The 994,152-nt window shown below is 34.3% G+C and overlaps 49 protein-coding genes, 4 long non-coding RNA genes and 2 other non-coding genes across 105 annotated transcripts; 27 read left to right on the top strand and 28 right to left on the bottom strand.

Moving 5' to 3' along the window:
• Nucleotides 1-17,356: 17,356 nt before the first annotated feature.
• LOC145943702 (U3 small nucleolar ribonucleoprotein IMP3) lies at nucleotides 17,357-18,417 on the top strand. Its single transcript, XM_083051475.1, has 4 exons — nucleotides 17,357-17,626; nucleotides 17,704-18,018; nucleotides 18,104-18,176; nucleotides 18,253-18,417. Exons 1-4 carry the CDS (start codon nucleotides 17,490-17,492, stop codon nucleotides 18,274-18,276), a joined length of 549 nt encoding a protein of 182 aa, XP_082907601.1. The 5' UTR covers nucleotides 17,357-17,489; the 3' UTR covers nucleotides 18,277-18,417.
• A 160-nt stretch (nucleotides 18,418-18,577) lies between these two features.
• On the bottom strand, nucleotides 18,578-30,627 carry Pgm1 (phosphoglucose mutase 1). 2 transcript variants are annotated; one of them, XM_083051331.1, is made up of 8 exons: nucleotides 25,873-26,044; nucleotides 25,503-25,774; nucleotides 24,139-24,577; nucleotides 23,834-24,036; nucleotides 23,550-23,751; nucleotides 23,281-23,473; nucleotides 22,906-23,089; nucleotides 18,578-22,828 (listed from the first exon to the last, which is right to left on the bottom strand). In XM_083051331.1, the coding sequence occupies exons 1-8, from the start codon at nucleotides 26,027-26,029 to the stop codon at nucleotides 22,604-22,606; spliced, it is 1,875 nt and encodes a 624-aa protein (XP_082907457.1). In that variant the 5' UTR covers nucleotides 26,030-26,044; the 3' UTR covers nucleotides 18,578-22,603. The 2 variants fall into 2 exon arrangements, with proteins under 2 accessions (XP_082907457.1, XP_082907466.1); XM_083051340.1 differs by lacking the exon at nucleotides 25,873-26,044 and adding an exon at nucleotides 30,488-30,627 and having other exon boundaries at nucleotides 20,643-22,828.
• Nucleotides 26,046-39,426, top strand: LOC145943655 (neutral amino acid transporter 9). 5 transcript variants are annotated; one of them, XM_083051379.1, is made up of 12 exons: nucleotides 27,963-28,413; nucleotides 29,115-29,692; nucleotides 30,145-30,366; nucleotides 30,527-30,695; nucleotides 31,513-31,652; nucleotides 36,991-37,148; nucleotides 37,230-37,394; nucleotides 37,491-37,547; nucleotides 37,644-37,823; nucleotides 37,978-38,180; nucleotides 38,252-38,356; nucleotides 38,492-39,426. In XM_083051379.1, the coding sequence occupies exons 3-12, from the start codon at nucleotides 30,194-30,196 to the stop codon at nucleotides 38,900-38,902; spliced, it is 1,761 nt and encodes a 586-aa protein (XP_082907505.1). In that variant the 5' UTR covers nucleotides 27,963-28,413; nucleotides 29,115-29,692; nucleotides 30,145-30,193; the 3' UTR covers nucleotides 38,903-39,426. The 5 variants fall into 5 exon arrangements, with proteins under 5 accessions (XP_082907516.1, XP_082907505.1, XP_082907496.1 ...); XM_083051370.1 differs by having other exon boundaries at nucleotides 27,964-28,413; nucleotides 29,115-30,075; nucleotides 30,169-30,366; XM_083051353.1 differs by having other exon boundaries at nucleotides 27,967-28,413; nucleotides 30,169-30,366.
• Nucleotides 39,427-39,442: 16 nt separating this feature from the next.
• LOC145943695 (ATP synthase subunit C lysine N-methyltransferase) lies at nucleotides 39,443-40,368 on the bottom strand. Of its 2 annotated transcripts, none has more exons than XM_083051453.1 (4): nucleotides 40,234-40,368; nucleotides 39,987-40,159; nucleotides 39,671-39,859; nucleotides 39,443-39,586 (listed from the first exon to the last, which is right to left on the bottom strand). In XM_083051453.1, the coding sequence occupies exons 1-4, from the start codon at nucleotides 40,322-40,324 to the stop codon at nucleotides 39,443-39,445; spliced, it is 597 nt and encodes a 198-aa protein (XP_082907579.1). In that variant the 5' UTR covers nucleotides 40,325-40,368. The 2 variants fall into 2 exon arrangements, with proteins under 2 accessions (XP_082907579.1, XP_082907589.1); XM_083051463.1 differs by having other exon boundaries at nucleotides 39,671-39,849; nucleotides 39,983-40,159.
• Nucleotides 40,369-40,749: 381 nt separating this feature from the next.
• Rpe (ribulose-phosphate 3-epimerase) lies at nucleotides 40,750-41,855 on the top strand. Its single transcript, XM_083051440.1, has 4 exons — nucleotides 40,750-40,986; nucleotides 41,113-41,220; nucleotides 41,290-41,511; nucleotides 41,621-41,855. Exons 1-4 carry the CDS (start codon nucleotides 40,750-40,752, stop codon nucleotides 41,738-41,740), a joined length of 687 nt encoding a protein of 228 aa, XP_082907566.1. The 3' UTR covers nucleotides 41,741-41,855.
• Nucleotides 41,577-43,305, bottom strand: LOC145943673 (28S rRNA (uridine-N(3))-methyltransferase). Its single transcript, XM_083051404.1, has 2 exons — nucleotides 43,178-43,305; nucleotides 41,577-43,094 (listed from the first exon to the last, which is right to left on the bottom strand). The coding sequence occupies exon 2, from the start codon at nucleotides 43,024-43,026 to the stop codon at nucleotides 41,920-41,922; it is 1,107 nt and encodes a 368-aa protein (XP_082907530.1). The 5' UTR covers nucleotides 43,027-43,094; nucleotides 43,178-43,305; the 3' UTR covers nucleotides 41,577-41,919.
• LOC145943678 (uncharacterized) lies at nucleotides 41,621-48,584 on the top strand. 2 transcript variants are annotated; one of them, XM_083051427.1, is made up of 7 exons: nucleotides 41,621-41,680; nucleotides 44,354-44,609; nucleotides 44,791-44,917; nucleotides 45,238-45,368; nucleotides 46,443-46,589; nucleotides 46,669-46,845; nucleotides 47,030-48,584. In XM_083051427.1, the coding sequence occupies exons 2-7, from the start codon at nucleotides 44,458-44,460 to the stop codon at nucleotides 47,127-47,129; spliced, it is 834 nt and encodes a 277-aa protein (XP_082907553.1). In that variant the 5' UTR covers nucleotides 41,621-41,680; nucleotides 44,354-44,457; the 3' UTR covers nucleotides 47,130-48,584. The 2 variants fall into 2 exon arrangements, with proteins under 2 accessions (XP_082907553.1, XP_082907544.1); XM_083051418.1 differs by lacking the exon at nucleotides 41,621-41,680 and adding an exon at nucleotides 43,760-44,030.
• Nucleotides 47,426-49,163, bottom strand: LOC145943714 (uncharacterized). Its single transcript, XM_083051484.1, has 4 exons — nucleotides 49,080-49,163; nucleotides 48,288-48,608; nucleotides 47,984-48,137; nucleotides 47,426-47,516 (listed from the first exon to the last, which is right to left on the bottom strand). The coding sequence occupies exons 1-4, from the start codon at nucleotides 49,161-49,163 to the stop codon at nucleotides 47,452-47,454; spliced, it is 624 nt and encodes a 207-aa protein (XP_082907610.1). The 3' UTR covers nucleotides 47,426-47,451.
• Nucleotides 49,164-50,278: 1,115 nt separating this feature from the next.
• LOC145943757 (uncharacterized) lies at nucleotides 50,279-51,367 on the top strand. Of its 3 annotated transcripts, none has more exons than XR_014426573.1 (4): nucleotides 50,279-50,490; nucleotides 50,577-50,652; nucleotides 50,739-50,827; nucleotides 50,950-51,322. XR_014426573.1 is itself a non-coding variant. In XM_083051564.1 (4 exons), the coding sequence occupies exons 1-4, from the start codon at nucleotides 50,435-50,437 to the stop codon at nucleotides 51,142-51,144; spliced, it is 408 nt and encodes a 135-aa protein (XP_082907690.1). In that variant the 5' UTR covers nucleotides 50,279-50,434; the 3' UTR covers nucleotides 51,145-51,367. The 3 variants fall into 3 exon arrangements, 2 of the variants coding, with proteins under 2 accessions (XP_082907690.1, XP_082907698.1); XM_083051564.1 differs by having other exon boundaries at nucleotides 50,279-50,479; nucleotides 50,947-51,367; XM_083051572.1 differs by having other exon boundaries at nucleotides 50,279-50,479; nucleotides 50,950-51,365.
• A 91-nt stretch (nucleotides 51,368-51,458) lies between these two features.
• On the bottom strand, nucleotides 51,459-62,299 carry LOC145943741 (ABC transporter G family member 23). Of its 2 annotated transcripts, XM_083051543.1 has the most exons (15): nucleotides 62,049-62,299; nucleotides 61,277-61,378; nucleotides 60,399-60,866; nucleotides 57,655-57,856; nucleotides 55,356-55,626; nucleotides 54,883-55,115; nucleotides 54,277-54,466; nucleotides 54,063-54,149; nucleotides 53,718-53,830; nucleotides 53,232-53,617; nucleotides 52,994-53,109; nucleotides 52,802-52,872; nucleotides 52,595-52,683; nucleotides 52,244-52,420; nucleotides 51,459-51,913 (listed from the first exon to the last, which is right to left on the bottom strand). In XM_083051543.1, exons 4-15 carry the CDS (start codon nucleotides 57,852-57,854, stop codon nucleotides 51,612-51,614), a joined length of 2,235 nt encoding a protein of 744 aa, XP_082907669.1. In that variant the 5' UTR covers nucleotides 57,855-57,856; nucleotides 60,399-60,866; nucleotides 61,277-61,378; nucleotides 62,049-62,299; the 3' UTR covers nucleotides 51,459-51,611. The 2 variants fall into 2 exon arrangements, with proteins under 2 accessions (XP_082907669.1, XP_082907667.1); XM_083051541.1 differs by lacking the exon at nucleotides 61,277-61,378.
• A 12,232-nt stretch (nucleotides 62,300-74,531) lies between these two features.
• Nucleotides 74,532-91,612, top strand: LOC145943718 (ABC transporter G family member 20). 5 transcript variants are annotated; one of them, XM_083051499.1, is made up of 16 exons: nucleotides 74,532-74,579; nucleotides 76,338-76,461; nucleotides 83,308-83,455; nucleotides 87,599-87,843; nucleotides 87,970-88,147; nucleotides 88,230-88,323; nucleotides 88,408-88,617; nucleotides 88,710-88,816; nucleotides 89,037-89,265; nucleotides 89,523-89,700; nucleotides 89,903-90,018; nucleotides 90,130-90,200; nucleotides 90,305-90,393; nucleotides 90,496-90,672; nucleotides 90,765-90,851; nucleotides 91,162-91,612. In XM_083051499.1, the coding sequence occupies exons 1-16, from the start codon at nucleotides 74,547-74,549 to the stop codon at nucleotides 91,371-91,373; spliced, it is 2,298 nt and encodes a 765-aa protein (XP_082907625.1). In that variant the 5' UTR covers nucleotides 74,532-74,546; the 3' UTR covers nucleotides 91,374-91,612. The 5 variants fall into 5 exon arrangements, with proteins under 5 accessions (XP_082907625.1, XP_082907634.1, XP_082907658.1 ...); XM_083051508.1 differs by lacking the exon at nucleotides 74,532-74,579 and adding an exon at nucleotides 75,373-75,590; XM_083051532.1 differs by lacking the exon at nucleotides 74,532-74,579 and having other exon boundaries at nucleotides 76,321-76,461; nucleotides 83,232-83,455.
• On the bottom strand, nucleotides 83,635-86,538 carry LOC145943751 (uncharacterized). The gene is made up of 3 exons (XM_083051555.1): nucleotides 86,205-86,538; nucleotides 85,690-85,859; nucleotides 83,635-85,590 (listed from the first exon to the last, which is right to left on the bottom strand). Exons 1-3 carry the CDS (start codon nucleotides 86,536-86,538, stop codon nucleotides 84,337-84,339), a joined length of 1,758 nt encoding a protein of 585 aa, XP_082907681.1. The 3' UTR covers nucleotides 83,635-84,336.
• Nucleotides 91,613-94,354: 2,742 nt separating the features above from the next.
• Nucleotides 94,355-109,494, bottom strand: Nmnat (nicotinamide mononucleotide adenylyltransferase). The gene is given in 6 exon segments (XM_083051598.1): nucleotides 94,355-100,764; nucleotides 103,084-103,250; nucleotides 103,706-103,807; nucleotides 104,028-104,437; nucleotides 104,819-104,964; nucleotides 104,966-109,494. Coding segments are annotated over 6 exon segments (4,959 nt in total). The 5' UTR covers nucleotides 105,088-109,494; the 3' UTR covers nucleotides 94,355-96,752.
• Nucleotides 109,495-110,812: 1,318 nt separating this feature from the next.
• On the bottom strand, nucleotides 110,813-154,285 carry Mxd (MAX dimerization protein). Of its 5 annotated transcripts, none has more exons than XM_083051747.1 (8): nucleotides 153,936-154,285; nucleotides 150,391-151,356; nucleotides 147,582-147,675; nucleotides 146,818-146,847; nucleotides 129,089-129,203; nucleotides 125,506-125,836; nucleotides 119,502-119,638; nucleotides 110,813-119,166 (listed from the first exon to the last, which is right to left on the bottom strand). In XM_083051747.1, exons 2-7 carry the CDS (start codon nucleotides 150,443-150,445, stop codon nucleotides 119,502-119,504), a joined length of 762 nt encoding a protein of 253 aa, XP_082907873.1. In that variant the 5' UTR covers nucleotides 150,446-151,356; nucleotides 153,936-154,285; the 3' UTR covers nucleotides 110,813-119,166. The 5 variants fall into 5 exon arrangements, with proteins under 5 accessions (XP_082907873.1, XP_082907883.1, XP_082907856.1 ...); XM_083051757.1 differs by having other exon boundaries at nucleotides 153,928-154,285; XM_083051730.1 differs by having other exon boundaries at nucleotides 153,920-154,285.
• Nucleotides 122,931-123,014, top strand: Trnal-cag (transfer RNA leucine (anticodon CAG)). Its single transcript has one exon. It is a non-coding gene; the product is annotated as a tRNA-Leu (tRNA).
• Nucleotides 130,667-138,412, top strand: LOC145943771 (uncharacterized). The gene is made up of 3 exons (XR_014426575.1): nucleotides 130,667-130,953; nucleotides 137,259-137,553; nucleotides 138,107-138,412. It is a non-coding gene; the product is annotated as an uncharacterized LOC145943771 (long non-coding RNA).
• Nucleotides 154,286-155,016: 731 nt separating the features above from the next.
• On the bottom strand, nucleotides 155,017-157,478 carry LOC145943844 (DALR anticodon-binding domain-containing protein 3). The gene is made up of 5 exons (XM_083051718.1): nucleotides 157,136-157,478; nucleotides 156,153-156,789; nucleotides 155,739-155,872; nucleotides 155,372-155,539; nucleotides 155,017-155,246 (listed from the first exon to the last, which is right to left on the bottom strand). The coding sequence occupies exons 1-5, from the start codon at nucleotides 157,400-157,402 to the stop codon at nucleotides 155,127-155,129; spliced, it is 1,326 nt and encodes a 441-aa protein (XP_082907844.1). The 5' UTR covers nucleotides 157,403-157,478; the 3' UTR covers nucleotides 155,017-155,126.
• A 519-nt stretch (nucleotides 157,479-157,997) lies between these two features.
• Nucleotides 157,998-164,989, bottom strand: LOC145943783 (FHF complex subunit HOOK interacting protein 2A). The gene is made up of 7 exons (XM_083051610.1): nucleotides 164,688-164,989; nucleotides 163,205-163,609; nucleotides 160,478-161,101; nucleotides 159,913-160,363; nucleotides 159,360-159,723; nucleotides 158,733-159,233; nucleotides 157,998-158,271 (listed from the first exon to the last, which is right to left on the bottom strand). The coding sequence occupies exons 1-7, from the start codon at nucleotides 164,730-164,732 to the stop codon at nucleotides 158,172-158,174; spliced, it is 2,490 nt and encodes an 829-aa protein (XP_082907736.1). The 5' UTR covers nucleotides 164,733-164,989; the 3' UTR covers nucleotides 157,998-158,171.
• On the top strand, nucleotides 160,240-193,531 carry LOC145943824 (BRISC complex subunit FAM175B). Of its 3 annotated transcripts, XM_083051674.1 has the most exons (9): nucleotides 160,240-160,380; nucleotides 161,815-162,441; nucleotides 188,628-188,812; nucleotides 188,956-189,046; nucleotides 189,966-190,284; nucleotides 190,761-190,901; nucleotides 191,531-191,852; nucleotides 192,243-192,634; nucleotides 193,012-193,528. In XM_083051674.1, exons 3-9 carry the CDS (start codon nucleotides 188,726-188,728, stop codon nucleotides 193,118-193,120), a joined length of 1,461 nt encoding a protein of 486 aa, XP_082907800.1. In that variant the 5' UTR covers nucleotides 160,240-160,380; nucleotides 161,815-162,441; nucleotides 188,628-188,725; the 3' UTR covers nucleotides 193,121-193,528. The 3 variants fall into 3 exon arrangements, with proteins under 3 accessions (XP_082907800.1, XP_082907810.1, XP_082907820.1); XM_083051684.1 differs by lacking the exons at nucleotides 160,240-160,380; nucleotides 161,815-162,441 and adding an exon at nucleotides 188,142-188,157; XM_083051694.1 differs by lacking the exons at nucleotides 160,240-160,380; nucleotides 161,815-162,441 and having other exon boundaries at nucleotides 188,687-188,812; nucleotides 193,012-193,531.
• On the bottom strand, nucleotides 167,420-184,570 carry Hex-a (Hexokinase A). Its single transcript, XM_083051707.1, has 7 exons — nucleotides 184,298-184,570; nucleotides 171,184-171,346; nucleotides 170,410-170,765; nucleotides 169,870-169,969; nucleotides 169,187-169,541; nucleotides 168,651-168,921; nucleotides 167,420-168,373 (listed from the first exon to the last, which is right to left on the bottom strand). Exons 1-7 carry the CDS (start codon nucleotides 184,409-184,411, stop codon nucleotides 168,296-168,298), a joined length of 1,437 nt encoding a protein of 478 aa, XP_082907833.1. The 5' UTR covers nucleotides 184,412-184,570; the 3' UTR covers nucleotides 167,420-168,295.
• On the bottom strand, nucleotides 171,355-176,322 carry LOC145943878 (uncharacterized). Its single transcript, XR_014426589.1, has 3 exons — nucleotides 175,844-176,322; nucleotides 175,723-175,769; nucleotides 171,355-175,604 (listed from the first exon to the last, which is right to left on the bottom strand). It is a non-coding gene; the product is annotated as an uncharacterized LOC145943878 (long non-coding RNA).
• On the top strand, nucleotides 187,324-187,407 carry Trnal-cag (transfer RNA leucine (anticodon CAG)). The gene has a single exon. It is a non-coding gene; the product is annotated as a tRNA-Leu (tRNA).
• Nucleotides 193,532-194,139: 608 nt separating the features above from the next.
• Hps1 (Hermansky-Pudlak syndrome 1 protein) lies at nucleotides 194,140-199,357 on the bottom strand. 6 transcript variants are annotated; one of them, XM_083051632.1, is made up of 9 exons: nucleotides 199,297-199,339; nucleotides 198,540-198,944; nucleotides 198,052-198,320; nucleotides 197,188-197,672; nucleotides 196,413-197,040; nucleotides 195,684-195,822; nucleotides 195,028-195,141; nucleotides 194,865-194,953; nucleotides 194,140-194,360 (listed from the first exon to the last, which is right to left on the bottom strand). In XM_083051632.1, the coding sequence occupies exons 2-9, from the start codon at nucleotides 198,657-198,659 to the stop codon at nucleotides 194,183-194,185; spliced, it is 2,022 nt and encodes a 673-aa protein (XP_082907758.1). In that variant the 5' UTR covers nucleotides 198,660-198,944; nucleotides 199,297-199,339; the 3' UTR covers nucleotides 194,140-194,182. The 6 variants fall into 6 exon arrangements, with proteins under 6 accessions (XP_082907758.1, XP_082907767.1, XP_082907781.1 ...); XM_083051641.1 differs by having other exon boundaries at nucleotides 199,320-199,337; XM_083051655.1 differs by having other exon boundaries at nucleotides 198,540-198,760; nucleotides 199,320-199,336.
• Nucleotides 199,358-199,847: 490 nt separating this feature from the next.
• On the bottom strand, nucleotides 199,848-208,484 carry LOC145943882 (uncharacterized). Of its 6 annotated transcripts, XR_014426593.1 has the most exons (11): nucleotides 208,292-208,480; nucleotides 207,278-207,527; nucleotides 206,968-207,143; nucleotides 206,719-206,802; nucleotides 206,146-206,203; nucleotides 203,874-203,975; nucleotides 202,800-202,859; nucleotides 202,534-202,659; nucleotides 202,034-202,190; nucleotides 201,265-201,376; nucleotides 199,848-200,380 (listed from the first exon to the last, which is right to left on the bottom strand). XR_014426593.1 is itself a non-coding variant. In XM_083051788.1 (6 exons), exons 1-6 carry the CDS (start codon nucleotides 208,323-208,325, stop codon nucleotides 203,897-203,899), a joined length of 681 nt encoding a protein of 226 aa, XP_082907914.1. In that variant the 5' UTR covers nucleotides 208,326-208,478; the 3' UTR covers nucleotides 202,973-203,896. The 6 variants fall into 6 exon arrangements, 3 of the variants coding, with proteins under 3 accessions (XP_082907914.1, XP_082907938.1, XP_082907926.1); XR_014426597.1 differs by lacking the exon at nucleotides 206,146-206,203 and having other exon boundaries at nucleotides 199,849-200,380; nucleotides 208,292-208,479; XR_014426590.1 differs by lacking the exons at nucleotides 199,848-200,380; nucleotides 201,265-201,376; nucleotides 202,034-202,190; nucleotides 202,534-202,659; nucleotides 202,800-202,859 and adding an exon at nucleotides 204,660-205,393 and having other exon boundaries at nucleotides 202,973-203,975; nucleotides 208,292-208,484.
• Nucleotides 208,485-209,471: 987 nt separating this feature from the next.
• Rpl4 (ribosomal protein L4) lies at nucleotides 209,472-214,094 on the bottom strand. Its single transcript, XM_083051825.1, has 8 exons — nucleotides 213,978-214,094; nucleotides 212,814-212,991; nucleotides 212,478-212,723; nucleotides 211,986-212,110; nucleotides 211,464-211,562; nucleotides 211,022-211,293; nucleotides 210,694-210,853; nucleotides 209,472-210,114 (listed from the first exon to the last, which is right to left on the bottom strand). The coding sequence occupies exons 1-8, from the start codon at nucleotides 213,978-213,980 to the stop codon at nucleotides 209,908-209,910; spliced, it is 1,290 nt and encodes a 429-aa protein (XP_082907951.1). The 5' UTR covers nucleotides 213,981-214,094; the 3' UTR covers nucleotides 209,472-209,907.
• Nucleotides 214,095-215,218: 1,124 nt separating this feature from the next.
• Nucleotides 215,219-229,278, top strand: LOC145943988 (tRNA (guanine(26)-N(2))-dimethyltransferase). The gene is given in 4 exon segments (XM_083051922.1): nucleotides 215,219-215,365; nucleotides 224,018-224,668; nucleotides 224,838-225,502; nucleotides 227,467-229,278. Coding segments are annotated over 3 exon segments (2,904 nt in total). The 5' UTR covers nucleotides 215,219-215,365; the 3' UTR covers nucleotides 229,055-229,278.
• On the top strand, nucleotides 215,232-236,173 carry LOC145943946 (1,5-anhydro-D-fructose reductase). Of its 3 annotated transcripts, none has more exons than XM_083051883.1 (8): nucleotides 215,232-215,365; nucleotides 232,772-232,865; nucleotides 233,091-233,258; nucleotides 233,449-233,565; nucleotides 233,858-234,052; nucleotides 234,453-234,650; nucleotides 234,740-234,888; nucleotides 235,195-236,173. In XM_083051883.1, exons 2-8 carry the CDS (start codon nucleotides 232,794-232,796, stop codon nucleotides 235,235-235,237), a joined length of 942 nt encoding a protein of 313 aa, XP_082908009.1. In that variant the 5' UTR covers nucleotides 215,232-215,365; nucleotides 232,772-232,793; the 3' UTR covers nucleotides 235,238-236,173. The 3 variants fall into 3 exon arrangements, with proteins under 3 accessions (XP_082908009.1, XP_082907995.1, XP_082908002.1); XM_083051869.1 differs by lacking the exon at nucleotides 215,232-215,365 and adding an exon at nucleotides 230,867-230,981; XM_083051876.1 differs by lacking the exon at nucleotides 215,232-215,365 and adding an exon at nucleotides 231,685-231,798.
• On the bottom strand, nucleotides 216,200-222,763 carry LOC145943980 (uncharacterized). 2 transcript variants are annotated; one of them, XM_083051902.1, is made up of 5 exons: nucleotides 222,587-222,763; nucleotides 221,680-221,904; nucleotides 219,450-219,557; nucleotides 219,099-219,236; nucleotides 216,200-218,733 (listed from the first exon to the last, which is right to left on the bottom strand). In XM_083051902.1, the coding sequence occupies exons 1-5, from the start codon at nucleotides 222,663-222,665 to the stop codon at nucleotides 218,474-218,476; spliced, it is 810 nt and encodes a 269-aa protein (XP_082908028.1). In that variant the 5' UTR covers nucleotides 222,666-222,763; the 3' UTR covers nucleotides 216,200-218,473. The 2 variants fall into 2 exon arrangements, with proteins under 2 accessions (XP_082908028.1, XP_082908038.1); XM_083051912.1 differs by lacking the exons at nucleotides 221,680-221,904; nucleotides 222,587-222,763 and having other exon boundaries at nucleotides 219,472-219,692.
• A 1,270-nt stretch (nucleotides 236,174-237,443) lies between the features above and the next one.
• Nucleotides 237,444-239,941, top strand: LOC145943970 (aldo-keto reductase 1B). Its single transcript, XM_083051892.1, has 5 exons — nucleotides 237,444-237,662; nucleotides 238,383-238,862; nucleotides 239,146-239,352; nucleotides 239,498-239,646; nucleotides 239,799-239,941. The coding sequence occupies exons 1-5, from the start codon at nucleotides 237,588-237,590 to the stop codon at nucleotides 239,839-239,841; spliced, it is 954 nt and encodes a 317-aa protein (XP_082908018.1). The 5' UTR covers nucleotides 237,444-237,587; the 3' UTR covers nucleotides 239,842-239,941.
• A 139-nt stretch (nucleotides 239,942-240,080) lies between these two features.
• LOC145943936 (uncharacterized) lies at nucleotides 240,081-241,998 on the bottom strand. The gene is made up of 4 exons (XM_083051860.1): nucleotides 241,695-241,998; nucleotides 241,026-241,433; nucleotides 240,695-240,950; nucleotides 240,081-240,537 (listed from the first exon to the last, which is right to left on the bottom strand). Exons 1-4 carry the CDS (start codon nucleotides 241,884-241,886, stop codon nucleotides 240,251-240,253), a joined length of 1,143 nt encoding a protein of 380 aa, XP_082907986.1. The 5' UTR covers nucleotides 241,887-241,998; the 3' UTR covers nucleotides 240,081-240,250.
• A 1,077-nt stretch (nucleotides 241,999-243,075) lies between these two features.
• LOC145943917 (cytochrome P450 4C1-like) lies at nucleotides 243,076-252,922 on the top strand. Of its 3 annotated transcripts, none has more exons than XM_083051842.1 (11): nucleotides 243,076-243,209; nucleotides 246,861-247,041; nucleotides 247,196-247,305; nucleotides 248,603-248,693; nucleotides 249,228-249,422; nucleotides 250,235-250,301; nucleotides 250,484-250,610; nucleotides 250,779-250,866; nucleotides 250,954-251,066; nucleotides 251,177-251,414; nucleotides 251,917-252,921. In XM_083051842.1, exons 1-11 carry the CDS (start codon nucleotides 243,138-243,140, stop codon nucleotides 252,255-252,257), a joined length of 1,623 nt encoding a protein of 540 aa, XP_082907968.1. In that variant the 5' UTR covers nucleotides 243,076-243,137; the 3' UTR covers nucleotides 252,258-252,921. The 3 variants fall into 3 exon arrangements, with proteins under 3 accessions (XP_082907968.1, XP_082907976.1, XP_082907974.1); XM_083051850.1 differs by lacking the exon at nucleotides 243,076-243,209 and adding an exon at nucleotides 244,261-245,550 and having other exon boundaries at nucleotides 251,917-252,922; XM_083051848.1 differs by lacking the exon at nucleotides 243,076-243,209 and adding an exon at nucleotides 244,261-244,596 and having other exon boundaries at nucleotides 251,917-252,922.
• A 5,677-nt stretch (nucleotides 252,923-258,599) lies between these two features.
• Nucleotides 258,600-260,884, top strand: LOC145944091 (peptide deformylase, mitochondrial). Its single transcript, XM_083052134.1, has 3 exons — nucleotides 258,600-259,076; nucleotides 260,213-260,590; nucleotides 260,709-260,884. The coding sequence occupies exons 1-3, from the start codon at nucleotides 258,846-258,848 to the stop codon at nucleotides 260,817-260,819; spliced, it is 720 nt and encodes a 239-aa protein (XP_082908260.1). The 5' UTR covers nucleotides 258,600-258,845; the 3' UTR covers nucleotides 260,820-260,884.
• Nucleotides 260,885-263,249: 2,365 nt separating this feature from the next.
• Nucleotides 263,250-590,399, top strand: LOC145944101 (uncharacterized). Its single transcript, XM_083052145.1, has 14 exons — nucleotides 263,250-263,361; nucleotides 270,112-270,332; nucleotides 271,196-271,519; nucleotides 271,673-271,717; nucleotides 315,897-315,957; nucleotides 320,628-320,737; nucleotides 321,116-322,023; nucleotides 322,396-322,434; nucleotides 449,219-449,252; nucleotides 463,843-463,884; nucleotides 507,014-507,074; nucleotides 547,226-547,310; nucleotides 547,613-547,656; nucleotides 590,299-590,399. The coding sequence occupies exons 7-12, from the start codon at nucleotides 321,790-321,792 to the stop codon at nucleotides 547,233-547,235; spliced, it is 420 nt and encodes a 139-aa protein (XP_082908271.1). The 5' UTR covers nucleotides 263,250-263,361; nucleotides 270,112-270,332; nucleotides 271,196-271,519; nucleotides 271,673-271,717; nucleotides 315,897-315,957; nucleotides 320,628-320,737; nucleotides 321,116-321,789; the 3' UTR covers nucleotides 547,236-547,310; nucleotides 547,613-547,656; nucleotides 590,299-590,399.
• Nucleotides 263,347-352,086, bottom strand: LOC145944068 (tachykinin-like peptides receptor 99D). 2 transcript variants are annotated; one of them, XM_083052092.1, is made up of 7 exons: nucleotides 351,907-352,086; nucleotides 298,516-301,941; nucleotides 281,327-281,545; nucleotides 277,709-277,859; nucleotides 267,904-268,100; nucleotides 265,270-265,415; nucleotides 263,347-263,521 (listed from the first exon to the last, which is right to left on the bottom strand). In XM_083052092.1, the coding sequence occupies exons 2-7, from the start codon at nucleotides 298,986-298,988 to the stop codon at nucleotides 263,400-263,402; spliced, it is 1,308 nt and encodes a 435-aa protein (XP_082908218.1). In that variant the 5' UTR covers nucleotides 298,989-301,941; nucleotides 351,907-352,086; the 3' UTR covers nucleotides 263,347-263,399. The 2 variants fall into 2 exon arrangements, with proteins under 2 accessions (XP_082908218.1, XP_082908212.1); XM_083052086.1 differs by lacking the exon at nucleotides 263,347-263,521 and having other exon boundaries at nucleotides 264,467-265,415.
• Sply (Sphingosine-1-phosphate lyase) lies at nucleotides 358,857-362,117 on the bottom strand. 2 transcript variants are annotated; one of them, XM_083051931.1, is made up of 9 exons: nucleotides 361,738-361,865; nucleotides 361,502-361,648; nucleotides 361,169-361,384; nucleotides 360,881-361,089; nucleotides 360,537-360,773; nucleotides 360,252-360,461; nucleotides 359,933-360,171; nucleotides 359,583-359,850; nucleotides 358,857-359,507 (listed from the first exon to the last, which is right to left on the bottom strand). In XM_083051931.1, the coding sequence occupies exons 1-9, from the start codon at nucleotides 361,742-361,744 to the stop codon at nucleotides 359,379-359,381; spliced, it is 1,662 nt and encodes a 553-aa protein (XP_082908057.1). In that variant the 5' UTR covers nucleotides 361,745-361,865; the 3' UTR covers nucleotides 358,857-359,378. The 2 variants fall into 2 exon arrangements, with proteins under 2 accessions (XP_082908057.1, XP_082908061.1); XM_083051935.1 differs by lacking the exon at nucleotides 361,738-361,865 and adding an exon at nucleotides 361,887-362,117 and having other exon boundaries at nucleotides 358,858-359,507.
• Nucleotides 363,137-388,487, bottom strand: Tusp (WD40 superfamily protein Tusp). 3 transcript variants are annotated; one of them, XM_083051951.1, is made up of 15 exons: nucleotides 387,587-388,484; nucleotides 381,815-381,982; nucleotides 372,101-372,283; nucleotides 371,521-371,628; nucleotides 371,006-371,162; nucleotides 370,635-370,906; nucleotides 370,432-370,520; nucleotides 370,173-370,307; nucleotides 369,667-370,084; nucleotides 369,403-369,580; nucleotides 367,700-369,329; nucleotides 367,111-367,224; nucleotides 366,804-367,032; nucleotides 366,512-366,691; nucleotides 363,137-366,417 (listed from the first exon to the last, which is right to left on the bottom strand). In XM_083051951.1, exons 1-15 carry the CDS (start codon nucleotides 387,680-387,682, stop codon nucleotides 366,301-366,303), a joined length of 4,074 nt encoding a protein of 1,357 aa, XP_082908077.1. In that variant the 5' UTR covers nucleotides 387,683-388,484; the 3' UTR covers nucleotides 363,137-366,300. The 3 variants fall into 3 exon arrangements, with proteins under 3 accessions (XP_082908077.1, XP_082908069.1, XP_082908086.1); XM_083051943.1 differs by having other exon boundaries at nucleotides 370,635-371,162; nucleotides 387,587-388,486; XM_083051960.1 differs by lacking the exon at nucleotides 367,111-367,224 and having other exon boundaries at nucleotides 370,635-371,162; nucleotides 387,587-388,487.
• Nucleotides 451,344-452,734, top strand: LOC145944107 (RWD domain-containing protein 1). The gene is made up of 4 exons (XM_083052159.1): nucleotides 451,344-451,446; nucleotides 451,589-451,938; nucleotides 452,014-452,200; nucleotides 452,292-452,734. The coding sequence occupies exons 1-4, from the start codon at nucleotides 451,377-451,379 to the stop codon at nucleotides 452,405-452,407; spliced, it is 723 nt and encodes a 240-aa protein (XP_082908285.1). The 5' UTR covers nucleotides 451,344-451,376; the 3' UTR covers nucleotides 452,408-452,734.
• LOC145944022 (NADP-dependent malic enzyme) lies at nucleotides 452,772-466,427 on the bottom strand. 5 transcript variants are annotated; one of them, XR_014426608.1, is made up of 12 exons: nucleotides 462,443-462,733; nucleotides 459,455-459,629; nucleotides 459,215-459,373; nucleotides 458,962-459,143; nucleotides 457,871-458,180; nucleotides 457,575-457,757; nucleotides 457,241-457,466; nucleotides 457,036-457,178; nucleotides 456,651-456,945; nucleotides 456,416-456,560; nucleotides 455,497-455,662; nucleotides 452,772-453,881 (listed from the first exon to the last, which is right to left on the bottom strand). XR_014426608.1 is itself a non-coding variant. In XM_083051987.1 (11 exons), exons 1-11 carry the CDS (start codon nucleotides 462,619-462,621, stop codon nucleotides 453,875-453,877), a joined length of 2,004 nt encoding a protein of 667 aa, XP_082908113.1. In that variant the 5' UTR covers nucleotides 462,622-462,739; the 3' UTR covers nucleotides 452,773-453,874. The 5 variants fall into 5 exon arrangements, 4 of the variants coding, with proteins under 4 accessions (XP_082908113.1, XP_082908120.1, XP_082908101.1 ...); XM_083051987.1 differs by lacking the exon at nucleotides 455,497-455,662 and having other exon boundaries at nucleotides 452,773-453,881; nucleotides 462,443-462,739; XM_083051994.1 differs by lacking the exons at nucleotides 452,772-453,881; nucleotides 462,443-462,733 and adding an exon at nucleotides 466,281-466,427 and having other exon boundaries at nucleotides 454,908-455,662.
• Nucleotides 468,016-749,678, bottom strand: Sol1 (CUB domain-containing protein Sol1). Its single transcript, XM_083052020.1, has 13 exons — nucleotides 748,962-749,678; nucleotides 712,424-712,490; nucleotides 691,523-691,703; nucleotides 654,193-654,404; nucleotides 626,332-626,488; nucleotides 623,674-623,733; nucleotides 612,231-612,442; nucleotides 610,859-610,933; nucleotides 497,976-498,162; nucleotides 493,104-493,294; nucleotides 479,730-479,937; nucleotides 476,050-476,297; nucleotides 468,016-472,580 (listed from the first exon to the last, which is right to left on the bottom strand). The coding sequence occupies exons 1-13, from the start codon at nucleotides 748,962-748,964 to the stop codon at nucleotides 472,495-472,497; spliced, it is 1,887 nt and encodes a 628-aa protein (XP_082908146.1). The 5' UTR covers nucleotides 748,965-749,678; the 3' UTR covers nucleotides 468,016-472,494.
• LOC145944108 (uncharacterized) lies at nucleotides 590,429-682,867 on the top strand. The gene is made up of 5 exons (XR_014426619.1): nucleotides 590,429-590,502; nucleotides 590,590-590,621; nucleotides 619,145-619,315; nucleotides 619,404-619,435; nucleotides 682,810-682,867. It is a non-coding gene; the product is annotated as an uncharacterized LOC145944108 (long non-coding RNA).
• M (zona pellucida domain-containing protein miniature) lies at nucleotides 683,682-797,324 on the top strand. Of its 3 annotated transcripts, none has more exons than XM_083052044.1 (9): nucleotides 683,682-683,727; nucleotides 741,716-741,757; nucleotides 786,214-786,296; nucleotides 791,675-791,919; nucleotides 792,200-792,393; nucleotides 793,677-793,799; nucleotides 793,898-794,112; nucleotides 794,213-794,608; nucleotides 794,693-797,324. In XM_083052044.1, the coding sequence occupies exons 3-9, from the start codon at nucleotides 786,255-786,257 to the stop codon at nucleotides 795,293-795,295; spliced, it is 1,818 nt and encodes a 605-aa protein (XP_082908170.1). In that variant the 5' UTR covers nucleotides 683,682-683,727; nucleotides 741,716-741,757; nucleotides 786,214-786,254; the 3' UTR covers nucleotides 795,296-797,324. The 3 variants fall into 3 exon arrangements, with proteins under 3 accessions (XP_082908170.1, XP_082908178.1, XP_082908160.1); XM_083052052.1 differs by having other exon boundaries at nucleotides 683,703-683,727; nucleotides 741,716-741,751; XM_083052034.1 differs by lacking the exons at nucleotides 683,682-683,727; nucleotides 741,716-741,757 and adding an exon at nucleotides 771,725-772,523.
• Nucleotides 750,738-753,636, bottom strand: LOC145944081 (uncharacterized). Its single transcript, XM_083052105.1, has one exon. The coding sequence runs from the start codon at nucleotides 753,248-753,250 to the stop codon at nucleotides 751,904-751,906; it is 1,347 nt and encodes a 448-aa protein (XP_082908231.1). The 5' UTR covers nucleotides 753,251-753,636; the 3' UTR covers nucleotides 750,738-751,903.
• LOC145944087 (uncharacterized) lies at nucleotides 753,757-755,659 on the bottom strand. Its single transcript, XM_083052120.1, has one exon. The coding sequence runs from the start codon at nucleotides 755,641-755,643 to the stop codon at nucleotides 754,303-754,305; it is 1,341 nt and encodes a 446-aa protein (XP_082908246.1). The 5' UTR covers nucleotides 755,644-755,659; the 3' UTR covers nucleotides 753,757-754,302.
• Nucleotide 797,325: 1 nt separating the features above from the next.
• Dy (transmembrane protein dusky) lies at nucleotides 797,326-808,947 on the bottom strand. 2 transcript variants are annotated; one of them, XM_083052064.1, is made up of 4 exons: nucleotides 808,548-808,947; nucleotides 803,973-804,105; nucleotides 803,064-803,145; nucleotides 797,326-800,712 (listed from the first exon to the last, which is right to left on the bottom strand). In XM_083052064.1, exons 3-4 carry the CDS (start codon nucleotides 803,106-803,108, stop codon nucleotides 799,000-799,002), a joined length of 1,758 nt encoding a protein of 585 aa, XP_082908190.1. In that variant the 5' UTR covers nucleotides 803,109-803,145; nucleotides 803,973-804,105; nucleotides 808,548-808,947; the 3' UTR covers nucleotides 797,326-798,999. The 2 variants fall into 2 exon arrangements, with proteins under 2 accessions (XP_082908190.1, XP_082908200.1); XM_083052074.1 differs by having other exon boundaries at nucleotides 808,543-808,947.
• Nucleotides 808,948-812,116: 3,169 nt separating this feature from the next.
• Nucleotides 812,117-813,317, top strand: Obp9 (odorant binding protein 9). The gene is made up of 5 exons (XM_083043918.1): nucleotides 812,117-812,221; nucleotides 812,541-812,598; nucleotides 812,674-812,868; nucleotides 813,060-813,124; nucleotides 813,226-813,317. The coding sequence occupies exons 1-5, from the start codon at nucleotides 812,168-812,170 to the stop codon at nucleotides 813,250-813,252; spliced, it is 399 nt and encodes a 132-aa protein (XP_082900044.1). The 5' UTR covers nucleotides 812,117-812,167; the 3' UTR covers nucleotides 813,253-813,317.
• A 1,216-nt stretch (nucleotides 813,318-814,533) lies between these two features.
• Nucleotides 814,534-815,636, top strand: LOC145937820 (uncharacterized). The gene is made up of 4 exons (XR_014425647.1): nucleotides 814,534-814,622; nucleotides 814,870-814,923; nucleotides 815,161-815,223; nucleotides 815,398-815,636. It is a non-coding gene; the product is annotated as an uncharacterized LOC145937820 (long non-coding RNA).
• A 900-nt stretch (nucleotides 815,637-816,536) lies between these two features.
• On the top strand, nucleotides 816,537-844,472 carry Dop1r2 (dopamine receptor 2). 4 transcript variants are annotated; one of them, XR_014426621.1, is made up of 5 exons: nucleotides 816,537-817,099; nucleotides 822,387-824,160; nucleotides 836,379-836,463; nucleotides 837,630-837,963; nucleotides 840,662-844,472. XR_014426621.1 is itself a non-coding variant. In XM_083052201.1 (4 exons), exons 2-4 carry the CDS (start codon nucleotides 822,944-822,946, stop codon nucleotides 840,779-840,781), a joined length of 1,422 nt encoding a protein of 473 aa, XP_082908327.1. In that variant the 5' UTR covers nucleotides 816,537-817,099; nucleotides 822,387-822,943; the 3' UTR covers nucleotides 840,782-844,472. The 4 variants fall into 4 exon arrangements, 3 of the variants coding, with proteins under 3 accessions (XP_082908327.1, XP_082908346.1, XP_082908336.1); XM_083052201.1 differs by lacking the exon at nucleotides 837,630-837,963; XM_083052220.1 differs by lacking the exon at nucleotides 837,630-837,963 and having other exon boundaries at nucleotides 816,537-816,706.
• LOC145944109 (uncharacterized) lies at nucleotides 832,803-835,813 on the bottom strand. The gene has a single exon (XM_083052185.1). It carries the CDS (start codon nucleotides 835,590-835,592, stop codon nucleotides 833,697-833,699), a length of 1,896 nt encoding a protein of 631 aa, XP_082908311.1. The 5' UTR covers nucleotides 835,593-835,813; the 3' UTR covers nucleotides 832,803-833,696.
• Nucleotides 844,473-845,979: 1,507 nt separating the features above from the next.
• LOC145944131 (uncharacterized) lies at nucleotides 845,980-847,450 on the top strand. The gene is made up of 3 exons (XM_083052266.1): nucleotides 845,980-846,426; nucleotides 846,681-846,879; nucleotides 846,973-847,450. Exons 1-3 carry the CDS (start codon nucleotides 846,242-846,244, stop codon nucleotides 847,015-847,017), a joined length of 429 nt encoding a protein of 142 aa, XP_082908392.1. The 5' UTR covers nucleotides 845,980-846,241; the 3' UTR covers nucleotides 847,018-847,450.
• An 874-nt stretch (nucleotides 847,451-848,324) lies between these two features.
• LOC145944120 (uncharacterized) lies at nucleotides 848,325-853,314 on the top strand. The gene is made up of 5 exons (XM_083052239.1): nucleotides 848,325-848,731; nucleotides 851,339-851,473; nucleotides 851,607-851,860; nucleotides 852,021-852,251; nucleotides 852,636-853,314. Exons 1-5 carry the CDS (start codon nucleotides 848,650-848,652, stop codon nucleotides 853,104-853,106), a joined length of 1,173 nt encoding a protein of 390 aa, XP_082908365.1. The 5' UTR covers nucleotides 848,325-848,649; the 3' UTR covers nucleotides 853,107-853,314.
• LOC145944124 (adipose-secreted signaling protein) lies at nucleotides 853,259-855,756 on the bottom strand. The gene is made up of 4 exons (XM_083052253.1): nucleotides 855,575-855,756; nucleotides 854,590-854,707; nucleotides 854,162-854,350; nucleotides 853,259-853,889 (listed from the first exon to the last, which is right to left on the bottom strand). Exons 1-4 carry the CDS (start codon nucleotides 855,585-855,587, stop codon nucleotides 853,691-853,693), a joined length of 519 nt encoding a protein of 172 aa, XP_082908379.1. The 5' UTR covers nucleotides 855,588-855,756; the 3' UTR covers nucleotides 853,259-853,690.
• Nucleotides 855,757-858,003: 2,247 nt separating this feature from the next.
• Nucleotides 858,004-862,793, top strand: LOC145944726 (uncharacterized). Its single transcript, XM_083053285.1, has 6 exons — nucleotides 858,004-858,033; nucleotides 858,091-858,178; nucleotides 858,637-858,934; nucleotides 859,440-859,521; nucleotides 860,353-861,103; nucleotides 862,485-862,793. The coding sequence occupies exons 1-6, from the start codon at nucleotides 858,004-858,006 to the stop codon at nucleotides 862,493-862,495; spliced, it is 1,260 nt and encodes a 419-aa protein (XP_082909411.1). The 3' UTR covers nucleotides 862,496-862,793.
• A 5,149-nt stretch (nucleotides 862,794-867,942) lies between these two features.
• Nucleotides 867,943-870,705, top strand: LOC145944145 (insulin-like growth factor-binding protein-related protein 1). The gene is made up of 4 exons (XM_083052292.1): nucleotides 867,943-868,094; nucleotides 868,231-868,429; nucleotides 869,785-870,088; nucleotides 870,342-870,705. Exons 1-4 carry the CDS (start codon nucleotides 867,943-867,945, stop codon nucleotides 870,509-870,511), a joined length of 825 nt encoding a protein of 274 aa, XP_082908418.1. The 3' UTR covers nucleotides 870,512-870,705.
• On the bottom strand, nucleotides 870,693-915,558 carry Prom (prominin). The gene is made up of 17 exons (XM_083052279.1): nucleotides 915,459-915,558; nucleotides 913,956-914,336; nucleotides 913,446-913,501; nucleotides 913,008-913,183; nucleotides 912,281-912,468; nucleotides 909,144-909,239; nucleotides 906,452-906,654; nucleotides 905,067-905,202; nucleotides 899,794-899,964; nucleotides 898,669-898,768; nucleotides 873,306-873,500; nucleotides 872,628-872,850; nucleotides 871,734-872,033; nucleotides 871,449-871,607; nucleotides 871,190-871,326; nucleotides 871,065-871,106; nucleotides 870,693-870,919 (listed from the first exon to the last, which is right to left on the bottom strand). Exons 1-17 carry the CDS (start codon nucleotides 915,472-915,474, stop codon nucleotides 870,889-870,891), a joined length of 2,610 nt encoding a protein of 869 aa, XP_082908405.1. The 5' UTR covers nucleotides 915,475-915,558; the 3' UTR covers nucleotides 870,693-870,888.
• A 7,918-nt stretch (nucleotides 915,559-923,476) lies between these two features.
• Nucleotides 923,477-984,808, top strand: LOC145944153 (trace amine-associated receptor 9). Of its 2 annotated transcripts, none has more exons than XM_083052304.1 (11): nucleotides 923,477-923,754; nucleotides 948,340-948,519; nucleotides 948,890-949,213; nucleotides 950,686-950,811; nucleotides 958,961-959,077; nucleotides 963,687-963,841; nucleotides 964,611-964,758; nucleotides 977,773-978,027; nucleotides 980,964-981,063; nucleotides 982,474-982,623; nucleotides 983,289-984,808. In XM_083052304.1, the coding sequence occupies exons 3-10, from the start codon at nucleotides 948,992-948,994 to the stop codon at nucleotides 982,620-982,622; spliced, it is 1,272 nt and encodes a 423-aa protein (XP_082908430.1). In that variant the 5' UTR covers nucleotides 923,477-923,754; nucleotides 948,340-948,519; nucleotides 948,890-948,991; the 3' UTR covers nucleotide 982,623; nucleotides 983,289-984,808. The 2 variants fall into 2 exon arrangements, with proteins under 2 accessions (XP_082908430.1, XP_082908441.1); XM_083052315.1 differs by having other exon boundaries at nucleotides 982,495-982,623.
• The last annotated feature ends 9,344 nt before the right edge of the window (nucleotides 984,809-994,152 follow it).

A 994,152-nucleotide genomic window follows, 5' to 3' on the forward strand; every position in this document is an offset into this window, starting at 1 on the left:
ATATTTTAAGACGAGCCAAAAATTCATCGATTATACATTTTAATAGTACATTGAGTACAGAATCTTTTGGTACCATGCAGACACCAGCGTACAAATTTTTTAATATGATAAACATAAAATAAGGATGCTTCGCACAGGGTCCGCGCCAAAAAAGTATCAATTTCTAATATTTTAAGACGAGCCAAAAATTCATCGATTATACATTTTAATAGTACATTGATTACAGAATCTTTTGGTACCAAGCAGACAACAGCGTACAAACTTTTTCATTTGCTATACAAAAATTAAGGATGCGTCGCATAGGGTCAGCGGTAAAAAAGTATCGATTTCTAATATTTTAAGACGAGCCAAAAATTCATCGATTATACATTTTAATAGTACATTGATTACAGAATCATTTGGTACCAAACAGACACCAGCGTACAAATTTTTTAACTTGATGTACTTAAAATAAGGTTGCGTCGCATAGGGTCAGCGGTAAAAAGTATCGATTTCCAATATTTTAAGACGAGCCAAAAATTCATCGATTATACATTTTAATAGTACATAGATTACAGAATCATTTGGTACCAAACAGACACCAGCGTACAAATTTTTTAACTTGATAAACATAAAATAAAGTTATGTCGCGTAGGGTCAGCGGTAAAAAAAATCGATTGCTAATATTTTAAGACGAGCCAAAAATTCATCGATTATACATTTTAATAGTACATTGAGTACAGAATCTTTTGGTACCATGCAGACACCAGCGTACAAATTTTTTACTATGATAAACATAAAATAAGGATGCTTCGCACAGGGTCCGCGTCAAAAAAGTATCAATTTCTAATATTTTAAGACGAGCCAAAAATTCATCGATTATACATTTTAATAGTACATTGATTACAGAATCTTTTGGTACCAAGCAGACAACAGCGTACAAACTTTTTCATTTGCTATACAAAAATTAAGGATGCGTCGCATAGGGTCAGCGGTAAAAAAGTATCGATTTCTAATATTTTAAGACGAGCCAAAAATTCATCGATTATACATTTTAATAGTACATTTATTACAGAATCATTTGGTACCAAACAGACACCAGCGTACAAATTTTTTAACTTGATATACATAAAATAAAATTGCGTCGCATAGGGTCAGCGGTAAAAAAGTATCGATTTCTAATATTTTAAGACGAGCCAAAAATTCATCGATTATACATTTTAATAGTACATTGATTACAGAATCTTTTGGTACCAAGCAGACAACAGCGTACAAACTTTTTCATTTGCTATACATAAATTAAGGATGCGTCGCATAAAGTCAGCGGTAAAAAGTATCGATTTCCAATATTTTAAGACGAGCCAAAAATTCATCGATTATACATTTTAATAGTACATTGAGTACAGAATCTTTTGGTACCATGCAGACACCAGCGTACAAATTTTTTAATATGATAAACATAAAATAAGGATGCTTCGCACAGGGTCCGCGCCAAAAAAGTATCAATTTCTAATATTTTAAGACGAGCCAAAAATTCATCGATTATACATTTTAATAGTACATTGAGTACAGAATCTTTTGGTACCATGCAGACACCAGCGTACAAATTTTTTAATATGATAAACATAAAATAAGGATGCTTCGCACAGGGTCCGCGCCAAAAAAGTATCAATTTCTAATATTTTAAGACGAGCCAAAAATTCATCGATTATACATTTTAATAGTACATTGATTACAGAATCTTTTGGTACCAAGCAGACAACAGCGTACAAACTTTTTCATTTGCTATACAAAAATTAAGGATGCGTCGCATAGGGTCAGCGGTAAAAAAGTATCGATTTCTAATATTTTAAGACGAGCCAAAAATTCATCGATTATACATTTTAATAGTACATTGATTACAGAATCATTTGGTACCAAACAGACACCAGCGTACAAATTTTTTAACTTGATATACATAAAATAAAATTGCGTCGCATAGGGTCAGCGGTAAAGAAGTATTGATTTCTAATATTTTTAGACGAGCCAAAAATTCATCGATTATACATTTTAATAGTACATTGAGTACAGAATCATTTGGTACCATACAGACACCAGCGTACAAATTTTTTAACTTGATATACTTAAAATAATGTTGCGTCGCATAGGGTCAGCGGTAAAAAGTATCGATATCTAATATTTTAAGACGAGCCAAAAATTCATCGATTATACATTTTAATAGTACATTGATTACAGAATCTTTCGGTACCATGCAGACACCAGCGTACAAACTTTTTCATTTGCTATACATATATTAAGGATGCGTCGCATAGGGTCAGCGGTAAAAAAGTATCGATTTCTAATATTTTAAGTCGAGCCAAAAATTCATCGATTATACATTTCAATAGTACATTGATTACAGAATCTTTTGGTACCATGCAGACACCAGCGTACAAATTTTTTAATACGATAAACATAAAATAAGGATGCGTCGCACAGGGTCCGCGTCAAAAAAGTATCGATTTCTAATATTTTAAGACGAGCCAAAAATTCATCGATTATACATTTTAATAGTACATTGATTACAGAATCTTTCGGTACCATGCAGACACCAGCGTAAAAATTTTTTAATATGATAAACATAAAATAACAATGCGTCGCACAGGGTTCGCGTCAAAAAAGTATCAATTTCTAATATTTTAAGACGAGCCAAAAATTCATCGATTATACATTTTAATAGTACATTGATTACAGAATCTTTTGGTACCAAGCAGACAACAGCGTACAAACTTTTTCATTTGCTATACATAAATTAAGGATGCGTCGCATAGGGTCAGCGGTAAAAAAGTATCGATTTCTAATATTTTAAGTCGAGCCAAAAATTCATCGATTATACATTTTAATTGTACATTGAGTACAGAATCTTTTGGTACCATGCAGACACCAGCGTACAAATTTTTTAACTTGATATACATAAAATAAAATTGCGTCGCATAGGGTCAGCGGTAAAAAAGTATCGATTTCTAATATTTTAAGACGAGCCAAAAATTCATCGATTATACATTTTAATAGTACACTGAGTACAGAATCATTTGGTACCAAACAGACACCAGCGTACAAATTTTTTAACTTGATAAACATAAAATAAAGTTATGTCGCGTAGGGTTAGCGGTAAAAAAGTATCGATTGCTAATATTTTAAGACGAGCCAAAAATTCATCGATTATACATTTTAATAGTACACTGAGTACAGAATCTTTTGGTACCATGCAGACACCAGCGTACAAATTTTTTAATATGATAAACATAAAATAAGGATGCTTCGCACAGGGTCCGCGCCAAAAAAGTATCAATTTCTAATATTTTAAGACGAGCCAAAAATTCATCGATTATACATTTTAATAGTACATTGATTACAGAATCTTTTGGTACCAAGCAGACAACAGCGTACAAACTTTTTCATTTGCTATACATAAATTAAGGATGCGTCGCATAGGGTCAGCGGTAAAAAGTATCGATTTCCAATATTTTAAGACGAGCCAAAAATTCATCGATTATACATTTTAATAGTACATTGAGTACAGAATCTTTTGGTACCATGCAGACACCAGCGTACAAATTTTTTAATATGATAAACATAAAATAAGGATGCTTCGCACAGGGTCCGCGCCAAAAAAGTATCAATTTCTAATATTTTAAGACGAGCCAAAAATTCATCGATTATACATTTTAATAGTACATTGATTACAGAATCTTTTGGTACCAAGCAGACAACAGCGTACAAACTTTTTCATTTGCTATACAAAAATTAAGGATGCGTCGCATAGGGTCAGCGGTAAAAAAGTATCGATTTCTAATATTTTAAGACGAGCCAAAAATTCATCGATTATACATTTTAATAGTACATTGATTACAGAATCATTTGGTACCAAACAGACACCAGCGTACAAATTTTTTAACTTGATGTACTTAAAATAAGGTTGCGTCGCATAGGGTCAGCGGTAAAAAGTATCGATTTCCAATATTTTAAGACGAGCCAAAAATTCATCGATTATACATTTTAATAGTACATAGATTACAGAATCATTTGGTACCAAACAGACACCAGCGTACAAATTTTTTAACTTGATAAACATAAAATAAAGTTATGTCGCGTAGGGTCAGCGGTAAAAAAAATCGATTGCTAATATTTTAAGACGAGCCAAAAATTCATCGATTATACATTTTAATAGTACATTGATTACAGAATCTTTTGGTACCATGCAGACGCCAGCGTACAAATTTTTTAATATGATAAACATAAAATAAGGATGCTTCGCACAGGGTCTGCGCCAAAAAAGTATCAATTTCTAATATTTTAAGACGAGCCAAAAATTCATCGATTATACATTTTAATAGTACATTGATTACAGAATCTTTTGGTACCAAGCAGACAACAGCGTACAAACTTTTTCATTTGCTATACATAAATTAAGGATGCGTCGCATAGGGTCAGCGGTAAAAAGTATCGATTTCTAATATTTTAAGACGAGCCAAAAATTCATCGATTATACATTTTAATAGTACATTGATTACAGAATCTTTTGGTATCAAGCAGACAACAGCGTACAAACTTTTTCATTTGCTATACAAAAATTAAGGATGCGTCGCATAGGGTCAGCGGTAAAAAAGTATCGATTTCTAATATTTTAAGACGAGCCAAAAATTCATCGATTATACATTTTAATAGTACATTGATTACAGAATCATTTGGTACCAAACAGACACCAGCGTACAAATTTTTTAACTTGATGTACTTAAAATAAGGTTGCGTCGCATAGGGTCAGCGGTAAAAAGTATCGATTTCCAATATTTTAAGACGAGCCAAAAATTCATCGATTATACATTTTAATAGTACATAGATTACAGAATCATTTGGCACCAAACAGACACCAGCGTACAAATTTTTTAACTTGATAAACATAAAATAAAGTTATGTCGCGTAGGGTCAGCGGTAAAAAAGTATCGATTGCTAATATTTTAAGACGAGCCAAAAATTCATCGATTATACATTTTAATAGTACATTGATTACAGAATCTTTTGGTACCAAGCAGACAACAGCGTACAAACTTTTTCATTTGCTGTACATAAATTAAGGATACGTCGCACAGGGTCAGCGGTAAAAAGTATCGATTTCCAATATTTTAAGACGAGCCAAAAATTCATCGATTATACATTTTAATAGTACATTGAGTACAGAATCTTTTGGTACCATGCAGACACCAGCGTACAAATTTTTTAATATGATAAACATAAAATAAGGATGCTTCGCACAGGGTCCGCGCCAAAAAAGTATCAATTTCTAATATTTTAAGACGAGCCAAAAATTCATCGATTATACATTTTAATAGTACATTGATTACAGAATCTTTTGGTACCAAGCAGACAACAGCGTACAAACTTTTTCATTTGCTATACATAAATTAAGGATGCGTCGCATAGGGTCAGCGGTAAAAAGTATCGATTTCCAATATTTTAAGACGAGCCAAAAATTCATCGATTATACATTTTAATAGTACATTGAGTACAGAATCTTTTGGTACCATGCAGACACCAGCGTACAAATTTTTTAATATGATAAACATAAAATAAGGATGCTTCACACAGGGTCCGCGCCAAAAAAGTATCAATTTCTAATATTTTAAGACGAGCCAAAAATTCATCGATTATACATTTTAATAGTACATTGATTACAGAATCTTTTGGTACCAAGCAGACAACAGCGTACAAACTTTTTCATTTGCTATACAAAAATTAAGGATGCGTCGCATAGGGTCAGCGGTAAAAAAGTATCGATTTCTAATATTTTAAGACGAGCCAAAAATTCATCGATTATACATTTTAATAGTACATTGATTACAGAATCATTTGGTACCAAACAGACACCAGCGTACAAATTTTTTAACTTGATATACATAAAATAAAATTGCGTCGCATAGGGTCAGCGGTAAAAAAGTATCGATTTCTAATATTTTAAGACGAGCCAAAAATTCATCGATTATACATTTTAATAGTACACTGAGTACAGAATCATTTGGTACCAAACAGACACCAGCGTACAAATTTTTTAACTTGATAAACATAAAATAAAGTTACGTCGCGTAGGGTCAGCGGTAAAAAAGTATCGATTGCTAATATTTTAAGACGAGCCAAAAATTCATCGATTATACATTTTAATAGTACATTGATTACAGAATCTTTTGGTACCAAGCAGACAACAGCGTACAAACTTTTTCATTTGCTATACATAAATTAAGGATGCGTCGCATAGGGTCAGCGGTAAAAAGTATCGATTTCCAATATTTTAAGACGAGCCAAAAATTCATCGATTATACATTTTAATAGTACATTGAGTACAGAATCTTTTGGTACCATGCAGACACCAGCGTACAAATTTTTTAATATGATAAACATAAAATAAGGATGCTTCGCACAGGGTCCGCGCCAAAAAAGTATCAATTTCTAATATTTTAAGACGAGCCAAAAATTCATCGATTATACATTTTAATAGTACATTGATTACAGAATCTTTTGGTACCAAGCAGACAACAGCGTACAAACTTTTTCATTTGCTATACAAAAATTAAGGATGCGTCGCATAGGGTCAGCGGTAAAAAAGTATCGATTTCTAATATTTTAAGACGAGCCAAAAATTCATCGATTATACATTTTAATAGTACATTGATTACAGAATCATTTGGTACCAAACAGACACCAGCGTACAAATTTTTTAACTTGATGTACTTAAAATAAGGTTGCGACGCATAGGGTCAGCGGTAAAAAGTATCGATTTCCAATATTTTAAGACGAGCCAAAAATTCATCGATTATACATTTTAATAGTACATAGATTACAGAATCATTTGGTACCAAACAGACACCAGCGTACAAATTTTTTAACTTGATAAACATAAAATAAAGTTATGTCGCGTAGGGTCAGCGGTAAAAAAAATCGATTGCTAATATTTTAAGACGAGCCAAAAATTCATCGATTATACATTTTAATAGTACATTGATTACAGAATCTTTTGGTACCAAGCAGACAACAGCGTACAAACTTTTTCATTTGCTATACATAAATTAAGGATGCGTCGCATAGGGTCAGCGGTAAAAAGTATCGATTTCCAATATTTTAAGACGAGCCAAAAATTCATCGATTATACATTTTAATAGTACATTGAGTACAGAATCTTTTGGTACCATGCAGACACCAGCGTACAAATTTTTTAATATGATAAACATAAAATAAGGATGCTTCGCACAGGGTTCGCGCCAAAAAAGTATCAATTTCTAATATTTTAAGACGAGCCAAAAATTCATCGATTATACATTTTAATAGTACATTGATTACAGAATCTTTTAGTACCAAGCAGACAACAGCGTACAAACTTTTTCATTTGCTATACAAAAATTAAGGATGCGTCGCATAGGGTCAGCGGTAAAAAAGTATCGATTTCTAATATTTTAAGACGAGCCAAAAATTCATCGATTATACATTTTAATAGTACATTGATTACAGAATCATTTGGTACCAAACAGACACTAGCGTACAAATTTTTTAACTTGATATACATAAAATAAAATTGCGTCGCATAGGGTCAGCGGTAAAAAAGTATCGATTTCTAATATTTTAAGACGAGCCAAAATTTCATCGATTATACATTTTAATAGTACACTGAGTAGAGAATCATTTGGTACCAAACAGACACCAGCGTACAAATTTTTTAACTTGATAAACATAAAATAAAGTTACGTCGCGTAGGGTCAGCGGTAAAAAAGTATCGATTGCTAATATTTTAAGACGAGCCAAAAATTCATCGATTATACATTTTAATAGTACATTGATTACAGAATCTTTTGGTACCAAGCAGACAACAGCGTACAAACTTTTTCATTTGCTATACATAAATTAAGGATGCGTCGCATAGGGTCAGCGGTAAAAAGTATCGATTTCCAATATTTTAAGACTAGCCAAAAATTCATCGATTATACATTTTAATAGTACATTGAGTACAGAATCTTTTGGTACCATGCAGACACCAGCGTACAAATTTTTTAATATGATAAACATAAAATAAGGATGCTTCGCACAGGGTCCGCGCCAAAAAAGTATCAATTTCTAATATTTTAAGACGAGCCAAAAATTCATCGATTATACATTTTAATAGTACATTGATTACAGAATCTTTTGGTACCAAGCAGACAACAGCGTACAAACTTTTTCATTTGCTATACAAAAATTAAGGATGCGTCGCATAGGGTCAGCGGTAAAAAAGTATCGATTTCTAATATTTTAAGACGAGCCAAAAATTCATCGATTATACATTTTAATAGTACATTGATTACAGAATCTTTTGGTACCAAGCAGACACCAGCGTACAAATTTTTTAATATGATAAACATAAAATAAGGATGCTTCGCACAGGGTCCGCGCCAAAAAAGTATGAATTTCTAATATTTTAAGACGAGCCAAAAATTCATCGATTATACATTTTAATAGTACATTTATTACAGAATCATTTGGTACCAAACAGACACCAGCGTACAAATTTTTTAACTTGATATACATAAAATAAAATTGCGTCGCATAGGGTCAGCGGTAAAGAAGTATTGATTTCTAATATTTTTAGACGAGCCAAAAATTCATCGATTATACATTTTAATAGTACATTGAGTACAGAATCATTTGGTACCATACAGACACCAGCGTACAAATTTTTTAACTTGATATACTTAAAATAATGTTGCGTCGCATAGGGTCAGCGGTAAAAAGTATCGATATCTAATATTTTAAGACGAGCCAAAAATTCATCGATTATACATTTTAATAGTACATTGATTACAGAATCTTTCGGTACCATGCAGACACCAGCGTACAAACTTTTTCATTTGCTATACATAAATTAAGGATGCGTCGCATAGGGTCAGCGGTAAAAAAGTATCGATTTCTAATATTTTAAGTCGAGCCAAAAATTCATCGATTATACATTTTAATAGTACATTGATTACAGAATCTTTTGGTACCATGCAGACACCAGCGTACAAATTTTTTAATACGATAAACATAAAATAAGGATGCGTCGCACAGGGTCCGCGTCAAAAAAGTATCGATTTCTAATATTTTAAGACGAGCCAAAAATTCATCGATTATACATTTTAATAGTACATTGATTACAGAATCTTTCGGTACCATGCAGACACCAGCGTAAAAATTTTTTAATATGATAAACATAAAATAACAATGCGTCGCACAGGGTTCGCGTCAAAAAAGTATCAATTTCTAATATTTTAAGACGAGCCAAAAATTCATCGATTATACATTTTAATAGTACATTGATTACAGAATCTTTTGGTACCAAGCAGACAACAGCGTACAAACTTTTTCATTTGCTATACATAAATTAAGGATGCGTCGCATAGGGTCAGCGGTAAAAAAGTATCGATTTCTAATATTTTAAGTCGAGCCAAAAATTCATCGATTATACATTTTAATTGTACATTGAGTACAGAATCTTTTGGTACCATGCAGACACCAGCGTACAAATTTTTTAACTTGATATACATAAAATAAAATTGCGTCGCATAGGGTCAGCGGTAAAAAAGTATCGATTTCTAATATTTTTAGACGAGCCAAAAATTCATCGATTATACATTTTAATAGTACATTGAGTACAGAATCATTTGGTACCAAACAGACACCAGCGTACAAATTTTTTAACTTGATATACTTAAAATAAGGTTGCGTCGCATAGGGTCAGCGGTAAAAAGTATCGATATCTAATATTTTAAGACGAGCCAAAAATTCATCGATTATACATTTTAATAGTACATTGATTACAGAATCTTTTGGTACCATGCAGACACCAGCGTACAAATTTTTTAATACGATAACATAAAATTGGGATGCGTCGCACAGGGTTCTCGTCAAAAAAGTATCAATTTCTAATATTTTAAGACGAGCCAAAAATTCATCGATTATACATTTTAATAATACATTGATTACAGAATCATTTGGTACCAAACAGACACCAGCGTACAAATTTTTTAATACGATAAACATAAAATAAGTATGCGTCGCACAGGGTCCGCGTCAAAAAAGTATCGATTTCTAATATTTTAAGACGAGCCAAAAATTCATCGATTATACATTTTAATAGTACATTGATTACAGAATCTTTTGGTACCATGCAGACACCAGCGTACAAATTTTTTAATACGATAAACATAAAATAAGGATGCGTCGCACAGGGTCCGCGTCAAAAAAGTATCGATTTCTAATATTTTAAGACGAGCCAAAAATTCATCGATTATACATTTTAATAGTACATTGATTACAGAATCTTTTGGTACCATGCAGACACCAGCGTACAAATTTTTTAATACGATAACATAAAATAAGGATGCGTCGCACAGGGTTCGCGTCAAAAAAGTATCAATTTCTAATATTTGAAGACGAGCCAAAAATTCGTCGATTATACATTTTAATAATACATTGATTACAGAATCATTTGGTACCAAACAGACACCAGCGTACAAATTTTTTAACTTGATATACATAAAATAAGGTTGCGTCGCACAGGATCAGCGGTAAAAAGTATCGATTTCCAATATTTTAAGACGAGCCAAAAATTCATCGATTATACATTTTAATAGTACATTGATTACAGATTCTTTTCGTACCATGCAGACACCAGCGTACAAATTTTTTAATACGATAAACATAAAATAAGGATGCGTCGCACATGGTCAGCGGTAAAAAGAATCGATTTCCAACATTGTAAGACGAGCCAAAAATTCATCGATTATACATTTTAATAGTACATTGATTACAGAATCATGTGGTACCATGCAGACACCAGCGTACAAATTTTTTAATTCGATAAACATAAAATAAGGATTCGTCGCACAGGGTCCGCGTCAAAAAAGTATGAATTTCTAATGTTTTAAGACGAGCCAAAAATTCATCGATTATACATTTTAATAGCACATTGATTACAGAATCTTTTGGTACCAAACAGACACCAGCGTACAAATTTTTTAACTTGATATACATAAAATAAGGTTGCGTCGCATAGGGTCAGCGGTAAAAAGTATCGATTTCTAATATTTTAAGGCGAGCCAAAAATTCATCATATATATATTTCAATAGTGTATTGTTTGCAGATTATCTTTGTACCATAAGCATACCAGCGTACTACCTTTTTAGTCTAATATACGTTATATAAATCTGCGCCGTATGGGATTTGCGGCTAAAAAATTTTAATTTTCGATATTTCAAAACGTGCAAAAAATTAATCTTATATACATTTTAAGTACATTGTCTGCACATTATTATGAATTATGCGTGACTGCATGCATATATCGCGGTAATATATGTCGAAACTCATTTCTACTGCGCATTCGGAATTCGAATTATATCAAGATTATCGAAAAGTGTCGGACGAAATATATTTGTGACTCTAATTAAGAAAATAATTTTTGTTTTAAAAATTATATTTACGAAACCTTAATTGTAAATTTGTATTCATGTCTCACTTCTATTCTTAACTTAATAAATATACTACTTCTTAATTAAATAAATATATTAAAAATTATTAATATAGTAAGGTAATTAAATTTTAAAATAGTAATATGTTATAAAAATTAAAATAGCAGTATATTGTAAATAATATGTTGTAATATCTTATCCTCGATTAATATTTTTGTTACAGAAATCAGCTGATTAAAACGTTAATTTGCTAATTAATTTTTAAAATAATAATATGTTATAACATTTAAAATAATATGTTTTAAATAATGTAATATATAATTCCTTAAACTCAATTAATATTTATAATAATTATCAGCTGATTTCTGTCAAAAAATATTAATCGAGTTTAAGGAATTATATAATATTTTAATTTTTATAACATATTTTTATTTTAAAATTTAATTGGCAATGTAATGCTTTAATCATCTGATTTCTGTAAAAAAATATTAATGAAGTTTAAACAAACTTTATATAAATACATCATACTTTTTTTAATAAAATCAAGGAATGGCATAACGCGCGCTTGTGTTATTCTAGTCTTTTTCTAAAAAAGACATATTAAGTCGATTCTCGCAAGTATTGTTGCCTCTTTTCCGCAAAAATATTAATCAAAATTTAAAGTATTATAACATATTATTTAAAACATGTCATTATTTTATTTAATTTTATTTTGGACTAACTGTCAAACTGCTAACTGCTAACCCTCACGATGACAGCCTCTTCATGCTACAAATATAACACATAAGGCGAATGTCAAAAATATTAATCAAGTTTAAAGTATTATAACATATTATTTAGAACATATTATTATTTTATTTTATTTTATTTTGGACTAACTGTCAAATTGCTAACTGCTAACCCTCGTGATGACAGCCTTTCGATGCTACGAATATAACACAACGCGAATCGACAGAGAGCCAATCAGCATCGCGGAAAAGCGACAACAATGTCAATAACATGCCTTTTTTAGAAAGGGGATTTAAAATTCATACTTTATTGCCGCGGACGCTATATAACGCAGACTTTTATTATGTGTATTAAACAAAAAAATTTGTAGGCTCAAATCTATTAGATATAAAAGTAATCTGTATATAATATATTAATTAAAAAAACACACGATTAATTTTTGGCTCTGTTTATAATATATAAAATCGATACTTTATTGCCGCGGACGCTATATAACGCAGACTTTTATTATGTGTATTAAACGAAAAAATTTGTACGCTGTAATCTGTTTGATACGAAAGTAATCTGTATATAATATACTATTAAAAAAAACACACGATTAATTTTTGGCTCTGTTTATAATATATAAAATCGATACTTTATTGCCGCGGACGCTATATAACGCAGACTTATATTATGTGTATTAAACGAAAAAATTTGTACGCTGGAATCTGTTATATATGAAAGTAATCTGTATATAACATATTATTTAAAAAAACACACGATTAATTTTTGGCTTAGTTTATAATATTTAAAATCGATACTTTATTGCCGTGGACGCTATATGTATAACGCAGACTTTTATTATGTGTATTAAACGAAAAAATTTGTAGGTTCGAATTTGTTTGGTGTATAAAAGTAATCTGCATACAATGTAGTATTAAAAAAAAACGGACGATAAATTTTTAGCTCAGTTACATATATTAAAAATCGATAGTTTGTAGCCGCAAACCCCACACGGCGCAGACTTATATTATGTATATGATATGAAGGAATTTGCTGGCTCATATTTATTTAATATAAAGAACCAATAATTCATCGCTTGTTTTTTTCGATAGTACATTGTTCGCAGATTATTTTAATACCAATCATATACAAGCGTGCAAATATTTTTATTTAATAGACATAATAAAAGTCTGCGCCTTTAACGCTTTGCTGATTTATGACAAAAAATGTTAAACAAACTTTATATAAAAATATCATTCTTTTTATATAAAATCTAGGAAATGGCGCGCGCATATCGCGCACTTGTGTTGTTTTAAATTATATATTTTAATATGTTAAACTCGATTAAAATATCTTTGACAGTTATCAGCTGATATCTGTCAAAAAACATTAATTGCAGATAATGCATTATAACATATTATTTACACCATTTTATTATTATTTTAATTTTTATAACATATATTATTATTTTGAAATTTAATTAGCAAATTAACGCTTTAGTAATATTTTATACAGAAATCAGCTGATTAAAGCGTCAATCTGCTAATTACATTTTTAAATTATAATATATATATATATATATATATATGTTATAAAAATTAAAATAATAATATGTTATGCCGAAAAAGTTCGCACGTACGCCGAGATTTCTACCACTACGACCTTGGCCTTGGCGTGCTGCGCGTTTCGTAACTGGCACAAGCCTGTTTGTTGTTAGATGCATTTTCGGTTGTTCGTGATCAACGTTTTAATTTTATTAATGACATTTCATTATTTTTGCAGAATGCAATAAAATGGCGAAAACTATGATACAACACTCGAATGATACTTGTATTGAGAAAAATTCTAAATTTATTTAAAAAATAATATTTTAATTTTACCCGCTCTTGAACGGGTAATAAAAAAATAATAAATTAGTAATTTACTCTTATTTATATTTCTCTTTTCTATTTTTTAATATATCAAGATATTTATTATATGTATATTAGAACAACACAACTCGCGCTTGCCATTCTTCGGTTTTATGTTTAAAAAAAATGGTATATTAAAATAATAATTATAAAGTTTGTTTAAATACGATTAATATTTTCTCACAAGAAATTAGCTGATTAAAGCGTTAATTTGCTAAATAAATTTTAAAATAATAATATACCGCCGAACGCCGAGCCGAGCCGAGCTCCGAGCGCGCACGCCATTCTTACGCTGGACCCCCACCACTACGATTTGGGACTCGGCCATCTTGTCGCACATGTCACGTGTTGCGCGCCATACTTACGGTGGACCCCCACCACTACGATTTGGGACTCGGCCATCTTGTCGCACGTGTCACGTGTTGCGCGCCATACTTACGATGGACCCCCACCACTACGATTTGGGACTCGGCCATCTTGTCGCACGTGTCACGTGTAGCGCGCCATACTTACGCTGGACCCCCACCACTACGACTCGGCCATCTTGTCGCAACGTGTGACGTGTGCGCGTTGCGCGTCCCGTAACTGGCAGTGCCAGTCCGGCAGTCCGACACTCGACGTCAGTATTGCTGTTGCTAGGTACACTTTCGATTGTTCGCACGCGCGATCGACCTTTGCGCGCTCATCGCCGATCCGCGACAGTACGAGCGTGAATTTAGTGTTTTTAAGTGCTTAATTATCATATAAATCCGATCGCGTCGCGAAATCGTGTACCAACATCGTGGTCGCGATCGCACGAGCGAGTCTATTACATGGGCGAGTTTACTACACGGGCGGATCGAATTATCAGCTGCGACGCTTTCGACGCGAATTTCCTGAGTTTTTCGGCGTTGGCGATCCGCGATTTCTACGTCGTTGAATTGTGAAATATAAAACTCTTGGAATATCGACGACTCCTGACCTAACCTAACCTAACCTAAGTGCGTCGCGGGGAAGTCGCCGCATCATCGTCGTTCGATGAGGCCCTCCGATAAGTGGGCCTACAAAAAGCGGCGATACGAAAACAGAGCATCGGTTCTATTCGCGCGCGAATAAGCTCTCGCGATTCTCGCGTTTTACCGAAACGCGTCGCGAACGAAAAAAATAACGCGAGTCCAAGTGTTTAGAGTGAGTGCCATAAAGGAACGGTGCGGAGAGAGAGAGAGAGAGAGAGAGAGAGAGTGAGTGAGAGAGAGAGAGGTGGCCCGGAGAGGCATCGTGCAACTGCGGAGCAACGATAGGGTAAATATAATTTATAATTTATTTAACTTTTCATTTTTTATTTGTGAGATTAAGTATCTATTTATCTTCGCGATAATGATTCAAATTTTACATTGTTGTATAATAATGAATATAAAATATCCTGGATTTTATATTTTGAAATACTTAGAATATTTAATAATAATAATAAATATAATAATTTTTAATAATTTAATAATAATAAATATTTGTATATGTATAAAATACAATTTCTACATTGTATTATATTTAAGAGATATGTAGATATAATTATTTATATGTAATGCGTACCTAGATTCTTTCACTATTAAATATTTTAATTTAAATATTTTTTATAATTATTTCTATCTTTCTTTAAAAAATATTTCTTTGCAAATTATGTAGTTTTTTAATATCTTAAAGCAAATAACAAAAGTTAACTATGCGCATTATATAATCATTTTTTGAAACATTGAAATTAATATTTAAATTTTCAAATTAATTTTAATATTTCAAAAAATGATTTAAAATATTATAAATAATTTAAATATTTTAATAATTGTTTTATATAATATTTATACGTTTATATTTTACAGATTAACATTGTCTACAACTCCGCACATCAAATTGGTGAGTGTTGAATTATTTAAAAAAATTTTATTATTGCGGTTAATATCTGTGAATGTTGCCGAGAGTCTCTCTTACTAACTTAGACAAATTTTCAAGCGTATCAAAAGATACAAACATATATATTTTTGATGGTGAACAATATATCTTACATTGTCTATTCCGAGTGCATTTTCTATGCACAATAGCTTACAAATTAAGCGACTGTCAATTAGCTCACAATTATAATTTGTTATTTTTTATAATGTAAAATTATCTTTAAGTTTTAATACTTAAATATTTAAGAAGTCATTTATTAATAATATAAAAAAAAATCTTTATTTTTATAGTAATATCTTATTTTATCAACTGTAGTAATAAATATGTAGGTAGATAATTCCATTAAAAAGTAACTCAATAAGCTTCTTAGAATTATTTTCATGATATAATTTATTCAAATAATTTATTTAAATAATTTATTCAAATAAATTATGTCATGAATATAATTCTAAGAAGCTTATTGAGTTACTTTTTAATGGAATTATCTACCTACATGTTTATTACTACAGTTGATAAAATAAGATATTACTATAAAAATAACGATTTTTTTTTATATTGTTAATCTCAATCTTAAATATTCAAGTATTAAAAATTAAAAATAATTTTACATTCTTGAGAATTAAAACAAATTTATATCTAAATATCTATTTAAATACATTTTTTTCTAAAATAAAGGCATGTTCAGTCGATTCTCGAAAGTCTCGAAATATTATTGCCTCTTTTCTGCGATGCTGATCAACTATCTCGATACGTGTTATGCATTATATTCATAGTATCAAGAGGCTGTCATCGCTCATCGCGAGGGTTAGCAGTTTAACAGTTAGTCCACAATAAAATTAAATAAAATAATATTAATATGTTTTTAATTTGTTATAATACCTACTTTAAACTTGATTAATATTCTTGACAGTTATCAGCTGATAACTGTCAAAAATTATTAATCGCGGAAAAAGTACATATTATAACATATTATATTATTTACAACATATTATAATTAAAATAATAATATTTTGTAAGTAATATAATGTGTTATAATACTTTATCTGCGATTAATATTTTTGACAAACATCAGCTGATAACTGTCAAAAATATTAATCGAATTTAAAGTATTAAAATATATTTTTTTAAACATATTATTTAATTTAATTTAATTTAATTTTGTTTAAACTGTCAAACTGCTAACTCTCCCAATGACAGCTTCTCGATGCTAGGAATATAACGCACAACGCGAATCGAGACAGCCAATCAGCCTCGCGGAAGAGGCAACAATACTCGCGAGAATCGACTTAACATACCTTTTTTAGAAAAGGACAATACTGAAGCAACCTATATTATCGATCAAAGAAAATAACCTAAAACTAAAATCGTGACGTGCGGCACGTGGAAGATTTTTCAGATGTAAATAAAACCAGAATTGCTTTTATACTAATCGGCAAATTGTTATACTAACCGTTTACGATGGTGCGAAAATTAAAATATCATGAACAAAAGTTGCTGAAGAAGGTGGACTTTTTATCGTGGCCAGCCGACAATAATCTTCACGAAGTTAAGATCTTGAAGCGATATGGCATTCAGAAAAGATCAGACTATACAATGTAAGAATGTGAGATTATTATTTTATATTTTAATATAATATATTTATAATATAACAATAACTTAACTATAATCGTAGATACAACAAATTGTCACGCGAAATACGGGAATTGGGTAAAGAGATTAAGGAAATCGAACCTGATCATCCTTTCCGCATAGAACAGAGTGCTCTGTTGTTGGAGAAGCTGTACATGATGGGCTTAATCTCTACCAAGTGGGACTTGTCTCAAACTCAAAAAGTAACGGCCAGTTGCTTCTGTAGACGGAGACTTCCTGTTGTTATGGTACGCAGCAAAATGAGCCAAACGATATCGATGGCAACAAAGCTGATAGAACAGGGTCATGTTAGAGTTGGGGTCGAAGTTATAAAGGATCCTGCATTTCTAGTAACAAGGTAACATACTTTACTGCATTTTCTCTATTTATATTATATTGTATAAATATGTAGATTAAATAAAATGTTTATATACATTTGACAGAAATTTGGAAGACTTTGTCACCTGGATAGATACTTCTGCTATTAGGAAACATGTACTAGAATACAAGAATGAGGTGAGCATATCTTCTTCAGATTCTTGTATTATATATATTATTAGTTAAATTACATTTATGTGTATTTATTTTGCAGAGGGACGATTTTGATTTGGTATAAATCTACATGTTGATTGAATGTGTTCTTGTGAAGCTGAAGCTGATGAACTGATATTTTTATAAACAAAAGATATTGTTTATTATAGATTATTATATCTTGATTATACCTAGATATTTAGAATTAAATTCCTTCGACAAAGAATTTTCTTAATTATTATACACATCTCATCTTGTAATTACACATAGGCACATCTTTGGAGGTAATGCTTTTAATGAAGATTAATTCAATGACATTGTTCTTAAAGGAATTCTTTCTTGACGTCACGTTTATGATGGAGATAATTGTATAATCACGTTTGAGATTATATTACGTTAATGATTTTATTTATTAACCTGAGTTTTGATATTTGAACATACGTTGTACACACATTTCTACATCTCTCCCTGATGGGATTTCTATATAGAATAACCATGATGGATTCATTGTAATGAGGTAAAGTTTATTATTAAAAGTCAGATTAGAGTGATCGTCACTTTTCAGATTGTACGTAATCATTTAAACGTATGCACACAAAGAACGCATGTTTACATAATTGTAATTACAAAGAATCTTGTTTTGAATTTAGCACAAACGCAACATGATCTCTGACTCTCTCGCTTACGACACGAATAAAGCCACGCATTTGACACAAGACATGACGCAAGAGGGCAAGTAGAATATATTTTTATACAACTCGCTGACAATTATAAAGATTCGAGGAATTGATAAACAAGAGACAGGATCTCGAATTTATATGAAAACGATTTCGTCTATAAAGATTATTATACATACATTATTAAAAAAACGCAGTGACAAAGAAAGAATGATGACGTTCAGCACAATGAATCATACCACGTGCATTTCGAGCAGCCACTCATTCGTATACTTATAATGATATAATTAGTATTTATTATGATATTATGATACAAATGTTACATGTTAATATCTTTATAGTAATCGGCAGTCTCTGTGCTGGTCTCTATGACATCGCCGCCGCGTTAAATAATCTTCATTACGTTCTACAGAGAGTTCACAGAGTATATCCACTTCTCTAGGACGTAATTAACAGATCAAACGGGGGCGTGTGTCGGCTCAGGTCCCTAAGTATCTCCTTCTCCTTCTTCTCCTCCTCCACTGTCATCAACTATTTACATAAATGCCTTGCGAAATCTCTCCGTAACACGCTGCATTTATTTGAGAAAAAACGAAAAATTCAATTTACATTATATAGTTTCCTTATCTTTCTTTTTTCTCTCCAGATTTTATATATACATATATATATTCTTTTATGTAAATATATATGTATATATATATTTTTCGCAGCGTATGTTCGCCGCACACACACCTCGTGAAATGTTGACCAATTTGTTCAAAATGAAACATGAATCATGATTACGCGTTTTTGTTTAGAGGTGATCCGCAATAAACGTGATTTTTCAGATAGCCCAGTTAGTGAAATATCGTACAAAAGAAAGAAGCAAAGACGAAGTGAACAGAAATATGAAAAAAAAAAAAAAACTAGTAATATAATACATTTTGCGCGACTATTAATAATTATATAAGATAAGCCGAAACATTCACTAAACTCGCGAGAAATACAATAACAATATGTATCTCTCGTACCTATCGCGAAACGTGTTTCATATTTTACTATCTATTGTTCATTTCTTCTTACGTGGATATATTGTTATTACATTTAGAATTTCGCATCAACTTTTTCTCTCGGCGATTTCGCTCCCTTTTAAAAAAAATTTATATTTTCTCTTGGCATCCTACTGTTCTTTATACACAAGTTCGTAGACGTATTCTATTCTATCGATTAATCTTAACGAGATACTCAGTGAATTATGTTGTCTGTAGACACGGTTCTAAGAAATAAACTTAATAACGTGCGAACAATTTCCATGATGATTGTTTCATTTCATATAGAGAGATCTCTATTTACACTTTGGAGATTATACAAGACGCTGAGTATCGCGCTAATTACAAATTTGCAACCTACATCGCTATATCTGATCACCCAAATTCTGAGAAATTGTGATGATTCTTCTGACTATTTCTCAGGTTTTGGAGAACTCACCAACTTAAGTATCCATGCTTCTTTCGACATTCGAATGTTAGAATCAAGCTGTACATAATTTCAGAAGAAGCTAAAGCAACAAAGTATGTATCTTCATAGAAAGATTGCACGATGCGATTATGGCAAAGAGAAAAGAGAATAGAAAAAAATTTGGAAGAAACCTGTGATAATCTATAGCGGTGAAGATGAATTGTGAATCACACAATAAAATAGCCATGTGAAAATATTAATGTGAAAATTTAAAGAAAGACAAATGGATGACTGCCTTAATGGAAAAGAAAGATTCTTACAGTTGTACGCTACTATCTACAAAAACTTTAATGTTTTAATTTTAATATGCTTTCCATATTATGCTTTGTGTTGCAATAAATAGTATAAATTTTTACATAGGCGCAGTTTTACATATGCTACTGTACAAGAAGAAGAGTGTAAAAAGATTCTCTTATACTTTCCCCTCCACTCCAATTTAAATATAAATTTATCAATATAAATAAATCTATAACAGCTTTAAACACAAATGTATAATTTTCGCATAATATCTGACATCGAAAAGATTTTGTATCATATCATAAAAATTTCAAAATAATGTTATCACCCATTATGGATTGCAGTGACACATTTTTTTTCCTTTGTTTATAAAAGATCACTTAATTTATAACTCAATAAAATATTTATTTTAAGAAGCATATATAATAAAATTAAAGCTGCTTATTATTATTTATTACGCTATATTCTCAACTCCCAGAACCAATCATTCCATTTTTGGAGATGACATATTTATTTGAAAAATAAATCTCTATCATATGTCTCTGCCTAAATCGTAACACTGGCTATAATACAGATAGAGTAATAAGATCAGTGTTAATGCTGGAAAGACTGGTCCTTAAAGACGATATTGAATTTACGTTTTTGTTAATCCTCCAATATTATGCTATCTGATGTAAAACATTAGTCTTTACATTCTCTATACACTGTGGAGAGTTAATAAAATTAGAGACAAGTAAAAAATTATTTCCACATATTATATATTAATCCAATTGTATTAAAAATTCAATGATATTGCATATTAAATTAACGATTTAAAGTATCACAAACATTAGATAGTATTTTCACCGTAAAATCATGGATGAAAATGAATGCAAATTATATAGCAAGAATATCAGATGTGAATCGCGTGATAGACATAAGCTTTGGAAGATTGACAATGTATCCATTTTGTTCATTCAATCGTGATTTTTACAAATTATATTTTTTACATACCGAAATGCACGTGGTGATATTCATTATTGTAACATATAATTACGATTGCGAGATGTAAATGTATCAAAAGTTTTTCGTGGCTTTAATGTCAGCTATTAATAAAGAGAGATGTGCACACATTACGACCAGATTACGTACAATCGACATGATTTTTAATGGGTACAGAATTTTTTTTCGCTCAATAAAATTCTTCCAGAGAATGTCAATGCATTTTTTATGTATATGTATCTGATACAACAAATTGTATTTTTGATCAATATGTTGTGGCAACAAGTAGATAGGTTATTACAACAATTTCATTTTGTAACATAATATTGTCACAAAGCATTTCTGAAGAAGTTTTCTAGCACATGTAGAATATCTACATATACTAGACATACCTAGTTTATAATATACAATAAAAGGACAATTAATGGTCATTAACTCATGTTAATATATGAGCAATACGTATAAGTTACGTTAATCAAATTCCTACTGAAGAATCCGAGACGATTATAAAGTCATCTCTTGACGCTCGAAGAACAATGTCAATGTTCCTCTTGCGCACATAAATATTTAAGTAAGATCTAAATAAGTTTAAGTTGCATTTTCTCGCGATTGACTTGAAATGTAAAGATTCAAGCACAACAACATCTATAGCAAATATCTAGTATTATATAGATATAGATCTTGAAACATTTCTTTCAGTTGCTACTCACAGATATGCATATTGAATAGTTTTCGTCCAATACGCACGGTGTATATATATATATATATTATATGGATGGACTCGTAAAACGCTGGTAACAATTTATAAAAATGGAAAATTCGTTCATTGACGCCAGCAACGATTATTTTATGCTATTGCTTTGTAATTCTGACGATAATAAAAATCGAGCGAACTTCTATAAATCCAAATGAATTTATACCGATGTGAAATCTCACCTTCTTATTTTGTAAATTTCACTGAACAATTAATTTTTGTATGAAACAATTTCACGTGATGGAAGAACGAAAACAAAATATTTTTTATGTAATCACAGTCGGTGCGTCGCGGCAAGTGCATTGACGAAGTTCGCTTAATTCTAATGCTATGTCAATTAAAGGTTTTAACACCAATTGTGCGTCTTTCTCGAAAGTAGCCGGATCATTCTCATAACTATCGATATACATACGGATAGTAGCGCCTGAACTTCCCGTTCCGGATAAGCGGAATATAATACGGGAACCATCCACAAACAATACCCGTAAACCCTAATATACAAAACAATGTAACTATAATGCTTAAAAATATGAAGTCATCGTAATAAATATAATTGTAGAGAACATACCTGTTTTGTAGCTTTGCTACCATCAACAGGATCTGTGTAGGAATAATTGTCCGCTAGCTTAACAATGTATTCTTTACCTTCGCGCTGCAGCTTTCCGCCGATAAATTCTGGTTTCTGAATCAGGGTTTCAAGGCCCTGCATCATCTTATCCGCGCTCGCAGAGTCGCAATTTTCATAATCATATCTAGAATCAATAAATAATAATAAATAAAATAGTAAAATATAAATTAATAATAAATAATAAAATAATAAAATTATAATAAAATAACAATAAATTCAGACATTTAGAAAAACAATAGAGGAACATTGAAGGAATACACTGAGGAATATTAATATTTTTGGAGATATAGTAAAGAAGAGATCATTAATATGTACCTAGTAAAGAAATTTCTTCCATAAACTTTCCAGTGATCTAATAAAATATTCTCTACGGATTTCCCAAGTCCTGCGATGACATTGAGCCATGCCAGACATGCCCATACTCCATCTTTCTCACGAATATGATCGGAACCTGTACCAAAGCTCTCTTCTCCACACAATGACAGATCCCCGGCATCCATCAAATTTCCTAAAGTTTAAAGAGATTGTATGTAAAAGATGTAACTTGTAGATTTTTTTTTTTTAATGGAAAGTAAGAATTATACCGAAATATTTCCATCCAGTAGGAACTTCGAAGAATTTTGCTCCATTTTTAGTAGCAACTCTATCGACAGCTGCAGCGGTTGGCATAGATCTAGCATATCCTTTAATGCCAGTCTTTTGGAAATATGGAATTAATTTTAGATTAGCAGCTAATACTGCTAAAGAATCAGAAGGAGTAACAAAAAAAGCTTTCTTGCCCAAGATCTGTAAGCGTAAGTAAAATTTATTAAAACATTCGTTTAATTTTGAATTTAAAAAAAAATTTCTTTTTATTGATTTTGCTCACCATATTTCTATCTCCGTCTCCATCGAAAGCGGCACCAAACTCATACGGTCCTTCTTTTATAGCATTCACTAAATCTTTGGCGTAAGTTAAATTTGGATCGGGATGTAAACCACCGAAATCTTCTAACGGCTTTATATTTACTAAACTTGAATCATCGACGCCTAATTCGCTACTAAATATCCTTTTTACGTACGGTCCCGTTACTGAAAAATCAATGAGAATTTATTACAATATTTATGCTCATAAAATATGAGAGAATTTTCTACAAAAGCAAAAGTAACATGTAAATTATGTAATAACCTAACCTCCATTCATCGAATTGATGAGAACTTTAAACGCTGGTTTATCAGCATCGCCTTGCAATAATTTCTTAATACTTGCAAAGTCAAAAATCTCTTTCATAAGTTCCACATAATCATTCACAGAATCAATTACATCGATGGTAAATGGTCTACCATCCACCTCGATAGAAGTGTTCTGTACTTTATCAATATCTACGCTAATATCAGGAATAATTTTATAACACTGAAGTGTTTTAGTGATTTCGTAGATCTTATTCGTTACGTTGTCTGGAGCCGGGCCACCGTTGTCGCAATTAAATTTAATACCAAAGTCGGCATCGGGACCACCAGGATTGTGCGACGCGGTTAGGACAATCCCACCTTGTGTCTTATACTTTCGTATTATAGTTGATACCGCTGGCGTTGAGAGAATCCCATTTTGACCGACAATCAATTTTCCTACCTAAAATAAAATATAATAATTTTATGATACAATCTACTTGGTCTCTATACTATAAAATTTCTTTCCACATCTCTCTATAAGTATCTCTAGGTAACCTCTTATACAATTATCTTTAACTTTGTATTACTTTTTCGAATAAAATTGCTACAGTGTCAAATAATTAAATAACATATGTATTTTATAAAAATTAACAGAATCCTGATGAAATTAAGACATATTGCACGCTATATATGGACGTGTATGCTTATTGATATCAAATATCAAGCTTACTATAATTGTTCACAGTGACAGTTGCTCGCATCACAATATTTCTTAATCTCTTAAGCGCTATCTACAATGGCAGTAAGCAGTATAGAGTAAGCAGTATGAAATGGGTTTTGCCCATTTTGTTAAGGGCAGTCTACAATGGCAGTAAGCAGTATAGAGTAAGCAGTAAGCAGTATGAAATGGGAATTGCCCGTTTCGTTACTCCCGGTCTTTACATCCACTAAAAACAGTATACTCTCTATTCCTACAGCCTTGTTATTGCCATTGTATACTGTTTTTAGTGGATGTAAAGACCAGGAGTAACGAAATGGGCAATTCCCATTTCATACTGCTTACTGCTTACTGCTTACTCTATACTGCTTACTGCCATTGTAGACTGTCCTTTACTCCCAGTCTTTACATCCACTAAAAACTGTATATTCTCTATTCCTACAGCCTTGTTACTGCCATTGTATACTGTTTTTAATGGATGTAAAGACCGGGAGTAACGAAATGAGCAAATCCCATTTCATACCGCTTACTATGCTTAAAGCCATTGTAGATAGCCCTTTAGTCTTGCGATATTGCCAAAATTACCTCGCACGTAGTTCAATCCGCGTGCATAGCATCCGCAGACCTCATCTCGTGGAGTTTCCGCAAAAAGCTCGATCGATCTTACCCCATTTGCCGCGGCGATCCGGATTATCTTCGCCACCGCTTCCCTGCCGTAAAACCGTCCGTCACCACCTACGACGAGAGTGGAGCCGATCAGCTGATCGCCCAGGGCCTGCAGTATCGCCTGGACGAAGTTCTCCGTGTAGTGTTCCTGCTGAAAGACCTTGACGGCCTTACGCAGACCCGAAGTGCCCGGTTTCTGGCCTTCGTACACCCGGGTGTTCACCGTCAGACTCGTCACCGGCGTCGTCGTCGCGGACATGTTCTGCAAGCGCGCTGCGAAACGAGAAAAGATGTCAAAAAAAAGGATGAGGCTAGGAGGAAGAATACGTGTCGCAATCGGCGAACGCGCGGACAAAAGGGAGAGCTCGTACTCTCGCAATAGCCGTCCGATAACTGCCGGCAGGCTGAACTCCGTCTGTCAATGACACGCAAGGGCACGAGCGCCCGGTCGCCGCCATCTTGCAAGATCGCGCGCGCCAGCTGTCGCGCACGTGCACCGCTTGGCCGGGGAATGACTCGCACTCGCATGGGCCGACATGCCCGGCATCCGGCACAGACATAGGCATAGATAGGTCAGGCGATCTGCCGCGTCAAGCACATGCTCGAAATACACGGAAATTGACGAAAAAAGAATAGGTAACTCGATCGGGAAATTTTTCTAATATTTTTTTTTTGCGATTGTTTTCCAATTCTTTCAAGAATTAAAAAGTGTACGCGCAAGTGTATCGTGTAAAAAAAAGGAGAAAAAAAAGAGAATATGTATATACTTATACAGGATTTAAAATAAAAATAAGATCTAAGACTTTTGTTAGTTTTGTCGGGAGATACAAAATTTTCTTGACGATATTATAGTGTGATTTCTGATTATATAAGCACAATTAATTAGCTTGTGTGTGTGTGTGTGTGTGTGTGTGTGTGTATAAATAAGCGAGTCGTCTTTACTAATTCTTGAACAACCGCGTTTAAAGCTTCATATCTTTAATGTCGGAAGCTGACATAAGCTTATTTGAAAAGATTTGTGGAAAAATATTTGCAAGGTAAGCAAGTTTGCTGTTTCAATCGAAGAAAATGGGTGTATAATCAGAATGCTCCGTTTAATGTTAATAGACTTTTAATAGACTTTTAATTTAATAGACTTTCAATTTGACACTAAAATTTGACTATAGACTTTAATTTAGTAGACTTTTAATTTGACTTTGTAAGTAAAAAATTGAAAATTGTCTTATATATTTTCATATAAATGTGTAAAGATTACTATAATAATTATATAACTGTTGTATTTGTATCCAAAATGCTGGATAAATAATAACGTATCCTGTGATTAAATAATATGTACATTAATAACGATACAAGAACTGTATATAAAGTATATAAATATTAAGAGAAGATATCTGTGATCATTGATGATATGTGTAGTATCAATACGATCAATGATATATATAGTATCAAAATATTTGTATTTCAGAAACAAAAAATAGTACATATTTCAGTCTGCCTTATCGTTGATTTCTACAGTTCCAATTTGATCATTTTCGATCGTAGTAGTGCAATTTCCACAAAATAATGTTAACACTTTCCAGTCATCAAACGAATAAATAAGAAAAGAACGATTATGAATAAACATCATTCGTAATCACGTGTTGCGTACACGGAATTTATAAATAATGCATATAGATTAATGACACGGAAGAGAGAGAACTAAAGATAGAGAAGAGATAGAGAAATAGAGAGATGTATGTCGCGATTTTTCCAACTTGTAAATATATCATGAATATATGTATAATCGCTCAGAATTCGCGCTTTCGAGACAAACAATAAACGTAAAAAAAAAGAACAATTACATTAATATGACAGCTCGCAATTTAGAACTAAACTAGACATCGAACATAATAGAAATTGCGTGCTTAATCCAGTTTGACGTCATGGATCGTATATTGCTTTAAATTAAGATAGCAAATACGGAGTTTCTCTCAAGTATCATATATATACATAACACATCGTTGAGAGATAAATGAATAGGGTCGCGAGTTCGATGTTTTAAGTGGAAATAATAAAAAGAAAACAGCACAGTTATTAACTGCTGTAAAAAATAGCACTCGAAAAAAAAAACTCCTACACAGAGAATTTTCTCTTAGAATTTACCATGAAAATCATGGTAATCGTGGGACAATATGATATGGAAAGTATTTTGTGAGAATTTCTCTGATTAATATTTATCACAATAAAAAATAATAATATCTATTACAATAAAATATAAAATTTTATTATGTAATTTAGTTATGTAGTTTACTATGTAGTTTATATTATTATTTTTATTGTGATAAATATTAATCAGAGAAATTCTCATAAAATTCTTTGCATATCATATTATCCCACGATTACCATGATTTTCAGGGCAAATTCTCTCTGTGTACTTTGCGAATGCTGTTTAATGTATATAATATACTTGTTAATTGTCACTAATAAAAATTTCTTTAGTAAACACTTGCTTTCCGAGAAATTCCGGAATATTAGACGGTTCGCGATAAGAAAACATGATTACCAAATGACTGAAAATAAGGAAATACAAAGATAACGATATAGAAAGACAATTTCGACTCGTTTTCCTGACAATGACTCGTTAGATATATAGTATTTAATTATTTCTCGTAGTATTTAAGTGAATCTTGTTTTCAGAAACAAAATCTCCGCATTAATCAAGTATTTATTATTTGTTTATAATGACTCATTGAAGAACTGGTGTATATAGAATTGCCGACTATTCCAGAAGAACTTGTACATGTATACTACGTGAAAAGACCCCAAGTTTCATTCGGTTAATCGTCTTTGTGCGGTTGAGGAGGATTTCAGTAAACATTGTAATGAGTATCGCCAACGCTACGAGAAGTGTACTTTATAACATGTGCTCAACGGTTCGTATTGTTGTGTTCTAAATATCACATCACTCGAAACTATTTAAAAATAAAATTATTTCCAAATTATATAACATAATCCCACACAGAAAGAATTTTCTCTTAGAATTTACCCTGAAAATCATGGTAATCGTGGGACAATATGATATGCAAAGAATTTTATGAGAATTTCTTTAATATTTATCACAATAAAAATAATAATATCTATTACAATAAAGTATAAAATATGTTTAATTAATTTTACTATATAGTTAGTAAATTTTACCATGCAGTTTAGTAAATTTAATCAAACATGTTTTATATTTTATTGTGATAGATATTATTATTTTTATTGTGATAAATATTAATCAGAGAAATTCTCATAAAATTCTTTCCATATCATATTGTCCCACGATTACCATGATTTTCAAGGTAAATTCTAAGAGAAAATTCTCTCAGTGCAGACAGCACCAAAATCGAAACATGTCCAAAATCGGGACATAAGACGTTTATAAGATATCTTTTAGATATCATATCATAAGATGTCTTAAAGACTTCTCAAAGATGTCCCAATTTTGGACATGATACTGTCTGGGAATAAGTCGCGTAAGAAAGGAATAAGTGAACATTCAGGTCGACTTGCGTTGATAATTCGGATTAATTATAGACTATTCTATTTGTACAATTCTCTACCTGCAACAGATTTTTTTTAATTTCAAAAGGGCTATTGTGCATCGATACAATTTTCTTTTCCGAGGGATTAAAGCCATGATTAGACGGTCAGATCCAAGTTTGTCGCGGAACGATAAGAGAGAGAATCGTGCGATCTTACGACAATCGTGCTCATAACGACTATATATTATCTTTACGCGAACCTCTCATTCGGCTATTAAGAGGGCAACGATAGCGAAAGAGGGAAGGAAGCGAAGATCATCATGGCAAAAATTGCCATCACTTTGTGATCGACACCGAACGACGTCGATTACCGCCGTTTTTAGCGACACTGGCGCGTGCGCTGGCGGCAGTTGAAAAACGGATGGAGGGAGAATGAGTTAAGTCAAGGATGGCTGATATAAAGTTCGCGAGTTTATAAAACAGAGATCAACTAGCTCCAAAACCCAGTTTTCCAATCGACCGCGCAGTCAGCCGCGTAGAAACGACAATAAGCCGGTTATCGGCGGTAGTTTTAAGCCCGACGATATCGTCGGTCATTTATTCCACCGCCGAGACAGGAAGAAATCAGTCGGATTGATTGTATATTAGGAAAAGAGAGAAAGAGAGAGATATATAGATAGATAGAGTGAGTTGAAAATTTTTCAATTTACGTTTACGACTCACACACAATCGCGGGATATCGTTCACCGATATCGTTCCTCCTAAAATTACGATAATTTTTTTCGCGTGGTTTTTTGATCCCTTTTAATCATCGGCTTGTAATTTGGATTAAGAAAAAAAAGAAAGACACATTTATCGTTTCGATAAAATTGTACATGTGCTATGAGAAGCAACAGTTATTGAATCCGCTATCTATCCGCTCGCACCTTATATAGAACGATATATAACGGTATATTTGATATTTTTATTTTTAAAAAAATGACAACATGTAATACGAAAATTACGGATCTCGTATAATTATATTAACACGACATGAAACGACGCGCATCATTTAATTGCATAAGTGCAGTAAGTGTCTTTATTTTACAAGTTGCTCCGAAAACAAAGAAGAAACTGCATTCACGTAAAAATATGTAGGTTTTAAACTCTCTTTCATTACAGAGACTTTGATCGTCAGGTATATATTATGTATAAATCTCGTATTTACCGAGGTGGCAGCGACATTTCGCCACGAGACAGTGGATCTGAAAGCACGCCGTTCCTCTCTTCGGAATCTCGCACGAGTCTAGAGCTGTCGACGATATCCGACGATTTGGAAACGAGCGACTTAGATCTGAGCCCGGCCGGCAGTTCCTTAAAGTACGGTATATCTCTCCTCTCCTCTTTCTCTTTTTTTTTCTCTCTCTCTTTTTTAGAGACATAAATATTATATTTATATTATTATATTTATATTTATATTATATTTATAGGAGATACATACGGGTGACTTGTGTTGACGCATCTTCGTTGTCTTGCCTAGATACGGGAGCATCGAAGCCGCCAGTTATAGCACAACCCTAACAGCTGTAGCAAAAAGGCCGCCTCCTCGAACGCAAAATAACGAGTTGTACCTTTCGGCAGCGGCGCATTCGCCTTGCATCGTGAATCTCGTCCACGAGAAGAGTTACGAGGCGCGCAACATCGACCTGGTAAAAAAGAAAAAAAATGACAGTATATACGAAAAAATGAAATAACGATATATTTGTAAAAAAAAAATATAAAATAGCAAAATATTGATAAGAGAGCGCGCGATTGCAAGAATGCAGCATCGATATTTTTTTTTGCATGCATGCACAAAGAGAATTTTCTCTTAGAATTTATCCTGAAAATTATGGTAATCGTGGGATTATATGGTATGGAAAGAATTTTATGAGAATTTCTCTTATTAATATTTATCACAATAAAAATAATATCTATTACAATAAAATATAAAACATGTTTGATTAATTTTACTAAACTGCATAGTAAAATTAATCAAACACATTTTATATTTTATTGTGATAAATATTAATCAGAGAAATTCTCAAAATTCTTTCCATACCATATTGTCTCACGATTACCAAGATTTTCAGGGTAAATTCTAAGAGAAAATTCTCTCTGTGTGCAAGAAAGAGAAATATCTTATATCACTTTTTATTATTAAAGAGAAATTTATTTCATTTCAAGATGAATCGCGAAAAAAATATTAATATTCTTAAGAATCACTAATTGATTTGACTCCAAGTCAAACTGGTCATCAAATAACTGTTAATTCTTTTGAAACGTTAAATTCATTAATTTATTTTTATTAGTACTGACACCACAATATATAATAGCTATTTTGTTTAGAATTATATTTATGAGCTTTATCATCAAAAAAATTGTGATATTAATCAGAGAAATTCTCAAAATTCTTTCCATATCATATTGTCTCACGATTACCAAGATTTTCAGGGTAAATTCTAAGAGAAAATTCTCTCTGTGCAGATATTAACGAACGAAAATGTAGACCCGAAAAAATCGTACGGGATAGACTTTACACCTGGATCGCTGCAATTTCAACCCGACATGGTGCACGGATCCTCCTGCAAGGATCTCAACTCGAAGCAAAGTTCATTGGTCACCATGTGAGTATATTTTGAGATATACAGAATGTCTTTGATTGACGCGTAGGAAGATATTTCTAGACTGGCGTCACTATTTATGCAACGACGATTGCACTATGTGCGATAATAGACGGTTTTCTTAAAATCAATTAAATCACCGAGCGATAGATACATGCTTTCGTTACACAAGTTCCGAAGTTTCAAATCCAATATATTAGGGGAGAGATTACACGATTTATCTAGCATCTGCGTAAATAAGTATTTCGAAATGCGTCAATTACTTAATAGGGGATGTACTTTTTAATTATACCATTATTTTTTATTAGCAAAACACCCGTTTTAATATATTCCTGCATTAATATTTAATTCGTAATTTTCGAGAGCTTATAATACAAATAAACCTCCATAATAAATATTTTAACATTTATCAATTCTTAAATCTTTTATGTAAAATGGAATGACTCTTCCCCTATGTCGAACGATTTAAAGATCATTTTCTTCTCGTCATAGAATCATCTGATTTTCCAATATATACACTCGAAGAAGGAAAAGAAATAGAAAAAAATAGAAATAGAGATCGATACGAAGTATTATCAATGGTAAATTATAAATGTTTATCTCATATTGTTTATCGTATTTCTACTTAACTTATATATTTTGCGATACACAGCGTGTATATCGCGGGTTTCTTTTTTGCTTTTTTACGTGTATGACGCACTCGTTTATCTCCCATAGATGGCTGATGGCAATGGGCCCGTAACTTGCATCAGCGCATCTTGGAAATTGATTTCTTCTTCATCGCCACTGATATCGTACATAAGGGGGCGAAATTGTGTATGACAGTGCTATATTTCAAACATTATCGCGTTCAAGTAATCTTGTGTTTTAAAAGGAGAGAGCGCCGTTAAGATAAGAATAGTTGCATAAAACGACAATTAATTGATAACTAATTATATCTGTCCTGGAAAACAACATATAGATTTCAAAAATAACAACTTTATTTCCGAAATGGCCCTTTGTGTCACGGAAAGTGCTATATCTATATACATATATAGCACAATAATACGAATAATTTGATTTTATATCTTTTGCACACTATATCAAATAATTTCAATCTTTATTTTTTTTTAAATAGAATATAAAAAAATAACTTTTTTTAAATTTATTACTAGATCCGTGATATATTTTAAAATTAAGAAAAATTCAGTCCAATTTTTTGATAAGGTTTTATCTTATTTATGCTGTGTATTAAATAATTTTAATATTTATTTTTATAGAATGGAATAAAAAATATTCTTTTTAACAATTTATTACAAATCCGTGGCATATTTTAAAATTAAGAAAAATCCAGTCCAATTTTTCGATAAGATTTAATTTTTGTGCTGTATCAAATAATTTTAATCTTAATTTTTTTGGAATAGAATATAAAAAAATAATTTTTTTAGAATTTATTACAAAATCTGTGATATATTTTAAAATGAAAAAAAATCCAGTCCAATTTTTTGATAAGGTTTCATCTTATTTATGCGCTGTGTATTAAATAATTTTAATATTTATTTTTATAGAATGGAATAAAAAATATTCTTTTTAACAATTTATTACAAAATCCGTGGTATATTTTAAAATAAAGAAAAATGCAGTCCAACTTTTTAATAAGATTTCATCTTTGCGCTGTATCAAATAATTTTAATCTTTATTTTTTTTAAATAGAATATAAAAAAATATTTGTTTTAAAATTTATTACAAGATCCGTGATATATTTTTAAATTAAGAAATATCTAGTCCAATTTTTCGATAAGGTTTCGTCTATATCAAATAATTTTAATCTTTATTTTTTTGGAATAGAATATAAAAAAATTATTTTTTTTAGAATTTATTACAGTCCATAATATATTTTAAAATTAAGACAAATCCAGTCTAATTTTTTGATAAGGTTTCATCTTGCTTTGTTCTGTATCAAATAATTTTTACCTTTATTTTTTTGGAATAGAATATATAAAAATAATTTTTTTTAGAATCTATTACAAGATCCGAGATATATATTTTAAAATTAAGAAAAATCCAGTCTAATTTTTTGATAAGATTCGTGCTGTATCAAATAATCTTTATTTTTTTTTAATTGAATATACATATATTTGGAATAGAATATATATATATATATATATATATATATATATATTTAAAAGTAAAAAAAAAGATGTGTCAAATAATTTTAATCTTTATTTTTTTGGAATAGAATATAAAAAAATTATTTCTTTTAGAATTTATTACAGTCCATAATATATTTTAAAATTAAGAACAATCCGGTCTAATTTTTTGATAAGGTTTCATCTGGCTTTGTTCTGTATTAAATAATTTTTACCTTTATTTTTTTGGAATAGAATATATAAAAATAATTTTTTTTAGAATCTATTACAAGATCCGAGATATATATTTTAAAATTAAGAAAAATCCAGTTTAATTTTTTGATAAGGTTTCATCTTCGTGCTGTATCAAATAATTTTAATCTTTATTTTTTTAAAATTGAATATACATATATTTGGAATAGAATATATATATATATATATATATGTATATATATATATTTAAAAATAAAAAAAAAGATGTCAAATAATTTTAATCTTTATTTTTTTAAATTGAATATACATATATTTGGAATAGAATATATATATATATATATATATATATATATATATATATTTAAATACATCTATAATATATTTATAATGGAAAAAAAATGTTTTAATTAAAAAAATTAAATTTAAATATAAACAAATACAAAAATTTTTAAAAATATTTAAAAAAAACTTTCTCAATTTACATCTACCTTGTCGCGGTGAGAAAGCTTTAATACTAAAAGATGTAAAAATATTACAGCAACCCCCCCCCCCTCCAATTAATCATCAAGTGATATGCCCCCCCTGAAAAAAATTCTGCGGACGCCCATGGTCGTAATCATTTTTTATTTCGCGTAAAAGCAGTAATCTGTTAACATAATCCATAAACAAATTTATGAGCCTTCATAAAATTAAACATCTCACATCGAATCAATCAGAATACGAGATAATGCACATATACGAAAGAGAGAAATGATATAACGACATCTAACATATACATACATACATATATACGTGTATGTACATATAACCGCTACATGTGACTGATATAACCTAAATACGTGGACACGTTGGACGCCGAATGAACGATAATGGTTTTTCTGACAGTTGCTACTCGACATATTCGCGACAATTTTCAGAGAATCATCCAGAGAGAACCTGACTCACCATTTACACGACGTTAACATCGTTCCCTTGGCTTGCGAAATCTCCTATCTCGCGTCACGCATCCTTCCTCCGGTATCGAATTCCAAAGACCTCTCGCGGAAGGCTCGAACAGATGATCTCTCTCACTCGCTCGTCTCTTTCGTCCCCGCGTCCGGAAAACGAGCGTCGGAGACGTCGTTCTCGATCCTTTTCTCCACATCCGTCCGTTCACGCATCGCGCGGGATTTCCGGGGACACACTTCGTTTCGATCGAGAAGGTGGGGGAGGGGGGGACGAAACGCGGCGCTCGTTTTCAAGACGCGGGAACGAAAGGTGCCTCTCTTCTCTGAGCGCGATGCGCGCCTCGCACCGCGCGACGTCCCGGAACGTCTACACTACAGTCTACAGCGCGGCGCGACAGAACGCCCAAAGGGGTTACCGCTCTGTCTGTTGCCCGGGCAACCGACGACCGTCCCGCCGTAGGTGAATGCCCTTAGCCAACGACCCGCCGCGCCGAGCTCCCGTTTCCCGTTTCGCCGGGCACATTGTGCAGGCGCAACGAGAGCGCCACAATTTCGAGAGAGAGAGAGAGAGAGAGAAACATTTCCGAAATGATCTTTGTTTGTTGGGGTGATGATGATGAGAAGAAAGATGAAACCTTATCGAAAAAATTGGACTAGATTTTTCTTAATTTTATAAAATATATACCGTAGATTTTGTAATAAATTGTTAAAAAGAATATTTTTTATTCCAAAAAAATTCTATAAAAATAAATATTAAAATTATTTAATACAGCACAAATAAGATGAAACCTTATCAAAAAATTGGACTGGATTTTTCTTTAAATATACCACGGATCTGATAACAAATTCTAAACAAAATTATTTTTTTATATTCTATTCCAAAAAAATAAAGATTAAAATTATTTGATACAGCACAAAAATTAAATCTTATCGAAAAATTGGACTGGATTTTTCTTAATTTTAAAATACGCCACGGATTTTGTAATAAATTGTTAAAAAGAATATTTTTTATTCCATTCTATAAAAATAAATATTAAAATTATTTTATACACAGCGCATAAATAAGATGAAACCTTATCAAAAAATTGGACTGGATTTTTTTCCATTTTAAAATATATCACAGATTTTGTAATAAATTCTAAAAAAATTATTTTTTTATATTCTGTTCCAAAAAAATAAAGATTAAAATTATTTTTAATACAGTGCGCAAAGATATAAAATAGAAATTATTCATATTATTACTCGTGATGTTTTTATATAATACATAAAATAAATAAATATCTATTTTTAAACGAGCGAGATTGTCATTCACTCGTATATGGAATAAATATATGAAATTAGAACGAAGGAAAGAGATATACATATACGTGACGTTTATGAAATCGGATGTTGTCCGTTCATCTCAAAGTTCATTTTGGCAAATATTCTGAAAATAGGTGATTATCTCGGTCGTAAAAAAGCCGCATTCGCGAAATTGCTCTGGTCACAAGATGATGAATTAAGTTCAATCAATATAAAGATATACCGCTGTCCTTGGTCCATATATTCGCGATGAGACTTTTGCTGTATATGATTCGTCATGGAATTCGTGTATTATAAATAAGATAATACTCCCAAAATATAGAGATACGATGATAATGCACATTCTAATGCGCAACGTGGATCTTTCGAAGAAATGGAGATAGGGAATATCTTTACGAGCTCGAACGTTCGAGTACAAAGTATAATCAATTATCGAGAGAAATGTTTGCGTATACGCGAAAATAACGTAATATGTATATTATATATATTAAGAAGGAAATAACTGATAAGCGATGTCTCAATCATCATAAAACGAGATTCTATAACGAGAATTTGCGAGATCTTTTTCTTCTGTAATATTCGCGATAATTAAACATATCTTCTTTCATCGTTAATAAATTAAAATTACGATGAAATAAATTTATTCAAAAACACGAATTTAACTCTATACAATGACGCGTAATATTGTATGTAATAATATATATAATAATATTCAGCATGGTGACAATATTATAACAATTTAGATATTAATTTTTGTTTTTTCTCTCTTAGATTTTCAGTATGGAATACGATATTAGGATCGTCATTATTGACTATGCCATGGGGAATCACGATGGCCGGATTATTTCCTGGGATTATACTTAATCTGCTGATGAGCGGTTTATGTCTATACACGGCTTATCGCCTCATAGTTGCACACGCGTATCATGGTAAGAGAGATAATCTTTCTCTACAAAACAACAAATTATAACTTACCGATGTAATGTTACGAATTAATCGTATTTTCGAAGGTGGAGGAGAAAATATAGAAGTCCAAGAATTGAGTCGAATATATCTCGGCAAATGGGCGGAATATATCGCCAAAATCTTTAGTATTGCTGTGCTGTTGGGCGCAACTATAGCTTATTGGGTATTGATGGCTAATTTCTTGTACAACAGCGTGAATTTTATTCATGGTGAGGATCCTCTTGTTTTAAACATCCGCACGAGAGAATGCAAATCCTTATGAAGGTCCTTCGAATCGTCCTGTAATAAATATGTCCGTTTTGCAGATAGTGTAGCTGGTTGGCCGACACATTCTGTACCTGAAAACATTTCACATATAGAAGGTAAATGTAAAATATAAGTAAAAAGTTTGATTTATCATTCGAGAATAACAAATGTTTTTACATATTACTGATTGATTATTGCTTTAATTATTATAGTTCTATGTCCGAAGAAAGAAATCCATGATAACGACACTATTATAATGTACGAAAAGACATTTGATGCATTGGGACCAGCATGGGACTTGCGCAACACAGTTCCTGTGTTTTTAGCTTTATTGATATTTCCATTACTGAACTTTAATAGTACGACATTTTTTACAAAATTTAATTCCCTCGGTGAGTATATTGTGATATTAATCACACTTTTATATCTTTAATATATCTGAATATCTTCATTTAATATACTAATAAGTTACATGTTACAAATATAATTCTAATTTGTTGTGGATTAAAATCTCCAATATTATTATAAAATTGTAAATCTTCACAGGAACGATATCAATTATATATTTGGTTATCTTCATTGTGATAAAATCGTCATTATGGGGTATTAATATGGACCAAATCGAATGGACAACAAGTTGGGAAATAAAAAGCACATTTCCAGCCCTCACTGGATTGCTGGCAATGTCGTTTTTTATCCATAATATTATAATCAGCGTAATGAAAAATAATCGTAATCAAAAACATAATGTAAGTTCAAATTCTTCAAATTCTCTTGTTGAACATCTGTGCATATCAGATAGAAATGGTTTTATTTTTAGGGAAGAGATTTAACTATAGCATATATCCTGGTCACATTGACTTACATCATTGTTGGAGTAGCATTTTTCATATGCTTTCCTCTGCCAAAATCATGCATAGAAGATGTAAGTATATTATAAAAATTATAAAAAAACAATATTATAAAATATTATAAAAAAAACAATAATATTTAATATAATACAAAAGTTGTGTTGACGTGTTCTCTATATATAAACTGAATTTTATTCTTTATTTTACAGAATCTATTGAATAATTTTCAAAAATGGGATGGTTTTACAATAGGTGCACGTATATTACTACTTTTTCAATTAGTGACTGTCTATCCTTTACTAGCATTTATGCTGCGTGTACAATTGCTCTCATCGATATGCAAAAGAGTATCTAGTAGGAGTTTAGTGCTCGTCATTAATCTTATACTGATTTTTATATGTATTTTGTTCGCGACTTTTATGCCTTATGTCGGAACTATCGTTAGATATACCGGTGCTATAAGTGGATTCATCTACGTTTTCACTTTACCGAGTTTATTGCATTTGTCGATTTTAAAGAAAGAGGAAAAGTTAACTATGTGTTCTCTATTAATCCACTTAAGTATACCTATTATTGGAATTATCAATCTCATTGCTCAATTTTTCATTACAGATCATTGATCACATTAAAATCTTATAATTATAATATCTGTGTGATAACGTTTATGATACTTAAAATTAATTAGATAAGAGAGAGAGTAATTGTATACATTGTTATATGTACTTTAAGAAATATAAAATTTTATAGTGTTTAATTTTATAGTAGTTTAAAATTATATTAAGAAAAAACATAACAGAAGAAAGCATTAAATGTAAAATGCAATTTGACATGTATTGAATAATTGATTATTTGAATAATTGTGTGATTAAAATTGAAAACTGTATTAGATATAAGAAAATATGCCTAACAATAAGATTAAGTGTATAAGTTAGTTACTTTGTCATAGTAGATAAAATATATGTAATTTATTCAATACTCAAGAAAGAAAGAGAGACACACATGCCAATTTTAAAGATGTAAATTTTCTTTTATGATTAAAATTGCTAATGTCTTGTTCTATAAATGTAACATTAAATATGCAACAATTATCTCTACATTTTCTATTATAATTTATTCAAGAATATTTAAAAATAATACCTTTGCGATCCCACAATTCACCTTTAACGTATTTTGTAAACCCAAACAGTGTCAATTCCATGTCCAATCGTTGTAATAGGATGTGTATTAGGAAGAGGATATCTACATGCAATTACAAGGGAATCTTTGTACAATTCGCTATTAAATTTCTTTTCGATGTCTTCCATCTGTAACAGACAATATGACTGTATGGTATATACATATATTTTTATAGCATCTAGAGAATTATAACAAATATTAAAGAATCTTACCATTTGATCTACACCAAATATAACAATATTATCATATTTTCCCAAATTATATTTCCATAAATCCTGCTTGAAAAATGCAGCATCATTTGATAAACCGTTAATCAATGCCTTAAACTTTGAATACCATACTAGCCAGGTATTCAATTCAATACCATGGGCTTTAAAACCATGCTTTGCTGCTGCAAGAACCTATTTTTAAATTATATTTTTTACTATGTTAAAAAAATTTATTCTGTTTTATTTTATTTATTATAATTATAACATTAAATGTTTTATTCTTACAACTCATAATTACAAAAAATATTAACGTACTTACAATACGTCCATCTCCACTACCAAGATCAATTAAGGAACCAGAGCGACTGTTTAATGCTTGAATAACATTTTTTACTTGTTGATGTGTGGCTGGTACATATGGCAAACATATCTTACGAAACGCAGGACTTATAAATGGAAAACACACGATACTAATCGCCGTTGCAATTCCACCTATATAATAATGTAAGAATAATATTTTTTTGTGTATGAAATTAGCACAAAATCATTAACATAAATAAACAAACCTGTAACTGCAATCAAAAATAAGCCAATCTTCGATGATCTTTGTGATGTACTAATCTTTACATCATCTTTTTTGACAGAGAAATATTCCATCACGATAATATGTCCTGCTAATTAACATAACTTTTTTATGCGGAGTGTGAAGTGAAAATTCAGGCACTGATTGTTTTAAAATATCAAATATGTCTATGAATAGAAGTTGAAGCTATCATTTTTTACAATGATGTTCTAAATTTCGCATATCACACAGTTGCCTGCAAAATTCGTCCCTACAGAGACGAAATCCACGTGCTAAACAGAAATCGGATTGCGATCAGCTGATCGCTGGCGCGATTACGTTGCATCGCAGATCGCAGGTTAAGTTAGGTTATCACTCGCCGCGAATCTCATCATTTGCGTAATATACTATTACATTAAACATACATTCCAATCTATCTCAGTGTAAAAATCACACTGTACATACGTATTATAATTGTGCAAACAATTTCTAAATATTCGTTCATTTTTTGACGAAAGATATGGCGAAGTGTTTAAACGCAAAAATCGGTCCGTCGATTTTAAACGCCGACTTGTCACAACTTTACGAAGAATCACAAAAGTTACTTGACAATGGCGCGGATTACTTGCACTTGGACGTGATGGACGGTCATTTTGTTCCCAATCTTTCGTTCGGCCATCCGATTGTAAAGTGTCTTCGTAGTAAAATAAAAGATGCCTTCTTCGAGACACATATGATGGTGTCTAATCCGGAGCAAGTATGTAAGATTCGAGCAACTTCGATTTTAACCCAATGTTTTTTTCAAAAAATACTTAAATATATAGATTTTCATATGAAATAAATTTATATCAAAGAAAATTAAAAGAATAATTAATAATTACAGTGGATCGAGCCCATGGCTGATGCTAGTGTGGATCAATATACATTCCATGTCGAGCCAGTAGAAGATGTTCCTCTAATCTGTAGAAAAGTAAAGGAAGCAGGAATGAAGGTAATATTATCTAAAAATTTATATATTTTAAGTGGAATATTAATGGATTGTAAATTACTTTCAAAATAGGTTGGTGTGGCACTTAAACCAGGAACATCTGCAGATGTGATAATAGATTATGTCGATCTAGCTGATGTGGTCTTAATAATGACCGTGGAACCTGGCTTCGGTGGGCAGAAATTTATGGAACCAATGTTACGGAAAGTCGCATGGTTAAGGGAGAATTATCCTGGATTGGACATTGAGGTCGACGGTGGAGTTGGACCAACTACAATTGAAGCCTGTGCAAAGGTATAATTAAAGATTATTTCAATATGTAAATAATATTATCAAGAAAAGAGTTGGCTAGTCTGAAATTAAATCGTCAACTAATTATATATTTATTATATTATTTTCTTAGGCTGGTGCTAATATGATTGTGTCCGGCACAGCTGTCATAGCTTCCACTGATCAAGCTAAGGTAATTACAACTCTTAGAGATACAGTAAATTGTTACTTGGGTCACAATCATTCAAAATAACAATTGAAGATACTATAAATATGTAAAGCATTTTTGAGAAAACATTTAACACATTTTTATAAAAATATATATGTACAAAGCTCTATTCTTGATATAAAAACAATTAATGTGACAAGATTCAATATGATTTTAGAGACAAGATACTTATCTGTTTCTATTATTTGCTATTATTATTTATTTTAAGAAGTGATTTCTTTAGGTACTAATTTAGTTCTTAATTCGGCTAGAGTCAAAAGAATAGCTTCTTCTGTTCTGATTGTTCGTGATCCTTGCTGAGGACATATGTTGACATATTTATGAAATATCAAGGATGGATCATCGACGTCCAAATTCGGATCCACGTCCACAGCGGCTTCTAATCCAGCGACACCTCCAAATACCATGAGACAATGATGATATTCTAAACTCTTCGCTTCTATTTCATCGATCAATGTTCCCTTGTCGGATGTTCCAATTGTCAAGTCGTATCCTCCTTTATATTGACAATTTGTTAGCACTTCTGTTAGATGCTTGACTAGTTTGACAGTGTAGCCCCAGTAAATTCCAGTTTCTGCGCGTGGTATGTTAGGTGGTACAATGATACCCTTCAGTTTCTTCGAATTTGGCTGCTCCGCCGGTATCTTCACCGTCACCCTTAAACCAGGCACCAGCACCTTATCCACATGAACCTCGCTCAAAAGTCCTACATTCACCTGAGATCCTTTGCCAATCTTTATGGGTTTGTTGGTGACTATCCCCTCTCGATACAGAGACTCGTCCATTTGTCTCAGATGATGTGGCGCGTCCAAGGGATTCAGCAAACCTGCGTACTGCAAGTCCTTGTGAATCGGAAAGAAGTACTTCCTCAGATACTGCGGGCATTCCAAGTACTGCAGTATCCTGGCCAATTGTAGGCATCCGAGCCTAGCCTCGCCCAGCGCGTCGTCCTTCCTAATCTTTTTTCTCTCGCTCTCCGTAACGTCACCCTTGTCGTCGAACACTATGATTTCGTCGACCTTGTAGATACACGCTGCACGTGCGATCTGTCCCGCCAGGTACGTTCGCAGCTCCGGAGACTGCGCGTTATCGAGGATGGATCCTGGTACCGCGATGCTCACGGTACAAACATCCCTTCGTTCGTACTTTGTTTGCTCCACGTGCTCCTTCAACTCGTTCTTCGATTCCCTCTCGAGTTCCTCCTTCTTAAGCTTCTTTTCCAGTTTCTCTTCCCTCCACTGTTTTCGTTGCTCCTTCCGTTTGCGATTGTATTCCTTCCAATTCTTTAATTCCGGCTTTGCCGCCGACATTATTTTTTCTCCTCCAAACCCGCCGAATCTTCTAAGTTTTTTGTAACGCCGTTAACAGTAGAGATAACCTAAAATGTCAAAACATCATGTGCATGGCAATAGGTAAATGTACATACATACGTAAGAGAAATTCATTTAAGAAAATAATTACCGCAGTTGAACGAAGTGTACATACGCAATTAATTCGCTAATTCCAATGATTTTTAATACGTATTTGGAATTTTATTCCTACATTGAATTACGCGCCGCATCTTGTTGCCTAAACCGTCGACATTTAAGGTGCCTTTTCATGCTGACGCTCGACGCTCGACGCTTTTAGCGTCAAAAGCGTCACGTGACCAAATTGACGAATTGGTATCTTTATTTTTGGTCACGTGACGTCTTTTGACGCTAAAAATGAGCGCCGAGCGTCAGCATGAAAAGGCACCTTTATGTTGGTGACCACGTGACCACGTGATCGAGATGCCTCGAACGATCCATCGTTTCGATATCTCGAACATCGCAGTTCTTCGATAGATTTCGAATCGCACGTCAGTCATAATAAAGTTCGCTGCCGCGAGACACGTTCGAGTCTGCACTTTTTTACGCTCACATTATTGTGCAGTAAAAGTATAGCTCTTGTGCATAAAAAATATCGATATAGTTTATTGTATCGCGATCTAATGAATATACAGAATATATATATATATATATATATATTTGATCGAAAACGCGAGAGTTTTGCTCCAAAGAAGTGTAAAATTAACAAACGAGTGCGTGTACGTGTTTGTATGCACTCTTGTCTAAGTTCGCACCTTGCAAAAGTGTGACACGCTTGAATTACGCAATCCGGATACCTCGTCGCGATTTCTCAACGTCGCTTCGGCGTCGATTCAAATCCGCTCGACTTTTATTATGAAGTGTCGACTCGGCAAATCGCATCGACACTTTAAAGTGTCATTGACGAAAGTCTCCAAGTAATACACACAGTGCAATCAAGTTTGGTAGAATGCCGAAAGCCAAGTGTAAGTATCCGAAAAGTGTCAAAATTCGAAAGTTTCAATGTTTTACAAAATTTTTCTACTATCGCAAAAATTATCGTGTGTATCTTGTCTCTAATAAAAGTTCTTATCTATCATTCTTATCAGTCGTTCTTATCAATCATTTTTTGTCTGTGCGAAAAATGAAAAAATTTATATAAAAGAATAATATGAATATATTATATTTTCTTTTATATAAATATTTATATATATATTTCACACACAGAGAAAAAACTGATAAGAACTTTTACATAAATATTCATCGTTTATATAAAAGAAAACTTAAAAGAGAATTTAAATATTTTCAGACTTTGACGAGGACAGACTTCCTTTCTTCCTGGACGAAAGCAAGGTCAAGATTGTTAATCTTCCGTACATATACCCGATCCAGGGTTCTCAATATAATTCGCCGATGCTCAAGGGTGTCGCGCATCAATTAAGGAGATGGCCGAACGATCTGTTCTCCTCGTTTATGGCAGCGTGTCTCATCATTAGTGGCTTGGTCCTTTTTGCCTTCGTCACGGCAATACTTTGCTCACCGGCAACGAGCGATGATAATTGTTGGTACGTAATCATCATCACGAATTGTTTTAATATACTTTCAAAAAAGTAAAAATTAATTAATTTTAATAATAATTTACATCAATACATTGCACAATAAAAAAAATATTTTGCATTCTTTATGAATCGACAAATATGTAAATTTACAATTAATGATTAATGACATAATCTATCAACATTTTAGTGAATACAATATCTTGGAAGACGAGCGTTCATTCAATGTCTATTTCGTGAAAGAAGCTGGGCAAGTCTGGTCCAGAAAAGAATTCTGCTATATCGAGACTGCGGCGAGAGAACAACCCGATCTGAACGTATGTCAATATTTTTTAATTCTATTAAAGATTTATTTGAAAGTAATTAATTTATTTTTGCAATAAAATGTTATTTTCAATATGCAAATTTATATAGAGCAAACATTTTCTATGAGAGATACAGAAATTTTACAAACTCTATGAAAATATTGATTTTATTTTTTAAGAAAAACATCAGTCGATCATATTATGAATTCCCTAAGTAGCAAATGCACATTATTTGACGTCAAAATGACGTGTGCTTGTCACTTGAATTTTCTCCTTCTTCTCGTCATAATAACAACTTTGCACATCAATTTTATAAAGTATATATTTTCTAGATACACTTGATTAATTTGATGCGCACTTCCGATGCATTAAATATCCCGGAAGCTCGTATTAAAATGGCACTAGCCACTCAAAATATCAATATTCGCATAGCCGATTTATCGATTGACGAATTCTTCAGCAAGTAATTATTATATAATATAATTCTCAACATACACACTCAGAATCTATACAGGATATTTTTCTCTCTCTGTAAAACAATTTTTATAGTATAATATATATACTATATTTAATTATATACACTGAGAGAATTTTCTTTTAAAATTTACTCTAAAAATCATGGTAATCGTGGGACAATATGATATGGAAAGAATTTTATGAGAATTTCTTTGATTAATATTTGTCACAATAAAAATAATAATATCTATCACAATAAAATATAAAACATGTTTGATTAATTTTATGCAGTTTAGTAAAATTAATCAAACATGTTTTATTTTTTATTGTGATAGATATTATTATTTTTATTGTGATAAATATTAATCAGAGAAATTCTCATAAAATTCTTTCCATACCATTTTGTCCCATCACGATTACCATGTTTTTCAGGGTAAATTCTAAGAGAAAATTCTCTCTGTGTACATATATTGTATGTGAAAAGTAGCTCAACACTTTGACGGTCACTGTTATATATGTGTGATTTAGTTCTGTCAGCGATTATCGGCTGCAATGGTGTCACGTATTTGTGATTTTCCTTGTACAGCCTCTTATCTTTTTATTCAGCATAGTCATTTCACGTTTATTTAAGTTTTTGCTATCTTTTTCTTATGAGATTTACGGGACTATTTTAATATATTTATATATTTTTATAATACACTGTTTTTTTAGTTTGACTTGCTTTTATCAATCTAAGAAAATATTTCGTTTCTTTTGCATTAAATCCACCGATATTTATACTATATTACATTAAACATCTGTGATCAAATCATTCAATCAGTTTCGATTCAAGTTTTCAGAGTCTTTTAGCATTGTTGCATATGCATAAATATTATACAATTTAAATAATGGTAATTTTAATGATTTTAAAACAACAAATACATAAGCTTTTGTAGATATGTTAAGAGCGATTCTGCGAAAAATATCAACGATAGACAAAAGCTTTTATGCAAAAACGGCCATCAAAGTATTGACAAGAAATTAATACATAACGAAGAAACATTTCTTTGTATAATTTTCAATTATATTTTGAAATTATGAGGTCAAATTTATCGAACATTGCGAAAAATTTGAGCAATGGATTGTTGCTGATGGCAGCAAGAGCATATTTACTCTGGAACTCTCCCGGAGTTGCTATGCATCCTAGTGCATATTGCAACCTGTCGAATATCAATAAATTTCGGTGGAGGTAAGTGCGGCGATTATAAATAAATAATAATGAATAATTGATAATCTCCCTCCTAAGTGATTCTATTTTATTCCTGAAGTAAGGAAGAGAAACAAAATTACATGCCTAATAAATTGATCACGATTGATCCGACAATCGATTTGCAAGCAACAGGAGTACAATGTCAAGCATTTTTAGGATTTTTATTACAGGAAATATCGAAAAATGCAACGCAAATTTATAATTTAAAGGACGTTTTGCATAAATTTTGTCCGAGGTATTTACAGTTAAAAATGATCTTTTTCTTTTTATTTTCTATAAATATTTTAATAGAAATAATAATATAGTAATAATAAATAAAAAATAATATATATTATATAATATAATAATAATGTAATAATATAAATATAACACATATATAAGATATTATAACATTTATTATAAACTCTTATGTTTTTTAGGATTGATAAGTGTCCTGAAGTACAAATACTTGATTTAAAATCACGATGCCCTGTCAACGTTCTCGATTGTCCTACCATCCTACCGACTGGAAATTTTTAGAAATATATATATTGTATAATTAAAGAGCTTGCTCTCTCTCTCTTTATATAAAGCCATGGAAAAATTCAATATAACTGGACCTGAAAATTTGCATTTAAAAAATAAAAGTTAGAAAAGAACTATGATATTTAGATTTTTATGATAAAATTTAATGAAATTAAAAATTAAACGCGATTAGAAGAAAAAATATATTCTTCTTTAATTAAGAAATACCGCTACAAATTTTGTGAAAAAATGTGTGTATATAATATATACACTGAATACAAACTATATAATATACATAATGTCTTACTCATCGTTCTGATGTCTGTCATCTAGTCTGTCATAATTGAAACTTTCGATACTCGTAGAGTCGCAAAATACCCAGCCACGTCCAGATTTCTGCCACTAAATAAAATATAAAAGATTCGATATGTGTAGTAGCGTTCACTACGCAATTCAAAATGAAAAAAAATAAGAAATAAAATAAATAGTATAATTAAATCAAATAAATTAAATATAATAAAAGCAGAGCTATAAAAAATTCTTTGTAAATATAATATATTTTTGCATATTTATCAAAATTTCTATGTTTAATATTATTTATCAAAATGAATTGTTCCTTTTTTTTATTATAATACAATTTTTTAATCTAGTTTTAAGATAATTCCAATACAATAGGCAATATTCTTTAGAAAAAAAACAGACAATATTTTAATTAAAATTAATGATTTGTAAATTTTAGTCAGTACACGATAGCTTGCTTACATTAACTAAAGAAAATATATACATATATTCTTTGTATTTTTGAGTGACGTTTTTTGTAAAAAGAAAGAAAAGGAGAATAAAAAAAGAATAAAAAGAGAGAAAGTTACAAATCAGTAGAAGGATTCCTGCGGCATAAAGCAACGCGGTTTGTAGCCGAAGATACCCAAAGAGATACCAAATTATTTCAATCGCATCGCAGGAATCGTAGACAAGTTCGGCCATAAAAAGACTCATAAGAGGCCAACTAAATTGCGGTTGTTTCTAAAATGCGTAATAATCGAAATAAAATAAATAAATATAAAAGTAAATATACAAAATGTATAAATGTGTATAGTAAATGTGTAAATATGTAAAAGAAAATTTGAGAAGAAATATAAAATATATACATCATTCAAGAATAATATTATTTACCAAGATAATGGAATAGATAAGCATGCCAGTTGCAATAGCAGATATTATGGAGTGTGAGAGAGAATAGCCCAAACTAAAAGTCATAATCGTTTTTCTCGAAGAAAAACCATGAAGAATCTGTCCATTCTCCAAAACACTGTATTGCATTGGTCCGTGATAACACAAGAACAATATTAGCAAGGCTAATAACGTTCCTTTGATTATCTTGAAAATTTCACTGTCAAAGAACGTTTTCTTTTCCAACGATTTATCAATCTTTCCGATCATTTGAGAACTGTCAGAATGATTCTTAAACATGTGGGGTGATATTTTAGACTCGATCTGTGAAAGAAAACAAAATTATGTGAAAATTGAAAAAAATTGTATACATGAAGATAATATAAATTCAGAGAAGAAAATATAAATACAGATTTTAATAAATAAGTAAGTAAATAAATATATTCTTATTTATAAAATATATCTTTGTGTATATACATCTATCTAAATATTTATATATAAATTTTATTATTTATATATTGCTGTGTAAAATAGATAAAATTTTATTTTATTTATAAGTTTACAAATTTTGCATGTATATGTATTTTTATTCATTTTATTTTTAATTTTAGCATATGTATTATATTTGCATCTTTCTTGAGAATATATAATAATTAAGAAAAAGAATCTTAAATAATAATATCTTAAATAATTAAATCTCTAAATAATAATAATCTTAAATAAATCTTATATAAAGCAATAATATATAAGATAATATATTAATATATTAAATTTAATTTACGAATATTGCAATACCGTTTTTGCCTGACGACTGCAAATTTTTATTTTTTCCGGATAACCTTCGTGATTGTTACGAATACGACTTGACACACGATTCATCGTGACTGATAGATGATAATAAATTTTTTAAAACGGAAGAACTATAACTTTGACATAAAAAAATATATATATATATGTGTGTAAATTATTATTTTATATATTATTTTTATATAAGTAATACATCAATAATATATAAATACATAGAAGAGAAAATCAGTACTTTTTCAAACATATATGACTCATAAATTTACAAAAGCAACACGGCGAAAAAAAGATTGTAGAGACAGAAAAAATATAAAATGGAGAAAGAAATCAAATAATGAGAATGTAAATATAATTAAAATAAAGCAAAAAACTACAATTACACAACTATTTTGTAATAACAGCTAAATTCGCTCACTTCATATTATTGACTACATTATGATTTCACAACTCGACAGCTTGTATTGCTTGTATAGTAATTATTCATTATTAGGCTATCAAATTTTATGAACTTGGAAAATAATAATTAATACATTTATGATTAACATTTATGATTTGTTTAACTAACTAAATAAATAAATAGTAAATATTTTATTTTATTTCACATAAATTAACAAGTAAAAGTTTATTTAATCATAATAAACGTTTATATATAATAAAAGAAAATATGTAATTCAAAAATTTTATTTATTTATATAAATATTATATGTATTACAAATATATTACAAATGTCTTATCAAATTAGGTTGATTTACATTCAATTGATGTTAGTCAAATTGCGATCAATCGAAAGGATGGCAACAAACAAACCTCGAAAATTTGCGGAGACATTGCGGATACAATGAAAAAAATCCATTAATCGAATTGCTTAGTACCTTTGTATTTGGAATGAAAAAATTTATTAAACGAATTGCTTAATAATTTGTATTTGGAAAAGCAATGCGTTTTTTCCAAACGAAGAATTGGGACATGAAACGAATTATGGCTTTTCGTGATCGACGAAACATAAAGATCCATAGTGGACAATTTGTAATTAAATATTTACTGCAATTAATTAATTATGATTTAACTATATATGTAACATAAAATATATATTTATTTTTATAAAAAAATAATAATTAATTGAATAATTCAAGGACTTTGAATTTATATATATAATATATTATCAAACGTATTATTTTAGTTATTAACAAATTAATTTAGTTCTTAAAAAGATTGTTAAGAAAGAAAGTATATAATGATATATTTATAAAGAAAATATATACTTTCTTAGGTATATTTGTATTTCCTTTTTTTTTATTTTGCAGAGAATCGGTCGAATAGCTTGTTCTTTGTGCGATCATTATGTCATGGGCAGTTCGTTATATGTGATCGTTTTGGGCCTCATTGGGACCGTTAGTCTATCGTAATACTCTCAACATGTTAATTTAATGATTTATCTGTGTCAAATAAAGAACAAACATTTAAATGCACTATTAAAAATTTCGTCAGGTAATCACGGCTCTTGATATAATACGCACAATAAATTATAAGATTCCCAGAACATCGCGTCATAGACTTCAAGAAGGTAATAATCTATTTCACGTCTTACATTTTAATAAACTATTCTAAATTGTTACAAATAATTAATTAGATATTAAATGATAATTACAGTGCCCTTTACCGTCGAGAGAGACTTGAAGCTGATGACATCAATACTGGGAATCGAGCATTATACTTTAATTATGTTAGGCGCCATCACGGTGAGTATATATTATATATATATAAGGATTAAAATAATATAATTAATAAACTAAATCAACGACTTTTTGAATGAATTAAATAGCTTTATTTCTTCTATAAATATGTAGCTTTGCTTTAGCAGGAATATCCTATGCTACATACGCCTTGGTTATTGATGCAACTCTGCGTCATCATCGTGGAGATAATCGTCTTTTTCGTGAGATTCTTTCTGGATGGTTTGCACATAAAACGCAACGAAATATTGCAAGCGATATTTACTTTATATAACTGGTTGCAAGTCTTCTGTCTTTTTCATCGACAGACACGAGCCATGTAGTATGACTTGCTATTTTTTATACAAAATTATTACATAATTATATTATTTTGATTCCAGGATGTATTTTATGAAACACTGTAATAATATTTTTGTGCGTCTTTGAGCAATTAATTTTTATTTAAATAAATTAAAATTTGAAATATAAATTAGATTAAATATTCTCGAATTTTAAATATGGATGTTAATTTATAACAATATGTATATCAGATTATAAAATTGGAATTAAAACTTTTACATATGTTTTTATTTATTTAATATTATTATTTTTATAATATTTATATTGATACTTTATATGCATACATACAATATGTATATATATATATATACAAAATTTATTAATATACATAAATATGTGTATATATATTTCTATTTCAATTTTATTTTATATTACAATTTACAAAGAACTATTTGGTTGATTCCTTTCTATATTTGTAAACCTATCCTTCCCCTCCCCCCCTTATTCTAAGTTAACCCTTTTTAAACTTAAGTAGTAATATTGATAAACTCATGAAGATACTGATCCAAACGAAGGTAGCAATAAAGCCATAATATATCGTAGGTTCCGATATCGGCCAGCCTCTGTTTAGCATTGATCTCATAGATTCCGTACTTTTTGTCAGAGGTAACAGAAAAGTAATATACTTTAACAAAGGGTGCATGCCTTCTATAGGCCAGATAATACCGCACAACGTCACAATTGGAAGAAAAGAACCCATAGCCACATACGTAGCGCTTCTTTCGGTGTCGCAGAAACAGGCGATGACAAATCCTAAAAATTAAATTGTGTTTTTGGAAAATATTTCTATATTTTTCAGAAAAAAAGCGAAATTTTTCAATTTTTCATATGTTTTCACAATTTTTTAAAACAAATTATTTAAAAAATCGCAAACATTTCGCAAAAATTAAAACATATTTTGCAAAAGATTTGTATTGCTCAAATGTGATACATAATCATTATGTTATACATAATAATTTGATCATTAGAAAACGTTTACTTTATAAAAGAACGATTTATAAAATTTTTATAAATATTTTATGTGTGTGATATTTTATATACTGTCTCTACACTCCAATATTAAAATAATAGTTAATGAATTACCGAAACACATGCCGCAAAGACCCGTGAGAACAGTCAAAAGAGTGATCCAGCCTATGTCACCTACGCAAGTGATCTTAAAGATAGCGAATGAAACTACAAGAACCATCACGCATTGTCCTACCACCACTGTGAATTGCGTGATTACTTGACCGAAGAGAATCTCTGTACCAGTAAGACCTGAATAAATTATATAGAATTATAATTAATTATTTATCAATTACAAGATGAATCCAATTTTTTATTTCATATGTATTATAAATTTTATAATTTATTTATTTGTTCGAAATACTTCTTTTTATACGTTCGTTTATTATGGGTTTTAATATTTTTATTATTATTATTATAACGCACCTGATACGAGAGTTCTTTCCAATAAACCTTCATTTCTTTCCAGCAACATGGAGCCCGACGTCAATGCGACCGAGAGAAAGAAGATAATTCTAAAAGAATTACAAATTTTTATTTAACCTCCCCTTTGAATCACTAAAAAAATGTTTGGAAGAAAGAAAATTAATTTTAACGCATGTATATTACTATTACATTAATGCAAGTACTTACGTCAAAATTATTCCAGGAGCTGCGAAATCCGTAAAGTTAGGGTCCATAGGTCCATAGATTGGTGTGTTGAACTGATGTAACAATTAACGACAGAGATAAATTATTGTCAATAATTAATTTAAAATATTATAAAACACATAAGTTTAACAAAAGGAATAGACATCTGCTATATATGCATAATTATTCTCTTACTTGCAAAGGTATATTCGTCAATTTCTCGCTATAGTTGCAAGCCACAGTAAGCTCCTTTGCAAAGTCTTGAAACGCGTAAAGCAGATCTCTTTGCAACAATTGTGCTATCTGTTGATCTATGTAAAGAATGCGTTAAAACGTATACGTGTCTCGATATTGGATTATCGGAAGATTATTTATTTTACAACAACGAGAGGAATATTATACAAATTCAAAGATTTAACGTTGAGAGACTTACTCGACATGTCCATGGCGACTTTCATCTCTGAAAATTTGATGTCCCAGGCCTCGGCATTTCTGCCGTAATCTATCCTCGCCTTAAGAGAGTCGGAATAATTCGACGGGAACGTTATGGCGCCCCATGCCCAGCCATATTCCACTGCATTTATAGCTTCTTCGTCGTTATCGTATGGTAATAAACGTATAGTCTTCTTCTGCAGATACTGAAGATAACGACAACTCAATAGTGACCAATCGCATCCGATTGTGGGAATACAAGGTTGCATGCTGTTGTTGAGTTCGTTGTTAACGATGGCTACTTTTAGACCTACTGGATCCTTACCGATGGAAAGACAGAAGAGGATTATCTGGGCGACCGGCAGGGCAATAATGAATAACATTATTCTGCGAAAAAAACATAAAACGAGAGTGGAAATAACAATATTGCAGTTGAAAAATAATAAACGCAAAATAGATTTGATGCAAAAACGTAATATAGAATTACCCGACATTTCGCCACATCCACAAAAAGTTCTTCCAAATAAGAGCCTTCATATGCATCGGATCGAGCATAGTGAATTTAGAGGAACCTTTTTCTTCCGGCGGCAATCCTCCCAGCTATTAGGGGAGAAATAAGGCGGAAATAAATGACATATTGTTTTGTGCATAGAAAGAGCAGAAGAGTTTCTTGTCATTTGGAAAGAATAAATTTTTCCAGGTAACAAAATAATATTATTATATATAAAAAGAAATTGTAACTCTGTCATAATTATTAGAAATAATTATTTTAAAAATTATTTTAAATAATTTAAAAATAGAGTATATATTCTCTATTTCTAGAAATTATTACACTGTCATCAGCCGAAATGACTACACTTTTCCTTCGACTAGATACGCTCACGTTGTCACCGAATTCACCACTCATCTCGTCCACGTCCTATGAAAGAGAAGAGAAATTAATATATTAATAAAATACATACAATAAATATTTCATAAAAATATATACGAATGTGCTAAATAATTGCAATCGGAGCGTGCCAAAATTTCTTCCCATTTATACTCACCTCTTCGGGTGGAACGCCCGTTAAATTGCTCAGAATACTGCTTCTTCTCCTTAATCCTAAATTTTGCCTCTTACTCAGTTTCAAGAAAACATCTTCCAAAGTATCTAATCTATGCATCTCCATTAGTCTCCTCGGTGATTCCTCTGCTAAAAATTTGCCGCTTCTCATCAAGCCAATCATACCAGCTTGCCTGGAGGATTTGACAATTTATCATTTCAGTAATTTTCATAATTACTTAAATGAATTACTTATAGAAAAAAAAAACATGTATTATTCATATTGATGCATTATGCATTATGATAATATAGGATGTATAGCGAGTGACTTTATTTAATACATATATTCAAATACTTAATAAATAAATTAATTATATTAATCACAAACTGATTAAATTTTTTTTATTTGATTCTGAAAAAAGAGAATTGAATAAATATAACGTTTTTCTTACTTTAATTCAAGCACAGAGTACGTGCTGTACAATTGGCAGTCAAACAAAACGCGGTCAAAACTTTTAATATTATATATTTGACATATATTAAATCTCAGAAAGTAGATACTAGTATCGTAAAATATAGTAAAAATATAAGTGATTATTGCATAACTTGCCTGGCCTCTTCGATGTAATGCGTGGTGATAATAATGGTCTTATTACCGTCTTTGGTTATATGCACCAAGTGGTCCCAGATACTTTGTCGGAGAACAGGGTCCACTCCAACCGTCGGTTCATCCAAGATCAAGAGTTCTGGATCGGCTAAAAGAGCAGCCGCGAAGGATACTCTTCTTTGCTGACCACCAGATAGATTTTTGACAAAACGATTCTCCGAAGGCAATTGTAAAAACTACAATCAAAATATAAATATTATTGAGAATCACAATATTCTAAGATAATAATAATATTTATAGTAAACTAATAAAGAAAGTTAAAAAACTTATGTGTATAAGAAAATACCACCAAATATTATTGAGAGAATTTTATTTTTATTGATAAAAATTTGGAGTAATTAGATATTTTTAAAATTCTTTTCCTAAGTTTAAATCTCTTCAAGATTTCGGCCTTTCGTGATGTAGATATACTTCACCTTGATTAGAAAGTCCAGCTTATTGTCCACTTGATCTGTTGTCATGCCGGCGCACCAGCCAAAATAGATAAACGTTTCTCGAATGGAGAATTCGCCATAGAGCGCGATCTCCTGTGGCATATAGCCGACCCGAGGACCGGGCACGCCGGAGCCCTTAGAACCTGGTCGGCCTCCCAGCACCCAGATTTCGCCGGAATTCAAGCGTCTCCGGCCGACGATGCATGACAATAAAGTGGTCTTTCCGCAACCACTTGCCCCAAGTAATCCATAACTGAATAATAAAATGTTTATATTGCAATTGTAACAAAGAAATATTATAATAAAGTAATAATTATTGCATAAAATTTTACTACACATATCATATATATTATATAAATATCGATATAACGTAACAATTACATACATAATATTATAATTTAATAACAATTATATATTATTTATGCGTGAGTGCCTGCGTGTCGATATATTGTAGAACGATATATATCGGACCGCGGACGTAACAATATATGTATATAATATTGACACAATATATATATGTTGATAATTCATCTTGTTTATTTATATATTATTATCATATTTATTATATAATATATTGGCAAATTTAAAATTTTACGTAAATGTCACAGGAAAAAGTCAACTGATAAATTGATCTAACAACAAGCTGAAAATTACAAATTTTTAATATTCAACTTGTTATTATATCAATTTGTTAGTTGACTTTTTGTGACAAAAAATTTTTAATTTATCGACGTATTATAAATATGATAATAATGTAACGAAATAAATAGTTGGTGACACACATTAATAGAATTTCTCTTAAAGGATTATGTACTTTTCAGCAAAGAAAGAATAAGATGAATTCTTATACTAATATATTCTTTTTGTCGCGGCATTGAATTCGAAAATTGTTTATTGAATGCCTATTTGTGACATCAAAAGATATATTATACATGTGAATGGATCTCTTCCATTTTTCTTTTCATTTTTTTCTCTTTTATAAAAAAGTTATTGTAGAAATAATATTAAAAAAATATTATATAAAAAAGTTATTATATAAAAAAGTTATTGTAGAAATAATATTAAAAAAATATTATATTGTAGAAATTACATATATTATTATATATAAAAAGTTATATGATTAAATCATAGATAAAAAAATTTTAATGCCGAGTAGTTTTATAGTAGTTTTTTCATATTTTAATAAATATTCATGGCTCTTTTAATTTTATTCCTACCAAATTAACATTTTTATTCTACTGTTTTGTTAGGTTATCAGTCTAAATTTGAAAAACATTTATAAATGTCCAAAATTGTTATGCTCTTGAAAGACTTATTGTTAGTGTAGAAGATAAATAGTAGAAGATAAATAAAATGATACATACATGAATATTCTAATTCTTCTTTTACCTTCAGTAATTTTACCAGTACTAATTAATATTTTAAAAATGCAAATTGTCTAATGAGTCAGTTTGTAGATAAATTATTTCAGTTTTGGTTGTCTAAAAAATGTTTACGTGTATTTAGGCGAGTGTTTTGAATGAAAAAGTATGTAAAAGTATGTAATTTTTTTTTTAACATATACACACAATCTGTAGGTTATAATTTTTTAATCATTAATAAAAGTTAAGTTGTAGACTTTTGCATTCCCGTTCAGACAGTCATATAAATTTTGTATTCTCGTTCAGAATTTTTGTGAGACTGATGTTTTTCTAAAAGAATTAGGTTTTTACTTGGATTTTTTAAATATGTTTTTGATAATATATAAACAATTTTAATAAATTAAAATTAATGTTTTTTTTCAATAATCTAGTTTTTAAAAAATTAAGAATGAGGTGCGATTAGGAATATAGTGTACCCATAATCAGAAATTATCATTATTTTACATTTCCACTTTAAAAAAATTAATTACTTGATTGAAAAATTTATATTTATATATTACAGTTAAAAGTTCGTGTAACCACGTGATTTATTCAATTTTTATTTTTTAAAGAAAATCTTGTTCAAATATGATAAGATTTAAAAAATAAATCCAATATATTAGGCATACTTCCCATAATCAGCATAAATTAATTTGAAATTTTTAATAAAAATAAAAATAATATAGTCGTATGTATACATTTAAAACTTTTTACTATTTAACATTAAAATTTTTTAATTTAATTTTATATTATTTATTGACTTTTTATTATAACCTAAATTATTTTTATAAAATATGTACAAAATATATTTATTAATATTGAACTAATTACCACGAAAATTTGATCACTTTTTATATTAATGTTGCAGGAGGATTACTTACATGGTGCCCTTTGGTACAGTCATGTTGAGACCATCTAGAATGATGTTGGGGTTGTTCTTGGATCCATATTTCTTGAATGCCCTTCTGACGCAAACCGCTTGCCTTCTTCTTGTATCCAAGGTCGACACCTGCGACTGGAATTGTGCCTGTCTTCGTACTTTTAACTCCATCAGCGTGCTCGGTACGGTCGCACTTTCCATCTCTGCATTTAAAGAAAAGGTACGTGATTATACGTATTTCCATTTCACTTCATTAATCATCCAGATAAAAACATGTTTTTTAAATCCTAAATTGATAGGCTATACTTTTTCCTCTGCTGTCACGCTGGTGACATTGTCATACGATAATCTTTTACATTTTTTCAATTATTAAAAATGATAAATTATACATGACGCGATCGACTTGAAATCTATCCGCGAGAGTTCAAAATCTCTCTTTTCTTTTTTCTCTTTCTTTCTTCTACTGGTCCAGTCACATAAGTGAGAGTATCTGTTACGATATGTTACATCATTAACGCCTTATGAGTTATCGCTGATCGAATACAGAATAGCGTTGTCGAATAATTGTAAAATTAATTTGGTTATTAATCAACTGAACATATGATTAGCATACACATATCACTCATCATTCATTATTTCGTTAATTTACTATTGAAATCGCTTATGTTCGAAACAAGCATTGAGATTAGTTTCAATGTTGCTCACATATTTACCTTTTGTTCAATCAATGAATTATCTTCCAAAAATATAATCATTTCAATATTTGACATATATTACAATGATCAAATAGTCTTAAGTGATACCATAGTGACATCATTAGAGACAAAAGTCAAGATTTAAAAATCTGTTCAATTTTCTTATTTTATTAAAAGAACAAATATTTAAGAGAGACAACGCCAGGATTTTTTTGCGCTTTAAACGAGCTGATTTTTCTCTTTTTTAATTTTTTGAAATTGCGATTTGATGATTCGATTAAATTCTTAATTTGTTAAGAAATATGTTGCGTCACGTTTACCATTGTTGCCAATTAATTGTGCCATATTATAAAGGATTTTGTTTTTTTTTTTGTGGTAATTGTCTTTATTTTATTCGCGATGCCTTGTATGTGACGCGTAATGACATTTATTAAAATATATATAAAAAAATTTTTTAAATTTACTTTAAATGCGTATTACATTTCTATGAATCTATTTTTTTAATTTTACTTTTTTTTACATATAAAAAAGAGAGAAAGAAAGAGAGAGATTTTACTTTTGAAATATTATTATTAATATTACAAATAATGTTTAAAATATCCTGTTGTATCTGCTCATTAAGCAATATTTTTAACCATTCAGTGATACGATATAATATTTAAAATTCTTATTTTTCGAAAGTGGAAATAATCGGAGTTATTGTGACAATTCAAAAAGGATCTTAATAGACAATCTTAATAGAACTCAATAGACTCCGAGATATTACATAATACCTGTGCTGATTAATAAGATATATCGCAAAACTCGCGTATCGCAACAATAAGTATATAATCACGGTATATGAACAATTTATCTTACGAAACCGGCATTAATGGGTTATTACATCAAACGGTAACCGAAAAATGTAAGCGCGATGAGTAAGCTACATGCTACGCAACGCAGCTGCTTTCACGTAATTTGTTCATTTCTTTTTGCGCGCGCAAGAGAGATATACATATATGTATTACGAAAGAGCAGACCAACGAAGAGAGACTGCCTAAGGTTACGTCTGATCGCTTTCCTTTCTTTCAACTTCTTCAACGTGTCGGTTCTTTCCGATGAACTTGCTTACGTTGCAGTCAAACGCAATCACCTATCGAACGAGTATACGTCAGTATTGCGGGAGATACCCTCTGTCTCAAATTAATTTGAATTCGATAATTACATAGTAGAACATAATAATCGATATATCGATATGTCGATATATAATAATTAGAGTTTGCATTTTTATTTTTAAAATTAAATTTTTTTACTTTATTAAAAATTCAATTATAAATTTTTTAGGTGTTCTAACTTTTTAAATAAAACTAAATGTGCATTAAAACTTTCAACTAATGATAATAAATAATTATAATCTTTAATATAGTGTTATTTTTATATTTGATTATTATAAAATCTTTAAGCAAATTTTTAAAAATAGATAACTCGGATTTGCATTGTATTTTTATCAATGATGTTGTGATGTTATATATAAAATGAATCAAACGGATTCGTTATATTTGCTGACATGTCGAGTGCAATTATGTAGAGTTTTTTTATTGCATCGACAATTTTCCTTTGACTGACTTATACCATTACAGAACGAAAAAATGACTACTAGTCAATGATGCTGGCGCAATCGTCAATGATCGTTATCGCAAGGATAATGTCAATGTCGATCGAAAAAGTCACACAATAATAGCTTTTTGAATATAATATTATATGACTAATAATTTATTTATTTGTACGGTTATATATATATATATATATATATATATATATATGTAACATATAATTCTCGTATATATGAGATAAATTACATTTTTTATGATTAATATATATATATAAAACTAATTAAATATAATAAGTATATATAAACTTAAAAATATAAAATATAATATAATTAAACTCTAATATATATATAATTTATCTCTTTCTTTAGAAAAATGAATCATTCATTAATATATTCCATATGTAATGACATTCCATGTATAATGACTCAGTAAGATTTGCAATTTAAGGTTATACTAACCTGCAGGATTTAATGACAAGAATTATGATGCCTTCTACTTCTCTGAACAATGTCTCTTTGAAATAAGATCAGTGCGAGATTAACTCTTTAGCGAGCACTTTTGAATAATTTTTTTTTTTTGCTAAATATCATTCTCTTGTTTATTCCACTCGTTTAACTTCCACTCGTTTAACTTCTTGATATCTTCTTGATAAATATTTATAGAGATTCTTCAAGAATGTGTGTGTATTTTTGAGCAGCTTATTTCTTTATTTAGTCTGTTTGCTTTTTTTTCAAAACATATATCTTCTTAATTGATATCTCTCTCTTTTTAATAAATCCTTTTACTTTCTTTATTATTTCGCGGAACCAGTTTTCGAGCCATAATTGTAGATACTCGTTGATGATCCTTACAATATGTTTGTTTTTTAATGATAATTAATGATAAATCTTCAGCTTGCTTCTTTTCAAAAAATGCATATTTCATTCCTGGTATAACATATTTTATCAGAATTAATTTCAATTCATAGACAAAATGCAATAAAGATTTTAAATATTTAAAAAAAATTAGATGGGGGATTTGTTAATTTTAGAAAATCCAAAGTAAAAAGTTTTAAATTTATAAACTGAATTGTTACTACTTCTTATCTGCCAGTTGACGATGAGATTCTTTGAAATTTTCATTGACTTTTGCATCCTAAAGTCCAAAGTTTAGTATTGTAATTGAGAAGCACTTATTTTTAAAACACCGATAAAATCAATTAAATTCTTATAAATTAATATATTAACTAGAACGAAAATAAATAATCAACAACTAGATATTGAAGTACGAGATTTAAAAAAAACATCTATTTTTGAAAATTATTGCGAGAAAATCAATTTTTTACTTAAGATGGTACCTATATTGTGAAGAATGCAAAACAATCCTTCAGTAGCACTTTGAATTTCAAAGATATGATGAGTAATAATCTTGCACAATTTCTTATAAATCTTATAACAGCCTTGAATGTTAAAATAAATGTGTAAATTACAAAAGTTACTATTCAAAGATCAAATTCCAAGATTCTCAATTTATAAAAATCTTCTATATAAGAGAGCAAAAATTTAAGTTACTACATTGTTTTATACGGAATTAATTAAATTTTTTAAATATCAAGCTTCTCTAGAACCTTTCTTCAAAACAATATCAGAATTAATTAAGAGATGAAAAGCTTTTTTGAAGATTACATTATTCAAACATTAAAAATACTACATTTCAAATTTCAATTTTCTTTATCACAGCATCAAAATTGTATTAAATCTCAAAGAATTTTTTATCACCTTGTAAAAATCAAAAAAAATTTAACTTAAGTCTTTTTACTTTGAAAAATTCTCCGAGAAACACTTTTGCATTATCAAATCTCGATTTGAAGTAGTATATTACAGTCAAGAAAAACAATTGTTACACACAAAATTTCACTAAGTTTCAAAATACTAAATTAACAAAGATCTATTTCTTGATTTAAAATCACAATTTGTTGTTAATTATTTTGAACGATATTTGTAACACACTCCAACATAAAAATATAAATTCGATTAATACTACAAATATCAGAAATTCAATTATCAAAATTAAAATTTTAAAAGATTTTTACAAAAAACACTTTTTAGGAAACTTAAAGCTTCACTCACAAAATCGTATTATAAAGAACTCCTAATCCTAAAAGACACTTCCGAACGACGTGAAAACACTGTGAAGACTCGATCACGATCGCGAGATTCAGTGCGTTTCACGTCCTTATCTTGTTCAGAACCTGACTGACGGAAGATCGAACTCGAGAATGCGATCAGTAAACCCAGAGGCCAGTCTACTCTGCCAGAGTAGAAGTGGTCGCCTGACCGCGACGAGACTCAGCGAGAACTGACTTTGCTTGGCCCAGTCAGACTTCGCGGACAAATGCTGTTTGTGCAATCGTTCTTTTTGAGCAAAACAGTTTCTCTTAGAGGGGGTAAGCTTTAACGCTGTTTCAATGCTGCCTAAACGAATCTTGAATTATTCTGAGGATATCCAAACAATACGTGCCCAAACCAACATAACATTAAATTATCGACTGATAAGAAATTCATATAGAGAGAGATATTGTCAGATCAAGACGATCGAATCGTGATGATTTATGCATAAAAAAATGTTAACCAAAATATTGCAGGATGTTAAAAAATTCTTCTTGAGCGACAATTAGAAAATTTGCCACAATTATTGCATATAGTGAATTTTGTACTATTTTGTTCTATATTATTCAAGATAATTCTTCTCTGTTATTCAAGGTAAAACGATTCGAAACCGGTTTGTCTAGGCAGAAAAATTTCCAAAAGATTGTTTGTTTTTATTAAAGATTACTTTTTTTTTTAAGCAAAAGTCACGAATAAGATGACTCACTTCAAAAAAAGAAGTGAATGATTAAATTACTTCTTTAATTACTGTACAGTTCTTACAATAAAACTAAATAAAATTAAAAATATAGTGGAAAATGATTTATATATATGAGGATAATATAAATTCAAGTGTAAGAATAAGATTTTTATTTTATAAAAGAATGTTGCGTAGAACTGAAACAACTATTGTACATTTCACGCAACGGTACAATAGAATAAATAATATTTGTAGAGATAAAAAATACTAAAAAATATTAAATTGAATATATACTTTAAGATATTAAACAACTTCTTACTGATTCAGGCCATAAAACCGAGAAAGGCGGAAAAAACTGATTACGTCATGTGTTAAAAATGTCAATATTTTCCTCAAGTTTTCTATGCACTTTGTATTTGTTAAAAAATTCTTAAAAAATTCTAAAAAATTAATATTTGTAACAAATATTTTATAATTGCATATTACAATTTTCTTAATATCTATATAGAATAAAAAGTAACAGTAATATAACAGTAAAGTAATAACAATATTATATAATTTGACATTACATAATTTATTACATAAATAAAATATAACATACTATTTATTAAGATAAATTACGAGACAGTATAAGAGCTTGCTTGGAAATTGTAAATGCTCGATATATAGAATGTCTATAATTTGTGATTAAAAGATTAATAATTAATTCAATATACAATTTTTAAAGGAATTAAAAACTCATGAAAAGCTTTGTAATACATAACTGTCATTTTTTAAAAATAATTAAATGGATTGGAAGCAATTTAAAAATATATTTTTTTATTTTGAATTAATTGGTTTAACAGGATTCATATTTACGATTTATAAAACATTTCTTATAAAGCGTATATCGCATGTAAATAAATTTTTTAGATCAAGTGCAGATTTTTTTAAATTTTTATAGTCTTTACGGATATAAATCAAGAAGCAAAGAAGTATTAATTTTGTGTTACAGTTTATTAATATATATAAATGATATTTTCAAATATTAAAAGAATATAAATAAGTATAAGATTATTATAAATAAGTATAAGAATAAGAATATTATAATTTATATTAAATGTACTAATTATATTAAAATTATAATGTGCATATATTAATAACATTAAAGTTAATATTTATATTATTTTTATTATAAACAACAATAAATAAAAATTTTTTTAAGTATATCTAATGTTAAATTAGAAATAACAAATATATATAGCAATAATTAAGAATAATAACAATTATAACAATAACAATTGTTGATTAATTAATAAACGAAACAAGAAAAAGTAACGCCCAATGTTTTTTTTTATAATATTACCGAATACGAGTGAAATTCGACTAGAAACCGGAATTGCGCTCTGGCAACCTTTATTGCGTTGTTCACTCATGGTATCCATAGTCAACAATGATAAGCAATACACGTGTGTATCGGTACGCGTTTACAAAATTGCATCTATTTTCAGTGCAAAGGTTAAAACGAAATAAAACATAATACAACATTATAAAAATGTATAAAAAGTATAAAATCTATAAATACAAATTTAACATTCATAAAAAGAGGCAGTATTTCAATAATTTTTATTTGTAAATTTTACTAATAGTGAAAATAGTTACGCCGTATGGACATTGAATGCGTCAAGGCAATCCTCTTTTTTAGAGCTCTCTTATTAACAATTATATTTTTTTTCGAATAATTATGGCAATAATAACATCGAATAACATTAAGATAATTTTAACATTAAGATGAATTTATTTTATATAGCTCGTTTAATTCTGATGTAAAAATTGAAAAACAAAGTTGCTGTAAAATATATATAAAAATTGCAATATGCACAGAGATGTATATAAATAATCCTGATATAATGCTACTTTATGAAAATTATTGTTTAAGCTATATATAAAATATAAAATGGATATTTCTCTGATAACATAGTTATGAGATTATAGAAATAATAAATATATTTAATATATCAAATGATATAAATATTATTTCTAAATTATATATACAATATATAGCCATATTTATCCATACACACAATATACAGTGTATTTTTTATCTGCTTTAGCGACTATAATTTTCGTAAATTTTAGATACAGAGCATTATTATATATTAAAAAATGTATATATAAAATATTCATACATAGATATTTTATTAAAATAAAATTCTTTATGCAAGAATATAATTATATTATTATATAACAGCAATTTTAGAAAAATCTTTTTCTATACTTACTATTTGCAGTTATGATAGACTTTGTTAAGTTTTTAATCTTGTATGGAATATCTACGATATTATTTCATTAAAAAATGTATTGAAATAGAAAAATAGAATATAATAGGAAAATAGAATATAGAATATAATAGCTATGAAAATAGAAATAATTTTAATATATTACCATCAGGGTTGGCATGTTTTAAACAATTTGTTTAAAACTGTTTGATTAAAACTTGTTTAAAACAGTGTCCACTGTTTTAAACATTTTTGTTTTAAACAGCTTTAAATTACTGTTTAAAACTGTTTAAAACATTGCAATTAAAACATATGATTATTTGAAAAAGAAATTGCAAAAAAAAGCAAAAACAAACAAAAACTAATCGTGTATATTGCAAAAAGATTTTTGTTTTAGTTTTTTATCTATATTTTATAGATATATAAAAATATAAATAATGAAATAAAAATAAGATGAGCATTATTTTAACACAATATTTATTTTTGGATATTAAATATTAAGTAATAATCAATATAATTGAATATATTAAAGACTACTTATAAAACTATCTACTATCTACAAACTATACAAAAAAACTAAATTATAACACATTGCATTATATATTTTATCTATTGCAAATAATAAAATAATGTCATTCCTTTAACTAAAAAAATAATAAACATTTAAGTACAAAAAAATGAATGGTAACAATAACATATTGGAATTGCATTGCAGTATTGCAGTCATTGCATATTGGGTATTTTTTTATACCTACTTTTAAATTTAATTAAAATTAAATAAATAAATTTTAAAATTAATAACTCAAAATAAAATAAAGAATATATAATTTTATATATTAATAAAGAATTATTACTCAACTAAAAAAACTTGTTTAAAAAATCAGATTATATATTATATAATTACGATTATCAAACGTTTTCTTTTGCTTGTTTAAAACATGTTTCTTTTGGTTTAAAATGAAAAAAACAAGTTTCTTGCCAACCCTGATTACCATATATAAGACTTTAGTTTTTATAATTTACTATTAATTATTCATTGAAGTGCTCTGTTTCTGCAATACTTGAAAATTAAGTCAGCCTGTATGCGAATTGCAAAGTACTCCATAAAATAAGAAATAACAACGAGTGGCAGAACGAACAGCACATCGATATTTCAAGTTCACGCGACATAGCTTACATAGCTTCGTTCAATATTTGATAATGTCTATATACATGACGATAGACGCGCGTAGGCGAAATATACACAGGATATATATGTATATCGTGTAAATATACACAGTGTATTGGGGCTCACAAATGGCATTTTCGATATTTATATAATATATAATATATAAATGACAATATGCAAGACAAGTTTCTTAACATATGATTGTAATAAGTATCATATTTGAAGTTATGATACAAAATAGTATAAAAAATTAATTAATAATTTTTATTTATAATTAATAATTTTTGGTAGATATGGCAAAGATTTCTTCTATCCTATAAAATGCGTTGCTGTTTATAATTAATAGTAAAATATAAAAAATAAAATCTTACACACACATAATGTTTTAATCACAAACTGTTAAATTAAAACAATTAAAAGAGAAAAGCACAAAAGAAGAATTTGAAATAAAATTTTTATTTAGATTTTATTCTTTTTTCTTTTTTTGCTATTGCATTATTTAATTTTACTTGCACCAGCTATTTGTTGATAATTATATACACGCTAATTGCAGACATTATGACATGACGTGTATTACTGAGAATGCTTGATGATCTTGAAGGTTCAGCTTGAGGTCTTTTACAAAAAAAAGTAATAAAAAAATAGTTATTAGTAATAAATAGTTATCTCGTAAAACGCAAACAAGTCGAGAGTTATTACAACTATAATTTAAGATTTAATTGCTAAAACAACTAACACTAAAAACTAAATAGATTAAAACGCGTTTATATATTGCGTTATTAAATATGAAACATATCACATTTATAGATTTTTTAACTTCTGAGAAAATAAAAAATATATATAATAATTTAAAAAATTTAGTAATACTTTATATTTTTTCTATGTAAAATAAACTTCACACACAATCTCATTTTGTTAAATATAAAAAGTGTAAAAATAAAGAAAGTTAAAAATCAAAACCATTTGTAACTTTAAATATAGCGGATAATAAATTTTGTTTTCTAGTATATGTATTTTTTTTTAATTTAATAAGATTTTTTTAAATGTGTAAAATTTATATTACACTGATTCTATACTTATATGTTGAAAGGGGGGAAAATTATTTCCCGAATTATGATATAGATTAGATAAAGCTTTTCCAATTTTTGACATTTTTGCCATTTTCAAAGATTTATTGTGTGACTTGAAATATCGGAAATATTCCTAAAAAAAATGAGACATATTTTCGTAAAAAATTACTTTAATATGATATTTAATTATTTAAAAATATCATAAAGCTGTGTATATTTTAATATCTGTTGAGATAACGCTAAATTATATAAAAAGTTTCATTATCACTTGAGTACTAATTATGTCAAATTAGCATATAGCATCCATGCATCTTTCTCTTCTACTGATGTGTAATTTTACTTTTATCAATTTAAAACAAAATTTTTTTAATCTATACTTTTTTCAAAAAAATGTGGAAAAATAATTTTTAAAATAGATGCTTATATAAATAATTTTCTCGAATTTTGCATTATTAAATAAATTGGTTTCTGACATCTTAAGAATTGAAATTATATAACAGTTTTAAATGTTCCATGAAATTGAATCTTTCAATATCTGTTGAGATTTAAAATATAAGCAAACAAACTTGTAGATATTATTTCACATCAAAATCATCGTCAAAAATACATGATTTGCATTTCTCTTAGTGATCGTTATGCAACTTAATAGTTATAACTTTCTTTCGTATTGCGGAAATGGCGCACAAAGAGAATGCTCGAGAAGCTAAAATCATCTTGAAACACACCGATCACACTTTCGTTTTCTCTCAGTGATAACTGTGCTATAAGATTTGTCTCATCAAGTAGTTACATAATTGTTTGTGAACTGTACTTACTTACTCAATCACGCAAGCTAGTTTTTATCTTATAAAGTGACGCGTTAAAAGTCATGCAACTGATGATTATATGTAAAATGATCATCTGTAATGTGAGTCGTGAATCTTCTGTTTGAAAACGAAGTTGCTGCTCCTATTTCTAAACAGAGACAAGGTCGACCAGATGCTGCGCAAACCAGTTTTCGTTTCGAGTCATCTGATATTTTCCAACAGCGAGGAAGTTAATTTTTTTCTGAGCATGATCTTTGAAATCTCAAATGAATTAGAAAGAATTTTAAAAAATTCACTTTGCGGAAAATAACGACTTTATAAATATTTATAAATGAATCACAATCAAGACAGTATTTTTAATTTAAATAATAAATTAAATTCAGAACCGGTTTGATTGACCTTGTTACTCCTGCTTTTGCAATATTTAGACAGGAAAGTATATTTGGTTGCTCAGCAATAGGTGTACGTAAATAATACTCTGATGATAAAGATGATCAGATCCACATGATTATTTCAGAATACTTCCATTTCAGCCGCGAAGACTTGAGTTATCAATATATCGGCGAATCCAATCTCGCGCATTTTTTATTATTATATTTTCAAACTTTATATTTCCATATAATGTTGAATACTAATAATAGAAGTTGCTGAAGCATTAAATATACAAAAATATTAATAACAAACCATATTATATTACATCATTTTAAAATAATAATTACTATTGGCTCACTTCTTGATAGTATAAAAACAAATCTACAGATAATATTACTGAAACAAAAAAGTCTATACATATATATATATATATATATATATATATGTATATATAATTGTACATATAATATTATTATTTTTAAGAGAAAATTACACAAAATCAAAATCTGAAATTATCGAACTTTTTTGTTGCGCGATACCTTGATTTGTCCTTTTGCCATACATTGTATTAGCTACAGAATTATCAAAATTAAGAAACAACTATTTTATAATAAATAATTATATCATAAAAGCTTTTTAAAATATCCATTGTCTCGCAATTCTTAATAAAATCTACAAATGAAAAATAAATCAATTTTGGTGAAATAAATAATATTAAGAGAGATGTGTGTGTTGTGTGTGTTTATGTGAAAATACAAACATTTTTATGAAACGCCTCCATATCTTCAATTTGAAATAATAATTAACTAAAACTGTAAGTGTAATAAATTAATTTGTTTAATAATAAAAAGTACAAAAAAATTATTAAAAAATTAATAAAAGTACAAAAAAAGTACAAAAATAAGCATCTGCAATTTAAAATTGTCTCCATCAGAATTTGTTAAAAATAACGACTTACCGTTTTTTCTTTTTTTTTTCTCTTTAAAAAAAGATTGTGGGAAGTGTAAGACCGGCTACACATATACATACACATACGAGCAGAAAAAAGACGCATGGATGCTGTGCTGATTTGCATTTAATACCCAGATAATAATGAAACATTTCATATTTCAATAATCTAATACAGCGTTATATTATACATACACCGTCTGTCCGGAAAGAAAGGAGACTGATGCTTTAAAAAATAGAAAATATTAATTTCAAGAAATTTTAATGATTAATATGTTCTACATAATCCCCTCCCATCTCAATACAAAGTTTAGATCTTTCATATAACCATAATGAGGAGATCCAATGAGGAGAAGATTGCGAATTATTTTGACGTTCGCGTCATTCAAACTTGTGGCTGGGCGGCCCGGTCTCTCGTCGTCTCCGAGCGACTCTCGGCCTTCACGAAATCGTTTATACCATTTAAGGTATTTAAATAACAATTCGTCGAAACAATTCGCAATCTTCTCCTGCACGACTTAAGCACGAGTCACCGTAAACACTTTTCATAATTTTAAATGTTTGCGTAGGCGTTTTGCCAAGTTTCGCGTGAAATTTAATTATTGCTCGTTGTTCCATTTTGACACGATAAAAAAAGTGATAAATTTTATCTGCACAGTAACCAATTTGAAATTGGCTACTAGCCGCCAAAAAAAAATAAGTGTACTTCTGAGAGATGATATTACAAGATTCCAGTAGTTAAACAGATCATTTGTACAACGTAGAAAAAATCAGTCTCCTTTTTTTCCGGACAGACGGTGTATATACATATGTATATATTGCTTTATTATAATCTAGATATAGTTTAAACCAGGGATCCGGACCGAAACAAAATTAGGTTTCGGTTACGGTTTAATAAAATATTTAATAACTGTTCCGGTTCCAGTTTCTGTTTTTTGATAAATACAGGAAACCGAAACTGTTTAAATTACGATTTTTTCGGTTACAGTTTCGGTTTTTAAAATTTTTACTTTTCGTTTTTCTAATTAAATTAATTTCTAAATTATATTACTTTAAACAATTATTATTAATTTTTATGACATAAATAAACAACACTTTATATTATATATGAAAATATATATATGTATTTATATTATATATATACATATATATATATATATATATATATATATATATATACACAGGGTCTTCAAAAAGTCCGGAAACGCTAAAATATTTCGTAAACAATGCATATTAGAAAAAAATGTTTCAAACAAGGTCAAGGTCAACTTAATTTTTTTAAATGGAACCCCCTATTGCATATTCTTGTAGCTTATCTCGAGAACTTTGCAAAACATTATAATTGAGTTATACAAGAATATGGTTCCATTTTAAAAAATTGACCTTGTTTGAAACATTTTTTTCTAATATGCATTGTTTACGAAATATTTTAGCGTTTCCATTTTGAAGACTCTGTGTAAAAACATCTACCCTCACAGCTATCGTTATTGCGATAAGACATGTATTTCAGAACATTTAAAAAATAATTTATTTTTAATTGTACTGCACTTTAAGCAGGCAGTTATCATGACATTTCCGTCATTTGCGCAAAAGTAGAAAAAAATATCGAACAGAACAGTAAACCGAAAGTAATTTAACGGTCCGGTTATGGTTCCGGTGTTATAAATTTAATAGAATTTCAATACGGTTTACGGTTTCGGTTCTACTAAAAAAAACGATTATGGAACGGTTTTCGATTTTGGTTCCGGTTCGGTCCGGATCCCTGGTTTAAACACGCAGTAGCTTGATGCAATTTTGCCACGTTTTCTTTATTGCACATGTGCAGTCAATTTAATTCCTTTGGTAATCAAGAACAGTTATCATAGAGAATTGTTATCATAGAGAAAGAGAGAGAAAGAGAGATCGTATTTTGACAGTTTAAAAGTCAACTGGATTAATTACTGTGAAAGTAAGTTTAATTCTTAGGAAGCGTTTAATAGCAATTTACGCCTTTAAAGAATAAAGAAGAAATCATAACACGTTTGTAGTTGATACTGATGTGTGTTACTTTGTTTAGTAAGATATTTGTGTTATATCGCAAGTTGATTTGAAAAATTTAGATGTCTTAAGACGTAGCTTGACCTTTTCTCATAATATTTAAATTTTAAATTTAAATTTTAAATTTAAAATTTAAACGATATTTATGTGTTATATCGCAAGTTGATTTGAAAAATTTAGATGTCTTAAGACGTAGCTTGACTTTTTCTCATAATATTTCTTAAGACATCTAAATTTTTCAAATCAACTTGCGATATAACACATAAATATCTTACACATAAATATCGTTTAAATTTTAAATTTAAAATTTAAATATTATAAGAAAAGGTCAAGCTACGTCTTAAGACATCTAAATTTTTCAAATCAACTTGCGATATAACACAAATATCTTACTAAACAAAGTAACACTCGGATTCACGAAAAGAATTCGAATCGTATATCTCATGATATTCTATGTATAATCTTATATCCCACGAAGAGAATAGTTCCTGGAGAATTTACAAATTTATATCTAGATCCCTTTATAGATAGTAAATGCTGATAAATAAATAATAATAAGCATCTATAGTTTATGTTACGTATATTATATATTTTCAGTACTGGCAGTAATATCGGAACATGGGGTTTGTTAAATATCAAACGCTCCGCGACTCCTTCCCTTTATCCCCACTTTCTATGATTGAGGTTGTTCTCCCATAAAATTGAAAGTATGTATGTATATATATACGTATGTATACTAATCGTCCTTGGATCTTGAATCAGTTGAGTCGGGAAAAGTTTACGTATCGGGCGAGTGTGTCATTCGGAAATAATACATGAGAAAAGATACATACAAGTTTAAATATTTATAAGAAGTATATTTTGTAATAAAAATGATGAATGATTCGCAAAACCGTTAAACGATCTGTGCTACGTTTCTACGTTTATAAGTGTATTTTTGTAAATTATTCTAAATTATTGACCGTTCTTCGTGGAGGTTTTTGACACAAACTGCAGGTGGTGGTTGGATTCTTTCGGACGTTAACGCAATATCTTTTTTTTCTCATCTATTTATTTCTATATAGATTTAAAAATTTTTCTTTTCTGTTAGAACAATTAATATCTCTAGATTTCTAAAGCTTGCTTTTCTCAATTGTATAAATAAAAAAAATAATAAGCATATAAAGCGATATAAAGAGCAATATATAAAATTGCTTTCATAATATACTGCATGCACATTACATACATACCCCCCATTTCACAATTTTATTGCATTCTTGTTTTATATACTTACTGTTATTTCCGATATATATAACGTTTCCAACACTTTCTATCTATTACAGTTTCGCGTTTTTATCTTTCTTCTCATAGTTTTAATCGCATTTAAGATCTAGTTCGAAAAAATTAGTATTTTTTATTTCAAATTAAATAATTTTTTCTATATTCTCGTAAACTAATTGATTTCGTGAATTTATACAAAATACAAGACAAGACAAACTAGTAATAGTAATATAAAACCAAAAAGATTCAAACGAGTGAGATTGTATTTGTTAAATCTGATTTAATCTGATTTTTCTGCGATATTCGTATGTGAATTAGATCAAAAATTGTGACAAACAAATCAATAATCAAGGTAAAAAATAATAATAATATGACCTAATATCACTCAATATTGCCGTTTTATCTACATATTGTTCTATATTTTAAAATGATTTAAGCATATATTACATAAAAAAGGAGGAATAAAATATCGATAAACGAAATCATCACATACATTCTACTAATATATCTTTAAAAGAAATAAAATTGTCTTCTCCGATGTACCGCTTTAAAACGTATCGAATTTTTAAAAAAAATTAATTTTAAAATAAATTAAGATAAAACAAATGAGTATCGCACCTGTCTAATATTTTGTGGTCAAGTGTTTTGCATCCATGGAATGCGATACTTATCTGTTTTATCTTAATTTATTTTTAAATTAAATTAAAATTTAATTAATTTTTTAAATTTGATATGTTTTAGAGCGGTACATAAGAGAAGATAATTTTATTTCTTTTAAAGAAATATTATATACTCGCTGGACGGTATAAATAGTTTTAAAAAAATTTGTTTTTGTAAAGTTCAAAGATTTAATTATTTTATATACATTTAATATACATTTTATATGTATCGCAAAATTTTTTAAGATATTTTATATGTATTTAATATTTTTTTCATTGTAATTAGCATATATATATTCTCAGGTATGTATGATAATTGAAAAGTAGAAATAATATAAAATATTTAAACTCATAACCGCGAATAAACAAAACTAAAAATATAAAATATTTCGTGGTTTTTCTGATAATTAATTACAAGATAAGAGATAATTAATATTTATAATAAATATTTTTTAAAAAATTAATATTCAACAATCTTAAAATATTAATATACAATAAAAATAAAATAATCCATCTAATATTTAAACTACAAAAAAGTCATAATAAAATTTTTATAATATTCTTAATCATATTTTATCATATATAATTTTTATAAATCTCAATCAATTCTCCATTTACGTCATTTTGATGTTTAATGACATCAGTTTGTTACTTGGGTCGTTCTTTCTCTTATCCTAATTATACTAAAAAAAACCTCTTCTCGAGTTTCAAGTTAAACTTTATATGACTAATCGTTTCTTTTCCTCATTGTAAGTGCAGTCTCAATTGACCTCTAATCAAACTGTTATTATTAAAGACTGTTATTATCAAGATGTGAAACTATATTTTATCTGCTAAAATACTGAATATTTTATTTGTAAATTCCTGAAATAAGTTTATAATCGTATACTCAAAATTTATTTTAAGAGAAAGTAAATAATTTTTTATATAAGAAAAATATTATAGAATTTTTGCTTTTATATATATATACACACGCATATATATTTTATTTCTTTATAAATTATTTAAGAATTGCTCGAACATCGCACAAAGACATTTTTTATACAAAGTTTCAATATATTACTAAGCATAAGCAATTGTTGAACTCTCAAGGAATTTACCACCGATCCATAGATCCCCACCTTTATCCATTACTATTACTTCGGGTGAATCTAGCGCGCTACTAAAACGGGGTCACATACAGTCTTTGCCGGGCTTGTGTGATGGACGGAACGTTCGGTCAAGTTTGCAATATCGTATATAGCACACTTCGTACATAGTGCCATTTCTAAAAATGCATCGACATTGTTAATAAAATTATTTTGAAAATCTGTAAAATTTGTGAAATTTTGTTAACAAAGTTGCCTTGAAATTTTCTGCGAAGTAAAAAGTTAATTACAAATTTTTTAAACACTAAAAATTTTAATTCTTTTATCGAAAATATCATGCCTTATTAAAATTTCTCTTAAGAATAAAATTCAAATTTAGAATGAAAGTGAAATAAAAGGAAGAATGATTTACTTTAACTAACTACCTATATAATATAACATGATATAATAAAACATGATTTTTTAAAGAATATAAAGTCAAAATAATTATAACTTCTATGCATCAAAAAAATTATTATATACAAAAGTGTCAATGTTATTAATAAAATGTCATTAAATCTATTTTAAATTACTTAGCAAATTGTGAATCATCAAATTTCAGTCACGTTTATGCGCTTTCTCTTTCATTAAAATTAGATCAAGAAAGTATAAGTTGATAAGCTTTATAATTCAGATTTATTGTCAAAAATCTTTAATAGATACTTTGACTTCTACATTATGAAAAGCTGAAAATAAGAACACAGAATTATTAATATTAATACAATTGATGTATATTTTATAGATACTAAATTCATTTATAGGTTAATATTTATGTACAATATTATAATTATAAATTATGATTTTTGCACTTTTCAAGTATAAACATTTTTATTTAATATTTTTTTCTAAATAATTTGTTGGTGTCATATTAGATTAGTTAAATGATTATATTAACAAGAAAAGCAAAAACCAGAAAAATAATAAAACGCATCATGTGTTTCATATAATAAAACGTACAGCAAAAATAATAACAAGTGAAAAGAACGGCGAGAAAGTATTAAAAAAGAACAATAAACGCTTGATTATTAAATCGAAAGCAAACGAACGTCAATGAGAAATGAGAATAATACTATTCTGATGTGAAAGTACTCCAATATTTTCGGAATGCTGCGTTATTATGTGCGAGTCTATATAAATTTCTTTCGTAATGATAGTATTAATGATTAAGGGGGGAACCTGGTTTAGGAGGCTGACAAATACATAATTTTTAGAATTTTTTTTCTCAGCTAAAATAAAACCAATTAATTCCAAATTTTAGGCACAGTTTATTATACATTTAAATTATGTACAATAATTTTTTTATTAAAAAATATTGAAGTTTTATTTAAAAAATAAAGCTATATTGATAGCGCCCATTTTTTACTGTGTACAACCTAGCGATCGTAATTTTTGTCTGAAACAAAAAAACCAATTCATTTCTTTATTGTTATATTATTACCTTCTATTTAAACTAAAAAAATTAAAAGAAAAGCAAAAATTGAAAAACTTTTACAACTTTAAAAAAAGAAGTTACAATTTTCACGAAAAAATTGCGACTTTTCTTTACAAAAAAAATAATCTAATTTAACTTTTCTCAAAAATATTTTAGTTTAAATAGAAGGTAATAATATAACATTAAAGAAATGAATTAGTTTTTTTGTTTCAGACAAAAATTACGATCGCTAGGTTGTACACAGTGAAAAATGGGCGGCGCTATCAATATAGCTTTATTTTTTAAATAAAACTTCAATATTTTTTAATAAAAAAATTATTGTACATAATTTAAATGTATAATAAACTGTGCCTAAAATTTGGAATTAATTGGTTTTATTTTAGCTGAGAAAAAAAATTCTAAAAATTATGTATTTTGTCAGCCTCCTAAACCAGGTTCTCCCCTTAACTAGTTTTATGACCGGAAATTTTTCTACATCATCGATGCCACCGCACAATCGTAAAGGTCAGCCATTCTCCCACAAATGGTGGTCTATGAAAATGTACAAGAATCCAAAAGGTGACTATTGAAGGACTCCACTTTCACTGAAAAAAATGAAAAAAGTGATAGGACGAGAAAGAAAATATGAAAAACTCGTCTTCTCTTTTTTCAACTTATCTGTACACAGACTTGTCTATGAAGCCTTTGCGTTTAACTCGTCTGACAATGAGCGTTATTTTTATTGCAAAAATTAAAAATTAATAAATTATCTGTTAATTGGTCATTTTCGTCATGTTTCATTATTCTTCAGATATATATTTTTCAATTCTACTTGAATTGAGGCTAATAATTAAACAGAGTTTTGTAATGATACAAATCACATATTTTTTACGTATAGGTACATTTATAATTATATTCTATAAATGTTATATATAGAATAAGACAATAAAAATTACTTTTATTCTTTCTTTCTCTTTCTCTTCTTATCTACACAATTGCTAAAATTACTGGATTTCATTAGACATGACGAGAATCCACATTATGTAAATGGCACATGCAATATTTGCTACGTCAACAATACAAAACAATATTAAACAATAAACAAAAAATATTGCGCGATATATATGTAAATTCTACGCATTTGCTTTTGAATGTCAAATTAAAGTCATTTAATGATGGGTAATAAATTATTATCATACTCGCACACCCATATATCTCTCTTACATATACACTTTGCCTTCTTCTGTAAGTTAAAGGATTGATGAATGATACTATCTAAAATAAATTAGCAAAAATAAAATGTATCTTAACTAAATAAAAAGTTATTGCTTTTCCTAAATATTAAAAATGTTATTTATATAAATAATAATTAATCTTTAAATTTTGAAATTTTAAATTAAAAATAAAAAGTCTAGTTTTAATGTTTTATAATTTAAATAAAACTCATCGAAAGAAAAAAATTGGTCACTGACTCATTTTTTAAAATAGAATTCTTCAAATTTTTTAATATTATGGCACAAACGGCATTGACCTAGAATTATACATTTCCTAGCATCATTTTACAAGACTGCAACTTATGCACGCAATGCATTCGATCTCTACAGCTGATTCCAACTTCCGTTACGAAAAGATTCTCTTAACGGTAGATAATCTGCGTACCAATTTCTCCAGAACAGAATATATTTAGAATTGAGTTTGAGAATCATTTTCAATTATCATCAAATATCTATGATTTTTGCATATATACAAATATGTATATTCATGTATGCTTAAGTAATAATAAGATATAACAATAAAATATAAAATAGATAGATATTGAATAAAATATGTAGATATTGAAATTGTAAATTTATAAATATGTTGAAATTGTACTTGTCTTTAAAAAATGAAACAGACTACAGTTTACAAAGAGCAATAAGTGCGCAATAATGAGAACAATTATTTTTGATTTATAATGATTGTGAATCTAATTCCGTTAGAATCTCTGGCTAAAAAAAAACAATAAACAAAGCTTATCTGATAATTATTATAAGCATCTGCCATTTAATAGTAGGAACGAGAAAGATACTTTATCTCATATTGAGCAACGTCCGGTATGAACAACCTTTTCCTATATGTATGTATGTACATACTGATTATAAGCGTGACTACGAATAATTTCTATAATGCCATATTCTACTTTAAAAAATCGTAGAGTAAAATTCCCCATACGTATTCTTTACATTTCCACAAAAGTTTACTTGAAATGTCACAAGTATTTGTAGAAATTAAATAATTTAGTAAAAAAATTGTGTCAAACTTTTACAAAATATTTAGTGATATACATATGTAATATCAGAACATTAGAGAACATTAGAGAAGATGTTTACTTAAAAATAAAACTTAAAAGTAAAACTTTTAGAATACGATATTTATTCTCTCTGCAAAGATTCGATAATATATTGTATCAATATAATTAGATAAAAAGATAAATAAATTTAATATAATGATTTAATAATGATAAAAGTAAAATATAATCTTAAGCTGCTTATATATTAAAAGCAATAAATAACTTTGCAAAAAAATAATATCAATTTAAATTTAAAAATATAGAAATTAATAATACCAACACGTTAAGATTATATTATTAGCATCACAGTTTGTGTTTATTTTACATAATAAATTAATCTGTAATCAGGGTTGGGCAGATACTTCAAAACAAAATATTTAAATACAAGATAAAAGATACTTATTGATATATATTTAAATACTATTTAAATACTTTGGTTTTGACATATATTTAAATACTAATTGTATTTAAATACATTTATAAATACTTTTAAATACAATTATTCTTCAAATTTCCTGATTATATATTGAAAGTAGAATTGTATGAAAATAGAATCAAAAGTAAAATCAGCACTTTGAAAGAGAGATAAGTTCATTTATTTTAACTTTAAACTTCGTAAAATAATAATAATAAAAATAATAGACATAATGGCATATATTATATAATTTATATATTATATATAATAGCATATATATTATAGTAATTTAAGTATAGGTTTTTCAATACAGTATACATAGAGTATACTCTATTTATTTATCATCACTACAAACTATAACTTTGGTAATTCTTATTGCCTTTTAAAAATACCAATGTTTCAAACATTTTGTCAGATAGAAGGCCACGAGTAGGCGAATGTATAAATCCCGCAAAAAAAAAAAAAAACTCTCTACAGGAGCAGAAAAACATAGACTAGTATCAAATTTTATAAACGCCTTTTTCACACGTGGGATAATAATGTAATTACATAAATTCATTTAAATACAAGATATACATTTAGATAAAAAATTAATTACAAAATTCAAGATACTTGATTCGATATTTAAATACTGTATTTAAATAAAATACATATCTAAATACGTATCTCAGATACTTTAAGATACATATCTGCCCAACCCTGTCTGTAATAAATGATTGGGCGTGATGAATTAAATTGCGAATCTGTTCGAAAATAAGTAGTATACGATACGTATTTGAATTGCAAAATGCAAAAATCAATAATTTTCAACATATCACTGTCAAGTGCGTGGGGATATACAGTAGTATAATAACAAGCAGTGTGCATGCTTAGAAAGCAGTCAGTCTTCGCGTAGTACGTAGTACTGGAGAACGATAAAATCAACAGAGAGTATTTATAATAGTTACATATAATAAAGCTCTAAAATTTCTTCAAATCTATAATATGTAGTATATTTTATATAGTTTATATCTTTTTTATATTAATACATTTTATATACATTCCAGTTACATGTGACAATTAATCCAATGTGATTTTTGACTCAGTGAAACATATTTCGATATAATGTGGAAACAATAATTTTTTTCTTAATATTTGATAATTAATTGAAGTGTTTCTTTTGTAATCGGAAAAATATTTTTGAAGAAGAAATTGTTCCGGAAAAAAATTTACACATATTTCAAGTATTTTTTGGAAGAGGAAGAAAATGTTACAGGTTTAATTAGTGTGGTATGTATTATATAAATAAACAAATATATATAAAATATACATACCAAATAAAATATAATAAAAAGATATAAATTACAATAAAATATAAAAATTTTATGATACAATGTATGACGCGATGTGCTCTTTGATTTGTATTAATTTTGAAATAAAGAAAATAAAATATCAAAAATGATTCTTAACACAATTAAATTAGATTCAATCAAAGAAAATTTAATTAAAAGTCACCCATTATATTTACACACATATTTGTATAATAGTTTTAATGTAAAATAAATTAGCTAAATAAAATTAAAGAAATTTTTAAATTAAATAGCATAGAATTTGATTAATTGAATGAGATTTCTTAAACCAATGTGATTGATATAATCCAAATTATAAACAATTGTATAAATATAATTTTTTGTGTAAGAAAATGATAAATAATAACGACTGATACGTATAATGTACGTGTGAAATAGTTGTTGAATAAATTAATAGATGTTAAGTATATTCATTTTTCTTCTTGTGTTATATTTTTTATTCTATAATATTTTTTTTATTTGAATTATCCTTTACATAATCGTGAGTAGTATCAAAGCCATAAACATTATGCATGAATAATAATCAAAGATCAAGATTGAGATATAAACACAAATTAGAAATTTAAATCTTACTTTAAAAAATGATAATAATAAAGTGTGCAGAATATTTATAAGAATGAAATAAGAGAAAAACAAGATCAACTGATGAACTGATGATAAAACAATTTCTTTCAGTCGCATTGTCGCATAATTGAGCGACTTATATTACTTATATAATTGTCGGCATTTTAAATAAATTTTTTATTTTTAATAGATCTATATTTAATACATCTGTTATAACACATCTGTAAATTTAAATAATTCCTTGTTGGAAAAATATAACTTAGAGGAAAAACAATCAAACAATCAGAAGGAATATTAATATTATAGAGATACAGAGTGAATATAATGTATATATTAAACTTTGACAAATTATTCGGAATACTAGACTGAGTAAAAAATATCGATGAATATAAATAGGTGCTATTTTCAATACTTACATAATAACAGAAGTTATAAAATTTTGCTGCTGAAAATGATATATTGATGACATTTAAGAAATAACATTTAAGAAATTAAAACAAGAGAATATATGTGAAAACATCATTTCTTTACAATTCAGTTTTATAATAAATTAATAAATACTCAAAATGTGCTCCCTGCGAGCTTGAAAGCATGTACATATATGCACCGATGAATCAAAGAATCGAGATTATGTAAATAAATAATGTGTGCATATTCTTTTGTTTTATTTTGATTTCTGTAAAAAATTTCTGTAATTACGTAAATATTGATAATAGCATCTATGTTTATCGACATTTTTTACTCAGAATAACCTCTCAAACAATCCGTCGAAGTTTTTTACACTCGTTTTGAATCGCTCTGTATATTAAACAATTATTATATAATCATAGCTAAAATGTTATTTTTCACCTCGCAATTACGAATTCCTGTGAAATATGTGCAAATGTCTAAACTTTTGGAAGTAACATTCATTACATTAAAGCTCTATACATATACTATATGTGACACTATACCATCAAATATTCTTACATAACTATTAAGTAAAGCAATAATATAATAAATTGAAAAGACTCTAATACATATATAAATACAAAATAGACGAAGAGCTAATAAGAACCACGTGCAGATATTATTACTAATCAAAATAATCATTGAAGTATTCTTACCAGATCTTATCAAGTCGTCAAGATTATCAACAATTTGTAAACGTTAATAATAAAATCTTGTTTTTTGCATGATGCATACTTTATATAATTACCTATCATATATTATCTCAAATACATTATCGTAACATGAACGTAACATTAATACAACATTAAATTATATGTTTTTAAATATCGGCAATACTTTGATTCTGTGATTATAAATATATGTATTTGTAATCGCTCTACATCTAACATTAATGTAAAACGATTTCTTGTATCGGTGGCAAATTGATTCTGTGATCTATTATCTAACTAATTTTCGATTCTAATAGACGGAATAAATTAAGCTTACATCAACGAATAATTATATGTATACGACAACAAAGTGTGAAAAGTGTTTTAATGAATCATTATATGTCAAAATATTTTTTTAATCAACCTTGCTGAAGATAGTCCAAAGAAGAAACATTTAAAATAATTAAAGGAGATTTTAAACAAGTTTGTTGTGTCTAATATTCCTTATTAATCTTTTCATACCTGATTTTGTATTTAAGAAAACAATTATAAATACATATTAATCATCATAGAACAAAATTGCCGCCGATATTATCATCAAGCCAGAAAATAGTTTCACATAATTGTTAAATAAAGCAATTATATATTAATCATCACAGAATCAAATTAGCGATATTCAAAAACATGTAATTTGATGTTACGTTGATGTTACGTTGATGTTACGATAAGATTATGTAAAGTATGCAACACGCAAAGGACAAAATTTTATTAACATTTACGAATTGCCGATAATGACTAATTGCTCTTGATGACAAGATTTATTAAAAATAATGATTTTCATTAGTATATACATATTATTTTTTGTTACATCATTTTTTAAATAAAATTAGTTGATTGCATTTTTATGTAATAGATACAATCCATTAATATTTCTTTCATCAATTTTTTTATGTTAATTGCATTCATAGTGCTACAACAACTACATTCTTTTATTGCAAATAAAAAATGCAGTTTGTCACTTTATACTTTATATCTTCGTTGAAACAATACAGTCATCACGATCAAGTCAGCAAAAAAAAAGGATTACCTTAGCAAATTCTATTGTTCTTACTTTTTTCTTCTTAACATTCTATCTGACACAATTTGAATATAAATCACATTTTGACATTTATTGCTTTAACAAACATATGATGACTCACATATATTATGACTCATCACTTTCCAAATTAATTCGTTATCGCATGCATAATTAATTTAGTCAGTCTGTTAAAATCGAAAATCTATTAGTAGCAAATTAAAATATAATATATATGTATATTTTAATTTGCTACTAATAGATTTTCGATTTTAACAGACGGACTAAATTAATTATGCATGCGATAACGAATTAATTTGGAATGCGAGTCATATATATATATATAAATTTTACAATTAATGTAGGATTACTAGAATATAAATTTTGTGAAATCAACGTTAATTGTCGAAGATAAAAATATTTCGAAAATAAAATTTCGAGATATCGACTAACAGTTAGAAAGTAGCTATCGGAGCAGTGTTTTCCATTTCCCATATTTTTTCTTTTCTTCCTACAGTAGAATTTTCAAACACAAGTCATTTGAGGAAAGACTAGTCAGCGCTCGGATTACTCAAAACAGAAATATATTGCAGTTCGATCGCTGAATGAACAATCCTCACCGTTCCACAAGATGGTGCAGCAAAATCCAAATGCAGTGATTGTGAAGAAAGCCGTGAAGTATTATGTACCAGAGAAACCAATTCTCGATGGCCTGAACATGACCGTCCAGAGAGGTTCCATGTAAGTAATCGCTATTCATTGAGTTTATACAAAAGATTAATCGTTTTCTCTATCTAGTTTTGGTTCAAATCAATTACAATTAAGGTTTTCCAAGAAAAAAGTTGAAAAAAACGTTCACCGCGTGAAAAAAAGTACGATAAAGTAACAATCATATCGATTTATAAAGAGATTACTTGTGTAATATTTTTGGCATTATTCGATAAATATTTTTAAAAAATATTAAATATTATATAAAATGTGTAGAATGCGATACATGTATCGCGTGGTATCTCTCCTACCAAGTCGATGTAATTGCTCCATCCATCGTTGCAAGTGGCCTGAAAATTGTCGTCACGCACTTTTCCGCGTACATTCACTCTTTGCTTAAATTGCCGTCAATTGCACAATAACGGACACCGATAATCGGCGTAACTTTCTAACAAGCGTTCAGATAAAGAACCTTTTTGGATTCTATCTCCGAACCTTATAATCTGGCTCAGTTGTACCTAGTCAACTAAAATAGTTACTTCGCGATGTTTTTTATTGCAATATGCAGATTTATTTAATACATTCTCACAAATACCTGATATATTTATCAGAATTAGAACTCAATAAGAGAATAAAAATGCACTTTTATGTTCAAGTACTGTTCAATATTTTTGCGTGTTCAACATTTTTCCGCACACGTGTAATTAACCTCCCAAGAGCGTGCTAAAAAGTCTTATAGGCTTATTTGTAGATTCGAATGTATGTGTGTATGTATGTGAATGGATTGAAACGAATACCTAATATCTAACATCCGGCCGTTCATTACCATAGAATCGATCATGCGTTTCGGCGTGTTTTCTGAAAGATCAATCCTGAAGTATTCTCCGAGATTTTCTTCTCGCAGTGTTCTGACATCAGAGCATTTTGGGAATTGTTTTTTTTAATTCTTTTGGCGATATTTCCACAGGATTTTCTGTCGGCAAGACTTCATCTACCGCTTCTAGAATCTCGTCCATTGCCGATATACTGTCGATTCTTGCCTTTATCTCTTCACGAGAATTGCTCTCGATTTTCTTTCTTGACAAGTGATGATTTTTTTGTTTTTTATCTTTGTTCTTATCCGAAGGAACAAGAATTTGTAACGTTCTTCGAGAAGGAGTCTTTGGTTCAACTATTACGTTTTTTCTCGAGGATTTATGCAATATGACGCGCGTTTTACCTCGTTTTTGTTTATCGATTCTTTTTAAAGTGCTCTTGTTGCTAATGTTCTTGCCTGACAAAATTGCACGTACTTTCTTCGCTTCGCTAGACCGATTTCGATGATCTTCGAAGTTATTCGCGAGAGATTTGTCATAAGGGGTGCTTGCCAATTTCTTTGTTTGTGAGATTTTTCGATTAACCAAATCAGCTTTAATTTCGGTAGATTTGTTTGCTATAAACGTTTTATTGATTAAATTAATTTTGATAGCGCTGGAACTTTTATTCTCGAAATCATGGCTACTGATATTCTTTACTTGCGGATGACTCATAATTCGCGTTTCAATTTTAGGTGCGAGCTTATCATTTTTTATATTTTTGTCTATTCTTTTAGTTTTATCAATCTTATCAGTCTTATCAGATTTAGAAAAATTCTTTATATTCTTTCTATGTAACGTGCTTGCTTTCTTAATTTCGATGTCTTCGTCACTTGAAACGCCGTTTTTGCTTTTATCTATTGAAAAATTATCCTCAGAATTTTTGTTCTTTTCTAAATATTGTTGTTGTTTCTCTTCGATTAGATTTTCTAGAAAAAATTCTGCTTGTTTCTGTAAATTTAAGAGCTTCCACCTGAAGCTGTTATCAAAATCATCGTGCAACTGTTGCAATTTTACATCGAGCAATCTGGTTAATCGTGATAAGCTATTTTGAATTGACTTGGTGTATTCGAAAAGCAGCTCGCTTTTTGAATTTAATCTTTCCCTTTCAAGCGTAAGTTCGATATTGGAGAGAATCTGAGAAGGTACATAATATTTAAATTCTCGATTCAGATTCATGGAACTTTGATATCTTTCAGGAATAATAGAATGTCGCAAATCTTCATAATAAATCGAATCTTGATGAATTTTTTTCGTGCCACGTTCTTGTATTAACGACATTGCACGTCGCAAGATTTCGTTGATGTCATCTACCTGTTAAAAATAAATAATTCATTAATTAAAATATTTTAAGTTTAATATGTCTCGATAAATATATTGATAAACTATTGAATTAAATTTGCGACGATCTACTAATTTGCTGATGAATGATCGCGACGTCGTGCTTGCAAAATCATTATTACACGTAGTTTTGCTAAATATTTCCTTTAACACATGTTTTCTTGTGTTTACGGATTTATTCAGCGTTGGCGTATCATCCTTGGCAATATTAATCGAAGTTTTCACTTTGCCGAAATTTACCTCTGAAAAAGAATAAATCTTTTAATTACATTAATAACAAAAAGTTTTAGCTGCTTGAATTCTGATTATAATTTCTTGTGTGTTTTTATATTGACTATTATATACAAAATATCAGAGACATATTTTTCATAGCGTGATTTTCAGCATATTTTTGTTAAATTATTACCCAAATGAGCAAAGAAAATTTGAAGTGGATAGAAATTGTAATTAAAAATAAGGATGAGAATAATTAATACTTTCCATGAATTTAAGAAGAGTCAACTTTTCACTTTTTTGTCTCACGTATATATATATATATATATATATATATATATATATATATATATATCAAAAATAAATTAACTCACCGAAATAATCCTGTTCATTATCAGCCTTATTATTAATCTCGATAATCTTCTCTCCCAATTCCAAGTAAATTCGCGGCTTTACATTTGCTTCTTTTAATTTCGCGATCAATTCATTGAGATCATCACCAAGCCCCGTTTTATTTACGTGCAAATTGATCGATATCGTGTTGTCATCGATCATCGATATCGATCCATAGACCGGCAAGGAAGAGAGAGTTCCTCCTACGAGCAACAGGATCGCGATGATATTAATAATCATCGTGCCACGGCGAGACTGAAGCGAGTTCCAGGTTCGCCCGATGATTTTATGGTTTGTGCCAGATGACGATATCATCTTCAGTTATATCGCGATCTAACGGGTAGAAAGATCGCACTGGCAATGCCTAGAGGGAAAAGAGATCGATTGATTTTCCAATCCTAACTGACGATTTCAGATTATATAGATATATTGTTTTTTATATTAATATTTATATATTTATATATTGTACACCTTTTTCTATGTTCCTGTTATTTAAATAAAAGTATCTAGATAAACATCTGAATAAAATAATTGTTCCATCTTTATTCAGAATATCTTATCTTTATTTAGATTATTAAAACACATATATTATCTTCATCATTATGTTAAGTAAAAAATGTTTTCTTTATATTATTTAAGATAATGTTTAACGAGTTCAATCTGTTAGTGTAAACATATATAGAATTTCGCTTTTGCATTATATCAGTAACTTTTTAATTGTGAGCAAATATATATGTGTTATCAGATAAAAATCTTCAAACAATTAGAAGTTATTTAAACGGAACATGTATGATTGTACATATATCAAAATTATGTAAATACATTTGAATATATTCTGGATAAACTCAAATATTGAAGTTTTGGCATTACGAATAGGTATAAACAATGAACGTGGTGTTAAGTTTATTTTTCGACATTTCTTCGACAAACTCTCGAAAATTCGAGAGATTTTGCATATCTAGGCACCATTGTGCCACTCGGTAGTCGGCCACTAATCATTTTTCGCCAACGAGCGATCGTTACGTTCGCACGTATTTAATGATCAAAGTCGTGCGTGATTGTGACCAACGCTTTATTAACGATCCGCCACTTGCCATCCCGTATTGACTGATTACAATTTACGGGGAAAATCGTAAACGCCATTGTTCTTCTGATGAGGCAGAAAACGCAAATAGATAAGGCGGATAGTTAAGACTTTCAATGGGAATATCCATACGGGGAAGTTATTATTACGCGAAATTATTTATTGCGAGACTAACGGAGCTTCATCTTCAATCTTATGCGTCCATGCTCGATATCGAGTGTCAATTTTCAAAATATTGTATTAATTAACCATTGCTAGAGCAATCCATTTCTCTTTTCTTGCCCGAAACAGATACGGATTGTTGGGCGCAAGCGGATGCGGCAAGACGACACTTTTATCCTGCATCGTCGGAGTTAAGAATATCATTACGGGAGACATATGGGTTCTGGGAGGAAAACCGGGCAGACCGGGCTCCGGGATCCCTGGACCTCGTGTGGGCTATATGCCACAGGAGATCTCCTTGATTGGAGAATTTACTGTGAGTGGTGCTCTCTATTACTTCGGCAGGATCAATGGACTCGAGGACGAGGAGATCGGTAAGAATAGAAAAGAATATCGCTGCGAACGATACATTGCATGTTTGTTTATGAGATTTTATGGCATGGTATAAATATTATTGCGAAACACACAGCTCTGCAATTCTCCCTTTTTATGTTTCCAAGAGGCGAGACAGAAATTTCTCTCGGAATTGCTCGAGCTGCCTCCAGCAAATCGTATGGTAAAAAACATGAGCGGAGGTCAACAGAGGAGAGTCTCCTTCGCTGCTGCGTTGGTCCACAGTCCCGAATTCCTGATTTTGGACGAACCCACCGTAGGCCTGGATCCAATTTTGAGTAACAAGCAAGTAGATTTTGCTCTTTCTTTGAAGACCTCACATGTGTAATAGTAGAAAAATATTTAAATGTATTTTTTCTCTGTGCAGCATCTGGATCTATCTGACCAAGATCGCTCAGGAGGAAGGCGTCACTGTGTTGATTACGACGCACTATATCCAAGAGGCTAAAGATGCTAATATGGTAAATTTCATTCTTTATTGATTTATCTTATTCTTTATCTTATTTTGTTTTAACATTTTTCAATATATCTTCGACGCTATGCAGATCGGTTTGATGAGATGTGGCAAATTGTTAACGGAATCGCCGCCCCAGAAATTGCTAGAGCGATTTCATTGCACATCCTTGGAGGAGGCATTCCTAGAACTGTGTCAGGCACAAGATAATACAATGCTCGTAAACGCTTCCGAGGTCCAAGAAGTCCCAGAAATCGAAGATGACGCGCATCAAAATGAAGATAGTTATAAACAAATGAAAGTATGTATGAAACAATTTATATTGTTTTAATTGCTATAAAACAATAATATATATAAAGCAGTAATATTTAAATAAAAATAAATTGTGTTAAGGGTCAAATTGCGGAGTACAAAGCGAGATCGATATATAATGTCTCGGCATCGAAAAGATTCAAGGCTTTGATGATAAAGAATGGCATACAATTTTTGCGTTATTACTCGTAAGTACCTATCATTAATTAATTTTCTCGTAGAGATAATATATTTACATATATAAGAAAAGTTTTCACTGTTCTCATCTCGATTTTTTGAACAACAAATACATGTCGCATACAAAATGTTATATTTCGAAAAATTCAATTTTATCGATCGCTACACGAGATTCACGTGTTTGTGTGTGTGACAATGATAATGATAATAATAAACAACATATTTCTTTAGAGGTATAGTTTTCGCGGTGTTATTTCCGCTGGTAGAAGTCGCCTCGTTTTTTGTCGGACTCACTGATAATCTGAAAGGTTTGTCAATTGGTATCGTCAATCACGAAGTTGGCAACTGCGGCAACATCAGCAACAGCAGCGTATGGTATGACCAAGAGAACCTCATTTGTCGCCTTAATAATTTGAGCTGTAGGTTTCTTCACGAATATGGCGACTCTATTGTGAAGCAGGTAAGATAATTTGAAAATCGATCATATATCGCGTTTTCTTTTTCTGGCACTCTTATCCGCAAATTTATCTAGACATGAATCGATGATGATATATGATATCACATCATTTGCTAAAACACTGATGCATGTGTGTTCCTCGATGAATCGTTGTATATAAAATCTGAAACGTATTGATATAAAATATATGAAAGAACATTTTTCACGTATAACACCTATTTTCGAGGAAGAAAAAACTAGTATTAAAATTTTATTTTCAGGAATATTATGATAGCTTGTCTGAAGCAACTGAGGCTACACATAACGGTGATCTCGTTGGCGTGATGCATTTCAACCACAACTTCTCCGAAGCTCTACAGAATCGAATTCACGACTTCGCATTCGCTGAGCCAAGCGACATTACGTACAGTACAATTGACGTATTTCTTGATATGAGTGGTACGTATTAAGCTTTTAAGAAATTTTGATATTTAAAAATTTTTTTTAATTATTTCGAGAGTAAAAAAATATAAAGAGATTCAATTCAAATCAAAACGCAAGTCATGTTAGATTCCGAACATCTTACATAACGGCATGAAAATTAATTAAAACGGTTCATTGACAGAATTACAAATATCAAAACATTGACATTTTGTCACAGACATGCAAACTGGGAAATATTTGGAGAAGAAGCTGTACGACCGTTTCTTAGAGATTTTTAAAAATGTGATGAAAGACTGCGGGTTTTCTCCAAAATTGAGCACACTGCCCATTCGAGTGAGCATATACATCTCTTATTATGTTGCAATTTGTAATTAAACTTTTTCTCTTACGCATAGCAAAATAAATAAGATAAAAATAAAAGAATAAAATTTTAATCGATTTCAGTTCGAGGATGCGATTTATAGTGATATGAACGATGGTTATAACTATTTTGTCGCACCAAGTTTTATGATGATGTAAGCACATGCACATACACTCGCATATAAACATATGCAATCTAAGTCGAAATAATAAATATAACCAATCATTATTTTGCTAAAACTATTTACACTTTTTATAGATTGCCCTTTTTTCTGGCCACCACAATCTCCGTTTCCTTGATAATCACAGATCGGGCAGAGGGTGTTTGGGACCGAAGTCTGGTTCAAGGTATATATAATTAATTTTAATTAGATTTTTTCTCTAAAATTATTTCTTTAACTCTTATTTCCAACTATTTTTTTATCATGATAACACGCAAATATACGACAGGTGTCAAGAACAGAGAAATTCTGGTGGCTCATATTATCACTCAAATCACACTTATAATCATCCACGTTACGATGATAATGATCCTATTCTTTCCTATATGGGGTTTACCATGTGAAGGATCATATTTCCATGTATTCTTGCTCTTGTTTCTTGAAGGTTTCGCAGGATTAATGTACGGTAAGTAGTTTACATCGATGTCGCGAAAGAAGTGACAGCAATTAAGAAAAATGAATGAAATTAATATTTCTTTGGCGTTAATACATTCTCAGGTTTTTTCCTCTCCGTTACATGCAAGAATCACACTTTGGCAAATTATGCTTCGGCTGGAAGTTTTTTCCCCCTAATAATGCTGAGCGGTGAGACTCCATATTTTCTACTCGATTTCGACAATTATGTTTTATTTTTATTTATTACTAATATTGTGCTATATTAAAGAGGGAGGTAGTACATATTATTAATGATATTGCTACATTATTTAATTTATATATATACATATATATATATATATATATATATATATGTATATACATATAATATATATTATTAATAGTATGAGGGAAAAACTAAGAAAAGTTTATCAAGATATACATAATATAAACAGTCTTTGTAGCAAAGAATTATTAATTTATATTAATCAAACTTTTTGATAATTTGATAAAATTATAGCATCCATATGGCCGGTAGAAGGAATACCAAAGGCGGTTCGCTGGCTAAGCTATAGCACGCCAACGACCTTACCGTCTATATCCTTAAGAGCAATCCTTTTCAAGGGTTATTCGTTGGATGAAGAGGAAGTTTTCATTGGTATACTAGTGAGTGTTGCGTATATATCGATTTTATTTATCATTGTTTTATTCGGTCTAAGGTCGAAATCTTAAAACGATATAGCATTTAGAAATATATGAAGGAAATTCATTTGAAAAGAAAATAAATGCCTTGCATATTAGAAACATGATTCAGTTAGATGCAAGGTATTTTACCTGACTGCAACCAAAGTGTATTTACTAATTTGATGGTATTATAGAGAATATGGAAATATTGTATTTCTCTCTTCGAGTGACTATTCTAGAAAAATTATTTTTGTGAAAGGATAAATGTAATATTAAATTTATGATAATATTTCTTTATTTAATTTCCTATTATCATTAATCGCGTAATATTACATTATTAATTTATATCTTATTTCTGTAATTCAAGAATTTTTTTTATTCTTAATATATATCTAATTGCTATAAAATTAATGTTCAATTTTAATAAAATACTGATGTTTTCCACTTGAAAAAAAATGTAAATGTTTTTAAGTTTAATTGTTTATCAACAAGAGCTTTTATATCTTAATTTACATAAGTTTAACATTTTTTTATTTGGATGAAAATTTTAAATGTAAATTTTGCTCCTTTGAATTATAAAAAAAAAACTTTTTTACACATTTTTTTTTATTTCTCCCTTGTAATAGAAATACTCCGTAGATTCCACTGCAATCTTCTTATTAATTAATATAAATTTTTTAAAGAGTATAATGTTATTTGAAATACATGCTAATTACAAAAACATTATATTTCTTCATAAAAGTCAAATAAATTGTGTATATAAAAATATAGGTATATATCAATAAATTCTGTATATATATAATATCAAATAATAATAAAAATGTAGTTTTTAAATATAAAAATAATATATATAAAAGCTAATTAATTATTTTTTGTAATAGCCTTACTAAATTTTATAATTTTAAAAATAAATTTTAAAATTAAATTTTATAATTTTGAAAAAAAAGTATTTTACATAGAAAACAATTTCTATATTTATAATGGATATTATTCAGTTTCGATAAATAATCATTTAATTATATATTACTTATAATATTATCAACAAAAAGCTGCTTTGTTTGAAAAATATAATTGAATTTTTTTAAATGTAATCTCGTTAATAATTTTTAAAAAAATGCAATATTTCGCGTGTTAAATCTATACAGAAATGACATGTAGGGTAAAGAGAAAGGAAGAAGATAATAAATAGAAAGAGAGCGAAATAAAAAAGAAAAATTAACAGCGCAAATTTCATTAAACATGCTTTCTCTGTTGACAATATATTAATCTTACATGTACAAATATACGCGTTGTTTTTCTATATACAAACATACAGCGTGCCACTTCACTATATTTATTTTGCACTTAATGCACTTTAATTATATATAATTCTCTCTGTAATAATAATTATATCATTTTATAATATAATTATATGACAATAATCCTGAGACAGAGAGATGCGTAATTTTGGCGATTACTATCGCAACGATATAAATATAATAATTATATAATCAAACGCTACTTTTATCACAAATTTGTCATCGTTAAGCTACACAGTTATATAATACACAAAATTCTCTGTTATTATATTATTAATTTTATAATTATTATAATTATAATAATACGTCTCTTATATATTTTTAATAATAATTATGATACAGAATTAATACAGAGTAACATGTCGATTAATATATAAATATATTAATTATCTTTTGAAGTTATAAATAATTTTTATTTTCTTCTGTATTTAAACTATATAACTCTTATTTTTTCTCTTCTTTTTATAGTTTCTTTCATTTTGGAGCCTTTTTAAATTTCTTTAAAGTTTTGACCACTTTTATTTTGGAAAGCTCGCGATGAGAAATCTAAAAATAAAAATAGATATCTAATCTATAATAGCAGTACAATTTAATGATTATTAAATCTCTATCACTTCGAACAGCTCATGCTCAGAAATCTATAAAAAAATAGATAGCCCCAATCTGATAGAATAATATATTAATAAACTCTAAACCTTTTCTATTTTGAAAAGCTGATGTTTCAAAGATTTATAAAAAAATAGACAGTTGATTTAAGAGCGGAATTAGATGTAAGAATGATCGAGATACGTATTCCGCGTGTTCTTGAAACTTGCAGCGCACTCGTTGTTATTATTGTTGTTGTTGCTGTTGTTGATATTGCTGCTATTGCTAGCAGCTATGCTATTGTCCTGATTAAGATCATTAATAGCACGATTAGAGTTTATAGCAGAAAGAAGAAGCCGGGGGCCGCAGGTTCGGATTGGTCGTGCAGCAACGAGACAGTCAACTACCTGTCTTATAGTAGGCATGCAGGTTTTGTCGTATCCTGGAAAACACACGTCACATGCTCCATCAGAACTGAAAAATGCATACCGACTCGTCACGTCATTTTGGGTTTTAAGTTTAAGATGTTTGCATTTATATATAGTCGCATAATCGAAATTTATCTCAAGAGCTTCACGAACGAGAAGCTCAGAATAAAGTTTTATATTTTGAAACGCACGCAATGCGACGATTCGACTTTATAAAATTGTAATAAATATTAAACAAATTCTCCAATATAATATAATAATCATACACATTACATTTACAATAGCTTAAAAAATCGTAGAAGAAATTTTTTCTCTACGAAAGTATATATAAAGTTAATCTTTTGTAAAATATCATTTTAATTAATTCTTGATTATCAAAAAGTATAATGTTCACTTCATGAGAGCGTTTCGTAAAATTAAAACTTTTAAAATATGATAGTATTTCTTATGTGCATAGTGATATTTAACCCAAAAAGACGTATCTCGTTATAACAAAATACACAGATCACCTGAACTCGAACTTTAATAAATGTATACGAACATTAGGGTCGCATGCATTTTTAAATTGAATGAAAGGGCAAACACAACACAGAAATAAGTAGAGCGAACAGAGAGAAGATCATGAAAATCTGTAAGCTATTAAAAGATATCATGAGAACGCCAAGTATCGAGTCTGAAATGGAGGAAGATCATTTTTTCCTTTAAATAATCCTTAAAATAATCATTGTTATCAGGTACAGTTTGTCGATGATCGTGCAACCCTTTGGGACTTAACGTCGGTGGTTTAATTTCAACACTTAAAGATATTAAAAATTATATTAAGAAAATATTAAAGATATTCTTACAATTAGTGTTAATCAAGAGAATTATTTATCATTGTTGAATACCTCAAACAAATAAAGATGCAATACTGTAAAGTGAAACGAAAGGGAACTCTTCGTCATGTGAGTAAATAAAACTTAATTCACATTAGCATTCTAAATACTTAGCGCTAATGCAAGGGGCCTTAAAAAGATGTCATTGTCAAAACATTGTCTTATGCGAATAAAAAGAGATATTAAGAGGACCATAGAAGAGAAGGGGGAAAAGACACTATAAAGAAATTTTCAGACGATCAATAATGTCAACATTTGGAATAAGCTGCTAATAACAACTAATTGATTAATTGATAAACTACTAACCGCACTACTAATCCTGTAAAAAAATCCTTTGTTTTACATGTAACGAGAAGCTTGACAAGCTTGATGATACAATAATTTCTACTGGTAATATTTACCGATTTATATGCGGTTAAAGCTAAAAATGCACGCGAAATACCTCTTCGTTATAGAGAGAAAGTGTTAGTAATAATACAATATTTAGCTGCACATACATACTCCGCATTTGCATGCAAAAATAAATAGACATACAGATACTGAGTAGAATGTTGAAAAATGCAAAGGAGCTTATTAATGATTATTACGCCATAATACAGCTTGTTTCACAATTTCTTGGCACATCTCGTTACTTCCACATATTTCGCATTTAAGATGTCCCGAAAAAACGTGAAAATTGACATATAAATTTCTTATCAAGTTTAAAATTCACCATTTTTTAACAAAAATGTTGACAAAATGTTTGGCGTATATCTTCTTAATTTTCAGTATTAGTCAAATAATGAATTTAATTAATTTGTTATAATATTAAAAATTCAGAAAATATGTGCCAAACATAGAGTCGACATTTTTGTTAAGGAGTAAATTTTAAATTTGACAAGTTATATTAAGAAACCAGTATGCTAATTATTTATTAAATTATAAATGATAAATATATCAAAGTTTTATATATTAAATGTACCTCAAAATTTGAATCATTAATTAAATTACACCTGGAAGAACACCTGGAAGAATCCATATGTAACGACACATCCAAGAAATAATAATTCCTTCATTTTTCGGGACGCTCTGTATAAATTCAGAGCAAAGCGTTATCCTTAAATGTATCCTCGATGTATCGCTTTGTCACTTATAGCTACAATTGTTCTGTGCAATATTGACTGTAAAATGTTACTAGGATTGTCTTGTTGTGTCGTAATACAAGTCTTGCGTAAATCATCCAACAATTTCCCGATTGTTCATCGAGAATAACAGTTTCCATCGTTTTGGTCCTTTCTAGATACCGGGCTATCGATTTAAATCGTATTTTAATAATATAATTATGATAAAATTATTTTGCAATAATTGCATAATACTGTTACGGCGTAAATGTTCATGCACAAAGCCGAGATGCCGACATAATAACAAACTTACGCTTCGGCGCTATTATACTATTAATTTGACACTCATCTCTTTTTTTTTCTTCTCTCATTATTACATATTATATAATCCTCTCCATTATATATTCTCTCATTATATATGGCCAAATATATTATTTTTTAAATATTTTATGTCACGAATTAATTAGCAATATGTTAATTAATTAATCAATTTTAATCAACTTTATATGATGTCAAAAAATGCATAAAATTATATTTATTCAATTATACAGGTTGTTTCAAAGAAACTATAGGTGTAAATTTAATTAGTTATTAAATTTAAAAAAAAAAGAATCTTAATAATTTTGTGCATTCTATTAAACTGCTACACACATTTCCCCTGTATAATATATTTAAATATAATTATAATATATATTTTTCTCTCTCACTCTCTTTTCTTATAAATGTTTTATCGGTTTTTATCAAAGTAATTGCACACGTGTGGAAATACTTATGTTTAAAAACCGATGAAACTTTCATAATAATGTTTTATTAACTTCATTATTTAACATTTTTTAATTTCTACGTCGTCTTGTATATATTTTGGATTCTAAGTGACTACAAAAAAATTTTGCATATTTTCTTCATACTTTTTTGTTCAGTGTTTACGTATTCCAAAAGAAACAAAAAATTATCTTTCTCTATAAAAATTGCTGTCACATATTTATATCATTTAGTAATTTAGTGCGAGACATTAACGCGTTTACTGCTTCGCACATATTGAATTTCTCAACTAATTTCTAATATACGCGCGGGAATTAGTGCTTAAAATATTCCACCAATCTACTCGTAAAATCGAGCCATTTACGAATTACTCAACCAGTTATAAGGCAGTCTCCTTCTCGCTGATGACCTTGATTCCGTGTTGCGTAAGAATCATCTTTACCGCTTCCTTATCTCGAATATTTGATTTCTCGGCTGATTCTTCAACTTCGCTTGCCTTTTCCAGATTCTTCGCCGAATCTAAATTATCGGTGGACGAACTCAGACGGTCCACGTTACCAGATGATCTCTGCAGAGACTTAGATCTCTTCGAATCTTTCGTCATCCGCAAATTATCGGCAGATCCGATCAGCGTTGGATCCTTTGCGGTCTTGAGCGCTTTGTCACCAGCCTTCGGAGACATTTTCGCTAATTGAAGACTATCCACTGAAGAGTATCGTCTTTTATCTCGCGCGCTCCCATCCTCCTTCTTCCTGAACAGGGAGCCCTTGCGGCTGACTCTTCTGGCTCCGCTCGTCAATATGGCAATCTCGTCTTTAGGTATAAAATATAACTCTCGCGGTTGATCCCTAATCATCGAGGAATCGTGAATGAATAAGGACTGCGTCTTTGATTTTCCAGAATCTTTGATATTTTCCTTCTCCGAGAGTCTACTTCGATCGTCAGCCGATTCGGTACCGCTCTGAAAACCGCAGTTCTCGATCTCGAAGCTATCATCGTCGTCCTGATGTTGCTCGACGAGTTTGAAAGCATATCTATCTATCGGCATGGAATCCTGGTCAAAACTGCCGTCCACCTCGCCGCAGATTCTGCAGAGTTCGCAGGGAATCTCCTGAATTTTGTCCTCGAGATCGTCAGTGGACTCCTGGAGATTGAGCGAACTACAGATGTCGCATTCGATCGAATCGTTCTCTTCATCGTCGTCAGCTAGTGAGCTACAGGTCGACCTGAGCGTGTAGAATGTCTCCTGATTCGGGCTGCTCACTTCCTCTTCTGTTCGGAAGGTGATCTCGTTCATGTAACAACAAATCGAGCAGAATTCGTCCGGAATATCGAGCTGCGAACCGCTACTGTTCGTATTCGTTGACGGCACACCTAGAAATACCTCCTGAATACGTTTGATCGACTCGTAGCTCTTCGATTTTTTTGAAAACGCGTCGTCCTTCTTCGGTTTTTGTGCGGACGATTCGTCAGACACGATCATCGAATCCAAGCTACCCTGAAGAGGTACATTGTAACGCCGCACCTTCCTCGTGTAGACATCCTTGATCTCATTAAAGTCGCGTTTCGTTCTGTTATCGGCGTCTTTCGTCGTTTTTATCGTTTCTTGTCCTTGATGCATTTTCTTATCATCGTTCAGTTTCACAGTCTTTTGATCCTGAGTCTTTTTTGGACTCTTCATGGAAGACGTTCTGGAAGGATGCTGGGAGAATTCTTCGGATCGAGAGAATTCTCGATTGTTGGCAGATCGAGTTTGCTTTTTCAATTCGATATAGCTTTCGGGATCCTTCTTGGGACTTTCCGTCTTCGTTGAAGACTTCTTCGAAGAATCTTGGAAGACTGTCTCCAGTTGAGAAATAACACGATCGTTGATAGATCGATCATAGTTTTTCATTTCGTCGCTTCTGTAAAATACTTGGCTTTGTTTGCCCTTTTTGGAATTCTTTGTGCTTGTGGATGTCCTCGAAGACTTTTGAGAAGATTTCTCAGATCGAGATGTTTCTTGATCGTCGATGGATTTATCTCGATCCTTGATTTCGCGCTCACCTTCGTCGATTTGAAGCTCTCCAACTTTTCTAGAACTTTTCATGGAAGCCGATTTTAAAGAACTCTGGAAGATTTTTTCTGCGCGAGACGTTTCTCGATCATTAATGGATCTATCTCGATCCTTGAATTCGCGTTCTCCTTCGTCGACTTGAGGCTGTTCGAGTTTTCTAGAACTCTTTTCCTTCACGGAAGCCGACCTTGAAGAGCCTTGGAAGACTTTTTCTGCATGAGACATCTCTTGATTTTTAAAAATTTTATCTTTTTCTTCTACGTCAGCATCTATATCATACATTTTTTCCTCCAGTCTTTCGAAACTCTTCATTTTTGCGGAAGGACTTTGCAATTCTTCAGATTCAAGGGTCTCTGGTTCATCAAGGAATGTATAGGTCTCCGTAATCTCGAAGTCACGCATATGGCCTACCCTGACCTTCCTTGGACTCTTACGCGAGTTTACGATCGATTTAAGATATTTTCCATCTATCTCGAGACTCGAGTCACAAGATGTCATTCGTTTCTCCGAAGAATGTGTATCAAACTCTGATTCTTTTTCCGTTCTGTTTACCTTATCGATCTCTCGCGAGATCCTGGATACTTCTTCGGATCGTTCTCCGTTTTCAACATTGACCTTCTCGTTCACTTCTCTCTCAGGTTGAGACCATTCCACAATAAACTTCGATCGGTCTAATTCTTCGGAAAATTTCGCACAATTATCAATCTCTTCGGTTGTAAAATATTCAGATTCTTTATCGCGATTTTTATGAATTATTGTACTGATCAATACTTGACTGCTATACGTTTGAGTATCGCTTTCTTTGGCACTAGTCTTGTTATCGTTTACAAACTCACATATCGCATCTTCTTGTTGATCATCAGAGCATTTTAAACTTGATCTCGCGATATATATAGATTCTTCCTTTTCTCCTTCCTCTTCGTTATAAGCATATTGATTAAGTCGGTAGTCTTCCTTGTCTACGCTGAAATCGGAGAGTGCGCATTCGTGACGACCATCTAATGATGTAGAGATATTTAGTGATGAAGTGGTCGCCTCAGCTTCAAGATGTTCGACTTTATCCAATTCAAGATTTGTTATTTCCTTTTCGGAAACGATTCCCGCATCGTTCTTCTCTGAATTAAGCTTGATTAATTTTGTATCATCTTTACCTACCTTATCCAGCTGTAAATTTTCTTTAGACTTATTTCTTTCCTCGTCAAGTTTATTTTTAAGCTCGTTCGTGAGTTTTTCTATCATTAATTTATGATCTTCCTGTAATCTAACGATACTATGATTGGAATGAACAGGCTGAACCTTCACAACATTATCAGTATCAATTAAATCCGGCTCTACATTGACTATTTCTTTTTCAGTATTGATTTTTTTACTGCTAACGTCAACATTTTCCTTCCTCACGCTTTCCAACCTAGGACTCTTTTCCGGTTTACTAAAACTAGATCGGTCCGCATCTACTTCGCTATTGATCGTATCTACTATCGACCTATGTCTCTCCTTCGGAACAAGAGTGCTCTTATCATCTAATCCTAGCTCTACATTGATTATTTCTCTCTCAGAAGTAATTTTTCGATCGCAAATTTTAACTTTATCATCCTCAGTACTTTCTCTTGTGGGCCAACAACATTCTCCCAGCCGAAGTTCACTAGAACTAGGTTGAATCTTCATTATTATCTGACGATCGTCGTTCGAACCTAAGTCTACAACAGCAATTTCGGTCTTGGATCTCAAATCTGACACTTCTCTCTGTCCAATCTCAATTTTATCCTTGCCTATACTTTCTATTAATAATTTACAATCTTCTATTGACACCGGTTCACTAGAATTCAACTGGCTAGCTTGAATCTGCATTATTATCTCGTTCGAACCTGAACCCGCATTCTTAGATTTCAAATTTAACGTTTCTTTACCCCTCGAAATGCTATCTACCCTAGACCTGTGCGCTTCTTCAGACGAAAAACCAGACTGTAACTTCGCCATCGGTTCGTCAAGCGGACCTACCTCGTCTACGATTCGCATGACGCCGGTTTCGCTGGCGATGACCTGTTTCGCTTGACCGGGATACGCGGCTCTAGCTACATGCTTGACGTTACCGTTGCTGGCGTTGTTGCTGATCGCGCTAATGATGTGCTCGCAAATCTCGTCGAGCCCGCCACCCGCGTTCTGCAGATTTTTGCGCAGCACCACCGCGTCCGGCACGTCGATGGACGCGGCAATCTCGATCGGGCTCGGCGAGTCCATAATCACATCGCTGGGTGACGGCGTTAGGAACGCGGTTAGATATCGGGGATCTATGTGCAGATAATTGTTCGCATTTGGTGACGGCAGTTCCAACTTACTTCAGTGTCCAATCGGCAGCGGCAGCGTGAAAAACACGACAATTCTTTTTAATGGACATTCAGTCTGTTTAGCCGCACTTTCAGTACAACACAATTCAGTAGGGCGAACTCGTTACGATCTCGTCACGTTTCTTTACTCGCAGTTATGTGAATTATTAAATTGTTGCATATAAAATATAAATTGTTGCATAAAATCTTGTATCCATTAATTTTCAAATTATCTCCACGAAATAAAATATATTAAAAACATTGTGTTTTTAAAATTTTTATAATCTAATATAGCTTTATACAATCATTTAATAAAAACTTGTAATTCTACTACTAATGATATGTATTTTAATTTTGACTAAGAGGAATAAGCAATTTTCTTTATATGTATATCTGCAACTTTGATATGCTTTGATTACTCATCACATCCTTCATGTAACAAATGGAATGAAAAAAATAAATAAATGGAATTGTGGGGTCGCAACGATTTCACACGACTACTAAAGATTTTAATTGTCTCCTCCGAACTCGATTCACTGACTTATATATATTATCCTTGAAATCTTAATCTAAAATTAAATGAGCAAAACTTATTTTTATCTTTATTGTCAATGATAAAGTCTTAACTATTATTTCAATGTAATCACGCAATAATTTTAATTTTTCTCCTGTCAGTGAATAGAATTATTTGAAGTCTATCTGTTAATCTTAATGGTAATTTAATTATGATGTTATGTCAATCCCCAGTAGATACCATATACTCTTTAAAAAAAAGTTATTGAAATTAAAAATATATTATACGAAAATACAGTTTAATCAATTACTTTATAAATAGGCTTGTCATATATCTTCCATTGTTAATAACAGCAACAACACATTTTTTATATTATGTAATATTATGTAATTTAGAAAATTTCATAAAATCTACTAGGGGTTATACATATACATATAATATATATAATTTCTAATACTATTTTAGCAAAAAATAATTTTATGCGCTGTACATATAAAATATCAATAAAAAATTAATAGAAATAAAACACAGAATTTAAACATCAATTTAAAGTGATGATGCTTCACCAACAAAAATACATACATATATATAAAATGCCTAACAAGATTTATTTAACATTAAATGCACATTCAAATAAAAGTCTTAAGTTAATTATAGTAAACAAAATATAATTCTTTATAAGATATTTTTTTGTACATTTAAATTAATTATAATAAACAAAAACATAAATTCTTCTTTATTAAGTATTGTACGTTTTGATGGAAGACAGGCAAGAAGACTAGATTAAGGAATATCATACAGCGAAATATCGTACATCGTCCTGTCGAAATTTGGCAATATTACATGGCTGAATATTACGTATAGATATATTTATAGAATATTATGTGTATTATGTGTTAGATCGTCTTTTTAAGTATCTCATTTTTGTACAATCGCGATTACAAAGCTCAATTATAATTGATACCATGACATAAAAAAATAAGATATATTTTTATAGATGGAACAATAAATGATCAATCAGAAAAGATTCCTAACAAAAAGCAATATGAATAAAATTAATACTTGCGTTAACTAATAGATTGAAATTAAATAATATAGTTTTCCAAATCTAATTAGATTTTTTAAAAGAGTTTCATGATTATCTATTAGTTTTTATATTTTTATAAATTTTAGTTCCAATTAAATTTTTATTAATATGTCGACATATATTCGATGAGACGGGATATCCGTCGGGACTCTATTGTTATGTATCGTGTGTTATTGTCCTTCGTATTATTCGGTATCCGTTGTATTCTGTATTCGTCATATTTACTTATTTATCGTTCGTCGTTTCGGAGACTTGACTAAAATGTGTCCTCACGCGATTGGCTGCGTTTAAAGAGACGGTTATGTTTTGGAAAATGTATATAAGACGACCGCCCGGTCGAGAGGCTCTCTTTCAGTACTGGTTTCGTGGAAACAATAATAAAGACATTGAAGTAAGAATTAAATAAAAGAATCTAAATCTCTCTACTCTCCCTGACTTCCTGAGCTAACAAATATATCATTAACTTTGTGTTTAAATTATATAACTATAGTTGGAACCAATTATTAAGTTATTAGAACTATTTCCATTATGTATAATAGTTATCGTATCTTTTTATATCATGGCAAATGCTATTGCTAAGTAAAGCATACTACCTTCTTTATAAAATGTGTAAAAAATTGTAACAATATAGGCTACAAATAATATCTACAGAAGCTATTATTAATTAAAATATCACAAAAAGTATGTTCATTTAAAAAAATGCATCTAAACAGGACATTCAAAACTCACATTGTTGTATTTGGCGTTCTCGCATCATAAATTTCGTGCTTGTAGATATAATCGATGACGGAATCTTGCAGCAGATACCTAACGCTCTGGCTGCGCTTCAAAGCTCGTCTGATTCTCGTCGAGCTAACTTCATTCGGGATCCATTCTGTTACAATACAGATATTGTGCTGAAATAAAAAAAAAATTAATTTTACGATAGTCGGAGAGATTTGTTTTTAAAATTGCATCGATAATAATTGTAGTTATTAGTCATAATAATTTTAATTATTCGCAAGTTTTATCAGTATTATCTTTTTGATAACTTTGAGAATCTTTTTTTTTTAACATAATCTGATAATCATATTTGTTGACAAAATTTCAATTCTAAATTTGTTTATCTAAATTAATGTTTTAAAATCCTATATTTACTTAGAATATACTAAATAATAATTGTAACAAGCAACCTATTAACTCATTTTAAATAAAATCCTTTCACAATATCATACTCATAGTTTTCAATACTTATAGGGCAGATATTATAAACAAATATTGAATAAAAAATAATTTTTTTAGTATATTACACCATAAGAATATATTTAAAATGGATGAATATATTTAATAAAATTTATTATATTGTATTTACCATGTGCTTGGAGAGAATATCCGAATCATAGATAAACTTGTTGGGATTGCAACCTTCTCTAGTAATAACTACAAGACCATGCTCGCCAACAATAGTGTCAATCTGCAATAAAGAAATGAGTTTTTTAGTTTGTTTTATTTTGACTTTATAATGTTATATGCAATAATTTGCAACTAAAGAATTTATTTCTAAGCTGTAAATTTTATTAGTTATAGAGATAAAATTAATTTTTTAAAATCTCATTAAATTTTACATAAGATTGCCAGAACATATTAGAAATTTTCAATTCAATTATTTTTAATATATTTTGTATATAACTCACATCTTCTTCGAGCCAAAGTCCGCAAATTCCGAAACTTTCCAGAAGATCTGCACCGCACAGTAATTTGATTTGTATGGGTGTATTATCTGAACTGTTTTTAACGTTCTCTGGAATCCATTCTATGTCATCCATCTGCAAGTGATGTTTGATATCATTGGAATTGCATAGCATGGAATTGAGCAGATTTTGATGGTGTTGCAAGCACAAGCGAGTCTTGGTCCAGCAGTTCTGTCTAGTCTCCCATGTACTGAGTCGAATCCAATCGTTATTCTGCAGTGCTAATCGCAACATTGCGCATCTATGGGTCGTACTGGCCAGTTCCTTCTTCGCATATGCATCATGCACTGGAGAAATCACTCCGCCAACAACAACATGCGTTCCCATTCGGTGCAAATGATCTCGAGCAATTTCTGAAATATATAACGTCTATATAAATACTGCATATGTACATGTATAAATACATTATACATTAATATAATATATGTGTATATAAAATTAATATAAAATTGAGAATTTATATTGCATATTTACTGCATTTGTTTATTTATAAATAAGTATAGATATATTTCCAATTAGATATTGAAGAAAATAAATTGTTTAAAATCTATATAGACAACTAAAATAGATAACTGGATAGGTCGCATTACGCAAACGCGTTAACAACAATTCGTACGCGTGACAACGATGTGACGTCACGCGCGATATGACGGAATATGACGTGACAACATTCGCAGTTCAATACAAATAGCGTTATCCGAACGAAAAGGACGAGCGAATAGACGTATACGTACCGAACATTCGCAGATGCATATTCGTCGGCGGATTATAGCTGCCGCACGACATCAGAATTACACGCGTTGGCGCCATTTTGCGCGTAACTCGTAACTCGAAATAGCATCGACGGCCGACCGCACCTCCGTCAACTTTGAATCGACCCGAGACTCTGCCACAACCGCAACAACAACACACACGTCACGAGATCGCGCAGCCTACTGACTGACTGCGTTCGCGATGTGCGCATGCGCGCGTCGATCGCGCCATCTGACGCGAACTGCACCATTCACTGACCGTTTCCGACCAATGAGAATATGCGCTTTCTAGGGATATTTTCTAACACTCTTTTCTATTGGATGTTAGATGTGGTACACCTGTCACCGGGAATGCTTCTCTAAATGTATGAAATTGGACGCAAATGTTGATTTTTATTTAAAATGTGGAAGATAATTTTCTCTCTCTGATGTTTAGTGCAGTGCAGTGTGAATTTTTTCGACGTAAAAGAGAAGATTGAGAGGATTATGGTTTTTGCGCGCGCGCACAAAACAACGAAGCAAGACGGTAAGCGATACGATAAATCAATTATTATTCGCTATATATTTTATTTTTCTCGCAGAAGCGAAAAGTTGATTTAACCTTTATTGCGTATGCTTGCGATATGCTCTTTCATTTTTATAAGTGCAAGAATCATTCTGAACCTTTTTGTTAAACGATTCACAATTTGCAAAATTTAATTCTATTCATGTGTGTGAATAAATAATTTATGAAATAATATATCAATTTACCAGTTTTTTTAAATAAAGTTATGTTCTACAAAATTATTATAACTTAAGCTGAGTGATTTCACAAAAACTGATATGTATATATTTTTATCCAAGAATAAACATGTCATATTTAAACGCGCGTTTTTCCGATCGTAAATAAATTTTCAATATCTTTTATAAGTTCCTGCAGTATCTTTCCTTTATAACAAAATATTCGATAAAATTTAAACGTTTGGAATTCGATATTTCAACGTTTAATGCAATAGTTAACTTTTTTCTACTTTTGAGAATAAATGTCTTATTACCTATATTATAATAATATTTACTTATTCTACGGAGATGAGAAAAGGGATTGGTTCAGTAATACACAAATCTAACTTTATTCACATTTTTTTGTTGTTTTCTTTTCCGCTGAATCATCGAAGAAATAATCTTGAGAGAACAGAACCTCTGCGATACGAATAGCAATTACAGGTAAATATGTACAATAATATATAAGTGATGGTTGCCTTTCTTTTTTTTTTTTTTTTTGTTTTTCTTCTTTCTCAATAGTCGTCTCACTTTGCTCAACGACAGTCAACCAATTAGCACATTTTTAACCGTAATAATTCGCAATAATCAATCTAATCTCTCCCACGCATCCATCTCCATTCTAAGCATTAATCACTATCGATCATCGAATATCGCGACAGTATCGACGAATTGACAGAAATGCTTTCCTAATTCAACTCATCAAAGTCCAAATCACTGATCGAGCTTCACTTCATTTCGGAATCATCGCACATAATAATTCACGCAATCAATTTCAATCGCGATGCAAAATGTTTAAGCGTTCGTTTAAGGACATTCTTTGTCAATCTTATCTTTTTTCTCCTTTTACGGATTTACGTTCCACGACCTTTAAAAATTGCGATTCCCAGAATACGAACATTTTGCATCGCTCTCAATATTCTCATTTTATCATTAACTTCACTTATTGCGACCATCGTGTTGCGCTCGATATATAATTGTATTTTCGCTTCCACTTAAGCTTCTCCGCGTTTCTCCGTAAAACTCTTTCTCGCAAATCTTAGACATATTTCACTGTCTAAAATTGTACACTCACACACTTGCACATTCGTTTAAATATTACATTATAACGTTATATTCATCTGTTTTTTTTTTCGAATCTCTCTCTCTCTCTCTCTCTTTTTCATTCTCTCATTCACTCTTATCGACTCCGATTGCTCGCAATTCATTGTAAAGTAAAATGGGCTATTTGTATATCAAATATATTTAAAATTTGCTTTCTTATACCACATTAGTTAGGTCAAATTAAATTGTCACTTGTGAATTTAAATAAAGCTCAAAGCTAAATCTCATATAAAATGATAGATATATGGATTACTTAAACTTATAAAGTATGCATTAAGGTTGAATATTTTTCATGTGTTAGAATTACATATTTAAACATTTGCCGATTTGTTATCTTCAATAAGTGTTATATTGTTATTTCCGGATTATTACATGAATATTTTTAATCTTATCTTTTTTACTTTCCTTTCCGCTCTGTTGTTGTACTTATATACATATATTAAGAAAAAATAAGATAAAAATTGATTCATATAAAATACTCTCAAAGTTGCAATATAACACTTATTTTAAAAAATAAGATTCTTTTGATCTTTATTTTGTGTGTGTTTGCCTTTATCTTTATTAATAAAAAATTAGATAGATATTTCTTTTACTGCTTAAAGCAATCGTGAAATTTTATTTCTTGTATTGTTCAAAAGAATTGGAGATTGAATTTTTTATTAAAAAAGATATCAAAAACAAAACACAAAAATGTTTTAATCACTCTAAATGCCGATTATACAATTATTCCATTTCACTTTACTTCGAATAACCAATGGACACGCTTCGAGATGCAAATTTTAGATTTTCAGGCAAACATCCGACACGTATCACTGGACGACATGACGTTGTTAAACTGTCATTAATCCGAGCTAAGGAAAATAACCGAGTATACAGTTCATCCTACTTATTACGATTCATCTCTTTTTTCTTTTTTTTTTTTGCTTTTTTGCTGCTACCTTGCTTAGTAAAATGATCTTGTCATCGATTTATTTACTGTTCCGTTGTTTGGATCGTCTGTATTAACAATATGCTCGCCAATTTTTGCACGTAACTTGTAAAACCCTTGGATATCTAAGTCCTGAGATACCTGTCTATCTACTTTAAATCCATAGTGTCTATCATTGATTCTTTTAGATTATTGGATTTCTCTGAATCCTTGAAATACTCCTATTTTATTCTAAGTTCATATTTTTGACAAATCTTTGACAATCGTTTGTTGGTTCATTTGTTGAGTTAATCTTCAGAGAATTACAATGTTCCTTTTAAAATATTATTTTACACCCGCGGTTCTTGAAGATTTCAAAAGAAATCAAAATCAAGATTCTCGGGGATTTCCTCTGAATTGTTAAATCTATCAACTATTGAATCACGAAACAATTTAAATAAAAAATTAAAAAATTTTTGTATTTTAAGATCTACGGATTTTTTACTCCTCAATAAAAAAATTCTAGATGAAACTCCATCTTTGCAAAGAGATAGTCGTTAATTTCTATATAAAGATGAAAAATTTTTCTTATCTTCACTCTTTAAATATCTTCTTTGCTGAAAAACTATGAATCTTTAAAATTTTTGGATCCATCAATCATCGAAATCTAAGGACTTTTGAATCTCAGGAATCAGAAATTGCTACGCAAAAATTGACGAAACTTTGCAACAACCCTCAACATAGAGAAAACATTCTCCGCCCCATTATTATCACTCTCCCTTTGTTTATCACTGTCCATTATTATCATCGCCCTCATACTATTATTCTTCCCCTTCTTTTATCACGCCAAATTTGCTCGAAGATCATCCTCCCATCTTCGTTTTGTTTTGTTTTATGAAAGGATGAGAGATTGGGTGAGAATCCTCATTTTCTCACGTGGCTCAACAACGACCGAGAAAAGGACCGCACTTTTCATCTGAAGGAGTATCGCCACGCAAAATTCGTCCTCCTTTCCCCACTCTCTCGTTCCTCATTGTCGCTTTATCTTTTCTCGTTATCGCGTTTCTATATTATTACTTCTATTAAATAGTTTTTTCCTCTAACTTGCTTCATATTTTTTATTTTTCTTTTATAAGAACATCGCTTCTCTCTCACTCTCTCTTTCTCTCTCTCTCACGTACAGGGCATAACTATCGCGCCCACAAAAATGTTGATACACCGATAGCTTTCTCTAAGTTTTCCCTAACTTATTATTTTTTATTAGTCCATCCTTTACAAGTACATCGCTTCGATGTACAAGGTGTTACATAAACACTTAATTATATAAGTATTATATATAATCACTTCAAAGATGTTGAAACACCAATAGCTTGTCATTATAAATAACTGGAAATGAGCTGTTCGGATACTCAACTTTGAAAACGCTAATAAAAAATCCAATAAAACCTTGCAAAATTTCTGTTGTAATAATAATTTTTTCTTTGAATGGTGTCCAAAAATGGGAACACCTTAAAGGAGGACGATCTTCGAGATGCGACCGAAAACCGATCTCGGCCTTCAAGGACTTACGAAAAATCTGTCGCCACACTCACTTTTTCGGTGTGAGTGTCTATCCTCCATCTCCCTTTAATTATCTAAACAATGAAAGCGACAAAACGTCGAACGATGAAAAAGGTGTCCCCAAGCGACACTCCAAAGGATTAATCGAAATTAAATTCAAATTTAATTCGCATACTGTTAAAGTATTGGAATTTAATTCAAGACCGTATTAATCAAGAGATTAAATTCGAATTTATATATATATATATATATATATATATAAATTTATATTTCATTATGACTTAATAAATCTTTGCATTAATCAATCAATATTTAAATATTTTTGTAATTAAAAAATCTTATATATATGTGTGTGTGGGTAAATTATGCGTTAAGTAAGCATCGATTTAAAAAATAGACAATTTAAAAAGTATATATTACTTAAAAATTTAAATTCAAAATTAATTTGCATATTATTGTAATTAAAAAAAACTCGAATTTAACTCGTGGTTATACGACTCGAGATTAAATTCTCAAATTAAACAATCGAAGTAAAATAAAAATCTTACTCGATTAATAGAAAATTAAATTTAAATTTATTTCGCATCCTGCTAAAAATCACGTCAACTAAGTTTTACCTACATCCTTTAAATTTTTATTACGAGTACTGTAATAGTAGTGTATTAGTAGTAGTAGTAGTAGTGTAGTAATAGCAGCGATAATAGTAATAGTTATAGTAGTATAGTAATAGTAATAATAGTAGTATTAATAGTAGGTTGTCCTTTTTTTTATTCCTTTTTCTGCTTAAGCTTTTTTAATCCTTTAGTTTTTCTGATTTCTGATAATCTAATAGACATCTAAAAATAACACCTATTTTTTGTTTTCATTACTATTTGTATTTTTATCTTCGGTCTCTCCTTTCCTTTTTTTCAAGCAAGCGTTACTTAAGGGACTCCTTTTGTAAATTTTATCCTGCGCTCGAAGACCTCCTCGACGTTAACATCTTAATTAAAAAAAGAAACATGTAAAATTTCCGCAAAGTTGGAACAATTATTGAAATAAGCAGATAATAACAGACAAACCTCAGAGTTTCGGTATTGACTGGTATTGGTATTTAACGATTGATGTTGACAATAATTAGTTTGATATATAATAATCAGTGTAATCAGCTTTAATATTATTTGATATCAAAGCCGATTATTAAACAATATGTTAAATTATTGGAATCGATTATCAATCGGTTATTAATCAATATTGATTAACAGACGATATCATAAAATATTGTTCACTGAAGCTTTGATAATATATTTTATAACAGTAATTAATATTAATTAACGTTGTGTGTTATTGTCGATTAAGTCAGCCGAATTATCATTTTATTTGTCACTTAATTTGCATAAATTTTAAAAGTAATGATTTTTACAAATTTAATTTCTTGAGCACGAGACGAGCGCACAATTTTAATTACATAAATTTTAACTTATCCATAAGTTAATAATATAAGCTAATCTTAATAAATAATTAATATCAATTTAATTCAAATATATCAATTATATATATATTTTGTCATTTAATTATAATCTTAATTGAATTCATACATTTTCAATTTTCGTCATTCGTTTTTTGTCTTCAATACCGTGTCAATACTTATTGCTGCTTTTACGATCTTTCTCTCTCTTTCTTTCTCTGATTTTTATATTTCCTCTAATTTTTCTTTTTTCCTCTCTCTCTCTATTTTGCTCTCACCTTCTTTTCTTTCTCTTCTCTATTCATTCTCTCTATTTCTTTGATTTTGATATTGCTAAATTTTTCGTAGAAAGGAATAATGATACAAAAAATTAGTGAATTTATCATAAAAAAGAATATATATATATATACATATCAATATGTGTATATGTATATATGTATATATATATAAAACTATAATTACTTTAATTAATTCAATTTAAACCAAATATATCGAAAAATCAATTCAAAAATCGCCAATTATAAACTAAAACTTTGTAATTCTTTTTCACTTCTTCTTATTCTCTTTCTTTCTTTTCTTTTTTTTACCTTTCTTGTCTCCACTTCTTTCTTGACACCCATCTTTTTCTTATTTTTGTCTTCTCTTTTTTTTCAGCCTCTATTTTTTCAGCCTTTTTTTCCTTCTTTTTCTCTCACTCTTTCAATATTTTCTTTTTCATCTTTTTCTTATAATACAAAAAAAAAATGGTCTATACTAAATTAAACACATCATTCAAAATCAAGTTTAATAAATGAAATTAAGTATCAGCAAATGATCACAATATGTGAATGTTTTTAATGCTCTATTTATGCCGTATCTATGTTCTATTATGCCGTATCTATTTTTACTCATTTTTTATTGGAGTTGTAAAAAAATTATATTATAAATTTATTTATTATAAATTTATTTTGAACTCAAATCATATAAATTTATAATACAAACGGTTATAATGATAATTTGTGTGTGTGAGAGCATTATTATATTAGATTAACACATATCTCTTCCTTGTCACAGTTATTTTTAAATTATATATATAAAATGTCCAACAGAAATAGAACTATTTCGGGAATACTAATATAAATAAGGAAATAATGTAAACAATTAATTATCTGAAAAATTATATGAAGTTAAACTAAATCAAAGTTTAATCAAAGTTTCAAAAAATTTAGTAAAACACAGCGACAAGGAAAAATCTTGTTCAAATTAAAACAAAAAGCAATTTTCGAAATTTAAGTTGATTTATTACATTAATGCAAAGAATTGTCACATTTTATTATAGTTCTGTTCACGTTAAATAATATCCAGCCTGGAATTTTTGAAAAAAAAAGATCTTTTCATAAGCAAGGTTTATATCGAAGTTTATCAAAGCTGTATAATTTTATCTTCAACTTTACTTCAAATTTACTTGACAAATATGAGATAAATCTGCATCAATTTAATATACATTTTTTTTAAATTTTGTGATTATTAAAAACTAAAAATATTGAATATATATCTTCGAATTTATATGACATTTCCGTCTTTATAGATATCTTTTTAATAATTTATTCTATAATAACTATTTACTTTTATCGTTACAACCCCAATTATCGTTCCAATATATCCTAGAAAACAGATTTCTTTATTCTCTCTAGTTTTTCAATTATATATCGAATATGAATATTTAGATTGCCTTTCGGCAAATTCAAAGAAGGACAACGTGTTTCATTTGACGATTTAATTTACAATTACATTCCTTTCCCCAGCTTTCTTTAACAATTTTAGCATATTACGAAAACGTTCCTCATAAATGTACATACTGCTTTCTTGTTAGACATTTCATACGATATTTTTTTCTTATTTTGAAAAATCATGTAACAAACGCAATATGTTTTGTTTAATCCATTAAAAGATCTGTAATTATAATATAAATAAAAAAATTAACTAAAGATATGATATATTTTATAAAGATTTCAAATTAATATTAGATTCATTTAAATAGATCGAATATATTATTTTCGAAAATTTAGAAATAAAATTAAAAAATTAAGATTTATTAAAACCATATAAAATTCATCAGATTTATTTATAACATGATTTTAATAATTTTAATTAATAAATTAATATAAAAATTTTTGAAACAATTAATAATATATTTAATGTTTATAAATTAAATATTTTTAAAAAATTTAAAAATAATTATTTATTTTATATTACATAAAATTTATTTATTTATAATAAAATTTTTATTTCCGTTGGTTATAAAACTGAGTTAAAATAGAGGCGGCACATATTATGCATGCCGAAAAAAATTCTTAAAAAAAAATTTCGATTTTAATTGATTAGCTTTTTTAAAACTCTACGCAGAGGTCTTTTTATTTTTGCGCTTATTATTATTTTTTTAAAATTTTATACTTCTTTGTAGTCGTTAGTTTTTTTGTTGATTCTTGATGTGGTTCCCTCGTTTTGTTCTGCGCGCATTTTTTTCGTTTCTTTCGAGAACTTTTTATCATCCTGGCGTACGAAGATCAACGGCGATTCAGTGTAAATCACTTTTATTTCTAGTTGGCCCTTTAATTAATTGATAACCAGTAATTAGATGAATGACATACAGCACTGTTTTCTAAAGAAACCCAAATCAATCAAATCAATCTATAGATTAGGATTTCTGATCTCTTAGCGCAATCATGTTGAATTACAACGTCAGAAATAAAAAATCATGTAAATATCAAATGCGTAGAGATTGCATACAAAAAGACTAATTTATCTCAGCGTATTTGCAAGATTAAGAGTCACTTCTAACGTCGTAATTCAATGCTGTTGTTAAAGAAGCACAAGAGCCTTAATTTAATATTGTTATCTAAAAAGCACAAAAATGTATATTTTCAAAAATCAAAGTAATTCCAAACAATGTTGAAAATATTTAATTCAACTTTTAAAAGAAAATTCTCCCAAATTTCATTGAAATAAATAGTGAAAGAATAAAGAAAAAAACTCTATTTGCAATTTCTATATATAAAATAAAAAAAAACGTTAAAATTTCAGATTTATGCTAAAAGATAAAGTCGTAAGATCATATAAGTGCGGCCAAAGCCCGTCATTTGTAAATGTAATGTATTCGCCGCGATTCATATAACAACCAATATGATTGCGATTTAGTTATAAACGATTGTTGATACAACAATCGATATATGATTCAATATTAAAAACCGCGGCGTGCCTCGCTAAAAATATTTCACTTGGCTTGGTCATTTTTTTCGGCGGGATTTGACCTTGTCCTTTGATCTTTTATGAACCTTTATCATTTTCGCAATCTCATTCCCTGTCTTTTTTTCTATTGGCTACTGCCTTCTTTTTTTTTTCGTTCGTGTATATTTATATTTTTTATGTCCTTCGTTTAACCCTGACACTAAAGGTTAACCCTTTAACTTACATTTAACTTCAAAGTTAAAATTTTTAAAAGATAAATCCACGAGTTAACTAAAAATCCTTTTTAGTTGCGATTATTAAAGCTATTTATATTTCGGTTATTAATCTTTTATAAAATTTTAAATTCCGAAATTAAAAATTAAAATTTAGCATATAATTAATTAAGTTAATAACAAAGATATTTATTGTATAATTTCAAATTTCAAATTATAACTTGTTTCAATATTTCAAATATCGCAGTTGTTAATTTAAAAAAGTTCACGAAAAATAAATATTTATTAAAATTTTAAATGTCTAATTTCTTTAAAATTGAAACTAAAATTTCACAAGATTTCTTTCTTTTAGAATTTTAAATTCATAAATTAAAGATTTTAATTAAGATGTATTTAAATCATTTTTTAATTTAAAAAAAACATATATATATATATATTAAAAAAGAGATATCCAATATTAATTTGTAAACAAATTTTTATGGCTTAAATTTCTAATATATTTGAGATTGTTGATCCTTCCTTTTAGAGATCCCTGGATTTTCGATTAAATGGATTAAAAATTTTTGATTTTAATATATCATTAGAGTCTACAAGTTCTACAATTTTTTTGATCTTAAAAAATATATTATGTGTTGTTCTTTTATTGGTTTACATTGTGAAAATTTTAAATACTCATTACATAATATTGGTCAAAATATTAAAAAACAGTAAATGAAAAGCTATTTTCAAAATCTGTAATTTGTTAAAAGATTTTTTATTTAAAAAAAATTTAATTTTATATATCCTTTTTCAATCTATTTTTTAATGAAATTTTTAAACTTTAAATATTCTAATATACAATCTAAGCTTTTAATGTTTAATACTAAATATTATTAAAATATATTTTTGTTTCATTGATTAATTTTACTACATAATATTAATAATACTGTATTTTAATAAAATATTAAGGCAATAAATGTTTAAAATAAACTAAATAAAAGGAAAAAAGAGAAATGTATGGAAACATGTATATAAAAATAAATTTTAAAAATGAAATAAAAAACGAAAAAAAATATCAAAATAAAATATTTTCAAAATAAAATATGTCATATATTTGATAAAGAAAAAATTTGTTATTTGCGAATGTCTGCGTTTTTTGCAAATTACAGAAATTTTATTTGATATGTTTCACCAACTTCAATCATTTTAAATATGAAACAATATTTGAAAGTTAAATTAATTAAATTTCTTGTTTTTTATTTGCTACAGAGAAATCTTCTATTAACGAATATTGAGATAAAAAAGACGCATTACATATGCGAGTCTGCTATAATTCGCCCTTGTACTTTAATGATAGATTTCTCCGGCAATTTGTATCTCACAAGAAGAAAGTTAAAGGGTTAACCGACGGCACATGTTCTGCGAGGGAATATTTTCCGAAATATGCTCATCAAAAAGTTCGCTTCCAGCTTACAATTTAACGTCGGTCTTCAGAGATCATCCGTTACATTTGGTAGTTAGTATCCATTAACGCGTATCCTCCAAAGCCAATCTTACAAAAGAATTTTATCGCACGAATCTTTGCCCTTTAAGCCGAGAATTCCGACTTTTAATATTCTTTTAGAATAGGCATCGAAACCGCTATAATTTCGTTGAGTTCTTTCAATGTTTCGTGCCATAGTCTGTTATGCCATGTATCATATTTGAGAGTTAGAATACAATATTCAATTTCCTTCTCAGGCAACAAAATAATTCTTACATTTTTTAATGTAAAAAAACATAAGAAAAATTATTCAAAGATATTATCTTTATTAAATTGGAAAAAAGTCAATTCACGTCATTCTACGTTATTCCATTTCATTCCACGTTATAATAAGTTTTTTCGTGCGCTCATACTATCAAAATATGAACTCAGCGACATTGTATCGCTTTCGATTTACTATCTAGATTATTTGCTTCGTAGATTATCCACGAATGATCTAGGAATAGTCAAAGATCATTCTCGCGTGAAAAAGAAACGCATCACATAAAAAGGTGGTAACAGCCCCGAGAACACCCCACGAGGGATTTGCGGAATTTGTACTCTTTGAATGTGTATTAGAGTGTCCCTTATTATTTGCATTAATTGCATTCACACAGCAGCCTATATATTGTTTCTTTTACAATAACAAACAAGTCTCTTAAATTTTAATTTTTTTTCTTCTATAGAATTATTATCTTCGATAATACTAATCACTTCAATTTTTACTTTATTTTACATTTTTTTAGTTATTTTTTGTTCTTTTGTTCATAACTTTCTTATTTTTAATTGTTTTTTTAATCCTTGTTTCTTTTTAGAACAAGTAGATTAATAAAATGCATTAGAAATTCTGCCGAGCAAAAATCACTCGAGACTTTTTTCATTTATTTTTAAATCTATAAATAAGGGACACTCTATATTTGTGTGTATATATATATATATATATATATATATATATATATATATATATATATATATAATGAAACATCACTTACGCCGTATTATAGTTATCAATTTACTTTTTTTGCTTTTTATACTTTGCTTTACTCACTTAATTACAGAATAATAATGACTTAACATATACGTGTACATGTGTATGTGTATATCTGTTCATTTGTGTCTGCGTAACTCTGCATTGTAATCTATTAATTAATCGCAATTCATTATTCATCGAGAAATCAGCCGTTTGTCTTTCTTCGTTTTATTCTTTTCTTCACTCTCTGAATATATTTTCCCTTCCTTAACATTCTTCTATATTACGCGATGTCGAGTTTTTTGCAGATTTTTATTTATTTCTTCTTACAAACATGGCGCAGGGATTGTTTCTTTAATAAGTTTACTTAATGAACTATTTGTATGTTTATTTAAATATCATTGAATGGAAGAAATCCACAATTTAATTTCGAAAATGACTATGTTTTACCAAATAATTTATATAATTTTTTAAGTAATTCTAATTTTTATTACACAATTTTGTACTATAAAAATAATTTTGTATTTTATGACCTTAACATATTATAATTAATTCCAAATACTGTATATAAATATATATATATATATAATTTAAATTTTAAATTAAATATACAATTTTATAGATAAATTTGTAGAATAATTTTATTATAATCCATCCGATATATATTACAAATTATTTTAATAAATAACTTTGTCGTTTTCAGTTAAACGGATTGCTTCGTAAATGATTCCAACCAAATTTTCCGATTAATCTCGTAATAAATTTATATGAAATAAATGTTTGGATTAATTTTTATAAAACTATAAATTTGCTCTTTTAGAAATTTACATCATAAAATTATAATTTTAACCAATTAATTTACAATATTTTTGTAAATTTCTATAAATAAATTCCTATTTATTCTTTTCTATTTTTATTCTATCTCTCTCTCTATATATATTTCTAGAATCAAATTAAAACTTCATTTTAAAAATTTATTACGATATTAATTGACAAATTGAGAATTATTTGTTAATCAACCTGCTTAGTTTAAAACAACAAAATTAATTAATTAATTAATTAATTAAATTCTTCAAAATATATATAATTTCTAAAAATAAATTTATAATTTTGTCAAATATTATGAAAATTAAAGCAAGAAAACACGTTTCAACGATCGAGTTTCGAAATGATCAATCAACGCCTTATTTTACTCGTTTCTGCGAGAATCCGGACTAAGCCTGCAACAAAACGAAGAACTGGCCTACTACTTCTGTTCAAAATTTCCATTCTCTGTTTAATTTTTTAATTTCTTTCTCTTTCTCTCTCTCTCTCACACACATACACTTCCTCTCTCTCACTCTCTCTCGCGCTCTCTCTCGATAAATTTGTTTGTTCTTAAAAATATGTACAATGTTGCGATTCTCCGTTAACTCTTGATAACTTATAACTGTATCCTGTATTTTTTGCATTCTCAAAGTAGTGTTTGTTACATTCCTTTTCGTTTTTTTTTCTTTTCTTATTTTTTATGTTGCCGTCCTTTTTTTTATCCAAGTTAACTCGCTCGAAAAGTTGGTTTTCTTCTTAGTTTAAAAAAAATTTTTAATTTTTTTTATTTAATTCATTTCAATTATTCTTAGCCTTTCTTCTCTTCTTTCTTTTTTTTCCAATTAATTGTCTTTATTTATTCCTTCTTTTTCTGTTCCTTCTTCTAATTTTTTTTCTTTATTTTTCTTTTAACATCATGTTTTACTATCATTTTAGAAAATGTGCTGCAATCTTCCAGTCTGCGTTCATAACTTTTAAAAAGTATCTTCTTTATTGATCTTCTTCTTGATTCGAAACTTTCTTCTATGATTTTCTTACAATTAGTGATTGGATGTTTCTGGCTATTGTTCTCTCTTTAAGATGTCAAATAATTTGCAATGAGATTTTTACACATTCTTTCCTTTTCAATATTCTTTCTTTTTCTTTCGCTCAATCTGCTCTCTACTTTTTTTACATTTTTGTATGACAAATGATTTTGTAGAATCTGTTTTTTTTTTTTTTTTTTTTTTCCCCCCCATCAAAATAATTCTCCCTTTTCACGTCTCTTCTTTTTTTTCGCATTCTTTCGTAAGTATATAATATTCTTTAATAAATATTCGTCGGATCAGTTATACCTCTTTTTGTAAATTTTGAACGACTCCAAAGTATCAAAGATTACTTGTTCTTTATATAGTTCTTGTTGTAGGCTAGTACCGGGATGATATCATCATAACTTCATCTTCCTTGTTTTCTTCTTTTACTTCGCGTTAGGATTGATGTGTTCCGAGCTCTTCCGAATTTTTACAACTCCTCCTACTCTTCAGTGATTTCCGGTTTTCGAAATCTTCTTCGTTCTCTGAAAGTCTTCACAAAGTCGTGCAACGCTTGAAAGTCTTCTTCTTCTTCTTCTTTAATGTTGCTTTGCCAGTCAGGCCATTTTGGAAGGACACAAATATGAATTTAAATGTGCATTTTGTGTGTATATGTTTATGTGTGTATGAATCGATATCTCTCGCGCCGTCAATTTTCATACGCCCCACAATGGATGTTCTTTCTTTCGCTCTATCTCTCCCTCCCCTATCCTTTTCTCTTTTTCAACCGCTTCTTCTTTCGCCGCCATCTCGCCGTCTCTTTGTCTGCAAACAGCGCAGAGGAACCAATGTGAGAATTTATTTGTCCAACATCTACTCCTTCACTTTCTCTATTCCTATCTTTCGATTTTTGTTCCTTTGATGACGTCTTACACTCTTAATGGATTTCCCGTACTTAGCGTGTCTTTTTCATCATTATATATAACATGACCAGCTATATAATTAATTGTTCGATCTATTCTAATAGTAATTAAAGTCGTAAGCAAATCTTATTTTAATTCGACTACAATTCAGTTTTAAATTCATATTATTTCCTTCGGAGTAGAATTCCGCACCTGTTTTATTTCGAAATTAATCAGACTCTCTGTGCGTATACGTACCTAAAGATTGTCCATCATTTCGGAAAGAGTCAGCCTGGAGGTGGACATCGCAACACCGCTGTCGCTACTACTCTGTACGCTACTGTGATCATCGGTGTCCGATTGATTGCTCGTGTAACCGATCACATCCACTTCGTCTGTAACAAAAAAACACAGATTCTCGTTCATAATCTGTCATTATCTGAAAGAGAGGGAGAGTAACAGAGATGATAAAATAATTCTTCGTTTATATATCTCACGTACGACAAACAAGGACGAATCAATCACTTGTATTATCAAAATGGAAAAATGCTTCTAGCTATGATTAAAATCATTTCTTTTTATTTATGTTAATTAATGGAAATAGAGACTATCACGAAAAATTAGCAGAAATCTATTGCATCTATATCTGCCACTATTGTGACGAAAGTATAATATATAAAATCTTTGATGGTAATTGACATAATATTTATCAAACGAGATTAATTAATGACAAAGATCTTTTGTATTAGGAAAAATCTGTCTTTCTCTTTCCTCAATTTTTCGACTATATTTTCTCTTCAAATTCTTTACGTTTCAATTGTATTCGCAATTCCTTCCCCAGTTTCTGCCAAGCTCGCTTTATTTTCAAAGAATATTGCAACATTTTTACGTCCTATCGCGAGCTATTTCCTAACGAATCCTTCCAAAAAAATTCGTAGGTAAAGAAAAGTACGATTAGACATCTTGTATAAATCGTTGATTGTTCTATGCTAAACTTATTGATTTGTTAGTTGTAGACTCAGTAGTATGACAATCTTTAAAGACTTGCGAGAATAAGATGCTTCAAATAGTATTTTTTCCTAATCAAAAGCACTATTTTTCGTGACATAAGAAAACACCCCCGGATGCCAACACTCAGACATGTGCAATGTGCACCGGCTGATCAACACTCGCGAGGGACGAGTGCCGGTAAGAACACACCGTTATTATGACGTTATACCGTCAGATGAAGAGATGATAGACAACAAATGGGTGGAGGAAGGGTTGTGAGGAAAAGAGAAAGAGGTAAGAGCAGAAAGAGAAAGAGAGAGAGAGAGATTGCGGGGTGTACAGTAGCCATGACACCAGCTGGAAGGCACGGCTCGAAGAAGACGAGGGGGTGTCGACCACACTTGCGAGCCACCCTCCCTCCCCCTTTGCGCCGCTCTGAGCCGGGGGTATTTTTCCATAATCAATAACATGCCTCTATTCTCGTCACACTAAGCGAACCAGATCTGCCCTCGTCACCACCCACCCGCTTCCCGCTTCCCTCTGCGTTGTCGACATCGCTAACCTGTCCAGGTGACAGTGGTGCTCAAAACAGTAGCAGAAGAAACAAAAAAAAAATTTAATCAAAGTAAAAAATATTGAATAAATTTGTTTCAAGTATACAAGATACGAAATTTCTATACGAGAATGTAGAATAAAATAAACTATAAAATATAGAATAAATGTTGTCTCACGATCGGTTACAGATATTGATCGGTGAAACCGGGTAGAGAGAGAGAGAAACTGTGGAGTAGTGCGACTTGAGAGGCACTGGTTAAAACGACGGTTTAAGGGTGGCACGAGTGGCGAGCAAAAGAGTTCATTAAAACCAACGTCGTGCGCACCCCTGGCACCACCAAATTCGTTGTTCCTCATCCCCTCTGACGTAAAAAAAAAAAAAAAAAATGCGGGATATTCGTCGATGCTTTCGACTATACTATTGCTAAGCGAATGAATTTCAATTTTCAGAGTGAAGCGAATAAAAATAAGTCGTCGTCCCCGCCGCATTTTCCCTCTCAATTAATCATTCCTCGTTATCATACGGTAATAAACAGCATGGCGCAGTTCTGTTGCGTGTCCGCGCGTTTATCAGGAACGAATGGAAGAAAAGGGAGGCAAAGAGGAGAGCAGGGGTGAGACGGTTGACGGTAGATAACGATAATATTTACCACGGCCGCGATAATTAACTCTTAGCTCGTTTCAACGTTAATTTTCGCAAAAGTGCATGCGTGTAGACATTTTTCATATGCAACGATTTAATATTAGATATAAAGGTAAATATCAACGTTCAATCGTGCAAATAAATTCGCATAAATTTCTAAGACTCGTTCAATTTTAAATCACCTTGCACAAAGCACAATAGAATGGTATCTTCTCGAGGTAAGATAGAGCAAGAGAAAGAGATACAGTTCGCGCCAGACTGTCTCTCTCTCGATCCTAAATCATCAACTTCCGCCTATGCTCGGCGAACGAATTATCTAGTCTATTTATACATGTCGTCGGTCCATGATTAAGTTTCGATTATATTCCAACTCAGTTGCAATAACTTTATAACGACGCATCAAAGTATATAATCGGTGATCAATATTTAACCGGTTACGTGTGTAAGAAATACGCAATCGTGTAGCTCGAACTAGAAAAACTTTCGGAGAGAACCTCGCCGAGAAATTCCGGATGATCAATATTTCTCCGCCCGCGGATATAATTTACCGACAACGACTATAAGTACATATGCACGAGTGTTGACAAATAGTTTCACCATTTCTACTCCTTCTCCTTACCATTGTGAATTTAAATATATCGAATGAAAGCTCAAGAGCAGGTCATTGAAAATCGATAACTTATTCATTCAATAGAATCATTTCTCTCTCCATCATTTTTCAATCGATAGATTCAATCAATAGATTCCAATAGTCCCCAATTTGATTTGAATTGAAATAGATAATTAATTGGAAAATTTGTGTGTGTGTGTGTGTGTGTGTGTGTGTGTGTGTGTGTGTGTGTGTGTGTGTGTGTGTGTGTGTGTGAAAAACAAGAAATTTAGGGTCAGAATTTAAAAATATACATATATAGAAAAAGCTTCATATATTTTAATTTTATGAGGCAGAGAGAATAGCAAAATGTCTAAAAATCATTTAAGAATTAAAAATAATTATTTCTAAAGAATTCCGTTCATTCACTGACTTTAATTCAAGTAGAATTTTAAAAAATTAAAAATATTATACATAATATATTATGATCATTTATTTATTCATGTTAGGTTAAGATTATCTATTTCTTTTCAATTTTTCACACCCTTTTCCCTTTATATACATATATAATTATTTCAAAACAATTTCCTTCTGGCGTCTTAATATTGTGAGATTGTTTAAATAAATTAATAGATAACATTTAGTAAATATATAGTAAATATATAGTAAATAATATTAAATAAATTAATAAATTATATTTATAATTTGCTATCAAGAAGCTCTTTTACTTCAACTACGCGATTCGAATTCAAATTAAGAGGTTTTATTCTTTGTAGCTAAACTTGTTGCACTTTTTATTTTTCCTCCCTTTCTATCTAACTGCAAATATATATTTATCTTATTTTTTTGTTCTAGTTCAGTTACAAAAGCAAACCTTATGTCTCAGCCTTGCTTTACGTAATATTATAACGTCAGGATGGCCGAGCGGTCTAAGGCGCTGCGTTCAGGTCGCAGTCCACTTCTGTGGGCGTGGGTTCGAATCCCACTTCTGACAAGTTTCCTTTTTTATTTTGAAATTCAAGTAACATGCCAATTTTTTATTTTAGAGAATTGATATTTAAATGGATGAGAAGAAGTAAATATGTTAATAAAATGAATATTAAGGCTCCTGGGTGCTCACCGCGGCCATATTGGATTGTGACGTCAGAGACGAGAAAGCACACGCTGAAAATTCTTAGATGCCATTTTTTAATGAAAAGATATTTCGATTAAACAGCACTTCAGATGGCTTTAGCACACTCTTAAAAACCCTCGAAAACTATCATTTTCTCTTTATAATCAATCAACATCTGTAAAATGATCGAGATATCAGACTTTGACATGCGGAATGACTGCGCATGTGCAAAGACCAGACGGACTGGGCTTCATAATATTACATTTTACAGCTGTTGATTGATTATAAAGGGGAAAGGATAGTTTTCGGGGTTTTTTAAGAGTGTGCTAAAGCTATCTGAAGTGCTGTTTCATCGAAATATTTGTTCATTTCGAAATGGCATCTAAGAAATTTTAGCGTGTGTTTTCTCGCCTCTGACGTCACGATTTCGACATGATCGGAAAGGAGCCAGGAGCCTTAATGAATGATTTTCGATGCGTTACGTATGACTATATGACTATTTTTAGTTCTTAGCACGTTGTATGAGGGGGATTCGTTATTAATGTCTAGAGAATGGTAAATCATAAGGAAGGATGTTATTATGTTTGATAGTTTATCTAAGCGTAATAATCTCATAATATTAAAATGCCAGAAGGAAATCGTTTTAAAATAATTATATGTGTGTGAAGGAAGGAAAGGGGAAAGACCGACCCTCACTTAACTACAATACATTATCTCTCTTTCTTTCTTTCTCGACACCCTCCCTTCTTTTCTCTCTCTGTGAGTTCATAAATGTCAACCGGCAGGGTGAACACACACACACATATCTCGTAATGGCCAGACGATTACCTTGTCTAGACGTACGATGCGCCATGTATGTCAATAGTATAATATCGTATAATATCGGTGTAAGAGAAAGACATATAGAGAAGCCATACATTTTTCTTAGCTAACCGAATGTGTTGAGAGAATATTTAACAATGAAAATGAACGCCGCTATGAACAAGGCAGAAAAGAGCCGAAAATTCAGGGTGGCTTTCGAAAAATCGCCGGCGTGGCACACGTGACTTATGATAAGTGCTTCGCCGGGGATATTCCCGCGGGATCATCAATTTCAACGTCCATCCCTCGCGCGCATACCCCGCCGACAGTCTTCCGATTTCCTTCACCTTCCCCGCCAGCTCGACCTCCTTTTTCTTCAGCTCAACTCCTTTGAAAAATCCATCCACCCCCGCACGCTGCAATATTTCATGCGGTAGCGAATGCATTTTTACGACGCACGTCCTAGTGCTGAGACACCATAATGTGGTGCACAGACAATAACTCTAATTTTTGAAACTTTATCCAAGAATTACATTATCTCAAATCGTCGGTTAATAAAAAATCGCGAATTAATGCAAAAGAATAAACGTTTGTAAATAAATCAATAATCGAGATATTTATAGTTCATAAATTAATAGATAGAAAATATATTACGTTATTAGATTAAAATGCTAGAAAAAAGAGAAAAAAGTTTATAAAAATTCGGGTCATATCACAATCCTTTTTGTTAATATATGATCATTTTTTCGAAATAAAAGATCCCAAACTTATATTCGAAAAATCGCTCGCACACCAGTGTGCGTCGTGATATAATGACGTGAGATTGTGCGGATATGTGTATATGTGTACGTAAGTAACGTGTTGTGTGCACGACTGCACGCCATGATTAAACAATGACGCCTCGGGAAATTAAATAGATCCACTCGCATTTAACTTTACGACGCAGATAGAGCAGCCGACGTGGCTTCTATCGTGCCGCTTTCCGTCTTAATTCCGACTCTTGACGATTAAGATTTAATCGGCTGACCAGAGAGAGAAGATAACATTGCTGACGAAAATCCTCAGGATACTTGTTGGATACTTGAAGGCTTTGCCTTAAGAACGCGATAAGTTACACGGAAAGGATCTTAATTTGAAGAAACGATTGAAAGAAATGATTAAAAAAAAAAATAGAAAATGATTAATGACAGTCAATGGGTTCTATTTGATTTATTGTTTTATTCCCGTCAAAAATCATTATTATATTAAATTGTTACATATAAAATACCGGAGTCTGTAAAAATTTCATGGAAACATCTTTCGAAATAATCGAACACAAGTTACATGAAAGCATCATTTATTTGTCAAAATGTTTTTGTTTGTATGAAATGCTTGCGATTTTTAGAGTATAATAAATTTGCAGAAGGTTGTCAAATTAATATTGTTCTACGATTTTTAATACAAAAACATTGTTGCAAAAACAATTCGTTAAAATAGTACCAAAAAATCATATTTTTGTAAAAATGTAACGTAGATGGAAAAACAAATTTTTTGCATAATGTGTACAATGATATCTGGCAGTCGTACTCACCGGACTCCGAGACGGATGGACTGCCCGCAGACCTATCGGAGTTTATGGAGCTCCCGGTGGAGCTGGTGGACACCGTGCCCAGGGAGCACTCGGAGATGCTGCGCCGCTTAGACAGCATCGCCGCGGAGGCAGCGGCGGCGGCGGCAGCGGCTGCAGCGGTGGCGGAGCCGGTCGGCGCGCTCGTACTGAGCCCGTGGAGGCCGTGAAGCGCGTGAAGGCCGTGGAGGCCGGTCTGGCTCGTCAGCTGCTCGAGCCGTCGTCTCAGGAACCTGTGCTCGCGCGACAGCTGTTCCTTGTGTAGGATGTGCTTACGATCGCGTTCCTCTAGATTCTGCAATACGACAATATGACAATATATACGCATATAGGATGCATGTGTGTATCGATGTGTTTTTATACACATTTTTACACACAATACAGTAGAGATTATTAATTTCTAAAAGATTAATTTTTATTAGAAAAACTATTAAAGAATTTATTTTATTAGAGATTTTATCAATATAATTACGATATATATAGTAATAATGTGTGTGAGTACTACATAATAATTATGGCTGTAGGAGACTTTAGATTCGCAGTCATTTGTATGCGTTCGTTTGTTGCTTTATTTTGGTCATATGTTGAAAATGTAAATCTATTCATTATACATTAAACTTTTAATTTAATCATTCATTTGCCATAAAATATATCAATCTCTTCGTTCTCTTTGTCCTGACTGATGTCGGCCGATAATCGGTTTCCTTTCTATTGTACACAACATGCCATTTCGTAACGCAACAATGGGTGCTTACCTAGAAGAGGCTGGCCAATTCCGGTGCAAATTACTGAACGGGAAATAATATAGAATACTAATACATGTACTACTGCGCAGTGTTTGAAGTACGTAAATTATGAAGTTTTTCTCATTTCGAAAAGTTCACGAAATGTAAGATCTTTAAAATCTTGCACCAGCACTCTTGAGAGATTTCAGTTTCCGGATTTTATTTAAAAATTTTTAAATTCGAGACTTTTTGAGATTTAAAAATTTGTAAATCTGACTATCGAGAAATTTGATCGCGACAGCCTTCAAATATTATTGGAGTAGCCATTGATTAGTTCCAAATAAATTTATGCAAATACAACAAACATAGATCGTTTCGAGATTATTATCGGTCTTGTATATTCCTGCACTGCGAACTTGGTAAGACAGTAGCTAAAAATCAATGGCGAGCGTGGGGTGGATGGCACTAGGGTGGAAGTAGCAGGTGACGGAATCACCTGATCGTAGATAACAGTTCCGCACGATAGGTGAAATGTGTCTGCGTGTGTGTGTTTATGCCGATGTGACTGGTACCAGAAGCTCGTAGGAAAGTTCCTGGCTTCGTGCTCGATTTCCATTCGGCTCGATATGAATTTACAACGTAGATAAAACGAGGTTAAGGCGAGGGTGAGACAGAGTGAACCTCTTCGTAAAAGCAAATCGACCGACCTTAGAAGTGAGACTCGACTCTCATTTCTAGCGGTTACGTTGTGTCGCTGACTGTGCCATGGTATAATCGGCATCAAAATTCTTGCGAACGTAATGTGGAGCATATTCAATCTCGTTACAAAGTTGTTGAAGGAAAAAATGTTGAAAGAAAAAATGTTGAAGGAAAAAATGTTGAAAACATTAAATGTTTTTTTATACATAATATAGATAATAAAAAAAAAAATATCATAGAGTAGGACATGTAAAAAAATTATAAATTTATCTGAGAGAGTCTTGATAAAAATGTTGCCAAGAGATGAATAGAGTAGTAAAAAAGAAAAAGATGAGAGCGCGAAATAATTAGCCACAAAGATGGCGACAAAGATGTCTCATCGAGAGTGTGAAAAGGATCGCGAGGATAAGGCGAAAAACAGGAGGGAAGAAGTTCAGGGAGGCGGACAAATGAAGAATTACACGTCACCAACTGCGCAAAATACAAGTCCGTTTCGCCCTTCTGCTCACCCTTCCACCCTCGTTTCACCCCTTTCTCAGAGCTTTACTTCCTCGTGGGGATGTATAAGCTACCCTTACAGAGAAACGACACTTTCGAGTCTCCCAATTCCTCTTCCCACTGCCTTCTTAGCTTCCATTTTTCCTCTTTCAACTTACTTCCTTCGCCCCCTCCCCATTTTCCTTCTTTATTTCGTCGATCAAAATTTTTTCACTCCTGTCATAATTATTCTATTACTGTCTCTAAATCTTTGCATGCGAAATGACGGATTTTGGAAATTTTAATTTTACGAAATATTCTTATAAACGTCTTCTAATCAAATATTGCACATTTTCGTGTTAAAATAATTCTGACGTTAAAATATCACAATATTTTTGGTACTGGTGCGCAATATATTTATCGGTATCGCAATCTTACGGATGCACTTAAACTGTGCGTAGTAACTTTTCTCCTCAAATGGCGGACTGGCGAACATTTTTCTAATGTATCTAACACAGGCATATAATGTACATAGGTATCCGCGGGTCAGATTGATGTACACGCTGAGTCTCCCACGCGGACTATGCATGCACGAATGAACGGTGGATACGCACTGCTGCTCGCCATTCTACAAGGTGTTGCGAATGCACAAGTGCACAAGTCCTCTAACAGATGATCGAGAAATTATATCAGCAATTTATCTTTTATATTAATCGAGTATTTTTATTGAAATTGTGTAATAATTTAAGTTAATAATTTTCATATCTATATATATGTTTTATTATCAAAATTTCTTTTCAGTTAGCCTTAAAATTTTTTTCTCTCTGAAAATAATAATTTGTATCAAAAATATTTAAGATATTTTTTGTTCGTCAAACAAAGGAAAAACTTAAAAAACTCGAAAAAATAAAAATAAAACAATTTCAAGTAAAAAACGAGGAAGTCATATTATCACGTTAAGTACACTTTGAGAATACACAAACGGAATGTACACTATATACATATGTACATATGTATGTAGTGAACGTACAAATAAGTGTATATTTTAAATACTGTTTACAAAGTCGATTGCTGACGGAAACAAGAGATAAGCGTGTTGCTTTAGCACCCTCGTCACCTGTTAGAATCCGTGTATATTTTTATCCGTATCACCCTGTAGACTGCGTGGAAAACACCGACGTGCGCACACGCATTCACTCACACGGTACGCACGCCATTGTCCCTGGCAGTCTGTAATTTACTAACTACGCATCCATTGTGTGTGTCGCCACTCGGTTTGCTGCAACACCTTCTTGCTCTGCCTTTCTTTATACCGCGTGGCTCTTTCTCCGCTCCCATTTGTTTCTTCCGAACTTTATTCTAACTAAGAAACAATAAGTTTCGAAATGCACCACCGATTACATCTCGCCTGTTCTCGAATCCCTGATCTTGTAATTTTTTTTCAAAATGATAATTTTTCATTCTTATTACATATTATATCGTATGACGAATTCTGAGTACCAGTCTAACAATAAGGTGATCACTAGTTGTTAGAAGAATAAAAGAATGATCTGTGTGTGTCTTCTGAGACTTTTAATCTTTTATATTTCTACGACCTGTTTTCAATCTTTTATTAAGTCTACCTTGATAAAATCAGTCAAACTCACCTTGATAAAACGCTTGGCTTTGGTCAAAAGGCCCAACGTGGTATGCCTCGAAGTTTCCGGCCCAAGTGGTACCAGCAGCTTCAACTTCTCGAGGCAAGTCCTAAGGTGAGCTCTCCTGCAACAGAAAAAGAATTCGTTACAACTGTAACATTGTTATATACTATTAAAAGTATTATCAACGTTAATATTAAAATCAGACGACATGCACGTCATCTTGTATTCAAAAAATCACGATTAAAACATTAAGAAGTTTTATCTTAAAATGATGTTTTAATCAGCCTGGAATGATGTCTACTTTCGGCGGCACTTTCAAGATACTTAAAGATACGTGTATGCTGCGTGCGCTATTAGCGGCGTTTAATTATAAATTTATGACCAGTTTATAGCTACCATCCTAGAAAATAGAGACCGAGATGACGGAAGAACGAGAGCGCGGAAGTTTCGTATTAAGGTGGATTCAGAGAAAAAAGAAAATAAAAAGAAAGATAAATAGAAAAGATAAAAAAAGATAGAAAAAAAGAAATTGGAAAAATAATTAAAAGAAAATCGAAAAATTGCAAATGTTTTCCAAATATTTATAATATTAAATTGTATAAGATTTCTTATCATGCTTTTCTATATTTTCTGTCAAATAAAGTTAATATAATCTGAGCATTAGTTAAAATTTTTTTTCAAAATGGAAGACGTGTATTAAGAGACCCAATGCTAACTTAATTTTATTTGACAGATGTATAATAAACTTTTAGAACATCGATATAATCTAATATTACATATATTTAAAGGATTCTGCTATCATTAAAAATTTCTTAATATTCCATCCCTTAACATTATTAACACCATTCTTACAATTTTAATCTCAATTAAATAACTGTGAAGTTTTATAATCTCGATTTTAAAAAATATAAAATTTAAGACGATTTAAAAGTTCTTTGAAAATAAAACTGTCGGCTTTTTATTAATTCTTTTTGCATTAAATATCCTGTTGGGAAGGATGTCTCCCGATGACACGTGTGAATAAAGCTTAATTAACAATAAGAAAACCATCCAGAGAAAGAGAGAGATGGCATGTTTGCACGTACATTTTACGAGAAACAATAAGTCAGTTCTAATGACATCATCAAACGGTATTATACCCTGCAAGCAGCGAAGTGGACGCGTTTTAAGCGTAGACACATTTCTATCCACGTGTCCCTATGTCTTTCTGTCTAGGCATATACTCGACATATATACTCATAAAATGTCCCGGAAACATCGAATGTCTTCTCACTCAGGGCACGAACGACTTTCTTCATCGAGAATATTGAGGCACAAATCATACGCGCCTTTTAATCAATAATATTAAGTAATCAATAATATTAAGTAATCTTTGTAATTAAAAAAAAATATATATTACTGACTATTGTCCATTTTTATTCTATAAATAATAAAATCTTCTAAATTAAAATGCTGCTGAAAATATCTTCTTGCATAAATCGTTTCGCAGGATACTATAGAAGCTTCCTCATCATTCCTGATCGCTGGCAACATTTTTGCGGTGGCAGGAAATTAACGGCAAGCGAGGGAGGGGGAAGAGAGAAGGTGAAGGGGAAAGGTGATCCTTCAATCAATGGCACAGCGCGTGACAGCAGCATTATGAAATTCTTGTAACGGCTGTGTTCAGCGTACCAGGGGTACGCTGATGAATAAATACTTCGCGCGGAATTCCCGCGTTAGAGTCGTTGAATTTACTTCGGCAAGTGGTTAGGAAAGCGGGAATGCGGATCAGGAGGGAATTGCCCTCAAAGGGCAGAATGCCTTGGGGTGCAACGTGCGCAAGCGAAGTAACAGTTGAGTTCGCCTGCGAGTCGCCGAGCGAGGATGTTGAAGTGAGAACACGTATATAACACTCTCTTTCCCATTTGTTCTTCTTCTTCAATTTGAAAAAATGTTTTCTGAGCTGCTGTGCGTCCGCGATTGCTCCCGTATTTCGCGACCGTGAAATAAATGTAACCTTTTCTTTTAATTAATCGACGATTTAGAATTTAAATATAGAAGCAATACTTGATTTTTCTCTTGAGTTACAAAACTAAAGTTACATTTGAGATGACCTGTACAAAGTATGAATAACGTCGCAAGTGCGTAGCCAAGCCTGGCGGGAGCAATGGCCGGCCATGAGTTAGATCGCTTTAACAGCCGCCTGTAAACAGCCTCGCAATTTTATTTCTACCCCCCGCTACGATATTTTCTCCCTCCTCTTGCCAGAAGGGAACCAAACCACCACATTGCTGCATCATCACCCCCTTGTTGCACATTTGTCATTCGTCCTTGTCTTCACTCTTTTTGCCTTTTTCTTTCTCTTTCTCTCTCTCTCTTTTATTCTATTTTTATTTGTATTAGTCTCTTTTCTGGCTTACACAATTAATTATTAATGCTACAACTTCATAATTGTACTAATCACGCTATGTGTGATAGGGATTATATATTATTAGTTCCTACGTAATATATATATATATTATTTATTGCGACATTAAACTGTGAAAGGATTAGCTATTCTGAGAATCTTAGAGTATATAATCAATTAACCTTCATTATTTTAGCAGCTATATTAGTAATCAAATTATAATTTATATATATCGCATATAATAGAATAATTAATTAATCTTTAATTAATTATACTCTACTGAATTTTTGTCTTTCCAGACATATTAGCAGATAATTAATATTAAAATTGTAAGCGGTAAAACTTGTTATCTATTACACTTATACTTTTAAAAAATATCTATAAAGGATTCCAACCAAAAAAAAATTTAGAATTAATAATTATTGCCCCTTAAGATATCTCAAACATATTCAATGATTTTGAATAAAATGAGATAAAATACTATATAGAATAAAGTGATCAAAAATATAAAACAATAACAATATTGATACACAGTTGAAAAATTTGTGTTAAATTTAACAAATATCACATGTCCCAAACGGTCCACAGAAATTTTTGTGTTAATTTAACATAATACGGATATGTTAAATGATGACACGAATATTGTGTTAATATTTTAACATAAAATAAATGCAAACTTCAAATAAACTTGAAATAAATTTTGTGTTAAATTAACATAGTTTTAATGTGAAAATTAACTTAAAAAAATTGTTAATTTTACATTTTATCATCCCCACTTATATTATAAAGTAAAATGAACATTTTTTTCTGTAAATTTTAACAGATAAATCTTGTCACTAATAATATCGAACATATTTCTTGTGTAAAATTAAAAGTAAATACACATTGTGTTATTTTTACACTTTTTTTCAGTTATTTTAATAATTTAACATTTGAGTTAAATTAACACAACAGCAATATGTTAATTTAACACATGAATGTGTTAAATATTTAACACAAAAATTTTAACGGGGACCGTTTCTAACAAGAAAACACAAATTTTCCAACTGTGCACCAAACAATTTCTTGAATATAATATAATTGCTCTCGAAATGCAATAATCCTGAATTTGCTTGTTAAATAAATTTAAAAAATAATAAAGCTTTACACACAAGTGTATAAGAATAAATTATAAAAAAAAAATTAATTATTTGGATTAAAGCTAAATGTTTTCTTGAAATTAATATCAATCAGTTAATTGTAATCTAATTTTTTATTAATTATTGACTGACGGAATTTTTTCAACTTTGCAAACTTTTCTCACTTTCATCGAAATTACTACCCTTGATTAATCGAGCATTCAACGGAATTGAGTGAAGCGCACGCAGCCGTTCAAGCAAGACGAGCTTTCGTTTGAGGGGTGATTCGGGATAGTTTAGCAATTCATTAGGACGGACACTCGAGAGTCGAGACTTAGGCGAACTTGGACTTCCTTCAACTAGAGCCCATTCTATAGAAAGGTTGAACAGAGAGCGCGCATGCACAAGAGAGAAAGAGGGAGAACGAGAGAGAGAGAGATGGTCGAAGCATTACTGCAAAATACCGTTTGTAGACACAAGCGAAATGGGTCTGGCTTAATTAAACTGTATGCAGCTTCCTAAAACGGGATTCCATTTAAAGTCGAGCTTTACCTCAGATCTCTGCAAGCTTCTTTTCGCGAGACCTTCCCTCGTTTCCCACTCATCTTTGACTCACAGTTAATCGCGCAAGATTATAATAACCATTCAAAATGCGATGTGAAACAGATGTTCATATAACTAAAAATAGTTTGAATTTCTGCGTCACGATATTCTCGCAGACTAATTTTTAATTTGTCACGTGAAATTGTAGCGATCCCAGCACATTGAATACAATATACATATAAAAAATATACTAAATATAACATTGTTTATGTCAGAGATTCTGTACATTAAAAAAACTATAAAAAAATATTCTAAAGTAAATGTCTTTTGATAAATGATCTCTTACGATAATGCTTAATTTTTGCAAAACTTTGGCAATTTTTTAAATTATAGAAATTTGTAAAGAAAATGTAGGGAGGAGGAATAGTAAATCCGTATGACATTAAAATCGAATTGCAGATATAAAATTCATACTTCAAAAAATTGTACAGTAACATAAGAAAAATGAATATTAATATGTAAGATTTAAATACGTGGGTGACTCTATTATAACTGCGATTATATTTGAAACACCCGTTATAATTGAATGCGCATTCATGTGGGTATTCACTGACACGTGTAAACGCAGAACGGACAGCACTGTATGTAATACTGGTTTCGCTTAATTAAGCTGCGTCTGCTGTGCCGAAATCTTTAGCGAGCGACAAAGGCGAGTCCGCACGTGCCTTCATTAAGACTCCCCAATTCGGAGTAGCGATCCCTGACTAGCTATCTCAACCACGTACCCAAAGGGTTTTAGAGATAAACGCATCTTCTTCAATATTGAAAGTACGTGCTATCTTATCTCTTTCCTTTTTTTATATAAAGAACCATAAAATCCATACACTGAGAGAATTTTCTCTTAGAATTTACCCTGAAAATCATGGTAATTGTGGGACAATATGGTATGAAAAGAGTTTTATGAGAACTCCTCTGATTAATATTTATCACAATAAAAATAATAATATCTATCACAATAAAATGTAAAACATGTTTGATTAATTTTACTAAATTTATTTTACTAAATTACTGCATAATAAAATTAATCAAACATATTTTATATTTTATTGTAATAGATATTATTATTTTTATTGTGATAAATATTAATCAGAGAAATTCGCATAAAATTCTTTCCATACTATATTGTTTTCCTTACCACGATTACCATGATTTTCAAGGTAAATTTTAAGAAAAAATTCTCTCTGTGTATAATCAACGTAACATTAAACATTATGCCTATTAGATTTATTTGAAACTATGCGAAATGTAACTGTTCTTGTCCGATTATTATCGAACTACCGTGCAACATCACATTTTAACGTCTACAAGGCGGAAAGGAAAGCAAAAATTGGCAAAAAAAATCATGTATAGTCAAATAGGAGCATTGGCCGATTGCCATCTTATTTTTAAAGTCGATGGCACAGAAGAGCGCGTTATTCTCCTCCTTTCTCCCACGCTCTCTCGTCGCACCTCCCCTTTTCTCTCTGTATTCGCGGGTTCCAGATCGCATCTCTCTCGGCAACTTGATCTTGACCTCTCGAACCCGCACGTGATTGTGCCGGCTATTTCTCTTCGTATTCCCTTCTCTCCGGCTGCTTCGTTTATTTCTCTTTTGCTCTTTTCTTTCTCTGCATCTATTAGCTTCGCTCTCTCTCTCTCTCTTTTTTCATTTTTTCTTTATTTTCTTCGTTAAGTATAAAATTTGCATTATAATACAATTTAAAATATAATAATCGAAAACAACTTTCCGTCATATTTTTCTGAATCTATAACAATCTTGTTTTTATGCTAGTTTTATATTTTCAATTCAATTTATGAATAACGCAATTCTTCATTCACATGCCAAACCGCTTCTCCTCTCCTTCCTCCCTTTCAAGTTTGCTTCTCAAAAACTTTTTGAATCGAGAAAAGCCAAGCATTGGCTGACAAGTCGTTTCGCTTTTCCTGGATGCGAGAATAAGACTTTGTTGATCGTAAAATTTGGAGTCTCACTCGGCTGGCTGCCTCTCTTCTTACTCTTCGTTCTTCTCGTACTTCCTTCATAAAACTTTCATTGCGCCTCAAAGTCTCGTTTGAGGTTCATCGAAGAGCCAGCGAGCAGGAAAAATTCGCGACCGTCTTATCTTTTCCAGCGATATTATATTCCAAATACAGCTCAACTCTTTGGCTTTTACAGCATACTTATCTCGCGTATTTTTACAGCACATTTTTTTATATGCTTTTGTAATATACTTGTTTTATTTTAAACGTAGAAAGTGTAAACAAGTATAATCAAAACGATCAATAATATTTTTTGAAAGTAAGGACTAATCTGGCAGTTTGTAATAAGCGCGTTTCAGCGTAGAAGATGTATAAATTCTAAAATATACTTGTGTTTGTGAATTTTGTAATGCATAACATTCATCCACTTTGTTCCCATTGCGCAGTCGCACGGTTTCTCGCCGAATGATAAAATCGCACGCTTATCATCAGGATCCTTCATGACTTATTCAATGCATGACTCGAGCGTAAAGCTTTCCCCGCCTCCCCCGCCCCGTCAATGTATCCATTCTCATACTCCTATATCCTTGATTCGAGATGTATTTCTCTTCTTAATACGATCAAATATAGATAGAAATAGAAATAAAGATAATAATGTATAAGAGAATATCTCAAAATATCGAATGCTTTCTTATTAATCCACAAAATTATAATTTCAGAATTATATCCTGTTAATAAAAGACTTTCTTTGGATCTTTGGATTAAATATATCTTGTATGTAGAAAACTTTTTTCAAAAAGAAAACTTCAAAACATACTAATACGAATGTTGTGTATTGCAAAATTCACACACAGACACATACAAAAGTGTACTTCTTCAAATTTACATCGTCGTTTTTCCGCATTTAGTACTCATTATAAACTCTATCAAGTTGGCCCTTATTTTCGAAAAATATAAAAAAATATATATGTATTGCTTTAGTTAAGCTTGCTTGTTATATTTAAAATAAAATATACTCTCTTTTTTTATGTGTGTTATCCTAATATAATATGTTGTTCATCTCAACAATGAAATGTATATAGAGCATAATAATAAAATCAGATTAATAATAAAAAGCTCAATGAAAAAAATATGGCTGACACCAAATGATCATTTATACCCACGAATGATTTTCTTGACTTCGTTCGTGGCTTGAGTCAGGTCAAGTAAGAGGGACAAAAGTGCACGACTGTCACGAGTTACGATTACGAGTTACACGCCGCAACGATTAGAGAACCTCACGAATATTATCTGACATTACAAGCAATGGCTACGTGTTCCTTTTTAATTTCCTCTCTTAAAGTCTTCTATTCTTGTTGTTTATTAAACATGTTAGTGTCTAATATTAACGTATAAAAGCAAACAGAAAATTTTAGCACTAAAAATTATGAAGATATGGTGTTATATAGATATGTCGCAAGTTTTTCATGTAAATTTAGTCATTTCGTAAAAAGCTTTGACCTTTTTATACAAAAATTGAATTTATAAAGAACAATGTATATGTTTATATGAACATTGTTGCATCGTTATTGCAACATTATTCAACAAACAATTTTTTTTCTATTTTCCCTTCTTTTTCTCGTTGCTTCTGGATGAACACAAATAACCTAAGTTAACCTCTCACCGAGCACGTACTATGTTTTCTAGAACGATACAGTTACTTGCTAGAGCACGTCCGACCGTTAGCCAGACTCCGATAATCGCGTATAACGTGTCTATAGGTCGATCCAGGTCAAATGCAATATTTGTTGCAGTTGAAAAAAAGCACGACGATGAGCATTTCAATTTTTTCGCCCTTCCCTCCTTTTTACTCTGTATAATTTTACAAATATTTCCATAAAATGTATCACAAAATCATCTTTGCAATTTAAAAAAAAAGTCATAGATAAAATTATTTGAAAAAATTTGATTATACTATTTGATTTCAAAATATCTTATTATCTCGGTTTGTAAGTTTTTCTACGCGCTGAAAGCAGAATGCATTTTAATCTTCCTGACAAAAATTTGACTTCAAATGTAATTTCAATATTACCTAAAGCTACATTATTCTAATGCAAATTTTCATTCGCAGAATACGGTAAAGGAATAACGTTGATGGTGAAAAGAACACGATTTTGTCTCATCAAATCGACGCAGGGCTTAACCTTTTGGATTGCTGACGATTTCACAAATCTAGGAACCAATCGTCTAACGAACGAATATGCGAGGATACCGCTTTAGTTCACTTTCACCTGCGCGGGTTCGATGTACTCTACAACGCAATTGCAATGGCACGGTATACACATCACGTTGGGTTGCGTCCAACGGCATAGAACTTAGAGACTCGTCCGAGTTTCACATTTAGGTCTTTGGAAAACCGCTTTCAAGTATGAATAACACAGCGTGTCCAATATATCAGATTATAATCAGTTAGAAAAAAAATTTTTTTTAATGTATATATCCTGTAATTTTCAAGACAAATAATTTTGATTTCAAATAGCAGGTCTTTTGTAAATTCAGCTTTTTTGTAATTCAAAAGAATATTAGCTAAATATGATATATTATATAATATTACACTATAATTATATTTTATATTAAAATATAATTTTATATTAAAATATATTTTATATTATTTATTTGTTCTTTCACGAGAACTGTTTGTTAATTGTATTATAATTTATTAAACATTATATACATATGTATGTCTTTCTCCTCAAACATTTTTCAAATTTGAATCTCAAATTAGACACATTAACTATAATTAAACTTAATAAATAAAATGCGTAATATTATACGAGCATAATGTGAATCTTATTTAGCATATTGTGCAGATGAATTGCAAACTTTAAATTAAATTAAAAATTGTTCAAGTATAATATCAAGTTCAAAGTTTTTAAAAATTGTTTAAATATTGAAAAATTTTAACTAATGATTTTACAGACGTCGTGAAAATCAGAGAACAAAGAGAAAAGAAAAAAGGTGTCATGAAAGGTTACGATGTGCCACACGATTTTACGGAAAGGAGAGGAAAAAGGAGAAGAAAAAGAAAAAAGTAATAGAGACCGACACTCCGCTCCGGATACCAGTTGGCACGATCTATTGAACACAATCTTTCCTAGATACGATCTATACAACTGAGAAGAAAAAAAAAAAAAAGAAATCAATCATCATTTCGAAAGCTGAGAATTCGCATCAAATAACAAAGAAAGACGAAAAAAGGCAAAAAAACCCGCGACTTTTTCTACAAAATGCAATATGATAGCATTCGCAACTTTTCAGATTTCGATATTAGATATCTTAAACGACTGAACTTTAAACTATCAGAAATGTAATAAAAAAATTTTACAGTTTTTTCTTTTTCTTATTATTAGAAAAAAGAAAATATTCATAAAATTTAGATTAAAAAATTTTAATATCATAGCCATATTGAACTTAAAAAAAAAATTGTACGATAATATTTCCAATTTTCTCTCTCTAATTTTCCATAAAATTACTGTAATTTGAGAGATTGCATTTTGCAAAAACTAAATCATATACTTAAACGATATGTCAATGTAAACTAAAATTCGCAGACATCTGCTAGATGATGTAACTATTTGAAGTAAAAAAAATAATCCCCAATTATTTCGAGCAATATATTACCGAAAAATTTAGAAGAGCTTTTAAAGAATCATGACCAAAAAGTTGTTACTTAAGAATACAATTCACAGCGTAGCCGCCAACGTGTTACTTCCCAATTTTCCCTGAATTCCTTTCATAAAAATCCGTTTCTAAGGCGAATCTGCGGACAAGGCGATGATCCCGACGTTCCTGCTGGCTTCGCAGGACCTACTTGATCGTTAAGGAAGCGAGTGGGATAACGGGAGGGGGTGGAAGGGAGGAATCCCCAAAGTGCACCTCCGCTCTAAATCCTGAGACTTCTGTCCCATAGAATTAGGTGGAGGTCCTTCAGCACGACTGGAAGTTGGGTTTCCTTCCTGAAGGTCCAATCCCTTTCAGCTCCCGATAGGGGTATATCCCCGAGGACGACGTCGCTCGCATCGCGGCAAGGAGTAGGAAAGCGGGATGATAAAGACGAGATGGAGGATAAGGGAGAAAGGAATCTTATCCAATAGCTGATCCCGAATGTCCTTAACGAGCACAATAGGTCAGGTATTGCGCAAGCTTTCGCTGACTCGACTCGCACCTCTAGCACGAACCGATTCGAATCGTCCACCCGCGCGCGACTTGTCACTTGCCATAAAACACGAGTCACGTGACTCGATTACCATGGCCAAAATAGAACTATTTAGGACTGGATTGACCGGTAACTTGAAAGAGGATTTATTTCGTGACACTGATAATTCTGTCGACGAAAGAAAAAAACAGTAGATAAAAAAACAGACATCAAATTAAAAACCTATTTTACTGCATGCGTTATTTTAGCGGATTAAATAAATGAAAATATATCCGCATAAATACGATATTTTTGGTTTTGAATGACTCGTTAAATCTGCTGGAAAAGTTCATCGACTGTTTCGCGAGACACCCTGTATATGCGGCGGGGGAATGTTCGATTTCCCTTCATCGCGTCCTCACTTCCGGGTGGAAATGGAAGAGAGATCGATCGGATTGGCTCTCGTGCAGAGAACTACTATGAGAAACTATTCTGGAATCGCGCAGTTCGAACGACCTCCACCTTGAAATCACATTGTTTAGAAGCGCGATTCGTTTATCGAATTTATCATATCTGATCGATGATAAGCGCGATAATAAGATAGATTATATGATAACTGTACCAAAATATCGTGTCTCTTCATGATAACTAATGAAAATGATATCTTGTCAGTTTTGTTTGTGTCTCAAAAATCAAGATAATAAAAATATTGTTTACATGTTACATATTTTGTATTCGGCGATTTTAAAACGGCGGAAAGCAAAACAGGAAATTGACATGAGATAAAAAACTCGTAAACAATGAATGTACGTTTATAAAATTATTTTGGAATCATAATAAATATTCAACAGAAGATTATATAAAGCCTTATAAATATTGAACGTAAACTATTGCTGAAGTGTTACTGATTTGCGTGCGTAATAATTCAAATAATTTAAATGTAAAATTAATATAAATATTAAGTATAAAATACAAAATTATTAAAATTATAATGTTGTCAATTGTGACAAATTGTTGCAATTTTTAACATTAATGAAAAATCTTCCTGACCAATTCAATATCAATTTTTTTTCTCAAAAAAATTATAAAAGTTAATTATATACAGCAGTTATATAACAGTATTATATATACAGCATTGTATATTTTTATAACTAAATTGTAAGTTTTAATTTTATAGAATTCTCTATTAAAGTCGATACGAAATTAAAGAATAGTCATTATATATTTTTTTCATTAGAATTATGCTATATTATTTTTCATTCTTATACATAATTCGCAAAAATCTCTTCATATTTAAATACTTATAATTTAAGAACTGTTGATTTTTGTTAAAGAAAGAAATCAGTTTGCGTAAGTTTATTAATAAAAATACGAGATGAGTCATATTAATTTTCTTAGTTTTATTAAAGTAAATTGCATTTCAGAGACTGTGTTGATAGAAAATTAAAAGAATTTATAAAGAAGAAACGGCCTATATGTTTGGGGTATTTTGTGCAATTTCTATTCATAAGTATTAATTGAAAATATATTTAAGGAAGATTTAATGCGATCTGTAATTGGAGGCTCTTAACGCATAATTAATGCCATGTTGTTATTCTCCCATTTCGACAATGCCTTCCTTTCTCTACAATGCCCTCCCTTCTATTCGACCGCAAACCGACTCCCAATCACCATGCAAACCGTCAATATAACTCGGAAAATTACGGGAAACTAGTCAGCGTAGTAATGTGTTTCCTTCTGTTTTCATAGTCTCTCTCTCTCTCTCTCTTTCTCTCTCTTATCCCTCCTTCCCTTTCTTTACTCCTTCACCTTCACCCTCTTCGTTCTACTCGTGTCCAACAGGTATGCACCTGAATGCTGCACTATTGTTGCTGCAATAATTGTCTTAGTCCAAGAATCGTTATCTTTGTTAGAGACACAATTGTCTACTCTCTTCTCTCTCTCTCTTTCTGTAGCAAAATTAATCCCTATTAAAGTTGCATAAAATTAAGAAAAAAATGAGAATTTAATATATATTAGATCGTTGCACATAACATAACGTATTTGCGAATCTTCATAAAATGCTCTAAAATAAAACCTAAAAATATTCTAATAAAGTATTACGTTATAATGACACGATTCTTTTTTATAAAAGTATGCTTCAATTTTTATGAAATGTTTGTGTGATCTTCAAATTATAGTAAACTTGTCAAAAGTAGAAAAAAAACAGTGCTTCCTCTATGAGGAAGCGCAAAATGGAAAAGTCTTTGTATTACTTCATAAATTTAAATTCGTATACAAAGAAAAAATATATAGATATTTGAAAAAATATACAAAGCCAGAACGTGCATCCTTGGCACTTTTAGATTAATTCAACGTGACACGAAAACTTTCCAATCATGACGAAAAGTGATCTCTTCAATCTCCATTGTAAAAGAGTGTCGGGATGAAATAAAAAATGTGTAATTAAAAACGCGTACACCATACACTCCCGTTCTCGCCTCGCATATCTACTTACAACCGGTCCGGATACGATACTGACATCATGTCATATGAATATAAAAACCAAGCAAATTATTTCAGCGGGATGGTTAGCGAAGTTTTATTCGACAATCGTGAAAAAAAGTATATGTATGTATATACAATTCTTCTCAATTTTATATTAAATTCAATTTCAATGTTTTTATATTTTTTCGTCAATATGTGTATTTCACTTATAATATTTAAAAAAAACTTCTCTCTTATTGTCTCTTAACAAATGTATGAAAATTTTAATTTTGATGAAAAAAAACACGCATCAAGACAATCCAGTTCTCGTCGATTTGAATCTCATGATGCATTTTTTTGCGCGAAAATATCTTTATAAACTACGTTAAGATATTTATCATACATTTAATGTATATAACTCTTTAATGAAGAGAATAAGTAAAAACAACACTCACTATCAGTATCCGATTGCGGATCAGTAACCAAATTGCGTGATTCTCTCAATCAACATTCCAATCCCAGTTTTAGGAAATACAACACCAATCGAATATTTATTTGCGTAATTATGGTGTCACGACTATGAGTAATATAAACGAGAATGAATAAGCACGAATGAGAATCACTGTTCAAGAGAGCTCAAGGTGAACGAGCTTCAAAGTGGCAATGGTGAGCCGCGGAGAGCCGCGTCGAGACAAGCGAAGGGTCCGTATGGGCCCTAATGCTCGCATCGTTTCTTACACGAAACACTTCCACCCTCCCTATTTTTCTTGCACTTCACAGCTGTACTAATTGAGTAAACAACTATTCGCGAGAGTATAATGTCTCAAGAATTTCTAAGGAAAACAATATATGTATATAAACATGATAAAATTGCAAATACAATCCAAATATATGTACATAAAAAGAAGTATATGTTAATGAAAAAAATGCAATAACCTTTTTCACATTTCCCATACTGCAAAGTAATTTTTACAATTTTTTCGTTTGAAGTAGGAAGTTTAAAAGATAAAAAGGAAGAATATTATAAAAATCAAAAATATTTTCAGCTTCGTAGAAACGGGATATTAAATTTTCTAAAATAATATTGGTTTCTTTCGTATTAATATGGCTCTCCCAAAGTTAGAATTCACTCCACGAATTTTTTATATTATATCTAATTTTCGAACAATGGAGTTATTATATTAATTTTCTAAATGTACTGTAATTTGAAAAGTCGCAGAGACAAAAACTGAAGAGCAGACTTTTCCAAAAAAAAAAAGAATCATGTCGCGTAATTCAATACGCGATTATCAAAAGACATTTACTTTACTAGAACGTATCATAAAGCCAAAACTAGTCTGACATTACGTGTATGCAACAATCAAATTAATACGTGACGCTTCTAACCAAGGTCGGTCGATGCTCTAAACAACATCGGACACATCTCCCCAACGTTAGAGAATGAAAGGAGGTGCACAGGGTGCACGCTCCGTCGAATCGTCCTTGACCCCGAAGTCAGCCCGCATTCTGCCCTGTACATCTCGCGAAAGATATAACGCACGTCTCTTTCTCCGCGAACGCATATCAATTCTGATCATTTTGATTATTCTGCTTCCCCCTGCCTCTTTTGCATTATATCGTTCGTTTCCCCAAGTGGAGCTTAATTCCTAACATTTTTTGTCTCAAAAACATGAGACAAATTATCAGTTTATGACTTCAAAATTAATTAATACTCGTAGATTCATTAATTAAATTGTTTCGATCGGTCCTTTCTTATTTCCTTGAACGCGGAGATATTGCAAGTGAATAACACGAACGTTTATCGACTAAACCTTTGCTCTCTAATTTGAGAAGTTGATACGACAGAATTTCTTTAAACAATTGATCCGCTTATTTGCGCATCGAATTTTTTAATTAACGTCTCATCCCGTTATATCCTATTACATGAAAAATAATGTAGATTTATTTAACCGTTTATTTTCAGATTTGATACAATTCTATAATTTCTGTTTGCTTTTGTTTTTAATTATAATAATTTTTTATTGATATTGTGACCAAGATATTTCGAAAGAGGCGAAATGCTATTAAGAATGAAATTCAATTGTAAGATAAAATATAAAACTTATAAAAGTTCAATAATTTGTAGCAAGTTGATTTTTAATTTTAACTGTTTTAGTTACGTAATTTAATTATATCATATAATTTATAATTATATTAATAATCGATAAAGTTGTATGCCCTATAATTTTTTAGGTCCTATACTATATATAACATTAGTAGTTTTATTAATTGTTTTGTAGTTTTTTAATTATACATAAACTTATCAAATTTGTATTTTTGTTATTATGTTATTAAATATAAAAAAATATTAATTTGAGTTATTATATATTAATTAAGCAGATTAATTAAAACTAAAATCATATAATCTAGAAAAGGGTTAAACTTAAAGCCAGTCGGGAAAGATTCAAGTCAAAATTATGAAAAACCAACGGAAGGCGAAATAGTGAGGAGCCGAATCGGAAGTTAGCTATCTCACGGTGGCGGCACAAAGGATGGCACTTAAAAATTCAATGCATTTCAAATGGGCCAGGAATCTGTCCTCGGGCGCCGTTCGCGAACGCCATTTTCACTCGCGCTAGCGTAGCCGTTTGTTGAGCTTTCGTTTTCCGGCTGACCTGTGATGATATCTTCTCCTTATATTCGGGAAAACCTCACGATTTTGCATAATGGTTCACACAAATAACGCGCGATCAAGCAATTTGTTTTTATCTCTGTTTATTAATCAATAATAAAAAATTCTATCTTTTAGAATAAAAAAAATTAATATTAAACAAAAATTAATTAAATTTTAAATTTTATAACATAACATAATAAATACAAATTCGATAAGTTTATGCAATTATTATTTTAATCCCTTTGAACTTCAAACCTTTTCATTTCTCTATATTTTTTCGAACGTGTATATACATATATGACATGTAATTTTATATTGTAATTTTTTCAATCTTCGATCACGATATTGATCAATGAACCGTCAATTTTTAATCAATTTTAATTTAATTTAATTTAAATTTAATGACCATGAGACAAGATAAACACTGAACAAAAATAAAAAATTATTTGAATACATATAATAATATTATATGTAGAGTTTTTAAAACCTAATGAAGCCACAGCAAAATACAAGCAAAAATACAAGAAGAGAGTATACAATGCAACCAGAGCAATTACTATCATAGTATTAATGGAACAATCGTCAATCGTAATTCAATTTTAACTGTAATTTTTAATGTGCGATATGGTATGATATGGGTCTAAACTTCACGCGCACGTATGTTAATAAAATTCGCCGTAAATTTATTTCCGCCGCACAACACGTGCTAAATTTAGGACAGTGTGTCATCGGCTTCTATGTTTTCTACATTCGTCGCACGTAATGCGTGTTTACGCATTATTTACATCTATCATCAGCTATCATTAATATAGACGCGTAAACAACATTAATCATAAAATTTAGCTTTTTTTAAAAAGAAACAAAAGCGAATAATTATAAGCAGCAATTTAAAGAAATATTATTTTTTTTAATGTTAACTTGTGTCTCCAGATATTTCTCTACAGTCTATTATTTTTAAGTATTAAATTATTGTGTACACATAAAATATTAAGTGTTTAAAATTGCAATTTTTATATAACGCTTTTAAAAGAAAATAAACTATTTAGTATTGTATGTCACAATTCTTTTTTAAAAGTAAATTTTAGTTTTTCTCGAAATATTTTCAATTTTTTATTTTACTAGAAATTTGTGAAAATATTGAATATAATTCCATACAATGTTATCAGATAACATCTATCTAATAACATCTATCATTTTAAAATCAAATATAGTATTGTAAATAGTTGCAAATGTAATTTTCATACAGAAAGAATCATATTATTATAATATAAGCAAAATGAATATTAGTACACAAAAGTTAATACGCAATTGACTTGGAACAACCTATACATTTATCTCTCACATCTTGAATATTTTTCAAATTGTTTCGAAAAAAAATAGACTACAAATATTTGGAGAAAGAAAAGGTCAAAATTCTCACTAGTCAGCGATGCATAAAAAGAAAAAAAGAGAGGATAGAAGGGGTGCTATAGAGAATAAGAGAAAGCGAGATGGTCGCAGGCGGACTATCGATTTTTTTTATACCCAAGCAGTCCATGTGCGAATAGTGGTCGTGATGGGGAGAGGGATAAGGGGAGCAAAAGAAGTTACACAAGGGGTAGCGTGACACAGAAACGGCCAATATGAAAACCCGCTTGCTCTGTTATATCTCGTATTGCGTTACATAACGCAGTTATGCATATTTTCACATTTTTGACTCGGAATTATAAACGCGAAGCTAAAAATCCAATGTCCTGTAGTTATTTTTCCGCTCCCCCTACTTCATCTCCCCCCAATACAAGATGTATATATTGATCTTTACTAGAACATTTATTTTCGAAAAAATTAATTTAGAAATATTACGATATTATTATTGTATTTTAACTATTTGACAAATTCTGATTTTATTCCCAATTAGACCAAATTATTTTTGTCTGATAATTTGTAATCTTATTCTGATTTATCTTCGATACATTCTGATATCGATTTATGCATAACAAGTTTGCTTTCATAAATTATGAATTTATAAATATATTACACTGCAAAAATTTGAAAAACAAAGTTGTATTTTCTTCGACATTTATTACATCAATTATTAATATTTATTATATTTATTTCTGACGAATATTTAAATTTATTTATAGCATCCAAGAAGAAAAGCTATTTACAAATACATTTTATGGTTAATCGTTATCAATTGATTTACCGATTCATTGTGAGATATTCATGTAAAAAAATTTTTTTTTAATTTTAACCTCCCTTTATAATGTACGACTATGCAAGCACGATACTAGTTAGAAAAAGCACGAAATTATAACTCATAAAAGTTATAAGTTATAATTATTAACTAGCTTATTAATAAAATATTTACTAATTTATTGTTTGTAAAACACTCACCTATTTTTCTCCAACTCATTATGAGTCGTCCTGCAAGCAATAAAAGGAAACGCTCATTAGATCTATCAGTAGAAGTAGTATCAAAAACGTGATTTGCGATAAGACCAGAAATTGAGCAACGATGATAATATCGAAACCATTGATACAACACAAACATGATATAAAATAAAAAAAGGGGGATGTTTATCCGATAAAACATATTGCAATGTAGCTATAAATAATATGAATTTGCAACAACAGTATCATTTGTAGCAATAGTAATTGCATTTTATTCAAACGAATCAAACGATTCACTGTCAATTGGCAATATTTTGAGTTGTTAGGTACTATGTCGGATTCCAAAAGTTACGATTTAATGAAGTGTTTTTATAGAAATAAATGTCTCTTAATAATCGAGTATAATATATCATGTTAAAATTATATAATTATTTTACACAACCACACGCTTTATTTTCTCTCTTTCTTTGCAAAGAGCTACAATTTTTCGAGTTACCGTAAATTTGTGGAAATGTAAGAAATTTAAAAATTTGTATAATATTTCTCTCTAAAGTATTGAAAGTTAGATATATGACATCATAGAAACAATTCAAAATATTCATTAAATGTACTTAAAAAATATATATTAATGTGAGAAAAGAATAAAAAAATATTAATGTTTCAAAATTTAACATGTGGAATGAAAAAATTGCAAAGATAATTTTAACTTAAAAAATTAGAATAAATTTCTAAATGTCATTTCTCAAAATATATCTGTGTAGACTAACCTGCTGCCTTGGGACTTCTTTGTCTTTGTCCTCTTTATAACCGTCCGCATATCATCGGGTATTGGCATCGTTGAAGCATAGCCATGTTCAGCTTCTGTAATCATAAAGCGATAAATCGATAAGTAGAATGTAAAATTACATACAATTATTATATACTGTATTCTAAAATTAATAGCCTGAGAGAGAGAGAGAGAGAGAGAGAGAGAGAGCTTTACGTAATCAAAATAAGCGAAGCGTTCATAAATGGGAGTATGAAAATTATTTGTGTCCAAATATCTTTCCCGCTAACATAAATGTCATCTTCTTCAATTTCAAAATGTTCAATATCATACGATTTTAATCTTAATGACATTTTCCAAAACAATGCAGTTATTTCGATACAGAAGAAAAACAGCGACGTGACTCTCATGAGAGAGTTAGAACTTTCGAAGCTTGTTAAGTTCGTTATGGAGCGAGTGAAGACGCGGACACACCGATATTAAGTCACGTTTTATTTTCTTAGACCATTCCAGGAGAGTCACGTCCGATCCAAGTACGATCGTGCCTCGTTTTGTGATTTTTCAAGCAAACAAAAGTTCAACTATTTCAATTCAATAAGTGTGTGTCGTTGAGTTAGGCCCATATTGCTCGAATGTCAAATGTAATGTTTACATTTCTACAAAGAGATATCGAATTAAATTGGAATAAACAAATGCATCAAATTGATGTTGAAATAGACGCGGAATATATTTGTATAAATAGATCTCCGTGCTTTAAATTAAGATACGGACAGACACTTTAAATCAGATAAAAATAGATAGAGACTTTAGACTAAATTTCCATAAATAAAAAGGTCACGGGTAAATTGAGACAAAACTTGGGGGGGCTCGCTACTTTCTCAGATTCACTTCAGATTTACTTTCATTCAGATTCATCAAAGTTTCAAATAGAAATCACATATTCGTAGTGAATATTCGTGACTCATTTTAATTAATTGAAATTTGCAATAATTCGCGTTTACGATATATAATCGGCGTTTATTATAAAATGAATGTTTCTACAGAATTATCGTCTTTAGAATATTATGTCTGATTTTTCGATTTTACTCCTAAATATTCGTGACTCATTTTAATTAATTGAAATTTGCAATAATTCGCGTTTACGATATATAATCGGCGTTTAATATAAAATGAATGTTTCTACAGAATTATCGTCTTTAGAATATTATGTCTGATTTTTCGATTTTACTCCTAAATATTCGTGACTCATTTTAATTAATTGAAATTTGCAATAATTCGCGTTTACGATATATAATCGGCGTTTAATATAAAATGAATGTTTCTACAGAATTATCGTCTTTAGAATATTATGTCTGATTTTTCGATTTTACTCCTAAATATTCGTGACTCATTTTAATTAATTGAAATTTGCAATAATTCGCGTTTACGATATATAATCGGCGTTTAATATAAAATGAATGTTTCTACAGAATTATCGTCTTTAGAATATTATGTCTGATTTTTCGATTTCACTCCTAAATTTATGATAATTTAAAATTGCTAATATTTTATTTAAAAAGCGCGCTGAGACTTGGTAAAAGAATCACGTTACTTTAACGACGTATAATATTCGATTATCACAAACGACGTTTATTTTACAAGAGTATTACATAAAATTGAAACTTGTGTTGCAAATTCATATGCAAACGAGACACTCCGATCGCTCTTTCGGAAATCTAACGTCGTATTACGCACGAGGGGATACGCGTGCGCACGCGCGCGAAAAACGACGAGGACGTGCGTCCTCGCATGCACGCGGCTCTAAGTGCGACGCAGCAGCATTATAAGTGGAGTGATAAAATGAGATCATCGCGCCGCGTACGATCGCACTATGAAAACAAAGATAGCGGTGGCGAGATGAGGCGTATTTTTAAATCGTATAATTTTCTTGTTATTAAAGGGACACATTCCAAGTAGAAGTGTCTGTTGCATAAAGAATTCATTTAAAAGATTCGAATTATAGTCTCACATATTTAAGAGATCCATATCTCAATTTAACTATGAAAACTGTCAGCGATTCGATTAATCGTTATACGATAAACATTTAAAAACAGATATACACATTAAAATTGATTGATGAAAAAAGCGGCGATTTCATGCTACATTTTCCTATCGGTATGTTTAAACTTTCAATGGAACAGAAATAGAATAGCGTTTGACATATAGACTCTAGATAACAACTTCAAATAAAAATATTACATCAAAGAGAAACATATATTACAAAAAATGCATTCTATATAATTAAATATTCCTGTAAAGGATTAAACAAATGACGATAAAATTGTGTTACAATTGATCGCGCGTGGAATAATTTTTTTTTTATACGTACGCGATTTAATAACTCGACTGAGATTTAATTATGACATCGCATAGTTTTTTTTTTTTTTATTCTTATATATTTATATATCATGCTGCATATTTATCCGCGATACAATATAATCGCGAGACGTTGATATCGCGCGTAAACAGAGAAGTATGAAATTTGAATGAGATGAAATTGAGAGGGCGCGCGTGTATGTGAGAGAAGAAAAGAAAAAAGAAGCGCGAATACACTCACCTCGACTGATTGTGAGATTTAATTATGACAGCGCATAGTTTTTTTTTTTTTTTATTCTTATGTATCATGCTGCATAGTTATCCGCGGTACAATATAATCGCGAGACGTTGATATCGCGCGTAAACAGAGAAGTATAAGAAATTTGAATGAGATGAAATTGAGAGGGCGCGCGTGTATGTGAGAAGAAAAGAAAAAAAGAAGCGCGAACACTCACCTCTTTCCCTTCGTTCAATGTACTCGGCGGCCTGCAGTAGGGCAGCAATGCTCATATTTCCTCGGTTTGGCGTAATCCTGGCGGCTTCCGTTCACGCTCGCTCTTTCTTCTCCTCCTCCTGCCTCACGCTCCGGAGCCGGACACACGCGACCGAAACACACACGATGCGGCGGCGCACGCACGCAAGCTCACACTCACACACACGCGCGCGCGCGCACGTGCGCGTACGACGGGCGCCTAGACGAGAATGAAGGGGGAGGGCTGCTGCGAGATACGTAATCGTGATGTCTTCGGCCGCCGTGCCGCGCCACCTCGGGCGATTTCGCGGTGCCTCGGTTACTCTCGGACACGTAACTGCGTGCACCAACGCGCACGAGCAGCGAGACTACGACGATGAGAGATGACGACGCGCACGCAAGCGAGAAACGTGCACCGACCGATCCGCGGACGGCGAACAACGACGATGACAGCGACGACGGCGGCGGCGGACGATCGAGATGGATGTAATACGCAGAAAAGCTCTACCTTTCAGGACAGCCTTTCTTCCTCGCGCGTCTGTCTCGCGAACGACGAAAATCGACAAATATTCCGGACAAGTCGTCTCTTGGGATGTTGTTGTCGTCGAATCTGACTCCGCTTGATAAACTCGCTTCGCCACGAAACTCCGATGTTAATGAACTTGTCCACTTCCAAATGCTCCCTCTCCTTTATGTTGATAATGTCGTTAATGTCACTCGAATCGCAGAATGTCGATCACTGAACGTTGTTTTCATGCAACATTTGGAATTTTGTTCGTTTTTTTTTTTTTTTTTTTCAAACACCAAACCAGTCAGAAGTCGCGTTGTTCTTTCCGATGTGTTTCCTCTTCGAATCGTGATTGTTCCAATTGTTTTATCCTTCGGTTACTTCTGCCCTCTTGCTCTCTCCTTCCACGCCGTATATATCACCACATTTACCGCGATTACACTAAATCACAAGAGAAAACCGATTATCATCACCGTTGACCGTACTCAGTATTCTTGGCGTACGCGATTTCGTGTGTGCATACAGGTCCAATGACAACAATACAATGCTCCCATAAAGTGCCGCGTGAAGTAACTACGCTTCGAACGCCGCCGAGAGAAACTGATCGTGAACAGCGCATACACATAAGTAAACACAGGCGCGCGCGCGCGTACACATATGTATATATATATATATGTACACACATATGTATATATATATATACATAATCACACATGCAGAACGAAGCATCGCAGAGTGAAAGAGCGAGAGAAGACGGAAGAAGAAGAAAGGGGAGGGAATGAAAGAGAGAATACGCCTACGCGCGGTCGCGTAACGCGAGAAAAATAAACAGCGAGTAAAACGGAAACAGAGCGAGAGCGAGAGAGATAGAAATAGACGGATAAATATAGCAAGAGCGCGATAAAGCAAAATTTATTATACGCTTCGAAATGAAATTTCCTATGAATTAAAAACATACGGAAAGCAAAAATTTTATCCTTTTATTGAATATTTATTGCGTTTTTCATACTTTAATAAAAAAACGCGCATGACTATATACAAGAATGAGAACACAAATCAATTACATATTTTAATATATATATATTGTGTGGATATATATGTATTATCATATAATATAAATACTTAAATTCAAAATGTATAATTTAACACGCTTGTTAGATATATGAGATGAAGAGTTTTATTATTAAAAATAACATATATTTAAAACAGTTAATCCTCTCTCTTAACCTGTCTTTATTAAAGTGTTTTTGTTATATAAAAATCCGTTTTTAATATTCAACAATAATTTGTCAACGTGTTTAATTATAGTATAATGTTTATTTTTGTCTTTATCTTTATTATTTTATATCTCTAAAAGAATATTGAAAAATTTTGTAAACATATTGCTCGTAAAATTGTCTGATATTCGGTTTAAGAATAAAATATCAGTAACTATAATTCATGAATTTTTTAAATTAAATACAACGGAAAAAATAAACACGTATGTATCGTTCTAAAAATTTTTAAAAATTTCTATGTAAAGTGAATTATATATTGATGTCTTATTTGTGTATCAATTTCCATGCTTGTGAATTTTTTTTCATGTATGTGATTAACACGTTATATATTATTCTAACAATTATAAACGGAAAAAACCACGCACGTGTTTCATTCGAGTTAATGCACTAAAAAAGATACTATGATAAAAGGATACTATGTATAGAACTAGAGAAAAAAATTTAATTAATTTTTTGCATTACATAACAGAACACAGGTGCACAAATAAATATAACAATTATCAAAAAATGTATTTAGTACAGTAAATTAAGCGAGATAATTATAATAAAAAAAAAAACATTTATAAGAAACTCTGTTTATATTTCAATTTTATTTGCACATTTAAATCAAAATAAGTGCATATTTGTACTGAAAAGAGAGAGCAAAAAGAACAAAGCATAGAAGTCAGATATAAAATGAAATGTCAAGAAAGGGGAAGAGAGAAAGAAAAGGAAGAATTTTTTTTATCCAAATAGACAATTTGAACTTTATGTATTTTGTGTTTAGACATTTTGCCAATTTTCTTTTTTTGTGTTACAAATAGCTCTTTCTCGAGTTATTCAATTATGAACTTGTATGCGAATTTGAACAAATAAATATTAAGACATAATACAACATAATAATTTTTAATATACATTACCGGATATCTCGCTTTCTCGTCGCGTCGAATATTTGTAGCGCGTATTCTTTGATACAAATTTGAAATTTGATATTTGCTTCGCGCGAATGTTATAAAAAATCGCTCTTTAATCTTTTCAATGTCGAATATCGCACGCGAAGAAACAAAGATCTTTATTCGCATAAAAATCTGCCACTTTAAAAGTTAACCGAAAAGCCATCTGTCATTACGATTGAATACGATGAATATATGCAATAGGAAGCGAGAAAGGGTGGCGGCGAAAAGGGGGAGAGGGAACCTCAACGCACACACACACTCTATAGACTATATTTTGAACAAAACTATTTTTCTCTCGCGCGATTTTCGAACCAAGGACCCTTGCAATTTGGATTCGTCGAGGCCCGTTGTCCGTGATGCGCGGATCGAGGCCGTTATTATTACGAGACGCGAGCAACACGCCAGCTGATAACTCACAAACAAAGAGAGGCGGCAGGCGACCTGCCGCCGCGCAACAGCACTTTCTACTCCGAACGTCCACTAGAATGCGCCAGCTGAGATCCCCTCGTCGCGTAAATGTATGCGTATACGTCTCTCTCTCTCTCTCTACTTGACGCATACATACACACGTTATATACGTCACATATGAACGTATACCGTATACAAATATACATTCACGCCCCTACGTATATTTACGTACGCATACGTACGTATATATACGCCGAATATCCGCCCGATGACATTTGGCACAGGCCACGGTGATAAAGGAGTGCGCGAAGATAAGCGAGGGAAGAGACAGATAGAGAGATACAGAGAGAGAGAGAAAAGGAAAAAAAGCAAAGAGAGACTGACAACGGTGCCTGTTCACTTTGTTGTGTGGACGATCAGCGATCAGCTCTGCCCAGTGCTAGCTCTCTCTCGCAGGTTTCCCACGGGGGCGGAGGGGCGCTCGTCGGCGGCGGCGGCGGCGGAAGCGGGGGGTGGGAACGGGCTTGATCGGACAACGAACAATGCCGAACGCGGAATGGAGAGCGATCGAGCGACGGCCACGACGGCGAGAATCGATGATCGTGATGCGCGACGATTCGAACGATAACGGGTGACGACGATTCACGGATTCAACGATTCGGAACGCACGGACGAACGAACGAGCGGACGAGCGAGCGAGCGACAGCCTGACACCTCCGCGCTTCGCGAGCACTCGCACGCATTTATCGATGTCAAACGCTCTCTTCGGCGGCAGCAGCGCTCTGTGCGGCGACGCGCGCGCTTACGAGCGCAGCGATTGGCCGAACGCGGCGGGAAGCGCGTCGCGTCGGCCAATCGCGGCCCCCGTAACAAGCGTCGCCGCGAACGTCGCGTGCCGCCACCAACACCCGCCGGCTGTCACGTGAATCTCATGCCCGAAAACAAAACAAACAGCTGGCCGCCCAGCGTCGCCGCTGTCGTCCTCCTCCAGTGGCCCGAGCCGCCTGAGCGGCGGACGAGCGTTAACGAGCGCAGCTGAACCGAGGCGAACGATGCCGAACGGAGCCGAGTCGTTGCTTTCGTATGTAAATTTGAATCGAGAAAATGTTGAAATCTTTCTTTTACTTGAAATTATATTTTTTAAAATTTTAATTATATATAATTCATTGAGAAAAAAATATTGAAATACATTATATTTATTTTGCAATTGAAAAAAATTTATTTTAAAAATTTTTGAAGTAAGATAAACAATTATTTATTTATAAGTAAAAAGAAAGATGAAAATATGATTTGAAAAAATATTTTTAGGTATGCAATTGAAAAATAAAAATGCAACTCTTGAAAAAGAATGGAAATATTAAAACAATAAAAATTATATATTAATATTACTAAGTATATATTATTTATATAAAATCTATAATGGAATATAAAAACTTAAATAACATTTACTATAGCAATATTTCCAAAAAATCTGTTTACAAATATATAATTGTCAAATCATTTTATTATCATTTTATAAAAATGAGATTATCTTATTAAATTTTTATTTTTACATAAAAATTATTTAAATCTTTCTTTTCACAAAATTATTTCACATTCGCGATACTGGTGTGATACCCAAAATGTCCAATGTATTTTCGAGAACAATTTGCAATGCACGCAACATATACAATCTTGCAAACATCTTGGAAATCAAATGATCACCTCCTTCCTGCAATTTATAAAATATAATTTGAAGTAAAAATACATAAAATATAAAGTATAAAATAAAATTTAGAATATCTAGCATAAAATATATAAATATTATTCATTAGATTTTTCAGCTCTTTTTCTTACCGTTAGAATTCTGATTCTTCGATAATAGATACTGAACTTTTGACATAATCGTGATAAAAATAGACATAATACTTGTGGATAAACACAAAAATTCGTCTCGCACTTTAAACAATCATTTATCATTTGCGGATATCCAAAGATAAAATTATATATGAGCTCCCATTCGTCCTGTAGACAAATCAAATATTTCTTTATAAAATCAACAAAGTTTAGATGATTAATAAATTATTCAGCTGATAGAAAATCTTTAAAATATAAAAGTATCAAACTAACTAAATAAAATTATACAAATACAAAATTTTGAAAGTTAATTATTAAGTATTGCACAATTGTAAAAATAAGTAAACTGTTGAGAAATGCTTCATACTTCTTCATTCAATTGCGAGAAATCTACATTTTCAATGTTTGGCAAACTGGGGTAACTTCCACACGACACTCTTTCATTGTACTTCATTATAATTGTTGCTATTCTGGCAGTATTGTACAACACAAATGAGGCACCTGCAATTTTTAATTGAAAACGTACAACAATTCTTATTTATTGTCTGTCATAAATATTTATCAAATAGAATTATTAAACTAATATTATACTTTCAAAATAATTATTGCTAAGTCACAGAATAATTATTTTCTTTATCACAGGAATTCAAATACAAAATATATAGCTGGATAATTAAGCAAATTTAAGATATAAGAAAAATTAAGAAATCTTATTACAATTAATTTAAAATGTTAGTTCTTTAAAAGACAATAATTTGCTGATATTGTTGAACATATATACCTCTGGTATTTGTAATGCTTCTATTGTCTTGTAAATTATTATTTCCTACAATAACTGGTCGACTTGGTTTCACAGCCATTAATTCAAAAATAATAATAGCATTGGCCAAATTGTGCGAAAAGAAATCTTTCTCTGTATTATTTCTTTCGCTCTCGATAAACTTGTGTTCACCAAATTCTGCCAATTGATTCATTTTGCATTTTACATATTGTTCCCACGTGAGACATATTTCTTTTGAATTTGTCTCGTAATTCTTTACAACGCCACAGATGTATTTCTCATATCCTTTGTCAATTGATCCTTCCGATTTGCTGGTGAACATATATTTGCCAGCACAATTTTCCTCAGCAGATAATGTGCATCCATGTAGACTTAATGCCTTTGCAGCAATATTTTTTATTAGACGCAGCCTGTGAGAAGTGAGATCCGATTGTGCATCAGGCTGATACTTGAAATTAAATGTTTTACCAATCGATTGAGTCCTTCCAAATGTCAATCCACATTCGACAGCCATCCTTATGCTATTTGCGATGATATCATCTCGATTTAAGAACAAGCAGACTCTTTCTCTTTGCAGTATGCATTGTTGTATCCTTATTGGCCAGGTGCTACTTTTCAGTATTAACTGTTTAAAGATCTGCAAAATTAAGAGATTTTTTAGCCACAAATAAGACATAGTATTTGATTATCAGATCTTGTGTTGTAAGAGTGTTGGATAAACTTTCAGAATTTCAGAATGCAACATTTTATATGTAGCGATACAATAAAAAAGGGACTTAACAAATTTATTCGTTTTAGTTTCGCGCATTTTTTGCACTTTGTTTTTCTCTTTGTATTTTTCAAACATGAAAATATATTATAAAATGTATTATATACAAAGTATATATAAAAAGATGCAACTAAAACAAATATATTTTAGGTACAGTTAAATTAGGTTAGTTTTAGCATAAACAATCAATATATATAAACGAAATTTTATTTACCTCCTCAGTTACATCTGCGTCTATGATGTCTCTCGTCGTATCATCGTGTACGTGTATAAAGTGTTGCAAAATACTTGTGCAATTCTTGGCACATGTTGAAATACTCTTCCACGCTTTAACGTTACACAGAAAATATAGCTCTCCGTTTGCGGACAAATTTTCGTCATTTATTTTGATTATTGAAGAATTTTTATATTCGTCACCAGTCAAATAAGAAACAATGTTATCGATAACAAACTTGATGTTAAATTCCGTCCTGCTTTCCATCGAAAATTCTGATGCTGAATCAGCTGATCACTATAGCAATGGCAGCAAGTGACAGCTTGGTAAATGAATTGTATATGTTTTTAAACTGTACTATGCCATATTTTTTACATTCAAGATGAGATAAATACAGATAAACGTATTAGAGAGAAAAGAATATTTTAATTAAAAAATACAGGTAAAATAAATAGTTGTTGCTAAATTTAGCTAAATTTTCTGCAGCTAAAATGAAATACAAGTTATGATCATATTCACAGATAAGAAATTTAAATTATAATATACAATTTTTTAGCTACGTTTTGTGTAATTAAAATAAGAAAAATGCATACATATATACATACTTTTGGAAAAAGAAAATATACATTTGCATTGTAAATAAAATACTTTTATATGAATCAATATTTTCATATAATTATGCAAAAATATAATAAAATTATAAAGATTATGAAAAAGCACATAGGACTGTGTTATAGTTTAGTAATTCTATAGTAGATATTTTGTATATTTTAACAGATTAATATAAATATTTTAAAAGTTTTTGACAATTAGGCGCTATTAAAATAAAACAATCATAAGATATCACTCTTTGTAATAATAGTTTAATTTAAATGTATTTGCGTCAATAGATTTGTGTATCTTACAAAATATCACAAAAAGGATTTGCTACTTAAAGTACAATATAAGGAATTATATTTCAATATATATTAACATCTATAATTTACTTAAGTATTACATCATTCTATTTAACAAGTCTTTTGTATGTAAAAAATTATTAAATAGAATGATGATACTTAACATATGCTATGGCTGCAAGATCTTTGCAAAATTCTTCTGTCACTATAGCGCTTTCATATAAAATATTTTCCTTCTCTCTGAAATACAAATAAGAACACATCAGAATACATAAGAAATAGTATAAAAGTATTTATGCATAGTGTAAAAAACTAATTTATATTATTAGTGCAAGAAACAGATTCAAATGATTCTCCAGTAAACACAAAGTAAAAGTAACATAACATTAATGTTATAATTTCCCACTCAACAATGTAACTGCAATATAACATGCCTTGTATGTAACAGTTACATTGTTGAGTGGGAAATTGATGTTATGTTACTGTTACTTTGTGTTTACTGGATCTTTTCAAACTTTATAATTAAATATAGTTGAATTATTATTTTGAGCTCTTTTCTCAGGAACCAATTGTAAGCTTCATAAGTGAATCAGAGCGAATAAAACTTTATATTTAAATTAATTTCAAAATGGAATTTATTTCAACAAATTTTCTTTGAGGATTAATTAGAAAATATTTAAATATTGGCAAATTTAACTTACTCCTCTTGAGAGCAATCACTAAGCAATCTCAGCCTTGTCTCTTTCAACAGTGTCTTGCTCTCTGCAGTTTTTGGTATTTCGCTGACAAGCTGTTTGACGACTTTCTGTAAACATAAGAACAGACTCTTCGTACCAGGTATCAGAGGTAACAATGGATTCAGCAAAAATTCGTGCAGGTACGGATGCGGCAGTAACGCCAATCTAGAGATCAATCCCGTAACTTCTAAGTTGACTTCATACGTCTGCCTTGGCATGTTGCTGACTTTGTCGAAGAGCATGCTCAGGAATGGTCCCATGTAGAATCGACCTGAGCAATGGTCGGCTTCCGGTCGCGAGTCGGAACTTGCGGAATCGTCTACCATTACCGCCTCCAATGGCCATGCCATCAGGGCGCAGTCGGAAAGTACCGAAGAGTACTGGCGTCCCCAAGCTGGCATGTATTTTTCGTAATTGTTAACATCAGGATCTGTTTGCAAGTAACGCGACATCAGCGACAGGAAACTGAAATGAAAGTGTTGAATCTGTAGCATTTGGGTTATTTATAGCTCTCTCCTGTTGTTCTTTGTTTACTTTGTTTGCTCATTCTCTAAAAGACAATATGTCCTTTTTAATAATTTATACTTTTACCAATTGATAACTCGATGGATATTACTCGGTGCCAAGGTACGACTATGATTCTGCTCATAGGAAAGATCTAAAAATCCTTTCTTTTCCTTCTCTCTTTCGTCTTCCTCGTCGCTCCACGAGGCGATAGCGCTATCCGCAGCGGTGTTATCATAATATGCTCGTGTAGATAGATAACTCAGCATGAGACTATGCAGTATATGCTCGTTTCTCTTATCTATCGCCTCTTCGAATAATTTTAATGTCTCCACTGTCAAATCGTTACTGTCCGTGAAGCAGTTCTCTAACAATCTGTGTAATACTGGTGACGTCCATTCATTTGGTATTTCCGGATCTCTGTCTTGTCCGACCAACCAATAACTCATCTCTGAAAAATCGTTAAAACTTCAGAGATATAGGATAAATCGACGAGATTTTCGACATCAGATTAGGAAACATAGTTGTAGATTATGCTATCTTCTAAAAAGATTTTTAAAAATTGAAATTTTTCCTGCGCACTACTGTATTGTCATTTTATATTTCCATATTTTATGCTTTCAGATTATTCAGCACATACCTGTACACAATATAGAGGAAGTGATCTCTTTCAAACATTTAGTGGCTAGAGCTGTGATGAGTACGACATGATGATCAACCAGGGCGGGCGTCACTATTCTCTCAAGAAACATCACTCTGATGGTCCTCGCGAGCGTTTCGGCGAATTCTGTCTGGGCCTCTCTGATTAACTGGTCGCAGTAATCGAACCACATGAAGAATGCGGCGACTTGCCGACAACCGGGGAATTTTTTCTCTTTGGTCCACAACGGCGAGTCCAGACCCCACGTAACATTCACGTTATAGATATCCAGGTGATCTACGTGTGCTGGGATAGCATTGAACAAGTTTTCTAAACGAATTGTCACTATCGACGGCAGCTCGCTCCTGGCCACCGTTTGCGCGAATGAAGGATCATCCAGGGAAGCCAGGACCATTATTCCCTCGCACGCTCGTATTCTCACAGTGTTGTCCTGAAAACGAGGATACGGTAAGATCAATTATTGCGTACAATATAATTTTAATTAGCTGTAATTAGCGCATCAATCGTTATATCGTTAATCAAAAGATCAATAGTATATTTTTACCGCGCTATTTAAGTAACTCATTAGGGCGTCCAATAGAAGACACTTGGACTTTTCCTGTTTATATGGTGATTTCAAACTTTGATTATCTGCTGCTACATAACTTGCATCGTCGTAAACATTGCAATCGGTGTTTAATCGCAAGTCCCTCAAGTTTTGCAAATGTTGGTCGATTTTATTTCCCGAAGAATCTTCTTGTTCCTTTTCTTTCCACTGTTCATTACTTTTCGTATCTATCGAAGGGGAACCGCAGACAGATTTTTGAGCCAGAGGACTCGATGACACACTCTCCTCCCTCGAGGAGATAGATTCGTTCGATCTTCTAGACGAGCCCTGCGATGACGCGGTTGTCTTGAAAGCCCTATTTGAACGCAGCAATCTCCTCTGTTCTTTGTCGAAGAGATTCGGATTTATTAACATGACTGCTTGGGTATCCAAGGGCTCGAACAAAGGATTGGAATTAGTTCTTCTTCTTGTCGGGACATATGTCACCTTCTGGATCTCTGTCCTCTCGTTATCTTTCTTGGTGGAATTACTGGCAGTCTGCACAATCGGCGCATCATTGATGATGTTGGTCACATGAGGATATTTGCACACCAGAAAGCAGATTGTGAGCAGAAATTGCACCTAGAAATGAAAACGATATTTTTTTAGAATTATATACAATATATTTAGAACTGTATTTACAATTAAGTATATAATAAGTATAATTTTTCTGTAAAAGATATATTGAAGATTCTTCAAAATCGACTTTAAATATTTATGTAAATATTTATATAAATAAATATAAAAATATATTTATATAAATATTTATATATATATATATATATATATATATATAATGTAATTTATATAAATATATTTATATATATTAAATAAATATTACACGTTAGTGCGACAGGGATATCTCGTATAATATATATAGTTTGTTAAGAATACATTATTTTGCTTCAGTAGCACAAACTCGTCTTTTTTTATACAAATTTATTCAACAAGATTTTTTTATTCTATCAATAAATTGCTGTAAATAAGTCGCATATGACAGCAAAAAATATTTTAATCGCTGTCGCATTAAATAATGCAGTAATAATTCTGCTTTGAGCAGCAACATTCTTTTGCTATCTTTGTATATATACGTGAGTATATATTAAGATTAAGATATTTTGAATTCAATCGCGGTGACGCGAATCGAGTACAGTCGAAGGTAGACGGAATTAGTCGAAGATACATATTCAAAGCGCGCTCGTTCCGCACTTGACGTTTGTATAATTTCCGACTTTTCTCATCTATGAAAAAATATTTTCCTTGCAAATAAAATTGTCATTAAATTGTGATTTCAGACTGACTGTGCAAAGCCAGCGAAGAGTGAGAAAACGATACAAATACAAGTGAATGCGCGGAATGACATTTCAAAATCGCGGCATGTCTCGGCCAGTGGCGCGAAACCGGACGCGGCCGAGCAGAAACGGAATTAGCCGAAGGCGCATTCGAAGCGTATCGTTTCACGTTGGCGGTTGTGCGTGCACGTAGCGTGTATAAGTTCGCGATTGTTGCGTGTGCGGGGGAACAAAAATTGGAAGATTCCGACTCGAGACTGTTTTCTGGATTATTCCTCAACGCGAGACGCCGGCGAGATGTCGGATTAAGGTGTATACACGAGTGTGTCGTGATATTTCGGAATCGCGAATTAGCTCCGCCACCGATTAGCGAAAATCCGAGTGGCTGTTGTGAAGGAAAGTGAAATTAACCGCGAATTTCGCGCCAGTTAACGCGAGTACTTGGAACTTGGAACTTTCGCGAGTGTGCAGCACCGGAATGTGTAGTGCGAGATTGTTAAGTATCCTGTGCAATTAACAAAGATATAATCTTCTCGCGAAGATAGACGAGAGAGACGACTGACCACCGATAACCGGGGCTGACAAGGCTAAAACGCGATCCAGCGCGGAATGCTTGCGGCAACTACGTATGTAAGTAGTTGTGTAAACATTTTTCATATTCTTTATAAACAAATGTGCGATTTGCATACGAGCCGTTCGTAGTGTCTAAAGTCTAGATCAGTCTAGATGTATATTGACTGGATATTCTAGTATTTTTATTATTTATGATAATCTCCACATATTTTTAATATTTATATAATATGATCTATAAAAATAATAATAAAAATATATATAACGTGAAATAAAGACAATAATAAATGAATTTTAACAAATTTATTAGCTAGTAAACAAATAAATATATGGAATATTCATTATATAAAAAGAGAAAAGAATAAAAAATCATAACAGAAAACAATAAATCTTTGAAAAAATTATTACATAAATTAAAATAAAATGGAAAAATTCTATGAAATAGTTTTTAATTCAAAATTTACATAATTTTGTTTAATGAAATTGTACGATGTGATGAAATTCTTGTGTATGACGAGATTTACATAAAAAATAATATAAAAATATCTTGCAAGGTTTCCTTTGCGAGCTACATGAAAATTTATGTGCTACATACAATTTTGTATATAATTCTGCACAATTCTTAATTTATATAGTAAAGAATTGAACTAAAAAGACATCAGACTACGTATAAAAGATAGTATACTGAATGAGTAAAACCATAATAGCTTATAATTATGGACTCTTTGTCTTGTTGATTAATTGCGAGTAAACTTTTCTTCATAAAAAGTTTGAATAACTCAATAGAGATGGCGATGAATTGAAATTCTACTGCTAACTATACCTCTTCACTCTCGATTGGCGATGGTGGGTTTCCATTGCAGAGTGCCACGAGTCTTTGTATAGGTGCGTAGATAGATGTATGATGTAAGAGAGGGTATTTTGATCTGCCCAATAGTTTCCTCAGAAAGGCAAGACAAACTGTTCGCATACCAGGAGGTGTTTCCGCGCTAGCTAAGGTCGCTATGAGGTCCAAAAGTTTGTGCTGTAAAAGATACTCCAAGCAAGGTCCCGGTTCATTCGCTTCTTTCTCTTCTTGCAATAAGATTTCTAGCAATACATCCAAATGTCGAGGTATATTAGTGTTCTGCACTGGAACCTTGCAATCAGTCAGATGGCTCACATAAAAGTTCATCAATTGTTTCCAGTGATAAGTAAAATCTTGCAATGGCGTCGCCGGTGGGGCTATCTGAAAAAATATAGTGGTGTAAATTTTGAATCGAGAAATGAAAATAGAGTATGCTATAGATATAGAATATAGAGTATTCCCTCTTAAGATTGATCGTATTAGGTATTCATACAAGAACTTAAGATATTAAAATTAATATTTGTATTAAAGCACAAAAAACTTTGGATTACATATCAACAACTGCAATTTTAGTCCGACAATTATTGATACTTGCGCATTATACGAATATATATGATATATGTTATTAAATAAAATCGCGTAAATAAATAATGAATAAAAAATTAATTTGTAGGCATCAAACGATGATCTAAATAATATTGATAGTATTTTTTATTATAAAAAGGAATTAAAGAATAGTGTGCATCGCAAAGAATCGCAATAGAACATTTTTTTAAATTTCTTTGTAAATCCAAATTGTGATAACTGATATCGTTAACAATTTCTAATGCATTTGTTACATTTTAATATAAGGAAAAGATCTTTACAAGTTTGAGAGCAAAACAAATGTAGCATTAAATTTTTTTATATTGTTTTATATTTACATTATTTTTTATTTCATATATATATTATTTTGTTATTATATAAGGACACAATTGCAGGACATTGAAAGAGTTTGAAAAAAAATGTCATCTGATGATGCTTTGAATGATATTTTATTTGAAAAACCCCAAGAGCACAAAAACTGTGTTTTTAATAATAATACTGGAATAATAATCGCTGTGTAGAAGAAAATAACATCTATTTAGATGAATGAGCTACGTAGGAATTTAAATAAATTTTGTATACAAATTTAATTATCAGACCACATATGTCATTGTTTATTGATAAACACTTTTCTGTCAATATATCGTATTTAAATAATTTTTCGCAGAATGGCAAGGTTTGTCCGAGCGAAAAGCTGTCTTAATATTACTCTGCGATGGATTGTATGAATTCTTTCCTATCGTGGATTGGAAATTACAGCACTAAACTTTTTATCTTGAACGCAAGGACGAGACGCAGTTGCGTGATAGCAGACCTTCTCGTCGTCCTTGCCGTCGACGTCGTCATCGTAACCGATTGCTCTCTCTCTACTCACCACGTCAATGGCATTCTTCAGGGCGCTTTGAATGCCGCTGATCATGTTAACTCATTCGTGGAATACACTCGTCTGCCACCTTTTCCTCTCATTCGCGGACTCGCCAAGTATTGTCCCGAGTTCCTATGCGCTACATCGCGTGGCGAGGAATAAATTTTCCGATAGCGGCCGCAACTTTGACGTGTCCCGTGTTGCTGAACGATCGAAGGTGCACCAGGTGGCGACACCAAGCTCACGAGCGTGTGTAAAGAATTATATACTCGGTGTCGTAAATAAATTCAGAAAACACGATCCGGTTGTGCCTCAGTAGGATGTATAATGATTAATCATACTCGGTGCGCTTACATTCAGGAAACATTTTTCTGTAATGTTTAAGGCTCCTGGCTCCTTGTCGACCATGTCAAAAGCGTGACGTCAGAGGCGAGAAAACACACGCTAAAATTTCTTAGATGCCATTTCGAAATAAAAATATATTTCGATGAAACAGCACTTAAGATGGCTTTAGCACACTCTTAAAAAACCCCGAAAACTATCCTTTCCCCTTTATAATCAATCAACAGCTGTAAAATGTAATATTATGAAGCCCAGTCCGTCTGGTCTTTGCACATGCGCAGTCATTCCGCATGTCAAAGTCTGATAACTCGATCATTTTACAGCTGTTGATTGATTATAAAGGGAAAAGGATAGTTTTCGGGATTTTTTAAGAGTGTGCTAAAGCCATCTGAAGAGCTGTTTAATTGAAATATCTTTTCATTAAAAAATGGCATCTAACAAGAATTTTCAGCGTGTGCTTTCTCGCCTCTGACGTCACAATCCAATATGGCCGCGGTGAGCACCCAGGGGAGCCTTAAGAAATATAATTTCTTTCGTTAGTCATACATAATTAATTCTATCCTTCAATTGCTTGATTAAAATGTCCTTGTGAATGTGAATGCTCCGCGCAACATTATTATTAACATATTATCTGGCAACAGTTGAGTAAATATCTTTACACGTGGAGGTTTTAAGACCGTTTACGTAATACAAATAATAACTGCAACATTACACATTTTAAAAGAATTCCTAAAGAATAATCAACAAAATGGTCTATTTAGCTTAACAAAACAATGAACAATCATAAAATTATACTACAGTCGTAAAAAGCGTTTGGGAAAAAAATTTTTAAATTTAAAATCTTGAAGTAAAAGAAGAAACAATGTTTGTTTTTATATCAATGACATTTATAGCTTCTGAAATAATATTCAATTATTCGAAGATGTTTATTTTATATATAAAAATCATAAAAAAAACAGAAATTTTTAAAGTGCATTTTTATGTGCAATTTATGATATATAAATAAATTGTTTCTTCACTTATAATTGTTTATTTTCAGCATCAACATGTACATGATAACAATAATAATGCGCTATTTGTAAAAAAGTCACGAATTCAAGAACCATGTCAATAATGTACACGCACTTGTGCAATTAACTTCGCAGCTTTTCTCTTTCTCACTCTCTCAATCATTATCTTTCCTTCGAGCATTATCTCTCTCTTGCACTTTTTCGTTGAATAATTTCCTGTGACGCAAATACGACAGTGAGAATTTTTTTTTTTTTTAAATTATCACTTTGATTTCACATTTCAGATTTTATATCCTTTAATTTAATATATACATATGCATTGCACGCATAGTTAGTACTCAATTTCAATCATGTCTTTTTTCTCTTGCCAATATACACATGTCACATGCTTTTAGTTGTGATCGTAAAATTTATTATTTTACTTTTTTATTTTTCTCAAATATTTTCAAAATGTCCTCTAAAAATCTTTTTTTTAATGTAAACTTACAGATAATAAGTGTTGCTAATTTTTGCTATTAGTAGTATTATTTTTAAGAATCAAGTTGATTAATGTGTATGTGTACATGTGCCACACTCGGTGCCACACTTTTACTCATATCATATTTCATTAATCATTAACTTTCGATTTTACTTTAAATTTCGCGAAATTTCATAAATACTCACCAATTTGAGTGCTCGTAATCGTCGTAACATAGTAACAGGAAAATTTGCGTAACTTGCAAGAGAAACTCGAAACTTTTAAATTCTAATTGTAAGATACCGAAAGATAGGCTAGATAGTTGAAAACGGGGATACATTAACACGCCAATGCAGTTCGCGGAATTTTAAGATTTATCATTGATTTCGTCACACTTTATCACGATAATGATAAGAAAATACATTCCATTAACAACGAATGAGATTCTTTCTTATCTCACGCATAACCGTAAAAATTATTTGATAACTGAATAATGGGATGACTGTATGCATCATGTATAACAAAAAATTAGTTCTTAAAATTTTAGTTTAGTAAAAAAAATTTTATTTTATTTTTTAAAAATATTTTTTTAAATATTGTTATTTTTATAGTTACTTTAAATTAAGATTCTATTAAAGTGATTTTGTTCCAAAATAATTTCAAATTAAAGTAATTCTAAAAGTAAATTATAAAATCTTTTTTATATAAAAATACCATTTGAAATGAATTAAAGAATATAATTTTATTTTATGATTTATTTTTTATGGCACTTAATTCTCGGTATTTTATTAACCGTTAATTACCTGAAAATTACATCGAAAATGCTTTTTATTGAAAAAATATCGGCCGAAAAATTTCAAGCAATGAAAAAGACATTTGTTTTGGGATATTCTGTATAATGAAATGAAAGGATCAACTGAAACAATACTCAATTAAATATCGATAGAGAATTGCGTTTATTCTCGAATCTATTAATTCCTTGTTTTTCACAATTGATACGATGTCACGTGATCAATTAACAATGATTACCCCTTGTTGCCAGTTAAATTTATCTGACAGCGTTTCGATTTGTTTTCATATATGTATCTAATTTTTTTATTAATTTCTTCTCGAAAAGTCACGAGATGATTAACCAATTATGGCAACGAATGGACATGAGAATATTAACGAATCACGCTAATTAGCGGATATTGTACTTGACTGCCGCAGAAAGAATATCTATGTCCTCGATTTTTCTTGGTTTTTTGAAAGAACATTAAGTATTCACTTACTTAGTACTCTAATGCGCTAAGTTATAGTTTTTGTGCTCTATGTACAAGAATTTCGTCGCGCAATTTTTCTGTTCATTCCTTCTAAAACTGCATCTTCTTGCATTTTCTACACTCAAAACAGGATAGATATACCTATATATATATACCTATATATATATCTATATATCTATATGTGTGTGTGTGTGTATTACTTTAAAATCTTTTTTTTTTTAAGATTTTAAAAGAGTTTATAATGTGAAAAAGAGTCCATATAATTTATTATAATTTTATACTCGATATTTTACGCAGACCCTTTTTTTGACTAGCAAATTATTTAGACTTTGGAGAAGCCTTAGAATAATAGTCTAGAATAATTTTAAAAGAAGGAAAAAGGACGCAGTGTAGAAAATGCAACTGAAACGAAGAGAGAAGTCTAATTTCTCTCCAACGCTATCGCTCGTATTCACTCGCTCATCACTCATTCACTCTCGTACCGCCGTTGTGTCGATTTTATATTACACATAATTGAATTCTATCTCACTACCGACAACCGCGTCTTCATCGCCTCTGTGATGCAACTGCGGCAACCAAAGCTGCACCACGACCGCTGCCGTCTTCCGAGAGCATTAGATCGAACTACAACAAAAAAAATTTCGCTGAAAATCATTGGAAATGATTGTAAATGTTAATAGAGTTTATTATAATAGAACATATTTCGTTATCTCATTATTTCGAAAGAATTTGATGCCACGCACAAATGCAAGTTGTGATTCATTGTGCATTCTTGTGACTGGTTTTTTTGAAAAAATTTTGATTTTATATCCTGTACGATCAAACGATATTCCTCTCGATTTTCTGCGACATCGTTATCAACGAGAAACGCACTCTCGTCAGATTTTGTCATTGTCCTCACCTTGTAGGCCTGGAGTTCGCTGATCTTCGCCGTCATAAGATCGTGGAAGTGCGGGTGGAACCGATATACCGAACCGTCGACGCCTACCGTGACATTATCCTCGCCTATTTTATTTAATAACGTCGTTATTCCTGCGCTCACCAGATGCGCCGCTCTCCTCGATACTACCGAGCAAACGTATCTCACGTTCTCGCAATCCTGATCGCTCACATTTCGCAATCCCAACTCGGCCAATATTTCTCGACAATTCGTATATCTTCCCTTAGGATCGCTAAAAAAAATTCATAAATATTACATTTTCAATCTTTCGGATTTTTTGCACTTTAACTCTCAATGAAATTAATCACACGCATTTATTTTAACCGATGTCACTAGACTTAATCGCTAACAAGTAGCATTAATTATGCCGCACGGATCGTACATGATTGATTAAGAATTATAGCTTTGTTACATAATACAATACATTCTCAATGTGACGAGTCTGAAAAACCTTAATTATAGCAAAACAATCTTAATTATATTCAATTCGTACTTACTTTTCAATCTCAGAGACGTATTTAGTGAAAAATTTGCCGCGCTTTCTTAGATCACTTGGCCATTTGCCACCGAACAGAAGACGGGCGTTCACCAACTTTTCGAGAACCAATCTCGCCAGCTCACCCATATACATTCCCGAGATCATCTTCTCAAACAATTGCTTCGTTGGATTGATTGAATTTTCATCTATGGCGCGATCAAATTCAGTTACTACAAAATCCAGCGTACCGCTTTCTCCGAATGCGCCCCATTCTGTGTTGATGAGCATATGGGGCTTGTTTTCGGAATAGTTGCCCGGAATCGCACACTGTACATTCTTCGTTTTTTCGACGTAGCAGGCATTACTTCCAGTACCTGTGAAATGCGAGAAAAACTTATTGATACGTTTAGAAACAAAGAAAAAAAGAAAGAGAGAGAGAGAGAGAGAGAGAAAAAGTTAGATTTTATTCTCGATTGTTGAACGACTTTTTCTTCTATGTGGTCTGACAATTAGATTTAGATTTGCAGATACAATTTATCTAGATTGAAATACAACTCATTCATCTAATTAATTAATATTAGTAATATTGCGGTGAAAGAGAGAGAGGGGGGGGGGAGGAAGAGAAAGAGAGAGAGGGAGACAGAGATAACATTTATATTGTACAAAACCGTCGATGTAAAATTAAATGTTGTGTATACGTACCGACAATTAAACCGATTCTGCAATTTCGATTTTTCCAAGCACATGACATTAAGGTACCAGTGGTGTCGTTTAGAATCGCGCATACGTCGATTTTAACATCCTACGAAAAATATTGAATGATCATATATTAGTATTAGCTATATATATATGATTGAATATGTATATATGATTTTCTCATCGTCAGTTTTAATACATATTTGCATATAACATAAACGCTACATTTTACAAGCGTAATATATTTTAGAAGGATTAATTTAATTGTTTATAATATTAAAATAATTAAGGATTAAATTTGATATTTGAAAAAATTACCATTTTTAAATACTTTGCTTCTCGCTTGTTTCTTAATCCTTTTGTAAAGAGAAAATTTTAGATCTATATTTAACTAACATCTCAAAAAGGGGCAAATAATTTATAATGATCTAGCAATATAAGTTTGCTCGATGCTTTTCTCTATTTTTTCTTTTGGTCTCACAATAAGTTATCATGATATAAACTATATCAAAACCTCCTTCTATTTTTTATTTATCCCGCACTTACGTTTCTTCTGCTAATTGCATCTTCGAGGAGGGCAACAACGTCCTCACCAATCACGCCACTGCAATTAAAACCTTTGGTCCATCTCACCAAGTGACCCTCTGTTAATCCGTACTGAGACAGGGGAAAGCTGAAAGTGAAGCCTAACGGCAGTACTTCATTCTCCATGTTCAGATCCTTTACAAACAATGCCAGACATTGGGCGATGTGATCGAACAGTTGGGTACCGGTTCCCAGCATCAAGCTCTGTGGTATTGCATAGATCTTGCTTTTCATATCGAAATTCTGGCGATCTAGCGTGATTAACAGTACTCTGAAGTTTGTACCGCCCAGATCCAGCGCCAGGAAGTTGCCTTTCTCTAAGACAAATAAACATTCAACGTTAATCTGACATAAATATCTTAATAATAATTGCAAATATTTTTAATAGACATTTATAAAGAAAAACATTTGTAATGACTTCTCCGTAATCCCATATGAAATACAATCGCAGGCGTACCTGATGAACTTTTACTTTCAATTTTTTCAAAAAAGAAGCTTTGAGATATAATGCACAAAATTAAAATGTGCGAAAAAATTGTATTCTCTATATCAACTTATTTTTACATGAAAAATTGCTTACTTTTTTTTAATAATATGAATTATGCTTTGTATTTTGTAAGAATTTCATTTTATTTAATTTTATTTATTTTCCTTTTTTTCGTGGCTGTAAAAAAGTTGGAAAATGTAATGCAACTTGTAATCGTGGCAAAACACATTTTTTTTTTTTTTATTTACCGGTGCCATTTGGTAAATTCTGCACGTAAGTGGTGAAACATTTGACGATTGCATCATCATGAGTCGCTCTCGATAGACCCTTGTTTATTTCATCAGTGAGCTTCTGCACGACTAGCCGGAGCTGATCATCAGATAGGACGAGGTCCTTGCAGGCATCTCGTATCTGCGGACAGAGGAACGAACGTTATCGATCCGCGCAGCAGTGTTATTGGGTGACCTTGAGTCGTCCTTCGATACCACGCGTCTCGCGCACGCGGCCGCGAAGCGTTGCATAACGTTCTTGCTCCTACTGATGCGCATATAATGTCGAGAAACTTTTAACGCGAGAGACGATCTTTATCGATCCTTATCAAGTGCGAAACTGTTAATTCCTTGGAATATCTCGGATTCACCAAATATTGTCGTTTCTAAGATTTCTTGGACTCATAAATACTTATTTCGGAATCGACTTCAAAGCCATATTATAAACTACACATTGATTCTTCTTATATATTAATTCATAATTTTCATTAATGATTCTAAATTATGAATTAATATATAAGAAGAATCAATGTGTATAGTTTATAATATGTCTTTGAAATCGATTTCGAAATAAATATAATACACCTCTTTTATTTATTGATAAAAACTTATCGTGTTTTTATACCTATTTATATATGCTCTTTCTCTTTTTTACTTTATTTTTCTTTTATTTATTTATAATTTATTTTATGATTAATCCACTTTACCTACCTGAATTTTTGTATTAATTATTTATCTTGTATTTAGAAAATTATTTGGAAAAAAAAAAGAATAATCATTTATTTAAATATTTCTTTTTACATTTCTTATATATACTGTTCCGTTCCAATTTAAATTTTGATTGTATATTTATTTAATAGAAGTAGAAGAGATAAATTTAATTGAATAAACAAAAATACTTAAAACAATTAGAAGACATTGAAAATATCATATTTCCCGCCAATTTGTTATACTCTTCCTCCTACCAACCCCATGTTCCGATATTACTGCCAGTACTGAAAATATATAATATACGTAACGTAAACTATAGCTTTTCAGTACTGGCAGTGTATATCGGAACATGCCCCAAGAATGAAACATCGATCTGTGACGTCACTGACACACCCGCCCGCTGGCCAATAGGATTTATCATGAATGAATAATATAGTTGAATGTGTAATATTCACGCAGATACAACGACCATAGTGAATATAAGCATGGTATGCAAAGGACAGTGCATATAATAGATAATGCACGTGGCATAATATACATATATTGGAATTTCGAATTAATTTTTTTTACAACATATGCATTCACAATGTATGTGCATCCTATATTATAAAATTTTAACGAAAGCAAAATTCATAATTATCTTATAGAATTGATATATACAGGGTGTTAAAAAGTTAGACCAACAAATTTTAAAGCAAAATAGAAGACATAAAAATAAACATTTTTTTATTACTATTTTTCTCTACGACGTTTAGTTTAATACTACATGGTATGAAATAGGATTTGTGACTTAAGCAATAAACAAACATATAAGAGGAAAAATTAAATTGTATTTTGATCTTAAACAAAACACGGATTAAGCACATAGAAGTGATTCACACTCTTTTTACAATAAATGTTCAAAAATTTCTCCATTAACTTCAATGCAAAGATGACAAACTCAAAAGTCACAAACTCATAGCCATGTAGTATTAAAACTAAATATCGTAAAAAAATTAGTATTAATAAAAAATGTTTATTTTAAAGTCTTCTTTCTCCCTTCAAAGTTTGTCGGTCTAATTTTTTAACACCCTGTATATACATATGTATATGTGACATATGTGTTTGATATTTTCTGACGGAAATTTCATTTCAAAATTAAGTTTTTTTTTTAATATAGTTTTATTTCTTAATTTTTCATGGACGATACCTGTTGCGCGCACAGGTGATCATTATTATTCTGAAATGTATGAAAAGTAGACGTCACTTTATCAGTTGATGAATATAGCGTATCATAAATTCTGAACATAAGCAAAATCAATAATTATAAAATTAATATATAGGATGTCTGGTATTTTTTTGCATGAATACAGGAACTTCACACTACATATTAAATTAGAGAAATAATTTTTTTCTCTAAAAACACTTTTCTTTTCTGATTATTCGATATTTAATTATTATTTATCTCAAATATTTGTTACAAATATTATTTTTTATAATATAAAATATAGGATAATAAACATTACTATACCAATTAATAAAGAAAGAAAACACAAATAGTGAATACATCATAATCGACCAGTTTTTCATTGTTTCCGGACAATTACGTAACTGCACGCGTATATTAATTACATAATGTGATAAATAATCAATATCATATAGAAGATAGAACTGTTTCCGGAAAATGTATTTTCTTATCATCAGTTATTAATGTTAATCAATGATTATCAGATATAATTATCAAATATGAATGATACTATTATATACGCATACTATATATTTTAACAAATTCCGTTTTTCGATACAAATTCATGAATCAAGATAGGGGTTCAATGTGAAATTATCATTTTCATTTTTTTTTAATTAACAGAATGTCATTTGTGTGTACATTGTATTTCATAGCAGTAAGAACCATAAAATCACCTGCTGCTGTTTTTTATTACTTGCGTATATCACAAACGCCCGACATGGTTCTCGATGAATACGATCAAATTATTCCGTTATCGCATTGTTGACGTCGTCAACGTTGACATTTAGAAGAGACGTGGTTTATACATTTCTTAAGCGGGATTAATTCCGTTCTGTTATAATATCTGTGATACACATGTGATTATAATTTTCATAAGCTCTCCTTCTCTTAAAAATGTTATTAATATGATTACAATTTTTAAGAATTATTTTTATCTTTATAGATTTTTAGCGAAAAATAAAAATGGCAAATTTTAGAGTCACATACATTTTTCTAACATAGAATAATTCAACTGATATTACTCAATTCGATGTTATCGTAAGATAATTTCTTTTAATTTCACCGAAAATATTTTTCCACTTGTTTAAATTTTCAAAATTATCCAATATTTAAAGAATAATATTATGACGATTGATGATATTTATTGTTAGATTTATTATTTGATTTTTTATATAGTTTCCTTTTGCTCAAACTATCATTTTTCACATTACCTCTCCTATCTACTTTCAATTTTTAATCTAATCTTTTATTTCACTTCTAATATCAGTTCTTAAATTTTAACTTGCGTAATTGAAATTGCGTAATTAAAAAAATCAATCTACAAATCAATTTAATCATTCTCACAAATGCACATACACTCATTTGTTTCAAATTATTTAACAACAAGTTTTTATTTGACATCTTGAAAATCGCCTCTCACTTTGTTGTCAACGTTTTAATTTTTCATCTGTTTTGACGAAAATTATTGATCATTGATTATTGCATTTTATTTTTCCAATTTGTTTTTTTATTTTATTATTTTCGAATTTTTTACTTTTTACCGTCTGTTTAGGCTTTTTCTTATTCATCTAACCTTGTCTCTGGCCTTTCACCTCTTGCATCATATAATCTTAATTTACATACAAATGGGCAAGAAATTTCTTTTGTCTTTTTACAACTGTGTAAAAATATCATATCATTTTTCCCCATTTCTTTTCGTCTCTTTCATTTTTTAATCTTCTATCTAATGTTTTTTTTTTTAATCTTAGTTCCTTAATCTTATATGTTAAACTTGCTCCTTCGGTATTTTTAGTCTTATCTTGATACATTCCAAATGTAGTTTACATTATTCCCTATGGTTTCCAAAAAAAATTCAGGTCTTAAACCTTTTAAATTTTGTTTCTAATTTTCAGGTTTTTTTCGAATACTGTCCACTTTAGATGTAAATGTATACAGTATGTATACAAAAGTATATCTTTAGAAAGAAATCATATTATTTTTACACGATACATTATACTTAATTATCAAAAGAGATTTATGTTGAAAGATTTATATAAAAGTGTTTCATAAGATTGTTGAAATGTTTAGAAGAAAATATGAAATTTTATACACAACAGCTCAATATATTTCTGTCTTTTTTATTTATCTGTTGCTGATATTTTATAGTTTTTATATTTGAGGCAATTAATCTTGGAGTGATGAAGGTATAAATAATAATAATAAATTTTTTACGATCTCATCAAGAGAGAGAGAGAGAGAGAGTTTCGCTTCTAACCTTTTCTGCTCTTCCCTCGAATGCCTTTTAATTCAAGTATTCATAATACTTTGCATATAAAATCCTTGCCCCTTTAACATAACTTTGATATTCGAAATATAATTCAGAAAATTATCACATTTTTCACATTCATTAAGATTTTCCACATTTTTTTTCCTTTTTCGTGATATAATCTTATCAAGACTTGAAATGATGTGTATGTATTATCTAGTTTAACATAGAAATTATACACTAATATATAATAATTATAATCATAAAAGACATCAAAAGCCTTTCACATCTATTTTCTTAACCGATATCATCTCTGTTTTCGCTCCTAACTTACCAAACTTCTTTCAAACGTCCTCCAATCCAAGTATATATGATGTCACACTACAGACATACACAAAGAGACACAGATATACATTTTACCCTCTAAACCTTCCACTTTTCGATCACTTGCTCACCTCCTGCTTGATCAAGTCACTGCACAATAATGTGGATGTCTTCATGGCCCTCCCAACCTTGCACTCAGTAGCGCAGCCCTCGAGCAGCTTCGTGGTTGCTGATTAGAATGATCAGCAGAAAGGCGCAAATTAGACCACGTGTGTCGTGACGTTTTTTTACGTGGTTGACGTCGTAGACGCTGCCGAACAGGGTTATTAATTTAGCTCAACTAGGAAGTGAAGTTATTTTTCGATTCCTGACAAATGCGCTTTACTAGCTGTCTCTGTGAACTTTATATCGCGACTGCCTGGAACGACGGACGACGGCGCCTGTTCCCCACGAGAACGATTTTGGTGGTGGGAATGGAACTTGTCCACGGTGGGGCAAAAGGAGGCTATGGAGGAGGCAATGGTATCAGTGATGGACTCGTTCCCTCGACTCACCCGTGAATTTTCTGATGCAAAAAATATCGCTTTTCTATGAAGAATATTCTATTTTATTAGGTCATTCCACAGATCAATAATTGATAGGTTCAATTTTAAAACCGTAATATAAACTCTTTTTTTTTTTATTCGATTATCTTTGGATTTTGGATATATTTTGTGCTTTTCGGTTTTCTTCAAATTATTATGTTTTTTTATATTATTTTGAAATACACTGTACGAAGTAATATGTATATATATATGTAAAAATATTATACATATATTAATATACATACATACCTGTATATATGAATATATATATATATATATATATATATATATATATATATACAGGTTGTATTATAATTAATATGATTAATGAGATAACCGCTAAAACAAATGTGTGAACACTTGTATGTGCACTTGAAGATTTATTCGTTGATTTTAATTTAAATTTGTCTGTACAAATATATATTCTCGAAATTTACATTTTTATTGCAGAATTATAAGTGAATAATATTTTATTTATTAGAATTAAAATCAAAATTGGACAATTCTAATTTAATCTAAATAAGCTTAAATTATTATTTAATTGATTCAATTATACATATTTTTAATATATTTTATAAATTTATTTTAATTAAAGTAGTTAACTAATTTTATATAATAAAAAATGTATGTGAAGAGAGACTCTCTACATTATTTTATTACTTATGAATTTAATAAATATATTTAATTGAAATAGAAAATTTAAATGATAAAAACTTAACGGTAATATTAAATTATAAGACCGAATTTTCATCTACTTAATAATAGCACCTAATAAAATGTTTAATAAACTTAATAAAAATATTTTATTTTATAAATATTTTAGATTTAGTATTCTTTTATTTCTTATTTATGTTTTTTTTTTCAATCACATGTTAATTCTTTATTAAATACATATGGATATCGCAAAATAAAGATCGCCCAGACATTAATGTTATGAGTCGGCACTGTAGTAAATCTGTTAGAAGTGGAAAGGGATGCGCGCGTGGGGTGGCATTGATAGCAGAGAAAGAGGGGTAACTTTCCCCTCGCTGTTAAGATGGAGGCTCGTCTTCGCAAGGGCAAACGGGTCAAATGTTTTTTAAAACGGTTATTCCTTGAAACTGCATTAATATGGTATATTGCATTAATATGGCTGGTATCAGTATGGTTGGTATCAGTATGGTTGGTATCAGTATGGTTGGTATCAGTATTAAAATGATTGACCAACCGGTACTTAATACTCTTTTTGTTACTTATTCGACACCGATAAGATACATTATTTCTGTCTTTTGAATCGCCTTAATAATTTCAAAAGAAGCAAAGCTTTTTAATGAAGTTTTTTTTTAACAAAGAGAAAATCAACAGAAGAGAAAAAAAGCATAAATAAACAGAAGAGAAACAAAAAATCTTTTACATTTTATATAATAAACAGTTTTAATAATTATAAATATTTAAATTTAATTGTTGAATTTATTGTTTGATGATATATTATTGCGTTAAATTAGCGAAAATATTTATATAATTTTCGTTTAAAGTTAGTTCTATAGCATTCTTGTCGCAAATATTATGTAAAATTCCTGTATTAATTCAGATTAGTTTGGATTATTTTTGTGAGTGAAAAAAATTCCAGTTTGGGCAAGTTTCAGTTAGCATTATTAGATAGCAGAGATGTTGGTTGTAATTAATTAATTGATATCGAGGAATTTGTCAAAGCTAATTGCATCATAATGATGAAATCTGTGTGTGTGCGAGACGGAACTTGTAAAGGCTGATGCAACGTTTCAGCAGATTCGAATACGAGGGAGTGAAAGTCGGATCGTGATTGGTCGATTCTGGGGGCTCGCCCGTTCAATCTTTCGTTAGTGATGTCATCGAGTCTCTCTAGTTAGAGAAACGGAATTGTGTCTCAAACTTTTCTGTTTTTTTTCTAATAACACTTTTGTATTTTTCTCCTAAAAATATATTATTTATTTTTCTCTTTTCTTTTATATAATATCTATTATATTTTACAAACTTTGCAATTCTTTCCTTTCGTATACAATCTTACCCTTACCCTTTCCTTTCCCTATTCTATATCTTCTTAGCAGCTTTAGAAAATTTATAGTATATAAATGCATACATATATTAGACAATAAATAATGAAAAATGACATAATTAATTAAATATTGTATTACAAAAACAATATTTTTTAGTTATATCTTATAAAATATTTTTAATAATACTGAGGATTGTTTGAATTTCGAGATTATTTTTTACATCATGCACTAAAAATTGTTATTTAAAATATTAGGTCGCTGTATATGAAATGTCGAATTTTGAAAATTTTAGTCTTATAACAATCATATTTAACTTCAAACGGCAAATTTAGTCTTATTTTTTCTCTTACAAAACAAATATTTTTCGACTAACAAGTATCACATATCACATTAAAGTACAATATGATTTATTTACAAAATAAATTTATTGCTATATATATTTTGCAAGAAATATAGCAATAAATTTATCATCACAAATAACATAATGTTACGTATAAATCTATAAATTATGGCAATGCAATTGCTAAACAACATTACCATAATTTATACGTATTAGTATTATGTTATCTGTGATTCTGCAAAAGGAATTTAATACTTCATGCTAAGACATTGATCCTTTCCGGTTTAGACTTGATACCTCTGAGCTGTCAATAAACAAAGTGATAACGACCGATAAGATAGTGATTGCTTATTGAGTCGCCAGTTATTGATGCAATTTTATTTCGCCATTTTTTGCATGTTAATCTAATAATAAAGCATATTTCAAACAGAGAATTATACTACAGATATAACAAGATAGTGTCATATAATAGAATAGATATAATATTGTATTGATCTGCTATATTATTTGTAAACGCGATTCTTTAATAACACTCTTACTCGAGATATATTTTACATATTCTATTATATTTATTTATTCGTTTCCTTTGATTACTTTACGATTAATGAAGATAAAGAATTTTAATAGAACTTTCTATATATGTACATATGTGAATACATCTATTTTAAATAAAAATTAGTGTAAAATTTTTAACTTTTAACATTGATACAATTTAAATGTACATATAATATAAGATGCAAAATAATGTTAAGATTAATTTTTGGGATATACATATTTTTTTTTAGATTTACATACTTTACGTCAGAAATAAATTTTATGTCTAACAATAAAATTATTTTTCCTTATAATGAAAATGAAGATATATTAAAAATTGTTTAATTTTTTTACATACATTACATTCCGTGCCCCAAATGGAAATTCAAAATTATACATTTCATAAAACTTTATTTTTTTTATTATTACACTCTAATATTAAAAAGTATTTATTAAAATACAACAATCAAATAATGTATTTTATTGATATATTTATATGTGCATACGTATTTCTTACTATTATTATTATTATTATTATTATTAGAAATATGTAATGTAAAAAATATATTAAAAAATTAAATTTTTAAAAATAATTTCTAGTAATAATCTATTTTAGTAAAAGAATATAATTTATATTTAAAAAAAATGGTTTTGTTTATAAACACCGAAACAAACGAGATAAATTTTTGTTTTATTGAACTTGGACTTGGAGGACTCTCCGATGATGATAACCCCGACACAAAGCTATAATTAATAATCACTGATTCTGCGCAATAAATGCGATAAAGCAGTACTCAATTATTGTTTATCTGACGAAGTTGTGTTTTAACAGACGGATGGTTTTATATCCGCCTTGATAAACGCCAAAACATCGTTTGAACGAAGAACTTCATATATACATATAATCTTTTATTTTTCTCTGCATTAATTATCTTGCCGACGATCAAAGTCCGCATATCATTCAGATAAGATTGTCACAAGACCCGATATAATTATTTCGTTATAGGGTTATCACACAATGATATGTTCTTTGACTGCAATGCATCACGGTTTAAATTTTTTGATAAAAAGGTAATAAATAATGATCACGTCGGTATCTTTCCGCAATGAAAAAATCAGCCTTTAAATTGACGAAAGAAGCTGCAGTTAAAGTAGCGTCCGCGTTGTTATCACATGCAGCCAACATATGATATACATATAGGGCAGCTAACATATTGAAAGGCTAAACTTTCAAACGTATATATATTTTAGGGATATACCTGCTCCAAGAAAAATGCATATGGTCAAACATTCACGTACGCACTTACTCCGAATTCGCATGCATCCGATGTAACGTGTCTTCGAAAAAATTCAGATTTTTAACTCAAATATGCGTAGTATTTAAAAATTATAAAGAAACGTTAGAAGTTCCTCAATTTTTTATACAAATTGTTTTCACAAATTTTTACTATAATTTGAAAAGTTGCAATTATTTTATAACTATTTCGCAAGAAATGTAGCAATAAATTCATTTTGTAAAAAAATCATATTACTTTAATGTGATACTTGTTAGTCGAAAAATATTTGCTTTGTAAGAGAAACTATAAGACTAAAATTTTCGAAATTCGATATTTTATATACAACGATCTAATATTTTAAATAACAATTTTTAGTAATTTAGCCTATTGTTGAATAGCTCATAGCTAACTAGAATACATTTCATAATTATATATATAATCGAGGCAAATGAAGACAGAATTTACAGCGAACGCTTTGAACGCCGCGTGAAACAGGATCGTCGCGATGTTATATAATAGCTATCAGCAAAAAGTGCGATGTTGTTACACTCATTACTTATATGTCTTATGCACAGTAATATAAATACGTGACGTATGGCAATATAGTCAATTGTTGATGCAGCCAATGGTAGCAGCGTCGAGTTACAGCGTCTCGATTAATCATATGAACGTATAACGAATTAACTTAAAAGAAAAAAATTGAAGACCCTTCCAAAGTGAGAAAAAAGAAAATAATATGATGACATTGCAATATGGCATACCGAGAATTTTTTTTTTCACACTTTCCGGCAAACTAAAAGAGATAACATTCGTAACGCATGATTAACATTCAATGTTAATGACGTCATGCGACAGAAGCTTGCTAGCACGTCAAAGGCTTTATTATTATTTATCACAACGACTACTCATTGGTATTTTTCGATTTCAAATTATATTTTGTTATGTCAAGTATTACGTGTAAACCTGCAAAACACGCTTCATATTTACTGACTCAAGCGGTATTTACCTATCCAAACGCGTTCGATGACGAAAATATGCAGAAACAACGAATAGCTTTTAGAATATTTGTTATTTTCTTTTCTAATTAATAACACAAATTTCTTCTCATTTTGATTCATCATTTGATGTACCATGTTCTTTAGAAAACGTTATATTAATTATTGCAATCTTCTGCTTATTTTGAACAGGTCAAATTTTGGGCCGTTGCTTTTTTAAAATGTTTTATATAAATTAAATACTCTCGCATTATATTTTTTTAAAGAAAATAAAATATATACGTAATCTAAAAAAAATTTAATATTTCTCTCTCTCTCTCTCTCTTTTTCTCAGGAAGTTCTCAGGAACTTTCTATAATCTTATGTTAATGAAATATGAAAAATAAAAATATAAAAATGCAAAGTTTTAAAAATCAAAAAACACAATTTATATATCAAATATTAAATTCTGCATTGATATTAATGTCTGTGTGAATATTATTTCACGTTAATTATTCTTTCTAAAAAATTTATATTATTAAATGTTTCTATATTCCTATAAATGTTTTACACATTATATTTGATTTTAAGATCAAAGAATATGATTTTTCCAATTTTTCACATTTTCATAAACTTAATTTAAAAAATTGTAAAAAGTTAGGAAAAATAAACATATATATTTTGTTAAGGAATTATGTACTCAATAAATCAATATTGGATTATCAGTAAACATTTACTTTATAAGAGTATTCAATAAAATTGAAATGTTGAAAATCTAATATTTTATATGCAATACTTAATAATATTTGATAATAATTTTTGATATTATTATCTATGTCTAATCACATCTAAAACTTTCATTCCCACCCAAACTTTTTTTCCCCACCCAATTAAATATTTTCTGTCATTAATTTTTTCTCATTAATCTAAGTTAAGTATTAAAAAGAATGGATTGCCTGTTTAGACACTTCCGGGGTGCACATTTCCGCTTCGTTGCTCTTGCAACAAGGCCTTCGGATGAGTACCGTAACTGGCTGGAATCATTGTGCTAGCTAGCTGACATACGAATACTCTTACATACATATAAATAATACATTTCTGATAAAAAAATTTTAATTATTTTTTTTCCCAATGATTTTCAATTATGTAATTATTGATTATTTCCAATGATATTTTTATTTCCAATTATTTCATGCAACATATATATTCTATATTTCTAATTATATATTATTTCTCCTTTATTTTATCGTAAAGATGTCATTGTATCGTATGATTATATATAATTATTGATAATTATATAAAATTTATATATACCAAATTTGCTCCAGGTATATATCCATGTTCCATATTTACAAGAAGCAAGTACTTTCTTTAAGGAATATGAATTCTTAAGAAATATTATAAATGAAATGTTATAAAACATAAGTAATTACTGATAATGACATAAGTAATTACTGTAATGAAGTATGTTAAAAGCGTACGGTTATTTTCAAAATAAACGAGCTACTTTTAAAAATCGATACTAAAAGAGAAAGAAAAAGTAAGATATAAATAAGATATTTGACAATAAATGATAATATTCAGATCACTATGAGTTTTCAAACATTGATGTGTTCGTGTGATTCATATGTATACAAGCACTATTCTCAGTAATCATAAAATTTGCTCTCTGTAGCGGAACTAGTTTTGATTTTCACTATAGATCTTCAGCCGACAATTTTTAAAAATCTTTATTATAGATCTCAAAATCAAGATTGATCTCATATGTACACACACATTTAATTTAAGATACATAATTCATGTTTTTTATTTTCTCTATTTTATTTGATTATTTGATTGTAAGAAAGGGAGTATTGAGAATAATAGAGATGGCCTTTGAAATAAATGTTTTAAGAAAGAAAGAGAATTTTACATATGTGTAGATTAATATTTTCTTTGAATTAGTAGATCCAAATTGTATTTTATATGTATATATATATAGGTACAGATCAATTTTATATAAAATAGTCTCTCTAATTTTTATAATATACATAATGACAGTCCATGTGTACTTTTTTGTTCGAATTCTATATAACATTATTAGATCAAGATAACAATAGGAATTTTTTCTTAATTTTGTAATCCATTCTTCGCGTTGGCATACTATTTTTCGCTATTTATTTTTAGCAATTGGATCTGTGAAACCTGTTCATTTTTTTTGCTTTTATAATATCAATATACTTCAGATATCAACAGTATTGAATAGATATCGTAATTTGATATATATCTATACATATATGATAATAAAAATAAAAATTTACCATCATAATTTAAAATTACAACTTGGTAAATAAATAATTTAATTTATAAGAGACTAATGCCTTGATTTAGCAGAAAAAAATATTTTTGAATGATACACAAACATTTTGAATGAAACACAAAGAAAATTTATAATTTTATGTATAATAATTTGAGATATAACTATTACAGTATTTTATAGTTCACTCTTGATATTATTTTAAAAAAAGTTGTTAATGAAATATTTTAACATGAACATGGAAATTATAATCAACATAATTGATTTTAGATAAAATTTTTTAAATGCTGTGTAAGAGCTGAACTGAAGATCTAAGTAATATAATGGTTTAGTGTAAACCAAATTATCCTCAAAATTTTTTTACATAATATTAATTTTAAAAGTTAAAATATATGTATCTGAATTTTTCGCTAACTTGATCCATGTGTACAAACTAAGGTTACACAAGAAGGAATTTATAATTATACCATAAACAAAAAAGAATATCTAAAAATTCTTTGAATAATTACGTGTATATGCATTTTTTTCTCGTAACACCTTATACAAAGAAAGGTGTATGAATTACCTCAATTGTCGGACTTGGATGCATCAAATCCTCGTTCTCACATCTCCGCGGTATGTCTTTCTTGCTGTAACACTTGCATAGCTTACTGAATAACGACTTGTTCTTCGTTTTCATTTCGTTAGCTCACTTTGCTACCTTGACCTTGACTTTTTCCACTGTCTTACACTTCCCGAGTAAAATTAAATCCGCGACTAATCTTTGCACGAATGATTGCACTGTCCACTCACCGAGAGTGATATCAGGAGTCATCTGACCCTGAACAAATTCTTACGAAATAATTTTGGCCAGCACGTTATTAGCGCCATCTGAAAGTGTTTTCCTTTCAAAGTATAGTACGTATATACGAGAACTGAAAATCAATATGACACTAGCGGAAGTCAACCGTATCGCCAAAAATTCTAGAATCACAGGTCGTATGTAAAACAGAGAATGTATGATATATCGTATTAATATAATTTAAAAAATGTCACTTTCTCCAAAAAAATTAAAGAAGATGTAAAGAAGGAAAAGACGAAATGGGAAGAGCATGTCGCGTTTCTAATTATTTCTACGCAAAAATTTCTGTAAATTTCCCAGAAAGTTGAAAAGATTTTTTTTCGTCCTTTTACAAATGAAATTTGTAACGCTTGAAAAGTGCATTCAGAAAGTAAATTTCAATATCCCTCCATTTTACCTCAGGATTATTCTATGCCTGGGGTGTGTCTGATAAGTAGATCTGTCATGCCCTAGCATGTAACTTTCTCGCTCGAAATTCAAATGTCTCAAAAATGAAAAACACATTTTGTTACTTCAAAAATAAATTTTATATTTTTGAATATTTTTTTCCATGTTATATAAAATATTTGTAATATTTGACAGATTAAAGAATGCTTTTTATTTACGTTTCTTGCATTTATAAAGATAAGGAGCGATGTAGCAATAGAATCCTAAAGACAACATATTTAAGGATAGAACAAACAGGAAAACATTTTCAATTAGTGAGATAAAAAACGCGGATTTGCACTATACCACGTATTAAACACAAATTGTCCAATAAAATCTTTAATATGCCCTATAAACTATCATATCTTTACAACAGCAATAAAGTACATTTGTTGAAAAATAGGACATAGGATAGATAAATAGTTTATTTAGCGATATAATATTTTTTCTTAGATAGTTCAAAGAAAACTTTTATATTTATTTCAAGAAAACGAGAGAACGATTTTTTAACATTTTCCTCTATTTTACGACTTAATCCTTCTTTTTTCATTTTGTGTATTATGATTGTTTGTATTTGTATGTAACATATGCAAAAGGAAGCTGCTGTAACAGCTTACATTAAGAATGATAAAAATAAAAGTGTTATATAAAAAAATTTCAGAATGCAAAGATTGAAATTTATTCAAGAATTTATAAATGAATTCTTCTTGATTATAAACTTTTCAATCAGATTAGATAATGCGACCGGTTTTGCGATTTTCTTTCGAAGTATGCAGACGGAAATCGCGTTTATTATTATCGCATTCTGTTCCATTACTAATTTCGAAATAATAGATACTATTTTGTGTTATAACCATATCATGCGAATAATTTTGCATATATTTTTTACTTTATATAGCATTGAGGATGATTCGGTTTCGTTTCAAGAGGTTCGTTGTGTTTGTTAAGAGTTAGGGCGAATTAGTAATTTGCACAAAAATTTACTTACGCAACGAGGGTCAAGGATGTTATGAAAGGGAGGGAGAGAGATCACCGACTCACCGATTGATCAATGTGCTCCCATTTTTCCCCGACATAATCCCAGGCTTGTTCGGTCATCATTCGCGAGAAGAGAAAGAAAAAAGAAACGATGAAAATATACGAAAGCGAGATATGATAAATATCGATGGAGGTCGTGATTAGCGACAGATAATCACGACTCTCTCGAGATCACTGCGGGCTTACATCACTAACATGCGCCGGTGTTCACGGCCGCAAATATAGCCAAGTCTGATCCTTGAATGTGTGCGTCTCTCTTCAAGTGTGATTATGTAGATGCGTTTTGAGCGTGTGTTTTCTCAGAGTATTTTGGGCGAGAGCAGAAGTAGAGATGGGACTAAGTGTCTCGCAAGATAGGTTCGAACTTGCTGATGGAGTAGTTTCAAATTCCTCGCGATTACTTCGAGACAGGAAAGCGAAATCAAAGATAACTCCAGAAGAAATAATTTGCAATTATTCTGCCGATTCCGGTCGATTCCAAAGATTATTTATCGTGATTCATAAATTTCAGGACTCAAGTATCCAACAAGAGCAAAAGTCCTAGTTCAAGAATGCGTAAAATGATTTCAAAACTAAAGGATGTGATCATAGATGATGAGATTCAAGAGATCTGTTAGAGAGAAGAAAGTTCATTTTTAATATAAATATGTACTCATGAATCGAAATTCATTCGAGTATCCGGATTTTCTATGTGAGTGAGAAAACGGATAGTTAAAAAACTATAAAAATTGATACTTTATTTGTTGCTTTATACACTTGCAAAGTAAATTGATCGAGTTGTCTGAATTTTAAAATGAATGTCTAATGTTTGCCCGTGTATTCTTTCTCTTTTTGAAAATCGGAAAGATATATTAATATATTTTATTGAATTTCTACAGTAGTAACTAGGGTATATAATATAGTTTCGATAGTAAATCATTGTCATGTTATTAATAATCCAATAGGAAAAGAATTGAAATTTATTCAGCGTTCTACTTAATTTTGAAATATTACTTTTATTTCTTTCAAATATACATAAAAAAATTCACGAGTTTATCTTATCTAAGTTCGAATCTACTTAAAAGTTTCATCAATCATTTTTATTTAATTAATTATTTTTTTAATTAAATCGAAGTAGATAATCGATTGTATTTCCTTTCTCTTGCGTAGCTTTTAAACATTCCGTATGCTTATCGTTTTATGTGAAGCTTTTTATTGTTATATTTCCCTAATATAAAAAAATCTTTTCCATACTTTGAACGCTCGAGTCTTTGTCTGACTCGGCCTTGATCATCAGATCAACACAAGTCAGGATGGCCGAGCGGTCTAAGGCGCTGCGTTCAGGTCGCAGTCCACTTCTGTGGGCGTGGGTTCGAATCCCACTTCTGACAGATCTTTTTTTATCTCAAGAAATGAAATAACAATTTCTGAATATGGTACATTTATTAAGGCTCCTGGCTCCTTTCCGACCATGTCGAAATCGTGACGTCAGAGGCGAGAAAACACACGCTAAAATTTCTTAGATGCCATTTCGAAATAAAAAAATATTTCGACGAAACAGCACTTCAGATGGCTTTAGCACACTCTTAAAAAACCCCGAAAACTATCCTTTCCCCTTTATAATCAATCAACAGCTGTAAAATGTAATATCATGAAGCCTAGTCCGTCTGGTCTTTGCACATGCGCAGTCATTCCGCATGTCAAAGTCTGATATCTCGATCATTTTACAGATGTTGATTGATTATAAAGGGAAAAGGATAGTTTTCGGGGTTTTTTAAGAGTGTGATAAAGCCATCTGAAGTGCTGTTTAATCGAAATATCTTTTCATTAAAAAATGGCATCTAAGAATTTTCAGCGTGTGCTTTCTCGCCTCTGACGTCACAATCCAATATGGCCGCGGTGAGCACCCAGGAGCCTTAAACGTTATAGGCGCGAAAGCATACTAGCATATATTATAATATTATTTCATGTTTGAAACCGACCATTGGCAGCAAGCAAAGGAACGAATCTATTTTTCTTCCAAGAATTATTCTATAAATCTTCCAGACCGTTCGTAGGACAACAACATAACAGTCAGAATAAAAGCGAATAATTTTCGACATCAAAGCTTCATTGTTACCAGATGTTGGCCAAACGATCGGGTAAGGTTCATTAATTCAGATGAGAAGACACGTTCGCTCAAGACATGACTTATTGTTAGTGTGTCATAAAATAAAACTAATAATTACTCATAAAATAAAGCAATAATGTAGTTAAAATGTAAAATATAAAATCTCTCTTATAAATGTTTGATAGAAAATTTATAAATGTTATATGTGGAAAGATATATGTATATGTATGTTTATTATCTGCCTGTATCATTATTAATGTATATATCAAAACACATATAACAAAACAAATACATATAACAAAAATTGATGCAATGAAAAATTAATCATTTCTTATACTAAAATAAATCTTACACAATTTTTGATTTACATATTTATATTTATAGAAAAATATTTATATTAATTAATATTTATTTATAAAAAACATAAATATATTTATTGTTCAAATGTAATATACATCCGTCTTTAACTAAACCTAATATAACTATAAAACATGTTTTAAGGTTTCTAAACGCTGCTACATATACATATACGCATATATGTAGTATTTTGAATTGGCACATGTGCGCGACTACGTCAGAGCTGGACACTCATCGTCAACATGGCGGATAGCGACTTGCTCGTTACGATTTCAGGCGCGGCGCTTTCGCTGCTATTCTTCGAGAACGTCCGCAGTATCGGAGATCAGGTAAATTAAAACGCGTAATAACTTTTTAATAATCTTATACGATCTTTCGTCAATGAAAATTCGGTCGCTGAAAAAATCAGACGCGTTTTTATTCCCTTATAACCTCTACACTCGACGAAGATGACGTTTTGTAATTTTTACAGATGGGTTTCCTTCTCGGAGAAGCCCTCGAATTCATCGTCAAGACCTACACCGACTCCGACAATCAAGTGGAGACCGTCAAGATTCATATTAGTGAGTATAATTGCCTCGACGTTTTGCGTCTACTTGTAAACAACGAAAGAGAAGAGATCAAGTGTAGAAAGTGCAAATTGAATCCATTTTCCATGTAAGAGATGTAGTTAAAAAGGGCAAATGATTATTAAATGTTAAAAATAATCTCAGATTTCGATGAAAATATATACCTATTCCATTCTTTTTATACATAAAACGAGATTTGAAAAATTAAAATTATTTTTTCGCATTGTAAAGGGAATAATGAACTATTGAAAAGTTAAGTTTTTATGGTTAGGAAATTTTTCACATCGAATAAAAACGCGCAGAATTGTATGATGTATAATTGATATATTCTGAGATCATTCGATTGAATAATAATTTACTTGTACGTATTTATTACGAAGATTATTATGCGAAGATTTTCTTATAATTATATCATAAACTTCGAAATTGTAGAAATTTTAAACTTTGATAATGCGAGAAGTATATATCATATATTAAAATGGAAAAGATTAACATCTCTGCAAAGTATTTGTATATTTATTTAATACAACTACTATGTAAGTGAAATAAGGGATTATGAATTGAAAAAGTTATTTGTTGGAATAATAATGGCAGTAACAGTAATACTAATAATATTAGTATTAATCATAATATAATTAAGGTATGAAAGTTTATCAGGTTTTTACTTCAAACTTTTTTAGATAGCTAATGCTATGTTTATTTTACTATCTGCATTATTGGAGAAAAAACTGACTCGTGTGATAATCAATTACTCGAGTAGAACAGTTCATAGTAAAATCTGATTTTCATATCTTAATTATGACTATCATCATCATTATAATTATCATCGTCATTATAATTATTATTATTACTCTTATTACTATATAATGTATTATCCTATTAAGAATTATAATACATATATAAACATTTTCAGATGTGGAGGCTATTGTAACATGTCCTTTGCCTGATCTTTTGCACAACTACACTAATCGTATCAACAAGGAGAAATTGAAGGATTTTGTGCGCGATAAGAGCAAACAGGTGATTGGTTGGTTTCGGTTTCGTAGAAACATTACCAACCTGACTCTTACAATGAACGACAAGATGCTGCACAAACAGTTAGCCTCACATTTCTCTGATGTAAATGGCTGTAAGGAGGATTTCTTTCTTACCTGCCTTCTCAATGCCTCTACTTCTGAGACATCTGGCACTCACAAGTTTCGACATGTGTTTCTCAGACGTAATAGACGAGGGTAAGTATTCTGTCAAGATCTTGGTATTAATATTCATTCATTTATGGATCAATTCTTTGGTTTAAATCTTTTTATTTGGAATTATTTCTGACAAATTAATTACATTTATTTACTGTGAATAGATATTTTAAAAGATCTGTAACATAACTAGCTTTATATTATTTATCTATATTATATCTATATATTATTTGGTTTCATTGTCAGAATATATTGATTACATTACAATTCTGCATAATTCTTTTTTTTTCTTGTGATTGATATTATATTCAATCATATTTATTATATTTATTTATATTTATTATATATTATTATATTAAAATTATATGTAAGATGAATTTATGAAACTTTTCTTATAATTAAATTGGTATTTTTAATAAGTATGTTAATATATTACAAAACAATAATTTTGACTTTGACAAGAGATGAAAGTTTATTTATATTATCTTATAATTTGTTTTATTATTGATTTATTATAGAATATTTGAACCGATATCCTTGAGAATAAACAATCTGGGAGATGATGCATCCAGACACGATGGTTCGGATTATAAACCGACACCTGTTAGAAAATCTACACGCACACCTGATGGCTTTACCAAACTAATAGAATCATTGAAGTGAGTAAATATTTATCACACAATATAATAATTATATTATTGCATTTAATAATATCTTTTGTCTCAATGTAAGAAATCATTTTCATTATCTTAATTTGTTAATCTATCAATTTAATGTATGTAAATATATGTATTTATTATATACGTATATATTAGTTTGAAAATCTCAAGCATTAAATTTTGTAACACATTTATTAATTAATTAATATCATATCAAATCTCTAATAATATTATATCAAATATTTTTTAAATATTTTTTTCTAAATAGATATATACTATAAATGTTTATTATGTGTTGTATATGTTTATTTAGAACATTATATATAATTTTAAAATCGAGTTTTTTTTTTACTTTAAACTTAATGTTATGCAAATTTTTCAATTTTCTATGTTTCTATAAATTTATTGTTACTTGAAAAATTACGAATGTTTTATAAAAATTGAAGCTTATTTTTACAAAAGAACCTTATTTAATGAAATATATAACATTTGATTGCTAGAAAATATTTATATAAGAATTGTCATTAAATTAAAAATTCCGAAATTTGTCATTTTATACTTTAACATTAAAATATACAACAATCGAAAATATCAATTAGCGGTTAATTATGTATATGTATTCTTTATAGTTTGGATGTAGCAAGGATAGATGGATTAGACACCGCTATGCTAATTCAGAGGGCTGCTGAACAACACTTGACGTCACTGATCCCGAAGGTGTGCGAGTCCGATCTGGAAGTAGCCGAATTGGAGAGGCAAGTGCACGAATTGAGAACCAAAATCGCAGCACAAAAATTGGCAAGATTGAAGAAAATCAACGGCGAAAACTGCGATAGAATTTCCAAAGCAAGCAGAGAGAATTGTTTTTTGGAGAAAATCGATTCTTCGATAAAAAATGAGATAAAAATCGACGATGACGCGCGTCTCCACAGGGAGCACACTTCGTCTTGTGTATGTTATCTTGGAAACATAGATATTAGATATAATGTTATAATAAATAGGATATATCTTTTAGATTTTTAGATAAACTACACTTCTTTTAATTTATCACAGACTTTTCTTGAGAAATTTTGTATTAGTTTTTTTTTTATTGAGAATTTTATGCAAATTTGTTACCTTTTTTTACAATTTTGTTAAACATTTCAGTATAGAGTCTAATTTAAAACTTAGTTAAAATCTTTAACAATGAAAACTGTGGAAGAAATTGTGAAAAAGAGCGAATTTGCGTAAAATTATATGTGCGTATGGGTACGCACATGCTTTGTATGTATGCATGCATGTTTATATATATGAGCGTATTACGCATGTTTGTACATATAAATATATTCTCTTTAATTATAGGGTCAATCAGTTGCCTCTAATCGAACTCCCTGCCGTAATACCGCCGTCTGCATCGCTAAAAGCGCAGAAAAATCTCGTCGATTGGGACGTAACAATTCACAAGAAAGTAACCAACAACAAGAAACGCAAAACTCCTTCACCAATAGTAGACGGTTTATTCCGGAAATTGACACCGAACCCATTTGCCAAGAAGGTAGTGAAATATGCATAGGTAGGGGCAGGGGTAGCGGTTGGAGCAGTCACGAATTCATACCAGGCGTGAAGAAAATACGTCGTATCCCAGGCACATCCCACATGCAATCCTCCCGCGAAAGAAGCATTACACCACCAGAACAAGATTTCTCTGATGCAGATAGTCCTGCTACCGTATCTCTTAACTCTCCCGTTCTCAGGTGAGGGACTAGAAGCAAAGAAAAAAAGGAAATAAAAAAAGAAAGAAAAAGTTGTTTATAAAGAATGTTAATTTTTTTAGAAGAAAAAATAAGAAATAATTACAGTAAAAAACATAGTAAATTATAGTAAAAAATATAATAAAAAACAAAAAATTAAAAGAATTTGTTTCCATTTAATTAAGTTGACTATAGATTATAGATTGTTTAAGATAAAAAATTCCTATTAAAAAAATTAATCATTTTACTGACGAAGACATATAAATTTAAAATTTTAAATTCTCTTTAAATTTTCATTAAATAAAATATAATAAATATATAATAAAATTTTGTTGATATAACATAAATGTTTATTTCAGTAACTTAATTGTATTTCATAGGCCCTACAGCCAGGTGACAAAAAAAACTAATCTGGACAAGTGCAATACAATAGCGCCATTGGACATTGGAGAAATTAAGCCCCGGAGAAATACTTCAGATTTTCTCTAACTTTCGACATTCAAAAATTTGAGGATTTGAAGGAATTTGAAAAAATAAAAAAAGAATTTTAAGAAAGCACAAGATTGAAGGAAATTGAAGAGAATTTGAAAAAATCCAAAAAGGAAAAAAATAGAAATCTCATAGTTTGAAAAGATCACATCTCTGGAGGGAATTGCGCCTGATTTTTTAGAAGGACGCGAAATACGTTTATTGTGAGAGATTAAAAACAATTTTTGTATTAATTATTCTATTTATAGGTGCCTTAAATTTCGCAAAAAATTCGAGAAAACTTGACAAGAGATTAATTATATATTTTGTTTCTTATTTAAAGTTTGTCACTTAATTCATATAGTTTATTGTGCCATTGAGTTTCCGTACGAAGTAAATATATTTTGCTATAAAATGATATGTAAACTTTTAGTTAATACACTGAAAAAATATTTTGTAAATAAAAGTAAATTGTATAAAGATGGTTATTTCATTTTGTGTTATATAAATAAAATAATTGATAATTTAATAAATAATCTATATAATTAATATCAGTTAACTTTCTGGCTACATTATATATGCCTAACTAGAATTGAGAATATTAACAAAGATAAACGAAATTTTATTTGGATTAATGAAACTTGTCATTAATTTATAACATTTATACCGACTCTTGATCCCTCACTTCAAAAAGAAAAAAATTACATTATTTCTTGCTTCTGATGTCAATTTAATTTTATATTTATAGCAGTGAGGAAATAGGAATCTTATAATATAAAAATAAGAAATGTAAATATACAATATATACTAATTAAAATGCATTTTTATTTCATTTTGTTAAAAATTTCGCGAAATATATTTATGAAATGGTCAAAAAGGATTAAAATATTTTTTAAATAATGAAAAATAAAAAGAAAATGTAAGATCATAACAAAATTATCACAGAAATCCAAATACTTAACAAATGTTAAAATGACGATTTAAAAAATATCGAAATACAAGATCTAAAGACTGGAACAATAACATATGGTGTCTGAAGATTACATGGTGCCAATCAAAGACTTTTATTTGGGAAATGCAATTTTAGAATATATCCGCAAGATTGCTCGGTACCCCAGTGACTTCCCAGATAGTGGCTGCCAATCTTCGGGAATGTTCCAAGACGCAAGTTGATGTTGTCAATCCTAAATGCACGCAGTACAATTCGTAGATCCGAACCTTGCTCGGTGAAAGTTTGGGAAAACACGTCTCGATTAGTTTTCTACGCAGAAAAAGAATTTTCGATATTTATGACTTTTATGGTACTATATTAATTTATAACTTATAACATTCAGTTATGTACTGTCAATATGATTATTATTTAGAAAAAAGATTTTTTCATTAATAACAACAAATTAATTTGCGTTGTGTGTAAAATATAATTTTAAATATTACATATTTTTAAACATTCTCCCTATGTATTAATATTAAGTAGAAAAAATATGTGTGTGATTTTGATTAATATATATTTATTAATAAAATCTATTTAGCTTTCTTACTGTTATTTTTTAATATGTATCTTAAAAGTTAAAAATCTAAGTTTTTGTACATTTACGACAATTATTTTGTTTACATAAATTATCTCAAAAAAATTATATTTTTATATGTCAATAATGTCAGATTCAAGTAATTATAACTTTAATTTATAATTTATATAGGAAAAAGTTTTACTATGACAAAAGAGAAATATTTAATTACAGAGAATGTAACTAATAAAAATAATTACCTGTAATAATCTCCACAAAGTATACCCGGTACTGGAAAATTTTTCATCACATAATTGAGATAGACTTTACATTTCGGCAGTGAACAACCCTGAAAAAATATGAAAAGATTATATACTATATATATAAATATGACAGATAGAGAGATAGAACTTTTTCACGTACAGAATTATCCTCAAACCACAGAAAGTAGGAATAATTGAATGTGGTATCTTTCCACATAACTGATAAATGACCCTCTTGCAAATGCATTCTGCTTTGCTCGACCATGTTCCAAATCTAAAAAGAAAAAAAAAGAATTTCTAAGTCATTGCACAAGAGTATCTTATTCAGTACAAAGTCCAGGTTCGTACAGAAATTCTGTATTTATATGTATATTTTACTATTTCCTGCATTTCATTCTTCAAACTTTAGATTGACAATGAGACAATAATATATGTTAACTCTTCTAAATATATATTAAGAAATATATTCTATAAATATATTTGTTAAATTAAATATTTCTGTAATCAATGTAATCTAATCTGTAAAATTAATACTAAATTTAAAAAATCTAAAATTATTTTAATTAATTTAGTATAAAGATTGATATATTTTCAAGTATTGTATCTTTTATATGTATATATAAATATATTTAATTTAATAAATATATTTAGAAAAGTTAAACACATTTCGTTTTTATTGTCCGTCTCATACAAGCCTGAGTTATATGTACCGAATGCGAAAAATAAAATACAAGAAAGAGGATAATATGCAAATACAGAATTTATGTATGTGTGTGTATAATTAATTAATGTGTATAATTAGTTGATAGGACTCACTTTTTTTGTCGTAAGTGCGAGCGTCTCTGTACTCGTAAAATCTAACGTAGGTGCAATGAGTCTGTGGGTTGTCCTGTCGATGTAAATAAAGTGAACCAGACCCGGAAACTCTTCAAGATACTTGTTGATAGTTAGGGAAGTTCTTGAAAAATGTGTAGCATTAAGGAGATATACTAAATAAAAAATATTCATATATTTTATTGGGTCTTTTTACATATGATTTTTATTAAATATTTTATTAAACATTTTCAAATAATTTTTGAAAGGACAAAATATTTGTAATTGAAAAATTTTAATAATACGTTTTTGTTAAAATAAGAAGCCATTTTTATAATTTAATTTTGATTGAATAATAGAAAGGTAGAAAGAGTTAAAAACATATATATTTTATATAGTTTTAAAAACATTTTATATGTACATATTAAATTTGTATTATGAACTGTAATATTATATGAAAATCGTAATGTTTTATAAATTTTAAAAAGAGTATTATATGTATTTTTTTTTATTATCTTTGTTTCTTCAATCAAAAGAATCACATATTAAAAGAAGTTTACTTTATAAATTTTCTAAATTTTATGAATTTAACATTTTTATACAGACATTTTATAAATAATGACCCAATAAATAAACTTAAAAAATACTTTTACTATTCTATAAAACAATATTTAAAGAGGAGGAACACAACAAATCATAATCATGTCTCTAAAATTTTTTAGAAAAGGATATGATCCTAGTGTGAAGTTCTTCAGAGCTTTAACTTTCAGAAAATCGCTGAAATCATTCAGCTTCTGTCTCACAAGTCTTCCAACTGTCGTCAGAACATCGATTCCTTGTTTCAGAAAATTTCTATCAAAACAGGTCAAACGTAATAATTCTTTCAAAGTTTCCAGGAAGCCGGAAATGTTAGCCTCGATCTGCAGAACCACTTCGAGATCTCTGGAGCGCAATAAATCGTTGTACTTTTTCCGAACAAAGTCCCACTTAGTTTGCAACCTCTTCTGACACATATCGACATCATTACCGACATTAGAACGATTTTTTTTAATTCCTTCCAGCACTTTTTTTATTGCTATATCGAGGTTCTCAAAAGCAGGCTTTAATTCATCGAGATCTCGTTGAAATTGCAGGTTGTTTATCAGATTTAAATAATGGAAACTGTCGCATAATCCTGAAGAAATGGAAAGATTTGTAGCTTCGACAATTGTTATCAGATTGATGGAGTCTGATAACTCAAAAATGTGAACTGCATTAGCTGTGTAGTTGTGCTGACAGCCAAGAAGAAGCAATTGGCTATAAAGATCATCATCAGTCAAGGATGAAAGGCCTTCATTCACAGAAGACTCTCTAGAACCTCCTACAATAGATAAAAGATAATTGTAATTTTATCTAAATTAAACTTTTTTTTCTTATTCACTAAGAGTTCTCTATTATCCTAATTCCTAATGAAATAAAAAAATATATTCATTAGCGCAAGAATAAGTAATGTGCTGCAAGAACGTACGAAAGAGATCTGTAATATCCTCTGAAGTAGGAGTAGCCAATTTAGCTCCAAAATTTAATTTCGTTTCATCGCTTTTGGAAGCACTACTCTCTGGTAACAGAATATCATTGTCATCATCATTATCTTCGCTATCATCATTACTCTCCAATCGATCATGCTTTCGTTTGTTATTTATCACCCAGCATATTAGTATCATTAACAAAATATCGGAAGCGCACAAATCATGAGCGTTCTTGCTGGAGTACAGTGACAAAAACTTAGAACCCACTAAGAGTAGCACATGCAAATTACTAAATTCAGGCTGTGAACTCTTTAGCTTGTCACAGGCATCGTGCAGCACCTTGAGGATCGAGGAAGCTAACTCTGCGTTCACAGATAACTGTTCCACTGCTTCTGTCAGTACACTCTGTTCACAATTCCTTAAATTAGACCACGCGTCCAGCAAAGAAGACACCAGGCACACTTTCTGCCAGTTGGTCTTCAATCTACAAAGAAGGAATTGATTAATTAATCAGTTGCATTAATCAAAAATTAAGTGCAAAAATTGCTATTATTATATTATCATTATCAGAACTATTCTATTAAAAGAACTATATTATAGTCTGGTTACAATATACAATGCTAGCTAAGCATTGTGCACTTTTAATTTAAAGTATAACTTATTTGCTAAATTTATAGTCTTCTTGATAAGAAATTATGAAAAGCTACTGTCATTTAATGTTTTAATATACACTTGCCACTAAATATAATAAATAAATATAATTCTTACAATTTCTTATATTCTTTTTACATTTGCTTTTTTTTTTATATCTCATTTATTTTTATTGTATACTACCAACTACAACCTATTAACTACATACTAACATTGCAATATCTGGACCACACACATGCCGTACAATGGATACACATACTCCCAGCGTACGTCTCATGAGCTCTACCTCTTTCATGGCAATATATATGAAGGTGTAACCAATATATTCATCGAATACCATGTTGGTTCCATCTTGGAATTTCATGGAGGTATAAGAGTTTCCAAATTGAGAAGACATCACATGCTGAGAGGTAACAATTGGTGAAAACAGCTGCATTATGATATTGGGACTCGGTATGGAATTTTCCAAGTCTATAGTATCCTAAAGATATTTACAATTACTTATTAATAAATTACAGTCAACAATTTGCTTATTATTATATTAAAATTCTTTTTTTTACATAATAAATCTAAATATATTGCAAAAACTTTATAATAATATTTGTTTTCTTTCTCTCTTTCAGGAAAGTATTTAGAAGAATTTGTATACAGCTTTAACAAGTGTTCTTTAAAGTTAATCATCATCTTATTGTTATCAAACCTTATCATCGTCGAGCAGTCCCTGCATCCTTGCCAGTTTCAAAATGTGATTCGCAAATTTTTTATTGCACTTTGCGAACAAAACATCGTTCAGGTGATCAAATATCAATATAGCCCTCATTTTGTTTACAGTTTCTATTCTTGTTTGTAATTTAACATATAATTGTCACTTATAAATCTCTACTACAATGCCACCATTTTCATTGGATTTCCTGTTATTGACTATGCAAACACTATTATAATATAATTGTTTATTGCTTATTATTTATTTCTCTCGATTTAAGAGGCAAGAAAGACTATGGAAACCACTGTCGATAGGTCAAAAATTAAACTACGGATTTGTCATATTACAGTCAAAATACAGAGAAAATTTCAATAAAATTATATTGATCATCAGCAGCATCGTCTGCAAGATAGATTAAAGAGTTTTTCTAGAAAAAAATATTAAAAATCTCAAACATGCAGCTAGTCAGTCACGTCTAGCCACAGGATATATAATAATTAGCCACGCTAGTGTCAGAGAGTATTTTATTTATTATAAACTTTTTAAAAAACTAAATTATAGAATCCGTTTCTTTTAGCACCATTTTTATAAATATGCAAAAAAATTTCATAAAAGAATATTTATTTCTCCAAGATGACATATAAGTAAACAGATTATTTATTTAGCGTATATCATTTATCATAAATGTTCAAAAGCCAAATTGCAAAATCTGGCTCTTTTGGAGCCCCTTTCTCATCATGTAAAGAATATTTACAAAATTTCGTGAGAGAATATTACTTCGTGACGAAATAAGTTACAAATATCACTAGATCTGCATTGCTGTGTAAATAAAGTGCAGATCATAGGGAAACTTCCATACTCTCTCTAGCACATGATCGACGAAGAAGGATAATAATCATTTTATCTTTGTCTTGCATCATATATGTGATGTAGCATTCGAAAGGAGGACCCTTCTCAATAGAAATGACAAAACCGAGAAAGGGGGACTCTTCTCAATCTTAATAGAATTTATTGCTTTTCTCAGATTTTCTAAGCTGAACTCAAGATATAAATAAGAGATGGTGAAAATAAAATAAAATAAAATAAATAAATAAAAACGCCAAGAGCATATTATAATTCTAAAAACTTTATTTATTATTTTCTTATATATATCGCGAGTAAGAATACAATCAAAAAAGGAATACAATATAATATATAATATTTTTATCAAGATTTCAATCTCTTTTTATAATAAAAGAGCAATTATAATGAATAACAAATGTCTTATACCTATATGTTATATCTTTGTGAATGACATGATGTGTTTTATCATTCCATTATTATTACTAAAGTAAAAATCCTTAATTAAATCAATGTTATGTTCAGAAATATAAAAAATCTTATTTTAAATAATAATTTTAATACAAAAAAAAAATTCTTTATATTGGAATGTCATCTACATTATAATAAAACTTATTATTCCGAATTAATTTTAAAAAGTTACTGATTACAAAGACAATTACTCACTTATTTTTATATTCCATGCATATAAAATAAGAGTTTCTGTTCTATCTATTATAAAAGTAAAAGTGAAGATTAATGCTAAACGATATGAATATTCTATTGTAATAATAACACTAACTAAGATCTATTTTTTTAGTTACTCTTACTAATTAAAATTTAAGCTTACTAATTAAAATTTAGATATAATTGTAATTATTGTATATGTAATTATGATCAATATTACATAATTAAATATATTCTTTTCAAATATTATTATATAATTGGCATTAATTAGCGTCGATCTCTATGAATAAATCCTCTATTAACGTTGTAATTGGTTTCGTAACCGACAAATCCTGTAAAATTGTATTTGCTTATTATGTATTTGTAGTTTTGTGTTAATTATGTTATTTATTACATAAGAATATTTCACAATATATGGTGTTTCGTAAAATGAAAAAGGATTATTTAAAATTTTACATATTGTCAATGTTCAATAAATCATAAATTGATTTGCTATCAATTTTTCTAATAGAGGACAATAAAAATATAAAATTGCAAAAATAAGAATAAAGAAATATCCATTAGAATAGGTATGCAATGAAAATAAAGAATTATTAAGTTATTTCGAAATTCTATTGTCGAAATTATCTTGTTACGCACTATAAAATCCAAAAAAGAAAATTTATCTCTATTTGAAATTCTATTTAAAAAGAAATAAAAAATGGCCTCAAAACATTAAGAAAAATATATTTGAAAAAAATTTCTTTTTGCATTTAAAAGTTTTGCAAAATCTTTTCTGAGAAAATATTATATATAATAAAAAATTGAAGATATTCAAATACTTAAAATAATTACTCTTTTCTTAATTCCCAAGTTAAAAGTTTCATGTATTTGTTAGGACAAAAAAAATAAATTTATTTTTTCAATCATATATAGTCATATTCTTTTTTTTCGTTTATAAAATATAAAATATATAGAGAGTTAGCAAAGAGAGAAAAATGTAATTCTCTCTTTTTTATTTGCACAATCTGTATCTTAATGGTTCTATAAAAGCTAGTATTAATCAGATTCGACTTCAATATAAAATAATTTAAGCATAATATGATAGCAAATGAAAGATACAGACAGAATGAAAAGAAAGGAAATAGAAATATAGAATAATTCAATCATAAAATTTTACAGAAAAATTTAGTGAAATAAGACAATTTAATTCTTAGTCAATAATATGCAAACTTACTGGAAGGGGGTGGTCGGCACCTGCCCATACTCAGTGGATATGGCGGAAACGGACCTGGCCGCCAAACCATGGGCACCTGTATTCTGTACATCGGCATCGGTTCAGGAAAACGCTGGAGCAAATATCATTTTGTATAAGCTCTGCGATCTAAAGCTTTCTTAATTAATTCAATGTTATTTCGAATAATTAATTTGTTCTTTAACTCTGTAACTTCTTTTGATATTAAGCGAAGGCCTTTTAATCAATTTAAGGCTCCTGGGTGCTCACCGCGGCCATATTGGATTGTGACGTCAGAGACGAGAAAGCACACGCTGAAAATTCTTAGATGCCATTTTTTAATGAAAAGATATTTCGATTAAACAGCACTTCAGATGGCTTTAGCACACTCTTAAAAACCCCCGAAAACTATCCTTTTCCCTTTATAATCAATCAACATCTGTAAAATGATCGAGATATCAGACTTTGACATGCGGAATGACTGCGCATGTGCAAAGACCAGACGGACTGGGCTTCATAATATTACATTTTATAGCTGTTGATTGATTATAAAGGGGAAAGGATAGTTTTCGGGGTTTTTTAAGAGTGTGCTAAAGCCATCTGAAGTGCTGTTTCATCGAAATATTTTTTTATTTCGAAATGGCATCTAAGAAATTTTAGCGTGTGTTTTCTCGCCTCTGACATCACGATTTCGACATGGTCGGCGAGGAGCCAGGAGCCTTAAATCAATTTAATTTGTATTATCAGTTTTCTTAACAATAACTAAACATACCATGCGAGTATCATAAGGTCTACATGAAGAATAGGCTAATTCTGAATGCGACGATGATAATTGAACCGGTTCACATCGATTTCTTCTAGATGCATATTTATTTCTGTCATAGTCTTGTTTCCTTTCTTTCCCTTTGAACGATGAACTACTTCTACTTCTGAAATAAATAAAAAAAAAATTATTTTTTATCTTTATTACATCCGAAAAATGTGTTTTAGAAATATACTTGAATCATAACTCTATGTATTATAACAAGAAAATTTTGCTCAAAATAGAAAAGTGTAGAAACAATTTTTTATTGTCCAATTTTTAAACCAAATTAATCAATATATAGAATATTCATAAACTTAAAACACTTCAGAGCATATATTTATTAAAACTTCTTTTATATTTACTGAGATCTCTGAATTTTCTCTGATTTTAAGTTTTATTTATTATTTTATATTTTTTCATTTCTATTGTTTTTCTTTATATTTCTGTATAATAAACCCAACTGTTACCTGCGAGAACTCGATTTATTCCTAAGGGCAGATGCTATGTCATTATTACTATATGATAAACTTCTATTCTTCCTTGTATTCCTATCCCTATCTTCGTGATTGTTCTGTGTTAAGCTATTTCGATTTCTAGAACAATGATAAAAATTTTACATTTTATTACACACACAATGTTTTTCCTTCAATGAACTGAGATTTCTTAAAATATCAATATTATTTTGACAATTTTTATTAGCTCGTTATATATTGATAGATTAATTGTAACTGACCTATCGCGTCTATATTTGTCATCCGTTCGATCATCTCGAGGTTTGATTGATTTATGCGATCTGGAATTTATATTAATTATTGTTACATTGTTCTGGAACTATATTAATTTTTGTTTTGTTATATTAGTTTTTTCAGCAGCATAAAATGTTGCCACTACTAATATGCTCGTTTATTTTATTTTCTTTTATAATATTTTTTATAATATTGATTATATTGTTAAAGCAGGCCCTAGACGCTCAATATTATACAATAATATTGACCGTCTAGGGCTTTAGTTCAACCAACTTTATATCTATAATATAGCTATATATTTAACACATATATTTATAATGTATAATTATATTTGGCTATTATACAATAATATTGACTGTCTAGGGCTTTTTAGTTCAACCAACTTTATATCCATAATATAGCTATATATTTAACACATATTATATTTATAATGTATAATTATATTTGGCTATTATACAATAATATTGACTGTCTAGGGCTTTAATTCAATCAACTTTATATCCATAATATAGCTATATATTTAACACATATTATATTTATAATGTATAATTATATTTGGCTACTATATATATATGTATATCAAATTTTTATATGGCTATCAAAATGATTTAGAAGTAACTTCAATTATATAATATGTGTATATATAGCACACAATATTTATAATCATTTATATTTTTAATATATATATATATATATATATATATATATATATTTAATTTATTAATTTAATGTACAGATCTATTTTATGAATCAATAAATAAAAACTTATGTGATCCGAAATTAGTCTTCTTTTTCGAAAAATATCGAAATTTGTATCATTATTTTCGTTTTCAAAAAACTCTTTTTAACCAGATATATATTTTTTTCTAGATTATATATTTTTTCTTCTCTCTCCACTATAAAATTTAACTTTATTCAATATTAAATCATTATCCGATATTTGGGTACTTTTTCTTTTCTCTTTCCTTCTTTCTCTCTAATATTTATATTAATTATATTTATGTATATGAAGAATGTTTTCTTACCTGTTATGCAGAGCTTTTCTATTATACAAAATTTACCTGTTAAGCGGAGTTCACCTCTGTTACGTGTGAAGCTTATTTATCCTGCTAAAAAATGTTTGCTGCTCATCACTAAATGATTTCCATGTCGTTCTTGTTTCACTGTAAATTATATTCAAAATATTAAGTTTAGAAAAAAATCATATGAGTAAAGATTGTATGTAGCCTCGATAATTTATTTTATCGATTCAGTTCATATTAACTTTCCTTATAAATATCATATTCATATTAATCATCAAGCATTATAAATAATGCTTTTCTTGAAGGAAACATAAAATTTATGTATAAGCAATACTCAATATATATATATGTATATATTCATATAAGTTTAATTATTTATAACTATATATCTAGCTATGCTGTTATGAAAAATTCATAAATAGCTCTTTATTATTGTAACATTGATGAATATGTTCTAAAATAATATTTATATTTATAACTAATATGTGTCAAAGTTATTTATAATTATATCCAAAAAATAGAGTTTAGATTTATAACGTTAAAATTTTTTAAGAGAAGGATATATTATCAATAAAAATATGAGATGCAGATTTATGAATGTGATAAAAATAATATATAAATATTAAATAGAGAAAAGTAAAGAAATAAAAAGAAATTACAAAATATAAATTACATAAATGTGAATGAGTATATAAAGTAAAATAAAAAAAGATGAGAAAAGATAGTAAAATAAATAAGTTCCTGATAATAAAAAAGGCACAAATCCATGTTAATTGTTACACTAGATATATCAATAATTCGATATATGAGCAAAATGCCAATTACTGAAAATTTTTCCTTTGAAAATCCATATATCCAAATAGGTTCTTCTTCCTGTTCTTCTCTGATGTAACATCTGCTTTAAAAAAATCTCATTAAGAGTTCATTAACATATATATTTCTTAAATATTCAGGTAATACTCTTGATCTTCTCTGATTCTGATTCTCTGCACAATTCTTAATTTTAATTTTCTTAGCGACGATCAAATTGTCCTTATTTTGCTGTTTGTAAGATTGAATATAATACATATATGCAGATTGTAGATTCCAGATTTAAATTGAATAGATATTTACATAAACATTTGTAACAATAAGTGGACGTTTTCTAGATTAATCCAATTGATTGTTTCTCCAATGTTTTCTTATCTCGACAGATAAAGAAGAAAAATGTTCCTTCTTTTTGTGAAGAATTCCATTGTGATTTCCCCACTGTACTTACTTTAATATTTATTAAGGACGTTCACTTTTTCTTCAATATGTTTGCATCTTCAACATCGTAGCTTTTTAGCATCTTATTTTCTTTTCTGAACTTATCTATTCGTGAACAAGTAAATCAAACCTATTCTTTTTTCAAAAGAAAAGAGAATTAGATAATTCATGAATAGATTAATAAATGATTTATATAAGATAAAACCTAAATAAGATAAAAAATAATTATTAATAAGATTTGTTGTTCTTGTTTGAAGTTCAACGTATTGTATTCAGTCACATCCAAATATATGGCCGAATAGTTGTCTTCACTGTAGAATTATATTATTGATTAAATTAGAATTTATATGCATTTTATGCATACAATGGCTGTATACAAAAACAAATGCCTTGACAAAAATAAATAAATATATACACATAACAGAACATACATGCATACATGTATACATACACGCACATTTTCTCATTTAAGTCTAAATTCATGTGTTAAAACCTTTTTTGTGCCCGTGTATACTTCAAACAGGAGCTTATTAAATAAAAAAATATATGTCTGTGTACATATATATTTATATATGTATGCATATATGTATTTAAATATACATAAGCATACATATTCAATATATGTATGTATATAAGCAATACTCAATATAATATATATATCCATATCAGCTTGTGATTAACTTATTATTATGTAATTACATAATTACATAATTATGTTATTACGTAAGATCAAGAAAGAATTTAACTTACAATTAGTAAAGAAAAATCCAACTTATTAGAAGCTATTTATAAATATATAACTTCTAATTTTATTGTTAAAATTTGTACTCATATAAACTGTCAAGTTGATACATTAAATAAATAATACACTGTGCATTTTAAGCACATACACAAGTGATAAGATATATGTAAGCAATACTCAATATATATCCATATAAAAATATATGTATAAGCAATACTCAATATGTATATCCATATAAAAATATATAGGGAATCATACCCTATATAAATAATAAATACTCAATAGATCTATATAAGTTTAATTTTGTAATAAAATAAATACCTGTATTGAATCATTTTATATGTATCCAATGTACTTTTCCTAGTAGAACTTGTTTCATCTGACAATAAAAAATGTTAATATTATTTTAAAATAATATTATAGTAGTTATACACATAATAAGTATAAAGAATATAATTGCAAATAGATGAGAATATTTTTTATTAATCTTATTAATCTTGCTATATAACTACACGAATTTTATTTTATTAATAAATTATTAAAGATATAAGCGTATGCAAGATTATTAAATTTATCACTATATCCTTTTACAAGAAAAACTTTTACGAGCGATAAAAGTTATAAAAAGATCAATAAAAAAATATATTTTATAAGAATAAAATGCGTATTATGTTATTCTATAATAATTATTGTTATATAGATCTATTATCATTTCATCATTAATATTATAAAAATAAAATATTTCTTTTTCAATGTGTGTTGTTTTTTCAACTGTGTTATTTTTGACACTATAATTACATTAAATTATAAATTAATCATAATAAAATTATTTTGATAAATTGCTTATTTTTATAAAAATATGATAAAATTTTATAAAAGTGATAATGCAAATACCTAATTCGTTGTCTTGCAAGAATCTGATCGATCGCGTTTCATCTTGTGTTTCTATTTTTTCAAATATTGGATGAGATCCTTCATCTGCAAGTAATCACTTTTTTCAGTCAGTTAATTCGTAGTATACATTATTCATTTTATTTCACATTATATCTTTTAATTACATAATTACATTAATTACATAATTATGCAATATGTGCCATAATTGTTTGTAATTATGAATTCTTATATAAAAAGATAATACTTTACCTCTTCTTCTTGGAAAAACTATGTCATCCAAATTATCAATATGTCGATCAATTTTGTTTTTGGATATGTTTTGCTTCGTTTGACAATCTCTTCCTTTATCATCATAAATATTTACCTTGATCTTATGTAATTCTTTTTCATCAATAATTGTATTCTTTTTAGATGGTGATTTCAATCTAAGAGCATTTCAAAATATTATACTTTTCAAGATGTATTCTTCATGAAGAAATTAAATTTACAATATGTATATAAAATTTAATGTTTTCTATTATTAATATTTAATTTATAATTAAATAATGTTCTATATTACTCTTCATAATCAGTAATTCTTCGTTGTGGGCTATTGCTCTTGCTTCGTTGTAGATATCTTTGCTTGCACTCAATTTTCATATCCTCAGCTCGTTTTCTCTCAAACTCTTTAATTCTCCATAATTTATGTGCTTCATGTCTTCTATCAAGTTCTTGTTCGTAGCGCCACTTCTCTCTTATTCGTTTTTGCCATTCTTTTTCTTCCATTGCTGACTTTGATTTCTCTTCGTTGTAAGAATTCATTGGTATCGCTGTAAAAAAAATTTATTCTAAATTTTATTTAAAAAGCAAAATCCTATATAGCAATATATTTATGTGCACAGAAAATTAAATAGAAATAATTAATAATTTTTTATAGATGCATTAATTTACTTCTTTTGTGCAATTGTCTATTTTTTAAAATAAAAGCATTTAATTTTTTTACATGATTTGATTCTTTTTATTATTCTACATGTGTATATATACGATATAGTAAAATAATCAACAAATATACTTTAAAAAATATTTTACGTTAGAATATAAGAAGTACACTAAAGTATAAGATATATACATACTATACTTAAAGATATTTATTTTATTTCAATAATCTTGCATAATAAATGCCTTCTATAAAAAAAATAAAATACTACATGAATGCTACTTATGCTAAATAAAAGACGTTTGCAAAGAGAGAACAAAAATCAGCGACGCAAGTCACGTGGATCATAATAAAACACATGAATGCAATTATTTTTCTTATTTTTCTTTTCTCTTTCAATTCTTATTAAATCTTATTAATTCTTCCTTATTGTTGAATATTTTTGTTCAAGCTATTCATTACTTATTCCATTGTGTCGAATTGAACGTTACTTCGCAATATCTATTCTATTTCATCATAGTACACGTGTTTAGTTGAAAATAAATTATATGTTTATTTAATTTTCTTACGTACTTTTTTATCATTTTGTAGACAATTATCGATTCTTAAATTGATTATGGTTCACATAAAATGCCTTAAAACTTAAACATTACTTACATGTTTTTCCTTGTTTCCACGTTAGCTTCTTCATGCTTTCCGCTTTCTTCTTTGTTGGATTGCCGTTTTCTACCGAACGTGGATGGAGTGTGCAGTAGCCGTTTCCTTCCACTTTTTCAGAATCGTAATGCACATAGTGGTGCAATAGCGAATCATTTTTCGTGTTTCTGAGAAAGCGGGATACTGATTGGACGCCCGTGAGTCACGTGTTATTTCCTAGCATTGCCGTGCATGAACATCCTAGGCTGCATTCGAAAATGTCCCGAATGCACTCCCTCTTTCTCTACATCATTTCTCTCATAATATAGAGAGAGAAAGGGAGTGTATCAGCATCCAGATGATGTTTTTGAATGTAGCCCTATATGTATTTATATCAAATGCAATTGTCTTCTATTGGAACAAAAAAAAAAACAAGTAAAACAAAGCTCCCTATGCCTTTATAAAGTAGATTTGTCGATATCGAGTTAAAATAACTTATATAACTTTAAAACTATTTATATCGACATTGAATGGATAAGTTTTTGTATTATTAAAAAAAAAAACACATGAATATAAAATCACATAAATTTTAAGATTGAATTCATCTCTGTGCTTTATAGAACTTTTTCATCGCACATATATCTTCAAAAATGTTTATTAGTTTATTTAATGTATTTAGATCAATTTTAATTACTATACTTTCCATTATTTTTTCATCGCTTCTTCCAAAATTTTAATACTTATTTAATGCAAATAAAACATATATACTTTTTATATATTCCTTAAATTATGATAAATTATGTAAATAAAGATAATAATGGTTAGTCTTTTTTGTATAAACTGAAATAATCAAATATTTAATATAAAATAACGTATCAAATATTCAGTAGCTTACTAATATATCAAGTAACTTTGAAAATTATGTTGTAATATAAATATTTAGTTATTTTTTTAAGCATTGTTATATTTATTGCTTTTATTACGAAGTTTATCATTTGATTTGTCTTTAGACTTTTGTTTATTAATCACTATCCTCTTCGAGTATACATCATGAAACTCCAATTTTATAAAATCAACAAACATGATTGTGCTGTATCACTAGCGGATCCTGACGTCGATAATGGGGGGGGGGTTTTGCAAAATTATTTTATTTAATATTTTTGGCTTCATGATTAGATTTATTTATTCCAGGATCAACGACGTCGATAGCTGTTTAATGTTTGTTTTTCTTTACTTATATTTTTTAAACAAATTCAGCAAAACTGTCTTTTAATTTCCAGGGGGGGGGGTTAACCCCCCCCCCAGGATCCACTAGTGTGCTGTATATACTTCAGAATCTATCAAATTATTCTTCGATTACTTTCGATTTAGTAAAAAAATAAAGGAAGGGTGTCACTTAATTGCTAATTACAATTCTCAACATTATCTTGGATATTGTGAATGGAAGATGTGTTAATACATATAAATTTCTTATTAATTTTATAAATTCCTCATAATATTAGAAGAAAAATTATTTAAAAAAAAAGGTTAAAAAAAAACAATTCGCAATTTTTTCGCCTTTTTTTTATTTAGAGACAGAAATAAAAATGTGTTAACAACAATATTAAGATTACCAATGATTGTTGTCAACTTCAAAATTACTTCTTAGCTGGCTCCTTGGGAGCAGCGGTTTTCGCGGTATCTTTCTCAGTATCTTTCTCGGTTTTCGCGGTATCTTTCTCGGTTTTCTTTGTTGGAGTTTTCTTTGCCCGAGGCTTCAACTGCTTGACTTTAGCAAGTTGTTGTTTCCTCCTCTTCTGAAGAGTAAGAGCCTTCGATGCCGGTGCGCTCTTCGGTAATTTTATCTGTAATGCATGGAATCAATCAATTAATAAAAATTTCCAATATACTATTATCACATTTTTTATTGATTTTTTTTAAAAATAGTTTCCAATTTGATTTTGCATATAAATAATTTTACATTTTCTCTTATTAAAAAAATACGATACGAAATATACTAATAAAATATATTAATGTGAGATAATATACTATTAAAATATACTAAAAATATTATTAAAATATACTAATTAAGATATATTAATAAAATAACTTATTTATTATATTAAATAAATAATTTTTTTTATTTTTATCTAGTAACTGGTGATTACATTGAAGTTTGTTGTTCTTTATATATTTATTTCACAATATTATCAAGTTCTTTTATTTATTTTAATTTACTTATGTACATGTCTTTCAATGTGAAAAAAATCTCTAATTTTGATATTGATATATATTTTGCAGATTCAGAAATATTACCAAATTGTATTATCTGAGATTGTCAATATATATATAAATAGTTTTATTGTTATATATATATATATATATATATATAACACTAAAAAAATATTAGTTATAAGAAGCAAAAAGAGCTAAGCTGTACTTACGCCTCGTTTTTCAGCGAGAAGACGATCTCTCTCGTTTTGGCGCTTCTGCGCGGTCAAAATGGCAGCACGTTTTAAAACGGCTGCGTACGGATTAAGACGCAGCATAGCCCGTGTGTTGACCAACGGGTTCAATTTCTTCACACTGCGCACCACCTTCTTCCTATAATTATATTGAATAAAGTGTCAATCACCAATATGCGTTACAGAATTCATAACAATGCGAATCAGTTATGATAATCGCAGAATAATCACTGTTCATTCAGCAATACAAATCCAAATTAATATTACAGCTTTGAAAAGTTTCAGTCCAAATTAAATATACAATTACCTAGGAGCCCTAAGAACTTTTCGAATTTCCTCAGATTTCAGGAGCCTGGATAAATCAGTGTTGGCCATTTTAGGGAATGGCAAATTGTATCCTTTCTTGAGTTGCGACTCTTTGCGCCAAGTTCCATAAAGAGCATCCAATTTTTCAAAAGCAGATTTCGTCCAGATAACGAAACGTCCAACGTGACCACCTGGTGCTAATTTCAATAGATTCATCTTGTTGATGTTCATCAGACTGACACCAGGAATATTGCGGAATGCTTTTCGAATACCCTAGAAATCAGAGGTTAATATAATTATATGATTTGTAGATATGATTTTTCATGATTTATATGTACGTGAGATCTGATGACTAAGTTTATGGACAAAATTTATTTTAATTTTAATACAATATATGTCTACAGGAAAGTTAAACAATATATTACATTTTAAAAGAAAGTTACCTGATCTTGACCATAAACAATCAAAGGTCCACGTCGTTGGATGCGTCGGCGATTACGCATTTTACCTTTACCAGCACGAAAACGTTGCGACTTGTATACCTAATAAAATAAACAACAAACAAAATTTCAATTACAACACGAATGATTAAGATTTAAAATTAATTTAAAAAGAAAAACTTAACTCAGGAGAATTTAATTAATTGATTCACAAAATAAAATCGTAAATATCTTTTGATGGAAGAAGCGCTTATACTAGCTCATAAAAATTTCACTTGCTTGTAATTAAAAATATGTGACAATATAGAGAAAAAGAAGACATTGTTTGGTGATTCATACCCTTTACTAGTAAGTGCAAATTAACTAGAAAAGAACGCCTGAATACCATATTTTTCTAGCACTTGTCAGGAGCATCTAAGTTAAACGCGCTTAGCAAAGATGCGGACATTTGTTGGTGCATATAGATGTGATTAAAGAGATAGGATATAAAAGAAGATTCTTAAGATTAAAACTTAAATCTCAAACCTTTTGAATATCATTCCAAGCTTTGATACGTCTCAAAAAAATGACAGCCTGCTTGGTTTTCGTGTATTCTTGAATTTTATCAGCAACAACCAGTGGAAATTCTGGGACTTCTTCAATCAAGTGTCCTGCATTCAATATATAAAATGTTATATATTACAATTTGTTCATTTTTACACACAAAAATTCACCAATTAGATTAAATTAGGTATATAATAAAAAATAATTACAAAACTAATTGACAAACCAATACTGATCATAAGTTTCTATCATTTAAAACACGAGAAAATTTACACTGAAGCTCCAGATTACATAAGAAAATATAAATAATTATTAATATAATTATTGTTAGTTATTATTTATCGTAAAATTATCTTGTAATAATTTTCTACAATATTCTCCAATTATTGAAGGAAAAGTGCAAAGTAAATTTCAGTCAACATTTTCAAACTACTGTTCTTATTTCCTCTTTAGTAAAAATATTAACAAAAGTACCTTTAGATTGCACAAGTGCAGGAACACCGGAAGCAGCAATAGCAGAAACAAGGGCATAACGTTTTTGATTGACGTTAATGTGATGATGCCAGCGTCGCCATGGCTTGGTAGGAGCAAACATGCGTCCACCTCGACACATGTTACCAAACGCACCCTGACCAGAACGGTGAGTACCACCACCACGTACACGAGGTATACGTGCCACAGCTCGTCCAGTGCCCCATGATTCCGCAGAGGTTTGATGACCTAAGAAATAGAAACTATATTTACTAATCTGACGGATCAAGTTATACATTTTAATTGTCAAATATTGTATATATATATATATATATTTACCAGCGTCTTTGGATACACAGTATGGTTGTCTGTTATTCGTGGAGACCAACTGATGGACAACATTGACGATGTCCGGGCGAATCGGAGCTTTGAAAACAGATGGCAGGGAAATTTGCTCACCCGACGCCTCATTCTTGTCGGTGTATACCGTAATAACCGGTCGTGACGTTGATAACGCCTGAAAAAAGATATGTATGTTGTATATAATTCAAATATATTAATAAAATTATGTCTTATTATAAATATTAATAGATATTATAAATTCTAAGTATAAGTACAATTTTGAATGGCAATACACAATCTAAATGTGACTTTGCCAGCAAAATCTCAGAGCTTCTTTACAGATATGGATTAAAATAACGTCTTATATATTTTTAGGAGTTCTTAAGAAAAAATTGTCTGCAAAAAGTATTTTGTTTAAACACATTTTTATACAAAATTTTTTAATACAATAACTATGGGATACAAAAAGAATTTTTAATACTTTCAATTTTCTTATAAATTCTTCGCATTTAATATATTATTGCCTATAAATTGAAAAGAAATTCTTTTCAAATTAGACGTTAATTTTGTTTCGAGTGTTTCTCTACTTGTGAGATCATACATATCTGACAGAAAGAAATGATTTCACCTGCCTTGCATAATTATGCATATGTCAAGGAAATATTGTCGCGGATTATCGCGAGTAGGAAGATCGCAAAGATCATTATTTTGCCTATAATCATTTGATTCATTAAAATTCAGGCTTGATTTTAATGTCCCGATTTCTCTCATTTGACGATTTATAGATATCGCGGATATTCCTTTCTTACATATCTATATCGTGTAATGGCGGATTATACCGGATATGCTGCCTCGATCCACGTGCTATCGAAAAATATTACACATACACTAACTTCCGCGAGAAAATATGCACGTTAAATAAGACAAAATATCGTTAGGAGATAATAAGAGAAAATGAGATATCGGAATTTATTATTTGTTTTCAGGATATTACATATGCTGGACGAAATTGTTACATCGCGCTCGAGCACGCGACAGGTTACGATCTTTCGGGCCAAGGTAAGGCTTCGCGAAAGCGTGCAAAATTCTCAGAAGAAAAGATCGTGAATCGCGGTATAGAGTGCGAGAAAACGTTCGCGTACGAGAAATTAATTATCTTACCATTTCGATAGGCCCTTCTTATAACTTTTCACGCATAAGAAACGTGAACTAACCAGACAACGGTTCACGTCCCGTCCGGTCACGAACGAAAAAGATCGGATAGATGGGGATGAGAAGCGACGTAAAAGGAGACCTAAAACCGCGTTTATATGATAGGAGCGATTACATATAAACGCGGCCTAAAGTCTAGGAGTCTCCCGAGAGAAAACTACAAACAAAATGTCACACGATTGACTACAAATAAACAAAATTAAATTAATAAATTATTATTAATAATAATTTTTTATTATTATTATAAATAATAATAATATAATTATAATTGATAATTATTATAATAATACTTAATTTATTATTATTATTATAAATTATTATAAAAATTAATTATAAAAATTATTATATTATAAAAATTTTCAGAACTTTTTGTCTATTGTATACCGGGTGTCCCATTTTAAAGGACCCACTCAAATATCTCAGAAACACTGCGTTAAATCGAAAAATGTTTCCTACAAAAGTTGTAGGGTTTCGAGGGGGACATAACATAGTAATATTCATATGACCTTGAGCGGCGCCTCCAAGGTCAAGTGAAGGTGAGAATGAATTTTTTAAATGGAAACCCATATTTTTTATTATAACATCTTTTTCTACTAATTAATTTGAACAACTTTTATCTGAAGCATTTTTTATTTTTCTAATATTTTTTCTTCTTTTCAAAATTCATTCTCACCTTCATTTGACCTTGGAGACGCCGCCCAAGGTCATATGAATATTACTATGGCCGGTATTCATAGTCCGTTCTTATTTCAAGACCCTCTTAAGTAATGTCTTAAGATGCAAATACGGCTCTGTGATTGGTTAATCACATCTTAAGATTGTACTTAAGACATTCTTAAATATAAGAACCGACTATGAATACCGGCCTATGATATGTCCCCCTCGAAACCCGACAACTTTTGTAGGAAACATTTTTCGATTTAACGCAGTGTTTCTGACAATGAGATATTTGAGTGGGTCCTTAAAAATGGGACACCTGGTATATAATACTTGTGTCTGCTTGTGTTTCATTTTCTTTTCTTGCTGGAAAGCTCCCACATGATTGGTCGGTCTTCGCACGAGACGCGTCGGGATAGGCTCTTACCTTATCGTGACGTCACGTGTCGCTGTCAAATGTCGCACGATTTCGCAAGCGAGATCGACCATCTTCGAAAGTGTCCATTGTCGATGATCGTACGCCAAGTCCTCGTAATTTGCCCGCGTGCCGGTTACGCAGTTTCGCGTGTGCATAACGGAAAATCGTGCGTGGAAAATCTTGCCTGCATCTTCACGGATTTGCGAGATCGAGAGCGTCGCGCGTGGAGGAAACGTTTTCGTTTTTGGGAGACAAACGAGAGGTTCGTATGTACGTGTTAATGTCACATTGTCGTCTTACATCTATATGTGATATCGAGTTCGCCAACATTTCCACAAAGCCTTTCGCTCTTCCCAGCGATTTAAATATCCTTTCGATGCATTTTGCAATGTGCGAGGGGAATAATCATGAAAAGGAGGAAAAGAGAGAAGATACATATATGCATATACATTTTTCTTTTCGAATAACGTCATTTACGGAAGGTACGCGCTGCTTGAATATCGATATAATGAATAAATAGCTCATTAAAAAAAAAGAAAAAGAGAAAGTACAGTTACTTACACCTTCTGCACTTAAAATGAATGAAGCAGCATGGGAGAGAAATAGAAAAGACGCAGAAAATATTATGGGAGGGTGTAGAAAATGCAATCACAATAAAATATTGATTAGATTTTTTTCGTCCATTTCGACGAGATTTATTATTAATATTGCACTTTTTTTAATAAAATAGAAATTTAATAATTAAACTCGAAGTTTGATACTGAATATACTAAAAATACAATAATAACCAGTCATAGAAAACGATGCTCTTTTTAAGGTTAAGTTTATCGATATCAGAATCATCATGTATTCTTTAATTCTTTATTAGAAATCATAATTTATTCGAGTAAATTTGTTTTTTACGAAAGTACGTAGCTTTTCGTAACAATATTACAAAGTTTCAAGATACAAAAATCATTTCTATGTTAATGACGAATGATTACAATATCAAGATTGAGGATCACTTTAATAAGTCAATGGACAATTAAGTTATCAACAATACTCTGCAATATATATTTTATTAATATAGATAGAATTATTAATTTGACGTGTGGAAAAAACGATTAGATTAGGAATGTGATGAATTATATAGTTAGAAAGTTTGTTATAAGCAGATTCTGCTAATGAATTTATCATCGATTAAGTTAATCAGAATTTGCTCCCCCCAAATAGGTTTCTGAAATTTAGAAAAAGGCACGAAGCTCTTAAGGTGTATATTTGTTTAACAGAAAATATATGAAAAATATTTTATTAGTCATAAATACGAGAAACTAAAATTTTGTTCGCAAAAATGTACTTTGGATATCATTATATGTCCTAAAATCCTAGAGATAGTAAACTTGAATATAGAGAACAAACTGTGGTGGTTTTCAATTAGGAATTTATTATTGTTGTCCTTTATTGTGCTCTTATCATATTCAATATAACAAACAACAAGGATTGCATAAAAAAATATGGCAATCAAGAATGCATTGTTAGAAAAACACGGTGTTTCCTTTAAAAGCGCATACAATGTATGGAATCTCCTTAAGTTTTAATGGACCAAGTGCAACTCGTGAACCCTTCATGCAGGATACATGCACAATTATTTCATCTAATCGCTATAACAAGTAGTAGCAAAAACAAGCTCTTCTTTGCCGCGTGAAAAAATTTATGCTGTACGCAAGTTGAGGTTGAGTTTAAAGCGTGACATAAAATCTGATATCTCAGAATGTATAGAGATTGTAGGCAAAGATATTTATTAGAATAAAAGTTGTAATTCTCAAGAAGAGGCTATTTGACGTGTATATTATTTTTTCTTCATTCTGAGAGAGATTTGTCACATTTTACACATACCTCATCCTGTATACGACTAATATATTTTATGCTATGCTATGCTTTACAAATACGCTTTACATATGCTTATCATTCTAATTGTAAGGCGTTTGTGTTACATTATAGGCAACTATATATCAGAGTATCATTATATTGTTTATGTTCTTAGACAACATTTTATTTATTAATTCTTGAGATGTAATGCCATTGTTCTCATGGTATAAAAAGAGAAAGTATTATATTGTGCATGATGACAATCATAGATTCATGAGATCAATTACGAAAATAATAATAAAAGAAGATGAAATTATTTATTTATAGTGAAAATGTAATTAAAATAAAAATTTACAAATTAAAATGAGCAAATATTAAAAAAAAAATAATCATAAAATTTAAAATTGAATGTAACAAATTTAAAAAATTACGTTAATTAATTCCTTGTGTAACGTTCATAGAAATGTTAATTGCTATATTATTTTTATTATTTTTGGGACTAATTCCTGATTGTCCATCCATTGTGCATTCACAGAAATGTTGCATCTTGTCTTTTTTATACCATGAGCATGTTATGGATTTTATTCGTTTTATTTCTTTTGTCTCTTGGATCCTCTAGTGAGTTTGTTTAGTTACTTGTAATAAATAAATCGAATGATAAGATACAGAAAAATTGTGTCAAAATGGCATAATTACTTGCTGCAAAGCGTCGATTAAATGTTGGAATTATTAGATGTTTTTGAATATATACTAATCAAAGAGATTTTCTCTTCCGATAAACTTATTATTCTTTCAATTGGAGTAATGAACATTTTATGCAAATGAGATAAATAATACAAAGTAAACTATCGCCTTCGAGATGGTCATTTCGAAGAAGTATCATTTATAGTCGTCCAACAGTCTGCGATCCTTTTTCAAAGTCTTTCTCAAATTTTCGATTCTTAGGCGCAAAAGACAACAAATAATTTTCAGAATTTGGCAATAGAAGATAAATATTTATACATAGATTATTTATAAAGGATAAAAAGTTTTTATCGTATTTGTCAAATAAAGCGGGAAACGGAATTATTTATTTATAACGTGTAATGATTATACATATAATAGATCATTATAAAAAATTCAATGAATTGTTTATATAAACGATGATTGAAAATTGCAGTGTGTGAAACTGATCTATCATTTAAATAGTTCTATAATTGTTGGTAGCTTAAATCAAAAAGTATAGAAAATAAAACTCTAACAATTTATTTTCCAGACGAAATGCTACGTCTCAACTTCACATATACAAGTTGCAAAAAAATATTTTTTAATTGTACAACGAATGCGATTTGTTTGATAATTTATCTGTGTTATAGATAATCAAGGTAGAACTCGAAAAACTTATAGAAAAGGGACGAATCTTTTGCACCATCGTGATACATATCGAGTAGAAAAATATCGAAATATTTCTGAAAGGATCGCAGAAGGGATCGAAATGTAGTGATTATCAGAAATGACCTTAAACCTCAAAGGCGTCCCACTGCTACGCGATCATGGCAGCAATCGGGCTGAAGCGCATGATCTTACTGAGGAGGATCCAGGCGACTGATGCGAGGGCACAGAGGGTGACTCCTCCCCATCCCAGGTCCATGCTCCATGCGGTAGTAAACCTCCTGGCTTTGAGAACGCTACGAGGAATAGGCAAGCCTATCACGCCGTCCTCAGGACCTCCGTCCACTACTGATTTAATTCCGTGGTCCCTCTTGAAATGAATGATCGTCAGCGTGAACAACGCGAATGTTGCTGGAATAAAACCCAGTGATAACCCCAATTTAATCTCCGTTGCTCTTATTATTGTAGTACCTATACGTAGACAGTTTGATAATATTATAAAGTTCATAGGCATATCTTTTTTCTTCTTTATCCTAAAATATATAATTTATCTCTTCGTTGATGTTGTATCCAAGTTTCATTCCGATAGAGTGTTTTCTGATAGACACAATCGTTCAATAATTGTTTATTTAATAAAATATTTCTCTATTATGTCGAAGTCAAGTGATGTTAAGTGATATGTTGACAAAAGGAGAGGCTCGATAACAAATGGAACAAAATTTATTTAAAATATTGATATCGTCATCAATCTATTGAAATTATGTAACTAGTTATACCTGCAAGAAGGTACATTACTCCCGTCACGAGCACAGCTGATATCTGATGCCTGCACAGTCCGAAAAATCCTATAAGCGCAGCGCATCCTAGAATGATTAGGCACACTAAAGAGCATGAGATACTCAGATTTTGCATGCCTGAAACAGAATGTGGAACTTGCGATAATTTTTTTCTATTCTATTCTTAATAGTTATTTCTATATTTCCCGATTGACTGCAAAATAGGATTTCTGTATCAAAATGATTAATTATCGATCATGTTAAAACAGTCCATTAACATATCCTAGGATACAAAGTCAATATTGCACCGTATGGTTCAATTTAATTTGTTGTTTAGTATTATTCACTTACGATTTTGCCAAGCTACACGTACTTCTTCGTGCGCTTCACCTGGTGTCAAGTAATTGATGCATCTCTCTTGCGGGAAGCCCACCTGACCTAATAGCTGTATCTCTTCCTCTAAAAGAATAAGCACATTTTATTGATATATAAGCTATAATTTTTCTTATTTAAATATAATAGATAAATTTTTGCTTATATTGAGAATTAGTCATTTTTTTTTCAAAATCAAAAAATTATTGCAAGGTAGTTTTTTTTACTTCCGACAAATTTGATATTGTGTAAGTTCCCATCTCATTCTATCGCTTATCGTTTTTTATATGAGGAATACAATTTTTACTTTAGAAGATTTATATAGCTTATAAATATTTGATAATTAAATTCATGAATAAAATATGTTTGAATTTAGATATTTTTTTATTTATCTATATTAATGTTATATTCTTCAAAATGTGTTTATATGAAGTTCTTCTGCGTTTATACATTTATTCCAGCGATGTTTTCATTGTTGGAAACAATTTTGAAATTTTTCAATTAAAATATCACCATGAGAAAATGTATCAAAACTTTTTCTCTCTCCAGAGAGAATTCGCAGATTTTATATATTTCTCAACTGGGAAAGTAAAAAGAAATCATAGTGAAAGCAAACCATATTTATGTCGTTTCAAGCGAAAAGTCAAATTATGAGAAAGCTATGTAAGATGGTGCAATATCTTGTGATTTTTGACATTGTATTGTCATTAACGCCTTGGCTGCGTGATATAAATGTTAGTTTATCGCGCAAGGGCGGTGCTAGGTACTGTGCTTGGCGTGTTCAGGTACTATAAAGGTAATTTTCTGACAAAAATAACTAAATGAAACAATTAGACCTCCGAATTCTTCGAATAATCCGCAAGGTTATACATATGTTCGATTAAATGAAAGAAGATACATCGATTACATTTTTTTATATCGTTGCCATTTTTTCTGCAATCATGTCTAGATATTGATTTGGCAGAATATTCGAGATTTATCGTGCCATATTTTATTTATTTTTAATCAATTTTAATTTATGGAATTGGCTTTTGTATCAATTTTGATTAATTTATATAAAATTTATAAGTTTTTTTTTAAATAAAAATACATATCGATTTATAGTTTCAAATTTTAAGCGACTAAAAATAAATGAAAAATTCTGTAGGATATGCTTCATAGAGAGCTGCAAAAAGACAGTAAATTTAAATAAATTTAAAAATGTAGTGTAAAAATTCAGCGCGTACATCGGTTATAAATCTTTTTAGGAAAAAGTGTTTTGTTTAGAGAAATGTTCATTATTATTTTTTTCCAAGATTGATATTATCTATTATCACTATTAAACATTTCCCCCAAAATTCTGCGATTCTTTTTACAAAATATCTTCTTTTAAAATTAATAAAGAATTTGATTAAATAGAAGAAATCCATTTACATATAAAAGAAATAGAAAAATTAATATTATTTTGTAGAAATGTGATAAGTATCCTTTGTTAGAATTTTATTAGAAGAAATTATGTTTATATGTTGCATATACACGTGACTATATTTAAATGCTACCTTGACTCTGGCCGGAGATATCGAACCGCCGAATCATACAGTTTAAACAGCACATCCATACGATCGCGTGACCATGAGATTCTCGTCTTTTCCGTAGACTTGAGCAAAACGACACAATCCTATTAACCTAGACCTAATCTTCGTCCGTTTGTCAATTCATACAATCGGTTAACATTTCTATTGGCCGACAAACGAAAAAAAAAAAAAAAAACGAACGATATCAATATGAGAATTTTAATAATAAAATATCAGAGGAAAATATATAAAAATATATAAAATATATAAAGCATGGTTCTCTGGCTTTTAATTTAATCGCGAATAATAATTTTCAATATTTTGTTCATTATGTTATTTCAGTATCTTTGACAATAATACAATAACAGCATTTACAAGTAATTAAAATCGTAGTTAGCACTGAACAGATCTATAAGTCGTAAATTACTTTCATCATGAAATAAATAATAGAATGATGTGTACGCTTTTTTTCACATGTCAAGAGAGTATAATAATTTATAAAAAAAGAAAAAATCTCAAATCTCCATTTTTTTCGCATTTACTGTTATTCTTTAGAAATTTAATAATTTCTTTAAAGGGGGAGGGAGGGAGAAAATCATTTGTGAATAAATAAAATTGATTGCAACATACAATTTTAAAATTGTAACAGCTTGTACCTGACAATGTAATACACATAATCCAAATCCCGCCGTGCATGGGGACCAAAAAGGACGAACTTTTGGTAATACGATTAGTTCGATGATTAACGGAAGACTTTAGCATTGCCACCTGACCATCCAGATACCACGTGAGATTGACGTTTGCATGAATTAGGTTTTCTTTGTCCCAGCCGATCTCTTCCCAATGATCTGACATTATTGCACCACATAGAAGCCCCGTTGCTGAGAAAAGAAAAAAAATTAATTATTCGATCATCACAAAAGATTTTTCGTGTTTTTATCAAGTTTTAAAGTTTTTTTTTTACAAAGAGATCAGAAAATGTCTTTCTAGATGGGAGATCAGAAAATTTCTTTCTAGATCTTCATTTCTTCTAAATGAAAATTAAGATTAATAATACACTTTGAGATTGTACAATTTTATGTTCAAGTTTTTCTTTTCGTAAGTACACAATAAATCTTGTGCACCAGTCTGACAAGGTCTTTACTGCGAGGAAGAATCCTCATCTGTAATAAATATACTTGATAGAACCTGCGTAGTTTCACTATACATTCACACACATTTATATCATTAGCATTTATACCATAAATTATGAAAGGATGAATGAATGTTACGCAATTTAAAAAAGAAATTTTTATTCTCACTGCACTCTTTTTCGTTAATTATTTTAATAGAAATATTTAATTATCGCTTTTTGGACGATAAATGTCATCAAGATCATGCTCGAGTTTCTTAATTCCAAGATATATGTATAATTGGTTTTTTTGTTTTTCCTATCACGAATTTCTTTTCAAGATGTACAGCGGGACAGATCTTCACACATTATTCTCGTTGTGCGTCCCAAGGGAGGTTTAAGATGGAGTCAAGTTTATTTTTCGCGGAATGCGAAAGATATCTCCTCATTACCTGCGAAGGTCAACACGAGGGTGACGAAGAGGAAGACGAGACGCGGACCGGGGCCCCGGGGTACGCGGGTCGGTTCCATCTGTTCTCGGACAGCGGCGCCCAGGGCGACGCCTGCAAGCGTCGCTCGCGTCCCCCGACTCGTTACTGGCCGATGTACGTCCTTGGAACTCGCTCTCCCTTTCTCTATCTCTCCCTCTGGACATCCTCGCGATGCGGACGCCCTCGTCTTTCCGCGTCGAAGCGCTACGACGAGAATCGACCGACGCGGAAAACCACCCTCGTCCGCTCTTCCCCACCCGTGGATGCTGCGGATACCCTTATCACGTACATGCCGCTTATGCGTCTTGCGAACAATCGAACTGAAACTCCTGTCTTGCTAAAGCAATTGAAGAGACAGAGAGAGAGTGAGAATAAAATTGCTTTATGATTATTGATTCCGTTTCACTGTATATTATTACGCGCGTGATTCATTAATTAAATTCGTAGATAAAATGAATTTAAATTCCTGACCCGCTCATTCAGATTAATATTCTCTTTCGAGATAGGATCCTTCTTCGTTCATAAGGAATTAGTTTCATTCGTTTCTTTGGAAAGTCTCTTAAAATCATTCGATTAAAGAATCAATAAATATGTTGATTAAAACTTCTGCAAACATATTAAAAAAAAATATTACGCTCCTTTTTATATATTTTTTCTGTTAGGGAAAGAAAAGTCATAGCAAAAAAGATATTTATTTTTCATCGTTTTGGATAAAAAACTCGAGCGAAAGCAGCTAACATTTGTTTAGTAAAAGATATAATTATTGTTTTTCTCGGAATATATATCTCGCATTTTTATCATTTCTTTATTAATTTTTTTTTCTCTAAGTTTTAGAACTGCAAACTTTATATTACAATTGTTTTCCTTTTAATATAATAAGGAATGTAAGACACACGTGCTTTCATCTCTTGACTGTTAATTATAAGATATCTAAAGATTGTTTTTAAAAAAAGCATTTAATTTGATTTTTGCGTGTATGATATGCATACATAACACTATTTGGAAAGAAACTATCGACTTTGACCAGATGTTTTGTGCAAAAATTTCAATGTCCACTCCAATAAGAACTTAATACTACACATTTATAGCGTTTATAGTCGTGGACGCTTATATCAACAAGCACGAAGACGAGTTTGATTCAATTTCGCAGTGCTGTTAGCAGGATGCACTTATAAAAGACTGAGGAATATAGAGATGATGGAAGAGATATAAAGATTTTTTGCATTTTTCGTTCCTAGAGAACAATGTTCTCTCACCGGTCGCCAGTTGGCTTGACCTACGACTTCGTCCGTGCATCATTGGGATGCGAATTTCTCGCTTGTCGCGACTTTCAAACATACAAGTGATAATTTTTTGTGTATATATGAGGACTTTCCCGTCTTTCTTCCTTAGATGGCAGATCTGTCGGAAGAAATGCCGATCAAGGACGCTGCGACGGCGATCTCTCAGGGCAAACGTCACCTCCTGGTCCGCGATTACAATCTGGCGGTGGTCGTCCTAGCCCAGGCCTGCGAACTTCTTGCTCAGGAGCATGGGGAGACGGGCGACGAGATGGGCGAACTCTATCTGCTTTACGGACGAGCCCTTCTGGGTCTGGCACGCGAGGAGGCAGGCGTGTTAGGAGGTGGCGTGCCTGGTTCCGAGGAAGTTAGTCAGGACGAGCAGGCCGAAGAAGAGGAAGAGGAGAACGACGAGGGAACCGTCGCAGAAAGCAACAACGGCACGGAAAATAGTCCTTGCACGTCAAATGATAAAGAAGATGATAAACAAGATGATAAACAAGAATTGACAGAGAATGAAGATTCAAAGGACACAAAGAGTGAGAAGGACGAGAAGACGGAGAACTCCGATAAAACAGTCGACAGTAAAATCGAGGAAAAAACGCAAAAAGAGGAAACTCCTGGTTGTAGTCGAGATCCTGATATGTACAATGGCGAGGCTTCTGGAAGTAATACGAATAGAGAGGATGATGATGAGGAAGACGGAGAGGCAGAAGAGGAAGATGTTGAGAAGGAAAATGAGGAGGACGTGAATAATTTACAGGTGATTGATTTTTTTAGATGATCGTAATGTCAAATTAAATCTACTGTTAAGTTTGGTATCTTTTTTTTTCTAAATTAAAATAAGTAATAATTCAATACATCGATAAGTGTTTAAATATCGATACTGAATTGAGTCAATTGTGTTTAATGTTTAATTTTCTTTCTTCTAGATTGCCTGGGAAGTCTTGGAACTAGCGAAACTGGTACTGCTAAAACGCGGATCCTCAGGCTGGAAATTGCTGGCTGAGGCATATCGTCTTTTGGGCGAGGTGGCAATGGAAGGTGGCAATCACGAGAGCGCGTTGATTGACTTCAAAGCTTGTTTGAATCTTCTGGAGAAAATGACTCCGCGCGATCATCGTGCAATCGCCGAGATTCACTATCAACTTGGATTGACTCATGCAATGGCAAATAATTTCGACGTCAGCATCGAGCAATTCAACCAGGCGTCCGCGCTGCTGGAGGCGAAGATTGTGCATCTGAAGACAGCGCAGGACGATCCACCTCGATCCGATGATCCCTTCTACACTATCGAAGGAGAAATCAAGGAACTACAGGAGCTTCTTCCAGAAATTCAGGAGAAAATCGCGGATATCAAGGATATGAAAAAAGAAGCCGATGTAATTAAGGAGATTAAGGAAGAGAGGTTGAATGGATGCTCTGCTAATAATGGTGAAGCGAGCGAAGCTTCCGGAAGTGGTAGCAATGCATCCAAACCTGCTAGCGATATTTCGCATTTGGTAAGAAAAAAACGCAAGGCGGAAGACGAAGAGGATGTTGGATCTGTTTGCAAAAAACCGTTGCAAGAAAAGGACGTGGCGTGAAAGGTGCGAGTATCTGATTTTATGATGTTTAGAATAATCTGAAAACTAGAAAATGTTGATATTTTTCTCGATGATGTAGAGGAATAGTATTTGCTGATGTATAAAAAAATAATGTTTTCTACAAAAAAAAAACTAGTTTATCGATCAGTGAAATCTATATTAAAAATTAATTTTTAATATAGATATTAATAGAAATAATATTCCGAATATCCCAGAAATTGACGTACATTCAAAATTTTTATCACTTGAAATCGCCTGATGAGACACAAACTAAATGAAACTATTTCATAATTGTGCAGTCTTATATATTATATATGAATACAAATATTAACTTTTTTTTTATAATGTACTGATATTTTTTATAATGTACTGATAATTTACTGATATGAAAAACAATATTCTTTGAAAAATATTGTTTTCTAAAAATGAAATTTAATCATTTGCAAATATTCATCAGAATACGCCAAAAGTTAATATGCATATTTCATATTAGTTAATTTTTATTAGTTAATATTCATATAAAGTTTCTCTCAAACCATTTTTATATCATAAAATAAATGGAATCATTTTATGACTGAAGTTGATAGTAGTTAATAACAATAGGAGTTTAAAAGATAAATCTAGTAATACTTCTAGTAATATCTTCTTTTATTAAATATTATATGTGCGTGCATGTGGGTGTGTGTGTATATATATGTATGTATGTATGTATGTATGTATGCGTGTGTTATGATTTAACGTTCTTCATGATTTTCATGTAAAAGAAACTTTTATTTTCAAGTAAAGGGTTTTCTTATTTTTATTTTTGTCGGTTTAAAATATATTCTTTTAAATCGTTGATTTATACTCCAGCAAATACATTCATACATTAAAAACATACCGAACTTTTTTATATTTGGTTTTATGGAATGATTCGCCACAATCAAGGCTGAGTAGATGAATGAAGAAATTATATATGCGTGTGAAGATAACTTTTGTTTTGAGAGGAGGTTATTATGGAACTATTTAGAAAAGATTTTGATTAAAGTAATTCCGTTTTTTTCGTTGATTATCCTGTTATAGATATTCGATTAATATCTGTAACATTTTCGACTAAAGAGTTTTTGAAATCTTCTGAGTAGATGAAAAACTGATAGGCTCTATGAAATTTCCACGTCGGAATAAAATTACAAAAGATTATTATTTCTTCACATTGTATACTCGATGATGTGGTGAAAAAGATCCATAATAGCTCAAAGACACAGAGAAAAAATTTGTGTTTATATCAGAATTTTAAATAGTTTCATAATAGATCTCTAGTTTAAGATGCTGTATTTATTCTAGTTTATTGTAAGAATTGAAGTAGAACAGAACACAGAGATCGACACACAGTATCGTTTTGAATTATAGACATAAGAATACAGTAGAGGAGTAAGAGATTGTTTGTGTACGAATATCATATGAATAAATGTTGGAACAATACTTTTTTTATATATATATGCATGTGTCTTTATCAAGATTTAATTTATTGATATAATAGCGTTATATACGTGAGAAACTTTGAAGTGAGATTGCAGATTTTTTATCAATATAAATATAAATAGACATTTTTATCGACAGTTTAAACGAATCTTTTACCATCTGTAGTTTCTCTTCCTAGTTACAAAATTTGCCGAGAAAGCGTTAGTGTATAAATCGTAAATCCAGCGATGGCGAAGATGAGAAATATAACACGTGTATAGGGATTGAAAATATTTGAATTTATAAGAAAAGAAAACAATATAAACATTCGATTATTGCAAGAAAATATTTGAGCAGTTTTAAGAAAATAGTACAATTTTATATAAAAGAGATACGGATAAATACTTTTAAATTGTAAGTGCTTTAATACTTTTATGAAAATAATAAGTAAATTGTCTATTTTGATTCTGTACTATAATAGGTCTAAAGATATATATATAATATATTAATATATTTCAGAATTAATATACATGACAAATATGGCTCAGGAGAATTGTACGAAGAAACTCAAACTTGAGGAATTTCCTGTTATAAGCGAAGGAAAAGCCCAGATAATAATTACGAATAAAAAAGTCTTTTATAATCCTGTTCAAGAGTTCAATAGAGATCTTAGTATAGCGGTATTAACAATATTTGCACAAGACAGATGTAATGAAATGCTAGAAAAGAATAATTTGAAGAAAGACAATAACACTAATGCATTATGTGATATCGAGCTAAATTTAGAGAGGCAGAAGGGAATTACCATATTGGAAGCTTTATCTGCAACAGGTTTGCGTAGCATACGATATGCCAAGGAAGTGGAAGGTGTCCAACAAATTATAGCCAACGATATTTCTGCAAAGGCAGTGGACAGTATCAAACAGAATGTATTGCATAATGGAGTTGAAAGTTTGGTAACACCTTATCATGAGGATGCGACGTTGTTGATGTATCAACGTAGACGAAATCGTTTTGATGCGGTTGATTTAGATCCATATGGCTGTCCTTCGATGTACCTGGATGGAGCGGTGCAATGTGTAGCCGATGGTGGTATACTTTTGATCACTGCTACTGATATGGCTGTACTAGCTGGCAATACTCCGGAAACTTGTTATTACAAATATGGAGCGATATCTATAAAGTCAAAATCCTGTCATGAAATAGCATTACGGATATTACTCCAGTGCATTGCATCTTATGCAGGACGATACGGGCGATATATAGTACCATTATTATCTATAAGCATTGATTTTTATGTAAGAGTATTTGTCAAGGTCTTTACGGGCCATAATAAATGTAAAGAAAACTCAAGTAAAATAGGAATGCTATATCAGTGCAACGGATGTGAAAGTATGAGCTTTCAACCGTTAGCAACAAAAAGAGCTTCCAGTAATTATAAATTACCAAATGCACCTTCAGTAGATCAACTATGCAAACATTGTCAATATCGGCAACACATGGCAGGTCCAATATGGTTAGGGCCTTTGCACGATCAAGGATTTGTATCACGATTGCTATGCAACTTAAATAATATAGAATTAGGCACATCGAAAAGAATGGAAGGTGTCTTGACCATGATACACGAGGAACTGGATATACCACTGTATTATAATCTGGATCGCTTGATGTGCATAGTTAAGTGTGACGTTCCATCAATATTGAAATTTAGATCAGCATTATTAAATGCAGGATACAAAGTATCGTACTCTCATGCGAGTAAAACCTCCATTAAAACAGACGCACCAAATGACGTGATATGGGATATTGTGCGTGCTTGGGAGAAGGAACATCCTGCCAAACGGGAAAAGCTGGCTGAGAATAGTCCGGCTGCGCGTATACTTAATGCATCGTTTACGAGAGATATTTCTTTCGCAGAACATCCCCTAGCAAATCCAATTTCTCGGCAAAAACATTTGTCACGATTTCAACAAAATCCAACGGTAAATTGGGGACCAGGCGTTCGTGCGAGGATCGGAGTAGATCTTGAAAATAAAGTGGAGGAGTCGAAAAAGGTGAAAAATCAAAATAAAAATAGTAAAAAAAAATTAACTACTGTAGAACAACCAGTAATACAACAATAAATACAAAGAACTTCTTATAATTTATATGCTCGAGGTTTACATCTCAATATATGTCAAAAAGTTATTTTAACTTTTTTTATTTAACACCTTAAATGCAGGAAAACTGCGATGTTATACATATAAATAATTTTTGCAATTAATTTCATATTTATATATTGACAAATAAATGACGAAAAAAATTAATATAAATTATAACTGTGAAAGAGACATGTAAGTTACATATCTTTGTATATTTGAACTTTACCTCGTGTTACTATTAAAGATTTTATAGTTTTTGCATTGTTGTATGCAAATAATGTATTTTATTTTTATAATTATTTTTTTATAAATTTTGTAATGAGATTTATGCATACTTTAGTATTTAAACTTTCGTAGAAAAAAAATATTAGAAAGAATTATAAAATGTATCTTTTAAATTACGTGATTATTGATTTACTTTTCAAAATTTAAATTGTCTAAATAAATAAAAACTTGGTTTTCGAAAAATATTAGACATATATATACGTATCATTATTAAAAATATTCGACATATTTGTAGGCATAAGAATATTGTCACGTTTTATTTCTACATTATTCATTATTTCGATTACTATATACATTATATTCATTATTTAATTTCTAAAGAAAAAAGAAAAATTTATATATTGTGACAATACATCTCTAATAAAACTTTTCGAAATGAATTTATATATGACTCGCCATATATAATTAACCATAATAAGAACAATCACAACGCAATTTTTTAAAGTTGAATCTTCACTTAAGATTAAATAATCTCTAAGATACTCTCTCAAACTAGATAGGTAAAGGTCACGTTTTACTATATGTAACTTGGCATAAGATATGATGCACAAGACCTCCTGATACTGTATCCCATTATTCATACATTAAATTTTCGTTAAAAATAAAAAAACTAAAAAGCGTAATTCTTTTTAATAAAAACGCTTTTGAATAAAAAAAAAAAATGTATCTTGAACATGTACTAGAATCAGGGGAGTGAAACTACGAAGCTTCGCTTGGTCCCCTTAGTGACCTCGGCGCTGGGAGTAACGTGCTTGCCCACGTGATCAAAACTAACCTACTTTATTATTTTTTCTCGATTTACTTGATACGCTTGTCACTTGAACTTATCTTAGAATTTATTTTTTATTAATATAATTATATATGTATTGAAATATATTAATTGAAAACACAACTTGATAAAATTGTATAAATATATTTTAACATATCATATTTTTTATACATGTAATGCATAAACAAATAAATATCATCTGTTTTATACATATACAAGTAACAGAATATAAATATTTCTTTCAGTTTATACATAATATTTAGCAGAGTTTTTCTTTTCTGCACTAATTTTCTTCGGAATTTCATTGATTCTCTTATAATTTTGCATCATGCGTGTTTGAATGTAATTTTGAATAATTAAAGGAATCACATCGTCTTTGTGAAGAGAGTATAAGAAAAAAAAAAAATAAACTTAAATGTCATATACTTCCAAAAAATCTCTTTAAAAAAATTTTTTGAAAAAAGAACTTTTTCCAGGGTTGCTAAGCTAAATATACCCTGACGTGCAACCTAACACACTGCACACGTTGGCATCGTTTTATAAATGAAATATTAATATTATTTTATTCTCAAAAACGCGAACAAAAAAAATACTGAAAAATACTCAACAATGAAAATAAAAGTTATATATATTGTGATCACGTGGGCAAGCACGTAACATCCTGCGCCACCTCAATGAGAGTGTCAAGGTGCCTTTTCATGCTGACGCTCGACGCTCATTTTTAGCGTCAAAAGACGTCACGCGACCAAAAATAAAGATACCAATTCGTCAATTTTGGTCACGTGACGTCTTTTGACGCTAAAAATGAGCGTCGAGCGTCAGCATGAAAAGACACCTTCACTCCCCGACTAGAACGTATGTATTAGAACTTGAGATATGTAGGTGATAGGTAGAAATAAATTTAACATCTCCGAACATAACTCGACTCTCTCATGAAATGACTCTCCAATTGTACAATCGTAATCGTTCTAGATAAGATTCGATGTTATCTTTTTATCACACATATCGTTGAGATATATATTTAATATAAAGAGCGTGATTTGCAATATCGTAATTTATATTACAAGCATAATCCATTTCGGATTAGAAAAAAAATTAAAATATCTCTTGCTGATGTTGCAAATATTTTAGGAGAATTAAAACATGACAAAGTATTAATATCAAAGAGAAGGCAATCTAATGTTTAAACATGAGAATGATTCATTATTGCTATGATTTCCACACCCAAAAAACATGCTATTTGTCTATTTACTTAAATAAAAATTTTATATGATATTAAAAAGTATTTTATGTTTCGATTTATTAGATACTAGATTCTTATTATTATATGTCATAATATATCATAATATTGTGTGTCTATTTGTAATGCGACATTATCTAATCTGCATGATGCTGCATATGTATGTATATCTATTACATCTAGCTAAAATTATTAGAAAAAAAGTTAAAAAGCAAGAAGTAATATATCGTTATCACACATTTATTCAGTGTAGTTTTCTTTATTTGTTATCGATTGGTAGAAAACAGGATTCATGGAGATAGTATATTCTGATTATATAATAGCCATTTATAAATAGCACGTGAATGGATCATGAGAAACAGTGTAGCTGCAACCAACGTACAGCGTAGAATCATATACAGTTATAAAATCAGACGTACTACTATAGTGCTGGTAAATGTAATCTTTGATGTCTTATCTTAGACACAGCCACCGTAAATTATCATTAAGAATAAGTGTACTTCTAACAGCATAATAATAGTACATTATTATTAAGTGTATTTTTTTATAATCATTTTTCCAATTTCTAGAAAATGTTGATTATTAACACTGGGAGTTCTTAAAATCATTAAAATAGGATTTATATATTCGTGTTGTTTATAAGACTAATCATATTTTATCACATTTTTCTTTTTCACTAAATATAGATTTAAGTTGCTTAAAATATTCGTTTATAATAATAAGTAGCAGCATCTCTTCTACATTACATTTTTAAAAATTAATAATTAATTTAATGTGATTCACATAACTAATTATAATAATTTTCTCATCAACAAAAAAAGGTTTTAAAACAAACTAATTATTAAAAAATTAAAATTAAAAATATTAATTATAAGCGAAAGCTGAATTAATTATTAATATCATTATTTGATTAGTCTAATCACATATCTATGATATCAAGTGTTTCATACTTAACAGCGTTATATATAAGTACGGTGACTATATTTTCTGAGGGAAAATAAAGGACAAATCTGAAAATTTTAGGGCTTTGTTTCAACATGTTTTGAAATCAGTTTGCAATTGAAGTGAAGATCGATGAGCAAAAAAATAATTCTGTGACTATCAGAAGCTGACTATGTTGAAAAAAATCTTTGCTTTCTTAAATAGATTCTGGAAAAAGATTCCATTGTTTATATATCGTACAAATTCTCATGTCAATGACATTAAACATTGAAATGCTAAATAAAAGATAAAAGACAAAATTATAATATAAAGGACAAAATTGAGTTTTTAAAATATAAATAAAGCTAAAGGACAGCTACTTGAAATAAAGGATGTCTTCTAAAATAAAGGACGGATGGTCACCGTATATATAAGTTATATAATGCTTATACTTTCACTAAGAATTTTGTTATTCCTATTTCAGATTATTTCTATCGTCGATCATAATGGCTGAAATTCCAACAGTCACGTTCTCCAATGGATATAAAATGCCGATGTTGGGCCTTGGAACTTACAAAGTAAGTCTTTTATTGTGTAAGAGTTATTAAAGAATAACGTTATTCATTTGCACGCGTTTGAAATTTAAGTAAATGTATAATGAAATTTAGAAACTAAAATTTTTTCACTATATAAAATCTTTACACGAAATTAATACACATTTTCAAAGAAAATGAGTCTTTTACAAATTTCATTTTTGATTAATATATACATATATAGTTATATCCTCTTTTTTAAACAAATAGTCGCAGAATAGAGAAGCAGCAAGAGCTATTAAAGAAGCGATAGACCTCGGATATCGACATATTGATACAGCCTCTTTTTACGACAATGAAAATGAGATCGGAGAAGCTATTCGCGAAAAAATCGAAGATGGTACTGTAACCAGGGAAGATTTATTTATTACTACAAAGGTAAGATCAATGCACAATTAAATATTTGAACACATTCATTTAAAATCTTTATAATGTTTTACCATCTATTCTAATATAAACTCATTGTCAGTTTTTTTTAAATTTTAATAAATGTAAACATTTAAATTAATTAAAGTATTTTGCTTTGTAAATTTAATTAACATTTCTATTATTTGGTTCCTTTTTCTAGCTGTGGAATAATTGCCACAAAGAAGAGCTCGTTGTTCCAACATGCAAAGAATCATTGGCCAAACTTGATTTAGATTATATAGATCTCTATTTAGTTCACTGGCCATTTGCTTTCAAGGTAAATATTAATACAAAAAATTAAAATTATATAAAAAGAAATGTATATATTTCATTTAAACTTTCTGACTACAAAGCTGTCTTAAAAGTCAAATAATAGCAGTTTAAATTTGAGACGTGAAAATCGTTCCATAGTTATTTAATAATAAAATTTAAATTTAAAAAAAATGTGCGATTCTAACAAGTTATGTAAAGCGCTGTTGTGATCTTTCAGCAAGTATCTTTATGACATTCATCTGAGAGATACTATATCTGAGAGATACTATATCTGAGAGATACTATATGTTTTTCAGGAAGGAGATAATTTGCTGCCTACGGATAAAAAGGGAAATTTAATTGAATTAGATGTCGATTATTTGGAAACGTGGAGAGGAATGGAAGAATGCGTTCGCCAAGGATTAACTCGCAGCATTGGGATCAGTAATTTTAATTCCAAACAGATAAGTCGTCTACTTGAATCAGCTAAAATTGCGCCGGTTAATAATCAGGTATGCATTAAATATATTTTCAGCTTTACATTTTCTAGCATTCAATTTAATTGTTGTATTCTATAATACAAATAGTATTAATAACCGCATAAAAATTCTAATTGCATAAAGAAAATATTAATTTCGATAATTAAGTAATTTTAAGTAATTTTGATAATTACTTAAAAAAAACAATATAATATAATTACTTAAACTTGAACTGTGATACAATTTTATTTTTTTTTCGATAAATTATCTTTTCAATTCTTATATGTTTCTAAAACATATTTTACAAGTATATTACAGAGAAAATATATCAATATATGTATATTATATTAAAATATATTAATATTTATTATATATATTTTACATATTATAATGCTGTAAGATTTAATTTTAATGTCAAAAAATTTGGTCATAGATTGAAGTTAATATAAACGTAAATCAAGAGAAATTAGTAGATTTTTGTAAGAAACACAACATTACGGTAACTGGTTATTCTCCTTTGGGACAACCCGGAAATTCATCAGGTATTGGAAACAAATTAGACAGTTCTGTGGTGCTGAACATTGCAAAAAAATACAATAAGACTCCGGCACAAGTAGCGCTTCGATATGTGGTATGTAATAAAAAAAAGTCGATAAAATCGTATGTTTTGCATAATTATTAAATTCTGAATGTATATATTATATTTTATTATTTTTATAGTTTCAACACGAAGTTACACCGATACCAAAATCTGTAACTAAAAGTCGAATCAAAGAGAATATGGAATTCTTTGATTTTACATTGACATCCAATGAAATAAATGCTATACGAAAACTCAGCACTGGAAAGAGAGTAGCAGGCTTTGATATGTAAGTATTACTTATAATGTTAATATTAAATATAATAACTTAAAAATTAGATTATAAGATGATTTATTATTTATGATTCATTATCATCTCTTTCCATGAATGCGAGTACTTTGATCAATTTATCCAAGATCAAATTTTTAAATTAATATTTCAATTAAATAGCATTTTTATTTTTGAAGAGTTGCACATTCAAGAATAGTAAGCATAAAAAAATCTGAACTTGTGTGTGTGTGAAGACTTATAAAATGTTCGAAATTTAATACTTTTCTGTTTCTGTAATAACTTTTTATTATTTTTGTGTTTCAGAGCAAAGGATTTCAAGTATTATCCTTTCAGCATTCCATTTTAAATGAAACCAGCATGAAAAAGAGACAGATCTTATTTCATAAAAAGGACTCTCCATATAAGAATAAACAAAAAGGTTTCATCGAATAAATACACACATATATTACTTAATAATATACTTTAACATTTAAAATATGCTTTCTAATATATAATTCAAAGATATTTTCAAATTAACTTTACTAGTTTCTTTTTCTTTTTTGAACAACCCAGCAAGTTTAAATAAAATAATGTCCGAAAGAGATATACAAATTAAATATTATTAATTTAGAAGATATGAATCAATTTTAATAGTGTTTTTCAAAATTTATAATCAGATAACGTTGAATTTATCAAAGTTAGAAGGTAACGGATACAAGTTGTGATACATTATAGATAATCGTAGTATCCTTTTTCAAAGAGCACATATATTCTCACGGCGGTACTTGATGCTTGTTCGATCCTTGGTCTAGTCAATTATAATGGAAAAATTGCTGTAAAAAATTTCAAGGTCTGGGCTAAGTATTATTTGTGCGAATTTTTGTTTCGTTCGAGTTTTTTCGAATTCCATTATACAATTATGATAAAGCACGACTATATCTTGAGACTTTAATGTTTGAAATTTCATGCGGCAAACTGTATAAACATAAATCGAGATAAGAATTTAAAAAGTTGTTAAAAAGTGGAATATCTTTAAAAACTTTTTTTCAGTTATGCTTATCGTCACGTATACATAAAATAATATATTATAATTGTTTTAGAATTAGAATATCGCATATACATATACATTATGAATCTTTATTCGCAAGTGCTTTTTTAATGAATTTGATTTTAGTAAAACCTGAATTTAATTTTAGTAAAACTTGCGCGTTTTATATTTTATATTAAACAATCTATCGCATATAATTATACAATATTTTCTCTTATCTAATTTTGATTAATAAATATTTGATTATTTTTAGCATTTGCTAATGTGTAATTGCCAATATTCTTATAGCTATATATTACATATATATTATATCGAATAATATATCATAAATAATATATCATAAAAGTAAAATTTTGTTAGAGTTTCAATTTAATAAAAAGATATAATTTTAAGATATGCATTTCTTGAAACATATCCTATACTATATAATTCATTATATACCTGTTTAGTTTCTATAAAAGGAATTTTAGTATTACATTTTGTGCAATTGATGATTTCCGTCAATAATCAAATATATATGTTAGAACAGATGAAAGATAATGTCATGTTAAAATAAATAGAGGAAAGAATAAGTGTCCCGATTTACATAATTTAAAAATTGATATTTTTTTTTACAACTACGATGTACTGAAATCAGTATTTAATCAGTATATATATTATATAATAATGATAATTACTCGAAAATTTCAGAATTTATATATTATATTCGTGAATAATTATCAGTCTTATTGAAATATATAAATAAGCAAAATAAATAATTCCAAATCTTATAGAATAAACTGTGTAGTAATACAAAAAATTAGAAATAGAAAATATGATTTACTTTATGTAATAAAATATATAATATATATCACAAAATGTATCGTCAAATTATCGCTTCTCTCAGTGACTCTTTGCTTAGAACGATGCTGTGAATAAAATATTGTTCTCCCGCAAGGAATCATCAAGGGCTCGATTCATTGCTCCAAATATGTATCCTGAACGATCGCTGTAATTTTCCACAGCGCTGGATTGCCATAAGAGAATTCAGCCACCACTACAAACAAGAAGTCATTTGAATTTGCTTGTGCTGGCCATGCACTGTTGATGCATTGCGTGAGTGTGTGCGTATCAATGATATCGTTATCGTTACGCAAAACTCTCATGGCACAAGATCTGAAGAGTAAAGATATCAAAACTGCTGAAGATGTTACATTTTTTAAAATGAAAATAATATATAGCTGTACTCCAATACATATATATATGTTTTAATTGCAAAAAAAGAGCGATTATTTATTAAAAAGAAGAAACAAATAAATATTTTTTTCAATATTAAGAGCACTAATAATTGTTAAGAATTAGGAAATGGAATAATTTCGAATGAATATTGCTTATACGTATTAATATACGTAATTGTAACTTGGGAGATATATATGTATATGTGTCATATCAATACAAAGAGCCATCTTTGTGGGAGTAAAGATTGGTCTTGTTTGTGAATCTCATCCTCCTTGGTGGGGGTAGAGACGCTTATAAAAAGAACTCTGCGAGAGCCACGGCCACGATCATTGCGCAGCATCGCTCGGAATTAGTTGCATCTTCGTGACAGCTCTCAGCTCTCAGCATTCATTCAAACTGTCTGCCTTTGCGACGTGCACAAGCGAGGACCGGTGCGTCATATCTATATAAAATGGTCTTGAACGTACCCAAGTTGAAGTTCCACAACGGCAACGAGGTACCAGCCTTCGGCTTGGGCACCTGGAAGGCGAGTATTTCTCCTCTTGCATCTCGTTATACCTTCATCGCGATCCGGACATCTTTTCATCTGATGCCCGGCATACGTGATTTTGTCGCTAAATCGAATTTTGTCAAATTCTTTCGTGAAAAATAGTCCACTTACACAGAAAGAGATTGTTATATAATCGGAATTTATTTTTTTTTTTTTATCTTAACGCGATAGCTCTTGACATCAATGTTCATGAGCTAGATTACATCTATGTTATCATTAAGCGAGATAAGAGACAAGGAAATATGTACGTAAATATAGAATCTATTTTGTAGGAATCTCGGTTGTCAACATGATATAAGATACGGTTTGCTATTTTTACATTGGTTATTATGCTATGCATTTTTATTGAAGGAAAGAAACATAAAAATGCAAACATGTTACACGTAATCAACTGCATAATTAATCACATTTTCCTACTTAAACGTGAATAAAATAAATTTGAGTGCTAATATGTATAATATGCATTATTAAAGTAATATAATTTGAATGATGTTTTTGTATTTTACAATATATTATTCATAAAATCTAGAAAATGAATTAATTTTCTTAATTATAACAAAAATCTTATTATTTCTACTTCTCTCTCTCTCTCTCACAAAAGTAATATTAAATATTCCCATCATAGAAATCTTTCTTAAGAAAGAGAATTTCAAATGATCAAAGACTTTATTTTAATTTGACTCTATTTTATTTCAGTCGAAACCAGGTGAAGTTACCCAAGCTGTAAAAGATGCTATTGATATCGGCTATAGACATATTGATTGTGCTCATGTTTATGGCAACGAGAAGGAAGTTGGTGTCGCTATTCGAGAAAAAATAGCAGAGGGTGTCGTGAAGAGAGAGGATCTGTTTATCACTAGCAAGCTGTGGAATACTTTCCATAGACCCGATCTGGTTGAACCAGCCATCAAGCAATCGCTAGCTGATTTTGATCTTGATTACATAGATCTTTATTTAATCCACTGGCCAGTTGGATATAAAGAAGGAGGACCCCTTTTTCCTACAACTCCTGAGGGTACCATTATCTTGAGTGATGTAGATTATCTGGATACTTGGAAGACTATGGAAGCAGTGCTAGCTAAAGGTCTGACAAAAAACATTGGAGTTAGTAATTTCAATTCCGAGCAAATTACCAGGTTACTTGAGAATGCATCGGTTAAACCTGTTACAAATCAGGTAAATTAAGGATGATAACAATTGAAGGAAATTGAAAGAGATTAATTCTCAGTTCAATATAATTCAATATGATTGCATTAATATTATATGAACTACTTAGTTTTTAAATATAATTCTATCTTCAAGTGAAAATTGATTTAACATGTATAATGAGATTTTGTTAACTTGTTTTTTAATTTATAAAATTTTATATTTATATAAAATACATTGAGAAACTATAAAAAGAAATTTATAGAAATTTATCTTTATTATAGATATCTTAATCACTTTTGTATTATTTTAGATTGAATGTCATCCATACCTAATGCAGAAGAAATTATCAGATTTCTGCAAAGAGAAGGGCATTCTCATTACTGCATACAGTCCACTCGGATCACCAGACAGACCATGGGCCAAACCGGATGATCCAATATTGCTGGAAGATAAGAAATTAATTGAGCTTGGACAGAAGTACAATAAAACACCTGCGCAAATACTTCTACGTTATCAAGTATGCTACATTTTTTCATAAATCACAATATGTTAAACATAATTGCAAATTTTTAAGTTGTATTTTAAAATCCATATTTATGACATAACCGATATAATTTGATATGTTAATATAAAATTCAAATAATTTTAATAATTGTTTGCAGTTGGATCGTGGCCATATTGTAATTCCTAAATCAGTCAACAAGTCACGAATTGCTCAAAACAGTGAGATATTCGACTTTAAACTTACATCTGATGATATCGCATATATCGACACCTTTGATTGCAATGGACGAATGTGTCCATTACTCGGGTAAGATCTCATTACTATTTATTTATCATTATTATTAGAATATTTCATATTTTTAGATTGGATATATAGAATGTATTATTAATTAGAATTAGTAATTGTATGTATCTTCAAATTGCGATATATATTAATACTTTTTCGTTTTTTATTTTCAGCTCCAATCACAGTCCTTATTATCCTTTCAACATTCCATTTTAAGTAATTAAGTGAGCAAGTAAAAATTAGAAGTCGATATGATATATCTGTGTTTCATTAAATTTGTTACGTTGAAATATATTTTTTATTTGGTTATTAGGACTATTAGGACTCTATTAATTGCTTCGTGTGCATTATGTTTATAATATATAATTATTTTCCATATATTATTTATGTATGAATTTTTTTTATAATTGCATACTAAAAATTGAAAAATAACGTCGTTATTTTACAAAAATATACAAGTTTTTTTTCTAAATTACAAAATTTGTATGTAAAATTGTATGTTAAAAATATTAAAATAAAAATATTTTCACAATTTATAAAATGACTTTATATACTGTATTTTTTTATATTAAGTGATCTAATTGTTGAGATATTAATCATATGGATACATTTTCGCTGATATTAATCATATTGATAAATCGTCGCAACAAGTGCAACACTCGCAAAATACATCGTCGCTATCGCTGTCCTCTACTTCCGATCCTGAACATAGCAAAGTTGCTGATTGACGAGTCTTCTCCAACGGCGGCACAGTACAATCACAGGGTGCAGTCGATGATTCACGCATGCACTTTTCTTTATATTTGCAAGCATTAATTTGTTTGCATGCAGCAGGAGTCTCGCACTCGTTGCACGTCTTGCCGAGTTCACACGATACAGAAGATTGTGTTAATCGTTTGAGCGATCGTATATCTGAAATTTTTAATGTACGTACCTTTGCATTTATAATTTATAATTTTAACGTGAAAAGGAGAATATTTAAATTTCTATGAATTTATTAATTTTATATGTAAAATATTCCAGTAAAATTTGTGCGATATAGAAGATAAATCAAAAGGCGAATACGTACCTATCTTCGAGGCGACACTGTATAAAGATTCGCAAGAAGCATTCGTCGATTCGTAAGGAGACTTGGATTTGAATGTAGAGATTTGTTGACAAGATTTGCAATATACTTTATAATCGCGAGGTTTGATTATACGATTGTCTAGCGGGATGCAGCATGAAGGCGGCGGGCATAATTTTTTGTGTCCTTTAAACGATCCTTTCAATGTTTCCTCGTAACCAGTTAACATCGCTGATGTCGCACACGAACAACAAGTTTTCTAAATCGAAAGAAACGCATAAAATTATGGAAGAGAATCTATCTTATGTGATTTACATACATTCCTTTTACTTACTCGTCCTTTATCTTTGAGAGCATATTTTCTCTTTGTCACATACGCATCGTGTTCGTGATTTTTCAGCGGAGACCATAGTCTACTATTTTTCCCTGTTTCCATCATCTTTCGGCGTTGAAGCTTCTTGCAGGATAGTAGTTTGCTCATTTGTCGTCTATACGTCATTTCCTTGTTCTCGAGCTCCTTGATGCAGTTCTTCAGCTTCAATTCCTCTTCGGCGAGTTGACGAATTTTTCTCAAGCATATCAGATCGTCGGAGTGAATGGAGTGTAGACTGGGTGTACTGTATCTGGTCACTTCATCTCGTAATCTTACCAGTCTCTCTTCCATCTCCTTGTTAGCTAGCTCCAAGGATTCCAATTCCATGCCGGTTTCCTCCAATTTCACATCTGCGTCTATGATCTTATCCTGTATAAATATAACAAGAGATTGTAACTGTAAAATAGTCACGATAGATTTGTAATAGTTGCACGTATTTTTATAAAATTGCGTGACTTCTTCACAGTCCACCTTAATTTTACGATTTTTGGTAAACGTGGGCCCTTCGTTCGATACGATAACGCGTTAATAAATCGCACGCGCGGTATTCGCGTTATCGCGTTAAAAAAAGCAAGCACTGGCAAGATTTACCCAGAATTCTTATCGTCGAATGTGTCAATCATGCCGTACATGCAACTGTGTCGTCTCTCGATGAAGGTCGTCGACTGTGCTCTTCAATTCGGTGAGGAGTCTATCGGCGGGATCCGGCTGCGGCGATAACTTGTTCACGATCTCGCGCACTTTCTCGCACGGCTTATCTCGACGATGGTCTTCGGTCAGACACAGATTGTACGCCATCAAGGCTGGGATAGACCGTTCCATCGTGGTGATCTTGTCCCGAAGGTCTCTGTGGCGGCCGATCAAGTCGCATCGACGTTCCTCGATCTCTGATGCGACGTTCGCCAAAGGCGAGTCACGAGCTTTACCTGATGAAAGAGATAAGTATCAGTTTTATTAATTAAATAATCAGCTGATATCTTCAGCAATTATATTTTTTTTCTTTCTCTTTCTCTCTTTTTCTGCTTTCTTTTAATGAAATAATCAGTTAAACAGGTTACTCACTGGTTTTGGCCGACATTTCGATGAATCTGATTATGTTTCAAGATACGACGATAAAATTGCTAAGATCCGCGAGTTATTTTTACTTGAAACTTTCGAATTGGAATACAAAAGAATGGGACTAGTAGGATCTCCGCCGGAGAGCGGATATGACAGTTTCGAGTAGAGGATTGTATGTACAGTTTCCGTGTTTTATAGGCGTCTTTGAAAATTTGATACTTCGATAGTCATGAGTTGTCGAAGTAAACCTGGGGATCGATCTTTATGCATCAAATAGATCGAAAATATACGAAACAAAAGAAATTTGTGACACGTCCGTGCTTTCAGCCAAATTCTCTTTCTGGCGTTTTTTTCTATATATCAATCGCAGTTAGCAATATTACGATGCTTCGGACGAGATACAGAATAGGCATTTATTAATCCGATTATCATTCTACAAACCGAGGTCGAAAGATTATCGCGACATTTGAAATCTGGAGCACGCAATACCGTGTCAAGTGAATCACGATAATGCTAACCAAGGCGACCAAGTTTTGCGGCTTAATGAAGAGTACGAACGTGATTCAGGATTTTCTCGATGATTATAAAATGATTCGTGATTTTTGCGTCATGATTCATTGATAAACCGCGACTCTAATTAATATTCTATCTTCATTACGAATGCTAACTTTGCTATGTGCATACATTTTTCTTATGAAAAAATTACAAACGTTTCAACCTGTGATTCACTTGAAATAATTATGTAAAAGGATGATCTATGTTAAACGGTTAATAGATTATTTTAAAAGAAAAAAAATTAAAATTCGTGCAGAAAATTGGACGAGCTGACGCGCCGGGACGTGGACGATGACGGTTTCTCTTTGGTAACCGTGACTAGCGTTTCCCTTCAAGAAAGCACCGGCAGTACCTTCGCGGGATCCGTCTACACAAATTGGGAAGAGAAATTCGCGTGTCGTGCATTACAGAGGCGAGGCCGCACCTTCAGCTACCGAAGAAGGAAGCTCTACGTCGGCGATGGAATCTTTAGTTCACCGGCTGGAGTCTGTCCGCATAGCATCACCTCGTCGATCATTCGTCGTAATACAGGTGAAATGTTTCACGAGCCGTTTTACTGTTAAACAGAAAAAAGATGAAAGTTGTTATCTTAAATCTTGAGATGTCGATTATTTATTTATCTTTTTTCTCACGTAAATTATCAACACTGCCAAAATTCGATGGACAATTTACAATGGTTGTAATGATGAAATGTTCATTCTATTGAATGTATATATTAATTATGTCTGTGGAACTTCTTTCTACACAAATATGTTCTTTTTATGCATAATATATGTGTATTTATATAGGGTGTTTCTGACAATTGAAACGGAATACTGTTTTGTAAGTGAAGATAGAAAAAAATAGTAATAGAGGAAAATATTTGTATGAGAAACGTACTGAAGATTAACTTCCTATGATCTATATCTATATCTATATTTTTGTTGCAGATGCATCGATGCACCTGCCCATTGCAATTAAACTTTTTTTTAAAAATACAGTTATATTTTTTTTGTATAAATTAATTTTGCATATAAAAGTATTAAGTGAGGTCATCGAAAAATCAAACTTTATGAGATATTCTTACGAGAGACTCTTTTAAGTCAATTTCCGAAAGGACGTCAAATATCTCGTAAAGTTTCACTTAAATATTCGTTTGATGATTCAGTCTAATTATATTAAAAGACCAATGTCTATTCGTGTTGTTGTTATTACATATCAATATATAGTCGTAAAATCTTATATTCTGTCTGTCTCTCGCGATGTCATAGGTCATGGGTCATTAAAATAAAAAATTTAAAAATACTAGGCGAATATGACTTCTTTTTTTGCATGGATCAAATACAATTTTTTCGCTCTTTCTTCGTTACAGGAGATTCTAAACTCGTATTTATCTGGCCACAAAAAGCCAGCAGGAACCGATTGTCGAATATTCTCGCACCTTTATTACGAGGTACCCTGATCGGCTTATTGTTCGTAGATGCTCTTCACTTGTGGCCCGGAGAATTTTTACCCACGTCACTACCATCGAATATGCCAATATCCTTACCGCCTGTCACGTGCAACGTTATCGAACCACGTTGGTTCGATAATAACTGAGTCACAATCGATTTCGTCATTCATCTTTATTACAAACATTTATATTCTCTAATCGTGATTTTATCGCGATTTTTAATGAAATATATTATATATATATGAGGTTTTCAATAAAGATAACATTATTATGTAAACTTGTTTGATTTCTTAAATTGCTTTTATGGCGTGAAAAAGATTTAACAACAAGGAAACTCCAGACAGGAAGTTTGACAAAAACGAGTTCGTTCTTGCAACGCATATTTGGACTATAATTCGATACCGCCCAGCAGACACAGTTTCACACTGACAATGAGAGATACCGGACTTTGTAATCGTGTAACGAAAGCATAAATTAAAATCAATGGTACGTACTTATCAGATTTTACAACTACACTTATATGTAGTATTGCAACAACACGAAGAAACATTTACTTTCTGATATAATTAGACTTAATCATTAAATGGATTATACGATTTTCTTACATATCTTCTTTTATACGTAATGCTTTTTTGCATCGTCATGCTTTTTTTGCATCCATTTGTTTTACATATTCTGATTGATTCTGAATGATTTACATATTCTCTTTTTTTTTTATCAATTACAAAAATATTTTTCTCATGCTGTTATTTTTAAACGGAAATTACATGTTTCGATGAATTTAATTATATATGTATAGACATGTATATAACAATTTTTAATTTCTACATTTATATTAATAGATTTGTAATATATATATTATCCAGTACGCGCGCATACATAATTACTAGATGATTAATTAATCGGTCGTAAAAAATTCAATTTTTCTTATAAGAATAAACCAAGGATAAAGTAGTTATAAAGTATAATTATAACCGGTTTAGCAGGAAATAATCATGATTAGAAAGAGGAGATCGTAATAATAAAGTTATATACATTATGTTCTTAAGCGAAATAGAGATTATCTCGCACATTGTCTGACAATAAGATGGAACTCACGATGTATAATGTATGTACATATTGTTCATTATTGCATCTCTTAAGCATGCGTATTATTGTTTATACTATGTGTGTGTAAACGGTGTCTATCTCGTACATCATTGTTATAAAAGTCAGTTCACGACACAACTTTTTGCCAAACGTTGCAATACTGCTTACAAGAAGAACTCATCAGAGATATGAGATAAGTGATTCAATCTTATTTATTGCATTGTATTAGTATTTATATATATTGCAAACTCAACTTAGCGAGAAATGATTGGTTGAATCGACGTCAATTCGACATCGATTCGACTAAAAATCGACGTCGATTCGATCACTGGGAAGTAACACGCAAAACGAGTAAGTCTCTTTTGCATTATGAGCCACTTTGACCAACTCTGATTAACTTTAATCGACGATGAACTATTACCTTTGTCTCTTTTTAAGAACGTATCTGTAGATTAAAGTTAATCAGAGTTGGTCGAAGTAACCCTATAAAGATTAAACTCGCAGTATCATTTGGCAATTAAATCTTGAATTGAGAAAAAGGGTGGAGATCTTATATATTTTTTTGTTTTAAAAACAGTTCTTTTAAAAGATTTTTCTTTTTTGAGAAAATAATCTATTCTTTTTCTTTCTTTTTCTCGGCCACATCTTGTCGTATTTAATTATATTATATTTATATATAAATAATAAAATATAATAAATAATAGAATATGAGATAAAATTGTGATATTATAATTAGTGGTGAAGCAGTGATATAACAGTGTCGAATATCTTGGTGAAATGTCGTTTTAACATTAAGTACCCCGATATAAATTGAAATCTTGCATTTTTCTTTATATAGTTAAAATTATAGTAAACTCTTTTACTTTGTATTTTTTTCGAAGCACAAAGTAATTTGCATAAAGTTAAAATGTGATTTAATAAAAAACTCAAAGTATGGAGGGATATTTTATGATAAAACCAATATTTTTTTGTCTCGATTTTTTAAAACCGTATTATGCCTATAAAATATAGCAAGTAATTTTTTGGAAACAGAACCAATTATGTTTTTTTATAATTTCGCAATTCATACATAGAGAGAATTTTCTCTTAGAATTTACCCTGAAAATCATGGTAATCGTGGGACAATATGGTATGGAAAGAATTTTAAAAATGTTTTATTAATTTTACCATACTTTTAGTAAATTTTACTATACTTTTAGTAAAATTAATCAAACATATTTTATATTTTATTGTAATAGATATTATTATTTTTTATTGTGATAAATATTAATCAGAGAAATTCTCATAAAATTCTTTCCATATCATATTGTCCCACGATTACCATAATTTTCAGAGTGAATTCTAAGAGAAAATTCTCTGTGTAATTTTCCGAAATTCGGTTGTTTTAATTTTAAACAGTAATAATGAAAATAATGTGATGACGGAGCGCTTACATTATTAAATTATTATGCGAACATGTTTGACTAAAGATTAAAAATTCAATATCAGTTTAATATTTTGTAAACGCTCATCATATTTTCAAATTTTTATTAAAATGAAAATAATTATACATTTTAAGCAATAAATCTTTTAAAAGATGATCTCAATGAAGTACAAGTTTTATTTATATTAATTTAAGTACTTTTATTTGGCAACTCGAACTATATTTAATATGTTCACAGGTTATGAAAATGGACTTAATCTCTTTGATATTGTGTGCTGTGATCATGGTTTTAATAATTCCCACAGTTATATCGATAGTGTATCATCAGTATGTTCTTCGACGAAAGATCAAAAACATTCCTCAAATCGGTGGATTTCCTTTTGGCGTGGCATTTGAATTAATGAAGCTGACGAACTACGGTAAACAACTTTGTGAATAAGATATTGGCATTATACCTTTTACAAATATCATTTATATATTTTTAGCAAAAAAAAAAAAAAAACCTAAAATAAAAATTCATTATTTACTTTAAATCAGTATAATAATTAGTAAATGTTTGTTTATGTGCCACAGAACGCATACATTGGTTTGTACAACATATGCTACATTTTAAAGAAGGAATTTTCATACATTGGCTTGGCACGAAACCGTGGATTAATATCTATAAACCTGAATTTTTCGAGGTAAGAATGGAAAGAATCTTGCTAATGTAAAGTATCAGTTATATGTATATTACATTATTTGACGAATGTAATATAAGTAGTAATTTATTATCGTAAGAAGGTGAAGCTTTTTACGATAATGGAATAAAGCAAACTTTTTAATAAACTTATTATTAAACATTATTTTATTACTATTAATAAATATAATTATTAAAAAAATTCTCAATGTAATTACACGGAGAAAAAGAATTTTGTTATACAATTGTTGCATACATATATGAAAAATGATATGTGAAAAACGATCTTTCGCTATTATAAAACTAATTATTGAATATCACAGCAAAATTTTTTCTTTTGATGTAATAGAAAAATTTTTGCTAAATAAATTTCTTTGTAAAAATATAAAAAAATTCGCTGTTAAAGTAAAATAGTTTATTCTTATTAAGTGTGCTTCTTGCAGTTTATTACTTTGATAATTGTAGACTAGAAAATAATTTATTATTTTAAGAAAATTATTTTGTATTTGTGTGCGCCAGGATTTAGCAAAATTATTTTCAGCAAGGAAAGTTAATATTAACGAACAAATCTTTTCGCTGTCCGTATAATAACACTGTTCAACAAGAAAAAAACACCGGAACAAGACTAGTCATTTCTTATAGTTTTTTGAATGCTGAACACGAAACCGGTTTCCAAATTGCTCCATCACATTACAAGAGAAATTTGGAAATCGCATTCGTGTTCAGTGTTTAAAAAACTATAAGAAAGGACTAGTCTCGTTCCGGTGTTCGAAAAGTCATTTTTTGTTGAATAGTGTAATCGATCTAATTTTGCTATAAAGTATAAAATATCTGCCGAATCTGCAATCTTTTTTTTCTACTTAAAACCAAAAAGTTCAAGCTAGCTTATTCACATAAACTAAAGAATAAAAATAAAAAGTAAGATATATCGAGGCTATTTGTATATAATAAAAAGGACATATATTATTCAGATTAAACGGCAATATTTGCGTCTATTATATTTTATTTGCGTTATCAAGAAAACTAAATGGTCAAAGTTTCCAAGTAATTTCCGCACTTTAGCGATCTAATTAATTATCAATTTCATCTTTAAAATATTATATAAGATATTCAGTATAATGATGCACCCCATGTGGAAAAACGTAATAAAACATAAAAAAAAATAAATTGAAAATATAGAATAAGATACAAAGCTTTATTTTCGAAAGAACTGAAAATTGGAAAAAAGACATTATGTATAGCAAATATGATAAATTATTGCACTCACGGTTGTAGTATTTTTAAATAATTCATTTTTACAGATTATTTTGCCCAGCACCGTAAATATCGAGAAAGGACAACCCTATGAAATGTTTCATTCTTGGTTAGGCGAAGGACTTCTTACTTCTACAGGTAAACTTATAATTAAACTCTTTTATGTCTTTTTATATTGTATCTCATTAAAGATGAAAAGTAAATTGCAGTTTACATTAGATTATATGTTTTTGATATATCGCGAAAGTATTTTAAACAAACTATGAGATGAAAAAATAAAGTTTTACTCTAATATAAATACGCAAATTTGTACATGTATATTTATACTCTGACATAAAAAGAAAAGATACCCTTTCGTATTCTCAGCTTTGTGTTCAATTATTTATGTAACAGATTATATATTGCTATTAAATTCATGATATCAATGAGGAAATATTATATAAATTGCAGCGCTTTAAAAACATTATTAACAATAAGTTATTTGTGAAACTCATCTTATTTCAATTGCAAATATTCAGCAGTAATAAAAACAAATAAATGCGATAAAAAAGTAAGATGTAACAATGCTTTTGATAATTTTGTTTATATTATCTATGCGCATTTATTTTCTTAATATCTCCTATGATATTTTTAATACATAAATATATTTATCGCTAATCGATATTATTTCAGGAAAACAATGGTTCCATGACAGAAAACTCATCGGGCCAACGTTCCACTTTAATATATTAGAACAATTTGCCATTGTTATGTCTGAAAAAGCAGAGATCCTGACAAAATGTCTCGAGAGGGAGATAGCAAAAAATCCAGAGAAAGCTATCAATATTTTTCCATTTACTAACAATGTTGCTCTCGACGTTATATGTGGTAATAAATATATGTATTACGTTAGTAATTATATAATATATAATATCTTTTGGATAAAAAAGTATAATTGATGACACATTATATTTTATGGCTTTTATGCTACAGCAGCAAATTTGATCAATTATGATATGGATAATAGAAGATAGATTTGTCAAGTATACTAAATTAAATTTGACTGAATCACGGGGAAAGTTCTTTCGTTATGATAATAAATTGATTGCTTATTTATATCACTTATTATGTTATCAAAGCGATTAAAATATGTTTAAATTATTTTGTTTCAACATTAAATTTATGCTTCTACAATTAAACCAGCACACTTTCTGTTTTCTGTCGCGAAAATAAGTTTTTATATCGAATAATTGATTATTATTATTGTATCGAATGCCGTTCGTTCTCACGAAACGAAGTTTATCAAATATGTAGTGGCAATATAATGGAAAAATGCTGCAGCAGCAAAATTCTTTCTTTCTTGTATGTGAAATCAGTAATCACGAATTACAATACCAGTATAATTTTGATGAGCTTGATTTCTGACGTTGTATATGTAAACCAACACGAAAAACCGAATCTTATATCAAATCTTATGTCACATTTTCTTTAGTTGCAAATATAAGGCATATTATTTAGCTATTTAAATATAAGAAAAATTTGTTATGTCGATAAATTAATCTCTGTATATAATAAAATTAACTATTAAGACTCTATATTATTTAAAAGAATTATAATATGTATTAATTTTAATTTTTTGGGGAATTTATAAGCAGTGTAGCATATTTTGATGAGAGAGTTATTAAATTATTATTTTGCAGAAACGGCAATGGGTGTGAATGTACGTGCTCAAGAAATTGAAACCAAATATACCACAACAATACATAGGTATGAAAAATTGTGTTTGAGTTGTATTATTTTATTAGTAATAGAATAGTTAATAGCATTAATAATTTATTAAGATTTTTTAAGAATTAGCAGTAAATTTTGTATGATTTTGTAATTAATTAATTAACATAACAGCATAAACACGCTGTTATATAGGTTTAACGTTTTAATCGTATTTTTAGAAACGCCCAATTAATACTCGAGCGATTGTTTCGACCGTGGTATTGGCCAGATTGGTTGTACAACTTAATACCTCCAGGAAAGGAATATAACTCAGGGCTTAATACAATACATGAATTCACGAGAGAAGTACGTGTAAAAAAAATTGTTAATCATACATTATATAATCAATATAATGTATTAATAAGATATCAGAATTATATAATGTATTAAGAGTTTTACTAAATTATTTATTATTTATACTATTTTAGTTGGATGAATTTAACAAGTTTACAATAAATAAATGATAAATTTCAGGTGATAAATAAGAAAAAGATTGCACGACAATCGCGAAATAGTACCGTCAAATCGGAAAAAGAGGATGAACTTGATATAGGTGATATAGGTACTAAATTATTGTTATACACGTGTGTGTGTGTTTTGATTGTGTGAATATTTTTTTGAATTAGTCTTGTGAAATTTATTGCGTTAGGTAAACGAAAGAGGAAAGCTTTTCTGGATCTGTTACTAGATCAAAATGAGAAGGACGAAGCTCCGTTAACCGATGATGAATTAAGAGCACAAGTTGATACATTCATGTTCGAGGTAAGAGAAAAAAATCTTTGAAATTTAACGCAAAATTCTCTTATCAAACTCAGTAATATAGTTATAAGGGAGTGTTAGTTATAAAATAATAAGAATATATAATGATTTAGGGCCATGATACAACTGCGGTTGCGTTAGCCTGGACGCTCTTTCTCTTGGGCAATAATCTCGAGCATCAAGAAAAACTTCATGAAGAACTCGAGGAAGTTTTCAAAGATTCCGAGACACCAGCCAGCGTAAAGGAGCTGTCGCAATTAAAGTACCTCGATAGGATCATAAAAGAATCGCTCAGATTATACCCAAGCGTACCCATAATCACAAGGAGATTAGCGGAAGACGTAAAAATAGGTATGACAGAACTTTACTTCTATTAATAATAAGATAAAAGAAATTTTAACAATAAAATATCTACATTAATATATAAATTTATAAAATTCGCAATTAATGTTTTCACCTAAATGATGAAAACAATGTGTTTCTCTTTAGAGAGATATCTTTCTCTTACTTATTAAAGATTAAATAAATGTGATTCAACAAAAGACCAATAGTTTAAAACCTGCTTTAGATGGTTTCTATTTTACAACAAAATTCAGGATAAAATTCTATTTATCATTTTATGCTCCGCGTGTAAAATTTTATTTTTTAAAATATTTTTTTATTACAAATAAAATTCTGTCACAAATTATCATATACAAATTGTCTAAAGTAAGTTTAACGTTATGTTGTGAGTTTTACACAAAAGCTCAATTTTTTAGACCATTTATATATTAAAAAAGTTTATCGATATAAAATTGTATGTAGCAGAATATAGTCTATATATAATAACCTATAACAATCTATTTTACTTTAGGTGATTATACGTTTCCGAAAGGTGTTACAGTCATGTTGGGAATTGTATTAATGCATAAAAATCCGGAAGTTTGGCCAGATCCAAAAAAGTTCGATCCAGATCGTTTTCATCCAGAGAATTCAAAACATAGGAATCCATATGCCTACATTCCGTTTAGCGCTGGACCAAGAAATTGTATTGGTCAGAGATTTGCTTTACTCGAAGAGAAAACAATATTAACAGCTATTCTAAGAAAGTGGAGAATAAAAAGTGTAAAAAAGCCGGATGTAATTCAGTCTGAAGCCACTCTCACGCTTCGACCAGGCGAAGACATACTCGTTCATTTCACGCCAAAGAAATAATTTATTTACTCGCAAATATTTATTTTTCTTTTTTGCTTAATAAATTTATCGTGCGTAATTTTTCTCAATTGCGGACTTTGAATGTTTTCATCGTTATTATCATTACGTATAGTGTGCATACCATATATACTTTTACATATAGTAATGCAATAAACATCACGAAACATCGAGCAAATATATGTTTTACTACTGCATAGCCGATATAGTTAAAAGAACATGAATAAATGAGTTGTAAACATTTATTTCCTATGAAAATGATTGTTTGGCAAAATATTAATAATATATATTACAAAAATGAAAGCAGATTAAATCGATATAATTTAAATACCATGATAAATTTAAATTTAATTGACGTGTAAACTGGACTTAGTCACATTTTCTTTCTCTTGGGAAATTTATCTTGTAGTTTATACATTATTTACAAATGCATTTTCGAAGAAAACACGACTTCTGCATACAACATTCAAAATTCCGCAAAGATTCATAATTAGAGAGAATTTCAAAAAAGATTAAGAGAAAAAAGAAAGTCATATTAGCATATTCTCTAGATTTCAATGTATCTCTTACACAATCATTATCAAAATAATTATTTAATATCTAATTCATTCCTTATAAATAAGGCGCAAATGCATATATGTATATATTCTGATATGTCCCAAGTAGCAAAAAAATATATAAAAAATGTTTAAAACTCATTTAAAAAAATATTTTTAAAATGTTATAATGATTGATTAAGTCTCTTCTCAGTAAAAAATTGTTTATACAAAACTATATATGAAATATGTCCATATATATAATTAGTTATAATTATATATAATTAGATATAATTATATATTTTTCTTTAAGTATGTGTAAATTTGCAATTTAACTATGGACTTCTCATGATTGATCTTATGATAAATTTGTCAATCTATTCGTTATCAGTCCATTTAAAAATAATTAATAATTATTTTATAATTAATTGCAAAGTAATACAATAATAATACATAGAGCACAGGAAAAGAAATGTAGTATAACAAAAAAATCTGTATACATATTAATAAGTGATACTTGGATACAAGATATATAGCATTCATCAAGAATTGTTTGTATTTTATGTTATTTTTATAAGACAAAATGACTTAAAATTAATAAAGTAGCAAAGTAAATAAATATTTCATTAATTTAAATCTGTACTTGTTTGCTTTATTTATGGTACTTATCCTTTCATGCCATCGACATACTTTTATATCTTGATATTAGATACAATGTCTAATATCAAGATATAAAATGTGTCAATGACATAAAAGAATAAGTACTAAAAAAAAAAAAAAACAAACAAGTACAGATTAATGAGATGATATTCATTTATTACCACTTTATTAATTTTAAGTCACTTTGTCTTATGAAAATAACGTAAAACACAAACAATTTTTGATAAACTGTACTTATCTTGTATCTAATTGTATAAGTATCACTTATATAACATATAAATGATTTTTGTTATAGTACATTTCTTCCCCTGTGTTCTAGTATATTATGTATTGTATTTTTTGCAATTAATTATAAAATAAATTACTAAACTCTTTTTAAGTCAACTGCGATAACAATGAATAGATTGACAAATTTGTCATAAAATCAATCATGAGAAGTCCATATAATTAAATTGCAAATTTAAACATATATACTTAAAGAAAAATATATAATTATATCTCATTATATATAAAAACTAATTATATATGGACATATTTCATATAAAATTTTGTATAAAAAATTTGTTGCCGAGAAGGGACTTAATCAATTTTTTATAACACTTTAAAAATATTTTTAAAAATGAATTTTAAACAATTTTTATACATTTTTTTGTGCTATACTTGGGGTATGTCGTATATGTGTGTGTTTTCTTTGCAAGTATATGTTACTGTCTGAGGTAATGTATGACACGACATATAAATATTACGTTATAAAACATGAATGCAAAATATTTTTCTTATTCAACTTCAGAATGTCAACAATTATACATATACGTACTTGATGATAATCAGCACTTGTTCCACTTCGACGAAAAGATACCTTGAAATATATATGTATATGAGCAACGGTTTCGATTGATTCCTGAAACACGAAGAACGACACGACGAAATGAATTATCGATAATAAAATCACGGTATTGATGTGTAATAGCGAGATTGTATATATATACTTACATTGACGAACATTTTATGCAACACTTGTTATAATTTATCGCGCGAAATTTACTTTGAAGTGACGAACACAAGAAATACAAAATACAAAACGATTTGAACTTTACGATCCATCCCGACGATTAACCACGGATGATGAATATGAAATTGAAGAGTAACTCGATATTTTATTTACGCCTGCTTTAAGCTAATATCGCAGGTTATGCATTGAAAATTAACATTGCATGAGAATTGACCAATGAGGACTTCAGGACCAATCAAAGATTCCTTTGTCCTGATTGGTCAAGTCTCATGCAATCTCAGTTTTCAATGCATAGTCATTGGCTTAAAGCGGGCTTAATAAGGGCTGCTTTCGCGAGAAAATTAAAATGATCCAGATTAAAATGATCCTGTGCTGTGATTGGTCAAATCTGAAATTTCACTGAATTTCATTCAGTCCAATTTCAATGAAATTCAGTGAAATTTCAGATTTGACCAATCACAGCACAGGATCATTTTAATCTGGATCATTTTGATTTTCTCGCGAAAGCAGCCAAGAATATCGAGTCACTCTTCGATTCCATATTCCGTATTCCGTGGTTAATCTTGGAACGCACCGCGATGCATCGTAAAGTTCAAATCGTTCTGTATTTCTCGCGTTCGTCACTTCAAAGTAAATTTCATGGGAAACATTATAACAAGTGTCGCATAAAATGTTTGTCAATGTAAGTATATATACAATTTCGCTATTATACATATCAATATCGTGATTTCGGTATCTGTAAATCGTGTCGTCCTTCGTGTTTCAGGAGTCAGTCGAAACTGTTGTCATTTCATCTTTTCGTTGAAGTGGAGCAAAGGTACTGATTATTTTCCGGTATTTGTCATCATTTTGAAATTGGATCAAGAATTTTATGTATACACATTATTCATATGCTTATTTATATCATATCATTATAGAAGTACATTTGTAAAGAAAAGAGTATAGACACATATACCTATATAACACATACATATATATATATATATATATATATCAGGATGCACACATACATTGTGACATGTAAATAAATTAGGACTAAATTTTCATTTTGCACATTGCGAATTATTATAAATCAGACAATATATGGATTGAAATCTGAGATTGGATTTGATTAAATAGAACAAAAAGATTCCTTTGTTCTGATTGGTCAAGTCTCATGCAATATTAGTTTTCAATGCACAGTCTGATATTGGCTTAAAGCGGGCTTAAGAATATCGAGTCACTCTTCGATTTTCCGTACTCCACGGTTAATCACGGAACGCACCGCGATGCATCGCAAAGTTCAAATCGTGCTGTATTTCTCGCGTTCGTCACTTCAAAGTAAATTTCATGGGAAACATTATAACAAGTGTCGCATAAAATGTTTGTCAATGTAAGTATATATACAATTTCGCTATTATACATATCAATATCGTGATTTCGGTATCTGTAAATCGTGTCGTCCTTCGTGTTTCAGGAGTCAGTCGAAACTGTTGTCATTTCATCTTTTCGTTGAAGTGGAGCAAAGGTACTGATTATTTTCCGGTATTTGTCATCATTTTGAAATTGGATCAAGAATTTTATGTATACACATTATTCATATGCTTATTTATATCATATCATTATAGAAGTACATTTGTAAAGAAAAGAGTATAGACACATATACCTATATAACACATACATATATATATATATATATATATATATATATATCAGGATGCACATATACATTGAGATGTGACATGTAAATAAATTAGGAATAAATTTTCATTTTGCACATTGCGAATTATTATAAATCAGACAATATATGGATTGAAATCTGAGATTGGATTTGATTAAATAGAACAAAAAGATTCCTTTGTTCTGATTGGTCAAGTCTCATGCAATATTAGTTTTCAATGCACAGTCTGATATTGGCTTAAAGCGGGCTTAAGAATATCGAGTCACTCTTCGATTTTCCGTACTCCACGGTTAATCACGGAACGCACCGCGATGCATCGCAAAGTTCAAATCGTTCTGTATTTCTCGCGTTCGTCACTTCAAAGTAAATTTCATGGGAAACATTATAACAAGTGTCGCATAAAATGTTTGTCAATGTAAGTATATATACAATTTCGCTATTATACATATCAATATCGTGATTTCGGTATCTGTAAATCGTGTCGTCCTTCGTGTTTCAGGAGTCAGTCGAAACTGTTGTCATTTCATCTTTTCGTTGAAGTGGAGCAAAGGTACTGATTATTTTCCGGTATTTGTCATCATTTTGAAATTGGATAAAGAATTTTATGTATACACATTATTCATATGCTTATTTATATCATATCATTATAGAAGTACATTTGTAAAGAAAAGAGTATAGACACATATACCTATATAACACATACATATATATATATATATATATATATATATATCAGGATGCACACATACATTGAGATGTGACATGTAAATAAATTAGGAATAAATTTTCATTTTGCACATTGCGAATTATTATAAATCAGACAATATATGGATTGAAATCTGAGATTGGATTTGATTAAATAGAACAAAAAGATTCCTTTGTTCTGATTGGTCAAGTCTCATGCAATATTAGTTTTCAATGCACAGTCTGATATTGGCTTAAAGCGGGCTTAAGAATATCGAGTCACTCTTCGATTTTCCGTACTCCACGGTTAATCACGGAACGCACCGCGATGCATCGCAAAGTTCAAATCGTGCTGTATTTCTCGCGTTCGTCACTTGAAAGTAAATTATGAGTGAACAATTAGAACAAATATCGCATAAAATGTTTGTCAATGTAAGTATATATATATATATACAATCTCGCTATTATACATATCAATATATATCGTGATTTCGATATATAATTCGTTTCGTCGTGTCGTTCTTCGTGTTTCAGAAGTCAGTCGAAAAATAACTGTCGCCATTTCAAGGTATATCTTTTCGTCGAAGTGGAGCAAATAAGGTACTGATAATTTCAGGTATACATATATATTTGTCATTATTTTGAAATTGGATAAAGAATTTTATATATATATATATTGCATTCATGCTTTGTTATATAATTTTATATCGTGTTATTATATTTATTATATATTATTATATAGAAACACATTTTAAAAAAAAGCATATACTATATACATTTTTGTGAGATGTGACATATAAAATTATGAATTAATTTTCATCTTGCACATTGCAAATTATAAGGGCCGGTTTCACCATCTCTGATTAACTCATCAATCGGCCGATTAAACTATACATCTTTGTCTCTTTTTAAGAACGTAGCTGAAAAGAGACAAAGATATAGTTTAATCGGTCGATTGAGTTTAATCGGAGATGGTGAAATCGGCTCTAAGTCAGATAATATGGATTGAAATCTGAGATTAGATTTGATTAATTAGAAAAGGAGAATAAAGGCTTCTTTTTGTTCTGATTAATCAAGTTTCGTGCAATCTTATAGCGTTTTTCACTGGGAGAACTAGTACGCATTGAGTGCACATATAAAGGTTATCATACACAATTTCACAATGATATAAGTAATTAAAAAAGTAAAATAATTCATAGTAAGAGCTATTATTATTATTGTTCAATATGAGTAATGATAATAATAGCTTTTACTATTAATTATTTTACTTTTTTAATTACTTATATCATTGTGAAATTGTATGTGATAACCTTTATGTGCACTCAGTGCGCACTAGTTTTCCCAGTGAAAAACGCTATTAATTTTCAATGCATTAGTCTGATATTGGCTTAAAGAGGGCGCTTAAGAATATCGAGCCACTCTTCGATTGCATATTCCGCGGTTATTCGCGAGACGCTGTGATAGATGGCGAAATTCAAATCGCTCTATATATTACTCGTGTTCGACTGTTTATAAGTGTATTCCGCGCAAAAAATGTATAACAAGTGTCGCATAAAGTATTTGTTTGCAATAGAAAATATATACAATCCCGCTACTATGTGTAAATATCGCGATTTCGGTACTTATGATCCGTTTCGTTGTGTCTTCTTTCGTGTCGGGAGTCGAGCGAAACCGTCTCTATCTGTATATTTATTCAAGATATCTTTTCATCAAAATGAAACGAAGACGCTGATTATTGTCAGGTACAACATATATATATTGTCATTCTAAAAGCGAATATAAAATATTTTGTTTATTTTTATGCTTTGTGTGACTAAATTTGAGTCGACTGCAATTTAATTATTTTATTATTGAATGCATCGACATTCAATCATACCAATCTCTAATTAACCATCGCTTTGCGCATGTCGGATATCCTTACGGATATGTCGTCATCATCAGGGTAGAAAACATAACAGTGAAAATATTCATCGTAGATGTGATAACCTAAATTTGGTTGTCCGCTAAAAATACGTTGAAAGTACGCGTAATAGTGAATAATGTTTCGACCATATCATTTCGGTAATGTGGCCTCGCGTGCTATTGTCATTGGAAAAAACAATGCACGATTTGTAAGTTTTCATAAACTGAAAGAAAGATTCAAGGATTTCTTGGGCACGGATTCCAATAGGTTACCGTACGAACACGTTTGCCAAGTAGGCGATCCTGTCCTACGTGGTCGTGCCATGAAGATAGAACCAGAAGTCATAAAACTGGCGGACTTTCAAAAGGTAATCATTCTTTTAAAGTGTAAGTAAATGTTTTCTGAGTTTAAAAAAAAATAGAATAAAATTTTATAACATATTTAGACAGTGATAGTAAATCTGAAAAATATACAATCTAAAGAAAAAAAGCTGTAATTTTTAACATGCACGTAAACATAAATAATCAATGCTGCAAATAATTGTGATGGTAGTAAATATAAGATTTACAATAAATATATAGAAGAAAAAAGAAACCTATAATTTGTTTGTAAGAAATATTTCATGATTGTAACATATAAGATAAATTCATTTTGTATATTCTATTGCAAAGCCATGCAAATTAAAAAAATATAATAAATGCCATATATATTGAAATACGATATTATGTTTGATTAAGGCATCAACTTTTTATAGTATTAATATCTTTTTATTTAGGCTGCGGTCAAGACTGCGCTACGATTGCTTCAAAACATCATTTTATCTTTATTCTGCTGGAATGTAGAGTAAAGATTAGAATGATGTTTCGAAGCATTTGTAGTGCAATCTTGACTGCAGACTAAATAAAAAGATATTAAGAAATACTATAGAAAGTTGATGCGATATCTTATATATATATGTGTGTGTAAATTCATTTAAATTTATTTAAATAAACATAAAACATTCGTAAATATAAGATTTTGCATTTATTTGCATAAATTTTGTACAAGATTAGTGAATAAATTCAAGATCAATTCTAAAATTTATTCAAGATTTAATTATTCTGATGTTTCAATCATTATCAATATTATTTGTTTCTATATTGAGACTAGAGAAAATTCAAAAGATGCGATACGCTTATGTTTCTTGAAAAATGAAACATAATTTTTATTTGTTTTTTTAGCTAAATAGTTACTTATTTTTAGTGATTATAAATAATATGAAATAATATCAAAATAACTTGAAAATTAGTGCAAGAATTCATACATCTTTTTTTATTCAATTTTTTTCACAATCAGATTATTTTTTATTATAAGTAAGTATTATTATAAGTATTATTATTATTATTATTATTATTATGTTTTTTTTCTCATTGTTGTAGGAATTAATTTTATTATAATACATTACAAATCTCATGATCCGATATAAAACACAAAAATGGCATTACATTGTTTTTGATTATTCAGGTAATCACACGTTTGATAAGTGTTATGCGGCAATATGAAGCATGCGGTATGTCTGGACCTCAAATTGGACTTCCATGGCAAATATTCGTTATAGAACACACGAAGGAACATATGAAAACGAGTCACGAGATTATCAAGAAAGTTCATGAAATGGAAATCATTCCAGTGACAATTTTTATTAATCCTGAGTTAAAAGTTATAGATCATACGCCTGTCATCTTTTATGAAGGATGCGAAAGCATTCGTGGATATTCTGCTGCTGTACCGAGAGCTTATGAAGTGGAAATTACAGCTCTGAATGCTTCCGCTGAGCAGTTTACATGGAGAGGATGTGGATGGTCCGCTAGAATAGCACAACACGAATATGATCACTTACAAGTAAGATTTAGAGAAGAGAAGAAATTTTATATACATATATAATACTAAAATATTATATAGAATATTATGTAAAAAATTATAAAAAATAAAAATATACTAAATTTTTTTTACTTTTTAGGGAAAACTGTATTTAGATAAAATGGATATAAATACATTTCACTGCACGGCTTGGGAAAAAATTAACAAAAACAGAGGCCAAATAAACTTAAGTTATTGGCCGAAAAAATAAAATATGTTATGTATTATTATTTATATTGATTGAAATAGATGCAGTGTTTTTATATGAAAATTAAATTGCGTTTATTAATTTTTCACAATCTATATAAAACATGTGAAATTGACATTTAAATCATATCATTTAATTATTTATTGTCTTATTAATATCATTTTACAAGTTAGTTTCTTAGAATTGTTATTGAATTGCTATTTATCTCACACATATGTTTTTATTATAGATAATATATTAAATAGAAGAGATTATAATATCTGCTATTTTTATATAGAATGATTTATAGAAAATAAATTGATTATATTCTTTGATAATAAATTGTTTGTTTTATTATTCGCTTGAGAATTCAAAGAAATTAATGTCTGATAATTACATGTCATGGCATATAATGATTTACCTTGATAATAGAAATCGTTTATATCTCAGCACAGAAGCATATGGTTGTTCTATCATATTAATTAGAAGTACAACAGCATACATAAAAAATTAGATATTTTATTTACGCATTTTCCAGGATACAATCATAGCAGACTATTAGACATATTACAGGTATTCAGTATTACAGGTATGCGGAGCTATGTAGTACCGAATGAATGAAGAGAATAAATATTTTTTCGTGCGAAACCGTACGTGTTTTTACATGATTCCTATAGGGCGTTACATTTAGTCGCTATCTTACTAGCGCAGTTTTGAATATCGTTCATTTGTGTTATATTCTATCACGTTTATATTTTTCAATGGTCTCTGAGATATGATATTAAATATATATTATATTAATGCAGATATAATCTATGATTATTTTTTTTATTAATATATGTATACGATTTGATTGCATTTCTCGATAACGAGAAAAAATTTTCTAATTTTTTCATATATTTTAAAAATGTATGTGAATAATCGATTCGCAAAATTTTCTTTCTCATATTTCGACGGAGTTTATATTTTTCAAAAGAGAAGAATTTCAAATAAAAGCATTACCCGTCTATTTTTATTTAGAATAAACTTGATCTAGATAGAAGATTTTTGCGAATAGCTAGAATATTTGGTACAAAAAGCGAGTTATAAATATCACATCAGCGATGGTATGAAAAGTTTTTTGGTTCCGGGTATATCCTGTTTATTATTTCAGTGCGTCATTTATGTACAGAACTGTTTTGGACCGTTCAGAGAGATGAAACATGGTCGCTTTTTTCCGATAATGTGATCTTTTAGCTGCGCGTTGTTATTTTCTTATTCATAAATAATCACGATTTTGAATATTTTCTTAATTATGTACTTTTTATTAGTATTATGCTATTATGCGACGTGTAATATGTACATCTAAATCGTATCTTAAAAAGCGTTTGTTTTCCCAGAGTATTTCTTGCTCCAACAACATCTGAAATTCTAAACGAAATATGCGTCATGAAAAGAAATTACAGATATTTTTCTTGAATTTATTAATATTTAAACTGTTCAAAGCGAGAATGAATAATCATATATTTAAAAGAGATATATATTAAAATGAAGTTTCTTTAAAGTACTATGCAAGTTACAATAATTGATAAAACAAACAAAATGGTAATATATTAATATCAAGATAAAATAGAGGATTTCTTAAACTTTATTAAAAACTTCAGACCGGCTTTACGATATCAATATGTCTAAATAGAAAAATGTGTATTATTTCCAAGTTTATTTCATGAATAAGCAAAGCGATTAAAATTTAGACTTTTGCAAATAAAAAGAAGAGTTTTGCTGATTACCTATAGATTATCTACGTGTTCACAACCACATTTAGTGTGCATATTCACATAATTTACAACGTTTAATTTATTAATGAGAAGCTTATAATTCATTGCAGTTGGTTGTGAAGATACATATATAATCTTAAATAAAAGTTTTCACATTTGATTTTTCACTTATTGTTAATGTAAAATATACGTGAGAATTTTATATTTTTATTCTTATGCTTATTGATTGAAGAGAAGGGTCTTATTTTACAACAAGACCAAGCCTTATACCGAGCATTATTTTGAATTTCTTCATTTTTTTCGGAAGAATTAACACATAGGAACACGACAATTACGCACGCGCGCACGCGATGTTATACATTATAAACCATTATTTTTTTTTTATTTAAACATTATACTCTCCTAACACCAATTATTCGCGAATTTATGTCTCCATTTTTGAAAAACAGTGTGTATCAATGTTATGGAATATATTGGTCCGTCCATCTTTTTACCCGACTATGAATGATACGTCAGTAGAGAGATAATTCAATGATGGTCAACAGAATTACAGTTTTTGAATTACACACTATGTATAATGTACAATAATAACACAGATATCATCACAATTAACGTTTAGTGATAAGAGAAAAACTCGACTAAAGTTCTCGAAATAAAATAGTTGTGTCTTTGGTATGTTACAGAGTGACTAGCTAACAGCGGCGAGAATATAATGTCGCTCCTTCCGAGATGTGGTTAAGCGCAGCTGTGATTCAGCCGATCACGCAGATAGAGAGGAAGAGACAAGGAATAGAGTTTCTTATATCCAGGTATGTACTCGTTGTTGTTGAGAGTTTTCCTCCTCCTGTCAGGACACGTGTCCTCTGGTCTGCGAGGTCCTCCACTTTCTGCCGTGACCTCGATGATGAGCCAGCAGCCGGTCGTTTCCGCCTCTCATTGATTGCAGGTGCAGCGGTATTCGCACCGTGCCTATCGAATTAGAAATAGGGCTTGTTTGCATCGATACATCGATTACTACGTATCGTGCTACATCCAATTATACTATGATAATTAATAGAGCCATTTCGCGCCGTTGTGTTTAGTCGTATGCGTAAATTCCGGTGTAATTTGCCCGCGAGTGATTGTTTTGTCTCATAACTACAGAATTGCGCGAAAATCTAAGGAAATATACATGCGTTATATTATGTGTTAATTATGAGCCGATATTTTCTATAATAGCAACATGTGTAAAAAAGAAATTACCATAATTAAAATGACAAACATATTCGATATGGAATGAAATATGTACACTGATTGTGAGAGAATTTTCTCTTAGAATTTACTCTGAAAATCGTGGTAATCGTGGGACAATATGGTATGGAAAGAATTTTATGAGAATTTCTCTGATTAATATTTATCACAATAAAAAATAATATCTATCACAATAAAATATAAAACATGTTTGATTAATTTTATTAAACTGCATAGTAAAATTAATCAAAGATATTTTATATTCTATTGTAATAGATATTATTATTTTTATTGTGATAAATATTAATCAGAGAAATTCTCAAAATTCTTTACATACCATATTGTCCCACAATTACCATTTTCAGGGTAAATTCTAAAAGAAAATTCTCTCTGTGCATATTGTACGAAACGAACTTGATGGAGTTTTATAAGATGTGGTTTTGGAAATCATATATAATTATATAATATTAACATACATAATAATAAAGCTATAAAGCTATAAAATATAAAGTTCGCTTTTAAATTAATTTATAATTCGTAATAAAATTCAAGATAGGTTTCTATTTATTTAATTTTATGTATTATATAATGTAGAAAACATATATAGGAAAAAGTAAAATAAATTAATAATATAAAATACACATACACACACATATATTAGGATGAAATATAATTGTAGATGGATTTCTATTTTGTTTTATCGCGAATTATAGAATCATCGTCTAAAGCAGTTGCTTTATAGAACAAAAAATATTTGCTTATTAATGAAAAAAAATATCACGCTCTAAAATTATATATTGGATCTCTTTCTTAACATAATTTTCGTGCCAAAAATTAAAAATTCCTTCAAAAATGAATTGATATAGAATTAGATACTCAAAGGCTCAATTCTTGATCTTGTAAATATAGTATTTCTTATAAGTTAATGATGTTAGCAAACGAAAAATGTGTAACAATTACAATTTATTCTCCATCACGCTTATTGCCTTCCTGGCCTAGGTTGCTGAGTCGAAATCGATACGTAACCACGGTGTACGAAACGAGTTTAGCCTACATTGTGCAACATTTAGCACTGAATATATCCGATTCTTATTTTCCAACGAATTACAGTGCGCAAATTAAATTCGAAAATGAAAATCAAATATAAAAATTCTGTATATATATATATATATATATATATATCAGATATGAATTGTTTAAAATTAAATTATACTTCGTTGTTATCCCTGCTTCTCCTTAAATTCGAAGTGCAGTTTACACGGAATTTCGCGATAATTAATATGATGTTCAATTCCTGGATGTGACAACCGTGTCGTCGCCGACGTTGTCGACGATGATATTGGGGACTAAATGGCATAAATCTATGGGGGAGATTCGTGCGTCTCCCCGTGCCGGGTTAGCGTGCTCGGGGTGAGGCTGCAATTCGCTCCTAGGCATCGTGGAGTCGATGTCGCAAGCGTGTTCCGGGAAAGTGCACGAGGACGTACCGTTCCGTGATATCCTGGGGTGCATGTCCGGGCTACCGGTACAGCTATAGCGGGACGTCACGGCCTCCGAACGCGATAGGGACGGTTCCGTCGTCACTCGTACCCATGGGCACCAGAAAAAGAACTGGGCGAAGCCACGGCGAAATCTGCGACGCACAAAACACGCAGAGGGATTAGCGTAGTGAAAAATCCCGAATTTACTTTCAAGATATTAAATTATATCACATGATATGGATAATTCTAATCTAAATAATCTTTATTTCTTAAAAAATCTCTTATTGCACTTGAAAAAATATCCATAATTGTAGATGAATATATATATTTCTTTATATATTATTTTAGAGTATGAGAAATTCTGAAGAATATAATTGGCTAGTTCTTTATAATGAATCAAAATTATTTGATTCAGAGATCATGCTATCATATACCATATAATGACTTATGTTTTAGTACTTTTACTTCTCACGAAAAGAAGTTTGTAGTCGCCGTAGATCGTAAAATTTTCTCATATAGGTCTTTTTTTCTATGATATCCCCGCGAGAAACAAATGGTCTAAATAATACATATATAAAGTATTTAATTTCTCTGAAGAAATATCTAGCTGTCATTCGATTCATATATTACATAAATCATATATATGTTACATATAAATTTATTTTAACACTTTCTTGCAAAAAAATTATAACATAATAGCTGTAATTGTAACATAATCGCAAATCTTATATATATAGTTTGTCTCTTTCTCATGTTAAAATGAAGAACAATCAAAAAAAGAAATGATTGAAAAATATTAAGAAATGCATTGCAAAAACTGCTTGATTTTCTTAAGGAAAATACTCCGATGTCGTTCAAGAAAACGATAATTCAAATATATTTATATAATTTTACTTTAATATTTTAAATTTTCACAAAAGTGAATTGTAATATAGCAGATTGCAAAGTTTTCTTACATGATCCGTCTTCTTTTTACACGTTATGCACACATAAGAAGAATGGATCTTCTAACAAATGCATGTAATCAAAATTATGATTTTTTCTTCGGAGAAATATCCCACTCAAATGATACAGGGGAGGCTCTGTAATCCAATTATTTTGTAAAGAATATATATATCGCGTCATTATTATATGTTCATTGTCATTATGAGATCGCTGTCCGCGAATGCAAGAACATAATATAATATTATATCACTTCCTATATAAATATTTATGAGAGATCGAAACATATTTTGTCGATGACATATTAAAAAATTGAAATCCGTAAATCTCACGCGGCGAGACATATTATATTTTGTATTCTATTATTTTTTTAGATTACACTTTTTTATAGGACTGTAAATTCTTGCAATGCCGATGTTAGTAAGGAAATAAAACGTTGTGTGCGTGTGACGTGTAAAAGAGAATCGGACAGAGGGTTTGGGGTCAGAGTTACGATGTCGATCGACGTTCTATTCATATTTTCATTTGCGGACGAAATGAAATCATTTCGATTCCTCGCTGAAGATTCGCGGCTTTTACCACGGTTAACGATGTCCCTCGAGCATACACGAGTACAGATGGACATATATATATATGTATGTATGTATATATTTGAAACAACGTTTCTGCGGTGCTAGTCGATCCATCCTGTCCACGAGGATGCAAATCGCTTATATTTTATCGGAATCTCGGTCTAGTTGTAACCGCGCGGTTTCCATTAACTAGGAGAAAGGAAATATTCGGCACTCAAAGTGGATCGCGTTTGTGTAAGTGGCATTAATGGCAGCGCAACGGTTATTTTCTGTGTTCCGTATAATAACTTTAGTCTTCCGTCTACTCTCTACAAGTATCTCTAAAGCCGGATGAGCTTATCTTCTGCGCTACGTTGGATTAACTCTCGATAGTTCATCAAACATTCTCGATGAGGCAACGGCAATATGAATTGCACTCGAATTTTCTTAATTAACAATTTTATTTAAGATGAAGCTAAATTTAAATATCGCGATGGATGATCAATTTACAGATCTCTATAGTTTTACAAATATCTCCTGCTTGATGAGTTTTTTATCTCGATGGTTTGAAAGATAGTACATGAATGTAATAATGAAATCTGAAAATGTGGAATTTTTATATCACATTTTAATAAACGTGATATATAAAAATGATAGTCAACAGGAATTTGTGAAATATTTCAGACCGAGAAATTATTTAATTATATACATATAGTTCAAGAACGATATATTTTGTTAATCGGAGATCTCCGTGTTTAATTTGTGTGTATAAATGCGCGTTAATTAACATAAAATAATTTAAGTTGGTCCACGATATCGTGATAAAGGCAAACTTACGAAGTAAAGCACGGTATCTAAAACGGCGAGAAGGAAACTTTCGCGAACTCTGTTAATAAATGAGAGGATTTGTCGATACTGTGTCTACGTATTCGCTTATCTTATGAAGTAGGAGATGGACTCTCGGGAAATAAATCTGCAGTTATAACTGGCGTTACAAAAATTTGATTTTCATTATAAATACTATGAAATTATGTTATATATTTTACGTATTTAATAAGACAAATGTGCATTGTTGTAAAAATGACGAAGCAAGATGATGCACTTTTAATATGACCGAATAAAAAAAGCATAAATATATATCTCTTACCTGGTATTCATCCAACAATAAATTATCGGGTTGTACATGCTGTTGGACATCGCCAACCAATAAATGCCCAGAAAAACTTCTTGGATGTACGGTTCATTTGTAATCTCTGGCAGATAGGACGTCACTATGAAGTACATATGAAACGGAAGCCAGCATACCGCGAATATCACTACTACAACTATCATCATTTTTACGACCTGAAATATAAAAAGAGTTTTCTATCAGTCGAACAATTATTAAAACGTCGGTCATTTATCTGCAATTAATTCTTTACGAAGGTCTTTCTAATTTTGTCATGAAGATGTCAACATAAAAAGAAACGAAAGCTGGTACAAAAAGTAAATTCAGTAGACAACATGTGATAAATTCCTTTCTATCATAATTTGTATCACAATTTTGCGATTTTCACAGTCAATCATAAATCAGAGATAACTTATGCTTAAATTGTAATGTTATATACTTAAATTGTGTTAAATTGTTCAAATAATATAACGAGAAGCAAAACTTGAAACTTTGCATATCTGATGAACTTTGCATATCTGATTAAATTAAAGAGATTATAATACAAACGTTATATTTTGAACACGGTTTATAATATATGTAAATAATCTTAATTATTTTATAAAGCAGAATAGAAATATGTATAAAATGTATAATATTTATGTTGTTAAATTGTCGATGATTTTAACGAAAACACCTGTTAGATTCTATTTCCGTTACATTCGATACTGCAAACAAGGATTTTCCGCAAGTATTTTATATTTAAATATTCTGCGAAAAATGTGTCGAGATATAACAGGCGAATTCGTAAGATGAATTAATTACGGTTAGAAATGACGTGCAAGATTTAATTACAGAGCAGCAATAACGAGCGATAATTGTATCCACTATCTATCTATTGTAGAATTTCCTGCAGACTTTCTCTTTTGGTCTTTTCCTTTGACATTTTGTAAACCGGCCTTATAATATAGAATGATGTGCCCGTTGAAAGTGGCAGCGTTATCGGCAATTCAAGTATTTTTAATTTCCCGCCTGGCAAAGCAAAGCAATTAACAAGCTTCACGTTAATTATTATTAGTGCAGCGCGAAAATAAAACTATCGATTGTATTTCATCGGTACATTGTCTTTTTTCGATCCTGACAGCTTTGTTGATCCGTAAACACACATTACAATAAATATCTTTCAATGGGCGTTTTTCTCGCCAAGAATTACACAGGTTAAATTTTTATTAAATTTGCTATAACAAAGTGTTTGAATCATGTGAACTCATTTCTCGTTTTTATTATTTTTACGAAATTTCTTATCTTTTTTCGTGTTATCTATATATATTATGTTCTTGTTCATTTTCGACGAAAGATTCTCTTTTTCTCTTTTGAAATTAACGACCTATTCTGTTTCGCACAAGGTATACATAGTTCTTGTAATCAGGCGAAGACAGCTTGCAGAGGACAGCTACTTGAGAAATAACTTAAATTGGATCTCTTGGGACAGTTACAAGTTATACTTCATTATTCTTTAGATAATTGAAAGACATTTATATTATCCTCACATGTGTGTATATAAACGACCTGACAATGAGTCAAATATACGGGAATTGTCTGATTTATTTGATTATAATCTACAATTGCAATAAAACAAATATATATGCATCATCAATTTGCGTTGAAAGAAATAAAAGAAATTTTAATATTTCGGTGTAAACACGTTCGAAAAATTGCTATGACGCAACGGACCGTGATATTCCATCCAATATTTATGTCAACCTTCGGCGAGTGTCTGCGAGGTTTTGCGATACGCTCAACATTCTTGTTGCTTCTATCCCACATTCTTTACAAAGTCGGGTAGAAGAATCTGCATTTTTCTTCCTTGCTAGAAAAATCCACGGTAATCGCACCAGCGTTTTGTTCGCGGCAAACAATGAATTTTGAATAGCATTTAAAAACTCTCTTGTATAATTTATCTTCCCTCTCTCTTTTCTTTATTTTTCTTTTCTTATAATTTTATTCATATTTTCTTCAAGTGTGACTGACGGATAAGTACATGGATGAAAAAAACGGCATGTAATTGATAAATTTGCATTATATTTGCGCAATGCAAAATATTGTGAAATTTTTCATCTTATAAATTTGACTAAAAATCGAGGAAAGCATGTCAGTTTGGAATTATATAATGATTAATCGTTCGCATGTATTTACGTTTATTTTCAGAAAGGAAAAGTGATAGTCCAAGAGATCCGAATGGCGAGAGTTATTAGCGGATCCCCCATCGATTCTTTCGGCAGTTGAACGAGAAGAATTGGTCCCCGGACCATTGATCAGAATTCTCAAAATAAGAGGAGGACTGAGGGTTCGAGACTACGCAATTCGGCTCACGGAGCATTCGCCGTATCTTATCTGGAAGGAAAACGGATACTGCGCGCGGCTGTTAAGTAAGTCTAATTAAGGTCAAGGGAAGTAGTGCGTCCCGACACGACTGGTCATATTATCCAACATCTATCTTGTCTCGCACACAATGTCAGAGGCTAGCCTCGCTATTAGTTTCTCCATTATTCTCACGGGTTTGTAATAGCGCACACATTCATACCTTACAAGCCATTTCCGTTCCTTGCATTTCCTTGACGTGAATTGAATGCATGTCCGATACGATCTTGGCAAGGAGAGTTTTCGTTCGTGACATTGTGTTTTTTACATGTACTAGAACAACATAACAACATAAGCGCGCGATACGCGCGCGCCATTCTTCGATTTTATATTAAAAAGAATGAGATTTAAAAAAAAATAATATAAAATTTTTGTTTAAACTCGATTAATATTTTTTGACAGAAATCAGCTGATTAAAGCGTTAATTTGCTAATTAAATTTTAAAATAATACAGTAAAAAAATTAAAATAGTAATATGTTGTAAATAATATGTTATAATACCTTATTCATGATTAATATTTTTTTACATAAATCGGCTGATAACTGTCCAAAATATTATAACATATTATTTAAAACATATTATTATTTTATTTTTATAACATATTATTATTAAAAATTAATTAGCAAATTAACGCTTTAATCAGCTGATTTCTGTCAAAAATGATTAATAAAACGAAAATTTGCTAATTAAATTTTTAAATAATAATATATATATATATATTATAAAAATTAAAATAGTAATATGTTGTAAATAAAATATGTTCTAATATCTTATTCTCGATTAATATTTTTTGACAGAAATCAGCTGATAACTGTCTTTTTGTTATATTAGTTTAAGTATTTCTCTATATATGTATTTTATTTGTTACAGGTAGCATTGCTGATAAGCTGCGTGTGAGTTGGACTGCAAAATTCTCGACTACCGAACGGAAGTTGCTATCGTTTTTTCTCATTGCGCAATGTACGCGAAATACGCTTGCGATTCACGCGTCGCGTCGGGAGTGCCGTGTAAAGTATCGTGCATCGGGCGTGCTGTGAAAAATTTCGCGTGTCGGGAATGCCGTGTAAAGTCGGGCGATCGTAATTATTCGTATTTTCACGAGTGTCGTGAGTGCTACGAAGGAGCGATGACGGTCGACAAAGAGAGGAGGAGGAGGCTCGGGGAGGCATCGGGCGACAACGGGGCAACTGTGAGGTATGTAAAATAAAAATATTTTTGTCTAAACTGCATTGTTTGAGATATTCGACCGTTTCCAGACTTTCAAAATACACACACACACACACACACACATGTATATATATATATATATATATATATATATATATAATTTGAATATTTTGTTTTCAGGATCAATGTGTGCTGTGTACTACAACTCTGCTGTTGCACGTGTCGGTGAGTGAGAAATTGTTTATTTTATAATATTTTTATAGCAGTAATGGGGGTGTACATTTGTAATATAGTCCCCATTTATATAGTCTTATTTCGTGGAAACTCATAAATAATTAAGAGTTTTGACTTTATTTTCAATAGTTCTACTATTGAAGATAAAGCCAGAACTCTTAATTATTTATGAGTTTCCACAAAATTATACCCCAGCTTCACACATATTAATACATTTTTGATAGAAATTAGCTGATAATAAAGCGTTAATTTGCTAATTAAATTTTTTAATAATAATATATTGAAAATATTAAAATAGTAATATTAAAATAGTAATTCAATATTAAAGTATTAAAATAGTAATTCAATTCTTATTGTATTTAGCGTACGAAGCACGTATTTCTACAAGAATTAATTATTTTTTTAGAGATATATGAAACAAAAGATATTTGATATAACATTCTAATAAAAGCTAATGGGACTATATTGCAAATGTATACGCTTAAGTGCGCTCCAGACATATTTGAGATTCAAATTTAAGAGCGACACTCTGAGAAGCTCGAGTACTTTTCCTCTCCTGACTTACGTTTCGCGCGCATCTTCTTCAAACCACACATATTTCATGTGCATTTCAAATGTTAAATATACATATATCATACATTTCAAGTATGATCGAAAATTTTAAAATTTTTTAAGAGCACCGACAGTTTTTTTCGACAGTTACCTAAGAACTAGTAAAATATAAACGGTACACAATAATGGAAAGCTTTAGCTTTGCTCTATTCGTATGTAAATTTAACGGAAGGAACGGCTTATATCATTTGACTAAATCAAATTCCACGCAACCCTAACAAAGCACTTTCCGTTTTCAAATAAATTGTATCCCGAGAGAGAACTTATTAAAGAGATACGAGAAGATTGCGAGTATTTTTTTCAGAATAAAAATATATATAAGATATATAACAAGTATAATATACAAATCATGTGTGTGTGTGTGTGTGTGTGCGCGGCTTAAATAATAGAATAGCTATATTATAGCTATTGTGACACACCGCGGTCTCTATTAGTAGATATCGGCCGTTTGTGTCCACACATATCGTACGGTATGTCTACGTAAGGGTTCGGGGTGCCACTTGTAATACACGGGCCGCCTCTGTGACGGACGTGACATACCCGCACACCTGTATGTCGGCGGTCGGAACATTGCGTCGATACGATATGTGACGGAATGGAGCAACGATTCCGAATATGGCAGAGCGGACGCCTTTTGTAGTCTAATCGAAATCCAATGAGTCTCCCGCCGCGTTTGAACATGCCGAGGAGGGTAGTTTAAACTAGATTCTCCTTGAACTCGCACGCGCGCTTAGTTCATTGTTATATAATCTCCCTTCTTCTTCATGCATATCTTTGGCATTCTCATTCGAAATAAGGGGTTTTCCTTCGACAAGCGTAGATAAATAATGATGAATTTATGAATTATTTACGAAATTCAATACCCCCACTTCTGAATGTTTTACACATGGTAAAATCAGAATTGTCTAAAAATATAACGAGATAAAGTCCTACATTTAATCTTCATTCTTCGCGCATTGAGTTTTATAATTTTATTTTGAAATATATACTTTAATTATGAAAAATATATAAACTGTTCGTAAGTCACCATTATCTGTATGGTTCTACGTATAAAAAAATTGGTATTCTGTGCATGAAAAGAAAACAGAAATTAAAACCCAAAGCGTGAGGGCGAAGAATTCAGTAACTGAAATTTAAATGAAAGACTGACAATGAGTCACAAGCTGATTCATTTTGCACTTCACCAAGTTTTGAATACACAGCTATCTTTATTATCTTTCGTGCTCTATTTATTTTATAGAAAGAAAACAAGATCATAATGATAATTAATTATCGATTAGATTTACAATAGAATTCATTGCACATGCAGAGTGCTAACGTATTTCTTTTAAGTATTTCTTTAAAATTTTTAAGAACGTGAGAAGAGCGATAAAAAAAAGTTGTCAACTAACGTGATTTTTAATTTGTGATTTATCAATAATTTTAATTTGATGATTTTCAAATTAAAACAAAGGTATGTCTTATAAAAAACTTTTTACGGCAGTTTTCATTACGGAAATTTCTAAAATTAGTTACAGAAATATATATCGTGTCCATTGTTTATATCGAAATGACGCGTTAGCATCGAATTACACTGGTGTAAGTGGTTGGATAGATTCGAGAAAATATGCAGCTGGTCTTGTTGTATTAATATCGATTTGCGCTCCTTGTCGCGAATTCATTATACGTCCATTACACACGGATCACTTTTATTTATTCGATAATTACGTTTCATTTATTTTCTCGTTCGCGCGATCACGATTAGAGATAGCATTTCATTATTATAATTATATTTATATTTTATACTATTGTTATCTTGCAAATATTTTCGTTACTTTTCTATACGTTATATTCATTATATTACTATATTATTATTATATTATTATGAAATTATAATATAATTATATAATTATATTTTTACTATTATATTATTATTTTACTATAATCACACACGAATAAAACGTTCTTCGATCTAAAAGAGCATTCAATAGTGTTCGTGAAATAGAGGCAACGGCAAAAGTACGAAACGTGTATCTTTGTAATTTTTTTCTATGATTTTCGTGATTGCAAAACGCAAGTTCACAATGAACACTTGTCGAGGCGTTTGATATTTCGTCGCTTGTATCGCGCGAGCGAATTGAATCGCACGAATATTTATATTGAAGACAAAAGAATCGCGTCTCTTGAGGGAGCATTACTCTTTTCTTTCTCTCTTTCTTTCTGCGACCAGAATTAGCTAAGCATCCCAACGTTGTATTATTGTCCGTCGAGGACAGATGAAACTTCCTCCTGCGAGCTTTATTGATCGAGAATAGTTGAGAGTTAAAATCAAAGTATCGGAAGTAGAGAGGCCCGCAATGTGACCGAGCAAAGGTGCAGACAGGCCGACCAGTCTAATTACAAGTTACGACTTTAGATTCAAACCCTGCCGTGCCTCTGTGGTGTTCCGGCTGCTTATAATCGCCTTTTGAGTGTATATGTGTGATAGTCGACCCATAGTTAAGCCAGGAAATCATTGCAGATTGCATCCAATTAGAAGGGCGTCTTATATTGCTTGGAATCATCATTGCGTCATAATGACATTTGCTTTCTCGTATGCAGCAAACTATAATAATCGCTAATACTAATTGTAAGCTCCGTATAATTAATTTATCTAGATGCCGATAGATATTCGCGGAAATAAAATATATAATATATAAATATATATAAATATAAATATCATTAATCATTTTCTCTAAAGTGAGATTCGTACACAGCCTTTTTCACTAGCGGATCCTGACGTCGATAATGGGGAGGGGGAAGGGGGGTTTGCAAAATTATTTTATTTAATATTTTTGGTTTCATGATTAGCTTTTATTCCAGGATCAATGACGTCGATAGCTTTTTAATGTTTGTTTTTCTTTATTTATATTTTTTAAACAAATTCAGCAAAACGGTTTCTTTTAATTTGCAGGGGGGGAGTTTACCCCCCCCCCCCCAAGGATCCACCAGTGTATATATATATATATATATATATATATATATATTATAGATATAAAAAATTTCTCGCCTAATTATTTTCATGCAACGGAATTATTTCATTATTTCGTTCTATGTCTGACTTAATCTATACTTAACTCCCTTGAATGCGTAATGAGTATAATTTCCAGTGTATCTTGTACTTTTATATATATATATATATTATATATATATTTTATATATATATTTATATATATATATTATATATATATAAAAAAGTACAAGATACACTGGAAATTATACTCATTACGCATTCAAGGAGTTAAGTATAGATTAAGTCAGACATAGGATGAAATGATGATAATTTCATGCACAAAAATAATTAGGCGAAATTCTTTATATATATATATATATAATATATACAATATGTATGTATAAGATACACTGTAAATTATACTCATTACGCATTCAAGGAGTTAAGTATAGATTAAGTCAGACATAGGACGAAATAATGATAATTTTGTTGCACGAAAATAATTAGGCGAAATTCTTTATATTTATATAATATATACAATATGTATGTATAAGATACACTGTAAATTATACTCATTACGCATTCAAGGAATTAAGTATAGATTAAGTCAGACATAGGACGAAATGATGAGATAATTTTGTTGTACGAAAATAATTAGGCGAAATTCTTTGTATCTATATAATATATATTATATAGATAAAATATATATTATATAGATATAAAGAATTTCATCTAATTATTTTCGTGCAATGAAATTATCTCATCATTTCGTCCTATGTCTGACTCAATCTATACTTAACTCCTTGAATGCGTAATGAGTATAATTTACAGTGTATCTTATACTTATATATATACACTAGCGGATCCTGACGTCGATAGCTCTTTAATGTTTGTTTTTCTTTATTTATATTTTTTAAACAAATTCAGCAAAACTGTTTCTTTTAATTTGCAAGGGGGGGGGGTTTAACCCCCCAGGATCCGCTAGTGGTCTCTATAATATATACATTTAAAGAAATTCCATAGTAAATTCGGACATTCTGTATAATATCTTTTGCATAATTTTTCTACCTGCGCTGTAAATAGACAAATATCATTTTTTTTTATATTTTTTTATTTTAGATGTATGGCTTCTATGAAAGAGTTATGTGTTCATTCATCAATAAAAATTATTCATAGAGCCGTTAAGAAAAGATAAGGAAAAGATAAATTTCGGAATTCCTTACGCATTGCTGCGCAGACATTATTGGAGAACCGCCGTTATTCATAAGGAAAAATCGCGGAATACTCTTTTCCTCCTAGGATCGAATAAAGTCAATATTATCAGACTACGGAATATTATTATCGTTTCGTGCAAATCTGAATGTCGCTCCGCGCGTGCACCTCCGGATCTGATAAAGTGTTACGCGTAGCATTATGTGCACATTTTATAAAATCAATTTTTACATTATTTGTCATAATTATTGACGCGTTAAAATTCTCAGAACTTTCTTCGATCGCGGACGTTAAATTCGTTTTTCTTGAAAGCTGTTAGGTAAATGTAACTTGATGATTATCGATACGTTCAAAGGAAATAAAAAGATCGGAGATTTTGATGAGAGATATCCTTTGACAATGATGGAGCGGAATATGAGCGAAATATATCATATGATCGCTATCTTATCACTTTGTTCACTGTGCATAGTACCAATAATGCGTAGTGCTATTTTTCAAGGTATATTGTTACATCATTATAAAGATGATCGACGACGCTACGCTGCTGTAATAATCATACGAGACTCGTTAGAACGCAATAAAATTTGCGTTATATGTAAATTCGAGTTTTAAATAATGTATTCGTGATTTATTTAGTATTCGGAAAGTTAGGAAGGAGAGAATAGTTATTTATTTTTCTCTTGCAAATGAACAAGAAACTGAAACTCGAACAGAAATAGTTTTAAAATGTTCTATTTAGTATTAATAAATTAAGATATTATATATCGGTTCTCTGATAGAATTTTAATTCAGGATATAGCGATATATAACAGAGAACGTACACGAAATTATTTATTGTTAGTTGCATTACTTCGCGTATACATATTAAATGGACACTGTACCTTCATTATTTAAGTACCATTAAGCGTAAAGAGCATATAACAAACTTTATCGCGAATTTACGAAACTTATCTTTATCAATTATCTTCTATTTTTCTTTCGTTCAAATATTAAGAACGAGAACAATTTACTTTTTTCTTTAATAACATATTTCATCGTTAAAAAAAAAAAAAAAAAAAAAACTGGACAGAAAGGGGGAAACCTTTTTACTGCTGCAAATCGCCCTTCGATCGTGAAACAAAAGCAATTTCAGCACCTGATTGTACGCGGATATTTTTATTTATTTTATTTATATACGCGATACATACCCTTCGTTTGCTTCGAATGTTCTCGAGCTGTCTGGCTGTGGCTTCGCCGATGCTCTGCGAGCCCCACAATTCCAGACCGACCCTGGCATACGTGAATGTCATGGATCCGATTGGTAAAAAGTACGTCAGTATCATGAAGATAACGTTATACCTGAAAATCGATTAGAGAGTCATATATTCACACGAGAGCAAATTTAGTTTTCGACATAATATTAAAATTTTGATTTTACAGAGCGTCCGAAAGAAACGCGTTTTGCTTTCTATTCTGATTTAAACCGATTTTGTTTGAAAAAATTAGAGTCTTCCTAAGCTAGAAATCTGAGATCGCATTATGTTAACTCGACATTGAGAATTAAAGTGTCTTGAAAGCTCCTAGAGCTTAAATAAGTAGAAAAAGATTCTGTTTTTTTTTCTCAATTAATTTCGCTTTTCTTTAGCAGGAAAATGTAATTTAATGTTTAATTGGACTGCGGCAGTCTTGAATCGAGAATTAAAAATGTTGTAAAAGTAATAGGCCGCAATGAAGTTTTCGTTAAGGAAATCTTAATTTCAGATCGCGTCATCAGATATTCATTATATGAAACGATGTAATTTATAGTCTAATAGTCTAATTTATTCGTGTTGATATTTCGCAGAATTATGTGTTTTGTTTCGAGGGTGGTAGTGAACATTTTCGACATAATTTACGTTAAACGGGAAGAGTTGAGAGAGAGAGAGAGAGAGAGAGAGAGAGAGAGAGAGAGAGAGGGGAGAGACCGTGACACGCGATGCTCAAAGGGGCGAATGAAAATATCGCGGTATCGTGATTCCGCTTTCGTTCAAAAGCATATCTCTCATGGCGCGTGTAATCGCGCTTTCGGAGGCGTCGATTTCGAGTGAAAATAATTCACCAGCCGATTATCGATCACATTCACCGCATAACGTGACGGATATTATGGCAAGTGTACATATTATTAGACTTAATGAAGTGATAAACGGTGTACGCATATTCCAGATTATTGTTTGCCAACGACCGAAGCGTATATCGATGGCATTATCAAATTGCAATTGAACGGACGATTAAGCTGAGATCGCAGCGTTTTCGAAACGTGTAATTATTTAGGTACACATCGCGATAATCGCGTATAATTGCCATTAATCTTTAGACAACGAGATACAAGTATCGTTCTGCCGCTATCGAAATTTATGGCGAGAGAAGAGGAAATTTAAATGCGTAATATGAAATGCATGTAAAAATTTTTCATCAGATAAAATTTGCGAGATAGAGGCGCGGACTGAATTCTAAAGATTCAAGAGACTCGAATATTTTATACGAGCAAGTATTTCAAAAGAGTGTAAATATATTCACATTTTTTTTAAGTTTTAACTTACACCGACTTACACATTGCGAGAGAGGCTAACATGTAAGAAGCGCGTTGACTAAATTACCATGAAAAATTTTCGATATTTGAACGCGAAAAGTGGCGAAGATCGAATGCTATCGCAATTGACACCGCAAACTTCCCCTTAATATAATGTTCCCCCTAATCAAAGCCAATCCTCTCCTATCTCCGCATGCATTGATGACGTTAATTAAGAGGAGCTGTGAAAGCGATGCTAACAGCTATTAACTCTCTCTAATCGCGAATATTTAGTTCACCTGAATGAGTTAAAACGTATTTAGTCAGTGTTAGAATTATTAACAAACGGTAATGAATTTATTAATGGATTATCGCGACCGCGCTATTAAATTACGAGGCGTCGCGATCATCAACTCACAGTAGCTGAAATTTCCGCTCCCACGCGATTTCTCGCCCGCGAACATCGGTGTTGATTCGAAACGAATAAAAAACCGCCGACGCGCGAATTCATCGGCTTTCAGTCGCGTAATCTTGATTTAGAACTACGGCGCGTATTTTATTAAGCTGTAGAAGGCTGGTAAAAAAAAAAAGAGCGATTGCTTAAGCGTGTTTAACGAACGGATGCGGAGATCTTCCCGGAATATTCGAGAAACGAATCGATGTGAATGGCATTTCTCGCCGCATTAATACCGACATTTATACAAATTGGTTTCCGCTGCGTTTAACGCGAGGATCAGACTGCGTCTGGGAACGTTCGGCTTGCGGAAAGAAGAAATGTATTCGGAAAATCTTAGCAATATCGAGAGTGAGCCAGTCCTATGATAATGCATGCAGAATGTGAAAATCGCATCTTGTTGAGTATACATAAAAGGAACAGATAAGCCATGAATTATGTATTTTGTTGAATAACGATATACGTTAAAGAAAGTACACTTTTTTCAATAACACTGTCTACGTGAATTCTCGAATGATTAATTTGAGATGATAATAAAAAATAAAAAACATGGTTAGTGTCATCAATGCTTTTGCAAGTTTAATCACGTTGAGCGATGATAAAAGATGGAACTCTATTTTCGATTAGTTTTTACGATCATCCGCGATGACTCGTACGACGTAAAATAAAGTTTTTTATCTTGCGTGATTTTTCAGAGCGTAGAAACTCAGAGAGGCTATATATACTTATATATAGTTTATAAAATGTGGTTTATGACAAAATTATATTATATACTCGATATACTAATACAAATTCGATTTTATGTCTTGTCGATGTGCACGCAACTTAAAAGGGACAAGCTTTCATTGAACCGGTCGTGAAGTGCTCGGGTAAACTTAGAGAGAGAGTCTCGACGTGTTTCGAGAGGTCAATTTGAACGAAGGTTTTCGTATCGGCCAATCGATAAAATCGACGGCGCTATTACATTTCGGACAATTAAAGATAATCGAGAGAAGAACGAAATGAACGAGTTTCGAGTGGTCGCGTGAGTCTCGCAATTGCATCAGGCTTCGAAGAAATTCTAAGACCGGATCGAGATTTAGAACGATAGATATCTAGAATCGCGGTAGCTTCGATTAAGTGACGCGAATTATTTAGGAAAGTGCCGTTCGAAGCAGCATCTATATCGGGGATTAGAAATTCTCCGGCCGCATGCGTGATTTTATACATGACGTGCTAAGCACGATAGCCCGGGGGATTCGGATTATAACGTGTCCGAATCTTTCAATTAGGGAGTAGGAAACTCGCTTCGGGGCGAGCGCGTTATCTTGACGAAACGTTTTCGCGACCCTATCTCAACATACGATCATACAGAAACGCAAATGTGGAACAGATGTTGATCTATAATTACAACCCGATCAGAACCGATATAATCGCACGAATGGAACATAAGTATTTTGAGGAAGTCGCGATACGTTTACGGCGCACCGGATCCAACCGGAATTAGATCTATTTAGCGCGATAGCCCAGAAACACTTCGCGGCGAAACGGAGAACTCATTATGCGATGGTACGCGAGGCATTCGGAGCTTATACTTATATATACTTGAACACGTGAATTGCAATTGCGTAATTAATTGTAATATACGTAAAATAATGGTATTATATATACGCGCATGACATAGTCAATCACGAGGAGTTTACGATTTTAAACAAATCATTTGATAAATGTTACGCGAAGGAATTTTTATATTTATATCGCAATTATAGAGAAAAACTATATATAAAATATATAAATGCTAAAGAGTTCGCAAATATTTGTTTATTATTAAGATATTTGACTTACAAATATTCGTCGTAACTTAGCCCGTTGTCGTCCCTGTTTGGCCAATCGCTATAGCAGATGACGCGGACCTCGCCGTTCATGAAATTCTGAGTGTAAGTAGTATAGAAAACCAGCATCGGTAAAGACAGTATTGCCCCGAGGATCCAAATAACGATTGCAACGCACAGCGTCGCCTTCTTTCCCATACGTGGTCTCAAGGGATTTACGATGGCCATGTACCTAAAATAAAATTTACATTAAAAATTGTAATTAATAAAGAAACCAGTTACATATGAATTAAATTATTAAATAAATTAAATCATTTTGATCAAACAGCTCGATTAAAATATTATTTTTAAAATATTGTTTATTATATTTCTTATTTAAGATTTTTTTTGTAGATATTATTGTTATATATATAAATATCTAAAAAATAATATAATTGTTACGATATGAGATCAATGGTATAATGTCACAGAACTCAAAATTACGGTATTACTTTCGCAAAAAAATAGAATTAGGCGCCATGTTCCTAAGAGAAGGATATTATATGCGATGTGTCGGAGAATTTTAGATGACATGAATTTTATGAGTTTTCCTTGCTAAGGGCAGACTGCATCAGGAGAGATAATAGATTAGGCAGAGTATCAGTTTTTTTTTTTTCCGGAAACAAAATGCGTTGCAAAAATATATTCTCGAATGAGGAAGACGCGATATCGAAGGGTAATATCATAGATAGTGAAATCATGTTTATGCGATTGATGTATCTCGGAAAATTTTAAAGCTTTGAAGTAGGCGAGCGCATTAATATATACATATATACATTTGATCTCTCTTTAAGAGAGAGAGAGAGAGAGAGAGAAAGCAAAGACAAGCAGATCAAATCGTAAAACTCATGTTACTGATTGTGAACGAAGATTGCTAGTACTATAAGAATGAAAAAGAAGGGTGCAGCGTGTCTTCCTGCAATTTCGACAAATGAAAGTTCGTGCAACGGATCGGAAAGGTCAGACAATAAAACGATAAAAGCGGTCGCGAAATCCATTTTCTAATATCCAATAATCAGGCTATTTCATGCGAGACGCGATGTAGTAGGATCAAATCCCGGCGGTATGTCAGAATCATGTCTCCCGCGAAATTACGGCGATCCCTCTTCAAAGATCTCTCTTTGCCATCGAGCGATTCCGTCTTTACGCCTCCGAGAGCGGATGTGTGTATTCGCGCAAAGTTCCTGTTTTCTTGAAAAATCTCGCGGGAAAAACACGCGAATGATATATAACAACAGGATAATAACATTAACGGAAATTACACGATAATTTAGAATTCTTACGTATATATATAATTTTATTAGCAAGCAGAAACGCGCTTCATAAACTCGAGATGGATGAATAATGATGCTAATAATAATGTAAACTTATCCATTATTACGTGAGCTATCGCATAAATCCTCTAGTAATTTTAATAGCTATGTGTATTAAATGTTAGAGATGAACGATAAATTATTTTAATATCGCTAGTAGATTAATCAAAGGCTCAGTATTAAAAATAATCGACCAAACTAGCACAAATTTTTACACTTTATTAAAAGTTACGACGTTTCGACCATATGGTTGTGGTCCTTTTCAAGTATACAGTTATAAAATGTAAATCTTAGATAAGCATGTTCAAATAAAAATTCGCTCACATGTTGTCAACATTAAAAGGAGAGAACGTTAAGTTCGCATGTCCGTATAACACATTTCCTAAGTTAATATAGTTAGTTATTGACAAAGTTTCATATTGACTTAACGTTCTCTCCTTTTAATGTTGACAACATGTGAGCGAATTTTTATTTGAACATGCTTATCTAAGATTTACATTTTATAACTGTATACTTGAAAAGGACCACAACCATATGGTCGAAACGTCGTAACTTTTAATAAAAAATGTAAAAATTTGTGCTAGTTTGGTCGATTATTTTTAATACTGATCCTTTGTTAGAGATGAACTTTTACCTAAAAATTTACATGAGAAAGAGAGAAAGGGAGAGAGACGTTAAATTAGACCAAGATTCGCGGATTAAATTCCGACAAGACTTTTCTGCCTGTTCTCTCTCTGAGTGCGCGCTAATGCGATTCATAATGAAGGAGAATACACATTATGGGTCGTCGCGCTCGCATGATGTAATAAGCAGAACGTGGCGGCCGAAAAGGATTTCGTGTTTAGAACAGGACGATGAGGGTTGAAGGAATAGAGCGAGGAACAACGCTTTTTTTCGTCTCTGTTCACTTCAACGAGCTATTCGTTAGATCGTCGTGTTCCCAGTGGAGAATATACGAAGTTGTGAGATGACTCCCGAGTGTATTTGCGACATTTATGAATCGTAAACATGACAATATTGATAACAACAATTTGTCTCTCTCAAATGATGAATCGTTCGTTCCATTTTGTCGCGCGAAAGCTGAGCCGTGGATTATTTTTTCTACGAATAGGAAATTTCTCTTAAGCTTCTTTCTCAAGAAGATCGAATCCGAGTTTGATCTCACTTGAAAAGAACGCGGCGAGTGTTTTTTTTTTTTCATTTTAGTTTATTATATATATCCGACATTTCAATTCTACCATGCCATTCTCAAAGATAAAATTCACAACGAAGTTTGTCTGCGATCTGATCGCATTTGTCTCGCTATATCTTTGCTCCCTTCGATCTTTCCTCGTCTTTGAGATTTCGTACGCACACATTATCTGCACATAATTCTACATTGTGTGACGGTTAAAAAAATGTAAACTTTGAAATAAAATATATTTCTCTTCAAGCTGGAAATAACAAAACAAATTATATATAAATATAAAACATTATTTTTACGCGAGAAATATAATTTAAACGATTTAAACTTAATATTGCGATATTAATCGCGATAATTTTGATTTTTACAGAAAACGCGTTTGATTTTTTTTTTTTGCTTTTCAATGTGGTAAAACGTTCGATCTCTTGAAAATGTCCGAGACAATTGCGTCGATTTTTTTTGAAAATATGATACTCGGCAATACTGACATGTCTCGCATATATATATATATATATATATATATATATATATATATACAAAGATATCTCTCGACCTGAAATGTACTACATTTTCTCGTATTCGAAATAGGTAGTATTGTACATGTGCAGCAGGCAGTTGCAACCTGTGAGAACATTGTTACCGGTGCAAAGGCGGAATAGAGAGAAAGAGAGAGAGAGAGAGAGAGAGAGAGAGAGAGAGAGAGAGAGAGAGAGAGAGCTTTCGTAACAGCCGTCACAGATGAATGTCCTTGACGTTTCCCAACGTGCTTTTTGCTCAATGTGCTGTTCCGTGAATGTTAATCCGGAGATGTTAAGAGGTACTATACGTAATGCACGCATGCCAAATTCTCCAAGTTTCCACGCTTGGTCCTTGTCTGGCTATACCGCGAGGATTTCCACTTAACTGGGTTGCGGCTTAATCCCAAGTTGCGATATCAATGTCTAATGTAAGGGCCGAATATACATATACATTACGTTCTGACACGGTACCAAGTGGATTCTTGAAAGGGGAATGTTAGTATTACAGAGTAATTTTCCGAGAGATATAAATGAATCCGCTAGTCGAAATGGATCGAAATTTAAATTTTGAGAATATGAGACGGATAGTATTGCTCGTATGATTTATGTTATAACTACAGTTCGGTTAGTTAAGAGTTAATTACGTTAAGCTTAGTTAAGTTCTTCAATATTAGAGTTTATACACGGCGATTATAATTACGATTTAACTTTAGATAAAGTATTAAATTTTAATGATAATGAAACTAAAAGATTCATTAATATATTCATATTTTTATATATTTATATAAATATTTAAAAATATTTATATAAGTATAAATATATAAAATGATAAGTATTTATAAATATTTATTTATTATTATTATATACCTACATTTTACTTGTTGAACAATATCAATAAACTGAATTTATTAAATACACTTTTAATTTCAACTATATTTAAATCAGTTGGTTTCTGTATGAAAATGAAAATGAAAGAGATGAATCATTTTTTAATCATGTATTGAAAATACGATAATATAAATAAAACAATCACAGACATGTTAAGTGTGCAATTTTCACAAAAAAACACTTTGATAAGTTATATTATATATAACATTACGTTTTCTTCATAATCTACAATTATATATATTGAGAGATACTTAATTTTATAATTTTATATTTAATTTTAAAATAATTTTATAATAAATTATAAAAAATTTGTTTTTTTTTTTCAATAGAAATTTATTATTTATATATCCAAAAAGAATTGTCAGATATTATATATTGAATCCTTCTTCGCGTTGATATAAAAAAATTTAAATCGTAATTATATACGCTCTATAAACAATACTGAGGAATTTTCCGGCATGCATTGTTTGCAAGCGCGTTTTAATTATTGACAAATTATTTCAAATTTTTCAAGAATGAAGCCTATATTATTGCATCAAGTATATAACAAACGTAGATTTTCTACACGGTAAAATTAAAGTCTCTGTGTGGAATTTTTTTACCATGAAAACAAATGCTTATTTAGACAAAGCTTTCTATCGGAAAATTGATTTCTCGTCTATCCTGCAGGCATTAACTAGTAACAGCTGATGTTGGGAAAAAGATCGAATAAAAAATGCACTTCTTTCTTCGAGTCATCAGATAAAATTGGGCTACTAGTTATGTAAATGACTTCGATAAGCTTTTATTGCTAATAAGGTAGAACTTATTTCGTATTCGTCTCTCAAGTTGAGTGGCTTTATATCGTTATACCGCTAAGCCGGCCATATCCGGGCCGATCCAGGCTATATAGCGAAAAATAGTAATCGAGAAAGATCCACATGACCTCCTTGCGTCCGATTTATGCGCTTACTTGTACTACTTTCAATGTGGAAACTCTTCTTCTCTTATCATTCGGCTAGGCTTCAAATAAGCGATGTGTAAAATTTTAAATGAAAAAAAGTATCCTGTTACCATCAACAATGTTACCATCTATCATATGTCGAGGATGTAGTTAATCGTCCTATTTCGCGCAGCTGCTCGTGTTCTCATACAATACAAAGGTCCAAAAGCCGTCTTATTTTTCAGACGCTCTTTCAGACGTCTCTTTCGGACACCTTGCGTAAGTTTCGTCTCGAATTTTAACAAGGCTCGGCTTATAACTTTTTATTGAAGAGAGTCACGGAAGATAGATGTTCTTCTGGAAAGAGATAGCCTGTCATATGCTGCACGTCTTCTGGATACGAATGACGAGGCGTTTATAGAAAAGTGGGTTATACGAAAACTCTCAGAGGGTTCATTTACTGTCAGTGATATCGTCCTTTGGGTAAAGGGGAATGGTCGGAATTGCACTACCATGTTTTACGGGATCCGAGGATCTCATCTTCGAAGATCCAGGGTCTTGACCCTTCTGAATTCTTATTGTATCGTCAGGATAATAAATTGCGGATAATATTAACCTCCGACCTCTTAGGATAAATTTTAAGGACACGTGATGTTATATAAGCAAAATAAATAGTTACAGAATTAATGCGATATTTAATTTTTGAATATTACTATGCGCGAATTTGCAGCTTCCGAGTTATTCTAGAAAACGTCACGAAATATTGTTTGCATTTTTTTACTTTGCGATAAGCGTAAGTTCTTCAAAGAAAGTTCTTCCAGCGCGAAAACGCGAGGATGCTTCCCAAATATAATTTGAAATGCAAATAGACTGAGTGAGCGAGCGCGGTATAAGAATTTTCAACTGGATTATCTATGCTTTTTCAAAGCGTATATAGAATTACATCACCGCATAGGTGTTGATACTGTAATTTGTCAAAGCACAAACGCGATGTTAAAATAGCAATGTAATTTGATATTTAACGATTTAGCATTTTCTTTCTTTCTCTCTCTAAATCTCTCGAAATAAATCTCTTCCTTTTTACGTATTTATTCGTCATTTTTGCATTATTTTTTTATTACATAGTTTAATAGAAAATAACTTTTTTCTAAACATAAAAAAAGATTAATTATTTCTTGTAGTTTTTTGACGATGGATACAATTCTGACTTTTACACACACAAATTCTTCCATCACGTCACATGTTTGAAAAATTTGCAATTAAAATTACAAAATAATTTAGCGACTTAAAAAATCCTTAGTTTGAATAAAGTTTGAATAAATATAATTGAATGATAACTATTTAGTAGATCTTCAATGATCTAATTCGTAACAGACATTATAAAAATTTAACCATAAATATCTTATTAATAATATAATCGACGTAATAAACTATGGAGAATTGAAAGTTCTATCAATAAAATCCTACTTAACTTTAATTGTAATAAAATTTCTCCAATACGTCGCATATCATAACTGTGTATAATGAAATACATTAAACTAATTCAATTTTCCAACTTTAATCAAATTTCTCGAAATTACGATGTGATGAAGCAATCTGGAAATTAGAATCGTATTTAATGTAAAAAAGTTATAAAAAATGATTATTCTTTTTCATAAATTCTTTTTATTAAATGGCATTATTATGCACGCGTGAATATTATCGTACTTAAATATACAAGACTGTATAATATTAAAAATTTACAAACTTACATTAACCACAGAAGTGGATTTTGCTTCATTAGATTCGCGCTTCGCTAATCTTGCTTCGTTATTCTTGCCGGCGGTATGTTTTTTTTTTCGCAACAAATAATATTTTACAGTAGCCGGATAATCGCTCGACCGCTTCGTGGATGCGATGCATATTTTATCAAGCTACAGTCTGTGTTCCACGTTGAATCCCTCGTTAACCTCGTTAATCGGTTTCGATAAACGTTAATCCCGGCCAAACTTGGATGACTGACCGTTGAGGATTAACTCGTCGGGAAAACAAGCTAGATTTTCAAGCCGGATCTTCCGCGGTTGTCTGTTCCGGAGCTTCTTATCGTTCCCGCATCCTCGTCTAAACGTTCTTATCCTCGCCGTTGTTGTATTACACAAGCTCGTGTCAGCCTTTCTTACCCTCTCAATTTCGATTGTAATTGGCGTTGTAATTCGTGTGTCTAAGTTGTAGCGTTTCGGGAACTCCAAGGGTTTAAGCAACTCGTTGGATTATTACTATTCGCGGAGAGAGGTGGAAGAGGGTGTTGATCGATGACGCAAAGTCGGTCGTTAATCGGGCCCGCGTCGACGTTGACGTTTGGCATTGTAATTGTAGTTCGCGTTGACATTCGATTCTACTTGGCAGCTTTCCAAGTAACTTGGCTTCGAGCCGACGTAATCAAGAACGAATGTTTCCCCCTGTAGATGTTTCCATTCGAGGCATCGGTCGACTCATTGCAATTTGCTTTGTAACTCGAGTTCAAATTGGCCCTTCGCGATTTGAATTACCGTTTGCGGTGTGTGTGGCGAGATAAAACGATTGTGGCGACGGATGTTAAAGAAGGCGTCCGTCTAGCCAAAGGTATATACGGTCGAATGCGCGTTCGAACCCTTCTCAGGAAATTTAGAAGGCTTGCGAGGAGTCTCCGTTTATCTTCAGTACGACATGATGGTAGTAGCTCGTAATATTTGTTCGCGCTTCTGAATTACCTCACTAATCGAAGTACGCTTTCGGCATTTAAGTTTCGAACGCAGCCAACTCGATGGATGCGAGTGGATTCGCATTTATTCCCAATTCGCTGCTTGCGTCCTTGATCGACGACTCGAGTCAGTATTGTCTTTAAAATTCGCATCCCGCTTTCGTCGTTAATTCTCCGTCGAGGATCGATCGGAGATGATTGTGAACGATGATATTACCGGCATTGGAATTTTAATCAGTCGTTGGCGACGTTCCCGTCGGTATTTCGATTAAAATTCGCGTTGTTGTTTGCCTCGCCGCTTATTTATGTTATTCGCGCACCGGTCGAATGACTTTAATTGCCGATCGAGCGAATAAAAGGAATTAAAAGAAGCCGCTCTTCCGAACCGCACGTTTTGGCTATTTTTTCTTCTCACAATTAACGCTCGATCTCGGTTCAAACAAACGGAATAAGTTGTTTAGCATTGTTTAGCCGCTGCAACAGGTTGCGACTCAACAGGTTCGGTCGCTTATATTCGAGTGTCTGCTCAGGTACCGCCGATGCGTTTCGTGCGTTTAATCTGATTTTCTGCCTCGGAACGGACGGAATCGCCCTACTTCCGCTCGTCGCTTGCGGGTTTCCGCGAGAATCTATTCTCGGCGCACATTTCGGTTTCTCGGTGACTTTTGGAAAAAATTATTATGTATTGTTAGCGGATATAGGAGATGTCGATAGGAGATATATATATATTAAATACTCTTCAACGTTATAATTCAGAATCGTATATAAACACTTTATTACTTTACTCTTATAAATTCTCAGAGAGAGAGACGCGTATGACCGAGCGGTCGCCGTTTATATACAAACAGTTCAAACGCTTATTCTTTTAAATGACGCCAATCACGGCAGGGCACGTTTCGTCAGAAATACAAGATAAAATATCGAAGCAACGGACAGATATAAGTATACGATATACGAAAACACGACAACGACCCGACACGATAATAATAACATAATACATATAAGGTGATTTCCCGGACATCCCGCTACCAGTATCTTAGATACCGCTAACAGTATACTAATATGTATAGAATCGACGTTCGAGTTAACGTCGCCATTCCCTTCCATATTTTTTCGTATATATATAGTTCGATGAATTTCGATGAAGTTTACCTTCTTCAAACGTATCGATAACGTTTTGATTGACGAACCGAATGTTTGCGTTGCGTCGATCGAAACCGGACACTGTCGGCTGCACCCGCGTTGCAGCATCCCCTTTAATAAGCGGAGTTCTCTCCTCAGGTTTTGTTTCCGGGTTTTGTTCCGGACGGATTGGATACTGATGGACGGCTGTGCGGCTACACCGTTGTTCGCGATTCAAGGTGGTATTGACACATTCGCGTTGGCATGTCCAATTTTACATAAATTCGACCTTTGTTCGTCCCCTTTTCTCTCCCGTCGATTTCCGCCCCCGTGGTCATGGTTTATCATCGGCCGTTATCTCTGGCAGACCGTGGAACGTGAGTTCCTCACCGCAACGCGAAGTTACTGACCGTTTGATTGAATCTCGAGATGCTCGTCTCGCGAAAACGCCGATATTTCAGCTACGATCGGTATTGATGTTGGAATTTAAGGCGGTATTCGCGTTATAACCTGCCACGACCTGACCCCCGCGATTCGCGGGAAGATGAGTAACGTCGCGTCTGATTTTACAGCGTCTTAACGCGTCTTTCGCCCGCGTTTTCTCGCCGCGGAACGACGAAGCGATTGAATTTTCCATGTTTACGCGCATGATCGAATCGATACTGTCGCCGAAATTGCCGTTTACGTTGTTATATGTTATATTACGTTGTGTTGTGCCTGAAACGAACCGTTCACATTCAGATCCTGCGACGCCGCGTTTGATCGGCACCTTTCACGTTCAACGAGGCAAATTTTATATCACGTCTTTTGATTCTCGTTTACAGTTTCCCTCAAACGTGCTTGTAAACGTCGCTTCATTATCGGATCTCGCGATTTTTCTAGCGGAAAATTTCCACGTCTCGTTCGGAAACTCTCGGCGCTACCTTTTTTTCTTTTCTTTTTTTTCCTTTTGATTCCGTTAAGAGATTTCATCATTAAACCAATTCGATATTATATTCCCTCTCTCATCGCTCGTTTCATCGCGGTGATGGAATTAGTTCTGCTCTTTTTTTTAGTTTGATTCCTTCGAAATCTGTTAATCTGTGTTATCTCGCGCGATTCTGCGGCTTCCGCGACAAACGCGGCGAATATCCTAGGTTGGGATTTCGCAGTCTAATTCGAAAAAAAGGGCGAATAAAAAAATTACTTTTGCAAAACGGGAATCAATCTCCGTCAATATTTACTCGCGAATTAACGGGCGCAGAGCACGGCGTGTCGCAAGAGAGATCGGATTCAATTTACGCAAACTAGTCAGTATACTCTCCTGTGAAACAACGCCCGCGGACAAACCATCTTCTCGTCGTAAACAAACGGCAATAGAAGTGCCGGTTTGCATTCTCATGCAAACTGATGATTGGATCGCTCGCCTAACTGCCTGGGTGTATCCCATTGTCAGGCCACACGACGACAAATAAACTTCTCGATTATCGATACACGAGGCGCGTAACATTCGATATCAATACGCGAATCGTGAAGTTTCGACAGCCTGCAATTTGAGGAGAGAGTTCGCGAGGTCCGGCGGGTTAGATATCAGTCTGTAATATCTATCGGGATGACGTTTCCGGTAGAACAAACGCGATCGGAGTAAGTCGGAGAACGCGCAGATAAATTTCATTCTCTCTCCTTCTCTTTTCAGTAGAAAATCGATGGCGCGAAAGCATCGGTGGCTGTTTGCGGTAAAAGATATTTTACGCCGTCATTCTGATTAATTTTTCTAATCAAGAGTGCTTTTCAAGAGTGCGTTTCTCCCTGGGAAATTCCGAGTTTCTCCACTTTGTTAGTCGAAGGTGTCGGATGGTCGTTAGTAATCATTGCTTCCTCCTCGTCGTTGTCGTCGTCGTCATAGCGATCGTTAAAGTTCTCAAGGCGCTCCTCGTTAGCTTTCCACGCGAATTCAGTCAGGTCTTCGTTTCCTCCGTTGTGCGAGACACTTCGCCCGCAGATCGTTGATTCGTGAAGCTGTGACAATCCCCGTGGGATAATCGACGAGGAAATTGAATCGCGAGTCGTTGTCGTATTGAGAAAAGAGAAGACCGTCGATCGCGGTCGAAGTTGAATCCGTTGTCCTCGAAGAACTTTCTCGATTGCACTCGATGTCTTTTCCACGGTTCGATAACAGCCGCAGAATCCGAACATCATTCTACACTTCCGTCTTCGGCTGTCTTCAGCTGTCTTCAGCTGTTTTCAGCTGTCGATTCGACGCCTCCCTATTTGATCTCTCGAACGTGATTTGGAACGAAAAAGTCGAATCCTCTGGTTACTACATCGTAAATGCACAGGATGTGCGGTTTGTTTCTATCTCTTTCGCGATCTCTGGTTGAGCTTCCATGCGGAAAAGCATTTTTCGTGACCGGTTTCCGCGTAAGCAGCGTCCGTTTACGATCGCAAGCTTCTCAAGGTGGATTACCAGGTTGTAACCTGCGTCCGTAAATTCTTCATACGTCGAACGTTGATCAGCATCGAGACTCGATATAAAATCCCAATGTCTGATTGTCAAAAATATTGCCGCGCTGAAAATATGTTACGTGCGCCGAATTGCTCATCGTTCTCATCGATCAGCTCACCCTAATGAAGAATAAACTTTTCAAGCGTCCATTCCCTTCTCCTCCTAAACTGTCCGCCTATCAAATTCTTTATTGACTAAGCTCGCTTTTGAATGATAATCTGCAATTAACAGCTCGTTGAAAAGACTGTCGATAGAGAGTGATATAAGATATAATTGATAGAATTTTATGCTTAAATAATTTATGGCTTTTAATAGGAAATGTCACATGTAATGATTGAGTATTAAGATTAATAATTGATAGAATTACCAAGACGACAAAAGAGTAACAGACGCGCATTCGCAGGAATGAAATTGTATCGCTCCATCGAGGAATCGTCTCTCCCTCGACGTGAATTTATATTCTCTGTCTAACATTGACCAATACGTTATTATTAAGTAGCACTTTTATTGGTCACATCGGCGCGACGACACTACATTTCGTCCTCTAATTGAATCATTTTTATCGACTCTCCAATGTATCCCCGAGCGATATTTCAGCATTTTCTGTCTCTTCTCAGACTCCCTTTCTTTCTCTCTTGTGATTTTTCGGGAGTTAAAACCGATCTTATCGATTTGCGATTTTTTTCTTTACATGTCTCATCGAATTTTTTTTTCTCTTTGAATATAAAGGACCGCCAATTTTATAAGATGCCAGGTTATCTCGCTATCTCGGACGGACGTTGTTGTCGGAGAGGCGGAGGAGAAATATTTTTCTGGAGATTTGTGGTGTGTGTGTCTTTCCTTATTTCGTGCCCCACACACGGGGCACGCCCTTTGCGAAATTCCGTTTGCGGCGGTGTGCGCATCCTCTCCAATGCGCGGCATTGTTTCAACGCGCGGCTCTCGTTTGAATCGGTATCGGAAGCATGTACGTGACATACCGCGCAAGGAGCTAACTGCAACCCCTTCTCCCTTCGTTATCAACATCGTCGCGTTGTGTGCATTTTCGATTGGAATAATGGATGCCAAACACATACGCGGAGATGTCATAATGACGTCAATATTTAGAAATGCGCGCTCTTCAGACGTAAGCAAATTTTTTATAGTTTTGCAGTTTTTATAATTTATGAGTTGCCATATATAAATGCGAAACATCATCGAATAAAACAGAGTTCTCCATGCGCGAAATTTATGACATACATTAAAGAAATATACGATATTGTATCTAAGATTGCGAGCTCAAACTTGTTACTCGATAATTGGATCATGACAATCTTTCATAAAGAGTTGTTCGAGATATCCGATTCTGTGATATCATTGACAAATCGTTAAATATCTCACAATCAGTCTTCTGGTTTCTTTAAGTATCAATTTCAAAGATATTTTTTCTGAAAATAAGCTGACGAGACTTTGCTGCAAAACGTGTCTTAAAACCAATTGATATTGAATTAGTCGATCGATTCCATGATAAATCAGCATCAATATAATTCATTTTGTTAACGTAATATAATAATATAAGTACGCGCGCTCTTGGAGCATGAAAGTTGTCAACACTTGAGTTATTTTTATTCATAGAAAATTGAATGCCCATGCGTTTTTAAGATGTTTTTTTGCATGTATAAGAAATAGATGCAGAAAGAAAGAGAGAATTCCAAGCAACGATGAAAAGTTACAAGTAAGAAGAAATTTTTCATGAATAAAGAAGAGAGAAAGAGAGATCTCTAAGGAGAAAGAAGAATCTTGAGCATTTTTTTGACAATAATGCTCTTGGGATAAATATTGAGTAGGGAATGTTTACAACATTTTCGCTCGCGTGGGTTTACAGATTGCACGATAGATTTGCTCCCAATGGCATTTGAAGCAAAAATAGCTTGAAAGATTAACTTTCGACTCGGCATTCATTCTTGCTGTATGCATGGGCGGAAAATCATATATTCTGTTTTATGGAATATAAAATAATGTAAATATTTGTGAAAAACATTATATAATAAAATAAAAAATAATATTTTAAAGATAGACGATTCTCGCGTAAAAATAACATCAAATTATTTATACTACGCGTAATGCATTTGATTGCATATTATTTTATTCATCTCTGTTTAATTGGGATACCAGATTGGAATTTAAGCAAGAAAAAACCCAAGTTTAATTATTCCCTTTAATATTTTAATCGCTAAACCTGCGACCTGACGGTCGAGAATCGTTTTATGGTAGAAGAATATGGTAGAAGTATGTATTAACTGCAAGAATTAATTCTTGTTACGTGCTTGTCGCAGTTGCATAAGAATACTCTGCGAAATAATTTGCAATTCCTTTTAGGATTATCTTTTTTTGAAACAGAGAATTTTTTTATTCTCTTTTATTATGGCGATGTCTACTTTCTGGGGTACTAGCCAGTCTCTTTCCTTTTCGAAGAGACGTTTTTCTCAAGTTGTTGATGTGCCTGAAACGAAAATATTTCAAATGACGACGAGTGATTCTCTACTTTACGCGTTGGCAATTATTTATCCTCTTTTTCATGATAGACGGAAACTTTGCCGAGTCTCTCTCTCTCTCTCTCTCTCTCTCTCTCTCTCTCTCTCGCGGTTACGCGGCGATTGCCTTCTCTTCAATCTCTTCGAGATTGACTTTTCTCTCGCGATACTTCGTTTCGATATCCTTACGGTAGGAAGGTAGGTAGGTAATGATAACAGCAATATCCTTACGTGCTATCAAGTGTGCGGGAGAAAATTAACCGACGATCCAATCTCTGAGTTTTTCTATCTCTACGCAACATCTGCTGCCGACATACGTTTATACATGGGGTGCGACAAAAAAAAATGGCGTGAACTGGAAAACAAGTCGAAGAGAATCTGCACTTGCTTATAAACGTAATATTATTTAAGTGCGTGCGATCAGTTTAATCGTAAAGTCCTATAATTTGTGACAAAATTCGGGATAAAATTCTCTATTTACAATTTCATTGTGTAATAGTAAAATAGTAAAAGAAATAAAATAGAAATGTAAAAAACATATCAGAGAGAATGAATACATAGGATTTTATACTATAATAAAGTAATAAATAAAATTCTATCTCGAGTCTTAATGTGAATTTATAGATGGTCTAAATCGAGCTTAGGATATAAATTTAGTGCGCGTCGCATTCGCTATTAGTCCGAGTCTTTCGATTAAGTTTTTTCCATTTCGTTCGATTCCATCACATTTACGGAGGCTCGTTGCAGTAACGTCGCACAGTAATACATTTAATAATCTAGATAAAAGCGCTTCCTCGTCGTACTGAAAATCGATCGGAACGCGCGAGCTGCGAGCTGCAACGTCCGTGTTATTTCTATCTTCGCAACGAACCGCCGATACCTACGTTCCACTGATTCCCTTTCTCTGTCTTTGCCTGTCTTCTCCGTGCCGTGATGTATTGTCGAAGTCTCGGATCCTCGCGACGTTCATGATAACGTACACATTATCATTTATCAGGGGACCGTCGCTTCGCGATCGAGTGCAATGCACCATCGACGTTCTCCCCAGACGAAATTTCACTTTAGAAATGTCAATGGTATGGAGTGTCTGTTGCGGAATGCGTCGTCGCACAAGCACGACGTTTTGTGCATTACCCTCCCGGTATCGCCGAAAATTAATTCCTGCGAATAAATCCGTCCGCGCGACGGATTCGTGGTTATTGGCGATTGCCACCGGCAACAACGAACAACTCTCCCATCTGTGTTTTTTATCCTCGACATAAAAAGCGAATTTCGGGATTTATGAGCGCTGAGCACCTTCCAATATTGTACGTCGTCTTCTGTCGGCGACACCGGGCAATCGAAATTTTTATCTCATCATCAATTTTTATCGAGATTCCAAAAAAAAATGTCTAGATCTTCGAGAAGTACACACGGTTTTTCTCAAATAACTTTTAAAATATCTATGTACGATGTTTCGTGGAAAAAATCCTTGCATTCAGAATCGTTCTACGCTTAACTCTGCGGATGCTGTTCTTGAACAGCTTTTCTTCTGAAATACATAAAATGAGGAGCTCTTGCAATATTGAAAAGAGCAATATTCAAACTAGTGGTTTCCGCCGTTAATTTATCCTTTCGGACTTTGCTTACGTGGTTTCTTAAAGCAATCATTCGGTTGGCTGAATGGGACGCAAACTTAGTATAATTGGCTTTGAGAAACCGAGTTCTTTGGTTCGAAAAGTGATTGAATTTTCAATCGAGATTACGATAATTTAAGTGACTGTGCTAGAAATGTTACGATTGCATTTCGCACTTTCCGGTAGAAACTTCAAAGTTTTCGCGATTTATTGCACCAGTCATCGATCACCTTGAATAAGTTCTTTCTCCCTTTAATAACCCCCCCGAAGGAATTATCTTTTATTCCAAGACTGATTAAAGAATCGTAATCTAGTTGGATTAAAAAGAAAACAAAAGACTGATTTACGGATTTACAGTAACGGTAAAAAAAAAGAACGGTGAATTATGTATTCCGTGTAGAGAGTATAATCTCAAATGTTGTTCTCATTCAAGAGGAGTTGCTTTGGAAAATGAACCCGACATTTTCAAGCTGGCGGATTCAATTGCGCTTGTTCTGATACTCCTGCAAAAAAAAGTGCCCCGTTTTATTCGCTCGCTTTGTACGCGCTCATATTTCTTTTATCGTTCGTTGCAATTTTTGACGGGTATGATTGTAACGGATTGTAATATGTGTTCTACCTCGTGAAAAACGATCCTATTAAATATTCTTCAGCTCGATACGACGCTAATAATGAATGCGATGGTGGATTTAGAAAACAGGAGAATCGTCCACTTTTTTTTTCAACTTTTACATTTTTTACATATATGCGTGAGAAAAATATCTGGTCTGACAGGATATCTCAATCGAGAACCGCGAATAAAATGTTGAAATTTATTGAACAATGTAATTGGATCTTGACGGCTATGAAGTTTCGTCTCGTCTAATCGCGAGACGCTAGAGCGAGTGTTTATCTTCGTTTTTGTTAGCCAACTTTCGACGTCAGATTGATCGTCGTTGTTAGTCTGAGACTCGGCTATTCCATTTCGTCGTGAAACCTTTGTTCTTAAGGCAACCACGTTATACCTTCAACGCACGCTGCGAACTCGTCTGGATAAACAGGAGGAAATGTGTTTTCCCTGGACCGGACATCGATCTAAGTGGAGTTTCAGCACGAAAAGCATTCACACGCTAAAAGCGAGAGCGCTCTCAAGCGAAGGGAAAAGATAGTGTTTGATGGGAAAAGGCAGATATAACCATGGAAGTCAAGAGTCACGCTATCGGGATTATTAATTGTTTGATGTGTCTATAAGTATCACGACGATGACTCGTACTTAGGAGAAATTATTAATATTGATCCCTTTAGAATAATATCCCTTTACGTATCTCGTACAATAACCAGGCAAATCCTGAATGTTATATTGTTCTAAAATATGCAATCGCTTTTAAGATTATATTAATCTAAAAGAAAAAAAATAGGAAAAGTACATAAAAGTCGACACAGGTCTTTTAAATGTATTTCTATTTCTTAATAGAAAGAATTGATATATAAAGTTTACTTAGTAAATAGTTTATTTATCACAAAACTCATACTTTTTATATATTCATTTATATGTTAAATTATTATATGTTAATTCTAAAATTCTTAAGCTATGATTTTTTTAGCGAATTACATAGTGATAAAATAAGGGTTGTCTTTTTGTGTTGATATTATTTTACATATTTAAAAATTTCTAAAATATTTTATTTTTGTTTTTCTCTTTTTTCATTGTATTTATAAGCTATGATTTTTAGTGGATGTCAGTTTTGAGGGCAAATTATTGAGATTTCAATTATTATTAACATAATTAAAAAAAAGTTTGAACCAATATTATCACATAAATTTTTATTCGAAATTTTTAGCTCATGCGCGGCTCGAATCTAAAAACGAAAAACTGCTTTTATTACTCTTTCTCCCCTTACTTACCGGTCGATAGATATCGCCATCAGAGTGAAGACGCTGGCGCAGATCGTGAGAACTGCAATGAACTGGCAGATTTTGCAGTAGAGCGTGCCGAACGGCCAATGGCTGTTCAGCATATATGTATAGTTGAAAGTGACGTTCAAAGTGGACACCATCGCATCAGCGATGCTGAGATTTACTAGGAAATAGTTGGTGACGGTGCGCATTCGTCTATGCGCCAGCACGATCCATATCACTATCAGATTGCCGCCAGTTGCCACTGCGATCATGCCGGCGAACAGGAGCGTCCAGATCATCTGCCGCCACCACGGCAGCACAAATTGATTACGCGGCTCCAGATCCGTGTAGTTGGTGCCGTTGTGATAGTAGGTGTCATTGTCATACCACAGTATCGTCGTCGTTGTCGTCGTCGTCGTCACGTTCCAAGGGTGTGACGTGGCATTGTATGTCAAGTACTCGTCCGCGAGGCTCTGCATCGCGACGGAATCGCGAGAGAGTCTCTCTCTCTATCTTTTCGTTTCTCACTTATGCAAAACAAAATTTTCCTCTTCACTCTTCTTCGCTCTCCTACTACAATTCACCTGTCGCCTTTATTCATCTTTTTCTTCGTAATGTCGCTGAGTGCAATTTCTCCTTATTTCTCTCTTCAACTTGAATTTTCCACCAGAATCTTTATCTCTTTCCCTCTTCGAAGGTTTGCGTTATGCCGCTCTTCCTCCCTTCTCGAGACGTGTTGACTTTTCGGTGACTGGTAACCTCCGACATCAGTAGCGTTGTAAGTAAAGAGACTCAGGTATACTCAGGTCGATCAAATCTATTTGTTCGTTCCTTTCCAGAATTGAGTAGATACTGCCGAGATGTTCGAACGGTCTTAAAATTTCGTTCACGGGCCTCGATTTAAAGGGTGAAGACTCGCCTTGAATAGAAAAAACTCGGGGAGAGGATGGGGAGCACTATCGTCTTTCGGGGTGAATAACTCGGACATTCTTGGCGACCGCGCGCATACCAACTCTCGGCCGATCAACTCGGGCGAACTTTCACGTCGATGTAACGCCAAAAGATTTGCATCGCATCTATTCTGACATAGTACCGCTATATATAATCCAGGCAACGTACGAATTCTTCCGTCGCCACAGAGGAGAGTTTCCGTAGTTTTCGCGGTCGAAGAATCGAGGAACACATTAATCGATCAGCGCGTCTACGCGTCTCGCGGCAGAGATATTTCTCTTCTCTTCCGGTGTCCTCCTCTCGTCCTTTTATTCAAGGTCGATCTTGCGCGAAGGCGCGCGATCAAGGCTGCCGGAAATACGAGCTTTTAATTTCTTGTCGATTTTTCCGTCCGGCCGACGATCTTAATTGGAAATCGCGCTCGGCGAGGGAAGATTGATTCGATTGAAGAGAGACGAGCACGCGGCCGCTTCGATCACGGAAATCATTAATTCGAAGCCATTTTCCCATTTATCGACGTCGTCGTTTAATATTCGCGTTCTCGTGCGACGGGCCATCTCGTTGAAGTTCCGCGTTCGCGATACGGTATAAGGACGTCGATAATATTACCGCGATATATATTAACCGTTGCCTTTGTTAGAGACTGCACGATAAGCGGGACAATTCCGGACAATTGCGGATTCGACGTTTGATCTCACTTCCACTCGCGTTTCATGCACAATGGTCGCTCTCCGCAGAATCCAATTGTATCTCGAATCTTCGTTGGATGAAACTCCATTGTCCTCTTCTTCTGTTGCCGTCGAAGAATAATAAATGCGCTTTTTTTGCCAATATCTGTCGCAACTCGTCCTTTGTAAGAGTAATCGTCGATTTTACATGAGCTCGTTGTTCTTCTCTCTATAATTATAGGAGACAAGATCCGGATATCGTCGTTAATTATTACGCTAATCTTTCAGGAAAGTTCAATGATTCTCCGGGAGGGTTTATGGTAGAGTTTCGCGTTTAATCTTATAGCGCGCCGTCGCTTCGATCGTCGTTCGATCTCCTTTTAACGATTACTAAAGCGGTCGTTGATGTTTCGTCGTGAAATTCGCTCGTCGTTTTACGACGGGATGGTTTTTTGCATGTCAATTCCTCGCCGAGGACGATGAATATTTCTTCTGGAATTCGAGAGCACGTATACTCGTCGGCGATGTATGTATGTCCCATGCGTTTTATCTCGAAAAGAGAAGTTTCGCCCTCGATCTGTCATACGATGCTGCTGTGCACCTAATAAAATCGTGATTTTGCGATGATTCTCATCAAACTTTCATTCCGCCTCGCTCGATTATAACTCTTTTTTTCCCCTCGATATCGTATCGCGCGCATATTAATTGAGCCGAATCAAGTATTCCCATTACGTTTCACGTTAATGGAAAAAAATTACGCTTTAAATTCCAGCCTCTTTCTCGCGAATTTGCGGCCGACTACGCGAAAGCGAGAGAACAACCCAGATCGTTCACACATTGCTCTAATAAAATCTTCTCACGTTCGATCGAAGTCCGTGTATTATTGTGAATCTCTCTTTGCGAATCACTCCTCCGGTAACACCCTCAATTAGATGACAACCGGAACTAAATCTTCGTTTAATAAACGTTTTCTCTCTCTCTCGGTGCTCGCGACACTCAACTCAGATCCGCCCTTCGGCGCTGCATTACGTCGGTTGCCATTCTCGTCGTCTGTGACACGCTTGGAATTTTAAAATACGATGGTCTCGCACATTCTTCTTCACTACGACGACGGAACTGTCGCTCGTAATCCTCCGTTCGACGTTATTAGAATGAGCGGGAATCTCACCTCGCGTATTTCGCGCGAACGCTTCCGGGTATCTCCTTAATTTTCAATTGACTTGAGGATTTTTTTTTTGTAGCGCGCTGCGTTTATCGCGGGCAAAGTGGAAATTGTTCGTTCATGGCCGAGAGCGTTTTAACGAGGTAAGATAAAGGAGAGAGAGAGAGAGAGAAGACGTGATGATTCGCGGTGTCGCGTTCTCAGGAAGTTCTCGAAGATTCGCGTCCGGAAGAAAGTTCATCCGATTCGCTACGCGATCGATGCGAAAGTTCCTCGAGAACAATGCGCGAAACCCAATCCCGGGATGTATAATTTGAAACTCGAAGGGAGGTCCAAGTTTTTGAGGACATTCGACGAAGAGCTTCTGCGCGTTGTCGAAAACGAGGAGAACGATGAGTCTCTTCTCCTTTGTCCGCTGAGACTAACGTCGCGAAAAATGCCTCTCATAGGCCGAGCATTCTCCGAGGAAAGAGAATTTGCTCCATTACTGCCTACTTCAAGCACGTCGGAGGACTCTCGTCGAGGAATTGCCTTGTTCTTTTTCGTCTCACCGGGATTCCGCATTCGTTATCCTTAATGGCGTGTCCTTATGTTCGCGAATTCCTCCAGCGGGCCGCTGCGCGATCATTGCGGTTCCATCCACGCCACCATCTGAAAAATATATTACGACACCAGGTTACTTCTCAAGTTCGAATAAAATGCGGACGGAATCGCGCGATTTTTTTTTTCTTTCTTTCGATTCTCGCACCCGGCGATACGTGATTGATAAATAATCGAATAATAATAAGAACGAAATCCGTGAAATTTCATTTTGATTTCAATTAAACTTTATTATGTCTTGTTTGTGAGCCGATTGCAAAAAGGATGAAGCTATGGATGGGGAAGAACGCGATCGTAGAAAGATGCGAAAAAAAGAGGGCGAATGTGTTGATTATGAGCCGTTGAATTTCTCGAAGGAATTCAATTATAAAACTAGGGAGACCCTGCATGCTATACGATCGTCTCGATTAAGACGCTCGTAGATTATAAAATACGGCGAGAGCGTCTCATGAACCTTATATGTACCTTCGACTAATCATTCTGTGAGATTAATGCTTCCGCCTCTGCCCCTCCCATTTCTTCTGCTAATCATTAAGTTGACGTTTTACTGACACTCTATCTAAATGTAATCATCGACGGACTATTATTTTGTCGAATAATTCAGGTAAAATAATACTTGTTCCAACATACTTATAACAACCATTTCTGCCATATTCCGTTTTAATAACATTGTTTTACCTTTGCGCGTATATATATCAGGGATAGTGTCCCTTTTATTTTCTTTTATGTCTACAGTGAGATATCGTTTGCTTAATTGTGCCGCAGGTGTATTTATTCCATTATTCACGTTATCTAAGCTCTTTGTATACTGTAATGTAGGATATATTACCGACAAAAAAGATAATTCAACAATTTCGTTTCTTTTTCGTAAAATAATATGAATATTAATATAATATGTATTGGGAAAGAATATTCTTTCTCAAATATATACGCGATATGATTCTTGAGTTATATTCTTTTCATTTTCTGAATCATCGAAATCGATGATGCATAAATATCATGAAAAATAAACGAGAGACACGAAATTAGAATCGAGATTGTTTTCTTTACTGCACGATATTCTTCAGAATGGTCGCAAACAAATGCTTATTCATATTGTTTGCTCATGTGCTTTCTGCATTTCATTGAAATTTGAAGCGTTCTTGAAAAACTAAATTTATTTAAAATTTATTTAAAATGTATTAATGTAACGTTATTATAACGTTTTATATTATTATAAAACGGCTAACATGTGATGAAAACTTAAATTAAAAAGAAATAAATAAATAATTAATTAAAAATATTAAGGTTTCCAAATTGTTACGAAAATTTAGTGTTATGTGCCAAAAATAGAAATTATTATTCCATTCCTTAAGATATCTTGAGATAAGAAAAAGATGTTTAATAACAGTAAAAAATTGTTAAAGATAGAAATAATTTTATGCAAGAATATACGTGTGTTAAATAATTTTATTCTGAATTTATTAAAAAAGAACATATTTAATTAAGAAAAAAATATATATATTATATTTTTTTAAATTATTTTTTCTATTTTCCATTTCGTTTTAAGTTATCATTTTGTTACACTATCTTTTATAACCATATAACTCTATATTTGTAGCATAAAAAAACTAAAGTAAACTGCATTTTCAATTTTCAATTCGCACACATTTACTGTGTTAATTTTTATTAAGTACATTCGATTAAATAAATTCTCTTTGTTTTGACAAATACAAAATAAAATTCTTTAATAAATATTTTTGCGCGAAACGTACATGATATAAACACACAATATTTAGCGTAAAAACGGACATGAATTTTGAAGAATGCATTTAAAAGTATACGAATATTTTAGACAAAACAAAGTCTTTGGATTTTGACTATTTAAAATTATTTTTCCTCTATCCTAAGAGATCTTAAAGAGTATCATATAAATTCCCATTTTTTGGTACAAAATATAACACTATCAATCACCAAAGCCGAATAGTATATTGATAATTCGTTGATAATATTTTACGCATTATGAATTATGACATATACATATGTATATATGCGAAATATTAAATTATATAAGAATTTAAAACTATAGATTAATTCAACAATTGATTAACAATTATTAAACAACTGATGTGTATCACGGCTTATTCTTATTTTAATTATTCAATCCTACGATTGAATTGTTTTACCGTGCATTCTAAATCTGAATTATATTTAGCAAAAATATAAATAATTGGATGAAATACATTTGTGATTCTAAATATTCGTAAAGATCGCGACGAAACGATAACTTATAATTTGGAAATTTTTGTCACTTCGAACTCTTACTTCATTAAATATATAAATTATATGAAATATGCTTCGTAGATCTATCGTCGCAATATATGTATGTATGTAGTTACATATTCTTTATAAAAGTGAATTATTCATTAATTATATTATTATAGCAAAGTATAGTTTTCCGACATTGATCGTGATCGAGTTTAGAAAAAGAATTTAACGGAGCACTATTTTCGCATTACTTTTCTGTTCGAGTGTCGTCGCGCGAATGACAACAAAGCCGAAGCACGTAAACAATAGCGCGTTAGACACCAAGGCCGAATACCGAATATGTTATTGATAATTCATTGCCGAAATTCTTTACGCACTATGACACGTTGGTAGGATATGCGTAGTCTGCTACATTTCACAGTCCGTTCGTCATTCGTACAATGAAATTCGAGCGAAAAGATAACGACATAATCGCGCTCTATATTATCATATTATCATAGGTAATGTCATGAGAAATGTGAGAGCATTCTATATAATTATTATAATTAACAATTATCAGACCGCGCGATTAATTATTAAAAAAAATGCTTATATAATTTAATATTCCGCGTATATATACATATGTAATATAATGTAAAATTTATTTCGGCAATACTTAGAGATATATATTTTATTCGATTCTATATTATTTAATTTTTCGACGATTTAAATTATATATTAATATAATTCGATATAAAATATAATATACATATTATATGAAACATATTAACATATTTACAAGTATTTTTAAGTATAGAGAGTAATTATTTATTAAATTATACACACACAACAACACATATACATAATATACACATATACACATATACAAAGAGATTAAATAAGTTTCTGCCTATTTAATATCAATTTTTATTTCAAGAACATTCTTAATTTTAATGAAATCTTTCTGTATAATACTTCCTTGAATATAACAACGTGACCTCGTTTTCCACGTATATGTCGTTAACATATGCAGCAAAAACGATTAAGGTAATCTCGAGGAAAAATCGTGTGTAATATTTGATATGAGAAAGTATTGATAATCAACTTTGTAAACAGTTCTGTTATCGTAATTGTGGCACATAATCGCGAGATTAGCAAGGAAATTACAGCGAGACCTTTTTTTTTTGTTTATACACCCGTGTGTTTGAATAATGTAGTTGTACTACATCGAGCAAACTGTAACTGACACCGTATAGTGCCGTTGATTATTATTTTAGGTCACTGCAACACGTAGTAGAATTAAAGTTTACGCGGCCTGCCTAGCGAATACAGACAACGAATTAAGTGAAGCAACGTTGCACCAAAGATATTCATGAGATGATTTACAAAGATTACATTTTTTGTGCATTACGCAGCTTTACTTGATTTGTACCATTAATTTTTCCACAATATACATACATACATATACGATATATATATATATATATAAAATTTGTTTATATATATATAAACGCGCGTTTCTAAAAAAATTATTTACACTGTCTTTCTTTAAATTTCACAATTGTGTATCTTGATGCTTCACATATTTGGGCAATCTATGGTATTAATCGGGATTTATTGTCGACGTGCCAAACGTCTGCTGTCGCTTTGTTTGCGTAGTACACACATTCAATAACGCGAATAATTCCCCGGAAAGTTCTTAAACTATGCGTGCGCACACAACGGTCATACCGCGCTATGTGTACCGCGCGAGTATCTTCCAATTGTGTACATGAGCTGTTTTGCGGTGAGGGATGAATAGCGGAGCGAAATGGAGCAATTAACGCTCGAATATTGTTCCTGAATCTGAAAATAGCTAACGATCGATATAACGGCGGAGAGAGGCGAAGAGAGAAAGAGAGAACGCGTTCGGCTCACGAAGGGCGTCGTGACGTTTGTGGTATTCGTGACGATATATGTAATTTACGTTTCCGTAACACACATTACTAGCCGCAAGGAGAATCCTATCTCTCTCGCTCCTTCTCTTCTTGGCTTTAGGCGCTTGTGAACTATTAGCCGGGATTAAAATAGGTTTGTGTCGTGGACCGTAAAATTACACAGTTTCCCTAATTTATTGGACTATATGTGTGCGAAAATGCAGCTAACAGAAGATTATCTTCATTTATGAGGTAGGATTGAACGCAGTATTGCGTGTTCTAAAAGAGATTGCTTTTAATTAGTCCGATCTCTTTTTAGAATGCATAGTTACGCAGCTTAAATTAATGCATTTTTATTAGCGGACTTCGAGTTTCCGCGCGTTAAAAATTCAGAGCGCTAAATTGATCACTCGAATGAATGATCGGAAGTTATCCCGTGCTAGTTTCGCGTTTCCTTTTGAGTAGCGTCGCAGTTTCCCATCTCTTATTGTTGATAAAAAATTCATGCATCGAATATTATTGGAGATGGCACATTTTTAAACGTAGATATATGTCCCGACATATGTAGATTTAGTAAAAGTACTTTGCTGGGTTATAGTAAAAAAAAAAATAAAATAAAATAAAATAAAATAAAATTTACATATTAGCGAGAGACACGCGAAAAAATATCAGTGTGAAAATTGAACGGCAATGACTATCGTTAAGGTTTCTCCGCTGGTACTAACTATAAGAGAGGACCAATAGAACGCAGATCGGAATTGCCGTCCTCTCGATGCGGTGCACGCCGGTCTCGCCGGTGAAGTATGCAAATTGCGAATTATTCTGGACCGCACACACACACACAACTATAGGTACCGTTCTTCAGAGTTTCTTTCGCTCTTCTTGAACTCGAGAAGGAACCAATATTCCGACTGCAATCGGACGAATAAGCGTATTCCGCCATTCGCGTGGAATCGATTGTTCGCTGGAGATACGATCGTGGATTTAGATTCTCCCCTGGGAAGAGGGGGGGGACCCTTATTCTGATCGTAATTTTTATCAGGCCCTCGCCGGGAGTTACGTTGTTACATATATGGCTTTTATCACAAACGTACTGTTTTAAGATTTCCCCACGATTTTAAGTCACCCCTTGAAACTTCGCGGAAATGATGCGGACGAGAATAAAATGAAGGGTAGAATAAGAACAGATATTGTGTGTGTGTGTGTGTGTGTGTGTGTGTGTGTGTGTATGTGTGAGAATCAATATATTCCGCAAGGAAAATTCAAGTTTCTATGCTAGATTCTGGATTCTTATGCTCGCACTCTTTTTTTATTTCACGGTAAATCGCATAAAATCCGCACAAAAAGTCAAATGTAATCCGATTAAATGAAATAAATAATATTTTAAGAATAATATTTCCTCTTTCTAAGTAATCTTCCGGCCTCTGTAAGTACGTGGCTCGTGAAGATATCAGAAACCTTTATATGTAGAAAAAACATCATAAGCTTCGAGGGTGACCGAAAATAATCATCCTAAGATAAATCTTAGTTAACTTCAAGGGCCGAGCTTATTTCTCATTCCGGTTTCTTCGTCGCTTCTTCATCTTCTCGTGACTTTGACATATTTTCATTATTTCTGGGCATCCGACGAAGCAAAAATTTATTCGGTACTTTACGCAAGTTATTGTCGTAAACATTGCTGAGTCACAATTATGCTATTAATCCTTTTGTAAGGCGACCCAAGCTGCGAACTGTTGCGTATACGCAACATCAACAAGCTTTTACTAAATTTCCAACAAAATAACATTGCAATTTTCTTCATTTCTCTATCTTGCTCTGAAGAGAAGAGAATAGCGGATGCTGCGCATGTATATAATCTGATATTTATGATCTGATTTATCTCACAATCTTGTACATGCTGGCTGGCTCGCAAAAATGCATAAGATCTAATGAATATTGCTCGTTATAGTTTGCTCGTTATAGCTTGCGAGCCGCAGGCTTAATAATCTGCCTCGTAGTAGCGAGTAAAGGGCTCCGCCAAATAAGAGCACCTGCCTCGGATCATCCATATCGCCATTACCTAATTATTATAAGTGGGAAAAAAGTGCTTTTTCCAGAACAGAGAGATAGAGAGGGAATAATAATATAATCATAATGCAAAGTATATACATATATGCATATATTTTGTATTATAATTATATTATTATTTTCTCTCTATCTCTCTATTCTAGAAAATATATATATATATTTTCCGTGACATGCAAAATTCTTATTAATATCTACAACTACGTTAATTCATGATTTATAAATTTAGACAGAATACGTCTCTCGGTAGTTGAACTAACTAAAATGGATTGGCGTTCGCTTTACTCCGACAGACGGAAACCGCGAACGGAGCGATGCAACGAAATCGTATTCTCTCGCCTCTCTTATGTAGGCGGCGGCGGAACAAAGTCAAGCCCTCGAAAATGCAGTAACTTTCCTCCAAACGGCTATGGAGCACGTGAAATATACGGCTATTCTTGCAACGACAACAGCACTCGGTACCGAGGTTATCGAGAAGTCAGCGGACCGTTTGTTAAACTTTACCAACGCGCGCGGCAGCGGTACATTTACTTCGTCCTTCGCCTTTTTTTTCTCCTTACCGTTTACGCCAACTTGACGTTGCATTCAGTTTGCCATCCGCCTCGTTGCGTCCCGAGCATTCATTCGCACTTACAAGATAAGAACAACAAATTCGTTAAATTACAAATTATGCTGTTTCTCTTATCCTTTATTTAAGACTCTGAGATTGTTCTTCTCTGTGCATGATGGAATAAAATTATAGTTTACGGTGAAATTATTTTTTGCAGTTTTTCTTGTAATGGCTTCGATATTGCGTATATATAAATATTATATTATCGAATGAGAAATTTTATATCGTATTAGCAATTTATATTCCAATGATTATGATTTATGTCGAAAAAGGAGAAATTTTCTTACTCTTTTATCTTGATTCTGCGAAAACATGAAGAAATGCGCAATATTCGTGGAACACAAAAGACATGGTTCATGATTTTTGTAATCTTCCAAGATAAGAGAAGGCAATTCTGTAAAGCTCAGCGAGAGCATTCTGTTTGACGCGATTCTCTCGGGCATCTCGGATTACAAAGACGTGTGTTATAACAAAACGAGCATTGTACTCAGGACAGGTATACGAATTAACAATGGGTGCTACTTTGCTTGATGGAAAGACTCGTCGTCCATCCGTTTATCCGGATACTGTCTATAAAATCCAACTTTGTCCAACATGTCTTTCTCGATCCCTTGAAAACGAGACTAATAGCTCGAAGAAAATGCTCTCAGGTATCTCAGAAACTCTTTTTGAGAGAAATCTTATCTCGGACGCGCGTTTGATATGAATACGATGACGTCTCGCGAGCACTTCGAACTATCGGAGCCGCAAGCAGCCGATCGATATGTCGCCGCTCGAAACCGCGACAAGTTACCTAGGCACTTGCCAAACTCACCCCTCCGTCCGTTCGCATTCTTCGCCGTGGAATTGAAATTCTCGGTGTGTCCTCAGAACGCGCGGTCAAGCGTCGAACACTCCGGAAATGCAGAAAAGTATTTAAAGATCCATTATATATGAGCAGCGTTTCGCTTTTATCTTTGAGAATAACGGGTCGTCGTTAAAGAAGAGAGAAACGCGCGTATAAAAAAAGAAATATATCCTGTATATATCATTATGTCACAATGTAGGTTTATTCACGCGGCCGGACTTGAAACTTAGCATTACTTACCGAGAGAAAGGCTCGAAAGCACGCAAAGTAAGAATTGTTGCGCGAAACGAGAATAAGAACGTGCCTTCTTACAATGCCCTACATGCTTAATAGAGAAGAAAAAACGTACACTACGAAAGCAAAAACGAAGAAGAAAGCGAAAAGAAGAGACGGAGTAGAAAAAGGGCAATGGATCGTAAATCTCCCGACTAATCTCAAAGAATCAGTTAGGTACATTCCGCGAGATATGAATCGAGATGGCAAAAAATTCAGAGTCAAAGTCTGATATATTGTTTGTTTTCTTTTTCCCGATTATTCAACGGCCTTCTTCTTTCCTGTATTCGATCATCAATTCAAGAATCTGACGTCGTAACAAACGGCATTCTTCGCGGTTCGCTCTCTAATATACACAATCGAAAGATAGCGCGGCGCGTCACTATACATTATACACAAAATAGACTTATGTATATATGCACGGTCTGACGAATTATAACTATTGTCCTACAATTCGAATTTGCAGTAAGCACCGTTTTCGTTTAGCACTTTATTCCCGTCCGCTTGTTACGTCAATTTTGCTTTCGACCGCACACGCTGCCTTCTCCGTCACCTTTTCTTAGAGGACTGGTAACAATCATCCGAGATGAAAATAGTATAATGGCGAATATACTATATATATACCATTACTGAAACTTTACTGACTTTTCTGCTTTATGGCTCGCGCGCGCGGTTTCTTCTCTGTTGGGTGGAAAGATATTCTCAAATCATGTTATTACAAAGACGCGTAAAGCTCCTTAAATCTTAACGAAATAAACACAATAAACGTTTGAATTGAAAGTCAGTTCTCTTTTCAAAATTCATTATCGTCTCATGCTATCATCTTCATATCTTTATTTTTACATATTTAGTAGGATTTGTCAGCATAATAGTGTATCCTTTAAATCCCTTAAATCATGTGACAGTCGCTGACATTATTCGGGAAAATAAAAAAAGTTATAAATTATGAGCAGCTTATTATGAGCGTTTTGAAAGATATTGTTTGCAGAAAAAAATTATTTTATATAACTACAAAATTTTATATTGTATATTAAAATGAAGTGAATTAATAACAGAATCTCTTCGTTATATTAAAAATTATTTAAAAAATTCTGTTTTCCACAGAATTAAACAACACGTACGCGGCGTTTATCACAGTAAACTGCGAATAATTTTTTGCAAAAATATTTCAAATTCTTTTTTTACGGATACCTCATTTTTTCGAGAATTAACCGTTAAATTACTTTTATTCATGATGGTAAAATTCTTGTATTTTTGAGACGTAACGATTTCAATAGAGATTGCATTCAGACTCTATTTCAGTGAGATGATTACGCGCGGTGGTGTGAAAACGTGTAATTTAGTGATTTAACATATAAATTGGAATTAGCGCAAGCACAGGAATCGACGCATTGATATCTCTACCAGATGCCAGATGAGATTGACCGATTGACAATCGGTCTCTCTATATTGATCGAATAATTTAATGTAAGCTGCTTCATAAAATATGAATCTGCATGATTCTGCAATATTCAATCGCGGTACGTTTAAAATAGACCATTTATTTGAGAAATATATTTTGAAGAATTTCTTGAAGCGAAATTAGGTTGCTGCAATGCTGGCGACACTTTCGGAGACAGCGTTTGCTGACTTAATACCGACAGCATTACGTCGAGAGAAATTTTAAGCGACTCGCTCGTGAAAGTTAATATTTTATAGCGCTCTCGTACAAACATCTGACGCAGAATTCAAGAAGCTGAGAAAAATTTTATTACTGGCTGAGAATGTTAGTAAGGGGGCGAGAAAATTCGAGAAATAATGTGCTCGCTTTAAAAAAAAAGTTAGAGGGAAAAGTTATCATAAGATCGATTTGATTTTTAAATTCTAATCTCTAGGCGCTTAGATTATTTGTCGAAGAAACTTACATAAAAGAGTAATTTTCGAACTATAAAAATAACTATCGATTTTTGTACTTCTGATGATCTAAATTATCAAAGCTCAAGAAGAGATATTCATATTAGATTGATTTGACAAAATGTAGCACATTTAAATGCTGAAAAATAGGCGTATATCTGTTTTCGTGCTTTTCCTTTCACATACTTTTTTCGAAGTTTTTCGTTTCCTTGATACGATTCTTATAGTGTACTCTTACAGTGTGATTCTTATACGTTATACTTTCCCGACACGGGAAACACACAGATGTCCGGTCGCGTTGTATATCCACACACGTATGTTAATGCGAAACAGGAGATGTTCAACGGGATGCGGCATGCTCTTAATACGATTAGCCCCGCGGTAATGGAGTACGCGAGAGCCGCCAGGTTGTTGGCGAAGTGGCGCCTGATCACGTTATCAAGACACTGTCAATACTTCCCGAACCAGTCGAAGTGTCGCGAAAGCCGCTGTGTCGCAAAGAGAAGACGTTTCTCTGGCATATCGCATCAGGAATATACGTAAGCTATTACAGCATGAACGTGTGCAATATATAATATCCCGTATTGGGATAATATATTCAAAAATTCGTCGTTAGAATCCGGCAATACAATCGATGATAATTCCATTAATTTGGCATCCCTGTTGCGAGAAATCGAATCCATATGCATGGCATAATTAAATGCTAATTCGTTGCTAATTTGTGACTCTAAGCCTGAATTTGTTGCTCCTATCGATTAATAGGAAATTGATGTTAAGAGAAAATTGATATTAATAACGCTGAACTTGATATTATACGCTAGGACTTTTATTTTGAAAAACACTTATAGCGAATAATAAACAAAAAATTGGTTATCAAATATAATTGCTACTTAATTGCTTAAAGATACTAGAAATAGATTTTAAAGATATTACGTTTTTATAAATATAATACGGCATATTTTTTTTATAACAGTTTAATTGCTAAGTAAGCAAGAAGTTTAATATCTAGAAGGTAAGAAGTTCAATATTAGATAAGAGTGAGAAGAACAATATCAGCTTCGTGAAATTATTTTTCGAATTAATTGCTATCGAAATATCCTGGTTTCATATTTATTACTCGCGAAATAAATTTAAAAATTAATTGAAAAAATCTAAAAGTAAATTATATCAATTATTTTAGTAAAATATTTTCCGAATTATCTCTCGAGATATATTAATATCGAATTTATTACTCATCGTTTGACTTAAAAAACCGGATTGAATGTTTGGTAATGCTTGCTTGTCATATAAGAGTAAAATATGTTTTAAAAAATTAATTATTGTCTTTCTTTTAATTTTTTAAAAATGTTTTATAAATTATATAAATTTAAGTTATTGGCTTTCCTTTTAATTTAAAAAAAATGTTTTTTAGAATTAATTATTAAAGTAGGTAACTACACCACAGAGATAAGCGGGCAATTAATTTTATAAATAACATATAATAAATTAACGGATTTATAAATTGCTCAACACGCCATGGTTTTTCCGTTGCCTTTCTACTTTCTAGACATCTTTATCTCTTTTTCTTTTCTTGTTTATTTCTTAGCATTTCTCCTTCATGGTATTCATTTGCAAAAAACACGATTAATTACGATCGTACGCGCATTAATCATCAAAATACGACGATAGCACACATTCCTAACATAAATATATTTTATAATATATATTATATATATTAAAATATATAGGATCACACAATAAATGATTGTACTTATTAATTAATGCAGTAAAGTTCAAATTATTGTGTTTTATATAACTGCAATATTAAATATATTATAATAACTGAGAAATTCGAAAATTACATCGACAATTTTATTGTAGTATGTGATTGAGACACAATAATTCCAAAAATTAATTAATTAATCACGCGGATTGATCATTGTTAATTTTAATAATCGCAAGAAATAATGTTTCAGAGCGAAATATGGAACGTCTCATGATGTTTTTTGTTCGCTTCAATCTCGCCGCTTGAATGGCAACAATAGCGCGCTACTGTTGTCATTCATAGCGAGACTTGAACGAGCAGAAAACGTCGCAAGGTACTCCGTAATATTGTAATATTACTCATAACTGTAATATTTCTTTAACGTGATTATTTTCTACGATTATTAAAATTGGCGGCCATACAATTTAATAAAAGAACTGTTTAAGAAATAATTTTTTTTTTAATACACAAGAAAGAGAATGATCATTTCCTACAATTTTGTTGACGCTGAATATGTTTTCGGTCTCCAAATTGCCTTATTACGTCATTTTGAGAAATTTGCGGTTCTAATCTATTTCAATGTATTTTATCATGTTATAGTTACCGTATATGACGTGTTAGAAACATTTTATTGCAATCAAAATTAAATATTAGAACTATCAACTGTCAAAAAAATTTTTTATGTAGTTTAATAGACTCAATAACCTAGTTCATAATCTACTCCATATTTAATTATGAATATTTTATAAATCATAATCATTACCACATAAAAACTGAAAATGATACTCTTTTTTGTGGTTTTTTTTTCGTTGAATTATGTTATTAATCCACAAAATTAATTAATTTTTGTGAATCTAGTTGTAAATATAGAATATCTCAAGTAAATATTAACTCGCATAATATCGCATAATATCGTGCAGTATTGAGATAAAGTTGATATAATTTTTAAATTTAATATAGTCATTAACAAAATATCACAAATATGTAAAATGCATTGAATCAAGTGTTATTGCAATATGTTTAATTAATAAGTACAGTCATTATTGTAATTTACATTTATAACTTATATTATAATTATATTATAAATATTTTACTTATATTATAAATATTTTGATACATATTATGAAATAAAATGTGTTATGTTGAGAATATTATGCTAAGTGCCATGCAATTATTCTATTCATTGATTAGTGCACGCGGTGTAATGAATTATGTTTTTACAAGTGCGTGCTATAAAAGAGCAACTAATGATCAACAAAAAAAAAAACGACGAAGCAAGCATGAAGTCAGCAACTTTATAACTTTGTTACATTATTTATTTATTACTTTATTACTAAAAGTTATTACTCGATTACACAGTAATTTTAAATTTACTAGAACAACACAAGTGCGCGCTTACGCGCACGCCATTCTTCGATTTTATATTAAAACGAATGATATTTAAAAAAAAATAATATAATGTTTGTTTAAACTCGATTAATATTTTTTCACAGAAATCAGCTGATTAAAGCGTTAATTTGCTAATTAAATTTTAAAATAATAATATGGTAAAAAATTAAAATAGTTATATATTGTAAATAATATGTTATAATACCTTATTCTTGATTAATATTTTTTGACAGAAATCAGCTGATAACTGTCAAAAATATTAATTGTGTTTAAAGTATTATAACATATTATTTAAAACATTATTTTAATTTTTATAACATATTATTATTTTAAAATTAATTATCAAATTAACGCTTTAATCAGTTGATTTTTATCAAAAATATTAATAAAGCGAAAATTTGCTAATTAAATATTCTAGCTTAAATTTATATTTATATTGTGTATGTTATGATTTGCTAACTAAATTTTAAAATAATAATATGGTAAAAGTTATAAAATAGTAATGTTGTAAATAATATGTTATAATACCTTATTTTCGATTAATATTTTTTCTTTCTATATCTTTTAAAGCTATATCTTTTCGAACGAATCTCTTTCGAGTTTTAATTAATTATTAATATTATATATAAGTCATGGATATAGTATCGCGCGCGCGCTATTAGAATGAAGTTGCCGATGTTTGTAGCTTCGGCCATTACCGAAACACCGCGAGTATCAGGCAGTTCGAGCTGCGTCCTGTTGTGATTAATTAGTAAGCATAATCGTTAGAAACGATTTCTAACCTTTGTATTGTAATATTTATCAATCGCATATCATAATTTCAACGTTAATATGTAGTCGTAATTGTTCGAAACGAATATTTTGCGAAAAATTCGATGCAAAATCTCTTGCCAACATAACCCAACTTAATCTGTTTTCGCGCGAGCGAATATGTTGCGATCCGTGGATATATCTATCGTTAATTCTAGCTTACATATTTATATTGTGTTATAATGCGCAATAATAAGATTATTCTAATATATGTATGTATTTTATTTGTTACAGGTAGCATTGCGATACACAGTGCGATTCACGCGTCGTGTCGGGAGTGCCGTGTAAAGTATCGGTGAGTGAGAAATTGTTTATTTTATATTTTATAATATTTCTATAGCGGTAATGGGGGTATATATAATATGTTGAAAATATTAAAATAGTAACATATGTTTTAAATAATATATTATAATATCTTATCCGCGATTAATATTTTTTGACAAAAATCAGCTCTGATAATTGTCAAAAATATTAATCGAATTTAAAATATTATAACATTCCTTTCTAAAAAAGTCACGTTAAGTCGATTCTTGCAAGTATTGGTGCATCTTTTCCGATGCTGATTAACTGTTTCGATTCGCATTGTGCGTTATATTCGTATAGCATCGAGAGCCTGTCATCGCGAGGGTTAGTAGTTTAACAGGGTTTGTTCAAAATAAAATAAAATAAAATAATGTTTTAAATAATATGTTACAGTATACCTACTTTAAACTCGATTAATATTTTTGATAGTTATCAGTTGATTTCTGTCAAAAGAATATTAAAAGCGTTAATTTGCTAATTAAATTTTAAAATAATAATATGGTAAAAAATTAAAATAGTAATATGTTGTAAATATATTGTTATAATGTCTTATCCACGATTAATATTTTTTGACAGAAATCAGCTGGTAACTGTCAAAAATATTAATCGAGTTTAAAGTTTTATAAAATATTATTTCAAACATATTATATTATTTTATTTAATTTTATTTTGAACAAACTGTCAAACTGCTAACCCTCGCGATGACAGCCTCTCGATGCTACGAATATAAAGCACAACGCGAATCAAGGCAGCCAATCAGCATCGTATCAACAATACTTGTGAGAATCGACTTAACATGCCTTTTTTAGAAAGGGATAAATTAAATTTATTTTAGCGAAAAATTTAATATCAAAATCGTAGATTAATTAATTACATTAATATGGTTTACTTTTGTAGCAATATGGACTTTGGATTATTTTTTAATGATTTTTTAAACTTATTTTGCAAGCAAAACAAATCCGGGATTAGAACAATAAGTTATTAATAAATTAGTCATATATTAATTATATATTAATTGTATATTTATATAATAATTATCATATATTCGAATTCGATCTCTCGTGGTGGAATTTGCCAGGTTAATGGAAATCTGATAATGATTCACAAAACGAACGTTTGAGAATTATTAAGCATGGCGATTTTCGGTTCTGTCGTTGCCACGACTTACGTGAAGTCGGTTATGGATAGTTCATTGATGGCCTGCCAATATGGGATTTCCAATTTTTCAATATCGTCCTCGACGCTATAACGATAAAGGTCGACGCTGCGCTAATGAGTTATAAAAGCACGAAGAGCTCGAGACTTTCTTCCGGGAAAATCGTGGAACACTGATAAAAGTGATAGATTTATCTTTAGATGGGGCTTACATTCGAGATTTTTGGATAAACGTCTACGTGCCAATTTTCAGATAATAATTGGGAATCCTTAAAAGCGAAAAAAAAACAACTGAAAATTGAGCAAAAATAAATCGAAATAACGATGTTAATGAATATTTACGTGGAAGTGAAATCAGAGACAGAATTCAAATTAAATTTTTTGTACAGAAGTTTACGCGATTCAATTAAATAATATCAGTTGCACTGACATCGGTTTGAAATTAGTTTTGGAACATATTGAAATATGTTTCAAAAATAAAATTTGCGTGACAATATTTTTTCGACTTGAATCAAAAACATTTTAATATATAATAATTTATAATCGGTTATATTAATATTATCTCACAAAAATGATAAAAGAGCGCGACTTGTCATTTACTTTCATAAGAAATTGCTTTAAAAGCGAGAAGAGAAAAATAAAAAAGAGCTTTAACATAAAATTGACGTTAAAGAGATTGATCGACACTTTCGTTTTTAATTACACCTGCCGCTATATGTATAATTAACTCGTCGCATTGATTATCGAATCATACGATTTATTTGAAAATAATTCAATCTTGCCTCGTTTGTTTGATATAATTCTCGAGAATACAAGTGAATGTAAATAATAACAGTCGTAATTGTTGTTAATGAATTCGGCATTACTGCTAAAGCTGGTGAAACGTTACGTTGAATAATTAATAATTGTACAACACAAATAAGACGCTCGTTATGGTTGACATAAATAAAACGACGACGCCAAAAAATCTCTTTTCTCTCGCGTATCGAAAAGTCGTAAGACGTCAATTACCAAGCTTCGCGATGTTGGTATCAAAATGCTTTATGACCATTTGTCATTCAGGATCGATCATCTTACGGCCGATGATTAATGAAGAGCGATAATAATTACTCCCTCGATTTGCGTATCTCATTAATGAAAACGCATCGCTCTGGCTAATCGAGGAACCCTAATTAGCTAAATTATACGTCGTATAGCAGAGAGAAAGAAAGGTGAATAACTCTGTGTGTGCGTAGATTTATTTAGAAATTCTTCTCGTGTATCTGATATCATAAATTCTCATGGGAAATTCACGGATTTACGGCTGCATCGTTCATACGCGATGAGACTCTTCTTCCATTCAACAGGCCTGCACGAAGGTGATGTTTGAGATAAGCATAAATTCTGTCATGTAATAATACACGAAAGCGTGTACGAGGGATATTATGTTCGGCTGGAGTTATTAGAGAAGAACTCTTGCAACACGTGCGTTCGAATCAACCAGAATTGAAGTAATGTTTGGCTTGAAACGATTATTATTATGATAAACTCTGTGAAACGATTAGCATATAATAACCAATACATCTCAGTTAAAAAAAATTTTTCTTCTAACAACAAAATTTTTTAAATAAATCAATTATTATCATTAATGTAAATTTGCTAGGAGACGATCTTCATCGATACTGTCTGATTTTTCTTATTCCGATCTACGTTAAAATCGATTTATTTCATTGATTCCGATCTTTCGCGCGGTAGGCTTACTGTAGTAACTCGTGACGAGAGAAATATTGACTTCCTCTCGCGCGGCAGTAAAAATTCGTCTATTTCCCACGATGCATATTCATGCCGGCCTACGCGCGTCCCAGCAAACGGAAATAACATTTAAATGAGAAGTTACTATGGCCCGCTATCGCCTGCAGCTTATGACTTGTGACTAAATAAGCGGGAACCCGGAAAAGCTATATACGGAACAGTAAACCCACGGCATCCACTGGGAAATGGCAGCTTCGCAATATGAGTAGCGAAGCGATTTTGCCGTCGATGGCGTAAAGCTTCGATCGTCATGCCTATAGTGTGCATCTCACAAAAACACATCTCCCAACGGATCTGCGGCCCGCGTGTATGCTCGTATGTTCGTCCTTCGTGATGGAGCTCCTCTCTTTAGAAACTGCGGTCTCTAACGCGCATAGTTACACGGCTATTGTAATGCTGCAGCCCTCCATTGTATTTCTCGCATGTTTGCGCCGCTCAAAAGCTGCCTTCTCCCGATTGTAAATTCTTCGATGCAAGTTTACGTCGGCATGCACACACATATGTATATCTGTTGGATGGTAACAGTTAAATTATTCTGAAATTAATTAACTTGTGAAATGATATGAAGGAACGTGGTTACTTTCTGTCACACACGTTAAAATATTTAATAATATAAATACGTGTATGAAATGTTTAATGAAAAATTTTATTTAAGAATGGAAGAATGTTTGACATTTGTTTCTCGAAAGCAAAAAATGTTTATATTCGCGCGGACAATATAATATAATATAATATAATATACTATGTATGCATAGCCATACAATCCAACAAATGGTGGAAAATTATTGGCAATATCCTAAATTATTATATTCTAAATCATTGTAATTAAATGGCCAAAAAGATAAAATTATAATTATATTTAATAATTATAATAGTTATAAAAGATAAAATGCTGACTATATACATGAGACTTAACATAATCGTAGATGTTATCGCTATAATTCAGCAATTACACATTTATTATACAGCATTTGTAATATTTAATGCGTCTATAATTAATATTATAATTACTTATAATTCGAATTATTTTGGATACTAAGTAAAGGTTTGAATTTGTTATAATAAAAATATCTAAATTAAAAACATTTAAATTAAAAACATAATTGTCAATAAAAGATTTTTCCTGAAGGGGAAGCCAAGTACCCAAGTTAATGGTTTTTTAAACCTTAGAAGACCTTTTATCAGTATTTCCTTTCGCACTCATATTGTAGCTGACGATCGCACTTCCGATGCCGATGGCATATCTTATTGAGACATTGCTGGACAACGTTCAATAAGAGCATGCTCTGCTTCGACAAATGGTTCTGCCTGAATCGGTTAGAGTCGATCGATTTTTCGATAAAGGTAAAAAGGTCCTCGTCCCGTTTCTTGTTTTATACATATATCAATGATACCGGCCTTTTTTTCCTATTTTAAAGACATATATGTTTTGTTTTGATGAACTGGTTAGAAAAACTTAGCATGATTTTTGTGCGCGACGAAAAGTTAATACCTCATTTCTTAGATTCTAAATGATCGGAAATAATTATATATTTTTCTCTCTCATCGCATTTATAAGTAGCTATGATATCATAATAAATGTTTAAACGTTCGAAAGTTCACTCTGACAATGAGATTCGAATATAGTTTGAGATAAGAATCGGGAGATCAGTTCTATTAATATTCTATGTATTAATTAAATTCTATTTATTAATTTCATCTTCTTTCATTTTTCAGGCTTAACTCTTGCTCGAAATTATCTCGTCGATTCGAAGTACAATGGACCTGACAATCTGAGAGGAGGAGCAGGCTTAGGAAGCATCGGGCATCGGCGGAATAATTCTGAGGTGAGTAATTTAATATTTATGTATTAGATATTTATTAATTGCGTAAGTGCGATTTAAATTACTCGATTAAATCATGTAATTACATTTTTATTTAGATTATTTAAACCAGAGAGAATTAAAGAAAAAGACTTTTATGTAAAAGCTATTAAATCTTGTAAAAGTTTCTACTTTTAGAGGATTATAGCTTTTATACAGAGTTATTAAAGAGTTATTAGTACAGTTTTTCAACATTTATAAAATTATTCCTCTAATCTGTTTATTGTTGTGTAACCTACCCTATCAAATATAAAATTCAATGTATACAATTACAATATTTTGAAATATTAATTATTTTGAGTGTTGCTACAATAATTTGGATCTTTTATTTATATGTTACAGATCAACGTAACTTCAATGCCATCAACTCCGCTGTTGCACATCGATTCGTGAGTTACAAATATTTGTTTTATGATAAAAATCACCAACTACATATAAATATATTTTAATATTTTGCTTTTTTAAATTTCTGTAATATTTAAATTTTCAATTTAAATTTGTCGCGTATAAGTTGAGTATTTTGTTATATGTATTCGGTGTATGTTTTTACTTTTTCTTATAAAGATTATTTTATTAAATTAAAAATTTCATGTGAAAACCGTGTACATGTTTGACACTTTTTTTATATCGGACCAGTGCGAAGGTAAACAAAATTTTGCGCGAGGTAAAAATTCGATAGGTTTAGGCGCGCGTATGGAACTTTTCTTTTTGCACGAGCTGCTTTGATAAACTTACAATTAGAACAACTTAGCGCGACTTTTGCACGCGACGAGAAATTAATATCTCATTTCTTAGATTGTCTAGATGATCGGAAATAGTATTTTTCTTTCTTATTGCATTTATAAGTAGCTATGATATCATAATAAATGTTTAAATGATTTTGAGAGTCATTTCTGAGATCCGAATATGCTCTGAGACAAAAATCCAGATGTTAATTCTATTTATTAATTCCATCTTCTGCTTCAGGCTTAAGTCTTGCTCGAAATTATATCGTTGATTCGAAGTGCAATCCTCGCATGAAACGGGGTATTGCTTCGCGATCGCGGATTTCGGGTCGTGTAAAGCATCGCGCGTTTAAGTGCGCGAATGCTGTTTTAAAATATCGCGCGTCCGATGCGGGAGTGCCGTTTAAAGTCTCGTGCGTCCAAGTGCGGGAGTGCCGTTTAAAGTGTCGTGCGTCAACGGAACCTGGCAATCTGAGAGGAGGAGCAGGCTTAGGAAGCATCGGGCACCGGCGGAGCAATCCTGAGGTAATTTATTATTTATACATTAGATGTTTATTAATTGCGTAAGTGTAATTTAAAATTTAAATTTTGCGATTAATCATATAGTTTGATTTGTTTGATTAAACCAGAGATAATTAGAGAAAAAAATGAGAGAAAAAGACTTTTACATAAAAGCTAAAATCTGGTAAAAGTTTCTACTTTTAAAGGATTATAACTTTTATACAGAGTTATTAAAGAATTATAGAGTCTTTTCAACATCTAGAAAATTATTATTTTAATCTGTTTATTGTGTTGTACGCATCAAATAAAAAACTCAATGTGTACAATAATAATTTTTTGAAATATTAATTATTTTGCGTGTTGCTACAATTTGGATTTTTTGTTTGTATGTTTCAGATTAACTTCAATGTCATCAACTTTGCTGCACATCGATCGGTAAGTGACAAATAGTTGTTTTATGATAAAAACCGCCAACTACATATAAGTATATATTTTAATATTTCGCTTTTTTAAATTTCTATGATAATTAAATTTCTAATTTAAATTTGTTGCATACAAGTTTGAGTATTCTGTTATGTATTTGGCGTATGTTTTTTATCTTTTCTTATAAAGATTATTTTATTAAATTAAAATTTTCATGTAAAAACCCCGAGTGCATGATTGACACTTTTTTTTATATCAGACCGGTGCGGCGCAAAGGTAAACAAAGTTTTGCGCAAGGTAGAAATTCGATAGGTTTAAGCGTATGAATCTTTTCTTTTTGCACGGGCTGCATGAAATAGGATATTTCATCGGCACTATACACCGAAAGTGATAGCACATTGCACGGATCATATGATAGCAGTCGGCTTAAAATGTAGTTCTGTATTTCTTCTATGTCGTGTGAAAATATCACATCGCAACTGGCAAGCAGCAGTAGGACCGGAAGGAACGATTCAATATCGATCGCGGCCTGCTCCATTAACCGTTCGCACGGCATTTTGATCGCGACATAAAACAATTATAGTTATCGAAAACTATCTCACTACTAAACTTTATATCGAATACAAACACTGGGTTATAATATTACGGATCGCGTGGGTGACTTAGTTAGAACGCGTAGGAGTCAAAGCAACGTAGTCAAAGCGAAATAGACGCGCGTAATTTTCGTATAATTTCCGCCTTCGGGCGATGTAGAATCGTACCGATAGATTTCATCGTGATATACGAGCAATACGTAAGACGAGAGTCGAAAAAAATATGTGCCGTTGGGGATGAAAACTCGGTAAGAAGTCGCACGAGGAGAATCTTAAATAGCACCATCACACTAATAATAATACCTTTACGATAGATAAGACACGGCAATCTCCCCTGGAATATCTATGGGCGAGACCGTTCCATCGCGAACTTTGGCGGGAAGTTTCCAAATTGGAATCTATCTCGCACAGTTATGTGTCTTTGATAGCATATGTAGGTACTTCATATTTATGATTTGCGTCAGTGATATATACACGTCGGTGACTCATAATGGAATGGATAAAGTTTATGCTTTTGACGCGATGTCTCGTCTGAAATTGATTCATCTTACAACTGTAACATTTCTTGCTTAACATCTCTGTAATTGATTTAAAAAGAATGTATATAGGTATAGAATCGAGACTAATATACGAAGCTATAACATTTCACCGTAAAAATAAATATGCGAGATAGTAAAGATATTTTATTATTGGTATATTCATATTTTTTCCTCGTTATACACTTTCTCGTAATCATACAAGTTGCATAACAAGAACACACATATTAATTAGAGACACATATTAAATAATTAATAGGGACGCAGGAAATAAAAAATTGGCAATGATTAATGCGCGAAAATATAATTAATGAACAGTCTTATGGTTTTTTCTAATCTACTGAAATTAAGATGGATGGACTTTAGTGCCACGGATGTGAATTATCTGGTTATTACCCGCATTTAAAAATATATATTTTATAATCAGGCGCGTCAAAACATCTCTCTCGGTCTCGGTCGTGTTTTATAGGTATTTTGCAAGCGAAGATAACGAAGAGTATGTAAATACATATAATGCAAAAATTACACAACTCTTTATTGATAAATCAGCTGTTTACGTCATGAAAGATTCCATCTTAATCTTAAAAAACGATCATTTTAGATTCTAGTCCCCATCGTGAAAGTAAGATTTATCCGATCCCGATCGCGAGCAAAGAACTATTCGGCAAAGTGGAAGAGGGGACTCGAGAGAATCATAAAACGTAAGAATCACCCGATTTTACGCGAGTCGACTACTTCGCACATTCTTGCTAAGTTGACATTAATCAGAAATTCACGACCGATGAATATTCGCTCCAAAACGCATTTCAGTATATTAATAAGTATATTATAATTTCTATGATAATTTAAAGTCCGATAAATTGGAAATGCCTTAACCGCGCTCTTGTCATTAATATTGATTTATTGTATGTATGAAAAAAAATATAATAATATTATATATAATTGTATATAGTAAATTATATTGTATTTTAATAAAATTTAATATATGTATAATAAAATTATATATTAATATAATAAATTATATTATAATAATATAATATTATATAACAATTTCATATACATATATACATATATATGTATATACCTATATATAATTTTAATGACATTAAATACTATAATCATTAAATTAAAATTATATTTTTTTTTTCTTATAATCAACAAATTAATATTAATAACGAGATAGAAGTTAAAGGCGTTTTTAATTTAATTTAAAATTATATATATAATTTTAATATACATAGTAAACCATCTGAAGACACACACAATTAAATTGCATTGGTTAGAAATACATAAGAGAAATTCTCAAAATTAAAGATGCATTTATTTTGAGTTTCTCTTTTTTTGCTTTTATTATAATATGCTATGGGAGCGTGGCCATTACACGAGATTTTAGTACGAAAATTAATGAGCAAAAAGTTGAATTTGATGGCCCAAAAAGTCGCTCGTTTCGGGAACGATTCAGCGGACGGAAAGCAAAAAAAAGAAGGAACGGTCTGTCGTTGAAGAAGTTAAGTCGATCGATCTTTAACTTCCATCTGGGATCGACATGGAGAAAAATGTACATTACTTCTTTATGTCGCTCATCCAAATAAGTTTTCACATTCACTGTAAAATAATCATAGGATAATCATTCATCTGATCATACAGTTATATTAAAATTGAATAACACACACATAATAGCACTTATCACACGAGAACTTATTTCTCATAAGATATTATACACAGTTGAAAAATTTGTGTTAAATTTAACAAATATCACCTGTACCAATATCCCAAACGGTCCACAGAAATTGTTGTGTTAATTTAACATAATACGGATATGTTAAATGGTGACACGAATATTGTGTTAATATTTTAACATAAAATAAATGCAAACTTCAAATAAACTTAAAATAAATTTTGTGTAAAATTAACATAGTTTTAATGTAAAAATTAACTAAAAAAATTGTTAATTTTACATTTTATCACCCCCACTTATATTATAAAGTAAAATTAACATTTTTTTTCTGTAAATTTTAACAGATAAATCTTGTCACTAATAATACGGAACATATTTATTGTGTAAAATTAAAAATAGATATACATTGTGTTATTTTTACACTTTTTTTTAGTTGTTTTAATAATTTAACATTTGAGTCCAATTAACATAACAGCAATATGTTAAATTAACACATGAATGTGTTAAATATTTAACACAAAAATTTTAACGGGGACCGTTTTTAACAAGAAAACACAAATTTTCAAACTGTGTAATATTCTTCTTTAGCTCTTCTTAGTTGAGATAAGAAAGATTTTATACGTATTTTTCGCAACAGTTATTATTTTTTAATCTTTAATAAAATCTTCGAAATCACGAGGAAAATTAGCGGAATCAACGATTACTGAAATCGAGGCAAGTGAGGAGCGAATCGATACTGTGCTTATAATCGCGATGCTCGAAAGTTTTTTGAACGAGCGATTTTCTTTCACGCGTAAGAAGAAACTTTCGTAACTATGCCAAAGCGAAACAGCAGCAGTTTGTAATCAAGTCTTATTCTTTGGTTTCTTTGGTCTCTTTTTGCGGTTAGAGCATGTGTCGGTGAATATCAAAATCTCTCGATACAGGCAATGAAATTGATGGCAGTTTTAAAACGGACTCTATAATTTACTCTTAGAATTTACCCTGAAAATCATGGTAATCGTGGGACAATATGGTATGGAAAGAATTTTATGAGAATTTCTCTGATTAATATTTATCACAATAAAAAATAATATCTATCACAATAAAATATAAAATATGTTTGATTAATTTTACTAAACTATATTTTAATATTTATTATTTATTTAATTTTATTATTTAATATTTATTTACTAAACTATATAATAAAATTAATCAAACATATTTTATATTTTATTGTGATAGATATTATTATTTTTTATTGTGATAAATATTAATCAGAAAAATTCTCATAAAATTGTTTCCATATATACTATATTGTCCCACGATTACGATTTCCAGGGTAAATTCTAAGAGAAAAATTCTCTCTGTGTATAAATTGAAAAATATTTTTTATTACTGACACTCGATTACTTTTATACAAGAAGCAATTTTTATTTATCAAATAAAATATCATTACATTACGCTAAATTTCTGATTTCCGAGGGGAGAGAGCGTCTCGCTAAATCATTAATATCCCTAATACATAAGCACGACATTGGAATAATAATTGAAGAGTGTGTGTGTGTCGATCAATCGCGCATTAAGGAAATTGATAATCTCTAATTAGACAGAGTCACCCTTGGAGCAAAAGCTAACAAACACGGAATACATACTTGCTAACTGTCCACAAAACGGATCGTACTTTATGATTGTCTGTTGATCCCTGCGTGCGGTTTGACGTATAAACGCGTATCCCGAATACACGTGCCGGATATACGCGCGCGAATTGCGTGGCCAACGCAAAAATACCGGTTCCGGTGACGTCACACTGGAAGCATTAACGATTTGATATCATTAAAGCACCGTGGCCGCTAATCCATCAGTCAGATCAAAGCACTTGGTCCATGTCACTTGGAAAATGGTTTTAGCATGTCGCCAGACCGACCCAGAGAGATACGTACATACATACATGCCGGCGGAGTTCAACTTATGGTGCGCGAGAGCAAGTCGATATTACATTTTCTTTTTCGCCCATTTTTTATATTAGGAAAGCTATTATCTGTCCCGGTGAAAAGCACGTTGAAAACCGCGTAATCAAAATTCATGAGAATAGCTTGAAATAAAAATTCGTTTACGCCCCTCTTGTTTAAAATAAAGTTCATTAGGGATAGGCGCACGCCTCTGTGTGATCGTTTAACCTTTCACGGAATACGTTTTAAACTTTGACCATAACACTTTCGAAACTTGCGGCATCGGATAGCGTCGGCCTGTTTTATGCCTGTCGACTAAATCGATTCAGCTTTTCACACGAACAAATCCGAGACACACGTCTCTTTCTCTCCTCTATATATGACTTCTTCTTTAAGATTCTTTAAGAACGAAAGATGGTGATTCGTATATGTTCGTCTGCGTTCGCGGACGTGAAACGGCAATGTCTACGTATATGCTTGTGTATGCAATCTCTCGTTTCCATTATCAGTTTCGCATATTGGTATCGTGATTGCTTCACTGTAACAAGCTTGCAAAGGACATTAGCATCTCACAGGTATGGACAGCCGGTCACCTCCGTTATATAGATTCCACATCCTAGTAATGCTTTGTAGAATTATGGAACGATGATAATTTTGAACGTCAAAAGTGATCACAGAGGAGAAACGTATAGTAGAATGTTAAAGGACTCGATCAATTTCGTCGTCCCGAAAAGGCACGCCTTTATACCAGTTATTCGATATATTCGAGTAGAATGTTTCGCACAAATCGTGTGGCAACGTAAAATCATTACAGTCGCACGTAATTAATTGTTCGCATTGCGTCCGTATATATATCTACATTATATATGCGCGTGTGTGTATATACATATATATTATTGATAATACATTTTAATTACGAATGCTCAATCTCTCTCAATTATAAGCTCTTTTAATATAATATCGACTCGATGCCGTTAGCGGGACAAATAAATAACATCGGTAGAATCTCGTATCGCGAGATCCATTTTGCATCTACATAAACTCGCTCCGCAGCAAAACTCATTATATAATCGTTTATGAGAAGTGACATTTTTTTTTTTTCATGGATTGACACGTTGCTATAATTGCGAATTATAAATACAATGGTCATGTAATACAGAATTCAATTCAAACGATCAGCCGGCTTATCGTAGCTTTACGGAATATCATTTTGCATCTTTTATCGACACTTTGACATTCGATACAATGGAAATACACACAGACACATTCTTTATTATGCATGATATATCATACTTTAAGTACGTATACTTATTGAATTTGCAAAAGTAGTGCGGCAATTATCGGAGAATCGATTTTATCGAAATTATGCGTTCTGATATCGCCAACCAGGACTGGCGACTTTAATGACAAAATCAAGACGGCTCTCCGCCATTGGTTTATTCATATACTGTTAAGTTTAATCACGGACATACATATATAGAGCTAAAAGCGCTACACAATAATGCTTCATATTTATGTAGGTACTTATGAATTTTTCCATTTATACTTCTGCTTTGTGTGAATTTCAACACTCTACGTAAATATTGTACGTTTAAACTGGGAGTTTCGACTGTATTCTTGATGCTATAAATGCCAGAAGTGTTTGTGATTCACCATGGCAATTACATAAAGAAATCTTTATTCCGGTGGCCAGTCAAGAGCTTTCATAGAAATTGTAACGTCAAGACAAACGCAGTCTTGATCGCTCAAGCGTAATAGATGTGACATTTATGATATACGCGGGATGTTTCACGGATCGCGAAAGATCAAATATGAGCGAGCGTTAAACGCCACTTCCGATAAGCTTTGCTGCAAACGTTACGAGATTCAATTTATATAAGCTGTTGCATATGAGAAATAAATTTTCTCGTGCACACAGATCGTTGAAAAGCCAGGGCGCACAGAATATCCTCAATCCTCATGCCCGCGCTTTTGCATATACATATAGCAATCGCCATACCGTTGCGGTCGAAAAGGTAAGTGGCGGAAATAGGAATTTGAGATACACGCAAAATTCGCGTTTACAATCTGAATGTGAATACGAAAATCATTAATGCCATTTTACGATTCGGCGGTGAAACATGCAAAGTGTATCGCACGTACACGTGCGCGTAACACATTTCATTTCATCCGCTTACGTAGTAATGCTAGATGCTACCCTGCCCTCGTTTCAAACAATGATGGAATAACGTAGCACACACAGGAGATATTACTTTTTTCCCGCGAACTACATTTCGTACGTACTACGTTACTTTGAGCGTGTCTTCCTTGCGTAACGCGCGTAAGTAATCTCCATGTATCTCAATCGTCGCGATTACGTAATCGACACTTCGATTACATTATCGACACTTAATCCGATCGTATATGGAATATATCTCCAAGAACAATTCCAAATTCGATTAATAACGTTCGATAATGTTATATAACCTACGGATATCATTATACATATTCTCTGTCTCTGCGGAGTCTCAACGAATCTGCTTCATGATATGTGTATATAATATGTATATGTGTGTATTACACGTCCTTTCTCCCTCTTCGATATTGATTTTCCGACATTTATTTCGTCGTTCGTACCTATATGTCCATTAATCCTTCATTTTATACGATAGCCTCAGCGCGCTTCATTGACATGCAATATACTTTAACAAAGCAACGACGACGCGATGCTGCGACCTGTCTTTTGTTGATTTTAATAAGGCATCGGAGAGAGGTATCGGCTTTGTGTAGCGCAAATTATCGAACTGGTGGCATGGTTAAACTGTTCCTGGCACATAACCAACGATTTTAACCGGAAGTTAAATTATAGAGTCAAGTTAGTTATAGCTAAGTTAGATATTAATCGTTACTTTACCTTTACACACGCGTGTGCGCGCACACAAACACACAAAATACACGAAGGATCGGACAAGGTACATCTCTTGAAGTTTCCAAGATTTATCGATTGTCTTGTAAACTTGACGTTTGCCAAACCGTGCTGTAATATTGAATCAAAAACCACTCACACGAGCGTTTAAAAGGTGAGAACTTGCGCGAATTCTTCCGACGGATGAATTTTTGACCACGTCAATTTTTGACGTCTCAGCAAGATTCCACAAATTTTTCTCATGCCGCTTCCGATAGAGGAATTCGTTGTTGCACTGAACGAGAATAATGCGCGTTCGCTTACATTCACTGCTGAGCATATAAGTCTAGATTATTCAAAATAATCTTCATTATTTTGATGATACAAATAGAGGAGGACATATTTATTTTCAGTGCGCAATAATTAAAATTAATAATAATAATTTTAACAATATTATTCAAAGTTTTTATCTATTATAAAAATAATATTAAAGTTTCCTTTTCTCTGTTTTTCTCTGCATATATTTCAAATATTTTTCATTTCTTGTATTATTTCAAATATTATTTCAAATGTTATATGTAGTAAAAAATAATTAAAAATGAGGCAAAATCTGAATATGCATTTATTTTAAAAAGTATATGTAATTATTGCTTATTTAAAAATAATTAATATGAGTTTAAGCATAAACTTAATGAGACGTGAATAGTAAGAGAAAAATAATGTAAATTTATAAGATATTTGAATATTTTATTACAGGAACAAAATAAAAGAAATGATTATTATTTTAATTGTGCCTTTTTTCTAACGAGAAATACATATTTGACATATTTATTTTTGATTCTTAAAATTAATTAAATATTTTAAATAGAATTTTAATTATTATAAATTATTATTTTTTATTAAATCATTTATAATTTAGTACAAAAAATAGAATAAGTAAACATTTTTATCAGATAATACTATCAGATGAAAATTTATATTTTATATTATATATATATATTGTATATATGAATATCGATTTAAATACATATATGAAAAATAAATAGAAATGTGTATTGAAAAAATAATAAAATTTCAATATTAAAAGAATTTTAAGAAATATTTGAATATTTAATTAATTAAAAATATTTAAATATTTTATCATTCATACAATAGTCATATAAAATCTCTAATGAGAAATAAATAGAAGTAGAAATTTGAATTTTTAATTTTTGATTCATAAAATTAATTTAATATATTTTAAATAAAATTTTGATTGATACAAATTATTATTTTACATTAAGCATTTATAACTTGTAATAAGACAATAATAGCTTATATACGTAAATATTATTTTTTAAATCCTATTATTTGTCAATTTCTGATTGCACAAAGACTACTGTGACAATATCTATCGTGGACGTGCAAATCGACGGCGTTAAATGTTAAAAGTAGTCGATAGTGGGAATAACATACCAAAACACACATAGTAGTCAATAATTATCTAACAAATTAAATTCTGTACGTTTATACATTGAATAAATAAATACCCAAGGGAATTTACGCGCACAAAACACATGATTTACATCGTGCGTCATAGACTATTGATGTTGCAGCCGACACGTGCAGAATGTGTGAAAAGTAAAATATATTATGGAAAAAAACAAAATAATTGTATAGCATAGAAATGGAAATATAGTATAAAAAACTATTCGCGAGAACGGCGAATTGTAAGATTTGATATTCTATTAAAATTCTGTGATTGTTTTATTATAACGTTTTACATATGAATTTTTTCAGTCAAAAATTGCTCATCTGTCAATCGTGATTGTTGTTAACTTTCGCCTATTCATTTCGATTGAACAATTGCATTTATATGTGGATAATTGAAAAGCCATAAATCATGTCAATTTGCTATACACAAGTTAGATAGATATAGTCACAGTGTAAACATTATTATGTTCATTACGATGTATATGTTGCAACATTAAAATTATATATACATACATATTTAGAATGTTGATTAGACAAAATACATGATATCGCACAGAACTGAATTAGATCCAATAATATATTTTAAATAAATTTGCACATAATTAACACATACTGATTATATTTGTACATTGATACGTATTAATACACATTAAATTAGCTTTTCGAAAGCAGCCTTTCAATTTACACGAATGTTAATAGGAATATTAATGCGAAAATAGCGCGTAATTCGTTTACTAATTTAACTTAGTAAGAGAAAATTGGTTTAAATGTTTCAGCGTGGACAAACTATTTTCTTCTCATTTTATTCCGCGTCAGTTTGCTCTTTCTTCTCAAAGTTTTAGTATAATTTCCTTGCCGTAGGCTGTATTTAGAAAGCATTCTGAATACAATTCTTCGTCGGAAATATTGTCGATTTAGCGAAGAGGAAAAACACTGTTAAAACTTTCGCATTTATAAAACGAGAATTGTTCTATATATAAGCAAAATATATTTATACTTACATCAACATTGATACAAGTGCGAAAATGTCTTCCCATAAAATGTTCATATATTTGCTCGTTACTCGTATAATCTGTAGAGTTAAGCGCTTTGTAATTATATTTGCAAATCATTAAAATCTGACTGACACGTCGCGACTCCCTAAAAGTTCAAACCTTTGCTCTAGTTTTTTCTTCTATATTTTGTCTCTCTCTCATTCTCATACATATACACGCAGGAAAGAATATACATTTATTTGCAGAAAATTCGCGGTTGGGCGATATTCACAAAACAGATTCCCCGTGAGTGCACGAAACACATCATTTTTTTCGTATAAAAATCCACCGGTGAGATCCACGGGTCGATTCGACTGCTCTCGCGAACGAGGATTCGACATATGCACATGCTACACGCTACACGGGTATATGACGATATACATATATACAACGACGTCCATTGTGCAAGTGGTTAAAAGCGGAAGAAAGTCACAAGTGGCTTGAAAATACTGCGGCATATTTTTAAAGCTTTTGGGGTTTCCGGTAGCTCTTATCACACACTTGGGAAAGAAAGAGAGGGGAAGGAGGGTCGAAGGTCTGGGCAGGAATATGTTAAAATTCTAGCTATCACAGACTAAACAGCACGACCCACGGCATCCCTTTGCAATTTTCAACTTTAGCGTATGTCCCTCTATGCACCTTTACATATTTAAGAGTCACGCCGGGCGAGAAGCAAAGTAGGGCTCATTTTACTCACCAAAGTTCCGATGCGATAGTTTCGCCTCGTTCGGCGAAAATTGATTTTCTAACGAAATGTGTAATCGGGATCGAGATTTTTTTTTTTTTTCGCTCTCAAAGAACTCACCAAGTGATGCCATTTTAGATGATAATCTAAATCCGAACCGAGAAGCGCACGATGTGTTATACACTTGAACGTTTCGATCTCTTGAGTAACAAATTGTAAACAGCTACGTTTATTTTAAATGGAAAATATTATATCAGAATAAAATGGAGGAAATGTGTGATAAAAATAAGGATTATACACACGAATATTGTTGCAACTACGCGACTTTTGTATCTAATTTTCTCTTTTATTTATTAATTCATTTATTTTCTCTTTCTCTCTTTTCGTCCCCCTCCCTCTCTCTCTTTCTCTCTCTTTAGGTATGCATGGGATGTGAATTAAAGACGTCGTGTTGGGTGAATCGATTAGTTCTCAGGAGGAAGGATCATTAAGCATGCCGCGCGTAGCACATGCCCATTTTCAATATTCGCCCTTCTTCGACCGCCGGTCTTATTTATTATATTTGGGAGATGAATGATCGTCGTTTTTCTAATACACACAATTCCTGATTAAATTCCACATTTCTCATAGGGGACGCAATTTCTTTCGCCGCTGGTGAAAAGCGAGACTTGTGTGTACACTACTTATGTCCTATGGGAGAAACGTTCATCTTGTCCACCGGGTGGAAGAAACGGTTCTCCTGCGGAGAAAACATCTATCATATATTGCTTTGGAATTCCCGGGATGGCGCGAACGATCGGAAGTGTAACGGTCCCTGGAAATCATATTCGAGTTTGTACGCGAAAAAATTTATGATGAAGAAATTACATTGCGTCGAGTTACGTGCGCGAGTGCGCACTTATATATGATACATGTACGTAGAAGGGCAGTAAAGTTTCTTCTTTACTTCGCATCAAGAACAGAGTTGGCGACTAGGAGCAATCTATCGCATTCACGGTACTATTCCTCCTCGAAATTTTGATATTACACCACGTCGTACTGCACTTGGCGCTTTCCTGGCAGTTTCGAGATATTCGTTTGACTTTACGTCAGCGACTCTGCAATCTAGAGTAACGCGCGATATACTTTCACTCGATAGAATTATGATAAATTTTATCATGCGAATTAATCACGCGTAAAATTCGTACAGAATGATTATATTAATATTTTACAATCATCTCCCACTTTATATATATTTTGATCTTCACGCGAGTCTTAAAAAATTACATAAAATTCAGGAGAAAGAAAGTCGTTCGTTTTCGCAATTTTGAGCCTAGCGTTTGCGAAATCTCGGATATTCTCGATGGGCGCGATGAGCGAGCAAAATTAGCGTAAATTATAGTGAGCGAACTAAACAAGACTCTTAACTGCCCTTAACTGATATCATCGCGAGGCTGCTGCTCGAAATTTCGAGGTAACTATCGGTCTTTATTCGTTCTTTGCTTTTACAGAAGGTATAGCACAACTACCATCGTCCTCGTGAAAACCCAGGATCCAATTACACCGGCTGCGGATGATTCCCTTAATAAGCACTTTCGGTGGGTCGTAAACCACCACATCCTTATCCCATCCCCTTTTCCTCTCTCTTTCTCTCTCTCCATATTTAATCTTAAATTCTTATCCTTATATCTTATATAATATAATAAGTTCTATCTATTCCCTTTACGCATAATGATTCTTTTAATCCACAATTATGACTGTTAGATTAGGAATATACGTTATACGTGATTACGATTGGCTCTTTGATTATAAATGCAATTGCTCTGTCGCGACACGGGATAGCTATTGTACATATATATATATATATATATATATATATATATATATATATATGTTGCGGAAAATCACTGTCATTTACCGTACTTTTCGGTACAGAAAGAGAATAAAGAGATTTTCGTCGTGATTATTTTTTTCGGAAAATCGTGGTACGAATTTTATTAATGGTCGCCTTCTGTTTGTAAACTTGGGGAATAGCCTTTTAATAGCGCATAAAATCCGACTACTAACACGGTCGCGTGTAGGGAGTAAATCTCGTACCATTGAATCGACGCGGTGAGCTCCGATAAATGAATTCGAATCCCACATCGGTCGTATATATACGATAATAAATAAAAGCGGGACATCGTCTCTCATCGCCTGTGAATCGAATCGCGCGTTGCAGCACGCAAAGGAAATACGATGTAATCCTAAGCGACTAAATACCAGTATCTAAAATGCTGACTGAGCTTACGCGATCTTCGGTACCGCGAAACATTGCTTCTTCAGCTTTTGAATGCCAAGATGCCATTTCTGGTCATTGGCGAAACTAGTGCACGATTTATCGAGGAAAGATAGAGAGAGAGAGAGAGACAGAGTCAGAGACAGAGATGGAGAAGGGAGAATTGTATTTGACGAGATTGGCTCTGGGACGATTGATTTGCATAGGCTAAAGTCAACTAAAGCGCAAATTACGTCGGTACCGTTGTGAGGTGATGTATTACGGTGAATACATTGGGCTGATTCTGAAAGCACTTGTGCATAATGCTGTCTCGGTGTAGCATTACTCTCGAAGAGAGGTAATTACGGAAGATGTGGGGTATTTAGATGATAGATGTATTTCAAACAAAGAATATTGAAAACTGCCACATTTAAAAATTTTTTACATATATTTATATATATCTCTGGCTATTAAAACTACAACACTACATATATAAATGTATATAAAATATATTTGAAAATATTATATTTGTTTTCTGTAGAGATTATACAAACATAAAAATATTTATTTAAAATGCAATAATTAATAGTATTAATTAAAATTTATTATAATTTTGTAAGACTTTTCAGAAATTCTCATTTGGAATAATATTTAAAGTTTCCGAATTTTTCTTTTTTGATTATTTCAAATATTATTTCTTGAAGTTTTCAAATATTTTTTAAATTCTTATCTCAAATATTACATAGTAAGGAAAATACTTAAAAAGTGACAAATATTTATTTAAAAATTAATTATTTATGCTAATTTGTATATTATAATTTAATAAAACGTGAACAAAAATGGATTTAAAAGATGTTAAGTAAGAGAGAAATAATTATACAAATTCGTGAAAACAATTATTATATATTATATTTAAAATATTTAAAATAAGAAAATACATTGTTTAGATATTTATTTTTAATTCGTAAAAATAAAATATCAATTCTCTCAAATAGATTTTTAATTAACATGTATAAATAAATCATATATTGTATATTAGGCATTTTTATAATCTAATAGGAGAAATATAGCTTCTCTTTCTTAAATATTTTGATTTTCTATTCTTTCAAGTATTATTTTCTTTATCTCTACAAATTGCAAACTGTAATACTGTTATTTTGGAAAGGCGATAAGATGATTCGTAGGATCATGTTAACTGCGTCATCTTACTTAACATCGTTTAATTTTGGTTTATTAGCCTGGCGCGATTATTCTTGATTACCCAAAATAAATCTTAATTAGGTTACTACACGAAACCTGTTATATAATAAATCATTGAAGTTTAATTGTTGGAATACTCTCGATATTTAATATATTGCGCCGAAATATTTTAGAATTAATTACGCGCCAATGATCAAAAGGGCCAATCAAAGCTACAATTCACAAAACAGAAATTATTCCGAGAATTATTTCTCTGTTTTCGACACCTATATGGATGTACATTGTCAAGTGAACTTTTAAGTGACAATAACGTCACAATTGTGCGGATTTCTAAGATTAAAAACCGGATGATATATTTTAAGATGAAGGTGCACATGACGGTTCTTCTTGAGTGCGTTACAATGTAACGATTTCCAGAAATCTCTCGAGAAACTTGCATACTATTTCTAACAAAACCATTGCATCATTTATTATATACCTATTCGAAACGATATCATAATCGAAGAAATCTGATAGAAATTACTATTAACGCGAACCGAAAATAACTTTTCTTATACATATAACAAAATTTTAACGACATTGTTCAAGGATTATATAATTATTATATAATAAGAATATTTCTTTACGTTATATATAAGGACATTTGCTATACATTTGTATGTTTTCACAAATTCAACAAGAACAGATAACAAATTCAATTTTCTCTAAGAAAATCTCGACTTGACGAAAAATATGTGTCCTTCATCTCCTTCATCTTTTTGAATGTATTATGAGCCTATGTATTATGAGCCGCTGAGAGAGAAAGAAAAAGAGAAAAAGGGAACGAAGCGGAAAAATGTTCTCTTTATTAAACGATCATCCGTTTAACCACGCACTTGGGGCGAGAGAATATCATTTTGGCTATATAGCCAAGCTCTGGCTATAGCCGGAGAGATGACCACTCGCGAATTATTTCCAAGGCTGCAACTGACATCTTGTCCGAAAGTCGCATCGGTTCGATTGTCAGGTATAAGTTCCGTGACTGGCGGAAGAAATATCGGCAGCGACGATATTTCAAACTTCTGCTGTTGAGAGAGAGAAAGAGAAAACTTGCACGTGACAACTAAATTATGGCCGATTCAGTGATTCGAGAAGCGTTTTCTAGCCTTCTTCGCGTGATTAGACAATGTGACTCTTATAATCTTTCTAGGAGCAATACATTCAAACAATAGCCAGTATATTCTCTGTATATACATGTGTAAAACGATATATTTACGATATAAAATCGACTCGGGAAGTTTTTGCCGCGTGCAGTCCCAAAATATTACAAAAACACATAGAATTGTTTGTACGTCGAAACACGAGGTCGGGACGTCTCACCCTCGGGACTGAAAATTTGATTATTCGGTATAACAAGAGACAGGAGCGTGCGATCAGAGAGATTTACATGTATGTTTAAACATCACTTGGAACCGTACCGTCCCGTTTGGGGCATTCAATCAAGACATCGGTGTGAACCGAGAAATGAATTGTGTATCTGACTGTTTTCATGTTGAAGAGAAGGGGAGAAGGGAAGTGACATATTCGAATATATTTCTTATCGTTCCGAGAAAATTAGTCATCGGAAGAGAGAAAGAGAGAAAGAGAGATAGATAGGTAGGTAGCTAGAGAACATATTTATATATTTTCGCTGCAACTCCGAATTTACGATACCATCTTTTGTAAGATATAAAACATTATTGCGAACAGAATTTCTATGCTCAGTCTAGAACGCAGGTAAAAAGAAAATATAGGTAGGATCATTAATTAAATTAATAAAACCCCACATATCATTAGCATGTGCAAATAATGGAGAGAGAGAGAGAGAGAGAGAAAAAAAGAGAAAAAGAAAAGTCATTTATTTCGACAGACCTAGAAATAATTAACACGCGAAATTGGAGGCACCGGAAAATGTAGCTTTTTGTCGTGAACGTTGCATACGCCAGTGCACCAAAGCAGATAAAAAAAATATGAGCGCGTAAAAAAATTGCATGTAGAATTAAAATTTACGCTCGATAAATAAGAAACTGTTTCTCGTTAAAACGATATGATTTGGCGAGTGAAATTCAACGCGAAATTGTGTCAATTGCTACGTTAAATTGCGATAAACGCGTCAATTCTTAAGATATCTTTTTGATGACTGCAAAGACGAGAGTACAAAAGGAAACTGAGTCAGATGCATTTTCAATGTAATTTTCACGCTGAAATAACTACGGTAACAATTCTAACAAGTCACCATTGACGTTCGACACAAAGTTGCGATACGTTGCCTTTGATAAGGATGCGCTGCATAATAATCGAATTCCTATCATAAAAGCGATAGTTGTGAACGAAGTTATCTTTTGTTTTGAATGACAGACAGGGAGGCAGAGAGACAGGAATTCGTGTTTCGGTCAGTTGATTCTATCTTGCGAAACTTATGTTCATATATTTGTGACATGAGTTATACTTGAATATGAATTATCTATTCACCTAAATTTTATTTATTTATTTAGAAAGAGAGGGGGGAGAAAAGAAAAAATATGTAGATAGATTCTCGTAAGAGACACAAGTTTTTATGCGGGAAAGATAATATTCCATTGCTACGAGAGACGGCAAATACGCCGACTTGAAACTTCGCGATCTTTTCGTTTGTCCTTCAGGATGTGAAACGAGCGACTCACATACGCACGGCCAGAAATCTGGCGCAAATTCAACGTGTGTAACGATCAATTTGTACGACCGTTCGCAAGGTTTGTATTCAAATAGCATCGCGATCCTGTGTGTACAAGGCGAGTCAAAATTCTCCTCTTACAAACTTCGGAGGCGTGCTCGGCAGATATCAATTCAATGTGAAAAGTTCCACGAACACGAGAAAGCTTTCTTCCTGTCACCATTTACAGGGCGACGTACGCAAATTTTTCATTCATCCTGAATGGAAAGATCTATAAATCGGAACATCGTGGTAGTACATTATTTGTATTTGTCTCTTATCTGGTCCACCGAAATTAGAAGCATTTACATATTACAACTATCATATTTTAAAACATTTTCGATCTTATAAGACAACTATCGTCCTACATCAGTCATTGCATTATTGCTCTTTCAAACATATTTCGGGAATGTGCAAAGAGAATTTTAACTCACTCTGTATTTGTAGTAAGTTTAATCAGTGGTATAAATAGCGGATATACAGAAATTCATGAATCAACACGCGACTCATACCCGCGCATTAATTATTATGCATACCGATAGTTTGCAATACCATAATTTCGGCGTAACAAATCAGTATTGTTACGCATACAAACAGTATGAAATCAAATAATCATATGGAACATACATTTTGCGCAGCAAATAATTCTGTTCTGTCGGAGGATAATATGTTTCATTAAAGAAGACATAAAAACAAGATATTATCACGTCGTTGTACTAAATATATATTTCGTATACCATATTGTGTTTTATATATGTTGCGTAAAACGATGCAGAAGGCGAGGATATACGAATATGTAATTTAAAGGCTGCCTTAATAAACCCGCGATTTAACGTTGTGTACGACATTAATGAGAATAAATTTGACTTTAATGGATGTACATTCGATTTCGTTTCTCCGGTCGCGTTTGTGTCACAACGGACTATTTGTCATTCTGTCGCGGTGTATCGAATCACGCACGCATGTTCATCGTTAATCAATCTTTAATTGAACGAATATACCGCAACTGCATAGTGGCAGATATTCACGCGCGATTCGATTATTGAAGCTTAATTAATATAGGAACGCGGTCCATTAGCGATACTAATTAAGCGAATGGTTCAGCGATTTTTTTTTTTTTAAATAGGACGCGCGTGTGTGTGATGCGGGATCGCGTGTTACAGCTTTAGCACGCCCGAAAGTCATTACACGTCGCGGTTATTTCACCCTGATGATATTTACCCGACCTGCCCGACGTGTCCATTAGATTATTCAATTTACAAAAGGAGGATTAACCGGCCGATTAAGCGCTTGGACGGCTGAGTACCCACTAGCTGTACATGGGTTTCATATCGGTTTATCGTTCGGAAAGTTCGACGCGGCAAAAGTAAATAGCTACGAAGGCCCGTCTACTCGAAACTTGTTGAGTTAGTGAAATTCTCTTATAGTATTAAAGTTCTTAATTGTTTTTCACGCGAACTAAGATCGGATCGTCCGAAACACGGCGAGCAATTGCAAGCTCTATACAAAAGCGAGATATAAATATATTTAGATATTACTATGTAACTTGCTTGGAACATTTGGCATGAATATATGATTATTAATCATATAATTATTGGACATATATACATTCTAGAGTTATCAAAAATTGATTTCTTTGGTTTCAGAGTTTTTAGCTGAAAATAAAAATTTACATTCACGGATATTTACTAAAACTTGCTTACTTTATAAAATTAGACTGTATTACAGTTTTGATAATATTATTTTAAACTTCTTTTTTGAGCGAAAATTGAGATCCGAGATCCTCGAAACCGACCTGGCTACTAAAAATTACACGAAATTCGTGATGATAAGATAATGAAGGAAAAAAATATAATTTTTATAATTTTTTTACTCTTTATAGAATTATAATAATATTGTTAATGAGAATATTCCGCTATTATTACCGCTATTATTTCCGCTATTATTTAGATTATGTAATTTATAAAAAAAATCACAGGAAAGAAATTGTTGAACTTCAAGAACTCGATACAAACGGATTTATAAACGAATAAGAGCTTTTAATGAGCAAACTAATTAAGCGGACTAAGTTCGTATCAGCACGGATAAAATGTAACGCTGAGGAATATGGTATGTCGGCTTAGGAAACCTATGTCGGTTCCTGTATCTTTACTTTACTAATTTACAGATACATGCACACATGCTCTCTATATTGCTTCTCTTAAAGCGAATATTCACCATATTCGAAAAATTAAGCGAAGCGGTTATTATCTTAGTCTGGTTATTCTCATAGGAAAAATGCATACACAGATAAATGTTAATTCTCCCTTTTAGAACATATGTTTGTCATAATAGCAGTTTCGCTGATGCGTGTTACGTGTGTTTTCATTCTCGGAATAAGCACGGAACGTAATGCAAGCATGTGGTGAACATATATGGCAGAAATACGGTCTTCGAAGCGTCGTAAATCTGTGCTTTACGTCAGTAAGTCGCGATGACAAGTCACTCGCGTTATTCTACGCGAATAATCAGATTATCATCGTCGCAAACTTCTACTTTGGCGAATGTTAAAAAAGCTTGGTGTAATAATTTTATATTTATCAAAGACTCTCCTGGATCTATTTCTGCTTATGCTCGAATCTTATTGTATCGCTTGAAACCGCATACTAATCTAGATATGATAGACAATAATATTCTAAAATATAGCTTTCGACTAATCTCTTCAGATATTTCATGATTTTTTGTGTTAATTTTCAATAATTTGAAAATAATAAACAATTATAGATTACATTCTTATACGAATTGACGCATCGAAGATAATATTCTGTAAATTATTGGAAAAACTAAAGCTATGTATGCTATCTAATGCTCCGAATTTTCGGTAAAGATACACTTTTACACGGTACATCATCGATGTTACAGATACATTTTGCAACAATGAATCATTTAATTAATGTCCACGGCAAGTCATAATAAGCCAAATAACATGTTACTTCATTCGTGACTAACTGACTTGTCCGATAGTTACTCTGATTTAAAGCCAATTCTGCATTCCCGCTCGCGATGCTTTAGTCCGGATAGCTAACACGCCCATAAATATGTATCTGTCCCTAACGCGTAAATATATACCTTCAGGCAAAGTTCGCGGCGCACGGACTGCACGATATATTATAGCCTGGATTCGCTCGGATAATAAGATTTATTACCGTCCATCGCGCCCGACCTTCGTCAAACTTCCGTGTCTCCACCCATCTTTGGCGATCCTCTCTTTGACCCGCGTGTATGTCCGTCACATCGTTCTAGGGCAATTCACTCTTCTTGATCGTGTCGATGAAAAGTCGGGGACCGATGTCTCTTTCGTTGTGGAACACCCCTCTGTTTTCCATCCCCGTACAAGTTTGTTTTTAGATTCTTTTATTTCAACGCTTCCCCGTTGCGAAAACATAGTAAAATGGACTATGTTATTCGCGTTTAAATCATCTGGGTTAGCTTCTTTTCTCGCATGCGAATTTCGTTGAACTTCAAATTTCCGCTTCAAAGTTAAATTAAATTTTCGCCTTCCGCCAAAGGCAAAATACGCTGCTTAATATTTTTCACAGCAAGTATGAATTTCGGGAGGAATCTTTAGGCAGAAAGAGAGAACGATAATACAGTATATGTTCGTTATAAAAAAAAAAGTACGATTAACAAGCGAGCAAACTTCTGTGCGCCTGTTGAAGATTGTAATAATTTTTTAATATAAGAGACCTTTTAACTACTTTTAATTTAAGTTTGTACAATATAATATAATAATCGGTTTTAAACAATTCCTGATATTTATGATTAACATTATCTGGAGAATGGAGAATTATATTTTTATTTAAGATCCTCGGTTTCTTTCATAAAACAAGGGGATAAAAATCGCCGGAATGTCAGAATTAACGTAAAGATACACTATGTCAAAATTATTCGAATATCTACTCCTCCATTACACGATGAGAATCTTAATTAATCAATCTGTAAACTGCAATAATCGTACAGGAAATGAACGTAATTGTAATGTACCGTTTGTCTCTTGTCATCAACCGATGCGATTAATTAACCGCAGATTTAGACCATTTATCTTGATAAGTATATACATAGCAGGATAATCCAGTTCTCTCGCTAAGCGAGAGATGACTTTAAGTTTGAAGAATCGCTAGAAATTAAAGCGGATATATACTTTACGGGCTGCGTTGTATCAGTCAAGCCCTTCCAGAACAATAAACTCGCAATTAATCATGTCGCACGGTACTAAGTCAACGTTAGCACGAAAACGCTAAGGAGTCGGTATATCATTCTTTTGCATCTGACACGCTATGAAAAGACAGGTGTTGCACGCGTGCTGCAACGCTTAAAGACATGATGAAATTGAAATTTTACGATCGATTCTCAGCACACAATCCGTGTAATTCTTCCGTGTGTCGGGACTTCTCATCAATGAGAGCCAAAGAGGGCGACAAAAAAAATTCTTCTCAATAACGGAAACGCCGAGGAGAATTCCTCGTCGCGCTCTTAGTATCTCTTACCCTTTCTTCTATACCTCCGGCACACTTTTTATCACGTTTGAATCGACCTTTTGATACCGCTTCTCTTTGACTCGTGTGTGCTTCACGAACCCTTTTTTCCTTCTTTTTTTTTTTTAGTTTGCTTTGTTCTTCACGTTCATCTATTATTTACATAGATTATTTCGAATATTATGAATCTTTTTTACATATACAATATGTATCCATATATTATAAATCGCGTCAAATTTATAAAAAAATATTCTTTATATTATAATAATATTACTTACGTCTAAATTAAATGTGATTTAATTTAATTTATTTGATGTATTGTTAGAAGAAATAATTTTATCAATAGCCAAAATAATTTTATTCTAGAAGAAATAATTTTATCAATAGCTGAAATAATTTTATTATAATTGACCATTTCATATACAGAATAAACTGGTAATTATTAGTATTTTAATTATTCCCCCGAAACTAAAGCGAAAAAAATTTATTAAGAGCATTATATAGAGAAAGTTGTCGTGTCATAATGATATTTATAAATTTTTTATAAATAGAATTCAGAAAAAGATAAGTCACTTTTATTTCTTTAAATATATATAGAGCTTTATATATTTTTTTACATATATCGATTCTCCTTATTATTTCACAAATACTAGCAAAAGAGACAAAAGTATTAAGACAGAATCAATAGTTAGAGATTTGATATTTCATAATTTATTTTGACATGATATAAACTAAAACACGCGCACATGTACACTCGTCAACAAAATTAACGCATATGTATTTTAAGTCAAAATTTCGCATAATTTCAAATAAGCATAACTCCGCTAAAAATGATCGTATTAAAAAAAATTTTTTTTCACTGTCAAGCTTGAAGTCTCTACTTTAAAAACCATTCGTCAGATTTTTAATTTATTCTCCCCCCCCCCCCCCGTACGCCACTGCTTTAAAAGTAAGGACATGTCTTGTCTCTAAAAAATTGCGTACTTTGACGCACTCCACGGGGTGGAATAAATTTTTTTCACAAATCTTATCATAACTATCGTAAAATGTGGACTTTTTACTACAAATTTTAAAAAAAAGCAAAGTTCGTACGATTTTTTTTCGCGGAGTTATTACATATGAAAGTTACCCATACATTTTTTCCATTTACCGCCAGCAAAACACGTCCTTACTTTTGAAGCAGTGGCGTACGGGGGAAGAGGATAAATTAAAAATCTGACGAATGGTGTTTAAAGTAGAGACTTCAAGCTTGACAATGAAAAAAAAATTTTTTTAATCCGATCATTTTTAGCGGAGTTATGCTTATTTGAAATTATGCGAAGTTTTGACTTAAAATACATATGCGTTAATTTTGTTGACGAGTGTATTTACTTCCCAATGACTTTATCTTTAATACTTTTATACACAGAATAATGAATTGAATTGATTAATGGAAACTAATTAAAATAATAAATTGTAATTGCATTAAAAAAATATGTGTAATTACATGTCACAAGTGCAGCGTTGTATTTGTATAAAATTATATTCATTAATCATATTATTATTCTGTGAAACATTTAATTTGGAGTGCATACATTTACAAGATATTTCATATTTTATTATGTCAATAATAATATATTAAAATAAATCAAATATATTTAATTTTTATTGTTCTACTTTAATATTTTTACATATACAAATTTAGATTAACAGAATCAATATATATGTATGTTAAACAAATCATATAATTCCATTTAAGAAAACGTAATTGACATGCTCGCAAATAGATGTAAATTTTTTTAGTATCTTCTTTTATAGCAAAAAGTATTTTACGGCGTAAAATATCTTTATAACGTAAAGTATTTTAGTATCTCCTTTTATTCAACTTTTGTTTGAAATTTTTTTCTAGCGTCGCGCTACAGTTTCGGAAATAATAAAGGCGCTACCAGTTACCAGAGTTTTTTCTTATTAAATTTTATTTCTTATCATTTTCGATAGGAAACAGTTATTAAAGGCGCATGTGCCAGTTATCGAATATCCGGTATCTATTGTACAGTTAATCAACGACTAGTAGTAGAATTCATATAGAAACATTTGAACCCAAGTGAATCGGTCCGCGACAGGCCAGGCAGCCTACATACATATACAGGGTGTTTCTAAACCAATGTCAGAGATTTTAAGGGCATATTCTAGGGGAGTCAAAATAAGAAAAAAAGTTCTTATAAACATGGGTTCAAAAATGAAAATTAGCACCCCCCCCCCCATATCTCCTTCTCAAAGTCGGATCAAATTGTCAAAATCACATAAAAATGGTTTCATGTGTAAAAGGTCACTGTATTAATTATTACACTGCAAAATTTCGATGATCTGTGAAAGTCTCCGAGAGCTAATTTTTCGATTTTCCCCCCAACTTTAGGAGGCTATAACTCAGAGGGAAAGCATTTTTGGACTCATGTTTATACGAACTTTTTTTTTTTTTGACCCCTAGAATACGCCCTTAAAATCTCCGACATAGTTTTAGAAACACCCTGTATATATCGCGCTTGCGCGTATATAAAATCGTGGATACACAATATGAGAATCTTAAAACTTTACATTGCGGATTTATTGACAGACATTCCGTTATCATGCCGAATTTTCTATTGAACAAGATCATATTTCACTGTCATTTGCTACATGAAAAAGTCTAATGTATTTTGAAACCAAACAGATTGCAGCGCGACCGGCAGCCTGTGTGTTTAATTGTCGTCCATTCTCAAATAATTTAGCTTTGCTCTTTTGACAGAATATTGAATTTCCTGACCTTTCGTTTATCGTGCTTTTATGGTCTCTGAAATTGTTGGTAGAAACTGGCAAACAGAAAATGCAGAGCTTTTCATCTTGAGGGAGATTGTCGCGATGTGTTATATGTATATTACAACTGCAGCAATATTTCCGTTGTTCGCGTGACGTTCGTTACATTTTCAGGTTGTCATTAATACTGGCGTTCGTTACATTTTCAGCTCCGAGCGTTTCGTATAATTTTTGTGGTCGAAAAGCAAGGAAATCCGTCAGCGCGTACGCCAATTGCATTCGGAGAGAAATGCAGACTATCTCGAGAATCCACTGAACCTTCTACGAAACAATCCATGAATGACTACTTGACTATTCCATTCACGTGAATTTTCTTGCGATGCTATATTTGTCTTTCGCGTTTCCGCATTTCTCGCCCCTTCAACCTGTCCCTGATACTCGATGGCACTGCGTTCTTAGTTTGTGCAGCAATGTTGCGCGACCAGCGGCAGTAAGTCTTTATATGTATATATGTGCTCCCTCAAGAGAGAGAGCACTCTCACAACTCAGTTCGTCCTTCCGTTTTATTTTACAACGAGCCCAATTGCAGTGTTTACGTTCCTTTTATCTTTAGTAGCTTCTCGTATAAAACGATCTAATCCATCCGTCTGATCAGAGGAAAGATTTCAAGGGAAAGAGAGATGAGGGAAGGAAGAGACTCGTGCACTCTCTCAAATATCGTGCATAAAGAATTGATTTATCTATCCTTTTTTTTGTCTTAAATTGTATCAACTCCGCCGTCGCTTTTATTTTCTGTTTTTTTTTATTCATAAATTGCGCAACAACAAATTGTAATTTGCGTTTAGCACGTTTTAAAATAAAATGCCATGTTCTTAATGAAGTTCCTGCAGCGTACTTATTGCAATACGACTGCGAAATCCAAAGTTTCACGAAACCAAGTTTTACGATGCGGCAACTTCCAATTTGTTCTGAGTTTTAAATGAATTCTTTAGTTACGGCTTCACGAGCCGTCGTATATTTCTCGCGAGGCTATTTCAAATATTATTTATTTTTCACTTGTCTTGTGACGAAGACATGCATAAACTTTTCAAATTCTATTTAAACAGAATAAAACAATATTTATTAGTTTTTTGTACGCAATCATGTATATTACAATGGACAATGTTCTTCCTAATAATAATTTAATAGAAATGGCTCGATGTGAGAGAAAGAGAGAGGAGGAAGGGGGGAGAGAGAGAGAGAATTTTCTCTTTAACTCGATTAATCGTTGAAACAATCATCAAGCCTGGAAATCCCTTTGAATCGCGATGTACAACATGTCGCATAATTGGAGAGCCGCGTATCAGTGCGCGTAGGCGTTGATGGATTCGGTGAATGTAACGGCGCGATTTCCACGGGATCATAGTGTGATTGTCGCGTTGATCTTGTCGCAAAGAGCGTTCCTTTTTTTTCGGCTCAACGAGAATATCGCGTCGAGCGGACTGCGCTCGTCAACGTCGGGCGAGCGAGCGGCCGAGTTTACGCCAATCATCGTATCGTTGTTGGATCCTCGGTTGGATTGTTGAACAAAAATTTTCACCTCTTTCGATCTCATCCGATCTACTCCGTGGAGTATTGAAACAAGCTTCGCCCGTGCTGTCATTAATAAACGTGCGCGCGCGTGACCGGAAGCTGATCCCCAAGAATTATGTATCGCGGATGTATATACATATCTGCGAAACCAGCATCGTCAAGTATGCGGATATCGGTGACGATCCTCCGCATTCGACGCGCTTAATCGTGTCACGTTCTCATCTTCTCGCGCTTTTCTCTTTTCTGGTCTCGCGCGTTCGTGCCGATGCATACATCGGGACGATCATCCGACACAACATTTAACTCTATATATATATCGCGACGAGAAACTGTAATGATGCTGCAGCTAGAGAGAGAGAGTGTCAATAAAATCAATGCACAAAAATTCGTACACGTAACAGCCAGGTCTAATTTTCGGCAGTAAGGTTCAGTAATGAACTACAGTAGTTCTGCTGCATAAATGCTAATGCATAATATGCTAATAAAATGATATCCAATTTCTCTTTTTTTTTCCATATATGATAATTCTTTTTAGATAATCCAGTTTAATATTCTAGTGTATGTGCAGTTGGAATCAGTATCATATGAAGTATAACTTTTGATAAGATATAACACATCTATACCACCTGAGAAACTTGTATATTTAAGAGCTTATATTTAAGCTTATTTCTATTGTTTATGTAGCGATTTTGTAGTAGCTATATGTGCGAAAATGATGTAAAATCAGTTATATATGAGTAAAACGTGACCATTTTTATAGCGGAGCTTGAACAAGTATTTATAAAAGGCTTTTAGAATTTACGGGAATAGCCGCTGAATATCTTTCTGACGGATATACGGTGATCTTCCGCAAAGTCACTTGTATTAACGTTGACCAACCCAGAGATTGGATAGCATCAATGAAAAATTCAGAAAATCCAAGAGAAAATCCAATCATAAAGAAACTAAAGCTTTACTCAACATAAATGTCGTGTTTTGAAAAATATAATTCTTCTTTCTTCGAACAGAGTCACATTTTTATGTATTTTAGAATTTTTCTGAAAAGATTGTATAATTTTTTCTTTTCAAATATGATTGCGTGTTAAGGTAACGATGAAATATCTCGACGAAAATCGAATCATTCTGGTAATGAAATGTTTCAATATACATTACATTCTATCTAAAAATTGAGACATTGAACAAAGGAGAATTTTCCGAAGAAGATTATTAGATAATGCTGCTGTCAGAACGTAGCTATCGAAAATATAACATTTAATTACCAAAATGTTTAGTAATATACATATATACCTATATACATATATATACACAAATAATGATTTGGCATTTATTTACTCGGTCGAAATGATTAATACCAAATTATATACAGTTGGAGGTAATTACATGCCGTACCGCAATTAAATACGATATCGCATACGTACGGTAATCTCATGAAATATCTGCCCTGTTTTTATTTATTCAACAAAAATCGTGCATGCAAACAGATGCTTCACTTCTAAAGCTTCTCTCGAAATACGCGCGCGTGCGATGTAAATAAGGCTTTTACGATTAGAATATCAGTGCATGTCGTGCAATTTAAGAGGATGCAATTAAGTAGCGCGATATGTGGTATCTAATCTACAATATACTAATTTCCGGAAGTAACGGCCTTCTCTCGCAATGCATCAACAACGATAATACAACCCTTTCACAACATTGTTCATTCTTTTTTTCGGAGATGATAGGGTAGAGGGATTTATTACGAAATGTTTGTAACGTTGCGGCGGATTTCCATCTATTTTAACGTGCCATTGAACACGTTATTTCGGATAAAAGCTGTTCAGTAGTCGATTTAATCCCGTGCGCATATAGTTTCCTTTTTTTTTATATTCTCGCCGGAACGGAATTCCGTCAGGATGAGTAACGATTGACGCGAATCGATATCGTTACACAGAGCGATATTATAACAATACTAGGATGATAATGAAAACAAATGAATTTCGGAAACACGCGCGTGTACATACAAGCGCAATACTTGACTCTGCATCGCGGATTTTTTTTTTTTTAAGATTAATAAATAATCATCACAAGTTTTTATAAAATCTACAGAAGCGTATCCTCTAACAGATTTTGGCGACCGATTAAATGCGTTATCCTCTCAAATGCGTTATTAAATACTTGTAACGCGTGCGCTTGAGTGCCGATCATAAATTGTGTAATTACCGGCCGGCGCGATTGCATCGCGCTCTCCAAATTCACGCTTACGTCACGCGCTGTCAACTTTCATTAGATACAAAATCGCGATTTTCTCGATCGCGTAATTTTCATAAAATTATCTTGATTTTCGCAAATAACGCGAACACGAAATATAGAGTTTTTCATATTGCATCGCATTTATCTCGCTAATCGCTTATGCTACGCGATAAAGTACGATACGAGATATCTCGCTTATGATGATCGTAACATTCACGAGTAATATAAGCGGATATTGAGGTCTCTATAACTAGAGACCGATAAATTGAGATGTAAAGAAACTCGCGCGCTGTGTTCTCTCGATTACTCCCCCTGTCGGAAAAAATTAAAATTCTTCGGGTATTCTAATATTATATTTTTGTAGTAATTTGCCTTTATATAGTAATTAGTCCGAATTGTAAGATTTTCGCAAAGTTTTCAAGTTAATAACCGAGCACGCGATGGTGCATTAAGAACTTTTCGGCATGCTAATGTATAGCATTAATGACCGACCGTTCTTGTTTAAAACGTGCGGTGTTTGTTGAGTACTTTGCTTGCAAAAAAAGATATTAAAAAAGTACGCGAGATGCATCGCGTCTATGTACAAGTCATTAATTACTAAGCAAAGTTGGAGAAGATTGTTTTGAATTCAACACTAACTTAATTTCACGCTTTTATTTTTTTCTTCGCGCTCTTCACTTTTATTCAGTTAAGAATAAAACTAATTAGCTAAAGCTTCCTTCTTTAAATTATACTTAAATCGTAAAATTATTTGATTCGCGAATAACTTTTGCTCGTTTAAATTTGCTCATATCTCATGTGATATAAGATGAACAATTTCTATATAGACTCTCGACAGGAATAAATTCTTGTTGTATTTCAAAGTAACTGTGTAATCATGAAAAGGTCTAAAATGAAAGATATTGCACCGCGAAAGTGATAACGACTATTATTTTTCATGTGATTCGCGATTTCCTGCCAAGAGCCGTATTGGAAAGTTTCACGCGCGGAGTATATCACTTCCGGAGAGACATTTATTGCGAAAAGCGTTGCTTATAGCCTTACCATTAGAGAAGAGAGATAATATATAGAGATAATATACCAAGCATGTATACGTGTGTATAAACATAAAATTCATTAAAAGATCGTCCTTTTTTCCCGCGCGTTGCTTCCTTATTGCACCATTAAACGCAGCCCTCGACACTTACGTGAACTAATATTCCCTCCCTCTCTCTCTCTTTTTTTTTCTTGGTTTGACGGTAAAAGCCTCGACTTAAAAAATGAAGTATTTCGTCGTTAATAGGCGCTAATCTAACACTAATAATTAATAATAATAAGCAAGAGAGGGGTGCGATTTGTTCAGCCGCGCCGCGGCCGATCTCTCGATTGACGTTCTCCACTTAGCACTTTCGGATCTCGCAAGGGTCGCGCGACACTCGAAAATAATTGAAAACTCACCGAGAATCAAATTATCGAAGGGAGAACTGGGCAGGTCCCCCCCGTATCCTTGAAAATATCCCTTGCACACGTCGTTCGTTCGTTTGTGTGTGTATGTGTGCGCGTGTGTGTACGTACGTCGTGCACACGGACGGCGAGAAAGAGCGGAATTTTAAGGGTTGGACGATCGCAACGGGCCGCGCGCCTCCACGGTACTGGTCGGCTGTCTCTCGTGGCCCGGCACTCGCCTCGCGACGCCGGCACAGCTAGAGCGCGTACTCCAGACGCCGACCTATCGCGGCCCATCGCCCAAACCCGGGTCCACCGCCGAAGGTGGTTCGCGCTACAACCAGGCTTCTCGATATGGAAAAGCGTGCAGTTTCGACATCCGCGCGGCCGAGGATGTGCATACATCCGTAAAAAACGCATCTCTTTAACTTATACTTTGTCTTGGAAGCTCCGAAGGTGAGAAACGTTGAAACAAAATCAGTGCGTATAAATATAATTGAAGATGGATTATAAAATTCACAAAGTTTTTTGCGGTTTTCATTGAAATATCATTGTTTGCAATGTGACGTAAATTTGTATGTCGTAACTAATGCATCTCGTATCTTAATTTTTAATAATCTTCTAGAACACTACAGTACTTTCAATTTTGTACTCTCCGAACGATCGATTAAAACAAATATTATTAACAATTCGGAGCTCTCGAACTGACTAATCAAATTGCAGATTAAATATTGAAGATTGCGAAAACGGAAAGATTATATTTGCTTAATATTTTCACGACCGATTGATATTTTAATTGTACATTTTATTAAGTAATTTAAAGATATTTCTCGACATGCTGACATGAAAGTAATAATTCTGAGATAATGAAACTGGTTATAATGTTTTACATAAAAACATGAACAAAAGTAAATTTATATACTCGAGAAAATAAATTGCTCTCTTTTTATTACATTAAAAGATTTGGACACTTATGCGAGAAATTCTGACAATTTGCGTAATGCTGAAATACAAATTATATTTTTTTAAAAAGATAATTTTTAAAATGAGATAAAAATATGCGATTATATGAATAAATGATTCTATCTAAACGCAATTTTCGTACATAAAGTTTTACATCCATTTTCATTCGTTTTCCGCGTTGTACAACAACACATATTGCATTATACAATTTTACTCATTTATATCAACATAAAACCGACTTACAACAGTTTTTTTAAAGTCCCAGTTTTGACAATATTGGTAAATTAAACAAATCTTGAAATCTCCCACATGTCGAGATGTTCCTAAATTACTATTGTATATTGTAGAATTACATTCGCGCGAAAAATGCACCTTGGCTGACAATTTACGTCATACTTGTGATATATTTTAATTTGTGAGAATATTTGAATAATTTTTAATTTCATGTGCTGAGCAAATTGTTTTGAGTGAAATCGATTATCTATAAAACATATCACTGATAAAAACAGAACGCTTGTGTTAATCGAACTGTAAATTCGAATATTGAATATTGTGTGAATTAAAGAAAAATTATATTTATTTAACACTTTCATTGTCGATTAATATTTGCTGATTGATTGTATATTTTTGTAAATACATCAATTCTTTTATTTATACTTTTTTAAATTTTATATTTTTATATTTTTATAAACTTTTTAGTAGCTTTATAAAGTATCCGAGAGTAAAGTAGTCATTCTTCTTCAGTTACAAGCATACTGATTCCTGAAACGTTTTTGCGTAAGCAAACGAAGGCGCCGGTTCAGCAGCGAAAGTGTTAACCTTTAAATCATCTATGGCTATTCGCTGCGCAATGTTGATTTTATAACGAGTTGTTTGATTGCTTACAACAATCCCATTCATATGCATTAAAACCGTACTATGATGGTTTTATGACTTTCCCCCTCTTCTGCCTGCCACTCAATTTTACGACAGAATTCAATCTCGAGTTTGTCGATTGAACGTTTTATTCGCTTTTCGGCCACTGTGGGATATCAATCTTTCAGTCAACAATTTTTATCTATCAAAGTTGTTTTGCGTTATATATACATATATAAAGATGTGTGCAATAAAAACCATTCTTCTTATCGTACTTTGAGATAAATGATATATATTTCTTAATGTTCTATTTTATCTCAATGAAATAATAACTTCTAATTTATCATCTAGCTGCTTCATTCCGCTATTTGAACAATGTTTGCGAAACTTTCTACGATTGATGGTGTAGCTTTATTAAAATCACACAAACTTTATAAATGTTTACTTTTTAAATTAACATTTCAAAGTGCAGAACACAGATAAGACATTTAAGAGACGTATCGTAGTATTATTAATAGTTCGCATTTAAAAAAAAAAATTGAATCTGTATAGAGGGAATGACATATTGTCTTCAAACATTCACGTAATCGAAAAGAGGTGCCGGCTACAATTCAATATCGTGATGCGAGACAGAATGTACTTCTGAATCTACTCTGTACAAGAAAAAAATAGAATTTTTTTTTTATAGAAATGACATTTATATTTTAACATATTTCTTTGTGAAATATTATTAAATCTCAAAATAAATTTGAAATTTCAAAATAGATTTGGAACTAACAACTCTTTCAATTGACGTTACAGTCATTGCAATAAGATTCGTCACACTGATCGTTTCTCTATACAATAGATTGAAATTCAATCGTGATAAAGTTCGACGTAAATTTTGGCGAAATAAAAATTGCGATGCGCACGAATCGACAGTAATTGCTCGCGTTTTATGACGATTTATTATTTCACGAAAAGCACAGTTTTTCATAGCTCTGCAATTTCAATATACTGCTCGCATAATGGGAATGGAAGATGAAAATGAGAATTATGTGTAATATGTTGCAACTTGTTTTTTTCAACGAGTAAATTAGAAGATGCAATACCCTCTTATATTGTAAAATATGTGCTAAATATTAGCTTAAAAAAATTCTGACAATATTTTACATTTTCATATATGCACAATGTTGGAATATATAGATATACATATATATATGCCTATATACATAAATATAAAAGCGTGTGTGAATCTCTTTAGAACACATTGTAATGAAATTATGCAACTGACTTTATTTCCGTTGAATATTACATTGTCGTCGTACCATGTAGCAGAACGTACGACAGTATTTAATGATCCATTATCTAATAGAAACAATAGAGTTGACCATGTGGCTTTTATCTCATCATGTTGCTATAAGCGCAATTTTCGTCACCGGACATTTAACATTAACTAAAGTCCCAAGTATATTTTTAATGTAGTTTTCAGGAACGTAAGTATATTTAGAGAGTTGATATTTCTTTCCCCCGATAATTGTCTCATGTTACAAAGATTAAGACTAAAAAACTAGCTCTAACTATCTTTTATCTCATCAATAATCAAAACATTTCATTAGATGATGTTCTAATCCATTGATTCTATCGGATAATAAAAGAAGTTTTTCTAATAATGACCAGAAAATAACAGTACGCTTCAATAAAAAAGTAAATATTCATATCTATCTGCTTTATTTAGATCAACAAAAATATTCTAAAAATTAATATAATAAATTAATATAATAAAGAGAAAAAGAGAGAGAAATTATCCCATTCGATTTGTTTTATTTAAAATACGGATAAAATGATAAATGAAAGAAATAAACAAGAAATAAACAAAATTCATATTTATATTTCTCGTTTCTCTTTTTCTCTCTCTCTTTCTCTTCTCTCATTTCTGATATTATTTTGTATTTTCACGTTACACACAATGCTATAAATATATAATACTTGTATCTTTTTTTAAAAATGTTTTTAACTTAAATGACGGATTACACGTGACGAGACATGTATTTCGTATGTGCAACGTCGTATATCATATGTGTCTGTGAAACTTTTTTCATAGTACCAGTCTAATTACATGAATAATCGAATTGGCGAAGAAAAAAAATACAATCGGGATTATAACCGGTCGCAACGCGTCGCAAACTCAATGATTGGAATATTTTCAATTACTTATGCACACAGCGCTTTCAATTGTCGCTTTGACCGAATGAACGTTCAGCCAATTACGAACGGGTGCGATATTGAAATGACACGATGCGCGAGCGCACGCGTCACATAAGAAAAATGAAAAAGAAATAAGGACAAGTAGAGATATATGAATGGCCATTCATCCTTTTGACTAAATCCGGTTATTAATGTATAGCTGTCATTTAATATTAAAAGAAAGTTATTCGATAAAATTAATTATCTATCGAAATACGCCGAGGAACTTTATTGAAACTTATCGAGATTTTACCTCGTATTCGAGGACCAAATGGCTCTCTCTCTCTCTCTCTCTAAATCCTGAAATATGTCGCGCAACACATGTTAGGAATTGGCTGCAAGCGTATACAAACACGCACGATCGATGCTATATTTAGCAGTCGCGTAATTTGTGCACAATTTCAGTTAAAAAATTATGCTATAATTGCGTTCTTGTTAAGTCGTTACGATTTAATCTTGCATAATTAATAGGATTACGTATACCTATACCTATCTATCTACCTAGTCCGGCTTGTTAGTTCCGCGTATTTAATTTTTCATTTTTCTTTCGGCGTTCGTGCTTCTCTAATTATGTCTCTCCATGGAGAGAAGAGAAATGAAACTGGAACTGAGAACTAAATTTCAACCAATTAACTTGAACCAATAATTATGGGAACGGTCCTCGAGATCATTAACGGAGATAAACGAAGTAATAATCATAAGACAACTGCGAATTGAGCAGAGTACGAGATGAGATTCAACATTTAATTTTTCCAGCGACTCTCGAAACGTCAATTGTGCATTTGTCTCATGTTTGCGGATGTAGTGATTTTTTTCGAAAAATCCTCAGATTATAGGAAACTTTCGCACATTTATATCGCAGTCTCGTGCAAAGTTGACAAAAATATAAAAGGAGGCGGAATTGACACTGATGAATTTGCTCCAAAATATATAATAAGCAAGTCAAGAAGTTTTTTTACAAGTCTTTTTACATCAAACTCATTTTAATTGAATCAATTTCGCGCTCCATTATTCGAGTCATTCGTTTCCGATGCTGTAGGGCTGTAGGGAATCGCGCGCGGGAAAAATACTTTATCATCGTCCTCGATGTGACATATGAGCTTCCCATAATATGAGTTTTCTCTCTTCTTTATTTTGCGTCTGGATGTAAAGTTACATATAGATATCAATATTATTCTGGATTATTCGGACGTCAGAAAGAGAAGCGGCGTTAGTCCGACTTTGCTAAGGGAGAGCCATTATTTCAGAATGAAACTAAAGCCTGCGAGGATTGCGTATTTGTCATTTATGTAATATAAGTCATGTGAAAAATATCATCTATCAGAAGAGAGAAGGACATATATATATATATATATATATATATATATATATATGTATATACAATAATATACACCAAAACAGCTTGATTCGCTATTTATCACTTTAATATCATTACGTTGGAGAGAATGTCAGAGGCCAATAAATAATTATGCGCTTGTTTGTTTATTAGCCTTTGTAATTTTTTGTTATATTGATTTGTATTTTATATACACACGAATAATTACTTTTGACAAATTTAAATTCAAATACGCTGTGTATTGACGATCACGTCATTATGATATATCTTGTAATTCGTTTTCGAATTAATACAATGACAATTTCAACGCATACGGTACCTTTAGCACTGCACTTGCTCCGGAAATGTACGATTAAATTTTATTTCATCTAAAAAGCGCTGCTAAAATACACAATATATATATATATATATATATATATATATATATATATATATATATTGTGTATTTTAGCAGCGCTTTTTATTATATATATATATATATATATATACACACACACACACACACACACACACACACACACACACACACACACACACACATATTATATATATCTAAATGGTATGATATCCAGCGAGATCACATCGGCATTTGGCCTCATAACTATTTTCATGCATACGATAAAATATTTCTCATACCGAAGCATATTGATATCGCTCAAGTATGCTCTCGATGAAAAAACCAGCGCAACATTCCGCTTATTCGAGCCCTAACTGGTTATGAGTAAATATATATTGAATTTATAAACATGCGATTATAACTCTACTACAGATTTGATAATAATAACTTCAAGGTATTCTCTGAAAATGAAAAATATATTGGTGCATGAGAAGAAAAATAAGTGAAATTAAATCTCGATTTTTGATACATTAAGCAGTTATTTAAGAAAAAATGACTTTCTAACAAATTTTTATATTGATTGAAGAGAGATATTTATAAAGAAAATATAATTCTCTCTGAAATATCTCTCGTACATATTTGTGCTATATATTTAATGAATTTTCTTCAAAGAACTTTCATTAAGAATGAGAAGGAGAACGATTTGACTGTGCTCTATTCCTTTCTTATGTCTTTCATTATTCTCCCAATGTGATTACGCGTAGTCTTAAAACAGTCGCAATTTTCTTAATGCAGTCGAATTAAAGAAGTAAATCAGTAGAAAATGCAGTTTAGATAGGAAAGTAGATTAATAGAGACGTGAAATGGCTATTTTAACGTGAAGATTACGAAAGGATTTGGCGAAAGTAGAGTTTAAAAAAAACTAAAAAGATTTTAGCTTATCGGAATGAAACACAATTAGCATCGAATATGGCGACGAGAATGTAGACCAATACAGGAAAAGAAATAAATAACATCAACTTGGAAAATTATACGTATTATTTATTTCGAGATAAAAATCCAATAATACTTATATATATTTTTTTCTTCATATAACTTAAACATACCGACACCATATATAACAGTATGCAATAATATCAACAAAATATAATATAGCGATACAAATTTTATCGTGATATATATATATATATATTTCAGTTAAAATATAAAACATATCAAATGTATAATTTTATCGAATAATAATATATAATAATGTGTTGATGATTAATTAAATAAAATAAATCAATGCCAGTTTGGTCGATTAATAACGATTCATGTCTTTTGAATAATATATAACTTCAAAAATTTCAGTCAGTCTGTTCTATTCTTACGGAATCTTCTATAATTCTATATAGTAATTTTGAGCAACTGCATATGCATTTTCTTACGTGAAATAATGACGAGATATAAGATCAGTCTTTAATATGTATATGTAAAATTTAATCTATATATAGAAACGAGATTACTCGAGGATAAGAAAATTGACTTTCTTATTTTCAGAGTGATTGTATTATACAGTCTTTTTTCGGTTTATTCTGTAATATATTTTATAATGTACAAAAGAATATTCTTTCTTTCTCTCTCTCTTTTTATACTTTGATAAAAATATTTGTATATTTGCACGAATTTCTACTGGAAGAATAGTTGTAGAAAATATATTTGAATTTTAATCCTTAATCCATCACAGGAAGGAAAAGTATGTGTTTTATATTTTCATTGTATAAGTTATCAATCCTTATGAGAGTATTGACATGTTTCATTTTCTTTGGTATAATACATGGAATCCAAAAAGCATCTTGTAAAATCGCCAACCACACTTCTATCCGGGATGCTTTGACTCATTCCGTACATTGCCAACTGAAAAATATTACATAACATGATTAGCATCTAAAAAAAAATCTGTTGATAAATTCTAATTTTACTAAATATTACCTTTCCTTCCTCCAAAGTAGTATGGGTTTTCAAAATCGTTGTCAATTCAGATTCCATGTCCTTTAAAAATTGATCAGCCACTCCTGGCTGAGTATGCATATATGTAATACATATATGTGTACCAGAAGGAAATTGTAGCGTGTTCAAATTCCAGCCTTTGGCGCTGAGAGCTTCCGATAGTCGATAAATGTGAAATTCGTTAGAACCTATTGCAATGACAGATGTGGCTGGTTTACCAAACACGAAAATTCCATCCATTTCCCTCAAACTACAATCAATGTACACATAACACGATAGTATGATGCCTTTAATTAATTGCAATATAAATCTTGTCAAGTAGATGTACATACTTTCGTTCAATATATTTTGTAGTTTCTATAATTTTCTTAGTGGATTCCACATAATCATTGTATCCAAAATATATTAATGTGGCCCAGCAGGAAGCAATAATGCCACCAGCTCGGGAACCATTTATTGTTGGAGAACCATAAATACCACCAGGCCAATCCGTACTTATCGTATATTGATAGTGTCGATATAATTTGTTCCGATACAAAATTATTGAAGATCCTTTTGGCGCATAGCCATACTGAAAAATCAAATGTGATTATTTGTGTTTAACTTAATATAAATTTAGTTATTGCGCAGTAAAACAAAACAAACAAATACCTTGTGGGTATCAGCTGATAAACTGGTAACACCAGGTAGTCTAAAGTCAGACAATGGTAAATGATAACCAGCATCAGACATGAAACAAGTGAGAAAACCGCCCAAACAAGCATCTACGTGAACAGGTATATTGTATTTCACACCTAATTCAGAAATTGCTTCAATGTCATCCATCGTTCCATATGGAAAATTGGGTGCAGATCCTACTAACTATCAAAAATATATGAACTCAAACAATAATTTGTTAAATAAGCTTACAACATAAAGTAACATGTTGTGCCTTACCATTATTGTATTTTTCGTGATTGCCTTTTTCATGGCTTGTATAGAAACTGTAAAACTATGTGGATCAACAGGTATAGCATGTATTTTTATATTTAAATACTGTGCAGCTTTGTCAAATGCTGCATGAGCAGTGACCGGCATCACTATTTCTGGCTTCTTAATGCCTTTGACTTCACGACCGTAATCTCTAAATGCTTTACATGCTAATAAAATCGATTCTGTGCCGCCTGTAGTCATCTAAAAATATTTTTTGAGAGTTTATGTTATATCTATACGTCTTTCTCTTTCTCTCTCTAATTTGTACAATTTTTGCAATTTTAAAAATAATAAGAAAAGCTACTTGCAGTTCCACAAGTTTCTTTGTTTCCATGAAACAAGTTGCAAGCTATTTTAACTACTTCTGCTTCCATCTTACAAATTCCTGGGAATATATCTGGATGTAACGGATTAGTGTACGATGCAATTGCATACACGGCTCCCATCAGCTGTTTAAGTTCATTGTTAGTTCTATAAACTGCACCAGACACACGACCTGCTTGCCAATCATAATCACCTAGAAAGAAATTCAGACAAAAATTGAATTAAAGTATACTGTATCAAAAAGACAGATTGAGAAAGTTAGTTTAACTTACCCAAATGAACCATTTCTTTTACTAAATTTAATATTTCTTCATTATTTAGTCCGTTTTTAGGAAGATGCACAATAAATGAACATTCTTTAAGTCTGTGCATAACATCTTTTTCAAAGGTTTCATTAATATTAACTAGTTCCTCATTTATTTTATCACGAATAGAGGGAATGTAACGAGCTAGCTTGAACAGCTGTTTCTTTCCACGGTCCAACAGACCTGCAACATACGCATCAACAAAATACATAATAAATTCTCTAAAACAAATGATAACACAAAATATATAATTTTATATATATATATATATATATATTCAATATATTTTGTAATAATTACTTTCATCTTGACAGAAGACAAAATTCCACAACCAGACTGTAGCGAGTGTAGCTGTACTTGTCATAGTTACTATTTGCCATGGCTCCTTGTTTTGGAATGCATTATTTACAATTCCTGGTATAGCATCCACATAGAGACGCATTTTTTCTTAAAAAGAAAAAAAGATAAATACTCTATTAAAACTATACATCAATATATGTAACTTTCTATTACATTATAAGAAAAACTCATTATACCATGCATACATATGTTGATTGTACATTACAAGACCTGTCATCTGTCACTAACTTATTGTTAGAATTACTTTTATAAGCATTGGGAGGAATGGAGGGAACACTTCGTTAATGATTCGAGACTGAAATTGCTCAAATAATTTTACGCTTACCTGGATTCGCAATCGGCTATTATTAATAGCACAAAGATTTTTATTTCCAATTAAATAGAATGACTCGGCACTGTTCGCACTTTCAAAACATGTACTAATCTCTCAACGTTGCTTAACAAGAGCTTATCTAAACTTGACGCCAATCAAACGGCTACGAGACGAGATACCGATAGTGTCTCTGACGGAAAGTCCACAAGTCCACACTTGAAAGAAGAGACTCTGGTTATCTGCTAACGCCCTCTCGGCAAGGACTTATAGCCGAGAAGAATAGTTTTTCTTACAAAGAAATATGGCTACACGAAAACATGATAATATATACATATTTTTTTTAAACGAAAAATGTGAAAAAGGTCATCGCGATGAATGAGATATTGCAAATTTGAAATAAATTAAAAATGAACACGTAGCATCACATGATGCTTCAAAAATAAGACAGACTTATACGATGACATAGCAATATGCGAAATCGAGTTTATCTTGCATATTTGTTTTTATCTGCGGATCTTTACGAGAATGATATTAATTATGTTGTTATGCATTTCAATCTTTAAAAAAATTGTTACATTAATTAAAATTATTAAAATATTCATGTTAAATATATTGCGAAAAAGTTACGAATTAAATTCATTGAAGATTTATCAAATATAGTTTTCAATTATGTTTATTTCTTTACAGATCTTTTTTAAATCGCTGAATATGAATATGAGAGATGTCGAAATTGAAAAATTATTAAAAGTGGCAGAATCAACATGTGACAGATGTCAAATTCGAGGATTTTTGCAAAAACTTATATATGCACACAACATTTATCTTTTTATGTAAATACATCTTTTTGTGTATACTTTTTGAATTCATATATTCATAGCGACTTAAAATATATTTTTAAGTTTTAATAAACATAATCTAATTCATAACTTTTCCGTAATTAAGACGCTATAAATGAATGAAAATTATTAATCATAATCGATACAATAAATTGAAAATTGAAAGTCCCAATAACATATTTTATCTTGATTGTAAAAAAGTTTTTCACATTATATAATTCAAGCGTAGCTATAATATGATAAAATTCATTAAAATATTAGTTATTTCCAGCAACTTTAATCACAAATTCCCTAAAATGCTAATGCAATTTGGAATCGTATTCGTTAAAAAGTTACAGGAAATCATCCTCTTTTTTTATGTTGGAACAAAGAGTTATTTTTGTTGAACTATGCAATGTGATGGATAGAGAAATTACACCGCCAACAGAGGAAGCGTAAATCATATATTATACGTTTTTATGCGTAGTATTTCCTTCTTTATTTACAAATAGTCTCGCGATAATGTATTCGGTAACAAAATTACATTGCACATATACAGAATTATCGTTACAGCACTAAGGCAAGAACTGAATTAACAATATACGTCATCCGTACGAGAAAAATCGTATTTCCAATCGGATACAATGCTTAAAATCGTCTTTCTCCTTATGATATACATATTCAGTCGTAAAATTTACATATAGCGTTTCTTTTTTTTTTAAGCACGATTCTTTTTATAACGCGCTACCATTAAGATAAGGAGAGAAACGAAGCATCGAACGTAAAGGGTCAACATATCAAGGATTAACTTGAGCTAGGCCGAACATTTTGGAGCTCAGTCACGTGTCAAGTGTATATACGCCTGTGTCGCGAAAGATGAGTGAAACAAATTGAGAATTAGCAGATTAGAGATACACACATTTTACGCAATTACCCGCGATACCTGATGTTTGCGCCTTTTCTTACATTCTTGGAAAACGCATGACTTAAATGTGCAAATATTAATGTGGAATACGCGTGAGAATCTAACAAGCCTTTTATCCGAGATGCGGGTGCTTTCGAGTCACATATTACATCTCATATGAGGCTTGATGTCGAGTATTAATCTCGTTTGTTTAAATAGGCGGTTTCGGTCAAATGCAAATGTAGGCACTCTATTTTTACCGGCGTTGAAGCGTCGCGCGATCTCCTACGAAATGCGCTCAAAGTCCTCGAAGAGATTACAAAAGAGAAGTATAACGCGTATTTTTATTTTACTTTATGTGTACGGATAATCACAGTATCGATTATTTCACTAAAAAATCCTCTTTGCGTTATATATCTTATACCAAGAATTCTCGAATTTACGCGGTACAGCATCTTTATACGAATGTCCAATATTATTATATATATACGGAAAATCGTTAATGCGGGATTTGTTTTTTTTTTGCACACATTTTAACTCGCATAAAACTGCTACTCGCGTAAATTCGACGGACACCATTTTTGGGGGGCCTTAAAACACACGATGATGTAACATTATGTCTGTTTTGCTCCGCGTGACTCAAATCCGCTTTGCTCGGCTGAGCCGAAGGATGCGATATTTTTACAACAAATGATGAGATATGTTCGATCGGAATCGGATGGCGCGAGATGATGAGGTGCTTAAACGATGTGATGAGACACGACAAGCGGTACGGAATTATCCTCCAATCGCGAACGCATTTCAACTTTAACTTCTGAATACACTTCTGAGATTTCATTTAAACATGTGTATGTCTCCTTCCATTCTCTCCTCTCCCCCTTTATTCGAGAAAATATCCATGTGCCTGTTGTCAAGCTCTTATTCAATGGTACTCAAAAGTTAGTATGTAGACGCGAGAGTAACTTTATATCACCCTAGTGTAATCGTATTGAGGGGAAACTTTCTATTAAATAGCGAAACGCGTGCGAATGGAAGAGAAATCCACACTCGGAATACAAAATCCTTGGTTCCGTCGTTACGAGAAATTCACGAACTCATAAAATATCGATTTAAATATCGGACAAGTTTCAGAAAAAAAAGTTCCCTTATTCTCTCCAACAATGTATGTATTTCCAATAGGCTTTCGCGATTGATCCTTTCGAATCATCCGTTGCGCGAGTTCGCGATGATTCTAGTCGCGACGTCACGTTAAAATAGCGCTCGACGTTACGCTTACTTGCTGCGAATTACGAAGGGGGGTGTGGAGTTATATGTGGGGGACGACTAAAGAATCAATCGATCATCGTATTACGACCTTATATACCTTTCGGCACTTCGACGATCGGTGCGAATTTGCGGCGAAAGTTTCTAAAACCGTCGCTAAAATGGATGGATCCGTCTCGAACGGATGCGTCGGGATACGGATGTATGTAGATTCGAAACGTGCGAAATTCGCGATGTAAAAAAGGCATCTGAATCCCGAATTACGGTAATTACGCGCGATGCTGCGGGGTGTGAGAAAATATGGATCCTAATGAGACGTTACGTTTAAGTTCAGATTTCCGGACGCAGAGCGGCGAAGAGGAGCATTCGAGAAACAAACACAATTCTCCGCATCGCAGAGCAGAAATCGCGAGCGGGAATCTTGACTCCCGATGTATACCGTCGTCCGAATTTTTCGCCGACGACGAACACACTTTGCGCCTGCCTTGCGTAGGCCTGATCGCTTTCGTTCGCGTCGTCCTTTTCGCTTTTCTTCATCGACGAAGCGAACACGATGTGATCGTGCGTCGATTCGATTCGTAGTTGCAGACGACGCGACTTACATCTCAGGATGCATAATACACACTGGTGCATACTTTCGATATCTCGCTCTCTCCTTAGGATTAGTCTGCCCCGTTATCTCATTAATGGCGAAGACAGGCCGGACGTCAAACGTTACGTTACAATCGTTACTCTTATTATCGTTATTATTATTATTATTAGCGTTATCATTATCGTTACTATTATTATCGTTATTTTTACCATTACGCGTTAAGAAACATTTAATTGAACAACATGAAACACTCGCCCGTGCACGTGCGAGTCTGTCAATATAATATAGTGTATACAAAATTCGAATACACACACTCGGCGGAACCGCAAAAATGAACGAGGTAAACCGTCAACAGCGTCACTAGACTCCAACGTGTCGCATAAACTATACAAAATGAGCGCTCGAAGTTGGGAGAAACGAAATATTTTGGACGGTACGACGAAGAAGCATTCAACAAAACATAGCTGCCGACACAAAATCTTTGTGTTCCACTCAAATTCAAATCGCTCGCAACTGCACTCGCGAAAATTAGCGTATATTCTTCATTAATCATCGTCCTCGAAACAGCTGACGATCTTCTTTGACGTCCTGGCTACGCGATCTCTTTCACCACGACGCTAGAAAATTACTCGCGAGTCGCTCGGCCATTATCGTCTCGCCAATACGTTGTATAATATCTCGAACAGTTGATGATCGGAATTCCGTGAACTCTCGACAATTTTGAAGGCCTCGCGCGAGATCTTCCATTCTTAAAAATCGAACTCTCTCGGATCGTAAACGCGCTCTCAGACACGTGTTTCGCAACTCTTTTCATATCCATCGTATAGTTTGAACGTGTCGTAGAGCGAGTAGTTACTTCAGTCGTTGCGTGACGTTCGCCAAAGCGACGGCGAACGCTTGCAAAGCGCTGAACGGATATTGGAAATCCAACGTATACGCGTTTCCGTCTATTCTTCCGAACTGCATTACCTTAAAAAAAAATTTAACAAAAATAATTTATCTATCTAAATTATTCAATCTATAATTTAAGAGACTAAGATCTTGAGAAGACGCGCATCCTTACCTGTCTACCTCTAAACTCGATCTGAAAATTCTTGGCGCTTTCCTGAGTCACTCTGCCGCCGAAATCGAGCTGATACACTTGGCTGGATTCGTTCCACATGGGCGCCTTATTGTGCATCACCAGTTGTGCGTCGCGCCTTATCGCTTCCGGCTTGGAGATTCCCGCTCCTCTTTGCTTGAGCTGTAAATGCAACGTCTACATTTCGATATCGTTTTCCCGCGCATTTTTTCCGGTCCAATATACTGTGTTAATAGAAACACACTCGAAAGTCGAAGATATTTGCAATACAAACCTTTTGACGTAATTGAGCCTTCTGGAATGTTTCTAAGTCTCGATAGCTCGTCGTCGACGAGGAATCCTCTTGAAGAAGACCCTCCTCGTCCGAGCTTTCGCCGCGACTCTTTCGCATCCTTCTGCTCAACAACGGACTCGACAAAAGCCTTCTACGGATCGGAGAAGCCGACGCCGGTCTCTTGCCTTTCTTAGACGGTGCTGGACTGCTGGGTGAACTCCTCGGCAATCTGTGTTTATCGAACGGTTATAAATTGTGATAATTCGCGCACTCACATATGTATGTATCGATGATACGATATAACTACCTCGATGATGGCCGAGGAGAAGGAGGTGGTAAGGAATGACTGTCATCGAAATCTCGAAGTCTCGCTGCGAGACCGTCGAGAGACGAGGCGAACGATCCGCTCGGGCTCGACCCTCTAAAATACAATCAGTCTTCTTATTATTTGAGTGGCATACGAAAATGACAGTTCTCTTTCATCGAGATATAATACGATACAAATTTTTCGAATTGATTATACTTATACAAAATAAGGTATGATAAAGGGCAGGCGCAGATATTATGTGCAACAAAAGTGTTTTTTACTTCCTCTTTAATTATTAAAAATTTTTGGTCCTTCCTCAACATATTTAATAAAAACATCCACGTGTCTTGATCCGCATTTCCCTCTGGTAAATTCACACAATGAACGAGGACGAGATAGAGAACATCCTGACTTTCATAATAAACGAATAATATTTTTTTTTACTAAACTGAGATTTTTGATAAGCTGAGAATAGTCCAAAGGAAGGACTGAAACGTTCAAAATAAATATGGAAGAATTTAAAAATAATATTGTTGCACATAATGTTCTCTTACTAACTCTTTTCATATCTGAATTGGATTATACTCACTTGACGGGTGACGCGGCAGCTTGCGATCGGCTCGGTTTCTCTTCGGTATGAGTCTCGTGAATGACGTGTCCGTTGCTCTCCTCGCGTTTGTCGACGATCTCGCGCGTCGCATCCTTCGGCGGTTCGGATTCGCCGCATATGACCGCGCTGTCTTCAGCCACCTCGGAATTGTTCACTACCCCGGTCGTCTCCTCCACGTGTTCCGGCAATTGCGGCGGGGAGGCTATATGCTCGTTGCTCGGAAAGATATCGCTAGAATCCAGACTCTTGGACTTGCCGCAATTGCGCAATCTGGGTGGCTTCGAGCTCGGCTGGCTCGCGTCGAGTTGCGGCTGAGGCTTGTTCCTTTTTCGCCGTTTCGTCTTTCGCGACACCAACACCAGTCTCTTGTTCGGCGCGTCTCTCCGCAGCATTCGCAACGCCACGTCGCACGGCACCAGTTGAGCATCCACCAGGTCCAGATAACCGACGCTGCAACTCCTGACTATCGAGTCGTTGGAGCACATCGGACCTATACTGATCACCGTCGAGGTTCTGTGAACGCCCCGCATTATTCCCGCATCGCCGCGGTTGATATCGTCGTCGCTGAATCGCATCAGATCCTCGTCGAGCTTAACGACGCCGGGCGTCCCGTCTTTCGTCTTGCCGTAACACGCGTGACACTTTGGATCCTTCTGCTTCGCGAAACACTGCGTGCACGACGATCCGAAGCACTGTTCGATGTTCTCCGGAAATTGATAGGAACACGCGGGCGACACTATCCCGTGTACGCCGTTCTTACCGACAAGTAGACCCGCGGCATGAGAAGAACCGTTGTTGTTCGACGACGTCGCATTTAAACTCGCCCCGGTATTTTGATTATTCTTACTATGTACAAAACTGTGAGCGTTCTGCGACATCGCGGATTGATGGACGGCGTTGCTCGCGCACGCCATATTATTTAGACCGTTCAGGTATACGGCTGAGGTGCAATCGACATTCTCGATGCCGTTCGTAACCGGGCTCTGCGAGATCGAGTATCGACTGCTCGACGCTTCCGCGGTCTGGCCGTTTTGCATGGGGATGATGCTGGTTGGACAAGTACTCGACGTCAGGCTCTTGTCGTCCGACGCGATCTGATTGAGTTTGTTGTTCTCGAGCTCCTTCTTCGTCGCCACGCCGGTCTGCTGAACGTCCGCGAGAACGTTCTTCATCCTCTGAATGCTGTTGGCGTAATCGGCGCCCGCGTTCGACGTCGCTATCAACGTCTGCGTGGGCGCGACCGCGTTTTTCGGCGATTGCAGAGCCGGCACGTCGCAGCACCGCGGCGGATTGTGTCTCGGTGGCGTACGATACGTGTTGGTAGGAGCATTTCTAATGTTCTCGTACAGATTACCCATGTCCTGCAGATCTACGTACGGCACGTACTCGCTCTCGTAGCTTTCGATCTTTCCCAGCGACGTTTCCGTTGCCAGAAATTGATTCGACATCTGGGACTTGGATCGACTCGGATGATTCAGACGGGCGTTACGAGGCGTCATCGGCGCGATCGGCGGCGGTTGAGCCTCCGGGGTGGCTCGCGAGCTCGTTTCCTGATACGATTCCTCCTCGTCCTCGGAGAATAGATTCGGATTGAACGTTGGATCCGGACCTATCGTGACAGTTGTATCGTGATATAAGTTTTTATATATAAAGAAAGAAGTCACGTAGCTAGATGGAATTACCTGCAGGTAGATCGTCCCGAAGCTCCGTCATCATGAGCGTCATTTGTCTAGGCTGCAAGTGCAGCAACGACGTTCGATAAGTCACTTGACCTAGGTTCGCGGGGATCGAATCCGCCAGGCCGTGAAACTTGAATTTCGTGCCCCAGATGTTTGACGTTACTTCGACCAGCCTCGCGTGCTGCGATACAGAGATACGCTTATAATGCTCCAAAACGTCGTGTTTTATTTCACTTAATATATAAATACGAGAAAGAATCGCATTACCTCCGGCAAAGTATCCACGTATGAGAGATCGTTCAGCTTCTCCTCCCGTTCCGTTTCGTCGCTCGGTTTTTCGTCCCTTTTCTTTCTGTTCTTCTTCCGGTATCGGGGCGATCCGCATAAATCCGCGGTGTCTTTCTCATTATCCGAACCGTCACTGTATGATGGACACTGAGACATGTCGTCGAACACTTGCAGAGTTTCCTGACTCTGCGGGTCAAATATCACAAACTCAGGCCGGATCTTGCTGGTCCGTCTACCTTTGAGGAGTGGCACGAGACCGCCCAGATATTCCAGATAGAGCGTGTAACACGGCACGGGCTCGACGGCGTGTCTGAGCATGGTACAGTGCAATCGACTACCTCCAGGCGGTGGCCTCGACACGAAGCGTCGCAGTTCTCTCGGTTCCGGGACTGAACATCTGAAAGCGCCCGAAAGATGCGACATTTATGCAACGTCACCTCTTTGACAATTAAAAAAAATTTCGCGAAAAGCTCTTTTTTTTTTACCGTATCGTGTTGGCGAACAGGGCAGCCACCGAAGCTCTCAATCGTGGTGGTAATGGAAGCTGTTGAACATTGGATTCCCTCGTGAGAGACGCTCTCACCGCTAGCCTCGACAACAGTTGTAGCGAGCCCACTCTCCTGCAAGGAACAATACCTACTTGATTGTCATTCCGTGCATCATCACTCCGGTAACTCTCGAAGTGTCACTTGTATTAAGTATCCGCATTCGCGGAAACGCGATTACGTCGAAATGAGAGATCACCTGGAGACCCAAGCGGCGTGGATGCGCGCTCCGGTCGCTACGAAGAGTCGCCTGTCGTTGTGTCCCCATGTCAGTGCCGATACAGGACACTGAAGTGCGCGTGAAGTTGTAAAAAAAATCGTAAGATAAATTATTTAGTCGCGCACAGAGCGTCGACTTTAGATAGACAGATAGACATAGAGAGAACATTCTTACGAACGTACTTGCGTGTACGGAATCTCAGTCGTGTATACGAGAGTACCGTTGACCGAGTAGAACTTGAGCAGATTTATGTACTCCTGCGGACTTCCCGGGTGAACGTGTTCGGACTCCTTCGTGCCGGCGATAGCGAGAAGTTTTCTAGAGTTGCTCCATTCGGCGTGCAAAGGTGGTTTCAGATTGCTGCGTATCGTGATGGGCGACACGTCGTCGAACGATCGTAACATGACGATGTTGCCGTCAGCAAGACAAACGGCTAGGACGTAATTCCGGTCATCTGCGCTCGCACATATATCACGATAAACGTATGCATCAATTTGTCTCGACCGGTGTCTATTTTTCAAGAATCTCGAGCCTCTAAAGTCGCAATCGATACCTTTTTGAGATCGGTCACATGTCTCGTCCTCATCCATGGTGAATTTTTCGGCGCTCCACGCCATCGACGTGACACCAGCCGCTAGTTGTACCTCCGACACCATAGCCCCGTGGACATCCATCACGATTAACTGGCCCGCGGTCGTCCCGAAATAGACCTTTTTATTGACAGAAGATGGATAAATAATCTTCTTATTTTTTTTCTTCAGTATTCTATCTATAGATGAAGATATTCTCGTCGACAACAAAGAGAAAACTTTTAATTTGCTACTAGATCGCTATTAAATGATTAAGTGTAATTGCGCCACAATATTAAGAATCTATTAGGAAAGAATAAGTATTTCGTGTATGTAACGTACAAATTAAACGCTCGTGTTATTGTAATCTAATCTTCGATGGAAACGCGCGAATATTTATTGATACGTCGATTGTTTTTTTTTCTCAATAATTACAACGTTCTTGATAAGTTAAAAAAATCACGCAAAAAATATATAAGATTAAAATTTTTTTTCAAACCTGCTGATCGTCCGGAGTCCAAATGCCGCAGGTTATTGTCGCTTTGTCGTTGAGCATCGACGACCAATACCTTTGACCGGCGACACTCCCGACCAGGACGAAACCATCCTGCAATAAAACATTGCATTCTCTGCAGCTGATTCTCCGTGAAAACGTGCGCGGCACGTTTACGACGAGAGATCGTAAATAAATACATAAAGCTCTGAAGTTTTAAAGAGAACGTGTCTCGACGCATTGAATGGAATGAATCGTGCTTTGATCCGAATGGCGATACTCTACAAACTCTACAGCCATACAATAAATAACCATCGATTTATCGGATTTGGTCCATTTAAAAAAACAGAAATTATTCTCTTTTTATTTTACATATATTATATGTATACATGTATACATATAAGCTATATATCAAATATATATATATATATATATATATATATATATATACTTTTATTAGAAAGTATGTAAAATTACGATTCTTATAATTCTGTAATACTTTTTTAAATTAGATATTACGACATTGATGTTTTTAAGAAAAAAATCACAGTTATCATTTGTAAACTCAACAGATGCTATAATTTACCCTGTAACATATAAGAGCCATACGACCATCGTGGGACCAAGAAAAATGTGTAACAGGTGTGCTTCTGTCGTTGATTAATTCTATACTCCATCGTCCGTCGTATTTGATCCAAACGAAGATTACACCCGAACTGTCGCACGAAGCCAGTTTCTGGTAGGGTTCGTTCCATTTGACGAGTATTACCTGTAATCAAGTAAACGAGATTTGTAAACTGAAAAAGTTTAAATATTACTAAAAGTTGTATCACACACACAATTATGAAATCTCTTAATGGCATTATTTCTTTAATTCTTTTGTAAATTTTTCATAACATAATAATATATAAATCGCAAAGCTAATATTTTTCGTGCTGCCAGCTTTAATTACATTGCCGTAAATTGATCTCCGGTATTTTATCTTGAGTTCTGTAATTAATTTTATGGGCAATCTAATCAGCAAGCCTAAGCTTAATTGGTATCAGCGTTCTCGACGAAAATTTTTCATTCTTAATCAAGATTCTTTCATCGCTTATTTCTTATAAAAATGCGCGAAATAATTAACATGATAGCTGATTGATATTCATTCATCAAAATATCGCTTTATTGCTGTTTTAATTACGAGACGCCGTTTCGAGCGTGCGTTATTTTCCTCGATAGCTTGAAAAACTCTGAAAGCTCGAAAGGATCAAACCTTCGAAAAAGGCAATCGGGAAGTGTTTGAAGAGATTAAATCGATCCTTCGAGGAAGGTAATCGTGACCCTCCTTTTAGGACTTATCTCGCGTTATCAGTGGTTAAGGCGAGTCTTGCATAGGTGAAAGTCGAGACGCGCGCGCGGAGATATCCACGAAGTGTCATTGCTCCATCGTCGATCGATTGCCTTCTATTGCGGTGACGAGCGAGCGCTCGTCTATATATTTTTATCATGCTGATACGGCAAATAGAAGTTTATCGGAAAATTAATTTCTGGAATAAAATATTAGATAATTCGCGTTATGTGCTGCGCTCGTTAAGGACTATTTATATCCTCGCTAATTATAATTAATTAACTATAACAAACGAGAGATAAAACTTAAATTTAGACAGATTTTTTTAATTGCTCGAATTTATCACGCGTATATCTTGTAATTTGTAGTATTAATCTATTATATTTTGTATTTTATTCGTTTATATTGTGTTTCACGGATTTTTGACTTTCAATAGATAGTTGTGTGTTTAACAAAACTAGAATAACCCAAGCGCGCGCCATTGTTCGATTTTGTATTAAAAAAATGATATTAAAAAAAAATAATATAAAGTTTATTTAAACTCGATTCATATTTTTTTCATACTTTTCCGATTGCTGATTAACTGTTTCGATTCGTATTGTGCGTTATATGCGTAGAATCGAGAGGCTGTCATCGCGAGGGTTAGTAGTTAAACAGTTTATTCAAAATAAAATAAAATAAAATAATATGTTTTAAATAATATGTTATAATACTTTATCCGCGATTAATATTTTTTGACAGAAATCAGCTGATAACTGTCAAAAATATTAATCGAGTTTAAAGTATTATAATATATTATTTAAAACTAATATCATTATTTTATTTAATTTTATTTTGAACAAACTGCTAACTCTCGCGATGACAGCCTTTCGATGCTACGATTATAACGCACAACGCGAATCTTGACAGCCAATGAACATCGCGGAAAAACGACAACAATAAACTTCGATATATGCAAGTATCGACTTTACATATATTTTTTTTAGAAAAAGGATTATAAAATGATAAGCTTTTATAATATTTTTCTTCGGAGTTCAAGCTACCGTTATCTTTTCTCCGATTTTTGAAATGCATGATAGATTAATTTTTCTACCCGCGAAGCTTTTCGATCGTCCGTATTCTTTATAAAGAACGGAAGTGCGAACCAAGTCACGAGAGTGAACAGCGAAAAATGAGAACGTGGATGGCGTACGTGACAGCAAAATGTGTGTGTCTGCACACATACTTATACACGCGCGCGCGTGTGTGTATATATATGTGCGGAAAAAAGATTCTAAAAGTTATCGATGGTCTCCTAGAACAATTTTCTACCATGTATCGTGGTACAATTGTATCGTTCTGTGATTGATTAATCTGTAGGTTGCCGCAGATTTATCTTTCTCTTTGGAGAATTAGTACTTTTTCAAATATTAAAAATTGTAAAAGTCGCGTTATGTGAACGAATAATAGAAGTCATTCTTGTCTCGAAGATTAACAAAGTATGCACATACATGCAAACTCTTACAGCGTCATTAGTCATTAATATATTTAATCGTTATAATCGAGGATTTTATTTAAATCAGCGATCAAAACGGCATATTATCCGTATGAAAAAAAATCTTATTAGCAAATAAGAAAGCTTTCTCCCTTGAAGAAAAGTTTCCTACTGAGTTCCCTCTGATTTTAAGTGCGGAATATCGTCGGTGAACGAAATTGCCTTACGATAAGCTGGTCTCGCTTGATGGGAATAAACGGGATTTTCCGTGTGCTCTCTATAGGTGCAATAAAATCTGTCCGGAGACACAGGTTGTAAATTGCAGGGACATGATCGAGAAAGTCGCTGATAGTATGAGCGTACTGATCAATAGAAGAACCTCGTATGGGCGCTTTCGGATTTTCTCGCTATGTCAAAATCGTGTCGAATCCAAGATCGTGAGATTACGTTCGGAGAATATATTAGAATTAAAAAAAAATCACAAATTTTACATATGAAATATATATAACTTTCTTTCTTCTATAAATTTAACTAAACTATTAAATTATACGTTAAATTGTATGTTAAATATATTTACTTCGCATTTGGATTTTTAAAGTCACAAGTTTCAATATAGATTTTTGATATAGATAGGTAAATCGAGAGAAATCATATTCCTGGCGGGCTAGATTCGCGCGGTCGCTACGTATAGCTACAAATTGACGCAACGATCTATTTTGAGCGAGATGCCTGCTCTTGTAATCGCATTCTGCGATGGAACGCACCATATTATCAGCTTTTACACGCGACACCCCCGCACTTTTTGTTACGTACACACCACATTGGGCCGCGTAGAAAGTCATATTTTCCGTACACATTTTTCGTTTAATCATGGAATACGAATAATAGGTGCTCCCTGCTTGACCTCTCACACTCTCTCTTTTGCCTTTACTCTCTTACAACGCTTATTGTATGAAGCAGGAAAGAGAGAGAAAGAGTGAGAAGAGACAGGGAGAGTGAGGGAGGGTAAGGGTGAATGCAATGGCGCGTCTGATAATCCGCCGTAATTGTATTTTCGTACGTAAAGGGCGCCGAATGAGACTGTGATGCGATGTGTTGTCCTTATTCTTTTTTTCTCTCTCCCACCCGGTTAAGGTTCGTTGAGAGTTCTACGAGCTGTGACGTATTGCCGCTTTGTATTTTGCCTTTTCCATTTCGATGCGACCGTGCAACTACGGGAATGAAAAAGTCCGTGCGAGCGGAAAGATGTAATTGAAATTATTCGAAAGAAACGCTACACTTTTTTTTTCTCGTTTTTTTCTCGCAATATCGTTCTCTTTCGCTTCCGCGTAATTTCGTCTCCTAATCTTTATTCCGAGGGAAAAAGTACGAGAAAAATGCCAAGTTTCGCGTTATAATGACATCAAGTTTCGTACTTCTATATCTCTCGCCACCGTGCATTATTCACACAGATCCCCCGCCAATTTATATGCAGAAATGCATATTGATAAAGGATGAAAGACGGGGAGAAGACTTACATTCTTCTCTTCTCTTCTCTCTTTTCCCTCTCTTCCCCCTCTCTCTCTCTCTCTCTCTCTCTTTCTCTTTTAAATATACTGCAATTTTCTTTGCCAAGCTGTTACTTTTCGTCCCGAAAGCAGGGGCAGATCGTCACGTAATCTTTTGACTGCTAATGCATTGCGGTAAAGACTGCAGCAAGTGCCAGAGCCTCGGCGAGCTCGTTTGGTAAATCAATGATGCTCCTTTCCACACTCGTTCTTTTTCAATGTCAAGGTAACTCCACGCGTTCGCGTATACCACGAGGAATATTTCTCTCCTTCTTTATCTATCTATCTTTTTCCGTCATCTTCTTTTCGCTCAATTTCTCACCTTGTTGATTTATGACAAACCCCTCCGTAAATTAAAATTTACACAGCTTTACGCTCGGAGATTCCTACATTATTTATATATATTGCGCGTGTACGCGGAACATTTTACACCCAGAAAAATTGAAAAGCGCATAAATATATTTTGATCCTCACGCGCGTGATAATATACAGTCGATTTACATAAAAAAAAATTAATAAACGGAATATAAGTTTTCTTTTCCCTTGATTTTTCTTTTTTTTTTTTTTTTAGAAATTATCTTTTCCTCGGAATAATGCAATGTTTATTGAGATGTTAGAATTGCAGGAACCGGCAGATAAACATGTTAATTCCGCGCGTACGCTCTTGAAATTGTAGATACATAGTATCTTAATTAATTACATCAATTCGCGCGCACGTTTTACCCCCCCATTGACTCTACCTCACGTGGTGCTTTTCCGCCATCGAAATACCGCCGGTTCGCGATCAAAGTGTATTGAGTCCGCGGGATGAATAATTTATACGTATAATACAATATCGTCCGTTTAATATTCCACAGAGTTGGTCCTTCAGCACGATACGCTCGTTTTAACAGCTCTATTCTGAATGTTAGACCGCAGTACACTTATCCCTGAGGGATTAGCGGGTATGTAGTTAGCGAGGCTCCGGTTTTCGCCGGGGTTCCACTTGGAATCTCTCCGACGTTACTTATACACGAGAGGGAGACTCTCCGAGAGAGGGCTAATGATGTCAGCACGTGAAAAAGAAATGTCTCGGCCAACATCAAAGTTTCATTTACTCCGCGAGTTACTAACGAGAGATATTACATCCGCAGGACGAATCTCTTTTTTTGATGGATTGCAGTAATAGTACTAAAACATAAAACCAGCTTAGAGACACACGCGCCAAGAAGGTCTAGTTAAAATCCGGCTAAAAGCCGGACGAAAAGGACGGGTGAATTTTTCACCGGGTGGTCATGTGGGAAGTTTTCAATGTGCGTAGAATTTTCTTCTTCCCATATCTGTATTTCATCGCCCCAGTTGTTGTGGATAATTTTTGAAACACTCATAGTCTGTAAGGGATTTACAAAAAGAAAAAAGAGAGAAAAAGATTCCGCCATTTCGGCGGAAATCAGTTAATCGTACAATTACGCGTCGCGGAAAATGCGGAAATTGTCAGTGCTCGAATAAGTGACAGCTACTATATAAGGAGTGCAGATATAATCGTGCTATCGATTCGAGGTCCGAACGTGGCTGGTACGGCCTAGAACAGAAATAACTGAAAATACAGCCCTATAAGTCGCCGATGGCAATCTAGAGAGAGAGAGAGAGAGAGAGAGAGAGAGAGACTTTGTGTCCCAAATTGCGTTTTTTCATTCGTGCCGAATTGCTTTCTCTCTTGCCATTTTAGAATATTATTTATAACACGGAGGATGACTTTTATCATAGTACAGAAGCTTGCTATTTATCTTACGGTATATATTTTCGAACCGCGCCGCCCTCTATTTTTAGACAATGCCGGTGTACAGATATAGCGTGTTTGTGTGAAGGTGAAAGAAAAAAGAAGTAACGTTCCGTCTATATAAAAGAGAAACGTTCCTAGAGAAGTTGTAGTCGCGGAAACGGAGGGTTGAGAACCGCGGTCTTAAAACAGCACTGCGTGCCAGATCGATACCATGGCGGTTACTACCCTTAAACTCTGAAATGTGGACCGAAGTGTTGTGGACGCAAAATTCTAAGCTTCTATCGACACTCGTCGTCGTAATTATGTATGTATAATATGAAAGAAAAAAACAGAAGGAGAAAGAGAGCGAGGGAAATAAAAATAAGATAAAAGACTTGCGGATCGCTCGAGCGGACAATCAAGAGGGCGAACCGTCGAAAAATCTATCTCTCCGTCGGAATCTCGAGCATATTTTTTTTATTTATTAACTTTTGACCGTGATGAACGAGCTTTAACTCGTTCTTCGACATTCTAGCTTTACATCGCGCGAAGACTATCGCGCACAGTCGACTTATCCATCTAGTGCAAGTGCATAATTCATCCGTATAAATTATAAATCGACGACACATAACGAAATACGTACGAGTCTCTTCGCCGTTCTTTCGACGTAACTTTATTCCGACCTGCTTTTTCCCGCTTGTCAGGACCGTTTCTTTCATATATGCACTTTGAATAAGGCGATCTCCTCTCGTGCCTGCGTGTCGGTCTCGCGTTGACTTATTGACTGAAGTCCGTTAAACGAGGCGAAAGGTCCGTGGGGTCCGGGAAAGTTAACAGATGAACACAAGGGGGGACATGTGAGCCGATAACACACACATATACCCACACACACATATACACAGATAGACAGGCATACACGTCGTGTGCACGCGTGCCGCTATCGTGTTCGGAGCAGGCGTCGATGGGCGGGGGTGCCTGATCTCGATTTAATTAACGCCGGTTTAAATGCCGTCGAACAATTTACTAGCAGCTTCGAATGCCTCATATAGCTGGGTAAGGTATTGGCTATTATGCGAGTTTGATACGAGGTCGTAGAATCTGATAGACCGATATCTATATATTGGAATTGATAGAATGATAGAAATTGATTGCGCAAAATGATAACAAATTTCGTCCGTTGGCTTTCCACATTTGTCAAAAAATTTGTCTTCCATACTTTTCGCCGACTAGCAGTATTACTCATCGAAGCGTTCCACCGTCGAAAGGAATGTCTCCTCAAGAATGACACACCTCCTGTGGAGTGGACGACGAGCGAGGGACAGATTCCTCGCGCGAACGCGTCAACGTCTCATTTGTCACGTCACGTAGAGTACGCTGCCAATGCTTACGTACAATCCACGATGTCTATCCTCGCCCCTCGCGTCCCGCTATCCCACAGAACCAACCCCTCAAATAGAAGTGGCTCGTATATCCATAAAAGATAGGGGCGAGAGTAAAGTGCGTACCGTGAACGTAAGCGCCATGCGTTCGCACCCGTGAATATCACGTGTAGTGCGTTACATCTAGGAGGGAATCTGCGTATCTCGGTGAGGAAAAAATTCAAATCGGCGAAGAAAAAAGATTTTTTGAATCGCGAAATAATACAAAGAAAATGGCACGATTTATCTCTCTATGCACAAGCTATCACATTTATCCTTATATAATGATCTTCTATCTAAAGCGCCATACATTATTCGTGGATTTACGGCGGACAGATGCCATTACTCGCGTTCTATTGTAATACTTCCCGTCCCGCTGGAAAGAGACGGTGAATATCCGGGGAGTGTTACGCGAACTTCTCGAAAAGGACCGGATAAAACGAAACGCTATATACGTAATAACGTGCGAATGTAAGGAAGGAAGGAAGGAAGGAAAGAAGGCGGATCGAGGAGGGTGCAACCCCCGAGATTTTAAGCCGGTGATATTAATATTGGAGAAGCTGACGACGGAGTAGCTCGACGTGTGTATGTATATGTACATGTATGTAGTAGGCGCGATTTACATGTATGTAAATCGCGCGACATGGATAGGTAAGGTGGTAAGGTCTATGAGCGCCTGCAGGCAGTTTGTTAAAAGCACGCGCCATACGGCTTAATATCGATTAAGCGCCACAAAGGACTTCTGTTTCGCTCTGACCGTTTACTATCGATACCGAGATTATACCAAGTTTCGGCCACGACGAAGCCGCCAATGCGTATACAGCAGCGATGGTATATATACACGCAATATGCGTTGCAAAACTATTTAATCACTTTGTCCGAAATATTAGCGAACTTTGCAACTGTTATCTGCAATGCTTTGCAGGAAAATTTTAATCGAAGTGTTTGCATGATAAATCAATCGAGAATAGAAATCGTCTATGAAATGTATAAACAATATTAATCGCTCATTGAATGATATTCTACAATTGGCATATATGTATTACATATGTGCCAATGTGTATATATATATATATATATATAATATGCGTCATTCATATACATATATATACATATATTTTAATTGAGAGAATTCGTCGCTCCATTTATATGGAAATATCAATATATTAATGTTGGTATTACGATATATATATAAAATAATTTAGAAATAAATGGACCGCGTTGATTGAGATGAAAACCAAGGCTTAATTTTTTAAAATATAAATGAAGACAGCATATTGCTTCTACGTTTGAGGTTTTAATTACAGCTTGATTAATTAATGGCATGTTTTAATACTACCGAGCTGGCAAACATAAATATGAATTAAATTTAGAATATGTTAACATTGTTTCTAATAATGATTAAAAAGGAACATTCATAAAAAAGTGTTATATTTTTTTCATGTCTATTAAATATTTTTTCAACTTTCAATAATTCGATCAGCTGTGTTTGGTAAAAAGTTTTGAAGTGATTTATTTATCCCTTAAAAGTTGGATAGTTGCATCAATTTTAACGAGGATAGATGAACCAGTTTTAATAGAGATGAATCTCTATTTTAAATCATATATTTTCAAATAAGTATATTATAAGGCAGATTGTATACTTTTTATGTCGAAAAGAATGCATTCAAAGTATCGGAAATTTCTTAGAAAGTGATCGACTCGTGAAAGAGCTGATTAAGGAGTTAATAATTATGAATGATTTTCAAAAACACTTTGATAATTAATTTAACAATAAATAATAATTTAATTTTTCTCATTATATATCTTACTTATTGTACGTTCAAAAGAAATTATTTTTATTTCACTGAAAATTATAATATCCACTTTTTCTCTTTCACTCTTTCTCTCAAAGATTGTTTTAGATTCGATTTTCGAAAATTACGATTTGTCTCTTCTTCACATTTTATCTTTTTATTTTATCTTAAGAGAGAGATGGATCCTATATAGATATATAATCCGTTAACTTGTATGTGATTTATTTCCTCTCTCTTATATTAATAAAAAATTTGACTTCAGTAAAAGTTACGCGTAAATAGAATAGTGTATCATTAGATAAAAGTTTTAGATGAATATTAAAGTGACTTACAATTAAAAACATACTTTTCTACTCTATATGTATATAATTAAAAAAGGTGATTAATCTATCCCCTGAAATTATGTTATACAATATGTATAATAATATACTGGTCTGTTATAATATTTGTCTTCCTCTAACGATTCAATATATCATCGCAGAAATTCCTATCTGGCATCGCGCAACCATCCAATTTCTTTGTCGATTTAACTCACGCGCTCTGTGACCGGTTTCCGCGACTGGTATCGAGCAGATAAAGTGTATACACACTGGCTGCTACTAAATGATAACCCTCTCGTGTTTTCTTCCATGATATTGCAAAGTAGGTGGATAGAATGTTGCTCGCGTCAAAGGACCCGATTTCGAGAACCGTGAAATCACGATAGCATTTGCCGAGCGTATTGATCATCATGCATTCAGTTTATAAATTACTATTTTGGTATCGTAAAATTTGTTGAGTTACAGAATATATAATAGAGAAAAAACATTTTTTTTGTATTAATATCTAATCCAAGTAAACGAAAAAAAAAATCCAAAGGCTTAAAAAAAATGAAAAAAGTGCATTGACATTTTCAAAGGAGGAAGAAATAATTAAATATCGGTTTCGCTCAAACGCGCGTTTCTGATGAGCGATTCATAACGACAAGAAGTTAAAGGCGAAAAGCGATACTCACTTCGCTACGGTGCCCTCGGAGATTGTAATTTGCCCTGAGTGGAAGTTCCGCGGTTCTGGTACGACAATGCGATGTAGTAAAAGTCACCCCTACCAAGCCGCGAGCATTGCCGGTGGCCAACCATCCTTCTTGGTAGTAATTTGTACGATCGAGCTTCCATCCTTCATCCTGGTAAATAAAAGGAGTCGACGTGTTAGCTATTCCTTCTCGCGGAAAGTAGCGCAAAATTCTCTCGAGGAACGACGTCAATCAGGATAGCGCTATTACAGTTTTTTTAATCTATATAATGACTGTAAATGTGGAAAAGAGCCATCATGCATAATATCGCGACCTACTCTATTTAATGATTGAAGTCGCTGACTAGAAAGCGTTTTAAATAAAATATCCTTTGAATTTGCGCGAATAAGTTAGTAAATTATCATACGTAACGAAGACGTTTTCTAACGCTGATTCGTTATCTATTCTGCGAAATTTAATACGAAAGTTTAATTAGAACGTATCGCGTTTTCATGGCCAAGTTCATATACATAAATTATAAAAGCAGTAGATCGATAGCCGCATTTTTTAATATCAGATAGCATAATCGTGCAGCTAAAATCGAAGATATTTGTCAGAATATTCTGCATCGCTGTTTGTCGGCACATAATGTTTTGAACTGAAATATGATACCGTCAGGTGGCAAGGGCTTCGAAAATGCTGAAAAAGGGTTTCAGTCACGAACTTACTGTACATACATATAGATATAATTACTCAAGACAGTCTGAATCCTTAGTAATATCGAGATACACATGCGCGCCACACAAAAACGCATCAAGTTTATCTACTGTTCAATGTCGTAAGCTTTCTCCGAATAGAGAATTTTTGCGATATTTCTGTAATACGAAAACAAAATTAAAATTATATTAGGGTGTGTCCTGGACTTCGGTTTTGGCACAGGAAACAATCGCAAATGCAGGAAATATTCAATATGGATAATTTGTGCCCGTCTCCTCCCTCTTTGGCATCTTTCCCATCGATAGACGAATATCTATCTCTGCAATTCGCTGCAATGTCGAATACACGACTATTTTTAGAGAGCATTTGGATTTTACTTGTTAATTAACACCTTTGATAAAAAAGGAACGTCAAAAACAGAGTTTATTATTCTTTGTATTGGAAAGAAACATGTAACAAAATATCGAAAGGAATCAAGAAATAAAGGATATTTCTTTTTAGCGGATATTTCTTTTAAACTTCTTGTCCCTTCGTATTTATATCAAAGCTTTCGAATATACCCTTCTTTCTCATCCGCGTTTGAAGTTTTCCTCGAAATGTCGCGCGTGCGAGATAACGTAAATTATACTATAGAATTTCATTAAAATTTCAGATTTAATTACGGCTAAAATAACGTGGCTAAAATACACACGTACTTTGTGGCTCCTGGTAGACAAGTTCGCGTATTCTGACAGTTCGTGCATTCACCGGGTTGCCAGTATAATTAAAACGCGATCTAACAGAGATGTTTTACATAGCCATAATGCAATGACGTCCAAGAGCATACAACTATGATGAAGCAAGAGTATGTAGCGAGCAGAGGTAACTCGATAGCTAACTTTCATAGATAACTATCCGAAATAATGAAAGCTGGATACGAGAATACTGCACGCAGTCAAACCTCGAGACAATAATCCTTCGTAGTTATAGTAAAAAATTTGTGTGCCGCTCGTAAATCTTTGTTAACGTCCCAATCTTCATTGCGTTGGTCCTCGCAGAATCGCGTCCCGATTTATATCTCGTCGCGTCGCGTCGAGACGAAACGTTTCGCAAAACGGCGCGGCGTGATCGATGACCGCGAGGGTGGTTTTTATTTGCAAGTCACAGAGTGATATAACAAATAGGGAGAGTGTGGTTAGGGGAAAGGGGAGGAGGAAGGGAGGATGCAGAGGAAGAGAAATCAGCGGTAATCCAATCTCGCGAACACGTTGAATGCAATCCGCGGAAAATATCAGAGGCAAAAGGGAGGAGGAGTCTCGATTGGTGGAAATCGATGTTGCGCGAAGACGGGACACCTTGTGGAACGAACGCGAAGCGCGAGCGAGGCTGGGCTGAAATTTTTTCTTTTTTTTTTGTACCGCGAGAGAGTTTAGTGCTTCAAAAACGTCTCGGTGCAATTTTCCGGCAAACAATAGCGCGCGTGTAGTAGCGTAGAGCAGCGGTTCTTGATATAATGACGTTATCGATTCGCGGACGCGCGATTCACAATAAGTGTGAATATAATGGAAACGTATACGGAACAGGGGGTGGAGGACGAATTATCTCGGTCGCGCGTACACGCGACCGTGATCCACGTGAAATCTGCGCATGCTGATTCTCTGGCGGGATTACGGATTTTTAGCAAAGTCTCTCATTTCAGAGAGAAAATAATAAAATTATCTATTGAATCAAACAATTTTTTAATCGCAGAATCTTTTCATTCGCAAAGTAGCGAAAAAGATCAATGCTTGGCAGCGCATATGGTTCCTTCCTAATGGACCGCCATTTATTCCTGGCGGCCTTTTTCACAGAGACATCGAAAATTTATATCGCGTGTAATGGCTTTCGGACATTTTCGATCGAGACCTCTTGTTGTACATAAATTCGTAAAATATCGGCGTTTCTCGCTATACGAATCACTATACCTTACGGTAACGACCGTATAATTAGGCATGAGAAAGTATAGTTAACGAAATCGGGGAAAAAAATAATGATATACTGCATACCGATTGCGAATTGTTCCCCCGGGAACGGTATAGACTACGAGCGATTCGATCGAATTCGCCCTCTGCTAAGTCAATTATTTTTCCAGTAATTGAGCCCCCCTCCCTTCTCGCTTCTCCACGCAGGTTTTCATCGCGCTTCTTCCTGCGCTCCGAGGGCCGGGCTTCCGTTCAAATCGTTGATCGGCAGATTGGCAGTCTCCGGCGGTGAATTAGAATAGGCGCGAGACGACGAGAAACGTGCTCGTCGATCGAGAAGCTGTAATTAATTCTGATCGATTGCCTCGTCCGAGAGTTCGGTAATCAAATTAATTCCCGTTGTGCGTTGCACATGTATACATATGAATATTTAACCGGGAAGACATGAACAGATCGTGTCAAAAGAGAAAGAGAGAGAAAGAGACCGAAAGCTTGAAGCTTAAACGAGCTTTACGAGAGCGTTTGTGTGAAATTTATTTTCAAAAGCGACGTTTTATATCGTATTCAACAAAAAATAATTTTTTTTCTTTTAAATTTAAGAAAAAGAAAAATCGCTTTACATATTTTTTAAATATTAACTTTAAACTGTGCTTTACCATAATTTTAAAAAATTTGAATTATATAAATATTGTATAAAATCGTAAATTAAAATAATTGTGAAAATCACCGACAATTCATGAAACATTTTCTAATTGTTTATTCTAATTTAAGGGGTGTAAATCGCTGAATAGAAAACTCTAATGTCAAAACTAAAAAGTTTCAAATCAATATGTTAAAATTAATATGGCAAATATTAAACTTTAAAAGATTAAGAAGATAATGTTATAAAATTAACGAGTACAATATAGGATCTCTAGCATAGTAATGAATAATTAATTATTATACAAGCTTCTCGCGGTATAATAGACTCATTGTTTCATCATGAAAATCCTTAATCTCCACAACAAACAAATTCTCTTCCCGAGAATTAAAAATTCTCACAATATACATATTTTAATTTTGAACGAAATAAAATTTTGTTAACACGTCACAACATATATTATAATTATAACACGAGAAGTTACAATTAAAAGAGTTTTTACAACTTTAAATTTCTCAGAGTTGTAATATATAATAATAAAGCTCTGAATAGCGTGTTAGAAAGTTACAGGAAATAATTATTCTCTTTGGGTTTTTTTTCTATTGAATCGTATTATCGGAAAGGGAGCCACGTGTCATTTAACCACAAGAATCATTTACTCACGCGGCGGCGGAGTAAATGGAAAATTTTCTCGGCGCGAGAAGAAGCGGTACCAATTCGTGTTTCTCGATGACCTCGGTAAGTGGCGCGGAACAAAACCCGTCGCGGGAAACTTGGGCACTCGTTAGTTGGTCCGTGAAAAGATCCACTCGAGACGCCAAACACAGGGCTCTTCGTCGCCAAGTCAGATTTTACACCACGACGAACCCTTCACCATGAAATCCTTCACCCTCGCAACGTCTCGTCCCTTTTCCTCCCCCTTCCCTGAACTCTGGCAATGTGCACACACCTCGTCCTGATATATTCCAATCTCCGTTCATGGCTGTTTTGATGCGGTCGTTTTCTATGGCGTTATTGACTTGCGAGACTTCTTGCGGTTTCATAAAGAGACTGCCTCGAAAATTGACAAGATCCTCGCCAGGAATTGCATATCTATTTGATTATATGTGATCCGTATATCTATTAACGATTTTATATAAGTATTCAGAGTCTGACATAATCTATCATTCGCCATTATGCGGTAGAATTACGAAACAACGAATTAATTAATTGCAAATAGAACTCAAGAGTTCGTTTCAGGACTTAAAACGATACATAAGGCTGTAAAGAGAATTAATGATCCGTCGGATTCGATTCTCGTACTCGGAAATCGGTGAGTCAAGCTCATCTCGGTGAACTCATGCAGCACCTATTGCATCGCTATCGTCGCACAGTATGCTCTGAATGTTACAATCAGGTATAGAATCAGGTTCCCTTGAATAAGTTACAGTAGAGTTCTAAGCAAACGAACCTGAGCTAATTGCCCTCGCTGTTTCACGCGAGACGGGACAAATTAATTTCGCGCGAGCTTTCGCCCGAAGGGGCGAAAAGTTTTATCTAATCGTCGTCGTCGTTTATTCCTCCACGTTACCCGACCCAGCAGGGCAGCTAGGTATATGTGTCAAAATGCGGCAGCTGCATTTTTATTCGCGTCTATATATTCCGTTTTACTGCAGCGCGCCGGCCGAGCTATTTCCGTTAATGTTTATAATTTCGTTTCCTTCCCTCCGGCATGAATGACGGACGCGAATGTCGAATGAATAAAATGAAATTTTATTGTCGAATCAGAGTCAAAAATTGAGCGTCTCTGTGTCGCGATTGCGGATCTTTCCGGATATATTTTTCCAAGCGGATACATTATGTACCGTCTAAAGGTAGAATCTCTCCTCGACGATGTCGACATATAAAAATAACTATAGACATACCTTGCGGCAATTTTATAAAAATTCGCTGCAGAGAAGCGGAAACGGAGGTGAATCCTTTTCGCTTCGTATAGATCGAGAGTTTTTTTTTCGATGCTACGCGATACGCAACGAATGTATGCAAACTTATTCAACAACTCGCTCACAAGGACTATTATCCGCGCGCGCGTTGTGCAATAATTCTGCGCCGTTCAGTTGTTGCATAACTCACGCTAATTCGTTTTGTTAACGATCGTAAGCGACGTAGTATCATTTTGCCTCGTAACTCGTGGAATGCGATACGATAAAATATATTTTTAGCCTCTTGCATTTGCGCTTGATCAAATGCACCGAATCTATCACGCGCGTAGAGATGGCCGAATTTTTTTTTTCCGAACGATTTGAGGAAAGGATAGGGAAATTTTCTCTCATATATATACCCATGTGCTTTAACCGCGATAAATGGAAATCTATCTGAACGTGAGGAAGCGAAAGAAAAATATGACGCTGGAAATGATCAAGTACCTATATAAAAAAACAAGATCTGCTGACGCAGATCTGCAATTAGTGCATCAATTATATATCGAAACAAATTTACCTCCGGCGACTCGTCCGGCACTTTGCCCATCCAGCTGAGCGACAGGATATTGCAGTCGCACTTGGCGTTGTTATTCTTCTCAAAGTGCAGATGCATGGTTGCGACGCGATCGGCCTCTCCGTCGGCAGGTCCATCAATCTATCGAATCGGCACCGTTTCTCGCGGATTGCTGCCCCGCGGTTGGATTCCACGTCGCTCTTTCCGCGAGCATCCTCGAGCGCCGTGCGCGCACCCTCCTCCCTACGTTCCGTGACGGATCCCGTGATCGATAATCGAATCACACAGCTAGCTCGCACGTCAGCGCGCCCGCACGCGACCCGTGTCTCGCGTGTGTCCCGCGGCCGAGTCCCTCATGGCCACCCTCGTGATTTCAAATTCGGGAGGTCGTATTCTCTCCTCCCTCGCCGAAGGGGCGGAGGAGAGCGTCGCGCGCTCGCGGCGCGTCTACGATATCACCCGGCCCGAGGAGAGAGGAATAATCAGCAGCCGCACGTAATATCTTGGCGCACCCACCACCACGGGACAGGAGAGGACCACCATCAACCACCGCCTCTCGAAAGCAACCCCTGGATTTCCCGCGGACTCTCAGTTTATCGCTGTTCGCTATTCCAACCCCCGATCATTTGTTTCTTATCACGACCGCCATTTTGCCGCCCGAGACGCTACTCCACCTTTCGGGGTTGCCGATCCCCGCGCTTTACGTGCGGGTGGACGTGCGTAATGCCTCTCTCTCTGTCACTCTCCTTCTCTCTTTCTCTCTCGTGTGGTACTCCGGGCGCGCGCGCGTATCCCCGACGCGAACGTGCGTCCGACTGAAAGCTCGGTCGCGCGCGCGGATCACCGCTGCCGTCGACGCCGCCGCCGCCACCGCGCTCTCGTTTCTTCTGTTCGTCGCGTCGCTTTCGCGCGACGAGCGTATTGATTAGAGCCGGCCGTTCCGCGAGACCGTCTCGCGCTCTTCTCTGGCGCGGTGCTGCATTAAACTCGCCGCGAGCTTTTCCGCGACCGGCGCGGAGCCGCCCTGTTTGCTCACGCAGACGCTTCCGTTACATCGGTATCGCTTAAATCGTGACTCTCATAAATCGATACCCACATATATTCGAGATATTCTATTTAAAACGTTTCACGTCTTTTTTAATGCAACTAGAACACTACAAAGCGCGCGCTTCGCGCGCGCCATTTATTTCCTTCAACTATACAATATAAGCTGCGGTCGAGAATGTGCTACTAATATGGAACAAAGATAGAATAATGTTTCGAATTATTCGTAGCGCATTCTCGATCCAAATCTTGTACGTTAATTACATATTATACAACAATTATAATATTTATCTTTTCATCTTTTGGTACCATTCAGACACCAGCGTACAAATTTTTTAATATGATAAACATAAAATAAGGATGCGTCGCACAGGGTCCGCGTCAAAAAAGTAGCAATTTCTAATATTTTAAGACGAGCCAAAAATTCATCGATTATACATTTTAATAGTACATTGATTACAGAATCATTTGGTACCAAACAGACACCAGCGTACAAATTTTTTAACTTGATATACATAAAATAAAGTTGCGTCGCGTAGGGTCAGCGGTAAAAAAGTATCGATTGCTAATATTTTAAGACGAGCCAAAAATTCATCGATTATACATTTTAATAGTACATTGATTACAGAATCTTTTGGTACCATGCAGACACCAGCGTACAAATTTTTTAATACGATAAACATAAAATAAGTTTGCGTCGCACAGGGTCCGCGTCAAAAAAGTATCGATTTCTAATATTTTAAGACGAGCCAAAAATTCATCGATTATACATTTTAATAGTACATTGATTACAGAATCATTTGGTACCAAACAGACACCAGCGTACAAATTTTTTAACTTGATATACATAAAATAAAGTTGCGTCGCGTAGGGTCAGCGGTAAAAAAGTATCGATTGCTAATATTTTAAGACGAGCCAAAAATTCATCGATTATACATTTTAATAGTACATTGATTACAGAATCTTTTGGTACCAAGCAGACAACAGCGTACAAACTTTTTCATTTGCTATACATAAATTAAGGATGCGTCGCATAGGGTCAGCGGTAAAAAAGTATCGATTTCTAATATTTTAAGACGAGCCAAAAATTCATCGATTATACATTTTAATAGTACATTGAGTACAGAATCTTTTGGTACCATGCAGACACCAGCGTACAAATTTTTTAATACGATAAACATAAAATAAGTATGCTTCGCACAGGGTCCGCGCCAAAAAAGTATCAATTTCTAATATTTTAAGACGAGCCAAAAATTCATCGATTATACATTTTAATAGTACAATGAGTACAGAATCATTTGGTACCAAACAGACACCAGCGTACAAATTTTTTAACTTGATATACTTAAAATAAGGTTGCGTCGCATAGGGTCAGCGATAAAAAGTATCGATTTCCAATATTTTAAGATGAGCCAAAAATTCATCGATTATACATTTTAATAGTACATTGATTACAGAATCTTTCGGTACCATGCAGACACCAGCGTAAAAATTTTTTAATATGATAAACATAAAATAACAATGCGTCGCACAGGGTTCGCGTCAAAAAAGTATCAATTTCTAATATTTTAAGACGAGCCAAAAATTCATCGATTATACATTTTAATAGTACATTGATTACAGAATCTTTTGGTACCAAGCAGACAACAGCGTACAAACTTTTTCATTTGCTATACATAAATTAAGGATGCGTCGCATAGGGTCAGCGGTAAAAAAGTATCGATTTCTAATATTTTAAGACGAGCCAAAAATTCATCGATTATACATTTTAATAGTATATTGAGTACAGAATCGTTTGGTACCAAACAGACACCAGCGTACAAATTTTTTAACTTGATATACTTAAAATAAGGTTGCGTCGCATAGGGTCAGCGATAAAAAGTATCGATTTCCAATATTTTAAGACGAGCCAAAAATTCATCGATTATACATTTTAATAGTACATTGATTACAGAATCTTTTCGTACCATTCAGACACCAGCGTACAAATTTTTTAATACGATAAACATAAAATAAGGATGCGTCGCACAGGGTCCGCGTCAAAAAAGTATCAATTTCTAATATTTAAAGACGAGCCAAAAATTCATCGATTATACATTTTAATAGTACATTGTTTACAGAATTATTTGGTACCAAGCAGACATCAGCGTACAAATTTTTTAATACGATAAACATAAAATAAGGATGCGTCGCACAGGGTCCGCGTCAAAAAAGTATCAATTTCTAATATTTAAAGACGAGCCAAAAATTCATCGATTATACATTTTAATAGTACATTGTTTACAGAATTATTTGGTACCAAGCAGACATCAGCGTACAAATTTTTTAATACGATAAACATAAAATAAGGATGCGTCGCACAGGGTCCGCGTCAAAGAAGTATCAATTTCTAATATTTAAAGACGAGCCAAAAATTCATCGATTATACATTTTAATAGTACATTGATTACAGAATCTTTTGGTACCAAGCAGACAACAGCGTACAAACTTTTTCATTTGTTATACATAAATTAAGTATGCGTCGCATAGGGTCAGCGGCATAAATGTATCAATTTCTAATATTTTAAGACGAGCCAAAAATTCATCGATTATACATTTTAATAGTACATTGATTACAGAATCTTTTGGTACCATGCAGACACCAGCGTACAAATTTTTTAATACGATAAACATAAAATAAGGATGCGTCGCACAGGGTCCGCGTCAAAAAAGTATCGATTTCTAATATTTTAAGGCGAGCCAAAAATTCATCGATTATACATTTTAATAGCACATTGATTACAGAATCTTTCGATACCATGCAGACACCAGCGTAAAAATTTTTTAATATGATAAACATAAAATAACAATGCGTCGCACAGGGTTCGCGTCAAAAAAGTATCAATTTCTAATATTTTAAGACGAGCCAGAAATTCATCGATTATACATTTTAATAGTACATTGATTACAGAATCTTTTGGTACCAAACAGACACCAGCGTACAAATTTTTTTATTTGATATACTTAAAATAAGGTTGCGTCGCATAGGGTCAGCGGTAAAAAGTATCGATTTCCAATATTTTAAGACGAGCCAAAAATTCATCGATTATACATTTTAATAGTACATTGATTACAGAATCTTTCGGTACCATGCAGACACCAGCGTAAAAATTTTTTAATATGATAAACATAAAATAACAATGCGTCGCACAGGGTTCGCGTCAAAAAAGTATCAATTTCTAATATTTAAAGACGAGCCAAAAATTCATCGATTATACATTTTAATAGTACATTGTTTACAGAATTATTTGGTACCAAGCAGACATCAGCGTACAAATTTTTTAATACGATAAACATAAAATAAGGATGCGTCGCACAGGGTCCGCGTCAAAAAAGTATCAATTTCTAATATTTAAAGACGAGCCAAAAATTCATCGATTATACATTTTAATAGTACATTGTTTACAGAATTATTTGGTACCAAGCAGACATCAGCGTACAAATTTTTTAATACGATAAACATAAAATAAGAATGCGTCGCACAGGGTCCGCGTCAAAGAAGTATCAATTTCTAATATTTAAAGACGAGCCAAAAATTCATCGATTATACATTTTAATAGTACATTGAGTACAGAATCTTTTGGTACCAAGCAGACAACAGCGTACAAACTTTTTCATTTGCTATACATAAATTAAGGATCCGTCGCATAGGGTCAGCGGTAAAAAAGTATCGATTTCTAATATTTTAAGACGAGCCAAAAATTCACCGATTATACATTTTAATAGTACATTGATTACAGAATCTTTTGATACCATGCAGACACCAGCGTACAAATTTTTTAATACGATAAACATAAAATAAGGATGCGTCGCACAGGGTCCGCGTCAAAAAATTATCGATTTCTAATATTTTCAGACGAGCCAAAAATTCATCGATTATACATTTTAATAGTACATTGATTACAGAATCATTTGGTACCAAACAGACACCAGCGTACAAATTTTTTTATTTGATATACTAAAATAAGGTTGCGTCGCATAGGGTCAGCGGTAAAAAGTATCGATTTCCAATATTTTAAGACGAGCCAAAAATTCATCGATTATACATTTTAATAGTACATTGATTACAGAATCTTTTGGTACCAAGCAGACAACAGCGTACAAACTTTTTCATTTGCTATACATAAATTAAGGATGCGTCGCATAGGGTCAGCGGTAAAAATGTATCGATTTCTAATATTTTAAGTCGAGCCAAAAATTCATCGATTATACATTTTAATTGTACATTGAGTACAGAATCTTTTGGTACCATGCAGACACCAGCGTACAAATTTTTTAATACGATAAACATAAAATAAGGATGCTTCGCACAGGGTCCGCGCCAAAAAAGTATCAATTTCTAATATTTTAAGACGAGCTAAAAATTCATCGATTATACATTTTAATAGTACATTGAGTACAGAATCTTTTGGTACCAAGCAGACAACAGCGTACAAACTTTTTCATTTGCTATACATAAATTAAGGATCCGTCGCATAGGGTCAGCGGTAAAAAAGTATCGATTTCTAATATTTTAAGACGAGCCAAAAATTCATCGATTATACATTTTAATAGTACATTGATTACAGAATCATTTGGTACCAAGCAGACAACAGCGTACAATCTTTTTCATTTGCTATACATAAATTAAGGATGCATCGCATAGGGTCAGCGGTAAAAAGTATCGATTTCCAATATTTTGAGACGAGCCAAAAATTCATCGATTATACATTTTATTAGTACATTGATTACAGAATCTTTTCGCACCATGCAGACACCAGCGTACAAATTTTTTAATACGATAAACATAAAATAAGGATGCGTCGCACAGGGTCCGCGACAAAAAATTATCGATTTCTAATATTTTAAGACGAGCCAAAAATTCATCGATTATACATTTTATTAGTACATTGATTACAGAATCTTTTCGCACCATGCAGACACCAGCGTACAAATTTTTTGATACGATAAACATAAAATAAGGATGCGTCGCACAGGGTCCGCGTCAAAAAAGTATCGATTTCTTATATTTTAAGACGAGCCAGAAATTCATCGATTATACATTTTAATAGTACATTGATTACAGAATCATTTGGTACCAAACAGACACCAGCGTACAAACTTTTTAACTTGATATACATAAAATAAGGTTGCGTCGCATAGGGTCAGCGGTAAAAAGTATCGATTTCCAATATTTTGAGACGAGCCAAAAATTCATCGATTATACATTTTATTAGTACATTGATTACAGAATCTTTTCGCACCATGCAGACACCAGCGTACAAATTTTTTAATACGATAAACAAAATAAGGATGCGTCGCACAGGATCCGCGTCAAAAAAGTATCGATTTCTAATATTTTAAGACGAGCCAAAAATTCATCGATTATACATTTTAATAGTACATTGATTACAGAATCTTTCGGTACCAAGCAGACAACAGCGTACAAACTTTTTCATTTGCTATACATAAATTAAGGATGCGTCGCATAGGGTCAGCGGTAAAAAGTATCGATTTCCAATATTTTGAGACGAGCCAAAAATTCATCGATTATACATTTTAATAGTACATTGATTACAGAATCATTTGGTACCATACAGACACCAGCGTACAAATTTTTTAACTTGATATACATAAAATAAGGTTGCGTCGCATAGGGTCAGCGGTAAAAGGTATCGATTTCCAATATTTTGAGACGAGCCAAAAATTCATCGATTATACATTTTATTAGTACATTGATTACAGAATCTTTTCGTACCATGCAGACACCAGCGTACAAATTTTTTAATACGATAAACATAAAATAAGGATGCGTCGCACAGGGTCCGCGTCAAAAAAGAATCGATTTCTAATATTTTAAGACGAGCCAGAAATTCATCGATTATACATTTTAATAGTACATTGATTACAGAATCTTTTGGTACCATGCAGACACCAGCGTACAAACTTTTTCATTTGCTATACATAAAATAAGGTTGCGTCGCACAGGGTCCGCGTCAAAAAATTATCGATTTCTAATATATTAAGACGAGCCAAAAATTCATCGATTATACATTTTAATAGTACATTGATTACAGAATCTTTTGATACCATGCAGACACCAGCGTACAAATTTTTTAATACGATAAACAAAATAAGGATGCGTCGCACAGGATCCGCGTCAAAAAAGTATCGATTTCTAATATTTTAAGACGAGCCAGAAATTCATCGATTATACATTTTAATAGTACATTGATTACAGAATCTTTCGGTACCATGCAGACACCAGCGTACAAATTTTTTAATATGATAAACATAAAATAAGGATGCGTCGCACAGGGTCCGCGTCAAAAAAGTAGCAATTTCTAATATTTTAAGACGAGCCAAAAATTCATCGATTATACATTTTAATAGTACATTGATTACAGAATCATTTGGTACCAAACAGACACCAGCGTACAAATTTTTTAACTTGATATACATAAAATAAAGTTGCGTCGCGTAGGGTCAGCGGTAAAAAAGTATCGATTGCTAATATTTTAAGACGAGCCAAAAATTCATCGATTATACATTTTAATAGTACATTGATTACAGAATCATTTGGTACCAAGCAGACAACAGCGTACAAACTTTTTCATTTGCTATACATAAATTAAGGATGCGTCGCATAGGGTCAGCGGTAAAAAAGTATCGATTTCTAATATTTTAAGACGAGCCAAAAATTCATCGATTATACATTTTAATAGTATATTGAGTACAGAATCTTTTCGTACCATTCAGACACCAGCGTACAAATTTTTTAATACGATAAACATAAAATAAGGATGCGTCGCACAGGGTCCGCGTCAAAAAAGTATCAATTTCTAATATTTAAAGACGAGCCAAAAATTCATCGATTATACATTTTAATAGTACATTGTTTACAGAATTATTTGGTACCAAGCAGACATCAGCGTACAAATTTTTTAATACGATAAACATAAAATAAGGATGCGTCGCACAGGGTCCGCGTCAAAAAAGTATCAATTTCTAATATTTAAAAACGAGCCAAAAATTCATCGATTATACATTTTAATAGTACATTGTTTACAGAATTATTTGGTACCAAGCAGACATCAGCGTACAAATTTTTTAATACGATAAACATAAAATAAGGATGCGTCGCACAGGGTCCGCGTCAAAGAAGTATCAATTTCTAATATTTAAAGACGAGCCAAAAATTCATCGATTATACATTTTAATAGTACATTGATTACAGAATCTTTTGGTACCAAGCAGACAACAGCGTACAAACTTTTTCATTTGTTATACATAAATTAAGTATGCGTCGCATAGGGTCAGCGGCATAAATGTATCAATTTCTAATATTTTAAGACGAGCCAAAAATTCATCGATTATACATTTTAATAGTACATTGATTACAGAATCTTTTGGTACCATGCAGACACCAGCGTACAAATTTTTTAATACGATAAACATAAAATAAGGATGCGTCGCACAGGGTCCGCGTCAAAAAAGTATCGATTTCTAATATTTTAAGGCGAGCCAAAAATTCATCGATTATACATTTTAATAGCACATTGATTACAGAATCTTTCGATACCATGCAGACACCAGCGTAAAAATTTTTTAATATGATAAACATAAAATAACAATGCGTCGCACAGGGTTCGCGTCAAAAAAGTATCAATTTCTAATATTTTAAGACGAGCCAGAAATTCATCGATTATACATTTTAATAGTACATTGATTACAGAATCTTTTGGTACCAAACAGACACCAGCGTACAAATTTTTTTATTTGATATACTTAAAATAAGGTTGCGTCGCATAGGGTCAGCGGTAAAAAGTATCGATTTCCAATATTTTAAGACGAGCCAAAAATTCATCGATTATACATTTTAATAGTACATTGAGTACAGAATCTTTTGGTACCATGCAGACACCAGCGTACAAATTTTTTAATACGATAAACATAAAATAAGTATGCTTCGCACAGGGTCCGCGCCAAAAAAGTATCAATTTCTAATATTTTAAGACGAGCCAAAAATTCATCGATTATACATTTTAATAGTACAATGAGTACAGAATCATTTGGTACCAAACAGACACCAGCGTACAAATTTTTTAACTTGATATACTTAAAATAAGGTTGCGTCGCATAGGGTCAGCGATAAAAAGTATCGATTTCCAATATTTTAAGATGAGCCAAAAATTCATCGATTATACATTTTAATAGTACATTGATTACAGAATCTTTCGGTACCATGCAGACACCAGCGTAAAAATTTTTTAATATGATAAACATAAAATAACAATGCGTCGCACAGGGTTCGCGTCAAAAAAGTATCAATTTCTAATATTTAAAGACGAGCCAAAAATTCATCGATTATACATTTTAATAGTACATTGTTTACAGAATTATTTGGTACCAAGCAGACATCAGCGTACAAATTTTTTAATACGATAAACATAAAATAAGGATGCGTCGCACAGGGTCCGCGTCAAAAAAGTATCAATTTCTAATATTTAAAGACGAGCCAAAAATTCATCGATTATACATTTTAATAGTACATTGTTTACAGAATTATTTGGTACCAAGCAGACATCAGCGTACAAATTTTTTAATACGATAAACATAAAATAAGAATGCGTCGCACAGGGTCCGCGTCAAAGAAGTATCAATTCCTAATATTTAAAGACGAGCCAAAAATTCATCGATTATACATTTTAATAGTACATTGAGTACAGAATCTTTTGGTACCAAGCAGACAACAGCGTACAAACTTTTTCATTTGCTATACATAAATTAAGGATCCGTCGCATAGGGTCAGCGGTAAAAAAGTATCGATTTCTAATATTTTAAGACGAGCCAAAAATTCATCGATTATACATTTTAATAGTACATTGATTACAGAATCATTTGGTACCAAACAGACACCAGCGTACAAATTTTTTAACTTGATATACATAAAATAAAGTTGCGTCGCGTAGGGTCAGCGGTAAAAAAGTATCGATTGCTAATATTTTAAGACGAGCCAAAAATTCATCGATTATACATTTTAATAGTACATTGATTACAGAATCTTTTGGTACCAAGCAGACAATAGCGTACAAACTTTTTCATTTGCTATACATAAATTAAGGATGCGTCGCATAGGGTCAGCGGTAAAAAAGTATCGATTTCTAATATTTTAAGACGAGCCAAAAATTCATCGATTATACATTTTAATAGTACATTGATTACAGAATCATTTGGTACCAAACAGACACCAGCGTACAAATTTTTTAACTTGATATACATAAAATAAAATTGCGTCGCATAAGGTCAGCGGTAAAAAGTATCGATTTCTAATATTTTAAGACGAGCCAAAAATTCATCGATTATACATTTTAATAGTACATTGATTACAGAATCTTTTGGTACCAAGCAGACAACAGCGTACAAACTTTTTCATTTGCTATACATAAATTAAGGATGCGTCGCATAGGGTCAGCGGTAAAAAAGTATCGATTTCTAATATTTTAAGACGAGCCAAAAATTCATCGATTATACATTTTAATAGTACATTGATTACAGAATCTTTTGGTACCAAGCAGACAACAGCGTACAAACTTTTTCATTTGTTATACATAAATTAAGTATGCGTCGCATAGGGTCAGCGGCATAAATGTATCAATTTCTAATATTTTAAGACGAGCCAAAAATTCATCGATTATACATTTTAATAGTACATTGATTACAGAATCTTTTGGTACCATGCAGACACCAGCGTACAAATTTTTTAATACGATAAACATAAAATAAGGATGCGTCGCACAGGGTCCGCGTCAAAAAAGTATCGATTTCTAATATTTTAAGACGAGCCAAAAATTCATCGATTATACATTTTAATAGTACATTGATTACAGAATCTTTCGGTACCATGCAGACACCAGCGTACAAATTTTTTAATATGATAAACATAAAATAACAATGCGTCGCACAGGGTTCGCGTCAAAAAAGTATAAATTTCTAATATTTTAAGACGAGCCAAAAATTAATCGATTATACATTTTAATAGTACATTGATTACAGAATCTTTTGGTACCAAGCAGACAACAGCGTACAAACTTTTTCATTTGCTATACATAAATTAAGGATGCGTCGCATAGGGTCAGCGGTAAAAAAGTATCGATTTCTAATATTTTAAGACGAGCCAAAAATTCATCGATTATACATTTTAATAGTACATTGATTACAGAATCTTTTGGTACCAAGCAGACAACAGCGTACAAACTTTTTCATTTGCTATACATAAATTAAGGATGCGTCGCATAGGGTCAGCAGTAAAAAAGTATCGATTTCTAATATTTTAAGACGAGCCAAAAATTCATCGATTATACATTTTAATAGTACATTGATTACAGAATCATTTGGTACCAAACAGACACCAGCGTACAAATTTTTTAACTTGATATACATAAAATAAGGATGCGTCGCATAAGGTCAGCGGTAAAAAGTATCGATTTCTAATATTTTAAGACGAGCCAAAAATTCATCGATTATACATTTTAATAGTACATTGATTACAGAATCTTTTGGTACCAAGCAGACAACAGCGTACAAACTTTATCATTTGCTATACATAATTTAAGGATGCGTCGCATAGGGTCAGCGGTAAAAAAGTATCGATTTCTAATATTTTAAGACGAGCCAAAAATTCATCGATTATACATTTTAATAGTACATTGAGTACAGAATCTTTTGGTACCATGCAGACACCAGCGTACAAATTTTTTAATACGATAAACATAAAATAAGGATGCTTCGCACAGGGTCCGCGCCAAAAAAGTATCAATTTCTAATATTTTAAGACGAGCCAAAAATTCATCGATTATACATTTTAATAGTACATTGATTACAGAATCTTTGGGTACCAAGCAGACAACAGCGTACAAACTTTTTCATTTGCTATACATAAATTAAGGATGCGTCGCATAGGGTCAGCGGTAAAAAAGTATCGATTTCTAATATTTTAAGACGAGCCAAAAATTCATCGATTATACATTTTAATAATACATTGAGTACAGAATCTTTTGGTACCATATAGACACCAGCGTACAAATTTTTTAATACGATAAACATAAAATAAGGATGCTTCGCACAGGGTCCGCGCCAAAAAAGTATCAATTTCTAATATTTTAAGACGAGCCAAAAATTCATCGATTATACATTTTAATAGTACATTGATTACAGAATCTTTTGGTACCAAGCAGACAACAGCGTACAAACTTTATCATTTGCTATACATAATTTAAGGATGCGTCGCATAAGGTCAGCGGTAAAAAGTATCGATTTCTAATATTTTAAGACGAGCCAAAAATTCATCGATTATACATTTTAATAGTACATTGATTACAGAATCTTTTGGTACCAAGCAGAAAACAGCGTACAAACTTTATCATTTGCTATACATAATTTAAGGATGCGTCGCATAGGGTCAGCGGTAAAAAAGTATCGATTTCTAATATTTTAAGACGAGCCAAAAATTCATCGATTATACATTTTAATAGTACATTGAGTACAGAATCTTTTGGTACCATGCAGACACCAGCGTACAAATTTTTTAATACGATAAACATAAAATAAGGATGCTTCGCACAGGGTCCGCGCCAAAAAAGTATCAATTTCTAATATTTTAAGACGAGCCAAAAATTCATCGATTATACATTTTAATAGTACATTGATTACAGAATCTTTTGGTACCAAGCAGACAACAGCGTACAAACTTTTTCATTTGCTATACATAAATTAAGGATGCGTCGCATAGGGTCAGCGGTAAAAATGTATCGATTTCTAATATTTTAAGTCGAGCCAAAAATTCATCGATTATACATTTTAATTGTACATTGAGTACAGAATCTTTTGGTACCATGCAGACACCAGCGTACAAATTTTTTAATACGATAAACATAAAATAAGGATGCTTCGCACAGGGTCCGCGCCAAAAAAGTATCAATTTCTAATATTTTAAGACGAGCTAAAAATTCATCGATTATACATTTTAATAGTACATTGAGTACAGAATCTTTTGGTACCAAGCAGACAACAGCGTACAAACTTTTTCATTTGCTATACATAAATTAAGGATGCGTCGCATAGGGTCAGCGGTAAAAAGTATCGATTTCCAATATTTTGAGACGAGCCAAAAATTCATCGATTATACATTTTATTAGTACATTGATTACAGAATCTTTTGATAACATGCAGACACCAGCGTACAAATTTTTTAATACGATAAACATAAGATAAGGATGCGTCGCACACGATCCGCGTCAAAAAAGTATCGATTTCTAATATTTTAAGACGAGCCAAAAATTCATCGATTATACATTTTAATAGTACATTGATTACAGAATCTTTTGGTACCAAGCAGACAACAGCGTACAATCTTTTTCATTTGCTATACATAAATTAAGGATGCATCGCATAGGGTCAGCGGTAAAAAGTATCGATTTCCAATATTTTGAGACGAGCCAAAAATTCATCGATTATACATTTTATTAGTACATTGATTACAGAATCTTTTCGCACCATGCAGACACCAGCGTACAAATTTTTTAATACGATAAACATAAAATAAGGATGCGTCGCACAGGGTCCGCGTCAAAAAATTATCGATTTCTAATATTTTAAGACGAGCCAAAAATTCATCGATTATACATTTTATTAGTACATTGATTACAGAATCTTTTCGCACCATGCAGACACCAGCGTACAAATTTTTTGATACGATAAACATAAAATAAGGATGCGTCGCACAGGGTCCGCGTCAAAAAAGATCGATTTCTTATATTTTAAGACGAGCCAGAAATTCATCGATTATACATTTTAATAGTACATTGATTACAGAATCATTTGGTACCAAACAGACACCAGCGTACAAACTTTTTAACTTGATATACATAAAATAAGGTTGCGTCGCATAGGGTCAGCGGTAAAAAGTATCGATTTCCAATATTTTGAGACGAGCCAAAAATTCATCGATTATACATTTTATTAGTACATTGATTACAGAATCTTTTCGCACCATGCAGACACCAGCGTACAAATTTTTTAATACGATAAACAAAATAAGGATGCGTCGCACAGGATCCGCGTCAAAAAAGTATCGTTTTCTAATATTTTAAGACGAGCCAAAAATTCATCGATTATACATTTTAATAGTACATTGATTACAGAATCTTTCGGTACCAAGCAGACAACAGCGTACAAACTTTTTCATTTGCTATACATAAATTAAGGATGCGTCGCATAGGGTCAGCGGTAAAAAGTATCGATTTCCAATATTTTGAGACGAGCCAAAAATTCATCGATTATACATTTTTATAGTACATTGATTACAGAATCATTTGGTACCAAACAGACACCAGCGTACAAATTTTTTAACTTGATATACATAAAATAAGGTTGCGTCGCATAGGGTCAGCGGTAAAAAGTATCGATTTCCAATATTTTGAGACGAGCCAAAAATTCATCGATTATACATTTTATTAGTACATTGATTACAGAATCTTTTCGTACCATGCAGACACCAGCGTACAAATTTTTTAATACGATAAACATAAAATAAGGATGCGTCGCACAGGGTCCGCGTCAAAAAAGAATCGATTTCTAATATTTTAAGACGAGCCAGAAATTCATCGATTATACATTTTAATAGTACATAGATTACAGAATCTTTTGGTACCATGCAGACACCAGCGTACAAATTTTTTAATACGATAAACATAAAATAAGGATGCGTCGCTCAGGGTCCGCGTCAAAAAAGTATCGATTTCTAATATTTTAAGACGAGCCAAAAATTCATCGATTATACATTTTATTAGTACATTGATTACAGAATCTTTTGGTACCAAGCAGACAACAGCGTACAAACTTTTTCATTTGCTATACATAAATTAAGGATGCGTCGCATAGGGTCAGCGGTAAAAAGTATCGATTTCCAATATTTTGAGACGAGCCAAAAATTCATCGATTATACATTTTAATAGTACATTGATTACAGAATCATTTGGTACCATACAGACACCAGCGTACAAATTTTTTAACTTGATATACATAAAATAAGGTTGCGTCGCATAGGGTCAGCGGTAAAAGGTATCGATTTCCAATATTTTGAGACGAGCCAAAAATTCATCGATTATACATTTTATTAGTACATTGATTACAGAATCTTTTCGTACCATGCAGACACCAGCGTACAAATTTTTTAATACGATAAACATAAAATAAGGATGCGTCGCACAGGGTCCGCGTCAAAAAAGAATCGATTTCTAATATTTTAAGACGAGCCAGAAATTCATCGATTATACATTTTAATAGTACATTGATTACAGAATCTTTTGGTACCATGCAGACACCAGCGTACAAACTTTTTCATTTGCTATACATAAAATAAGGTTGCGTCGCACAGGGTCCGCGTCAAAAAATTATCGATTTCTAATATATTAAGACGAGCCAAAAATTCATCGATTATACATTTTAATAGTACATTGATTACAGAATCTTTTGATACCATGCAGACACCAGCGTACAAATTTTTTAATACGATAAACAAAATAAGGATGCGTCGCACAGGATCCGCGTCAAAAAAGTATCGATTTCTAATATTTTAAGACGAGCCAGAAATTCATCGATTATACATTTTAATAGTACATTGATTACAGAATCTTTCGGTACCATGCAGACACCAGCGTACAAATTTTTTAATATGATAAACATAAAATAAGGATGCGTCGCACAGGGTCCGCGTCAAAAAAGTAGCAATTTCTAATATTTTAAGACGAGCCAAAAATTCATCGATTATACATTTTAATAGTACATTGATTACAGAATCATTTGGTACCAAACAGACACCAGCGTACAAATTTTTTAACTTGATATACATAAAATAAAGTTGCGTCGCGTAGGGTCAGCGGTAAAAAAGTATCGATTGCTAATATTTTAAGACGAGCCAAAAATTCATCGATTATACATTTTAATAGTACATTGATTACAGAATCATTTGGTACCAAGCAGACAACAGCGTACAAACTTTTTCATTTGCTATACATAAATTAAGGATGCGTCGCATAGGGTCAGCGGTAAAAAAGTATCGATTTCTAATATTTTAAGACGAGCCAAAAATTCATCGATTATACATTTTAATAGTATATTGAGTACAGAATCTTTTCGTACCATTCAGACACCAGCGTACAAATTTTTTAATACGATAAACATAAAATAAGGATGCGTCGCACAGGGTCCGCGTCAAAAAAGTATCAATTTCTAATATTTAAAGACGAGCCAAAAATTCATCGATTATACATTTTAATAGTACATTGTTTACAGAATTATTTGGTACCAAGCAGACATCAGCGTACAAATTTTTTAATACGATAAACATAAAATAAGGATGCGTCGCACAGGGTCCGCGTCAAAAAAGTATCAATTTCTAATATTTAAAAACGAGCCAAAAATTCATCGATTATACATTTTAATAGTACATTGTTTACAGAATTATTTGGTACCAAGCAGACATCAGCGTACAAATTTTTTAATACGATAAACATAAAATAAGGATGCGTCGCACAGGGTCCGCGTCAAAGAAGTATCAATTTCTAATATTTAAAGACGAGCCAAAAATTCATCGATTATACATTTTAATAGTACATTGATTACAGAATCTTTTGGTACCAAGCAGACAACAGCGTACAAACTTTTTCATTTGTTATACATAAATTAAGTATGCGTCGCATAGGGTCAGCGGCATAAATGTATCAATTTCTAATATTTTAAGACGAGCCAAAAATTCATCGATTATACATTTTAATAGTACATTGATTACAGAATCTTTTGGTACCATGCAGACACCAGCGTACAAATTTTTTAATACGATAAACATAAAATAAGGATGCGTCGCACAGGGTCCGCGTCAAAAAAGTATCGATTTCTAATATTTTAAGGCGAGCCAAAAATTCATCGATTATACATTTTAATAGCACATTGATTACAGAATCTTTCGATACCATGCAGACACCAGCGTAAAAATTTTTTAATATGATAAACATAAAATAACAATGCGTCGCACAGGGTTCGCGTCAAAAAAGTATCAATTTCTAATATTTTAAGACGAGCCAGAAATTCATCGATTATACATTTTAATAGTACATTGATTACAGAATCTTTTGGTACCAAACAGACACCAGCGTACAAATTTTTTTATTTGATATACTTAAAATAAGGTTGCGTCGCATAGGGTCAGCGGTAAAAAGTATCGATTTCCAATATTTTAAGACGAGCCAAAAATTCATCGATTATACATTTTAATAGTACATTGAGTACAGAATCTTTTGGTACCATGCAGACACCAGCGTACAAATTTTTTAATACGATAAACATAAAATAAGTATGCTTCGCACAGGGTCCGCGCCAAAAAAGTATCAATTTCTAATATTTTAAGACGAGCCAAAAATTCATCGATTATACATTTTAATAGTACAATGAGTACAGAATCATTTGGTACCAAACAGACACCAGCGTACAAATTTTTTAACTTGATATACTTAAAATAAGGTTGCGTCGCATAGGGTCAGCGATAAAAAGTATCGATTTCCAATATTTTAAGATGAGCCAAAAATTCATCGATTATACATTTTAATAGTACATTGATTACAGAATCTTTCGGTACCATGCAGACACCAGCGTAAAAATTTTTTAATATGATAAACATAAAATAACAATGCGTCGCACAGGGTTCGCGTCAAAAAAGTATCAATTTCTAATATTTAAAGACGAGCCAAAAATTCATCGATTATACATTTTAATAGTACATTGTTTACAGAATTATTTGGTACCAAGCAGACATCAGCGTACAAATTTTTTAATACGATAAACATAAAATAAGGATGCGTCGCACAGGGTCCGCGTCAAAAAAGTATCAATTTCTAATATTTAAAGACGAGCCAAAAATTCATCGATTATACATTTTAATAGTACATTGTTTACAGAATTATTTGGTACCAAGCAGACATCAGCGTACAAATTTTTTAATACGATAAACATAAAATAAGAATGCGTCGCACAGGGTCCGCGTCAAAGAAGTATCAATTCCTAATATTTAAAGACGAGCCAAAAATTCATCGATTATACATTTTAATAGTACATTGAGTACAGAATCTTTTGGTACCAAGCAGACAACAGCGTACAAACTTTTTCATTTGCTATACATAAATTAAGGATCCGTCGCATAGGGTCAGCGGTAAAAAAGTATCGATTTCTAATATTTTAAGACGAGCCAAAAATTCATCGATTATACATTTTAATAGTACATTGATTACAGAATCATTTGGTACCAAACAGACACCAGCGTACAAATTTTTTAACTTGATATACATAAAATAAAGTTGCGTCGCGTAGGGTCAGCGGTAAAAAAGTATCGATTGCTAATATTTTAAGACGAGCCAAAAATTCATCGATTATACATTTTAATAGTACATTGATTACAGAATCTTTTGGTACCAAGCAGACAATAGCGTACAAACTTTTTCATTTGCTATACATAAATTAAGGATGCGTCGCATAGGGTCAGCGGTAAAAAAGTATCGATTTCTAATATTTTAAGACGAGCCAAAAATTCATCGATTATACATTTTAATAGTACATTGATTACAGAATCATTTGGTACCAAACAGACACCAGCGTACAAATTTTTTAACTTGATATACATAAAATAAAATTGCGTCGCATAAGGTCAGCGGTAAAAAGTATCGATTTCTAATATTTTAAGACGAGCCAAAAATTCATCGATTATACATTTTAATAGTACATTGATTACAGAATCTTTTGGTACCAAGCAGACAACAGCGTACAAACTTTTTCATTTGCTATACATAAATTAAGGATGCGTCGCATAGGGTCAGCGGTAAAAAAGTATCGATTTCTAATATTTTAAGACGAGCCAAAAATTCATCGATTATACATTTTAATAGTACATTGATTACAGAATCTTTTGGTACCAAGCAGACAACAGCGTACAAACTTTTTCATTTGTTATACATAAATTAAGTATGCGTCGCATAGGGTCAGCGGCATAAATGTATCAATTTCTAATATTTTAAGACGAGCCAAAAATTCATCGATTATACATTTTAATAGTACATTGATTACAGAATCTTTTGGTACCATGCAGACACCAGCGTACAAATTTTTTAATACGATAAACATAAAATAAGGATGCGTCGCACAGGGTCCGCGTCAAAAAAGTATCGATTTCTAATATTTTAAGACGAGCCAAAAATTCATCGATTATACATTTTAATAGTACATTGATTACAGAATCTTTCGGTACCATGCAGACACCAGCGTACAAATTTTTTAATATGATAAACATAAAATAACAATGCGTCGCACAGGGTTCGCGTCAAAAAAGTATAAATTTCTAATATTTTAAGACGAGCCAAAAATTAATCGATTATACATTTTAATAGTACATTGATTACAGAATCTTTTGGTACCAAGCAGACAACAGCGTACAAACTTTTTCATTTGCTATACATAAATTAAGGATGCGTCGCATAGGGTCAGCGGTAAAAAAGTATCGATTTCTAATATTTTAAGACGAGCCAAAAATTCATCGATTATACATTTTAATAGTACATTGATTACAGAATCTTTTGGTACCAAGCAGACAACAGCGTACAAACTTTTTCATTTGCTATACATAAATTAAGGATGCGTCGCATAGGGTCAGCAGTAAAAAAGTATCGATTTCTAATATTTTAAGACGAGCCAAAAATTCATCGATTATACATTTTAATAGTACATTGATTACAGAATCATTTGGTACCAAACAGACACCAGCGTACAAATTTTTTAACTTGATATACATAAAATAAGGATGCGTCGCATAAGGTCAGCGGTAAAAAGTATCGATTTCTAATATTTTAAGACGAGCCAAAAATTCATCGATTATACATTTTAATAGTACATTGATTACAGAATCTTTTGGTACCAAGCAGACAACAGCGTACAAACTTTATCATTTGCTATACATAATTTAAGGATGCGTCGCATAGGGTCAGCGGTAAAAAAGTATCGATTTCTAATATTTTAAGACGAGCCAAAAATTCATCGATTATACATTTTAATAGTACATTGAGTACAGAATCTTTTGGTACCATGCAGACACCAGCGTACAAATTTTTTAATACGATAAACATAAAATAAGGATGCTTCGCACAGGGTCCGCGCCAAAAAAGTATCAATTTCTAATATTTTAAGACGAGCCAAAAATTCATCGATTATACATTTTAATAGTACATTGATTACAGAATCTTTGGGTACCAAGCAGACAACAGCGTACAAACTTTTTCATTTGCTATACATAAATTAAGGATGCGTCGCATAGGGTCAGCGGTAAAAAAGTATCGATTTCTAATATTTTAAGACGAGCCAAAAATTCATCGATTATACATTTTAATAATACATTGAGTACAGAATCTTTTGGTACCATATAGACACCAGCGTACAAATTTTTTAATACGATAAACATAAAATAAGGATGCTTCGCACAGGGTCCGCGCCAAAAAAGTATCAATTTCTAATATTTTAAGACGAGCCAAAAATTCATCGATTATACATTTTAATAGTACATTGATTACAGAATCTTTTGGTACCAAGCAGACAACAGCGTACAAACTTTATCATTTGCTATACATAATTTAAGGATGCGTCGCATAAGGTCAGCGGTAAAAAGTATCGATTTCTAATATTTTAAGACGAGCCAAAAATTCATCGATTATACATTTTAATAGTACATTGATTACAGAATCTTTTGGTACCAAGCAGAAAACAGCGTACAAACTTTATCATTTGCTATACATAATTTAAGGATGCGTCGCATAGGGTCAGCGGTAAAAAAGTATCGATTTCTAATATTTTAAGACGAGCCAAAAATTCATCGATTATACATTTTAATAGTACATTGAGTACAGAATCTTTTGGTACCATGCAGACACCAGCGTACAAATTTTTTAATACGATAAACATAAAATAAGGATGCTTCGCACAGGGTCCGCGCCAAAAAAGTATCAATTTCTAATATTTTAAGACGAGCCAAAAATTCATCGATTATACATTTTAATAGTACATTGATTACAGAATCTTTTGGTACCAAGCAGACAACAGCGTACAAACTTTTTCATTTGCTATACATAAATTAAGGATGCGTCGCATAGGGTCAGCGGTAAAAATGTATCGATTTCTAATATTTTAAGTCGAGCCAAAAATTCATCGATTATACATTTTAATTGTACATTGAGTACAGAATCTTTTGGTACCATGCAGACACCAGCGTACAAATTTTTTAATACGATAAACATAAAATAAGGATGCTTCGCACAGGGTCCGCGCCAAAAAAGTATCAATTTCTAATATTTTAAGACGAGCTAAAAATTCATCGATTATACATTTTAATAGTACATTGAGTACAGAATCTTTTGGTACCAAGCAGACAACAGCGTACAAACTTTTTCATTTGCTATACATAAATTAAGGATGCGTCGCATAGGGTCAGCGGTAAAAAGTATCGATTTCCAATATTTTGAGACGAGCCAAAAATTCATCGATTATACATTTTATTAGTACATTGATTACAGAATCTTTTGATAACATGCAGACACCAGCGTACAAATTTTTTAATACGATAAACATAAGATAAGGATGCGTCGCACACGATCCGCGTCAAAAAAGTATCGATTTCTAATATTTTAAGACGAGCCAAAAATTCATCGATTATACATTTTAATAGTACATTGATTACAGAATCTTTTGGTACCAAGCAGACAACAGCGTACAATCTTTTTCATTTGCTATACATAAATTAAGGATGCATCGCATAGGGTCAGCGGTAAAAAGTATCGATTTCCAATATTTTGAGACGAGCCAAAAATTCATCGATTATACATTTTATTAGTACATTGATTACAGAATCTTTTCGCACCATGCAGACACCAGCGTACAAATTTTTTAATACGATAAACATAAAATAAGGATGCGTCGCACAGGGTCCGCGTCAAAAAATTATCGATTTCTAATATTTTAAGACGAGCCAAAAATTCATCGATTATACATTTTATTAGTACATTGATTACAGAATCTTTTCGCACCATGCAGACACCAGCGTACAAATTTTTTGATACGATAAACATAAAATAAGGATGCGTCGCACAGGGTCCGCGTCAAAAAAGATCGATTTCTTATATTTTAAGACGAGCCAGAAATTCATCGATTATACATTTTAATAGTACATTGATTACAGAATCATTTGGTACCAAACAGACACCAGCGTACAAACTTTTTAACTTGATATACATAAAATAAGGTTGCGTCGCATAGGGTCAGCGGTAAAAAGTATCGATTTCCAATATTTTGAGACGAGCCAAAAATTCATCGATTATACATTTTATTAGTACATTGATTACAGAATCTTTTCGCACCATGCAGACACCAGCGTACAAATTTTTTAATACGATAAACAAAATAAGGATGCGTCGCACAGGATCCGCGTCAAAAAAGTATCGTTTTCTAATATTTTAAGACGAGCCAAAAATTCATCGATTATACATTTTAATAGTACATTGATTACAGAATCTTTCGGTACCAAGCAGACAACAGCGTACAAACTTTTTCATTTGCTATACATAAATTAAGGATGCGTCGCATAGGGTCAGCGGTAAAAAGTATCGATTTCCAATATTTTGAGACGAGCCAAAAATTCATCGATTATACATTTTTATAGTACATTGATTACAGAATCATTTGGTACCAAACAGACACCAGCGTACAAATTTTTTAACTTGATATACATAAAATAAGGTTGCGTCGCATAGGGTCAGCGGTAAAAAGTATCGATTTCCAATATTTTGAGACGAGCCAAAAATTCATCGATTATACATTTTATTAGTACATTGATTACAGAATCTTTTCGTACCATGCAGACACCAGCGTACAAATTTTTTAATACGATAAACATAAAATAAGGATGCGTCGCACAGGGTCCGCGTCAAAAAAGAATCGATTTCTAATATTTTAAGACGAGCCAGAAATTCATCGATTATACATTTTAATAGTACATAGATTACAGAATCTTTTGGTACCATGCAGACACCAGCGTACAAATTTTTTAATACGATAAACATAAAATAAGGATGCGTCGCTCAGGGTCCGCGTCAAAAAAGTATCGATTTCTAATATTTTAAGACGAGCCAAAAATTCATCGATTATACATTTTATTAGTACATTGATTACAGAATCTTTTGGTACCAAGCAGACAACAGCGTACAAACTTTTTCATTTGCTATACATAAATTAAGGATGCGTCGCATAGGGTCAGCGGTAAAAAGTATCGATTTCCAATATTTTGAGACGAGCCAAAAATTCATCGATTATACATTTTAATAGTACATTGATTACAGAATCATTTGGTACCATACAGACACCAGCGTACAAATTTTTTAACTTGATATACATAAAATAAGGTTGCGTCGCATAGGGTCAGCGGTAAAAGGTATCGATTTCCAATATTTTGAGACGAGCCAAAAATTCATCGATTATACATTTTATTAGTACATTGATTACAGAATCTTTTCGTACCATGCAGACACCAGCGTACAAATTTTTTAATACGATAAACATAAAATAAGGATGCGTCGCACAGGGTCCGCGTCAAAAAAGAATCGATTTCTAATATTTTAAGACGAGCCAGAAATTCATCGATTATACATTTTAATAGTACATTGATTACAGAATCTTTTGGTACCATGCAGACACCAGCGTACAAACTTTTTCATTTGCTATACATAAAATAAGGTTGCGTCGCACAGGGTCCGCGTCAAAAAATTATCGATTTCTAATATATTAAGACGAGCCAAAAATTCATCGATTATACATTTTAATAGTACATTGATTACAGAATCTTTTGATACCATGCAGACACCAGCGTACAAATTTTTTAATACGATAAACAAAATAAGGATGCGTCGCACAGGATCCGCGTCAAAAAAGTATCGATTTCTAATATTTTAAGACGAGCCAGAAATTCATCGATTATACATTTTAATAGTACATTGATTACAGAATCTTTCGGTACCATGCAGACACCAGCGTACAAATTTTTTAATATGATAAACATAAAATAAGGATGCGTCGCACAGGGTCCGCGTCAAAAAAGTAGCAATTTCTAATATTTTAAGACGAGCCAAAAATTCATCGATTATACATTTTAATAGTACATTGATTACAGAATCATTTGGTACCAAACAGACACCAGCGTACAAATTTTTTAACTTGATATACATAAAATAAAGTTGCGTCGCGTAGGGTCAGCGGTAAAAAAGTATCGATTGCTAATATTTTAAGACGAGCCAAAAATTCATCGATTATACATTTTAATAGTACATTGATTACAGAATCATTTGGTACCAAGCAGACAACAGCGTACAAACTTTTTCATTTGCTATACATAAATTAAGGATGCGTCGCATAGGGTCAGCGGTAAAAAAGTATCGATTTCTAATATTTTAAGACGAGCCAAAAATTCATCGATTATACATTTTAATAGTATATTGAGTACAGAATCTTTTCGTACCATTCAGACACCAGCGTACAAATTTTTTAATACGATAAACATAAAATAAGGATGCGTCGCACAGGGTCCGCGTCAAAAAAGTATCAATTTCTAATATTTAAAGACGAGCCAAAAATTCATCGATTATACATTTTAATAGTACATTGTTTACAGAATTATTTGGTACCAAGCAGACATCAGCGTACAAATTTTTTAATACGATAAACATAAAATAAGGATGCGTCGCACAGGGTCCGCGTCAAAAAAGTATCAATTTCTAATATTTAAAAACGAGCCAAAAATTCATCGATTATACATTTTAATAGTACATTGTTTACAGAATTATTTGGTACCAAGCAGACATCAGCGTACAAATTTTTTAATACGATAAACATAAAATAAGGATGCGTCGCACAGGGTCCGCGTCAAAGAAGTATCAATTTCTAATATTTAAAGACGAGCCAAAAATTCATCGATTATACATTTTAATAGTACATTGATTACAGAATCTTTTGGTACCAAGCAGACAACAGCGTACAAACTTTTTCATTTGTTATACATAAATTAAGTATGCGTCGCATAGGGTCAGCGGCATAAATGTATCAATTTCTAATATTTTAAGACGAGCCAAAAATTCATCGATTATACATTTTAATAGTACATTGATTACAGAATCTTTTGGTACCATGCAGACACCAGCGTACAAATTTTTTAATACGATAAACATAAAATAAGGATGCGTCGCACAGGGTCCGCGTCAAAAAAGTATCGATTTCTAATATTTTAAGGCGAGCCAAAAATTCATCGATTATACATTTTAATAGCACATTGATTACAGAATCTTTCGATACCATGCAGACACCAGCGTAAAAATTTTTTAATATGATAAACATAAAATAACAATGCGTCGCACAGGGTTCGCGTCAAAAAAGTATCAATTTCTAATATTTTAAGACGAGCCAGAAATTCATCGATTATACATTTTAATAGTACATTGATTACAGAATCTTTTGGTACCAAACAGACACCAGCGTACAAATTTTTTTATTTGATATACTTAAAATAAGGTTGCGTCGCATAGGGTCAGCGGTAAAAAGTATCGATTTCCAATATTTTAAGACGAGCCAAAAATTCATCGATTATACATTTTAATAGTACATTGAGTACAGAATCTTTTGGTACCATGCAGACACCAGCGTACAAATTTTTTAATACGATAAACATAAAATAAGTATGCTTCGCACAGGGTCCGCGCCAAAAAAGTATCAATTTCTAATATTTTAAGACGAGCCAAAAATTCATCGATTATACATTTTAATAGTACAATGAGTACAGAATCATTTGGTACCAAACAGACACCAGCGTACAAATTTTTTAACTTGATATACTTAAAATAAGGTTGCGTCGCATAGGGTCAGCGATAAAAAGTATCGATTTCCAATATTTTAAGATGAGCCAAAAATTCATCGATTATACATTTTAATAGTACATTGATTACAGAATCTTTCGGTACCATGCAGACACCAGCGTAAAAATTTTTTAATATGATAAACATAAAATAACAATGCGTCGCACAGGGTTCGCGTCAAAAAAGTATCAATTTCTAATATTTAAAGACGAGCCAAAAATTCATCGATTATACATTTTAATAGTACATTGTTTACAGAATTATTTGGTACCAAGCAGACATCAGCGTACAAATTTTTTAATACGATAAACATAAAATAAGGATGCGTCGCACAGGGTCCGCGTCAAAAAAGTATCAATTTCTAATATTTAAAGACGAGCCAAAAATTCATCGATTATACATTTTAATAGTACATTGTTTACAGAATTATTTGGTACCAAGCAGACATCAGCGTACAAATTTTTTAATACGATAAACATAAAATAAGAATGCGTCGCACAGGGTCCGCGTCAAAGAAGTATCAATTCCTAATATTTAAAGACGAGCCAAAAATTCATCGATTATACATTTTAATAGTACATTGAGTACAGAATCTTTTGGTACCAAGCAGACAACAGCGTACAAACTTTTTCATTTGCTATACATAAATTAAGGATCCGTCGCATAGGGTCAGCGGTAAAAAAGTATCGATTTCTAATATTTTAAGACGAGCCAAAAATTCATCGATTATACATTTTAATAGTACATTGATTACAGAATCATTTGGTACCAAACAGACACCAGCGTACAAATTTTTTAACTTGATATACATAAAATAAAGTTGCGTCGCGTAGGGTCAGCGGTAAAAAAGTATCGATTGCTAATATTTTAAGACGAGCCAAAAATTCATCGATTATACATTTTAATAGTACATTGATTACAGAATCTTTTGGTACCAAGCAGACAATAGCGTACAAACTTTTTCATTTGCTATACATAAATTAAGGATGCGTCGCATAGGGTCAGCGGTAAAAAAGTATCGATTTCTAATATTTTAAGACGAGCCAAAAATTCATCGATTATACATTTTAATAGTACATTGATTACAGAATCATTTGGTACCAAACAGACACCAGCGTACAAATTTTTTAACTTGATATACATAAAATAAAATTGCGTCGCATAAGGTCAGCGGTAAAAAGTATCGATTTCTAATATTTTAAGACGAGCCAAAAATTCATCGATTATACATTTTAATAGTACATTGATTACAGAATCTTTTGGTACCAAGCAGACAACAGCGTACAAACTTTTTCATTTGCTATACATAAATTAAGGATGCGTCGCATAGGGTCAGCGGTAAAAAAGTATCGATTTCTAATATTTTAAGACGAGCCAAAAATTCATCGATTATACATTTTAATAGTACATTGATTACAGAATCTTTTGGTACCAAGCAGACAACAGCGTACAAACTTTTTCATTTGTTATACATAAATTAAGTATGCGTCGCATAGGGTCAGCGGCATAAATGTATCAATTTCTAATATTTTAAGACGAGCCAAAAATTCATCGATTATACATTTTAATAGTACATTGATTACAGAATCTTTTGGTACCATGCAGACACCAGCGTACAAATTTTTTAATACGATAAACATAAAATAAGGATGCGTCGCACAGGGTCCGCGTCAAAAAAGTATCGATTTCTAATATTTTAAGACGAGCCAAAAATTCATCGATTATACATTTTAATAGTACATTGATTACAGAATCTTTCGGTACCATGCAGACACCAGCGTACAAATTTTTTAATATGATAAACATAAAATAACAATGCGTCGCACAGGGTTCGCGTCAAAAAAGTATAAATTTCTAATATTTTAAGACGAGCCAAAAATTAATCGATTATACATTTTAATAGTACATTGATTACAGAATCTTTTGGTACCAAGCAGACAACAGCGTACAAACTTTTTCATTTGCTATACATAAATTAAGGATGCGTCGCATAGGGTCAGCGGTAAAAAAGTATCGATTTCTAATATTTTAAGACGAGCCAAAAATACATCGATTATACATTTTAATAGTACATTGATTACAGAATCTTTTGGTACCAAGCAGACAACAGCGTACAAACTTTTTCATTTGCTATACATAAATTAAGGATGCGTCGCATAGGGTCAGCAGTAAAAAAGTATCGATTTCTAATATTTTAAGACGAGCCAAAAATTCATCGATTATACATTTTAATAGTACATTGATTACAGAATCATTTGGTACCAAACAGACACCAGCGTACAAATTTTTTAACTTGATATACATAAAATAAGGATGCGTCGCATAAGGTCAGCGGTAAAAAGTATCGATTTCTAATATTTTAAGACGAGCCAAAAATTCATCGATTATACATTTTAATAGTACATTGATTACAGAATCTTTTGGTACCAAGCAGACAACAGCGTACAAACTTTATCATTTGCTATACATAATTTAAGGATGCGTCGCATAGGGTCAGCGGTAAAAAAGTATCGATTTCTAATATTTTAAGACGAGCCAAAAATTCATCGATTATACATTTTAATAGTACATTGAGTACAGAATCTTTTGGTACCATGCAGACACCAGCGTACAAATTTTTTAATACGATAAACATAAAATAAGGATGCTTCGCACAGGGTCCGCGCCAAAAAAGTATCAATTTCTAATATTTTAAGACGAGCCAAAAATTCATCGATTATACATTTTAATAGTACATTGATTACAGAATCTTTGGGTACCAAGCAGACAACAGCGTACAAACTTTTTCATTTGCTATACATAAATTAAGGATGCGTCGCATAGGGTCAGCGGTAAAAAAGTATCGATTTCTAATATTTTAAGACGAGCCAAAAATTCATCGATTATACATTTTAATAATACATTGAGTACAGAATCTTTTGGTACCATATAGACACCAGCGTACAAATTTTTTAATACGATAAACATAAAATAAGGATGCTTCGCACAGGGTCCGCGCCAAAAAAGTATCAATTTCTAATATTTTAAGACGAGCCAAAAATTCATCGATTATACATTTTAATAGTACATTGATTACAGAATCTTTTGGTACCAAGCAGACAACAGCGTACAAACTTTATCATTTGCTATACATAATTTAAGGATGCGTCGCATAAGGTCAGCGGTAAAAAGTATCGATTTCTAATATTTTAAGACGAGCCAAAAATTCATCGATTATACATTTTAATAGTACATTGATTACAGAATCTTTTGGTACCAAGCAGAAAACAGCGTACAAACTTTATCATTTGCTATACATAATTTAAGGATGCGTCGCATAGGGTCAGCGGTAAAAAAGTATCGATTTCTAATATTTTAAGACGAGCCAAAAATTCATCGATTATACATTTTAATAGTACATTGAGTACAGAATCTTTTGGTACCATGCAGACACCAGCGTACAAATTTTTTAATACGATAAACATAAAATAAGGATGCTTCGCACAGGGTCCGCGCCAAAAAAGTATCAATTTCTAATATTTTAAGACGAGCCAAAAATTCATCGATTATACATTTTAATAGTACATTGATTACAGAATCTTTTGGTACCAAGCAGACAACAGCGTACAAACTTTTTCATTTGCTATACATAAATTAAGGATGCGTCGCATAGGGTCAGCGGTAAAAATGTATCGATTTCTAATATTTTAAGTCGAGCCAAAAATTCATCGATTATACATTTTAATTGTACATTGAGTACAGAATCTTTTGGTACCATGCAGACACCAGCGTACAAATTTTTTAATACGATAAACATAAAATAAGGATGCTTCGCACAGGGTCCGCGCCAAAAAAGTATCAATTTCTAATATTTTAAGACGAGCTAAAAATTCATCGATTATACATTTTAATAGTACATTGAGTACAGAATCTTTTGGTACCAAGCAGACAACAGCGTACAAACTTTTTCATTTGCTATACATAAATTAAGGATGCGTCGCATAGGGTCAGCGGTAAAAAGTATCGATTTCCAATATTTTGAGACGAGCCAAAAATTCATCGATTATACATTTTATTAGTACATTGATTACAGAATCTTTTGATAACATGCAGACACCAGCGTACAAATTTTTTAATACGATAAACATAAGATAAGGATGCGTCGCACACGATCCGCGTCAAAAAAGTATCGATTTCTAATATTTTAAGACGAGCCAAAAATTCATCGATTATACATTTTAATAGTACATTGATTACAGAATCTTTTGGTACCAAGCAGACAACAGCGTACAATCTTTTTCATTTGCTATACATAAATTAAGGATGCATCGCATAGGGTCAGCGGTAAAAAGTATCGATTTCCAATATTTTGAGACGAGCCAAAAATTCATCGATTATACATTTTATTAGTACATTGATTACAGAATCTTTTCGCACCATGCAGACACCAGCGTACAAATTTTTTAATACGATAAACATAAAATAAGGATGCGTCGCACAGGGTCCGCGTCAAAAAATTATCGATTTCTAATATTTTAAGACGAGCCAAAAATTCATCGATTATACATTTTATTAGTACATTGATTACAGAATCTTTTCGCACCATGCAGACACCAGCGTACAAATTTTTTGATACGATAAACATAAAATAAGGATGCGTCGCACAGGGTCCGCGTCAAAAAAGATCGATTTCTTATATTTTAAGACGAGCCAGAAATTCATCGATTATACATTTTAATAGTACATTGATTACAGAATCATTTGGTACCAAACAGACACCAGCGTACAAATTTTTTAACTTGATATACATAAAATAAGGTTGCGTCGCATAGGGTCAGCGGTAAAAAGTATCGATTTCCAATATTTTGAGACGAGCCAATAATTCATCGATTATACATTTTATTAGTACATTGATTACAGAATCTTTTCGTACCATGCAGACACCAGCGTACAAATTTTTTAATACGATAAACATAAAATAAGGATGCGTCGCACAGGGTCCGCGTCAAAAAAGAATCGATTTCTAATATTTTAAGACGAGCCAGAAATTCATCGATTATACATTTTAATAGTACATAGATTACAGAATCTTTTGGTACCATGCAGACACCAGCGTACAAATTTTTTAATACGATAAACATAAAATAAGGATGCGTCGCTCAGGGTCCGCGTCAAAAAAGTATCGATTTCTAATATTTTAAGACGAGCCAAAAATTCATCGATTATACATTTTATTAGTACATTGATTACAGAATCTTTTGGTACCAAGCAGACAACAGCGTACAAACTTTTTCATTTGCTATACATAAATAAAGTATGCGCCGCATAGGGTCAGCGGCATAAATGTATCAATTTATAATATTTTAAGACGAGCCAAAAATTCACCGATTATACATTTTAATAGTAAATTGATTACAGAATCTTTTGATACCATGCAGACACCAGCGTACAAATTTTTTAATACGATAAACATAAAATAAGGATGCGTCGCACAGGGTCCGCGTCAAAAAATTATCGATTTCTAATATTTTAAGACGAGCCAAAAATTCATCGATTATACATTTTAATAGTACATTGATTACAGAATCATTTGGTACCAAACAGACACCAGCGTACAAACTTTTTAACTTGATATACATAAAATGAGGTTGCGTCGCATAGGGTCAGCGGTAAAAAGTATCGATTTCCAATATTTTGAGACGAGCCAAAAATTCATCGATTATACATTTTATTAGTACATTGATTACAGAATCTTTTCGTACCATGCAGACACCAGCGTACAAATTTTTTAATAAGATAAACATAAAATAAGGATGCGTCGCACAGGGTCCGCGTAAAAAAAGAATCGATTTCTAATATTTTAAGACGAGCCAGAAATTCATCGATTATACATTTTAATAGTACATTGATTACAGAATCTTTTGGTACCATGCAGACACCAGCGTACAAATTTTTTAATACGATAAACATTAAATAAGAATGCTTCGCACAGGGTCCGCGTCAAAAAAGTATCGATTTCTAATATTTTAAGACGAGCCAAAAATTCATCGATTATACATTTTAATAGTACATTGATTACAGAATCATTTGGTACCATACAGACACCAGCGTACAAATTTTTTAACTTGATATACATAAAATAAGGTTGCGTCGCATAGGGTCAGCGGTAAAAGGTATCGATTTCCAATATTTTGAGACGAGCCAAAAATTCATCGATTATACATTTTATTAGTACATTGATTACAGAATCTTTTCGTACCATGCAGACACCAGCGTACAAATTTTTTAATACGATAAACATAAAATAAGGATGCGTCGCACAGGGTCCGCGTCAAAAAAGAATCGATTTCTAATATTTTAAGACGAGCCAGAAATTCATCGATTATACATTTTAATAGTACATTGATTACAGAATCTTTTGGTACCATGCAGACACCAGCGTACAAACTTTTTCATTTGCTATACATAAAATAAGGTTGCGTCGCACAGGGTCCGCGTCAAAGAATTATCGATTTCTAATATATTAAGACGAGCCAAAAATTCATCGATTATACATTTTAATAGTACATTGATTACAGAATCTTTTGATACCATGCAGACACCAGCGTACAAATTTTTTAATACGATAAACAAAATAAGGATGCGTCGCACAGGATCCGCGTCAAAAAAGTATCGATTTCTAATATTTTAAGACGAGCCAGAAATTCATCGATTATACATTTTAATAGTACATAGATTACAGAATCTTTTGGTACCATGCAGACACCAGCGTACAAATTTTTTAATACGATAAACATAAAATAAGTATGCTTCGCACAGGGTCCGCGCCAAAAAAGTATCAATTTCTAATATTTTAAGACGAGCCAAAAATTCATCGATTATACATTTTAATAGTACAATGAGTACAGAATCATTTGGTACCAAACAGACACCAGCGTACAAATTTTTTAACTTGATATACTTAAAATAAGGTTGCGTCGCATAGGGTCAGCGATAAAAAGTATCGATTTCCAATATTTTAAGATGAGCCAAAAATTCATCGATTATACATTTTAATAGTACATTGATTACAGAATCTTTCGGTACCATGCAGACACCAGCGTAAAAATTTTTTAATATGATGAACATAAAATAACAATGCGTCGCACAGGGTTCGCGTCAAAAAAGTATCAATTTCTAATATTTTAAGACGAGCCAAAAATTCATCTATTATACATTTTAATAGTACATTGATTACAGAATCTTTTGGTACCAAGCAGACAACAGCGTACAAACTTTTTCATTTGCTATACATAAATTAAGGATGCGTCGCATAGGGTCAGCGGTAAAAAAGTATCGATTTCTAATATTTTAAGACGAGCCAAAAATTCATCGATTATACATTTTAATAGTATATTGAGTACAGAATCGTTTGGTACCAAACAGACACCAGCGTACAAATTTTTTAACTTGATATACTTAAAATAAGGTTGCGTCGCATAGGGTCAGCGATAAAAAGTATCGATTTCCAATATTTTAAGACGAGCCAAAAATTCATCGATTATACATTTTAATAGTACATTGATTACAGAATCTTTTCGTACCATTCAGACACCAGCGTACAAATTTTTTAATACGATAAACATAAAATAAGGATGCGTCGCACAGGGTCCGCGTCAAAAAAGTATCAATTTCTAATATTTAAAGACGAGCCAAAAATTCATCGATTATACATTTTAATAGTACATTGTTTACAGAATTATTTGGTACCAAGCAGACATCAGCGTACAAATTTTTTAATACGATAAACATAAAATAAGGATGCGTCGCACAGGGTCCGCGTCAAAAAAGTATCAATTTCTAACATTTAAAGACGAGCCAAAAATTCATCGATTATACATTTTAATAGTACATTGTTTACAGAATTATTTGGTACCAAGCAGACATCAGCGTACAAATTTTTTAATACGATAAACATAAAATAAGGATGCGTCGCACAGGGTCCGCGTCAAAGAAGTATCAATTTCTAATATTTAAAGACGAGCCAAAAATTCATCGATTATACATTTTAATAGTACATTGATTACAGAATCTTTTGGTACCAAGCAGACAACAGCGTACAAACTTTTTCATTTGTTATACATAAATTAAGTATGCGTCGCATAGGGTCAGCGGCATAAATGTATCAATTTCTAATATTTTAAGACGAGCCAAAAATTCATCGATTATACATTTTAATAGTACATTGATTACAGAATCTTTTGGTACCATGCAGACACCAGCGTACAAATTTTTTAATACGATAAACATAAAATAAGGATGCGTCGCACAGGGTCCGCGTCAAAAAAGTATCGATTTCTAATATTTTAAGACGAGCCAAAAATTCATCGATTATACATTTTAATAGCACATTGATTACAGAATCTTTCGATACCATGCAGACACCAGCGTAAAAATTTTTTAATATGATAAACATAAAATAACAATGCGTCGCACAGGGTTCGCGTCAAAAAAGTATCAATTTCTAATATTTTAAGACGAGCCAGAAATTCATCGATTATACATTTTAATAGTACATTGATTACAGAATCTTTTGGTACCAAACAGACACCAGCGTACAAATTTTTTTATTTGATATACTTAAAATAAGGTTGCGTCGCATAGGGTCAGCGGTAAAAAGTATCGATTTCCAATATTTTAAGACGAGCCAAAAATTCATCGATTATACATTTTAATAGTACATTGATTACAGAATCTTTTGGTACCAAGCAGACAACAGCGTACAAACTTTTTCATTTGCTATACATAAATTAAGGATGCGTCGCACAGGGTCCGCGTCAAAAAAGAATCGATTTCTAATATTTTAAGACGAGCCAGAAATTCATCGATTATACATTTTAATAGTACATAGATTACAGAATCTTTTGGTACCATGCAGACACCAGCGTACAAATTTTTTAATACGATAAACATAAAATAAGGATGCGTCGCTCAGGGTCCGCGTCAAAAAAGTATCGATTTCTAATATTTTAAGACGAGCCAAAAATTCATCGATTATACATTTTATTAGTACATTGATTACAGAATCTTTTGGTACCATGCAGACACCAGCGTACAAACTTTTTCATTTGCTATACATAAAATAAGGTTGCGTCGCACAGGGTCCGCGTCAAAAAATTATCGATTTCTAATATATTAAGACGAGCCAAAAATTCATCGATTATACATTTTAATAGTACATTGATTACAGAATCTTTTGATACCATGCAGACACCAGCGTACAAATTTTTTAATACGATAAACAAAATAAGGATGCGTCGCACAGGATCCGCGTCAAAAAAGTATCGATTTCTAATATTTTAAGACGAGCCAGAAATTCATCGATTATACATTTTAATAGTACATTGATTACAGAATCTTTCGGTACCATGCAGACACCAGCGTACAAATTTTTTAATATGATAAACATAAAATAAGGATGCGTCGCACAGGGTCCGCGTCAAAAAAGTAGCAATTTCTAATATTTTAAGACGAGCCAAAAATTCATCGATTATACATTTTAATAGTACATTGATTACAGAATCATTTGGTACCAAACAGACACCAGCGTACAAATTTTTTAACTTGATATACATAAAATAAAGTTGCGTCGCGTAGGGTCAGCGGTAAAAAAGTATCGATTGCTAATATTTTAAGACGAGCCAAAAATTCATCGATTATACATTTTAATAGTACATTGATTACAGAATCATTTGGTACCAAGCAGACAACAGCGTACAAACTTTTTCATTTGCTATACATAAATTAAGGATGCGTCGCATAGGGTCAGCGGTAAAAAAGTATCGATTTCTAATATTTTAAGACGAGCCAAAAATTCATCGATTATACATTTTAATAGTATATTGAGTACAGAATCTTTTCGTACCATTCAGACACCAGCGTACAAATTTTTTAATACGATAAACATAAAATAAGGATGCGTCGCACAGGGTCCGCGTCAAAAAAGTATCAATTTCTAATATTTAAAGACGAGCCAAAAATTCATCGATTATACATTTTAATAGTACATTGTTTACAGAATTATTTGGTACCAAGCAGACATCAGCGTACAAATTTTTTAATACGATAAACATAAAATAAGGATGCGTCGCACAGGGTCCGCGTCAAAAAAGTATCAATTTCTAATATTTAAAAACGAGCCAAAAATTCATCGATTATACATTTTAATAGTACATTGTTTACAGAATTATTTGGTACCAAGCAGACATCAGCGTACAAATTTTTTAATACGATAAACATAAAATAAGGATGCGTCGCACAGGGTCCGCGTCAAAGAAGTATCAATTTCTAATATTTAAAGACGAGCCAAAAATTCATCGATTATACATTTTAATAGTACATTGATTACAGAATCTTTTGGTACCAAGCAGACAACAGCGTACAAACTTTTTCATTTGTTATACATAAATTAAGTATGCGTCGCATAGGGTCAGCGGCATAAATGTATCAATTTCTAATATTTTAAGACGAGCCAAAAATTCATCGATTATACATTTTAATAGTACATTGATTACAGAATCTTTTGGTACCATGCAGACACCAGCGTACAAATTTTTTAATACGATAAACATAAAATAAGGATGCGTCGCACAGGGTCCGCGTCAAAAAAGTATCGATTTCTAATATTTTAAGGCGAGCCAAAAATTCATCGATTATACATTTTAATAGCACATTGATTACAGAATCTTTCGATACCATGCAGACACCAGCGTAAAAATTTTTTAATATGATAAACATAAAATAACAATGCGTCGCACAGGGTTCGCGTCAAAAAAGTATCAATTTCTAATATTTTAAGACGAGCCAGAAATTCATCGATTATACATTTTAATAGTACATTGATTACAGAATCTTTTGGTACCAAACAGACACCAGCGTACAAATTTTTTTATTTGATATACTTAAAATAAGGTTGCGTCGCATAGGGTCAGCGGTAAAAAGTATCGATTTCCAATATTTTAAGACGAGCCAAAAATTCATCGATTATACATTTTAATAGTACATTGAGTACAGAATCTTTTGGTACCATGCAGACACCAGCGTACAAATTTTTTAATACGATAAACATAAAATAAGTATGCTTCGCACAGGGTCCGCGCCAAAAAAGTATCAATTTCTAATATTTTAAGACGAGCCAAAAATTCATCGATTATACATTTTAATAGTACAATGAGTACAGAATCATTTGGTACCAAACAGACACCAGCGTACAAATTTTTTAACTTGATATACTTAAAATAAGGTTGCGTCGCATAGGGTCAGCGATAAAAAGTATCGATTTCCAATATTTTAAGATGAGCCAAAAATTCATCGATTATACATTTTAATAGTACATTGATTACAGAATCTTTCGGTACCATGCAGACACCAGCGTAAAAATTTTTTAATATGATAAACATAAAATAACAATGCGTCGCACAGGGTTCGCGTCAAAAAAGTATCAATTTCTAATATTTAAAGACGAGCCAAAAATTCATCGATTATACATTTTAATAGTACATTGTTTACAGAATTATTTGGTACCAAGCAGACATCAGCGTACAAATTTTTTAATACGATAAACATAAAATAAGGATGCGTCGCACAGGGTCCGCGTCAAAAAAGTATCAATTTCTAATATTTAAAGACGAGCCAAAAATTCATCGATTATACATTTTAATAGTACATTGTTTACAGAATTATTTGGTACCAAGCAGACATCAGCGTACAAATTTTTTAATACGATAAACATAAAATAAGAATGCGTCGCACAGGGTCCGCGTCAAAGAAGTATCAATTCCTAATATTTAAAGACGAGCCAAAAATTCATCGATTATACATTTTAATAGTACATTGAGTACAGAATCTTTTGGTACCAAGCAGACAACAGCGTACAAACTTTTTCATTTGCTATACATAAATTAAGGATCCGTCGCATAGGGTCAGCGGTAAAAAAGTATCGATTTCTAATATTTTAAGACGAGCCAAAAATTCATCGATTATACATTTTAATAGTACATTGATTACAGAATCATTTGGTACCAAACAGACACCAGCGTACAAATTTTTTAACTTGATATACATAAAATAAAGTTGCGTCGCGTAGGGTCAGCGGTAAAAAAGTATCGATTGCTAATATTTTAAGACGAGCCAAAAATTCATCGATTATACATTTTAATAGTACATTGATTACAGAATCTTTTGGTACCAAGCAGACAATAGCGTACAAACTTTTTCATTTGCTATACATAAATTAAGGATGCGTCGCATAGGGTCAGCGGTAAAAAAGTATCGATTTCTAATATTTTAAGACGAGCCAAAAATTCATCGATTATACATTTTAATAGTACATTGATTACAGAATCATTTGGTACCAAACAGACACCAGCGTACAAATTTTTTAACTTGATATACATAAAATAAAATTGCGTCGCATAAGGTCAGCGGTAAAAAGTATCGATTTCTAATATTTTAAGACGAGCCAAAAATTCATCGATTATACATTTTAATAGTACATTGATTACAGAATCTTTTGGTACCAAGCAGACAACAGCGTACAAACTTTTTCATTTGCTATACATAAATTAAGGATGCGTCGCATAGGGTCAGCGGTAAAAAAGTATCGATTTCTAATATTTTAAGACGAGCCAAAAATTCATCGATTATACATTTTAATAGTACATTGATTACAGAATCTTTTGGTACCAAGCAGACAACAGCGTACAAACTTTTTCATTTGTTATACATAAATTAAGTATGCGTCGCATAGGGTCAGCGGCATAAATGTATCAATTTCTAATATTTTAAGACGAGCCAAAAATTCATCGATTATACATTTTAATAGTACATTGATTACAGAATCTTTTGGTACCATGCAGACACCAGCGTACAAATTTTTTAATACGATAAACATAATATAAGGATGCGTCGCACAGGGTCCGCGTCAAAAAAGTATCGATTTCTAATATTTTAAGACGAGCCAAAAATTCATCGATTATACATTTTAATAGTACATTGATTACAGAATCTTTCGGTACCATGCAGACACCAGCGTACAAATTTTTTAATATGATAAACATAAAATAACAATGCGTCGCACAGGGTTCGCGTCAAAAAAGTATAAATTTCTAATATTTTAAGACGAGCCAAAAATTAATCGATTATACATTTTAATAGTACATTGATTACAGAATCTTTTGGTACCAAGCAGACAACAGCGTACAAACTTTTTCATTTGCTATACATAAATTAAGGATGCGTCGCATAGGGTCAGCGGTAAAAAAGTATCGATTTCTAATATTTTAAGACGAGCCAAAAATTCATCGATTATACATTTTAATAGTACATTGATTACAGAATCTTTTGGTACCAAGCAGACAACAGCGTACAAACTTTTTCATTTGCTATACATAAATTAAGGATGCGTCGCATAGGGTCAGCAGTAAAAAAGTATCGATTTCTAATATTTTAAGACGAGCCAAAAATTCATCGATTATACATTTTAATAGTACATTGATTACAGAATCATTTGGTACCAAACAGACACCAGCGTACAAATTTTTTAACTTGATATACATAAAATAAGGATGCGTCGCATAAGGTCAGCGGTAAAAAGTATCGATTTCTAATATTTTAAGACGAGCCAAAAATTCATCGATTATACATTTTAATAGTACATTGATTACAGAATCTTTTGGTACCAAGCAGACAACAGCGTACAAACTTTATCATTTGCTATACATAATTTAAGGATGCGTCGCATAGGGTCAGCGGTAAAAAAGTATCGATTTCTAATATTTTAAGACGAGCCAAAAATTCATCGATTATACATTTTAATAGTACATTGAGTACAGAATCTTTTGGTACCATGCAGACACCAGCGTACAAATTTTTTAATACGATAAACATAAAATAAGGATGCTTCGCACAGGGTCCGCGCCAAAAAAGTATCAATTTCTAATATTTTAAGACGAGCCAAAAATTCATCGATTATACATTTTAATAGTACATTGATTACAGAATCTTTGGGTACCAAGCAGACAACAGCGTACAAACTTTTTCATTTGCTATACATAAATTAAGGATGCGTCGCATAGGGTCAGCGGTAAAAAAGTATCGATTTCTAATATTTTAAGACGAGCCAAAAATTCATCGATTATACATTTTAATAATACATTGAGTACAGAATCTTTTGGTACCATATAGACACCAGCGTACAAATTTTTTAATACGATAAACATAAAATAAGGATGCTTCGCACAGGGTCCGCGCCAAAAAAGTATCAATTTCTAATATTTTAAGACGAGCCAAAAATTCATCGATTATACATTTTAATAGTACATTGATTACAGAATCTTTTGGTACCAAGCAGACAACAGCGTACAAACTTTATCATTTGCTATACATAATTTAAGGATGCGTCGCATAAGGTCAGCGGTAAAAAGTATCGATTTCTAATATTTTAAGACGAGCCAAAAATTCATCGATTATACATTTTAATAGTACATTGATTACAGAATCTTTTGGTACCAAGCAGAAAACAGCGTACAAACTTTATCATTTGCTATACATAATTTAAGGATGCGTCGCATAGGGTCAGCGGTAAAAAAGTATCGATTTCTAATATTTTAAGACGAGCCAAAAATTCATCGATTATACATTTTAATAGTACATTGAGTACAGAATCTTTTGGTACCATGCAGACACCAGCGTACAAATTTTTTAATACGATAAACATAAAATAAGGATGCTTCGCACAGGGTCCGCGCCAAAAAAGTATCAATTTCTAATATTTTAAGACGAGCCAAAAATTCATCGATTATACATTTTAATAGTACATTGATTACAGAATCTTTTGGTACCAAGCAGACAACAGCGTACAAACTTTTTCATTTGCTATACATAAATTAAGGATGCGTCGCATAGGGTCAGCGGTAAAAATGTATCGATTTCTAATATTTTAAGTCGAGCCAAAAATTCATCGATTATACATTTTAATTGTACATTGAGTACAGAATCTTTTGGTACCATGCAGACACCAGCGTACAAATTTTTTAATACGATAAACATAAAATAAGGATGCTTCGCACAGGGTCCGCGCCAAAAAAGTATCAATTTCTAATATTTTAAGACGAGCTAAAAATTCATCGATTATACATTTTAATAGTACATTGAGTACAGAATCTTTTGGTACCAAGCAGACAACAGCGTACAAACTTTTTCATTTGCTATACATAAATTAAGGATGCGTCGCATAGGGTCAGCGGTAAAAAGTATCGATTTCCAATATTTTGAGACGAGCCAAAAATTCATCGATTATACATTTTATTAGTACATTGATTACAGAATCTTTTGATAACATGCAGACACCAGCGTACAAATTTTTTAATACGATAAACATAAGATAAGGATGCGTCGCACACGATCCGCGTCAAAAAAGTATCGATTTCTAATATTTTAAGACGAGCCAAAAATTCATCGATTATACATTTTAATAGTACATTGATTACAGAATCTTTTGGTACCAAGCAGACAACAGCGTACAATCTTTTTCATTTGCTATACATAAATTAAGGATGCATCGCATAGGGTCAGCGGTAAAAAGTATCGATTTCCAATATTTTGAGACGAGCCAAAAATTCATCGATTATACATTTTATTAGTACATTGATTACAGAATCTTTTCGCACCATGCAGACACCAGCGTACAAATTTTTTAATACGATAAACATAAAATAAGGATGCGTCGCACAGGGTCCGCGTCAAAAAATTATCGATTTCTAATATTTTAAGACGAGCCAAAAATTCATCGATTATACATTTTATTAGTACATTGATTACAGAATCTTTTCGCACCATGCAGACACCAGCGTACAAATTTTTTGATACGATAAACATAAAATAAGGATGCGTCGCACAGGGTCCGCGTCAAAAAAGATCGATTTCTTATATTTTAAGACGAGCCAGAAATTCATCGATTATACATTTTAATAGTACATTGATTACAGAATCATTTGGTACCAAACAGACACCAGCGTACAAACTTTTTAACTTGATATACATAAAATAAGGTTGCGTCGCATAGGGTCAGCGGTAAAAAGTATCGATTTCCAATATTTTGAGACGAGCCAAAAATTCATCGATTATACATTTTATTAGTACATTGATTACAGAATCTTTTCGCACCATGCAGACACCAGCGTACAAATTTTTTAATACGATAAACAAAATAAGGATGCGTCGCACAGGATCCGCGTCAAAAAAGTATCGTTTTCTAATATTTTAAGACGAGCCAAAAATTCATCGATTATACATTTTAATAGTACATTGATTACAGAATCTTTCGGTACCAAGCAGACAACAGCGTACAAACTTTTTCATTTGCTATACATAAATTAAGGATGCGTCGCATAGGGTCAGCGGTAAAAAGTATCGATTTCCAATATTTTGAGACGAGCCAAAAATTCATCGATTATACATTTTTATAGTACATTGATTACAGAATCATTTGGTACCAAACAGACACCAGCGTACAAATTTTTTAACTTGATATACATAAAATAAGGTTGCGTCGCATAGGGTCAGCGGTAAAAAGTATCGATTTCCAATATTTTGAGACGAGCCAATAATTCATCGATTATACATTTTATTAGTACATTGATTACAGAATCTTTTCGTACCATGCAGACACCAGCGTACAAATTTTTTAATACGATAAACATAAAATAAGGATGCGTCGCACAGGGTCCGCGTCAAAAAAGAATCGATTTCTAATATTTTAAGACGAGCCAGAAATTCATCGATTATACATTTTAATAGTACATAGATTACAGAATCTTTTGGTACCATGCAGACACCAGCGTACAAATTTTTTAATACGATAAACATAAAATAAGGATGCGTCGCTCAGGGTCCGCGTCAAAAAAGTATCGATTTCTAATATTTTAAGACGAGCCAAAAATTCATCGATTATACATTTTATTAGTACATTGATTACAGAATCTTTTGGTACCAAGCAGACAACAGCGTACAAACTTTTTCATTTGCTATACATAAATAAAGTATGCGCCGCATAGGGTCAGCGGCATAAATGTATCAATTTATAATATTTTAAGACGAGCCAAAAATTCACCGATTATACATTTTAATAGTAAATTGATTACAGAATCTTTTGATACCATGCAGACACCAGCGTACAAATTTTTTAATACGATAAACATAAAATAAGGATGCGTCGCACAGGGTCCGCGTCAAAAAATTATCGATTTCTAATATTTTAAGACGAGCCAAAAATTCATCGATTATACATTTTAATAGTACATTGATTACAGAATCATTTGGTACCAAACAGACACCAGCGTACAAACTTTTTAACTTGATATACATAAAATGAGGTTGCGTCGCATAGGGTCAGCGGTAAAAAGTATCGATTTCCAATATTTTGAGACGAGCCAAAAATTCATCGATTATACATTTTATTAGTACATTGATTACAGAATCTTTTCGTACCATGCAGACACCAGCGTACAAATTTTTTAATAAGATAAACATAAAATAAGGATGCGTCGCACAGGGTCCGCGTAAAAAAAGAATCGATTTCTAATATTTTAAGACGAGCCAGAAATTCATCGATTATACATTTTAATAGTACATTGATTACAGAATCTTTTGGTACCATGCAGACACCAGCGTACAAATTTTTTAATACGATAAACATTAAATAAGAATGCTTCGCACAGGGTCCGCGTCAAAAAAGTATCGATTTCTAATATTTTAAGACGAGCCAAAAATTCATCGATTATACATTTTAATAGTACATTGATTACAGAATCATTTGGTACCATACAGACACCAGCGTACAAATTTTTTAACTTGATATACATAAAATAAGGTTGCGTCGCATAGGGTCAGCGGTAAAAGGTATCGATTTCCAATATTTTGAGACGAGCCAAAAATTCATCGATTATACATTTTATTAGTACATTGATTACAGAATCTTTTCGTACCATGCAGACACCAGCGTACAAATTTTTTAATACGATAAACATAAAATAAGGATGCGTCGCACAGGGTCCGCGTCAAAAAAGAATCGATTTCTAATATTTTAAGACGAGCCAGAAATTCATCGATTATACATTTTAATAGTACATTGATTACAGAATCTTTTGGTACCATGCAGACACCAGCGTACAAACTTTTTCATTTGCTATACATAAAATAAGGTTGCGTCGCACAGGGTCCGCGTCAAAAAATTATCGATTTCTAATATATTAAGACGAGCCAAAAATTCATCGATTATACATTTTAATAGTACATTGATTACAGAATCTTTTGATACCATGCAGACACCAGCGTACAAATTTTTTAATACGATAAACAAAATAAGGATGCGTCGCACAGGATCCGCGTCAAAAAAGTATCGATTTCTAATATTTTAAGACGAGCCAGAAATTCATCGATTATACATTTTAATAGTACATAGATTACAGAATCTTTTGGTACCATGCAGACACCAGCGTACAAATTTTTTAATACGATAAACATAAAATAAGTATGCTTCGCACAGGGTCCGCGCCAAAAAAGTATCAATTTCTAATATTTTAAGACGAGCCAAAAATTCATCGATTATACATTTTAATAGTACAATGAGTACAGAATCATTTGGTACCAAACAGACACCAGCGTACAAATTTTTTAACTTGATATACTTAAAATAAGGTTGCGTCGCATAGGGTCAGCGATAAAAAGTATCGATTTCCAATATTTTAAGATGAGCCAAAAATTCATCGATTATACATTTTAATAGTACATTGATTACAGAATCTTTCGGTACCATGCAGACACCAGCGTAAAAATTTTTTAATATGATGAACATAAAATAACAATGCGTCGCACAGGGTTCGCGTCAAAAAAGTATCAATTTCTAATATTTTAAGACGAGCCAAAAATTCATCTATTATACATTTTAATAGTACATTGATTACAGAATCTTTTGGTACCAAGCAGACAACAGCGTACAAACTTTTTCATTTGCTATACATAAATTAAGGATGCGTCGCATAGGGTCAGCGGTAAAAAAGTATCGATTTCTAATATTTTAAGACGAGCCAAAAATTCATCGATTATACATTTTAATAGTATATTGAGTACAGAATCGTTTGGTACCATGCAGACATCAGCGTACAAATTTTTTAATACGATAAACATAAAATAAGGATGCGTCGCACAGGGTCCGCGTCAAAAAAGTATCAATTTCTAACATTTAAAGACGAGCCAAAAATTCATCGATTATACATTTTAATAGTACATTGTTTACAGAATTATTTGGTACCAAGCAGACATCAGCGTACAAATTTTTTAATACGATAAACATAAAATAAGGATGCGTCGCACAGGGTCCGCGTCAAAGAAGTATCAATTTCTAATATTTAAAGACGAGCCAAAAATTCATCGATTATACATTTTAATAGTACATTGATTACAGAATCTTTTGGTACCAAGCAGACAACAGCGTACAAACTTTTTCATTTGTTATACATAAATTAAGTATGCGTCGCATAGGGTCAGCGGCATAAATGTATCAATTTCTAATATTTTAAGACGAGCCAAAAATTCATCGATTATACATTTTAATAGTACATTGATTACAGAATCTTTTGGTACCATGCAGACACCAGCGTACAAATTTTTTAATACGATAAACATAAAATAAGGATGCGTCGCACAGGGTCCGCGTCAAAAAAGTATCGATTTCTAATATTTTAAGACGAGCCAAAAATTCATCGATTATACATTTTAATAGCACATTGATTACAGAATCTTTCGATACCATGCAGACACCAGCGTAAAAATTTTTTAATATGATAAACATAAAATAACAATGCGTCGCACAGGGTTCGCGTCAAAAAAGTATCAATTTCTAATATTTTAAGACGAGCCAGAAATTCATCGATTATACATTTTAATAGTACATTGATTACAGAATCTTTTGGTACCAAACAGACACCAGCGTACAAATTTTTTTATTTGATATACTTAAAATAAGGTTGCGTCGCATAGGGTCAGCGGTAAAAAGTATCGATTTCCAATATTTTAAGACGAGCCAAAAATTCATCGATTATACATTTTAATAGTACATTGATTACAGAATCTTTTGGTACCAAGCAGACAACAGCGTACAAACTTTTTCATTTGCTATACATAAATTAAGGATGCGTCGCATAGGGTCAGCGGTAAAAAAGTATCGATTTCTAATATTTTAAGTCGAGCCAAAAATTCATCGATTATACATTTTAATTGTACATTGAGTACAGAATCTTTTGGTACCATGCAGACACCAGCGTACAAATTTTTTAATACGATAAACATAAAATAAGGATGCTTCGCACAGGGTCCGCGCCAAAAAAGTATCAATTTCTAATATTTTAAGACGAGCGAAAAATTCATCGATTATACATTTTAATAGTACATTGAGTACAGAATCTTTTGGTACCAAGCAGACAACAGCGTACAAACTTTTTCATTTGCTATACATAAATTAAGGATCCGTCGCATAGGGTCAGCGGTAAAAAAGTATCGATTTCTAATATTTTAAGACGAGCCAAAAATTCATCGATTATACATTTTAATAGTACATTGATTACAGAATCATTTGGTACCAAACAGACACCAGCGTACAAATTTTTTAACTTGATATACATAAAATAAAGTTGCGTCGTGTAGGGTCAGCGGTAAAAAAGTATCGATTGCTAATATTTTAAGACGAGCCAAAAATTCATCGATTATACATTTTAATAGTACATTGATTACAGAATCTTTTGGTACCAAGCAGACAACAGCGTACAAACTTTTTCATTTGCTATACATAAATTAAGGATGCGTCGCATAGGGTCAGCGGTAAAAAAGTATCGATTTCTAATATTTTAAGACGAGCCAAAAATTCATCGATTATACATTTTAATAGTACATTGATTACAGAATCATTTGGTACCAAACAGACACCAGCGTACAAATTTTTTAACTTGATATACATAAAATAAGGATGCGTCGCATAAGGTCAGCGGTAAAAAGTATCGATTTCTAATATTTTAAGACGAGCCAAAAATTCATCGATTATACATTTTAATAGCACATTGATTACAGAATCTTTCGATACCATGCAGACACCAGCGTAAAAATTTTTTAATATGATAAACATAAAATAACAATGCGTCGCACAGGGTTCGCGTCAAAAAAGTATCAATTTCTAATATTTTAAGACGAGCCAGAAATTCATCGATTATACATTTTAATAGTACATTGATTACAGAATCTTTTGGTACCAAACAGACACCAGCGTACAAATTTTTTTATTTGATATACTTAAAATAAGGTTGCGTCGCATAGGGTCAGCGGTAAAAAGTATCGATTTCCAATATTTTAAGACGAGCCAAAAATTCATCGATTATACATTTTAATAGTATATTGAGTACAGAATCGTTTGGTACCAAACAGACACCAGCGTACAAATTTTTTAACTTGATATACTTAAAATAAGGTTGCGTCGCATAGGGTCAGCGGTAAAAAGTATCGATTTCCAATATTTTAAGACGAGCCAAAAATTCATCGATTATACATTTTAATAGTACATTGATTACAGAATCTTTTGGTACCAAGCAGACAACAGCGTACAAACTTTTTCATTTGCTATACATAAATTAAGGATGCGTCGCATAGGGTCAGCGGTAAAAAAGTATCGATTTCTAATATTTTAAGTCGAGCCAAAAATTCATCGATTATACATTTTAATAGTACATTGTTTACAGAATTATTTGGTACCAAGCAGACATCAGCGTACAAATTTTTTAATACGATAAACATAAAATAAGGATGCGTCGCACAGGGTCCGCGTCAAAAAAGTATCAATTTCTAATATTTAAAGACGAGCCAAAAATTCATCGATTATACATTTTAATAGTACATTGTTTACAGAATTATTTGGTACCAAGCAGACATCAGCGTACAAATTTTTTAATACGATAAACATAAAATAAGAATGCGTCGCACAGGGTCCGCGTCAAAGAAGTATCAATTTCTAATATTTAAAGACGAGCCAAAAATTCATCGATTATACATTTTAATAGTACATTGATTACAGAATCTTTTGGTACCAAGCAGACAACAGCGTACAAACTTTTTCATTTGTTATACATAAATTAAGTATGCGTCGCATAGGGTCAGCGGCATAAATGTATCAATTTCTAATATTTTAAGACGAGCCAAAAATTCATCGATTATACATTTTAATAGTACATTGATTACAGAATCTTTTGGTACCATGCAGACACCAGCGTACAAATTTTTTAATACGATAAACATAAAATAAGGATGCGTCGCACAGGGTCCGCGTCAAAAAAGTATCGATTTCTAATATTTTAAGACGAGCCAAAAATTCATCGATTATACATTTTAATAGCACATTGATTACAGAATCTTTCGATACCATGCAGACACCAGCGTAAAAATTTTTTAATATGATAAACATAAAATAACAATGCGTCGCACAGGGTTCGCGTCAAAAAAGTATCAATTTCTAATATTTTAAGACGAGCCAGAAATTCATCGATTATACATTTTAATAGTACATTGATTACAGAATCTTTTGGTACCAAACAGACACCAGCGTACAAATTTTTTTATTTGATATACTTAAAATAAGGTTGCGTCGCATAGGGTCAGCGGTAAAAAGTATCGATTTCCAATATTTTAAGACGAGCCAAAAATTCATCAATTATACATTTTAATAGTACATTGATTACAGAATCTTTTGGTACCAAGCAGACAACAGCGTACAAACTTTTTCATTTGCTATACATAAATTAAGGATGCGTCGCATAGGGTCAGCGGTAAAAAAGTATCGATTTCTAATATTTTAAGTCGAGCCAAAAATTCATCGATTATACATTTTAATTGTACATTGAGTACAGAATCTTTTGGTACCATGCAGACACCAGCGTACAAATTTTTTAATACGATAAACATAAAATAAGGATGCGTCGCACAGGGTCCGCGTCAAAAAATTATCGATTTCTAATATTTTAAGACGAGCCAAAAATTCATCGATTATACATTTTATTAGTACATTGATTACAGAATCTTTTCGCACCATGCAGACACCAGCGTACAAATTTTTTAATACTATAAACATAAAATAAGAATGCGTCGCACAGGGTCCGCGTCAAAGAAGTATCAATTTCTAATATTTAAAGACGAGCCAAAAATTCATCGATTATACATTTTAATAGTACATTGATTACAGAATCTTTTGGTACCAAGCAGACAACAGCGTACAAATTTTTTAATACGATAAACATAAAATAAGGATGCGTCGCACAGGGTCCGCGTCAAAAAAGTATCAATTTCTAATATTTAAAGACGAGCCAAAAATTCATCGATTATACATTTTAATAGTACATTGTTTACAGAATTATTTGGTACCAAGCAGACATCAGCGTACAAATTTTTTAATACGATAAACATAAAATAAGGATGCGTCGCACAGGGTCCGCGTCAAAAAAGTATCAATTTCTAATATTTAAAGACGAGCCAAAAATTCATCGATTATACATTTTAATAGTACATTGTTTACAGAATTATTTTGTACCAAGCAGACATCAGCGTACAAATTTTTTAATACGATAAACATAAAATAAGAATGCGTCGCACAGGGTCCGCGTCAAAGAAGTATCAATTTCTAATATTTAAAGACGAGCCAAAAATTCATCGATTATACATTTTAATAGTACATTGAGTACAGAATCTTTTGGTACCAAGCAGACAACAGCGTACAAACTTTTTCATTTGCTATACATAAATTAAGGATGCGTCGCATAGGGTCAGCGGTAATAAAGTATCGATTTCTAATATTTTAAGACGAGCCAAAAATTCATCGATTATACATTTTAATAGTACATTGATTACAGAATCATTTGGTACCAAACAGACACCAGCGTACAAATTTTTTAACTTGATATACATAAAATAAAATTGCGTCGCATAAGGTCAGCGGTAAAAAGTATCGATTTCTAATATTTTAAGACGAGCCAAAAATTCATCGATTATACATTTTAATAGTACATTGATTACAGAATCTTTTGGTACCAAGCAGACAACAGCGTACAAACTTTTTCATTTGCTATACATAAATTAAGGATGCGTCGCATAGGGTCAGCGGTAAAAAAGTATCGATTTCTAATATTTTAAGACGAGCCAAAAATTCATCGATTATACATTTTAATAGTACATTGATTACAGAATCTTTTGGTACCAAGCAGACAACAGCGTACAAACTTTTTCATTTGTTATACATAAATTAAGTATGCGTCGCATAGGGTCAGCGGCATAAATGTATCAATTTCTAATATTTTAAGACGAGCCAAAAATTCATCGATTATACATTTTAATAGTACATTGATTACAGAATCTTTTGGTACCATGCAGACACCAGCGTACAAATTTTTTAATACGATAAACATAAAATAAGGATGCGTCGCACAGGGTCCGCGTCAAAAAAGTATCGATTTCTAATATTTTAAGACGAGCCAAAAATTCATCGATTATACATTTTAATAGTACATTGATTACAGAATCTTTCGGTACCATGCAGACACCAGCGTACAAATTTTTTAATATGATAAACATAAAATAACAATGCGTCGCACAGGGTTCGCGTCAAAAAAGTATAAATTTCTAATATTTTAAGACGAGCCAAAAATTCATCGATTATACATTTTTATAGTACATTGATTACAGAATCATTTGGTACCAAACAGACACCAGCGTACAAATTTTTTAACTTGATATACATAAAATAAGGTTGCGTCGCATAGGGTCAGCGGTAAAAAGTATCGATTTCCAATATTTTGAGACGAGCCAAAAATTCATCGATTATACATTTTATTAGTACATTGATTACAGAATCTTTTCGTACCATGCAGACACCAGCGTACAAATTTTTTAATACGATAAACATAAAATAAGGATGCGTCGCACAGGGTCCGCGTCAAAAAATTATCGATTTCTAATATATTAAGACGAGCCAAAAATTCATCGATTATACATTTTAATAGTACATTGATTACAGAATCTTTTGATACCATGCAGACACCAGCGTACAAATTTTTTAATACGATAAACAAAATAAGGATGCGTCGCACAGGATCCGCGTCAAAAAAGTATCGATTTCTAATATTTTAAGACGAGCCAGAAATTCATCGATTATACATTTTAATAGTACATAGATTACAGAATCTTTTGGTACCATGCAGACACCAGCGTACAAATTTTTTAATACGATAAACATAAAATAAGGATGCGTCGCTCAGGGTCCGCGTCAAAAAAGTATCGATTTCTAATATTTTAAGACGAGCCAAAAATTCATCGATTATACATTTTATTAGTACATTGATTACAGAATCTTTTGGTACCAAGCAGACAACAGCGTACAAACTTTTTCATTTGCTATACATAAATAAAGTATGCGCCGCATAGGTTCAGCGGCATAAATGTATCAATTTATAATATTTTAAGACGAGCCAAAAATTCATCGATTATACATTTTAATAGTACATTGATTACAGAATCTTTTGGTACCATGCAGACACCAGCGTACAAATTTTTTAACTTGATATACATAAAATAAAATTGCGTCGCATAGGGTCAGCGGTAAAAAAGTATCGATTTCTAATATTTTTAGACGAGCCAAAAATTCATCGATTATACATTTTAATAATACATTGAGTACAGAATCATTTGGTATCAAACAGACACCAGCGTACAAATTTTTTAATACGATAAACATAAAATAAGGATGCGTCGCACAGGGTCCGCGTCAAAAAAGTATCGATTTCTAATATTTTAAGACGAGCCAAAAATTCATCTATTATACATTTTATTAGTACATTGATTACAGAATCTTTTGATACCATGCAGACACCAGCGTACAAATTTTTTAATACGATAAACATAAGATAAGGATGCGTCGCACACGATCCGCGTCAAAAAAGTATGTATTTCTAATATTTTAAGACGATCCAAAAATTCATCGATTATACATTTTAATAGTACATTGATTACAGAATCTTTTGGTACCAAGCAGACAACAGCGTACAAACTTTTTCATTTGCTATACATAAATTAAGGATGCATCGCATAGGGTCAGCGGTAAAAAGTATCGATTTCCAATATTTTGAGACGAGCCAAAAATTCATCGATTATACATTTTATTAGTACATTGATTACAGAATCTTTTGATACCATGCAGACACCAGCGTACAAATTTTTTAATACGATAAACATAAGATAAGGATGCGTCGCACACGATCCGCGTCAAAAAAGTATCTATTTCTAATATTTTAAGACGATCCAAAAATTCATCGATTATACATTTTAATAGTACATTGATTACAGAATCTTTTGGTACCAAGCAGACAACAGCGTACAAACTTTTTCATTTGCTATACATAAATTAAGGATGCATCGCATAGGGTCAGCGGTAAAAAGTATCGATTTCCAATATTTTGAGACGAGCCAAAAATTCATCGATTATACATTTTATTAGTACATTGATTACAGAATCTTTTCGCACCATGCAGACACCAGCGTACAAATTTTTTAATACGATAAACAAAATAAGGATGCGTCGCACAGGATCCGCGTCAAAAAAGTATCGATTTCTAATATTTTAAGACGAGCCAAAAATTCATCGATTATACATTTTAATAGTACATTGATTACAGAATCTTTCGGTACCAAGCAGACAACAGCGTACAAACTTTTTCATTTGCTATACATAAATTAAGGATGCGTCGCATAGGGTCAGCGGTAAAAAGTATCGATTTCCAATATTTTGAGACGAGCCAAAAATTCATCGATTATACATTTTTATAGTACATTGATTACAGAATCATTTGGTACCAAACAGACACCAGCGTACAAATTTTTTAACTTGATATACATAAAATAAGGTTGCGTCGCATAGGGTCAGCGGTAAAAAGTATCGATTTCCAATATTTTGAGACGAGCCAAAAATTCATCGATTATACATTTTATTAGTACATTGATTACAGAATCTTTTCGTACCATGCAGACACCAGCGTACAAATTTTTTAATACGATAAACATAAAATAAGGATGCGTCGCACAGGGTCCGCGTCAAAAAAGAATCGATTTCTAATATTTTAAGACGAGCCAGAAATTCATCGATTATACATTTTAATAGTACATAGATTACAGAATCTTTTGGTACCATGCAGACACCAGCGTACAAATTTTTTAATACGATAAACATAAAATAAGGATGCGTCGCTCAGGGTCCGCGTCAAAAAAGTATCGATTTCTAATATTTTAAGACGAGCCAAAAATTCATCGATTATACATTTTATTAGTACATTGATTACAGAATCTTTTGGTACCAAGCAGACAACAGCGTACAAACTTTTTCATTTGCTATACATAAATAAAGTATGCGCCGCATAGGGTCAGCGGCATAAATGTATCAATTTATAATATTTTAAGACGAGCCAAAAATTCACCGATTATACATTTTAATAGTAAATTGATTACAGAATCTTTTGATACCATGCAGACACCAGCGTACAAATTTTTTAATATGATAAACATAAAATAAGGATGCGTCGCACAGGGTCCGCGTCAAAAAATTATCGATTTCTAATATTTTAAGACGAGCCAAAAATTCATCGATTATACATTTTAATAGTACATTGATTACAGAATCATTTGGTACCAAACAGACACCAGCGTACAAACTTTTTAACTTGATATACATAAAATGAGGTTGCGTCGCATAGGGTCAGCGGTAAAAAGTATCGATTTCCAATATTTTGAGACGAGCCAAAAATTCATCGATTATACATTTTATTAGTACATTGATTACAGAATCTTTTCGTACCATGCAGACACCAGCGTACAAATTTTTTAATAAGATAAACATAAAATAAGGATGCGTCGCACAGGGTCCGCGTAAAAAAAGAATCGATTTCTAATATTTTAAGACGAGCCAGAAATTCATCGATTATACATTTTAATAGTACATTGATTACAGAATCTTTTGGTACCATGCAGACACCAGCGTACAATTTTTTTAATACGATAAACATTAAATAAGAATGCTTCGCACAGGATCCGCGTCAAAAAAGTATCGATTTCTAATATTTTAAGACGAGCCAAAAATTCATCGATTATACATTTTAATAGTACATTGATTACAGAATCATTTGGTACCATACAGACACCAGCGTACAAATTTTTTAACTTGATATACATAAAATAAGGTTGCGTCGCATAGGGTCAGCGGTAAAAGGTATCGATTTCCAATATTTTGAGACGAGCCAAAAATTCATCGATTATACATTTTATTAGTACATTGATTACAGAATCTTTTCGTACCATGCAGACACCAGCGTACAAATTTTTTAATACGATAAACATAAAATAAGGATGCGTCGCACAGGGTCCGCGTCAAAAAAGAATCGATTTCTAATATTTTAAGACGAGCCAGAAATTCATCGATTATACATTTTAATAGTACATTGATTACAGAATCTTTTGGTACCATGCAGACACCAGCGTACAAACTTTTTCATTTGCTATACATAAAATAAGGTTGCGTCGCACAGGGTCCGCGTCAAAAAATTATCGATTTCTAATATATTAAGACGAGCCAAAAATTCATCGATTATACATTTTAATAGTACATTGATTACAGAATCTTTTGATACCATGCAGACACCAGCGTACAAATTTTTTAATACGATAAACAAAATAAGGATGCGTCGCACAGGATCCGCGTCAAAAAAGTATCGATTTCTAATATTTTAAGACGAGCCAGAAATTCATCGATTATACATTTTAATAGTACATAGATTACAGAATCTTTTGGTACCATGCAGACACCAGCGTACAAATTTTTTAATACGATAAACATAAAATAAGGATGCGTCGCTCAGGGTCCGCGTCAAAAAAGTATCGATTTCTAATATTTTAAGACGAGCCAAAAATTCATCGATTATACATTTTATTAGTACATTGATTACAGAATCTTTTGGTACCAAGCAGACAACAGCGTACAAACTTTTTCATTTGCTATACATAAATAAAGTATGCGCCGCATAGGGTCAGCGGCATAAATGTATCAATTTATAATATTTTAAGACGAGCCAAAAATTCATCGATTATACATTTTAATAGTACATTGATTACAGAATCTTTTGATACCATGCAGACACCAGCGTACAAATTTTTTAATACGATAAACAAAATAAGGATGCGTCGCACAGGATCCGCGTCAAAAAAGTATCGATTTCTAATATTTTAAGACGAGCCAGAAATTCATCGATTATACATTTTAATAGTACATAGATTACAGAATCTTTTGGTACCATGCAGACACCAGCGTACAAATTTTTTAATACGATAAACATAAAATAAGGATGCGTCGCTCAGGGTCCGCGTCAAAAAAGTATCGATTTCTAATATTTTAAGACGAGCCAAAAATTCATCGATTATACATTTTATTAGTACATTGATTACAGAATCTTTTGGTACCAAGCAGACAACAGCGTACAAACTTTTTCATTTGCTATACATAAATAAAGTATGCGCCGCATAGGGTCAGCGGCATAAATGTATCAATTTATAATATTTTAAGACGAGCCAAAAATTCATCGATTATACATTTTAATAGTACATTGATTACAGAATCTTTTGATACCATGCAGACACCAGCGTACAAATTTTTTAATACGATAAACATAAAATAAGGATGCGTCGCACAGGATCCGCGTCAAAAAAGTATCGATTTCTAATATTTTAAGACGAGCCAAAAATTCATCGATTATACATTTTAGTAGTACATTGATTACAGAATCTTTTGGTACCAAGCAGACAACAGCGTACAAACTTTTTCATTTGCTATACATAAATTAAGGATGCGTCGCATAGGGTCAGAGGTAAAAAGTATCGACTTCCAATATTTTGAGACGAGCCAAAAATTCATCGATTATACATTTTATTAGTACATTGATTACAGAATCTTTTCGTACCATGCAGACACCTGCGTACAAATTTTTTTACTTGATATACATAAAATAAGGTTGCGTCGCATAGGGTCAGCGGTAAAAAGTATCGATTTCCAATATTTTGAGACGAGCCAAAAATTCATCGATTATACATTTTATTAGTACATTGATTACAGAATCTTTTCGTACCATGCAGACACCAGCGTACAAATTTTTTAATACGATAAACATAAAATAAGGATGCGTCGCACAGGGTCCGCGTCAAAAAATTATCGATTTCTAATATTTTAAGACGAGCCAAAAATTCATCGATTATACATTTTAATAGTACATTGATTACAGAATCTTTTGGTATCAAGCAGACAACAGCGTACAAACTTTTTCATTTGCTATACAAAAATTAAGGAAGCGTCGCATAGGGTCCGCGTCAAAAAAGTATCAATTTCTAATATTTTAAGACGAGCCAAAAATTCATCGATTATATATTTTAATAGTACATTGATTACAGAATCATTTGGTACCAAACAGACACCAGCGTACAAATTTTTTAACTTGATATACATAAAATAAAATTGCGTCGCATAGGGTCAGCGGTAAAAAAGTATCGATTTCTAATATTTTAAGGCGAGCCAAAAATTCATCGTATATATATTTCAATAGTGTATTGTTTGCAGATTATCTTTGTACCATAAGCATACCAGCGTACTACCTTTTTAGTCTAATATACGTTATATAAATCTGCGCCGTATGGGATTTGCGGCTAAAAAATTTTAATTTTCGATATTTCAAAACGTGCAAAAAATTAATCTTATATACATTTTAAGTACATTGTCTGCACATTATTATGAATTATGCGTGACTGCATGCATATATCGCGGTAATATATGTCGAAACTCATTTCTACTGCGCATTCGGAATTCGAATTATATCAAGATTATCGAAAAGTGTCGGACGAAATATATTTGTGACTCTAATTAAGAAAATAATTTTTGTTTTAAAAATTATATTTACGAAACCTTAATTGTAAATTTGTATTCATGTCTCACTTCTATTCTTAACTTAATAAATATACTACTTCTTAATTAAATAAATATATTAAAAATTATTAATATAGTAAGGTAATTAAATTTTAAAATAGTAATATGTTATAAAAATTAAAATAGCAGTATATTGTAAATAATATGTTGTAATATCTTATCCTCGATTAATATTTTTGTTACAGAAATCAGCTGATTAAAACGTTAATTTGCTAATTAATTTTTAAAATAATAATATGTTATAACATTTAAAATAATATGTTTTAAATAATGTAATATATAATTCCTTAAACTCAATTAATATTTATAATAATTATCAGCTAATTTCTGTCAAAAAATATTAATCGAGTTTAAGGAATTATATAATATTTTAATTTTTATAACATATTTTTATTTTAAAATTTAATTGGCAATGTAATGCTTTAATCATCTGATTTCTGTAAAAAAATATTAATGAAGTTTAAACAAACTTTATATAAATACATCATACTTTTTTTAATAAAATCAAGGAATGGCATAACGCGCGCTTGTGTTATTCTAGTCTTTTTCTAAAAAAGACATATTAATTCGATTCTCGCAAGTATTGTTGCCTCTTTCCCGCAAAAATATTAATCAAAATTTAAAGTATTATAACATATTATTTAAAACATGTCATTATTTTATTTAATTTTATTTTGGACTAACTGTCAAACTGCTAACTGCTAACCCTCACGATGACAGCCTCTTCATGCTACAAATATAACACATAAGGCGAATGTCAAAAATATTAATCAAGTTTAAAGTATTATAACATATTATTTAGAACATATTATTATTTTATTTTATTTTATTTTGGACTAACTGTCAAATTGCTAACTGCTAACCCTCGTGATGACAGCCTTTCGATGCTACGAATATAACACAACGCGAATCGACAGAGAGCCAATCAGCATCGCGGAAAAGCGACAACAATGTCAATAACATGCCTTTTTTAGAAAGGGGATTTAAAATTCATACTTTATTGCCGCGGACGCTATATAACGCAGACTTTTATTATGTGTATTAAACAAAAAAATTTGTAGGCTCAAATCTATTAGATATAAAAGTAATCTGTATATAATATATTAATTAAAAAAACACACGATTAATTTTTGGCTCTGTTTATAATATATAAAATCGATACTTCATTGCCGCGGACGCTATATAACGCAGACTTTTATTATGTGTATTAAACGAAAAAATTTGTACGCTGTAATCTGTTTGATACGAAAGTAATCTGTATATAATATACTATTAAAAAAAACACACGATTAATTTTTGGCTCTGTTTATAATATATAAAATCGATACTTTATTGCCGCGGACGCTATATAACGCAGTCTTATATTATGTGTATTAAACGAAAAAATTTGTACGCTGGAATCTGTTATATATGAAAGTAATCTGTATATAACATATTATTTAAAAAAACACACGATTAATTTTTGGCTTAGTTTATAATATTTAAAATCGATACTTTATTGCCGTGGACGCTATATGTATAACGCAGACTTTTATTATGTGTATTAAACGAAAAAATTTGTAGGTTCGAATTTGTTTGGTGTATAAAAGTAATCTGCATACAATGTAGTATTAAAAAAAAACGGACGATAAATTTTTAGCTCAGTTACATATATTAAAAATCGATAGTTTGTAGCCGCAAACCCCACACGGCGCAGACTTATATTATGTATATGATATGAAGGAATTTGCTGGCTCATATTTATTTAATATAAAGAACCAATAATTCATCGCTTGTTTTTTTCGATAGTACATTGTTCGCAGATTATTTTAATACCAATCATATACAAGCGTGCAAATATTTTTATTTAATAGACATAATAAAAGTCTGCGCCTTTAACGCTTTAATTTGTTGATTTATGACAAAAACTGTTAAACAAACTTTATATAAAAATATCATTCTTTTTATATAAAATCTAGGAAATGGCGCGCGCATATCGCGCACTTGTGTTGTTTTAAATTATATATTTTAATATGTTAAACTCGATTAAAATATCTTTGACAGTTATCAGCTGATATCTGTCAAAAAACATTAATTGCAGATAATGCATTATAACATATTATTTACACCATTTTATTATTATTTTAATTTTTATAACATATATTATTACTTTGAAATTTAATTAGCAAATTAACGCTTTAGTAATATTTTATACAGAAATCAGCTGATTAAAGCGTCAATCTGCTAATTACATTTTTATATTATAATATATATATATATATGTTATAAAAATTAAAATAATATGTTATGCCGAAAAAGTTCGCACGTACGCCGAGATTTCTACCACTACGACCTTGGCCTTGGCGTGCTGCGCGTTTCGTAACTGGCACAAGCTTGTTTGTTGTTAGATGCATTTTCGGTCGTGATCAACGTTTTAATTTTATTAATGACATTTCATTATTTTTGCAGAATGCAATAAAATGGCGAAAACTATGATACAACGCTCGAATGATACTTGTATTGAGAAAAATTCTAAATTTATTTAAAAAATAATATTTTAATTTTACCCGCTCTTGAACGGGTAATAAAAAAATAATAAATTAGTAATTTACTCTTATTTATATTTCTCTTTTCTATTTTTTAATATATCAAGATATTTATTATATGTATATTAGAACAACACAACTCGCGCTTGCCATTCTTCGGTTTTATGTTTAAAAAAAATGGTATATTAAAATAATAATTATAAAGTTTGTTTAAATACGATTAATATTTTCTCACAAGAAATTAGCTGATTAAAGCGTTAATTTGCTAAATAAATTTTAAAATAATAATATACCGCCGAACGCCGAGCCGAGCCGAGCTCCGAGCGCGCACGCCATTCTTACGCTGGACCCCCACCACTACGATTTGGGACTCGGCCATCTTGTCGCACATGTCACGTGTTGCGCGCCATACTTACGGTGGACCCCCACCACTACGATTTGGGACTCGGCCATCTTGTCGCACGTGTCACGTGTTGCGCGCCATACTTACGATGGACCCCCACCACTACGGTTTGGGACTCGGCCATCTTGTCGCACGTGTCACGTGTAACGCGCCATACTTACGCTGGACCCCCACCACTACGACTCGGCCATCTTGTCGCAACGTGTGACGTGTGCGCGTTGCGCGTCCCGTAACTGGCAGTGCCAGTCCGGCAATCCGACACTCGACGTCAGTATTGCTGTTGCTAGGTACACTTTCGATTGTTCGCACGCGCGATCGACGTTTGCGCGCTCATCGCCGATCCGCGACAGTACGAGCGTGAATTTAGTGTTTTTAAGTGCTTAATTATCATATAAATCCGATCGCGTCGCGAAATCGTGTACCAACATCGTGGTCGCGATCGCACGAGCGAGTCTATTACATGGGCGAGTTTACTACACGGGCGGATCGAATTATCAGCTGCGACGCTTTCGACGCGAATTTCCCGAGTTTTTCGGCGTTGGCGATCCGCGATTTCTACGTCGTTGAATTGTGAAATATAAAACTCTTGGAATATCGACGACTCCTGACCTAACCTAACCTAACCTAAGTGCGTCGCGGGGAAGTCGCCGCATCATCGTCGTTCGATGAGGCCCTCCGATAAGTGGGCCTAGAAAAAAGCGGCGACACGAAAACAGAGCATCGGTTCTATTCGCGCGCGAATAAGCTCTCGCGATTCTCGCGTTTTACCGAAACGCGTCGCGAACGAAAAAAATAACGCGAGTTCAAGTGTTTAGAGTGAGTGCCATAAAGGAACGGTGCGGAGAGAGAGAGAGAGAGAGAGAGAGAGAGAGTGAGAGAGAGTGAGGTGGCCCGGGGAGGCATCGTGCAACTGCGGAGCAACGATAGGGTAAATATAATTTATAATTTATTTAACTTTTCATTTTTTATTTGTGAGATTAAGTATCTATTTATCTTCGCGATAATGATTCAAATTTTACATTGTTGTATAATAATGAATATAAAATATCCTGGATTTTATATTTTGAAATACTTAGAATATTTAATAATAATAATAAATATAATAATTTTTAATAATTTAATAATAATAAATATTTGTATATGTATAAAATACAATTTCTACATTGTATTATATTTAAGAGATATGTAGATATAATTATTTATATGTAATGCGTACCTAGATTCTTTCACTATTAAATATTTTAATTTAAATATTTTTTATAATTATTTCTATCTTTCTTTAAAAAATATTTCTTTGCAAATTATGTAGTTTTTTAATATCTTAAAGCAAATAACAAAAGTTAACTATGCGCATAATATAATCATTTTTTGAAACATTGAAATTAATATTTAAATTTTCAAATTAATTTTAATATTTCAAAAAATGATTTAAAATATTATAAATAATTTAAATATTTTAATAATTGTTTTATATAATATTTATACGTTTATATTTTACAGATTAACATTGTCTACAACTCCGCACATCAAATTGGTGAGTGTTGAATTATTTAAAAAAATTTTATTATTGCGGTTAATATCTGTGAATGTTGCCGAGAGTCTCTCTTACTAACTTAGACAAATTTTCAAGCGTATCAAAAGATACAAACATATATATTTTTGATGGTGAACAATATATCTTACATTGTCTGTTCCGAGTGCATTTTCTATGCACAATAGCTTACAAATTAAGCGACTGTCAATTAGCTCACAATTATAATTTGTTATTTTTTATAATGTAAAATTATCTTTAAGTTTTAATACTTAAATATTTAAGAAGTCATTTATTAATAATATAAAAAAAAATCTTTATTTTTATAGTAATATCTTATTTTATCAACTGTAGTAATAAATATGTAGGTAGATAATTCCATTAAAAAGTAACTCAATAAGCTTCTTAGAATTATTTTCATGATATAATTTATTCAAATAATTTATTTAAATAATTTATTCAAATAAATTATGTCATGAATATAATTCTAAGAAGCTTATTGAGTTACTTTTTAATGGAATTATCTACCTACATGTTTATTACTACAGTTGATAAAATAAGATATTACTATAAAAATAACGATTTTTTGTTATATTGTTAATCTCAATCTTAAATATTCAAGTATTAAAAATTAAAAATAATTTTACATTCTTGAGAATTAAAACTAATTTATATCTAAATATCTATTTAAATACATTTTTTTCTAAAATAAAGGCATGTTCAGTCGATTCTCGAAAGTCTCGAAATATTATTGCCTCTTTTCCGCGATGCTGATCAACTATCTCGATACGTGTTATGCATTATATTCATAGTATCAAGAGGCTGTCATCGCTCATCGCGAGGGTTAGCAGTTTAACAGTTAGTCCACAATAAAATTAAATAAAATAATATTAATATGTTTTTAATTTGTTATAATACCTACTTTAAACTTGATTAATATTCTTGACAGTTATCAGCTGATAACTGTCAAAAATTATTAATCGCGGAAAAAGTATATATTATAAGTACATATTATAACATATTATATTATTTACAACATATTATAATTAAAATAATAATATTTTGTAAGTAATATAATGTGTTATAATACTTTATCTGCGATTAATATTTTTGACAAACATCAGCTGATAACTGTCAAAAATATTAATCGAATTTAAAGTATTAAAATATATTTTTTTAAACATATTATTTAATTTAATTTAATTTTGTTTAAACTGTCAAACTGCTAACTCTCCCAATGACAGCTTCTCGATGCTAGGAATATAACGCACAACGCGAATCGAGACAGCCAATCAGCCTCGCGGAAAAGAGGCAACAATACTCGCGAGAATCGACTTAACATACCTTTTTTAGAAAGGGATTCTTTTTTTTTAGAAATATATTGTGACCAACAATTTTAAAACACGACCGTATCTTGTTGCCGATTTTTGCTTAAAACATTGATAATTCTTTCTCATGCTGATACCAATATAAATATTGAGTTTTTAATATAGCATGTTTATTTGGAATCGCAAGAGGGGTGAAGCGAAGAGGAGGATAAATTTCACTCTTTAGATGCGCATCGAAGCTTTCATTGACAGCAGTTGATTTCTTTCTTTTTCTCGCGCTACCGATGCATAAACTCTTGCGACTAATTGTAAGACATAATAAAAAAAAATTACGTAATATAATTTACGTAATAAATTACATAAATCTTTAGCGAGAAGAGCGCGCATGTCTCTTCTCTCTTTTACGATCTCTCAATTAGATTTTTTGCTTTGAAAAGATTTATTACGCTTTTTATTTATCATGGCGATATATTCGAATATAATGAATTATAAAAATTAATAAAATATTGAAAAACAAACCTTTTTGTTATAAAGTAAGAAATTTTATATATTTGAAAAATTGACAGATAGTCGACGAATAAATATGAAAAAAATAGTACACTTTAATTTCGCGCTTATTATTCAATTCTTTCCTCGATTATCGATTCATAGTATTACGTCATAGTATCGATTATCGACCTCTCGTAGCGCACGCGGGCGCAACAGCTTGACATATGATGTTTTGTGTTGCTTGCTAGAAGAGTGGCAAATTATATATTTTAATTGAAAACGTTTAAAGATCGTACTTATTTTGTTAATCATGGATTATAAGGACGAGCAGTGCAATGAAATCGAAGCCTTGGAGTCAATTTATTGTGGGGAATTGGAAAGTATGTACCATGATAAATTCTGCCATATAACCTCTCTGCATGCTCAATATTAAAAAAATAATTATAATGATAATTTAATTTTCTCGATATGAACTATTTATTGCAAATATTTCAAAGGCGTGCATTTGTCTCTCTCTTTTAGTTTTAACAACAGAACCGTTTTATACATTTGCCATACCGATTAAAACGGAAGAATACGAAACAGAAACTGTCAATGGTCTCAGTTGTCGATTAGAATTTACATATACATCAAAGTATCCAGATGAACCATTGCTTATATCAATTATGGAGCAAGAAAATTTCGAAGATAGTGATGATGAAAAATTGAAAACGCATTTGGTAGAACAGATGAATGAAAATCTTGGTATGGTAATGGTTTTTACATTAGTTAGCGCAGCACAAGAATGGCTTAATGTACAGTGGGACAAAATAAAAGTGAGGAGAGAAGAGACTGCTGCAAAAAAACTGAAAGAGGAAGAGGAAGCAGAGAGGGTAGGATATTTGACATAGAGATTCAAGTAGATCAATGCATATAATCAACGCATTAATAATGTGTGTATTCTGTAGAGACGATTTGAGGGAACTCGTGTAACTGTGGAATCTTTTCTGAGGTGGAAGGAGAAGTTTGATGAGGAAATGGGTTATACAAAGCGAAAAGAATTGGCAGAGCGTGAGGGAAAAAAATTAACAGGGAGAGAATTGTTTATGACTGATAAAACATTGGATCAATCAGATCTTAAATTCTTAGATGACGGTAACATAGTTTGACAAACATTGTTCCTTTGTGAAATTATAAGTTTTATTTCAAGAACACTAATATCTGATATATAATTTTTATTATATAGGTGATGCTGTAAAAGTAGATGAGAGTTTATTCCAAAATCTAGACGATTTAGATTTAGAAGATGATGATGAAGACGACCCAGACTTTGATCCAAATATCTCGGATGATAGTGCCTAAATGAATTTAATTCAGTAGTCACTAATATGAACTGATATGTAGAACAAGTTACGAAAAAATTTACTAAATTATTACAGAAAGAAAGTGAATAAAAATATATATATATTTGAAAATATATTTTAAGTACTAGAATTTCTCTTGTGAGCTGTATATCTAGTAAAAAATCGCAGTGATAAATGAACCATTATGGTTGAGATGTATTTTGATATATTTCTCCAATCAATTCACTGGCAGATAAAATTTACAACTGAAAATATTTAAAGAACAAAATAATTTTTATACTTATGTATATATGAATTTTGTTTACAAACTTTCTTTATTAAAGAAACGCGCATAATATCTGTTTATGTTAATATTCGTCCTTTTTCCCTCTTATATACTTATCACACAATAGAAAAGCAACAAGATAAATATATCGTTAATAAAATAATGACCAGAATTTAACATTTATTCTCATAATCTTATAACATTGTAATTTATAGACACAATTAGTAGTAATTAATAAATATATCTTTGCCACCTGACAGAATCTATTTCTCCTGCAATATTTAAGATGTTTACTCATGGCAGCATAATATATTTTTCTGTGTAGAATTTGCACAATTTCAAAAAATTTCTTATTTTGTGGCAGTAATCAGTCTATATACTATCGATAAATACATGCATTCCACGGAACGTAGGTACTTTTATCGACAAAAATTTCATTTGATAACATTCTTTTCGATAAAATATAAGAATGCATGTCACATGACAGAATATAAAAGATATTGATTATTACAATATTTTTATATATCATAATTATAACGGTTTCCCTGATATTTCTCTGCAGTTTATTTGATGCACGATTACTAATTAAATAAGTATTAACTATTTCGTGTAATTTATTTTTTTACATCATTTGAAAAAAAAATTTATAAAGAGACAGCAGTTAATTTCTGCATATCAAACAATCATAAGGACAACTATTCATTAACTATAATTTTAAATACAAAATAAAAATAAGTATATGATGTATTGTGTATATGTTACATAACATAGTGATACGTGATACTACACTATTAGAGATAGTTTTGTAGTTATTTTAAATAAAGGTCTTAAAAAAAAAATAAATAAATAATCCGTAATATTGGAATATTTGACAATCCATGTTAAAGTTAGTGAATAGTTGTATACATTATATATTCGAGCATATATATATATATATATAATTCTGCGTGGTGTCCAACATTTTATTACGTTATTAGACATTATATTAAATAAATATAAGTACATGAGAATATTTAAACGTAAGAAACGTCGAGTGTAATTACCAACAAGTTGAAATTTCTTAATACTAAAGAATATATAATATTCATATATAATCATTCGTAACACTATTGATATTCATTTTTATGACTGCAAAAAATTAAGATTAAGATTTCTATATATATGTTAAGTAGTCGTCTCGCATTTAGATTCACCAACATGTCATAATCTGTTAACAGAAGAAGTCACAGTTAATTACACAAAATAATAGTTTCATAAATTTAACTAAGCGATGTATACATAAATATATATATTCTAAATAATTATTCATAAAGAAGAAAAGAATGATTTTAAAAAAATTGCAAATAAATATAATAGTTTTCAATCTTTTCGAAAAGATGCAGTTTTAATCGCTTGGATAAACTTAATAAAGGATATTAGAATATACAAATTTAATATTGTCTCCCAGATAACGTTGTTTTAAAGGAAATGTGTGTGTATTACATCGCTTAGTTAAACACTATAGGGATTCCTTGCTTATCGATTATAATTTTAGAAGCATGTTCTATCACGGTCGTAAAATCTCAATATAACACAGCAAGCAACTCCCAGCAAAATAATATAATGATTATGATATACATCTAGAGCAAAATATTAATCTAACAAAAATGTTACACAATACAAACGCAATATGTCTTTGTTTATTAAAAAAAAAACAATTTTTTCTTATTAAGAAAACTATATATTTTTGTTTTTAAATCACACAAGAATCTTTAGAGACAAACATTTTGAACGAATATCATCATTTAATTTGCATATACATGTTACTTGATATTTTAATATTATTTTACATCCGCATATTGCATATGATCTTCATAAAGCATTCGAAAATACATTGCAATTCAAAAGCTATCAACCATTTTCAATACACATCTCGTTTCATCTCGTTTCATTCTTAAGTATATTAAAATTTGCATTCACAAAAATACTAATAGAAATTTGAATATGTTTTCTCCAAATAAATGTTTACAAAATCAAATGTAACATTAATATCAAAAAAAGCAATTCCGATTCTTTTGATCAATTTTTTTGATTTGTTATATAGATACATGTATATATATATATATATATATATATATATATATATATATATATATATATATGCACATATATATTTATTGAAAACTTCAAAAATATTAATAATTTATTATCTATAAGATATCGCAAAGTAAAAATTTTTGTTTCCAAAAGCATGTCTCTCACGATCTTTATTGAAGTTTGGATATAATTCATTCTTACAATTAGATGAATTATTTTTCGGTGAGGATAATTTATCTTCAGGATAGGAAGTAGCGGACAAGGATTTCATAACTGTTTTCATAACTTTTCTAGGTAATCGTCGTCTGTAAATGAGAAATCAAGAAACCTAAATATATTATATATTTGTCATATTCCACGATCGATTAAACTTTAATAGAACTCGCGTGACAAAAAAATTCTAAAGTCTAATTTTATCGTTGGTTTCGATAACGGGAACTATTAACACTATATCGTGATATACATTTTTACATACATACATTTCTCCGACATTGAGGAACACATGAAACAATAAAAAGTATACTCTTTATAAAATGCGTCTATGTTGTATAAACTTTCCTTAATTATACTTTCGACCATTGTTCCTACAGAAGTACTCATCATCTTTTCTTAATACTGCTACATAGAAGAGGAAAACATTAAGATGCGGCATTGTTAGTTTATTGCAATATAAGTTGTCAGCAATTGAATCATGCCGCTGTCATGTATTGTGTTAGTACTTCGTACAAACTGATTACTTCTCTTACAATCAAAATGATGTGTAAGCCATTTTGCAGATTTGCATATGCCGTGAGTGACATTGGTTAAACATCGATATTTTTTAAAGATAATAATGATAGCCTCCTCTCTATACTTCCGGTCGATGAAATACGCTACAGGTGTTTTAAATCGTGGCGAATTTCTATTCTGTCTCTGGAAAAAGATTAATTAAACTTCAGAAATTTTCATCGAGATTTATCGAGAAAACGAATGAAACAAAGAGAGGCAACACTGTAGCAAAGAAATGGTATATAAATGCGCGATTATATGTAATACTATTATATTACACTGTAGCAAGGGAATGGATGAAATATTATATGATTAAAGCGGTTGTATATATATTATAAAATAAGATATACAAGCTTGATGAATTTTTGTTCAATAACATTAAAGCAATTAGTATTACTCTTTTCTTTTCGAAAATAAATCGCTATTAAGAATACAAGATCGGATATTAATTTTATAATTGCGTTTGCAAATATCAATCTGCGAAATAACACATTCATAAACATAAATTTATAAAAGAATATGATGGCCAGAAAAGCAATTTCATTTATTTTATCCAGCACTATGATCACGGAACAAAATGCAAAAGAAAAAAAAATAAGAAAGCAACATACAAAGTTTGTTAGAAATTTTTAATGTGTGACTCTTAAAGATTCTAGTTCACTGCAACCGGACTATTAATCCTACTCGTTTAGGCTGTCTACAGAGTCGCTGCGACGTTATATTGCTCTACGACTAACTTACGTTATATTTGCTCTACGACTAACTTTGTTTATCTGACTACTTTTTCGATCCTACAGCTTATTGCGAAAATGACAGATTTCGTCATTTGATCGCGATTTATTATTATGTAATTGGGAAATGGTGATTCGCGGCCATGAAAGCGTTCGTTGTACTTACTTTTCCGGTAACATACGAGGCTTGGCATAATCACCCGGCCATTCGTATAGATTTGGCAGTGGACTGTCATAGTTGGCATCGTACATCTTACTCATGATAAATTGTCGCTTATCTTTCGGCTCCGGATACTCGCTCGCCAAACCACCTGTATAAACAATGGCAACAGATAATATTCAAATTAAATAATTAGCGATTAGCGCTATTTTTCGATCCCGCGATTCACAGCGATACCAACCTTTAGCGTAAGCGTAATCGGCTATCTTAATCGCGATGTCGATGGAACATTCTCGGATGGTACTTAACGGCGGATACAAACTACCCTTTTGGAGATCCTCGTCTTTCACGTGATCGGCAACAGCCTGTGCCGAGATTAAGAAAAGATCCTCGGTGATATGATGCACTCCGGTGCCGATAACGCCTAAAGCGATACCGGGAAAGATGTACGCGTTATTGCCTTGTCCAGGCTTGTACGTCTTTCCGTTGTACTTCACTTCACCGAATGGCGAGCCGGAGGAGAATATGCATCTACCCTAAAAAGACAGGTTCAACGAGATAGTTTAAAGCAAGCGGAGTTATCGATATAACGCGTGCGATTTAAATGGTGGATTGTATTCACGTACATCGGTATAATCGTACGCCTGCTGCGCCGTACATTCAGCTTTGCTGGTTGGATTGCTCAGAGCGAAAATCAACGGCCTCTCGTTATTCTTCGCCATCTCTGTTAGAACCTCGGGAGTGAAGGCCCCTGCAGCTGCCGAAGCGCCTGCACGAAACATTTTAATTCTGTATACTCGGAGGTGTTCGCTTGAAGAGAGTGTTGCTTACCTATCAGGACGGTAGGCTTGACCTCCTTCACGACTTCGAGCAACGTTTTCATCACTTTGTAATCCTTCGCATACCAGATCTTGTGGCCCTCCAGATTACCCTCGGGCCGATTCTTTACAAGTAACCCGTCAATGTCCATCATCCAGATACTATCACGCGCTTGCTGTTGAGAGCAACCGTCAGCCTCCATCGCTTTCACGCAGAGATCAGCTATTCCGATGGCCGCCTATAGCAGAGTAGAATAAATATTATTACAATGTAATTTATTCGATGGAACGCATAAATAATTAGCACTGTCGAGATATACGGTTGTTACACCGTCTGGAGACTCTACCTCTCCGGCGCCTAGGAAGACGAATTTATTATCCGCCATCCTCCTTTTAGTAATTCTCTTTGATGCCAGGATTCCAGCTACCGCAACCGCAGCCGTACCTTGTATATCATCATTGAACGTACAGTATTTGTTCCTATATTTATCTAAGAAACGGAAGGCATTGTGGTTGCCGAAATCTTCGAACTGAAACATACGACAAGAATGCGCCATATCATTATCAATATCGGATTCGCGTGTGTATTACATGTATTACGTGCGTAGAAATGTACGCAGGATAGCTGCGCATGTTAGCTTACTTGAATAAGAACGTTTTGCCCGTACTTTTGCACGCAGGCAGCCATAAATTCGTCGATCAGTTCATCATACTCGGCACCTTGACTCCTAGGCTTGTTGAGACCGATGTAGTGAGGATCATTTCTCAGCTGTTCGTTATTAGTGCCGACGTCGATGGCGATCGGCAGGCATTGATGCGGTTTAATACCAGCCAAAGCTGTGTAAAGCGCTAGTTTTCCGACGGGGATACCCATGCCGCATGCCCCAAGGTCACCGAGACCCAAAATTCGCTCACCGTCTGTCACGCAGATGGCTCGCACGGCTTGCTCCGGCCTAGCAATGTGACAAAAGTCGTCGTAAATATAGAAAATGGTCAAAGAGATAGACGTTAACTAGAAATAGAGGCTACTATGTGTGTGTGAAACAGGGTTGGCCGGAAAAGTCCAGTAAGTGGAAAAAACCATGGTAAATCCGGTTTTTACCGTCTCGGACTTTTTTATCCAATGGAATAAACTGGCAAAAACTATAAAAATGATTATGAAAAAATATGCGTTTGCTTTAATTAATAAACCATATTAATCACTATGATTAAAAAAATAAGAGAAATATAAAATCTTCTTTAATTCAAATTAATATATAATTAATTTTTATAAAATACATTTTTTTAAACTTTAAAGATATAAACAATTTTTTTATTTATTTTATTGTTTTTATTAGAAAGTACCAGTTTTTGCCGGTTTTTTTTCCGGAAAATACCGGTTTTTACCACTGGCATGGACTTTATCCAAAAAATGTGGAATTTTGCCAACCCTGGTGTGAAATAATCATTTTCACTTGCCGTACATTATTACATAAAGATAACGCGCGCGTTGTATGCGTTGCGTCGGATTCTATTTTTGGCAAACACACACGCGAATGCTTACTTTCGTTTACACTGTACGTTGCGTGCCCGACAAAAACTATACTCTCTCTCAACTCACGATTATTTCTTCATCAATCGTGTAATTTGTTAACAGAAAGTTATTTAACGAATATTATTAAATGCTGTCGTCTTTTTTTCACAAGTATGCAAATACAAAATTTTTTTGGGGAGGGTATTTTCTGGGATACTAACCAGTTATTCAAGATCTCGTAGATATGACCCTTATCGTATATAGTAATGAAGAGGCCGCGAGGTCTGCGATAGATCACACCGAACTTTTGGCAGGCCAGACCAACGGTAGGTGTATAGACGATTGGCATCATCTGTTCGATGTTTTCGCTCAACAGACGGAAAAATAATCTCTCGTTCCTCTCCTGAAAATTCATTTCGGAAGGAAAGTTAAAATCGCGATGAAGATTTTAAGTGAAAAGAGAGCATTGCTCACTTGAAGCTCCACAAGATACAGATATCGATTCAAATCCTCCGTGTACTTCATCACTGAAGCTTTACATAGCGCCAGTTGTTCGTCCTGCGTCTTAAATCTGGGAGGTTGTAGTCCGTGTATTCCCAGAGCTATCCTTTCTTTCAGGCTGAACGCCAAGCCCTGAATGTCATTGTGTCATGAAATATTTATGCTTTTGAAAAATTATAAAGTAGCTAGAAAATTTTAATAAATACAAAGTACCTTGTTAAGTCGGGGATCTCTGAGATGTCCGATTCCCTTTACCATATTTATCGGTATCACATCTCCCGAGACCTCGTGGATGTCCCTTTGTTGTTGGGCGCCGTCCTTCACGGCGATGTGCGTAGGCGGGAGCGTTCGCGTCCATGATCTACCACAATTTCTGCCACTGGCCGATCTGGCACACATACGTACGAAAAATTATTACACCCGGTATCCCGCGACTGCATTAAACTGCGCATTATTTATGCCTCGCGGAAAGATTTTTTTCCTTTTTTTATTGTCGATAAAACATCGCGGCTGACGTTCGCGGCACGGCTATTAAAATCCGCCGTCAACTTACAATTTACTATAATTAATTACGACGTAGAGTCAATGAGTTATTCAGGAAATATCAATGGCGTGAGAAGAAAAAATGATAGCTTTTTACGCGAAATAAACATAACACCCATCTTACTGTCGAATTATTTATATTAGATGATGACCGATAAACGATGTGCAATTTCATGAAATTTATGAAAATGAACGAAACGTTGAAACTCTCGTTAAAAATAGGAAATTAATCGCTCTTATCACGTATCGCTTTGCGCACATCCGCTCTCACTAATCTTGCTGACAAAAGAGATTTCATACATATTTAAAATGTATTCGGAAAAAAAGTTATTTGAATAGAGAAATTTTATACTGATACATGCATCATACATATATCCTTATATTAAAACTAATTAATTATTTATAGAAATGCAATTTGATATTTTTCAATTTCAATTTTTTGAAAAATAGTATTAAAAGTACGAAACAAAAAATGGAAGAATTTTTTTTATAGAACCACATTTGGCATCGTATATTATATACTATATGTATATTTGTAGAATATGTGTATCTACTATAATTTTCTATTTACTGCTATCGCAAAATTGATAAAAAGACTGATAATTGCCCGATAAATGGAGATTATGATTAGATAAGAATTTGTCGAATATTAGAATTGCAACCTGTTAGTTAAACTGCGATCAATGAAACTGCAAGAGCAGATGACTATATATGAAACAATATATTTTTATATCTTAAAAAATTTTTTCACAATAATATAAAAACAAAATCATTTAATTTTTTATCTTCGAAAAAAAAAACACAATAAATTAACTGGTCTAAAATGCGATACTTGCCACAATTTTTGTATATTCAAGAAGTGTTGAACAATCAAAAAACGATATCATCTCGCTTTAGACCTTGAAATACTGACTCGCGACAAGCATCTTGGGCCCACGAAATTATCTCACCTCGAGAATCAAAGCAGGTTACGCTATTATTATTGCCATGGCGTAAAGCCAGCTTTAAAGAAATGACTGTGCGAAATCCGCATCAATGTATATATGTATATCTGCTTTAGCCATAACTCGGAGATATAATGGTCATGGTGTATTATACTTATATTAGCACGCCCACATTTAGCACCTGAATCCCCCGCAAGACACGCAAGACACGTGGTGCTTTAAATTAAAGCAGCGCGTCCGCGCAATGAACGTTTGTACTTTTAAACATGCAATGGACGTTCCCCTTCAATATCGTAAAGTCCATTTTAGATGAGCACTAATTCATAATAGTGTATTTAAAAAATTCTATCTGTTATATATTCTGATTTTTTAAACCTTTTTATTATAAATAAAGAATTCTGTCACGATTTTTTTTTTCATAGATCATAACATTGCTTTACGATTTATAATTTACGATAAAATTCAAGATAAAATTTTATCAATTTTTTATATGCTACATCTAGCTAATATGCGTATATCTTTTGATATGATATGTATTTTATATACATATGTATGTATTCTTCAAGTATATATTTTCTATATTACATAAAATTATACATAAAATATTATAAATAGAAAAAAGATTATAATTCGATGAGTTTTGTCGTGAATTAAAGATCATTTAAAATTGACTTAATGATAAATTCCTTCTTCAAAGTAATACAATTACATTATAATGTATAGAAGAAGAGTAAACATTACGACCGTGCTTTTGTGTTCTCTTGCCTCGCATTGTCATTATAATCAGAGAGAGAGAGAGAGAGAGAGAGAGAGTAGTTTCGATGTTAAGCTTAATGGCTAGGCACGCATAACTCTCCCACGTAAAGTAGACCTCGTTGTAGTTTCCTCATTGTCATTAAACGACTGAAACTATGTCACAATTATATATAGATGTGCGCAGAGTAAAAAAATTATTAAGCGTACAAGAGACCGAAAAAAATTGACTCGATCCTCTTTCTTACGTATGCAAAATATTATTCTCTCATCGATATTAATAATTATGTAAAACTCTTCTCTCACCGACTTAATGGATTCTATAAATATCTGACAAGCCTTAGTCACATCAATGACATATAAGACAGCATGACGTAATCGAAGTTTTACGTTGAAATTCACGATTCTTATATAGTATGTTGTTTGCTCTTTTCCTCTGTGAAATCGATCGACTATGACAATAGCGGTAATGTTTTTTACATCGATTTGCATGTCAAGAACGTTCGTGACGCTGTAACTGTCTTGAGAAAATTACGTTATTATTTTAGGTTTATGAGCTTCTAATTAAAATAATCTCCGTATTTATACGAATCTATTATCAGTAAATTATGTATGTCTTAAAAAAATTGCAAATGTAATGCCAGTAAGAGTGCCAAAAGAAAACATCAACCAAAAGCAAAAAAGTTCCTCCGAATTTGAGTGTTCTGCAACTGTCAGGATAAACATTGTTTATCTTAAATTAAAACATAAGTTATAATTAAGATTTTAAATTCTTTCGCGTACAGATTAGCAAGAATTAAGCGACACTTATATCCACGAAGTCTATTGTGTATAATATATATATATATATATATATTTTCTCTAGTGATATAGATAAATTCGTCCTGAGATAAAAACGATACGGCTTTCGAATTACATCTAATATTCAACTTGTGCATTATAAACGTGTCACATCACTTACAAAACGAGGCGATACATGCATAGATCGCAAAACTGTTGTATTACCAGGAAGCGAAGCTCGAGCAATTTGCGCAAATAATCGATTAAGTGCATCTCACGATGCGGATGTAGAAGCGTAGCACGCTGAATATCGTAAACTGGATCGAGCGGAACGCGACGCGATAGGGTAACTGAGCACATCTGTCAAACCAAACGTTTCGCTTTATCGTGATACGATTGTGTGCTCGTATATCGTTTCTATTATCGATTATCTCGAAACTGCTCGTAGATAATGCTATGTCAAACAATTGCACGCCCAAAATGATAATTAGTGAGAAAGGAGGATGACTTGCTCTATCTTTCAACGAAACGAAAATGATCGTATTCAATCGTATTTTTCTTTTGAAATTGTCTTATTTATACTGAATGTATCAATGTTATCAAGTTTTGAGAATAGATTAATATAAGAATAAGCAAAGAATGTTATATAAATATATTGAGATGTATAAATATTTTGAGATAAAATGTTACAATAGTATTTATAAGAATATGTATATGCACAAGATGTAAAATATGATAAATCAATACAATCAATACATGTTTTTATTTAATGTGTCTTTGTGTTATATTTATGTTTAAATTTTTATTGAAAGTCATTAGCATAGACGATAAATTTATACATGCCTCTTGCTCGGTTATATCTCTTTCGATCATTATGCATAATTATCGCTAAATGTCAAGATAGTTGCAACATGACTAATAGAACACTAAACATAAATTAAAATTAAAATTAAAATATTTAGTATGTGCATTTATTAATTTTATGTACAGCAAAAAATTATTTATTTAACAAATTATTTTTTTTATAATAGATACTATACAAATAATCGATTACCTTCGACGATTTTATAATATTAGAACAACACAAGCGCACGCCATTCTTAGATTTCATGTTAAAAAGAATGATATTTTTAAAAAAATTAAGTTTGTTTAAACTCATCGATTAATATTTTTTCACAGAAATTAGCTGATTAAAGCGTAAATTTGCTAATTAAATTTTAAAATAATAATATGATAAAAAATTAAAATAGTAATATGTTGTAAATAATATATTATAATACCTTATTTTTGATTATAATATTTTTTGACAAAAATCAGCTGATAACTGTCAAAAATATTAATCGAGTTTAAAGTATTATAACATATTATTTGAAACATATTATTATTGTAATTTTTATAACATATTATTATTTAAAAAATTAATTAGCAAATTAACGCTTTAATCAGCTGATTTCTGTAAAAAAAATATTAATAAAGCGAAAATTTGCTAATTAAATATTCTAGCTTATATATTTATATTGTATATATGAGATATTCGACACACACTTATGTATATACATAATTTGAATATTTTGTTTTCAGATCAATGTGCTGTGGACTACAACTCCGCTACTGTACGTATCGGTGAGTGAGAAATTGTTTATTTTATAACATTTATATAGCGATAATGGGGATGTACATAATGTGTTGAAAATATTAAAATAGTAACATGTTTTAAATAATATATTATAATATTTTATCCGCGATTAATATTTTTTGACAAAAATCAGCTGATACTTGTCAAGAATATTAATCGAATCTAAAACATTATAACATCCCTTTCTAAAAGAGACATGTTAAGTCTATTCTCGCAAGTATTGTTGCATCTTTTCCGTGGTGCTAATTGACTGTTTCGATTCGCATTGTGCTTTATATTCGTAGCATCGAGAGGCTCTCATCGCGAGGATTAGCAGTTTGATAGTTTGTTCAAAATAAAATAAAATAAAATTATATAATATGTTTTAAATAATATGTTATAATACTAACTAGATTAATATTTTTGACAGTTATCAGCTGATTCCTGCCAAAAAATATTAATCGAAAATAAGGCATTATAACATATTATTTACAACATATTACTATTTTAATTTTTTAACATATTATTATTTTAAACTTTAATTAGCAAATTAACGCTTTATTAATGTTTTTTGACAGAAATCAGCTGATTAAATCGTTAACTTGCTAATTAAATTTTAAAATAATAATATGTGTAATAATAATATGTTAAAAATATTAAAATAGTAATATGTTGTAAATAATATGTTATAATATACCTTATCCGCGATTAATATTTTTTGATAGAAATCAGCTGATAACTATCAAAAATATTAATTGAGTTTAAAGTATTATAACATATTATTTAAAACATATTATTTTATTTTATTTTATTTTGAGCAAATTGTTAAACTACTAACCCTCGCGATAACAGCCTCTCGATGATACGAATATAAAGCACAATGCGAATCGAGACAGCTAATCAGTATCGCGGAAGAGGCAATAACATTTGCTAGAATCGACTTAACATGCCTTTTTTTAGAAATGAAACAGCTGAGAAATAAATATTTATATATTTATTATTTTAAAATTAAAACTGTTTCTGAATCGTTCAGTTTCTCGATATATCACCGTAATTATTCGGAAAATTATTCTTCGCATGTATACTATACATGTAGTGTAGGAATTATATTGATTACCCCTCTTCTACGATTTTATAATGAACTAAATAGACGAATGCAATATTTATATGTTTGTTATTTTTATTCGTTATTTAGATTGAAAAATAAATCAACGATCTATTTTTTGCTCTGAATCACTTCTTCAGCTTCTTGAGTTCCGCTGTCAAATTTGAAAAAATTCAGTATTTTTGGAGCATGTGATTTTCAAGAATATTGTTTTGATTAAATATTTAACTCGAAGCGTCCTTTATTTTTCTCACTTTCTTACAATTTGATGAATGAACCAGCACGTATTACTACATATACCTCCCTGGTGCTTCCGGAACATGGATAATCACCATGTTTACCTTGACTTTGCGTCATGAGATTATGTATGTTAATTAATTATTTCCGCCGACTTCAATTTCATGATAAAACCGACAAGAATTTGCGCTCAATTCTATTCAGAAAGCTGTGTAAAGATAACGAAAAATTGAGAAGTTGTATAATAGAGAAAAAGGACTTATTGCGAGCTGCGCAACATTAACACTTTCGGTAACCAAAATCAGGTGAAACGGTAAACATGATAAGATTTATTTATCCGCGTCAATTTTTTATTTGCGCAGTCAAAAGGTTAGCTAATTAACAATCGCACGCATAATTAAAAAAAACACTTTAATACGAATTATTAAGATCTATTGAATCGTGAATTATATCGACACACTGGTACTTCTCGATAATTAATTCAAGAGAGAGCTTTTTATTAAGAGATAAATTAGATAAATCTCTTATCTCATTCTTCTGTAAAAGAGGATTATTAAATTACTTTCTGAAGCACTTGACGATCACTGCGAAATCTTATCGAGGAAACGAGCGAAGAACATTGTCGAAAGAAACGAGCCCTCTGGGACAACAATGAAGGTCATGGTCGAAAACCAGAGCGAAGAGAAAGAGAGAAAGACACAGAGAAGAAAGAGAACAGTCCCGGAGAACACCTGGACAGAAAAATTGTCTTTCGGCAACGGCTCGACGTGGCGCGTCAGTAACCTGGCTTCGCTACTCGGTATTGATCGCCGGTTAGTTGCTGGGGCGCTCCTATTTTCAGCACCGCATTGCGGGACTACGAAGAGAGTTAGATTACACTCGGCGGCCTTTTATCTCTTCGTCGGAGGTATCAGTCCTTTCCTGGAGAGACCGCGAGGGTCTCACGTAATAAATACATGAAGATCGCGCGTGTTTCGGCGTCCTGACCACCGAGGTCCGTCAAGACGGAGTAACGGAAGTGACGGTCGAGCGAAAAATCTCGCACTCTAATTCAGTACTCACATTAAAGACCTCTGCAGGACGAACATCTCGCTTTCCTCGTGCTGTTCGCAGCTGATCGCACCTCCCACCCGACAGGATTGGTGCGCGCGACTGCGCGTTTTCACACAAAGCACCGCGGTCGTGCCGCGCCCGCGCTCGCTTCAAAGAGTCGCGACCGGCGGCGACAAAGGCGCGCCGCGAAAGGTGCGCCGCGTTGCGCGATGCGATGCGGAAGAACCTCAAAAGAAATGTAGTGTCTTTTTTTTTAATTTTACATTTTCTATATTAAAAGAGAGACACGCGGAGTCTTGAAAGAAGATTCCGATCTCCTCAGATTTTAACCACGTGCGAGCTGTCAGTGATTTAATCTTTAAATATCTCGCGCGTGAGTAAAAGGATTTTAAATATCAATATATATTAAATATCGTAAATTGAACATCAATATATAAATTATATATTTTAATATATTATACATAATATATAATTATAATTATATATTATAATATATATAAATCGGGATTGTTTCGATCTCCGTAATCAGAACCTTGAAGCATTTGTAGGTATATACATTTAACAAGTGTTGTTTTTTTTTTTTTAGAATTTTTGAATAATTTTATACTACAGAGAGAGATATATGCTTCATTTTTGAGAAAACAGAGTTCTGCTCGCTAACCGATGGTTAGTACATTCGGTTATAAGTTAGAACAGGAAATGACCTGACCGGCTTTAGTATGTCAAAAGAGAGAGTAATAGAAAGCACCCCCTATCTTTATTCACTTTTTAGACCTGAAAGAAGAATATATTTTGTACTCTGCTATTTTTGCCGCACGGTATCGTTATCGTTTGCTGATAATGCGACAAGTAAGTAATGAAAGGAATTTATAAATGCAATCGATGTAGATTAACATGTGGAATTTAATCGACTATATCTGTGCGAAATTTTGATCGAAATTACTAACACAAGGTAAACTGCATTCCAATTATGTCATTAATTACAACTGATATGATATTGTAACAATTATTATAACTTTACCAATGCAAATAATTAATTGTAACCGCAAATATATATTTCATACAATGAGGGACTATTCGTTGGAAATTAAAAGAAAAATAGTTATTGACAATTAATCGTTTAAATTATCTCTCATTTGCACACAGACATTATGTAATCATGAGAGCCATGGATAAATAACTAATTTTCCGCTCCTCCCCCCCCCCCCTCCTTCCGTTATTCACTTCCGTTATTCACTTCCGCTATTCGAGCAAATGATCACGTATATATCTCTTCGAACGTAGTACGCTTGCGGCGGATTATGCTGAGACAGAGTTCGTTATTATGTCTGGTCCGGATTCGAAATATCTAGAATAATTATCTCAAACAATTTTGCTGAGAAAGACATTAATTGTAAGAGGATTTCTCGTTTCGCAGCTTCTTCGTAGCGTAACAAAGCGGTCTCCTTTAACGATCTGCTGAAGTTACGGCAGAGTTTAAACGTTTTCGCCTTATATGTAGGTCGTTTCCTGGTCTCTCGGAGGATAGGAGAACTAATCGATCGCTAACGATATTCGGTGCATTAGGCTCCTCTGAAACATTTCATTAAGATCCACTTGGAAAGTTGATCGCTCCGAAATATATAATTTTGCAGACGTATAAATATACGACGTGCGATATACATATATTTTAAAGATGGGAAGAGAGGAATTGTAGGAACTGGGGTGCTCTTAAAAATATATTTAGAAATAACAATCGTAAACGTATCGTGTGAGACGTATGGATTCATACGTGAAGGTTTATTAAGGACAGTAACGATGTGTGATTGCATTACATTCTCGTAACTTATGCGTGAGACACAAGTCGGGCCTCACAAAGGGCCTCAAAACAGAATAAGAAAATACATCCGCTGAGTTATTAGCGGATACCGAAGTCGGTGCTCCAACGTTCTCCATCTGGTCGTTCCTTCGTTCCGGAGCACGACTACGATGTGCTTTCGTGAATAGTTTTAACCGCAGGACAAAGTTAGGGGACGCGCCCCAGGCGCGCGCAACTTGGATAATTCGACTCCATAGGTCCCGGTAATAGGCGGTGTGATAGGATAAGAAAAGTTACGTTTTTCTAGGACTGCATCGTCCTTGGTTATACGGAGCGCCGTGCCAGCAGTACGTCACTTCACCGGATTTTTCGACGATTAAACTTCGTTTTGGTATATTTTTTTTAGGCATAATTGCGAAAATGATAAAAATATACGGTACCGTCTGTATAGGTAAACATAAATATAATTTAGCAAAAAATTTTCAACTTTCTCGGAGACTGCATTACGTGTCGCGTAAAGTTTTAGTTTCACTTTTGCGAGATATTGACGCAGAAATGGGAAATAAATAGTTCCTTCATTAATAATTTTCTCTCGTTTTTTTTTTTGAATTTTTATCCAGATTTTTTGTGGATAGTTAGTATATTTTATAAACAAATTATACGTGTATGTGTGTATTACAATAAATTAATTCTCAATCGATCAATTGATTGTAAATTACGGCAATAAAATTAATATTAATCTGTAATTGTGTGCCCAAATTAATTATATAATTTATTAATTTATATTATGTACGTATGTATGTTATAATCAATTAACTTCCAATTGATCAATCGATCGTGCAAGCATCGGTAGTAAAATTAATGTCATTATTTCGATGACACATTGAAAAGTTGATTGGTAATAGATGTATATATATATATGTATATATGTATATACATATATATATATTTTTTTTTTCATTGTCGAAGCTGCAACCTATACTGCTTCTCATTGACTCTCTCGATTGGTGAATCGCTAATACGGGATGAGACGGTATGGCTATGTATAGTGACAGCAGTTGAAACGGATCGAATGTAACAATATTTACATGGTGATAGTTATATATATATATATATATATAAGCATTTCGTAGTACCCCGATTTAGGTATTCAACTTACTAATTAGTCAAGTGTGTGTAGGTTGTCCTTTCCCTTTCTCTTATCGTTAACACGAGAAAACGTTAACGGAAACAAAGGTGATCTCTGGTCTCATACACGCCCATACAAACCGCTTTATTTCTCGCACGCACAAATCGTATCGCACACACACACACACACACCCCTTTCGCAGAAATCAGCCAGAAACTTCGGAAGAAGATCAACATATTATAAACCTATTTAAAAATCACTCACAATAGAGTATCTAACGTACACAATGACAGTATTGCTACCTACTTTATGTATCTATAGAGAGATACACAATTTGATATCGAATTCATACAAGTCCGTTTTGTTTCTCTCTTCTCACTTGTGTTTTATTCATTCTTCCACCATTGCCGTGTGGAGTTTCTCTCGAACGAGAAATCGTACACTTATACGCTTTTTGATACGATAAGTAGTCGACAATCGGTTATACCGATTTTCGTGCCAGAAAACGACACTATCTGGTTGTCATAATCGCTGTAATAAGCTCGAGGAAATACGTCGGGTCTATCAATTACGCTACAGCGCCAACGCCCTAGCGTTTGAAATCATTTTTTGAGAAAGTGGAGAGAGAACAGAGCGCTTTGAGTGTTACGTCGATATAAAGCGCGAGCGCACTCAGTCGAATCTCTACCCGGAGATGAGTCGGGTGGGTCCTCTTTTCTCATTTCTCAAGTTGTACGACCTTCATGTAAACTATTCGATAACAAGCTGCGCTTTCCCCGACGAGCGCGCGCGACTTCTATCATCTTTGCTTTCCTCCTATTTCTATAACGGGGTAGAGTGATATCAACGTTAACAATTTTCAACCTCGACTCGGCCCGATGCACACATATCGCGCATGAAGACGTACGAAATTAACTCTAGTATCTGCCTCGTTAACTCTTTGAAGATGGTGGCACATATACATAATATATATGTGTCGGAGTTATGGCGGGTCTGTACTCATATTTTAGTATGTGTATTTTGCAAGACTCAAGAAGAACTGTGTCAAATGTGTAACGAATGTTATGTCAATTTATCGACAAGTATTTTAAAATGTCTATTTTTAATATAATTTTTTGTATTAAAACAAAAAGTAAACTTTGATAAGTTCATTGCTTAAAAAAAAAAAAAAAAATCGGTCTTCGGAAAAATTAATATTGCATCATCTTCAGTCAGTGCTGTATGTAAGCAGACTTTTTATCATCCGTTACTCATTTTTTTAGTAAATTTAGAATCTGATATAAATTTTTATTTATAATTATTATAATAATAAATTTATATTAATTAATTAGCAAGCAAAAACTTTATTACATTTATGGACTCGTTAAAATTTATAGTAGAGTTACAGTCGACAGTTAATTTCCAGCGGAATTTAGTTTAATACGGATTTAATTGCCAATATGATAAAAACTGTTCCGACGCGTAAAGGACACTCATCAATTTTTCGCTGGATAAAAGTAATGAAAAATAACTCTCTAATTTATCAAAGAATCAATTAAAGATTCTTCTTTAACAAGAGAGACGGTAAGGGCCAACGTCTCTCATATACATATATACTAGTGTGCGAGAAAAATTGTATATTAAATTTTAGAGACTAATAATAAACTGAGACTGATTTTAATGGCGAGTCGATAAAAAAAGTTAAATCAAAATATATATCTACTATTTTTCACACGTAGGTGTATCATTAGAATTTAATGAGAAAATGTGATGATTGTAAATTTGTGACGAGAGTGCGATCAATTTTCCGCATTTTCGTCCGTATCGAATATATTGAAAAAAAAAAAAGATCAGAAGATCAACACCAATGTGTTTTTTCTCGCGATATCGAATTACGCGCTATCGATACGGTCTCTCCACAAGCTCAAAAAGTGTTTTCAAAATATTCCCTATTAATCGTCAGCGGTCTATAAATTCGGTCGATCACTCATTATCGCAACCGTTCGACCGCACACATTTTTAAGAACACACATTGCGCTTTCGACCGCTCCTATATATATTCCCGTTAAATGCATCGATTTTACGTATTCTCACTGGATTCGAAATCCAAAATTGATTTGCGATTTTTTGGTTTAAAAAACGCTCGCTCACTCACTTAAAATTCTGACGATAAATACTTAACTTGCTAAAATTTTCCGCGATGCAATCGGCGATTAATACAGAGTAGAGACGTCCACGACCTAATTATATTCGAATAACACATCCGCTTTTTCGGGCGCGTACAATCAGACTTGCTTCCGTCTCTAAGGTAAACTAATAATAAGAAAGAATGGGGAACATCACAGTCGTATAGAGGATGTAGTCAATAAGTTCGTCCGTATATCTGGCGAAGGCGAGTCTTTTTCCTACGGTATGACTTTCTCGAGCGATAGACACGGACCGTGACTTGAGAGATTCGTTTTGCGTGGGAGGAGAGGAAAGAAAAATCATTGCTCGTCGAACGAGTAAAAAATCATATACTTAAATGGTCATTAATTTGTTTAATATTAAAAGAACCATCAATGGGAATTAAAATTTATTCGCGAACTCGTTTCAACTGCGATTAAGACTGGGTATAATTTTAAAAGAGGAGATATCTCGCGCGCGTTCTCTCTTAAAATACATTTCTGTAAATCAAGACGCGGTGGAGCGACGATTCGTAATGTTTTCCCAGAGAGCCAGCATCCCGCGATCTCTCTCTCTCCTCTCTCTTTCACTCTTTCTCTCTGTTTCTCTCTCTGAAAATAAGAATCCTTCTGGGGAGAATTAACTGTCGACTATAACTTACCCGCGTAGGCTATTAGCGGCAATTTAGCCATGCAGCCAATTAATCCCACTTCCCACTGTTTAACGGTAACGGGGTTGCAACGGACTCTCAACGAATGACACATCTCTCAGCATCCTCATCCATTTCTCCTCTTTCCGCTCGCGTTTTCAGACGACGATAAAAATATTTTATTGCCAATGTCTTTCTTTTACGGGAGCAGAGGATAAAGTCGACGTGACGCGAACGAACGAGAGATAGGATGATGGAAGGGAATGACGCGTGGGATAGATTTAAGCCGCCGTGTCTTGGGGGAGAGGAGAGGATATAATAGATTTTAATATAACACACGCGCTCCCTCTCGACGAATTCATCAACGAGCGGTTTCGCCACTTTCTTCGGTGTGGAGACGAGAGCTGCTTGAGGTGATTCCTGGGATGGTCCCTCTCGTTCTCCAGATTGCGGTTCGTTGTAAGTTGAGCCAGGGACCCATCCGATCGTTGACTCGCTCCTCTTAATGATGCGAGTTTCTACCGCTGTCAGCGAGAAGACAGTTCGTCAACAGCAACAGTAGCAGGAACAACAGTGGAGGTGCGGCACCTTTAATGAAGAAGAAGAAAAAATGCATTCGACCTCTTTCCCCTCTCCCTCTCTCTTTCTCTTTCTCTCTCCCGCGATTGACCTCGCGAGTCGCGCGCGTGTGTTATCGATCCTGGCGTTTGGCCTGCATACTTAACTGTCGCGCGTGTGATAACACATGTGTGTTAACGATGGCATAAATTAATAATATCATACACAAGTATTAATTCGCGTCTCGTTCGTGTTCGCTTCTCGTAGATCTTTTTATTGCCGCGCGTATGCGGAGCAGAAAAAACAATACAACAGGAGGAGTAGGAGGGGTAGGAGATTGCCGTGACGAGGTAAAAAAAGGGCAGCGATATTTTTGCAACAATCGAGGATACGCAGCAAAATTTCTACGATCGATACGAAATATCCAATTTTTTTCTTTTCTCTTCCTTAGTGTCAATGAGAAAAGTTCCAAGTGAGAATTTCACGATTCCGCGGGACAGTCACGGGTGTCTCGGTCGTTGCGAGTAAAATTGCGAGTAAAAAAAGAAAAACAAAGATATTTTTTTTCTCTCTTCAGAAAAAAGAGTACGCCGAACGCTTTTCTCATTACCCGTTCTCCGTATTTATCAAACTCGACGATAACGTTCGAACTGATATCGAATCCTGTTACGACGCTTCGTTCATTATGCAATCTCACGCAAGCTCCTCCGGACAAATATTGCAAAGTCGGCGATACAATCTAGAATATTGAAACTGCCGCTACACAATCTCGCGGAAAACGGGGAAAACGCGAGGGGAAGAAGCAGGGGTAGGTCGCAACATTATCGTTGATTGCCTATAAATACGCGTCACATCCGGCCGAGTCCTATTTGCAACTTGTTTCGCGACAATGGCGGGCAATTCTAGTTGACCGCGCATGCCGGGGCCGTTGTGCCGAAAGTAATTCATATTGTTTGGTTTCGTCGAGTCAATTTCTCGAGCACCATGTATAACCGTGCAAAATTCAATTTTACATAATTACGTGGCCCGGACGATGCACTATTATAGTAGCGCAAATGCATTCACGAACGCGAAGTGCGCGCGGAGGGTAAATCGCGTTATTATTTGAAACTTCCTTTGTGCGGGCTCAATCGGGATCGTAATGAGTGATGTAGGTGCAATTTTTGTTTTAAACATGGGGTACACATACATTTGAGAGAGAAGGGTAAAATTCGCGCGCGGAAGAATTATCGGCGCAAAATTGAAATCGGAATCGCGCGAATCCGTACGAGAACATTTCAATCGGAGCGGAGGAGTCACGAGCGCGCGAGAGAGATAGAGCAGCTTGCACATTTTTTTCTCCTCAACCTCCCTGCGTTTCTCGTTCCGCAATTGTTACCGTTCGAAAACGGCGTTTAAACGAACGACTGAACCGAAGCTCGAAGATGTATTTCGGGCTATTAAGCCCCGGCGTAAGCGCCGGGGCTACTCTCCACCCTTCCGCCCTCTTTCCACCCCCTCGCCGCCCGGCCAACGTGCAACAATGCTCCAAGTTGTAACAAAAGTTTCTCACCGAATCCGAGGTATTCGACCCCGTTTGCGCGAAACGAGTGAATAACGGGCTTCTCTCCGCGCAATTCGATTTGACGCGGTACGGGCTCTAAAGTATACCGCCTTAATTCATTCTGCTGCTACCTTTTCCAGGCTCTCCGCGCGCTCTTCTATCCATTTACGCGCGCGCGCGCGTGACTTTTCGCCTCCTTCTCGGTGTAGAATGAGAATGCGAATGAACGAATCTCCGTACAATTCCGAGAGCGAGATCCCTCCGCTCTCTGGCTTTTCTCTCTCTCATCGTCGGGGGCGTTCTTTTATGTTCAAAAGACTCAATTATTTTCCAGAATGTACGTCCGCGTTTTTTTCCTCTCTCGTCTCTTCTCTCCTACGAGAAGACGTATACGCGGTAAGAAGGAAAATCAGAGTGCGAGAGAGAGTAAAATCTCTGACATAAGGATTGCGGGGAGAGGATGTTTAAATAGCTGGAATATAATAATTATGATGTTAACAGCTGCCTACGAATTGTATAATACAAGCCCCGCATTAGGGAAGAAACGAGACTCGGCCGAATATTGAGTTTTCAGCAGAAACAGTATTAACCCTTTAACAGTGTACAGAAAAAAATGTTTCTGTACCGTAAGTGTGTTGACAAAAATTTCAATCGGACGTTTTTTTATATTTCTGGCGGCCATATTGGATCAATTGTTCAAAATTTTGCAATTTTAACTTCAGGATTCAGCGACCCAAAAAATCCCTACACACCAAGTTTTATTGAAATCGCAATGTTTGAAATTGGTCTTTATCGAATTTTTTTATGATGACGCTTATAAGCGTCAGACACACTGGTGGTCACTAAAATTTTTGCGCATATAGGCGTCAGACACTGGTAAGGGGTTAATACCGCGCGCAAAACTCCTCTCTCGTTACATTACAAGGAACATTATGTTACATCACAAAACTGTATTATTAACCCTAAAATTCAATTGAGTACAATACATTGTACTTTTAGCTAGTAATATCGCGAGTAGAGATTTCTATCGTCCTTCTTAAAGGAGAGATCTCTTTTCTCTCAATCTCTTCGCGTAATGTCGTAGCTTTCACACAATGATATCTTTATTCATTTTTATTTCGACTATCTCGGTCAACTCTCTATACTTGTCGATTTCACATTATAATTAAAACAAATGGGCAAATTTTTCTGTAATAATAAAAAATACGGTAATTTGCTTTTTAAAAATACCGAATGGGATAAAATAAATGTTTTACTATCATATTATGATTTATGTATCGCGATTATAACTTGCGTGATAACTTTGCGTATCCAATATTTTTTCCTCCGTTTTCGATATTTATTGTAAATTATTGTATTATATATATATATATATATATATATATATATATATATATATATATATAGAGAGAGAGAGAGAGAGAGAGAGAGAGAGAGAGAGAGAGAGAGAGAGAGAGAGAGAGAGAGAGAACGAACATATCATGTATATAGATATAAAACTGAGCAATTTTTTTGTCGAAATTCGAATGTAGAAATGAACTTATGCGATAAACCAAATATTCTCATCAGAGTCGGCGCTGCGTGTTGCAATTTTTTTTAACGATGCGTATTTCATATTTCATATTTTCCGTAACGAAATTGTTGACGGGGATAAATAATGAACAGCGTAATACGCGGCTAAATGTTCACCGAGTGTGAAAATAATGTATATTTACGATATTTAGCGACGAATTTTATGACGAGTCGCGTTTTCCCTCGACGAGGCGCGCCATATCTTTGTTAGAGACAATGTCAGTCTCTCTCTCGTCGTCATATAACACACAGTGTTGATTTAACAATGAATAATTGAAAAAATCGGAAGTTATCTTTATCTCTCTCTCTGCACGGGTAGAAGCAGAAATAGCACGCCGCATAGTAATATAATTAATTAACTAATTTCACGAAAGAGCGCCTCACCGTGCTGTGCGGATCCGTTGCTCGCAGGTATCTTTATCGTGTAATTCTCCTCCTCGTCCAGGAACACGTAGCTGGCATTAAAGCCCGTAGCGTCGAGACGATCGTTACTCATGAACGTAACGCGGAAGAACTTCCTGTCGCTGTAAATGTCGAATTCCTTCATCTGACCGCAATGCCTCTTGTACTTTCTATCTCTGCCCATGAAGTTGGAGAATTCGACGTAATCGCTGGCTGATACAGCTTCGCACCTGGAAGAGTTTCGGATCGTTAACGGATCGATACCTCTTATTTAATCGGACGAGGAAAAACTAGCCATTGTCGGCGTGTTTCGTTTGATTAATCGTTCGCAAAAACACATGGCGATATTACAATTGATATTCTGTACAATTATATGCAAAATATGTATCACTTATACGCGTACAATATCGATTTCTGATCGCTCTCTCCCCCGCTGATATTAATCACGAAGATGATGTCAACGATAAAGATAAACGAACGAAATATAGACATCCTGTTTGCAGTTAAAAAAAACGTTTGCTTTCTAAATATTCAAAAATTGGTTGGCAAAATATGTATATGGCAAGGTGTGTTATCGTTAACGTTTTTACATTTATTGAAGCGAATGAATTACGATCTTCATTCTAACAACGTTATTTGCAGCCACGTATATAAATACGTACACTTTAATTGAACGCGTGTATTCCATCAATTTTGTATATATCTTTCTTTTTTTATTTACTTTTCATATTTTAATCCTCTCAAATATAATCGTAAAAATAGTAATAAAAATTGATATCGCTCGTTCGCGCGTGATAAAGCAAGAACATGTGAAGCACATCGTAAAATATATCTATTTCTATTACATATTATGAAAACTTTGTACATAGCTCTGTGTTCCAACTTTATATATATTTATATCAAGTTATCGCGTTTTCAAATTAAGTAAAACATCGCGCGCGCGTGCAGCAGCTCCATAACTCTGTCGGAATATATCAAGTAAAATAAATATATTCAGGGGATTAGTTAAAGTTTGGATAGTTAAACGACTCACTTAACTTTTCCTTGCAAGCTTTGATGGCTCAAAAACTTTGCCGGTCGCGCATTTCATTAAAGAAGTTATATGTATCTCCATCGTCCATTATTACATCTCTTGAAGAAGCTTGCCAGAAGGAGATTCGATTTTCTATCGGCTATATTCGCCGTAAAGTCAAAATCTTTCGATAAAATACACGCGTATCGGCTGTGTATATTTGAGAATACGAGGATTATAGATTATTAAGCATTGAACTCTCCGGCACTCGATAAGCCGTTCAACTTTTTTTCCGCGGGATATTCTACATTTCTCTTTTCAAAATACGCCTCATACGAGATATACAATACATTGATATATATCCCTGGTGAAAAATGAACCAGCAAAAAGCTTCCGATATCTACCTCTGGAAAGAATATCGATAAAATCCGGATGACTTTTCTTAACAGTCTTCCTTGGCTACCCTCTCGGTCATAAATTGCATTCATGGCTCCCTTTCTCTCTCTCTCTTTTCTTCCCCAGCATAAATAATTCAATCAGCCTATTATTCACATCATTCTAATGCGAATGTTATATACTTGTGTGTAAGACAATTTTACACAAGAAAGATTGTCAAAATTCAATCTTAATAATAATAATCTAATTAGTTTAATGATGTTAATATGTAACCTTTGTCAATACCTTAATGAAGCGTTGCGTCGCTAAAAGCAATATACTATGTATATATGAAAGAAAATCTCTATTATTATTATACCTTCTATTATATGAAATATGTATGTATATATTGGATAATATAATAATAGCCTATTATCCTCTCATCAAGCATAATTGAGAGCGATCGTGGTAGCGTCGTCTGGCGGATAAATAGAGGCGATAAATAAGATTTACACGGCCGTCTCCGGCTGGCTAGATGCTGGCGGGACAAACGACACATCGTCGCGAAAAGAAATATTGATGCGTGAGCGATGGGCACTATTATCACGGCGATGAAGAATGTATATCGCGTCCGCTAGTTGGCCCCGATGACACAAGTGGCAATTCGAGTGATAGATCATCATTTGTCCGGCGCGAGCGCGTAACCCAAAACGTCTCGAGGACTGTTTACCGGCGCGGCGCACAGATTTACGGCCGAGTATACATCTTTTTGCTCGTCTCGCTTCGCCGCTTCGTACCGGGGGTTGAAATGTATCCACCGAATAAAGCACCTTGCGATGGGTAACGCGCGCTCGGTCCAATCGAACTCTCGTCTCTCGTTGCGGTTGCGCGCCGAGAGACCGATATATATTTACGATTTCCCTTCTCTCGTATATAACGACGAGAATCGGGAGGAATCCTTCCGCGATTCCCTCCACGTATGTACGTCGATCGCGATAAACAGCGACGACGAGCGCGGATGTCACTCTCGAACGACAAATTATTATTAATTTACAGAGCGAGTGCGCGCGCGTTGCGAACCGACCGGATGACGCGGATTCCCCATGTTCCTTGCGTCATCGTGGCGCCGTGTGCGACAAACGAGCGCGTTGTGTTATAAAATTCGACAGAAATTGGCGAAACATGATTAATTAGCGGCTTCCGTGTAATGAACGTAGCGTAACGTTGCCGCTGGAATATTGATGGTCCTGCGATTTAATACGACCCAATTAGGAAGCAGCTATCATATGACCCCGGCGCACCACTGGATCCTCCTCCCTTTTGCCATCATCCCTCCGATACGTTTCTGGTGACTATTCGCTTTTCCTTTTTTCTCCGATTTTCTTTATTTTCCGCGTGCATATATGCAACTGTTTATGATTCCCATCACTCTCTCTCTTTCTGTCTCTGGCGTGGCCCGTCCATCATCCCCCTTAACTTAAGTGCACAGAGAAGCTTTGCACCACCTGCTGTTATATTTTCCGAAAAGGAGCTGCGGTATGTTATATTGTTACATCGGATAATAGGTAATACGCTCGTTAATAACAGTCTGCGACATGGATGACACGTAATTGCCTCCGTTTCTCGATAGTAACGGCCGCCGATACTCTTCACCGCAGGGCTTCCTTCGTGTTTCGATAAGTAGCTGAGAACTTAGATGCAGTTTGATATAACGAGCTGTCTCAACTCCTAGTGAGAGTCCTGAATTGAACGACCATCGCGATCTATCGTCGCAAATAGATTCGTGCCAAGTTCGCTCAAAGGCAGAATATATCTATCGAGTATCCCGATAACGGGGGCAAGACATTATTCCTGTTTTTTAATGCTTAAATCTCACGTTGCGCGTATAAACACATCTCACTTTTGATATTCGCATTAGAGAAATATGCGAGATAATCAATTTGATTTATTATTGATGCCCGAAGCACGGATGTTCCATTAAATATTTACCGCGATATATGTTATATGTTTTCGCTGCTAATATAATTATCATCAGCCGCTTTTATTCCTTTTTCCCATTACTCGATATCGTATTATCATTTATATTAATTAATTTTCGTTTCTCATTATATCGCATTTCCGCGACATCATCCAATGACAGGTATTGTTTGCTGACGGCGGAATTTTTTTTCGAAATTACTCGCATAACTACGTTATTACTACTTAATCTAGTAGTACTTAATCTAGGCTCCTCCCCCTTCCGAAGGGAAGAAGGGATTCGTTTCATTCAACTTACGGTAATACTCCCTCGACGTCGAAGAAGTGAAAATGAAGATGAACTCGCTCGTTAAGTAGACCATTGAAGAAGTAGTGGCACTCCGTGCTACGAGGATACAGCCCAGGATAATTTGGCGACGCGAACGTACCATTCCGGGTCTCGTTGCTGTTAAAAACAAAGGCACACGGAAACTTATCCTCCTGCCGACCTGTCGTTATCCCGAAGTCTGAAACAGCCAAGCAAATTATATATTCGTAAATATGCTGCAACTTGAAACGGGTCGATGCAAGCATCAGACGAGGGAGACGCTAAGGGAGCGTCTTCCCTTCTCTATTTTTCTCGTATTTAAAAACAAACAAAACTTTATTCTTTCAACTATTTTTCAATTAAATGCCAGTTTTCACGGTATTTGTCAAAAATAGAAGGGAGAAGCAGAGAGAGAGAAAGAAATAAATATATAGCAGCATAACTAATTTAATTTAATTTCTGGCGTGCTAAGCGTACAAAGGGATCTCTTGTTGTTTTTTTTTTTTTCCATTATTCTCTCATTTATTATCCTCGCGTACTTCATTATTACAGGAGAGAGGAGGGGTACGTTTATAATCTCCTGAGCGGCTTAATAAATATTGACATATACTAATGGCTGTGTGTGCAATTATTTGTAATACAAATCATTGGCGGTGCAATCGTGATGTTGTAATAAAAGCGGCCGAGAAATAATGAATAATATCGAAGTAATTACTAATGTATTATTAATCGACAGTTTCAATATACAGACAGTGTCAAAATCAAATATTAAATCCCGGGGAGGGTTTCGAAACACATCGTTCGCGCGCGCGTTGTACATGTACAAAAGCCCGTGTAAAGCCTGCGGCGCGGTGGCGCTTGTTCTCATGCTATATTGCTTGCAAGGCGGTTCGCTGACAACGGTTTGATGTCGGAAAATGCGACGCGTGTCAGAACGACGATCTACGAGGCTAAATTCGACGGTGTTTTCGCTGCGTGACGCTGCACCCCGCCCTCGGTTGCATCGACAATCAGCGAGGCTTTCAATTTCAAGCTCATTTGAGTCTTGCGAGAATTCGATCTCTCTCCGATTGTTGGTCGTGTGGACGAGCGAATGAGAAAAATGACAAATAAAAATTATCATACATCCCATCCTTTTTTTTTTTAATACGCGCTTCAATGTCGCTCGATCTGTCAGATGCCGCGAGGAACCAAGAGCATATATTCTCAAAGAATTGACCGAGATCAATCGGTTTAGCTTGTTCGAGCGAAAAACCAGTCACATGGATCGTTCGATATTTTTTTAAATTCTTTTCATTTTGTCATCGTAAGAAATTATTTCGTTCGGCACGTTCGAGATATAGTTATATAATTCTATTCGGGCTGATCCGTCGCTGCGACGGACAAATCGAGAGGCACCTCGGACCGGCGGGACGTAAAATAATTGAATAACTCCCTGCAAACATTTCAAGCGTCCGCGTTGCTGGCGCGACTTCGTGACCCTCTCCCTCTCTTCCTCCCCACGACCAACACCCCAGCCGATTAAAATTTCTCGACAGAAGCGGCCGAAACCTCATTACGGACGACTCAATTAACTTCGATCGCGACCGGGACGCCCCAGAGCGACGGCTGCGAACCGAGGAACGGATGGTTTAGGAAAGATTCCCGGCGCTTCCTTCCGCCGGGAAACTTTCCCGGAAAGTGATTTCCATCCCTCGTCCGCTTTTTCTCTCCTGTTGAAAAATATTCGTCTCAGCGACACGTCGCCGTAGGCGGCGCGGCTACTCCGAGAAATGGGATCGCATATACGCAGCAAACGAGACAGAGAGAAACGTCGCGAGGGACTTCCTAGAGGAGAGTATGTTAATTACGAGATCGGGGCCCGTTGTCTCTCTCTCTCTCTCTCTCACACACACACACACACACACACACACACACACACACACACACACACACACACACACACACACAGAGGGAAAACCGTCCGTTTGAAACGACGGCCGCAGTTACTACGGAACTCCTCTCGAGAGTTCCTAAAGTGCGGTGCACCTCGTCCGCGAGGTCCAAGTTTCTCTCGTGGCTGTAAACATCGAGTAATAAGCTTCCGCGAGACTTTTGCGCTTAGTTAGCCGCATTTGTTACGGTCACCGTGTACGGTCACCCATGTCCTGTTGTGGTCGGCTTGGAAGAACCGTGGAAGGAGAGACGAACAACGGGTAGACACGGGTCGGTCTCTAGAGAGAAAAGTGCGAAAACGCGTTTGAAAAGCGCCGGTAGTACCGGAGAGAAAGAGCGAGAGTCGGTCAACCCGACCATTTTTCCTGTGAATCTTTTCCTTTTTAGCTCACCTCCCATATTGTCCCTTTTCATTCGCGACGCTAGTCTATCTCCTCCCGCGCGACTTTGTCTACTTCATATTCATAAGAAGTGATATTAAAATTCACGGTGGTAATCCACAAAAATTGCGAATAATGCATAGAGATTGGCACTCTATTTGAATGAAAGGAGGTAGATAGAATTTAGGCGATTTTTTTAAAAATCAATCTATATATATCTTTTCCTTCTCTTTTCCTTGTGTACGCGTAAATGATTTTTGTGATAAAATAATTTTAAAAAAATTGATTTTTCGTACAAGTGCTACAATTGTGCGGGAACGTTGTTTGAACGGTGTTTGTTACCATACTTGTAATTTTCAATACTGCGCGCGGGACAAATATAATAGAATGTACATATACAGCCTTTTTATTTCGCGTTTTCTCTTTTCTTCCTCTCCCCGCCTGCACAATCGGAGTGAATATTTCACGTTTCAAATGAAAAAATCTGTAGTCTTTTTTTATTTATGTCCATTGTGTGTAAAAGGTTTGTAAAAAATCTCGTACTGTAAAAAAATCTCGTATAAAAAAAGAGAATATTTCCCTTTTTTTCGTTTGTTGGTCACGACAGTATCAATTCGCGGAAGCATTAAACTTGCATTTATGCATATTTGTCAGAAACGAAAATTCTCGATAAAATTGACATCGAGAATGTTATTTCGCAAAATTGTTACATTGTTATATAATTATTTAAGTTATAAATGTATAGTATACTGCAGAAATAATACGCGCGATCTCTCTCTATGTCTCTTTATCTCTTTCTCTTTCTAGAACGAACGTTACATCATTGTGATCGGACGACCGATCGTATATTCGTCATTTAATAGAACCATTAAACATGCACACAGTACGTCGTATTTTCGCCGGATGAAATTGCCCGACTGCAATTAAGGTTCCGGATTCGCGTTCGTCGCATCGTGATTTTTATTGTTACGGGCTCGTAAAGGGTGCTTCTTGGCATACTAGAGATATCGCGAGCGTTTAAGCATGCGATGTAATGTTACCGTGCGAGTTAAACTCGAGCGTTCGCGTATATAGAGTGTATGGGAAATCGTATAAACGCGAAATGGAGGTGATTCCTCGTGCAAATGCAAATCGAAAATGTAGAACCAATTTTTTTCAAGATCCTGCCTTAGAGAAAATGGACTTTGAATATTCTTGAATCGATTTTCAATTCGTGTGAGCACTTGATTAACAACGAGAATCAGTTTGAAAGGATTTTGCTACACGATTTTGCACAGTTATTTCATTTGTAAATAACGTTGTAACTTGGATAAAAATATGCACGTACGTTTTTTGATAATGCATTTATTTTATTAAATTACATATTGAAACATTATTGAAACATTATTGAAAATGTTGGTCGGCGAATTAAAGAAGTGTGAGTTGAAATAATAAATGTGTTTCCAAATATTTACTTTTTCAAAATCGTGTAATATTGTTTTGTAATTGGAGATAATTTTGATTATTTCTAGCATAAACTATTTCCGTACTCGACGAATCTTCAATTTTCTCGAAAATAAAGATTTAAATAAAAAAAAAAATTTATTCCACATTTTCGACTTGCTTTTGAAAAATCACCTCCATTTCGCTTGTACCACGATTTTTGATACATTCTGTACATTGTTCCGGATACTTTCGGTTCTCTCGTTTTCTTGTAGCGTGCACGTTTTCTTATGCATCTTAGAAAACAACGACGCTCTTTTTCTTGCCGTATCTACTATTCACTGTATAATATTCTCTCTCTTTTTCGTCTCCGCGTCCCGCTTTCATATCTAGACTAAAGGAATATCTTGATTTACATAACGCGATATCATCACACAACGTGGAATCCGCAAAGATATTTTAATCAGCTGAGCGTGATATACGAGCGTATGTTAGCGTGGACCGCAAACCTGTCTGGCGAATTAAGCGTGGAATTTGGCGCTGTTTCGTTGTTCGCTGCATCTCTGTGGTGCAGCAGATGTTGTGTAATCAGAGCGATTAAACTGATTTTCATAACGCGGGACGAAAATTAATTATCAGAAAGCGCAAAGATTTGTAGATAGGTACAAGGTGCAGATATTTAATTTTCCTCAATTAAATACACGAGTCTGCGTTGAAAATGGAATTGTGGAAAAATATTCGTATCGGAAAATATTTCCCGATGGGATTGAAAGACGCTTTGCAAAAAATGCATCGTTCTCGCGTGATGACTATCAGCTGGTCTCGATTAAAGGGAAATAAAAACTTGATAAAATTTTTCATTGAAATTATGATAGGCGTGTTTATTAAAATTTGATAAAACTACATTAAACGCCTTTTAACAATTGCGACATGATAATGAGGCAAATTTTGTCGTTTTTCGCGGACAATTTTATGATAATCGTCGAGTTGGGAAATAGTTTATAATAATAATCATGATTTTGCCAGCCGCGACATCTCTATACATTCGCAATCTTATAGCTCGATCGAGAGTATGATAAAATACGACCATAGGGATCAGAACGTTTCTCGGACGCGGCACAATTTCGCCGATTCATCGAGAATGAAGTGATTTGCGCGCACAAAGCGTCATGTAATTAGCGCAGCGGGACAAACAGATCGCAGCATCCGTGTCGCACCTGATTTTAATAGAATTTACCGTCTCTGATGATCGGGTATAGTGTAAATATTTGTTGAATTATATATGTGTTCGGCATTCTCTCTCTTTAACGTAATGCGGAATAATCGAGAGCTATTGCTAAATCAGCTGCTTATTATCAGTGCACCTACTGATTACGGCTGAAATTATCATTCACTATTACGACGCACCATTAGCATTACATAGCACGCGCTACATTGTGTCAGATATACGTGTAATCAAATATACTCGCGCGCGAACCCACGTTTAGGGGGGAGATGTGCAAAAATTAGCGCAATAGAGAGACTTCTATCGCCATTTTACAATTGAAATCTAATGATGGACTAATTTCGAATTTTTTTATACGCGAAACTTGAGTAAGCCATCGTTACGTGACGCTTTGGCGACGTCGTGCATTCTTTCCACGGGTGATCAATCGGAGTGAATGATGCGTGCGTTCTACGCGCGTAATTCCTTAATGCGCGAGCGCCGCGCAATTTGTCTCTCCCGTTCCGACCGTTGAATTTCGACGTCGAAATCGGATATTTATGACACAGTCGCGCTTCGCTTTATGACATTTCCCGATAGCTCGATTCGCGACGAGCAACGACACGGTTAAAGGCATCTCCGGATAACGTTCGATCGAACCTGGCCGTGATCCGATATTCATTTGCGGCGTCCGGAACGGAGAGAGTGCACATCTCTAGACACACACATGTAAGCACATACACATACATCTAAACGCGTGTATCGAACTTAAAAATATGACGCGCGTCTCTAAATTTAAAAATGACAGTTTCTGATTTATTCTATCTCACACGTGCGAGCGCTCGCCTGGGGGATTCGATAAATTACTTTTCTTTTTTTTTTTTGCGAGAGTTTTCTCGCTATCAGATAAATTAAATTTCCACGCGTAATTAAATTAAATTATAAATATAGTAATAATATAATATATGTATAACAAAATAATATATAAAATAATAATAAATAAAATAATATAATAATAATATAAAAATAATATATAAAATATTAAATTAAAATATCAATCTGTCCAATTGCGCGTACTTATTCTGTTTGCTATAGACTTTTGTTATACCGCGTTTATTCAATCTAAGAAAGGACCCCCGAGGAGAAAGTTGCGCAACAATTATTCACTTATTAAGCGTACCGTTAATAAAGAACAAGAAGCTCGTAATTTACCGAGTGCCCCAAGCATCGCGCGCCTTTTCTCAATTGCAAGCTACAGGGGAATTTGAAATACATTTTTCATTGTCCGCTTTCGCAGCGTGGGGATTTTAACATTTAAATATCCTGGTAGCTAAATTCGTATTAAGATTCCATAAAGGTGCAGATTGTTTGGAATTAAACGTGTAGAAAATACACAGTTACTGGGACACCCCGTACATCGAAAACCCAAAGCCAGAAAAAATGGCAGAGGGAGATTAGATGGACGACGGTGAAACATCACGCAGTCTCAATTAATTTCGAATCCGAAAAAAATTGGTAGATTGATCAGATCTACGTGTAGAACTGATAATATATGTATGTTGCCCTCGCTGCGCGGAATGTTGTTTTTCACAGAATATCTGTATCTAAATTTGTTTCCGATCAGTTAACGGAAGTGTTCAGCGAGAGACATTTTAATGTATTATAATTTAATCGGTCAGTTATTCATCCGCGTGGCGAACACTCTGCGTCAGTTATCCGTTGTGTTAACGCGTAACGCATCGTTCATATTGACTGATTTTATTTCGATGATTATCGGCAACGTGCCAGAAAATATAAACTGTCCCGTCCGATTGAGTGCATTACGATATGAATAAATCAATATTACTAAGTTCCCAAATGGCATCATATCGAACGTGTGTATATAGAGGGCATAAATAAATGAGTTTTCCGAAATGTTCTTGCGAATTATCGAGACCCGATGGGGCAGTGGTAGATTGTGCGTGTGTGTGTGTGTCGATGTTTATTACCGGGAAATCATCGAATTAATACCCGCGAGCAAATAGTTGCGCGCGCGATGGTTCTTTAATGTTTATCGAATATTTAGCAAAACGCGCGCGAATGTTGGATAACATTGTGAATTATCCGCATAATTTCGGTGTTTAAATTTAATGATTGCAGTCATTTATCTCTTTTTGCGGTGGTCTCGAGAAATATTATTATAATACTATATACATATATTCCGAAAATCGATCGATATATCGCTTTAACGTTTGCTCTTACGGTCTTTTATATATATATATATATTCGCCGCTTGACATCTATTTCGAATTTAAAGTACAATTTAAAGTACAATTTTGGCTGTGCGTGATGGCTTTTTTTTTACTTGTATCGCTGGCGTCTCGTGTTTCGGCATAGAGTTTTCATTTTGAAATGATCCCGGTCTGGATACCCGCGTTCGACCCGCTCTTTTTTTTCCGATTGCATCGTATGTTTCATTCTCGCAACAAGCAATGTCCACTGCCCCTCCCGATTGCGCGAAGGGTTTAAAGTAACGAGACCACCGCGCGTTTGTCCGCGCTTTGCTCCACATTTTTGCGGAAATTACAGAATGCCATTTGAACATCATACGTTCTGATGCAGATTGCAATTTCATGAAAATGGTAACAGAATTGATGTTTTATGCGAAATGACAGTCTCAAGCTACTTAGCCGAAAGATAAAGAAATATTTGAAATTTGTGGCTGCATTAGATCAAATGTATAAAGTAATTTAGGGACATATGTCGACATATAAAGATGATAATTTTGACGAGATTGATTAGTTGGTATTTTAATTTTCACAAATTAAACGAGATGTGCTTTAATTTTTATTATATATATAAGAGATTATATAATATAAATATTTAAATTTCCTTGATACTTGTGAAATAAACAGCTTTTTGTGTGTAATGGTGAAACAATATATATATATATTTTCATAGAAATATATTTCTTGAAATGTGAAATAAAAATAAATATTTGGTACAATAAATAAAACTACCTAAACATAACTTTTATGCGTAAAGTCCAGTGCTTTTGTATACACGAAAAATTTGTCACACAATTTTCATGAAATTGTTTTTGATATTTTCCAATAACATTGCGTCCGATTTTGTTCATTTTGCATTGTAATAAAAATGTCCTGCAATGGTTATCGACGTTTTTACGAGATTTCGGCTTTCTTACAATATTGTTAAATTATAAAAGCACATTGACATCACCCCGTTCGCAATAATACAAAAGATGTTCCGAAACTATCTTACATCCGTACGTTACATATATTATAACTACGCATGTTACACGCTGAAGGAGCAAACAATCTTGCTGTGTTTGTTGTTGGACAGCGTTTGTGCTATAAACTTTGGTATCGCGGGTACTCTCGGGATTGCGTGTCGGTCGAACGAATCTCTGTTAACCGGCGAGAGAGTTACACGGGAAACCTATTTTGTTTCGCCGTGGCGATTCCACAATTGAGATTCACGCACGGGTACAGAAAGAGGGAGGAAGAGAGAGAGAGAGGAGGGAAGAGAGAGGGTGAGAGAGAGTCTCTCGGCTCCGGTATTCGCGGCGGTATCCGGAGAACGGCGGATCCAATAAAATGGTACGTTTAGTTGCCCGTTACTCCGATAAAGCCTAGCCGAGGCGACCTACGGCATCAATTTTTCAAGGTTGCCGAGACGAGAAATTTTCTCCGTCTTGCTAGGAAGAGTCGCTCCTCTTCCTCCCTCCGATGAAAGCGGATACGTAATCTTGTGGCTATGTACTGGATATATACTGGGTGTATTGAAAGTGGCTATACTCTTCATACTTTACGTTTTAATGTAAGAATATTTAATGTATGTATCACATATATCTTTTGTTGCGAGACTTCTTGCTATTCTTCTTTTAAAATCTCATCATGACAGCTTCTGGGCGATATCTTTCTATCAGTATTTTTTAATATAAATCAAGGAAGATTTTTCTTTCTCTCATGTGCAGTTTGAATCATTTTCTACTAGATACGGTATTTTGGCAAAATATTAGGAAAGGAGTGTTGATGTTAATTTACACGTTATCAATTGTTATAATTTCAAGATTTATTGTAGAGAATGAAATTCATCATCTCCACTTTGAATCACATAAAAATCGCTCTTGGTTCTTGAGATATGTCATTTTGATATATCGTACTTTTAATCTTATTTTCACCTAAAAATTCTTTTCATGTTCTGCTCAAAAGAAAGTCAAAGTCGCACACTCGCGGTCGTCCGCTCTATGCGAAACGAATGCAACTCTATGTTAATTAGACTTTTTTTTAGGTAAAAAAAATTTTTAATTGATGCATGATTAAAAAAAAAATTTAATTGACGTGTGATTTTTGAACTTTTGCTGCATTCGTGTTTCAGGTATAAGTAAAGAAATAAATTAATCTTAATTTAATTATTCATCACCTTCATCTTCAATTTTCATAAATACCAGTAATCCATAAATCAATGTCACCCCATTTATATCTTGGAAATTTATAATTATCGGCAAAGTTTAAAATCATTACGCTCATCGTGTACTAATCTGAGTATCCGTACGCGATTCCACGCAACATTATATATATAACATTAATATATATGTGCTTACACGCACGTATATATATAAAAGTGATCAAAGCGAGTGGAGGATGCAAGAGATAAAAAGAGAGAAAGAGAGAGAGATGGAAAGAGGGACCGTAAGTTCGCGCTCATTTCTCTCTCTCTTTTTTTCCAGTATACGTGGCGTATCCGTAAAATTGATAAAGTTTCGCAAGAACTTTTATAATACCCGGTAGAAGAATGTCAAAGTATATACGAGCTGGCAATTTATGTTACTCCAGAACACGACGCGCTGCATACCGAAGTCGGGCGGGATGGGCGGGAGCCAGGACCGTCCCGAGCTAGCGTGTACCTATATATGTATGCACGCAAGGGCTGCTTATCACACTTCTGCGTGGGGTATAACTGTCGTTAAAATCGTCCGGTGATCTACATTACAAAAGATTCGCCGGCGTCTCGCAGTTCGGTACAGCGGCGGCGCTTCGGCTTCGCCGAGGCTTCCCTTCGTCGTTTCCTTCCTTCCTTCCTGGCCCTTGCCTCGCCCAACTTTGCAATTGTAATCAACGATAACGATTCCGGCACCTCGTTTTACTATTCGCGCGGAATAACTCTCTCGAAATGCAAAACGTTCTCTGTTCCAAGGTGGTATTTAAAGGACGGTCGCGTCTCGTGTGAATCCGTCTTTTTTTTATAGCCCTTTTATTTCTCATACAAGGTAGTTTGGAGGACGTTACGACGTGTTTGGGAGATCTCGATTGTATCATAATTTAGTGACATTGTGAAAGCTGGGATCTAAAAAATGTTATTATATATAATGTGGAATTTTGACGCTTTGATGATGTAAATTAATTAACAAAATTTTGGTACAATGCTGCGAAAAAATAGAAAAAGTCATAATATTTTGTACAAAAATTGTGATAATTTTAGCACATAAATAAACTGAACTTTATATGCGAAAATTTTATGTAGCTCTAGCTGTACTTTATATGAAATTTTATTTTATTTCAAGAGTTATATATATATTTTTAAAAAAATACAAATTTGATATTACGTAAAATGCTTGAATTTCTCTCATAAAAATCCAAATCTCCTTCAATAATAGCTTTTTTAATTCTCTTTGAACAGTTTATAGACATTTACTTTTAAATTATATTTTTATACATAAAATGATAGAGATTGTACCTGTTTACATTTTTTATATGAGCATACATACGTATATATAGATACATAATAAAATAAATAACTAGAATTATTATTTTTATGTTAATAGTCGAGATATTTTTAAAGTTTTTCCTTAAGATTTTAAACGCTTACGTATTGTGAGAACCACGCAATCCCATTTTCTGATATCCTAGTGTTTAGTGGGTTTCATTGAAACAAAGGGTTTAAATCCGCTTTATATAAAGAGTTACGTGGTTAATCGAAGTTCGGCGAGACGCCATAATTCTCACTGTATATGACTCGACAACAATGCAATGTACGACGCGCCCGTATCAACTTTGTCGAGTTTGTCGGAAATATTGCGTCGCAACTAAGCGTCGAAGTTCGGAAGCAGAATACGTCGGGTTACATTAAAGCGTTACCGCTAATACAGCGGTAAGTTTCAAACCGTTTGATGCCAGCGCGGTAGATACGTACATATGTACAAACGCGTCGAGACAAACACCGGAAGTGCACGAATGTCGAGACGCGACTACGACGATGTTGTTTTACAAAAGCGGTATGCGCATCCTTCTTCCATCGTTACGATGAATTCGTCAATCCGTCACCGTCTCGCTCGACAAGTCGAGTCGACAACGTTTTTCTCTTCGCCAGCTACTTTTGCAAAGAATACGTCGCCCCTCTAACTCGTCTACGTCGACGATATTTGGCCCGTTCGACCGAATTCCGAAACTTCCGGTCGATGTCCTTTTTCCTCACTCGCGAAACTAAACGACTGCGAGCATCGACGTAGCGATAAGTCTTCGCGGGAAAACGTCGACGGTTTGACGCGAAGTGTCGTCCACGGCGTCGACGAGGCAGATACGGAGATCGATGGTCCAAGTCACCCTTCGAAATGGATTCTCGTGTTATCACGACGCGAAACTAACTCGCGACAATTCTGTGTCGAGAGAGGGAAAGAGATGAACGCGCTTTTTAGATTCAGGGAAAGAGAAAGAGAGAGAGAGAAAGTCTAATTTAGTCCGCGGAAGGACAGGACTAATTGCAAGAAGGGCGGGTTGCACAGTTAGCGTTCATAAATTTTGCCTGTTTGTCGTTACGGCGATTATCCCGACCGTTATTACAATGATTTGTGTATGTGTGTTGCATCGCACGACTTCTTCCGAACAATGTCATAATTATTAGGGACTAATTTAGAGAGAGGCAGATATCGCACGGGGAGCAAATGTATCGCGCGACTCTCCGGTTGACACGCACATGTCAGTCCGGAATGGCAGTCCGTCGTTTCCTCCCAAAGGAAATGTCCTAGTCAGCCCGTAGAATGTTATTCCCGAGGGGGATCGGCGAGTCCTTTCTAAGACGCGTCATATCGATTCGTCGCCGAGAACGTCGTTGTGCTTGTGACAGATCGGGAGTGAGAGACTCGCGTCTGATTTTCTGCAGAAGGGGAAGGAAGGGGCAGGAAAGGGCGTCGACTGCGAATCTCTTCCTGGTGTCCGTTCCAGTTCGATTGGCGAATGCCTACTTCGATTTGCGATCCCGTCTCTCTCGAGGACTCTTCCAAGTCCTACTTATGTGGGCCTCCCTTCCGTCGAAGGGAGTACCCGCATCTCTTAGCGCACGATAATTCAGCCGCAAAGTTTCCGCGACGGGATGGAGGATACGTTTCCCGCTCGTAAAAATTAAGCTCAAACTTGCCCGTTAACATTCATAATACCGCGGAGCCGCTGAGAGAGCGGCGACTTTGCCGGAAACTTCGCCGCCCCGTATCTCTTTCCGCCGTTTCGAAATAGGTCGGATCCATTTTGCCGCGTTTCAATTATGCGATAGCGCGCGCGAACTTTCGACCGATGGTCGGGCAGAGTAAGAGAGAGGAAGAGAGCCGAGCGGGAGGAAGGGCGATAAAATACCCCGGCATAATCGAGCGATATTCATCCCTTAACTGATGGTACGGCGAAGTTGTCTCTCCCACCCCTCAACTGCACGCTAGCCTGATATTTGAGACAGATTGTTTGCGTGGCTGCCGGATTCCTCTCTCTCTCTCTCTCCGCTTCGGAAAACTTTGGCTCGCATAGAGATACACTCTCTTGACTTTCCGCGTTACGGGATCCAAGCCGAATACACTTCGCGATCCATTTGTTCCGCTACCGGTGGCTGTTCCCGCCCGTGCGCGTTACAATCCGCGCTCTTCACCTGCTGGTGATAAACGGCGGAACGTGGGGAGACGCATTGCTATCGCGATAGAATATTCGGCGGAAATTGAAATTTTGACGGGACATAGGTACCCATAGGAGAGAAAGCCCGGGAATAAGGGGGATTCTCCCCCTTTCCACCCCTTCGTGCTCGCGAGCGAATATATAAGATCGTACGTCACCGGGGGTCCCGATTCTCGCGCCGCGAGAACACGTTTCACGTCGATAAGTTATTCTCAATGATGCTCGTCGTCCATCTGTGGACCGGAACATTCTTGATCGATTTTCACGGTAGGACAATACTACGTATAAATCTAAACTCCGCTCGCTCGCACAGAGAGAAATCTGTGTGCGCGCCTCGGGGAGGATTCGATTTGAATTTTACAGCAGGGAAATAGTACACAAAAGCTTTTCTTCTTTTTGCCTTTATCCTTCCGTGCTTCTATCGTATTCGTATGTCACGAATGCGACCTTATTATTAAAGACGATATGTATATATGTGTCGCGCACTTACTTTCCATGAAGGAGTACGTCGCTTTAAAGCCTTTTGAATGGCGGGACGACGTTACCCCCTGAAATTCCAACGAGAGCCGCGGGCCGTTACTCATGATAGGTCGCGGCGGTGTTTCTCCGCAAAATGAGTCTATCTTTTCCTTCTTCCCGTCTATGTACACGAATGCCACCAGCGAGTCGAGCCCCTCGCAGCTGTAACAGAGAAAAGGAATATATTTATAGAAGAGATATCCTATACACATATATACATTTATTTCGTAATACATGTATTATATTTGTTCGTGTATATATATATATTAAAAATTAGTTATTTAATTCATTTGGAACGCGCGCCTCGTATACATTTGCGGCTGTGCGCAATAACCAAAATTTGATACCTCCGAGCGCGATAATTATTGCGGAAAACCAACAATTTCCATATAATTTCAATAATTGCAAATAAAATAGCTCTCATTTCTCTCGCGCAATTATTTTATAATGTAATATTATTAAATGGTATGGAAGAATGAAAAAGATATATAACACGTATACAGAGCAAAATTTGATTTAAAAGGAATATTATCTGCGTAATATACATATGCACAGCTTTTCATCATTATTGCACACTTTGTTAAAACGACAATTTCAATCGCGATTTTATTCGATGTTTATCATTTATCGTTAGAAGAATTGTTATAGACACATCAATCGACCCGGTTATGTTAAAAGAACCGTCTTTCAAAACGACGAAAGCCCCGTCACGCGTTACAAAACGCATACTCGATAGGAAAAACTTTTCATTTCCTCGACAAAAGACGCTCCACCTTCATCCCCCTGGGGGGGGGGGGGCGGTATTTCCATTCGCTTCTGATTTCACGTCCTGTTAGAACACAAGGAGCAGGAATCAAGATGTATTTGTCCCGGTACGCCGCGCCGGGACACGATGTGTACGGCAACACGTTGTGCAACGCGTTGTCCAATTTTATATTCCGGCGCTTACGACGCCGCCGGCGAACTTTGAACGATAACTCGACACTGAGTTGACACTGTCGCGTAGTCTGGACTCTTCTTCGCTTCGGGAACTCTCGTGACATACTCTCTCTCACCTCTCTCGCCGTTGTCGCGGCGAAATTATCCGTTGCAATCTGTTTGTTTCCGATTAACTGCAATTAAATTTAATCGCGTTTGTTTGTTGCCGATTGCATGTTTTAACGTTTATCGCGAATTCTTATACCGGATCTGATATATATATTCAATATTATGTAATTATGTCACTTATATATAGTAATTGTAGTTTCGTTGATGGCATATAACGTGGAAGATAAGGAAACTTGGCCAAATGCCATCGGCTTCTAGATTGCATTCTCTACCCTATCTAATTGATTATAATCTAGAGTACATTCTACCTCTCTCATAATACTTCATTGATATCGAATAATGTGCTGTTGTCAGATATATATCATACGTGAGAAAATATGTCAAAAAAACAATTGAAATTAAATATAATTTATAATTTATTTTAATACTTGGGGATATTAATAAAAATTTTCCAAGAAATTGAGAAATATTTATTTTTAATGACATTTTTAATGACATACTCAAAAATAAATGTTTTCTTGAATGGTACTTAAACTATATGACCTTTTTAAATTTTGGTATATTTAAGTAAATCTATTTTCTACCAAAGAACAAAAGTGCAGATCGATCAAATTCGTTTGTGTGTGAGATCGTCGGACCAATAATTTGGATGTCTGAATCGATTACGCTGGAATTTGCGCGCTGCATTTATCGGCAAATATGTCGCAAAGTGCTACTTTGCCGAAAGATTTTCGAGGAGTAGCGAATATCGCATTTGCTGCGAAACTGCAATGTAAATAAACGTGTGTATGCAACTGCAATGTAAATAACTAGTACTTTAGCTTTTTCTGCATATGTATGTGTAAAACATATTTAACTTTATTTCGAAATATAATATTTTAAAATGCAGATAACAGCATTAAATTTTGAATCGTTAATAATATATCCGCCTCTTCTTGCTTGTCTCAAGTTAACTTCAGCGCAACAGAAAAATTCGACTAGCTACAGTAATAATACGATGTAATGTTGCAAAGTATACACGCAGAAAATGCGTTTTTAAACATTAGAGGAAACTTTAAAAAAGAAAATACACTTTCTACGTGGTTTTAAATCGAGCATACATTTGCAGAACCATTTTACGTATTTTGTTAAACATGAAAAAGAAGCAAACGTGTTTATCTTTTCCTTTTCGCAAAATGTTACGGCATATAAGCTTGAAAGGAAGACAATCACGTATAAAACTCATCCTCGTATAAAAATGAAACCTCGTTTCCATTACCGTACATTTAGCGGCGTTTGAGAGCGTCCCTATTATACCCTCCCTCTATTTGAAGCTCAACGTGCCGCGGCAGTTTACAGTATTATAATTACAAGCGATTGTCTCGCGGGCACGATTCACAATGGATGGCTTTAAATCGGCCAATTCACGATTACGGCAAGACGCGGCTCGAGCTAGCGGAACACGCGTAATAAAGAATATTATTCGCCCCCTTCCGCGCAAGGCCTATAATATTATATGTGTGTGAACATCATTGCGCGGCAACGATTTCGTACATGAGCAAATTTGTGCGACTGCATGAATGCACCGCGGCCGCTCGGAGGAAAATTTCGGACCAATCCATTCGGATGATTGCAAGGAAACTGGGCAGAGGAATATTAGATGTCGACGAGGAGTTCTCCAGCGTTCTATTCACGGGGAAACCCCTCCAGCATTTCAATGCGCCCGAATGGCTTTCCTGCGCGCATTACAAACAGATATATTATGAAGCGTCTGCCTATTATAAACAGACGCGAGAGACAAGACGATGCTTATGTTATTTTGATGGGATATATCTTGCTCTTAAGAGAAAGGATACATTGAATGCGAACTCGTATTACAATTCTCATGTTAGTTTCAATACTAACAATAAGTTAATATATTCAAATAAGCTTTTTTTGCTTTTTTTTTTTTCATTTTGTTTGAATTTTGCTTTTTGCAGACAAGAGTGAATTTTTTTCTTTTAATTATGGTTTAAAAGTTACACAACTTTTTTGCTAACTTTGATAAAATGACAATTTCTTAATTGAATGATCTCTAATTGAATGATCAAATTGTAATTTATTTATTTTTGAATAGATTTTTAAAATAAGTCAAAAAATAAGTCATTGGGTAAAGTTGATATATAAATTAGAAAATAGAAAGGCTATTCGAGCCATACGCGGATGTCGGTGCGTCGATTCCAACGAAAATTAATTTTTCGTTGAAATTAACTAATTAAAGTTGATATACTTTAGATATAAGATATATTTTTCGAGTATATTTACTTTTTTCCACCGTGAAAAGCTGTCAAAGAAATTGTTTAAATAAAATTGTATATTTTTGAGTGTGCATGAAATTGCGGTCTACATTCGAGCGAATAGCCATAGCCATTTAATGCTAATCAAAGTTAGATAGAAAAAAAAACAAATTTGAAAAAATGTGCTTTAAACATATTGCACTAATAAAATATATGTTTATATCGAAATTTTTGAAACTATTTATTTGTTATTTGTTATATACGCGTAATAATTAACAATGCATTTTTTATTATCTTCCGCTACACAGCAATGAAAAATTTATGCACGTATATAATTAATTTATTCCATAATTAGATAATTTCCATTGATAAAGACGCGAGTGAAGAACTTTTTATTTAAAGCTCTATCGTTTTATATGTCATTAATGTAGCGCGGAGAGGAAAAGATTGCTATTATTCGCGCATATATCCTATCGATGATAGTTCACGGAATTTATTCGATCGTAATTATCATCTTAAAGACAAGTGAGCTCTCGATTATCGCCGAATGCACGACAGACAATCGTGAAACGTCGGTTAAGTACCACTTAAACGTTAGTTCAACGGTACGCCGAAACCTTAATTAAATGGTGTTCAAGATCAGCCACCTGGAAAATGAATGAGGGGATAAGTGATCGCGGTCGGTACAATTCTCGGGGAAACCATTGTATCAGAGACAGTTTCCCCGGGATTCTCCATGGCTGATCTACCTTTTCGGCTATGGCGACAGTTCGTCTATTCAATTTCTACGTTCAAAATGTTCTCCACTTCGAAATTATGTCAAGGTACTCTCGAGAGATTAATCAGATTTTGAAGAGATCCGATCTTTTTTCTTGCACGGTTTGAATTTGAATAAATCTTCTGTCGTCGATGAAACGATCTATGAATTTCGACGAATGAATGTCGATTTGGAAGGAGGAGAAACGCGAGAGAGATGCGGCGATATGTCATTAAAAAAATTCCCAAAGCGACGATTTTATTAATCGTTAAAATTGAGACTGGGGTTTCTCCGTACTTTACGTAGCATCCGTTTTCGATATCGAATTATAAGATGAAGTACGGGTACACGACGTTTCGTGAAATTTTGAGATCGCACTTATCGTAATCCCCGACTCGGCGCACTTCGAAGATAAAGGCAGATGACATCCGTTACGCGCACAAATACATAATGTACCGCGCCTTTTGTGTCATAAGAATGGACTAACATAAGGGTACTAGACACGATGATATGTATCGCGAGAGTGCGCCGTTACTAAACGCAACGACGTTGAATGCACCCTCGTAAAAACATGTCATCGTACTTTTGTAAATCGTGACACAATATGAATCGATCGCACGACCCCGTGTCTTTCGCGAGAAACGGAGACAGAATTTTATTCGTTCGTTTATTCACGGATTCACGACACCTAGCTACGTCAAAATTATCCGTTTCTATATACAATGTATGTGCTCGCGTCTGCGCTTATATGTACAATTAGTTGAAAAATATATAATGAACTTACTCATTTGGATCGTTCGGCGAGTGAAACAGATTCAGATCCTGGAATATCACTTGCACCCGTTCCTTTCCTCTTCCTTGGAAGTCGTATGTACAGTGCGTCCTGGGCGGATACGGGTTCGGATATCCAGGCGACATGACTATCCCCGTTTTCGTCGAATCGCTGTTGTAAACCATGTCGCACAGCGATGCTGTAACAAAGAAAAGCGCGGTGACTTAACGAGCGGCAACAGTCGACGAATAAAAAAAAAACGAATGTAACGAAAGTAATTAATTGACGCGCGGCGTCGGCGCGCCAAAGGGAGGGAAAGAAGGGGCTAATTAAATTACACGACAGCTTTCTTTCGTCGCGGCGCTCGTTCTTCCCCCCCCTTTTTTTTCTGTGTCGAAAGATACGTTGGACGAATTAAATTATGAATATTCCGCGTTTTAATTACAAGTGCCTTGCACATCGGTGGTTCGCTACAATGTACAAACGAGCTCCGGCTGTGTTGCGTGAAAATCGCGCAAAGGCTGCAAAAACACGATAATAATTATGTGGTACATACTTATTACAGTTATATATTAGTGGAAATGAAATATATCCTCTTTCTCTCAAATCAGGATGTATGAAACATATTTTTAAATTTCGCTCTTAAAGGTGTGGAAGATACAATAACAAACACAAAGAGAAACATTTCGCTTGTTAGAGATGGCGAATAAATTTCGGAACCGGTTTTCTATTATGGCGTGCATAAAAATAAATTAAAATTAGTACAACTAATACACACACACACACACACACACATATGCATATATAGCCTTTTCGTCGCACTTCTTTTTACAGATCATCGTCCTTATGAATCCGCGTAGCTTTAAGATTAAACGAGTCTCGCGAGGAGAGCGCTCGAGGTACGAAATTATTTAATGTGATAAATATATCTTAACCCCGCGCGTATAACGGCACCGCGATTGTGCCGCGTATTCGTTTCTCGAGAGTCTCTACGCTTTAATCTTCCCGACAGTTATTAATCTTTCCGTAATTTAACGCCAGAATCGCTGAGGTACGCTTCGCAAGATGAATCTTCTGAAGAAACGCCGTCATTAGGCAACCCTTGGCGTTTTACGAATGTGCGTACTTGTATATCTCCTTGTGAATATATTTTAGCGATTCCTATGAGAGAGCTCTCTTCTCTCTTCCTCCCAATTAAACACAGTGCAGTGTATTTATCCCTGTGTATAAACAGTTCCGCAATACAGTAAAATTCGAGCCGACTCCTTTAAAAAGAAATTAAAATTATATATATATATGCGAAATTATATAATTATGTATATATGTATGCCTGCCTATGTCCGATAAATCGCAGAGCGCGATAATAATCAGGATTTATCTTCCTAAATAAATGAAACGGATCATCGCGTATCGACAATGTTAATTTATCGTTGACTTGGTCCAGGTTGACTGGCCGGTAATTAATATTGCTATACGATGCGTGTAATCGGGAGGCTCGAAAACCCAGTTTAGGGATGCGATAATGTGTGCATCGTTGAATACGAAGCTGTCTCTTTCTCTCTCTCTCTCATAATTTATCGTTTGCCCATGTAACATGCGGTCCGAGACGCGTTCGCATGCTGCGAAACGCGAAGAAAATCGATAAAACTGTCATTTGGCCGCAGTCATCGTTGCTGCAATCTCACCGGTTTCAAAGCCGCCGCCGACAATGGCTTTTATCAAGTTTGGAAAAAGTAACGCAATATCTCGGCCTGCCAGCTACCTTAACGACCTTCGCGTGCAACGTGGACTCTCCCTTTCTCTCTCTCTCTCTCTCTCTCACATATATTTACGCGTACACACTCATCATATATAAGAAATATATATATAAAAATTCTTACATATTATATATTTGGTTCCTCTCTGTGAACTGTGAGAAGAAAAGTATATTTGTATCAGTTCCGGTGCGGCGCTTTTAATGGTTGCGCTCGAGAGGGAAAGGCGGCATTGATACAACGAGAAAACCTGGATGAACTGAAAACTGGAAAGGCGCAAGGTATCAATGCGTCGTCGTCGTCGTCGTCGTCGTCAGTCATGAATGTTGTATGAGTGTTTGTATCAGAAGCGTACTTATCTCGAACTCTGCGTCGCTACGAGAATATTGGAAATATCGTTCTCGTGCGCTGTGCTCAAGTTCGTCCCGTTTGATCCGTTCTCTCTCTTTCTCCCCTCTTAGAGAGTCGTTTTTAGCTCCATTTCCGCCCCGAGACTACAGTATGCCTATAGTAATATGCTCGGCGTATGTTAAGGAAATACGTATCGGCAGGAATGTTTGAAGAGAAACGCGGAACATTTCCTTGAAAATAGTCAGTGTCAAAAATTTCACACATATATTTCATCCATTCCTATATATTATATTCTTAGACGAAAGCGATATACATATATTTAATCTTAGATAGAGAAATTGCGTCCGCCCATTAATTTCCTCTGTCGTGTTTCTTGGTCGTTCCGTCAATGCATAATTTTCACTCCAACGGCATATTATTGGAAATGTCGGGACTGGAAATGCGCATTATGCTGTGCCATAATGGCCGCCCTTAAAGCTTTCTTATTGTTGAGTATTGCGTTGCGTCGTATATACTCTCGCGGGGAAAACTTAGGAAAATGCGCGCGCCACAAAAAAGAAGGCAGCAAGCAGACGTTATACGATTTTGCGGGCATTTAATGTCGTGAAAATAGTAGTACGCGACGGCTTTGCACACGAAGGGCCGAGCTGTGTTGACCACGTGCATTTAACGATATTCGATTAAAAATGCATTAATTCCTATGAAAAGTCGGCGTTACGTGGGTTAATTATATGCGTAATTCGCGCAATTTTCTTTCCACTAATTAATCTATGGATAATATCATTAGCTCGAAGGATTCAAAAATTGATTCATCCAGCATCTGCATAATGCTTATCGCAATTTTTATTTGAACGTTATTGATGTAATCATTGTCTTTTGAATATCATTTATAAAGGGAATCAAATGACATTGAACAAAAAAAAAGAGAGAGGAAGAAGAAGAGCGACAGAGAGAGATGCGGCAAGCGTTTTAATTTGCATTCATGAGAGTCGTCCTCTCTCAAAATTCTTAGAGTCACCAAGTACGTCTTCCGTTTGGGAAACGAATTCACTTACGGCGATCAATTTCTCTATACTCGCAAGAATATTGCTCGCTGTCAGACGCGGCGCGTTCCGGCGAGATTGGCAATCGACAGTTTTTAGAATAGCGCGATCGTTGCTTATATAAACCGCCATATATTATGCATATATTATGTGAATCGATATCCGGGGGGAGAGAGAGGGGGAGGGGAATGTTATCGTTCGCATTTCCGTCTCGTACTCGCGACTTTCGTTCGAGTTTGTAACGTGTGTAGCACGAACACGGTCTAGCAACCGTTCCGCGCGCTAATAATGCATGGAAACGTTAATGTCCGACAGCGATTAACGCTCTAAATACGAAGCGGCGCAATTTCACGTTGTCGCTTTACAGCCGCGAAAAAAGAAGTTTTAGAACCGCTTCCTCTACGATGACGATTTCACCGTGTTGTTTTAGAAACTTCAACGTCGCGTCGAGTAATTGCGCAACACACACATATACATACATGTAGGCATATATACGTACGTGCACGTGATATGCGCGTTGCATGGCGTTGTCGGAATAGTTTTAAGCTCGTTTCACTGGCGCTACTGCGAGATATATCCTTGTATATAGCCAAGTGGTCACGACGGGCGAAAAGCCTTCACGGTGGTCCACTCTTCTCCCTTTTCCTCTCCCTTTTCTCTTCCTTTTTCCCCTCTTCCATCCCCCCCGTTCTCCACGTAACGTAACGTAAAACCTCCCAGAGTTGACAATCCCGCCGTCTTACCACAATCGCGGATTTCCTAATTAAACAGCACATTTAGCCGGGAACAACCGAGTCAGCAGCCGCCACCGTCGGCCCCACGGCGGGTATTAATAATTTACGAACTTTGTTGAAATTAATTTGAACGCCATTTGCGAGCCGCGTCTTGGCGGTAAGTCCTGTCCCAACTCCGCAGATTTAAGCAACTCTCCCCGGTACCCCTTTCTCCATCCACTTCTCACTCAGCAGAATCCGTACCGCGAGAAGGATAGAGGGCGGGAGGGGGCGAGAGGGGGATATATCCGCCACGGGTTTCCGGTTCCGCTCCAATGATGAACGTTCATATTTTCTTGCGCATTTTGGCGTAACTGCACGAATATATATATACGAACACATCCAATGCGCGCCCAGCAGCAGAAGCAGTAACAGCAGCAGTAACTGCAGCAGTCGCTTCGGCAAAAAGTTCGTCGCCCCGGCCACGGAATTTAATTTCAGACTTTAAATCAGACTTCTTAGACACCCGACTCTCCGATCATTCCGAGACGATGATCGGCGCGATGAAAAATTACCCTCCGCGTTATTTACGCGCGTATCGATTATGCCTCGAGCTCTTAAATTATAAACGAGCGGACACATTACACGAGAAATATAAAATTATCGGAAACTAGTGAGAAAATTGTGTTTTGCGTTTTCCATTGCATAGGAATTTGCCGAATCATCTACCTTAAATTAAATCAATGAAAATGTCATTGATTAAAACAGTGACAAGATCAGTGAATCTTTCACTGATTATAGCAGTAATTTTTTTTCACTGAAAAATTCATAATATAATATATATTACATATTTGCAAAATATATATAATCTTTTTAAAGACTTTTTATTTGTTTTGAATTACTGTTTTTGGGAGAGAATCACATCCATACATATCTGGAATAAAACACGTATAACTATTCAAATTCAGAGTTATATGCAAATTATCTTTCTTTGCTTTTAACAATAAGATATAATAAACCCATAAAAAATGAGCAAAACCCTCTTTGTAAAAAATTCTGATATTTCTTTAACAAACTAGAACAACACAAGCGCGCGACATTCTGCGGTTTTATGTTAAAAAAAATAATATTTTTTAAAAATTAATATAAAGTTTATTTAAACTCGATTAATATTTTTTTCACAGAAATTAGCTGATTAAGTGTTAATTTGCTAATTAAATTTTAAAATAATAATATGTTACAAAATTAAAATAGTAATATGTTGTAAATAATATATTATAATACCTTATTTTTTATTATAATATTTTTTGACAAAAATCAGCTGATAACTGTCAAAAATATTAATCGAGTTTAAAGTATTATAACATATTATTTAAAACATATTATTATTTTAATTTTTATAGCATATTATTATTTAGAAAATTAATTAACAAATTAACGCTTTAATCAGCTGATTTCTGTAAAAAAAATATTAATAAAGCGAAAATTTGCTAATTAAATATTCTAGGTTACATATTTATTCCCTTTCTAAAAAGGCATGTTATTGACATTGTTGTCGCTTTTCCGCGATGCTAATTAGCTGTCTCGATTCGCGTTCTGCGTTATATTCATATAGCAGTATAGCATATTAGCATATAAGCATATTCTTATAGCATCAAGCAGCTGTCATCGCGAGGATTAACAGTTTAACAGTTTGTCCAAAATAAAATAAAATAAAATAATATGTTGTAAAATAAAATATTATGTTTTAAATAATATGTTATAATACTTTTTAACCAGAATATGTATATATGTATATGAATATGTATATATATGTATATGTATATATGAATATGTATATATATTATATACATGTATATATAGTATATGCATTTATATTATATATACATTTATGTACACATTTATATATATACCTATATATACATTCACTAGCGGATCCTGATCTCGATAATGGGGAGGTTGCAAAATTATTTTATTTAATATTTTTAGTTTCATGATTAGCTTATAATTCCAGGATCAACGACGTCGATAGCTCTTTAATGCTTGTTTTTCTTTATTTATATTTTTTAAACAAATTCAGCAAAATTGTTTCTTTTAATTTGCAGGGGGGGGGTTAACCCCCCCCCCCCCCCAAGAATCTGCCAGTGTGTATATATATATATATATATATATATATTATATAGATATAACGAATTTTTCGCCTAATTATTTTCATGTAACGAAATGCACTTAACTCCTTGAATGCGTAATGAGTATAATTTACAATGTATCTTATACATACATATTGTGTATATTGTATATATTATATAGATATAAAGAATTTTGCCTAATTATTTTCATGCAACGAAATTATCTCATCATTTCGTCGTATGTCTGACTTAATCTACACTTAACTCCTTGAATGCGTAATGACTATAATTTCCAGTGTATCTTATATATATATATATATATATATATATATATATAATATATATAAAATATATATATAAAATATATATATATATATAAAAGTATAAGATACACTGGAAATTATACTCATTACGCATTCAAGGAGTTAAGTGTAGATTAAGTCAGACATAGGACGAAAGATGAGATAATTTCATGCACGAAAATAATTAGGCGAAATTCTTTATATCTATATATATATATATATATATATAAAAGTTTAAGATACGCTGTAAATTATATTTATTACGCATTCAAGGAGTTAAGTGTAGATTAAGTCAGACATAGGACAAAATGATGATATAATTTCGTTGCACGAAAATAATTAGGCGAAATTCTTTATATCTATATAATATATATAATATGTATGTATAAGATACACTGTAAATTATACTCATTACACATTCAAGGAATTAAGTATAGATTAAGTCAGACATAGGACGAAATGATGAGATAATTTTGTTGTACGAAAATAATTAGGCGAAATTCTTTGTATCTATATAATATATATTATATAGATATAATATATATTATATAGATATAATATCTATTATATATATATTATATAGATATAATATCTATTATATATATTATATAGATATAATATCTATTATATATATATTATATAGATATAATATCTATTATATATATATTATATAGATATAAAGAATTTCACCTAATTATTTTCGTGCAATGAAATTATCTAATCATTTCGTCCTATGTCTGACTTAATCTTTACTTAACTCCTTGAATGCGTAATGGGTATAATTTACAGTGTATCTTATACTTATATATATACACTAGCGGATCGATTGATAGCTCTTTAATGTTTGTTTTTCTTTATTTATATTTTTTAAACAAATTCAGCAAAACTGTTTCTTTTAATTTGCAAGGGGTGGTTTATCCCCCCCCCCCCCCCAGGATCCGCCAGTATACATTTATGTACACATTTATATATATATATATATATATATATATATATACACACATTTATGTACACACACACACATATATATATATTTATGTACACATTTATATATATATACATTTATGTACACATTTATATATATATACATTTATGTACACATTTATATATATATACATTTATGTACACATTTATATATATATATATATATATATATATACATTTATGAATATTTTGTATAATTATGTTGACCTATACTACTTACATTTACTACATTATTTTATATCACCATTTTGCATGTAACGTTTTAATTTATGATGTCAAAATTAATTATTATTGCTTATTATTTATTATTATATGTATTGATTGATAGTATTTTTATTAATTTATATCACTTTCATTGATCTACATTACTTTCATTGACCTATACTACTTACGTTTACTACATTATTTTATGTCACCATTTTGCATTTAACTTTTTAATTCATGATGTCCAAATTAATTAATATTGCTTATTATTTATTATTATATGTATTGATTGATAGTATTTTTATTAATTTATATCACTTTCATCGATCTACACTACTTTCATTGACCTATACTACTTTCATTGACCTATACTACTTACATTTACTACATTATTTTATGTCACCATTTTGCATTTAACTTTTTAATTCATGCTGTCCAAATTAATTAATATTACTTATTATTTATTATTATATGTATTGATTGATAGTATTTTTATTAATTTATATCACTTTCATTGATCTACACTACTTTCATTGACCTATACTACTTACATTTACTACATTATTTTATGTCACCATTTTGCATTTAACTTTTTAATTCATAATGTCCAAATTAATTAATATTGCTTATTATTTATTATTATATTTATTGATTGATAGTACTTTTATTAACTTATGTACACATTTATATATATATATATATACATTTATGTACTCATTTATATATATATACATTTATGTACATATTTATTTAATTAATATACACGATTAATATATCACGATTAATATTTTTGACAGTTATCAGCTGATTTCTGTCAAAAAATATTAATCACGGATAAAGTATTATAACATATTATACATTGAAAGATTTTTCTCTTAGAATTTACCCTGAAAATCATGGTAATTGTGGGACAATATGATGTGGAAAGAATTTTTTGAGAATTTCTCTGATTAATATTTATCACAATAAAAATAATAATATTCATCACAATAAAATATAAAACATGTTTTATTAATTTTACTAAACTGTATAGTTATATGTTGTAAATAATATGTTATAATACCTTATTCTCGATTAATATTTTTTCTTTCTAAAGTTATATCTTTTCGGACGAATCTCTTTCGAGTTTTAATTATTAATTATTAATATTAAGTCATATATGTATATAGTATCGCGCGCGCTATTAGAATGAAGTTGCCGATGTTTGTAGCTTCGGCCATTACCGAAACACCGCGAGTATCAGGCAGTTGGAGCTGCGTCCCGCTGTGATTAATTAGTAAGCATAATCGTTAGAAACGATTTCTAACCTTTGTATTGTAATATTTATCAATCGCATATCATAATTTCAACGTTAATATGTAGTCGTAATTGTTCGAAACGCATATTTCGCGAAAAATTCGATGCAAAATCTCTTGCCAACATAACCCAACTTCTGTTTTCGCGCGCGCGAATGTGTTACGATCCGTGGATATATCTATCGTTAATTCTAGCTTACATATTTATATTGTGTATGTTGTAATGCGAAATAATAAGATTATTCTAATATATGTATGTATTTTATTTGTTACAGGTAGCATTGCGATACACAGTGCGATTCACGCATCGTGTTGGGAGTGCCGTGTGAAGTATCGGTGAGTGAAAAATTGTTTATTTTATAATATTTCTATAGCGATAATGGGGGTATATATAATATGTTGAAAATATTAAAATAGTAACATATGTTTTAAATAATATGTTATAATATCTTATCCGCGATTAATATTTTTTGACAAAAATCAGCTCTGATAATTGTCAAAAATATTAATCGAATTTAAAATATTATAACATCCCTTTCTAAAAAAGGCACGTTAAGTCGATTCTTGCAAGTATTGGTGCATCTTTTCCGATGCTGATTAACTGTTTCGATTCGCATTGTGCGTTATATTCGTAGCATCGAGAAGCTGTCATCGCGAGGGTTAGTAGTTTAACAGTTTGTTCAAAATAAAATTAAATAAAATAATATGTTTTAAATAATATGTTATAGTATACTTTAAACTCGATTAATATTTTTGATAGTTTTCAGTTGATTTCTATCAAAAAATATTAATAAAGCGGTAATTTTCTAATTAAATTTTAAAATAATAATATGATAAAAAATAAAAATAGTAATATGTTGTAAATATATTGTTATAATGTATCTTATCCGCGATTAATATTTTTTGACAGAAATATATCAGCTGATAATTGTCAAAAATATTAATCGAATTTAAAGTATTAAAACATATTATTTAAAACACATTATTTTATTTAATTTTATTTTGTTTAAACTGTCAAACTGCTAACCCTCGCGATGACAGCCTCTTGATGCTAGGAATATAACGCACAACGCGAATCGAGACAGTTAAGCAACATCGCGGAAAAGAGGCAACAATACTTGCGAGAATCGACTTAACATGCCTTTTTCAAAAGGGAATATATTGCTGTGAATTTATCTATAATTTATTTATATATAATATTATCATATAAGACATATATAATTTAACATATTACTTGATTGCAACATAATCATTACAACTGATTCTTTCAATAAGATTTTATTGTTTTGTTATATGTATTTATAATGGAAACCACTGCTTATTAGTAATTAATAATGGTAATTATAGTAAAAACTCGATATGCTTATTTTATTAAAAAAATTATTATTGGATTCGCATTCGCGTCAGCCGCATTTACGGTGAAAATATACATACATCGGAGTTTGTAAATAGGTATATTTTATATAAACTCGAGTTATTTCGCTCAACCGGGAAAAAAATATCGCTAATTAATCTTTCATGTGGCAGTAGTTTTTGCGATATATCGAATATTATTAGAAGTAACAAAAGAGTCTCTCTTTTTTTTAAAGACTCGCTATTATCGCGCACCACCGGTGCCAGCGAGAGATTCTTTTTATAACGCTCTCGGTAGCGTAATACGTCGCGTATGTAAGATAATTCATTAATTACGAAGCTTTCCAGACAACGGCATCATTGTTGCATAAGCGTCACTAAGTGCTCTTTAACGCGTGCCCTTTTCTCTCTTCCTCGTTTTTTTGCGTCTCCTCTCCGAGAACGGCGCGCGAATAGCCGCTACGAATAGATGAAGATAAAAAAGATGTAGCCGGCGGCCTAGAAAAAGGTTATCACCTACTTTAACGGCTAGCGAGCAGCTCGTTTATCGTTTGCAGGCGCATTAAGTGACCTTTGAGATCTCGCAAGTTCAGCATACTTTATTATTCGGCAAAGGTCAATAGTTCACCATTACAATTTTATCTCGCGCGAACCATATGTTTGACGTATTGTATGTATATATATATATATATATATATATGTAGGTATATGTATACGCGAATTTGAACGTCGTCTCCTCTCGTTCCGCGTAAATTTCGAAGAAAAGATTTGATATATAACAAAAATGCAATTGTTTTTACTTCGACGTTGGCACGATAAATAAAAGCATTTCTTTTTTTTTGTAAATGCCGCAAAAATAATTGAAAAGCTCGACGCGGATTCCGCGGTACGCGGCACCATTTAATCGTTGAAAACGCGAATATGTTTCAATAGAACGTCCTTCAAAAAAATCTCTCGCGATGGTATTGGAAACTCTCGGGGAGGGGCGAAACTTTTTTCAATTTCTCTTACTGCCAAGACCGATAATCAAAAACCCTCGCGAGTCTCCGGCGCGTCACGAAAGTCGTCTAAACGAACGACAATGTCCAGCGCAAGAATGTCGTCGGCGCGGCTGGTCTCGGGGTGAGGTGACGGTATTCAATGTCATCGATAAGACACACGAAATGGCGAAAAGCTGCGCGGGTATGACGCACGCCGGAAACAGACCTCGGGTCTTTAGTCGGGAAATACACCGCGGATACATCGTGCAGTTTTGTCTCATAGAAGTCCGTACAACTCTCGTTCCGCCTGCTAAAGAAAACGACGAGGAAACGAGACACAGAGGGGGGCAGGGAGAGGCGGACAAACTTCCTCTGCCGAGAGAGGAGATAAGCTCGTCGAGAGGGAGAGCAAACGAGCAAGGAAATGAGAAAAGAAAGAAAAAGAGAGGGAACAGAGAGAAATAGAGAAAGAGAGTGCGGAAGCAAAGGTAAAGAGAGAGAGAGAGAGGCAAGAGGACGGAGGCGGAAGGCAACTTACTTAACGTTGCTACAAAATGGAACGGTAACTAATTCCGACTAGGTCGGCTGATTTATCGGCTTTTCGCATCGCGTCGTCGCACTTCGTGCGCCTCGCCGCTTCGTCCGATGACTGTGCCCGATTTGTCGCCTTTCCTCGTTTACATCTCTCTCTCTCTCTCTTGACTTTTCTCATCTCGGTGTCTCTTCCTCCTCTGCCGCCCGACGACGTTCGACGCGATTGTCTGTTGTGCTGTTTGCGTCTCGTAAATTATAATTACATTATTTCCCGCCTGTGCAAGTATAATCCAACGCTTTCCATCCCCTTCCCATCAGCCTCCCCTTCTATCCCGACGTCGGCCGTCGTCTTTTTTCGTCGCTACTGCGGGGCCGAATATTTTGATCGATATCACTTCCAACGTTCGATCGCCATTTCCATTAGCTGATGAGCTTCCTCTCTCGCGCGACCGGGAAAGAATAGAAAAAGTTCGCCGCGACGCGATAGAAGGGGGAGGAAGGTGAGGTGATAAACTCGTGTTTTACCGGGGGCGACCGGTGTCGGTGCGCGTTAAAGTCAATGAAATATTTAATCTGTGCGTTTCGCGATTACTTTCCGCATCGACGCGTCTCGCTCCTAGAGACTCCCTCTCGAAGGAGGAGACTCGGGCGAATCTCAACGACGCACGATAAATTTGCAAATGCTGCCTCTTTCTTTGGTAAAGCAACGACGACAGATTTAAACGACGCGATTTAAGTCTCGGTTTTCTGTCTCGCCGACGACGAATCGATATATCCGCAAAATTTTCCTTTCGGGACGTACGTTGACCTCGATATTACGATCCCCATAGGTGGAGCATCCATCATCTATCAATGCCAGCGTGCTCACGTCGGGGGTTGGTCCATCGAGATCTCAATTAGCGACGATAAAGCTCGCAGAGTATGAATGAACTCTGTCCGCATCAACGGGGCTGTGCGGCCGCAACTTGATAATCCCCGCAAACTCAGTTATAAACTTAATCCTTTCAACACTCCCGCGCGCTAAGTCGTTGCAAAATACTTGTTACACGATGCGCTCAATGCGGTCAAATGACGCGGAAACTCCGACTAAGCAGCATGTGTATACTACTGTATACGCGCTGGCATATAGCACCGGGACTGCGCAATCAGGAACGATTCTTTGGGGATGACGAGATTTAAACGAGGAAGAAAAGAGTCCTCGGAAGGGGATACCCTTTTAGCCGAGTTTCGCGTAGCGAGAGATATCTCGCGGCCTCGCACCAAAAGGAGATCGAACTAAACTAATTGCCGCGCGAAAAGAATTACCCTCATGAAAAAGTATATCACAAGAGAGAGGTGGAGGATATACATAAAATCTCTTTCCCTTTTCTCTCTCTTCTTCCTCTTCCGCCAACTCCAGCCAACTGGTGATTTATTTTAAAGAGCCGTAAAGGGGGGATTAAGAGCGCGAGAGTTCGAAAGACATAATCCTTGCAAAACACACATAATCCTTATATTTCCCGTTCGATCGATACATATGCAATAATCGCGAAACGCATAATATATCTCACGTTCTCCAATTAGACTTTCACGAGAGTATCTCGCGTAAAACGTGGCGATTTCCGAAACGCGCTTTCTCGCGTATCTTCGTCAGACATCCGTTAAGACCGCAAGCTAACGGGATTCAGACTCGGCGCGAAACGACGGCCATTCTTCACCGCGAGAAGGATACTACGTTTATTTTTTTTTTTTTCTTTTCCTTCACGTTCGTGTACGGACGGACTCGAGACGATCGGTAATCGTGACAGCCGATCGCTCTTCCGGAATTCAGCCGGAGGACAACCGAAGAGTTTCGTGCAAGGAGCTCTCTCTTTCACTCTTCCTACGTTCTTCTCGTTTTCTTTTCCTCTGTTTCTTCTCTTACTATCTCGGAGTCGAGGACGAAGCAGGTGGCAATGATTAACGCGTTTCCCAAGTGTCTACGTGGTGAAACGTGAAATTTCGCGGCTGCCCCGAGAATTCCGCGAATCCGCGGAATTCGCATGGTCAGGGGACGATCCCCCGGTCGTTCATCATGCGAACACTCGCGGAAGAGACCCGGGCCCGAGTCGAAGAAAACTGGCAATTAAGTGTCATTCGGTACGCAGGGGACGGGATGAGGATTCGTCGGACGTTTTCGGTATATGAGAGGGGGCTTACGAGACGCGGCACTTATATTAGCGCCGGATGTAACGGAACTGACAGAATCGCGTTTCTTGCCGTGACCCGGAAGTTTTATATCGCCCCGTTATAATAAAGCGACGGGTTCTCTCTCTCTCTCGCGAAATGTTCGTCGGTAGCGAATGAACGAAGAGGCGAGTCACGAAGCGCTTGAACGTTAAATATCTCGAGTAGTTAAATAAGCAAGTCCGGATTAACAAATGCTTCCTCTTTTTCATTCTTTCTTTCTCTCTTTGTGCGGAGCAAACCCAGGCAAATCTAAAGTGCTTTACACCGCGCGGAAGCAGCCCTCCGTCTACGTCCGAATTGCGGCTACGATCTTCTAGAAGCGTAAATAGATCCTTCCAGCGAACCCCGCGCGTACTCTTGCGGATCCTCGAAATCCTCGATTTTCGGGTAATGTCGCCTCGTTTCAGCGATATATTTCACGTTGATCACTGAAGTTCTTTCCCCTGTTGACTCGCAGCGAGCGCAGCTGCTCTCGCACAGCCGGCGACAATATATCACCCTCCCTTTCTCCCCCTCCCGCGAAGGTAAATACGATATCGTTCCGATTTTTCGAACGGCGGATAAAAATTCGTTGTTCACATTGCACGTTGTTTTTGATTGTGTAATATCCGGAATGCCGATAAACCGCTGGCAGCAAAAAGCTACAAAGCGCGCAACAACGGCGGCATCGTCAGTCGAGTCAATCAAAAAATGTTATTTAAAAAATTCCAAAATTCATCGAATTAACGAAGCCATGTTTCCTTTATGGCCTCTATTCTCCCATTTCCTCATTTCATCCTATTTTATCCATCGCGTGCGCCATCATGCACGCGTGTATTAAAAAATCGGTATACATATATAGAGTGTACATATAGAAGACGAGCGCTTTGTGACGTTATTCAATTTTTCACCAATGTCCATTTATCTAGTCGCGTTATTTACAACGCTCGCGCGAGTAAATGATATCTCGATGGTATTCTGCCGGAAAGATCATTTAAGCAGTACGCTTTCATGATATTATTAATGCGATTTTATTAATGCCGCCAAGTATGTCCATATTGCAAAACAACGTTTTTCATAAATTATCATTTTGCAAATTAAAGCAACATTTTCATAAATTATCACTTTGCAGTCCATGATTTGTGATTTTTCCTTCAAGTCAATAAACACACACGACACACACACACAAATATATGTAAATGCAACGGGCTTGGCTCGACGCGCTACTTTAGAGATCGGGGATTGTAAATATTCCCGTAAAATATCTACCAGCCATTTGTTTGCATATACGTCAAAAATGTAAATACATGCACATTTTTTAATGAGTTAATACATGTAATGGATAGCATTATTCGATTCCGATGACTGAATATTCAGTTATTATTATAAAAAAAAATCTCTCGCAACTTGCGATATAATCCGTTTAATCAAATTTAATTGGATTAAAAAGAGATGTGATAAAATTTGCGGAAGAGTGACGCGCGAATATATATTCGCGGAATTTACGACGTTCTTTGATCCCCAAAGCAACATGATAACGGTTTTTGCGCAAAATCCAATTTCCATTTCCAGATGCGACCGTCGATGAATATGGAAGTACGAACTTTCCTAATAGCGAGCGGACGCGGGAACACATACGCCTCCGTCTATGCGACGGATAATCGGAGATTCGTGTAAATCGGTCGGAAACAGGCGCGATTGCTTTCAAATACATTTTCGGCTTTGGTCGCGAGAGACGTAAACGTATTTCGCCGAGGGAGCTAGGAAAAGGATTAGACTTCTCATCAATTATTTTGAGTATATACATATTCATGGAAATTCACGTGCATTTTTCTTTCTCTCTCGTGAGAAAAATATGGTCCTTTATCGTACCACGAATGCTTAATCGTCGAAAATTTGCTTGTCCCTCTCCGGAATCATTGCCATTGTGTGTAACGCAATTTTACATTCGCGGCATTATTTGTAACTATATGTTTCGGCTTCGAATGGCCAAATGTTATTGTGCGTCATGCGCTCTTCCATTTTATATATAGTCGCTCATATAAAATCAAGTCCCGCGGGATAGCTAATGACGTCCTGTTTTTTCTCTCTCTCTCTCTCTCTCTCTCTCTCTCCCCCCCTTCCCTTTATAGAGAGTAATATCTGCGCATATAACGACCAACATTGTGAAAAAAATTCTAGTCCTTATATAAGTTGGTATTAATATTTATAATTATTAATAAAATTAGTATTTTTTAAAATATTTTACATAAAATCACACTACAACGATCAAATATAAATACTAATATAATTATTCGGTGTCTTTGTAGTGTGTAAATGTCATTGCAACATATGTATATCATCGTGTTCTTCCATCTCGCTTCCGACCACTTGGAAGCCGAGTCTTTGTGCGCACCTCATATCCCCGCGAGCGTTGGAAAACTTATGTAATAAAGTGTACACACAGCTTTCTTTCTTTCTCTCTCTCTCTCTCTCTCTCTCTCTCTCTCTCTCTCTCTCTCTCTCTCTCTCTCTCTCTCTCTCTCTCTTCTCCCTTCTTCGTATGACTTCCCCACATAAAATGCTTTATTTAAACGTAAGCTCGCGTTCGTGGAAATTTTTTCAAAACCACGGCAGGCGTGGATCGATGCCCTTTTGTAGAAGGCGCGACTCCAATTTCCTGTTCGTAATACCTTTCTTTCCGCTGCCTGATAAGTACTCTCCTTATAAATTAATCTGCGGATCGGCGACCTCTCGTCTCTGTCTCTCTCTCTTTCTCTCTACCCTAAAGTTCTGCGAGCATGATGCGAGCCTTGAGGAATTCCGCGAAATTTTCCACGACAGGCGACGTCGAACTTCCCCTCGAAACCCCTTCTGACGAGAGTGGTTTCCTTTCCATGTCGTCGTTGTGGAAAGAGAGCGAGAAAATGCGGCGCTCCCGAGTTCGCTTCGTTCCGCCTTGCGTGAGATTAACTCCCGATGTGTCCTTTGTAAATTCAGAGGGAAGAATTCGAGGCTCGCGCCCTCCCTCCCGCTCGTTTGCGCGCGTGTACGACGTACATTATATGTAATTCCCGCCGGGTTGCGAAAGAACAGAGGATGCGAGAGGGAGAGAGGAAAGATTTAGAGCGCATGTGTGATGATCGCGGCGAGAGACGGCTGCGTCTTCAAAGGGAGGAAAATCATATGTCGGGAATGGAGAAAAAGCGCCGCGACGTCGAGACGGAACGGCGATATCTGTCGGGCGATCTGTAATCTCGCGACGGCGAGTCTCACCCTGCTCTTTTATATTCTATTTTATCTGTCTTCGTTTGCACGGCCGCGCTAGATCCGGCGGTCGCTAGATTAGCCCGGCCAAACAGGACCGGGAAGGAAGGGAAAGCACGACGCTCTTTGCGTCGAGAGATTGTTTTCGTAAGAGAAAAAGAAAAAAAAAGAACATGAAAAATACAGGAAATCCAGTCGAGCACGCTGGAGTCGTAAGAGCCGCGATTTGTATATTCGATACAATCAAATGTCGCAATTCGACTCTATCATTTCGCACCCCACTATTACCCCCATGCCCGAGTCGTTACCGGTAGTTTTCGATGGATCGAAAGTAAGGCGGAAAATAGGAATTTGTTGAAACCTCGTTCAAAGGAGAGAAGAAAAATTAGATAGAAAATTAGTAGGGGGTGAGAGATAGAAAGCTGGCTCCCAAAGAAACGAAAGGTTGAATGAAAATTCTCGCCGGTATAAACGCACCGGTTTCGTTCGTATGCACAGTGGAGGAATTTTTGCGCCTCACTAAGCTCGCTCTTCGGATAAATTATTTTATTGCCGCGTACATTCTCCATCTCGTTATACTGTTTCCAAACGGAAGAATAGTAGACGGAAACAAGAATGTTGTATCGGTACTCAACTCTCCCAGAAACGCGGATCTTTCTTTTCTTTTTGGTACCGTAAGAGGAAGGTGAAAGAGCTAGGTCACGGAGAGAAGACAGAAAAGGGAGGAGAATTATAATAACGCAATGATCCCGCTTCTACGCGATTCCGAAGATACACCTCCGCGATTTCTCTTCCAAGAATCCGAAGATGCGGCCCTTCGCAGGATGACACGCGTATACGGGCTCGGACTTTATCCGAGATAGCGTGTTACGCTCTCTCTTGGAAGATAAGATTCTGTTGGAACAATGTCCGTCGGGAAATCCCCCAGCTCTGGAATTGTACCTTCTCTACGAACCTAGGATCTTCGCTCGCGAGCGCGCAAGATCGCCCGTTCCTGGATGTACTGTACTACCGGAGGAGAATGGAGGATATCCCGATATATCCGAATGGCTTTGTGACGGGTGGCACGCGCGCGCGAGGGGGACAACAAAACGCATTAACACTAATCTGTCCGTACGTCGGGCGCAGTCAATGGCGCGGCACGAGCCCCATTTGTCGCCGGCGACGTTTCGTGACGTTATGTGCCGTGGTAAACGGCGGCGAGAACGCGACCGTCTGTACGCGGTGATACGTACAGATGTATAGCTTACGGGTAAGATAGGTCAGGGACATTGTAAAAATAATAATTCAACTAATAGCGCGATTTAGTGATTCGCAAACCGAAATTGAATCTTAATTTTTTGCATATATAAAAGAGCGAAAATTGAAAGAAGTAAATGTTTAGAAAGAAATTTGTCGATATATTTATATAAAAGTAAATTGCTCTCTTCTCTTATTACATATTAAGCGAGATATGTGGTCTATTTATCGCGGCGAAATAAAAAATTTGTATAATGCTGCGAGAAGACGGTCCGTCAAATGTCGATCTTTAAAAATTCCCCCGATAGAAGATATCTTTCTGAGAAAAATACGGAAGCATGTGATAAAAGCATCGCCGTCAGACGCCATTATCGCATTTTATTCGTATAGGATGCGATACTCGACGTAAGATTCGAAACGATCGAGTTGTTCGCGTGTCGGGAAGGCACGGTCGCTAGGTACTCTTCGATTCGGTCTGACGAAATTCCAGCTTCGCTCCGGATAGAAGGTAACCGCGTAGAGATGCTGGAATACGAAAGCGCGCGCGAGAGAGGTCAAAAGGGGGGTGGGAGAGAGGATTCGTGGGTTCTGACCTGACCGCTTATCGAACGTGGTTAGCGGCACCAGCCACTCCCGGCTTATCCCTCAGGACACTGTCCACCCACGCCAACCTGACTATCTGTCCTACCGTCTGGCCCTTTGCATTTGGATTAGATGGCACAGATTGGGACGTAAGGATGGAACATGACGTAGATGGTTGTTTCGACCTTTTAGCTGGAAAGTTTGACGGCAAATCCCTAATGAATTAATTCCCCAACTTTATTATTGATAGTCAAGAAATGTTTGCCAATACAAATATAATTTTCTAATTGAATAGCAGAATAATTCAAATATAATTCCTTCTCTTAATACTGCACTTTTGTTAAATCGCAGAGTCTGAATTAGACAAATCTACAGAAAAGAGACTGTATTTTGTTTAAAACAACTTTTGAGAGAAAGTAAATCGACATTTTTAATCAAATTAGAAATAATTGTTTTTATATACATATAATGATAATAAATTTTGGTAAAATAAGGAAATTATTATCAAATTAATTAACAAAGTACCTTTTTTGAAATCTGAAAATGTATATGTATATGCTCTGCAAGAGTTATTTTTCTTCATTTTTTTATTATTAACCGCTTGAATGGTATTTGTCAATTATTGCTCTGTCCATAATACTTTAGATTGAGCATATTTATTCTTTGATATTTCGATGTTTTTTTTCATTTCTATGCAAAAAATACAACCATTATCTGTCCTGTAAATTATTCATTTCAACATAAATAAAAATAAAATATAGTTAAAAAAGAATCTTTTTTAAAACTTTTTTAAAATCTTTTTTAAAACTAGTCCATTTAAAATAGGTTGAATTTTATATTTCTATTTTTATACGAGTAGAAGAAATATAAAAAACATCCTTTTTAAAACTTTTTAATACAACAAATTTAATAGACCAGAGATTATTTGAAGTTAAAAAGTGTTTAATGGAGTCAGTTTATGATGTTACATGAGAGAACATAATGCATAATATTTACGAGTTCTCTTTTAGCTTCCCTCTTCGTTATTACGACAATTTTTGATTAAGTTTAACCCGTAATTATGCACTATGATATATATGAGCTCGACAATATTAAAGAATGCATCAAACATAATACGAAAATGCAAAAATATAAAACGAAAATACAAAAATATAAAAAAATACGAAAAATGCTATTTGTGTTTCATATTTACAAAAAATTCGAATTCTCATCAACCAGCGGCTCGTATAACTCGGAATTATTCGCAATAACATGACGACTTTTATAGCGCCGAGAGCAGACTGCATTAAATATTTTCTCGAGAGAGATAAGATATAACAGTGGTTATACATATAGAGAGATCGGGCGTAATTATCTCGGATATCTCCGGCAGCGTTTCGCTTATGACGATCTTGAGAGCGAGAATCACTGTGCGTATGTACTCGTTGCGAAATGCGGGGTTTGGGGGAAGGAGGAGCGACGGAAGTATGAGAGATTTATTAAAATTCCTATATAGAGCCGTCTCTACTGTGCCACAGCTCGCGGAATTTGGAATTAGCTCCGTCGCTTTGCGTTAAAAGACAAGACGAACTTTGTGCCACGCGCGTGATTATAACCAAATGACGCGTGGAAAAGCGAAAATTGAATTCCGCGAGGGAAACCGTGCGGCAACCGCGAGCAACACGCATTAAAACGTCGTGCTCTCGCGGCGCGGTGACAGGCCGCTGAAATAAGTTTAAACTTAACGCGTCGGACGCGCAAAGAATCTCTCCTCAACCCTGAGCGCGACGCTTTTGCTTGAACGCCCGCACACGAGGTCGTCGATTATTTATTTATACATTGTTTTTCTTCTTTTCGATGACCTTTACATCGAGCTTCTTCTTTGGAACCAAGGATTCGTAAGCCAGCTGTTAAATGCGTCTGTAAACGGTTATCGGAACGTGCTGCGAGGCGTAATAATTAATCAATAATTTACTGTGCATTGTGTCTTTATACCGAGAGCGCGGTTCATAAGATATACATGTCGCACATGAATTGAAATTGGTCGCGAGGACCTTGAATTTACGCAGGCGATAAAGATGATTTTCTACAAATGTACAGATGCACCTATGTATATATGGCGCATTCCAAATTGCACGATCGTGCGAATCGGGGAAGCGTCGAACATTCAGGATTACGCTCTCTCTGGGAATTGCCACGTATTGCCTCGAGAGAGGCAAACGTATATATATAGTCATCTGTACTGCTGCACCGTGCTATTCGAAATGTTTAAATGGCTCGACAAGAAGTCAGACGCGGGCTGAAATTATTTCCTGTAATCCTATAATCCGCATTTTCTCGATGGCGCTCGAGTGCATTCTTAGCCCCTAAAACGGAGTAGAGTCACGCATCTGATAGAGCGGAAGTTATGTTGTGACCCTTTTGTAATTACGAAAAAAAGCGCCGTAGAAAAGAAAAGGCCGAAAACGTATGTATGTGTTTTGCGGACGAGATTCTCGGATTTTACATTACGATAAGAGGCGAAATAAAAATATATCCGAAAGAGTATGCGAGAAAAAAAAGAATGTAATGCTCTTACAACACGTTGGCGAAATTCGTGGGCGGAATCGTTTGGTCAAATTAAAGGCGGTGCTTAACGAGGCATCGTGCTCCGATATCTATACGGTTCAAGTAATCGCGTTGCGACGCGGTAACTCGCGCGTGTAACTGCGCTTTAACATTGAAAATAATGCGCTCCGACCCGGATACGAGTACGCCATCAGCCGTATGCGATGCGGTTTCGATGGCGCTTCGACACGCGTGCGCTTCTAACAACGAGCGATGCCATTACAATCGATAGGCATTCCCTTAGCGTGCGAACGAACGGACAGTGTTCGTGAAAATTAGCGTTTCTGGGACGGGCAAGTATAAATCGCTAGCGCGGGAAGCAGCGCGAAACTATTTTACCTTATAGGTATTTTTCAGGGTTTTGTTTTTTTTTCTTTTTTTTTTTTGTTGTTGAAGTTGTCGAGAGAATTCTGCAGCAATAAACTCCCGAAGTTTTCCGTTCGAGCGGTTTGTCATGGTATGCGAAAGAGCAACACGATGGGGAAAGGAATTCGCCTGATTGGCCGTGTCGCGATGGCGGCACATTTCCGTAAGATTTCATTTCACGTGTCCTCTTCTCGCGTCGCGCGGATATCTCCCACTTTTGCGTCGCATCTGAGATGTCTTTCAACGAGAGGAGAGTAAGCGAAAGAGAGAGAGAGAGAGAGAGAGAAAGAGAAGAAGGTACCCAATTGATCCACATCCGTGCACGTTTCGAGAGTTATCTCCGGTACGCCGTAAATGTACCCTCTTCAAGGTGCTTGAGCGCACGTGAACTCTCTTTCACCGCGTCAGTAATCCCGGGACAGCGCATCGGATCGGCTGTTTTTCTCCAAATTCCGTCGTCGATTTCATCTCATCTTCTATCCCGCCTCTTTCGCATCTACGACTCATAGAGAAAAAAAATAGGGGTCGGCGAAGTAAACTTTACCGTTCAAATTGTGTAGAGAGGAAGAGAGAGGAGAGGAGAGGGAAGGAGGGGAAAAAATAAGAGACGTAGAAAAATATATAAAATCGCCATCTCTCTATCTTTTATATTCGAAAGACATAATACTGTGCTTGCGTGAAAAGTGAATAGTATCCTCGCAAATATGCACGATAATCCTACCTTCTCAAATTCCATCCCGCAGTTGTTTCATCACCCCGTTTCGTTTTATGAAGTCGGCTCGAAAAGGGCGGTATGGAGGAGAATGGAATGAAAAATTCAGATGGCGTTCGCACGATCTACTCCACTTCTCTCTACGTGGTATTTTTCTCTTTGTTTTACGTTCTCACCGCGACATTTACGAGCGAGCGTTGCAAGAGATCTGCGGAATGGTCAACCAGTCTGAAATTCCAATCTGAAGGTGTTTGAGGAATAGAGCCAGAGAAGTGCAGCCCCCATATATATATATATATATATATATATATATGTACTTGTAAGCATGTATTCGTCATTGTTGTGTCGTTCCCCCGTCGCATTATTATATTCTCTCTTCGTTGTGGCAAAAGACGTACAAGACGAATGGGAGTAATGAAACGTGACAAAAATTCGAACGAGAATTTCATCTCCGAATGACAATAAAAATCTTTGCACCGATCTCGTTTGAGCGAAATGTTAGAAGACAATTTAACACGGTCCACGAAACTTTTCGACACGCTCGAGGACACGTTTTAACGAGAAATTAGCCGTGTGAAATGAAATTACTTTCTCTTTCTCTCTCTTTACCAATATATACTTTTAATGGGACGTAAAATTTGCCGCCCCCCCTCCCCGCCACGCGAATTGATAGCCGCAATCGACGCGACTTCGAGGCTGCCTCCCGGCACAGCCAATTAATTCGCAGAGAATAAACACGATACGCAAATAAACTGGATTGTGCACGAGAGCGCGATTTCGACTAACTTTCGGATAGCGAAACGTCCGGTATATTCGTTCTAGCGTGTATTGACACGGCGCATCGCGATGCAGGACGGAAACGCGTGGCCGCGAAGACGAATTGTGCGTAGCAAATGGTGGCGCCTGTAATCACGCATATGCATCACGTGTCCCGCCCATTGAGCACGAGTATATACAGAACAGAGAGCGCGGGATATCGAAAAAGTTCTCTCGTTGTCTCCCGGTCGACGAGAACCTTCCTCATGGGAGGGTTGGTGATTTTCGATAGATCGATACGGGACGAGCGTAGCGATCGCTCACAAAATCTTCCGACCCGTATTCTTCCGTATTCTAATCTCTTCCTCCCTCCTCCCTTTTGTTTGCCTCGTTATACGACTTGCGACTGCTGCGTGGAAAATGCAAAAACATCCCCCCCGTTTCGCTCGAAGCGTTTAAGCGTATAATTAAGCGCTCGAAATGTGTGACTTTACTCTCTGTGTCCCATTGCAACTTGAATTCTGCCGAATCCGAAAGCTCGGATAATCCCGTATTATTGATCAGCGTTAAACTTTTGGTGGATTACGGGGGATGAATCCTTTTAGCGATATTTACGATTTTCTCTATATAGGTATATATAGTCGCGTAGTTTGAACAAATTCACCGGCGATATGCGAAAACTAATATATGATTGGTTTTAAACGCGGCAAGTACATACGTACAACGTGCAATTTTCCAATCGAACCCCTTTTCAAAAGCGATTGTTATTACTGCGACCATTTATCGCGGCCGTTCACCTTAGATAGGTACGATGCGAAACGCTCTCGCAATAGACGAAGGAAAATAAATGCGGCGCGTATACCGCGTGTTTATGTTGGGCCGCGCGGTACAGCTGATATTATTCTAGCACCGGTTACCGTGAGAGGAATTCGGAAGGAACCAGGGGAGGGGGTTCGTTAAAATCGAGGTTACAATTCGGTTACTGGCACGGAAAAAAACGGACGAGAGCAGCGCCAAATCGAGTAACAAAAATCGATGAACGAGGACTATTGTGCCGGAATGGCGGACTAGGGCGCGGGCCGAGAGTTTATTTTTTCATTCTGCGAAGCATACAAATCAAGCGGAAGGATGTTATCAAAACTTCCGTCTGCGTGACAAATTGAATTACGACGGAAACTCGGACGCACACAGGAGGGCACACGGCCGAAAACTGCGCGATACCCGGAGAGAAAGAGAAACAGAGAGGAGAGAAAGGGGGGCAGGGAGGGAGTAGAGACACCGGGAGACAGAAAGGTTAAAAATGGTCCCTGTTGTAAATCCGTCGGTGCAACGTGGAAATCTGTCATCGCGCGAGAGAAGAACCGCGCCCAACTAGGGATGCTGGGGGGATGAGAGGGGGCGAGAGAGGAGAGAGGTGCATTATACCGGATTTTTCAGCGATCGCACGGCATGAGTACAAAACGCCAACTGCTCAAGAGAAAATTTATAGACGGTCGTTGCCATCGTCGTCGTCGTCGTCTTCGTCGGCGTCTTCGTCGTCGTCGTCGTCGTCGTCGTCGTCGTCGTCGTCGTCGTCGAGCCAGGCTATTGTCGTCGTCTCCGCGCGCGATGACGATGTCTCTCGGAATCGATATGAATTTACGATGTTTTTCTATTGCGCCGACTTGGCAGAACTTTCTTAAAACGGCACGCCCGGCGCGGAAACATTATGCGATAATTTATTACCCCTTCCCTCCTTCCTCGAGGAGGATCCTTAGGCGCGGACCGCGACGGCGGTAAATTCGATACCGTCGAACTTAATAACCCGCGGAGTACGCGAGCCCGGTGAAATTCTACCGTTGGGAACGCGACAAAATTATGTGAGCGAGCTCACGGTCGAGTTTCTTCCTCGCGAAGAAGCTCGGGGAATAAACGCGATCCAAGAATTTTCAGACGTCGTAATTTGAAGAGTAAGTTGGTCGCTCGATTTGTCACGCAGAATGGGTTTTTCTCTCGTGTATAATATTCTTAAGATCCAACGCGGGGACAGAAGTGGATTAGATTCGCTACATTTCATTTCGAGAGGTATATATAGTATATACGTCGTCTTTAAATATAAGAAATATTCTTCATCGAAGACTCTTCCTTTCCGTCCCTTCTGTTATTTAAGTACATTGACACTCTGCTCGAGAATCATACGTATAACTTGTTTTGAAAGGAATCGCGTTCGGTTCGCGCCATGTATAATCATGTAGGACGTTCTCGCGCATAAACCTCGCCCGTGATGCCCGTGGATTTTTGAAAACCCGAATCACATCTCACGTAAATACGAAGAAAGAAACCGGGAGAGAGAGAGTGACTGGGAGCTCTTTGACGTAATTCAACGTGAAACGCGCAAAAGGGAGCACATGAGAGGAGAGGAAGACATCTCGGGGAGCAAAAGGGGATCGAAGACTGAAGCGCGTGGGCGCCGCGGGCGAATGTATGCAGATTTGTAGACACCGCTCAGCCGTGGTGTCTAGGTCCGTGTTTAAACAGAGGAGAGAGCGCCATCAAACATTCGGCTTGAGATGCACGAGAGCGTTTCACGTAACCAAACATACGTACCCGGACACGCTGGAGGAGAATTCTAGGCTGAAACACAGAGTGAAGAAGGACACGCGTTATGCGCGACGAAGAGGAAGAGCGGTGAGGAAAGGGCGAGATGGAGGTGAAAGGGGAGGGTGATCAGGGAACGACAAATTCTGCCAAACACATGAGAGATACTCGTAAGCTGGCCGCTTGCCAACCACCTTCGCGTTGCTCGTTTGTGCATGTTCTCGGGACGATCTGGAGGGTACGGCATCCCCAAGTTCCCTTTTCTTACTCTCGAGCTGCTGCTACAATCGAGAGAACCACCCTCTCTCTTTCTCTTTGTTCTATACCTGTCTACAGTCGTCACCTTAACTCTCTTACGTATTCGAGCTTTGTACGAAGGGAACGATTCGAATTTATTTTCGCGAGTACATAGTGACGCATTTTTAAGATTTCCAAGTATATTACTCTTTTGTTTTTACAAGGCAAATATAGGCTTCTTTATTTCCTATGAATTTCCTATTAATTGATATCTCACATCGTTGAAACCTGATAGTCTTTTAGGTTTAGCAATTTTGTGTTTGTGCTGAGTGAACGCCGGCATTAAATCAATTAACATCAATGACATTTGCGATGCTAAGTTTGCATGTGACACCTCATGATATTGAGTACAGTTTATATTGGGAGGATCAAACAAACCGCCGGTGGGAATATCCATATGTATATCTACGTATGCGTGTGTACATACATAAATGCGATATTCCATGATATATCATTCGAGGCGCGCGCATGTTAATATTCGAATTTGATTTAATTTTCAATTGTTTGTCTAAGCGAAAATTTTTCTTTGGTAGATTCTACGTATTTTTTTCCAAACGACGAGCTCTTTTCCAAAGTTTCCTGACTTTGCTATTTCAAATATATACGGATTACTTTCCCTTCTCTCTTTCTCTCTAAAATAATTCCTCTCTAAACTCGCGCGCGCAGAATAGAATTCTGCGGAATGCATTAAAAGAAAGTACATTTACTCGGAGAGATAAGTCACGTCTCTTTGCACAACTTTTCTCCGTTATATTATCTGATTCGAATCGTTGACCAAATATTTCTTTCCAAAGTGGCAGTCGAGTTTAAAGAAATGGCATTAAATCGCAATTTAGGCGATTTAGGCAATTTACACAACGATAGCGCGGTTGTCGAAGATAATATAAAATATAGTCGGGGGAAGAGGAAGACGAAAATATGCGAAAAAGAAAGGTACTCGTTATCGCGATAGGCGTAAGACAATTCGCAAACGTCGTTAAAATACTTGAGTGTAAAACCGACCGTTCGAGCTGTGTTAATCGCCGGTACGGTATAAAAGCTAAAAAGTAAAGCGTGGCGAGAGGGAAACTTGTACAAGTTTTTCCTCATTAGCGTCCTGAGCCAACCGCGCTTTACTCGCCGCCCGTTTCTCGCCGCATAATGCAATTAGATGCATTGTGCGCGAAAGAGACAAATACGTTCAAGTAGAAAGAACGAGGGGGGGGGAGGAGGGGGATAGAAACGACGATAGAACCGGTGGAAAGAGCAAGCTGGCCCTCCCGATCGCGAAAGACGTCGAAATGAGGTGTCTAATTATGCTCGTTTATTAACCTAACACCCGTGCTCCCGTACGAGCGTCTCTCTTGCGTTATTTCATCCCTTGGCGAAAAGGGAACCTTATTTACTTTAACGAGAGCTGAAATAATTCACGAGGTTTCTCGCAGGAGTACCTATTACACAGCCACGTCCAACCATCTCTACATGTTCTTGACGCATATATATATATCTCCTCCGCATACAAAGGATAAAAGGCAAATCGAAATTCTCTTCCGCCTGTGGCGGATAAAATTTCATCATTATTTTACGAGATATGCATCTTATATATGTTGAATAAAAACGTTCACTAGGTCCGGAATCGTGGTACAATTGAGATAGGAGTGGTTTTTTATGCGGAAATCAGCTGAAAATATAGAATAAAATTCTTTCGTACGAGGTTCCTCTCTCGTATGAAAAAAAATTTTAAAAATTTAAAAATTAATAACATATTTATATACGCTTTTTAGGAGTTTGAATTATTCCTACGATCTTGCGGTGATATATAAATTGTCGAATTTGTTTCTACAGCAGCTGTTGATACGTAAACAAAAAAAAACAACACAACGTTCCATTTAGTAAAACAATTTAAAACTTAATAAAATTAAATTCAAAAATTCAAAAGGGAGAGAGATTACTTTTATTTTTTCAATTCAACATGTTGCGTTTTTTATATACATGTTTTGACAGCTACTCTGTCGAGATGAATTCAATGACATATAATACGAGATTGTTACAAGTTATTCGAGTTAAAAAAAGTGAAAATATGTTATTAATTTTGCAATTTTCAATCATTCTTCTAGAAAAATAAAAAAAAAAAGTTTTGTACATTTTATTTCATATTTTCGACTTATTTTTCTGAGAGAAATCACTTCCTCGCCGAGTTGTACCTGTACATACGTATGTACTGTATATGATTTCAAATACACACTTATGAATACGATACACTATCATAGTATCTATATTTCACCATCAATATTTCAATGCAAGTTTGTTTCGATATTTTGTATTCAATATTAGCTATCGGGAAGAGAGAAGCGTCGGAATATAGCGAACTCCTCGTTGTAGGTGTCGACGCGCTGCTGCGGCAACGCACAAATAAAATCTTGGCCGACAATCTAAATGCACTGCAAACTCACCCCCTCTCACCCGTTCGTAACTACGTAAAGTACCGTAAACGGCCCTCTCGGTACCACTGCAAAAATACACGTCGGAATAGAGAGAGAGGGAGAAAGAGAGAGAGGAAGAGAAGTGCGCGGGCATGATTGTGCGCGCACAGCCTGCGGAATTATACGTCGGCGGTTTGCAAACCTGTGACTGAAATTATCGTTAATTTAAATGCTCGCGCTTACGCCCGACGAAAGTGCATAATGCGCCCGTGAAGTTTAAGAGCGGCGACGGGGCTTACTCGGCAACCGCGTGCAGCCCGGGCTTTGAAATTTTAACACGCGAATACGTGGCGAAATTCCAAACTAACGCGGAAGGATTTAACTCCTTTGCCTCTGATACCGCGGAACAATTACAGGTAGCCGAGCTCAATAGGATTGAATCTCGCATTGTGTCGAGTTAAATACGCGTATATTTCACTGACAAATGCTTTCAGCTAAACGTCGCGCTGTGTTTAATAATGTGACGGGAGAAGTAGAGGAGGGCAGGGGGAGGAAGGGTGAAATTTCAACGAGCGCCGAACAGGAATACATAACTCTAGGACTCTCTTCCCTTCGTCGACTATTCGCGGCCTCAATCGCGGCCTCCTCTCCATGAATTAGCGATGCATCGTCTAAAAAGCTCCGACGTTCAATTTCATATTCCGCTTCATTTTCGGCTAAACTTGGGGTGCGTAGAAACCATCAGAAATAATTCAAACGCGCATTGAATAAAATTAATGCACGAGATTGCGCGTGATACACTTGAAAGAAAAGACAGCACGAAGCCTTAATACACACAAAGGTACGCCGGTTTTATAATTAAACTCTCATTGTGCCACTTGAAAGTAATTACTTTTCGCGATTGTAATAATAATACTCGAGTCGCGTAATCACTTTGTAATAAGAGGATATTCACGATTCTTCCGCGCGAAGAATATGTACACATTCTCTCTGCTATATAGCATTTTCGAAAGGCGAAAGACGATACGAAAAAAAAGGAAAAGAAAAAAAATACACAATATATTCCTGCTCTTTCACATCGATCCATCAAGAACTTAAACTTTGATTGCAGCGATAAAAGCTGCTCTTGTAGCGTGCAATACGCGCGTTCGTCGCGTAGGATCGAGCATCGCGTTTCCATATCGACTAGCTGCGCTTGACACAGCCAATGTTATAATAGGGAGTGTGGGGGATATACGTGTACACGCGTCAACCCCCGTGGCGTTTTTTATTTTTCCTATTTTTATTGCTCTCGATGGCAACACCCCCGACGCGACGATGTTTTCCCGGGTGCGTATCTGGCTGCGGCGTTAACTTTTCCACAATCAATGTGCGTCGTTAAAAGAACGAATGGAAAAAAAACCCTGTGTGTCTCCCTTCCCCTTCATTTAGCATTCATATTCTTTCAATGGACGTATAATTGGAATTTATCTCTGCAAACGAGGTTTCTTTTGTTTAATCGAAACGAGCAGAAGTGCAGAAGAATGTATATAGCGCTCAAGGTAAGGATGACGGAAAAATTTCTACCGGTAACCTCGAATCGGATCTTCCGGAGAGACGCCGGGAGTTACGTCGCTTAAACGTGAGCGCTGTAATATGTCAGAGGAACGGTGTTAAAACGGTTCTCGCGCACTCTCGACACTCCCGTAGACGTTCGTTAAGCCGATTTCCTGGTGGAGCGCGCGGCAGTTTGCATTATCGATAGCTTCGCCCAGGGGAAGAATGATCGAGCGACGAGAAACGCTGTCGTCAGGAGCTTCCGCGAGCCGAAACGGGCGATAACGGCAAATAATAATCCGTTGAGCGATATAGCTCTCTTCTCTCTTGTCGGAATCCGTTCGAAATTGAGAGTCGCTCTTTAACCATTTTTTCCCCCCTCTCTCTCTATCGCCTCGAAGTTACGAGAGAAAAAAAAAGAAAAAATTAGCCGCACAGTTGGGATAAAGAAATCGCCCTTGATATATGCATAGAAAGACAGTAGCGTCATTTTTAAGCCAGACAGGTTCGTTTGATACACGAAGACGCCAGCTAGGTGTTGCAGCTCTTCGGCGAGACAGAAAGAGACGATGTTCCCTCGGGTATTCATAAAGCCCGGGTCAGCGTCGTCAAGGCTTTTGAGGGGACTTCGGGAGCTTTCTCGCGACGTCGTACCGAGATAAGTGGAAGTGCGAATGGCGCGCGCGTTGTTTGTTCAAGCTCCTTTTCTCTCCCTAGGTCGGCCGGCCGACGCGACGCAGGAGAGTCGGCGAGCTACTCGAGTCGCGAGGGACACGGTCGTTAGGTTGCATTAATCATTAATGGAGACTGTTGGCACTTAATGTCCCCCTCGACTACCAGTGTTCTCCCGAGCGCCGACAAGGCATTCGTCTTAAATTCTTTTCGCGAGAGTCGATTCCGACGTCGCCGTCTCGTGAATATTCACGTCAGTTAAATTGAACGATCCTTTGAAAAATCTGTATGTGAATATATAACAACGCGAGCCTACAAAGCATATAATACGTCAACGTTTTTTTTTTGCGGGAGTTGAACATTTTCGAGAAATAATTTTGCCAATGTTTCGTGGAAATGTGGAAAATCAGTCGGAGGCTCATCGGAGATTGACCTAAAGCTGAAAGGGAATACGCGACTTTGCATATCGAATGACCTACATGAGTGTCAGTTTTCGACATTTATGTTATGCAATGGCGCTCGCCACCCGTTGGCGATGTTTTGTCACTTTTAGGCTGGATAACGCGTCACTCGTATGTATGTTCGGGCGTTTCATCCGTTGCATCGGTACGGCGACACATGTACCCAATGTCAGTGACAATATAGATGGATTAAAGAGCGCCCGTTGAATATAAATTTCCCTTTGCAAAAAACATTTTTCGTGCGCCTGATTCCAATATTTTTGTTTTGTTTGTTTGCCCAAAGTTTTGCGAGAGATCGCAGATACGCCGAGTCTATGATCGAGATTTATATGTAAAAAGGATTTCGGCAATCCCCTTTCAGATGTCCCCTTCGCTTGCTAACATCGTATCATAGACGCGATGGTCGCGCGATTCGATTTCGATACAATTTCATTTCGCATTCGCGTGACACAAGTTTCTAGCGTGCAAATGACAAATGAAAAATTTTTACCAAAAGAGAGTACATTAGAGTTTCAAAGCATTGTCACGAGTTTTACAGAACCGCGATAGATCGGTTATTATTTGAATTATTTTTTTTTTAAATCTCGCAAGCTATAAAGCTCGATGTCACCAAGAAATTCGATGTGCGAACACTTTTCTATATCAGTGTGTTCCATATATATATATATATTTTTTTTACGCTATTTCTGTTAACTGTTTTTGACATCGCGGAAAGTTTAATAAACGCTTCTGTTTCCATCTACCAACAATTTCTGTGCGTTATCCAACTTTTAAACGACGTCAACGAGAACATGTTATATTCTGTTTTTGAAATTTTGCTTTCGCGTTGTGCTTTTGTCCACCTGTTTTTATAACGTTTTAAATACGCCGTATTTAATCTCGTCTACGGCACGTTGGTCGCGGTCGATCTCTCTTAATTCGGCCAACGACCGTGTGTCTCGGGAGGGTAGGTAGTAGAGTGGCGATAAAAATTTCCGGTCGAAAATCACCGACCGGGGTGCAACGTGCAACACGCGTCGCGCGTAATCCGTAGAAATAGCTCCAAGTGTCACGACTATCGCGTAACGCGCGCGGCAATAGCTGTCGCACAACGATCCGGCACTCGTTATCGGGTGTACATCGATATATCTCTCGCGCGTCTGTCTTTCTCCCCCCGATCGTTTTCCAATTATAATCGCCGCCGAGTCCGCGAGTTAACTATCCGAACTTCCGAGCGCGCCGACACCTCGTTACCGTGATTCTTCGTGCATGGTGACCATTGTAACTACGGCCGAACAACAGCGCGAGCAGGGTGTCGTGCGAGCGGGAAATGTAGCCGGCCGTATACGATGATACATGGTAAAAAAAAGAAAAAAAAAAAAATTTCGCCCGCCAAGCCGAGTGTAAATTAAATTATTTATAAACGCTCACTCGCGCGATGATCGCGCGGAGGCAGGAAGTCGCGGGAGGCAGGGATAATCGAGGAGGATGAAAAAAAGAAAAAAGAAGAATCATAACCGGGCGTGTTCCTCTCTCTGTGTTTACGCCGCCAATGTTATAAATGCTCACTCTTCCCTCCTCTCAACCCCCGACCGCGCAGCAAGTTCGGTGAGTTAATTGATTCAATTAGCACGCGCGACTCGCGCGCCTATTAAATATGCCGGGCTGATTCTAATTAAAGGCGGCCGCGGGGACGTCGATGCGTAAAGCGTGCGTTCGATACGTTGCTTCCCTTTCCCTCACCCTTCCTCTCCCCTTTGAATATGTATCGATGCAAATTATTGATTATTTTATATCAGTAATTTGTATATATTATCGATATCTTGTATTAGTAATGCATAGACGCGAGTGTTGGATGCATATCAGTGGAGAAATATCAGGGTAAAACTATCAACGATTCGATATTAGCAGCGTAATGTTATTAAATGCCTTTGCTTTTTTTATCGGGACGGCGTTGTATTATGCGGCGGCGAGAGAAAAATGGTTGATATCGGCCTGTGTTTATGAGGGTCTACTTTAAAAATGCACGAGATACGCGAAATTGCGAGCATGCAATAATAGCGCGCGCCGTGTACACAAATGGACTGTCGTGATTAAAATGAATCCGGGTAAATAGCGGAGTGGCTTGAAAGGGTACCGCGCGGCTTTAAATATTCGTGTGTTATAACACGAGAGCGCGTTGCGTAGGTTTCTCATTGTTGCGATTTCATTATCTAAAAATAAGCCGCGATATTGTAACGCGCTCTCTATTCGTAGAGCTTCGTCGTGTCGGTTATATTTGCTGAGTACACTCCTGTTAAATTGTATACGGGGAAGAGTCGATGAATGACGCGGCGGAAACAACACACCTCCGTTAACCGGGCATCACGAGAAATTAAATTCGAATGCATGGCATAATTAAGTGCATAATTTATTGTTAATTGTTGTTTTAATTTCGAATTTATTGCTTACGAAATAAGTATGATAAAATTATCGGAAGCGCTCCGATGTGCTCAAAGAATAAATTATGTTAATGCAATTAATTGCTTTCGGTTTTGATTTTAAAATGTTTTCCAAATTATCCGCCTCTGATATATATATATATATATATATATATATATATATATATATCATATGAATGCCAAATTTATTGGTTACTATTTAACTTAAATATGAATTGCATATATGGTAATGTTCGTTTATTGTAGACAAGAATAAATTATATTAAAGAAATTATATATACAGCTCTCTCTTTCTTTTGATTTTGGGATTAAAATGTGAATTATAATTACTCTCATATAAGAGATATCATTTTCGAATGTAATGCTCATAAATTAAATTTTTGATTAAACGTGAAATATTTATTAAAAACAATTTAAAAAACATATTAATACTAAATCAGAAGAGCAATTAAGTTTTTAAATGGATTTTATCTTTATACGGCTATTTAGCACTCTTTCATCATCCCTTTCAATCGTTTTATAAATGAAATAATGGAATAAATTCTGCATTGATATATCTCGAAAGCAAATAATTTGATTTTAAGATTATATAAAAGAGAACTCTAAATATAGAATTTTATAAAATAAAGAATTTCAGTATAATGTGCAACAATAAAGTTGCAGAATACAATGTTGATTTATAAAATAAAAATATATTCAAATTATATAAAGCAATGTCCAAAGTAATTAAAGTTTCAAAAAATAATTATGGCGCACAATTAAATTTTTATATTTGTCCTTTGAAATAAATATTGAGTAAAAGAAGTTATAAAATTTTACATAAATTTGTTTTATACTTGTATAAAATAATACAAATAATACTTATATAAAATACAATAAATAAAATTTTAATTCTTTTATTTAAGAAATATTTAAAGAGAATTATAAATCTCAATCAGACAATATATTGAAATATTTTATAACTAGAATGTATTGTGAGAAATATTTACTTTGATAAAAACAGTTGTCGCCTCGATACGTTTATGAGAGATTATTAATCGTGAGAATTAATTGATTGAAAGTGTTTCTTGTGATGTATTTGTTTGAAGTAGGAATTTCGAAATGTATGTGATAGGAATTTGAATTAGAATTATTGTTAAAATGCAATATTTACGAGAAGTAATTATTTCTTTTATATAGAATATTTCGCATTTATTTTTATTAAATATTCAACTCACGGAACTTCAAAGAAAAATTCAATGAAATAGTCAAAATAAAAATCAAAGAACACGTACCGAATATTCTGTGTTCATTTTTGTTAAATATTTTATGGCGAAGCAAGGCTTGTGGTATGTAATGCTATACTTTACGTGCCGCAATCTAGTAGTCAGTTGTGCGACGACACTCGAGCTAGTAGCCAGCAACCACTTCGTGTATCGTTATATTACCTCTTGAAAGGCAATAGTTCTCTATCATCATTACAATTAATGATCATCAGCTCGCATAATTGATTAACTTCCGCGAGGAATGCACAAGCTATTTAACCCAAGTAAAGACATGAAACTAATTGTTTATTAATGATACAGGCATTTCACGAGATTTATGTGTATCTACTATACTTGCAATATTGAATTTCAATTATATATTGCTGTTTATAGCGTCTTAATTAATTAATTCGACTCGCGAAATTATATCGATGCGATATAATTGTATTTAATAATCGGTGCGATATGAGCGGTAAAGTCCATACCATTTTTCACAGTTTTAAGTTATAAGCAAAACATCAGATATAATACGCATCGACTTCGAATCGAGCGACATCGAACGTATATAACGCGTATTAATTAGTAAATATAGAGATTTTATTAATCCTGTACTCTATAATATTTATCAATCGCGTACCACATAAAAAATTCAACATCAAAACGAGAATTACGCGAGAATTTGTAATTGAAACTTGTCGACAAATATAATTATATTTTTTAAATATAGCCACGGATATTTATCTTTAATTTCACATACTACACATATTAAGTATATTTATTCGCGTTTATAATAAAACGTGAAATAATAAAAATTACTTTAAAAGTGTGTACTATTCATTAGTGATATTTTTGTGGAGGCAAAGACATGTAAAAAACGTAAACAGTAAGACATGTATATATAAACAGTAAGCAATTCAACATTTTTCATTCGTTTTTATTCCTTACGTCTTACTATGTTTTTCTATATGCCATATAACCTTAACATTGCCTTGACGAGTGAGACGTGAAGTTGGCTACGCGTTCGAGCGTCGAGAGTCAAGGGGTTGAATTACATTTCGCATTTGTTCTTTCGTCGCGATATAAACAATGTGCGTGCGATTAACATTGGAGTGTTGTGCAAAGCGCCGTGTGATTGTTCCGTTGATTAGTGCTCTCGTGTGATATTAACCGTAATTAACCATTTTCGCGAATGCCATAAAAAAGTAACCAAGCTTCAACAAGAGAGAACTCGAGATAGCATCGGGCGACGACGGAGCAACCTAACCTGGAAAGTGAGCAATTTATAATCTTGTTAATTTATTGTTTGTTATCTGTAAAATTAAAATGCTTTTTTATCTCTACTCATCTTTGCAACACTATATATTATTGTATAATCACTGGCGGATCCTGGGGGGGGGGGGGTTAAAAACCCCCCTTGCAAATTAAAAGAAACAGTTTTGCTGAATTTGTTTAAAAAATATAAATAAAGAAAAACAAACATTAAAGAGCTATCGACGTCAGGATCCGCTAGTGTATATATATAAGTATAAGATACACTGTAAATTATACTCATTACGCATTCAAGGAGTTAAGTATAGATTGAGTCAGACATAGGACGAAATGATGAGATAATTTCATTGCACGAAAATAATTAGGTGAAATTCTTTATATCTATATAATATATATATAATAGATATTATATCTATATAATATATATTATATAGATACAAAGAATTTCGCCTAATTATTTTCGTACAACAAAATTATCTCATTATTTTGTCCTATGTCTGACTTAATCTATACTTAATTCCTTGAATACGTAATGAGTATAATTTCCAGTGTATATTATACATACATATTGTATATATTATATAGATATAAAGAATTTCGCCTAATTATTTTCGTGCAACGAAATTATCTCATCATTTCGTCGTATGTCTGACTTAATCTACACTAAACTCCTTGAATGCGTAATGAGTACAATTTTCAGTGTATTTTATACTTTTATATATGTATACTATATATATATATTTTTTTTTTATATATGTATATATTATATATATATATATAAAAGTATAAGATACACTATAAATTATACTTATTACGCGTCCAAGGAGTTTAGTATAGATTAAGTCAGACATACGACGAAATGATGAGATAATTTCGTTGCACGAAAATAATTAGGCGAAATTCTTTATATCTATATAATATATACAATATGTATGTATAAGATACACTGGAAATTATACTCATTACGCATTCAAGGAGTTAAGTATAGATTAAGTCAGACATAGGATGAAATAATGAGATAATTTCGTTGCACGAAAATAATTAGGCGAGAAATTCTTTATATCTATATAATATATATATATATATACACACTGGCGGATCCGGGGAGGGGGATTAACCCCCCCCCCTGCAAATTAAAAGAAACAGTTTTGCTGATTTTGTTTAAAAAATATAAATAAAGAAAAACAAACATTAAAGAGCTATCGACGTCGTTGATCCTGGAATAAAAGCTAATCATGAAACCAAAAATATTAAATAAAATAATTTTGCAACCCCCCCCCCCCATTATCGACGTCAGGATCCGCTAGTGTGTGTAATGTAATGTGTAAAATATTCTAAGTCTTTTCTAAAATATACTTAAAATATTTAAATAATTTTATATTAAAAAAAATTTTTTTTTAAATTCTGTAATTTGTTTTTTATAAATATTTGTTTAAAAAGACGAATATATAAAAATTTAATTGTGCCCGATAATTAGAAACACTAATTATTTTGGACATTGCTTTATGTAATTTGGACATATATTTATGTTTTACACATCAACATTCTAGTCTGTAATTCCGCTGTTGCACATCGTATATATCGCAGAATTTAATATATTTTTTTATCATATGCTAATAAATAACGATTATAACATTATAAAAATATATTATATTAATGCAATTAATTACTGAAGTGCGATTTTAATTTATTAAAATGTTTTTCTAATTATTTGCTTTTGGAATATATTAACGCCGAATTTATTGTTCATTGTTTAGAAAAATGGGCTAAATGTATGGCGATGTTAGTATGCCGCACAAGAATAGAATATAATAATATATTTTAATAGAATTATATTATAATAGAATATAATAAAGTAATTGATTTTGTCCTTATTTAATTTTTTGATACGGAAACACTTTCTATGTCTGACTTAATTGTTCTTTTACTACTTTTGAGTTTAATAAAAAATGTTTTTATTTTATTTTTATACTTATTTTATTAATAAAAATTTCATTAGTAATAAATTCGGATTAAAATTTTTCAAGAGTAATTAATTTGGAAAACTATTTAATATCAAATTGATTAATTTCCTATTTTTAATATTATATATGTATATAGAATTTGGTATATATATAATCTTTTCATAATTACCAATTAATTAGCAAATAATTTTGCTATATTAGTTTTGTTCTAAATATTTTTTGGAAGTGCTAAATCAACACTCTTATTTTTAATAATAATTTTGTGCTAATTGATAGGAGCAATATTTTGCGTGAATTAGGATAATAAATTAACAATAAATTTACATTTAATTATGTTATAAATTTGAATTTGATTTCTCGTGATTCATTAATGGAGCTGAATACAATAAATTGATAGTTTATATTTGTCTGATATTTAAGGAGCACTTGTGAAGTATTTTCTACTCTGGGAAATAATTAAAGGCTATTCATCATTTCAATAATTAAATCCTGTTCTACAATGGAAATTCGATAAAAGGAGAGAAAATTGATAATTTAAATCGACTGTTTCACTATTTAGATTAACTGCATCCTTGTTTATCGATGTATCTATTTTTTATTTTTATGACTTTAAAAAGATTTGTATGGTAAAGAACTCCTTATATCTCGGTTATCAACATCAAGCCGGCCATTATAAGAATAGAAATCTTTATCCGGAATTATCGAGAGAATCAATCAGTAGTGATTAATTAAATACTTTTTACTTATAATACTCGTAAGAGGATTATTAATTTCAAAAAGCCATCGCTACCTAGTATAATTAAAAAATGAGGAATTTAAACTAACAATAAGAGATGTATAACTTTCACAAATTGCAGATTTGCAAAAACTCGTAAATAATAGAAAATTAATTTCAATAATTTCAAAATTAAAATTATTCTTATATAATAATTTTAAAGTTTCTTTACGAATTATTATCTAGAAGAAAAAGAAAATCTTAAAATCTTTTTTTTTTTTAATCAAAGGGTGAATATATAAAAATCTGAGATCTCACAGAGAGTTTTCTCAAGTATCTTTCCTATGTCTGCATCTCTCTCTCTCATGCTGAAGAAATCGTGTATTAGACGCGGAAGGATATAAAAGTTGTAATTAGAGAGACGCTCGGATGATCGGCGCTAGGAAATCGTTGCTCGTTAAAGCGTTAAAACGGCGGGTTCATCAAGCACACCCCACCGCGTTACGACCGCTAGGACGCCGTATATCGGGGTTGGGAGGGTAGCGCGAGCACGGCATGCACTTTGATCTCGGCGCGATTATCTCGGAAGCGAACCCGCTGTACCGTGCGATGCGTCGACTCAATAGAATTCTCGATAACGCCATTATACGCACGGCGTTGCAAACTTGATGTTCCCAACTATACGGCGAGCTCTAGTCCCGGTAGCCTGTTTAAAACCGGGACCTAAACCCCGGTCCATTGTACCACGGTCCGAAGACCATGAGCGGTTTATCGGTCGCCGCTGTTGGTGGTTCGTCGTCATCGTCGTAGTCCTCGTTCTCGTCCTCCGCATCCTCTCCGCATTTCCGCGGTTGTTTCGTCGCGTCATCGTCGGCGGTGGCGATGCGGCCCTTTCAGTTTTCCCACCATCCTTAACGACGTAACTGCACCAGCCAAGCCAACCGGGGGCGGCCACCACCGACCGGAATCCACGCGGGCGGGGAACTCCGACTATCGTCGCGCTCAACGCCGTTCTTATTCAACCTTTCAAGTTTTCGATTAAAACTTTAATTGCGCATTATTCGATGCAACCTCCGAGGGCGGGGGAGAGAGTAAAGGGGAAGGAGGATGACGGCAGGTAGGAGACAATTCGTTCGTTGCTCGCCGAGGGGGAGGCAACCGAATCGCCGCGCATTCTCGTTTATCTTACTCGGTAATTTACGTTTTAATAGGGGGATTAAGAGAGAAAGAGAGGAACGCGCGCTCTCCTCTCTCCTCAGCGGTTCCTGAGCCGCGCATTATGCAACCGAATGCGTATTTAAACGAGGGGGGGGGGGAGAGTGAGGTTGCGTCGCCGAGGCGGAAAAGATGGATGTGATTTCGCCGATGGTATCTATGCAATTCCGATAATCGCGTTGTTACGAGTCATGGGGCTCAATGGCCAATGGCCCGAGGAATATCTCCCGTTTCTGTTACCTGTGTGTGCGGCTGTGTTTTATATAATTTATATAAATCCTCTGAGAGAGACTCTCTCTCTATCTTCGAAAATTCGCTCATCCGGCGAAATTTTGCGCGGGAAATAACTGAGATCGCGAGACGGATACGCATCACGCGTAATCGAATTCGTTTTAATCCTCAACAACGCAGTCACGGATGCATCCGATGTCGGTCCGTAAAAGCCCGGTTCCGTACGAGGTGGTCACATTTACATAGTAATACATATACATAGCACAACTGCGGATATATATGTATATTATATATATATATCTCTCTCTACCTGCTTCATATTCCGACTAAATTTGAATCCATTTTATGCGCGCGGTGATAGCATCGTAAACGCTAATACATAAGATATATTGTATTTAATTTAATTAAGAGCGCGTGAAAAATGACCCTATAATAAGTAGTATATGTATCGCTTCGTTACGCAAGTAATATCACAAAGACTGGCGATCAGAAGGCGGAATAAAACTCACAGACGGAATAGAAATCTCGTATATAGGCAAATTACGAGCGATGACGACAGAAATAACCGTGTAATCGACTCGTTTGTTTCTGCAACAGCTCGGAGCCAAGAATTTAATAACGTGAGCAATATATATACGTCTCTCTCTTTCTTTTTTTTTATGTTACAGCGGTTAGATGTCTCTCTCAAGTTCTAAAAAATAATTATAAATCTCGCATATTATTAAACTCTGTATTATTTATAACTCCTGAGCGTAGCTCGCAAAACTCCGCAGATATGATATTTTACAAGGCAGAAGTTTTACTACACTATTAATATTTTGACAGCTAATGAGAGATAACTTTTTTCCGTTTCTTTTTCTTTCTTTCGAGAAACCCTATTGATTGCACGATTTATCGTATTTAAAAAGAGAAAGAAAAGTGCTGAGAAATTATGGAATGTTTAAGATGATAGAGATCCGTTACCTTTTCCTTTATATGAGTCTGAATTACCGGAGGGAGAGAGATCATTGGCGATCGTCCAAGATCCTCTCCGGATTAACATTCTCATTCGTGTCGAAAAGTTGGATAGCGTTGGTTAGCCACGAGCAAGGTTACCACGTGCATTTATTATCGCGTGGTGAATCTCAACCGCGCATTATTGCCTCCCTTTGTCGAATCGGGGAATCTTGATTCCCCTCTTCTGTATGAGATCTTTTTACATGTCGTATTACCAGAAGAGCCAAATAGCCAAAGTGATTATAAATTGTTTAATTTGTTTAATTTAAAGAGAAAGGGAGAGAAAGGTCCGTTGTGATATAATCACCGTGACTGTACGAAGAGAGCCCTTATGTAGGAACATAGAGAACGGAGAGTACGGCCATTAGATGGAAGCGATCTCTTGCCGCTTCTGACTTTTCAGGTATGGATTAAATAATGCATACACAGGTCGTTGCATAATATAATACTGCGGATACACGTTACTGTACCCCTCGGTTACGAACAGCACGGACGCGAATGAAATTTTCTACGCGTGCGCGCGCGCAACGGCCTGCACTTTTGAAAGGAGAGAACAAAAAAAAAGAGATTCCGCAACGAGGTCACTAAAAGTCACGTAACGGCCGTGCGCGCGATCCAGTATTCAAGGGAATATATAATGTCGCCGTGAATCATTCAGGTATTCACACACGGCGGAACGTCTCGCGCGCATTATTGTCCGGGAGCACAATGAGAGATTGTCCTGTGTTTAAGAGAAAGTTGGGGGAGTATATAAAATAAATATTATATATATTATAAAATTTATATAAATTCTTATATAGCGGAATGGGTGTAATTACGACCCTCTCGTTCGCAAAACTATCTCGTCGTAACGTTAATAATTCGCAAGTGCACGATTCGTTACACACAAGCACGCGCCGGTTCGTCATGCGGACGTGATTTCGTTCCCGGTTCGCGTGACACACCCGATAAGTGGATTACGATGCCGGCGAAGTGAGAGCCGGTAATTTGCAGTTGATGAAGTTGTAATTGAGTTTTATTGCATTTTAATCTAATAAAGTCGCGTATACACTGCGAGGATGCGGTGGCCTGTGAACGACGAGAGCGGTTGGCAGGTTATATTTGTCGGCTGTATAGGTTTGTCATGTCATTGCTGGACACAATCCGTTAAAATTATGACAAGAGACAGGCGCAAAGTATCGTTGCAAGTTTCGTTGCAGCGATAAAGTGTCAGATATATTGTCTTCTCGCGGGGAAAGCACGAGCGACATTTTATCGAGATTTTGACGAAAAGAAATGACATTTGGTTGTCTTGCAACTAAATGTGACACTTCCTTCATATCTAAGGAGGCGTTAAATTTTAATGAACACTTTTGCGTGAATCAACCTCTTTAAGAGTTCTATATTTAAATCGTGTAAATATAAGAGGAACATTTTAACCATCTTTCACGTTACAGCGACTATGTCATTTAGAGATAAATTTTAAATGCGCAGTTATAAATAGTTACCTAGTTATAATCAAAACGAATTTAGTATGCTCAATTAATTCCATATAAACGTAAAAATATTGTATTAGACGTCGATCATAATTCAGAATTCGATGTTTAATAATTGCTGGATCAATACGTATACACCCACACACACATACTCGAAGAAAATAAAAACCTGAATGTTATTTTATTTCATTTATTTAAAAAAATTGGTTACTATTGAAAGTGATGATAAATTAAAAACTTTTTTGCAAGTGATACGTGTAACGTGTGCAGCGTTAATGGCAGACACATTTCAAATACATACTACTGAAAATGATCCTTCAAATAGTGTTTACATTGTGTAAAAAAAAGTTATTTGAAAATTTAATATTTTCCGTAAAAATGGTGAGACACAAATACGTGAGAAATTTTTATTCGAAAAACAATCATTGAAACTATTAATTAAAATAATAGTGTTATTATATATTAGTTAAAATAATTATTATAAAAATAATATTTCAAGATTTCGAACTTGAAATTGATCATTTCTACGTATTATATTTCGTTATTATTTCAAATTTCAAGCATGATTACTTTTTCGAATGTTATATAGTAAGAAAAACAATCATAAAAAATAAAACAAATATATACGCAAACATTTTGAAAATAATTATTATTTTAATGTTAAACATAATGAAATATAAACGAAGACATCAAATAAATAGAAATTTGCGAAAATAACATTTAAATATAATATTTTACTGCTTATATAATTAGAAAGATAATTATTTCATTCGATTAGTTGAAATCTTTAACGAGAAATATATACCTGAAATATTTATTTTTACATCGTAAAATCAACTACATATTTCAAATAAAATTTTAACTGAAATATAAAAATATAAATTCTTATTTTACATTAATCAGAATATAAATAGAAGAGGAAACCTTTACATAGATATATACAGTTTATTGATATAATTTTGGAAATTCTCGTGTAGTAGCGCATTTCAAAATTTTGAAAACACGCGCAATATAGAGGTATTGGCTCAGTTTTGTTTACTGGACATACCTATATACATCCTTTAGCTGTCTTCTTTTGGAATAAAGTTTTTACGCATCTCTCTGTTACAAAGTGTGTGTTTACATTTTTACTCGCTACTTTTTGCAATTCATCTGAATCCTCTACAAGTTTATAAGAAACGACAGCATTCCGCTGATTGAGCCCGCGAATATTTCGAAGTATCTGAAGTATCCTGAAAGGCGCTCGGTTGTGATAGGAAAATATGTCACGATGACGGTCGGAACGAAACGTAATTCTCTTAGTCGGCGCGGCATATCGGGTAGTGGTTCTCTGCCCCGAGGACACGAACGCAGAGTACCAAAGAGTAATATAATTACGTGGGGTATATGCAGAAGAGAGGAAGGAAGTAACGCGCGCGGGGCCAACGCGGGAGAGTCCTCAAACGGAGATGCCCCTATCGTTCTCCCGTATCGTTTCCGCGACCTTTATGCGCTTCCGTCACATAACGAGGTTATTCAGTCGACGATTCATTGTTGTTGTTGACATTCGCATAGTTGGCAGGAATTTTTCGTCGCACTGATAAACGACGAGTGCGGAAGGGATTCGTTTCTCTTCGTCTCCGAGTGAAACGATTGCGAGAACAGGGGAGAGTTATGTATGTCTCTTGCGACGAAGCGGATTACGCGAAACGTAAAAGGGCTGCGATTCGCGAGGAGAAGAGCCTCTTATTCCTATACCTATACAAGTTTCAAATTCTATCGGTAAATTCCGGGTACTTTTTTTTTTTTTTTTTGGTATTACGACGAACGTTTTTCTGCGTGAATTTTTTGCCACTCGCACGAGTATTGTCGTAGCGGAACAATGTGCAAAAAAATAAAGAAACCTTAACGACAAAAAAATAAGTGTGCAAGTATATGTATATATAAGCATTAGCATTACTATGGTAAAAAAATATTTAAAAAACGCGATTGTAATCGCCAACTCTCGCACAAAATACTTATAGTTAGCTTCGTTGTCACGCGTATAAAACCGTTGAATCTTCTTTATGTGGCCTGTAATCGGCGAAACTGCGATTAGCGACGCGTTAGGAAAAGCGGATTTTGAGAGTGAACCGAACTAGGGATCGATCGAACGCTGATCACAAAACTCGGTATTGATGGAGCCGCGCTGGATGCTGACGTGTAGCGTCAATTTTTCGTCACTATTCGTGGCGCATCGTGAGGGATGTTCGACCCTCAGACGGGTGAGATGTCGTTGATAATAGAATATTAGAGGAGGCGTCGGGCGCGTGAAGTTAGTGTCTAGTTGTTGGGAATAGGCGCTACCGCGCTCGTAAGAGCGCCTGGGCGAAGAGCCTGACTCTATAATGCATGAGATGCAGACGCGACCCTCCTTAGATATGCATGATTGGCCATTTGCTTAGCAAATACACTGTTGCTATGGGACCACTTACGACAACAGCTGCTACGTGGCAAATTGCAATTTTCTCGGGCTGTTTGCCCAAGTTTGGCCGTGTGCGTCTGTTAGGGTGTGTAAGTGTGTATGAGTGCGTGCACGCGCGGTGATTCGTAAAACATCGCGCTCTCTACGCCCACGGAGAGATATGGATATGGATATAAAACCACGGACGCGTGGAGATTACGTGCTCCATTCGCGTTCCCGTTTACGGAACTCTCTTCTTTTCCGCTTGCTAACGGAAGCTTTATTTCCCACTAGACTCCCGAGCATTTACCCGTGCCATTCTTGGCGCGCCTTTAAAAGTCCCCTTGCACACGTACGAAAAACTTTGCGTTCTTTTATAGTTGTTTTCTTTTAAATTGCTCTGATATTTTGTAGCGGTTCTTACATTCGCCGAATGCCGTAACCAACGATTTTGCGAACTGTGTGTGTGTCTGTATTTGTGTCTGTATCTGTGTCACCAACCGCAGAAATTTACTTGTTGAAAGATGAAATCTATTGTAATTAGAAATAGAATAATTGAGTAAAGGGATTATATGATTCTTTTTTTAAACGTTTTTAATTTATTAATAATATTAGATTTGACATTTTTAATGCTCATATTTCAATACTTATTTTACTTTATATTTTAATATAATTTTATTTTATATTTTTTTCACATGTATGAGATTTTGTAAATGGCAGCAAACAAGGTGATTCTACATAAAAAAATTAATAAATTAATTAAAAATGTAGAATATAAAATTTTTTCATACAAAACTTTATTTTTGAGATTAATTTTGAAAATTAGAGAAATGAAATTCAATTGGAAAACATATTGTGTGCTTTTTTTAGCTTGCACGACTTTTAATTTTGTATTATTTTATTCATTATCGAATTTATTTCGCTATTATTAAAATATGTATAAAATATATAGCATTTTTTTTATTGAAAAAACACATTTTTTATCCGGATACTCGTTTATTATATTATGCACAATTTTTTTTTATATAATTTAAATTGTTGCAAATTATTTTAGAAAAATGAAATATTGTACCTTTATATTTGTGTATTAATAATAGCTGTGCGAGCGAATTTAGAGACATATGACACAGAATTATTACATGTTATTCTAGCTTAAAAAAGCATAAATATATAATAAATTTTCTAAATTTTGAAATCGATTTCTCGAAAACAAATCCTTATACAAGAAATTTTTTTAAATTTCTAACTTTTTTTAAACGTAGAATTATTATTTCTCATTTGTCTCACCAATTACAAGGCATTTGGTACATGTATATATGAAAATAAATACGTATAGCGGAGTATGAAACTGTCACGCACAATTTTGCACTGCGGCAGCCGTGCGAAAAGGAATAATGCGAGTTTTACTACGTATGTATATATAACCCGTGATATCATATATTCTACTTGTCCGGATAAATTTGTGTCAGAGTTACATACATCGCACGTTACTTATAGTTAGCGTGTACTTAAACCTCCGTTCTATCCCTTTTGTGTGCACTTCAAACGCGCGGAGCGTTTTCCCACCGTGATTACTCTATATTTCAGGATTGCCCTCCTACTGCACTCTCTCGAATATCTTTCGCGAGATGATGAACTCGCGCCCGCATACTGCCGCTCTGCAGTCGCGTCATCAATAATAAAATAAGCGCAAGCCCGTCTATATATCTCTAATAATACATGGTACAATCTTGATATGCCGCGCACAAAGTTTGATTATACCTTTAGCACTATAACTTGCTACTCGGCTGTTGGAGTTTTGCAAGTTCGTCCCTTAAGTTAAATACATTCGAGTGTGGACTCTAAAACTTTGACGACACTCGCGTCTTTCCCGATGAGATTTTTTTTATTTTTTATTAATAAAACCAAATTTGGTCGTTAAACGTAGGCGTCGGAATCTTTCTGAATTTCTAGAAACCTATAAAAGAAGAGAGACAAAATTATATTGACGAAATTTGTACCGACGCAACGAACTTTAATCAAGGTTAAACCTCGAGTTTGCCGTTTGACATGACTAGCGGTTTATGAGTAGCTCTATCCGAGAGTTTTCATAATGATGGATAGGTAGACATCTCAAGCAGCTCACGAGCCTTCATCACCTCGGAACTTTAACCGCCCAAGTTCCGCCAACTATCGGAGCAAAAGTTTCTCGGCACAAGCCTCGTTCCTCGCTTTCCCCCTTCCTTTTTCCCTCCCGTTGTCACCCAATTAATATCCGTTATATTTTCGCTGCGGAGAAATCGCCGCATCCACTCTGGGAATCCCATTAAAGCTGTACGAATTGGACGCGAAGGTCGCTGAAACTTATTTAATCGGCGATAGTAAATAGATCGAGAGATAAATGTCAAAATTGGAAATCATTGTGCGCAGAGTGCGCTCGGCTAAACTGTACATAAGACGCAGATCGATCGATCGCGGCTTAAACGATGCTGGATGCAAAGTTGAAATCGTTTATCGCGAGGCAGAAATTTTATTCACGGCGAGCGAGAGAGATAGATAGAGAGAGAGGGTAAACGTTGCGCCGGGGCAAAATCCTTAAAATTGTGTTGCATCGCGCGCACTCTTCCACTATCCAGTTTGCGGCTCCGCACGAGGAACATATTGGTCGTACGTGAACGGGCGGCTTCAGGAGTGTTTTGCATTATTTATTTCTCGGTGGTGCATGCACACGAGACGAGAGACGAGGCGCGTTTCAGCGCAGCCCAACCAGCCAGCCAGTCAGCCAGCCAGCCTCACGTGGCTTACACAGATCACGTTAATACCTCTCGGGGCATTGTCGTATTTTATGGAGAGAGTCCAACTTTTCCTTCCTTTCTTCCTCATCGGTACAACCCGTGTTACGCTTGTACATATACCTTCCTTCCGGCAACAACCGCGTCTTCCTTCGCGTTCTCTTCGCGAAACCACGCGAGATGTATAATACATCGATTCGCGTTCGTTTCGCGGTTTGCCGCGATAATTTCACGTTCGTCGTCGTGATCAAAATGTGTTGGGGAAAAAAAAAAAAAAAAAATAATCAAAAATTGGTTCGCCATAATGCGTAATTCCGTGGCGTTGATTTTATTTACTGTCGCGGCGGATCGTGGCGCTGATGAATAACGAGGACGTGTTTCGCTCGCAACGTTGAAAACCCGCTAACACGCACTCGTGTAGCATCAGATGTGTGATATATACGAGCTACATATATACATATTTAACTATTACTATGCACTATATATGTATATGCACACATACATGCGCGATGACTTTTCACGAAATAGTGAAAATGTCTGACCGCGTCGCTTTTTCCTCGTTTGTATTCCGACACCGTGCTGCCTCTCTCTCGGCTCTCAATTTTATATCTATTCTGCCAAAAAGGATGGACGAGACGGAAGAAGGGTAGAGGTGGTGTGTATAACGAAAACTTTGCAATGTTGCGATTATTATACTAACAGGAGGACCGCGCATTTTCTTACGAGAGCGACTTTTGCGGTGAACTTTGCTTTGATCGCCGCTCGTCGACTCTCTCTGATCCGCAACAATGAGAACTTCAAACGGACTCAGATGCAAACAAGGTAATTATAACTAAGAGCGGCCGCCTGGTCGGGCCAGCATAAGAAACCGCCTTCTCGAGATAGCACTTTTCTTAATGCAGTCCCAGGAGCGCTTTATGCTGATCGCTTTAATTACAAGAGGATGAAAACTCCTTCGAGCAAACTATTCGAATCGTGGTTGGGAAGAATAGGTTTTATTACTGCGCTCTCGATATATACTCGATCTATTTGTGTCAACTCGAAATAATTTTTATAATCAACCGATGCGATAGCGTTGCGACGTCAAATGTAAAGAATGACTTGCACGACTGTGCGCTTTTCTCTTGATACAAGTTTTCAGTTGCGAGTTAGAATAACATTGTTGCAGTCATTTCCGAGATCTCATAACCAAGTCGAGAGACAAAAAGATAATCATGTTTTTTTGTTTTACATTTTGAGTTTTACTGTGCTCATATACATGCAAATTTGTATGTTACAGATCAACGTAGCTGACGACCCTGATAATTTGAGAGGAGGAAAAGGCCTATAGGAGAGACATCAGGCATCGGCGGAGCAATCCTGAGGTGAGTAACTTGTTATTAGTATTATTTTTTGATAATAATACACGCGCGTTTATTCCTATTTGATTTGTCTATTTGAATGATCTAAAGAAAAATTAGAGAAATAGACTTTAATATACAATACCTTATAAAAATTTGTACTTAAGACGAATAGATTTTTCCAAAAATTATATATAATTATTCTATTAAATAAAATTTATTTGAACAATAAGAATATGAAATTTGATACGTATAATAATAATTTCTCGAAACACTTATTTTATTTTAATCGCTATTACAATATAGTTCCTGTATTTGTGTTACAGATCAACGTAGCATCAATATCATCACTTCGCTTTCGCATCGGCCGGTGAGTAAGAAACTTTATTTTATGAGAAAAAACGCCAAGTGTTATTTTAATTTTTTATTTTTTTAAAATTTCATGTTTAAAAATTGTGTTACATGCAAATTTAGATTTAAAACACTTTTTTATACTTGGCGTACATTTCTGAGAAAGGTTTTTTGTTTAAACACTTGTGCATATTAATGAAGATAAAATGTTATCGCAATATAAAATCGTATAGGTACATTGTCGTTGAAACGAAAAGTTTATTCAATTTACCATTTTCCATCAATCAGACCGTACAATGCCGATGCAAATGTTCCGCATATCGTTGATGCGTACGTTTAGCATACGCGCGGATTGCGCGAAACGATTTAATCGGAAATCATCTCGCGTACTATATGAAGTCAATATATTATTAGTATCGCAGATGTATAGCTGTGAATAGGACGCGTGTGGGATAATAGAGGCGCACTACGCGTTTAATCCGATGGAGTAGTAATGTGCCAAAGCCAAATTTGATGTTCATAGATTTGCACATGGAAATGTATTTCGCGCTTTGCTTTGGGGGGGTTAAATAGAATGAGCAAAATATAAATCAATACGAGAAGAGAAAGCATAGAAGAATTTTTTAACCTTTGTTTATATTGCGTTGTATGCTCGAACAATTAGCAGCTAAGTAAATATCCGTCTAATTCGCGCGTATCCTTCCATTATTTATGACTAATTACGCCCTCTCGATCGGAAATTGAAAATAATGGACGATTATTCGCCGACGTGAATCTCCGTTCCGGCGGTAAATATTGCGGCTGCAGAAATCCGCAAAGCGCTCTTTCCCGTTGGATATCGAACAAAAAATTACATTTCCCGTATCGCGGGAGGTCGGAGGAGGGAGGAGATGCACAACGCGGTAACAACAGAGAGAAACGTGGCGCGTGGCGTGCGCGCATTTGAATTTGCATCCGTTGCATGTCGTTCGGTCGGTCGGTCGGTTGAGAGAGAAAGAGAAAGAGGCATTACGAAAGAGACCGTCATTATTTTCGCATAAAGTCTTGTGGATAACGTCGCCACGGCCGGGTTTAGCGAGGTTTTCGCTCTCTTCAGGTCGAGTCTCGGCGTTAACGTTAACGTTAACGCGTTAACATTAACGCGTTAACATTAATATATACACGTATATACACGTATATACGAACCTCACGCTTGCGCACGTTGCTTGTGTCGACGTAGAGGACGTAATGCAGGCCGAGACCCGCACTCTCATGGGAAATATCGGCTGGCTTTACCTGCGTTCTCTACCTTTCTTAGCACGATGCCTCTATCGTCCGAGGCAGACCTATCTACTTACCGTACCCTAGACTGGTTGGGCATCGAGGTGAGCCTTTGGTACCGCACGGCCAAAGGCTTTCTCTATCCTGTCGGGATCAGGCGAGCCTTTGGTTCATAAGACGACTTTCTTCGTTGCAGAGCTCGGGATCGATTACCGCGCGCACAACTCCTCGGCGAAGTTGAATTCCACGTCGCTCTTCGTAATCCGCGAAATGACTTTTCGAGTGTATGTGCGTGTAGAACGTCATTTCAACACTTAATGCGATTGGTCGCGTGCGTTACGAGAAATATTCGAACGCGAACCGACGCGTAAAGAGATGAATAAATATCAAAAATATGTCACATCCGCAGTGCGGATGGCGCGGGGGGTCATTTTGCGTTTTACTTGTCAGATGGACCACTTAAAGAATGCAATCGCGATGAGCATTTGGAATAAAGTACATGGAAGGTGAATTCAATAATGTCCGACTAGCTTTCCCTTTGCGTTGGTGGCCAATGGTAAAAAGCGAAGTCGTCTCCCGATCGCGCGCAAATCCATTTTAGACATTTCATATTTTTCTTCGTGTTTCCTTGGCAATACAGAAATGGAAAAGTCGATACGCATTACGTCTCCCCGGCGATGAGTGATCATCGTCGATTATTTTCTAGAAATTCTCGAGTTGCCGTAATACGCTTCGTTCGTTGCGTTTTGTTACATTGAAAAATGCTCGGGTGCTGTCGTTTATTTTTTTTTTTTGCGCGCGCGAGTTAAGCATACCGATAGTATGCGTGAAGGGCGGTGATTGATTAAATGTCCTTCTATATCAATGCACGAGAGAAATAATTTTTTAATCGAACGATTTTGAGAGAAACTGCTGATGATGATGATAATGGCATATTGTCACAGAGACACAAAGCGTTTTACCTGAATCGCTTGCGCCACTTTGTCCAATGGGCGTGAATGAAAAAATTAAAAATATTGAATAAAAACATTAGTACCGGAAGCGGCTTTAAAAATTGTGGAAGCTTTTGCACACAAAGGGAGGATGACTATACGCGATTCTCTTAAAAAGGGGGAATGAATGTCGATGCAACGCCCTTACGCCGGCACCCACACATTGATAATGATTACGTGCCTTTCACGGGAACGAAACACGAAAGGAATGAAAATTCCGCGCATCGCGGTCCGCGCTTTAAAACCGTAATGATTTCACCGGGCGTGCGAAAGCGCCTCTTTTTAACCATCGTGCACACACACGGCGGTGGAAACGCAATCGCATCGACGTGGCGTGGCGTGGCGTGCCAACGTCGCTTCGTCAGGACCGTAAATTCTTATTTGCCGACGTAGAAGGGAGGGATATTCAGGGAGAATACCGGAAATGCTCGTGAGAAAGAAATACAAACGGCATCCCCCGTTCGAAGCGCCGCGATGCACAACGGATAGCGAAAGTCCGGGCATAGCGCATCCTTCGGCGTATTCCTAAAGATATTCGCTCCATTGGACTCCGGCGAGATGCACTTTGACACCTTTCAGACATTACGTGTCGCGTGTAATCATACTTTCGCGTGTTTCTCTCCCTTTCTTTCTTTTTCCTTTTGCGTCTTTTCCGAGCGCTGTCGCGCTTTGAACAATAACCGTTGCGAGAGGGTTGCGTCACGTGCGACAAGTGCATGCTGGAAAAGAAGTTGAAAAGCATTTCGCGAGCCCTCGAGCGCTCGGCTTCCCCTCCCCATTGAGGATCTCTCCTTCTTGACGTTTCCATACCAGGGATGATGCGTTATTGCAAGTACGATGGATTGGCGTAGGAGAGAGAAATCTTTCAATTCTGATATTTCTATAGAGAATTGTTTTAACTTTTTTTTATTCTGTATGTCCACGTAAACATATGTGATAGGTTGAGTCTTGACCTTCTATGTTAGCTATTTCTTTTTGCTGAAAAGTTGTATAAAGGATTGTTGTATCTAGAGATGTGCTGAGTATTTCATATTTTTTCAATAATCGTAATTATTTTTTCTATTAATATTTTACTTTTTTTTAAATCTCTGAATTTATTCACCTGTTGCAAGAAAAAAGTGAATTTGAGGTTTTATAGTAAGTTACAGCAAACTCGTTTATATACATTTTTTCCATTTACAATATTTTTTACTGTTACCTTTTCATTAATTTTGTTTGGACCTACTTTTTGGATCGACTTTTTTTTCCTCAACTTTGGAGTATTATAATAGTCTAGAAAAAGAGCGCAAGTAAAAGTACATACTTAGAGAGCAAAGAGATTGTAAAAAGCAAAAATAAAAAGCTAAAATAAAGCGCAAAAATAAAAGCATATTGTGTATTAAGGTTTTCCCGGTATATAATTTTACTTAAAATGTGAAAAAAAGCGTTAGAACTGAAAAGATTAAAAAATATTTTGTAAATATTATACTGAATAATAATTGAAATTACACAGAATCTTGTATAATTTCAAGATTGTGTAATTTCTTTCAATTTCTTGCAAACATTTTCTTTTTAATTGTGAGAAAGACGCAAAAAATTTACGTAAAGAGAAGATTTAAAAATGAAAAACGATTACATATAGTTGTTTAGATTAAAAATAGACAAAGCGGCATGATTAAGATGCCAATCAAAAAAATAATATTAAAATTCTTAAAATTCTCACTATCGTTAAAATGCATAATTACTGCCTGTCTCAAGGTACAACACATCCTAAGTATAAATATCACAATCTCCTCTACACATTGAGACATTCTATTATTCAAAATTTATATCTTTAAACATAACAGTTGGAATGAATTTTGCATAATAATGGCATAGAAAGAAGTGATTGTCGACAAGATCGTAGCTTTTGAAAAAAACTCGTCAAGAGAATTCCGATTTTTACAGCTTGGTCGAAAAATTCGTTTCTAACTCGCGACGAGATCACGCGAGTTATCGCGCGCGCCGCTTAATGAGGCGGAACTAAGTCCTTTGGCGCGATAGATCGAACTTATTTTACAATCTCTTACAGCCCGGTGATGGCTCCCCGATGCTTAGACTACGTCCGAATCACTGCTCGTTAGCTGTCGTCGACTCGAGACGAGGCGCCAAGTCAACGATAATTTCTTTCGAAAAATCAGAGTAACCGCAATTCTTCTTGCTCACGATTTTTCACTCGAATTTATCATACGATCTGCGAAAAAGCTTTTCCTTCCGCATGCCATCGATTTTTCGGCGCGCTATGATCTTAAATAATCTTTCAATCAACATTATACGAATATATACGAAACATCGGGGACATTCGAAGCTAAGCGTTTGTCTGCGAGTATCATTATTAAACAATTCGACGCATTGTATTCTCGTAGGACCGCGTTGCATCTCGTAACAATGGCGATGCGCGCGCGGCCGATTGCATACAAAACGAACATTCCACCAAGCTACACATTTAATCCCGTTCTCATAGAACGAGAGAGTACGTGAAACGTAAGATCGTGGCAACTCGGTAATCCTCGTAACGCCAGAAGTTTGGCCAGTATCCGGAGATGTTAGAGAAAGAGAGAGAGAGAGAGAGAGATGGAGACTTAGATATTATCACACAGATAAATCGTACTGTATATCAGAGCGCCAGGCGCGCGCCTCGAATCGACTTGGCAGGTTAAATCGAGAGGAATTCCCGACTTTCGGATCTCTCAGGTAAATCCTCATAATATTCCGAGCGAGAGAGCGAGCGCGCTCGGTCCACAACCTCGGTATTTCAATTTCAGTCAGTTCAGGTGTAGAGAACCGGCCGCGCGTGCTCACAGAGGCGCTTGATTAATTTCCTTTGCCCGCCAACACGCCCGGCGCTCGTCTTGTTCAAGCGTATACTTTTGACCTCGGGGACAGGCGTCTCCAACCTAACCACCAGCATCGCGCCACTTTCGACCCTAACGAAGCCGCGATACTCTCTCCCCCGGCGATATCACTTTTCTGCCAAGCATTACGGAGCGACCGCGCATTCTCGTACGTGTGTGTCGTCACACATACATGCATACATACATACACACAACCCATACACGCGAAACGTCACCCTCTTTCGTCATAATCCCGTACGCCAGTCGCGCGTTTCCGCCTTTCTGTCGCTAATTATGCGTGTCCCGTGGTTCCCGTGCATTCAGGTGCATTCGACCGGGGTTCGCTCCCGTCACGATTGAAAGCGCAGAGTCGCGCAAAGCTGACTGCGGGCAGGGGCTCGTTCGCAAGATCGTTCGCTCATCGTTAGTCTCCCATCGACGATGGAGGTAAAATGGGGTCTCGAAAATACACACACGCGACCTGTTCATTGAAATTGCATACGTGCTCGCAGCCACGCTTTTTGCGGAAACGTCTCGCGGAACTTGTCGCTCTTAATCCGTGATGGACGTGGTTCGCTTGCGCGGGGGTTCGTTGTCCTGAAACTAATTCGATTCTTCACTGTGTCCTGTGTCCGCGACCCCGGCGACCGGATATCCCTCCGCTCCTCTCATTAAAGATACGTAGACAGATTTCTCGTGGGGATTTCTCCATAGTGATGCGAATATTAAGTATATTACGGTAAATAAAACAGATCAGCAGCGAGAAATTGTTAACCCGACGTACGGCGAATTATATCAAACATTGTTCCGACAATAGTTTCCCCCAGCTTCACCGGAGAAATACGTAACGTGTGTCAACGAGGGTTGCGTCGTGGTTTTCGGACTGTGCATAGTTAGGAAATTCCAACAACTCGATAATTGTTATCGCAAATTCATATTTGCATTATTTCAATAAGTGGTACAAGTTTCCAGCATTTTTCTTTCGTTGCTTTGAGAAATGCGCGTGTGTGTATATATATATATATATGTATATATAATGTGCATTTTTAAAGCGTGTAATAAATTATTTCGAAAGGAATGCTGTATTCCCGGCTCGAGAGAAGAGACGCGCGATATATTTCTTTGAAGGGAGAATTTGTTATACAAATACACTTGGCGCGACAAGCTGCCGCTTGTCTCCTTTGATATTTATGTACCCGTCTTCCTACTTCTTTAATTTTAAAGTCTCATAATCTGTAAGAGAGAAAACCGTGCTTATATTTGCTAGTATTCATATAAGATCTTGCTCCGTTGAATTATTCATAACGAACTCGATATAGTTTTGTCGACGGATTATTACGTATACAAAACAGAAAAAAAAGCAGAAATTTTTTTTCCGAACGCCGAGTCTTTTTATCGAGTATCAAGAGTACTTGACGTTGAAAACAATTTTTGCGGCCATTTCAATGGTATTCTCTTCGTTCGATATACTATGGTACGCCATGCGTTTAGAAAGGATAGGAAGAGCGTAATTTAATTGAAAAAAAGAGACAGCTAGGCCAGTCCCGGGAATAGGCTCTCTCAATTTAATTGGAAGTCTGAAAGCCGCCTATGGAACTACAGTCTGAATTCATTCTAGGTACGGTTTTGAAATTGGTCACACAAAAAACTTACAACTGCGAAATAACTGGATTTAAAAGCGTAAAGAAATGTCTTTTACAACACGTGTTACGCATTTCACAATTAAAGAACAATCGTATTATCGCGGGTATCTATAGTATGCTATTCAAATTAATTAGCCCTCTTTTATAATTCTCAAATATATATAAATAAATTAATTTTTCGATGCATAAAGCACCGAACGTGCATTCCGTAATTAAACAGTAGAGTGGATTTGATTTTAACTTCCCGATAAGCAGATCGTTCATTCAATGAAAATATCGATTGCAGCAGAAGCGAATACTGATATCGCTAAAAATATTGCGCGTTGGATTCAATTCGACCTATCGTTCGTGCATTTCGAGTGCGCCCGCGATTTGCATTCAGCATTTCCGGCTGCATTCAGCGGCATTGTTCGACCTTACCATGCTTTTTATATCCATGCTTTTCTCGTGTGTTACACGAATTTTATTACATATATATAACGTTAAAAATACCTAATCTAACGATATAAATACGCGTAAGCTTCCTAAATTTAATTAAAAACTGTATACGCCGCGTATATTCTTTCACACGTGTGTAAATATTTTTCATTCTCCGTTATCCCCGGAAACTTCCGTCGTTTGCGATTTTAATAGGGAGGCTCTCACACATCCGGGAGATGTCGGTTCCAAAATAAATATATGCCTGCTCCTTTGTATTCGCGAAGCAAGAAAGTGCGAGATAATGAAAAATTGGCTCGGTCCAACAAAAGTAAGAGTCTCGTGAGCGGGCGAGCGAGCGAGTGTATCAGGACGGCGCCATTATAGCAGGATATCTCTCGAGCTCTCGTCCGGAAGGTGGAATAAGGGCTTTCGCGTTTTCGTAACGCGGAAAGAGAAAGAATGAGACGAGGAGAGAGGAAGAGAAAGAGAGACGAGAAGGGCACCCGGTTTGCGAGGGATTACGCTTCCCTACGTTATCTTTCCACGATGCCTTACCGTCCGCGTCCGTTCGTTTCCGGGGCAATCGGGGGTAAGTGAAGCTCTAATACGTCCGTTTCTCCCGACAGTATCTTTCGTCATTCCGAAACTCGAATTAGAATTCATGTTAGACCGTAAACTCTGCGCTACTTTCGTAAACTTGCCATTACCGTTGAACGATTTTCGCATTTTTGACTTTCCTCGTTGCGAACTGATAAAAATATATACATTTTGCAAGGTTTAATTTTTTCGTTGCTCAAAGAAATTTGATTTTATTATTTCTCTCTTCGAAGATATTACCTTTTCCGTATATACCCGATGCTCCGAATTTTTATTTACGCGCTGATGAGAACGAACAGCGCCGCCGGCCTATACCAGCATCATCTCGTCTACGATGCAGACTGCGCACTTAAGTACCTCGTGTTACGATCCGAGAGCATGGATAGATACTAGACTCGAGGGCTGAAGGGTTGAGGTGGAGAAGGTGGGGCCGGTAGAATTATTAACGAGGCATCGCACGGCATCCCACGGCATTAATATATGAGTACAATCGCCGCCCCGACGTGCCGGAGCTAGGCCGGCAAGGTTCATCGTGGGCGCGTGTACTATCCCTTCGGTAATCCGTGCAAAATGTGCGCGCGCGCGTGAACTCGAATCTTCGGTTTCTAGGAAAAATAATTATTAGCGACGATAATATCGCGCCGAAAAAGTGAGAGAGAGAGAGAGAGAGAGAGAAAGGGAGCACCGTGCATATGTTGGGATACGTGCGAGCAATGTTTATACGTGAGCGTAGGCAGAGATAAATTGATAAGCGTGCGTGCAGTAATGATAATCGCAATTAATTTAGGTACGTAAATGTTATGTCGAATTTACCACTAACACAAACGTATGTCCGCATTGTTATTACTGTAATGTTAGTCGAAAGTAGCGTGATTCTGTATAATTGATTGTAAGTTAATAAGATTATAAGTTAGATTTAAAGGGAAAATTGGATAATAGGATATAAATGTTTTCTCCATTAGTAGAATAAATTCAATGCAATATGAATGAAGTAACGACGTACCTGAATTAACTGCGATTAACAAATACAGACATGAACCGTTTCATATTTTACCGCAATCGTTCTATTAAAATTAGATCTAACGATAAAAAAAAATGAATGCCCAAGAAGGAGAATAATCATTTCTTGTAGCTTTCTTTAACATTCGATGCGATTCTGACAGCCATTCTCACTTTAGGATTATTATTTTATAATGCATAATATAGACATTCCTAGTAAAATACAATTTTTAAAAATTGGGCGGAGTGATCCGAAGCGGAATAGTCGTCGAAATTTGCGATAATTATCAACATATAAAAAGACAGACCCCGGCGAAATGATGAAGAACAGCGAGGTAAAACGTCTATTATCCATAATACGAAAGCTGAAATAACTTTGGATATCGTAAACAGCGGTCACCGTATCCCGTCTGTATATACGGTCGTAATTTTCCGTACGAAATTACTTCGCTGCCGGCGAGGCTGCGCTTGCACGTAAAAAAGGCGTCTCGTAAAAAAACAGGAATTATTTCCATCGCGCACGCGTACCGAGAGGCAATGCTCTGTAAGATTTTTTTCGGATACCGAGGGTAAATTCTCATATTTTAAAAACAGGATTACGATTAACCGGCGCCATCGAATGATTACACAAGTGTAAGCGATAATACGGACCGGAGTCACGATCGTACAGTAATATACACACAGCTGCTGTTTAATTTACGCCGGATCACGCGAGTGATGTATTAGAAGGCTCGAATACCCCGACACTTTTTCATCCCTCTACGAGAAGGGTATGTCCTATACAACGCGGACGGATTTCTGCCTGAGGACATGCATCTCGTTCGTTTTGTTCGGCAATCAAAACGATCAGCTTTTGCCGAGTCTCCACGATGTGATTTATGCACATCTCGTTGCATAATACGCGAAAGCGCGTTCTCCGTAATAATAACAACCTGCCGTTCTATTTTTCCAATCACGGCGGAAGCGTATGTACTTGCGTTCCGCGGAACAGCATCGCGTTGTATCGGGCGGTTTCCGCTGGGACCGACAACGATGGCTTCCGATGCGATTCCTCCTCCGACGTCGGGGAGAGATAAGAAGATCGCGGGGACGCGCGGCCCCGCAAACATGATACATTCGTGCCGCGGCAAGTCGTAATTCAAAAGTATCGCGAGAGGCGGATGCTCGCCCCCGGCTTTCGCACGCTTTCGTGAGAAATGAGCTCTCTAAACGCGGCGCGCGCATGGTCTCTCCCTCTCTTTCTCTCTTCCGCTCTCTTTTCCCGGTGTCGCGGTTATTCGAGGAAATTATGAGGCAACGGATTCGAGCTGTCTCGAGGAATTCCGCGGGACGAGGAGAGAGACCTTGCGGAGCCGCCGAGAGAGAGAGTAGTAGGACGAGAGGGTATATCCGGTTACGGAGATTTTTACGTTCCCATTCTTATCCATGCGGCAACGACAAGACGGATGGCGCGCTACTTCTTAAGAGCCACCGCGTTTCGCGCATCCGGGACGCTGAAATCTATGAGAGCTGTCGTCCCGTGCGTTCTCCTTCTCTCTTTTCCTCCCCCTCCCTCCGCCTCCGTTTCGCCCTTCTTTCCCTTCGCGGTCGAGGGATGATTTATCTCGGAACGGACTCGTATCATCGGAGGGTGGAACGTCGACGCGACTTTTTGACGGACGTTATCGTACATTCGACAATGTTACTCTGCTCCCAGTAACGCGAGACGGAGCATTAATCGTGTGTAATTAATGGACCACCCCTAGTGGTTACCAACGGAATGAACTGTGTCAAGGGCGGAAATATCGACCGCAACTTAATTGATCCGCGTGCACCAATTGTCGTAAACCTCTGTTTACGCCGGTGGTTACTTATTGTTAGAAATATGAGCGAAAATTTGGAGGGATAAATAATGGCAGAATTGAATTTCGAAATATAAATGAAAGGAAAACAAAAATACGTTCGAAAAAAATACACTCGCGTGATAATAATAATAATACACGCAACACGATTGTGTACATTTGCTTCTCATGCACACGCGTTTCGACGAACAATTCGGATTACATTGATGTATAGTGTGATGGTCTAATTGCGATTGCAAATTAATACACATTAGGTAATTAGGTGCACGAATAATTATAATAGCGCGTTTCACGGAATGTTCAATCATGATGCGAACGCGTTCCAAACTCTCTCCCCCTTTCTATAGTGATGGTCGCCTCGCTTCGCGGGTGAATTCTTAGAATAAAATTACTTCTCTTGAAACGACGATCAGTTTAACGGGCCCCTCACAGTCCGACGATGACAACGGTCTTTCACGACATTTGGTCACGTGAGCACTTGGAGCTCTTTATGAGCCGCGCGAATCCAGCGATTCTCTTCAAATGCTCTCTCGCCGCTATCTCTTGCGACCTACTTGCGTGTCTGCGGACAGTGTAATGTCGTAGATCGTCCTTTATAAACGTGAAATTTCTTATATGCGATTTCACGTACGGGGAGGAAAATTACGAGACAGGCGAAAATTGCGACGCAAGTCGCACACAAAAGCGAGAAATATTTTTTTTTTGCATCATCCTTTATTTCGTATGCATGTAAATCAGTTAAAGTTTAAATTGTCAAATGTTACTCTTAAAATATATATATATATATATATGCATATATTGTATATATGTAAATCCAATTTACATTGCTCTAATTGCCTAAAAGTGATTTCATTAATTTCACATGTGTGCGGTGTAATAATCCTGCAATTATTAATTATACCGAATACGCCGCTATATTCGTAACTGTTTACGATTGCGAGTTTCATTTGCGTAATGTGACGATTTCATTTTATCGCGGGCTATATTTAGCAAAGTAGAAAGTGGATGCGATATAAACACACAAGATACTCGAGCAAAAGAAGAATCTTCGTTTCTCTCAGCGATACTATGGGATTTCCGAGATTTCCTGCCAATCGATAGCGAACTGATCGTGTCTCCTTATTACGGTCATAGCACGACATCATCCAATTATGTGCTTTCAGATCGCGGACAGATAGTAAGCGGACAATCGGTTGGGGTAGAGTCGTGTACGAGATGAGCGGAAGCGAAATAAGAAATTTTATGGCGACGCGCGCGAATTCGCGTTTCCTCCGTCCGAGGTTCTGAATTTCAACTGAAATCGAGTTTCGATTTTGCGAGCGAGTTTTAGAAATGTCTCCTCGATTCAATAGAGCTTGTATCCATAGAATAGACTATATGTAGGACACGAAACAATCGCGAAATATTCTCCCTAATATTGAATCGCGAGGAGAAAATTATCAAGGATCCGGTGCATGAAGAGGGAGAAATGAGACGTATACTATTTTCGTTTAAATTTATTATATTTCTGCGATGAAGCACAGATATACGCGAAAAATAATGTTTTAAAAATTGCAAAATGTTTTTTCTTTACATAATATCGTATGATAACGTGGACCTTAATCGGAAAGATTCTATGTTGATGTTAAAAGAAGAATTAATTGTGAATAAGAAATTGTTGTTTTTCTACCCGCGCGCATCTCGCTCGCCGTCATGAATGTGCGGCGCGAAATAGGGAATATAGATCCACCGAGAGATGTTTGGTTTTATTATCGAGCGCGGGAGCTATTCTCGAAAGAATAAACTTGTTGTTAAACTCGTTTATAACGCGATAATCCTTTCCTATCATGGGGGCCGTAATTGCGCTCTCCCGTTTATCGAGACCTCCTTCGAATCTAAAGCAGCATTTATCTCCTCCATTTGCGGAGGATATAATAGATATGGATCATGGATAAATGGCAGTGAGATTAATGTATCTCATAAATGCACACGATGCAGTAGCTTACCTTTCCCTCTCGCCAAATGTGAGCTTCGAGAAATCGCGGACGATCTGAAAAAGCTCTGAAAAAAAAGAATAAAAGAGATTGCGAACCGACCGTTTCCATACAGGCGAAAGAAAATGGCGTTCTTTAAAGTTCTGTTAAAATTTAGGGCACAAATTTACGGTGTCGCATAATCGATCTCGCACGATTCGAGTCGTCTTACGTTTTTATATTAAAGTTACATTACGTTTAAGATGCGCTATCTGACAATTTCGTCAGTGTGTTTTTGGATCGTATAACACGAATTGTATAACTGCATCTACCTTTAAGAAATGAGGTTGATACAGACACTCTCTCTCTCTCTCTCTCTCTCTCTCTCTCTCTTCTCTTACTAAATGCCAACTGTAATATAGACCCCGTCAAACATAATAATTTCTTAACGTTACGCGTTATTCCCCCGGGCATCCGCCATTCATATCGTACGACGTTTCGCATCAAGTTCCTTTACAACGAGACTGCTGGGATGACAACGTTGATGTGAGAAATAACATCTTCCGCGAAACGACACTTGCCGAATTGATTTCTCCATTCGAGATTCCCCTCGCTTCCATATTTCACAATCCGGTTCCGATTTGTTATTGACTTATTGTGAATTTCATAGTATCTTTTTATATTTTATATACATATATGTATATAGTGCTTACATATCTCATTATTATTGTGTCGAATTTATATTTCTTACTTCCGAGCAATCGCTTCTTTGCCGCGACTCTTGGCCCTGTAGTTTGGATATCCTTTCTGGATATCGACCCGTTTGACGCTTGTCTGCATTATTACTGACACCGTGCATCGCGCCCTACACCTCTCGAATCACCCGCATCTCTCGTATAGCACTATCGATTGTTAAATCATTAACTATCATGTCATGCGGTGGAGCCTTTACAACGACCCTAGGAGCGAACCAGCGTCAGTTTCGCGCGCGTGCTTTTCGAGGCTGATATGCGGCGCCAGTCATTGGTATGCATCGGGACGGAGAGGAAGAGTTTAGATAAAATCGCTATGCGTTGCTCCGTACCGGCTTTACGTTCTATTACACTCCTCGACGAAATGAAATCTTTTTCTTTCATCAAACACGAAAATACATTTCTCTCGATGGACCAGTTTTCCAGGCATCGATTCCAGAATTGTTTTCGTCTTTTCTTATTCTATCTAATTCTTAAAATACGACCGGTGGACGTTTCAAGTCCAAGGAAGATTAGAATTATAGCGAGTTTTATCATTTTAAATGTTATTTTCTTCTTGTACTTTAAATATTATTTCAAGTATTATATAAAAATGATAGTTGGAAAAGTGCCAAATATGCGTATATCTAAAAAATCATTTTATTGATTTATTTGTATGTATGTATGTCTTTATTCGGCGTCCCCTAAGGGTTTTTTTATTGATTTATTTTTAACGTTAATTTATAAAAACGACTAACGTGATTTAATAAAATACGAATAAAAACAATTCTATCAGAGATAAAATTTAAAACAAATTTATTTATAATTTTATCGTATATGTTTTAACGTGTCTGCATCTTGTAAATGTGGGTATTTTACTACTTCGAATATTTTCTATATTACATGATACTCTTTAAATAAAATGCTGTTTCAATTTTTATCGCGAATTATACATCTTAAGTGGACTATAAAAAAGTGAAATAAATGGAACGAGTACACAAAATTCATGAAAAAATAACATCAAAATATTTTACTATGCATGTCGTGAGAGAAATAATAATTTCACTTGTGATTATACATATATATAACGAGAAATACATATTTGAAATATATTTCTCCCTCGATTCGTGTAAAAATAACTATTTTTAAAAAAATAGATTTCGAATTGGCATACAAATAAAAAAAATATTTCATTTTACATTTACCGTTTATGACCTAGCACAAGAGAGAAATTGTCCTCTCTCTCTCTCTCTTATGTAAATATAATATACTTTTATTTTCCATTTCAAGTGCTATTATTTGCCGATCTTTTGAAGGAACGAAATATTACGTAATATTACCGCGAATATATAAAGCGTGATACGATTGCGTACGGTGATTTAAGAGATACTCCCAATAAATGTTTTAGTCGAAGAGACTATACTCACGTATCGGTAACTGATACTAACACGGGCGTGACCGTAATTTACCAGCTGGTATCCGTCAAAGAGATACCATTATACGGCGGTCGCCTTAATTGCCACGCAATATCGAAACGCTCGTTAGATGTCAGGTGTCAGAAGTACGCTGTGTTGAGGGGCGGTCTCGATGGTTTCGGGCACGTTACGGGGAAACAGAGCGCGTGTAGACGAAGAGCGGCTAATTAAGCGACACGACGGATCGCTCGTTGTAATCAGCGTGGTGATTAATCGCCCGAAAAAAGTCCAAGCGATAACGTTTTTATATTGTCGTGTAAATAAAGCCCCGGCGACTCTGAAGCCGTCGCGGGAACGGCGATAAAGAGCTGAAAATAGGTATACGCCGGCATTTAAGGGTCGCGGGCATAAAATCGTCGGGGCGCGCGGTGAATGTGCACGCGGGCCTGCTATATATCGTCCGACAGGAAGGACGAGGGGGACGAGGTGGAGCAAGAGGGTGGAGTCGGGGAGTAATTTGTAGCCGCGCGCGCCAGACTTTGCGCGCTTCCTCTTTGCTAAGTTTTTTGCTCGTCCTACATTTTCCCGGGCTACTTAACACATTGATATCACCGCCACCGGGCATGCGCACATGGTCGCCACACGATGATCAGCGATCCGCAGTTCTACGCGCGCGGTAAACCAGGGTGCGAAAAAGTCCGATTCCATAATTAATTAATGTCAACGTCGGGACAGGAGGTTGGAAGCATTGATCTTCCCGACCGCATAAATTATATCATTACAAAACGGCGAGTCTCCAATAGCGAATCGCGTACTACACATCGTTTGCTCTTCATTCTCCTCTCCCCCTTCCTCTCTCTCTCTCTTCTCTTTCTCCTCTTCGCAATATAAAAAAAGAGATTACATTCGACCTCGTGTTAATCTCGTATTTGCCTATTTTTCTTGTTCTCCAACGTTCTCCATTCGGGATTACGACGAATGTGCGAGACTAAATTATCCTGTCTAGATTATTAACTATTATTTATTTACAACGGAGTATATTTTCTACGCGACAACTCGCGTCTACAGTTTGCGGTAATTTAGAATAAAAGCTCTTTTAACGAGAAGATATTGTGTACGGATGCATCTTGTATATACATATATATGAATATCGAAAGAATATGTTTTGTGTGTGTTAATCATTATGTATATATGTATATATTTCGAGCAAAATACACATGATTGATCTCTACTTAATTTATGCTATCAATTAAGAATTAAGAACGCGTAATAATTTTTTTCCAAGAAATATATCACGGTTTCCTCGAAGCGTCACAGTAAGATCTGTGAAAGCACAGGCCGGAAGATTCGCGCAAGGGAGGTAGAGCGAGAGAGGGTTGGGCGAGACGATCGTTACGCAAAGGTTGCGCGACGTCTGTTTATTTTTATTTACGCTGGCTCTCGAATCGGAGGCGAAGTTTGCCAAGGAGCTAAATTGCCCTCTTAATAGGAAATGTCGCGGTAATTAAAGTCATCCGTTCATGATGTCGCGCACAGCGAAGTGCACAGCAGCGCGGAGAAAGAAGGGGAGAGGAGAGCAATGGAGTCGTATAATAATAATTTACTCATGAAGCTGCGCGAGTATAGTCGATATGCACACACTTTATGCAATATATTTTGCCTCGCGTACGTTGACTCTTTTATTTTATTTTTTTTCCGCTTTGTTTTTTTTTTCCATAACCGCAATGTACCGACAATGGCAGTTGTGCATTGCTACGAGCCATCATACGCCATAGAAGCCGGCGCGAATCATTCGCGGTGTAATAAAATTGGGCGCGATCGACAATATAGGGGGAAACAGAAGGTGATTTTTTTTTTTATTTTACGCGCCCGCATTTTCACGTGATACACACACATATAAAGACGTGTACCCTTTGAGCGTTAATTAAATTAAATTGCACGTGTGTATTATGTTCTCGATTGTATTGCTCGCGGGTTTAATATCTTCGATTATTAATATACATTGTATTGCATTATAACTTGATATGCGTCAATCTTCATTAATATCGCCTAAAGAAATATCGTTCAATTATCGAGCTTCTTGTTATTAAAGCAAGGGTTAAAAGCGGGAAGAATAAATGCATATCATTAAAACATGATGATCTGACAACGATGTGTATGTATATATGTGTATGTATATTATTGCTTTCATTTCCGTCGAGAATGTCAGATTGCGCGTGTATGTGTATACGCGATAAATTATTCATTGAAACTTGGCGCGATAAGTTTTAATTTGTTTTCCCTTAATTATCTTTCTATCTGCATTACTTATGTGAGACGTTGCGACGGCTTCGCTCCGTTGAATGTGTCCCCCGAGAGAAATGCAGTTATAAATTTCTAACACTTTCTCAAAGATATATTTTCAATAAACGGGCATTTCGCCCGTTCCTTCGTGTACTGTGCCAGACAGACGGTTATTAATAAACTCATTCACTGTTTAATTATATACATCTCGCGGCACGCTGACACGTGCGAGATGGAAATAGAGATAGAGAGAGAGAGAGAGAGAGAGAAAGATGCTCGAAAGTTTCTCTTTTGTAATAAAGTTCGAAACGCGCGAAGCACACGATTGAAAACGCAAAGAATTTTTTAAAGACATATTTTCGCGCTAATTTAGAGAGACCAAGGCTCGCTCTTTAATTTATCCGGATGAAAAAAAATGCAATCGTTTTACGGGTCTTTCGGCTTTGCCTTTTTGTTTTTTCGACGACATTAGTTTTCGTGACGGGAGTCTAACCCGATAATCCCTCGAGAGTTGTCACGAAGCGACTCGGCAAATGAGGGAAGCGTTAACGCGTTAAGTAAACGAGCGCCCGAAACGATAAAAAGATCGTTGGGAGAGGATGTAAAAAAGGGGAGCCCACGAGAGAAAGGGAGGATGGAGGGCGAGAAGTCGCGTGCACGTGATTATTTCTTCTTCGCGTCTTCTTACAACGATGCGACTGCGAAACAGCCGTAATTCATAACTGGACGCTACGGATTTTATAAACGTGACTTAGAGCAGTTACATTCCTATCTTCTTACCCGTTGCTCTTAGCTTGTTGGGCAAAGTGCTTCGGTCGGCGACGTCAAGAGGATTAGAACTTTCATCGGTCTTACCGAGTCTTGTGCTCTCGGGCAAAGCGGGGGACAAAAGCTTATAGTTTGAAAAGATCGTTCTTATATCTACTTTGAAAAATAAGTTTGTTGCACGCTGGCGTAATTTTTCAAAATAATCCCGTCATTACGTAATGAGATTCCGTTGAACGGTTTTCGCAATTCTGTTAATGCCACCCCCTCCCTCCTGTCAGAGACGCTAAAGTCGATATCGATACGATTATATCTTTCCATTTCAATCTGTTACGTGAAATCTATCGTGAAATATCTTTTCTCTTGTTTTTTCCTTGCGATATCGGATATGATGTGTATAAGATAGCCGATTTAATCATTAAAAAAGCGACGCGTAAGAATTAAAAAAATAGAAAATTTAATAATTTGAAAATATGTTTATAATAGGAAAATATATGTATATTATAAAATTAAATTACCCTCAATAACGTGCTCTAACAAAGCATATTATGTAAACATCTAACAAAGTATAATGTATATCATTTCCGGGAATATTGTATGAGATGACAATAAATTGTGATTTTCAAATGAATTAATTCGTTTCGCAAACGTATTATATATTTGTGTATTTGAAATATTAAATATCTGAAATACGCGCGACGTTTAAACGAGTACCTTTATGGCTGCAGCGTTACGATATATATAACATGATGTTAAATTCGTATATTGCGTTAATAAATTATATCCGTCTGTTTGTTTTGCTCGTTGCAACACGCACCGTATCCAAACTTTTTCATTAATCGCGAGAGAAACGATTTGACATAAAGCTCTATATCTCGTATAATCGCTTACAAGTTGGATGGTACATAAAACAAGAAGCAATATTGCCGGCACATATCGCTGCCATCATCCATCGATTATTATTATTATTATAGCTCCATCTCCCTTCTCTCTTCCCGAACTTGGCAAAACCAATCAACGTCGGAGCAGTCAGGCGGCGCGTCCGCGAACTTTCGTTTCTCAAAAGTTTCTCCTTGCGCTCTCGCCGCGCGTTCCGTCAATTAATTAGATGCGTTTAGCTCGAATGGCGTTTCTCTTTCGGTGTTTCCCAGAGGCTTTCCGCCGTGGAAGGGAAAATTTCGCTGCTGGGTTTTCACATTCAGTCTTGCTGGATTGGACTAGACAATAAAACGCGGTCGATATCACGAATGCGACACAGTTTCGTCCAACGAGTCCGGGGGTTTGTCGCGATAAGTATAAGCGCCAGGATGCATTTTATATTCTCGCGCAGGTGGAAGAGAGCAAGCGAGAGAGAATTTACGCCACTGTGGTGGAAACGATACACTTCGAGAAGAAAGAAGTTTGTCAAAAATCACATACATATTTCTTTTTATTTCGGTTATTTTTTTTATGTGCTGACATAGAGCGCCATACCACAAATTCTTGTTCTTTTAGTATTATATATTTTTTATATGTATAAAATATATATAAATCACTAGCGGATTCTGACGTCGATAATGGGGGGGGGGGGGGGTTGCAAAATTATTTTATTTAATATTTTTGGTTTCATGATTTTATTCCAGGATCAACGACGTCGATAGTTCTTTAATGTTTGTTTTTCTTTATTTATATTTTTTAAACAAATTCAGCAAAACTGTTTCTTTTAATTTGCAAAGGGGGTTTTTAACCCCCCCCCCCCCTCCCCAGGATCCGCCAGTGTATATATATATATATATATATATAAAGAATTTCGCCTAATTATTTTCATGCAACGAAATTATCTCATCATTTCGTCCTATGTCTGACTCAATCTATACTTAACTCCTTGAATGCGTAATGAGTATAATTTACAGTGTATCTTATACATACATATTGTATATATTATATAGATATAAAGAATTTCGCCTAATTATTTTCATGCAACGAAATTATCTCATCATTTCGTCCTATGTCTGACTCAATCTATACTTAACTCCTTGAATGCGTAATAAGTATAATTTACAGTGTATCTTATACTTTTATATATATATATATATATAATATAAATATAAAATATATATATAAAAAAAAATATATATATATAAAAGTATAAGATACACTGTAAATTATACTCATTACGCATTCAAGGAGTGAAGTATAGATTAAGTCAGACATACGACGAAATGATGAGATAATTTCGTTGCACGAAAATAATTAGGCGAAATTCTTTATATCTATATAATATATACAATATGTATGTATAAGATACACTGTAAATTATACTCATTACGCATTCAAGGAGTTAAGTATAGATTGAGTCAGACATAGGACGAAATGATGAGATAATTTTGTTATACGAAAATAATTAGGCGAAATTCTTTGTATCTATATAATATATATATATTATATAGATATAAAGAATTTCACTTAATTAATTTCGTGCAATGAACTTATCTCATCATTTCGTCCTATGTCTGACTTAATCTATACTTAACTCCTTGAATGCGTAATGAGTATAATTTACAGTGTATCTTATACTTATATATATACACTAGCGGAACCTGACGTCGATAGCTCTTTAATGTTTGTTTTTCTTTATTTATATTTTTTAAACAAATTCAGCAAAACTGTTTCTTTTAATTTGCAAGGGGGGGGGGTTTAACTCCCCAGGATCCGCCAGTGCAATTTAGTCATGAATAAGTGGGTGTGATGAATATAGTAATGGGTGCACATTTTAAATATTAAAAATTTATTTAAATTTAAATTTTTTATTTAAATAAAATATTATTTGAACACTTTTATTTTTTTATTATTTAATGATAATAGATACAAACGCACATGAAAAAAATATTTACTTGAAACGTATGATTGATGAATAATTGAAATAATTTATTAAAGAAAAAATGATTTTAAAAGAATTAGCATGAAAATTTTTCTTTGAAATATATAATCTTTTGAAATTTTCAGATTTGCATTGATCATTTCAGATATTTTAATTAATTGATGCTTAAAGTCTCTTTAACAAGAAATACGCATTACAAATATTTATTTATGCGAAACCAACTAAGTATTTTCAACGAGATTTTAATTAATGTTTAAATTTTAATTATTTATTTTGTATTAATAATTTATATTATATAATCCAGGATAAATATAAATAACTTGCTAGTAAATTTTTTATTCAATATTTCAAATATACCCATCTGTAAATAATGACGCGCCAATCTTTCACTGGTCTCGGTTAGAGACAAAGAATAAATTTAAATAAATGATAATACTTTGACGCTAAGTTTATAGTAAGCTCTCGTTAATATTAACTTTTATTATAAAATTATTAAAGTGAGCACGAAAGATGCATCCGGTTTTAATAGAAATTTTGAGATAATTCCATTTCTCTGTGCACCCTTCTAAGAATAATCTTGTCAGCGCCCATGAATATTACACTGTGAATATACTACTGCGAATATATCGAGACAACAAGCCTTCGTTATAGTTAAAAGCTAATATCGAGTTAGCTCAGTTGAATCAATTTACGGAACATTTTGGAAGAGCGAGCCGGAGTAACCGAAAAGTTAAGCGTTGGATTGCCATTATGAGATTAATTCGTTCGCGTTTTAAGGAGGAAGAAATTAATCATCGAAACTAAATCCATAAGACCCGTATATATTGATCATCCAGGACATTCGGGAAACCGGGACTTTGCGCTCGAATGCGCCATGCGACGCGATTATGTCGGAAGAAACTTTTATCGGTTTCACTGAAGAAGAGGCAGAGAGATAGAAAGAGAGAAAGGGAATTGGAGAAAGCAAGCATCGGCCGGTGTGTAAACAGCCGCTTCGCGGTGACAGTAATGAAAATGCGCCTTTGACAATGTCGTTCGTCATAAAATAATCTTAGAAACGGGTAAGCGTCTCTCCTCCGAGTCTCTCAAATAACGTTCCCCCGAGCGCTTGTTCTCTCCACTCTACGTTTCCTCCCTCTACCTCTAGCCGTTTTTCGCTACGACGGTTGGTCCGAGCCACTCTTTTACTTCCTAGCATCCGCTACGGCGATTCCAGAGCCTCCAGAAATGGAATTTATTTTCCTTCCCGACTTTAGAAGCTACGGGTTTCGGTGATTTACCGATATGATCTCGAGGAAGAGAAGGAAATGACGGACGAGGGGTCGAAACACGAGAGGTGGTCGACGATATCGTTTTACTTTTATAACCGGTGCGTTTAACCGGTCGGAGAAAATTGGTGGATCGGTTTCTTGTTATTTCCCTTTCCTTATACCTCCTATACTTCCACTCTCTTATTTCTTCCCACAGGATTTGCCACCCTGGCCTCGTGACATATCAGAAGGGATAAAATCCCTTCATTAAAAACTTTCGGCTATTCTCTCGAATCTGCTTTGAAACTGAATTGCCCTTTTCTTCCGTTCTCGAGTTTACCAAGTACCCCGATATATTTTGTTTCCTCGAACTTATATATACGGTTTCTCTTGCCCCGCGAAAGTTTTCTCTCACGGTTTAAAATCGTGTCCATCACGATTCGTACGGTCATCAACAACAGGTAACGTTAGGAGAGTAACGCCAATACGGCGTACGTAACGCTTCGCGGAGCGAGAGGGTATCGAAAATCAATATTCAATGCGCAACGGCGATTTATACTTAATTATCGGCGATAAATCCCGGGCATTCAGAGGACGTGGAAAATCCGAGACGATCAACCGAGAGGGCAACTCCTCGGGCAGCCACGATCGTCGCTTAATTCCACGGTCTCGGCGAGCCTAGCGTGTCTTAGCCAGTAATTCCGCAACGGCGGGAGATTACTTGCGCGGAACGGCTGCGAAATGGACTGACCGGAGACGTAGTCCGACCATACATAGGTCGGTCGGACGGACGTTTCTACCATTCGCTTTTACCTCAATCTAAGAAACCTGGCGTAGGTGAACCGAGGAACTAAAATCGGGGCCTCTCGCGCGACGTGCACAAAAACTTGGGGGGAAATTCGTCGTCTGAAAGCCGTGTGTTGCGGTGCGCCTCGGGCGGAATCGCATTTTCGAGAGCCTGAGCTCTCTCTCTCTCTCTCTCTCGTATATATAGCTCGCTATTGCTCTCGAAGCGCGCCACCTTCGCCCTAAGAGGTGAGATCGATTCGCGGCCTCTCCCGCGCAACCCTCTTGTTCCATGCACTTCCGCCAACGCGCTCTTTGCGCTACTCTTCCCCTCTTCCTCCCCTTCTCTTCCTTCCTTCGCCTTGCGCTTGAATAGAGACAATACCCCGCGAATGCGCTGACAGTTTCCCGCGATGTTGACACGCTGTTCGTCAAACATTCTAACGGGTTCTATCAGCCGTAAACGCGATTTCGCATTCGATGGGCGAACTTTGTACTTAGAGGATACGCGGGAAGGAGGGTGCCGAGAGTAACCCCTCGAGCGATTATTCGAGCGCGTAGATAAACTTTGACTCGATATATGTATAGAAGGCCCGTGTTCGAAATTAGTCGGCAGATTGGTCGATACTTTCGCTTACATTACACTCGAACGTTATCGTGGAATGGAACAGACCTTGTAACGCGCGCAATGCGTTATATCATTGAAATGTTTGCGTGATGTATCGTGGAATTCTCGACGCAATTTTCGATCGTACTTCGCCAAGTGTATTCACAAGTAGAATTTCGGAAACTCCTATATCGCGAAACGGACTGTCGATAAAATTCTCCGATTTTATTCGACAACGCGGAAATAATCATTCCAATTTCTCACAGAATTCGTTGTTCCAAGTCGGACCATGAAAGAGAAATCAAAACTTTGGTAATTCATGTACCGTGAGTTACATCGGCATAGATCGAGTCGTGTCGTAAAGGTTATTGTGATTCAGGTTGTCGCGATACCCTTCCATCTTTCGCTGTTATTCGCTATTTTCCGAGATCGATGCAGCCCCAGAAAATCGGAGCTAGGCGGAGGGAGAGCGCCGGGAAACCTCTAAAAGCGACCTGTAACAACCTTTCGGGATTCACTATTCATCAAACATCTTAATGATGTTTAGCCTACGTAATTTGACATAATCGCGGTAGATAAGACGTTGCGAAATTGCGGACGGATGTGTATGCAGAAATACGATTAGAGACGTCGTGCACATAGTATCTGAATTGCGTACCATTCATATACCAAGATTGAAGCAACCTTAAAAAATGAAGAGATTCGATATACATATTTATTCAGCTTTTTTTAATATGCGAGAAAAGTCTTGCTAAAAAGATTAAAAGTGTAAATTGAAAACACAAGATTTGAAACAATATCTTGTTTTTTTCTTTTTTTTTTTATATTTTATACATGTTTACATCCGCGATATCTTCGTTAATCGTTTTTGTATTTTTTTATTGGTCAAAGAATGTTATTTTCATCGATAAATGATAATAAATAAATTCTCTGTATACACACATCGATAAAACTATAATTACATTAATACGCGTTGCTCGCCGGCTAGTGTGTGTTTGTGTATGTGTGCGTTGCTCTTCAAATTATGCGACCGTGAAATGGATATAATGTATAAGCACGCAATACGCTGCTGAACGATAACCGCATCCGACGCACCGTGTAACAGCTGTATTATGTCGCTGAAGACACATCATTATACAGGGTTCACACAAATGAAAATTTCCGTGAGATTAGGGGAGAGATTTCATTAACCAGTCAGATGCCGCTAGCTGTAAAAAAATTTATGGTATTATTTATTTATTTATTTATTTTTACGTCAGTTACGTTTTACACGGATTCGGATTCGGTGTGTTGGGGATCGCGTGATTTATTATCGCGCGCAAGTTATAGACGGATGCACGCATTAATGCGTCGTGTATTCCCGCGCACGCGATTTCCAAATTGATTTAATCCGCGCGGTTTGCCGCATGCAAAGCTTTCGGTCATCGGCGGTTAAACTGCGAGGAGTCAGGTTACCCCCGGCGCGAACATACGCGTTCACCATACGCGCGTATCCAGCACATGTACAGCAGATAATTATATATGTATGTAGGTACTCGCCTCTCTATTTGTCATACATTTATTCTTTACCGAAAAAAAATGTTATTCCGAATAATATAAGAGCAGAGTTTACATTTTTCGCGACAAATTAGATGCTGGATTAGACTTTAATTAACAGATAATTAGTACCATCGAGAAGTCGACGTTAACGAATACAGTGATTTGCTGGCTCGCGCGAGATCTATAGTCATACATGCTGGTGTCATTTCGTCCTCGCGGATCCAGAATGCAATCTCTCCACGCGTCGCGAGCCACGGCTGTATGAAGCATCGCCGTCGAAACGGGAACAATGGCTGAGGGGACGAGGGGGAGGGGGGAGGGCGAGGACCCACTCGACCACCGAATTTTCACTGCGTCGTAACGGTATGCCGATAGTGACTGCGGTACCTGTAGTATACGATGTTATGAAGCAAAGGGGTGGCGGGGTGGACGAAAGGGTAGGATGGAGGGAGGAGATTTCCGCGTGCCGTACGCGCGTCGTGAAATGATGTTTGCGAATATATGCGCGCGAGCTACGTCACCGCAGCTCTCTGCTCGAATGACGAGTGGTTCTAATCAACGTTACCGCTCATTACAGCCGCCATATCGACGCGAACCACGACACGGCGGTGCGTAGGCGGCGCGTAGGATTGGTCGGATTATACAGGAAACGAGGCCGGGCACACGAGAGACGACCATACCGATTCTACTACTACCATACGTTTCTGCGATAACGGATAGTTTAATTACGTTGTTAACAATCAATCCGGGCCTCTCTCACTAGCGTGTGCCGCAATTATTTCCCTTCTCTTTCTCCTCCCCCTTCCTCCCTCTTTCGGATGCTAATGAGACTCCGCGGGGTTCTTGCGAGACAATGAATGCGCCAAAGCGTAATACGGGTGGGATAGTTTGAACGGGATTAGCCGTCGAACGGAAACGGGGCGACGTATACGCGATTCTACGATTCGTTCATGCGAAATCGACGATAAATCTCTTTCGTTACCTGTGTATGTATATATATATATCCGTTGTCTTTTAAGGTTCGCGTAATGATTCGCGCCGCTCGCAAATCACGCGTCCGAGCGATCTGATTACGGATTATTCTGATTACGGGGAGGCGTAAATGAAGATTCGTACGTGACCTCTCATCGGATCGTGGCCGATGACTCGGCGAGGGGTATCAAGTAACTTAGCGCCGATATTGGAGCAATTTATGCCGTCGCTTTTCCATTCCAGAGGGGGTCGCGGATCTTTACGGAGGAGCGACGAGCGCAAATATCGTCCGAACACGTTTGAATGCGATTCTCGGGTCCGCGGACGCGCGCGAGAGAGAGATGCATCATCCCTCTTCCTCCCCCTCGTTTTCCCTATTCTCTCCGACGCGACGGGTTAAAGATTCTCTTGCGAGCAAGCGATATCGGATGAACTCCCAGGATTTATATCAGTTCCGCGCACGTGCATTTCCTTTCTCCCCGCGTCTCTCGTAATTCTTCTCATCCAGATATCGATGGAGATACTGACCGACTTATGCCAGGATCGAGTAAAAACCGGACCTCACACAGTTCTCGAAAAGCTGACTCGATATCGTTCGGGATCAACGACGCGTGCAAATGGTCAGAAGTAAATGTGTCTCGACTTTGTCAGCCAAAAATTTATCCCTTTTCCTCATGTACGTGTGTGTGTACGTATGTGTTGTGTGTATCCTACCGACAATTCAGCTGGCGCAATTTTCGTATTCGTGCGACACGCGATTCGGCACAGGATTACAGTCGGTTACATCCAGAGGCGGATCCTGGATGGGATCGTATTAGGCAGGTGACGCATGAAAAAAAAGAATAAAAAAGTACCTCGTGATCCCGCGGAATAGAATGAAGTCGTGGGAGCGAAATAGGGAAGTTGGAGAGAGTTCGTCGGTGTTGATGCGCGTGTGCGTTCCTCTTTTGTCGATGAAAAAAATATAGCAAAAAGAAAAAAGATATCTCTACGTATATACGCTTGTTTTGCGGGACAAAAGTTTTGATTCGTTCGCTTTGTAAACGCGCGACCCTTCGCACACTAAATTCGCTAACGAACCCGCGCGGGCTGAAACAACTCTTGCCGTTCTCTCTATTAAAATAATTAAAATTGTTTTTAACCGCACAGTCCGCTATTTCTCTTTCTTCGGGGAGAGAGCAGACGGGGAGGGAGGGGACCTTCCGTTTCGTATCGCAAGAGCTGGGTTCAACTATTCGTATAGAGGGAACTAGATGAGGAAAGAAGGAGAGAATAAATGTTTTGAGTAACGTCAATCGCACATCATTATACCTTAATTGAAAGGGGAGGGTATCAATTAAAAAAAAAAAACGTGTTTTTCACACTACGGCGAACATCGAAGTTGCTCTTTGAAAATTCCGTGTTCCCCGGCGAGCAATTGTGTCCTTGTAAAAAATCGCGAGCACCGATAAAACTTATCGGGATCAACTCCGTAACTCGTTTCCGAGGGAAGTGATGATATATATATATACCATACCACACCGTTCTTGCTCGTCGAGTCGAGTCTTTAACGTAATGATGTAATGGATCTGACTAATTGCTTTCTCTTTCCTTTTCGTGAGAGACCATAGATGCTTATCAGCGTTATTCACGCGGTTATTATATCATCCTAGAATTTCTCGTCCTTACGCTCTTGAACACTGTTCATAAGTACGTACATACACGTACATATATACCACGAAAGATTTACATATATGCGCGAGACATCCCAGACGTCCTTCTCTCGTAACCTTTCACCCACAGATAGTACAATCCGAGCCAAGAGGACCAGCGGCTGCTTCAAAGTCGCGATATATGTATATATTCACGGTCTCCGTGAATTAACTTGACGCTCGGCTTTCTGGAAGATCTGCAAATTTAGAGGTAAAATCAACGATCGTGACGCTCGAATTTTCGCTGAACAAACCGGGATCATCCGGAATGAATTTATGGGCGAAAGATTGCGCGGTCCGTACGGTAGAGAGCGAGCCTGTACATGTACATTCGTACATGGTGTGTATATATATCGTGATAATGAGAATATGTACCATGCGCACAAGGAACGCCTAGAAACGAGACGGTCGGGTTGGGATGCATCCGCTGCCGGAGGTCACGGAAATGTCAGCGAATGGCAAACTGTCATAGCGTCGCTGACTGCATGCCGTGCTATCGTCACGTTGCTGCGTTCCGCATGCGGAAATTTTGCTACAGAGCGAGAGGCATGCGGGTTTCTCTGAAATTTTCTATCCCTCTCTCAAAATTTTGGCATTAGATTTGATTAGCCGAATAAATGCATCGGAAGAATCTTATTGCGCGAGAAAAAAGTTATAACGCGGGAATATTTTTACACGCAATATGGTCTCTCTAGTGCAATATATATTTTCTATCTATTTTATCTATCTATTTTATAAACTTTTCACAGCGCGATGCGACCGTTTCAGCATTAATTGAGGTACATTTTAAGGCAGAAAATAATTCAAGAGCGTTTAAAAGGTACATATTGTATATAGATATTATAGCGTCGATTCATTAACATCATTATTATTATTATTCATAGACTATTATTATATCAACTCATTTATACGTCGAATAAAATTATTATTATTATTATCATTATGCATTGTGCGCCCTTAAATTTAACTGGTCTCATTAGGGATTACGGTTAATGGTCCGTTAATTCGGGGTTTCCGATTCGTCGGAAGCGAATGAGGGGTCGGATATTAACTTCTTGCGTCAAATTGCATTCGAGGGGACTCTTACGTTTTTAACGCCACCACGTCGTAGCAATCACGCCGCGCGTCGAAATTACATTTTGAGTCACGTTATGCGAGAAATATTGAAGGGGAGAGACGCGACGCACGAAGTCGCGCGGCGTGAAAACCGCGGAAACTCGAGGGATCGAGAGGGAGGGACTCGCGCGGAGGACCCCCAGACTCCTTCTCGTCCTTTCTGCATATACACATCCTCGACGACGCGAATTGAAAAGGGATACTCGCGCGGCCGCAGTAATAGGAAGCGTCTCGTCGTCGTCGTCGTCGTCGTCGTCGTCGTCGTGTCGAAATGGCGGACGCGTATTTGCATGACGGAATTTTCCGGTGGGCGGAGAAATTTCGCTAAATAATGGAGAACACGACGCAATCTCACCGTCGCGATCCGCGCCTCGCAGTTGTAAGGAGCCTCGCGAGATTACGGTGCCTCGCGTGTTGAGCGTGAAAAGCTTTTCCTCTTGCGACACGAGGTCGTAGGTACCCTCACGAATGCGAGATGGAATAAAATCCGAAACGACTTTACACGTGCAAAATGAGTTCTCGTCGGACAATGCGCGCGTGTGGCCCTAACAATCCTCTCGGATGTACGCTTGGCGCGCGTATTTCATTTCGGGGGGCCCGTCTTCTCGCGCATCCCAATTTCATCTCGCGAAGAAACGTCGCGATCCTAAGCGAGCTTAAGTCGGCTTAAGATGGCTTAAGGAGCGTATACGATGACGTTCTCCGTCTTGCACAGATCACTCGCAGTGGTCTCTGCATCGTATCGATCTCTTTCCCTCTTTTCCCCCTTCTCGTTGCTCTCCCTCTTCTTTGCACAAGTATTCCCGGTGCAGCCTTAATTTAAATGGCAATTATCCGTGAGTGGAAAAAGTCGTTGGAATTAAAAGTTATAGCCGTACGATCTAGAAGACTGTATGGTCGATTAGACGCGTTTCGCGAAATGGATTAGCGGAAAATTGTTTCCGTCCTTATAAGAGCGCTCGTAAAGCGCGCAACGGTGTCTCCAAACAAGCAAACAAACAAACAAACAAACAAACAAACAAACAAACAAACAAATACATACACACACATACACGTGAAAAAATATTTTGCACATATATATTAAAATGATTTATTCTCACAGAGAATAATCTCGCGATATATAAAACAACAGACGCGGAATTGATGTAATCGACAACGGATTATTAGGATCGAGCTTTCCGTGCAAGGAGTTCATTAAAAAAACACTCGAGCTTTCGATCGCAGAGGCTGCAAAGTCGGGTTAAGCTTATCCTCCGATGCGGAACGTTCGCTTAATGGCGGCAACTAAGTGGTACTTCAGCGCCATAATTAATAGTAACGTTTAGTGTCCTGTTGTAACGATAAATGTTGTAATTAGAGTAACGCGAGCAGTTGTGCAGAGACGCAAGCGCGCGCGAGCGCTTACGGTATATTAGCGTTCTGTAACAGCTTGTTGTACACGCCGTTCGCCTTTACTCCGGTATGTTTGTCTGTATGCGTCTGCGACGCATAATAACGAGTCGTGTGAGTCGCCTGGCTATATACACGTTCGTTCCCTAACAAAACGCCGCGTTTAAGAGAGTAATCCGATTACGGGATTAATTATGGCCCGATTAACGAGACATTCTTTATACCGTAAAATTAACATTGTTAATAAAGGGAGTATTGATAGAGCACATGTAATAATGCGGCCATTTATGTGCCGCGATACACACGCACACAAACACAGAGAGCCGGGATGTATATGTCTTTCAAAAACTCGGTACGCTTGTGCGGCCCCGATCACATTAAATTATGCAATTTATCGAGGACGGTTCAACGGGCATTAATTAAATCCAAAGGATACGCGTCGTGCGTCCTTCTTTCGCAAAATACAATTATTCGTTCGAAGGATATTTTGAACCGTATCACGCAATTTCCGTGATTTCATCAATGATTAAAGTCAAATTAATTTAACAATTATTCCGTGACAATGAGATAAAATACAATTCGTCGGATTCGTGCGATTGTATCGCGGTATTTCCTCATTCGTAATATTTGAACGACGCGAAAGAGATAAAATTGCTTTTTTTTAAATATTAAAGAGAGAAAATGTCTGTGCTAAATAATTTTACACATTTATATACCATTTTATTTTTACTACACGGGCGCACTTCTTGTTGTAACTGGTTTGAATAGTATGACGAATACGAATTGCAAGAGGGACAGATACAGAGAGAGTGGGAAAGAGAGAGAGAGCGGACATTTCCGCAGCGAGGGATGTTTGTATAAAACGTTTGGGGCGGACTATTACTAGGGACGATGTTTGATCATCTTGGCGTACAATTTAATCGCGTAAGGGCAGCCTTCGGCCTTTACGCGGGGTACAAGGACCGACCCGTTAGGTTTCGTAAACCCCGTGAATGCGGCTATTGCGGTGCGCTGCGAGTCCAAATTTCACGCTCGATAAACAGCCGAGCGCAACCGCTGGCGATACCTGGCGAGCCTCGACAGCCGCGGTAACAAAAGAAAATATCGATACCTAGCCCCGAGAAATCGTGCTCGTCGTTTGCATCGAATCGTTGTATGGTATAGGTGGAATCAATGGAGGAAGAAAGAGAAAGAGAGAGGTTTTTCGTCCGTCCACGTTACGTAGAAAATCCACGCGAACGCGCATTAAAATGAACGCGCGCGTATGTATTCTTATTGGCGTGATTATTGTTTCCTTGTACGGCTGTACGCAATTTGCAAACCGTGCGGATACAATCAACCTCAACCGTGGTTTAACGCGAATATAATTCCACCGTTCCTCCCTTCGATCCCTCCCTCTCTCCCCCACAGTGCGGTTCCGCATGTTTGCGCGACTTGTTTTAATAAAGCGCAAATTCCGCTCCCGCGGTCGTAACTCAGTCCCCAGAGTGTCCCATGGATTCGCTCCTGCCCTCGCCGACTACCTATCCTCTTCCTGGCTTCGGTATCTCGAGACATATTCCTAGGACGTGACTACAATAATTAGAGTCTATTACTAACCCGGAATTATATCCGTTCCGTTTCGTGGAATAATCAAGGAGGGATATTTGCGCTCTACAAGTACGCGGTGTGAAAAAAAAGAAAGATTCAGAGATACACATTACGTGTGTATGTTCGACGCGAGGGAGAAAGAAGAGATACGTTTGCGAAAAGCCTACCTTTGCCGTCGCCGAGCTCTTTCCCACGCTGAGCACCGAGTGTCACAGAGGAAGTACAAACCAGCCACCAAAACGTACGCAGCAACATCATTATCACTTTATCGCAAGGATATTTCACTTCAGAGAATGCGTGTCTCGTTAGTATATTTTCTCTCTTTCGTTAGTCTCTCTCACAGGGTCTCTACCATTCGGAGTCGCGAACGTTCCGGCAGACGTAAAGGGAAACGGGAACGTCGTTGTCGTCGTCGATCACATTCGTGCGAATTTAAAAGACTGTCATATAACAAGCACCGAGAGCACGTGAAAGAAATATGTATACTCCCAGTGATTGAATCGACGCCAGGCGCGACACGCGAGAAAAATCGTTTGTATGCACGCAACTGAATTTCTTCGATTTTTCACGAAGCAGAGATTCTCACCGTGTACCTTTTTGATATCGCGAGACTAGCCGTCTGAATGAGCTGCGAAAGAGCGAGTCAAAGTTGACGAGATGCAGTTTATCGATTCAGATTCGCGAGCGTCTCTCAAAAGGAAGCCTCCAGTCAACTCGTCTTTTCGCGGATGCGTAAATTCTTTTTCGAGCAAACAATTTTTTCTTTTCCCGCGATTCCAATTAACTTCGATCAATTTTTGCTCTTGACGTTTAACTTCTCGTTCGCAACGTCTCCGTGTAGAAGCAGAAGTAGGTTTAGCGATCTCTTTCGCGCTTCGAGAAATTGACCCAACTCAATGATGCAACTAGCCGAGCCGAGTCTCCCAGTCAGGAGAGGCATTCATATTTTGATCGCGGTGACGAGGGTCATGCATGCACCTAGCCTCGAATCCCGGTCAACTCCGGAACCCCTAATAGAGTTCGTCTCTCGTCAAAGTAGGAAGTAATAAAAGGGGAAGTAGAGTGGGGTTCCCCTGCGAACACCCGGCAAAAAGGAGCAAGTACGAACTCTTGGTACTCGACTGCGCCTCTCTCTTATTACGATCCGTCGTTGCGGGCGTAAGATGACAAAATCGCGAGAGAAAAACGGCAAACGAAACGAAGATCGTATAATTATCGCACGACTCCAACGACTCGATCTCGGAGCGAAAAATTTCGCGCGATGAATTTTCCTAATAAACTCTCAAATTCGAAAAAAATGCGTGCTTTAATTCTACGGGAAAGAAACCATTTAACGGATTCGACGAAGGGAAAGAGGGAATCCAAGAAACGAGCGAGGAATCACGTCCGTTTCCGCTTGGCGATAACGAGCGAATGTCGTTCCGGTTTCTCACTCCTCGTGTTTATCGGCGCGCAACCTTTCGAACTTTGCAGCGCGCGGATGTCGGTCGGTGCGTGCGTGAGTGCGTATGTGAGTACGTCTATATATATATATATATGTATGTATATATATATATATATATCCAACACTGGTTATACGTGAATACGAGGCGTCTGTTGTATGCGCGTGCAATTCCGTCTGGACCGAAACTAAGCAGCGAACACGCGGCGCGCGAACGCGAATGCCCGGCGTGCAAGCCGAGACTGCGCCCTCCAACGTTTCTCCATAATACGCGTACACTCCCTCCCTCCCTAAACGCCCGTCCTCCCGCTACCAGCGGCGCCCCTTCTCTCCTTTTCTCCCCTTGCACCCTTGTCCTGTGCCTAACCCCCTTTTCCCTGCGACCGAGACCGCCGCCCCGGACTTACCTCTTCGGGAGAATGCAACATTCACCCTCTCTCCCTCTCTCTCTTTTCTTCTCTTGTTATCCTCATTTCCTCGATAATTCCAGATTTCTGCGGACTGACCGATATACAAACCGGAGCGCTCTCTCTCAATTCGCGTATACGACGCTATCGCATCCTCTCACAGGCTAAAACCTGCGTTTTCTTATCCGCGATCATTTCCTCCATTATTACTATCTAATAAAATCCCGAGAAACGAAAACTCGTACATAGAGCAATAGAAGAAAAGAAAATCGAAAAGGAAATGATTTTCTATGTGAAAGAAGAATGAAAAATATAGAAGAATCATTTTTTTAGAGGTTGTTTAGGAGAGAAATAACTTAAGAAATTTTTAAATTAATATACAATTACTTTTTTAAGTTTAAATGATTTTTTCAAATTGAATTTGTTTTTATTAAATTTTTATTAAATATATAAAATATATATATATATATGTTATGTATTTTAATTTTTTATGTTCTATTAAATACATTTATTTGTTTAAATAAAATTGTATACATATATATTTTTTATTATTGATATTAGAGCTCATGCAAACTTAAATATATTATTGAGAACCAATTTATATATTATACATTTTACTTTTAAATATAATATTTAATTTCCATTGTTTTAAGAAGCTTTTTAAAAAACAAAATGTCAAATGAAAAGTTTCGTTACACATATTTTTTACAAAAAATTCACTCGTTTCCAATTGTACCAAATTATCAGATCATTCTGTATTACTTATAATGACTCATAATTTCGTGTGTAACATTATATAAATTACAGAATATTACGAAATTTTTTATCGAATAATATGTTGAAAAAATAAAGTTTGTTTTTCATTCGCAAAAATATCGTAATCGTATTTTCGGACCTTATATGGTTAATTTGAGATTTAAGAGATTTATGTTACACACATCTCTCTCTTCCTCTTTTAAAAAAAGTTACGTATGTGATATTTATAATGTACACGTGACATGATATTGAAATAATTGCTAATCTTATTAACGAACGTGAATATTGTTTTTATAATGACGCCGATGGAAATTATATATAATATCCGTATCTTTCGCGTGTGATATTATAATATATATTCGACGCTATCGGATAATACTGTGCGCTGTTTAAATTTCCTATGTAATAAATCAGAAATATCGTCGTTACTCTCCACTAACACCCTTCGTTAGAAAGGCCGATAATTTAAAATCCGTGACAGATAATTCGAGCTTTTCCCTCTCCTTTTCCTTCTTCTTCTATTCAAGTTTTTAATCGATAACTAAATACATATACACACAAATTCTGTATGTTTAAGTTAGATCTGACAACTCGTGCTCGACGTAATATATATTTGCGTAATTATTCTCTTATCATATATATTATTTGGATATTGTTAATATTATTGCACTCTACGTTAAAGCGATCAGTGCTGAATTTGTTTTTACGTCTCTGACAGTAGAGAGAAGGGGACACATTCGGTACACTCGCTCTTGTGATCGGAATTCTGGAAACGTGTGTGACCTGGTGACTCGAATCCTTGATCGTTCGTCATGTGCCTTGATAGGTGAGGTAGCACATGCTGCACGGTCGAGTAACATATATCGTGAGGGTGGGTTTCTCGCCTTCCTCCTCCGTCCTTAACTTAACAAACTTCTCTCTGTTTACGCTTCGGGAATTTCTAAATTATTCTCGACAGGAATACAAAATGCGTTAACGGGATATATATATATCTTTAATAATTTTTCAATCCAAAGATGTTTTATCGCGATTTTTCCACACGCGATCGTAGACGTGGAATATGCCGAGTTGCATCTTTATTGACGGAAAATCGAAACCAAATTTGTTAGAACCCGTCAACCCGAAAGTATCGCCCAAGTAAGTCTCGGACGTCTCGCGCGCTGTAAATAAAGCGGATCTCTCTTTACGTGCCGGATATGTTTTCTACCCATCGCGCTATACGAGGATCCTGAATTCCTGTATCTCACAATCAGTCAGTTGTGCCTGCGCACGTTCGTTGCCCGCATACTCAGCGAGAAAACTCTTAAGGGAGATTCGAGTGACCTGATAACATCGTTCTCGTTTTGTCACGCCAAGATTGATTTATGCCTCTGTATTTTGTGCATTTATGGATAACAAGCTGATGGACCAATCCTCTACAATTCTCTCTTTCTCTTTTTCTCTCTCTCTCTCTTTCTTTTTCTGTCTCTATTTTTCTCTTTTGGGTAACTTTTGTGTAACTTTCAAAACTCGTCAACATTTTTCGAAACTCACAGGACGACACGTGTGTCGTTGGAACCGTTTTCTTTCCGACGCGATCGATAGAGGAATAGAAATGAACCGGAGTCGTTCGTCACGCAAATCGACGGAAGAAGGTAAATAGCCGTCTATCCGCTTCCTTAAGATATTCTTCATAAGATGTGGAAAGATTATAGGGGCGCGAGTATAAAGTTTTGCGCGCGAATTTCGCCAGAGCTATAATCTTAATTCGCGCTCGCTTTAATAGAGAGATATCGTTCGCTCACGGTCATCAAGTCGAGGTAATTTGCTATGCGACCGGATTTTTTACATCTTGGGAGGATGCAAGCGACTACGTCGTTTTCTCTCTCTCTCTTTCTCAACAAGTTGAATATTTATACGTTTTGCTTCTTTGGAGTCGTCGAACGTTACCGAGATATCGTCCGCCAACATTCGTCGGCAACAAAACCGTTTATGTCGCGCGAGCTCTTTAGATTTTTACGAGGTGGTCGCGGACACACAGATCTTTTCTCGACCTCACAGAGAAAGAAAAACAGAGATAAGGAGAGCGAACACATCTTCTTTCTTACAAAAATAATTCTTCGCGAGTCGTGATCTTTGGCGTGAAGGGCGAAACTTTGCGCCGTTTGAGAATGACAGCCGGATGTGATGCAGTTGGATAGATAACGTTAATTAAATACTGGCTGAGAGAGAGAGAGAAGCGAATTGCCCGGGGATGATTTATCGCGTCTATTGCTCGTCCATTTCTCTCTCTCTCCTGTTCTTGGTCATTCCGTACGGATTCTGTAACCAGATCAAAGACTATGACATCACTGCGAGATGAGAGATCATGGAGAGTAAGCCGTAATAAATTCAACGTTCCGCGGACCGGCCATAAATCGGGATAGCTTCGCCCGCGCGTGTTCCCGGATGTAAACGTCGACCGATGTAAACGGTGCGCCTATATAAGGTAGATGCATCGTGTATAATATTTACGATGTCTTTCGGACGATAACCAACCAACGTGTGAGATTGTAAAATACGATCCTTTTTGCCAAACTGGCCGCGGTCGATTTAGATTCCCGTGGAAACGACGTAAGCGTGTAAGGGCCGCGGAGAGAAAAATAAATAAGGTGTGCGAGAAAAGAAAAAAAAAAAAAAAAAAAAAAAAGAGAGGAAGAGATCGAGAGAGATGTGGATAGAGTCTATTGGAGTTTTCGCAAAACTTTTCTCGCCCGCACGCGTTCCTTTGAGACGTGGTACAATATAAAACCTTACTAAGACCCGATCCGCCCTTAAATTTCTCGCGGAATGAATCAAGTATCTCTTTCCTCCCCCCGTGCTTTTTACCTCCATTATCGCTTCTTATATAAACGAGAGGACTCTCCGACCGGGGTCTCGAGCGTTAATACTTCTTTCGGATGTAGATAAAATTGAGCACGAGATGGAACATGAAATAGTAAATAGCAAGACGGTATGAATTTCTAGTCGCGCGCGATAATAACGCCGGATCATGAAAGGATTTTACTTTGTATCTTACGAACAAGAGTCTCTCTTTGGTGCATTTTGATACCACGACACGGATTCCGACAACGCGCGTTAACAACAATGTACAAAAGCCAGCGAATTCTATCTCACGATACGCTTCGCGCACACAAATGTGCTTTCTCTCTTTTTCTCTTTCTCTTTCTCTCTCTCTCTTTTTCTCTGTTTCTTAGAAAGTACGGTGCCATCGGTTTACGCTTAAACTTAGATCAGTCTTTGAGCGCAAACTCGATTTGCGCTGTAACTCGCCATAATGCCGAATGCGTTTCGCGAAACTCGATTTACGCGCAATGCTCTTCGATGAAGAGGTCTCCGGTTTCGCGCCCTCTCGTTTCTTCCCACTCTTTTCCTTCGCTTTTTTCGAAATAAAAAAAAAAAGAGAGCAGAAAAATAGTAGATTGGTACCAACGTCACATCGCGTGGCCCTCCATTAGGAGTTCATTGTTTTTACTTCGCGTTACCTTCCGGCGTTCGTTGTTCGGCGACGGATCGATCCGGCCTACAATTGCGCCGTGTCCCTTAAACAGTGGCTCTCGCAAAGCCCTCCCGGATTCGGCCGTCCGTTATAATTTGCTTCCGGTGGACCCGCGCACAGACAGTCGATCCTAAATCGATTGTCGGTCGGTTGGTCGGTCACGGGAGCGCTCGGCGGCGGTCCGCTCGCGTCCCAACTTTGTTTGGCTGTTTTCAAACTGGGGGTATAATAAATTTGATTAAGCCCCCTCGGCCTCGGCTCGGTCTCGGCGAATCGGCTACGATGTACGGTGCATCGAGTTTGTCACGATTGATAGTGCCCGGTTCGCGCCGAGATAGTAGGTAACGCGGTTCGCGTCACGCGGGAAAAAAATGATTGATTACGCGCCATGCATTATTGTTATGAGCGCACGCGCCAGCGCCAGGAAGCGTTCCATTAAACCATTACGAGAAAAAATTAACGTCCCCTGTCTCCGCTCCCTCTTCTCCCCCTCTGTTCCCCGTGATCATTCGCGCGTTTCCACTAAATCGAATCGAGAAGCATTTCGCGCGCTTTCGATCAACCGATTGCGATTTCCTGTCTCCCGATGATCGGTGATGTATTCATGGGATTGCCAGCTGTCATCAACTCGAGTAGTGGCAGAGATTGCGCCTTTTTCAAGCAGGAACAGCAGTTAATACAGATTTATGCTACAACGTCGGTTTAAATATTTACATTAACGAGACAAGTTCGTTTTTTTTAATTGTGTATAAGAAAATGAACAAAGATTTAATTACACTTGCGCCTTTGGGTAATTGGATGTTTGTAGATTATCCCTTTCCGTCCATATATCGCAAATATAATGCGCCATATTAAATCCCACGGCTATTTTCGCAGAGATGTATCGGAATGCATCCGGATATGGTACTCTGCGTTCGCGCGGGAAGACATTATCGACGTCGGGCTACGTTATTCCGTGCGGCTCCGGGAAGTAGGTCGAGGGATAAATAAGCATTAGGGAGAGGGCAGAATAAAATATGGCCTTTGTACTCCATGCAGAGCAATATTACTGCAGGTTATTGGATTTTCGACTTATTGCGAAAATTGCGAGTATAGTCCGAGGGATACGATAAAAAGGTTAATGATTCCTTCTCTTCTCAGCATCCCTTCTCTCCTTCTTCTCTTCCTGTCCGTATTCAGGAATTGCTGAATCTTTCGAAAATATCAATTATCCTCTTCCGAGTTCTTTATTTTCGGCCGAAATTGATTTACATTTGCATGACAAATGAAAAATCGTCCCGCGAAAACGTTTTGCGCTGGCAATTATTGTTTTTCACGCCGCTCTCTCTCTCTCAAAGTTCCCATTCTCATATCCTCGAAAGGCCGCGAAAGGAGATTCGCGGGATTGAACGGCGAGCATGAAAACCATCGAGGCTCGAAACTTTTTCTCTTCCTTCAGCGGAAGTAATTTGAATAGTCGCCGCGATGACGAGAAACTTTTTCCGCGGTTAGTTCTGGAATCAGCCGCATATTATTATTCAGGTTCAGAGAGATCTGCGAATCGCTGTCAACCTTTCTTTCTCTCCTCTCGTTTGATGATCTTTATCGATTCGACCGTGAGAGAGGATGAGGGGGGAGGAGAAAGAAGAGTGAAATCTTGCGTCGCGCGAGAAGAAGTATTGTAGAGAGAGTAACTATAAAATCGTAGCACACGAAAAGAATGCCTTCGACATTCTCTCATTAAATGTCGGATTACCGATAATTGGCTGGCAAAGGGAACACTGGTCCAGGACCTATTTGCCGAGAATGGGGATAACAATGAGAGGATGAGAGACGAAGATAAAATAAGAAAAAATATATATATACGTGTATAAGAAAACGTTCGCGAGAAAAGATACGTATACAGCTCACGTTGCGGTCTCTTCCGAGCCGACCCGGAACAAACAGAACGAAAGCTTCCTGCGCCTTTGTACGAGCTATAACCCGATCTCTCTTTATCGCGCGGGAAATATTCTTTAAGCGTAGAAAATAAAAACGGAAGTAAAAGTTGGGTGGGTAGTAAATGGCTGCCGCTCTTCTCCTCCTATTGGCATTTACCATTCGCGGCAACACACGGGCGAGAGAGACGGGAGAGACAAGTCAGATCGAGAGAAGGATTCGAAGGCCGAGAGGAGAGAAAGGCCGGTGATCGCGAGGATAATAGATTCGGGCAACGAGCCCAAATAAGAGCCCCGTAAGGGATGTCTGTGTATATATACCGAGTATTTCGCAAATAACGTGATAAGCTCTCGTTCCCTCGACGAGACACCTTGAAGTCGATTCTCTTCAATTCGAAATCTCTAGTCGGAACTCACGATTGAAATTATTTAACATCATGGAATGCCCTGAGATACGCGCGCAGCAATTAAGCTTAACATTAATATCCGCTTTATACGGTAAACCGATGAATGGCAAATCAGAGGAGATACACACACACACACACACACACACACACACACACACACACTCTCTCTCTCTCTGTTGTTAAGTACACGCTACTATCAACGATGTGTATACATATATAATGATCCCGCGTATCATCCCACCAGCTGGTCTATAATGAGATAATGTAGTTGTGACAACTATTTCAGAGGGACCATCCTCGTTGCTTGCTCCGCTTGTCGGTCGTTGATGCTCGGCTAATTTCGAGTCATCGTCGTTAATTTAAATTAACTGTTACATCGAATCTCGATCAAACTCTCGAAACACACGAAACTACTTTCGACACAAGAGAGGAAGAAAAAGCGAAAGGTAATTGGGAGAAAGAGCGCGCGCGCTTTTGTACGCCGAACTTTTCTCTAAAACTCTAAATAAAACGATTTTTATCAGCTATTGTGTCTCGTTAGCGGAAACGTAGCAGTCGCGCGATTTTTTTTTATTTTAGATCGCTTCGGGCAGAGAGACGACAGAAAATCATCATTTCGTAGATTTAACAGGTAGAGTTGATCAATTTTTTTTCGCAAATAAGATTTTAAGGATATTTAAATATCTAAATATTTAGAGAAAAAACGTCGGAACAAATTCCAAATTCGATTTTCTCTCGCACGTACTTTTTCACGGTGACAGATAATAGCATTCGATGGTGAACCGATGAGTTCCCACAGCGGAGCTCGTACTTCAAAAGCGGGAACGCAATTTCGAGATCACGAGACGCGCCACTACGAGAAGAAGTATTACAGACAAGGAGGAAAGATTAAGCGCCGTCATGTTGTCCCCACAGACGTGGTTTCCCGATGTGCCAGCGGGCGCACACGTCCGCGAGCTACACTTTGCCGCGTAACACGGGCTTTGTTCTATTGGTGAGGCCAATAAGGTGACACGGGAGCTCGAAGGGGATCTTAATTATATCGGGGAATTAACTTCGCACAATGTGCCACGAACGAGTCGATAATCAACGTCCGTATATCGAACTATGATTTAGCATAAATTTTATACAAATCAATATTTTTACTTTCTCTTTCTGTTCTTAATTAATAAAGAAATCATTGTACATTTGTACAGTAGACGAACGACACGTTTAATAATTGAGAAATAATGACGCTATGACGCGAGATTATTCCTCGAAACGTCCAACGTCTGTGGTCTCTGAAATACTTTGCTTTGTTGCAGTCAATTGATTCAATTAATTCTACTACCGTTACGTACATTTTATTTTCTCGATAAAATTTAATATACTATTATAGAACAACACAAGCGCGCGCTACGCGCGCGCCATTCAATTTTGTGTTAAAAAATAATATAGTCTTTTAAAAAATAATATAAAGTTTGTTTAAACTCGATTAATATTTTTTCACAGAAATTAGTTGATTAAAGCGTTAATTTGCTAATTAAATTTTAAAATAATAACACGTTAAAAAGTTAAAATAGTAATATGTTGTAAATAATATGTTATAATATCTTATTCTCGATTAATATTTTTTGACAGAAATCAACTGATTACTGTCAAAAATATTAATCGAGTTTAAAGTATTATATATATAATCTATTATTTAATACATATTATATTATTTTAATTTTTATAACATTATTTTAAAAATTAATTAGTAAATTAACGCTTTAATCATATATGTCATGTAGAACTTCAATTAATTTTTTTTCAGTAGTAATATAAGACATTAATCAGACGTTGTGATTGCTCGGTAGATACACTGACAAATTATCCAAATTAATTATTATACAACAAATTAATTATATAACAAATTAATTATATAACAAATTAATTATTTTTTACAATAATCAAGCTTCAAATACACAAGACATCTCGAAAACATTTTTATGAATACGAGAGAGAAAATATTATTGCGGAGAAAGAGACATTCTCTCTCTCAATGTCTCTTAATCAGCTGATTTTTCTGTCAAAAAATATTAATAAAATTTGATAATTAAATATTTTAGCTTACCTATTTATATTTATATTGTGTATGTTATAATTTGCTAATTAAATTTTAAAATAATAATATGGTAAAAGTTATAAAATAGTAATACGTTGTAAATAATATGTTATAATACCTTATTCTCGATTAATATTTTTTCTTTCTAAAGCTATATCTTTTCGAACGAATCTAGTATCGCGCGCGCGCTATTAGAATGAAGTTGCCGATGTTTGTAGAATAGCGGCCATTACCGAAACGCCGCGAGTATCAGGCAGTTGGAGCTGCGTTCCGCTGTGATTAATTAGTAAGCATAATCGTTAGAAACGATTTCTAACCTTTGTATTGTAATATTTATCAATCGCATATCATAATTTAAACGTTAATATGTAGTCTCGTAATTGTTCGAAACGCATATTTCGCGAAAAATTCGATGCAAAATCTTTTGCCAACATAACCCAACTTAATCTATTTTTGCACGCGCAAATGTTTTGCGATCCGTGGATATATCTATCGTTAATTCTAGCTTACATATTTATATTGTGTTATAATGCGAAATAATAAGATTATTCTAATATATGTATGTATTTTATTTGTTACAGATAGCATTGCGATACACAGTGCGATTCACGCGTCGTGTCGGGAGTCGGGAGTGCCGTGTAAAGTTTCGCGCGTCGCGAGTGCCGTGTAAAGTGTCGGGCAATCGTAATTATTCGTATTTTCGCGAATGTCGTGAGTGCTATCATGGACCAAGAGAGGAGGAAGAGGCCCGGGGAGGCATCGGGCGACATCGGGGCAACTGTGAGGTATGCAAAATGAAACATTTTTTCTAAACTGCATTGTTTATGAGATATTCGACACACATATATATAATTTGAACATTTTGTTTTCAGACCAATGTGCTGTGGACTACAACTCCGTTACTGTACGTATTGGTGAGTGAGAAATTATTTATTTTATAATATTTCTATAGCGGTAATGAAGATGTATATAATATGTGAAAATATTAAATTAATAATATTTAAAATAATATGTTATAATATCTTATTCGCGATTGATATTTTTTTACAAAAATCGGCTGATAATTGTCAAAAATATTAATTCGAATAAAATATTTATATTCGAATTTAAAATATTATAACATTTCTTTCTAAGAAAGGCATGTTAATTGTAAGTCGATTTTTTCGCACGTATTGTTGCATCTTTTCCGCAATGCTGATAAACTGTTTCGATTCGCATTGTGCGTTATATTCGTAGCATCGAGAGGCTGTCATCGCGAGAGTTAGTACTTTGACAATTTGTTTAAAATAAAATAAAATAAAATAATATGTTTTAAATAATATGTTATAATACTTTAAACTGGATTAATATTTTTGATAGTTATCAGCTGATTTATGTCAAAAAATATTAATCGAGTTTAAAGTATTATAACATATTATTTAAAACTAATATTATTATTTTATTTAATTTTATTTTAAACAAACTGTCAAACTACTAACCCTCGCGATAATAGTCTCGATGCTACGAATATAACGCACAATATGAATCTTGACAGTCAATGAGCATCGCGAAAAAGCGACAACAATAAACTTCGATATATGCGAGTATCGACTTTACGAATCTTTTTTAAAAAAGAATATATATTTTTTAACGTTAAATATAATTTGTATTTATTGAACAAGAGAAGCTTTATACATAAACCATTTTTTTAACATTTTTTTTTTTTTTTTTTTTAACAGCTTTTCTTTGACAGCTAATTTTACAGTCAATTTTTTGGTCATTTTATCTATAAAACTATTAAGATAAAGTTATTGAAAAGTCAAGTAACTCTCTCTCTTTCTCTCTCTTGTCTTGTTTAAGGTATATTATTAAATATTTTTTATATATCTCCTTTTTTTAAATATAATTGCAATTTTAATAAAACAATTACATATTTGAAAAAATATACTTATATATAAAGCACATATTAAATACATTGAATTAATACGATTGTAATAAAAGGAAACACATAAATAATATTTCTCTCCTTTCGTGGAAGCCTCAAATTTACTTATCGGAGCGATTCGGGATTATACATTTACGACTCATGATTAACGCGATCAAAACATTAATTAATCATGCGCGACCGCTTGTGGTACCATTCATATCTTCCAACGTGAAATCCGATTATACATATATCGTCGTGTATATATGTGTACATACGATGATAGCGATGTTTTATATTGGGCGCGTCACGCGACAGGCCGGTTTCAATTTCTTCTGATACGGGAAATGCTGGATCGAAAATCCCAGAAAAAAGGATGCTTTTTCACGCGAGTTACCACCCGAGGATCCGCAAATTCCACACTGGTTGTCTCCCTTCCTCCCTTTCCCCGCGGATAGTAATTTCCACCGCGCTGCATTTGCGTTTTAAGCCGCTTAATGCGCGAGAAGAGAATTTGCCAGGAATTTAATCAACTTGGCCGAACGTTGATTGCCGAATGGCAATTATCGTGTTCGTGATCGTTGGAGAGTCTTGTCGTTAAATACGGCGGAGTGTTTGACACATCTTATCAGCAACACCGACACCAGGGCGACGCGACGGGGCAGGACACGTCGGAAAGCCATTTCTAAAGGGAAACGAAGTCGCGCGCTTCCGTCGCGGAGGAATAATAACGAGACGTAGTTATCGTCGGATTAATGGGAAAAAATTGCCTGTCGATCTCTCTCCTCGGAGAGGGCGAAGAATGTATAGTTGAGAGAACGGAGATTTTTTTCGCTCGATTTTTAAAGGTCGTTGACTTTCGAGCGCGCGCGCGCGCACGTCTTTGAAATATAACGCGTATATATTTTGACATATTATTAATATCTCTCTCGATTGAAATATTTCACACACACAATAACTTTAAAATATTTTATTTCATCAATAAGAGAGAAGTTGGAAAAGTACGAAGCAAAGAACACATTTGAAGGATTTTAATTTGGTATATCTCTCTCTTATTGATGAAACAAAAATTTAAAGTTATTACAAGAAAAACTTAACGATTGTCTGTGTTTAAGAGGGAATGTTAAACGCGAAAGAATCTTCTAGATAGCATATTTTTCTCAGAACAAGATATTAACATTGGATGCACTATTCAATTTGCATCTACTTTATTACTTTGGTCATGCATAAATATGGGAAGCAATGATGAAACTTTTATATATTCAACACGTTTAGAAGGAGTAGAGAGGAGCAAAGTTCGATTAATATTGAAATTGTAGCCAAATGTATGTGAGAGATGCAAGTTTTTCACGATTAATAAAAAAAAATTGCCGCAATACTTGTCAGTATTGGGCCATTCCGTTTCTAAGACACCGCGACGGATCGTGAACGGCTGCGCCACTTTCTTATTCGCTTTTCCCCTTATCGCATCACCGTCTTTCAAAAGTATCGAGCTGATTGGAACGTACAAAATGAAAGAGGGAGAGGGAAGAAAGAAGGGCGGAGGCGCACTTTACTTCACTTTCAAACAGCACATAAAGTGACGAACTTTGTCTCCGTGGATCTCCGGCGCACCGATTGTATTTTCTGGAAGCACGAACTCGTCTAGAAAAAGCGGACCGGAGGTAAGCGCGTCTTTGAAAGAAAAGTCGTCGTCGCTTGATAGAGCAACGATGTCTCGCGCGCACTTATATTAGCCGCGCGCTGTCCTTTTGATGTTACAGATCGCAACTCGGCTCTCTCCCTTTTTCTCTCGTATTGATCGCCTACTGTGAGTGCGGGACACAGGAAAACTCGATCGGATGTGTTATATACACGCTCGCGGATAGTGTCGAATAGATGCAATTTCCTGCCATCGGCGTGCAAATTAACGTTTCTTTGCGCGGCGGCAGAAAAAATGCATGCTTGCGCGCAGGCATCTCGTGATTCTCGTTAGAGCGTTACCCGCTGATTGATACCGCTACCGCCGGATGTGCATACACGCGGCGCCAAAAAGGGCGTAACCGAAACTATTTGGCGCGTTAAACATATGGGTAATGGACGCGCCTACTATTTTATCCAAGCGTTGCGTGGCAATTAGCGAAAAATTTCCCGCTACCCTATAAACACCTGCGCGCACCTCTGCGTCGCTTTGTTTCACTCGAGAATTAAATAGACCGACTCGTTATTCGACGCGTTCGCGATCGGCTCTCTCGCGAGAGAAGAAGCGAATAAATTTCATTCCTTTTTTTTTTTTTTTTTCGTTTCGATAAAATGTGCCTATCTACGAGAAAAGTTTCATATAGCGCGTTTTCAGCGCGGACACAGAGAGATGTATTTATTCAACGAAATATAAAAACGAAGCGATATGCTTTTATCCCTCCTCTCGTATGATATCCGATAAATATTCAGTTAAATATATCAATCATTTAATTTATTAAATTATTTATTTATCGATATATATTATTTACATGTACATACATATAGTCGTCTATCGCGTAATGCGATCTTTTTTCTTCTTTTCGTTATTTATTCTTTTCTTTTTTGGGTAAAGAAAAATTATTTTGCCAGATAAATATTTTTACGTATAAAAGTAGACGGTAAATAATATAATTAAAAAATTTTTTAATTATGATAAACTTTATTAATATCGCGTAACATGTTTTATATACATGTATTTCAAAGAGATCCTTGTATCATCTTCAACGCGTTCATCTCAATACGACCTAATTTTTTATGAGAATATTTTGGTGCATTCTGCAAACTCGAGCTTTATACACATTTGCATATACACAATACAGTATTTACATATTCCATTCTCCGCGACTGAGAGACATTTCTTGACAAACTTGTATCGACACGGCAGGAGATATATCTTTATACGTTTTACCCGGGGCGCGCGTGCGAGCGAAAATACAAAGAGGGAAAGGTCAGGAGTGTCTCGTCTAGACTGAAATATTCGTCTGAAACACGCTTTATCCAAGTTGTATGTAATATATTGCATTGTGTTCACATACAAAGTGTGCAAAATGTTCACGTGCGAAGCTATTGATTAATCTGTCTTGCACAGGAGAATTAAATAAAAAAATGCTACATCTCATTACCGTTTGCTGCAAGGTTGTTCGATGCTTCTCTATTTTTTCTCTCTTTTCGATGGGGGATATAAAAGAAAGACGGGCAATTTCGGAATTTTCGCTTTAAGGTTGACCGTATATCTCTTTGGCGTCAAGCGTAGCCACACAAGCGGTTCAGTTTTACGGCCATCGTCGCGTCGTAAAACCATAATCCTCGCGTAAGTAGAAAACGCGACGCTATAGTCCGGCGCATAGTTGCCGCTAAGTAGTCTTGGTAACACGATACAGGAATGCGACCGGCTCGTGCGGTCTTTTTTAGCCGGTGTTCATTTAACGAATGCGACTGTGCTGGCGAGTGGGTTTCCTGTGAAATTCGAATAAGTATCGAGCTTTTCGAAATGCCATTCAAACGAAAATCATTATGAAATTATACGCTTTGGAGCTTCGAGTTTACCCTTATTTTTGTATTTTCCGTGTATTTAATTTATATATACAACCTCTCTCAAAAGAGCTTTTACGGCTCACATTCTGTTACACTGGTTATATTTTATGGCGATTTTACAGAGATTTCATACAACAACGATTCTGTTCGTTAAAATACAATACAATACAAAATTTTCGTCTCGTGTATTTTAATAGTGAGATCAATATTATTTATATAAATGGTCGAAACGAATAGGAATCGTTTTGTAAAATGGCAATGTTTTGTGCTTTAAAATATGCATTATATGTGGTTATATCGCGTTCTACCGTTTGCCGCTGTACGCGTATATCAAGTATACTTCGGATTGTTGTCTTACGGGGAAGAGTCGCTGACGATAAACCCGAGCTCTAACAAGGAAGGTGTGAAAACGCTCCGACATTAAAGGAGGTGTTATAATTTTCATTCAAGAAGCTGCAAGGAGACGTGCCACCCCTTTATAAACCGTAATCCCCGTTGTTTCTACTCAGCCTCGCTGTTACGAGCGCTTCCCCCATATCATTTCTTCACAAAATTCTCCTACATTGTGCTCACGTAATGGCTTATCCCTTCCTAAACTTGTCTGTTCGAATATCTTTTGGAATATCCTCGTTTCACACACTTATTCACAATTTTTTTTCTCTCTTATAATCGGTTTCTTTTTCTCCTTCAATTTGGATGTCGAATACAAAACGCGCAAAATTGATGCCGATTATTTATCTCCTTTCGTTTCGGTATCGTAAGAAGAAATTTTCTCACGCGACTACAAATTCCCCGTTTTCCGCTCTCTCGAGTCTACGTGATGTATCATAATGCCGCGACGATCAACGGATGTATTAATATTGCGCGTAAACGCAGATTTAGGAGCGTTAAAAGTGCCATGAAGAAACTAAAGGATACCCGCCATCACGCGCTAAATGAAGAATCATAATTCTCGGCCGGGCGACGCGTCATCGTAATCCCCTTCCATTTCTTCGCGCGCGGGTGAGAGAGCCACCCCTTTACCACTTAACGCAGCCCGAAACTTCCCTTCTTCGTCGTCGCATCCGCGCGATTCTTTGCCCGTCGTTCTTTTCCTCTCCTCTCCTCTCCTCTCCTCTCCGACAGCGTCGCATCGCTCTTCACCCGCGCTACATTTGCAGCCACTAGGCGCATACATATATCACCAGTCGTGTTCCCGATGTACTCATCGAGCCGTGTGCTCCTTTTCTACGTCTCCTCTCTCTATGAAATCCCACGAGACCGTGTATAGTCGAGGGTAGGCCAACGCGATGCCGTAGTTGTCCTGCCTCTCTCTTCTCGAAAATTTATAAGTCTCCCTCCTTATACTTCCCTCGGACCTTTCGTTGCTCACTGAACTTTCCTTACTCTCCCGTCATCTCTCTCTTTCTCTTTTTCTCTCGTCGACCATCTCCGACAAACTTTATAATTTTATCGGTGGCAATGCTTCACAGCGCGATACCTATTAGCGTTAATTTGGGGCTACTTAGCGGTCGGTCAGTTTAAGTGGGCGACACTCGAGCGAATATCCGTGGCCATGGTCCAGGGAGGAAACTTTCCACGATGCTCTGATTCCGCGTAATAGCATGGACTCTAGGAATCGAGATTTTTTTTCCTTTTTTTGAAAATATATACCGCGCCTCACATGGCCCGAACGACTAGCTTCTCTTGCGTGTGCAAGATGAATGTACGCGCCATTCTCAAAGTAAGCCAACCAACCTACTCGCGATTCCGTCCACGACGTATGCAATAAGTCTCGCTCGACCACTCCCTAATGCGGCCAATATTTTCACCTTGTACTTTCATGTAATTCGCCTTCCTTAAAAAGCCTTCTGCATTATTTAATAGGATCAATCGATATACACGAGATGCGCAGCTGATTCACGTTATAAGCATGTTTTCTCTTTTTTATTATTGAGTACATATATATATATATATATATATATATATACATATATATATATATATTTCTAGTAATAAACACATAACTTTTCTTTTTTCTTTTCTCTCTTTTTTCTTTTTCAATATCACTCCATAATAAAAGTACTCTGCAGCTTAAATTCAGATGTTCAATTACAGTCAAATATCTTGAAAACTAAATTAGATTCAATATTTTTTATGGCAATTTATGTTTTAAAGAGAGAAACAATATCTGATAAAATAATTTTCGTCTAGATAAAGACATTAAAGTGATTTCAAGATGCCATACTTATTCAATAAATTTATACGTATAATCTTTTATACAGATTTTCTCTCTTATAATTAGTCGTATTTTTCATATAAGAATACTTTAGAATCATCAAAAAATCAATAATTTACGAAATATTTTATAATTTATTTTGATGTATATTGTAATATAAAATATGAAATAACTCGTGTAAAGTATTCACTTTTCCATTAAAATATTCGTTAAATTTTCCACAGAATAATAAATAACATTGATCGATGAGCCTTTGTACAAGTACAACATTTCGCCTGTAATGTGCAGTTGCATATTTGTTTTTTTTAAAAGCATTATGCACTTTTACGCTTTTTTTCATATCAATCAATTTATAAAAAATATTAAAATAAAGTCATCGAAAAGAATAAAGATTTTACAGAAAATGTGATTTTATAAATAATATTTTGTCACAATAATATTTAAAAAAATATATAAATTATGAAAAATACGAAGAAAATTTGATTTTTTAATAACATTTTAATACTTTTATGTGCACTCAAAATGATAATGACTAGAAAAACATTGATATGTGCAAGAGGAATCACAATGTAATCCAATTTAAAAATCCAATTGAAGGTGACCTCGATAGCGGCTCCATCCGACAAACATTATTACAAATCACTATCTCTCAAAACTATCTCTAAACATACCGCGAAAAAGGGTATATCATCTATCAGATCTAATTTATAATAGCCAAGATATTTGACTTATAATCTCCATATACAATGTAAACAGCCGCGATAGAGGTAGACATAGAAAGAAATTCAATGGCCTTCGTTATATCCGCGCATATGTGTGAGAGAGAAATATTTCTTGTTCCGGTAACTTGAATACGTCGGCACACGTAAGTACCTCGAGCGCACAAGGAGTAGTCACCCTCTCGTAACCTACTTCAAGTTCCACTCTGCATCCACGCCCTGCAGTAACTCTATTTCGCCTCCTTGTTAAAGCTACGTTCCTATCTGCATCTCGGCCTCTCTCGCTCTTTCTTTCCGCTCCTTTTTTTCTCGTTCGCGTACTGATGGCTAGCGGGATCTTTCTCCAGTAGTTCGTTTTTCCACGGGTCGAAAGGTGAGCGTTTTCGCAGATGCAAGACATTATGCATGGCCTTGCATAAGGTAAGCACGCGACTTGACGAGGGGTTAGGAGGGAACGCTCTCGCAATCCGCTGACCTACGTTATGGAGACGCACGCGTGTTTCCCCAAAGTCATGAAAGTCTTATGACGCTGGGGAGGTCCGGCCCTCGTAATTCTCGGCGTCGGCCGCGACGAAAATGGGATCGTTGGCCGGTCTTGCTCTTCGTACCGACATACGTGCACGACGATGAATTGCTCTCGCCGCGTCGAATTAATAAAGAGCCTGGCGTGCGAATTAGTAATCGCTGCGGAGCCACCTATGTTTAAATGCACAGCACGCGTTTCCGCGAATATGGAGCGGCGCCTCCTCATCGATCGTCGGCGTTGCCTACGGACGTTTGTTTTACATCAATCTCCTAGTGGTCGGTGCGATTGCAACGCTAAGTCGATATATCTTCAAAGATGCAGAGAATTCCTGAGTAAGTCATTTCCAGTGGTAAACATATGTATCGAACGTAGATTATTGGAAATAATCATTTAAAAATAATATGTTCCGCGTTTAAATAGAAAATATTATTGCTAAAAATTTATATATATTTTTTTGAGAATAACACGTAGGAAATATATTTATTTGCAGCGTAATAATTTCAATTATCAATTAAACTGATTACTAGCGGGTTTGCAATGACCATTTTAAATATTTCAAATTTTAAACGTAAAGGAAATAATTAGAAAAGAATAACAAAGCAAATATGCTTTTATTTCATTTTTTATACAATATAAAAACGTGATTTAATATAAAAACAAAAAATGGATGTGGGAGACATGATGGAGAAATAAATGAAATTAATATAATACATACAAATTCGTAAAAATATTATAAAATTTTACTGGTTATATAAGAAGTCATTAATTGTTTTTTTTTCAATACTTAAAAAATTATATAACAAAAAATATATATCTAAAGTATTTATTTATTTTTAATTAGTAAAATTAAATATTTTATATAGCATTTTAATCAACATATAAATGAATGATTATTTCAATTAATAACCATTTATGATCCTCTCTAGAGAGAATAGGAATAATATAATTTGTATTGATATTTTTATTATTGATGTTTATTTTAGTATTGATTTTTATTTTATAATTCACGAGTACGATTGACTTTACAAAATTTAAAGATCTTCTTCCATCTTAATAACTGGATCGTGGATATTATAATAGCGTAATTAAAAGCGTTATAAGGAAGATTAAGTATTAGGCCAGAGTCCCCTGCTGTTTATAATTAGGTCAGCAGACACTGGTATCCAAAGTAATCCTTTTACTATCCATAGTTTAGAGGTGCCGCGAAGTAATTATGGTCCAGCAATAATTTAACTTCCGCGTAGCAGTAATGAATTTCAGCTATATCGCGGAGTTAATGACGTATTACGGACGACAAGGGATCTCGCGAAGGACGGCAAGGATTTTGTGTATAATATCGAGTATAAATTAATTTTCGTGTAATTAACGATCAATACTTATATATCTATTGCGCGCGGTTTTACACGCGTTTGCGCGTGTATCAGCTTTTTTCCTCACACAAGAGTGATGAACAAACGTGCTATAAATAAAATGTATAACCTGCGGGTTAATTATTGCCAATCAACGTGTAAAAAAAATATGTTTGTTTTTCTTTTATAAAACGCATCGTTATAGTAACAACGATTTATAGAACGGGAGAGACTATAAAACGACTGCAAATCGTAAAGTATCATAAAAAATTATGATATTCAACTGCGGATTAAACGCGAGACACGGAGTCTTCAGACGGATTAAGTCCTCCATGCTGTCCTCCGCCCAATAAACGACGGGAAACGACTTTACGACTTTACGTCGTGTTTTGACGTGCACACGACGGAAGAGAAGTGCGCTAGCAGTGGAAGCGATATTTGAGAAATAACATCGAGAACGGATTTACGACGTTTTCACGGCGCGTAGAGACGGCGAGAGAGACGAGAAAGGGCGAAAAGGTGGGATAAAAATGAGGGGGTAAAGGCTGAGAAACGGTAAACATATTTTTGAGCTTCGACGGTTAAACCCCGTCGATCGAAGTTGACAGAGAAGTCTCGAGCAGAAAGGACGTGTAGAGTAGTGATGCGTTAGAAAAGGGCGGGCGGGAAGGGGGAAATGGGAATTAATGAAGCTCGGGGAACGGGATGGCGCGAGCGAAAGCGAGGATATTACGTGTTGAGGATATGGGCTTGCCAATTACAATCGTATCCGAGCGGCTAGCGCTCCCACGAGGTTCCCAGTCGCCGGTTTCTATCCAGCAGCATGCATAGGTGGCCAACCCGTTGGCGCGTTGTACACCGATGGCTCGTGTACTACAACATTCGTATACACTATACACATTCGTGAATATATGATTTTATGCACACACACACGTGCGCGTGTCCGCGAGATATGTACGTATATATGAGTGCAGAACGGTATGCTCGCGAGCGGCAACAGCCAACTCCCCATCGCCGTTTCTATTTTCCGTCTGCTACACCGCAACTTGGAGTCAGTCAACCGCAAAATGTATCATCCCCTAGTTTGTACTCCGTCCGGGTTAAATTAGATTTTATTGGACTGTTATCCATTCTCTGCGCTCTCCCGCGGAAAGTACTTCCGGCCGAGGCAATCACGGCGGGCCGCTGCCTCTCCTGGTCCCCCCGCGCGACCAAAATTCGTCTCCGCTCTCCGCGACCGAGAGTGCATCCCCCTCCTCCCGAAAAATGGGAAGCCACCGTACAGTTTTCTGTCGACTCGTTCATGCATATATCGCTATTTTTCCATATGCTTTCTTCTACGTAGACATTATTACACGGTAGAGAAAACCTTTTTTTCCACGCATTTTTATCTTCCGTGCGCCATAAAAGGTTAAGCGGATAATCGCTACGAGAAGCTGCTTTCTCTCGGCAAAGCGCAGTTTATACCGGACGACAAATCCTACGTTTTTTCTTTTTTTAAAAGGACATAGAAAAAAAGATAGAAAAATAGATATCGGAAGAGCGAAGCGATGTAATGTAGGAATTTAACTTTAAGCGTTTCGCGCAGTAGCATCCAGATTTGAATCCAACTCTCATATTGAGTAGCTCGCTCGTTTAGCGAGTCACTGTGCTTTTTCGCTGTGTTGAAGGGAAACAAAGAACAAGAGAGAGGTTGAGAGCGAGACAGAAGTAAAGCTGACAAGAGAGGACGAGAAACGCGCGCGTAGGACGGTTCACTTGTGCCGCCAAGTTGTTTCGATATCCACGCGCAACGTAGACAGACTGTCACAACTTCCTCGAAATTGTCAAGACCGAACACCCCATCATCCCTCAAACTTCCGTTTTCGAAGACGCGTCGGGCGCGTGAGCGCGTTTCCGCTTTCCTTCCATAGCTCTGACCAACTTTAAGGAATAATACATATTGCGCGCGCACATACACACACACACACATCGATCCATTTAACCAATAACGTTCAACCAATATGTCTTTGCGAATAATAGCGCAATTATTCTTGACCGAAGAATCACGGCGAGAAGCCAAATTTATTGTGACAAGAAGCATATGACTTATAATCGAAATATTAGCACGTGTAGAATATTTAAAATTAGTTCTAGATAATAAAAATATATCTTTTACTTTTATACGCACATATAAAATGTTAATTCTCACACATTACCGGGAGCAGCTGTGAATGTTTATAACGTATGAGTGTGTTTGTAACTGATAAAAGTATACGAGGATCGTGTCTGTTTGCGTAACATTGTTTGCTATCCCCGCTAAACTTCGCAATATCCGGTTTTTACGAACTTTTATAATGGGACGGAGGGATACACTTTTATTTCTCCCTCTTAACTTGAAATAGTGATCATAAAATCACGACAAAACTCCACCGCTTGAGAACACAATTGAAAGGGCAAATGGTTGAAAGGAGGATGTCACATATATAAGATGTCCCGAAACTATGGTCGCGTGCTTTTCATCTACAGATTCTTTAGCAAGTATTGAATCGATCCTTCTGTATACCGAGAATTTAAAGGCTTTTTAATATCTTAGAAGTATCTACTAAAACTTGTGTTAGAAAGAGAGAAAGAGTAAGAGAGGGGAGAGAGAGAAAAAATATTATATTATTTTATAAATTCTTTTCCGCGTTGAATGTTAAATAAATATATCTTGAATAAAAATAAAAACAATGCCATTAATAAACGAATCGTATCTTTTTAATCATCTTTTATAAGCGTTAATTAAAAGAGAGATATGCGTTTAATAAATGAACATTTTTCGAATGTAATGTGTTTCTCAATTACTCTCACACATTTTTCCATTCATGAATGTCTACAGCAGAACACAATAAAAATATCGCGCACGTATCATTCATGTGTCCGAATCACTCTTGACGTACATCTAGATTGCTTTAAATCGATATAACAAAGTGCCGCAAACTTTGGAGCGCATTTGCGATGAAAAATGAAGGAAAGAGAGGGGAGCTTTTGATTATTGAATGTTCGCTGCACTTTAGTTTCTGTCGCGCTGTAGTTTCTTGTAGCGACGAATTATCGGAACGACGACTTCGCGACCGAAAGAAACTACCGAACGCGCGTTTCGTTTCCCGTTCCCTCTTCCGTCTCCGTCCGTGCAGCGACAAGCTTCCTTCCACGAGTGCAACTAATGATAATTGTTACGACCGTCGCGTGGCTTTTGCAGGACCGTCGCCGTCGCAAAAAAACGCGAAGCGTTATAGCGTCGCGTTTTGCGCAAACTTTCGGGGCGGACGCGAAGATTACGCGGCAATAACTCGCGCTCGTGTAATAAATGTATTCGTTTGCGGAAAAAGTCGTCGGTAAAATCCGCGAGCTTCCGGTGAGCTTCTTAGGCATCTCTTTACTGCTACATCTTCCCTTCTCGCCTTCCGGATTGTGGGGAAAATCTGATTTTTTCATCGAGCAAATCGTGTAGCGCCGGCGTAAATGTTTTATCGCGCGTCTTACAGGGCGGAGGGAAATGTGGAGATAATTTTCTCTTCCTGCTCTGGATTAGAATTCTTCCGAGAGCCGAAAACATGTCTATTCAAAGTCGTGTGAGAGAGAGAGAGAGAAAGAGAGATCGTTACACTCGAACGCGACGTTAATGGAAACTTGGCGCCCTTACCCCGACGTCGGAGTCTAATGCTCGGATGAAGTGGCCGCGAAGTTGTCTATATAGATTGGCGGACGCAGCCAAGTGGACGGTTATACGCTTTATCAATGCTCAAAGACGCACAACTGATGCTTCTTCTTCTCCTCGCGTTTCCCTCTTCCCGCGCGGATTAGAAAGTTCGGAACAAGATTAGCGTACACTCTGATATATGGCGTATACTAGTAAAAATTATTAATTAAATTTACCGTCGACTGTGAGACCCGATATTATCTCGGCAAATTTGTTCTAAAGCGTAGATTTACGTCCGATTTTACGTCCGATCCTTTCTCAACGCGATAAGAGAGACGTTAAAATTGAACGCGATTGAAATAAATCAGACAGGTTTCCAAGTGTAACGCTCATATCTACGACAATTCGACAATGCCATTTCAAATTGTCAGATTATATCGAAAATCACTTGAATCAATATTTCTATTAAAGAGTACGAACTGATATGTAATATTATATATTTTCGAAGCAAACACTCGCGCAGGATCTATTTCTCGCGAAATATTTATTTACTATTTAACTGTGTCGGTCCATAGAGAATTTTTAAAATTCACGGCACAAACGCAAGAGAATCCTTTTCAAAGAGCCGGGAAGAAGGCAGGTTGAAAAATTAATACGGCTTCTTTGATTGTCCGCGCCAAGTTGCGGGAATATGTCGCGTATCCTACCGGCAACACATATCGAATCGAGCTACGACGCTATAAAATAAGCATTTCGATAGTAATATTTAAAATGGTTAAGTCTCGAGCGGGGCATTAGTCGGAATAATCCATGGATACCGTCGACCAGAGCGCACGGGTTATGTGTCTCTCCTATAACTCGCTCCTTCCCCCCGTTAAAATTTATTCACAAGCTTCCGCCTCTCTTTTCAGCGATTTTTCCAACGATGCGGTCGAAAGAATCGCAGAACGCCAAGTGTTTTCAAAGTAACGATAGATATATCATCTGTTTTAATCACATTGCTAATATAATCGCGTAATAATAAGTCTACCCGAATATTTCAATAATTCTTCGGGAAATATATATTCGTGAACTTAACATTCGTGAAATACATATACATATATATATAAGATAAAAACCTGTATATATAGGCTTTTATTTTGCCTGTGAAAACTGATTTATCATCAGCAATTATACAATTGTAGTGAAAAATGATCGATGCGCGACCGGGCGTTGAATATACGCTTACGCGACCAATTCCTAGACTTGCAAATCGGACAACTCGTTTGTCTTTATCATCAGCGAATGGCGTGCACGGTGGTAAGCGGCACTCTTTCGTAACGATTTGAATACACGGTTCATTAATTGTGCAAATGTGACGTTTTCGTTACAATTTCGCGCGGGACTTTTAGAAGATTAATGCGGGAATTTTAATCATCGGTCAGATGTGTATTGTCTCGTTTGCGCTATGAACATGCAAAAAAGATTTAGAAAGAGCCGTTAATTCGATCGTCGAGACGAACGGGAAAAGTATGGCCCGCATGTGTGTTGGCGAGATAGAGGATTGAATACGAATTTCACGATATGCTATGGATAAGCGATTGTTACACTTCATCGATCGAGGCCGATCTGGGAACCAATATCTCATCTTCGCTTGCGGTCTATTAGATTTCTACGGTTTCCGGGGCAATGGACGAGGAAGAGGGGCGAGGGAAGAGGTCACCAAGTCTCTCTCGTTCTCTCTTTCTCCGTGGAGAAAAGGGCTAACGTAAATCGTGACTCTTTCAACATCAATCCCTGAAAAGCGCGCGAGAGATGGATCTTATACATTTCCGACGAATCCGGGGAGATGTGGAATGCCCGATTTCGGATATCCCGACCGCACACACCCAACTCGAAATCGATAACCGGTCTCGCCGAATCGACGGCGCTCGCTGCCAGAGATCCACTGCTCGCAAGCCGCGGCGATTTATCGGCGTCCCATATGATTCTTGCGGCGAGACGTTTCCGACAGTTACATGTTAATGCCAGCCGACATTGCATAATGTTTATGAATAGTCTCTTAATGGTATACACTTGTCATCCGTATTAGGGTTCATCCTTTTACTGGTGGTACAATCGAGAATGTTTATACGTAATAATTTTACATGGAAAAAAAAAAAAAAAACAAGTCGAAAATGTAGAATAAGTTATTTTCGTATGAGGCTTTGTTTTCGAAGATTGATTTTAAAAATTGGAAAATTGATTCGAGTTTAAAAAGCATAGATATGTTATTAATTTTTTCAAATTTATAAAAATCAATTTTTTGGATACAAATTACTATGTACACAGTTTTGCAAAAATTTGTCAATTTCGATTCTTGTCGCATTGATTTTGCTATCTTTTTCATTTAACTTTGACATCAAATTTTTATTTCCTACGATCCGAGAAACCTTCAAGTTTGAATAAACAATTTATTTCAATTTAAATTTCCGAAAATTTCGACGCGAAGAACACCTTGAAGGAATTGTACAAAACACAAACGTAAAAAAAAAAAAACTATTAAAAATGGACCCGTCCGACTTCTTTGGATTTGAAAGAAGAGATATTTCTCATTCCAAACTTTGTAATTCGTTGATATTTTTCGCGACCGATCGGTATTCCCCTTAAATCCTCCTCTAGTAGTTTACACGTGAACGCAGCAATAATTTCCGCTGTAATGTCCGAGGAGATCTTGAGGAAACTTTCTTCGATGGGGAAGAGAATAAAGCGAGCACAAAATGTAATTCGTGCCGTAAATTTCGGCAATCGCGTACGCTGGACAAGTGTCGGTAATAGACTCCTTTTTCTTTTTTCTTCTTTCTTTATTTGTCGCGGCCAGTTTAGCACCCGCTTTATCACGGGTCGGGTCGTTTCGTTTCGAGTGGACATTCTGCATCCGACACGTAGACGCAGGTGGACGCGCTTTATGACCGACGTTATATTATGATCAAACCTCATTGTCTGCGCTCGGATGTCCCGTGCCCGGTGTAGGGACGAGGGATAGCGCGCATTATATTGTACTTACAAGCGGCCTCTTCTCTCCCTCTGTCGACAACTGTAAGTTAATTTCGTCGCCCACGTTCCATTTGCGTCTCTTTCTCCTATAATTTAATTGTGTAAAATCCATCGCGATTACATCCCGTTTGCGACAATTCCATCTTCCTCTAAATGGGAGCACGTGAGAGTCCGTTCAAGAGTTATAAACTTGCGATGAACTCGCGATAACGTAATTTATCGCGGATTACACACTTGTTTGCACATCTCTGGGGAGTTATATATATACTTCTTTCCTTCCGATGTAACGCGACGTTGTCAGATACTTGCCTGATTAGTAAATTAACAGTTGTGTCATACTATATCGTGCGAAAACCGCACGTGTGTATGTATACGGCATCGATATTCAACTATCCATTATGTAGGAAATTTACCATTATGTATACGCCTGTATATACCTGATCACAACACACGCTAGTCGAATGTTTTTAACTAGATGCGTGTGCAATGCGCTAGACGACCGTGCATATTCATAGCGTGATGAATAACGTGAATATTCAAGAATATAAAATTGGAGTGCCTGTGCTCCACTTACGGTCATGTAAATTTGTCATTTGGGTTCATAAATTATAAGTTCCCCTTTCCTCCCTCCCCCCTTTCCACTTCACCACCCCACGCAGTTGTGCATCAATCTAGAATTCATCGATACTTTGCCGTATATAGCGGTATACATTATCGCAATTATGGAATAGCGTGCATCATCGACTCCGTTGCCGGTATTCGAGATTTTTTGGATGCATACAGTTCGACAAATATCGGCGTATCGGTGATATCGGTCTATCGAGCTGACAAAATTTACCCTTTCTTTCTCGTGTAAATAAATGAGATTTAGATTTCGAAGTGCGATGTAAAGGGAGATCTTTTGCAGCACGAATCGCGTGCGCGATACAACTTTGCTTTCTAGATAACATTCTCGTAAGTCAAGAAGAATCCTCTTATTCTCGCCCCCGACAAGAGGGAAAGATATTTCATCGGCAATTAAATCGCGCTGATAGCAGTGAGCGAAATTTGTTATCGCGAATGCGCGGTAAGTCGCGGAAAGTTTGCGACACTTACGTCTTAAATGTAAAGCGGGTGGGTGCGCGCGCTCCGCTAGAAAGTTATTATTAGTTTCTCGCAGGAAAGCGTGCTCTCTCCTCTCCTGGTCCTGAGGAGAGGACGAGCGTAAAATAGCGGGAAACAATGTTATGTCGTTTGCAAAGTTGGCATCGCGCGCGCGTCCATGACGCGTACACGTTTTCCCGAAGCGCGAGGACGAGGGGGTAAGTTGCCAAGTTCTCGATCCATCATTCGTCTCCCGTTTCGCTTTTTCTCAGAGAGAGAGAGGGACATTCAGAATTTACCGCGTACCGCATCGCGCGGGAACATTATCCCTCCGCGACGCGAGGAACGCGCGTTATTTTTCCGCGAGCTAATGCGTATGTACGTTTAGCGGAACATTACCCTCCCTAGCGGACGTTATTTACTCGCTTCGTCTTCTCGTACGTTAAACGTACCCCTTGTGAAGGGGGGATGTTCTGGATGGCGCTTTGCTGTTTTGGAAAATTGGAAAACTTGTGACATTTCGCTGTTTTTAGACGACGACTTTCTCCGTCTATTTATCGGTGCACTTAATTCCTGCACGTAATTGCCTTATCGACGCACAGTTCGGTTCGATAGAAAAAGAGAAAGACGAGGGAGTTGACCTCTCCCTCGGGGAGGGAAGGGATAGGTCACTTTCGCGGCAAAAGCGACGATATTTTCACGTAACCATCCAATTACGCAAATGAAACTTGCTCGTTCGACGACATTGCTCATTCTCACTTTACTGTAATTACTGTTTGGTGCGCAAACGCGCGCCATCGAGATCCACGATCGAGAACCCTACAGAGAGAAGAGAGATCCGGCTTTCAAAACATTTCAATCTTCTTCCTGTTACCACATTAACTCGTCCTGTAACGATCTTAAAGCCGAGCTGCTCGAAACCACCACGCTATATGTCTGTGTGTGTATGTTTACGCGCATATATGTTTGCGTATATGCTACTCTATTACATTTTGTATGATATTAGAGGAAAGCTGTACTAAAACATGAGCATCGTAAACCGACACCCTCTCTTCCTCTCAGCGATTAAGTGCCGCACTTTATCACAGCTGATATGAACTTGGTTCGTTTACTTAGTTTACTCATCAGAAGCTCGTAGCTTCTGCATTCATGTTGTTTGTTTATATGTATATGCTAAATCAACTTGTATTATTATAGTTTTTGAAGTTTGAAAGCTTTTCTTCCCTGTGAATTTCTTTAGGGAAATAAATAATAACGATCTACAAACAATAATATTAGCAAAGTAATTAAGAGAAATATATCTTTTGATAATATTACGTTTCATTTTATACGATTGTGTAGATTTCGAAATTTTTTAAATTCTTGTTTTTATCATGATATTTTACCATGATTATTATATATAGTTTTCAATGGATATATGTTTTGCACAAATAAACAATTTTATCAAAACTGGGCGATACAATCCAATAAAAACACGATCTCCAGTAAAAATATCTGTAGATATGTCAATTTTTATTTATGTTAAATTTTTTAGCCAAACTGCGGCTAAAGTTTTAGATTTTAGAGACTTGTTTCGAGAAAATGCGACTGAAATGCACAGGATACATACTTTGCGAGTCTATATATAGTGCAGCTGCGCGGATAATTTAGAATGTTCGGAACAAAGTATCGTAGCGTAGCTAAGAAAAATATGCGGATAGGTAAAAGCATGTATGTAAGTATTGTACATCGTGCGCGCGTCATGTTTTACGGTAAACCGAACCGTGTCGTATGAAGAGACGGGTCGGAAGACAGAGACAGAGATCGGCCTTCGCGCGCGTAAGCTTTGGTGTCTCATAAGGGTGGTAGCTCCCATTCGAGCCTCAAGCACTCTCATGACTCCGTTGTGCTGGTTAGAGCCTCTCATTGCAACGCGCGTTTCTACCCTCTACCGCCGCTGTTGTTGTACACCCGTATTAGGAGATAGATTTACATGAGTAAACACGTTGAGGTCTAGGGTTCCACGTACAAATTGAGATCAGAGTTAAACCCGTGAATATAGAGGAATGATTTAAATGTACGTATTAATTAAAGAACCGTACGCGAATATGTACGAGCATTTATTGAGGATTCTTTAAAAAATTTATAAGTTTTAAAATTAATAAGAATTTATAAGAAATCAAAAATATGACATATGCATATTTTAATCAAAAGAATTAAATAGATTTAGAACACGCTCTTTTTTCCATTATCTTTTTCTCTTCTCGTTCGCCTCTTATTCCTCTTTTATCATAATACATATAATAGATACTATATCGCAAGAGGCAACTGCAATTGAAATGCAGCTAAACTGAGCTCGCATTATGTGTGTCAATAAAAGAAAGCACGTTGAACTCTGAACGAAAGTTGGGTCATCGAGAGCGGAGCTACTTGTCAAGCGTATTTACGGCGAATACTTAGGATATAAAACGAAGATCTTATTTTCATGAAAAAGCCATAAAGTTCGTCGTAGTCCGTCCGTGCTTTCAACGCCGGTCGCCGTAACATACGGGATGATGATTCCACGGGCGCAAAGTACTCACAAAGTTTATATGCCGTTGCGTTACGTTAGAAGTTATGTGCCGTGGGACCTCTTCCCCGGGGAAAATCATATTTCTACACGCCGACGCGCGTTTCACGCTGAAGACATCAAAATAATCCCTTTAAACAACGACAGGTACCATGTATCCTCCGGAGGTCGGCGTTACACTTATTCTTTCCGACTTCATAGAAGTATGTTACGTACAGAGTAAAATTTTATTTTACATCGTAGTATTCTGTTTCTTTCCGTTTCGCCCCGCCTCACATCCCCCAGATTACGTTTCAGTCGTTCGAGAGAAGTGTCCCGTGAGTACGACAAATTTTTTTTCCTACGAAGCCGTAGAGAGAAAAAATCGAATAAATTTATCACGAGTCTCGGTTATCGGTCTTCATGCTTTTTTCACCGCAAACCAAAGTAACTTTCGCTTGTCACTTTTCCCTTCGACAAGTGACTGACATCTCCATCTTGCTTTAATCCGCTGCTTTATCTATCTCGCGCAGAGGAAGAGCGTGCCATGGGACGCAATTATTGATTAAGAAAAGTGATAAATCGCGTTCACGTTATACTTACTCGTAGCGCTGACAGCTGGTCCGATGACCGAGTACCTGGGGTTCCCCGTAACGGCCCCTGGGACCTTGTCCGGCTCTGAAACACATTATTGTAATTATCCCTGGAATATACAGTGCCGTTAATTACAACAGGGAGCTGCGTATGCGATGGACCGCGGCCAATCTACCTTAGCACAAAGGACCCACCCGCATGATTCATCACCCCGTAAATACGTAAAGGCTTGCTCGTGCTCTTCCTCTGGAAAATACCAGAGCGTTGCATCAAAATGTATCAGAATAACGATTAAGTGCCGGAATTGATCAAATTTGCATAGCGCATGTCGTTGTTTCGCGACATGAATGAAGGCAACGATAAATGATCTAGAATATCGAATTTAAGCAGGAAACTCGATTATCATTTAATAGTCAATCTCGTTTGTTCATTGTCCCACATTGTATATCTGTTAATGGCAATGTCAAAAGGCATTGTAACAAGGCATAGCAACGGGTAAATTCAATGGTCCAAATGTTAGGCAAGATATTGTTGAATGGTCTTAGTCGTGATTATCGAGCAAGCAACGCAAATATCTGCAGGGAATGCAAGCTTTCTCATCGTCTCTGGGTATTACGGTTTGTCGGAAAGCTTCACAATCTTCCTTGCCGACTGTGAAAAGCTCCGACAGCATTACCGAAAGCTTGCCGAAAGCTCTGTTTCATGGCGCTTTCGTACTTCAGCACAGCGACGCGTTACGTTGAGCTTTCGAACTTATATTTCGCTTGAAACTACGGTATCAATCGAGTCCGCGCGCATTTCATTATAATTTATTCTCATCAGTTAAATTTAATAATTAATTTTTATTTAATAATTACTCTCCAATTTTATCAACTTCCGATCGATCGTTCAAAAATTGAGACACTTGAGTATAAATATATATGTATTTATATGAAAACACAAAATTTAAATTAAAACTACTTGTTTACAGAAGAAAACAGTTTTTATAATTATGTCAAATGGCATTGAATGATCGGAAGAGATCTGTATTAATAGGAGCACGAAATTTACGAACGTGGTGATCTTGCATAATGACGGAATATTGCTGTGCAAATGAAAGAGATAGACAATCAATGGATGAATGGTTCGCGTGAGTTCGAGCGAAGAGATGCTTCGCTACCGCATGATGCGAAGTAACGGATAATTTAATGGCTCGTCTCGTGGCTTTCGGGAATTCATCCGGTAGCGGAAGCACCTGGCTGCGGTCTTACACATCGCGAAATGAAGCGATGCGTAAGATCGAAGAAAGAGGATGGAAGGGGAGGATGATCGAGGAACGGTTCAAGGGAGGGATGAATTTTCGTAATGCCCGATCCGAGAGTGACCGTCATTCGTTACTGACCGGGATGCGGCGCGTCGTCCAATGGTTGAAATTGGAACTTCGCCTTGAAGCCCTGGCCCGGCCAGTTGGAATTAGCGACGAACTCGACGTAGATGTCTGGTCCCGTGCTGAGTACCTCCACTTCCGCTCCTTGGTTGCAGAGCACAGCTATTGTGGGCGCCCCTGAATCCCTTCCGTCGTGCACCCTGATTAAATCCGCCCTATTCAGGCAACTGTAACAGGATGCGCGCTCTTCGTTAGAAGACGGCGACTTATCGGTACATTAACCTCAGACGAGTTACTACCCCGATCTCTCTGTTTCTCTCTCTCTCTCTCTTTGTGAGAAATTACAATATTCACTTTTAACCTAATTGCCACTCTCGCCCTTAAAGAAACAAGAAATATTCATTGATAAAATCCGCGCCGAATTAATCTTGCTACCTTGACGCCCTCTCATAAGATCCCTAAGCCCGGTTTTACATTGTAAAAGTTCACCTCTATAAAGATCTAAATCGGAATGGGATGCGCGAATAAAGGAGAGGGTCTTCGAGATACTCGGCAACGAAGATATTCCAAGTCTGCTTTGAGTGTACTATGACTCGTCTAGATAACGCGCGCCTACAAGAAAAAGGGGACGGAAGGAAGGATGAAAGAGACAAGAGAGTTGAGAGGCAGGACGAGAGAAAATCTCGACGACCGCGGGCGATTCGTTTTATGTACGTGTACGCGAACTGGTCTTTGCTCGATCGAACCGAAGAGGAGCATTACATCTTCTCGGTGTCTTCCCTCATACCCCTCCCATCTTTCCGGCCTTACGAATCGCGCGCTACATCGACGGGATTCGCCAATCCGATCGATTTAAAGGGCTTGATCGATGACGGCCGACGGGATAACCTTATTACTTGCACAGGTTAAGCAATTACGCTGGCAGAGAAAGATTATCGTCGGAAGAGCCGGAGATTAAAGAGCCGCTTTCCCTCCCCTCCTGTCCCTCCGGTCCGTTTCGCCCCCTCGTCCATCGACCTGCACGCGCGACTTCTGACCTCGCCCGCTTAATACGTAGCGTTTCTCGTCGATATAGCACGGATACACGCTACGATATTTTGTATATATGTATGTATACATGTACGAACACGCGGGTAGGAAGCGTGAGATTATTTCCCATTCCGACTCATGAATTTCGATCGGTTTACATATAGATACACACATTTGCGTAGTAAATGCGAGTCAAATTCGTTCGAGACAATCAGATTGAAAGGTTTAGACCCGTTAAATTAACGGTATTCGCGCGAAAATTCGACGCCGAAGGTAAGCAAATCCGTCTATCAAAGTTAATCTAGCGTGACATCGCGCACGCGCGGAGTGTGTATACAAGGAATTCTTCAAGTGTCCGACAAGATTTACTCGGGGCCCATCGTCGGCGAACTCCGTCGGGTTTCGCTTCAGTCGATTTTATCCGCGTCTACTGTGTCTCATAGTGGCTATTTCATGAATATCGTTGAGAGTAGCGTTTACCTCTAGAGAGATTTGAATTCAGGCGTGAAAGCACGTTCAAGTATTTCGAACGGGCGATGCTGAAAGAAGCCCCTCCTCCTCCCACGCGCTATTCCTCTTTTCCTTTTCCCTTTCCTCCTCTTTCCCTAAACCCTCGCAAGTTGTCTCGCGTACGTGGCGCGAAGAGATTATTCATACCCATTACCTACCCATAGGAAGGGATTACCGATACTGTCGATACTATCGATAGTTCCCCGACTGATAACTTTATACGCGTGTGCTATAAGCGTGCACTTTCTCGAATATAGTGCGGGATTGTATCGAGTGCTAGATGGAAGAGTCTCTCTCTCCGAGTATCCATCAGCACCATTCACGATAATATCCGAGTGCGTCTGACGGAGCGGCTTAACGTTGATATATGGCGGCATTTCTCAGCTCTTACCCGAGCTCTTACAGATTTTTACCAGCAGTCTTCGAAGAAAGTGCCATCGGCCGCGACATAAATTAACGTTTTCGATCGCAGATTTGTCGACAGCATTTCCCATATCGCCCCTTTTCGATTTGGTTGATCTCTCTTTTTCTTCCGCGCTGGATTTATGCCACGATTATAGCGTTCGGTATCGCATATCTCGTCAAATTCTATATTTGGATAAAAAAACGCTCTAAAAAAACAGCACAATCCGATTGGAGCCGATTTTCTACTGAATATATGTAGAATAAAATATCATTTCCGAGTGTTTTCTATTTATATTATTGCATTATTGCGCAATTTCTCGTTCAAATAAAAAAATTATTTTTAAATTAGCATGGGATGTGTGTGTAATCCTGATAAATTTATTTAAACAAAATAAACGTATTAAAATAATATATAATAATTGATATTTTAAATGCGTTGAATGAACAAATACACAAGATAATTCTCTTCTAATGTTTGATGTTATGAATGCAAATGCTCATCTCCTACCATCTCTCGTATAAATACGTCAGCATAAAGCTAATGATCAATTTATCCCGCTACATGAATATCGATGGCTCCATCGGCGGAAGATGCGTTCAATTAATTTTTACGTAATATCGCGGAGCGCGTCAGAAATATTACTCTATCTGCGGAAAAATCGATATTATTTCCGAGATTAAGAAAATTATTGCTTTTATCGCGGATAAACAAGGACTCGATGTACGGAAAATAAGCACACCTGGATACGAATAAATTATGGAAAGAGAGTCGCGTGAAGTAATATTTGATAGTCACAAATTTTCCCCTAGCCAGTAATGGTCGGTTTTCGTCGTATAGACGGCGAATTGCTCATGAATCACTACGCTATAGCCAGACGCCGATAGGACGCGCGAAACAGAATATAGAGTGAACTTTAAATGAGGTTCAGTGGTGTCCGCTATTTTACTCGCAAAATAAAACCACCGCCTGAAATAAAGCTACTAACTTAAACATTGACAAGTGTCGGACTATTGTACGTGTATGTATATTTATAACATATTTGAAAAAGAATGCTTAATTTTAATCTCCGATGAAAGATCGATTAAAGTATCGGCGAACGTGTTAGTAAATGTTGTAAAAGCAATGATGTTAAATTTCTCAAATATTTTATCGCGAGCGCACGCAAAAACTTATTACTTTGACAATGATATTTCCTTTCCATTTTCAGCCATGTTCAGCCCCCATACTGAGACTTGCGTAATAGCATAATACGATTTGAAAATTGCTTATTATTCGTATCTCGTCTCACGCCACGAAAATTACATTTGCTTTCGCATTATTCTTAGTACAATTTTCTGAAATTTCACACGCGCGCCGCTTCTTCTCACACGTGTTTATAAAGTAACATTATGTATATCTGCAAATGTTTATATATAATATAATATCTGCAGTTACTCGAAAAAAACGCTAGTTATAATTTACGATCTCATATTACTGATATGAGTGATAATTTCGACTGTCAAGATCTCTCAAGATTTTGAGTTGACGTTAATTTCACACGCGTTCTAGCGTCATTTTTCTTTAGCACTTTTCGTTCGTCTGAGATCTCATCGGGTTTGATCCCGGCGTTTGAAACTAAATGATCACCGACGGAATGAAATTAAAGGAGCTCAATACTGAATTAGGATGGAGTTTGAGGATTTATCAAGGATTAACTCGTGCACGCTGCAACTGCAAGTACCAGTCCCCAGGCGCCTCTCGTTTCCTCAAGTCGACCTCGCCATCACCATTCTCAGTTCTAAGTCTTTGCGCGGAGAGGAACTTTATGTGAGTTAAATAGAATCATGGTCCGCGTCCTGTTCAAAGGATTTAGAGGTCAGACGTAGCCAGCATACACACTGCGGGATTTTAAAAAATATAAAAAAAAATTAAGTATGCTATCGCTGTCAGACCGATAGATCATATTGCGGCCCAGTTAATTACGACGAATGTGTGAAAAATTCACGTGCAAAGTTTTAAATCCTTAACAAAAACCGACATGAAAAACATAAGCTTGGGCGTTGGAGAAAAAAATTCGTCGTAAATATTCTCGGTAAGATATTCGTTGCGCTCGCTAGACGGAATATGAAGTTTACCGAGCTACGAATAAGAAACACGGGAGAGAGAGAGATCCTGACGTGAGATATGTCCCGAGCGAAATATATGTAGGACTTGTTCGAAAAAATATTCCGCCTTCCTCGGTTCATGCGCAGTCCAAGCATGTCGCAGTCTCGATGGCGCGCTAACCGTGGGAAATCGAAGGGACAGGACAATCTATGGTAGCCAGGTTGAAGAGGATCGGCGGTCGCGGGGCTCTCAGTATTACCGCCTGGCAGATTTATGTCAGTAATATCAGAAGCATTAGCCGTTTGACGTATTGGTGATCGTAAAATTTCGAGTCGCGCGCAGAGGGGGCTATCTCTCATTCGCGAGGATTGATAATACATCAGATTCCGCGTCCTTTCCAATCGATGGCGAGTGTGTCTGGTGATTTGCATGTTCTGTAAAGTACACGGGAATACTCGGGGTACCCGCGAGTACCCTAAGTACCCCTTGCGATCACGTGGAAGACTCTCCAACTCACGAACGCTCCTCTCGCGCTGGAGCGCGTAACGAGATATATCTAACGACCGACGATTATTCTCGGCACGCACGTGGAGCGCTCGTGAAACGTAGTAGGAAGTTCAATACGTACGATGGCGTTCGAATTACAGCGAACTCTCGTCCGCGGATCGATCGTTCGTTCGTTTGTTCACTGATTGCTTAATGCTTAATACCTTGACAAAAAAAAAAAAAAAGAAAAACGTTATCACGTAAACAAATCTATCACCGTCTTATTCAGATTTTAAATTAATATCTTTGAATGTATAATATATTCTTTCTTTTCATCTGTGTAATAAACATATGATATTTATTTTTTATATAAACTAGAACAACATAAGTTTATATATCGTAATTTTATTATGCGCAAAGTAAGAATTTAGATAGATTCAGTAATACGAGTCAACAATTTCTCACTACGTTTAGCTTTTTCGTCGCGCAATCACTCAGCTATTAATATAAAATAATTAATACGAATCAAAAACAATAAAAAATTATATGCACTTTATATATCATAATTTTATTATGCGCAAAGTAAGAATATAGATAGATTAAGTAGTACGAGTCAACAATTTCGCACTACGTTTAGCCTTTTCGTCGCGCAATCATTTAATCATTAACATAAAATCATAAATGCGAGTCAAAAACAATAAAAAATAACACGCACTTTATATATCATAATTTTATTATGCGCAAAGTAAGAATGTAGATAGATTAAGTAGTACGAGTCAACAATTTCTCTCACTACGTTTAGCGTTTTCGTCGCGCAATGATTTCATCATTAACATACATTTCATCATTATCATAAATGAAAAGAGGCAACAATCACTTCGAGACTTTCGACTATCGATATAACACGCCTTTTTTTTAGAAAAGGATTATTATTTAAAAAATTAATTAGCAAATTAACGCTTTAATCAGCTGATTTCTATCAAAAAATATTAAAAGCGAAAATTTGCTAATTAAATATTCTAGCTTACATATTTGTATTTATATTGTGTATATGTGCATATGTCATAATGTGAAATAATAAGATTATTCTAATATATAAAAAATGATATCTTTTAAAAAATAATATAAAGTTTGTTTAAACTCGATTAATATTTTTTCACAGAAATTAATTGATTAAAGCGTTAATTTACTAATTAAATTTTAAAATAATAATACGTAAAAAAATTAAAATAGTAATATGTTGTAAATAATATGTTATAATATCTTATTCTCGATTAATATTTTTTGACAGAAATCAGCTGATAACGGTCAAAAATATTAATCGAGATTAAAGTATTATATATATATATATATATATATATATATATATATATAAAACCTATTATTTAATACATATTATATTATTTTAATTTTTATAACATTATTTAAAAAATTAATTAGTAAATTAACGCTTTAATCAGCTGACGCTTTAATCATATATGTCATGTAGAGCTTCAATTAAATTTTTTTCAGTAGTAATATAAGACATTAATCAGACTTTGTGATTGCTCGGTAGATACACTGACAAATTATCCAAATTAATTATTATACAACAAATTAATTATATAACAAATTAATTATTTTTTTACAATAATCAAGCTTCAAATACACAAGACATCTCGAAAACATTTCTATGAATACGAGAGAGAAAATATTATTGCGGAGAAAGAGACATTCTCTCTCTCTCAATGTCTCTTAATCAGCTGATTTTTCTGTCAAAAAATATTAATAAAATTTGCTAATTAAACATTCTAGCTTACCTATTTATATTTATATTGTGTATGTTATAATTTGCTAATTAAATTTTAAAATAATAATATGAATAATAAAAGTTATAAAATAGTAATACGTTGTAAATCATATGTTATAATATCTTATTCTCGATTAATATTTTTTCTTTCTGAAGCTATATCTTTTCGAACGAATCTCCTTCGAGTTTTAATTAATTATTAATATTTTAAGTCATGTATATAGTATCGCGCGCGCGCTATTAGAGTGAAGTTGCCGATGTTCGTACAATAGCGGCCATTACCGAAACGCCGCGAGTATCAGGCAGTTGGAGCTGCGTTCCGCTGTGATTAATTAGTAAGCATAATCGTTAGAAACGATTTCTAACCTTTGTATTGTAATATTTATCAATCGCAAACCATAATTTCAACGTTAATATGTAGTCGCAATTGTTCGAAACGCATATTTCGCGAAAAATTCGATGCAAAATCTCTTGCCAACATAACCCAACTTAATCTGTTTTCGCACGCATGTTTTGCGATCCGTGGATATATCTATCGTTAATTCTAGCTTACATATTTATATTGTGTTATAATGCGAAATAATAAGATTATTCTAATATATGTATGTATTTTATTTGTTACAGATAGCATTGAGTCGGGAGTGCCGTGTAAAGTTTCGCGCGTCGGGAGTGCCGTGTAAAGTGTCGGGCGATCGTAATTATTCGTGTTTTCGCGAGTGTCGTGAGTGCTACCATGGACCAAGAGAGGAGGAGGAGGCCCAGGGAGGCATCGGGCGACAACGGGGCAACTGTGAGGTATGCAAAATAAAAACATTTTTTCTAAACTTATGAGATATTCGACACACATATATGTATATACATAATTTGAATATTTTGTTTTCAGACCAATGTGCTGTGGACTACAACTCCGCTACTGTACGTATTGGTGAGTGAGAAATTATTTATTTTATAATATTTCTATAGCGGTAATGGAGATGTATATGATATGTTGAAAGTATTAAAATAGAGTAATATATTTTAAATAATATATTTTAAATAATATCTTATCCGCGATTAATATTTTTTGACAGAAATCGGCTGATAATTGTCAAAAATATTAATCGAATTAAAAATATTATAACATACCTTTCTAAAAAAGGCGCATGTTAAGTCGATTTCTCGCAAGTATTGTTGCATCTTTTCCGCGATGCTGATTGACTGTTTTGATTCGCATTGTGCGTTATATTCGTAGAATCGAGAGGCTGTCATCGCGAGGGTTAGTAGTTTAACAGTTTGTTCAAAATAAAATTAAATAAAATAATGTTTTAAATAATATGTTTTAATACTTTAAATTCGATTATATTTTTGACAGTTATCAGCTGATAACATATTATTTAAAACATATTATTTTATTTTATTTTATTTTAAACAAACTGTCAAAGTACTAACTCTCGCGATGACAGCCTCTTGATGCTATACGAATATAACGCACAATGCGAATCGAGATAGTCAATAAGCATCGCGGAAAAGAAGCAACAATACTTGCGAGAATGGACTTAACATGCATTTTTTAGAAAGGGAAATAGTTTATGGTTTTTTTTGTTGAAAACATTGACACACTTTTATAATTTAACGTTATTGTAAAAAAAACTAAAACTTTTAAAGCGCTGATACTATATGGGTTGCAATATTACGGAAAATATTGAAAATGTTTATTACAAAAATTATGTGATAATTTTTGCGCATGGAACAAAAACCGGGTTTCGCGGAAATGGTATATAAGTAATTATTTTTATTCATATAGTGTATATGCTTTTATTTCATATTTTAAAAGTTAAAAGTATATTTTCAAAAAATATTATATTGTGTGTTTTAGCGAAATATCAACATTTTTCCCATGAAGTTTCCAAATGTTTCTTGACGTAATAAAAAAAAGCATATTTACTCTCATGAATATCAAGCAAATTTACTTGTGTGTTTATTTTATAATCGACTTTTTGTGCATATAAAATAAAATATCGATTTATTTTACTTTAAAATATTAAAATGTTAATTAATTAATATAGAACAGTTATTTTTATATCAGAGCATGTCTAAATTATTTTATACATTTTTTAAACTTTTAGCAAAAATAATATAAAACTTATTCGCGAAGTGATCTTTAGAATAGATTTTCGTATAAATATCGACGATGGAACAAGATTAGAAACAAGGTATTCGGAAAAGAGAAAACTTTTTTACGTCTTACATTTATCTCAAACGTTAGGACAAATCTGTACTTTTCAATTTGCAAAATCGACGTCCATGACGCGTAACGACGCGCAAGGCGACCCTCACTTATCGTTGTCGCTCCGGCCATTTTGTATCTTTTCTCTATCCTACAATACACGGCTGACATTATCTACGTTCCACGATATACTCCCAAAGACTACATACATCAGGGAAGATGTTGTAAATGTCTTAAAGAATAAAGGGACACACTGGAAGACATGTTCTTCTCGCGAAATTCTTCTCGAGCGATTCCGCGCGCGAGTTGGAATTCTACATCAATTCGACATTCCTCACGTTACCCCTTACATCCCTTTGCTCCTCGGCAAACAAATCAGTTTTCGTTTGATTAATTTAATGGTTCGTTTGGCTTTACGCCTCTCCCCGAGGAGCGCCGACGACTCTCTTTATCTCCGCCACTCGAATGTTTTATCCATAGCCGGCCAGGCCGATCGACGCCGATTATCTATTCGTGTCGTCGTCTCTCCTGGCCGATAAAATCCTCAGAGTAGCACGGAGTAACTTTTGCGATCGTTTGGAGAGTTTATTCTGAAATTAATCCGGAACGGAATGGATTTGATCTCCGGCGACAGATCAGATAGCGCTCGCGCCAAACCGGGTGTTTTCGCCGGTTAATTATAGGCGTCAATTACACGGGATTAGATTTAAGGCGTGTAAACGGAGAAAATTAAGACTGGCTGAGAAAGGGGGTAGGAGGGGGGAGGGAAAGGGAACAAAGACGACTTTATCGCGCGCGTAAATCTCCATTGCGTGCTTAATCCATCTGCCGGTCTTTATTGCCGACTGACTGAGCTATATAATTGTTTGAGAGATTTGCCCGCGATCGTGTATCGGATGAGAAAGTTTTAAATAGAAAAGTTTCGCGCCCTCGATTCTCTGACGCTCGTTAGATCTTAAACGTTAATAACAGAATAATAGCGTCGTAATTCACGATTACCGTAACGGAGCGCCCGCGCACCGAGTCTTTAAAATTTACAATACACTCCGCAAAAGTGGAGTATGCAAAAGCTTCATCGTGAGAAAAGTGCCTCGTGATTAAATCGTTAAGAACGCGAACCGAGATGCACAGGTTTTCTCGCTGCTGTAAATAAGTAATAGAAAGGAATAGCATCTCTGCTTCTATAAAACCCACGAGCACTCTTTCTCTCTTTTCAAGTTTCATTCCTATAATTGATTCGTACATATTAAGGGGTGGGTGTACTTAAAAAAGTATACTAAAATATTAAAACTATTTAATTTTTTTAAGAAAAATGTAGATAATTCTTTAAACATTTGGAGTTGTATAAAATAATTTTTAAATATATATCTAACATATATATAAGTATGTACTTCAAAAAACTTGAACATATAAGAATGACGTCAACAAAACCTTTCCTGAAAATCACGTTTTTCAATATTTTTACGTATCTTTTTCTTGGAAACTACTAATCTTTTTGTTATCATTTTTATCATCATTAATCATTCAGAAATAAATAATAATGTTTGATCTTTTCATTTAAAGAGTTTGAAGTTTTATCAAAAATCACGATTAAAGTCGTAAAAAAAGTTGATTTTATTCAAATGAATTAAAATTCAGAAAGAGCTTACTAAACAAAAAGCATCGATGAAAATATAGCCAATATTGTATATTAGATGCTTCGAAGGAAAAAACACGTTCGCAATATTGTCGTGACGAGAAATGTGAACGTATTTTTATCTTCGAGTTCAATTCCGAGGAGATAGAATCGCGACTATCTACTACGCGAAACCAATGAAATTTCTAACCAAGTTATAAAAACGGGCCCTCGTTTTTGGCAATAACGGTTGAATACTCTTGTAATTTCGAGTTCAATTATTTTTTTTCTTTTAGATTTGCACGGATGCGAAAATATTGCACGCGTGTGTGTAAATGTGTTCAAACGTGTCTTAAAGTTTTAATGGTTCTGCGGTTTTCATTTTGCGTCTCACTCAAGTTGTAAGGGATTATTAGTTCGGCAAGCGCGCAATAAAAGTCGACAAATTCAAAGTGGTCGAATTATCCTGAGTGCACATAGTGGCTCGATATACGAAATCCTCGATATCGAAATACTCTTGTATTCTCGCGGTGATAAAAAAAAATAGATATAATAACTAATAACCAATACGAGTAAATAATACCACAATATTAAACAAATACTAGAGAAATGGCTTTTAATCGTCGAATAAGAATTAAATTGTCCGTGTCAAAGAACCGATAGCATCCGAACGTGTCACGGTGTCACCGCATATTCCATTTTATATATCCGTTTGTCGCGGTTTTTGGGGTCGCGAACTGTTTTTAACGCTCCGCATGCCTGGAAGGGGGAGGGGAAGGAGGCAGGCGACAGTTTCAAAGTTTTAAATCGACAGATCGCGCAAATGCCGTTCTATCAGCCGACGGGGGCTTAATGGTGCGTCGTTTACATGGACGAGGCAGCCTCCCTTTTCCACCCTTCTCTCGGTCATACTTCGTGGATTCGCGACTTTGATCCCTTCTGCTAAATCTCCCTTCCCCTACCACTATCTCGCTCTCCCACCCTTTGCTTTTTCTCTTTCGCAACTTGTAGAACTCAATTTCTATCCTGAATATGCGAGGGATGTACGGGAAACTTTTTCTCGCGGATGCGCCGAACGTTGCTCTCTCGCAAATCTATCAACTTCGGAGAAGAACGCGCAGGGAGGAGAAATTCGTAAACCATTTATGATGGAACAAAGTTTTTCGAAACGCGCGACGTCAGAGAGGCGAACTATATAATCTCTAATTCATCGATTTATTCTTCGCTATTGTTTGTCGTTATTTTTCGCGTTCGACGATACGTACTAACTTATTCGCCCCACGTTTTTGTCGTCACAACACAAACTCAATAAAAAATGTAGTTAATACTCGCCTCAGGTCTCCTTTTTGCAGCGAGATCTCCTCGAAAACCAAACGGATTCTCTCCTTCAATCTGAAATCAAAGTCAATCGAGTTATATTTTACATTATAACGTCACACTTGTTCCTGTGGAGGCTATTTTAAACGCGCGATATTAAAGCCTGAATTTTTATGAATGCGGAAATATTATTACGCGCATTTTTCGTCCGTGTGGCGGTTTATCCTATTCCCGGCGGTACTAATGAAACAAGATGGGCGGGGGTTGTAATTAATTTCGTTATAAGCGCACCTAGCGTATGAATTTGTTAAAACGACGGCGGCAGTAGTGGCGGCTGTGAACAGCGTGGCGGGACCACAAATCTCTCTTTGCGTAAAAAGATTCACAGTCAAACGACAGAGAGCGAGAAAAAGAGAGAGAAAGAGGGAGAAAATATGCCTTTGTAAAAGAGTACCACGAAAGAACCTACGCTTTACATAAGAAAATAGAGAATCGAAATATTGTGTGACACATTCTATTATCTTTTCTTCTGTGTCTTCCCTACCCATTTTCTTTCTCGTATCCGGGGACGGCTGTCGAGATGGCTCGCTCGCAGCAATCGCTACTTGACACAAAGGCGAGACCATCATCAGAGCAGTATAGCGCGTTAATATAGAGCGAGTGTCATGAATACCTGCAGAGCGAATAGACTCTGTACACGTGCGATATACATTCGCGTGCACACACATCAGCCGGCTTTATAGCGGCTGGCATAGCGACCGGCGGCCAGCTATGTTGCGTTGACATAACTGTTAGACATATAGGGGAAGTGGAAAGGGAGGAGAGGAAATGGGGGTAGATAGGGAAGGGGATGGGGATGGGAGACTCTGCGCGCACGCTACTTTGACACAATTACAGCAATTAAGCAGCGACCCACAATACTACGGAAATCACATCCGCGCGTACTAGCCGCGATTAAATTCATCACGATTGAGCGACGTTCTGACTCGACACCGTTAACCATTTCCTTTGATCGCCGTACACGCGGTTCAGACATCCACCGTAACCGATGAACCGTACAACGCGATACGTTGATGTGAGTTATGACGTTTACAGATAGATATTCTATAACGCAAACTAGAAACTCTATTAGATAAATAGAACTCTATACTAAATAAATTAAATTGAAAGTAGGAAATAAATTATTAAAATAAACAAAGAATATATTATAAAGATAGACAGTAGACATAAATTATGAAGATAGACAAAGAGAAAAAGAGAATCATATGTTTCAAGAATCTTAAAGCACTTTCTTAATTTTAACATTAATCTAACACATCCTACATTTATGTGAATATTGATATGAATTTTTTTATCAATATAAAGTAAAAAATATAAAGTAAAAAAGAAGTAACAAATTTAATCTCTCTTTTAGATTGTAACTTATTGTTAGTTGCACTACATAATATAAACCAGATAAATTTAGGAAAAAAAGACGAAAAAATCCCTCTTTTAATAATTAAATTTAAAATAATTTTTGAGAGAAAAAATGGATTAAAATTTTTAAAATAATTATAGAGAATTGTGTTTGATGAAAGAATACATAAATAGGTTTGTATTATATTTAAAACAATAACAGTTATCATTATCCATTATTCAATTAATTATCAAATGTTTTTTGAATTCAGTGTCTAAAATATCTACAAGTATTATTTATGATTACTTTATTGCTTAATTTTTTAATTGTTATTCTGTCTAAAGCTTTCTAAATTGATTCTTTCTTATTAATATTTTATTGGCATTGTTTTTGTTCTAAAAAATAATCATAATTTATTCTACAGTTTATTTGTAAAATAAATCAAATGTAAAATAAATATGTTAATATAAAAATATATAATTTGAAGAAGAAATTTATTTTTAACTTTTTTTAAAAATATATTCGACAAATAAATATCAATGTCTGTTTATATTTTGTCGAGTCGCGTTTTCGCGGATAAATTCGCGAGAGTCCAGCAAGTAGTCTCGACGCGTTTTGCGGAGCCGGCTAGAAAATAGTGACGCTTCCTGTGAGGGATCATGCCAAGAACTTGCCACTTTTTTTTTTCTTCAACTCCGCAGTACGCAGCTTTCATGGCGTTGTACTGCGAACCAGCTCGCAACATAACTTTCAGCGGTCACGAGTAACAAGGAGTAGAGATGAACGGCAAAAGTTGAGGTCAGGAAGCCGGAAAATTTTGGATGACGCCAGAAGCGCGACGGTACGAAAATTCAGCGTCTATCAGTAATTCGAAAGAGAAACTAGCGAGAAACCCGAGAGAGATTTAATGGTTCAACACGCAAAATTTAAATGTCTCTCTTTCTCTCTCTCTCTCTCTCTCTCTCTCTCTCTCTCTCTCTCTCTCTCTCTCTCTCTCGCGAAACTTCAGAGAGAAACGCAACGTCGAGATGATCAAACATATTCTCCGATATGTTAGATTGGACATTAATTAACTGCGAGCGGGATTACGGACTGTCGTCTCGTTAAATGCGTTAAGACAGTAGTAGATATATATGGCGAAGGTGGAGATTAGCCGCAGAGATGCATTATATATGGATTAGGTTCTCTCTTGCCCTCCTCCTCTCTTCCCTCTCTCTCTCTTCCTCCCCATAGAATTCAGCGCGCGCGAGTTCACGACTAGGTTGGATTATAGTTACCTTGCCCGGAAGAGGTAGGAGCACCGGATGTTCTTCGGGTAGGAGGACGGGTAGCGCGGTGAGTAGAATCGTCCGTAATGGGGCGTCGATTGCGAACTGACGAACTCGTGGTCGCACATCGTACCAGGCACCAGTAGGCTGTCCGTCTCGAATAAACCTGAAACAGAGAAAGAAGGTACGTGTTACCATGTCTCTTGCTCCGCGATGACCTGTCGTAAAAGATCATTCAGACTCCGAAAAAAATTTGATGCTGAGAAGCGTCTTTAAATCTCTTTTGGCTTAAAACGAATGAAATATGGCACTGAAATAATGCAGTGTAATAATAATAATAATAATAATAATTTTACTATCTTTTTATTAAATTTTGACAAAAAGAATAATCCTATTTTACGAGAGATTCTCACGCTTTCAATTAGTTATAATTTCTGAATGAAAATTTTTATCCTCTCGATTCCAGCAAAATCCTCCTAGTCGATATCGTTATGAGCAACCTTTCTTTCGCCACTTTGAAAAACCTACCGATGAATATCAGGACACGGAGAGGGAATCCTATTTGAGAGCTGTCTCTCGCGGAAATAGGAATCGAAATGAAATAAAATTAACGATTGCCGGCGCGTCCTTAGAGCGTGCAAATATACCCTATACAGAACTCGTTACGTATTGATTAACTAGTCGCACGTTCCATACTCTCCATTTAAAGGTGTCGCCACGGTAGACTGATTCCGCTATCGTCGCTTACTTACGATTAACGGAAACCTATAACGGCACGGTGCGCATACACCAAACGAAAAGTTAATCTTCATTTCTTTTAATTAGTTAGTTCCTGCAGAGAATGGGGTCGTGCGAAATGAAACCGAACGGTGTGTACGTACGGTGCAAACAGTGTATACAGAATATTCTTTTTTCCGATGTATAATGGCGATCCCCCCACGTACGGAATTATATACGGGATCTCGAATGCGCGGATTAGCGACTCGATAAATGACATCGATAGGGGAATTTAGTGCCGGCCGATTTTGTTGAAAGCACGACCGGAATTATCGTTCGGAGTGCGTATAAAGGACTCTTGTGCCGTTTTTAAATTCCACGATTTCTACGGGATACGTACGGGCAATTACATCGCTGGTTCGCGCGATTCCCAGAATGCCCGGGATCGTTCTTTTGTGCTTGAAACAAAGGCAGGAGGAAAAAGCGGCAGTTTCCGGAAGATCCAAAAAAAAAGAACGGACAAGGGAGTGAGAGAAGGTCGCCGGTTGTGACCCTCTCTGTCCCTCTTCTCCCTCTCTCTCTTTCTTTCGTTGATGAAGAGATTCCACGAGAAAACGTTGAGTTTCAGGACGAATTAATCGTTAACACGCTCATTGGCAAAGTCCCATTGTAAGTAATGCGAATAGTAGCTGAGAGGAGAGAGTAAGAGAGGCTAGAGAGATCTAGTGCATTGTACTCGATCAATTATCTTTATAAAGGAGCTTCTATTATAGGCCTCATGTTACTTTAAGCACATAATCAGATTACGAAATATAATGATTTATCAACTTCTCGAATATGATGACATTGATACCGAAAATCCGATACGAGCGTAAAATGATGAATAAAGCGGCATAATAATAATAGTTGGTTTGAATGTAGCGCATACGCCTCTTTTTCTCTTTCATAGCCTCTTAATTTTATAATAGTAAAACGATTATAATAATGCAGAAGCTACAAATTCTCCTCTTTAGAAATCGCAAGAAATTATCTATATAAATAGAATAATTTCTTATTTTATAATTAACATGAATACAAAAAATCTTTTAATATTAATAAAATTTAGAAAATATAATAGTTTGAATTAAGCGATTATAAAAATTTAAGAAAACGAAAAAGATATTTTTTAATATTGTGTAAAATTTTTATTTAAACAGATATTGTCTATTTATTTAAATAAAATTTTTACACTTTGTTTAAAGGATCCTATCTTTTGATTCGTTAGATACATGTAATTAATCAGAGTGATTTTCCGAGAGAGCGTAATTTTTATCGCCCCATTGTTTCGCCATTTGAAAAGCGTAGCAAAACACAGACTTATGATAAGAGCTATTGAGCAACTTCATATAACATGCGACATTAATGAGTTTATTTTGCGAACGTGCAAAGAGATGTACATACATGCCCGCGTGTCATGTTTGCTAAGAGAGATTCTGAAATCTCGGAAGATTCTTTCAGATTTCAAGTTCCAGATCGCGGAGAATATTATTTCTGCTCTCCTCGTGCGCTTGGAACTTCAATACGAGAAGGCGTGTCGAGAAACGTCTGAAGAGATTGAGAGAGAAAAATTAAACCGCAGCACCGAATAATGCACACTCCACTCGATATTCGATTCATATCGCGCTGATGCTGATAGCTTCGTAATGTCAGTTTCCTCAAAACAATGAATAAGAGAGAAGTGAAGTGGAGAACTTTGCTCTTTCTGCGCGTGAAAAAGTGGCGCGTTCTTTTTTTTTTCTTTTCGCGGTAAATTGGAACCTTTGATTAATTTCGTTCAGTCCTTAAATACGCTTTTCCCGTCCGCGCGTTCTCGTCTTTCTTAGCTCTTCCTTTCTCTCTCCTCCGAGTCTTGACGAACTATTCGAACTTTAATGTCGGTGTGTTCTAGGATAGGGCTGTGTGGTCGACTTTATACACACATACATTCATGCATACAGCAACCTATCTTTCGCGAGAGGGAAAGGGGGAGGGAAAAGAAGGACCGTTGTACGTGTGCCGGACGTCTGATACCGTTTTGCTATCTGACGTCACGTCTGCAAGATAAGTACGGTTTCCGCGGAACAACGAAAAATAAAGATCTAGAAGAAGGAAGCTAAGTTCTTTCCATCTTTCACAAAATCTGAGACAGAGAAAATTGATAAAACACACACCGTCGCACAGTCGACATTGTATTAATTTCATTGTCTTTCATTTTCTCGAGATTTTCTCTCCAATCTACGGTGAAGCTTTCTTTGGACCGAAATCGCGGCGCGCGCGCGATATATATGTATGTTCTTCACGTGAAATTGCACTGCTTGATGATGTCGCGCACGGCGCGGTGTCACGTGGCAGATTGCAAGAACGTTTCTGTTCTGTTGCTACTAGAAAACCGAGCATTAGATGCAAGAAGAGCGAGACATCGTTCTCGAGATGAATGGATACCTATGCTCTTAACGTCAAATAATTCCGTTTCCGATAGCATTCACAAAACCGAAGATGTATTACGTTGCAAGAAATATAGCGCGCGGAATTATATTTTTAATACATTTTTACATAATAACATCTTACATAAATATCGAAGATTTTATTCCAAGATTTCTTTTAAACAAATCTTTTATCGATATTCATAGTGTTCGCGTTATTTGTCGCGTAACGTTAATCTGTTGAAGGAAAGGGTGAGAGATTTGGCATCCCGCACACGTGGTTGAAATTAACGACGTGATTTTCCGATGCACTGTATGCTTAATGCTCGCTGTAAATCTCCCGACACACAGATTTATTTCAAATTTTTGCGTTATCGGGAAAAGAGCCGCGCATATGTTTGAATTATGAAATAGCTCCATTGGGAATCCAGTTCCAATTACGAGTCTAGCAGCGAATCAAAACTTTCTCTCTCTCTCTCTCCCTCCCTCTCGTGCGTCATGTTGTGCGTCCTGGAATTACGATCACAAATATTCAAAATATTTTTATATTTAATTTTTTAACATCTTTTTCTATCGTTGCATTTTTCATTATTATGCAGATTCACGTTTTTTATCACATCCGGAGATACTGGCATCGGTATATTTTCCTTTAATGGTTTGTAAAGTTACAGGATTATTCTGTTTTTATATTTTTCGGACGTCATCATGATGGACATCACGCTTTTTAAGCGCTTTTAACTGCCATTCACATCGGAACGCTTTCTCTTAATTAAATAAAATTTGCGTAAAACGGCGAATTAGTAAGACTGACGTGCCGACATAACAGCGCGATCGTCAATTTTCAATTTCCATATAGCGCGCTTTTATGTCCCGCGTATGCACATACCGGGTTTCCGTGGGTGAGACGACGTACCCCGACGGATCTTATCTGAATATTTTACAGAGCGAAGGTGACGGGCGTAACCCAGTGTCGAAGCATAAAATTCCGCGTCACATCCTCGGACATTCGCAAATAGGGAACGGAAGACGTAGATGGAAATAAAAAAGAGAAGAAAGAGAAACGTATTTCCGGTGACGTTGTTACGTCTCGACGCGTCGTTTGGGAGTTAAGAAACTTCTCTCTTGAATCGCTAGAGCCTGAAAGGTTCCTGGGGTCGAAAAGTCAAAAAAATTATGAAGCTTTGAAAACACATAGCGAGTGTCCCGATAAATAATTCGCTATTTTTGTTCACTGTCCACATTCGCTTTAAGAGAATGAAATATTCACGAAAATGGACTGTTCTTCTTTTTTATTATTCCTGGACGAAAGAAAATATAAATTTTATACAGAAAAATTTATCTTGTTAGTGTTTTATATTGCTGACGTTTATTTAAACAGTTATATATTGTTTAAAGAATTAAATCAAAATAGCTAAGTCTTGGTGAGAGAATTTTTATTCATAAAATTTTATATATCTTTTATATCTCTTTTTGTTTTTGCGAATAATAAAATGAAAATCACGAATAGATCAATTTTAAGGATTTATTTTAGTCTCTAAGAATAAATTTAGGCGGTAAAAAATTAATGTATAAAATATTTATAAAGATTCTTTCACATATTTTCAGTTTCATAATATTTTTAATTTCCGGGTTTGTGAGAGAGTCGTATTCTGGAACTTCCAATTTCGATCAACAGATTGCATCGCTCGCTATGATCGTGCGACATTTTGCATAATCATGTTTATTTCAACAATGCAATCTCGATGGTATATGTATTACTGTAAAAAATTGACACACACATTACATATCTTTTTTTACGATATATTTTTCTTCTATAAATTAATCTCAGAAATTATAACAGTGATCAATCATATAAATTACGTAATTGCATATCACATTTAATATTTCAACAGAAAATTATATATAAAGAGGTCTGTCAACAATTCCGTAGTTTAACCTGTGACAGAAGTTGAATGAAGTTAGGGCTTATATAGACTCAAGCTTGCTACTTTAAAAGGCTTATTCATAAATGAGGGAGTATAGAATATGGAAAAAAAGGGGGGAGACAGAGAGAAACAGAAAGATATAAAGAGAGAGAGAGAGAGAGGAAAAGACTTGGTGTAGTATTCTATTGACGGTTGAATGTAAAGGAGATCAATAGCTTGCATTCATTTTCACTGCAGCGAACCTAAGACGATGTACACATTGGCGTTTTACATTGCGATGTCTTACAGCCAGCTTGTTTTCGACATAATTCTCTTTGATCTTGTCCTAGCGCACCACCTTCTTGATTTCTTTATGAAAGGAATCTTCCGCGAATCCGGAATCCCTGCATGAACGAACACATAAAGTACAGAGTCAAGCTGAGAAAACCATACACACACACACATACACAAGAAAAGATGCTGCGCTTTCGCGACGCAACTGTGTGTAGCTGTGATAGTTGTGAAATCTCAAGATTCATCACGAGTTTCCTGCGAGGAAAATTACGGAATATGTTGTTCACCGCAATGGGATTGATTCGCCGTTCGCTCGAGACTTATATGCTCTTGCACATTTGTTTTTCGCGCTGTGTGCTTCTCTTATAAGTTTTCTAAATACTTTTGCTAGGCGTTTAACGCGGATAGTGATAGAGCACACTCGAATACTCCCCTCGTTGAGTAATTTTGCGTCGAATGACTCTTTCTACTTACGCAAAGTGCGCGACGAACGTTACCACCGCGGCCGTTTCGTGGGAGGAGAAATCTCGATTCTTAAGGAAGTAATACAGATAATGGCGATATATACACAGGATGTTTCTACTGGAGTTGTTGCGAGACTCGCGAATCTTGTACAATAAAACTACGATAGCTACGAAAAAAAAAAAAAAAAGAAAAGAAGAAGAAAAGGAAAGACGAAGAGTTGCCTTTTAAGTTTCTTTATTTTTTACGAAGAACACAGGTAGAGACAACTGCTGTCGCTCACGGAACAAAGAGCGCTGTCAGATAAAAAGGTAAACAAGCGCGCGGTTCGCGGCACAGTGTACAGCTTGAGATGCACTTTTGTAAACAACCCTCGCGCACCCCATCCTGGTAGTAACAGGTTAAATTCAAGAGTACTTTACCCCTATACTCTTTATAACTTTCTTAGTATACAAACGGCAAACTTAAATATATTGACAATACTGAGATTCCCATTTTATACTACCTATCTTGGATTACATCGTGTATACATACTTTAGATAAGTCGAAAATGAATGGTGCTCGTTAACTTAATATTTGAAGTTTAATTACTAACATTTGTTTTGAAGTAAAATTTATCATTCCACAGATGTAGTATGGTAATTTAGAGACAATTTCTCGATATGCTAGCACGAAAATGAGAACTCTGCTTTAACAGATATTTTTAATGTTTCACAAACTTTGATAAAATATTTGCTTTAATGTTTATTATATATATAATGAAGAGATTATAAAATATAAACGTTTAAGAATTGATTCAATAAAAGCAGAGAGAGATTGCTTTTTATTAGATTCAGAAAGATCGATATTTATGTGGAAAATTTGGAACATTTTCGCGATGCTGAAATAAAGCTGACTCTTTCATACGAAATATATAAAAATATTATTGTATATAAATCGAATAAATAAAGCCAGCTAAGCGCACTTTTGTTCAGTTCTTTCACATTCATTAAATTTTTCGTTCCGGAACCAGTCTTGATTTGATCACAACGTTGGTTGCAGCGAATTTTTGTCCATTCACATCGTCATAATACGAAACGTCCCGCGGGTGCCGAGATGTTCCTATTGCTATATATTATTATGGCGCTCCCGCACAATAATATTGTTATACCAGCTGGCTTTCGTGTTAGAACTAGGACGAAAGAGAGAGAAAAAAATTGTCTTTCCTTTCTCTCTTACAGTTCGACGCGATAAAGCCGACATTTCTTATAAACCATAGCTAAGTAATCCTATTTTATCGAGCTAATAAAGCGGCCTACGTAGAGAAAACCTCGAGTGCATATAATGTAGCCGTAAGGAGAAGCTCGCGGCGGGGTGCTTGTCCGGATGATGGGGGCTGCGTACTACCTTCTTCTCATTCGCTTCTATGTCGCGCGCATAATAGCACCGCCATTCCGTTCCTCCCTTACGACTCGCTACTCGCGCGCGAATACTTCTTCCTTCGATGTTGTTGCACGATCTCTCTTACGTGTATATACATATATACCATTCATATTTATCTCACTCAGACGCATTTCTCGCATTGTTAGAATACCGCTCGTATCGCAATTAGAGGCAGAGAGTCAGCTTACGTCTGCGGACGATTAGCGGCACACGGAGCTTGCTCGTTAAAAGTCCTCTTTATACGTTAAAATCTCGCGATGAATATGTATCTAAGAGGTAGATCTAGATATAATATTCTCTGCTTAGATTAATTTGAAATATCGCGTTATGTATTTTGTAATTATGCCGAAAGATTCAGGATACAAAATATTACGGTGTAACAGGATTATAAAGTAACGTAAAAGTTACTTACGGTTTAATACTAAGCTCGATATACAAAAAAGAGAGAAAGAGGGAGAGAGAGACTCTTGATGAAAATAAAGCAACGAGAAACTTATTGCGGTGAGATGCCGAGGGATTGTAGTATTATCCTCGCTCCGTTATTTCTCGGATAGCGGAAGAAAAAAAGAATTTTTTTCAATTGATCATTCCGCACGCGACACGTATATGTACGTACAATATCTGATATTCGAACGACGATTCTGCTTCACAATAGAATTACAAAGAAAGCGAGCAACTCGATCTCTTTCTATCAGGAAGTAGCCATTCTAAAGGAAAAGAAATTTCTCCGGACGGAAGTTACTGACAAGCGAATAGATACTCCGTTATCAGTTTGAGGATGACTTGCTTTCAACTTTCATCAATTTTTCGTTTTAGCGAAGTCAATAAATGTAGAGACTCGAGACATTGAAGAGACACATGGTACAGATTTTTCATTATTCGATATTACTTCAACAATTTATATTAATAAAGAGAGCGTAAAAACTTAATAAAAAGCAGACACAATTATATAATTGTGGATATAAAATATAATTGTGAAATATGTTAATTATGCTTTTATATATAATGTTAGAATTATATGCTAATTAAGATTTTTTATTTTGGATTATTTTCGATAATTTATCGAGGTTGAATCTTGGTTATTATGCAGATGTTATACACGATATACGATTATTTAGAACGTGATTATTATTATTCTGTCTAGACAAAACGCGCTGACACGTAAAATATGAATAATCATATGTGACGCATTTCAATAAATGAGAAAGAATAAATATTCGACGATACGGAATTACTATTATTCGCGCGAAATCTCCATAGAGATAAACGTTTGTCGCGGAACGACAGCGAGAAGAGACGTTTCGCGGCGGAATATCGATGACAACGAGAAGAGATAGCATTTTCCGATCAATCTGCCCTTTCCTTCGTCACCATTCCGTCCGTCGATTCCCAACCCGTTTGAACGCAGAGACGATTGAATCTTGAAAGATTTCTCTTATCAACCGGAACAAGAGCAGAGAAACGTTATCTCGCTTATATGCATCAACATGCGCGCACCCCGCCTTGTGTTTTCTGCAAACTTACAAGCGAAAAATTTAATGTAAAACCGCCGATCTCTTCTATTCGCGCTTTGTCAACGATCATCGCGTTCAACAAAGAGGGAGGTTTGCTATTTCATATTCATATATGTTTCTCCTCGTAATATCGGGAGAATAAAAGCGGACACTTTCGCCTCCGACCCACTTTTCCTGCTCCGAACGAAAAAGGTACGCGTTGTGATGTCTGAGTTCTCGGCACCTCGGGCAGAAAGAAGCCAACGTAATCGATACGCGGATACTATGCGTTTTATATCTCTAAGAGGATTGCATTTGGATTTTTGGTATTCACCGAAAAATGTCTCTTTTTTGCTACTAAGTCGGCTTTAGAGTCGACGAGATCGCGATTCAAATTATATCAGAACATGCAGTATAATTCTTTATTGCAAATTTAGTATATATATGCGTTTCCTATGTTTACCGCAATATTTTATTTTCTCGGAAAATGTTTAAAACATTTCTAGCATTTTTGGGAATTTTTCGTGTTTCTCGTTTCGCGAATTCAATTAGAATGATAAGACCATACGAGTAAACGGGATGCTGCGCAACTTGAGGCAGAGATTGTTCTGCAACTTCAATGTTTATCATCGTCGCAGTGAAACGCAACTTCGTCTCTAGTCGCACTTGTCGGCTGACAAAAGGCTGAAAATTTAGAATTTTGTCTACTCGGCACGACCGATCTTTCTGCGTTACTAGTGGAGATGTGCAGCCGGAGCAGAGGAGAAGACTTCCCGAGTGTTCTCCGAGATGAACGTGCTCTTTTAAATTTGTCGCGGATGTTCATTTTCGAGACGTAATAACGCAAGGCAAACGTGCGTTTAATATATATTTCTATCTCTGGAGATGAGAGAGAGGTTTTTTTCGCTCTGACTTTATGTAAATACGCGCGTTTATTTCAATGAAATGTCGTTGGTTTATTTGTTCTCTTATTTCTTCTGTCAAATAAGAAATCGTTGTCTTAATTCTCCGCGATTGGACCAGGATTATAGGTTTAAATTGCAAAAAAAGCGACAAAATATACCCGCTATATACATACATATATGTATATATAGCATTCCTATAATCGGATTATCTTCAACGTCGGCTTTCCGTCATTGAAAGAAAACGGTCTACCTACTTTTATATACCGGCATTGGCTATACTACTCTGGTGAAAGGAATAGAAATCAAGTTCTTAGCGTTATTAAATTTTAAATTACAAATCTCCTTTACGCGCGATGCATGCCTCTGCGCGATCTCGTATCCCATCCACTCTTATTTAATTAAACGGAGTATATAAGGCCAGTTTTGTGGACGCGCTGAGAATCTTGTCTGAGAATATTTCATGACGCTTTTCAGATAACGGAGGAGCTAATTTTTTAAGAATCATAAAATTGAATAAAATTGTCTTTATGACGGGGGTTTTTATATAAATGCATAAAATGATGAAAAATATGATCTTTGCGCTTATATTAAAAATCCATAGCAATCTCATCTGTCAACTATTAAATTTCCGACAAAAGCATTTAGTTTTCATGATGCCACACGGAATGTCACGGAAATTTTAATCAAAGCGAATCGATATCAAGATATACGATAAAAAGGACATTTCGTTTTTCTAATCAGATTGCGGACGGAATCGCGACAGATAAAGCGAGTAAATATTCCTACAATGTGACATCTTGATAAGGATAAAAACCATGGTATATTTACCTCGCCTCGATAATCAATGGGCACGCTAGTTCGCGGAACAGGAACGGCATGTAATTTCTCCCTCGCATTCGAAGAGAGAGAAAGCTCGTAATTTTCTTTACGCATGTTGCCTCGTAGCCTTCAATTTGCGCCGCAAAAGGAACACAATGCGTTGCAACGAGACTGCTTTCCTCTTTAAAAAAAAAGAAGAAGAAAAAACAATCCTGTCGCGCATGACACGAGCGAAGAATAAAACGAGCAATGAGTTATAAACGCCGGATAAATAAGGGACGCATATGTTCGCTCGCGGATTATAACGTTGAGATGGAACATGAGTGTCGTTCGTTGAGGAGAGATGTCAATTCCGCGAGATTTTTTTTTTTTTTTTTTGCATACCGCGACAGGTCCAGCACCTTTGTCTCGAGAGATTTCAAATTCCATTTTATAATTGTATAGCGTGGTTGTTCAAAATTATTTCTCGAAACACACAGCAGTGATTTCTGTACGGTTGCGTGCGGATATATTTAACGTTTTATATAAAATCGCACGTTTTTTTAAGCAGCACTCGCGACGTGCAAACACACACACACACACACACTCTCTCTCTCTCTTTTTCTTTCTCTCGCAATTATTTTAAAATTATATAGCGGACGCGCAAATTTTATGATATTGCACTTTGTACTCGGAATGATATATCTTGGTAATATACTGGGACGGGTCTTAATCCGTAGTTGATGCTTGCAAGCGTAGTGTCGGGATAAAAAAAGATCTTGATGAAAAAGCTTCTTATAAACATACATTGTAGAAAGAAAAAATTTCGCATAATTAAAATTTATGTTAATGTGTTTACTACGATTATGGTATCTTAAAAGAATAATCATGAAAAGAGTTTCACTAATAAGTGGAAATGTAATATTTATAATAGCAGACAAAAATAAGAAAACGCGATAAACAACGACACATAAACAAAAGTATACACATACACAAATACACATGGAAAATGTTAAATTAATTAATATTTAATCAATGTAAATTATTATTATTTACGTGATTATTAACGAGAAAAAATAAGTTGTGTGGTTAATAAGTTAATAATAACAAGTGATAATCTCATTTGTGCGTAATTTTATTAAATATTTCACGTCGATAGCTTTAATAGAATTCCCATATTTTATTCATCGCCTATCAATTTATTATCCTCGATTTAATTCCCATATTGTATTGCATTAAACAGTAATAACAAATACCCGAACGCGTGTCTAACGATGCGTAACAGTCGATAATTGTCAAAGCGCGAATACTAGCGGAATCGATAAATTTATGATGCAGGTAGATGCATGTACCGAAATAGCTTCGATGTATCGCGCGCGCACGATGTTTATTGAAGAAACACGTAATATGCTTACTTAATGTAGGACATTTGTACCATAGGCAAAGAAGTCGGGGGAGAAATCTGATTCTTCGATATCCTGACATTTCCCGCAGAGTAAATTGCCGCGGGACTTTTCGTGCAGTAAACCGGAGCAAATAAACCAACAAACCTACTGCATGTGTAGTTACGAGGCAATAATTAAGGAGAGTTATTGCTGGCCGGTTGGACGAATTCGCGCTCGTTGATATTTGCGCGCGACTTACTTTCGGGTTATTATTGTTTCCGACGAACAGAATGTGGCGTATATATTTCCACAGCCAAAAGTTCTGTAACACTTTTTCATCATCGAAGGTTCGTAAACTCGCACGTGCAATGCTGAACACGGCGCGGCTGTTTGCAAAAGCGGCATAACATTAAATATATAAAGCAGGAAGTTATGCGTGAATATATTAAGTCCGTACGCGGTCCAAGACTTCCGTTTCCTCTTTGAATTAAAATTTTGCTTCTATTTTCAACCTCAATTTCTCACATTTATGCATTTTAAAGAATTTCAATGGGTTTAATTTAACGAAATTAAGCTCATACTTTGTACTTCAAATAGGCAGTAAACGAACAGTTTTTCATTTAGAGATTTAAAAAAGAGCTTTCGGTAAAATTATAGAGAAAGAGAGAGAGAGAGAGAGAGAGAGAGAGAGAGAGAGAGAGAGAGAGAGAGAGAGAGATTAAATAGTTTTTAAAGAGTATAATCCATTTAAAGTCATCATTATTTTTTGTAATTTTGTCGACGTTAATTATTCTAGCCTTCAAATTGTTTTATTATGTCATAATTTTGTGAGAAATCTCTGGTTGCAAAAATGGACTATTTGATGTATTTTATTATGTTATGCTGCGATATGTAATGTGTTGAAGAAGTTTTGTTCCAATCAAAGTTAATCATGTTAGAACATTCACCCCTTAAAAGAAATTTATTATTTCGATTATATAATTAATAAGATATCTATGATTAAATATGCGGAAAAGTTGCGAATTACATCATTGAGGATCTATCAAATTCAACTTTAATCACCTCAAAGTTGCGATATGATCGAGCAATTTAAAAACCGGAGTAATATTTAAAAACGTAAAAAAATGCGTAAAAAATTGCGATAAATGAAACTCTCTTTCTTGTATTCGAAAAATGGTTATTTTTTAAAACTATATTATGAAGGATGCTCGGCTTGTTTGCTAAAGCCAAAAAAATGCTTCTTTCGACGCTTTAAGCGGAATATAAATTGACGGGGAAAATGGGATGCGAGAGGCGCGGTATGGATAGAAAAGATGGAGGGGAAAAAAGGGAGGGAAAAAAGAAATGGTAAGAGTGTGAGACCAGGCTTCGACTGTGCATCGTAAACGCGACAAACCCTTCTCTTTCCTTTCCCTTCTAGCTTAATGGTGCGGTTTATTTGAATTTTATGCGCGGCATCACGCACCGGCAGCAAAAGTGTATAAACGTCGAAAATATAAGCATGGGCACACATAAGAATGAATGCATTACCTTTTGATACGAATGCCGTGCCGGCGATACATTCGCGCCCCGTCTCTCTCTCTTTCTCTCTTTCTCTTTTCGTGATGGAATGAATGAATGAAATCTACCCCCCGGATGCTGGATAACATCGCTTATACAGTGTACAGCCAGGCTATATCTGGAAGATGCCAGGTACGGTAGCCAGGTACGGTAGCCAGGTATCGGAAGGATACGATAAGCGGGATAATTAACGCTCGAGCTTGATAATGGAATAACAGTACGCCTGCTTTTACGGTAAATAACGCGAATGGCTACGGCGCGATGCGAACCGGACCCGTAATTGTAATTTGCATTGTTTAAAAGCAGATAAATAGCGGCCGTTACTATCGATCGGCATTATTCACACAGAGTGCCGAAAGTATCTCGCGTACGTTTATAGCCTCCTACATATGTTCGCACGGACGACATTCGCGAAATGCGGGTTTCCATTATGAAATCACCGTCCGCTAAGTGTTGCCGACGAGAAACGCGCTGCAGAGTAATTTTTGTTGTCAAACAAACGATTTATTCATTATATTTAAACTCGGTTAAATATCGATTTCAGGAATAATCACTATTTAGAATACGATTATGCAATAGTATTATTATTATGTCATATAAATAAATATAAATCCCTCGCAATAAATAATATTTAATTGTCGATATTTGAAAATTAATATTAAATTGACAAATTTACGTACTATACAACAAGTGATATTAATTCGAAGCAAACGCAATTTTCAGCAATCCCGCAAAACAACTAGCTACACGATATACGCCAAGAAACGAGAACGGATATCGAGCTATAGTATATGCGGCTGACAATTAACAGCGATCGATAATACGATATGCTTGTTAATTAGTGCATTTAGAATGTCGAACAGAAAATTAGACTTATTTTTGCAGATCAAACAATAGGGTAATGTGAAAGCATCTCGACACGCCAACATAGAAAAATGATGTATATTAATTAATTGTATATTAATATATACATTATATTACAATTGTATATTAATATATTTTGATGTTTTTCACAAACTAAAACAAATACTTTACTTTTTATTTTATATGCAGAGATGTGGAGATTCATAAAAGAACAAAAATATTTAAAAATAAATTTGAGACTCATAAATTGCACTTTTTAAATAGATTTTCGAAAAATATGAACACTTCTAAAGAAAATTTGGACATTTTGTTTAAAATGTTGGAATAATTTTTTTGAAAATATATCTCTTGAAATGTAAAAATACTATTATATGAATAAATAAAGTTATCTAAAGACGATTAACGCACATAAAGCCTAGTTCTTCTATGTTATATTTTCCGTCAAATTATCCTGAAAAAGTACTTTGAATATATTCCATAATATTATACCCAATCTTATCCATCAACGTCGTCATAATAAAAAGGTTTCGTATCAATATTCGGCAATATTACTAAATTATAAAAGCGTCGAGATCTTTTGTGCGTGTCGAGATGTCTCAAAATCACTTTATATTATCTTAAATTTCAAATTGGTTTTTTTTTTCTAGCTAGAAAAGCGCGTCTAGTTGATTGCAACTTTGTCACTTTTTCACAGATCATACATCACATCGCGTTTATTCGAAGCTTGCGCTGGAATGTCGGTAGACAACAACAACGTGCTCAATATTTTTATTGCGTTTAAAATACATTCGCGGACGTTAAATGCTGTTTGAGAAGCGTACGAGCGCGTGCGAGCAATCTATAGTTTTGCACGTAGATTGACACGGGACGAATACTGATAGCGCTGCCGGTTGATGCAGGTATCACACTGCGTCGCAATTGCGGAGTACAGGCATATCTCGAGCTATCCATCTCTCGTTACGCAATCGTTAATCGGTCCTAAAGTTCACAAAAGCGCGATAAAGTATTTTGTCGAGACTATAAAACGTATTTATGATAGCGCAGCCCTCGCATTTCTATCGGTAATCGGAGTGAGATCGCGCATCCTCGCGAAATATCTTAAATAGCCAGCCGGCCTCGACTGTCGAGCAAAACGGAGTCGGTATTAGCTTTGAGATTTTACGAGAACAATATTCATTGTGTCGCAGGACAATACGGTATTATGAAGTCGCGCGCAAAGTCTAAATGAGCATAGCCTTCTAGGGACGGGAATCTGGGCTGGATCATCGCTGCTGAATCGCGAATGAAGGCGCCTTCGTTCGCGCCACGATAATCCTAACTACGATATTCGACATAGCATATTAAGAGCAAGCATTTATAAAATGTCACGTGTGACGCGACGGGCTCTCGGGAAAATTTCTCGAAGACGGGGTTATTATCGTGATGATAAATATATAGGGTGTGTTTCCGACAAATGAAATAATTCGTAAATAAATCGAAAATGTAGAATAACATGAGATTTTATTTCCGCGAGATAATAGACTTAAAAAATTCAAAAATAAAAATAACATATGTTTTTTTAAGCTTAAATGATCTCTGACAATCATATATCATCGCATTCATTTCGACTGTTAATATGTAAATAAAAAAGTATATTTAATTTCGAATAATTCTCGAGTTATTGAAAAATTTTTCAAGTGAAAAATATCAAGATTATATAAAATTTATTTTCTTCAATAAAATGTTTATACCATATTTTAATAGCCGCGATCGACATGATCGATGATGCTCGAAGGTTGTTCGATAAGATTATTAGAAACGTAAAAAAATGTTATTAGTTATTTAATTTTTAAGTTCTGGAAAATAAAAATTTATTCTACATTTTTACTTATTTTTTTATAAAATTATCTTCATGCTGATTATACATATAATTGCAGTGCACTCTGTGTATTATATTTAAAATAGTTAAAATATAATAAATAAAAATGTTGGAAGGAATATATAATTTAAAATAATAATTAACGATATTTTTCCACGTTTTAAGAATTTTTTTTCAATATGTCACTTTATTGTATTAGAGAAAGTCTGTTCGATCTAATCTATAGATGCTCGAACATACCTCAAGTGAGTGAGAGAGAGAGAAGCCTTATGATGAAACCACGTTTAATGAACATCAATGACCGAACATTGCGAGGTGTCGATAGCATCGTTGATGGGCTCTGTCGTCGAATTTCGAGGGTACGGCTTAAGATCTCTCGGGGGCGAAGTTCCGAACTACACAAAGGATATCTCCTATCCACAGGATATATCCATCCTAAATGGGCTTTCCTACCGACCAGTCCTTCCTTATCGCAGACAATTGATAATAGGCCCGTTCTCTCGCTACCGTTCGAACAACCTTCGAGCATCCTCGAACGCGAAGACCAACGAAATCCTCGAAATTTATCGTCCCTTCTAACTGTTCGAACCATTCCGGTGTACGAGCATTAGGCGGTACGGCAAAGTGCCCGAAAGTGTCTTGGAATCTAACGAACTTTCGCAATTTTCCATCGACGATTTCTAAGGCGCCGTAGCTTTCATTGCAAACCAATGTAATTCCATTCCGAGAAAAGAAACTTCACGCTTTATAATATTAAAGCGCGAATATGAAAAAAATTATAAGTTTAAATCACACTAGCAATATATTTTTTAAATTATCGTCTATGATATTCTTTTTTTTTGCTGAATCTACTTAAAAAATTTTCAAGAAAACGTCTTAAAATTATACTTGGAATAACAATTTGCATTAAATTTATAACGAATTACTTGATGACGATAATTATTATTCATTTACCAAATATAACATATTCTCTGATTTTGATGCATTTTTTAAGCTTGATGAATTTTCCGAGTTTTCACTAGAGAGATATTTTCTCTCAAGATTTCACTCAATGAGTTTACCAAATTTCCCTCGAGAATGATTTAGGTATCTCCGCTTGACATTTCGGCTAGAAAATTTTAAAGTTCTAAAGTTTTGGTAAAAACATAATACTGTTAGTTTTATAACTTATAAAAATTCTTTCATTTCTCATATTTAAATGCGTTTTTTTCGGATTATCCTTTTTCATTAAATACCATTTTATATTCATTATAAGATCTTTTTCTGACAGATGGTTCTGGAATAATCCTGTATAGAGCATGACTCCAATTCCCTCAATTCCGAGATATTTTAAATCCAACTTTGCAATTTACGATCGCGCATTTTCTGCGGGTAGAGCCGTACGTTTTTCTTTTTCTTTTTTTTTGCAATGCGGTAATGTTACCTTCGAGAACAGTTTAAGACTTTTACCCTAACGTTTCGAGACTAACAAAGTTCGATTTCCGAACTTTGAAGTATCCTTCCTCTCCCCACTACGGACAAAGATACTTTCATTCTGGTATAAATGATTCCCGTTTCCCCCTTTATATGCGAAATAAACTGGCCACTAAATTTAAATGGAGCCATCCCGGGCTATCGACCGCCGAAATCAGTCGCCGACGATACGGCATCGGGATTCTACGATTGTAGTCTTTTTTTTCGTCGACAATCTTATTTCTACAGAACTCGATTATCACGCGCGTTCTCTCTGAGAAAAGTAGCTCTAGATATTCTTAAGATCTCGATAAAACGCGCGATAAACTTCCGTGGAGATATAAAGATTCTACTTTGGGTAAAACGATCTTAAATGTGGAGAACACGACAGAAATGTTACGAACAAGGAAAACGGAAAGAGGCAGAGATCGCTTTAATTGGGTCTCTGATAAATTATGCAATTATCGTACCGTCTATATAATTTATATGTATACGTATAGCGTAATTTAAAATTATTATTGAACGCGAAGTGATTAGCGCATCTTGGTTAAGCACATTACGTCCTTTCAGTTTTAATCCCTCGATAGAATTGCCGCGACGTCTTTATTAAGGTGTTTCTCCGCAATATTCTCTGCTTTTGTGGAATTTTGTATTTTTTTTTCTTTATTTTCTTTCTCAAGATTCTTATCTTTTTCCGCCTTTTCTCGCAAGCTCTTTGTGTTCTCCTTTTACATAATTTCTTTTTTTTTCTTTACTAAAATTTAATTTTCTTCCGCCCCGTGTTCTTATTTGTTTGCGCTAACGGTACCTCGCAATTGAAAAACATCAGGGAATCTTCTTCCTCTCATTAATCAGCATTTGTTTTATCTCAAATATTTTCATATCTTCGTTAATAAGATTGTATTTCTCTCGAGGCATTTTTGCAGATATATGTATATATTAAAATATATATTTTTATTTTCGCCATCATGCGGAGATGCAAATACGCGTATCCTCGTACATATACGAGAGTATTGTATGTTTTATTATCTTGAGGTCTCTGGGAGAAAGGTGGAGTTCGTTAGCGGGATTGGTATATGTTTGTGATTCAGTCCTGCACCGGTGCACGGTATTTGCGCACATATAATTATTCAGATTCGAAGAGTAAAACGGAATTTGCGTAGAGAGAGACCGGAACGCGCGTTTTACTTACTAGCGAACTGTGCGACTTTAGTCCGCGATATTTGCGCGTTAAATTTGCGAGGTCAGAGGAACGCGAATTAAATCCTAAAAATCATCAAATATAATACTAGGGTATTAGGGATGTTTGTGCTGTCTTCCGTTTAACGTCGCATCCATTAAACGCTACCAGTTAAACCGAATCGCAAACGAACGTGTCACACGAGCGAGATGCGAATTAACAAAATGTAGCCATCGCACGCTATATAACACGCTATTTTAACGGGGGAATCTAACGCGTATTGTATTTTACGCGCGTTAATCCCTTTTCCGTAAGTCGTTTGCCGATATATACGTGTGTACAATTTTTTCCGCGACGAGAGAGGGTTTTCCTTCGAAAAAAAAAAAAAAATAAATAAGAGAGATTCTCCACGGTGGAACAAGTTTCGCGCGAAAGTTCTTTTTGAAAGGGTGCCCGAGCCCGATAATAAATTTACCGGACGAGTTATTTAGAGCGATCGATGTAGAAAGTGCCGACGTGCTGGTTCCCGCGACGCGAAAGATATGTCTTGCTGCTCTTTCGTCTGTACGCTTTGAAAAATGGGAGTCTTCGCAGCGATTGTGTTATTGTTTGTCCTCTATGTGTGTTTTCATTGTTGGCAGATTGTTCTGGTGCGCGAAGCGTGCGCTGTATACTTTGCGATCGGATTGTTTTGCATAAAGAAGGAATTTAATGGAAAATGTGAATTAATTGAAAAATAAAAATATGAGAATTACAAATTATGCAAAATTCATAATCGTTGCAATCATTGCAATTATACATTATTTACAAACATATGCGCGAATATATGGAAAATATACATATATGTAATTCAATACAAAAATAATCATGGAAAATATATGTGTAATTTAATTACAAAAATAAGCACGGAAAATATATGTATATTAAATGAAATAAATATAAACAAGGAAAATAAATGTATAAATAAAATAAAATAGATAAGTAATATATATTAAATAACTTAAAAATAAATAGTAGTAATTAAATATTCTTTGTGAGTTTATATATATTTTATGACTAAAATAAAATTATCCAATATTTTATCAATGAAATGGATAAATTGTCGAAAATTGAAAAATGATAATTGAATCTTGACGCAGAAAGGTGACATTACGCACATTGTGTCCTTTGATATGAATCGCCTATATTTTTCACGTTGAAAAATTGATTAATAAACCAAGCGTGACAAAGGGAGAGAGAAAGCGAAAGTAAATTATTCTCGATGCTTTTGTTATAATCCATCCAATAAAATGTCAAAATATTTAATACATAACAATAACATATTCGCTTAATTATGGACGTTGCATTATTCATTAAAGTAGTTTGAACGTTATATGCGCTTACTCATTGATTATATCATATGTATAATATAAATTTTATATGTAATTTTATATTATGTTTGTTATGAATTTTATAAATGCGCACGTTTTTATATGTATGTGCCGTTATTATTAATTACATTTCTGCGCACTGCTATCATTCGACAACACGCTAACCAAGCTAATTAAGCGATGCGCGCTTTGCACGACGTCGGTTTGATCAGCCTCGCACAATAGTACCGCGTACCTAAGAGGGCAGGCATTAATTTGCTTACATAAAGTCGGTCGCATCTGCGCATAGACTTGCTAGCGGAGGATCTTCCGGTGCTCGGGATCGTTACCTACGTCAGAGACACCGAGCGGGTTGCGCATTATCGTATATAAAGTACGAGAGAAAGCCGGATTCTTCTCGCCCTCTCTATAATTAAAGCTCGTTTCTATTGTGAGCGGCGGAGCCTTTTCAAAATTGCCGCTTTGCGTGATACGATAAAATCTTTAATGACCACTTTAATGTGTCTCTTCTTAAAATGGTAAATATATTTACAGGGGAGCATGCGCACAAAGTGCACCGCGCACTGTTTACATGTCGCGTGTGTGTCATGAATTCACCATGGTTAATAAATCATTCCCGTAAATCCGTTTTGTATTCGCGTGTTAATGAACGAATACGAAGCGCTAACGACGAGTTTTCGTGGTTCGGTGACGGATCGCCGCGCCATATGTTTCTTCGGGTCGGGTCAGTAAATGCAAGCACACAAACGGGTTCTCATTTTTTCTTCACGGAAAAATAATTTGTTCCTTTCGTTTGCTTCCTGCGTCGCTGGATGGTACCAATTAATCGCGCGCGCACATGTTCGCGATGTAATATAGCATAAACGCTGCGAACAAATTATTCATGGTTATCCTAAGCGCCTATGTGTAACGACAACAATTCGTTTCGCGCCGTTTTTTCAGAGGCGATTTTTAATCGAGACGCAATATAACAGCGTCTATTTATTCTATACATAAATTTATGTGCCTCCGACGAAGATAGTAAGCTCCATTCGATATTCCGTGTACTTTATGCGCTTCGCGGATCTAATCGCTTTATTTCGCGCTTGTTTATGCAAATCTGAAAGAATCGCGCGTCAACGCGATAAACGAGAGAGCTCGGGGGTTGAGTGCAAGAGGGAATAAGAGCCGTGCGCTCTTTTCTCTCTCACCCGCGAGAGACTAGCATCTCTCCGAGCCAATCTTTGCTTCACGCGGATCGGAAGTCTCCCGATTCCTGAGCGGTACGAATATAAGACGGGGGATGAGGGTAGAGGTATAAGCTCTCCCTCTTCGGGATTCTTCTCGAATTTCGTGCTCACAACGTTCGTTGAGGCCCCGGCCCGTAGATAGATTTTAATGGGCTTGGTACGCCGGACACGTAGTCACTTTGCGCCGGCGAGCCGCGCGCGTGTAATACGTATCCCCTCGTGTGTGTCCTCCTCCTCGTGGCTGTATCCGCGTGTGTTTGCGATGTACAGAGGCGCACGTATACAAACACTTAGCCGCCACTTGGCCGAACACGCTCGCGCTCTGGCATCGACCGGGGGCGACCCGCGATCAATCCACCCAGGGCACAAAGGGTACCGCAAGAGGTATTGAAATATTTAGGGAAACTATTTGGAAAAATTATCACACGTACGCGAGAACGCGATTCCTCTCTTTTTACGTTGACCGGCAGAATTGCGCGATAAAAATGACGGGAAATATAAGAACGAAGCAGTATCGATATATTATTGTCGAGTAGGGGGGAGAGCACAAATTGCGCGAATGTATTGGGGAATGTGTATCGAGATGATTTACAGTGTTCGAGTTCTTCTGTGGAAGCAGCGTGGCAAATCTTTCTGCATTAACTGTTTTCTTGTTGGACTAATCCTCGTAGCTTAATTTTTTTTTATCTTATCACACTTGCTCTCTCTCTCGCTCTTTCTCGCTCTCTCTTTCTCTCTTCTTAAGTTAATCTTATTACGTAAGTTATTTTCCGTAAATTTTTAACTTTATTATCCTGTCTAATATTAAGAACAGACTTCGATGAATCGAAATCTTTATTTAAGGTATAAACGATTTATGTCTTTGCTTTCTAATTGCAATCTTAAAAATCCAAATACAATTTCTAATTTATTTATATTGAATTATATAATATATGATATTATACAATATTATTATGCTATATACGTATATGTTTATTTATTTATTAACTATTTACTTTTTGAGAAAAATTCTAAATCTCTTCATATTAGTATTAATTCTGTTCGATAACCAAATTTGTTATCAAAATATTTCCGAGTTAGTTACAGCGGAGATGTATGTATATGTATGCGTGTTAATTATATAAGGTAAACATTTATAAAGTTAATTATTTAGTATTCCTCATCGACACATTCATCCGAAGTTCACGTAACAATAATTACACAAATTTTCGAATGTTTTCGTCTGAAATTAATTTCATTCGTCGTTCGATCATTCATTCGAATCGACCTAATATCACTGGCAAACAACATCGGAATAAACCCTGCACGCGGCTGAGATTTTTGCGTTTTTCAAACTGTAGCCGCTTGCACGAACGTGTCAATATTTGTTTACGTCGTTACGGCTGATCAAACTTGCGCAACGCTACTGTTCTGTAATTTTCATCGGGGAAGCCCGACGAAAATCCAAGCCGTGCTTTCGATTCCATCCCCCGTTATTCGCACGTGCGAGCACGCGCGTGCAATTGAATTTCGTAAATTAATTGCGTAATGACGCTTGCGATTCATTATCAATCTATCCACCTCGGTGCAAATTAAGGCAATTGCAGCAATTGAGCTCCGATATGCGATACGTTTGTTTGTTTGCGTTACTGCAATATGGCTACCGGGACAATAGTATAGCGGTTGAAACGAAATACACCACATTTCGCGTCACGCGTTCTTCTCTCGTGTTTGAGCTCTCTCGTAGTAGTAGCATGCATTTCGGCAGCCTATAACTCTACAGCTATAATGTTCGCATGAATATATTACGCGGATAATACATTACTAAAGTTTGTTTTAAAATTATGCTCAGTCGAATGGCGATACTACATTTACGAGAGGGAAAACGCGGGAGAGAGCAATAATTTAGCTTAGAACCGCACAAATTTTTTCTCTCTTTCTCTTTCATCAAAATATTCGTATACCTTCAATGATTCGTGAAATTCAACATCGTAACATTGTTTTGTTAATATTGATCTCTTATGAAATAACGAATGAGCAGTTTGAAATTCGTGATGTACTTAAAAATTAAAGAAGACGTCCAATGTGATTCGATAACAAATATACAAGTAATATGTAAGCGCGCGGAAAAAAATTCGAAATGATGTAGAAAATAATTAATACTTGTAATAAATATCGATTGTTGTTGAGAAAACGAAATTTTATATGATTCTCTTATATTTTTATATTACGTTTCTGAAATAGCATTCGCGCAATTTAATATTTTACGATATGAAGAAATTTTAAACATTCATACATAGCGAACGATGTACGTATAGCATCTTTCCGCGGGATGAAAGAGATGAGTCAAGTTTAGTGCCCCATTCATATCTAAAATACTCCCTTGTTAAAAGTATATGTCTGACAATCTTGTCGAAACACAAGCGCGATGCTTTATACTTTCTCAAAATAAATTGTTTCAAGGCGCTATACCGAGTATCTCGCGTAAGCCTCATATTTTAATCTTTGGCCGAAACATCGCGCGTATTTTGCATATAAGCATCTTTCTCCTTCCACCGCTTTCATTAAGTTTCTTCACCGGCGGGTATATTCGTCACGATAAAACTCATAATGACACACGAAATTGTTTACGGTGCCGTGAAATGGATAGACATCCCGAGTCAAAGTTTCGTACCTTCTTCTCTCTTTCTCTCCACTCAGCCTGCTTTCCGTAAGGTAAGATTTACGTTAACTCTCGACTCTCTGAAAAACTTTACGAGTTTTAAGTACTTTTCGCGCGTATCAGATGTCTCGAAGGTACGAGCAACTGGAAAATACCCACGACAAGGTATAGGAGATTGCATAGGAAGAGATCGCGATAGAGCGAATAGTTTTTAGCTCGGTGAAATTGCCGAAAATATTATCAGGAATTTTCTCAAATTATCAGTAAACTTCGCAAATATCGAGACAGATATATACAAGTAATTTTTAAAATCAAGTTTTATTTTTATCAAAGATATTTTGTGCGCGCTAATCGCGTAGATTTGTAACAAAAAATTTTAATAAAGTAACCGAAAATTTTGTATCATTAAACTTATATCGATCGCACGGCGTCTTTCTTAAAAAAGACGTTTTTAACTCGATGAAATCGTCATTAAAAATATCAGGAATTTTAACAAATTATTAATAAACTTATAAACCGGGAGATGTATTTTCACGGGATCTTCAATAATTTGAGAAAATCTATAATCGCTCTACGTAAAAATAAATTAATAATTAACAAAGAATACAAGTAATCTTTATTTTATTTTTAAATTATTTTTTTCAAGAGGTGTGTTTTATCGCGCAAATTCTCAACAAAAAAATTTTAATGAGCAATTGAAAATTTTGCATCATGAAACTTGCCGATCGCATGACGTCTTTCTTAATAAAGACGTTCACGTTCAGCGAATAGCGAAACATGCATTAGCGCGATGCGCTCTAATTGCCGGAAGATATAAAATGGATCCTGATAACGGAATATCGACTTGGAGTTGATATCTCGGCGCAGGCCCGGCGCTCTTCGTGTAATTAGCCTGGCGTCGCCCGTAGCAGAACTTGAAAATAGTCTAGACTAAATCTCCCACTTTATAATCAATACCGCGCAAATAGCCGAAGGACTTTCCGACTTACTCTATATATCTCTTCTTTCTCTCTTTTTCTGTCTCTCGTATCGCAGTTATGGCACATTTTATCAACGATAAGTGCGTTTAGACTCATTAGAGTTTTGTCTGTAACTTTACTAGACCCGGTAATGTCCTGAGAGATATCATTATTCTCCTATCAGAAGTTTGCGTCTCGTTCAAACAGTTATTGATGTTCTTCTCTCTTCATGATCTGTTGTTAAACTTTGAGGTACACATTTTTCTTCGATTTTAAGTCGAACGATGTAAAAGAATGATACAATAGTTTTTGCAAAATAACACAATGTGCAGAAACTTGCTCATCTCGAACCCATCTTGTGTTAAACTTCCGATAATTATCTATAAAGAAAACAGGAATATCCTTGTTAATCTTCGAGAAGCGCGGGAGCGGGATATTTTTAGCAATCATGACGAGAGACTCGAGACGCCTTCGTAATTTTCTCATTAATTGGCGGATTTGGGCAAGATTGAAGCCGTTGGCGAAGAAGCGTAATAAATGATTTAGCCTTCGACGATGATGTAACCGCTGTCTTATTAATTTATATTATATACGTTGCGATATTTTTAACACTAGATGCTATTACATGGTTTAAGTTAAAAAAAATATTAAAGGATTTTTTCCATAATATGGAAAAAAATAACACACAATGTATACTACGAATCTAAATTTTATGTTTTTTGAATCTAAATTTTAGAATATTTTTAGAATTTTTCTTACAGAGCAGATTTTTCGTGAATGAGAATTGACGCCATAATTTGACAAGACTTTTTTAAAATTACTACGTTTTAGCATGATTTTTTTTTAAATATAAATAATCCTGTCAATCGTGACATTTCAAAAAGCTATTGGCATGCTTCTTTCTGCACATACGATCATACGATGTTCTTTATCAATACTGCAACGTAACGTTGAAAAAAACAGACTCTTTTTTGTTATATTTTGTTTTTTTTGTCTGATTCAATGGGTGTTACACTGCGAAGATTAAAGTTTGAAAATCCGAAAGTTTCACGTACTGTAACGTATACACTACAACAAGAGTAACATTCTCGTGTAACTTTTTTTTTATTCCTTTGTTTAATCAAAACTGCGCCGTGTATTAAAAGAGGTACGTTTAAAGTTTATATATTTAATCCATGAGAGATTTATATCGCACCAAATATCTATATTTAAAATTATATACATATACAACACTTACAAAATATGTTAATTTGTGCGGAAAAAAACCATCTCGTTACTCGGTGAAGAATGATGACGAGAAAATAAAAATGTGCAACCAACAACCGAAAAGAAGGCACTAAAAACAGTTTGAACGTGAAACGTGCGGGAGAAAAAGAGGCATGCCTTTTGTTGATAGCATCATTTTTCCCGCTTATACGCCAACGACGTGTTCGCCGGATGATGGATCGAACAAAATGGATTCGTGACGTTTCCCAGGTAGTAAGGATAACGCAAGTGTATTTTTCTTATGTGTACGTTATGTCAAGAGCTATTTATATTCCATTTATTTAGTCGCAAACTTTGATCGAACACCGACAAACTATATGATAATATTCATTACAAAATTGAATATTGATCAAATTTGCAATAATTAAACGTGGTTGACTCTATGTCAATTATGTATTATGTTAAATCATATATGTATATATCTATTTGATTAGAGGTTCAGGATACGATATATAAAAATTGTCCCTTCGTTTAATTTTTGCCAATCTCGCCCGCTATTATTTTATATCGAGTTAAAATGTCGCTTGGAGATGCACACACACACTGCGAAATAATAATCTACAGTCTATCAGAGATTAGTATTTATAAAACCATATATACGCGCAGATTTTGACGTATATCGAGGATAGAGATCTGACATTTTATTATGGGGAGTACACAGAATTTTTCACACGCGGGAAAAAGTTGCAGGGGACATAAAGGGGATTTCGCAGCCGGTGTATAGAACAAAAAAAAATAGTACGATTCCGAATTGTAGAGGAATTTCTCATTCGCGCTATGGCAGAATTATGTCACTGTTATTCCTGGCATACGTAAGCCGACTGCATACATGTGAGTAAAATAAAAAGTTCGTGGGACAGCATATGTTTAAAGCATGTGTCGGACAGTTATGTTGCGTGAAACGCTTACTAACGAACCGTTGGCTTAAAATCCGCAAAATTTGAGATTAGTCATGCGAATCTAAAAAAATTTTTGCGACTTTAATTTCGCGAAACTGCGCATTATTGCGGAAAAAATTTAATTAACCATTTACATATCATCACGAGCTACGCGAATCTATTTCGTGATTTCTATGGTCTCATTCCTTGAGTATATTCATACTTGTGTCTGCATGCGTGTGTGTTATACATATGTTAATCAGCGTCATCCGAACACGGACACGTTATCAGGCCATTTGTAGCGATCTCCTGATAACTTGAAAATAATTTTCTGATCAAACAACGTTGAGTTCGAAGCGAACTCGAAAGAGTTTCATAAAACGAGATCTCAAATTTTTCGATAGAGACGCAGCTCAATAAATGAAGATTGAGTAAGCTCTCTCTCTCTCTCTCTCTAAAGTCAAATGAGTTTTCCATTTCAAGAGAAACGAAAAGGCTTTCGTTTAAAATACCATGTGTGCGAGTCTTAATTTAGTTTATTTCTTGTCCTAAACTCTCCGAGAGTTTGCGACGCTTTTGACTCACTGGAAGCGTCGATTTCTGATAATCAATACGAGTGGTTGAGCATATCTCACTTCGGATAGCAAAAAGTTTCAGCTTTTTCTTATACATTTATACATTAATTTTCTCGTAATTTTTTGGTGACATATCTTTACAAATAGCGTATTTTTTTTAGATTTGTAAATTTATTAATTTGAAAGGTCAACTTTGCGTGCAGGAACTTTAACTTACGTCTATCGATGAAACGAAAAATGCCGGAAAAACCGGTGGCATTAGATGGACTCTCAGTGTGAAACTCCAGAATGAGCCTCGATGTCGAGCTGTAAAGAACCTGCGGGATGTCACGCAGATCTCCGCAAAGCACACTAGACCAAGGAGTGTACTCCGAAACGCCCATGCCCTCCAGGTGTAAAAATAGCTTCAAGTAATCTCCCCTGGAACAGCTGAAACGCGAAAGTTTTTAGATATATACATACATATATCATTAGTTGGAATAATATATGACGCTAAATGGAATGATTAATTCAGGCACGTGGTCTTGACTGTTCGGCAACAAATTAATACGAATTTGTCGTATGAACAATAAGTACACGATCAAATTTGATACAAAGTTTAACAAAGTATCCCCCCGTTAAATTTACATGCTATAATATGTTTAAGATCCTACGTAGTTCGTATAATACACGCGAAGTAAATTAATTGACTAATTACACTCGGTATGTTGAAACGGAACAGGTGTTCGCAAGTCCCACTGTTATGTACACAGATTACCGCAGTTCACCGTGCTTCGGGAACGTCTGCGAGGCCGTGACTTAAAGCGAATACAATGCCGAAATTAGCGCGGCTTATGGCAAAGCCGAGAAGTTCATGGCCAGCTGCTTGCGCCGGCTCGCAAAAACAATTGGCCGCTCGCGAATTAATTCGAGAATTCGTAGCAATCTCTCTCTCGGACGAAACTGCTTTCACCGGTTATTGGCTTATCGATGGCCCGACATGATTAATGTCGAAATTACTCCGTTAAAGTTTTCACCGTGAGCAGTTTCGCGGTGAGATCGAGCCTGTTTTACTCGACAAGGGGCGCGGCGAAGCGCCATATTAAATCGAAATTATTTACAAACAGCGAGAGAGTGCGTTAATTACATCGTGCTACAACATCGGCCCGAAATTCACCGAGGTATATCTTAATGATCCCGTTACGCAATCTATTTATCACAGTCGCCGGGACAGGTCATAATTAATCGGCGCGGGACTCCATCTGTCGCGATATTTTCCGCCCGAAGCTCGCAATAAAAGGAATTAACTTCTCACAGGTACGATGTTTCTTCCCGAAGGATATATAAAAAAATGTTTTTTCATCAATTAATAATTTATCAGTATACACACACGCAATTCGTCATCGTTAGCCGACGGGCCATCGCATCGTCGGGGAAAGATGTCCCCGGGGCAGCCCTAGGGAATAACGGGCTGCGGGCGAATACGAAACCCGCGGGTGACCGCGCGTATCGACCGCGAGAAGGCCGCCGCCATCCTGGCCTGGTATATTAATTTCGCACCTTAATTTCCCAAACGTATTTCCGTCGACGCTCGGATCTTACGATTCCCGTACGGCCGCGTAAGATACGAGCGTGTCTGCGGTTAACGTTTGACGTCGTTAACTGAAGCGAGGAAAGGGATGGGAAAGGGAGCGCGCATCTACTGTGTCAGATAATGAGATAGGGATAGACGGATATGTTAGGGCGCGCAATGGCGGTCCTCGCCGCTTGGTCCTTGGACGGCTCCCTGGTGGCTAAATTCGCGGAAGCTCCGTTGGTCCAACGAGAAGATAGGGGGCGAACACCGGGAGTGAAATTACATACCCCTTCTAAAGAGTGTTTGTGCTGGAGTGATGGATGCGCGATGTCTAAGAGAACGGTGCATTAACGGCGAGACGCGAATCAACGTTGCACTTAACATATTCTCGTGCAATAGTGTCTCAGGCAGAGACTGAATGCTCAACTAATTTCGCTAGCTATTGTATTGCTCGTATTTCCAGCCTTATATATAAAACCGCGCGATGCTCGTTTAATTATACCGGGTATCGGAGGTCAAATAAATTTTCATAATATTAGTGTACTGGGGTGTATAATACCGGAGTATTACCTATTATATTTTTTGAACGTCAATATTAAAACGAAAATTAATAACGACTTTTATAATGGATGTGATATTAACATTAATGATGCTATAATAAAATTTAATATCAAATGTGAAGATTAAAAGATAAATATTATACAAAGAAATGTAAAGAGCGCAAATTGCAAACAAGTTTACACAATTGTATACGATTGTAATTAATTATAAAGTCTCATTATATATGTTGTTTCTTTTTTGTAATTTCTTCCGTAAATATGCATTCTGTAAAATATGCATCAAGAATATCTACAAATCTGATTGATTTGAGACAATAATTTTCTAAAAGACTGTATAATAATATAGCATTATCGAGAAATTTATATATGTATGCGTACGTTAAAGTACAAATGTCAATTGATTTTATTCGATTATATATAAAGTCGAAAAAAATATCTGTATATAATTAGTATTTTTATATCAATTTCAATCTAAGATTGCGATATCACATAACATTAACTTTACGCAGCCCGGAAATTCGTAGAATGCAAGTGGCTCTATAAATCATGAGTACGGAACAGCGACAGGAACGATTTAGCAAGAGCGGCAAAAAAGAAGGAAAGAGAGGAAGATTCAGGAGGGTAGAGGATAGGCCGGTAGATTCAGATCGAGGGGTGACATCGCGTGGGTCGGAAACTAAGATGTCTCTAAAGCTCGATGAATCGAGATTTACGCCAGCCACTCTTCGTGAGATTCGTATAGCACGCGTGAGTATATCATAATACGCTACGTCGCGTTCTCGAAAAGGGAGAGAGGTTGATATAGAAATTTCAACGGCTTGTTTCGTAGTTCCAAAAGACTCGCTTGTCAAATGGTACACCAAGAAAGGCCGAAGCCCTACGTAGAGAGGAGAGAGAGAGGGAGAGACTCGTGTGGTCCAAGACTGCTACCACTTCAACGTCCGCGTTGCTTTACAGCGTTTTGCTGTCGGTTTTCGTGGCGTGACTTTCCCCTCCATCCCTCCGTGCTGGTTGCACTGACTGCCGGCTGCCGCAATTTATTACTGTGGTTCGGGAAACGAGTTTCTCACTTTCCGTGCAATGGCCCGGCGATATTTTCTAAGGTGAGGAGAGAGAGAGAGAGAGCAGGGACAGAGCAGGGTGAAGAGAGACGCGAAAACGGGAAATCATCATGAACGACCGTGATGGTCGATCGAAGAGAGAACTCGGCGGAAAAAATAAATCGAACCGCTGATGAATCTGTCGGACCCTTTGGCCACGTTGGACGGTTACGAGTTTTATGAGAGAAAAGCGGATGACGGTGAAATATGGCCGACTCTTTTCCGCCTCCCCCTCCTATTTTTTTTGATCGTACGTCAAAAAGTCGAAACGCAGTTAAAATTTTATTATGATCGAAGCCTGGTATGGTTGCGGTGCCACACGCGTAATATTAATGGAGGGAGCTTCCGGTTAATATTAGAATGTACAGCGGGTTCGCAGTTACTCTCCCCCCCCCCCCCCCCCATTACTTCATTCGTACATACATATATCAAAATGTCGAAATGCGGTAAAGCGGAGGAGAAGCGCTTTCCTCCGCTATATAACGATTGAGTCGTGGTTTTCACATAATTTCACCGAATATATCAGATGAATAGAAACGTTCGCATTGACTCTTTCGTGCTAGCCGCAAACATGGATATGTATAAATAAATGAATGCACGGGGAGAGTAAAACTCAGGAAAGTTGAGCAGGAAACTTTACAGACTGCTGTCATACGCGCAAACGCACCATGATGTGCTATCGATTACTAAAAGAACGTTCGAAGGTAAGCGGTATTTCCAAGATAAGACTTGCAAGTTTTCATTGCGGTATATACATATGTATTACATGTAATTTATTTAGACATATCGATTATATAAATATAGAAAGTTATGCGGTCGATGACGGACACATCTTTATCGTTGTTCAGACGACTGCGGTTAGCATTCGATACTGCCAATTGCGTTAAAGGAAGAAAGAAAGAGACAGAGCAAAAGAGAGAAAATTGGACTTTTATATCCTGTATTTCATAAGACACACCATATATCACTGGGAAAAAAAGCTGTGTTATATAACAAACGCGTAACCAATGAGATGACGAATCGAAATAGCAATTCACATTACTTCGACGATGAAACTGTCGAGAAGTCACTCAAACTCTTGGAATAAGGGTATAAAGTCCGGGGTGGTTCGCGATAGGGGCGAAGATCCTGATTAGCGTGCGACGGTTCAAAAAGTTTTACTCCCGAGAGTCTGCGGAAGTCGTCAGTGTAACAGTAAGCGGGAAAAGCTCAAGTTTGCGAAAGAAGTTCTTTTTAAGATTGGCTCCACGCCAGACATATCGCATATATGAATATTTCTCGATTATTACAGGATAATATTTAAACAATTAATCGAAATATCAAAACGCTATGGAAAATAATATTCAACAAGAAAAGGACACTACTATAATTATTCTCTTTCTCTCTCTGATACAACAATAATGTTAATATTAATAATTATTATTATATATATAATACTAATATTATTAATAGTAAACATAATTGTAAATATAATATTGACAATAATAATAACAATAATAATAATAAATAGTTATGAATTTACTAGTAAATTATTTTAACAGCGTGGAGATTTATGTGTCATATATTTTTAGCACCATTGGTTATTACTATAACTATTCTGCAATAAATGTGTATGTTTGTTTAGTTCCATTCTTTTAGAAGAGATAAAGATTTAAAGTTAAAGCAGTTTCTTCGCCCTGATTTAACTGCCGTATGAGTAAGTTGATGGATCTGAGGTTAATGTACCATTAGGAGCTGACATTTTGCCGATTTCCGGAACTATATTCCGGTATTGACGTCCCAAAGGTTTTCTCGCGACCGTTGTATGTACATAACACGCTAACTGTCATAATTCTCTTACACCGCCTGATCCAATCACGTCGCGTCATTTAATTCGAAATATGCATATACCGCAGCAAGATTACGTATACATTGTATGGCAAGAGAGTTACCCCGAAGATCTAGCGCTCGCGGCGTTTTACATGTTCATCCTGATCCCGGCAGAGAGTTTAATTAATCGGTCGTGCACAAACATATAGTCGTAACTTATATCATCCTTTTAGTCTCCCCTCTCATTCCATTTTCGTAAAGCGCCTCGAACTATCAATACATAGTGTATATCAGAACTTGTTCATCGAAGGAATGTTTTGTTACAAGAAACATGAGTTTATTTATATATATAGAGGAGATTTTTTAAAAACAAACTTTCTGAATAAAAACTGCGCGAAGCATGTTGTTACTCAGATTACAAATAGACTTTAATTAAAATATTGAGTTGTCGATCTTGAAATTTTCATCATTATAAAGATAATTATCATGTCTTGTAGATCTACAGTCTCTGTAATTCGAAAAGTTGTTAATTAGTTAATTGATTCTTTTAATTTTATCGTTTTTTTATTTCTGTAATGTAAGAATCACACATGTAAAACTTAAAATTACCACATAATTACATATATATATGTATATATGTTATGGTTTAATTTTAAATAACAATTTTAAATAAAAATTAAACAAAAAATTATGGTTTAATTTTGAATAAAAAAACAATAAAATTAAAAAAAATCAACTAATTGATTAACAACTTTTCGAATTACAGAGACTGTAGATCTAAAAGACATGATATATATTCTGAAGACACTTTAAATATCTTAAGTACAACATGCTTTTATTTTTGTTTTTTATCGAGCAAAATTATTATAATGCTTAAGATTAAAAAAAAAATAATATAAGGGTAGCACAGTAAAAGATATTTTTTTATAGGAAGAAATTTATAACAGTCGTTGCAACATATTATAAAGTTTCAAGATCACTTCCTTCGCGACAGGAAAAGGAAAAACACGAATACAAAACAAATTAAAAAGTGTCCAGTATCCACCGTTCTTAAATGTAACCACTCTTTGCATCTATAGGAATAGTTTTTGAACGAAAAAAAATTGTTAAAAAAAAACGAACGCGTTAAGACATTATATTTTTCTAGAAACTGTAAATTTTTATTCGAGTTACACAAATATTTACATAAATATTTAAAATTGAAAAATGAAAATAAGAAGAAAAATATTTCTCCTCAGAGAGATATTTAGTCTCTCTATTCGTATTTCGTCAAAAGATTTGATGGGCTGCTTTCTCTTTTTCCTCCATAAGGGACTACTCTGTACTCGTAACTTTGTTCGCGAGCAACGCTCCGTCGGATCTTTCGTGGCGTTATTTCCGCGCAATTCCGGCTTGTAATTTCCGCAGGTAGCGGCGGCTCGCTTACGTGCAAGTATCCGCCCTGTTTTGTGCGATGACTTGAGAATTCGTGGAAAACCTCGCCCTATTACCTCCGCACGGTCGTTTGATATATCTTTGACGAACACGCGTATTTTATACTTTGCGCAGGTTTTCATTATTTAAAAAAAATCGCATAGTGCTTCTTCGGAATACGCATCGTGCGCGATTATTTATCAATCCCGCTGTTCATGCTAATTAAATCCATAAAGAGAGACGTTCATTTTCTTCCTCACTCATTCTCTCTCTCTCTCATCACTCTTGCTATCCCGACGACGAGACAGGAACCACGTATTATTGACTCTGGTAGCTAATAAGAGTAACTCTTCAAATATGTATCTTGCTCTTTGTACTCCGGCTTTTGCCTTTTCATTTTCTCTCGATATTCATATCTTTGTAAAATTAATAAGTGCATATGATTTAATTTTGCAAATATATAAAGTTTATCTTTTTTGCTTTAATATTTGCTTTCTGTCTAAAATAACTGATTCTATTCTGGCAGAAATACATTTTAGTCTCATGTTCTGCGATTGTTCTCTCTTCTGTTTTGTTGTATCTTAAAAAAAATTTTTTTTCGTCATAGTCGCAACACAGAGAAAAGATATATAATTTGATTTTGCCTATACACACTTTTATGAATGTTCCGCTTGAATCTAGTAAAATTGGCGGGAACATAGAAACGTGAACGGACAGCGCGGTCAGCCTGGCATTGTTTTTAGATAAGGCCTGAGGCGGTTCGGGCCCGAATCAGAAAATGTAGCTGCACTCAAACGGCTTTACACCAAATGGCTCGTACCGAGGACGAGCTCGTAAAAGACGTCTGGCCAGCGCTACTTTAGCATCGCGATACGCGCGTTCCATTAAAAGACTACGAGTATTGCGCGCGTGTCTGTGTATCCGTATGTGTGTGTGCGTGTGTGCATGAGCGTGTAAGAGCAACAAATTCTCTTCTCCTCGTTTATCTACGCAGTGACGACATGTACATAGTCGAGAGCATGTTACTCGCTCTTTAAATCGTAGTCTGTGCAAAATAGAAAACTAAATGGCGACGTTAACACATTTATATGAAACGCAAAAAGAATAAAATTATATATATATATATATATATATATTATATATGTATGTGTGTGTGTCGCGTTACCGTCGTATAACTAAAAATATAATAGTGCATAAATCCTTGTAAACTATATTTAGCGACTAAAGTTAATTAAAACATGACAAACACAAAAATATCAATGTATTTAAAATGTGTATAAAATATTTATAAATGTGTAATATATTCGTAAGGCACGCGTTTGATTCGAGAAAAATTTATTTGCCATCGAAATAGAGTCCTTGAAGGATATCGAGCTCTCTCACTCGACGATAATTTTCCTTTCCGACTTCGAATCGTTACTCGCTGATTCCTCTCTAGGTTTAGACTATCGACTTTCTTTCCTCAATAAAGCAGTCGCGCATTCCTCTTTCTTTATGTCTTATTCCCTCTCCCGTTTTTCAGTGTTCCGTGATATCTTACTGAGCTTATAAAAGCTTTTATCGGTTTAGCGGGATTCTCGCTGGACGTTTCAAAAGAATTCCGATGCCGGCCGATATGACTGATGAGTCGACAATTCCTTGATTCGTTTCACTTAAGAAAAAAATTGGCACCACATTTCGTCCAATTTATAAGTAAATTTCCAATTGCTAAAAGACACGATATTTCTGGAAATATGCGGAAAAATTTATTTAAAAAAATTCGCGATATACAAAATATGACTTTTATATCGCGCATAGGATTACTGGTCTTGGCTGATCAAAGACTGATCATAACTACTTATCGAATGATTTGGCGGCGTAGCGCATGAAATAGTCAAATTATTGATACAAGTTTTTTTTTATTTTTAATGCGTGGCCTCAATAATCATTTACATGTTCGTGTTACATCTCTCACTACCGTAATTTCATTAAACACAGATTGTAACGAGGAACGATACCATTAATATCCTATCGTGGTATCACGTATCATCGTTACGATCAGTGGTAGAATTTGAGCAAAATTCTCTATATTATCCGTTTATTATCTGGATATATCATATCGAAACGTATCTGAGACAAAAAAGAAACGTCATCTATAATTGACTTTGTCGACGTAATAAAAGTGATCATTATTTTAGTTAGAGTTAACTAGGAGGAATTTCATCTCTCTTTTTTATTCTCTCACAATCGCGTTACAGTGTGATAATTGAGCAATTTGAAAAAGGAAATCATTATTATTTTGTTAGATAAACTTTTAATTAATATTTATAAATATTGTATAACTGATTATTTTGATTAAATAATTTTAATCAGTTTCATATTTTTGTTACGTACACGTATGTGAGTATACATGATAAAATAACTCTTCCTTGCGATTTTAATCACAAAGATTAAAATCGTGAGATGTAATAAAGCAATTTGAAAGCCGGAATTGCATTCATCGACGAAAAGACTACGGGAAATGAATGCTCTCTTTCTTGCGTTCAAAAACAAACAGTTACCATTTGTTGAACCGTGTTATTATCGTACCATACATCTTGAGACCGGCGCAGCGTCGCGTGAAAAACCGACAACGCTTCAAACGCGGTTATCCCCCCGGTTGTTTGTAAAGCGTAAAGCGCAGCAAAGTCCCCGCATTGTTTTGCCCGAATGGGCGACGGTGTCTGTCCATCGCACCATCGGCGATGGCTTAGCTTATGCGCGCGAGCCTATGACCCGCTCGCAATTGTACTCACCGCGGTGGGCGACAATGGAGATTTAGGAATGCGAGGTCAGCTAAACAATGGAGCTTTATGAGAACCCTAAATCTACCACAATGGACGGGCGGTTACTACATCGCCCGTCGTCGTGCGACCGATCGATATTTTAAGGTGCTTCGTCTATCCCTCGCCACCTGACACACGGAATAAACGGAATTGCCATCTTTTAACCCGTCGAAAGCGCACTCTGAATCGACCCTGAGTGCGTTAGCCCAATTGAAACATCGATCCTGCTGCAATGCGAAACATCTCATGCACATTATTAGCACAGAATATACATATATATAAGCTCGCGCGTCTCACGTAAGACGATATTCTGTAATTACCTTGTCTGTTTATAGAACGATGAGATACCATAGAATTTCGAGATACCATTTCTATAACCTTGAGCTTTCCCGCGCTTTTGATATTTAATTGCGTTTATTAATATATAAAATAATTTAATTACGATCCCAATTAAGAACGGGCTATCAATTAGTAGGTAATATATTTCTGCAGGGAGAGATCGCGCCTCTTGCTCGTATAATATGTCGTTATACTTTACTTCCATGGGATTCAAATCGTCGAGTGTCATCTCATCCTGATATTTCTGATTAAAAGATTCATTGACGATGTGCGGCGGTCTCTCGTGTCGGAAAATACGATCGTTAAAAGAGTCGTAGGGCTTTGTAATCACTTTTGATATTACTCTCATCGATCGTACCACCTTAACCCGTTTCTTTGAAATCCCGACAGCCGCTTTGTAAAGGGAGAAGAGAACTAAGCTATCAGCCATACTCTAAACTGAAAATATGAATATTTGAAACTTGAAATCTTTCAAGTCAAAGCAGCGAAGATTCGTTCACGGTTCACTGATGGAACACAAATAGATATATGTATATAAAGTTTCTCAAAGCTCGTAATATGTATTTTACGGTGCATCGATCTGGTTTGGAATATATTCGACGTAATCTGCATTACATTTGAAGAGGGGGGAATCCTCATCCGCACACTAGAGAAGAATAATATTCGAAATTGTTACGATTTATCGACGTAAAAGCGTGCCGGTAATCAGTCTGACGTGCGGATAATCGCCACCGAGCTATATTACATATCGGACCTTAGGTGTGCATGTAATGTTGCATCCGTTCTCTCGACAAAAGCCGCAGTCAAATACGTTACGATCGCACGGATCGTATCGTGACTCCCTACGATAACTTATTTCAGCGGAATTCTGCAATTCGAGTACGCGAATATTATCGTTGCATTCTGAATAATCATCGTTATTAAACCAAGCGGCATTTGCGGTAACAGATAGCGTCGATGGTTCCCTTTCCCAGCGAATCTGGCCGCTGTTCTTGCCTTGACTGAAATGTGTATTTTCTCTCTAAAAATTGTATTTTATAACAATGCACGTCAAAGTACAAAAGGAGGAGATAGATTTAAATGACTTTTTTTAAAACTCTCAGCGTGTGATCTATTCAAAAGAAGAAATAAAAGAATCTCATTCATTTAGAGAGATTCCGCCATGAAAAGAGTAGCCAAAAATAAATTTCTAAAATACCCGTTTCGATCTTTTATAACATATATGATATTTTTACTTTGTACGTAAATACGATGAATTGAAGTAATCCAATTGATAAAAAATATTCTACCCGATGGGTCTTTTCGTCTAGTTACATCCTTCGAGGATAAAGGCATTTATCCTGCTGATACGACGCGTCCTCCGAACTGTCTCCCATCGGGAATACGACTCCTCGACGATGAAAAGTGGTCGCCTTATGCAATAATTCAAAAGGCAGCGAGAGAGCGATATGTCTTAACTTTTCGTCATTGCCTTTATTGGCGACGTCACGTCGATATGTCGTAATATGTCCCGTTTATTATTAGACTCGTGCGCTTAATAGAACTTCTTTAGAGAGAAGAGAATTTTATTGCCCGTATTCGTAGCAAGAAAATCATAATAAAGAAGGATGTTGCATAACGATGTTAATCCGTAGCTCTTTAACGAGCAATGCGCGGTACGTTATGTTGCGGCGGCACTTTCATTACCGGCACAATGAATGAAAAGTTCTCGGGAACATTTTACAAGCTTTCTTCATTGAAATAACTAAACTGTAAAAAAATCGCGTATATATATTAATAAAATTGATATTTTTTCATTCGGCCATTGTTAAAACTAAAAGGACATTACGACATTATTGGAGTAATAATCTGGTGAAAAACGCGTTTTTCTTGGCTTTATTTTACATCAATTATATACCAGTATTATCTTAATGCACCTGCGTTATCATTTTTTGCGAATTAATTTAATAATTTATTTGACTGCAATGGGATCCACCGTGTGTGCATTTATAAGCCATATATGTATCGACTTTACGATTAGTTGTGATACATAGTTGTTAAAACATTTAGCATACCCGTGACATATATATGTATATACACTGTGTGAGCATTTTCCATTGTATATTTCATTTTCATGTGCATCCTGGCGGATTATGCCACGTTGAGCTGGAATGTTAAAGCCAGATAATATTGTCGAGTTACCACAGCTTCGTACTATTAATCGCTATCCAAAAGGAGACCGTTTATCCCGCGACTAATACCCTCTTCTGCCTACGGTTCTATATATCTAAATTGTGTGTTTAATATATAGAGCGAGGGATTAAATCCAACCTAACTTTGATTATAAATTTCAAATAAAAATCTCCCCTTTATGCATATAATTCGATTAATTTATTTGATACATAAAATTCCTCACGCGTGCATATTTACTGCATTTAATTAAAATTCTCCATTTAACGCGCGATAGACCAGCATCTATATATATATATATCTATATGTATATGTATATAGGGCATCACCCCACCTCAATTACTTAGATTTAGCACATCAGGAATTGCGACCCGCAATTTTCGTTTGTTTTCCCCGGAAATGTCGCATGGAACGAGAAAATACGCGAGATTTCCGAGTATAATCTCGACTAGTCGTTAAGTAGACAGGAGAGCGGAGTAAGTTCGGCGCGCAACAATTTGTTCAAATCCTACGAAATCCCGATCCGCGCGCACGGTCGACCGGCCAAGTCCTCGGCAAACACCACTAAGGGACTATCTTGGTGACAGGAGATTTGTACTCTTGTGCGCCACCGGGATGGAAACACGGTATTCGGCTTCGCGACTTTCGGATAATAGCGTCGCCCTCGGTATTCTCGTTAACGCAACGCCCACGCTCGATGAAATCGCGTTAGAGATCTTTTTTTATGAGATTTAGACTGAACTTAGATTTAGATTGAATATATTAATAATCGCAATATTAATAAACTTGAAGGATTCTCGGAGAGGACCTTGACTGATTCACTGATTTTTTCGTATAATCGCGCGCAGCCGCACTCAACACATGGGTGGAATACGGTTTAATACTCTTCCCGCACTTTGCACCATATGGCGTCTGCGGAATTACGAATCCGTGATTCTTTCAATATCACGACGCGACGGTCTCTTGCGGGAACATCTTAAGTGACCTCGACCTTATGGCGATGGATAATAATCTGGAACGCATTTTGCGCGAAGAAGGCGAGCGAAGCTCAATATTCTCAAAATATATATGCGTGACGTCTTACGCATTCTGATAAGCCTAAATCATCTCTCCGGCTATAAAAAGACTATATAATTTTGCGCAAACTACCAAGTTATTCGACATTTACATATGCGATAGTATAAAGGAGACACGGGAATATGACGAGAAGAATAATTTAGTGCAAGTATCAAACTGTAAAAGAAAGAGACTCCGATAGAGCGTTTCGCCCCGGAATTTGGTGGATTGGACGAACCGGCCTTTGAATAAGCGGGCTCGATCGCCGTACTCGTTACGTTTATCCAACGCGCTAACAATGGGAAGCTTTGTGGTATCGATGTCATTACATCGAGCGTCGAAGCTTCTCTTGCCGATCCCTCCATCCAGAGAAAAGCGCGTACGCATCGATCGACGCGATAATCCTCCATTGTTTAACGAAAAGATCGAGAACGATATAGAATTGAGCAAAAAAAGGAGAAAAAAGAAAGAGTGAGGGTGTGAAATTTAAGGGAATAGTCGAGAAAAAATTCAATAGTCATAAACATCATCGTAAATATTTATCGCGAAGGTATTGCATGAATATGCATTTAGCTAGGAATGAAAAGAACGCACAAATACACAAACATACATACATATATCGGGTGTTAAAAAAGTGGCGGATACGCTGTATAGGGGTGAATTCCTGAGGTTATTTGGAGACGATTTTTCCTCAACGAAAATGTCGAGAGAAGTCATCATTTTTTGCAAGCTCCCAATTTTTGCCATCATATATCTTGGTAACTAAGCCTTAAATTAAAATTCTATTAAATTAAAGTCGACTTGAAATTAATTGAAGAATGTAGTTTTGTTAATATTTCAATTCCACAATACTTAGTTTACGAAAAGCCCTTTATTTTCAATTATTTATAACTCGAAAATTATTGGTGCCTCGACATTTTCACTGAGGAAAAATCGTCTCCAAATAACCTCAGGAATTCACCCCTATACAGCGTATCCGCCACTTTTTTAACACCCTGTATACAACATAATCACAGGTCTCGCAAGAACATGAACGATTGTAATGCCATTACGTAAGTATGGAAAGTGTAAAAGCGTGAGATTTAACTCTGCACTTGAACGATTACTTTAGCACGTGCCTTACTTCTCTTCGCGCCTTTCTTGTCTGCCTTATTGTCGACAACTACTACTTATTCCTCTTTACCGCGGCGTTACGTGATTTTCCTTTAGCGAACCATTATGAAGTAGAACGTTATTGTTTCTATACAAATTGCACTTTTTCGGTAACTATTCGAATATAATTCCTATAATATTAGATAAAATTTGTTCGATATATGCATACACATAAAAAATACAAAGCTATGATTTTGATAAAAAGTAGCTTCCGCTTGCGTTCAATAAAAATTTCTTTTCTATTTTATATATATATATTTTTTTTTTTTTTCAAATTAATCAATTTATTTATAGAAAATTATATCTTATTGATGATTTTGAAATATATTGTATAGTGTGGAGTCTTGAATCAGTTGCATTTTGAATTAAGTAGGGATCATCTTAGATTGCTGAGATTTAATTATTATCCATAATTCGAGATCCTCGCGCGAAACAAAGTCCAGCATAAACAGCCTTCTCTTTTTTTGTATGAAACAAGGTACAACGAGTTAATCTAATCTAATCTAACGTAATCTAATTCAACCGATTTAACCTGTCTTGTTCTGACCCTGAACCAACTACTCAACACACCGTGTTTTCCGGTGCATGCTAAACTATGGTTCTTGTAGAAAACATGGAATGGCGAATAATTAGACTAGATTAACTTATTCTCTTAACGATATATTAACAAGAAATAAATGTAATAAAATATCAAAAATTATACTTGATTTTTTTATGTCTTTTATTTGGAAGAAGAAAGTGCTGAATAATTATGTTAGATTAACTCAAGTTAAGCTCAAGGGATAGTAAAGTTTAATCTTTGATCTTCTTTTACACAGAAAAAAACAAGTTAGTTTTTGTTAATATAATTGTTTTATATATATATATATATAAAAAAACACTCATTTTTCTTTAATCATTCTTTAACATTCCTGCATGATATAAATGCGAGTCGGTTAATTCTGATATAAATCATCATTTAATGAAACATGTATTTTTTTTTCTTTTAAATATGTTAGAAAAATTATATCCGACAGATATCGTAAACTAGAAGTATAAGTATTGATTTTTGTCAAATGAGCGAATAATTCCTCGCGAAAGGGGACAAAAAATATTTGCTTAAATTCGCCGGAGTTCGGGGGAGTTAATAATACATGGTAAATAAACTCCATAATGGCATCCGCCCGCGCGAACCGATTCACCCATTGTGTATCAACCGTATCCGCGCGAAGATGAATCCCGCACAATAAACTCGGACAACGGTTCGGCACCGGATATTTTTGTATACGCTCCTCCTGTACAATGGGCCGTATTTTTAGCTGCCGGGAACGGGATGATGGCCTATATTTATTTCTGGAAACGACGAGAGAAATCCCCCTCTTCCCGTTTTTCCTCGCACGCAGGCGTTGCGTGTTTCACCGAGCGCGTGAAAAATCACACCCCTCCCGCCTTTATTAATATTTCCGCCGCTACGCTTTCATCCCGAAGCCAATTTGCCCTTCGGTCCTTTCTCGCTCCCTCGCGTCATTTAATTAAGACGACCTCGACGTATCTAGGACCGGTATCAGACCGGTCGATTCGACACCGGTCCGAGAACTCGCATATCTACATACATGCTTCCATCGCGACTTTAGCTGGTCAGCGCGCAGGAAAAAACTCCGGGCGATGCAAATGCGCGACGTTTCGTAAACGCGAGCGCCGAGAGTCTCGTGTCGACGAAACTGCGCGGATAAATAAAAAAGTATCCGTACCTACATGCACGAGACTCCGTTGTACATATATACATATACGTGTGACCCGGCGAATTTTTTTCCACGGGATCGCTAGTGTTTATCGGACTTGTTTCGCGGACGTAAATAACATTGGCGTTCTGTCCCGGAAACTGCTCTCGTGGACCGCTGCCTTTTCGTGAGTCGCAATCGTATCTCATAAAGGGGCCACCCCCTCTTATACGCGCATTAAAGAGTATACGCCGTGCCGTTATACGCGTTTATATGCGATACGCCGTACGATGCCCCGACGATGCATACCTTCCTCGAGACTTTGCGAATGTAACTTTGTGTAAATGTCAAATATTAATATTCCGTGTATACGACACGGTCTTATGTCGCGCATCCGCACCCTTATATTTTTAAAAAGAGGCAATTTGCGCCACTGAAAACGCCATATATTATTCCCGAGCTAATAAATAAATAAGCGTACTGGTACTTCTGTCGCTACGACATTTCTGCGCTACGTAAGATATGCAATGTCACAGCTGCGCTCTTAAAATTCCGATTCACTCGCGTTTCGCACGCAAGAGGCGATATCCCTCGTGACGCGTGTGTGATATTCGCGCTGCGGCTTTTTGTGCTCGAAAACTCTAACTTGTATAATAATGCAGGCAGATAATTTTACCGCGACGAATCGTACGCTAAACTATCTACGTTCCACCGAGCTAAACTAGATACGTTTTAGGGCAAATTTACAACGCTCGTTTTAAAATTACATAGTTAGCTCTCTCTCTCTACGAGACCGAGATATAATAGCACGCGGTAGAGAGGAAACGATATTCAGTGACGCAACAATGCACAATTGGGTTCGCGTAACCAGGCACTTTGGTTCATCGTCGTATTTTTTGTCGTGAATCCGTATCCGTATCTACTAGGCATGACGAAAATTTGGAATTCTTTCCCTTTTTTCTTTTTTTACTTTTTTTTTTTATCAAATGTCAGACACCGTGTACGTGATTCGATATATCGGGATGCTATCGGGAGCTTCGCTCGAGCTCGTGACCCGCTTCTCTCCCATTGTATCTTCTCCGCTCGAGAATCCTCTCTCCCGTCCTCCGCCCTCTCCCCTCCCTCCCCTTCTTCTCCCCCTTCCGAGTTATTGTCTTCGAGTGGAACAAAAATTGCATCAGCGGCGATGCCGGCCGACTCTCGATATGGGCTACCAACTATTTTCATCGTCGACTTCAAAACGGCTGAACACACCATTCGTGCGATTTCCGCGCTTGTAAAGGGAGCATCCACTTCCGCTTGTCACTTGGCCGTATCGCGCGAAACTGTGTTACACGCTTGCCAAGCGCGCGATAGACAGATTGCTTCGTGACACGTACGAAGTGTTCGCAATTGGTCGACAATCGGGGTCAAATCATGGGGAGAAATGATTTATTTATCCTCTTGTAGGTTTTAACAATATTATTATTCATTAGTCTACTTTGGACAATAATGATTCGCGATTCAAGACAATCTTTTTGCAATTTTATTATCTCGCATTGTTTTTTTCTAAAATCAGGTTTTTTACAAAAGTTTTTTAAAAGGAACATCTAAAAACGTGTGTAATACGATGTACTCTTTTTATGTTTGTATTTTTATTTCTTTCAAATGTTTTCAGTATGAAATTCATTTTAAACAATCCTCAAAAACATTGAGATTGAACTTTTATGTACAATAAAAACATTCGAAAAATCAGAATTCTATATATACGTATACAATATTTTTCTACATATATATAGTATTTATATCAAAATACAAAATTGTACATCAACATATATGAATAAAATTTTACTACAAATTGATCATGACTTACATATAGGTCAAAAGTGGACTTTAGCCGCAAGAAGACGGAATCGATATATCCATGATTAGAAATCCCCAAAATATAGTGTAACAACCAAAAATCCTTTCTCGTTTATAAGAATAATAGAATCGAGAACGGAACTGGAGAGGAAGTGGCGAGTGAAAAGTTGTCGCGCGACACGAATTGACAATATATGAATCCCCTATAGACGAAGCGATATTTGGCGCGCGATAAGGAAATATTAAAGGAACAGAGGAAAGGAAGCTTTCAAACTGGAGCTATTTAGAATTACTACGACGTTTCTAGTATAAACTTGCTTACGCAGCACGTATGAAATCGCGAAAGTGGAAAGTTGCTGATTGCAGGGCACTAATTGCAGAATAATTATTACTCGTTCAGAGGAGCAATATAGCTTCCATAATAACTACGCGAGCCGTCCACTTTCTCTTTCACGTTCCGATTTCATCCCCCGACAGAATCTTTCCGCGATGGATCTAATGATGAGCTTCGGGAGCTTGTAATATCATTGTGCAATCTAACGCACTCGAAGGTCCCTCGCTTCTCGCCATTGTGCTCAGGACGTTCTATCGATCCCGTCTCGTTTTCCGCTTCTTCCTGCCTCTCCCTCTCTCCCCCCTCGCGTTGCCCTCTCTCCCGCATCACCGTTTCTCATTTAGCGCGAGAGATTGCGACGGATACTATTCCAGCTTCTTACCGACGATTACTTAAGCGCGGAGGAGAATTTATGGGACAAAACGCGGAAGCGTCCGTCCTCGGTTGCAAGCAAAATACAGGACGACGAACGAATGTGCTGTCGTTCTCCACCGAGAAGAGAGAGTGAGAGAGAGAGAGAGAGAGTGGCTCGCACTGACAAACGAAGTTGCCGTCTGCTTTGGACAGCAGACCAGCATCTGTCGGGACATTGCCATGAGCTAAGAGAGAACTCGTCTCTAGTAGAAAGCGCATGAAAGTACAACGAAGACGGACGAAAGTAAGGAATCCGTGCGTGATGGCGTGATGATAAGAATGTACGTTTGCACGCCGGAAACGCGTCGTGGCGATCCTCTTATATCCGTAAAGAATGATAATAATCGTTCGTGAGAGAGAGTGCGGTATAAACAATACCATTTTTAAAATTCTCTCTTTGTCTTGACCCATATTCTCTGCTCTCCGGCGTAGCGGTATTTTTCAATCGCGGTGAAGATGCGGACGGGATGTATCGCTTTTTACGTTTTCCACGCGCGTCTCCGTATACTCGTCCTGCAGAAAAGTAGAACGACTAACGTGGGCGAATGGTGATTTGATGGACGTGAAAGAGGATGAGAAGCCGCGCGCGCGGACGATGACGAGACTCCTTTCGGAGAGGGAAGTAAGCAGTGGCCAGGACTTACGGAGAGGCCCGAGCTTCCGGTATTCACGGCACGATTCGGCTCGCTTCTGTCGTCACATTTTATTTGTAATACAGCGCGAAGCTATTCGCGTCGCGGAAATCGGAGAAGAAAAGCATCTCTCCCCTTTCGGTCCACACACCAATAAAAATGTGCAAGATGGTGCTGTATTTTAATTTTCCATGAATGCGCGCGCGGGATCTACAATACTTTTCGAGTTGGTGTGTTTCGAGCTCGATCTTATACTTGTGGCCTCGTTTCTCCTTCGCACGCTTCGCTAGTTTCTTTCTTTTCGGTGTTAACTCTGCCTCGCTCGCCCAAAGAGGAAGCGTCCCCGACCTTTTCCCGAAACGAAACCCAATCGAGCAAGCTCGATTCTGTGACCCGAGTGTTGAGCCATTATTCTCTCTCTCTTTCTTTCTCTTTTTCGAGCTCGAATTAATCGAACCCATTTTAACTCGCACGAAATCCGTCCCGTCATCTTTACATTATTACGGCAGCGCGCCAGATCCTTTTTTCCCGCCGACAACGATCGCGTCTCTCCTTCTTATCCCGTTCAAAGGGCCATGACTCGCCCGTCCAAGCCTTCCTATTCTCCTTCACCATTCTCTTTCCCGATGAAGAGAAGTACCTGATTTTTGTCCGATTAAAAAGTTTAATCTCGAAGTTTCGAAGTAATGAGAATACAGTGACGACGAGCGCAAACTTCATCCTTCGCTCCTTATTAATATCGAGGATACTGAATATTTCAGCTGGTACAAAACCCATTTCGCAAAAGTTTCATTTGTCATTAGTATATTCAAACTTTTTTTTCGTATAATTGCTAAATGTCGTCGGCTCAAAGTTTAACTGTTCGGGAAAAAATGCATGTGTGTTCGATTCTTTATACGAGTTTATAAAAGAGAAATGTATCATCAATTCGAAGCTAACAATAAGACGTATAGTTCTCTAAGTCTTTCAACTCGAGAATATACGCCAGAAATATTCGCAATAAAATCTTTCGTTATTGCAAAATATTTCAGTCGTCTGACATTAAAATCTGTTTCATATAACGATAAGAGACTTATCAGTGATTTATTAGGAACGTGCTACATTTTCGAACATTTTCGGCTCGCTCGACATTCTCGTATACCCATCTTCTGTAACCATTCTCGATCAATTTAATTTCCTTCCTGCTTTTCATGAAGCCTTTCCTCTTCAAGTCGACAAGTGACGGGTTATTTGCTTGAGTATACTTCGATTCAACAACCGAAAAGTGTAATGTAATCAAAACTAATCGGACGAAAAGCGTTCGAGATAAACATTAGAAGAGTGCGTCGATATTTTAATAATAATATTATAAAAACAAATTACACAGAAAGACAAATCTTTGCTTCTCACAAAATACTTATTTCTTGTTAAGACACGAGACACACATAATATAACGACATATACATTTTACATATCCTTTATTTTAAATAAATAAAATGGCGATATTTCGATAATATTTCGATAATTTAAATAATTTAAGAATCTAAATAGCGCGATTAAAAAGAAGAAAGAAAATAAATAATATAAATATTAACTTTTTTATGCATGATTGGGACGAATTTATATCGATAAGACTCTTATCGATATAAATTCTGTCACAAAACTTTATCATGCTTCGTAAGAAGCGACAAGGTAGGAAACGCGATCCCGGCAATTTTCAAAGGTATAAAGTAGTTGTGCCCGGCAAGTAATACAAAATCTCCTTTTTAAACTGCGCACGCTCGTGCACCGTGTCTCGTGGCGAGATATTTTCTCTTGAAAGTTTCACGTCGAACAAGAGAGAGAGTGAGAGAGAAAGAGCGATGTCGTTCTCGCAACGATAATTCTTCCGATGGTCTTAAAGCAGTGGCGAGCGCCTTTAATTATCACGCAGTTAATTAAAACAAATCCGGCACAAAGTTAAGAGTACTCAACATTCTCGAGTAAAATATGAGATGAGGCTACTGCCGCGCTTCTCCATTATTTCTCTCCTTCTCATGATATCACGCGCGTGCGGCATAAACGGCGATTAAGTTCTTTCGGAGTAAATCACTGAACTTTATATATGTATATATGTATATGCATCATGATGCGAACGTCAGAAGAAAAAAAAAGCTTGACGTAAAAGAACGGAAATAGAGAGGATGAGATGAACTCTCTCTTTTTCTTTTTCTAGCATTCTTTTTCTTGTAGAAGATTATACCGTGCGTTTCTCATAAGAGTCGCTACTCGAGTTGCGAAACTCGAACTACATTGCGATAATTAGAGATTGTTCCACAGAACAAAGTGGAGTTTGAGTTTCATGAGCGGATCTCCGGTTTCTTTCTCTCCATCCAACTGGAATCAACGCGTCGTATAATTATCGCCGAAATTGGATATCGTTATCTATATTATTTTCGATATAATTATTTTCCAATAATTATCTAGAAATTATTTTCAATATAAGACTTAATGCTTTCGATTAAATGGTATCTCAATATTTGTGGTTTTACGGAAGATTTTTACGGGCGAGGAACAGCTGCTCTCTCCGTTACCCAACGTCTATCATAAAGCTTTCCCTTTTCTCTTCATACCTCACGTCTCTCGTACTTGGCGTGTTTCATCCTTATTTAAAAATTAATTAGAAAGAAACTTGTACGATCCTCTTTTATCGATCGATTCAGAAACCTGTCATTTTATATATATTGACGTTTCTCGACAAAAGATACAATCGAACAAAAGGACGGCCATGTCATTTCACGATAACTCGGCCGATGTTTTTCATCGAATTTCGTATTGGTATATGATGCACGATAAACAACGACGATATGTCTTCGTATCTTGCGATCACTTACGTTTAGTGCTCATAAAAGTCAAACAGTTTGGTGGAGCGGTTAGAGTCGTGAATCGAGATCATCGACTAACGTTCGTTTCTTTGTCGTCGAAAAAAATAGCATCGCGAAAAATTTTAAGAATAAGTCATACGATTCGACGATTTGTCTTATTTCGTAAGTAATTACACTTATTTCGTAAGTTCAACAAATAAAAAATACAAGGGGATAATTATTTCCCGTTGTTTCCTTTTGACATTAAATACGACCCCGTCTTCGAAATTGCTTTAGCATGTCACAATTTTGAAAAATTGGTAATTATAAAGTTGCAAAAATGGATTTTAATGTAATTTATGTTGTTGTAACAACGATATGTGATGTAAAATTTATTGCAATTAATTATAAATTATAAAATGTTAATACTTGTTAGGATTTTCAACTCTCAAAAAATTGGAGAATATATTATATCAATTATGATTAGACATTCGTAACTAAATATAGTCTATTAAAATGAAAAAAACACGAAGTATCATCGAGGATCTACTAAATAATTTTGACATGATGAAGCAATTTTGATGCCAGAATCATTAAAATTACGAGAAGTAATTATTTTTTTTCTTGTTCGCGCGCGCGCGAGTATAACAAAAATCATTAATTTTTTTCAATAAAATGTGTCATTAATCATAGAACATATCTAATCTTTAATACTTTGATTATTCTTTGGCTTTAAAATGACAAACATTTAAAAAAATATGTAAAATCTAAAAAGAAAATAATATCGCTCTAAGCTCTCTTTTTTCCCTTTATGTATCATGAACACTGAAGGAGAAACCTTGTTTATAAGTCGAATGGAGAAAAGAGGTCGCGCTCTTTTTTTACATGCAATATCTATGCAGGATTTGGTAGTATCTCATGCGAATGCTGCGTGACGCAGTTAAATCGCACGCCGCCTCGTTGCATCGTCACGAGTCTTTCATGCTGTCATGTCGTAGTGGCGATGCAGCAAAATAAGGCGATGGGAAGATGCACTTTTTAGCGCGAGGCGCGCAGCCGCCCTTTCTTATGGCAGCGATTTTTTAAGTACGATCTGACGTCTAAATTATATATCGTGCCGTCGAACATTCGACAGGATGTACAGGATTATTAAATTACTATTCAGTTTGAATATTCGGAAAGAGAAAATAATTGATTGCATCCTGCGGATCAATCGTAGCGTGTTTCGCTCGGCAGTTTGTGCATAAGTATTAGACGAAACGGAAAAATTAATCATTTAACACAACATCGCACTGAAAATTATATCACGCCTTTGCCTTAAACGACATCGTCTTCGCTTGCGAGGGAGCGTCTTTTAATATATAAATAATGACAAGGAACATTAAATCCTAAACGCAGCTTTCTGTGCGAGCGGCCATCCTTGTTTCACGAGCGACCTACTTTCTACATTATTATTAACGTATTATCAGAAACGCGTCATGAAATGTGAAATCGCTTGTACTTGTTCGAAATTTTGTCAAATGCATATAATATTCCAACGCGCGCGCAAACTCCAAACTATAAAAACTACTTGATATCTTGCTCCGGATTCTTTTCCGTTTCATAGCCATATCACAGCTTGTAGGGAGACGTTTTATGTAGGTGCTGTATTTCGCGGAAGACAGTCCAATACACGTATCCTATTTCCGTAGTCAACACTGCTTGTACTTCTTGTCCAGAGAAGATGTTCCAAGCGGCGTAGAATATCAAAGAACACAGGGATATAATTAAGTGAAACATACTCCTTGTGTGTATGAAGGGACAGTACTTGTATGTATATTGGGTGTTAAAAAAGTGGCGGATACGCTGTATAGGGGTGAATTCCTGAGGTTATTTGGAGACGATTTTTCCTCAACGAAAATGTCGAGAGAAGTCATCATTTTTTGCAAGCTCCCAATTTTTGCCATAATATATCTTGGTAACTAAGCCTTAAATTAAAATTCTATTAAATTAAAGTCGACTTGAAATTAATTGAAGAATGTAGTTTTGTTAATATTTTAATTCCACAATACTTAGTTTACGAAAAGCCCTTTATTTTCAATTATTTATAACTCGAAAATTATTGGTGCCTCGACATTTTCACTGAGGAAAAATCGTCTCCAAATAACCTCAGGAATTCACCCCTATACAGCGTATCCGCCACTTTTTTAACACCCTGTATATATAGATTAATGTGGTAGATTTAAAAAAAAAAAAAAAAAAAAAATGACTTCTATTGTTAAACATATCGTTTATGCACGCAAAATACGCATGTGATATTTTTGAGCCGTCTGAAAATAGGTCGGCCGCACATGATATAATGCGCAAATTATGATAAGCGATAGTATAATAATGCAAAATAGTATACGATCTCATATACAATCTGGGAAGCAGAAACATATTTATGTATAGGCAACACAGGCTACGTCTTACTTTCGTGCAACAGTTTTAGAGAAAAAGTAGATACCTATGCTTATTTTACCACATTTGCAACACATTTCCATGAATTTTTTCAGTATATGCAATGCGTATCCGCAATACGGCAAAAGAAAATTTCTCGTAAAAAAAAAATGTATATAATAAAATCTTTTCATACGAAAGGCTTTGTTTTCAAGAACAATAACTACAATTGGAAAGTTTATATTTACGCTTTTTTAAGCTTAGTATTGAGCGATCTTGTGTTAAGTCTCATCAAATTCATTTCGACAGCGGCTATCAAAGTATGTATACAAATATTCTATTAAAAAAAATAAAAGTAATCTTGATATTTTACACATAATTTCTTTCGTTAAATTTGAAATTGTTTTACTTAATGTAGAATATTGTAGATACTTTTTTTTATTTATATCTTAATAGATGCTGTTTCTCGAGTCTTTTCACAGTTGCATCGCGATTTCAATCTTATCTTGTATATACATTCTTCTTCAGTTACTTTGCACAGCATCATTATAGTTATATACAAGAACAAGCTAAGAATATAAATATCTACAACATTATACAAACTTTGTATTTGTACAGTTACATGTATATCGACAATATGATTATTTTAAAAATCACATTTGATCCGATTATAAATTTCAAATCGCATTGATCCCATCCCGTCATCGAATTCTTATAAGCCGAAGCGGAATCAAACAGGGGCAAAGTGATTCACGGGGAAAACGCGCGTCGAGTACCGGAGCGAGCGAAAGGTCAAAGCTCAGACGGCGTTTCGCGCGTGCATTTAAGTATGCAGAGGGTCCGCGCGTAAGAGATGAAATGGTCTGTAAAGAAGCCGCGGGTCTCGCCGTGCAAACGACTGAGGGAGAAGAGAAGGGGCTGGTGGGGGATGGGGAGGGGAATGAGGAACTAACGCAGACGAGCGCCGAGACACGAAGAGATTGCGGAATGCGGAATGTGGCACCCTCGGGGGTCGGTCGGGGGTTTGAACCAGGTCGCGAGAGGTTCGGGCAGAGAGAGAGAGAGAAAGAGACCGGGGCGAGATCTTCTGCATTATTCATTCCGGGAGCGATGCGGTAGAAAAAAATGACTACGATGGAACTCGCGCAATCAGGAGGCGGACGCTCCGTTAATTCGCGCGTTTCGCACTCTCTTCATCCTCTCTCTTTCTTTCGTCGCTTCTTTTTCGCGCGTGCCGACTCACGAAAGGGCGGGACGAAAGGTTGGTTAATCATCGAGCGTTACGACCTCGCCACGTTACTAGAGACGGCGCCGGGATCGGGGATACTAGCTACGGAAATTGGAAACTGTCCCGCGAACGGAATAACGAATGCCTGGCGCTTTGGCCCCTGATGGAAAGTAAACATCGCCGCGAGACGCTGCGCGTTATGTCAACAGAACGTACGCAGCGCGATGAAACGCGAATTTAAATAGTGGCCGGAAGCATCGCGACGTCGAAAAATTTCGCGCGACATATACCGTATATATATGTTTGGAAAGGTCGACCTCGTGATGGATGAGATCAAAAAGAGAGACTGCGAGACAGATTTCTAACTTGAGCTACCTATTATGTCGGTACGTCAATGCCAGAATATGCACAAAACTCGATGTTGGTATTTACGTTAAAAGTTTCTATATCGAGAATGTTTCCTTCGGCGACTTTGAAGAGAAATTTTTGACGCATTTTCTTTGACGCTCGTAATACTCGCGCGTAAATACAAAAGTTACTCGTAAAATACGGGTACCATTGAATGTCTCGAGGAAAAAAATTGGTATTAAACTAATCGCGTAGAGTGGCCTTCCGTTGGAGACATCGCGCAGAAAGCACTTCACTTTACACGATATATTCACTGAATCGAGACCCGGTAGCATATTTTAAAAAGTATTAGAGACAGAAAATAATGTTACCGAGAGAAAAACTTTTTTCGATTTTTGGGAGAAAAATTTGTCCGTTGTATCTCAACAAAAAGAAAAAAAAGAAACACTTTACGATTTGATGAAAAATTATTATTGATTAAACACTATCTCTTAATTATTTTTTTTATGCAGCTACTTTTTTCCGATGTACATCTTGTTACAATATATAGAGGGAACGTTTCGATATTTCTTCTATGCGGTTTATATCGTTTTTGTTTTATGCGCAATTTTATGTAGAAAAAGTTCGAAGAATACGACTGTTTGTCATCGAACCCTTCATCCTTTATTCTACAAAACGATTATCCATTTTTTTTTCTCTTTTCTTTTTCTTTTTACATAGATTTAAAATATTTCCACCTCTCGATCGAGTTTTATATATGCGACCGTACGAACTCGGAGGCATACAACCACACATATTTCTGTACTTATATTATTGTTAATGGCTAGTAAGGGCGTCGCTTCGCAATTCGATGAAAAAAAATTTGGTGCTCGTTTTTACGACATTAACGGCGCAATTCATTTCCAGTAGACAAGGCTCGATAACCTACGCGCTTGTTCGATATCTGTTGCTACATTGAATATTTCATGAAGTCAACGTTGTTGCATTTTGTATGTTAATTGAAGGCACTATCGGGAGGAGATTTCCTGCACATAATATTTACCATCTCAGTGAGTATTCAAATGCGTCCGTTTTAACTAAGTTGCACGTAGGCGGTAGCTGTCAAGATTTAACGACGATATTGTTTGCGACGTATTCCCGCGACAAATTAAACAAATTAAAAACAGTCTCGAAATACTATGCATCCTTGATCATTCAAATTTGGAGGTTTTACGGAAACAGTGAAATAAGTAAACGGTAACAAAGGAAGTACGGTGAGCGATTTAAGAGATGGAACTTATAATGATTACACTACGTCGTTTCCTCCATTTTTGGACTTTCGACTTTTTCCTCCCTAAAGGCGCAAAAACATACCGGCTGCAATTTCAGATAATGGTGGCCTTTTAGGAAAAAAGGGACAAATATATCTTCACAGCCGCAAGACCGAAGAGCAAAGTTCGTCCAATCCTACCTCTTGTTCCGAGAGAAGCTGAAATATTCATGACAATTAAAAAGAAACTTGGATTACGACCACGAGGGTCGCGCGAGGATATTTTAGAGCTTCGGCTATAGGTCGCGAATTCCGGCGTTTTGTCCGTCGTTTCGAGCTTCCGGCTAATTTAATCTCCGAGTGGCGAAGTCGGGAGGTCATAAACGGAAACCTCGGACCAGCTTTCGCGGTCGAAAGCTCTCCGAAGCGACGAAGCCGTTCTCAATTGTCACACTCCAGTGTATCCAGGAATTTCATCTCGCACATAATTAATCTCGGCCGACAAGTATAATTCCTAGTCGCGGCTCGGCCGCCTAGATATTCGGCCGTTACGAGAAAGCCGATGTTCTGGCTACAATGTCTCCCGCCGCAAACTCGAGGTTTCCTCTCCTTCCGAAGTGGCCGCGCGTTTCCGTGTAACAACGCGACTCCAAACCGCCTTGTTCGTCTCTCAGGCGTCCGCATCGCCAGATACCGTGCCAAGATAGTCCGCTGACGACCGCGAGTTGCGTGAAATTGCGCTAAACGAACAAAGTTACACGTAATTCCGAAACTCTTAGCGGCGCCCGGGAACGTTCCATTCAAGACACTAGATCTTGTTGGCGATACGAACGGCGGGAAAGGGACATACTGTGTTAGATCTTTCAGTTTCCCTCGCGCGCGCCGAAAGTTCAAACTAAACATTTATATTTATGAATATTTACTGGAGATCGCTCTCTGTCAAACTGTGTCACATATATTTTGAAAATATTGTTTCAAACTTTCGAACATACGGTCTTTCTGTTGAGCGAACGAAAATTGAGGTCTGAGAAATTGTCTTCGAAACCGATATACACCCTAGAAATATACATATAACATGATATACGAATATGTATATTTAAAAATATGATAGAAATATGAACAAACTGCAATAAAAATTATTAAATTGTACAAATTTGTTAAATTTCAAATAAAATTTTGTTATTTTATTTCATTATAAAAATAAACATTTTTTTATCTTTAAAAATCAAAATTTTCAGCACGAAAAATTGTTTGTAGGAAATCTTTATAAAAGGCAAATGCAAAATCAACATTAATTTATTTATATTCTTTAAATTGACACTTTAAATTGAAACAAAATGTCGAGATACAAAGCATATAATATATATTTACGAAATACTCTAATCTAATTTTTCTTTTACGAGAACAATACAAGCGCGCGGTACGCGCGCGTCTTTCTTCGATTTTATGTTAAAGGAATGATATTAAAAAAAAAAAATATATATAAAGTTTGTTTAAACTCGATTAATATTTTTTTACAGAAATCAGCTGATTAAAGCGTTAATTTGCTAATTAAATTTTAAAATAATATGGTAAAAAATTATTTTAAAATAATACGTTAGAGCATTAAAATAGTAATATGTTGTAAATAATATGTTATAATACTTTTTTCTTTTGATTAAAATTTTTTTGACAGAAATCAGCTGATAACTGTCAAAAATATTAATCGTGACTAAAGTATTATAACATATCAAAACATGTTATTATTTTAAAAATTAATTAGCAAATTAACGCTTTAATCAGCTGATTTCTGTCAAAAAATATTCATAAAGCGAAAATTTGCTAATTAAATTTTAAAATAATAATATATAAAAATTATAAAATAGTAATATTTTATTTTATTTGTTACAGGTAGCATTGCTGATAAGCTGCGCGCGAGATTCTCGAGTGTCGAACGGACGTTCATTCGTGCGATTATAGTTTTCGCATCGTTATTTCTCATTGCGCAATGTACGCGAAATACGCGTCGCGTCCGGGAGTGCCGTGTAAAGTGTCGGGCGATCGTAATTATTCGTGTTTTCGCGAGCGTCGTGAGTGCTACGAAGGAGCAATCGGTCGACCAAGAGAGGAGGAGGAGGCCCAGGGAGGCATCGGGCGACAGCGGGGCAACTGTAAGGTATGCAAAATAAATATATAATATTTCTTTTAAGAAATACATCATTTTTGTTATATTTGTTTAAGTATCTCTATATATATATGTATTTTATTTGTTATTACAGGTAAGCTTTACTTATAGGAGAGGAGGAGGAAATCCGGGGATCCCTCAGACGACACTGGGGCAACTGGAAGAGCATGCTGATAAGCTGCGCGCGAGTTTAACCGCGAGAATCTCGAGTGTCGAACGGACGTTGATAGGTGCGATTATAGTTTTCCCATCGTTTTTTCTCATTGCGCAATGTACGCGAAATACGCGTCGCGTCGGAAGTGCCGTGTAAAGTGTCGGGCGATCGTAATTATTCGTGTTTTCGCGAATATCGTGAGTGCTACCATGGACCAAGAGAGGAGGAGGAGGCCCAGGGAGGCATCGGGCGACAACGGGGCAACTGTGAGGTATGCAAATACCTAAAAACATTTTTTTTTAAACTGCATTAAGATATTCGATCGTTTGCAGACTTTCCAAACCCCCTGTACACACACATACACCCCTTTCCCCCACACATACACACATGTATATACATATTTACAATATATACGTATATACAATTTGAATATTTTGTTTTCAGATCAATATGTGCGCTGTGTACTACAACTCCGCTATTGCACGTATCGGTGAGTGAGAAATTGTTTATTAAAGTTTATTTCGATTGAGTTGAACGTATTATAACATCCCTTTCAAAAAAAGATAAGTAAAAAAATGAGATATACCGTCATTGTAGGGTCTTGCTAAGTAGAAAAACTGTATACTTTTTAAATAGAAATGTAAATTATATGATTATAAAACTAGATTTCATACTTGGTGATACTGTCCGCTTTATGCTATGGTTTCTCTATGATTTATTTTAATTTTTTATTTATTATTAAATAAAAATATATAATATTACGAGAATATAAATATATAAACATATTTGATACCCCTGATTTCATATTTAGTGATACTGTCCGCTTTATGCTATGGTTTCTCTACTTAGCAGGAGCCTACAATGACTGTTTATCTCATTTTCTTACATATCATTAGATAAAAATTTATAATACACATTATGAGAATATAAATATTTAAAACATTAACATAAACAGATTTCACAAAACCGTCATTGCGTCATTGCGTCATTGTCTTATTAAGTAGAGAAACCATAGCATAAAGTCGACAGTATTACTAAATTTAAAATCAGGGGTATCAAATATGTTTATATATTTATATTTTCGTAATATTATATATTTTCATTTAATAATAAGTAAAAAATTAAAATAAATCATTATTGTAGAGTCTTGTTAAGTAGAGAAACCATAGCATAAAGCGGACAGTATCACCAAGTATGAAATCTAGTTTTATAATCATATAATTTACATTTCTATTTAAAAAGTATACAGTTTTTCTACTTAACAAGAGTATGAGGTCTGGTATTATATGTTTAAATATTTATATATTCGTAATATTTATTATATATTTTTATGTAATGATAAGTAATAAAATGAGATAAATCATCATTGTAGGCTCTTGCTAAGTGGAGAAACCATAACATAAAGCGGACAGTATCACTAAATATGAAATCAGGGATATCAAATATGTTTATATATTTATATTCTCGTAATATTATATATTTTTATTTAATAATAAGTGAAAAATTAAAATAAATTATTATTGTAGAGTGCTGTTAAGTAGATAAACCATAGCATAAAACGGACAGTGTCACCAAGTATGAAATCTAGTTTTATAATTTACATTTCTATTTAAAAAGTATACAGTTTTTCTACTTAACAAGACCCTACAATAACGGTATATCTCATTTTTCTACTTATCATTACATAAAAATTTATAAATTCATATTATAGGAATAAATATTTAAACATATGTATATTATATTTCTTTGTTCTCAAGTATTGTTGCATCTTTTCCGCGATGCTTATTGATTATCTCGATTCGCATTGTGCGTTATATTCGTAGCATCGAGAGGCTGTCATCGCGAGTGTTAGTACTTTGACAGTTTGTTTAAAATAAAATTAAATAAAATAATATGTTTTAAATAATATGTTATCAGCTGATAACTGTCAAAAAAATAATCGAGTTTAAAGTATTAAAACATATTATTTAATTTAATTTTATTTTGTTTAAACTGTCAAACTGCTAACCCTCGCGATGACAGCCTCTCGATGCTACGAATATAACACACAACGCGAATCGAGACAGTCAATCAGCATTGCAGAAAAGAGGCAACAATACTTGAGAGAATCGACTTAACATGCCTCTTGTAGAAAGGGATATGTAAGAAACAATAAAAAAATTAATTTAAAAATAAAACGTAATATTAGAAATTTATCGCTATTTATAGACTACGTAATTCGTCAATTGAGTCGCAGGAAAAAGACTTTCAAGAATTTGATACAAGTAGATTTAGCATAAAAGAACAACGAATTTCGATAAATAAACTAACCGAGCGTACTAAATTAATATCAGTTCTATAAATAAAAGTCGCGACAAGATCATTAAAACTAGAATTTATTTATCGGCGTCGAGAACAGAACATATAATAATTTAGTCAGTCGGGGAAGACAAAATCGATACGTAATTAAGAAATGTCAATTCACCGATATTCGTGTTGCATTCGCGAGAGGAGCCGTATTCGAGGAGCCCTATCGCGCGCGCTCATTTAATAGTTAGAACCCGTGGGGTATCCATTAGGAGATCCTTAGTTTGCGCCGGAAACTTCAAGCAGTATCTCTTGCTCGTATATAACTCGTAAGGGGGAAGCGGCTTACTATCGGCGCTCCTGGATATAAAGCCGAAGTTTCCTCTCTTCTCCGAGGGATTTTCCAAGCTTTAGGACACACGCGGCACCCTGTAAACGATCGCCATGCGCTTCGCGCGCGCGAGCACGCCATATTAATAGGGACCATCTCCATAGGCGGCTTTAATATTGGACCCGCGGTGCGCGGGGGTCTTGGACGCGCGACCTTAGAAGTAGTAGAAACGATTTATGACCGTCGACAGTGGGAGGATTTGTAAATAGAATCTGGCTCAAGGAGTATACCCAGGGAATAACGCGGGCGCGCGCGCGTGCTCGGCATAAATCGGCGTGCGGGGTGGATTCAACTAGCTCTTCCGCTTTTGCGAAAATATTAATCTGCACGGCGTATACAGACTTTCGTTCGGTCCGCGACTTCGTGGAAAAAGTGCGAGCGAGATTCTTTTTCCATTACGTTTCGCCAACAAGTCTCAATGGGATTTAACAGAAATAACCAGCGGAGCGTCGACTTTGTATCAGAAGCTTTCTGTTTCTCTTCTGGAAAATTTTTCAATTAACTACTCAAATATACTAAAGCGGGAAAAATAAAATTTTCAACGGGGGGAACACTATTATTCGCGCGTGAGAATGAGATGCGTAACAAGTGCTGCGGTGAAAAAATTAATTCTCGAAATGACAGATCTTGCGAACCGAACGAATCAGCTGATCCTTCGCGCGTATATTCTCTGAATTAGCGAAACGACCAGTCGTTTCGATTTCTCTGGGCTGGGATTCTGTAACTTTTAACGACGATGTCGCTATCGTTAACGTTGCGCATATATTTTGATATGTTAAAATGATAAGAGTTACAGAATTCCAGCTCCAAAGAGGGTAACGTTCCCGAGGGATACTTGGACAGGACTATAGGTGAACGTCCGAAAACCGAACCGCGGAAATTTCCGACGGGCTGTAACTGACGATGGTAATGTAACTACCGAAATGATCGCTCGAGCGATTTGTAGCAAACGCGGCTTCGCGAAGCTTCGTTGCGCCGGGATTGTTGTTTGCCGCTTGCATTTGCGGCGGTCCGTCTTGCATGTCGGAAGTTCCGTCGGCCGACATCGCAGTTCGATGCATAATGCGCGATAGCAGAAATTCCGCCGCCCGCAAGCGCACATTTGCATACGTAAACGCGCCGCGGGCCGCGCGCGCGGCGATCGCCGAAACGCGATTCGGGGAAAGGGTGAAGAGGGGCAGGAAGGGAGCGATTCACGGATCGTTTGACAGCTCGCTCGAGAGACGACGATCGACGACGTTACTTATCCCGCGCGACGACGCGCGGAGATCGATCATGCACGAATTTTTCCCGTTTAAAAGTACCTTTCGTCGTGTCATTCCACGGTGCATCTATTCGATGGCGAATCGGCGATATTACATTTCCCCCGCAAATGTGGGTAACGGATTTAGCAAGCGGAAAGTGCAACCGCGCTTTCAGTTCACAAAAGGGAGATTCATATTCTCCGTTCGTATATAAGAACCGGGAAACCGAGTTCGCGCGCGACGGCGAAAATAAAATCTGCAGCCCCCCAACCCCCCTTCCTCCGCCCCCTCGACCGCGAATGAGGAGACGTATCCTCGGAGGAGCATCTACCACCCTTCCCGTCGACCATAACTTCCTCCAGCCTGAACTCTCGCGACCCGACCGCCCTTCCGCTCTCTCTCTCTCTCCTCCTTCCTGTTCCCGCATGACTTCGCTAACCCGCGCCAAGTTACCTCGCAAACCAACCGACGAAACTTCAGCCGCCGTGCGACGAGGATCCCTCGAACGGAAATTTCGGTGCGCGATTTAGATCCGGCGTGAGTCGTTGTTGTTCGTCGAATTTTCGCAGGCAACCTCCAGATACCGCGCGATACCCGGGGTGGAATAAAAAGGGGTTAACGCGAAAGGGGTTGGCGACAGCGAAACTGCATGCAACGTCGGGGTACAACGCAACCGGTGTCGCGGAGCTTGTGTCGTGTCTCGTAGCGCGTCCCGCGTTACGGCTGCTGCAATCGTGCTGGCAGGTCACTGCGACCGAGTGTCAAGGGAACAACGTTGTGCAATCAGGCACGCCGTTGCATGCGATGCGACCGAGGTGCAAGAGGGTGCCCTTTGCCACGCTATCGTGGGACTTGACGCGGGGCGAATGTAAGCGAAGTGAGGGCACGACGTGTTCGTGGCATAAAACTTTCTTTTTAAATCAAAGTGTCTTTTGTCCGACGTAAGGTGCGTGCGTAAAATTGCAATGCTGTAGTGCTCAATTTGTGAATGTATAACAGGATGATGTCTCTATCATTATAGTATTTATATATTAATAAAATAATAATTATTTATTATTAAAAAGTAAAAAGTTTTTATACATGAAACGTATTGGTCGAAAAATCTCTGAACATCTGATAGAAAAGAGCGCATCTCCGTTTAATGTGTATTTAAAATATATCTTACGTGTCCGCGAGCTTCAGTCTTTTGCCAAGAAAGGAGAGAGAGAGAGAGAGAGACTATCTACGTTAAATTCCTACCTGCAATAAATTGCGGTACAGGTGAAGTAAACGTCTCGCGCTGCAGCGGACTTACGCTCGTTTCGGATCCTAAAACATTGCATTCAGGCGCAACGTAAATTCCACGAAAAGCGCGAGCGAAATCCCCGATGAATGTACATAGATTATTAAAGTAAAGCTAGATTTAAAGCGCATTTAGCGCCCGCTTTCGAAGAGCGCGGCCATCTAATTTTCTTCTATACTCCCGTCTGTTTTACGAATTCTTACGAATGTAATTGCTGTCGCGCGATAAATCGAATAGAGTTTCCCCGGAGTGACATTTGGAGAAACTTGCGTCGCGGAAAAACAACTCTCGTTAAATCTTTATCCACGGGTTAAGTTTCTCTTGCGGGCAATGAAATGGCGGTTTACAAGTTTTGCGCAGGCCACTCTGATACGATGCACGATTTACACGATTGCGTTACTCACCATCGCGTCGCGCTTTCCCCCAGGTAACGGAAGTACGTAACGCGCTACAAATTGGCTACTAGCTTTGCTCGAGCACTACCGGGACTCGTGTCGTAAGTCACGGCACTCGTTCCCTCTTCCGTCCTCACCTTGGGACGAATCGCATCCCGAATTCAATTTCACGAAACACTCATTACACCGCAAATTTCTGAGTGCGTTTTCGTATAAAATCGGTGCATAAGATATTCGAAGGAGTTTTTAATTCCCTATCGTGAATTAATTCAATAATGCTATTCTCTTAACGAACGAATTGTCGGGAGTAATGGATAATTATAATATATTTGGATAAAAATATAATGCCTTTGATATACATATATACAGAAAGAGATCTCGCTCACACTTTGTTGGAAAATGTCCTCGTCTAATTGATCCGCACACGGATACTTAGAGTGGAAACAATTCTTGGAAAAAATTTAAATCGGCGGCTAATGCATTAGGAATTTAATCACTCTTGATACGAAGTTAATGAAGCGAACGGTCGTTAAAAGAAACTCCCGCTATGAGCGTTTTACTTTCCGCCTGCCTTTGCACGGCGTGACCCGGACGCTCTTAAAATCGTATTACTATGTCTCAGGGATTCCGGGCACTGGATTTTTGGCGAACCGAGATATCTCGCTCGGAATTCCCTCGTGAACGAGCGCAATTCCTCCGAGGGAAAAAATATCGCGATGTCCGTAATCATGTTTACGGAAATAAAAATCGACGATTGATCGAACGATAGAAATAAAAATAAATGTTCGCGATAATTTTATTCAGAGATTAATGAAAACGTGTCTTAATATCTCGAAAACCGTGTTCCTAACTAACATAACTGTCGACATGTCAGAATCGACATCGTCCACTTGCAGTATTACATGTACACGGTTGGAAAATTTGTGTTTTCTTGTTAAAAACGGTCCCCCTTAAAATTTTTGTGTTAAATATTTAACACATTCATGTGTTAATTTTACATATTGCTGTTATGTTAATTGAATTCAAATGTTAAATTATTAAAACAACTAAAAAAAAGTGTAAAAATAACACAATGTATATCTATTTTTAATTTTACACAATAAATATGTTCCGCATTATTAGTGACAAGATTTATCTGTTAATATTTACAGAAAAAAATGTTAATTTTACTTTATAATACAAGTGGGGATGATAAAATGTAAAATTAACAATTTTTTTAGTTAATTTTTACATTAAAACTATGTTAATTTTACACAAAATTTATTTTAAGTTTATTTGAAGTTTACATTTATTTTATGTTAAAATATTAACACAATATTCGTGTCACCATTTAACATATCCGTATTATGTTAAATTAACACAAAAATTTCTGTGGACCGTTTGGGACATGTAATATTTGTTAAATTTAACACAAATTTTTCAACTGTGTAACATTGGTAATCCTGGTATGCTTTCTCTCTCTCTATACTCTTAATATATATATATATATATATATATATATATATATATGTATATATACATATACATATATTCACGTGCGACCATATCGGGGTATAATTTAACATACGGAACATATGTCTGCATTCCATTGGCAGCAGACAACCGCGAATAGACTTTGCTGGACAACCAAAGGTCCAAATTAGGTAGTAGGGCAGATCACTCTGTGCGTGGATAATTTATCTGTTGACATAATACTGTCTGTCAGTTCCGAGCACTAGCGAGAAACTGGCGACCTGTCTAATTACAATTTATGTATGAAAGCGACGCGTTATATCATACGCATGATTGCACATAACGTCAAATTACGAGGGCGAAAAATCTACAAACTGTATTATAATTGCTGTGCTGTGGTAAATGTAATTAAAGCGTAGGACATTTAAAAACTGATGTATTCATACTGATCTTAAAGAGCATAGTCTCGATAGATGTGCATGTAAACTTTAAAATACTCGAATTTATAATACTTTCAATCCATGTTATATTCAATAAATGGAATATTATGTGAAGCAAAAGTATCAAAATTAATACAGATTTTTTCTAAATCATCATACTCATATATTTTAGCAATTAAATGCTACATTTTATTAGAGCTAATGTGAATTTGACTTACTATTAATTAGTTTACTCAGAAGCCTACATCTCATGCATTCGTTGTTTATATATATATATATATATACTAAATTGACTTATTTAGTTTAATAGAAAAAAAATATATATATATTTTGAATATTTATTTTTATAAAAATAAATAAAAAACAAAATATAATTTTATTTCAAACTTAATCAATTTATATAATTTTTTTTTATTTTTCCATTTGTATATCATATATCTCTAATTTTTACTGAATCAGTTTTGGAAATTAATTTTTCGAATTTTTGTTTGTGCTTTATAAAAAGATTATTTGATTTAAAACAATATTGCTAAAATCGTGATATAGCATGATATATATTATTAACATTGTGATATAGTAATAGAAAGCAATTTCTAACAAATATCTATTAAATATAAAAAATTTTATTTTGAACGTTTAACTAAAGATTAAAACAATCCGAAAACAAAATGATTTTCATGCCATTTCTCCTTTACATTCCATCGTATAACGTAATCGATTTTCCTTTAATCAAAGATGAGATGCAAATGGAATAGAAGATTTAAAATGTTTGCTCCTCAAATTTACATTACTTACTCGGGCCAAATACGATGAATGTTAAACTGATGAAACGTTAAAGCGATGATCTCATCCGGATGACCGATGAACGTGTAAAGAAGGCAATCGATGTTCGGCGGGTATCGTTTGGGAAAATTGGGGGATGTAAAAGTGCCACCTTGAGGCCTGTCCGAGCTGCTATATACAGCGCAAGAACAACCTGAAAAAGAAAAGTAATATACAGTGCAGACATCTGACAAAATCCGAAAGTTAGGAGAAATGATGTGACGCGTACACTTGCACGCAGAGGGACGAAGTAACGCAAAGTTTTAGTGATATTTGACAGTGTGTCCGACAAATGTCCAATCGACACTGCGAGCTTTCTCGAACGTCGATGTGTCTCGCGCCCCGAAACGATTTTAATGTAGAGATATCGGGTCTTGTCGATAATGAAATTCACCATCTGACACTAGTTCCCCGGGCGAGAGAGTATGCACGCGCGAGAGAAAAGTTTTCTTATTTCCAAAATGAAGCCGTCGCGTCGCTCTGCGCATCGATCTAGTTTTCGCACTACCCGGAGAGTGCCAAACTCGAGGAATTAAATTATACTTTGACGTTTTTTCGGGGCAAAAAATTCCGTCGAGGGATACGTAATAATTCAAGCGGATGGTCAAAAACACGCGACTTATATAATCGGGAAACATTAAATATAGCGGGGACATCGCAAGATAGATTTTCGAGAGATTTTTATCTCATCTACTTGCATCAACGCGATACAAAAAAATGATGCAACATAAATTTGCCTCTTTTTCTCTCCCCTCTGCCCTATTTGGTGGATCAGACGGCGAACGATTAAGCAAATGCGATAATTTATAGAGAAGTCATCGAGTAAAGGCGGGCGTATACGTGGTTTCTATATTATCCGAGAAGCTTCCGACCGGCTCGCACGACTGGGAATAGCGAAAATTTAATTTCCTGTTTTTCAATTAACTTTTACGTTAGTCGGGGCAGCGGGATTTCTCGGACACACGGGGGAGAATGCAAAGACCTGTCGTATCTATGGTTAAATAACGGCATGACACTTGAGTTATACCACCGGTACAAAAGAGCGCACGAACATTCTCGACCAGTTTTATGCTTTGGGGACCCCATTGTATCCCGTAACTCGATGTAATGCGAGAGAGAGGGAGAGCGCTTCTTTCTCTGTTTTTTCCCCCCTTTTTTTCTTTATCCGCAGAGGTACATGTACCGGAGAGTGTAATATACCGGTTTATTGTGCGGCCATTGTTGTAGAAAATAAAGCGATTCGGTGTGTAGAGCAACCGACTATACGCGGGCAAGAAGTTGAAATTCGACCGCGGTGCAAATGCTATGAAGCTCTCGTGGCGCTCCTAAAACGCGGCATTCCGTCTTTCTCTCTCTTCAAAGAGACATAAAAGTCTTTCGAAAATTACGTCGATGTTATAAATTTTGTTTGTAAATTATGTTGGCGAGACGGAGTATTTCTTGTCATAAAAGTAGAAAGAGATACTTTCGCGTGTTTGATCTAGCATCATAATCGATCGTGAGCAAGATTTTTTGGTCGTACATCTTTTTATATTTCTTATACCCCCATCTCTCTTCCAAACACAATATCTATACCCCACCAAGGTCGCATTAACGGCAAGAAAAATGTGAATCATTACGATATCCGTTAATGCGAATACAATCATTTATCCAATGATATCACCATCCTCGCGATCCGTCTCTGTCGGCGGACGAGTGCTTTGCAATGATTATTCCGGCTGAAGCGATCCATTAGCGCGGGGCATTCGTTCGGTACGGCAGAACTAATGCAAACAAAGCAATTTATAAGGATAGTAACGCAATTAATCAGCCCTTCGAAAAAGCGAGACACTAGAGGAGAAGGAAGTCGCGCACCAACGGAAAGGACATATCGCGTTTCGCGCGCAGCGAATTAATAGCCTCGCGAGCCACAAGTCGGAAGGATCTTTAGTAAATTAGCAAAAACGAAGCATGTTCTTTTTGTCCCTCCCTCCCTTCTTGTTCCCCTCGTTCTTTGCCCGCTCTTTCTCTATTTAACCATGGGCAAAGCGCTTTCTTTCGTTTTTACTTTTTTTCTTCCCGTAACCCGATTTTTCTTTCCTCCTCCTCCTCCTCCTCCTCCTCTTGTTCTCTCGCCACACATTTCTCGTCCAATCCGTTTTCAACTCTCTGCATTGTCGTATAAAGATTTCTCCAATCGGAAGGACACCCAAGTGACCTATTGTGTGAAACATAGCAGTAACGCTTGAACTTATTTATCCCGCCTCGCGTAAGACATGCTGTGACATTTGCAATTTTCTAACATCTACGACCGATGGTATTCATTTCGTCCTCTCGTGTCCTCTTGTGTACATAAATTCTTTAATCTATGAATCAACAAAGTTAATTCGACTATTTTCAGTTGTTAATGCACGTTGTTTGAGAAATTATTATAATTTTATCAGAAGGAAAACAAACTATATTGAAACTGTACTAAATTAATTCTATGGTATATCATAATGTAGTAATGATTAATATTATACTGTAATTTAATAAAAGAGAATCGGAGCAGAGAGGTCATCAGAAAAGCCTAAGTCATCGAAATGATCGATGATAATGTTTTCCGCAAAAATGCTGGCGCGACGAATTCGTGAGAGAGGGAACTCTCAAAGAGTCCGAGGGGGATCTAGCAAATATTTTAAGTGCCGGCAGAATTAATTCTCCTTTCGCGCGGGGTCACATATGTACATACGTATGTATGCACATGTATGTACATGTATGTACAATGTTATAAACGACCACGGCCCCTTGGTTGTTAAAGTGGGACGCCAGGCCGCTTTAAAACACTCGGAGACATCATTGTTCAGTCACGTTCGCCGGCACTGACTCGGGCGTTCTCAAGCTGCGCTCTATTTATAACTGAAGCCAGCGAATTCCATGATAGTTCCCGAGAGAAGAGGTGATAGGCTCTTTCCCGCAAACGTGGAAAAACGCGCATACGATTAAGGATGCGAGTGCATGGTCTGAAGTGTTCCGCGTCGGCGTCATGGCGTATAATCAGCATATGGCGAGAGTTCGCACGTGAAACGTGCTATACTTACGGAAAAATCGAGATCGCAATCGTGATATATAAAGTTTACAAATAAATCGTATTTCTCTCGAGTATTGAGAAAGCTTATTTATACACGGGGATGAAAATGACTCCGCGAAAAAAACAAAAAAAAAAAGCGGAAGAGATTTTATAACAAGAAAACTATCGTTTCTATCGCTAAATATAATGCCAACGATTGATACATGTAATTGAAATCTTGTTCAAACCTCATTATCCATTTATTCTTTGCTTTTCCTCTTTTTCTAAAATAAAAATAGACGCGAATCGTATTTAAGTCAAGAAATCATATTTATAAGTTGGATATGCATTAAGCCGCTTTTAAATTGTCATTATGTATCGATACGTGACGCAGTCTTCTTGCAAGACGAAACTGTTTCCTCAAGCATTATGACTATATACTGTGAGAACTCTGACAGGTGATTCGTGTGACACGGAGAAGTGCAGAGGGACGCTTCTTCCCACGACTCTTCGGCTGTCTGTATACTGTTATAAGAGAGATAGTATAACACACAGACAAAGATATAAGATCAGAAGGGCACACTAAGAAACGGCAACGATATTATTGCCGTCCCGGAAACAGCAGAAATCACTTAGCACTCAATTCCAGCCACAAGTTGACTTTTCTGAATTCGGACCGATGTGCCACAAGCTGCTGGCAGGATCGAAACTTGGAAGTTTCTGCAAAAGCGAGGGAAACTCTGGCCCCGCGCCTCTTCCGTTGCTCCTTCGTTACATATACATATACATATCTCGTAATATACACAGAGTGTCTAAGTATCGCGCACGTAATCTCTACTCTATGAACTGCGTATACTACTATAGATATAAACTGAACTTGAGAAGATAATCGTCTTTTTTTAGTGTTGAAATGTCAATATTTATAGACAATTAAAAATTGATTGATACATTGAAGCAGACTTGACTTTAAGAGAATTTTAATTTAAAGTTTAGCTACTAAAATATATGTCGTGAAAGTTTAGCAGTTGCGATAAAAAATATGGTGACAAGTCAAATTTTCTTTGCGGAACATTCGATTCTAAAATAATCAAAGAATATTTCAAATATAATTGCGGCGAATATGAGACAGTCTGTATACGCAATTGTCAAAATTATTACATATACAGATAGATATATATATTATATATATTATATATGCTGTGTATACTATTATTAATATAATTAATCTGGATACTGTAATAGCTAGAGGAAAATTTAATTAACGAAAATTACACATTGCACAAAAGATCTACAGCGATGATAAAATTTTTGTTTGGTACTGCTTAGGAGAGATATAAAGATTATCTTCATTTTTTAAAAACTATAATTTTTGCATTATTAAAGTAAAATTATAAAAATTTATAATTTACATTATTAAAGTAGAATTATAAAAATTCATAATTTACAAGTAATTTATTTTGTTGTTTTGAAACAATAAAATATGAAATATCTTGTAATCTTTCTACTTCCATTAAAATATTCATTAAATGTTTCACGGGATAATGAATAGAATCGATTGATGACTCCCTACATACAAGTGCCGCAGTTTTATAATTGTTTAAAATAAAATGTTGTAAAGTACAATTATATGTTTTCTATATCAATCAATTTATTTCATTATTTTATAAAAATGTGTATGAAAATATAGAAATTAAACAAATACGCTTCATGATATATTATATGTCAAAATAAATCATGAAATATCTCCTAAAATATTAATTGTATAATAAATTGTATATACTTTAATATATTTACATGGAAAGAGAGAATGATTATAAAAAGTTTTATAAAAAAATCATATAATTTTATTAAAAAAAATTAAGGTGACCTTTCTAACTCCTAAGCAATTCCCATCCATTAAAAACTTATTATTATACAATATTAGTATACAATAGTTCTTTCTCTCTCTATATAAAGTAACTTTTGTTTGATGAATTTTCCACTGTTATAGTTTCGGAAATAATAGAGGTAATAATATTTACTGGACTGCATTTCTGTGTATACATAATGTAGATAGATCTATCTATATATATATATATATATATATATATATATGTATGTATAGAATGCTTTATCTATCTCTTAGACGGTTCGAGATCCTTCGCGATGCAGCAGACTGCACGATGCAGCCAGATATCTGTTGAAAGCACGGCTACCACCACACTTAGATCACGCGATTACTTGGTGGACACAGAAAGGCTTCTGCTAAAAGCAGCCGGATAAAGAGGCAAGTGAAAAAAATAAAGGAAAAAAAGCTGAAGAAACGAGAAGGCGGAGACGAGGAGAGAGAGAGAGAGAGAGGGGGAGGGTAGGAAGGGAAAAAGCGCACCGCGCGTTAAGGAGCAGTATTTCCCGCGGGACTTTGGTGTATCTCCTGACTATCTCCGGTTAGAAATATCGTTTCTCAAAGCAAAATGGCTCCATACTCAATTACCCCAGAGATGCACTTACGGGAAGAACAGTAGAAATCGCTTGACTCTTTTTTCGACGAATCGTTCGTTTGCACAAATTACTCTTGCGCTAAACTTCTCGACTCCTCTTACGCTATCCCTCGTACGCGATCCTATCTTATGTTACACGTTCCTCGAGAGCCAATCTCTATATTGGCAACTTTCCATTTTCCGCAACAGTTGACATACTCGTAAAATCGAACTTTGTCGAGGGTTATAAATAAAAAAAGTGAGATTTTGAAATTATGATTAATTTAAATATCCCGGAAATTCACAATTTAAAAATAAAATTGATTGCATTAGCTTCAACATTGACCTCACTACGGCCATTTAAAGACACAATTTTCAACTATAAATAAATAAACAATTAAATAAATATAATCTTAACTTATAATCAAATAATTAATGACATATTATTAACGATTAATTATGGATATAGCAAAATAAAAAGATATTAATAATAATAATTTCGGATCAATAGTAACATAAAAGAGAACAAAAATGTAAAGATATTTTATTTTTAATGAAAACTGCTCTTTACGCTTATAAACTTCCTTTATTCGAGTAGAATTACATGATATTACGAACAGTAAATGGCAATGGACCGGAAGGTACGCCAGATAAGATGCGCAGTAAGTATCGATTTTGAAAAAGCTGCTGCTATACTATTCTCCTTTGAAAGCCAATATAAATATAGTCGCAGATATAAAATGAAGAAAAGTACAAGATATAAACTGTTAATACTTTTTCCCCCGTAGTCATCAAGTGTCATTTCATCAGATCATTTTATGTTTCAAGTCGTTCGTGACAATAGAATGTGCCTGTAAAGATTATCCTCGGATATTTCGCATCGTCGGATAGGAAAGAATATCAATATTCAGAAACTACTAATTCGACATTTTCTTTCTTATGATTCTTTGGCAACTTTGGGTAAAATCGCAAAGACGTCATCTACCACAAGCCATTACAATTAATTTGAAAAAAAAATTGAAAAAATTAATATTACAAAGTGAATATGATAAAATGGCGAAGGTACATTTTATACACATCGAAATAAATCAGACCTCTCGGCTCTCGATCGAGATATCGCGTTAGATATTGAAGAGTTTATTAATAAAACAAGTTCCATTTTGTCCGCGCTATTTCTACTCTTTATGGATGTATTATAAAATTGCTATCGCTTATTCTTTCACGTATACCAGCATACACGTAGGTACCTACATATGTACCTACGCTGACCGGATAATTCACGCCGAACTGGAGAGATCGGTCAGTAATTCTGCGTGAATTCCCTTTTTAGTCGACTGCATATATAGCATGCGCTTCGTAAATGTTTCGCTAAACGACTTTTAGCGTGTATGCGTGTCACAACAGCGCCTACGTAATGTCAACAACAATCGTGCATCGTACGGTCGGATGTGTCCGCAATCCTCCCAATCGCGTCGGAATAAATTTTAAAAGCCGCTTTTATATATTTCAATTATTCTTTACACTCGATGTAAAATTTATTGGAAAAAGCCTCCCACATACGTATTTCTATTTTGTACATCTACACGGGAGAGAGAAAAATGTAAAAATGAACGGTTTTTCGAGCAAACTAAACTTCATTGTATCCATTTTCCATTTTAATATTGGGATAAATCTGGGGATAAATACTGAGAGTATATATAAAATATAAATTACACTCACAAGTTTGCCAAAAATTTTGTCCCACATATTATCACACACATTTTATAGAAATTCATAAATATATACATATATGTATATGTATATATATCCTTCCATAATATTAATAATAAGTGTGCTTTTTATCCGTCAATTGATATCGATGAAAAGACAAAAGATTGAAATAATTGAGTTGATTTTGTCAACGGCAGTGCCTTTAATCATAGTTACGTGTTGTAGCACACACCGTTGCTCAGGATCGGTATGAGGAGGGAAAAATATCGCGCAATCTGGACTATCGGCACTTCTTTATGGATCGCTCGGTGCGCAACACCGATTTGATAGGTCCTACGATGTGCAAGGGAGCGGATATCAATCTAGGAGCAGGTGGTCGAAATATTCGCAAACAAGCTAGCAAGAATTTATATACAGCCGTGGGTTGTGCCAGCACACATGTTTTATTTCGTCGTCTGCTATTGGCTCCCGGAATTTTTTCGCGACGCTCTCTTGTGAATCGGATTTTTTTTTAAGGGCGAGCAGGTATTTATTCATGAACCCGGAATGACAATGTAGCCACAACGCTTTCTCGTCCCGTGCGATCAAGTTCACCGTCACGCGAACCGAAGATTACATACACATCCACAAGTACGCGTGTATATATATAAATATATATATATATATATATATATATATATATATATATATAAATATATATAGAGCTGTGTATTCGGTTTTTTATTTTACTAATGCAAATGTTAAGCGCATTTGAATTGCAGACCATCGCGCTACGCAAACAGGTGTTTAAACATTAATCTTAATATTTTTGATGTATACTTTCGCGAGAGTAACGTCAGCGGATCGTGTTTTTACATTTGGATTCATTTGCAAATTTATATGTACAAAAGAAAATATTTATAAAGCTTACTGAAAATAATATGACGAGGCATAAAATACGTCAAAGGGGGAAGAAAATATTTCAATCTCAAGAGCAGATATTGATCTCATCTCTCTCCTCGGTAGAGCCTTGCTAGAGCAGTAAAGCTCTTCGCGTTATTTCGAAGGCCAATTATTCCCGTTCGATAATTTCCGAATGTCCAAGCGCAAACTTGAATTCGCAGGTGTCATGCGAATTATCGAAATAGTCGCTCGGAAATTAACGAGGTTTCCATTCTCTGCGTTATCGACAATAATTTATATTCAATTTTCGTACACGTGTACGCGTTCCCTCTCTCTATACCCGGTCCGTTGAAATTCGCTGTCGGAATACGTATGAATCGTACTGAGGGACGGTATACACACGGCATTAGTGAAATCATAATTGAAATATTAATTTATGACGCATAACGGCCGCCTAGTAATTAACACGCTCTGTAACTCCGTGTCAACGGATGCGCAATGCATGCATTACGGCGCGACACGGCCGCATTACATAAATACCCGGCTTTAGTCTGGCCTCGGCCAGATCATAATGGGCGAAGTATACAATTCTGCCATTATATCCCCGCCGAAACAGCAGACCGTTTACAGTGAAAATCCGTGAATGTATATGTGTATATATCCGCGGGTGGGGGAGGAGGGTTGTTGTGCCCCTATTGCATTAAAAGTGTTGTTGCGCATATCCGTATCGCGTTAAATTGTTGCCCGACGATATAAACAAAAATATGTTTGTTTATTATCTCGGTTCTCAAATTTACCTATTTCAGTTATTCCATTCGATCTATTGATCATTGCGTATATCGATATTTTTAATTAAATTTTGGCGAAAATAATTTGCGAATAAATATCATTAATAATAATGATAATGTTTCGGTTGAATTTCTCGATTGAAATTAATTACAGAAGGAATTAACTCTAAGTACGCACAATGAGGTTTCGTTGTGTGTAAGGTATCTCCAAAGGTATGATTTATGTCTTAAACGGTTTTATATAAACGTAACACAAACGAATAAAATGCGATTATATATATATATATATATATATATATATATATATATATACCCCCCGGTCACTTACTCCTTTGCGAGTCTGAAAAATGTGAAAAATTCTGGACACGTTCGCCAAAGATATTGAGAAAAATGCCGTAGATGTAACCGTTGTTATAAATCGCGCATTACGTCATGGACATGATGCATCGTCGTATTGTCGGCCGTTTACGAAACTGTCTTTTTTTCTCCTCTCCTTTGGCGCATTGAATCGAGGCACGCAGCAACATGGTCAGTTCGTGAGCTACATATGTTTTAATTACATAGGAAGCCCCGCATCGTATGAATAAATAGACTGTTAGCGATTATACATTCGGAGAGAACAAACCCGACTCCGTTGCCCCGCGTGTTGGATATCAGCTGGAATCGATGCTCCCCTTTTAATGGAGTGATATTCGCATTAAATACAGGATGAGCGCACGCGCTGAAATTATTCCGGGATAGATCGAGCATTATGATGGATCGGCTTTCGTTTTGCCATTTTGGTAATCATCATATTGAGAGAATATATACCCGCGTTGACGCTGCGGTTGAAAGTTGCGAATTAAATCATGCGCGTTAATAGGCGTTTGGCAAACGGGATAATATTAACTATTAATGGGAAAATATGTGGGAGGAGGGGAACGAGCGAATACAATTATCACCTAAATATAATTTTGCCTCGAGAAACGTCATAAATATACTAGCCTCGTTAGCAGACAGCATTATGTGACATTTCCATAATTGTTATCAAGTGAATGTTGTCTTTTTCTCTTATGTTAGTTTCTGATAGGATGAAGAAAGAGAGTTTGGAAAAATAAATAATGTCAAAAGTATATCACGGTTGATCTCCAATTCGTCGATAAATTAATGTGAAATAGAAACGTATGAAATAAACACGAAATGCACTTTGTCGATGTATAAATACAGCTAATTAGTACTATTAAAGTTAAACGCGCGAGCGTCGTCCCTTCCCAGTTGGATACAATTCCTGCTGCTAGGGCAGAGTATATTAGCAATTATCCCGGAGTGAAACAAAACTTTAGCGTAGCTTACACTGCAAACTGCGAACGACAGACTACGCGAACACTTGTGGAACTTTCATTTGCAGTTCTTCTGATGTAAAGGGCAGATTGTAGACGTATATAATAATCGAAAGACCACCTACGCTCCCGCGCGTAGTGAAACAAATGTTTTTAATGCAACCGCGTTCTCTTCGTTTCAAAAAAAATTAAGGAAGCAATTTGTATGCCGCGCACAATGCAGAGGTCCCAGGCAGATCCCACATACGAAATTCTAGCCTTTAGTAATCTTAGTGTACGCAGGGCGCGACGTGACTGTAACGCAACCGCGTAAAGTGAATTGCGCCGATATCAGCTGCGCGACTTTGTTATATCCAGAGAATACGCACGATTCGGTATGTATATGAATCCGATATTTGAACGTGAACCACATGCATCGAGATGTGTTTGTATTTCCACTTCTCTGTTTGCATCGATGGTCCAATTTTTAGGTCACAAGGAATATAAAAATGGACATCTGCTTCAAGTTAAAATTAAAAAATAAATAAACAGAAAAAATTGAAAAATAAGAATTTCTCGCACGAGATCTTAGAGCGAAGATCCCTGACCAGTTCTTTGTTGCTCAGAACGTTGCAGTGAACGAGCTGGTTGTATAACTAGATTCAACTGCATAATGCAGGGAAAGACTATACAACTTTCATATTACAGCTTATGCTGACGCTACGCTAAACGCACTTTTAGATATGCCACAGGATTTGCATTAAACAATAATTTAGTCTGTAGGGAACTGGAAAAAGGATATTTTATTTATTGACACATAAACTTGAAGAAGTTCCTTGTATCGTGTACAATATTGAAAACTAATATTTTCGATATCCACTGGATATTATTTTGTGTGTGAATTCTATACATATATTTCGGCGATGCTGTGTGTTCCACTATATATCTTCCGTGCTCTCCCAGAAGACCAGTTTACGATCCGACAAAAGACTTTAATCCAACAGAAAGCAATTTCAAATATCGACGTAAATTTAATCGACGTAAATTATATCGCATTACTTAATCTCTTCGCGTAGATGAGTTATCTCAATTTCATGTTTTCTGAATGAGAGAATTATTTCGCTTAACTGCATCTTTTATCGCGCGACGCCAGAAATCTGTCAGAGGACTGTATGCAAAAACGCCATTTCCTCTAACGAGAAAATTATATCTCACCGTTGCGTACAAATCGCGCGAAAGAACAGGACGCGCTCATAAGAGCATACGCTGTTTGCTAGAAGCTTTCTAACAGGCTTTCTGATAATAGACGGAGATAACACTCGCCGCGAAAAGAAAAAAAAAGGTACGAAGAGCGCACACCACACGAGAATATGCTTTTCTTTTTTTTTCGCGTTGCCGCGAAATGTGAAGACATTTGGAAAGAAATTACAGATATGCACGTAACGAACGTGACGTTTCGCGATGTCTATCTCTCCGAGCTTCCCTCATCTCGAAAACGAGATATCACGTTGTTTTCGCATGACGTTCCCGGCAAGCAAAATGGTTACGGTTAATGACTCGTACATTATCACGTCTGCTACATTTCTCTGTCATTGTTTTATAAATTTGTAACTGTAATAAATTTGTAATTGTATGCTTCGTATATCACGATGACATAACGATCGTTTACGACGCTATTAATGAGAATGATAATCACGTTAATAGTACCAACGTATTTAAGTACGACGGAAGGGAGCGCAGAAAAAGGGGAGGCAAAACTATAATATAATTCTGTTTCGCATTTGCTATCTCGTTATCGTTTTATTTTGGGGAATTAAAGGAGAGAGAGAAAGAGGATGCACCACCAAAACTCAATTAATTTTGGTCAGCAAATTCAATATATTCATAAATATATATATATTGTATATATATGTGTATGTATAGAGTATCTATTTGCAAACTGAAAAATCTTATACAGTTGCATTGATTGCAATTTTTTTAGATATCAAATATAGAAGAATGTCAATTGTTTTAATCGATACTCCGTTGACAGTGAGAGTAGATACACGGATGTGTGTTTTGCGATTGATAAATATCAGATAGTGGAAAAAGGATCAGCGGTTTGGCTCCCGGGGAGGAAAGCGGGGAGGAATTTCAATGATACACATGGATCGCGCGTGTTGCCCGGAGCAAGAAGACAGGTTTAACCGATTAACGTGTAAATACCGAGTCCCCGATCGACGTACAAAGGGCTGGATATTGACTGGTTTCGCGCATCGACGTACGCATATAAGAGCCGTCCATTAAAAGCAATTGAGGAGATAGGATCAGCTGGATCATTACCGAGAGCGCGGGAACGCTCTCCTCTAAACTGGTTACAATGTCATATCCGTGACCCACGAGCGATCTCTTCCGCTAATGACAGCTTGCGCTAGTGACAGGCCTCTCTCTACATCGATAATCTCCAATCCGCAATATGCCCTAGTCCGCCTGAATCAAGAGCATCACCTCGTTAATTTATGCTATTTATAATGCAGCGATCATTTCGTCGCTACATTCGAAATATCCGAATATTTTTAGCACGGATTTTATTGAATCGCGGTAAATAATAAGGAAATCCTTTTTTTCACGGTTATTTTTTGTAAAAAACGACTGCCATCAATGATCGTGAAGAATCGGCCTATCGCTCGCAATAATTTTCAAAGCAACGAATTGCGAACCGATCATATTTTTATCCAAGCTCAGGTAAGCGGAATATCGTGCGCGTCTCTATTTTGCGTAAACCATATTTTATATACTGAAGATTTTCTCGTTTCTCTGGATCTGAAAGAAATACGTTTAATTCTCCGCGCAGAAATCTCGAAAACGCGGCAAAGATATGTACATTCGTTTTCTTGTTAAAATGCACGGCGTAGGAATGCAAGGTAGAGAAATCGCTGTATTTATTTCCCGGCTTACCGTAAGTTCTTTCCAATCTCTCTACGGTATTATGCGTCCGAGGGACCTCGTAATCCCGAAGAGAGACTTAGGGAGTCGCGATGCCGACCTTTAGCGAGGCCCCTTTGCTTGCTCGGGCGAAATCTCGAACGATATTTCGCGTTTCGGGGTATATACTTACACACGTGTACCAAAAAATGTTGCTCAAAGAAATGTAGCGGCGAGACTTGCGAGTTTGTAAAAATGTCACGTTTGATGATATAAGCGGAGTTCCTCGTTTCAGGGTAAGAGACGCAGCAGGCAGACACTCGAGGAAGTTTATCGTCGAGTCCGCTTGACTTTTTCCTTAGACTTTATGCCGCATTACATCTAACTTCTTTCACCGCTCGTTCTGATTTGCTATATGAAACCTCGTTTTCAACCGCGAAGACCGTCGCGCGATTTCAGAAAAGTGAAGGAACCTTCTTTTACCTGTCCAACTGAGCGAAATGTCGCCAATATCGCCTTTATTCGTCGCGGTGTCAATGCACGCCTCTCGTAAAGTTCGCGTGAGCGAAACTAAAATGGAATATACGTCGAATATACTCATAAAATATCACTCATCAGCAAATCGTTTTACGTCACATATTTCACATCATTAATTTAAAAAAAAAAAAAAAGTGTCGACTGCGAGAAAGTTGAGGGAAACTGTAATTTTCACGGAGAATTTCACTCCGCTCTGTCGCGTGCCAACATCTCGTTCATTTTTTTCAGTCATATGGAAGATTGCACGGGTCCTTGAAGAATGAAACTGTCCTTGTGAAAGAGCACGAAAACTAATTCTCGGTCCTCTCGTTTAACGAGAGATGGGACATGTCCACGTTATTCTTTGCAATTGTACTTTTTGTATTTCTTTTACACTCGGATACTGTAACTTATGTACTATAAACACATAACATTTTCTTTCTGATCTCAAAAAGAATTTATTTGTGAAGAAGGCACCAAAATCGACATGTCCAATTCGATATTTTGTTTGTGAACTCTAGGGGCTGAAAATAAATATTTAAACACAAATATTTATAAATATTAGAGATTGCTTCTATCAAATTCTATCACAATTTTAATAATATTATTTCAATCAAATAGCTTTTGTAAAATAAATGAAAATTGAAAAATCGTTATTTAAAACTGAGATTTTATTTCATTCAAAAAACTACAGAAACGTGCTACAAAAGTGGTAAAATATAACGCAATGTGTGAATTATTAAATTATATTAATTTATCAAATTTAAATCAAACAAATTATATATTTAATTTATTTTTAAAAACATTTTTATAAATATTTTTAAAAATTTTTTAATCTTCAAGTTTGTAATGTGAGAAATTTTTGCGTGAGATATTTACCAAAAATAAATCTAAATCAATAAATTTATTCTTTGAATGAAGACTTCAAAATAAAATGATAGCTTACATCAATGTACAAATTATGAGTATATCGATTTACACAAAACATTCTAACTTAATTTGTCTACTCACACATCGAAAAAAGTAATAAAGATAAAAGCAAGGCTGAAACGATTTAAAAATCTACGAATATGTATAGAATAATTAAATTATTAAAAAATAATATTATTGAATTAAGTTTATTATAATTGAAATAAAATGCATTTAATTGCTACAAAATAGAGCTATATTGGATTAGAAGATATATGTCGGTTTTGTTATCTTTTCTCTGAGATTGTTCGTAAAAGCATTGGTTTGAATAATTCGATTTAATCTGTTTCTTATAGAAAAATATCAATTGTAACTTTATTGCACAATGCAGTTATATTTTTTCGTCCATATCGAATTAACGATATAAACGATTATAAAACGCTATACTCGTATGACGATGAGAGAATTATATCGTGAAGGAGGACGAGGTAGAAGGAGAGAGCAACTCATTCGAAGTATCGACTTTCCATCGCCATTACGCGGCGATATCAGAGAGCGGTCCCGTTTTTCGTTAATAATTCATTTTTTCGCGACTTAGTTACGAAACGGCCGTCTATTAATCTTGTCGTTGCGGTGATCCCTGAAATTGAATTTCCGCGGTGACAGATATTCGCTGAGGACTGCGAGATGGCTATATAGAACGGCCCATAGAATCCGCGACCTCCTCGAAACGTCGATTTTCTCTTTTCTCGATTTTTTTTTTTTTTTGAATATACAGAATTTTATGGCGATCACTCCATTTGTTGCGCGAACCGACTGTTTCATCGAGTGTTGCTTTGACGTTTCGCTTCATCAATAGCGGGGAAACGCGCGCATATGACACAAATGCGCGACGAGAGTATGAATTTCGATATATATGCAAACAGAGACATATATCCTCTAAATTAATTGCTCACAAGGGAGAAATAATAATAAGAATGATTATTTTTCTCGAGTTTCTGCCTTGCGCGATCACGATGATGGCTGCTTGTTTGAGAATTCGCGGAGATGACAGCTCGTCGATGAAAGATCGCGCGATCAGATTATCCGTCGCGGGGTGTATGTATAAAAAAGGGGAGGGATATACGTGTACAGTATATGTATTCTATCGCCTGTGCGAGAAGTGGGCCGTGTGCACACCAGCTGTCGTTACCGAGCCTCGTTACCGTTCCCGTCACGTCAGTGGTGTGTGTTGCCACGATAAATCTGGCATGCCCGAATCTCGCGCGTTATTACTTTGCGCTTTTATTCCGGGTAGCGCCGGAGTCAGCTGGTATATTTCATCGGACCTCGCAACCCCCCGGGTTTTCTTCGGACCGTTACACGCTCGCGCGCGTCCCTTTTATTATGACGATAATCGTAATAAGACCTATCGTTGTTTTTTAAATAAAGAAGTCGTAAAACTCGGGCACAGAATTCTCTCGGAGTATGAAAGAGGAGAAAGACGCGAGAGAAAGTAAAGAGCGAAAGAAAAAAATTAATAAATAAAAGCCGACGACGAATAAGTCAAGTTTATTTCTAACTCATTTTCTATATATAAACGAAATTATACTTTACTAGAGGGAATACTAAGGCTTGTGCGATGCCATTTTCATCTGAACCGCGCGGTCGCGGCTGATGTCTTTCAACGTGGCAGACACAAAGGATAAACTTTGAACTGGCACCGAAATTACTCGGAAGCCAGATAAAGTTTGCCGCAACTTAGGTAACAGCATGAGGTCATCAAACAATCGAGGTAGCAACCCGCAATGAAACCGCGCTATTGCCAATTGATCGAATCGATCCTGATTTTCGAGTCTCTTCCTCGTACACAGTTTCTATCCGGATAGGATCGATATAGCAGCAGTCCGCTAGGGCCACGTCGTCCACGATAAGGAGCTAAGAAGTATAGCCCGAGATCAATTGAAAGGTATCGACCTCGCTTTCGCAGGCGTTACCCTCGGATAAAGAATTACATCAATTTATATCGCGCGCGCGAGTTTTGGGCGCTTTCCGCCCTTCATCCACCCACTCACCCTCCGGCGTGTTGCGGCAAACTTTCGTCGTAACGTTAAGCCGCTTTACGAGATTACACCGTCGGCAATTTACATACGATTGAGTTACGGCGATGGCGGGGTGCGAGAAAGGCAGTTAAAAGTATTACTACTCTCGTGTCGCCCACATATATTCGTATCTCGCACCCACGAAATCGGAGCGAGGCTATAACGAAGTTGTTACGATTATACAAGTTCGGGAAATGTGCAAGCAAGTGCACCTTTTCGACCAGTTACTTCGTTACGACCTTAGTGCAGAGTTAACGTAATTAATCGCGTCAGGCGACTCTGACTCTGCGCATTTTCCACGTAGATAATGCGGATACGCAACGACGACGAGAAATTTTCATAATTCCGTAATAAGACGCTCGCGTTTATTATTCTTAATTTGATCGTAAGGCTTCGTATAGCGCTTGTAAAATATATCAAAGTTTCAAGAGGAAATATACCGATTGTATACAGAAGCGCGTGAAAATTCCAGAGATGCGCGTTAATTATTATATATACGAGGGCAGTTCGATAAGTCAGTGACTTTTACAAGATATGGCACTCAAATCGCAATCTAATTTTATTTCTGATATTTACCATCTTATTTAAGTATACACACCAAGTTTCAAGTAGATCTGTCAAATAGAAATTTTTTGACAGCGTTCTAAAGCGGATAAGTTTGTGTTTTTTGCTAAAATGGAAAAAAGTGAATTTCGTGTGCTAATAAAACATTACTTTTTGCGTGGAAAAACCATTAAGGAAACTGAAGAAAAGCTAAAAAAGTATTATGGGGACTCTGCTCCGTCGCATGGAATGGTTCACAAGTGGTTCACTGAATTTCGTTGTGGTTTTTGGTCGATTGTGAGCAAGCGCGGCACCCATCTGGCCGACAGCTTCTTCATGCCCAAATGTTTATGCAAGATATTAAAAACACGTTCGTTTGAGATGTTTACCATCTTGGCTATCTCGCGTATCTTCACTCGACGGTCGTCCAATACAATATCATGGATTTCATTGACTGTTTCTTCAGTTGTGACCTCATTCGGACGTCCCGGGCGCTCAGCATCATTCGTGCTTGTACGACCACAACGAAATTCAGTGAACCACTTGTGAACCATTCCATGCGACGGAGCAGAGTCCCCATAATACTTTTTTAGCTTTTCTTCAGTTTCCTTAATGGTTTTTCCACGCAAAAAGTAATGTTTTATTAGCACACGAAATTCACTTTTTTCCATTTTAGCAAAAAACACAAACTTATCCGCTTTAGAACGCTGTCAAAAAATTTCTATTTGACAGATCTACTTGAAACTTGGTGTGTATACTTAAATAAGATGGTAAATATCAGAAATAAAATTAGATTGCGATTTGAGTGCCATATCTTGTAAAAGTCACTGACTTATCGAACTGCCCTCGTACATACGTTGAGTCGCGAAAGAGGAGGAACTCTTCGGGTTTGAATCCCGGACTGCATAGCCAGTAGTTTTTCGTAGCTTTAGTTAACGTCGAGCAGGGGGGAGAAAATTTAACTTGCACCCACGTCCCCCGTTTCGGAAAACTCGGAAAGATAAACTCGGAAAAGTTTGTAATTGCACGACGATTACAACTTAAATATGCGCTTTAGCGCGGCCAGAGAATTTACAAGTACTCTCTTCTCCTCTCTCTTTTTCGGACCCTTAATGAATATTACTCTTGGATCGGTGTATCTGGCCCGTGTAACATGAGTGCTTGGGCAAATCCGACGAGATATAGACCGGGGGTCCCAAGTTTTGCCGCTTTCCGCGAGCCGTATTATTAAACTTCCGGTAAGCCGAAAGCGGGCATATTCCGGGAGTCGCTTCTTCAGTCTAAGATCGTAATAGCGAACTTTTGCCCCGCGCGCAGCCCCACGACGAGATTTCTCAGCCCATTCACCCCAAGTGGGAAACTGAGCAAAATTATTCGCCGGCGACGGCGCGACGCGGCCGAATTGATTAGATCTAAACTTGTTTCCGTAAAACGCGTGATATCCGGTAACGCTTGGACGTGACGATGGACGTTATACGAATAAGTAGCGAACAAGAGAAAGAGACAGAAAAAAAGATAGAAATTAACGTATCCGTGTCTACGGCTAGTGTCGGAATTTTCGCCAATTCCGCTTGATGAACCCGAACGTTGTGCTAGACGCGTTGACAGACTAAAACCATCGAAATATTTCCGCACGCGCGAAAACGACAAGAGAGAAAGAGAGATAGGGTAGAAGGGGGAGAAAAAGAGAGAGAGAGATAGTAACGGAGCGAGAAGGCGAGAGAGACTCGTTTGTTCCGCGCTGTTAACCGCATGTGCAATGCGCAAGCGGCTATGTAACTTGGGCTCGATGACGTCGCGCGAGCGGTGCAATGAATATCCGTGCGTCCCTCACGGCTCGACCAAATTAAATGCGATACACTCGTGCACCGTATAACGCCGGTCAGTTATTCGCCGTCAGCCCGGCATATTACTAGCCTGCTAGCTGCTCGTTACTCTTCTTTCATTGTCAGAAAAAAATTGCGGCGCTCGATCCGCGCAAATGCGCTCTAACGGGCTCTCATCTGCGTACAGTAATTAAATTACAATGCGTTATTATACCGCACTTAATTTTTCGCTCCAAGTTTCGCACGGCCGCGTGCGTTACGTTTATTAATAATTTGCCCTCCTTTCCTCACCTTATACAGAGAATAACTGCTTTCAAATTATTTTTTTATAATTTCCATTATTTTATAATTTTTTCTTTTCTAATAAATTCTTCACAAACTTTTGCTACAAGTAGATATTTTATCAATGCCAGACTTACTAAGTATTTTTGTACTACAGTTTGCCGTTTAGCAACGTCAAATTTGCAATATATTATTAAGAGATAAACTGACAATATATACGATTACGATACTAAATTTTAATTGATGGGAAAAAGACATTTTACATTTTGTATCGATGCTTGCTGATTTATGGGTCAGCTTGGAGCTGACTACTAAAGCAATGAATACCGAGTCGCACTGAGCAATCCATCAAGCCAAATATAATTCAGCGTCTGTATCTGACGTCATATGACGTAGTACGTTACGTATAACTAAACGCCGTTCTTTTTGTAAACGTCTCGCTCATGCGTCATCTCTATGCTTGCTCGTGCAAAGAAAATGCAAATATTTACGTGTATATGTATGCGTTATACGGTTACGTTACGACACGACACGATATTACCCCGAATAGCGCATTCTCATGTGAATTTTTACAATCGCTCACCTACAACTAACAAAATACATACCGACAAGCGGATTGTATATCAGTGGAATGTTACGAGTTTTAACGTAATAATGGAGCACTATAATAAAATAGTATAAAATTCGATACGGTTCGCCTCGCATGGGAATAAAACACCCGTATTAAGCGATGCCCGGTATGGGCTTTAATAGCGTAATAGCTTTTCCTCATGCATTATCATGTGCATGAAAATGTGTTAATTGATATTCTTACTTTGCATGTATACAAAAAGCTAACAATTATATTTCTCAGTAGCATACTTGAGAGTATTTGCTACAAAGAAAATTGAATAATATAAAAACATGTAAAATTTATAATACAATAAAAAAATTCAATGATTTTCTTCCGTATGTTGTATAAGAAATGGTTAAAAAGGAAAGCTTTGAATAAACAATTTAATAATTTTTCTATCAAACTGTATTATATTATTGGTTTTCAAAAATAATCGTTTTCCTTAATTTCACGTTTCGTTTTCTCGAAATGGATGGCTCATAATCTCCCACCTGTTTTATAATCTTATGCCTATGAGTGCGCTATCAGACAGTCGCACCGTATCTCCTGTACTATATACACGAGAGAACTAAGCGTGTATCCTCACAATTCGTGACTTTGCCAACGGTACTGGCTAGCCGAGGCCGAGGCCGGCTCGTGGTAACAGGGGCATTGTTTTTGTCGGACACGTTGCCTGGATACTAATGCGTTCGGGCACCTAACGTCCGGCTATACGTTAAGCCCGATGCGCCAACATAAATGCGGCTTACGTCCGCGCACGATAACGGATCCTTAAACCAACATGTGTGTGCAATATCGGTTCGCGTTAACAGTAATCCGCCTCGGTCGAGGCATGTCAAAGAAAGAATCGCGGAATAATAAAATCTCCCACTCCTCGCTCTCCTTCGGAAGAGGAATCTGCGAGGTTTTCGCAACTCGCGGTAACACGATAATATTCACCCTCTTTCACCCTTCTCTCTCTCTCCACCCCTTGCCTCCCTTGTTTGCGATGTGCGCGCGCGCGCGCTTGCAGTTTTAGAAATAATCGATATTTACCTGGATTTACGGCGTGGCAGTGGTTGAGGAGCGGCAGCCAACAGAGCAGTAGCACCGCTCTCTGCATCTGAAATCAGAATTAACGCCTGTGAAACCTTTATAAGCATAAATCGCGTCCACATACGCGATGCAGCTAGAATTCGACGACAAATCGTGTCCGCAAAATGTCTTTGAAAAACTGACCGCGATTAAGATTATAATTATATTTTTCTTTTGGATTATACTTTTAGATTCTTTAACGAACTTTAACGAACTCAAAATTGATCTTTCTTTAACGAAAAACTCTCGATAGGAATTCTAATTATGAGGGTAGTTATCATTGGAAATTAAATTGTCTTTTAATATTTCTCTGCGAGTCTAGTTTCAAGAGAATAAATAGCTAACGAATACTCTCTCTCTCTCTCTCTCTCTCTCTCTCTCTCGTTTCTGGTTTACTTTAACGGAGACTTAACGTGAGTTTTAATTGACAAGACGTATAATTCTTCCTGAATCCTGTAAAGTTCTTAGCCGAGAATAAATGGTGGTTTTGTGCGTCAAACTCTATTAAAGAAAATCAGCTCAGAGTTCTTCAAATTAGATCTGTCAAAGTTCATCATGAAAATGCGGACAGGTTCCTTACTTTAATTTCCGTGACAATTAATTGATCGTATGAGACCAATATATGTACGTTATATAATTCTGTGTGATATAACTTTAGCGTCTATTTCTTTGCTATTAATTTTTATTTTTACAAGAGCTTCAGAGATAGATTTAAAATTTATTTTACATAATCCAGAATTGAAGTATTATATGTAGAATTTTCCATTTCACACTCTCTTCGTTTCATAATGAAATTTTCAATATTACTGTCTATTAATTTCATACGCGCGTTTAAGGCCGTAAAATAATCTCGGCGTTATTAATGTGCTTGTTACATGCGTGTAAGTCGAGATCTCGTGTGAGGAAAGAGAATCTACATATACACATGTATACACATGGTAAATGTATAGTTCTATAGGGAGAAAGGGAGAGAAAGAGAAAGAGTAAAGGCAATCCTCTACTGTTCATTGTGCTAATAAAAAATGAACTCGGTGTGTGCATGCGCTCGTCACAAGAAATATACTCACGTACGACCGGTACAAAGGCAGTCGTGCAAGAAGTATTTGTACCGAATTTTTGCGAGAGAACGCAATTCGCCTCTCCGCTAACTGCGCGCCTGGATAAAAAGAGACTCGATGCGTTCGCAAGTCCCATGTATCTCGCGAGCGAAACGATTTGTCAGCTCCGATTCCAATATTATGAGGAAATTTAAAAGTACTGCACCGATGATCGACGCAATATACTTTGATTAATTTTTATTTGAGGAAAGAGAAACTTTATCTCTCTCTCTCTCTCTCTTTCTCTTTTGTATTATGTCAAATCCTTCTCTCACGTATTTTTCAACTATTCCTTTCTCTATCCCCGATCTATCCTTCGCGATATGTACACAAAAAAATTTATCATTTTCAGAGATTTTAACATTTTTTTCCGCGTACAGGATATATGTACGATGTAAATAGTGAGGTATGCAATACGAGCATGCAATACGAACGAAATTAATAAAGCGAATGGAAAAAGTTGTATATTGACAAGTATGTAAATGAGAGAAATTCTGGCTCGTGCATTACACAAAAATATATAGTCGATACTTATCAATCGCGCTTGTGATTTGAATATCGTTATGCGTTTTAAGCCCACCACGCATCTTTATGTCGATATGCAAATGAAAAGTGTCAAATATTTCTTCTGCTTATATCCAAGTTTATATCCACCATGTCGTGATAATGTATTATATGTATATCAAAACACAAATATAAACAAATTAGCCTTAAAAAAAAAAACTTCTGCAAAAAAAAAATTGCTGCATTGTGGCAAATAGTGACTCGATATCCATGATATTGATGAACAGTATTAATCTCATTTTGCGGGAGATAGGCACGAAAGGTCGCGTCGGGCCGAAAGGTCGCACAGGTCAAAAGTGCACTGACGATTGTATCTCACTGAGCGTTCAAGGGTTGATACTCCGGGTTGGGTGGAATTACAGATTAAATGAGTTCGTAAGTTCTCTTGATGTTCTTGCAATTATACTGTTCCATTAATCACTCGTATGCGTTTTGTGAGTAATTTAGGGATATCTCGACATGTTTTAATATAAAAATAATAACTTTGGTTTAATTGATTGTAATATTTTAATGTCTTATAAACCGAAATAGATATTTTAATCTTTACATATACATATATGTATATATAAAATAAGAATATGTGTATGTACATATACATACATAAGAGAAAAAAATTATGAAACAAAAGCATTTAATAGAATAAATTTGGTTAATATTAAAAATAAACTGCTTTTTAATTGCAGCGCATTATTTGCTAGTATAAGCAGGCTGTTTTTATTGTATCGTGTTGAAATTAAGTTAAAAAATTCATGAATCATTATGTCGCTGCAATACAATGCCATTGTAAATAAAGAGGCATTGCTTATGCGAGAATGTAATCGAAAGGGGTATTTCTTTCCTCTTCTTTTCTCCCTCGTAAAATATTTAAAATAAATTAAAAATAGATAAAGTATATTCAGTCTGAAAAAATTTATAGAGATTGAATAGGTCGAATATCCTACCTCATATTGCTTTATAATATGAAAAGATATGAAGAGACTGATATGAAATTAAAGGAAATAACCATGACATTCCCAAATACGCAATAACTCACACGCCTGACAAGGAAACGTCAAGAAATCACTCCGGATTGCTGTCCATCAACTCTTTCAGGGTTCTATTATAGTCTGGAGAGACTGTTTTCACGTTGACACATTGGGTGACCTACTTCGACGGTACCCCTTTATGACTCGTCGCCTTATATAGACAGAAATGTTAGACAGAGCCGACTCCTTATCATGAAGCTCCGTGCCGGATAAAATAGTAGATGATACGACATGTCGAATGAGCAGAAATATTGTGTCTCGCTTTCTTTCACATTTCAGAGGCTGCGTGCCAATAAACGAATCGCGCCGTTCCAGTTCGCGAGGAAACAAAAAGAGATCGACCGATATTAAAACTTGGCGTATTATTTTGAAATAAAGCTGATCGTATTTCATAATTACACCTCGTGATTCCTTTAATATATGAATAAGTTCAATGGATACGAAATTTTTATCATGCTGGATCACTAGCGGAACAAAGATATACAAAATGTCATGGTTTCATTAATCGTTCATGTTTAGTAAAAGCGAGGATTATATCTGTCAAAGGACAAATCCATAAGAGAAAGAGAAAAAATATAATTAGAAATTCTGAGTTTTATAAACTTTTAGTAAACAATTCAACAGATGAGAGAGTACTGAAATTTTCTGTTGATACAAAAAATCAACTCCATGTTTAGATCAAACGTAATTAAAAAATCAGATTTAAAAAATTCTTTTTTCTCTCCTTTGCAAAATATTCTTATTAAAAACTTAATTAAAGTTTTTATTTATTGCAGTAAGGTATCCTGTAAATTACTCGATGCTGCAAATGCCATATTATTTTTTATATTACTTTTCCAGTGCTATAAAAAAATGCATTTCAGAAAAATACTATGTCGGTGCATTATTATATGCTATTGTCGAGTATTATTGGATGCTGCACCGATTTGCAAACAAACTGCGCGACATTTGCTTCGCGCTTCGTTATTCAAGCAATATTTAATGATGTTTATGCGCACAAGTCGTACGCCTGTTCTAAATATACGACATATTTCAATCAATAGCTCAAATAACGAAAGCATACAGGGAATAAAAAAAAACATTACACGAACACTTACGGAAATAATAAATCCCTTTCGTGATGCCGTTTTTATTTCTAGCTTTGTGTGGAAAAAAAGTGTAGACATTCCGAAGGCACTTGCGTGACTATATTATGACAGTTGAGTACAGTGATTATATTTATGAACGAATAGAAATACTTTATGACAAAAACAGGAAGAGAAATGCCGCACGAATGTCATGAATTATTAGCTTATAATAAAAAATTTCACAGTAGAATACAATGTTTTTATACATATGTACATACATATATACTTTTGCACACGCAGATGTATATTATATATAATATTTCTGTGCCTGGCTCTTATTAGCCCATTTCCTATCTTTTGAATTTTTTCTTTTTTCTTTTTGTATCAGTAGTTTTTCGTTTTATTATTAATATATCTTTATATTTGCAATATTTTTTTTTACTTAAATCAACAAAAAGAGCCATTACACATTTCTCGTAAACTCGAAAGACTTTCAACTCCTGCAAGAGCGATCGCGATTCTGTTCTCGATGTTATCCGTATCGTCTTCGATGTAAATAAATATCGGATCTCTAATATCGGTTCAATCGTTTTCTGTCGTTTGTCGGAATGTCGTGTCGCAATACGTACAAAAGCCACGCTTCGTCTGCAATGCGAAACTCGGGGGAGAGCTTTGAACTTTTCGGAAGAGCAAATCTGTTGCGCATGACATGGTCAAACAAGGACAAAGAATTCAAAGAGCACCGACAAGCATAAAAGATAAGGGACGGCAAATAGACATAGACACCACGAAATATTCATTATGCTAGAATTGATGTAACACCGGAGAATTTCCGACGAAATTTCCGAGAACGAGTATTTAAAATATTTTAGACATAGGGTTCGCGCTTTCTCGCTAGTACCCAGGAATTTTGCATCCAAGTTTCGAGCAGGTCACCCCTTGCTTTGAAATGCAAATTGCTCGCTCGATCTTAGTCAATACGAAACGTAATGATCGCGAGGAAATTTAATTTTATCATTCATTATTTTTAATTATCGCATATTCATCACGAACGATTGGAAGACTCAATTTATGCGGATTCGAGAGGAAAATATAAATAAAGAAATATTTCCAACGTTTTTTCTTTCTTTTTTTTTTTCGAGAAAAAGTTCTCCACGTCATATTCGAGGTGATGAAAAAAATGACAATTTAAAATACGACGAGACGCCGAGAAAGCCTCGTGATTCAATTAATAAGAATAATTAATTAATCGCGAAGTAATGTCATGCTTATTAAAGTTGGTTATTCAATAAGGTACAACTCGGAGACGCGCGAGATCTTTAACAATATCTCAGACACCGTACGTGAGAAGCGTAAGTTACAGGCGAAGCGCTAATGCGATTCCCGACTGCTTTACAAGCCCGCGCCGCCGGCTTCAACGAATCATTCCGACACGAAGCAGCAATTTAAGCAGACAGCCATGTACCGCGTATGCACGACGAATTGCATCCCGATGTGAGACAGATGAGTCGCGCTAAAGTTCGCCCCGTTTAAAGTTCCCGGTCCTACGTTCCCGGCATTCGCGTTCGTTCGTTCGCAACCCTGTCCAGCTGCGATTTTGCGCACGCAAGAAATTCGAGCAGCAGATTGCAGTGGTACGGGAAGTGGTAGAGGCTGGCAGCATCCCTGCGGCCAGCCGGCCGCAACAACGGACTCGTCGATGTAAAACGGCAGCAATGGTACGAGAGAAATGCGAACTCTTTCTCCTGTTCAGTGATCTCACAGAATACAACGGAATGTGTGCTCTTCGTTTATTGGAATAAAATCGTTAAGCATAGAGAGTCTCGATAAAAAGTGCGAATAATCTTGCACGTTCTCGAAAGAAAACTCTGACCATCACAGACTTTCAAGAATGTCTCGTAATTAATCGAAAGAGTTGATGTCAAGTTAAGATATATATCTGTATGTAGCGTCGTTATATATTGGGTTAATATTGGGTTAAAGTTTAGATCGAAAGTTGGATCGATCCAAAGTTTTGCGAACGAGTGGAAGAAAAAGGGGTGCGACGCGCGTTATTAAACTTATATTTAACTCTCGCGAAGAGAGAGTTTTTAATGTTTTGATATCCCGGTGATATCGTTACTTTCGTCGGACACGCGTGTATTACGGCGATTTAGCATCGCGGCGTGTTACGAGGGTCGGTGACGGATGCTGCTATCGCTGCTGTGCGCCTATATATGGCTCCATTTCGACACGAGCGAGCAATCATAAACTCCAACGCGACGACACTAAATCATAAAGTAAGAACGACATTGAGACTACCACATCATTCACAGTAGTCGCTTGCATCTATACACGGGCGAAACTTCGCTTATGGGTCTGACAGATACATACGTGTGCGCAGCGAGAGCGACAATTCTACACGATTACTTCCGGAAATGTAGAGAGCGATCAATCTTATTTCGCTGATCCAGCTAATAAAGAACACATTCGCGGAAATCGAGCGACGCGTTAAAACGTGTTAAGCGTGACGTGTGCGATATAGAAACTCGCAGTCGCAACAGAAAGATTCATAAACTCGAGAGTTAGAGCGCTCATTCAGCAAACTTGCTGTCGCATCTCGCGTAAAATTAATATCTCTCGCGAGTTTATTATTCATCCGCCGCAATTCCAATCGACCGTAAAGCCTGAGAATTTATATATAACCGTGTACACGTTTTGGTGCACTAAACTCAACTTGATCAAACAAAAATACATAGAATATCACGAATATATCTCTGGGCTTATCTATGGAAGTAATATATCTTCCATCGAAACTTCCACCAAGAAAGTATCACGGAGAAACTAGCAGGATGTGCAGTCATGTAGAGAACATCGGATTGATTCCGAAAACATCCGCGGCTAGTTTTCGCGTTTCGCAGTTACCTCTGATCATACTGGGTAGGTCGGTTCAGAGCCGAATACGCGATGATTTTCCCTCAAAAGCCCGCTAGAGTTTGACGAACTCGCCAAGGGGGATAATGCAGCATTGAAAGTAGGAGATGGTCGAGATGAAGGATAATAATACGGATAAAGAGAGAAAGAACAGGAACAAGTAAGATCGGAAAATAGAACTCTTCGAATTAAGCGATTGCCGGACGCCATCGGAATTAGAGATAGGGTGAGAGGAAAATAATTACGATAGCAATGCTAGTCAAGACTTTTAGTCTTCTCGGCAAGATAGAAATGCGAGTCCTATGATATCATCTTTTCGAGCTGTCCGCTTTAATTGCCGAGTTGATGGGACAGCTAGAAAATAAAGGGAAGGAAGCTTGAGATAAGTATTTAAAAAAGAATTAAATAGAATTATAAATTTCATAAAGGGGAAGAGAGAGAAAGAGAGAGAGAGGTAATTTTATATTTAACGTCTTGCAACTACCGTGGACTTAAAATGTTAAAAAATGCAATATACTTGAAATTTATGTCTATATAAAACGTTATTAAAATTATTTTTTATGAACGATTAAACATGCAAATTTATTACTGCATATATATATGTATTCACATTTGCGATGAATGTATTTAATTTTATGATGACGATACGCCATTCACGTCTCTTGCACTTTTATCCTTTCTACGTGATGACTATGCGAACGGATAACTACGATGTGCAGCTAAGCTGTATTTTTTTTCATCTGCTAATTTTATCATAAAAAATTCGAGTTTCTTATTCACGATCCATTGTCGATTCGTTTGAGAGAACAAAAATTCAGTCCAATACATTCTTGCTATTAATAGATTGGTATATTAAAAGTCAATAGAGTTCGACGTCTCTTAAGCTTATATCTGTGACAAAGTTACGAGTATACTCGTATATAGAAAACAAAAATAAAAAGATAAAAAGTAAAGAAAGAAATTATTTTAGAAATTATATCAGAAAAAAATTATATAATTCATGTTATATTATATTCTCTAGTCATAAAAAAAGAAATTCATAGAAATTTATTGCTGAATTTTTTTTCAAAGTAAGTATTATGTAGACAATTAAGTATAGAACAATCACGACTTTTTATCAAATTTAATGATTTATGATTATTATATTATATGATTGTTATAGACATTCGATATATATCAGACATCAGCATTATGCATATATACCGCAACGGAACAAACGCAGGAAATTACTTTCCAATTTCCATGAATTAATAAGTGCTTGCATACGATAGCTACGCGACTAGCAGAATCGAACACAGAATATCCTTTGCACAGGGATACCATAATCCTAGGGATTATAATCTGAATGTAGGCAGACACGATATAACGATAAAAGGACTGCACCTGTCCGAAACCGGGGTCTGTGCGCTCGCAAAAGCCGTGGATTTTAAGCCAAAACCCGTGCGTTAATGAATATCCGCGAAATAATTCGCAATTACCCGAATAATCACGAGGTGGTCCGAAATGGGGTGGCCTAAATTATATGTACTAGGCGCACACCTGCAGCAATAATATCCGAAACATCGGGCATCGCGCAGGAATGAAATTAAACATTCGCGTGCAACGGAGAATCCCTGCTATTCGTATTTGATACATTCTCCGAGTATTTTATATCGCAGTTTATCGGTATTACGTTCATATTGTCTCATATTGTCTGGATTTTTGTTTTCATTTTTGGTTTTCCGTGAAATTCGATGCGAGACAAATCATCGACAAGTCCCAGCCGCTCATAAAACTGCAATCCGCGAAAGAATCGCGCCTGCCGCGCATCAATTATTCTTTTTATCGCGACTGGAAGCGCGATAGAAAATCGGAATAATACGAGATGAATTATCCGGGCGTTCAAAAAGAAGAAAGAAACGGGAGGAAAAAAGGAACAATCTTGAATCATGGATTTTCATACATTCGTTAAAAGGGAGAATATAGGCAGAAGAAATTCGATGTTTGTGTGTGTGCACCAAAATGCTATGTTTTCCAGAGAATAGAAATGTAGATCTGACTTCCAATTGTGCTTCCCTTCCGTGCTTCCCTTTTTTTGAAGCATTGCTCCGAGTAAAGCCTGCTTTGGACGATATATGACTCACGACAGAATTCAACGTAGAATTCTATTTATAACTTTACTTGTCGCGTATTACATTTGAAAACATTTGAAGAAATATAAATAAAAAAATATATATAAGGATGCATATGTAAATTATATAAATAAATTTTTCTCTTTCTGTCTTGAAAATTTTGTCGCAAATTATCATCTAAAATATTTGTATTAATTTATAGAAATTGTAATCAATGAAAATAATTTCTACAGCGTAGCAATTGTAAAGAAATAAAGAATTAAATATCTTTGTACACACACATACATGCACATCAAATTATAAAGACATAAGTTATACAATTACACATTCAATAAAAAAGAAACAAGAGAGGATGATTATTTTCTTCAATTTTGTCGACGTTAAATATAATTTCGGCTTTCAATATGTTTTATTATGTCACATTTTGAGAAAATGTGATTAAAGTTGAAAGAAAAGACTATTTTAATGCATTTTTTTATACGTCATATACGCTAAATAATAAAATACATGGAACAATTTAGAAGCCGAAATTCAGCGTCAAATAAAAATACTGTAAATAATTACTTTTTTCTCGTAATAAAAAAAAGTTATTTTTTTGTTGACCTTCTCTCTCTCTCTCTCTCTCTCTCTCTTTCTCTCTCTGTATTATTAATATCGATTCACTTTAATATAGATTCAATCAAAAATTAACGAAAACGGCAAATCTATGGATATGCATGAGAACACCGTCATCTTTTTAGATGAAGTTCGCGCACGCGGACTTTCTTGGAATAATTTAAGAGAAGAAGTAATAGCGAGAAAGATTTCCCCTTTTTCAGCTATGCTACAATCCGTCTACTTACTACATTATTTTGTTTGCGTTAAATAATTAAGAAATTTGCATTTATTTCTCTTTGCAACAACACATCTGCACTGCGAGGAAATTTCGCATTAATATAAAGAGAGCACTTTATTTAAGAGTATGTACATACACGATGTCGAGAAATAAAAACGAAGAAATAAAAAAAGAAAATCGATCATATATCGCGGCTGCATTTGGTAAAAGATAGTTATTTAAAAATTGTACAAATATAGAAAAAGTTGTTTTCTCATCTCAACAATAAAATAAGATATCTATGGATCTGTGCAAAGATAGATTTAACCCCCAAGTATTTCATTTTACATGCACACGAGATCGCGGGATACGTGAGCACGAAGAGAGAGAGAGAGAGAGAGAGAGAGAGAGAGAGAGAGAGTCTCGTCCAGCCCGCCACTGGTTGAAAACTACAAAAGCGGGCGATGGAAACTTTAATGAAGGGCTCGGCTACTCTATGGCGCGGAAACGAATGCGCACCCGAAGGGAGGGAAAAAAGCACGAATTCGTGTCTGCCGTTGAAACTTCCACTTCTCTTAGCCGGAGGTGAGGACTTTACGAACTTCTGTTCGTGGTATCGCAACAATGGACGCGACGGTATTCTCGATTCTGTCTAGGATCGTATAACGAGCCTTGTACATTCCCGTTTCACTCACGCGGAGAAAGTGTAGCTTCCCTATGTCTAGAATTCACTTACAACGTGTACAATCGGAGGGTCTCAAGTGTCTCTCAATTGTCCTATCTGAGATATCGGAGCTGTGTATGGGATAGGAGACAATATTATCGGAAATGTCGCGCGGAAAACCCTTCGAAGCCTTTAAGCACAAAGGAAATATTCTACGTGCGAAACACGTATAAGAAGTACATACACGTGTATATCTAGGATCTAATTTTTTTAAGTAAATTGTACCTGCGACTGCGTGTGGGTTTTTATTTCCTGCATTATTTAAATTCGAATACATTTTGCACGCAGCAAAAGCCGAAAGAACAAAATATAAAAGGATACGATGAGAATTATTAAAAAAGGCGAAATCGTTTCTCTCTCCACGAGGATTCGAGAAATGAGACGGAAGCGGGAGAGATGGCAAGCGCCAGAACGGAGGACAGGACGTACAACACTTCCGTAACAATGCTGATCTCTGCTACGAAATAAAACATGGTGAACGAGTTTCGGGGATGGAACGAGGGTGGGTAGAGCGTGCGCAGATAAAGGGAGGGCATGAAAGAGGAGAAGAAAAAAGAATAAGCCACCGTGCTGTTTGGCGAGGAACTAATAAGCCTCCGAGAGGCAAACGCGCCCCGGAAAATGGAAATCGATTTTCTCTCTCTCTCTGTCTCTGTCTCTCTCTTCATGGCGCTACTCCCGCGCATAGACAATTATCACGATGAGTAAAGTCCCATCTCGCACAATTCCCGCTGTCGATCCTTTGATATCCTAATGTACAACAATGTTAATCTACTGACAAATAATGACGTTGAATTTCTCGGCTACTTAATATCCACACCGCTCTATAATAACCGTTGTTAAACTATACGTAGTATATTGGATACAATTTTTTTTTACGCAGAACCGTGAAGAAAAAATGCAACTCGAAACGTATAGGAATTAAATCGAGAGAAAAGTCTGAAATTCTGTTACACGAAAATGTCCGTCGATAAGACGTTAATAATTAAACGATCGGAAGTAGTAAATTCCCATCACGGATGCCGTTCGCAGTCGATCGAGGAAAGGACGATGCTACTTGTCGATAATCTTCGTACTTTCGTACTTTGGGCAAGTAATCGTTCCTATCGCTCCGGTGCTTTACGAGCTAACGGCTTTATCCGAGGTCATTGGAATCCAAGTTAGGATTAGATGCTGTTATCGACCCAAGAATACCAGTATATACATATATACGAATCCTCGCCTTTATTATCCCTAGCGACTATATACATACACAGCTGGCCAGTGTTTTGTAATATCGAAATCTTTCTGTGCTTATTTCTGCAATTCTAATTTTTTAAATTAAAATTTTTAATAGGAGATCTAATGTATCTAATTCAGCTTTTTCGATACTTCCATTAAATTTTTCAATTTTTTTCCTAAGGATTTCAAATAGATGTATTTTTAAAATAACATTTTAAATATATATATTTCATGATGTTATATCTATAATTACTAATAGTAGATACTTAGGTAATTCCTAGTACTAGATAATAGATTAGATAATTAGATAATTACACGTAATTATAACAGTGCCACGAATAGCAGATTTGCTGCGACTGCGTCATGAAATAAGTTATCCGTAAATAAATGATGAACATTCACGAGCAGAATTGATCGTAACATACCAAAATAGTGCTCGGATTTTGTTCAAACGATTATATATGCTTCTGTGCGGCTTACACAAAAATATTCAAGAACGTTTAGAAAGAATTTAGTTTACTGCATATAAAAATTGTATTGTCGGCTAAATTATATTTTCGCTTGTTTGCAATGTGCAGCATAAAATTATCGGAAAACAATCGCTGATATATTCTTCTACGGTTTGACGAAGACCGTTAGGAGCTCTGAACAGCGTTAACGAATATTGATTGTTCACAGACTCGCGCGTGCTTTTGTACTGAATATTTTAAAAGTGGAAAATAATGAGAGACTACAACCTTTGCTCGATCCTACTTCCGTTAATCTGGCACTTTCATCTAATTTCACCATAAAAAATTAAATTCAAATATATAAATAATTAAGTGAAAATTTATCGCTTGCTCCTGAATTTATTGCATTTATTAATTAAAAAGCAATTGATATTTAAGATGCTAGCTTTTAATATTACGATAGCCCCATTTTTAAATATAACACTTATATTATAATAGCAAATTATAAATCAAAATAAACATATTAAAATTAATTGATAATTAATTGCTCACAGATATTATAAGTAGATTTCAAAAGTATTACATTTTTATAATCAACGTAAAATATATTGAAAACCATACAATAGTAAAGTTAAAAAGTTTGTGAGGATGAGGCCGCAAAGAAAAGAGCGAAGCTTTTTCCCTCCCGACGCATTTATTTAATTAATAAGGAATACATTTAATAAATAATAAATATTAACAATTTTTGACATCCGATTATATGGATTTTTGAGCTTTGTCTCAATAATAACAATAAATTTTCTTATTAATTAGAAATTCATAATAAACATCTTAAATGTTCACTGTCTCACTATTTTTTCCATTTAAATATTTTAAATTAAATATGACAAGTAGAAATACTTGGTATATTATAAATAGAAAAGTGATTAAAAATTAAAAAATTAATACATAATTATAGCATGTATATCGAATTTGATATCTTGTGATAAAGATGTTAGATCAGACGTAGAAATCTCGACGCGATCATTAATACTACCATATGCACGCGATAGGGAATATTATCAATTTAATACATTTAATATTTCCTACTATTTGTGATCGTATTTTGAGAGTTACGGCGACACACTGAGTGCTTATGGCCTTGTGACGCCTTGCTCGAATGTTATTGCGTGAATAAGACAACAAGGTCGCGTAGTCAGACTCGAGTGAGATGGTAGCGCGAGGTGTTGTATCGTCGCATTATCTCTCGAAATCGTGACATGTTGCTCGGAGTTAAATGCGATTTTCGAATTTTTTAGTTGTAGGTAATTAATGAAATATCACAGATACACAAATTGACTCAAATGTCATTTCGACGCGTTAATCAATAAGTACAATCATTAAAGCGAGCCCGTATTTTAATATTTACTATTTAAATTCGGCGTTTGTATTTCGCTAATCTGTTGATTACGCATATTTTATGTAATTTATTCCATCGAGATCAATCGCGTGAAATGACAAAATGATGCAATTCTTGGATATTATTCTGCGGACATTTATCTCTAATTTTGACTTGTATATCTATTCACTTGTATGTCTATAATAAGAAATAGTAAGATTGACGTAAAATTCGTGTATAAACCATTCATTAGTAGCAAAATAGGCATAATAAAAGGACGATTATGTGATTTTTTCAGTGCCGAATGAATCATAATTTCGTGCAATTGTGAGATTTTCGCGTTTTTTCGTCGCAACTTAGAATCGCATGTACGTCGTATGCGATTACGTCGGGAATGCTATGTAAAGACTAGGGCAATCATCGTATTCTGGTAATTGATGGCCTGCGCGATTGTAATTAACGTCTTCGTGAATGTCGTATAAGTGCCATGATGGAATAGCAAAGGGCACACAAAAGAGAAGGAGGAGGTTCGCGAAGAAGACGACGACGGAGTAAGGAATATATAATTTTGTTAATTAATTATTTGTTACTTATAAAATTAAGTGTCCGCTTATCTTTGCGATTCACTTTACAGCATTGTATATATATTATGATGCATATAAAATAATTTATTCTCTTATTTAAAAAACATATACAATATATATTTGAAATATTTATAACTAATATTTTACTAAACAATTTAAATAAACAAATACATATATAATATATTACATTGTTTAAAAAATTTATAACTCTTTAGATTATTTTGGAACAAAGTAAATTAAACTTATATTTGTTGTAGAAGCAATTTTGTAATGAGAATAAAATTTGCAATAAATTAATACCAAATTATGTCAAATATTCGAATTTTATTTTTCGTGATGGGGAAAAGGATGATGATTAATGGAGATCTCGTTTATTTACATTTCTTTTTCATAATGCAGCACAAACTTCATAAGCGACACGAATTTATAATATTAAAATCATATTTTATATGTTTGCTAAGAATATAACGCAAAGTTATTTATCGGTTTCGAAAAATGCGAGTCATAAATAAGAGTCGCCACAAGAGTTTACTTCCGCAGGCAAATGTATAGCGCAGTTAGTTTCCTGTAGATAAGCGTACGCGCGGCGCAAAATTGTGAGTTGCAAAATAATTTTCTAAAAACTAGTTAAAAAGTAAATATTTTTAACACACAATTATAAAGTAAATATATTAAAAATATTTATATTTTATATAGATATTACTTTTTAAATATTTTAACAGCACAACGTATATATTGCTCGCGTAATTTATGATTATATTTCAACGTTTGATATTTACATATAAATTATTATTGACCACGATTTATAACTCGTAAACTGCCGAAAAATTTAAAGGGTATTATTTTAGAGTTAGAGAGTAGATTTGTTTGCTTTTTGATCAACTACTGCAATAATGATTCATCGATATGCAACTCATTAATCATCTGATCTAGAATGCAGAAGGCCGAATATACGCTTTAATGTCCGAGAATATTGCAAATTACATTTTATCATCTAATATTTCAAGCCATATTAGCCATATTTATGTGAAGATTAATATGATTCCGAATAAATTTGTGTATGCAGGTTGCTTGCATAAATATTAACATAATCCCTTCTGCAAGATATTATTCCTCGAATAACACTATTACGCGATATATATTTTGATAACGTGTTATTGTATGTTTGAGAGATATATATTTTCAGAATAAATAGATTGCAATTAATTTACATCATTTCTGAAGCTTCTGAGAAATGTGGACAAAAATTGAAAGGGTTGGCAAAGCCTATTCTAGCGTGCTTCCTTAGGTTATCTAAAACGTATCTGTGCAGGCAAAAGGACGGGGCATATCCTTAAAACGCGTCTATTAAAGTTTCTCCTCCCTTATTACAGCGCGGTGGCTTAAAGTTTCACGTTAAAATGAATAGCTTCCTTACGTAGTAGAGGCAGTAGAGGTACTAGCTAGCCGGTCCCGACGACCGAGACCTCGAGGTGCAACGACGTGGCAGACATTATATTATTATATTCCCGAGAATAAAAGGAAACAATCTCTTCCTTTCTCTCTCCCTCCCCACCCCTCTTTCTCTCTCTTTCTCTTTCTCTCTCTCTCTCTCTCTCTCTCTCTCTCTCTCTCTCTCTCTCTCTCTCTCTCTCTCTCTCTCTCTCTCTCTCTCTCTCTCTTTTTCTCGGGCCCATTATCGCTCTGGCATAAAAGCGCAGCTTAACATTTTCCGCGGAAGAGTCTGCTCGTTCCAGTAGTCCTACAACAGCGAAATATGTCCGGGCTCGCTGCAGAGTCAGTCTAAGCCGTCTTAAACTGCCCGAGTGCGCTGGAAAATGTATCCCTTAACTTAAGCGCGATGAATCTTTGATCGCAGAATGATGCCCCCTCTACTCTCGCTCTTGCCCTCGCTGACAGGCCGCGCATAAATGCCAGTTTTATTAATTATTAAAGGTAGAGAAAATTTGTCGGCAAGAAATGTCGGTTTAAAATAATCTCGCGAGCTTCCGTGCAAGTCCGAGGGAACATTATCGCGCATATCCTGTTAACGGACGGTATATAAACTATGCGAATAAGTAACTAGATGTTCAAGTATATCTCCCAACGCGTGTATTCTCCGGCTAGATTTTTTATTCCACGTACCTTCGCAACACTCGTCTTCTCTTGCAGCTTTTCTACGCGGACTAATTATCATTCGCTATCATATGCTCTCTTGTTCAGCTTATTTATATATTCTTTCCGTGAAGAAAGAGAGAGCAAGAGAGAGAAAATTACTACCGTGTACAGTAATACGAATGGCGTTTAACACTTGATGCAATTTTTCCACTTTTTTCTCAGACATTAATGAAATAATTATTTTTGCAAATAATTGCGTTCTTTAATTATAATAACAACGTATTTTCACAACTCATTATTTTCATAATGTGAATCGGTAATAAGCCTCCTCCCGATTCTAGCGAAGCTCTATCGATAGTATTGGACAATGAACAAGAGATATATCTATATATATATCTCCATCTTTGATCTATGAGCACTTATGCGTATTCACGAAATTGGCAGATAGCCTCGTTGAAAACAGTAATACGGCCGATCGTCGCATTTTCGATGTTCAATGCATCGCGCGCGATTATTCAACGGATTTAATGAATTCGCAAATGCACTCCGCCGTTCGCGTTGTGATTCCGAACTGTTTATTAACGATATACGGCGTGATGATTTCGCCGCTATTATTTTAATGACAAAAGTATATCGGCGATTATTATTAATGAATAAAGCAGGTGATTATATAGATTATTCATTTACGCAATTACGGAATTCATGAATTAATTGTCAAATAATTAAATTGGGATTCGCGACCTTTAATTTTCGACAACTGCCCTCCCTTTTGGTTCGCGAGCGATTTCGATTAGCGCAATCTTCGTTTCTTCATCCGATCGACTCGCTTTGCAAGATTTAGATTTACGTGGTAGATCGAACGCACACTGTCTCTATCAATCAGGTTACCGTTAGGTACGAGGTTCTGCTTGAACAAAGGTGAAATGCTTCAAAAGGAGCCCCGTTTTGTCGGAACTGTTGGTCGCCTTGCATGGGGCGCTCACGTTAGAATTCTAAAATTTTCCTCAAAGAGATCGCTCATGGCCGGGAATTCCCAACGAGTTTCTCTATCCGTCGAGCAATTACGTTGATCGTACTGTTTCAACGAAGAGAATACGTCGCGAACTGCTAGCGATTTCTATCGCAGTATATACAATACAACAGAAGAGCGGTAATAAGCTTCTCCCGATCGTAGCGAAGCTTTGTCGATATCATTCGGCAATGAGCAAGGAAATCTCGAGAGTACGAAACTGCCAGAAACTCTCTCTCTCTCTACCGGGGAACTTTCATATAAAATACGAAAGTTTTTCCGAGAATCTTTTGAAATACGCGAAAGGAGAATAATTATTGTCCATAAGGATCAATTCAAGTTGGAATTGATTGAGTATTGAAAAATATATGGCGGAAATAACTAAGTTGTTTCAAAGTTCACTCCGCAGCAATACGTCAATTGATTAAGACTGTTTTGTGGTCTTATTACAGACGTGGCATTGTAGAAAGTTAGCTCCAAATATATATGTATCATACTTTAAAAACTGTGCATTTTTGCGCGCGTATTAATAACGATCGCGATACGCTCGCCGGAAAATCTTACGTAAATTTATTCTTTATTGGAGAGACTCGGACGACACAATATATATGTATATATAGCGATCGAGAAGTCTCGTGATTCCAATTTACTCGGTCCAAAGAACTTTGATAAAGTAGCTTAGCTGACTTAAATGATGTCCTACTTGAATAAAACTTCAATCGTAACCAGGTTCACCTTATTATGAATTATGGTGATTCATTATTTGGGATTTAAATTTACAAGACTTTGTTGTCAATATATCGAATATTTAGATAAATAGCAAAGCTATAATCTGTTATAACTTAAATTGGTTTGGATATCGTGCATGATACATCTATCTAATACGTACTTAACTTAATTTCAAAACTGTATACAACCACAAATAGATTCAACTGAAAGTACGACATTAATTAATTCCTGTTTCACATATCCATTAATTATCTGCAATTAATTTCACAAATTGCTATCAACGTAACCACAAATACACCATCGTCCGTTTCCAAATTTATTCACTGGAATTGTATATTTTATAAAATTACACACATTTACATACCCTACATATACACAATTAGACGATAAATACACTTTGAGTTAATGAGATAAATGTGTTTTCTGTAGAAATATAAACTCAAATATATAGTAGCAATTGGAATCTATATATTATAGTAAATGAAATATATATATATATATATATATATATATATATAAGTTTTTACAATGAATAATTTTATATATATAAAGTTTAGAATTTGTATAATTCTCCATAATATGTGTACATAATTCGATAAGTCATTATTGAATATTTATTATTATTAATTCTCATCCTTAAGCCGCGGGGATTACATGAACAAAAGCGAATATTACGACGTGCGAATATTACGCGAACGCATTGTTACTTCAAAATTCATATGGTCAGAAGGGCGATTCGATTAATAATTTCGTTGACGTTGTACGGCGCCGGCAAATTGCATTGCGAATTACGTGACATTTATGAGCATGTCCACTTACAATAATAATCCCGTTTCCGCATTTAATAGTCATACATTTTATGCGATGCATCTGTTAACGTGTTGGCGTGAACATTGCATACCGCAATAAATATCGATCCGCGATAAACGCAGATAGAAAAGCGGTCAAATTTTGCGTTCATGATATCTAGCTGGCAGTATCACTTTCACTTGCGATCATCACGAATATAATTCAGCTTTAAAATTGGCAATAAAGGATTAAAATACGAAGTTAGGAGAACTTTTCGAAAGAAATAGCGAGATGCGTGTTTACTGATACCTAACGAATTATATCTGTATGCCTCCACGTGTATCATGCGTCATGTAAATCCTGCTTAATCGCGTATCATGTCGGTATATAACAGACGCTCGACTCTATTCCGCTGATCCGTTTATCCGTCTGGGCGGGGTTCGCCTGGGGAGGATGGAATTGTCACGCTCGCGATCTCCCGTAAAAGTTGAATTAACATCGTAAACCTGCGGATTTACGCGTAACGGGGTGAAATCGCTGCCGATAAAGCGCTATACGTGCCCGGTCCGTATGTGCTTTGAGCCTCGGACCGAGATGACCAGTTTTGCGACCGTTAACAGAGTAGTAGTTGACAGAATACGGAATGCGGCCACGCATTTCTGCCTCTGCCGCGAGATTCGACGCTCCCGCGCCCTAGGATTCCGGTTTACCGCGAACTTACGTGCGGTATATAATCGGTCGTACGTTCGCTACGCGCGCGTGCACGTATGCTAAGTGCTCTTGCTACCCTAAATGAGTCACGTTTCCGCCTTAGACAGGATGCGTTCCACAATCGTGCTGCAGAAGCGGGGAAACGATGATTCCTTTTCGTACGAAAATAGAATGAATTTTATCAAAGAAATTTTTCACCCTTCCCGAGGTCCTTTTCGTTGGCGTTTGATTTAATTCAGCTTTCAGGATGCGTGGCTTATTTGTAAATCAGGATACCGCCATTAGGGGAGTCCTGAGTATGCACAGGAAATTCAGCCAGACGATAATTAAAGTTACTAAATAATAAAATATATATCCATCTACGATTAAACACAACAATTTTATATTTTAAAATTTAATATTTGTTTTTTTTTAAGACTCTCTCTCTCTCTACAGGATATATCATTGAACTTATTTCGACAGCGGCTATTATAACACGTAAATTTATAATACAATTTAGTAAAAATATTTGATAACTTAAATTATCGAAAAAGTTATGTATAAAATATCAACATTATTGTTATCATCGAGATTAATTCGATAATATTTAACGTCAGATTGTTTGCGCATAAAATAATATAAATATTATTAAATATGTTGTTACTTTTTCAATTTTCAATCAGTTTTCTAGAAAACAAAGCCATTCATAAAAAATTTGTATTCTATATTTGCAACTTATTTTTTCACGAATCATCTTCTTGTCGGTTGTGCAACGCGCATCCTGTATTTTGACATATAAATTCCATTAATAATTAATATTAATCGTAAAAAACATAATTTTTGTCACATTGTTTACTCCATATATTCGAAACGCGATTAATTGAAAGATTAAAACAAAAAACTTTGATTTCTCAAGCATTATGTATTAAGAGTGTTTTAATTGATATTATCCTGACACATTATCAGTCTCACGCCTTATTGGAATGCGACGTTAGTTTCTTGTACACCAAATCAAAGCAATTGTGACCGTTTAGAGTGGCTGAGCGTGTTTGCGAAACAGGAGCAGGTCGAGAATAGAACAACGCTGGCGGTAATTGGTACCACGGGTCTATTAAGTCGGAATCGCGTTAATTTGCATAAGACGTCGGGGCTGATCCTCCCCGAAACGTAAAATTCGTAGCGAAACAGCAGGCAGAAACGCGGCTGTTATCATAACAATTATCGTAAAAGCGCTCCGCGTAAGCGATGCACGTTAATCGTTGCGGGCGTATTTGGTGAATGAGGAATACGCTACGTACATACATATCCCACACCCTGAAGAAAATTTACATAACCGCTGTGTAAATACGCTGCGATACCCCGTACCGATGTCGCGTTCGCCCTATATCTCATGAGTGTAATATGCCATAAAAGAATTGAAGCTATACATATACATATATATAGACTTGAAGAATGGCGCGTGCGCCATAAATCCTGGATCAATTAAGTCGAGGGGATCGCCGTATATCGCATAATCCAGTCAAACCAGTCGTATTGGGGGGAAGAAATGAGTGAGCCTCTATCTTGCGATCGGTCGCGCCCGCGTCTTTCTAAAAGGGAAATCACGCATACTTCGCTGAACCTCTCTTCGGCAAGTTTTTAGACCACGCTAGACCAATGACTCGCCGGCGCGGCTAAGCGGACCAAAAGCGAACAGAAGCGGAAAACGCCTTAGTCTTCTCTCGTTCTACGTATTCTGTGAGAACCATTATGTGTATCCGCCTGACAGCAAATTCGCGAGACATTGAAATCGTGATGTTCTCACCTGCACATCGCGTGTACTTATCGTTATAAAGTTTCTACGAAAGACGGTTTCCCTCATTTTTTAGGAGAGAATCGATAAATTGATGTTCTTGTCATACAAGCTATTTATATAATATACTTAACATGCGTAAGGTATGCTGCGTTAATATTACACAAGATAATTTATGAAAGGAGAAGTTTTGTTTCTCGTATGCTGTTAAAATCAAGTTTTATAATCTCATGAATCATATACTATAATTTATTACACTGATTCAAGAGATAAATACTATCTGACATAATATCGCTTCCTGTACGCGATCCTCGAGGGCTCTTTGCTTATCTACGAGATATAACGAATGACGAATGCATACACACGAATTTCTATCCATCACCGATCACAGCTGATTTATATACTGGACTGTCACGGCGTGTGTCAATCTACACGATATGATAAATGTATAGCACGTTACACACATATATACTGACTCTTTGAAACGCGGGGGAAAAAAAAGGAAGCGTGATGTGCAACTCGCGATGGGCCTCGAACAAACATCCTTGGAAATTAGAAAAACTTGTTTTCAATCGATCCGCGTAAGTGGAAAGATCTTCGAGAGAGGAGAAGAAAAAAAAAACAAAAGAAAAATTTAATTGGACTGAAAACTTTCAACGTCCCGCCTCTTTCGAGTCGTTTCCAATCGCTCGGTCCCGTCCGCGAACTTCGATATAACGTTATCTTTTCCGTTTTGAGAGAGGAAAGCAGAACGCTAACTCTCGGTCACGATATCGTCGAATGAAAAATTTCGAGCTTTTAGTGCCGTCATCGCCTCTATTCGATTTCGCAGCTTCTCGCATAGGGCTGATAAAAATCCTGTAAGATAAATTCTGTAAAATTACAGGGTTTCTCTCTGTCCTATCAGGCAACAAATGCCTTTTATCCATCCTTCTGCTCCTCTTTCCTTTCTCTCTCTCTCTCTCTTTTTTTTCTTGCAGATTCGCAATTCGCGGCTCTATGACGTCAGATTTATACCAGATTTATTTAGCCTCTCGAACGCATTTTCCATTTCGCAAATCCGCGGGAATCCAATTTTGCCGTGGTTAATGGAAAATCTCGGAGTCGAGAACACGGTCCGCACATCCGGACACGCGGAAAAATTTGTTTCCCCGAGTCTCTCTCTCTCTCTCTTTCATCGTATGTACGAGATTAGCATATCGCGCTTTGAGCGTGATGAATCTATCTGCGTTTGTAGAGAATTAGCGAGGCAAAATATAAAATATATATATCCAGCGTTTACAAGTAATTCGACGCTCGTTGCGAAAATTTGTTCGATGTTGTAACCGATCTGTGTAAAAAAAAAAACCCAGAAATATATGTGATTTTAATTTGTACATTTATATTCTCCGAGGAAAGTTACTTTTAGGAAAACCCGATGTTTCCTTCCTCCATCTCTCTTTCTTTTTTGCGTTCCTCTACGTAAAAAAGTAAAGCAGTTTCTTATCCGAACGCTGACCTCATAACGCGACCGTTTGCGGGTTAAAAGTCGGAAAGACCGCGCGGTTCTTCGCCAATGCGTGACAGTACGCGCGAAATGGAACGAGGTTCGCGAGGAGGAAGAAACTTGTGAACCTTAAACGGCGGGCCATAAATCTTCGCCGCGTCGTCCGGCTTCTTATTTCCGACGAAAACGAAAAGCGGCGAATTATCTTTCCCTATGTGTCTATATATATATATATACACACACACACACACACACATATCGTTCGGAGTTCTCGATAAGAGCCGTACGGTGTTTAATAAACGCTCCCGCGACACACGCTCGGGTCGATAGAGAGATAGCCAACCATTCGATAAATGCGTTCCCATGCAATACGCATGGGAACAGAACTCGCAACATGCGGCAGACCAACGAGAGAGATTTCACCGAGATATTAGAAACTCCGCGAATCGATTTTCCATGCACTTATTAGAAATGAGATCGATATTACGTACATATGTGTAGTATATGTTCCGTACATATTTGCAATAACGTGTATAGTTGAAAATAATAATTTTACTGGAAAAAATAAATATATAATGCGGGAGAAACTTTTCTCATGTAAGGCTTTGTGTTTCGAGACTATTAATACATAAAAATATATAACACAGTACAATATTCCATTTATTAAAATAATTTAAAATAATTTAAATTTTACTGAAATAAAAGTCCTCGCATAAAAGTACTCACAGATAAATTTTATTTTATTTTTTTAATAGAAAAAAATGTGAATAAAATAAAATTTTTATATATATTTTGATAGATGCGAAATAAATTCGATAATGTATAACACAAGATCGTTAAGGATCATTCAAGCCTGAAAAAGTGTAATACACGTTGTGATTCCGCAATTTTCCCAGTCAATTTTTTTAAAACAATTTTATATAAAAAAATATTCTACATATTTTTTCGACTTATTTCTTTTTTATGTCATTATCTTTTCGATTGTATCAATTACGGGACATCCTATCTAACATGCTAAGCGCATACGTAAATTACGCAATGTGATTAATGAATAAATTTTGTACCATTTTACAAATAAAAAAACTAAAAGAAAATATAGGAATAGATTCTGTGAAAAAAATTCACTTTGGAAATAATCCACTCGTTTGTACAAAAGCGAGATTAATTTTTTTTCACAAACTGATAGATAGAATTACGAAAATCAAACAAGTTTTCATGTAATATATGCGTGACTGTGTTTGAATGTTCAACCACCGAGGCACAAGCTTACTCGATAAACATCACGTCATTTCCAGCGGTAGAGAAAATTGAGTTTTCACAGGGTGCAACACAGAATCATATAACGGGACTTTTAAAATCCATATGTTTCTTTTGGATTTTGGAAACCGCTCTAACGAAAATTCCATTTTTCATGCTCCCCCTTAACGAGCGTTTTCACGGGATAGCTCGCTGATTGGAATTTCGCATGCAGATGCAAAAAGTAATTATCGCTGTGCGGTCGATTGGTGGGAACGTTGTAACCCGGGTCGCATGGTGCTCTGCAATCAGGACTAACATGCCGCGGAGAGGTTAGCGTTGTCAGTTGCTAGTAAACACGTTGTTTAGCCGGCCAGCCAAACGCGGCTACATCGGATGTCCGGTTTTCGGGAAGCGAATGTGTTTCCCGATCGCACAGTCGAGGATAATCTTGACATTCGCTGAGATAAATCCCCTATTAAATTGCTCCGAAATCTATTCGAGATGATTTAAAGAGAAGAGATTGCGATGTAACATATATTATACGAAAATGTATACCTCTATAAATATCGCGACAAAATGTTTCCGTGGATTCAGAGGTATAATTTTGACAAAATTGTCGCGTGTCGAGAGAGAACGATTCTGTACGACCGCACTCGAGTTAATATTTTCTCAACGGAAGCTCGCGTGCGCGTAACTCTTGGAGTTACTTAATTTCGAAGCGGTCGATCCTATCGTATCAAGAGCGCGATTATTTGCGTAAAAAGCGAACCGCGATGCGCACTCTCGATAACGCTAATAACGTATATTTTGTCATTGCTGAAACGGGCATTCTAGTCAAAACTTGGCGATGCACCAAGTGGGCGGTGTTAGTGGGATTCGTGGCTTGAGCTCGACGCCAAATACATCGGGTCGCAAAAACGCTTGATTTATTATGACCAGTAGTAGTTCGGGGACGCGCGCGGTTTTGCAGGACTATCCTCCCCTCACGTAGAATCGCATTCGGCCCGATAATTTGCCTGCGAACGGAATATCTCGCGGGGTAACGAAAATGCAAACTAAATAAATAAAGAGGGATATTATCATCCCTCATTCCTCTCTAACAGACGTATTAAGTTTCATTCCGTCTGAGTCGTCTTTCTTCCGAAACTCTTCGATCTTGATTTATCTTACTCGAAACGGACAGTCAAGACTATCTGAATATCTGAAAATTTCTCCTTCTATTTGAGAACACACCATAGGGACAAGTTAAGTTTATATAGCGAGGTAATGAAGATCGCCTATGTTAGTTTGCCCGGGGCTCTTAGAGTCTGCTATTACTCCTATGCAATCACTTCCGCCTTGGAAGATACATCGAACTTGTCGAGCTTGTACCTACACCTCGTCTACCGCGTTACCTCATTTGCATAATAGAGGCGCCCTATCGAAGGGATCGACGGATTTGCGTAGACAACGCGTAACAAACAGAGACCGGATCCATTAAGAGATTCACGCTGCAACGTAAATGATCGAGTAGTCCTAGGCCAACATGAGTGATCCGGCTCTGTCGACGTCTCTATTCGAGGCCGACGTTTCATCGCCCTCCCATCTCAGTATGCCGTTTGACAGCCACCGAATATTCAAGGCCATTTTGCAGGGATACCGACATATTGTGGCGTGATTTATGGCCGAGCCAGAAGGAGAAGGTGGCGATCGATTCGTTGCGAGTTTGGCCGGACCAGCTATATATCGTGGAATCTTCACTATATTCCTCTCCGCGCAAGATACAGCTTACTTCTTCCTTTTTCACATTCTTTCGCTCGTTATTCCGCAACACAAGACATCCATTTACGACCGACATCTTTTCTGATCTCGGTCTGCCCGTCGTTCGCCGAGTAAGTAGCTCCGGCGATATTAAATCGTCCGTCATCATTGTAACTTTGGCGGAGATAAGACGAATACGCCCTTGTGCGAATAAAGTTTCCATCTCTTTTCTTTTTTTTTTTTTTTTTTTCAATCACACAAAGCAATCTCCTAATAACACGAACTTCGTACATGTATACTTTTCTTATAATTCGGTTATTTATATTTTGTTACAAGATATATTTTATAATTTTTTTTTATATCCGCGTATTAAAGAGAGATTTTTCTTTTGAAATTTGTTTTACAATGGAAAGAAATCGAAAGCGCGCAAGAGTCACGTAAAGAGGAGCCCTCGAGCTGTGTTAATTCTTCGCGAATTAACGAATACGCGACACCTCCAAAGCGTTATCGGTCCGATCGCTGAAGCGTACTGCCAAGTTATTCGAAATGGAACTAACGTCGCCGCGCGAAGTGGAAGTACGGATAACGAGATTCGAAGATGCGCAGCATCGCCTCGTATAGTCGCATAGTTGAGCATAACTTCGGCATAACTGTGAAAGCATTCGTAAGAGAAGAACCTAAAGGTCATGTGCAATACAGTACATTCCTTTGCGTTGAATACCGATTTCTTCATGTAGAAAAAGATATATAATGTTCTCAGTACACATTAAACGCGCGTACGGAAATCGTAAGATATCTCTTTAAATATGTATATTGGAAGTGCCTTTAATATACACGTCTCATTTACGTAAATATATTCATTATTTTAATATTTATACGATATATCTTGAAATGTTTTTTTTTTTTTTATTATCGACTCTCCCGATAAAAAAAATTGCGGTGATCAATTTTGTACGTAAAAGTCTTCGTCGTTGCAGCTCTGATCGCTAATCGCATATGCAACGATTGATTTGTGTAAATCTTCTTTAGCCGTTGAAAGCTATAATATCGTCCTCGAGACGAGAGAGGTTACCATTATTCTACGATGGTTTCATAGGCGTCCTTCATACGTGTTTGGTTCTGACACCGGTGACATAGCGCAAGGAAATTCCGTCTCTCTATACGTCATATGAATCTAGTCGCATGTGCACATATGTGGTATGCGAAATATACAAAAGATCGGAGACATATCTTGAAAGAAATCAAGTCGGAGACAAAACAGTATAATATCTGAAGGGGATACGCGGATGTAGCTCGTAGTTTACGATCGTGCTGACAAATACATTGCGTCTCTCGAAAAATATTCATACCTCCATGTTGTATGCATGTGAATGTATGTACACATCATTCATTTTGTACGTGTATGTATCGCCTGTCTTAGATAATAAACGTTAGTAATATACACAAGCTCTTATAGCTTAAAATGTAGTTACATATATGGCGAGATAACTTCATGTACGTGTTTTGGACATGTTAGTTTTGGCAGCAAGTGTAGCTTAGTGTAAGGAGATTTCATGCCATAGCGTTCCATATGCATACACGCGTCTTAGGGTAGGGTACATATATAGAGTCTGAGGATAGACTCTTGTAGCTCCTACCGTGTAATCTATCCCGCTCTCACGAGCTATTGAGTGGAACGCTCGTATCTGTGATTCAAATGGAATAATCGCGGGGAGGAAATTATGACAGTGCAGAGACGTATCGTATTCAAGGGGATCACGTACAAATTCCTAATAGCTAATGAATGTATCCGTTCATATCATTTTCCGCGCGTATGTGTTACGCATATAAAAGATATCCAAAGATCAAAGATTCATATATACATATATTAGCGAATCCTGGGGAGGGGGGTGGGTTAAACCCCCCCTTGCAAATTAAAAGAAACAGTTTTGCTGAATTTGTTTAAAAAATATAAATAAAGAAAAACAAACATTAAAGAGCTATCGACGTCAGGAACCGCTAGTGTATATATATAAGTATAAGATACACTGTAAATTATACTCATTACGCATTCAAGGAGTTAAGTATAGATTAAGTTAGACATGCGACGAAATGATGAGATAATTTCATTGCACGAAAATAATTAGGTGAAATTCTTTATATCTATATAATATATATATATAATAGATATTATATCTATATAATATATATTATATCTATATAATATATATTATATCTATATAATATATATTATATAGATACAAAGAATTTCGCCTAATTATTTTCGTACAACAAAATTATCTCATCATTTCGTCCTATGTCTGACTTAATCTATACTTAATTCCTTGAATGCGTAATGAGTATAATTTACAGTGTATCTTATACATACATATTGTATATATTATATAGATATAAAGAATTTTGCCTAATTATTTTCGTGCAACGAAATTATCTCATAATTTCGTCCTATGTCTGACTTAATCTTTACTTAACTCTTTGAATGCGTAATGAGTATAATTTACAGTGTATCTTATACATACATATTGTATATATTATATAGATATAAAGAATTTTGCCTAATTATTTTCATACAACGAAATTATCTCATCATTTCGTCGTATGTCTGACTTAATCTTTACTTAACTCCTTGAATGCGTAATGAGTATAATTTACAGTGTATCTTATACTTATATATATATATATATATATATTATATTATATATATATATTATATTATATATATATATTATATTATATATATATATATAAGTATAAGATACACTGTAAATTATACTCATTACGCATTCAAGGAGTTAAATATAGATTAAGTCAGACATACGACGAAATGATGAGATAATTTCGTTGTATGAAAATAATTAGGCGAAATTCTTTATATCTATATAATATACATATATATATATATATATATATATATATATATATATAAATAAAAGTATAAGATACACTGGAAATTATACTCATTACGCATTCAAGGAGTTAAATATAGATTAAGTCAGACATACGACGAAATGATGAGATAATTTTGTTGCACGAAAATAATTAGGCGAAATTCTTTATATCTATATAATATATACAATATGTATGTATAAGATACATTGTAAATTATACTCATTATGCATTCAAGGAGTTAAGTATAGATTAAGTCAGACATACGACGAAATGATGAGATAATTTCGTTGCATGAAAATAATTAGGCGAGAAATTCTTTATATCTATATAATATATATATATATATATATATATATATATATATACACTGGCGGATCCTGGGGAGTTAAACCCCTCCCCCTGCAAATTAAAAGAAACAGTTTTGCTGAATTTGTTTAAAAAATATAAATAAAGAAAAACAAACATTAAAGAGCTATCGACGTCGTTAATCCTGGAATAAAAGCTAATCATGAAATCAAAAATATTAAATAAAATAATTTTGCAACCCCCTCCCCTCCCCCCCATTATCGACGTCAGGATCCGCTAGTGCATATATACATATATATAAATTTATAATAATTTTTATACATTTTATACACGTGTTATTTAACTCTGCGCTCGATTATAATGGGCTAACACTTGTATTTAATACAATCGTAAGGCGATTATTGACCGAAAGGGGCGACTGACAATCGTATTTTTATATAACTAGAATAACCTTAAACGCGCGCTACACGCATTAATTATATATCTAAACTTCATTGTTTGAGAATATGTATATACATAATTTGAATATTTTGTTTTCAGATCAATGTGCTGTGGACTACAACTCCGTTATTAGAGGTATCGGTGAGTGAGAAATTGTTTATTTTATAATATTTCTAGCGCTAATGGGGATGTATAATATAATATGTTGAAAATATTAAAATAGTAACATGTTTTAAATAATATGTTATAATATCTTATCCGCGATTAATATTTTTTGACAAAAATCAGCTGATACTTGTCAAAAATATTAATCAAATTTAAAATATTATAATATCCCTTTCTAAAAAAGGCATGTTAAGCCAATTCTCGCAAATATTGTTGCATCTTTTCTGCGATGCTGATTGACTGTTTCGATTCGCATTGTGCGTTATATTCGTAGCATCGAGAGGTTGTCATCGCGAAGATTAGTAGTTTAACAGTTTGTTCAAAATAAAATAAAATAAAATAATATGTTATAATACTTTATCCGCAGTTAAATTTTTTTTGACAGAAATCAGCTGATAACTGTCAAAAATATTAATCGAATTTGAAGTATTATAATATATTATTTAAAATTAATATCATTATTTTATTTAATTTTATTTTGAACAAACAGGCAAACTGCTAACTTTCGCGATGACAGCCTCTCGATGCTACGAATATAACGCACAACACGAATCTTGACAGCCAATGAGCATCGCGGAAAAGCGACAACAATAAACTTCGATATATGCGAGTATCGACTTTACATATCTTTTTTAGAAAAGGACAAGGTATTAATAAATTAAAAAAATAAAAAACATCTGCGCGTATATGTGGGATATAAAGGCGAACGTCGTAAAATTAAATAAATTCGAGATCGCGGCCGAATTTTCTTCTTAGCAATAACACGATTCATCGGATTTTTATCGTTGCATAAAACTTTGAACGATCGAACGGCCGGAAATAGCAACAGTGCAGATGCGTGACGTTACGAGCGTCGTGCGCGAATTTAATAGGCACTTGCGTGTATTACGCGAGCATTTCTTTGCATCTAAAATCTAAAAGAATATAGCGAGAGAGACTGGTACTCCTTAAACCTTACCGTGTACACCGTGTATACGCGCTATTTTTTCCCTCGTAAAAAGATCTTTCGACGATCCCGATTTGCCGTAGAAAATGTAATAACCAGTAAAGAATAACAGCAGTGTGATCGCGCTTTTAGCAATACATTGCCGATTATTTTTTAACGAGCGATCAGTTAAAACGAGTATGACAAATGATATCGATATCTGTAAGTCTGTAAAGCATGAAGGTAATTGTCGAAATGGAATTTTCTAGAAGCAAGTACTAATGTAAGTCACGTCCTAGTGTCCTACATGCCAAGTGCATCGCGATCCATATTTAGTTCAAACATAAACGTGTTTTTTTCGAATTATGTTGCCGCTTTCTAGATACGCTACACGCGACCGCAAAGTTCTAAAAGCATGTTTACGATCATGAGCTTTCAGTACACGCTGACCGCGACTTTTGATACGCTTTTACTGTATTAATAATATATATATGTATAACGTCACTCTCTGGAATAAAGATAACATATGAGTAATGAGTAAAACGTTTTGTAAATTATAACGTAATTATCTTGAAATCTATTATATTTTATATATTAAAAATTACATTTAGTTATATTATTTATACAGTTACATTACACTAAAAAATAATATTATAAAAGATATGCGATATCAGCTTATTTGAATTAATTAGACAAATAGAAAACATTTGAATATGTGAGAAACGGAAAAGTTTTTTTTTCTCATTGATGTTGACGTCTCTATATCCAAATGCATTACGCCATTACGTATAATATAAGTGATATAACGCTACTTTTTACATCCCGAGATTCGTATTTACATACGTGTAATTAAAAATGTGCTCCATGCATTTTTGAATTACAAACGAAATTATTCTCAAGAGAGTTGTTAACGTTATTAAGTACTTTCTACAGGAATAAATATCCCGATAACACATCAGAAAGAGAGAGGTGATAAAAATATTCGGTGCACGTGAATAGTATATATGTATTCGTCTACAGGATACAGTGTCAAAAATATCGAAAACATCCGTTGTCACGAATGACAACGTTGTTGCTCTGCATTCGCACGGCATTACGTCAAATCCTCCCCTATATACTACTCTTTCTCCCTCTCCATCTGTACGTATTATTCTCATCTTCGGAACAATGTATTGTACGTGCGCAGAGTATATCGCGTTAAACATTTTATTGGACACGAGCGACATTTCGCGCTTCCGTCAATTATTTCGTCCAGTATCAATGGACTTGACGCTGTAATATCACGGATCGCCATTAAGCGGACAAGGCCTCGCGAATATTGCTCGTGCACGATTTTATGCGAATTTTAAATACGCATTTCAAGCAAGTAAATCTTTAAATCGCTTCTCGAGCTTAAAAATCACAAATAGCCGGAATGACGAACGAGTTCGCCGATTAAGCCGGAACGACGTGATAAGTGGACTTAACAACGCACGCATGAAGTCGTGCACCATCTGTTAAACTTATCGCTAGCTCGTAACGCACAATTCGAAACAGCACACAGCTTCTTTATCTTTCATTTTTCTTGCATACGATAATTCGCAGGTACGACAAATCGCGCGTACTCTGTACATCTACATGCGTGTTCCCCGGTCATTCTCCGTCGACCTCTCGTACGGTTTTAATTTATTATATCGTGCGCCGCGTGCAGAGCCAAAAATTTGTCCCCCCGCAATTTTCGTTATTCCGTCGGTTATTTTTCTTTCGGACTTTATTCCGGGCTTTCCCCCCGGGCAGCTCGCGCGAGTTTCGCGCGCGCGTCTCGAATTTAGAATATAAAATCTAAGCCGTAGGGAAAGGCTGTTAGATATCGATCCTTTGGCTGTCGCGCTGCATTCTAGCTGTCGTATACGGCGGTAAATATTACATGCACCGGGAATGGTGGACGCGTCCGCTGTTCTGGCGTATTTCAGCATATACATATATATATATACGTACATATACTATATCCTTCGCGTCGATATAAACGGCGATTACTTTCGCGAGCTATTCATTTTCATATATAGTTGGCGCAAATGGACCTTTTCACATCTTTCATACTGTATATACCGTCGAACAGGGCGTTCTAACGTCTGAGTTACTGTCGGAAATCACGGAATCTTTATTGACCCCCGGTTCAGCTACGCGCATTTGAAAGATTAGAGCAGGTCGAAGAAGGAGATTTTAATTTCCCTTTGCTCATTCAATCGAAGTACTTTATTTCCGCCGGACACAATCCGGATTTCGCATTTTGAAGAAGCGTCATGTTTTATTTCGCGAAAGGGGCTTTCTGCTCTCGCGCCTTTACGATTCCGAATGTCGCCGTTTTGCCGAGAAGGAGAATCTTAAATAGCGAAATAGCTGCAGAAGAGCCATTCTCGATCGCGCGTGACGGAGAATATCGAAGGGACGACGAACTTTATCATTCTCTATAAGCGACAAATCGCGTAACTTAAAAGCTTATGCGCTCTCCGAGGAAAATAATAATTGGCACTCGTAATTTCGACGGGGATGCTAATATTTTTCTCGTTATATCGATATCAGGGAATTTGATAATCTCTCCGCGTTATACACGACGACTTGGAAACGTCGCTATATACGCTATAGTTTTCCCGAGTTCGCGCGCGAAAACAAATTTAAAATATATGACTCATAAAATATCTCTCGGCTTGAATATAAAAAAAAATAGTCCATTCAAATTGCCGATTGGTACTCTGGCGGATATTTCACCGAGATTTTGTCGTAGCGGATTGCTCTGGCTACGATTAATTTACGGCTTCAAACTGAATTGCGCTAACGTATGAACCAGCCGACGCGACGCTGGATTTCGAGAGTTTACCGATATGACCGCGCGTACAACTGTGTACAACGTCTGTGTCTAATTGCATAACGTCGCATCGCACGAGATATACGTGTCACCTCGAAACCTCTCTCAAGGGATCAATCGTCTAGATAGTGATCCCAAACCAACTCGTTGCCAAAGCGATCTATCTTACATATAGATCCAGCTTTCAAGATATTATTTCGTACAACGTCAACAAAACTTAATTCTTACAATACAATTCACCAGAAGAAAAAAATTGTAAAGGAAAACTATTTTGAAATTGTTCACTACGTTATAGCTACGATCGCGTGCTAGAAAAGTTTTGTTTTATTCAAAATTAACTATATTATTGTGATCTTCAAAAAAAGATTAAAGTTAATAAAATTTTCATATCGAAATATATTGGACTTATATTATCCACGTTTAAATTAATTATTTGCTCTATGCATATATTGGCATCGCTATATTGTATATTAATTTTAACATTGAATTTGTATACAATTTAAGAAATCTGTTCATAAAAAAATTTGCAAACATGCAAAAATTAAAAATATTTTAATAATTGGTTACATCTATCATATTAATCTCAATATTTTAAATTGATTTTGACATAAAAATTGTAGTCAGCATTCTGAATAAGTTGTTAAGTTTAAACAAAAAATTAAAAAATATTCTGCAGATTGTCCGTGATATTTATAATTTATAAGTCTTTCGTGATAGACTTAATATTTTATTATAAAAGTTTTATTGATAATCTTTAGAGCAAATTTTCTATAACATCTGTAACATTTATGATGAGATGATTAAAGTAGACTTATTCTACAACTTTAAATTAAATTTCAATCAATACTGTGACACGATAGAAATTTAAAAATCCAAAGTTTCAGCATCAAAAATATAAAAGGATTCTCTTCTCTTTTATTCTATACTACTTTTTTTCTTGAGTTTAAAAATAAATTATTTTTCGTTTTAACCTGTATAATTGACAAGTCGTCGTTTCGACAAATACGAGAATAGATTTTCACCGATACGAAGAGCGAACTCGGCTATAATTTACTGATTTCAAGCCATGACACTTTCTAGCTGCTCTTGCCCGTATTACACTTGCTTATTTATCGATCACTCCAAGCTCGAATTGGCAAGTCGGAGGAGAGGTTTACGACTTCGTTCTGCCTCATACGAATCAAGCTCATATCTCCGGGAAACAGTATATCCGCGAGCTCCGACGCCTGCGACGGTCGTAAATGCACATGCAACGGAATCGTGAACGCCAACGAAATCGGTTTACACGCGTCAGCGTGACTGATAATGCAATCTCCCGTACGAGACTATACGAAAGCGCGCGCTCACGAAAAAATGTAAATAAAATCTCGCGGTTTGTAAAAGTGACATTGCGAGTGCATCTTACTCATGTCTGTCACGCTTCTGCTCTCTCCCACTTTGCAAGGTCGAAGTTTGTACATATACGTATATGTATTCGGATTGAAATGCGACTACGTCACATATATGTACGTGTGCACACACACATATCCACACATCTAAATGAGATTAGTCGTGAGACATTTTAATGCCATTAGCTCGTAGCGGTTTATCTCGAACCGCTGGTATGCATATGCAGGTACTATATGTGTATAAAGTCTAATATGTCACGTAACTTCCTCGTGGATATACGAGACATTGGGGTAAATTGACACAGCTTTATCTGATAAGCGATTAAGATTATTAAGCAATTTCTACACGTTTAATTATGCTCAGTCATAAACGAAACGCATCTGTCATATTAATTTTTTCTCTTTATAGTCCTTACGAATCAAGATCTTGCCTGTATTCGAACATTTTGCTAAAACTAATCTCTTTGAACGATATCTTGTGTATATAGTGAATAGTGAAATGTCTTAATCTTTCTATTTATAAATCTACAAACACGGGAATTAACAAATTGTGAGATAAGTTAACGTAATCTGTAAAACTTATGGGGGAAAAAAGAAATTATTTGATGCAAATAATAAAAGCGTATTCAAAAAAAATATATGTATCGGCAGATTGTAAACCTCATATTTCACATGTGCACCGTATATGTAAAGGCAGTTGTACAACGAGTGTCATGGCTTATGATGATCCTCGTCACATGTTTGAACACGCATACGTTGCACGCATGCCGGATGCTGCACGAATGTCACCTGCTGTCATTCCGTGAACGTCGAATAAATCATTGCCGGCGAGAGATATCCTCTGTTTGCTCGACGGCCGAATCTCTTGCTTTTGAAAGCTTAAAACTTGCCGATTCAACGTTTGCGTATTGCAATAAACTATAGAGAGAGAGAGAGAGAGAGTGACATTTTATTAAACCGTCAAGAAATAACAAAACTAAAGCAACTTGAAGAATATAACATCAAAAGTAGAAATATCAAAGTTCCGTTCTGAGAAATCGTTAATTACGAATTTTCTTACAAAGTACATTATTTGCTAAATTAAATTTTCAGAAATAATCTGAGAACTTTTGCAAATAGGTTGAACAAATATTGGAGTAACAGAACAAACTATACAATCGTTCAAAAGAACAAAAAAATATGAACATGTCTCATTTATAAATGAAGGAATTTTTTAATGCGTCTTGTGTGATTTAATATATAAATATCTAAAAAAACTGATTCCATAATTAAAAAAATTATTATTTATATATTTAATAATATTATTATAAATGCGATAAAATAGTTTTATTTTAAAGAGTATGAGAATGATTATTTATTATTCCGTGCGCACGAATGATCGATCGAGTATTAATATTAGTTGGATCAGTCGCGAACCGTTGGTTAATGCGTAACAATGTGTGTACAGAGTTGGAACGGAATCTGAAATCGCGGGAACATCATTGTGTCGCTTATGTACATACTTAGGTATGTAGATTGCGCACCTCAACACGTGCCATTAATGGCTGATGGCTCCGAAACTCTCTCACGCCATTTTCCATCCTTCCGCGCTCCACTTCACGATGAAAGGTCAACTCCTTTCGGCTCGCAAACCTTGTCGCGCGCGATAACAATTTGTATATTACGTAAATCCCCCGTATAGCGCCTTTCTCTCGATTCTACCCTAGGTTTTATCACGCGAGTTCGCACTTTGCGCGCCTACGATTTTTCACTCGCGCGTGATCAATTCGTCATGCATGCCAGCCCGGTATTCTTACTCTTGAAAACGTTATTTATTTATATCGCAGCAGCAACAGCAACAGAGTATTCGCAAAGCGATTCTAACTTATCTCTCTATTGCGCGCTCTCGAAAAGCGCAGGATATACCTCTGTTACGAGCGCGTTTCCGATTACGTTTATCTTTGCGGCTGCTCCTTTGTTTTCACGAGTCGTACGTGTATATAAACATACAATGGATACAGGAAATAATAGCACCGAGCTCACCATTACGTCAATGCTTTGGCGTTCCTCATGCTTTGGCGTCCAACGCGAATATTCCTTGACGTCGTGGGGACGATTCGTCGTCGGCCGAATCAGCGTGCGCTCGCACGTCACGCCGATTCATGATCGATGGATGCACTGTTCCTCTTTACGAATACGTCACGCTTCCGCGCGGACGACCGGAAATGAGACGCGCTCGGGATGAACGCTATTTCGACCGAATTCGCGCCCGCCAGTCACATTGAACGATTTGCGCTCCTACGAAACGCGCGCGCTGTTAACGCTTCTGCACTCTTATTCGCGATTTCGCCGGAAATCGATTATCCCAGTTTTCGATCGGGGAACTCCGATCAAGAAACATTCACCATCGTCGATCGTTCGTAACGGCGGAATCGATTACGAGTTTCGCGACGCGTACGTGTATTTCATATGTGTGTGAGAAAAGTTGTTTTTTTTCTTCCGAGAGAAAAGAACCCCGTTGCACTTAGAGAAAAGTATAAACAACGTCTCGAGAGGGAGCGAATTTACGTCCTCGCGCGAATTGGCCGCGTTCCGGAAGTACTTTTTAATTCCGGACTTATAATGCCGAGCGACGACGCGAAACGTGGCGAAGCCACGCAACAAAAGGGGGTTGTATAGGCTTTGGCCTGGCACAGCCAAGGCCGAGGGTGCGATGCGCACGACTCTCCAGCGGCAGTTGACGCGACACTAGAGAAAATCCGAGTCCGCGCTTGCCGCCACAGGACTCCGGACGCCTGCGCTCTCGGTTCTCGCCGCCACGAGCCACAGGATTTCGCATAAACAGCGTGTGTCCGCGACACGCTGCTATTCCGGAAGACGAATGCACCGTCGAAAGTTCCTTACACGCTTCGTCCCTTCATTCGAACAGACGCAACGAATTATTCCCGTCGTCGAATCGAAAGTGTTTACCCGATTCTCCGAACAAACATTTTCGGAGAGCCGAAATACAGTCTCGTCGGACACAAATATCCCGGTTATACACGTATCGGTAACTAGAAATTTATTCATATATCTGGATCGATAGTGTCAGCATCGTAGAACGGAAGGATCGATAATAATATTCGTATGTATATGGATAGCTAATACACACTCCCGCGATTTCTATTACGGAAGATTACCGAGTTCTTTACCACGACGATAAAGGTAGATGCGCCGTTGCTACGTATAATGGAATCATAACATTATTCTAGTTAGAGCGGCTTCCCGCCGTCGCGTCGAGTGAAAATCAAGTGAGATAGATCAGGTCTGATCCGTGCATTTCAGCAATCGTTATCGGGATTATATTCGCAATTTTTAATTATAATATATCAACTAATAACTATGCGTAATCTTTAAATAATCTGGCCGTGTCGAAAGTTTACGTTTTCGGCGAGTACATATCGCGGCATGATTATACGAACGTCTCGCATAGCTAGCAATAAAAGCAACTTCCGCTTTAATTCGATATAACGTCGCAGCCCATTAAACTTGGCCGTTCTTCATCATTTTATCGCCAAGAAATCTCGTGAGTACATTGGTTGCGCCGGCGACCGACGACTCCGAATGCCACTAAATAATGTCGCTACGTGAACAAAATAATTGAATTCGTTCGATTCACCGCCACATAACGTCGAACAAAATATATATTTTGCACGATCTTTCATAAACGTTTTACTAAATAAAATCTATTTTTTAGATGATCTATAATTCGTTAAATAGAACTCACGTGCGGCATATTCTGACATGTATTTCGTATATATATTTATATATAATATATATATTTTGTTATATAATATGTGTATGAGATTAAATTCGATAATCAATTTTAAAAAATTTTTTCTATTGCATGCAAATAAAAAAGTGCATTATGCGCGAATGTGACATGACTTATTTCAAGAGCCAGGGATTTTCTTCTCTTCACTTCTCTTCGTGCTTTCTTCCCCGGCTGACTGCTCTAAAGTTTATTACGCAGCGTAATTCCTTTTTCTTTTCACGACAAAGTTCGTCTGACGTAACACGGAATGATGGTCTCGTTTAAGTTTGCAAAGCGCTACGCCACACAATGGTTTTAACCGTAGAATTAGCTTTTCTGACGACCGTGCGTTTAACAAAGATTGAGGCGACGACCGAATAACGGGGATGAAGATAAAACAATTATTTTCCTCGATACTCAATATACAAATCGTATTAATTGTACTTTTATAAATGGCAAAAATGCATTTGAACAAAAATATGACATAGTACTTTACTTTGCTAGTGTGCTAATGAATATGCACTGTTGAGGAAAAACTCTTACGAAGACGAAACGAGATGTAATGATGACATTTGAAAAATGAGCAAAATTCCTATAGAAACCTTCTTATATGTCTATTTGCATCAGAAGCAATTCTCCATCATCAATTATAACTGAAGAACAGAGATTCCAATATATATTTCTTTCCCATCCAATACACGTCTTAATATCAAACTATCTTGAAACTTGAGACTCTTTTCCGTTCTTGACGTAATTTATCCGGAGACATTTTTCACATAGAAAATTTATTTTAATCGTAATTATTGTACAGAGTGATGTAAATTTTTTTCTATATTGTGTGTGAGAAAAACTAAGCGATAATTATATATGTATTTATATATATATGTATTTTATATATTCATACAGAGAGAGAGTAAATTATTCATCCAATATCAATAAAAGAAATACACTACGCAGTAGCAGATATAGACGTTGTATTTCGCGAGATCATCTCCGTCCTAATCGAACAAGATTCCCTCCGAATGATGGAACGACATAGTTTTCGAAACTTACGAGCAATCGAGAATCGTAAATAAGATTTCGACGATGTTACCTGGCGCGATTCCAGTCTCTTATCACAAATCGTAAAGCAGGTAAAGCAACGAAACGCGCGTGCGAATACGTCGTGTTTCACGGTCCGTGGATCCAAGAGTTAAGGATTCGGCGGATGTTCGGGCAGGCGATCCTTGATTTCGAGTACAATCTCTAGAACACGCGTTTTATACGCGGGTTTTATCTCGCATTGATGTCGCACGTATTCCGCTCGCTCGTCGCCGTACACGACCTGCTTGAGTTTGTCGGTCTCGCTATATAAATATTTCATACCCGTCGAACTAGACATCAGTGTTATTTGCTGATTGAGCGAGACGTAAACGAGAGATATGTTTCGCGCCTCCGCGTAACTCTCGCGAAACGCCGTCCAGGACAGATGATTGTTAATGTCAAGGCCTTCCTGGGCCAGATGCCCTGCGAGCGAATCGTGATAGATCTTGGCAAAAGTATCGAAATAACAATCTCTGATGGCTCGATTGGTGGTAAAATATACGCAGCACGCAAAGTCGATCGCTGGTGGACAATAAGATAGAAATTGCCAGTCTACAAGGTAACAGCCGTTCGTATTGCCGGCCGGATCGTGTCGAAACATTATATTATTTGCCCAAACATCACGATGACACATGACGTTTCTGTGTTTCTCGGATGGTGCCAATAATCGTGACATCTTCTGCGACCACACGGTGATACGACGTTTGAGGTTGACCCTAGCGTCATCGTCGAGATCCTCGATGAGATCAACCATCGTGTGAAGTCCCAAAATACTAGAGGCAAGAAATTTTTTCGATATGTCATCTTCATTGTTGAAGAGTACCTTGTTCAGCAGGTGTCCGTAAAGATCGAGGATGGTTCGGTCGTCTCCTTCTCGGCGGAGTCTTTCGTCCAGTATTAGAGACTTTGAGTGTAATCTCGAAAGAGTTCTCAGTGCCCAGACGCAGTGCTCCTCGTCGAACGGCACGTATTTGTCCGGCGTGGTGTAACCGTCTAACGACGCGTCTTCCAAAACGATGATGACATTCTGTTTGCAGAGATAACACTCCGTCATCCATTTCGGGGATCCGCCCGTGCCCATTCGCTGCATTATATCCGTATAAACGGCGATCTCTTTGTTAAACGAGTCGAAATGTTGCTGGAACTCGAACATCGGAGTATTGGATGGCGGTGGTGTCTTAACGAAGAACTGCAAACTCTGCGTCTCGTCTTCGTCCACGCCGCATCTTGCCGAAATGTACAAACGATAATATTGGCCGGCGAAGCCCTTCGCGTCGCGAAGGTGCTCCAATTTCCAGTCAACGAGTCGGAAGTTATCACTACCGAGTTTATGCTCTAATATGTTGTTAACGTCGCGATCAGTCACGAGAGGCATTTCCGTCTGATGATTTTGCGGCATCATCGACAACGCGGAGCACGTCTTGTCGACATTATTCGTCGCCATATTACACTGCATTAGATCGTGATAACGATGCTTATGCTAAATTTATATAGACACCTTATCGTTATCGCAACGAGGAATAATGCAATTGTTCTAACAAGCCTAGTGCAATTTATTGTATATATTTAACTTGTTATCTTTGATAAGTAGAGTCAGGACCGTCTTAAGCATTAGTGTGCCGTCCGTGTGCCAACAATTGCCCTCCTTCCCCGCCCCCAAACTGAATCTAAAAAAATTTAAATTTATTATGTTGGACTAGATAAGGCGGGAAAAACTTCTTTCTTGACATAAAGCGGCTTTTCTTATGTGAAGCACAAATGTCTAGTGATAAATATGCTTTTTATAATCGACAAGCAGAAGTAAATTTTTGGAGCAATCATATATATTTTCTCATACAATCTAAAATTTTCGAATATTTTGTAAAGGTAATATATATAATCAATAATAATTCAATATTATAATATTTGAAATACAAGTTTTGATATTTTAAATTTATTTTCAATAATGTTTCATATAGGATCTTATATTTGTCGATTTTTAGCGTGGAAATTTAAAATACTATATATACTATTACGTTACTTTGTCGCAATACTTTCAGGTACTGATTTAATATCTTGTTTCTGGCTCGAGTTTGAAAAATGTAATTTTTATGAGAAACATTATTTTATTCTGTTCAAACCTCTACTCTCAATCAAAATTTTCCGCTTCTTATATCCTGCCGCCCGTGTGCAACGCACACTCTGTACACTGTACACGCGGTCAAGACGGCTCTGAGTAGAGTGACGCAGATTGTAAATGACGACTTGGCGAAGCGAATACATTACGCAATAGCAGATATAGATGTTGCGCACATTTCGCGAGATCATCTCCGTCCTAATCGAACAAGATTCCCTCCGAATGATGGAACGACATAGTTTTCGAAACTTACGAGCAATCGAGAATCGTAAATAAAATTCCGACGATGTTACCTGGCGCGATTCCGGTCTCTTATCAAAAATCGTAAAGCAGGTAAAGCAACGAAACGCGCGTGCGAATAGGTCGTGTTTCACGGTCCGTGGATCCAAGAGTTAAGGATTCGGCGGATGTTCGGGCAGGCGATCCTTGATTTCGAGTACAATCTCTAGAACACGCGTTTTATACGCGGGTTTTATCTCGCACTGATGTCGCACGTATTCCGCTCGCTCGTCGCCGTACAGGACCTGTTTGAGTTTGTCGGTCCCGCCATATAAATATTTCATACCCACTGAACTAGACATCAGTGTTATTTGCTGATTGAGCGAGACGTAAACGAGAGATATGTTTCGCGCCTCCGCGTAACTCTCGCGAAACGCCGTCCAGGACAGATGATTGTTAATGTCAAGGCCTTCCTGGGCCAGATGCCCTGCGAGCGAATCGTGATAGATCTTGGCAAAAGTATCGAAATAACAATCTCTGATGGCTCGATTGGTGTTGAAATATACGCAGCACGCAAAGTCGATCGCTGGTGGACAATAAGATAGGAATTGCCAGTCTACGAGGTAACAGCCGTTCGTATTGCCGGCCGGATCGTGTCGAAACATTATATTATTCGCCCAAACATCACGATGACACATGACGTTTCTGTGTTTCTTGGATGGTGCCAATAATCGTGACATCTTTTGCGACCACACGGTGATACGACGTTTGAGGTTGACCCTAGCGTCATCGTCGAGATCTTCGATGAGATCAATTATCGTGTAAAGTCCCAAAATACCAGAGGCAACAATTTTTTTCGATATGTCATCTTCGTTGTTGAAGAGTACCTTGTTCAGCAGGTGTCCGTAAAGATCGAGAATGGTCCGGTCGTCTCCTTCTCGGCGGAGTCTTTCGTCCAGTATTAGAGACTTTGAGTGTAATCTCGCAAGAGTTCTCAGTGACCAGACGCAGTGCTCCTCGTCGAACGGCACGTATTTGTCCGGCGTGGTGTAACCGTCTAACGACGCGTCTTCCAAAACGATGATAACATTCTGTTTGCAAAGATAACACTCCGCCATCCATTTCGGGGATCCGCCCGTGCCCATTCGCTGCATTATATCCGTATAAACGGCGATCTCTTTGTTGAACGAGTCGAAATGTTGCGAAAATTCGAACATCGGATTATCGAATGGCTGTGGTGTCTTGACGAAGAACTGCAAACTCTGCGTCTCGTCTTCGTCCACGCCGCATCTTGCCGAAATGTGCAAACGATAATATTGGCCGAGGAAGCCCTTCGGGTCGCGAAGGTGCTCCAATTTCCAGTCAACGAGTCGAAACTTACCGCTGCCAAGTTTACGCTCTAATATTTTGTTAACGTCGCGATCAGTCAAGAGAGACGTTTCCGTTTGATGATCCTGCGGCGTCAACGCGGTGCACATCTTGTCGACATTTATCGCCGCCATATCGCACTGCATTAGATCGCGATGACGATGCTTACGCTAAATTTATATAAACGCCTTATCACAATGGAAAATAATAATACAATTATTTCGACAACCCTGGCGCGATTTTTATCGCACATATTTAACTTACTATCTTTGACACGATAGATACAGCGACGCAGATTGCAAATAGACGGCTCAGCGAAGTGATGCAACGGCAAATATCTCGAAGCGGACTGACGTAATTTATGTCGCATCGCAAATCTATCTCATATACTTTAGCAATGTGACGTGGAAAACGAATTTCGCGATATATAAATCGTTTTTTGAGAGCAAAAAGATAAAAAGAAGAGAACAAAGAAAGAAAGGGGGGAAAAAAGGAGTCATGTATCGCGATAGCGTGTCTGCGTATACCGGAAATTTACTGGCACAACCCGCCACAACGTGTGCGGTCGGCTCGAGAAAAATGTTGCGGTATGAAGTTGGAATACTTGCGGCTTGCAGTATTTATCTTGGAGTATATATCTTGTACGCCGGGGCGCGAGAGATGAACAATTGTTGCGGCAATTATCGGTTTGCGGATTTTACGGAAATAGAATGCGAATCTAGAATCATCGACAGAACCACTGTCGATCGACACGCTTGCAATCGACACATCGAGTAACGAAAGGCTGAATTATAGTTGGACGAAACATCGGAAAACGGAACTTTGAGTTTGCACGAATATTGTTAACGATTAACCCAGTATGAAACCCACAAGACCGTTAATTAACGTCAATAACGCGCCAATTAAATATAGATTTAAAGGAAATATATAGATCGTTGACGTTAATTGCTCGAGTGAGTATTACGCGGTAAACGTAATTAAAGTAATGTCGCTTAATAAGTAGTTTGCGCGCGTACGCGTTCCTTTTCGTCGCCGCAATCGTTGACGAATACTACTTGCATGATTGCGTCGGGAGACGCGAACGAAATGATATAATAATAAGCATAATCTTGGGCACAGAGAAACCGTTAAAGTCCACCGGGTACTATAAAACAATTCGAGGGAGAAACTTCGCGATTCCCCCTCGTAACCGTCAAAATTTATTCGCCCTCACTGCGCAAACGCATCTAACTTCTCGGGAGCAACTATTAATGGGGTCACACTCTATATAGCCCTTTCGGTTACGTTACTTTACGGTACCAAAGGTAATTCGATTAACTGCGTCCCGAAGCCGAGGACGAGCTCGCTAATATCACTGTATATACGACGGTGTAATCAATTTAAAATTACTCCTAATAAGGTTTTTGCCACATTGTTCATCTACTATAAAGTCGAAGCATTTTCCTCTGTTTTGCAAGGGCCAAAAAATTTGCCTATAATAATAAGATCATTTTTAGATAAATATTTAGCAGGCATAAATTACAACTAGATTTCTCTACAAGCAGGGAAAAATTGTTGCAATTGCGTATTAGAAAAATATTCAGATATAATAGAAGCCTTCTTCAAGTTCTAGATTTCGCAATAATTTTGTTGTTACTAAAAAATAAAACTTGCTGCAAGAGGTGTGTATATGCATTGTATAAATAAATAAAGGCAAAAGGAAATATTGCGCGAGAAGTCTGTAATTGCCAGTCATCACGCAGTGCCAGAACCGACGAGAGAACCGTCGACCTTTTCCTTTTTCCGCGCGAACGTGAAGCGGCCACGCAGAGAGCCCGACAAAAGTAGAATTCTCATTAATTGACGCGGTACTAATTAGACTTTTAATTAACGAGATGAAAATAAACAACGATTTGTGAACAGATGTCGCGTTTCTCGTATCTCTAATGATTTAACTACCGACAGCGGGAGAGAGAGTCATGTCGACCGCCTATTATATGCACATAAATTTGCGCACAGTCCTCAGTAGCGATTAGCAATTCGCGGAGAGAGAGACGTAACGTGACGCGCCGCTTATCTCCGACTTTAATACTAAATGCAAAGTACACAAGTATGTACATTCTTTTTTTCCCCCAGCAACTCAAATCGTGATTCCTCTTTAAATAGCGTTGCGTAATGATATGTAACGCTCTTTGGTGGGAAAAAATCCGCCACGTGAGACGCGACGGAGCTCTCTTTCTCTGCATTCGATTATAAATTTAAACCTCCGATTATAATACCTCCGTCTGAATAAAGTCTCATCCTTCACTATCGGTCTAACGATACAACCGTCCATTATTTATTCGATTGCGCGTCCTTCGCGTCACGTCTTCTATTATACGCGAGCAACTCCGTCTGTCCGAGAAACGTCTGTCTTAAAATATGCAACAACCAACGATTGTTCGAACGGATGACCTACCGTCGCGATGAAACGCGATGCTAGATACTAGATGATACGTTATGTCTTAGCATAATATGCTGTTGGCGTTTGAGTATCGAAACGATTGTTTGTATAACGATAACGATTGTTCGTAACATCGCGAGGCGTCATGTTGTGAAATCCCAGGACATTTATTCTCGCGACGTGTATATAAATATTGGCGATAAAAAAGAGGGGGAAAAAAAAAAAAAAATTCATCCTGACATAAACGTCGCCGGCTAAAGTCGGCACTTTCCGAGTCTTGAGTTTCAACGATCTCGTGAGAAACTCGATGCCGAGTTGCGAGCTGAGAGCGAAAATTTATACGTGTCTGTGTATATATGCGTACTCTCTTTCTCTGTCTCTTTCCGTGGCATTTCCTTTTGAGTATTCGGAAGTAAAGCAATCCCGGTATCAACCTTGCTTCCGCGAAGTGGCGCAGAAGACGGCAGAGAAAACAGAAACACCTAGGGACGTGAGAGATGTCCGCGAATTGCTTTGAAAAATGCGAAACAGAACTGTTTTGATCGTAGACAGAAAAATACATTCGAATCGTTAAAAAGTGCCGATGCTGTAAAAAATAACTCAAGGGGCGAAAATTGTTACCTATTTTGAACAAAAACGTTTCCATTAGATTATGTATCAATATCGATCGTGATAATCGAAATGTCCGTAAACTTGAAAATTCGCGCACAATTATTAAGAATGTATGTACGTATATGACAAAAAGAGATTGTCCGCGAGTAAGGTAGCTATATGTGTGCTAAGAATATCGAATTTAAACTAGCCGATCGATATATAAGTCTTGAGAGAGTGACTCTATGTGGCACTATTCACATTTCATCTTTATGTACATAGGATTCTTTTCACTGGTCTATCCGAGAAATAAATCCCGATAGCGAACTATACGCTCAAGTGCGATAATAGAGAAAGCGAAAGCTCGAGGAAGGCCAGAATATCGTATCGCGGAGGCTAAAAGTATTTTGCTCTGACAATGAGAAGGAGAGCTCTCGATATAGTAAAGGTCGTTTATAAGAGAACAGATCAGGGGCACGAGTGGCATATAAAGTCTAGCTTTATTTCAATTATAGTATTATCGAGCTGTCCTTTTAAATTTTCGGGCGACTCACCGAGAACAAGCGAGATTACGAGCGAGAGCGAATAGAGAGCGAATAAAATGACTTAATATCGAAAAGTTCCAAAGTCTCGGTTGCACAGACAAAGCCAGCTGCTAGACAAAACAAGTGGTTCGAGGTTCCGAAGCTCGTTCCAGTGGTAGAGGGATATAAGGGAAGAGTATTTCTTTTATAATCGATCTTTACTATATACGAAGCACGAGATATACGCGGTGTAATAGCGTTGTTTTATTGCAGAATCTCAAATTACTAAACGTAAAATAAAATAACGATAAAAAATTTCGCACGGCGAAATTCCCTTAAAGAGGAATTGACAAAAAAAAAACGTAAATTTGCAAAAGGAAATTTTTGAAATGTTAGTATACACTGTTCCTAAAAATTAATAAATTTATATACATTTGGATAGGATAAAATTTTGCACAACAATCCCTTCTCTTGTTGAGGTAGAAAAATATTGTGCGTGTACCATTTTGTACCGCGACAAAAATAATTCATTACTTAAAAGCGCTGTGCGAGACTATAAATCCGGAGGAGGGAGCGCAGTTTACGGCATATCATACTTTACCTGTTCCGCTCCCGGACAAATCCTATATATTGTCAATATTATTACATGCTTACCCAATGTTTGAAAACACAACATGACGCGTTAATATTAATTAGCAATTGCGTTGGCATTCTCTATCCTATATGTCAAATGTTCATTTACCCTATCGAAACATTTGTTTTAACTCTATATAAAGCGCTAATAAAAGTGCTAACAATAGCGCGTGTCGCGTTTAAAAAAAAAATCTCACAAAAAAGGATGATAAAATATCAAAAACGAGAAAGAATAATCGTATAATTTTTACGCGAAATTCAACATTATCAATTTAATATAGCAATATTTGAATGGAATAAAAATGAAACGAAACATTTATAAAACTTTTTTATAAGGTGTATAAATTTTAATTATTGATTTTTTTCGTTCTACTTAATTGTATTTTATATCGAAATAAAAATTCGGGCACTACGAATCTCACTTTGTAAAGGCTTCGTAAGCTAGCAAAGGATGTCCAACCTAGGAAGTGTTTCGTTCCGCTCTATCGGGTGTTAGATCGAGAGAATTCTATTCTCCGGCTATAGAAATCCCTGGTTTTGCTCGATCGAGCAAATCTCATGTCCGGATAATCGATTTGGACTCTATTCGGTCGACCGTACCAGTGATTAGCAGTCATCGGCACGACGTGACGTTTGTTCTCCTCGTGTATCTCCGCCCAAATGAGACTTGGCTTGGTGCGATCGCATCGCGGTTTACTCGGATCGAAGGGAGTTACGTCGTGCAAACGATCGTACGCCGATCTCGCGTCAGCGATTCTCCTCTCACGTTTGCGATTGTTGAAATACGTTGTCGCGTGTCGCTCGATCCACGGTTCCGCCTTAAATTTATCACCTCGCCGATGTACATATATCCGCACTTGTCAACTTTATTTAGTTTAAAACTGTTACTTTACAGACTTTTAATAATTATTTCAAACATGGATTGCAAATATGATTGCAATAAGACTTATATTATGCAAATCTGTTTCATTATTTTTAACGTAATGCGAAGTAACAAATCCCGCGCATACAAATGTATATCTTTTACGATATATTTAAGATTGTAAATATCATACTTTACGATGCTGCATTTCTTTCTACGAGAATATCGAGAAAGAAATGAATTGACAGAAATTAGAGAATCGTACTCACCAAACTTAGAAGTCTTTTTTCCTTTTGTATTCTAATCTCTTCCGCTCGCATCCGCATCCATGGTGTAACTGTAACACGTTCGATGCGATACATATTGTCCAATATTCGCTGACGATTTGTCAAAATACACACTACGTTGTAAATAACCAATTTCAAAATGCGGCATGATGCGGTATTCTTTGCACAAAATAAACGCGAAACGGGAACGAAAATGCAATATGAGAGACGCGCGCGAATTATGCCGCGCTTTAAAAATTGTTTTTTTTTTTTATTGAGCAAAAGGCAGGCTTTGGCCCTAGAACCATATAAAAGAATTGTGCCGATAACAGCCAGGAAACGCCATCTTACAAAACGAGCGGCAAATGCTCGGAATGTGGTCATTAGTTCAAAGAGTTTATGCCACACGGCGCTGTCGGTACACTCTCGGTGTAAAGTCGTGATATGTGTGTGTTAATTAGGCTTTAACTATTACGGAATGGAAGAGATAAAAAATAAGAATAATAAAAATTATAATATTTTGAAAAAAATTTATTTTATTTCATATATATATTTATATAGATACTCTACAGGACTTTATTGTTGTTTATTCATTAAATATTCATTAAATTTCAATATTATGTTTTAATTTGATAAACATCAGAATTAATACTTAATATACGTATTAATTAATTTTATTTTTAATTAATCGGAATAATATGAGCAGTTTATATCTGCTATTTGAAAGCTATGTCAGTTTAGATGTTTACAAATTTTATGTACATATATATATATATATATTAGTCTTTGAAATAATTGGTTTAGATGATTAGGCTTTTTATATACATGTTTTTATACTCAACAAAAATGTCAAACATAATGCACAATCGCGATAGCAAAAGTTTTATAATATATAGAAATAATTAAAGAATCATTTTTTATTCAATCTTTCAAATAGATCAATATGTTTGCTAAATACAAAAGAAAATTCTTTCCGTCTCTCTTTTCAGCGCAATTAAAATTAATTTAAAATCTATCAAAATAAAAATTAAAAAATTTTTCAAAACACCTTTATTATCTAGTTTTGCTTCCTCATAGAGGAAGCTTTGTTTTATTATTATTTATATTGTAGAAATTATAATAGAAAGAGAGAGAATTGCGATTTGTCAAAATGTGTGCAAAAATGCGAAAAATAATTTCTAAATCTTTATACATAAAGTTAATATTTTCAATCATGTTTATATTTAAAAGATTTTATGTAAAGATTTATTTTAAATATAATGTGTATTTTAAATATCATTTACGCATATTTTATTATGAATGATATAATCGTATTTTGCTCCATCATTTTATTCGAGCTAACATTATTTCACAATGTAGTGAACTTCGTAATCGATCCAAGTAGTAGAACAAATGTATCTTGTATTATCTTCTCCCGCATAAAGGCAATAGAATTTTAAAAAATTCTCACAAAAAAAAACAAGAAAAATAATTTTTATTTGACATGTTTCTTAATTTTATTTTTATAAGACAATTATATATTACTTAATATGATTCTCTTCTGTGTAATGTATAAAGTTGTACATAGTACATCAGTACATCTACGATGTTGTTTCACAGGCAAAGTCCTGAAATTCAACGTGGACACATCGCACGTTCTAAATTCTTATCGCAAAAGGGCAGGTATACTAGGGAGGTTGCAATAATGCGCCTTTTTCGCTCGTTCTCACTTCCGAGTAAAATAGCAACATTTATGGTTCACAGTAACGTCAACCTGTACTTATGAATCTCACATAGTCAGTTACTCTTTTAGTTATTTTCTTACTTTATACAAAGTACTTTTATAGTTTTATTTTTAATTTAATTCTGTTCTTCAACTCTTTGTCTTCTCAAAGAATTTTATTAACTTTCACAAATTATATAACTTGCCAATTTTTCTTTTTGGATTTGATTTAGATGGAATACGCGTTCGACAAACGTAGAAAGTGAAAAGTAGAAAAAGTGAAAAATCTGCAAAAAAGTATGTGAAATATCGAAGAATTTTCTTTTTTCTCTCTAAATTCTCACGTAAAGACAGTGTTGATATCGCAGAAAATCGAACCAGCTTAGTTCGTTCTGCGCTTCCTCGAAAATATTCGCAGCTGGTGTCTCTCGCGATATCCTCCGGTAGGATCGAATAAAAAGAGTGTCCTTCCGTCCTTGACGTATCCAAAAGATGAATCGCTTGTTGCACCGGTGCACCATATAGGGTTGCGTTTCCACGAAGCAATCGCTTGGCTTCCACGGAATACTAACCGGTAATTAACAATTGCTGTCCTTTCTGCTAAAATGAAATTTCTGCTCTCGATGTCGGTATTACGTTGAGAGTTCGAAAACTTACCTGGTCTGCTAACGAAGAACAAAAAATTAAAAAAAAATGAATTAAAAAAAAGATTATTCTTCTCTTGTTGAAATAATTGATTGACGAGAAACGTGAGTTTAAAAGCAGCTTTTATTTTAAAAAGGGGACCACGCAGGAAGAGGGAGAAGGAATCTAGCAATTTAAGCTTTTATAGATCAATTATATTTCATATCTTTCTTCTCGACAGGTGATTGAAACAGTTACAACACCCTTATACTATTGAGTAGGAATATAGTGTGCTCCTTTATTGACTTTTTTATATCTTTCATTATTTCATTAACAAGAATCTATACGGTAGACGTAGAGAATATAGTGCACGACAATCTACGTAACAGAATTGAATTTCCAAGTAAATTGTATTTTGCGGAGCTGTTAAAGCGACGCTCTGGAAAAAAATGCAATAACGTTAACGACGAAAATCGATCTCGTAAAGTCTGAGAGCGTCTCTTGCTAAAATGTAAAAACTACAACTACAGAAGCCTCGATTAAAGCACATTTGCTTAATTTGCGTGTACGGCGGCTGTTCTTTTTGTCACGTTCGTTACGTTGTATCGGGAGGTAGATCTAGTCAAACCAAATTGAACGCTTGCAGTTAATTATCTAATGAAATTAGTATGAACAATCATCGGGATTGCGACAGAATTCCTGACCTATTCGCGAGTCACGTTTTATCGTTAGCCAATTCCCGCTTTGAAGTTGATTTGTAACATTTTTTTCTCAAAACTAATATGCAAAAACTGCGTTGAAACCATGTAATATTCGCATAAACATCCGAAAAATGTTCTCGGGTAAAGCCTCGCTTTTTTAGAGCATACTAGTTCTTGGTGAAAAAATTCTTTCGTGAAATCGCTTCCTACTTTAACCGAATTCGATTCGGATGAAGCGTAGAAAAGAGAACGGAGCGGTTGTTTTACGTTAGCAAATCTTTCGCGTTTATCCTTAGACGTTGGAAGAGGAACCCGATCGCATCGCTGCGCAAATCGTGCGATATCCTCTCAAAAATCTCGATCGAGACGATTTCGAACGAAGAGAGAACAAAGGTATACGCCTTCACGGAATAGCCGTATTCCAGATACGCGATAAAATCCGCGCGAGCCACGTTACCGTAATTCTACTGGAAAATATGCTTCGATCTAATTCCAAGATAACGAAGCTCGAAAAGGAAGCTCGATAAACTTTATAGAGAAAGAGTTCGCCATTTCCTCGGACGGATCGACCGAAAAAATTGTTCGTGCTGAAAGGCGAAGGTTGGTAAGTTAAAGCGTGTATACAGAGTTCATACGACACACGTATGTATGTAGTTTAATCAGGTTCGACTAGTTGGCAGGTGCGAGCATCGCAACAAGGAGCGACGAGCTCCTGGTCTCTCCAAGAACTACGTGGTTCTGCAACCCGGTGCATCTCGGCGCAAGAAATGCACAAGTCCGGACCGATGTGTAGCGCAACGTTGCTCTGCGATAGCTGTTCGCTTTATCTTATATATCTTAGAAAGAGTTTTATGGACCCTTTTCGCTGTACGATCTTCCTGCGCCTCTCTCTGACATTTTCTTTAAATCTGTTAAATCAAGCTTCCTGAATTTAAATCTTAGTCTTTCGAATTCTGAAATGTACAGGTATCCATGCATCAGCTACTCGTGAAAAATTCCGGCGACGCCCGATTGAGATCCCGGGCTCTCTGCGTATAAGTAAACTCTAATCTTTTACTGTTATGCCAGACAAGACAGGCATTTTTGCCTCGTCTGTGCCGTGACTGCGCCTATATTTACCGTGGTTACACGTTCCAGGGAGGCGTCTCTCTTTCCCACTTCTTTCTGTCTTTCTTTTTCTTTCATGGAAAGTAGGGACCCCGCGGAATAAGCTCATAGAACTCGGATCCTCGTTACGACCGGCCTCTACACGACCGGCGTCGAATCGCCGAGGCGTTCGTGTTAATGGCAACGTGTCTCTCCGGTATACCGTTAAAGCCACCGCGATGCCCACTGAACCTAATTAATGGCGCATTCGCGTTGCGCCGGATACACCGCCACTACGTCTATAAGTTGACCAGCCATCGAGGATGACGCTCTCGAGACGCTCACGCTCGCGCGCACGCACGTGCTACCGCTCAACATCCGTCTTACTGGCTGTCACGCTATTACCCACCGCACTTCAACTACTTAGTAGATAGGCACGGCTGCGTGAATAGATAGACGGCAGACAGCCGGCACGTGCGAGCGCCCGTATCATATTCGTGCTCATATATATACAATATATATATATATTCATACGTATATAATTATCTCCCCCTTCCTTACGTAATGAAGCGAGATCTCGCTTCCGGATAATCGCGCTGTATTTCGTGACGCGATCCTTTTCTCGAACACAGCTCGACGTCTACGTAAATCAGAGACCTTATGGTGTCGATGGTGTTCGATCGACTTGCAAATAATACGGAATAACGTGTAACCGCCTGTAGTCTCTCTCTCTCGCGTCGATTCCGTACTCGGGATATAAGATTAAGTATCTCCGTGTATTCATACTTAATCACGGGCGGTACATCGTAGCACTCATCGGTTCCGCTCAAGTAATGATTTATGTTTCCCACGCGCATATACAGGATGTAGCAAAAGTTGCTTATTACATTCATGAAACGGGAGCGACGCATGAAAGAAAGTCGACCGAAATCGACATACTATTCTGTTTTTCAACCTTTAATTATGATAAAAAATGATAAAAAAATATAACAGATTTAAAAATCTAGAAATATGTACACAATAGAATATAATTACTAAGTAATTACAAGATATTTCGCTCTATTACCGTTATTTGTATTGTAGAAAAAATAATTTCAAAACCTTTCGATATAATCTGATTTAGCACATAAAGCGACGAACAACGAATGTACTAACTATACGGACTTCTCTTGAGTAAACTTAATTAAGCGGACCATGCCAGAGAGTTCCGGTAAAGTGCCGCAATTATCGCTGAGAAATACGAGTTCGGAGGAAACTTATATGTGTGCATGTGTTTTGGCTCTGTCCTCTATGCAAAAAGTACAACATGTAGTTATTCATGTAGAGAGATCTGCGATGTAAACCGGCAGACACGTGTGTTGACTCTATCCAAAATACGCAAATCGTGGATCTTTCAGGTACTAATTCATTTAGCACTCTGTACAAAGAACAAGAGGGATTTTGCTTGGGAGATGATAGCGGACTAGGAGTCTGGCACGCATAATCGCCGTATGTATGTACGTGCGCCGGAATGACTCCTCTCGTAATGTTGGAGGAAACGCGGTGTCAAGGGTCCGGGTCGAGGCGTGGCACGACGCGTTCCTGTGTAAGTCGCGTTATAGAGAAGCCGTTGCTTCGTCTCTTCGAGAGACGGTGGCCCTCTCCTCCTCCTTCGTCTTTTCTTTCGCGCGGCTACAGCTCGCGTGACTACGATACAGCAACAACGACGACGGACAATCGTTGAAGTCACTCACAGTTGATGCTTAGTTAAGTAATGGGCGACGCGAAGCGGAGTCGCGAGCTGAACAAATAATAGACCGGCACTCAATGTGATGGCAACGGCCATCGATTCGTTGTCCTTTTCTTCCTTGTCCTCTCGGGTAACGGGCTACCTCGTCTCCGGGACAGCTAATTCAGCTCTGCCTCGGAAATGGAGGATGCGTTTTACCCACTCGAGCCAAGTCGCGGAGTACGTGTCCGCTGAATACCCCATACGGAATAGCGATCTTGTATAGCGAGACAGACTCCTGATTTCTCTCTTTCTCTGTCTTACATCCCCGCGAACGCGAACGACGTTGTACGTACGAGAAACTGCGGAAGCCAGTTTGTTCCAGGTAGCATTCACAGTATTGCGGATGAAAAGAAGCGCAGAATCGATGGTCCTCCCGCGGTTAACTGAAATTTGCTTCTCGCCGATGTTTGCGTTTTTTTTTTTTTTTTTTTTGTAGCGACGCATCATGTTTTAATGATATTTTCCTAACGTAAATTATAACAAGATGTGAGAGAATGTACGAAAAGGTAAACGTGAAACAGGTCGTTAAATACAACTTGGGCTCTTCTTTCTCGTCGATCTCTGTTAATAATAGTCGTGAATTATTGTTATTTTTGTAGATGGTGACATCGCTCGTAAATATCTTGATATTTAAACTGCAATTATTTGATATTTAAGCCGCGGATGCATGTTAAACATCTATGAATGCCATTAATAACACGTGACGTGATTATCATTCGAGTTTATTTAAAGATGGAAGAAGAGGAGAAGTAGCGATTACAAATTGTACTACAAAGTTGCAATCCTATGCGTATAGGAACGCATCCAATTTACTGCACGTCGTTCTACATACATCCTTGCCAATTGCGTAGCATGCGTAACATGCTTAACGTCCGGCTGTTCCTAAATCCTGATTTTGATTGTAAGACTATATAACGGGTACAACCGTATACATCAATCTCACTTGATTTGAGACACATGTACATCTTTGAAATTACCGCATCGTTTTACTTAGCTGCTTGCACGTAACGTCAAGTAGATTTAGAGTTGCAATCGTCCGACTTCTCTCATTTCCATTTATTTCCTTCATTGATACTCGCACGCTTTTCAAGATTTTTAAAAGCGAAAATGTATAAAAGTAAAATTACATAATTTGATAGAAATGTGCTCGCCGACAAAAATCTCTCGCAATTTTGTATATATGTCGCAACATTAATGGCTATTATTGTCTTTTACCTGGCGTAAGATTCGGAAAGATTTCGCGACCTTGACACCGCATCTTCCGAGCAATTTCGGTCTCCTTTCTTTCTCTCGCTTTCTATCCGCCTTCGCTTCTTTTCTCGGAGCCTCGTTGATCTGCACCAATAATCGCAATATATCCGTATGCGCGATATGACGCGTATCGCCATATTCCGTCAGTTTCACCTAGAAACTAGCTAAAGAGCCCGAGTACTTGAAATGAATGCAGCTCGCGTACAAACGCGTCAACGTCCGACACGATTTGAATGGATCTTGTGAGTAGTAATGACATTATTACCCTCTCCCGCGCGAGACACGTAAAATATTTATAACATGTATAGCGATATTTCGCTAAAAGACACTGATTGCGAAAAAGCTCAACAAACTCTTGCGCGAGTAAATATCAATTCATCTTAAAATTTTTGATTTTTAGAAGCATCGCAGAATCGATCAACCTATCAAAGTATTTACCATTACTTATCGTACATATCTAAATACTCGTGAGTCTATTGACTTAAATAATTAATACTGATGCACGGAATTAATCTTTCTCGAACGAACATGACTGTACAGAATTCGCTGGATATTTGCTTGAGTAAGTATACCGGCGTGAGTGCCATTGCTAATCATTCGGCTCTTCATAGGCTCGGCGCAAGGCGGCTCACGTCAGCCGACGGTATCTACGACGTATATGCACCACTTTCGAACTTTTGACCTGAAAACGAAGAGTACGGTCGCATGGGGAGCACGTAGTCGTAAGTTAGCGCGAGGCCTGTGGCAGAGAGACGCCACTGAATCTCGCTCAAAGTTCAAAGATACTCTGCCCGACCTCTGGGGCAAAGACACCGCATAAAGTATCTGCATGTACCTGAAATTCAATGAGAAGATCTCTTAGCGAACCCTGCTACCGATTTTTTTTTGCGGTCGAAGATATCGCGGTATAAAAAGTTATTATTATTTAAACCTAAGCTTAATTAAATTTAATAATTACTGATTCAATAGAAAAATCTAAAACAGAACAGCTATGTTCTATTTGCTTAAAAATGCTCTATTGCGTTATAATTTTAAGAAGATCCAAACGCGAGAGAATATGGGTACCGTAAATTGCTTGCCACAAATTACTCGGCAAATATAAATACAATTATAATTTAAATAATTAAGTGCATTCAGAAAAAAATACTGTTCAAGAAGCTCAACGGTTATTAAAGTAAACAATGAGACGAAACAAAAACGGTATCACACATGAACGAAATAAAGCTAATAATATAATAATAGTGGTAGTATAATAGAAACGTCTCTTTCCTTTTACATTCCAATTATAAATGTTTTGTACGTGCTATATTTTGACATCTTTGTCGACTCATTCGCGCTGGACTCATCTCACAGAGTGCCTGAATAGATACTATCTCTCTTGAAATATATCAGGCGATGACGAGTTTCTATACTTGAACAATAGAATACTATATACTTGTCGCTTCTGCATGAAACGTCAAAGGGGCCTCCATCGTTTATCGGTTTATCGAATTGAAAATATCTCAACGTTGACACGATATTCATCGGTTCTGACGCTATCGATCGGCATTTCGAATTGACACCAATGATTATAACTCAAGGCAATGGTCATGTCTATCAAAGACATGGACTCTACCCCTAAACACGAATAATCTGGAACAAGACAAAGCGGGAAATCGATTTCGAGCTTCGAGCGTTTCAGGAATGACCGTTTCAGGAAGGACCGTTGTTATTGAACGCCACGCAATTGACATACGATACGTCGCGCGACGTTAATTGCCTCGACGTTGCCTCGTTACTTGATAGAACAGCTCGCCTTTTGATTGGCCATGTTCATTGATATGCAGCCTGGCAGCCTTCGGGAGTACTCGTCGATACAAGAGAACAAGACAATGGGTCGGCGACGTGTGTGTATGACCCTGTTCGCGGACGAAAATGCGCGTCACGTGCGCCCGGACGTGGACTGCGGCTACCAGCGCGTCTGGAGGCTCAGCAATTCGGATCAATGGTCTGCGGGGTACCGATATAAGCCGAGAGAAAGGCTAAGGGCGCCCTTTCTCGCGTGAAGCCATTCCATGCATTACTATCTCGAATGATGGATGTGGCCGAGATAAATAGAAAAAATCGTGATTATATCGCGGCGAAGAGACGGAGAGGTCTCGCTCCTTCTGTGACGATTATTATTGAAACCCTGTTGCATCTCTTTAATATATCATCGATATCTATCGAACGTTTTCGTAAATAGCTGAAAGTCCGCATTAGCTGTCCGAGAGTTCCGTTACATCTCGAAATAATCGATCGAATTATACCGTGTATACCCTGGACTCGTAATCGCGCGATCGCACGTTGCGTGAGAGAACACCTCGCCCTAGGGCATTCTACTCCCAGAGACAAGAGTGACTAGAGATGACAAACAGAGAAGTGCTGCCTTTTAGGGCAGTTAGATGCACAACGACGACGACAACTACGACGGCGTTGACTCTTTGGCGTTTCCTTGTCCCTCTTCATCGCCTCTTCTCCGTTCGTCTTCCGTGGCCTCGCTTCGGATCGGATTGGATCGACCATCCTTCCTTGCGTTCTGCTCTGCCTCTCGCACGACATGAACGCGTTTATGTGGATGATCCCGCGACCCCGATTTTTCTTAGAACGCGCGAAGAACTGCGCACCGCGAGTTTTTTAGCACGATCGTGAAAACGGAAATTGTTTTCCTTTTTCTTTGATCGCGAGGATGCTTGCCGTGAGTGGCAAAGCAACACTTACCAAGTTAAGTTAGCTTGGTAAGTATATATAGTATAGTATTTATATATATTTGAAAAATAGATATACATAATATAATATATAGTACATATACTATATATAACATTAAATATTTGTATAATTATTATATTATACATATACATATGTATAATAATTAAACATATATTTTAAAATGTATATGATAAAAAATACTGCACAAGAGAAGAATGAAGAAGAGTGAAGAAGAAGGCTGCAGAGGCTAAAGATGAGCCGACGCGATAGCTTCGATGGTGACAAGGGTGAAAAAAGTCCGCTTACGAAATAACTCACTCAAATCTAGGAAAGTCGATTAAGAACGCGCGATCAACTGACGTCAATGGATGATCCAAATTCGATAAGTTCTAAATGCTTTCTAATTTTCTACTCCGAGAATATACTTCGCCATGAAAAATCGCTTTAACGATCAAAGAATCTTTGATGAATGGTTTACACCGGATGGTTGTCAAGACGTCAATGTAGAGATCAGCCACGATTCGGAATGGATTTCAATTCTAGAGACTAGTAAGAGAGTTTCTCTCCTCAAAATCTAGGAGAGAGATAATAGAAGCGAAGAAGTGAACGATAATTTTATTAAACGATAATGTAGACGAGCTATAGCTCGTGTGTCTTTCGACGTCTAACGTGATTGGTCGATCGGCGAAAATTGTCATCGGGGAGGCGATTGATCGATTTCGAAGGGATTCGAAGAATGTCGTGGAAAGGACAGTGGCGTGGATGACGGTGGCGTATAGTTTTCGGGTAAATGTGTCGAAGAGCCTGAGAGAGAAATGTCGTTGCCCTCTTCTTTTCGTCGTTGACTGCCGCCACCGCCTCCGCCGCCGCCTTAACCACCACCGTCTCCTTCTCTCTCTTCCACACACCGTCACTTTTTCGCTCTCTTACGATATACTGCCACCGCCGCCACCACCACCGTCGCCGCCGCTACCTCCGCCGTTACGGAGGTACTATCCCTGGTCCCCTCCGCGGGACCATCCTCTTATTCCCACTCCTGCGGAGCACCTGTCGTGCCAGGGAGTTCGGCGCGTTAGGGGCGCTCGACGGAGGTAAGTGGACGACGGGTTATCAGTCGGCAGAACATCTTGGTCGCGAACGGAAACGCAAGTCCCGGTCGTGGTAACGTGTAGATTGAGGAACAGAGGTATCGGGAGTGGAAACGTTAATGTCTCTATGCTAGCTAATAGCTCACTCGCTCGCGGATCGCTGTCTCGTACGATCGCCTGTAAAAGAGAGGTAAAAGAGAGGTAAAGGAAAGCCCGAAGGAAATATAAGTACGCGCTGTCGAGACCACTAGTGCGTTTTTCATCTATTTTTTTCATTTTTTTTTTTTTTTTTTTTAATTTAAAGGTATTCCGCGTTAGTTGACGCGTTACCCGGAACTCCCGCATACGTCCGCGATACAGAGCACCTGGTAAGTTCGCAATTGCACGATGACCGCGACCGCGCCAAGGTAAACGCCAGCAAGGAGGTCACGGCGCCGGTGAATTGTGTTAAGTGCGCCAAAGCGAACTTATCCGCCGTGGTCGAGGTGGTCCATCTCGCGCCGTTACGGCAGTGCACTCGACAGCGAACGACGCACGCCCCGGTGGTATAGAATTTCTAACGGTCTCTCGATATATCGAAAACCGAAGGAAGAGGAGTGTTACGTCCTCCTACGTTGTTAGAGTTAGCAAAACTTCCGGGACGAGACAGACGAGAGAGACGAGTGGCGGAGTAATAGGGCGCGATAGAAGGAGAGAACTGCCGGGATGCTGCACGAGGAGCTCCAGCGGAGCTCCAGCTAACACGTGGCGATTACACACGCTACTCCGCAGTCGCGAGGTGAGTCTTACTCCTGCGAGCTGTTACTATTATGTATTACGGAATTTACATTTTTCCGCGGAGCATTTCTGTATAAAGGGTTAATTTTTTAAAACTAAATATAAAAATAAAAGATTAAAATATGTGTGAATAATGATGCGATTAATAATCGATCGATAATACTTCTCACGCAGTCACCAATAGCGGACGTAAACCTCGATAACTGACTATTGCACATTCATCTTTATTGGTAATCTAATAAAAACGACTATAAAAGGCACTATGTTCTGTTTAATTAATGACGCATATATTTCCGTAATAGAATACTAAATGAATCGACATTAAAATACTCGATGTTATTCCGGGACCGCTGCAAATGGAAGATGAACAATAGTGCATCGTAAAGATATTACGACGTCTGGCAATCCTCTAAAGGTTAATCGGGATCGGGGACTAATCCACGTTGATTGCAAGCAGTTGTAACGTGTCGCGAAGTACATCCCGTCTGGCATGATGTAGAAGAGCGAGATCAACGGAGACGAATTACGATCCGCGCTTGCGTGATCTGCTTACCGATGTAAACGCGTGCGAATAGAACGACCGGACCGAAACAACCAGGCGGATAAGGTTCTTGTATGAGGAAATTGGGAGGGGAGGGAATGTGGTCGGTCGACAGGCAAGGAGGCCTCACCAAATTTTCGTGCCGCTGGTCCGGACGCAATGTGCCTGTGAGATCCCCACGTGCTTTCGGGACCACCTCTCTCCTCTCTCTTTCTCTCCTTTTTCTCTTTTTCCCTCTTTTGCTAACGTCCCGCTCGTCTCTACCTCGCTCTTTCGTTGGCCGCTTTTCCCCCCTCGTTGCATCTTTCTCTCGCACATACGGATAAAGACTTCGTTCCCGCGGATCACCGACTTCACTCTCCTCTCTACGCTCCTTTCTTTTTCCCTTTGTCTCTCTTTCCTTCTCATCGGTCTTTATCTCTCTCCCGGCTTTCTCGGAGTCGAACTGATCGCCCGACCGGAGCCCCGAGACGGCGAGGAGTTAGCGCGCGCATTCCGGTTAGCGGTCCGGCGAATCGCATCGCCGTTGCTGCTTCTTTAGCTACCGCCGTCGTTGCCCTCGTGTCTGTCGCCATCGATCCGCCATGAATGTCGGTCAACCCTTACTTTCTCGGCGTGGAGGAAGGATGGCTCCACGCAGCTGGGTTACGCGAACAATTCAACAATTATATGAGAATTAGAATCACGTAGCGGTGAATCGCGTAACTCGTCTATGTACATGCTTTACTCAACCGAAGCCGACGAAAAAAAAAAAAAAAATTAATCGATCCTGAATAAAAAGTATCGCGAATTATTATCAGTAGCTTAATGTTAACTTCCTCCTGCGATATGCGTGAAAGAACGCGTTTAGATAGTTACTTTTTAGATGAGAAATTTCAGGAATTGGATGCTGCCTGCTGTGCGGCGGAATCGAAACTATTTCATTTTGCGTAAATGCGTGTACCGGGATTCTGAATATACAGCACGCGTGCACACATATGTGTGTGTATATACGTGAATCTGGAAAAAATTTTTCAAGGTGAATCACACACGTGATCGCGCATGTAGGTACGAAATTGTGTCAGACTTTTTTCTTTTTTTTTTTTTTGCGCACGCTACTCGCTCTTTATTCCACGCTTAGGAATAATAATATTCGTTTCAAACTGGACGCCGTAGCGGATCAAAGCTCCATTCATCTCATTTTTATCCACACACACGCGAGATACTCACGATGCGGCAAATCGTAATTTAAGTTCGCTACACAAGTGGAGGAAGATATTAATCCAGCATCTTCGTGCGGAAGGTTTAATACCCACAGAGCGATCAATCATTTGGAATCGGCGACGTCAAACGCCGTCGTTACATTAGGCTGAGGGATCAACCTTCATTTCCGGGATGGATTGCACATACCAGCCCGAATGCGCGCGGCGGGCATTCTTTCCGAAATTTGCATCGAAATAAGTCGCCGTCGTCCGTTCGTTCTCCTCCCCGCCGTCCTCCCTCGGCAGGCAAAAGGAGTACGCTAACGGTTTTTCGAACAGGTGTCATCTCTTTTTTCCGCGCTTCATGAAATATTCACCAGGCATACGATTACGTTAGGTACACGGGGGCCGGACTAATCCGTCTGTCGACGGCGACGGCGACGACCCGGGCATTCAACCTCCTCGCCGCAATACGTTTTGGAATCGCGCCCGACATAACTTTGCATTCGTTTGCCAATGTAATTCCTCGGTGAATTAACATTAACGTGCCGCGCGCGAGACTTCGTCTATTTGTACGGACGGTGCCGTGGGAATGACGATCACCCGAGTATATTTCGTCGTGGCAGGAACTCTTGGAACTTTATCGCTCATTCACGAACGGCTTAACCCCTAGGGAAAGGGAGACGCGCTGCTTCGCGCGAGAATTTTAACGCTCTCGCAATTAGCGAGTCGATAATTCTCCGCGTTTGCGGAGAGGAGCCAGCAAAGTATAGCGTTAAGTATCCTTCTTCATCTTTGCATTCGCCGATTAAGGAGAGATAAACACGATAGGTCAAACATGAAAGTTTAGATGTGCAATTTAGATATTTTTATATAATTTAATATATTTTATATAATTTTTATTTTCCTTTGACTACCATCATTTTGTCGTCATCTATTATTATTAGAACGACGTGTCATGTTGAGGATTGAATAATAATTTTATTTTAATATTCTTGGGAAGCTTTCAAACTTCTAATTAGGATACTGTAATAATAACTTAATGTATTAACGTATTATAACATCGATATATACACGTATTACACAAGCTGGTATAAGCCCGTCTGACCGTAAGATATTGCAGTCACCTATTAACGGCGCATATACTTTATCGCTTCCGGATGTTTACACGAACACTATTAACGACTATCGGCGCATAAAAGTGTACGGATCGCTTCGGTTTTCCGGTTTTTTAGCGTCTCTCAAAATAGCACATTTTATAATACCCGAGAGTCTGCGGCAGTTTATAATACTTTCCGGCAATTTACGATACTTTATATATATATTTTATATACAACAAGTCGGTCGCGCGCGAACCCGACCGCGTGAATCGTAATCGCGTGACGGAGTTAAACCGCAAATATGACTGGAATCGCTACGCATTTGTGTGCATACACATATTACGCAATTAATCTTTCCGTATTAAGTAGTTATTTATAATATTTATCTCGGTCATCCATTACGTTTCATTTGCGATCGAATTTTTGACAGTATCGAAAACATTGCAATCGAGACACTGATAGGCGCACACATTTGCGAGATCGAAAACGCGCGCATAGCGAGAATGATTCGTGCGTTCCTCTCCGGCACTCTTGAAAACCGGTCTCACCATATAGAGAAAGAGAAAAAGAGAGAGAAAGAGGAGGGAGGAAGAGAGAGAAGTATCCCATTATACATTATCTGTCGTAATATTACGTTTATATTTATGCGACACGCTTATGGTATATGGTTACAGATGTTACTACTATGCTGCCAAAGACGCGTGTTAATTTCTAACAGATACGAGTAATGGTCATATACATGACAATTTAATATATATGTATATATATATAAAATTATATTACTAGAAAAATATTATTAAAAGAATAAAAATGTGAGAAGGAAAATTTAATTACAGTTCTATTTATATTTCTTATCAAAGTTTTTTTTTGAAATCTTTGTGATTAAATGGATATCTTATATCTGTGTTCCGTTTTTTGATATGATTCTAATGAAAAAGCTATTGTAAAAAATATGTAAAAAATAAAATCTAAAGGTGCGTGCAAAATCATAAAGTTACAAAAAATTATTTCTTTTCCTTAATTCAAATAACTCAAATTTCTGACTCTATTATATTGTATAAAATGCATCAAATATTGTTGGAAAAAATTAGATTAGTGGCAAAAGCGGAAACAAAAAATTATAATAATAAAACCATGTAAGAATGAGAAAAACACATCATAATTAACTAGATTTTTATCTCATCCGTGGAATAATGTCCGACTGGCAATTAAATACAGTAAATTAGATAAAGTATATGCAACGCACAAATAATTACGAAATCGAGCGATTGCGATCTAAATTAATTTCCAGTCAGTGCGAAGACGCATCTATCTCTCATCACAACCGCCGTAAGATAAACGATAATCGATAATGCTCGTCGATCACATAACGTAGGCGCGAGATGTACCTATATATACGAGCGGCTCTCGATGAAACAATATTAACGAGGTCGAAGACTCGGAACTTTATAACGGGTGTCCATGCCTAAATTACATCCTGCGGAGCGTGACTCGTTAAGAATCGTGCTGGCGAATATACCGATTCTTCGTAGACGGGCCTCTGTGTATACATGATGTTCACGCGAGATGACTTTTATATATAATAATTTTATATATAATAATTAAATTTTTATTCAAACGCGAATTTTGAAAATTTAATATTCCACTTTTATTTCTAACAAGTATGAGATTATCAAATAACGTCATCATTTGAAGAAATTAATAGTATATGTTTGTACGTACTATATAACGTACAGCTTTCTTTTATACATATTTATGATAGGAAGCTCGTAGAAGTACATTTATCGCCGTGGTGTCGATAACTACACAGCCGCCAGCGACTACAATTCTTACCCCATGTTTATCGGCATCGCGTGTGCATATACGCGTGAAGTATCATCGCGTGCGTGAGCGCGCACACGCACTTTCTACAGCCGCACTAGTTCGGGATGGACACGCGATAATTACAATCGCGCCGGGACAACGATTATCATCGGGTCGCATTAACCGTTAATGTTAACACAACCGATCTCAATCTCCCGATGAATGGGTCGTAAAGCCAATTACAGCTGAGCGCCGCTTCGACCGATTTCTTTCTCCGCCTTTCTTTGCGATTTGTCGAGTAATAAATTCGCCGAGTACAGTGTGAAGATCAAAGCGGAGCAGTAATCTCCCAAAGATTATTGCCGAGCGAATGATAAATCTCGACTAATGTCTTGGTCTCATTGGTCGATCAATAAGCGATCAATTTGTGTATGTCGCGTTTATATATATATATTTCCTTATAATATACGAGGGGGTACCCAAAAGAAACCGAACTTATTTTTTTTAAATTTATTTATTTAATTTTTAAACAAAAAACCTTCAATTCCCTTCGAAGTACTCTCCACTGGCGCTAATACACTTGTCTAATCTTTTATTCCATTGTTCAAAACATTTTTTAAATTCGTCTTCTGTGATGCCCGACAGCTCCTCTGTCGTTTTTTTCTTCACCTCAGCAACGTGGGCAAAACGCTTTCCTTTCATGTCCCTTTTCATTCGGGGAAATAAAAAAAAGTCGCAGGGGGCAAGGTCGGGTGAATAGGGGGGATGGGGCACAGGGGTCATGCCATTTTTGGTCAAAAATTATCCCAAAAAAGCTCGTCAAGTGAAATCAAACGTCAAAACAATGCTGATTTGTTTTTTTGATGTGAGAGGAGTCGTCCATTCAGAGTTTGTTCTACAGGGTCAGACAGTTAACCAGGCTTTCTACCTGGAAGTTTTGAAAAGATTGCGCAACAGTTTGCGGCGGAAGAGGCCTGATTTGTGGCAGTCGGGCGACTGGTTTTTCCACCACGATAACGCCCCTGCTCACACAGCCCTGTCTGTGCGCCAATTTTTGACCAAAAATGGCATGACCCCTGTGCCCCATCCCCCCTATTCACCCGACCTTGCCCCCTGCGACTTTTTTTTTATTTCCCCGAATGAAAAGGGACATGAAAGGAAAGCGTTTTGCCCACGTTGCTGAGGTGAAGAAAAAAACGACGGAGGAGCTGTCGGGCATCACAGAAGACGAATTTAAAAAATGTTTTGAACAATGGAATAAAAGATTAGACAAGTGTATTAGTGCCAGTGGAGAGTACTTCGAAGGGGATTGAAGGTTTTTTGTTTAAAAATTAAATAAATAAATTAAAAAAAATAAGTTCGGTTTCTTTTGGGTACCCCCTCGTATAATATAACTTTAATTGTGCGCCACGCGCGTGATATGGTCAATACGAAATTTATTATGTATTGTATCATCGTGTTACGCGTGTGTACAATTTTATATAGAATGCATTCTGTAGATGAGATATAACGGTATACATAGCATAATCGAATCTTGTAAGAAATGAATTAATGATCCAATCTATTCTCATTGCGAGTCGATGCCGCCGATATTTTTCTCACCATCTCCATTTTATCGAGATGCTCCGTGTATATATATTCTCGCAAGGGATACATTATCCATTATCCACGAGATTGATATATACGTATGATTGTTGCAACATCAGCGTAACATGACGTGCGGTTATTATTATATTAATTTTTATAACACGGGTTGTGTCCAGAGTGTATTGTAGCTGATTGACCGTCGGGTTCTACAATAATGATCGACAAAAGGAACATGACGATTTAATACATAAGAATGAATACCTTAGAGAATACAGAATGCCCCGAGTAAAGAAAGGATACATCAACTGCAAGTAGTTCCTAAAGATATTTTCGCGATATGTAAATAGCTATATAAGAGTATAAGATTTAGCGTTTTCCTCCGGACATTCCAGAAATATTTCGCAAAATTCCTCGAAAGTTTCTCTCTGCCGCATCAGTCGAAACAAGAGAGTCTGTCTCTGAGGAATCGTTTTAATGTTGTTAGTAAATATATATATACTATATTAACATAAATATACAGGCATCTTGCAGAATACAAAAGCGCAATAAGAACATCGATGTACTCGAGAATGCATGAAGCTGATATGTAAATTGCGAAGAAAAAAGTTTACCGTGAATACGACGATTTCCGATAATATTACGCGCAAGTGAATGGTACTTTAGGTCGAAAATTTGGCAGTTGCACTTACCGTATATTAATACCAATCATTACCTACGTCGCTAAGCGGTACGTTTGTTGGGTACGCATTTTGCACCGATCGTTCCCCGGGGAATTTATAAAGCTTATCTCTGCGCGGCTGTCGAGCATTAAACGACCAGAAGAAGAGAAGCCGAAGCTGGTAACGCTATCTTGACCCGGTTCGCACCGACGAATGTTTCGCCAAGTATTCTTTTCGTACATGAATTCGCAATTAACACACTCTAACGCTCTTTCGTTTCGATAATCGTTTCGATCATATCGCGTTTAACAAATACACCGAGATCGCACGATCAGTCCGAAATTATAATCTTACAAAAGATTTATGGCACTTATTATATAGCATTACACGTGTTTAATATGCTGTGTACCGAAAATGTATAGAAATGTTCCTAATTATGTGAACGCAGATGTTTCTAGTACAAATAGCGGTGAGTCTTTAGAATACCTTCCTTCTTTAGAATTACATTTTTTTAGAATGTGCGCGATCGCCATTTTTCACAGAAAATTTGACAGCTTACTGTATTTAAAAAAGAAATTTAAAAAATACGCTCAAATGCTAACAATAAAGTGACTTCGCCAGCGGCGCCTGCGTTTGCGGATATATCGCGGATAATTCTAGATAAATCGCGAATACACGTCGTCCGTCCAATGTACGGAATCACGACCGCCACCCCGGGGATCGACTGGAATTCCAGAACGGCCGACGCGAGACGGAGTCCTGTCGTCGCCTCGAATACCATAAACGATGCGGTAGTCGATTTGATATTGCGTTGCACGTACGCGCAAAGACAAATCGCCGTATGCGCGTTCGCGCCGAGGAAGAAGAAGGTACTGTACTTTGCCGATGCTGATGAAAGAGAGAGAGAGAGAAAGAATGAGAGGGCCGGTGCGTTAAGTTAATGCATCTGGAAACGGTACCGTGAGAAATTAGCGTATCGGGAAACAATGAGAATGCACTTGAAGAAATTTTAAACACGCGCAAAGTTTTATTAACTAATTTATTGCTATCGACTAATTACTTAATGCTACCAGCAAATGGAAAATTGATACCCTAATGCAGGTATCGTCAAAATTTTACGGAGCAAGAATTTTTTCTTTCGCGCAACAGTCTAGAATAAATTAATTCAAACGAATAAAATATTTTTAATTCTCTTCGCTCTTGGGAAATTAATAAATAGCTGCTTTGAAGTACCGTAATACTAGAAGCAATTGTATAGATATAACATAGTTTATAATAAAAAAAGGACAGGAAAAAATAATCATTTAATGTATTAAAAATACTATTTTATATATAGATTTTTAAAAATATAGTTTATCATGCAATGATTGTGATATATAATATAATTAAAAATTTTTCAAGTTTGACATTTGCATTTAATTTCGTTTTTCTTAAATTTGGCTTCGACATCAGAGCTTTACTTCCTGCAGAGTAATCTTTAAGTTTGCAATCAAACTATTAATAATTAAAAAATGTATCTTTACAAGAAATTTCTTTTTTCAACATATATCACATATCATAACTATAACACGAAGGAAACAAACATATATGTAAAAATGGCTCTTTTTACAATATTAACTCCGAATTTAGAGCAAACGTAATGAAGTGTTTCGAAAATTGGAATTGCATTCGGCCTAAAAAAAAACTGCAATATGATTACTTTTATTTTTATATGAAAGAGAGTTATTGTTTGTCCAACTGTGTAATTCGCCTTATTTTTTTGCGCGTACGACCAACGTCGTGGCTCGTCGGTCGAGGAAAGGAAAGGCGGCGAGACAACGTTGTCACATTAAAGCGTCCTGAAACGGTGTCGAGGGGAGAATTATTAGCGTGGGATCTATCGCACACACCGCCGCGTTCGAGAACGCGCGCGAGCGGGAAACACCGTTACGAGACGCGTATAATCCAGCCGGTCCGGTCGAAACATTCCAGGAATGTATTGTGCGCGAGTATCGTCCGCCTGCGGCCATCCGTCTTTATTGGCAAGCGGAATCGGCAGGTGCGACACAATGGATCGATCACCCTTCGGGTTTTCGCGTGGAGGATCTTTGAAAAGCCGCGAGAAAATCGCGTATAAGCGCGAAAATTTCCCTTTCGCATAGGAATACCTGTCGTGTGCGCATAGAGATCCGTTTGAATTACAAATTGGTTTATTACGGCCGCGCTTTACCTATTACACACCTTGGTTACTTGGATAATTAAGCGTGAGCGAGAGCACGTTACATTAGCATCCGTGGATAAACGCGAGAAAATGATAGCGAGGCGATGAAATCCGTGTACTTGTGCGTCATATGCGCTTGGAGTCGGTTATGCGCAACTAATTAATGCTTTCCGAGCCGGCGTGCTCGAGGCGGGCGAATCAAAAACACGCGAAGCATTCACGGTATACTCGTGTATCACGAAACAGCTCCTTGCTCCGATTAACCCTTCCATCATCGGGGGACCACCCGTTTCGGGTCTGCTCTCTTCCTATTAACGTGTCGACCGCGTAACTTTTCCTGGAATATCGCAAGCGCTTGTCCCTTTTTCTTCTCTTTTTTTTAATACTCGTTAATGATAAAGAGAGCATGTCCGATGTAACTGTAAAATGAAAATATTGTATTTTAATGCGAGAATGGCGCAATGCAAATCCTGTGATTATTAGTATATATGACAACCCAATCAGAAATAATGAAAAATCGAGAATGCAGAAAGCGGACGTACAAGTTCTATCGCTATAATAAAGTCACGGAAATGTCTATGAAAATTATGCTTGAACGATGTCGCAAAAACTTTTGCAGGATACGACTCGTAGTCAGATAAATCAGGATTGTCCTCCCATTGATAATAAACTGTTTTAATAAAATGTTTTAACATTTGAATAAAATTTTCAAGCTTATATACGAACGATAAAATTCGATGCCGTTAATGCTCGCCATTTAATATGTGTAAATTGTGTCATTGCAAATTACATATAGCTAATAGCGCAGAACAGAAGGAGAGTTTCCCGAGCGTGATGCGTGTTCATTTCTCGAGTTTGGATCAGCATCATGTGTACTGGAATATCTCTTCGATTGTAGAGATTCCTTGGCAAAGATTTAAATATTTATTACTATTTTTTAAAATTATTTTAATAATAATCTTACAGCATTGTTCCGTTTACATACTTAAATGTATAATTTTTTTTTCTTAATTACTGTTAGAATTCTTACATACGTAGGGCTCTCCTTATAGACGTTTCAACGATTTCTTAATTTGGTATATGCTAATGTTAATGCAAAGTGAAATTACTTCTAGTACATTTGGTATATCCGGTTTTCACGGTGCGTACCGATCCTGCCGTTCCGGTAAGACAATCGCGTGCTGAATCATAGCGCTTCGCCAAAGGCCGAAAGCGCGAATCATCAAACAATCAGCACTAATTGTTCGATATATCCGTCATTATAAATCAAGATTAAAGTAGGCGTAGACGTTAACCTTTGCCGACGTCGGTCAACCATGGTAATCACATATGTTGGCAATACAATGGCAACGGACAACCGCAAACGGTGCGTCACGCATGGATATTTGCGAGCGTTTAAACCGGCGCTTAAACATTGTCCGCGATCCACTTAAATGCGAGCAACATGCTAGTTAACCGGATTTTAATTGAAGTCGTAATACGTGCTCCCGGACGAATTTAACGACCGGCTGTTCCCTGCCTTCTTTCTTCATCTCCCACGATCAGCGCAGCGCCGGGATTACAATTGACACCGTGACAGTGCGCACTCGTTCCGAATTATGAGACTCGGCGAACGTCCTCCTTCAAAGCGTCAACGGGATTTCTCTTGGGATAGGTTCAGGTGGAATTTTTCTTAAACGCCGCTACAATCTCTTTCTACATAAGAATAACTAGGTACAGCGTGCATATGAAATATCATTATCCGACTTAAGAAGAATATGCTTTATCAGCTTAATTCCATTCCTTTGATTTTATTAAAAATCTCAAAGAATGAGTATCCGCATGGGATAACTCTTTCATAGTAAAAGTAACATCGGAGATTTCTCTCTCTAGCGAGATTCCGGGTGCACAAAATCGTATCTCTTTGAAACCACACGGAAACACTTTAATTGCAAAATTTCATTCGGAAGAGTTATACCGCTAATCTAGCCGACTGTCAGAAACGTAGTACAATTTGTTGCTCGAATACTCGCACAGAGAGAAAGCAGCGGATTCGCCCAATAATCTATTTATTTATCGCAGTCCGGAACGATAACTGTCAACATGGGGTCCATCAGAAGCATCGGCGTGGCGATGCGTTTATAATCCGGTAAAAACGATCCGGCGCGGCGGAGAGTTAATGGGCCGCGAACAGCCTTGAAATCGGTATTGGGTTTGTTCCCCATCTTGTTGCGACGATCAGACTCGAGATAAATCTTTAATACGATTAAAATATTCCTCTATTAGCATAACATCTTGAAGAGTTGCTAACGGATTGCAAAAACGATGTAGTAGAATATAATAATAACAACAATATATGTAGAGAGAAAAAAACAGCGACAGATAATCATATAAGATATATTATTGTACTCTCCATTTAAGGATTAATCAATACTAGTATTATATGACATTATTAACGAGTTTTTTTTACGAATATTTAATACACTGTCTTATCATACTCGTCTTTTCTCCTCGCCGGAATGAGGGATAAATCACATCGCAAACGAGCGCTATGCTTTATTATTACTAATCGACCGGTTTCTATGGATAATCCTTGGTCTTTGTTCTATTTCAGTCGGACGATACGGATCGCTTACCGCCACATTGTTGCAAATGAAAATACTGGTTAGACTGGTCATAAGTTTTCGTGAGCGCGTGCGTATTAATAGAGCCACGAGGGAGCTAAGAAGCTCGGCATAACCGGTAACATCACTCTTACAGATTCATTAGCGACTTCTCGGTCGTTCACGAAGATGATGAGTAATGACTATTAAGTAGGCCGGAAAATAAAGGCATGACCTTTTGCCTGCTTGTTATTTTTTTTCTATATCCTTGATCTCGTGAGAAGAAAAAGAAAAAAAAGAAGCCATATCCTTGCAAAAGAATTAAATTCTCTTGGAAAGAACCAGTATCTTAAAATCTTCCTTCAACAAATTTCTGACACAACATTCCTGTTACGGAGGATGCTAATGACGAGAAGCCAAGATCGCGAAGGGCATAGTATACTTTATAACGAATTAAGATTGTCTGTGCAGCAAATTAATTAACGACTGTGTGTATAAGGCGCGAATAGCGTGTAAAACAGGGAATCGGTATGTTACTGTCACTCTGCGCAAAGCGACGTTTATCTTCCATTCATAACCACGGGGTTATCTTTACGTTTGCACGGCGATACTCTCGATAGCGAAATGTATTCACGATCTCGCGTCGTCGCATACCGCATGTCACCCGCGGGTCAATTACATAGATATGCGACGCGTCTTTATGTTGACGCACCGTTATAATGGTTGGTATCCTCTTCGGTGACAACATTATTTCGATAATCATGAAAGCCGTAAAATCCGCAATAAGAAGATTTAATCACAAACGATTTACGTAGCTCATTAAACGTATTCAAGTGTTTGGCAAACGCGACGAGTTTTTATTTCTTTTTTTATTCCTTTCTCTTTATATATTGATATTTATTTATTTATATTGTAAATATATTTAATTATATATATAATTAGAAACCTTGTTTATTTATTATTTAATTTATATATATATAAATTAAATAATAAATAAAAAATAATAAAATTATAAATAAACGTTTTCAATTTTTCGTAGGAGAGAAATAACAAATTGAAACCTTGCCTGCGTGGATTTCTGAACTGCAAACTGTATGCGTGAGAAACGGCAGAAATTATACCGGCGTTAACTCATAACTGCGGCATAATAGCGTCGCCACGGTTGTTACAGCCGCGTTTGAGATTACAAGTTGTAAACGTTAATGAGAACAAACGCGTATGATAATAAAGTATCGTTTCCGTTTTTTACTTTCACGCGATATCGTCGTACCTCGTCCGTGACGATAATTACCGTATCGGTGTAATTCTACGCACAAATGGATGCACAAGAATTGCGTTACACGACGTTATATGCTATTTGCTGCATCCGTCATCTCCGGATTGAACACGCAGACATTTTATTCGCATGTGAGATTAAGTTATCTTTACGAACGTGCACCTTTATGACTATCAATATCTCTTCGTTTTTACGTCGCTGTAATTTTATAAATTAATTAAAGCGATAAAAGAGCGATAACACACCCGTAGAAGGGTCGCGTCGCGAGTGATAAGGAAAGTTCTCCGCTTGAGAGAGGAGGGAAGAAGAGGAAATCAACAATAGAGAAAGTATATCAATTTAATATCTAATCGAGAGAAATATATTTCTGTTTAATCATCAATCTGCACTCGATACACCAGACACACGCACACATTCTCTCTCGAAAGTAGGTACACGTATACATCGTTCGCTCCAATTTTTCCTCGTTTTTTTTACAATTCCGATTTCACGAACGCGCGCGTCCTACTCGAAACTCTGTAACTCCACGATTTCTCCGCGGGCGAATCAATTTTGCGCCCGAGACCTCCTTGGGATCCGAAGCGCGACCTGCGCGAACGGCCGGTTAATTTGCTCGCCAGACCATGGTGGTCAGATAAATTAAAATAGATCCGGCTTCGAATGTGTTAGCGTAACAGTCCCGCGTGAAGCGGGGTGAAGTCTTCATATACATTGGAGACCCTAATGCGAGACTTGTGCGTCTCTTTTTTCTTTTTTTTGCAGGGCAGGACGGTGTTACGTCGTGAGAGGCTGGGATCTCCAGGATGCCAGGGGTGTGGAAGTTGCTACGTACGCTGATCTATATGGTGAGTCGCAAATGTGAGCCGCAATTTGCAAAATTGGATATCGATGCGAATTGGATATCGTTGTTAGCTAACAACACATGATGAGAAACGATATTTCAATGGATTTTGAATTAGTGCCAAGCTGACGACACATTCTCCCCGTCTCCAGAGTCTCCTCTTCCTCTCCCTTTCCCCTCCTAGAAATTACAAGATAATTTATCGCCTAACGTTGTTCCTAAATTCTCGGAGATTAATTCTCGCATCGGAGATTAATGTAACGTTTAACACACTTTGAGTAAGACGTCTGTCTGCGATACCAATTCCGCGTAATTCTCATTGTTCAGGTCGGAGGTAATGCTAAATAATTACTGCGACGCTCCGTCTCTGTGAGATATCACCTTGTTCGTCCTCAATTAGAAAGGTTCATCAGCGCGGAGCTATCGACGTCGAGAATCCGAGGCATCAGATTCGCCGTCTTAATAACGAGCGAGCGAGCGAACGAGAGCTTGCGTTAAGGAGAGACAGGAGCACGGGAAGAACAGTCGTGTATTGACTAGCGGCGGCAGTATATAAGAACTCACACGAGAGAGAGAGAGAGAGAGAGAGAGAGAGAGAGAGAGAGAGAGAGAGACTCGTGACTTGCGTTTTACGTCCCGCGCGCGCGTCTTCTAGCGGTTTTCTTTTGTCGGTCAATTAGGCCCTAGAGCACGTAGGATGGTTCGACCCCACTCGCGCAACACTGATTCTGATAATGGGCCCGTAATTCCGAGTGTGTTTGGCCAATGGCGTGATCTACGCACTCTGCCGCGTAGATCCTATAATTAATGAATAACGGTCTCCGCAGCGATACATATATATACCGGTCCTTCGTCACGTAATAGTCGCATTTGCGATCGTCCGTGATAACTGTCTTTTTTTTTCCACGGGAAATAAAGGGGGGTAAAGCCGCGCGTTAGAGGTCCCCTGCGACATAATTCGCGGGAATTCGCCGGTCTTCTCTGTTTAGGATGACAATGCGATGACGTGGCGGGAGCCGCCGCGACAGCTTGCAGGCGGATATTCGTGCCTACTCTAGGTACCGTTATCACGTCTCGAGGTCCCCTTTCCCGTCGACCCTCCATTCGGTTCCCCTCTCTCATTCTTTCTTCTCACGGGTTATTCAGAACCGCGCGCGCGAAACTACACGTCGAGACGGTATCGTGCGATGAGAAGGAGAGAAAGAGAGAAAAAAAGAGGGGTTTATTTCGCGGCCTTGCTCGCGCGTTTTGCCCATTCGACGATTATTATACATCAGACCGCTATAATTTTTTACAATGTAGACAGGGGCATACGGGACTAATATTAGGAATACTAGGGATACTATCGCAGTTTGCAATTCAGAAAATAGTAGTGAAATCGAGGGTGTAATCCGCCGCGAGTTTAGGAACGTACACATTTTGCCTTAAACCGAGACCTCTGCTACCGCAAATCCTCGCTCGGAGGATAAGTTTGACATCAAATTCCATCAATGGTTACGTAATTGTGAGATAGGAGTTCCCGAAGGTTTAAGGAAGGTCAGTAGTAAAATCGGTCGTAAGGTCTCTCTTTCTCTATATTCTCGTGTGTGTCTCGACCCCGATCCTCCTCTCACGATCGGTGCACGCGGGCCGCCGGCGAGGTGGCTATTTCCGCTGTCACGAACACAATCGACTACCCGCAGACGGACATTAGTATTCGAACGCGAATACCCTGTGCCGCGATGGGAAATTCGCCTACCGATGTGCCTCACGTCTCGAATAACTTGGAATACCGATGTACGCGCGAGAGAGGTCGTAACCAAGAGTCCCGACAAGTTGTAAAACCGCGGCGGCCTCGATGTATGCGAATATTACTTGTCCTTTTTTGTGCCGCAAGAAGGAGAATATTCCAACGATAAATCGTTTGCTCTTTTTTTTTTCCTTTAAACAATGATGAATTTAATTGACGGTAGAGAGAGAGCATTCTGTCGAGTTCTCTCCTGACGGGGAAGGGTAATAGCTCCGAGTCAACGATCGCACGTATATCGATATACGCTGTTGCGCGACGCGCACGCAAAAAGGGGTACGCGCGTCGGGCGTTCGCCAGGTGCGTAATCATTTCTAATGAAACGCTGTCATTTAACAGTGCGATTGTAGGAGCATAGAGAGAAACATGTTTTCACTTGCGCGAAAAACGGCGACCGTTAATGCAGCGGTAAAGACGCTTCTCCCGTTACGGCGCGAGCGTGGAATACATAGGGAACACCTTGCTCGCTTCGACGACGATGCCACGCTCGCTCACTCTCGCGTCTAGTATTTTCTGCGATCGCCAGCTAATACATTGTAGTCCCTTAATTTTGAGAAACATGTTGCCAAACAGACACGCCTGATATGTTTCATGAACTGTCTGTGATCACTACGTCCGTAGTACAGTGTGTGATTTACAATCTCCCGAGCAACGTTTGAGAATGGGCGATGTGTTATTCTCCGTTAAACTGTAGCTAAAAAATATTAGCTACCATAGTTAAAATTTAGGCATGATAACTAAATTTCAGGTGTAATATATGGAGCTATTTAGCTATGGGATGGCTAATTTTTTTTCCGTGTATTACATAGTTTAATAAAAAATATTTTAAGAAAAAGGATAAGTGTTGATTCTACAGTTTTTTTTTTTATGATTTTGCCTTTAGAAATATTTATTATCTTATTTTGAGAAATTTGAAATTACAGTTTTAACCTGGATTATTTTAATGTAATTCGTAAACCTACAATTACAGTATGTGATCTGCTATAAGAGTTTTTCATTTATTTTATTTAAAATTAGGTTTATTCTTAGAATTTTTTCAAAGAATTCTTTCAATTCTAAAAAAAATGTCATTGTTAAGATTAAGATTAATAAAAATTTTTATGTCAAAAATGTTAAACTACTATTGCAGCACAGAAAAGGAATTGTAAATTAGTTATTATTTACTCTATGACTTATTTTGTCCGTTATATTATATATTTGTCAGCTTTATTTGGTTCAATAATTTGGAAAAACAAATCTAAATATATGAATTTTGGTAAAAATTGCAAAATCTTTTTATTTTGGATGTTCAATCAACGTGTTAATTTTATTATTTATTCAATATTGTTCGAGATATACAAGTTAATCGGAAATAATTAATATCGCTTGCTTGAATATAAAGCTAATGTTATATACGTAATAAACGTAATTAAACGTGTTTATTCGCATAATGCACAAAGAGAGAGGATGTATAAAATATTTCGATCCAATCATAACACAAACGGGAGCAAAAAATACTAAAAGGTATAATCTAGATTGCATTTAATAGACCAGAGGTACCAAGGTGTTTAAAGTTTCATGATGATGGTAATGCTATAAATAAATCTCGATAAAGTACATATAGTACAAAACCTAAAACACACATGCATCCTGCTACTGGTAATAATTCCTCGCAACGAGGAATCGCAAACGCGTGCGGTTAATGGATTTATAAATCTTGCGTCCAGCGTTTTACTGCACTCTTTTTTATTATAAATTTTAAAAAGGAGTAAACACATTATGCATAAAAGAGGAAGAGTTATCCATTTATCCCGGCAATATATTATCTCTTTTTATTATTACTTATTTTTTATTTCTATCCTTTATTGTATTATATAGTTGCAATTCGATTTTAGAATTGAACAAGGTTTCTCGTCGCGCAAATAAACTTTCCCATAGCGTGCCGGTATGTATATTGCATTATCAATCAACGTAGTATTATTAAAAAAAAAAACAAATAATAAATATCGTCAATAACAGTATCATATTATTAAGATAATAAATATGACGAGATAATAAATTTAATTATCCGCCGCGCCCCGGCTCGATTTATGAGATACGTTACTGCCGTGAGAACCAGTCAAGCGGGGTGTGCAAAACAACATCATCGCCGTTAATACTTTTGTAGTCTCGCTAAACATTGCTGCATACACGCAAGAGAGAGAAGAAAAAGGATATAATAATGCTCGCAATATACCTGCATTCGAAGCGGAAAGGATGCGCAGTGACGCAAGATAAAAGCTATACACACACATATATAGGATATCCCAGATCTACCGGATCATCCGTTAATGGCAGATTCCTGGGATCATTTAGAGACGATTTTTCCTCAGCGAAAATGTCGAGGGAGGCTATCATTTTTTGCATGTTCCCAATTTTTGCTTTATAACTAAGCCTTAAATTAAAATTCTATTAAAATATTAAAGTAAATTCTATTCCTGAAATTAACTGAAGAATGTGGTTTTGTTAATATTTTATTTCCACAAAGCTTGGTTTGCGAAAAACCCTTTGTTTTCAATCGCTTATAACTCGAAAATTATTGGTGCCTCGACATTTTCATTGAGGAAAAATCGTCTCCAAATGATCCCAGGAATCTGCCATTAACAGGTGATCGGGTAGGTATGGGACACCCTGTATATGTATATACATATGTGTGTATGCGTTGTTGATTAATTCGTGATAGACACGGCGCGATGCGCACTCTTGTCGTGCGACTCGCATCGCGATTGCCTCGGCATATCGGCGGCGAAGCGAGGGAGCGAGATTGTCAGTTTCCGATTGAGCGCGAGAGGTATTTACGGTTAAATCGTATGGATTATCTTGGGTCTAATGGACGGGCGGAGCGAAAACACACTGGTACTTAAGTTTTCATTACGACCCCATCTTCGCGCGGTAGACCTTTCTAAGCGCGCCGCGTGCAAAAAAGAGGGACTCGATCCGCGAGTACGGTAATGAACTTGATTTATGGCTAATGATTTCCGACGTGGACATATTAGGAGGGGGAGGGGAGTGGGGAATGGATGTTTCAATTGAATCGAACTACGCTTTTCTTACTACCGTCGAGTAATTCCGTACCAACGATGGACAGATACCCTGTATTGACAATATTTATTGACAATTCTATACTCTGTATTTCTTTTAATCGCGAATATTTCATCATCACCAACGAATCACAGAGAAACTTTGAGAACGTTTACGATGATTGAAAATACATTTATGCAAATTTATGCGCATTATTATCTGCAACGATCGTGACTTACGCTAACGTCTCGGTCGAACGTTTTCGCCGGATATAGCAATCTCGGCGTATGTTTCGACCCGATGACCCTTCTGTGCAGAGCGGAGAGCAATTTTCTTGCGCCGCGAGAAGGGTATATAGGATCGACAATTTTTACCGTTGATATTCTTTCCGTTTTACGTACGTAACTTCGAAGCCGCGAGCTCCACGGAGTTGTACATGCGTGTCGGACAATAAACGAAGAAATAGCAGAGAAGAAAGAATGAAAGAGAGAGAAGAGAGAGAAAAGGAAGAGAAGAGAGTTCAAAGGACAAACGCATAATATTCTTTGAATGCGTAGGTGGTTGGCCTGAGGAGCGTCAGTAGCAACAGCGACATTTGGCCGCTGGAGAGACCGGAAGGCATGCCGGCCATCCAGTCCTTGGAGGTGATGTGCGGAAAAGACCATATGGACGTGCACCTCTCGTTCTCGCAGCCCTTCGAGGGTATCGTTTCGTCCAAGGGTCAGCACGCGGATCCGCGATGCATCTACGTTCCACCGTCCACCGGTCAGACTTTCTTCTCTTTCCGGATAGCTTATGCGAGGTAAGTTCCCGATTCCGCAGATAGCACGATTAATCAAGGAATATAATATAATCTCTATCCCTGAGAAAATCTCATTTCAACTTTCCCATTTTCGCACGCATTTATTTATTTGCAACACGAGATAATAATAATAAGACGCGAGATTGTTTCGCTCTTTCTCTCTCTCTCATCATTTCTCTATTCTTGCGTCTTATTATATTTCGATGAGCCACGATGAGTTTACATTTATCAGACATTGCAGAGAATCTCTATTTCTTCGTGTTCTTATTTCACTCCCCAGATGCGGTACCAAACCGGATATGCACGGACAGTTTTACGAGAATACCGTGGTGGTCCAGTACGATAAGGACCTACTCGAGGTTTGGGACGAGGCTAAACGATTGCGGTGCGAATGGTTCAATGATTACGAAAAGACCGCGTCGAAACCGCCGATGGTTATCGCGGACCTCGACGTTATACAGCTGGACTTTAGAGGTACGGACACCTTTATAGATTATACAGATGTTATTACTTAATGGAGATGAATCATCGGCATACATTTCACGAGCTCTTACGAGCTATCCTATCGGGAGACTTATCGCGCGACATCCGCATGCACGAGAAGTATCTTGCGATTGCCATCTGTTGCTGTAAACCATCTTAAACAACGGAGAGAATCGCGCGCTCTCTCTCTATAAAAAAAGTTCCCTCGATGAGTCTTTCTAATATCACGGTTAAATCCATCCCGTAATGTTTCGCGATACACAGTTCTTCTACGTTAAAGCAGCACATGTACGGATAGTCTGCCTTTGAGCGTTAGAGATAGACAGACGGTGCATTTAATACGAGCGAATGAGATCACGAGACACACGTTGCAACTCGTGCACCCGTTCGCGGTTGACCGCATGTGAAAACCGCAGAGTCACACATATCGGTTAATTTAAGTTTACCTTACATACATAAATCGTAGTCAGTATAAAGCGAGCACATTACGCGCGGTAATATACATATATACATGATATTTATTATATGCAAGACGTTAATATACACGCACACGCAATTTGCGTCGGGTGTTAAGTAATAATAAAATGTTTTATGATTAAAATATCGAATCTATTATTATACACCAGAAAGATTGCAATTTGTTACAGAAAAATTGCAATTTAAAATAATCGCCATATTAAATTCATCATATTGCGTATTCGTTAATTTTAACATCGGATTCGGTTTAATTTTTTAATATCCATCATATATTTACTTTGACCATTTTAACTTTGTCTCGATGTCGAATTTTTATAGCATATGTATGAAAAACATTTAAATTTAAATCAATAATTGAAAAATGTTTAGTGGTCCTCAATGATTTAATTTACAATTTTGCTTTAAATAGATTGATAGAGATTCAATATTTAATCACACAATTATAATCTTATTAATTTTTTAATCTTTACAACAAATTCCTTTTAAGAATTGAAAGTTCTAATAATATATTTCATTTCATTTCGAAAATAAATTTGTTGACACATGTATGCCATACATGTAAAGTTAAAATCATATCTTTTAACTTTTTTTCTCAACATCATGATCTCATAGAGCCGAAATCGTATTTAACAAAAATTTAGTAAAAAGTTACAGGAACAATTTCTCGGATTTAAAAAAAAATTTTTTTGGTTTGAAATATGAATTCTATTATTCCATCTTTAAATCAAATAACTTTTGGCATTCGCTAATCTTGAATTTTCATCACGAGCAACATATTTTTTCTTATAATTTCGTAGGCGATAACGTGGACTGCTGGATGGAAATTCAGCATGGAAAGGGCCCGTGGGCGCCGCCCGTGTCCGGAATTGTGCCTCTTGGCTCCACTCTCACTCTGGTCATCGCCATAAACGATTATCGAGGTAACGAGCTCTACAACAGGATAGAGCTTCCTCCATAGCTCGCTCAGGTTTCGCGCGGACGTACGTTAACGTAATTCTCTGTTATTAACCGGGCGCAGGTGAGTTCGACATGCGGGTCAAGTCGTGCGTGGCTTCGGACGGCGGTGGTCATACGATACAGCTAAGCGACGAGTTCGGCTGCGTGCTGAGACCGAAGATGATCAGCCGGTTCTTGAAGGCGCGCGGCTCGGACGACCGCGCGACCGTCATCACTTACGCCTTCTTCCATGCGTTCAAGTTCCCGGACGCGTTAAGCGTTCACATCAAATGCAAAGTATGTGTAAATGTGTTGCGAAAACACAAGAATATTTGAAATATATTTTTTGATCGCGAGATATTGTTTCCTACAAATTGGAAAATATTTTTACGTAAAGGTGGAGATATGTCGACACGGTTGCCTGGATCACTGTCAATTAAGCGGCTCCGTAGCTCATTACATTCAAGAGAGGAAGGATCAGATACGACCGCAGTACATAGACAGTACGGCAACCTCTGTTGCCTCGAACGATGATAACAGTAGCGCGGACAAGGACAACGAGGACATTGGAGACGGGGAGCAGTTGGGGGATGACGGTTCTCTGTACGAAGACGTCATACAGAACGGCGACGAGGTGGCGTCGATCGGTGGGCATTTCCTGGACGTTGAAAAGTCGATTCCAAAAGCGCAAGCTCAGACGAGCAATCGGTTACCACCGACCGTGACTGCCGAAACGCAGCACGATAGCCAAGTCCATCATCTAGACGAGATGGATTTGTCAAAGCCGCTTATGGTAAATGTTGGACAGGACACGTCGCATCCTCTGTTTACAAAAAAAAGACACACTCGCAAAGACAGCTCGCCGTTCCTTTTTCAGGAATCATCTCCGCCGGTGACCAGATACGATCAGAGCGAGCAAGATCAATTCCCGCATGGACCGCGGAATCTCGAGGAGGACTCTGGCGACGCGATGCCGGCGACGCCGTTGACGGCGAGTGCCGTTCGCCGGAAACGCTCGGTGACGGTGACGGACCGGAAGGCGCGCAGCGCCGACGTCGGCGTCAGCGGTATCTACGAGGTAATCTCCGAGGCGGATCTCGCCTTCAGTCCGGACGCGCACGCCGAGGCGGTGACAGTTTTCCAAGGTAGGATACGCGAGGAGGTCGTTTACGGGATCTGCTTGCCGATGCCGGGTTTTAGCGCGCTCTTCATCGTCGTCGCGCTCTCCGCGGTCGTTTCCGCCCTCGTCGCCGGCGCGATGCTGCACCGGCTGCAGGCGCAGCGAGAGGTCACCGCTGGCAACAGGGAGAGCAATCGGACCGAGGTGCACACCAGCAATAACAACGGCTGGCTGTCTTACGGTCTGCTACGCGTACGTTGCACGGCGCGATCCGCTACTTCCCATAGTCCCGAGGAGCTGAAGCCGACGAACGCGGTGGCTTCGCAGGTCGCGGCGGATCCGTCGGTCGAGCGAGGCTGACCATCAGCTTTAAAAGGTGCGTCCAAGGACAGACAATGTGCAATAATAATAATGTACGCTGTACAAAGTATGGTAGATGCGTAAAAAGTATCGTAATTGCGTCCTCGATTCATACTCAATCGAGAGAGAACAATCGGGTGCAATATGGAAAGGAGGTGGGGAGGAAGATAACTATCGACGCACTAATTGTGCGATTGTCTTCCTGCGAATCGCGCGACGATAGACCGAGCTCTCGCGAATCGCAGTCCTCGAGAGGATCCCGTTTCTAGTAGAACACCTATGTAGCCTGATCTTAGCGAATATATTTAGTTTTAACATTAGCCTTCGTGGATATCGTCTTGATTTTCTTTCTTTTCTCATCTTAATTTTTATATATTTTCGAATTTTCAGTAATTAATTAAACACTAATAAGTATTTGTTATTTTATTCAAACACATTAATTAATTTCGCATTATATGTACCTTGTTTTATTTTTTATACAAGTTTCTTTATATATAAATCTTATTAACCCAATTATTTCAGAAGAATATATCGTCGAAGAATAAAAAATACTCTGCTCTCTGACTCTGATATATACATATATTACAGATTATAGTAAATACATTAAGAAATTATATATAAAGACGAACTAAGTAGAAATAAAAACAAAAATCTCAAAAAATTGCATTAAACCTACGGAAAATTATAGGGGAGACTATTATCTATATAAATGGGTCCATCCTCACACGAAGATTTTTTGGTGCCTTGATAAATAATAAAAAATCGTGAGTATATTGTGTGCGTGAGTGTGGGTATGTGTGTGTATGTGCGTGTGTGTGTTTGTGTGTGGAGAGAATAATCTAGGAAAATTGCAAGTAATCATAATTATTGAAAGTAACCATAATTATTATATTAGTAATGCATTTTAATCAGAATAAAACGTTTTGTCATACGAATGACAAAAACGATACGCAGCTACGATTGTTCCGGCGAGTCAAAATGTCTTCCGGAAATACGGATGCATTCGGGATTCAAGTCGACGAATACAACGGGTCACGAAGCATCGCTTACGGTCTAAAAAAGTTGTTGTTTAGACATTATTAACACAAGTATATATATATATATATATATATATATATATATATTTATTTATACAGTGTTTATGAGTTGTAGGATATTGAGTCGTCCGGTGCTACGACGTTTTATTTACCTAGAAATAGAGATCGCGTCAAAACGATTTGCTCTAAGGAGGCTAAAAGTATATTTATCTCGGATGTGGCAAATGTGTATAAAATATGCGTTAACAGTTTTTGGGAAGTCTGCGTGGCGGAGGAAGAAAATAAATATTTAATTTTCCAACACATCCTTCATCTTCTAAAGCTTCCACGACTTTCCGAGCTTGTGCGCAAAGACCTGACGGGAGGGTTTACGATTTGCTATTTTTTATTTTCCTTCAATCGCATGTATAAACAGACTGTCGCAAATCGTAGCACATTATATAAACTCATCGTGAACGTCATGAACACACGATTCGTTACGACCGAGTTCTTTATACCTGAGTATACGTAAGTAAAGTATGTATTGCTAATATTCATATCGAAATGTCTCATGCAAAGACAACCTTTTAAAAAATATTTATGGACGTATATTATTTTTTACGATCTATTTCTGTTCTTTTATGCGAGAACAGGTCAGGATCCAAGTGGATTTTAATAACGGATTATTTAAAGTTACATTTACTTTACTCGTCCAGATTAACTTGCAAGCTGCCAAGTATATATTTAAGACTAGATTCTATATATATATATAAGTTATTCATGCATGTATACACGTGTAAAAATTTCCATACGCTTAAATTGAACAAATTTAATTTAAGCGCGGCAACATCAGCACTAGGTTTGAACGCTAGCATTGCCTGACAGCGAATGGCAAACCGTTCGGGCAAAAGTAAAAGGCAACAATATGATTATTTAGTTAAAAAGATTATGTTTTTATTTAATATATATAAATAAATAATAATGGCAATAAATAAATATTTACAAAACCCTGAATATACACGATTGAATTCCAATTATTATTTATTTCGTATACAAAAATACATCAACTGTCTTCATTGGTTAATAAAATAACAAAATAGTATTGTATATGAGATTAAAAAAAAAAGAAAAATTAGATGGCCAACGGAAATACACAACTTTTGACACACCTGACATATTAGTATATGTAGGTTTATCTTATATACTAGACAGATCACGCTGTAAATATATAAACTAATGACTGCATAATTGCGTATATAACTTATCGAATTAATAACTTTCTTCATTTAATCGTTTTCACATTTTTAATGCGAATTTTTTTTAGTGTTTCACTGATCATAATAATAGATACAAAAAATATAAATGAGAATTGAATGTCACGACAATTTTATCAATTATATTTTCTCGAGCGCTGCTTGATATTCATACGGCACAACAAAGCGAAACACTTTATATCTTATAACTGGAATTGCATAATTTATTATTTATCGATTTATATAATATTAATGCAACATTTTGGCACAACTTGTCATTTTAAGACGAGCAACTTAGGACGAGCTATTAGAGTAACACTTAAATAATTATATACTTTTATATAATTGAAAATTTCTCATTGATGCGGCGTATTGTATACGTACGCGTTTATTATAAATTACTTACTTAATTTATTGATTGAAAAGGAATGATATATAATATTTTTATATCTTATAACTTTATTTCATTTGCTTCATATATATATACGAGAGTTTATTAAATTCTGTCTGTAAAAATATATTTTTAAGAAAATAATTTAGATAGGTAATAAATATAAATAATCATATGATATATTATTAACATTAACATTATTAACATTACTTAGCATTGTGCTGTTGTAGGCTATTTTCGCGAAATTTCAGCCTTACTGTCACCCAGTCACATTGTTGAGCAACAATTTGTTAAACTGTTAAACGATAGAGTCCCAAATACCGAGAAATGAAAGAAGAGACTAAATACAAATACATACATAGGTAATAAACGCAGAAATAGATTTGATTATCTTTGACTAAATTTTCGGCGTATATCGCCTATGTTATGCCTATATAGGCCTGAGCTTAAGTTTCATTATGACGAAGCACGACTCCACGTGGAGGTCGCGATACCGAGTGACACGAAGTACTGCCTAGCCATATCGTAAGACAATATCGTTGCTGGTATCGGAGAAAATAATTTAACGCAGGGTCGTGCTTACGACATTCGATAGCCTCTACGAAACCTGAAGATTCGTGATTTCGAAGACCAGTTCATGCAAAGTTTTTCTTGCAGAAGATGCTCCGCTGCAATCCGCTTTATTAAGAAATTCTGCATACGCGTGTACATATAGAAGAATACTGTTAATTAATGGCCAAAAGTATTAAAAAAAAAAAAAATAAAAATAAAAGAGCACGAACGTGATTCTTCTACCCGTTTACCGCTAATTTATTAGTCTGGCGCGACGTGGCGGCCGAGACCAATTTCCTTTTTCCTCCGCGCGACCGCATTCGTTCTACGGACGTACTGACCTCCAACGACGTTTCAACGATATCGCGTAAACCGGTTCTTCCGAGAAGAGGGCCGTCCAATTTGACGGCCCCTCTTCCGGCGCGGCGCGGATATTGGGATCGCGCTGGAGTGGATTCAGGGTGGACACGCGGCGATTTCGCGAGTATATCTCTATGAGTAGAAGCACGTTCTCGAGGATTTCTTCGTCACGCCGCCGTTATGCGCGACGACGTTGGATTTCTTGGCCCTCGCCGAGAAGGGCCTGAGACGCATAAAGAGGTAGGCCGAGAGAACACATGAGGAAAGTAGAATGGCGAGTAATACGATGAGAGTAATCGCGAATCCGGGAGTGGTCATGCAGATCATGCTCGAGCTAGCTGCGTTCTCCTGAACACGTTGCGGGAATATCATCGTCTGTCCACCGTTCAACAGCTGTTCGCCGCTGTTGTTGCCCTCGTCGATGGAGAAGGTCAGGTCGCCGGTCGAGACCACCCGGATGATTCGATTCACACCGACGGCCTTCTGCGGATTATGCGAGATCTCACGGGACTTCCTTCTTCTCTCGTCCCGAGGTTGTCCCGCGGCTGCCTGTAAATAGGCCTCCAACGGTAGCGGGATCGGAGGCGGTAAACCGTATCCGACGTCGGGATGTCCGTTTGTCGGCGCGTGATGATGCGGATGATTCTCCAGGAGACCCTGACTGTCCAGGAAGGGCGACGATTCCGAGCACTGTTCTGGACACTGGTACCGGCAGATCTGTATGGTGCATTGAAAGTGAACCTCCATAGAGTCCGGGAATTTGAACGCTTGGAAATGAGCGTACGACAATACCGACGCCGAGGCGCCGAAGTTCTTGATTTTAGTAAATCGGGACATCAGCTTAGGCCGCGTTATGCAGCCGCGTTGATCCACCAGTTGTATCGGCGCGCGTTTACCGTCGTGCGCCATGCAGTTTCTCACGAGCATGTCAAACTTGGAGTCGTCGTCCTTGATCGCGAGCACCATCGTCATCGTCTGACCGATCTTGACGAGTCCCGAGACCTCGGAAGCCCACGGTCCCTTCCCGACCTGTATCTGCATCCAACATCCCACGTTGTCGCCGGCAAAGTCCGCGCGTACCACATCCAGCATGTCGACGGGGAACGGACGGAAGGTGACCGACTTCTCGTATAAATCGTGCCAGGTGCAGCGCAGCTTGCGCGCCTGATCCCAGACCTCCTGCACCTGTGGATCGTACTGCACCACTATGATATTCTCGAAGTACGTCCCGGAACCAGACTCGGCACCATAGCCGTACAGTCCGTTCTCCGTGTTACCAGCTGTGCCGCACGCGTGTATGCTGATCTCGAAATTGACGGACGTGCGACCCAGTCCCGCCGGCAGGTGGACGCAATTCACATTGCTATAGTGGCCCTTGCTGAAGACGATGCCGTAGAATGGCTTGTCGAAGCCCAGGTAAACCTTCATCAGATTCTTCTCGCACTTCACGTCCAGCGACACGATCTTCGGCATGTCGGGTGTCGCCACCGGCCAGGGTTCGACGCCGACAGCAGTGGTGAGACCACCACCGGTCGTATAAATCTTGTCCATCGCTTCCGGTTGCGCTTTAGAAGGCGGCAACGGTGGCGGTGGACCGTGATAAGCGACATTGTGATGCGGACGTGGCAGACTTAACGCGCCTCGGCCCGGTGGTAGCAGAGGGTGGCCCCGAAGAGCGCCTGGCTTGTAATGATTTCCTCCCGCATCCTTCTCCGCTATAGAATCCAGTGCCAATTGATCGGAATTACTTAACTCGTTGTCCTGACGATTCAGCGCCGAATTCTCGCTCCTATTATCCTCCCCCGGAATCGCCTCCACGACTTCTACTTCTTCGGCTCGAGCCAGCTATAAGAAGAATACGAGCAATCAGTATGTATGACGAATAGATCCTTGCTCTCAACCTTCTTAAAAAAGTACCGCAAGTTTGAAAAACGATCGAAGAGAAGCGGATCAATTAAAATCATTTTACCGCGAATATAATTTATTAGATTCCTATGAAACTTGTCACGTATTTGTGACATCGCTTCTTTTCTATCTTCTCGCTTTTTTTCGTACTATTAAATATGCATTATATTCGACGAATGTTTACGATGAATTTAATGAGGTTACATTACCATACTCGGGATCTCATTCACGAATCTTATTTTTAGCATTAATTTCACGCGCTCGATGTATATTTAGGGATGTTGTTTTAGACACAAGCTAATTTTTTTTACACACGCATAAATATATATACTTATATGTATATCGAATATATATCGAAAAAAATATATATATGTATATCGAAAAGAAGAAGACGAAAAAAAAAAACGATCATACAACGGTATCCGCTTCTCACGCGCTCAATGGGAGGCCTAAGTGTGTCAAGCTCGACGGAATCGCGACGCGCGCGCGCCGAGAAATGCGGCGCGGGCTCGATTATCGGATCGGACAAATGGAGCGATCGTCGAAAGAGTTATTTCCGGTGGCGCGACAGAGCCGAAGGCGACACAGCGCGCGAGGGAAGGGACGACGAGGAGGAGAGGAAAAGGCGACAAACTTGTTCGTAGTTAGTTCGATCGAATCCCACATTCGATCATGATGTTGAGGAAGGGAGGTAAGAGAGGTCCGGGGAAGGATAGGGGGGAGTTCGCGACGGAATAGGAGCAAGGAGTCGGTTGCGTATAGAACTTGTACGTTTTATAGTGGCCGATTGCGTCACGCGTGACCTTAGGGCATAACGGACCACCCGTGTCTTTAGCCGCGGGTCAATCGGCCAGTTCCGCGCGGAGCGTGTGCACGTTCGGCGGCGGTTCTTCTTCTTCTCATCCCCCTCGCTCCCTCCCGTCCATCCACTTATCCCGTCCCATGTATTTTCAATGCGCGTGTCCCATAATTCGCGACAGACCGAGGCCTACTGAGTCACTTGCGGCAGATCGCGACAGCGAGGATGCCGAAGAAGCGTACAGCTGATGGCGGTCCAAGCATGAATGGTGAATCACGCCATCACGTTACGTTACGTCAAATGCAGTCTGATAATCTTCATTTCGTCTCGTCGAATGTCATTCGACATTTTGTGCTCGACGATTTTCTTTTCTATTGATTTTTATAGGTCAAAGAAAATGGCAAATGTGTAGAAACATTTGTATATAAATAATCATTACGTTCATTCCGCAATTTTTTTTATTTTATTCTCAAAGAACACAATTTCTCTCAGATAGGTATTCGCAATAACTTCTCAAAGCCCGTCTGGAAACGAGTAACTAGATTTCGATAAAACCGTTATCCCGCATAATTCACAGATATATCGGTGGCGGACAGACGGGGAACAGTAGAAGAGACGGAAAGCGCGCACCATTCACGCGGATGCGGTAACGACGTGCGCGTTTCATTCATATCCCGTTCTACCTCGCCGTTTTCTTATAAGGCTAACGATAATCGTCGACCGAGAGGTTGAGACCGGGAAATAAAGAAGACGCGCGCCGATGAGCGCACATGTGTGCATCGAAAATTGTGTCGGGCCACAGGAATGCAGGAATGAAAAGGGTACACCGACCGCGCGCGCGCGTGCAAAGAAACCGGTCGTTCCGCGCGCGGGATTTTTGTGCACCACCTTGTAAGAGAGCGGACCCGATGAAACGTTACTCGGGTCTCTCCCGTGGTAGACAGCAGCGGCGGATCAGAGCGCCGCTCCATTCCGCGCACCATTTTGAGACATCGGGACAACCGAGTCGAACCGGGCGAGTTCTGCCCTTAGCTCTGGGTCAGAGCACTGGGTAACGGCATTGCCCGGCCACGTGCTCGTATACTCGTCGCGATATATCTGGGTTATAATGTAGTAATTACCTCGCAAAGAGGGAGAGAGAGAAAGACACAGAGAGACGCGCGCCTATCCCCCGTGCCTTTGCGTCCTCAGGTGGTCTCGCTCGAGATGAAACAGAGTCAATGGCAATATGTGCCCGCACGAATCTCGTCCGTCGTCTTTCTTTCGTCTCCCGAGAATGCATTTGATCGACAACGATGTTACGCACAATGATCGAGCGCCTTTACGATGATCGATCGGACTTGCAAGACGCAAGACCTGTGTTAACTCTCTCCCCACATGACGCGCTCTTAAAATGTGCTTAACGTGGTTGTACACTTCGCAATATGGGATTGATCTATTTTTCGGAGGGAGAAATATACGCGAGAAAAGTGAAAAATATATTTTCGCTTACCCCCTTCAATAGGAGACAGGCTAGGATGTAAATGCGTAACTGCATACCGCGTTGGCGTCCACGGTGAAACACTATTGTATCACTGAAAACAGTATTGACTATGTATTATTGAAATGAATATCGAATATATTAACATATAATTATAGTATACAGTGTATACAACTCATGTGTGATGCGTGAAAAAAGTTTTATTCATTTAAAATTAAGTATATACAATTTTTTTTTTTTTTTTTAAGAAACTTGTAAAAAGTATAGGTAATAAGAAAGATGTCAGAATTAAATTTTAAAAAAATGACAAAATTAATATGATCGATAATAAAATTAAGAAAAATTCAGATTTTTTGCAAAAAGTTATGTATATAGGAACTTTTCAGATTATTAAATATAAATCCGATGTTATAAATTTATAAATACAATAGCGGTGGTAAAATAATTAAATTGTAATTTTTCTGCAGTACACAATAATTTAAATATTTGATTATGAAAATTAACCTTAATTTGTATAGCAAATTACTTTTGAAATTCTAATGATATAAAAATTCTAATAATATACTTAATTTTTAACAGAATAAAAACTGTTCTAGCCGTAATTAGTACACGAAGAGGATGAATTAAAATATATGTTTTTACAAGTTTATCTTGGCTATTGTAAATTTATGTTTAAAAAAGTCAAAATTATATTGAGTTTAAAAAAGACTACAAGGAATGATTATTCTTTTTCTTAGATTCCTTCTTTTTGTTGAACTATATAATTTAATTAATTTTGTACATTAAATAGATTTTTGCGCACCAAATATACTGACGAAAATAAAAGTATTGCTTTATTTCTGAGATGATCCGCACAAAACTGGCATTAGCAACCAAACAGCAGCTTAAAAAAAATTGTTTGTTAACCGCAGAATAATTTACCTGTAATTCTGATTGTACGGCCAATGTAGTCTTCTAAGCCGAGACACCGTCTCTCACAGCGAATCGTAGTAAACGATCTTGAGCGATTTCCTTCTCGTCGGAACAACCTTCGATTACTCAACGCAACCGCGGTCTGTAATTAGAGGTTTTAACTAACGTAACGAAATTAGTAATTAAGAAGGCCTTTGAAAGGGAGAAAGCATTAATTTTGTCATATTATATCAATTACTTTCTAATATCTCGAAGTACAAGATATTTTGCAGTCAACAAAATAATTAAATAAGCACGAGACATTTAAATGAAAAATATCCCGATAATTTAATTGATACACAAGGATCAATTGACCACGGGATTTTAATGTCCAAAGCTTGTGATTGGAGCGCGAGCTTGCAATCGCACAAAAAGACGTCAAGATTACTGTTAACCGCTGCTCACATTTCCGCTATCCGATGTCTGTAGGACAGCCTGTTGTCGCGTTTCGCTCGTATTTGATCGCCAATTATCAGGCGACGTGGTCGCTTCGCGCAACCACTAGGCCATCTGTCCCAAATTCCTCCCGAATGTCCGGGTTTTTGCTCCGTTATCTCGTCGGAATCGCAGTCCCTGTCTATCAGTGCGAGTCAAATTTGCAAAATTCGCAGAAACTCGCATAGAAACTATTCATTGGGATATGGAATAGCGCGCTGCTGTTTTCATGCGAGCTGCTAAATAAATTGTCCAACACAGATATTTAATGGCTTGCACCTTTCAACTCGAAACGACACGAAATAACGGACTACCGGGATATAATTTTGTCGCACGTATCTTCGACAGCGGGAGTGGAAAGAGACGCGACTAGAGTATGTCATTTGACTTGTCGCACATACCGCTACTCTGCATACACATGCAGGACGGAAGTCAGATTCTTGATGCAAAACTTTCTTTTCTTTAACCGAGGTATCTAATCACGGAAGAGGAAGAAGTGTGTAAACGAAAAAAAAGAAATGCTCAATAAACATGATGAAAACGTGGTTTTATTTCAGCGTAATAAAACGCTGGTCGAAGATTTTTATTGTAGAGAGTAAATTGGATAGAACACGAATAGACAAGGAAATCGGTCGTAAATGGCGAGTGAGTAAATTTATGTCGCGAGTATAGATACTAATTCGTCCAATTGTCGCTCTTGTCGGATTTTAACGCCCGAGGAATACACTGATTGTGAGAGAATGTCTCTCCGCATTCCTCTTCGCAGCATAATGCACCTGACATATTCACATGTATGATGACATACATGACATGGATTTTAATCTTGTCCTTTTTCCTTTTGTCTTTTGACTTGATCTCGATCGAGTCTCGAATTAAACATCTGTCTATGAAAAAGGGGATCAAAATCGTTGGTGTATGTAATTGGAGAACGGCGCGACGACTGCTTTCGCGTGCGCGCACGAAAGAGAAAAGCTGGAGAGACGATACGCGGGATGCCTGCGTGCGTTAATGTGTGCATTCCCGATGTCCGAGTGGCATGTTTGGCGCTCTATGAATGTAGGCAAGTAGGCTCCTGCGCGTCGCTGATCAACGTTCGGCCGCGCGCACGTGGAACCGAAGAGTCAAAAGGACCAACCGGTTAACCGGGCGCGGCCGGACAGTCGCGACGGGACGGCTGTTCGTCCAATTTGCGAATACTCTACTGCTTACTTTTTGTATATTCACGATAGATCTATTGTAGCACATTTAAAACTTGACCTACAAACGGCAACACACTTGGATCATTCATTCGTATCCAATCGTTTCAGCCTCGTCCTGATGTCTTTTAAGCGCGCGTAACTTGTTTCTAACGATTGCTTGACGTTATTTTTTATTCCTATTTTATACAACACATTTTCGTATATTTATTGTAATTTATTCATTCGTAATAAAATATTTTATGATACGCGCGCAAAGCTTATAAATAAGCTGTTATTACTATTATATACTAGTTGTCACATTTTCGTATTTTTCTCTATAAAAAAGATCTTATTTTTGAATGCATAAAGAATTAAATTTTTTGAATAGTTGACTTTCAGAAATCAAATCTTTTTTTTTTAATTTGATCTCGAAGAAATTATTTGTCTTTCGATTACTTTTATTTAATCAATTCTTATATAAGAACTTGTCGTGTCTCTCAAAAGTTATTAAAATAAGATATTAAAGAGAATTGTTTAGACACTTTCTAAAATTTTATAATTATATTCTAGAAATATAATTTTGCTTAAAACAATTTATAGTTAATTATTTTTCATTAAAAGAAATTGATTAGACGTGAATGATCTATGTGCCGGATTAAAGTTGCAAAACATTCTACCACAATCACATTGAACTAATTGATTTTCTTTGAAAGTTTCCTTGAGAGAGAAACCGCTTTTCCGATAGACTATTACCAAAGAACAACTTACAGAGGTATAAATATGGCTGCATCCAATCATAAAATCCAATTGATTCGTCTAATTAGGCATTATTTAGCATAATAATCGATTAACAAAGAGTCAACAATATTGCGAATTTTAATTGTTATAACGTATTTTGAACGTATATAATTCGCGAGCATTCTCACAAAGTTGTATATTAGCTGTTATTCTGCTCTTGCAATTTGTGTCACGATAAACCGCGACACCTGTCCTTCCTCTTACAGGTTGTCCGTGTACTTGAATAAAAATCACCACGGTCTCGACTGTTTACACGTCTCCCGTTCCGCGTTAACCATGTATCGGGTATGCCGAAGATGTGGCGTGGTGCCAAATACATATAACGGTTCCGTCAGTGTGGTGATTCCGAAGTCGGGCGTTCGCATAATGAGCGCCTAATAGCGACCTATATAGAAAGAATGTAGCTTCTTCGTGTATTTCCTCGTCCCCATCTTCTCTCGTTATCTCTTCTCCCTTATTGACGGACGTGTTATAAAATAACAACGCGTAACGCTAACATTCGGAAGTGAAGACGAGTGTACGCGCATTGATAAATTTACATTATATATTGTCCGTTTCCTGCTTTAATAAATTTATGAGCACCTGCCATTTAATATAGCTGTTCCACTTTTCTTCTTTTTTCCTCAAGATTTTATCTCAGTCGGTTATAAACTCGCTTGAATCTCGATGACGCTCCGCGTCAATTTCTCCGGAATAACGACCACACATTCGCAACGTAACTTAATCAAGCGTTGAAAATGACCGGTAATCTCGTCGATAAATTGAAATCGAACGAATCGCGGACGATATACACGAGTCGCATTTATTAGACGCGTCTATCAAGTATATCAATTGATAGCGATAGGCAGATGAGCGCGTGCCGTCCGTATTACTCGTCCCACGATGCGGCAATTGCACGGTAATCAAGCGTAACGAAGAGTAGCCCGATGACTCGATCGCTTCTCCATACATTTCCGATCCAAACAGGCTGCTGCGTCTATATCCATTAGATATCGTCTAATATCCATTAGATATATAGATCACGCAACAAGAATTCAGATCATTAATTTAATAATAATAATCATTTAATTAATATACATAAATTTATATCAAATTTTAATTCATATTAAATTAGAAATGTATCCATGCGCAATTTACGAACTTGATTATTCAAATAAATATCAAAATTTTTAAATAACAATATAGCTGCAAATTGTATGACGCGCATTCACATTTTTTAAATAAAAATAATATAATATTTGTTAGAGAGATGTAGTACGTATTTTTACCGTCTTTTCTAATGAAAATGCGCAAGTATAAAAATTGTAAAAAGATTCACGATCTACTTTTTCTAATACGTGCTCGATTTCGTTGGTTTACGCACAACGGCTTGCGAAATTACGCGCTTTTTAATTAACGATGCAGCGATCGTTTCCCTCGTATGTTTCTTCGCCCGCATTTTTTGTGGAAACGCTGATACATTGTTTAATATTGATTCATGTTTATATGATTATAATGATGGACGAAAGAGAGACCATGATACAAATTTTAGAATTGTTTTATGCATTGTAAAACAAGTCCGTGCTGAATATATAATGCGTTGTAGGTATCCCTCGATAGAACGGAAACAATTATCACGTGGCCGGCTATATCTCCTGCGGCTCGACGTATAATTTCTCTCATAAGTTCGCACTCCGGTTGTGTATTATTAGCACATTAGAGAGAGAGCGAAGCATGAATGGTGACATGCGATTTGTTTCTAATAACTTAATCGGTGACATAACGCTAATTGAATTACTACGTCCAACATAGTCGTAGGATATTAACTACCGGACTCAAGACAAGAAGCGCGGTTAATAGCCGTGAATTACCTCTAACGATGCATGCTCGCACACGTAGGGTATTCCGGGATTAAATCACCGCTGTATTACAGTCAGCTGTCCACGCGTAGCGAAACGAACACGTGCTCGAAATGTGACGCGTGGATAATAAGTACTTTAACCGTTGATTCCCCCTCATGGCAAAGAGTCTCTCTATTAATATATTATTATTTTTCTAAAGAAGCTTAAAAAAGTGAAGCGTGCAATTGAACTTATATACGGTGAGGATGGTGGATGGTGATTGAATTTTCTAAATTGGCTCAATGATACCTTACTTTCTTAAGTCGATACCCAAGATTGAATCCAGATGCGAGTGGTTGATATCAAGTGTGCTTGGTCTTCCTTCAAGGGGGTGTCAGATGAACGAAGGGTTACCACACCAGTCAGTCGGGGACCAAACGTTAAAAGTCCTGGCGCACAATTCCGGCCGATTCCGGGCCGATTTTGCGGACGCTGCTGTTGGCGAAGCGCCGAATTTCGCGTTCGCTCGAATGAGATTTATAAGAGCCCTCGGAAGCTTCGTGCGTGCGACTGATCACCTCTCTTCGTGGTGACGCGATACACCGCGATGCCCGCGACAGCTAGAGAAAGAGACGCGAGCGGGGCGGCGTGTGCAGCCGGTTGTTGGTCTCGGAGGTGCACGCGGGAACCCGAAGAGTCTCGGAATAGGGTACACCTGTCCGATATACGGAGTATACTACAAACGTAGCGGCCCGCCCCCTGACCCAGACAGCCGGTACAGTTATATAGGTCCCTCATGCGGCGGAGCGAAGGATATCTCTCTCCACACGCTACATTCGCTGTGAGTCTGCGACTCGATGAACGACGCCTTGTATTCGTGTTGTATTCGTATTTGTGAGAAAAGAGAGAGAGAGAGAGAGGAGGAGGAGAAAGAAAGAGAGATAGAGAAAGACACAGAGAGATGGAAGAATGTGTGTGCACCTACATCTCATCGGGATGTCAATGATACCCTATGCATACCGCCGGGAGCAGAAACATGTATGGGGTGTTCGATGTAGTGATAGATTGGCGACGAAGATCGAGTCCTATAATAATCAAAGGATTTTTGATTAGATATCTTGGCAACCTCTGACAACACACACGCATGTTTCATTCATTTTTTAATTGTACATATGCTCGGAAAGAACTCGTAAAAGTAATCAGATTAGTACGGAATATCGCGCTTTTACTGCAATGTCCCGCATTTGCACGTCTTGTTGAATTACACGCGAATGAATAAAACATTTAAATATGTTGCCGTCATACTTAAATTGATGATACTAAATATGCGATATATTACACGTCACGTACACACATATACCTGAATCGATATTTAAAATCTATACACTTGCCAGAGCTCATCTTTGCCCTCTACTTGTCATTTATCACAGCGACTTTCGCATTCTCATAAGAATGGACCACTCGTTAAACGTTTAATGACGCTTAACATTTTGTATTTCACTTACTACTTAAACATGTCAGATACAGAAAGTATATTTATTAATTAACGATCTGTGACACAGCTATACACAACGTTCCTAATCCGCTGCGTTATTATTTAGCGATAGATAGATGCTAGATATTAAAATTATAAAAATATATGTCTAAGGAAACATCTCACGTTGTGTATTCAATAATTTAATTGCATAGATTGATGATTATTTTTAACATAATATATAGATAAAATTATTATAATATAATATAAAAATTGTAATGCAAAGATTTATTTTTGTATTGAAGATTCAAATTTTTTTGGCCGTCCACTGTTTATAGCCGCTATTGAGTCCTCTATATTGAATTTTGAAAAACGCCACTCGGCATCAGAAAGTAGATGCAATTAGATAAACTTTAAGCCCTTGCACAACTATTTAAAGTTAAACCAATTTTGGAGAGCACGGTCCGGTTGAGAAAGAATGCTCCATTATATATATTAAAAATAATATATTAAATATTATGTTATATAAATATAATAATATATCTCTTTTTGTCTTATAATATCGTTTAATTAGAAATCAACGCAAAAAAGTTTTTCTTCTCTAAAGGATTGCAAATATCTTTCTGTCTTATAATATCATTTAATTAGAAAGCAACGCAAAAAAGTTTTTCTTCTCTAAAGGATTGCAAATAAAGTTTCACAAGCACAATTTTATTTATTATAAAATAATTCATTAAGACATCTTTCTTGTTCCATGATAGTCAATTCATTTAATTAAAAAGAGAGATAATTTTTGTTATTAAATTATATTTAATTAAAAATAAATGAAACTAATCTGTCTCTTAAACGTGTTTCTAACTGAATATATTATAAGTTGGCGGTCTCTAACGTTGTCTAGAAAGCAATAGTATGCTACGAATGCTGATAATTTATCGATCAGTGGTTACGTAAGAAATAGCCTTATCTACTAACTTATATTAATTGTTATTTCAAAAACATTTTTATTATGTATTCATATATTGAATGTATATTTGAATATATACCAAATTATTGGGAAAATATTATTTGAAGATATATAATTGTCGATAAATTATCATGTCTACTAAGTAAGCTCGAAGTAAATGTGATACAATCGATCGTTCATAATGATGTGTACGAGTCTCGACTTAGAGAGATTTATTTAAAATATAAAAATTAAATACACTTATTATGTTATATATTATATTAATTAATAACAATAACAATACATAAATATTTATCGAATAATGTAAAATAATATTAAAATAATATTATTGATCACAATACTAACAATTTTACTTATATCCTTCATTATAAATAATCTATATTTATATAATAATATTATACTGTGTAATAATATCAATAAGTTAAGAATAATATCTTATGATACCCAATTTATTAATAACAATAATGCATCATAATAATATACTATAAATAAAAATATGCTGTATTATAATAATAAGAATAATTTTGTTAATATATATATATATATATATATATATATATGTGTGTGTGTAACGATAAGAAAGTGCATATTTTTAAAATATTTAATATAAAATATAATTATTTATCAGTATAATATATATATATGTATATATATAAAGATGTCATTTAATTTAAAAAAAAGTGAAAATACTAGTTTTACTTAAATGACAATATATTCTTTCTATTGATATATTCTTATTGAAATGTCGCTAATGTATGTGAGACAAATAAAATTAATTTATAGATATTCTCATTATATATTCATATTTTGCAAAAACATACACTTTGATCATTCATATCCTATTATAATTAATATTTATTATAATTAAGTCTAATACTTTTTAATAATATAAAATAATTGAAGACATTTTATTTGAGTTAATATAAAACAAATTTTATTATAACAGCAAAGTGTATTTTCATATAAAAGACTAACAAAATAAAAATAATAAAAAATGAGATATTTCGAAAGAAAATAGTGCATTTCCGGAAATTTTTTTATTGCGAAAAACTGCATATATTTTTAACAATTGTATCGATTTATATATCTTAACTTATGGAATATTCTACATATATATTGTTTACTATACAATGCGTGTACAGTCTACATATAAAATGAAAACCTATTATATCAAAATAATTACTGGAGACATTAAGAGAGAAGTATCCTGAAACATTTTATAACTTTGTGTAATAAAATTCTTGATATATCGTTTATATGTCACGCTACGGTAAATTAATATGACATTTATGTGTGTGTAATTGTTCAGTCTCATACTCGACATTTATAACACGATTGTGGATGAATTATGTGCTGCTATCAAAGATCGAATATAAACAAAAAATTCGTGTCTGCTACAATAGGATTATACTCTCAGTAATCTTAATATTGCTTGACTGGAAACGTCTTTTGAATCAGAAACTTGTATAGTGCAAAAAATACCCTACTATAAAAATATGAAAACTGCAAATATATTACTCGTTGTTTTATTTGGTGTGTTACTTCTGGTAGTAAGTAATTTAAAATCATTGTGCATGCTAATAAGCAGAATCGTATTTGTTTTGTCTACAAAATTTTTTCTTGAAAAATGTTTTATTTTTGCAAACGCTTCGCATAATTTTAAAAATTGCGTTTTAGAATATAAGGTATTCAATGTTTTTAATAAATATCTCTACGTATTTATTCGTATAATTTAATTACAGTATGGTAATAAAGATTGTTCCGATACATCATACATAATTCCGATATTGAAATTTTAAAAATATTGAACGTATATAGACAAACTTTTTTACTAATTAATGCATTTATAAAATTTATTCAATTTTATATGTTCGAGCACGAGCGGATATCAAACGAGATTGTCGGCAGCAAACGAATGTTTCTTGGGGTAATAATATTTTTTATATTGCTCGCATATAATTGAAAAGAATGAATTCTCTTTTAATTGGATTATTTAATCCAGCATCCTTAAAACGATTGAAGGCCGGCAACGTTGAAGAAAATGATATAAATTTAAAATGTTACTTGAGATGCTTTATGATGAAGAGTGGTGTTCTTAACGAAAATAACAATGTAGATATCGAGAAAGCTGTGCGTCATCTTCCGCGTAATATGCAAGAGTTGTCGAAAAAAGTTCTTAATCGATGTAAATCGATTCGTAAGTCTTCTTATTGCTTTTATCGAACAGCATGATTAATTTCTCCTTTTTTAAATTAATATAAGTTATAGAATGTATAAAACGTATACATTGCATGTTTTCCTTCCTTTTTAAAATATACAATGGAATACGATAAGTTTAAAAAAGGGAAATTGATTGTTGGCAGAGTTAATCGAAAAATTAATTTTTAGCAGCGGAAAATACTTGCGATAAAGCTTTTCAAATAGCTAAATGTTACGTTGAAGCACAACCAGAAGTAAGTATTATATAATGTAAAACTTATATAATGAAAATAGAACTTGTACTTAAAATATAATTATAATTAAAATTCTTATAACGCGTGTGTTTTATTTGCAGATTTTAAAAAAGGTATCATTTGTTTAAAGATGAGATTGCTTTGCGTCCAAATATGTAAAGCATTACATCGAGCGATATAAATAGTATAGTATAGTAGTATAATAGTATAGTAGTATATGAAGCAGCTTTAGTCATATATTTTTTTATATATTAAAAAATTGTCTATATTATTTAAAATATATAAAAAATTTTTTGGAGCTTGCCAATATATTTTCTAAAAGAAATTATACATATAAAAATAACTTATACATTTTTGTATACATATATGCATATATACAAATATATACATACATATATACATATATGCATTCGTGTGTGTGTGTAAAATATTTGTGAAAATATTAAACTAATTTGTCTTTATTTTTATCTTAATTTTTTGGAGTATTGCTTATATAATAGTGTAATTTTTATTTAAAAATCACATTTTTTCACAGATTACACATGCTTTTTTAGATTAAATAATATAAAATTAAATAGTATAAAACTGTATAGTGCAATAAATAAAATATATTGCAATAATAAAATTCATTCTTAAAAAAGGTATGTTAAATCGATAGTCAAATACATCAAAATCTTCTTGAAATTCTCGAATTTTATTATTGCCTCTTTTTTGTTAATTGCTCCTTTCGTGTTTTGAGTATCACTTTGTCATTATCGAGATCACGTGTTTAATTTACAGTTCGAAGAGTTAGTTAACAGCAATGTGAGTGATTTTATTCGTTTAATAACGCGTATTCACGCAATATTATTAATAAATTATAAATTCGTAAAAATTGTAATATGCTTTTCCTCAGTTTACAACAATATGTAGAAAGGCTGTCATTGCAAAGATATGTATTTTAACAGCTCAGATCTGTTCAAGTTATTCAGCAGTAATTTTATGTGAATTTAATTGTTAAATATAAATTGTATATTACATGTGTCTTCGAAACATGAAAAAGATTGTAATACATTTATTTTACATAATTTTTTTAAATTATAATAATGTTGCAGGTCGCAGATTATATTACATATGTTTATATTCATTAGTATATGTATATTGTAATTACAATATGATGCATCGATAAAGACAATTCTTTTAAATTTAGAAATTTTTAATTAAAATTTATTAAACTTAAAAAATATATATGATTTGTAATGCTCGCTTTATAATATTCTAGTTAATTTAATAAAATTCATACATGTTTGTTCAAAATATCTTGAAAAAAGATGCCGATAGAAATAGATGAATAACCATAGTAACGCGTAATATTTATTTATAATTTACGTTAAATTTTACACTCAACAGTACGCACTTTGTCAAAATTTCAAAATTTCTCCGGATAAAAGAGAATTGCTTGATTAAAGCGCACTCTTCTCGTAACATCTTAAAGGATCATCATGTGTGATCATTGCTCGTAAGTGATTTCTTATTCTGTGTAAGGATACATCACATGAACCAATTTTAACCTTTCATGTCACTTTTTAATGCGTAAAGAACGATAATATATGATACGCATAAATAAAAATAAAATGTTTTATTTATATATATGACTCTATGTGTGTCATAAATTATCTCATGAATAATTTATCATTATAAAATTTTTTACTTTTTAACGTAATATTGACATATGTATATGTATAAAATGTTGATGTGATTTTTAGCAAAATTACTAGTCAAAAGGGATACGCTGGTCAAGTGACTTGTCGATGTGAGCAGTAAGTTCTCATACATATTTATGAATTTATAAATATATTTGTATAAAATTATTTTTTATAAAGCTACACTATGCAGTTTGTTTAAACGATTAATGCGTTCTTTTAAATGTTTTTGTCTTGTTTGGTGTGTGCCGATAAACAATTTAAAAAAATTTAAAAATTAATATTAGTCTATTCAAATGTACGTGTATGTACGTATGTATATACATATATACATGTTATGTATTATGCTTGCAGGCCCGAGAAGAAGACCAATACGGCTGTTAAGGAAAAAGATTATGGCGGATGTTGCAGCAAAAAGTAAAGAGATTAAAATAATCATTTTAAAGTAAGAAAAAAGTCACACGTTTTTAAACACCTATATGGTCGCCTGGTTACTCGATAACGATTTCACGGGCGCAGTTTGTGACGCGCAAGTCCCTCTCAGGGACCTTGATAATTCAGTGATTGTGATTCTCGACTGAAAATGTGCAGAGAAAAAAAGGCAAACGGAGGATGTTGCGGTGCCAAATGTTGCGCCGGTACGAAGGAAGAGCATGGCGGATGTTGTAGTGATGCCAGCACGGATCGTAAGAGCTGCTGTCCAACAGGAAAGTAATCTTCCGATGGTCCAGTCCTTGAGTGCTACAAGGTTAAAAAGGCGGCCATATGGGCTATTTCGAATTAATTCGCGAATTTGCTCTTTCAATTCATTGTTATGACTTTCGCTCAAATATTAAGTGCTACATCCAGACACATTCGTTTGATCTCATTCTTATATTGTATTTTATAAATTATCTAATATCTAATATCATCATTACGTTCATTCCTTTCTTTTTTTAGAGCGAGAGAAGCAGCTGGTGGTTGCTGCATGTCTGGTTGTTGCAAACAATACAAAGACGAAAAGAGCGAGGCGGATTCAACAAATGCTGATTGCACTAAGCCGAAAGATACCAATACGCAAAGATGTTGCAGCGAAAACCGTAAATCGCTTTGAGAAATATTTACAATGTACACGCTCTAATTCGAAAGTAACATCTTTCTGCCATTTCTCTCCTATCGTATAAATCGATAATGTTCGGTAATAAAAATATTAAAATTTGTACGTATAAAATATCGCGTGATTTCAAAATAGCTGCTGCAAAAAATTTTACAAAGCGTATCGCAACTCTTTGTTTACTATGCAAAATATTACGACACAAATGTTGTTGTTCGAATAAATGACATTTCGATTAAATATAATGTTTATCACGTGTAAAGAGGTAACATGATACGGTTGCCATTTTGATTTTAAGCGTGTATCGTTAACACGCAGAAATAAAAATCGGAGACGATAATTTCAAATACAATAGGGATGTAAATATATATAATCAGGAAATAATTTAAAAAAGTCAGTCGTGTAGGCGTGCATTATGACGTCATCTATATAAGGAAAATCCAACGTCATATCCGTGTATATCCGCGACGCGGTGACGCAAAGAAGCAGGGTGCCTCGAGCAAAAGAGATGATAAGGGTAAAAATGCGCGTGTGTGTATCTGTGTGTATTCATGTGTGCTTGTATATGTGTGTCCGCGCGCGGGGATGATGCGGCTCGATGCGGCGCGCAAGCGCCACTGGTGCGGAGCTTTTCGAGCCACGCGATAGTAGCAGTCGGCCGTCTAAAACCGCGAAACACGTAACCCGCGCTCTCGTTACAGGAAGAGTATCCCCTCGTGAGACTCTTCTCGGTCGAGCCACCCTTTACACCTCGCTTTTAATTGCGTATGTAATGTGCGGCGAATTTAGAGAGAAAATTCAAGGACGGTACGCTTTTCTCCTTCGTTGTACCCTTCCTCGATCATGCAATGCTCCTATTCATTCGCTCGTGCCTGATACCGACATCCGACAACGCGAGCCGAATTACGGCTGATATCAACAGCACCATCATCGCTGTCATCATCGTCTGTGCCACGAACATCGTGACATTGTGACATCAATCTGGCGAAATCGATTGAGTCGAACCGGCGATCGGGAGAAGTCGTGACCTTGAAGGTTCACGTTGCAAACGAGAGACATGCCAGATTAGGGGGGAGGGGGGCAATTAACGCGCGTTACGCGATGATGATGCGCTAATGGAGAACGATCGCGGTACCCGCGTTATTTTCCTCGGAAGAAAGAACACATGATTGCTTTGCGATGCACGTAGGATATACAATGGTGCGTACAACCCTCCCTTTCATCCCCCGTGCGCTCCTTTATTTAATAGCACTGTTTCTGATGTCTTAGAAACAGTATGTTTCGATTTAACTGATTGAACGAATCAAATCACTGAATGAGTAGATTTACAATATCGTTGATTGTTCAATTTTTTATCCGTTGCATTTTAATATGCTATTCATGAAGGATTCTATGCTAAATCATACAATAAGTAGTTACAAATTTCCGTGATTCTTGTCTCTTTTATTAATAATTCATACAAAAGAACAACAATCTTATGCGCGGATCAGGATTATATTTTATTTCGGTTTTATTATCTCTATTCATTTTCTTTCCAAAATTGTATTAAAAATCAAACATTTTTTTTAAATTAATACAAGAAGTAATACAGTCAGATTACAAAACATTCGTTAAAAAAGGTTGCATCCTAAATCTTGTTTAATATCAAATTTGTAAATTTCCGAGATTCAAACTTTTTTTGCATAGAAACATATTTTACATACATTTTTGAAATAAGATATATTGTGCGAAGAGAATTAACGTGATTCGCGCGACATACAAAGCGGATGAAATTGATCTCGCCAATGTACACATAGCAAAGATTTTAATAAATTTAAGGACACTTTTACGATCACGTTTCCATAATTGAATTTTTATTTTTCCAATGCATACTTTCTTTCAATATTTAAATAATGTTTTAACGCTTGATCGAATATTCCATTTAATACGTTCTGTGTTGAAAATTCCATTGTAATGTGTGCGTTTAAATTTATTCAAAAGGTAAAATTTACGTACAAATCGTACGATACAATAAGAAAGATAGCGGCAAAAGAAATATCTTTGTAACAAGACGAGATTATTGAAGATTGAAAATCTATCGAAAGAGCATTTGCCATTCGATCAAAGATTACAAGGATGAGTTAATTCATTGCATGTCTCTTATAGTTGAGTAGTTAACATTAATAAAAAATATTCTAATAATATAAAATTCTCCTTGTATATATAGTGCTCTGATTGCGTATTTTAATTTTTGTCTTTTTTTTTGCAAAAAAAGAAATACATTTGCATAAACGTAGAATTATGTGCTGATTAAAAAATTCAAAAGTCAAAAAGAGAAAAGAAAGATATATATTCGTATAGCATCAAGCTATACATGTAGCAATTATGTTCGCGCGCTCATAAATTGCGCCGCGTAATTTTCGAGTTTAATCATACATCTCTAACTATGTGGAAACATTTAAAAACGCGGATTTAAATCATTCAATTGTGGCAGCATGATGAAAAACCATCTTATTATGAGATGAAACAATCAAAGGAAATAAATTTTTGGAATATATTTTCTTCATTTATTATGTCACATTAATCATTCGTCTCAAGTGCAAGAGTAAAAAATAAGAATCATAATTCAAAAATTATTAATGCCAAATCTGAAAATATCTCATTTAATTTGATCTCTGAAATCTAGAGAAAATTTGCGAAATATAATGCATTTATTTATAACGAACTATTTTGTATGTCGATTCGATTTGAATGCAAATTCGAGATGCAGAATTTATTCTCAGTCTTATAATTAAAATCCAAATATAATTATTTATCTATTCAAGCAAAAAGTAGATATTTTTTTGTTAAAAGTTAATTGAATTTTACACATGTAAAATAAACGAATATGTTTGAAGAGTTACAAATGATAATAGACTATTGACACCCACTGACTTCCGGCTTACATGATTACCATTTGGCCAATCTTATGCAATTTTGCAATTGGCCGCGACGGGGTCACACAAACGGGAATGTAATATCAAGCCTTGTAAAATAGATTTCTCTTTCCTCTTCGACTTAGCAATACTAATTTATGCTATCATATCATGTCATTTCGGCACCTCGAGATGAAAGATTAGTAGTACTTAAATTATGATAAAGAATATTTGTCTTTGACAGTCATTTTTCGCTCTTGATATTTTATCTTTGATTCACTTTGCATGTGTGTAATATTTCCATATTAATTTGTCTACTATAATCTTTATTAATTATTGTTAATAAAAATATATATTTAGTAATAAAAATGTTCTGTGTGTATTTAAATAATTATTTTAAATTTGTCTGAGATTACACATAAATAATTTAATTATTTTAAAACAATTTAAAACAATTTTTAAAACACATTATACAGGGTGTTAAAAAAAAGGGTAAAATATTTTAAGAGGATTTAGTATGCCTAAAAACAAGTCGAAAAGGCTTAATAAACATGGGTCCGCAAATAAACCGTTTTTGAGATATTTTTAATTTAATTTTTTTTTATATTTTTTTATAATTTTTATTTTTTGTTTAAAATTTTTATTTTTATTATAATTTATGCAGAAAAATAAGTTGGTATTTTACCTTATCTTAAAGAAGATGCTCAAAATGACCTCCTTCCATGTCTATGCAGACCCTGCATCTTCGCAATATCTCAAAAATGAATTACTTGCGGACTCATGTTTATTAAAACTTTTTAACTTATTTTGAGGCATACTAAATCCCCTTAAAATATTTTACCCTTTTTTTTTAACACCCTGTATATTGACATACATACATATATATTCTATCATGTTGTATCACGTGTTTAGTAAATTTCAGAAAGTATTTACATTTTGTTCTCTCGAATTTTTCTTTCAATTTTTCGCTCCTCTGCCCTTGATGTCTTTTCTTACTCTCTCCCGATCAGTTACGTAAGTTTATCTCTACCTGCTCTTGATCCTCCTATCGCAATTTCGTAAGTTCTTAAAGAAACAGGGGAAGAGATCGCACATATATCTAGCTTGATCCTCGTCGAGAAACGCTCGATATAAGGATTTGTTCTTTGAAAGAAATATTCTTCATTACAAACATGGGTTTACAGTATTGCACTGCATATTACAAATTCCAAAAGTTTTTTTTCAAATTGTTTATAATTTATTTCAACTATATTTAGAAAATATTAAATAAGCGCGTTTATCAAATTATTTATTTTTTTACCATGTAATGTTTGTGATATAATCACAAATCAAGTTAAATTTGCATAGATAAACCACACATTAAAATATTTTTCTGCTAGTTTTATTTGCTTCTTTATCGTATAATTTTTATATAATTTTAGCTTCAAAAGAAAAACATCCGGTTCGTTTCATTCTCGAAAAATATGTTTTACATTTAATATATAATAAAATTGAAATATTGTTAAAATTCGAATATAAAAATATGAATCGTTAAGGTAACTTTAGAAACTGTAGAAACACTTTAAAATTAATTTGCTTTTTCTGATTTGTACATACATATTTAAAAACAAAGTTTTTAACACTGAAAATTTTCGAAGAAGCAGATATTTTTGATCCTCCAGGAAAATGTATTCTTCATTAATGAGCTGGCCGTTCTACGATAGAGAAGTTTTTTTTATACTACTATACATGTGTATATATATATATATATATATATATATATATATATCGATCGATCGCCATTGGTACTATTCATCCGTAATGACCAAGTTCAACGGCGGCCTTCTTCAACGGCTATGTGTGTAAGATCGAGTATATATTGCATACTGCTAAAACGAGGGAGGCTACGAGGAGGCGAGGGTGCGGGGTCAAAAATGATCGTGATAATCACTCAACGATGAACATCCATAAATAGGCGTAGTCGGGGAGTGGTTTATAACGTTGAAAGAGAGAAAATTCAAGCTTTTTGAAACTGATTGTGTTCACATACGGCATGACTAGAACTAGTACGGAATTCAGATTTGTTTGCAAACTAATAATATTTTTATTGACGTAAATTAAAATAAAAGTCTGATTAAAAAAAGTTTATATATCTATACACTTATTTATATATTTTTACATAATTTAGAAACTTTTTTATGATTAAGTAGATATATCGATGTCATTGCAAGAATTAATACCGACAATTTATATCGACAATTTCTCGATAAATTTTTACCTGTACAATGTCTGCATCCGATATTCTGTGAACGAAAACGATTTCCAGAAGAAGATCGGAGACCCATATGCAAAATAGGATGACGCGGCGCGATAGCTTTAATATCGCTTCGAAAGAGTTTGTCATGCCTCGAGGGAGATTCTTAGGCGTCATGTCCCCGGCAGAAAATGGAGCCGTCAATATTGGTCAATAAAATTGTCGAGGCGAGAAGATTCACTTAAAGTTATATTACGTTAGGATATGCGTTTGTCTTTCACTTTGATTGCTTTGCCGTAAATTCGCAGCGGCGAATGCGGTAAAACTCATGAAAATGCGTAAATCCAATCACGATGTTAATACTTATTAATTCGAATACTTAGTATCACGATATATATGAACAAAACAGAACTTGAGAAGCGCGATTATAAGCTATATGTTATCGTTGATGTTTAATTTTACGAATAAAAAACTGCTTCAATTTAAATATCTGTACGGATGAGAGTCTAATTCAACTTCGCTTTAGACGTAGAAAAACAATCATGAATCTCTTTTCTTATCTTGCCACGTCTTACTCAACTTCATGACTTTATTTCAAAATTATTTTTAGACGATAAGGCAAAGTAAAATGAGATTCACCGTACTCTTTTGAACATTCAGGAAATCTCGATTTAAAATCTGCTAGGATCATAATGTTGATCTTGTTACGCACTCACAACTACTTATCTAAAAGTCTTATCTAAAAAATACCATCTTACGGTTAAATATATTTTATGCAAATTATAATTTTCCATACAAATTGCTGTTATCTGCAGAGGTGACTCGATAGTTTTGTTTCGGTAAAAATGATATTGTCGCTTGTTATTTTCGTATCGATACGACCTTTCGTGATGTAGCCCGCTCGATGAATCGTAAGCATAAACACATTATTGTTCTATAAATGCCCGATCGACGATAAAATATCTGGCCAAATGAGAAAACTCTGATTAATGTTTTCTCATAATAAGATCTATCAAGCATTCTTGTAAAGGTAACAAGCATTGAAAAAAGAGAAAGAAAAAAAGAGAGAGAGAAAGAGAGAAATTTTAATGAATCTATTTAAATAATTTTTCTCAATAATTTTTATCTACCATCAATTAGACTTAGATTTCAAAAGAATGCTTATTTTATCGGAGAAAAAGGAAAGAAATTAACAGAGAGCTTTTACAAGGAAAGGAAATATTTGCTTAATAAATTGCAATGACGCTCAAGATATAATACGAATAAAATCATACGACTCGCGAGAGATTTTTGGTCTCATTTTTCTTCATTATTTTTCAGAAGACAAACTTACTTTCATGAACCTACTTACTTGTTTCAGGTATTCGAAAGACAGATAATTTTAACCGAATGAAAATACTACTGAAGATAAAAGAAGTTCTGAACTTTTGACATCTCTCGATTGCTGCCATTCGTGTGTTCTGTACTTACTTTAATATCGCGGTCGATAGAAATATATTGTGCCAAACGTCATTATCAGATAGATACGTAACAAGTGTGTTGAGAACAAAATTTAATCGGTCTTTACAAGATATATAATCAAATCATAGATTGACGAAAGCTTGAAGATCGATTAAATATCAGGCTATATCTCATCGGAGTGCATTTTACGTGTAATTAATTTGTGAATAAATATGTAAAAAAGATATGATAGTAATCTTAGAATTACAATGATTCTCCGAGGTGTTCTTCCAATGAGAAAACAAAATGAAAGCACAGACGAGAAGGAGGGATCTCGTAAATGCGACGCCGATATTCTGACGTCCAGCCGCCTCGAGAACGTCGCGAGAATCATCATCTTGGACGATCATCGCACGTCGGGGTGATTACGGTCGCGAGGGACCGTCGTCGTAGTGGCACGGCTGCGCACGGCGAAACATGAACGACAGCGAGATCTATTTATTGAGTAGATGGGAAGACGAGGCACTTTCATTAAACGACGATCTGATCGGAAAAAGTTTCTACAACGCGAGTTATCCGCCGTTCTTCAATCATACCTACGACGATCTCTGGGGACTCGCCTCGGATCGAATTGGTCTCGCGATCGTTCTGCTGCTCTTCTCCGTAGCTACCGTCTTCGGCAACTCGTTGGTGATCCTCGCGGTATTTCGCGAGAGGCATCTACACACTGCGACCAACTACTTTGTGACCTCGTTAGCTTGCGCCGATTGTCTGGTAGGCCTGGTGGTGATGCCAATCAGCGCGGTATACGAAGTATTAGAGAATCGTTGGCTCTTCACGACGGACTGGTGTGATGTCTGGCGCTCGCTGGATGTTCTCTTCTCCACCGCGTCCATCCTGAATCTGTGCGTCATTAGCCTGGATCGTTACTGGGCGATCACCGATCCCTTCACGTATCCGATGCGTATGACCAGGAAACGCGCGGCCATCCTGATCGCCATCGTGTGGATCTGCTCGAGCGCGATCTCCTTCCCCGCGATAGCGTGGTGGCGAGCGGTACGTACCGAGCAAGTACCCGAAGACAAGTGTCCGTTCACGGAGAATCTCGGCTACCTGATATTTTCCTCGACAATTAGCTTCTACCTGCCGCTGTTCGTGATGGTGTTCACGTATTACAGAATCTATCGCGCCGCGGTGATACAGACGAGGAGTCTGAAACTCGGTACGAAACAAGTGATGATGGCCTCCGGTGAGCTCGAGCTCACGCTCAGGATGCACCGAGGCGGTGTGTCCACGAATACCGACGCCAGACACCTCTTCCGCACCGCCTCGAGCACGCCCGAGGATCTCCAGGATCTCGAGGAACCATTAACGATTCCGCTCCACAACAACGGTCTCACCAGAGTGCCGTCTGTGCGAATCAACAACAAGCAGCATCTGGGCAAAAATTTCTCCCTGTCGCGGAAGCTTGCCAAGTTCGCCAAGGAGAAGAAGGCGGCGAAGACTCTCGGCATCGTTATGGGTGTCTTTATTATCTGTTGGCTGCCGTTTTTCGTTGTGAATCTATTGTCGGGATTCTGCACGAGATGCATATGGCAGGAGGAAATCGTTTCCGCTGCTGTCACCTGGCTCGGCTGGATTAACAGCGGAATGAATCCCGTAATATACGCCTGCTGGAGTAGAGACTTTCGTAGGTGAGTCCTTATATACGACCCGTTAATTGATTTTTATTTTGCAGAAACCAGAAAAGCCAAAACAATTATTCTACGCACACATTTTACACGCTCTGCTTCTCCTTTATATGCTTTGTACAATATTAATACACGTTATTACACAATAATATTAATTGGAATTGAATCCGCAGATATTTATATATTTTATTTAATTGCATGAAAATATAATAATTCTGAATTAACCGTTAGTATTAATTGTAACAGTTAATTCAGAATTGTTATAATAGTAGTATTTTGATGTTTCAGAAATAGATACCTCTAATTTATTTTATATATATAAAGAGAATGGAGAACAAATTAATATAAAATATACACTTGAATGTAAATTTGCTTGATACTTATAAAAGTAAACTGTTTTTTTTATTACATTAAAGAAGATTGAATACTTGAAGGCAATTCGAACATTTCATGTTTACAAAATCAGTCACCTAATTTAACTTTTATTACTTTAAATTACTCGTGAACTGTTCGATGTATAAAAAAAATCTGTTGAGAAAAAAATTTATTAATAAAACTGGATAATAAAAAACTGATTATTATAGATATTCATCCGCTTTGATATGTATATGCGATTGTTGTTTAAAATATATTTTCATATAACAATTTACGAGTAATTTAAAGTGGTCAAGTTAAATGACTCTTTCTACAATATAATATATGCATAATTTCTATATGCAATATTTCTATATAAGCATGATGCTGGAATAATATAATTATTTTATTATATTAATAAGAGAGTATCTAAGCACAAAGTTTTTACGCATGAAACGCAATTATTCCGCATATACGAACATTTTCATGTAATTATCGCAGAACCACTCGCAACATCGCATCCAATTTTCCACAATGTTCTAATAGAAACATTTCGCAATGATCATCAGCGTTTTTAAGATTCCAGCTTTCACGCAACGTTGCTACACTAAATATATCGTACACTGGTGTTTCGCGTATGCCAGAAACATTCCGCTACGAATAAGCAAATTCGCATCTATGACGCTGTACGTTTATACCGTACTCTTTAGTACGAACGTTAATGTTGGATAGATATACATAACATTACCTTCATTTACATCCCTTTCTCATATTATATATATATATATATATATAGTGGTGCTAGAATATTAACGTGTATGTATACATGTCACTAGGTTTACGAGTGCGAAATGTACATAGTTTACAATCTATCATCGCAGGCTGACATTACCGTTACTCTCACCCCCAATTGTCAGCATTCTCCTAATGCGAATATCAGTATTATCCCTTCCCCCTTTCTTCGTGACTCGCCGAGCATTAGTTATCAAATAGATCGAGAAGATGATAACACTTCCGAAAGAGAGGGAAAGAACCAGCTAAAATGAGTAGGTAGATTGTATTCGCCAGATTGTAGATCGATTTTCAACCAAAGCTCTACGAAGCTTTCTCCTTTTAAAACGTATATGCACGATGGAGGGCGTGTTGCACACACACACACACACACACACACACACACACACACACACACACACACACACACACACACACACACACACACACACACACACGCTATTTTCTGTGAATATACGTTTTTAAAAGAAGAAAGCTCTATGGAACTGGGATTTAAAATTGATCAACAATCTCCGGAGTATTCTTTTTCGGCTGGTTCTTTTCCTCACTTCCGGAAGTCTTATCACCTTAATCGTCTCTTCGATCTATTCGGTAACTAATGCTCGGCGAGTCTCTCCCTCGCTCTATCTCTATCTATTTATCTATCCATCTATATACATATATATATATGTATGTATAGAGAGAAAGAGAGAGAGGGAGCATGGATTTTCCACAGAGACGGAAATAGAGAATTTGGCTAGCAGGGATTGTGGGTGGATTAGGCAGAGACTCTTTAGCAAATTACTTTTATTCGCGTCCGCGTGAAATGAGCCCGAAGTTTCAGGACGCCCGCGCATCCAACATTTTACTCCCTCAGAGCCTCAACAAACGCTACCGAGACGCTCGGCATTCATGAAAAACATTTATCATCTTAATATCTTTTTGACTTGATAGTAGCTGCTGGGAATTTTCTTTGCACCTTTGTGCCACGAATCTCTATAATTATTTGCTTTAAATGATTCAATATATATACGTTTTTTAACAAAGGAAGAAATAATAATAGATAAATCGATTAAGCTTCTATTTAATTTTCATTTTAACTGAAATGAAATGGATTATATAATTAAATAAATGGTCAGAGAGCAGTGCGCGATAAGGAAAGTAACAGATTGATAAATCATTGTATTATACAGAAAATACCTAACAATATCGTGCTAATCCTAATATGATAATAGATCTTTATTTAAAAAAACATATAATTGAAAAAGAAAATTAAAATATATATTATATGTGTAAGATAATTTAAGAACGTTTTGACACGCTATTTCAAAGAATTAACAATTCTGAATGAACTTTAAAATTATTTTAAAATTACAACTCTGGTTAATATTTTAACATTTCGCAAACGAAAATAGAGATACTTTAAACTTTATCTTATATAAAAAACGAAGAAATATTGCATTAATGTAAATACTAAAATGTAAATTTGCTTGAAACTCTTAAAGCTAAACTGATTTCTTCTGATTATATTTTAAGAAAGAAATGAATATATAGAGTTAATTCGAATATTTTATCATACACAGTGTTGAAATATATATATATATATGATTTTTTTGAAAATATAACTTCTAATAAAGTAAAAATATTATATGGATAAATTTAAATACACATACATATTTAAAGTCATTTAAATACACAAATTTTGCACATAAAGCGCAATTTCTGTGCGCATACATAAAAATTGTCGAATAATTTTCGCAGAATCACTTTTAATATTTTTTTACAACACTGCACTCAATTTTATTCATTCGCATTGTTACAAAAATAACTTCCTGCAATAAGTAACAGCTTTTTCTAAACCCAAGCTTTCACAGTGTTTAATTGTAGAGTAAATAAAAGTATCAAGATCTTTTTCCCTCAACAATTTTTAATTAAAATAATTTTATAAAACAATAGATTTTACAAGAATCAACGAGACTAAATATAACGAGCCTAAATTTAAAACTGTGTGAAAACAAAAAATAAAAACAACATTACACATCAAATAAAATAAATTAAATAAATAATTGTCGATCAAATAAAATAAATTAAATAAAAAATATACGACACTCGTCGGATTTTTCGAATGAAAAATGAGAAATTTGGATGTGTAAATTGAGAAACTGCGTCTGTGTACATTGCTCTCGCGAGCAATGAGCAATGGATTAACGGCGCTGATCTGTCTCGGCCATGTGGACATGTTCGCATGTTAAATCGCGAATCGCGTGGCGGAGCGAGTTATGCTACATGATGGGGGGCGATGTAACGCTGACGTTGAATAGAGGAGCCGATACGGTTTGGCTGACGCCAAACGACGTTGTGTACAGCAATCCCACGTGTAACTATCACGCTTCACGGATATTTACTCCGTGCATACAGGTAAATGTAAAATCAATAGACCGCGTGCTTTCTTTATGATATACATAGGGCTGTGAGGGCCTATCTTCTAGGTCGTAAAACGTGGCTAGTTCGATCGCTCCAAACGGGCGGATATTAATAAAAGGGGGTAATTGCAACTTTGTACATGCGAAAAAGAAGCCAACGAGCGAAAAAAAATGACGAATCGATGCGATTCAACCGTTTATCGTGATAACAAAAAAGCTTCGCCGATTTAGTTTCATACGAAAGAATCCGAAACGCGCGAACCGTGTCGCATTGATCCGTGTCCCACGTTTCCTGAAACGCCCCCATGTCGAGTTAATTATAATCGAGCGTTTAAATGGAATCCAGGTAATCCTTTTTTCAATATCTTTAATATCCGACGTAAAATTACAAGTATAAGCAGCGCCGAGATAGAATAGCGTATCTTTATTCAACGACGAGCTACTTATTCAGCTAATTTTATCAAAGTGCGCTGACGTACCAGAAACAATCACGATCACACCTACAATACCATCTCCATTTAAATGTTAAATAAAGTCGTGTTATAAATTCCTGAATTGAATTTCGATTTTAATTATAGAGTCGACAGCGCAAGCTTAATTATATTCGATCTGAAAGTCTGAATTAATGCAATTTACAATTTACCGCGAGTTTTAGAAGTTGTCGTTGTTTATCTTGCGAAGGACCATACGCGCGCGAGAGGGGATTCCTCACTGAAATTAGAAAGACTTTTCGAGTATGATGCAATTAAAAGTTTCTGCGAGTACATAGAGGACGCGGATGTAGGTATTGCGTTCCGTTCCGCTTCAGCTGAAATAAATGTGGATTCTTCCGAGACCTTCCATGACGACGCATAAATGATAAAAAATAACGAGACAAATAAAATGGGGGGGGGGAAATATCTTTATTAAAACGCAAAACAGTACGAGATTAACTTGTTAATGAGTGAAATAAGAAAAATTTAAATTACGTAAAAACTCAAGAACAATCGATCCGTATTATATATACAACATGTCATCTGAAATGTCATAAGGACTTGGAAATGCACGATTGGTATTGCACTCAAACAAAAGCGGGATTACTGCGAAACCGGAAGATCTAATCTGCCTGTTCGCGAGTTCGTTAAAAAAAATCTCAAATTTTGCATTTTAAACTTTTACTTCATATTGCATCGCGTGGATTATTTCATCTCTCCGTCAACGCTACTTCGTCCCTGTACGTTTCTCTGCATATAAGCCGACATTAAAAAAAAGTCCGGTATGTTTCAAGTAATCCATGATAAAACATAACGTCTACACGAAACGTACAAAGACACGAAAACAAAGTTATTGTATGATAAAATCCTGTGTTCGCGATATTACGTCTGGAATTATTTACCTGATTATCTTCTCGAAAAAAGCTTATTATATATTTTTTTTATATAATACATTATCGTGAGATATTTAGGTGTGCTTAATAAATTCTAACAAAACAGTCTGGCAATATATTGGCATTATATTGGCATTGCTCTATGCATTATCAAAATTACAGATAGATACTTTGCGATATCGAAATTAGAAAGGGAGATTTTACTAATAAAAAAAAAAGATACAAATCAGGGTTTATCTGAGGTTTGAAAAGAGGGATTCAAGAGGAAGAGGAGTGTGGCGGACGAAGGAAGGAAGGCCGCCGATAACACTATTAGTTGGTGGACCGAGCGAAACCAGGTCACCGATCTCATAAAGAGACTCCGAATTCAAGGACGGCCGATTTTCCGTCGCTGTTTCGCGAATAATCACGAATGCTCCGCGTTCGTCGCAAATAATATATGTGCTTCGTCCCCTCCTTCACCCAGCTATCTGATATAGCCAATATGTAAATCAAGCGCGCGACAGAAATAAGATAATAGTTCGACCCTTAAACGGCAAGAACGATCTTGTTTCCTGTTGATTATATTAGTTGATAACCGTCTTGTCTCTTATCGAAGAGAAACGTATCAACCGAACTTCTTGCACATTCTTAACGGAACAAATTTAATGATAAACATGTGTTTTATGCAGATTGATGTAAATATGTAACGCACTCATGTCGATGAATGACTACTGACAATGAGAAGAAGCGAAAATGCAAATGAGATGTAAAGATTGATTTTTTTTCGAAATAATAAAATGATGAAATTTTTGCTCACGTCTTATACTTTATCGAACTTTTGCGTTATTGCTAGAAATACCATGATAACTGCGTCACGATCAATAACACGATAAAGATCTAGGTCGTTTATTACATTTAGCATAAGCTAAAGTGCAATTGAGAACGGAATTACGTGGAGCGATCCAACCTATAAAAAAACATTGTAAAAAAATAGATTATAGAGAAGTTATCAATTTCTATTTTTTTTAATTAAAATAAACATACACATTTTATTTTTTTTTAATTTTTGTAATATCATATCTCATATACTTCTCCTTTTTGTCAATGACTGCATACACAAGGAGTCAATAATATCTAATCCACAAATTAAATAAAACGATTAAACACTATTTGCGTAATTTGCAAGTTCTAAATTAAATAAATACATATAAATTCGTATTCGCGTTATATTTTGATGTAGGTTATATAGCCGAAAGTATGCCAAGGTCTGCCTAAGTAATTGACTTCTTCTAACAACCTTCTTTCGTGATCCACGATGCGGAATACACATTTATGTTGCGAAAAAAAAGAGAAAGATAAAAATGAAAGCGAGACCCATACGAGTGGCGCAGTGCATATAGTCGCCAAAATCTGGATTCAACATCGTCGAGACGTGGCGTCGCCTTGTGTGTCCGGCGCCAAAACGTCTGTATATATCATGCTGTTACTACTCGTTATTAAAAATGTGGCAAAAGAGAAAAAGAGAGAGATATATATAATAGAGAGAGGGAGAGAGAGAGGGAGAGAAAAGGGGAAGTAATTCTCGTCTGACTAAGAACAATAAGATGGAGAGGCATGAAACAGAGGGAGGATATAGAGTTAGAAGGTAAGATCGCACCAAGATCAAGCTCGGTAAGCCGTAGTCGTAAATCTGCAGCACTCTCCCTACGACTGCTCTCTCTTTAGTTCCCCCTACGTCTCCTTAATTCCGTTATCTTTGTTTGCTTTACCATGAACTTCAGAGAGAAGAGAGAGAGAGAAAGAGAGAGAGAGAGAGAAGAGAGAGAGAGATAGCTCTCTAGAGTTTGACTCTCGGATTACTTGGTCTTTTTGCGTAGCGCAAACCGGATCGACTTTTGGCCGTCTCCACTAACGGATACCACAGATTGCGCGCATCCGTGCATATGTTTCGACCGTACTATGTTCATGAGCTAGCTTTCTCGTTCTGTTACCGAATTATGCGCGAAATAAATCTTATCAGCTCGATTAATTTTTAAAATTGCGCAGATAACGCGTAGCTTTCGTTACCTTTTTCTTTTCAAATAAATAGATCCTACATTTCACCAAATATCTATAAATTAAATGTCTAGTGTTTGTTACTTAAATGTCGCTTATAACAATGTTCTGTTTTCCTATTTACGTCCTGTTAAAATCGCTAACTGTACAAAATAATAAGATAGCTTTTACACGGTATATAATCGGAGCTTTCTAGCAGTTAAATTCGCGTTAATATTCATTATGATGTGCCGTGACATAGTCATCGATTTCCGGTTTGGTATGTCGCGCACTCCGATTCGATTGCATTCCGGCAGAAATGCATTCGGCGCACGTTTCGCTGTCATTAGAACGTAAATTCAACGCCAATAGCTGATTACACGAGCATCACACGCCAATCGGGACTTTACGTTCTCCAATTCGGTTCGTTTTGTCGTCAATATCGATCCAATGACCGGAAATCACGCTCGGATTCGTTCTGATTAACGACGTCATCTTGTTCTTTGACTTTCTCGCACAAAAGTCCACGAAATGTGACCGTAATCCGACCGACGATGTATCGTATGATCGATCGTGTAATAGTAAAGTGCTACGATGCGAAAAGAGTAGAATTAAGACTCCTTTCCCGTGTTAATCTAAAGAGTTACTTTCCGTGCCATTAATCTTCTAATGTATGAGAAAGGAAATAATTCTTGCCTATACTCTTTATTCCTTCTCCTTTTATTCATCAAAAATTGCCGAAGTTACACATTCGTTATTGTATATTCGCTCGTGTAATTTACATATTGAACCTTTTATTGAATTATTAATCATAAAATATCAGAAATGCACAAAATTATGATATATACATATATGTATTTTAATATGTAATGAATATCGGTTTTTCAAACGTACTCTTCAAAATTATGTAAAATCACGTTTTTTCAAATTAAAAGATTATACATATAAGAACGACAATATATTTATTTTATATATATATGTCACATTAATTTGAATATTAAATCAGCCAGCAATAGTAAAGCAATGCGATTAAAAATAAAATTTAAATAATTTTTTAATTGTTAAATAAAAATATATATAGTTAATAACTATATAATTAATAAATAATTATATAATAGATTTAGTGGTAATTTTCAATCTCGTGTTAAATATAAAATTACAATATTGATATTTCTGTAACAGTATAACTTACAATTAGTTATCAGTAGCTCGTATTTTAGTTAATTTCCGTCAATCAAAAATACTTTATAAAAGTACTCTATAAAATGCAAATATTTTGGTTGAAATATATATTCGGCAACAATCAATCGCGTACGGGGTTAAATAAGCATTGCGATATCACGTCGAATTTAATCAAACTAATTAATTCGAGACAGAGAGAACAGCAGAATAAAAAAAACGATATTGTTAAATTTTTCATGTAACATGAGCAACTACAAGGAAACGCGTATTCGAAAAATAACAAGTATTGACTGTCATTATTAAATCAGTATTAAGCAGCTATCAATAAATAGAAGCTTAAATCAAATGAGTGAAATATTTATTTTCTTTCCTCGCATTATCAGTTCTATAAACGCATATTCTTTAAGACATGATTGTAATATATATATTTTAAATATTAGATTTCTAAGCATTTTCCAAGACAAAATTTACTCGAAACAAAAATTTGACATCTCAAAACGGAACATATTGCAAAACTCGATCTATAAATTACAATTATATATCTTTATAAATTACCAAAAAATATTCTGATATTTTTAAGATTTCACTTTTTAGTCGATTATATTTATTGCAAAAATCTTACAAGAGTTTGTAAAATTATATATTAACGAAGACAAAATAAGATAGATATGTTATAGGTATTATATATATATATATATATTTCATAATCATTTTATGTTTGCATGTGATATGTGTTACAGACAAATGCTTACAAAAGTCACAACGTGCATAAATTTAATAATCGCAATCAATAATGTGGCATCGTAAGTTTTAAAACTGACATTTCATCACTGTAAGTTTTATCTCGTTCAACGAACTAAGTAGAAAGGTTTAATGAAATTAGCTTTGAACTTTTCTAATTAACTCGCCGTGGGGCGAGTTCTCTATCCAAGAGGCGCAGTTAAATATTCGACAGATTTTAATAGACTTATTATAAACGGTTAACGAGACGCGATATCGCGTTCGTAATTTTTTTTCACACAACAGGATATATGACAAAGATATCCTCAAAAACTATCAAGCATCAGTGATGTCGTTTCTTAACAACATTAAATTAAGACAAAATCAAACATCTAAATCAGACGAATAAAATTGTATAATTGAATGAAATCTTCTCTTTTTATCCTAATACTTAGTTCAATCGGAGATTAATTTTTGCAAACATTTATTGCGTTTAAAACTACTTGATGTCAGATATTAAAATATTGCAAACCTATTTAAATAAAATTTTTGATTAAAGAAGTACTGTGTATAGAAAAGATAAATAAAAATATGCGCAGTGACTATATAATAAAATATACATTTAAATATTTAAGATTATAGTCTGCGAGATAGTTGCAAGAGTTATCCATTTATTCCAAAATTATCATTATATTGTGAAGATAAATTTATAAAAGCAGTTTAGATGGATAAAAGATAATTTCTATAATCAACAGGAAACATCCACCGAAATATCCTATGATCATGAGAAGAAAGGCCGGCGCAAGATCATCAATTTCTATGTTGTCTTGAGTCAGATCTTTCTCATCACTCGTTATATAATTACTTCTGTTAACTTCCGCCAAGTTTGACCAGAATTCAGTGAGACCGGTTTGAACGAACGTTTGGATTTTGAAGTTAAAATCACTCAAGTACGGGAATCCTAGCCAAGTGGCGAGGGCTAACGGATAACTGCCCACCAATTCTTTCATAATGTGAGCGTTTTTCAAACTGGACATTCGGCGCATATCGGTCAGATTTAACATCACGAGAAGAGCTAGACTATCATTATTTCCTTCGAGAATATCGAAAAGCAAGTCAATGTATTCGTACTGCTTGAAAACGATAAAATTCTCGCGGATTGTTCGTTCGACGTTGCCCATGTCGATTTTATCAGGCGTCTCCAATAATTGAGCTAATCGCTGAGACCCACCTATCTGTAGCCCCGATGTAACTAGTTCCTCCATGGATTCGATCTGACTATCCGTCGCACTCTGGAGCTGATCGGCCAGCGATCCTAAATAAAGCTGCGAAAGAAAGAAACCGAACAGGCTGTAAGATATAAATAAAATTTTGCTGGAAGCTTTCTTCGGACGTATAGTGGCTACACCGAGAATCAGGGCCGCCATGTCCAGGAATGTGACGTCATGAATTAAGAAATGCTTCACAAGTCCGCCGATGAACAACGTGCAGATTATAGCGTACCAAACGTTCGAGCTAAATGGTGTTATTAAACCGCGAAAGGAAACGTTCGTTTTCATCGGTATTAGCCACGCGATCTGCACCATACCGTAACACGTCATGTACTCTATCTTTCGATTGGGATCCCATAGGAGACCACCAAATATCAAATCGTCACTTGCGTTGATAAGTCTCAGATACAGCTCTCTATCGACCGTGCTGTTTTCCTGCCACTGAATTTCATCTCTGTTCAATACGAGTTTCATGTTACGCGCGATCTCTTCCACCATCGAACCCTCAACACCGCTGAATCTCAAATTATTCTTGTCGCTGACAAAATACGCGTACGGAAAATTGTAGAACATCGCCGCATTCACGACCGAGGCATTGAATGGCGACGATTTGTTTTCGAAACGCTGCCATTGAATCCCAGTATTACTCTCCGGTTGGCATCTACCTAGAAGCGTCGGCTCGGCGAGCTCGTACAATTCGTTGATCCGAATCGGAATGCTACCGGCCAACAAAACTGATTCTTCAATCAACGCCAATATTGCGAGTTTGAACATGGATTGCAGTGACAGTTGTTTTATTATCATGTTGGCCTCTATCAAGAAACTCTCTTCGTCGTCGGCCAATAGATTCGTTAGCATTATTACAAAACTGCACTCGTGCTTGCAGTAATCGACGAAGCAGGAATAGTTTGTCTCGAGAATGATTGCGCTATTTGCTAGAACGACGATGTTGTCAAAAATATCGTACGTTTTTATTACGTCTATCGACTCGTTTGCTAATGCATAGATAGTGCCGCTTACGGGTAATTCGTTCATCAACGGTTTTATGAGAACAGAAACGTCTTCTAAAATGTCCGAGACCAAGAGTGATATTTGATTCGAATATTCAAAATACTCCTCGATGAATGGCACTGCACAGGATACTAATTTTAATGATTTTTCACGCTGGTTATGGTCTTCCACGAGATTTTTCCAGAGAACGCGTCCATCGGTTGCATCTTGTGTCACAATAGCGAAAGCAGTTGATATTAATATAATAAAACAGAAGAAACGACGTGGATAATTTTGCGATTGATAAAAATCAAATAAGCCCCATCTAATATCTATATTCATTTTGCCTCGATACGCTCACACCCGTTTACACTATTATTCCGAATGTTACGTTTACTGTATCCCAACTGCCTCAACGATCCCAAATGCAACAGTCGCGTAATATACTACGAGTACTTGATCCGTGAAAATATAAAAGTGTATATTCTAAATGGATAATATCAAAGAAAGAGTGTAAATATCGTGTAGTATCATTCGTGCAGTCACTAGGAAGATGATCTGTTTATCGTTGCACACTATTTGTGCATATTACGGTAAAAAATAAATATGCATCGTAACAGTATGTGTGTGTAAACACACACGCGAGTGTGTGGTCATTTTTAAAAATATTTAAAATTATTGGCGACAAACGCCTACTACAAGTTAATTACGTACTAAAGAAAGCATTAATGGATTAAAAGAAATTTGGGATCTTTTGGTGATATCAAAATATGGCAATGCACACGCAAGCATCGATCGCGTGTCGTATTTTCATTGCTGTGGCCTTTATGCAAATATTTGTACATACGATACTTGAAAAAAAAAATGTAACAGTCATGCAATCTTGGCGTTAAAATGTATTTGGCGTCACGACACTGCGTCGTGACATTGCACAAACGCACTTGTCTACGCCGCAATAGCGCAAATCTGATTAAAATGTCAATTTATAAGACTGGGTCCTTCAGCCATATAATAAATACAAAAGGCGCGCAGTTTTTATATAAATAATTTATATGAATAAAATTTTTTCGTTTTATAATCTCATAATTTGATTAAGGTTGCAATACATATTATATTTTTTCGTTTCAGAGCTTTTGTCAGAATTCTATGCATCTGTTGTCCCAGACGAATGAAACGACGATATCAACCGGCATTCAGATGTAAACCAAGTCAGGTAAGTTTAATATTATTTATCGTTTTAGTCATAGATATTCTTAACTTAAAGCAGTATTACAATTGGCTTGTTAAATCGTCCCAAAACTAATTCCCGATTTCTCGATTCACCTTTAATTAACATTAGAACAATTTTGCCTAAATTCATCTAGCGTTGGTGCCCCTCATAAGTTGCCCCTGCATTAAACTTTGTTAGAAATGAAGACATTTTATTCACAAATAAAAAGATGAGCAAATCTATCCTGAAAAGATAGAAATATTAGTATCTTGATTTAAGATATAAGTATTTTGACATAAAGAATATAAAGAGTGAATATCTCGTAAAGGATTTAAGATATCAAGAAAACTTTATAGAAATATGAATTTAATAAAAATATGAAAGAGTAAAGATATCAAAACCGATGTAAGTTTCTTAAATCGATATTCTATATTTCTCAACAATTAAATTCTGCATTTTATCAAAACTATAATATAAATTTAATCCGCTTCATTACTCATTAGACAATATTATTAAAACTATGATACAATTTGATAAGAGAAACTGTTTTCAATAAATATTAATAGTATAAATCTTTATTTTAAACTTTTTTATCTAGGGATAAGAGCTCCAAAACAAAATGATACGTCGGTTTTGGTGTCTTTCCTCGCTATCTTACGCGCCCGTCTTTACTAAGACGCCTTTATCGAACAAATGTGTACATCGAAAACTAAAAGCTTTCTATGCTGCAATCAATATACTATTTTATCGAAAGAGAATAGATTTAGGAAAAAGAAATAAACAATTTTATATTTTGGTTCAATAATGGTAACAAATATTAGGATAAATAATTTATATTTCATGTGAGAAATATGATAGATTACAAATTCGTTAATACACACTAAAATAAATATTCTTTTCATATAATTTTATAAAACGTTAATTATAGCAATTTTTTATTAAAATACTCAGCAGTCATATATACGTTTTTTTATCTTGATCATCGTCTTCAACTGTGTAAATAAACGCTGATGTAATACCGAAATATATATTATATTTAAAGAACGAACCTATATGGAAATGTTAGAAGGAGCGATTCGTCACACATGTCACAATTTTATTAACAGTTTGGGCAGGGTTACTAACGCTAACTATTAGGTACGGGAACGTATTCATATTGCTTTTTTCAGACATTCACATCCGGACGGTACTACTCCGCGTATTCGCTCCATCACGTACGGAGAAGTCGAGAAAATTCCGGCGAGCAAACCTACATTTAACAACGGAATATCATCGCGAGCTGGCCGTCGATCATTGATCGTGAAATTCCTCGAGACCTCTCTTTTATTTACGCCGTTATTTTCTTCCCATTTTAAAATAATATGAGTAAAGCAGTTTCTATAGTTTAGCAAATTAATTTCCAAGAGTAATCCCTGTAATTGTTTTCCAAGAACCCTTACGTATCAGAGATCGACGAACATCTCAACGAATATCGACGCATTTCCCGTAGAATATAAATTCTCGGTATGTTTACTAGTAAATGTGTGACACTCTCTATTGATCTTAAACACGCACTTGCACATGGCACTGTGTTATCTAATAGAATGCACTTTCTTGATATAGATACTTGGCTTATTATCCAACTTTTGAGATAGTTTTCTTAAAAGATTTAACAGGTTCTCTTTCAATTTCGAATTTTCCTGATTTAAAAACTTGTAAAATTTTATGTATGTATATTTGAGTAAACGGGTTCTATATAATATAATTTGCGCGCGATTATGAAGTGCGCTTGAAAAATGTAAAAGCTTTGGTAATCCCCAAAGAACATGAATAATTCTACAAGTGTTAGAAATGGCACACGCACATCACATAGTGCTTTCACTTTCGGACTCGACATTCTTGCGTCAGATCGTATCATATTTAGGTGTTATATTTACACGTCATAGTTATTAGTTTTAAGACAGCAAACATTCATCGAATAAAAAATAAAAAAGACTACAAATATATTCCGTTTATAAGTTAATCTATAATATTTGATTTTATAATAAGTTAGATGAACTGATTATTAAAGTTTATCTCGGAACTAATAATCATGATGTGCAATTATGTATAGAGTGCCTATAATCAGAGTCTGGCCAACAGCTCGTTTTGGCAAAATTCTGCGAGAGAGAGAGAAATATACGCCATCTTACTCTAATCTAACGCATACATTAAGTTAGAGTAAGATGGCGTATATTTCTCTCTCTCTCTCGCAGAATTTTGCCAAAACGAGCTGTTGGCCAGACTCTGATTATAGGGACTTTAATTATGTAGACGCGATGCGTCTGATCCGTGAATGTCGAATCTGAAAATGAAGGCATTATTAATGTTTTAATGTATTTCTGTGACGCGCACGCGTCCTATTTTCGTTCTTTCAGTCTGAAGGTATTTCCAGATTTTCATATTATTTTCATGTTAATCTTGCGAGTTTTTCGAACAAATATGTGTCTAAATATTTTAATCGCACTCTTTCAACGCCAAAAAGAAACGAATTCGAGTATGAAAGCACAGAAGTTAAAATTTTTTGGTAGAATATTTTTTCGTAACATGTGTGTGATACATATACATCTTTCTCTAAATATATTCTTATGCGAAGGAATTCATTGCGATGATTGATATATAAAACAACGAATTATTCTGTAAATATGTATATAGTTACATAAAATTCTAAAATATCAAAAAATAAGATATATATAAAGAGATAAGATAAGATATATAAGATTATATATATATAAGATTATATCATAAAATAAAAAAAACAAAATTGATATCCGCGTATGAAAAATCTAAAATAAACGCGCAATCTCGTGCTATTTCCAATAACCTACATAGATACTTTTAGTTTCATGACCGTGTTACCGAAACGAGAGCCCCGCGATCATACGAGATATCGGACCATAAAAGCGAGAAAAGACAAAAATAAGGAAAACCATTTGACCTTGGGGAATTCAACACCCGATCGGACAAACGAGAAAACTTCGATGCGGTCACTATCCCGTGAGACGCTGGATGTTGTGAGACAAAAAGCGAGCGTATACGACGTAAACTTCTCTCCACAAGTATCTCCTCTTTTCTCTGCGAATTATCGCACGAACTACACGTGACATCTTGAAAAGTCCTCCGTCTTTCAAATCAACGCTAAATGTAAAAAAAAATTCTTTTTAGAAAATCATTAATTCAAAAGCATATCGATCATCGACGATCCGTTGTGTATTATCTTTTTTAAAAAAGACGAAAAACTCCGCAAACAAAGGAGTAAGCAAACACGCGTTCGGTTCACTTTGTTCGCTCAGTAAACTACAGATCTGAAATCTCGACTCGTTCGCATTTGCGGTGACATTTTTTTCCACGGCCGGCCGAATATTGAATTATTTGCTTTACGGGAGCCAGGAGCTATCGAATATAGGAGCTATCGAAAAACCGTTTAACTCCACCTCTCGCTATTCAGCAGCTACGGGTTGTCTCTTCGACCGCACTGTTCGCACGATTCGGCGCAAAGCTATGTGTACATGGGGTATGAGCGTGAAGTGTAAAGCTTGTCGCTGATCCGTGGCGACCTTTAAAGGGAAGGCAACAAGCGCGGAGAGACAGGTTGCGTTTGAAGCGAAACCGATGGATCGATTGTCCCTAGGACGACGACAGGAGAGCTCGGTTGTCGCGTCGGATAAACGTACTTGACTACTTTCTGAAGGAAAGCGAACACAGCTTAGCGAAAAGACGTTTTAAGAAAATGCTTAGCGTGCAGCGATCTAATAAACGGTTTCAAAATTCGCGATAAGAGGAAAGCAGCATCTTATACAAGACGGGACTGCTGTCGCAGGTTGTCACGTATTTAAAACATAAATTAAGTAATTAAATCATTATAAGCACCGTATTTCGGCTGTCAATTGATAATTCTTAATTAAGAATTCGTGAGATACATAAAAGACAAAAAATGTGAACTAATACAATTTAACATTTCTTACTGCGCTAATTATAAGCAGTTCAAGGATCGAAAATATATTTTTGTCCAAAAGAAAGATACGTACATGTTTCTAAAAACAAATAACAGGAAGCACAGCGAGTTTACGCGCGAATATTTGGTGCTACTTCGATTTTTATTCTCTATCGAATATCCTGATAAATCATTATCAATCTGAAAAACGTGAGCGAAGAAACAATGATCAAAATCATTCTGTTTCAGTATATTTCCGGAATGGCAACGGGAGGGCAAGCGAGTAATGTAAGCTACAGTAGTGTCAGCCAAAGCAGCGATGGCGGCATATACACGACCGGAAGCGGGCCTGCCAGCGGCGGTATGTGACGTCACACGTCGGCCCGATCGGGGCCACGTCGAGAGCGAGCAATTCGATTTCGTGACGCGTGATTAGTGACACAGTCACGATCAAGGAGGATCGATCTCCAAGAAACTAGAAGAATTATTCTGTGCAGTTTAATTTTGTTGCGTCTGAAAAATGTCAAGAGAAAAATGTGCTTTGAGAAAGTGCTTTGGACGGTAATATAATTTATATTGTTGCAAGACGTATCTGCGAAATAAAAAAATAGGATCGTGTTATGGATAGAGACGGGATAGAAACTTGACAAATGAATGTAAACCGCGAAATATCTGAAGCCGCGAAACACGTACTTAACAGACTTTCGAAACGGCTCTCAAATTGCCATGATTTAACTTAAAACGAGTCGTTGGACTCTTGTTTCTGTAATCGTATTAACGAGCGAGCAAATGTACTCCGTCATCGCGCGCGAACTCTTGAAGAGAAGTAAAAACTGTGTGGTAAAATCTAGCTGTACGACCTCGTCAGCTTCAAGCGTAATGTGACGCAAAAGACTAAACTTGTAGATGTTCTATTCATGTTACAGAAAGAGATCTTATAGAAAAAAAGTATTTCCTTGCGGAATTTTAACACACGCGATCTCTTGTCTAAGACGCTGGTTGTATCAATTATCGATCAATGCTACCTCTGATTAGTCAAACTTTCTGAAACTATTTGCATTGTTAATAGAAATTATAATGTGGCAGTCAATATGAAAAATTACACAATTGCTAGTCCAAGATTACCTAATACTGTCGAGATGCAACCAAAGATAAGATATTATACGAGACCAAATTAGATATCTGTGACAAAGTTAGGTAAGCTCCGCGACACTACTCGACAAGACTTATTCAATGACAAGAACAAAAAATACACTGCATATAGATATGAGTAGATGTAAATAACAAACAAAAGCAATATAAACAAGTATTAAAAAAGTCTCTAACAAGACCAGAAACGAATATTTGGGCAATATATATTTCACATCCTTTGAATATAACGTACGTATGAAGATAGTTTTATAAAAAAGACCAGTCATGTATATTGAATAGCCTTAAAGGATAAAAAAAGAGTTAGAGGAAAAAACATTTTGTTTTTTTTTTACCTTTAAATATAAGTAAAAAATAAGAATAAGTTACGCTTTATGTGGTTGTATATTACGAAGGTTTTCTAGACGAACGCAGCTTCCGAGTTCTTTCTTTTAAAAAATCAACTTAACTTTATGAAATATTCTTATGAAATACTCCTATAGGAGAATGTGGAGAATTTTATTCCATATCACGACGTTTCGACCATGTGGTTGTGGTCCTTATCGAGTGATAAAAAACAATTTTAATTTGAAAGTGTGAGACAGCCTACAACATATCTCAGTAAAGGATTGTCAGAATCTGACAATCCTTTCAAATTAAAATTGTTTTTTATCACTCGATAAGGACCACAACCACATGGTCGAAACGTCGTGATATGGAATAAAATTATCTACACGCTAGTTTGGTCGATTATTTCCACATTCTCCTATTTATTGACTAGTGATTATTATTAATAAAAACTTGGGAATTTATAAATACTCCTATATTTTTTATAATAATATATTATAATTTTATTTTTATAGTAAATTTTGATGCTCTTTCTAGCTTGTTACACTTGATTATATGTCAATCAACGCATTATATAGTTTTTCTTTCAATAATCCAATAATTTTTTAAACAATTCTTCCGACAATAAAAATATCAATAAAAATTTTTAATACAAAATAAACAGATAAATAAACAAATAGATAAAACAAAAAAAATCGACAAAATAAAAATATTCTGGTTATCTCTTATTATAATAAGAATTAATCATCCCTATATATAATCAATAGTTTAATATTCACATAAGTAATCAATTTTTATATATAAATAATATATTGTATTAAATATAGATTTTCTATATATAAAAACCATAAATGATCTATAATTTTAAATTATAATTAAAAATATTCTTGTTTAAATTAATCTTTTCTAATATGTGTTATAATATTTTCATAAATAAAATATTCCATTCATTTGAATTAAAAAATAATTACTTTGTATATTTAAAAACATTTTCTTATCATCGAAACTAGCTTATTTGTCTTCTGTCTATAGTAGTGACTATGGGACCAAAAGACAGTGACCTCTAACTTCTTTTTTCATCATTAATACTTTTCGAAATACGTGACTTGTTTATTCTTTCCATAAGATGTCTCGTATCTCGGCAAAAACTCTGCACATGAAGCAATGTTCATATTTACATGTGAGCACTTCATGGTTATATTAACACGATTATGAGACTCTAATAAATACCATTTAACATCTTAGCGAGACATGCTGCATTATGTTTATGTTATAGTAAATCAGATCTGATATAATCATAAGCGACCAATCGAAAAGTTTCAGGCAGATATAAATGACAAAGTTTCGCGATGTAAGATTGCGTCGCTATCCTCAACGAAAAAATATAAAAACAGGTATAGTTTTTTTTCTTTATTATCTTATAATGCGACCATTGCAATGACTGACATATGTTATATAGATTTAAAAATGCGTTTTTAATGCTACAACTCTACTATAATGTATTGTTTTGTCATTTTGCTACATTTATGCAGCTATCAATTGAAAATAGTTATATATATATTAAATTCGACAAAGTATAGCGAGAATGTCTAAATTTTCCTATTCCGTTTCTAATATTTTTATATGTCTGTCGTTTTTTTAAATAGTTTAATTTTAACGTTCTTTTTTGTGTGCAAGTCGACATTTTTCAACAGAAAACTAACTAAATTCTGGTGATGGAATAAAACATCGTAAAACGACAAATTGACACACAAAGAAGTAAAATTTAGAAAAAATGACAAAATGACACAAGCGCTCTTGTATATACTCTTTCAGGGAACTAGAGAACTAAACTTTTTCTCTTTGACTGTAAATATTATTTAAGTATCGTAAATATGACAAATTAGAAAAGATATTACTTTTTAATGAATATAGTCTTGTATGTACAGTGGTCTACAGAGTCTATCTAGAATCTTAAGACTGCACCCCCCTCTCAGTACTTCCAGAAACTGTGTCTATTGTATAACATATTGCCCTTTATAATAAAATAACTATAAAAAAGAATTTTCTTATCATTGTATTTTTTATTTCTATCTCCTATTTGCTTCGTCCTATTTTAAGGGAAAATAAATTTATTTAAAAGCTATTAGGTAATGTTGCGGTGTGAATAAAGAAAGTCGTGCACGACTGCGGCGGTCCTATAGATCGAAGCGACAAGAACGAATTTAAACAGCGTTGCGATAAGACATTATCGGCGCCTTTGACATCGATCTGCGACATTTCTCGATCTCCCCATCATGCGTCGATGAGTCGAGACTCTAAGGGGTCGAGGAAATTAAACATTCAGTCTGTCCGTAGCTATCACGAGTGAAATACGGGCGACTCATGCGAATAAGCGATTATACGATTAAAACGAATACGAAGTAACAATTGTTATACTTTTATACAAAGCGCAAGTTAACATTCGTCGCGATCCGAATTTCTCGAGACGTCATCGCGACCCGAGAGTTATCTCGAGGCGTCGTCGCGATCCGAGTTTTACGAGGCGATATCGCGACGCGATACGTTCCATCACATTGACGATTTTGTAACAATAATATAAACGCCAACTATAGTGTGAACACGAGAGTGTCTACATTAATTAACGAAACAGGTAACATTTTTTATTTCAAATATATTATTAATCTTGAGCAAAATTTTATTCACAATTCAAAATATTAAAAATAATGATAGCTACATTCCAATAATAATATCGTTATTAAATATGCAGAACTTCTGTCATTTTTTAAAATGTATACATATATATAAAGAATTCAGAAGTTTTCTATCAGAAAACTTGACAGATAAATATCTCTAATATTTAGAGAGTAAAACTCATTTTACATGAAATTATAAAGATCGTCACAAAATTCTTAAAATTTTCATATATTTAATTTAATATTTTCTTCACGCTGAGGATTGCCCAGACTTTGCATTGAAAATCGAGATCGCATTAAACTTAATCGATTAGATCAAGAAGAGCAAGATTTTTTCATTCTAATTGACTGAGTTCTATGTAATTTTAATTTATATGTCATCTTATGCAGATTTTAATACCAATAATTAAATTAGGCAAGCTTGTTGATATTATCTCTCACTGCTGTGATGTAGAAACTATACACTACGTTAAGTTGGCAAGCTTGTTCACAACGGTGGTCACTTTCCCTAGACATAAGAATATATAGAGCCTTTTGGGAGAGATGATAATCTCTCTTTCTCCGCTAGGAAAGGGGAGATGGTACATTAACTTCGGTAATTCTTACACAAACATGAGCATATATGAGCCAAAGCCGGTTAGATGAACCAGTTAAAATTAGCAGAGTGGCCAATAGATTCAATATAAATAGAGATTAAGAAAACCAACCATTTATGTCCATTTCACCTAACCGGACTTGATATAATTGGCCTTTATTGAAGTCAGCGTCTTGATATAAGTAAATATAAGAGGCTTGTTCTTTAACGTTCTACACTAGTTCACTTTCTTCTCTTTCTTTCTAATACTTAAATATATATATCTGTCTTTTTCAGTGTACACACTAGTGCAGAAAGTTCAGCTATCAAGAACAAGAATATTCCTATGTCTATTTCGATTCCCCTTATGTTATCCTCCCTTGTCTTCATAGTAGGCAGCTAATCCTACGTCTAGATATTCTTATATCTATGACTTTCCCTGTTAGGTTAAGTTAGATTAAGTTAGTGTAAGTTAGGTTTCTAATGCATATATATATACAATCGTGCACATATTCACACGATGGTTTGCTCTGTTATTATACAAAAGTGATTATCGTCGTTTAATGCAGAACGGGGATTTCTGTAGTTAATCTGTTGAACGTATATCGTACTGATAAATGACACGATGTTGTTCTTTAACGTTCTACACTAGTTCACTTTCTTCTCTTTCTTTCTAATACTTAAATATATCTGTCTTTTTCAGTGTACACTAGTGCAGAAAGTTCAGCTATCAAGAACAAGAATATTCCTATGTCTATTTCGATTCCCCTTATGTTATCCTCCCTTGTCTTCATAGTAGGCAGCTAATCCTACATCTAGATATTCTTATATCTATGACTTTCCCTGTTAGGTTAAGTTAGATTAAGTTAGTGTAAGTTAGGTTTCTAATACATATATATACAATCGTGTACATATTCACACGATGGTTTGCTCTGTTATTATACAAAAGTGATTATCGTCGTTTAATGCAGAACGGGGATTTCTGTAGTTAATCTGTTGAACGTATATCGTACTGATAAATGACACGATGTTGCAAAATTACAGAACAGTGATGAGAACGAGCGACAGGTATACTCGTCGTAAGTGTATCGCTTAAGTTTCGTAATGACGTATCCCGGGTTAGTACTCCTTGTCGGAGTTGGAATTGGACTAGCGACGTTTCTGTATTATGTGTTCAACGATAATCGCGAGGAGGGCCAGCAACAATCGTATTCTAGAAATGGGAGACCGCCGGAGGATCGCTCTTATGAAGATCGCTCTTGGACGATATCGTCTCATAAGGCTGAAAAGTATCCATCTTAATATATACATGCATATATGTATCGTTATTTGCGTTCAACATTATCATCTAACTTCTCTTGATATTTTTACTTTCTATTTCTTATATATATGATTATTTTTTGCTTGTATTTTTTGACAATAAAATCCATAAATATAGCAAAAAAATTATCATTCTTTTATCTATTAGTAGAATGGTAGGATTACGATATTGGTAAAAGCATGTTACATATAGCATTCTTCTATAAAACATATTTAATTTTAGCACGACATTCAATAGAAGGAGTTCATCAAACTCTATAAAAAGTAAAGATGGAAGGGAACCTACAACGAGTAAAGATGATATAAGCTATTGTTCAATCTGCCAATACGCATTAATTGAATCGGATGTAACACAATTGCGTCCTTGTAAACATAATTTTCACAAAGATTGCATTAATGAATTGAGAAAATATGATCCTGGGGTAAAATTTTCAAAACTACTAACAAAGCACTAACACAGATATAATCCTTTGGATTATACACAGATATTTATAACTGTGCTCTTTATGTTGCAGGCTTCTTGCCCTAATTGCAGACGAAAGATCAGACAAGCAATATAAATTCGTCATAAACGTACAATCAGCTTGTACAGCATTGCGTGATAAATATTAATTGTTATATGGCTATTTTTTTTTATTACAATTATATAATATATGTTCGAAAGTAACACATGAAATATCTCGATTTATATCTCATCAAGATATTTTCGAAATTACTAGATTATATATTTCGTAGAACGAAGAAAAAAATAAGTTTTCTTTATAAAGATTATACAGTCATGTATAATACAGTCATGTATATAAGTGACTCCTGGTTGTAAGATTTTTAATTTATAAGCAAAGTAAATCATTATCCGCCCAATTCTCGAGCGAGTAAAAATCTAAAATTTTATCTGATGTAGAAATAAAACATTTCGCAGCGCTTAAGCTTAATAAAAAATCGATTACTCTTATTCTTATTTCGCTCGATGAATCGCTGGTTGAAGATTTTTGATATAGTTCTTTATAAATAAATTTGTGCTTCGATTATAAATAAGTGATTAGTCCTGAACAACTTGTAACTTATTTATATATACATATGTATAACCTGGAGTCTTTTATATTCAGGTTTCTTTTTTTTTGTTAATATTATTTTAAATTTATACACAGCTTATGTATTATTTAACTATTATATAAGGAACAAACGATTACAGAGTAATAAGCAAAAATTGGGATATTATTCTAAGTCTTTCCGGGATCAAACTGAAAAGTTCTTAATTATTTTTCTTTTAACGAATAATTGAAGATTTTCAGTCTTAAGTTATGATATCTCGATAATTATTTGTTGACGAAAAAAATTAAGAATTTTTTGACTCGGTATATATAGTATCAGGGATATGTTGTTAGAATAATGCTCCAACTTTTGTTTACATTCTGTACATAAATGCACAAATATAGAGTTTATGATATGAACAAAAGATTTGTGATTGCAAGATCTGAGTACTTTCTAACAAAAAACTATTCAAGTGTGATTTTTTTCTATTTTTATTGTCTTTAATACAATAGAATAACCTTGTAGCATTAAATTGCGATTTAATGAGATTATCTATATGCTTATTGTTAGCTTGATGGTACAAATTTAAATTACACATTTACTTAGAAATCAGTAAATTATACCTGCAAAATAATAATACAGTAGTTGGCAGCGTTTTATGTGTAAGAAATTAGTTTTATTTATCTTTAATAAAATAATAGATCACATAAATATATTGTACCAATATCTGACAGTGTTGTGTATGAATAATTAATATAATAATACGCTACTCTCTCTTTCTTTCTATTGTTCCGCTTTCCTTTTCGTTCGCCATAAATTAATTTGGGGATCTCTCTTTCGTAATATCTCTCAAGTACCGTGCGTCTGGTTACGGATGTACGTACATAGTATACACACCTCCTGCATTACGAAGCGGTACATGCGTGCGACTGCAACGTTTGTCTAGTGAGTGGCGCGGAAAGTCGCGCGAGGTAGTCGCGCTTTAGTCAGTTATCCAGAAAGTGCTTCGATGCCGAAGAGAACTATCTCTCTCTCTTGCGTTATTGCTTCTTCGTATAGGTACTAATTGCAAATCAGGAATGCGGAAGTAAGTGAAGAAGTACGCGGATCGGTGATTATGAATCACGTTTCTTCTATCAAAATGCATCGATGGGACGAATATGACTGGATTATTATTCGTTATACTGATCTTGACTCATGCGGTCGCGGGATTGCGGCTACCCGCGGCCAATGAAAAACGAGGTATGTATCTCATTGAATGAGATATGTATATATATCGATATTAGCTTCGAGTATATTGAAATGAAAATTTAAACAAATCTGTTGTCTTTATTTTGTGTGTGTGTGTGTGTGTGTGTGTGTGTATGTGTGTGTGTGCGCGTGTATAAAAAATAATATATTTCTTCCATGAGTTTTCATACACGAGTTGCATGCAATTTATTCGAAATTCAAGTGCACTTTAATTGGCTGAATTAATCGCGTGATTTATCAATATGTGAAGCAATATCGATTCTTGATCGATTCTCTCTCTCAAATTATTCGCTTTTTTGATTTTTTGATGATTTGACTATTATTGATGATTATTATTGATTATGATTAGTATCAGTACTACGCGATTAATTCCCAGTGAGAAATAATCATTAAAAAGACGTCGAATCAATGACTTTTCAACCAAAGAGATCGGTTGATGTAGACGTCTAAAATTTGGTTGATGTAGACGTTTTTGTGTCCTTCAAATTTAACCTTTTTAAGACGTTTATGAAAACGTCCATTAGCCATTCATAAGAGATTCAAAAAACGTTTAAAAGACGTCTATTAGTAGCTTATTAGAGTCATTTTAAACATTTATTTCAATAAGATAGAATATAAAAGTTTAAAGTACACTCGACAACGGAAGAATGCCTTAATAAATGAATTTACGTGCATATCAATATATATATATATATATATATATATATATATATACGTAAATTCATTTGTTAAGGTATTTTTCTGATGTCGAGTATACCTTAAATTAAAATTTTATATTTAACATTTTATATTTTATTCAATAAATTATAAGCATGATTTTGAGAAATAAGTTTAATAAAATAGAATTTATGACAATATATATATATATATATATATATATATATATATATTACTAAACATATATATACATATGAAAGTTTAAAGAAAGAGAACAACAAGTTTTACAGCAAGTTATACAATATAATGTTTGTAAAATTTTTTTGCTCTCTTGTGAAACGAATTATAAGAGAAAGAGACGATTATTAACCACGCTCTTTTTTTCTCTATTTTTCTCTTTTATTTCTTCGCGTATCTCTATATTTTTGCTTATATATTATAGCTATATATGTCTATCTTATATTATTGCTTGCGCTACTATTCGAAAATATATAAAGAACTATATAATATATTATTATATTTTTATTTTGTTTTTTATTTCATTATTTTTATATAATATTATTAATTATTTAATTATTATTTAATTTTAAACTGTTTTATATCATGATATAAGTTATAAATTTATAGATAAATATTTCTATGTAATATCAATATAGAAAAAAATTTTCGATAATTTTTTAGTTGAAAAATAGTTTAAACTGAATTTCACAACCATAAATGATATAACTGTTTAATAGTCGTCTTTCCGACATGTCATTTTTTACTGATAACACTTGCAATTATATAAAAAGAAAAAATGTCGTTTATCGAATTTGTGTAAGCAGCAGAAAATGCAATAAAAAATAAAATTGAGTTTCTTTTTTGAGATGTGTATGAGATGTTAAATATAATATAAATTAACTACAGTGTGTGCTAAGATTGCACAATACGATCGTAAAATATAGCGCGGGACTATGAAACGCGTTCTTACTCATTGTCAGTCGTTAAAAGACATTGTAATAGTGAAATTTACTTAAGATTTTAAAAACGAGTGTTATAAACTCGAAACACAAGAGGTTGCTACACCTTCTGCGAAACATTCGCATTTGTTCCGCGTATGCGAATAAACAGGTTGTACAGAGTTCAATATTGGTTGTCCCATTTCTGGACCGGTTCCACCATGGAAAGAAACAAAATAAGTTAAAGCGGATTAAAACGGGTTGCGCATTAATTTTCGATTTCGCCTGTATATACTTCGTATCCTTAAAGATTGACAACTTAAGAGCGTATACTAGAATTATTTAATATACACTAATTAATAAAATCAATTAAATAATTTTGCTAATTACCACGTGTTTAATTACCACGACGATCTGATATATTTTAAGCAATTCATTCGAATATAAGAGATTACATCATTGAAAGGCTTTTCTATTTCCATAAAGCAGTTAACCGCAGACCGTCTGAGTTTGCGATTAAATGTGATTTTATTGTACATTCCGTACATGCGTAATCTTTTTGCTGCTTTCATCGTTGTATAACAAGATGAGTTATACAAGAACACACGAGCGAGGCTGTTTAACCGCCGAGGTTCGCATAATGGGGTTACGAGAATCTCATGCTGACCTACGTGCCCGTTTCTCGTGATATAGCGAAGTTGAGTATGTAGTCTCGAACCGAGAGTTAGAGGTGCACTCGATCTTTGGCATACATGTACATACACATATGTATATGTGCGTATATATACGTGCACGCGGTTGAGTATGTTGTGTATTGCATCGAACGTGTACTCTGGTAAATAATTAGTAAAGATCTATAAAAGACATCTCACCGATTATCTTCATTTTAAGATTATTTTTTTAGGGGTGGAATCTTGAGTAATTTATACAGTAAACTCCTTCTGCATGATAGATATTATAATATTAGATATTCATTTAATAATTAAGTATTTTCTTGCTTCAGTGAGAAGATTAATACGTGATTGGGCGCCCTTAGTATGGCTCGCGCCAGGAGAACGATTCTTACCCCTTGGTGTAACCGAATTTCTCGATAACGTACAGTCGGATCAATATTATCTTCGTACTAGAATAGACGTAGGTAAATGTTCAAACTAGTTGTGACATGCGGAAATAAATAAAAACTGCTCAAACACAAAGTATGAATATATACGTGAGAAAAAGTATTACAAAATATCGCTGTTTCGAATCAATGTTTCGAATTTTTTAAACAGAATCCTTATTGAAGAATCAATCGTCTTTCATATATGGTCGAAAACCCGCTGGAACTGTGCCCGTCTATGCTCTTGTGAAAAACTGTGTTTCCAGAGATGCGTGGCTACGCATAACGAGAACTAAACGGACATCGAAAAGCGAACAGAATACTTTAACGCTGCTACAGGACTCTGGACTCTTGTCTCAACGACAATCTAACGATGACAATGATCTAAGAACACAGATACTTATACTGCAAGAACGAATGCGACAGGTATAATATACGAAGATAAGTGCGATTTTTTTTTACATTGCTTCTTTCGAAAAAATTCCAAATATTTTTATTTTACAAAGAAAACTCTAAGAAATTCGTTATCGTTATATATTCTTAAATATAAAATTCCTCTTTTCCTTTTACGTCAAATTAATCTCAGACGAAAACAGAGTCGCGATTCGAAAAAGTCAGAGAGAAAAATGGAAAAGTGCACTTTCACGTGACCTATTGGATGTTCTACCCATTTAGCGAGGGAAAAATGATCTGTGTACTAGATCTTGGATTTTTCGGTAGCTGGCCGATACCTACCATGAATGGAGTGTGCATTGGCACACTCAAAGAATATGGCAGTCACATTGGAGATTGGGAACATATGAGTCTTTATTTTAAGGTAAACTATTTTCTTCAAGATTCAAATAAACTTTCCTGCTTGTTTGCTTTTACTGCCTAATTAAAATAAAATCTATTGTGCAATATACACAAGTATCCTACACACAAAAAAATAAAAAATATAATAGACGTGACAAATTATACATTGATGTAAGATAAAAAATTTTAAGTATTGAACATTTGTATAAATTTGGGGAAGTTTAAAATCATATTTATACATACATAACGTGTATCAATCATCATAAAAACTGTATTTAATCTAGTGAGACAAATAGTATCAGAGCGATATTGGAAAAGAAATTTTAAGAATTTTGTTCGTAATTATTTACCTATATTCATAGGTATATATATACACATCTACATACAGATATCGCGTCATTTTTAGGATAACGAATATCCTCTAGCGATGTATGTATCGGCCCATGACACTGGTGCATTTTATCGATATGATCCGCGAAATGGTACTTTTGTCTACGAAAGTCAAGAGACAAGAAAGAGTCTCTTCCAGAAGCCAACATTTCCTGAAAAAGTTTATACCGCCGATGGCTCGCATCCCATTTTATTCAGTGCGCGCGGTTCTCATGGACTCTGGACAGCTCCTGGGAAGCACAAATTCGTTCGTGTACCGCGTCTGTATGATGAAAGTGGATTTGGGACTGCTTGGCCGACGTGGAAAAAATTGGAATTGCTTCTGGAAGAGGACAATGAGCCTTTACCAGGCTGGATGACTTTTAAAGGCAAATGGGGTAATCCCAGCAGTAAATGTCATCCACTAGCGAAATTAGGTTTTAATATTTGTGAATTTGTAGACGGTCCAACCGGAATCCCTATGAAAAAATTCAATTTTCAATGTTAAATTTTGCTGACACTAAATACACGTAATGAATAAGAACTGACAATTCATGTTGATGTTGGCTTAAATTTATAAACGCGAATACGATAATGTATGTGTAAATGATAAATTGGTGAGACTTTGACGAGGATGCCAAATGTTATTTATAAGCAATAAAACAATTTTATCTTTTACTTTATTCGAATAATTATATAATCTTTATTTTCTTTTACGAATACATAATTAAAAAATGATTTAGTACCTTATTAAATGTGCTCATTTAGCGAAAGTTTCGTTGAAAATTGACAGTCGATATAAAACGATAACTAAATACAATTTGCTCGTTATAATCTGTGGATATATAATTAGCAGATAATGAGTGGTGTCATAGCTTTTGCAAGTATTTCGCGCGTGACGCATGCTTAAAAGAGTAACAGTAGGTAAATCATCTTATTTAGCACAACATTCCATTTGTCTTTCACGATTGTGTTATCCGCTCTATTCTGGAATGCTATGTAATTACGCCGATTATTCGTTTGTCCGAACTTTTGGTACTCGGCAAAGCTTAAATATATATATCATCGAGAACTCGACGACAGCAAGCAGATTTACTCAGAAACCTCATCTTCGTCCACTCCTTCTATAGCAATACTACGTATACCATTTCTTAATAATGGTGTGCCCTTATCCTTTGCCAAAACACGTGCGTTTAATAGAATTTTCAATGGTGCACTCGACGAACAACACATTATTTGGACTTCTTCCTTTAATATTTTTTCTTTATATGCCAGCAACTCTATCTTCAATCTGATAAAAGAATCAATTATTTTAATATTTTATACGTCCACATCAATTTTAGAAAAAGATGATAATTAAGCATAAAAAAAATACAATAAGTAATCACGGACAAACAAGAGCCAAGCGCGGATTTATGTCGCGGATTATATCTATTCAATCTAAATAAAATATAAAATGACGATAAATGAATATTTTCCATTTTAGGATCATTTTTAGCGGTAAATGATATTTTATGATTAGTTTTAAAATTTTATTTTCTGAAAAAAATATAAATTTTATACCTTAAACCGTCTTTTTCTTGTGCGAGTTCGACAATGTGACAGTTTGGATTGTGATTTCCTGCAATTATTGCCGGAACTGCCACTTCTTTTTCCGGATCTTTCTTTTCCGGATCTACCACTTCTTTTTCCGGATCTTTCTTTTCCGAAATGATACATGTGTTCCATGGTACTGAGAATTCTATATGATATCTGCAATAAATGTACATTCATACATATATGTTTAATATGTCATGTATATTCACATATACATATATATTCATTGTTGTTCTTCTTTTTTTTACATATTTTTATATATATTGACGAAAATATAAAAAAAAATGTGAAAATCATGATAAAAATTATTTAAATCTTAGCATTCGAGATAATAACTGTTAAACTGAAAAAAGTATCAACTATATATAATTTGTAAGTTTTATACAGTGAATAACCTATGATATAATTGCAAGAATCCTAAGTGAGCATCAATGTGACCATGTCTCTGTGGTTGTATCATAATATTGTTATCCTTTCCAAATCCACTTCCGCCACTAAAGTGTACATGATGCTCTGAAAGTATAAGAACTAATTAAACTAACAATAAGAGAGAAGAAATTTTTTAAAATAAATACAAATATATATGTAAAATATCGAGACACTAGTAACTTTTGAGTAATTAAGGATTTAAATTAACCACTTTTATACACAAATTAAATTTTAATAATAAAAATAGATAAAGATAAATTAATTAATTTCAAATAGATTTTACTTTCGCAGAGAAGTTAGATTTAGACTTGATTGAAAAGCTGTATAATTAAAAATTAAAAAATTATGAAAGGATGTTAAAAATAATAATCTTCTTCAAAATTTATATGGACGAAAATCTACTCCAAATTGACTAAAAATGTTCTGAGTCATTTTTAATACAAATTAACACAGAAAAAGGTTTAAATAGAAAATTAATAACTACTTAACACGGAAAAAGAATAATATTATTAGTAATCATTAGATTTGTTTTAATAACTTCTACATTATTATAAAATAAAAAAATGATATCTATATATATTTTTAAAAAAATAAAATAATCTTTAGATTTTATTAAAATATAAGTTTCTATTATTGAAATTTGTTGTCTGTTAAGCGCCTGTTAATTTTATAATTATATAATAGCCATTAATTTTATAATAATATATATTTTTCAGGTGTGAGATAAACCTCTTATATCTCTATATATTAAATAATGATCAATGAACAAAAACTCACTATCTCTTTGCTATATAATTTAGTCTTTAAATATAATATGCACTACAAAGTACAATTTGTTTTAAAGAAAAATATTTTACGAATGTGCTTTTAAATACATATTTACATATTGCAAAAAATTGGAAACGAATTAATAAAATAATATTTTATTACGAGAGAAAAACAAGTAAATACCTTTATCTCCCATGTTTCATAAAATAGTCTAGCAAAGTTGATGGTGGTACTTTCATACTGATCGCGTAAACTATATAAGATAATGAAATCAATTCATAACAACTCTCAACTTAATGTTAGGTTCAAGTTTAGGTTAGACTTTGATGAGCTGGTTAGAGGCACTGGAGGCACAGTATTAGAGGCCTAACTTCGAATCGATTATGGTGTAAATACAAAGTTACGACGGAAATATGGTGGCGACCTCTCATGGCAAGAAAAGCCATGAATTACAGATTCATATTTTTCGTGCAAAAAATAAATAAAAGAGAAAATCGCATTTTAATTATGATATTCCTAATCAGCAGCATCGTCTTCTTTTGGCTGTAAAGTTATTTTTTGGAAAAAAATGGTCCCAAATAAAAATTCGAAAGCTAATAATAAACGACATACAACTGACTGCAGATCAGGTGTAACTGCCACCGAATTTGTATTGGCTTTATTATAAATTTTTAAGAGCCAAATTGCAAAATCAGTTGCAAATCAAAAACTCTGCTGACAAAATTCTTACAATGTAAGGACAAGTTTCATAAAATAATATAAATTTTTTGAGATGTAGAACGAAAAGTATAAATATCACTAGGTTTGTGTCTAAGGTGCAGCTAACACCAGAACATAGGGAATATTCCGTGGTAGTGAACTGAGCACGAGACAAAAAGAGATGTTTGGGTTGTCCAGCTCCCCAATATCAACTCAAGAGTTTGTCCATTTCTCCTATCGATCCATAATGGCTACCAACTCTAAGAAATAAACTCTCAGCTTTTGTGACTAAATCACAGACAAAGAATATATAGATTGCGTGTAAGGAAGCTAAACATAACAATAATATAAATAATAATATTATTAGCAAACCATAGACATAAAAATATCTTTTTCTTTTTCTTTCTTTTTATATTAGAAATAAAGATATAATTTCCTCCACTATAAAATGAAACGAATCTTCGTTCTTTATTTGGACTGTTCCCAATAGCAATATTCAATAGCGAATCAATAATAATCAATGTTTTGTAAATTTCCGCACAATAGATTTCATATGCATTTATGCAATTCTGGAATATTTTCGCGATAATTTAATCGGTATTTATCATTTTTTCAATGTATGAAATTAAAATTTATGCTAAAGAAACGTGTTTTTTCCCATTGTTGATAAAATATTACTCTTCATTGAAAAACAAATGGATACAACAATTTTTATATAAATGTGATTACAAACGAGTGCATTTACGAATATTGAAATACATGCGTTTTTATCTTTGTTATTAATATTAATATTAGTATAATAATAGGAGACTATTTAATGAGAAATAAATGTTTGATGTATACTATTTAATTAATTTTCTATATAATAATAATCCTATATAAAAATCATATAACTTGACTTTAAAGAATGTATCATCGTTAAATTGTTATCAAAATCATTGATTTCAGAAACCACTAAGAAAACTTGGATTTAAGTCATCAATTTGTAATGGGATTTCTAAATTTTTAACATGGCATAGATATTTTCAATATGGTACCCTAAGAGAGAGAACCGACGAGAGGTAAGGTCTCCGCGATGAAGATCCTTTCTTGATTCTATGGCGGTACGAATCACACATTCACTAGCGTGTATATATACTTGAGGGACAACAATAAGGACCCCTCGACAACAATTCTTCTTCGCATCCAAGGGTGTAGAAAGAATGCGGAGAATTCACAATGGCATTTAACAGATTTTATTTATAGCACAAAATGTAAACAAAATTTATAATTTTTCCTATAAATTTTGTTCAGTAAATATTTAACGCGATACAATGTTTTTGTATATAATAAAATATATAAAAAAAAGTATAATAAACAATATGTCTAATTAAAAACAAAATAAATTATTCAATGTTTAGCGAATTTTAATTTTAAATGAATCGAATTAATGCGCGCAATTTATATAACAATTAATACATATGTTGTAATATAAATTTAAGCTAAATATTTTCTGGCTTTTTTTGCATTTCAAATTAATTTTGATGATTAGGCCAACATCGCATATAAAGTCTAATGTTTCTTTAAAAGATATAATTTATCTTAATTTTGATCAAACCTATTTATGTAAATTAATTTAATTTTATCATTTTACATCAAATTTTATTCAAGAAGACAGAATATATACAAGATAGAATACAAGATAGAATACTACAAGAAGACTTTTTTTTAATTTTAAATGAGTAGAAAATATTGCATTTTGCTTCTATGGCAACTCAAATATTTATTAATTTAATAAATAGATATATTCATATCTTAAGCAATCAATTTTCGTTGATCTTCACACTTTCAATGACATCTTCCTACAGATCAGTCAACAAACCAAAATAGCTAAATAAATTATTTGAAAATGTAAATCAAAGCCACACGCACACATGCTTCTGCCGATCTTATTGTCTACTCCTGTAAATGGATTGTAAATGGCACACACTTATATGAAGTTCTTACATTCGAAAAATTAGATCTCATTTGGAGGAAAAATCAGTATGTTCTTTTGTGATAAAATTGAAGGCAAGAGACGATGTTCTAATATCAATTACTGTGTATGTGGTTAGTATATAAATTAAATAACTAAAATTATAAGGAAAACTCGGAAATATATATATGCACACAATATATACTATATATGTATATACACATACATATAACATCAGTTTATTTATTTTTTGCTCTCTTAATAATTTTATAAAGATTCAACATTTTTATTTTTCATACAAGATACAAGATAGTTTTTATTGTGATAAAAGTAAGTTTATAATAAATGAATATATTGAACTTTATTTAAAACGTGCACGTAAAAATATACATAAATATATATAAATAACGTAAAATATTCTTTATAGGTTTATTCTCTAAGCAAATATATTTAGTTTCGTAATACGAAAAAAAATACTTTAAGTACTTAAAATCATTAAAAGAGTGCAATCCAAATTTCTTCTCTTCGTTTTCCGAAAATCTTCTAATCTGTACAATCTCAAGAATGTGATTATTACAATATTGTCACGTAGGAAACAGTCGTGCATCAGACAGAGGCAGTTGTTCCGAGGCGCGCATACCTTCGTGTAATTGCCAAAGTAACGTAGGATGTCTGGATCGCAGTGATTACGGTGGTTTGCGATCCATCGGAACAGCTGCGACGGGCACATGTCCTGGGCCCTGTCAATGTGTCGAAGAGGAAATTTGGAACAGTAACGTGCCGCCTAAACCGAATTGCCGATGGTTGAATAACTTCGTCGAGTTGCGCCGTCAATGGAGCGATTACGGCCGCCAGCAGGCCTGCAAATGCTGCAACTGCAGTCCATCGTGGTAGGGTTAAATAACGATGGTTAAGCAATATCAACGGTGTGAGAGAAAAAAAAACTAATGTCGCTTCTTGTGTGCAATGTTATAGTAAAAAGTATAAATGCTATGTAAATGATCTTCTCTATTGTACATATATAAAACATTTGCCTCCTTGCATTTCTAATTGTAAGTGACAGCAACATCGATTGCTTTCATTTCAAAGAATCGATATTTTGCCTCAAAATGATAAAATTCAACTCTTGGCTGCTTTGTGTAAATATTTGTATATTTAAGAAATATGTTATCCGCAATGTTTTAAAATAAATTAAATTGAACTTAGAGAAAATTAGAGTTGATATCTGATTCTATTCATGTAACCATTCAATTTGTAGTAACACTGTTTTTATAATAAAGTTTTAAAAAATTTTGCGAGAAAGTACATGAATGATAAGCGAATGTTTCTTCGTAAAATATTGAAAGAATTATAGGACTTTCTTATTTTGCATACCATGTTGCATTTTGTTCGCAGCAGAACTGTCGCTCCGGGCCGACTGTGTCTTTCACCAACGCCGCCGTGTTCCGGTATCATTTTAACTGCGTCAGACTGTCAGGTACACTGAAGCAGATTCCTTGCCAAGAATAGAAAGCGCTTGAGATTCCTCTGAGGTAGTAAATTTATATATATTTACTTTTTGAGGAAAGATAAAATTAAATTCCAGCGCGAAGAAAGTAGCGGATTTCCTTAATCCTGCAATTCAATTTAAAATTGTTCTATTCAATCTATTTTTTAAATGTTTTAACTCTTTTCAAATGTATCAATCTTATAACATTTTTTAACTTTATTACCCTTTATAAATTTTCTTTATAAAAATTATAAAAAATGAGAGGAAATAAATATGTATATCTAAACAAAATTATATATTAAAACATATAGATATCTATTTGAAATGGAACGTGCAAAATGTGTACAATGAACTAACAAAGCAACATGGTTAAAATTAATATAAAATAAATAATATTTCTGACGTTTTCTATATGTTTTAATTAAAATTGATAGGAAGACTGCAAGGATTTATTTCAGGCACGATTAGTTTGTGCACTTAATTTATGTAAATTAGCATCGTATAGTTGGAAGTAAGCTAGCGTTCAAAGTTTCTTAATTATTCAGTAAAATCCGTAAAGTTGACTAAACTAATTTGTATACAGACTTTAATGGCTTAGTAATTGAAATGTTTAAACCTTTAAAATGCGATTTAAACTTTCATGCGCGGATCTTACACATTTTTTTTCGCAATGCGATTTAAAGAATGCTATTACATGTTATGACTTCTATTATATAAACGGACAATATTTTAAGCGATAATGAAATCTCTACAGAAATGATCTAAAGAATAAATCGTATCCTCTCTGTAACTGTCGTCAGATTTTTCTATTTTCGCCAGAAATGCTGTAGGAGCCGTCGTTTAGCGGGTGGAGCAAGTAAATCGGAAATGACATCGATAAATAAATCGTCGTCGCTTGAACGACCCTTGAAACGGGAAGCGGGCGGTGGTTGCCAATGCTGTACTTATCCATCGACCTGCTGTAATTCCTCTAACGCGGATTGCTCGTCGACCGCTTCGTCCTGCTGCCCTTCGCGGTGCAGATATTCTCAAGTTTCGTCGCGACAGGCACCCGACTGTCAATCCTGCACTTCGCCTATCGCTCTGAAATCTATTTGGAAGAAGCGCAACTGCTGCCAGTGTAACACGAATTACTGCCTGTGTCAGCCAATGTCACGCGGCTGCAATTGTCCGCCGCCGGTCCAGGTTGACGTGCGAACTGGTCGCGAGTGTTCCTGCGACTGTCCCTCCAATCCGGAATGTGCGTGTCCACCCAGTGAGCAAAGGTTCCAAAAAACGACGGTCAAGTGTCCCAACGTGCGTCTCTGCTGTCCCTTCTCTCGATTACCAGCTCCCAAATGTCACTGCGTGCGATGTCAATCGTGTCGACCGCCAGTCTGCCATCCATGCATGACTACCAAATGCCGGGGACCAATTCCACCGAAGGATTCTTGTTACTCTCGCTTGCCTACATCATATACACCTTGTCGACCAGCTTCAGCCGCTTCTTCTCATCCCCCGACACCTCGTAAAAAATTAACCTTCTGCACCGAGCGCTGTAGTCGACCCTCTTCGCCCTGTACAGGAACAGGTCAGTCTTTGCACGGTTGCATAGCTGATGATAGAAATTCGGAAAATAGCGTCTATAACGAGCGAAATGACATTGATGAGGAACGGGAGAAATATGATATGAAAGACTGCGACGATCCGTGCGATTGTTGCTGCGTGACAGAATCCGAGAATGGATCTGATCACGTTGACGAAAGTTGCGATCTAATACTGGACGAGAGATCTGAATTAGAGAATTTAACGTCAAATGTGCTTATTAATTCGCCGGAAATTACAAAGCCTTCGAAGTCTGTCGATCCGGATTTTCTCGACATGCCGGAAGAAAAAGGTAAATTCGCTCTTGAAAATGCAACAAAGATCTTTGAAAGATATATGATCGAAAAATCGTGACATACTTTGCCCGTCTACTTCGTTCCATCCGATAACAGTGCAAGATCCGATTGTTACACATTCCGTGAGGAACTTTGCCCCGTTGGTAAAAACATCTCTGGGAATTCTGCGTTCGCGAGACTCTCGAATCACATGAAATCACCTACTCGGATAAAACGGCAGAATTTATCGACCCCTAATAAATTATTGTCTCGGCAAGCCGTTGCTTTTCGCGATGTTCCGCGGGTACATGTCGGGTCGGTTGGTGGTTTCAATGTAAGCACTCCGATAACACCAACATGCGGAATCGACAGACGACGCAAGGGTGATAAATCCTTGAAAGAAGAAACAATAGATACTAGCAATTTATTTCGAGAAAGTCACGTAATATGATGGAACATTTAAAAAATGCCGTTTCATACAAATGATTAATATCTGCTTCACTTAGATCAAACAGAGATGCTGTTAGTACTTCGTAAATCAAAGTCACCTTCTTTTGTTACTTTTTATTATGATCGGAAATGATAGAAATAGAAGGATATTTATAAAATATATGATTGATTAAAAAAGAATTAGCTTTAAGTATTTTAAACAAATCTAAATAATTAAAAAAGTAATTAAACATATAGATAGCTTGTACTTTAATAAAAATAATCTCTCTTTCTATATAGATCTCTCGTTTAAAAAAATAATTTTTTTGTAGAAAAAAAATATATACATATATTAGACATGAATTATAATATTTTATATAAATTAACTAATAATTATTTATATATATAATTGTTTATATATATATAAACCTATATAGACAATCATAGATATTACTATATTTAAAATTATAAACTTTTAGTTTTAGTTTTATAGATTTTAAAATCTTATATGCATCAGATGCACAGAAAGAAAATAAATTTCTGTGCATATTTAAAAATTTTAATGATTTGAAAATACTCAAACTGAGAATATTCAGTTTGTTTTATCAGTTTGTTAGATGCGTTTAGAGACTGATATTTATTTGCATCCTTGTGTGACCAAAGGACCAATGTGACACGTGGTGTGGTGCATCCAGTAGGTGTCAGCTGTACATCGGAGATAACATCAAGCATATACGCGCCGACATACGAAGGGAAGAACAAACACACGAAAGAGAGTGCATGCTGCGACGTGTTTTCTAATCTCGGTGGAATCGGCTACTCAATTCTCGTGCCGAGTCCGCTGGCATTAATATCCTTCGTCCTACTGATCTTTATAGCTGTCACCTGGTCTTCTGGTTCAGCCTTCTATCATCGTTACTTATTACGCAAGAAAATCTGCTGGAAATATTTATAGTTTATAACTAAAATAAAAGTAAAACATTCAAGTTTAATGCAGGAATTCGCAAATACCATCAACTTGATAAACGCATAGTCTATAAATTATTCATTATTTTGAATACAAAATTTGTAAAACATTTACAAAAAATAAATAATTCACTAACAAAATACATAATAAAGTGTATGCATAGAAATGTTAATCGTGAAAACAATAATAAATAAAATAATTATATTATTTCATATTATTATTGTATATAGTATTTAAAGTCGATTTTTATTTATCCCTTCCCTTCCTTCCCTTTATGAAAAAGAGATGTAGATCAGAGAAGTGCGCGTTTGGAGTCGATGTATCGCTTGTATTATTGACTCTTTTCCGCATATGTGATTGGCCGATACCAGCCAAACGAATCTATGGACATGATAATAACAGTTCGTATCGTGTCGACTTCATTTTTCCCCACATAATTTAAAGCAATAGTGGCAATAATTAATTATTTCATAATTTTAAAGTCGAGTATATTGTTATGTCTTCTATCTACATTCTTACTTTGCGCATAATAAAATTACGATATATAAAGTGCGTGTTACTTTTTTATTATTTTTGACTCGTATTTATGATTTTATGTTAATGATTAAATAATTGCGCGACGAAAAGGCTAACCGTAGTGAGAAATTGTTGACTCGTACTACTTAATCTATCTAAATTCTTACTTTGCGCATAATAAAATTACGATATATAAAGTGCGTGTTATTTTTTATTGTTTTTAACTCGCATTTATGATTTTATGTTAATGATTAAATGATTGCGCGACGAAAAGGCTAAACGTAGTGCGAAATTATTGACTCGTACTACTTAATCTATCTATATTCTTACTTTGCGCATAATAAAATATGATATATAAAGTGCATATAATTGTTCATTGTTTTTCATTCGTATTCATTTTAGTAGTACATTTTATACAGATTACTTTTATACCAAACAGATTCAACCGTACAAACTTTTTCGTTAAATACACATAGTATAATTCTTCGTTATATAGGGTTCGCGTTAATAAAATCTCGATTTTTAATATTTTGAAGAGAGCCAAAAATAAATTGATTGTTTTTTTTAATAGTATATTATATGCAAATTATTTCTGTACCAAATAGATTCAAGCCTACAAATTTTTTCATTTAATACACAAAATATGAATCTGAGTTTTAATGGGTTCGCGGCAATAAAGCATCGATTTTTAATATTTCAAAAAAAGCCAAAAATTAATATTTTATATATTTCAACAGTATATTGTTTGCAGATTATTTTGGTACCATAAGCATACCAGCGTACAAACTTTTTAAGTTAATATACGTAAAATGAAACCGCGCCGTATGGAGTCCGCGGTTTAAAATTTTTATTTTCAATATTTTAATACGAGCCAAAAATTAATCGTATATACATTTCAATAGTGTATTGTCTGCACATTATGATGGTATCACCAGCGTACCAGCCTACAAACTATTTGGTATAAAATACGAAATATAATTGTATGAGGTCAGCGGCTTAAAAATTTTAATTTTCAATATTTTAAAACAAGCCAAAAATTAATCGTATATACATTTCAATAGTGTATTGTTTGCAGATTATTTTGGTAGCATAAGCATATCAGCCTACAAACTTCTTGATATAATATGCGTTATGTAATTGTACGCCGTCTGGGATTCGCGGCTTAATAATTTTAATTTTCAATATTTTAAAACGAGCCAAAAATTAATCGTTCATATATTTTAACTGTTCATTATCTGCACATTATGATGGTACCATCAGCATACCAGCGTACTACTTTTTTGATCTAATATACGTAAAATGAATCCACGCCGTATGGGGTCTGCGGTTTAAAAATTTTAATTTTTAATATGTTAAAACGAGCCAAAAATTAATCTTTCATATATTTTAACTGTACATTATCTGCACATTATGATGGTACCATCAGCATAACAGCGTACTACTTTTTTGGTCTAATATACGTAAAATGAATATGCGCCGTATAGGGTCCGCGGTTTAAAAATTTTAATTTTCAATATTTTAAAACGAGCCAAAAATTAATCGTATATCTATCTTAAAAGTGTATTGGTAGCAGATTATTTCGGTACCATCAGCATACCAGCGTATTACTTTTTTGGTCTAATATACGTAAAATAAATCCGCGCCGTATGGGGTCCGCGATTAAAAAATTTTAATTTTTAATATTTTAAAACGAGCCAAAAATTAATCTTTCATATATTTTAACTGTACATTATCTGCACATTATGATGGTACCATCAGCAGTCCAGCTTACAAACTTTTGGATATAATATACGTAAAATGAATATGCGCCGTATGGGGTCCGCGGTTTAAAAATTTTAATTTTCAATATTTTAAAACGAGCCAAAAATTAATCGTATATATATTTTAAAAGTGTATTGGTAGCAGATTATTTCGGTACCATCAGCATACCAGGGTACTACTTCTTTGGTCTAATATACGTAAAATAAATCCGCGCCGTATGGGGTCCGCGGTTTAAAAATTATAATTTTCACTATTTTAAAACGAGCCAAAAATTAATCGTATATACATTTCAATAGTGTATTGTCTGCACATTATGATGGTACCATAAGCATACCAGCCTACAAACTTTTTGATATAAAATACGAAATATAATTGTTTGCCGTATGGGGTCCGCGGTTAAAAAATTTTAATTTTTAATATGTTAAAACGAGCCAAAAATTAATTGTATATATATTTTAAAAGTGTATTGGTAGCAGATTATTTTGGTATCATCAGCATACCAGCGTACTACTTTTTTAGTCTAATATACGTAAAATAAATCTGCGCCGTATGGAGTCAGCGGTTTAAAAATTTTAATTTTTAATATTTTAAAACGAGCCAAAAATTAATCTTTCATATATTTTAACTGTACATTATCTGCACATTATGATGGTACCATAAGCATACCAGCGTACTACTTTTTTGGTATAATATACGTAAAATGAATCCGCGCCGTATGGGGTCCGCGGTTTACAAATTTTAATTTTCAATATTTTAAAACAAGCCAAAAATTAATCTTTCATATATTTTAACTGTACATTATCTGCACATTATGATGGTACCATCAGCATACTAGCGTACTACTTTTTTGGTCTAATATACGTAAAATGAATCAGCGCCGTATGGGGTCCGCGGTTTACAAATTTTAATTTTCAATATTTTAAAACACCCAAAAATTAATCTTTCATATATTTTAACTGTACATTATCTGCACATTATGATGGTACCATCTGCATACCAGAGTTCTACTTTTTTGGTCTAATATACGTAAAATAAATCCCCGCCTTATGGGGTCGAGTCCTATTTCATACGTTATGTCACTTGTTTTTTCTATATTTTTTATTATCTTTTAGAGGACTATTTTGTTAATGTTTATCGATATTTTTAAATCCACTCTTTCATTTTTTAATAAGTTTTAGTCATTAGTTGCGATAATTAACTCCTTCAAAATTTTAGAGAACCCATTTAGATAACATAACGTCGAAATATATAAGCATTTTATATAAGTATTATAAGATGTATTTCGGGTGCTTCTAATGCAATAAAAACCGACACTTTGTCTCCGTGGACTCTATACAAAGAAGACTCATATTATCAATATTATATAAAAGAATTTGTACGCTCGTATTTTTAGTATAAAATTATCAGCAGACAATGTACTATTGTATCGAAATATACAAGCGAAAAACTTTTGGCTCTTTTTATAGCAAAGAATAATAAAATCGTATACTTTGTAACAGCGGACTATATAAGGCGTAAATTTTATGTATATTAAATATAAAAGAATGTGTACGCTTGCGCGCGCGCGCGTGTATGTTTGTGTTATAAGAATAATCTGAAAAAATTATTATTAAAATATACAAGTGATGAATTGTTGGCTGTACTATAGAAATGTACAAGAGATTAATTTTTGTCTCGTCTTAAAATATTAAATGTCGACACTATGTCAGACCCTATGCGGTGCATTCTCATCTTAAGGATATTGAATAAAAGAATTTGTACGCTGATGTCTGCTTGGTACCAAAATATTCTGCAGACAATGTCTGCAGAATATTTTGGTACCAAGCAGACATCAGCGTACAAATTCTTTTCAACTATCGAAATTAAATAAGAGATGAATTTTTCTCTTCTTAAATTATAAAAAATCGATACTTTGTTGCCGTGGACCCTATACTGCGCATAGATAAATTATTTATATTAAATAGAAGAATTTGTAGGCTCAAATCTGTTTGGTATAAAAATGATCTTTTTACAATATACTATCGAAATACACAAATGATGAATTTTTGGCTTCTTTAAATATAGTAATATACGTATACAAAAATGCGTCCCATAGAATTTGTGGGGACATAGTGTCGATTTTTAATATTATGAGACGAGCCAAAAATTCATCTCTTGTATATTTCAATAGTACATTGCCTGCAGAATTATTTGGTACTAAGCAGACACCAGCGTACAAATTTTTTTACATCATATACGTAAAATAAGTATGCGCCGCATATGATCCGCGGCGACAAAGTGTCAACATTTAATATTTTAAATTTTACAAACAAGTTATCAGTTGATTTCTGTCAAAAAATATTATTCGAGTTTAAATAACTATAGTATATTATTTAAAATATATTATCATTAAAAAATTTAATTAGTAAATTTGCGCGTTAATTAGCTGATTTCTGTAAAAAAATATTAACAAAGCGACAATTTGCTAATTAAATATTGAAATAAAAATATATTATTTGAAACATATTATTTTAATTTTTAAAACGTATTATTATTTTAAAATTTAATTAGGAAATTAACTTCTCAATCAGCTTATTTCTGTCAAATAAGATTATTGGAGTTTTAGTCAACTTTATATTTTTTTAAAATAATTTTTTAATTTTTTAATATAAAATTTTCAATCTTTTTAATAAAATCAAGGAATGTATTGTGCTAGTAAAGTTACAAAATATAAGTAAAGTTAAATATCGCGAAAAAAAAGCATGACTGATAATTATCTCTCTTGAGAGAATTTTTGTAATATATATAATAATACGCAGTGTGCATACGCCTCATCCTCCCTCTTCACATCGGGAGTGACATGGCGAATGACACTCGCGCTTTCTGTCAGTAGGCGAAATGACGCGCCGGAGAGCGTTTCCGTTCGCGTTTTTGTCAACGTTGGTGTTCTGTGTGACACTCCAACAAGTCACTTCCGCTGAAACCATTGAAAATAAGAGCGTCAATGAAAAAGAGCAACCACCAGGTTGCATCGAGTGCGGATATTATAGGTACAAGTGTTTACATAGATAAAACTAAATATGATTATAATAATAATGCATTATATAGTTAAATATAGTTTATACAGAAAAATTTTACAACATTAAAAACATTTTATGTATAGAGTTTTAATTTTGCTTTAAATAGGTGTCCAGAAAATCCTGGAAAATGTTTGTTAGGATCGGTACCTGACCCTTGCGGATGCTGTCCAGATGGTTTGTGCGCCCGTTTCCTTGGCGAACCATGCTGGAATTCAAGCATCCCTCTTTTATCTCCAAAGAACCGTAACGATGGATACTGCGCAAGAAATTATCTGTGCGAGTTACGATCTGACCTACAAGAAGAGGTATGTATATGTATGTAGTTCGTTTCCGGAATTAAAAGAGACCTTGAAACACATTACAATGAATTTTACTTCAATACTTAACGCTCGACATCTAATATGTTAAAAAATTATTTTAATTATGATAATTTTATTGAATTTTATTGGTGTTATAGCTTTTTTTGGATATCTCTAATTTCTTTATATGTTATATTAAAATTATTATTTATTATATATACATTTTTATCATATTTTATATTCGTGTAATTTATACATCATCAATATAATTCACAAGTAAAAGCCGATTCTTTTAAAGATCAAATATGTAAATCGCGCGTTATTCTTACGTGCGATATTTATCACCTTCGTAAGTGTTAAATTTACTTTTCCAATTCAGTTAAAGAGATCACGTTCTAGATCTCTCAGTTTCAACGAGCCTAGTAATGTGATATATCCCGTTTTCTGGGTTAGTTTAACGCAAAAACAGGAATCACGCGTCATTGCGCAAAATTAGTGCGTTAGTGCGCGCGATATACACAAGGCAGACCAGTATATTATCCACCTACTGCGACAATGAGTTACGCTATCAATCAGATCTATCGTAGTTTTAAGATCGTAGTCAGTGACTTACGGTCGCTGACCCGCTCTGCTGGCCTTTTCGCATCTAATTTCATCTTGTCGTGCATCGTGGGTCGTAATCGCATTGTGAGCATATATATGCGCATACACACGTCATGCAATCAAACAATCAGGCAAGCCGTTTATGATAGAGATGCGGGCTGAATAAGAATAATACTTCGCTATATAATCTTAAGAAAGAGCTATATATATCCCATATTCCGATATTACTGCCAGTACTGAAAATATATAATATACGTAACGTAAACTATAGCCTTTCAGTACTGGCAGTGTATATCGGAACATGCCCTTAGTCGAATCTTTAAATAGTCAAAAACTTTTTAAAGTTTTCTGTCAACTGTATAAATATTAATTATTTCATAGACTTGCTGTATTGAATTATTTAAACGGTCATTAATTATTCATAATTGAGCAAACTAACAACTATCTACGACGATTATTAGCGTGGAGCGTTACGTTTGTGCCAGTAATTCCGTAAAGACGTTCAGGATACAGGGAAGACGTGCCGGCACACAAAGTACCACATTACCAACTTTAAGCGATTTAACTTCTCCAAAGTAGAGAATGGGAGAATTATTTTGTCCTCGAATATATCCGATGATAATCACTGCGGCTGAGATGAAGCAAAAGTAATAACAGTATCAAGATATAGATATAGAAAGCGATAACAATGATTTAGCACGATGGTATAGAGGGAAAAGCGTCGTATAATTAATTAACAGAATTACACTTTTACGCAGGATGCTCCGGAGGCAACCTGCATCTGTATGGAACAGAGTCCGGCCTGTGGTAGCAATAATGAAACTTACGCGACGCCATGCGCGCTGCATGAGGAGGCGATGAAACTTAGAAACTCGTCTTCCTTGAGGTTGCAACATCTCGGTCCTTGTGAAAGTAGACCTTGGATCCTGTCAACTCTAGAAGACGTTGCCTCGTCCTTTGGTCAACGTGTCGCATTAAATTGCGAGGCAAAAGGATTTCCGGTGCCGGATATCTTTTGGGAATTTCACTCAGCTGACGGGAGAAGAATACTAAAACTGCCTGGTAAAATGATACAATATATCAAGTATTGAGATAAGATATTTTTGCGAATTCTCGTGCTTTAGCGAATCTCAATAATAAGTATGATCATTTCGGAACGAAAAATGTAAGAAAAATATGACTGAAGAAATAAGGTTAAAAAAAATTGATTTGAGATCCTTTAAAAATACTTAATAATTTTTCTTAATATTTATGCGCTTTGCAAACTATACAAATGTGATGCGTAGAATTCAGTAAACAATCGTTTTATTCACAGAAAAGGGACATGAGGCGACGGTACATACGAGCGACGGTCCAGAGCCGCTTATGCGAACATCTTGGATGCAATTGAGTCGGCTGAACAAAGAACATATTGGAATATATCATTGCATTGCTAACAATTCCATAGGTGAAGCAAGCGCGAGTTCATTCGTGTCTATATCATGAGATATTATGTATTTCGTGAAATAATTTCTTATGTAACTATTGTGCGCGCGCGCAGGAATATAATATGGTAAGAAAAATAAATTTTGGTATTCAGAAAGTATATATATATTTTTTAACAAACAGACATATAAAGAATTTTTCACAATTATAATAGATGACAATTCTTAGATTGAATAGATTTTATCAAAATAAATGGCAGTCGATTATTTTAAACTAAAGAAATTTGTTTAATTAAATACAAGCAAAATTTATTTCGTATGCCCTATACTTTAAGTTTCTTCAATGTTCTTGTCATATTCTTTGCTATATTCTTGCCAACTCTGATGCCATATTAATATCTTTCCGAATCTGCATGAAATCTCGTTTTTTCGTCATCGTTACCAATTGCTTTGCGGCAACGGTGGTGGACTGTAAAATATAATTTCAGCTATAAATACGATTCAGTATCAATAATTTATATATGCTTTATACACGCTTTTGATATTATATATTAATACAATGTGTGATCTAAATATAAAATATCTAAATATTATATATATCAAAGTGTACTTACTCTGGCGTTCGCCATGTTCTATTATCCATATCGAGACTTTCCCTAACAAAAAAGTATATTTTTATTTTTATAGTTTAAGTCCCTTTTGAATTTGGATCAAATAATTCATAATCAGATATACTAACATTCTTGTTGGCGGGCTAACAACTTCCATAAAATGAGATTGAGATGGTTTCTTGTACAATAGTGATAAAATATGAGCTATTGGTGTGCTGGCAATCATAACGACTGCACATACAAATGTAGCGAACCAGAAACCGTTCTAAATATTAATCATATAAAATGCCTTGTTGAACATGCGCTTAATGTTTTATTAATTAATTATTATCATTTATTGTTAGATATTAGAATATAATTAATGTTTTTATTTTTAATTGTACATACGAAAGGATTTAAAATGTGACCACATAATAAGTATCTGATTCCTTCTAAAACGTCCCACAAAGGTCGACATTTGGATACTCCCGTGCCCATTTCCGTAAGAACATGCATCCGCCATTGATCCAGATAATTGACCATTCGGTCCACGTACGATTTTGTTTTCTGAAAATGTGTGAATGATGAACTTGAATAATTTAACATGAAAACATTTTCTATTTTATAGATAGGAAATAATCATAACTTTATATTTTTTATAATCTACGAGAATTTTTTTAGCATGTTGCCCACCAATTGAGCTATCTTTTCTCCCTGATGATCTATGTAATATTGTATAGTTCTCAGATGAGAGATTGATTGATTAACTTGACGCCAAAGAGGTTGTACTTTCAACTCCAGAACTGCAAGGTGATACACCAAATCGTCCTGGAATTTCATTAGAGGCTTCACCCGTCTCAATGTCAAATCGCGCATTGTTATTCCAATGCTTTGCAGTTCTCTGGCAATACTTCGATCATGCAGCTGACGGGATATATTGTCTAATTGATCGGACATTGTAGTCAAATCTTTATTCAGGATCGGTCCTTGAATCTACAAATATAGAAAATATTAATAAAAATATTTGAAAATAACATTTATAAAGAGTCGCTTTTTAATATAGCTTTAAATTTCGTTAATTAATATATATTATTGTAAACTGAAAAAGCATTTGTTAATTATATTTGAATGACATATATACGTCCAAAATGAAAATATTAAAATAGATATACGCGTGTATGCATTATGTACTTGATGAATTGACGTAGCTATACATGCAACTAAATACATTTTAATTAGTAGCGGCATTGAAGCATAATCACGAGAACAACTCGCTGTGAAATTCGTGTCGTTTATCATACTAGCCGTCTAGTATTACGTAGTTATGCAGCTGCGTAATTTGTTACTTTCTCTTAATATGCTAGTGAATTTTTCATTCAAGAAAATTTTTCAAGCTGTGAAGAAAATTTTTCAAGCTGTGCTGAGCTAATCCCGAGCTTTAATCAAACTGATAAAGTATAGTAAAATTTTTGTTCATATTCTTAAATAAAAATTATATATTTTGCTTTTACTTGAGAAAATAGAAAAATAAAAAGTTAGAATAATATAAGTAGCTTAAAATGCTCATAAGTAGGTAAACGAAAATACCATTATTCTGTGCGCCGTGAGATTTAACCCACAAGCATATAAGAAATCCTGAAGACTTTGCTGCAGATTTGGCGTTAATATTCGGAGACCCTTCAAATCGACTTTAATATTCGAGATTGCTTTAGACAAGCCTATCCATGTCCAATGCGCAGTCAAATGTTCTAGTTTCATCGTGTTTTCCAGCCCGAAAGCGAGGTAAGCTGCCTCGTTGTTTCGACATTTTCTGAAAATAAATATTATTGTTGAAATTATAACACACATTGTGCAAAGCTCCCGCTGTATTTGTCCTTTCTAGCCTGAGGAATACTTAATAAAAAAAAATATAGATAAAAATATAATTTACGCGCGTTGACTGTGTGTAGTCTATAGTTAAACTACATAGAACTACTTTTATATCGAACGTGACGTGAACGATGTATTTTTATTAAAATATGTGATATTTTGTTTTTGATAAAAATATAAAAAATAATTTGTTAAATATAAAAAAATATTATTTTATTTTTAAATATGATTGAAATGTGACTGAATTGTGGTATTAATTAAAAAGAATCTATACTTTTAATATACAACTTGTAGCAGTATTATATGCATCGTAATTTTCAGTTTAACCTACTTCTTTTGAGATAACATATAATATCTGTAAAACTTGATTGGCTTGATTACCGCAACATAGCTTACTCAAAGAGTTCCTTGAGGGGAACTGCGAGCCTTCTTCCCAAAAACGCTCGGGTTTCCAGCACGGCTTCTATAATACGATAGTCAGGATCATAGAGCGGTCGACATATTAACATTTCCGTATGGCTGGCGATGCCCAGAGTGACGATGAATACTGCCCATAATGTAATCGAGACAAAACAACTCGTAACCACACCACTGAAATTCGATTGACACACTCAGCCCGACGATCTATCTTATTAAATCTACAGGATTATGTCTGATTAAGCTATTTGTGTTATCAAATATTAATAGATTAAATAATAATCTACAGTATAAATATTTATTTACATTATAATGTTGTTCTGCAATATTATTGATATCTATATTGTGTAATGAGGTATTTAGAATCAAGAATATTGTTATATAATAATATTATATAAATATAATATAAAGTTATATTTTGTTATATAATATTTGTAGTTGTTTTTGTTCCTTTGTTTTTTTAATAAATTTAGTATAAAATAGAATATAAAATCTCGTTTAGTAACACTTTATCCATTTCTAAAAAGTGCATGTTAAGTCGATTCTCGAAAGTCTCGAAGTATTGTTGCCTCTTTTCCGCAATGCTGATTGGTTCTCTGTCGATTCGCGTTGTGTGTTATATTCGTAGCATCGAAAGACTGTCATCGCGAGGGTTAACAGTTAGCAGTTTGACCAAAATAAAATAAAATAAAATAATAATGTTTTAAATAATATGTGATAATACTTTAAGCTTAATTAATATTTTTGACATTCGCGTTGTGTGTTATATTCGTAGCATCGAAAGGCTGTCATCGCGAGGGTTAGCAGTTAGCAGTTTGACAGTTAGTCTAAAATAAAATTAAATAAAATAATAATATGTTTTAAATAATATGTGATAATACTTTAAGCTTAATTAATATTTTTGACATTCGCGTTGTGTGTTATATTCGTAGCATCGAAAGGCTGTCATCGCGAGGGTTAGCAGTTAGCAGTTTGACAGTTAGTCTAAAATAAAATTAAATAAAATAATAATATGTTTTAAATAATATGTGATAATACTTTAAGCTTGATTAATATTTTTGACATTCGTGTTGTGTGTTATATTCGTAGCATCGAAAGGCTGTCATCGCGAGGGTTAGCAATTAGCAGTTTGACAGTTAGTCCAAAAAGTAAAATAAAATAATGTTTCAAATAATATGTTATTATACTTTAAACTTGATTAATATTTTGGCGGAAAAAAGGCAAAAATACTTGCGAGAATCAACTTAATGTCTTTTTTAGAAAAAGATTAGAATAATAAAAGCGCGCGTTACGCCATTCCTCGATTTTAAATAAAAAATTAATATTTTTATATAAAGTTTGTTTAAACTTGGTTAATATTTTTTGATAGAAATCAGATGATTAAAGCATTACATTGCTAATTAAATTTTAACATAAAAATATGTTATAAAATTTAATATAATAATGTTATAAATAATATGTTATAATGCCTTATCTGTGCGATTAATATTTTTTGACAGAAATCAACTGATAGCTGTTATAAATATTAATCGAATTTAAGGAATTATAATACATTATTTAAAACATATTATTATTTTAAATGTTATAACATATTCTTATTTTAAGAATTAATTAGCAATTTTACGTTTTAATCAGCTGATTTCTATAACAAAAATATTAATCGAGGATAAAATATTACAACATATTATTCACAACATATTGCTATATATTTTAATTATTATAACATATTATTATTTTAAAATTTAATTAGCTCGCTATATTAATATTTTTTAATTTATTCATTTAATTATAAAGTAATATATTTATTAAGTTAAAAATAGAAGTGAGACATAAATCCAAATTAACAATTAAGGTTCCGTAGCAATTTTTAAGGACAAATATTTCCTAAATTAGAGTCATAAATATATTTCATCCGACACTTTTCGATAATCTTAATATAATTCGAATTGCGAATGCGCAGTAGAAATGAGTATCGACATCTATTATCGCGATATATGTATATAGTTACGCATAATATTAAAAATTAAAATTTTAAGCCGCTGACCCCATACGGCGCGGATTTATTTTACGTATATTAGACCAAAAAGTTTGTAGGCTGATATGGTGATGGTACCATCATAATGTGCAGGCAATGTACTGTTGAAATATATGAAAGATTAATTTTTGGCTCGCTTTAAAATATTGAAAATTAAAACTTTTTACCCGCGAACCCCATACGGCGCGGATTCATTTTACGTATATTAGACCAAAAAGATTAATATTAGATTAATATTAGATTAATATTTTTTGACAGAAATCAGCTGATAGCTGTTATAAATATTAATCGAGTTTAAGGAATTATATATTACATTATTTAAAACATATTATTTTAAATGTTATAACATATTCTTATTTTAAAAATTAATTAGCAAATTAAAATTTTAATCAGCTGATTTCTGTAACAAAAATATTAATCGAGGATAAGATATTACAACATATTATTTACAATATATTGCTATTTTAATTTTTATAACATATTACTATTTTAAAATTTAATTACCTTACTATATTAATATTTTCTAATATATTTATTTAATTAAGAAGTAGTATATTTATTAAGTTAAGAATAGAAGTGAGACATGAATACAAATTTACAATTAAGGTTTCGTAGATATAATTTTTAAAACAAAAATTATTTTCTTAATTAGAGTCACAAATATATTTCGTCCGACACTTTTCGATAATCTTGATATAATTCGAATTCCGAATGCGCAGTAGAAATGAGTTTCGACATATATTACCACGATATATGCATGCAATCACGCATAATTCGTAATAATATGCAGACAATGTACTGTTAAAATGTATATAAGATTAATTTTTTGCACGTTTTGAAATATCGAAAATTAAAATTTTTAAGCCGCAAATCCCATACGGCGCAGATTTATATAACGTATATTAGACCAAAAAGGTAGTACGCTGGTATACTTATGGTACAAAGATAATCTGCAAACAATACACAATTGAAATATATATACGATGAATTTTTGGCTCGCCTTAAAATATTAGAATACGATACTTTCTTACAGTTGACCCTATGCGACGCAAACATATTCTATATAAAGTTAAAACATTTGTACGCTGGTGTCTGTTTGGTACCAAATGATTCTGGAATCAATGTACTATTAAAATGTATAATCGATGAATTTTTGGCTCGTCTTAAAATATTAGAAATTAATACTTTTTTGACGCGGACCCTGAGCGACGCATCCTTATTTATGTATAGCAAATGAAAAAGTTTGTACGCTGTTGTCTACTTGGCACCAAAAGATTCTGTAATCAATGTACTATTAAAGTGTATAATCGATGAATTTTTGGCTCGTCTTAAAATATTAGAAATCGATACTTTTTACCGCTGACCCTATGCGACGCAACCTTAATTTATGTATATCAAGTTAAAAAATTTGTACGCTGGTGTCTGTGTGGTACCAAATGATTCTGTAATCAATGTACTTTTAAAATGTATAATCGATGAATTTTTGGCTCGTCTTAAAATATTAGAAATCGATACTTTTTTGACGCGGAACCTGTGCGACGCATCCTTATTTTATGTTTATCGTATTAAAAAATTTGTACGCTGGTGTCTGCATGGTACCAAAAGATTCTGTAATCAATGTACTATTAAAATGTATATTCGATGAATTTTTGGCTCGTCTTAAAATATTAGAAATCCATACTTTTTTGACGCGGACCCTGTGCGACGCAACCTTATTTTATGTTTATCCTATTAAAAAATTTGTACGCTGGTGTCTGCATGGTACCAAAAGATACTGTAATCAATGTGCTATTAAAATGTATAATCGATGAATTTTTGGCTCGCCTTAAAATATTAGAAATTAATACTTTTTTGACGCGGACCCTGTACGACGCATCCTTATTTATGTATAGCAAATGAAAAAGTTTGTACGCTGTTGTCTACTTGGCACCAAAAGATTCTGTAATCAATGTACTATTAAAGTGTATAATCGATGAATTTTTGGCTCGTCTTAAAATATTAGAAATCGATACTTTTTACCGCTGACCCTATGCGACGCAACCTTAATTTATGTATATCAAGTTAAAAAATTTGTACGCTGGTGTCTGTTTGGTACCAAATGATTCTGTAATCAATGTACTATTAAAATGTATAATCGATGAATTTTTGGCTCGTCTTAAAATATTAGAAATCGATACTTTTTTGACGCGGACCCTGTGCGACGCATCCTTATTTTATGTTAATCCTATTAAAAAATTTGTACGCTGGTGTCTGCATGGTACCAAAAGATTCTGTAATCAATGTACTATTAAAATGTATAATCGATGAATTTTCGGCTCGTCTTAAAATATTAGAAATTGATACATTTTTTACGCGGACCCTGTGCGACGCATCCTTATTTTATGTTTATCATATTAAAAAATTTGTACGCTGGTGTCTGCATGGTACGAAAAGATTCTGTAATCAATGTACTTTTAAAATGTATAATCGATGAATTTTTGGCTCGTCTTAAAATATTAGAAATCGATACTTTCTTACCGCTGACCCTATGCGACGCAACCTTACTTTATGTTTATCAAGTTAAAAAATTTGTACGCTGGTGTCTGGTTGGTACCAAATGATTCTGTAATCAATGTATTATTAAAATGTATAATCGATGAATTTTTGGCTCGTCTTAAAATATTAGAAATTGATACTTTTTTGACGCGAACCCTGTGCGACGCAACCATATTTTAAGTTATCGTATTAAAAAATTTGTACGCTGGTGTCTGCATGGTACCAAAAGATTCTGTAATCAATGTACTATTAAAATGTATAATCGATGAATTTTTGGATCGTCTTAAAATATTAGAAATTGATCCTTTTTTACCCGGACCCTGTGCGACGCATCCTTATTTTATGTTTATCATATTAAAAAATTTGTACGCTGGTGTCTGCATGGTACGAAAATATTCTGTAATCAATGTACTTTTAAAATGTATAATCGATGAATTTTTGGCTCGTCTTAAAATATTAGAAATCGATACTTTTTTACCGCTGACCCTATGCGACGCAACTTATTTTATGTATATCAAGTTATAAAATTTGTACGCTGGTGTCTGTTTGGTACCAAATGATTCTGGAATCAATGTACTATTAAAATGTATAATCGATGAATTTTTGGCTCGTCTTAAAATATTAGAAATTGATACTTTCTTGACGCGGACCCTGTGCGACGCATCCTTAATTTGTGTATAGCAAATGAAAAAGTTTGTACGCTGTTGTCTGCTTGGTACCAAAAGATTCTGTAATCAATGTACTATTAAAATGTATAATCGATGAATTTTTGGCTCGTCTTAAAATATTAGAAATCGATACTTTTTTGACGCGGACCCTGTGCGACGCATCCTTAATTATGTATAGCAAATGAAAAAGTTTGTACGCTGTTGTCTACTTGGCACCAAAAAATTCTGTAATCAATGTACTATTAAAGTGTATAATCGATGAATTTTTGGCTCGTCTTAAAATATTACAAATCGATACTTTTTACCGCTGACCCTATGCGACGCAACCTTAATTTAAGTATATCAAGTTAAAAAATTTGTACGCTGGTGTCTGTTTGGTACCAAATGATTCTGTAATCAATGTACTATTAAAATGTACAATCGATGAATTTTTGGCTCGTCTTATAATATTAGAAATCGATACTTATTTGAAGCGGACCCTGTGCGACGCATCCTTATTTTATGTTTATCATATTAAAAAATGTGTACGCTGGTGTCTGCATGGTACGAAAATATTCAGTAATCAATGTACTTTTAAAATGTATAATCGATGAATTTTTGGCTCGTCTTAAAATATTGGAAATCGATACTTTTTACCGCTGACCCTATGCGACGCAACCTTATTTTATGTATATCAAGTTATAAAATTTGTACGCTGGTGTCTGTTTGGTACCAAATGATTCTGTAATCAATGTACTACTAAAATGTATAATCGATGAATTTTTGGCTCGTATTAAAATATTAGAAATCGATACTTTTTTGACGCGGACCCTGTGCGACGCATCCTCAATTTATGTATAGCAAATGAAAAAGTTTGTACGCTGTTGTCTGCTTGGTACCAAAAGATTCTATAATCAATGTACTATTAAAATGTATAATCGATGAATTTTTGGCTCGTCTTAAAATATTGGAAATCGATACTTTTTACCGCTGATCCTATGCGACGCAACCTTATTTTATGTATATCAAGTTAAAAAATTTGTACGCTGGTGTCTGCATGATACCAAAAGATTCTGTAATCAATGTACTTTTAAAATGTATAATCGATGAATTTTTGGCTCGGCTTAAAATATTAGAAATCGATACTATTTTGACGCGGAACCTGTGCGACGCATCCTTATTTTATGTTTATCGTATTAGAAAATTTGTACGCTGGTGTCTGCATGGTACCAAAAGATTCTGTAATCAATGTACTATTAAAATGTATAATCGATGAATTTTTGGCTCGTCTTAAAATATTAGAAATTGATACTTTTTTTACGCGGATCCTGTGCGACGCATACTTATTTTATGTTTATCATATTAAAAAATTTGTACGCTGGTGTCTGCATGGTACGAAAAGATTCTGTAATCAATGTACTTTTAAAATGTATAATCGATGAATTTTTGGCTCGTCTTAAAATATTAGAAATCGATAATTTCTTACCGCTGACCCTATGCGACGCAACCTTACTTTATGTTTATCAAGTTAAAAAATTTGTACGCTGGTGTCTGTTTGGTACCAAATGATTCTGGAATCAATGTACTATTAAAATGTATAATCGATGAATTTTTGGCTCGTCTTAAAATATTAGAAATTGATACTTTCTTGACGCGGACCCTGTGCGACGCATCCTTATTTTATGTTTATCGTATTAAAAAATTTGTACGCTGGTGTCTGCATGGTACCAAAAGATTCTGTAATCAATGTACTATTAAAATGTATAATCGATGAATTTTTGGCTCGTCTTAAAATATTAGAAATCCATACTTTTTTGAAGCGGACCCTGTGCGCCGCATCCTTATTTTATGTTTATCGTATTAAAAAATTTGTACGCTGGTGTCTGCATGGTACCAAAAGATACTGTAATCAATGTGCTATTAAAATGTATAATCGATGAATTTTTGGCTCGTCTTAAAATATTAGAAATTAATACTTTTTTGATGCGGACCCTGTGCGACGCATCCTTATTTATGTATAGCAAATGAAAAAGTTTGTACGCTGTTGTCTACTTGGCACCAAAAGATTCTGTAATCAATGTACTATTAAAGTGTATAATCGATGAATTTTTGGCTCGTCTTAAAATATTAGAAATCGATACTTTTACCGCTGACCCTATGCGACGCAACCTTAATTTATGTATATCATGTTAAAAAATTTGTACGCTGGTGTCTGTTTGGTACCAAATGATTCTGTAATCAATGTACTATTAAAATGTACAATCGATGAATTTTTGGCTCGTCTTATAATATTAGAAATCGATACTTTTTTGAAGCGGACCCTGTGCGACGCATCCTTATTTTATGTTTATCATATTAAAAAATGTGTACGCTGGTGTCTGCATGGTACGAAAATATTATGTAATCAATGTACTTTTAAAATGTATAATCGATGAATTTTTGGCTCGTCTTAAAATATTGGAAATCGATACTTTTTACCGCTGACCCTATGCGACGCAACCTTATTTTATGTATATCAAGTTATAAAATTTGTACGCTGGTGTCTGGTTGGTACCAAATGATTCTGTAATCAATGTACTATTAAAATGTATAATCGATGAATTTTTGGCTCGTATTAAAATATTAGAAATCGATACTTTTTTGACGCGGACCCTGTGCGACGCATCCTTAATTTATGTATAGCAAATGAAAAAGTTTGTACGCTGTTGTCTGCTTGGTACCAAAAGATTCTATAATCAATGTACTATTAAAGTGTATAATCGATGAATTTTTGGCTCGTCTTAAAATATTGGAAATCGATACTAGTTACCGCTGATCCTATGCGACGCAACCTTATTTTATGTATATCAAGTTCAAAAATTTGTACGCTGGTGTCTGCATGGTACCAAAAGATTCTGTAATCAATGTACTTTTAAAATGTATAATCGATGAATTTTTGGCTCGTCTGAAAATATTAGAAATCGATACTTTTTTGACGCGGACCCTGTGCGACGCATCCTTATTTTAAGTTTATCATATTAAAAAATTTGTACGCTGGTGTCTGCATCGTACGAAAAGATTCTGTAATCAATGTACTTTTAAAATGTATAATCGATGAATTTTTGGCTCGTCTTAAAATATTAGTAATCCATACTTTTTTGAAGCGGACCCTGTGCGACGCATCATTATTTTATGTTTATCGTATTAAAAAATTTGTACGCTGGTGTCTGCATGGTACCAAAAGATACTGTAATCAATGTGCTATTAAAATGTATAATCGATGAATTTTTGGCTCGTCTTAAAATATTAGAAATTAATACTTTTTTGATGCTGACCCTGTGCGACGCACCCTTATTTATGTATAGCAAATGAAAAAGTTTGTACGCTGTTGTCTACTTGGCACCAAAAGATTCTGTAATCAATGTACTATTAAAGAGTATAATCGATGAATTTTTGGCTCGTCTTAAAATATTAGAAATCGATACTTTTTACCGCTGACCCTATGCGACGCAACCTTAATTTATGTATATCAAGTTAAAAAATTTGTACGCTGGTGTCTGCATGGTACCAAAAGATTCTGTAATCAATGTACTTTTAAAATGTATAATCGATGAATTTTTGGCTCGTCTTAAAATATTAGAAATCGATACTTTTTTGACGCGGAACCTGTGCGACGCATCCTTATTTTGTTTATCGTATTAAAAAATTTGTACGCTGGTGTCTGCATGGTACCAGAAGATTCTGTAATCAATGTACTATTAAAATGTATAATCGATGAATTTTTGGCTCGTCTTAAAATATTGGAAATCGATACTTTTTACCGCTGATCCTATGCGATCCAACCTTATTTTATGTAAATCAAGTTAAAAAATTTGTACGCTGGTGTCTGCATGGTACCAAAAGATTCTGTAATCAATGTACTTTTAAAATGTATAATCGATGAATTTTTGGCTCGTCTTAAAATAGTAGAAATCGATACTTTTTTGACGCGGAACCTGTGCGACGCATCCTTATTTTATGTTTATCGTATTAAAAAATTTGTACGCTGGTGTCTGCATGGTACCAAAAGATTCTGTAATCAATGTACTATTAAAATGTATAATCGATGAAGTTTTGGCTCGTCTTAAAATATTAGAAATCGATACTTTTTTACCGCGAACCCTATGCGACGCAAACATATTTTATGTATATCAAGTTAAAAAATTTGTACGCTGGTGTCTGCATGGTACCAAAAGATTCTGTAATCAATGTACTTTTAAAATGTATAATCGATGAATTTTTGGCTCGTCTTAAAATATTAGTAATCGATACTTTCTTACCGCTGACCCTATGCGACGCAACCTTACTTTATGTTTATCAAGTTAAAAAATTTGTACGCTGGTGTCTGTTTGGTACCAAATGATTCTGTAATCAATGTACTATTAAAATGTATAATCGATGAATTTTTGGCTCGTATTAAAATATTAGAAATCGATACTTTTTTGACGCGGACCCTGTGCGACGCATCCTCAATTTATGTATAGCAAATGAAAAAGTTTGTACGCTGTTGTCTGCTTGGTACCAAAAGATTCTATAATCAATGTACTATTAAAATGTATAATCGATGAATTTTTGGCTCGTCTTAAAATATTGGAAATCGATACTTTTTACCGCTGATCCTATGCGACGCAACCTTATTTTATGTATATCAAATTAAAAAATTTGTACGCTGGTGTCTGCATGATACCAAAAGATTCTGTAATCAATGTACTTTTAAAATGTATAATCGATGAATTTTTGGCTCGGCTTAAAATATTAGAAATCGATACTATTTTGACGCGGAACCTGTGCGACGCATCCTTATTTTATGTTTATCGTATTAGAAAATTTGTACGCTGGTGTCTGCATGGTACCAAAAGATTCTGTAATCAATGTACTATTAAAATGTATAATCGATGAATTTTTGGCTCGTCTTAAAATATTAGAAATTGATACTTTTTTTACGCGGATCCTGTGCGACGCATACTTATTTTATGTTTATCATATTAAAAAATTTGTACGCTGGTGTCTGCATGGTACGAAAAGATTCTGTAATCAATGTACTTTTAAAATGTATAATCGATGAATTTTTGGCTCGTCTTAAAATATTAGAAATCGATAATTTCTTACCGCTGACCCTATGCGACGCAACCTTACTTTATGTTAATCAAGTTAAAAAATTTGTACGCTGGTGTCTGTTTGGTACCAAATGATTCTGGAATCAATGTACTATTAAAATGTATAATCGATGAATTTTTGGCTCGTTTTAAAATATTAGAAATTGATACTTTCTTGACGCGGACCCTGTGCGACGCATCCTTATTTTATGTTTATCGTATTAAAAAATTTGTACGCTGGTGTCTGCATGGTACCAAAAGATTCTGTAATCAATGTACTATTAAAATGTATAATCGATGAATTTTTGGCTCGTCTTAAAATATTAGAAATCCATACTTTTTTGAAGCGGACCCTGTGCGCCGCATCCTTATTTTATGTTTATCGTATTAAAAAATTTGTACGCTGGTGTCTGCATGGTACCAAAAGATACTGTAATCAATGTGCTATTAAAATGTATAATCGATGAATTTTTGGCTCGTCTTAAAATATTAGAAATTAATACTTTTTTGATGCGGACCCTGTGCGACGCATCCTTATTTATGTATAGCAAATGAAAAAGTTTGTACGCTGTTGTCTACTTGGCACCAAAAGATTCTGTAATCAATGTACTATTAAAGTGTATAATCGATGAATTTTTGGCTCGTCTTAAAATATTAGAAATCGATACTTTTACCGCTGACCCTATGCGACGCAACCTTAATTTATGTATATCATGTTAAAAAATTTGTACGCTGGTGTCTGTTTGGTACCAAATGATTCTGTAATCAATGTACTATTAAAATGTACAATCGATGAATTTTTGGCTCGTCTTATAATATTACAAATCGATACTTTTTTGAAGCGGACCCTGTGCTACGCATCCTTATTTTATGTTTATCATATTAAAAAATGTGTACGCTGGTGTCTGCATGGTACGAAAATATTCTGTAATCAATGTACTTTTAAAATGTATAATCGATGAATTTTTGGCTCGCCTTAAAATATTAGAAATCGATACTTTTTTACCGCTGACCCTATGCGACGCAACCTTATTTTATGTATATCAAGTTATAAAATTTGTACGCTGGTGTCTGCATGGTACCAAAAGATTCTGTAATCAATGTACTTTTAAAATGTATAATCGCTGAATTTTTGGCTCGTCTTAAAATATTAGAAATCGATACTTTCTTACCGCTGACCCTATGCGACGCAACCTTACTTTATGTTTATCAAGTTAAAAAATTTGTACGCTGGTGTCTGTTTGGTACCAAATGATTCTGGAATCAATGTACTATTAAAATGTATAATCGATGAATTTTTGGCTCGTCTTAAAATATTAGAAATTGATACTTTCTTGACGCGGACCCTGTGCGACGCATCCTTATTTTATGTTTATCGTATTAAAAAATTTGTACGCTGGTGTCTGCATGGTACCAAAAGATTCTGTAATCAATGTACTATTAAAATGTATAATCGATGAATTTTTGGCTCGTCTTAAAATATTAGAAATCGATACTTTCTTACCGCTGACCCTATGCGACGCAACCTTACTTTATGTTTATCAAGTTAAAAAATTTGTACGCTGGTGTCTGTTTGGTACCAAATGATTCTGTAATCAATGTACTATTAAAATGTATAATCGATGAATTTTTGGCTCGTATTAAAATATTAGAAATCGATACTTTTTTGACGCGGACCCTGTGCGACGCATCCTCAATTTATGTATAGCAAATGAAAAAGTTTGTACGCTGTTGTCTGCTTGGTACCAAAAGATTCTATAATCAATGTACTATTAAAATGTATAATCGATGAATTTTTGGCTCGTCTTAAAATATTGGAAATCGATACTTTTTACCGCTGATCCTATGCGACGCAACCTTATTTTATGTATATCAAGTTAAAAAATTTGTACGCTGGTGTCTGCATGATACCAAAAGATTCTGTAATCAATGTACTTTTAAAATGTATAATCGATGAATTTTTGGCTCGGCTTAAAATATTAGAAATCGATACTATTTTGACGCGGAACCTGTGCGACGCATCCTTATTTTATGTTTATCGTATTAGAAAATTTGTACGCTGGTGTCTGCATGGTACCAAAAGATTCTGTAATCAATGTACTATTAAAATGTATAATCGATGAATTTTTGGCTCGTCTTAAAATATTAGAAATTGATACTTTTTTTACGCGGATCCTGTGCGACGCATACTTATTTTATGTTTATCATATTAAAAAATTTGTACGCTGGTGTCTGCATGGTACGAAAAGATTCTGTAATCAATGTACTTTTAAAATGTATAATCGATGAATTTTTGGCTCGTCTTAAAATATTAGAAATCGATAATTTCTTACCGCTGACCCTATGCGACGCAACCTTACTTTATGTTTATCAAGTTAAAAAATTTGTACGCTGGTGTCTGTTTGGTACCAAATGATTCTGGAATCAATGTACTATTAAAATGTATAATCGAAGAATTTTTGGCTCGTCTTAAAATATTAGAAATTGATATTTTCTTGACGCGGACCCTGTGCGATGCATCCTTATTTTATGTTTATCGTATTAAAAAATTTGTACGCTGGTGTCTGCATGGTACCAAAAGATTCTGTAATCAATGTACTATTAAAATGTATAATCGATGAATTTTTGGCTCGTCTTAAAATATTAGAAATCCATACTTTTTTGAAGCGGACCCTGTGCGCCGCATCCTTATTTTATGTTTATCGTATTAAAAAATTTGTACGCTGGTGTCTGCATGGTACCAAAAGATACTGTAATCAATGTGCTATTAAAATGTATAATCGATGAATTTTTGGCTCGTCTTAAAATATTAGAAATTAATACTTTTTTGATGCGGACCCTGTGCGACGCATCCTTATTTATGTATAGCAAATGAAAAAGTTTGTACGCTGTTGTCTACTTGGCACCAAAAGATTCTGTAATCAATGTACTATTAAAGTGTATAATCGATGAATTTTTGGCTCGTCTTAAAATATTAGAAATCGATACTTTTACCGCTGACCCTATGCGACGCAACCTTATTTTATGTATATCAAGTTATAAAATTTGTACGCTGGTGTCTGTTTGGTACCAAATGATTCTGGAATCAATGTACTATTAAAATGTATAATCGATGAATTTTTGGCTCGTCTTAAAATATTAGAAATTGATACTTTCTTGACGCGGACCCTGTGCGACGCATCCTTAATTTGTGTATAGCAAATGAAAATGTTTGTACGCTGTTGTCTGCTTGGTACCAAAAGATTCTGTAATCAATGTACTATTAAAATGTATAATCGATGAATTTTTGGCTCGTCTTAAAATATTAGAAATCGATACTTTTTTGACGCGGACCCTGTGCGACGCATCCTTATTTTATGTTTATCCTAATAAAAAATTTGTACGCTGGTGTCTGCATGGTACGAAAAGATTCTGTAATCAATGTACTTTTAAAATGTATAATCGATGAATTTTTGGCTCGTCTTAAAATATTGGAAATCGATACTTTTTACCGCTGACCCTATGCGACGCAACCTTATTTTATGTATATCAAGTTATAAAATTTGTACGCTGGTGTCTGTTTGGTACCAAATGATTCTGTAATCAATGTACTATTAAAATGTATAATCGATGAATTTTTGGCTCGTATTAAAATATTAGAAATCGATACTTTTTTGACGCGGACCCTGTGCGACGCATCCTCAATTTATGTATAGCAAATGAAAAAGTTTGTACGCTGTTGTCTGCTTGGAAGCAAAAGATTCTATAATCAATGTACTATTAAAATGTATAATCGATGAATTTTTGGCTCGTCTTAAAATATTGGAAATCGATACTTTTTACCGCTGATCCTATGCGACGCAACCTTATTTTATGTATATCAAGTTAAAAAATTTGTACGCTGGTGTCTGCATGATACCAAAAGATTCTGTAATCAATGTACTTTTAAAATGTATAATCGATGAATTTTTGGCTCGGCTTAAAATATTAGAAATCGATACTATTTTGACGCGGAACCTGTGCGACGCATCCTTATTTTATGTTTATCGTATTAGAAAATTTGTACGCTGGTGTCTGCATGGTACCAAAAGATTCTGTAATCAATGTACTATTAAAATGTATAATCGATGAATTTTTGGCTCGTCTTAAAATATTAGAAATTGATACTTTTTTTACGCGGATCCTGTGCGACGCATACTTATTTTATGTTTATCATATTAAAAAATTTGTACGCTGGTGTCTGCATGGTACGAAAAGATTCTGTAATCAATGTACTTTTAAAATATATAATCGATGAATTTTTGGCTCGTCTTAAAATATTAGAAATCGATAATTTCTTACCGCTGACCCTATGCGACGCAACCTTACTTTATGTTTATCAAGTTAAAAAATTTGTACGCTGGTGTCTGTTTGGTACCAAATGATTCTGGAATCAATGTACTATTAAAATGTATAATCGATGAATTTTTGGCTAGTCTTAAAATATTAGAAATTGATACTTTCTTGACGCGGACCCTGTGCGACGCATCCTTATTTTATGTTTATCGTATTAAAAAATTTGTACGCTGGTGTCTGCATGGTACCAAAAGATTCTGTAATCAATGTACTATTAAAATGTATAATCGATGAATTTTTGGCTCGTCTTAAAATATTAGAAATCCATACTTTTTTGAAGCGGACCCTGTGCGCCGCATCCTTATTTTATGTTTATCGTATTAAAAAATTTGTACGCTGGTGTCTGCATGGTACCAAAAGATACTGTAATCAATGTGCTATTAAAATGTATAATCGATGAATTTTTGGCTCGTCTTAAAATATTAGAAATTAATACTTTTTTGATGCGGACCCTGTGCGACGCATCCTTATTTATGTATAGCAAATGAAAAAGTTTGTACGCTGTTGTCTACTTGGCACCAAAAGATTCTGTAATCAATGTACTATTAAAGTGTATAATCGATGAATTTTTGGCTCGTCTTAAAATATTAGAAATCGATACTTTTACCGCTGACCCTATGCGACGCAACCTTAATTTATGTATATCATGTTAAAAAATTTGTACGCTGGTGTCTGTTTGGTACCAAATGATTCTGTAATCAATGTACTATTAAAATGTACAATCGATGAATTTTTGGCTCGTCTTATAATATTAGAAATCGATACTTTTTTGAAGCGGACCCTGTGCGACGCATCCCTATTTTATGTTTATCATATTAAAAAATGTGTACGCTGGTGTCTGCATGGTACGAAAATATTCTGTAATCAATGTACTTTTAAAATGTATAATCGATGAATTTTTGGCTCTCCTTAAAATATTAGAAATCGATACTTTTTTACCGCTGACCCTATGCGACGCAACCTTATTTTATGTATATCAAGTTATAAAATTTGTACGCTGGTGTCTGTTTGGTACCAAATGATTCTGGAATCATTGTACTATTAAAATGTATAATCGATGAATTTTTGGCTCGTCTTAAAATATTAGAAATTGATACTTTCTTGACGCGGACCCTGTGCGACGCATCCTTAATTTGTGTATAGCAAATGAAAAAGTTTGTACGCTGTTGTCTGCTTGGTACCAAAAGATTCTGTAATCAATGTACTATTAAAATGTATAATCGATGAATTTTTGGCTCGTCTTAAAATATTAGAAATCGATACTTTTTTGACGCGGACCCTGTGCGACGCATCCTTATTTTATGTTTATCCTATTAAAAAATTTGTACGCTGGTGTCTGCATGGTACGAAAAGATTCTGTAATCAATGTACTTTTAAAATGTATAATCGATGAATTTTTGACTCGTCTTAAAATATTGGAAATCGATACTTTTTACCGCTGACCCTATGCGACGCAACCTTATTTTATGTATATCAAGTTATAAAATTTGTACGCTGGTGTCTGTTTGGTACCAAATGATTCTGTAATCAATGTACTATTAAAATGTATAATCGAAGAATTTTTGGCTCGTATTAAAATATTAGAAATCGATACTTTTTTGACACGGACCCTGTGCGACGCATCCTTAATTTATGTATAGCAAATGAAAAAGTTTGTACGCTGTTGTCTGCTTGGTACCAAAAGATTCTATAATCAATGTACTATTAAAATGTATAATCGATGAATTTTTGGCTCGTCTTAAAATATTGGAAATCGATACTTTTTACCGCTGATCCTATGCGACGCAACCTTATTTTATGTATATCAAGTTAAAAAATTTGTACGCTGGTGTCTGCATGGTACCAAAAGATTCTGTAATCAATGTACTTTTAAAATGTATAATCGATGAATTTTTGGCTCGTCTTAAAATATTAGAAATTGATACTTTCTTGACGCGGACCCTGTGCGACGCATCCTTAATTTATGTATAGCAAATGAAAAAGTTTGTACGCTGTTGTCTGCTAGGTACCAAAAGATTCTGTAATCAATGTACTATTAAAATGTATAATCGATGAATTTTTGGCTCGTCTTAAAATATTAGAAATTGATCCTTTTTTTACCCGGACCCTGTGCGACGCATACTTATTTTATGTTTATCATATTAAAAAATTTGTACGCTGGTGTCTGCATGGTACGAAAATATTCTGTAATCAATGTACTTTTAAAATGTATAATCGATGAATTTTTGGCTCGTCTGAAAATATTAGAAATCGATACTTTTTTGACGCGGACCCTGTGCGACGCATCCTTATTTTAAGTTTATCATATTAAAAAATTTGTACGCTGGTGTCTGCATCGTACGAAAAGATTCTGTAATCATTGTACTTTTAAAATGTATAATCGATGAATTTTTGGCTCGTCTTAAAATATTTGAAATCGATACTTTTTTGACGCGGACCCTGTGCGACGCATCCTTAATTATGTATAGCAAATGAAAAAGTTTGTACGCTGTTGTCTACTTGGCACCAAAAAATTCTGTAATCAATGTACTATTAAAGTGTATAATCGATGAATTTTTGGCTCGTCTTAAAATATTACAAATCGATACTTTTTACCGCTGACCCTATGCGACGCAACCTTAATTTAAGTATATCAAGTTAAAAAATTTGTACGCTGGTGTCTGTTTGGTACCAAATGATTCTGTAATCAATGTACTATTAAAATGTACAATCGATGAATTTTTGGCTCGTCTTATAATATTAGAAATCGATACTTATTTGAAGCGGACCCTGTGCGACGCATCCTTATTTTATGTTTATCATATTAAAAAATGTGTACGCTGGTGTCTGCATGGTACGAAAATATTCAGTAATCAATGTACTTTTAAAATGTATAATCGATGAATTTTTGGCTCGTCTTAAAATATTGGAAATCGATACTTTTTACCGCTGACCCTATGCGACGCAACCTTATTTTATGTATATCAAGTTATAAAATTTGTACGCTGGTGTCTGTTTGGTACCAAATGATTCTGTAATCAATGTACTACTAAAATGTATAATCGATGAATTTTTGGCTCGTATTAAAATATTAGAAATCGATACTTTTTTGACGCGGACCCTGTGCGACGCATCCTCAATTTATGTATAGCAAATGAAAAAGTTTGTACGCTGTTGTCTGCTTGGTACCAAAAGATTCTATAATCAATGTACTATTAAAATGTATAATCGATGAATTTTTGGCTCGTCTTAAAATATTGGAAATCGATACTTTTTTTACGCGGATCCTGTGCGACGCATACTTATTTTATGTTTATCATATTAAAAAATTTGTACGCTGGTGTCTGCATGGTACGAAAAGATTCTGTAATCAATGTACTTTTAAAATGTATAATCGATGAATTTTTGGCTCGTCTTAAAATATTAGAAATCGATAATTTCTTACCGCTGACCCTATGCGACGCAACCTTACTTTATGTTTATCAAGTTAAAAAATTTGTACGCTGGTGTCTGTTTGGTACCAAATGATTCTGGAATCAATGTACTATTAAAATGTATAATCGATGAATTTTTGGCTCGTCTTAAAATATTAGAAATTGATACTTTCTTGACGCGGACCCTGTGCGACGCATCCTTATTTTATGTTTATCGTATTAAAAAATTTGTACGCTGGTGTCTGCATGGTACCAAAAGATTCTGTAATCAATGTACTATTAAAATGTATAATCGATGAATTTTTGGCTCGTCTTAAAATATTAGAAATCCATACTTTTTTGAAGCGGACCCTGTGCGCCGCATCCTTATTTTATGTTTATCGTATTAAAAAATTTGTACGCTGGTGTCTGCATGGTACCAAAAGATACTGTAATCAATGTGCTATTAAAATGTATAATCGATGAATTTTTGGCTCGTCTTAAAATATTAGAAATTAATACTTTTTTGATGCGGACCCTGTGCGACGCATCCTTATTTATGTATAGCAAATGAAAAAGTTTGTACGCTGTTGTCTACTTGGCACCAAAAGATTCTGTAATCAATGTACTATTAAAGTGTATAATCGATGAATTTTTGGCTCGTCTTAAAATATTAGAAATCGATACTTTTACCGCTGACCCTATGCGACGCAACCTTAATTTATGTATATCATGTTAAAAAATTTGTACGCTGGTGTCTGTTTGGTACCAAATGATTCTGTAATCAATGTACTATTAAAATGTACAATCGATGAATTTTTGGCTCGTCTTATAATATTAGAAATCGATACTTTTTTGAAGCGGACCCTGTGCGACGCATCCTTATTTTATGTTTATCATATTAAAAAATGTGTACGCTGGTGTCTGCATGGTACGAAAATATTATGTAATCAATGTACTTTTAAAATGTATAATCGATGAATTTTTGGCTCTCCTTAAAATATTAGAAATCGATACTTTTTTACCGCTGACCCTATGCGACGCAACCTTATTTTATGTATATCAAGTTATAAAATTTGTACGCTGGTGTCTGTTTGGTACCAAATGATTCTGGAATCATTGTACTATTAAAATGTATAATCGATGAATTTTTGGCTCGTCTTAAAATATTAGAAATTGATACTTTCTTGACGCGGACCCTGTGCGACGCATCCTTAATTTATGTATAGCAAATGAAAAAGTTTGTACGCTGTTGTCTGCTTGGTACCAAAAGATTCTATAATCAATGTACTATTAAAATGTATAATCGATGAATTTTTGGCTCGTCTTAAAATATTGGAAATCGATACTTTTTACCGCTGATCCTATGCGACGCAACCTTATTTTATGTATATCAAGTTAAAAAATTTGTACGCTGGTGTCTGCATGGTACCAAAAGATTCTGTAATCAATGTACTTTTAAAATGTATAATCGATGAATTTTTGGCTCGTCTTAAAATATTAGAAATTGATACTTTCTTGACGCGGACCCTGTGCGACGCATCCTTAATTTATGTATAGCAAATGAAAAAGTTTGTACGCTGTTGTCTGCTAGGTACCAAAAGATTCTGTAATCAATGTACTATTAAAATGTATAATCGATGAATTTTTGGCTCGTCTTATAATATTAGAAATTGATCCTTTTTTTACCCGGACCCTGTGCGACGCATACTTATTTTATGTTTATCATATTAAAAAATTTGTACGCTGGTGTCTGCATGGTACGAAAATATTCTGTAATCAATGTACTTTTAAAATGTATAATCGATGAATTTTTGGCTCGTCTTAAAATATTAGAAATCCATACTTTTTTGAAGCGGACCCTGTGCGACGCATCCTTATTTTATGTTTATCATATTAAAAAATTTGTACGCTGGTGTCTGCGTGGTACCAAAAGATACTGTAATCAATGTGCTATTAAAATGTATAATCGATGAATTTTTGGCTCGTCTTAAAATATTAGAAATCCATACTTTTTTGAAGCGGACCCTGTGCGACGCATCTTTATTTTATGTTTATCATATTAAAAAATTTGTACGCTGGTGTCTGCATGGTACCAAAAGATACTGTAATCAATGTGCTATTAAAATGTATAATCGATGAATTTTTGGCTCGTCATAAAATAATAGAAATTAATACTTTTTTGACGCGGACCCTGTGCGACGCATCCTTATTTATGTATAGCAAATGAAAAAGTTTGTACGCTGTTGTCTACTTGGCACCAAAAAATTCTGTAATCAATGTACTATTAAAGTGTATAATCGATGAATTTTTGGCTCGTCTTAAAATATTACAAATCGATACTTTTTACCGCTGACCCTATGCGACGCAACCTTAATTTAAGTATATCAAGTTATAAAATTTGTACGCTGGTGTCTGTTTGGTACCAAATGATTCTGTAATCAATGTACTACTAAAATGTATAATCGATGAATTTTTGGCTCGTATTAAAATATTAGAAATCGATACTTTTTTGACGCGGACCCTGTGCGACGCATCCTCAATTTATGTATAGCAAATGAAAAAGTTTGTACGCTGTTGTCTGCTTGGTACCAAAAGATTCTATAATCAATGTACTATTAAAATGTATAATCGATGAATTTTTGGCTCGTCTTAAAATATTGGAAATCGATACTTTTTACCGCTGATCCTATGCGACGCAACCTTATTTTATGTATATCAAGTTAAAAAATTTGTACGCTGGTGTCTGCATGATACCAAAAGATTCTGTAATCAATGTACTTTTAAAATGTATAATCGATGAATTTTTGGCTCGGCTTAAAATATTAGAAATCGATACTATTTTGACGCGGAACCTGTGCGACGCATCCTTATTTTATGTTTATCGTATTAGAAAATTTGTACGCTGGTGTCTGCATGGTACCAAAAGATTCTGTAATCAATGTACTATTAAAATGTATAATCGATGAATTTTTGGCTCGTCTTAAAATATTAGAAATTGATACTTTTTTTACGCGGATCCTGTGCGACGCATACTTATTTTATGTTTATCATATTAAAAAATTTGTACGCTGGTGTCTGCATGGTACGAAAAGATTCTGTAATCAATGTACTTTTAAAATGTATAATCGATGAATTTTTGGCTCGTCTTAAAATATTAGAAATCGATAATTTCTTACCGCTGACCCTATGCGACGCAACCTTACTTTATGTTTATCAAGTTAAAAAATTTGTACGCTGGTGTCTGTTTGGTACCAAATGATTCTGGAATCAATGTACTATTAAAATGTATAATCGATGAATTTTTGGCTCGTCTTAAAATATTAGAAATTGATACTTTCTTGACGCGGACCCTGTGCGACGCATCCTTATTTTATGTTTATCGTATTAAAAAATTTGTACGCTGGTGTCTGCATGGTACCAAAAGATTCTGTAATCAATGTACTATTAAAATGTATAATCGATGAATTTTTGGCTCGTCTTAAAATATTGGAAATCGATACTTTTTACCGCTGACCCTATGCGACGCAACCTTATTTTATGTATATCAAGTTATAAAATTTGTACGCTGGTGTCTGTTTGGTACCAAATGATTCTGTAATCAATGTACTATTAAAATGTATAATCGATGAATTTTTGGCTCGTATTAAAATATTAGAAATCGATACTTTTTTGACGCGGACCCTGTGCGACGCATCCTTTATTTATGTATAGCAAATGAAAAAGTTTGTACGCTGTTTTCTGCTTGGTACCAAAAGATTCTATAATCAATGTACTATTAAAATGTATAATCGATGAATTTTTGGCTCGTCTTAAAATATTGGAAATCGATACTTTTTACCGCTGATCCTATGCGACGCAACCTTATTTTATGTATATCAAGTTAAAAAATTTGTACGCTGGTGTCTGCATGGTACCAAAAGATTCTGTAATCAATGTACTTTTAAAATGTATAATCGATGAATTTTTGGCTCGGCTTAAAATATTAGAAATCGATACTATTTTGACGCGGAACCTGTGCGACGCATCCTTATTTTATGTTTATCGTATTAAAAAATTTGTACGCTGGTGTCTGCATGGTACCAAAAGATTCTGTAATCAATGTACTATTAAAATGTATAATCGATGAATTTTTGGCTCGTCTTAAAATATTAGAAATTGATACTTTTTTTACGCGGATCCTGTGCGACGCATACTTATTTCATGTTTATCATATTAAAAAATTTGTACGCTGGTGTCTGCATGGTACGAAAAGATTCTGTAATCAATGTACTTTTAAAATGTATAATCGATGAATTTTTGGCTCGTCTTAAAATATTAGAAATTGATACTTTCTTGACGCGGACCCTGTGCGACGCATCCTTAATTTATGTATAGCAAATGAAAAAGTTTGTACGCTGTTGTCTGCTAGGTACCAAAAGATTCTGTAATCAATGTACTATTAAAATGTATAATCGATGAATTTTTGGCTCGTCTTAAAATATTAGAAATCGATACTTTTTTGACGCGGACCCTGTGCGACACATCCTTATTTTATGTTTATCCTATTAAAAAATTTGTACGCTGGTGTCTGCATGGTACCAAAAGATTCTGTAATCAATGTACTATTAAAATGTATAATCGATGAATTTTTGGCTCGTCTTAAAATATTAGAAATTGATACTTTTTTGACGCGGACCCTGTACGACGCATTCTTATTTTATGTATATCATATTAAAAAATTTGTACGCTGGTGTCTGCTTGATACCAAATAATTCTGTAATCAATGTACTATTAAAATGTATAATCGATGAATTTTTGAGGTGCAGGCAATGTACTGTTGAAATATATGAAAGATTAATTTTTGGCTCGCTTTAAAATATTGAAAATTAAAATTTTTTACCCGCGAACCCCATACGGCGCGGATTCATTTTACGTATATTAGACTAAATAGGTAGTACGCTGGTATGCTGATGGTACCAAAATAATCTGCAAACAATACACTATTGAAACTTATATACGATTAATTTTTGTCTCGTTTTAAAATATAGAAAACTAAAATTTTTACGCCGCGGATCCCATACGACGCACAATTATATTACGTATATTAAATCAAAAAGTTTGTAGGCTGGTATGTTAATGGTATCAACATAATGTGCAGACAATGTACAGTTAAAATTTATGAAAAATTAATTTTTGGTTTGTTTAAAAATATTGAAAATTTAAATTTTTTTACCGCGGACCCTGTACGACGCGGATTCATTTTACGTTTATTAGACCAAAAAAGTAGTACGCTGATATGCTTATGGTACCAAAATAATCTCCAAACAATACACTATTGAAACTATATGATTAATTTTTGGCTCGTTTTAAAATATAGAAAATTAATATTTTTAAGCCGCGGATCCCATACAGCGCACAATTATATTATGTATATTACATCAAAAAGTTTGTAGGCTGGTATGGTGATGGTACCATCATAATGTGCAGGCAACGTACTGTTGAAATATGTAAACGAATAATTTTTGGCGCGTTTTAAAATACTGAAAATTAAAATTTTTAAGCCGCGGATCCCATACGGTGCACAATTATATTACGTATATAATACCAAAAAGTTTGTAGGCTGGTATGGTGATGGTACCATCATAATGTGCAGGCAATGTGCTGTTGAAATATGTAAACGAATAATTTTTGACGCGTTTTAAAATACTGAAAATTAAAATTTTTAAGCCGCGGATCGCATACGGCGCGGATTAATTTTACGTTTATTAGACCAAAAAGGTAGTACGCTGATATGCTTATGGTACCAAAATAATCTGCAAACAATACACTATTGAAACTTATATACGATTAATTTTTGGCTCGTTTTAAAATACTGAAAATTAAAATTTTTAAGCCGCGGATCGCATACGGCGCGGATTAATTTTACGTTTATTAGACCAAAAAGGTAGTACGCTGATATGCTTATGGTACCAAAATAATCTGCAAACAATACACTATTGAAACTTATATACGATTAATTTTTGGCTCGTTTTAAAATACTGAAAATTAAAATTTTTAAGCCGCGGATCCCATACGGCGCACAATTATGTTACGTATATTATACCAAAAAGTTTGTAGGCTGATATGGTGATGGTACCATCATAATGTGCAGGCAATGTACTGTTGAAATATGTAAACGAATAATTTTTGGCGCGTTTTAAAATACTGAAAATTAAAATTTTTAAGCCGCGGATCCCATACGGTGCACAATTATATTACGTATATAATACCAAAAAGTTTGTAGGCTGGTATGGTGATGGTACCATCATAATGTGCAGGCAATGTGCTGTTGAAATATGTAAACGAATAATTTTTGGCGCGTTTTAAAATACTGAAAATTAAAATTTTTAAGCCGCGGATCCCATACGCCGCGGATTCATTTTACGTTTATTAGACCAAAAAGGTAGTACGCTGGTATGCTTATGGTACCAAAATAATCTGCAAACAGTACACTATTCATGCATTTATAATTTTATTTTAATGATTAAATGATTGCGCGACTAAAAGGCGTACTGAGAAATTGTCGACTCGTACTACTTAATTTCTCTACATTCTTACTTTGCGCATAATAAAATTACGATATATAAAGTGCGAGTTATTATTTTATTATTTTTGACTCGAATTTAATATTTTATGCTCATGGCAGAGTAATTGCGTGACAAAAAGGTTGAATTATTTTCTTTTCTAAAAAAGATATGTAAAATCGATATTCGCATATATCAAAGCTTATTGTTGTCGCTTTTCCGCGATGCTTATTGGCTGTCAAGATTCGCGTTGTATGTTATATTCGTAGCATCGAGAGGCTGTTATCGCGAGAATTAGCAGTTTGACAGTTTGTTCAAAATAAAATTAAAAAAAATAATAATATTAGTTTTAAATAATATGTTATAATACTTTAAACTGGATTAATATTTTTGAAAGTTATCAGCTGATTTCCATCAAAAAATATTAATCGAGAATAAGATATTATAACATATTATTTACAATTTTACAACATTTTACTATTTTAATATTTTAACATATTATTTTAAAATTTAATTACCAAATTAACGCTTTAATCAGTTGATTTCTATGAAAAAATATTAATCGAGTTTAAACAAATTTTATATTATTTTTTAATAAACATAAAACCGAAGAATGGCGCGCGCGTAGCGCGCGCTTGTGTTGTTCTAGTAATATAAAAACAAGAATAGGAATATCATAATATATTAAAGTAATGCTTACCACAAAAGAGTTGGGCGTACTTTATTTTCAGATGATCTCCAGCGATAACACAAAGCTCCAATCAGTAACGACAAGACCGGTAGAATACATAAAACACTAGCTGCATATTGCACAAGCAAACCAAGAACATGCATTATTTTTTGTTAGTTATTTGCTCATAAGAGAGAGAGAAGCATAATATATATTAAAATTACAGTATATTATCACCGATAGCAATAACTTCAATTAAGTATAACTTCAAATAAGTATAGCACAGTATACACGCTGAAATCTCATTAATTATAAGCCAAATCAGTTAGTAGTAGTGGATGATTTTTCGATCACATTTTATTGTCATATTTATAAGTAAAACATATAAGATAAAGGAGAGCAAAGAACGATTTCATTGAAGAAATATCGATAAAATATGATGATGAATATGAAGGATTTCACTGAAGAAATATCGATAAAAAATCTTGTTATTGTTCTAATCAATAATATTTTCACTATAAAGTTTAAGAGAATATGTATTAATATTCTCTGTCATTTGTATTAATATTCTCTGTCATTTTTTCTTTGTATAGTCTAAATTTAAAATATATATTCAATTTATGTGCACAGATATATCGTGCACAGATCACTATTTTTGTTTTCTATTCAAATATATTATATTACATATAAATAATCCGAATAAATATAATCAAATCTTACTTAAAAATCTATTTTTAATGAATGATAATATATCTACGAATGCATTTTCATATGTACGCACATTTTATTTTCGTTGTTAGAAAAATATGAAAATTATTTCAATTTTTTTTTAAATTAAAAATTAAAAATATTATTATAATGTATATTATTATTATAATGTATATTATAATAATATTTTAAAAATATAATTATATAATTATATAATAAAAATATAATATTTTTAAAATATTATTATAATGTATATTGAAAAAATGCATACACAGAAAATGTGTATAAAAATGTGTCTAACTTTTGTATAACAAAGTTATCTTCTTAAATCTTTTGCTCACATGCAGAGATGCTTTCTACGATCTTTGCGATCGTTTTTCAAATACCAGGATAAACCCGGTGAATAACGGAAAAATATTCAATGTAATCTTGAAAAATTCTACGTACCCGTACCAACGATCCACCTGATATGCTCGAAAGCGATGACACGAGGAATAGCGTAATCCGCAATGCTTCTCACAGAATCCAGCTGCTTTGAGAGTTCGAAACTATTCGTCTCTACACTGCGCGTTTGCTCGACAATCCTGGCACGTGCTGCATTGATCTCGCGCCGAATCTCTATGGCAATATAGAATTTTTCTACGTTTCTGTCATCTCAATTTTTCGCTATTTCGTGTTGCTTACGGATATTTTGATAAAGAAAGAATATTTATAAACAAATACACACTAATATACACTTAAAAATATACTCTTAATATTTTAATGTTTTTTCGGATTCTTAAACAAAAATGTCAACTTAATTAATTACATTTTTTATACCAAATTTTATATATATGCACAGGCGGATCCGGGGGGTGGGGAATTTTGGGGTTAAACCCCTCCCCCTTGCAAATTAAAAGAAACAGTTTTGCTGAATTTGTTTAAAAAATATAAATAAAGAAAAACAAACATTAAAGAGATATCGACGTCAGGATCCGCTAGTGTATATATATAAGATACACTGTAAATTATACTTATTACGCATTCAAGAAGTTAAGTATAGATTAAGTCAGACATAGGACGAAATGATGAGATAATTTCGTTGCACGAAAATAATTAGGCGAAATTCTTTATATCTATATAATATATATATATATATATATATATATATATATATATATATACACTGGTGAATCCTGGGGGGGGAGGTTAAACCCCCCCTTGCAAATTAAAAGAAACAATTTTGTTGAATTTGTTTAAAAAATATAAATAAAGAAAAACAAACATTAAAGGGCTATCGACGTCGTTGATCCTGGGATAAAAGTTAATCATGAAACCAAAAATATTAAATAAAATAATTTTGCAAACCCCCCTCCTCCCCCCATTATTGACGTCAGGATCCGCTAGTGTATATATGTATGTATATTATATGTAAACTTCGACATATTTGTGACATAAATATATCGCGCAAGATTTTCAAGATAATAACTCAATAATATTTCTCAATAATACTTAGTAGATTGTGTGTTTCACTGTTCTGGCAAACGAAATTTTTTGCATAATATTTTTTGATGTCAGCTAAAAGTATTATTAAAATAATTGAATATAAAAGAAATACATAGACTAACAAAAATGCTTTGAATATCATTCGTTAATTTAATAAATTAATTTAATAATGAAAATCCATAGGAAATATTCGATCTTATATTAAGTGCTAACAGGTATATTGTAATAGAATATTTTAACAGCAAACTTGTCTCGTGAGAATCCAGTTTTCTTCCTAAACGTTAAAACAGCTTGGCAGAGCAATCTCCATCGAGATACATACATTGAACTAGTTCGACTTTATCATCTCGGCAACGGGGCAAATCTTTACAAATTTTTTGTGACTTTTTTCACGAAGTAATATTAATACGATATGGATTTCGCATTAGATCCCGACCGTCATCTCCCTATCGGATCTGTCTACCGATGGATGGCGACAGGCGACAAGCATTATTGGTCGATGGCGAGTTAAGAGAAGTCGACAGGAGTACAAGCTCGCGCCGCTTCGGTTCATCGACATTCCAACGGCGTAACATCCATCATTTTTCGTTTCATCGAGGGATATTCTCAATTTTCTTTATTAATAATTTCCTTGGAATTTTTCCGTTTTATTAATTGAGAAAGCAATGTTCACCATTCAACAACGTAAACATTTTATAATGCTTATTATAATGCTTATTTATATCACTGTTATTATTTGAAAATATTTTTTAATATCAATTCGCAGAGATGAGCAAATTATATATACATATATTTTATAAAATTACAAATATTTAATGCAGAAGCAATAGTTATACTTAATGATTTATAATAAAGTAATTAAAACTATAAATTATTGTATATCAATAAACACTGATTAAAAAGAAAGAATTTAGAATTTAGAAAAAAAGATGAAAATGATTAATTTATAATTTTTGTTTCATTGAAAATGATTCTGAACTATTTTAGTTTAGCATCTTAATGTATTTTTGCATCTGTAAAATTTTGTCTTTCAATTTAAAAACGACTTCTATTTCAATTCTAGATTTTCAATTATCTATACGAGAAATAACAAAAGAAATTTATAAATATTACTACATCGTCCTTTTATAATAATTATACAATTCGTATTCCTGAATTATACTACAAGCTTATCTCATTAACGTTACAAAGCATACACATGGGAATCTAGCGATACAGTAAGTAGAATAGGTCCGTGATATGGCCCGACACGACAGGCCGTCAAAGCGCGACTCTTTCAGCATCAATCATCGATCCCATCGCGAAAGTTTATACGGGTGCCTCGGGAAAGATATATAACACGCTCGCGGTATCTACCAAGATGTTTGCTCAAAGCATTTACCACATTTCGTTTGTCTATTAAGGATAAAGTCCCCTGACTTTCCCTTTTTCGCCGTCGATCTCATCGCACTCTGGGGCAGAAATGCTGACGCGTATTCCCTCGTCTCTCGTGACGAAATATCGTTTATACTGTACTACATAGGAAAAGAGTAGAAAGGGTGTGCAAAAACGCGTGCTATTAAGAAACGTGACGTTCTGCGCTAAACTACCTGATCTAAAGAGGGACGAGGGAGAAGGGAGAGAAGGGAGGTGTAATGGAATCTTTTTAACAAAATGATTTAGTCGCTTATGTGAATATCTTATAAGCCTCTTTTCATTCGGTTAACATTTTTATGCTTGCATATAATTCCAAATGAATGATACGTGCACGTGAACATATATTTATAAACTAATACATGTATAGAGAGGAATATTCGTAATCTTTAAATATTATAATATTTAAATTTATTATTTGATTTATTATTTAAAAAATTAAGATTTTTTTTTTAAATATCGTTTAAAAATAAAATATTTTAGTGACAAATTTTATTTTAAAAGAGCCATTTTAATTAAACCGTTTTAAAATAAATCCTTTTTTTTAAATAATCTTACATTTAGAAATAAAAAATAAAATATTTTAGTGACATAAATTTCATTTTAAAATAACCATTTTAATTAAACCATTTTAAAATAAATCGTTTTTTTAATAATCTTACATTTAGAAATAACTATATATATTCGAAATATTTCACGCTAAATTCATGTGCATTCTATACAATACTAGGAATTAATATATGCATCATATTTCTTGGTAACTATATATCAACGTTTGGAAACGTTTTGGAAACACTCTTATACTCTGAATCCAAGATAAAATATTATTTATAAAGCTTAGCAAAAGTAAAATTGTGATCTTACATTAGTAACAGTTCAAAGATGCTTAAAAAAATATTTAAAAAGAAGTCTAATTTTATCGTACAAATAAGATTAAATATAAATTTTGTTGATGCAAAATAAATAAGGATATTACAGCTGTTACATTATTAACTCTTCTGGCATCGATTCACAGAATTATTAAAACATCAAAATGCACTTTAATAAATCAGATTTGTATTTTTCACTTTTTCGACTTTGTTCACGATAAAATATGATTTAATTTAACTTGGATTTGTTTACCTTCAAAGTTATAATATGGCTTAACACTGTGTTACTGAACAATATATAGATATATAGATAAATATACGATGCAAAAACAAGGGAAAAGAGAGAAAAAAAAAAGAGTAGAAGAACAGCGGAGATAACGCGCACATTATGAATCTACAAAAAGAGTATCTTCTTTGAAACTTTACCTTTTTATTTCATCTTCTACTTCCTTGATATTGGCTTTATGTCGAAATAATGTCTATGAAATATTACATAGAAAATCCAAAAAATTTTTAAAGTTTGATATTGTCGGCTTTTTGAAGTATGTGCAGCGATCAAAACAAATTTTATATAATCGTGTGTAGTACTTCCTATATAAGAAACTTATTCTTAACTTCCTTTGTTCCATCTAACAATAAGTCGGCTTTCTTCGCCGTTATTCCTTCCGCGAAAGTTTTCAAGTTATCAAAGTGTTGATATCGATAGTTGGAATAGTGAAGGCTCGTTATATAATGTTGAAACAAATATATATATATATATATATATATATATATATAAATTTATATAAACAAGCAAATACATTTAGAGTTAAAATAATTTTTTTCAAAATTCATCGGACTTATTTTTTTTTAAATCCATAAGATTTCCCTTCCTTCATTTGTTTTAAGTTAGTCAAAATATCCGAGACGTATTTTACGCAAACACTGCAGCTAGATTTATCAACATTTGCTACGATTTAATCGCGACGAAGGTTCACGAAGATTTCCGCATTTTTTTTTTATTTTCCTCTTCTATTGTTTGCGGCAGTAGATTGCGTTCTTCCCGATTGCTGTCTGAATTTCTGCGATGGAAATTATTCCAAGAATGAGCTAACGCATCTGTTTGTACAAAGCTTTGAAATTAATCAGAGAAACTGACGAATATTTTTAAAAAACTAATTATTATTACAAATTCAATATTATAATTATTATATAAAATAATGATATAAAGATATAACTTATTGCTAAATTAATGTACATTTAAGATAAAACATTGGCAAATTAGTATCAAGTGCTCGAAAAGCTATTAGGGTAAACAGTACTAAACTTTTATCATGAAAAAATTTATCTTATAGTAAATTAACTAGTACACTTGCAATTAGATAAAAGAGGAATTGTGAGAAATCTGGAATATATGTACGTTGTATATATACATCTTCGCTTTTGTAAATTAGCGAGTTATACCGTGAAATGGCAATTATTCGTGTCATTTACTTTCCCAACAGAACGGCATGAGCCATTTATTCAGCTTAACTCACATCATCTCTCATAACATTCAGAGAAACCTGGCGTTGAAGGGACTAATTTAGCTTTCTTCGAGTGCGCGAGCTCTTTGGCAAAGTTTCTGCGCTGAAGTGTCGTCGCGATCTCAACGTGTCGTCGCGTGTGCTATAACGTATCATAATACATGACATCAATGCCAGAAAGTTTTCTGACGCTCTATATAGTACATGTCGTTTTCTCTCTCTTCCGTTCCCCCTTTCCTGCCTCTTCCCATTTTGATTCTTCTCAGAACTAAACAGTTATACGCTCAACTAAATTCTACGGGATCCCTCTACATTCGTGACCCTTCTGAGGTACGTTTGGCTGCGACTGGCTTGTATCGAAAAAAGCTCTGTATTGAGAACGCAGATCTCGAGACTTTTTCCGATATAATATCAATTCGGAGAATGGAATCGTGAATATTCTACCTACGGTTACGAGCATCCAATGTGGTCCGAGCGATGTGATGCGGTACGTGAAGGTACTCTCCACGAATTTGGCGTCCTGCTTCCGTCAAATTTCCCCGACTGATGTTCCGTAGACGTAGTAAACGATCGTCTCTCAGTAGCTACAACAAAAAGAATATACACAGTGTCTCAGAATAAAATCAAATTTTAATAGCAAAGTTTTTGATCATATCAATTTTTTCCACACAATCTCTCGCGAAATAAATGGTATGTGTATGTGTGTCTGTATATATGATCTCTCTTAATATTTTTGGCTATAAAAGAAAGAGTTTAAATTTTATCATTGAGATTTGACTTGTTTATTCTGAATCAACTTATACAAATAATATAAGAATAGAATGATCACACGAGAGCAAAATGTATCGATACTATGTTGGAAATCGACAAACTGTCTGAAATAAAATTAAATTTGATATTTTTTAGTGACGTATTTGAATGCACATGTGTTAGAGAAAATGAATTTTAAGATATAAATGGATTAATATATTAAGTACTTTCCATTAATTTATTAAAGTAAATTTCAATCATAAAAAATTAAGAAAACTGAATAGATGATAAATGAGGTGAAGAAGCGGAAGTTGCGAAAGAATAACACTGTTATTATAACATGATTTTATTTATTCGTTAATGAGAGAGAAAAATTAATGTACTTGAATGTGGGAGTATTATATACTTTCGCATGTATGTACATGCGTGAGAGTATGCGAGATTCGGTGTTTAACGTGTTAAAAGATAAGAAAAAAGAAATCCTTGAAAAATTTCCGCTGCAGTACTTTCATTTCCTTTAAATCTGTATGTTTAAACAATCCAATTTAAACAATCACAATTTTTTATTTAAAATTTACATAAGCTTTTTGAATATGCAGAACAAAGTAAAACTGGCGAACTGTTTCATAAGAACTGCGAGAAATAAAGAATCGCTCGACTGTTTATAATTACGATGTTATATTTTGATGATTAAATATTATACGACAACAAAGATGTGAAATAAATACAGGAAAAAATGAAACATGTTAAGAGCAGAAATGGACGCAGAAAAAATACATAAAAACGTAAATATCGGGCAAAATTTTAATTAAAAGATGGTATTTTAATTAAAATCGTAGCAAAATATTACTATAACTGGTTCAAATAAAAATGTAAACTACCATTTATATTTATATAATTGTCAACTAAATCGTTTGATTGCATTTTATATCTATTCATATTTATTTAAACAAATTTCACTGCAGATGAATATAAAATATCTACATACATACAGAAGCGTGATAAAAATCCGCTGCGAATCAAATCATTTATTCGACGCAAAAGCATTAGACCGTACTAACGTCAATTGTAAAGTTTATTCACCCGTTCTATCTGTAGATCCAAGCGAATCCCCGAAGAGTCAATGACAGCACAAAGAGAACGATCTGGACCAGAGCATGCTCTCACCGCATCTTCCAAGTCCCGTCGTATCTCGTCCGTTTCCCTACTCAATTCCAATCCGAGTTCGTGAGCTTTCTCACCCTCTCTTAGCAAAGATTCAGTTCTGGCAGATAACTCTTGCGTCGCTGAAACATGCAATACGATACCATTAACAGCTTATATATACCCTGCATTCACTGTTCTTATGTTCGGTTACCTTTAACACCATTAGGAATTGACATAGAGAAATTATACAAGTTTACAGTATGGAAATCAAACGCACCGAAATTATATCTGTTTCTGTTTGGAATTCTAGAGAGGAATATTATTAGCATTGATACATGTCGAGAGAAACCACACATAGGGCTCGTCAATAAATTATTGATAAGAGAGATAAACTTTGAATATAGATCATGAAAGATACAAGCGTTTATCGTGAGGTTGTAATTATAATAAATAACAATTTGCATTTATCTTTGTCCGCATTTGATAATAATCAAGATCGATAGCGTTGATAATCTTAAGACGAACTTTCGACATACTGGATACTCAAATAGATTATCAAACTATTAGCCGAACAACTGAAAGTAATAACGGACGGTGTAATGAAGCAATTTATAAGATGCCGCCATCCGCCTATTAATATATTAGACTTCGTCTGCACTGACGAGAAGTATACGATAGCGATAGCGTGTCTCGTATCGTGTCTCTGAACATTTGCCACCGTAACAGGTTTTCGTTACTCAAATTAATTCTACTACAAATGCACACCGTCATGAGGAAAGCTCGAATCGTGGCTCATGGCTATGTCTCTAGGCGAACTATACGGCGTGTGTTGAATTTATGATTACGTCATAGCATGTCTAAACAATTTTTTTTTTAATTATAGTAAAATGAAACATTTTAGCGCATTTGTGTGTATGTGAAAAACAGATATAATATTTAATAGTCACCGTGCAAAGATTGAAACAGTAAAGTCTTTAAGAACTTCATCTCGTAGTTAAAATCTTCTTTAATTAAAACTTTCGGACGATGGTTTCATACGACTTTGCCTTTCTTATTTATGTTGGCTCGACTATATCGTTAACTCGTTATTTACTTCGAATTTTATTTCGCAGAAATCCATGTATTTTCGAAAATCATCTTCTTAATTATGCTATATATGTACGTAATTTTTACATTTCCAAATAAATCGATGAAAACTATTATCAGAAATTATTAATTAAAACAAGTTTTCAACGTCAGTACAGAAAGACATGTGTTTAATTGAAAATATAATTTATTCTCTCGCAACTTTGATTAATAATTCTTTTAAATAATAATGTATTGTGGGATAATTATATTTCGAAACACCCGATAGAGAGCATAGCGCGTACGTATGTATGATACACGTGTAGTGATTACGCAAGGGGTTGCTCGAAAGGAGATAGCAAGAACGTGAGAGCCGTAGTAGTTGCGGTAGTACCTACTAATTTAGTTAGTATACTGTTAGTAACTTGGCATCCTGACTAAGTGACACTTTAGGTCGAGAAGGTCACTTAACGACGAAAAATTCTTGAAGACCGAATGATCTTACTAGAAACAATCTAAACCACCCATGACATCGAATTAATTCGTGGTCCTAAAAGCAGCATTTAGATGTGTACTTTGTACAGACGTATTAATTACACACGTTTGATTAATCAAACGTATCAGATCGATAATATGTACTTTGACATGAAAGTTATCGGGATGTATTTGATTCTCAAAGTAATTAAAATTATTTCCCATTTCCACGACGAAAATTAGTCATTTAATTTCATTTAGCGTTAACATAAACGAAATTATTAATCTATATAGCTTGATGCGATTCTCACTCTATATTGAAGCGTTAAATCGTTAATGTTGAATAAATTTTGTCGCATGATGTACCGTAGAACACGGTGAATCCACGGGAATCGTCAGATTTATTATGACCACGCGCAATTCGCGAGGCAACGACGAATGAACGACGTGGTCGCTTCTCCATACGGAACGTGCAATTCGACGAATAAATTAATATACGTACGACGAGTACGCGCGACGCGTAGATATTGCAGTTATGAATATGCAAACATTCCGGGGGCATCGCCACCTTCCGACAAACGAACTATAATATTGGCACGAAATATTCCCAGCAATATCCATTGCGCCGAATATATAACAATTTGGAGTTACAAAAGTCTTGAGCTAATTTTTTATACTATAAAATTTGGTAATAAGTAATAAGTAAAGAAAGAGTATTTTCATTTACTTATGTTGCTATATTGCTATATCTATGTTGTAGATTAATCGTAGCCGCAAAACGTGAAATTTTAATCTCGTGATTATTTGCGATTGTACATATATTGCAGAATTTTGATAAAATAATTTATATTGCAATGCATTCCGTACGATTTAGAAATTTAGAGATATAGTTACGACTAAATATTTATTATCCAAATTTTTTAGAAATAAAATATAGAAATAGATAATAGTTATTTAGATATAAAAATTGGAAAATAGTTTGAAAAATGTGTATAATATTATGCAACTTTGATATTAATCATCGACATATATATATGTATATTAATTTTTATTTTTATTTTCTTTATTTCTTATTTGTTTTATTACTTACCATTTGCCAAATCAACGAATGCATCCAATGCCACGTCAAGTCCAGTCTCAGCCGAGAGCTCGGTCTGAACAGGTTTGCCCAATAATTCCTCGACATCTGTAAAACACGATTAAAATATTTATTACATACGCGTCTATCTTTATTTCATGGATATTTTATTAACATAAAAACATTACATGTACTTATTCTAGAACACTTCAGATAATACATCAACCCCGTTAAAGAATTACCTGCCAATCACAGTTTTAAAAGTCTCACAAAGAAAAATTATTAGGATATAACGATATCAGAACAAAAGCATAAAAGACTGTGATAGAGTGAAAATGGGAAATGGATCGTTAAAAATACATCGTTAAAAATGGATCATGATCGCCTCGGGCTAACGAACGACATATATGTAGTATATAGGCATTGTAAATCCCGTCACGTCGGTGCGTGGCAGTAATAATTTATCCACCCTGTATCCGCATCGGTTATCGTGATCTGATAGAAATTTCGGGCCTGCAGTGTGCAGGTGGTTTGATAATACGGATATTTAACGATTATGTGAAATCTCTCTGACAATTAAAAATGTATTCCGCTTTAATATAGGGGCGTCCAGCAGTTTGTAAAAAGAATAGATAATGAAAAATACAACGTAAACAGTATCGTATCGATATAAACGTTGCGAAGCATATCGGACAATATATTTTGTAATCTCGAGTTTAATTTACAGTATCAATTGCCGAAAGTATAAGATTTGATATTATGATACATACATCTTTGGGGTATATAAAATTCGAAAGAAACACAACACGTATAGCCACATCGCCGCTGAACCGGTATCGTTGTCGTTCCATTTGGCGTGCAGTACGTGATCTGAAATCAAGACGGGACGGCAGGGTATATGTTCACAAGCTTTGTGATAGCAAACACGCATAGTGTCCAGTGGTTGCATTGCACTAACGAGCTCAATTTGCTCAGGATTGTTAACGTGCAGGCGACAATGGGCCCATTAAGCGACGATTACAGACTGTCGATAGCTTTCATTAGATGCATGTGCGTCTCTAGTCGTGAGAAATGTCATTAGATGATGGTGCCGGACATCGGCGCTTCACCTCGATTTACGTGGTTCGGCTGGATATATAGGCTAAACCTACTAAATCGCGTTTATGACTAGTCGCGTTTATGCAATATAGATTTATAAATATTTTAAATTATGTACTTTCGATTTAATGGAAATTTAGTACAACATTTTGTTCCTGTCAAAGCTAATAGTTAATTTTTAAGTTCTAAATCCACGTAAATCTAATTCTAAATTCTAAATCCGATTCCTATAAAGCGGATTAAAACTTAATTCTTTCAACTCTCTGCTTAAATAATTAAATGATTAAATTCCAAGGCCGAAGAATTTTAGCGATATGCTGTATATATTATGTGTGTATATTACAATATATAATTTTTGAATAAAATAAAATATAATTAATAGCTGAAAAAATAGAATATAATAATGACAAGCAATTACTAAAATATATATTTTTTTCTAATGATATATTCTTTCTTTTTGAAACAGAATTATCCTAATTATCAAGATTAAGTGCTGTTGGATCATATACATGTTTATCCTGCAATGCTATCGACGAAAGCTAAATTAATTGGATTATTATATTAGCTATAAATGAATTTATCATGCATGCAAGCAAAATGATATACATACATATATGTATATATATAAAATAAAATATTAGGAACCAATCTGCGAGAGACCGGAAGAGAGAAAGAGAGAGAGAGAGAAAATGGACAAAAATATTCCAACTTGTCAGCGAATACATTAAATATGTGGACATATTGTAAATATAAATGTGTATATAATTCAAACATTGTGCACACTATTTAACTGAAAATATTTCGGGCTGCCTCATGCGGCAAGAATGCCTATTGCATAAGAATGCATAATTATGTTATACCAGTGAATCCCATGATATCATATATATATATATAAAACAAGTAAAAAATAATCTGACAGAACAAAAGTTTTTGAAAATTTAAATACTATATATAATTTTAAAGTTACCTTTGTTTGATTGTGAGATATAAATATTAAAAATGCAGAACTGATATTGTTCCTCGCATTAAATATATTTATTCATTTTCTTACATTTCAAAAAAAATGATCACTGTGTTTTCATTCTACACCAATTACTACATCATTTTTAATTCAGTGTGTATAATGTATGATTAAGCTAAACTTAGATTTAAAACTCTTGAACTGTAATAAAACTCAAAACATTAATAATTTTCTCATTTGTGATGTTAAGCCATAAGCCGTTAAACTATTCGATTTTACCACGTTTATGTATGAAACAAAATCGCTTAAATGTGACAAATCGTACAGATGATATTAAATGCGAACCTACAAGTTTAGTGACAGAGTTAGCCAGCTTTGTAGCTACGTTCAAGAATCAAGAACGGAGAGTCGCTTGTAATGCTAACCGACTATTACGTTGTATCAAAGTAGCAGAGTTCCACAGCAATCGAACCACAAGCGGTTCTCCGCTTTCCACATTTAACCTTCTCCGGAAATTAGTTAATCGGCCACGAGCTGTATTGCTATTACTATCAGCAGTTACATTACAAGTGTTTATTTGCTATCCTAATAGAAAAAAAGGATTTCTTTAACTAGAGGCGAAAAGACGAAAACAACGTGAAAAAAGCATGCAATTTCAAAATCCGCAAATAATTTACAAAGATTTTATTTTGTTTAATTTATTCCCTATTATAGCATTTTTGTATTTATAAAAAAAAATTCTGCAGTATCTATATTATAGTGTCTGTATAATTTTAACGATTCTTTTCTTATTTTTTAGTTTCTCGTGTTGGTTTTTGATGCTCTTCACACGTCGAGCTTAACGAGCACAAAGATAGAAAGTTTGGAAGCGCAATTAGGACAAAGCGCAATAGTAATTCGGATACGTGTATGATAGTTCAAAAGAGCATTTTTAAACATCTAAAAAAATCGTGTCGCAATCCTTATTGAAAGTGATTTAACACTTTGCCTTTATTGGGCATGATAATGTATGAAGCGCATTCTTTATGTCCGGAATAAATTATCCGAGACCAGTGTTTTTAATATCGTGAAAAAAAAAAATTTCACTCACTGTCCAGATCTGCGAGAATCGCCTCGCTAGCCACGTCCAAACTCCTCGTAAGGCATTTTCGTAGCTGTGACGTGGCATCCGCATGGTAGTCCTTTAAATCCTGCAATGCCGTCTCTACCGTTATAGGGAACTTCCCGATTCCAGCTGCCACCGCCTCGTTGCATATTATCATTGTCACCATGCAAGACCTGTGAACCACGCACTAAGGATTATGAATAACGTAGTGAGTGCTTGCTCTAGGTAAAAGGTTTTCCAGCGTCATAGCGAGATGAATAGCTAGATATATATACCTACTTATAGGCCTCCTTTCCCTTCTTCCTGTCTTCATTTATTCTCGTTATACTTCCTCATCTAATATTAATATAACTATATTCTAACGCAAATATAGATATAAGAAATGATGCATAAGAGTACACTCTTATGTATAAAATGTAGTTATCATGTATGAAGGTAAATTTTAATTTTCTATCTTGGCTATTAACTGATGATTATTAAAAATAAAGAATAAAAATAATTGTGCACTTTTAATAAGAAATGTGTAGCATTAATTTAACAAGTTAATGTAATCACGAGAATTTTATCATCTTTCTAAATTCGCGACGATTACATACTCGCGGAATGTAATCAAGAAGGATAGAAGAATCAAGGAACACGAATAAGGTTGGAAGTGACGGTAATAAGTTCTCAGAGCGATGTCTAAGAACGAGGGAATCCTCATGGATCTTACCCGAGCGTAAAGGCGAGAACGGCGAGGAGAAATGCGAGAACACCAGGATGCTGAGAGGGTTTATAATCCTGTCTGATTGGACGACAGGCGAGCCAAAGTTCTGTGCCAGGTATTATGCAGGCCAGTACGCAGCATATGCCTGCTAAGCCTAGAAAAGCTGCTTCCACGTGCATGGACTGTAAAAGTACGATGAGGCTTGTGAGAAACTTAACAGTAACATCTGCATGACGTTAGATCGCGACAATTATGTATGTATCGCATACATCGTGTCGTACATATCGCGGAAAACTCTCTCTTCCTGAAATGAGACAAGAAGCATCGAGAGAGCAGCGACGAATGAAGCAGCTTCTAATGAAGACTTGCGCTTTCTTTAATGAACCATTCCATTGTTCGTTAGTAACTGAATATCTCTAGTCTCTCGGCGTAATTTCGCCTTACCTTTGAAATCAATTTGATGGTGCTTATGCGATTTTCCGCGGCATCCGCCAGTAAATCTGTAAAGAGCGAGGAGGATTATAATTCTCTCTCTGCTAATTGGAAGGAAGGCGCTAATTGTTCGATAGTATCGAGAAATCTATTAAATTACTTGCTGAACCGAGAATTATTAAACGGTAGGATAAAAACATTGAATGTCGCTTTCCATACAGGAGTAACATCCTCTAATTGCAATTCGCAATTATCTATAAAAATCAATCAATCACAGAATTGAACTGAATGATGAATAAACGTTCAAACGCTCAATCGAGCTTTGATATGTGCAAAGTACTTTTTTCATTAAAATATTAATTATTTTATCGCGCATGAATTATCGATATAATTAAATATTTCACAAAACGCTGATGATTCGATTCTAAAACGCATCTGCTGAAACATTATGTATGTCTATTAAAAGATCGTATGAGCTTATTAAAATGTATATCGCAGAAACACCATTTATGATCACCTTACCGATCGGTATGTCGTAAGGTTGTACGAAGGACAGGAAGCCTCTGAGGTAATCGAAGGCGAACCAGCCCTTATCGAGATGCAAACTTGCCATCTTGTAACGCTCCTCCGTGGCAAATTTCGGAAACTTCAGCTTCGGTTTCTCGTCCCAGGCTTTGGGCGAGGTCAACGTTCCCGGGTGCGACACGTTCGAGTTGTTCCTCGTATCGTCAAGGAGCACGTTCGTCCCTATCATGTCCATCCCGCTCTCCTGTGTCTCGTTTGAGGAACGAAGAATGAGGAAGCTGTCGGTGGTCGAGCAATTGTTACCACCCGGGGTCGAATCAGTTGAGACTGATTCCTGAAGCGTGTACGTCCTCGAGATAGCGACGACCAGAAGGAATACTGTAAGTTTTAGAGAAGTAGATTTTACGCGATGTTGTCTTGCGATTTGCTGCTCCCGCGAGGTAATAATAAAAATTTATTAAGTTTTAAAAATAAAATTACATTGTATATAAATATTAATTTAATTGTAGATATTACTTAACATATAGTTCAAAACTGTATAACTTTATAAATACTTATAACTTTATTAAATAAAAGTTTATAATTTTATAAGAATGAAGAGTTTATTTACGATATCATTTATCATATTTATCATATCGATTAACTGCAAAATACTTGCTTTGTCAGCTTTTTTCACTAGCGAGTATAATAAATAAATAATTGTTAAATAGTATAATAGGATAACAATGTGCAATGCAAGAATGTGAATATAAAGTAAATTATAATATTAGGACAATCTATCTATACTAAACGTGTCCGTCAAGAAGTGAGGAATGCAAGACATTATATCTATTCTAGATATTAAGCGTGTTTCTCCATGGACATAGACGACTTTGCCCCTTCCTCTATCCTCTTTATTAATGTTATTCCATGATAGCTTGAAGGCGGATTGCACTGCCTCAAGTTACGTTTAAATAGCACTGAAATTGAAATTCCAACTAATGCTCTCCGAAGATCAAACGTCATGCACCGCTTTACACCCTCTTTAAGTCGTATAAGGTTGCAATAGTATTTTAAAAAATTGTAATTTTAAAAGGCAATATTAAAAACTCTCTGATATGTAACTTTTATTACTCATTTAATAATTTAACTGTTGCATTAAAATTAGTCATGTTTAAAAAAAAATCTCGTCAGCAAAGTTTCCAGCAAATTTCCTCGTTTCAATCTCATTTAATTTGTGATAAATTAAATTCCCCTTTGTGCGGCAATTGATTTTTAATTTTTGACAAATACATCACAAGAAGTGATATTAAAAATTAAACGGTGAATATTATAGCTAGAGATTACAAAGCACAAGTAGAGAAGTAGATCTGCTATTTATTCCGTGTAAAACAGTAACGCCCTTTGTCAGAATAAAACCGTGTTTCTTCTCATTCCTTCATTAAATCAAGAATGATAATTTCAGTACGTTTCATCAAAAAATATCTTTGTACGATGAGGAAAAATGTAAAAAGCTCATGCCTTGGATCACGATCATTTTCCTCTTGGATGTTTTCTGACGTTTTCCTCCATATGATAATCAACACTAACACCAATTGCGTCTCTATCGAATCGCGGTTACTGGCAGACTGTCATTTCTAGAATTTGTAGAGGCTTCCATGAAATCCCGCAAGTGTGGATGTTGTCGAACGCTGAGAAGACACCGAATTAGACGAGGGTTGAACAGACGAGACCAGAAAATATCGATAAAGCCAAGAAATTATACGAGAACGCGCACGATGTAATTAGGAATTAGGTCATGTAAGATTTAGCAAATAACAATATAAAAATAGAAATAATAGAAGAATGAGAAATTGCAATAATATATTGTATCAAACATGTATTCGTATTTAATTAATAGTTTAAATTGTGTAATATTGTAAGCGAAACTGGAAAAATAACTGCAATCATGAATAAAAAGACTAAATCAGATTAAGTTGTCGGTATTTTGTAATATATTATGCAAGTATTCGCATCGTATGTAGTACGAAAAATGTTTTGCAACATTTGAATTTCCATTAAATTAAGCGCATAATCGCTGACTGAAGCAACAGTTCAGTAATGATGAATACACTCCAAATAAAGTTTTACATAACAAACAAAAATTAGTTTTCACTTAGTTTTTTTTATGTCGACTATATGATCTTAACTTTCTCATCTGATGCAAACTGACATTTTTGTGTGTATTAATGAAATGATAATGCACTGCTAAGCACAATTTATTTCGTTTCTAGTCAAAAACAGTTTTGTTCGAAAAAAGTTTGGAATGGAAAATCAGTCTTATCGAACGAAAGTTGCTGAAACTTATCGATAAAGTTTTTACTTTAGTTTTTGTTACACAAGTTGTTTAATAGCAAAAAATTGATGAGATCATTACCTCTCAATTTAGAAACTTAAAACAATAAAATGCCACAAAACCTTTTTTTATCTGTACAACTAGAAAATTTATAATTATTTCTTAAAAACTCTCTCTATTATTTATTCATATTCATAATATTATATTTATTACAAAAATTGGAAAGACACTTTCTCTTTCTTTTTCTTTAAAAGACAATCATTTACAAGACAATGTATTTCTCTTATTCTGTTGATTACTTTATTATCTAATCACGTAAATAAATTTTTAATAATCTTTATATAAATGCTTTATATTATTTTAATTTTTAACAAACAATATTATGTGTTACAAATTAAGAAAATAAGCGTTAATAATAATTGTACATGATACAGTATGCATATATATAATACATGATATACATATGCGATATGTGTACGGTCTAATGGTTCTTGTATATACAGACAGAAATACCTTACATATTTAAATATGTGTATTAGCACACATAAGGACAAAAATATCTTAATACATAAATTTATGCATATGCATAAATTTATGTATTAAGATATTTTTGTCCTTATGTGTGCTAATACACAGCACGTGTTAATGTATGCTATTTGTATACTTCAGCCGTTTTATTATTTTTGATATTAATTATATATGTATATATACATATAATCATTATTATAGATATTTTATAATTTTAAATTTTATGTATTTTATTCTCTCTGTAATTCACTTATATGACCAACGAAACGCTTGAAAAAGGTGCAATAGAACAATGTGATCTTCAAATTTCTTCGACAACAATAAACTTTGATATATGCGAGTATCGATTTTACATATCTTTTTTAGAAAAGGAAAGGATTCAGCCTTTTGTCGCGCAATTACTCTGCCATGAGCATAAAATAATAAATACGAGTCAAAAATAATAAAAAAATAACACACTTTATATGTATATCGTAATTTTATTATGCGTAAAGAATGTAGATAGATTAAGTAGTACGAGTCAACAATTTCTCACTACGGTTAGCCTTTTCGTCGCGCAATCACTTAATTAATAACATAAAATCATTAATGCCAATTAAAAACAATAAAAAATTATACGCATTTTATATATCGTAAATTTATTATGCGCAAAGTAAGAATTTAGATAGATTAAGTAGTACGAGTCAACAATTTCTCACTACGTTTAGCTTTTTCGTCGCGCAATCATTCAGCTATTAATATAAAATAATTAATACGAATCAAAAACAATAAAAAATTATATGCACTTTATATATCATAATTTTATTATGCGTAAAGTAAGAATATAGATAGATTAAGTAGTACGAGTCAACAATTTCTCACTACGTTTAGTAATAGCATTCGAGACAGTCAATCAACATCACGGAAAAGAGGCAACAATCACTTTGAAACTTTCGACTATCGATATAACACGCCTTTGTTAGAAAAGGAATCTTTACTTTAATTGAAATAGAAAAAAAATATTATGCAAAAAAGGTACTTATGTAAATTTTAAAAGGTTGAACTTCATTGCCCGGAGGTATTAAGTATATCTTTTCTATCATCTATTCACGTACATACTTGTACAACGTAGCTGTTCTACTGATAAAAGGCCACGACAAAATGGTAGATATTTGCGTGAAAAGAATGCAAGAAAGGAGTAAGAATAAAGTATTCTCCATAATTTTACAAAGACATGCAAAGTGACAAGATTATGTAAATTGTATTAATCGTGTTAAATAGATTTTTAGACAATTGGATGCTCTTTAAATATATTCTTTACAAATGCGCAAACTTTCTTATGATCCCGACAGCTTCGTTTTGCTCGCTATTTACTCGTGAAGATGAAGAGATGAATACTGGTTTATGCTTAAGCGACTACGTCTGTATATAGCGATAATCCTCCGAAGAACGGGGGATCAGTCGACTGTAATCTGTCTTATTGTTCACTGATATTTTTGTTCGTACAGTTGAAACATCCTTCTGTGAATTACGGGTAAACGACGGTAACTGACTTGCGAATTGAAATTTATTCTCAAATCTCGTGCCGATTCGCGATCCATCGAATCTGTCCAACTATCGATGGATATTATATTAATGGAATATTTTCGCGGAATAACTTGGAAAGTATTCCGAAGGTACGTCGAAGAATGTATTAATAGCTGGAATTTTCGTTTTATCGGCGGCTGTCCACTTTTTCCCTTTATTAGATAGCGCTCTGAGATTCACATCGTGACTCTGACCCCTGCAATATAGTGAGAGATATTGCAAGTCTCGCTTAAAACGTAGTGAAACGATGAGAAATAAACTATCTCATTTGCACTGATCTTTCAACATTTAACGTAATTTTGCGAATCTTGTCTAGGAACTTTAGACATATTCTTACTTCAATATTTACCCATTTATTTTATGACAAAGCTGAACTGTGACTATATTTGGATACAGAGAATTGATATAAATATAAGATGAGAATAGATAGATGTTAGAAATTAAGTTAACTCGCGCACGGGATAGTTATGTTCTAATATTACGTATAAAGTTTTCCATATTTATGAAATCCTTAGTTTCGCATAAAGCGTTTGAGCTTTGAGCATTTTCAATTTTTTGGTTCTTTCTCAGTGCTGCTTTTTGATCTAGAACACAAATTATTGTATAATCCAAAAAAAGCACAATTAAACTACAAGCCCGACATATATTTGTCAAATATGTTATAATTAAAAGAAATAAATACACGATTAGATCAACGTTAATGCGGTACTTGAAATATCGAGAGGCTGTGTATGTGTGTTCATATTCAGTTCATATTCAGTTTTATTAAAATTGTTTTCTTTCACGAAATCTGAATCGTCGCGCGCAATTTGATCCTTTTTCTTGGATCGATAGCTCTCGTTTCTGCACGGTTAGACTTGTGTGGACGAACGACGATTTCAAAGATTCGAATCCACTGTAGTTGCTTCCAGTATGTGGTACTCGAATTGGGTTGGCTTCCTAGCAGCGGTGCCCAACCGCGGCTAAATCATGGCGGACAAAGCGCGAGATTACTTTCGCCGATGGCAAATGACTGGGTGCTTGGCACTCAGACCTCTTCCATCAGTGAATAGGCTCTTTCACTGTTACCCGAAGGTGTATACTTGGTCTTAATTGGCTGTACCGTAATGCGCGTTCCATTTCTCAAAGTAGTTCTCTTCCAAAATACGGGTAATTGCATGATACGGCTGCGAGTAAATATTTCCACGCTGTAATGTTCCAATGCTGTAGTATTCTGTATCAAAAAAGAGATACATCACGACTCAATTTAATATACGAAGAATTTTATGGGAATCAGCAAAGTTAATTGATATGCTTTGACATAGCTTTTTTATATGTAGTACATGATTTTCATTTACAGATATTTCAAGAAAAATATTTTTTTTTCTACAACTTATTATAAGTATGCTTTGTAAATAAACTTATTGCTGTAATATGTATGTATACAATAGGGTAATAATAATATTTTTTTAATATCATACATACGTATATCTTCCTTTTATAATTCTATTAATATCATATCATAAATGAATGAATATAAATGTTGGTCATATAAATTATGATCATGACTTTTGATGTTTTTTTAAGCATATATAATGTACCATTCACATAAAACAGTGTGCAAAGTGTGATATATTAAACAAAGTTTAAAATGGCTCATTTATTGCACGTAAAGTGGTCAGAAATATATCATAGCGTCTACTAAGGGAAGTAGGTACTAGAGAGCGATTATTAATGCATATGAGTATTATCGTTATTGTTATATGTATCTCTAAACATTATGTTGCAAAATTTCTATCAAGTACATCAGTTGTTACATAAAATCTATTATTTCCTTTATAAATTACCGTCTATAATTACGTAATTTTTAACTGCATTAAAAAATGCTGGAAATTTTTTGAAATACTTAAGAAATGTAAATTGCAAATAATATATATATCAAAGAAGAATAAACGATAGTACACAGGTTAATTAAATAATTGCATTATAAATTTAAAAGCAAAGAAAATAAGTTTCTTTTTTAATTATGATTATAATTAAGAATATAATTGAGGTTATAAATTTGTATAAGCCATATCAGGTAACTACATAATTGTACATCATTATATAATGTAGTACTTTAATATTCTTCGCGGAGGAAAGATAAATGAAAAAATGTATATAACATATAATTTATTCTTATAAAAAACTCCAAACATTTAAATATGAGCTCTTGCATTACTATTTGAAACAATGAGCTATTCGTTGTCCACGCGAAGAGTAACGAAATAAAATCTGACTATAGGGGTGTTCATTAATAAAAGAGATATTTTCCACATCCTTATTCACTATAGTTTTTAGGTATACTTTATGTATGTGTGTGTATGTATTTCATTATTACATTTGATCTAATTATATATTTAACTTTTATTTTGGAATTAAACACTTGTTAGAAGGAAAAGGAAAATTACTCGGAGTATTATATTACTTGAATCACCGAAATGTATGCATTTTTATACGTTATATGGTTCATCATGATATAAAGAGCATAAAATGCGGCCTCATTAGACAGATTCGTTATCGTTGTGATTATAGGACACACTCCAAAAGAAAAGTATATATATATACACTAGCGGATCCTGACGTCGATAATGAGGGGGATTTTGCAAAATTATTTTATTTAATATTTTTGGTTTCATGATTAGCTCTTATTCCAGGATCAACGACGTCGATAGCTCTTTAATGTTTGTTTTTCTTTATTTATATTTTATAAACAAATTCAGCAAAACTGTTTCTTTTAATTTGCAGGGGGGAGGGAGGTTAACCCCCCCCCCCAGGATCCGCCAGTGTATATATATATTATATAGATATAAAGAATTTCTCGCCTAATTATTTTCATGCAACGAAATTATCTCATCATTTCGTCCTATGTCTGACTTAATGTATACTTAACTCCTTGAATGCGTAATGAGTATAATTTACAATGTATCTTATACATACATATTGTATATATTATATAGATATAAAGAATTTCGTTTAATTATTTTTGTGCAACGAAATTATCTCATTATTTCGTCTTATGTCTGACTTAATCTACACTTAACTCCTTGAATGCGTAATGAGTATAATTTCCAATGTATCTTATACATACATATTGTATTATATAGATATAAAGAATTTCGCCTAATTAGTTTTGTGCAACGAAATTATCATTTCGTCGTATGTCTGACTTAATCTACACTTAACTCCTTGAATGCGTAATGAGTATAATTTCCAATGTATCTTATACATACATATTGTATATATTATATAGATATAAAGAATTTCGCCTAATTATTTTCGTGCAACGAAATTATCATCATTTCGTCGTATGTCTGACTTAATCTACACTTAACTCCTTGAATGCGTAATGAGTATAATTTCCAATATATCTTATACATACATATTGTATATATTATATAAATATAAAGAATTTCGCTTAATTATTTTCGTGCAACGAAATTATCTCATTATTTCGTCGTATGTCTGACTTAATCTATACTTAACTCCTTGAATCCGTAATGAATATAATGTACAGTGTATCTTATACATACATATTGTATATATTATATATATATATATATATATATATATAAAGAATTTCGCTTAATTATTTTCGTGCATGAAATTATCTCATCATTTTATCCTATGTCTGACTTAATCTACACTTAATTCCTTGAATGCGTAATGAGTATCATTTACAGTGTCTCTTATACATACATATTGTATATATTATATAGATATAAAGAATTTCGCCTAATTATTTTTGTGCAACGAAATTATCTCATCATTTCGTCGTATGTCTGACTTAATCTACACTTAACTCCTTGAATGCGTAATGAGTATAATTTCCAATGTATCTTATACATACATATTGTATATATTATATAGATATAAAGAATTTCATTTAATTATTTTCGTGCAACGAAATTATCTCATCATTTCGTCGTATGTCTGACTTAATCTACACTTAACTCCTTGAATGCGTAATGAGTATAATTTCCAATGTATCTTATACATACATATTGTATATATTATATAGATATAAATAATTTCGCTTAATTATTTTCGTGCAACGAAATTATCTCATTATTTCGTCGTATGTCTGACTTAATCTACACTTAACTCCTTGAATGCGTAATGAATATAATGTACAGTGTATCTTATACATACATATTGTATATATTATATATATATAAAGAATTTCGCTTAATTATTTTCGTGCATGAAATTATCTCATCATTTCATCCTATGTCTGACTTAATCTATACTTAATTCCTTGAATGCGTAATGAGTATAATTTACAGTGTCTCTTATACATACATATTGTATATATTATATAGATATAAAGAATTTCGCCTAATTATTTTCGTGCAACGAAATTATCATCATTTCGTCGTATGTCTGACTTAATCTACACTTAACTCCTTGAATGCGTAATGAGTATAATTTACAGTGTATCTTATACTTATATATATACACTAGCGGATCCTGACGTCGATAACTCTTTAATGTTTGTTTTTCTTTATTTATATTTTTTAAACAAATTCAGCAAAACTGTTTCTTTTAATTTGCCGGAGGGGGGTTAACCCCCCCCCCCCCCCAGGATCCGCCAGTGTATATATACATATATATTATGTTGCTTCTCTATTTTGCGGGAGATTTTTGTCTTTAGGCAATAAAATTTTCAACGAGAGTATTTTCTGGAGAATATATCTCCGATTCCCTAAGATGAGCTTTGTTATTCGCGCGTTTCGTAGTCGTCGAAAGTGTGTCGCGTTTCCCTCTCGCGCGTCGAAGATCGCGCGCGGTTCTCGATCAACCGAGAACGAAGATACATAGAGGGTGTCCGCGAGCGAGGGTGCGTGGGTGGATGGATTTTGGCACAGCGGGAGTGTGTCGGTATAGTTAGAAGATCGGGAGACTGGCTGCATTCTCTTTCTCTCTCTCTCTCTCTCTCTCTCTCTCTCTCTCAAATTCTCTCTCTCATTCTCTCTCTCGTTCTCTCCCTTCTTCTCCCACCCTTCATCCCTATCTCGTATTCTATTTCTCTCTTGCTCAACGCGACTACTGTCGGGAGCACCCAGGCGGGTAGTCAGTGCGTCGTCAGCCTCCGCGTCGTCGCGACGCTCCTCTCTTTTTCTCTCTCTTTCTCTCTTTCTCGTTCCTCTCGGTTCTCTCGGTGGCGTCCGCAGCATCGCGTCGCGTTCCGTCGACTATTCCATCGAAAGAGAGACACTGTTGTTAATTTGCCTACGATAAATACAAGCGAGACGAACTTAATTATTGAAAACGACCGCGATATAAGCTGATATAAAACAAATAATAATAGTAATTTTTTATCGTCATAACTCGAAAGTGTTTCCTTCGATCCACATACAAACAGAAAAGGTATCGATAATCATAATGTTAATTTTAAAAGATAGCAAAATTTTGTATTTCGTATTTTGTATGATTTTTTTTATCATGGAAGAGTTTGTCAAAAATATATGAAAAGTTTTTAGTGACATATGTGTGATAAAATCGGCATAACTTGAAGATTAAAATAATTATTTTATATTTACGATTAAAGCGTGTTTAAAAAATATTATTAATATTATGCACGAAATTTTCGGAAAAGTTTGCTTTGAGAAAAAGTTGTAATATCTCCGTCTATTATACTCAGTAAGTTATAAATTCACGGAAAATTGAAAGAACTGTCCACTCATAAAAAGTTTGTTTCTTTATTTCTCACTTTTCGTTGCATATTTTATATTGAAGGAAACGCAGTTTGTAATTTATTACACCAGCATGAAAAATTCTTTGTCTTAAACAAAAAAGAGACGGAGGAGAACGAGATTGAGTGATGGTAGTACATGAATTTTCTACAGAGAAGTTATTAGAAACGAAGGGGTGACTTTCTTGTGTCAGAAGGGTGAAAAGAGAAGCCAAATCGTGAAGTTTTACTAGACGTAATCTATCTTGGTGTTCCGATGAAGTGATCTATCGATTCTCGTCGTGGAAACGTATCAGTCCCTCAAGATTCTTCGCCTCCAAAAGTCACGCACGAGCGTTTTTTCACCCCTTGCCTTCCGGAGCGTCGCGCACTCACTCAAGCCTTATCGGCACTCGTGGATTTACTACTCCCGAAGTACGTATCTAATTGCAACAATTGAAGCTGAATTCTTTCAACTTGCATACCTTTTAAAATAGGAGAGCAAAATAAAATAGAGTGAAACATTTTTCTATTAACTTTACAACAAAGAAGTAATGTCGTTTTTATTTCACCATCAAGAAATACATTTTCTGCCTCATGATATACGTCGTAAAAGAAGAAAATAAATTGATATTTATATTCTCTACGTATATAGCGACGTATTACTTGTAAATATATTTAACAATCAAACAAAAGTATGAAATATAAAAGTATGAAGTAATAACAACATAAAATCGCGATAATTTTACGATAAAATACAAATGCGCGTTTGCAGTTTATTAAGATCGAAAATTCTTGGATAATTTCTATTACAATTTGATATTTCTAAAACTTATTGTATCTATCTGGTTGATATTATCTTTAAAATATTAATTATCGTATCTTTTCGTTTGATTGTAAGTGCAATTAAATGTCTTAAGATGCAATTAAAATATTAAATTACAAGCACCGCCTGAGTCATTTGTAATGCATAATTCGTAAAGAACTACAGAAGCCAGACGTTTCTTTGTAATTTTCTACAAGACAAGTTAGTGGAGTAGTTGTATATATAATTATATTGATTGTTAAAAAAGAGAGATTCAAAATACAATATTTTAAAATAAAATTAATGTCATTGTCAAATAGTCACAAGTAAAACCATCTTTCTAATATTTAAATCATATTCTATCAATGGCTAAAATAACAAGTTGTATAAACTGACATTGATCCTACATTGTTCGAAATTGTTCGGAAATTTCACTTATGCCAATATTATTCCACTTAAAGAAGATGTACATGAAAGATTGATACAAACTACATAAAACAAGGCACCATAACTTGGCAGATATCGAGCAATGCATTTGCGTCAGATTCGTGGTTACGAAATATGTAGTTTGATCGAGTAGCTACCTCACTGACTAAATTTTCAAAACTTTGTCGCAAATGTCTTTAATATTAAACAATTTTTTTTTAGATCCAAAGTATGTAAATTTAACATGAGGTTAAATCGCAGCTTTCTACTTGTTAGCTTTAGTAATGTGCTTTTTATTTGATAATCATTTAATCTCGATTATTTTAGGCTATAATTTAACAAGTCAATGTGAATAAATAACTGCTGTAACGATTTATATATTTGATACTGTTTCCTACATACCGCAATTACAAATGTACACTTTGAACATAAAATGAATACAGTCTTTTCAAGAAGATCTCACGTCAATTTTTTGCAGTGCTTTTGAGACAAGTCAGTACAATCTCTGTTTTAGTGCGATATCGTTACGTTTATAAATAGGTTTCGTTGGTAGTTTCGTTGATGATCCTCTAAGAAAAAAAATTCTATATTTACTCGGCATCGCGCTAATCGAATTAACACAGCGCGAATTTAATGACGCAAAGCAAATCCTTAATTGCCTTCGCAAAACATAAATATAGAAATTTTTATTTTGCGATTAAATATTCCTAGCAATAACGTGAATTGTTATTCGTATAAATTAAACTTTTATATCAAATCAATAGACTCGGATAATGACGCCATTATTATGAAAAAAGGATTCTATTCTTGCTTCGTGACAAATTCAATATATGGAAATAACTGCATCCATCGAAAGCTGCGCTTCAATTTGTACTTGTAAATGGCTCACCTTAATGGTTTTTCAGCGGCGTCATTGCTGATGGCTGATCGTTTTAAATTGATCGCAAACTCCGCGCGTGATATCCATTTTAGTGAGCTATGATGGAATTTATTACATTTTTCCACGATCATCGATTATGGAAGAGTGGCTTGTCGACAATATTAAGTATAATTTGAGTGCGAAACGAAAAGCGGTATGAATAAAAAATAATCGTTGTCTTCATTGCTTCCTCGCGAAGTATATATTCTATATTTTACTTTTTGTTGTAAAAGCACCGTCGTCTGTGCATATATACGATAACCACATTTGCAGATCTTTCTCTATTACTACATTGCAGACGGTACTTACGTTATATATACGATACATTCACTCGCTTTCCCTCAATTTCCGAGCGTTTTAATTAATGATTTTACCGTAAACGCTGCTTGTCGTCTTTTGTTATTTCTCGACAAAACTTGAAACGAGGCGCGAAACGTGTTTGAGTGAAACCTTTCCCACATCGTGCCGATTCTCGAGGAAGCAGACTGCCAAGAATGTGTCTCATCGAGATTCGATAGCACTTTCATGCTTTTAAAATATATGTGATGGAATTATAAAGATTCTGTATGGAAAAGACAAGTAAAGTGAGATTAACGAGACTATTGTCAAAGATGCTTTTATTAAAATTTTTATACAAAATTATCTAATTTTTATATTTTAAATCAATCTATCTTGCTTAATAGTATAGTGTATGTACACATATATTGATAACGATCGAAATATCGCAATTAAAAAATATATATTTTAATTGCAAACAGTTTTAGCAAATAGTAATATGAAACTGGTTTACGCGTGAAATAATCAAACAAATAATTAAAAAGATATTTTTTTCGAATTTTGTTTAAATATCGAACAATATCTCTTTGGAATTTATGTAATGTGTGTGCGTATGTGTGTGTGTGTGTGTCATAAAAAATATAAAATAGTAATATTATATAGAGAGATGGACTCTTACAAAAGATATATATTTATTTGCTAGTGATGCGTATGGCTTTTCCGCAATATTTCGAGAAAATATTTCACTAATAATATTTATGATTGGAACTGGCGACCTATGCTTAAATGGAATTATTGAGAATTTTTACGGAATTCGTGTCGTGTGTTATTGGCAATATATGACAATATAAATTGGCTATGGCTTTTAATTACGACAGCTCTATCGGTGAACACTGAATATAAACATTCAAGCTAACGACATTGTTATGTAAAACAAAGACTGCATTAACACATTAACTAGTGTTAAATTCTTGCTTTTCGATATTTTCTCTCTCATCCCGCATCACACAATAGATATGAAAATGCCCCTAAATCCTATATTATATGTAATATTTCTATATTATATGTGTATATAATATAGAAATTATATGTATATAATATAGAAATATTATATAATAATCTTATATAATAATATTATATAATATCCCTTGTTATCTAAAAAAATTTTGAAAAAATCGATTTATTCAACTTGTAAAATTATTTTGAAAATACTGTAAACATCGACTTTTTAATGATATATTTAACATAATTTTGATTTTACAAATTTAATTTACTTCTGCACGAGAACAAGATTTTGCAATGCTTTATTTGCATATATTATATACAAGAATATATGCATCGGAAAGTCTGTTAGCGACAAGACGACTGACGTTGAAATTAAACTTTATGTAGATATAGTTTGCGATATCTTGCGGTACTATAAATTTAACCGCGTCTTGATTTGATATCGACATTTAGTCCATTTTAGATTCATCTAAAGTTTACTGTCCTGAATAATTACTTTGCAACATTGATATAGAATTGTATTCAAAAACTATATTAGTTACTGATTACCTCTGTATAAGTCTTTACACGATACATATATTGCTTCGTTAAATATTGAATTGATAAAACTACAGTAACAAAACTTTACTTTGCAAGCCTTCGATAATTGAATTGTGATATTTGAAAGTCATCGAATTTCAAATTTAATTAAACTATAATCGTGAATTCGGTAGTTGCGTAGGAAAGAGTAAATTGCACTTAATTACTGAGTACTTTGATGTTTCATACGCTATGAAGGAGGAACTAACATAGCGCAGAAAATTATGTGGACAGTCATGCGATATAACTAAATAATATGTGCACATATGCCGGAACTTGCATTTTACAATCGACGATGTGTACAAAACAATATAGAAACATAATTTTGTTTTTCTTGAGAAAGTAAAATTAGAATTGTAAAAAATCTAGTTTTCTTGTACCTAGTTTATTAATATATAATTATGTCTTGTAGTAATAGTTACAGAAAATAATATTATTTTATTATGAACTAATAATTTAATTAGAACTTAAACTAAATTAGAGCTTATTAATTAAAAACTGTAAATAATAATATTCTTAATAATATAAATATATAGTATTAATATAAAATATAATATAATAATTAATAAAAATGAATTATTGTGAGATGTATCTAAATAAATATAATATAAAAGCATACATCTTGACGAATATTCATCAAGATTATTTCAACGTTTATAATTATTTAAAGAGTTCAAATAAATGACTTGCTTAAACTTCAGTGAATATTAATGAATCATAATTTGATTTTTATTCTAAAAATATAAAATATTTTTTAAAGGCGGAAAAAAATGATTATTGCAGACACAGAATTTGTAACAAAACTCTCACTTTACGTTCTATTTCACTACAACACCATCACTATTTCGTTTATTTGCAATTGAAACCTTACACGACCCTTTCCAAAGAATACGCATAAAATCGTTGTTACAACGCTACAGTTTTATTTCCAATTTCCATGTGTACACAAACAGGATATCCTGTATAAATCTACTTCCGCGGTAAGTTGTGCACGAGAATATTCGTACATTTCATATTCATTGTATTCACAGAACATTTCCTCCAAAAAAAAAAAAAAAAAAAAAAAAAAAAAGTACTGTGTAGAGAGACGAAGAATATCTTGTTAAGCAATTTTAGTACATTAACACGCAATATCCATTTTGTGCAGATCAATACGTTAATAATATCGATGATTCTTTTTAACCCGTTGCTATTAACAATAATGTCAGAAATATATTGATAGAAAGCAGGGACTATTTGGCTAAAAAATTACTTGTACTTTATCAGATTGAGGATTATTCCTTCTCTATTGGCTCGTATCCAACTAACGATTTCTTTTTGGTCCATTTCGCGTTTTAGTATGCATGACCATTATCACTAACAAAAATTCTACACTTTGAGATTCCATGCTAAGTAAGATAAGTAAGCTAACAATAAGTGAGATTTCTTATTACAACACAATTTCGAAATTATATATAACAATTGATAACCGGAATATTTAATATATTATTTAAATAATATAGAAATAATGATTAAATGATTAAGATTAAACTTAAATACAAAGTATTCATCTAGTCTGAAAATCTAATATAAACCATACATTAATTTTCTACTCATATTTCAACATTATTATTCAACATTAACATAGCATATATATATTATTTATTATTTTGTGCTCTATAATAATCAATTTTGTGTTATGCATTATTGATCATACTAGATGCATTTAATACGATATCGGATTGCTATTTAATGATATATTTATAGCGCTCATCTCGCGATGAGCGTATGAATTTCCGTTACATCATTACGAGTTCAATGACAAATGTCAGCAATTTGTTTATTATAAAACTGATTTGCTATATTCGATTGGAATACCGCGAACGCTATTAATCTGTATATACTTAATGTACGAGAATTATAAATACTATTACATATACGTTGTTTTATCACAATATATATGTGATATAATATGCTACTAGGTGCAAATGATATGTATATCATTGCGTTAGTAAAATATTGCTTAAGCATAAAGAATTTTTGCTGCAAATTTTTATTTTTATTTTGATATCTGTTTTTTTTATTTTTTGAATTGTTGTTTTTTTATTGAACTTGTATTAATTATAGATATAACGAACAAACAACAAGCTTCCTTTTATAGCATTAAAAAGGATAAAGAATTGGTTGTCTTCACTGACTGGCGTTAAATTTTTTTTCGTGATGTTAGACGCCATATCTAGTGAAAAGTTTAAAAGATATTCCGAAGGTTGTCAGTTTTACGAACATTTCCTTTATCATGACAATATAAAATGTTAGAAATATCATGCCGATGGAAGAAAAATTTCTCCGGTTTTTTCTCTCCGACAAAAACTGCTGAATTTGACAAATTGTATTTTTAGCTTTATCAATACTTTAAAAATGATGTTATTGTGTACAGATTCACAAGCTGCATTTTTCAATATGAAACTACGCTGGATTGAAATCGTAAATTTAAACCATTACATATCATGTTTTGCTTTGTATGTTATTCAAGTTTAAAATTCAAATCTTTTTTATACTTTGCATATCGTGCTGATATAAATAATTAGTCAAAGACAGACCATATCATACAAAATTTACACTTAAGGAAAGTTGTACACGCTTGGGTCTCACCGGATCAACAGGTACAGGGCTACTGCTATTTAGTTTGTAAGAATTTAGTAGACGCTGCCTCACACATACACATGTAAGAAAAAACAATAAGACATTAATGTTCACATATTGTATTTATTAATACAATTATAAACTGGTCTATTAGGTACATATTTATTAGCGAAATTTAGTGAAATAGTTGTCTTAATTTTTGTTGAAACAATTAAATATTGAAATTACATTCCCAGCAAATCGTATCGTAAATTTCTTTAACCTGCTACAAAATATATAATGTTAGTAAAATATGTTTGCTAACATCTGATTACACTAACTTGCTTCCATCAATTAATTATTATTTACTCTTTAAGAAAAACAAATTTTAAAAATGTGTTTGAAGTATTTATACAAGGAGCTATGAGAGAATACAATACTTAAAAAATATTGAAGAGATAATTATATTAAAATTGCGTGAAAAGATTAAAATCTCTCTCAAAATTCATTTAGAAAATTATCGACCGCAAAGTTTGATAATCACGGAACTAGAAATAGCGGACGGAACGAGCGGGAAAATTATTTTGCTTCGAAAATCGCGACTTACACGGAATGCACGCTCATCACCCTTTCGTACTCTCACTCGCAGACTTTTTCAAGCGAGCCCCCTACGAAAGTTTTAACATGCTCGACAACCTCGTTTCCGGCCGGAAAAAAACTTTCCTACGCATTAATTTCTACCGGGCTTATTTATGTCCTCGACTCTTCCTGCGTTACGACGGCATAACGGAAGTCACGATGGAAAGAAACGCGGCGAATGGCGCGAGCGAAGAAGAAAAAACACGGAATTCTTTCACTCCCCTTCACTCTTTCAAATTCTCAACGAGATGATGGGAGGAGGGAAAGAAGAAGAAAAAAAATAACATCGTTGTGCGACAAATTATATATGTCGTAAAAATATAATCGCGACAAAATATTTGTTTTCGATTAAAGATATGCCTTTGTCTTGCCGCGGCAAAAATGAAAATCATAACAATAATAGTTTTCTCAATAATTAATAATTAATAAATCTGCCAAGTATAAGCCGCATAATTTCGTTAAAGCGGAATTAATAATGTAGAATTTATGGCGATTTCATGCTCAAAAATTTTCAAAAAAATAATAATTAATAAATTAAATAAAATAATTATTTATTTTTCTTGTTGCAAGATTCTTCGTTGCATATCTTTATTTATTTTGGAAAATATAATTCAATGGCGAATAGCATGGGTAAATAAAAATTTTTTTATACTGTAAAAAATACTTTTATACTGTAAAAAAAATTTTTTTGCCATAAAATGCATGAATTTTTATGAGACACAAGTTGTGATAAAGGCGGATTCGAAAAGTTAATAAAGTTCATGAAACGCTACAAGCGAATAAGTAAACAGTTTTACAAATTGCGCGATAATTTAGAAATAACCAAACATTAATGCGTCCATCGTCTATAGAGCTTAGGAAACAATTACATTCGCTGCTTAAAATGCAATTTTAACGTACGTTCAAACATGCGCCGAGAGCAAATCTATTCGGAATTGCGTTTTGCGTTCATTTGAAAATGGAAATAATGTCGTGGTCGCTGCATCCCACTGCGATAGGTGATGCATGGTGCAATAGTTTACATAAATTTGAATCGTATATTTTCGGGCAGTAACATTCTGAATAAGATTTAGAAGTTTCTGTCATTCTTGCCTGCTTATTTGCGTTCTGAATAAAATGTTGAAATATTGCGAAATTTAATCAATGTCAAGATATTTATCGTCACGCATGACATCGTTATACGAGCAGCGCATATTTACAACATATACTTTGTAAAGAAAACAAATTTTTTATTTATTAATAGCAAATACTATGGAATATTAAATACAAATAGTAAATATGAAGAAAAAAAAAACAGTTTGCATAATTAACGCTACGCTGATTGATTGACTTGATAGAAAATTAGCTATGGCTTCGTTAAAACATATTTCGTTAACAAATTTTGTAATTGCGTTCTTTGCATCACAACAAATTTATGCAATACATAATCATTATGCAACGAATTTATTATATAATTTAATCACGCAATACACATACCTATATCTGACTGGAACGATTGCAATAATAGGCGCGAATATATTTGTGTTATAATTACCACTAGATCCAATATCGTATATTGAATGTCATCATATGTGTTGATCCCTTGATACAAATAAAGAAATATTACTTTTATTGATTATCGTGTTATCATTATGTCTATTAATATTTATATCTATATATTATATTATGTTTTCCATTAAAATGTAAAAAATAAAGTAAATGTTATTGATCGAAATAAAACATAGCAATTAAGACTTGCAAAATTTAAAGCAGAGAATACGCGTGTTTATTCAAAATTTGACGGCCCATAACACGTTATGACTGGGATGTCAGCTCACGATTCATTCCGCTGACGTCTGCCATCCGAACAGCTAAAGTTACTTGCACGAACGTATATACGACAATGCGTGAACACGAGCGTGGAGAACACAGTCCCATTATTTATTGGCGAAACTTCCCCGAATACGACACCTTTGGGAAAGTCCGATCGAATCGGGTGCGCCCCACCTCTTCTTTCGAGTTTCTATTTTCCTGGCAGAATGAAAGAGACGTCCGCCGCAACGTAAATTTTACGCCAATGATACGACAGCTTAAAATATGTTCTATATAATCTCACTGAATCGCCATGCAATCGTAAATTATTATACGGTTTGCTTGTTATATATAAAAAAACATCAGATATAAAAGAGTATTTTATTGAAGGGAGAAAAAGTAGTTCAGAGGCAGAGATGTCTCTGCTTGTTATATCCGGATTTGACTCGAGTGTAGTTACGCGACTAAAATATTCCATCGTTTTTTTTTTTTACGACTTGTACTTACGTCATAAAGATGCATTGTAGAAAGTTAGATCATTGTGCGTTTTATCGATATCATGGAAGTACGTCGGTACACACAGGAAAGCTCGGCGAAGCTTTATACTTTTTACGAGCGACGCTTCGCTTACAGCTTCGCACCCGCGCAAACCGTCGGATTCATTCTTTTACGTCCTTTACGATATTGCACGCACCCTCTCGTCACCGTCAGACTTTAGTCGTTACCATAGCCGTTGCTACGTCAATCACTCCACCGCGTGTATCTCGGTTTCGTTTCGATCGTAACTGCAAGATTATATAGCCACAAATTTCAAAAACATAACAGCCGCCAGATACAGAAAAGAGACAGCTTCTGATAGAAACTGGTTATCCGGGACAATATATTCGTACGCGAAAATAATAAAAATGGAATGTCGATTTTATGCCTCGTAGATGTTTATAGGGTGCTAAATCCTAAGAGGGATAAACCGTTTTCTATTTGAAGTTGGCCCTCAGAGCAAAATACCATTAAGTCAATCCAGTTAGTGCTTTCGTAATATGTATCAGGTGTGTGTTTGAAAGTTACGAGAGACGAATGCTACAACATAATTTATATTGTAGTATTTTATCATTTTATCTTTTCGCAATAATTCGTAATCAAGAATATAAGAAAATAGAAAAATATACTGGAAAAACATAACGGAATAATAACGAAGTTATAAAATTTTATTACAAACCTTTCAATATTGTTTTATTAAATTGGTCATATATTGTATAATCTGACAAAATAAAAAATCTTTAATTTCCTTCAATACAATAATCAACAAATTCTTCGATTAATTTTTTAAAGTATTTTTATAACTTTAAATTTTTTTTAAATTATAACTATTAACAATATAATATTAAATTTATTATGCAATATAATATTAAATTATTATTTTATTATTAATTTATTATTAATATTATTTTATTTAACGCTATAAATGGAAGAAATTTTATTCAGACGAATTTCGTTATTCCTTCTGAGATAAAACTGCAAAATATTATATATTATTCCATATCATTGAGATTTGATAAAATAATACAATAATAGCAAATAATAGTTTTATTAACACAATCAGTTCGCTTCCACGTGCAATGATGCGTAAGAAGAAGAGTTACTCATGCTTGATTAAGTTTCCGACGTCTGACCCGAATCAAGCTTGTACTACTGGCGTTGGAATAATACAAAGCTCTAGAAACTATTATTTCATTTTCTTCTTCGGTTTTTTATCTATTTACCCGTGTAATTCTGTAAACTCAACGTCGTAAAGTGCAAGTTATCATTCATTAGATAAAGATAAAAATAAATAATAAAAAAACGATATAAAGTTGCGATAAAAATACCAAGACGAGTAAATTGCATAAGCATATTTAAAGCACGTGACAGAAGCAGTCTTCAATTAGGATGCTTAATTTATATTTAAGTGGCCATCTAGATTTTCTACTAAATGTGAAAAGAAGTCATGAGAAATGAAAAGAAACAGAAATTGAGTGAATTGCACTTTTCAATTGAGATATGATACTTTTACCTCGCGTACGTTTGTTTAATGTTCGCGTCATTTGTAGTCAGGTTGATCCTCCTGATCGCCAAGATAAATTTGTACAATCCACTTTTCAATCGTTATAAATTCCTATTGCCATTTGTTTGCTCTCGTATATGTAGGGGAATCTCGTCATCGCAATTGACACGCATTCTCAATCATTTACCCTATCTTTCGCTGACACTGTAACATATATTTGAAATCGATTATATACCCCGTATATGCATTCAATATGCATAATTGGCATTCCCCAGTTACCTCGAGCAAAATTGATATCTGACACATATAATCCCTAGTCCTTTTTGCAATTCCATTTTCAATATGAATCGAAAGCTACATCGAAAAGACAAGAAATACAAACCATCAAATACGCTGAATAATAAATATGTTTTTTATTTTTTATATATCGCTAGTAAATTAATCAACAGGGTAGTTAAATTAATCGACCACACTAGCCAATGAATTTGTCTAAGTTATGACTTTATCGACCATATGGTTGTGGTCTTTATAAAGTATAACTTGAAATTATTAATTACAAATTTTTTCTTTACTTTATAAAGACCACAACCATATGGTCGATAAAGTCATAACTTAGACAAATTCATTGGCTAGTGTGGTCGATTAATTTAACTACCCACGCTGAATAATATTTATTTACTGATACACACACACTCTCTTTCTATCTCTCTGTGTATATATATAGTATATATATATATTCTTTTCTTAAAGTATATTTATATATAAAAGCACTTTTATATAATTTCCTTTAATCTAACTTTTGTTGAATTATCTACGTAATGGAACAAAACGCTCGACTTGTAATCTAGTTTAATTTATTAAGTATTCCACTTCGATATCATATCGCCTTCTCTGTACCATTCATCCTTGATTTATGTTCGATTCCAGGAACCCAGATACGTTTTACGGAGATAAATACGCGAGAATATAGCACACCGACGTGTTCGTCCGACATGACCTGCAAAAACTAACTCGATTGTAATCCACAAGCGCAGTGTGTACACGATACAAATAATGCAAAATATTCATAACTCCCTCTGAGCTCTCGTCGCAACAGAAACGAGACAGTAGCAAAATCTATGTTCCCACCAAAAAGACGTTCTACCATGGTAACCATCATTTATCGTTAACACTTCGTTAACGCGCGATCCAATCCGTTTTAGGCGCTTTTAAGCCATCAAGCGATGCATTTGCGGGACCGGCAAACTCCGGTGCACTCAAGAAAAGCAGATTGGATGTTCGTAAAATTTATGATGCTGACTCAACGTAAACGGCATAACCGTTTTCCAGCTCGCTATCGCGTGATTCCACGCGGTTCTCGGTTGCTCTTTCACCTTTTCACGGATGTGACGGTTCGCATCTCGTTCGCGGAAGCATCTGTTTCTCGAACTCAGGATATCCTGAACACGCGCGGGCTGAGTAGAAGGCTTTTTTTTTCTTCCATCGCGTACAATATTAGCGCGTGTCCCACTTAACATTTAAGTGAATATCGAACCGCGTCCGTTTATTAAAAACTCTCTTTTTCATTTATAATTCACAATATTCTTTTTTTCACAATGTCGTAGGATATCATCGATAGTTGTCGCGAACAATGAGTGTATTTCAATAATATTTTGCCGATTCGAATAGAAAGCGTGACGCAAGAACCTATCATAAACGCGACATGTTCGCGTGGGATATATATATCAGTAATTTACATGCAAAGGAATAGAATTCTATGGTATGTCCGCACTTTTTCGCAGAAAATGCTTTGGAAGAATGGAATGGGTTTGTGCTGAGTTAGGTCGCGCTATTGAAAGATGTTCGCCAAACCGGCATACTGCAAAATATCTCGCCATATTCTCCCTGCGCATCCGTAATACGATATATCCGCTTGAACTACTGAAAGAAATAGAAAATTCATCAGCTTGAAATTTCTCTGCTCTTATCTCCTCACATTCCAGAATAAGAGAGTTTGTCAAATACTTCTGTTTCGTTCATCTCATTCCATCTCGCAAAGTTTTACACTTCGACGAAGGAGAAATTTTCTAGCCTCTCGTTCGTTTTTTTTTTCTGCCGAGTGTCTTTGAAAGTGGTAAAAGTGCGTACCAAAAATGGCGATGATAAACGATCTGGACTATTTCAATTCCATGTATGGTTCTTTTATCGAAATGTTCGATTGAAACTTTCCCCGATACACGCTGCAGGCTCAGAGAGTATTTTTTGATACGTACCACCATCGCGCGTAGACGAATGTCGGATGTGTATTTTATGAAAGGACGCGTTTATTTTTACTTGGTCTGAGAACTTTGATCGTTTATCTGTCCGCTCGGCTCGTTATTACTCAGTAAGCTCGTAAATTTCGCGATTACGGATCGTTGACCGACTCGTATCGCCACATAACGCAGATTCTGAAAAATCTCACTTATTGTTAGAGTCCCGAATTTATTGTCGAAATTGTCGAATGCATCTGAGAAATGTATGTAGTATGTACGAGTGCAGGTGTTACCTTAACAACGCATATTGTGGTCTCATAAGTGAAAAGAATGTTTACGATGCGAACTATTCTATATTTGCTCTGTTCGCGCACAAATCATTTGACATTTGTTTCGATATGCAAGGTATCCTAAAAAATCAAAGAATAATATTTTAGAGAAATAAAAATTTTTTAAATATTAATTATACTTCTTCATATAAATTTAATAATATAATTCGATAAAAAGGTTCAATAATTTTCAAGATATTAAAAGATTTTGTATCAGTTAACAAATGTCATACGCATAATTTAACTAATTCGCGTGATTATATAAGAGGAAAACAACAAAATTAAAAATGTTTCTTTGAAAAGAGGCCACTAATAAATTACGTCAGGTTATTTTTATTCATCTTGTGTCCTCGCGTCGGATAATGGCTTTTTCCAACAGCATGTCAAAAAACGTTCCCCACGTTTGCGCACGTTTTAATTTAACTAGACTTACTCAAGAGCAAACGCATACCGGAGTTTTTGGCGGCGCATTCGCAGTTGGAAACTGTCTGCACTTGTATTATTCGAAAGCACAGAAACGTCAGCGTCGATTCTACCGCGCATACGGTTTCCTGAACGCGTGGTTTAACCGCATGGCGCGATAGCTCAAATTTTTCTTCCGCCACTGGTCCCTTCCGGGAGAATAGTAGGGAACAATTGAAAGACTGCCTCTCTATCTCTTTCTCTCTTGCAGTAGATATTATTCTTTGGTCGTGCTAGTAAAATCTGTTTTTTTTTTACGACGATACAGATTCGCTATATAATTCTTGCGTGTAATTTGTATAATAATAAATTTTGATGATCGCGACTGTACCAACATTTAACATTGCGTGTAATATGTTAATTGAAATCGCATTGATTATTAAGATACAAACATTTTGAAAAATGAAATAGTATAACTTAATATTTTCGATTTAAAAATGTCAGAATAAAATAAACTAAAATTTGTTTAATTGTTTTTTCAAATGTGTTTATCATAATTGTTTTATCATAATTTTTTATAAAGATAAAACTTTATTATTTTAATGATTTATTTGGTTTAAAACAAAACTGATTTAATTATTTACATGCGAATATAAAAATTCAATTTTATTTACATTTTATGGCATATTTATTTCAAGTTTTTATTTTAAAATATTTAATGCGACATAATGGAAAATAAATTATAATTTTTTTAATTATAACTATGTATCTTTATTTATAAAATTTATCTCTAATTTGGTTAAAAAATCTGTTATAAAAAAATTTTTATAAAAAATGACGTGATGAAAAAATCTTAAAAAAAAATTAATGATAATATTTTTATGCCAAAATAAAAAAACTTAATACAAATGTTAAATGTTATATGTTTGTCCGATTCATTCATATATGATTCACTATTGCACAATAAAATGTATTTACTGTATGGCAAAATATACGTATCAAAATATTGTTCCCGTAGAAAATCCATTTTAAAGGCATTGTGCTTTCAGCACGCTCTAGTCAGATTTTCATTTCACACTAAAATGCAACTATCGGGATAAATGAAGAATCGTATGAACCATGGGGCCATAGAAGAATCATTTAAAATTTTTAAACACAAATATGAGCACAGTTAAACGCTTTCATAATATAATCTTGCGGTTTTACATTTGCAATGGATTTGGCTGTGATAGCTATACTTTATGGTAGAAATGTTTACACGTCTGTTAAAGATTTATGCAGACAGAAATTATATTTTGGTTGTATAAAAAAAACTTTCTCTCCCCCGAGAGTTTATGCTAAAACATTCCGGATCAGAGAGCCGAACAATAGCTGCAGCTAGAATTCTGGAAATATGCAACGGTACAAAAAGGGAGCGCAAACTATGCAATGCGTTGGTTAAAATAATGGGCTGACAAACACAAAGTTCAACTAATTGTGTTTGTAAGTGGGAGTAAATCCCGATTCTTTCGCATTACAGTATGACAGATATTTCTATTTATACGTACTCTTACTGGTACATTAAACATTTCGTCTATCAGAGTGTAGTGTTTTGTCCGTGTAATAAAAGTATAAGAATGTTTTGCTCGTACATCACAGTGTTCGCTATCGGATATTTCCAAAAGCTTTGCAACAATACACGCCATATCTATCGCAAATATTTTCCCGTAACCATATAATCCGATCCGTATATCATCGACCTAGGATCCTGATCGAATTGATGGTTACCGTGAATGATCTTGGAGTATATGTTCCGTTTTCTGTGTGGAATTAATCATGATTGTTTATCGATTGTAACATGTGTGGTTTAACCAGAAATATTCATAAACTTTTAAAATTTGTATAGTATGATCACCGTAAAAATCTTGATATAATATAGAATATTTTATCAAAACAAACTTTAACAAAAAAAATTATATAAATATATTCTGTTAAAATAAATTTTACTAAAAATACTACAGATTTCGCAAATTTCACAGTTTCAGTTTTGGTAAAAATAATTTGACTCCGATTTCGAGAATATAATTTATTCTTATGCGTAGCTTCTATACAATGTTTATACAGGCTATTTTAAAGTATAGATTAATTACTTATTAGACAATTAATATATCACGGAACTTATCCTTATTTTATTCACTCGATTCGATTGTTTTACTGCATTCTGAATCCGAATTATATTTAGATTTCGAAAAGTTAAACGATAAAACATCAGGCGAAATATATTTGACTCTAAGTATTGCCGAAATATTTTACATACTATGACATATGCATACGTGGAATATTGAATAATATAAGCATTTAAAAATGATCGATTGCGCGCGCTAATAATATAATTGCTAATTATACGGAAGATACGGAATGATCGTATTTCGCATGATATTACATGATAACATGATACTACAGGTGAAGCCCTTACCTTCTGGTTCGAGTTTCACTGTGCGAATGACAACGAGGCTGCGGAATGTATCGCGCAGACTCTGTGTACTTCTATTAGCGCGTAAAATACTTCGGTAACGAATTATCAAGGTATTCGACCTTGTGTCTAGCACGCTATTGTTGACACGCTGAGGCTCTGTTTATCATTCGCGCGCCGACACTCGAATAGAAAAATAATGATGCGAGACGCTTCGTCGACTTTTCAATGATCTAAAATATACATAATTTGGATCGAGAACACACAGTAAAACAATTCAATCGCAGGATCGAGTAAATAAAAATAAGGATAAGCTCCGTGATATACATTAGCCGTCTAATAGATAATTAATCTCTATACTTTAAAGTGCTTGCATAATTTAATGTCACGCGTATATATAAGATGTTCGATAATAATCGCTGTACCTCTCGTGTGCAGATAGAGCGAATTAAACCGACTAAGAAAGTCTGTTTCGCGATCTTTGTAATAATTAAGAAAAAATTAATTTTAAAAAATCGACCAATATCTGAGCGAATACAAGCGCGGGGTGTGAGAAGAGAAATTTCACTGTTACACGACTGCTATAGGCGTACCATATAATATAATAATAATATTAATAATAATAACATTAAACTTGATTATTAATTCCATTTTATCACAGGCCTAGTAACTGCATTACATTGACTATCTCTTTTAGCCGGACACTTGTACTCGCGCGGATTGGCCTATCTTTTTTAATTAATTTTTCATCAATTATTACAAAGATCACAAAATGATAGTTTGATTTCTCATCTATTTGACACGACGCGATCGTCTCGACGCGGCCCGGCATCTAAACTCGTTTCCGTCCCTTCGAGACGACGCGCTAGTCCCTACGAACGTAAACACGTCAACAAGGAAGTCCGGATATAGCCGCGGGGCGAAACGAATGGAGATAACAAATGGTTATTTCGCACGGAACTAACGACTTTTCTTTTTGTTGCGCGGCTGCTCCTAGCCGAGGATCGGCAAAAAGAAGAAGGGTAAAACGTTTTACTTAGCTGGATTCGGCGACACTACTTTTATGGATATCTCTTCTGCAGTAAGATTTTTTTTCTTAGATTACTTCTTTTATGAAGAGAGATGTATGGGGTCAGCAAGTGCCTTTACCGGCCGACAGTGACGAATTGATAGAGAGTGTTGTGCACAACACGTTTCCCCCTTTAAAAGAAAAATTCCGCTATCAGACGAGTATTTCTACTGGATCTTTACAGGCGGTCACAGGGATATATCTCACTTGGCAATGTTGGCGCATGGTACTTGTCGATACCCTGACAAACCGTGAAAAGTGATTGTTGTCGATGGAATTGGCGTACGATGTGTGTACATTTTAACGAATCTTGTTTTTCTTGTCTAAAGAGAGAGATATATATGTGAAAGGATTTTAATTACGTACGTACGATATAAACTACCGTAATATACAGCTGAAATGGCTGTTTGATGTATTGTGGCATCGGTTCCAGTCGCGAAATGCCATCTCGCACATCACAAGTACATATCGTGATGTAAATAATAGAGATGTCTTGCATCCATAGTAGTGGCGGGAGAAAGGCAGAATTGTACAGGAAAGATATCATCTTTCAGCAGATAATTGGTACGTGCGCAGAATTCTTTGTAAAGCTTGCGCGAGTATACGAAGATCTTTTACGATAAATTAAAGTCGAACATAATTAAAAAGTCGTTTAACATTGCAGATTAAAAGATTTTGAAATAAAAAATAAACTGTAAGTGTATAAAGAATATCTTATTTCTTTATTAATTTCAAGACGACTTGGTTGTAGTAAAGTTTTAATTTAAGGATTATTTAGATACTTAATATTGAATATTTAAAAATAATTCTTGCGGAAAAAATTAATCAAGGATTAAAAAATTCTATCACACGATATTTTGTTTAAATTTATGAAAAAAAACACTTCTTCATATATTTGATGAAAATGTTCCGAAAATTTCTGAACATAAAAAGAGAGTTGTCATTAAATGTGCCCATTAAATTTCTAAAATAAAGGCTTCAAAATTAATATTAATGCCTCATTAAGCAGAGAAGAGGCAATATAATTTTATGATTTATTTAACACAATTTGTGCACAATCTGTTTTGTCGTACAACATGCATGTAATTTAATGGAACAAAATTACTTTAATGAAATGTTAATCATAATTTAAAAAAAAATAGAAGGATCGTTAAAAATCAGATAAGTTATTAATCGGCAATTATACATAACTCCCAACATAATTATAAAAATTAATAACACGATGAGAAAAAGAGTGAAGAGGTTACGAAATGCTAACGTAAAATCGATCGAGTATATGGTCGTGATAATATATTCCGATTCCAGTGTAGCGGTTTCCAAAAAAGAGAGCGAAAGTACATATCCTTTAGAAATCCATACGACAATATATCCCGGCTATAGAAAAGCCACCGCGCGGGAGATAGTAAAAAAAAGACTTACTGCACGGTTCCGTCTTCCACCATTAGAGCTAACGACCATCGTAAGTCGTTACGTACGCCGATCGAACTACGCTAGAATGCACTTCGCGGGTCATATCATCATGTGTATAACCGAATACTATTATGATCGTAGATCTGATGGATTCGACGCATGACATAGATACACTCGGAATGACATTCCATGGATCAATAAAAGGGAAAAGAAGCTTTTTAAGAAAAAATCCTAATTTCGCCATCTAAATGCATTCGGCGCGGTTGAGGCTAAATTGTCGATACGCAAGGAGTTTCGTTACGGAAAGGGTACGGAAGGGTAGTAAGATTCCTGACATAATAAAGCCATTCCCGAGTTAATTTCCTCAGCCTCCCAGCCGCGAAGCACTCTGTACCCTACCCTGTCGTCGTGCTCTCGGTATATTCTACCTCGCTACTTGTATCGGCCAAGTGACTACGGGAGCGAACGGTGTCGGCTTGTGAGTCGACAAAGTTCTTAGAGTGGAATGTCCGCCCTGTCTTGCTGCCACTACTGCTGCTCTCGCGATACGAATCGGTACGAACTTACGCGACTTATCAGTATACGCCGCTGTTATCTGTTCCGTGTCGCTCAACTGTAGCGAACTTGAAATGCGGACTCTCTCCAAGGAAAGCGGCAAGTTACATTCCTTCCGAGATTTCTTCTCTTATTGCGTCAGCTGCACATGTTACGTTTATTGTGTTATCACTTCGTAGGTGTAGAGTTATCGCTCCTGTCGGAATTGTACACGATTGATTGGAAAGCTGCGTTTCTCAGTAGTATAAAAAAACAAGAATATCGGAACAAAATTAATTTTTTCTACTAATATCAATTATAATTCCAATTGGCATATTATTTAATGCAAACTTGAAAACATTAATTATAATAAAAAATTAAAAATAGAATAAGAATTTAAATGATATGATGGAAAGTTAAACGCAATTAGTGAAACATAAAATTGAGCAGATTCTGTTTGTTTTTGTTGCAAATCTGCTGCGGATATGGAAAAGTTTGTAAGTTTGTGAAGTATGACGAATAACAGTAGAGGGTTATTCTGTTAATACGTAAAGCGGGAAAAGCTGACATCATCAGAAAGTTAGAATATTCTACTTTGTCACGATGCTTAAATATTCCGTGGACTTCACGTAAGACCAACATTGTTTTCACAAATTATATACTGCATAATCCCACACAAAAAGAAAGCCGAACTTTTCAAAGCTTGAATATATTCTAGAAAAGAAATGTATTACGCGCACTAGAAATGTTGAGTTCATTTCGCAACAATTTCACCTTATGCTTTTCGTAGACAGTTTATCGCACAAAGAGCAAATAATATTCACGCTTACCACATTTATCGCGTTTGTGATTTACAGTATTGCGCAATAATACTAAAAAAATTCGAGCTAGAGACTGATTCAAGAGTAATGAACTGTAACGAATAAAAAGTCAAATAAAATCAAATAAAGTGTATCAGACATTCTCATGTGACTAACTATAAATAATTAATTGATTTAAGTTAGCGGAAGATTTTCTGCGATTTAAGCAGTATCCTTGCTTATTCCATGTGTTTTTGAAATTTGCGATTATCGTGAGCAATATTGCGGATGATCCAATTCGATTCATTAAAATTTGCTGCATCATTGCGCGCAACTCTGTCAATTTAGCCAGATCGTTTGCAATTATCGACATGAGTTATCGTTTGCAACGAGAATACATATCATGTACGTGTGTATGAACATTCAAACTAGTGACACTGGGGAAATTAAGAAATTACAAAAAAGCAACATTCTTTTGACATTAACTATAGATATATTATGCGAATATCCGTTTAATCGTCAACCGCGCAGAGGGAAATTCTGCCCCTGTTCTGTGTTATTTTAATGAAGCAACGATGCGATGTTTACTTGTGTAATTGCAGGAAACGAAGCTGCTCATCTTTATTCGCCGATAGCGAACACGTGCGCGTAAAGTATATGACGTATCGATCGCGCGAAATCTACTTGCGGAAAATGCAAACGCGTATGTTATGTTGGTCCATATACGTGAATACGTGCGTATATGGGATGCGAGACTGTTTCCATTCCATTCGCCTTTCTATTCAAGCGTGAAAACGAGACTAGCTGGCAAGTCAACATTATTTATCGATTGCGCATCAAGTAAATGAAATCGAAGGCTTGAGTGCAACAACTACTAGTAAGAGAACACTTTTCTCGATAAACGAATCAGTGGCCACATGTTTTGAATAAATGGTAAACTGTATTGTTTAAATACAAAAAATATACCAACAATAAGTTAATAAATACAGTAAAAGGAGTAGAATAGATCAGTTTTGATAATTAGCATCTGAAAAAAAAAAATGAAAAATGATTGATTTTTGTAATCAAGATATATCGCAAAGAGAGATAAACGTTACCGTCGGATATTTGTTTTATTTATTGTTTTCCTGAAATAAAAAACAAATATATGCGGTGTTTTGAAGTTTGATATTTTTGTAGATATATACGCTAGAGCGTTTTATCAAACAAGCTATTATAGAGAAGAGATTGTTGGCAGTGCGCGTTATAAAGGCACATACGCCAGCCGCATTTTTGCCTCGATAAATGCAAATCGAATAACGGGAGCAGAGCCTAAAGCTGGAGTGTGCAAATAATAGGCATGAATACGCTCGTGAATAGAGCGGACTCTAACGGTATCTGTCGAATTATTACTGAAAAGAACGAGGAGAATCCTCGCAAAGGCGCAAATGGAAGAAAGGAATTTCCGTGTCGGGGATGAGTTCGAGAGGCGTTCATTTTTTTTATTATATTAAAATCTAATATCGCTAAAGACGCATTCGTTAATTATATCTACTCGTTTTTCTCGACCTTTGCTATCGATTGTGCACCATTCCTTGCGTTAACAATTTGATCTTATGGTCAAATAATTTATCTGACTCTTCCATAATTTATAGGCCGTAAATCGATGTAATTTGTAAAGAAATTTGTAAAGACGTGTACTCGTAAATACACAGATAATAAGCGTCAAAATTTGCGTTGCTCCTAATTCAGGATGCAGAGAACAATAAAATTTTGTCGCATTCGGACTGCTGGCGATTTTGACTGCAATTGTTGGACTTTTCATTTTGAAAAGTGTCTTTATCAGCAAAACGCTTATGGCCATATATTTTCCGCTTGGAGAATAAATGTACTATACAAATATATAACGATAAATATTCACATCCCCGCAATATTTTTATTGCATGTTATTAAAATGTATATATTTTACAAATACATGTATTTAACGTTTGTTCCTGTAAAGTACTGATGAACAGCAAATATAACGTTTATACATTATGATTATATATTATAAATTGACTTATTGTTAAAGAGAGAGAGAGAGAAAAAAAGAAAAAGACTGAGTGATATTTTTAATGGCATTAGAATTATATTTTGCTTTTAGAGAAGTAAGTTATTTTTACAGAGAATATTATTTTATTCGTAATTTCCGACTATTTAAATTTTCCTATTTTAGCTTTCGCAAATTCGAATTCTCAACATAAAAGCGTTTTAGTTTTAATAGAAATTACATTCATATACACCATATTGTATAACTGTATGACTTTGTTTTGAAATAGTTTCGGAGTCACGTGAAATTAAAAACATATGCGCTTAGCAAATATAATTGCATATGCTGGAAATGTGATTATACGTATATGTAAGATTACAGAATATCGCAATTTTTACTTTTAATAAGGTTATTACATTTAATAAAGTTACATAACATATAATTTTCTGTGTCTCGTTTTTTCAAAAACTGTTACTACTGACCTATTAACTCGTACAATATCATATCACGTGATTAAACAAATTATATGTAGTTATTAATATATTCTTGATTGAAACGTTGCAAACAAGCTTTTGAACAATTAGCGCAACAACAAATAATGATATATTAAATGATTGATTTATTAAATAATAACACTGTTAAGTAAATAAAATCAAATCCGTTTAACAATTTAGGTTTGTAGTCCATCTCACTGAACCGCTTAATGCCACATTAATTTTCAATATTTATTTGCGCATTCGCAAGGGGCCAATACATTAATTATCATTTGAAAATCAAACAGATATTAACTGATACGTACCCGCTCTCAACAAAACTCGCGGTAAGCAGCAAAGCCGGATCCCTAGCGCCTGCTGAGATCCAATTAATTTTTCCATTTTCGCCATTTCAACGCGTACGCGTTGCAAACAGATCCTTTTGAATTTTAATCATACGCGAATCATACGTAATACCAACGAAAAAAGAGCTTCCTACGTCCAGCTGGCGTAAGAGGTTTATAATGAATTATTCGCAGTTCGCGAGAAGCCAAGCTTATTTACGGAAGAATATGAGCCGTCCAAATTCGTAGGGATCTATTCGGCTTCGGCGTGATGTGTAACGCATCATCGATTCACCATCGACGGGAACGGAATTGACGCTCGCGATCGATCAACGTCGGATTCGCGGACGAACGACTTCGTTCGTTTACGCGGTACAAATAAAATTCCCGGAAACGTGGCAGGATGCGTCCGTACGCTTGATTGTTGGAGATTGCGGGTAAGAGTAAATAAAACGTTGCAAACTCGGAAGCGTACGAGTTTGAAACGCAGTCTGTGATTCCGTAGAGAGCTCTCTACGGTATTGGATCACTGATGGACACACGAAAAGTAATTGTTGAATTTAGAGATTAATTACTGTTTAATGTAGACATAGGATAAAATCGAATTCCCTCTCCTAGTCTTCGCTCATACATCTTACATGATATATCGACAATTTACAAACCTTCCTCTATACGTAGTCTATCATTACTGTTTATCCTAGTTCTTCTAGTTCTCCTAGTGAGTTAAGATGCGAAGGTATTGTTTTCTCTCTGCATATGCACTACTCCCGAAAACTTCTTCCACTGCTGAGATTTACTTACTGAGAAATTTACCAGTTAGAGTGTGCCTAAAATAAAGTTTCGCCTTATCTTTTATCATAAATTTTACTTGGTACAGAGACGGCAAAACAATCGCGACAGCTTGCAAACTGTCAAGTAGAACTTTTCTCCGGTTCGACTTTGTAACTTGCGCGTAGAGGGAGCATAAATTCAGCCAGCGGCAAATTGAATTTTATAGTATTTTTATCCGGGACCGTATCTTTTCTCTCTTTACAGAGCTCGTTGATTCATCCGCACACCCATATAGACGCAGTGGATGTAAAGTACTGCGATGCATCGCGCGTTAAAGGTGCATCAGAGATCGAAACCAAGCATCGTTTTTCAGACGCGCATGGACGACTCGTGAGTCACGATTGGTCTTTCGAGTGCGTCATCAGACGCGCTCAAACACTCGCAATCGTGCAGATCCTCGACGCTCTCGACGATGAACAAGCAGTGCTTAAAAATATTTGTTGGCCATCAGCGAGACAGACCCTCGAAGACTCGCGATCGACAGGGATGAAAGGTTTGTTGCAATATTTGATCTTCGGAGACGTCGCCCGTTCTCTTTTCCTTTCCTTCAATTTCTTCTGTCATTGAATTTTATTGAAAGAAAAAATATTCGCCTTTAAAGTAAGTTTGAATTCCACTTTTTCGATTATTTCAAATAAAGAAGCAGACGATATTTTTCAACGGTTTCAAAGCAGAAATTATTTGCTAGCTTGTTATTGTAATATCTTCCACACATACACACAACCTGCTAAAATAATCAAATAAATATAACATTGCATTGAAAATTTATATATATCTACAATAATTAGACGGATATTAAATGTTTTTCTCTATGGGCAAATTATCCAAAAAGTAATAAATAATCATAAGATCTTATTTGAAAGGTCATTTAGAAACGTACAAAGTACGCGTGCCTCGAGCGGGACACGGGCGTCTCGTCTGGAGATTCAGCACCGTAGTCACGTGGGGAAATAAGCGGTTAACCGATGACAATGGAACACAAACAGACAATCTTGCTGGCACCTTTACTAAGCAACAGCAGCTGTTGGCGAGGCGGCACGTCCGAAGCCGCTTGGACAGGTCCAGGTCCTGGAGAACTAATACGGGCTACCTTGATATTGCTGCTAAGTCTTGGTATTCTGTGCGCCAATCTTCTGGTTATATGCGTTATCAATACCAGACGATATAGCAAGTACATACATGCTCAGGTAAGTAAATTGTATTACATACATAGTTATATTTTACACGTAATTTTTTAATAATGAATATACTAATTCCAATACTCTTGACAAGATTTATATCTTGTTGTGTGTGAATATAAATTAAAAGAAATTAACTTTTCACTTTTTTACTATACAATAATAACAACTCTAGAAATATTATATCAAAAAGTATCTTAAACTCTCGAAATCTCTGTAAAAGATACATTAGAAAAAGCAGCATGGATTTTTCTGAAAATATTATTTTTTTAAATCGACAAAATCAAAAAGGAGTATTCATTGTCAGTGAAATCGGCATTTTACTAGAAAGGAAAATATTAAGAAATGATAAGATTAATTATATAAAGATTATATTTATTTTGTATCTTGTGGGAAGGATTACGGTGAGTGAAATATATTAGTTATGTGAATGTATGAAGATTTCAGTCGGCGCGATAATTTAGTCTGTGATGGAAAGTCCACGGTATTTTCTCCATTTCTCTCTTCTTGCTATGTAAATTAGTCTGAAGTAGTTAGCTGCACGAAATACGGGACGGTCATGTTTCTGGATTCTAAATGAGTACCGTCGAGTTGTAGAGACTAATGACAATGACCGCAAAAAAATTAGACATTCGTGCGAATGTTTCATCTACCGTCAACTCGATTAAAGTTTTCCGGTGGCCCACGATGGTGCTGTAATATGTGAAATTGAGAATACATTTATTAGAGCTCAGTGTATAATATGTTGTTCCATAGCATTCATTACTTCTCTCTCTCATAAATATGTAAATCTTTCTAAATTAAACATTCAGACCGATTACTTCTTGTTGTATTGTGCTGTATTCGCAATATACATTTATTCCGTTGCACCTAAAGATTTTTGAGAAACGCTTATTCAAATAATTTATCAAATTTATTAATGGGATTTATATAATCTTTCATGCTGTAAATATAGCCGCTGATTTCTTTGCAATTTTTTGGTTTCTAACATCAGCTTCGCTTTCGTCCCAAATCTAAAATTTATGTATAAGTAAAAACCATACATGTAGTTTAATACATACATGAAAGTAATTTTCGTAACATTCAAGCAATTGTTGGCAAGAATAGAAAATGATATCATAAAGATTGTGTTAAAAATATATTTATTATTTTGTCTAAAAAATAAAATTTTTTATTATTACACACATAAAATAATGCCCATTACATATCAATTAAATGAATAAATTTATTTAGTTTAATTTAAAATTAAACCAAATAAAAAATCAGTTAATATTAATTCATGTTTGCGGAGATAATGCGGAAATAATGCACAAAGAATCAAATAGAGTTTTTGTTAAATCAATCGATATTTTTTCTCACTACGTGCTTCCTCTAATGGAACTAATGTCGCGTGATATTATACATCAATTCAACCATTTAGTATAACGACGTCCACTGACACTGACCAGACAATCAACAGGTTCTCTTCAACTTTCTTCCAGCCCAGATATCTATTGACGAGCTTAGCAAGTAACGACCTAGCGATTGGTCTTTTAGTGACGCCATTCGGTTTCTTACCAGCTGTTTACGGATGCTGGCCATATGGTGAAGTTGTCTGTCAAATTCAGGTAACTATTACAATATATATTATGGTTCAATTTTTTTAATCAAAAATTTATGTTTATCTATTACATATAAAATCGTATAGTAGCATTCCATTTTTCTATATACAGTCAACTAAAGGAATCGGCGTTCCTTATTTTACTTGACTTTAATTAAAGCTGGAAAATAAATATCACATGAACATGTTTATCGATTATGTAGCGACGCTGTATTTTTATATCTAACGCCGTAAATAAATGTTCTCTAGGCTATAATATTGGAGATTACGATATCTCTTATAACGTTATAAGCATTAAGAAGCCGTTCAATAACCTCGCATATCTCGATAGTTTTTCTTTGCCAGAAATCGAGGAATTTATAGGAAATCTTGGAATGGTGTTCGCGATGCTTGGCAGGAAATTATTATCGTTTGAAACTCACAGCTGTGCTTCCGGCATAGAGGGAGAGAGAGGGAGAGAGAGAGAGGGAGAGAGAGGGAGAGAGAGAGACCGGCACTTCTTCCGCTATTTCCTCTACCAGTCGGCGGCTGCGACGTTATCGGAGTTCCTGACGATAATCTTTACGCGTTGCACCTTTCCCTCCTACCTCTTCCTCGTTCTCTACGCCATCTTCTGAGGTAACAGCCTGATTTGTGACCGTATATTTCTTCATTTCGCACGTGCTAAACTCCGAAGTGCGCCATTCCGCCGGTAGATCCCGAATTTCGTCGTATTTGCTTATCTAGCCGAAACGGGAAATTGTCGTAATGTTCTCGGGAGGGGAATTAGTAAACATAAAATTAAACGCAAATTCGCCATATGTGTATAATTTATAGCAGATATTTATAATCCATTTTAACAATTACGAATTAATATATGTTAAAAAAAAGATTTATCTTTTTTTTCAATAGTAGATGAAAACGTGGCGCGTAAAATATCCATGTCGCACTCTTATTTGAAATGTAGTAATAATATTTTTAATTAACTTTAAAATATATAGAACATATCTTTACAATGAACTTTAAGACATATGGAACATATTTTCGTACTCTTCTGTTTTAATTTCTTGGAAATTGATTAATTAAACGTGAATTACATGTTTAATAAATATAAATATACATACTCATTAATTTATTTCTATTGATAGAATAGATAAATTTTTAAAAAAACAACAGATTTACAATATCACTGGTTGAAATATAAAAATATATCGTTACTATGAAGGACAGCAATGTTACTTTTATCTGAATATATCGTAAGTTATAGCCGTATCCGTAACAATAAATCATTTTTGCCGCATTTTCGTCGATAAGATTCCAGCTACATACAGCAGAAATATGTATGTCGCGTTATATCGGAACACCTTTTTCATATCTAAGATATTGATGTCTTTCGATGTTTTGGTTATGCATCTAGAGACATGCATAATGTGCATGTCATCAAGATTCTTACGCTTCATATCACTTTTGTTAGTTATATAACGTTGGAACTGCATATAAATTTACTGTAAGTTATAGTCACAACTCAAACGAGGGGAAGGGTAAAGAAATGGAGTAAAGAAATGGAATTAAAAAATTTTCATGCAAAATGCGAATAGAAACATGTTGAATGAAACAAGTCGATTAAATATCTTAATAAGTAAAAGTAAATAAGTAAAATTAAATAACTTAATAAATCAAATAAAATTAATAGCAAATAATTATTTTTTAAGATTTATTTTTATATTTATTTTTATATTTGTTTGAAAAATATTTTAAACAAATTTTGAGAATTATAGTGGAACAATAATGTATAAAATATACATATATAATGTGTGTACAATATTAAAAAGTAAAATCAAAGAAAGCATATTTTTTAATCAAAAAACTTATATATATTATATGATATATAAAAATAAAAAAAACATGCTGTAAAACTAATAAGAAGACAGTTTATTCAAGGTATATATTAAAAATAAATAGCTTCATTTTTTTTAATATTTCTCGAAACTTTTTTAATAAGGAGCATTATGTTTAAAAACTGGGAGGAGCAATAAGATGGTAAGCGACCAAAACGAATAAAAGATAGACGTGGTAGTAAGTAGAAACTAAGCAAAGAGAATTAATAAACTCGGAGAAAGCAAGTTTCCATGTAGCCGAAAATAATTAGGTCGCAAATTCGGTGAGAATGTGGTATAATTAATAAGATCAAGCTGAGAAAAGGCAGATGGCACAGAAAATTAATAAACAGACGCGGGACACAGATGTTGGATAATTAGGAAAAATTCTTGGATAATTAGAGAAGCAAAGATTAAATGAACATAATATTATGTAAAGAACATACGCTTGCAATATTTATCTTAATCGTCTGTATAACTATCTTTCCATACATAAAAATATACAATTTTCAATTTTTTACATATACCTCAAATCATTTTACATTGGAATATATTCAGTTAATATACAGAAAAATAATATAATTCTTTAAATGCATTTATAAGTCTCCGTTTTTTTTTTTTTTTTTTCTTTATCTTCATATACATATAAACAAAAGATTCCGACACTGATAAGAGATACTTTTAAAGATCGCGTATACTATCTATAACGGAAATGTGTAACAGCTGCATAGAGATGCAGATCAGATTCGATTTCTTATTGCGGACACTCCTATAAAACTTTACGAGAACCATCAACTGGAAATCCGAAGTCGGGATCTCAACACTTACACAACAGGAATTTCATAAAACCATAAAGATGATATTCCTACATACGAATAGTCTCGTCTTGGAAACATATTGGCGTGCATTTCTTACTTCCAGTCCTTTGAACCGTATATCTCTGAAATGGAACGGCGGAGGGTTAACATCTCCAGTTCGTAAGCAGAGTCTTGTTTTGTGCTTTCGAATCGTTCTCACGTACAATACAACATTCTATATGCACTGCTACATCTCGATCTCTGCCATTTTCCTTTATATTTAATATAGAATATAATATGTCCTTAAAGTCTCTTGAGAATTTCTAAATTTCTCCTGAATCCTGAAAGAGATATTCATATTATTGTAAATACATGATTATAGCGCACGAAATCATCATTTATTAACAATATTCAGTGAACGAACGAAAATATTCGATCCAGGCACAGTAAACCCATTCGCATAAAGAGAGGCTCTATCAATTCTGCAGAGCGTAACAATAGTATTGATAGTGTGCCACATCACTAGTAAACGAGAACGTGCAAGCAACTAAAGTTCCAACCGTGTAAAACTTTTCGGCGAATAAGGGCGATGCAACTAAAACACTCGCAGTTGTGGTCCCGTATCCTTTTCGAATTGACATATCGGCATAAATTGTGAATCGAACTAAATCGAATGTGTAAATTCGACCAGCTAATAGCTTATATATTACCTCTACAACAATTAGCATTCGATTTTAAGCGTTTAATATTCCATGACAGTCGCCGCTGAATCTATGAGCTATTCGTTCAATTTAAATGACAATCGAAAGAGTATCTACTTGTGCATTAATGTTCAAATTATTAAATGAAATGTTGTGCATTTATGGCGATATTTAATTGCGGCGGCTGATGCGCTCGCAACATATTATTGATCGCACTGTTGGACTTTTCAACAAACAATAAGTAAACACATAGAGAAAACATGTGTATGTTATATTTATATTGTGGAAAATATTTTAGCTGTGCCATAATTTTATTCGAGAAATCCCAGCGCTTTTAAAATCGACTTCATCATAAATAGAATTGAGCGATTGTTTTGATCTTCTCTTTTTGTTAATCTTACAGTTTGCAATATCTGCCATTAAATAGATGACTAATGAAAACTTGTTTCTTTTTAACTTTTTATAATTATCGGAGATATAAAAATAATTATGTTCTATACATTATTTGTTACGGCACAGTCTTCGCGTTTTACAATATTAAAATTTATTAATCATTCCATGAGACAAAACGTCCAGAACATTTGATGAATCAAAACAATTGTTCTTACTAAATATGTCCAGAAATAATATGTAAACATAAGATCTTAATTAACGTAATGTATTTTAGCTGTTGTAGCTATTGTGGCTCATATTAATTGTTGTGCTTCAGTTGTGCATCTGAAATTCGGCAGCTCGTTACTGTACTTCGAATATCGCCTGTAGTTAGATAATTGAGAACGGCGCGATATCAATGCGTTGTTTTATATGAAAAAAGTATAGAAATGATACGCAGATTGCTATTCCGAGATAGATCATCTCTTGCTACTCGATATTCATAGAATATATTCTTAGTGGCAACAAATCTCTCACGTCTACTTGATAACTCCGGGATACAGATGGCTGCGACGGGTTTGTGTATTCAGATATCCGTTCAAAACCAAACCGTAAACTTCGATAAACTAACACACTGTTTGTTCCTGCTCAACGATGCACCGGGGCGAGATCACTGGAGACAATGATCACTCGTTATAATGTTACGATGTTACAATGTTACAATTGCCAGCCCTGTGTTCCCATGGTATACATTTAAAGTATCACTATACCCTTAAATGACACGAAACATTTTGAACTCTTTTCAGATAAAGTTGTAATGATTTTTTTGTTTTGTATTTTATATACTATTCTTTTAATCTTTTTTATGATAAATACAAAATGAACATTTTATTTTTAAAAAGATACTTATCTATATAATATAGAAAGTTTATATTGTAAACTAAATACATTCGAATCTAAACTTTTCTGTTTAATATATACTCCAGAGTGAACGATAGAATTCTGTTACAAGTTTATTCGCTAATTATAGCTTCATAAAATGAACTTTAGACTCTCTATTGGTAAATTCCCCAGCGCTCGCTGTCTGTATTTAGCTGCATAATGTCATTACTTGTCCGCAGAACGAGCTACGATGTTGCTACTACTCGTTACAACACTTCTTCCTTTTTTCACGATGTAAACTGACCTGAAAAATTTTTGCGCCGCCGCGGCAGTAATTCAATTACAAATTTAATATTCCGCGATTCTGTCCGCATATACGTCCCAACCGTGTCGATGTTCATTTCACTTTATTGGCGATAAGTGAGGAAGAATTATGTCGCATTGATAGAAACGATCGTGAATTTCTATGAAAGATACGGCACGTTGCACGCGCGTGGTGATGATGCGCATTTCGGATTTAGTGACATGCGTGTGCACAGTAATCCCATGCAAGAATAAATCCCTGAAATTTATCGTCGACGAGCGAAAATTAACGCTGTCTGATTGTTAATTTTATTTTTTCGTTGTTTCAACACTATGAAATTTTTTACAATTTTTCGAGCGCTCGCGTTCGCGCGAGTTTCAACCAAAATCGGATGTTCTTCGGATGCGCGCCCGCAATCAGCCCAAGATCGTTCGGAGACAAATGCAATTTCGCGAAACCCCAACGTAACGTCGTTCTTTCGACGGCGCGTCTCACGAATGAAGGAATTGAACTCCGTTATACCGACGTAATTATTCTGGTCGCGGCCAAATAAAAGTTAGCCGTGATGCTTCATTAAAATTTACATTGTTGACAAATGACAACGACGACGACGACGACGAAGACGACGGTTGCCGCGAAGGGTTAGCGATTGCTTAGGGGCGAAATCAGATAAGTTAGTTTGTGGTGAAAATATTCGGTTAAGGTCTGCCGGGAGTGTTTCGAGGATAGCTAGAAATGAGGCCAGGCCGATCCTGGCCTCTTTCAGATTATCAGAACTTTCTCTTGGCAGTACGCCAACAGTCACCATGGCAACCATCTTAAACTATACCTGGTACACTCATGCACCCTCGCATTGCTGCGTGTCTTTATGGATACACCGACATCACCGACTCATCGAATCACACCTTTGCCTTCGGCTGCTCGTGGGGTTTGGGACCGTTTCCTGTTTCCTTTCCCAGAGATCGAATCGTATATATCTCTCGTATCGTCTCTCTCTCTCTCTCTCTTTCTGTCTCTTTCCCTCGTCTAATCGAGCTTCTACCGAATAGAACGTGTCTGGAATCACGATAGTGTACATCTTATTACATCCTATACCTGTCCCGTTTCAAAGCAGCCCAATGTATCGAGCCCGACGTATCGGGCCCGAAAATGACGACTGATAAGGTTGCTATAGTACAATAGATAGCTATGAAATTGTCTAATATAGTGGTTGAACGCTATATGCTATATGCTATATGTAAGCGGATATGCATCGTATGATTCTTTTTTGAGGCAACACGTATGCACTTTCTCTTCTTTTTTTATCAACTTTAGCAAGATCAAGAGAGAACAAGATAAATTTAGAGAACAATTTTTTATATATTTGTCTCGACAAACTTATATATATAAATATGCAGTTTTGTTCTTAATAAACAAAAATAATTCTATATGTAGGAAAATTTAAATTGATCAAATTTAAAAAATCTTTTTTGCACTATTTCAATATAACTTATTGCTTAGTAGATAGTATTTCGTTAAAAGAAAAAATGATATATGTACTCTAAATTTTTTAAGTAATATAATGTACGTTAATTAACGTAGTCGTAATTTCCTTGCCACAATCATAGAGGTCGAGTTTAATTAAATAGAAGAGTTGGCTATGTGATGCTGATCGTCAATTTACTCACTTGCCGTCTGACAGCTTGTTTTGCGTATATACGTTTGGACAAATTAGCGATAGTACATTCAAAGACCGGGTTATGAGAAATTAACCCAATACGCGCCGTGTAATCGATACACTCTGTTACCTATATATTGATAGAATCGAATAACTTGCGCAATATAAAGAAATAAATGTTTAATTGTTAAATAATTACGTTCTCTCAAAAGTTTCTTATTCAATCTTTGATAATAAATTATTTCTTAATAGATAAAAAAGCCATTTTCCTCTTCAATTTATTAAGAGAGAAGATAATTTATTATTATATCCAATTCAAATATATTCTAGCATTACAAAATTTTATATGTATATATATTATTTTAATTTTACCTTCATTATTTTATTAAATTTTCAAGTTTGTCACAAAAACAGAGTAGAGTTGTTGTTAACATTTGAGCGAATCTACGAGATTACATAAATTGAACAAACTAACCGTATTCTGCCGTTGATGATAATGTCTAGTATTAATTTCTGGGATCTGTGTGTGTGCGAAATCATGTTCCATGATTTTGCCGCAATAAACACACGTTAATTTAATTTTGCCTGTAATGTCAACATATGCGCGCGGAACTTAAAAAAACGATGTCACACTGTTAAATCGCGGACTAAAATTCACAGGCAGATGCAACGGTACGGAAGCAACATTACGTCGTGATGAATGCGGTCCTTTTTTATTCGAGCGTGACATTTAATTATAGTACGGGTCTCGGCAAACTTTATCACGAACGATTTCTCATGCAATTAATTGTGTGTAACGTCTATATGAAAAACATAAATGTGTGATCGGTGATACTACAATGTTAATTAAACTTATACCTCAATCGATAATTAATTAGATGGTGAAATTATATCTCTGCCTATCCACAAATCGGAGCAGCAGCAGCTTTACACAAATTCCAATGGAAGCAAAATTATACCGCAAAGCGTTGTGGTATTGGTGGTACACCACAAGCTGTCGTTCGTCAAATAACCGCAAAATCCTGATTATTTTGATAAATTCATACAGAGAAAGGACATACTATCTAGGGTAAAATAATCAATCAATTAAATCGACTGCAATTTAATCAACTGCAAAATTATTATCAGAGAAAATATAGTACTATTATTATACATATACATATTATTAAAGTATTACAGGCATTAATAATTTGATATCTATTAATTTTCTATAATAATGATACATAATGGTACATAATAATTTCAACAGATAATAATAAATATATTTGCGTAGCCTTTGATCTTGTTTTTTTTCTTTTTACAACAAATTTAAAAAAATTAAAAGAAAACCTATGTTTAACTAATTTATATATTAAATTTATAAAAAAAGAAACATAATGAGAGATGAAGAAACTTACAAGTATAATTGATTTTCTCGATGTTCTCTCTTCACTCATCAAAACTTGTCTAACAACGACTCTTCTCGTAGCGTAACTCGTCGACCTGTGCACTTTTCCAGAAAGTTATAAGTTATTTTATCTGAAAAAAACTGGGAGGATGACACCTGAAGAATCTCGTTTGCTCTTTCGGAAACTTTTACTGTTCCAGGCACTTCTTAGAGGCGCTTTGACTCAACAGAGCGCTGTTATCCTCGTCTGCATGGCAATCGACCGTTACGTTTGCATGCTACATCCTCATCGCTATCACAAGCACTCTTCTAAAAGGGTGAGTTTATTGTCTATATTCATTCATCAACCATTGAACTAACAAAATAACTTTGTCACACATTCATCTTTCGATAACATCTATGTAAATTATGATAAAATGCAACTTTTTTTTTAAACAGATATTTTAATATGTCTTATTTATGTTTTAAAACATCAGTTTTTATGATATTTAATATTTTAATTTTTACATATGTAAAAAATAATTCATAAATTTTTGAATTAATTTTTTATTCCGATAAAATTGTGTATATTTACTTGTTATAGATGTATGCTAAAAGATTATATATACATTACATTATAACGTGTTAAAAATTTTTCTCTTAAATAATGTCTCTGAATATATACAAATTTTTTTACTAGTTATTGCTATTATGGTGTGTAGGGCAGAATAAAATTTCTTTATAACTAAATAGAACTTTATATCAAACGATGTAACCCGTTTCAAACGTTTCTTCTATCTAGAGAGAGATTTATTCTTTCTATTCATTCGATCTATCGACTGGAAAATTTGCTCTCGTTAATTACGATATCTGGAAAACAGATTAAACAATTGATTGACTGCGGATGACTGTCGTTTCACGTTAAAATAATTGCGACGTTTAAGTAAAGCTTATCTGACGCTTTTGAATTTGCAAAAAAATAAAATTCACTTTGATTCAGCTTTAATCATTTTATTTGAGACAATTATTTCATTCAAGGTCGGTTGTTCTAACTTCTTGGTAAATTTTACCAGACAGATAGCATATGTTCGTCTCTTTTTTTTAAATTTATCTGAAGAAAAGAGATGAAGATATGCTATCTATCGGGTAAAATTTATCAAGAACTTATAAATATAATATAAAAGCCTAAACAATACTATATATTGAGTTGGAGATCGATAACACTATATTTCTTATTATATAATATATGTTGCAATCAGTTTATTCATAAGATAAAATCTGATATCATTTATTGATCATATATGAGTTTAAAAGATAAAAATGTTTCTCGTTATATGATGCCTGGAAAGTTAATCTCGATATAACTGAAATATCAATACTCCGAAGCTATGCTCGCACAAAGCTCATATCTTTTTTAATTCTATATCTACTATGTATTATGCAGTTATATATGTATATCGTACGGTAGTACGTCAAAACATACAGACATGTGAGCTATTCACTGAAATGAAAAAAAGATTGAAAGTTCAACAGAAAAGAATAGAAATGCCATTTCAAAAATAATCTTTTAATGTCTTTGGGATCTAGAATATCCCACGCTACTCAACAATGAAATAAAAATAATAGATAGCAACCGTTTTTGTTTCGGCAATACAGTGAAAAAGTGTGAAAATTATACAACTGCGATATTTTTATAATAAAGAATAAAATAGAATTGAGATAATAGTTGTTTGAATAATTATATTAATCATGCCATCAATCCATTCGTAAAAACAGAAAATTTGTTTAATATACTACAAAAGAAAGAGAAAGAGAGAGAAGGGAGAGAGTCATTGCTCGGATGGCGGGATATGGCTGTTACATTTTCTTTTATATTTTCTAGAGTTTGTTTAAAAATGGAGCCCACGGAAACTAGTTTAACTGAACGTGCTAAAAAGTTTTTAATCCGTTAAATTAGCTCTGAAACTTATACCTGTCGATTACCACCCGGATCAAATTATAATCCAGTAATTGTGCATCACCTTCCGAGCGGCAACAAAAGCGATTCGGTCGGTCGTTTTAAAAGCAACTTTTGCGTCGCGGCAACTGCAAAGTTTGTGAGCGATATCAGCGAGATCTTTTCCCGCGGCCCATAACATACCTGTGCTTTCACACTGCCGTTTGTCGAAGCTTGGATGCGCGTCGATTTACCCTAGCTTAAGCGCCGAAATGAATTTCGGAGGAGATTTAAAAGCGCATCAGAATGCAAAGTGCCACCGCGGCCTCTTATTCACCTATAGTGTATCCCTCTATTCCATAACATCCATAACAATGAATCACATAAATGGGACAAAATCTATGTGATGATAGAAGTATACAGGATAGTTTAAAATCGTATCACTATAATCTTCAATTAGAGAGTTAAAAATAAATAATTTAAAATTTAGATAGTGATGATAAGGTAAAGTCGATGTTGATTGAAAATGTTTTAATTATTGATTGTTTCGACTAATAGGGAATCAGACAAAAATATTTAACTTTAAAAGCGAGAATTGAATAGAAAGTAATTATGAATTATCCATTCGACACATTACTAAAATAACTGACAAATATTTCAAAGAATACGATTTCCTAAACTGTACCACATCAAACTTTTTCATTTATCTTGCAATTTGCGTTGGTTATCATAATATCGTTATAATTTATTAAATGGTAATTTTTACCTTGAAAATATTTTTTTAGTTCTTACACATACGTTGTTGATAGCTTTTTTCTATAATAAAATTATAAATATTGCGTCTCTTAAATACTATTCAAGTTTCGGTTTATTTAAAATGTTACTTAAAAATTTAAAAATGACACACACAGATATATTAAATATATTACTGATATTAACAACATTGATATGTCTCGATTAGTTCTTCCTTCGTGATAAATACATATATCGGACACACACAATACAGCAAAATAATAATAAAATTTCTATTTGCATAATCATTAAAATGAAATAATGAGTCTAACGTATAAAAATCAGAGGTGGAAGTAAGAAGTCCGTCGAATCGCTGAGTCGTGTCTTCCATTCATTCTGTAATTTTCCGCCTATCGAACGTTCGGTCGCTCATCGAATTCTAGCAGTCTTCGTTTCAGTCTTTTTTATGTCTGATTGATAGGAGCTGTTGCTTTTCATCGATTTCGGGAGAGAAAAAGATTTCATGAGTTTAATATTCTTTTTCTTTCTTTTTTTCTTTGAATTACGATAGTTTTTCCAATTCTTTGCTTGATTGTTTTTAATGATCTCGGAAATTGAAATCTTGGCGATTTTAAAATTCTAGTGTATTTTTTTATTCCGATTTCTAAAAAATAACGGTAATTTTTCTTTTATTTAACAAAATATTTAATATTCTTTAGCTTTACATTATATTTTCTCGCATACAAAAGAAAAAAAAAAAATATTAAATCAAAAACCATTTTATTCTTATATAATCATTTGCATCTTATTTGTTTTTATCATACTATGTTAGTTCGAAAATAGGATCCCATATTACATTAGCTTTATCTATATTTAGTGCTATATTCAGCCATTATTTAGTTCAAAGTTCACAGCGAAACTTTGTCTTTACCTCTTTGTTACTTCTACAATGCAACGAATATGAGGCATTTATGTCCGAGTAATATCTTCGATGATATTTTCAGAGATTCATAATTCACTGGTTCACAGTTCAGAATGCATCTCATAACTTTTATGCATCTCATAAAATCTAAAGTGGCATTTATAGTATGTATGTAATATAATATTAAACTATTCATATAATTCAAATAATAAATACTTGAAATAAAAATTTGTCCTTTCTCGAATTTTTATATCCTCGTAAATGCATTTTATGTGTGCAAAATAAAATATTTCAATATTTTAGGTTTTAATATTTTTTAAATATTTTTGAGTTAACAGATCTCCTTTTCTTTTTCATATCTATGACAACAAACAAAAATAGAAGATATTTGTATTTGAACAAGTATCGATTCTTTCTGCTCAGGGAATAGTAGGGTCGAGTGTCATTCCGTTGATCGTTCTTCGAGATCAGAACGAGCTTCACCTAATCTCGATAATACTTAACACACTGGGTTTGTGCCGTAAAAATGGACCGTCGATAAAACCGATCCGTGGAGCTCTCTTTATTTGCTGAGAGATTTAATCAGGTGGAAAGTGAGTTCGTTAAATATGCAATGCGTCTAAAAACATAGAGAAAATCGATATTTTTAAAATCGATATAATTAAAATAATTATCGATAATTAATTCTTTCAATATTAGTAGAATTTTTCAAGCAGAAATATCTTGCAAAAATTTAACATTTATAATTTTATAACTTTGTAATTTTTCTACTCTTCTCTCTTATATTCTCTTTCTTTTACATTTAATAAATAAATAAATTTGATAAGATAGTCTTATAAAATATGAAAATATTTGACATTAAAATCATTTCTATATCTAATTTAAAACATACATTCGAAGAACTTTGCTTTACTTTACGTTTTACTTTAATATTTAGAATACTTTTTAAACACGAGGTTGTTTGCACACATTTTTGCTTTGATCGACCTTAAAGTTGCGCATATACATATATTTGTACGCTCGCGAGCATAGATTTTGTCGTTTGTATTTGTTTATTTAATACATACATCAGCATTAGACGTTTGATCGAAACGTATGCAGATTTGCAATATTCGCTCCGAAATTTTCGATAAAAACGGCACACAATAATCGTTTAAATAAACAACCCGCGATATATACTATGCCATGAAATGCAAAATGTGCGCAAACAAACTTCTATATAGGTCGATAGAGAAACGTACAAATAAATATATACATGTACACATATATACACACATACATGCACACACCAGATCCATAACGTGCTTGGCGTATCAGTGAGAAAGAGTGATCGTTTTTTCTGTCTATGTTGACACAGTATTACATGCGGCAGGGTTGTGTGGCAGTGATGTCGACCACCTGGATAGCGAGTGTGGCGATCTTTGGAGTTCTCGTGCTCCCAAGAGGCGGTTACTACTTCAACGGATCCGGCCTTCTCGCCTGCGATCCCTTCTTCGCTAGAGCGTCCCTTAGGTATCGCCAGTGCGAACGCCGGTGATAAGAGTGATGTTTCACGATCTTGGCCTGCCGCGTTTGGTCGCCACACCGGTGATCAATTGCGGACAATTGCAATTTAATATTGAGAGCGTCGTCGCAACTGATCGCCTTGGAAAGAGCATCCGAGGCAATCGACTGTGAAAGATAGTGATATCCGTGTCTAAACGTTCCCTTCTCGTCTAAGCCGCGGCGATGTTAAATATGAAAGATCGTTTGAATTATCGTAAAAATTTTATCGCGCAGGTAGCTTAGAATTTGTTCCCGCCGTGTTATTTTAGCTTAAATTATCTATTTATCAGAGTTATCTATTTTTATCACGGCTTTTTTCTAAATATTGTTGTGAAAAATAAATACAAAAAATTTGTATGCATTTTCACATAAATTAAAGAGCAAAATATATTGTAAAATTAAACATTAATTATATTATACAAAGTATATTAATTAGAGAGCAAAAAGAGAGATAGAGAGACTGTGTGAGAGAGAGTAGAATTGGAACAGATATCGCGAAACTGTTTCTATCGCATTACAGATACGAGCACTTTGATATCTAGCACTAATAAACTTCGCGCACGTATCACATCAGATTTCTCGTGTTTATGTCTATACAAATGTGATTTTATATTACATTTGCGCGCGTGATATCATCTTTGCTGTCCTATTTTATGCATCTGCTCATGTACGAATGAGGCGCTAATTATCGCATTTCTGAGCCAGAAAATGCTCTTTATTGTATCTCCTCTTTCAGGATCCTGGCGTGTTGCTGTTTTTATTTTCCGACGACGATGGTGCTGATGTACTGCTACGGCTCAGCCTTCCACGTTAACAAACTACGCTTGAAAAGAGTAGTCTGCGTTAACACGCCGGAGGTTGTTAGCAGCGGCCATATAGAAAGGGTAAGTCAAGTTTATTCGCTTTGTGAATAAGTTGAAATATCGACGAGTAGCCCGTTTAGCAGCAATTGACAATGCAATGCAATCACGTAAAACATAAAATAGAAACAATGTTGCTATCGACGAATGATTGGACACGTATGAAGATTGTTACGCAATCGTGCATCGCGCGATTGGCACTTTACAAATTAAATATCTGTTTGCTGCCTTTTACACTTGGCAGTTAAAAAGAATTTAATATCGATGTTATTTTATTTATCGAATGTTTTTACTGTTGCTAGATAGGAATTCACACACACGTACACACACACGCGCGCGCGTGGATTAAAGCATAGCGGAATAATATCAAGAATTAAATCCGCATTCATATCAATGCTGCCAATAACAAGTTGATTGCTAGTGGCTGAAAAGAAAGATAATATAAGATTATACAATATTTTCAACAGGCACGTTTAAAACTTTCCACGCAAATTCGCTTTTCACTTAAAATTCGCAATTCTCCAGCGAATTATGCAATGAAATTATACAGCTTATGAGCAAGTATACCGAAGAACTTTATGCAAGAGTTTACGAAAGATTTCCCAGTGCATTCTCGCGAAAGGGCAGAGCAACTTGTAGACTAGTTTCCAAATCTGTTAAATTTTGTTGAAACAACACACATCTATAGACACACACATACGCGCGCATGTAAAAGGTTCAGATGGGAAGCATCTCGCAAACTCGACGACAGTTAACATAAAGAAAAATCGACTAATCGTGCCACCAGCATATATCTTTTAAATTGAAATCGCTAAATAGTCGTTTCGAGGTATAGAAACTTCGCTAAAAGCGGTATCAGAATATCACAAAAGGATGGTGTAAAAATATGCTAAAGGGCGGAATACAATCTGTTTAAGTAAAATGTATAGACGCGACTAATGAATATCAGAAGTCTTAAACTGTTCAGTGAATATTAATCATTTGTATGCATTTCATACTTCTACACAAAACATCAATTATACAACCAGCACATTTTCCGCAGCAAATTTTATCATTATTTGCAAATATATCTATATATTTTTATGCATATCTTATAAGAAAGAAAAACAATATAAATATCATTAATTTATATCATTGTAGATACATCTGTATAAGAAAATTTTCTTCTACTTAAAGAAGTAAGCTTTTATATAAAGAGTTTAAAGTATTATCTAACACATCTACAAAATAGTCTTATTATTTAATATGCATGTATCTTTTTACAAGATTATTAAAATATATAGTAGATATATTGCATCCTGGAGAAATATACTATTTATTTTTCGAATTTGATCTCGTATTGCGAGAACTAGATCTAGACTCTAGCATTAATAAACTTCGTCATACTAATCTATTAAATTTATATCGTATCCAGTATCATGCCTTATCAAAAGACTTGAATGACTTGAATGAATTGCCATCGATCCACAATAACTGTTAGTCGTTGGAGAAATGATCGTAAATATATGTCGTAACTATAGAAAGACGCGCAACTTCCGTCGATAGAACCCGCATCGATGCCTCTTTGGACCGATATCTTAGACATTACCGGGAGGACAAACGTCCGAAGCAAGATGGATGGTCCGAACACGGCTAAGCCGACATCGCTTGAATTCGCTATCGCTCGATGTCGCCCGCGATGCATTGAATTCATCTACGATAACGAGCTCCTGAGGTTGTCTTCGTTGACCTAAAGCTATGCGTCAGACATTGAGCGATCACGGCGGCAACATTGACCCCGATCGTCGATCCACCAATTTCACAAAATAGTTGCGAAAGCTCGACAATATATGAAATACAAACATGAACGTTGACTGCCGAGGTCTCCCGTTAATAAATGAAATTCAGAGAATCTGCGCGTTCAAGAGTGTCCGATAAACGAATGATCGCGAATATATCGGGAATAATTGCCTCGCGGCGAAGTATCATAAAAAAAAGTGATAACGATCGGCCTGTTTGCATATTTACTTCTTTAAATTTGCATTTAATATAGCTACTACAGGGTGAATTCAATGCCTATTAAGAATATAAAAGTTTGAAGGTCGTAGCAACAAACTCTTTTCATACTTTCTACTTTCAATTTCGCATAAATAAAAAAATACTTTAAAGAGTATTTCTCTCTGCCAGAATTATAGTTCAAAATTTAAAGGGAATCGTACATATATAAGATGATATTTTCCTAAATCCCTTTGAATTTTTTATTAAATAGTTTACTTTCATATTTGCTTTCAATTTGTAGAAAAACAATGGTATGCGAGCAAAAATATATCTTTAATAGAACAGAAAAAACAGCGTGCTCTTTTCCTCTAAAAATGTTTGCAAATACGTAATAATGTCCACTGATGAAAATACGAGAATTGGATCACAAATTATAGACTTAGCTGAGCTTTTCTCTCGGGTCATGCAAGAGAATCCTTGTATGACCTGATTTAAGTAACCCTATTTTAAAAGCTTCCTCCGCTTAATTCCGCTCTAAAAACGAACCTTACGCCTTGGAAATTTTGGCAAGCTACTCCGACATGAGAGCCGAGCTTTTGGCTTCTTCCACTTCAACCCCCGCCATCGTGATCGAACCACTACCAACGTCCTCCTTCAGGATGTGCGCCCCAGTTTTCGCGGCAAACAATATTTTTCTTCTTGCGTCGCCCCCCGTTCCCCATTCCGTTTCCAGGAAATCGTATTTATCTTGACATTAGCCAGAGCCATTCTACGACGAGGCCAGAGAGTTCCGACCTTGTTCCTACTGAATGCACTTATTTTATTTTTTTCCATATTATGTTCTGTCATTCGTATTTGTAGTGTATTAAGTGATCTTACTTCATGACAGAGCTCGAGAAAATCGGCGAGACGATAATCGCACTAAAGAAGGATTAAAGAAACTCTCACCACGTATCGCGGGACAATATCCTCTAATACATTATTACTCTAATTAATTATATATTTTTTATGTAAAAATTAAAGAATAAAAATTTTATTATTCACATATTCTAAAACTTTGCAAAAAAAATAAATTTTAAATAAGTGAATATATTTTTATATTTCATTAATAAACTAATATTTCGTACACGTGCTATTGTAATATATTTTCGCAATTAAAAATCTCCTTAAAAGTCATCGAGAGAAATAGAAGGTAATATTTTTCAAAAGTTCCATATTAAGGTGATTCTAATTTCACAACTATAAGAATCACTCGAAATCTCCACTAAACTAACTTCAAGTTCAATAATCCTTCTGTCTATGTCTAAATTCTAGTTTCGACGCCGTAAGTCGTCTCGCCGATTCTCTAGAGCTCTCCCATGAAGTCGAGCGTTTAAGACCTGAGTAAATCAAGAAAATTAAAGGTGCGTCGATTAAGTCAGTCAGAAGAGTTGTGCCATTTCCTTTCTGGCAAACGGTGCATTCAATGATAAAATTCTCTCTTTAAGAATCAATGTGCATGATTTAACTGAATATAATACACTTTAAAAGCTTCCGAATTTTAAAGGGATACAAACGTGTAGCGCATATAATAAACAATTAATTTTTCTCTTCAATTAAAATTTTATATCATTGTTATTACGTTACGATAATAAAATTTTATCCGGATATTGAAGCGTCGCGACAAATGACAATTTCCTGGAAATCCGTTTTATGAAAAATCGATTTTAAATTCATCAAACGAGCTATCGTTTAGAATGAAAAGCGGCGGCAGTGCTGAGTCATCCTATGAACGTCATATTCGCGCAATTTATGTCATGTCTTTAGAGAAATTTTAACACTTTAACGCGAGCTAAAAAAAAATCGATATTAAAAATTACTGCTTCGCCTAATCTACTATGCCCCAAAGCACTGAAAAATCAACCCTCGAGTACCACGAACGGCGAATACGCGACGGCTTAATCATTATAAATCATCTTGTCGCGATCATTAACCCAGTTCAAGTGACGGCCTTCGTAGCGATTGCGTCGCGCGCTATTTCTGCTATGCCAAGAGATTTTTGTCGCGCGTCCTAGGGCGATTCCTCTCGCGCGCGCGAGATAATGGCGCATTAGCAACACGTCATTATAACGAAACGGTACGATTTGAGCACACGGTGCGGTCCAGGACTCAGAGTGCATTCGAGAAGGAAAACCACGAGGGAGAAAGATCGCAGCGCCTTATCCGCCCCGATTCTCCGCGAGCGCATTATAATGCGCATTAAAGTGTGTGTCCGCTTCCGCACTCCATCGCAAAACGGTCCATAATCGGTCGAGAGTCCGCGGATCGTTAAGCTCCCTCCCCGGTTCCCGTCACCGGCTCGTATTTTCCGAGTAGGCAGGATCTCGAGACAAAATGGGTTAAGTGCACGACGCGAAGGCAGCACGGAGAATTACAGAACAAAGACGGAGGTGAGAGAAACCCCCCAACGAGACGATGTCTCGAACGGTCGGGGAATCACTTCCCATAAACGTTCGTTCATTCTTTATGTCATGGTCAACGTCCATCGACTTTAATCGAGTTTACGATAATAATGAATCAGCCACATCAATTATTTCGAATATGCTCCGGAATAACGCTTGCGAGTCAGAATAGATGTGTTTGTGCCTTTTGAACAAATTATTACAATTGTTAACAAATACTTCAAAAACTAATTGGATTTATGTGATTTATTCGATTTTTAGTTAAATTTAGGTAAACGTAGGTCGTGTCTATTGTATCTCGTACTGCATGTGCTGGAAATACGTATTATAAAGGCAGAAAGAAGTTTAAAAGAAGAAATATTAGATATGTCTTTCACACAACACACATATATTGTATATCAAACATACTCTCTCCTGTTTTTCGTAATATTCCTAAATTTTGTTGTCATTGCTACATTGAAATAATTTTGAAAAAAATTCGCTGCTTTTATTTAAAATAGCAAAGTTAGCGATATTTTTATTGGCAAGTACATATTTATGTAAAGCCGACAAACACGAACCAGATATTAAAATTTAAATTTTGTTCTAGATGTATCTGCATACACTATTTTTTCTTCTTTTGCAGTTAATATAATTAATTATCTTCTTTTTCTTACAATGATTTTATTAATATAATAAAGTGTTTGATTTGTAAACGCGTAAATAAACATTTCATTAATTAATCAAATAGATATATTTATTTAAGATTTTAAATTTGAAATAAAAATATGTTCTAATACACATAAAGTAAAAAATTTTCATAAAAATCTATATTAAAATTTAATAAAAGCGTAATCTGTTTTGTATAATTTTAGAAGAGTAAACTCGAGTGCTTTTTTATACCACCAACGAATAAATCTTCATTAAGATGAAATAGATACTCGTCTCGTACCCGTTCTTTTTTATTTTGCGCGGTATGTCATTGCGACCCACTTCTCTTATGACAACAACTTTTTAGCGGTTTTCAAACTTTTAGAATCAAGCACTTTACACCGCCGCATAGACAGGTCGCGCCGCTTTATTTCACATAACTTGTTTTCTGCATCTCGTCGATCAATCGATGAAGATGCTTGCATATAAAAAAAAAAAAAAATAGCAGCTCGCTTTACGTTTCTCAGAAAAAAACTTTCGTCGCCAATGGACGCTATCGTTAATGGAAGTTGGGGCCAACTTATTTATAAGTAACTTGCTATTCGTGCCTATATCATTCTGTCTTCTTTTTTTATGGTCTGTGACCCTTATATAGGTCAATGGATGCGATAATGCCTTCTAAAGGTATCCTCCGCCGATGTATGAGAAATCCTACACAAAAGAAAAGAAAGAACTCCCTTTTATTCGAAAGGAGCAAAAAATGAAAGTCATTGTATTTAAATTTGTCAAGAAATAATCCTAGATAAATTCATGTCAAATCAATATGCTAACTCTATCAATTACATTATAATAATCCCGTCGTATTGTTTAAGTAAATTCATTTCTAGAAATTAACGTCTCGTGGATTTTTTTAACATTTTAAATTATAAATATCCTAAATTTAAAAAATCAAGATTATTTCTCTTTCTCTCTCTCTCTCTCTCTCTCTCTCTCTCTCTTTCTTTCTTTCTCTCTTTCTCTGAAATGACAAAATTATATCTCACTTAGCATATTATAACGAAATTATTGAGTATCTGGTATTCACCAGATATTTCGCATTATTCTTATTCGTGCGGCGATTACATTCTCTGGTAGCTTTGCGCTGTTACAATTTTCTTATACGCGAGATTCTTAGAAGTAATTGGATATTCTTCAATTTCTCTCAAACCGCTACTGATTTATTTGAGATGTACGACGATGGAAGAATAAAATTTTGATAATAAGTTGTAGACTAAAAACCAAATAAAAACTCTATTGCTAAGAAAATAAACTAATCTATGTCTTGTTAATGCATTGCTCCGATACTTTTCTTCAAATAAGATTTTCGGAAAATACAGAAAACAAAAATTTCTCAAAAAAAAAAAAAAAAAGATCTCATTTGTCTTATAATCTGTAAGTATTATAATTCACGGTTTTTAATAAATTTTTGATTGAGCAATGTTGAGATATATATTTTATATTTGTCATATAAAATTACTGTTGCTTTATAAATTTTTCTTAGAACTCTTTTAAACATTATAGCAGGAGTAGCAATCATTTACTTCAATTGAATCATCGCGGAGCACTATGGTTGAGTGCAAAGTTACAGATCGTATATCAAAAGAAGGGTTCGATATATGGTTTCAATGGCCACTTTGTTCTAATAAAAACGTAGACTTGTGGATTACTGTATCGTATAAAATAATACGACCATATCCGCAATGATAAACTAAAAAAAGAATTTTTTTATTTTGTAATACTAAAATAAATAACAATACTCATTTATTCAGAGATTCTGGAGAACTTCTAATTCTAATCAATATAATTTTAATATGATTTATATATGAGAAAAATTTGTTCATGGAGCAAAAAATTTAATGTTTAAGTACAATTAAAAGTTTAATAACGATTATGAGTAATTGAGATTTTCGATTTAAACGAAAAAGTATACGAAAAATTAAATTTTAAATTAAAATGCGACGTTGGATAATATCCAGGTCACGATGTGTCGAATCTAACAGGTCATTTGAAATTCGCAGAGATATCATACGGTCACCGAGCAGCCAAAAGATTCTAAAGCCACCTTCAATTTCTTCATCCTATTTTGCTCGTTTTTCACCTCATGCTGCTTCTACTTATCGCGGAATAACGAGGTGGAACGAATTATATGAGAAATCAAATAAGTTCGAGACTTCATATTGAATTCGCGGATTTCCGCATCAAGGATTATCCCGAAGATGATTCCTGTCAGCTCTTTCTCCTCATTTACTCTTTCTTGACTCTGTTCATTAACGCTTCATTTTTGTCAATACCTTTTATCCGTTTCACTTCCATGCGTTTTCATAATATATCTTATAAGGTATATTCTATATAATTCATAATTCTATACAAACGCTATCATATTCCAAAGTCAGAATAGCTAGAGAACTTATTTTCTAAAAAGAAAAATATAAAAAATGTTGAAATTAATGAATAATTATTGTTTTTAAGTCTTTTAATTCATCATCAATTAAAACGTTTTTTTTTAATTAATCATTGGTAAAACAAAGATATTTGAAATAACTTTTTTCCATTAACAATTTTCTTTAATCACATTTTTTGCACTTTCCAATATTTGTGAATAAACATACGATACATATATTCAAAGTATACGTAATTATTTTATCCCATGTAATAGATAAAAGAATCACTTAAAAGATTTCCATTGGGGGAGAATCTACCTACAAATAGATATTATGTCAAAATGCGCTCTCAAAACTTAACTTGAAGTTGTTTTCAAGATCCATTAAAACTATTAATTTAAATCATGCATATATAAGCTATAGGTATTAATCATTTTATTTAAGGAATCACTGACAAGTATATAAAATGTTTCTAGCAGGGCATTTTCAACGACAATATGAAAAATTTCTAATTTTGCTGACAAATGGAAAATACCGAAAGTCTCTTTTACGTAAGTTACATATTTTTTCAGCGCGAAAAAAGATAGATTTTTGTAAGAAGATTACACCTGTGGGAGATGTTATAATCCTCCTTGTGTCAGAGATGCCGGTTCCCGTATTCGCGGTAGGAAAGCATTTTCCACTTAAAATTCCTTTTCCGAGATATGACATGCGCCGTAACCAACAGCTATGATGTCTTTCAGAGCGGCGTTTATGAGACTTTATTTATTTTTCCTCGCGCATATTCAGTAAAAGAGAGAGGGAAAGAAAGAGAGAGAGAGAAGAAAGGAAAAAGAAAGATAGGAAACTCTCGACAATGAGAGTTCACACGTAACCACCTAGACTCTAGTGGTGCGATAAGAGCGGACACATATGAGCTGCTGGCTTACTTCCATCACAATGGAGCAAGAAAAAAAAAAGAACAAGCGCCGGAGTCCTTTATTAGTTCTACCTACTCTTCACACGATCCTCGTCGTTTACTTGTAATTTAAGCGCAATTTACGCGAAAGTATCTCATAAGTCTCTCGCCGGCACGAATATATTTATCCTAAAATTTGCGGAGAATATAAATGGAAACGCTTTTTTCTGAAATCAGAAAATATTCCAGGATGAAATAGAAAAGAACGAAAACGCGATAGAAACAAACAATAGAAAAGAAAGAAAAAATGAAAAGTTATAGAAAGAAATCAATGTGTGCAATCATAAGCTGTTTGCTACTGCTGAATTATGCAAGATTAAACGCTCATGTACTAATGATATAACCTGTTATGAAAAGATTCCCATTCGAGAGGAGATTGAATGTTACTCTCATTAAACATATGATCATCATTAACGTGAATTTAATTATCGATCGTAATTATTTCCGCGGACCATTCTCGATGTAACGCCCGAACATCCTATGTAATGCACCAACTATATGTAATTAAATAATACATTCAATAATTAGATTACAATTGTAAAGTTTGCAAGTATGTGATATCGACCTAATCAACTAATTAAAGCTGTTTTTACACATATATATTTTATTCAAAAAATTTTAATAAGTAATGTTTGTGTTAAAATGGATTGACGGGTGCATTTTTGTTAAGTAATGTATTTTTTCAATTTATTACATTTTTAGCCTCTGCTATATATGTATGCGTAATGCATTTGTATAATGCATATATTTAAAAATAATTTTTACAGAATGAAGTTTAGGTAATTGGATAAACATTTTCATATATGTAATCACTTTCATAGATAATTTCTATAATGTGTAAAAATTTTAATAAGTAATGTTTGTGTTAAAATGGATTGACGGGTGCATTTTTGTTAAGTAATGTATTTTTTCAATTTATTACATTTTTAGCCTCTGCTATATATGTATGCGTAATGCATTTGTATAATGCATATATTTAAAAATAATTTTTACAGAATGAACTTTAGGTAATTGGATAAACATTTTCATATATGTAATCACTTTCATAGATAATTTCTATAATGTGCATCCGCATATCATGTGGATTGTTCCGAAAACGTGTAACACCTTGCATAATTACGACAGAAACAATGTTCGCATTGTTGTAAATGCACACATTCTGCGAATGGCACATGGAGAGATATGTAAATTTTACGCTCCATGTTATGCTTTGCCATCTCCTGTAATAATATGATTATTCGTGAAATCATGAACCGTGTTAAAAGCTTACTTACTTTATAATTATTCATCTCTAGAGCTGCAAATCTTAATCACTCTTACATATATTTATTTATATTTACTTTTTATGCACTTAGGACAATTTGCAAACTGACACACACACACATACACACACACATATTTTTATTATATATATAATAAAAATATGTAACACCTTTTATTTCTCTCTATATAAGAAAAGAATTAAAATATATTTTTATTTTCGCGAAACATAAATTAATATATTTTATACTTTACAGCACATTAATTTGAAAAAAAAAAAAAATTATCAAACATATGCTCTAATATCCTGTTATTATATCACTCTTATATAATTCACGTATCTGCGTCACTTTGAAAAATTGTTGTATGTATAATAATTTTCGATAATCTTATAAATTATGTTGGAATAAGTATCGTCAATTCTTTTTCTTCGATAGATTATCCCCTTTCTATGAAATTCAAAACATCCCATTTTCTTCCGGAACTGTTATGCAACGACAATAGATAATCTCAATGTCTCCGGAAACTCGTAAATTTAAAATCACAACATCAAAATACAGATCATCGATAAAATAGCTTTACGACGATGGAATAAAAAATGCTTGACACGAAATACGCTATGTGATATTAGTATCAAGGTCTTTGAAATGTAGGTTGTTTCGTAATCATGTGTGTGTCTGTCGGAAGTAGATGAAATAACTCGCTTAAGTATACCTAAAATAAAATTTCCAGTAAGATACATTTTTGAAATCTATGCATTACGCAATACTAAACGATATTCTTTGTATTCAAAAATATTCTTCGATATCCAAACTTTGATATTTCGAAGGAATTCTTGTATCATTGAGAAAAAATCCTACTTCGTTATAACGATACAAAGATTATATACAGTAAAAGTTTAACAAACTATAAGCTCGGCAAGAATAATCTCAGTGCAATACATAGGCGAGATACTTTAAAGAGAGCACCAGGATTTCCTGCTTGCTAAAGTTGGGACGATAAATCGAATCGGAATGCTAATACTTCGATCGAATAGTTTATCTCGCGCTTTGCCTTTCCGCCACCAGTATGATATGCTAATAGCTCGAACCGGTATTTTCGTCTGGATTCTTGTCTTCTTCATCCCCTTTTTTCCGAGATCCTGTATATTCTGCGATCTTCTATTTTAATCCATTCAACCTATCTATACAGCATACTGTTAATGAATAAGTTCTTCCAGCCACTTAGAATATTACAATTCTTATAATATTTCTATATAATAAACAAAAATAATCTGCATATTCTATATAATATTTTAAAACGTATGTGTGTATGTGTGTGTAATTTATATGTCCAATATTACTTATATAATTTTTAAACGAATGAATATATAACAGAAGTCACAAGATTGTACTCGATTAGTATAAAAGCATATTTCCACTGTATACTGATCGGTTTTATCGGACATTTATGGAAGACTCACCGATCTGAGTCATACTTGTTCAAACATTAACGTCATAAACAATAAGAATTACTATTAAGGCTCTTCCGTATTAAATATAAATATAAGTGATAGGCCTTAAGAGCCGAACGCGGATGTTGATGCGTATTCCAACGAAATTTAATTTTTCGCTGGAATTAAATTAATTGTGCAAGACTTGGCAGTATACCAAGTAGTAAAATTCGTGCCCTGTGCACAATTAATTTAATTCCAACGAAAAATTAAATTTCGTTGGAATACGCATCAACATCCGCGTTCGGCTCTTAAGGCCTATCACTTGTATTTGTAATTAACGTCATAATCTCGAGACTTGTGAGAAGAACCAATACATGGTGCCGTACAGTAGGTGATGAGAAAGAGAACTTAGCGAGAGGAAGAAGGTAAGAGAGAAGCAGAGAAAGGAAGTGGAAATGGACGGATCCAGCTAAACGAGCAGATTCGTAATCTCTTTACTGCCACACGACGAGAAACTTTGATGCTGACGAGCTTAGTGCTTAGCGACTTTCGTAACCGTGTCAAGCCGGCCTAAAAGACGAGTCAAGCTCGAGACGCGATGGCAGCCTTTTCCACATTAAGAGCCATTCCGGATCTTTTCTGACATTACGTCTGCCTTCGAGATTATAACTCCAGATTGTGATGTGACGTATTCATAGCGTCCGGCGAAAAAAGATGACACCTTTCTTCCGTCGGACAATTTCGTCTCCTTATTGCAATATATTTTTCAATTGTAATTGTCGCTTTTATTTCTCAATATCTTTAACTTTTCCCTCTCTAAAAGTGTTATTTTATCTCATTACAAATAAAAAAAAAAAATAAATGAATCAATAATCAATACTTTCACCTCGCATCAGAACGGTACTATAATAATTAACACAAAGTGTTATTGAATAAATGTTATTACTTGATTTAACTTTTCTTGCAATCTGAGAAATTCCGCGAAAGTTCTCAAGGCTCGTGTCAGCTTTTAAGAAAATATGGATAATGTGCGGTCATTACTTTTCCGAACAATTGCATCGGCGAATATCGAAGGGCAAATTATAGATTTAGGACATCGACGCACAGTGACCGTAAAAGACGCATACTTAAAACTTATTTATGGAATGGACTTTGAACTTTAATAAAGTTATTTGCAAGGCAGTAACGACATTAAACTTCCTAACATTTTTATGTTAGAAAGTAAAATTTGAAAAAGTTTTATTTTCCCATTTTCTGTGACGATCAGTTTAATATGAAGAGAAAATAGTCTTTTAATCTTTCATTCAAATTTTACTCACGATATAATCATTGTAATTAAATATAAGCATCAAAGTCTAGAAGTCGACGCTAATCAAGCCAAAGTTAACTCAACTTTCTATTTTAAAATTTATCAGTCGAAAGAGTTATTAAGAAGATGAGTTCCATCGTCTGAGAAGAATTTTTAATGAAAAATAAAACGTTGCTATCTCATTAAAAATAGATTTCTTCGTTGTAACTCATTCAACATTCAACTTTGATATTCTATGGCAAAATTTAAATTATCACTGTATGTGTCATAACATAAATTAAAATTTATATATTTATTATGTTAAATGTTATTGCGTCTGCTCTAAAGATAAAAGACGTTTTCTATTTTCACGCAATACAAACTGTAAACAGGATCTCGAAGATATCTAAAGAACGTCTCGGAATCTCGCAACACATTTTAGACGCTTCTTTGCTTTTGCTATAGACATTTGTATTGCCTGAGTATTCAATTACAAAAACAAGAACAGTTGCTTGCTTATTCTCTCCTTTATCGTATAAGCGGGTTTATCGAGAGGAAAGCTGTATCTAGATCTAGACTTCCATCTAAACGAAGTAAACATTACGAAGGAGACGTCTTACATATTTCAGCTTGTCGCCCACGAAAGACGATTGTCGACTTCGGCCTCGCGAACAATGGCTGCAATGAGTTTAGGTTTTATCGTCATGGTCACACCGTGGACAATTCAGGAAGTCGTTGTAGCCTGCACCGGAAGCAAGCCGCCGCCGTTTCTCGACTTCTTGGCCACGTGGTTGGCTCTCTCCAACAGCTTTTGGAATCCTTTCCTCTACTGGCTGCTCAACAATCATTTCCGCCGAATTTCGCGGGAGCTTCTTTACACTAAGGTAAGCATAAACGCTTACACATACATTTTGAATCAGTAATTATTTATATGGTACTACCATAGTATATTTATTATTAATGTATTATTAATGTATTATTAATGTATTATTTTAATTTATTTAATGACGAGTGAAAATACATTTAAATGAACATACAAAAATCTCAATAAGAAAATAAGTTAACATAACTGTCTAATTTTATTTTGAGGCAAAGAGTTTTAAATTAAATTGAGTTTTGAAATCAAAGTTTATTTTTTAATATACAGAAGAAAAAAAATAAATTTTATACTTCTGATTTAATACATTTCAGACTAGTCGAATCGATTTGGTTCCTTCTTTTTTGTGCTTGTCCCAAAAAATCAGCTTGTCTGGTTTTTCGGGATAGCTGAACTATTATAGTTTCAGCGAACACTCTTTTATACGTGTGAACGTTCGCGTAAATCTCGTTACCAGCAGGCGCTTGTTTTCAAACATCCATTAAAGGCCAGTCCGATGTCCGATGCACTTGGCAAATGAGAAACAATTTTTTTCTTTTTGTTTTGATGCAACAAAAGATCAACCTTTTGTTAAAGTAATTACAATTCAAACCTTTTTCGCACAACAAAATATCTAGTTATCTCCGTCGAGGATCGTTATTAAAAGTTATATATTATGAAAAATGTAGAATTTCCTTTCTTATTTTGTATTTTATAATTCAATTGAAAATTCGAATATATATCAATGTGCAATAAAAAAATATCAAACAAAGCGATATTCTATACTGTGCGAGAAACAGGAAATTTATACGATTAGAAAAGCTCGACAGATTCGCAAGGCGGACGCGGTATTTCCTTTTGTTTACCATTTCCTTTTCCTTCGTTCGTTTTATCTTTTCGTTACATCACGGTTGCGCGTCCTCTCTCTCTCTCTTCCGATTTTACGCTCCACTCCCTTTATTTCGCAAAATCAATCGTGCGCTCGGGGTTGTTACGGAATCAGTAAATTTCTCGAAGAGGATAGCGATTCTCGTCACCGGCAAACGAATGAAGACGAACGACTTAACATGATTCCTCTCGCCCCATCGGAAAACACGGTGGAAAGTGGAAAGCGACGGTACCTGTCGAGGAAACAAGATTTATCCCGTGCAAAACGCGTTACGCAACGCGCCCGATGTTTTCCGCGACGGATCCAGGATCGCGCGCGGTCTCGGCTATCCCTTATTCTTCGCTGAATTCTCTTTTCGGATTCAGCAGGAACGAGAAGAAAAGGCCGTACGTCGCGTAACTCGGTCCGGCCACATAGATCTTGGCGCTTCGACTTTACAGGCCATGAATTCCGAAAAGCTCGTCGGCGTGCAATAAATCTTTAATCGTAGCGTGAAGTGCATCGCGGCATCCTCTCTCCTATGTCTGCCGGATGTGAAGCTACATGCGAGCAAAGTGAACGCGTACAGAGCTTTTGGTATTCCTTTACAACTGGCTCGCGCCACCATTCGATTGATAGCCGATAAACGAGTTTGACTCTGTACGAGATAAACGCTGCCACTACTGGTATATCACATGGAGTAGAAATTTGCCTGCTGTTTTTGTGAAAAATGGAAACCGATTTGGCGGATTATTGGAATTGCGAGGTGGCGATTAAACTTGTATTTGAACTTTCTAATTAATTTTTTGCATGTTATATATTTTTTTAATACAGTTCATTAAATGTTGTTAGAAATGAGCTTAAAATGTTTAGAAAATTATAAAAAATAATATTCCGCGTCTCAAAATTTTCGAGTTAAGAAAAACAAAATTTAAACTCCGAAGAAACTATCGTTATAATAACGAAAATGTACAAATGACTATATCAAAAAATATATAAGATAAATTATAGATTTGTGTGAAGAACTCAAAGTTTGCTCTCATTTACACATTACTAAATTTTATGATAGCAGATTGCAATATTATGTATGTGTTAACGTTTTGGTAAAGCGATAGATCAACTGGCTTATGGGAATCAGTTTGCATAAATACGAATACCCTCTTAACAGGGTAAGTACCCTGGGGATCATATGCCGGATATTGCGCTTGAATCTTGGTTTTTACTGGCTTAGATATTGCCCATGAAATTTATATAAGGCGATTTCACGTGAGAACGTACTCTAAAACGAATTGCGAATGTCATGAAATTTCTTATGTTGTATTTAGAATATTGGAATAAAATCGTATTTGATGAATAAATAATTACATAAATGCCTATAAATATGTAATCAATTAACGCCAATCAGACATAATAAAATGTCAAAATGTCAAAAATGTTTGTCAACGATTATTATGAATTTTATTGTTACCTATAAAAACACTTTTGCGTGTAGAAGTTATAATACAAGCAAAATTTACGAAAAAAAGATGTTATATTCCATAACAAATTGAGTAAAATATAATTAAATAAAATATTTAATAGAACTTTTATAATAGTGTATTTTACTGTTTGACAATCATTAGCTAAATGAATGATATATTATTTCAATTGAAGGTACAACATACTCTTCATAACAACTGTCTGAACAGACAAATGTATATCTGACAAATTGTATTCCTTGAGGACCGACGTTGCATTACAAGTATTCTGTTTCGGAGCATCACATGGCGCATAAAGTTTACGAAAGCATAGCGATATACATCACAATTAGAACTACTTTACATTTATATGGTAAGCGAGTGTATGAATATATTGGGGTAATGTATTCGATTATACCAGGAAGGCTTCGCGATAATGTGATTATTTATTACCTCGTTCTCACGGGAAATAATCTTGACTTCATGGCACAGGTAATCAATAAAGTTTATAAAATTTGATCCTACTTAAAAACGATTGATTTATCGTTTGCAAACTGACAGGCATTCTTCTAACATCGATGCAACGTGACTGTTATGATTGATACTTTGAACAATTTTAATTTTCTTTTTAATATGCAGATTCTGTGCAGATCTAAGCCATTAGGAACGAAGCAACATTGCTGCGCGACCAGCACCGGTGGCTTGGATGTTTGCAGCATCGCCGGTGTCGACCTATCAGGTATGCTAAACGGATGTCATATCGCATTAAAAGCGAAGTCAGTCAATCGGGAACATTTCTCCACGTTAAATTTCGCATATATTGATATGCAGAACGAGCTCAACAGAGTCAGTATTTACAGGACAGCAGAAACATATATTGGAGTTCAGAGACGCTTTTGCGCAGCCAAAATTTAAAAATAAATTCACATTTTATTCTTACACATACATATATGATTTTTTTAAACAAAAAAATATAGTCTAAATTAAAAAGGAATATATATCTCAACCTTGTATAAATTTCCATCTTCGTGTTAATTATATAATTATATAGCATAGAATCCAAGCCGCGTTTGCTTCTACACTGATTTGACACCGACAGCGAAGGGATTAACGTAATCAGTGTTTTGCACTAATTAAACCAAGGGAAATCAGCCTTTTGACGGCATCCATTATCAACATTAACTGCATTCTCGTGCTCTATGTGACATCCATAAACGGAAATTTAATGCAATCACTAGTAATAATGTCATCACACACCCACACGGAAATTTAATGCGAATATATCGTAATTATATGCTTGAAAAAGCATGTATCGGACTTACGATTACTGCTATTGATATTACGCTATAACATTTTTCACATTTCCATATATGTATACATATTGCGAAACATATAAATTATAAATTGTTTTTTGACATCGTTTAATTTTTACTACAATTAAGTAAAGTTTCTGGATATTCTCTTTTATATGTATATGTATATACATACAAATATACATATATTAAATATATATATGTATACATATACACGCACACTTTTGATTGTTTAAAATTGAAAATAAACCGGCTAAAAGATCAGGAATGCCAAGAATTTTATAGCCAAAAACTTATATTAAAATTTTAAAATAAAATTAAAGATAGAAAATGTTTTATTTAATTATTTAATTATTTAATTATTTATTTATAGTTTATTTAATTAAATCTTTATCACGGTACTGCATTTTGTATATATCGCAAGATCGATTTTCAATTCGATTTTTTTCAACTGCGTAGAAAGAGAGAAAGAGAATAGTATTATGTAAACCGTTTTTAACTTTATTTTTTAATCAGCATAAAGATATACGGAGAAAAACGATATACTCTTAACAAAATTTTATACTGGAATTTGTTTGTGGAATATCGCAAAAATATCACAAAATTGCACTGAGGAATATTTTGCGATATTTAATTAGCGGTCAATCAAAACAAAATATACAAAGGCCAAATATAAAAGCAAATTAGTTCATAGATACATACTTGATTCAAATCTATTGTTAAATATAGATAAAATATAAAACAATATGAACGAAATTTCACGCTGTGTGAAAATAATTAATATAGTTATACGTGTGATCGTTAATGTAACGTAATATGAAAAATTTTTTCCACAGTCCGTGGATTTTTCTTTTCAGGTTTGGAGCGTTGCTCAATGGAACAATGCTCAATGGCGCGTTGTTCCTCGTTATCATTAGCGAATACGCCACCGCCGCTCCCTTGGGAGACCGGACACATGACACATGACGATGCAGCATCCACGTGAGGTGCGCCGCATAAATATATGCTTTTGTTATATAATTCATTATTGGTTCTATCCACGTTATTCTATATTATATGAGATCCGTTCCCATCATATTAAAATTTAATGATAGACTCTTTGATCAATTTTCAAATAATTTTCCATTAACAAAAATATGTGCATATGCATCAATAATTCTTTCGCTATAAAGTTACCTTAAAAAATTTATGCGAATAAAGTTTGCAAAAATAAAAAATAGAAACAGTAAATCTATTTTATTTTTCAATTCTTTCACATTTAAGTAAATTTTCCCGGAATATCAATTACAAAATGTTTACTATTGAATATAAAAAAATATTACAACATAGGATAATTAATTATTTTTATATATATTTTTAAAAATATTTTTAAAAATTTATTAGAAAAATTATTATATTATGTAAAAGAAAAACAATATATCTTTTTAATTTTTCAGCTATTATTTCTTTTTATGGCTTTATTGTTAGATATCATAGCATGTTGTTAGATATTATCTCCTCTCATCACTTTTATTTTAATTATAATAATTTATTACTCTTTAATAAAAAAAATTCATTTTTTCCTATATTTGCGAGTCAAGTTATTTTCCTTATCACTTCTCACCACACATATCCAGTTAATTACTGATTAATTATCTATGGCAATTTTCAGGTAAAGATGCCGCCACGCAAACGGAGGATTACGGATCTCCGGACGACGCCAGTTAGTACAGCGTGGCGGCAAGCCGGCGGTACCCGACTCTGCTTCAACAGTTCCGGGCACAATATCCGTCGTCTGTATACCTACATCCGCGGTATGATGTTACACCCTCGCTGGCACGAGGGAGAATTTCGTACTTCGCGACGATCGGGCCGGGCCAGCATCATCGACACGGTCGACGGCATAATTTCGAGTACGCGCGCTTCAGGAGCCTGCCAGATCTCGTTCGGGATCTAGAATCGCGGTGAAACACTAATTGCAAATCACATTATCGTATCAGGGTACTACTGCACCGTTGTCGCATCGCGATTCGCATAAGAAGGCTTGATCTCACCGCGCTCTCATCAGCCTGTTATAATTACGAATTCCACGCTCCGAGACAAGCATACGTGAAACCGTGTGTCGACACACACAGCGATTAGTTTTCGTCGCGCCAAGATCGATTACGGGAATTAATTATAGCACCGACGGGGATACTAATCGTACTGCTCTCGACGATGTACATGGAGATGTTTAATCACGGCGCAGCACTCTGCGAGTGTTAACGTCATTCGCGCCCGCATTTACCTCGTTCTGCACAATTCATTATTAACGCATGAGTGTTCATAGCACAAACGGTGTGCTCAGGCGTATAATTGATTTTCTTTTTAACGATTAACTTTTTCTTTACGAATTTTCAAGAACACACAAAATGATTGTTTGAAGGTACAGATCCTAAATCCACAGTACTCCTTTTAGCAGTTTTTCATCAATTTAGAACTGAATCTTTCTGAAAGAAATTTTATTCTATTTGAACGTCTTTCAATGTAACAGAGCTTGGGATACAGTCACGGATTATAAATGAACGTAAAATCGTGTCGAATAGATAAAATAAAATTCATGAAACAGGAAGATATATTTTAACTTTTAACGTATAATTGTTTGCTCAAGAACTCATTGGCATACGACCCCATTGCATAATTACATTCACATCATAAACATTGTTTTTATACATACTTCACGAAAAAAATCCGACAAAGAGATGCATGAGGGACGTGCAAATATCCGAAATTGCCCTTTTAATATCGCGAAGTTTTATATTATACAATAAACGAACAAATGAAATAAATGGAACGCACGATAATGATTCGACAATGTTCGTGCATTTCTAAAAATATACTTCATTCAATAATCTTACGCTTCTGTAGAAAATTTCGTATGCTACTAGGAACAAATTATCTACAATGTTTCCCAAGAAGTTTATTCCAATGATGGTATTATAAGACGAATTAATTACGTTACTTTTATTTAGCATAATGCAGATGGGACAATACAGAAGCAGGCTTTTAAATTTAATTACAAGTCTGAATTAATTACATGGCTTTCTACGCACTTGCATGAAAATTACCAGCACCTGAACTTTTGTTATTAAAAACTTAAATTATTGAAAAATATGTGAAAAATATTAAGTTGATGCATAAGATTTGCAGAATATTTGCAAAAAGTTGGTCTCATTGTTTTCCAAATTTTGTATTGAATAAAGTAAAAAATTCGAAGCTTAAAAAGGAAATGATTAAAAAATTTCTTTTTATATAAGAAAAATATATTAAAGCGAGTGACACAGCAATTTTTGAGCCTTGATTTTGTAGTTATTTTGTTTTCAGCTATAACAGATGTAACAATTCTTTTGCACCGTAATATAATTGTAATATTAAGAACTTTTTAAATACGAAAGCTATATAGAAGACTAGTATAAAACCACATTGAACATTATTAAAGGGGAATCATCGGATATCAATATCCAAGAAACAGCAATAGTATCTCTGCTTTAAAGGAGAAATACGGAATCAATGCTGTACATGTTTTAGCATTATAGGCATTAGCAAAATATAATCTTCTTGAAAAAAAAATTACCTTCCACTGATACTCAGGCTTTTTGTCCGAAGAAAGAAAGCGTCAAAACTATCAGAAGTGGAACTTCTAACGAGGTCAATTGATACCACCATCATTCTTATAAATAAAATTTGCGCGTGCGACTTCTCTCTTTATAGATTTTAATATGTATAAAACATAATTATATTTTCAATTTATAATTAGAAATGTTACGCATATCTTTGATTCGAGACAATTTATATTGATAGAGATACTTTATTATTGAAATTCTCTATTTCAAAATTATAGACTAGTTTTTTTCTTTAAAGATCTTTTGTTTTTTTTTATTTTTTATTCGTCACTTTTATTAAGTAGTTCTATCTCCATATCTGAGGAATATGTATGACATTCGTATAAATAGATTTATTTTATATATTTTACGATGTTTTAGCTCTTTTTTTAGATATTGTAAATATTATGTACAATTTTAATTTTTGCTATATATTTATTCTCTAATAATGCGAATGTTTTGAACTAACAGATTTCTTACATTTGACTCGTATCATATATTTTTACTCGTGTAAAAATATTTACATCGCTAGCCATGATGAATCATAACTAAATTTTTCATAAACTTATGTGTCAAAAGACATGCGATACATTTCTTAATGAAATAAAAATAGAGACTATTGCTAAGCATCCGCATGCTTGCATATCTCTAAAATAATAAAATCCATCTACTTTATTCGCTTAAATTAATATGCAGTTGACGGATCATTATTTATTTTCAAATTGTTGATAACTAAGTACACTGTGCCTCAGATGGCAACATGGACTCTTTGAAGTATTCTTCGAGAGTTTTATCCCTTCGTTCACACACGAGATGTTAATAAGAGGTTGCTTATCAAAACTTTCTATGTGTTTGCATATGAGAAAAAGTAATCGGAATATCTAACTGACACACAAGCGATAATATACTTTTTAAATGTGTTAAAAGGAATCATGTTACCTCATGAATAATATAATTAATATAACAAATTCCAAAAAATAAATAGTCTTGTGTGAAAAAAGATATTCATCTAATTGTGAGTTTTTAAAATTGCAATATATATATATATATATATATATATATCTTTCTCATTTCATTTAATCTAATCGAATATAATTACACACGCGAAGCGAAGTTATATTGTTCCTTGTTAATAAAAAATCAAAAATTACAATGCATGCATAAAAATATATTAATTAATTACGCAATGCATAAAAATTCAATACTTAAACCTTTAACAGAAAATGCGAACAAAAAGAAATAGAATTTTTTATAAGAGTTTTTCGAACAAAATATCTGCGCTTCCATTAGAAACGCATATCTCCATACGTCTACCACATTACTCGTCTCGCATGAGACTGATGCCCACCTGATCGCAAGACTCTGCGCAGCGGTGCGATGTCGCCATCTGACGGCGAAATGTAATTTCACAGCCAAGAATGAACCGAGCCCTGCGAAGCACCTCGTCTGACCGGACCCAATATCTCTCTCTTTCTACCCTCTCCATTAGACACGTGCGTCCCATATGTCCGCTACACTGCACATCTCGCGAGAGACTAATCCCCACCACCGACCACAAAACTTCGTCATGTGACATGTGACGACACTACTTGACTGTGAAGTTAGGTTTCGCCGTTAGATGCCGACATCGCATCAATGCAGTCTTGCGATCAGTGATGGTGGTGGGCATCAGTCTCGCGGTCTCGCGTCTCGCTCGTGCTCGTGCGAGACGTGCAACGTGACAGAAGTATGAAGACACGCGTGTCTAAAGGAAGCGCAGATATTTTGTTCGAAAGATTCTTGTAGAAAATTCTATTTCTTTTTGTTCGCATTTTTTTGTTAAAGATTTAAATATTAAATTTTTATGCATTGCACAATTAATTAATATTTTTATGCATGCATTGCAATAATGAGTTTTATGCATGCACATTGCAATTTTTAATATTTTATTATCAAAGAATATAATATAACTTCGCTGCGCGTGTGTAATTATATTCGATTAGATTAAACGAAATGAGAAATATATATATGATTTATATACATATTGCAATTTTTAAAACTCATAAGAAATAATAGCTCAGGAATACTCAAATTTATTCCAAGTTCTTCCACGATTTTTTAACAGTATAGAAAATAAATATTTGTTCGCTCACTACGTTTTTATAGCTCTCTTATTATGCTTATTTTACGCATTACATATGCAAGACGCTAATGCAGGAAATTCGGATTGTATGCCAAATTAAACAAGTGAAATTAGTTGTATCGCGGTAACTATATCTCCCATGAAACCTTACAAGTCTTCTGTATTCTAGAGAAAAGAGATGTAAGATTCTTAAAAACAAAAACAAAATTCTTATTTACATTTTAGAATTCGCTGGGTTTGTTTGTGAACATTTTAATGCGTCAAGAAGAGATTTCTAACGCAATTGTACATATATTGTATATATATTTTCGAGATGTATCGTACTAATCAAAATCGCACAAATTGTTTAGTAATGTCGAGAATCATCACTGAAATCTCTCAACGTGATAAAACTCAAATGCAAGTTAGCAATAGCGTTATAAGACGATATAAAAAAATTAGGAAGAGGTATTACCTCGCTCTTCTAGGCATAGCAAGCCGGTGTAAAGGCTCGATCTAAAAGGACAGTAAAAATAAAACACTGCCTGCAAATGATTCACCATCGATACGAGACAATTCATTGTCCGCAATGATGCTACGATCCACGTTACTTTGTAAATCGAATGCGAGTCGTATTTGTATTCAATAATTCGATATATAGCGCGATTACGTGCACACATATTTAGATAGAATTTTAGAGTAAGATTAGTTAAAAGCAAAACAATGACTAGTTAGATATTATTGAATAATCATGAGACTTTTAATAATCACACCACCGAACGAATGCCTTAATCGGGAATCTTTTATAAATCGGCAGCATAGACTAAAAGGGAGAAACAAATATTGTACATACTCTGCAAAAGATGACTAATGTCAGCCGACTTAATTTGGCTATTTCTTGCAGAGTAAATAGGAATTGAACGCTATAATTTGTTTAAATATAATAGTTGCGTGTTTTGTATTCGTATTTAAATTATCATTAGACCTACTGCTATTGTAATCATCACAAAATAAAGTCCCAATTCTGTTTAGAGATGCGTTAAATTTTATCCTGTAAATAATTTATTGAAAACATATTGGAAAAAATAAGAACAAAATATTACTCTCTATAATAAATCTTAATTATCAACTTAGCAATAATAATAATTATTTAAAAAGATGTTTTCACAGGATATTATAATAAATTCTTCAGCGTGTAAAAAAACAGACGTGCAGGAACACATGAGTAATAATATATGTACATGAATGTAAATCGCACACAAAGCGAGACTAATCGTACGTATATTTGCAATAAAAACCTACTTATCTGCTATGTATTGTTTTCTATAATAATAAAAAGATTGTTAACAGAATAAGCCGAATGAAAATTGATCGCTGGTCGGTCGATAACTTTAATCTTGCGTCAAAAGTAAGACAAAAATAATTTTAAGAAATTAATTACTTGATTAATTAATCATTTACTTTTACTACAACAGAACTTCTAGATCATCGAATAAATTACAATAGTGTTATGGTAAGAAAATAAAAATATTGCGTTTCACAAACAAAAAGAAATCCTTTTGTATTTGTGTATCTTAACAAAGTTTTCCTCGATATTTATCGTATTAAAACTTTTGATATGGCAATCTTATTTTATATTATTGCAAATGATTGTAAATGACTGTAACGCCAAATAATCTGTATATATCTATAAGATATGACATATGTTTATCAGTAAATAATTAATTCGTACAATAAAAATTATTTGCAATTTATTTGCAAAAATATTATTGTAACATATTTTTATTTGCAACATATTCCTGCCCGAATTGTCAAATAGAATGATTAACATGTAAACAAAAGTCACCTAATATATCAAATACCTATATTTATTAGTAATACACGTCTTCTGCGAAATTTGAAATATGTTTTATATGTATAATATTATTGAATATTATTAAAGTTTAAAGCATTCATAAAGTAAAAATTTCAAATTGACCGATGCTAAACAGACCTGCGGAAATGAATATATATGTATATAATGATAATGATTACGTTTATAACACAATCATGTTATAATTCAAAATTTTTACGAAAAAGCATTATTTGTTAAAAATAAAAATTACTGCATTCCTTAATTAAGATACGTATATCTTATGATAGAAAAATCAGATTTTAATAATTAAAATTTGAAAAGACTTTACAGTCCGATATTCTTGCTTATACGTGCATATATATAAAATTAAAAATCTTTTATACTTACATTTTATATTAAAAGATGCAAATACTGTAGCTTTTTTAAATACCTATCTTTTATAAAAAAAAAAATTATATTATAACGTAAAGATAAACGTGTAAATTTCGCAAAAGTATGTATATATATACATATAAATAGCAAATAATAAAATTAAAAAATTATAACAAACCTTACAATATAATTGCTCGACGCCTTTCCGGACCTCACTTTCCTCTTTTATTCATTCTCGCTGCTTTTTGACGCTTACATATCCTTTGTCTGGTATTCATGACACACTCACTCGCGAAATTAATACAACGATCATGTGGCACTTTAAAATGTACATTCTCGATATTAATCGTACCTAACATGCGCCTTACTACATCACTAATTCTAATAATTGTAGGAAATAATCGCGTTTCAAAGTATAATATACGATGATATAAAGACTGCGCAACATGCTGCAGTCTTGAATCCCGATGTAATACGATGATAAACACAAAAGCACTGAGAAGGTCAAACATATATAGCGTTTTCGAATAAAGCAGGTTTGATCGACCCAAGATCGATCAATGACGTCATTAATCGCTCTCGAATCGATCAAACCTGCTTTATTCGAAAACGCTATATATGTTTAGCTAATAGCGAACTCTGATTCGATGCGGTATAGTTTAACGCTACGCACCATTTAACGCGCTCCAAAATTCATGTGTGTTATATTCTCTCTCTCTGTCTTCGCTAAATTTTTTCAATTAATTATTAATAACCAGTAATGTGTATCGCGACTTTTTGTTACTAAATTCAATTCTGCAATTTATGTGTTATATTGCGCATTCTTAATTTAAAGATAATTGATAAATTACATTTAAATTTGCACAAAATGTTGTGTATCGTCGTAGTATCTCTCAATAAAATACAAGAATGACAAATACTACACGATGCCAAATGTGATAATTCTCTACAAACAATTAAAGATTATCATTAGCACGATTAATTAATTCTTATTAAATAACGACTTCGAAACGATTCGAGACGATTTATCAAATCAGGGATTTCGCGCAATTTATATATGTATTTCAAGAAGGAATTGAAATAGAAAATAACTATTTCATTGCGCTCTTTTCGGGTGAGAAATATTTCTTTGACAATCCTTTTATTCATATATCTCTCGCTTTGAACGTATTGCTGATTTACTTAATTTTATAACGTACCGATCACTTGCAGATTGAGAGCACAATATATACACGAATCGATTAATCGAATAATCGAACAATCAAAGTAAAGAAAAGAGAGTGATATATTAATCGCTCATTAATTAAAACCTATACACATAATTGAAAAGAAATAGAATATTGCGCATAAATGCATGTAGTATGTAAAATATTTCGTTGGCAACGAAAATACATTTTATATTGTGTTCGCCATGTGCCTTCGCCATGTGACGTAAGTGGCACTGTTATTTACATACATGAGGACATGTCGTATTGTCAGTTGCACGACGAACTTTAAACGAACAGGCAACAGTCCGCGTGTCGTATGTATATCTCTCGGAAAGCGAGTTATTTAAAATTATTAAAACCAACAATTAGCAATCTGTACAATTGTTAATTTCTGCGACTCGTCAACGTGTCGAGACGGCTATTCAATCAAATATTTCGCGCGTATTTAAAATCGGACCGAAACGTAATAATATATGAATCGCAATATATTAAAGTATAAGTCATGATGTAGTATCCGTTTAAGAATAATAGTTATATTCGGCGAGATTTATCATTTAAGGAGTTGCGCACAATAAAAGAAATAAGGAACAGGAAATAAAGAACAGAAAACAGAAACAGGGAATAGGGAACAGTTCATTATTAAACATATAAAATGTAATTTAGTAACGCAAAACAGAGAAATAGTACTAAGGTAAAGTCGGGTAAAGTGATGAAATTCCTCTATTCTGCGTTACTAAATTATATTTCATATGTTTTATATTAAACTGTTTTATATTTCCTGTTCCTGTATTTTGTTCTCTATTCTCTTTCTTATTCCTTTTATTATGCGCAGTCTCTATATTTGTATATTTTAATATATTACACAGAAATAATCGCCAGAAAGTTTTAATCATGTTCATAATATGTAAATGTACATGAATAAAAAAAACGAGAATTTTTAATGCTTTTACTTGCTGGCATATATTTTTTTGTGTTTTAAAGAAAATTATGTAATTCATTGTTTTAATGAAAAAGATAATATATAATTTCTTAAACTTTTTTTATATAAAGTTAACATATAATTTCTTAACTCTTTTTTATTGAATTGCGCTCTAGTTAATTTTTGGTGATTAATACATATACAGAGAGATAATGTTAAATATGTACACATGCAATACACTCACCGATACGATGCGTAACAGCGGAGCTCTATAGTACCAAATTGATCTATAACATATAAAAACACAAATTATATTTATACAAAATAGTTTTCAAATTAATTAATATTTGAAAAAGTCAATAATGCGCAATTAAACTTTTATTTGTATCGTAAAATATATTCAATAAAATTACGTCACAAATATTATTAAATTTTTAATTTTTCTTTTAAATCTAAAAAAATTTACATAAAATATAATAAAATTTAATTTTGAAAAATAAGTTAAATATAAATTGTATATAAAATATTAAAATTATATACATATGTATATATATATATATACATATGTATATAATTTTAATATTTTATATACAATTCTGTATATTTCGACAGTAAATTGTTTACAGAATATTTTGGTACCAAGCAGACACTAGCATACAAATATTTTTATTTAATATACATAATATAAGAATGCGCCGCACAGTATCCGCGGCAACCCAATATCGATATTTAATATTTAAAAACTAGCCAAAAATTCATCGCTCGTATATTTCGATGGATTTTTGGCTCGTCTTAAAATATTAAATGTCGACACAATGGCCTATATTCTGGATCTTCTTTTATCGATAAAAGAAGATCCAGAATATGGGTTTATGACGCCGCGGACCCTATGCGGCGCATTCTTATATTATGTATATTAAATAAAAAAATTTGTACGCTGTCTGCTGGCTACCAAAATTTTCTGCAAACAATATACTATCGAAATATACAAGTAATGAATTTTTGACTCGTCTTAAAATATCAAAATTCGATTGTCGACACAAAGGCCCATATTCTGGATCTTCTTTTATCGATAAAGAAAGATCCACAATATTGGCCTATGACGCCGCGGATCCTACGCGACGCATTCTTATATTATATATATTAAATAAAAGAATTTGTACGCTGGTGTCTGTTTGGTATCAAAATTTTCTGTAAACAATGTACTGTCGAAATATACAGGAGATAAATTTTTGGCTTATCATAAAATATTAAAAATCGACACTATGTCGCCGCGGACCCTATAAGTATTCTTATATTATGTATATTTAATAAAAGAATTTGTACGCTGGTGTCTGTATGATACCAAAATATTCTACAAACGATGTATTATTGAAATATACAAAAGATGAATTTTTGGCTCGTCTCGAAATATTAAAAATCAACACTATGTCCCCGCGGACCATATAAAGCGCATTTTTATATTACGTATATTACTAGAATATATTTAGAGAAGCCAAAAATTCATCGTTCGTATATTTTGATGGTATATTGTAAAAAGATCATTTTTAAAGCAAACAGATACGAGCCTACAAATTCTTATATTTAATATACATAATTTATATTATATATATAATTTATATATGTGTATAGTTATGTAGTTATATATAGGATCCGCGGCAACAAAGTATTGATTTTCAATATTTTAAGGCGAGCCAAAAATTCATTGCTTATATATTTCAACAGTACATTGTTTGCAGAAAATTTTGGTAGCAAACAGACATCAACGTACAAATTTTTTTATTTAATATACATAATATAAAAATGCGCCGCATTCCAGAGTCCACGGTGACATAAACCCATATTCTGGATTTTCTTTTATTGATAAAAGAAGATCCAGAATATAAACCATTGTGTCGACATTTAATATTTTAATACGAGCCAAAGTCCATCGAAATATACGAGCGATGAATTTTTGGATAGCTTTAAAATATTAAATATCGACACTTGGTCGCCGCGGACGCACTATGCGGCGCATTCTTATATTATGTATATAAAGTAAAAGAATTTGTACGCTGGTGTCTGCTTGGTATCAAAATATTATGCAAACAATGTAATATCAAAATATATAAGCAATGAATTTTTGGCTCGTCTTAAAATATTAAAAATTGACACTGTCGCCGCGGAGCCTATGCGGAGCATTCTTATATTATATATATTTAATAAAAGAATTTGTACGCTGGTGTCTGCTTGGTACCAAAATATTCTGCAAACAATCTACTATCGAAATATACAAGAGATGAAATTTTGGCTTGTCTTAAAATATTAAAAGTTTACACTATGTCGCCGCGGACCCTATGCGGCGCATTCTAATATTATGTATATTAATTTAAAAAATGCATATGCTCGTATGATTATGATATAAAAATATTCTGCAAGCAATGTACTATCAAAATATAAA

The sequence above is a fragment of the Prenolepis imparis genome, unplaced genomic scaffold (genome assembly GCF_030444845.1).
Source record: "Prenolepis imparis isolate NDT839.2.m4 unplaced genomic scaffold, iyPreImpa1.0 SCAF_1, whole genome shotgun sequence".
Taxonomy (NCBI): domain Eukaryota; kingdom Metazoa; phylum Arthropoda; class Insecta; order Hymenoptera; family Formicidae; genus Prenolepis; species Prenolepis imparis.

Bases quoted from the DNA above. Each gene is read 5' to 3' on its own strand.
- Sol1 (XM_083052020.1), bottom strand. The intron at 612,443-623,673 runs GCGAGTATTAAC...ATCCTGTTACAG, and splicing joins CTGCAAAAAGGAGACCTGAG to TTGCCTGAATAGGGCGGATT. The intron at 476,298-479,729 runs GTAAGTTGAATG...AAACTCTTCCAG, and splicing joins GACGTCGAGGGAGTATTACC to GTGCGAAGCTGTATCAGCCA.
- LOC145944022 (XM_083051975.1), bottom strand. From the start codon at position 462,621: ATGTGCTCAGTTACCCTATCGCGTCGCGTTCCGCTCGATCCAGTTTAC. The intron at 457,758-457,870 runs GTAAGCTAACAT...CGTATGTTTCAG, and splicing joins GGCAAAACGTTCTTATTCAA to TTCGAAGATTTCGGCAACCA. The intron at 457,179-457,240 runs GTAAGCAACACT...TGTTTCGTGCAG, and splicing joins CAAGCCTACCGTCCTGATAG to GCGCTTCGGCAGCTGCAGGG.
- LOC145943970 (XM_083051892.1), top strand. From the start codon at position 237,588: ATGGTCTTGAACGTACCCAAGTTGAAGTTCCACAACGGCAACGAGGTA. The intron at 237,663-238,382 runs GCGAGTATTTCT...ATTTTATTTCAG, and splicing joins TCGGCTTGGGCACCTGGAAG to TCGAAACCAGGTGAAGTTAC. The intron at 238,863-239,145 runs GTAAATTAAGGA...GTATTATTTTAG, and splicing joins TTAAACCTGTTACAAATCAG to ATTGAATGTCATCCATACCT.
- LOC145943882 (XM_083051812.1), bottom strand. From the start codon at position 208,325: ATGAAGAAGCTAACGTGGAAACAAGGAAAAACAT. The intron at 206,803-206,967 runs GTAAAGTATTAT...GATTACTTGCAG, and splicing joins AGTTTTTCCAAGAAGAAGAG to ATGAAGGATCTCATCCAATA. The intron at 205,394-206,145 runs GTATTTATTTTA...ATAATTCTACAG, and splicing joins TATAAAATGATTCAATACAG to TGAAGACAACTATTCGGCCA.
- Rpl4 (XM_083051825.1), bottom strand. The intron at 212,724-212,813 runs GTAAATATATAT...TCTATTTCTTAG, and splicing joins CTGTGTATCCAAAGACGCTG to GTCATCAAACCTCTGCGGAA. The intron at 212,111-212,477 runs GTACTTTTGTTA...TATTGAATGCAG, and splicing joins TGCACTTGTGCAATCTAAAG to GACACTTGATTGAAGAAGTC.
- LOC145943917 (XM_083051842.1), top strand. From the start codon at position 243,138: ATGGAATCTTTAGTTCACCGGCTGGAGTCTGTCCGCATAGCATCACCT. The intron at 247,306-248,602 runs GTAAGAATGGAA...TCATTTTTACAG, and splicing joins ATAAACCTGAATTTTTCGAG to ATTATTTTGCCCAGCACCGT. The intron at 250,867-250,953 runs GTACTAAATTAT...TTATTGCGTTAG, and splicing joins ACTTGATATAGGTGATATAG to GTAAACGAAAGAGGAAAGCT.
- Pgm1 (XM_083051331.1), bottom strand. From the start codon at position 26,029: ATGCGAGTGCGAGTCATTCCCCGGCCAAGCGGTGCACGTGCGCGACAG. The intron at 24,037-24,138 runs GTTAGGTTATTA...TTGATTTTTCAG, and splicing joins CATCAATTCGATGAATGGAG to TAACGGGACCGTACGTAAAA. The intron at 23,474-23,549 runs GTATAATTCTTA...TTTAAACTTTAG, and splicing joins TACTGGATGGAAATATTTCG to GAAATTTGATGGATGCCGGG.
- LOC145943824 (XM_083051674.1), top strand. From the start codon at position 188,726: ATGGCGGATAGCGACTTGCTCGTTACGATTTCAGGCGCGGCGCTTTCG. The intron at 188,813-188,955 runs GTAAATTAAAAC...TAATTTTTACAG, and splicing joins TCCGCAGTATCGGAGATCAG to ATGGGTTTCCTTCTCGGAGA. The intron at 189,047-189,965 runs GTGAGTATAATT...AAACATTTTCAG, and splicing joins GACCGTCAAGATTCATATTA to ATGTGGAGGCTATTGTAACA.
- Dy (XM_083052064.1), bottom strand. From the start codon at position 803,108: ATGCAGTTACGCATTTACATCCTAGCCTGTCTCCTATTGAAGGGG. The intron at 800,713-803,063 runs GTAAGCGAAAAT...TTCTTCTTATAG, and splicing joins CCTGTCTCCTATTGAAGGGG to CTGGCTCGAGCCGAAGAAGT.
- LOC145944153 (XM_083052304.1), top strand. From the start codon at position 948,992: ATGACAATGGAACACAAACAGACAATCTTGCTGGCACCTTTACTAAGC. The intron at 963,842-964,610 runs GTATCGCCAGTG...CTCCTCTTTCAG, and splicing joins TTCGCTAGAGCGTCCCTTAG to GATCCTGGCGTGTTGCTGTT. The intron at 978,028-980,963 runs GTAAGCATAAAC...TTTAATATGCAG, and splicing joins GGGAGCTTCTTTACACTAAG to ATTCTGTGCAGATCTAAGCC.
- LOC145944120 (XM_083052239.1), top strand. From the start codon at position 848,650: ATGACTGGATTATTATTCGTTATACTGATCTTGACTCATGCGGTCGCG. The intron at 851,474-851,606 runs GTAAATGTTCAA...TTTTTTAAACAG, and splicing joins TCGTACTAGAATAGACGTAG to AATCCTTATTGAAGAATCAA. The intron at 852,252-852,635 runs GTAAACTATTTT...CGTCATTTTTAG, and splicing joins ATATGAGTCTTTATTTTAAG to GATAACGAATATCCTCTAGC.
- Sply (XM_083051931.1), bottom strand. The intron at 360,172-360,251 runs GTATTTGTTTGT...TTGATTTTTCAG, and splicing joins TATCAGCTGATACCCACAAG to TATGGCTATGCGCCAAAAGG. The intron at 359,851-359,932 runs GTATGTACATCT...CATTGATTGTAG, and splicing joins ACAAAATATATTGAACGAAA to TTTGAGGGAAATGGATGGAA.
- LOC145943718 (XM_083051499.1), top strand. From the start codon at position 74,547: ATGGACGGAACGTTCGGTCAAGTTTGCAATATC. The intron at 76,462-83,307 runs GTGACTATTGAA...AATATATTGCAG, and splicing joins AATGTACAAGAATCCAAAAG to TTCGATCGCTGAATGAACAA. The intron at 87,844-87,969 runs GTAAGAATAGAA...TATGTTTCCAAG, and splicing joins ACTCGAGGACGAGGAGATCG to AGGCGAGACAGAAATTTCTC.
- LOC145943844 (XM_083051718.1), bottom strand. From the start codon at position 157,402: ATGGAAAGCAGGACGGAATTTAACATCAAGTTTGTTATCGATAACATT. The intron at 155,873-156,152 runs GTATATATGTTC...TAAAAATTGCAG, and splicing joins AAGCATTACAAATACCAGAG to GTGCCTCATTTGTGTTGTAC. The intron at 155,247-155,371 runs GTAAGAAAAAGA...TATAAATTGCAG, and splicing joins GAAGAATCAGAATTCTAACG to GAAGGAGGTGATCATTTGAT.
- LOC145944101 (XM_083052145.1), top strand. From the start codon at position 321,790: ATGAAACGGGGTATTGCTTCGCGATCGCGGATTTCGGGTCGTGTAAAG. The intron at 322,024-322,395 runs GTAATTTATTAT...TGTATGTTTCAG, and splicing joins ACCGGCGGAGCAATCCTGAG to ATTAACTTCAATGTCATCAA. The intron at 449,253-463,842 runs GTGAGTGTTGAA...TTTTGTTTTCAG, and splicing joins CAACTCCGCACATCAAATTG to ATCAATGTGCTGTGGACTAC.
- LOC145943702 (XM_083051475.1), top strand. From the start codon at position 17,490: ATGGTGCGAAAATTAAAATATCATGAACAAAAGTTGCTGAAGAAGGTG. The intron at 17,627-17,703 runs GTAAGAATGTGA...CTATAATCGTAG, and splicing joins AAAAGATCAGACTATACAAT to ATACAACAAATTGTCACGCG. The intron at 18,019-18,103 runs GTAACATACTTT...TACATTTGACAG, and splicing joins CCTGCATTTCTAGTAACAAG to AAATTTGGAAGACTTTGTCA.
- Rpe (XM_083051440.1), top strand. From the start codon at position 40,750: ATGGCGAAGTGTTTAAACGCAAAAATCGGTCCGTCGATTTTAAACGCC. The intron at 40,987-41,112 runs GTATGTAAGATT...TAATAATTACAG, and splicing joins TGGTGTCTAATCCGGAGCAA to TGGATCGAGCCCATGGCTGA. The intron at 41,221-41,289 runs GTAATATTATCT...CTTTCAAAATAG, and splicing joins TAAAGGAAGCAGGAATGAAG to GTTGGTGTGGCACTTAAACC.
- Obp9 (XM_083043918.1), top strand. From the start codon at position 812,168: ATGAAAACTGCAAATATATTACTCGTTGTTTTATTTGGTGTGTTACTT. The intron at 812,599-812,673 runs GTAATAATATTT...TATTTAATCCAG, and splicing joins GCAAACGAATGTTTCTTGGG to CATCCTTAAAACGATTGAAG. The intron at 812,869-813,059 runs GTAAGTCTTCTT...ATTAATTTTTAG, and splicing joins TAATCGATGTAAATCGATTC to CAGCGGAAAATACTTGCGAT.
- LOC145943783 (XM_083051610.1), bottom strand. From the start codon at position 164,732: ATGATCAGCGGCATTCAAAGCGCCCTGAAGAATGCCATTGACGTG. The intron at 159,724-159,912 runs GTATGTGCTGAA...ACGATTTTTCAG, and splicing joins TTCCTCTATATTGTGTACAG to AGATGAGTTATTGGTTGGTC. The intron at 158,272-158,732 runs GTAAGTTAAATT...TTTGTATTTCAG, and splicing joins AGTGATTGCTCTCAAGAGGA to AGAGAAGGAAAATATTTTAT.
- LOC145944145 (XM_083052292.1), top strand. From the start codon at position 867,943: ATGACGCGCCGGAGAGCGTTTCCGTTCGCGTTTTTGTCAACGTTGGTG. The intron at 868,430-869,784 runs GTATGTATATGT...ACTTTTACGCAG, and splicing joins GATCTGACCTACAAGAAGAG to GATGCTCCGGAGGCAACCTG. The intron at 870,089-870,341 runs GTAAAATGATAC...TTTTATTCACAG, and splicing joins AAGAATACTAAAACTGCCTG to AAAAGGGACATGAGGCGACG.
- Tusp (XM_083051943.1), bottom strand. From the start codon at position 387,682: ATGCATCTGCACTTTGAGAAGAATAACAACGCCAAGTGCGACTGCAAT. The intron at 372,284-381,814 runs GTGAGTATCGCT...ACTTGATTACAG, and splicing joins TCCGAGGGCACCGTAGCGAA to GTAATACTCGTCAAATGGAA. The intron at 369,581-369,666 runs GTAATGCGATTC...TCTGTATCGCAG, and splicing joins ACGTGGATACTTTGCCGGAG to CACGCGAGGCTGGTCGAAGT.
- LOC145943673 (XM_083051404.1), bottom strand. From the start codon at position 43,026: ATGTCGGCGGCAAAGCCGGAATTAAAGAATTGGAAGGAATACAATCGC.
- LOC145944091 (XM_083052134.1), top strand. From the start codon at position 258,846: ATGTTTCGACCATATCATTTCGGTAATGTGGCCTCGCGTGCTATTGTC. The intron at 259,077-260,212 runs GTAATCATTCTT...TTGATTATTCAG, and splicing joins AACTGGCGGACTTTCAAAAG to GTAATCACACGTTTGATAAG. The intron at 260,591-260,708 runs GTAAGATTTAGA...TTTACTTTTTAG, and splicing joins ACGAATATGATCACTTACAA to GGAAAACTGTATTTAGATAA.
- LOC145944109 (XM_083052185.1), bottom strand. From the start codon at position 835,592: ATGAATATAGATATTAGATGGGGCTTATTTGATTTTTATCAATCGCAA.
- LOC145944068 (XM_083052086.1), bottom strand. From the start codon at position 298,988: ATGCAGAGCCTCGCGGACGAGTACTTGACATACAATGCCACGTCACAC. The intron at 281,546-298,515 runs GTAAGTAAGGGG...ATTTTATTTTAG, and splicing joins ATGGCGATATCTATCGACCG to GTACATGGCCATCGTAAATC. The intron at 265,416-267,903 runs GTAAGAGATATA...TGTGCGTCGCAG, and splicing joins TATTGTTGGATGAATACCAG to ATTTCGCCGTGGCTTCGCCC.
- LOC145943741 (XM_083051541.1), bottom strand. From the start codon at position 57,854: ATGGAAAGTGCGACCGTACCGAGCACGCTGATGGAGTTAAAAGTACGA. The intron at 52,421-52,594 runs GTGCGTTATAAT...TAATTTATTCAG, and splicing joins GGAAAGAACTCTCGTATCAG to GTCTTACTGGTACAGAGATT. The intron at 51,914-52,243 runs GTAATTCATTAA...TTTAATTTTTAG, and splicing joins TCTTTGCGGCATGTGTTTCG to GATTTGTCATCGCCTGTTTC.
- LOC145943936 (XM_083051860.1), bottom strand. From the start codon at position 241,886: ATGGAACGGTCTATCCCAGCCTTGATGGCGTACAATCTGTGTCTGACC. The intron at 241,434-241,694 runs GTACGGCATGAT...ATATTTATACAG, and splicing joins GAGAGACGACACAGTTGCAT to GATAAGATCATAGACGCAGA. The intron at 240,951-241,025 runs GTAAGTAAAAGG...CTTTCGATTTAG, and splicing joins CTCTCAAAGATAAAGGACGA to AAAACTTGTTGTTCGTGTGC.
- LOC145943714 (XM_083051484.1), bottom strand. From the start codon at position 49,163: ATGAATCGTGTGTCAAGTCGTATTCGTAACAATCACGAAGGTTATCCG. The intron at 48,609-49,079 runs GTATTGCAATAT...TTTCTTTCACAG, and splicing joins GCAGTCGTCAGGCAAAAACG to ATCGAGTCTAAAATATCACC. The intron at 47,517-47,983 runs GTAACTTTCTCT...TATTTTATTTAG, and splicing joins AGGAATCCTTCTACTGATTT to TGGCAGAAATCTGGACGTGG.
- Dop1r2 (XM_083052201.1), top strand. From the start codon at position 822,944: ATGAACGACAGCGAGATCTATTTATTGAGTAGATGGGAAGACGAGGCA. The intron at 824,161-836,378 runs GTGAGTCCTTAT...TTTTCGTTTCAG, and splicing joins TGGAGTAGAGACTTTCGTAG to AGCTTTTGTCAGAATTCTAT. The intron at 836,464-840,661 runs GTAAGTTTAATA...ATTCTGTTTCAG, and splicing joins TCAGATGTAAACCAAGTCAG to TATATTTCCGGAATGGCAAC.
- Hex-a (XM_083051707.1), bottom strand. From the start codon at position 184,411: ATGAAAACGAAGAACAAGTCGTTATTCAGTAAGCTATGCAAGTGTTAC. The intron at 169,542-169,869 runs GTACGTATACAC...CGCATTTCACAG, and splicing joins CAGAATCGGTTTAATTGTCG to GTACTGGAAGTAATGCCTGC. The intron at 168,374-168,650 runs GTGAGGACAATG...TTTTTGTTGTAG, and splicing joins GCGAACTCCAGGCCTACAAG to TTCGATCTAATGCTCTCGGA.
- LOC145943678 (XM_083051418.1), top strand. The intron at 44,918-45,237 runs GTATGTCAATAT...TATATTTTCTAG, and splicing joins GAGAACAACCCGATCTGAAC to ATACACTTGATTAATTTGAT. The intron at 45,369-46,442 runs GTAATTATTATA...TGAAATTATGAG, and splicing joins ATTGACGAATTCTTCAGCAA to GTCAAATTTATCGAACATTG.
- LOC145943757 (XM_083051564.1), top strand. From the start codon at position 50,435: ATGGGCAGTTCGTTATATGTGATCGTTTTGGGCCTCATTGGGACC. The intron at 50,653-50,738 runs GTAATAATCTAT...TGATAATTACAG, and splicing joins GCGTCATAGACTTCAAGAAG to TGCCCTTTACCGTCGAGAGA. The intron at 50,828-50,946 runs GTGAGTATATAT...GCTTTGCTTTAG, and splicing joins TTATGTTAGGCGCCATCACG to CAGGAATATCCTATGCTACA.
- Hps1 (XM_083051624.1), bottom strand. From the start codon at position 198,659: ATGAGGGCTATATTGATATTTGATCACCTGAACGATGTTTTGTTCGCA. The intron at 198,321-198,539 runs GTTTGATAACAA...AAATATCTTTAG, and splicing joins GACTGCTCGACGATGATAAG to GATACTATAGACTTGGAAAA. The intron at 197,041-197,187 runs GTACGTTCTTGC...TATCTATTGTAG, and splicing joins GGATATTACAGATCTCTTTC to GAGGTTCTAGAGAGTCTTCT.
- LOC145943980 (XM_083051902.1), bottom strand. From the start codon at position 222,665: ATGGAACCGACCCGCGTACCCCGGGGCCCCGGTCCGCGTCTCGTCTTC. The intron at 219,558-221,679 runs GTACAAGCTGTT...TTATTCTTTTAG, and splicing joins TATGTGTATTACATTGTCAG to AGGAAGAGATACAGCTATTA. The intron at 219,237-219,449 runs GTAAGTGAATAA...ATTCTGTTTCAG, and splicing joins ACGTGTAGCTTGGCAAAATC to GCATGCAAAATCTGAGTATC.
- M (XM_083052044.1), top strand. From the start codon at position 786,255: ATGCCAGGGGTGTGGAAGTTGCTACGTACGCTGATCTATATG. The intron at 792,394-793,676 runs GTACGGACACCT...ATAATTTCGTAG, and splicing joins TATACAGCTGGACTTTAGAG to GCGATAACGTGGACTGCTGG. The intron at 794,609-794,692 runs GTAAATGTTGGA...TTCCTTTTTCAG, and splicing joins ATTTGTCAAAGCCGCTTATG to GAATCATCTCCGCCGGTGAC.
- LOC145944124 (XM_083052253.1), bottom strand. The intron at 854,351-854,589 runs GTTATTCACTGT...CATTTATTGCAG, and splicing joins TTCTTGCAATTATATCATAG to ATATCATATAGAATTCTCAG. The intron at 853,890-854,161 runs GTATAAAATTTA...TTCTTTTATCAG, and splicing joins CAAGAAAAAGACGGTTTAAG to ATTGAAGATAGAGTTGCTGG.
- LOC145944726 (XM_083053285.1), top strand. From the start codon at position 858,004: ATGCTTCTGCCGATCTTATTGTCTACTCCT. The intron at 858,179-858,636 runs GTTAGTATATAA...ATTGTCACGTAG, and splicing joins TATCAATTACTGTGTATGTG to GAAACAGTCGTGCATCAGAC. The intron at 859,522-860,352 runs GTACACTGAAGC...TATTTTCGCCAG, and splicing joins TAACTGCGTCAGACTGTCAG to AAATGCTGTAGGAGCCGTCG.
- LOC145944081 (XM_083052105.1), bottom strand. From the start codon at position 753,250: ATGCAGTGTAATATGGCGACGAATAATGTCGACAAGACGTGCTCCGCG.
- LOC145944087 (XM_083052120.1), bottom strand. From the start codon at position 755,643: ATGCAGTGCGATATGGCGGCGATAAATGTCGACAAGATGTGCACCGCG.
- Prom (XM_083052279.1), bottom strand. The intron at 909,240-912,280 runs GTGAGTGAAATT...CGTGTTTTACAG, and splicing joins GATTCTCGCAGATCTGGACA to ATGTCGAGGAATTATTGGGC. The intron at 871,608-871,733 runs GTGGGCAACATG...ACACATTTTCAG, and splicing joins GAGAAAAGATAGCTCAATTG to AAAACAAAATCGTACGTGGA.
- LOC145944131 (XM_083052266.1), top strand. From the start codon at position 846,242: ATGACGTATCCCGGGTTAGTACTCCTTGTCGGAGTTGGAATTGGACTA. The intron at 846,427-846,680 runs GTATCCATCTTA...ATTTAATTTTAG, and splicing joins TCGTCTCATAAGGCTGAAAA to CACGACATTCAATAGAAGGA. The intron at 846,880-846,972 runs GTAAAATTTTCA...TTTATGTTGCAG, and splicing joins TGAGAAAATATGATCCTGGG to GCTTCTTGCCCTAATTGCAG.
- Mxd (XM_083051747.1), bottom strand. From the start codon at position 150,445: ATGAGCATTGCTGCCCTACTGCAGGCCGCCGAGTACATTGAACGAAGG. The intron at 129,204-146,817 runs GTGAGTGTTTTA...TTTCTGTTGCAG, and splicing joins AATGAGTTGGAGAAAAATAG to GAGAGCTCACCTTAGGACTT. The intron at 119,639-125,505 runs GTGAGTACGACT...TTTTTGTTACAG, and splicing joins TCCATCCGTCTCGGAGTCCG to ACGAAGTGGATGTGATCGGT.
- LOC145943946 (XM_083051869.1), top strand. From the start codon at position 230,950: ATGAAAAGACACCTTCACTCCCCGACTAGAAC. The intron at 234,053-234,452 runs GTATGCATTAAA...ATTTGGTCATAG, and splicing joins TTGCGCCGGTTAATAATCAG to ATTGAAGTTAATATAAACGT. The intron at 234,889-235,194 runs GTAAGTATTACT...TTTGTGTTTCAG, and splicing joins AGAGTAGCAGGCTTTGATAT to AGCAAAGGATTTCAAGTATT.
- LOC145943655 (XM_083051390.1), top strand. From the start codon at position 30,194: ATGTATAAATCTCGTATTTACCGAGGTGGCAGCGACATTTCGCCACGA. The intron at 30,696-31,512 runs GTAAAAAAGAAA...CTCTCTGTGCAG, and splicing joins AGGCGCGCAACATCGACCTG to ATATTAACGAACGAAAATGT. The intron at 31,653-36,990 runs GTGAGTATATTT...TTTCTCTCTTAG, and splicing joins CAAAGTTCATTGGTCACCAT to ATTTTCAGTATGGAATACGA.
- LOC145943751 (XM_083051555.1), bottom strand. From the start codon at position 86,538: ATGATATCGTCATCTGGCACAAACCATAAAATCATCGGGCGAACCTGG. The intron at 85,860-86,204 runs GTGAGTTAATTT...ATTCTTTTTCAG, and splicing joins TAATGAACAGGATTATTTCG to AGGTAAATTTCGGCAAAGTG. The intron at 85,591-85,689 runs GTAGATCGTCGC...TATTTTTAACAG, and splicing joins GATCATTCATCAGCAAATTA to GTAGATGACATCAACGAAAT.
- LOC145943695 (XM_083051453.1), bottom strand. From the start codon at position 40,324: ATGGAATATTTCTCTGTCAAAAAAGATGATGTAAAGATTAGTACATCA. The intron at 40,160-40,233 runs GTTTGTTTATTT...ATTATTATATAG, and splicing joins ATTTTTGATTGCAGTTACAG to GTGGAATTGCAACGGCGATT. The intron at 39,860-39,986 runs GTAAGTACGTTA...ATTTAAAAATAG, and splicing joins GTAGTGGAGATGGACGTATT to GTTCTTGCAGCAGCAAAGCA.
- LOC145944107 (XM_083052159.1), top strand. From the start codon at position 451,377: ATGGATTATAAGGACGAGCAGTGCAATGAAATCGAAGCCTTGGAGTCA. The intron at 451,939-452,013 runs GTAGGATATTTG...TGTATTCTGTAG, and splicing joins AGGAAGAGGAAGCAGAGAGG to AGACGATTTGAGGGAACTCG. The intron at 452,201-452,291 runs GTAACATAGTTT...TTTATTATATAG, and splicing joins TCTTAAATTCTTAGATGACG to GTGATGCTGTAAAAGTAGAT.